This window comes from Emydura macquarii, unplaced genomic scaffold (genome assembly GCF_026122565.2).
Source record: "Emydura macquarii macquarii isolate MOO-44397 ecotype Brisbane River unplaced genomic scaffold, CSIRO-AGI_Emac_v2 contig_2422, whole genome shotgun sequence".
NCBI classification, from domain to species: Eukaryota; Metazoa; Chordata; order Testudines; family Chelidae; genus Emydura; species Emydura macquarii.
This window is the reverse complement of record NW_027132559.1, coordinates 6839177-7801564: the sequence shown is the minus strand read 5'-3', so window position 1 is coordinate 7801564 and position 962388 is coordinate 6839177. Positions and strand designations below refer to the sequence as shown.

The following is a 962388-nucleotide window of genomic DNA, read 5'->3' as shown; positions in this document are numbered from 1 at the left end:
CCTTTGATCCACCTGTGCAGTTCCTATTGGGTTCTGTTCAGCTCAAATTCACCTCTGGGTGACTCAGTTATGGAGGCTGCATACTGTTCCTAAGAATATTTTCTTCTTCTTTGAGTGGCCTCTGGATATTCACACTTGTGGGGTCAAGGAGCCTGCACCAGGAACCTTCTGGAAAGCAGTGATCATTGAGGCCAGTTGCCCCTCAAGTCCTGGAGAGTTCTGCGGGTATAAAAGGGGAAATGGCCCCAACTATTCATCAGTTCCTTTCTAGCCACTGTAGGTACAGGAAACTCAGATTGCACACAGTGACAAATGCTTCCCTAATCAACATTTTTTCTCTCTTTTTCTGTCCTTTTGAGGCAAAATTTGTTTATAGTTAGTCTGTCAGCTAGTCAAGTTTTTCTTCTAAAAGAAAAGAGGAGATGGCACAGGCTTTGTCTAAACTGGTAGAAGCAGGTTCAGCACCTCACACACCCTAATGATTGGGGAGGTTTCTCATGCCCAGTTGACTAAGTTGGCACTAAATAAGTCCAGTGTCTGCTCTAAAGAGTGTTCCATAGGATCACATCCCTGCTCCAGGGAGAAGCATCTCAGGCTGATCACTGTCAAGGTCCCTTGGTCCATTCATGTTGGCCTAAGAAACTTTATAATCTGCTTAAAGTAGCTTTCTGGCCATTGGAGCCAGTTTCCAAAGGATCTGTATCCACAGATCTGGCAGCCAAGCATGGATTGGAGGCTGCAAAATCTGGATCCAGATCTGCAGCCAAGTTGGAGGTACCAGGAAAACAAAACAAAACAACAACAAAAATCACAAGCTGTGTACAGATCCGTGGCTGAAGATGGATATGGTATCAAAACCTGGACCCAGATTTGACAGCTAAACATGAAGGACTGCCAAGCATGGAATCTGGTTATCTGGGATCCAGCCACCGTGAGGATCTGGTATCTCTGACTTTGGAGAGCCACTTGTCTAATAGTTCTGTACTACTGAGGTCTGTCTCCAGGTCAGTGGAGTAGGTTACTAGGTTTCCAATACCATGATCTTTCAGAACTATTTGCCTTACTGATTCTGTTCCCAACAGCCAGCCACTCCCAGCTTTGTGAACTCAGTGTGAGATGTGGTATCTTGTAAAGGCACTGGAGTTGAAAGCTATTTCTCTGACTTGCAAAGCTTTTCTACACTTCATGAAATTAAACTCTGTCTAAATTCTGATGGATGACATTGAATATATTGCACAGACCACCAAAGAGGGATTTGCTCTAGCCAGTTGTGTCTGGGAAATTTTCTGTTAATAAAGTTAAGTGTCCTCATTGGATGGGTCCAGTGTCTCATCTACCAGGGCAAGATGAGGTATTGATAGATTCTTTGAGAAGAATTTTCACTCAACAGTGCAAATGCTCTATCAAGGGCTGTTTCTTGTATTATTTTGTTCGTACAAGTGGGGCAAAGACCAGTTATGTCCTTTCCTATAGGGAGAACATGCTTGTCTGTGGTTCTGATTCAAAGACAGACAAGTCCTAACCTCAATATTGCACTCATTTTCTGCACTTCTCTTCATGTTGCTCCTGATTCTATTAAATTATGGGTTTCAAATGGTTTAGTTGATACCAAGTTTCTGTCAGTAGCCATGGTTAGAGATTGGAAAGTCTTTCTGTGACAGGGTCTATTCACCACAGCAGCGCCTCCTGCTGGTTGTCACAGGTATTAGCACTGCCAATTGGTGTGCCCTCTCCAGGTGGTACCTCTTCCACCATCTTCTCTACCTGCAGACCCACTTCAGTACAAGTATCACAGCATCCTCCTCATGACTCGGTCCTCCAGCTGGGTCAATATCTCTATTTCCACCTTCTGGGGGTGGGTATCACTGTTCAGTAGTCAAGCCCCTTCACCAGTAGTGAATGGGGGGACTGGGCCCAGCCACTTTGCCGGGTTCTGATCCAGTGACCCTGTAGATAGGAGCCCCCTGCTGCATCGCCTCATCTTCCTTCAATGCTGCTTCAATTCCCTGGGCCACTTCCCCATGGCCCCAGCATCTTCTTCACACTCTTCTCATGGTATTCAGCCAGCAAGACCCAACAGCCATCCAGGAGCTCACTCTTACTCCCCCGGTCTCTACCAGCAACTGTTCTGTCCAAGGTGGTACCCTTGATGCAGCCATCTAGGAATACAGTCCTCACTTCTTGGGCTCCCTGCAGCAATTGAGCCTACTCTGCCCTGCAGCTCCTTTTGTACTAGCCCTCTGGGCCCTGATTGGCTGGTCTGTGCAGCCTCCCTCCAGTTAGCTACTTCCTGCACAGCCTCCCTAGGTACTAGGAGGACTCACCTCTCCTGCTTCTTTCTAAGATGGGGTGTGGCAGGCCCCCAAGACCTCCATTAACCCCTTCCATTTGATGTGGTGTGAACACCCCATCACACTTTCATTCAGTATCATGGTTATGTGTAAAAGGGATACCATCACCTCCCAAGCTCCCCCTGGATGGTGAGTGTGGCTCTCCTGTGGCCTGCCTCAGTTTCCCCTCTTTAATGAGGTAACAATGAGATAATGTAAACCTCCTGGTCAAGGAGAAGCCAAACAATACTTTATAGAAATATCTCTGCCTTTAATAAAGCCTTCTGGAATGAGAATTTGTATAAGGGTTTAAAGACTCTTGCCTCTGAGCCCAGATAAAACTTAAAAGTCCTGAAACAATAGACTCTAAATTCCATCAGCAGATTTGTAGTCTTTCCTCTGCTTGTTCAGAATCTTTCCCAGGCCTCCCTACTTGGAAAGTTTTTGCCTAGTTCAGGCTTCCTAGGAGCCCCCTCTTCTGAACCTTCCTTTCTTCTTCTTTCGCTCTGTGGTGAAGGAAACTCACTTACTGATAACTGTCATCTACTATATTCCTTGTACATTCATGCCACTATACTCTCTTACCTTGTGTTATATCCTTAAAAACATATTATAGATTTTTTAATGTTAGCCCACTTTCCCAATAATCTCCCTAAATCCCCCATAGTATATTCTGTCACCTTTATAATGAGCCTTTCTTTCCTGGGAACACTTCCAGCATTCTCATATCAGATTATCAACTGTTCGTTAAACCGTATATATGTTACATAACCAATCTTTGTGTCTATTCAGTAAATATAAATTATTATTCAGTGACCAGTTAATGGTCTAAATACGAGTACTTCACTGATCCTTTTGTAACTTTGGAGTAGTGTATTATCATTTATTTTGGGGCATATTTCATAGAATGTCTTCCTCTTTTCTCCTTGGTCCAAAATTCTTGCCATTCCTTTTTTGAAATTAAACCTTTTAGTTCCTGCTTACTCAAAGGAATCTTTATATCAGTTTCTCCATTTTTAATTTTTTTTCACTTTCTTATCTGCCATTTCATTGCCAGCTATCCCAGCATGTGAGTTTCTTTTCTCCTCAGTTGCTTAAGCTCTCCTAAAGTTTTTATTAGGCCCAGGTGTTCCTTACTTAATTAACCACCTTCCAGCTACTTAGGTAGTTAACTATCCTCAGGTGGATCTGGGCTAGCTCATTGCTTTCAGTGGAGCCTGTTGCAGGTAGGTTGGGCATGTGACTCCCTTAAAAGGCCAGCCCTGTGACAGTATGATATTAATAAACATAAGGTCCTGTTTTCCAAATCTCTGCATCTCCTGCCTCTGAAATGAGGCTGGAGTCTCCAAACATGTTCAAAGTTTCCCTTACTGACCTCTTGATTCCAAATTGCTGGGTCTCTTGATTGTAAGTATTTACGATGAAATCTAAAAGACTCTAATGAAAAGCAGGAGTTTTTGATCAATCAAACATACTTTATGAATTGCAAGAGATTTTCCCACCTGGGCAGCTGCTAAGTGGGTGAACCTGGTAAGGTCCTCCTTAACTGTTATTTTAGATTATTTATTACATTTGGGAGAGCTAAAAAACAAATAACCCACGCACAATTCTGACTTCTGCCAAGAAACAGTTGGTTGTCATCTCTGTTCCAATCTCTGATACACAGATCAACAGCTTTTCCTTACCTTGGAATAACCTTACCTACACAGGGTTGCTATGTGTATCTCTAGAACTGCTTGGGGTAGTTACACTGCTCTGAGAACTGCAGAAAAATACACTAAATGAAGATGTTATTCTTAGATAGCCACTAGGCTTGTATCTCAGTAACTATCTCATTTAAACTGCATTATTACAGGACAGGTGGTTGTGCCCACATCCCCCTTCTAACTGTCTAAGATGCTTGTGTTTTCCATCTCTTTTAGACCACTAGAATGTTCTGGAACTTTTAGAATGTTTGTATGTCCCTGAGCCTCATTTACATTCAGGGGGTGAGGTATCATACTTTGCACATTCAGAGAACTTGGTCATTATTTATTTGGGGCCAAAACTTATCTACAAGTTTGCCAAACTTTTGGAGAGATGGAGCTGACACAAGAGAAGTCATTCCATCATGGTCCATGTTTGTCCATGTAACACACTATGTTTCACTGTTATCATGATCTGACAGGGCTTCAGCCTCCTGGAACTGTCAATCCTCATCCAGAACACAGGTAACACCCGTGGCATGCCCCCATGCTGTGTTCATCATGCCATGTTGTATGACTGATACTGCAGACATGTATCTATGGTTTAGCAATTTTTTTCCTCATTAAGACTTGTTTGGGGAAAGTGAGAAGATTGGTCATATCTAGGGCCCTACCAAATTCACCATCCATTTTGGTAAATGTCATGGTCATAGCATATTTAACATCTTTAATTTCATGGTTACAGATATTTAAATTTTAAATTTCACGGTGTTGTCACAAATCATGAATAAGTATTTAAAAATATAAACCATGTAAAGCTCCTAAGTCAGCATTTTTCAAACTAAGGATTCCAACCCAAAAGGGGATTGCAATGCAATTGTGGGGTGAGGTGTTATGATATTACCACCCTTACTTCTGCACTGCCTTCACAGTAAGTTGGCCTGAAAGCAGCAGCTGCTGGCCAGGAGTCCAGCTTTGAAGGCAGCACCATAGACAGCAGCAGCGCAGAAGTGATGGTGGTATGATATATTATTCTCACCCTTATTACTCCACTGCTGCCGGTGGTAGCACACAAAGGTGGCAATACCATACCATGCCACCCTCACTTTTGCGCTGCCCAGCAGCCTCCACTTTCCAGCTGCCCAGCTCTGAAGACAGCGCAGAAGAAGGGTGGCAATACCATGACACCCCCCCACACACACACACACAATAGCCAGATTTCACAGGGGAGATCAGATTTCACAGTCTGTGACACATTTTTCATGGTTGTGAATTTGGTAGGGCCCTAGTCATATCTATCCACTCTTGACCTGATATCCAGACATGATTCTTGTTTTGGCAGTTCTGCTGTCTTTCTTTACCCTAGAATTTCCTGTCTGTCATACTGCTCACTAAACTCCTACAAGTGGGAATATGCAGTAGCCACTGAAAGAAGAAATGAAGGTTACTTATAGACTGATAGACGTTAAGGTCAGAAGGGACCATTATGATCATCTAGTCTGTCCTCCTGCACAACTCAGGCCACAGAACCTCATCCATCCACTCCTGTAATAGACCCCTAACCTGTGACTGAGTAACTGAAGTCCTCAAATTAATGGTTTAAAGACTTCAAGTACAGAGAATCCACCAGCAATTGATCCGTGCCCCATGCTGCAGAGGAAGGTGGAAAACCCCCAGGGCCTTTGCCAGTCTGCCCTGGGGGAAAATTCCTTCCTGACCCCAAATATGACGATCAGCTAAACCCTGAGCATATGGGCAAGAGTCACCACCCAGACACCTGGAAAGAATTCTCTGTAGTAACTCAACCCACCCCATCTTACATCGCATCACAGGCTATTGGGCATATTTGTAGTCAAAGATCAGTTAATTGCCAAATTAGGCTGTCCCATCATACCATCCCTTCCATAAAATATCAAGCTCAGTGTTGAAGCCAACTAGGCTTTTTTGCCCCTATTGTTCCCCTTGGAAGGCTGTTCCAGAACTTCACTACTCTGATGGCTAGAAACCTTTGTCTAATTTCAAGCCTTAAACTTGAACTCTGTAACCAGAGTTCTTTGGGATGAGCCTTTGCATATTCACACTCCCTGCCCACCTTCCTCACTTCTTCAGAGTCCAAATTAGGAATTACTGAATTAGAGGAAGGAAGTGAGGGGTGGTTCAGTCCACTCTCTATTTTTATACCCTCAAAATGGGAGGGGGGATGAGGGAGTGGCCCCAATGTATGCTGTTTTCCAGAACGTTCTGGAAGCTTACCGTCCAGGCACCTTGATACCATAAGTGTGACTATGTAGAGGCTCATCTGGAAGAATTGTGGTTACAGGTAAGTAACCTTTTTTTCTCATAAGTGGTCATATTATGCATTTTGGCATTAAATAGTCGCTAGGAGACTCATAGGAATAATGTCAGGAAACATGCAGAGGACACCTATCTCAGCGTTTTTTCCAACCTCCTGCTGAAAGATGAGGTTCTTTCTTACTGATAAGACATGGAAGATTTTTTAAAGGGGGTTCAAAGGGCATGGCTGGGGCTTTCAAAGGAGTTTAAAAGAGCTAGATGCCCAAATCCCAATCTCCAAACTAAAATAGAAGTTTAAAAACATGAAAAAGAAAAAACAAAAAACAAACACACATGAAGTATTAACATAATAGGAAATATATCCAGTGCAAGCAAACAAACAAACAAAAAATGAATTAAAGCAAATAAAAAAGTAAAATAATAACAAAAGAGCACTAAGAGGCCGATTATATTTTACTGTTAGAGATGATTGAAGTTTTTCAGTTTTTTTGGTCAAAGTGTGTGTGTGAGAGAGAGAGAGAAATTATCAACACTGTAAAAAAGTATGTCTGTGTGAGAGAGAAAATAACACTGTTAAAAATAAATGTTTGAAAAAGTTTTCATTCCTTTAAAAAATTTCTCCCAAAATTTAATCAGAAAGGTTATTGAAATGATTTTCATTTTCTGAAAGTCTGATAAATGGGCGTTTTGCCATTGACTTCAATGGCCCAAGATTTCACACTGCAAGTATCCCATTGACGGTAGTGGTACTACTCAGTGCATAAAATTAAACACAAGTGTAAGTATATTCAGGATTGAGTCCTCAGATTGTAAATTCTTAGGGCAGGGAAATACTTGCTGCATGTCTGTAATACACCTAACACGTTTTCAGCAATATGTAAATAATAGTAAAGAGTTCTTTCCTGAGAGAAAAACGTTTTCAGGAAAGAAAGAGAACACAAGGATGCCCAAGTACTCCGTTCAAGTACACTAAATATTAAATTTATCTGGATGTGGAGGGCTACTTCAAGTCTCTCCACAAGCCTTAAGGCCCATATAAGGGTTGCATGGAGTCTACTGGTTGGGCAGCAAGAGGGGTGCCTGCAAACACTCTGGGTGCTGCAGAAATGGCCTCCATATCATATAAGCCAAAGGACATATGTGAGGAGTGGAGAGGCTACAAATGCAAATAGTGAGCAGAGGCTACAACCACTATTCCAGCCCATTTAATTAGAATGTAAAAGAACTTAAATTAAAGAATGCAAACAGAAATCTAAACTAGAAGTGAGACTGTAAATATTGTACATTCTTTAAAATAAAAAATTGTTACTTAAGATTGGAAATTAGCCAACATGATGCCCATCTTTTAAAAGGAATAAGGGATGCCTACAGGCTTGCAGACTGGAAAGCCTCACCTCAGCATTAGGAAAACTGACAGAAAGTAATTAAGGACATAATAATGAAATGCTTGGATTAGTACGTGCTGATAAGATCAAACCAGCAGAGTTGCTGGAATGGTAAATTGTGCCTCTGTGACTTGTTAAATTCTTTCATTCTATAACATAATGGATAAAGGGCATCTAGTGGAATTAATTTATTTGGATTTCAAAAATTTTCAATAAATTTCCTCACAAGAAACTAGAAAGGAAAACAAGTAACCATGAGGTAAGGGCTAAAGCCCTGTCAAGGATTAAAAATGAACAAGCAATAAAAACATGGTTGTAATAAATAGGTGCCTCTCACAAGATAGAGGAATTATTAGCTATGCATGAGAGGCACTTAAGAACAGTCAGGTTTCAGTGGTTTCACCCAGCAGGTAATGTTTCAGCCTGGGTTATTATGACTGTATCTGTGCTAGCAGTTTTCAGGAAATCTCTCACCATTGCATTTCCACCAGCGCTAGCAATTGTCAAATCTCTGATTTCGTTTGGGCACAAGTGCTTTTAACCACCATGTTTTCTAACTGCTCAGAGGGGGTGATAAAAATGATTACGCTCAGTCTACACTCACATTCCAGTCATTGCTAGAACAGGTGAAAATGCAATAGTAAGAGATTTCCTGAAAAGTGCCAGTGCAGGCAAGGTCAGTTACTACCATTATCTGTCCCTGAGAAAAATCGGCATCTGTTCAGTTAGTCTTGCTATGAGTCATTATTTATTCTTTACATAACCTTAACACCAGGGGCATCATTTCAGATTTTGGTTGGAGGGGGCAACTTTAACCGTGATTCCAGGGGCTATTTAAGCACCTGAAAACTCTAGGGTTTTTTTGCAGATAATAACTTAAAAATTAGCTGATAGGAGCATGGTATCTAATTCCTATATAAAGAAAGAAAATTAAATAAATATTAGACCCACTCACCTCTAATACTAATGTGTTCTGACATCTTGTGTCAAATCACTTAAGGGATACTGGTTAGGTTTAAAATTTTAATGTATATTCTTACTTTGTTATAAACTCTTGAATACAACAATTGAAACAATTGTAGAAAAATTTAGATTACTTTCTATCATTTAGGCTACTTACTTTTTGCAGTTCACCGAGCTTGGAATAGATCATATAACTTCTGAAAACATCCTACTAGGGCAAGGCCCTGTGAGTTTATACTGCACCTGCCTGGGGCTATAGGTGTGTTACAATACTACAAATAATAGACTAGAAACACACTTTAAACAGGAATGAAACTGACACTTTCAAGTCACTTTCACAGTATTGCCAACTCCAAATGTTCAAAAATCATGAATCAATAATAGATTTAGTGTTCTTTTTATTTGCCTTCTGCTTTTTGAACCTTTAGGGTGCATGAGGATCACATTTTGAAGCTTTCTCCACAGCCCTGAGGACTAGAAACTTTAAGAATGAAGGCTGACATTTTCCTTTAAGAATGAAGGCTGAAATCATCACATATCCACTTGACTCCAGGAGGTGGGGCTTTTAAAGAAAATAATGATCATGAGACACATGACAAAATCATGTGATTTGACAACACTGCTTTCACTTCTATTTAAAGGCTAGTTACTTTCCAGAAGGCTCTTAAACACAACACTACAGTGATTGAGTTGCAGTTCTCACAGGAGTATATTTAAAACCAAACACCAAGAAAATTCCACATTTTAAAATTGAGAAAAAAATTGAGTATTCTAAGGTATATTAGGGCCACTGCAGACAGAAAAGGAAAATACATAGACACAGGCGCTCTGAGGAGCTCTTCCTCTTGAAAAAAATTTGGAGTGTTAAATCTTCCAGTCTTTAATCAGATAAAACTTCTATTGCCATCCACTCATAGCTATTAACGTCCTCAATAACTATACACTTCATACTTAAATATCTGAGCCATCTTATCCAGGCTACACATTTTATACACATTGGCTTAGGGACTACATTTTCTGACATATTCTGAACAATGCCAAGCACACAGGTGGTGCCCAGTGAATACTACAAATCATGACAATAATTGTTGACTTTATGGATTCTGTGGAGGCAATTTCTGTTCTTTGTTCTGGGACTGGCCTGAATACAGCTGGAACTCTAAGAATTTGAGGCATAAACACACCTGATACTCATATGACACTTTCTCATTCCTTCCTTTTTCAAACTCAAAACAAAAAAATGACAAAACAAAATGGTTTTCAGTTAAAATATAAAATTTCACAGCAGCCATTTTCTACAACCCAGCATGTGGCAAAACCTGCCACCCCTTGTGGGGGTAAGTGATCTTTTATCTGACTGCTCGGTCTTTCTCTTTCTTCTTCCTTCCTGACCACTGTGCTGTTTTTCATGCTGTCAACCATGCCATCCTTCCCAATCACCTGGGACCATTTGCTGGAGTCTCAGAGAACTGGCCTTCTTGGTTTTGCTCCCATCTATCAGAGTCCTCTTTTTTTACAGCATGTAGCAGAGAGAGAGGTGGTTCAGTGGAGGGGGCTAGCCCAGAGACCTGGGTTTTACTTCCCCCATAGGCTTCCTGTATGACCTCAAGCCAGTGCTTTAGGGACAGAGTTTTTCAAAGGTGTTTAGGCAACAAAAAAATGCAACTAAGTATCTATTGGGGTTTACAAAGCACCTAACCCTCTAAGCGCTTTTGAAAATCCCAGTAGGTGCTTAAATACCTTTAAAAATCTGACCCTCTGTGCCTCAGTGCCCTATCTGTACAATGGGGATAACAGCATTGCTCTACGTCACAGAGGGGCTGTGAGGAGAAATAGGTTAGACATGGTGAGGCGTTCAGATACTTCAGTGATGGGAGCCACATAAGAACTTTAGGTAGAGTGGGAACTTATACCCCTGCTATCCCTTCCCTTGTTTTTGGCCCCTTTTTTTAACCTATCCCCCTCACATCTCTCTTTTCTGAATGTAATCTTGGCTCAAAGGGTTTGGCTGTATTTCTTCAGAGTCCTCTGTGTTCTCTCTTCAGCCCATTTTACAGGCTCATCTAATGACTTCCAGATCCTTAATTTAATCACCAGACCTTTCTTATCTTAATCACCCTGCCTCTGTTTGTAAACAAATTACTGATTCCCTACCCCAGGGGCACAAACTGGAAGAAGCCCCTCCCCTCTGCAGAACTCACATTCCACATTCACACATTCTTAACACTGCAGGTAAGAGCTCCGCTTGGGTCTAGGTAAGACATGTGCCATGATCAGACTTCCTGTACAAAACTCGGGGAGGGGCAGGAGTCCCCCTACCCCCCAAATGGCATCCCTGCTTAACACACACATGCCCTAGTCTACCAAAAAGACCCAACTAGGAAACCCTATATTAAAAACTATTTAAAATGATTGAGCTAGCATAGTTTTGCTTCCACTGTAGATAGGCCATAGTGTGATTAACAGATTAATATTGTACAAACTAACATTCTATGAATGTTGCAAACAAAGGCATCAGTCTGCTCTTGGTAATGGTTTTCATAAACCATTTAACTACTCTATGATCAGTCCACAGTGGGGAAAAAAAGTCTGTCAAAGTTGAAACCATTTTTAAAAATAATTTTTAGAAATGATTTTCTATCACTATCTTTTTATAAGATAGACAGGGCCAGGTTGAGCTGTTTTGTTCTCCCACTCCAACATATGGTAGTTTGAAAGTTCTCCAAGTAAACAAGATATGCTCACGAGTCAAAGTTAAAAAATAAATAAATTAAAAATCAGGAACAGATATTAATTACAGTTGGATTTATTACCTTTCAGAAATTAAAAGATATTAAGGTTAGAGGTTAATAAAAAAGCAAAAACTAATATTAATGCAAAAATAAAAGAGAAATGAAACACAGAAAAGTCTGGTTAAGGTTGACATAGCAAAATTATATTGCACTCCCTGGATACTTTATAGTTGCGTGTTAAACAACATAAACAGCAATGTACTAAGGCAGCAATTTTCAAACTGTGGATCACAGATTACTTGTGGTCTATATAGCTGTTGCTGGTGCTCTGCGTAGAGCTGGCTGGTCACATAATGTGGGCTCTTCTTGTTCTTTTTTGAGTGGCTGCAGATACGTATTCTGCTCAGGTGTGAGCCCAGCATATCAAAGTTGGAGAATTTTGCTTCACAGTATCCCTAAGGCCTGCATTCATGCCCTTTCCCTTGTAGCCCCTTCCATGGGTATATAAGGGTGGCACCATCCTGACCCCTCTCAGTTTCTTCTCACTGCCCATGACTACATTCGGAGCACTTAGTGTGATCTTATCTCACAATTGCCTTCACAGTTTTCTGTGATTTGCTTTGTATGTAGTTATAGTTAGTTGTAATGCCCTTAAATTTGATAGGAGTAGTAGCTAGTTGAGTATCTTTTCCTGGTGGTATGCCCTCACTGGAATTTAAACATTGTCTTTTGTATAGGATAGCTATCCCCAAAAGCATCCCCCACACTAGATGTCTATTGTGCCTAAGGGAAAGGCTCATTAAGGAAAGATCCTCCATCTGTAAGTCCTTTCAAAAGAGTTAACTCAGGGCTGGTCTACACTATACAGTTAGGTCGATGTAAGCTGCTTATGTCATTGTCTACACTGCAGCCTTCCTCCTGCCTATATAAGTGCCCTACTACACTAACATAATAACTCCCCCTCCACAAGAGGCGTAAGGCTTATGTTGGTGTAGTTAGGGCAATGCAGTGTCAGTGTAGACACTGCATTACTTACATTGGCTGTTGCCTGTCTTGTCATTTTCATGGCAGGAACCGCGGAATTGACAAGAAAGCTGGGTGGCTGGAGTCCAGCTTCCTGCCTCCCCTTCTCTGGAGAGCTGGGTGGCTGGACCTCACTCCCAGCTGGGAGCCATGGCGAGAAACCTGGGCGTCTTCCCACTTCCACCTGGGAACATTGGCTGCCTGGTGGGGAGTAGGTGGCGGAAGGCTGAGAAGCTGAAGCAGTTGGACCCGCTCCCCGGGTGGCTTCTCCCGCCTCTGCTCCCAGCTGTAAGCTGGGACAAGAACCCAAGGGGCCTCCCTCTGGCTCCTGGTGGAATGGGGAGGCAAGAAGTCCCAGGCAGCTTTCCCTGCTCCCATCAGGGAATGGGCAGTTGCGTGGGGGAGCAGCCTGCCAGGAGCCTGTGAGCCTGTGGTGTTACCCCAAAACTTTGGACCCAAGTGATCCCATAGCGGCTTAGGTATACTAATGAACCAACCTAAAATCTAATTCTAAAAGTGGGTAATGGGAAGTGGTCTACCCTAGGCGATTTACAAGGGTCCACCAGAGGTTTCCCTTTTAAATCTTCTGGACACTCCCTAGACTTGTCTGCCTTGGTTTACCCTTGGCAGGACATGGATACAGCCTTCGACTCTAAGGATTGACACTCAGGCAGTCCTTTCTTCTAAAACAAAATGTCTCTTTATTAAGTGCTAATTGTAATGCAATTTATATTGAAAATTAACATCACAAATGAAATGAGCCACTTAAGACAATACAAGGCACCATAAACTATATAACCCAACACGGCATACCGTTACATATAACATAAACTCTAAAACTGCAATGCAATAATCATAATACAATATAACATTTCCTTAGCACGTATTATAATGTTCTGAATACTTAATTGTGGCATGGCATGACAAATATACCATGTTGCAACATACAATATAACAGAGAGAGAAAGAGTGCATACATATGTATAAATCCTTAATACAATGTTGTATCAGAAATACCAAACTTATTACCATATAACATACAATTCCCTAATACATATGTATACAGTGATATCATTCTATGAGTGTTGATCAGGCAATCATAGAATGGGTAGGCCAAGAGATCATTCAGACACAAGCATCCGGCTTTATTTACAGCCATACACGTGTATTATTATTACACGTGTATTATTCTTACTTCCTTCTTAATCAAATCCCTCTGGCTCATCTAAGAGTCTTTCTGTTCTGTATGTTTACCCATTGCTGCTGCGTCTTTGCTTCTGTCTTCTGTCCTGATCATCACACGCGCTCAAGCCTGTCAGTTCTCTGCCCTTTCCTGATTGGTTGCTTTCTTAATGTCAATCAACAGCATCTTCCCCACCCTGCGGTGATATCATTTTCAACCAATCAACTATCTGATATGCTAATTAGCTTTACTTGTTTTCTTAAAACTTGGACCTCCTTCTGATCCTCCTTACTATCTACTGATCGCCCCCCCACAGGTATTAGGAGTAACCTTTATTTAATCCAGTCTACCTTTCTGCTGTTGGTCAGTTTTTTAACACCTCCATTTTGTTTCTCTCTCTTAGCATGACATCATCACGGCCACCATTTTACATTTCTAGCTAAAACTTGCTCTAAACTATCATTACTTACTACTTATCAAAATCTGTACTTATAAAACTAACTATATTTCTATTCATGCCTAATCATTATGACACTGTCACCATCTTTGTTATTTAAATTAGAACAGATAAAATCAACGATGTTTGCTCCCCTTCTCTGCTTGCTTTTCAACTGTGTGGCTAAATGCTCTCTCTGGTGCTGATCTCCTTACATGGACTAGCACAGCTCAAAAATCTTTTTTATAAGTGGGACAGGTGAGGACGCACACCTCCGACACAAGGAGGATAGTTTGGACATATACCACCGTAGTATTTAATCATATTTTACAGTAATTACAGCTTCCAAGTGCCTTTCCCAGTTGAAGCCAAATAGCATGCACTGCAGTAGTCTTGTGTAGAGCTAACAGAGGAATAGATGACTATGAGTGGAAAGGATCAGTCAAATATAAAAAAATATTTCTGGCTTCTTTTTCTATCTAAGGGTCTATTACATAAATTTAGCAAAACCTCAAGTTGTGACTCATTTGGACATTGGGCAGACAGATGCCCAATGAAGGCAGTTGCCAGTTCTTCAAAACCTACTACTTTTCTTTTTCAACCAGCATTACTGTTATCCAAATTGCTTTTTTAGCCAACCAGCCTGCTTTCTTCCATTTCCATATCTGAGCCAGACAATGGGAAAGCAAAGTAACTACTCAGTCCCATAAACATGTCTTATTTAACATCTGCATTAATAATCTGGAAGTGGAAGAGGGGGAGGTTAAAGAGCAAGCTAGCAAAATTCACAGATCATACAAAATGACAAAAATAATATAGAAGGACCAAGCAAGGATAGACATACAGGAAGGAAATAACAAAAGGAAATTAGATTTTGTTTGGAAAATTTAAAGCTAATATAGTATATCTGGGGGGAAATAATGTGAAACACATGTTCAATAAGAATGAGAAATCTGGAAAATAGTAATGCTAAAAGAGATCTAGGGATGATAACTGGACTGAAAGTTACATGTGAATTTGAATTGAAATATGACAGAAAAAAGCCAATATGATTTGTGAGACACACATGCCAACATTGGGAGTGGCATGAAGGTAATAATAATATCTTCCTGGTAGCCTGCAAGGGGAATGCTCAGGTTGCACCATCTTTCAGGATAGTTCATCCTACTCTCCCAAGTGTATCTTGCCCAGTTTTTAAGCGGGTTGCAAATGAGGAGGCAGAATCATGATCCTGCTTCCTCCAACCCCTTTTGGGCTCTGTATGTCTCCAGTGGACAAATGGAGGGAGCAGTTCTTGTGCCCTCTGAATGTAGGGTCCACAATTATGATTATTATAGGCTTCTTACATACTCTGCCCATACCTCTCACCTGTACCTCATTTTAAGAGATTTTATTAATTTTTAGCCTCAAAATTAACCATGTTCCATGCAAATGTATAATCCCATTGCTTTTATTGTTGAAAATGAGTGACATCAGCAATCAAGAATCATGTAACTGAAACTGTAAAAGGGGCATTGCCATTACAGGTGTGAATACTACAGCATTTTAAGTTACATATGTGAATAATTTTTGGGTGTCATTTTGAATCTTTGGCACACTTTATGTTACACATTTGGGCATTGGCAGGTTGGGATGTATGTCTTAACCCCACTGCACAAGGGTCACTCACAATCTGGCCAATCGTGTCGTAAACAAAGAAGTGATAGCCCCCTTGTCTTTAATGACACCATATAAGGAATACTGTAAAATAATATTACTAGCACTTAAAAATAATAAAGTTAAAGTTGAGTTCAGTTATAAGTATCTCTATCAGAGAAAGAAAGAGAAAATATGGAAGGAATTCAGAGAAGAAGAACAAAAGTGATTGAATTGCTGGACAGATTTTTTCTGAAGAAAGAGTAAAAGAGTTGTATATGTATAACCTGACTAAATGACAACTGAGAGGAACATGATAACCACCTACTAATATCTCAAGAGTGTAAACACCATAAATGAAAAAGGTGCAACAAAGAGAATAAAGTGGTGGTAGTTGCACAGCTAATGTCTTACAAGGATTCTGCTACCGGAGGGCAGCTTTAACTTGCACCAGGATTTCATTGCATCCTTTCTGACAGAGGCTACATTGGAGAGGTTCTGGATCAGTGGATCCTCAGGCTGTTCTGGCCTCACTCCTTACTTAGGACTGTAGTAGCCATCTCCAGATCCTAGGCTCCAAAGTGAAATAAAGATGGAGAAAAAAAGTTTCCAAATAAAGAGGACAGACCTCTGGCCTTTCAAGTGCTGGTGCCTCATCCCTTCTTGGAGTAAGTGACAGAATGCATCCAGGAGTAGGAGAGCGACATAGAGAAAACACCACAGAACCTTTGTCTTCCACCCAGTAAGATCTATCTCTGCAGCTTTCCCAACTCTCAGCCTGGCTCCATCGCATTGTCACATAATGCACTTTGTACAAGTTTTCATGTATGTGTTGAAAAGCCTGGAGAGGAAGTTACTGTTATTTCCACCAACAGTAAATTACAATATTCTAAACATCATGGGAGTATCTCTTAGACCTCAGTTCAAAATGCAGATAGAATAATTATCCAATTAATTTATATGCAGTACCATGTAATACAGTAACAACACACACAATTGAATGGGGTAAGCTACAGAGTGTGTGATTCTTATTCTTCAATTAAGTGACATGCACTGAATGAGTGACTATGTAAGACTGAGCATAAATTAATAATATATTGGATTTATGATTATTAACATGGATATTGTTTTCTTTAATTATCCTGTATTGATTTTAAAGGAATTTTTAAGCAACCTCATTCATTAAAGAACTGGGAAATATTATGTAGTCGCATAATATGCTTAATGATAAACAATCCTTTGAGCTTTAGAAACAATCTTCTCTTCAGAGTAGGTTCTTTAACAATTAAACAACAACAAAGCCCTACAGATCCAATGACTGGAGAAATTCATCATTTAGCAGGAAGGACTAAGCAAGATATTGTACATTATCCTGTATAAAAAAACCAAAGTAAAACAAACACAAACAAAGAGACAACAGAGCAAAAAGCCTCAACTGATGATACTGTTGAGAATCTAAGATTCCATACTACCCCTGCTAGCCCCCTAATAGATATTAAATGCAAGAAAAACAAAAAGGAAATATTTTAATTTGAACTAAGCTTCTTAATCTTGAGAAGTATTTAATTTTATAGAAATGCCTCAGTGGTACAGTGCTGATGGGCACACAATCAAGGCTGTTGACCGGTTCCCTATGGAGCAAGCCAATGTGCCTATGAAAAAGTCAATGTGATTGGAATTCAATAAACCATCTGGGTATATCTCAGATGTGACACAAATATAGAAAAAAATACTAATACAAGCTTTGTTCAGTTCACAATTTAGCCCTATTCAAGTATTTCCCATGCCCATTAAGATCAAAAGCATCAACTCTAGTTAAATGCTAATTTTAAGATGGTTCACAGACTGAGTCTCATCCCCTGGAAATGAATTAACTTGATCACCACAACCCAGAGTTTCACAAGAAACAGTAGTACTACCAAGACTCAAAATACAGATGGTACCCATCATTTTTCATTATAATCTATTTTCCGTTGCTTATAGCTTGGCCAAGCAAAAATTATCCATGAAAGACATCTGCCTCAGGCTGCATTTTTATTTTGGAAAATTTCAGCCAAAGCAGTTCAGACATTTCAGAATGAGTTAGGGGAAAATATATTGTTTTGTCCATGTTAAAAATTCTTACATCTGTTTAATTGAGAAGCTATAGATTCTCCATGTTCTTCTTTGAGTGCTTGCTCATGTCCATTCCACTATAGGTGAGTGCACATCTCCGTGCATTGTTCCCGGAACATTTTTCCCCTTAGCAAAACCCATAGGGCCGGCTCCGGCACCCCCTGAACCCCATGCGCATACTGCGGTATATGAGGCGCCACCGGCCCTACGCCCCCTTAGTTCCTTCTTTCCGCCCAGCACGGTTGCTGGAACTAGCCTTGCTCCCAGCAAGTACTATTCCCCTTGTTTGAACTTGTTTGTTATTCTAAGTTAATTTTAGTTAGTTAAGTAATTGTTAAGTGTTGTTTACAGTAGTTAGAGATAAAGCAAGTCCCTGCGGGGACTTCGAGCAGCCGGGCTATGCCTCGGTCACTGGGATTCAAGCCATGTGCCTCCTGAGGGAAGGCCTTCCTGCTCAGCGACCCCCACAACCGCTGCCTTAAGTGCTTGGGCGAAGCACACAGAAAAGAAAGGTGTAAGATCTGCAGGGCTTTTAAACCGAGGACTCAGAAGGACCGGGAAATCCAGTTGAAAGCCCTGCTGATGGAGGCAGCGCTCCGCCCGGTCTCCGAACCGACCCACTCCATCTCGGCACCGAGCGTGACCTCGGTGCAGAGCGCACCACTGGCATCGGCCTTAACTCGGCACCGTGCAACATCGCTGGCACCGAAGAGTAAGAAGCAGCGCGCAGAACACGGACACTCCCCTGCACTGTCGGTACGGGCAGGGTCGAGTACGGAGATGCACTGATCCCAGCCCGTTGAGTCTTCTCCAGTGCTTGCATCTCCGGTCAGGGAGCCTCCTCCGACTCCTGGGAGTGGGAGAGTGCCCCTGCTGATGCCGTCGACAACGGCGGCTTTTCAGGCGGCAAGAGCCTTGTTGGCCTTGCCTACGCCACCTCCGCCCCCCTCTCCGCCAAGGGAGAAGGGGCCGGCGTCATGTGGGGAACCCACGTTGGGTCCCCTTGAAGGGCAGTGGAGATCCCCGGTACGGGGAGGAAGATCCCCTGCCGGACGGCCGCCGTGGATAGAGCAGAGCCTCTCTCCCAGCAGTTGCTCCTGCACCGGCATGGGACATGGAGTCTCCCTCTCAGTGCCGATGTCAACTCCCTGCACCAGAGTCAGCGCATGCCAGAAGGCGGCACCGGTCGAGGTCTGCCAGACAGTGCTCAGGCAGCTCCCATACCAGATCCGTGGCACTGAGGAGTTCACCTGCACCAAGGCGGTGCAGAACCCAGTTGCCATCGGAGGACCCAGCACAGTGCAGTCCACGACACGGAACCCAGTCGCTGGAGTCCGGCTTGGCACCAAGGAGTTCGGAGTGGGGCTGACCTTGGTCACCGAAGGTGTCTGCAGAGCCACAAGGCAAGAGGCACCAGAAATCATCGGTACCAAGACAACGCTCCGGTACCTCTAGCTCTTCGGAGCGCATCTCCGTTTGTTGGCACCGCTCACGATGACAGAGGCAGTCCTCATCATTCTCCAGGTCAGAGGCATCAAGAGGGCAGTCCCCGGCACGGAAGTGCACCCGGGACCGAGGATGGACACGGCACCGCCGGTCCAGTGGCTTGGGGTCCCCCAGGAGGGACAGTCATCAGGAGAGCCGACACCCCCACAAAGCATTACAGCCTGTGGTGCATTCAGCCCCGGTTTGGCCCCAGGGTCAATGGCCACAACAATGGCCTTATTGGGCCCTTTGGGGTATCCAGATGGGGCCGGGGTCCCAATCCCTTATGTCATTGGGGGTGCAGTCCGTGCCTCCGGCACAGGAGGATGCCCATAGATGCCATTTCTCGGACGAGGAGTTGGATCCCATGGAAGGACATTCAACGGGTGCAACCCTCACCCGCAGGACACACCTTGACAGTCCTCTTCCTCCTCACTGGACAAGGCAGTTTCCCGGGATCACTCGGCGCCACTGGAGGATTTCAGGGCGCACCAGGAGCTGCTCAAGAGGGTGGCCTCCAACTTGGGGCTGGAGGTCAAGGAGTTAGAAGAGGCTAAAGATAGCTTCTTTAATGTGCTGGCGGCAGCTGCCCCAGCAAGAGTGGGCCTCCCAGTCCATGAAAGGGTCCTTAAGATTGTAAAGGCCCTGGGGCAAACCCCGTCCTCGGTCGCCCTTATGTCAAGGGTGGCCGAGAAAATATATTATGTCCCGGCTGAAGTGTTTGAGTATTTGTTCACTCATCCCGCCCCGGGAACCCTGGTGGTAGACGTGGCTAACCAGAGAGACAGGCAAGGTCAGCCAGGTTCCACTCCCAAAAACACAGACAATAAGAAGCTGGGAGAAAGGTTTATTCCACGGCAAGCCTGCAGTTCAGGATTGCCAACCATCAGGCCCTCTTGGGTAGATACAATTATAACCTGTGGGACTCCTTCAGGCAGTTCCCTGAGGCCCTGCCCCAGGACCAGGCTGCAGACTTTACCACCATCGTGGAGGAAAGAACCACGGTAGCTAGGGCAGTGCTCCAGACATCCTGTGACGCCGCTGACTCGGCAGGCAAGGCCATAGCCTCCGCCATCTGCATGAGAAGGTGCTCGTGGCTGCAATCCTCAGGCCTCTCCCAGGAAGTGCAGCAGTCTATTCAGGACTTCCCCTTTGATGGGTTGGCCCTATTCTCCGACCAGATTGATGCAAAGTTGCACAGTCTGAAGGACTCCAGGGCCATGCTTCGCTCCCTGGGCCTGTACACGCCCCAGTTTTCCAGGTGTCAGTCACAGCCCCAGTCGCAGCAGCAGCCAAGGCCCCCACCTAGGCCTTTCTGACCCTATAGGAATAGAGATAGGAATAGGGGGTTTAGAAGGAGAAATCAGCCCCCCAGCTTGTCCTCAGCTCCCCAGCAAAGGCCCCCCAGGAGATTGGGCAACCAGAGGAGACAATTTTGATGGTGTGCCCAAGGGTGGCGTCACGACTGCTCTCCTGGATCCGCCCCGCCCCTTCCTGAACAGGTTAAGGCCCTTCTATCCTGAATGGGCAAAGATCACTTTGGACCTTTGGATCTTTGGGATAGTCTCAGGGGGCTATGCCCTACAGTTTACATCTACCTCCCCAATAACCCTCCCCCTCTGTCCCGCTTCAGGGACCTCTCTCACAAGCAACTCCTCTTGCAGGAGGTGGACACCCTCCTCAACATAGGAGCTTCCCCCAAAGCAGAAGGGGAAAGGGGTTTTATTCGAGGTACTTCCTCATCCCCAAGGCAAAGGGGAGTCTGAGAGCCATATTAGACCTATGTTGTCTAAACAAATATGTCAAACGACTCGAGTTCCGCATGGTCTCCCTAGCCTCCATAATCCCTTCCCTGGATCCAGGAGACTGGTATGCTGCCCTCGACCTCAAGGACGCATACTTTCATGTGTCTATCTTCCCCAGCCACGGGCATTTTCTCCATTTCACGGTGATTGGCTCCCACTACCAATTTACAGCCCTACCCTTTGGCCTAGCTTCGGCTCCAAAGGTGTTCACCAAATGCATGGCAGTAGTGGCGGCCCACCTGAGACAAAAGGGTGTGCAATTTTTCCTTACCTGGACAATTGGCTGACCAGGGGCAGGTCCAGGTCCCAAGTGCAGGAGAGCGTGACCCTCACTTGCTCCACATGCAGCAATCTGGGATATTTCCTGCCTCAGCCACATTTTGTGGCGATGGTCTCTATCATCTCCCAGCTGCACTGATGCCTGACGACAACAACCAGGCACTGCCTACAACTGTTAGGCCACATGTCGGCCTGAACGTACGTAGTGAGACTAGCTTGCCTAGTGGCTCAGACCGCTTCAGGCATGGTTCGCCTCAGCATATGTGCCGAGCAGACATCCATTGAACCAGGTGGTCACAGTTCCCCCACCTGTCTTAGCCTTCCTAAACTGGTGGTGGACCCCCAGGGCAGTGATGAAGCGTTCCGTTCAAGGAACTGGTCCCGTCAGTTACCCTAATTTCTGACGCTTTGGATGTAGGATGGGGAGCCCACACCAGCGCCAACCTAGGCACTCAGGGGCTCTGGTCGGGGGAGGAGGGGTGCCTGCACATCAACATGAAGGAGCTGAGGGCCATTCGCCTAGCGTGCAAGGTGTTCCTCCGATTCCTGACAGGCAGAGCGGTGCAGGTGCTGACAGACAACACCTCAGCCATGTTTTACGTAAACAGGCAGGGGGGAGCGGTCTCCTCAGCCCTCTGCGAGGAAGCTATCCGTCTGTGGGACATTGCCGTGAGGCACGATTTCCACTTGACTGCCTCTCACCTCCTGGGAGTAAGGAACGACGAGGCGGTTCCCCTCAGCATGTTGTTTCTACCCCGCCACAACTGGTCGTTGCACCCAGAGGTGGTGGCTATGATCTTCCAGAAGAGGGGTGTTCCCCAACTGGACCTATTCGTGTTGGCCCGTAACATGAAGTGTCCGAAGTTTTGCTCGCTCCGGGCCTGCGAGACTGGGTCGATTTCCGACGCGTTCCTCGTGGACTGGACGGGCACCCTCATGTACGCGTTTCAGCCCATTCTGCTCCTGGCCAAGGTCCTGCTGAAAATAAAGAGGGACAGGGCAGATGTTATACTCATCACTCCAGCCTGGCCGAGACAGCACTGGTCCAGCATGCTGCTGGACCTTTCTATCGCCCCACCTCTGGAGCTCCCGAGGCGGCACAACTTTCTATCCCAGGACCATGGTCGCCTGTTGCACCCGGTGCTGGACTCCCTGTGCCTCACGGCCTGGAGGCTCTGTGGCTGATGGAGGGAGAGAGAGCCTGCTCGGCGCAGGTCCAAGTCCTGCTTGGTAGCTGGAAACCTTCTACACAGGTCATGTATCGGGCTAAGTGGAAACGGTTTACCTCTTGGGCGGAGTCCCGGGGCATTCCTCCCATCCTCCTGGAGTACCTGCTCCATCTAAAGCTCCAGGGTCTGGCGCTGGCCTCGTTGAAGGTTCACCTGGCGGCCATTTCGGCCTTCCATCAGCCGCTAGAGGGGAGATCGCTGTTCTCTCACCCCGTTGTTCAGGTTCCTCAAGGGGGTGGAGAGGCTTTATCTGCAAGTCCGTGACCCGGTGCCTCCCTGGGATGTCAACCTGGTCCTCTCCAGACTCACGAGGCCCCCCTTTGAACTCATGGCTTCATGCCCGCTACTCATGCTTTCATGGAAGGTAGCCTTCTGTGTGGCCATTACCTCAGCTAGGAGGGTCTCCGAGATTAGAGAACTTGACACAATCAAACTGGGTCTGAATCGGGACTTGGAATGATTATCTCATTACAAGTAATTGTCACTGTTCACACATTCTCACCTCCTAATCAATGGTTGTGAATAGGCCTCAACTACTCTAACTGAATGGACTTTGTTTTTATCTACCTTCCCCATTGTTGTTACTTATCCTTGGATATGTATATATATACCTCCTATGTGATTTCTATTCCTTACATCTGATGAAGTGGGTTACAGCCCACAAAAGCTTATGCCTGCAGAAATTAAATTTGTTAGTCTTTAAAGTAATTTGTTAGTCTTTAAAGTATACAGACTAACACAGATACCCCTCTGGTATTATTTTTAGCAAACAGAGGTGTGCTAGATGGCTATATCATTGAAGAGAACAGCCATTCCCTGATTTTGAAGAGTAGTGGGTAAAATATAGCTATCCAATAGGCATAATGTATATTTTAAAATGTACATGGTGCCCTGATTTTTCAGTAGAATGTATGCATGATCCCATACTCATCTTGTAGTATGGAGCACTCATGAATCCACCTCCCACCGAGAAGTGGGTTTCCTCTCTCAGAGAGGAAGGTGCAGTGGCCTGTGGCACCTTTAATACCACAAGAATGGCAGCAGGGCCTCCCTCCCTTTAGGAGCAACAGAGGTCCTCCTGTATTTAGTGCAGTTGCCAGGAGTTTCTACATGGGAGATTGGACCAGATCCACTGCACCCTGATTCTTCTGCCACATACAGAGTCCTGTGTTGTAGTAGTGTGATGGGGTCCCCTAGAGCAGTGGATCTTGCAGATAACATGTACTAAGTTTTATGACTCTCAGAACTGTCATTTCAGGCCCTGCAGGCTCAGGCAGTGACTTACGTTACCTAAATTGTGCTCAATTCACGTTTTAAAGGGTTTTTTGCAACTATTAGGGATAGAAAACCTATGAAAGTTACTTTTTTTAAATGAAAGCTGAGAGTCTGATGTAATCACATGACTTCAAGAACTGGGACCCTAGGCATAGACCTATCTGTTTAAACTCTAATCCTGGCCTGACTACCATTTTTTAAATAATTAAGTACATTACTATTAAACCAAATTACTTCCACTTCAGAAGACAGGAAATGTCACTCCTCAGGGAGGCCAGTTTAGCAAAACAAATGTGAGTTTCTGAGAAAGAGGGAAAAGGCTGCTGCCACAAGGCAACAAAAGCCTCACAACCTTCTGGTTGATGGTGCTACCTTCCATAATGTAATGAGGAGTAGTAACTCACATTCCAGACTTGTGGTCTGTATTATAGAAAGTTAGTTTACAAAATAAGAACAAAGTCTTCATTTCTCAGTGTCACAGGGTGAACTGGCACTTCACAGGAGTTGGGATTCAGCTGCACTATGTGCCAGACTCAGTCTGCCTCTAAGGGTTAAACTGTAGAAAAATGAGACTCTGAGCCAGGCCAGCTGAGATATAAAGAACAGCCTGAATTCAGAAGGAGGGCTGCAGGGCAAAGAAAGGTTTCTGTAGGAGATCTTGGGGTCAAGAAATGGACTTCAAGGGACTTGCCACACCAGTTAGGTGAAAGTCCTGACTCGGATATCTGCTGAGGGACCAGACTTCAGGACCTGGATTACCTGTTTTGACTGATGCTGAATTGTTTGAGTTTGAACCGTAAATGTAATCCAGAGAAAAGGAAAGGAAATACTGATAGTGGCGGAAGCTTCATTGACACAGCTGGCCAATGAGTTGTCTGGTTTACATGACTGGAGGAACTGGCAGGCTGATGCCAAGTTTGAGGAGACCCAGTTACAGTCAGTTTTAATCCATGACTAATATGCTGTCCATTGACTCACATTTATCCAGGGCAAAATTCTGGACTTTAAATAACCATCAAAGCCTCACAGACATTCTTGCAAACTTATTTCAAAATCTAAGGAAGTTCCAAGTTAAAAAAAAAAAAAAAAAAAAGAACCTGGAGTAAAGGTTGTAAATATCTATCTTACCAACAATTTAAGAGAATGTTGTATTTTCCTCCAAAGTCACAAACATTAGAAAGCCTTGCAAGTCAAAGCCAAGGTTATACTTAAAAGAAAAAATAACAACCAAGCATTAGCAGTTCAGGTCCTACTTTACTGGAACTATTTTTAAACAGAAGCATACAATGACACGAGTCACACTGAATATCCTATTACAGCAGATCCCTTATTTTTATGAACTAATTGGGGGTTGAGAAGTTATCAAATAGAAAAATTCATAAAATTGAACATCTCAAAATTACAGTAGGTATAGTGCTTAAATTGCAGTATGGTGCACTGAGTTGCTTTCTTTTTGTCCTTCAAACCCCTGCAAAGTGAGTGCAATGAAGGTAGCAGAAAGTGAAGAGATCTCAATTTGTTCTTTATCAACATCACTTTCATAATGTACATTTTTTCCTCCAGTTGGGAAAGATGGTTTTTATAATTGATTGTTCATAAGACTGATATTTGTAATATCAAGATTTTACCTTATATGAAGAAAACAAAATGCATAACTAACGTCTCATTCATTTGTGACTAAATTGTTGCTTTACCCTGAGCAAGGGACATCTTGATGTTGTGCTGTCTGTGAAGCAGATCAGAAAGCAGATTTTAACTCCTGGGATCCCCCTTGAAACAAGGGGGAGGTATCTTGCTTCATGTGTATAGGTGTTAGAGAGGATTTCCTCCAGATCACATAACTATACTGGCTAGTTTGGGGTTTGGCAGGGAAGTAGGGGTGGTAGGAGCCAATGTTCCACCCTTTCCATGCACTGTCCTGCTCATATATGCTGAGGGGACATAGTCACTCTGTATCACCCTCTGTGCTTCTTCTCATGGTATGGGTAGGCTGCAGAAGAGCATAAAGAAGCACAAGCTAGGTCACAAGGTGGCCTTTATTTATATTTATACAATTTACCTATCAATTTCTGTAGGCTCATTTTCAAACAATTGAAATAACTCTAATAAATTTCAAATGTGGAACTACAAACACAACACTGTAATAAAACATACATTTTAATATTTTGAATAAAAGTTCTGTTAGACTCTGTCCACAGACCTTTGTTCATCTGAGCTGGTTACCCTGGAAACATTCCCCTCAGGTATAGTGTTCTCTGAGCATTGTTTATTGAAACCACCACCAACAACAAAAAGCACTAACATATATGTGATAAATTTTATTGCAAGTTTTTTGGAACATGCAGAAACTGAGAAACAATGAGTCATTGCCATGACTAAGAGAAAAGGGACTACTTTAGTCCTATATACATGGCAATCTTCATCTCTCAGACATCATGGTTAATGAATAATCATTTGCCTACAAATAGGCTATACCATCCTATAGTAACTGGCTGTCTGCAAGGCTTGATCATCTTTATTCCTGTCTGAAGGCTTCCAATAAAACTTCTAAAAATATTTCCTTTTGACTACCTGGCATCTTTAAAGATCAAATTCACCTTTATCCCTTTGGCTACCACATTAGTTTCAACTTCTTATCTGAAGGCATGTGCTCAAAAACTAGAAATATCAATTCCAGTTTCTTTGAAAGCTAGTTAAATCCTGACTATAGTTGTATTTAATTGAACAAGTCCATTATCTTTTGTAGAAGAGATAAATAATTTGTCAGGATTTCCCCCTAAAACCTTAAAACTATCAGACAACTGATAAGCTTTCAAGACTGTAAACAATGAGTTCTCTCTAGTTGTTAAAGATGCTGAGAGCAAGAGGTAAAATCAAAATTTGATTACCAGAGAGCAGATGGCCATCATGAAATAGCTATTTATCCAATTGAAACTTACAGAGTTTAAGAGAGGTTTTTGATATTTCACTCATCTTTGAACTTTCCTGAACCAAAACATCTATTCCTGAATGGAGGAAAATGGTTGATATAAGATTCCTTCTGAAGAACAAGGATTTCTGTTATCAAACTAACACGTGATTCTAAGTATCCCCCTTTTATTTATTTCATTCTGGCACAGTGATTATGTCAATTGTCTTCTGAAGACAAAATCCGTCTAGCTAGATATTAGGCATATAACAAAAGGATTACTTTGATAATAGCTCTAAGTAGCTCTGATAATAGCCTGATTGCTCAGGCAAAAGTTTTAAGCTTAACTATCAATTTTTGAGACAGAAGAGATTCTAGAAAAAAACAGATATTTTCACAGCTTCTCAACAGCAAATCAGCACACTTTAATTAATCTATTTGGAAATCATGAGCCATTTCACCCCATTTCAGCTCAAGAAAACTTTTTGATTAAATAAACTTTTTGTTATCCCAAATACTATATACTATGTAAAGTCAGGCCAGAGGGCTACAAAAGGGTATTTGAGGGCAGGTATGTGAGCCCTAGAATGTTAAAGACCCCCCTCCTCCCCCCCTCCCCCGCAGGCAGGGGCGAGGTTACTGCAGGTGAATTAGAGGCACCTGGGCCCAATTAAAGGCTACCCCAGGTCTATTAAAATTCCGCTTCTGCTAGAGAAGGTGGAGAGAGAGGGAGAGGGAGAAGAAGAGGGAGCAGGAGGGAGGGATGGATGGATGGAAAAAAAAAGCTGCAAGAAGGCTTGTGGCAGTAGAAGAGATTTCCCCATTTAGGAGATAGTGCTTTTCCCCAGATGGGGAGCAGCAAAGGAAAAACCCAAGCACCAGTTTGGGGGGAAGGGCTGATACAGCTCTGACCCCCACCCCCGCCAGGGAGACACCACCACATCTACATCCCCACCGAAGGGGCCAGAGAAAGGTACTTCCCCAGGGTCTGGGTGGTATAGACTGACTGGCTCACCCCCCACCCCACCCCCCATGGTATGGAGGGAACCAAATCAAGGCCCACCCTGAGCATTCTAACACAGAGGTGCTGAGGATAAAAGCAAAGACCTCATCCAGGGTGGGGCAGATTTATCCCAGGTCCATTCTGTCAGAGGAGACAGCCATTATCTGGCAAGACTGAGGGGGGTGCTTTGCCACACTTGGTGTCAGGGGAGGGATTGTTCATAAGTGCAGAGTACACGTATGGCAAGGTAAATCAACCCTCAAAATGGACAATATAGTAAAAGCCCTGGTGCAGGCTACGGTGGCCAGCAAGAAGTGACTTGGGTTCAAATGGCCGCCCAGCAAGAGTTGGTGCAGGTTCAGCAAGAGACAAATCAGCTGTTGATAAGCCAGGCAGCCCTGGACTGAGCCACCCTGCAGGAGGTAGTGAGCCAACTTAAAGTGCTGACTGCCCTGACCTTTGGCCACAATGGGGCATCCCCTGAGGGCCAGCAGTTACCTACAAAAGATGACGGTGGAGGACCATGTGGAGGCATACCTCATCACTTTTGAATGAACGGCCCTTAGGGAGGCCGGCCCCAGGATCAGTGGGTCAGCATCCTCGCCCCTTTCCTGTGTGGGGAGGCCCAGAAGGCCTACTATGACCTGGCAGTTGGGGCTGCCTCCAATTACCCCCAGTTGAAGGTGGAGATCTTGGCAAATCTGGGGTGACACTGGCCACAAGGGAACAGAGATTCCACGAATGGAAGTACTGGGAATGCCAGACGCCGAGGTCCCACCTCTTTGACCTGATCCACATAATGCAGAAGTGGCTGCGCCCTGAGGTCCACAACGCAGAGAAGATTACAGAGATCCTGATCTTGGACAGATTCATGAGGGGGTTGCCACCAGATCTACAGGGGTGGGTTAGCCGAAATGACCCCTCCTCGTATGACGATTTGGTTGCCCTCGTGGAGAGACAGCTAGCGGCCAAGGAGCTTTCTTGGATTGCCAGGAAAGAATGGTGCTGGAGCAAGAGGCTAACCCCCGCCCGAAGGGCTCGGACTCTTGAGGCATTGGGCAAACCCATGCTGGGGAGAAGGGAGGCTGAAGAGTGGCCTGAGTCCACGAATGGGTTTGAGGAGCCCGGGGGAGAGGGTTGTGGCATGGGACCCGGCAGCCCGAGGAATAAGGGGATGCTCCGAGTGAGATACAGGTGCTACGCTTGTGGGGAGCTAAGACACATAGCAGCCTAATGCCCAGATGCTGAGGAACCCATGCAATGCAGACTGGGTGATCTATTCGGTTTCTGCAGCCTGATCTACTTGATAGGGGGGCGGAGACCTCACATAGGTATACCAGGCCAGTAAAGATGAATGGCATAGAAACCACCTCATTAGTAGACTCTTGGAGTGCCGTTACGCTGGTCTCGGGAAAACTGGTGGGCCAGGACCAGCTGTCTCAGGCAAAATGCACAGGAATAACCTGTGTACACGGCACCATCAATTATTATCCAACCATTCCAGTCCGGATTGAAAGTCAGGGAAGTATCAGAAGGGTGACAGCGGGGGTGGTCCCTAATCTCCCCTACCTGGTCCTCATAGGCCAAGACTTCCCGTGGTTTGGGTGCCTACTCCCTGTGGGGGAGTCAGAGATGAGTAGTGACACTGAAATCAGTATTGAGGTCCCTGTAGATGGCCCTCCCCCAGTCTTCTCCAAATTTGCCCAGGACCTGTTCCCCACCACTGGGAAATCACAGAAGACTTGGTGGGAAAGGCGAGTGGACAAAAGACGGAACGAGGATCCTGACCCAGAACTGAAAGGCTGTGCTCATCGGAAGGCAACCTCACCCAGCTGATGGGGAGACAATTGGACTATTCATGAGGGAGAAGCTGGACCTAGTCCTGCTGGGGCCAACCCTAGTAAAAAGACTGACATTGGCCCCCTCGAAATTGGGGACATTGGGTCCACACTTGGGAACTTTGCTCAAGACCAAGCCAATGATCCACTATACAACAATATTAGTAAAGAAGTGGTGGAAGTAAATGGGGTCCCTGTGGAGGGAAAGACCAAAGGCCCTGGGTCATAGTTTGTGATCAGAAGAGACGTGTTATATAGGGTGGTCTGAATACAAGAGGAAGAGGTGGAGTAGCTCCAGGTACCATGATGACACCAGAGGGTGGTGCTAGACCAGCACATAGTCATTTGTTTGGAGAACATCTAGGGATAGACAAGACCCTTGATCAAATCCTGCAGAGGTTCTTCTGGCCAGGGATTTATATGGAAATCCATTGGTATTGTGCTTCCTGCCCAGAGTGCCAACTCCACTGCCCCTGGCCGCACTTACACGCCCCACTTGTACCCCTGCCGATTATCGAGGTCCCATTCGAGAGGATTGCCATGGACCTGACAGGCCCACTGGAGAAGTCAGCCCGTGGCCATCAATATGTGCTTGTGATTCTAGACTGTGCCACCCGATACCCAGAAGCCATACCCCTCCGTAACATAGTGTCCAAAATGATAGCAAAAGAATTGCTTCAAATTTCCTCTATGGTAGAAATACCCAAAGAAATCCTAACGGACCAAGGAACCCCCTTCATGTCCAAACAGATGAAGGATATGTGCATGATGCTCCACATACAGACACTACGAATGTCAGTCTATCATCCCCAGACAGATGGCCTCATTGAATGCTTCAATAGAATGCTAAAGAACATGGTGAGGAAGGTGGTGAGCCAGGATGGGAAGGATTGGGACATCTTACTACCCTACCTGATGTTTGCAGTTAGGGAGGTTCCCCAGCCATCCATGGAATTCTCCCCCTTTGAACTGCTATACAGTCGCCACTCCTGCAGCATAGTGGACATCGCCAAGGAAGACTGGGAGGAACAGCCTATCCAGGGACAGAATGTTATCAAGCACGTGATGCAGATGTGGGACAGAATTCCATCTCAGCTCATTTCATATCCCATGTTATCAACATTTTGCAAGTACCTCAGTGCTTAGTCCTTTCTTTCACATGAGACTGCATTCACCTCCTAAAACTCCCTTTTGGGCTTTATGAGAACCCTTCTGGATACAACCAATAAATCTCCTCTTTTCTGTAGGTGTAACCATTTTACCTGTGCCAGAGGGTCAACTGGAACTGGAGAAGGATATCTCTCTTTCTTGCTCCAGCATGTTTTCCTAGCTCATTTTGAAAATATGATAAATGGCTCTGAGGCCAGCTCCAAAGTATGTTTCTGACCATTGTGAAAAGTTCCAGAGGGGTAGCCGTATATACAGCAAAAACGAGAGTCCTGTAGCACCTTAAAGACTAACAAATTCCTGCGGGCATAAGCTTTCGTGGGCTGCAACCTGCTTCGTCAGATGCATGCAGCCCACGAAAGCTTATGCCTGCAGGAATTTGTTAGTCTTTAAGGACTCTCATTATTTTTGATGTATACAGACTAACACAGCTACCCCTCTGGAACTTTTCACCATGGAAGGCACTGAATTTAGCTACATGAAATGGAAATCTACCAACCTCATGAAAAAACTCGCACAGATACAGACAGACATCATCTTCCTCTCCAAGTGCAAACAAATGGACATCATATCAAATGGACTGAAAGTGAAAAATCCCTTACGATCGACATATTATACAGACTATGGTGAGAGATTGTGTCACACACTCTTAAAAAACTATGGAACCACCTGATCAGCATTATGTACAGCAAACAGGAGATCAAGAAAGAACTCTCAATGCTGGATAATCTCATGAAAAGCCAAACTTTGACAGAAACTTCCACGTGGTTGATCTTTACAAAAACAAGACAGGCCATTTAAAACACTCACTTTGCTTCTCTACAGAGGAAAAAGGACTCTTAAACTATCCTAGTTCCTACATGCCACAAGGGACCACAACTGTGATACCCTTGACTCATCCAACAATATTGTAAATCTATCCAGCTGTACACTTAACCCAGCAAAAGAGTCTGTTTTGTCTCGAGGACTCTCTTTCTGCCCCACCACCTCCACACACATGATACAGTTCTGCGGTGACCTGGAATCCTACTTTCGCTGTCTCTGACTCAAGGAATATTTCCACCACACCACTGAACAACACACTAACCCACAGATACCTTCCTACCAACGCTATAAGAAGAAGATTTCTGCATGGACTCCTCCTGATGGTCGAAACAACAGACTAGACTTTTACATAGAGTGTTTCCGCTGATGTGCACAAGCTGAGATTGTAGACAAGCAACATCGCTTGCCCCATAACCTCAGGCGTGCAGAATGCAACACCATCCACAGCCTCAATAACAACTATGACATTATAACTAAAGAGGTTGACAAAGGAGGTGCCGTAGTCATCATGAATAGATCGGATTATGAACAGGAGGCTGCCAGACAACTCTCCAACACCACATTCTACAAGCCACTACCGTCCGATCCCACTGAGGAATACCAAAAGAAACTACAACATCTACTTAAGAAACTCCCTAAAGAAATACAGGAATAAATCTACACAGACACACCCCCTGAGCCCCGATCAGGGTTATTCTATCTGCTACCCAAGATCCACAAACCTGGGAATCCTGGACGCCCCATCATCTCAGGCATTGGCACTCTCACAGCAGGACTGTTAGGCTATGTGGACTTTCTCCTCAGGCCCTATGCCACCAGCCCTCCTAGCTATCTTCGTGATACCACTGGCTTCCTGAGAAAACTACAATCCATCGATAATCTCCCAGAAAATACCATCCTAGCCACTATGGATGTAGAAGCTCTCTACACCAACATTCCACACAAAGATGGACTACAAGCCATCAGGAACATTTTCCCTGATGATGAAATGGCACACCTGGTAGCTGAACTTTGTGACTTTGTCCTGACCCACAACTACTTCAGATTTGGAGACAATCTATACCTTCAAGTCAGTGTCACAGCTATGGGCACCCGCATGGTCCCACAGTATGCCAACATTTTTACGCTGACCTAGAACAACGCTTCCTCAACACTCATCCCCAAGCACCTCTTCTTTACCTCTGCTACATTGATGACATTTTCATCATCTGGACCCACGGGAAATAGTTCCTTGAAGAATTCCACTGGGATTTCAATAATTTCCACCCCACCATTAACCTCAGCCTGGACCAGTCCACACAAGAAATCCTCTTCTTGGACACCACAATACAAATAAAGGATGGTCACATTAATACCACCCTATACTGAAAACTAACTGACCGCAATACATACCTTCATGCATCCAGCTTCCATCCTGGACACTTTACACGATCCATTGTCTACAGCCAAGCCTTAAGATACAACCGGATTTGCTCCAATCCCTCAGACAGAGACAAACACCTACAAGGTCTCCATAAAACATCCTTAAAACTACAAGACCCACCTGGAGAGGTGAAGAAACAAATTGACAGAACTAGATGGGTACCCAGAAAATGCCTACTACAGGACAGACCCAACAAAGAAAACAACAAAACACCAGTGGCCATCACCTACAGCCCACAGGTAAAATCTCTCCAGCACATCATTAAGGATCTACAACCTATTTTAGCAGATGATCCCTCACTCGCTCACACCATGGGAGGCAGGCCTATCCTTGCTTACAGACAATCCCTCAACCTGAATCAGATAGTCACCAGCAACCATACACCATACAACAAGAACACTAACCCAGCAACCTATTCCTGCAACAAACCCCATTGCCAACTCTGGCCGCACATCGACTCTAGTGACATCATCACAGGTCCTAACCACATCAGCCACACCATCAGGAGCTCATTCACCTGCAGATCTACTAATGTAATATATGCCATCATGTGCCAGCAATGTCCCTCTGCCATGTACATTGGCCAAACTGGACTGTCACTACGCAAAAGAATAAATGGACACAAATCAGACATGAAAAATGGTAACATCCATAAACCAGAAGGAGAGCACTTCAATCTCCCAGGACACTCTGTAGCTGACTTGAAAGTTGCCATACTTCAACAAAAAATCTTCAAAAACAGACTTCAGGGAGAAACTGCAGAGTTGGAACTCACATGCAAACTTGACACAATCAGACTGGGTCTGAATAGGGACTTGGAATGGTTATCTCATTACAAGAAGTAATTGTCACTGTTCAAACATTCTCACCTTCTAATCAACAGTTGTGAATAGGCCTCATCTACTCTAACTGAACTGACTTTGTTAGCACTTGCCCTCCCCATTGTTTTTTCTTACCCTTCGATCTATATATATACATATACCTCCTATCTGTGATTTCCATTTCACGCATCTGACAAAGTGGGTTGCAGCCCACAAAAGCTTATGCCTTCAGGAATTTGTTAGTCTTTAAGGTGCTATAGGACTCTCGTTTTTTCTGACCACTGATACTCATATAAATAAATGATCACCGCTGCTTGTCTTCAGGTGTGTGTGTGTGCATATACACTCATCTGAGCTGGGTTTCTTTGACATTACGCAAGGATTCAGTTTCAACAGAAGGAAGTGTCTCAATCCACCTTGTTTGTCTACCTGTAACAAACACTAATTGCTTTCTTCTTTCTTCTTCCTTTTCCTTTTCCTCTTCACTTTTATTTATAGTGCAATCACACCCAAAATGTGCTAGGCACTATAAAAGAGCAGAAGAGACAGTCCCTGTCTTGAATAGCTTGCTTGTACAGAGGGAAGGACTGCAGGGGAACACCATGTACATATGACTACTTAAAAATAAAATCCAAAAAAGAATCCCATCAGATTACATGAGGTTCACTATACGAGCCAAATCTTAGATCAGACCTGAATGTTCCCCATAAATACCCTGTTATGTTGTTATATCAGGCTAAATAAATAAATCAGTTGTTGAGAATCAGGATACAATAGAACATTAACAGATTTAAATCTGACTGATAGCTCAGCATCTGAGGTTAATGTTCTACATAAATCAGAATAAATTTCTAAAAGCCACTGTGTCATTAGTCATGTTGTCTGAGAAAAGTAATTTTTACTGAATTTACATTTACTATGCCGTACCTCTTTTTGGATTTTTAAGATCTTATAAGAACCTTAAACAATTAGACATTTATATGGGTAAGGAGAACATCCAGCGTTACATGAGTTAAGAAAAAACAAATTTTCTTACAGAGAATGTAAAACTTCATGTTTTAGGACATAAAACAACCACAAACTGATAGGGATTAAGAAGAAACTTCCACAATATTCCATAATTGTTCCCTACGTGGGTTCTTGAACCTTCCTCTGTAGCATTGGGCAATGTCTTACAGGATGCTGCACTAGATGATCTTCTGGTCTGATCCGTTGTTGTAGCCATGTAGGTCCCAAGATATTAGAGAGACAAAGTGGGTGAGATAATATCTTTTACTGGACCAACTTCTGTTGGTGAAAGAGACAAGTTTTTGAGCTTACACAGAGCTCTTCTTCAGGTAAGAAGAAATATGAGTAGGATCTGATGAGAAACAGTCAAATGAAAAAGTGTCCCATTCATTTACCTCACATAATGGCAGACTGCTAAAAAGTGACAATTTTTTAAAGTTTTTATATACAAATGCTAGAAGTCTAAATATTAAGATGGGTGAACTTGAGTGCCTTGTATTAAATGGGAATATTGATATAATAGGCATCACAGAAACTTGGTGGAATGAGGATAGTCAATGGGACACAGTAATACCAGGGTACAAAATATATTGGAAGGACAGAATAGATCAGTGGTTCCCAACCTTTTTTTGGCTTGATGTCAACAAATACCATTTTTACAACCCTGAAGGGCCACCAGTCTATCAACTCATAAAAAATGTATTGACGCACACACCATTAAGGGCTACAAATCACTACATATTTAAAGGAAATGTTTTAATGCTACTGTGCTCATTTTTACATTCGCTATTTTATACCTACAAATTACTCACATTATGTCACACACTCGTAGACAAAGCACTAGCGTAGGTGAGTAACTGTCACCACACACTGAAGCACATGGCCTGACAGCTGTCACGGTGGTTGGTCTGCTCAGTGGAGGCCAAACTGTAAAGCACTGATTTTTAGAGTTCTGCCCCTCCTCAAGCATGGTAGGTTCTGGCTGCTCCACCAGCAGTGCCACCCCCACCGCAGCCAGACAGAAGGAGTTCAGCGCAGAGTCTGCTTCCCTGCTGATCTCCTGTCCCCTTGGCTGCAGCAGGGAAACCGCACGTGTCCTGTAGTCCCGTGCACTCCACCTGGGTACCTAGGCAGTGGCTTCCTTCGGTAGCCAGGGGAACAGGAAATTAGTGCTCCCCTCCTTCTGGCTCCAGCAGGGTCCCCAGCGCCTAAGGATTCAGGCAGAGCACTTTGCTCTCTGCTGGGGAGGGGAGCACTGATCTTCTCTTCCTCTGGCTCCAGCAGGGACCCCAGTGCCTATGAACCCAGGAGGAGTACTTTGCCATGCTCCTTGCAACAGCAAGAGGGAGGGGTGCGCTGATGTCAGATTCCTGCTGCAGCCAGCAGGAGGGGAGCAACGGGACACTTTGAAAGACCCCGCAGGCCACTTTTGGCCCCCAAGCCACAGGTTGGGAACCACTGGAATAGGTCATACTCGTGGGGAAGTGGCGCTATATGTGAAAGAAAGGATAGAGTTAATTGAAGTAAAAATCCTAAATGAACCAAACTGTATCATAGAATCTCTATGGATAGTAATTCCGTGCTTGAATAATAATATAAGAATACAGCAGTAGGGATATACTACTGACCACCTGACCAGGATGGTGATAATGACTGTGAAATGCTGAGGGATGTTAGAGATGCTATATAAATAAAAAAATAATAATGAGGGGGTTTCAACTATCCCCACATTGACAGGGTACATGTCACCTCAGGATGGGATGCGGAGATCAAGTTTCTTGACACCTTAAATGACTGCTTCTTGGAGGAGCTAGTCGTGGAATCCACAAGAGGAGAGGCAGTTCCTAATTTAGTCCTAAGTAGAGCATGGGATCTGGTCCAAGAGGTGAATATAGCTGACCTGCTTGGTAATAGTGACCGTACCATAATAAAATATAATATCCCTGTGCAGGGAAAGACATCAAAGCAGCCCACCGTGGTAACATTTAATTTAAGAAAGGGGAACTACACAAAAATGAGGAAGTTAGTTAAACAGAAATTAAAAGGTACAGTGTCAAAAATGAAATCCCTGCAAGCTGAATGGAAACTTTTTAAAGACACTGTAATACAGGCTTAATTTAAATGTATACCCCAAATTAAAAAACATAGTAAGAGGACCAAAAAAATGCCACCGTGGCTAAATAAAAAAGTAGAAGAAGCAGTTAGAGGCAAAAAGGTGTCCTTTCAAAAGTGTAAGTTAAATCCTATTAAGGAAAATAGAAAGGAGCTTAAACTCTGGCAAGGGAAATGTAAAAATATAATTAGGAAGGCCGAAAAAAGAATTTGAAGACAAGCTAGGCAAAGACTCAAAAAGTAACTGCAAAAATGTTTAAGTACAGCAGAAGCAGGAAGCCTGCTAAACAACCAGTGGGGCTACTGAATGATCAAGATGCTAGAAGAGCACTCAAGGAAGATAAGGCTACTGCGGAGAAAGTGAATGAATTCTTTGCATCGGTCTTCATGGTTAAGGATGTGAGGGAGATTCCCAAACCTGAGTCATTCTTTTTACGTGATAAATCTGAGTAACTGTCCCAGATTGAGGTGTCGTTAGAGGAGGTTTTGGAACAAATTGATAAATTAAACAGTAATAAGTCACCAGGACCAGATGGTACAGAAAGGAATGCTAACTTCTTTGAAGTTCAATAAAGCAATTTAAATGTAAAAAATTATGAACTTCTTTGCTGATCAAAAAGCAAAAGAAAGGAAATGGACAAATGCAGTGGGGGAGATCTGCACAATGTACTGTGACTGATACCTTATTTTGGTCTGATGACTGGGAGCAGTTTGGGTTGTAGATGTAGCTTGAAAAAGAACCACTACTTTCCCTCCTCCCCTCTTTGTTGAGTGTCATTCAAGACCAACTTTTCAAAATATGGCATCCATTTTTTGCAGGCACAATTTTTGAGCACTGCTGTGTCTGCATGCAAATTATGGACTATACAGGTATGCATACAAACTCCACACGCATGTGTTAACTGAATACAAACTAAGCACAAATGAGCTTTTAGACATGTCAGTTCTATCATTTGCTTGTATAAGTTGACAATGATGAGCAATTGCACACACAAGTGATTTACACAGACAGGGTTGCAGGCACAAAGATGGAAGCTGAGTTAAATTTTAGCCTTCAGTGATTTTGAGACCTTACAGTGTCATACTCTGTTGACAGTATATTTGACCTGAATAGCAAACTGGCTTTTTAATCAAAACACTTCCTTTCAGTTTCAGTTTATTTTCTTTATATCCATTACCATGTCTATTTATTTTTAATCTGTCGTCAAACCATCTCATCTTTGAATAGGTAGTCTGACTGTTGACTTTTCCTGAACTATTGTTAATATGTTGGCAGGCACTGATATTATGTCTATCTAATTTAGGGCCTAATCCTACTCACATTGAAATTAGAAGGCTGTGAGGAGGGTCTGTTGGGTATTTTCTGTCCCCTGCTGTAGACATCAGTGCTTGACAGTCCCTGCCCAAAGAAAATCTACTCAGATTGTGTGACCAACTGGACAGTCCTCCAGAGGCCTAGAAGGGCTAGGAGGAAATACTGACTTATCAAGCACCAGGAGGCCAGTTAAAAAGGCTTGCCTCTTTTTTGTTCAGTGGTAGAGCGAGGTGAGAATGGAATAGAGGAGGAGATCCTCGAGGTGAACCCAGGTCCCAGGCCCTTGCCTTAAGTGATGCAACTAAGCATTTCATTTGAAGGTCATTTTTCTCCCTCTTTGTTTAGAGGCACAAACAGATGAATTCTGAGTTACTGTTTTATTATTTGATTGTTTAGAGACTGATGCCAAGCTTACAGCACCAGCTACCCTGCCCCAGGCAGGTGGCTAAAAGCGGGGAGTGCCTGCAGTACCAAACATAGCCCTGAAAGGGGCACTATATAGCAGCTCCACCTCCCACATGGGTGTCTTTCCGTTGACTAGTTTCAAAGGAGTTGGATCAAGCTCTTAGTTGGTAAATACCTTAGGGGCAGGAATGTATATTCCTTTGTGTTTTGTAGGGTGCCATGCCCAGTGATGGTGCCCAAAAAAATAATAATAGTATAATAAGGTATTCCAACAAAGAACAGTGTTCTTTGTAATATATTCATCTTTTAGCTATCCCACACTTGTCTGTTTGTAGGACTTCCAATTTGTATCAGTGTCCTGTTGTCTTGCACTTAACTAGTGGGTTTTTTTGTGTATTCTTGTTAGTGTTGTGTATACAGGAATGGTAAACCAGCTGAAGAAAATATATTTCATATATTACTTTTGAAAAAAAAAATTTCTTTAAAATTCCTCCACATTTGTTAAAATTAGCATAATATAGAAGTAACGAAAAATGTAGTTTTTAAGAGTTAGGGAACTATCCATAGCATTTTTATATACAAATTATGTAGGAAATGCTTAAATGGGGGATTGTTATCTGTTGTTCCAAAGCAAGTTGAACTGTAGACATTCTCTCTTTTAAGTTAACTTACAGAGCTGAGCTCAGAATCCTGTGTTTCTCTTGTGACATTGGGTCCAATCCTTCAGTCCATACTCAAACAGCTCCATTGACATCAAAGACAGCAGTACTGGGTCTATCACTAAAACTTAATTAAAGGTATTCTTTATGCATAACTTTTCCCTGTTCATTAACTTGAGTGTGCTTTGGATCAGGCCTTGAATACTCCATATGTCTCCATATAAATTTTCAATCTTAAAAAAAAGTTGTAATTATTTTTAAAATCTCATCTTATCTTTTAGGCAAGCTTCTTGTTTTCCTTTCTGAACTAATTATGGTGCATCTAAATATTTTTCAAGGGTACTATGGCAATGAGAAGAGTAGGAGGCATATTTGAAAGGAGACAGAGAATGAACAAAGATTGGAAGAAGTAGCCGAAATGAGCAGTCTATTAATTCAAAAATTAAAAGCGGAAACATTTTTAAGAGGGTGCTTATGTGCACATCATGTGCACAGATAGTACCAGATGAATTACTCACTTATTTTCAGAACCAAGAAAATCTTCCAGACTTCAGTTTTGACAGTTTTAAACAAATACCATCTCCGAAGCTCAAAACTATATTTGCATTTACACACATTCAGTCTGCTAGAAAGAAAACAGAAGCTATTAATACATTAAGCCTTATGCTTGCTTCCCCTGTGAGTCATTGAGGAGAGCAAATGAAAATAAAATACAGTGGGAAAGCCCTAAAATAGTAAGAAGGGCACTGGGGGATGAGTGGAGCCAATGCTAGATCAAAGCTAGCTTGAGCAACAATAGCAGTGTAGCTGGGGCAGCAGAGGCAGCAGCAGAGACTAGCTCTCTGAGTACACCACCACCCAGGAGCCTAGGTACATACCCGAGCACCTAGCCTGTGCTGCAGCCCCTGCTGCTGCCGTTACACTGCTATTGTTACTCAAGCTAGCTTTAATGTAGGTAGGTCAAGGCTAGCTTGGGTATATCTACATGTGGTGTTGCAATCACACCTCCCAGATGCAGTGTAGACATTCCCTTTGGTTTCAACCAGCTTCACTGATTAGGGTTCCACCCTTCCTTCCCTGCAGCCCCTGCTCTCCTCACTTTATGTTGCAATCTGGGCAAGTCTAATATGGCTGGACAGAAGGTTGAGTGGAGGGGATTGTTCCCCTCTAAACTCCTGTGTGGATGCATTAGACCCAGACATAATTTAGCCCATGAAAAGTGGACAAATAAGTATATGTGCTTGTTCAAGGAACAGATATTTATTTCTCCATAAAAAGAGCCTGTTCTAAGGGAAGATTAACCTCAATCTTGCAAAAGTTTCAGAGGATATTTAAAACATTCATAAATTGGAGTATCATAAAATGAATTGTGATAGCAGTAAGAATTTTGAGTAACATGGAGATTTGGGTTCATTTCTATGTAAAATTCCCAAATCAGATATAAAATTCAGAGAGGAGTATAGCAAAGAATCATATGACAAAAAAGTTGTCAAAATCTAATTTATTTGGCTTCATTTTCGACCATGCTTTCTCCATGGAAAGCTATTTGAAAAGCATGATACTAAAGTGTTTTTTGCCATTAGTACAGTTTGTAAGGCTATGCCTTTATTTATCATGGGCCCAATTCTGCTGCTCTCAGCTACACTAAGTAGTACCTTACTTAAACTATCAAGAGAACTATTCACAGAGTAAAGCAATACACAATTAGATTAAGGGGGAGGGGAGCAAAATGAAGCTTCCTTGTGCTGACCTCACAACAGCAGCACATGATATTATGACCACAAAGTTAGATGGCTTTCTCACATCTTTAAGAATTCTTATGTATATCAGTACCTATATTTATATCATTTCTTTTAAAATATAACCTTATATGCAGTCCAGTGCAACCTAATGCAACCATAAATTCACCACCGCCAAGTCACTGGGTAGCAACACTTCTATGTGATATAGAGAAAAAAAACCATACTGGACCCCAAAAGAAGAGTTAGGCAATACATGAGATGGCATATGCCATTAGCTTAGATTGTTATCACCTTGCTCGTGCTGGTGATGCTCTCATTATGAAATTGCTAATCTGTTCCATGTCTCCCCTTCAATGCACTCAACATCCCTTTCCACATTCCACCTAAAACAACCCTTTCTGTGAATTGATTCTCATTCTTTCCCATTGTGTCCAAAATTTTCAAAAGTGCAGACCTCAAGTTATGCACCTATATAATTGGCCTGATTTTTAGAGGCACTGGGTACCCAATCTAGGGGTCCCAATGAAATCCGTGGAGTCAATGGGAGTGGAGAGCATCTTGCACACTGGGAAATATGGCCACTTTTAGGGCCCGATTCAACTCCTGCCAACAAACTCAATGGGACTGTTTCCATTGACTTTGACAGGAGTTGGATTGGCCCCTTATTTAGGTGCCTGGCTTTGAATATTCAAGTTTGAAAATTTTGACCTAGTTTATTTTTAGAGAGAGGAAAACAGCTCTTAGAGATAATTTATCTATTTAAAAACTAAATAAAAACTCTTAATTTATAATAAAAGTTGATTTTTAGGAGAAAAATACATTTAAAAATATGAAGTTAAAACAAAGGAAAAATAAGGGGGTCTTTTAAAGAATGGATGACCCTCTATCCCCTCCTGCGGTCAAACCTGCAGAAGGGGACAGAAGAACCAGAAAATTCTGCAGTGGTCACCCCACTGAGTTTCCTGCTAACTTGCCCATCAACAGGCCAGGGTTGGGTGCAAGAACAGTGGTCCACTAAACTGCAGAGCCAAGTGAATTATGGAGAATCACAACTTTGGAGAACCTGGGATGTCTATGTGGTCCTTGTCCTTAGTCAGCTCTGCTCCCCCAGCAGCCTTTGTGTGCACAAACACTTCCCAGCTCTGAGGGCATTAATGTTGATTTTAGAACTATTAATTCCCATGTGGATTTCCAGATATTTGTGGTCCTGAGGGAAATCTGCTATGCAGTATATCTGCTCCCTGGCTCCATGTCCTTCTGTCCCAGGCATATCCAGTGACAGCCTGCACAGCCACAGCCCTGGAGCTAGGGTGGAAGTTGCTGCCTTAGGTTGAGAATCAGGGAGCAGGCGCAGCATTGTGTGTAAATGATAGAATGCAATATGTAAACTACCTGATTTGTGGGTAGAAAGTTAGAGGCCAGTTTTGAAAATGTAGCCTGTAAAATTTTCTTTTTGTATGGAGGAACAAGGAAAAAGGTGAGGGTGGTGAAGCTCCAGGAATGTGTTTTCTCTTTACTCTGTAAGTATTTGGCAAAGGAAATCAATGGCTTGCCTTTATCCCTGCCAATATTATGATGCTGTGCAGCATTTTTCTTTTAGGATAACATCCACTAAAGCTTAGACAATTACAGACCTTTTAGCTACAAATACCTGCATATGTGAGAGCTTGAGTGTGAGAGTAGTACCAAGGTTATTGAATGTTTGCATACTAGCAGTAAGGCCCCTTAGAGAACAGAAGCAGAGATTGATGGATGGGAAAATGACTCAATGAAAATCAGTGTCAGCCACTTTGAAATGTATAGTTCAGAGTGAATTATCGATTAGGTCAGAGTCCTCATGAGGAAGCAACTCTGTTTGCAACTCTCATCCAAGAGAAAGAAATAGCCTGGAATGCAAGTTGACAGATACAGTGTTGAGTGAGGCCGCAAGGAGTCTGAGTTGACAAGATGAAACCTTTGATTTGAGTTGTCTGAAGATGGCAAAAGGTCAAAATTAGTCAAATGCCTATTCTGGCTGGTAGGTGAGTTCTGAACAAAAGTTCTGGGAAGCAATGGAGTGTCAAATGCACTGCATCCCATGACATCTGGGGCTACATTTCTTTTTGAAAAGTTGCATGTAGCCTGCATATTTATAGTAACCATTTTCAGTTATAATTAGTTAGATACACAAATGAAAGCAATCAAGTTTTTTTACATGCAATGTATCTTCAGGTCACCCATGTTAATTTACATACAAATGTGCATGGAAGAGGCATGGAAAATATTTGCATGCAACAACTGCAGTTTTCTAAAGCAAACATCTAGTTTTATATGAATGAATTAGCAGAAGTTTCTAAGAACTTGTTTTCATAATATTCTTGTGATAAATACATAAAAATGTAACCAAAATCACAGGCGTAGGGTGATCCAGTGGATAGAGACTGGATTGGAACTCAAAAAGATGGTGTCTGTTTCCAGCTCTGCCACTAACCTACTTTGTGACCTTGGGCAAATAATTTCACTTCTCTGTTCCTCCTCCCACTATTTGTCAGTTTTATTATTAGGATTGGAAGTTCTTCAGTGCCAGGCCTCTCTTTCTGTGTGTTAGTACAGTGTCTAACACAATAGGGACTTGATCTTGGTCTTGCGGTTATACCAATAATACTGCTTTCAACCATTGTCCCCCATATCAGTCCCATCATGTGAGTCTTATTCCTGTCTTTTACATTAAGCTCATAACCTCATTGTAACCAAATTTTATACTCGATCCATGAAGGCTATAGTTGATCCTGAAATGCATTACCTTTATAGTTTAAGGTCCTAGTGTTTCTGGAACCTGTTTAAGCAACTGTTTTAGAATACAACCCATAACTGCACCTTAAGGAAGAGCATAGAGTGTATGCAAATGAGCTGTAATATTGATTGCACTTGGAATATTTTAATACCATTTCTAATGAAAATGAACAATGGAACAGAGCTCAGAAAATGTTGATTTTGCTCTGTATACTGTAATATGCAGTGTACATTTAGAAATGTACCTTATTATGGTTTCACAGTAGTATGGTTGCTTCAGAATTTTGTGTTTTATAGGATTCTATACATTAGTGTCTCAACTTTTTTCAGAACCCTTTTTTTTATAAACATGCCATAGGGAATTTGAACCAAGCTAATTAATATGTGTGTGGAATGATCTCCAATGTGTAATTTTGGATTGGTATCTTGTTGTTTTTTAGGAACTGTGGAAAAACCAGAACACTAAAAAAGCCTGCTTTTTTTTTTTTTTTTTTGACACAGTGCACATTTGCTGTCCCTCTGCTATTGCCTGAGCAGTAACATTGTGACATCCGAGAAAATCACTCCATCCCTCCAATTCATCTGTATGTTTGGGTAGAGTTACTATTGCTCTGGTTGTCATGGCAGTGGATGCCTTTGATAACTGGTTGACCTCAGACTGCCATAACATTATGACAAAGATGGGTCACAGGAAGAGCTGTAATGAAAGCATTCTGAGTTCTGATAAACTCCTGGTGTGCTCCTTTGGGTTTGCCCTGTGGTAAGGTATGTTGTTTATTTAAAGGATAATTGTTTGTTACTTTCCTCCAAAAGAGTACATGAAAATAAGATACACAGTTACAGCTCCTTTTGGATATACAATTACAGCGCCTATTGTTTATCTACTTCTTACAGATTGAGAGCTTTTAAAAAAAGCTGGGAATTTTAGATCTGAGCCCCAACTCAGTTTTCTGTTACACGGCTAAAAAACCCTGTCATTTGGAAGTTGCAGTAAGACTGAAGTTACATTAAAAACGTGTCTAATTTGAATAGATTTAGATTTAGACAATAGATTTAATCAATATATATTGGTCAACATGGTAATCTGGAGCTTCATAGAAATAACAATAGCAATAAAATATACATTGAAGACAACAAATGTGTAAGTGCTTTATTATTTAAATAGCACATGTATTTTTTCTTTCTGTTAAAAACTAAGAACATTCACAAACTTTATTTAATGTTAGTTAAGGTTGCTCTCATCAGTAAATTAAAGTTAAAAAATAGGAAATACAAAGTTAGGGATTAAAAGGTTGCAGTCAAGCACTCTCAAGAAAGGAAATTCCAGAATGAATGTTACCCATGCAACCTTATTATATACATTATGGTACAGTTTTTAATTACATGATCACATTATTGTTTGTACAGGGCTCCTGGTTCATTCAGTGCACAGGATGGAATTGCTATAGGGATGGATTGCTTCTGTGTAGTGAAGGAATCTGATGTCTGTAGGATTTCTGCCTGGTTTATTGTAAAGGTTATGTTTGTAGTAAATGAAGCTTGGGACTGCAGGAAGAGAGAGGGTCTTTGTCACAGTTTCACGATAACTGCACTTGTATTCCCCCTCCATGGTCCACCAGTTTAGGTTGTTAGCTCCCAGCTGTCACCTCTCTTGGGCAGAGACCTGTGACTCTCTCTCTCCTGCCCAGGAATTTTTAGGCTGCACCACTCCCCTGTCTTACATTGTGATATCCTTAGCAAGTCATACTGTCTAACAGGATAATGCCCATGCTGTGTTTTTCTCTCCAAGGGTTATAGCCAATATACTGCCCGCAGTTATGAATTACCACAATTCAATTATGAATTCTAAGCAACTGCCTTTATTCTTAACATAAAAGCTTTTATGTTAAGAATAAATATATTAAAACAATAAAAGAACCTATATGCATGCTAAAAAGCTTACCAGAGGTCAACCCCAATTCTGACCTAGGGCTCTGGTAGGTTTTGTTCTTTCAAAACCCAAAGCTGGGTTTTTCCCGTGATTACAGATTCATTTGTCTTAGATCCAAAACCAGAAGAGAGACTGGGCAGATCAGCCATTTCTTTATACAGCTCAGGCCTGTTATCTTGGCCTTCTGTAACAGGTAATCAGCAGACAATGGCTCACTGCTCAGGGCATAGATTCAAAAGTCTGGGTTCTTGCATAACTGGAATTGAGGAATTTGCATTAACCTCTTCCTAGGGATTCCTCAGGAAATCCACTTAACATTTATTGTCCCAAAAGTTCATATTTGTCTGGTGCATTTTCAGTATAACCATTTGAACTCCCAGGTCTCACATTTATCACATCTCCCTATTAGCGAGATTACATACAATTCCAACCCAAAATAATACATAAACTTAATACAATATGAACTTTCAAGGATATTGCAGGAAATTGCCATATCTGTCATAGTTAAGGATAAGATTATGTCACAGAGGTCATGTAATTCATGACTTCTTGTGACCTCCGTGACATTTTCTGCTTCAGCTGAGGGTGGAGTGGGGCAAGAGCTGTCAACTGGCAGCTCCCTGCCCCTGTGAGTGGGGGGCAGCCAGCAGTGGGGGATTCCTGGGCCACGCTCCCTCCTGCTGCAGATGGCGGGGGGGTCCCCAGAGCTCCCAGCTGTTGATGGTGGCCCTTGCAGCTCCCAGCCACCAGTAGTAGCGGGAGACCCCTGGAACTCCAATCCACTGCCATGGGTGGTAGTGGGTCTCCAGAGCTCAGAGCCGCTTCAGGCAGCAGGGGGGACCTGGAGCTCCTAGCCACCGTGGGTTGCTGAGGCTCCTGGCTGCCACTGGTGGCCCCTGCAGCTGCTAGGGGTGGCAGGTGGCCTCTGCAGCTCCCAGCCATTGTAGGTCCCAGAGAGTGCTGGGGGGGGTCCGCAGACCCAGAGCTCCCAGCCCTGATCCCCAGCTCCCAACCTCTGCAGGCAAGAGGGAGCACCCTGCCCCGCTGTTCTCATCCTACCCCCGCTCACCTCCAGTCAGTCCCATTTTTCTTAGATAGTTCTTTTTAGTAAAAGTCAGGGAGAAGTCACAGCTTCCATGAATTTTTGTTTATTTCCCGTGACCTCTCCCTAACTTTTATTTAAAATAATTGACAAAAAACTTTAATCATAGTCTCATGGTTAGAGTATTTGAATGTCATGCTGTAGACTTGGATTCTATTCCTGCCTCTGCAACCAAGTTCCTATGAAATTCTGGGTAAGTCACTTACAGCAAACTTTTCATAGGTAATCACTTTTGGATATAAATCAAAGGCTGTGTAATAATGCTTACACACAAGGAGTCCAAACTAAGGTTGCATGGAAAGTGTTTATTCTGGCATTTTCTAACTTGAGAGTCCTTGACTTTGCAACTTTTTCATCCTTTGTAATTCCTAATTTTTTATGGTTTTGTTTAGTTTAGATAGCAACCTTAACTAACTTTAAACTAAGTTTTTTGTTTGTTTCTTTATAAAGTACCATAAGTACTTGGCATATTATGATTTGCATTACCGTGGATGAAAGTAAGAGATCCTTGCTGATTCTATCTGATCTATCAGCACTTCTGGATTTCATTGACTCCAGAATATTTTTATTTCCCAGTGGGATCTTGCTGGTACATATGGAATTACGCTCCAGTGTGGTCCCAGAGGGTACTGCTGGTCAATTGCTTGTCTTTCCAAACATTCCTCACATGCAGTGTACCACAGGGTTCCATCTTGTCAACCCCACCCCTCAGATTCATATTGTGAAGCTGCCTGGAGTGGCTCACGACCATGAGTGCCAGCCTCAGGGCAGATTGTTAAAAAATAGGACACAAACTCCAAATTGTCTGTGTGTTTTATACTTAGGTTTCACCAACCATCAAGTGTTAACTCCTTAAGCACTACAACAGCCTTAACATTGAGTCACAGACGAGAATCCCATTGGATATTCTGGTATTTCTTGCCTCCTAGGCAAGCTTGCCTTTGTGATAGATAGTCCCTTACACCAAAAATCACACCAATATTCAGATTAATCCCTGTCCAAAAGCAACAGTCACTTACTCCATGTCAGTTGTACCTTAGGTCTCTCACCAAAGAGAACATTTGTAGCCAATCCTATAATAAACTGACTAAAGATTTATTAACCTAGAAAAAAAAGTAAGAGTTATTTACAATGTTAAAGCAGGTAAACAGGCACACATAAATGCGTTACAGTCTTAGTTTTCAAAAGGTAATAGAAGCTGCTGTAATGTATATCTATATATAATGTAACTCTGTATATCTTTTAGGGCTAACCCAAGCTATGCACCTTGGGGATCCCTTGCTTATGCTTAGAAATACTGCCTTCTCCAAATTCCAAGCAGCATAATGATACATACAGCATAATGAGTTCCTTCTGGTCTAGGGTGGGACAATCAGCAAAGTCTTTGTCCTTTGATGTTTCAGAATGGCTCGTTTGGTTTCAATCAGCCTTCTTGTGTGGAGGACCAGGACTTTACACTAATTAATGCTTCTTTCCTGTTTGGTTAGTTACACAACTATCCAGATTTATAATGCAAACATTCAATATAACTTTATACCATGGGCTACAGATGTTATAAGAGGGATCACACATGCAGTGTCCTACAATTCATTAAGTCTAAGCACTAAACACATTCTTATCAACTTAACATCTATTTTAACATTGCTAACACACAGGTGAGCCAGAGTAGTTTCCAGCTATGCATTTGTCAGTGTTTTCTGAGACCTAGGGGCTTTGGCATGAGCTGGCACCTGGTCTGCCAGCATCACACATATATGAAACCAATAGGAGATATTGGAAGTTGTTAAGTATGCAGTGTCAGCAGTATTCAGAAGATGCCCAGCTCTACGGCTTCTTTTCATAATTACATTCTATAGTGTCTTTACTCTCTCAGTGGCTTACCAAGACAGAGTTCTAGATGAAAGCAAACTTGCTTTAACTCGATGTGGATGCTTGTTGGAAGCAGGAAGAAGCACTTAGATCAGAAGATCAGAAGAAGGTGGTAGCTGCACTTTCTGCTGGGAATGTATGCCTGCCTTTCAACAACATTGCTCATATTGGATCCATCAGTGCTCCTGAGTTTTTAGATAGTATAGCTGGTCTTGAGGCTATCATTCCTTTCACACAGACCTCACACTGGTCATTCACTTTTGTTATCTTCAGCTTAGATTACTACAGTGTGTTGTACTTAGGATACACTGGCAATCCACCTAAAAACATTGTCTGACACAGAAGCCAGCCTCCTGAATGAGAAGAGCTATTGTGAACACATTATTTTTATCAATTATTAGTAATTATTATTATTCTATTTTACAGTAGTGTGCTAGACATTTTGCAGTACAAAGAGAAAGGTCCCTACTAAAAGAATTGGGCTCAAGTCTTTTTACTGACTTCCAAATGATCTGCAATCTGGTTATCTAGAACCTGCCTCCTTCCCTAGTCCTCTTCATGGCCGCTGAGGGTATGTCCACACTGCAATGTAAGCCCAAAGTTAGTAGAACTCAAGTTAGCAGAGCCTGGGTTTGTTAAGCTACAACTTGAGCATCTACACGCATTTGTAATCCCCAGTTAGGAATTGTTGAATCCTGGGTCCCAACCTGTGGCTCCAGCAGGTACACTGCATTATGTGGGCCCAAGTCCACTCATCCATATTCCAGACTTCCTAGCATGCTCTCAAAATGTGACTGCTCTAGCCCTTTGTTTGTGGTGCAGTGTGGGAAAACTTGACTGTCCATCAAACTTGACTGTCCAGAGGACAAAGAAAGTCAGTTTGTGGGATACCTTTAGCAGACTTTCAGAGCAGGAGTCCAATGGGGTTGTGTCTACACTGCAAAGCAATAGGGTTTGAATCCTGGGTCCTGGCTTGATGCAGGCTTGGACCCTCCACTTCTGTGGGATGCTGGGTCTGAGCCCTGGGTGGTGCATAGATGTAAGCAGTGTTATGCTTGAGCCAGAGTTCTAAGCTTGGGTTTACCTTGCAGTGTAGACACACTCTAAAATCACGTGAGAAGGGCCTGTTGACTTCAGGGGTTAAACACTCAAGGATTAGTGCAGGGTTTTCTCAGTCAAGGGCATCCATCTTTGGAATGAGCTTTTCTTGGTTTTCTGCCAAAATCTAGCTCTAGTAAGCTTCAGAGAACATGGTAAAATGTTTCTATTTGGTTTAGCTTTTATCTGATTTTTTAAAGTTTTAGAGATTTGGGGGGATTTAATGTGTGTGGATATGTTGTCTGAGTTTGTTTTCCAGCAAAATGACATTGGTTCTTTAATGTTTGTATATAATTTATCATTTTACTAACGTTGTAAATAAGTGCATTGGTGTTGTGGCAGTAGTTGCTCTATGAATCAAGACATTTTAAAGAAGACAACACACTTAATTATTTAAAAATATTATTAGTTATGCAATCAGTCAGCCATCTAATATACGCCCAAGTATATCAAGAGTTACATTTGCTGGTAATATGATTATAATGTAGGACCCAATTATATACACTTGTGTAAAAAGCCAACTTCAGGTATGCACTATAAAAAAAGAAATGCATATTCTAGATTTGGTACCAGTACATAAATTAACAGTCTAGGGCAGGCCAGAAACTTGGAGGTTGGCTATCTCCTTTTGTATATGACATACAGGCAACCAATCAACAGCAGGCAAATATAGGTGTCAAATTCTACAAGAGAGAATAATTGGGTTCATTGGATGCCATTAGTGTCCTAGGGCAAATGCTGTGCACACCACCACCATGGTACAGTAAGGAGCAAGAGGCTACGTACCTGGACATGCTTATTTTTCACCCATATCCTCCAATATTTCAGCCTACACTGCTGAAATATTGGCTATGATCTAGCAACACACTAAAGAACATATATAATATTGTAATGCACATATTTAGGTGCTTGTTGGATTTGGGCCTTACTGTTTAATGAGTGTGGTGGTAGTTTAACAGGCACTACAGACTGTGGGGTAGCTTTTATTTCTTGCAAACCAGCTGTTTTGATACTGGCTGTTTTGTAACTAATTCTACCCTTGAAGAGTTCTGCAACCATTAGGGCTTTGTAAACAGGTCCCCAAAAGAGCCCATAAACATTTTGCCAGCTAGCTTTGCTTCGTATGAGGTTACAGAGTAGTAGTATATATTCAGTGATGGACATTCAAATCCTTCTCATGCTTCCCCCCAAAAAATAATATATAGATTCTATTTAATTGATTTCATTATAAAATATACAGGATCTGAGTCTCTTCTCATTTCCATCAGTTTTAATCTGAAACATCAATGATTTCATCAGAGTTACTCCTGATTTACACCATTGTAATTGAGAGGAGAAAAAGGCTCACACTTACCAAGGTATGCTTTTTTATTCTTTTAATACTTTAATATTTTTAAAGGTTTTTGTTTTAAAAGGTTTCTATTTAAAAGACAATTTGGCTTTGTGATACGATTTTTTCAGTGTTACAAAACTATCTTTGCCCTTTACCCAGTATGTTGTTGCAATAAGATCTGTCAGGGTACATGTAGAAACAAACCCATGTGAAGTGTAATGAAACCCAAGGGAAAGAACCAAATGGTCCCAGGGAATAGCAGATAGTTACCAAAATATCCTGGGCCAGATTCTCAGTTGATGTAAATGGACAAGCTCCTGGCATTATATCTTTATGGAATGGATTCTTGCTATTATAAAGTTCCAAGTAGAATTTTTGTGTGTGCGTTTGTATGTGTGTGTGCATTCATATAAATATATAAAAACCCACAGATTCCCATTAGATGTTTCCAGTTAACTTTTAAAGCAACAGCTCCTCAAGACAATGTGGAGTTATATTTAGAAGTGCAGACTGGTCACCTGATGGTGTCCTGATTTAAGAATTATCAGGTCTAAGCTTGCCATTCATTTATTAAAAAAAAAAAAAAAAAAAAAAGGATAAACAGTTGGCTGGATTGGGTTTCAATACTATTCCTATTTTATAATTAAACCATTCTTCATGAGATTGCATTCTCCAAACCCATGCATAACTTCCAGACTGAGAAGGTAGCTAACATAAGGAATAAAATAATCTTGTGCTTATATTGTAGTCTCACTTGATATTAAACTACTTACAAAGGGTTTGTCTCTTTCTCCTTTATTTTATTTGTTTGTTTGTTTGTTTGAATAAAACTGGGGAGCCGGTGGCTGGTCCTGGTTTAGATTTCCTGCCTGAATTTGCTCTTGTTTTTCTCCCTACTCCAGTTCTCCTTGTGCAATGCTGCGTGGCGCTGGCAGACTGAGAGAGAGGGAGCTCCAGTCACACACATTCACACAGATCACGGAGAGGAGATTATCATCAAGGAGACCACGTTTGCTATAGAGGGGAGGTGGGGGTGGGAGGGAAAATAAGGGCAACGATCGGGTAAATGCTCGCCTCTTCTCCGCGTCACCAGCACCTTGCTCAGGTCTGAATTCGCTTCTTTGCCTTTGCTGTATTGTGCTTGCCTGCGATCTGGATAGGAGAGGGGGAGGGGAGAAAAGGGGAGGTTTAACTTTTACTTGACATTACCGGGTTATTGCCAGTTTCACTGTTACATCCCGGTGATTTCCCCTCGTCCCCCCCGCACCCTCCTTAGCTCCCGCCAGTTAACTTTGTTCAAAAGGCTGCAGCCAAAAAGGCTTGTCCGGGCCTGGGACACAGATATCATAAAGTAAATAATCACCACAATTAGACCGGGGCAGGGAGTTGATCTGAGTCGCTAGCGATCTGCTTAGTTAGCGTTTGCTGTTTAGGGGCGATTGAAGGCCATCGCACCAAGGGCACACACACGCTAGATACGAAAGTCTGGAGGATCTAGGGGGGAATTGCAGCCACAGGATCCGTGCAGAAGAGGCAGCCAGAGCCATGCGTGCCACGGCCTCCTGAAAAAAGAAAGACGCTGGGTAGTGGAAAGTATTTTGTCTGCTTTTGTCTTGAAATACAGTGAATTGGAAGATGGAGATGGATGTTAAGGGAGTTTCTCAGTGCCCAGAGCCCATCCCCCACTCACAGGGGTCTGGAGGCTGTCAGCAGCAGCAGCAACAGCAGGATGGGCAGGCAGGGGAAAGTGCAACTGCTAGTGACAGTAATAATCCAGAGAAGAGGCAAAACAGCGAGAAAGAAGACAAAAAGGTAGGTCCGCCGCCTTTCAAACGGTCATCGCCAAGCACAGCAGAGGAGCCTTCTTTTATAAACTACGATCGCTGGTGGTTGGAGAAAATTAGAGACGGGGTGGGAATCCATTCTGTGGGGAATGAAGGGGATGATGACTTTGGGAAGTGAAAGCATCTCGCCTTAGTAGGAAGAAATGTACCTTGATTATTATTATTAAAGATGGTTATTTTCTTCTTCAATGTAAAGAAGAGAGGTATAAAGACAGAGTGGAAGGTTGTTTAAGGACAAGGGAGATTGAGGGCGGGTCAGAATAGCAGTGGATAGAAAGCACTTCTCTGCCCATTCAAACATAACTGATGTGCATTTGTCTCAAATGCATTGTTCTATGTACAGTGCGTTGAAAGTGGCTTTATAGAGCATGGATTAGGAGAAATGGAAAATGAGAAAATGTTGGCACTAAAGTTTACCTTACTTTCAGGATTTAGTATTGTGAGTGCCTCTTCTCCCCCTAGCATCCTTTTTTAGCTAAAGGCAAGAGGCGAGTTACCTGTAAGGAAAGAAGCCTAGTAAATCTGTTTCTTCAACCCTGCTGTGTCATTGTAGACTAGGGGACAGCTACTTACTACTGTACTGAATGAAAACCTCTGGGTAACTGAGATCAATGAGAAATGGGTTATATTGCATTCTTTGGTGCTTATATATCTTCTGCTAAATGAATAATAAAATAGGGAGAAAGAAATAGAAAATGTTGCCATTAAAAATGTTAACGGAGTGCATTGATCAGTGCTTTTGTCTGTAGGCATTGTCTTCATTTCCATTAATATTTCCTAGCTTGGGTTTACTAAACTGAAGCCTCTAAATTGTGTATGTGTATAGGTATGTAACAGACACATACTGACAACTGCATAACTTTTAATATAATGATGAATTTTGCAAATAGTAATCTACGTATGATAAATGATTAAAAAAATCCTTAAAATTTCATTGAAATTCTGTACAGTTTTCTATGAGAATAGATATCACATGAATAGATTTTAATCACGGTTCTAAATGTTGCATTGTACTGGAAGTGAGCCATGTTCATAAAGTAGTTTTATACTATGTAGTATATTTTTATTTTATGTTAGAAATATGTAAGGAAACAGTTATACAATGAAACAATGTAAATCAGTAGTGAAATAAATTAGTGCAACAACTGTCAGCCACATATTTATATAGCTAGAGCTGGATTATCTTGATAAATGTTTTGAAAACATTGTATCTTTTACTGGAGGCCACTAGTTCACAATATTTACATTCATGTTTCATAGCTGAGATACTTTTTGATTTGTTGACCATCTTGTAAAGTCAATACAACTGTTTTTATTAAAAAAGCAGAATGTCAAAGATTGATCATTTGAACAGGACCTGTATGGCTAATTAAGGTGGATAAAAGGTTTTTATTTTTAAAATGATAACTGTTGGGTTTAAATATTCTAATATATGTAGACAGCATTTCAGTCTCCCTTGAGTGTATGAATATTTAATTCTGTCATGAATGCATATTACTGTAACATATTTAAATGACTGTGTATGTTCAGCTTTAGGAATCATTTCTGTGCATCATGTTACTAAAAGAATTTTAAATGAATTCCTTCAATATTAGTTTACAAAATAATTAAAACGTAGAGCTACTGCTGCCATTTACATATGTGTTGGCTGTGCCAATGCCTTGAGCATTTAAAAATCCTGCCATCAGCAGAAATATTTGCTCAGTAGTTACTTTTTGATGCACCACGCAGTCTGTCTAATGTTCTACCAGCAGTGGGTAGCAGGAAGGCAAATAACACATATGACTGCAGGTGAAATGAATACTAGAAGAGGCTTGACTACATTTAGCTAATTAACATGTGTAGATAATTGAGTATTCCACTGATGTGTCTTCCTGTATGTTTGTCAGCAGTTGCTTGACATCGAAGCAAAATACTATTTTTCAAGGTGTAGGTTTTCAAAGGCATTATGATGTGTCTTTTTTTTACCCAACACAGCAGCTATTTTAACCCTGCTGTTGCCAAACGCATTTGCAGTGCCTACAGGTTACATTTATGGGGAGCACTGTACTATTTCAAACTTCCCTAACTGTATGATTCTTTTCTGGATGCTTTTCCAGGACAACTTATACTTCTCATTAGTACCAAAGTCTTTTGGTCTCTGATGAAACAATTGCACTGAAAATGTGGGAAAGCGTAATTAAAATGGTAATACAATCCAACACATTTTATGTTAACGTGAAAATACTTTTTCAAACCAAAATCCAAAAAACCAAATATTTCTTGAAACATCATCTAAGATCTTTCTAAATGGACAGAAATAACATGATCTTTGCTTATTTAATCATTGCATAGACATCAAGGGCACCTTGATTAAGATCTGCATTTCATAGCTGTAAAGCACCCCACAAGGATTCCAGGGTATCTCAGGAATCTACCTTCAGCACTTGCTTCTCAGGATGCTACCTGAGTAATAAGGAGCATTTAGGGTCCAGTTTCACTTCACTGAAGACAATGGAAATTTTGCCATTGACCTAAGTGGAAGCTGGATCAGGCTCATGATCACTAAAGCTACATTTTTCAGTTTCTCAAAATCAAACCCTGTCAAATCAGCTGCCTACTAAAAATAGACACATCTTTGAATTCTGCAGAAAGCCCCATCACAAAGATGTCTCAATGTCCTTTTAATGGATCTCAGGTTTCTCTGGTCCATCAAACATTCTTTAAGAAGTTAGGCCTCAATTTAGTAAAGCATCAAAGCACATGCTTAACTTTAAATATGTGAGTAGTCCCCTTGACTTCAATGAGACTACTCACATGCTTATAGTTGTAATAGAGGAGTGGTATCTTTGAAAGCATTTACTTAGCCAAGGATCTGGCTGTGAAAGATATCTTTGATAATAGCAACTTGTGACCCTAATGTGTCTCTTTCTAGAAAAGACACTGGGATCAAAAATTTTCAATTTAGGCAACTAAAGTAAGACTTCTAGATCCTTAGTGAGGCATCTACATAAAGTATTCTGATTTTCAGAGATGCTGAGCAGCTGCATCTCCAGACCTATGGATGTTCAGCACTTTTGAAAATCAGGCCACTTCAATAGGTGTCTACATATGGATTTAAGTGCCTAAATTTACACCTCTAAGTTGGAAAAATTTGTTCTCTATATTTTTTCTTTTAAACAGTGTGGAAAAAAACCTCCAGTTTTTTAAAGCATGTACAAAAGAACTCAGTGCATCTACAGGCATAGCCACAACTTTCACTTTATACCCAAACTGCAGATGAAAGAACCCCTATAAAACATCTGCACATTGAAGAACCTTCTGCATGTTTACATGAAAATGAGTGCACTAAGATTACAAGGAAAGTAAGCCTATATGGGCTGGGTATATGGTATTCTAATTCAAAAGGTATTGTGCTAATGCTTGATACAGGAATTCTGAAGTGCTCTGTGTGCTTATTTGAATGCCATAACTCAGAATGCTCTTTTACCTCAGCTCTGTGAGAGTGGTGCTAGTGTGTAAACTCTGAGAGGAAAAAGACTGAATGCTGTGAACATACTGTTGAATGCATTCAGTGTTAGGCTGGAAATGACATCCTTATAGAAATCCAGAAAGGACCACAGCCTTTTAATATTATCATTTTCTCCATATTCTCTTCTTTGTTTTTGTTTTGTTTTTTTTGGCGGGGGAGGAAGGGTTGTTTGTTTTTAAATACAAAGATATACTTTTGCATGTGGCATCATAGGACTCTAGCATTTGATATAACTTCTGTACCACTCCTTTGTGTTTGATGTACTCTCAACTCATATGTTTATTCTGTGTATCTTCACTTCTACTAGAATCTAAAATTGTACCTTAATTGTATATTGTCATGAAAAGGTACAAATACTTTGTCAGTGTATGTTACTTCCAGCAGCTCCTCAGACTGCTGAGCACTAGCTATCATGTCCAAGAGTGCAGACCTAGTGGGTGGAGCTGGAGACAGGAACCTGGAACCGGAGGTGATGGTCAGAAGCCTGGAAAGGAGGTAGGGCTGGAGCAGGACAGGAACCAGGCAAGAGCAGAGGGGAGCAGGGCTAGAGTGAGGCTGGGAACAGGCTGGAGCAAGGTCTGTCATAGCAGCCAGCTGGAGAACCTGCCTAGTTGCTTAGACAACTTCCTGGTGTCCCCTCTAGGCATAGGTAGTGTGCCTAGATCAATCCAGGATCCTAGGAGCACTGTTAATCAGGCTTTTTGTGGCTGGCACATCCTGTGGTACTTGGGCCCCCAAGGCTCAGAGCCTGTTACTGCCTGCTCTGGAAGAGCTTTTGGTTGGTGGTGGCATGGATGCAACAAATCGCTTGGGGCTGGCAGACCCAGGTTCTACACTTATGGATCCTCATACTAGCTTTCCCTGGTTGTTGTCAGCTTTATCAGTTGTTTTGAGGAGCTATTTCAGTTTGCTGTTATGATACCTAAAGTGGATGTGTCAAATAATAATAACCTAAGAAAAGAATATGTATTTAGAATCTGTTCATTTACAAGTAGTGTATCTAGAGCCTGGCAAGAGAAGAATGAGGTCTTAAAAAGTATGTCTTTGTATTTAAATTTAGAAACAAAAAATCTCCCCAAAACAAAGGAGACAGTATGGAGAAGATAGTAATATTAAGAGGCTTTGGTCCTTTCTCGTACATTGGTAGAACTCCCAGATAGGTTTTGTAAAGCTTTATGAAGCACTGGGCACTCTGCAAGGGGAATATTTTCTTCTTCTTTGACTCCCATCCTTCAGCTCAGCTGTGATGATGTCTATCCACCACTTTCTGTCTTGTGCCAGATTCACGGCTTTTTTCACTTTTAAACCTTTTTTAAACCTTTTCTATGTCATTCTTCATTATGTCTATTCAAAGAGTCCTTGGTCATCTTCTATTTCTCGTTCCTTGCACTCTGGTATGTATTGCCATGTATGGTATCCTTTCCGGGTTAATTCTTGACACTATCTCATTCATCCTTGAATTTTTTGGAAAAACATTTATTTTGTGCCCTAGCCATTTTCTTGTCACTTCATTTTTTATTTTCTGCAATCTTGAAATGCTCAGTATTCCCCTCAGCCAGTTAATTCTTCAATAAATATATTTCATTCATTGGCTTTCCTCATACTCCAACATTTCAACCCGGTCAGCAGTATCAGCATAACAGTTGTCTCATATACATTGACTTTCGGTTTTATCTAAATGTGTTTTGCCTTTCAGATCTTGCAGAGTTTTCCAAATGCAGTAGCAGCTAGTCTGATTCTACTTTTTATGTCATCTTCACAATTCCCATTCTTTGATACTAGTCCTCCAAGCCACACACATTTTTCCATGAGAGGCTCTTTGCCTCTAACTTTGATCTTTATCCCTTCCTCTTGTCATCCGATTGCCATATTTTTTGTCTTCTGTGTACTGATCTTCAATCCAAAGTTTATATTTTTCTGGTCTACTTTGTCAGTTTTTCTCTGTAAATCTTTCTTGGTCAGTGAAATGGGTTCAATATCATCTGTGAATCTAAGGTTATTTACTGTCCTCCCACTTAACATGACTCCTCCCTTTTCATCTCTCAGTGCTACAACCATTATTATTTCCAGTAACAAGCTGAACAAATCTGGCGATAGTCAGGGAAATTTACTATTTAAAAATTATTCTCCCCGTGAATAAATAGCAAGAGAATTTTTTGGCAAAGAGTGAGCAGCTGTTAAAATTTTTCATCTAAATGATCAATAAGTGTATGAAGCTTGAAAAGCCAATCACACAGTGAATGGTTATTGGGACAAGCACAGATATTTTCGTTGTAATGTAGGAATTTCATTTAAAATAGGTACTATTTCTAGTCATTCTCATTACAGAAGGAAATGAGGTGCATGTATGGATGATTATGTAACAAATCGACAGCAACAAACAATGAACATTATGGTTGTTAGCTAAACAACACACTTGAAGCATCGGAGATAGAACTACGAGCTGACTGCTAGGAAAACACAGGACACTGGCATTTGGACTAAAGGAGAATTAATATTTGCTCTAGCATTATTATTAGGGTGTTTATCCTCTGGAGGGCATGCCACCAGATGATGTATACTACCATCTTTTGGTTCTTGTGTTTGTACAGAACCTTGCAGAATGGGGTCCTGGTCCACACTGAGGTTCCTATTTATACAAATAAATAATAAATTATAATAATATACACTTGAGTAGGTTTGACATTGCATCCAGTACAGTGCATGATTTAAATACACACGTACTTAGGCCATGATTCAGAAAAGCAACCTTATTTAGGAAAGCTTGTCTAGTGCTCACAGGAGTTCTTAACCAACAGTTGGGTGCCAGTTAGTAACAAATTTGTGACTATAAACAATGGAGATAGATTAAGCTAGAAAAACAAGTATCTATGGTGTTACAAACAAAGTATTTCCACTATAGTTGTAGATAGTTGTAGAGGTTTTAGGTTCTCAGTGCATGTGGTGAACATTTATGATTCCAAATTGTTTCCATGTTGCACAGATAGTTATCATTATACTGAAATGGAATTGACTAAGCCAATTAGAGTGCAGAGAAGCTGTAGAGTTACTGACACATAAACTGATCATTTTTTCTCAGTTATACAGTTCCCTGGAGTCTGATTGGTTATGGGAGTCTCATTCACATAATGACTGTAATTATTTCTCACTAACTGTACAATATGCAAATCCCTATACTCTGATTGGCTGCCAGCCATAATTACCCAATCAGAGAGGAGGGATTTACATATTCAGTTTACAATTCTTTCCCGATAATCCATTTCTCAAAAATACTGAAGAGTAAAGAAAATACAACTGAAACTGCTCCAAGGGGAAATAAATAAATAAATAAATGTGTGTTCAAGTAATACCCAGAGCTCTCAATCAGGGCCCTGTTGCACTGTGTTGTATAACAGAAGACAGTTGCTGTCTCAAAGAGCTTAAACATATTAAAAATCTCCGTAAATAATGTCCCTCCTTTCCTTCTTTCCCCATCACTCTCTGCTCCTCTCTCTCTTCTTCCCCCAGCTCTGCAGGGCTCCTGTCCCTAGAATAACTACTGTATATTTGTTTAAATGAGTGGTTTACATTACTTGTTGATGGAGGCCTTGTCTATTATGGGAAAATGCATTTTGTCAGAAACTGTGTTAGCTAACACATTTTAACTAACACCACATAAAATACAATTTTGCTCTTAGTGCAGACAAGGACAGTCATTTTAAAATGCGCTAGGTAGCCATGGTTAACCAGGACAATACAATAATTATTCATTAGCTAATCATGAACAGCTAACATATTTTTGAACATGTCTGTCCTTATCATTAAAAAATCTACTAAATAAAAATTCTTCCTGTTAACTTGTTAACAGGACAGTCTTGCCATGTAAGGTAAGCAAGAAGCTCTGTTGAATTAAATTGAACTCTTTGGGTAAATAAAGGTCACAGGACCAGCAGCCGTAAAGTCAGGGCTAATAAACAAACAGTTCTTTGGTCTCAGAGTTCATTTGCTATAAACATCTCAGCCTACACCTTGAGAGTTTATTCCTGTAAAAAGGATTCACCTTCAGGTAATTGTATTACACAAGTTGGTCAAAGCAATAATACTAGCAATACAGTAGATGCTCATTAGTAGCAACATATTGGTGCCCTTTTTTTATGTTACCCCTAAGCAGCTGTTGCTGTTATGGGGAGTGTCAACAATTCACAGTAGGGAAAGTGTTCCCAGGAGAAATGTTGCTCGTAAGCGGCAATTGCTCTTACAAGGTGTTGAGATAAACTGGTGTCTATTGTATCGGAAAATATTGAACCAGGAACACACTCTCCACATTAGTTTCAGGTCACCCACAAAATAACTTATGTTTGATTAAAGGGCGAAAAAAAGGAGTGGAACCTCTGCCTCTTCTATTAACACAGGCTCCCTGTTAATTGATTTCAGCAACTGCCTCAAGCACCACTGACACCTCCTCTTCATCGTTAACTAATGATTGTGTCCTCACTGAGGATATTACTAGGACTGTACTTACTGCCAAACTCTTCTGGCAGAAAATCTATCTCTGAATCCAAACCTAATGCAATTACAAGATTCCTGCATTTGATGAGATGTAATTAAAGTTGTAAATATCTCAAAATTATTACTTATTATTATTATAGACCATTACAGTTGTGCATTGTGCTCTGCAGAGATTTTAAAAAATGTCAAATCTCTGCCTAGAGGCATTTACATTGCAAATTAGACAAAACACAGCAGGGACGACTATAAACAAAAGAAGGTGAGGTGGGCATGGGAGGACAAAGTATAAAACAATGAACAGTCTACTCTTGGATATATTAACATTGGAAGAGTGTGGAAGGAAGCCCAGAGAGAATGTCATTGGTGGAGAGCTAGCTGAAAGCAATAAGTTTTGAGTAGGGATTTGAAGGAGGTGGTATATGATCCACTTTGGGGTAAAGAGAACTTTATGAAGTGGGCATCAGGACCGTGTCCAGTACAGGAAGTACACATCAAAGTCATGCAGTATGGAAAGTCACATCTGGGCTCCACAGACATTATAAATTGCCCTGATGCAGCCTTGTTAACTTTATGGAGTGTGCTTCAAGGAAATGCAGACTTTCTAAAGTATGTGGAAGCCATATTTAATAACTAATTTGTTCCCTCCCACCTCTCTTTGTTCCATATTTAATCAATGGCAAAAGTCAGTCCTTACCAAGGCCTGCAGATACAAAAACATTTAGTTTCTAAGGCAAGCAGTTTTGGAGATATGACGAGCTAAAAAATAACTAGGAAAAATGTCAAGATGTGAAACCCTCCTCAGTTTTTAACCTATCATGTTGCCCAAATGCTTCATATGATTTGCTCCAGACTTCGCAGAACAATTCTATTCTGGGATAAGAGGTGATTTCTGGAAGACTGGTTCAGTTTTGGTTACTAGTGTTTTTTTTGTGTGTGTGTGTGTGTATGTGTGTGCACGTGCACGTGCATAAACTGAGTTTGTTAGTGGAAGCAAGTTTTGACCTCCTCATGTTTATAGAGTGTATAGACTGTGTATAGAGTACTTAATCTCACCAAACATTTTGCTAATATGTCGCTTCCACAGCGGCCCCAGGCTATGTGGAGACTAGGATCACTACATAATCTGAGACAACTGTGGTTGAGATAGTTAGTGAGACATACTGAAAAATTCAAATGTTAAACTGACTTGTACTTTACACTTATCAGTTTTCATGCAGGCATTTATGGGACTCAATTTGTCCATGTGCAATTAAGTGCACAGACATTACCTGGCACATCATTTTCAGAAGGACCACTTAAGGACTTAATAAATGAATTTGCGGAACTGGTGGGCCTGATGGCATGGCCTCAGAGATGGGCATATGCAGTTTATTTTCAGAGATGTATGGAAGTCATTTATGTGCACGCACTGTCAAGTGTGATTTTTGTGCATGTGATCGCATATATACAGAGCATTTAAATTCAGGGAGGAGCATGGTTATGTTTGCACTGGGTGAGGTGAAAGGAGGAAGCCAGAGAGCTTGAGAGGAGGAAGAGGAAGGCACAGTGTTTGGGAAGAATGGAATGCAAAAGCAAGCAGCAAAGGTACAAGCAAGAATACTGAACCTGAATCCTGACATCCCCTGAATTGGGGATATGAAGAGGTGGTAAAAGGACTCCTCCTTGGGTCCTTTACCAAGAGCAACCCAGTTAGACCTGAGAAATGGGCCAAGCTTCCTGAATATGTCAGAAGAGCAGGTTCCTCTGAGTAAAGAAACAAATGATGAACACCTCTATGAGAAGCTGTATGGGGACTTAGAGAGTTAAAGGCAGCATATTTATTTTACATTAGCAGCAATCAAAATCATCATGGCCCTGGGAAACTTGGCAATAGAGTCATGTCACAGGACTATCAAAAATATCACTGGTATCAGTCAGCAAGCCAGTCTCCTCTACCTCTGAATCTGAATCCCTCTCATGGTGTCACACATAGCTTAGGGCACAAACAAGGCTCTGTTATCACCATCTATCCTGAGATGCTCTTTGCATGTCCTTTGTATTGTTAAGTCACATAAATTTTCCCTCTCTAAATACGGTTTGATAGACAATTTCTTTCAGACAGCCCCTTTTGCATGTTTCTCCAGCTGCCCAATGGCATGCTTACAATAATTCCTAGGAGTACTTTGTAAGAGTCTTACTTGCTAAATTAGTTTCCCTAAATATAGATAAAAATGCAGGTGTGCTCTGAAATAGCAAAGGTTTCTATCTGCCAAGGGATTCTATACTCATGTTCCAGAAGCCACTCAGAGTGACATAGGCAGCCTACACGTACAGGAAATAATCATACTCCATGAACATGATAACATTCTGCAATGCTAAACTCCTGTTCACAGAACCCATTAGCCAGGACCATATCATGACTTCTTTCTACTCAACATTCAAGTCTGACAGGACTCATCGAACCTGGACAGAGTAAGTTGTCCAGTAAATCTTTCAGGACCTAACTTTTGAAGGAGCTTTGGTCTTTTCAGAACAGACTGATGTGAAACTTCATGGTCTAAAAGACTCCAGGGTGACCCTTAAGTCCCGTGGATTGTACACACCAGCTCCTTCAAGGAAGCACTACAGGTCTTAACAGCTCATCCAGTACTGTGCCCTGGTTTCCGTCAGGATCTGCAGTGGAAGAGAAGCAGCGATTTTAGGCATAGGCCACCACACCCTTCTACCTCGATGTCAGTGCCTGCCCCACCCAGACATCCAGGAGGTTCTAAGCAGGCATTTTGATGAGACACTAACTACTTACTTTTCAAAATAGAAGCATTTCTCTGGTTGGGCTTCCCTATGTGAAGACTCACCCAAGTGTTCATCCATACAAGATATATACTTGAATATCTATTGCACCTGCAGCAACAAGGCTTAGCAATCTCCTTTATCAAGGTTCACCTTGCAGCAATATTAGCTTTCCAGCCTCAGGTGGTAACCAGTTTGTTTTTTCAATGACATGTCTGTCCGATTCCTCAAAGTCCTAGGAAGGCTATACCCTCAAGTAAGAGAACTCATTCCCCCCGGGACCTGAACTTAGTCTTATCGAAGCTTATGGGACCACCATTTGAATCTTTGACAACTTGCTCCTTATTAGACTTCTCCAGAAAAGTGGTTTTCTTAGTGGCCCTTTCTTTAGTCAGAAGGGTCTTGGACCTCTGTACCCTCACATTAGAGCCTCCATAGACAGTCTTTCTTTAAAGATAATGTGTATTATGTCCTCACCCCAGTTTCCTCCCAAAAGTGATTTTGCAGTTTCATAGCAATCTGACAATCTACCTACCTGTTTTTTACCTGAAGCAGCATGCAAATAGAAATAAACAATGTCTTCACTCATTGGATGTTAGACAAGCCCTAACTTTAACCATTCTAAATATCTGTCCAACTGTTTGTAGGTGTAGTTGACAGCATGAAAAGTCTCCCAATCTCTTCACAGACAATTTCATCCTGGATCATTTCATGTAGTGGAACTTGTTACGATCAGGCGGGTGTTTCTCCACCAGCTAACTTGGTCATTCCACAAGGTCATTGCTCATTCCATAAGGTTGCAAGCGTCCTTAGCAGTATTCTTAGTGCAGATCCCTATTCAGGATATTTGTGAAGCAGCAACCTTGTCATTGATGCACATGTTCTCCTCCATTACACCATCTCTCAGTGTTCCAGAGATGATGCCAAATTTGGTCGAGCTGTTCTGAAGTTCATGTGTCAATGGACTCCGATCCCTCCACCTATTCAACTGCTTGGGAGTCACCTAAAGTGGAATGCACATATGCAATCACTTGAAGAAAAAACAGTTACTACCTTCCATAACTGTTGTTCTTTGAGGTGTGTTGCACATGTCCATTCCACGACCCGCCCTCCTGCTGCTCTACACACAAGTTTCCGGAAGGGAGGAACCGAGGGGATGCAGGTTTGGTTGGGTGATTTATACTAGTGCTATCAGCACATGGCAGCAGAGGGTGTTCAAGCTGCTCTGATTGGTACCACTGAGGGGAAAATTTCCAGTGTCTGTGCTCAAGGAGCACACACCTAGAGTGGAATGGACATGTGCAACACATCTCGAAGAACAACAGTTACAGAAGGTTAGTAACTGTTTTAGCCCAGAATTAACAGGTGACAGAAACTTTCGCATGTGCCCTTAGCTGATGACAGAAAAACTTTGTTTGCAAATCTCCACAGAGGAAATTCTAACTGAGTCTTAAAAGCTACCAGATCTTCCTTAGATAGGACATTTGCTATTTATAAGATACACTTCAAGTATCTTGATAGATCTGGTTGGCAATCGTGGCACATTCCATAGCTACGACAAGATCAGCCTGGTAATCTTGTCATGCTGTGTATTTTGTACATTGCCATGGATCATAAATACTTTGAGTTGCTCAGGCTGAGATTGTCACTGCTAAGCAGAATGAATCTGAGGAGGGACAGTGGACTACAGTGATCAGGGCCAGGATTCCAGACATTTGCAGTGGATACTCAATAAGGTGAATTACTAAAATGAATTACTAAATTATAAATGCAGAAGTGCAGCACACACTATACCACTGTGTTTGTGAATCAAAAGGAAATGTTTTTATATAGTCAAAGCAAAATATAAATGCTTAAATTCTGCTTTCCAAGAGGATTTATTATAGAAATAAAGGTAAATAATTATAAGAGAAAAAAGCACCAGTGCAGCAATTATGCATGAATAATGAATCACACTTAAAAAGCTAAACCAATAAAAAATGCATAAACACAATAATGGGTGTATAGTGAATAGGAATAACAGGAATCATTATAGGAATAGTGATAAAAACCATGTGCAAAATAAGACAGAAAAAGAAGAGGAGCATCACCTTTTTTCCTCAGCTCTATTGTTAGTGTCTTGGGGCTGGCCAGAGGGCTACCTCTATAGCAGGGCACTGTGACAGCTTTCTGAAGGCTCTGAAAAGTCAAGGGTTACCTTCACCATGGATTAGTCTTCTGCTGAGGCTCTTATAGTATCTTTACTTCTCCAGGTAGAAATTGATGCCATAGCGACATCTGGTGTGATGGGAGGCACTGTGTCACCCCTCTGGTCCTCAGTCTGTTGCTGTCCCCTTTTGGCAGACGAGGTGTTTTCCAATCGCACTCACAGACCAGTACCAGCATGTGTTGCCAGACAATTAACTATTGAGTATAATCTACAAATTGGCTGTGGTGGCATATGTGCAACGTTTTCATTTCCAAAAGGGCCTGTAGAATCTGTTTGATGCAGGCCAGGATCATATGCTGTATGAACTCCTCAGAAGAAGGAAACATCTCTGGTTGCATGGAAAGGTTCTGCAGACCTTTGGACCTCTAGGCCATTGGTGATTCAGGAATGAATTCAAAGGGGGAGGGGGAGGCTCAGGTTGTAATGGGAGTGAAGGAAGAGCTTGCCTGGCATCACCAGACGACTCCAAGAGCTGATTGATGGTGGGCACTGGTGCAGGAATGGAAAGGAAAATGCACTGGTCACAATCCTGATACTGTGCTCTCTTCTATAAGTGGGTGTGGAGGTTTTAGGCTACGTCTTCACTGACGGCGGCAAATTCGCCGTTGTCAGATTGATTTCTCTGGATCGACTGAGCGGTCAGTGAAGACCTGCTCAGTCAATCCAGAAATCGACGTATTAAGACCACCTTCTCAAGTGGTGCAGTGCAGTGAAGATGGCACGCAGAAGAGAGGCAGAGAAGTCAATGGGAGTTACACAAGTTTTTTTCGTAGCTTGCGTAACTCCGGTCTACTGCCTCCGATTCTCGGAGGTAAGTGTAGACAAGCCCTTAGTGTGGTGACGATGGCAGGATGTGTCTGCTCACCACAGAAGCTTGTGGGGCAGCAGCAAGTTGGATAGCATTACTGGAATTATCTCATCATAACTAAAAAGCATTTCAAACTGATCAATACGAGCAATGCATTTCCTATCTGACTCCAGAGGGATTGTGATGGGTACATAGGCAACTAGGGATGCACAGCCAACTGCTGTAATAACTAAATTATTCTGGAGCAAACCTGGCCTTGAACAGGTGCATGGGTCTTGTGCCAATATCATGGGAAGGGGGATGTACAGAGCACTACTAATATTCATGTCATTTTTGTACTTAAACAGCTAAATAAGGAGAATGTATTCTCCCATACCTCTGACTGCTCATCTACATGCTGCCGAGACCCACACTCTCCATTTTATGCCTCACAGTGAGACAGACCCCATCCCCCTCACACTGGCTGGTCATCTAGGCAAGAGCCCGTTATTGTGTGGCCATCTTATCTTTGGCATGCTTGTCTTTAGCTCCTCTAAAGTCCTATGCTGTCTCTACATAGTGCTAGTGCTACTTCAGATTGCTCATGTCATCCCAAATCTTAGCCTTCTGGGTGGCAGTGAGTTCCCCAAAGAGGTCATCAAATAGCCTCCTCTCTTAATGGATGGATGTGCAGTATATTCCTTTATCCTGGAAGTTCAGATGTGTACAATCCTCTGCTCCTGCCAACACCAGACTGAATTTCATTTGAGAAAGCATGAAGTATAGGGTGGTGGAAAATATTTTTAATGGTTTTGTAAGTTTAACTATATTGCGGTAGGTTACATTTCTATTCAGACTACCCAGTATTATTTTATAAAAGGGATAATAATATTGACCTCTTTTGTAAAGCACTTTGAGATCTATGGGTGAAAAGTTCTATACAAGGACTAGGTATTATTGTTGTTGTATCATTGTGGTATCATTATCACAATATTGTATAAAATGAATCTAACGGTAGGTAAAATTATTTTTTTAAGTTAATGGGACTACTCGTGTCTAAATACATGTGCGGGATCAGAGCTTTAGAGTATGAGTTCTTTGAGCCAAGGACAACATCTACTACAATGGGGCTCTAACTTTGGGTGGGGCTCTAAGCACTGCCTGGAATACTAATAAATAATAAAACCCAAAGCATTATGCTGATTCAGGAATGTAATTAAAACATACAAGCAAAGTGCTATATCTTTGAAATCCTATTGACCTTACAGAGCTACAGTAAGTTTCAAAAAACCTTTTAACTTATGTTCGTCTAATGTCAAGAGCATTTTTATGGTTTACTGAAAGCAGTATGATATGGAAGTGGAGTTCTAACAGGGTGTATCTTTCTAAAACATATTTGCAATAGTTGATAGTTCATATAAATTACTGGCATAGTAATTGAATTAGAGATTTGAAGTATCTTGAAGAATAAAAACATGTTCTGAAGTTGCAACTATCACCAGAAATTGCATTCTCTTAGAGCGATATGTTTAAAGAGACATTCCATTATAATCCAATCTTTTAAATTCCAAGCACTCCCCCCCTTTTTTTTCCCCACAGAAGAGTTACATAACAATGTCAAATATTGCTATCAATACTACAGAGGGTTAGTTTAAGTAATCCTTATGTGACTTGAATGTTTTGTTCTATTACTATGAGCATCAGTATCAAGAGTAATTTTTCTGTGATAGACCGGTTGGTTTTTCATCAGTGGCTGATGGCAACATTCTAAAGAAAAGGCCAAATTCTTGTAACTACAAATATATTTGCCAACTAAAAACACGACACAGTCCAGGCACCTTTTGCTTTCATTTCTTTTGTTTTGTACTAGCGCATAGCTTCCAACTCTCAGCTCTTTTAGCTGAGTGTCAGCTTTATTATAATTGCTACAGCATGTCAGCCCCTTTAAAATGTATGTTACCTGTTTAGCTTACTGAGTAAGGGGCACGTGTATAGGGATTCCACCCTGTAACCTACCTGCTCTCTCTGACATGTGACTTCATATTTTCGGTGACAGTTTTGCCACATTAGCTCAAGTCATCAGGGTGTTGTTTGAAGTGGGTCCATTCAAGTCAGGGGAGTGAGTTGATTGAACACCAGGGACCAAACAGACAAAAGGAGAAGCGGGATGATATGGTGAATGCGTTTAGCAGGCTAGCTGGTGGGGTAGTGATCAGTCAGCACCACGTGTCTTATCCCCTCTCTCCAATTCATAGCCTTGCCTGCACAGCCAGGAAACAATTGAACTTGAGGCTATGTAGAACCAATGGAAATTTGTTCCTGCAGAGACTGACTAGGGAGTATGGCATTTCAAAGCTGAAGAAGTTGTCTATCTGTCTATCTATGTATTTATATGGCACCATCACTGTAGTATCCTAGCACCCTTCAATTATTTAAAAACAGAAATAACAATAACCATCTTTCTCTCTGTCGTTGGTGACCACAGATCTTGCACTGATCAGTATAAGGCTGAGGTCCAAGTGTTTGTCTGAGTTTTGGACCTGTAGGAGGTTCTGTTTGCTCATTACACAAGTTCTTTCCAGGCATAAGCTGGTCTGTCCTCTGTTTATTTTTTCCTATTATGACTTGTATTGGGGAGGGATGCAGGTGAGTGATTGGCCTCATTGACAGTGGTAATGAGCTAGTAGTGGTATGCCTGTAATCTCAGGGATGGCAAGGCTCCTCCAGGCCCTAGGGGCCTGAGTTAAAGTGAGCTGTTAGTGAAACTCTGGCAGTGCACTAGATATCTAGGCTGTGAAAAGTGAACTCAACATCCCGCAACACTGTGCTGTTGCTGTGCTCTATGAAAGGGCAAATTTCTGCTCCATTATAGTGAGAATGCAAATGGGAGACACTGGATTTTTTTTTGAGGCATAATAATAATAATATTAGACTCATACAACGGTTTTCATCAGTAGTCTCAAAGAGCTTTACAATGGAAGTCATTATCATTAGGTGTTGGGTATGGACAGGCTGGATGAGTAGACCTGAAGGGATTACAATCTGTGGCCAAAGCAAGGCTGTGTGTGATCTGTCTCAGAGACACCTCTCCTCATTCAGATGAGAGGCAGCAGCACTAAGAAACCTAGGCAGGTGAGGGCAGGCTGTTATATTATGTTTTTCCCCTGTTGGAAGAGAGGAGTTAAGTGTGTAGGGAAGTGTCGGAAGCCCCTGCATATGAGGAGGATACAGAGAGATCAGTATGCGGCCTGAACAAGGGGCAAACTCTAGCAGGAGTCAGTTGTACAAGGAGAAAATCTTCTTTGCATGTGTTTTAGCTGCTTTTGCTAAATCTTTTCATAAGGGGAAAGTGGAACATTTTGAGCCAAAGTATCCAAAATACCTCTCTTCAATATTAGCTATATTATTTGCCAATTTCTAAAATGATTTGATGAGTGGTAACTGGTGTTCTCAGATCATGGTGATTCCAGCCAAGTTAGCAAGAGTGCACTGCAATTACTGTGTGAATGGAGCTGAACTTGATGGACAATCTGAGTGGCTGCCCTGACTATCCTAAAGATTAGAATTTCAGTCTTTTTTTGTGTGTGCGCACCTATTCGCTGTAATAACTCGCCACAGAATCATTGTAGCAAGATTCTTATTGATAGAGAGACTTTAGAGTCAAAATGTAGGGAAAAATTGTTCTATTTTTATTTTTAATTTAAAAAGGCAAAACACACAGTAGATTGACTGATTTGCATGAAAATTTGTATGCATACATAGTAGATCTTAGTATTAACCAGGGAAATTACTATCTTTCAGCTCTATGCCCTATATATTTGATTTGTTAAAAATTATTTATTTCTTTGTAACTTTCAGTATGTTTCTATTGCAAAATAATACCTCTAAACTCCCTCTGCACTACCAAAAGACGGCGCAGCCTAGTAGATAAAGGAACTATTTTCTTTTGCAAGGCATATTTTGTTCTAATCCATTGGCACTTGTATGAGACATTCTTCTCTTTTTACTTTCTGTCAAATATATTATTACAGTTCAACAATTTACATTATAATTGAAAAATACTCAGCATTTAATAGCAATATTTTAAAAACTTTTTATTCAACAGGCAAAATATTATATATATTGCTAAGACCAGTTTTCATTAAATGTGCACGCAACTAAATCTTTGTCTGCTCTTGCAAATGAACTTTGTTTGCACTCTGTAATCCTTATATTTGATTTTTTCAAATTATTTTTTATGGTAGATTTCATTATGTTTCTTTCACATTCAGGGTACATTTAGGGGAGCTCTTTTGCAGTTAATTTAAGATTTATGGATTAACAGAAGTTTGTTTTGCCTACTGGGTAATGTGTCTGCCCTCATATAGGCTTGGCAAAATCCATTGTTTATTTTTTTTATAATTTCAACGGATAATATCTATGTTCATTTTTAAGCACTTTTCCTATTTTTATTTATTTAAATTTTTACAGTTGTAAGAAATTATGGAGTGTCAGATAATTATTTAATAACAGTATTCAAATTCAACAGATTCAAAAAGTTAAAGCTCTATATGCATTACAACACAAATTGTCAACATCACATGTCAAAATTTACAAAGTAAATATCATTAAATCAAACTCTAATAAGTTTTCCAGCAGCATTTTTCTTACTTTGCCTATCTGTAAATTTCAATTATTAACAATGGAAATACTCTTTCTCTCTGTGTGTGTGTGTGTGTGTGTGTGTGTGTGTGTGTGTGTGTGTGTGTGTGTGTGTGTGTGTGAGAGAGAGAGAGAGAGAGAGAGAGAGAGTGATGAAATCAACATTTACCCATAAAAATCAAATTCTTCCATGATTACTTACATCGTGTAACTAGTGAGTTCAAGTTTCTTAAGTGGATTTTGAAGCACATTCCTTTAGTGGGGGTAGTAGGTATACTTGAGTACAATTAATCTCTTTTGTGCATGGGGGCTGCAGAAAATTTAGGATGATGCAGCCCACTCCCTCTCATGAGTCTGGCACAATGTGCCTCACTGGAGTACATGGAGAGAACAATCTTTATATTCCTCTAACAAGTCTTTGTGGATTAGAAACTGGTCAAGCCATGAACTACGCACCAACTTGTATTGATTAATTAAAGGTGTGATTTTAAATGAGTTTAATGAAACTGGTTCAGAAATCAACTCACCCCCTTTCAGTGGATATAGTCTGCCATAACATCACAAAGATGGGTATTAGAGATCATCACACATGGCTACCCCATTCAATTCCATTCTTTATCCCTCCCATCCCTCTTCAGGAACTCCTCTCATGAGAGGCATTTACAAACAGAATTGACCTCATTGCTTCATCTAGGAGCCATAGAGGAGGTTTCTCAAGCATAGAGTGGAAGAGACTTCTACTCCTGATATTTCTTCATTCTGAAGAAGAAAAGGGGTCTTTGTCCTATCCTAGATCCGAGAAGACTCAACAAATATATTAATCTCAAGGGTGGTGAAGTTTGCCTCCATCTTTCCATTTCTCCGAGCTAAAGCCTGGTTCTCAGCTTTCAATTTACTCATAAACTCATAGATTTTAAGGTCAGAAGGGACCATCATGATCATCTAGTCTGACCTCCTGCACATTGCAGGCCACAGATACTCACCCACCCATTTCTATAACAGACTCCTAATCTCTGGCTGAGTTACTGAGGTCCTCAGATCATGGTTTAAAGACTTCAAGTTACAGAGAATTCACTAGTTTAAACCTACAAGTTACCCATGAATGCCCCATGCTGCAGAGGAAGGCAAAAACCCTCCAGGATCTTTTCCAGTCTGATCCTGGGGAAAATTCCATCCCGATCCCAAATATGGTGATTAGCTAGACCCTGAGCATTTCAACAAGACCTACCAGGCAGATATCTGGGAAAACATTCTCTGTAGTAACTCAGAGCCCTCCCCATCTAGTACCCCATCTCCCAGATTTCTGCTACTGGCAGTCGCACAATGGGCCACGTGCCGTTGTAGGCAGTCCCATAATACCATTCCCCTCAATAAACTTATCAAGCTCAGTCCTGAAGCCAGTTAGGCTTTTTGCCCCGACTGCTTCCCTTGGAAGGCTGTTCCTGAGCTTCACTCTCTGATGGTTAGAAACCTTCGCCTAATTTTGAGCCTAAACTTGTTTATGGCCAGTTTACATCCATTTGTTCTTGTGGCCACACTGGCACTTGACTTAAATAACTCCTCTCCCTTCCTGATATTTATCCCTCTAATGTATTTAAAAAGAGCAATCATATCTCCCCTCAGCTTCTTTTGGTTAGGCTAAACAAGCCAAACTCTTCCTCTCATAAGGTAGGTTTTCCATTCCTGGGATCATCCTAGTAGCCCCTTTCTGCACCTGTTCCAGTTTGAATTAATTTTTCTTAAACATGGGAGACCAGAACTGCACACAGTATTTCGGATGAGGTCTTACCAGTGTCATATATAATGGTACTAATACTTCCCAGTCTCAGCTGGAAATACCTTGCCTGATGCATCCTAGGACTTCATTAGCCTTTTTTACAGCCTCATCACATTGTTGGCTCATAGTCATCCTGTGATCAACCAGTACACCCAGGTTTTTCTCCTCCTCTGTCATTTCCACCTGATAAGTTCTCAGTTTATAGCAAAAATTCTTGTTGTTAGTCCCTTGCACTTTACAATATTAAACTTCATCCTATTTCTATTACTCAAGTTTACAAGGTCATCCAGATCTCTTCCTCGGTATTGGCAATACCTCCCAACTTTGTGTCATCTGCAAATTTTATTAGCACATTCCCACTTTTTGTGCCAAGGTCAGTAATAAAAATGTTAAATAAGATTGGTCCCAAGACCAGTTCCTGAGGAACTCCACTAGTAACTTCCCTCCAGCCTGACAGTTCACCTTTCAGTCTGATCCACTGTAGTCTCCCCTTTAACCAGATCCTTATCCACCTTTCAGTTCTCATATTAATTCTCATCTTTGCAAATTTAACTAATAATTTCCCACATGGAACTGTATGGAATGCCTTACAGGTAGATTAGATCTACTGCATTTCCTTTGTCTAAAAAAATCAGTTATCCTCTCAAAGAAGGAGATCAGGTGGCCTGGCATGATCTACCTTTTGCAAAACCAAGTTGTATATTATCCCAGTTACCGTTCACCTCTATGTCCTTAACTACTTTCTCTTTCAAAATTTATTCCAAGACTTAACATACAATTGAGGTCAAACTAACAGGCCAGTAGTTTCTTAGATCACTTTTTCCCCCTTTCTTAAAAATAGGAACTATATTAGCAATTCTCCAGTTATGGGGTATGACCCTTGAGTTTATAGATTCATTAAAAATCCTTGCTATTGGACTTGTAATTTCATATGCCAGTACCTTTAATATTCTTGGATGGAGATTATTTGTGCTCCCCAATTTAGTCCCATTAAGATGTTTGAGTTTGACTTTCCACCTCAAATGTGGTAATCTCTACCTCCATATCCTCATTGTCATTAGTCACCTTGCCACTACCCCTAAACTCTTCATTAGCCTCATTAAAAACGGAGGCAAAACATTTGTTTGGACATTGGACCATGTCTAGATACCTTTAATCTCCACTCCATCCTCAGTGCTTAGTGGCCCCTGTAGTGAGGTGAGGTGGCCTCTCTCCGACACAGTGGGGGAGGAGCCACCACCCCTGCCTAAGTGGGCAGAGATAAACCAACTTCGCTTCTCCCATTGGAAGTGGGTAGGTGGGACAGGAAGTATAAAAGGCAGGGCTTTCAACTCAGTAGGGCCTGTGACAGCAAGGGAGACTAACACATCTGGCTCGCTCCAGGCTGCTTCCTTTGCTGACATGCCCAGAGATGCACTGCCAGCAGAGGAGGTCGTGCCTGCAAGGGAACTGCCAGGACTGCTGCTGGCCACCTACCCCTGGGTCACTGAGGATACTCTGTGGACCCCAACTGCTGCTGTTGCTGATGCGCTGTCGAGCTATCCCTGTCTGCTGGGGAACCGCCGAAACTGCCACTGTCCTCATACCCCAGGGACACAGATATACACCAGGGAGGGGGTAGGAAGTAGCCCAGGGGTGGCTGACCACTATTCAGTGGTGTTGAGGCCTGCACCCTGGTCAGAGCAATATGGTGGGACTCCCTGCTGACCCAGTGGTGGACCACTCCCCCACTGTTAGGACCCTGGGCTGGGACATGGTGGAGTCGGGTGGGCCTGTGTCTCCCTACCCCACTGCCATCTTCCTAGGTGGACAACAACCCTGCACCTGAGCCTTAGGCTGCAGAGGTGCCCAAACCCCTGTCATGGGCTCTAGACTGCTTGCCTGCCCCACCCTGCCCGAGGGCCAGGGCTCTAGTTTGCTTGCTTGCCCTGCCCAGCCTGAGGACTTAGCTATAGATTGCCTGTCTGCCCTGCCCTGCCCAAGGGCTGGACGCAATAGACAGCTTAACAACCCAGCCATGCCTGAGGGCCAGGGCTATGGACAGTGTGCCTACCCTGTGCTGCTGGGAGACCAAGAGCAATTAACAATTTATTGGCTAATTCCCCCTGCCAATAGATGGCAACTGAGTGAGGCGCTGTGACTTCCCTCCGACCCAGAGGGGGAGGAGTGTCCAGCAACCCTCTACAGTCCCACTTCTTTTTTTATTTTCTTCTTATTTATGTGTCTATAGAATCTTTTACTATTGGTTTCAGTTCCCTTTGCAAGGTTTAACTCTGCTTGGCATTTGGCAGTTCTCACTTTATCCTGATACTTTCTGATCTCCAAGAGGTAGCTTTCTTTGCTGATCCTGCCCATCTTCCATTTCTTGTAGGCTTTCTGCTTTCTTTTAATCACCTGTTTGAGATGCTTGCTCATCCAGCTTGGTTTGCAACTCTTCCCTATGAATTTTTCCCTTTGCTTGGGATGCAGGCTTCAAATAGCTTCTGCAACTTTGAGTTAAAGTAATTCCAAGCCTCCTCCACCTCCAGATCCTTGAGCTCTTCAGTCCAGTCCACTTCCCTAACTAATTCTCTTAATTTTTTAAAGTTAGCACTTTTGAAATCAAGGACCCTTGTTACAGATCTATTTTTCTTTATCCTTCCATTTAGTTTAAATGAATGAGCTCATGATCACTCAACCAAGGTTGTCCTGTACAGCCAGTTCTTTTATGAGGTCCTCACTACTCACCAATACCAAATCTAAAGTGGCATCACCTCTTTTTGGTTCAGCAACTATTTGATGAAAAAATCAATCAGTTATCACATCCAGGAAAATCTGGGCCCTACTATTATTAGTAGCACTTGTCCTCCAGTCTATATCTGGGAAGTTAAAGTCTCCCATAATCACACAATTTCCAGTAGTACTTATTTCATTAAAACATTAAAGAGGTCTCTATCCATATCCAAATTGGATCCTAGTGATCTGTAGCATACCCCAAGCACTATATCAGGGCAACTTGTAGTAGCTTTCTTCCTCAAAGTGATTTTGGCCCAAACAGACTCTGTCTTACCCATTCCATCACTTCTAATTTCTTTACAGTCTACTCATCATTAATATACAGTGCTACTCCACCACCTTTGCCTTTATTTCTGTCTTTTGTGAACAGCACATATCCTTCAATACCTGTATTCCCGTCATGACTACTATTCCACTGTGTTTCTGTTATCCCTGTAATATCTCTTTTCACTTCTTGCACCAGTAGTTCGTTTTAGTTCCTCCATTTTGTTACACAGGCTCCTTGCACTGGTGTACAAACATCTTAATTGTTGCTGCTTGACTTCGCCCACATTCCTTGCCTGATTGGATACAGTCATTCTACTGCCAGTATCACCTTTCTGACTCATATCAGCACAGTCCTTCCTCTTAATGTCCATTCTCCTACCCACTGCCTATTCATTTCTCCATTGCTTTATCCTTTTTTACTTGATTTCCCCCCCTCAGTGTTAAAATCAGATGTGGACATTACATGAGCATTTCCCAACCATCTCCCCTGAGTTCCTAGTTTAAAGCTCTTTTAATGAGTTGTGCCAATCTCCAGCCCCCAGCAGTCTATTTCCCTCCCAACTCAGGTGGAATCCATCCCATGAGAACTGTCTTTTGTACATGAATGCCTCTCAGTGGTCAAATATCCTTATTGCATGAGTACTTCCACATTGCCATCTCTCTAGTCCACTAGAAGTACCTAAGGTTCACAATCGGGCGCAACCATTATTAAGACAGGTTTGTGCTCTTCAGATTCACAGCACCGAAAGGGTTCACCAAGTGCTTGGCAGTAGTCACAGCTCATCTAAGGAAACGGAATCCACATCCACCCATATATGGATGACTGGCTGAGCAGAGGCAGGTCCCAGCAGGAAACTGAGACAGTTCTAGATCACATCTTCTCCCTCTTCTCTGAACTAGGACTCCTCATGAACTACAAGAAATCATTTCTCACACCATCACAGAGGATAGAAGCTGTGATTAACTTCAGATCAGCAAGAGTCATCTGCCAGAGGACAGATTTTGATCCCTTCAGTCAGTGGTGCAAGACTTACAGATGAGATCAACGACAGTGCATATGTATCTGGTGCTGTTAGGCCATATACTAGCATGTATGTACATGACCCTGTTTGCCAGACTTTGCCTATAGCCTTTACAGATGTGGCTGAGGTCCATGTACTCCCCATCCAGATATGGACAAGCGGGTCACAGTTCCACCTCAGTGCTGCAAAAGCTCACTTTGTGGCTAGACCCAGTGAAAGTGAGGAAGGGGGTGTCATTTTCAGTCTGGTCCCCAACAGTGATGCTTGTTGTGGGTGCATCCGGGACAGTATGGGGGTGCATGAGATGTGCACCTGAACCTCCTTCAAATGCAAGGCACATTGTCTCAGAATGACTTGAAACTACCCGTGGATTAGAGGGCCATCACACTAGCCTGTAGAGCATACCTGCCTGTTCTTTGAAACTCTGTGGTACAAATTCTGTCAGCAATGCATTATATAAACAGGAAGTAAGCACTCAATCATCCTTTTTGTACCAGGAAGCTGTCAAATTCAGGCAATGGTGTCATCAACATGGGGTGACCCCACTAACTCAATAAGTTTCAGGGAACAGCAACAAACTACTGAACCTAGTGGTACCAGATCCAGTCTATAGAGCACAACCTTCAGAAACCACCTTGCTCCCTTTCACTGGATGTGATCCACCATGATATCAGACAGATCTGATGGGAGTGAGGAGTTTCAGCTGTCATAACAGAGATTGAAGTGCTGCTCTCCCAAACGTGACATCTGTCCTGGCTGAAATGTCAAATGCATAATGTTTAACAAAAGTAAGTGGGTTACTCCACATAGTGCTTTGCACATCTCAGAAACTGGTATCCAATCACAAGCAGTCATTGCAGAAATCCATCTGAGAACCACTATTCCATCAGTGGGGGATCCCCACCATAGACTTGTGTTGTCTTCTGTGGCAAACCAAGAGTCAGAACTTCTGTTCCAGAGGAGGTGTAAGCCAAGGCTTCTTGCCAGATGCCTTCTTCCTTTAATGCTCACGAGGCCTCCTGTAAGCTTTCCCAGTGATCCCCTGATCCTCAAGATAAAATCCAAGACCATATGAGACAAAGCCTTTATGATCAAGATAGCTCCATACTGGCTGAGACAGTTTTGGCTCTCAGACCTGTTGCAGGTATTCCAGCAGCCTTCCATATATCTTCCAGCTTGCTGAAACATAATATCCTAGAAACAAGGTCAGATACTGCAGACAGACCGGCATTCATTGCACCTGATGACTGAGATGTTGGCTGCCTGAGTACCACCAGTAGAGACTGCTCCCTATAGGTTTAGAAAATTCTCATATCAAGCAGGAAACTTTCCACCAGGAAACATACTCCTCAAAATGGAAAAGATGCTCCATATGGGCAACTCAGAATAATATTGACCCAGTGAAGGCCCTGATATTAAAAAATCTTTGACTATATCGTGCTCCTGAAATAGGTAGGATTAGCATTCAACTCCCTTAAAGGTTCACCTTGCTGCAAGCTCAGCATTTCACACTCTTGTGCCATCACACTCAGTCTTCTCATGTCCTCAGGTACTGAAATTCCTGAAGTACCTTCTTCATACTTGCCCTCCAGTCAGACCCAACTGCCACTTGAGACCTCAGTGCCATCCTTCTAAAGCTTATAGAGCCTTGTTTTGAACCACTTTTAGAATGCTCAATACACCACCTTACTATCACAATGTTTTTTCCATGGCTGCTACCTCAGCATGGAGCATCAGCAAGCTCCACATTCTTATGGCCAGACCACCTTAAGCATCCTTCCACAGGGAAAACACACCCCAAATTCATCCCTAAAGTGAACTCAAAATTTCACCTGAACCAATCCATTACTCTGCCAGTCTTCTTCCCAAAGCTGCATTCAACACCAGGAGAGAAGAAGCTCCAGGGCCGGCTTTAGGGGTAGGTGAGTAAGCCACTGCCCAGCATGCCATGCTCAGGGAGACGCCATGCGCAGTGCAGAGGGGCGCAGAGATCCCACCTGACCTGCTGAGAGCCAGCTGGGCTAATAGGCAGCCAGGCAGGCAAGTGGCCGTGTCTGAAGAGGGCAGACGGATCCAAGCTGCAGGGAGGCAGCTGGACCACCCAGGTAACTCCTCTGAAGCAGGGGTGCCCCTCCTGCCCTGCTCCACTGCTGTCTGCAGCTGCCGCTGCTCCTGCTCCCACTGCCATGGAGTCACCCCAGCCAAGATGCTTGGTAGGGAGAGCCTGCCTCCTGTCTGCTGCACAGAATGGGGGAAAGGTGGCCAATGTCGGCATGTCCCCCCCTCCCCACCAGTGTACCCAGTTTCTGCTGAGCTGGGGGGACAGTGGAAATCCTGTCTGTGCTGCTGTCTCTGGGTCAGGAGTAGGTGTTGCAGGCAGCAGCTGCTGTACTGAACAAACCTTCAGGCTTCTGAGTGTTCTGCTTAAAGAGACAGCATGCTGACACACTCACTCAGGCATACGCTCTCCCCAACACACACACACACGCCCCCCAATATACACACACTCCCTTACAAACACATATGCTCTCTCACACATTCCCCCCACACACTCTCACACACACACACACACTCTCTCTCAAACTTCCCCCAACACACACACAGCCCCCAGCACATACTCCCCCAACATACACACTCTCTCACAAACACACTCCCTCAACATTCTCTCTCTCTCTCTCTCTCTCTCTCATACACGCACACATTTGTATTATTATTGTAGTTGTTGTTACTTCTTGGTAATTCCTGTCAAAATGCGTAATGCACATATATTCTCTGTAATTTTTCTCTTTCAAAGTTTGTTCAGGATTACAGTACTGTTATTTTAGTTTTTTGACTTGTTGGTGCATTTCATAATTTTATTTCTCTCTTATGCTTAAATTAATTCTTTGAGTAGTGAGTTCTAAAATGCCTAACCTGTCCTGGCTGGAGTAATCATCATTATTACTTTTATTACCATACTGTGCTTTGTCATTCATTATTTAAAGTAGTACAATCAAATAATAGTATACTTCTAGAATACAAATCTATCTTAGCAGTGCCAGTTTAAAAAAAAATTACCTAAACATATAACTTTAGACACTGTGCAGATGAAGGTCACTTATTTTCAAATTTTATTTTTAGTTATATCTGTAAATAATTTAAAATTTGTATGAAAGTAAATGCGGTTCCAAGTCTGATATAAATAGTAATGAAGGAGTCAAATGTTAATGAGTGACATATATGTTGTGATCAGTAAACAAAGATGCCAAAACAATTAGAAAAATGATTTCCCATTCTTAATAAAAGAGAAAAATACTCCCCTTAATCACATCTGTTAAAATTAAGAAATTACTTTTTTAGTGGAGTGAAAAACAATTAATTAAAATAGAGTAGATAATGGCAGTAACACAGAGTGTGTCTGTTAGAGAAAGTAAGCAGATTTTAAACAGATTTTATTTGTTTTTATTTATCTCTACTAAGAGAGTGTACAAAGTATCAAACTTGTGTTTCTGATATCTGTGTTAAAGCTGCAGATCTGATATCTCAAGTTTTGGGATTGGGAATATTTTGCTGTACTATCTCCTGATTGTTCTAAACTTACATATACAGTTAAAATACAGCTTTAATTGGTGTTTGTGTATATATATTTTTTTCTTTCTTTCTTTCTTTATATAGGAATTAGATACAGTGTGCCTGTCAGCTAATTTCTAAGTTATTCTCTAAAAAAACACTAGAGTTTTCAGGTGCTTAAGTAGCTACTGGAATCATGGTTAAAGTTGCGTCCCCCACCAAAATCTGAAATGGCACCCTGGAGAGCCAGGAATGGCTAGAGGACTGCGTGTTGGTCGTGGGCTCTGGCAAGATGCAGCCCCCGTGTGACAGCGCGGAGCCTTTCTTGAGCCTCCAGCCAAGCACCAGGCATCACAAGCTGCATTAACAGTGCGGAAGTAGGGTGGCAATACACCATATACCAATCCACTCATACTTCTGTGCTGCTGCTGGCAGTGGCGTTGCCTTCAGGGCTGGGAGGCAGGCCAGCACCAGCTGCCCAGCCAGTGCTTAATTTGCAAATACAAATTCAATACAAATTAAGCGCCGGGGGGAGGTAGTGGGGCCAGAGGTGATGGGGGTGGGAAGCCCAGGGAGCCCTTAGGGGCCAGGAGCCATGGGGACCAGGGGTGTCAAAATACAAGTTCACCCACAATGCCATTTTCCCTAAGACCGGCCCTGAGAAGCTCCATACTTTGGACATCTCCAGAACCTTGCTGTATCATCTCAAGAGGACTACACCTTTCAGGATCTCTCCCTTCCTCTTTGTGGCCATATCCAGTGCATTGAAAGGCCAAGCTATCTCATCTCAGAGAATGTTGAAGTGAATTACACTGTGTATTTCCACCTGCTCTCAGCTGGCTCAGGAGCCCTTCCCTCTGAACACTGAGGCACACTCCATTGGGCCACAATCAGCATCTTTCCTCTATTTTAGGAACTTGCCAGTCTCGGAGATCGGCAAGGCTGTTATGTGGAGCAACTCACTTAACCTTTGTTAAGCTTTATGCATTTGATATGACAGTCAGGTTGGATGCTAAGTTGTGTGGCTGAGTCAGCTGATATTTCTTCTCAGGGAGGATACTGTTTGCCACTATACTGGGATATACACTGACATATCCCCTCTATTTGGCATTGGTGAAGCCGCATTTGGAGTATTGTGTCCAGTTTTGGGCCCCCCACTACAAAAAGGGTGTGGACAAGTTGGAGAGAGTCCAGCAGAAGGCAACAAAAATGATTAGGGGGCTGGAGCACAAGACTTATGAGGAGAGGCTGAGGGAACTAGGCTTGTTTAGTCTGCAAAAGAGAAGAATGAGGGGGGATTTGATAGCAGCCTTTAACTACCTGAAAGGGGGTCCAAGGATGGATGGAAGTAGGCTATTCTCAATAGCGGTAGATGACAGAACAAGGAGCAACGGTCTCAAGTTGCAGTGGGGGAGGTCTAGGTTGGATATTAGGAAAAACTTTTTCACCAGGAGGGTGATAAAGCACTGTAATGGGTAACCTAAGGAGGTGGTGGAATTTCCATCTGTAGAGGTTTTTAAGCTGCGGCTAGACAAAGCCCTGGCTGGGATGATTTAGCTGGGGTTAGTCCTCCTTTGAGCAGGAGGTTGGACTAGATGACCTCCTGAGGTCCTTCCTTCTCTAATCTTCTATGATTCTATGATAGTTGAGTAAATAAGAATGGTTACTACTTACCCTATGGTAACTAGTTATTTGTGATTTTGTAGTCAGTGGGGATCTCACAATCCACCTTCTGTCCCTCAGATTCCTCAGTAACACAGGCTTTGAGTTGCAAAGGGAACTGAGGGAGGCTCGTGATTGCCCCACACTTTTGGCCTGTATACGGACATGTACATCCCCAACAGACACTGCTAGTAAAAAAAAATACAATCTTCTGTATATGAGTTACACATGCACCTTCAGGGCGATCTACACTGATTGCAACATCTCAAAGAACCACAGTTATTATAGGGTAAATAACTATTCTGTTTGGTATTTTGGCCTAAATCTTTGCTGCAGCATAGTTATTTTTATGTAAATTGAAATGTTTGGATTGTAAAGTAAATCATTTCTATTCCATAGGTGTTGACTGCACCATGTTTCTCATTGATGCTGCTGCAAAATGTATTACATAGGATTCATACAAAATCAGTCATCAGTACCTTTATATTAAATATTGAAGAAGTGTATTAACTTTGTATGAAACAAAGCTGTGTTGGAAATATAACGTAAGAATGTTTTTTGAGAGGGGAGGAGATTGCCTCTGGGCTGATGAGTTGTGACCACTGTGTTTTTATCTAGAGTGCTACAATTTAGAAGCCAAGATTAACATAGTTCAGATACATTAACTAGAAAAAAGATAAGAGAAAAATCAGTGTGTTCACTGTGAAATATCTCTTTGTAGGTAATAGTTTAGCTGTGTGTCATTTTTTAGCTACTGCAATGTAATCTAGATAATTGGAAAATGCCTGTGTTTCCCAGCTCCCTAGGATACTAATAAGCATACTTCTAATACAAATGCTGCATTCAATGGTTTTACCAACTCAGCCTGCAGTTGATGTGATACCAATACCATCAAATCACAGGCTGCGCTAAGTGTGATTAGGCACTGTCACAATAAATCTGCCCTTCATCTGTTAGAGAAAGAATCCAGGTTATAGGTCATTCTGTACAGCAAAATGGCCATTTAATGCTTTTATTTCCTCTAATTGAAAATGATAGTCAATGAGAGTCATTTATAAACCTTGTCCAAATCAGTGAGTCCATATTTAAGATGGTGGGTGCTCTTGTCTCTGAGGTACTGTAATTGCAATAAGGTTTATGTCATGTGATTGTAATAGGGATCAGAACTTAATGAAGTGTACTGTTACTCATTTGCACTTGTGGATAAAATAGACTTGGGGAAGTTTTTTCTCTGTTGGGAACTTAGTACTATTTCATCTGGTTTGACCTGTTATTATCCAGGGATTTAAATTAAATGTTATCTCCTCTGAAATTAGGCTCTCAAGTTAAACACTTCACATGTCCGTTTAATGGCTGAAACATGCTCACATGACAATTAATGGCCATTCAAATACACTTTCTTTTTAAAATGCCATTAATTTTTTTACAGGATACAGCTCAGAAAACTGCTACTACAGTAATTAGGAGCTTAGAGGGACTGAGTTATGAAGAAGGGCTAAATGAACTAAATATGTAAAAATTAGCTAAGAGTATATGATGATAGGTCTGTCTGTCTATCTATCTGCTTATAAGGGTATCTGGGTGAAATTCTGTGGCCCGTGAGATACAGGTGGTCAGACTAGATGTTCTAATGGTTCCCCTGTCTTTAAAATCTATTAATCTAATCCTGCAAAACCTTACTTTGGGCACAGTTCACACTTACGATGAGTGGTACTTTATCTTGTGAGCAGACCCATTAGGCCAATATCTTTCAAGGCTTGTCTACACTACAGAAATTTGCAAAGCTGTTGTAACTAAACTGATGTAGTTACACTAGTACAAACCCCTACAATAGACCCATTGTGCTGGAGCAAAGTGGAATTTATATTACTGAATTAAGCTACATTGTTGTAAACTTTACTTTGGACTGATGCACCAAACTACATTAAGGATTTACACCTTGATAAAGCTTCACTGATGCAAATATTCTCAATATCAGCCATCCCTACTAGTGTTAGCCAAGAGTATCTCATTGGAGTTATTGTGGATTCATGTGTGTAAATGAGAGCAGAATCTGGCTCATTTACTTCAATTAGACTACTGGTGTGAATAAGGGTTTGTAGGACTGAGGCATTTATTAGCAGTGAGACTAACTTTCACCTGTCATCCCCATATGAACTGTCTTTAATTTGGGATTTTCAACTGGCAGCATAATTAGTTGCTACTGCAGTTGCAGAATGACTGTATTTTATACATTAGCATCATCTTTATAATTATTATTGGTTATTTATATGTGGTAGTGGCCACTATTTGCTGGCACTTTCCAAATACTTAAGAGCTTTGCTCCTAAGAGATCACAATCTAAAGAATCAGTAGTTTACCAAATTTTAAAAACCAAACATTAAAGCCAATTAAATGTACATGTGTATATATATATTCTCTCTCTCTCTCCATACACACACACACATACATATATATGGAAAATATCTGATGGCATAATTTGCTATAAAAGTTTACTGGCATGGATTAGGTATGGTCATTTGGGATCCAGTTCAGCATCCATTAAAATCAGTGGAAACACTTCCATTGACTTCAGTGGACACTGGATCAGGCCCATAACTCACATGTGGTGAATCCGTATGAAGATCATAGTTTCAGAGTGGTATAAAACTCCCATTTCTAGCCAAGAAGACTGTGAGCTATCAGGCCTTAAATGTATCAGTGGTCCAGGACTGAATACTGCCCATCCTGGGCATTGGTCCAGTGTTACTTTTGTGAGAATTCTACATTAGGAAGGATAGAGAGAGAAGAAACATTTTCTGTGGCAATTTTTAAAGAAATGGCTTCTGTTTAAAGCTACTAAGAAGTTAGAAACATTAGAAGTAGCCTCAGTCAAGATGGACCAGTGGGCAGACTGCAGGTAGTCAAAAGTGCATGACCACCAGTAAAATCAATGGGAGTCTAAATAAAAAGTGAGTAAGTACTTCATCTGTTCCATATAATATTACATAAATAAACATCTACTCGATATGCAGCGGGAGTCAAAAAAGCTAACAGAATATTGGGAATCATTAGGAAAGGAGGTAGATAATAAGACAGAAAATACCATATTGTTCTTTATATATCCATGGTACTCCCACATCTTGAATACTGCGTGCAGATCTGATCCCCCCCATCTCAAAAAAGACATATTGGAATTGGAAAAGGTACAGAAAAGAGCAACTAAAATGATTAGGAGTATGGAAAAACTTCCATATAAGGAGAGATTAATAAGACTGTGTGTCTTTTCAGCTTGGAAAAGAGACGACTAAGTGGGGACATGATAGAGGTCTATAAAATCATGACTGGTGTGGAGAAAGTAAATAAGGACGTGTTATTTACTCCTTCTCATAACACAAAAACTAAGGGTCACCAAATGAAATTAATAGGCAGCAGGTATAAAACAAACAAAAGAAAGTATTTCTTCACACAACACACAGTCAACCTGTGGATCTTCTTGCTAGAAGATATTGTGAAGGTCAAGACTATAATAGGGTTCAAAAAAGAACTAGATAAGTTCATGGAGGATAGTTCATTCAATGGCTATTAGCCAGGATAGGCAGGGATTGCTGTTTGCCAGAGGCTGGGAATGGCTGACAGGGTGGATCACTTGATGATTATCTGTTCTATTAATTCCCTCTGAACCACCCGGCATTGGCCACTGTCAGAAGACAAGATACTGGGCTAGATGGACCATTGGTCTGAGCCAGTATGGCTGTTCTTATGTACATTTAATAATTTCCTTTGGGTAGGGACTATCTTTTTGTCATATGTGATATGTATATACAGTGACTAGTGCAACGGGGCCCTGATCTTTGATTGGGGCATCTAGCTGCTATCTCCATAATCTAATAAAAATTTATTATATTATTTAACTTTCCAGAAAATTCTGGGCAAATTAGTGCTATGTATTGTGATAAATTTATTTCAAATAACGGTATTCCTAGATTTTTGTTATCTGTACATTATACTGCAGTATGTTTTGGTTTTTTTAGTTAAAAATATTTAAGACAGCGGTTCTCAACCGGTGGTACACGGAAGAAGGCTGGGTGGTACGCGAGTCGTACCGCGCCGCCAAATCCACCGCAGCCGGAAGGGCCCTCCCATCCACCCTTGCGAAAGTCTGTCTCCGAAAAGGGGAAACGGCGGAAGGGTTTCGGCGGAGGGCAGTGTTCCCGCCATGGAGCCTGCCGCGAAATCCTGCCGCAAGTCCCGGCCCACCACCGCCACAAAACCGCGCCGTCCGCCGCAAAACCACGCTGCCACCGCAAGTTCCCCCCCCTTTTTTTCCCGAGTGGTACTCAGGTCAGGTAAAGGCAGGTCAAGTGGTACTTGACCTGACTGTACCTGCCCCGAGTGGTACTCGGGAAAAAAAGGTTGAGGACCGCTGATTTAAGATGTAATGTGGGGTGTATTCTGCCTGTCAGTTTTGTTTTATTTTTGCATAAGTTGATATTTCCATGAATGGACGTGAGTTCTTTTCCCCTTGAGACTTCTGTTGACTGGATGAAACCATCTGTTTAGATGATTTCAGTGCCTGTTTAATTGATAATCAAGACTGAGTCCTAGTGTTTAGCACATTTGACTTGCCTGGTAGTACACTGCATTCCCACATTAAACTGTGGAAGCACAGAGTACACAGAGAGACAAATTCCTGAATTGTAATAAAACTGGCAATTTGTACTTTCTGCTGGTATCCATTAGTATTCTTGATTGCTAAGGGCTAGATTGTGCTGTTTAGGCAAAGCCCTGCATTGTGAGGTGGTTCAGAGCCACACAGCCTGAGGGTGAACGTTGAGGGTATTCTGCATGAAGATGCCAGAATATCTCTTGGAGCTCCCTAGCGTGCAGAGTGAGTGTGAAATTCTAGCAAAACTTCTGTTGACTTCAGTGGGGCTAGGATTTCATCCTATGTCCTATATCATAGAATCATAGACTTGAAGGACTGGAAGGGTCTTCGATAGATCATATCTTTAAGGGGAGCACTATACCCCTTCCACATGGCCAGACGACTCTTCTTCCTGTCTCCCTCTGGGGAACTATACACTCTGGAGAGAAGAGTTAATAGTACCACTAACCCCAAGAGTTCAAAAATCACAAATACAGCCTCCAAAAATCACGATATTGGCTTATAAATCACGAGATTTTATAAAGTAATATGTGGGGTCTTTTAATTTGCCTTCTGGTTTTTTAGTCTTTAGGGGTCACATTTTCCAGCTTTTCTCTGCAAATTAAAGGAAAAAGAAAAGTTGAGATTTGTATGTAGTCCCATGGCTCCAAGAGCTGTCACTTTAAGGAAAACACCAAATATTGCAAGTCTAGCAATCCTCTCCTGTAATTCTTCATTGCCCTTACATAGGTCATATGTGGTGAAAGATCATTACTCTAATATCCCCATACATCCTGTATCCCAACTGTCTAAATTGTTAGAATTGGAATATTCTTTTCTACTACAAAAAATCTCCAGTGTGCAGATTTTGTCCTTTATATTTTGGGAGGTGATAAAATACAGAAACTAAGGCCTGGGGAAAATAAGCTCTCTTGGTGTAACAAATGTGACTAGTTGTAGGTTGTTATTCTGTAGGAAGGTTCAGCTCCAGAATCTAAAAATGCCTGTGACTGGTTAAGTTGGCTTTTCCCCTTGCTTTGTGCTGCTATAGAATGTTAGAACATGGACTAATCCATATTCACTGCAACCAATCCTGAACTTGCTTATATGCATGAGAGTTCACATGAGTAAAGCCATGCATGTGCATAAGCATTTGCTGAATTGAGCTGTATTACTGTAAGCAAAATTTAAATGACTCTTTGCTGCGGATTTTGGGGTGAGGGTTGACCTTATTCTTTTTATAAATGCTTTCAGGGGCCAAATGCTTTCAGTGGGTTGTTACACTTGTAGATTGAGAGCTGCAGTAAGTAAGCACACACATTTTTCTAGCCTTGCTGCTGCTATCACTGAGGTTTGGATTTCAGCTAAGGATTATTCTTACAAGTTTAATATAGAAAGACAGGTATTTTCAACTGCTACAGCCTCTGCACATAAATCCTCTGTTTGACATACATCAAGTTAGTGAATGCAGCAATTTTTATTAGAAGGTATGTCATTCAAAATATTACATATTATTCTTTTCTCATTGAAACACCATACATGTAGGGTTTCCACTGACCATGCCCATACAGTATCTGTTCTTTGAATAGAGAACTTTACTGTCCAGCTGCCTGGCTAACACAGACTCCCTCTGCCTGGTTTATTTCTAACATTTAAAACCCCCTTATTTTAGTAGTTTATAAATTAATTGTAAATATTTTCTTTGGGCTAAAATGTGGTGCTTCACACATTCTTAGAATGGGAGACTTTTTTGTTTCTAACGTTTGAATTAAAACTTCAGCAGTTTGTTTGCTTACTTTTTTAGAGGGCATTCAATTTGGGATTTTTTCCTCACTATGATGTAATTCATTTTTTTATAATTAATATTTAAACAATCTGCCCTCCAGTACATTGAAGTCAGCAGGAGTTACGTGTATGCAGCAGAGGACAGAATGTGCCCCTTTTTAGTCCATAAAGGGCCTGACCAGCAGTCCTTGCACAATTAAAAACTTCTGTTGAAGTGAAGGACTCAATCCTCAGGCATAGCTCAGCAAACCTGCAGAGGAAGTGGTGGCAACAGTGGCTTTATGCTGCCTTTTCACTGCCCCTGCTCTCTGAATTTTGAGCCTTCCCCTGAGAGCCAGTTTGACCCATTGCATGACTGTGACTGTTTTAAGTTATGTTGGCTTGTTCCATTCCTAAAGGCTGATATGCTGTCTGGGTGCTTCAGCCATGTCCCCACTTGCCCTGATACCCATATGCCAGGGAAAGCCTCAGCTGTCTAATGCAGGATTAGACTCCATATGAAAGAACTCCTCTGGCTTTCCATTTAATTCATTTTCTGAACGCTAAATATCCATCACTACACCCACCTATCTTACTCTTTTATGTTGTTTTCTAGTAAGTATCTATTATTAGCATATTAACAGCTCAGAGTGACATGTTACATTGTATTGTTAAAGATCCATGTATTAATCTTTCCATAGTTCTGATGATATGATACATTGTGGTACTGTAGTTTTGGCAGACATTATATTAAAAACACCAAACCTACTAATAGTGGGCTAATGTGGAGCTTTTGTAAAGTAATTGTCACAGAATATATGTAAAAGCAGGCCAAACCTCAGAGCACTTTGATGCTCCTCAAGTTGCTTGAGAAAGGAGAAACAGAAAGTCATTCATAAAAGTTTTTCCCATTTACTTATACGTTTATTTTTAAATTGTTTAAGCCTGGTTTATATACTGTCTTTAAGCAATGCAAGTCTTCAAGGGCTGACATGCCTGCCTTAACTCTCTTTATTTTTTTTATTTATTGAATGGCTTTGTATAAAGATTAACTGGCTTTACTCACTGTTTACTGTTATTTCCTTAGCTTTTAAACTAGGACTCTAAGCACTTTAATAAATTGATTGAAAGGTTGTCTGGTTTCATTGTTGCTCCTTTCAGAATCTCTTCTATCCTCTAGTGAAATGTTATCTCATACTTCGTTATAGTAATAGTCCTCAGTGATACACAACAGGTACACTTTTGTCTTATATTCTAAGAATACGCTTAGTAGAGACTGTTCTCTTTCTCCAGCACACCATTGTCACAAAAGCAACCCTAAATCAGAAGAATACTATCACTACATGGCTATCAATAGATCTCACTCCTCCTCCTGCTAGAGAAAAAATGGAGTGGGGGAAGAAAGTGAAAGAAGAATTCCTATTCCTCCCTCCCCCCATTATTTGTGACAGCCTTAAGGGTGTTCTCATCTTTTTGATACATAGTGCATGTTGGCATATGGCTTGGGAATCCGACAGTTGTTCTTGCACATACATGTACAGTAGCTGACTATCCATGGTAACTTCGTGAAGCACCTCAGATCCAAGCTTGAGCCTATAAAGTTCTCTTAACAATATTTACTTAATTTAACAATTTTATATTAGCACATCATGTTTATCTGATTTGTGTAGGTAGAATTACTGAATCAGTACTTTCAGTTTACAGATAAAACCTTTGGATTCCAGGAAAATATTTCATCACACATCCTGCTTTTTAATGCTGACCACATCTTGACAATGATCTAGCTTCCATGGAAGTTTAATACATAGGTGAATGCTGAATCTATAGATCATGCCATTTCTGCCAGATACACATTTTTCAGTTACCTGTATTGGGGAGAAAATATTTTATTGGAGCTGGATTCTGATACCCTTGCTCACATTGACTAATGCCTTACTTGTAAAGCAGACCCTTTGGCATCAAGCTGTTACTCGGTAAGAGTAACAATATCGGAATCTGGCCCATGGTGATTAGATTGTGAAACCTTTGCTTACTGGTGAGCATTTATTTGTGAAAGTGCACGTCAGTGTGAGCAAAGGTTACACAATTTAGTCCTTAGTACCTGGGCCTTTTCTGGTTTCACCTCTGGAGACATGGAGTAAAGTTTTCAAAAGTGCCTGTGTCACTTAGGAGTCTGAACCCAATTTTCCAAAGAGACATAGGCACTTTGAAGACTAAGCCTATGTCTACACTTGCCACCAAATTTGGTGGCAGTCGATGGGAGATACGCAAGCTACATAGAGTATTATGTCAACTTCCTAATTCCTACTTACTGTGGTGTCTTCAGTTCGCTGAGCCAATGGGAAATGCACTCCTGTCGATGTGGCGTTACTCCACCTGGTGGAGGTGGATTAATGACATCAATTTCCAGGTTGACTGAGCGGGACTCCACTTCCGCTCAATCGATCTGGGTAAATCAATCTGAGGGCGGCTAATTTGCTGCCATCAGTCTAGACATAACCTCAGTCTCATTGAAAACCAATGGAACACAGGATCTTAGGGTGTGTCTACCCTGCAGCTGGGAGCAAGCCTTCCACTCCAAGAAAGTATAGTCACACTAGTGGAGTCTGAGTGAGCACACTAAAAATAGTGTGGACATTGAGGCTAGGGCTACAGCTTGGGTTCTTAAGCCCACCCGACCCTGTACACTTGAAAGCGTGAGCTGCACCAACCACACTATTTTGCTCGTTTAAGCTCTGCTTGAGAGAGTCTGTCTACCCAGACTGGGAGATACACTTCCAGCTGTAGTATAAACATATCCTTAAGTGCCTAAGTCACTTTTGATAATGGAACTTCAGCTCCTAAATCATATAGGCACTTTAACAAATGTTACTCCTAGGCTCCAAGTTTGGCTTAGGATCCAAGTGAAATGAGTTTGGTGATTTATTGAAATGAGCTAGTAGACATTTGTCCACATTAGCATATCACTATGCTATTAGTAGTCTCTGCTGAAGAGAAGCCTGGGGTTAAAATAATAGTGTTGTTTAATTTTTAGTACACAAAAGCACCTGTATGGAGAAGCTTGCCCTTATTATGCTTTGATCTAACCAAGGGTGTTAAATAGGGCGGTCAATTAATCACAGTTAATGCATGTGATTAACACAAAACAAATTAACTAGATTAAACAAAATAGTCACAATTAATCACAGTTTTAATCTCACCGTTAAACAATAATAGAATACCAATTTAAATTTATTATATTTTTGGATGTTTTTCTACATTTTCAAATATATTGAATGTATACAGTGTTCACTTTATATTATTTTTTATTATAAATATTTGCACCGTAAAAAAGATAAACAAAAGAAATGGTATTTTTCAATTCACCTCACACAAGACTACTCATCCCTACTTCTTGTTCAGCCAATTGCTAAGACAAACAAGTTTGTTTACATTTATAGGAGATAATGCTGCCCACTTCTTATTTACAATGTCACCTGAAAGTGAAAACAGGTGCTCATATGGCACTGTTGTGGCTCGCATTGCTAGGTATTTACATTCTAGATATGGTAAACATTCGTATGCCCCTTCATGCTTTGACTTGTAGGCTGTAAAGTTTTACATTGTTTTGTTTTTGAGTGCAGATACATTAAAAAAAATCTACATTTGTAAATTGCACTTTCACTATAAGGAGATTACACTACAGTACTTTTATGAGGTGAATTGAAAAATATTATTTCTTTTATCTTTTTACAGTGCAAATATTTGTAATAAAAAATAATATAAAGTGAACAGTGTACACTTTGTATTCTGTGTTGTAATTGAAATCAATCTATTTGAAAATGTAGAAAAATATCCAAAAATTATTATAATAACTTTAAATTGGTATTCTATTATTGTTTAATAGTGTGATTAAAACTGCGATTAATCGCAACTATTTTTTTAATCTCACAATTAATTGTGATTATTTTTTTAATCATTTGACAAGCCCTAGTGTTAGGCCCTCAGCATAAGGAGTAAAGTTCACAGAAAGTAAATTATAATTAAAAGAGAGAAAGAGAAAAGAAACAGTATATTCTTTACGTATTTCGTTATGTTTCTGCACTAGCATTTTCAGTTAGGTTGTTAATGATTTACAATATTTTTGTATGGCTTTGATCTGTAGTGTAGTGCTCATCACTTCAAAGGGTCATAGAAAAGTGTAGTATTTTCTATATTTATGACAGTTCTAAATAATATATTCCTCACGATAGCTATCTACAGACCACAGGGATTGACACAGCAATCCACAACAGCTACTGCAAGTAGAGAGACCGTGTGCTCGTGGGCCTCAATCCTGACTTGGAGGGACTAACTAGAAGTAGAAAGATAGTTCCTCCTCTGTCCTCAGTCTTTAGTATCTCCACTGAGATCCTCATTTACTGTGTATTTATGATGAAAATAATAGTTTCTGTACATCTGAGATAAATCTAGGAAACAGCTTTTGAAAGTGATTTGTACCACAAAATTAAAATGTAAATGTGCTCATTTTTTTATGATCTCCTCACAGAATATTAGTTACTGGAGTCACTTGCAAATCTTCCATTGACTTCAATGGAAGGCAGATAGGATATCAGGGGGTATGATGTTGCATAGAGATGGAGAGACTCATCTGTCAGTCAGGTCAGCTGATTCCTATCACTTCTAACTCAAGTATAAAAAGATTTAAGAAGCTCTCTGGGGGTAAAAGTAGCTTTTGTGGTGAGATGGAAAGTTAGGGGTGAACCACCCAGTGAGCAAGCAAACACACAACTCCCCCTCCCCCCAAAAAAAAGAAAGAAAGAAAAAGCTAAGCTCAGGAAAAAACTTAGGTTTATCTTTGTTACTTAACAATAAAGGCAAGGAGGTATGTTTGGACCAAATCCAGGATACTGTAGGGTCCCTAATAATAATGATGTTAGATGTATTTACTGAAACCAAGTTACTGTAAAACATGATCAATTTATGTTCTGAATTTAACAATTATGAAGTGTTAGAAGTAGTAGGCCAAGTTTTATAGTAGCCTAAACTGATGCAGCTTGAGGGAGAATAGAGAACTGTTACCTTGTATCTCATCTTTGCAGGAACTGATTTTTGTTTTCCTTTGGAATTCTGGACTTGAAATTGATTTCATTTATTAGCTCTAAGCTCATGTTAAACATTGACAGACATGCTAGTGTCTCACTGAGTCCGCTGGTCTGATTACCTTGAATTATGTGACCCCTTCATTTCCCAATTTGTGAATGTTTATGCTTGTTTTAAATAGCCAGGGATGAACTGGTTTGGATGAAAGTTGAACTGGTCCAAATACTGGTTCCAAATGGAAGCTTTTTAGAAATTTGGAAAAAGTTTAGTTTAGTTAACCTTTTTCCTCAAGATTTTTTGTTTTTATACCTCTACACTTTCTGATTCCAGCTGTGAGAATAATGCCTACAGTCAGTCTCCTTTCCAACCCCTTAAGAGAAGTTATATCCTGGGTGCTCCTCAAAACACTACTGATCTGAACAGATTAAAATGCCATCAGGAGTACATTTGTCCCTAGCTTACTGCAAAATGCATTTTAATAAGGTTTTTAGTTTTACATTACCAGAATCTTCTGCTTGAGACAAAGACAATCACTGTGTGGTATATCCATTAGAAATATTCTACTGGATTTTTGTAACTGGAAGAACACTTTGATTAAAGGAGCTATATTACAGTTGGCTTATACTCTAAGCACATTACATATTTCTAATACATTACCTCAGAAGCAGCAAGGTAATGTTTGTATTTATGCAGTGTTAATTGCTTGTGTTTTAAAGGTTATTTGTATAATGTAGTAGCTTAACAAGACCCATTTTAGGCCCAGATCCTGCAAACACTTATGAATGTGCATAGCTCTCTAGGCACACAAAGTCCCACTATGGTCAGTGGGTCTTTTCCAGCGTTTAGTTATGCACATGCTAGGTCTTTACAGGATCAGGGCCATAATGTGCTAGCAAACTGTTTCATTTTTCTCTAAACATCAGCAAAAGAGATATGGAGCTCAGTTTTCACTCTGAAATTCCCTACTAGAAAAATTGTTGAATTATTCCTAGCTAGTTCTCTGTCCACCCCCATTTAAAAAAAAAGGATAAGCGTTATAATAGAATCATTTAGTACTTACATTTACCATGCTTGTCAGTATATACACACTCTCTTGGAAAGGCGCTACTGTGAAATAGTATACCTAGAAACTAACTGGCTTTCAGTGAAATCATAGACTCTTATACATTATGGAGGGAAGAGACCTCAGATGTTATATCCTTCATGCTGGTACTCCGCACTGTGTCTCACTGATATCTCTGAAAAGCTGAATTGTAATATTTTGTATGTCTTCCTCTTTCTGGTACTTTCTCAGTTACACATACTTGTCCATTACTTGTACCATATTTCCCATGCTGTTGTGATGAGGGTGAAGGAATTCATTACAAGTTCTAGCAAGACTGACTATAAACACTTTCGCAGATGACCAGTTACACCTTGCACTTTCTTAACCAGAACAAGTCAATTTATAAGTACTGTTGGAAGTAAGCCAGAAGAAATTGAGCTGAAAGGGGGAGAAGGGACTAAAAGCAATCTTGGAAGCTCCTGTTTATTTTTTCAGTAGCCATAAAGGCTGAAACGAGTCCTGTCTGATGCTGTTTACTTTGGAACTTGGCTGAAGCAAGTATTGATTTGCTTTAACCTATGGCTGATGGAAGGATGAATCTCTTTGGATGATGACTGAAAAAAATCTCTTTGTTTTTTGCTATGCTCATTAATATTCAAAACAGCCACTTATATAACATTCTGTTAGTACATTAACTCCATCTCACAGGTGCTTTAAATCTAACAAAATTATACAAAATCCATTACTTGATCTAACCACTGCCTATTCTGCTCCTTTCTTCTCTCCTCCCTTCCCTAGTAAGTGTTAACTGTATTGAATTTAGTGTAGAATCATGTTTTCTATGATGTCCACTCCCTAGTTAGCTGAAATCCTCAGATAGCTGCTTGGAAAATGCAGCCTATGAAACTACCAACAAAGATGTTGGACATTTTTAAACAGATTAGATCAATTTTTTTAAAAAAAATTAGCTTATTTGAGGTGTTAGAGAGTCTGAACAATCTTTAGTTGTGCAAAGATATCGGGAAAAAATGATAAATTTGTGCAAAAATAAAGCTGCTGGATAACATAAATAACTGCATGCTTACTTTAAGTCCAGTGAGGAAGTCTTTGGACTAACTGTAGTTGTCATAACCCCACAGGTCTCAAACCTAGGTAGGTAGGGGGCCTACTCAACTAGCATCTTGCTACACTCACTCAGCTGTTTGCTACTAACCAAATAGGCACACAAAGCGAGAGAGACCATGAAACCTTAAGCTACATCAGGGAGCCTCCCTGATTGGAGGAACACTGGGACCTCTCATTAGTCAGAGCTTGTTATTTAAATCTAAAGAGAGAGACAGGAAGTTGTCTTCACAAGTGGATGTGATTGCTGCTTGGATTCATTTTGTGGTGCTATGATGTCTGACCTGCCTGATTCATGGTATTCTGACTCCTGGTGAGCAGAGCAGGGCCTGACCCTGTCAGGATTAGTTTGAGTGGATCTTGTTTGATTCTTGATAAACTGTGTATAGCTTTGCTGAACTAGGTTGCTACCTGCTACACCAGGTTGCCTGTGTGCTGGCCCTAATGGTGGTAGCTAGCAGACAGAAACCCAGGCATAAATTCCTGTAATCCCTACAGTCACCAGCAATGAGACTTTGAACTATTTTCAAGGCACTGCTGCTAGAGTTTGCACTGCATGTTGCAGATGTAATGATAGGTACACCATGGATACTCATACAGTGTTGGTCCCTGCTAAGACAAGATGGTTGCCCTGTTTATTACAAAAAGCCTGATGTCCTTAAAGTGCCAGGGAGCAGAACAGGCATCAGCCAATGCTAACTGTGTGTATTGGGTAGAATAGTGTGGGGAAGGGAATGATCCTCAGGGGTAACTTAGATATAGATAGCAGGCAATTGAGCGATGTTAGACAATGGGCCTCCATTTCTGTGCACCTTTGTGTAATCATCTAGGCCAATGCAAAGTGACATGGTAAAACTTCACATTCCCATTGTACTACTGAAAAATGGTGTTGATGGATAAAGAGTACTGAACAGGAATTTCTCATTCACTGTCATGGATCGCTTTTTTCCCCCCATCACCCACTTTATAGAGATGTAAATGATTGTGCAAGGCAGTGAAATATCTCTTCTTAACAGTGCATCAATTTTTAAGTCTTCTGCCCAAGTAGTGGGTGAGGGAAAACTTTAGTCACTGAAGTGACTTTTTTTTTTGTGATCTACAGTGTTTGTTTGTCTTCAGGGGCTGAGCAGTTTTAATATAAATTATATAAAGACTTTCCAGTTTATACTGGTTTGCATTGCTAATACAGAAGTTGCCACTGTCTGATGTAATGTATACTTTTTTCACCATTTGCCTCTTGTAAATTCATAATCTGCATACTTCAAAATAACCAATGTGTGAAGGTTGCTAGCAACAATATCTATTGTATTGCAAAATTTTTTTTTAACTCTTCCAAAGAATCCCATCCTATCCATTGTCTTAGAATAAAAACAACAACTGGATGGTAATGGAAACAGTTCTCCTTACAGTTCCATTTGACCACCCCTACTCTCCAATACTCTGTCCCTTGTAAAACTGATTTTTGAGATGGCAGGGCATGTTGATAGCAGCTTTCCTGTTTTACTGATAATGGACCCTGTAGTTGACAGTTTGTAGTGTGGTGGCTTAAATTGCTACTGTGTTCAGTTACAGGGCAGTTGAGTGGTGACTGAGCTACTGAATACAGTAGAAGCTTTTTTTATTTAATTTAATTTTTTTAAAAAAAGCTCTTCTGATTCATAAGTGGGAGTCAGCAGAGTTGGGTCCTTGTGCTCTCTGACACTTATCCTGTATGACCGTAAGAAAATCATTTGACTCAGATTTCCCCTCCCTCCTTCAGGAGTATGGAACATCTGCAGTTCTACTTGTATTTGTATTATAGTTGCATAGCACCTCTGAAAATCAGGCCACTTGTGCCTCTATTTTTCTGATTTTAAAATAGGAGTAATACTTATTTTACAGCGCTGTTGTGAGGTTTGTTTTGTTAATTACTTTGATATCTTTAGACTGAAGGAACTGTACAAGTGGAAGATATTGTGACATATATCAGTTTTATTTTTTCAGATCAAAAACTATCCTTGGATGTCCATATAGTTCCCACTGATGACAGTTGAAACTGTGCTGATGTCCCTAGGTAGAACTCTTATGTGGCTCTTGTGTCTTTTTTGGCTTTGGAATTCAGAACTACCTATAGACTAACACGGCTACCCTTCTGGAACTATAGAAATAGTGTGGGGAGTGGAGGAGGATGTTGCTATGATAGGCAGAGAGCTAATTGCTGCTCTCCAGAAGAAAAATTATTACAGAAACTTCATTTGGTGAGAATATTTTAAATGCAAAATTTTGTACTGATATAAATATTTTCCAAATCCTAATAATAAAACTAAAGGAATTACAAGTATGGTTATAAGAATTGTGTGGTCTAACCCCCCCCCTTTGGGTGCTGCATAACGACTGGGCAAATATCCCTACAGTGACTCATCAGTAAGTTTCTATACAAATTTATCCCAATCCATAGGAAAACTGTCCTCTCTGCCATAGGTACAGATGTCAGGAGGGCATTTCACTGCATAATACTTCATATTTGTTTTGAGGACTTGTCTCCCATCAGTGGCACTTAGCAGTGCCAGAGCTATGGCACTGCTCTTTATTTCAGTTATTCGTAACTCATGTAATAAACAAAAAGGGCCAAATTAATCCTGGCCTGTGTATGTGGAAGGAACTTCCTCCATCCCAGCTCATGAAATCTCTGCGACACCTATAGTCCATCAATGAAGGCAACATGCAGACTGATTCCTCCATTTGACTGGGTGGAAGATGCAAATTGGCCAAAAGGCATTGTAGAGATGAGGCAGAGACATGCCCCAGACATTCAAAGTAGTATGTGGGAGCAGAAAAAGGAGCTCTATGCCATTCCTAGGGAGTTGCCATGGACACAAGGTATAATCCTCTGAGACTTTCCCACGAGGTGGAGTGGCTTTGCACTGCCCTTTACTCAGGGCAGTTTAGCTGACATCTTTTTGCCTGAAAATCTGAAACTCCTGTAAAGAGGTCAAGTTGGCTACATCTAAGAGCGAAGAGTGAATGACTTACTGGAATTAATCATTCTTAAATTCAGTATTAAAATATTAATGTGGCTGAGGCGAACAAGCAAACACAGTGATGGGGGCTTGCCGTGTAAGGCATCACATAAGTGATGCTCACTACCATGAGCCAATATTTGTTCTATATAAAGGCACTCAAATGCCTGTACATCCAGGCCAAAGGATTAATGTAGAACTTGCCCACACACAACAGATTACAGAATTTTACAATCCAACACATTTCATGAAACAACATTTTGTGAGGAAAGGAGAATGAGAATCAAGAAACTGTCCTCTTTCAGGTAACAGTTAAGACACCATAGGTGTAGCATTTTTTTTCTTTGTCAGGAATTTAATTAGCATGAGATACTATATAGCGGTTGTAATATGGATTTGAATAAAGTGCATTCTCCATGAAAATAGAAGAGATCTGGTAACTCTTAGCATTGCAGTAGATGTGCAATATTTTTTCCAATAAGTCAGATTTTGTGCTATACAATGCAAAGTTTATGAAATGGGGGAGCAATCTAGAGTTCCAACTTGAGCAGTTCTGAGGCAGCAGAGCTTGGAACTAGTTAACCTTGCTCAGTTTTTTTAATTTCATGAAGAAAATCATTGATTAGGAAGGCAACTGTCTTAGTGGACAGAACACTGGACTGGGTTTCAGGAGATCTGGGTTCTATTACTGGCTCTGCTAGTGGACTGCTGGGTAATCTTGGGCAAATCATTCCCCTCTCTGTGCCTGAGTTTCCTCATCTGTAAAGTAGGGGGTAATGATACTTACAGGCTTTGTAAAGCACTTTCAGATCTACAGATGAAAAATGCTATCTATTTTTTTAAATAAAAATAGCTTTGTACATACAGTCATGGGAAGAAGTGGCAGTACTTTTTGAGGTGCTGGAGAAGTGCAGGTTCAGCTTTATGTCTTAGTGTGCAACCCAGGTGTGGACTTACTGTACAGGATAATGAACTAAAATCATTCATTTTAGTCTGAATGCAGATATGCTATAAAGTAATCATGCCCATAGTTATTTCTCAATCATGCAAAAATCCCTGTTCTCATTAACCATTCAGAATGCAGGGATTTGCATAAAAGCTGCCCAATTATTTCATAACAAGCAAGTATGCAACAGCACTTCCTGCTTCTTTTTTCATTCTCCATTGCCTTCACTAGCTGGAGTAATAAAACCACTGATGCTGAGGGGTCATAGAGAATGATTTAGATACATATGCACACTAATTGAGCTTTTAAATAATTTTGATAGGGAGACTATTGTTGAGGGAGGCCTTTTAAACTTAATGGTGCTGTCTTAAAAACAAAAAGCATCTCATGGTGCTTGTAACAGGGTGTGGTGCTTAATGAGTACCTGAGAGGCCAGTCAAGTTACTTGGTGTCACCTGAGTGAGGGAGAGCCAGGGTTAATTGAGAGTGAAGCACAGCTAGGGAAAGGCTGGGCTAGCTCTATGAGGCCAAGAGTCTGAAAAGAGAAAGGGACTGCAGGGGAAGGAGAGAAGTTAGGTTGCTGGGATCCTGCCCTGGACTAAGGAGTATAGCAAGAGGCTAGGAGGAGAATGAAGTAGTCATGGGGTGTAGAGTAGGCTCCTATGGTAAACCAGAAGCAGCCATGAGAAGATAGAGATGCTGGGTAGGAAGGAGCCAAGGAAAAGAGTAACAGGGACTAAGCAGATGTGATTGCTGGTTGTAGGTTCCTGATTCGGAACCGGGTGTCATGGGCAGGCCTGTGTTCCCTAGCAAGCCCCTGCTATAGTGGTTCAGAACCTAAGGAAGGGCTGATAATTGTCTGGAAACAGCATTTGGACAGGGGTCCTGTTGGACTTCCTAACCTCAGAGAGTGGACAAAATGGTAACCTGGCTAGGGGGTTAACTTAACAGAAGAAAGCCTATTGTAGAGCAAGCAGTGAATAGCAAAGGGGCAGATAAGACACAGTCAGAATCAAGTTTCCTGACAGATGCAAGGAGGTGAGTGTCTACTCTGTTACATTGCTTTATTAAACAACGACATGCTAAGCCATCATCCTTGGTTGGAAAGTAATCCTTTTGAAGCAGTAGAAGACTTGAGAGAGACAGGAGAAGAGCAATTAAAGGGCTAAAAGAAGGGGAGCATGTTTCAGTAATGATGAAGTTCATTCCTGTCAACTCAGTATATTAACTGTTACACACAAACTACCTGAAAAGAATTCTATTAAGGTTGCAAAGTCAAGCCCTCGAAAGTTAGGAAATGCCATAATTAAGTTGTCTGTCTAACCTTAACTCAGCTCCCTTGCGCTTTGAACATATAAAGCGCTATATAATGCGGAGTACTTTGAAAGATCAGGTCCTAGGTGCCTCAGATCAGGCACCCACAATTAGTGGATACTTTTAACTGTAATCTCTAAACTGTAAACAGTTCTCCATCTGTAAAATGGAGATAATACAACCCTTTTACATCACAAGGGTACTATGAAAATAATTTCATTTATGTTTGTGCCCTCAGATATTCTAGTGATTAGTGTCCTAGACAAGCCAATGAGGAAATGAATAATTTTGTCTCCAGAACAGAATTTGAATGGTGTGCAGTAAATGAGGCCCAAGGCCCCACGTTGAATAATGATAATTCAAAAGACTGAATACTTGTTCATTAAGTGAGCACCATTCAACGTGTGTACTGAATGAGGGAAGGATCCCGTGGAAAATATAGTATGTGGTCATGTAATTATGATAGTCTTAAATGTGTACACACACACAGGGCTTGCACGGGCATTGCAACCTTCATTCTGGCATTTCATGACTTAATGCTCTTTTAACATAGATTTGGTGGGATCATTGAGAGCACAGGAAAGACAGGATCCCTGCTCTCAGTTCAGGTGCCTGGACCTGGCATGGTCCACAGCAGCCCAGAGCTGTAATTACGCTGAAAAGCCTGCTCAGCTTCAAGCTGATGGAATGTTTAGGGAATTTATTTGCTAAAATCTAAGTCTCTACTAAGCATGTGCAAGCCGATACCTCCCCTGCCACCGGGATTGGCTGGTTTCTTTGCAGGGATAGTAAAAGGCACATCCCTGAGACACAGCCACCCCCTTCCTGGCAAATTTCAGGTCCCTGCTCTCAAGTGTGAAGATGTTAGTTTTAAAAGAAAAGGTTACCAGAATTTAACATGGACAAAATAATGTTTCCCTAGCCTTGTTCTTGAAAATGGTACATTTTTTAGCTAAATTTTCCAGAACATTTCTGCCTGAGGCAGACAACCAGCATGTAAAATTTCAGCCTGAATGGTTAACATTTGAGGAAGTTATGTAAGCAACTGTAAATAGGGTCTTATAATGGCAAGTGTTGGGCAAACTTAGGCCATGCTACCAGCCTCACATATAATATCCTGCGTTTTTCAACAGTGCAAAAGTTGCATTTTTTTTTAACTATTAAACATAGGTTTTAACAAGGCTCTCCTTTGCCATTAAAAATAGAAGATGACTCTTACTGGAGTTATGGTAAGGGAGAAAATAACTGTTTGGCATAAGTCTGTTTTCAGTGACTTAACAAAGTTATTGGTAATTAAGGAATTGTTATGTTTTTAGGTTAGCCTTAGTTCAGACAGCAAGACACTGGATGAGAACATGTCATCCTTTTGAGACACCTGTTATAAACCAATTTATGATTTTTTTTAAATGCCAGAGATTATAAAGTTTTATTTATATCTAATACTGCAAATCTGCCAAGATAAACATAATGTGTTTTGAGCATGTGGGAGTGATCAGATATTGTTATGGAATTATCTGGATGTCATGGAGTGGAAGTACTGTAAAAAATATATAATCGGAAGATTAGACTTACTAAACTTTATCTTCGTGTGATTCTGACCTTGCTATTAATTCCCAGAGAGGGGTTTCATTTAGGTAGCTTATCTTTCTTTTGAGACACATCTCCCTCTTTCTGGTGTCAGAGTTGGATACAACAGTATGACAATTTGACATCACGAAAGTCTTAAGGTACACATATATTGTTCTCCAAACAATTAGCAATTGGTTGATATGCTGCTGATGGTTAAAAGGCTGACTGAAATCTCTGATTGTGTATGTGATTCCTTGGAATTTGTTAGAGCCCCTTGCTTAGACTGTATCTACATAATTTTCTATCTACAAACATCTACAGATTTAATGTCAGATTCTATGCTACTGTTTTCAGTAATTTGTGCCATGTGAAGACATCATTTTGAAATTAAAGCACTTAGTTACAAGGCCAATAACAGAAATTGAGACATAGGTTAAAATTACTTTTAACCTTAGTTGATATTGCAGAGATAAAGGGAGGCTTATGCAGGTGACCAGGAATAACTAAAAATGTTCTTGTCTGAACAGAGATGAAACTGTGGGATAGAACAGGTGAAAGCAGGTGCAAATGGCTGGATAGGATGGAGCACTGGCTCCAAAGGAAGGCTAGATAAAATTCCACTGGGAGTAATCTTTTTTTTTTTTTTTTTTTTTAAGGCACTTCTGAAGTGGGGACTTAGTGGTGGTGATGAAGGATGATCTCTATTCTTTGTGAGTGTTTTGTAGCTGCAGCATTCCATATGTGCTGGGACTTTGGGAAGATACTGAGGTGGTTCCTGCAGTAATCAAAAGAAGAGGTGAATTGAAAGGCTGAGATGAGTATTGTGCTGGAGATGGAAATAAGGCACTGGTGTGACCTTGCAGAAGAAACAATAAGGAATTAATCAGTGGAGGAGGAAAGAGTGCAAGAACACCCAGGTTACAGAAAGTGGACTTGGTTTGAGGGCTTGAGCCTATAAGATGGGTAGGAATGCAGTGTTGCATGTGGGGATGCTTTTGTTTAAGAAATGCACTTGCCTGACATTGAGATGAAAAGTTTAGAAGAAGCAACAAGCTTATTTGGTCAAAACAGAGTGAGGCGCCATTAAACAGATATCAAGGCTGTAACAAGTCTATAATTTCGAATGCTGAATACCAGCCCTGAAATTCTATCTGGTACAAAATACAGTTCCAAATGATAGTGTCAAGGTTTTTTAGGCAGGGGGGAAATTATTCCAACAGTATTCTAAAAGTGAAATCAGTAAAACTACACAACAGATCAAAATTTAGAAGTTAAATTGATAACCTCACATACTATAGCAGTGTTTTGTATAGTGCAGTTTTAGCTTACATCATACTAATCCTCAGAGTGCACAGATTGGGACACTGGTTATGTCGTTTGTGATATCAGTAAAATACAGCATTAAGCTGCATATGGCTATTAAAATAGACCAGTGAATGAGTGTGATTAAAAAGCAGACTTCTCTATCACCTTTTAATAGTGGAATGTGTGTATCGACATGTTATACTTTCCTTTCTGTAGATGTGATGAGAGAATACAGGTTCTTTCAGCATAGCTGAACTGCTCTGTGGGGTAGCTAGACCCCTCATGATAACACAACAATAGGAGAGAGAGTGGGATGGCTAATAGGTTTCTACCAGTTTGGGGAAATCTGAGATTATGATCAATGTAAAGGGGTCTGTGTGCATGTCTTTTGTCCATTGCTTATTGAATGGAGAATGAACGTTGAGCTATATTTATACCCTGTGTCCAATAACACCTTTTTGTGGCACGATCTGCTTCACTGGTACAATGGAAATGCAATCCCAGGGGAAGCTGACGGGATTTCCACTGCCGCCCTCCTTCCCTTATTATACCTGTAAAGGGGAAGCCTTGTTTTCCCATAGGTGTTCCATGGAGACCTAGAATTAGCGCACATCTGGCTCTGGCTACTTTTTTTTTTTTTTTTTTTTTTTTTTTAAATACCAGCATAGGCCATGTTTTGGATGCACTGGTCACCTTCTTGGCTCCTTGTAAAAAGGAGGTGGCAACTAATTTTTGTGCTGTCAGGTGGGCAGGAGTCCTCCAGTGGAAGACATGAGTGGATTTAGACCTCTGTTTATCTCTTCCTAGCTGTACATGTTTCTTTACACCCATTCTGGCATTCTTTGTTGGGTCAGATGCAATTTCTCACACTTTCCTTCACTGTGTTGGTCTTCCCAGTTCTGGCTTTTCAGTGTATATTTTACTTTTGCTTACTTCACGATGGCAGCTTTTGTAGCAGTTGAGGATGCTTGGTGTACGTCTGCACTGCAGCAGGGAGGTGTGATTCCCACTGTGGGTAGACAGACTCATGCTAGCTCAGCTTAAACTGGTGCCCTAAAATAGCAATCTGGTTATTGTGACACAGATTAGCTGCCTGAGCCTGGCCCCAGGGGGTTGGGCAGGCTTTTAATTGCTTGGTTAGCCCAAGCTGCTACTGGTGCCACAACATCCACATTGCTGTTTTTAACACAGTAGCTCAATCTGAGCTAGCTCAGGTCTGTTTGCCTGTGCTGGGAATACCTCCCAGCTGCAGTGTACACATACCCTAGCTGGTTAGATCTCAAAATCTGGGGTCTGGAGCTCAGGGCTGTGTATCCTTTGCTTTTGTGAAGGATGGCTGAAACTGAGTGAAATAGATTGGAAAGACTTCGCTTTCCTAGATCTGAGGCTTTGTTTGGTACCTGCCTATTTTGATATACGGGAGTGGTCACTGCTGTTTTGTAGGTTAACTTCTTGCATGTCTTCAGGACTGGAAGTAGAGTCTGCAAGACTCCACAGAGATGGTTACTGGGTTGACACTTTTCTTTCTGGTATGAAGAATGGTGAATGTTTTGGGTTTTTTTGGGCGGGGGGGAGGGCTGGTTATGTAGACCGTGACTTTTTTGTTTTGTCTGGAGAATCTCTCTTCTTCAAAGCAGCTTCTAGGCTGTATGTTGTACTCTGATTCTCTGAACTGTGCCTGGCAGAGGCTGGACTACTGTTCTAAACCTGCAATACTCCTGTTGCTTATTACCGAGCCGTACTGCAGGTTCCTGACTATCAGGATGCTGATGTGAAGTAGCCAGAGGTTACATTAACTAAAATACTAGGACAAACTTGGGTGTCTGAAATTACAGCAGGCATCCACTATCTAAGAGTTAGCTGCTTTTTCAAAGATGCTAAGCACCTGTAGTTCCATTTGAAGTCAAATGCACCTGTAGCTTCAATGTGCTACTCTTGTTTAGGAGCCTAAATCTATAAGTATATTCCTTCTGTAAGTAAGGCCACTTAAGTATGAAATATTACACTTACTTACCTCTAATACTAACATATTCTGACCTCTTGTGTTGAGTCCCTTAAAGGACACTGGTTAGGTTTAAAATTTTAATGTATATTCTTACTTTGTTACTAACTCTGAAATACAACAATTGTAGAAAAATCTAGATTACTTTCAGTTATTTAGGCTACTTACTTTTTGGAGTTCTCCAAGCTTGGAATAAATCATTTAATTTTTGGAAACATCCTACTAGGCTAGGCCAAGGCCCCATGAACGTATACTGCACCTGCCTGGGGATCTAGGGGTGTTACCATACCACAAATAATAGACTAGAAACTGAATGAAACTGACACTTTTTCTTTTCCTGTTTAAAGGCTAGTTACTTTCCAGAAAGCTCTTAAACACAACACTACAGTGATTGAGTTGCAGTTCTCACAGGAGAATATTTAAAACCAATCACCAAGAAAATTACATATTTAAAAGTTGAGGAAAAAAATGGAGTCTTCTGAGGTATATCATGGCCACTGCAGAAAGGAAAATAAAATAAACAGGCACAGGAACTCTGGGCAGCTCTTCCTCTTCGAGGAGGCGGGGGGCAAGTTGGAGGGTTAAATCTTCCAGTCCTTAATCAGGTAAAACTTCTATTGCCTTCAGCGCCTCCACTCATAGCTATTAACATGTGCTCAATAACTGTACACGTCATACTTAAATATGTAAGCCATCTTATCCAGGGCTACACTTTTTATACGTGTTGGCTCACGGATTACATTTTCTGGAATATTCTGAACAGTCCTAAGTGCACAGATGGTGCCCAGTGAATATTAAAAATCATGACTATAATTGTTGACTTTATGGATGCCATGGATGAAATTTCTGTTCTTTGTTCTGGAATTGACCTGAATACAGATGAACCCTGCTACCTCACAATTCATTCCTTCCTGATCCTTAATTTAATCACCAGCCCTTTCTTATCTGAATCACCCTGCCTCTTTTTGTTTACCAAATATATATATATATATACACATTGACTCCAGGCACAAGCTGGGAGCAGCAAATTCACATTCCCACTCAGACTGCTTTGCAGTTAAGAGTTCTACCTGGGGCTAGGAGGACGTGGGCCTGGATCAGACTTCCTGTTTGAAACCCAAGGGGGGGCTTGGAGTCCCACTTTGTGCCTCCAAATAGTACCCTGAAGAGGTTACAATGTAAGTATTAAGGGACTAAAAGTTTGGAACATCCATATGGGAGAGATGAGAAATGGAATAAGAGAGGGTAGGATGAAAGGAATGGAAGTATATGCGATCTTAATTTGAAATATTGGCATTTTTTGATGCTTGTTTGGCTTATTAGTTATTACATAGAATATTGATTCATAAAGGGCCACACATAAATATTGGTGATATCAGTCTTTTAGAAACTAAAAATATAAATTTTGGTCATCCTAGTATTCAGACACTTGCCATAGAAGTCATTTTGCATTTCAGCTAGATTGAAATGCTGTCTAACTTTAATCAAAGCTGCGTAGTCAAACATCTGATTTTTCTCTTCTCAATGAGTTTTGTAATGAATCAGTGATACATGCCAAATACTCTGCTGTTTAGTTTGCTCTCCATGTAACTTTTGGATTGCTATTGACTGCTTTGTCACACTTGATAACTGAACTTTACCTCAGCCACTCCACTGGAATGTGTTGGTGCATTCAGACTTCTTAGAGTCAAGCTGTAGGTTGTCCTCAGATTCCAATTTCAAATCTCAAGTGCACTTTTTTAGAAATATGGCCTCTAACTCAAGAGATACAAGCACAAAAGGATTCCAGGCAACAATTGAGCAGATAAGTATTTATTTATTTAACTAAACGTAGAATTATGCTGATAATAGTTTCTTCAGAGTTAGACTTTTATTTCACTAAAAACTATCTTTAAAGGCTGCTTTCTCTTTCAGGGAACTGCACTGAAATCTTCTGGATTTCATTGAGCATGGTAAGAAATTATCTGAATTAAAACAACTTTCAGTGAAGACTTGGCTTTATTGACTGTTGCCAGGTTTACCTTCCAATAACCTGTACAAAACAGAAGTATTACACTCAGACAAACACAAAACATTCAGTTTATATCATACATTTTAACATGAGAGGGAAAGAAATTGCTAAAAAAAAAAAAAAAAAAACCTATCACAACCAAGTAGTGTAGTATTTACTACTGCTACTTGTTAGGAACACCACAGTGGGTGTTGGGGATTACAGGAAAGGTGGTTGTGAGCTGAGCCAGCAGAAATTGAGGGTTTTGTCCACTTGACATTGCGTTATATTTGAGCTATGCAACAGGCACTTTTTTAAAAACAGGGCCCGGTCATGCAACCTTTACTTGTGTTGATGGGAATTTAGTCACATAACTAGTGCTGTCTAGCACTTGGCCAGTAGAGCCCACGGTTAAAAGCATATAGACAGGCAAGTTAGAAAAGACCCACATATATTAAGGAAGCTAGACCAATATAAGTAATTAGGAGAAAATGGACACTGCTCAAAGGGGGCAAAGGGTATATAACGTTCAGATAAACTAAAGCATCAATAGATCTAAATGATGCTGAAGATAAATCTCATTATTATACTAAGGCTTAGTCTACACTTACATTTTTCTGGCATAACTAAGTTTGTTTGGGATGGAGGGGGTATTACATTTTTTTAATTATCCACTTGTGCCAGCCAAAGCTGTGGTGTAGATGTAGTAATACTTTAAAAAAAAAAAAAAAAAAAAAAAAAAAAAAAGTGTGTTGGTACATAGTATTTCACTGAAAGCTTATATAAGCTAAATCACCAAAAGGACTTTTTTCACCAGTATAAACTGTATCTAAACTAGGAGGGTTTGCTGGTATAGCTATGTCTGTAAACCTTTTACTTTTACTAAGACAAGGCCTTAGTGACACAGTCAGTGTGAAGCTAAAGATAACAAGCAACTGTTAATGTGAACTAGTCACTTGATATGTGATGAGTAAAAACTAAACCCAGTAATGGAACATTCTTTTAAACATTAATTTTCCTTGTCTAAATTTTCAGCTGGGGAACGAACAGTCAAGGCAGTCATGTAAATTGTTACACTGTTGACCACTTACTGTATCTAAGTGAAGAGATGCTAGTGGGGATTGAAATCTGGATCCATTTAAAGCCTTGCATGTAGGCCATGAGGAGTAGCATTTCTTTGAACAGTGCTGAGGAAGTCTCTTTGCTGATTCCCTCTCACACCTTCTTGAGCTTACCCATATATCTTAGCTAGGCTTGAAGCCAAAGTTCTTTTCACTGAAGAATGCTTTGCTAAAATCTCAATTCACACTAGTATGGAGAGGGAGAGAAGTAGGTAGATGTCAAGCTTGTTGAGAGTGCAACAGGCAAGTGTCATCTTTGGGGTGGGGGATGGTGGAAGATTAGGTAGCACCATCTCCACATCCCCACTCTCAGAATGAGGAAATGTTAACCGTCAGCCACACTGTGTACAACTTCATCTTCAAAAACATTTAAAAATTCAGACACACTGTGTCTAAACTCCTTAGCAGGAACTAGAGCAGAGAAACTAAAACAAATATTTATTAATGTACAAGCCTGTTTTGTTTTAAAGGTCCTCTATGCCGAATAGACAGTTGACGAGTGCCTGAAATATAATCTTACCAATGTGTTAAGACTACAGTGGAAGCATGTAAAGTCACTGTTTTTCCCACATACAACAGTGGAATTGTTACTGTATTTGGTAAATGAACACCAATTAATTGTTCCATTTTTAGGAAATTCCTTGCTATTCAGTGTCTGATTAGCTGGACAACTTGTATTCCAGTTCATACTAACTTTGGTTAGCTTTCAATTAAGTTCCTTTAATTGTAATGGTGGTTGTCTGTTTAAAAACTTTCTGCCCTTTCAGCTGTACTGTATTACAGACGCACACTTGCTATCTTACCATTGCCCAAGGTGCTGCTGTCAGCATGAGTGATATGGTTCAAAAACTTAATATTATTCTGTCCATCCCAAGCAGCTTCACAGGCAGGAGTCCTGCCGCCCCCCTCCCACATACAGCACAGGTTGCAACACTGCTTCATTTACTCTTTGATCTCTTCTAGACCTGCCTCCTGGGCTTCTGGATAAACCCGGCCATCTCTTTGGTGGCTGTAGATGACAGGCTAGATCAAGGCAATCTGTCTTTGTCTACTGGGCCATGCATGGGCTTGAGGGGATAATTGGGAGATGTAATCCCACATAAGGGTAAATTGTTGAGGAATGGCGAGGACCTTGAGTATTTTTTGTCTTATTGGGCAGCAGCCTGGATGTTTATGGTCACCACGGGAATCTGTCTCTACTAACTTTTTCTCCTTTCTTGCTTTTCAGGTGACTGGTGCTGCTGCTATTGCTGAAATCTCCTCATCCCAATGCAGATTTGAGGCATTTAGGGTGCTGTAGTCATGGCTGTTGTCCATTTAAATTGTTGGGTGGGTATTGTGGAGTGTGGGGATATATTTGCTGTGGCATAGAAACAAGCCCAGTGCCCTGGCGGGTAGGTGTATCTTTCACCATAGTCTCCTCCCCCAAACTGGTTTTCCCCTCACTTTTTCTGAGTCTTGTCATTTAAAGCTGGGAAGATATGTAGTGTTCTATGTTAAACTGCTGTACTGTGTAACTGTGGAGAAGGAAGTTTTACTGTCACCGTTGAGTGCAATGTGCTGTATAGTATGATTGAGCAATTTTATTTTATTTTACAATGTAAAAAACAAAAAAATTCTTTGTGGATGGGAAAAAAATAAATATTTTAGCTTTCTCTAAAACATCTCTCAAGTTATTCTAAAAGATTCCCCTGCAGGGGCAAGAATAGCCCAACAAAATAATGCTTTGCATTTCTCAGGCTGCTGGTATTGGGAGCGAGCACTCTATGCTGGACTCCGACAACTCATATCCTGAGGAGGCCACAACCAAATCAGAGTTCATCAAAGACATGCTTTATTTGAAGACCAGGAGTAATATGTAGCAAGCATCATCTGGAGATGTGAGAAGTAGGCACTTCAAATAACTGACCCTTAGTCCTCAATCATGATCTCCAAAGAAACTGCAGTGACAGCTGCTATGAACCTCTCTGCACATGAGGTTTGTGCAGTGTTGAGCAAAGCTATTCAACTTCAGTGATACTTTTTTTTCCCTTTAATATGCATGAAATTTTGTCCTTTAAAGAACATGCCTTCCTTTTCACCCTGTTGGAAGAAAATCATTTGCTCTTACCACTGCATTACATGTTTTTCTGTATCATTCTGCTTTGTAGCATATTTTCTGATAATACTTTGACTCTAATGGGCTGTTTGGCCTATACACATGTAATTTTGCAGTATTGTCTAAGGTTTCATGAAAAAATCCTGAATACTGTATTGTCATATTTAAAGTATGTTTATGTGATCATCTAACCAAGACTAAAAGGAAGGCATACAAGGGGGTGGAGTTAAGGTTGTTGTCTGTAAGTGCTTAACTCTTCAATCTTAACACTTGCTGTGCAGATTTCTTTTATAGAATGTCTGAGTGTGATTTATATATTGTGAACTACCTCAGTCTCCATATCTGCATTTTATGTATAATGCCTTTTATAAATATTCTATGCCTCTGATTTACTTGTGACATTTTCCTGCTTGAATGCATAAAGTAGATCAAAAGCCTGTTGAAGGAATCAAGCAGGAAAGGCAAAACAGTGACAGTTAAGAGTCTTAGAGGAAATAAGGAAGCTGTTTATTGGGGAATTCCCTCTACCTGGCCCCATCCAGGCTAAGAAGGGTTTATCTTCCTAATGCTAAGTCTAGAATCAAAGGGGAAACTCACGTTTTAAAGATGTTGGACTAGAGCAGGAGGTTGCCCAGGTAGTGTGAGTGAGAATTAACAGTCATGGCAGGTGGTATACAGAGACACAGCATTGTGCGAGCAGGACAGAGTGCTTCTCTCAGTCCAGAGATGGAGGAAACTAGGCTAGATGAAATGCACCAAAATTTGCAAGGAAAGATTTAAGGTTTAGGTAAGGGAAAATATGCATATTGAACTTTATTCTTTCAACCTTTTCTGCATGCAATGTATCTTTGTGTAAAAGAATAAGTAAAGCTTTGTTTGCAAGAAGCTGTATTTGAGTGACTAAGGAGTTACTGTTATAGGCTCTTGAGGAAAGGTTTTATAGATAACATTCATTGGAGGCTGATCTAGTTGACATAGTTGGGAAACAGGGTGGCTGCAGCCCATAAATCCAGTCCCAGAGTGGTTGGACCATGTGGTTTCATCCAGAGTGAGGTGCATGAAGCCAGACCTGTTAACCAAGGGAGAGGGACCACAAGGGGTCTAAGGCATGGCTTACTTGGTAACTGACACCAGACAGTGGTACTGCTGTCACTGAAGTTCAAAGGGAAGGTTGCCAGTAAAGTCTGCTGGAGCAAGACTGAGCTCAAAGGAAGCAGAGCTTCAACTCTGAGAAATTATCAGACACAGGTCAATGAAATAAGGTGGGCAGGACACAAGCTGTGTAATTATTAAGTACAGGAGTTCACTTTGTAAAGGCTAATAACACCAGTTATCTCCCTTTTTAATTTTACATCACTTTTCCTTATTGCTATGTTTCCTGGATTTACATGCTGTCATTTGGGACTGTGTATTCGTAATAGAATTTTTAATGGCATTTGACTCTGATCCCAGGATGGTGGTAGTGACTAAACCTCCTGGGACCATCTGACAAAGGTGAGGTTTTCCCCTTACTTCTCCTAAGGCCTCTGTACTAATCTTCCCCTGAGGCAGCTGAATGATGACTGTGCCCTCTGGGATTCTTCTCTTTTTTTTTTACTGCTACCTCCTGTACATCCTCATTCAGGCACTGCTTTGTGGTTACCTTTCCTCTGGGTAGGAGACTGGAATCTTGACAGAGCTGTAGCTTCAGTGTAGCAGAAAGGATCATGGAAGAGTACTACTTATTAGCCCTAAATGTCAATTTTGCAGTCCTTCCAGCATCTGACAGTCCAGTTAATCCAACTCTGTAGCTAACCTTGAATTTCTCTATGGCAGCAACTTGTTGCTAGACCACAGGCTTGCAATATTTCTTAAACAACAAAACCAAAACTGGAGAGCTCCCAAGGCAAAAGTTTCCTGGAAGCGTCCTCAAATTAAATTCTGAAGGGTTCTCTTCTAAGCCTTTTAACAGAAATACCAGGATGGGTTGTGAATTTGAAATTCCCCATAATTTATTTAGATGCCAAAGGTCATGTCAAAGTCCCACATGAGAGATTCTTGAAGAAGGTAAGATGTCATGGGACAAGAGGCAAAGTATTGTCATGACTCAAAAACTGGCTAGGAGCCAGAAAAGAAACGGTAGGATTTAAATGATCTAGTCTTGTTATGGCAAAAGATTAACAGCAGGGTTCCAAGAGACTCAGTATTAGGACCTGCATTGTATAATATATTTATTAATGATCTTGGAAGAGGTGGGGGGTTGAGTATTGAGGTAGCGCAAATTCCAGATGACAAGATTATTTAGGTTAGTCAGGAACAGAGGTGACTGAGAAACTTCAGAGAGATGTAAACAAGCTAGATCAATGGGCAATACAATGGCAAATGAAATTCAATGTCAATAAATGCAAAATAATGCATGTTCTGGGAAAAATTTAAACTAGTCAGATACTTTACAGGTTTCTAAATTAACTTAAACAATTCAGGAAAAAGGCCTGGTTGTCATGGTAGACAGCTTAATGAAGACCTCTGCTCAATTTGCAGCTTTATACTCTGGTCAAAAAAAGCAAATAAGGTGATAAATGGCACAAAATAATTCTGAATAAAATAATGAATAGTATAGAGTTTGTAGATCAGGAATGTCTGTTTTGTCTCATAAAACAGAACAAAGTGACTTTAGTCTGCAGAAGAGGAGAATGAGGGGGGATTTGATAACAGCCTTTAACTACCTGAAAGGGGGTTCCAGGGAGGATGGAGCTAGGCTGTTCTCAGTGGTGGCAGATGACAGAACAAGGAGCAACGGTCTCAAGTTGCAGTGGGGGAAGTCTAGGTTGGACATTAGGAAAACGTTTTTCACTAGGAGGGTGGTGAAGCACTGGAATGGGTTACCTAGGGAGGTGGTGGAATCTCCATCTTTGGAGGTTTTTAAGCTGCAGCTTGACAAAGCCCTGGCTGGGATGATATAGCTGAGGTTAGTCCTGCTTTGAGCAGGGGGTTGGACTAGATGACCTCCTGAGGTCCCTTCCAACTCTGATTCTATGATTCTACTTTAGTGGGAAATTCAAAACCAATAGAAAGAAATAATTTATAATAAAACGTGTATTTGTGAAAGTCACTGAGGCCAAGAATGTAAGAGTCAAAAAGGCATTGGACATATATATGAATATCAAGATTGATAAATAATACATTTTGTGGAAGTGATATTAAAGCTCTTGCTTCAGGGTGTAAGAAAATGTCTAACTATTACAGATCAGGATGAAACCTCATGTGGGGGTAGATTATCAGACTTGCCCATTGTAGGATTGTCATACCTACTCTAAAGCATAAAAACATATTGCCCAGCTCTAGCTGGTCACTGTAAGAGGCAGGAAGCTAGACTAAAATGGATTTCAGGTCTGATCCAGTATGACAATCATATGTTCCTGTTTAATGCTTTTTATAGAACTAAATACTATAGTCCAAGACTGTACAATATATGGAATAAGTGGCAGTAAATGGTCATTTAAAGATACTACACACAAACTAATGGTAGTACTATTAATTACAATTTCTTGACAATGGTTGTCATTTGAAAAGATACCTCTAGTGTGGTCATTTTTTGTTATTTCAAATACCATAGTGTAATAACTCTTCATAAAGATTGTGTTTTCAATGGCAACCACCTTACTGTTTAACAATTTTATACTCTGGTTTTAGAGCTGTTTGAATGTTTCCTGATCTATCCTTGTTTTGAAATCCTGTTTACATTCTATAGAGAAGTATTCAGATTCAAAATTCTGTGTTCGGGGGAAGGGGGAAGTCTTTTGTGAAATGTGAACATTATATTTTGTTTTGTGCACATAGGGAACAGAATCCTCCACTATGTCTAGGCTCATCCAGCCTTCATGCATTAGCGCTGTGCTGTTTACACTGTCCTAGTGACATTATGCAACACTTAAGTAGCATACCTGTTACTGGTAATCTTTGCTGAAGATGCATATAGAATCAGGTCTTTTCCAACTCTTGGAACTTAAATACTAACCCAACAATTCCATGCATGCTGTGTATTGATTAGAGTATGGAACCACTGAACAGCTGATTTCTGGAAAGATCGGTCATACAGATCCTTTTCCTTTGTTTAGCTTCTAGAGAGCTGCCTCCAAGAAATAAGATATTTGTGGAAAGCAGCAGTTTTTCTTACAAGAGCATTTTTCTATTTCATATTAAAAGAAAATGAATAATCTTGTTTGAGGAATCTCACAGGCTCACAATATTTGTTTTGGTACATTATATTTTTCCAAATAGAGATCAATTACTAAATGAATGAAATGTTCATCCCTTTCCCCATTTTCCTATGGTCTCCATTGCTAGGTGGCTGAAATGATTAATGGGATATGTTGGGTTAAATGGCTTATGTTTTGGTACTCAAATTGTAGAAGCAGCTTTGAGCAAAGCTTTTAGTCTGAGTACCAGATTGGAAGATATTTTGAAGGCAGCTGATTGGACTAGCACTTCCATTTCCCTCAATTTACCCATAAATCAATTGAATGGTTTTTCTACAGTAATTTTTCATATGGCTTCAACTTGGGTAATGAACATCCCTGTCTTGGAGTAAAATTGTGACTTTCCTAGATCTCGTTGGAAAGAACAACAAGATTTATGAAAGGAACAGAGGTAAATGTATTACATTTCCCCTATTCTCCTGTATTTGTTCTTCTACCTGTTCTTTTTTCTCTCTACCCTGCTCCCACCCTAGAAGTCCTAAGATACCCAGCTAAACTTAATTTGCCGCATATGACAGTTGGTATTTTCTAGTACAGGTAGATTCTGTTGTGTTCAGTCATATCTGAGTGATTGATACAAAGAAGATGGCAGTAATCTGAAAGAAGTTAGTAGTGAGTAGATCAATTAACAGTATAACCTAAGTACATTACAATAGTTATGAACATTTGACTCTTAGCTTGCTGGATATCAAAGTGCATTTCTGCCATAAAAAGTAACTTTGTACAAATTATATTGTAGCTACCAGATGCAGAAATAGGAACAATCAAGAGAAGTAGATAAAGAGTGGATTGCAGTTACTAGCCTGGAAGTGAGAAAGTTCACATTATAAATGGGTTTGCAGCATTGCCCCTTGTCCAGTAACTACATTAAACAAACATCCTGTTTCCCTATGTTCCTTGAGGCAAATAAAACCAAATAAAAAAAAGTTTACTTCTTTACTTCCTATGTTTAGTTTTCAGTTTCAACTGATCTACTTACTCTAATCACAAATAAGTTTAGGTTAGTGCCTCAGCTCTAATGCTAGTTAATTACTTCATCTCTAGCCTTGAAAGTTGAATTGATTTTTTTTCCTTGCATGCACGTGCACACACTGCACAGTAAATTCAAAACAAATTACTTTGCTCAGTTGCAGGGTTTTTTCTGGTCTTATAAATTCCTGGATGAAACAGTGGGCACAATCCCAGAATCTGAATTTAAATAAAATTCTCAGTGTCAAAACTCCCACTGAACTCAAAGTGAGACCTGCAGGACTGAGCCCAGTATTAAACATGGTGGTAGATTAATTCTATTTATGTAAATTTTGAACATCTCCTGAATCTATATGACAATATTAGAAAATGGACTTGGTTCTTGTACAACAGAGGTGTCCTAGAGTTTTGGAAAAGACCTGTTTCAGTGTGCTGTATAAGAGCTAGGTGGTGGTATTATTACTACTATTACTGCTAGTTGGATGATGAAGGTATCTTGGATTTTAAAAGAATGTTATAGTACTTGTCTCAGTTTCTGGTAACTGCAGCTATATTCCTCATCCATGGTCCCTTACGGCAACCCATTTAAGGTTTCCAACTCCTAGCTTACACAGGAGAGGTGATGAGACCCATGTCTCTCTCCTTTCTAACCAAGAGTTTTAGTCTGCCCAGCTCTCTGCCTTATCCTGTGGTATCGCCAGCAAGCCAGTCTGTCTAAAGACCAGTACCTGTGCTTTGCTTTCTCTGAGGGCTGTGCACAGTATATTGCTAAAGTTACAACTTACCACACAGCTCTTTCTAAGCAAGCACATTTATTCTTAAGGTAAAAGGATTTCAGAGAAAAAATATAAAAACAGATTTAAACACACACTAAACATACCAGGAATCACCTATCAATCTTATGGGGCCTAGTAGGCCGAAGTCTTTTCAACCTTTCCTTGCGGGTTGAGGCCCCTCTTCAACAGAAGGTCATATCCATTTGCTGGGTCACAAAGAAGGCCTTGTGTCAGTTCAATCTCATCCTTTTCTGCCAACAACCCTTTCTTTGTTTCTTTGAGCAGGTCTACGCTAGAAGCGCTATATTGGTGTAGCTGGACTGCTGCAGCATGTCTGGTGAAGACCCTGTATGTTGACAGGAGAGCATCTCCCTCTGACAGCACCAGTGTGGACAGCATTTAGGTCACTGTAACTTGCGTTGCTCAGAGAGGTGTCGTCTTCACATCACTGAGAGCTGGTTTACCCTTACCGCACGATTCGGCGGCAGTCAACGGGAGTTACGCAAACTACTGCTCTGCTTCCCTTCTGCACACTGTTTACACTGTGCTGAGCTGACGGGAACAGCGTTCCCGTCGACACAGTGCTACGTTACTTGAGGGGGTGGATTTAGTCAGTCGACTTCCTGATCGATTGAGCAGGTCTCACTGAACACTCAATCGATCCTGAAAGATCGATCTGGCGGCGGTGATTTTGCCACCGTCAGTATAAACGTATCCTCAGTGACTAAGTTAGATCAACTTCAGTGGTAGTGTAGACCCGCCATTAGTCCTTGGAAAACCCAGCTTGAACAAGTATATCCAAACCGCTCCAGGGAGTGGTACCTCTGTAGAGTTGTTTAGTCTCAGTGATTTGCCTTAATCACCACACAGTGTCTTTAGTTCCTGAAGGAGATGTAATAACTCTTCCCATGGAGTAGAACGCAATCGGACATAAACCATTCATAGATTTAATAAAATATGGTCCTCAAAGATACTGCATGCGATTGCAGTATCTGTTACAGTACTTTATAATTGAAACATATTTAACAATATACAGTCAAGCATATAGGCTGGTGTATTTGTGATTCTTCTTAATGTGAATTAAATGTATAGTATAGCATCGCTTTGGAGAATTTAGCATTTTAGGACTGATCCTGAAATCCTGATATGCCAGTAATTTTCACATAAGTCATCAGAAAATGATTATGCTAGTGTGCTATTAACATAGAAAAATGTAATTTTAAATGGATTTGATCAGCAAAGAGGTACTATGTAGCATATTCTGGGTGTTTGTGCCTGTATATAATATGAAAGGAATTCTATTTTCTATATTCACAACAGTTAATATAGGCCCTTTTTTAAATGTTCAGGCATCTCAATTTTTAAGTGAACAGTGTATTTTTATTGAATATATCTTAGCTCATTGATTTTACAATTTCAGAGCTTAGTTCAGCTCTTCTGTGTACGCAGAATGAATGGCCAGTATCCATGTTGCACATTTTGTTTCAAAACAAAGATATTTAATTCTATTTGTTGCTGCATACATTTTGAAGGTGGGTTAGATCTGCTTTGGATGTGTCCTTCTCTCTCTCTCACCAATTCCTTGATAGTTGTTTGTTTTTTGTGTTTTTTTGTTTTTAAAAACCTAAGCAATACTTACACAAGAATATTAAATCAAAACACCAAAATCAAGTAGTCATTCCTGGGAATATTATTGGTGCTGCTCTAATTCATTCATGGCAGGACAGGTAAACCCTGCCAGATGTTTTTGAATAAAGGTTCTCCTATAATTGCAAGTTCTTCTCCTAGGTCTTGATCCAAACCCTATTGAAATCACTGGGAGTCTATTAACTTCAATGGAGATTGGATCAGGCCTTTGGGCACTCATCCAATTAATACATATCATTGGAAAGATTGTTGATTTAAGTGATTACCCCCATACATTTAAAAGGCGATTTTCATAAATTATGTTTAAGAAACGCTGTAGGTGAAATCCTGGCCTCACTGAAATCAATGTTAAAAGTCCCATTGACCTCCATTGAGTTGGGGTTTCACCAATGTATGGATATGAAAGTAAAACAAAATCACTATATCTTGAAACCAGTTGTTTCTCTTGAGGATGCACACTTTGTAAGACTTTTTTTTAAATTGATGCATGCCTATTTAATTTTCTTAATCTTCTAAAGCAATTTCCCAGCCTTGTATCAAAAGGTTAGTTTGTACTTTTCAGTAATTATCACCTGGGGTGCCACCTTCAAACACTGAAGGAAATAAACAGGTGGAGTTAATTAGCTTCAAATTATTTATATGTTCATTATATTTCTTGCAATGGATTTGAATTTTTTTCAGTAGTAGAAGAGGGAATAGTTCATGGCCATCTGTAGTCTCAAAATGGTTTTATAGTCCCTGGATAATTCTCAGAGTTTTCAATGGATAGTATTTTATAAAGTGCTTGATTACTATATTGTAAGCAGTGGTGTCCTTCATAAGTAATCAATGTTCATCCAGGGTTAGAGATTTTAAATGTAGAAATGTCTTAAGACTGAATCCTACACGAGGCATAAGGTCCTAGGAAAGGTGGAGAGACAAAGGCAACTTTAAACCATCTTTGTGGCTTCGTAATTCTGGGGCTGGCACAATTTAAAGCAGCTCTGGGGCTATTCTAATTTGTATTTGGCTACCAAAAGCCCAAAGGGGCCATTTTGGCACTCCAGAAATTCCTAGCTGCATTGCCACAATGATCACTGCTCCTCCTTTTTCCCTGAACCACCTCCTTTGTCAGGGACTGCAAAGCAAGTGTCACAGGATGTTTTGTTGGCAGGAGCCTTGCACCATGGGTTACACTGTCAGAAGCAAGCCTACCCAGGAGATAAATCAAGCCTGGAGTATACTTTGAGCTGAAAAATGGGTGTACATGCAAAAGTGATGTAACTGGCACAGATTTTCAACTGAGTGTGAAAAATAATATGCAAGTTCAATTCAGAAGGGCCAGAAACAGTAGCGGGTTGGGGAAAAGAAACTAAGAAGGGTCTAAGATTAATCATAGCAAGGGCTTGCTTTTTCTTATACCCTACTCTTGTTTGCTTTTCCTGATACATTATCCTTCTACCTTCTCAGCATATAAATTACGCTCATTTGACACACCCAGTGTGAATGCCAAATGAGTGCACTTTTCCACATACACCTGTTTCTCCAACCAACCGTATGCCAGCATTTTTGTGTCCCTGTGGAATCTGCACTGTATTGAAAAGTAAAGTAAGCTATAACACAGGAAAAAAAAATCAGAAGTATATATTAGCCATATAAATAGAAAGTCCTAAAACTGTGGTTTACACACAGATTGTAAGACTTTTGGGCGTAGTAGCAAGTTAACTGTTAGCAATACATGGTAAAATTTTAACTGGCAGTTGTCAGCATTCCAAACCTCCCTCTACTAAGCAATTAAACCAGAGTAATCTCTAGAAGACTGCATGCAAAGGTACCCTCTGGAATATTAGTTTTTAATAAGATGTTTTAAAAATAGTAACTAAAATGTATTTGATAATAGAAATAACACTTGTGGTACTGTGTCTTGGGATTAACTCACAAGCTCAGTTTTAGTTTCACTTCCATGTACAACTGGCTGAAAATTGAAAATGTCATCAACATTTGAAATGTTGATGAAAATTTGCATTGAAATCTCATTTTGAAAAATTCAACCACCTTTGTTCCATGGATGTCTGATAGTAAACATATTTTTAAAGGTTAAAACATAGAGCAAAGTTTTTAACATGTTAAATATGACAGCTATTATATATATATATATATAGAGAAGCTCGTATATTACCTTATAAATTTCCCCCCTCCACCTTATTTCTGTGAAGGACACCTAAGATATTTCCTTTTCTTAAAATGCTCAAGGAATGTTAGAACAGATTTGAATAAACATTCCAAGTTAAGTTCCATAGGACACAATGGGTGTTACCAACCATCCAGTGATTTGGTTAAATAGAGAGCCATTAAGGGAATATTTGGTATCATTTAGAGATTATGGCCTAGTCAAACTCCTATTGATCTGGCCCTATGATACTAAATAGCAAGGGCTAGATATTAATGTTTTTAGAAAATCTAGTAACGGAGCCTCTATGGATAAAAGTAATTTCAAGACAGCTATCTTCTGGGGCTAAGTCCTCAGCTGGTGTAAACTGGTGTAACAATTTGCAAAGAAAATGATTAGGATAGAATTGTCAGATTATAGAGCAGGGTAATGATTTTGATGTTTTGTCTTAGGAGAGTTAAAAGTTTACAGTATTCTAGAACTGATTGATATGGCTAGTAATCAAGTATGGCTAGCAGCAAGGGATGTTCTTGTGGTTGAGACTGAAGCTTATAAGCATAGTATACAGAACAAGCACTATATTCTAGATGGAGCTTCATGGACTGACTTTTTCACCTACTGTGAGACACCACGGTTTCTTGGTGAAGGAACACTGATGAAATTGTAGATAGTTCAGTATAAATATCCAGAGTTCTTTATATCCCTTCTCCTTTATATCCTATGTGTGATTATCGCTAAGGCAAGAATCCTAAGCCATTTTGTTTTCACTTAAAATGGTGGGAGGAACTATTTTTCACTGTACAAAGAGGGTGTGATTTCAAAGGTACTCAGCATTGGCCAAACTTCCATTGACTTCAGTGGAAGCAGACTTAGGCCAGTCCTGTCAGTACACCTAATAATTTTTAAAATAGTTTTCGAAGTTCATTTATATATAAAAGCATCTGAATAACCTAATTAGGTAAAATCTTGGTTCTATTGAAATCAGTGGCAAAACTCCCATTTACTTCTGCGTTTTACCCACAGTCAGAGTTGACATGGTGAATCCACCATTAAGTATAGTAGTGTCTAAAGTACAGTTTTAGAGAGTGTCCTTGTATAGATTGAATTGTATAGATTGAATATGGTATCTCCATAATGGCTCAGCAGATGGGTTTGCATGGATTTACTCCAGAGAACATAATGTTTACTTTGCTTAAATGGACATTTATATGATAGTTCAAAAGGACACAGAACGGGCAATCATATTTATTTAAGATCGATGTACATATTTCCTTGGGATACCATTACGGCTGGTGCCACCACAGTGTTACAGATTTATATACACAGAGGTATTTTTAAAATGCATGTTCTGGTGCTTTTAAAAGCAAATTGTAGGAATAGAATTTGAACCTGACCTATACATTTCCTAACTCAGGTCAGCTGCATCCAGATTCCTGGCCTTATTTAACTTCTTCTCCACACAGTATGGTTGGCATTGGCCACTGCCAGAACTAGATGGCCTACTGGGTCTAACCTACTATGGTCATTATGCTCTTATCTATCCATATTTGTATTCCTGCCCATCTGCCGCATAAAATAGATTGGCAAAAATCAAGCTCCTATTGGACTTTGTGGACTCTCTGGCTTGCCTCCCTTTTGGAGTTATAGAAAGCACTGCATGGGAATAGGTCTTTTTTTTTTTTTTTTTTTTTTTTTTTTTTTAGAATGGAGAAGAAGAGAATGGAGGATGCTGATTATGGTGGGAAAATGTATCAAATAGAAAATGCCGCAAAACCTTTCTACAGGTTGTCAGTCTCTCAGTTTTCTAATTTCCTCTGGAAGTTTGTTCCCACAGTTGGATTTCCTCAACCGAGTATGCTTTGTTCCTGACTCTCATGTCATTCTGAGCTTTGTGACCTGCATTGTCCCAGAGGAGTGCAGCTGTGTTGGCAGTTTGTATATGGAAATATAATCTCTAATGTAGCTGGGACTTGACCCACTAATTTCTTTTGAGGATTTGGACCACAGTCTAAAACTGGCAATGGAAGCAGACTGTAAGAGCCTGGAGCACAGGCTTTCTGGCTCAAGGTTCTTTAGCATCTTTGTTCGTTTTGGTGATTTTAGGCCTGTGGTGTAAATAACCCTTTTTTCTCTCTGCTTGGTGCCCTTCCTCTGCAGCATGGGGCACAGGTCACTTGCTGGTTTAAACTAGATTGCTCTATAACTTGAAGTCTGTAAATCATGATTTGAGGATTATCAGCCAGAGATTATGGATCTGTTGCAGAAGTGGGTGGCTGAGATTCTGTAGCATGTGATGTGCAGGAGTCAGACTAAGACCAGAAGGAATCATTGTGATCATCTAAAGTCTGAGTGATCTAATTTTGTGCATTGGAACATGATATAGAAAGACCAGCAATAAAGAGTATGAGCAAAACAATAATACAAATTATGTGTTTCATGTTATAATGAAACTAAAGCAAACAAACAATCATTTAAAACTGTTAATTGTGTGAACAAGCTTAACTGGAATGTGGTTCATTTTTTTCCCCTTCGGCATGAGCTCACTGTAAACATACACAGGAATTACTAGGTGACTGATGAGACCTCCCTGCTAAGAGTTGTGCAGCATTAATGTTTCCTTTTACTCTCTTATGATCTATACAGCACAGTGTTTCTTTTGCTGCAAAACATTTTCCAGAAACAATATGTGAAACCTACTTCATCTCAGAAAAATTAAATTAAAACCTCTTTCAATAGACTTACATTATTAAGCCCAGTTATTTTACGACATACCTTAGTGGTATGTAAACTATTTCTATTTATACAAAATGCTCCCTTCAGAGGGAAGCAATTATAGAATATTCTTCAAAGGACTAGGGTGAGATTTTCAAAGGCCCAAAGAGAAAGGGTTAAGTGTTCAGTTCTCCTGTGTGCCTTTGAAGGGAATTGGATACCTAACACCCACTTCGTTGTGCCTTTGAAACTCTCCTGTTATGTGCCTAAAACCAGATGTGGTATTGTGTACCTAGTTTGTGTGCGCTCCTAGGCCTTGTCTACGCTGGTGGCAGTGTGTAGGGTATGTGTAGCTACACCCCATGGTGAAAAGCAGGCTGCAGTGCATCATGCATCAGTGAAAGGCACTGGCAGGGGAAAGTAGCCTGCTTTGCATCGTGGCATGTAGCTACACATCAAACCACTAATTTACTGCAGAATTAAAGTTTTTTGCATCATATGAGTCACTCTCATACCCATTACCCATCTGTAAGTGAGACTTTTGCTCGGTCCTGCTCAGTTTAAAAGAGTGAGAGAGACTTCTATCAGGCTTTTCTCTCTAGAGGTCCTTCATCTTTGGAATTTTCCCCTCTCCCCCTGGTCTTTTCACCACTGCCACTCCAGGCCTAAATGGCCAGAATTTGCTGGCCTTTAGGATCTTGTGCCAAGTCTATTCATGGCTTGGGCTTTTGGTAAGACCCGAGAGGTGTGGGGGCTTGAGGCCTTTGGGATAGAATTAGATGTTCTGTTCTTTTTTTGACAGACAGTATTTTTGTGTGTGTGGAGTGAGATCTGTTGCTGACTTGTTTTTTGGATGGACTGCAGTTTGAATAATTGTTATATCCCCAAGAGCCGATGGATATGTGCTTTTAATGTGTGTAAATGAACATAAATAAAAGTAGATATCCAGCCTGAGTCTGCAAAACAAGTATTTCCCGCTGATTTTTTTTTCCTGGAGATATCAGTCACTTTGGTTTGCTCTTGCAAACAAATATACATGCTTATCTTTGTTCACACAAATAGTCCCATTGATTGCTGTGAAATTATTTGCGTGTAATGTTAAATGTGTGCCTAAGGGTTTGTAGGATTGGGGTCTTTGTATCTGCATTGTTGCCAACCTAAACATTCAAACAGCATGAGAACAGCTTAAAAATCATGGAGATTTAGAATTAAACCTTGGGTTCTCTTTACTAGCCTTGTGGGTTTTCATTCTTTAGGGTTCACTTAGGTGATATTTTCAAGCTTTTTCTACACAACCGTGAGGGCTAATGGTTCAAAGCTTAGATTGTCTAACTATTGGGGACTTACTTTAAGACATTTTGATTCCAGGGTACTGTGTTATTGGCCCCTATCCTCAACTCAGGTAGAATATCAAGTTGGTATAAGTTTTGCTTGAGTAAGGCCTGAAGGACTGGGCCGGTTATAGGCACTAAGAGAATACGTGTGAATATGTGAGGGCAGGTTATATACATATCTGCATATAGCCATATCTATATCCATATATGTTTTTTACAACTCTTTGCTTGACTCAAGGTTGTTCTTTTTAATTCAAGCCTTCGTCATTGCAATAGTGAGAGCTATTTGCAACACTGGCTGCAGTTGTCCCACTTCTGTATGAATCACCCATTTCTCTGTTTACCTTTTGTCATCACAGCATGCCCATGAATTACATGGAAAACAGAAATGTTGTTGCTATAAAGTAGTTTCTATGCAAATCATAAGTTATTTTTAGAATTTTTGTTAAATATGAAACTTTCACCAACCATCAGGATCTATGCAAATTCTTGCACATTCCTCTCTACTCTGTACTCTTGGATGTACTCCTTACATTCATTTCATTTTATGACTGTTTTCCCAGCATCCCTCCCTACAATGGGAGACTGAAATGCATGCAATTTTCCTGTCAGATTCACCTTTGGGTTTCATCTACCATTTGAAAAATTGACATTTTTTTCAAATTGGGGGAAATAATCTACCCGCTGGTTGAAGTGAATAGGGAGAAGAAAGAGGATTCACCAACTGCCAAGATTCAATTATGCTGAACGTCTCTTTGAAGGTGCAATGTCTGGGACTGTGGTATGGGTAAATTATTGAGATCTTGGAAGCCGTTCCAAGGGCCTGAGAAGTTCCTCAATGGCCTGAGTCCTAAGCCAAAAGTTTGAGAACTCAGTCACCACCTTTATTTTCACAAGAAAATAAAACCTGTAGCAAGGCTGTCTATGGGTGGGAGGAAAAGGGGAAAATGTTGGCTTCGTGGTGTTGTCTATTTCCCTTGATTCCCTTAGTTGGAACAAGTGACCCTAACTCTTGGGAGTGAGAGGGTACAGTCATTATCTTTGGCATTTTGCCCCTCAACCCGGTAGAGATTGGGTAATGAAATATGAGATAAAGGTGACTTTGTTTTATGCATGTTCCCCTTCTGCTAAGAGAAACCTCTATATTGATACAGAGGCTGGGAAGCAGTGTGGAAGCTCTGCCTTCCATAGTTGTCCTGATCTCAGGGCATATGTGGATTCATGAATTTTCTGCTCATTTTGGAATGTTTGTGTGAGTAGGTGTGTGGACAGAACGTATGTATGTGGTGCATTCCCCATTCCCCATAATGGTTATGAGGAAACTCCATGAGTCAAATCCCGTGGACTTCCTTGCTCTTTTTGCTGTTTTTAACCAGATGTGGGAGGATTTGTCCCAGGTGTATGAAGTGTGTGGCATGGTTCCCACTGAGAACTTATTGAATTACTTTTTGAATCTTCATTATAACCTCACCCAGTTTCTTTTTAAATTTCCTGGGGGAAACTAATTCTATTTTCTAGACCTATTTACAATTCCCCTGTGGATTTCTCCCTGCTGTGAAGGACATTTCAGACCTGGTGATTTCAATGAATTGTTTTGTCTCTTCATTGTTGTTGAATTTGATTTTTCAAATGAAATTGATACAAATTTGTGTGCGTACATGTGCGCGCGCACACACACACTTACACACACACTTACACACACATTCATTTACCACCACACTGGAAAACACTGAATAAAACATCCTACCATGCTGCCAGTCAAAATAAATAGCATTTAACATAATACCCCTATAGATATGTGTACACTCCAAACTGGGGGTATAATTTCCAGCTCAAGGGGACATACCTGTGTTAGAGTGCAGCTGCGAGAGTTTGAGCAGTTAGAGGGGCGAGTTTACTCCGAGTATGTGCCTGATATCTTAGATGTATATGTATTCAAGGCAGCTCATCCTCCTGCTGTTGGCGCTGCTGCAGCAGCTCCATGAAAGCTAATGTGTATGTCTCCTCGAGCTGGAGTTAAGAGCGCCAGCTCAAAGTCTATCCTAAGTACCCTAAGCCTCCTTTTGTGTTCTTGTAGGGCAGGGGTGGGGAACCTTTTTTGTGCCGAGGGCCATTTTGATATTTATAACATCACTCGCGGGCCATACAAAATTATCAACTTAAAAATTAGCCTGCTATATTTGGTCAAACATTTAATTAACTCACCCCTAATGTGATGGCTGGAACTGCTTCTCTTCGGTGAGGCGTGTAATGCTAGCTGGTATTGATGATGTTGCTACTCGCAACTGCTGTTCCAGGTTTGCGTCGGTCAGTCTGGAGCGCAGTCGACTCTTTGCGAAGGTAAGTTTTGAAAAGAACTGCTCGCAGCAGTAAGTTGTTCCGAACACAGATGCATATTTCAATGCATGTCTCCTCAAAGTGGGAAATTCATCATTGCTTATGTAACGTTTATAGAACTCAAGCAGTGGGAGGTTGTTGTACCTAGCTTTCAGCTCCTCATCGCTTTGCAGCTGAATGATTTCGTGTTGTAGGTTATCAGGCACATCAGCTGGTTCCACATTGAATGGTGTAGCAAAGATGTTCAATTCCATTTGTTTACTTTTCACGTCCTTGAATCTTTCATTAAATGCCTCAATTAGTTTCGCACATTCATCAGCATATTCAAGTGTCGTTGAAGGCTTTTGTCCTTCCAGAGTGGGGAAATGCACCGTGTTATTCCTTTCGAGTTGCACTTTCCACAGCCTTAATTTAGCTTCAAATGATTTCACATGTGAAAGCAGGGAGCTGAGAAGCTGGTTGGGGCCCTGCAGCTTGATGTTCAGCTCTGAGAGGTACTTGGTAATGTCCACCATGAACGCTAGATCACACAGCCACTTGCTATCATTAAGTTCCCTGACAGGTTTTCCCTTCATCTCCATGAACTGCTTGACTTCATCCCGCAGTTCGTAAAACCTCATGAGCATGTTCCCGCGACTCAGCCACCGCACTTCACAGTGATAAATAAGATCACCGTACTCAGAGTCAAGATCATTCAGTAACTCCTTAAACTGGCGGCTGTTAAACCCTCTGCTTTTGACAAAATTTATGCATGACACTACTGTTGACATCACATTGTTGAGCCGCAACGACTGTGCACAGACACTTTCTTGGTGTATGATGCAGTGGCATATAATTAAATCACTTGGATCAAGGCTGAGACGACTCAGTTCTTTCTTGACAAATGCAATTAACCCTTTTTGCGAGCCAACCATGGCTGGAGCTCCATCTGTAGTAAGGCCACTTAACTTTTCAAATGTTAGCTCAAGTCTTTTCATTGATAAAACAACTCTCTCAAACAAGTCCTCACCTCTTGTAGTGCCATGCATGGCTTCCAGTGACAGCAGTTCCTCTCGCGTATCAAACTCTGCAGTTATCCCACGAACGAAAATGGCCAGTTGGGCAGTATTTGTTATGTCCGTTGTCTCGTCACAAGCCAGAGAGAAAAATTGGAAATCTCCTGCAGACTCCTTCAATGTTTTTTCAATATCTTGTGCTAAGTCAGTAATCCGATCTGAGACGGTTCTCCGAGACAAACTAACACTCTGAAAGAATTTTACTTTGTCTGGTGCTAACAACTCCGCAGCAGCCACCATGCACTCTTTCACAAACTCTCCCTCTACATGAGGCCTCAGCTTCTTTGTGATTAGCTCGCTCACTACATAACTCGTCTGAATAACGTTGTCTCTGTCACAACGAGGCCTAGTGAAAGCGGCTTGTTGTGATTCCAAACTCCGCTGAAGAGCATTGATTTTATCCAGACGCATTTGGCCTCCCAATTCATTGAGTTTAGCATGTTTTGAGCTGTAATGACGCTCCACATTGGCTTTTTTCATTACTGCTAACGCATCACCACAAACTAGGCACACAGGTTTGCCTTTGACTTCAACAAAAAAAAAATCATTTGTCCAGTTCTCTTGGAAAGATCGACACTCTGCATCAACTTTTCTTTTCTTTGTAGTCGCCATTTGTAGGATGTCACACCACTTAAGTTTTAATAACTATCCAGTGTGTGTGTCACCAGCGACGCGATTATTTTGCTTTGATTGCTGTTCTAATCCTGCATCTTGGATTTGGAACATATGCAACGTTTGTATCATTGACTCTTGAGGTCTTTTCTGTGTACTGTAATTTCCTTAATCTTCATCTGAGATTCAGTTTTTGCGAGGATTGTTGATCATGGACATGTGGATAAAGGTTGGATTGGAGTTATTGTCTGTGTCGACAAAGAAGTCGACATCGTCGTCAATCATCAGAGGCAAGGTCATCAACGTCGCAACGAATCATCTCATCTCATCGCATCTCGTCGTATCATCATCGGATCGCCGCAGTTTCGCCACAGTGTGTTAACACTTTCGCAACATGTACACTCCCAGCCTGCCTGGCACTGACTGTCCTCTGAGTCGCCGCAATACAGGCAGACGGGTCGCGGGCAGCCGACAAGAAGCATGCGTGTCTGTCCCGTCATGTACTTGTATGTGTCCTGTCTATCCCGTAATGGACGTTCCTTGCTTGTCCCTCAAAATTTACGCTATTATTATGATTCACTTAATATAAATTTATGTTGCTATGAAAAAAGCTCCTAGATTTATTGAATTTTGAGTCCCGCCTGCGGTTGCCTTGCCAGGGCCAGACCAAATGATTTCGCGGGCCTTATCCGGCCCGTGGGCCGGACGTTCCCCACCCCTGTTGTAGGGTATGTCTAGAACTGCAATAGAAAATCCTTGATACTGAGTTTCAGATCCCAGGTCAGTTGACTGGGGCTCGGGCTGTGGAGATAAAAATTGTAGTGTAGACATTCTGGCTTGAGCTGGAGCCCAAGCTCTGAAGCCACCCCCCTCCCTTCCATGCAGTTTCAGAGCCTGACCTCCAACCTAAGCCCAAATGTCTACACTTCAACTTTTAGCCCACAGCCTGACTCAGTTGACCTGGGCCAGCTGTGGCCATCCTGGTGTTTTCCTTATTGCAAGGTAGCTGTAGCCATAGAGAGCCAAGCATCAAAAGATTTTACCCACAAAGCTTTATAAGACCTACTCAGCAGGATTCTTTGTCTAGAATCAGGCCCTGTCTTCCCTTATTCAAGAAGGGGGCTTCTGAAGTATTATCACAATGCACAAGATGTTATCTATTGTTCTGACAACATAAGCATATAGCTAAGATTGCTTTGGGTCCACAATTGTACATCTAGATCAGTGGTTCCCAACCTGTAGCCCGGGGACCAAAAGTGGCCCGCGGGGTCTTTCAGAGTGGCTCGCTGGGAGTCGAGATCAGCGCACCCCTCCTCTTTGCTGTTGCATGGAGCATGGCAAAGTACTCCTCCTGGGTCCATAGGTGCTGGGGTCCCTGCTGGAGCCAGAGGGAGTACTGATTTCCCTTCCTCCTGGCTGCAGGAGAGAGCCAATGCCTAGGGACCCAGGTAGAGTGCATGGGGCTACAGAACACATGCGGTTTCCCTGCTGCAGCCAGGGGGACAGGAGATCAGCAGGGAGGCAGCCTCTGCTCTGAACTCCTTCTGTCTGGCTCATTGGGGTGGAGGTGGCACTGCTGGTGGAGCAGCCAGGACCTATCAAAATGTTTACTTTAAATATATAGTAATTTGTAGTCCTTAATGGTGTGTGTGTCAATACATTTTTAATGAGTTGATAGATTGGTGGCCCTTCAGGTTTAAAAAAATATTTGTGGCCTTTGAGCCAAAAATGTTGGGAACCACTGATCTAGATCAATGTGTCAAAAGAGTGACAGGAATGGAAATCTCATAATATCTGAAGGCCCTATCTTCCAAAGAATTTTGCTTTTTGCCCTCTTTTTAACCACTTTGACACATCTCATGCCCATCTTCATCAGTTGTGTTCTGTTAAGCAAATGGATCTTTCATTGTGTTATGAAGTCAGTGGAGGATAGAGTGGGGGAAAAGGGGTAATAGCTCTTTCCCCATCCCAAACCCTTAGGGGGAAGATTATTTTAAGACTGTACTCTAATGTGCCTTTCTGAAAGGAACTGTGGCTTGTTTCTGTCAGCATAATTAATTACAGGTTTATTGTTAATCTTCCTTTTGGTTAAAGTTTAAGTTCCAGGATATCAGGCTTGATGTTAAACAGCTCATTCAGCTCAGATTAGTCTATTGAGATTTATTAATAATTTGTAAAGATCTGTTGATCAGAGCACATTTGACAGCGAATTTTAAATATTTTGGCATCAGAAATGTTTGCTGTGGTTAATCATGACCATGAATCCCCTAAGCTTACAATATAACAAATGGATTGCTTTATAACCATAACTGCTTAGTGCTGTTCATTTCTTTTACAATTGAAATGTCTACTGTAGGATAGTGTAGTGTGATCCACTTGATGTGGTTCTGGCTTCTGTTAAAGTTTTGTTGGAGTTCCAACGTATTTTTGTTTAGAACTATTATTCTTTGCAAAACCTCCATTTACTATACAAATGCTGTAGCTCTGAATGGCATTGACTTGCATAAACCAAGAATTTAACTACTTACACTATACATTTAGGAAAAAAAATCACGTGATTATTCCTTTATTCCATTTAAAACCAAAAATCATTAATCAAATCTTTGGCGCTTAGAAACCTAATTCAGAACACACAAACCTGACTAGAAGTAGTGTAATTTACATTTTCAAGTATATACATTGAAGATTAAATGGGTTTTGTCCTTTGCTTCAATTCTTCCTTCTTGTTGGCCAGTAGTAGAAGCTATTGCTTTGCTGTTCATAGGGTTGTGATGGGCTGTGCTTGCTGGTGGTACTGCCTATTAGTTATGACTCTGATCCATCTCTTTTGTCCCCTGCCAGTGGTTGCTCTGGTGCAGTGGTGGCCTCCTTTCCAACACATAGTGGCTCAGCCCTGTGTCCAGGTCACCAGTTCAGTCCACCTCTTTCTGGGTGAGTAACACAGTCCAACAAAATATAAGCAAATCCAACATGCCCCAGAAGAGTCTTCAGCCCATGTCCAAGCCTCTGTGGGCTACATGCCCTTGCTGCATGCTCTTGCTTACAATGTTTCTAGCCCCCTTTTCTCCAGTGATGGAAAGGGTTTGTGCCCTCTTCATGGGAGAGGGTTGGTAAGGGACCCAGGACCTTCCCTCTCCACCAGGCTCTGATCCAGGTCCCTACAATAGGCAGCAACATCAACACTTAAAAGTGTTTTGGGCCCCTCCCTGGGGCATTTATCACTTGCTTTCAAAAGTGTGGTCAAAAGCCCCACAAATGGCCCACCAGAAGATAGAGTGAAGCATTGCCTTGTCCGAGAGGAAGCTAGTCCCTCCTCTAAGGCCTGCAGTAGCTGTCGCTTGCAGCCCTCCCCACTGCAGCCAGGACTCCACCTGTCCCCTTACTCAGGAGCTCCCAAGGTAGGTCTCTACTCCTATCCTGTCTGCCCATCTTTCTTTTTTCTTTCCCTGTGGTTTTATAGTGCAGAAGCCTCAGCATGTGAGGCTATGACCACCACCTTCTGCAGTTTTCTCATAAGTAAAACTCTAACTCTATATCCTCTCACCCAGTCCTGTGTTCTTTAAAAAAAAAAAAAAAAAAAAGTAATGCTTTTTTAATACTACCCCACTTTTTTTAATGTTACCCCTTCTCTCCTCACCAATCTTTTCAGATTATATTCTTTCTTCTTGAAGTATCTGTTTTTCATAAAGAACCTTTCTGTGTAATTCTCCCTGCTTTGCCACAGCAGATGCTTAATGGTTTCTTGGACTTTGCATGTGTCGTACAACCCATCTTTGTGCTTTTTTTAGTAAATATAAATTACCATTTAGGTCACAGTGACCTGTTTGCACTCTAAATATAGTTACTTTCCTTCTTCTGTCATAGCTATTAAGTATACCATTATCTTCAATTCTTTGGCTATTTCATAGAACCCTCATCCTTTTTTTCCCCTTTAGTCCTTACTTCTTGCCATTCCTTAAGTTCTGTCTCAACCAAACTTTTGAAGTCTTGTTTATTTAGCGGGATCTTTATATCAACCTCCTCATTTTTTAAGGCATTTTTCACTGCTTTATCAGCCATTTCATTGCCCAATCCTGATATGTCCTGGAATCCACACTATTACCAAATGTATACCTAATTGTACTTTCTCCATAACTAAGAAAAATATTTCATTGAGTAAATCATTCCTGCTTTCCAAGGCTCCCTTTCTAAGCACCATTATACCTGATAGTCATATAGGATAGCAGTCACAGTTGGGCTTGCATCCCTTTTCCAGGTCAGCACCAAGAGCATGCCCATCAATTTGGCTGTTATAATGGCCACACAGTATTGGATAGTCTCATCAATCTCCTAATTCCAAATTCAGGGATATGAAAGACTATTCTCACTCTACCCATGTTGTCCTCTCTGGAGCCATCGGTATAGATTTGGCAATGCTGATCCCATTTTCCATGGATAAGCTCATAAATCTTAGTCATCATATTGACGGTACTGCTTGTCCTGTGTTTTATCATATAATTCCAAATCCACAACTGGAAAGACAACGTCCAGCTATAGTTTTGATTTCCCAAGACTAAAGATTTTAATTTCTTCCAGTCCTTCCTTTTCACCCAAGTCTTTTACCCACCTTCTGACCCTGTTAGGATTAGGGAGTTGGTGGTGCTAAGTTACTTCTTATCTACTTAATTCCCAGCAGTCCTCATGCATTCCTTTAGAACTCTTACTTTCACTATTTCTATTAACTTTAGCCCAAAAGGTTTTCTAACAATTTCATCCTTCAATTAATAGGTATTTCTTTAGTTGCTACTTGCGGCACACACAATGAAGGTGTCATACTCACCCACATGTATTTTGTGGAGCTTGGGCTTGTATCAGCTCTAATTCTTTAAGTGCTGAAATAAAGGCTTGACGTCCATAATCTATAGTTGGTCCTATTAGTGTTCTATACAGCATGCATCTGTAATGTGTTCTTATCTGCACCCCGATTGTGCCCAGCAATACTTATAAGTCTATTCCTCCCACCTTTACATTTAATCTTATCTATATAAACTATCTAAATTAGTTTATTATTGAACATAACCCCTAAACATGTAACATTTTGATTTACCTGTATTTTTTCTGCATAGAGATATAGATTCCATTTTTTCTCCAGTCCTTTTTGTGAAGGTCATTTCCTTTGTTTTAGCAAGTGAGAACTTAAATGTCCAAGAATCTCACCTTTCTGAAATCCCCCTGAGCACCTCATTTGTTCTGTTCACGGCTATCTTAAGTCTTCCGTGTTTGGCCAATGTAGCATTGGGCTAACAGTGGTTTTCAACCTGCAGTCTGCAGACGCCATGGGATCTATAGACTATGTCTAAGGGGTCCGTGGAAGGTTATTGTAACCATAGAATAGTGGTTTTCAACCTGTGGTCTGTGGACGTATGGAGGTCTGCAGACTGTCTAAGATTTCCAAAGGCATCCGTACTTCCATTCAAAATTTTATAGTGGTCTGCAAATGAAAAAAGGTTGAAAACCACTGAAACAGGTTAGTAGCTATTCCTGCCCGTATACTCTCTGGGACATCATTAATCATAATGTTAAACAAGGTTATGCTGATAACACTCCCCTGTGGAGTGCCATGAGTAAGTTTTTATAAATATTTGACAAAGCTGTCCCTCCCCCTCCCAACTTCTATGATTCTGTCACTTAAGAAGTCTTTTCTCCACCAGAATGTTCTTTCTTTTATTCCAGTTGAGGCTAGTTTATACAGCAGGCTTCCCCTCCATAGCATGTCATATGCTTTTTCAATGTCCGAAGAGACTGGTATCAAACTCTCTGGTCCTCATGTCTTTTTGTATTTCTGTTTCTAATCTAACAATTGTGATCAACTATGCATCATCCTTTCCTGAAACCACTTTGTACACAGTTTATAATTTCATTTTTTCCAAGTATGCTCCTAATCTCTCATTTATCATTCTTTCCATATTTTTGCCCACACATGATGGGAGGGCAATAGGTCTAGATCAGTGGTTCCCAATCTTTTTGTCTCGAGGGCCACAAATATCATTTTTTACAACCCTGAAGGACCACCAGTTTATCAACTCATAAAAAATGTATTGACACACACACCAGTAAGGACTACAAATCAGTACATATTTAAAGTAAACATTTTGATGCTACTGTGCTCATTTTTACATTCACTATTTTACACCTACAAATTACCCACAGACAAAGCACTAGTGTAGATGAGTGACTGTCACCATACTGAAGCACATGGCCTGGCAGCTAAATCGGGGTGGCCTGCTAAGTGGAGGCCAAACTGTAAGGCCCTGATTTTTAAGAGTCTTGCCCCTCCTCAAGCATGATAGGTTCTGGCTGCTCCACCAGCAGCGCCTCCGCCCACTGTAGCCAGACAGAAGGAGTGTTCAGCGGGGAGGCTGTCTCCTTGCTGATCTCTCATCCCCCTGGCTGCAGCAGGGAAACTGCACATGTTCTGTAGCCCTCTGTGCTCCACCTGGGTCCCTAGTCAGTGGCTCCCTTCTGCAGCCAGGAGGATGGGAGAGCAATGCTCCCCTCCCTCTGGCTCCAGCAGGGACCCCAGCACTTATGGATCCAGGAGAAGAAATTTGCCATGCTCCCTTCAACAGCCAGGGGGAGGGGAGCACTGATCTCCCATCCCTTTGGCTGTAGCAAGGAGCCTGCACCAGTATTGTAGCCCCACAGCAACGCACTCCGCCTGAGTCCTTAGGCGGTGGCTCCCTTCTGCAGGCACCAGGAGGGGAGTGGTGGGCCACTTTGTAAGACCCTGTGGGCCACTTTTGGATCCCAGCCAGAGGTAAGGAACTACTGGTCTAGAGGCATCAGATCTTGTGTGTAATTTTCCAGGTTTTCCTATGTTTCCATTCTACTGGTAATATTCCTTTTCCCCATATATTATATAATTTCAATAAAACTCTTAAGACTCCCTTCCAGTAGGTGCTTAAGCATTGCATTTCATATGCTATCTTTACCTGGAGTTGTATTTTTACTTTAGCTTTTTAAAGTTCCTGTATGCTGATATTGTCATTCAGTATGTTATCTTGATAGTCTTCCAAGCCATGTAAGAGCTCACCATTTTCTTTAACATTCTTTTTTGTTCACAAAACTCGTTAATTTGATTTGTATCATTACTAATTTTTTGGAATTCTTTTACTAAAATGTCTACTTTTCTTAAATTAGAACTTTCAACTTGATCATTTACAAGGAATACATTTGTTACTCCATAAATCAGTCATTCTTTAAATTTGTTTATAAATTTCTGAAATCTTGGAACCTTTTTTCATTTTCCCATAATTCTTTATGCAATTCTCTCTCTTTGCCTTTTTAATAACTCGTTGTGCCACTGGTTTACATCTTTTATAGTTCATTGTCCTTCCCATTCATTGTACATTTTACTTCTTTATATGCCTTATTTCTTTCTTTAATTGCTACTTTGCAATCATTATTCCATCAGGGATCTGTGTTTCTGAGTATGTGGCAATTCAGTGTCTTACATATAGCTAAGTTGGCTGCTGTTACAACTCCCTTTATTATATTATCATGAAATTCCTCTAGATTATCACTAATACAATTGGTGCTTAGATACTCTGCACTCTTACTCTTAAATAGTCCCCAGTTTGCTTTTCTAAGGCTCCATGTAGGAATTCCTTCAGTGTTTTCAACATTACCTTGGCCTTGATATGTAATTAGCACACGGATGTGATCACTTCCCATTCCATCTTCTTTATAGATTTCCCAGCTGCATTTACTTACTATACTGCTTGTTGCAATTCCCAGATCTAAACATGAAAATGTTCCAACCACCAAATTAAACCTAATAGATGCGCTAGTATTGAGCCGCTGGTGCATGTCAATGAACTGTTCCAGGCATTTGCCATTATAATCAGTTTTCCTGCTTCTCCATATTCATTATGTCTATTAAGATCTCCACAAATACTATACAGGCCTTTGACACCCTGAACTTACTCTTTAGTTCTAGATTGTCTAGTTTTTACATGAGTTGTAAACATTATAGATTCATATAAAGGTGCTATTATTCTGCAGAGGAGTCTCAACTGTGGTGTTCTCAAAACGTAAGTTCTTTACATCTATATCGATGTAACTAAGACCTTCCTTTATAATATACAGTCCCCTCCTACTCTTGTTGTTTCTGTCATGTCTGACTACATCATAATCTGGAAGTCTAAATGTAAGTTTTATCACTGTTTCGTGTACAGATACCACATCAGGTTTGTTTTGCATTTCAAAAACATTTATTTTAATTCCTGGCCACGTGTTATTAAACTGTTTCAGCAAAAAACAAGTAATCATGTTTAAACTACATTATCTTCATTTAAAATTGCATGAATGTGGTTTGCCAAGATAATGCCTATATGCAAATTTTGTTTTTATTCTTTGTCGTCTTCCCAATCTGTAAAGTTCAATTAATCACTTCTATCATAAATGCTATACATTTCTCTTCACCTAAAAGCCGTATATTTTCATCTGTTTCCCTTATCTTTCCTACCCTGAACTGCGCACTATTGTACCAGTAGCTCTTTTCCCTCACTAGCATGTTCCTCCTCCATATTCTGCTTAATTACCTTCTGGTAGTTTCTGCATAGGATATTTTATGGATCATTTTAAGTTTTTGTATCTCTCTAGCTTGTTCCACTGCCATACATCTATGTGTGTGTTGCACTGTGCTTATCTTCTCAACTGCTGTAGTTTAGTTCTGTTCCATACCGTTCTCATATGAGTGTTCTCCTCCACATGTACCAAGCCTCGTTTTCCCCTTACAGAGAGAGCTGCCACCTGCCCAAACCTTTGATATTTCTAACATCTAAAAGGGGCTGGGACACGTGGTTTAACCCAGAAGAGTTGATATCCTACATTAATCCTATCAGTAGCACTGTACCTTTCAATATTACCTGGACAACTGTCAATGAATGGTTCGTGTTCTTCCCCTCTTCTGCTAGTCAATTGCTTAACAAATACCACTTGTTCCTCTCCTGTACCGCTTTTAATTTCATCCTTAGTCATGCCTAGTGGAACCCCCATACATTACCCCTCTTGGTTCTGTCATAAATTTAGGTAGCTAGCAAATTACTTTTATTTTCCCTAAAAATTCTAGTTTTAAGAAGCTTCTCAGCCTGTTCCTTATGCGTACAGTCTACTAATAAATCTCCACTCTATATTTTATCTCTGACTATATTTCCGATACTTCACCTAATTCATTCTGTTGTTTTTAAGGAATTATCTCCTATCTTCATATCATCACTTAATTATAACACATCAGTCTGGTTTTCCTCCTAATTTTTTCCATCCCAGTCTGCTCCCTGTTTTTTAAATATGCCTATTCTCTTCTCCTGCTCTGAATTTTAAGCCATGTCTCATCCCATGCCGCTTCTCCCTCATTTTCCAGCATAATTTCCAGCCTCTCCCTCTCAGCGTGTATTTCCAGTTCTGTTCAGATCAGCCAGCCTAAGCCACCTCTGAGTTCCAAACCTCAATTCTAAGCCTTACCCTGCCTTCTGAGCTGTCTGGCTCTTTTAAGGCCGTTCTCCAGCTGTATCAGGCTCTTCAGGTTTGTCAGGGCAAAGCCACTTGGGCCCAGAACCACTCCTTAACCCCCTTCTATCTCAGTGTGGGGTTTATATACCCCATCACAAAAGTTACTTAATAAAGTTTTTGAGGGAAAGGACGTCTTTTCAGAGTGTGTGTGTGTGTGGGGGGGGGGGGGGGCGGCACAATGGGATCCTGATCCTTAAATGAGGCCTGTGGATGCTACTGCAATACAAATAATAAATAACTAGCACAAGCGTGTACAATATGTATTGGGAGAAGCATGAGACCATTAGCATTAGCTCGGAGACGAATGCCCTGATAATTTTAGTAAACCTTGAGACTAGGCAAGGAGAGGCTTATGTATAGTCTTGGTACTTGAATATTCCATCTAATCTGCAAGGCATTTGCAGTCATGCAGCATGAAATTTCAGAGAGTTACACTAGTTCCTGTAAGGAAGACCCCCACCCTCTTTGTGGAACAGGTGGAGTTGTTAAGACTCCAGGGCCATATGCTTTTAAAAATGAAAAAACGTTTACCACTAAACCTGGGTGACTTTTTTTTTTCAAATAGTAAATTAGCCAAAAAATGCATTTTGGGGGGCACCAAAAGCATTTTTCTGCAAAAGTTTGGCTGTTCTGGATGGTTCTTTTGAAATGTATATTATGACCATTTCAAACCATTCCATTTTGGCTTTTAATTTCAAACCATTTCATTCTGACAATTTTGAAATGAAATATTTTGACTGTTTCAAAACAGCATTTTGTTTAGAATCGTAGATGATATTTTTAAAATAAACAAACAAAAAGGGTGAAAAATGCCCCCAAAATAACAAAAAACAGAAAAAAAATATTTTGGGTCAAAAGAAAACATTTTATTGAAACTCAAATGATTTTTTCTTTTTTAATTGTGTTGAGAAAAACCTGAAGAAATTTGTTTGAAGCGTGACCCCCAACCAAAAAAATGAACTATTCGCTCAGCTCTATCCACCATAAGCCAATGTGTTAATTAAAACCATGTTTGGCCTGAATCTGAATTTTAAACAGTTGAAGATCTTTTCCTTTGATGTCTTTTTCCAAAGACCAAACTATAGTGGAGTCCAAGGAGTTAATTCAGGGATGTATTTGACCATATATATATATATATATATATATTGTAGTACATTTGTCCTTGAACAGTATTTTCTGCTACCCAGTCTGACAGTAGTCAATATTGGATCATTCAGAAGAAGGTGTAAATCCCCTATAATGCACCAGTATGGAAGACTCTCCAGGGGCTCCTGTGGGGCGGAAGTGCTTTGTGTTGTCCCTCTGTACAGGGGTGATTTAAGTGTGTAATATTTATGAAACTTATTAAGGTACTATCTGCTCTCAGTGAGTTACCACAGGTTAATTATATGTTGTATAAAAATTATTCCTATTTTTATACAATATATAATTGGAAAAGGAGAGGTATAAATAGGAATGCTCCATGGCCTTCTGTCATTCAGTATTTTATGTACCTATTATCTTCAGCTCTTCTTACAATTACATTATGAAGCCATGTCTACCCTCATGCTTCTATAGCACAGTGTGGCCTCAATCCTGATTGAGGCCTGTGATAGGATGTGTAACCCACACAGGCCCTGAAAGGGTTAATGTTGATCTGAGGCCAATTAATGTACCTGGCCACACCTAGAGGGTGAGCCGGCCCCAATTACTGGATAGCAGCTGAGAGAGGAGCTGGCAGTTAGTATAAACAGAGGAAGTTTAGGGTGGAAAGGGGCTGCAGAGAAATAATCTGCAGTCACTCTCTGGGAATTTAGAGGTTGTGAGGAGGAAGCTTGGGAGGTGAGTTAACTCTGGGATTCTTGCTTGAATACAGAAGTATGGCGGGAGGCCAGCAGAGAGATAAAACAGCTACTGGGAGGGGAGCAGGCTCTAGTGGAAAGCTCTGATGCAAAGGCATTATCTGGGAAGAGTGTCCTGGAGGTGTTCAGTGGAGGAATAGCCAGGGGAACTTAAGAGGTATTAAAGGTCAAGCTCAATGAAGGCAGAACTGGGTTTGAGTTTATACTTTTAGTTTGGGATTTTGTTGGGGAATTTCAGGGCCCTGAAGTCTTAGGTCTGAGAGAAGGGTGAAGCTAGAGAAATTATGGGGGAGAAGGCTAGAGAGAGGCTGGATAGGAAGAAGCCCAAGGAGGCAGCAACAAGGAGTTGGATGACTGGGGGTTGGTTATAGGGTCTCTGGGCTGCAAGGTGGTAGTGGACAGGCCTGGGTTCACCTGCCAGCCATTGGTATGGTGGCATGAGGCTGGAGAAGGGGACAAAGATGACCAAGAGCCTTGAGCAAGCATGTGCAAGGACTGTAAGGCCCAGAGCTGGGGACAGAGATTTGATAGAAAGATACTGGACTTTTATTTGTTGGACTCTGTTACCCCCAGAAGGGGTGGACTTAAAACATCACCTGGCCAGAGGGCTGAATTATGAAAAGAGGAGGCTGTTGATGGGGTGCTAGATAAGAAGAGAGCTACCATACTACACTCAGCTATAAGAAGTTGCATCAGCAGCCAGTCCACCCTTTTTCAATAGTATTGGGTGCTCCTTCAATTCAAAAGAGTAATAATCGATTTTGCCAGTGTTTTTCATCTCTTCTGTTTTTGTTGCCTTTCTACTGCACCTTTTAATTTTTGTAAATGATCTATTGTGACACCTAGCAGGCCTACTCCTCTGCATCCTGTCTGCAGTGTGGAGATCAGAACTCTTCCCCCCCCCCCCCCCCCAATTATGTCTGTGTAATGTGAGCACAGCCCCAGTCATGAGCAGCAGTCTATGGTAGTCTTTAGAAGCATGATTGAACACAGTCTCCAAATTCCACAATGAAGAGATGCAAGATGTCTCTACAAAGAGAATTCATTTTACTGTTGCGGGAGGACTGTCACAAATTGGGAAGAGGAGGGTTAGAGTAAAACTAAAACAGAGATGGGAGGAGGGCAGACAAAGATGGTATGCCTTATGTTTTCCTGCTTATAACAAAACCCGTTATCCTGGTCTTCTTTGAGAACTTTGCGAGATTGTACTGCTTCCACCTCCTGCCCATGACAGAGAGGTAGGGGAATCATTCTTGTGGCAGAATGATGAAAAAACCTTTTTCTTTTTCTTAGAAGAAACAAAAGCTGTCACAGTATGGTTGCATAATTAGGAAGTTCTAGTATATGTTTACCCCACACACATCAGCGATTCATACAAAGTGCGAACAGCCTCAAGTTATTCTAAATAGGTTAGTTTTATTTATTTTTTTTATTCTCCTCTTTCCCTCGCCACACCCTCCCATCTGTATGATGCATATATCAAAGGCTCTAGATGCATATACAGTAAAATTAAAACACCCTCTTTCCAAGAAATCTAACACAACATGAACTAAAATTAAGATCCACTTAACAGGCTTTGGATAAAACCCATGCTGATCAGCAATAGATAAATGTCTTCAATATGCAGCAAATCAGTACTGGTAAGTAATCTAAGGGCATTGAAAGAAAACAATGCAATTTAGCCATAATGTCAAGTAGAAAGAAAACGGTTTACCTTTTATCTTGAAAAATGTTGAGAGATCTTAAATTCTTGAGGGAGATGCTACAGATGATGGATTTAATATATCAAAATTTGTTTTAAGTGATAACCAGGGACCACCAAGAATTGGTTGCCTAGTGATGGTTGAACAAGGTTGAACAAAATTGTAGCAGAAATTTTGGGAATAGATTTAAAGAGCTCACTAAAGACAGGAGCTTGGCTTTTGAAGGTGACCCATTAGAGTAAACAGTTCTGCGGTAAAACTGACCTGCTCGTTAACAGGTTGGTGTTTGGAACTTAAAAGGCTGATTCTAAGCAGTTATATAATCCCCAAATGCAGAGCACTTAAATATGTGAATAACTTTAATTATTTCAAATGGGTCTACTTGTGTGCCTAAAGTTGTGTGCTCAAGTGTTTTGCTGGATCAAGGCCCCAGCAAGTATGTTACAGGTTTTATCTAAAAGTAGAAAGGCATTGGTAAAAAAGCACTTACCATTTATGAATCTAGCTCGTTGATTTATGAAGTCTCATCCATGGTACCTGATCCAAAGCCCAGTGAAATCAATGTGGCATTTTTACATTGATTTCAATGGATTTTGGATCAGGCTGGTAGGAGTGGATTGGCACATTGCAATCTGCCCAAGTAAGGAGCATTGTGTAGCTAACAGAACAGACAAATGTGGACAAATTGGAGAGAGTCCAGCGGAGGGCAATGAAAATGATTAGGGAGCTGGAGCCCATGACTTATGAGGAGAGCCTGAGGGAACTAGACATGTTTAGTCTGCAGAAGAGAAGAGTGAGGGGGGATTTGATAGTGGCCTTCAACTACCTGAAGGGTGGGGTTCCACAGGGATGGAGCTAGGCTGTTCTCCGAGGCGGCAGATGACAAAACAAAGAGCAATGGTCTCAAGTTGCGGGGGGAAGGTCTATATTGGATATTAGGAAAAACTTTTTCACTGGGAGGGTAGTGAAGCACTAGAATGGATTACCTAAGGATTATCTTCAGAGGTTTTTGAGGCCTGGAGCTGGGTGCAGAACATTTTTTTGGTTTATTTTTCAGAATTGCAAGAAAACTAAAAAATTTGGTTTTCTGTTGAACCAAAACTTCTGGTAAATCAAATAAATGAAAAAAATTCCTTGTGTTTCAAATGAAATGTTTTAATCCAAAATTAAACATTCCATTTAGATTTTGAGCATTTAAAAACACTTTTTAAAATAAAAATAAAGGAAATTTTGAAACACAAAGGCATTTATGAATCAAAAATAAAAACATTTTGTTTAGAAAATATTGAAATGAAACACTCCAATCTTTTTGGATTTTTCTTTTAAGGTTTTTGCCTAAAATAATTTGGCAAAATCAACATGAATTAAAAAAATGTTTTGGTGGTGATGGATCTGCACTTCTTTTACTTGGAAAAAAGCTTTGGTCAAAACATTTTGCCCAGCTCTAATTGTGACCGAGAATCATAATTTGGTCCTTGCTTTCCCCTTGCTCCTTGGGGAACAAAATTGAGCTAGCTCTTTATGTGGTGCAGATTACTCCCCCTTTCTCACTGGCACAGCTGTGCTGGCTAGCCCTCTGTGGGAGGGAACCACGGTTCCACCCACTCCTTACTCCTATCCCCGCTCACTCCACCCATCTATTCAGGATGGGGAGTGGCAGCTGCTTTCCTCCTCCCTGATGCCAGCAGCAATATGAGTAGCTCACATAGAAGAAAGGGGGCTCTTTGCTCCCTTTTATTCCACAACGTGATGATCTGTCCCTTAGATATCACACTAACCTCTATTGTAGCTGATGCAAAGCAAAATTACAGTATGGTACAGTGAGGTTGCACCATGTGTTTTTGCAGTATTTATGCAAGTGGGAGAGTAACTTTTTAAAATAACTCTGAAGTGCTTACAAATTGCCACAGAGTTGCTTTTCTTCATTTAACCATACTTAGGACCGCTGAATGGTTTTGCTCGATTATAGTGGTTAATATGATCTAGTGCAATTGACATATAGTTAGCTTGATTTATATCAATTGTGCTGGCAGAAATTTGTTTGTAAACCAACCCCAGAATGTCTCTTACCACCAAAAATATTTTTGTGACTGCTGCTGTGAGGTAGAATACAAATAGGAGAGGACAATTGAATTATTAATTACAGAAATGTACCATACAATTTTTTAAAGTAGATTTGAGAATTTCATTTTCAGAAAAAAAAGTAAGCTATGCTGAAAAGGCATTGGGAGAAACAAGATAGTATTTTCTTAGTCATGCATTTCAGTAAACACTGAGAACTAATGATTTAGAGAGATTTATAATTTTATGCTAACAATTTCTTCACTGAGGCAAGATCACTGTATCCAGGAACAATTGTGCTTCACTGTGTGGATGATTGAGAATTCCTTTTTCCTGAGATTTTATGGCGTCTCTACATATTGATGGTTTTAAAAATATCCAAAACTAGTGCTAACCCAGTCTGTGAATCTAATTCTCTTCTCTCCACTGTGTAAATTCAGAGCAACTTTCCTGACAGCAGTGTAGTTACATTGATGTAAAACTGGTCTGAGGGAAAGGTCACATCATAAGAACGGCCATACTGGGTCAGATCAATGGTCCATCTGGCCCAGTATCCTTTCTTCTGACAGCGGCCAGTTCCAGGTGCTTCAGAGGGAATTAACAGAACAGGTAATCATGAAGCGATGCATCCCCTGTTGTCCATTCCCAGCTTTCCCCATCTATGCATATATTTCTAATGCAGCTATCACCATGTTTAAAGGCACCCTGGCAGCTTAATTTTGTTTAAATTAACTAATTTTTTTTAAAAATTCTGATGCAGCATCCTTTGAATTCTGTCCTGAATTTTTTTTTTTTTTTTTTAAAGAATTTTAAATTAACAATTTCAGGACACAATTCAAAGGATGCTGGATCAGAAAAAAATTATTTTTGTTACCTCTATATTTAGAAGGCCTTTTTGAAGGGATCCAATAGCAATGATAACAGTCACATTCACATTTCTCCTTCTCTGTGCATAAAACTGTCTTCTGCCTTTTCAGTTTTTCAGCTGTACTGCTCCTCTTCCTGATAAATGCAGAGCCTGGAGTGAAATGTACAGAGCTGTCTCCTGAGCAGGGCATCTGTTATGGAACTGACCATTACACCGTGATATTGATTATACTCAAAGTACTGTCAAATGCAGTAAATCAACTCACTGGGGGCAAAATGCCCCCTAATCTCCTTCAGCTATAGTGATGTTGTGATTATACACTTGTAACATTGTAAACATATTTCCAGTGGCGTACCATGGGTTTCCAGCACCCGGGGACCAAGCCTATATTTGTGCCTCCCCCTCCCCCCAAACCTCACGCACCCCCCCCCCCCCATGCAGGGCAGGAGGGGTCCCAGCACTGTCCTCCAGCTCTGCCCCAGGGAGGGGGGGATCTGTACCTGTGGGGGGTCATGAGGGCTGGGGAGGTGCAAATGCAGACTTGGCTCTGCCGCCTCCCTCCCACATTTCTCCCACTCCAGCCCCACAGCCCGGTGATGGCTTGGACGGGGTGGCCTCAGCCCCTGGCCTGTGGGGTGGGGAGGGCGCCGGTCCGGTCCTTCACAACACACAGGGGGTGCAGGAGGCCGCCCCATCAGTACACCACTGTCTGTGGGCCCATTTCCTGCTCTCCTCCACTCCCTTCCCCATTGACGGCAGCAGCCTGTTTCCTGCTGTCCCCCACTCGCCCTCGAGGTGGCGGGTGTGTCTGGGAGCCCATGCGGGGAAGGTGAGCATGATGGGCTCTGCTCCCTGAGGCTCCCTCATTGCACCCAGTGTGGGGGTGGAGGGGCCAGGAGTATGCTTGCTCCCCTCCTCCCCCACCCCCACAGCAGGAGCCCTCAGCTGCCGGTGTAGTACCAATAACTAGGACCCATCAGACTTTAGGATTTAGGTCTGGAACGGTCTCAAATTCTGATATATCCTAGTTATGGATACTACACTTGGTGTGGCTGCAGGGCCCTGGCCACCTGCAACAGCGGAGGGAGGCTCCTCCTCCAAGGGCCAGGCTGGTGCCTGGGGCATGGTTCCCCTCCCCTCCCCCCCCAACCTTATCCGTATGCCTCTGCATATTTCTGTACAGAAATGTTGTCTTTCAATTTAATTGTCCAAACCCCTTTCACCCACATTGGTGCAACCCCAATGAAATAAATTATTGAACAGAATTTGGCTTTATGCATTCATAAGGCCCTGTGTTCTTTATTGTGTAGCCTAAATTAAGCTCTTCAGAGAACTGTTACATATATTGAGCTAATACAAGTTAAGAAAGAGAAGCCGCTGGTAGAGTTTAGTTCCCTGATCTCTGACTTTCCAAGAAATCACTCCATCCAAAACTCTAAAAATGCAGTTCATCTGGCTTGAAACAAATACACACTTTGTTATACATAACACAGACATGATTACATTTTCCATCTGGTAAAGCTACACTGTATCTCCAAGTTCTCTAAAAATAGGGACATGACTCAAGTTTCAAATAGGATGGAAGGATTTCAGAGGGCTGCCTTTCACATGCAGTGACAAAGTTAAATTAATAGGAAAGAGTTGTTTTGGGGCCTGAAACTGTGGTCTCTCTTTTGCTGAAGAAGCTCAGTAAATCAGCAGTTTGTACTGTTGCAAGTATAAAGAGACTGGTTTACTGAAAACAAGCTACACTATAGGATTCACCCCACTGCAATGACAAAGCAAAGAAACACTTATTCCTAACTCACTGACCTATTTGTTTACTTGCTGAGTTGCCCAGTATGCATGTACACAATATTTGTGCTGGATAGAGAATCAGTATTTACACAGTATCCCCTTCAGCTTTTACTAGGATAGACTGTGTTTATTTTAATTGCTATTTTTGACGCACATTCTGCCCTTACTTACACCCAAGTAGACTCATTGACTTCAGTCAATTTACGCTTTAACTGGAATGCTTATTGTTCAGTCTAGGGACAAGTTAATGACAGGTGCTTTATAGCTCTAGATATTATGTTCCATTATACCTGTATACATATGTATACATATATATGTAAAATAATATTGTTGGTTATTTAGTAAACTAATAAATAGGAATTGCATTTGTCAATCAAGGATATCAATAACCTTTCGAAAGAGATACTATCCTAATTTTACAAATGGGAATACTGTGATAATGTAGTTTGCCCAAAGCCAACTCTCTGATAGAACTAGGAATAAGACCTAGGCCTCCTGATTTTTTTTTTGTCCAGCATCCTATAATCTTGGACTATGCTAACACATTGTAATGAGATATTGTATAGCTGTTTACCTGATTACACAAACTGTTACTCGTACAAATAATCCAGATTCACAAGTTTTGTCTGCAAGAAGGAGGATGGCCCTCTGGTTAGGGTACTAGCTAGGACTCTGGAGACCCACGTTCAATTCCTGCTTCTATTTAGACTTCTTGTATGACAGTAGGCAGTCACTTTCGGCCAGATTTTTAAAGGTATTGAGAGGCATCTAGTAGGATTTTCAAAAGCACCTAAAACTCATTGATTTCAGTGAGTGTTGGCAGTTGAAAATCATATTAGGCATCTCAATACCTTAAAAAATCTGGCCCCTAAAATCTTGTGCCCTGTTCTCCACCTCTAGAATGGAGGCATCCAGGGGCATTGTGGTGATAACGCATAAAAGATAACTCTGACACTATGGTAATGAGAGCCAGACAAGATTAATAGATAATGGCTTCAATGGGACTGTTGGTATGAGTAAGGAATACTCTTGTGAGGAAGAGTTTGCAGGATCGGGATTTAGTTTGCCAGAAATCTGGCATTTTGCAAGGACTAGAAGTCATAGGGCTTCCTGCTGCTCCTATTGGTTTCATTGGGAGGGAGATCTGCACGATTGTTGTCGAAACTCTTTGAAATCTCATATGCGCTATAGCCCATGTAATAAAAATAAAACATACCTTATGTAAATTGCAGTTTGTAAAGATGTGGTATGTGTATACTGAACCTTTAAATATATGGTAACTAACTGATGTGGTATACAAACAAATAGAACTTACTAGGCATGAAGCATAATGTTATTTAAAATCTTAATATATTTTCCTCTTTTGGTCTTACATTTGCATTTTCCATTAGTGCAAAATTCTATAGAAACTGTCTAGGATTACTTTAAATAATACTGCACAAATGCTGATTTAGAATAGTCTAATATGGTCAAGAACTTGAAATATTTTCTGGCAACTGTTTTTTATTTGAGTTTTTTTTTTTTTTTTTTTTTTGTCAGTTTTATGCCAGGCTCTCAATGTTCTCAACATAAAAACCCAGCAATAAAAATAATGGAATTTTCAATATTCCAGGTGAAAAATGTTTAGTTTATTACTGTGCGGACCAGCTAGGGTCAGTTTTTAAGAGAAATGATGCCAAGAGGTTACTTATAAGGGAAAAAGATCTAGGTATAGGAGGGAAATTACACCACAAAGAAATGTACTGTACCACTCAGACTCTTATTTTGTGCTGTATGGCCACAAAACCATGAGGACATTTGTATAAGGCCGAATGTGACTTCTGTTCAGTTTCAGTGGAAAAACTATTAACTTCAAGGAAAGTTGGCTTGAGTTTGATTTGTGCTGGCCCCTGAGATAAGGCCCTGCCCAAATCTGACTCCTCCCACCTCTCACAGGTCAGCACTTATCCTCTGCTCAGTCTGCATGGGTAAGTGGACCACATTTATCTATCTTTCACCATTATGCGAGTGGTCCCATTGGCTTGAAGTCAAGCATATGTCTAAGTTATTTGTTAGATTGGAGCCAGATAGCTCAGCATCTTGCCGGATTGGACCCAATAGTTCATACAGAGTCTGTACAAAGCATAAATACCAGTCATGGAGCACTAATATTTTAAAACTATGGCTTTAGTTGTTAAATTGTTCATGTACTCTGTTTCGATGAGAATATTGTAAATCAAAATTAAAAACAGATACAGCTGATATTGCTTTGACGTTTTATCAGTTCCATATCACCAAATACAATGAATGATGTGGTATGCTTTAGTAATTTGTTAGTACATTGCAACATTGGAATCCTCCTAACTTAATGTAATAAGTGTGCAGTGCACTATGGAAAAGAACACAACATTTCCCAATATCCGTCCCTTTTTCCTTTTGTAAATAATGGTGAACCTGGTTCTGATGCTGTGTCCTGGAAAGCAGTCAGTTCTAGTGTGGTAAAAATATGCTGTTACCCTAGAATCCACTTAATTGGCATCCTGATCAATGACATCCCTGCTTAATTGGAATGATGGGCAGGGAGCAAATTCTGTGCTGTGCATTTCAATTTCTCTAAACAGTATATGAATGGCCTACCTATGTTGTAATGGCACAGCTCATATTGTCTTCTGTTACAAGCTTTTCACGAAAGCTACTGAGTGAGAACTGCAGTTTGTGAACAGGAATTTCTTGCTTATGCAGCTCTCTGAGTACTTACTATCTGTTGCTCCTCTGCTTCTAAACTACTTGACTTTATACTTATATGGGTTCCAGATACTGTACATTTATTTTGAAAGCAGCTCATGAACTGCAAATGACTATTTCCTGGCACAATGCACTTCTGTGGACCTCAGATAATTGGGATATTCACTTAATTGACTCATTTCTATTTACATCAGGGTCTTCTGGGCTAGTTCTTTACTGTCATCATCAAGTAACCTGTTTACATATTGGTATCACAATTCATGTGCCAATGGCATATGAATGTGTAATTATCTGAGCCTATTGACTTTAACAAGGATAAAGGAAAGGATATGATGTGACATTCTTTACTTCTTTGATATAGCATTACTTTATTGTTAGTGGAGCTGGTCTAAAATTCAAATTTAAAACTTCAGTGAAAGACATTTTTCTCAAGAAAAAAGATGGCAAAAATGTATGCTATTTTTTTAACTAGCTCGAATAAGATTGATAATCATAGCTTTTAAGACCAACAGGGACCACTGATAATCTAGTCTGATTTTTCTATATAACACAGACCATAGAATTTTCACCCAGCAATTTCTACATCAAGACCATAACTTCTGTTTGAGCTCAAGCATATCTTTTACAAAGACATCAGATCTTGATTTAAAACTTCAAGTGATGAAGATTCCATCACTTCCCTTGGTAAATTATTCCAATGGTTAATTATGCTCATTGTTAAAAAAAATAAATAAAATTGCACTTAATTTCTAGTCTGAATTTGTCTAGCTTCAATTTCCAGCTATTGGATCTTGTTTCCCTTGCCTGCTTGGTTAAAGAGCCTGCTGCTATTGGAAATAATCTCTCCATGGGTAGGTACTTACAGACTGTGACCAAGTCACCTCTCAATCTTCCCTTCCATAAATCAGACTGAACTTCTTAAGTCTCTCATTTTACAGTAATATGTAATTATGTAATGCACATAGTTGTTATTGCAATGCTGATGCCCCTGGTTCAGCAGTAGGGATTAAAGCTGGGGAACCTCTGGATCTTAATATATGAGCCTCTACTGCCTGAGCTAAAAGACCTACTTCTCTTAGCTAAGGTTGTAGCAAGCTCATCAATCTCTTGTTGGCCTAACTACCACTAGAGTGATACAGTGTGCCACACCGAGAGGGCATGGTTTACACAGTCCCCTGTAGATAGGGAAGCATACTCCTAACTTTAGAGGCTTCCTCATTCAATTCCCCCATACGGGCCACTTCTTGTAACACCAACACCCTGGGTAGGTCATCAGCAGTGGGGATCAAATCTGGGACTTCTCCCCTTTAGTGGTGCTTAGGCCAACTAGAGACTGAGCTTGCTACAGCCTTGGCTAAGCAATTTTTAGCTCAAGCAGTAGAAGCTCAGGTGTTAGGATCCTGCCTAAGCAGGATCCGCTGCTGCTGATCCCTAAGGGGTGTCAGTTTTAATAAATAAATGTTCAGTCATGTGAAAATATATATATATATATATACATATATATATATATAATGAACCTTCTTTTATAAAGAAGATGATGCCCTCCATGTATGTTTCTTCATCGAGGAGTGTCCCTGTGGGTGCTCTACTTCAGGTGTCCATGCGCCCTGCCTGTGAGATCAGGGATTTATGGTAGCAGTGCCTGGTTGGGTGTCACATGCACTGTCGTCGTCTCACGCTGTTTACAGCAGTTGCATAGTGCTGTGTGACCAACCGTCCCTCAGTTCCTTCTCTACTGCCTTTGGCTTGAGTCGGAGCCCATAGCAGCGCCCTTCTTCTTAGATAGTTAATACTTAATAATTAGTTGTTCTCGTTAGAAAACTAGTAAATGCTTAATTTCTTTCCTTGTTTCTCTCTATATTTAAAAAAAAAAAATTCCCATCCTATTTCCCTGGAGTTTTTCCCCGTTTCTTCCTATAGATCATAGTTAGAAAATAGACTAGGAATTCACACGATGGAGAAAAACCTGGGCATGCCTGGTTCCCCAGGGTTCAAGCAGAGCCTGATCTGCAGGCTTTCCGTTCCGTTTTCAGGTGGTCACTCACAGTATTTCCCTTGCCTGGGGGAATTGCACATCCCTCAGAAGTGCTCTCATTGCCACAACTTGAAGGTGAGAACAAGGAAGGTCTAAAGACCTTCAATTGAAACTCCTCCTAATGGAGAAATCACTGCAACCTGCATCAGAATGTGAACCCAGGGTCTTCTCTGAGCCAATGGTCTCCCTTGGCAGCCTCTGACACAGGGCTAGCCACAAAAATGACTACCAAGGAGTCTGGTCAAAGAAAGACCATCAAAAAGCACTCTGCAAGTTCACCTAAGAGGGAATCATCAAAGAAAAAGCATCTCTTGGCTGCAGAAACTACTTTGGTACCAACAGCACTGAGCGCTTCAGACTCCAGGACTTCAGTACCACAAGTACCCATAGAGCTACAGACCCTAAGAGGGCAAGCTCAGACAAAGATACAAAGGGCAAGGAAAAGCACACAGTCCTGGCTCCCACAGAGCCAAAAAGATAGCCAGCTTCAACGGCATGCCAGCCTATGCCGCCGCCTATGGTACCAGTGAAACCTTCGGCACTGACAGCAACAATACCTACTTCAGCTGCACCAGTGCTGGTACCGACTTTCCCAGCACTGCAGCAGTTTCTCAGGAGGCACCTTTATGTTAACGCTCAGATAAAAAATACTGTGTCCCTTCCAAGGATAATGAGTTCTTGTTTTCCCACCCTGTACCTAACTTTTTGGTAGTACATGCTGTGAATCAGAGAGGTAAACAACACCGCAGCAGAGCAACACCTTATGATAAAGACTGGAAGAGACTAGACCTCTTTGGACGCAAGGCATACTCATCAGCTACACTTCAATTCCGCATAGCCAATTATGAGGCATTTTTGTCAAAATACACACACACAATTTTTTCTAAACTGGCAACTTTGATTGATTTACCTGAGGAAAAGAGAGAACAGTTTAGATCCAATATCACTGAGGGCCATCTCATCGCGTGCACAACATTACAGGCCTCACTTGACTCGGCTGACACAGCAGCTCACTCCATGGCCACATCAGTAGTCATGCGCTGGATGTCATGGCTTCATCTTTCGGGTTTCTTGAAAGAAATACAGTCCACAGAGGAGGACCTGCCATTCGAAGGCCCGAAGCTATTTGCGGAGAAAACAGAAGTCTTTTCACTCCCTCAAAGACTCTCTTGGACAACTCTCAAATCTTTGGGAATCTACACACCTGCAAACAAAAAGAAACAGGGCAGGTTTTACACTCAAAGATTCTGACCACCTTATGCCCAACCTCATAGGCAATTCGATCAGAGGCGTAAACAGCATCAGACCAGAAGATGCCCAACATCAACTCAATCTTCAACAAGCCAGGCACCCACATCCAGACAACAATTTTGAAGGCCTGGTCGAGAGCACAAGACCCCTCCAAGATACTAACGCTGAAAGTACTTACTATCTCCACATCATTCGGAGACTGGCTGTCACCATTTCAGAACATCTGGAGAAACATCACATCAGACAAATGGGTTCGAGAAATTAAAGAGAATGGTTATTCTGTCCCATTTATGTCTATCCCATCCACCCACCCTCCTTCCCGTCCCTCTTCAGGGACCCCTCTCATGAGAACCTGTTACAACAGGAAGTACAGCGCCTCATACAACTGGGTGCAGTAGAACCGGTACCATCACGGTTCAGAGGGCTTTTACTTGCACTATTTTCTGACACAGAAGACAGGCAGATGGAGACCTATCTTATATCTAAGAAAACTCAACAAATTTATCAGAACCCAACATGTCAAGATGGTGACACTAGCAACAATAATCTCAGCATTAGAAAAGGTCAATTGGCTCTCTTGACCTCCAGGACACACACTTTCATATTATGATACACCCATCTCACAGGAGATTACTGAGATTCACTTTAGGAAACCAACACTTTCAGTACAAGGTGCTCCCATTTGGTCTATCGACTGCTCCGAAGGTCTTTTCAAAGATTCTATCGGTGGTGGCAGCACACTTATGAAAATATGGAATCATGATATTTCCATATCTAAATGACTATCTGATTAAAAGCAACAAAACTAAAAGAAGCAATAGAGGCCACTCAGAGCACGATAACCCTGTTCATGAAATTAGGGTTACAAATAAACAAACAGAAGTCAACAATGGTACCTGTTCAAAAATGAGAATTTATTGGCGCCTACCTCAATACTCTGGAGGCCAGAGCCATACTTCCTCAACAACGATTTACCACCTTAACCAATTTCATAACAGTGATGGACAGCCCGCAGATATCCACCAGATTGTGCCTACAACTGTTAGGTCACATGTCCACAACAACTTTTGTGGTCAAACATGCCAGACTTCATATGAGAAGTCTGCAAGCATGGCTTCGAACGGTTCACATTCCTCAGAGGCAGTCTTAACAGACTCCTTACAATACCATCCAAAATCAAAATCTCTAAAACAGTGGACTCTTCCCAAAAATGTCTGCGCAGGAGTCCCTTTCTTCCAAAGGACCACGACACTAACAATCACAACAGATGCCTCCCTAATAGGTTGGAAAGCACACCTACTTGACAACAAGATCAAAGGCTGATGGTCCAAATCAGAGACCAACCTCCATATAAATCTGCTAGAGCTAGGAGCAGTATGAAACACATGCAAATACTTCCTCCCACTAATCAGGAACAAATCGATCAGGATTCTAATGGACAATATGACATGCATGTTTTACATAAATCACCAAGGTGGTGCAAAAACACATTCACTATGCACAGAGGCAGTTCATCTCTGGAACTGGTACATCAGCTACAATGTAGACATAATGGCATTATATCTTCCTGGCTCACTGAACACCACAGCGGGTGCACTGAGCAGAGACTTTGTACAGAACCATGAATGGGAAATGGACCTGGGAGATGTCAACATGATATTCAGTCGATGGGGCTTCCCTTCAATAGACTTACTTGCAACAGCACAAAATACCACCAGAGCAGGACTAGGTCCGAACTCACTAGGCAATGCTCTCCTCAACAAGTGGGATGTGCCCCTAATGTACACATTCCCACCCATACCACTACTAGCCAGGGTCATCCACAAAATCAAGGACAGTGCCAAGGTCATCCTCATAGCACCTACATGACCCAGACAAACTTGGTTTCCATACCTTCTCCGGATGGCATTGTGCCCACCACAGCACCTCCCACAAATACCTCATCTCTTCTCCTAGGACTTGGTACATACACATCATCCCAAACTGACGATGCTACACCTCAAAGCACGGCTAATCCATGGTTCACGGAAAGTGAATTAGCCTGTTCAGTTGAAGAAAAAGATGTTCTGCTAAACAGTAGAAGACTGAACACAAGGAAGGTATACACCTACAAATGGAGAAGATTCTGTGCCTGGTGCAACAACAAATGCCTCAATCCGGTTTCCTCTCAGCTTCTACGAGTACTAGATTTCATACTAGAATTGAAAAAAAGTGGTCTTACCATAAACTCCATTAAAGTATATCTGGCGGCCATCACAGCGTTTCATGACAAAGTAGACAGCACTACCATATTTGACCATCCAACAACTAAATGATTCCTCAAGGACATTAAAAATACTTACACAGAGACCAGAATCCCAGTCTCTGCCTGAGACATCAATCTGGTTCTACAGACACTTATGGGACCACCCTTTGAACCACTTGCCACATGGTCCCTATTACATCTCTCCATGAAGGTCGCCTTTCTTATTGCCATCACGTTGGCTAGACGAATAGGCGAGCTAGGTGCATGAATGGCCGATCCTCCATATACGGTCTACCTTAAAGACAAGATCACCTTGAGACCATATCCAAAATTCTTACCTAAAATCGTTTCTTCTTTTCACCTAAACGAACCTATTTACTTACCTGCATTCTTTCCAAAACCACCCGTGGACAAAAGGGAGGCAGCATTCCACACTCTTGATGTCAGAAGAGCACTGACCTTATACTTAGATAGGACAAAAACCTTTAGAAAATCACCGAGACTATTCATTTCTATCACAGAATGATTGAAAGGACAGACGATCTCCAAACAAAGACTATCCAAGTGGATATCGGGGTGTATTCACCTCTGTTATCAGAAAATGCACCAACAGGTCCCAATTGGGATTTGCCTGCATTTTACAAGAGCACTCTCAACATCGGTTGCCTTCCTTAATAATGTATCTATTATAGACATTTGCAAAGCATCTACTTGGGCATCAGTGCATACTTTCTCAAAACATCATGCAATAGAAAAACAGCTTCAGATGCCCTATTTGGGCTGACTGTCTTATCAACAGTACATAACACAGCTTCGAAGCCCCTTCCTTCCGTTGAGGGGCACTGCTCAACAGTCATCTACAGTGGAGCACCCACAGGGACACTCCTCGAAGAAGAGGTTACTCACCTTGTGCAGTAACTGAGGTTCCTCGAGATGGTTGTGCTCCACTACCCTCCCTCCTCCCCTCTACTTCGGAGTATGTAGATATAAAATGCGCTCCGTGGTAGAGAAGGAATGGAGGGACGGTTGGTCACATAGCGCTTATATAACTGCTGAAAACAGCGCAAAATGACAACGCATATGCGACCCAACTGGGCACTGCTATCATAAATCTCCGATCTCACACGCAGGGTGCTCAGACACCTAAAGTGGAGCACCCACAGGGACAATCACCTCGAAGAACCTCAGTTACTGCATAAGGTGAGTAACCTTCTCTTATGCATGCTGGCTTCCATTTCACCTTCCTACTGATACAGTCCCTGAGTAGTATTGTAGTTTAATTTATGAATCTGAAATAATGATGACCAGGCCACAGGATCTCTTTCAGGTACTTACATATGTATAAAATAGGCTATTTTATATTACGTGTCAAACCACCGGAGAATTGCGAGGATGACTAAAAAATAGAATCTGAGATTTCTATCTTTGCTGTACAGCTTTGCAGTCCTCAGCCTTATTATTGTCTTTAAATGTATAATGGCTACTCTAGGGGCAATCTTCCTTCCAAGTAATGATGTGTAGTTGCTGAATCTGTATTTTTTTTAAAGTAATCTTCCTTTTCCTGACAACTGACTTCAGACATTGAAAAGACAAAGAGAAGGTTTTCTCAAATATTGGTTCTGCTACAAGGATAGGAATGGTTTGGCCATAGAATTTATGTATCTTTTCAAAACCCATGCAACGCTTTAGTCAGAGAGGAGAGGATAATGGTAAGAGATGAAAAGGGAGCTGAAAATAAAAGGAAATAGAATAGAGGAGGGGGGAGGTAGGAAGAGGGGGAAAATGCATGGAGAGGAGTCAGACAATAAGGAGAGAAACTGTAGGGAAATATAATACGTGAGGGAGGGCTTTTCCTGCATTAGCATGGACCCATGTAATCCCCCCTCTCTTCCGGTCACCTGGGGGAGATGGCTGGGTCAGTCTCTCCATGCTGACCTGATCTGCAGCTGCAGCAGAAAAGTTACTCCCTGGCTCTCTAGCTGTTAAAGGGGCACACATCTTTTCCAACAAGCCAGACAGTGGCCCCCAACCACTTAATGTGTGGTGAAGTCAATCTTCTGTATCTTACTTGTGACTTTCCTATAGTACCCATAAGAAAGGCAAAGAAATATACCAGTCTGTGGAAGGAAATGGAATATCATGTTGTGGTGAATATGGGAATTATAGGAATGGAGTGCTTGGGAAAGTTAAGTGCTTGCTTATTATATTAAACAGGCACTGGCTAAACTTCCCTTGAGATGATAAAAAGAGGGGATTGTTGTACAAAATCTTTGGATTGGCCTTTGTTCCATGAATGTTGTATTTGTAGTCTTACTGCTGAAAGGGACATTTCTTTCATTTGCCTGAGGTTTATTTTCTATGAATATTGGGTTTTGTGGTCTGGGTGTGAAAAGATCCAAAAAAGGCATTTAAACCACAGGCATTATTTGTGTGGAGCTATCAAATCCTGTGGTGTGGGGCAAGTAAAGAGAGGAAAAAACATCAAGATCTTTAGATCTTCATGTGGTGTAGTTATCTGACATAAACTAGATGGCAGCTCTTACTATTGTCTTTCAGTATTTTCACCTGCAAGGAACAGGACAACATTTCTAGCAGGAGATGGCTCTATTCATGAATAATGCTAATTTTATCATAATACCAAAATTTAAAACTTTTACTTTTAAATTCACTTCTGTGCAGTATAAAATGAATAAACAGTGCAGCAGAAACATCTGTCAAGTTATAGAATAAAGGCTTTATTAGCATATTTGTGTGGCATGGAGTGATTCCTGCTGGGACATCAAAATATGACTTCTAAAACATTTTGGGGAAAATTGCACTTTCCAGGCTTTATTGTGCCTTTTTCAGGACTGACTCAAGCTGGGGGCGGTATAGATCTATACCGTACCAGTGAAAACTCTGCAGGGCACAGAGAAGTCACATGAACATCTACAAAGTACCTTACAAATATTAATTAACATATTAATGTTGTACAGGATCTCTAGGCCGATGTAGCACTGTAATGTATCAGAAGATGGGATTTTCTAAGCACCTAATATCCCACCAAACAGAATTAGTGAGACCACTACTGGAATATGGTATGTCTAGTTTTAGTGCCATGCTGTAAAAAGGATGTTGACAAATTGGGACGGAATTGGTAATAAGGAAACTCAATCTATTTAGTTTATCGAAGAGAAGGTTAAGAAGTGACTTGATCACAATTTATAAGTACCTGCCTAGGCAGAAGATTTCTGATAAGTAGACAGCTATTTAATATACCAGATAAAGACAGAACAAGGTCTAATGGCAGGAAGCAGATCTAGATAAATTCGGACTAGAAATGAAATGCGAATTTTCAACAGTGAGGGTAACTTACCACTGGAACACTTTTTATCCCGGGGGGATTACCCATTGCCTCATGGTTTTTAAATCAAGATTGGATGTGTTTCTAAACTGCCATCTAGCTCAACCAGAAATTAGGGGCTTGATAAAGAAATCACTGTGTGAAAATTCTGTGGCCTGTGTTATGCAGGAGATCAGTTGATCAGAATGGTCCCTTCTAGTCTTAAAGTCTATGAATATGAAAATCAGTGGAGACAGTAGGCTGCTGCTCAATCTCTTAGGTGCTTTTGAAATCCCACCCAGCATCTGTGGAGAACAGGGAGGAGTTGACAGCATATTTGTTTTTGTTCTTGGTTGCATTTTGGCGAGAATGAGAAATTCAAGCAAATAGAAATAATTGGCAATTTATTAACCATTAAGTATTTTAAGTCTCAATAAGATTTTTTCCCTTTATAATGTACATAGCTGCACATTTTAATAGACTCAGGACTATGATGAGATGAGTTAATACCATTCATATGCTTTGCATATATTTCTTAAATTCTGAAGCTGTGGGGTGCAGTGGAGTTGTAGATAAATTTATAGGAAGGAATCAGTGAATTGAATAATATGAATGTAGTGACTGAGAAACCTATAAACTAAATTAATGTGTGTCCTTCCTTTATTGATTTATTATAATTACACACCTTATAGATTTATCCATTGCAACAGTAATACCAGGTAGCAAATATTCTTTTTCTATCCGTTTCCTTCCTCTTTTATACTTTTATTCGAATTCCATACATTGCAAATGCAAATGCAAATTCTGCTCTCTTTTACATGGATTTGCCATTATGACCAGTGTCATTCTGGATTTATACTTTGTACATGAGTGCAGAATCTGGACCATAACTTTCAGTTACTTCCCTAGGGGAGAGACATTGTGCATATTTATCTGTAGTTTGATAATTCTGGACAGAATGTAATCCGGAACCCACACTCCTCTGGATCAACTGTTGCGTACATAATGCATAAGCTATCAAGCGTTATGAAAAGTGCTCTGCTTGTTCTGTAGCTGCAGAATAACATGGCTAACAGATGTTGTGCTTCTAAAGCAGTTGAACTCCTGAGTGTTCTCTTATCTTCTGATCTGCAATATACTAACTCCCTAGTTAGTGCATGCAGAGGGCAGACAGATTAGTGTTAATTAGAGAGGCTTTGCTCATTTTCCACTGCCAGTTTTAGTTTTGAGAAAGTAAACGTTTATCTCCTATAAATTTAAAATGAGCGTTTTAAATCCCATTAATTCCTGATACTTAAGCCTCAATTCTGTCTTGACTAAAGGAGGGATGGGAAATAGAGATGCAATGCTCAGAGTAACGAGATGCAATGCTTATGGTAACCTCTGCCAAAGGACCCTTGCTGGGAAAAGCAAGATTCCCTAGGTGGGAAGATTCTATGGTGTGCACTTTGCTGCTCAGAGTGGACTGCTAGCTACTTTTTGTTGCTGCTGTAGTATAAGACTCCTGAATGGTAAGGCAGGAAGAAGGAACTAGCACATGTTTCTGCACTGGGGAGCCAGGCGGTTTTGGGATGCGATTCCTGGGGGGAGGTATTAGCACACCTATTTGAATACAGCCAGGCATCTACAATAATTGTCAGCATTCTAGTTTTGTCGAAAATCGTTTTAATTAGCCTCATGCTATAGTATTTAAAAATGGAGCTACATGTCTATTTATTCTAGGTTCCAACCGACTAGGTGTCAAAAGAACATTTACCTTTGTAGAACAATAATACTAGTCCTTTGATTCTGAGTTCTGCTTCACTTGTTTATTTCTGTTATGTTCTAATGTCTTATTTTTAACGTCACTACACTGGCATTTTATATTTGCGCAGCAGCTGCCCTGGGGTGGAGGATCCATAGGCCACTATGTCTTGGTACTTAGTGTGGTTATGATCAGAAAAGTGTCATCTTAATCAGTGCATCTGCTCCCTAAGTGCCTTTGAGTCATATTTGCTTACTTTACTGACACAAGTTTTTATTACTGCTAGCATCACAGAGACAAAACACCTCAGTGCTGCAGGGTGAGCTGTAATCTATTTTGTCTCATGTATCATCAACTAAACTGTCAGCTATGCGCTAATTGTAGACACTTTTTTTTTGGTCCTGATGTTTGAAAGGATCTCAACCCAGCCTCTAGCCACAAAATTTGTGACACTATATTTTTTCCTTAATGTTAGGAGCACATCTGTGGTTGGTGCTTGCTGGTTTCATTGTCAGTCAGCATCATTTGAGGATATCTAAGTGTAACAGCCAGGATGCAAGGAACGTACTTTTTGTGAGACTAAGATGTGTCCTCCTGATAGGTATGTTCACTGTCTGAAATGCTTGGGGGAGGAGCATTCCTCCAGGGAATTGTGCCCATTGAATGGCTTCATTTGTGCCTATGCTATATTCAATTAGCCACTTAGCTTTTTCTCAATCTCATGAGCTCTTGAGACTGCACAGCACACAAGGTTTAGCAGCCAAACTATGCCACTTGCCTAGGCTCTACAGTAATGAAGAGTTATTTTTAGCATGACTGAGTTAATGTGATAGTACTATTGCAGGTTAACAAATGAACACTTTCTCTTTGTCCTAGGCACTATTTCTGCAATCTGTTAGGGCATCTCATGCCAGGTTTCATCATGTCCACTCAGGAATGCTATGGAAATAAAATCTGGGTCGCCACAGCATTTCCCTGTTATTAATACACTTCTTTATTTTTGAGTGAGAAGTGCAGTTGGGACATCTTTCTTTCACTACTGATAACATTATGTAATCTTCTATTTCAGCATCACACATATTAAGAATTGGGAAACAACCACTTTGTTCTAAGAGCTTGTCTACAAACAGAAGTTGCACAGTTTTAACAAAAGGTGTGATGATACACTGATTTAGGGAAGCCAAAACAATTCTTTGTATGGACAGTCTGTGGCATAACATCTCACCTTTAATTAAACTGATGCACCTCTGTGTGTAGGCCAGGCCTTAAATTATAAATCTTGTAGAATGTTAAGAATAATATCCTTCTTTCTTATTGGCTATTGCACTCATCTTTAATTGATGAGAAAAGACCAGGACCCATTTAAGTACATGTAACCCCTTTAACTTCACTGGAGTTGCACCCAGCAATGCCAGTGATAAATTTGGCACCAGTACTACAAACAGAACACCAGATCTTATACTATTAGACAGATAATTTGGGGGGTTTATCACCTTTCATTCACTTAACAGATGGCACATTTCAACACAACAGATTCTTCTCAATGTATGATTCAGTTCAGTGTATGAAAAGGTCATTGCTTGGGATAGATGAACCCAAAAAGGTTCTGGATTAAATTTTCAGAAGTAACTAATGATTTGGGGGGCTCATTTTTTGAAATTCCTGACTTGAAACACTTTAAAGGGGCCTGAATTTTAGAAGGTGGGTGCTCAACACTTTTTATGAAAATCAAATCCTTTTAATGTGTCACCTGCTGGGAAACCAAAACTTGAGGCCCTTAAAATTACTAGTCACTCCTGAAAATGTAGACCTCATGCATGAGGCTTGTTTTGAACATATTTTCTCACAAGCCCATCGAAATATGCTAACTCCCAGAGTAGTATCAGTGCTAGCAAAATGGTCCTAGGGTCCACTTCTGAAAATGGGGGAAGCAGGCAGGCTGCTACCTACCCAGAAGAGATCTGCATTAGGAATTATGAAAGATGGTTAGCATACTAAACATTCACCCAAATAAGCTCAAAACACATATAGGGTATTAGAAAATAATCTTTACAATCAGGGAGGCTGCAGAGAGGATGAGCCAGTTGGCACAGAAGGCGCCAGGCAGGTGAACAAACTTCCCAGTCACCGTTAAAGAAGAAATCTGAGTGTGTATCACTTGCCACACAAGACTTGAATCCAAGCAAGGAGATGGGGATAATGGTGGGAGAGGGGTGAGGGTCCTACCAATGCAGTGGTAGACATCAAAGATTAAACAAATGAGAGGCAGTGTGGTCTCCTGACTGGACACTGGATTGGAAGACAGGAGACCGGGTTCTGTTCCTGGACCTGCTGTATGTCTTAGGCCCAGTCTCTTTGTTTTTCTGTTTGATTTTCCTTCCCTCCCCTCCTTTCACCTTTGGCTTGTCTCTTTAGAATGTAAGCTCTTGAGGCGGGACCTGTCTTACTATGGGTTTCTACAGCACCTATCACAAAGGGGCCCTGATCTCAGCTGGGATCTCTGTGCACTACCATAATAAAAATCACAATCACCAAAAATGTCATTGCTGCAATAAAGTTTCAGGTCTGAGGTTGAGGGTTTTACAGTTTTGTTGCTATTGTTCCTGTTTACCCATGCTTCTAATAAAGACTGTATTGTTTTGCTTTAAATGTTTATATTTTCATAGCAGTATGACCTCTGTGCGGCACAGCTCCTGGCAAATAATGGCCAGCTGAGTTAAGGGCTTTGTCTTGGGCTTTAAACACCATCTGATCATTAACAGACCGAAAAAGCCCATCTGTCAATCACAGCAACTTGATTTTGGCTCAACGAAAACTTCTGTGCCATTTAAAAATGGACATTTACCACACTGCATCATTTTACCTTTAAAACTTTATTGGTGGTATTGCCTATATGTAAAATAAGAAATACCTTATTAAGGTTAACTGCTGGAGATGATAAATGTGCTGTTGTTAGTGACAATGGTTGACATAACTACTAATAATCCAAGTGTTTTCAGTGATCAACGTTTACATAAAGACATGTGCTTGATTAGACCTCAGAATGTACTTAAGAAGATGTTGTCAGGTTTTGGCAAGCCCACAAAGCAACTACTCATTGTGGGAATTGCTGAAAACAAATCATTACTAACATGCTCTCAATCATTTGTTTATTTTATTTTTCTTTTGATTTATTTTGTCTAACAGCAACTCCTGAATCTGCAATGTCTTATTTTTCTCATGATAAGAATGATTCATTAGGAATAAGGCATTTATTGTGAAACAACTCTTGAGGGTCATTGGTTATGAGACCTATGGAGCTTGGTATATTTGCGTTTAGTTTCTTCTAACATACTCATCTTAAATTCTCTCTTTGCAAAATGAAGAAATTGTAAAAATCAGAGTTAAAATGTACAGTGAAAAACAACTATTTAAGACAGTCTGATCTTATTCAAATGCTCCTTTAACATATACTACTTACTTTGTCAAATTGTAAATTAACTACGTTAGAGAAGATTTGCAAAACCAATACACATTTGAAAAATTTTAACATTATTTCTGGAGCTTTTAACTCTAAAATCCTTTGATTTGAATACCCTAGTTTATTCTGATTTTGTATACATAGGAATATCTCTGGTGCACAATCATCACTCTAATATCTGTGATCGCGTCCTGTTTTGTATGCTGGGCATCTAAGATTTCATACTTGGCATGGCATGATATTTGCAGTGTATTGTGCTGGTTGGGGTCTGTGAAACGCCATGTTGTGCAGATCATAAAGGCATACCTCCCCCTTTGTTTATATGCTTGTATGGTGATTTGCAATTCTCCCTGCTTTAACTCAGAAACAAACAATTAACTCCCCCATTTTGATGCTAAAGTAAGGCTCTTTCATTGGTGATGGCATTCAGTGAGCACCCTTGATGTCCTATGTGCCAGGAATTGGGAACAAGTGGGGATGAAGGGGAGATTGTTATGGACCACATCTCTGAGGAAGAGGCTCAGCAGACAACCTAGAACTTCTGCTGCTACTGAACTGGTGGTGTCATAGAGTGTAAGGCCAGAAGGGATCACCAGATCTAATCTGACTTCCTGCTTATCACAGGCTGTCAACACCACCCAGCACCCGCACGCTAAACCCAACAACCAAAAATAGGTCTAAGTAAATGAGACACAAAGACAACTAGGCAAATTATGTGCCACAGGGTAGAAAGGTCCAAGATGTATCAGTTTGAGCTTCCTGCAATGGCAGGGAAATGAATAAATGAAAAATACCTAGATAATCCTGGCGAATGACTCACACCTGCCTGCTGCAGAGGAAGATGAAAAAAGCCCTAAAATCATTCCCAATCTGGCCTAGGGAAAATTCCTTCCCAACCCCACATATGGTGATCAGTTAGACCTGAGCATGTGAGCAAGAACCAGCCAGCCAAGCACCTGAGAGGGAGAACACTCAGAGCCACTTTGGAGCCCTGGTCCACCCCGTGCTGTGTCCCATCTCCAGCTGTGGCCATCTCTGATGCTTCAGCGGAAGGAGATAAAAAAAAAAAAATCCACATGGAATCCATAGAGGAAAGTGGGGTCTCTATCCTCAGTTGAGGATTTAACTTCATCTCTGTAAGTATGAAACTGCTCCAAACTCCAGGGTTTCTGAGCATTCCACAGGAAAAGTAGGTTAGGATTTGACCATAAAGCATTGTTAACTCCTATGTTAATATAGATCTCTTATAACAGTGGAGGGCTATGCCTAGCTCCCCAGAGAGCAAGCTGAGAATAATATATTACCAAATCTGTCTCCATTCATCTCTCCCATAGCACAGAAAATAAGCAACTTCCCTCCTTCTCATCAACAGGCTCTGTCTGGCCAAATTGCAAACCAAGAATTCAGCTGTGTAGGTAGTACAGATCCATACATTTTTGCAGAACAAAGGGCACTGATTATTTTAGGTGAAACAGTCCATAGTAATTAACTGGTTCTTACATTTTTGTGCCTTTTCCCAAACCCTTCCCTGATTTACCACTATGTAACTTCATTTGTTTTTATTAATTACTACTTTTTGCTTGTACTGCCAGATTCATTCTGAAATACTTGTGTTGTGTGAGCTATTTGACCTCCTTCCTTCAGATCCTTACCAAATAGTCATGGCAATTTGATTTTTGATTCATGCTTTTGTTTTTTCTTTCAAAGACACTAAAGCAGGGAGGAAATTTCAGTCCTGCTCCAAACCATGCAAAAGGCTAGTTATAAAACAGTACATTAATTCTGGCATAACTCCATGGACTTCAGAGGAGTTGCACCAGATATGAATGAAATCATATATATCAGGGGTTCTCAAACTGTTTTGCTGGGACTCCCTTTGAAAATATTTCAGGCTGTGATGACCCCCTCCATGCCATGCCACCCTTACTGGCATGTGTGGGGGCTAACAGCTCATGACCCCCCCATAATAACCTTGTGACTCCCTTAGTTTGAGAACCCTGTTATATATTTCTCTGGCTGTAATTGAAAATTGTTTTAAAACTCAGTGAATATAGTATTTTAAAATTGCTTTGTGTTTGATTCCCTGCTTCATAAGATCTAATATGGTAATGTGGAACATACAGTAGAATCTGTATAGACCTAAATTTCATGTCATAAGAGTCACAAATAGACTGTCTTAGTAGGATTGTACTACTGACTTCCTTACGAGGAAAAGGATATTGTGGTGCACAATGATGAGAGAGAGCAAATTTTTTTAAAGAAATAATGGGAAGCTTCACATACCCCCATAGAAACTGATCAAGTCACAACAGGACAAAGTTTGGAAAAGCAATGTTTCAACACTTTAAACAACTCCATGCTGTCTGAAAAATCTTGTCCTAGATCACACAAAGAGAAGAACTATCCAGCTTAGTCCTAACTAATATTCAGGAACTGGTTCAAGAAGTAACTAATACTTGAGCTACTAAGTAACAGTGACCACAATATAATTAAATTCAATATCTTTGGGGGAATTGTACCAGAAGCTAGCACTGTGACATTAAACATTAGAAATGAAGATTAAAAGAGCAAGAGCATGCTAATCAAAAAGACTAACTTCACAAGTGATTAAATAACAGATCTTAGACCCAGCATGGAAGCTACTTAAGAATTCTATAATCGACTGTCAGTATGCATGCAAACAGAAAAACAGGGAGGCAAAAACAAAGTTTAACTTTGCAAGGTTCAAGAGGTTACAATAAAGACTAACTAGTATGGCTTATGTAAAGGAAAATTGTGGTTCTCTAATCTATTAGAATTCTTTGAGTGTATCAGCAAAATAGTAGATAAAGGAAAGCAATCTGGATATTCAGAAATCCTTTAAGAAAGTCCTCCACAAGAGAAATTATGCATTCACAGATTATAAATAAATTAGAAATGAATAATCAACTTTCAACATGGCAAGTGAACAGTGGTTCGGTACTAGAACCAGTGTTTGTTTTATTTATTAATTACCTGAAAAGGGGATGAACAGTGTGAGGGCAAAATTTGAAAATGACACAATTATTTAGCTTAGACAAAACTATGAAGAACTTCAGATGGGACGTAACATGGCACAATGGCAGGTGAAATTCTGTGTTGACAAATGCAATGTAATGGACAGTGGAAGTAATCATTTGAACTGCTAGCATATTGCTGGGTCCTAAATTAACTGTAACCACCTAGGAAATAAATAGCAAATGTGCAGCAATGATCAAAAAAGCAAAACTAATGCTTTGAGAGCTCAATTCACTAGCTTCCTACTCCTGTGACCTGGGCATTATTCAAAGTCTATGTCAGACATTCAGGTTTTACATTGTCAACAGAATGAAGTTACTTGAAAACATTCATCAATGCCTGCAACTGGTAAACTAGTCTAGAAATTACATACTGTCACTTTGTTTCCTATAATACTTTGCAGAGAAATTGATATTCTGACAAGATGACTGGTTTTTGTATCAGAATATTTGTGGCTGTATGTGGCAAATTTATTTACTGATTTTTGTTGTATACATCCATGTAATCAAAATAAATAGTAATAAATTAATACCTACCGAAAATTACTACTCTGATAGGTATAAGTAGCTAATACTAGCAAAATGTGTATTGCATTAAAATATGTGCTAATATGACAATGCTAGTATTACATTAAAAATATATGCTAACATCACATTGCAGACTAACCTACTGCTTCAATGTCATGGCATTTATCACCATGGGAGGAGTGAGCTTTTTAAAGAGCCCTTTAAATATTTGTCTTGGCTGACTAAGGCTAAGGGTGGTTATGGTAGGTTTCAAATATTCTCAAGCAGTTTTTTGTGAGATTTTTTTCTCTCAGGAAGTCATTTCTTGGCACTGGGTTTAGCAACTTCTGCTGAATCTTCCATTTTGGGGACTACTGAGAAAATTATGGTGCTCTGAGTTGTTCACAATGGCCACAGTTTAGCAAAGCAGTTATGCACATAGTTAAATCCATCCCTATTCAACAAAGCAGTTAAACACGTGCTTAACTTTAAGCATGAGTCCAAAATTAAGCATATGCTTAAGCAATTTGCCTAAAAGGTATGTCTTGATGAGTCAGGGTCTATCAGTCTAATTTGCTAACATCTGGTCAGTCCTGTAAAGCCCAGATGTTCCCTCCCTAATTGGCTGAAATTAGAGGATGGTAAAATATGAGGTTATTATGAGCAATGATTTGGTTAGTCAATACTATGGTGGTTTCTACAGATTGTTAAATCTAATATATAAAACACAGGCAATACATGAAGGTACAGTATAATCAGGATATATTTGTAACATATTACTCTCACTGTGTGTGAATACAGTGTTTTTATATGCATATTTGCTGATCTTTATCTTTTCTGTATGCCTTAGTTGATATGTAAATATCTAGAGCCATTGAAAGCAACATTTTAAACTAGGGGGAAGTAAATAAGCAAGTCAGACACAATTTACATTACAATTTTTATTTTGAAATCTCAATCAGAATTTAGTTTAGTAATAATGTTACACATCAGTTTATACTGCAAGAGAGGAAAATTTAAAATTAGAAAAAGGCATCATTTCTAGATGGAGATTGTCTGCTGGAACTGTAATAACTTGAAAAAGTAAACTGATGAGAAGAAAATGCCAAGATTGCGTCTGAGTGAAGATTAACTAAATTCTCTTGAATTCAAGGAGAACTGGAACACTAAAATAAAAATTCAGCTAATCAGAGACATGTAGCCTCAATGTCTTCACTAACTAGGCTGTGGCTGGCATTCAACAAGCAGAACAATAATCCATTCTCACTAACCTTTTAAAAAATGTTGTTCCTTGTGTGAAATCCTCTGACACTTCTAGTGTCACTTCTAAAGCCATCACAGAATACATTCAGTAGCATTTCAGATACAAATTAGTCCAATGCATGCAACCAATGGCAAGAGGATTGTCAAAGAATAATACATTTTGGGTGTATTAAGACCTTGATTCACCATATGCATTGATGTCAGTTGGGACAACTCATACGCTTAAAGTATGAATTTAAGAGCATGGCTGAATAGGATTGGATTCCTCATGTGTTTCAGTGCTTTGCTGAATTGGACCCTAAAATCAATAGGTGCCAGATTTACACTAGAAATATTTTAAGAATAATTTAAAACATTTACTTGCTTAAAAACCTCTCTTGCTTAGTTAACAAGATTTCAAACACATATGTATCTAGATTTTAACTCCATTTTTCATTTTAGTTTGGCTGTTCATTTTTCAAGTGTGTCTTCTGTTGCTTCAGAGCTACTTTGAATGACTCCCACTCTGGAGCCACTGAAGAAGAAGGAATTAGTTTTAAATGGCAGGTGTTGAAACAAAACTTTCCCCTATCCTTTCCAGGTGTGGATTCCCATCCCTCTCTTTACCAGTTTGGAGGAATAATAATAAAAAAAAATCCAACATCTCCACGAGTGGACTGTAACTCCATTGTGTGAGTTTTAACTGAGTGCTTCAGAGCTCAGCCAGACTACTGCTTTCAGTGGAGACAATTAGCAGTCTCTCCATAGCATCTGCTTCAAGCAATCAGATAAATGCAAAGCAGAGAAGCAAAATAAGCAGACAGATGCCTGACAGGTAAATAAAAAACCTACATTTTCCACTAGAGACAGCTTGGTGGGGTTGCTGAGCAACAGTTTGTATGCCAGAATTCAGACCTCTAGCAATTGTCTTGTTACAGTTTAACTCTCCACCTATATTTTATTGACTTCCAAATCAAGAAGCTGCAACATTTGGATCTGGTTCCAGATTTCAAGGAACATTACAAAATCTGGGTCAGGATTCAAATTTGAAATTCAAATGCCCCCAAATTTAAATATTGTTCAGAACTGAGCCCAGCTCTACATACAAAGACAACTTGCAAACTTAGATGTAAAGTAATAAGGTCTAGATTTGTGTAGAATTACTTATTCAACCCTTCCCCTTAATTTTCTCTGTAGTATTATGTACCAGTCATAAGGGCATGTAATAACTGTTTAATTACCGTAACATGATTTCTGATGCAGTGTAGTTGTATGTATGTGAATTCTGGAAATCCAACAAGAGTTTGAAATGTTGAACATTCAAATTAATCATTACCAAAGTGTAAACTATTCTCTTGTACATTCTTCTGATTCACAAGACAATATCATCTCAAGCTGAACGAGATATGGACATGTCGGATCTGTGAAATATGAATTGGGTTTGGTGGAGAGCAAGGAAATTAATGTTATGTTCTGTCCTAGTGGACATGGGAAAAGCAGTGGATGTGATATACCTACACTTTAGCAAAGCTTTTGATACAGTCTCCCACAGTATTCTTATCAGCAAGTTAAAGAAGTATAGGTTGGATGAATGGTCTATAAAATGGATAGAGAACTGGCTAGATCATCGAGCTCAACGGGCAGTGATCAATGGCTCCATGTCTAGCTGGCAGCCGGTCACAAGCGGAGTGCCCCAGGGGTTGGTCCTGGGGCTGGTTTTGTTCAACATCTTCATTAATGATCTAGAGGATGGGGTAGATTGTACCCACAGCAAGTTTGCAGATGACACTAAGCTAGGGGGAGTGGTGGATAACCTGGAAGGTAGGGATAGGATACAGAGGGACCTAGACAAATTGGAGGATTGGGCCAAAAGAAATCTGAGTTTTAACAAGGACAAGTGCAGAGTCCTCCATTTAGGATGGAAGAATCCCATGCACAGCTACAGACTGGGGACCAACGGGCTAGGCAGCAGTTCTGCAGAAAAGGACCTGAGGGTTACAGTGGATAAGAAGCTGGATAAGAGTCAGCAGTGTGCCCTGGTTGCCAAGAAGGCTAACAGCATATTGGGTTACATTAGGAGAAGCATTGCTAGCAGATCGAGGGAAGTGCTTATTCTCCTCTATTCGGCTTTGGTGAGGCTGTGTTTGGAGTATTGTGTCCAGTTTTGGGCCCCCATTGCATAAAGGATGTGGACAAGTTGGAGAGAGTCCAGCGGAGGGCAACAAAAATGATTAGGGGGCTGGAGCACAGGACTTATGAGGAAAGGCTGAGGGAACTAGGTTTGTTTAGTCTGCAAAAGAGAAGAATGAGGGGCAATTTGATAGCAGCCTTTAACTATCTGAAAGGGGGTCGAGGGAGCTAGGCTGTTCTCAATGGTAGTAGATGACAGAACAAGGAGCAACGGTCTCACGTTGCAGTGAGGGAGGTCTAAGTTGGATATTAGGAAAATGTTTTTCACTAGGAGGGTGATTAAGCACTGGAATGGGTAACCTAGGGAGGTGGTGGAATCTCCATCTTTTAGAGGTTTTTAAGATGTGGCTTGACAAAGGCCTGGCTGGAATGATTTAGCTGAGGTTAGTCCTGCTTTGAGCAGGGGGTTGGACTAGATAACCTCCTGAGGTCCCTTCCAACTCTAATAATCTATGATTCTATGATAGGATATTAAATTATAATGTGTATTGGGATTTTTCAACTGTATTTTAAAAAATATTTCTTGTTTGGAATTCTTTGTTTCTGTCTTCTCTCACTAATTAGAATTTTATGGCCAGGGTATCCCCCGAGGGGAAAAGAAATGCTCTGTAGTTTTTCCCAGGGCATTTCCATAGATTTCTTCCCTTGATAGGGTGGAATAACTGTTTGACTCCCAAAACCTGCAGATATCTGTGATGGCACAAGTTCTGATGGAACTTGTGGAGGCACTGGCCTGTCTTTGTGCTGCCAGTGGAGCTTCTTTGGTGCTATACCACTTCCACGGCAGTGTAGCTCTTTGCATGCTTACCTTGAATGAACAGATCTGATCCATTGTAATGATGCAGCGCTATCACAGAGGTGGTACTTACTAATGAGGAAATGGCTCTTGTATTCAAGCTGCATATATCTGCATGAATATTCACTTCACTTGGCACCACTCTATGAACACCGAACCTTCCAGCAGACATTGGTTTTCAAACAGATGAGATGAGTGTAGCCTGAGCCAAGGGAAAAATATATGTGAATCCATTGTTGGTGTTAAGGGCAGGATTCCCACTTCGTGTTCTCAGCATCCCAGCTGATACAGTGGGCCAAATATTTAAAAGGTGTAGACCCAATTGATTCTTCTGTGTCCATGGGACAGGGATATAAAACCCACTCAGTCAAATGTTTGGATGAGGAAAAGGGAAGAAGCTCCTGAGAAACTACCTGAATGGGGAAGGGTTCTTCAGCTGGTGTTTGCGAGACAGCAGAGGGGAGAGGAGGAAGTGGTAGGCCAGTGTTTTCCCATTGGGAACTGAGAGAACCTTCTGTAATTGCACTGGAAGGAGATGCGTTATGTGAAGTCCATGGCCAGGAAGAGAAATGCTTTGATTTTATTTATAAACTTAGCCAAACTCAAGGATAATGTTTTAACTTATTTCCTTCTGATTAGCAGGTGCTTCACTCTTTATTATAGAAAAGCAAAGAAATGTTTTAATTCTATTCCCTGAAAAAAGAGGCTGGTTTTATTACCTGAAACTGAGGGAGCTGTGTCAGAACCCAGTGATAAGGGAGCTGGTCTCTGTAGTGCTCTGGGGCAGAACAGTGTTGTTTGTTTAAACTGGGATCTTCAAAGGATCCTAATGGTGCTAATCCCAATTCCCAGTGACTTTCCTTTATGCTACTTTGAATATCTGTTTTAATGCAGATAATGAAATAAGCACTGCTGCCCCTGTGACTATTGGTAACCTGGTATTTTTGAGTCATAGATTTGAGTCAAAATGTGGCACATCTCTAACACTCTTGCAGATGGTTCATGCAAGGACCTGTTTATCTACACCATTACTTGACTTGAATGCACAGATGTGGGTTTTGCGCACGCAAATGAATGAAGTGGCATATGTATTTAGTATTTATAGCCACTGTTGGAACTCAAATTTTGAAAATTTGACCAACTGTGAACAAATCTTTGGAAAATCTTTGCCTTAGTGTACAATGTTGCACCTTCAATAAAAGAGATATGAGAGTGACTTTCTCTATTTCACACACAAACCCTATGTTAAAAATATTAAAGTTGCAAAGTCAAGCTCTCAAAAGTTAGTTAATACTTGAATTAAGGTTGCTTGTTCAGCCTTTATTCAGTGTGCATTATGATAGTCCTTAATTATGTGATCACACACTATTTTTTCCTCAGGCTCCTTGCTTCATTCACAGCACAGGATGGATGGTGCTCTTATAATGAGCAGCTGTTCTGTATTTTGTTTTCTTCTCATTGTTCAATATGATCATGTAATTAAAGACTGAATCGTAATGTGTACACACAGCCTCCTCCTCCCTAGCCTGGCTCCTACTCCCAGCCTGCCCTCTAACCCACCAGCTCCGAATCCCAGTCTCATTGCCTTGCTAGTCCTAGGCACAGTTTTTCTGCACTACCAGTCCCAATCTCACCAGACTCCTTGTCCTAATCTACTCCTTTCCTTTCCCTCCGTTCCAGTCCCCTCTCCATTGGACTTGGATAGCTTCCTCCTCTACATGGTGCCAACAGAGAAGTTGAGAGCACACGAGAGAAGTTCCCTGCTCTCAGTTGCAGTATTTGCCCCCATCCTACTGTAGAACAGCCTTTACAGGGAAAGTCCTGTAGTCCTGCGCTGGATCATGCTTCGTCAGTTTGTGTGGGCTGGTTAGCTCTAGGAGCTGTGAGCATGCACAGTGGGGATGGAATTTTTAGATATTTTTAGCAGCCCTACACTTTTTAGCTTAGTTCAGATTTCGTTTACAAGTGTCAAGACACATTTAAGATCAGCACAACATATTTTCTTAAGACGAAAGCAAAGTGATACTGACTTGCTAAGATACAAACGTATTTACACAGAAGTGTACTCTGATACTGTAGCAGTCACATGAAATTTTTCTCTGTTAATTTTGGGTTATTAAACTATTCAATTCAGTTTTTAAAAAATCATGAGCATCTTCTAAACTACCTTATTCAGCTGTACACTAAAAACCAGTGTCAGGCTGCTAGCTTAGCAGTCTATTGGCAGTGTTGTAATGCCAGGCAGAAGTGCCAGCTTTCAGAGGCATGAATTTTAACCAGACTCATGGACACTTCATGACTTTGACTGGTTCTCATCAGAAACATCATAGGTGTGCCCACCTATAACATTGTTTCAAGAACAAACTGATAGTTGCACTTTTCATACTATAAGCCATTTTTAATAGTTCAGAATTAAAGACCATAACACCGTAGACACCTGATCATCTAAAGTTATCCATGAGCCATAAAAACATTCAGTGAATCAGCGGAACCATTCCACTAGGCCTAGGGTCTTCTCAGGTTGCCAGGAGTCTTTGCAACTTTGATGCATCGGATTGTCCTATAGCTTATCCCAAGTCTAGGACATGGCAGGAATTAGCCATAGGTTGCTCCATGCTACTGTACGGATGGACTTCACTCTTGTTCAGATGTGAACCTTATTTTTCCATTGGGGGTAGTATTGTTGGGTTAGGGAGAGAAGCTGATTGGGGGAGTTCAGGTAGTTGGATAAATCCCTGTTGAAAAGCCCTCACATTAATACTGCATCATTTTAGATCATGTTACTCTATGGCATGGAACTGGAACTGTATTTGGGTATATATTAACACCAAATAGCAGGTGGATATTTTCATTTAATATTATGTTTAATAAAAGCAGCAGCCAATTGCATAACCTGCTTATTTCACTATGTGGTATTAGCATCACAGTACACAGTGAAGTTATGATTATTTATTAAACTTATTTTCTTTGATTTAATTTGAAACCTCTGTCCTTGGCTTTAGGCCATCAATTAAATGATCCAATACATACATAAATTAAAGTGATTAGTCATTTTCAAGAGCTTGTATTAAACTTAATTCAAAGATGTCTTTCTGTGTCTTAAAATCTCTATAGTCATATGTTACTTTGTTTCTCTTTCAGTTTTTGTGTTCTCACTCAGAAAATCATAGACAATTAGGGTTGGAAGGGACCTCAGGTGGTCATCTATCCCAACCCCCTGCTCAAAGCAGGACCAGCCCCAACTAAATCATGTCAGCCAAGGCTTTGTCAAGCCACACCTTAAAAACCTCTAAAGATGGAGATTCCACCACCTCCCTAAGTAACCCATTCCAGTGCTTCACCACTCTCCTAGTGAAAAAGTGCTTCCTAATAACCAACCTAGACCTTCCCCACTGCAACTTGAGACCACTGCTCCCAGTTCTGATATCTGCCATCACTGAGAACAGCCTACCTCCATCCTCCCTGGAGCTCCCTTTCAGATAGCTAAAGGCTACTATCAAATCCCCCTTCAGTCTTCTCTTCTGCAGATTAAACAAGCCTAGTTCTCTCAGCCTCTCCTAAGTCATGTGCTCCAGCCCCCTAATCATTTTTGTTGTCCTACACTGGACTCTTTCCAATTTGTCCACATCCTTGCTGTAGTGGGGGGCCCAAAACTGGACACTGTACTCCAAATGTGGCCTCACCAGTGCCAAATAGAGGGGAATAATCACTTCCCTCAATCTGCTGGCAATGCACCTACTAATGTAGCTTACTATGCCATTAGCCTTCTTGCAATAAGGGCACACTGCTGACTCATATCCAGCAGAAAAGGACTTGGGGGTTACAGTGGATAAGAAGCTGAACTGCTGCCTAGCCAGTTGGTCCCCAGTCTGTAGCAGTGCATGGGATTCTTCTGTCCTAAGTGCAGGACTCTACACTTGTGCTAGTTGAACCTCATCAGGTTTCTTTTGGCCCAGTCCTCTAGTTTGTCTAGGTCACTCTGTATCCTATCCCTACCTTCCAGTGTATCTACCACTTCCCCCAACTTAGTTTCATCTGCAATCCACCTCATCCTCCACATCATTAATGAAGATGTTGAACAAAACTGGCCCCAGCACCAATCCCTGGGGCACTCTGCTTGTTACTGGCTGCCAACTAGACATGAAGCCATTGATCACTACCTGTTGAGCCCGATGATCTAGCCAGCTTTCTGTCCATCTTATTGTTCATTCATCCATCCCATACTTCTTTAACTTGTTGATAAGAATACTGTGGGAGACCGTATCAAAAGCTTTGCTAACGTCAAAGTATATGACGTCACCGCTTTCCCCACATCCAGTCAGTCATCTCATCATAGAAGGCAATCAGGTTGGTCAGACATGATTTGCCCTTGGTGAATCCATGCTGACTGTTCCTCATCACCTTCTTGTTTTCCACGTGCCTCAAAATGGATTCCTTAAGGAACTGCTCCATGATTTTTCCAGCTCCTGAAGTGAGGCTGAACTGTCTGTAGTTCCCCGGATCCTCCTTCCCTTTTTTGAAGATGGGCACTATATTGGCCTTTTTCCAATCATCTGGGACCTCCACCAATTGCCATGAGTTTTCAAAGATAATGGCCAATGGCTCTGCAATCACATCAGCCAACTCCCTCAGCACCTTTGGATGCATTGCATCCAGCCCCATGGACTTGTGCATGTCCAGCCTTTCTAAATAGTCCTGAACCTGTTCTTTCACCACTGAGGGCTGCTCACCTCCTCCCCATTCTGTGATGCCCAGTGTGGTAGTCTGGGAGCTCACCTTGTCTGTGAAGACAGAGGCAAAAAAAGCATTGAGTACTTCAGCTTTTTCCAAATCATATCACTAGCTTGCATCCCCCATTCTGTAAGGGGTCCACACTTTCCCTGACCTTCTTATTAACATACCTGTAGAAACCCTTTTTGTTACCTTTCATGTCCCTTGCTAGCTGCAACACCAATTGTGCTTTGCCCTTCCTAACTTCACTCCTGCATGCTCGAGCAGTACTTTTACACTTCTCCCTAGTCATCTGTCCAAGCTTCCACTTTTTGTAAACTTCTTTTTTGTGTTTAAGCTCTGTGTAAAACAGCCAGCTTCCGCCTAGTGGATCCCACATTTCTGCCCCTTGTAGTGGGCCAGGGAGTCACTGGCCACCCCATCTCCCCAGGGAGGTAACTTGCTGGGGCTCCTCCTGCCAGCTTGGGCCACGAGGTTTCCACCTCTCTGCTCCTCAGGCTGCAGAGAAGCACCATCTCCTAGCCCAGGGGAGGCTTTGCCTCCAGCTGCCACAAGCCTTCTGGCAGCTTCCTTCGCCTGTGTTGCCCCCCCCCCTCCCCCCCACTAGGGAAGGCAGGGTTTAAGTACACTTGGACTAGTTCTTCATTGAGTCTAGGTGTCTCTAATTTCCCTGCAATCATCTCTCCTCTGCTTGCAGGAAAAAGGGTTTTTGGCATTCTTGGGCTTACATACTGGCTCTGGTATGCCCTTTTGAGGCCCTCTGGCCTGGCTTTATCACAGCTCATTGAAAACTACATTATTAAGTCAAGCTGGTCACCTGCCATATTTGCTATTCTTTCTGCACATTGGGATGGTTTGTTCCTGCACCCTCAATAAGGTTTCTTTAAAATACAGCCTGTTCTCTTGGACTTCTTTCCCCCTCATGTTATTCTCCCAGGGGATCCTGTCCATCAGCTCCCTGAGGGGGTCAGTGTCTTCTTTTCTAAAGTCTAGGGTCCATATTCTCCTGTTCTCCTGTCTTCCTTTTGTCAGGATCCTGAACTCAACCATCTCATGGTCACTGCTGCCCAGGTTACCACCCACTTCTACTTCCCCTACCAATTCTTCCCTGTTTGTGAGCAGCAGGTCAAGAGGAGCATGGGCCCTAGTAGGTTCCTCCAGAACTTGCACCAGGAAGTTGTCTGCAACACTATTCAAAAGCTTTGTGGGTTGTCTGTGCTCTGTTGTATTGCTCTCCCAGCAGATGTCAGGGTGATTGAAGTCCCCCATGAGAACCAGGTCCTGTGATCTGGAAACTTTCACTAGTTGTCTGAAGAAAGCCCTGTCTACCTCATCCTCCTGGTCTGGTGGTCTATAACAAATGCCCACCACAACATCACCCTTGTTTCTCTTGCCTCTAAACTTAACCCAGAGACTCTCAACGGGCTTTTCTCCAGTTTTAAACTGGAGCTCTGAGCAATCATATTGCAACTCCTCCTCCACCTTTTCTCTCCTGCCTGTCCTTCCTGAACAGTTTATAACCATCTATGACAGTGGTCCAGTTGTGTGAGTTACCCCTCCAAGTCTCACTGTTCTTATTTAATTCTAAAAAGCGCACTGGTAGCTGTGAGGGCTCAGCATCTTTCAAAATCTGGCAACTTGAATTTAGTTTCCTAAGTATGCATTCAGGTGGCTAGCTTTAGATACTCAGGTTTCGTAATGTTAGTCATAGTTTCTTAACATTATTATTGATGTTTATGACCCTCACTACTGGAGTTTTCTTCCCTGATGGGGTCAAAGACACCAGAGAGGTCAAAGGGTAGGGACCCATTGAAAAACAATTGTGGTTTGAGCAATAGCCAATAACCTATCCTTATAAAACAAAAAGTCAAAGAACAGAAACAAAAGGTAGATATGTTGGCAAACAGCATGCGAAAACAATGGACTTTGTCCTGATAGAAATGATGAGTCTTGGTAAAAGCCATCATAAAGCCAGGACTTTGAGAACCTTTTTTGCTAAAGATACAACAAACAATGAAAGTAGGTTTCTGGAACATTAGAACAATGGCTGCAACAACAAAAATCACACAGGTGATGAAAAAAATAGACAAATATAATCTAGATATGTTGTTAACTAATGCTGATGGCCAGACATGAGAAAAAGCAATATAAAAAGGCAAAGAAAGCCATAATATATTCAGAGAGGCAAGATGGTTACCACTCAGAAGAAGTAGCAATAATTACAACTTTCAAAACAGAAAAATGATTCAGACTGGAAACCAATTAAGAGCTGATTGATCGCCCCAAGCTAGGTTTCAAACATGATATGTGAAAATGACAGTTACATAGCCTTATGCACCAACAGACAACTAGGATGATGATATCGATTACCTGCACACTCTGCTTGACAATATTCCCATGCATGACATCTGCTTAGTAGTGGGGTACTTCAGTGCCAAGGCTGTGAATGACAATAATGGAGTGAAGAAAGCAATGGGCAAGCAAGGCCCTGGTTTCCGAAATCAGAACAGTGAAAGACTGGTAGAACTATGCCTGATATCAGGGCTCATTATTAGTGGAACACAATTTCACACAAAGATAACCATAAAGTACCTTGGAATTCCCCAAATGGAATCACCAAGAACAAGATTAGCTATCTATGTATTGGAAGAAATTTAGATAATCTTTCCAGAACTTCAGAGGAGCTGATGTCAGAAGTAGCCACAATTTGCGTGTGACAAGACTTAATAACAATCTTAAGAAAATCCTCCTAAAAAGCATTGAGAAAATTGATAGGAAAAGGCTAATAAATAAGACATTACAGCTGCAGTTTCAAATTGAATTGAAGAATAGATTTCATCAGGTGCTACAAAACTTATATCTGTGATAAGACGTCAGCATTGATATGTCATGGTCCTTTCTGCATGACAGTATCATAGATGGTGCAGTAACTGTAGTTGGCTTCCAGACATGCAAAGCTGAAGTCTGGATAAGTGAAGACACTTGGAACTGTTTGCTTTGGCTTCTTTCCTTTCTTTCAAACATCAATACATCAGAAGCACCTCAAGAAAAAGAAGCTGAAAAGCATCTGTATAACATAAGACAAAACAGTACAAAGCAACACAAGATGAGAGGAAGTACATGGCTAACGTTGCCAAAGAAACCAAAACAGCTGTTGAAAGAGATGAGAATAAAAAACTTTTTCAGCTCGACGAGGTCCTAGCTGCAAGTTGACATCAGCTGGGAGGGCCTGTCTAGGATGAACAAGGAGGGACCTTCACAGCAGAAAGAACCAAGGGAATAATGGGAGGAGCACTTTGTAGAGGTGTTAACAGACCCACACCACAAGAAACCATTGACTTTGACAAAGAAATTAAACACCCCAGAATTAAACATTGTAACATCTTGCATCACAAACAAACAAAGAAGTTTGCAGATGAAGATCAAATCACTGGAAAAAATGCTGCAAGCTTGTGATGAGACCATTAATAAAAATCATTCAACTCCTCAACAAAGCAGGGGGACAGGAAAAGCCTCCAGAACAACAGAAAAATGGTGATATAGTGAAAATTGCAAAGAAAGGCGACTTAAGTGACTGCAATAACCAGCAGGATGTTACACTCCTTTTAGTGAGAGACACAGCCTGTCATTTTAAGCAGATTAAAGGAAGTGGTTAAGGCAAAGCTAAAGAGAGCTGGATTTTTGACCCAGAAGATCGCATGTCAACCAGATTTTTCATCCTAAGAATAATCATTGAAGAGAGTATAGAATGGCAAAAACCATTAATCAAATGTCATAGATTTCAAAAAAGCATTTGACAGCCTTCATCATGATTCACACTGGAATATCCTGAAGTGTTATGCTTTGCCGATAAAAATCATCATCATCATCATCATCAAGGTACGTATATCACCATATCATAGTTCAGCATGCACATTTAAAATGAATGCTGGCTTAAGTAAGTGTCTCAGCATAGACACTGATGTCAACAAATAATGAGTACTCTCACCTGTGCTATTTGGCATTGCCATTGACTTCGTTATAAGAACAAGTGCAGACGGTTACAACACAGGCATCACATATGTCAACAATACGCTCTAAGATCTACATTTTGCTGACAACATAGCTCTTCTTAGTGACAGTTCAACCAATATGCAAGCAAAGACCGAAAGACTGTCCAGCATCGCAAAAAAAGACAGGGTTAATAATCCATACGAATAAATAAATTTAAGGAGAATCCTAGCAACTTCCAACACAATCATTACTTTAGAAGACAAACAAATACAAGAGGGGAGTCAGTTCACATACCTTGAATAATGTGTAAGCCAATAGTGATGGCCAGAAAGAAATGTCACAAATTGGCGAGGTGGCAGCTGCATTCATCAGTTTAAGGTTTCGTCATCAAAAATCTACAACTTAAAGACCAAATTACAAATCTTCAATTCAGATGTAATTTCCATTTTAATACATGGATGTGAAAACTGGAAATTCATCCAAGGTACAAACAGATACCTTACTGCCTTCCAAGCAAATGCCTTAGGAAAATATTAAGTATTAAAAGGAATTAATTTATACCAAATACTGAGACTCATCAGAGTTCAAAAGCCACTTATTTCTAAAATTATCCAGAAAAGAAGATGGAAATATTTGGGACATATGTTGAGAATGAAGCCAGAAAGTCTGCTATCGCAGGTGTGCCATTGGGTAGCTGGAGGATCACGTAAAGAAGCTGACTTCATTGAACATTACTTAAAGATGGAAAACACAAGGGACTTACCAACATGCAAAGTGCAGCCCAGGATAAACAGGGATGGCAGAGCTTTTGTTCATGACATCTGATGGCTGGGAATGGATTCAGATACAAACTACTGGAGTTCAAGGCTGGAGTTCAATATTTCTTTAGTTTCCTTCATAAATACAGTTATAAAAAGTGTGTGTGTACTGAATCCAACTGTTCTGTCATTGGGAAATATTTTACAGGTGGTAACTAGCTATTACTAACAGATTTAGGAAAATGCTTTCAAAATGTAGTGTCTGACAAAATCTCAAGGTTAAATATATTCTATTGTAAAAAGGCACTAATCATTGCTTCCTGGAGATGAGCATTATATGTTTCAATTTGCAGATACAAAGCACTCAGTACACTCAGAAAATTGTATGCTGTATATTAAGTGAATTGAGGACTCAAACAGATAAATGTGTTCAGTTTTTATATCCACTAGACAGTGGAAAGACTAGGGAAAAACACCTACATTCACTTGGCTCCTAGAGGAAAATGCTGAAATTGCTAATTAAGAAACCCTCAGTACATAAGAGTTCAAACATGTACCGAGTAGACCAATTTGGCTCCCATGTAAGCAATCATAACTATGCTGTATCCAAACTCAAGTGCTTTTTTAAAAATAAATTTAAAAAAAAATTCACTAGCTTTTAATCAGTGAATGTGGAGCAATCACAGGCTCCCTTATAGCTTGCAAAAATGACCTGCTTAAAGTAAATTGAAGCGCTTTGATAGTTCAGATAGCTCTACAATTCACATGCTTAGAATGGGATCACCTTCAAATTTAAGCACTTTATGTAAGAGTGACAGACAATGATTTGAGTGCTTCAGTATTTTATAACCACATCAGTGTTCGGTTTAATATATATATATTTTTCCATAGAGGGCCATGGAAAACTGCTTCACTTTTCCAGATTAACACTGAAAAATAAGGGCTGGTCTACACTGGCGGCAGCGGTTGATGGGAGATACACAAGCTACATTACATAGCTTGCATATGTTCTGTTGAAGTACCACGGCATCTTCACAGCGCAATGGTGATGGGAGACACTCTCCCGTCGACATAGCCTTACTCCTTTCAGGGAGGTGGACTCATTGAGTCGACCGGAGAGCACTCTGCAATTGACTGAGCAGGTCTACATAGACCCGCTCAATCGATGCCACTACATTGATTCCTGCTGCCACAGTAGTGTAGACATACCCACGGACCTGCTCAGTCGATGCCACTGCATCGATGCCTGCCACCGCAGCAGTGAAAACATACCCTTAGAAACGTAACTATAACTACCTTCTTTTTTAAAAAGATAGTGGCAGAAATCTCCATCAAAGGCAACTGCATAGCTGCTTAGGCCTGAGGGAGCTCATACACTCACCCCCTGAGTCTGCACACTCCTGTAAGTCGCTGGACTGTTTCCCCTCATCAAGGAGACTACCTTCCTCTTTTACCATCCTGCAGTGAGGCTTGCACAGATCAGCTTTGCTGTATAAGATCTTTCTAATTAGCTCAACACCATAGCTCTGAAGTGCTAAATATAGAAACAAAGACTCAAAGGTTTATCATAATTGGACTCTTTCCAACTTTTGGATTCAGTCACTTTACCATGTGTGGGTTTTTTTGTTAGGCCTTAATCTAAGTTCAATGAGAGCCCTTTCATCAATTTCAGCGGGGTTTGGGACTGGCCGTTAGTTTTTGGTGTTATTTATTGCCAAAAGGCTTTTTAGTAAAAAGCTTAATTTTCCATTGCATTCTGAAAAATGTCCTGCTTCTCCCCCATCATGGCCATTTGCAGGGGAAAGGGTTTATCATTCAGTGTTGGTATAATATGGACAAGTTGCTCTCAGTCTGTATGGCCAATTCAATACTTTATCAATGGCAGATTGACATTAGCCATCTGAGGATTAATGTTAGAATGGTGGGAGAATACCCCATTTGTGTCTATTTGTCCTAATATAGGATACAAGCTAAGGTGACCAGATGTCCCGATTTTTTTTTTTGTCAGTCCTGATATCAGTCCTGATATTTGGGGCTTTTTCTTATATAGGTACCTATTACCCTCCACCCCCGTCCCGATTTTGCCACACTTGGTACATGGTCACCCAAATACAGGCTAGTCTTGCCCCACTCATATCTATTCAGAGTGTTGCTGAAAAGAGCATTTTCCTAGCCTGTCGCTTTGACTGTTAATCCTCTTTTTGAATACCTCCACTGGCTCTCCCATCTCTACTGCATCAAACATAAGCCGATAGTTTTCACTTGCAGGGCCCTTCCCCATCTATCACCACCCTACCTATCACCTCTCTTTTACTTTCAAAACGCCAACTCCCACCTCTGATTGGCCTGTGGTACCTGTCTTTATCGCCTACTTATTAAATTTTGAAACAAGCACTTCCGTATTTCTCCCATGCTGCTCCTCATGCATGGGAGATCCCCCAACATCTGCAAGACTAAACCCTTGTTCTCCTTCAAATCTCTTCTTAAAGTTCTCCTTTGTTGATGCCTACCAAAAACTTCATAACTGCTATGGCTGCTGGTTTGCTGTGACCACCACCTATCATGCTGACCAGTATTGTCTCATTATTTCTTTGTACAATCCCATCTATATTAATCTGTCTTCTCTCATCTTACACTTGAAGTCTTAGCTCTCTGAGGCAGGGACTGTCTTTTTCCTCCCCCTGTGTTTGTACAGGACCTGGTACAACGGGGTTCTGGTCCATGACCAGGATTCTTAGGTGCTGTGGTGATTCAAATAATAATAATAATATCAAAAAATGAACTTAAGAAACACAAGGTATGATTTAAAGTTTAGGTACCTTTGATTTGGGGTTCCTCCACAAGGCGTGTCTGTATTTGCTGTACACTGTTATACCCAGGCAGGCGAACCTGGTTTAAACATGATTTGTTTCTACCTCCACTGGTTAACTGAGCTGTTTAAACTGTGTAAACACAGTTTTAAACCAATTTAACAGTCATGTTTTGTGCCTCAATGAGGGCACTGAACAGCCTGCCCTCATGGCAGAAATTGAAAGATCTCACTTATCTTGGCAGCATTAAAGAGGTAAGAAGCAATCTTTATTTAAGGGTAAACTGAACTTTCTCCCATTTGTCAGGCATGACATCAGGCATGGATCACTTTTCTCTCTGCTTACTTTCTCCTGGAACACACATTTCTTATGACTAATTCAAGTAAAATCCTATTTTCCAACTATGGTTCAGTTCCTTTTACAATATCCCAGGGAACTGTGGGAGTACGGGTCAATATCCTACATGTTTATCTTTTTCTGTAGCACTCCCTTCCAAGATTCCAGCAAGATGCTGTGGTTAGTTGTAATGACCCTTTTCAACAACTGTATCTACTAACATTGAAGCATACTTTTTTCTGTGTTTCAGATGAAACTGCAGAGTGCTCCACCTTCAACTCTGGCTAGGACTTGTAAGCAGGTCAAGAGAATTTTGTGACTGATCATGTTGAAGGCTGCAAAGATGTCAAGTTGTATATGCATTAGTTTAGCCTCTAACCACAGGAATCTAGGAATTGTCATCCTAGATCCAACCTATGCTCAGTCTAGTTTCATTTCCTGTCTTTGACAGTGACTAGTACCAAGTGCTTAACTAGAAGGTGCTAGAAATCTCATAGTGGATAGTTAAGGAATATATCCCAGATCCTCAAAGATATTTAGGTACCTAGCTCCCATTAAAATCAATGGGAGTTAGGTGCCTAAATACCTTTGACGATCTGGACCTATCTGCCCATATGGGAAATTCTGTTAAAGGTTGACTCTAAAGGGTTTTATATCCCTTCTAATTTTTTATCCAATATAAAGTAACTGTAAATAGAAATAAGTGCTGTTTGAGCATTCTCCTTTCTATGTCCTGGTCAGAAGCCTGAGTGTGAGGGGTTTAAATCACCAGCAGATGTCACATGATTTTTGAATTTTGGTCTCTCTACTTCTTGATGATTTGGCCTTAAGAAAAGGAAGTTGGAGGTAGGTTAACAGTTGGAGGGATTTTCAACATCAAACGTGGGTTTGTAGGGAATTGGGTGGATTACCATAGTTTTTGAGATGCAAGATAGGTTGCTTTCTCTGAAGGAGACATTGATAATCTCCATCCCTGGCAGGGCTAATCAGTCTGCTGGCTTTCTCGACCTTTTCACTGTGATGTTATTACTTTGTATGATTACAAAGATGTTTTCCTTGTGTCCGTATTTAAAGTCTGCTCTGTTTACATCCCCTGTGTTTGGTTTCAAATGTAAGTTTTCTTTTGACTAATTCTGCACATACACTGTACCTGTTGCCCAGGGTAGATTTACATAGTGAGCAAAGTTATGTACTATAGGAAATCCCCAAAACTGAGTCCCTTGAGTGTGTTATTAAATAGGAAACTATAATTGAACAAAGTCCTTTGTATAAGTCCACCATTATACATTAATATTTATTGATGGTAACCAGTGAAACTTTCACAGTCTACTTCTGATATCATGTCTCTAGAGTTAAATGAAAGCAGATTTACATGTCCACACACTTGACCAGATCTGGTGTTCCATCCCGTTGAGTGTAAAGGAGGCAGTCATAGTTATGGGAGAGCAGGCAAACATGGCAAAGACTTATACAGACAGTTTATTTTAATCTCTTGCACAAAGGCTATTATTTTTGTTGTTTACTACATACAGTATGTTCACTTTTATAAAAACATTGTACAGCTATGTTGAAAGGAGTTTTTAACTTTGGCACAGTTTCACCTGTTTTGATTTCATCAGTAAATCGCAACAGATGCCTGGTTGTCATGACAAAATTGCACCTCTGTATTCTGAAGGCTGAAAGACGTGCTTTGTGGTTTTCCCATGGCTGTGACTTTGTCATGACAACTGCACTCTGATAATTATCTGGCTCACCTAACAGTTAATATCAAAGTGACTATTTTTAATTTCAAGGTGCGGAGAAGAAGAAAATTAATTTCAAATCTGAGAATGCTGAGCAGTATTTCCAGATTCATCTACTGGTTTACATATCTTCAGCTATCATTGCAGAACATTCATAAACAGTGAATCATAGTGCTTAGTGTGAATAGTTTTATAATTTACCAGGATGGGAAACTCTGAGAGCAGCACTGTAGACACCTCTTGTTTCTCTGAAGGCAAGATACAATACAGTTCCTCGGAATTACAATGCAGGTTTTAGGATTTTCTATTGTAAAAAGCTAGCAACAATTGTGTTTAATTCATATGTCTCATTTTTATACTATGAGTTGATTAAATGAAGGACTAACTGCAAATAAAAATGTGCTGTACTTTGATTGTTATGAAACCACAGTTATATTTTTAACTGGAGTCCTGTATGCCACAAAGCCACAGAAAATACTGCTCCTATAAATATAGATCGCAATATGAGAGGTGGATGATTAAGTAGGAAGAATAACAGCATTTTACTGGCAATTGGGTGATATTTTGAATACTCATAATTTATTTACTCTACCTATCTTAAAATTTCAGCTTATAAGTTATACATGAAACTGAATATTATAGTACAGGAGAAGACTAAAATGGCAAGCATTTATTTTCAGCTCCTATATCTCAGTTTATAAACAAGAGTTGCTCTTTAGCATCCTGGTGGGACAGATGGCTATATGTGGATATCTGATTTATAATTTTGTATTAAACTTCTGGCCCTTTAATTTCTATATGAATAACTTGTACTGGTTTCTCAGGAAGGCTGACTTGCTAAACATGCCCAAATAATGCCAATGGTGTATTAGGAGCCATTATGGGACTTCTTAATTACACCAATTCAGCAAAGCATAAGCATGCGCTTAATTTAAGGACATGCTGAAGTTCATCACTATTCAGCAAAACACTTACTTACATATGCACTTAAGTCTTCAGTGGAACTTAAATATGTGGTTTTTGCTGAAACAGGGCCTCAAAACTGTTTAAGTGGCTTTGCATGCAAGACTGGAAAGGATATTGCTTGTTGTCCATGCCTCTTATTGGGAAAGATGCAGCAAGCCCAGCCTGGCGTTGGAAAAGAATAAACTCCTTATAGCCAAAGGGGGAAGACAATGAAAGGACCTGAGTTTCCTATGAAGAAAAGAGACTCACTTTGGCACACAAATTTACTGGATTTTTCAGGATATTCCCCTCAGACCTTCTTAGACGTGATTTTTTTATAGCTGAAAGGATTTGGCTATGAACACCCAAAATGAAATTGAGAGACTGCCATCAAACTGAGTCAAATAATTTTTGTCTTTCTGCTTTGGGCAAAACATACTTGGTAATCCGAACTCACTGCCCACCTATGTTTAGCAATATTAGCATTGAATGTGTCTGCACTGGACTAACTTTTAATGATATTTTAAATTGTTCTCTATTGTTCTTTGTATTTATTTAAGACCACATGGGCAGGAGGTGAAACCTGTTAAATTGGGATGGTCACTGGTGTGTCTCTTTATAGAGAAGGGAGCTGATTAAGGGAGAAAGATACAGAAGTGAAGTAACTACTTGGGTACTATGTTAAAAGCAAGGGAATTGCAATTATCCTCCTGTGGGGTCTGAAAAGGACTGGCACAAGCCAATGGGAAGACACAGGAAGAATTCAGTGATCTGAGGAGTACTAGGCTTGTCTCCAGTGCATTGTGGATTTTTGCGTTTTTTTGTCTCCTTCCTCTGAAGCATCAGAGATGGCTGTGGCTGGAGATGGGACACTAGATGCAGTGAGCCTGTTCTCTGAGGTGGCACTGAGCAGTCTCTCTCTGTCAGGTGGTTGGCTGGCTGGTTCTTGCTCACATGCTCAGGGTCTAACTTTTATAGTCCTGTATGGATCTGAGAAAAAATTTCCCCCCAAATCAGAATGGCAGTGAGCTTGGGGGTTTTTCACTTTCCTCTACAGAGCGTGGGTGCAGGTCACTTGCCAGGATTATCTGGGTATCTCTCACTGAATCATTTCCCTACCATTGCAGGGGCTTCAGCCTTGGTGCTCTTCGGTCCCTCCTATTCTCTGCCTGTGGCACATATTAGTCTAGTCCCTTGTGGGCAGTAATACTTTGGTCTAATTTTGGTCAATAGATTTAATGTGCGTGTAGTGAGTGGTGTTGATGTCCTGTGATATGCAGGAGATCAGATTAGATGAACTGATAGTTGCGCCTGGCCTTAAACTCTATGACTGTAACCTATAACTATATATCCTCCAGTAGTTTACATGATATTGCTTTCAGTTGTGATGGCCTAAAATAAAACAATGCTATAAATGTTTGTATCTGTACGCGTCCAAAAATCACAAGCTGTAGCTTCCAACAGTAAAGACATATTATTTATAAAAGCCATTTGCTTCTTACGAAAATGTAAAAAGTTAAAATACCCCATTTTTCATGTAAGCAGCAAAAAGCCCAGTCCTTCATCAAGTAAACTCTCCTTTAACTTCATTGGGAGTTTGCCTGAATAAGGAATGCAGGATTGGAGCCATGTTATGTATAATGATTTATTTACATTCCCATCAGAGTTGTGTGTCTATACTTGTATATAACTTGATCAGTCTTTGGTTGTTATAGGTCTGTGTGAGGATTATGAAGTGAAAGAACTTTGCTGTACCTATTCTGTATTACCATTATAATGTTGTTTTTCACTAACAGTTGCCACTCTTGTATCTGAGATGCTAGAATATTTCCACTTTGCTTAGAATAGGAAATAGTGGGGTACTGTAGCTGTTTTGTGTCTTTTGGCAAATGTTAACTTTAATGATAACCACTGTGTAGGCTGTACTGTATAAATTACATTCTCCCGTGCAGTAACTCAAAAGGAAAGAAGATTTATCTGAAAAATATGTTCCAAATAGCTCCTATACAATCTTTTCTGTTCTATTCTGCTTCTTTTTCTACATCATGATGTATAACTATAAAAATAAGAGGTTAAAATAAGTTTTATGAGGGTTTTTTTATTTTAAAAAACAATTGAGCGATCGAAAGTGCTGTAAAAATGTCTATTTTGTACAGAAACTCTCACTTAAAGGTAAGAAGGATGGACTATTGGCGAGGGCGCTGAACTGGGACACCTGAGTTCAATACCCAGCTCTGCCATAGACTTCCTTTGTGAATGTGGGTAGTTGACTTAATATACCATTTGCCTCAATTCCTCACCTAGAAAATGGGGACAATAGCTCCTTATATCGCAGAGGTGTTGTGAGGATAAAAATTCACTTATGAGTGTGAGGTGCTCAGATACTATGGTGTAAGGGCCACATAAATACCAAGATAGCGACATAATGGGACTTTTTATTTGTTATGAATGTTGTGAGGGAAAGATGTTGACAATATATGCTGCCATAATATGTAAAATACCATTCACTGTCACAATATGGATTTTTACTATTTCAGATAGTTCAGAGACAGACACACCTAAAACAAAGGTTTTATATGTGAGAATGAAATTTATTGTGATCATTAAAAATTCTAATGTGATAAAAGCCAGTTATTGAGAATTCAGGTGGTTATTCTGATCACACTTAGATATGTGACAGCTTAAGTAAACATCTCAGACTCAGACAGCTCCATTAATTATAGCTCTGTATTCCAGCACATGTTTGGAAGTTCTAATACCCATGTAGAATATTTATAAGGAACATGTCTTTAGCAAGTCTAAACAAACAGACTTTAACGTTTGGGTAATGATAAGAAGAGACGTTTACTTTTTCCTTGTGTGTGTACAAAGAAAAAGTAAACATCTCTTACGTATTTTGTGTGTGTGTGTGTCTTGCTCCTAGTTTTCTGTTACACAGCAATGTGGTACTATAATTGTAGAAAGGTTGCACTGTATATTGTTTCACCACAGTGAAAGACATTTAGAACATCTTTTTAGTACCTTTTTAAAAGTATGTCTGAAGAGGGCAGCCTTTCCTCATATACTTGGAATTTTCTTTATTTGAAAAGGTTACTGTACATTGCACAAATTATTTGTGTTACAAAGAACATGTTCACAGTCCTGAGTGTGTCACTCATAATTACTTACATTTTCCTTGAAATGTCTTTCCTTTTATGTTTTAACCACCAAAATAAATGTTACTTAAAAAAAAAAAAAAAGCTTATACATTAAAATAAAATACTTTTTCTTTCCTAATTTTTTATTTATAGAGATTTAATTAGGATTTTAGTAGGAATTTACTGGTTTCAATAGGAAGATTATCAGCAAGCAGCTAAAGATGTGGTAGGTAGTGCTTATTCAATTTATATTCTTAGAAAAGACATTTTTAATACTAAAAATGTATGTACTTAGACCAAGAAAACATTTTCTCTTCCATATTGACAGTTCTCCTTATCTTTCAGATTTTTAATCCTGAATTGCTCTTCAGATTTCAAGAAGAGCTAACCTGAAAGCCCAGGCAGTGCTTTCTTTTTTATTTCTTTTTACATTTAATATTTTGTTTTAGTCACAAGGAAATGTTTTTAAAGTTTCCTTAGAGCAGATATGTACATTACAATGCTACCAGGGCTAGGTGAATGGCTACTCCACATTTAGCAATTAGTGTGATAGATTTAAGGGACTCTTAGAGGAATTTATCACTGAGGTGACCCATGATCATTGTTCAGAGAGGGGCACTGAAGACTCTAGAATGATGTATTTTCACATATTGCTGCTGCAGCCACTATGTTGTATTTACCCTCTTGCAGTGATAGGTGAATTTGAATGCCTGTCTCACCTTCCCTTGTGTCATGATTTAGATTCAGTGATAGGCCTAGGAGAGAATGAGAACGAGATGAACGGAGTGAGAGAGAATGGGAAAAAGCAAAGGGACTCTTTAACAATGAAATGAACCTTAGATTTATTTTCATAGAAGAGTTTTTAAAAGAGATGTAGATGAAGTCAGTAGTGGATCTAGGATTGTACACTTAGGTCATTGGGTGGATCTGGTATGTAAATAAGCACATTGTGCAGATGTGTATTCTGCAAATTTGCTGCATCTTTATTAAAAAAAAGACAGTGAATTGCACAACATCTAACGCTTTGCATAGCCAATAACATTCAAGAGCTTGGCTTCCATGCAAAAGAGTTGTATTTTCGATCAGTTTGTGAAAATCTTGGGTCAAACCTTGATTAACTAATGTAAATGCTAATCTATTAAAATGAGCCTCCATTGCTGTAGTGTTCTGGCAGTTTTTCAGGTAAACCAGACGGGAAAAAATAATATTTACTGTAGTCATAAGTAGAATAGCAAATATTTGCAACATATTGATGTAGCAAAGGAATATGGGTTTATACTAGGAATTAGATATGGCTTCCCTTTTTTTGCCAGTATCTCCTCTATTAATGATATTCAATGGAGACTTGTTTATCATCAGCTAAATATGGCAAGTAGTGCCTAACTGTTTAAGTTCACTGTAGTTTATTTGGCTGAAATACATGAGCAGAAAAGCAATAAAACTGTACTCAATTTTATTGTGAGTTCCAAAGCCTACATTGAGCACCATGTCCAAAGCATCTGTAAATGGAAGAAATAGTAAACATCTACATATTGCTGGATGGAGTCAGATGACCCGTTCTCCTGGGCACTGAAAACTCTAGGCTAATATCAATTCCCATTTGTTCTGCTTTTTCAAGAATTTGTGGAATTCATTCTTTTTTTTTGACACCAGTTTTGAAAGTTCAGCTACCCCATCTCATTATGGGTTTTGGCCACAAGCACGTTAGTGATAAGTATAGTGCATTGCTAATGCGTTTTGTCTCATGCAGAGCTGCTATGGGAATAACTGAGATGATAAATTCTTTATGCTATAAAATGTAAAGGAGAATATTTGCATTTCTGGCTTTGTTTAATCTTTTATGCCCTCTAGAGTACCAAAATATGAGACTGGTGGGAGAAAAGTGAAAATGTCAGTTAACATCATTGTCAATAACCATGAAGACTCCTTTACCTGCTAAATGGTCAAATACATTGCCCTTTTGGTTGAGTGAATTTTGTTGCTTTTGGCAATTGTACCTCAATAATTGTGAGTGGTAGAAATCTCAGTAAATTTGCTTAGAACCAAGTCTAGACAGTTGCTTGCACAGTGGACATAAAGTATTTGCTTTGAGTGCCTGAGCTCCAATAAAAGAGTCCACTCATTTCACTAGCTCCATCAAAGCCCTAACCCACAAATTCACTGAGATTCACTCCTGTGGTTGGCAGCTCAGTCAATATCTCCCCAGCTCTGTCTCTTCCTGTCACAACATTGATTTCTGTAAGCTAAAGGAAGAAATCTCTGATGACATTGTGCAAAAACCTTAAGCACAGAATCATTTTTTCTTTTTTTACACTGCCTATTCTTTCATCTGCAATTTACAACATTTTTCTCTCATAAGCGTGTCTTTTGTGTCTTGATCAGCATAGTCACATCAGCTGATTTTGAATGTTTTTGCTTGATATTGGGCAATTTTTGAACTATATACTTGTTAGTTCTCCAGTTTCTTGTCATCAATACACAAAAAACTCTCAGGTTGGAAAACCTCATGCTGAAATGCGTCGTTCTTTAGTGAATTAAAAAAGTCATAGCTTACCCTATGACAATGCAGAGAAGAGGACAAATTTTGACCAGCTACCACACTGTGGTTTTACATGATCAATAGAGCATCCTGCCCTCATTCTGAATACTTGGTAATGACCATTATGGAGTAGCAGTACCTGCTCCATAGTTACGTTAAAATTACAAGTCCAATTTTCAACTCTTGTCTTTGCCTAAAACTTCCAAAGAAGAAAACAATTCCCTGGAAATTCTTCATGCTGCTTCTCATTCCAAGGTAGGGTTTTTTTCATGGCCATTATTTTGTGAAGAGAGGGGGGGAACCAGGAAATGAATTTTAAATTGATGGTGCTTAAAACTGTCATGGACGTTTTGAAAGTGTTTGTAACTTGTTTTTCCTCATCCTGTCTCCAAAATGGGTTTGTTTACAAACTCCAAACTTTGGCCTTGCAGAGGAAAGGATTTTTAAAAGATATTTAGTGTATGGGGGGAAGAAATGGCATGGGGATGAGAACAGGCTCATGGGGAAATATTAAGTCTATAAAGAACTTGTGATGGGGGTACATATGTCACACTAAGGTAGGCAGTGACGGGGATTAGTTAGGGCTCCTAGATAGCAGAGATGGAGCACCTGCTTCAAAGTCTATTGAGTTCAGCGGAAAGACTCTTTGGATTTTTGACTTTGGATCATGCCCATAAAGAGTATGCTGGGGTAGGACTCCAAGTGGGAACCAGTGCAGGTAGGAAACAACAAAGTTAGGACTCTAGGACCAGACCAGAAAGCAAGGATAAACTAGTCTTCTTGGTTACCGATGAGGACTATTATTGCTTTTAAAAGGCTTTGCAAATTATGGATGTTTGTTAGTTCTCTTGGTTGAAGCACGCCATCTTTTGGCTGCCATTTTTAAATTTGGATGAGATGAGATCTATCAAGTGTAGTGAGATTGTAACCTGTTTTATTTTGTGTCTAATAGAACTGAATAACTTGTTTGTTTTTTAAACACTACTATGAAAAGAGTTGATGGAGTCAATGGGTTGAATCCCAGCCCTATTGAAGTCTATAGCAAAATTATCATTGACTTCAGTGGGGCCAGGATTTCACCCAATAATTGCTTTATTCTTCCATAACTGCAAAGGGAAATGATAGTGCTCAATATTGTGTGTGTGTGTGTGTGTGTGTTTGGGGGAGCGGGGGGTTATTTGTTTCTGTCTGTCTGTCTTTAAACTCAAACTGTAGAAGTCACCAAACAAAATAAGAAGCAAGTTAAACAACAAGAATGTATTTGTCAGCAAATAGCCTTTGAATAACTACATCTTTTTAACATGACTTTATTGGTTCTTTCTATCAGAAACAGACATTCAAAATGTTTAGCTTGTCTAAAGGAGGTTTATGCCTAAAACTATTATAATGTTGCTACAAGTCACTATTCTTTTGTTCAGCAGGAGTGCTCTTGAATTCAGTGGCTAGTGCATGGAAAATCTGTAGTAATTACAAATAAAACGTATATATGTATCACATGGGTTACAATAAATTCTGATTTCTGAGCCAGTCATTTTAAATAATTAGGAATATCATGACATTCTTATTCATTCCTTTGCATGCAGTGTTGGTGTAGTCATGTTGGTCCCAAGATATTAGAGAGACAAGGTGCGTGAGGTAATATTTTCCATTGGACCAACTTCTGTTGGTGAGAGAGACAAGCTTTTGAGCTTACATAAAGTTTTTCTTCAGATCTGGGAAGCTAACTCTAGCCTGCTCTACACTAGACTGTTTTGTTGACCAAAGTCAGCTTTTTTTTGACAAAACACTGCAATAATCCCCCCAATGACAAAACTTTCCCTTTTTTCCTCGACAAAATAAAACCACCTCAACGAGAAGTGTAGGGCTTATGTCGGCTTAGTTAGGGCAACACAGTGTCGATGTAGACACTGTGTCCCCCTTACATGGGCTGTGTGGCTGTCATTCTTGTCAATTTCACTGCTCTGCTGGAGTGGTGAAATTGACAAGAAAGTCTGCCTGAGAGCAGAGCAGCTGGACACCCCTCTGGGCTGAGAGGGGGCAAGAAGCCTGGGTGCTTCTCCACCCACTTCCAGCTGGGAGCTGGGGCAGCCTTGTCAATTTCACAGCTGAGCCGTGAAATCAACATGTCTACCTGGCTCCCAGCAGAGAACAGGGAGAAGCCCTGGGCTGCTTCTCTACCCATTTTCCATCAGGAGCCAGCAGCCTTGTCAATTTCACAGCTCAGGAGCTGGTGGGGGTGGGGGGGACGGGACGGGGGTGAGAAGCCAGGGTGGCTGGACCCCACTCCTCAGGGGCAAGAAGCTCTGGGCAGCTTACTCCTGCGAACGGGTAGGGGAAAGCCCCAGGCAGCATCTCCTGGCAGGTAATGGGGCGGGGAGAAGCCAAGGGCTGGGTCCCGGCAGGGAACCGGGATTGGGGACGGGTCAGCCTCCTGGGAACACCAGACTCTCAGCTCCCCACACTGCCCCTCTTATGTTGGTAGAAGCTCTCCTGGTGAGGACGCACTCCACCGACCCAAGTAGGATAGTATGGACATCAGCCACCGCAGTAATTATTGTGGTGGCTGTAAGTTGACCTATGTTAGCTTGACTTAGACCTAATCTGCACTGCCGGCGGCATCAACAGGAAATATGCAAGCTACGTACGATGCATATCTCCCATCGACTTATCTCCCATTCCCTTACCGCAGTGTTTCCACTGCACTGCGTCAACAGGAAACGCCCTTTGGTCGATGCAGGATTACTCTTTTCGGGGTGGGAGGGAGGTGGATATACCGCATCTGCCGGAGAGCACTTCCTGAATCGATTGTGCAGGTCTCCACTGCCCTCTCAATCAGTCCCCCTGCACTGATCCGTGTAGCCCAGTGCAGCACCCACAGTGTAGACATACTCTTATTTTTCTAGTGTAGACCAGTCCTCAGAATGTCACTGCTGAATACAAGGTTGAACAGATTGTTTAGCGTCAGTAGTTAACACATTTCAAGGGACCATTCAAGGTGAAGTGGCCTGTTAAGTGGCCTCTAGTCATAGGGAGGAAAGGAAGGGGGGAGGGAAAGCATGAGGATTGTAAATGGATTATAGATTGTTATAATAAATCATAAATCCAGTCTCTCTCTTCAGTGCATGATTTTTAGTGTTTAGTGAAGTTATGAATTCACACTTGAGATCTTTAAGTTCATGCCCACAGCATCCACATGGAGGAGTTAAAGCGCAGCACTTTTGTGCGAACTGCTATTCACACCCCCTTAGTCTGAACTGCAGGGCAGGGTAATCCTGTCCTTAGTTAACAATTCTGTTAATCACAAATGATCTGGAAAAGAATCCAGCTCTCTCCCCCTTAGTTATATTGGCTGTTCAGCCAAGTCTACACTATAGATCTTTATCAGTATAATTACATCACTCAGAGGCATGAAAAATCCATACCACTGAGCAACGTAGTTATACCAACCTAACCCTCCCATGTAGACAGTGCTATGTCAACATAAAATCTTCTCCTTTTGATATAGCTACCACCTCTTGGGGAGTTGGATTAACTACACCAATGGGAGAAGCTGTTCCATCAGTCACTTTAGCGCTACAGTGGCACAGCTGCACCAGTGCAGCTGTGCCAATGCTGCATTTTAAATGTAGACCTGCCCTTCAGATCTTCCAAAAGTAAAAAAGCAGTAAAAAATATTTCTGCCATTGGAGTAAGCAAATATGAGTAAAAAGACATTGAGACCAGAGTTACTGAATAAGAAAGTGCCATTATTACGTAGTTGCTTTTCCAATGAAGATCACACTTTAAAACCTAGAAGATGACAAATTGCCTAGGTGTATTGGTAGGAAGAACAACATAGTCAGTGTCTGCTTTTATTATGAGGACACTCACGTCAGAAGACTTGTTAACATTAATTAGCTGACTGAAAACTGCTAATTTTTTTCAAAGTTTTTACCCTATTGCATTTTTTACTTTTGTCAATTTTTTAATTTGAAATATTTCAGCCTGCAGTCTAATTGGTTAAAAAAAAAAATCTCCCCTTTTTTCTTAATTTTGAAATTTGGCAGTATGTTGAAATTTGACAAGCTATAACCAGCTCTATTTGCTTGATTCAAACATATAGTCTACACAATATGTAGTCATTGATGGATTCACACTATTACCTTATCCATCAGTTATGTTACCTGGACCCTCTTTTAGCACCACATGCAAACTTGCATGTGTTTGACTGACAGGTGGTAAACACTGTACCCCAGCTATTCCTTCTATTACTTCTTGCTTCAATAAGCACTTGTGTTCAAAAAACGATTCTCCTGGTCAAATGCTGTTTTCCTATGAGCTGTGTATATACTGCATTGTTTGCTCTCCTTTTATCTGTGCCACTTTGTTGCTGTGCATTTCCCCCCCTACTGTGACTGGACTTTGAAGCTTTTTGGAGCAGGCCTAAAGTTTCATCAGCACTTGCCACATCTAAGCTTTGCTCTGTCTCGAGGTTTAAAACATATTTTCTACCTGAAACTATCAGTACTCCTATGTCAGCCTTTATCCCTTCAAATAGGTTATTGTCTGGATATCTAAATAATGCCTGTTTTTCTCAGCATATTTTTTTATCAATGACTTCTAGCTCAGATGATGAAAACAAATGTGCAGTTATCCTCACTTTCTGAACTACTGTTTATATTGCAAATTGTCATGCTTTTCTGAAGGTTTCAACCCTACTTGAGTTCTTGCCATAGGCTGAACTAGCCTTTTAAGGGAATGGGGGTTCAGCTGTACCTGTCAGGCTCAGCCCATTCACTCTTTCAGGTGGAGGGAATAGGGAGAGGGGAGGGAGAACATGAGAGCAAACCACGCCTGCTGAGGAACATAAAGGACATCATGAATTCACTTAGCTACCCTTTCCCCTTAGCTCCTAGTTTTAGTCTTGGGGAGGCAGCCTACTGCCAGTAAAAGGTAGGTGGGAAAGATGGGGGTCAAGGAGAGAGAGCCCCTGCTCTCTTCCCAGTAGGCTAAATCTCAGGCATTCCCAAGCATAATGCAGAATGCCTGGGAGAGAAAAACGGCAAGGAGCCGGAGCCTACTGAGAAGAAAGCATCTGCCGGAGCTTTTAGCAGCAATTAGGAGTCAGCTAGTTGAGAAGCCCCAATAAGGAGGGCTGCAAAGGACTATGAGTTTGCAGGGAAGGGGAATCCCTGACAAAGGAGTAACCGAATCTGAGGCAGAAGGTTGGAAGGCTTTGCATATTGATATGTGTTAATTTCCCAGAATGGGAGAGTTACTGAGGAAACTCCCACAATGTGAAGCTTTCTTCCCTGAGGAAGGAGAAACTAAGGCAGCAGATGGGTCTGTTGCCAGATAGGGTAAGTCAGGGGGGCTAGAACAATTTATATAGTGGGGGTGCAGAGAGCCATTGAACCAAACTGTAAACCCTGAATATGATGGAAACCACTTCAAGACAGAAGGTGTGACAGCACCCCTAATTCCAGCACCTATTGGGTAAGTACTGCTACAGTTGCTAACAAATCAGCAGAAAGTAGCCCCATGTTCTCCTGTGCTAGACTTCTTCCTTGTGATAGGTGCATACACAAAGTATGGGTAAATTAGAGGTATAGATCCAGATTCTGGTCCTGACGCTAGGTAATAAGTGCCGTAATTATCTAGTGAGACAATTACTGAGAAATGCTATCTGCCCTCCAAACTTCCCCTGTGGCACCTGGGTTCTCTGGGAGTATTTGAAAGAGAATATCATCCAAGCCATACAATATTTCCTCAAAACTATCTGCTGTGGAGTCTCCTTCTTGTCCCCCAGAGAGTTGGACCTGTCTGATTTTTTGAAAGTTTTGATGGAATCAACATGTTTCTGCAGAACAGTTTGATTCTGTTGATGCTGTCTGAAAACTTTTGACGCATTCTATTTTGTGTCCTTTCATATTCTAATGGCCTTATACATTATCTCATAAAAGAACCTTTTAATCTCTTCACTTGTTTCGTTAAACCAAGTAAGGGATACGCAGATACTGAGTTAACAATAATAGTATGTCGCACTCATAGAATTATAGAATATTAGGATTGGAAGGGATCCAGGAGATCATCTAATCCAACCCCCTGCTCAAAGCAGGACTAACCCCAACTAAATCATCCCAGCCAGGGCTTTGTCAAGACGAACCTTAAAAACCTCTAAGGATGGAGATTCCACCATCTCCCTAGGTAACCCGATCCAGTGCTTCACCACCCTCCTGGTGAAAAACTTTTTTTTCCTAATATCCAACCTAGACCTCCCACACTGCAACTTGAGACCATTGCTCCTAGTTCTGCCATCTACTACCACTGAGCACAGCCTACTTCCATCCTCCCTGGAACCCCCTTTCAGCTAGTTAAAGGCTGCTATCAAATCCCCCCTCCTTTTTCTCTTCTGCAGGCTAAACAAGCCTAGTTCCCTCAACCTCTCCTAAGTCATGTACTCCAGCCCCCTAATCATTTTTGTTGCCCTCCGCTGAACTCTCTCCAATTTGTCCACATCCTTTCTGTAGTGTGGGGGCCCAAAACTGGACACACTACTCCAAATGAGGCCTCACCAATGCCAAATAGAGGGGAATAACCACTTCCCTCGATCTGCTGGTAATGCTCCCACTAATACAGCCCAATATGCTGTTAGCCTTCTTGGCAACCAGGGCACACTGCTGACTCGTATCCAGCTTCTTGTCCGCTGTAACCCCCAGATCCTTTTCTGCTAAACTGCTGCCTAGCCAGTCGGTCCCCTGTCTGTAGCTGTGCATGGGATTCTTTTGTCCTAAGTGCAGTACTCTGCACTGGTCCTTGTCGAACCTCATCAGATTTCTTTTGGCCCAATCCGTCTAGGTCACTCTGCATCCTATCCCTGCCCTCTAGCATATCTACTCCCCCCAGCTTCCACCCCATCCTCCACCCCAATCCACCCCATCCTCCAGATCATTAATGAAGATGTTGAACAAAACTGGCCCCAGCACCGACCCCTGTGGCACTCTGCTTGTTACTGGCTATCAAGTAGATATCAAGCCTATTGAGCCCAATGATCTAGCCAGCTTTTTGTCCATCTTATAGTCCATTCGTTCAACCCATACTTCTTTAACTTGCTGATAAGAATACTGTGGGAGACCATATCAAAAGCTCATAGCAGATTATATCTAAGGCTCTTTCTTTTTTACATTAAGGCCCTTTTATATGAGTCTGGCAGAGCAGAACTCTGTTGTAGATTCTTCCTAATATTTGTGCTGGGCAGATCTCTTTTTTAAATTAAAATTAGAATTATGAAACATGAGGGTTTGATGGGGTGACTGTTTATGAAAGAAATTTATTACTGAAGGAAAAAGGAAAAACATCATTCTCCTGGCTATTAACTGAGACATTTGGACAGCAGGAACACAGTTATTTTGATAAAAGCATAAGGTGCTTCTACGGAATTGTTTTGTTATAAAATAAGCTTTCAGAAAAACGTAATCTGTCTCATTTTTCAATTTACTCGCTAAAATTTACTTGCTAATTCTCTTGCTCTCTCCTTGTTTTCAGAGTTTTGTAAAAGTATTTTTGAAGAAAAATATGTTTTGATTTTTAATTTGAAGTGTCTATATTAAAAAAGGATTGAATCTTTGTTTGGGATATCTGCAAATAATTACCCCTTCTAAGGATATCTGTTAGAAGTTAAGAACCCACAGAGTAAGATTATTGCTATTAAATTTGTAATATGACGATTCTTTTATCAAAAGCAATAGTCAGAAATACCATCACCTACCTGTTTCTCATTAGTGAGAATGAAAAGATAATCACTCTAGAATATATAATGATAAATGTAAATCTATTGGTTATATCATAGAACATCTTTATGCTATCCTCAAGTGTTACAAGCATTGTCATTTATTTCTGTAACTACAAAGAGAGTATTATAGTACAAATTCCACATAGATCTATAATTTCCATATAAGTTGCCTTAATAAATCTGAGCTTGTGTTGAAGCCTAGCTGGTGATGTAATGTATTGGTGAATTAATATTTCATGTCTGGAGACCTTAATTCAAGCTAGGTCTCAAGTGTAAATAACGTAAGTCTAATTGTCGTTTCTGCTCTGTACACCAACACTGGTGCAGGAAGGATATATGTAAATGTAGTTCTTATTTGTGAGAATCAATGTCCCAGTACAGAATAGCATGATTATCACACTCTGCTGAAAAGAATTCCAGAGTCTAGGGTGGAATTATGATACACTGACAAAGCACTCGCCTTCATTATACCATGCGTGCAAGAGCAATTAGTTCCTCAATTTCAAAAACGCTAAGTTAACCCATATACAATATTTAAAACAAACCTGAGCTCATGCCTCTAGTCTGGGTTGAGAGCCATTTTCACTAGATCATGTGAATTAAAACATTTCTTAAGATTGATGTAATGCAATATAAAGAAAGAACAGCTTGCTGCTACATAATCGAAATAGGTAGAAAACTTGAGACCTCTAATAGTGTCTCTGAATGAATGATTTTTACAGGTTAGGACCAAATCACTTCAGACAACTTTCTGGTTGGTAATAACTTTTCTAATAATTGTAGACTAAGTGTCAACTAGTACACTCTTTCACTTAGCTACTGTATGTCACAAGTATTGCATTTTAAGTTTACAGCTCAAAGAATAAAATAGGACTTGGTACAGTTTAGAAATGCTTTTTACAGTGTGGTGCTGTAGATGACATACTGATGGTTCTGCAGTAGCACGACTGGAATCAGATTATAAGGTTGATATTATAGATCTGTCACACTAGACTTTGCTTAGCACTTCTGAGAAAGTAAACATGGAGAGATGAAAGGAAGTAAAGCATAAAGCTACATCATAAAGATGACCACTCTGCATTATTCTTCTTCATGATGCAGTAATGTCTAAATATCCCAACTGGGATTGGGACCCAGTTATGTTAGGAAGCGTATAAACATTTACTTAAGCAGAGATTGTCCTCAAGAGTTTGTAATCTAAATATCCAAGAAGGACTGGGGGGAGGGGGGAGGAAACAGAAGCACGGAGGAGAGAAGTGACCTGTCCAAGGTCAAAAAGCAGGTCAGTGGCAAAGTTGGAACTAAACCCCAGGTCTCCTTTGTCTCAAGCCAGTGCCCTAACCACTGATGTTACTGCCTTTCTTTCCCTGTAGCAATCTGGGTTGCTTACATTAAGTTCATATATGGATATTTATACTGAGCTTTGGCTGAATGCATGGCATTTTTATTTTACAGAGGACAACAGCCAACAAGACTTCAGGTGCTCCTTCATATAGCAGATGGTCCAGCTCACAGCCACATCAGGTAATATGTGCTTTTCAAGGAGAACATGCACCACACTATACATGTAGGTACATTTAATATGCACCATATACTCATGCTGCTCCATTATTTTTAAGTAGTAATCAACTGTGGGTTCTGAGAGTTGTCCAGTTTGCTTGACCCAAGTGGGCCAAATTGACTGATAGCATAAGCAGGTGGAATACCACTAAAATTGATGCAGTTTCTCTCTGTGACAGGTGTACAGGTCCACAGATGCCCTTGGAAGGGTCTGCACAGCCATGACTCTTTTTCTCTAATGGTGATACTGTGTAGGGTGAAAGGGACATCAATAAAGGAAGTTTTGTCATGGTTGGAACCTTCTAGCTATGGGGCACCAAAGGACCTCTGCATCCCATCATACTTCTACTTATGCTAGAGGTGACTTACTCTTTGGAAGAGATTATATCCCCAGTTGAGCTAAATCATGTTGTTATCCCTACTACACCAGTATTTTGCATCATTTAAAACAGTCAAATAGGAAAGGTAATCTGATGGGTGACAGGGAAATGCAGGGATCCACTACAAACACAAACTAAGTGCTGAGACAAAGAGCATGGAAATAATGTGACAGCAGGCAACTAATGATGAAGTTGTTAGCTGCTTTACCTCTTTATTTTTAGTACTATTTCCCCTCTCCCCCACCGCTGTGGCATATTAGGTGGAGACTGTAGTCAATTCAGTCTGGTAGAACAGAGGGAAAGACTGTTGCAACTGTAGGCAGAAACATAACTCAGTTGCTTAAATAAAGGGTTCACAGGCCTAAAATGTAACCCCTCTTCCCAACTTTATATTTTTAAATCATTGCGTTGGTATTGATCACCTTAAAAGCTCTTTCAAAAGAGCAGTTGCAACATGGCAAAACCCCTTTACTTTTGGTAGACGGCACACAAATAAATCTGAGGTGTTGATTTGTTTTGATAAAGGTATGAGTATGTGCACCTAGAGGTGGGGAAACACCCAGTGTGGCTCTGACAAATGTCAACTGGGATTTAGCTTTACACAGTTAAAACCAGAGGTATTTCAGAGCTGGGTCCCATTTTTATTCAAATTGTGAAAATTCAGTGTGCAGAAGGGTCTGGATTAACTGTTTCTGATCTCTAGAGTACCTTAACCCACCATTCCCTTTGCTTTCTCTTATTTATTGACTATGCCTGGTTGCTGAAAGGGAGAAGAATCTTGCTCTGTTTCTCATAGAATAGTATTATGGTTACTGCCTGAAGTGTGGCAATGGAGTGCACCCATACATATTTTCAAGGAAGTCTGTTATTCTGGCAGTCAAATTAGATAACCCATGTGGTTCAACTACTGGCTTCAAAGCCTATGAATCTGAAGTTGGGACTAACCCAGTGCCTAGGATATATCGTTTGTGGTCTTTTCACCTGAATAGCTGAGAATTCAGCACTGCCTTTGCCCCTCATTTTGAAGGGCAGTGTGTTTTATGAAGGGGAATTTTTTTTCAAATGGCCAGAGATGTCTCTTCTGAACCTGTTAGCCTTGACTGTGCCTTTAATTGGGGAGAGCTAAGTATAGGAAGCTGTCAACATATTCCCACTGATGTGCACAGAGCAAACCAGAAGTGAATATTCTTCTTTCAGTGCATGAGTGCCACTCCCTCTTAATGTTAGTTGGAGAGATGCTCCTAAATCATATGGAATACATTTTGTACTCTATACAATTGATTTCCTTTTAAAGCAGAAGGGAAGGGTGGAACATTGGAACCATAAGCACATAAAGATTATTGTTCTATAGCATTAGAATTGTGTTGAAATACTAGCAGAGTTGAGAGATTAACTACCAGGAATGTTGTTTGAAAGTATGCCTAGACCATTGTGAATCTGCTGGAAAAACCTTGTCCTATTGTATTAAAACGTGTGTTTGGTAATTCTTCCCCATCTACATTATATCCCACAGATAGTAATCTTTCTCTTCCTTTGTCCTCTGCACTCTAATCTCTTTCTTTCTCATCCATGTTTATTGTAAATCTTTGTCTTCTGTGTTTTGGGCTTAATAAGCTTATAAACTTGCTTGATGGTATTTGTATTTGCACGATCCAACTGTGGGATGTCTGACAGTGCTACAGCTCAGTTTAGGAGTCCTACTGCTGTCATGAATTCATGTTTTGAGATCAGCAAAACATTTTTATTGGATCATAGATTCGTATTTAGTGCTGTTTTCTGCACGAGATTATCTATAGTTTACTAAAACATTTTGAAAATAGTTTTCCGAAAAAGAACAAGATTAAAGTTCAAATTCATATTGTCTGCATTTTCTTGAGCCTTATGCAGTGAACTCTATAAAGCTGCTTCCATATACGTCTTACAAGAATCCATACAAAAATCTAATAGAACTACCCAACTGAGACCTTTGATATATCTAAGAAATGTTAAAAGTTAAATTAACTTCCTCCCTCCCTCTGCCAAGTTTTCATTTTCCATATCTATGTGAAGTTAGAGGACATATGGGGTGAGAGATTTGAAGGGATTCTACAGGTGGGTCAGTGAATCTGAGAAAATGTGCCATTTTCAGTGACTGTTTGCTTGGTGCAGATGTAATAAACTCCATACCTACTTATATTCTGTATTAGATAAGATGAAACATGTTTCTCTACCTCAAATGCACTATCTAGAGAGTTTTTAATAAGTTCCTATTAACTCCTTGCTCTGGAAGTGTGAGATGTGATGCAAGTTTGGTATTTTTGATGGCAAGCAATGTAATGGGCTGTTTTAGCTCATGGAGTCAGGGCAAGCGTCTTGCTACAGAAGGTGCCCTTGCAGCCTGATTAAGATACACCTCCTGACTATATAACCTGGGAGATGTGTATGGCTGCCCTCTTCTGACCTATCTCATAAGTGTGCCACATCTTCTGTTTTATAAATTATGCCAGAACAATAAACCAGTAAATTGGCTAGTCAAAAAGATTGACCCCAAAAGTTCAACAATAAGCTTATGAAGCTATAAAAATACATATGCGTATGTGTATACATATTAAACTGACTGTCAAGGAATTTATAAATGTCTTTATTGCTTAGGGACATATTAAGACTACTGGTGTGATTTCAGTGGCTAGAGACAGTGGTGTTTCAGTGGTAACAATGACTTTCAGTAAGTTAGGCTTGCCAATGCCACCTATCCTGGTTTTATTTGTGGGATGTTAATTTTAAAGAGGGGACTGTCACCTGTCCAATTAAATATATTTCAGACAGTACAATCTTTCATTACATAGTGTTTTGATGCAATGTCTTTTTGTTAACAGCATGCAACGTGTCTCTTGGTAGAGAATATGTCAAAGTGGCTGTGGTATTCCATGGTCCTAGTCTGACTCAAGCTCAGAGGAATCTCTTATCAAAGGGGCTGTCAAATGTCAAAGTGGCTGTAGCAGTTTGTCTGGAGGCTTTGAGGCTAATTTAGTCCTTACATGGTACTTTCAAGACTATGTGCATGCCCATTGGCAGTGCAATTGGCTGTTACTACTGATGTCAGTGCAGCAAGCAGATGGAAAAGTGGTGTCTCTCAGGCATGATGACCCAGTTGATTTCTAGCACAACATTCATTTCAAGAAGTAAAACTACATCTGGAGTGAGCCGCCTGCAGTGATATTTCTTGACTGGGACAACCTGACTCGCTCATCAAAAGTTTTTAGCTACATTGCTAATGTTAGACATAAGATCTTATAAGCATTGTAGGTCAATGGCTAGTAGTAGTGCTCCTCACATCTAATGACGTGGCATCTGACTTTCCTCACTAGTAATGCTTTTAGCACTGGATACTAGACGAGCTTGCCTACATGTAGTTGGTGGAGAATGCGCGTGGGGAAATGGGTAAAGGCAAAAACAATGGCAAAGAATAAGCAAAGAGTTAAGAGGATCAGGGGCAACAGTGAAGGGAGTAGAAAATCAGAAATGAAGATAGAGAATTTTTCCCTCTTTTGTGCTTCTTTTGAGTCACCAGCAAGAGAGATTGTCTCTACTAAAGGCCATTTCATGGTTCAGGAAGTGGTAGGAGCAATAGGCCAGGTGACTCAGCTCTCACCTAAGGTAACTGGGACATGTAATTTTTAAAAGTAAGTCTAGATACCTACTCTTAGGGTACATCTGCACTGTAGATGAAGCTATGTCTACATTGCTGGCAGCACAGGCAGCAGTGCAGGATTGGTTTTTGCGGGTTCGATTGAGCGGCAGTAAAGACTTGCTCAATCGAACCCAGAAGTCAACTCAGTAAATCCACGCTGGTGAGTAGCATAGCACTGCATCAACGGGAGGGCATTTCTCATTGGCAGAGTGCAGTGGAGATGCCACGGTAAGTAGATGTTAGGAAGTCGACGGGAGATACACAAGTTATTGTACGTAGCTTGCATATCTCTGTCAACTGCCACCGAAATCTGCCGCCAGTGTAGGTATGTACATCCCAGCACAAGTGGGCAGACGCATGCTAGCGTGCTAAAAACAGCAGTGAAGCAGGAAGTAGCATGGGTGGCATGTTAGGCTAGCCAGATGACTACATACCCAGGGTGTCCAGGTGGTTTATACTCAGGTGGTTAGCCTGTGCTGCCACTGGCTATGCTGCTGAGACAAATCCACCCAACTTCCCCATCCTGAAGTAGAAAAACAGACTGGTTAGGAAGGCAAAAGATTGTCTGACTTAGTCAGATAGTGGGCTGCCTTTTCTCACTCTTTGACAAGATGATGGGTCTTCAAAATCCTTGTAAAATATTTTGTCAAGGCAGTCCCTTCATCAAGGTAATGGCATTGCTGCCTCTGGCTCATACTGAGTGACAGCATTCTTGATTTTTTGCTCAAGGACCATTAGCAGAACTGTCCCCAGTGACTTAGATTATCCCATCACTGAAAACATGAGTCTATCAAAATTATTTTTGTTCAATGAGCCTGGAACATAATTGTTACATTCTTACTGTTACATTCTTGGGTGCAGTCCAGGCCAGTGAGGGGTTGTCATTGCCTGCCCTGTAAACTGGGGTGCTTCACAATGCTTTGCTGTTGTAGCTCTCAAACTGGGCCACTCACAACCAGCCTAACAGCATGCAGACCACACTCTGAATGTCTGTGTGCTAGATAGTCCTGGTTCAGCAGGTTCAGCTCTATCCCAGCAGACTGTCCACAGTCACACTCTGGTTTCCACCAGCCTTGATTACTACTTGCAGAGTGACCACAACACTCTCCCAGTCCTGAATTCTCCCAAAACTGTGTCTCTGCAATGTTCAGCGCTCTCCTGGTTCAGCCATCTCCTGGATAATTCAGAGAAATAATATGGTTTGTTTGTTCCTCTAAAGATCCAAAAATACATCACAGCTTATTAACTTAACTGGGGGTAAATGCACCTTTCCCTCAGTCAGGCTCTTTTACAAAAGTAAAAGGTGCTGGTTTCCTTGTCATCTTAGATGAAAGATCTTTGCCTAAGCAGGTTTCTAACCTATATTCAGTTCCAGAGACTTCAACCTCCCCTTACTTGAAGAACCCATCTTTCTTCTTTGAGTGTTTGCTCATGTCCATTCCACTACAGGTGTGTGCACGCCTCCATGCACAGCTACTGGAATTTTTTTCCCCTTAGCAGATCCCGTAGGGCCAGCTCCAGCACCCTCTGGAGTCCCACGCGCATGCCGCGGTATATGAGGCGCTGCCGGCCCTACGCCCCCTCAGTTCCTTCTTTCTGCCCGTGACGGTTACTAGAACTGCCTGTGCTTGCATTGCAAGTGCTTAATTCCCCGTGTTTTTAACTTTAAACAAGGATTTTTTGTGTTAACTAATTAGTTAGATTAATAACTGTTATAGTGGTAGTTAGAGACTTTGAGATAGTCTTGCTGAGACTTTACAAGGAACAGGTATTCTCTGGTGTTATGGCTTCAAGCTGTGCGCTTCCGACGGGGAGGCTTTCCCGCTAAGTGACCCCCTGCTGCCTGAAGCGTGAGAAGAGAATGGATCGATAAGGCTTTCAGACCTCCAGAAAATCCACCTGAAGGCCTGGCTCATGGAGCCCCCAAGCCAGCTCCAAGTCAACCCGCTCCGCTGCGGAACCCAGCGTGCCATCGGTGGAGAGAGCACCGTCTGCACCAACCGGACTCAACACCACGAGGACGGAATCAGCACTCGGAGTGTGGATACTCCCCCGCACTGTCAGAGCAGGCGGGGTGGAGCACCGATCCGCACCGAGGTCGGATCACGGAGACCCACTGCCTGATCCAGCGTCTCCAGCCAGGGAGCCTCCCCTGACTCGGGGGAATGGGGGAGCCCTTTGGCACCTACCAGCACCATCGTCTTTGGTGGCCGAAGGGAGGCAAGAGCCGCCCATACCTCCACGAGAGAGAAGGGGATGGCGTTACGGGGAAGCCTGCATTGGGACCCCCTGAATGGCTCAGGAGATCCCTGATATGGGGACGAAGATCTCCTGCAGGTGGGTTTCCTAGGGTGGAGTAGGGACACTCCCCTAGAAATCATCTCAGGTCGCGGTCGCGGTTGCTGGACCGACCTGCATCGAGGTGGAGAGCGAACCCTTGGCACTGGGTGAGGTCCATCCCGCTGCTCCGGCAATAAAGAGTTCGTCCGCAAGGATGCTGTGCTGATCCTGGTCACCAGAGACAGTCTCAGTACAGAGGAATTTGCTGGGCGGTGCCAAACGCCGTGGCCGGAGACTGGCTCGGCACTGAGGAGTTCACCCTCCCGCACCGAGGCAGCGCTGAACCTGGATGCCGGAGACGGACTCGGCACCGAGGAATTCGCCCCCTGGCACCAACGCAAAAAAGCCCAGAAGCCAGAGATAGCCTTGGCACTGAGGTTTTGCCTCCCCCCCCGCCCGCAGCACCGAGGCTGCACCAAACTCGGTGGCTGGAAACAGACTCGGCACCGAGGAGTTCGCCCTGCACTGAGGCCAGGCAGACCCAGTCATCAGAGCTTGACTCAGCGCCGAGATGCATGCAGAGCACAAAAAGTCCTCGGTACTGGGATGATGCTCGGGTCAGCCCAGCTTGCTGGAGCGTTGTCCATATACCTGCTACGGCCACGGCACTCATGACGAACCTGGTAGTCGAGGTCGTCAACGTCGAGGGGTCGCTCTCTGGAGCGACTGTGTTGCACAGTGAGAGCCCTTTAGGCAGCCACAGCAGCGGTCTGTTGATGGTGCCTCAGTGTCCCTTTGGGGATGCAGTACCTGGGGGTGCAACCACCAATAAAAGGTGCCAGAGCTCCAGACGGATGGAACAGAGGCAATGGACACCCCTATGGCTGTATGAAGGCCTAGGAGGTTTCCCGGGGGAGGGGCCGGGACCATGATCCATCAACCCCTCGGGGATGCAGTCAGTACGTCAGGTACAAGGAAAGGGCCGCCATTCACCCTCGGACGACGACGACTCAGCCCCACAGGCAGGGACTACTGTGGGGACCGCCTGTCAGCGGGAAGAGGTGCTGTGACCTGCAGAGCCCTTCCTCCTTCCTCCCCACCAGATGAAACATCTCCCGGTTGATTCTAGGGAACACTGGGAACTGCTCAAGAATAGGCCTCTGCCTTGGGGCTGGAGGCGAAGGAGCAAAATGGGCATCAGACAACCTTTAAGGTGCTACCGGTGGGCTCCACAGAGTGGTAGCCCTCCTGGTCTACAGAGGGGCGCTTAACATAGTGAGGGTCTCATGGCAAACCCCTCCTCCGTAGCCCAATGCCTAAAGGAGCTGAGAAGAGTATTACACCCCAGCCAAGGGGTTTGAATACTGTTCACCACCCCACCCCAGGTCCCTGGTGGTGGTTGCTGCCAACCATAGGGATAGGCAAGGCAGCCGGGCTCTATTCCAGAGAACAAAGGCGACTTCAAACCAGACTTGTTTGGAGAAAATTTAATTCAATAGCCCGACCAGCAAGGGGAAGGTGAGCCCTTGGGGGACTCAGGGAGCTGCCTTGTTGAGGCTCTGCCCGGCAGCAGGCGCTGAAACCTGTATACCATTGCAGTAGAGGGTACTACGGGAGCTAGAGCAGCGCTCCAGGCATCCTCAGTTGCCGCTGATTCAGTGGGCAGAGCCATTGGCATGCCCAGTGGTTAGTGGCTGCAATCCCGGGCTGCCCCAAAAAGGTCCAGCAGCCCATCCGGGGCCCTCCCTTGGATGAGTCAGCCTCCTCTTTCATTTGGATAGAGGCGAAGCTGCATGGTCTCAAGGACTCCTAGACCATGCTCTGTTCCCTGGGCCGCTACACGCCACAGACCGTTGGGTGTCAGGCGGGCCCCCTGGGACAGCAGCAGCAGAGGTGTCAGCCATGACTGTCTCACGACCTGTGGGCAATTGGACAGAGTCAGGGGGTCTAAAAGACACCATCTGACCTGAGTGGCTCCTTAGGTCATCAGTAAGAGTCCTTTCAGTGATAGGGCAATTGGAAAAGGCCCTTTCTGATGGTGCACGCAATGGCAGCACCCTAGCCTATACCCCCCTTCAGGTTCATGTGAGCTGGAACGCCTTCGGACCACTGGGTCCTTGAGCTAGTTCGGTCATCTCCTTCGCCCCACCGCCTCGACACCTCCCCTTTCCTTCCTCTCAGTGGCAATTCCACATCCAAGAGATTGAGGCCGCCTCAGCCCACAGCAGTGGGAAAGGTCCCACAGAGCATGGCGGAAGAGGTACTATTCGAGGTACTTCCTAGTCTCTTCCCCCCCCTCCTCCCCCCCCAAAAAAAACAAACAACAAAAAAACGGGATTTAAGGACGGAGGCAGTCTCACAAACACCAAACAAGGGACTCAAGTCTCACATGGTCTCCACAGCTCCAGTATTGGAAACAGGAACCTGGCATGCCTCCCTGGATGTCCAGGATGCACATCTTCAAAGCTTCCTTCACTTCGTAGAGGTTTTCTCCCTCTAACGCTATACGGCTTTACACCGTGGCCTGTCACTTGGCCCCGAGGGTGTTTACTGAATGCCTGGCAGCAGTAGCTGCGCGCTTGAGGGTGCAAGATTCGCCCACGCAGGGCCAAGTCCCAAATCTAGAGCAGTGTGAGCCGGTCAGGGGCCACTTGCAGCTGGTGGGTCCTGCTGGTAAGCACACAATAGTTCACGTTAGCGCAGGTGCAGCTTACGGAATGCATCAGTGTGACCGGTTGCTCCGGGCCCAGACCTTCGTGCCCCAGCCGTGCTGTGAGACAGTGTCACTCAGGATGGCCCACCTGCACAAATACCCTACGACAAGAGCCAAACGTTGCTGACAGCTGATAGGTCACAGGGTGGCCTGTACCTGTGTGGTGAGGCTAGCTAGCCTGATGCTTAGGTGACTTCACTCACGGACCCGGGATACATTTTGAGCAGGTGGCTTCTGCACTGGGAGGCTACTGTCCCCCCTCCTTCCCTCCACCCCCCCTGTTCCCTCCCCCCCCCCCAAAAAAAAACCCAACAGCAGCAAGCCCTAGCCTCCCTAGACTGGTGAACGACACCTCGGGATGTGTGAAAGGGCGTTCCGTTCATGGAACAGGCTCCTTCAGTTACCCTGATATCGACTGCCTCGAGCAGAGGGTAAAATGCCATATCAGCGCTGACCTCAGCTTACAAGGCGTCTGGCCAAGGGAGGAAAGGCGTTGGCACACCAATGTAAAGATCCGCGAAACGCTCGCAGGGCTTGCGGAATGTTCCTCCACCTTATCGAGGGCAGGGCAGTACAGGTGCCGACAGACAGTGCAGCGACCATGTACTACATCGACAGGTGGGGGGAGCCCATTCTTCAGCATTATGAAGGGAGGCTATAGTCCTTAAGACCTGGCTGTGATCACCTCCCGGGGGTGATGAACAACGAGGCAGACCGCGTCAAGGGGTCGCTGTCCCTCACCATGATGGGCAGTTGCGCCCACAGAGGGTGTCTACAACCGTCAGAAAGGGGGGGTTCCCCAAGGGGAATCTGTCCGTATTGGACTGGAGCATGAAGTGTCCACAGTGCTGCTCTCTCTCCGTGGTCAAGGGGCAGAGGTGATCGCCAATGCCGTCCGTCTGTAGCGGTCAGAGAACTTCATATTCGCTTCCCGCCTTTCCCCTCCTGTATACAGTCCTGCTAAAGACGAGGAGGAGTTAAACAGATGCCATCTCGACTGTCCCGGCCTAGCCACACCAGCACAGGTTCAGCATACTGCTGGATTTCTCGATTGCTTGCCTTGGGAGGCTCCAAGTCAGTGCGATCCCAGCTCCCAGGATCATGGTTACCTGCGGTGCCCAGACCTGGACCCTTGACACCTCAGGGAGTGATGCAGCAGTGGCCAAGAGGCGACGAGCAAGCTGCTCAGAATTAATCCAGTGAGTCCTGCTGGGTAGCAGGAAGCCCTCCATGGAGGTCGCGTACTGGGTTAAGTGGAAGTGACTGTTGCCTGCTGCGAGGAGTCCCGGGATATTCTGCCCAGTCTCTCGCCAGTGCAGGTGATTCGGGAAACACTTGCCACAGTTAAAGCCCCAGGGACTAGCTCTGGCCTCCCTGAAGGCCCACCTAGCAGCCATATCAGCCTTCCATCAGTCGCTGGGAGGGGGGATTGCGGTTCTCCTGTCTGATGTCGGTCTGGTCCCGGAAAGGGGTGGGAGGCCTTATCCGTAGGCTCATGACCCAGTGCCTCCCTGGGATCAGGACTCTGACCTCGGAGCTCCCCCCTCATACTGTAGTCTATAAACTAAGGTTCAGTTGAGACCATACTGGGCCTTATGGCCCAAGGTGGTTGCCCAGTTTCATTGCGACCAATCATATATTCTCCTTAGGTTTCCCTGAACCACATGGTTCAGAGGAGAGAAGGAGGTGCTTGCTAAAAACATGAGAGGGGCCCTAGCTTCTACATTAGGTATACGAGGCCATTCCGGTGAGCGATGCAGCTCTTTGGCGCAGCAGTCGACCAGATGAAAGATTCACCGGTCTCCGCTTGGCGCATTTTCCTTGTGAAGAACTTCCTGCATTGTGTTCGGCTACAAGCAGTTGAATGTGCAGCTTACAGGCACCACCACAGCTCACTCAACAGAGCTCAATATCCACCCACAGCCTTCCTAGAGGAAGTGCCAGGGCAGGGCAGCTGCAGAGCAGCTGCCAGGCTGGCGGTACATACCTTCACGTACCACCATGCCTCTGTTCAACGGGTGCGGGAAGATATGGGCTTCAGCAAGGCTGGGCTGCAGGCAGCTCACTGCTAACTCCGGCCCACCTCCAAGGTACTGCTTGTTAGTCACCTATAGTGGAATGGACATGAGCAAGTACTTGAAGAAGAAAACAAGGTCCACAACCCCCCCTCCATCCCCGCCTCCGGAGTTGGCGGAAAGAAGGGACTGAGGGGCTGTAGGGCCGGCAGCACCTCATATTCCACGGTATGTGTGCGGGACTCCCGCAGGTGTCAGAGCTGGCTCTATGGGATCTGCTAAGGGGAAAAAAGTTCCGGTAGCCATGCATGGAAGTGTGCACTCACTTATAGTAGAATGGACATGAGCAACACATCTTGAAGAACATCAGTTACTGATAAGTAACCTTGTTTTCTCAGCTTGCAAGAGCTCTGCTTTCATGCCTGTCTAGTGATGGATACCAAAAGTGGCTTTTGTCTTTTCTTATATCTTCCAAAGTTCAATGAACTTGTTTCAAGAGGCAGGATGACCTCATGCTGTTCTTCCCATCCTGTGGGCTTCCAACCTCCCTGTTTGATTTCTGTGTAAGTGGAGCTTCCATTCTTTCTGATTCCACCATGCTTACGTTACATAGGGGACAGATAGGTAGTTGTGACATTCCTTCTGTCTGGGCAAACTGTACAGCCTAATATCAGTGAATATCCATAATTCCTTATATAATGTTAATACATACATTTTACAATGGTATTCATCACCAGTGTGTTACTGGCTTTCATAAAAGACCTTACTTGACACACTAATATTATACTCAGTCAGTTGATTCAGTTGCTTATCACTTTCGGTTCATCCCCCGTCACTTTATAGACCAATAAACCTTTGAAATAGATTCTTCTGAAGGTTTCCCCTCAAAGTAAAGTATATTCAAGGAGTGAAGAAGATGACCTGGAGTCTGCTAATGAATGAAGCTCCATGCTTTTTTTACCCACATTTATGTTTGCTGAAATGCAAAATGTTCTGTTTTAAAATTATTAGTACAGTATTTGATTTCTTTTGGTGGGGAACATCTATTTTTTTTTTAAACAAAGGATTCACTTGAGTACAATGTTTGGGGCAAGAGATGATAGGAGAATGCCATGAAATATTATCTTTGAGGAATAAAACTAGGGAACAAATGTTCATTTGGCATTTAATGTATCCTTATTTAATGTATCCTTATTTCTGGGGGATGTTTAGAAGCTCTGGTTACCAATAGTGACATGCATAAGATGCACAACAGAATACACTGAGTGGATGATTGGCATGGTGTTACATTTCATAAAGACAGAATGACTGAGATCACTTAAACCACAGTCAAAAAGAGAAGGCAATAATCATGAGTAGTAATATTTTCCTGCCTATTGATACTGACTGTGAATTGTGAATACATAGCTACATGAGGAATCCCCTTAGTATCACTTTACACCACAGAGTTGTTCAGTTTGACTTAAAAATTTCAGTTATTTTTGACCCACTTTCTTTTTCCATAGGTGGTGTTGCAGCAGCAGGGTTCTTGATCAGCAGGAAATGAAGTAGGTGGGCACTGGCTCAGCATTGGCCCAGTAGGCATGTCATGGTGAATCATTAAGCACATAAACATGTGCCAGAGGCCACTGAACAACCAACAAGTGGCAGCAACAATATTACTTTGCTGTTAACCTGGGTTTGAGTTGGACCAGTCTAATCACCTAAATGAGAATGCCCTGGTCCACCAATCAGGGTTAAACCTTATTATAAAGGTCAAATGAGATCTGGCAACATTCTAAAAGTATTTTCGGTCTCCTTTGTTGTCTGGTCAGGGTTTGGCATACAGCCAACTAAATTTCAGTGAGTTTAATAGGTGTTAAACAGGGTCAGTTTTTTTGCAAAATTCTTTGAATGTAAGAAGTCCCTAAATACCTAATCCCAATTATCCATTTTTTCAGAAGTCCATAATATTTACACAGAAGATAGTAATGGCTTTGAGGGAGTGACAGACAATATTTTGGGTTAATTCTTACACTTTGGTGACTCTTAATTACCTTTATTTTAAACCACTTTAAGGTACAACTACATGGGGGTAACATTAAATGTGGCCTGCAAATAATTGAAATGGATATCAAACATTTGTTACTGTGGTTTCATTAACTCTTTATAACTTCCTATTCCAATGAATTTACCACATTTCAACACAGATTTTTAAAAATTAATTCAGTGAAGCTGTGTGAGCTGAAGTAGAACCCTGTGCAGATACCATAGTTCAGAACAGTTTAAGTCCTGTTATATGGCACAATGCAATGATATCTTCATTACAACTGTTTGCTAAATATTGCAGCCTTTACCACCATTCACTGCAAGACCTTTAATGAGTGAGTACTCCTCTATGGTCAATATTGTAACGTCCCACATTCATTTTTAATGTTCCATAATACACTGTAATGTACATGTATCCTCTGCCCACTCACTGTCTCCCTCTAGTGGTAGAAAGCCCTAATGTAGACGTGGTAGAGTCTGCTACAGCCTTGAATAACAGACATCTTAACTCAGTAGATTTTCATGCCTTTCGAAACAGAATTCCCTAGTTTGATCTCTGCTACAAATAACCCAGAAGGGCTGGGGGTTGTAAGCTCCCCACCTAGCTCTTGAGCTTCAGAGGTCCACCCATCACATATCCCTGTATAGGCCATCTCTTGCAATATGACTTCTTAGGTAGGTTGCTGGCAGTGGGATTGAACCAGGGACCCCTGGTTGTAAAAGGCAAGAGCCTCTTCTGCCTGAGCTGAAAGATCCAGCTGTGTTAAATTGTCAATCTCTGAATCTATCCCAGACACCACTAAAAACAGAGTACCACACTAGATGGGGGGTACACACAGTATAATTAGTTGCAGTATGTAGGTACAGGAAGACTTGCATGTAATTTTTATTTGCATTACAATAGCTCCTAGGAGGGCTCAGCTGAGATCAAGGCCTCACTGTGCTTGGCGCTGTGCACACATGGTAAGACAGTCCCTGCCATGAAAAGCTTGTGATGTAAATAGATAAGACAAAAGGTGGGAAGGAATACACACAGTATGTCAGTTACAGAGCTGGGAACAGAATCTAGGGGCTTGTCTACACAGGCATTTTTGGTGGCAAAGTGGGGTGTGAATCTACCCCATGCTAGCCCATTGTGAATAACTGTCCATGTGGACGTTGCTGATGCATATTAACCGTTCGGTAATGTGCTTTGATCTAATCCTCTATAGTCCACTTTCAAAGGGGACTAGATCAAAGCACATTACTGAACTGTTAATGCACGTCAGCAGTTAGTCCACAACAGGTTAATGTGTGGTAGATTCACACTTCAGCTTGCCTCAATCGAAATGTCTGCAGACAAACCCAAAATCTCCCAAGTCTTATCCACTGGACCATTCTGCCTCTCCTACTTGATCAAGCTGTTCTATTCTGACCAGCTCTACTGAGGTGATTGAACATTTCTACAACTTTGTTCATTTTGTTTCAGAGCAATATTTTGGAGTGAGGTGATAAGTGGCTCATCTAAGTACACTGGACATTAGGTGGGCAAAATCACCTGGGACCTACTGAAGTCAGTGGACAGCTCAACCATAGACGGAGAGCAAGCTCAGGCCCCTATTCCTTTAAAAGAAACACTAGCAGACAAAAGAAAAGAAACGGAGGTGCCACTTACCACTCAGTAAAACACTTATAGCTGTATAGCACCACATGACATCATAGAGCAGGTTTCTCCCTACAGTGTTGGTTTTAACAGTGTCAAAGCTTTAGAAGGAAACTAAAATCTGTTTCCAAATACAGGCTTCTTACTTCTCTTGACTGCTTCTCTGGGTTGGGGGTGAATGTGAACACACAGAGGTAAACTGTCCTCCTTCAGCTTCATGGTAAATTCTGTTTAGGCTATTCTTCTACCTCTATATCACTCACCAAAATGATACCAATGGGGAGTCATCCACAGGTAGTCAAAGCAGAATAGCTACCTGGATCTAGTGTGATAATGTTGGACAGCATAAGTGGTACATGCTTTGCAGAGGGTAAGGAGGCTTGACTCTGGGTGAAGAAGCCTTAACCTACAATTTCTGGGTTTTGTTTATATAATAACTATATTATAGTCTTCCACCCATTGACTCTATACAGCAAATCAGCTAACGCAGATCAGTAGAAAAAAGCTCTGGTCCTGGAATTGCTTTTCTAATTTTAATTTGGTTTTAAACCATTATGCAGAAATCAGAGTTGTTGGGGCTGCATTTCAATTTTATGAGGTGGGCTAACCCTCCAGATCTCAGAAGACTGTGTTAATTGGAAAACTGAATAAACATGATATGGAGACAATGGATGTGTGGAACTCTTTATATTGTTTTAGCAAGTATAATTTTTTTCCATGCCTGAATGGTACAGTCCTGGATTTTTTTTTTTTACAAATGTGAGGGGAAACTACAGCGATCTTGATCTCTAATCTATGCTGAAAAAGTCAAAGGTGCCATTTGTATTATGTTGCATGTTAGAATGAATGTTCAATAGATTGTTATAACTTAGTTAATAATCTTAAAATGAGCATAAAAACAACCACTTAGAATATAAAAAAAATTACCATAGTAGGAGGTACCATAGTAGGAGTTTTCTAGCCTGGCTAATGTTTTTGATTTTATTCATTATTATCTAATTATTTTCAATACTGAATATCAAATGACTGTATTATGTCAACTATGCATACAGCTTGCTTGTGTATGTAAAAACAAGTTGAGGAAGAGAGATTAGTGATGGCACTGGTAAAGTATATGGAGGTAATCACTTTTGATATTTTCTAAAATACCTTTTACAGCTCCTAATGACAAAATCACCTTAGCTAACTCTTCAATGGGGCAAGTCCTATAGAACTTAAGGATGAAACTAACAGGATTCTACAGAATTATTTTAAAAACCTATAGTGCCTAATTCTTCACTGCCTTGCATCTGGGGCAGGCACTTAAAGCTGTACATCCTCTTTGCAGAAATCAAAATGTCTACAAAAGGAGTGAAATGGTGAAGAATCAGCTTGACAGTTTATTAGAGTGACTGAATATCCTTTCCATAGAGTCCTTAAAACAAACAAAAGGAAGTACTTCTTCACACAGTGTGCAGTCAACTGGTGGAACTTGTTGCCAGGGGACGTTGTGAAGGTCAAAACTATAACTGGGTTCAAAATGACTTAGATAAGTTCATGCAGGACAGGTCCATCAATGGCTGTTAGCCAAGATGGTCAGGGTTGCAACCCTATGCTTCATCCACTTGCTAGAAGCTGGAACTGGACGACAAAGAATGAATCGCTCAAAATTGCCCTGATTCTTCATTCCATCTGAAGCATCTGATATTGGCCACTGTCAGAGACAGGATACTAGGCTATTGGCCTATCCCAGTATGGCCATTCATATGTTCTTCCTATAGAATGCTTTATTGGAGAAATTAAAATTTTTACTAAGGAAATCCACTATTAAAAAGAGTAGAAATATTTCCAACTTTGTATTTAAAGAAGTAGTGCTGGCTCTTAGTGCAATAAATTCACACAGTCCAAATATGGATAGCTATTTAAGCCAACATGATTTAAGCAGGTCATGACTCTAGATTTTAAGATCTTTCCTTTACACTCACCACACAGTATTCTTGATGTATATGCAGGCTAGTAGCAGAGGATGATGAATGACACTGCACAGTAATATGTAAAATGTGACATTTGACAAAAATAGGTTATTTGGAAACCACCTGCAGAGTATTCAATAAATTGCTGATTGTCAACCTTGATGCCATGGACCACTTTTGAAAAGTAGGGGGAAAAATGGACTACCAGCCATTTATTAACATCCTTTTAGTATTTGTCAGCAGTTCATTACAATTCCATGAAAAATTAAATTGAAAGTGATAGTGCTGTATTTAGTTAGATTATAAAATACAGTGGCTGCCCCTCTAATGTGGTCAGTGTGGTGCAAGAGGTAATTGAGAGTACAAGTTAAAATCTTTAACTGTATTGCTGTGTAGTTCCAAAGTCCTTTGGAGAGCCCATACCACTTCTTTTGGGTGAATGGAGGAGGTGGGAGAAGGGAAGAGACAGAATCTCTCTACTCAGGGTAGTTCTGCTCTGCCCCCTTCCCTTTTGTGAGTAATAGATTGGCTCTTTTCTGCTCCTCCCACCTCTCCTCTCTTTCCTTGCAACCCTAGTTTGCAAAGAGTGGAGAATCGAATGGCTCCTTCTCAACACACCACTCCTCCAGATCTGAAAAGTGGGGGGTGAAGAACCATCCCTGGAACTCTCTCCCCAGGCTGGGAAGAGTGGGAGGAACTTCCAGAGCTTCAGGAGGAGCAGTGTTGTGCTGTCGGGCAAGGATAAGCATAGGGTTGCCCATAATGGATGTGGGGTTGGAGATAGGGGCCGATGTGGGTCTGTGAGATGCAGAACCAGTCAGTGGGGAGGGCTAGGAAACAGACATCGGGGTAACAGACATGGGGCTGGGGTGTGGGTTTTTCTGAGGGTTTGGAGTGTAGAAAGTTCAGTTGCCTGTCATGCAAAGGGCTTGTTAAAATATTTAACTTTCCTTTTCTTTCATATGAAACGAAGTGAGACTGGTTGATTCGCTCAGATACTTTTAATAACACAGCAAGGACTATTGTGCTTCAAAGAGTTGTATGGTTAATTTTCAGGCAACCAGTTGGTAGACCAACAAAAATTCATTCCAGTGTTTTCCCCCAGGAAATGAAATTAGGGGTATGTGTGTTCAAATTTACCAGGGGGGTGAGGGCAACGAGTGATGAGACTATGAGGGTGAAGGTGGGCTATATGGCACCCTAGTAGAAACTGAAAAATGTTTCATGAGCATTTTATTAGATTTAACTCATGCTTTAAAATCATCACACAAATTAAAGTTGGTGACTCAAGCCTATTGTGCAGAAATAGACCTACATCCTTCTTGGTTTCTTGTTGTCATTTTGCACAATGAACTTCTCAAGTGCAGTGCGTTCATCTTTGGTGATTTCTCATGTGTTCAATACTTCCAGTTCTTCATGATATTCTCATGATCAGGCAGAAGGTGACTTCTTTCAGAACACAAAATCCTATTCAATGAAGAAGATGAACGCTCAACTGTCGCTATTGTGACTGGGAGTAGCAAGAGATGAATTCTTACTTTTCATCCCAGGAAACAGCACAAAGATTGGGTCGAACCACTAGTGATGATAAAGAAGAAGTTGAAGTCAAATCTTCATTCATCGTATGACATTCCACTCTGTGTTCAAATTCTCTATTCTGTCCTGATCACATAGCAGCCCCACTGCTGGTAGTGCCTCACTGTGTTAAACACTGTCTGTGTTTAAGACAGGCATCTATAAAAGCTATTTAGAGGTTGATAGAATCCAGTAGTTGCTGTTGTAAATTGATAAGAATCAAGTCTGTGTACTTTTTCAGCTGGCTTAACAAACACTTCTTGTCCTCTTCATTTAAGGATTCAATATAAGTGCCTTCATTAGTCAACTTCTGCACTGAAAGTCTTTGTTTCTTCCAGTACATTTTCAATGGATATTTCTCTGATTGATCCAAGTGTCACTTCTATTGCTGGACAAAGATCTACTACTGTTGTAGCAGATGTCTGGATGACATTGTTTAATGACCCAAATGGTTTCAACAGTAGACTTACAAAAGAAAGATTGGTGATAATCTTCTCTGAACTTGGTAGCAAAAGTTGTCCACCAGCCTCACTGATTAGATTCATCCCATCTCAGTAAATACTTTCCAAGGCCAGTAATAAAGGTTGCTGTAATTTTAAGGCAACAGCCAAGGATTGCTCATGAGAAAGTCAGTGGGTTTTTCCAGGTTGGACTAATTTACACTTCAGTCCCAGTGTATCTTCTATTTTTTCCAAGATGTTCAGTCCTTTTGGACGCTTGCTGACAAAGAGTATAATGAAGACATTAAATGTATGGCTTTTTTAATGTCTTTTGAAGATTCTTCAGCTTTTACTAGGGCTAGTTGGAGTAGATGGCCTGTGCAGTATGTATAGGAGAGATTAGGGTTCTACTTTTCTCTGACCAAAGCTTATATTCCACTGTCTTCCAGAGAAGTTTGCAGCTCATTCAAATGCACAAACAGCCATCTGTTTGGGGTTCAATTTACAAGCATTTATCTCTTCTAAGATGTGGGTTGTCACAGATGCAGCCGATGTATCTTCTGTAATCTGAACATCTAGAAATGCATCTATTGACCTACCACTGACATCAAGATAATGTACACAATGACTTAATACTTGTTGCCCTTTTCTGCATCGGTGCATTCATCAGCTATGTATGCACATTTTTTGAATGTGGTGAGAGATTTCTTCACTTGTTCAACTGCTGAGTCTTTCACTGTTGCACTGCATGCTTTTAATCAGTCAGATGAGTTTCTTACAGAAAGAGAGAGAGCATTTGCCAGTCATATTCAGAACTAGTGTCCAACTTTAGGATTAACAAGTGACAATGCACTTACCACACACTATGTACTTGAGACTAATGTTATCTCTTGCTTATAGAGAAAGTGTGAGGCCACAGCCATGTTCTTTCACATTAACTGTGTCGTATCTATAGCATTCTTAACAGCCTCATTAAGTACTTCTAAAATTGGCTTTGACAGTGACTTGCTTATAAGGCTTTCTGCATGGTGTTTTGCAGCCTTTTCACATAGGTTGTCAGCATTGGCTTTGCTGATCAGTCTGGCAAACCAAGCTCCTACACTTTTACTGTATAAATCCATGGTATGCCCACATCTTGAATGCTGCATGCAATTCTGGTGACCCCATCTCAAAAAAGATATATTGGAATTGGAAAAGGTACAGAGAAGAGCAACTAAATGATTAGGGATGTGGAACGGATTCCATATGAGGAGAGATTAAAAAGACTGGGACTTTTCAGCTTGAAAGAGAGACAACTAAGAGCGGGTATGAGAGAGGTCTATAAAATCCTGATTGGTGTGGTGAAAGTGTATAAGGAAATGTTATTTACCCATTCACTTACTACAGGAAGTAGGGGATCACCAATGAAATTAATGGGCAGCAGGTTTAAAATAAACAAAGTATTTCTTCACACAACGCAGTCAACCTGTGGAACTTTTTGCCAGGGGATGTTGTGAAGGCCAAGACTACAATAGGTTTAAAAAAGAACTAGATAAGTTCATGGAGGATAGGTCCATAAATGGCTATTAGCCAGGATTTGCATGGAAGCAAAACCATGCTCTGAGTTCCTCTGTTTGCCAGACGCTGGGAGTAGATGACAGGGAATAGATCACTGGATGATTTCCTGTTCTGTTCATTCCCTTTGAATCCCCTGGCATTGGCCACGGTCAGAAGACAGGATACTGGGCTAGACGGACCATTGGTCTGTCCCAGTATGGCCGTTCTTATGTAAAAATTAATTAAAATAATAAAAATGTTTAGTAGAGAAACTCCCCAAGATGACAACCTCTCGAGATAGCGATGATTTGAGCCAACAACTTTGGCAAATAATGCATTTGAAAAATCGTGGGATACTAGGAAATGTATATTGATATAAATATCAGTAACAAATCTAGCATTCTGGAGTAAAGTCATTAAAACATAGTCCAGCAAATAGATGTTCCTTTAATGTGCCCCTCCCTTTTTCTTCCACCGCACCCCACTCATAGTTGTTGTCCTTGGTCAGTAGAGACCCAGAGTTCAGAGATGCTTTTGTGTGAGTTCATCTCCACCCTTCAGGGGTAGGGAAGAGAAGTCACCTTGCTCGTTCCTCTAGCCACTCACCGCTTCGCAGACAGCTCACTCTGGCCGCTGTTGTTCGTCATGCCACCATTTACTCCATTGCTCCGTCGCTGATGGCCCTGTGCTGTCACCTTCTGCTGCCAGCTGCCACTGTGACCTCAGAAAGTTGGTCTCTTTAGGTTGCACCCCACTCTGTGATGTCAGCTCTCAGTGGGGGAACCTCACTGCTAGGGCAGGCTGGGCAGTCTCTTCCAAAGAAACATTGTCCCACAGCAGCTCTAAGCACTTAGCTCTGATTATCAGTGATTTCAGCTCTAGTGGTCACTTAAAAAAATAAGACTGTATAGAGCCCAACCATCTCCATCTTTAAACAGGGGAGAGGGGCAGGTCAGATAGTGCCTGTGACTCTTAGGCAGAGCCCACACTGCCAAGCAAAACACCTGTCCCCCACCCTCTCTCTTTCTCTCCCCTGGGATCTGGCATCCAAACCCCCTGCTTAGCGAGTACAGTTCAGTTGAGGGTAACCAGTGCTTAATTTATAATGAAAGAAGTGTTGGGGCTTAAGCAAGTTTTTTACTTTCATAACTGATGCAGTAAGCCTCAGACCTCAGGGCATAGTGATCACCGCCTAGGATCAGGAAGAAACTTTCCCTCATGATGCATTTCACAATTACAGTGGCTGCCATTAAAAATTGAGCCTTTGCCCACACTTATCCCTTGCTGGTACCTGAGATCAGATGTTCTCTATAATAAAACTTTGTAGTATTGTGTACCATTGTGTGTTAAGTGTGGGTAAATGTTTGTTTTGTATCAGTGATGCCTGAAATGCATTATTGACATTTTTCATCTCTCTGAAGCAAGTTTAGTCTGTCAGGCAGAATACCAGACTACAGACCATAGATCTGCTTGCGTATGGCTATTCCTATGTCCGTATCAGAATTCTTAGTGCTACTCTGCTTCATCTTTCTATGGTGAAAATCAGTGGAATGAAGATCTTCGCCATGGAGATCACAGCGTCCAGAGATGATATACTATCTGCACCCATCTGCTGAAGATCTTCTGTTTCTAAAGGAAGTATCTCTTGTGGATTCCTAGTGCTCTAGAAGTAGAGTTGGTCAGGACATCTCCTGAAATTCCCCTTGTAACAGAACGTGCCTGCACATATCTCATCTATTACTTTGTTTCCCATTGATCTGTGTTTTCAAGTGACTTGATATGTTGCCCTTCACATTCCTGTATAAAATAGTTAGTGCTGGATGGGTTCAAAATGTTCTTAATTGTATAGACACCCACATTTCATATGTGGAAGCCACCATAAAATTCTTTAACATCACGTTTGTGAATTTTCAACAGTACTCTGAAAGACTGTTGGGTGTGGTGGGATTTTTGTTTACTTTTTAAAAAGTTTTTGTCATTGGAGTATTTACTTAGACTTCAAATGTTATAATAAGTTCATTGTTATTAGAAGCCTGAGCTTTAATTCCAGTCTGTGAATGAAATCTTTAATTATGCTAATAAACTAAAATGGGAGGTGATGAGAATTCAGGGTAAGAAGAGCGCTTGATGATGCAGTTCTGTTAACCTGGTTATTCCTTTCATTTTAGGTCTACATATTTAAATGTGCTAGATAACGTGTTTCTCGTTTTAACTGCAATAAATATGTAGCCCTGTGATCAATATGGTAAGTGGGTGATGAGTGACTACCAAACACTAGTGTATGAATTTATCTGAGTGAAACTACTAAAAGGAAAGGCTTTTTGCAGTGTTGTTGTAGCTGTGTTGGTCTCAGGATATGAGATGCATGGTAGATGAGGGTAATATCTTTTATTGGACCAGTTTCTATTGATGGAAGGTACCAGTTTTCAAGCTACGCAGAGTTCTTCAGGTCTGGGGAAGGAAGCAGAGTGTCTGAGAAACAAGCTATCGAATGGACTGAAGTAATGAAAATAGAGGAATATTGTAATAGGACATTGGAAACATTCACAAAGTTATGATTGTCAAGGTAAAAAGAGAGCAGTTTATTTTCATTCTTTTGCCATTTGAATGAAAATGTCATCCAAGGCCAGAAGGGACCCTTATGATCATCTAGTCTGACCTCCTGTATAACGCAAGCCATAGAACTGCCCCAAAATTATTCCTAGAAAAACATCCAATCTTGATTTTTTTAAAACTGCCACTGATAGAGACTCCACCATAGCCCCTGGTAAGTTGTTCCAAATGACTCATTACCATCACTGTTAAAAAATGCACATCTTATTTCCAGTCTGAATTTGTTCAGCTTCAACTTCCAGCTACTGTATCATATTTATACCTTTTTCAGCTCGATTGAACAGTCCATTAGTAAATAATTGTTCCCAGGTAGTACTTAAACTGTGATGAAGGTGACCAGATAGCAAGTGTGAAAAATCAGGAAGGGGTTGGGGTAATAGTTGCCCCTAATATTGGGACAAAGCCCCTAATATTAGAATGGTCCTGATGATATTGGGACATCTGGTCACTGTGATTGTGATCGTCACCCTTTAACCTTCCCTTTGTTAAGCTAAATGGATGAAGCTCCTTGAGTCTGTCACTATTAAGGCATATTTTCTAATCCTTTAATCATTTTGGTGGCTGTTCTCTGAACCCTCTCCAAGTTTTGAACACCTTTCTTGAATTGTAGGCACCAGAATTGGACTCTGTATTCTAGTGCAGCAGTTGTACAAGTCCCAAGTCCTATTAGAGATTTCTCTGCTTATGCATCCAAGGACTGCATTAGCCCTTTTGGCCACAATATTGCACTGGGAACTCATGTTCAGCTGATCATCCACCACAACCCCCAAACCTTTTTCAGTGTTTGCTTCCCAGCATACAGTCCCTTATCAAGTAAGTATGGCCTACATTATTTATTTCTAGATCTATACATTTACATTTAGCCATATTAAAACTCATATTGTTTGTTTGAGCCCAGCTTCCAAGCAGTACAGATCACTGCATATCAGTGACCTGTCCTCTTCATTATTTATCAGTCCCCCAATTTTTGTATCATCTGTAAACTTTCAGTGATGATATGTTTTCTTCCAGGTCCTTGATAAAAATGTTAAACTGTGTAGGGCCAAGAAACCAATTCCTGTGGAACTCCATTGGAAACTGACCCGCTTGATGACTTTTCTCCATTTACAGTTACGTTTTGAGACCTATTAATAAGCCAGTTTTTAATCCATTTAATGTGTGCCATGATAATTTTATATCATTCTAATTTTGTAATCAAAATGTCAAGCAGTACCAAGTGAAATGCCTTAGAGAAGTCCAAGTTTATTACACCTGCACTATTACTTTTTATCAACTAAACTTGTAGTCTCATAAAAGTTATCAGATTAGTTTCACAGGATCTATTTTCCATAAACCTATTGTGACTTGCATTAATTACATTGCCCTTCTTTAGTTCTTTATTAATTGAATCCCATATCAGCCACTCCGTTATCTTGCCCATGATCATGTCAGGCAGACAGACCTATAATTATCCAGTGATTCCATTTACCTTTTAAGAAACTGGTACAGTATTAGCTTTCTTCCAGTCTTCTGGAACTGCTCCAAGACTTATTGAGAATCAATATTAATGATACAGTGACCTCCTTAGCCATCTCTTTCAAAACTCTTGGATGCAAGTTATTTGGACCTGCTGATTTAAAAATGACTAACTTTAGTAGCTTCTGTTTAATATCCTCCAGAGTTGTTGTTAGAATGGAAAGTGTCATCACCATGTGATGAGAGTGCATCATCTATTTTTTCTCTAAATGAAGACCAGAAATCTTTATTGAAAACTTCTGCCTGTTTTGAAATATTATTTATAATTCTGCCATTTCCATCTGGTAATGGATCAATACCATTGTCAGGATTCTTTTTGTTCCTAATATATATTAAAAACTCTTTATTGTCCTTAACTCTGTCTGTAGATTTCACTTTGTGTCCCTTTGCTTCCCTTACCAATTTTCTCCAGTTCCTAACTTTTGATTTATATTCAATACTATCAACTTTCTCTTTCTTCCATTTGTTATATATTACAGCTGCCTTCACTTCCCCTCTAAACCAAGTTTTTTTTAACTAGCCCAGTCTTCTTCAACAAGTGTGGGGTTGTAGCTTTTTGGGCATCTTAGCAAGATGTTATTACATGATTCCTAATTATCACTCGCATTTTTCTGATTAAATTCTTCCTCCCAGCTGATGTGGCTCATAATCGCTTTCAGCTTTGTGAAATTGGCTCTATTAAAGCACCAAATATATATAATATATATTACTCATCTGGATTTTATTCTGCTTGCGCATTATAAATGTGATCAAGTCATGATTGCTTGTACCTATGCTACCATTAGCTTTGTAATGCAATGCCACTTTGGACCTAATAGAAACTGTTGATGGCTCCCCTCTGTCTTTGGGACTGATAACTGAGGAGACTGTTTTTCTAGTAGTTGTTATTCAGAGGCACTAAGAATTATTTCCATTTGGCATAATTCAATTCCTGCACTTCCCTCTGATTTCTTAGTATCTTCTGGCTGACCCTTCATAATCCCCTCATTCACTGGCAAGAACAGGAGATCAGTTTCCCTTCAGAATTCTGTTGCAGTATTGTTGGGAGCAAACTGACATTGCCCCAGTGCCTGGGTCACGCAGGACTCAGGTGGAGATGATCACCCAGGCAGTGATGCCCAGTGAACCTATATCAGAACTCCTCCTTAAACATTGTGACTATGCTGATGTATCTGAAAAGAATAATGTGGAAAACCTCCCTCCACATTGGGATTCCCCTGGAATTGCAGCTGGGAGCAAAAATACCATTCGGGTGGATTTATGCCATGTTGCAGCCTTAGTTGGCTGTACTACATGAATACCTCCACCTGGCCAGAGGGTTCATTTGCAAGTCAACTGCCCATGTACCACTTTGAATATTTAGTGATGACAAATGCCCTGGCAACCTTCCAACATTTTATTAACAATGTTTCACAAGACATATTGGATCAGTATTTATCTGAACACACTATTCGTGTCCTAATGGTCCTGGAAAGGCTATGGCAGCATAGTCTCTATGCAAGCTTGAAAATTGTGCTTTTGACCAGACCTCTGCAGAGTTCTTGGGCTTTATTCTATCTCAAGAAGAAATCAAGATGGACCGTGCAAGAGCCAGGCTGTCTGCGACTTGGCAGCTCTCTGCAATATATGCAACAGAAAGTGTTTTCTGGGTTTTGTAAATTTCTATCAACATTTCATTCCAAATTTTTGTTAATAAAATCAAACCTCTCTCTACTTTACTCCAAGAAAAAAAAGCCCAGTTCCATTGGTTCCCCAAGGCTAGCATGCATTTGAACAGGTGAAGCTTGCCTTCGCTGCTCTCATATTGGCCCATCCAGATGTCACACAAGCTTTTGTAGTAAAAACCAGTGCCTTCAATATAGTGATTGGGCAGTTCTCTCCCAAAAACATGGGCCTGAAAAAGTATTGCACTAGTGTTCTTATTACTCTAGAAAATTTAGCTCCATGAAGCAAAGCTGCAAGATCCTGAATTAAGAACTTCTGGCACTCCTTTGTGGAGTGGTGATGTTATTTAGAAAGGGACTCATCATCTGGTCCAAGTGTTTATTGACAATAAAACCATGGAATACTTGTTCAGGGCCAAAGCTCTGAACCAGTGGCAGCTCTGTTGGGCCTTGTTCTTCTCACAATTCAATTTTACCATTATTTGAAACCAAAAATGGCAAGGCCGACACCCTGTCCCAACAGGTAGACTAGGGTACTGACCCACGAGGCCTCAGCCAGGAACGGGCCCCATTTCTTAAGCCTCACAACTTCCTTAATGCAGCTGTCTACCAGGATCTATTCACACTGATCCGTTCTGCCTCTGGGATTCTGCCCAATGAACTGGCCATAAATGAAGAGCTGAACTACACCCAGGAGAGGAGTCGTGTTTGCCAGTGATTGTATTTATGCTCCCCTGGGTCCTGCAAGAGTGGCGGTCCTACAGGTATGTCATGCCCCTTTCCCCTCCCTCACCATCCCCTCACCCCCTAATGGTGGGATACTTTGGGCTTCTGAGCTTCTGGTTCTGAACCCTGGCTGGTGTTGTGACCTGGGGCCCCGCCCTATGGTAACTGCTAGTCCTACCTGCCTACATTCCAACCCTGACACTGGCCTGTGGAACACACATCCCAAAGTTGTAATGCACTGCCTCTGCATTAATCATTTGGAGTGCTTCCCCCAGTCTCCCATTGTGTCCTATTGTGCAACAGAATTACACAGCTATACAACAGCAAACAGTTGAAGGGTAGTTCATACTTTTCACGCTGATTTCAGTATCGTGTGGTTTATCTACATTAAATGATGTATAGAGAACATTATTTAAGTTAGATGCCATGTTCGTGTGATTTGCTTTTGAATATACATATCAATGTTGTGCCAAAATATTTATGTAATTACAGAAAATGAAGTTAAAGTAACATTAAAGTTCTGATTTAAGCCAACAGAAACAAGGCAATTAAGAATCCAAACTTTCACTGTATCCTTCAGTCACTTATCTGGGCCTGGCTGTTAGAACGGAGGCTCCTATGTGTACGTTACCTTGCTCACTGTATAATTTGGCACAGTCTACTGAAAACAAAGAGCCTGAAGTCTGATTTCCAGTTGGTTACACGGATACAATAAATATTAATTGTAATGAACTTCTTGGGTATTGTGCTGCATATGTGATGGCATTTTGAATTAAATGAGCTTGATTCAAAAGTAGCAAAGTAGAAAAAGACAAAACTACCATATCTTTAAAATACAGTTTTTTTTTTCCACATGTTAAGCAGAAGTTGTATCAGTGTATTGTTGCCTAACTTTCGCCTTATGGGAGGGTGTAAAATAATACTAACTAATAGAAGCTATGCTGGACATTATAATGCTAGTGTTAACATATGAAACCTCTCCACTATAATTACAAGTTTTAAAAATCTAAATCTTGACTGTCATAAGACTCTCTGTTCCTTCAGATCCAGTATGAAATACAGTAAGAGAAACCATAGGAGCCTGTGCATTTAGGTATAATATGGGGAGATTTCTATAAATCAGAGTAGCCTATTTTCAAAGTTAACCAGTTTACTGCTGGGTCTTGTGCTGCGGGTACGTGTATGTGTTTGTTTGTTTGTTTGTTTTTAAAGGGTCAGTGCTCTAGCTCTTCAGTAGGAAAGAACATATACACCTTACACAGGATACCATTAAAGGTACTTTTTTGTGTACAATAAGCCATGATAAAACAGGTAATATAATCATTTTCCATTTTAATAAATTTGAAATGTGTTTAGATATATGAGGAATAAAAAGGGGTGCTTCTCCAGGGTTCTAGGTGCCCCTGCCATAAATCGCACAAACAAAATTAAACCACCCACAGAGGACCAAACTTTCCTCTCAATCCTACTCTAAATCTGATTTTCCTCAAAAGTAATCTGTGTAATAGATGCACCTTGCAGCATGTCCTGAAAGTCAATAGATTTGGGCTATTAGAGACATGGAGGCTCCCAGAGAACACTTTATTGCCAGCTCTCTCTTTTTCAAAACAAGGGGAAACAAGCTGCAATGCCTCTGCTGATCACATCTGTTTCAGTATGGCACATGGAGAGAGGCAGTCTTTCAAGTAGCAAGTTCAAAGACATTTAGAGCTTTATAGGTCAAAACCAATTCCATAAAATACATCACAGTAGTGGTCAAAGCAATTCTCAGTGAAGAATGAAGCCTGTATTCACAATATTTTGAATTTTGATCTCTTTATAATATCTCCTCAGATTGTACTTGTAATAGAAATTACTCCACCCCTTTTTCTTTTTTTATCCGATTCCTATAGAAATTCAATAAACAGCTATGAATTGCAGTTAGAAAATGTAATGGATTTTAATGAGCTTTTCACCACTCTTGGCCCTACAACTTTTTGTGGTTTCTCACTCCTAGTAAAAATATATCTTTAATATTCTCTAAGTTACTTAACTTTTGACAATTCTTGTGGTTTGTACAATGACTCAGGAGCCACAAATTGCTGCATTTGCAGCTGAATTGAGTCCTTAAGGATGGATGATCCCAGCGTATGCCTTATGAAGGGATAGGGTTTAAATGACAAAAAAAAAAATTACATTTAGCTATATGTACAAATCATAATGACCTGAGGAAGAGCTCTGTGAAACTTGAAAAACACCAGCAGCGTGGTCTAATAAAAGATATTACCTCATCTACCTTGTGACTCAACATTTATCATAGTTTAAGCTTTAAATTATTTATTATTCTTTTCTGCATGCTTATAGGCATTCTTAGAAAAAGTGTCCAAGACTATAAAAGTCCTTTTTTTTTAAAAAAAATAATTTTTGCAGTGGATTGTAGAAGTACACAAATTTGTCCATAAAACAGCAAATGGTTTGATCTTTCCACAGTTTCAATCATTATCATTTTGGTCATTTTGCCTTGTAATGGTTACTTTTGGGTTCAGACTTGCCATCGACACCATAATGTTGTGGCAATTATATTTTTAAAAGTACTTGGCTTCCTGTTCAGCTAATATGTTGCAAATTCAGCTGCCTGTGGTAATTTAGAAACACAGCATGGCATATTTTTATTCCCAGACTATTTTCCCCTTTATTATTGTATGATTTCATTTTAATAATTCTCCTAAAAAGGAATGTCAGACAATTCCAAAAGGCCTTAGTGACTTATTTATGGGTTTGCTCACGATGTGGTGCTACTGAATGTGAATAAAATCATAGATGCATCCTGGGGAACAAACTGAGTACTGAAAGCTTGATGTTAATATAAAAATGCACATGCACAGTAAACCAGGTAACGCATGTGAAAGAAACCGATAACAGGAAGCAAAATTCAAAGTGAAATATGGTTTTTGTCTTTAATTCAGCCTGGTTTGCTTAGGTATCTTAAGCACGTATGTTGGAAAGGTTTAGTTATTTGAAACCACTACAATACAGTGCCTGCTTGGGCGTAATGGTACTTGTTAAGGACATAGTGTCATTCTTAATGTCAGATGTCCTAACGAGTATCAATTGTCAGACTTTATCTAGCTTATTATAAATGTAGATTTTCAGCAGAATATGTTAGTCGGTATGTTTTGTGTTAGTGTAACTTCATTCATACATTATAAATATATCAGAAAAGAGAAAATCTTCATACTGGAAGGAACATGAGTTTAGGGAAAGAAACCTTCACTGCTCCAGAAGGGGTGTTTCAGTCTATTGTATATTTTCAGAATATTAAACCATGGTTTATTGACAATGTAATGACTCTCTCAGATCCTGTTTTGCAGAAGAACGATTATTTTGTGCTTAGTAATATACTAAGACTTGTGTTGCTTAAAACTTTTCTAAAATATTACTTTTGATTAATCCTATTATGTATGTTACTTATTACATAGAGCAAAATAGCGTCTTAACACCCAGTCCCATGCAGTGCCCTGAATACATGTTTTATGCCCTACTTTTGTTGTAGCAAGGTGATCGCTACATGGTGGTTGCAGCCCTTATTCCATAAAAGTACTGACTTTGTGTTAAAGCGGCAGCATATTGAGGGCATATCTTTACACAGCCCGAAGCTTAAATTTGGCACTACGTATTTGTCAGACTTTTTCTTTAATTAGTCATTATATATATTGGACAAATTCCACATTGATTTACATCCAGTGCTATCAGTGGGGGGGTTACAGAAGATGTAAGCACAGAATCTGTTCCAATAACCACATTAACACAATTTTACATTGGAACTCCTCCTTAGCAAGCACACATGTCAAGGTGCAGTTACATGCAACATCCAAAATGGGGAGCAGACTAGTTGTTTTGGGAGTTTTATAAATTTGGATTGAAAAAAAAATTACCAAATGCTGTCACTGAAACTCAGTGGCTGAACTAAAATTACTCCCTCTAGTCTCTCCTCTTGCCCTCTCCTCCCAACCACCATCGATCTAATCAATTCAGGCATAATTGTTAAAATGTCTATTCTGTTCAAGTGTTTAAGCATAAACAGGGAGGCAGCCAGACAGTGGAACATTCAGACTGTATATGCCTTCCTCCACCTATACTGGGCTCTCTCAAGCACTTATTGAAAAAATATAAATAGTCTTCTTACGGCTCTCCCTATCAGGAATCTGTCTAAAGTAATGTCTCTCTTGTCACATTTGTTTGAGATAGCAAAATTAAACGTAAATACCAGAATCTGCTTGCTTACATTAAGTCTATATCATTATATATATATATATATATTTAACACAACTCTTAATTTTAAAATTAACTCTTAACGTGCTTGGAAATGAAAGTATTCTCCTCTGGGTATGGGAGGGCTGTTATTTCATGCCTTTGCATTGTAGTATTTTGTGTGTACCCTGCAGGCAGTTTGATGCTGGAGCAGGTGAACGTCTTTTTTGTGATAATAGGAGACTACTTTGCACTTGGTTCTTCTGTTGTCTGTTGCAAATCTATCTATTGGTCACTCATCAACCTGTGTTCCTTCCCTGTCTGGCTGATCAAGTCTCAGTGGAGTGCATATTTCACCATCTTGCATGTCTGTGTTTTTTGTCTCATGTTCATAGTGGATATATGCATTTATGGCTTCAAAGGAGTATACATCCATCCACAGCTATGTAATATGAACAAGGATCTGTCTGTGAGCAGGGTCTGTGTGAGCCCTCCCCTGACATCTAGTGATGAGCTGGGGGAAAAGAATTGAGGAACAGACTGTATTTGCATACACATGCCTACTCTGCCTAGGTATTCAGCAGAGGAAGCTGCTTTACCAAAGTGATCAATTTTGGCTGGTTTTGGGTTACAATCACTTAAATATTGAGTGCGAGGGCAATGAGATGCTGTAATCCTTAATGTGTGAATAGAAGGCATCAGAACTGTATTTAGCCTCTCCTGATTGAGGTGTTCCCCCTAAATGTAACCTCACTTACTAAGCAGGGGGTAGAGATGCCAAATCCAAGTGAAATAGAGAGGGTGGGAACAGGTGTTTCTACCTGTCTGTGTGGGGTCTGCCTAAGGAGACTTAGACACAGTTTGATCCTCTTCCTCTCCACTGTTTAAAGACAGAGATGATTAGACTCAATTGAGAGTCCTTGTTTTATTCAGTGATCACTAGAGCTTAAATCCCTGATAACCAGGTGCTGAGCCTTAGATTTGATGTGCAACAGTGGTACAGTGAAAGACTGACTTGCCTACACTAGCAGTGAGGTTCCCCATGACCCTCTGAAATCCCTGAGAGCTAGGTTAAATGGTGGAATTTCAGAATGTGACGTTGCAGCAGAGAAGCGGCAGTAGCTGAGTGAACAGCAGCACCAGCAGGGAGCAATGGCAGCAACTGTGAGCTAGTTGTGAAGGCGCAGCAGCTGTGGTTGCTTGATGCCTTCTCCCAGCGTGGGAAGTGAACTCATATGACCGCTGCTCTGAACTCTGGGTCTTCACTGACCAAGGACAGCAGCTGTGAGCGGGGTGCAGTGGAGGGAAGGGGAGTGCAGTGTTAAAGGAACATTTGTTGTCGGACTTTCACATCGCAAGATGAGAAACTGAGGCAAAGTACTCTGGGGTGGGTGTTTGCTCATGGTCATGTGCTTTTGAATTGTGGCTGTGGTGTTTCCCCTAATTCATGCTGGGTTCCTTTTCCCTTTTTATTAAAAATTTTCTTTGCTATACACAGATTCAGTGTTTGTGAGTGGGGAAGTATTGCCTGTTAGAGGTACCCAGGGGTGGTGTTTAATATTCCCAGGCTACTGGGTAGGAGCTCGAACCAGCTCTAGTTTGTATTGTGAAGAGGAACGCCTAGATATTGAACCTGGCCCTTGTTGCTGCCCACTCCACCTGGCGGAAGCGTTACATATCTCTCAAACACATGTACTTACCTTTAAGTGAGTGATTTGTCTTGAGGAAATAGTCTACTGGTTGTAGTTCTGGGAGGTCTTTAGTTTGTTGGTCATAGTAGGCTTTAAATGTCTCTTCCTTTTCGTCTGTCACTCCTTCCATTGCATTCGTACGCTATCAGTCCTATTTCTTGTGACCCTCCATTTTCTCAAATACGAGAGAGTGGATTATAGAACAAATGTCACATGCCCACTCCCCTGCATCTCTCTCGTCCTTCAAAGTCCTGATATGCTCATTTGTTTCTAGCGTTTTTTAACATGCAGGATGCTAGGAGAGCTTGCTGCTTGGTACCAAAATGGTGGGGTGTTCACTGTGCACAATCATAATGACAGAGATGCTCCTAGGCCCCTATCCTGCAAATGCTTACACATGTGCTTGCTTGAAGGCCGTGAGTAACTTCACTGGTTTCATTGGGACTACCCACATGCTTTGAAGTTAAGCATGTGCGAAACTATGTGCCAGATGTTTAAAGTCTTGTACATGCAGTGCAACCAATTTTCACATTGAAGGCCCTCAACTGAAACTGCATGGGTGTAGGAAACACTTCTGTGATTCCCATTTCAGAGTTATGGCCTAATGACTTGGCCACTTTGATGTTTTTCTTAAGTACCATTTAGAAGCAACGTTAAGGACCATTTGCTTAACAAATGTTGTTGCTTTTTAAATTGGACAAAGTTTTCACTTACATGAGGAACAAATGTATTTTAAACACAATTTCTCTATATAGAGAAGTGACACGAAAAATAACTAAGTGAATTTTAAAATGACATATGAGGAAAACTGGCTTATGAGAGGCTGATAAACGTGAAAATATAGTCATTATCATGTGGATAGCTACAGTGACATGAAGGTCACTGCTACAGTAACAGACAGTGTAATTTTGATAAGATAGTATGCAGTATTCTTCATAAAAGCTGATACTTAAAAATTAGTATTAATTTATCATGTCTTTCAGTTACCATTAAATATATATTTTTAGGAATTCTTGGTCTCCAGAAGCATTAACAGAATGATTTTATCTCTGAGTTTAGAGGCTATGTATGGCTTCATCTTTTAAACAGAAGGATTTTCATTTGCATTAACAGTCAATGATAGAAAATGGGACCATGCACACGTCTGGCAATATAATCCCTCACTAACGTTTCCTTTTGTAATCAAGCTGATAGCAGAATTTTCATATGCAATATTTGTATAACTTTACATTTCTGTAGGTTACAAGTGAAAATAAGTTGGATGGTCCCATCATAAATCTCCCATTTGGGCATATCTCAAACGACCATACATTCTGCTACAATTCAGCCTGTCTGTTACCCTTTGTTTGAGACAGGCCATGGAATAGCAAGGGTACTGGAAATCAGGACTAAGGTGCAAAGGCGGAGCTGAGTGGTAAATCTTTAACAGTGCCTTATCTTTGTTATGCGAAGGCGCATGCTGTGCTATTGATCCTTCAATATTAAGTCCTAAATTCACTCCCAAATAAATGGGGGAATAATGTATGAACAGTGTTTATTGCTAGACCTGACTTTCAATTGGCTAAAGATTTTCTTTACTATGAAGTGCTTTACCAAAAGTTGGAGTTCATTGAAATAACAATGTCTGATTTTTTTTTCCTTTGAAACTTTTGAAAAAATCCCTTGCTGGTGCTGAAGTCTATCACATTTTGACTTGAGGTTAGTTAGCAACCAGTAATTTCCAATCTCTCTAAACATATGTACAGGTAAAAGGCTCAAGTTCAGTAAACCCAAAGTTTAGCTTAGTGTATCAATGAATACAATGAACAGAAAAGTGAATTGAACGGGCTGATAGTAATATGTCCAGTACTATAATGGGTTATATATTTTTATTTATATGCTATTCTGTGGTGCTTATCACTATAGTGTCCTACATACATTAAAGTACTTACCCTCACACAAGTCTTGTGAGATCGGAAGAAATTATCCCCATTTTACAGATAAGTTGCTAAGGCCCATGCAGATGATGTGGTTCAGCCAAGGCCAAGCCAACAGCTCTCTGAGAGAGTCTGGGACGGATCCCAAATTTCCTGGGTTGGAGTCCAGTATTTTAACTGCAAGGCCATCGGTCCTCTCTTTAATTTACTCTCAGTCTGTGTGGATTAATAGAAGACAGCTGTGGGTTAGAAACAACTATTTGTAATTTGGAAAATAGAATTGTGATTGTACTAATGTACCAGTGTCTGAGCTGTGTGTTCAGACTGAGTTGCTTCAGTGGAGCCTGAGGACTAGCCAGTCCAGCCTCCAGGCAGATTAATGGGTTCACCTAATTGGCCTGCCTGCCTGGCTGAGTGTCTGGAAGGAGCCAGCAAGCCTGCTTTTAAACTCAGCAGCAGGCCGCTGGCTGCTCAACACTTATGCCCATAGCTGCAATCACTGTGTTGCCTGCCTTCTTCTTAGCCTTGTTCCCTGCCTTGTTCTTTTGCTGCTCCAGTCTGCTCCAGCTTTGCTTGCTCCCAACTCCAGCTCTGACTCCTGGCTCCTGTTCCAACCATTAGGCCTGACTGCCCATGCTCTGGTCATGACACTATGATATCTTGGGTCCATCAGAGCCCAGGTAACTTAGGCACATGCAAGACTGCATAAGGAGTTACACCACATAGATTCTGACCAGGTCCCATCTTAGTATATAGTATAAGCCTGAGCCACAAGGGAAAGGACAGTTGTGGCCAGTGAGACAGTGATCCAGGTTTTCAGCTAAGAGCCAGACAAAGACGTCTGTTGTTATGGCCTGTTAACAAACTGATTAATGTATGGTTCTTGTCAGTTAAGTGAAATCTTCATCAATATTGGAATAAAGAGTTTAACTACTTTTATTTCATGGTTCTATCTTCTCTAATAAACTTGCTTTTTAAATAAGCTGAGTTGGGTTGTGGTGATTATGTTTAGGCAACCTGCTGCCAGACGTACAGTTGGGGGAAAGAAACCTGAACTATGACCTCAAGAAGACTGAGTCAGAGCAGAGTCAGTAATTTGGAGCTGAGAGGCCCATCTGCCACATGATGCTGCAAAGATGAGAGATAAGCACAGGGAGACTATAAGAACCGTGGGGGTGATAGGCATAAAATAAAGTTTATCAGAATAAATGCATAACTAGATTAAACACTATGCAAACTGTAGCTAGGTACAATGTACAGACTAATTCAGAGAATATGGAGTAACCCTGGATGATTTTTCTTCACAGCTTCTAGGAAGGCAATTACTTTTACAGGATCCATTTTACTGGTTACTTATTATGCATTTTATGAGACGCTTTGTTTTTGCTAGTAGGCTGTTTGCACTTACACCCAAATGGCAAGATATGGTAATGTATCGGGTCTGTTTTTATTCTACCTTTCAAACCTAATTTCCAGTTCACTTTCACCAGTGTAAACGGGCAACTTCATTGAAATAAATGAAGCTAAATTGGTGTAAATGAGAGTAGAAACAGACCCTTACCAGTTACACCAGTGTAATTCTATTGATTTTAATGGATCACTTCTGGTATATACTAGTGTGAGTGAGAATGGATATTGCGAATGCAGTCTCCCACTCCTGAAGATCCATAATAAATCACTTTAAAATGCAAGGTCATTTTCTCTTTGCAGTGGTCACAGGATTCTGCATGTAATTAATATATTCTCCTGACAGCCTTCCCCATTCTCTCAGAAGTTTTATCTCTCGCTAGTTTAGGCCTTGGGTCAGCAAACTCTTACTGCTAGCAATAGTCAGCTTCCCGCAGAGTCAAAAACTAGGATTGTAACTGAGGCTCTGATCGCTAACTCTCTAAATTATGGGAGTAAAGATAAGCACATGCTCCACTGTTCACAGGATCAGAGCCTTGATGATTATTCAAGTTCTTGATTCTGTGGGAAACTGACCCTAACGAGGGATAGGAGGATCTCAACTGAGATCATGGGAGAAATGGAGTTGATTCTCGTCAGAGGGATGCTGGAAAGGGTTTGTAGCTGTTTAATCTGTAATCTGAACATCAAGAAAGATTTGCTCAATGTAAGCACTTCATATGAGAAATTGCCATAGTATTTCAAACCATTATATGCTAGTTGCTATATAAAATTTAAAAAAGCAAATGCAGAACTACAGGAGCTCTGCTATATAAACAGGAGCAAACTCTGGTCAGCATGTAACTGAGGGTATATTTTGGGTATTTGTGTAATTTTTAAAAGGGTCTTTTTCTATGTATATATCTTAAGCTAAATTCTGCTTGAATGTGAGGCTGCTGTTTCCCCTGAAGCCAATGGGTGCCACACACTTGCATCTGAGGGTTGAATTTGCCCCACCCAGGCTTCAATAAGTAAATCAGCCTTTGAGTAGCTGAATTTTATATAACCACTAGTGAGTAATGTTTTACTCTTTTGTCAGAGTGGATATTGTGACTGATACTTGAACAGCTGAAGTTTGGCAAGCCAATGATGGATCCTGTTACGGATTAGAGGAGTAAGCCACAATCAAGGACATGGAGAAAACAGCAGTGTATCTGTCAGCAGACAGTTGATGACATCTGTGCTGGGATGGGATGAAAGGAAATGTGTTCCCCCTCCCCACTCCATCTCCCTTACCCCCTACATTCAGCCTCTGGTAAAGGAATTGTCATGTTGTTGAATGTCAGTCATTTCTTTAATACTGGATTTCATCCTAATAGTATAAATGGCATAGAAATCAGTGCATTTGGTTGCAAGATGTCGAGAAGTTGGCAGTCTCTGGATGAAATGGGACCAATATTGTCTTCATTCAGTTAAGTCTGCTTTACTGGTACACAGCCTAGCTGGAAACAGCACTGCTTAAGGAAGATTATACTGGAAAAACTCTATCCATTACAGACAAAATGAAACTTATTTTCTATGTAGAACTGTTTTAGAAAGAAAAAATATATGAAAGGCTGGGAGAAGATGAGAGAGCACACAACTGAATTTTTTTTTTTTTTTTTTTTTTTTTTTGATAACCAGCTTCAGTGAGTTTATATTTTAGGAGAGTTGCAATTCAAAAGCATTTTCTTGCATTAAAATGCTAAGAAGTGAAAATAAGCACTGCAGCTATATTTTCTCTGGTAGTGTTTCATTAAGAACCATACAGTAAATTAGCATAATTTGATGAGGATCAGCATTCGTTTCCATGCATTGCCTTATGCATGGGTTTTATTTTTGTTTTTTTGTTTTGTTTTTATGAATATTTCTCAAAACCGCATAGGTGTGTGGTTTTTTTTAAGTGTCAGTAAGTAAACAGAACATGGAACTTCATAAAGCCTCAATCTTATCCTTACAGCAGCAAGCTAGTGCACTGGACACACCTGGAAGATGCATCTTCTGTACAGGGTATCCTGATAACAGAGGGCAAGCATCTACACAGGTATTCACTTTACTGCAGTCTGGGGTGCATTTTTCTGCTGCTCTGAGCAGAAGCAAGGTGCATATCAGTGGCGTAGCTAGGGGTGGGCCTGGCCCACCCACTTTGAAAGCAGGCCCACCCAATCAGATTTTAAGCAATTCATCCCGCATTTTTATCAGCCTCTGTTTCACTTGTGACACAAGGCTTGTGTCAACCACAGGCCCTGCCAAAAAATCAGTTCTGGCTATGCCTCTGGTGCATACCGATTTGTTGTTTGCTGTTAGCTGATGATGACAGCATATGGGTTAACGGCTTTAGGGCTAGACTTACTTCTCTTTTAGTCAACCTCAAGCTCATGGGGCATGTTGTGGGCTTAGTTTCACTTAATGCACACATCTCCCCTACTGTAATCTTATGTCTGGGCTGCTAGCATAGGACCTGAGCCAGTGCCCATTTAAGTCAATGGGGGTCTTTTGTCGAACTTCAATGCATATTGGATCAGGCCCATAGTGAGCAAATTACCCCATGATAGGTTGAGCACATAATTTCTCCTCCCCACAATGTGCACCAATGGAAAGGATTTAGCTATAACTCTAGCTCTAATCTAACTGATGGCGCTATTAGTAGTTTGACTTTCATGAGCCTTTTATTAAAGGTGTGCCAAAATCTTTGACTTCAAAGGATTTCATCCTATATATTCTTAGTGCTTCTGAATAATATTCCATATAAACTAAAAGCACACAGTTAACAATGCCTAACCTGATGGAAGAGGATTAAATATTGATCAGGCAGTACTGTGGTATGGATCTATGACCATTTTAGCTAGCCCCTCATTCCAAGAATAAATACAGACTAGGAACAATAAAACTCATAATGAGAAATAGTAAAGGGGAGGAAGCGGTGGGGAGGAAAGAGGCAGTTAAGAAAATCTATCTGCAAAATTAAATAAAAGAAGCAAAATCTCAAATGTTGCTTCTCCCCCCCATTATCAACAGTATTGTGTATCTGTCCATGTGCAGTTATGCAGGTGAAGGTCATGAACTTAAAGACTTATACGCTTATTATTTCAATGGGAATGCTGTTTTGTGGTGATAAGCCACTGTGAGTGGCTTTGCAGGATCGGGGCTTTAGGGCACAATTCCCAGCAATGGGAATTCTATTATTAATTGCACAAGTGCTCTTGTTCAGTTATTAATTATGCGTATACGGCAATGCCTAAGGGCCAGTCAAGAGTGGGGCCCCATTGTGCTAGGCACAGTACAAACAGAGTAGTAGAAGGTCCCCACCCCATAGAGCTAAAACTCTCTACATAGAAAAGAGAGGTACAGGTTAGGGGAAGGGGTAGAACACACAAGCAGAGCGAACAATGTATTGGGAGCAACTGTCATGCTAGTTCCATGATTTGGGAATGAGGGTTTACTTAAGAGTGGATCAGCTGAATGGAGAGGATAAAGAGGAGCTGCAGTGAAGAGACTGTGAAGGAAAGGGAAACAAACAGCACAGTCTAGACTGGAGTGTCCAAAGGTCCCTGCTTTGGCTGCTTCTGCTCCTACCAGCTGGAATTTCTGGCAAGCTCCTCTAAGCAGTCTTCTCTCAAGGCCACAGGGCATGGGAAAGAAAGACACCACCTGGATCCTAATGCCCCCAAAGTGTCTCCCCTGCATGGTTCTGGGTCCAGGAGATGCTGGAGGACAATCAGCCCAAGTTGTGCCCCATTTTTCCCCTTCCCTTCTGGTGCACCTGTCCCAGCCTTGGCTGCTTCTGTTCCTACCCGCTCTAGAGTCTCTGGCAATTCAGTGGGAGCTGCATCTGTGTAACTGAGAGCAGAATTAGGTTCTAACCAGTTCTGCTACATAATCCATAATACCGCAAAACTGCTAGTTGGGAGCACAGCAAAGTTTTGTGGCCTTATTGCGTTTCCTAGGACTAGAGAAGGGGCGTACAATGGTCTGCTGCAGACTCTCTTTCAGAGAACTGCACAGAGCTGCAACTTTTCTGTCACTGTAAGATTTATTTTTGCTTGTGAAGGTTACAGTTGTGCTCTTGTAAAAATCCCATATTACTGGGTGATTAGCACTATGTAGACTTGTGTTGTGTTTGTACAAACTTGCAGTATTTATATGTAAAATAATTTAGAAAGACTAAGTATGGCTTCTATATACCTTTCTGGCTCTGTGGCAGGAACTTCACAGTGCATTGATTTTTAGTGTAACTAAAATACTCCAGGATAGCCTATGCAATACAGTTGAACTATAATAAGGGGAAAAAATCACTGGTTTTCTAATTTGTGTGGGATTAGACTTCATAATGGCACTTTCAAATGCATGATATCAAGAGCCATAATAAATAAGATTTCAGTTTTTTTGTACCAAATTCTAACGTTTCAGTTAGGGAAAAAAGTTTGTATTGAAAGTGGTGCTCTACAGTACATTATGCGTGAAATTTAAAGTTGATGGTGGTTTCCTTGTGCAAAAATAGAAAGGAATTATAGAAAGTTTCACAGACAGGAAATGAGGCCGAACAGTTTTGATTTTAAGCACTAGTTACATCTTGCAACTTTAAATTTAAGGAAGAGTTAGGCTTGCTGACAGCCTTCATGCATAGTACACAATTCTGTAAATAACGCCTAGACAAGTGACTGACTTCAGCATTATTTACCTGAGTATTGTCTCAGAGCTAAGATTACACGAAATACAAGCATAAATATAGTTGGTGACAGAACTGAGAACTACGACTAAGACAAAACCTCAGTTATGAGATGTAAGGCTGTTTCTGCTTAATAGTTTGCTCTGTCTGTAAGTGAAGTTGGGGGAGAGAAAAGTTGCCCAGTGTGTATGAGAAACAGGTTGAAAGTGCAATTTTTGACTAAGTTCAATAGAGCCTTTGTTACACTATAGAAGAGGAAATGGCTTTCCCTGACGTTATGCTGGTTTCAGTTGTTGGCTTATTGAATGTTATGTCTCTGGACTAGGCTGGGAAAATGCACTACGTGCAGTTGAGGAAATAATCTTAATCTTCTATTGTCTGTACATATGACAGATGTGTGTAACTGAAATTAATAACCTGTAATTTAAATGTTCAGATTGGCTTTGGCTGCTTGAGTCTACAACTGGTGAAAAATAGTTTCATAACAACACAAGCTAAATTACTAGCAATCCTTTTTAAGGGAAAAAAATCAGCAGTATTAGTGTTAGCCTCCTGTTTTTCTTTGGTCAAGTTACATTTCTAAAGTGTAGCCCTGAGTGTTTGATTACTGCACCTTTAATCTCTCTCACTCTTGATGGACCTAATAAAGTCAATTATCAGCATTTTGTTTTTAGGATTTCTATGTCTAGCTGCAGTGTTTTGATTAGAGTTTAATCCATTCTTTCATACAACTTTTCAATATTTTAAATAATGTCACACTGTGCATGTGCATGGCACTTTGCAAACATACTTATAAAGCATGATAAAGTCCCTGAAGATCATAAAAGGGCCAAATCCTGCAAGTGGCTAAACTCCCTCAATTTACATTGATTTCAGTGTCAGATGATAGGCACCCACCATTTCTCAGGAGATGCTGACAGGAGTGGTAGGTGGATTGAAAACACATTGGTGAGGCGTTCTTGTATGGCAGGGGGTTGAGACTGAGAAGGGCTTGAATGAGAGAATTGGAGAGGGAGAAATGGGTATTTTTTCATTCCCTCTTTCATCATGAGTTGTTAGTTGAAATGTCTTGTTTTATACATATTTCATCAACCTCATGGCAAATCCCAAAAGAACATGTCCTCCTTGCATATCAAGTGCTACCTGGAGTGATCCCTGGCAAGGTGCTTATGTTTATCTCTGGTTATCTTATCACACCACCTAAGTTTTTGGTATCCATGTGATTGTCAAACATGGGGCAGCATTCCTTGGTGTACGCCTTTCAGAATTCATTGGTCTTCCATTCTAATACATCCATAGCAAGAAAGCTGCCAAAACCAAACCACCGCTAATAGAGGCAGTTTCTGGGTTTGGCTTTGAATAGCCTCATTTCTGACCTTGTGCTGCCACATGATATGTAGCAGCTGACAAAGACAATGAAAATCACAAATGTCAATCTGGTGTTCTTCAGACTTCCTCAGCACCCACATTATACCAGTTCCATTGTATGGAAGTGAAACCACGCTCTGTAGATTTGCAGCTTCATTGCAAGTTTGATGTCAGTGTCCCCATGGAGGCCACTGATGGGCCTGAAATATGGCAGCGGCTTTTTGTTCTGAACTGCTTAAGGCCCTCAAAACATTAGAGGCTGACGTCTCATTTCCTTTGTCATCTGATGAGGAATGGTGTTGTTTCAAGTCTTCAGAGCTGACCGCTGCCAATTCAGTGCTGGGGTCTCATACTTTCAAACATCATCCATGGATCAGCGTGGAGCTGCTCACTGCAGCTGGAGCTAAGAAAAAAGCAAAGCTACAATTTATACATATTTTAAAATATAAAAGTCTTATGGACGGTTGGGGGAGTAACATTGAGAAACTTCAAGCAGCAAAGCCAACCTCAACCCTCTTACTTAACTGTGCTTCAAATTCCCTTGCATCTCCTTTGCACGGAGGCTCTTGTAGGTGGCTCCCCCACTTGGCAGGGGTGCCAACCAGCATCTGCAGTGATGGCAATGAATTGTGCTGTAGTCTTTGGCCATGGGTTGCTGCCCTCTAGCATGTGCTCATATAGCCCCAGGGGCACGTTCTTGCACTGAGGGCCCCTTCATGTTCTCTCAGTCAGTTATCTCAAGACATGTACCATATGTCTTTCTACCAAGTGTAACTCACTCTGTTGGTTGCCCCAGGTCTCCCCACTCTGGGTCCACATAAGAGTCCTGGTCAGCTCTGTGAAAACTGGAGTCCCCAGATCTCCTCCTGAAACTGGGTTATGGGTTAGTCAGTTCCTCTGTCTCTCCCTAAAGAAGAGTCCCCATCTGTTCTTCCTGGAGCTGAATTGTGAGTTACCAGCTGTAGGGTCTTAGCCAGTTTCTTCCTCAGCTGGTCCCTCTTTTCACAATTAGACCTCCAGCTCAGAGGGTTTAGCAGGCCAGCCTCCGCCTGCTGGTGTCTAATCTGCTATGAGGAAGGAGACATCATGATCCCCTTCTCCCAGCTCATCCCCAGTTGATTTGATGAGAGGTCAGCCTCGCTTGCCCATGCTGCAAGTTCCAGGCCCTTAAAGACAAAGTAATGGGATTTCGTCCTACGCACCACTTATTGTGGGACCACTTCCTCTCTCTCAATATCTCAGAGGTCCTGAATATATATCAAACTTTTCAGAATTTTAAAGGGTCACACCATGTGATGGGGTGGGCTGATCATTAGGCACCACTACCCTTCAGGGGCAGACTACCCTGTCACAGCTGGCTTGTTGGATGGCAGGCAGATTGCCCTTGGAGACTGTTTGTGGAAGCTTTGGTCAGGGGGCTCATATCCTTTTGGTTCTTGAAGCAGACAGCTCTCCTTTTCACTGCAGGGGATTCAGAGATTGTTTTAAAATCTTTTTTTTTTTTTTTTTTTCTTTATGGTCGTGGGGAGGAGAGGGTCAAATAACATGCAAAATGTTTCCCATTTTTTGACCAGCTCGATAGTGGACTTACCCTAGTGGCTGTGGTGGAGTGGTATCCCATGGCTGGTGTAGATGGGATGAAAGAAATGGGTTTCCCTTTGTTTGTTGGTGGAGGGCCATGCCGTGGTGGAAATGGGGATTTATATACTCCTCCAGTACTGATTCTTCAAACTCAGAGTTGAACAGGTTAAACAGGCAGAAGTGAGGAGAGGCTTGGCTCTATTTCATGCATTGCAGGAGTGGGGGAAGGGACACCACACGTTGTATCTCCCATGCACTCCTAAAAGTCCTGGTGGATGATGTGGGAAGGAAATGCTCTTACAACAGCTGCCACAGCTGTAGCTACCTGCATGGACCTTGAAAGAAGGAGCACAGGTTGCAGAAGGGAACAGGTTGCAGAGGAGGCACCAGGAAGTTAATCTCTGTTGACATGGCTAGAATGCTAGCTATGGTTGCAGCTCTCTCTGAAGTTGTCTTAATAAAGAATCAGTTTAGTTTTCAAAACAGAGAGTCCTTTCATGTTATCACCCTGCACATGGTACATAAAACATGGCGGCAGCTGTCTGTCTAGTGAAACACACAGCAGGGAAGAGAGCGTGATTAACGGGAAAACAAAGCAGCACCTAGAAACAGCAGATGGGCAAAATGGAGGGACTCGGGGAATGCTGAATTGTAGACCAAAAAAACCTTGTATGAGAGCAATGGAACCAAGAAATGGTTCTGTTTACAGAGCTAAGCCTGGGAGATAGATGAGAAAATGAAGGTAAAGCTTTTTTCACTTTCTCATTAGGGGAAAAGGGACAAGTGAGTAAGACACTGTTGCCAAGAATAATGCCCAAAACACTGGAACAGCAGATAAAATGGTTGAATTCTGTGACTCCCAGACAGAATGAAACTGTAGAGAGGTACTATCTTTTTACTTGAAGCCAAGAAGCAGAAGAGGGACTGGATACTTACATTACAGAGCCGAGAAAACTGGTATCCGTGAAAGTTGGGAGACAGATTCCCTAATTGGAGACAGGATGGTTTGTGGGACATATGATTCTAGTTTACAGGAGAGAGTGTTGAGAAAAACCTCTCTAACCATGGAGAAACCATGCCCCGAAATAGCAGAGGGAGCTGAACTATCCAGGGAAAGGATCAAAACAACGTGAGCCACTAGTGCAGAACAAATAACACAGGTTCAGGCTAAAGTAATCCAGAAATCAGGACAGAGAGAGACTGACCAAGAGTATATACGTGGAAAGCAAGATGAAAGCCAGTAAGAAAAATGCCCAGTCTATGGACAATTGTACAAGTGTGGGAAGCAGAACCACTCTCTATTCTAGTGCCACAGCTACCCCAGAAAGAAAAAATCAGTGCCTGAGAATGTAGGGACTTCCACCTAAGAGGAGGATATCTGCAATGTGACTAGCAAATCCAAAGGCTCCTATTGTACATGAACTGAAGAAGAAGACTGCTAGTCATTCAATTGCCATATGTGCCACTGTGCTATTAGATCAATGACAACTCAATTCTGGCTGAATTGCGGAGCCCTTTGCAATGTAATTTGAGGAACACTGATAAGAAGCAATATTAGACTTGAGAAATGTGAGTAAGTGCTTGTGATGTATGTATAATAAAACAATTCTGAGGCCAGTGGGGAAATGCTGGCTGTTGATAAACCCATGAAACAGGAGATGCAATTGCTTGGGATGGACACACAAGCATACCATCCACTGTTGGGCAACAGGGCAGTGCAAGCAATGGATATGATCGCAGAACAACATTCTCAAGAGGAGAGGAAGGAGAATAAGTCAAGAGTGGGTTCTGGCATATTGAGCTAGATGAACCATGCCGCTGACTGACAACCTTTGCCATACCTTTTGGCAGGCACCGCTGAATATGAATGCTTATGCATATCAGCCCAGCCCCAGCAATGTTCCAGCATAAACTGAAGCCGGCACTTGAAGGGCTCTCAGGCATCAAGATTCAAGGAGAAGGAGATGTCAAGGAAGAGGAAATCCAGGACCACAATACTAGGCTGTGACAACTCCGAGACAAATGCATCAAGCTGCAGCTGAGAACTGAGGTCCCCTATATCTGACTTCTGACAGCTGAACCCTGAGTAACTGAGAGGTATTAAGGAAACGCCCACACCAAAGGGCGTGAAGGGTGTCTAGCGATTTATGGGGCTGGCCACTGTCTTTCCAGATTCTACACACACCTATCAACCCCTGTGAACACTTGAGATAGCTAACATGTAATGATGCAGCATGGGAAAGGTCAGAGACCCAAAAACAGGCATTTGAAAGAGTAAAGAAAATCATAAGTGAGGCACCAGTCCTAAAGTACTGCAGCTCTGTGGAGCAGCTAGGGCTATAGTGTGATGTAGGGCTACAGCACTGATGCAAAGCCAGCAGCCCTAGCATTTGCTAGTAGAGCTCTGACAGAAAGGGGATATGAACAGATAGAAAAGTTGCTACTGCTGTGCTCTTTTGAATGGAATGATTCCCTCCGTTCACCTTTGGGCCCAAGGTGGATGTGCTCTCTGATCACAAGTCTTTAGAAAGCATCATGAAGAAGCCACTGTTGAGTGCACCCAAGACATGTACCTACAATGCATGTTATTAACACTACAAGGCTATGACATGAGGATAAGATTAAAAAAATCACTACTGGTGGCACATACGTTGAACAGGGCATACTTTCTACAATACTACACAGATGGCTCTGTGGGACAGGAGATGATCAATCGACATGCTACAGTACCTTCCCATCTCTGATGGGAGGCTCCAGGCAATCCAGCAAAGCATTGTACAGGATGGGGTACTACAGGATGTAAAACAGCTCAGACCCCAGGGCTGGCCAGATCAGAGAGCAAGTGCCACATGAGATCCCTCAGACTACCAAGTGGGGAATGATCTGTGTGCCCAAGACAGGAATTTGTTTAAAGGGGATGAGCAGTAATCCCAGCAGATTTAAAAACAGAGATGATATGGATACACACTTCATACCTGGAGATGGAGGCATTCCTGAGATGAGCCAGGAAGTGTATGCACTGGCCAGGCATGAGTGACCAATTGAGAACGTGCATGGAACAGTGTAAGGTGTGCAAGGAGTATAGTGATTGATAGCAGGAGATTCTACGGCTTCATGAAATCCTAATCCTGGGAAAAGGTTGGAACAGACTTGGTTACTTCAAATGAGAGGGGGTACATGGTCACAGTATTTTCTACTACAGTTTCTGGGTGTTGAACTGTATGCAGGATACTCAGGCAAGAGCTGTGATCAGAAATTGAAGACACGGCATATGTGACACAGACTATGCTCAGACAATGGGTCACAGTATACTGCAGCAACATTTGAACAGTTTAGCACCAAAGGCATGGACGACATGTGCCTCTTGCATTTGGGGAGGCTGGCTCCATTCCGAGACCCCTTAGCTGAGTTGCTCCAACATCAGCACAGCAGGAGGAGGAGTCCCAGCTCAAGTCCTAATGAGGGGCCAGGGCCCATCACTTTTAAAAGTGGTTCTGAATCTCTGTCGTTCACTGGCTGGCCCAGCTGTAGGGCTACTCCTGCAGCTGTGTGTGCTGCTAGTGCTGGAGCAACTTAACTAGGGCCAGTGACAGAGGGGGGAGAGGGCGAAGAGTCATGAGTGGTGGGGCCGAGAGGCACAGGTCAGGGGAGGGGAGGTGAAGTGGGGGTGGGAAGAGGCGGAGCAGGGGGTGGGATGAGGAGCAGTGTGGGTGGGGCCATGGTGGCAGGGGCCAAGCGGAAGCTTCTGGGGGTGGCTGTTTAAGCTTCTTATACCCACCGCCCATGACCAAAGGGTAATTTGAGCACAATACATCTTGCTCCGGGTTCAACAGGAAGGCAGAGTCAGCAGTGAAGGCAGTTGAGAGACTGATGGCAAAGGCAAAACAAACAGGAAGGGTTCCCTACATGGCCATATTGGACCATTGCAATTCACGCTCCCAGGGACTGGAAGGTAAGAGAACCAAGAACTGTGCTTACAATGAGAGGTAGTCTGCTACAGCCCAGTGGAGGAACAACAGACAGTACACAGAAGCGGGTATGAGAATGCCACGGTAGGGAGGCAGCCTGCTACAATAAAGGAGCCAAGGACCCAAGGTCACTATGCATAGATGAGCAATTCTGTGTTCAACCATCTAATAGCTAAACAGAACAATGGCAAAAGGTAACAGCTAAGCTGCAGTTGGAACTGATCCTAAGAGATAGCTACAGACTTAAGACAGCAGTGGAGACTAAACTGGACAGCTGCAGAGTAGCAATAGACAGGCCATGGCCAAGATCAGGAGGACTTAAAAAGAGCTGCAGCCATCACCTGGCCTGATATAGGAGAGTCAGAAGAAAAAGGGTATCTGAGCAACACAGAGGACCAATATGTTGCCACCCAACAGAATTAAGGCAGCAACAGGGTGGAAACAAGTTCCCCACCAACTGTGGGAACATAAGAAGTGGGAGATTGGTTCAAAGACCAATGTACTTGAAAGAATGGGAGGCCTATCAGGCCAAAATGGTCTGGCAGTAAAGGCCATATCCATTGTATGTGCTGGGTACTAGTATCCTCTGACCCTGGCAAGTCGGCAAACATTTGCACAACTGTTGTAGAAAGAAAAGAGGCAGCAACCTGCATGGAACTTGAGAGAAGCAGCACAGGTTACAGGAGGAAAGAGTTTGTAGGAGACACCAGGAGGTCAAGCTTGAATATTAAGTGCAGTTGCAGCATCTCTGTAAAATAGTTCTCTAAACTGGCTCTTGATTAAGTTTTAGAAACAGAGTTCTCTTGCATTATAACCCAGCATGTAGTACTGGAAACAAAAGTCACAGCAGTGCTGAGTGAACCTACAACTTGACAGCTGCCAGACATTCTGATACAGCAAAACACTTATTCACATGCATAACTTAAAACATGTGACTTTTCCCATTGACTTTAGGGTAAGCAAGTACTTAAGTGTGTTGCCAGCTGGATCTTGAGTAGATTGGGCCCTGAGTAGCCAGCTCAGTCCTAGCTTCAGAGAGGACTGAAAATGTTAAGGAGCAGAACTGGCCTAAGCATTTCTAGGTGGACCTGCAAAACCATCTGTTGCCAACCCCAGTGTAAATCATACCTATCCACCATTCTTGTATCACCATGCACAAGGGCAACCAAAGGATTCTAGTGGGGGGCCTAGCTGCTTGTTACTTTCAAATCTAGTAATGGGTCTACATTTTCAAGGCTATCTTTGCAAAGACAAGGGCTAGAAACTTATTTTCTTATTTACATGAAAGCTGAGATTCTCCTCCATAATGCCAAAGGAAGATTGCTGGGGTGAGCCCCCTTGAATTCACCAGTCACGTAGAGCAAATGCTCTGTTTGAATGAAGCAGGAAGAAACAAGAGGGGAGAGGTAGGCAAAAATTTGTAACAAATATTTTACTGTGAACATGATCATACTATTAATGCAAAGTCATTTTTACAGCTGTTAGTTTTACCTTTATTGCCTCCAATTCAATCCATAAATTTGAAGTGGCTTATGTAAATGAAAAACTAAAAAGGCCAGCAGTGAAGAAACTGCAAAGGTGAGAGTTGTCTATATAATTTACTGAAAGAATGTAAGCAAAGATGAATGAATAGACTTACTGCTCTCATGGGGACAAGGAGAGAGCAATGTCAAAAATGTACACTGTATGAAGCTGTGAAAAGTTAATATAACATCATGCAACAAGGTCTATTTCAGAACGTTGGGTGAAACCAATTGCTGTATTCCAGCTATATGTATATAATAAATCCAGTCCTCTGTCACCAGAACCCCGTCATCTGGGAAAATGAACAGAAAAGGAGTCTGCAAGTAGCTATAAAACAAGGCTCTGATTTTTCAACAAAATTATCGGATAGAAGATTCATGCTTAGGTCTACAAAACTCATCACAGATCAGGTGTCAACGTCAGTCCCATAAATTCCATAAAAACCCCCAGACAGATTATGGTTCAGTAACCAGAGCAAGGACAGTCCTGTGCAATATTAGATGATTAGGCAAACTCAGTGCATTTTCAGTTACAATACATGATTACTAGAACTTGCTTCCAAGAACACTACAGGGAAGGAAAAGCTTGCAATTGTTACTAATTTCAGATCTGGCTTCTTCCAAGCCTGCTTTGACCTTGTTTGTCACCTTGTCCTACACCAACCTAAAACTGCATCAGTGTTCCTTTTCCTAAGTTTTTTCTGTAGTTCCTTAAATAGCCCAGTACTGGAATTGGGCAGGCATTGGGATGCAGTAACTTGCTCAAGCTTAGAAAGTGAGCCAATAGCAGAGCCAGAAATAGAAACCGTTGGTCCTCTGACTGCCAGTCTGATGCTATTCATTCTCCTCTATAGTATTTGGCAATCTTCTAATTGGTGGAGAGGAATTTAGGGGGAGGAAAGAGCAAAAACTACAAACTATCAAGGGGAGCATAGAAAAGGCCAGCGAACTAGCTGGTTAGAAAATTTTGAAGCAGAATGATTTTTAAAACCAAAGATTTCCCCCACAAGTTACCAGACTCAGTGGTTTTCTTTTAATATGTACATTGTCAGATTATAACTTGATGGCACCCTTCATGAAGCAACAAAAATAGGTGTTCTATTAAGATAGAATTAGCCCCTTTCTCTCTGCCCCAAGTAAGCAAGCAGGGCTGGATGGGATGGAATCCACTCTGCAACCCAGGACATCAGTATTGCCTTTCTGCATCGGCCCTTCAGTATTTGGGCTGCAATAGCAGCAGATGTACCTTCAGACCTACTGTGTGGGCATTCCTACCCATTGGATCCATGTGAATATGGATCCAGTGTCCCCTCCCCTGGCCCACCATGAAACTTTCCCTCTACACCAGCATATGAGGCTTGATTCTACGACACGATCAGTGTTTGGGCCCTGATCCAGCAAAACACTTCAGCACATGCATAATGTGAAACATATGAGTGGTCCTATTGATGATAATGGGACAATACTTATGCTTAAAGTTAAGCATGTGCTGAAGTGTGTTGCTAGATTGTGACCAAGTTCTGAGACGTTTGTAGGACTGAGCTCATTTAGAGGTTGAATGCAGGCCATCTGTCATTCAGTGGAGACTCCCACATCAATGGAGAGGACACCCTAAAAGAGTTTTGTATTGTTATATAGCCAACTTACATTCAAGTTGGTTACAAAATTTGCTCATTTTCCTGAACACGAAGTTTTGTTTCCACCATCTGATCTCAGTGTGTATGTGAATCTGCAGCCTACAATATATAGTGATATAAGGAGTGCAACAGAAAGTGATAAATAAAAATACTCTGTTGTGATGGAGTTGTTAAGTAAAGATAGAAGGCCGAATTGTGCCCTCAGACAAACACACACATAGGCCTATAGGTTCCGAACTGTTCCAAATTAATTAAGTGTAAGCATAATCAGGCCCTTCGATTCCTTTCTCAGAATAACGTAGCGATCCATTTTAGAGAAGGAAAAAGATTTTTTTTTTATCAAGTTTGAGCAGAAAAATCTATTCTTAAATCTTTGTGCACTTTTCCTTTTTCAGTTTATATAGTGTATACAAGCAGACTTCACAGAACAGCAAATTTGGATCACTAACTTCTTGTAACACACTTGTAACTAGCTTCTTGTAACACACACACGTGTGCACATTTGTGTACATGTTCAGGGCTGTTTCAAGTAGCTGCTTTACATGGCGATTTAAGCGGAACATCATCTCAGTCAGCAAAGCTGCCCTGAAAGCTTGATCCTTGTGTTTGCTTAGTTGGAGAAATAACTTTTTTCAGTGGCCTGAGCGAGAACTCCTTTTACTGCCTCTGGTCAGTGGCTGAGCATATGGGAGGCTATTGTGACATACGATAGGCATTTTTGGTGCAGTTCCATAATCTGATCCTATAGGAAGGATAATATAGTAAGTAGCAAATGACCGATTTAAAAATAAAATAGTAATTAAATAAAAAATATTGTAGCTAACTGCAATTTTCTCAAACAAGAAAATATATTGAATTTGTTTCTAAAAGGATCTTAAGAGCTTTCCTTAATGTGCAACCAAGGCCAAACTCTTGAATGTCCCAGGTATTGTATAATATTGCTAACAAAGGAAAGAATCTACAACAAGGCAGGGAGAGGTTTTTATTGACTGAATGTGGACAGAGTGTGATTGATAGTGTTGCCTTTTTTCCCCTTTGTGCACCGTGCACAATAATTACTATAGGCAGAACGTCATGTTTTAATATATTGTACCATAGTCTCTTTTTTGATTGAAATCCATGTTCATTTCATCTTGACAGCAGTGCAGAGTTACTTTCTCCTGTAACATTTTTAATAATTAAACAAGCTATTTAAATCTTGGCATTTTCATTATATTTGCACCAGTGCTATCCATTATTCTGTGGATCCAGTGAGTCTGTATTCAACCTTTTACAGAAATTACTCTAAAGTGTCGAACACAATTCACAAATGCAGTGAAATTCATAGTTGTGACAAACACCATCCTTTCACGGAGCTCAGATATCCCACGGGTGATGCTTTATATCTAGCACACTTGGATCGCAATGAATGCTCCTCAGAAATCCTGGTCTGCTTTCTAGTCACTTGGTATCTTTTTGGTGTTCAGGATGTTATGCCATTGTGAAATTATATTGCTTCTGAATGTGGGACTTAATCAAGTGATACTGCATAAAACAGTTCTATACTGCAAAACAAGTCCAAAATACCACATACGCTGGCTTTTATTTCCTATAGAGCTATAATTAAAAAAAATGACATCACATATCTGACCTGCTCTTAGGTCTTGAAAACCCCAATTTACTGGGCCTTTGAGCTGAATTATTGGACTCATCTCTGCCTTATAACACATAGCCTGTGAGACAGATTCTGATCTTGGTTACAACAGAATTACTCCACTGAAGGCAATTTATGCCATGTAACACAAATGAGAAACTGGCTATATATGTTCTGTAAGATTCTACTGTTCCAAGAATTATACATTACCAAGGTACAATAGGTTGAATTCAAATCTTAGGCTGAAAGTCTGCTGTTAACTTCATTTATTTATGGGTCATTTCAGGACTTTACCCTTAATTTTTCAAACATGCATTTGTAATTGTCAGATGACAATGATAAAAAATTTCTTCAGACATTGAACATGGACCTTTATTAAAATAAGGAAAATAGTATTACTGATAATGCTATTTTGGCTCTCTTTCTTTGTTTTACTATACAGCTTCTGCCTAGAATCTTCCCCAGTCTCCACCTGCATGGCTTTCTGCTATAGATTTGAAGAAAGCACCCATCTTTGCATCTCCTCCCCTATTTTTTTCTATATGATGTCTTTAATAGGAATCAATATGCTACAGCAAATTCTGGATCCAGATGGATCACCTGTTTTACTCTTTGTCCAGATCTTGTAATCTGCTGGCTTTGAGGAAGGTTTTGTCCAGTTGATTTACTTATGCAGTCAAGCCCTCCAAAGTGGGAACTCTCAGTCCGTCAGTCGAGTACTACTCAATAGGATTATCTCCTTTCACTAAATAGCATACTCATGATAATTGACTAGAATCTGATGGTAATTCAAGTGGGTCTGGAAGCAGCTTGAAGATGCCACTCATTCCTTATGTCCCAAGTATCTTGATCAGTCTTAACTACATGGACTCTTGGGACTCACCTGTGGCCAGTGACAACTGCTAGAGTTGCCCAGTGTTTTTTTTCATCTGATTTTATCAAGACCAAGACTTAAATAAGCTTAAATAAACTTAAAAATGGTGCAGCCTAACAGTATTTAAGCAGGACCACTTTGAACAATTATTAGCTTCTATTGACCCATGAGCAGCTGAGCTGGGTGGTCCACAGCATGTTGCCCGGTAGTTCAGGAGGAGTAACATATGAGATCTCTTTGTCGTAGAATTCTGTTGGCAGTCTGCATTGCTCTCTCCACTAGTCCACTTGTGATGGGAAAGCAATAGTTGGAAGTAGTGTGCTTGCAATTCACACTGCCTCCCAAAAAGCCTGGAATTCAGAGCTGGCTAATAATCTTACTACATCAGCTTGCGTTATTTATAAAGAATGGCAGCTCTTTGTCAGTTTCCCTAACTTGGAAACAAAATAAATTTGTTCTCTTGTGAAGAAAACAATTGATTGTTTTCCCTACCTGCAAAATAGAGGTAATGATACTGACTCTCTTTGCAAAGCGCTTTGAACTCTACTGATGAACAGCATTCTATATGAGGTAGGTACATAGGTATTATTTTTAAAAAAATGCTGAAAATGCATTCTTATTTTAAGCCACAGAAGTGTGTGTTGTTTACATAAATAATGGAACTCTAAACTTTAGGTCAGCAACAACTTAGTGTGCCCTCTTTGTCACCCCTTCCCTCCACTCTGGAGCAAGGAGGCAGCAGGGGAAGAATTGTGATTCATTGCTATGTTGTAATCACAGTGCTTCCTGGGGCTATCCCTGACCTGGTGCAGTTTATATACTATCCCTTGCTCAGACTGTGCCTAAAGTCACAAATCTAGCCTTTTATGACTGTTAGCACAGGTTTGGACATCCTATATGGATGCGAATGATTGAACTTTGGTCTGTGCGTGCCTATTCAGAAACCTAGAAAAATTGACTTTCTGGAATCTTTCCAGAGAGGGTTAAGAAAAGGACATGGCTCTCTATTCTTCAATCTAGTGTTTCATCTTTGCACTGTTTCATTAAAAAGAACCCCCAAAGTTATGTTATGTTTTTGTTTAATAAAATTAAAGCCATTAAGGCAGTGTTCAGGGATATTATTTCAGTATCAATGTTGTTGAAGCAGATTTTTCAATTCAGTCTTTGACTTTGAAGCCATGGGAGCAACTTTGCATTTGAATCCAATGAAGAAGCTCTTGATGTAATAAATGAAACACCCGGGAAAAATTAAGGATAACATTTGTACTTTCCCCTTTTGACTTCAGCTATTTCTTTTAAGAAAAAAAAATGATTTCTGAAGGTATTCAGAATGTTTTGAGATATATAAAATCGATCTATGCCAGCATGCCTTTGATTATATGTTTTATGTATCCTTGCCACATATTTAACGTACAGCTGAGACTGAAATATAAATTCCCCTAATGCAGAAGATACGTTGTCCGTGTCAATTCAAGCGCAATAAAAAAATGAGTGAGCAATGTGTGTACAAAAAAAACATGTGATTTCATGATGACTCTTGTTTCGCACTTATCCTTAAAATGATGCCAGAAGCTGCAAACTGCGCTTCATACCACTGGAGATTCTTCTTCTAAGGCTGTTTGTATTTTAATCTCATTGATTCTGTTCATACTGTATGAATGTCTATCTGAATCTGTAATGCTTACTGTGGCATAAGGCTTTTATGGAGAAATTAATGTCCCTCAAATATAACTAGGGTAAAATACTTGATCTGGAGCCAAGGCATAGGCCAGAAGTGGCACAATATTGTACCAAGTGAATACTCTAAGCTGTAAACTGGAGTAGTACCTGCAGCTACAATTACTTCATGCCACTTGTGTGCTGCATTAGGGCCCTTGGATCAATGAAAATGTGGTCTGAGCCCTCCATGGTTCTTTCAGCCAAAACTCCTAATGAGTTCAATGTGGGGGGACTCGAGAGAGTCGAAGTTTTGCCTGAGTAAGGATTTCTGGTTTTGTCCCAGTATTGTAAGTATGAACATTGTCTAGCTTGCTCAGCCACAGTGGTGCATTCAGTTTAGCGGTGCATTTAAAAAAATATAAAGTGATATTGTTACATTTATATATAGACATTAATAAAACAGAAAGGAAATAACTCGCTCCAACTCCACTGCAGATAAATAGATAAAAGCTCCTGTTAGAAGTTTGAGGGGCTCAGTTGTGCCACAGCTGTTGACTTGTCCTGGCCTGGGGGAAAATAAAGAATATAGCCATAAATAAATGATAGCAATATACCTGAGCGACATATTGAGGTTCAGAAGAGTCCTGTAGCCACTGGTCTGCATTGCAGCTGTCCACTGCAGTCTAGCACCATGTATTAGCACTTGCTGTTTTTCTCCCAGAGCTGGTTCACACTCTTTTGATGACTCATGCTGGAGGTGCAAGTGAAGCGAGGAAATAATTTTAATTAAGTATTTTAATTGCATATTTATAACTGAGTTTAAGGGGGTATTGGAAGAAGGGAATAAGAACGAAATAACCGACAACAATTGCAGAATTTAAAAAAACCCAAACCTAATTAGCTACTGCTTTCACAGTTGGAGACTAAGCTTGAGTTGCTTGTTACGCATGGATGATTATGATGTTATAGCTCAATCCTGTAAATGTTACTCACTGCTAGTAATATTCTCAGGCCTTGCTAGTCCCTTTGACTGCATTGCGATTACTCCTATGAGGAAGTCTTTACAGGATTGGGCCCTTAAATAATCAAGTCATGAGTATAAAAAATGTACACAGATTCTCCATAAATACAGTATGCCCCCTTTAGTTAATGTAATTGGCTCTTGTATTCAGGTAGAACAGTAGAGCAGTTACTGTGGAGCTGGAATATTATTGTCCATTTCCTTTCTTCCATTGTTTTATACATTCTCTTCCTTCTAGGAATAATGAATCATATTTTACTAATATTGCCTACTTGCAGCCTTTAAAAGTTATGATCAATGCCCCAAAATCCTAAAGCTGGCTTGTCACAACATTTAAAAATAATGACGTTTTGAATTTTTTATTTGCCTTCTGCTTTTTTGAGCCTTGAGGGTTCACCTTTTCAAGTTCTTCTTTGCAAACACAAGGTCCAGAACCTTTTTTAAAAATGAAAGATGAGATTCATGTGACTTCAGGTGCTGGGCTTTAAGAAAAACACTAAATATAGTGAGCCTTGAGGTGAAATAGTGAGTTGGCAACACATTGGTTTACTGTTTTAATAAGAACACCCACATATATTTCAATCAAGTTAATAATGTTAGGTAAACCTGGTTGAAATTTGGCGTTTCTTTCTCTGGGAAATTTTGACACTTCAGAATTTGTGTTTGATCTGAAATGTCCCTTTTGATTATGCTTTTTTTCTTATTACATATTTTCATTTTTTTTCTAAATAAAATTTAATTGAAATAAAATTTCCATTTCTGTGGAAAGCTTCTATCTGAGAAAACAAACGTTTCTATCAAACTTTTTTACACTCTCTAATGCAAGGTTTTGGGGTTTGGGTCAACCAATGTGGTAGCTTTTTCCTCCCATGGAAGCTTTTCTTTTCTTTTCAGTTCAGTTCAATTACAATTCAGAAATGTAATTTAAATCTTACATGAAAAATAGCTGCCCAATCACAAAAAATACCACAGTTTGACTTGACAGGTTAATGTCTGCTGAAAAGAGCAGAATAGCGGGGGTTTCTGAGGTTATGGCTGAGGTACATTGACATGGCTTTGAGGGTAAAATTCTACCAGGTGTGCCTTAATATGTATTTATTTGTTCTGACAAATTCAAAGTGAAACTTAATTGAAGTTGCACAGTGTCACCTAGTTTCACACTCTGACTGTAAATTTTATCAGGTTCATTCAAAGTTTGCAAACATCTCAGGGACTTTTCATGTCTTCATTGAAACTTTGAACCAGATGAGAATTTGAGTTTTTGCATAAAGATTTTGAGATAAAAGTTTTGTATAGTTCTTGTCCTACTGTTACATGTATCCCAATATAGTCACCTTAGGATGATGGCACAGCCTTGCTCTCGTAGTAGAGCCTTGCTTATAAGAAATGCATGTAAAGTCACCCTAATTCCAGTATATGGTGCACTGAAATTCAAATAAAAACATTTTTTCTTCATGAAGGGTACTTAGAGCTGTGCATTTGCACTTTTTGCAGATGTTTGTTTGAGTACAGGCAACACTGTAATGAACCAAATGAGTTGGAAGTATTAGAATGCCCAATTATACAACTCACTGAATGTCTATGGGACTGAACAATGGAAACTACTACACATGCTTTACTCATTTAACTTCATTTAAACTATTCTTGGCCTCCAAGATGCATTAATGTGGTATCTTTTGTGTAGCAATTAACAAACTGTGGCAATTTGAAACATTCGTATGATTTACTGGAGGAGGTTGTGCAGTGGGCAGTTAGCTGCTTTGTTAATGTGCTGGTGGATTGAGAGTATGGGGGGAAAGATTTGAGTTTTCTTCTTTCTCTCAAAATTTAAAGGGGAAAAAGCAATGAGTCAATCAGAGGTTGTGGCTGTGCAATTGGGTGGCACTTAGATGTATGAAATAGCATGGATAGCCTTCTATAGTGATTAGTGTTGAAGAGTGTTTCAAATCTTATTTACCATCCTAGTTGGAAACATTATGCCGTTTCTAGATTGATATGTGGATGATGCCTGGGAATTGGTCATCTCTTAAGGTTTTGTTCTGAGAGGGATCACTGTGCTGGGGATGAGGCATGATTTCTGACCAAGAGGAGGAAAGGCAAAAAAATCAAGACTCTTGCCTGGAGCAAATTTCAACTTTCTTTCCTGCCACTTGCCAGAATTTCCCTTCTCATCCCCCTAACACAATTTGCCTCCCTTGCTACTTTTCTAAATTTGAAGATTAGAAGAAGTGGGCTGTGAAGAGGGGGACTGGGAGGAACAACTGAGAAGTGGATTTTCGTGGGTAGGGAACAGAGGAGAATCAGCCTGGGAAATGCAGGCTATTTGTCATGTGAGAGAGTTAAGATGGGAAGCCCTTTGTGTCAAGGGGAAGGAAGGATGGAGTGGTAGCTGGAATGAGGCAGGGTGCCTTAAATGAGGGAATTAGGAAAATGGCGAAGCTGAAGACAAATATGTTAATCTTCAATTCCTCTGTGTGGAATGCTTTGAATGAATAAACTTGCCCATGATGATGTAACTCCTACATTCACAAAGAGAGCCAGGCTTGGCCTGCTCTTGGCCTTCTCTTACTTGCTCGCAATATCTTAAGTGTGAGGTTTCCCTGAGTAAGGACTACAGATTTGGACTCATCATGTTTAAAATAACATCTTAAAAATTCAAAAAATCTCACTTTCTCTAAAGATTTCAAAATCTGAGTTTTCTCCACTTTCCCTATCAGTACAATCTAAAGGATTTTTTTTTCCAGCATATTATGGAGAATACTTTAAATGCATTGCTTGTGATTGTTAATATATGCCCACGCATTTTCTCCTTCAATTTATGCCTCCGAAATAATGCCCAATTGTTTTGATACAGTAGGTTGTGGGAAAGATGTGAGAGTGAAACACCTTTCATAACTTCTTAGTATAGCTGCTTAGTTTAAAAACATTAGCCAATGCTTGCTTCTTAGAGACAGTACCAAAGCCTATTATTATTCTATAAAAAGTGAATTGTGATGGCCTCATGTACAGTCCTGGTCTTGGTGATGCAGAATCAGAATCCTTGTTCCTTGACAGTCTGTATTTATATAGTTACACTGTGGATGTGACACCCAGTAGTTTGCTGAGGATGAAGGATAACAAACACTCTCATAAAAAAAGAGAGAGTACTTACAATGTATAACTTCCAGGATTACTTCATGATGCATAACCTCCAGGACTCACATCAGTCATAATACAGAACTGCATCTTCCTTATATCTGTATAGGAGTGAAGAGGGTATAACTGCACTTGCAGAAGCAATCTGCTTTGACACTTGAAGGTCCAAATCAATAATCTTTACTCATGTTTAGTAGCACTGACACAAGCAGTGAGATTAAGTGCTACTTAACATACATAAAGGGGTACGGAACTGTGCCCTCCGTCATTAGGGCAGTATTTTTTCCACTGAGTCCAGTTATATATGTGCTCCTGTAACTTCAAGAGATTGCTGCACATCTCATCCACAGTGTACCTCATAAATATGCATTGCCAGGATGCAAAGATCCTGAGCTGAAACCACCAAACCCAGGTCTGTGCTGTGGCAATGGCAATTTACTTTATATAAAAAAAAAAAAAAAGAGATGGTCTGGTAATTCCTCTTTTGAGGTTGTTGGCTCTTGCTGTTGCAAAGTTAACTTTAATGGAACAGTTTATGTGAATAATTGCTACTCAGAGTGAGAAGAGGTTACAGAATCGGGTCCCATGTAATCTGATGAATTCTGAACATTGAACCATTGTAAACCATACTCAATTTATAAAGCATTTGGGAAAAATATACACACATTGCACCCAAACAGGCAAACTTGCACAGTACCTGCAAGCTGCTGTTGAACAGCGATGTAGGGATATTGTCTTCTGCAGGAGTGTCACAGCTTTCCTGCTGAATTTGTATGCTGTGCTGGAACATGGATGCACAAGAGTAATTGCCTTGTACAGTAACTTGTCCTTATTCCGACATGTGGGTGGGTTCGCTCCACTGGGTTCTCAAATCAAATATACTATAAGTGTGGGAGAAATAGCCTTTTATGCTCATACACTGTACGAACTGCTTAATCATTCATGGCTGAAAATTAGCTGCACACCATTATTCACCAAGGTACATTAATAGCAGCCAGTATTTTACTGCACTCCCCCAGCAGAACGAAGTATTGGCACATCATGCGTTCCAGGGATATGCTGGTCTGCTGGGTAAATATGTATTTGAAAGGGACCCTGCCTCTTTTACAAAGGATCAAGCCACTCCTGCCTACTGGATGAATACATATTGACCAAGGGAGGCCCATTTTTGTCTAAGTAATGAACTGCATATATAATAGGAAGGTCAGATTGCGCCTTGCCCTAATGTGGGGCGGGGAGCGGTGTAGGGCTAGAGGAAACGAAAAGATGTGACTGTGTTAAGCACAATTATTTTAATGGTTATAGTGAAAGATCAGACCAAACAGTCCCTAACCCAGCCCCAGAGGGCCATTGAGTATAGGGGGCATAAAGAAAACAGCCTTGGTGGCATTCCCTCCCTTCCCTTCCTGGTACACATGTGCCATTGCCCTACATCACCTGCTTGTAGGCCCCTGTGCTGCTGTGGTTACTGCTGCCCTCTGCCAGCAATAGGCTGCCGGTGTGCCCATCTCTCATCTTTCAGTCCCAGGCCACCTGCCTTCACTCAGCAGCCAGCTCTCAGCCTACACTCTTTAGCCTGATGATGCCTTCTGTTCCGCTCATACACAGTCTCTGGCTTTTTCCTGACCCTGGTCCACTCAGGCCTCAGGATATTACTTCCTTTTTTGTACTTTGAGGATTATGGAGCCCTTTGCCAGCTAGATGTTTTACTGGGTAAAACTTCACTAGCTAGATCTTTTCCCTCCAGGACTGCTGGGATGGAGGGAAGTTACCCAGTTAACATGTTGGTTCATATAGTACGTGTATTGTGATCATAGGGTGCCTACTATACACACACAAAAAAAAGTTAAAACAGCTCAAACCCTGTAGAAAGCTCTTCTTTATAAAAGGTTTTGCAGCATTAATCACTCTCCAGTCCTGTATGACCCATAGCCCTCATTTTTAATAATACTACATTTGCATTTGTTTGCTGCAGGCAGTTGACACTGAGCAGGGAGAAATGGCTAGTGAGGTGCCAGGAAGCTTCTACTTAGAGAAATTACCCAAAATCACCATTTCCCTGTCTTGCTTGCATTCCTCAGGAACATTTTGGCAGTCTGCCAAAATCACTGAAATATTGAGGCCCATGAGACTTGAGTGTGCCTGTCTTCAACCTGTGCCCTGTAGGAGGCAGGGGTCCTATGGTAAAAATAGCATGTGATCCTATAATTAATGACTGTATTCTAACCCACAAGGGGGCTGAATTAAGATTGCATGGGCCACTGTAAATCTGGTATTTCCTCACTTCCAAGTACTTGACTTTGTAACTTAAACAACATTCTAGATAATGCAGTGCCCTCAAGCCCCTCAGTGGAAGAAGGCTGGGGGGTGCCCGGTGTGTGACTTTGCCGTTGACTTCAATAACTGCAAGGTATCGGCACATATTTTTTTCTACAGAAAATCACTGAACTTAATAGGCGGCAGGTTTAAAATGAACAAGAGGAAATATTTCCTCTTGTTCATTTTAAACGGACAGTCAACCTGTGGAATGCATAGGCAGCGAGTTATATGGACCTATGATGCCCAGGGTCCACCAATATTGAGAATGGTGGACCCAGCTCCACCAATATTTCTGTGCTACCGGGGGGCTACTGCGGGCCCGACCGCGGAGCCTCCAGTGATGCTGGGCCGTGCAGGTGCAGAGCACAGTGGCCCCCGGTGCCCAGGGTAGCCCGGCTGTTCTGCTTCTCTACCCCAGGCACACTCAGCAGCTGGCCAAGAGCTGCTTCGGCGCCAGCCCTACCCCAAGCAGTGTGGCATGGAAGTGGCCAGTCCCCCTCCCAGCCCCACTCCTTCCCCCCCGCCCCTCTCCCATGTGGGCCCATCGCACTGGCCAGGAGCCACTCCCAGCTCCAAGCAGTGCGGCATGGCAGCCACTCCCAACGCCGCTTCCTGCCCCTCTCCCACATAACATAGGCCCAGCACCCTGGCCAGGAGCTGCTCCCGGCACCATCAAAGATGATACAACCCTAGCATCCATGGGGAAACGTGCAGTCAACCTGTGGAACTCCTTGCCAGAGGATATTGTGAAGGCCAAGACTATAACGGGGCTCAAAAAAAAACTAGATAAGTTCTTGGAGGATAGGTACATCAATGGCTATTAACCAGGGTGGGCAGGGATTACTGTTTGCCAGAAGCTGGGAATGGGTAACGGGATGGATCACTTGATGATTACCTGTTCTATTCATTCCCTCCCTCTGAAGCACCTGGCATTGGCCACTGTTGGAAGACAGGATACTGAGCTAGATGGACCACTGGTTTGACCCAGTATGGCCGTTATTATGTTCTTAACTTACTATAGAAAACACTTTTGGCAGTCTCCTGCCTATTATACTTCAATAAACCAAATTGCCTCATACTCAGTAAAACATTTGGTATGGTATTGCATGGAAAATTATTTGTTAATCTGGAGAAGATGGGTATTGGAACAAGAACCCTAAGGCTGATAAGGAACTGGCTGAAGGGGAGATGACAGTGGGTTGTGCTGAAAGAAGAATGATCAGAGTAGTAGGAGGTTAGTAGGTGAAGTACCTCAAGGATCAGTCTTGTAACCAGTCTTATTAAATAGTTTCACTAATGACCTTGGCACAATAAGTAGAAATATGCTAATAAAATTTGCTGGTGACCCAAAATTGGGAGGCCATATCAGTACAGAAGAGCATTAGAATATTATACATAAATTTGGAAGGATTAGATTTTTAGTGGTAAATATCAATTTCATCCATACACACAAACCAATGAAAAATATTTCCATTGATGATCGTCAGAATTTACTGAGAGGCAAATTAAGAAAAAATGCTTATTGAGAACTTCTTAGAATTTGATTGCAGGATGTTCAATGTGTATATTTTGGCATGTTATGTTGACAATTTGTGTTTTAATGGTTATAAAGCTTTAACTTATTGAATGTTAGTGTCTTCTTCTGTCATTAACTAATTATTTCCTGATCCCTTTCCATAATTTCCTGCAACTCTGAAAAATTTAAATTGATAAAAATTAAAAAGCTTAAACTGCATAATTTCCTGCAACTGTGAAAATTTAAATTTAAAAAAATTGGAAAAATGCTTAAAAATAAGCATAGAAAAAGCATCAAAATTATATATATAAGACATTGAATTCTGCCAAGGCTAATTATACAGGAAGAATTGGAGGACATTGAGGACTGAAGTAATAGAAATAGGATGAAATTTAATAGTAGAATGTGCAAGTTCATGCACTTAAAGACTAATAACAAGAATTTCTGCTATAAACTGGAGGCTGATCTGTTAGAAACAAAAGAGAAGAAAGACCTGGGTATATTAGTCAGGAGAGGCAAATGTGATCTTAATATATATAAGGTGAGGTCTTACCAGCGCCTTGTACAATGGTTTCAGTGCTACCTTATCTCTACTAGAAATCCCTCATCTGGAATATTATGTATAGTTATGATCACCCATGTTTAAGAAAGATGAATTCAAACTGGAACAGGTGCAGAGAAGGGCTATCAGGATAATTAGGGGAATGGATAGCCTCTCTTATGAGAGGAGACTAAAATCACTTGGCTTGGTTAGCCTAGCAAAATGAAGGCTCTTTATAAATACAGCAGGGACGTGAACACCAGAGAAGAAGACATTATTTAAGCTAAAGAAGAATGTGGTTACCAGAACAAACGGGTATAAACTAGTCATGAGTAATTGAGGCTGGGAATTAGAAGACTGTTTCTCACCATCAAAGGAGTGGGGTTGCTTGCTCCCGCTACTCTATTGAAAGGCTGTTGCAGAACTTAAGATGGAACCTGAGTTTATGAATGAGATTAAATCAGTGGTTCCCAACCTGTGGCCTGCGGGGGCTTTCAAAGTGGCCTGCCGCTCCTCTCCCACTGGCTGCAGAAGCGAGCTGCTGCCTAAGGACCCAGGCAGAGTGCATGGCTAAAAGACCGGTGCAGACTCCTTGTTGCAGCCAAGGGGACAGGAGATCAGTGCTCCCCTTTCCCTGGCTGTAGCAGGGAGCAGGGCAAAGCGCTCCGCCTGGGTCCCTAGGCGCTCTGCTGGAGCCAGAGGGAGGAGGGCACTGATCTCCCATCCCCTTGGCTGCAGAAGGGAGCCACTGCCTAGGAACCCAGGTGGAGCGCATGGGGCTACAGAACACGTGGTTTCCCTGCTGCAGCCAGGGGGAAGGGAGATCAGTGAGGGGACAGGGAGGGCTCCTGACGGAGACTGGTGGTCCTTAAGGATTGTAACAGTGTAACAGTCAAAAAAGTTGGGAACCACTGGATTAGATGATGAGGTTGCCTGCAATAGCTTGAGACTGGACTTGACAACCCAAGCATGGGACTGGATTTGATGTCCTGTGTTCATACTATAGGAGTACAAAACTGAACCTACTCAGGCAAAAGCGCCTATTAATATAAATGGGAGTAATTGTCTGATTACGTGTTATGGGAATATGATCTTATGGTTTTACTGTCAAGAATGGAATTTTCTAATTCAGAATTATTGTTATTGTTTTAAATGTAAGGCAGAAAAGGAGCCTGATCTTGCAACCCTTACATGAGCAGACCTTATGTATGTACCTTCTTCCCTGCCCACGCTCCATTCCCAAATCTATTAATTACACATGGATGCTCAACATGACATGATGTTGAGCACTTTTCATAGCTTTCTGATTTTTTATTGTTTTTGATATTCTCTTGAAAGTATGAAAACATTTTATTTCCCTAAGATTTTGCCTTTTTTCTATTTGAAAAACTTTGATTTTCGTTCTTCTCCAGAACAGAACACAAGTCAATATTGATGCCCTTTGTTTGCTTGCTTGTGCATCAGCGTCATTAATTTCCAGCTAGCTTTAGCGATGTGGTTGGTTAACTTGTGTTCCCTCTGGCTCTGTTAAGCAGAGGAAAAGGATAGTGGGACTGTTGTAAATAGATATTCTGGCTTCCGTAGAGCTACATCTGTTTACACCATCAAAGGATCTGTCACTGGTTGTTGTTTTTTATCTTGATTACTTGATGGTGGTGGTACATATTTGGAATCCTGAGGATGTTTTGTACCATATAGTATTATAATTTCATGAAACAGCAGGTCAGATTTTGTCTCAACACACCTATGCCTTTTAATTTCCTGGCTGTACCTTGATTTTTTTTTTACTTTGTCACATATTAAATGTAGCTTTCCTTTATATTTGGGAGCTAGTTGCCTCTAGTTTGATGGCTGTAAACATGAAGAAACATCCTGAAAGATTGATATATACACTTCTATTTCCCATTTTAATGTGGTTGTAAAATACTCCACAAAGAATATCAGCTGCTATCAGGAATGTAACCACAAGATGGGTGTTATTTCTCAGATTTATCCATTTCTTTTTTAATAATGAATAATGGATTTTATTTAAAAATGACATTTCTATGGATGAGCTAGATTGTCCTATATTTCTTCTATTAGAGCATATTCACATGCTGATAAACTGCTCATAGAGTTTACCTCTAGGGTCTTTTTAAAATAATGTATCTTAATATAAAAAAGCTGGTGAAATTTGTCAGCTACTCCAACCGCAACTATTTTTTTTTGTGGTTTAAAAAAAAAAAGTTCCAGAACTACCTTTCTTGTAGTCTTTGCATTTATTCATATATCCGTTTCAATTTTTAAAATAAGTAACATTATGATTGAGAGTCCTGAAGGTGGCCTATCCTAATTCAGGGGTCCTCTTATTGAAGTCAATGACTGAGTAAGGTATCTAGGATTTATCCCAATACAATTTTTTTTTAACTTGTCCTTGAAAATATACTTAATTTATCATAATCAGTTTGCAAGTGTACTCTGGGTGGAATTTTCAAAGCCCATTTTAGATGCCCATTTCTCATTAGAAATTAATGTGTAATTCTGCATCCAAATTGCTTAGGTGTCTTTTGAAAATCTCAGCCTTTTTGGTTGATGAAGAGTAACCTTCCTTGTAACCGTAAGGGACCAAAAAGGTTTATGGCAGCTTAATTTCTGGAACACAATTCTACACCAGTGAGTGGATAATTATGGCAAATTCCATGGCTGTAGAACTGTGCAAAACCAATGGTAGGGCTGCTGAGACAGTTAGCTAGTAAATACCTGTACAACATTTTAAAAGTGATAAGTCCTATATAGGTGACGCTCTTCTTTGGGAAAGCTCTTTAAAATTGAAATCAGACTACTACATGTAGAGAGCACCAGCTCTGGGTTTTCTGGGTTGGAGGAGTTGATTATTGCTTCCAGACCCAGCTTCAGCAAGGTGTTTGAAGTCAATAGGGCTATACATATGCTTACATGCCTTGGTGAATCTGGGCATATAGGGCAGCAGTGCACGTGCATTTGTCAGGATAGATGATGCATAAAATAAACCTAAATCAGAAATCTGAGATTAGGAGAGATACCAGGGGGTGGAGGGGAAGGGCAAAGGAGAAATTGGTGTCTTGTGTTTCTGAGAGGGTCTTTGCTCCAACACCAAAAAGTTCAATCAGGAATCTATCCTAATATTTTGTGTTAGAAGATTACCCTTTAGGAAGGAATCGTAAATTGATAAATCCTTGTTACCACTGAAATAACACAGCTAAGGACCCACATCCTCCCATTTGCTGCTCCAGAACCTTCTCAGCTGTTCAGCAACATAAGTTGTGTCCCAAATGCTTGGCTTTAAAAACTGACATTTGGCCTGCTTCACTGGGATGCCATACTACTCTAGACAAGCAAGAGTTTCTCCACAGTCTGTAGCAGTTTCTCTGTAGAGATGCCTGGAATTACAACACACTACAGTGTATGGCCTTGGTCAAGGGGAATCCAGCTAATGGAACAAACTTCCAGAGGAGATTAGGTGAATCCAGAATCTGACTGTCTAGAAAATGCTGCAAAACCTTCCTTTTCAAAATGCCCTTTACACCATAAGAATGACACTTGCAACTCTGACACCTCTTCCCACCAAATAAATCCCAAACAATCTAAGAATAAATAAATACATTTTAAAAATGAATAAAAATCTAAAAACTCAAAAGAAAATGCCTTCCCCAAGTAGAGTGTTTACCCCAGGAAGGAAGAAATGTCAGATACTCAATGAAGTATACTAGAGACTTCACTATTGCTATTGATTTTATGTGGAAGGCACTTAGAAACCATGGTGAAGGGTAGCAGCAGTAAAATAAAATGATTGATAAGCGCTCTCCAGTGGTAAGCATGGCTTCCACTTTCTACTTGCTATACATTCTATCTGGTCTAGCTGTGATCTCCTGTGAGTGTCATCATAGAGCTGCTGGAAGAATATTTTATCACGGTGTGACTTTTTTACTGTGCCATACAAGGTATCCATCTCAGTTTATTCCCCTGCCTATTTTGGTGTATTTTTAAGGCCAAACAGTCATCTCACATGAAGACTGGCTTGTTAAGTACATCCCAGACAACACCTTTTCTAGTCAGATTTGTTTTCTAACTAACAAAGTAATCTTTTGTGTAACTCCCTACTTAAAAGTGTTCGAAACTCACAGTTTGGAATATGAAATTGCAAATCATAAAGGCAATGAGTTACTGTTCAGTTGAATGTAGACAAACTTGTTTTACCTCATTCTCTTGTGGATATTCATTGATCATGGAAGTTAGAATGGACAAAACATAGCATTATCCCACTCTACAAATGTAATATGCTTTTTTCAATTTCAATTTAATTGGATGACCATTTCTGTGGATTTAAAAAAATCAAGTGTTTTTACTGAAGTATTGACAATACTGTATTGATACCAATAATACCAAAAGTAGCACAAGTTTAAACTATTTGGCTATCACTTACACGTATTTCCATAATTTAATCATACAAACTAATTAAATGTCAGGTCATTTGTAAGCAGTATATTTCCATCTTGTCTCTCTAAGGTCATTTGTAATACAGAACTCATACCATGATCATGGGTCACCAGATATAGCAATTAGTTATGCATGTATAATCCAGTTAAATTCATATTAAGGAACAAGATGATGTCAAGTCAGGTCATAGTTTTGCTCCTAATTACTTTTTGTATAATTTTGTACAGATTTATTGGCCCTATTTAAAAAAAAAAAACAACAACAAACAACCCACAACTTCAGTCTTTAATTTTTGTCCTGCAAATGCCTGGGTTTTAAATGGATTTAATTGATGATTGTATCAGAAAGGCTGCTTCAGAAATTAATAAGCTTTGATAAATAAATAATTTGAATGCTTCAACCCTTCAGAAAATATCTTGTGGTATATTTGACAAACATTTATGGTACTGTCACAGGGTAGATGGTCCATGAGGGTGATCAGGCATCCAGCCCCCTTGTTCTGCTCAGAAGAATGAGCTGACCCAGATCCAGCTGTGAGTAGTTAATTGCCTAATTAGCTGGGTGGCAGTTAATTACCTAAGGAAAACCTAAGCCTAACAGAGAGTTATAGTGGCTCACTCAGGAGATTTCCAGAGGACAAGATCCCGTGGAGAGGTACTTCTCAGGGGACCTGGTTAGGGAGCACACAGGAAAGGGGACCTAGGGAACAAGCTCCTGGAGGTATGAGGTTTTTAAAAGGGAAGAACCATGTGTGCCAAGTCTCTAAGGAGACCTGGTCTCAGCAAAAGGACCTTAGCAGACAAAAGTCCAGATAGCAATATGCAGCTAATGAAAATATTCTTGGGGGGGGGAGGGCTCTAAGTAAAACACATTCTCTGGAGTGTGTGTAAGGGGACTGGGGGTTGCTGTCTCTATCCCAGCCTGATGTGCAGGGAAGGCCCTGGGGAAGGAGTTGTAGAGCTAGTCTGCCCCACACTCCGCCTCACGCTGCAGTGGCGGGTCTGGGCCCAGTTTCTCACTCTGGCCAGTTGGCTCCCACCGCTTGTAAGTCTGCCATGGCAGGCTCCTCTGAATGGGGTTGGATGGGGGACTAGCCTTCTGACTGTCCCAAGAAGACAAGGAGTGGGAAGGGAGAAGGTCACTAGTCCTGCATAATGCCCTAAAGTGAAGATAACATGATGATGACAGTGCTAAAAGGGTGAAAGGTCCTGTGGGGGGCTCCTGGGAGAACCGTAGGGGACTGGAGCAGTCGAGGAAGCAGGTGGAGGGTGCAGCCCTAAGTTGGGGGCATTTGGATTGAGCTGTAGGGTAGATGGACTTGGGTGTTGGGGACAACAGAAGGGCCCTGGGGAAAGGGTGAGAGGGACTTTGCGGGAAGGGAAGTGGATGGTGACGAATGGGGAGGAGGGGAGCTTTTAAAAGGCATGGGGTTTGGGGGATGGTGAGCAGTGGTAGGGATGTGGGCATTTGGGGAGTGGAAGGGAGGGTTTAGAGGGGTGATTTTTGCAGGATGATTTATTTGGGATGTTGAGATGAGGTGCGTTTGTTTAGGGAGATGGAGGTTGATGTGAGTGGTATGTTGGATTGGTGGGGAGCTGTGGCAGGAGAATTTTGTGGGGTTCACTACATAAAAGACTTACTGAAAGCCCATTAGGGGAAACTGAGGCTAGGAGGTACCCGCAGTTCTGCACCATGCCGCCAAGGGGCATACAAGGCGACATGCCAGGTTTGACACAAGGGGGCAATCCAGGGGTGAGTGCCTGCCTTAACAGGAACAAAGGAAGGCTATAGATCACTTGTTGCAAGCAGAACCCAAATAAAAGGCTTCCCTTCTTGGTAATTGAATTGCATGCTGCATGTGTTTTTCATATGCCGTAATAATAAACCATAACACTACACATGCGTGCGCACACAGATTAGAGCAATGTAAATGAATAAGGTTCAATCGTGTCTTGTGCTGAAGAACATCAAGAGATAGGAAGATGTTTTCCTCCACCTCTGTGAAAATAGATCATGATCTATCCAGGGCACACTAAGAAAAAGCCGAATAACACCCCCATCCCAAGTGCTACTGCTTCAAGAAGATCTGGGCTGATGTTCGGGAAGTTCAGTGTGTCTCATGTTTCACATTGCCCTTGGTGTACTGCAGAGCACATTGCCCTGACCCTCCAGTTGGAATCATGTTCCTGTAGCCGAGGATTAACCATGCACAGTCTGCGCCCTTGCTATAGTACCCTGTGTCTGGCTGTAAATGTACTGAACTGAAAACAGTGTTTCAGCCCTCATGCTATAGGTCTTTTGTCAAAGAAAGTTCCAGAGGAGAAGATGGTCTAACGTTAAACACTATCAGCTGTATGTCTGTATATGTCTTTATATACTTCCCTTTTTTCTCTTCTTTGAATCTACCTAGAAATAATTTCACTATAAAACATGTCTGTCTTTAGTAAATTGAATAGACCATCATATTTCAGAGTAAACAGAATTTCCTGATCCCACAAGGTCAAAGGATTTTTTTATAGTGGAAAGTTCTAGAAGCAACTAAAATATTAGTCAGCATTGATATAGCACCCAAAAGGTAACAGGTAATAAGTGCTTTGGAGACAAAGACGAAGGCAAGTGTTCTGACATCACTTCCTCTAGTGTAAATCACGCGTATCTCCACTTATGTCAATGGAGTTAGAACTGTATAAAACTGGTACAAGTGATATCCACATCAGGCCTCAAGTCCCTGCACTTCAGAGTTTACAACTGAAGATCTTGTGTCTGCCACACTTACATTGGGCCTGTTCGAGTGCTCATTGAAGTCAGTGGAAAGACTGCCATTAGCTTCAATGGATGTTAGATAGGGCCCATTGTTTAATACCTTCTCTAGATCTATTGAAATGTCTCTGAAGTCAATGAAAGATACCGATCAGTGTATTTCAGATTAGGTCACTTTTATTGATATGCCTAAATATAGATATAGGACCCTAAATTTAGACATCCAAGTTTGAAAATCTTGGCTTTATTTCCTCCACATCCCAATCCCTGCCCCATATTAAAAAAAAAAGTTTAGATTCCAAATCACAACAAATGGAACAAATTCCATACTTGCAAAATCCCAGATTACTTGGAGTTTGCAATAAAGATCTATCCCACTCCACCCACCTTTTAGTTTCTGCATGAAGCCTTGCATAATATTCAGGTCAGAGTTTAGCTTTTGACAAGAGCATGACTTCTTTGCAGCTTTCATGCCATGCATGCTTTGCAGTATTATCCATGCCAAGAGTTCAAAACTCAGAAATCAAGGTTCAAAAAATAATGATTTAGAAATAATATTGTGTGCAAGTTATATGCAATGCAGTTATGCATTGTTAATGCAATATTTTTCAGCATATTGAAAACTGAAAATGCAGGAGCAGAATGAAATGAATTTAATATAAAAATTACTAAAAGGGGCTACTATGATGATTGCTTATTTTTTCATATTTAACTTAATTAAAACCTCAATTTTTTAAACTTACAGCAGTAGCTACAGAATTTCCATTCTGGCCCATTAGAATTCTGTGTAAATCAAGGGACCATGCAGTGTGTTTTAGGTCCAGCTTGACACAGAATATGTGGAATCCTGTTAAGGGTATGCTTGTATTTTTTTTAATTGGACCAGCAACTGAATAAATTATTCCAATGGAGCTACACAAGGTTACACTAGCTGAGGATCTGGCCATGTATTTATTTGGGGAAAAGTTGCCTTTTAGGGATGATTGACAGTTTTACATAAGATGGACTGTTTTGAACACTTGATTCTGGCTTCACTGCATAAAGGGGTTTACTCTGGATTCAGGGTAGCTGAATCAAAGGCACCAAAAGGTGCTATGGGTGCTCTCATCATCTGCTTTATATCTAATAGAGCAAGCAGATGAGTACATATGATTGTGTCTTATGCACATTTCAGGGTAATGGGTGTTTTCTTTTCCTGTCTTTGGAGTCAAACTCACCATGTAATGCACATGAGAACTGTAGGTACTCAGTACCTCTGTAAACTAGGCCACTTTTATTTAAGTGACTGTGCTTCCTGATCCTTTTCTATTAAAGTCAATAGCAAATCTCTTTTTGATGTGAGTGGTACTGGATCAGGCTCTATATATGGTCTTAGCTAGCTAGCTTTGTCTTTGCCAAGTTTCCTCATCCCGTCCGCTGTTGTGCAGTGTGCTAAGTGTTTGTCATTTCTTAGCATTGCCAATCACAAGTATTCAAAAATCGCGAGTCAGGCCCCCAAAATCATAAGACTGTCTCAAAAACCGTGTGACTACAAATAATCAACTTTGACTTGATTTTATTTGCCTTCTGACCATTTGAGCCTTTTAGGGTTGATAGTTTCAAGCTTTCTTTTGCAATCACAAAGGATAGAATTTTACCTTTTTTAAAAAAATGGAAGTTGAGATTTTCACACAATCACATGACTCCAGGACTACAGGCTTTAAGAAAAAGCATCAAATATCACGAGACATGATAAAATCATGAGCTGGCATCCTCTGGATGCAACTGCATGTAAGTCTTGGCACATGTATATAGTTTTAAAGCACTTGGGAATCTTTTGGTATGAAAGAAGCCCTGTAAATAAAGTGCATTGTTGCTCTGTGATATTTTTGAGCTCACTTGGCTGAATGTTCATTAGCATGTATGTATGACAGTAAATTTTAAATGAAATAAAATTGGTAGTTGCTCTATTTAATTGATTCAGAAGCTGTGAACTTTCATCACTGCTATTTGATAAATCAGGATGTAGAATGCAAATATACTCCGCAGATTGGAAATGCAAAGTTTGGTCTGACTTTCCACATTTAAGAGTGCAATGGGAGCACAGTCACTCTGGTGTTGCAAGTGCTAATAGAAATCCTGACACAAATTAATGTGTGCGTGTCTGCTTTGTGTAACCAAATGTAGTTGATTGCACAATTGGTAAAATCCCAATCTAAAATAGATCTGCTCCCTGTACTAGAGCAATAGGAGGTCAGTGCTGTGGAGGTCCTTACGCCATTTTACAAGGAGAAGTAAACAGGGAGGTGACAATTTTTTGTCTCTGGAGATGCCATAATATTAGAATTTCAAGTATTTATTTTCTCCAGCTGTAGCTGTATGTGGAAAGGGATGCTTGGTGCTCAGCTCTGTGTGGGTAAACAAGGAAAGGAAAGAAAGGATACAAGGGACCTTATTTCCTTCCCTCTTCCCTTCCCTCACTAAACTACCTACCCCATGCAGCAGACAGGCACAGCTGCACTTTCCTGAGCATAAGGACTGCATGAGACCAGTTCTACTGCCACCACTTTTTGAATGGTTAGCTCTTTGGGGCAGGGAATGTATCTGTATGTGGGGATGCTGGTGAATACTACCGTAATGCTAATAATAGTAACAGCCCTTTGCAGCAGCCAGAGTTGTTGCCTGGGTGAAGATGGAAGCTAATGCTGCACCCTAGGAAAGGTTATACTGTAGCCATCACACTGGCTGGTCCACTCTGGTAACTGGAGACTGGTCCACTGTGGTAACTGGAGGCCAAGAATTTTTGAGTTCAATTTAGCTCCACAGCTATGCCTTCTTTGCCTTCCTTGCACTGCTCAGTGTCCTGAGAGGCATGGTACAATGTCTCCCAGAGCTCCCATTGGGGTGGTGACCCTCCAGCTCCACCCACACAAGCCTGTGCCTTAGAACCATGCCTGTCCCTAAATTCTCCAACTAATTATTATGAAAATGAAACTCCTGTGTTACAAGGATTGCATCTTTGAACACAGCAGTGCCCATATTTTCTACTGGATCATCAACCTACTGCCTGCCTTATATTTTCTTCTAATGATAATTTTGTATGTAGGTAGGTCAAAATTCCGACAGGTTAATCTGGAATGTAGAAAATGGATTAGCTGCCGTATAGGAAGCTTCAACCTGCTTTGGTCCAAAAAGATGAAAAGTCGTATTGCTTTAAAAAGATGTTGAAAATATCTCCTTCCATGATAAACAATGGCATTAGCAGTTTTAGCACTCAGAAAATCAATCTGCTAAATCTGCCCTCTGATGTTTTCAGTATGTGAAATGGGTCCATCTTAAAAAGGTAATCAACAAAGATGATTTTTTAAAAAAGCAAATCTGGCTCTTGAGTGGTGCTGGAATCATCAAGTTGGGCTGTTAGCATTACAGCGTAGGGCAAGGAGTGTCTAGCATCGAAAATTATTTGAGTTTGGACTGAAAAAATGTCATTTGTGTGTGTGTGTTGAAAAGGGGATGGCCCACTTAAAATGGGGCTAATATTCATTTGGACTGAAAACTGACCACACATTGGATGGCATGGTCCTTGCCATGCTGAATCTATAATCTAAGAAGCGATTAGGCAACTTTCTCTTTCAGTACTTTTTATAATCTGTTGGTTTTCTAAAAAGTTTGAGCCTTTACCTAGGCAAAAGATATAGAATTATCAGTTGCACTGATTCTGTAAAACCATTTTGTGCTGGGTTTTTTTTCTGTGTTGGCCTGTTGCCATGTGCCTCTTTCTCACTCCATGCTCATTCACCCCACATGGTGATTGACATTAGGCAGTTGGTTCTCATCACTTTGGGTCTTCTCTTCTTCATCACACTGCATAACAGTTAGCTGATAAGTGCCATACACACCGAGTGTATTGAGGCTGTGTGATGGAGAACAAGTCCATGGTGAAATGAACCCACAGGATACAAGAAATCTCATTACTGGGATATTTGATTTGTGACAACCCTTAAGAAATGGCCTAAAGTGCCATGAATGTCATTGAACAACAGTGGGATTTTGTCATTTCATCATCACAGGTTAAGGCTTTCACATCTTGCTTAAATACCCATATAATGTCTTACTTACCAGTTGACCACCCACTTCTGTTGTTGTGGCATGGGGAGGGGAGTCAGCTCTGTGATTCCTTGCAACTCTGATGTAAACATTAGTTATATATACATTTCCTGGTTAGGCTAAGTTGTGTAGACCAGAGTATAATGTTGATCCTAATATTTGCAGTGTTGGTATCTTATTTCCTGGGGACAATGGCTGAAAAGTCAGTTGAACCAGAGAGAGAGAAACAGGCATCCACATAGCTTAATGGCTAATTGCATTAGTCAGAAGCACAGATAAGAAAACCCTGCTCTCAGGAATATCTGTAATAAATATGTGGCAAAACACAATGTAAACTATGCAGGTCTCACACTGGAGTCCTCACACAATGACTTCAGAGGGATTTTTGCCTGTGTATGAATGGTGGGATCAATCGCTTAGTGTGCAGAGATTTGCCACAGTATTTTTTTTTCACAGTCTTTTTCTTCAAAAGGGCAGAATTTTACCTCATGTGTTCTTAAAACAAACAAAACTGCACATCTCTGTAGTTTGAACAATGAAGCCTTCTACTTTACAATATTATACAGAGGCCAGGCACAGAGCTATCCTGCACTGAATACAGGGGGTTGTAAATAATCAGAAAAGGTCATGTGGAGAATTTCCTTAAATGCCATTAAGAAATCTCATCACTGGAATATTTGATTTGTGACAACCATTAAGAAAAAAAATGTATTTCAGAAATAAGATACACACAAGGAGAATGAGCCTGTGTTCTTCACACTCCCAAAATTATTATTTGTATGATTGTAGGCGCCCAAAGACTACAATCAGGTTCATGGCCCGATTGCTGTGGGTGCTGTACAAACACCTAGTAAGGGATAGTACCTGCCACAGAGTTTATAATCTAGGCTAGCAAAAGGAGCAAAGTGGAATCAATGGGAATTCCAGGTGTTCAAAGAATGCTGCAACAAGCCTGTATTTTTACCCCTTCTGTTTCACAGAGAGACATTTGATTTACACAGACTGAGTGCTTAGAGGGATTGCTTTTAACCAGAAATCTTCACTAGTGTTCAAACTGTAAAATTGAAACAGCCATTTGAGAGAATTTCAGGAATAGATCTTAATTTTACTTTTTCGTGCTAGATCTGTGTGTAGCACTCTACAGTCCTGCCAGGTGAGGGGAGATGCAAGGAACACTTGAGGCCAGAGTTGTTGAACTGAAGGAGCAGAGACAAAATGACTTCTAGACACAGCATGTACAGACGATGTAGAGCACTCCTATAAAAACAACTGTCTGCCTCAGTCCTTCAGTTAAGGAAGCTAATGTTATGGTGGCAAACCAACAAGATTGGAGGTACAAATCTTCTGAGGGAGGGGAAGGGGGCTGATCATTTCTCAAGCTAGAGGAAGTCACTCGGTGAGTTGGGCATGCAGTTGACAGACGTGGACAGGCTGTGGTTAAATATTGGATTATAAGATCAGTACGATCACAACTAGCACTGCTTGGCACTCTTGTGGTAGCCTCAGTAGAAATTCCAGTGCTTAGGTAGCTGGGAGAGAATTAGTCTTCTCAACCCCAGAGAGATGAGGCATGTTCTGCGCAGGGAAGAAAGGTAGCAGTGTGGAGGCTCAGGCTGCACAGGGACTGTGCTATACCTGTTCTGTGAATGAATGGAAGATTTGATCATTAGTCCAGGCAATACAAGTGGATTTTACAAGCAACTGAATTCGCTTTAAAAAGAAAATATCGGATTTCATCTACCACAATCTGCTGAAGTGACTTTAATTGTTAATATACATGAGGTTTCCTCTTTGGAGTCAAAGTGGGAGCTGAATCTTCTGCTCTCTGATCTGAGGCCTGGCAATGGGTCAGGTTTTTGCTTTCAGTTTACTGTAAGTACAATGCTTTATTCCACCTGCTCACCTTCTCCTGTCAAAAATGAAGACTACCCAGGTGCTTCTTGTTTGTGGCTGCCTTTTAGTGCTAGATCCGTGCAGGATTATTTTAGGAGACCAATCCGCATGGATCAGCAGGGGCGAGGCTCAGGCACCACTCCCAGTGAAAGTGTGGTTGTAAAGTGAGGTCAGGCAGTTTCAAAGCGATTGTCATGTGGTGGAAGACAGACTGAAATATCCATTATTTTACAGAGTTTGATTCTTAACTGTTAACAGTGTGATAATATGGAAAGGAACAAGTAAAGCTGCCCTGATTGTGATCGCAGCTCAGTACTGTGTAATGGTTGGTTTTTGCAGCATGATTCACAATTCAGTATCCTGCTAAAGCATGACTATATTTTTTAAATCACATAGAGTAGGGCCAGATTACTTCTCCTCTGAAATAACTCGGAGTGAGAGTCAGAGGGGATGAAGGCTCTGTGAGACTGAACTTCCTAGCGTCATCACCTGTGTCTTGCAGACTGAGCAACGAGTTTGGCTTCTAGTTTCTGCACAACTTTAAAGGTTTTTAGTGGATTTCAGGAATCCATTGGAGGTCAGGATCATTGGCACAGAGGATTTGTGCCCCTGGATGTGATCTGAGATCCTCCCCTTTCCCTGGTTCCCTGGTAGCAAGGTGCCAGTGGAGCTGTGCTACCAGAGACTTCCCTTCTGACACCAGATTCCTGCCCTAAAAGGGAAGGTGGGGGGAGGAGGGGAGGGGCAGGCCAGGGTGTCAAGGAAGGTTCTACAGCACAGACTATTTAAAAACGTTAGTATAGCCTCAGGCTGCATTAAACTTTCATCAGATTTCCTGCAGGGTGGTTGAGGGAGGAGGGGGACAGGATCATGTGCAGTGCATATATACATACCTCTAGTCGGTGGAGCATCCTGTGTCATCCTGACAAGAGGAGTCAGTACTATGCAGAGGCCACCATCTTTTCTAGGCAGAATGGGGACTTCCCATGCGTGAAGTTTGGGAGCTGGGGAGTGGAAGGTGTGGTCTAGTTATTAAAGGAAGGCTCATGTTTTGAATGACTTATACCAGCACCTTGCCTTTCATGTATGCTGTATATGATAGAATGTAAAATATGTAAGGGGTTACCTTTTAATGATAACATCTGATAGCACAGTCCCTTCCTTGCATTCTGTTTGAAATGTACAATAGTTTTTCATTTGCAGGAGGGTGGGGTGGCTTGCACAAAGTTGCAATCTTTATTTTTGATCTTCTTTTGAAGCAAATTTGAAGTCTCTTTCCTTTCTGGGTGTTATAAAATTGCAAAAGGTGACTATAGATCCACTTCTCAGAAAGATCTCTTTGTACATCACTGTGCCAATGATCCAGTAACATACAAGTCTATATGAATCCCGTTTATTCATCATGCACACTGGAATTGAAACAAGATTTTCATTTTAACCTTCTTAATGCAGTTGAAATTAAAATGGCCAATTTCTTCTTCAGGTAACTGTATGCAATATGTATCCTTTTTTCTTTTCAAAATTAAGGTACCTGCCTTCATTCAATGTAAAGCAGTCCACTTCAGTGAGAATTTACCGTAACTCCGCAATCTACTGGAGAGTACATGAAGTATTTTCCCTATGAGCAAACTTGTAACAGGCTGTAAGCTCCAAAGCACTGATGCAATATTTATGTTGTGCCATATTCTGGCAGATTTAAGCATAATATTGCAGACTGGCAGGGGGTTATTCTGAACTAAGCTCCTCAATTATGTCAGTGTTTGAATTTAAAGTCCTACTGCTCAAGGAACTGTATTACATTTTTGTTTATGACTTTTATTTTAGAAAGTGGAGATTTTGGCATTAATGAGCTAGCGAAATGCACAGATTTTTCTTTTTGCTTAAAAAGAAAAGTTACATAGTGTGGGCTTTTGGGGCTGAGTCAGTTATGCAAAGGATGTTTTCCAGTGCAATGGAAGAAGAGTTAGTTGTACAACCCTCTCTCTCCATTCCCCCACTTCTATTTCGAAGATACCTCTCACCTAGGTATTAAAGCACCAGTCCTCTTGTGTTACTTTGAAAATTTGCCTACATGCTCTTTTATGGTTTAAAAATAAATCATTTACCAGAGATACTCTAAATAAGATGTGAATTTAAAGGATCTGATTCACAGCTGGGAATCCAGCTTTACACCACAGGAACTCCTACTGATTTCATTTGAGTTACACTACTGTAAAACAAGAGTCACAGGGATGAGTCAACTAAGTTCATTGATTGCATGTTCCCTTTCTTCATGTTGGTAAAACTCCATTACAGCTGAAATACATACACATGCAAATCCTTTCTCACAAAGCTCCATTTGCCCAGCATGGATAATCAGGACTATATTTTCCAAATGGGCTTCTAATTCTGAGTACCTTCATTTTGGAGAGCCCAACTTTAGACACAGGATCAGATTTTATTTTTTTTAAGTTCTGTGCAAGATTTTTAGGTGTTCAATGCCCACAATTCAGATTACCTTTTCAAAAAAGCTCAGGTTCCATCTAGGCAACTAAATGATGGCCAGATATGCAAGAGCTCAGAACACAACATGATGAACACATTGAAAATTCAATTAGTTATTTCGCTATCTAAATGGGAACTGAGCTCTTCTGAAATTTGGCTCTGGTTATGCGTGCTGAGCCCATCCAAAAATCTGGACCCTAGCATCTGCAATTCCTATTGACTTTGGCTGGAGTTGTGGGCACTCAGCACTTCTGAAAATCAGGGTATAGGTGTCTAAAGCTGGGCATGTTTGAAAATTTGGACTTAATCCTATAAAAGGATTTTTCTCTCTAGAGTAACTTTCATTTTTGTTTGATCATTAGAAGTAAAACCAAAGTGGTGTTGAGTGTGTATCTTTATGTCCTGTGTACAGTTGCAGAAGTGAAGCTGAATGTCCTGATAGAACAAAGCATTTAACTTTAAATATGTGAATAATCTCATTTCTTTCAATGCTTAAAGTCAAGAACACACTTACATTTTTGTTAGATTAGGGCCTGTCTGAGCATTCTGTATGGGGGACAATTTGTCACACTGCTACATTATAAAAACTAACCTGTTGTTGGATTATAACCTCAAGGGAGGCTGCCTATTTGTTGATGATCAAAGGCGAAAGGCTTTGTTTAATAGGGTGCTTGGAGGGCTGGGCAGCCTAGCGGTTAGCGCACCTAACTTCAGCTCCTTGCTTCCCTGGCAGAGGTGCTTGGTTCCTGACTTTAGACTGGGAACCTTCTGGCCTCTCATCTGGGCCTCAGACCTTAAGGAGGTGTGGTCGGGGGACCTGGGCCCTTCTTCTCCACTGGGTCCCAGCCTCCTAGCAGAGAGGCTAAATCCACTGCCCTGGGCTATTTCCTACCTATGTCCCTTCAGTTTGGGGCATGGTCCTTATAGACCAAACAGTCTATATTGTCTCATCTGGAGTAGCACCCCCTTTTGCCACAGCCTCAGGTCCCTCTGGGTGGGGAAGATGTAAGGTTGGAGCGGCCCTAGCTCCACATTGTCCTTTCCATCAAATAGTAACATTCACTCACTGTTGGGTGCTCCACAGTCTCCTTAACAGTCTGTGTCTCGGTCAAGAATGTGTTGCTTCTTCCTGAGTGTTGCCCTGGCTGTCAGGCTTGTAATGATGCTCTCCTCATGTAGAGAGGCAGAGTTACCTCCTGCCTCTACACCAGTCAGCCCTGAACTGAGCCAGGTTCTCTCCTTTTCTTCCCCTTCCAGGCCTGGTGTTGGCTGCAGGCATAGCAGAGCAGGGTGAGGCTGGCTGGGCCCACAGGCACTCTTTAACCCTTTTCCTGCTGGTATGAGGTTTTTCTGCTCTATCACATGTAGTCTGACCAAATACTTGTTGTTCCTTTATTTGGTGCTGTGGCTGTGCATGACTCTCTTCTTTTGTGTTAATGAATACAGCTGTGTAGCCGAATGCACCCATCTGGCTTTGTTCAATAAATGTGCAGGCACAGACGTTTAAATCAAATATTGATAAATACAACCTTTAATATGTAAATTTATCTTGTAAACAAAACCAAGTATGTCTCTTTCTAAGTATGTTTTCTTATGGAGAGACATTTCTCTTATGGTATAGCTTAGACTACTTTTTTTGCCATCTGACTTTATTATCTTTAGAAGATACAGAACACTTGTCACCCGAGGGTCAGAAATAAGTGTTGGAGAGAAACAGCTTTGGAAATATATCTAGTCACAGGGAATGGGAGGAAGCATTAAATTGTTCTGACATAATTTTCCCACTACTTAGAGGGTTGTTATTACTAGGGTTCCCAATCAGTGGTCAGGGTCCCATTGCATTATCTGCGTACTGACAAGTAACAAAAAGTATTGTTGTAGCCGTTGGTCCCAGGATATTAGAGAGACGAGGTGGGTGACATAATATCTTTTATTGGACCAACTTCTGTTGGCGAGAGAGACAAGTTTTCGAGCTACACGGAGCTCTTCTTCAGGTTTGGGAAAGGTACTAAGAGTTTCACAGCTAAATGCAAGATTGAACAGATAGTTTAGTGTAAGTAGGTAGCACATATTCTAAGGGACCATTCAAGGTGAAGTGGCTCATTAACATCCCTGTAGTCATAGGACAAAAAGGGAGGATAGTGGGTTACAGATTGTTGTAATAAGCCATAAATCCAGTGTCTTTATTAAGACCATGATTTCTAGTGTCTAGAACAGTTATTAATTTAAGCTCCCAAGCTTGTCTTTTGAAAGTGTTGTGTAGGTTTTCTTTGAGGATGAGAGCTGATAGGTCACATATAGAGTGATTGCTTTGAGAAAAATGTTCACCCACAGGTGGTATGGTGCTTTTGTCTTTTATCATTTTCCCAAGTGAGTTCATTCAAGAGTGTAGTGATTGCCTGGTTTCACCCACATAGTTGTTGCTGGGGCATTTAGTGCACTGGATGAGGTATACCACATGGTGTGGTAAGTATGTGTTGGACCGGTGGATCTTGAAAGTTATGTTGGGGGGGGTATTGATCGTTGTAGCAGTGGAGATATGTCTGCAGGTTTTGCACCTCTTGTTCTGGCAGAGTCTGGTGCTGTTTTGAGTTGGTGTGTCCTGGTTTGTGGGGAGCTTCCTTCTGATGATGAGCGTGGAGAGGCTGGGGTTATTTGAAGGCCAGATGAGGTGGTCCAGGAAAGATTTCATTCTGGATGGGGTCCCATCGAGTATGATTTGTAGTTGTTTGATGATACCCCATGTGGGTTCCAGTGTGGGGTGGTAGGTGACAACTAGGGGTCTGCAATCTCTGGGAATTTTATTTCTGTAGTGAAGCAGGTCCTCTCAGGGTATTTGTGTATCCGTCATCATCCTCAAAGGAAACCTGCACAACACTTTCAAAAGACAAGCTTGGGAGCTTAAATTAATAACTTTTCTAGACACTAGAAATCATGGTCTTAATAAAGACACTGGATTTATCTGTAACCCACTAACTCCTTTTTTTGTCCTATGACTACAGAGGTGTCAACGGGCCACTTCACCACGAACAGTCCCTTAGAATATGTGGTAACTACTTATGCTTAACTATCTGTTCAATCTTATGTTTAGCTGTGACACTCTTAGTACCTTTCCCAGACCTGAAGAAGAGCTCCGTGTAGCTCGAAAGCTTGTCTCTCTCATCAGTAGTGTTGGTCCAATAAAAGATATTACCTCACCCACCTTGTCTTTCTAACTAACAAAGAAGACAGTCCTGGGCCCAGGAACTCGTATAATAAACCTCAGACGTGTAATTAATGGACTCTAGACCCCTGTTTTCATTCTCTTTTATAACTTTCTGACTAAATGGGACTGTTTACCATCATCTAGTTAGGCACATGCTTCCATATCTTACTGAATCAGGGCCTAAACTCATCAAATACATATCTGTTAATGGTCTCTGTTTGGCTAGGGCAGCTCTTAGTGTTCCACATATGTTAAGGGGAACTTATTAATTACACAGTGTGGAAGGGAGGGGGAAAAGGCAAATAGCTGAAGGACTTTTTAAGTCCAATTGCTGTTGATACCCTGTCTTTGTAGCTTTACTGACTAGGACTCGAGTGCTGTGAGGCTTTCAACTCAAGTTGGCCCATCAGGGATATAGGCCACACCTTGAGTTAGCATAACTCATCAGCTGCTAACATAACCACTCTGTGATGATAATACAGTCTCTCTGAGCAACTTGAGTGTTATTTTGCAGTGTGGCTGCTCAGCCTCTGACTCAAGGCAGACATTCTCTCTCTCTCTATCTCATGGCATCTGCAGAGCAACATTCTATAGATGCAGTTGTAGTTCCATAGGTAATTTCAAGATCTCCTCTGTGATGTTGTGGCTAGCATCCAGTTCACCTTTGAATCCATATTTGGGCCACTATGTTATGATGTATTCGATAGTTTGGATATATTCTCACTGTAGTTGCACGAAGGAGTCTTTGATTTTCCATTTGTGCATCAAGTAGCTGCAGCTTCTGTGGTTTGTTTGGATGTGGTTCAGTGTGGTCCAAAGTCTGCGTGGCAAGTTGAAACTGGGAGGGAAGCTTGCTGGGTCCGTAATAATGTGCTTATTTGGAATGGTAGATGAGGTCCAGATACTTTTGCCATTCTCTGACCGGATGCAAAGACATGAAGTGGGCCATAGTGGTTTTTGTGATTTCAGGCATTGTTGGGATATGTTTTCCATAACCTGCTGTATAGGAAGTTCTCGGTAGTCTTCAGCACATTTAAGTTCTCATGCTATGACTATAGCTCAGCAGATAGCTGGAGGTTCAATGTTTGCTAATACAGAAAGCCACAGTAGAGGTGTTAATTTTAAAGTTACCGTGATGATTCTCATGATCTGATTCAGGTGCCTATCCACAAGCTGGGTATGGCAGCTTCCTGTCCATACCAGTGCACAGTGCTCTGCAACTGAGTACACCAGAGCCAAGGCTGATGTTTGTAGCACCGAGACAGTTGATCCCCAGCGTGTTCCTGCTAACTTTTGAATAATGTTAAAGCAAGTCATTGCATTAGAGGCTACTTGCTTGTGGTGGTCATGAAGGGTCAGTGTGTGGTCAAGAATGACAGCGAGATATGTTGGCTTTGGTTCATAACGCACAGTTTCACCACAAAACTCGACAATTGGAGTGTTTTGTGCTATTTTGATGTCTAGGTGGAAATAGAGACTACCAATTTTCTCAGATTGGGTCTCAGCTGCCACTTCTGGAAGTACTCCTCCAGGATCTTAAGGTCAGATTTATGGGTCACTTCAAATTCTTAAAAGCTACGGGCCTGAGTTGCAAGTGCCAAATCATCAGCATACGCAAATGTCTGCAGAATTGTTTCAGGCATATCACTCGTGTGCACATTGAAGAGTGTCAAAGTAAGTACAGAGTTGTGTGGCAGCTTGTCATGACCCGTCCATGCCTAGGATAGCCACCTGAAAATGCCACGGTCAGGGCAGACTGTAAAAGGAGATCAGATTCTCCCAGCACTGGTGGGTGCCACTGAAGTTAGACTTCCCAACCAGCCACAAACAGTGCTTCTGATTCCCCACACTGGTTATCAAGAAGCCAAAACAAAAATATACACAGCCCCCTTTACTGCATTCCAGTCTCTGGCTCCCAATCGGCCACTAGGTCCAGTAAAGAGATCAGTTATTTAAAACTCTATGCTCTTTACCAAAAAGGTTTCTCCTGACCCCAAAGGGTCAGCCACAGTACCAGATCAATATAAATTTAGATCTTACCCAAAATACCAGTGCCAGCCAATCCCTTAGTAAATAAAACTAAAGATTTATTATAAAAAGAAAGAAACAAACTATAAGAGAAATGTTAAAGGATTAAATCAATCAGATACATACAAATTATTTGAAAGTCCATATATATCAGGTTTCTAGAAGAATTGTGGAGTTTGCAGGCTGTATAGTCCCTCTGGTATACATCCAGTAGCTGGATGGGTCTCAGTCCTTTGTTTCACAGCTTCAGTTCAGTTGTAGATGAGTTGATCCAGAGGTAGGCTGGAGACTAAAGACAAAATGGATTTTGGGCAGCTGCCTTTTATGTCCTTTGGTCTTTGCTATGCTGCTTGTGGAATTTTACAGGAATAAGATGGAGTCCAGAGTTACATGAGTAAGTCTGGCTTTTCTCCCTGGGCCCCTTGTACTTGTGAATTTCTTAATGGGCCGTTAAGCAGGCTATTGCTGCAGCCACCCTGTCTGGGGTGTCGCTCAGACACAGCACAATTTGAAATACAGCTATATCCAACATATCCATAACTTCCATTACACATATAACACATGAACATAAACATTATCATCTTACTTAGCACATTATAGCCTTTCTAACAGTAGCTGACATAGCATATTTCATATGAATTATAATGATTTTGACATATTGATGTTAAATAATATAATAAATGCCTTCCCCCCACCCCCATCTAGCCAGCGTGACACCCGCAATGTGAGATTGGTGTAGAAGGGAGTAATCCAGCTCCTGAATACACCTCCAGGGCCCCCCAATCCAGCCAGCATCACACAGTCCATTATTCAAAGTGTGCAGCTTGCTGATTTGATCTCTGAGATATACACACTTCCTTGGGCTGCTGAGCATGGTGAATCTGCACACAGGAGATTGATAGCAGACCATCCTTCCAAACTGTTGTATGCCACTGACCGGTCTATGACAGCAGTACTGGTCTTGAGTTTGGAGAGAAGCCAAGGTCATTGCACTCCTCCTAAAGCCTGGAAAACCTGCAGATTAACCTTCTAGTTATAGCAATGTGATGGAGCATATGATTCTAAAGTGAATTGGACCCACTGTGGATACCAGCCTACCCAAGGAGCAAGCACAGAAATGGCTGTGACAAGGTCCTGGCCCTCAGTCAAGGCTGGATTCCAACAAAAACTCAAGACTAGTACTGCTTTCATTGAAGACAGGCTAACTTCACCTGACTTAACTTTGAAGTGAAGCATAGCCTTTGTATTTTATTTAGTATAGATGCCCAGAAACTGAGGCAATGGGTATCATTTACACTGTATATGAGTATTGCCTTTTAGGGACACTTCTGTTTTTTATCTTCCCCTGCACTGCCACCAATAGCGGAAAATAAGTGCCTGATCCCGTGAACCATTACTCATCTGAGGAGTTTTATTGGTTTCAATATGACCAAAGACTGCACATGGGTAAGGGTTTTCAAGATCAGAACCTTCTATTGTAGCCTCTTTGATTATGCTTTAAAGAAGAGCCTTAGAAGTAGCTTTTGGAAAGATTAAGCTAGAGAAGTTTAGTAAAACTGTATGGCACGGGTGGTTACTCAGTATCCTGAAATGCAAACTTATTATGCCTTCAGTCTGTTAAAACACTTTGGTTTCCTCAGCTGACCTCAAACCTTTTAAATAGAATACTTGCATATCACTTACGGCTTTATAATATCTCCAGAAATGTCAGAAACTCTATTGCTTTTTCCATAGACACATATGCAGAAATAGATGCCATTTTTTTCAGTAGTTTATAGAAAGACGACCAGATTAAACTACCTTTTTGTCTAGACAGACTCCAGTAGTTGTGCCATGTTACAAGTAAAATGGGAACTGTATTAAAGATCAACTGGTTTTTTTTATGCTGTAAATGGCACTTTGTCTGTAATGGATTTAAATGACATTACCAATATGTACACAAACACTAGGAACAACGTCAATACCTTGCAGGCTCTGTGGGTCATATTTCATGCTTTATACTGTGGTAAAGGAACATATCAAAGAAACCTCTAAAATATACGCCTGGGTTGTAAAAGGTAACACTATAAAATAAAACATCAGGATTTAAAATGCTTGCAGTAAGTGCTCTGTGGGATTATGCTGCCTTCATAAAAAGACTGCCTGCACAAGGAGACTAATTCCTGCCTTAAATTAACCTGCTTGGGGGAGCATGTTCTGGTATTGAGTGGCAAAGCTTGTGAATTGCTCTTAGGACATTTGCCCTGCGGATGGAGGAGAAAAATGGTCCATAAAGTTCACAATGAGTCTGAAAAGTAGAAACGTGTGTTGGAGTCCTGTTGAGCTTGTTGGCTAAGTTCAGCAGCAGGGAGTCTGCGGTTCATCAGCTCTGCCTTCGTAAATAATGGGGGGAAAGTTCCTCTCATCCTATGAGCTTTTTTCTTATTTTCTTTTGTTTGTTCTTAGCTTTTATTATTGTAATGGGCAAAGTGCTATATTTTGAAAGGGGTGGGGAGGGGGTTGAGTTGTAAAAAGGATTTCTAAAGAATGGCATTTAAATAAAATGTGCTCAGCTCACCTAGAAGGGGGGGAGGCTTTGTATGGCTAGGCAGAAGAAAATGGGTTGTGGCTCCTTTGAGTTAAAAGGGAAGGGCATGGGAGCAAGCCACCTGAGCCGGGGTGGAATGGAAGTGGCTGGGACATGGGAACCCAGAGGAGGCAGCCCCCAGATACAGTCCCCTTTTATCTCAGAGCAGCAGCACCTACCCTCCCATCCTTGGGGTCAGAATAGGAGAAGGTTTCATGATCTGCTGTGGGTATTACGCTAGTCATCTTTTGGCGGGGCTGGGAAGGAATTGTTCCCTCATTGCCAGATTTGCCAAGGCAGAGTGGGTTTTTTTGCATTCCCCCACAGCAGGTCAGGGACTTTTTTGTGTTGAGTAGGCAAATAGGTTAAGTTCAAGCTGTCACAGTTCATCAAGTGGCAGATACTCACCTGACAGTGAGCCTGATTCTCTGAAAAACTGAAATTGGAAGTAGACTTGTGGGAAGACACTCCCTAAGAGAGAGAGAGATGGGCTCCTAACGTCTGGAAAGGAAGGAGATAATCCTCTTTCCCGAGCCCTTAATTCTCATTCAAGGAGAGGGCAGAGGGGTCTTAGAGTGGATGGCTTACGTCAGCCCATCCCAAATAGGTGGAAATGATGAAGAAAAAAATGGTCCAGTGCTGTATGACTCATTGCTGGGTATTTCTCAGGTGCATTAATATAGTTTTGGCCTCATTAAACCACATCCCTTGCATCTTGTCTTTGTCCCAGCCATGCAGGAAGAATGTGATGCTACATGGTTTAAAACCATCAGGTACATTTCTTATGTACCCCATATTCCACAGGTTTTCATAAGCTCCTTTTGGGGATGTTTGAATTCTTTTAATGGCATCTGCTTTTCTCATTGTGCATACTGAAGCTGAATGAACTACTTCTGTGGGTTTTTAACAGACTTTCTTGAGGTACTTCAGTCAGAATATTCAATCCTTGTTAGGACTTGCTGCAGTCAATGGACCTGCCAGAGAACATGGGAATAATCAGCTATGTGAAATGTCCTTGCATAACATACCATAGCTTCCCCTCCCCACCAAGCCATCATTTAATTCCTTCATGTGGTGAATTGGAGGGGAAAAAAAGTCTTGAAACAATGTGATTTTGTTTTATAAAATGTCATTTAACTGGAATATTTCTGCGTTCACCTCTGTGTTCCAGGAAATAAACACCTACGTTTATCGTGTCATTTTACTCTGCTTTTAACAACATTTGCACAAGAAAATAAATACCATGCAATTTGATGCCTGTTAACTGGGTGTTCATGAGCTGTGATAGATTACTTTTAATGGTTGGTATTTTCCTACTTCATTAAATGTTCTTTGATAGGCTGCTGTTACTTGGAAGAAGGCACTTCACATTCATCCAAATGAGTGGAATGCATTGAGTGCATCTTAAAAAGTCCAATATCTAAGCTTGATTATTAAGAATGCTGGACTATTTCCCTCATACTCTTTCTGTCTCTATCTAGCTGGCCTGATGCCATTTTCATGCCAGTCTCCATGGTAACTTCTTTAAGGATAAAATAACAGAAATGTGAGGAAGCTGCCTGCCCACAAAAAAGCTGCCATGGTCCCAGTGCCAGAGGCCTGACTAGACAGAATCCCAGAACACTGCATTCCAAAAGAGTTATGCAGGTTACTACAGCTGGTTCCATTTAAAGGTGCAGTGTCTCCTTTCCCCCAGATGCATTGCTGGAGAATGTCTCCTAACTGGTTTTCTCACATTTAGAAACTTACATCTATAATTCCTGTGTGGGTTGCTTTTTTCTGTTGGCAGCTTTGGATAATTAACTTTACATTGAAAGTATATTTGTCAAAGATGCATCAGCTCTAAAATGAAACATAACCCAGTAACCAGGGAACTTTATAGGCAAATGTTTACAATTTGCTTCACTGCAATGTAGTAGTCAGCCATGGTGATATGCAGCATGTTTCAGAGGGTAGGATGCTTGACTGGGAGTCAGGGGACCTGAGTTTGGCTCCCAGGTCTGCCACTGAGTCACTTGCCCTGCATGACCTTGTGCAAGGTCACTTTATATTTCTATGTCTCTGTGTCCCCAACTGTAAAAAGGGGATAATAAAGCTTATTGATCTTTATCAAGCACTTTGAGGTCTACAGATCAAAAGTGTTATCTAAGAACTTGGTAGCAGTGGTTGTATTTATTGGTATTTTGGACAATGGAAACAATGGCTTTCATTAACAGGTCATGCCATGATCTCAGGAAGGGACCTCTGTTTACACATCTGCATATTTTATTGGCAGGAGGATTTGGAAGTAGTTTTAAAATGAGACTTTTTTTAAGGTCTCATAAAATTTTTAAAAAATTGTTTGCAATTTGCATTACTATGGCTCCTAGGGACCCCAACAGAGATCAGAGCTCCACTGTTCTATGTGCCATACGAGTGTCTAGGAAGGGACGAACCTTTCCCCAGAGTTTATAGTCTAAGTAGACAAAACAGAGAAAGGGTGGGATCAGAGAAGGAGTATCCTCATTTTATAGATGTGGAACAGCCCAAGGTCATACAGGGAGTTTGTGGCAGATATGGGAAATGAACACTAGTTTTCTGAATCCCTGAATAGTGTCTTAACTATAAGACCATCTTTCCTTTCTAAGAATATTTTGTTTGGTTTGGTTTTTTGTTAAGTTGTAGCTTTTAAATAATTACATAGTAATAGTACAGAGTAAGGGTCAAATTCTGCTTTCATTTATACCTATACAACCTCATGGAAGTCAATGGGAGCTGCAGATATGTGGCTCTTCTGAAAATCAATTGTTTAGGTGCTTAGTTTGAAAATGCAGTCTCTAGATCCTTTTGTTATAGAATATTGAAACAATTCAGGGGTCCATGAATTTAGATGACTTTCCTAGTCTCCTTCCTTCATGAAATGTCACAAGTTCCTATGGTAAAGGAATGTGGCACTTGAGTGTGCATGTAGTTGACTGTGCATTGTACCTTTGAACGTGGTAGGCATGCAGCCTTTGTAAACCACTGCAGCTGGCATTGGACAAAAGAGTGTTTGATAGGTTATCATAATTCCACTCTTCACACTGAGTGCCCTTCACAGTAGCTATTAGTGAAATGAGGAGAAGAGGCGGTGAAGTGGCCCTTCACATTCTCTTTTACGGGGATGCATTCTTTCTTAAAATGTAGGAAGCAGCACCCTTGAAGTTGCCCTCATAAATGAGAGAGTGCACACTCCTACTTTGAATTTATAGAACCTTTTTGACGACAGCTGCCCCTCTCATTAGTATCACTTCTGCTGAAACTCTTCTCAGAATTGGAAGTGTCTTCTATAGGAGTAGGACAACAAATCTGGTGACTTAGCAAACATTAACTGTAAATATATTTTTAGTGCAAAAAATATCACATGTTCCTCTGTGCTGAATGGTAGATTTTTATTTAAGATGTTTAATTGTGATGAAGTGGGCTGATAAATGTTCCCATTCAATACAGCATATACCATTAATTACAGATATTGTTTAACAGAATGCACCTCTTTGCTGCGTTAACAAATGTTGCGTTATGTGGGATAACGTCATTTAGAAAGAGGAAGCTGAGCTGGGTGGAAGTTTTCATTTTGTCATCAGTATAAATGGAAGTGAACATTCTCTGAAGGCAAATGTGTGTATTTTGGGGTTTGTGAATGAACAATCCAACCTATTGTAGGAGTTCAGATGGGGCTGTTCCTATAGAACCCTCAGGTCAGGAGTTGAAGCTCATGCTGTGTCATTGGAAAAAAGTCCCTTTTCCTAGGCTGTCAATTAGTGCTTGCTTTTTATCCAGGACCTTAGCATCATAAGGTATTAATGATCTCTATGTTGGTAACAGGCAGTCAAGCAGATCAAAATGTGAAACTCATTTCTCTGACTTTGCTTCCCCACAATAAGCATAGGTCAGATCATCTCCTCTTGGGCTAAAGCATACAAGAGGGAGCAGTGGGAGAGGAAATCTCCATGAGGATCTTCCCCATTGCACAGTGTCCCATCAGAGGTTTACCCTGCCTATGGAAGAGGCTGTTGGGCCCATACACCTAAATCTGATGTAAACCTTGCAAAACCAGGTTCGTCTCCAGAGAAATTCTCTATCTCTGCACTGACTTTGATCCTCGGTTGACTTCTTCCTCTCCTCACAGCTGCCTGGCAGTACAGCTTCATTGTAGCCAGATTAGCAAAGATTCTCCATAATTGTGGCTGCTCTGTGGAAAAGAGGTGTGCAGCTGTCTCCATCAATCTTTTCTGAAGAATCTCTGTGTGGCAAAAGCAAGATGATGGACATCCCTAGGCTTGCCCTTGTCTGCCCCCTTCTTGCTTTGGTCTCTCCAGATCTCCAGCCCCATTCGCTGCACAGGTCCTGGATCCAGAAAGGACGGTGATGGAGTAGAAGTGAGGGCAATGCAGTAGAGGTGGCTGTGCTGCCTTCCCACCTTTGTGTTTCACAGAGTTAATGGAAGTTCTCTTTACAGAATGAATGGAGAATTTAGACTCTTTAGCAATTGGTTTCTGTCATCTAATCATTATACATTTTGCTATTGTTGTATATAGGGTATGATCATGTGGAAAAAAATATTTTTCACCTTTTTAGGCCTGTGCATAATGGTGACTTATCCTTATTCTAATCTACAGCCTATAAATATGCCACCAGACTCAAGAGAAAAACAGGAACACCCTGTTGGGATGTCATCCTTAAAGAGAGGAGCCACATTGGTGTCTGCTTCTGAAATTGCTATTGCTTCAGATGCTAATCCAACTTCTGTTTCTGCTTTGCTGCTGCTGCTTCTGCTACTCAGGAAGATGCTGCTCTTTCCAGCTTCTTTGCTTCTGGCCATTCCATACTGTCTTGGAATAATTCAGGGACACTGACCGACTTCTCTGTAGGCAAAAAAGAAGAAAAAGCAATTCTCTGACTCCATGAAGTATAGCTACATGAATAGAAGTTAACGGCAGTCTCTTATGTCTATCTACAGTACTTACTAAAGTAGAGCAGGATTTCCATTAAATTTCTTGGCTACTGTAAGTGAGATGTGGAGGGACTCTCCAAAGACCTCCACAGGTTTAAGAGGAAGATGGTAATACTGCCATGTTCCGTACGTAAATGGCAAATGTTCTGTGTCTCACATTTGTCTTCGCACCAGATGATAGTCATGTGCTCTAGCAAGAAAAGGAGTAAGGCATTGGAAGGCATGATCTAGTAGTTAGATTAGGGGACCGGGAATCAGACATGGGTTCTATTCACAACTGTGCAATTGATTAGCTGCATGACCTTGAGGGAGTAGTTCAATCTCACTGTCTCTCGGTTTCCCCCTTTGTAAAATGGAGATAATAATACCTCCCATGGCAAAGAGCTCCTCAGATAAAAGGTACTACTGGCAGTGCTAAGTGTTGTTTAAGGTAAATGTCTCCTTTTCTATTCACAGTGTAGATCCCACATTATATATTCAACACTCATTCTGTGTTTGGACTTTATTTAAAATAGTTGGGAGTTCTGCATAAAAAGCCTTGCAAATTTGCAAATGAGATCTCTATAGCAGATGACAGATCAAAGAATCTTAGAAATTAAAAGTAGTAAAGGCTTCTTAATTTATCGAGCTCATCTCCCTTCCACTGAAGGATTTTCATCTGTAAAACAACTTCTAATATTGTGCCTGGATTAGTGTCATTGCTGTTCAGTGTGTGAGATGCTGTGCTCAGCCTTCCAGGACCTCACTTGACACTTCTCCCCAGTTGGATAACACTGCCACCTAATTTAGCCTTTCGTTGATAATCTTCAACCCCATGGCAGTGTTTATATCCAATTCAATTTGAATTGATTTTGCAAGATTTCATCATACCTTGTAAAACTACCTTACAAAAATTCAAATATATTATTTTACTAAGTTCTTGTCATCCACTATTTTAAAAAAAATCTAGCAAATATAATCAAGTGTGCATGTCATGATTTGTTCTTAATAAACCCAACGGCTTAGTGTCAGTGGTTCCATTCTTCTTCAGGTGTTCAGTGATTCTCTCCTTCCCCTTTAATATTCTCCATTATTTTGCTAAGAAGTGACATGAGACTTACCACTCTTTAAAAAAGAGTTTACCTTTCTCAGTTCCTTTGGCAGTTTCCCATTTTTTCCAAAACTTCACATATATAGCTCAGTGTAGTAAAGCACTTGAACATGTATATGTACTTAAATTCCATTGACTTCAGTGGGTCTTAAAGTTAAGTATGTGGTCTAAGGGCTTTGCTGAGTTGAGGCCTCAGTCATCAATGATTTGGGAGGTTAATTAGCTAATTTCCTTAATATCATAAAATACATGTCACCAAGACCCCCTAATATGCAATTTGGGTCATAGAGGAAACTTTTGTCTTTAGTTTTAGTTAAACCATACAGGAATAATGTATAAGTAAATTATTTTCCTTCTTGGATTTTTCAGAAAATGTATAGTAGAGTGTTTATTGTGAAATTCAGTCTTGGCGTCTTAAAATTCCGTCAGCTTTGCAAGAAATGTCCAGAATTCCATTGATATCCCGTGAAACAGATTTTCCCTTAATGCAAAATAAGTGAAACTTTAAGGCTCAGTTGGACAGACAACTATTTATTTCATGTAGTCCTTTTATATTAACAATATTTTCATGTTCTGTCATTCTTGTTAGTTTTGAGTTGAACCAGTGTTTCTTTAACCATCAGGCTCTAAAATCCATGGGAATCAGAGTTTTGCTTCATGTTCAGTGACACAGTCTCCCTTCAGTGTTATGCTGCTTGGTCATTCTGCACGAACTTTAATAGGAGTTCTTACTGAAGACTCAGGATTTTGTGCATTGACTTTAATAACAATATTGCTTGAGTGGGAAGTGCTGAATTCTCCTATCGCTGTGATTGTTTTGTAACTTTTGTGATGAAAAATGAATGCTGTTGAAGCATCTGTGTAAAAACAAAACAAAAACAAAAAAAAAACATGTTGCAGCAGTTTTGTTTTACTTTGTTTTACTTAAAGTGGACCTTTCTGGAGTTTGTCTTTATTTTGGTGATAAGATTCCTCCATTTTAATGATTATGTGGTCAGTTACATTAGAAAAACAGATTATCTTGGAAAAAATGAATTTGCCAGTATTTTGTAATGGAATGTGATTTCCATCTGACCACTCATATTCCAGTACTGAGGAAAATTGCAGCCATTAACTGAAAGGCTGCTGTGTTATCAGCTCCACTAGGATTTTCCTACTAGTTTATTGTCACTGGATCAGAATATTTTTACTCTCTAATTATTATTTATTTACTTGCTTTTCAGGGGCAGAAAAATAAGATTCAATCTACTAGTATTCTCCTGTAACACACTGAAAAGAGCTCTTTTTAAAAATTAGCTTGAATATTGTCATGCAATCAACCATGTATTCCTCACAAATTAATATGCTTTAATAAAAAAATATGGGTCCCTCCCTGTCCTTTGCGTTGTCTGCAAAGATCACAGTTTCTGCCTCCGGGAAAGAGAAAACACTGAATTTAGGAAACCCAATCCGTCTGAACAAAAAATGTTTGAAAATGTTACGTTTTCCAGCTTTGCATATTGTAACTAAGACAAAGTGTGTGAAAGAAAGGGAACTGTAAGAATGTTAATATGGCTCTGATTGCTGAAACATATGGAACCAATCATTGGCACTGCCACAACACAACTGGGACTGGAAATTAGCATTTGTGTCAGACAAAGATGGGATAGTTCTTTATGCATTATGAAAGAAGTGTGCTTTTGCTTTTTCTTTTCTTTTCTTTTCTTTTTTTTTTTTTCAAAAGAAATATATTTTTTTCCCAGCAATCAAACCTTCCCTTCAAGATGGGGAAGAGAGCTTATCTCCAATATTGCTGTCTTCACTCTGTCCCTGTCTTTGGCGGCGGAGGGGAGGGGGGGGAAGCATGAAGAAAGATTATATCCAGTGCCTTGTTTGCAAACAGTGAAAAATGTAAGGGACACTCATTTATTCTGCAGGACCTAAAATTTAATAATCTTTCATTAACTCTAGTTTTATGTGTATTCAGAGGAGGTTTTAACTAAAATGTAAGTGAAAAAGGTGTTTTTAGCTGAGAAAGTACCTGTCAAGTTGCATTTTCTTAGTATATTTGGGGATGCAATTTTTTTCTTGAATCTTGGCTCTGTATTTCCAGAGGATGATGACTAAACGATGCCCAATTTTTAACTAATAGTTCTTTGCCTCGCGATTCATCAAAATAACATGGTAATTCTAAAAACAAAAATGCACTGGGAAAGTGGTGCTTGTTAATTCCTCAGCTACATTTTAAGTTCTTTGAATGAGTTGAAATCCTTTCTGTATTACTTGTTTTTTTTGTTTTTTTTGTTTTTGTTTTTCCTGTCCTCAGGCTGAGAAATGAGTGGAGATAACTGATTTTTCACTCACATTATGTATTTTTTCACTGTTTCACATGGTTCTGTCATATATTTGTAAATAACCATTTAAAAACAAACTTTTAGAGATTTGCTTTCCTTCCTTTTAGCCCTGATCCTGCAAACAATTACGTATTTGAATAAATTTGTATTTGTAAGTTTGCACAATGAGTTTGCATGCCCAGTTATTTGTGTGCATCAGTGTTTTTAGGATCAGGGCCATACTTTGCAAAAAAGCTTGTGAATATGTGAAAATGAAATCTTTCCCTCTCCATTTTTCTTTATTTAGTAAACACATTTTTCCTCTGACTTTCTAATAGAACAAGTACAACATAACTACCTTTTGGTTTACCAGTCATCAGTATTTTGGATGTCAGCAGCTCTGGCCAGTGTTTATTAACGCCTTTGTGTAAAGTGCCAGAAAAGTGTTCATACCGAGGTTTGTTTTCTTTATTTTTTGGTGTCACATACAAATTTTAACCATTATCTTTGGTTGCAGGGAGTTTCCATTTCTTGGTGATTTATAGTATTTATTTTCTTTAGATTTAAAATAGAAAAGAAACCATATACAGGTTTTTAATGCCCTGAAAATTATTGAAAATCACAGGAACAAAATGCAGTGCAGTCAGCTCAATTCTTTTCCCAAGCAACAGTACACAATCAAACAGCATCACCCCTCTATGTCAGCCTGTACCTCAATCTCCCTACCTCTCTTCAAAAGCTAGGTGCAGCATGCCTTGAAAATCTGCAAATCCATGCTGTTGCAGGAGGGCATTCCACTCTGTTGGGGCCTTTACAAAGAATGCCCTTCCACGTCCCCTTCTTTTCTATCAAGGGGATCTAGGATTGGTACCCTTGACTGCAATAATGGCAGTGTATCATGTATTTAACGGACATTCAGAATCTATCGGGAGACCATAACTTCAAATCCATCATGTTTTAAGCTTAAACCCTGCCCCTGTTTGGGGTGGTTACAGAGGTGATTGTGCACCCTAATTTAAAACAAAACAAAACAGAACAAAACTACATTCATGGCACCAAATGCAAGATGTAGGGTTTTGAACCATTATCACAGAGCAGTGCTTGTTTGTTTATAAAAGTCAGTTGGGGGATGCCATTGGGGAGGCACTGAACATGAGCCATGGGTCTGTGGGTCTAATTCTCCTCTTACCCTAGAAATATCTCAGTTGAATTCAGTGGAATTACTCCAGATTTAAATGGTGTGAAAAGAAAATCTCCTTGGGCCTTAATAAATAATAATACCTAACTCTTATAGCTCTTTTCATCAGTAGATCTCAAAGCACTTTATAAAAGAAGTCAGTATCATACATCCCCATTTCACAGATCGGGAAACTGAGGCATAAAGGTGAAGTGATCTGCCCAAAGTTACTCAGATGCCACTGGCAGAACCAGGAATGGAGTCCTAACCTAACTCTCTATCCACAAGGCCACACTATTCCCGTGTGGGGTGTTGGAATGCACTAAAGAGCCCCCCAAAGGGATAGCTCAGAAGAGCATCTGTCTGCTGGGAACAGAATTTAGGGTCCATCATACCAAAATCTACAGTTTCCATTCAAGGAACCCTTTAAAACATTGTGGGTCCACTTTGGGGTCCCCCTTTCTTCTCCAGTGGCAGCATTGCACTGTTTACTCTAGTAACCTCCTCAGCACTTGTGTGATGGATGGGCAGAATCATGGAGAGATCAGAATTCATGGAAGACTTCTCCAGGGACTGTGGCATTAACCCTTGCAGTCCATTTCAACACCAGACCTGGTGGTTTGTGGCTGTTGCGTTGCTGTCACACACAAGAGGAGATCACTCCTGTGCCCACATACTACCATGCAACAATGAGTCAGAATTTGAACAGGAAAATTAACTTTTATTTAAATCTTGAACATTTTGCTTAAATGTTGCATAATAAACTGATCAAACCAATATTAAAATATGAGGGGAAAAATAATATCCTGACTTTGGTACTAGAACCTCCATGCTACTGACAGAAGCAGTAGAGATAGAGTTGGTGAGGGGAAATTAACAACTCCATTATGCAAATCATTCTATTCCCATGTAGTCACAGTAAAAAGTCAAAAGTGCTGTATTCTTAAACATGTCTTTGCATTTTATAGTATATTAGCATAAATTAAGGCAGTTTTTTGTTACTTGAAGAATCTTTTCGTGCTGCAGAGAGATTTAGTTGTGGCTAATTATCGTTTAGGACCATTTTTCTGTCTTTAATGAAAAATCTCCTCCAATCTGGTCATATTGTTGTGCTTGGTCTGTTGACAAAGTAAAGCGCTGAAGAAGAAAATCTTTCATTTTGTAAAATGAGTAAGGAGAATATAAAATGCTAAGCACTAGTTTTTCTCCAAAATTAGCATTAGCCGTATGCAATGAATAGTAAAGGAAACCCTTGAAATTAATTTGAAAATAGATCCTTTTAATGTTGCTAGGCTATTTGTTAAATTAGGACACAAGGAAATAAATACTTAAAACAGTAATAAAAAGCATTTATCTCTAAATTAGTACTTAAACACAGAAGGCCATATCCTCAGCCAGTGAAATTGGTGTAGCTCCATCGAAATCTTGGCTATGTTGATTTATACTTGCTTTGTTGAAGTCCAATAGAGGTATGCCAGTTTTTATACCAGCTGAAGCTCTGTCGCCAGGAGCATAGCAGAGATTGCAGGCAGAATGTCAGAGAACAGCTACCTTCAGAAGTTAACAATAGAACATATAATACCTTAAAGTTACAATTAACCAAGAAACTGCAATAACTGTGGCCCAATTTGCTATGTAAGAAGTAGATGCTTCAGTAAATTATATATAACCACAAATTAGAGACGGGCCAGACTTGTAAAGTTTGGATCCAAACTTCCTCAAAATTCCATGATGATCAGCTCCAGGATTTTGGTAGTTTTCTCCCACTGAAAGAGTATTTTCTATGTCAACATAACCAACGTAATTTAAAAAAACAACACTTCTGCCTGGAGCTTCTAGCCACTTTCTGTCTGACAAATTTATTCTCTTCAAAAGGAGAAGAAAGATGATGAAATCCTGTGAAGTTCTCTTGAAAATGGCATCTGACCTTAATGTGAGGACTTCAGTAGGTAGTCTCATATCAATGTACTGTAAATAAACAACAAAGGATCAAAGGACCCAAGTTATACTGATACGAGCTATGCACTCTGTACAGTAGTTTGTATTGATTACATCATCCTTTAAATTCAAGGACGTCTGACACTTTAATCAGCTGCCCCCCAAGTTGTACATCAATTTTTTGTCACATCAGCTTCACTTCCAGTATAGACACAGTACAAAGCATTGAAAGATGCTTTAGAAAAATACTCTAAAGGTTTTACAACTTGCTTTTGGGGCAAGGGTCACTACTCCTTTGATGATTTCTTTTTTTTCCTCTCCATGGTTCATTAAATTTCCTGAAAGGAGGCTGTATATTGTGCACATAAATGAAATAGTGTTAACAAGGTCTCATCATTTGGCACCAGTAACAGGTACAAAAAAAGCTCCAACACTTGAATGCAGTCATTTCCAGCTGTCCAAGAAGAGCATGAGAAATTATAAGGCTAGGGACTTTAAATATCAGTAATCAATTCTTTAATACAATATGTTATACAAGTGAATTGCAGTTTATTTGAAGAATATGTTTTGTATAATATTTGTTTGTAATGGTCAGTTGCATCTTTGTAATGATGGTAGAAACAGGGCTCCTAATAGGGAGCTTTACTGTAATTCAGTGACAGTATCTGCAGAAAGTGTAGAGGGCTGCTGAGGAATAGATGTTGTGAATTCCGTGGCGTTTCTGTAACAGTGGCACTGTTTGCTCACCAAAGCTACTGGTGGCTGTAGAATTTCTGACAATAAGAATCTATTTTTGTCTTCCTTGTGTGTATAGGGATGTAAAGTAAATGTTGTCGTGTGTGTATTTATCATTTAGAGCTAGTCAAACAAAAATCAAAAGAATGATTGTGTAAATTTTTTTCCAAATTTTCTGTTTCATAGGGTTAAAGATGGATCCCCGTTGTTTTGGCAGAATTTTTCACACTTTTACCAAAAAAGATCAAAATTGTTTGTCATTGTCATATTTTGACTTCTTGTGAACCCAACTTTTCATTTAATAGAAATATTGTATGATTTTAACAAAAAGTCTGGGAAGTACCAATTAAAAGAGTCACAGACAATTTCATGAAAAGTGGAAGATTTTGATGCTGACAATTTTTTGTAGATTCTCTTCATTTGATTTCAAAAGGCAGTTTTTCAACAATAAAACTTTCTAAATTTCAAACAGTTCTAATAGGTAGATATATTAACTATATAGGTAGATATATTAAACAAAGTCTCCTTCCACCAGCCCTAACCAAATAATGTATACACATTTGATGGTACCTTGGGTGCTCTGGACTTTGAGTCACCAGGTTATCCCCCCTGTTGCAGCGAGAGAGACTTGCTGATGCTTAAGTGGATATCAGCTCGCTGAAACAACTAGTCTTTTAGCCATCCAAACAATCTTCTCAGAGCTCTGCAAAGTCTTACTTTGCTGGTTAACAATAGGTACACCCTAATCCCCTCAAAAAGCGTCCCACTCTAGTATCCAGCCCATGGCACTGGATGCTCACAGTAATTACCTACCAGGTTCACTGTTTCCAAAGGAATCTTATACCCACAGCTTGATTGGTGTAACTCCGGATCAGGTCCTTTATAATATAGAGATATAGAGATCACTGCACAGAGATATATTTATATTGAGACAATCATAGGTTTATTATAATATTTTAAGATTTAAGAGATGCTGAGCAAGGATAATGGAAACAGAAATGGTGGGGTTATGTAAATATAACCCACTTCTTAGTCTAAACTTAACTTTATCAAGCCAAAATTCTTGTCTAAAGTAGTTTCTCACCTAAAGCTTTCTTCCAGTCACCAGCGCCCATGGCTTGACGCGAAAAGTGCTGTCCTTTTTGCTCCCTCTGTGATGGATAAAGATGTGTCCTTTTGACTTTCTCTTATATTCCCCCAAAGTCATTGTTTTTATCCCCATTCAGTAACCCCCTAATGTTTATTCTCCGATGCTTGGTGACTTCTTGTTGACCTGACATCCTCAGGTTGATATCATATGCAAATGAGCTTCCATTGTGTTTGTTTACAATGTTTAATTCACATTTGGCAGAGAGATACACTTCTTATTTCCTGCCTGGAAGAAACCTGTTTATCAGTTCTGCTGGGAATACAGGTTTTAAAACACATGTTCTGTACATATACCCAACTTCTTTAATATCATCCATCCGTACGTCATACAATGGTTACAAGGCTCAGATTGGTCCTGGCTCTCATTTAAGATCTCACATGATATTCTTTATAGATGAATACTATAAGAGCAATGTGTTGTGTGGTGAGTTTGCCAGGCCTGATAGGAGTAGCCATTATAGAACCGCAAACCCTTTGCCATTTGGCACTGAGGAGTTCTTGAGCTCACAACATCATGGGTGAGACCCTACAGAGCCTTGTGCACTCCCCTCACTTGAGGCACTGAGGGGAGCAAAACAAAATAGAGCGCGTCAGAGAGAGGCTTTTTTTTTTGTTCCTTTCCTTTCCTTCAAGCTCACAGATGCTCCTCTTAGCAACTGGAGTTCGGAGGATAAGAGAACTGAGGGGGACGGGAGAGGCAAAAGCACTGAACAATCGCTCTGGTTTTCACCACAGCAGAAAGCCTGTAGTTCATAGTAGCAATATCATATTTGCCAGGAACTTTTGATGTCACTGAATTCATTCTTTTGGCACCCTGTGGGGGAGATACATACTATCCTCACATGACAGGTAAGCCAGGCATAGGGATTCTGAATCTCGTTCCTCTCCTCCTTTCACAACGTGATATTTCACTAAATGTGAATCTTCTCTCACACATTTTAATACATAAAACTGGGCTGCAGGTTTTAATAGTAATAATGTGTGGCTGCTTTTATCTCATATCTTCTACTTTAAAAGCATCATTTGAGGTCTAATCTCCAGAATAAGATTTTTAAAGACAAACAATATTTTGTGAAAGCGCCTCATTCAAGGGAATGGGGGCTTTTTAATTAAAAGACAAAAACCCACTCTTATCTTTTCCTCCCAACATTTTGGCCCAATCTTTTTCTTTTCTCCTCTCCTCTTTCCCTCTTTCTTATACCTCACATTTATTCTTTTGAAGATTATCTGCTATTTGTGAATTTAAATTAATAATGGTGGATAAGAGATGAATCAAGAAGGAGGAAGAATAAAGAGGAACACTTGAGGAGTTGAAGTAAGCAAAACATTTGTGCACTGTTAGTCATATTTGTTAAATTTTGTTTGTACTGCAATTCAAGGTAAACAAAAAGTTATATGGGAATCAAAGTGATGAGCTTTATTATAGTTTTCCTTTTGTTACTGAATATAAAGAACTTAGTATACATGAATGCTTAGCTGTGTCTCTCTTTTTACAAACTAATAACATTCAGTACAGTAATCAAAGTTATTAAAACCTTTTCCTCACATCTAATCTTCATTATATTAGAAATACCAAATAGTAATATTTTGGTCAACAGGTTAACCTGAACATAACTCTGGAATATCTAGATACTAAAATCATAGTCAATTGATTTATCAATTATTAAAGTCTCATTTTATATACAATGTACCCATAATTTATACAAGTTTTCTTTGGCAGTGGTGAATTATGTTTTTCAGTAAGTTTGGACCTCATATTACACAGCTGTGGTAATGCACTATGATGGTACCATAAATTGACTTGGGGCAAACTTGCTGCTCATCCTAGACATAGTATTCTGTTCTCTTAAATCTGTGTCAGAGAGTTGGACTCAGAGGTTGATTCCCAGAGTGTATAATAGTTAAACAGTTCTCTGATTGGAATCTGTGCAATGACAAAGCAATGCCCAGAACTCATTGATTGATAGATAAAATTTTAATTCCATACGCTCTTTGGGTGTGAGTGGTCACATATACATCAGAGATGCTCTACATCTAGATTCATTTTATCCAAAAAACGAAGGAAAATAGTAGTCCTATGCAGCACATTTTCTTGTAAGACTTGCAAAAAATGGCTTTAAAGAACTATTGTTTTCTGCTATTGAGTATCCTTAAAGGAATTTTAAGATCTGAAGTCCAATGTGTAGAAATTGAAGTATAAACTTGCCAGTGTTTCTCATTGAAGGAGTTATGCAACAGAGATATCAGCCTATTTAGCTTAATCAATTTATTTGATATAGAAATATAGAGAATCTGAGCTGCTAAAAGGTCAGTAGTGTTACTTCCTAGAAAAAGTCTTCAATGGTTATTAATTTGTTTGTGATCTTGTGTTTCAAACTCAGTGTCTTTGGATAAAGTTTCGAAAGCACCAAAGCCCCAATTTCAAAAGTAATTTATGCACTTGGTGGCCTACGTCTGATTGAAAGTCAATGCCTACATCTTTGTAAATTGGGATTTAGATTTATGAACTACTTCAGGTGCTTTTGAAAATTTTACCCTTCCTGTCCTGGTAGAAAATCTAATCAATATTGTCTGCTGTTCTGTGGGAGCAAAATGTCTCCACCATATATCAGATTGGAAAGAATAAAAGGAGAGCAATATGGTGCTTCAGTGCTTTGCCATGTGGCGCTGTTGCTTTGAGTTTCCAACCATATCGAATTACAGCTGTCCAGTTATAAAATATCTGGTTGGGGAGGTTAATTCCTCCTTTTTGTTATCTTTTTGGAAACTCAGCTAGCTGATTCTCTGTCTCCGTCCATGTCATCGGATAGGCAGTAATTTTATATCATGTTCTATTATAGATCAAGTCTGTAAGAAGTAGTGAAGGTACTTGTAGAAGGTATGGCTCTTGGGGAAGGACATTTATTTTTTATCAAGCCAAAGGTTGAGGGTCTTGCTGTAAGATTTATAATAAGAGCTTAGATTTAGTGCTGTTAATTTACTTAAATTAGGTTACTTTTATACAGAGGTGTTGGAACTAGGGGTGCTGCCCCACCCCCTGGCTTTAAGTGGTTTCCCTCATATACAATTTTGTTCAATGGCTGTCAGCACCCCCACTATACACATTGTTCCAGCACCACGGCTTTTGTACTCTCAGGTATTTGAATTGCTTAAAGAACCATCAGCATGGAAAATTAAAAAGTCTTGCTGGATGGGAACATACGAGCATCAGCGCTGAGTTAGTCACACTTGCATGAAAACCAGATATAGCTTTCTAAGGCTTCTTTAAGGCATTGAATAGAGGCTTGTGTGTCACTGAGATAAAGAAGGATGTTATCTATGAAAGAGCAATTTTATGTTTGTGATCATGGATTGTGATGCGCTGAATCTGTGGAGAATGTGACTAACTATTGCAAGCAGCCCAATGGATAGAATGAAGACACGAGATGATGGGCACACTTACCTTGTAGTGCTCTTTGAGAGAGTGTCTCTGATCCAGAGCCTTCTGAATATAGGAATGCACATTGAGAATTGTAGCATGGCTTGATGGAGGCTGTAAGTGGATGTCTGAAATTAAATTTCTCCAGTATTAGAAAAAATGGCCCCAAAGAACTCTATGGACCACTTTCTCTGAACATAATGCTAGTTGAAGGCTGTTTTAATATTTTGTTTAAAGTGATGAATAATGTGTAGCGATCACCAAATATCATGACTCCCTCTGGAATAAAGGCAGATTCATCAGTGTGTATTGATAGTAGTGGTAGGACTAGATGTAGCTAGTTTGCAAAGACTTCTGCCAATATTTGATTATCTAGATTAATATTGGTATGATCAATAGATTTCTGGATTTTTACTCTTTCTTCTTGAGTGCATTTGTACTGCCTTCCAAAAAGGAATTAGGCAATTTCCCCCCGTTTAAAGTATTTAAGAGTATATCTGAAGTATTGAAGGCACTAGAAGATTCTGAGAAAATTTACTGAGCCCACTGCTAAAGCTGTCCATCAATGCACATGTGTCAAATGGATGTTTCTAATAGCATTTTGAAATTCAGATGTTGACCCTTCCACTTCAAATTGTATTTTTTGTTTGTCATCTGCAGGGTTTTTAAGTTATCTAAAAATGTGTATTTCTGCTGTAGTAAGAGTCACTAAGGATAAAGCTAATGCCTGCAACCTTAGCAAGAGCTAGCACATGGCCTGCCAACTCCACAGCCTCCATTCAAGTCCAGTAAAAAATGTGGTTCTCCTGCCAACAAAATAAGGTTACACAAATCAGACAATGTAAGTATTAGGGAATGCATTTTGGAACATTGCCAGATCATATATAAAACTTGTAATAGTATAGCAAATGCGTGGCCACCAGAGACTTTCAGGTTGTCATTTTTGCACACCATGGTCTTTGAGATTTATGTGATAGCAGCAAGATGGAACTCAGATCCCCCTGACCTGAAGGCATAGGTCAGTGACTTTAGTGGAGTAGATTTCCTCTGGAGTAAGTGAGAATTCAGTTGGGCCTTTGGTTTGTAATGCTTGTTGGGTGTATTTAGGATTTTGGGATGAAAGGCACTAATGGGTCTTGTCTTGTTCCCATGGACATCAAACTCGTAGTGACTTCAATGGAAGCAAGCTCAGGGCCACTGCAGTAATAGCTTTCATTGCTGTCACAAAAGCATTCAGTGATTTCTGCTAGAGGGGTAATGATGAATAATTTTATTTTTCTCCATAGATTCTTTTCTTTGCTTTTTTGTGGGAATATTCCATTTAAGGAGATAATGATTTTGCTGAAACAGAAAACTATGGAACAAATCCAGAAACTTGTTAAATACCAATATCTCCTATTGGCCTCACAGAATCATCATGGAAGCTATCACAAATACTATGAGTCAGTAGTCCCTGATCTTCCCTCTTGCCTGACTCCTAGCCATGGACTACAATATGATTATAAATCCATTTGAAGTTCCGCAGCCTGGTTGCCTGTCATACCAGGAGAAATTCCCCTGTGGGTTCATCACCATATGTTAGGGAATCTCCTGCTATGGTGTAGTCAAGAGTAAATCCAGATTAACAGATTTTACTCACTGCTCATTTGAGGAATATGAAGTTTAGTTTAGGTTAGTTTACTTGCCGGGGTTTTTTTTGTTTTTGTTTTTTTTAACACCACTGGTCTCTTTTATGTACACAAGTGTCCCTCTGGCATTCTTCTCCAGTGTTTTGGTGGGGAAGAATCACAGACTCCACACTTGAGGAAGGCAAGGAGCTAGGTAGATACATAAGTACTATCAGATGCACCTCAGTTTCCAAGTAGGGCTGTATGTGAACATGGAACATGGTCAGAGCACACATTCCACCCTTTCCTGTACGCTGCATCTGAGGAAGCTGACTGAATCCAAATAAGGATATGTTAGCTGGTATTATTTGGATAAGTATAATTGGATAGGATCAGCTAATATGCTTTGGTAAGGTAATATGACATCTCTTTTACTTAAAAGTTAATAAACCAATAGATTAAGGTGGGTGACCTGATTGTCACAACATACTTGGATTTTCAGGAAGCTTTTTAGTAAGGTGCCTTATCCGAGGCTGTTAGAGGGAATAAATAATGATGAGATAAGGGGCAAAGCAATTCCTGCCATGACTTAAAACTGGTCAAGTGATAAGACGCAAGGGATCACAGTGAATTGCTGTTACTCAGCATGGAAAGAAGTTAATAGAGTAATGCTCTGTGGGTCAATATTGTGACCATTGTTAATGATTCTGGAGGATAAGTAGATAGTGAATTGGTGAGGCTGATACTTGGCAAATTGTTTTAAATTGTTTCCGTTTACATGAGTGTGTGTGTGTGTGTGTATTTATAGGCTTATGAGAAACACCAGACGGACTACAATGCTTTGGACAATTGGGCACCATAATGGCACATAAAATGTATCTTAGAAAAATGAGAAATTATGCATATAGGCAAAAATAATCTAAATTTTTCTCATGCGGTACACAGACGGGCTTCCAACTGGCATGGTCTTGTGAGGGGAGAAAAAGACTTAGAAGTTATCATGGATAGCCAATGAAGATGTTTGCTCAGCATACAACAGCAGTTAAGAGCATATAACATGCTCGGATACATAGAACAGAGGAAGTGATACAGAAAATATAACACATCTCTCAGTGTGATAGGCACTGAAAGGAATATTGAATCCAATTTCAGTCACTTCACCCCCTAAAAATATATTTGTCCTGAAGAATGAAAGGATCCAGAGTAGAGCTGGTTGAGATTTTTCAAATATTGAAAAAATGGGAGAAAATTCAAGAATAGTTTTGAATCCCCACCTTATCCCCCTCACCAGTTCTAAACTGGAAAAGGGCAATAAAGATGATTCAAGGTATGGCACAATTTATGTACAATGAGCCTGGAAAGGAGAAGAGAGACTGCACATGTCACTGATATATTAAAAAGTATGTATGCCAGGTCAGGTTAGAATTAAGAACCTGTTACTGCTATGACCATAAGCGGTACAGCCTGTATTGGTTAACATCAAGTGCTGGGCAGTGGTTAATTAACCCAGACTAATACTTTTGTAGCTATGAAAATAGAAATATAAGAATAATCCAGTCTTATACTTCAGGACATAAACAGATGACCTGTGAGGTCAGGAAGGAATTTTCCTCTTATGAATAACATTGCACAGCTTTCCAGTTGTGCATTATGGATTTTCATAACTTTCTAAAAGGCAGGAGGGCAGGATGCTGGGTTAGATGAGCCAATGGTCCACATTTACCATTGGTATCTAAAACTATTTGCTAATGGTTCCGGTTATGATATAGGAGGAGATTTACTGTTTGACTTATATTCATTGTTAAGTGGACGGAAATGTACAATTATAAAATAAGCACAGAAGAAATCAGGACACTTCTAAAGCATTTATGAGTCAAGGCTAATCTATGACTTCTATCCTATAAAGTACAAGGAAAGAGAATAATTATGGCAAAAATATAGCTTTGGCATTTACCCCATTCATTACAGAAAAAGTGTGTAGGTGCAGATAATTTCCTGGTTTTTAAAGGCAATAAAACACAGTACAGTAAATCATGCATGCTAATCTGCACTGCTGTTTTCCCAGTCCTGCTGAAAGCTGCAAATGTAATGGCCATCTACACTCTCTCTTTGCCTTGCATTGATTCCTGCTTTCTGTCATAGCAGCTGCTACTGACAACCGCAGCATGAGGAGAGGGGAGCAACATAACATCATGCCTCCTTAAGAACAGTATCCCCAAGACTCCATTTAATCCCACAAGTTTCTCAGCTGAAACCAGAAATGTGGTGACTAATGGTGGAACTTGAGAAGGGACAGCATAGCCTAGAAGTAGATGATGAAACCTCTCCCCCATCATCCTTCCCTTGTACGCAGTGAGGAGTGTGGAGAATTCTGAAAAGTAGCATTGTCAAGCTGTACAGTGGAAGGAATTGAGTGAGTCCTGCATGAAATCTAATTGCATAGTAAATATTTTTCCTTCTCTCCTCTCGTGTCCTCCTTATTTTATTTCTCTCGCATCTCTTGATTCTCACCCCTCCTATTTTCTCTTTCCTTTTCCATTTACTCTTAGTTTTCCCCCTTTCACTGCATTGTCCCGTTATTTTGGAAAGGTGAAAATAATTTTGCTAAATGTTACTGTTAATAATGTGGGGCTTCCCAGAGTGCCTATGTGGCTACCATTCGGGATACCACAGAAAACATTAACAACAGTAACAACTTTCTGGTGTCATGTGAAAACATCATCTGAATTTCTAGACGATCCATTCAGAACACTCTCATGACAGGAGCTGGGATTTCTCAATATCACATCTGGTTTGGGCAAACAGGATAAACTAGGAACTTAGTGCAGAACTTGATCTGAATCTGGAACCACTTTTAACACTTAAAAAAATCTGGTTAATTTTTGGTGCATTTTGTCAGATACACTTACCTCTGTACTTTCCAATTCTTGCTAGAAGGAGAAGTGAAAGTGCCAGAATGCTACAGGATGCCATTTTCACAAGATTTCTGGCCTTGTTTTGTAGACTGAAGACGCTTCAACTTTTTGGATAAGGTTAAGATTGGATGCTTCTCCAAGCTGCACCAAACCTCAAGAGATTTGCCCATAATGCAGGAGCTCTCAAACTGCTCATGACCAAGGGTTTTAACAAATGATAAAAATATCAGAGCTGAAAAGAACAATAATACCTGCAATATATGCCATTACTGCTGTGCAGATCAGACAGCAGGGGTAGCTGCAAGAATGTGGTTCATTGAATACCAGTGTTTTTCTCTAGTCTCTATGCTTTTCACTTCTGAAATACAGTCAGGTGACAGTAGTCTGGAGCCTGTGATACAGAGACTGCTCCAAATACAATGTTTATCTCCTTCTAGGGTAGCTTTTGGCAAAATGTGTTTGTAACTTTGAGAGATCATTGTGGTTTTTTTAGAGATGATGTGTATAAATTCAATGTCCTGTGTACGGCAAGCAACTAATTTAATGGAAAAAGTTTAATAAGAAAAATATTGTGTTCTCCAGGTGGACAAATGTAAAATGGTTTCAAGTACTTTTCTTTTTCAGGGAATAAACTATATAAATATGTTGCTTCTTTATCTTCCTTCAATCTTAGAAAATTGTAGCACACCTCTGTGGTGAATGGTATGTACATCTAGTGCTGTAAGTTTGAGTAAAGAATGTCATATGTAAGTTTGCAGACAGATGGACCTTGAAACAAAACTCCACTTTCCAAATTTTCACAACAGGGGCATCTGCTGCTATCTGCTGGCCTGTTTTCACTTGATATGATATGTCCCATTCTGGACAGAACAGCTATTACAGTTCTGTATCCAAAACTTTTGAACTATATGCAAAACGCCTATATAGGGCTCAGTCCTCAGCTCAGCTGAGCAAGTGAAGAGAACAAGATGTCTCTATGCTCCAGGTATGGTCAGGAGCTGAATTGGCCCCTGACTCGTTTTGCTTGATGAAGCTTTTCATGGCAAGAAACACTTATTTAAATGGAGCCTGTGAGCCATATTTTGTGGGGGGGAATTCCAGAAACTGAACTCACTGGAAATTTTGCCATGGACTTGCACAGTATCAGGATCAGGCCCAACTTTGATAATTACAGTTGGCAGTTCTCAGGCTTCTAGTGGTGGTGGCAAAGAAAGCCAAGTAATTCTTGAGCTGGAGTCCAGTGTAAGAGAATATAGAACTGTTTCCAACCTACTTCAGCACTGATGTAATAGTTGGAGAACGAGCCTGGTTTAATACAAAATGAAGTCTGTCTTAAGGTACCAGGAGAAACAATTTGCCTAACACAAGTTATCTTTAAAATATTCTCCAGACTTCTGTTGAAATTGTATTTGACTTATCATTAAAGCAATCACTTAAAAGTGGTTTTAAGTGGAGCTTTTACTATATATTTCAATGAAAGATCATTTTTCTTGTTGATTAATCAGTACTAAAACAGGATAGGAACTAGGGATCTAAGACAGACAAAGCACCTAGTAGATGGTGTAGAACTCAGTAGGACCTTTGAATTTCTAAAATCTAGACCTCAGTGAATCACTTATTATTCTACAAATGTTGTCTTTTTTGCTCACGAATTGTCTGCAAGCAGCGGACAACTTTCTTGAATGTGTTTCTCATTTAAAACTATTTGCTGAATGTTTTTGGCAAATAACTCTTAGTTTGTGCATTGTTTGCAAAAATTCAAATTTGAAAAGTGTTAATTTTGATGGGACACCCCTATCATGTGGTACGGTATTTATTCTCTTATTGGTTAAATATAAGATGACTGGAACTGAGTTTCTGGCGGTGCAAATATTCTGATTTACAAGTTAAACACTTACATTCCATGCACCGTCTCCAATTTTTGCTTAAAATTCATAGTTCCTATGAACTGAAAGGAGGTACAAACACAGTCAAAATATATTTAGTTTCTGATTTGAGTGAACATCCAGGAGAAAAATTTAGAGGTTTAATCTCTGCTCTGCTAGTTTATCTTATTACAGTCTCTTACATTGACTGAACTGTTGGTGTCCCAGCTTTTTAGCAGTGTGGCTCATGCCAGAAGAAGGCTTGGAAATGCTGTCTGTAATTTAAAACTTTAGTTTTGAATTCATTTCACAGGGTATATCTGGCAAGAAGTCGAAATGCTTCACCAAGTGATCTTTCCACTATCTGCACAACAAAGGTGCAGTTCTCTCTTTGCTGTTACTTTTCAAGTCTATCTCCATGTGACTTGACCTTCCCTTCCACTCTCCTCCCCTGGGAGAATCATGGAATTACAGTATGAATATTAATTTAGCAATAAGATTGTGATCTGGAGCTACAGCCCTCTCCCCCAACTACAATAGGCATAAAGAAATGATTTCAACTCTGCTGGTGGCAGACAGATGTTTCATTGCATACTTTTGGAAGAAAAAAGATCCCCGGTCCACCTAGTCTTTGGTTCTCCCAGGCTCAGAGATATGTTAACAAACGAGAAACTCGTATATCAATGAAAACAAAATCTCAGATTTACCTGGCAGGCTGACAGCCCTTTATAGAATATGTAGAAAAAGGCAACTTTCCAGCCACCAAGCCAACACATCTATAATTATTTTTTGTGTATTGAATCATTTCATTTCTCCATGTATATCTGTCTACCCTTAAGACGGAATCCTGATGCAAAACCTATGCAAAACTACTGTTGATATGCCTGACTATTCTCTTTCCTTATCTCCCTATTAACAAAATTTAACCTGTAGATTTTGTATGGGCCCTTCATAAAGAGCACCATTTTGATTAGTGATCTGAAAATTTGCCTGGCAAGAGAAACTTGTTGCTATTTATAGGCTGTGAACTATACCTGGAGGAAGGAAAGCACTTGATTGTGTATCCATTGGGAGTTTGTCAATTACTTAAATGAGAGCAGGACCAGGCCTGAATGTTCATAATTACAATTGTTACCGAAGGGGTCTCTATCTGTATATCTGCAAATGGTTCGCTAGCAGATAAGATGCCAGTACATTGTATTCAGCCATACATAGAACAGTGCCTGGGTTTGTAGGACCAATAAAAGTAGTTGTGCATTGCCAATGACTTCTTTTGTGCAGCTCTTCATATAAAGCTGCCAACTCTTGTGACTGTGAGTCTGACAACATTTGGTGTGCTTCTTAAATCCCCAGCTCCTCGAGTCATGTCACCATGTGGGTATCTCAGCTTTAATTTTAAAAAAGCAGGTTTCTAGCTTCATGGTTGTGGAGAAAAGGTTTGAAAATATGACCTGAGTAATACCTACAAGCTCAAAATCCAGAAGGCAATTAAAAAGACAACCACAATTATTCTTTTTTAATTATGTTTTTAAATCAATTTCCTAGCTTTTTTGGGCAGCAAGAGGAAGGTTGGTTGTTTTTTGTTGTTGTTGTTTTTTTTTAACATCGGTACAAACATTACTGATGTTTATATCATTTCTTAAAAACAACTGGCATTTCTGAGTATGAGTTCATTTGTGCTGGACATTTGTGTACTGAAGCTCTGATAGAGCATATTGACTTATTCCCAACTTGCTTCAACACTGGTTTAAACAGCAATTTAAAGTACAAGACTGTTTCTTGAGACTTGAATTACAAGGGCATGAGCTCTCCTAACAAGAACTATTGAATAAAAGATATATGACTTGCAGATTTGTGAACCCTTCAAAATATAAACAAAGACTAGCATAAAGAGAAAAAGTTTCACTGGAGGAGTGTGCAAACAAGCAAGAGGAACAGAATGGAACAGGGCAATTAGTATGGAATCACTGAAACTTAAAGGTCAACATTTTCAAAAATGGAAGGTTAAAGTTTGGCTACTATTGCTGAAAATCTTTGCCTGCTTTGAAAATACTGGCCCAAATTGTGCTCATTTTGTCTGCAAAATCCTGCATTTATATGCACAAACATAAATTGGAAGGCTCAAGTTAGGCAATTAACTACCCTTTTGTGTTCAAAATTATCCATTTTTCATGCGCACATACTTAATTTTCATGGTTAAATCTGGATTTTTGTAGATGCAATGAGTGACTCATCTTTTGAAATGTTTAACCCTAACAGCGGACAGAAGTTAGGATGTGCGTGTAAAAGAACAGGGAAGTGGGGGGAGGGGAACCCAACAACAAGAAGACAATGAAATACTTCAACAGTTTGTTCCTGTTGTTGAATCTTGTGTTTTTAGACCTCAGCCATACTGACCTTTTCTCCAGGGAGCAAGGGACATAATGAATGTGTGGGTTTTTTCCAAAAATGAGTTTATTAAAAGAAAAAGGTCAACAAAGCCACTTGCAATTTGTGACCCACATACATAGAGGCAAATGTGTATGCCAAACAGACACTATTGATTTCCCTTGAAACTAGACATTGTGTGATTTTTTTTTTCGTTAAGAAAATCAGAAAGGAAAAATGAATAAGCTAACAATTTCTTTTAGATATTAGCACCGCAGAATTCTCTTGTAAGGAGCAATTAGGGAAATTTCCCTTTTTGTTTCTGATTGTTATATCACAGCAATCTATACACCCAGACCTGCTGAAAAGTGAGTTTCACAAATAATAGGAATCACTATATCATCTGGGATCAGTTGTCCACCGAGTCCAGTAAATAGCCTCTGGCCAGTACCAAATGCTCAGAGTGAGGTACACAAAGCACAACTTTCATTGTGAACAGGAGGAACTCTGTTAGGCTCTAAATGAGTCAAAAAAACCTCCAAATGCATCACTTTAAGTATGTGAGTAGGCCTATTGATTTCTATAGGATTACTCACATGGTTCAAATTATGCACATACTTACATGTGAATCAGGGCCTGGGTGAATCTGGGCCTTACTGGCAATGTTGGTCAATTGAGTTCTTTCTAACTGGAAATCTCAAAAGCTGTTAATTCTTGTGGCTGAGTGCCAATCAAAAATGGTGCCAAATTTCCTGATTTTTGATGTGCAAATAAATAAATCCTTTCTGTTCCCCTGAACACAGAGCCCTACTGATTGGAATAAGAGAAGAATACATACATTGGCAACTGGCTTGTGACCAGTCAGACTTGATCTATGCAACCAAGTCCACTCCAAGTCCACATCAGTAAAACTGAATTCTACTCTTACAGAAGGCCATCTGATTCAGGGTGTTTGTGTGTTGTGTTTTCTTAATTTTAGATCAGAGAGTTGTTAATACATCAGCCATTTTACATTTTTTCAGGCTAAAACCCTTATATTTTTACAATTAAGTTTGCGCTCTTATGTAAGAATTAATGTTCTGTAAAAGCTGATAATGTCTCCAAAAAGCTTTTAATTAGATTTAAAATACATTTATATCTCAAATGAGCTGACATCTCTCATTGGCTGCAAATTTTGTGCATATTCCATTATACTGGTTCATCACTCCAGGTCTATATATAATAGCACTGATTCAGTAAAGCCCTTAAATATGTGCTTAACTTTTAAGTATTGTATCTGGTCCTGCGTGGAAAGGAGATGGCTGCTAAGACAGCAGTAGCTCAAGAGTCTTTGTGGGGAAATATGTTCAATATCCACTTGAAGGCCTTTTATATGTAAAGAGCTGACAGCGACCATTAAAAAGTTCAGTATCTGGTGGTGTTGACCGGTTAGTGGTGCGATATCAGTGGCAAACAACTGAGATATTGTGGCAGCTGACCACACGGGAATACTATTACAAATCTGGGGGGAGTATGGGATATGTCAATTTAATGTTAATTTTTGAATGTGTAATAGAAATATTTTTTCCTTGTTTATACTGAAAAGCAGTCTTTAACTGTATTAGATCTTTCTTCCTCTATCCTGAATTAAAAACCTGAATTAATGCTAATTTTTAATCAATTAAAATAGCTTTTGTCCAAATGAGTGTTCACATAATTTTTTCTTTTGAAACTTTTTATTTTTGATGAAAAACCAAAATCTGAAAAGTTTTTGAAACTGTAAACAGAAAACTGAAAATATTTGTTTTCAGATTTTCATTAAAAACTGAAAATTTCAAGCAATATATTTTTAGTTTAGTTTCTTTTTATTTATTATTATTATTATTTGCAGAAAATACTTAGTTTTCTGACAAGTTCTACTGTGGATCTTTTTATCAGCATGAATGAAATGCCAGCACTTCAGTTGGTTGGTTGGTTATTCTTTTTTCCATTAAAATGTTTATTACTTTAACCATAGAAATGAGATGAGGGAAGATCTATTAGGTGATTCAGTTCATCCTCTTCCAAAACTTCTCTAGTCTCAATATCACATTCTTCAGAGCTTTGTTCAGCCTTCTTTGAAATGACTTAATTGCTTGTCTACATGGCAAATGAGTGCACGGCAGGACAGAGTATGAATCTACAGTGCAGTGGCTTGATGCACAATAGTTCACTGTGTAGACCTTGCTAATAGGTGCTTATGTCTAAGTTAGTGCGCAGTCAGTTAGTGCTGTGTCGATTCACCCCTTGATTTGCCATGCACTAACCCGCTGTGTAGACAAACTCTGACAGATTAAAACCTACTTGCTAGGAAATATCACTGATATCCAGCTTAGTCTGCCATAGTTCCTTAATTTTTACAGAATTGCTTTTATTTACGCCCTTTTATACCATTGAAAACACCAATGCCCTTGCTGTTAAACCCTTTAAATACTTGTAGAGAAACATCATAGCTCCTGAATCATCACAGAAATTGAAAAAAGGCATTTATCTTAAAGAATGTATTTGCAGTTTTCTTTTGCAATTTCCCTGCTTTGGCAGCATAAAGTTCAGTTTGTTAAAGGATTTTGCATCTTTTATGCTAAAAAATAGAGATGGACAGAAGTTTATTTATGGGCTGATCCAAAGCCCTTTAAGTCAATGGAAACACTCCTGTCATCTTCAGTAGGTTTTGTATCAAGCCTTTAAATGCCTAAAGGACAAGTATACCTAAAGTATGTACTGGCAGAAGAAATCACACATGTGCCAGAAGGTTTTGAACCAGCCAGGAGCAGGTGTGGCTAGGACAGCTGGCAGAAAGGAGTAATATAATGTATCCCCTCTGTAGTTCTATGGAGCCCCTGTTGCAGATTAAAACTGCCCAGTCTTGGCAAAATTCCCAAGAGAAGGTTGAAATACTGCCTGTTCTTCTGTAGGGGAGAATCTTCATCTACCCACCCAGATTTGGTAACCGTTATTGGCACAGAAGAGGAGTACTCTGCATATGAAACTGCTCCTCTTGCTCTTCCTGACTGGCACTAAGGAAAAACGTCTCTGGAGTTTAATGGGAGGCACAACTACATATTTCTTCCTTCATTCCCATTGGCAGTCCCATAAACTGTTAAATTCTTCGATGCTCAGCTATATATCAACAAGATGATATCAGCAAGGATCTATTTTGTGACTGTGGTTTTTGTCTTTTCCATCTCTTTCCATGGGGAACAACACTGTAATATCCGTGTGCGCTGGCTATGGTGTTCCTGATTTATTTGTATTATGGTGGTGAGTGGGAGACCCCAACCAAGAACATGGCTCTTCGGCTAGTCATTGTTTCGACACACAGTAAAACACATTCCCTGCTCCAAAGAACTTGCACTCTAAGGCTTTGTCTACACTAGCCCTTTTGTCGGTCAAACTTTTGTTGGTCAGGGTGTGAAAAAACCACTCTCCTGACCGACATAAGTTTCACTGAAAAAGCACTGGTGTGGACAGTGCAACGTCGGTGGGAGACGCTCTCCCACTGACATAGCTACCCGCTCGTTGGGGGTGGCTTAATTATGCCAGCAGGAAAGCTCTGTCCCATCAGCATAGAGCGGTTACACAGGAGACCTTACAGCAGTGCAGCTGCAGCGGTACAGCTGTGCCACTGCACAGTTTGTAGAGTAGACATAACCTAAATAGAAAAGGCAAATGGTTGGAGAAAGGAAGTATTATTATCCCCATTTTACAGATTGGGAACTGAAGCACAGAGAGATGACAGTCACACAAGTCTGTTGCAATGAACTCAGATCTCCTGATTCCCAGTTCTGTTCCTTAACTACAAGATGATCTTCCCTCTTTAAACATAGTGGGCCAGATCCTTCCCTAGTGGAGGTATGCCAGTTTGCACCAGGTGAAGCTCTGGCTTAGTATTTATACCAGCATACGTGTTTACCAGCTAGAGCAATTACGATTGACTAATAATAAATATACCAACATATGATTACTGCAGTTGCTAAAATAAATTTATTTTAGTTATCTACCTCTAAAAGCAGTAGACATCATTTATCTGACACTGAAGATGTATTTCCACCAGTCATTTTTGTCTTTTTAAGTAACTAGGCTGAAAAATGTTGTACGCTTCTATAAAAGCCTAGTTAATCTTGCTGTTTATTTTTCTTACATAAACAGGAAGTGTTGCTCTTTCTGCTCTGTAGTGCTAAGGTTATGAAACCAGTTCATTTATCAGGAAATCCACATTTATGGCTGATCTTTTCCCTATGACTGTCTTATAGAATATAGAATATCCATAGTATAGGATTCTAGAGTGATTCAGAAACTCAGTAGAAAGATTTGCAATTGTCTGTTAAATACCATTGTTTTTTAGAGTAATTTCTAAAGAACCCTATTGGTTTCATACATTTTTAATTCTGTAGGTCTTTTTCCCAAACAGTGTTCTTGCAGAATGATGGAAGAAAGTTTGTCGCAACCTCACGTTTGAAAATAAGGTCATCTGTTCCAGAAAGGGTTACAGTGGAGTGGTTTTGGGTTAAACCAATTGACAACATCTTGACACAAGTCTGTAAATGCATTATTGCCAGGCAGTTTTTTCAAGCAGTAAACTCAAAAATACAAAACAGCAAATACAAACTAGAGAGAATAGCTTCCGTGTTTCCTCAGAGCTTCCTGCCTTGGCTTCTGGTCAGGACAACCATCTCCTTTATCTCCAGTCTGAGAGTGACATCCTTCTTTTAATGGTGATTGGCAGAATTTTTTTTAAATTGTTCTTGTTTTTTTTCTTCTTCATGATATATAAAGAAGACCTGATAGGTATTTTTTCCTCCTGGTTTTTTAAACCTTAAAAATTCCACACCTGATCTTACCTGGTTTTGCTACTTGACCTTTGAGATGTCTCAAGGACGTTTATTGTGAATGCTAATGCCTGAGCTGAAGTGGTGAGGTTGTGAAATCTTTATCAAACTCTTTCTTTATCCAGAAAGTTAAGTAGTTATCAAAGTTACATAATTAACAAAAACAAACAAAAAACAAAGACACTGAAACAGTCTGACAAATCCCTGCCTCACTTAATACTCAACTTTCATGCTCTTGGCTCTTGTGATGTCACCATGCTCCCTAGTTGTCAGATTCTTGCAGCTTAGACAGGACCTGAATTTCTAATGTTAAAAACAAGCAGAAAACAAAAATAGCCCCCCGCCCCTCCCCACCCCCTGCAAAGTAAAGGATAACTTCCTAGGCCTTTGTATACATCATGAAGGGGGAGAGAGGAGAGTCCATGTTTTTCCCTTGCCTGTCAGCTTTAAGGTATTGAACTTAAAAAGTCTGAACTGCACTTAATTAGTCCCCAGCTGCCATTACCTCCCCACGTTGCCTCTGAATCCTGCCTGAAAATTATGACCCAAAACCTCAGGCTGTTGGCTGGCCCAGCAAGACTTCCTCTGAGGGGCACCAGCAAGACAGAATGGAAGAGGGCTTGAAGTCCCCTCCAGCAGATTCTGAAAGATCTGTACATTCCATCTTAATTGTTGCTTAATACATTCCATGCCGCATTTTTGTTCTCGACAGCATGACTTCACAGAGGCTGTCAAGCCGTAACTTATTTCCTGGCTTTGGTTGCTTTGCTTCACCACGGTAACCTTAGTAAAAAATATAGGTTACTTTTACAAATTAATAGAGCATAAATACTGCTAAAATGCATGTGGTTTGGCCAAACTGTTAGAAGTTACTGATTTAAACTTAGCATGTTTGTGCCGTTAGGAATATGAGGAGCATTTGTGTTGTAAAAGGCCGTGGGGGTGGGAGTGTATATAGGCACGCACGTGCACACAAACAGTTGAAACTGAAATTGCATTATGAACATTCAGTAGACACTATTTTAAAGGGAAGTCCAAGTAGGCAGATGATGGTGTTTTGTGCGCTGAACAAATATGCAGGCAAGACTGAGGAAAGAATCCTACCCCATCATGGCCCCAAAGTTGTGGAGCCCCTGTGGAACGCAGTGGCCGGAGAAGTTTAGTATTTCAGCCATTTCTTTCCCAATTAATGTCATCCCCATTGTAAATATTAACAGTCCTTCTTTCTCTCTAGTTTTTCATCTCCTGTTATATTTATAAAAGTACTTATTCCTTTAAGGCTCGTGCAAGGTGCTGAGCGCTCTGATCCAGCAAAGCACTTAAGCACATACTTAACTATAAGGTCATAGATTCCTAGATTCCAAACTCGGAAGGGAGCATTTTGATCATCTAGTCTGACCTCCTATATAACACTGATCATAGAACTTCTCCAGAATAATTCCTAGGGCAGATCTTTTAGAAAAAACATCCAAGCTTGATTTAAAAATGGTCAGTGATGGCGAATCCACCGCGACCCTTGGCTAATTGTTCCTATGGTTAATTACCCTCATTAAAAATGTGTGCCTGATTTCCAGTCTGAATTTGTCTAGCTTTAACTTCAAACCTTCTCTGCTAGACTGAAGAGCTCATTATAAAATATTTGTTCCTCAGGTAGATACTTATAGATTGTGATCAAGTCACCCCTTAACCTTCTCTTTGTTAAAATGTATAGATTTTGCTCCTGGGGTCCACCACTATAAGGCATATTTTCTAATCTAGTTTAGTCATTCATGGGGTTCTTCTCTGAAACCTCTCCAATTTATCAATATTCTTGTTGAATTGTGGGCGCCAAATCTGGACACGGTATTCCAGCAGCGATTGCACCAGTGCCAGATATAGAAGTAAAACAACCTCCTTACTCCTACTTGAGATTCTGCTGTTTATTCATCCCAGGATCGCATTAGCAATTTTTGGCTCCAGCATCATATTGGGAGCTCATATTCAACTGATTACCCACCATGATCTCCAAATCTTTTTCAAAGTAACTGCTTCCCAGTCTCCATCCTGTGCATATGGCCTATATTCCTTGTTCCTAGATGTATACAATTATATTTCACTGTATTAAAACACATTGTTTACTTGCACCCAGCTTTCAGGTGATTCATATTTCTCTGAATCTGCGCCCTATCCTCTTCATTATTTACCATTCTGCAAACTTGTTGTCATCTGCAAACTTTATCAGTGACATTGCTTTCTTTCAGGTCATTGATAAAAATGTAAAATAGCATAGGGCCAAGAACCAATCCGTGCAGGACCCCAATGGAAACACGCAGAGCCATAACTAGGCATTTTAGCACCTGGGGTGAGTGTGCATATGTGCACCCCATAGAAGTGGTCACATGGGGATCACATGCCTCCCCCTCCCGATTTCTGCCTTCCATTTAGCAAAGAACTAAAACCGTCATCTCCTGCCAGAAGCCAGTGAATTGGAAGCTGGTGGGAGCCTCTCAGTCTCCTGGCTCTCCATGTTGTGGGAGCCAGGGCTCTGGCTGGCTGTCCGGCAGTCCTCCGTGCCCTCCTCACCGAGCGGCATGGCCAGGTGCTCCCCAGGCAGGGCAGCCAGCACATCTCCGAGTTGCACCCCTGACACACTCTTGCCTCTCCCCCAAAGAAGCCCAGCATTAGCCAGTGACGCCCCTGGAGCCCGACTGCCATGAGATGCTCCCGAGGCGTTTGTTTTCTGTTGCCTTGGCACTCCTGGCTCTGCTGCTTCATTAATCAAGTCTCGTATCACCCGCTCTCTTATCTTGTCAGGGATCGATGTCAGGCTGACAGGCCTATCGTTAACCAGGTCATTCTGTTTCTCTTTTTAAAAATTAGCACAACACTAGTTTCTTTCCAGTTTTCTGGAACTTTCCCAGTACTCCAAGACTTATTGAAAATCTACATTAACAGTCCAACAGCTCCACAGATAACTTGCATTCAAAGGGTTTTAAAAGAACTATCTGAACCTGCTGATTTTAAAACTTCTAACTTTAATAGCTTCTGTTCAGCATCCTCCAGAGATACTGGTGGAATAGAAAGAGTATTATCACCACATGATGAGACTAGATCATCTGTTTTTCACCAAATACAGAATCTAAATATTTATTTAACATATCTGCCTTTTCTGCATTATTATTGATAATTCTACCATTTCTATCTAGTAACGAACCAATACCACTGTCAAGATTTTTTTCTTCCTAATATACTTTAAAAAACCTGTCTTATTGTCCTTATCTCTTATTTCTTCTTTTGTCCATTTGCTTCCCTTATCAATTTCCTACAATTTCTAACTTCTGACTTATATTCATTATTATCAATTTCCCCTTTCTTTCATTTGCTATATATTATTATTTTATTCATGTGTATTCTCATTGTGTTTAAGTGCCTTGCTGGATCAGGGCCAGTGTTCAGCACCTTGCAGGTCCCAAAAATCTTTTCCATGCTAGTCTTCACTGACTCTGTGCCGTGCTTTTTGTTTGGTTGGCTGTCCTCTTTTCCATTTACAGTACAGGGTTGTTTAATCTCAAATTCCTGAACAGTTCCTCACTGCAGCCACACTGGCTGCTTGTTCTCGATTTTTGAGAGTATATATAGTCTGTTGTGCCTTAAGCACGGTGTTTTTAAGGCTTTCCCACCTGTCTTTTGTGCTGGTGGATTTTAATACTTTTCTTCTAGACCTTAAAATGTTTTCCTGAAATCTACTATCCTTAAATCACTGTATTCTAGGATCCTCTTCCTTGCTATGCTGAATTGAAATAGCTGTTGTCAAGATGCCATTTTTAATTAGTTACTTTTTGTTGGTAAATTGATGATCTAGGACTGCGTCACCTCAAGTTTGAGTATCCACAGTTTGGAAATAAAAACTGTTTTGTATGCAGTTAAGATGACTCTTTGATGCATGTTTGCCTGTTCTGTGTTTGTTACCCAACTGGATAGCTAAAATCCCCATGAGTATAGCATCCTGTGGGTTTGAGTAGCCTGAATGCTGGTGTTGGATCCTTTTTAGTTCTTTTCCTTGTCTGGTGGTCCACTCTTGTTTCTCCTTTATTTTTTACTATCTGTGTCCTGTCTCAGAGAATGGTTAGAATGACTGTTAGATTTCTAATGGATTAACTGAGTACTGGAGAAGCCAAAGAATATTAGTTCTTTCCCATTTAAATGTATTGCATACAGTAAATGAGGTTCTATGAATATCTAATTTGAGTGAAAGGCCTGTAATTCTTTGCAATGTATATTATAAGTAATCATTTCCCATTCATTGCCCTCCTTGGTTTTTAAAAGGCTCCTTGAACTCTTTCCAGCCAAACATAAGACTGTGGGCCAAATCCTGGTCCCAGTGGCAAAACTTCCAAGGATTTAAATAGAACCAGAATTGGGTTCCTTCTGCTCTCTTTTCCATTCATTTAGTATTTGCTTCCTCTGCATTGTTTCCCATGTAAGAACTTTCCCTTCTGAGCCTTAGATCTCATGTAGCCTTCAGTGTCTCTCACAGCATCAAGCATGCTATAAGTTCTTAACAAGTGATGATGATTATTTAGGCAAAGTGCTTTCATGAAGGCACTATTAAAAACCACTGCATTTAATTTCCATAAGAAACCCTGATGATCACCAGAGTAGCATGCAAGCTATCAGAGCTCCCCTTTAAAAAAAGAAAACCTGTTGATTTTTTGGAAGAGGAACAGGAATCTATTCCCCATTTCTCAGTAAAACAAAGAGGATATTTTAAATAATGTTTACTACAGTAGTGCCTAAGGACCAACTAAGTATGAATTTCTAGTTACTTAACAACAAACAAAAACAGTTTGCAGGACACTGTAATTAATGATAGTACAAACAGATCATGCCACCTGCGCTATGGCATGCAGTAGGCGTCATAATGTGAGGAACAAATCATAGTTTTAACTAAGGCTTTAATTCTGCAAGAAACTTCATAAGAGTGTAGAATTCTGCCCACATGGAGCCCATTGCAGTATTGGGGCCTTACAACATGTCAAGTATATTTGTATTCCGAAATTTTCCCCATGGCAGAAAATGGCATGACATTTGGTAAAATAAGCATTTGAAGTCCACTAAATGATTCTTGGATAGTGCTTGATCTGTAACATATATGTTTAGCTTGACTCAATATCGTGTACTGTAGTTGGCAAAGAGAACTTGACTTTTTCTCATTCAGTAGGATTATGAAAGTGTTAATGCATCATGGACATTTTATGTGTATTCAAAAGCAGTTTCATGCAACACTGGTGCATGGGACTGGATTGTTTTCATTGCTGAATGTAGGGGAATTGTCTGAACATAATCTGTGCTGCCATTCACGATCTGACCAAAAAAGATGCTATTTGGGTCTTGAAGCATGTTGCAGAACTACAATGAGGTAAATAATTTTGTATCTAAAAGATTGGTCTGTGGGTCAAGGGGGTGACTAGACAGACTCTTAGATGTTGTGTGACATTATAGTCATCAGGAGATATTCTAAAAATAAGAGAGGAAGTAAATGTTCACAACAATTAGACATACAGTACGAAGACACATCAGTAAGAACATTAAGATTCTACAGCACAGTATCTACAGTACTTTTGGGTACTATAAGAAGGATAAAAGGAGCTCAGATATTAATGAAGAATTTGTTTTTTCCCTTCAAATATTCACAATTAACATGTTTGAAAAAAATACTCCATTAAATAAGATATAGATATAAACCCCAATTTAGCACTTAAGCACACAATTCAAGTTAAGCACATGCTTAAGTGGTTTGTTGAACTGGGACCATAATTGGTTGAAAGAGAACATGTATATGAGTAAAACTCAGTAAAACTTTCCAGTTTAGATGTGGATATTACTTTTGTATTAGCAGCATCCCCTATAGTTCCCTATATTTTGTATAGGGAATGCTGCAAATCCTGAGGTAATGATGTTTAGTTAACTAAAGCAATTGAAAAGATTTTAAGAGCAACCACTGTAATACACTAAGGAGAATTTTCAAGAGCTTGTAAAAATATTACCCTTATAATGCTGTCAAGGTCAGTGACTGAATATGTTGTTTTCTACTTTAGCAAGAGCTTTCATTAAGATTAGTGCTCACCAATAGACTTTCTTTGCTTATCTGACCCAAATCCTCTCCTTTAAGTCATTCTCTGCTACCGTTGTGACTTGTGTGCTCTCCTGCTTCAAGTGGAAGAATGTCTTTTTATACAAAGTCAATCCATACAGATGAGCTGTAATTCCATGGGAGTGTATCACACTGAGCAACTATTTCATGGATGTGACTTCTGCAAAAATCAACATTGTGCAGCACTCACAGGTCATTTGTGAATGTTCTTAATGTGCATCTCTTGCTGGGATCTTGCCAGGATGTTACTGGGAACGCCAAATATTATGCATGTTAGTTTAATGCATTGCTTCATTACTTATAATTGTAAACCTGGTACAATTAAAAAAAAAAAGGGCTGAACATAATTAAACAGATGTTCATTCAGTAAACGATGTTGGTGTTCTTTTTTTTTTTCAGAAAAGAGCAACTTCATAACTACCACCATTAAATGGTCATGTTCAAGAACCTTCTTAGGTTGCTATTGGGCCTTAAAATTAGCCCTCAATAAATTGAGAATTCTCTACTGTGGTAGCGCACTGTCTTTAATGGTTACTGAAAAAGGGGAAAATTGGACTTTTGCCCTTGTTTCCTGCTTTATGATAAGAGGGGTGAAAAGTATTTATTTTTTTCCTTTAAATTTTGTTTGCTTGTTTTGTTTGTGTTTTTACACTGGAAATCCAGGCCCTGTCTAGCGTGGAAGACAGTCTGATGACTGTAAAGCTAGTGAAACAGTGACATCACAAGATATGAGAGTGCATTTGAGCTATTAAGAGATTAAGGGGTTTGTAGTTAACTTTCACATTTTTTGTTTGTTTTTCCTCTAACATTTTGAATGAAGGAAACCTTTGTTAAAGATTCAACACCTCCTCCCTTTAAATAAAGTGTTAAAAACTCACAATAAACATTCCTTATATATCCAAGTCGTCCTCTCTGAAAACCATGGCAGACCAGACTTTACTTTCCTAATACTTCTCAGGTTAAAAAAAGGGGAAGCCCCTCCCTTTTTTTAAAAATAACAAATCTTTCAGGCCCAATTCATATTTCATAAAGAAGAAAAACAAAAGAGGACACAAGCTCAGCTAGATAAATAAATCTTTCGCAAGTCCTGTCAGGTTTCTTTCCATATCTGGTTTCCTTTAAGAGAATGTAATACTCATGAAATTATATGAATTAACCTTGGAGAAAGAGATTCTGTTACCCACAGACGGTGTGCAGAATGGGCAGCAGAAGCAACATGCATCTCCATGCTGCCCAACGACACGTCTCACTTTGTTGTGGAAAAACCCATTGTACATACATGTGAGATCACTTCCTGTGACTTTTTAATCTTTTGCCTCTGAGATGAGCTTGCCATCAAGGATGTCGGTTGTAAAGGGGCTGTTTTGGATGTGGACATTTGTTTACTAGGAATTAGGTCAAGCCCCAGCAAGCCCCTCACATAGACCACCACAGAGCCATCAGATGGTAACAACTTTTGATTACTACCAATCTGTGTCAAATATGAACTGGTTACTTAAAGGCCCTTGATTCATCACTGCCTTGCACCTTGTGTACTGTAGTTGTTAACATCTGTATAAAGCAGGTAAAGAAGACTACCAAATCATAGTTCTTCACTCAGTGAAATAAGTGGTAGCTTACCGCACTTGTTCTTCGTTATTCACAACTCTCTTGTAAATGAAAAGAGAGTGAAGAATCAGGCCCTCCATATCCAGTTCCCTCGACAGTTAATCTTCATGCTATTTTCAGATCCTCCTGGTGATCCCTATGGCTGACAGGAATCTTTGTTCATTCATATTTCACATGAGAAAAAATAGGCTCAGTATGTAACTTTTAAAAGTACAATAAGAAGCAGAATGCTCAGTCCTACTGAAAATTACAGAGCTCCTAATCAGAAAAGCATGAAAACCATTCCAGGGACATACCTATTTTGGTCTCAGGGTTTAACTCTGAGGGAAATAAAAACCAAGAGACAGTGTATCCATCTAGTTTTAAAATATATTCCTTATGGGTTGACTTGAAAACTCTGGGCCCAATCCTAAAAGTCCTCTGAACATGTAACTCCCATTAGATCTGGGTCCTTTATCTGAGGACTTCAGCCTCTTAGATTTGCTTCCCCTGTGTTTTGATTAAATTCTGCCTACTTTAGTACAGCCTAAAGTTTGCTAGGTACAGCATATTGAATTTAAATCCCATGTCTGGCAAAACATTTCTTCTCTCTTTTAAAGCAATACCCAAATGTCATAAAACAACCCCTTCCTCAATCACCATCCTGTGGCAGACAGGTGTGCCTACCTCAGTTTCCCTTTTTTTCTGCCTTTGAAAGGAACATAGTCTCTTACGTCAGGAAATTCAAACACTGTTAGTCATACAAAGTGACACAGTGTGCAGATCCATCATAATGAAAGCAGTTCCTCTCAAAACACCAAAGTAAAACAAGGTTACAATGCAGCAGCTCTCAATCCTATTCAAAGGTCACTGTTCCCAGCTCATCCAACAAAAGACGAAAATAGGAAGGAGTTATTTTAGTATACTTGGAGCAAAAAGAATTCTAACAATGGTACTGGTTCATTACTAGATGGAAATCATAGAATTATCAATAATAATGCAGAAAAGGCAGAAGTTTTCAACAAACAGTTCTGATTTGTATTTGAGGAAAAACAGATGATGTATCATAAAATTATATATCATAAAATAACACTTTCCATTCCACTAGTATCTCAGGAATATATTAAACAGCAGCTACTAAAGTTAGACATTTTTAAATCAGCAGATCTGGATAATGTGAATCCAAAGCTTTAAAAGAACTGGCTGAGGAGCTCGCTGGACCATTAATGTTGATTTTTCATCAAGTCTTGGAACACTGTGGAAGTTCCAGAAGACTGAGAGAAATCTAATGTTGTGCCAATATTCAGAAATGGTAAACAGGCTGCCCTGGGTAATTATAGACCTGTTGGTCTGACATTGATCTTCTGCAAGATAATGGAGTGGCTGAGACAGGAATTGATTAAAGAAGAATTAAAGGAGGGTAATATAATTAATGCCAATCAATGTCAGTTTATGGAGAATAGATCCTGTCATACTGATTTTATGTTTTTTAATGGGATTACAGATTTGGTTGATTAAAGGTAATAGTCTTGATGTAACATACTTAGATTTCTGTAAAGCATTTGATTTGGTATCGCATGATATTTTGATTTAAAAAACTAGAATGATAAAATTAACATGGCACTCATTAAATGAATTAAAAACTGGCTAACTGATACCTCTCAAAATGTAATTATAAATTGGGAAAACTTCATTGAATGGTTATGTTTATCCTGAGGTCCTACAGGGATCAGTTCTTGGGCCTGTGCTATTTAACATTTTTATTAATGACCTAGAAGAAAACATAATATCATCACTGCTAACGTTTTCGGATAACACAAAAATGAGGGGAGTGGAAAATAATGAAAAGGACAGGTCACTGATTCAGAGTGATCTGAATCTCTTGATAAGCTGATCTCAAGCAATCAATATGTGTTTTAATATGGCTAAATGTAATTGTATTCATCTAGGAACAAAGAATGTAGGGCATACTTACAGGGTAAGAGATTCTATCCTCGGAAGCAGTGACTGAAAAAGATTGGGGGTCATGGTGGTTATGATAATCAACAGAATATGAGCTTCCAGTGCAGTTGAAAGGACCAATGCAATCCTTGGGTGTATAAACAGGGGAATCTCGAGTAAGAGTACTCAGGTTATTTTATCTCTGTATTTGGCACTAGTGTGACCACTGCTGGAATACTGTGTCCAGTTCTGGAGTCAACAGTTCAAGAAGGATGTTGATAAATTGAGAGGGTTCAGAGAAGAACCACGAGACTGATGAAAGGATTAGAAAACATGCCGTATAGTGGTAGATTCCAGGAGCTCAATCTGTTTAGCTTAACAAAGAGAAGGTTAAAGGGTGACTTGATCACAGTCTATAAATATGAGGAACAAATATTTAATAATGAGCTCTTCTCCCTAGCAGAGAAAGGTATAAGATGATCCAACAGCTGGAAGCTGAAAGTAGACATATTCAGACTGAAAATGAGAGTAATTAACCATAGGAACAATTTACCAAAGGTCATGATGGATTCTCCATCACTGGCAATTCCAAAATCAAGACTTTTGTTTTTCTAAAAGATACTCTAGGAATTATTTTGTGGGAAGTTCTATGACCTGTATTATTATAAGAAGTCAGACTAGATGATCATAATGGTCCCTTCTTGTCTTGGAATATATGAAGCTAAGAGTCATTAGCCATTCTCCCCCAGGTCCTCTAGCACATGTTCTAGTCGCATCCTGTAGGACATCCATCTAAAAGTTCCAAGACCTGCTTCTCTCCCATGAGTTTTCTCCGGTAGCCATAAGTCAGGTCTCCCATGAGAGAGCTCCCACTCTCCAGGCCTCCTCACCTGAGAGTCCTGCCCCAGCTCTGGGGCACCTCCTTTCTACAACCCCTTGTTCCTGGACTGCTTTTGCAGCCTTGCACTTGTGTCTTCTGCCAGAAAGTTCCTTGCAGTGTTCCACTTTCTAGGCCTCCTTCCTTGTGAGTCCTTTCCCTGCTCCTCCCCTTGCTTCTGGGCTCAGCTTACACTGACCAAACTGGTTTCCCCCCCTCGTTTCTAGGGACCTGTGCACAAGCCTTCCTGCAACTCATCAAGGTTCCCCAGCTCTAGACTGCCCTCTCAGCAGTTTTCCTCAGAACTCATCACTGGCACCTCACAGTTACTGCTCTGCTTTCAGTTTCTTGCAGCTCTTTCCCTCAGGCAGCTCTCTGCAGCTGCTCCCATCTCTCCTCTGTTCTCAGGCAGCTCTGACCTGACCCTTTCCAGTCTCTCTCTCTCTCTCTGGGTCCATCAGGCAGCTCCCACTGGCCCCATCCTCACTCCTTGATATGGCCCAGGTGTCCTTTCAATCCCAGTCAGGAAGCAACTGATGAGTCAAAAGTGCACTAGCCCCCACACCTTCTTAAAGGGACCAGTCAGCCTGTGACACCAACAAAGTGTTGGTTAATTCTGACAAGTCCATAGTGCTTCTTCATAAGAGATGCAGAATAACCTGGATAACGCATAAATTGCAATAGGCAAGCATTAATTGTTATGTCCTCCTTGGAACAGATGGAATCTGGTTCCTGACTGTCAGATTTACATATTACAACATCAAGTCAATCATGGGAAGGGGAGGAGTAGGGAACTCCTTCTCAACTCGTAAGATCAGTGCTACTTGCTCCCTAATTCCTTCCAGTTAACAGTTCTCAAAGCCACTGTTGAAGAAATTGCTCCAGTTTCACTCTCCCCACCATCTTTGACATATCAAATATTGATATTGTTGTCAAACTCTTGTAATTTACTTCATTAAATTTTATCTTTCCTGAGGAATGAGACAAAGGTGTCATTTTAGTCTGTGTGAGAATCTTCTAGAGCAGCCATTTTAATCTCTGTCTCTGGCAGTCTCTAGGAAAGCTTTGGAACTATGGAAGCGATAGTATTTTTGTAATGAATCCAGTCTTTTATAGATTATAGACCCATATTATGCATTGTGGCATGGTTCATTTTGACCCCGAGCCAGTGGCACCTCCAGCAACAGCAGCAGTTCCTGCAGTAAGCCCTGTCTTTCCCTGTAATCCTTTGAGGCCCAAAAGAATATACTTTGGTGATAGAAGATACTTACTAGGCATAATTCTCTTCAGGCACAATACATTTTCACAAAGCTACAGAAGAAGTAGCCGAAGGCAGAAGTACTCTTCATATTCAAAACCTTGGGGATTGGAGAGACCCAAATTGATATCATTTTCTCAACCCACATACATCTGAGTTAATTTTAAAGGTTTAGACAGCATGGGCTACATTCTCATGTTCTTTTACACCCTTTAATCCCACTAAAGGCTTATGGAGTTGATTCATGTATGTAACCGAGAGCACAATTTGGGCCTGTCTCTTTAATATGTCAGAGTGATAAAGCAAGTGGCACAGGTATACAATTAAAATATCTTGAAACTAACTGGCAAACAGGGATAAAAGATGCAGTCAATCCTGAGTCACTGAAAAGAAGAATTTAAAGTGAACTGGAAATTGTGAATTACCCTTTGAATATTTTCCTTTTAAAAGCTGTTTACTGTGCAGTTTTAAATTAAAAGTAGTATATCATAAATGACAGTGAACAGTGCATGCAATATTTTTGTATTAAGATTTTTAAACCTACATCAGAACTACTGTCTGTTGTTTAAAATCCTTGTCAAATTATATGCTTTATTCAAATGCAAATAGGAAGGAAATGATGAGTAGCTGCTCTTTCCTATATCTACTATTAACTGCTTAAAAGGCTGGAGAGGTTGGACTGGTCAAACGTTTTGTCACTATTTAATGTCTGTACATCCTTTGAAGATGAAAAGTGCTATATAAATACTAAGAACTCTTTTTTTACTCCAGTTAGCCTTTGAGCATCAGCTATTAAATGAACTAATTACTGACCACAGTTAGGCTCAGGGAGTAATAAGAGTTTGCACTTCTATCTCTTCCATCCCAAGATCTTAAAGCACTTCAGAAATGTGAGTAAATTTAGTATTAAAACATGCCTGTGAATTATTATTAGCCATATTTAACAGATTAGGAAACTGAGGCACAGACACAAGGTGATTTGTCCAAGTTTCCAACGAAAGTCTCTTGTGCAGCTGGGTATATATTGCAGGTAGAAATAGTCAGGAAAAGTAGGGATTTTTTCCCCGTAAAATTTTTTGATGAAAACAAAATTTTCATTTACATCAAAGATTTTCTACAAAGATTTCTGATTTTCTTCAAAACACCTGATTTCATCCCAAGATTTCATCTCAAGATTTTTTGAGGCTTGTCTCTGATTTTTAAACACTTGGGATATTGGTAATTCTTTGTATGTTTATACATTCCCCAACACAACAGGACATTTGTTGCTGCAGTAATGCAAATAATAAATTAATAATCTACGACTGTCAATGTCTTTCTATGTTCCAGCCAGCCACGAATATTTTCCACTAGATCTGGTCTGTACAGTCCAACCCTATCAGAAATAATTGTGAGTAGGGAAAATCTTGTTACTGTACAGTAGCACAACATTAATAGAATATTCTGTAGAGGGATGAACAGTCTTTTCGCTCATTTAATGAGCAGTCTCGCTTTAATATCTCCACAAACGGCAGGGACCCAGGTACAAGGAAGCATGTTATGGCTAACTGTCTGCCTGGGCTGGTCAAAACAAAACCCAACCCATGTCATCCATATCAAAGCAAATCTACCAGAGTGTACAGAGCGAGATTTGTCTTTGACAATGATATGAAAGATAAGTAATATATCAAATAAAAGAAAAGAAAATACATTTTTTGTTCCTTGGGGAAAGGGTGTAAAAAAGAACTTGTCTTTCTAGCCAGAGCCACTTTCCTTTGACTTGCCATGATTTAGATTCATATAAAAAAGATCTATTTGAAAGAACCTTCTTTAACTATAGGGGCAGGATTTTTTTCCCAAAGCCTTTTGTAAATGAACAAAGTAACCACTTGTCACACACACTGACTAATGAGAGTTTAGTGTGGGTTTTAGTGTTCATTCACATGCTTTGTGTTCACCTAGTTGTAAGTTAAATCTTTAGAAATCCCACCACAGGAATCTTTTACTTGGGGTTGGGAGTGGGGGAAAGAGAATCTGTCGAGCTACTGAGAACTGTTGGGAGGAAACTGCTCTTTACAGGCTTCCTTACCGGCAGTTCAGGAAATAAACACACACAGGAAGTCATTTAGCCTTTTCGTGAACTTATAGTTTATATGAAGTCTGATAATCAAGGCATTCTTTGTGTACTTAAACTTTTAAAAATAAAATTAAATAAGTACAGTATGTACTATTGGTGCCAACATGCACTGTAATTTTCAATTTCTACTAGCCATCCAAATATGATATTAAAAATAGGAAAGATGATTGTCCCCATCACCCTCTCTCTATATCCTCCCTCCCTTATCTTGTCTTTCCTGTTTAGCTAATTCCTCCTCCCCCGCAACAAAACCCAAAACCAAAACATTAACAAAATATGGAACACACATGACTTTCAAACCATCACTCTGCTCACTCTGCTTGTATGTTGCATCCTTTTCCATTACCCTGTGTCTGTCTTGTCCATTTAGGTCTTCAGGACAGGGACTGTCTCTCATTCTGTACAGTGCCTAGCACAATGGGACCGTGATCTTGGTTGGTCCCTACGCACTGCGGTAATAAGCATAATAATAATATCGAAGTATTACTGTCCACTACACAACTACATTAAGTTATTTTGATGTTGAAAGGAGTTTATATTCATATGTGCCCAGTACTGAACATGTATGTAATACAATCTATATATAAAATATAGTCCGTATTCTTGAAAAAGGTGGTTAAAATAAATTAAACTGCCTTCCTAAGGATGCAATTTATGGTGGTTTCATCTAAACCTACTTCAACTACTAGGATCACCATTTTAAACTGAATTTAGTATAGTATGTCCCTTTGACTTAAGCCATATTTTCCATTTTCGTTTATGATATATAAGTTTTATTTGAGGGCACATTTATAAGGATTTCTAAGGAATGTTGGGTTTGATTTTTTTTTTTAAAACTAAATCACATTCTGTTCCCATTAAAGTCAATGGGAGTTTACCTGTTGATTTCAATGAGTATAGGATTGAGCATATCATAAGTAAAATTCACTGGTCTAATTTGCATAGATGAGTGCCAGGTTTCTTTTCCTTTTCCCCTTGAGGGGGAAAAAATGGTAAGGAAGGAGAGAAAAATAGAATGAGAAAATATGTTTGGAATCCTGGGCAAATAATTTGGTCAAAAATTTATCCAGTTGGGGTTTTTTTGTGGGGGGTACGGTTGATTTTATTTTTTATCTACAAGACCAGAGCTTATCCAAGAAAATACTCCTGAGGTCTATTCTACAGAGGATACAGCATTCTGTAGTAAAAAATTTGAAAGACCAGGAAAGAACATACATGATTATTATTAGTGCATGCACAGTTTGGGTCAGTTTCTCACATCTTGTAGATAAAGGTATCAAGTAAGTATTTTCAATGGGCATGGTTGGCTGTAGTAAATGTAATTCAACCAAACTTTTCAAAAATGGCAACTCATTTTGGGTGGGTCAAATTTTGGGTGCCCAGTTTAACAAATCTTTGGTCCTAAAGCCTGTGTCTCTTTTGTGGGAGCTTGCAATTTTGCAAAATTAGGGACAGCTTTGAAATATTTTGCCTTGCCCCAACCCACCATATATTTCCTTGAGATGGAATCACAAGATCTGAGGAAACTTTCCGAGCACAGGTGCCAGATTGTTCACTTTGAAGTTGCCTTCGTTAGTCATTGATACAGTAAATTCCAGTTTTCAGTTCTTACCAGTGAAAGAAGTAGGAAATGTCAAGTATCAATCTTGTGAAGTAACCCCATATGTAAATTTCAAACAGCTCCTCAAATCTCTATCACCATTAAATTCTCCTCTTGATGTGTGGCCCAGTCTAAATTCCAACAATCATTCATTCTTCTATATTTACTATAGAAAAGTGCAACAAAATGCCTTTTATTTTCTCACCCTGAAGGGGTGCCTTTTTCACCGCTTTAATGGGAATACTCATCTTTGTTCACAGTAGCTGTGCTGCGGTAGGTGTACATGTATTTATTAAATATAGTTGGACTACTTGAATATATTCTAAAAGCTCTTTTTATATTGCATTTCTTTCTTTCTTGATAGTCCAGCTCCACAGTGAGAACATACCAAAACAGTAAATCCAGAGTGACCATGAGCCCTGGCTTTAGCTCACAGTGGAACAGTAGCCAACCTGCTTGGAACACATACACCTTTCCAAGAGCAAGCTTGCACTACCAGTCCCATGCCAGCTACACCTACTGTACTGGACACCCTGCTGTAAGTAACTAACCTTTTATGTAGCTACATGAATGCTCTCCGCAGAAGTTCTCAGTATCACAATCTGACAACTCAGTAGGACTGTGTCAGCGTTTTGTCTGTCCCAATGTGGTTAGAAATGTTTGTCCCCAGGTGGATTAACTGTCAACTTTGGAGAAATTTACAATGATTCTAGAGACAGAAACAGATGTGAATTTCTTGTTGCTTAGTAGAAATGTTTTTAAAAATTTAGCTTAGCTTCATATTAAACTATTATTATGAACATTGGTTTCAATTTAGGGCTGTGGGTGGAGATGGAAAATTATGTGTTGCTCCCTTCTGTTTTCCTTAAGGGTTGCTATTAGATAATATGTGAATTCTTTTTTGCTTAGGAGAGTGTACATTTTAAATTATGTGGATGAGTCAATAAAGCTGGGTATCTCTTGTCATCATAATAGGCTTTGCTAATATTTATTTATTCATCATCATTGCTCGTGAACACAGTCCACTGTCACTAAGCTAAGCCTGCTGTCCTTTGTACTTTACATGAGCAGGTGGCTAAAAGAGAGAGAGAAAAAGGAGGAGTATAACTATTATTGCATGTTCTGTTTTGACAGCTGTGAAAGGATCACAGTTGATGGCTATTAGAATGGTATTTGCTCATTTCTGAAAAGCTACGTGCACATAAAGCCCACTGGCTCTTTTAGTTTCAGCTTCAGGAGGTCTTCAGGATTGAGAAAAACAGCGTAATAGTATAAGCAGTGTAATAGTGTAAGCAGTCTGCCCTTTGATAGTGTAAGCAGTCTGCCCTTTGTCTAGCTCTGCTCTTGACCTTGGTGTCTTAGTTTTTGGATTGGGACTTCTTTAGAAAATCTAAAGGACAAAGTTTTGGTATCTTAACACACTGCCACCACTTATCTGTCAGGAAGCTTTATCATCCTCTACTGCATTCCAATAGGAAAATTAAAAAAAAAAAACTGCTTTATTTGAAAGTGCAACTTATTTTACAGAGGAAAATTTATAATGTGTAATCTGAAGATATGGTTGCAAGAGCTGCATGATTGATTTAGACCTAATGTTTTGTCAGCAAACTTTTAGCCAAAAAATTGCTTAGGAAATGTCTGGCATAATAATTGTGATAAATGAGAGGAATTCTGCAAATCTGACTCTCTTTTAAATTATTGAGATATCACAGTACATAATAAATCTCTGTAGATGCTGCTGTTCGCTATATTCCATTTGAGTTAAATAAAGGGTCATTGTAAAGATTTACTTTATATTCCATAGATATTCCAACTGTCTGTATCTTTCAGACTTTGACTAGTGATCATCATAAGAAATGCTTGTGAATAAACCTAAAGCCTGATTATGTAGTATACAAAATGCAGACGGGCAGAATACTACGCTACGCTACACTGCTGTTAAGATGGTATAAGTATGCAGAATATTGCTCTTCTGGGTACCTAGGTAGCAAAGTAGCAAGACTAGGTGGATGAGGTAATATCTTTTATTGGACCAATTTCTGTTGGTGGGTGAGACAAGCTTTCCAGCTTATACAGAGCTCTTCTTCTGGTCACTTTGTCTCTCTAATATCCTGGGACTGACACAGCTACAACAACACTGCATATGTATCAAAGTGTCAGCCAAGGCATGCGAGCCTTTTTAGGCCAGTCCTGCAGCCACTTCTTCCTTTCCTGAGAGCAAAGCTGGTAGTAACTCAATTAAAATCATTTTATTCACATGGCATTTTGGCAAGTCATCAAGGCAAAATACCCTAGTATGTGGTTATTTGAAGCAACTCTTCACTTTTGAAAGCCAGTTCAGCCAAATGCTCAGTTGGTTGAGATTCAGTACAAACAGAGTTGTATAAACTAGTGCCAGATTAGAAACACCTAAAATAAATAGTTAAACATAGGGGACTACTACACTGATGTTTGTATTTAATCCTGCCTTTAGCATCCACAGCTGTTTCATCAACGTTCTATGATATTTTGGCTGAAGTCATCTCAGGCATTTTGTTATGGTGCCAAGTCACTAGTTAGTTGGACTAATTCCTTAAACTGTCAGTAACAGGCTACAAGAGGTTAGATTGACAGCTGGGATAACACTATATAAATGCCATCCCTTGCACACAATTATTTTCTCTATTCCAGCTCTTCAGTATTAGTACCCTTTTATTGTCAGCATGTTCTTATGTTATCCTGGCTTCTCCATCTAAAAATAAAATTACTATTCTAATTTTAGACAGACAGTTGCAATCTGCACAGGCAGTTTGGGCTTCTCCTTCATCGAGTCAGGATATTTAAAAAAAAAAAATAGCTGCCAAATTATACCAGTTCCTCTATGAAAGGTTTTCATTTTTTCATACTCACCCAACTCCTAATTCTTTATTTGTGGCAGAAGCAGTCCAAAGAGTGAGAGGGGGGCAAACACATTCCACATCTTCTCACAGGGAGGGAAAGATGATGGATGCAATTAGCTGAAAGGTGCTTTCATCTGCTTTGCTTGTTATCAGAATGACAAATTACCAAGAAGTTATATTATCAATACCACTTATGGGAGAAAATGCCATATTTGCCAAAGTGCTTTCCACAAAACAAAGGAAACTTGTCAACACCTTGATAACAGATGGTGAAATAGTGGCTAAATGTTCCCTCACAGTTACTTTTGATTTTATCAGACTCTGCAGTAAGAGCAGTCGGGTCAGCTATCATGTTATGCAGGCATACTTGGGTTCAGTTGTCTGCTCTCCCACCTGAAACTAAATCTAAGGTAGAAGACCGTCCCTTAGAAGGTGATGGGTTATTCAATAATAAAACATGAAATACTAGAGAAAATGAAAGATAAGAGATCAACTGCAAGATCATTAGGTGTCTACCAACTCCCAAGAAGAAGGGACCTTGGGACCAGTCTTAAGATACCATAGGTGTTTTATCCTTCTTTCTCTTCCTCATCTTATCTTTCATGAAGTATCAGTTTCAATGTCAACCACCTCCTTCCCAGCCACAGCAGAGAAGGAAGCCTTTTAAGCCTTGAACAAGAGAGAAGCAATTTTCAGCTTTGTCTTTGGGATCAAATGTCAGGCGTCAAATTGATGTGAGGATTGTTAGCTTCAGACCAGTCTTTCCCCACACTTCTTCACCACCTTTGGAAGACCAACTTCCAATTATGTCAATGCTTGGATTCTATCACATCACAAAAATGGATTCTGGAGATAAGGTAAGATGGCTATACCATTCATTTCCTTTCCCCTCCTACGCCTCCATTACTATTCAGACTCCTCGCATGAGACCTGTTAAGAACAGAGCTTCACTCCCTTTTGGAAGCAGGAGCCATAGAGGAGTGCCAAGGGCATTCAGAGGTCAAGGTTTCTACTCAGGTATTTTCTGATACTGCAGAAAGACTGACAGCTTCATCCCATATTACTCATGTAAATCTACAGAAGTTTAACTCCTTTATCAGAAAATTCTAATTCTGCATGTTGACACTAACATCCATCATACCATCTCATTTACCCAAGGTCCATTTGCAGCTCTCAGTCTCAAAGATGCATACTCTCACATCTCTATCAGGCCGAGGCACCACAAATACTTTCATTTTCTGGTTGAACAAGGCCATTTCCAGTACAAAATGTTACCTTTTGGTGTGTCCACCGTTCTCTGGCTATCCATAAAATGCCTACTCGTGGTAGCAACTCAGTTTAGATGGCAGGGTATCTGGATTTATCCTTATTTAAATAACTGGCTGATCAAAGCCTCTTCAGAGGAAGGCCTTTCCATGGACATAACTTATGCATGTTCCCTGTTCAAGACATTAGGACTTACGATAACATCACAAAAAAATTCTTTTCTGTTACCTAAACAAAGGAACCCCTTTATTGGAGCAGTTCTCAATCCTTAGATAGGGAGAGCCCTTCTGCTAAAAGATTCCTAAAGTTTCAATCCATCATAGTGGTGTGTCATCAAAATCCTACTCAGAAAATAGTTTTCTTTCTATGTCTAATGGGCCTTATTGCTTCAGCCATTTATGTAACACCTTATGTTTGGCTCAGGATGAGAAGTCTGCAGCATTGGCTGGCTTAAATTACAGGCCAGACAAAGACAACATGGTTTATATGGTTGACCATCTGAAGAAAGGTACTCCTATCCTTGTTGGAATCAGCTTTACAAACTTCTAAAAGAGGTAGATTTCAATCCCCCACCTCAATTAGAAATAACCATCTCAGATGCCTTCAATCAGAGGAATGGAGAGCGCATTTCAACAAATTAATACTTCACGGCTATTGGAATTCTCAAGAAAAGAGACTGCATACAAATACACTAGAGCTGAAAGTGATCTCTTGGCCTTTCAAATTTTTTCAACCTCAGATCCAGAGCATGGTAGTGCAAGGTGTTGCCATCATGCGTTCTGCAGTGTATTACACGAACAAACAGCTCATTTTTCCTGTCTGCACAAGGAAGCAGGTGCTCCGCAGTATTGGTTTATCCTGTAGCTCTACATTAGCAGGCAAAGACAACAACCCGGCACGTTAGCTGAGCAGGGATGTAATGGAATCACACGAAAGGTCATTAAAGATATCGGTAATAGATGACATCTTCATTTATGGTGGTACTTAGGCATAGATTTATATGTGACCAGATAGAACATGAAGTGTCACATATTCTACTCAGGAGCAGGGAGAGTCAATCTGTCCATGTCAAATGCCTTTCTATTGGACTTCCCCCCTTCCCTCCCATCCAGTGTGAGATAAAGAAATTAAGAAATAATTTAGGTTAGCCCAGTATGGGCAAAGCAACAATGTTTCTTGGACCCTCTTCAGCTTTCCAAGGGAGCATGCAGACCTTTCATATTGTCTTCAGATTTATTAACAACAGGAATGGCTACATTTATCCCCTTTTTCTGCTCCTTACTGTATGGGCTATAGGATTCTAATGAATCTTGAGAAACCCTACCCATTAGAATTGCAACAGCTATTGATTAACTCTAGAAAACTGTCAACTAGAAGGTGCTATGATCTTAAATGCAATAGGTTTGTGAAGTGGGCAAACAAAAAATCTATAGATTCACTAGTAGCACCAGTTCAGTATATTCATGAATATGTCAGTTAAATATCTCAGGGCTTCCTAAATCCTCCTTGAAAGTGCCTCCAGCAGCTATAGCTGTCCACTATACATTAATAGATATCAGTCTTTGTGCATGATCCAGTAAAGACATTTATGAACGGACTTGTCAATATGTATCTACTGATACACATCCAGTACTATTGTGAGATCTTATTTTAGTCCTTACAAAGATAACAGAGCCTCTCTTTGAGCCTTTGGAAGAGTGGGGGGGCCTTTGGGAATCTTGGACCTGAGGAAGCGGTTGGAAGGAACTGATGTGGTCTTGACAACACACCCCCTTTAATAGCCTTGCCCTTCAAATATTCAGGCTGCAAGTAGGAAAGGGGTGGGAGCGGTGCGGGAGCACTCCAATGGGTGCTGCTCTGAGAAGGTTGTGAGGTCAGACCCGAATCTGCCAGTGCACCCCATGATTGTGAATAAGCAGAGTCCCTCATGAAGAACTCCAGTTACAGGTATGTAACCTTTATTTCCCAACTGCTGTACATTCCACAGCAGTGAAGGTCTGTGTAAACTCCATAAAGGCTCTGCAGGCAAACCACAGAAATCAGATTTTTGTCTGAACAGAGCCCATAACGATTTACTTTAACGATGAATGTCCTGATCAGAATAGGTGAAACTGGCATTTTCTCTCTAACTAGATAATGCAACATATTAAGGATCACTTGAGACTTTGTGAGATATGGCTGTGAACTTGTAAATTTTTCTTCTCAGGGAAAATCCCTGCATGATGGTGCCTTGATGTTTTCCAGGTGCTATGTTACCATGTGTGTGATACTGAGCTTTAGTTTCCTTCTGTGATACCGCCATGTAATATATAAAGATATTTAGAGACTGATTTCATTTCTTGTAAGCAGAACTTGCAGGAGTAGAGTACCATCTTCAAAATCAGGGTCACACCACCAAAATTAGGCTGGGCAGCAGCACTCTTTCAGCTTTTGACAAATCTCCTATGATAAGTCACATGTGATGCTATTTAAATCTCTAATAAAAATCACAACCTCATTTAATCCCTTTGGAGTTCGGTGGATAATATGCACAGCCCATCCAAAGCAGAGCCACTCTTTTCTCTATGGAGGTATACTCTACAATTCTGCATTCCAGTGAAGTTTTTGGCAATGTGGCAGGTGCCATGAGAGACTTTATTGCCCTTTATTTGAAGAGTGTGAATGGGAGGATTAAATCGTCATGCAATTTGGTATTTTCGCCTGTCACTGCTAATTTCCAAGGTATCTCTGTGAAACAGAAGCTGTCGCTTTTCTGATCTGCCCTGAGCCTCCTGCCTGGTTCATTTTGTAATGTCACGAACATTGGATTGTGGATTCATGGAAAAGGCCAGTGCTGATTAGAGAGGTGAAAGCTTCCTCTTACATATGTACGTATTGGTAATCAGCAATGATGGGAAAGAAATAAATAGTACAGTACATATGAATTGGAAATGCCTTTCTAAGAACCCTTCTATTTCCCTTCCTGAGGTCTGAGAATCACTCAGGTTTCCCTATCTTTAATCTTAACCCTTTCTTACCTCCAAGAGTTTTCCAGATGAGAAATACTGGGTGGATTTGCTTTGCTGAAGCCCACCACTGCCATTCTTAAACCAGGCTTTCCTTGGAGATGTAACATGCTGCCTTTACAGTAGCCCACACTCTTGTTTGCCCTGCAGGATTCAGATCAAGACTTGAAATTGAGCTTATGTTATGCACTAACTAATTGACCATTGAGCTGTTTGATGTCTGTCTGATGGGGGTATACAAAAGTCCACATTGGAGAACGAGGGATTAAGAAGCAGCTCTGGGCCCAGGTAGCCCTGCCTGGCCACACCTGCCAAGCCTGCACAAGGTGGAGATGGAGTTAAAAGGGGAAGAGCAGCTCAGAACGGGGCAAGCAGTGGAAGCACAGCATCCTCTGCTCTGAGCTCTGGTGAAGGAACAGCTCAGGAGCTTGTTGCCTGACATCTGAGTGCACTGACCTGACCAGGCTTGCAGAGGAGAGACTGGTGACTGTCTGTGGAGGTCAGAAACTTTATTTTCAAACCGTTAATTTACCCTGTGGAGGTGAGGGGGAAAGGAATTCTGGTGGAAGTGATTCAGGGAGGCAGCTATTTAGCACCCCAAAGTGCAGGACTTGGCTGCTTACCACTGGGCCCTGATCAGAGCCGAGAGGTGAGGGTGGGCCTGGACTTCCCTACCAACATCTACAAATGGGATAACAATAGGAGTCTATCCCTTGGTGGGGAATCCAACCGAGGAAGGCCCTGAATACACAAGTGTCCAGACGCCAAGTCCTGGAGCTAAGGAGAAAGGCCTGAAGCCCTTGTGGGCATCAAAAGACTTTTATGTTCTTGGACTTTTCTTTTTGTTTACTCCAAAAGGGGTGGACTGGAATATGTGACCCAGCTGGAGGGGTGAACCGCACAAGAAGGGATAGACCCTACAGACTGAGTTGTAGAGGAAAGGGGGGATATTAGAGTGGGAGACAATCTGCCACACTCCTGCCTAACTACTAGGTGACTGCTGGTGAGGGTTGCTTTTCACTGTCTATTACAGGGCTCTTTGATGCATTGTGTAAAGTACATCAGTGGCATTTTGAGTCATGAAATGAGCAGAAAATCTGACATAATCTTGCCAGCTTGCTCCCCCCCAGCTTTAGAAGCACTCCAGTCTGTATGTGACAAGGATGGGGCGAGATCAAAGTAAAAAATCAGAGTTTTATCACTAGTAGCTAGTTTTGTGTGGTTGCTGATGAGAAAACGTACAAAATACTGTAGAGAAGAATTTAAAAGAAGAAATGAGCAAAGTGAAAATGGAGAAAATAGCAGATCTTTGTTTTCAGGTGTGAACCTTGGTATTAAAGCAGATCTGTGCTAGTTAGGAGGAAAGTGAAAGGAGAATTGTAGTGATGTGAATATTTTTAATTGACAAAGATGATGCAGAATCAACTGCAAGGGGAAGCTTTGTGATCAGTGCAATTCCGAATGCTAACAGGTGACATAGATTATTTATTGTGTTTATCTATTATCACCATCTACAGGAGCAAAGCCTCAAAAGAACTTATTAGGCTGCAAAATGTAAAACACATTTCCATTGTGCTTGGTTTCTTTGATGGAGAAAAAAAGAATTCAGACTCCAAAACAAATATGTCTCTTCATTAACTTCCCTCACCTTCCGCACTTTCTTATAGCCGAGGCAAATTGTACCAGTGACTTGTAAGATTGCTTTCAATGCTGCCTCTTTAGGCCAGTTTTTCAAAGCAGCAATCACATGCCGTTAATTCAGATCAGATCAGCTTATCAGCTCAGTTCATTGTAGTGCTTTCATAATCGTTCATGTGTGACAGCCCATTAAAAGTTGGCCAGGCCTTTTGAAACATCACAAAATCCACAAATGTGTTTTACATTCAGCCTTTGAGTTAGCTGGGCATATTTGTTTTGTGTATTAACCTTTGAAATTGAGCTTCTTTCCAGGGTTGTAGGGAAAAGACACTGGTAATATAGTAGTTTAGCCAAGGTAATTTACTATATTTTAACTTCTGGAGAATTATAGAATAGATTAAACCAGTGGTTCCCAACCTTTTTGGCTCGAGGGCCATAAATATTATTTTTACAATGAAGGGCCTGAAGGGCCACCAGTCTATCAGTTCATAAAAAATGTATTGGCGTATACAACATTAAGGACTACAAATCACTACATATTTAAAGTAAACATTTTGATGCTACTGTGCTCATTTTTACATTCACTATTTTACACCTACAAATTACTCACAGCATGTCACACACTCGCAGACAAAGCACTAGTGTAGATGAGTGATTGTCATTACACATAGAAGCACATGGCCTGACAGCTGCCCCAGTGGGTGGCCTGTTAAGTGCAGGCCAAACCCGAAGGCACTGATTTTTTAGAGTCCTGCCCCTCCTCAAGCTCCAACAGCAGTGCCTGCATCCCTGCACTGCAGCCAGACGGAAGGAGTTCAGTGAGGAGGCTGCCTCGTTGCTGATCTTCCATCCCCCTGGCTGCAGCAGGGAAACTGCATGCATTCTGTGCACTGCAACTGGGTCCCTAGGCAGTGGCTCCCTTCTGGAGCCAGGGGGACAGGAAATCAGTGCTCCCTTCCCTCTCGCTCCAGCAGAGACCCCAGAGCCTAAGGACCTAGGCAGAGCACTTTGCCGTGCTCCCTACTACAGCAAGGGGGAGAGGAGTGCTGATCTCCCGTCCTCTTGGCTGTGGCAAGGAGCCTGCACTGGTCTTGTAGCCCCGCAGCAACATGCGCTGCTTGAGTCCTTAGGCAGCGTCTCCCTTCTGCAGCCAACAGGAGGGTAGCCACGGGCCACTTTGAAAGACACTGTGGGCCACTTTTGGCCCCACAGCCCACAGGTTGGGAACCACTGGATTAAACCTTCCCACCACGGCACTTGGAAAATGTGTTAACTATAGCTTATGGCTTCCTTTTGCTCCTACAAGTGGAGTATGCTGTAGATCCAGCCTGAGAGGCATGGAAAGGAGTAGTGCTGAATCTACAGAAGACCCCACTCTTGGAGCCCGATGGTGTTTGGAGTCCAAAGGGGTAACTGGACGGTGACAAGGGTAGGGAGGATGGCCATTCTCTGCAGCATTGTCTCCCACCTTTCCAAATCCATTGGCCAGCCTGATGAAAGTAAAAGCTGGCCGAGTTATTAGCTAGGTTCTCCTTCCCATGTGGCAATGTACACTGCAGCACAGCAACATCTGGCAGGCTTTGCAGATGCACGGGACCTCCTCGTGGATGGAAATTCACGCACATTTCTGGGGATCAGCGGGTTTGGTGGCTGAACATCTTTGCCACGTCCAGGGATGTGGAACTCTCTGATACTAAAGTGAAGGGTGCTGTACAAAAACATGGGTAGAGGGAGAGGTAGTGTACAGGGCCAACCAATAGAAGAACTCAGAGGAAACAGCATATATAAATTCATGGAATTTCTCAGCCGCTGTGTGGGAACTATGTGCTATGGTTCTGACCCCATTGCCACTAAAGTAATTTTTTTGACTTCAGCCATACGCTCCCATATTATATCTTTAAAATCAAAGAAAATTCCATAAAGCTAGGCTAGCGGAGAGACTTGGAGAAGCAGTAAATACAGAGCCCAGGAAATGTCTATATATGTAACTTCTGTTTAAAAAACAAAAAACACCTGCTCTGATTTAAAGAGGTTTTTTTTAAATTTAGCAAATAGGATCTTTCTGTTTCTATTTTGCAGCTTCTCCGTTACACATTAAATGAACAAGACAGGTTGTCTTTAGGATTTCTAAGTAAGGTGACGGCTTCCTCCAAGCCACAGAGAAAATCCTGGTATTAAAGCTGGAGGGTGGATGCAACAAACTCCCAACCTGTCACATATTTGGAGACATCTGACACATTTTGAAGGATTGATCATTCAGAAGACCAGTGACTTTGTAGCGTTCTTTTAAAATAATTAAAATGGTAAGAAGATTTATTTGCTGGAAGCAACCCTAAGGGTGAGGAATTTTGAACCAGTCTCAGCAAATATGGCTTTAAATAATTTTCCTGATGAGGAATGCCTCTCCCTCCTCTTTTATTTTTAAATCGGGATATTGAATTAATACAAATCCCTCAGTGCGATGCAGGTGGAATGGATAAATATTTTCCTTTGGCACCTAGATTTGATTCTTCCCACATGCAGAAGAGCTTTTGTTTATATCAATGCTGCTAGTGGAATGATGTTGGACAACGCTATCAGCAGTAGCTAATGTTACTGGAAAATGGAACGGCTTAGAAAAATGTATTAGAAAATGCTGCCTCTAAAGACATTTCATTTAGAAAAGAAATCGAAACAAAGCATTTTGATAAGGTTGAAACACTAACATTCTGTTTGTCATATCAGAATGAAATTTTTCAGTTTTACTTTTTGAAACTTTCATTTCAAAGTTTTATTTTCTCTTACATAATAAGTTAAAATAAAGTCCAAATCAAATTCATGTCCGTAAAAATTTTGAAATTTAGTCTTTTATTCCAGTTCTGATGAAAACAAATTTCAAACTTGCATAATTTCCTGTGAAATGGAAATTGCATTTCCCGCACAACTCTATTTACAACAACTTGGTTCATTTAGGTTTTTCTTTGTCCTTTCCAATCCCTGTATGGCTAAAACCTGGAAATGCTGGCACTAACAGCAAGTTGCATCAGGCACCAAAATCTTACAGATTTCCTCCTTTATGTAAACCAGGAGTCCTCATGCTTTTTTTGCTGGGACCCCCTTTGAAAATATTTCAGACTGTGATGACCCCCCCCAAAAAAGTGATGATCCTCCTCCCCATGCCATACCATTCCTACCAGCATATGTGGGGACTGACAGCTTGCAACCCCTGCATAATAATCTCACAACCCCCTGAGGGATCATGACCTGAGTTTGAGAACCCCTGAATTCACAATAGTGTTAAACCAGTGAGGCTCAAAACTTCTCCAGTCTCCAGCACTGAGCATGTAAGCATTGTACCTGCTTACAGTAAACATGGTATTTCCACTACTGTATGACAGCCCCATCTCCTTTATAATCAAAGGGTAAACTTTTTGTAAAGGGTGGGGGGAATGTGGATAGGTGTTAGTGCTCTTTTCTTTGTGACAATTATTTTATTTTTATTTCTTTGAGTTTTTCTTTGGCATATGTTAACATAGTATCTGAGCACTTTATCAATCAGTTTAAAGAATGAAACTTCAGAATCACCCCCAAGTGTAGTGTTATCTCCGTTTTATAGATGGAGAAATGGAGGCACTTTGAAATTGCGACTTGCCCAAGGGAGATGCAGTATTTCTGCAGCACAGCTGGTAAAACCCCAGATCTTCCGGCTCCAAGTCTATGCCCTAGCCAAAGATCATTCGTCTTCCCTGCCTGATGGTGTTGCTTCAACCACTGCTTTATGCACATTGCTGAGACCTTGTGATCTAAATAAGAATAAAGACCCTCAGCCCTACTCTTAATTCATTATACTCATAGTTACATCATGAATGAATATGGTCCTTGGCCCATAAAGATACATATTTATATTATTATCTTTTATTACTGTGGTACCTAAAGGCCCCACCAAGACCAGAACCTCATTGTGCTAGGCAGTGTACGCACACGTAGAAAGAGAAAGTCCCTGCCCCAAAGCAAGTCTAATTAGATGAGATAAAAAGTGGGAGGGGAAACAGAAGCCCAAAGTCACACAACAGAACAGTGGCAGAACTTGGAATAGATCCCAGAGTCTCAAGCCAAAGCCCTATTCACTGGGCCTTGCTATATCCTTGTATATTTCCAAACATACGGCTGAGTCAAGCGTTCTCTCACTGAATGTATATATTCCTTGTATGATCATAGAAGAGTTTCCAGTAGATTGTAACTTCCAGATAAAAGCAGAGTATGATTGGTTTTGCCTTTTGCATATGATCTGTAACTTTCTTCTGTATTCTGGTAACCTCTGACTAAAGGCTTTAAACACTTGACATTTGCCCCTTTGGAGTTCGAGGAGTCTCTCTGAAATGGCAGTGCTTCCTTTGATAGTGTCTCTCACACGGGGCATGACTTTTTGTTTTTGTTTCCTGGATCTCGGTAAGAATTTCACTGAAGCTTTTTGTGTTGCTTCTTTTTAGTGTTTCAAGCTGGATTGACTGGGTTTTGCCACAATGCATTTCTTCAGGCTCCCTGATTGGCTGAGCCTAGTCCATGAACTCCTCTCTCTTGTACTGCATAAGTGCCCATCTTTTTCTTTTCTTATGTATACATGTGGCTCAACTTTGCAAACCGTGTTATTGTTGTTTTTATTTACTCCTCCACTCTCAAGGCTTTATGAGAATAAACCACATAAGGGGACTGGAAATTTTTCAAGGTTTCCTTTACAGAGCTTCTCTGGCATTGTTCTCTCAGGGTTTCATGCCCTTCTCTGTGACCCAACCTGTAGTGTGTTGTATTAAGTGAGATTAAATAAATGGACCAAAGGTGTTAACATAACCCTGTAGTCACTGTCCAGCATTAAACAGTGTTAAATAACGATTTGGTATACAGAGACCTCAACCTGCTTAGTACCATGGTGCAAACACACCAATAAAAATCCTTTTATCCTTTTATTAAAGATACAGTAAAGAAGGAAAGTTAAAATATTTGAAATGTAAAGTATTAAATAAGACTTTCTTTTCACAACATTTCTTTCCCCCTTTTTCTTAAACTGGAGAGAGATTTAAAAGGAAACCCCACCTTATTTGACAGTCTTTTAGGTGGCATCAAAGGCAATAACTGTTCTTTCAGGGAGAAGAAATGAAGTTAGTTGAGGTGAACTGGAGCTGTTGTTGTTGCTGCCTTTGTTAAAGTCTAAGCCCATTTCTCTCAGGTGGCATTTGGGATTCAGCTGTAGCTTGTAGAGATGGTGTTGTCATCTGGATCCCTCTTTGGCCCAGTCTGGTCAGGAATCCCTCAGGATTAGGATAAAAAAAGGTCTCAGGTCCCAAAAGATGATGGGAGCAGCAGACACAATGGTGAAGCTTGCTTAAGTAGCCTCTATCTGTTCTTCTTTTCCATTCTACTTTTTCTCTATCTGTTCTAACTATATGTTCTCTCCTCCAAAAGTCTCTTTAAGGACCCAGAAGGAGAGTGATCAGTGGAATAGCCCAACGCCTCGTTATTTTGTTCACCAATTAGGCCTAATATCTGACACACCAATTTTGGTTCATAAATTTCCAGTTCCATATCTTCTGTTTTTACCAAGCATGATTTCAATATGGTCCTTGAATTACATCAACATGACTTTGGCTTTTTGTTTGGTTCTCTTGCACATGTATGTGCGATTTAGTCTGTTTGGTTCTCTTGCACCTGTTTATAACATTTGTTATTGAAAATAACTTGACCTACTTTCCAGGGTAAATTCCCAAGCAGGCAAAAGTTATAGATCAATTGTCACAACAAGCCATGAGCAGGGTTTGTCTCCCAAACCAGGAGATCCCAGAAGTCAGTGGGCCTCTGCTTCTGTGAACTTCTCCCAGTTCCATGGCACCATGACTCCATTAAAGCCATTATTCCTAGTGATTTCTCTGCTAACCCCTTAAAAGGGGTTCCACAGAGTAGACAGTGGAAGAGACTAAACTAAGGCCATCTTGTATATGAGGCATGGTCATAAACAGCTCAGCATGTGGGTTTTCAGGAGATCTAGATTCTATTCTTGGCTCTGCAACTGATTTTCTATGTGCCCTTGGACAAGTCATTTAACTTTCTCTATCTGTTTCCCTATTCGTACAATGCAGATGATAATGCATACCACGTTTATAAAACTCTTAAAGATATGTGGATGAAAACCACAATGTGAGTGCTAAATATAATTAATATTGTTTAATTTAAAGGTATATTTTTAATTACTTTGCTTAACTTCCAGGAAGCACCTTGATTTTTGTCCTGTTAGCACAGCATTTTGATTAAAAGTCCTCCTCTCTTCAGAAGCTGTGCTAGTAGAAATCCTCACATTGTGTGCAGTAGAATGAAAGGTTGGATTGAGTTGTTTTCCTACCCAACTATAAAGTGATTTTCTTCTTAAATCTTTTTCCATTTGGTTGCTACTTAGCGTCTTTTGTCTGCCTAGGGTGGACAGGTGCAATTATTCACCTCTGAGCCCTGGGAAAGAATGTAATTCAACATAGTCTTTTATAAAGGAATGTAATTCGCTGGCCCACATACAGCACATTACGTGGGTCAACTAGAATTTTGAAAACTATAAACATAGTCATACAGAGTGTACTGTGTATTGTGTACAAACAGATTGTTTATCTTAAATTTGGTGGGCGGGAAGTAACATAATTAGTTATAAATTAGGTCAGGGTGGAATAGTCTTTTTTCAGTCACATAGAAACAAAAATTCTTTTCTCTGCCAGTTGAGGAGAAAGGATTTGTGAGGGCTTCCTGCTAACTATTCACAGGGATGGGGCTTGAAAATAGGACTGCAAGATGCACTGCTATTCAGATTCTTTGCTGCGCCGCGTCCCCTGGTGAAAGGAGGTGGCTAGGACTTCAAATACAAATCCCAAACTGCATTCTGGTTGGAAGGATTTCTCCACCCTTTTCCCCAAGGAGTTCCTCAGCACCAAGTTGACTGACTTGACCTGAGAACCGAGAGAATTCAGCCCATAGCTCCAAGCCATGCTAATTTACAGCTGCGGAATGCTTGGCCCACAGTGTGTTAGTGTGTATGCTACCTAGACAGGATGTCCAGATGGCTACAGAATAGCTGCAAAATCACTTCAATACCTTTTTTCATGTTTCATAATTTTCCTTCCCTTTACTAAGAAAATAACTCATTTAATTATTTGTTTATTAAAACTGAGCCTTTCCATTGTAACCCCATATTTTCTATTGTCCATAAATTTGTGACACTTTCAACTTTGAGGCTTAAATTTACCAGGTCTGGTCTCTGTCTAAAGGTGAATATTTTGGAAAACATGAGCAGGAGCAGTTCCGCTGTTTTGGAGAAGTGGAAGTTTGATATAAATGACACTTTTTGCCATCATAGAACTATTTTTTGTCCTGCAATCTTCTTCTTTTTTTTCCCCCTGGGGAGATACAGGACAATAGGGTAGATGCTAGATGTAATTTTTTTGAGCTTGGTGAATGTTTGTGCTTTCTGCTACACATGATTGCTTAATTCAGGAGCAGAGATGCAAAATAGATGCTTTTCAAAAGATGCTTCTTAAACAGATGTGCAATATTTTCTCTCTAAGTCCATTTTAATAATGACTTTTTAAAATTGCATAATGCAATGATTCAGTGACAGTTTGTTGCTTCTCTTACATAGAACCTTTCTCCCTCTTTTCAGCCCCCAAAGTATTAATTTGGTGTCAAAGAGGTAAGGGGAACAGGAGAAAACATTTGTGATTTTTTACATTTTGGACCACAAACATGGAATGGTAGGTAAACTGAATATAAAAAACCTGTCTGCTTATGGTAACAAAATGTAATTCCCCGAAGAGAAAATTCACAGACTGCTCTGTATCTCAAATGCTCAGGGTCTGGGAAGAAACAGCTGTGCTGCTGTTCTATGACTGTGTGTGTACCATGTGACAATTACTTTTCCCTCTGAAATGCTAGTGAAGTAGAAAGAGAATCACAAAACATTAACAATAGGCATAAAGTATGTTAGAGCTTCTGTTAGACATTTCTATCTTGCATGGCCAGCTTTTTTAAATGTGGTCTGCTTTTTTAAAGGGAAAACATCAACCTGAAACTTTGTCAGTTAGAAGAATTATAATATGTAAAAAGTAGTTCCTGGTATACACCCACTTTTGAGTCCCCTGACAGATTTTGTGCTTTTACCAGCACTCCTGAAATTTGCTCTGTGTGGGCAGATCCCAGTGGAGGGCCTCCATTGATTTCAGTGTGACTCCACAGGGCAGAGAGGTCTGTCTGTCTTGTCTGTGTGGAGCAGCTTGCAGGATCAGGACTGTAGTCTCTATTTTTTTTTTTAAATGTATTTCATTCCCCGTTGCTGCTGCGTGAAAGATGCACATGCGTGAAGGGGAAATCAGCCAATGAAGTTACAGGGAAAACAGTTAAATGGGCTATAAACAAAATGCTGCCACATGCAAAAAGTAGACAAATGAAGAATTTTTCCCCCTGTAATCTTGCTCTGGTAAAGAAATCCTAGATGTTACTTATAATGACAATAGATAAAACTTTCAGACAATTTTAAAAAAATCATACATTTAACTTTAAAGGGATTGCAGGGTCAAATTGGCCCTAAATCAGGGAAGTTTTTGCAAAACCTAAGATCAATAGAATATTTTAATGATTTCTTTTATTCCATTTGAAACTGGTTTTGGAAGAAATAAATATTCACTTTTATTCTGGCAGCCCAGTCAATGCAGCATTGTGCTACTAAACCCCAAACTGGGCACACAATAAACAAGAGTGAAACTGACTAGCCTACTCTCACATGCTGAGATAATGCAGTAAATAGTAAAAAATAATTGTATTTTAAAAGTGACCTTTTCTTCCCCTTGTGCAACATTTGGGGTGCTTCATGATAGTTTAGAAATAATGCACGTTTTAAATATCAAACTAATATAAAATAAATGAAACCAAAGAAAGTGGCAGGGAGGGGAAGAGGGGAAATGACCTCACCATAGCCTCCTTTACAGTGTGGTAGTTACATTATTCTGTGATAAATGTTTATTACTACTTTGAGCCCTGCACATATATATCCCACTCTGGGTGTGCAGGTGCCCCATGGCAGCAGATCAGAATGTTTTCACTAGAGTTGGCCAGTGCATGTGCTTTTCCTCTCCTCATTCCCCCTACCTCCTGAGAGCATAAAGAGCACAGCAACCCCACTCAGTTCCTTCAGACTGCCCTGGGCAGAACAGTTAGAACATCATGAGCTGTTCTAGTTATTTCTGAGCAGTTAGGATAGTACTTAATTTTTAGTGATTGTTACTGGTTTTTAGTTGTTACTTTTCCATTTAGTTTGTCTTCCACAGACATCAGAATCACTCCAGAGCCTGAGTCTCCATTATCGTAGGTGTCTCCCATTTTGATTCCATCAAAATCTCCTCCTCAGGAAGGTGCTTGTTTACCTGTAATAAGTCTCTTTTTATCAATGTGACAGTGGAGATGACAATAGAAGCCCTTATCAAGTTTTAAAGTCACTAGAGATTTCCTCAGCTCTGGAAGGATTGTCTTCTCACTTGTACTCCTCATCAGGGTCTATCAGGTGCCCTCTACCTAAAGAGAGAATAAGTCAACAGAAAGGAAAGAAAACTACAGAAGACAACTTTAAAGGAACATATTTCTCTCCTTGTGTTTCTTCAGATTGGACAAATAAAGTTTATCCCTTTGGTCAGCAAGGTTGGCCATATTGGCCGCCAGGGCCTAAGTATCCACAATTTCCAGGGCAAGACTTGTGGAATCCTGGTAAATATCCGGATGCAGGTTCTCAGATGTCTCATCATTCTTCTGTCAGGATTGGGGAAACAGGAACATCAGGACCCAAGTGATGAAGAGGTGCCAGCTCATCAAAAAGATTCATCTGGTCTTCCATATTGTTCTCCTTCCTCTCCTACTGAGGATGTCCAATCTCCTATACCTGCATCAATGGATAATTTTAAATTCTTCCAGAAATTATTGAAATGCATGACACAAACACTGGAAGTTCTATTAGAAATGGTACAGGAGAAGCATATACACTGCTTGATATTCTTCAACCAGAATCTCATAATAGAGTAATTCTGCCTATTAAATAGGAAATTTTAGATCTGGTAAAGGACTCGTGGGCTACCTTGGTTACAGTGACTTCAGAATGTAATGCATCAAGAGAGAGATGATTTTTGTCAATTTAAGAGCAATAGAGCTGGTCCCTCAAGGATTTCCCCTTACTTCCTTACAGGATGTTTGTGTCCAATCTTACATTCAGGAATCTACACAGATACATTTGATGTGCCAGATTTGATATGGTAACACTCTCTTTGATTATTCCCGCACTAGATCTCATAGATTGGTTCATTACCCTTGATTTACAGGATGCTTACTTGCATGTGCCAATTCATCCCACACACAAGAAATACATTTGATTTGTGGCTTTAGGAAAGCATTACCAGTTTAGAGTATTTCCCTTTGGAATTTCATTGGCCCCAAGAGTATTCACCAAATGGCTATCAGTAATAGTGGCTCATCTGTGCAGACAGGGATTACATGTTTTACCTTTATCTAGACAACTGGCTTATAAAAGGAAATTGTGAGAAAAGGTGATCATAGCTGCAAGAAAGGTGAATCTACTGTTTTCATATCTAGGAAATGATTCTTTAGATATGAAGTTTTAGTTCAGTCAAATCTGATTCTGTCCCAATCGATAGAATTTATTGGTGCTCTACTGAACTCTGTAGCAGTAAGAACTTTCCTCCCATGGGACAGATCTCAAAGAATAAAACAACTGATCTGTCATCTTCATGATTATCCTCACATATCAGTCAAGGCATACCTCAAGCTTCTAGGACATATGGCATCATGTTTCTTTATGACTCCATTTGCCAGATTACACCTCAGGCCTCTTAAAAATGGGATCAAATCTAGCTACAAACCAGAGAGTCACAATTTGTCATTGAGGGTGACAATTCCAAGGCAGATTCTATCATCTATAACATGATGGACAATAAAAGGAAATGTATGTGCAGGAATGCTGCTCACATTTTTGGCATCATCCAGAATTCTGATGACAATGCATCCAAGAAAGGTTGGGGAACTCATGCAGATCATGTTTAGATTCACGGCCTTTGGTGCAGTTAAGAATCTAGGTTACACGTAAATGGTACTAGAACTAAAGTCAATAAGTCTAGCTTGCAAGGCTTTTCGACCACTGATTAACTTCTTAGGGAAACTCCACAGGATTATACTACTACTAAAACAGCAAGGTGCAAGATCAGATGTTCTACATTAGAAAGTCAAAGATCTGTGAAAGTGGGGCATTTGGAATCACATAATTCTGACAGCTGTTCTTCTTCCAAGGAAAACAATGGTTTGGCATACTCTTTGAGCAGAAAGGTGACCTTATCCCATGGATGGGAGCTAAAGAACTCATTATTGAATCAAATCTTCCAAGACTGGGGGTTCACTCAATAGATTTGCTTGCTTCAGATCAGAGCAATAAGTGTCCAATATTTTGCTCTTGAGCAAGAAAGAGTCCAGGATCCATAGGAGGCCATTTCATGATCTGTTGTTCTGACCATCTGATATGTGCTTTCCCTTCCTTTGCATTAATTCCAAAGGTATTAAGTATTAAGGAAGATCAGACAAAGAGGAGGTGTGTACAACTAGCGCCTGCCTAGCCTTGCCAATTTTGTTTGTTAGTTCCACTGAGTTGATATCACAGAATCATGGTCTAGTCCTGTATCCAAATCCAGCATCTCTGCATCTCACAGTGTGGATGGTATGTGGATGTCCTTGTTAGATAAAGAATGTCCATCGGAGGTACACAACATCTTAATTCAGAGAATGAACTCTACTACAATAGATATTCTGTAAAATTGAAGCATTTTTATGGACTCTATCTAGGGATCATGCACTGAAGTTAACTGGATTGCCCTGGTATATCTGAGAGAAGAGTTTGGCCTATGATTTTTAACCTGACAGTGTCCTTAATCAAGTGTGCTATGCTATTTTACACTATTGCTTGGCTTCCCTTTGGATTGTGGGGAAGAGAAAATATTTCTTTGTACATGAGGAAAAGATTTTGTTGAGTATCAGCTATTTCTTTCATATGGTTTGCCCTTTTCCCAAGTCAGTGCCAATCTGCTGGGAGTTTAAGAAAATAATCTTCTAATGTGAAAACACGTTATGTAATCATGAAAGGGTCCACCTTCACTAAAATGCTAAGTGCAAAACTTAGTGAGCTTAGTAAATCTGTTCACCCACTATGCTGTATTTGAGCAGGTTAATTAGACTTTGGATTTAAAGTGTTTTTATGAGAAGAAAATTGTTTTCAATAGTTTAGTTTAAAAAAAAAAAAAAAAAAGCCCATAAGGGCACTTTCCCATGTACTTGAACATGATTGAATGTAGCAGGGGGGTCTTCCTTCACTGAGTAAATTACTTTTGTCCCACGTGTATATTGATATAAACTTTAAACACTTGGTGTCGGAATTTAACTCAGATGGTTTCTCTCACTGGAGTCGAGGGAGAGAGAGAGAGAATTTCATAGAAGCTGACAGGAAATCTCTCTTTGATTTTAAGGAATAGTTTCTAGTTTCTCAGATAGACAGAAGAAAAAAATCACCACATTTTTATGTATTCATTTGCCTTTTAACAACATATAAGGCAAATTAAGGTACTTCATTTTTGCCGTATATAATTTAATCATTAAAAAAAATCAGTAATTACACAAAAAATAAATCGCCTCCTCTTATGGATCACTTTAATTTGGTGCAGTGATCTTAAAATGTATTGGTTTGGATTTTTCATTATTATTTTGGGGTAAGTTTGAAAACTGAAGGGCCTGATCCTTCAAACACCATTACCAGGCATAGCGCTTTTACCCAATAGCAAATGTTTGCAGAATCTGGCTCTAATTGGGATTCTAATATAATGCAGAGCTCCTTTTCAGTGTAGGAGTTGGGATAGTAGTTGATCAAATGCTCCATTACACCTCTGAATGCCCCTCCCTTATCCCTTTCAGTTTTCAGATAGAAGATATTTCCATTTTTGAATCAGTATGACAGATTTCAACATAATGAGATGAATGAAACTGAATCCCAAGACACAAAAATGTTAAATGAGTAAATGATCTTTTAAGTCCAAATTTAATGCTTTTAAAATGTCTGATGAAAACCCTGACATATTTAAAAATTTTCTCAGTAAATCTTTGTACTTGCATCTGGAATTATGCTTTAAAACTTTTGGTGCACTACTGCTAAATGTTCAGGTCTTTTAAATCTGCAGCTGCATATTTTAAAAGTTTGATATGTGACTACAAAGCTAAAAATAACAGAGTTTTTTTAAAGGTTCATCATTCATAAATCAATAACAATAGTGAGTCTTTCAGTCAAATTAAGGGCAAAATCCAGATTTTTTTTTTATTATTACAATACAAATAATATTAGTAGTAAGAAATAAAATGTTCAAATTTGAACCTAAAGTTAGGCATTTTGATCCACATTAGGCACGCTAATTTGACCCCAGTTTAGCAAAGTACTTCTGTCACAATCTTAAATCCCTCTAAAGTGAATGGGATTTAAGGATAGGTCAAAAATTAAGCCTCCCCTTAATCACTTTGCCGGATCTGGGCCTAAAAGAGTAGTACGAGCAGCACTGCCTCCTATAGTCATGAATTGATTTGGGGACTTCATAAAAACCAAGGACTCGTGCTATGTCTTTTCCATACTTTTGGCCTTCTGCAGATCTGGCAGCAAATGTCAGGGCCTTATAGGATGGTTTCTTGTTGGAGGAGAAATTAGTGACACAGAGACAAGGGTATTTTATTAGTGCAACTTGTTTGTTTACACCAGAAAGCAAACTCTCCAGCTGTTTGCAACAGTTCCCCCCAAGAATATGCATCACAAAGCTAACAATACAGCAGTTCTTCAAAGACTGCACATGCTAAGACTAAGAATTTGAAATGCAATGGCTGTGTAGAGGTGTAAATTCCATCTTGAGGAGGCATACATGCCAACTTTGATCAAGCCAGCTTGCTAAAAATAGAGTGTAGCTGGCTGCTGTGACGCTAATGGTGGGTGGGGCTAGCTGCCTGGAGTATGTACTCGTACAAGATGTTAAGTATGTACTCAGGAGAGCTATCCCCTTGTACCACCCATGCTGCCATGGGTACACTCTATTTTTAGCACACTAATTTGATCAGAACTAGCATAGGTATGTCTCTCTGAGCTGGAATGTACATTTCCAGCTTGAAGTGTAGACATGTACCCTGTGTGTAACAGTGCCATCTGGTGACTTCTGACATAGCAATGCCTCACAGGTCAGTTTAGGTTTGCTGTGGGAGAACTGTGATTAACCTGTGATCAGTTTCTACAAGAACCAGAGACTGAAAACAACTTAATCGATTATCATTTTTAAAAAGTTAACTAAACCTTGGTTGAAGTTTTTTTATCCACTCTTTACCAAGATGCTCATAGTTTGTTTTTCCAAATGCAATTTTGAATGATGATGGAAGGCAGAATACTCTTAGTCATATCAGTAATAATCATCTGACCAATTTATGCCCATCGTGGATGAACGAATCAGATTAATGAAGGGTACAATGGCAATTTTGGAACCAGTTTCCGTGTTGTAAAAAATAAGACCATTCACTTGTATGTCGATTCATGACATATTTAATAAAACAAATTGCTGATTTGAATTGAAATAAGCACTACTCACTATGAGTACATTTTTTCCAGAAGAAAATGTACTATTCAATGAGTATTTACTAGCAAGAGCTGTTGAATATTGCTTATTCAGGCCACAGAATGGGTGGGCTGAAGCATTGAAAGTTTTTTAGCCCTTCCTTAGGTGCAAAAGTATTAGATTCCATGTTTAATAGGATGTTTATAGAAAATATGGTACACATTCATGAATAAATATGAAATTCTGAGCAGTAGGAAGCATGTCATATTTTTATAACATGCTCTGTAGTAGCACTAATTTCTTTATGACCAGATTATTTTTATTAATATTAATGAATATTATTTGTTCTTCGATGTTTTTGGTGCTCAGCTTGTTTAACAAATAGTATAAGATAAAAAGGAACTGCAGTAAGGTACCACATAACTTTGTTAAAAAGAGAACAAAATTGCCTCTGCTAAATGAGAAATATACAGTATGTTGAGGAAAATGTATTCCCCAGTATCATTTCACACTCTACAGGGGTCTCTCTTTTTTGAGTGCAGGGCAAGTGCATATAGTCAAGAATGCCATTTTCTGCTTAAAGTAAAAAATGAACAAAGCATGAATGGTATTTTCAAATTGTGTTTATTCCACTTTTACACAATCATGTGAAGGTGGATAGATAGCTGTTGAATTACATCCTTCAAGAATTCCACCAGGACTTCCCGAGCACAAACCACACCATCTCAGCCTGTAAGCAGGTCCTATTTCACAAATTGAGCAAGGCTGAAGCTGGACAGGAGACCTCCAAGGACTATCTATGATATGACAAAAGTATTATAGGCAATTCCTTCCAAGTCGGCAGTGAACCAGTGATAGAGACTAGGGTTAAAGAACCTGAGTTGCTAGGAGCACATGAGTACTAGGTGGCCTGCTTCCCCTGTGCAGTGAAACTATCAATTCCATGGTATCTAGGCCTCCCCAGACAGAGTGAAGTCAGGGTTTAAGTATATGCATTGTAGGTTCCTTGAGAGTCAAAGTGTATACAGTAAATGTAAGATGATGATATTGTTAAATAAAACATATGGGAAACATCTCATTTAGTCATCTAGTCAAACTACAGAACCACTGAGGAACTTTGAGCGCTTGTGGGTTACAATGGCTGCTCTTAATGTTATCTAATTGCAAAACTTTGCAAGTATTATCTGAATTTCCCTATACCTAACCTCAGGTACCAATAATTATCTCAGGCAATTGAAAAGTTACTGTTTTCATGGCCAGCAATAATTCCCCGGGATTATTGCCAGGTAGAATGACTGCTCTTTGACTCTTTTGCCCATCCAATACACCAGTCAAGAACATAGGGATCCACCTGCCACATGTTTTTGAGGCTCAGAGAGCTTTTGTGTATTTAGGGAAGGGAGGAGTAGTGCTACTTAAACTCCTTTGTTCCCTCATATACTTACTGATCTTTGCATGCCTCTCTACATGTAACAGGCTTCCTGGAGGATTGAGTGGTTTGGGGGATGAAATGGGACGAGAGGAAGGTTTTTACTTTGCTGATTGATGGATTTTCTTTTGGAGGGTGATATCAATTTAGTGAAGGTAACAATGCCAAGGTCTTATACAATGCTTTCCATCCATAGGTGCCAAAGTGTTGTACAAAGGACTTCATGATATTCTCCCCATTTTACAGATGGGTACATTCATACATCGAGGTGTGGTCAAAGTCACCTAGCAGGTCATCTGAACAGAAGCCAGATTTCCAAAGTGCTAGTCCAGTGCCCTATCTGACTAGTCACACTGACAGCTTGCAAAGTTTTTGAATCATTATTGTTACTGCTGCTTTCTCTATTACACAGGTGCTCAGGAAAAGGGCTGTAAGAATGGTTGCTTGGGAGGGCAATGCCGTGGATAGTTAGGACTTCACACCGAGGGATTACTGGACAGGATTTAATTCCAAACTGGGGAGTTGTTTGGTTTTAACTTTCTGACCCTGCTAATTTATTTTGCTTTCTTGTTATAAAAAACTAACTTTTGAGGAAAAGACTGCTGATTGGCCTTTTTTCCCCCTGAATCATAGCACCAGATGACAGATATATTAATTTGGTGACAGAGATCTGAGTAGCTTTTGTGGTATCGGTGGAATAGTTGGTAAAAAGAAATACTTCACACCTGGTATGTGGCTGAAACTTCCTTAAATTATGAGTGCCACCTGGAAGTGGGAAAAGAAATACTGAATATATTCTCTTGGAGAGGGATTCTCTAACCTTTTATTACGTCCTAAGAGTGAGACATTAGCTGATGGATCACCGCTCCTCTCATCTGTGATTGTGTAGAGCCCCCTCAGTCCCATATAGCATGCTGGTGGTATCTACAGAGAACATCTATATGGAAAAGCAGTGTGAGGAAACCATCTCTTTTTAGCTGTCTTTAATGCAAGAAGTTGACATTTTAGGAGCAGCTGTCACAATGTGGCCTGGCAGATCTCTGTAGATCTACATTAAGTGCTCATGAGACCACCAAAGTTTTCATAGACCATGGATTGGGTACCCCTAAATTGAGGCATATGCAGGGAAAATACACATTTTTGGGTTAGCCCAACTTGGCCACTGGATGTCAGTGTTGCTCCCCATAAATATAGCATCAATTGCTTCTTTTGGGGGTGGGGAGAGAAGGTAGGAGTATTAAGCAAACAGACTTGAAGACAAAAGTACCATGGTAGTGTGAGATAATTAAGTGTAAATATTAAGCTAGGTTCACTTTTCAGTCCTTTCCTAAAAGTCCCCCAGGTTTTGTCAGATGGATCCCTACAAATTATTTGCAGTAGTTGTAGGTACATTTTTAACTTAAAAATTTGGAGAAAAAAAGTTCCTTCCCTTGATGATTTTTAAAAAAATATAATGAAGTCTATAAATAAAATGGCTAAATTAATGAAAAAAACCTATTAAATTAAACAAGCTGTCTGATAATACTGGGCTAGCATCATTCCCAGAATGAATAAGTAGTAACATTTTGTATTGTTTTTGAATATGAATACCGCATTTGCTGTTCTTTTCTGCAGCACCTTTTAAATAAAAGGGTGCACTTGTATGGATCCAAAATAACTATTTCTGACAGTGGGAAAAAGACATATACTGAATTTCTAGGGGATGACAACCAGGAGAATGTTTCCCCCATAAAAATAATCTCAATTTTCTTATTGATGCAACAGTTAAAATATTTTCATGTTTCCTTCCATTCCCATATTGCTTTCTTCACTGCTGTTTTCTCAGTTGGTTGAGGCAAATTCCCAAGACACATTTTAGTTAATTATTTGTTTGTATGGTTACAGTGCTTATATTTGTTCTATCAGTTGTGGATAGCCCCAATTTCTAAATATCTTGTTGGAGGTGGTCTGAATTATTTAAAATCCTGGAATAAAGTATATTTCACACAACCACTCACTTGTAGAGCTCTGCGAAGTTGGAAAAAGTTATGTTTCACAGAAATTCCTAGGAAGCTTTTCACCATTTTTGTTTTGTGTGATTTTACGCCCCTAGAATTTTGGTTTGTTTTTGTGAAATTTCAGGCAATTGAACATAGTGGACTATCAGTTTTTGCCCTGATATTTGTATTTGCAGATTTATGTGTTTGTCTTGCTTGAGGCAGCATGGGACTGAAGGTCAGGAGCCAGATATTTTTAAGTTTGAATAATACTTTACTTTACAGTTTTGTAGCATGTTACAAATATCAGTATTTGTATCACAGGATCTCAGTAAGAGAGATGATAAACATTACCCTCATTTTACAGATGGGAAAACTGAGGCTCAGAGAGCTAAGATGAATTACTTATGGGTTACACAGCAAGTGATAGCAGAATCAATAGAACCCAAGCCTCCTATTTTCCAGTACCCTGCTAAAGCTAGTAGCCAATGCTGTCTCTACTGCCTCCCTTATCATTTAACCTCTCTATCAGTCCCCACCTTTACCAATTGACATGTTAACACTTACCAATACTATCATGCTTCTTTGTTACTAATTTCAGCCATGATCTAAGCTCCATGTGGGTAGACTTCAGTGGGGATCCACATGGACACAGGATTCTCCTGAATGGAGATCAGTGCAGGATGGGGGCCTGTAGGAAGCCACCGTGGCCTCCCACGGAGCCAGAGCCTGGGGAAGGCCCCGAGAGCTCTGATTGGCCTAACGCACACCCGGCCCCAGAGTCTGCCCGGCAACAGGAGACCCGGGCCGTGATAGGGCCACCCGGCCAGGCCAATTGGCAGCCGCAGGGCGGAGCCCCAACAGGAAGGGGAAGGATAAAAGCCTGGCCCCTGAGCTCAGTAGGACCCAGACTGCTGCCGGAGGCAGACGTGCTGCCCCGCCAGCAGAGGCCTAGGCCAGAGCCTAGCCGCCGCCGACGAACCCCGGCCCCACCTGGGACTGGGGATTGGATAGGGCCCTCGAGGAGCTGGACAAGGCAACCTGGCCAGGACGACTGGGCTGAGTTACCCCGACCCCGAGCCCGGGGCCGTGCTCTGGGACCACCAGACTGGACCGAGACCCCAGAGCAGCCCGAGTGGCGGACACCCCCGGAGGCCGGGCCAGATTTGGAGGAACTGCCGGCCGCCGAGCCCCTCCCTGCAGCAGGGCAGGACTTGGAGGAGCTGCCTGAGGCCAGCCCGCTCCCCTTCTACAACGACCTGGAGGAGCTGCCCCCTGAAGAGGAGTTTCCTGCCTTACCCCCGGTCGACGAGGAAGGACTAACAACGCTACCCCAGGTGGACTACCTTAGGGACACGGAGGCAACAGGTACTAGGGTCAGTGGGGAGGAAGTAGCCCAGGGACAGCCACGGCCTGTGGCTGAAGCCACCTTATAGCCGGTGTGTTGTGGCGGGAGCCCCGCCGGCACAGTGGCAGCCGCTTCTGCCACTGCTAGGGCCCTGGGCTGGGACGCAGTGGAGACGGGTGGGCCTGCGTCCCCCTCCCCTTCCCCCGTTCCCTAGCCACCCCAGGAGAATTGCTCTCCTGACCCCGCCTGAAGCTGTTGCCTCCTCTGCTCACCCTGTCTAGGGGTTGGAGCACTAGACTCCTGGTTCGCTCGCCTTGCCTGAGGCCTGAGCGATCTGCCTCTGCTCACCCTGCCTAGGGGTTGGAGCAATAGACTCCTGCTCGCTCGCCTTGCCTGAGGCCTGAGCGATCTGCCTCTGCTCACCCTGCCTAGGGGTTGGAGCAATAGACTCCTGCTCGCTCGCCTTGCCTGAGGCCTGAGCGATCTGACTCTGCTCACCCTGCCTACGGGTTGGAGCAGTAGACTCCTGCTCGCTCGCCTTGCCTGAGGCCTGAGCGATCTGCCTCTGCTCACCCTGCCTAGGGGTTAGAGCAATAGACTCTGATCACTCGCCCTGTCTGAGGGCCTGAGCGATCCGCCTGCTCACCCTGCTAGGGGTTGGAGCAATAGACTCTTGCTCACCCGCCCGGCCTGAGGGCGAATTAACAAGACTGATCTCGCCAAGAGCGAGCTATTCCCCTTGTAGGAAGCCACCGTGGCCTCCCACGGAACCCGAAACGCCTACAGGGCCTAATGTTGTAAGTGCATTTGTGTCCTTACTATGAAAATAAAAGTACAAAGTCACGTGATATTTGATCTGATCAGATGAAGTATTTTTGTGACAGACTTTCAGAAATGTCCATAAATTAGATCTCTGATTTAGAGCCTTTACACTCTGACCTCCCCACCCTAAAACTCTGCTGTTGGATATATTAGATGTGACATGAGGGTGAAAGCTTCTGAGGCTTATGCTCTGAAAAACCAATGCTTTACATTCATCTTTAAGAACCCGAGCATTCTGTCTTCTAATAAAACAAAATGACAAATCTCATAAGGCAAGTTGTTGTATATGGATTTTCTTCATTTACTAAAATATGAGGAAAACTACCTGAAAGTAGGTAGTGTATATGAGAAATCAGAAAGTTTATTATATATACAAACACACACTAATGAGAAGAGCAGAATTTTCAGTAGCAGTAGATGAAAAATTAAAATAATTCAGAGTAAGTAATTTGTTGCAATGTGATAGTTCAGTTCATTTTAATCTCATTTGAATTCAACACTGTTCACAAGTGAGATTTTAGTAGAATATTTCAGAGTAGCTGTGTAAATCTGTAGTCAGTAGGATAGAAATACTGGAGTTTTTCATCAGACAACTGTACAGAACCAAAAGCTGGCTTTATTTTCATGGAACGAAACTAAAGAACTGCACCTCTGAATTACTCCTTGGCAAAAAGAATCCACTGTCACTCTTCTGTTGTTCATTTTGTTTCATACATTTTATTTGTACTACAATGAAGTTGAAAAGTAAAACTGACTTCTGAACAAATTCTTTTGTCTCTCTCTATTACGGCAAATGTAAGTTGCAGTGTTTCAAATATCACAGAAATCTGCATAAGTGCAGATTCTCAGCTGGTGTAAACTGTCAGTTCCACTGCTGTGGCAATTTATACCAACTGAAGATCTGCCTCTTACTGCTGGCTACAGCGCATGCACATGTGCATTGGCATTATCAATCATGTAAACAAGAAAAAGCAAACACTTTGGAGAATAATGTTTTTGAGATAACTAATTGTAATGACCCATAGTCATCATTGGGGATTGAATTTAGGATCTTAAGCATCAAAAGCACAAGCACCCTACCATTTGGGCTCCTTTACTTGTAAATTACGTAGCAGGTTATTATAGCCATTTGGGACTGCCATCAGAGACGTCTGCTGTCTCAATGCTAAATGTGCTCCAGTGGTAGAGTCCTGTGTTTTGGCACTGAAGCCTTCGATTTGATCCGTGCTGATGACGTTGGTATCCCTATGCGTCGTGACCCTGGTTCATTACACTGAGAAAGTAGAGTATGTAATACTATATATATGTAAACATGTATTTTGTTTGTGTGTCTTTTTCCCAGCAAAAATATTTAATCAGGGAATAAATAATTCTTAATCTGTGTGAATTTTCATGACATTTAATTTATAAGTGTTCCTAAAGTGTTCCAAAAGAGGTGATATCCTATCTTGAAATATTAAAAAAAAAAAAAAAAAAAAAAAGATTTTTTTAAAAAACTATAATTTTGGAACCTATGATTTTGAGACTCAAATGTAGTTTAGGAAAGAATATTTACAATTTCCATTACTTATCTCCAAAAAATATTTAAGCCAGAATAAAACGGACATTTAAAAAAGCCCTGTATAATGCAAAATTCTGGTGCTGTTAATGCTCCACTGTAGTAACATTAGTGATTAATGCATTGCAATATCCAAATATGATCCCATTCAATATTCATATGTGGGATTATTAATAACAGTCCTTCCAAGATGCTGTACATCAACCTGTCATCTTCCCCTCTTTCTTTTTTGAAGTAATATAGTACCAATGAGGCAGATAGCGGTCCATGCCAATACTAAGGTGCAGGAAAAGAATGAACACAATTAAAATTATGCATACACAGAGGGCATATACAAACAGTGTTTCATGCAGTTACTCCATATGGGTCAAACTCTCATTAAGTCACGTCAGATGGAGGAACGTACATGTATAGGCAGAACTTGCCCCCTGGTATCTAATCATTATAAAACATAATTATAAGATTCAGAATTTAGAACATTAGTAATTTTAAAGCTATTATTGGTTATTGATTTGCGGGATTGGCTTCCAACTCCATTTATAATATGTTTCTGGGACCATTAGAGACAAACAAAGTTAAAAGAGACTCTTGCCTGGACTTGATGACCCAGCATTTTCCTTTTTAATCTTGTACAAAAGTGCACAGTATTAGTCATGTATTCATATTCTGTAATGGCCTGAACCAGTTCCCACTGAAATAAATGATAGCACTCTTATTTGCTTCACTGGGAGTTGGGGGAGGCTGTAGCTGCATACGTCAGAATTAGTGGAATAGCAGGAATAGTGGTCAGGCCACCATTTTAAAACTGACCGTTTGTCAACAGTTATCACACAGTGACATCTGAGATGACCACAGTTTCCTATTTCTCCCTCACCAGTCTTAAAAATGTACCTGTGATAACTATCTTGTAATGACTGGCAAATGTTGTCTTTCTAATGCCCTTCACATTGGGCCTGATCCGAAGCCCCCTGAAGTCAATAGAGTTCTAGAGAATATAATTAAATAGATGTCAATTATATTGAGATCAGCGGGGCTTTGGATCAGGCCTTACCCATTTTTAAATGGGTAAGGCCTGATCCCAAATTTCCCCCGAATTTCCCCCAAATATTTGAGACGTCTTTTGTTTATAGCACATACAGTAGCTAGTGCATTTTATTTTGAGCTACCATTTATACACTGTGTAATATTTTTCATTGTACCATCTTGTGAATTTTACTTGTCTTCTTAGGAATAAGTGAATTCATTTCATACTAGCAGAGCTGTATAATCAGTTTAAAGCAGCAATGAATTGTTATTGCTTCTGAATTTTGTGTAACCCTTCTGCCAGACCGAGTCGGCAGCAGCAAGGGCTGGGTTCTATGTCTAGGGGTCCCTGTCAATGATACAACACCAAACTGGCTCGAGCTCCCACCCAGTCACCTGGGAAATCACACACTATCCCCTGGGCGCCCCCAAAGGGCAATACTTCCCCTCTCGCAAACACAGAGTCTGAGTGTAGAAAGAAACCTTTTAATAGCAAAAGAGAGGTAACACAGCACTGGTTTGGGGAAATAGTGCAAACAGCATTCATGAAGTTAATGAGCCAAACCCATCCCAGAGTACGGGGCGTGTCCTTTGCCTCTCCCTTCCTTCTTTCCCCTGTACCGACTGCCGCTCCTGTCTGACACAGACTTGACCAGGCCCCCTCTGCTGCTGTCTCCTACCGCCTTCGGGCCTTGCTGAGTCCCTGACCGCTGGCACCGACCGTGTCTGGCTCCCGCTGACTGCACTGGGCTGGCACCGACTGTGCCGGCCTCTCTGCCGACCTGACCGGGCTGGTACCGACTGTGCCAGCCTCCCACCAGAGTTGCTTATTGCTCACTCAGCTCTGTTAGTTGTCAGGCAAGGTTTCCCAGATCCTCTACTGGTTCAGCTCTTAGTGGATTTCAGCTCTTTAGTGATTTCAGCTTATGTGTAAACCTTCTGCTGACACACAGCTAATGTCCCTGCTTTCATGAAACAAAAGACTCCAAGAGGAGTCATTAATTCTATCTTTTAACAATGGGAGAGAGTCACTCCATGCCTGGGGGCAGCCCTTTGCCAGGGCCAGTGCAATCTCAATTGGGGACTTCTCCCCTTCTCCCTTTACCACGCTGAAACATCTGTCCGCCACCCTTGTGGAATTCTGTTTAGTTTGGGGTGATGTATTCTATCATAACAGACTAAGCACAGTTTTGCTGACATCCATTCATACAATTGAAGGACACCATTTCATTACCCCAGCAATTAACACAAAAGTGGTTTGTAGCCCAAAACCAGCTCTGCTAACCATTTCCCATTATGCTCAGCACCTAGGTGAATTATGCTAAATACTTAATTGTACTCATGCAGATAAGCCCATGCAAATAAAGTGCCCCCCTTTACTCAGACCTTGCTTACATTTGCAAACAATTTCTTCTGACCAATGTCCTTGATGATTGTCTAGTATTACTTTAAAGCCTTGGCATGACCCTGCACATGGCAAATACAGGATTGTTTTCAACAAAAGTCATTCTGGAAGAGGTACTGTACAGAAATATTACTCAGATGACGGTTGTGCCTAAAGAAAATTGATTGCTCGAGGCCTCTTGGGAAAGGATGCAAACTGCATTACTTTTGGTGGCCAGCTTAAATGATCACTTTTACTGTTTCTGAGGAAGCTGTCTGTTCTCTAAATAGTAGAGATAAAGGTGACTATCGAAAACGATGGATGTGAGATAAGTCTTGCTAAGGAAAAATACTGATCCAAGAAGAAGGATGGTAGTATGTCTGTGTAGGGCTGGTCCAATACAGTATTTTGTAGGTCACTCTCTTGGGGTTGGTAGGGTATCTATGACTTACAGTATAGATCAGGATTGTGTAGTTGAGGGAAAAGCCCCTCTTAAGTTCATATGCCTTTCCACAAAATAATAGAAGTTGGTGAACTGACTAACTAATACAGGAGAGAAGAACATCCAGGGATTAGATTCTAATACCATTTACACCAATGTAAATCCAGAGCAGCTCCACTACTTTGAATGGAATAATTTTAAACTTACTCTGATGTAGCTGGGATCAGAATTTGACTCCAGGAGTATAATGAAACAATCTTCCTAAGGAAGTAGTAGAAATCCGATTTCTTGGGACTTTTAAAACTAGACTGGAAAAGGCACTAGGAAAATGTACTTTAAGGACACTCCTGCACTGACAAGGAAGATGGACTGCATGACCTATTACCAGTAAGTCTTTTCCATCTCCAATTTCTATTAGAATATGGAATCTCTGCAGGCATTTCCAGGCTTTCTCTCTTATTGTTCAGTCCCAGGTAGGCTAGAGAAACAAGTCACCTGATCTAATTTCTGGGCTTTTACCTGTTGTTTGTGCTCCACCGAAGCAACATTAGTGTTGTCTCTGTCAACATTACTTGTCTGAAAGACGAATATATATTGTGATTGATCATGGTGTACTGTGCACCTTTTACTTTATTACTGACTTCATGGGGGAAGGGCACAACTTGGGTCTCAGCCAGCTTGACTAATTGTCAGTGAGTTTGTTCAGAGATGTTATGTCTGTCACAGATTTGACTTGAAACAGAGTGCCTATGGCACACAATAATCTCCTATTACATGAATGTTCACGCTTTGTGACTTACTGAGTTTCCAAAGATACTTGTTGCTATACAACTTTAATTGTCAGCACCACCACCTCTTTTTCTACCTTTTCTCCATTGTTTAGGTAATCTTTCCTTGGCACATAACTGTCACCAGTTATTAAGAAAAGAGGGTTGGGACACAGACACTAAAATGCTATCAGAGAGGGACTTCCTGTAGAAGAAAAGGTACTTGCAAGGTTATACCTAGCCCAATGGCCCAATTATCTTGTCAGTGTGTGAAATACAATATGAAAAAATGGGGATGAATATACTCCGCTAACAGACTCCGTAAGAATCAGTAATGGCTTGGAACTATTTCCAATCATTAAACAAGTGTTTAGCACTATGGATGTGGATGGAACTTTACAGAGAAAATAAAGGCTTTTTGAAATTGATTAGTGAGTTTGGGTGCCTCCATTTTTTTAATGCTTAAATTGAGACAACTCAAAAGGGCATGATTTTCAGAAAGCACTAAGCATCCACTCTCTGAAAGTCAAGCCCCTTTTAGATGTCTCCAGTTGGGTACCCAAAATGGAGGAACCCCCAAGTCACTAATCATTTTCTAAAATCTTAGCTAAAGTCCTGTCCCCAAGGAGTTTACAATTTATGTTGGACACCATGTGAAAAGAGTAAGTGAGAAATAATGTCAGGGAGTGTGGAAGGAAGGTTTACCACAAAATTAGATTGTGCAGGTGTTTATTTTTGAAGGGTAAGTACAGCATTAATGCTTTTTATTTTGGAGGTTTTAACAATGTTTTAAATTTAACTTGCTATGGTGATGTCAGAGTGAGAGTCATATCTAACCATAGCAGACGCCAACCTGAATTAATGGAGAATCCAGTTGTTCTATGCATTTCCTGAGATAAATAATCACAAGTATACTTCAGATGATGATGATAAAACAATACACTTAAACAGTGTCCTTCACAGAATATCTCTGCGTTCTTTATAATTCAGCACAATCAAAAGGACCAGCAAACTAAAGATAGATTAAAACCAATTTAGCTGTCTGATTGTGAAAACGCAGCCTTAATCATGGGGCATAACACTAAAACCTTAAGATGGGAAATCAGTCCCACAAGTACTATGAGCAGTTCAGAAAATAGCAGTAGTGTTTTACACAAGCCAACAAAGCAAGAGAAATTACTTATTTGGGGAAGCCACATTAGTGTTTTAAATGAACAGAGAAGAATCTGTAGGCTTTCAAAGCCGGATGTTTTTCAGGAAAGAAGAAAGACACATGGGGAAGCTCATCGGGGTAGAGGATTATGCACCCGTACAAATGGAAAGTCAAATTAATTTTTTTTCTTCCTAAAAGATAAGAGTCTGTGATTCCACATCAAACAGGAAGTTCAGAGAAACATGAGCATGGACTGAGCCAAAGGCTCCTGCATCACTGATTGTACATATGCAGTACAGACTCCTCTACTGCTGCTTCTGCTGGGTAGACTGAGGGCAGCAAGGGGAGAGAACCAAGAGATAAGAGCAGACATATGCAGGAGCTAATGTCTGCAGGGCTTTAAAAATGAAGACAAGAAGCGTGAATCTGATTTTGGAATTTTGTGGCTTGAGCCCATCTCTAATTTCAGTCAAAAAAGATCATGCCGTTCTAATCACTCCTATCTGGCTAAATCTGCTCTGACTCCAAGTCCATCTTGTTTTGCCCTCCCGGGCTTCCTTCTGAACCATGGTTCTGTTTTCTACTAGTGTTTATAGCTGTTTTCTTGGAGGGTATGACTTTTTAAAGGTCAAACCTGATACATATTTACACGTATCACAATCAGTGATTAACATACTCGTGAACTCTAGGCCCTCTGCCATATTCAAGGCATAGTGCGGGATATATGATCTGCTTTTGACTAGTGTGAAAATAATGGCATTTCCTCCTTGCATCACATATTATCTACCAGATGTCTTATATTTCCTCAAATTAGTCTGGATTGAGGACTTGCCTTAAACACTAAAGGAGTTCAGGCTTCTGGAAAAGAAGAAATGTTTAGGGACATTGGTGGATTTCCATCCACTAGCACTCAGAATTTTCAGTTTAGCATTGAGACAGAAAATTGAGACAGAAAACATTGCAGGTTTGTATCTCTGTTTGCCACCATTTGTGCTATTAAAATTTGTCTCTGTGTATCTTCTGACTATTGCTGAAACCTTCCCGATACCCTTCTTTTCTCAATTTTATTGTTACAAACTGTTTTCATAACCATTCCTGGCAACTTTTGCAAAAAATCAAGGACAGTTTTAGGCATTAATGTGAAGGTGGCAATCCCTTGAGATATTGATCAGAGCAACTGGTTCAAAAAACACAAGAATGCTCTCTTTAATATCTGCTTATGGGACTATACTAAGGTGAACAAACATGCTTGAATGCTCAGGCTGTCTGCAAATAGGATTAGGAATAGGTATGAAATCCTCTGTTTTTGGAAGCATTCATTTTATTTTGAAATCATTATATAGCACTGTTAATTTTCATTAACAAGAGCTGATAGGAAATGTGTAATGCTAATGGGTTCGGAATGGATTTGTCAAATCCACCCTAAATTTTAGAAGTTGATTTTTTTCCACTGTACCAATATACTATAATTTCCATGTTAAAGGCACAAAGCAATATCCGTTTTTTGTATAGCTTCTCTAGCCACCTACTCCTGTCCTAAAGGCTACACTGGTGCATGATGCTATCCATTTAAACAATAAATGTGGCTGCCTTTCTCTATGCACTGTTTTCACTCCTGCTCTGTGCAGCAGAGAGAAGGGGTAGCTGCTTTAACTTGTCACTAAAAAGAGAACTTTATCCCAGTTTGCTATTGCTGCTACTTGCATGTATCAGGTGCTGCTCCAGTAGAGATTGCTTGTATCTGTTTCCAGGAAATGGTCTGAACTTGGTCTGTACTTTGCCAAAGAAAACACTTTGTAGAACCTTTTCCATTGATCTCCACGCAGCTTAGTAATAATTTTGTCATTTACTATAATCATAAGAAATTTACTGTAAAGTCAGATAGGCTTTGGAGCATATGTACAAAAGAGGCCAATTCAGTAGGGAACTTTTGTATATCAAATATTATCTGAATAAACACAAAGGGCCAGACTTTTAAAGTTCTTTAGCTTCTTAAAGATGCAGATTTTCAAAATCCCAGTAGGCATTTACCTGCATCTTTATAAATCTGGCCCAAAATGTATATATTATAAATGCACTGTTAGTGTCACATAAGAGAACATATTTACAGTATCATGCTTTATTCTCTTTGTAGACTGAAAGGTAATTTTGTTTTGAACTGAAATGAAAATCCTCCAAATGTATATTTACTAACTAAATGTATATTTATTAACCTAGCCTATGTTTATATCATTAATATTTGAATATACATCCATCATTATCTGCTGTACCTGAGAGAGACACCCAAGACTTAACCAGTTAAAATAGGTGACAGGAAGTATTGGTTGAGAGTCTGTTGAATGTCCCAGAAGCAAAATCAGGATTGACCTCTCTGAATTTTGGGGTTTCCTTTCTCTGACTTCTTGTGAAAAATTCACCCAAGACAAGAAGAACTTTATTTAAGCTAGTTCTGCGTTGTTGACGTCCATAACCTTGACAGGTGCAGAGAATGTAGATAACTTTCTCTTTGTAACAGAAGAAATTTGTGCAACTCAGCTTAGCTAAATTTTCAGAAAATAGGGGTCTGAAAAATCACTGCAAAAATTGGGCTTTGTGTTTCTGATGTTTAGTTTGAGCCTGAGTATCCTTCTTTAATAACATACAGTGAATAAAAGGGAACATCAGGAAGAAAATATATACATACAGACACACACACCCCGGTTTCATTCCCAAGGGATGATATACTTCCACAAAATGAAAATAAATGAGCTGGTCTTATGATAGTCTAATACTGTGATGTTATGTACAACAGATGCATTTTTCTGTTAAGGGTTTAATCCCTTCAGGCCCATTAAGCAAGGGGGAAAAGTTTAGAAGGGATTCAGTAAAAAGAAGACATTAATGTACCTTTAAAAGAAACTGGTTGGAGTATAAATCACAGAGGGAATACAATACAAAACAGTGAATGAAATATTTATACATTCTGCCGAAGCAGAGTTTATGTACTAGTGAGAGAAGTCCTATTGAGATGGGTCTTCCCCTTTGTTCTGAATCTATTTTTCCAGTTGCTCTGACACAGCTGTTGGTTGCACAATCACTCTGAAGTTGATTAGATTAGAGAAGCATAGGCCTTCCTGCTCAGCATGAGCAATGACAAACAAAGTTTGTATGTATTCTAACCATGTAGTCTGAATATACAAGATTGCGTGTGTGTGCACGCACGCATGCTTCAAGACACAAATTGGTTCCTTAAAATGTAGAGAGATTGGATCAGCATGCTTGTATTCTAAAGAGCAAGTTAATATGCAGTATCATCCTTGTACTTAGTTCATGCGCAATCTTGCTTGAGAATATGGGGCAAAATATTCAGCTAGTGTAAATCATAGTTCTATTGACTTAGCTAAGGCCCATGATTATCAGATTTATGTAACATTACTTTTAATTGCATCAACTGAGAAACAAACTAAACTACATGATAAAAGCTCTGAAAGCTTGTAAAGGCAGATTTTTAAAGGCAGAGAGGAGAATTAAGTGCCCAACTCCAATTGAAAGTCAGCTGGATTTTGTGCCTTTGAGATCCTTCCCTTTAGACTTTGAGATGGTATTTGCTTATGCAGAAAATATCTCCAAAAAGCTTTTGATTTCAATCATCTGAAAAATGCTATTTTATTTCCAAAGTTATTTTCTTCTTTTTTAGAATGAACACAATAGCTGTAGGAATTGGCAAACTGATAGTCTAGAAGGGTTCCCATATTGTCTCGAATGGACTGTCTTAACAGAGACAACGTATTTGGAACACTTGCACTGACCAACTCCCCTCTCGCAATTGCATAGCATCCCTGTTAAGCAGCTACATCAATTGCTTACATGGCAAGAAATTAGTAGGAAAGCATTTAAGGTATTTTTGGCTTCTTTTAATGCAATTTATCAGCTGGAGATGAGAAGGACAGCAGCATCATATGTCACCAACTATCTCTCCATGGACCATTAACAAGTGCTGTGTGAGATGCCAGTAGTACATGGACCTGTTTGAGAACCTGTGGCATAGGTGGCTGAAATCCTCTTTCTCCACAGAACAAGTACAGCCCTAATGCAGAGTTCCCCACTTCACACACAGCTGATTCATCAGCCTTATTCCAGAGAGACCACGGAGGATCGCCCCTCTTTAGCTGCCCTCCTTGCTGAATATACCACGTACAGGTGTCACAATTGGCAACCGCACCACTTGCATCAGCCCGCCACAAACTTGACCTGAGATTTTTAATGCCACTGAAAAGCTTTATGATGGCAGTAACGTCTGTGGGTTTGAGCAATGACACAAAGGTGAAATGATCATTTCATGTTTGCCCCTTTGAATTACAGTTGTCTGAGCCATCTTAAAGACTTGGCTAAAATGTTTATTATCTTATAAAGTGTAATATTTTTACCTAACTTTGTCAGAGTTACTTGACTGATGAGGCAGATTTTTCTGTACATTAATTGCCCTACTTAAACAGTAGTATTTAATACTTATGAACTTTGCATGGAAAATTGTGGATCAGTCTTTGTTTTGCTTATCACTTTCATATTCTGAGGCCTGGTCTACATTGTCGCTGGCGATCAATGGGAGATATGCAAGCTACTTTACATAACTTGTGAACCTCCCACTGACTTGCTTACATTGTCGTACTGTGGCGTCTTCACTGCGTTATGTCGACCAGAGACACCCTCTGGTCGATGCAGCCTTACTCCTTTCAGGAGATGGTTTAATCGCATTGACCGGAGAGCACTTCTGGGATCAATTGAGCAGGTCTCCACGACTTGCTCAATCGATCCCAAGTCACCAGCAGTGTAGACATACCTAGAGTTGTAAGGCATTTTGAACAGACCCTCCCTGAAGATAGAGAAGAAGCATTAATTGTCCTACAATACTTTATGAGGAGAAGAGAATATGATACATGATGCTGAACCACTATTCATAAGGCTTTCTATCCTTGCTATTTCTTCAATACCCAACTAAACTGGAAAGGATATCATGGAAGATAATATATATTGAAAATCCTAGGTTTCTGTGGATTATTTTGGGATTGTGAAGCAAAGATTCATTGAAAAATTGCTTTCGATTTGTAATATCAAATTAACAGCATTTATCTGATAAGAACAGTGCTAAGTATTCTTCAGGAATGTGTTGAGATGAATTAATTTTTGTTTTGCTGCATTGATGAATAATTGATATGTAAAGGGAGAGAAACAAAACATCCATGTAGGAAAAATCATCTGTTCATTATTTCACCAATGGAAATACAGAACACTTTCCTTCTTCATAGTGCTGTAAAGGTCACTAAGTAATCCTCCCAGCATCTCTGTGAGATTGATAGGTAAATGGTATTCTCTCCGTTTTAGAGAGGGGGAAGCTTGAACAGAGGTTCAGCAACTTGCTCTAGGACACATGGGAGTCAAGGTTGGACCTGGTTTTAGAACTAAAGATTTCCTGGCTCTAAGTCTTTTGTTTAAACACCTATGTTGTGCTCCTCTGTCTTAAACTGAATATTCCCTGACTCAATGCAGGTGTAATCAATATGTAAAACTTTGTACATCTCAGTGTGGAAAAATCAAAATTTAATATTTTACTTAACTTGGACATTGATTTTGCCTGTGTTGGTTTGAGAAGTGCCTTGGGACATTTGTGAAGGCTACCATGTAAGTATGATGTGATGTCATTATTGTTTATTTCTTATTAAAACTTTTCCTTTTCTTTTATGTTACTGTTGCCTTGTCAAAGTGGAACACAGGGAATTTATTGTGTAACACCTGTTAACAATAGAGGGACTTGATTAATTTCCCACTCACGGTGCTGAGAATGTTCCCCTTTGTTGTCATTTTCTCAGGGTTATTACTCATTATCCCCATTCATTCTGCTGCGATAGAGGTAAATAGTTTTTAATTCCCTTGCCCCAAACCTTTTTAAAGTTCCTTTGAACAGCTTGTTGTAATTATGCCCCTCATTGAAGGCACAGTCATTATTCTCTGTTGCCCTGAACAAGATTATCTGAGGCTCAATTTGATTTCCCTTTTTATGTTGTTTGTTAAATGTATTTCATTGAGAAATACAAAGTGCCAGTAGAGGGACAATCTGAGATAGTGGTAAATGCGATAGTGAAACGTGGCTTGTATGTGTAGTTAGAGGTAGTGAACATGTGCTATGCCCTTGTCATTACAATAAAAAAAAGTGAATGCCAAAGGGTACAAGCAAGAAACTATCCAAGCTTACTGTAAAACCTGTTATGAGTAATTGTTACATACAGTGTACTGTTGAGCTGTCATTGTATCCTGAACTTTAATAAAATATGAGCCAATATTTTTTGCTGTATCAGTAGCATTCTTTTTGAAAAGTATCTGATGTTCATGGCATTATGAATGTTGTTCATAATGTTACGTGGCAATATTATTACAGCCTCATTTTCTGCACCGCAGCTCTCTTAACATAGCTTACTTGCCAGAATTACCAACTCATTGGTAGTGTCCAGACTGCTGCTTCACCACAGGCCTCACTGTTGCTGAGACATCCCAGAGCCCAGGCATTCAGCTAATAGCACAGACCATTCCAGTGAGGCAAGGAAGGAGACTACTGGCTCCTCACTTCGCTCCTTCCCCTCCTCCACAAAAAGCAGCTCCTCGGTAAGAATCTTTTGCTAGTTATTGAGGCTGTTAATTCTCTGGGAGTGTAGACATCCAGGGGTAACACCTGAGCAGAGCCTTTGTCCATTCACTGAATTTGCATCTGCTCGAATAACTGTAATACAGTAAGCAGGGCTGCTTCCTAGAAAGTCAGTAATTACTTATGCACTTGCTTCTTGTTCGTACAGGTAATTGCATTTTAATTATCAGCTCTTGTAGAAAGTACAGTTACTGTTTTCTTAACTTTGTTGCATCTAATCTAAACAGTCAGATCTTTCCTATGTTTCAGACACAGCAGATAGCGTATCTTAATTTTCCCTTCTTATTGTCTCCCTCTTATGGCGAGTAGCTTGAGCTCTTTTTGTGGTTTAACAATCTTAAACGGTTGAATAGGGTTCTGTTGTGCTATGATGTTGATTCTTCTCAATTGTTTTAAAGCGATAACCTGTGCAAAGGAGTTTAAGGTGGTTTATGAGAGAAACAGTTTGACAAATGACTAATAAAAGAGCTTACAAAGATTTTAAGAAATCATTGCAGATAATGTAGGATCTGGTGCTTACCTAGGACTACCACTGACAGGAACTTCAACTGTGCTTTTATATTCTGGTTGGTTTATCAATGATCGTATTCTTAATGACACAAGTTTTCAAACATTAGACTGAGTTACACCTGTAAAATACATGCACAGAATTGCACATGCAAACTCATTTAGCCAGATAATTGGAGTTTTAGATAAACAAATTTCAGTTCCTATACGTATTTCTCAGAGAGAAACATATTTCAGATAATTCAGGAATCAGATAATCAGGGTTTACTAGTGAACTGGGTAATTATATACAGAAGAGCCTGCTTTGACATGCAGTTACCAGATGTACCTGTGGATTTTACTACTACTACTACTACTTATTATTAGCTTGAGCTATAAACCAGGATCAGGTCTGTGTACAAACACATAGTAATTTATAGAACTTGCCTCCTACCCACAAGCTTACAGTCTAGGTAGAGAAGAATTAGTATCCCCTTTGTACAGCTGATGAACTAAGACACACAGCTTTAAGTGGTTTGTAGAAGGTCACACAGGGTGTTGTAGCAGAGCTGGAAATTGAACCCAGATCTAGTGAGGCCCAGTCCAATGCATTAACCACAGGACCATCTTTCCTCTTAGGGTTTACTTGCAAGCTGAACACCCTGTGCTTGTTTAGGCACATAATTGCAAGATGTTCACATGTGTTCTATTTGCTATTTACGGTGGGGTCTGTCTGATTGCAATTATTGCATGTATATTTTTGGAGTGCATTTCAGGACTTGAGTTTTGGGAAGTTGGCACAAAGTTATTGCATGTTTTAAAGATGTCACCTCCAATCTGCATTTCTCTATGCTTTCTAGATCCTGACTCCGTATAATTAGAACAATCTTAAATCTTAAAAACAAAATAAAATACTGTGTAAGTAAAAGAAGTTCTCCTTTGTTATGACAGTCAGCAGATGCTGAATTTAAATTAAAATATGTACGATTGCTTTCACAGATTCTGTACAAGCAGGGGTGGATCCAAATTAATCTTTTGCCTTCAGCTGAGGCAGACACCTTTCCCTTCCCCAAAGGAACATGAAATCAATCCCTCATGGAACTTAAGAGGCTGCACCTGAAAAATTATGTCACGCAATTAAGTTTGTAGGCTGTTTATGATGCTCATTATTGCATATATGAACACATCAGTGAATTTAGCCTCACAAGGTGTTTATATCCAAGGATGCACAAGATGTCAGTGGCAGAGCCAGGGACAGGGAGAGAACCCAGTTCTTCTGACTTCTAGTCCACTGCCTCACCTACATGAGTATCCTTCCTCTGTTCATCTCCAAGTGATCATATAATGCCGAACTCTTAATGTGGCCCCATATTTACAAGCAAGTTTGCACATGAACTATATGTTCTTCCCTAGCCATTGAAATGTCTCATTAAAAACATGTGCCTGGGTTGTCACTCAAAATCGCCACTTTAACGTGGCTGTACCTACTTATTATTATTTATTTGTGTTACAGAAGTGCCTATAAGTCCTAGTCATGGACCAGGACCTATTGTGCTAGGTGCTGTACCAACACAGAACTAACAGATGGTCCCTACCCCAAGAAGCTTACAGTATAAGGGTACGTCTACACTAACGGCAGCAAAGTTGCTGCCGTCAGATCAACCTATTTGGATCGATTGAGCAGGTCTTCACTGACCGGAGTCATTCACAGAAGTCACCAGAAGTCAACGCAGTAAAACCACCCCCTCAAGTGGTGCTGTGCAGTGAAGATGCTGTGCAGAAGGGAAGCACAGCAGTTGACGGGAGTTACGCAAGCTACACAGCGTAGCTTGCATAACTCCCATCGACTGTCGCCAGATCAGTGTAGTCCGGGTCTAATTGTAAGACAAGAGACTACAGATGAACACAGACAGATGGGAGAGTATAAATACACACTCTTATAATTTTGGTCAGCCTGCTGAGCGGTGGTCTCAGCACACAAGCAGCCCTATCCATTGTCGGTATTTTGTAGGCTTCACTGCAAAGGAGAGTTTTGAGAGAAGATTTGAAGGTGCATATTGAGGTAGCTTTATGGATGTTCATCAAAACAAAAGGAAGCATAGGTAAATTCAGGTACTAGAAACCTCCTTAAAAATGATGGCTCCTGCTTCTAATGTAAACATCCATGAAATTCAAAGAATTCCATTGTCCTCACCAATTTACCCAATTTAATAAGCTGTGAGGAGTGTCTCACTCTGGAATTAATTTCAGCTCTTCATTTCGGAAAGTTATCTATTCCTTTCTTTTCCTTTTATTTCAATATGTATATAATATATTTATCACTTGTATGTATTTTAAGCAGAGCTGCTGGTATTACCTATTATTAAGATTGCCCAACATTTCTCATTATAAAACCCTGTTTTCAGTTGCTTTTGACTTTTTCTTAATTTTTAACTGTTTGGGCTGAAATTTTCCATGCTGAGTCTCCCTGAGCAGATTTTCTCTTTTAAATTTTGGCCAAAATTTCCAAAAATGATGGTAGGTGGTGATGGGGGAGGAGGGGAGGACTCAAACCAGCTGGGCAAGGAGACTGGGATTGAGAACCAATGGGGAAGAAGGGGAGGGAGAAAGTTCTGATGAGGAATCAGGATGCAGAGGGAGATCTGGGACTGCCTGGGGAAAGGGACTGGGATAAGGATCTGTGGGTGGGACACTGAGTTTGGTCACAGAGCCAGGGAAGGTTGATACAGACTAGAGGCCAGGGTGTGGGGGAGAGACCGATCAAATGAGAAGCCAGAGATGGGAGGGACTGAGACTGACGGGGCAAGGAGACTGGGAACAAGGAGCTGGGTGGCGGAAAGAGAACTGGGACTTGCTGAGCAAGGAGACTAGGGTAGGGATCAGATGCCTGAGGAGTGGAAACTTGTACTGGCTAGGTGAGGAGGGACTGGAACTGGGATGAGAAGCCTGGGATGGGGAAGAGAAAGGACTGGACCAAGACAGGTTGGAGGGGAAGGAGCATGAGTCAAACTTGGGGAGTAGCCTACTACAGCACACTCCATTACAGACCTCGAATGGAACCCAAGTCTCAGAAGTCTCACCATTACTTTGCTCTGGGGTCCCTGTCTCCCACAGCAGCTCAGAGCTGGGGGTCCCAGCTGCCTGCTCTGATGGAAAGCAGTGGGGTCTCAGCCACTGGCGGTAGCTCAGAGCCAGAGAGTCCCTGCTACTACTGGGTCTCTGCTGCCCACCGTGGCTTGGTGCTGCAGGGTCCCCACAGCCCCCCACGGCTGGGGCTGCAGGGTTCCTCCCGCCACCCGTGGTGGCTCGGAGCCATGGGTCCCTACCATCTGCCTCAATGGACAGCAATGGGGTCCCTGCCGCGACTCGGAGCTACCAGGTTCCTACCGACACTGAGTTTCTGCCGCCTGTGGTGGCTCGGAACTGGGGGGCCCCTGCGGTGGCTAAGAGCTGCCTCCTCTCCCCTACTGATTGCTCTGGATTATCTTGGATGCCTGTGGCAGCTGAGAGCTTCCAGGCCCCTGCAGCCCCCAGAAGCTGACAGCTTTAGCCCTGCTGCCCCAGGGATAATTTCACGGAGGTCTCTGGAAGTCATGGAATCTGTGACTTCCATGACCTCCATGACAGATTTGCAGCCTTACTGGTGACCCATGAGGGTGTCAATGTGGTACCACATGACGGAATTTGTTTTTTCATTTTGCTTTTTTTAAAAACATAGGAAATTACACACACAAATCTATATTAAAAGAACATTATTAAGATTGAAAGTTGAGGACTCAAAAGTTAGGAAATGCCAGAATTAAGGATGCCCGTGTAGTGTCCCCAAGTTAAGACCTAGGGTCAGATTTGCAGAAATACTCAGCACAGACAGCCACAGCTGAAGTCAATGGGATCTTTGCTTTGAACATATAAAGTGCTATATAATGCTGAATACTCTGAAAAATCAGTTCCCAGGCATCTCAAATTGGGCAGGCATCATTAGTGGATAGTTTTGACCTTAATTTCTCTCTGCCTTAGTTCCCCTTCTGCAAAGTGGGGAAAATAATACCCCCCTCACCTCACAGGAGTCTTGTAAAGATAAATTAATAACATTTGTGAAGCACTCAGATGCTATAGTGATGAGGGTCTTAGAACAGCACACAAGGAATCAATTCTGTCTTCAGAGCAGGGTTTGAATAGTGTGCAGTAAATAAGGCCCAGGGCCACATAGTGAAAAACAAGGGAAAAACAATATATTGAATCGCTGCTCATTAAGCGAACATCCATTCTCTGTGCTGAGGAAAACAGGGGTTTTGTGGAAAAATAGTATGATCATGTAATTAAGGACTGTCTCATATTGCACAAGGGGGATGAATTAAAGTTTCACAGGCAGCCTTAATTCTGGAATTTCCTAACTTTTGAACGCTTGACTTTGTAACCTTAATAATGTTCTTTTAACACAGTTAGGTTTTTTTTGTCTATATGTGTTGCGTGCACACATATGGATGTATACACATATATATTGTATACCCATGTTTATATATACAACTTCTGTGTGTATACACGTTTGTGTGTTTGTATGTATATATACACACAAACGTGTGTGTGTGTCTCTCTCTTTCTCTCCCTTTCCCCCTCCCCCATAAAGACAGTCCCCAATCCCAGTTCCAGAGAGGGAAATTTTCAGAGTAGTCTGTTGGGAGTTAGCTCCACAGCTCCCGTTAATGTTTACAGAAGTTGCACAGCTACATACCAATACATCACCTTGAACATTTTCCCCTTGCTGGATGGTTTTTTAACAAGGTTAACTCTTGAATTAGGGCTGAGTATGTCTCTTCTTTCATGCATGGAGAAAACTAAGTTATGGTATAAAATTACAGTTGTAAATACTGTGAGGCTTACCAACTGCTCTTTGTAATTCTGAAGAAGAAGAAACTGTGTTGTTATAGAGAGAGTATGGAATCTCTGTCACCTTCTCTTTTAGTGAAGAGCTTTATAATGAATAAAGCCAATCTAGAGGGGGAGAGGTCTTTCATTTGCCCCCCCATTCTCAACTTCCATTTCCTCCTGTTTGATCTTCCGCTTTTCATAGTTACTCCTATGGCACAGATTAGAAACTGGCTCTTATTTAATATTAGTGGCTCTTCTCCACCCAGACCATGATGACTATTTTGGGGTCAGACAGCTGGAATTGTGAAGTCAGGTTTGAACTTGTCTTACACTGGAGTACTGCACAGCTCTCTGAGCCTCTGGGCTTACCCTAAATAACTACTCATTATTGCAAAATGAGTTTTTTTCCAAATGCCAAGAAAACCACATGCAAATAAGCATGCAGATACCATCGTGAAGGTTGCTGCAAAGTACACATTCAGATTCCAGGCAGGCAGGATGATGCAGAGGCCCTGAGACTTGCAATGGGTTTATGATGACCCAGAGTAGCTAGAATGACAAGAAATCAGGACAGTTCTATGGTTTATCTTTAAATATTAGAGACAAGGTTTATTCAACTTTATTGGTCCAATAAAGGATTTTACTCCCCTACCTTGTCTCATTCATATCCTGGGTCCAACATGACTACAACAACACTGCAAACAATATAAATATTAGGATAGTCTGGGAACAACAGCTAAGCAGTTGATAAAAATGGACATTTTCAACTAAAATATTTAATGTCTCTGCACAAAGGCTAAGGGAAACCTTATTAATGTTGGCTCTTTCTAGCCATAAATGTACACTACTATGATCCTACGTGTAATCTGTGCACTGCATAACAATGTATTTTTCCAGTTTGTGAAATGTGTCTGTCATCTGTAGATTCATGCACAGCAATTAAGACAATTACAACAGAAATAACTGACACGATGTCAACCCAAAGTGGCTGAAGCAAACGGGTAATACCATGCTCTTGGCCAAAAGCCTAACTGAATGGATAAGCCTTGCATTGCCTCCTGAACGGTTAATTTGTGCTCTGTTAGACCAATGGGGGAGGTAAACTCCAGAGTCTAGGTGTTCCCACAGAAAATGCCTTGCCTACCAACCCAACAGTTTAAATCTGGGGACTGTCAGCAAAAACGTCTCCGATTGTCTCTCTTCCCCTTGCCTGTCCCCACAATAGCTGAGAAGGATAACTAAGCCATGTTTCTTTGTCTATTGGTTGTCAATCAAGGAGACCATGACTTTAATACTGACAGTAATCTGAAAGGAACAAGAAAATGTGAAGACTCCAGCTAATACTTACTATTTTTTTACCTACTATTACACACAAAAAGACCTATGGTAAGAAACATTATTCAAATTGCAAAGTCAAGTACTCAAAAGTTAGGAAATGCTAGAATTAAGGTTTCCCGTGCAATCCTAACTGGATTCCTTTGTACCATATACAGTTTTAGTTAAATGATCATGTTTCTCCTTGTTTTTTTCTTGTTCTTGAATATAAATTTTTATGTGTAATTTCCTAGGTTTTCGAAAAAGCAAACTGAAAAAACAAATTGCATCATGTGGCATCATATTGCAACCATGTGGTTCATCAGCTGGGTTGGAACCTTTAGATTCACCACACAGACCTTTGCCACTTGATCTAATGGCGTAACTGATAGCACTAGTAGTTTATCCTTGGTGTGGACCAGCATTAGAGGGGAATGCCACTGAATTTCACTAATATTTGCTGACAGTCGAGGAATGATTCTGGAGTGGCATGAGCTCTAATGGGCACAAACTCTTCTGTCCATCTGCACCCCAAGCTTTTACCCCTCCTGCCTTGTCCCTTCCAACCTGTCCCTGTCGCATATCTACCTCTCCCCAACCCATGGCTCCTGGTCTCAGACCTATTCTCTCCTAGCCAGTCTCAGTCTCCATTCCTTAGGCATCTCAGCCTAACCCTAGTCTCCCTGCCCAGGAAGTCCTAGTGTCACCCAGTTCTCATTCCCAATCTTTTCCCCCTGCCATTCTCAGTTCCCTCCAGGCTCCTTGCCCAGCCAGTCCCAATTCCCTCCTTTCTAGCTCCTCATCCATTTTCTCTCTCTACTACCCTGTCGTCCAGTCCCAAACTTCCTCCCTGGCTTCTTGTACAATCTCAGTGTCAATCCCCCCACAGCCCCTACCTCCTTGTCTCTGTCCCTTGCCTGGGTAGTGCCAGTTCTCCCCTACATCCTGACTGCTCATCTGATCTGTCTGCCTTCCTTTCTCACTCCCCCACTACACTGGTTCTCAGTCCCACTTTTCTTGATCACCAAGTTACAGTCTCCCCCTTCACTCCTCATCTGATATTAGTCTACCCTAATCTGCTGTCATGCAATCTTCCCCTCTATGCTGCTTGGGCCCACCCAGGTGAGATTGCAGAACAGAGGGGATTTAGTGAATGGACAGCTGGGAGAGGTGATGAGGTAGGGAGAAAGGGAGAAGGAATCACTGAAAGTGAACAGAGAAGGGGCTGAAATTTTCAAAGGTGCCTAAGAGAGTTAGGTGCCAGATTCCCAGCCAAAGTACTTAAGGGAAGGCAGGCAGACAAGCCAAATCAGAAAAGAGTCATCTTAAAGAGTGATGGGTATTAAGTGAAGAAAAACTAGTATTTAAGGAATTTGTTTGAGGGGCAAACACATCTGATGACGAAGACAGAAGTGAATTGAGACTGGTGGTGGTGGTGGAGAACTAAAGGAGAACAAGGAAGAAAAGTACCATAATTAGCATTTGACTCTTTCTAGTAAATGAAAAACTTCCAACCCCTGTGAATTTTCCTGGCTTTTTTACAGGCAAGTGGCAGCCGTTGCTCCTCTCCAGCCCTAACGTACGTATGGTATGTATCCACGAGTATGGGATTGGGAGATTAAACATTTATACGCTATGGTATGACTAGAATGGGCTTGGTACTGTATAAAGAACAATGAGCTACACCACAGCTGACAAAACACAGAGTTCCCAAACCAAATGCATTCAGTTCAATACATTTCTTTGGTTATGATGGACAGTAACCTGGTGTGACATTAAGTAGAATTTTGCACAGCAGGTTGCACTGGTCCTGTGGTAACTGGAAGTTATTTGTTACATAAAATGCCATTATCTATAGAAAAGGGTGAACTGGGTCGAGCAAACAAAGAATCAGTTCATGCCCCCAGCTTGAGGGAGATTACCTAAATTTTTTTTGGCCCTTTCACATTCATTTCCACAAACCAGAAAGGCACTTTCTCATTTTGCTGGATAGAAAATAACTGAAAAGATTTTTTCCTGCCTTTTCCTTTACAATGCATTTAAAAACCATTACATGCAACCCTTTGATTGTGTTTAATAGACACTTAATTTCTCTTCTAATACAATGAGAAACTTTCCATGCTGATAACATTGCTCTTGAGGCTCAAGTTAGTGTTTTCACATGCTTTCCACTTCACTTCCTGATTGTGTTTAGGCAGGAAAGAAAACAATAGCATTTTTTCATGTCCAAAATTCTGGTTAACTATGCCTTGTATTTTTTCTTTGTTTACAAAATACTTTATATGGTATAAACTTTGAATAAATACAGGGATTATTTGAGTAGCCCTGTGGACAACCCAAAAAACAGTTCTGCTTTTCCTACTTGACAGTTCAGTTTAAAAAAGACTTTCTTATGCAGAAGTAGTTGAAAATGATACTTTTTCACCTGCATACCTTTTTCTGCATGTTTTTAAAAAAGGAATGATGTCTTGTCCAAAATGTTTTGCAAATTTTTTTATTGAACATTTTTTGATTTAGAGATTTTTTTGGGGGTCATTTATTTATTTTTTAGTTTAGTTTTGTTTACTTTTCCGTCTTTTCTCTTCCTTTCCACCCCCTCTCCTCTTCTTTTCTTTTTTCATTCCTTTTTTTTTTTCCATTTGGACACTGAAAAGATGGGGAGAGAAAGCTGATGGGGAGGAAAAAGCATAAATTAAAGAACCAAAAATTCTTTTTTAGTTTTCTTAGTTTTATTTTTGTTTTGGGGCTTCATTTTTTAAAGGAAAAAAATCATATTTTAAGTAAATATTAATTTTCAAAATAGATCATTTTTAATGTGCTCTGGGTCAAAATAAAATATTAATGTAGCATACGGTATTTATTAAAAGTCCAATTCAGGAGGTCAAGTTGAAATTGTTTGGGAAGGCTTATTTTGAATTTTTTTTCCAGCTGGAGTTGTGTGAACAAATCATTTGGTGGGCAAACAAACCTAATCTTATATTAGGGAAAAACAGAAAGTATGGGGAGGTGTTGCTCAAAATGAGTAGCATTTTTGGGAGATGAAGAGTGGGGAAAATTTGAAAATATTATATTTGAACACAGTGATACTTTCCCTGTCCTGGCCCTGCAAAGCTCCATCATTAATTTTTCCCCAAAATCATGACTGAGTAACAATCACTTCCCGAGCATGTTACAGGAATTGTGTACTGTAAGATGCTAATATGGTACAACAGCAAATCTTTTACGTGCATTATTATTAATAATACGTTAGTAATTATACAGTTTCCCACAGTATTCTTATCAACAAGTTAAAGAAGTATGGGTTGGGTGAATGGACTATAAAATGAATAGAGAGCTGATTAGATCATCGGGCTCAACAGGTAGTGATCAATGGCTCGATGTCTAGCTGGCAGCCAGTAACAAACGGAGTGCCCCAGGGGTCTGTCCTGGGGCCGGTTTTGTTCAACATCTTCATTAATGGTCTGGAGGATGGGGTAGATTGCACCCTCAGCAAGTTTGCAGATGACACTAAGCTAGGGGGAGTGGTAGATATCCTGGAAGGTAGGGATAGGATACAGAGTGACCTAGACAAATTGGAGGATTGGGCCAAAAGAAATCTGATGAGGTTCAACAAGGACAAGTGCAGAGTCCTGCACTTAGGACAGGAAGAATCCCATGCACAGCTACAGACTGGGGACTGACTACCTAGGCAGCAGTTCTGCAGAAAAGGACCTGGGGGTTACAGTGGATAAGAAGCTGGATATGAGTCAGCAGTGTGCCCTGGTTGCCAAGAACGATAATAAAATATTGGCCTGCATTAGTAGGAGCATTGCCAGCAGATCGAGGAAAGTGATTATTCCCCTCTATTCAGCATTGGTGAGGCCGCATTTGGAGTATTGTGTCCAGTTTTGGGCCCCCACTACAAAAAGGATGTGGACAAGTTGGAGAGAGTCCAGAGAAGGGCAACAAAAATGATCAGGGGGCTGAAGCACAAGACTTATGAGGAGAGGCTGAGAGAACTAGGCGTATTTAGTTTGCAAAAGAGAAGAATGGGGGGGGGGGGGATTTGATAGCAGCCTTTAACTACCTGAAAGAGGGTTCGAGGGAGGATGGAGCTAGGCTGTTCTCAATGGTAGTAGATGACAGAACAAGGAGCAATGGTCTTAAGTTGCAGTGGGGGAGGTCTAGGTTGGATATTGGGAAAACGTTTTTCAATAGGAGGGTGATGAAGCACTGGAATGGGTCACCTAGGGAGGTAGTGGAATCTCCATCTTTAGAGGTTTTTAAGGTGCAGCTTGACAAAGCCGTGGCTGGGATGATTTTGCTGAGGTTAGTCCTGCTTTGAGCAGGAGGTTGGACTAGATGACCTCCTGAGGTCCCTTCCAACTCTAATCTTCTATGATTCTAATAATGTGTATTACAATAGTGCTTATGTGCACTACCAAAACTGAGGGAGGCCCCATTGTGCCAGACAATGTATAAACATATAGTAAGCGATCCTGCCCTGAAGAGCTTCCAGTCTAAACAGACAAGACAGACAAAGAGTGGGAAAGGAAATAGAGAGAGTGGGGAAGCCTTGCTCAAGGTCATGCAGCAGGTAAAGCAGCAGAGGTGGGAACAGAACAGAAGTTTCTTGATATCCAAAGCTCGTTCATGTGTGGAAATTTACCAGCATAATCATTCCAGAATGTCTACATGGAGAGTTGTGCTGATAAAACTGTAGAGGTGTAATGATATGGTAAATTTCCATGTGTAACAAGCCCCCAGTTCTGGATCTTAACCACTAAACCACATTGCATGAAAAAGCTGATCTTCAAAGAATTATTGCTGGAAATTAAACAAAACCAGGTTTAGTAAAGGGAAAAACAAAATAAAACCTTGGTTTGTCTAAAAGAAAAGATAGCTCCTTTAAACTTAGTTTGGAGGTCTGTCTATAACTGCAGTTTGTAACCCTACCCCTGCTCACTAGTAAGCCATTTTCACAGGGTTTCCTGTTCTAAGTTCTTTTGTTCCAGATTATTTGTAGACTGTCTCTGTGATGGGTGAACATGTAGTCTCATCATGGATGTTTCCACTGCTACACTCCCTTTTACCGTATTGATGGGGTGGAGTTTTCTGTCTCATTGAAAATATTGTGTGGCTCATCCCCAAACTGACTGATCCCCAGGGATCATCATGAAGGCCCTATGCTTCTGCCGGTGCATTGTCCCCTCAGAACCAACCTCCCTGCTCATTTCCCTGGCAGCATAGTGTCATCAGACTTGTTCTGCAAGGGACAGCCCTGCCTTCAGCAGCCCCCAGCAACCATATGTTTATGGAAAATATCATATAGGCTTGGGAGAATGTGCATGCCCCTTCTCTCCTTGTGTGGATCTTGGGCCCTCTGAGTACCTGGGGGCCCAAAGGAAGTGTGTGTGGGGGGGAAGGATGGTGCCATTTGGCAGCTTGAACCCACCTTGCACACACAAGGGGGAAGTTCTATGAATGGAAGGTCACCTCTAGGAATAGATCTCAAGAAGGCTATCCGAGCCTCCGTTTTTTCTGCTGCTTTTAAAAAGATTTTATAAGTCTTCTGTCTATCATGTGATCGGTAGCATCTGTGTGCATTGCTGTTAGAATTTCAGTCAGTGACATTAAAGCAAATTAGTTTGATAAATGAACTATTAAATAGCAAGGTTCTACGTTCACAGACATAGTTTTAAGGTCTCTGGACTGAATAAGTTGACAGATCTAGAAATAAAATCAGTATTCTTGTTGTAATCCATTGTAAACAAGCTGTCAAGCATCACTACAGTCTCTTTTGAAAATAGCTTTGATGAGTAAATAGAGAAGAATAAAAGCAGAGAGACAGTGTCAAAAACGTAAGCCCAAGATAATTGTTGTTGGTTTTTTTCTTTACCTATTATATTTCTTTAGTTGTTGGCAGCTGTCTTTCTACTGCTAAACAAGAACATTTTTCTCTAGTTCCTGTTTAGACAGTTTTGACATTGTTTTGATTCAAGTTAATGCTCCAAGAATATACATTTCTGCTTTAAAGGAACAGGGGGTTAGAATTTCTCCTTGATTCAGGTAAGTGGGAATCAACAAGATTTTTGTATTAAAAGCTAAAACCTGTAGTTTCTTGTACACAAGGCTTTTTATTATTTTTTGAAAAAGTATGTGTGTAGAATTATGTCTTAGCAAATAAGAAAGCTACTGAATTATTTTCTCCTGCTGGAACCACCCTTTTTCACCTTTCTTTTCTCTTCACCTACCTGGTTATGAATGAATTTTATAAAGTAAAAAACCAAATTAATTCCTCTACCGCTACCTCCCAAGAGAAGCATTTTCTTTCTTTTTGTGCCAGTTAGCTTTTACCTTGCTTCAAGCTTTTCATACATTGTTTTGATTGAGATAATATCAGTAGAGACTCTTCTGGCGTCTGTCTCAGAATTTATTTAACTGTCAGGTTTACAGTTGCTTTGTTCCAGTATATTTTATTTTATTTCTTAAATTTCATCTTGGAGATATATGTCTTGTGAAATCCCCCCATGTTGGGTGACGTGTATTGGTAATTACTTTTCAGGGGCACTGGAACTTGGCTTGCTTATGAGCTTCCCATGACTAGCCCCATTATTGAGTTGATAATGAGCATCCAATAGGAGAGAAGAAAGTTGTGAAGTTAGTCAGCTGTTGCTTATTGGGATTGAACAGCTTGTTTTTTCTTTTGTGTAGCATTTATACTTAACACTCGGTAGGCAAACTGCTATTCCAGCTTGCAAGTGGATTCAGTTATTCAAATGCACGGACCAGAAAATGAAGGGGATTCTATTTAAACAGCGTGCTCCCAAGTCACAGATGATCTTTTTGATGTCTGTATTTTGCAAATGGAAATTTTCCATTTTCCATCACCAGCATTCTTTCAGAGGCAGTGTTATCTGAAGCTGCTTTTTGGCTGGTCATTTGCATTTTTACTTTCTATACTGTATTGCTTTCCTTTCTTTCCTGACCCCCACACTTTCATTTCAAAGTCCCATTTTGATTTCCTCCACTTCTGTATCACGTCGTTAAGGCCCAGTCCTGCAAAGTGCTGAGTGTCTCCTACGAGCTGACTTCAGTGGAGAGCTAAAAGTGCTCAGCACCTTGCAGGACCCCGGCACTAAGTGAAGTCTACTCCATTGGCGAAAAGCTTGAACGTTTCAGCTCCCTATACAGAGAATGTGGAGACGAAAGGCAGCTGAAATTCACCTCCTCAGACTAGTTCTCAGGGCTCTTGTGCAGCATCCCCAGCAGCTGCTATTCCAGCTGGAATAGCTACACCCAGCCTGTCCTAGCTGTGCAGGTTGGTCAGGCCACTGGATCTGTGTAAATGTGAATGCCTGTGTCACCTTCCCCCCGATCCTTATCATGATGTTTAGTATGGGCCTGTGGTAGGAACCCATTCTGCAGCACATAGCTGGTACGCAGGCACCCCTCTGCGACTACACTGCTCACAGTCCCTCCTGTCAAGTTTAAGTGGAGAGCCTTGCACTGGTCTTCTGCCCTAGAGGAGAACTGGGGAAGCAACTACTATGTCACAGGCTTGGAAAGAATGCAGAGAGACTGAAACAGAGGACTGGATTCTTCTCCCTATGACATCAATGGGAGTCTTGCCTTTGTCTTCAACAAGAGCAGCAACCAAGACCTGATCCTCTGAGGATCTGTTGAGTTGTCTTGAACTCATCTGTCAGTCTAAGGTACTTATATGAGCCCCATTACTGCAGTATCTGAGCACCTCACAGTCTTCAGTCTAGTTATCCTTACAACACCCCGGTGGTAGGGAGGTATTATCGTTCCCATTTTATAGATGGAAGCTGAAGGACAGAGATGCTAAGTGACTTGCTGATGGTCACACAGAAAGTCTGTGGCAGAGCAGGGAACTCATGACCTTTTGTATCTTATACATGGGTTCTAAAGCAAGCAGTGTCAGGGTGGACCTTGCAATAGGACTTTTGTCCCCAGTAACGTTTGGTGGGTTGGCTTGTGTAGAGAGCATAATTGCAGTTTCTTAAACCAGTTAGCATCTACCATGGCCATAGCATAGAAAATAGTGTTTGATCAGTAGGACAGAAAAGATTCAAGACCTAACCCTGTCTTAACTGATGCTACATTGTGCCTGTTGGTGGCTGTTGCTGCTTGTTATTTATTTTTATCATAGAGTCTAGGACCAGGACCATTGTTCTAGATACTGTACAAACAGAAAACAAAAAGACAAAGAATTTACAAAGTAAGTATAAGGCAAAAGACAAGAGATAGATAGCAGCAGACCAACAGGGGAGTACAAGGGAACAGTGAGACAATACTAGTCAGCACGTTAAGCAGTGGTTTAAGAAGCCCAACTGTTAAGTTTTTTTTGTAGTCAAAGGAGAGTTTTGAGGAGAGTTTTGAGGAGGAATTGAAAGGTAGATAATGAGTTAGATTTGTGGATGCTTACAGGGAGCTCCTCCTAAGTGTGAGGGTCTTCATGGGAGAAAGCAAAAAGGTGCCTGCTTGAAATTTTAGTATGTAGGAGATAGAGGCTGGAATCATTCCTCAGTCAGAGGTGGAAGTCGACTTTTCAATAGTGAATGAGAGATGATAGCTTGTGAAGGGCCTTGAAAGTGAAGACAAGTGGCTTGTGTTTGATATGACGGAGAAGGGAGAGTCAGTGGAGGGTTTCGAAGAGCATGGCAACGTGGTCAAAGTGACAGACTAGGAAAATGATCTTTGCAGCAGCACTCCGAATGGATGTGAACGGGGCATGACTGCATTTATCAAAGATCTGGAAGTAGCTCAGCCATGATATGATGAGAGTCTGAATGAGAGCTTTAACTGTGTGGATAGGAAGGGTAGTCTCTTAGGACATCTCTACATGAGAACTTACTGCATGAGAAGCTGGGGTGTAAAGTTTCCTAGTGTGGCATTGACATACAGTGGTTTGAAACAGCAGCAGGTCAAAGTTCACTACAGAACTTTTAGTGTGCGTCAGCAGGGTCCACACAGACATGGCATGCTGGAGTCTTATAGATTTACACCCCCAACTTGCCATGTGGTAAGTTCATGTGTAGACGTGCCCTTAGAGATTTTTATGCAGAAAGAATCTGCAAGAGTTAGGTGTAGCCTGGATGTGAGGACCTTGAGAGGGGTCTGCTCCGAGTCGAAGATGAGGCCTAGGTTATGGGCCTGAGTGACAGGCACAATAATGATGGTGTTGTCTCCAGTGATCAAGAGAGGCGATAGCTGGGAGTGCTTGGAGAGGAAGACTAAGGGTATGTCCATACTACTGCTAAAAAACACCAGCTGGCCCGTGCCAGCTGACTCAGGCTTGCAGGGCTCAGTCTAAGGGGCTGTTCTATTGCAATGCAGATGCTTGAGCTGGAGGACCCAGTGAAGTGGGAGAGTCTCAGAGCTTGGGCTGCAGCCAGAGCCTGAACATCTACACCGCAATTAAACAGCCCCTTAGTCCGAATCCTGGGAGCCTGAGTCAGCTGGCCTGGGCCAGCTACAGGTGTCTAATGGCAGTGTAGATGCATCCCGGGAACTCCGTTTTAGCCATGTTGAGTTGGAGCTGATGGCTAGACCTCTGTGAAGAGATGTCAGAAAGACTGGCCAAGATTTTAAAAATGAGGCTAATGATGGCGATTTCGCTCTACGTTTATGGCTACCTCATACTCAGAAATCTTTCTGAACTGACTTCGTGCTACTTTAGCAGAGGCCTAACAGTTGCAACTGAAAGTTCTTACTGGTGTAAAATTAGAGAGTATATACCTAAAATTCAGGGATTACTCAGTAGAATTATGCTTTCATCCCAAATATGCCTGGACTACATTAATTTGTGCAGAAAATACCAATGACATTAAAGCACTTTGTTAATGGAAATACTTGCCATCTAGCAAAAACTGGAAATTTACAAGTAATGGTTTGCTTAGTTTGTCAGATTAGAGTTTTAATCTATTTTGTACTTAGCATTACGGATATTAGAGAAGGAAAATACCAGTTTAAGTTATATAGTCCATCACTTTTCCACTACAAGTTTCTTCCCTGTAGTACTATATATATTTTTCAGTGCTTTGTCCAATTTAGTCATAGAGCTTCCTTTATTTCTCTCTTAAGATCATTTGGTGAAATTTTCTGGCTTATGTATATGTAAATGGTTTCTGGACTTAAAAAAATTTGTTGGAAAGTCTATTACAAATTTAAATTGAGCTCTCAGTCAGGAAGTTTTTTTCTTTTATATTTTGTCTTAATCTTTCATATTTATGATTTCATCCCATTACTCGTAGATACACAGGGCTTTCTTCCCCTGACCTGGCTTTCCAGAGTCAGATTTACTGTAGTTGTCTGGTTATCACAGTTGTAGAAATCTTTTTGGAACTACTTTGTGTTACGGGATCTAGCCCTTAGCCTCTCTGCGTCTGTTTGCACGTCTGTAAAATGGAGATAATAAAAACCACCTGCCCATCTCACAAGAATATTGTGAGAATTAACAGTTAGCATTTGTACAGAGCCTTGGAGATATAGGGGCAGATTTTCAAGTGTTCAGCTCTGACAATTGGGGCCAATTTTTTTAAAGAACTCAGTACCTCGCAGCTTTCGTTGCATGACGTAGAGTGCTATTGAAGTACTAAAATTAAAAAATAGCCAAGGAGGAAGTGAAAGCACAGGATCTGTGATTGCAGTGATTCATACATGTGTATCACACTTTTGCTCTGCCTCTCTGCTTTGTCCTTTTTTGCTGGCAGGTTATGGGGATGTACATGAATCCCTGCTCAACTTAATACCAGAACAGCTTACAAGAACAGCAGTCTGAGAAAGCAGAGTAGAACGTGATGTTTGCGTGCGTGTGTCACGTGCAAGTGTGTGCCCACAAACCAAAACACAGCTGGCAGGTCTAATTTTAGCCTTCCAGCCTTGAGAAGTGTCCCTTTAAAGACATACTTTTTCTCTAAAAACAATTTGGTTGATAATACAGCAGCTGACAATCCTGCTGAAATATTACATATGATTTAAATAAAAACAAAAGAATCCACTGCCCAGTAATTTTTCTTTTTTTTAAATTTACAAATAGTCAGTGAAGCCACTAAAGAAAGATCCATGGATTAAATGGCGTCAAATAAATACGTGATTTTAAAAAATAAACCTGGGATTTGTATACACAATAAGACAAATATATTTACTTGGTTATTTGTACAGTGCCCAGAAATGTTACAGATGATATATACACATATAAAACTGGTCCCTGCCCAGAATTGCTTCAGATAAATAATATTAAAAACTTTTGCTTAAGTTGGTCCCAAACAGCTTGAATCTCTTGCAAGCCCTATCTCTTTACCTGGGGAGCAGTGGTAAGGTTAGTGGTTCAAGTGTGTCTGTGTAGCATTTCTGGGTGCAGTGGGATGTTGTCAGGGGGATGGTGTGATGGACTGTCTGTGGCTCATTAAAGGTATTTTTAATATTGTATTTTTAAAATTGTATGGAAGTAATTGAAAGTTCAGGAGAAGTGATCCCCTCCCCCACTTTGTTATAATTCAGAAGAAATAAATGACTGAAACAAGGGTTAAACATTGGATGTGTGAAAGTGAACGCTTACTATCCACCACCACCCCCGTTTGCTTCTGTGCAATGGTAGATTGTATGGTACAAATTAGTTTTCTGCTTAAAACAATCCTATTTGGGAGACCCCGAATAGACTCTGTGACCTTGTGGGTTCTTTCTTTTCCCCCCAAATATCAACAAGAGCTCTTTTAAGGCTCAGAAATTGCTTTGAGTCCCGGGTGTTCTGGGCTCCTGATTTCCTGCTTGCTTGGTTTGTTCTGTGACTTTGTCAAGTGGCTGCCCTGCCTGCAGGATCCACTGCCGGGATTTGAAGTTCAGTTACACCAGCGGCGCTGCTGTAAAATTGCTTTGCTTTCCGAGATAGCCAGCAGAGGGAATCGGGACTTTGCTTGCAGCAGGGGCTGAAAAAAGCAGCCGGTTTCTTCTTGGAGGAAATACTGCAGCCTTCTGGACTGCGTCTGCTTCTCGAGGGAGAGGCTCGCTGTAGTTCCACCCACACCGGCTGGAAGGAGGGGGTTTGAATGAGAGACAAGCCCAGCTCTGAACACCATGTCGCACCGTGCGGGAGGCAGCAGCAAGTAGGCTGTGGAAAGCTGCTTTTTTAAAAAGAAAATCTTTTGTTTTTTAATAATAAAGGGGGGTTGGGGTGGGGAGAGGAGAGAGAGGGTGGGGGGGAAAAGCTGGTCTGCAGAGATTTGGAGTTCCACTGTCTTACTGATTTCTCTAACAGGACTTTTTCCTCCAGACACTGGCAATTGACATTACTACAGACAAGCTGTCTAAGGAAAGAAAACGCTGCATCCTGAGTGCAGGAGGGAGCGGGGGGAACAAAGCAAGATTTTTCTTTTTCTTTTTCTTTTCTTTTTTTTTTTGATCTCTGTCTCTATCTATATTTTGTGTTTTTTTGATTCTTGCTGTGTTGGACCTAGTGAGCGGTAGAAGGCAAGGAAGTCTCGAAAGCCTCATCAGTACTGTCAGGAATAGTGGTTTAAGAGGAAGAAAGGCCTGGGGCACTACACCCTGTCAACGAGTTCCCTGCATCGGAGATAAAGATTCCAGCTACATGGGCAAACGCTTGGAACAGCAACCAATGTACCCTCAGTACACTTACTACTACCCTCATTATCTTCAAACCAAGGTATGGTACAGCAGTTCCCTGCCTGTCCAGCAGTGTGAATGTGATATCATTATGCACTTAGTGGAAGATGGATGGTGGAGTGGCATAAATTACAGAGGGTTTTGTTTGTTTGTTTGTTTCCCCTTGAATTTAGTATCACGCAGGGCAGAGCTAAATAGCCAAAAAACAGGCAGAAAGAACCAGGAAGGTTAGGTTTGATTGATTTTGACTACTAGCTTTAGTTAATCTCTTTAATTTCCCCCTCACCTACAATAAATGTGGTTAATGTTATGGAAGCAAATATACATGTCGCACGATTATTATGACATAGGATGGAATTGCTGTGGACTGCATCAGGCATGCAAACACTGATTCGCTGGCTGTTTCAGTGATCTGTACAATTTATTTGGTGTTCAAAAGCATTTGGCCATTAGAAAAAACCCAGTGGATACCGAAACTTTTAATCAGTTAAGTCGGAGATGTTGTGGGGTTCTAGGGTGGACAACACACTAACCTACTGTAAATCTTTTGGAGTTTGTTCCGATGTATTGAACTGCTTTTAATGTTGCATTAAATATTGAGGATGATTTGGCTGTGTGCTGTTGCATTTGAAAGGTCTAGAAATAGATGGTAGCTGCTACTCTCAGAAAAAGCACCAAACATGGTTTCATTTTTTTCAGTGTCAGTGGCCCTGGAAGGCAGGCCTGCATCTCCCAAGGAGATGGAATGAAGTTGATGACACCTGGATTTTAATTAGTTAAATGATGCTTTATTTTTCCCTAATGACATTATGCCATAATCTGCTGCCTAAAAAAGTCTCCTTTGTGACCAATAGACAGTAACAAAAACAACTTTGCAAACCAGTTAGGACATGGTAAAGAAAATTACAATTCTGAAGTACAACCTCACAACCATAGATGAACAGTTTCAGTCAATAAACTAACATTCTTCAAACAAACAAACCCCCACCCCAATAACCTCCATTCCTCCAAACAAACATCTCCCCAGTTTAAATGGCAAATTTAAGGACATAGGACACATCTGACTTTTTTGAGGGGATGACTTTTGGTTTCAAACACATGAGCTAGTTAGTACTGAAAGGGCAAGTTACGTTTCCTTGCTAATAAAATTACTTTTCTGTTAACATTTATAGCCAGACCCCTGCATCATATAAATTAACTAATTGTGAAAACTGAGAATGAGGCTGGCCGGAGTTGTGATGACACCAGAACCATTCAATGTGATTATAGCCTAGTAATTCATAACATGATTACCTTTCATTTGTTTGCTGTGTGGTTTCTGTAACTGTAATGTGCAGAATTTTTGTGCGAGATCAGCCCTTTTTTAGAGGGGCGGGGACTAATTGTTTCACCATTTTTTTTCTCAAGGTCGATTCAAATTGCATTTTACCTTTGTGACCATTTAGTCTATTGTGCAGCAGCAGCAGCAGCAGCATCCCGTTGCTAGCTTGTGACTGCAATATTGGCTATAGCTTCAACTGCTTGGGGGATAGGGGATGTAGACCGCTGCCATTCCTCAAAACCTGGCAAGCCAAAAACATGAAACAATTTATGGATATTTTTGAAAGAACAATAGCCTCAAGTACTGGAAGAGAAATACTGAACATTCCATCCCTTTTACTCATGTAATTTCAATTTTGCCAGGCTTCTTCTTTTTAATTCCTCTTTCTGTTTTGTAAAATATGCTTTTGGGGGAAATTAACCTTATGGTCCAGTTGAAAATGACAACAGTTTTCCATATAGTGACTTTTTAACCTGAAGTTTTTGGAGAATAAATTAATATTCTTTAATTATATATTATCGATTGTTTTCTATTGTGTTCTCGAGTTATAACATTACCTACCCTTGTGAAAAGCTGTGTGTGAGCGTAAATATATATGTGAACACAAGCGCTATTTTTGCAAGGGTAGATAATATTACAAATCTATAATACATTTTATATGGCATTAATTTCTCTCTCGCTCTCTCTAAAACATAAATAATACAATAAACACATACATATAGATTTCTGTACTATAGTCCTAAAGAGTTTAGAGTAGTGCAGACAGGCAGCATCTGGATTTTGTTACCTTAAAGCTAGCCATCAGCTTCTGGGACATTTTAGAGGAGTTAGAGCCATTGTATATCTAAAGTCAATATTTGGGTAATCAAATAATATTGTGGTAGAGAACTGTATAACGATAGCACATACTAATATACCACTGTATGATTTCAACTGTGCTGTGAAATTCACAACTTTTTTATTTTCTGGAAAGTGTGCTGCGTAGTGTGTTAAACAAAATTTTAGAATTCATCTGTGTAAAAACATGTTCAGATCTGAATATTCATACACGGAAGGGGTAATGCATTAATTTGAAATCATATAAAGAAATTCTAGGCTTTCTGTGCAATGCATAAAGCACAGAACAACAGGACATTAAATATACAACATTCTGAAAAAAAATGTTTTCCTTACATTTTCAAATCAAGTGCTTAGTTTGCTTTGCTCACACTGTAAATTAATCTCAGCTGCTCTTAAAGAAGTACAATCGTACTGTGTAGCACAGCTTGGGGAGGGGGAGGGGGTTGTAGAGGATTGAATAAGAGTCACAAGGTATATAGTCCATATTTGTACCTTCTAATTTATCTAACATATTAAGCAGTAATGGTGTAAATTAATAACTGTAGTTCTAAAGAATTATAAATAGAAGAATAGGATCCATATGTTTGGGTGATTGCTTCAAGTTTTACAAATGTTACTTGGTCTCACGTAGAACATGAAACATACAGTCTGATTATTCAATTTACTGGAGCATCGTAAGTATAAGATGCCACCATTGAAGTTAAAATTTTATTGACAGGTTCAGACAAACCCAACATCATAAAAAATGATCAAGGTTCAATTTTTTAAAGGAGATTATAATGTCTTTAATATGTCCTGTAAGGACAAACGGGATTGAGAAGAAAAGGTATCTTTTTCTTTCTGGTGTGACGCTGGCTCACTGCTGAAGTAGACTGAATTGTCTGAACTTTCTTAGCTAAGTCCTGTGAGTAGAATTTGCTTCTTCTGGGCATGTTATGAGTTATTCTTAAAATCAAACATTTTTGTTACTGTTATAATTTAGGAATATATGGGCTCACATGTTCTTGCTGCAAAGAGTATTACAAAGGAATATGTTCACGTGTCACATGTATGTGACACTATTTTCGGGATTTCCTATACTTTGGCAAACCTTTGATTTTATTTTTAACTGCTCAACAATGAAACGTTAGTAGAGTGGTGTTTGTGTTGATGGATGACTAAGAAACCAACTAGTTTATGTAGCTGTGTTGTAGATATTCACTTGTAGGAATATCATGATACCAAATCTTGCCCCATTCCTTGAATTTCCATTTATGATCCGTTGCCTTTTTTTTCTTTTCTTTTAACACTGGGAGACAAGACTGAGTGATGTGAAATTTCATGTTCTGATTAGGAATGACATGAGGAAAAAAAGGTTTCGCCCAAACGATTTTAACATGTTTGATGAAGTCTCTTTAAGTAATAGTGCTTGTGTTTTTTCTTTGGCTTTTGCTGCTTGTGGTCAGAATTAGAGCTGGGAAGACCATTCTTAGCAAACAGCGTTTGAATAAATTGAACCATTTGCTGTTTGCAGTTACCTGTGGACAGACATTGATTGTTTTGGATTTATTTTTCACAGTTGTTTGACCAGCACTTTATATACACATATTTCAGCTTACTATATCTTTAGCTATTTACTACTTATTATTCATAGCATGTATTTGGTCACTGAAGTCACATGGTATTAACTCCTGTTCCTGGTTGGATGGCTGAAACAGAGGGTGGCACCAGGAGTGAATACCAGTGTTTGTGTGCAAGCACCCTGCCATATACATCAGTATGTGTAACAGGAAGAACAGCCATTTCCCAACATCTGCGTGAATAAAAACCCATCTGGCATGGCAGTTAACAGAAAAGTGAACAAAAAGGGGTATGAAAAAGAATGAATTGGTAAGTGAGTCACATTTGCAACAGTGTTTGCACAAACTTGAGAAAGAAGCTTTGGAAATTCAAGCAAGTATAGTACTGAAATCGTTAAACTTTTAAAAGTCACTTTGGGTATGAATATTTTTTTAAAGAATGAAATCCTCCTTTCTCTCTTTCTTTTTTCTTTTTTTTTCTCTCTATTTTTAAGATGTTCTCTGACCTGAGCAAGTCAAGAGCTGCTTTGTGTTGTGTTTCCTCTTCCTCTGTTTCAGCCTCATTTAAAAAGCAAATCACTGGAACTCACACACACAGCTCTCCATGCCTCTTCACCACCTTGCACCCACTGATCCAGTGTTCTTTTCTCACTCACACTGCAGTTTAGTCAGTTTACTGCATTTCCCACTTTGGGCCATCTGGACATACAGAAGGCCTTGAAAAAAGAGTTCCAGATACTAAGATGCCTGACAGGGCTTTTCTGACTGGTAGTGTTCAGATTGTGTTTGGTGCCTGGTGTGAAGTAGGGGTCAGGTGTAAGGAGTAATTCATCAACCACACACTGATTTCAGGCTGCATTTTCAACCATCTGCACCCTGGACTACCGCCAGGGCTCAAAAGTCTAGCTGGAGCCTGTGTGATAGTGCCAGGGTAAAAGCAAACACTTGCAAATAGAGAAATGCATTTCAGGAATGAAGTTTTGTATGTACTTAGCTCTTGGTTGGTTCAGTACATTGTAGCATTTTTAATATTATCTCTGATGGGTGTCTTTAAGAGAGATGCATTTGTTTAAATGAAATTAAAAAATGGTTTGAACACTGATTATATTTTTGACTGTGTTAATATCTAACTCTGGTATGTTGCTGGTGGTATTAAACAATAAGAAAGTCTAAAATTATGTCTTCCTCAGAAATACATATGCTTGTTTGTCTTCCAGTTCTACTTGCCATGTATATTTACACACTCCTAAGTTAAAAACACTTCTGTTGCTATAAAGGGCAATATGATTTTCAAACAATGTTGTATCTTTTAGTTGATCATCTTTCAGTGTTTTCTCTGTGTGAATCTGTTTAAATAAAAAACAAGATTGTAGCAGGGTAAGATTAGATTTCCCCCCCCTTTTAAAGGAATTGGACCTTACTGTACTCCTAGGGTTGGCAGAATTCGATATTTGCTTTTATAATTTCAATGGATAATATTAATATTTATTTTTAAGCATTTTTTAAAATAATTATTGATTTAAATGTTCACAGTTGAGGGAAATTATGGGGGTATCAAACAATGGGAGGGGCTAGACAATTATTTAATGATAGTAGATGTTGAGATTCCAGAAGCTAAAGCTTTATAAATGTTAAAACACAAATTGTCAACATCGCATGTCAAAATATACAAAGTAAATAAATCAAACTCAAATAAGTTCAAGCAGCATTTTTATTACTTTGCCTATCTGTAAATTTTCATCATTATCAATGGAAATACTTTTTCCTTGGTTTTTGTGTGTACAGTGAAATCGACATTTACCAACAAAAATGTAATCCTTCTAAGTTTATGTATGCTATGGAGCCTTATCTTGTAAACATGCGAGTAACTAACTTTACTCACATGAAAAAAGGTACATGTTAACTTTTTACCAGATCAGGTGATAAGAATCTTGCTATAGCAAGTATCAGGTATTATTATTTATCATTACAGTGTTTCATACATGGAGCATTTTTAAAAGTGAACAGTGTTTTTTAAAATTACTTTTACTATACATAACTCAGAAATCTTGGAAAAAATCATCAGATCAACAGCTTTCTGTGAATTAAGAACCCGATAAGAAAAACTGTGTACAGAAAGAAATGCCTGAGTTCATTTCAGGTCTTGCTGTTAGTAGCTTGGATAGTGTTGGTTTTGCACTGATATGATTTTATGCAGGTTCTTTGACATTATCAGTATTTCTGGCAGAGACCTGAAGTTCACTTACAAACATGCCCACTCTGTAGCTTCCAGTAAGACGAGCAGATTTTTTAAAATGAGTGGGTTGCTTTTATTATTGATTGTTTTGTTGTTTGGTTTTTTTAAAAAACTGTTTTAATGATAGACATTTTATGTAGAGCAAAATAGTTGATGTTTCTCCAGAATTTGGTTCCAAGGCTACATTAAAATTTTGTTTTGTAACAGTCTCATAAGCTACAGCTGTATGTGATTAAGTAGTGTAATATCAAAAGCATGTGTGAATAGGCGCTTTTATGATATAGTTGTTCCATACCAAAAGACTGCAGATCAGCAGAGTGGGGAAACTGAGAACAGTGATTTACTCATATATTGTCACAGTACATGTTGTGAGTACCTGTGTAACTTGTGTGCAACTGCTTTCACACGCATACCGGCAATATTGAGTGTTGGAAAGATGTTTAGAAATAAATGTTTTTATAAAGAGAGCCATCCCCTCAGCACAAACCTCCACAAACACAAAATATATCAGTTTAAGTATTGTATGTGCAGAAAATAACATACCGAGTTTTGTATTCAGTTGATTAAAATTATATATAATATTGCTGAACTGGATTGACAGATACACAGCTCAATCCTGCTGCAAGTAAAGTCAATGATAAAATTGTCATTGACTTAAATAGTGCAGGATCAGGCCCATAAAACACATACAGTTCTCTATGGCAACATTTTATAGATGAGCACCATATATATATTTTTTAATGATAGATTCCTCACAAAACCATAACTGAATCTCAAGTTGATCCTCAAATACAGTATATTCCAGCTCTTCTCTAGATGTATGGATTTATTTTACATTGTTTCGATTTATGTTTGTATAGCATCTGTTTTCTGCTTCTCTTCCACTGTCTGTCTGTCTGTCTTTCTCCCACAATTGTGGCATGATTTATACATGTAGAAGTCTAATTACAGTACATGATGTCTTGCGTGTAGTCTCTGGGTTTTAAATGCCTATAATGATATTTATTGTTTTCTGTAAGAGAATAAGCATAGTTACTACAAGAAGGAGAAGGGTGAAGACTGAAGATCTGTCATTGACTTGTAGTTCCATAGTTTATTTAATCCGGATTCAATATAATCATTTTGGAAATACCACATCATCTTAGTTGATGATATGGTTATCTCTAAATATGCAAGTGAAGCAAAACCTTCACTCAGTTTACCTATAATTGAGGGTTTGAGTCTCCAGTTGGGTTCATTATAGCTTTAATGTCTTTTTTTGATAATGTTGGTTTGTAATGATCTCTAGTCTCTTAATATGGCAGTCTTTATCAGTGGATAGATTTTCAATTTTGCATTGTAAAACAAGGGAGGAGGATTATTTCTTGGACTCAAATACAAAATGATCAAACTAAAATATTTTTTATTTGCCATTTTTAAAAGAAACAGTTATGTGAATAAGTTCCCTCTTTTGCTCATTTGTGGTGAAGCTGATTTATGAATCAAGAATGATATAACTATACAATAAATTTGAAATACTAAGATTTAACTGAATTTTGAATAAAATTTTGTAGATAACATTGTAGGTCAGAACTGCTAGAACATTCCTCTGTTGAATTATGTTTCAGTATCATACTGATCACTTGATTTGTAACGATCATAAGTAGAAATCATAAAACGTCTAAGATTGCATTTTTTCTTATGTCGAAACCTCTAATTTTTTGGTTCCGTGTGTACAGACATTTGTTGCTCCATGACATGTGTTTTATGGATGGTACTGTGAGGTGGGTGTTGATTTATAGACTGTTACATAGTAGAAGTGACGTAACTGCTGTGTGATTAAAATGTATTTAAGAAGAAAGTTGTTGAACAGATTTTTCCCATGGAATATGAATCAAACATTGCTTTGTTCATATTTTGTGAATTGGCATCTTTAACAGACTAAATCTTTGTAAATCATAACTCCCCATGGCAAACTTAATTTGTCTTGTATGTGAGAGAGATGAACTAGAGAGATTCTCATGGGTGTACCCAAATGACACTGTCTTTCTTAATAACTATTTGTTCAGTTCATTCCCCTTACTTTTTTTATACAAATGCCTCCATAATTCTGTATCTAAAGATCAACCGTCCTGTACCATTTAAAGTTCAGTATTGATGCTGCCTCTTAGTCTGACCTTTCTGCATTCAGCTTCACACCAACAGGAGGTGCAGAGCTGAATGATCAAATGTTGTTTGATTGCTTAAAAGGCAATCTGTGGATATTAGGAACAAATGCAATGTTATGCAGGCTGCAGTTGCCTTCCTGGGTAAGAAGTTGGTAACCTTTGGCTCAAGACTACAGGAAGCTGAGAGTGAAATCGAAGATATGGAAATAACTATTGATGGACAAGATGCTGTTTTGACAGAGAATTCCAAAGCCAGCAAAGCTCCGAGGTATTGAATTGATGACCTGGAAAACAAGCTGAGATTAAGAAAAATCATGTTGAAGGGGTTCCACAAGGCTTGGAGACAGGAGAACCTGAAATACTTCTATGTCAGAATGGATTATAAAATTGGGATGCATAATTACGGTGCAAGAATATAAACCTAAATTTCAGGAACAAACCTGGCTTACAGTCCTGCTCTTCTTCTGATTGCAAAAAGTACTGACAACTGTCAAAGGAAGAATGATATGCCTACATTAATTCCATGATACTGTGAGGGTTGGCTTCTAAAGATTTGTTGTAATTTCCCCCTCTCCTCACATGCTCTCAGATGCCTTCTGGAAGAATAAGGATCGTAGCCAAGCAGTGGAAAAAATGGTCTTGGAATTCTTAGACATATAAGGAAACTAGTAAGTTCCTTATGTGGGAAGGAATTGTTTTCTTTAAAAGATGCTCCCAGTTCATTTGCTTTGTAACGAAGGAAGTGCATCTCACTAGACCAACAAAGATTGCAATCCGTATTTCTTTTCTACCTGGCTGTGCCTCAAATTTGTCTGATCTTTTATTGTAGGGTATGCTTATAAATGAGAGAAGCTTGTTGATAACATGCAAATTGATGGATGCTATTAAAAAGAGTAAAGATAATGGGGAATACAGTTTTTATTTTTATCTTCTCATTTTATGGCTGTGAATTGGTTAGGAGCTAGTTATTGAGTCCATGACCTTTTCCCTACATCTTTTGATTCATAACAAAGGTATACTGTGTTAGTGATCCCTTTTTTTCAGCTTTAACAAACTCTGAAATATTAAATATGAATAAGGTAATACACAACTTAAAATATAAATCCAAATTTTAGTGAACACACAACAATAAATTTTGGGGGACTAGTACTTGTGAGTAGAAGATGAAATGATATTTTTTCAAATGTTACATTTTTATATGACGTAAACAAGAAATTCTGTAAAGTTGAACATGCCTGTTGCATTCATTTCTTACTCATACCGAGTATCATATCTGCTTTTCACCTAATTATAGCCAAGCTTTTAAAATATATGTAAGATCAGAACTGCAGATATTGTGTAAAACAAGAATGCTTTCAATACCACATATTCATGATTGTCTGTGTTCCTCTTAGCTGATATACAGACCAGTAAGCAACCTCTGTAATTGAACTATATAAGAAGTCTTCACTTGTTTAGCGTGTAAATGAAATATCTCCTCCTCAAATGGTTTTGAGAAAGGAAGGCTAGTACTGAAAAGAAAACTGAACAGCACATGTACAAATCTGTGTTGATGACAGCTACCTTTGCCTTACCTATGCTATATTAGAGGAACATATACTGTGTCAAGGTAGAGCTACTATAAGTACTGTTAAACTCTCCTTTGTGAAAATAACCATACAGGAGACATATTGCTGTGGCCTTTAACAAAGCACTGGGAGCTTTCTGTCCGGAAGAGTGTCAGACTTGCAGACTTTTGAGTATGTGTTCTATTTGTGTTTTGCAACTTTACATCCTAAAGAAATACTAGGAGAACCAGGTATTCCCAGTACCACTTCTAGAATGCAATGTATGTAGGTTCAAGTACAAGGACAGATAAACTAAAAATAAATCTAGTCAACTTCTGGCTATAGCAGAAGACCAACAGGGTACCAAGCGTGCATTATGAATCCAAGGGCCTGTAATCACCTCACAAGCACAGGTATGTGTCTCAAATGCCACTTCTTGAATTGGAAGATTGCTGTTGTACCTTTTTTTTAAAAAAACAAACCAATAATGTGGCTGCTGAATCCGCCTGACCTAAAAGAATGTTCTTCTTATCCATGTGATTCAGAATGCTCATTGGTCATCAGATTCAACCTTTTGTCTCAGCCATTTTACAGAATTAGTATAATTGTAGATAGTTGTCTCTGAGCATCATGTAATTTCCTGTAGTTTGAAAAACCATTAGTGTAAGATTGTCAAAACCTAATAGCACAAACATTAATTTACTGTGATAAGGGGGTTGGTGGGTTTTGTGCAAACATAATTCAAGCAATAATTGTACTAAACAGAAAGAGAAATAAGTTTTGCGTTCTCCATTTGCTGCGCCGTTCTTCCCACAGTGAGCCCACTTTGATGATAATTACTTAGCTTGATACAATGACGTAGATCTGCGGAGTTATACAAACATTAGCTAATCCTCTCAACCCATTCTGAGAGGTAGCTTAGATAAGCAAGTGGTACTATCCCCATTTTATAGATGTGGAGGTAATAGCCAGGGAAGCTAAAGGCAAAATTTTCAAAAGTGACCTCTGACTCTGATTATTCAGAAATGCTGAGCTCTCATAACTTAACTAATAGAGTGCTCAGCACCTCTGAAATGAGACCAAGATGTCTCAAGATGAGTACTTTTGAAAATGTAGCTTTAAATGGATTATCTGAAACTAAAGGCTGAGGTACTGTCATAGCTGATTCAAAATGCCTGCTCCGATCCTTATACACCAGCTAAAAGGGACAGAGTGGTGTAAAGGGGCCCTGAAAGCCATGGTTCCTACCAGGGGATACTTCCCACACTGTGTAGACACTGTGTAGACACTGGGGAAGACAGCTGTAATGCTGCCTGTTGAGGTATTCTGAGTAAGCCTCGGCAAAAGGGTACTGCCTGATGCAGGGCTGGTGATGGGAGCGGCATGACCGGGTGGAGTCACAGCATCCACCATGGCTGAGATTCCAGGCTGTGCTGTGGCTTGTAGGGCATCCGTGGAAGACTGCTGTAACTTGGACAGGCCCACTGGGGTATACCAAGAGCCACGTCAGCCCCCAGAGCTGCACAGAATTTCACCTGCAAAGGTGACTAGTGTCCAGTCCCATTCTCAGCTCATTAGCCCATCTTCTGTCGCTGCTATTTTGGTATCAGTCACAATAGGGACAAATGTATTTGTAAGATGTACTGAATTTTGATAGATGTCACTTGTGGATTGCTCTGTATCAATGATAGATGAGTCTTACTTCAGGATAATTATCGCTGGCTATGGTACTTTGTTAATTGGCAGGGTAACTTAATGTAGCAAAGGAGTTATTTACTGATGGGTGTTAGATAAATAGTATTCAATAAATACTTATTCATTTGAGCCAGCTGGTCTTCCATTTCATATGCCCCAAATACGATGCATCTTGCCAGAATTTATTTTTGGGTTTTTGTTGTTGTTGTTGCTTTTTTCATTTTGGCTTCGAACATATTATGTGCTTCGCTTATTATTTTGTTGAAAGTAGCTGCAATTTTAAAAATGAGCTTGTTCAGAATGGTTGCAACATGCATTATATGAATGATGAGAAATGAACTTTAACACAGATGTTTATAATTTGTGGATCCCAGATTTTTGCTTTAGTTATGGTAATGTAAGATAAACAAGAGTGGCTCATTGCTGCTTTTCAAGCAGAACTGCAGTGCCATTCCTTACTACCAAGAGCTAGATTGTAGTTTTACAATCTGCCCTGAGTAAGGGGTAGGGTGATGCTGGCTGCTTCAGGAGCTGATTGTGGGAGGGACTGTGACTCAGAGAGTAACAGCTACTTACTCAGGAGTAAGCTACTTAATTCTTTTTTGTGGAACAGCTTATTCTGTGTCCAGCAAGCTACTGTGAATGGCAAGTTGGGGGCAAGGATTGGAGTCTGTGCTCCTCCGATTCCCCACTCCTCTGTATTCCTTTCTCAGTCACTTGCTTTTAGAGGAGGGTATCAGGTGAGTTGCCTCTGCTCTGAGCCAATGTCACAGTCTGAGCGTGGAAGTACTGGGACGCTTACTCCTCTTTTCCTGTGTTGCCAAGTAAGGGTGTGACAACCTAGCCCAAAACAGTTAGAAACTGTGAGGAATTGAATGTATTCCTTGGAGTATCACAGCAGTCCACTGTTTGAGGTGTGTGCTATATAGCAGTAAGATTCTTCAGACTAGATAATGTGCACTAGGAATATAACTTTCAAAGGGAATAGAGAGTGTGGAGATTATTAGGAGACAGTGACATGCCTAGAAAATTCTGGTGCATGAGATGTTGGCACTGATGGTGTGCAGTGAGTGGGAAATCCCTCCAGCAATCTTGTTTATTATCAATGTCCACCCTCTGTGATGTGTATTATCTGCCAGTGTTTGTATGGGGTCTTCCTCCTTTCTTTCCCAATCCTTTTGTGGTCTCTTCAATGTCTTGTTGTTTTCTGCTCCCCCCCTTCCCTTCCCTTCAGGCTTCTGCTGTATGTTATTGTGCCTGTGCCATGATTTCATCTGCAGTGCTTTTTCATTGGCCCTTGTGTATTCCCCTCTCTCCCTTTAGTCTTCTCCTCATGTTGTTGTTTGAATTGCAGTATCACTTACTGTGATTGGGGCCTCATTGTGCTAAGCAACATACAAACACCGAGTGAGAAACAGTCTTTACCCAGAAGAGCTTACAGTCTAAATAAACAAGACCTGCAAGGGTGGGAGGGCAAACAGGCACAGAGACAGGTGACTTGCCAAAGGACACACAGCAAGTCAGTGACAGAGTGAGGAATAGAACCTATGTGTCTTGAGCTCCAGTCCAGTGTCTTATCCAGTAGCTAAATGCTGCCTGTTATATCGTTACAGCCACTCCCACGACCCTGTGGGGTCCAACTGTGTGTGTGTGTGTGTGTGTGTGTGTGTGTGTGTGTGCAGATACTGGGTTGTGTCTCTCCCTTCTCACCCCTGGACCTTGTGTTGTGTGTCTGTCTCCACTGCCACATCCATACCTCCTTCACTTGAGCCTTCTCTTACACTTCTTCCTTCAGCTCTACTCACTTGTGTTTTGTTTCCTGGCTGATTTCCATATGCTAGCAGCCAAGTGAAATGAGCTAAAATCTGGATCCCTGGAGCATCTTGTGTCAGCATGCCAGCACTTCAGATATAAGGATTTTAGCTGATTTTGCTGGGCTGCCTGAATATTGAATAAAAAGGAGCTCGGCATGGCAGCCTTGCAGATGAGATCAACTCGAGGCATAAAGTCTACACCCAATGAACAAGAGTTCCACAACTGCCATTATTTGCAATATCTAAAGAAACCAGCTCCAGGCTCAGAGTTATACTCAGGATTTGTCACACTTGTGCCCAGTGTTACTAGGACAGTAGTATTTTGGGATAGTCATCCTTCCTGGAATTGTTCACTGCTGTTATAAGTGAATAATACAGGTGGGGGGAAAGATGTATATGTCTTGCATCTAGACAAGATGGCCATTGATGAATGTTAAACTGAAGTTTCAAATGGACACTGCCACGTACAGCAGCTTAGGGCCTGAGTGTCAGATGTACTGGTTGCTGGTAACTCCTATTCACTTCAGCTAGAGCTATGAATGCTTAGCCCTTTAGAAGATCATTTTGAAGACCTCCTTAGGTCCTACATGTAACCTCTTCTAGAACTGGTTCTACATATATTTTTCTTTACAAGAAAAAATAAATTAAAAAGGCAGGAAAAAAAGGGCTCATGTTAAAGACATGCTGACAGATTACAAAATAATGTATTGATTAAAAAACTAAAGCAAGTGGCTTTATAGATGTGACAAATAACACTTTATATTTACACCATGGAAATATTAAAAATCTAATTTACTTTGAACTCTGTTTGTTTACATTTGGTGTTTTATTCTGCCTCCACAATGGAAACAGAATAAATGCCAGCTCCACTTCCAGGTCAAACACACAAATCTTAGGGCTGGTTTACACTTACCTGGAAATTCGGCGGCAGTCGACGGGAGTTATACAAACTACGCAGAGTAGTTTGCGTAACTCCCGTCGACTGCTTCTGCGCGCTGTTTACACTGCGCTGAGCCGACGGGAACAGCGTTCCCGCTCCAGCATTCCCGTTGGCTCAGCGCTAGGCTACTTGAGGGGGTGGATTTACTCAGTTGACTTCTTGATCGATTGAGCGGGTCTCACTGACCACTCAATCGATCCTGAAAGATCGATCTGGTGGCAGCGATTTTGCTGCCGTCAGTGTAAACGTAGCCTTATTGCTGTGTTTGGATTGCAAGCACTGCAGGAGAAGGGTTAGCTGATTTTTAAAAAATCAGTTGAAATAAAAACATTGTTAATGAAATATTTCCATAATTTTTAGGTTTTGAAAAAGCTTAGTTTTGCAAAACCTTCATTTTGGGCAAATTTTCCACACTTTGTAGGATTGCCATCTCTCTCTTATGTCCCTATTCTGGCAGTCTCACACTAGGCAGAATATTACTCCATGGGTAGTTTTATTGAAATCACTGAGCTCGCATACAGAGTGAGAAGATACTCAACATGAAAAAGACAGGCAGAAATCTGGTCCTTAGGAAAGAAATTTCATTTTGTGAGCAATGAATAGAGAGTTAAGAGATGAAAAACTACCACGACATAAAAAAAAAAAAAACTTGTTTCATTTTAAGCCTTGGTTCTGTAAGTGCTCCTGAGAAAGAATTTGTTCCTGAGAATATCTATCTATGGATTTTAAACTGTTGTCCATTGCTGTCGTAGCTTGCACCTTCTACATAAAATGATAGCAACAGTGAGATCCCTAGTGCACTTAGAATTTCTGGCACTTCTCTTTTTGGGGTAAAATTAGCTTGGGGAAGGATTATTTAAAAATATTTATTTACTTTCAGTTATTTTATGGTTATTTTAGTTGGGTTTTTTTCAGGTATTTAAATTATATTTTTCATTTTTAAATTTTGGTTTTTGGGTAGCAGGGGTGTCAAGGTTAATATTACTAACATTTTTAAAGCACATTTTTCTTGTACCAAAAGTATCTTGACCTTTTCCTTACAACATACCAGTTTATTTTAAAATAGCTAATGGTAGCTGTTTGACTGTTTTTTGATTTTACAAAGATTGTTGGGAAAATATTCAAATGAAATTTATATTCTTAGAGCTTATGTGTAGTAAAGTGTTAGATCAACTCACGAAAATGGTAACATGGTACTTTATATAAAGTAATCGTTTGTTAAAGTAGAAGTAAATGTTTAAATTAATCCAATAGACAGGAACAAATTCTTGCCAATAAATAAGATCAGCAAGCTTAAAATGAAAAGAAGTAAACTAGGGATTTGAAAACTGGATTGGATATTCAACTCTGTACAATAGGGTATTAATGTTATGTAGCTAATCTGTCTCTATAATCTGTCTGTGTATCTAGTCTAGGGATTTACATGGTTCCCATCATTGTAGCATCTCAGCTCCTCCCAAGTAATTTCAAAGAGAAATAACAATAACAATCTCTCTTCCTCTTTTTCTTTCCAGTCTGTCAGAGAAATAGCTTGATTAGTTTATACGTTGTTTGTGTTAGTGGGCGTGCTGCATGATTGTGTATATGAAGAACCGAGGAAAGCTAAATCAAAGCAATGAATCTTGTGGTTAATTCTGAAAAGATGAGCTCCGCGCTCATTCTTATTTCATCTGGATGTGAGTTCTATTGTCTAGGCCCAGTTCCTGTGAGCCTAGGTCCAGTCTCCTGCATTCATGAGTTCTCTCTATTAGTGTTTCAGTGAAATACCAGCTATTGCTGGCACTCATCGAGGAAGAGGTGATCTTGGAGATAGGTAGAGCTAATTCTATGGAGGGCTTTGAATATTAGTGCAGCGACTTTGATCGGGGCTGCCAATGGGCAACTTATGCAGACAGCAGAGCGCTGAGGTGATGTGCTCACAGGGACCTTTGTTGCTATGCTTGTCAGGCGTTTTGTAACAGTTGGAGTTTTTCAGGTGTAAGGCTTCTTTCCTTTCTAGACTGTACTGGGGTAAGAGAGATACGGTCAATTTAAAAATCAGGTATGTCTAAAATTTCTTTACCTACTGTTTCTATAACACCTAAAGTTACTTAGATTTCAAAGCGATGGGAGAAGTAATAGTGTCTGCTTTTTTTCCCTACTTTGTTTCCATTATGCACTGTGCATGGAGTCAGTTTGACTGTTTCTCTTTGTAGTCAGTTACAGCCTGATTCTCGTACACTTATGCACATTGAGTGTTCCCTTATGCCCCTATTCGTCCTATTGAGATCAATGAGCCTACTCAGTCAGAATCTGACCTTTAGTCATTTCCTCCTGTTTCTGGGTTGGGTTTTCAGACAGCAATAGGGGACATAAAAATATGTACCTTTAAAAAATTGTGAAGTGGCATCACAAAAACCAGCAGAGGGATTCAGAGGCAGGTGTAGCAAATAAAACTATTATGCTATTATTAAAAAAAAAAAAAAAAAAAGTGACTAGATTTATAGCTAGAAGTCGATGATGACTCTTTGTTATTGTCAGGTCTTGTTCACGGATGATGTCACAGATCGAGTGACGATCCCTCTCATGGACATTCACCAGACTGCCGTGAGGGGATCTAAATGCTGAATCTATGTGTGCTTTAAGCCTCCAAGTTTAAACAGAGTTCAGGCACTGACTCTGGCTTGGCCTTTTACACACACTGTTGGGGGGTGGGAGGACAGATCATCTGTCTAGTACCTTCTCCTGAAAGCTGACACCTCGCGGTCCACCTGCCTAGCCCATAGGACCAGTGAAGATCCCTCAAGCTCCCATATAGCTTATCTGTACACTTTCCCAGAAGTCCACCCTTGTGGGCACTCTGGGCTTACAATTTACCTTTTCCAGGCCACATGATACGTTTAATACATAACACACACAGATTTGCATAGGATTCTTTAATTAGTAGCCTGAGAAATACAAAGATCTGGACAAAAATAATATACCTTACATGCGTTTCACTGCCTCAGTATCCTCACCACTGCACCACTGTGGAGCATTCTTTGGGCTGATGTCAAAGTCTGCTGGACATCCAGGATCCTTCTCCTACAGCACATGGCTTGTCTCCTAACCCATGGAGCCAGCCTCTCTCTCTCTCTCTCTCCCCCTCTCTCTCCACCACCCTCCCACCTCCTTACAAAAACATGCCCGTCTCTTCCCCTCTCCTCCCGAAACCTTTCCCCTTGAATCCTTTTTAAACCTCTGCTTTATCACTTCTGTCTCTTTTTGTCCTGTCTGGGAATTTTTCATTCTCAATGCTTCATCAGCTGCCTGCAGAGACACTGTATTGAGCTGGTTTCCTAACTCTGGCACCATCCTTAGCATATCCACTGTTCCAAGGTGCTTCCACCTAACCAGGCAGTCATTAAGTTTTAACAGATCTTCATTGTCCCTGATCTGGTGGGTACTTGCTACAGGCTTGTCAGCAAATGGCGAATTCCACACTCACCAAGAGGCATTTAAAATGACAGCATTTCATAACAATAACTTTATAAACATCACCCAGAATTCATAAGTGTAATAGACATGTTCCCCAAATTGTCACAGACGTTGAGACAATTGAATTTCTAGATGCAGGCAAAAAGGAATACATACTAAATAGAGTTTCCGAAGTGGCAGCTGAAGTGGCAGGGTCTAGAGCAGGGGTAGTCAATAGGCGGACTGGGGGCCAATTCGACTGCCAGATGCTTTTGAACGGACCGCAACATCTTTTCATTTACATATTCTTATCATTATTGTTATTGAGAGGTGAAAAATGTTTCTCTGGAGTCTGGACTTTGGCTATGCTTTGGCTAAGAAATTGGGGCCTTGACAAAAAATAATTGACTACTCCTGGTCTCAGAATATGCACTTTTTTTACCTGTGGCTTAGAAACAGCAGCTGTATGCCATGTTGTCACATCTTGCGCAACAGAATCCTGCATGACTTTTTTTTTTTAAATGAAAATCTAACTGCTATGTTGTAAAGAAAAATTCAAAAATGAACTGAGTATAACTTACGTGAAGACATCTGTGTGAGTCTACACTGAGTGGCGTCTAATTTTGGAAGCTCATGTGGTGGAGTTTATTTTGTGGGTGAAAGTTGGAAGGGTATCATTTCCTTCTCCTGTGCTCCCCCCTCCCCCCAATCTGATCCTTGCTGAGAATTACACATTAACACTTCACATGTTTGAAAAGAGACAGAATGTGATTTTTTTAAATAGGGAATTCTCTCAAGGCCATTAATGTTTGTGGATGAGTTTTTGTCTACATACAGCTCACAGCAAAACTTCCCTGAGTGTCGGTGCAGTGCTAGTGAAAGCTGATAAACTGCACTAGAGAGATCAAACACCTTATAGCTGACAATTCTGTGTATGTAAATAAAACCCCCAAATATGATTATGCACCCCCATGTGCACCCATATGGTGTGACTGTGTATCATTCATGTTCATCCTTCATAGTGTAACTGTGTATTGTTTAATACAAGGTGTGTCATGTAAGATGTTTTTGGAATGCTCATGGCATACTGAACGTTATTGTTATAGTAATATGTTTGTTGCAATGTCATGTGTAGGGTTATGAGCTCTGCTATGCAATATTCCCAAATATGTGTCTCATGACTTGAGACAGATCCAAGCAAAACTCTGGAAGAGCAGGGAGAAAATTCGCACATCATTAAGGCTTGCATAGAAGAAACCCAGCAACATTCCAGGGACAAAGGACTGGCCCAGACATCACCACCCTCCTAGTGAAAAACTTTTTCCTAATATTCAACCTAGACCTTCCCCACTGCAACTTGAGACCATTGCTCCTTGTTCTGTCATCTGCTACCATTGAGAACAGCCTAGGTCCATCCTCCCTGGAACCCCCTTTCAAGTAGTTAAAGGCTACTATCAAATCCCCCCCCTCATTCTTCTCTTTTGCAGACTAAACAAGCCTAGTTCCCTCAGCCTCTCCTCATAAGTCTTGTGCTCCAGCCTGCTAATCATTTTTGTTGCCCTTCGCTGGACTCTCTCCAACTTGTCCACATCCTTTTTGTAGTGGGGGGCCCAAAACTGGACACAATACTCCAAATGCGGCCTCACCAGTGCCGAATAGAGGGGAATAATCACTTCCCTCGATCTGCTGGCAATGCTCCTCCTAATGCAGCCCAATATGCTATTAGCCTTCTTGGCAACCAGGGCACACTGCTGACTCATATCCAGCTTCTTATCCATTGTTACCCCCAGGTCGTTTTCTGCAGAACTGCTGCCTAGCTAGTCAGTCCCCAGTCTGTAGCTGTGCATGGGATTCTTCCATCCTAAGTGGAGGACTCTGCACTTGTCCTTGTTGAACCTCATCAGATTTCTTTTGGCCCAATCCTCCAATTTGTCTAGGTCGCTCTGTATCCTATCCCTACCTTCCAGGCTATCTACCACTCCCCCTAGCTTTGTGTCACCTGCAAACTTGCTGCGGGTGCTATCTACCCCATCCTCCAGATCATTAATAAAGATGTTGAACAAAACCGACCCCGGGGCACTCCGCTTGTGACCGGTTGCCAGCTAGACATGGCAACTGTTGAGCCCGAGGATCTAGCCAGCTCTCTATCCATTTATAGTCCATTCATCCAACCCATACTTCTTTAATTTGCTGATAAGAATACTGTGGGAGACTGTATCAAAAGCTTTGCTAAAGTCAAAGTATATCACGTCCACCGCTTTCCCCACATCCACAGAGCCAGTCACCTCTTCATAGAAGGCAATCAGGTTGGTCAGGCATGACTTGCCCTTGGTGTATCCATGTTGACTGTTCCTGATCACCTTCCTCTCTTCTAAGTGCCTTAAAATGGATTCTTCGAGGACCTGCTCCATGATTTTTCCAGGGATTGAGGTAGGCTGATCGGTCTGTAGTTCCCTGGATCCTCTTTCTTCCCTTTCTTGAAAATGGGCACTATATTTGCCTTTTTCCAGTTAACAGGTACCACCCCCAATTGCTTGAGCTTTCAAAGATAATAGCCCATGGCTCTGAAATCACATCAGCCAACTCCCTCAGCACCCTCGGATGCATTGCATCTGGCCCCATAGACTTGTGTATATCCAATCTTTCTAAATAGTCCTGAACTTGTTCCTTCAGCACTGACGGATGTTCACCTTCTCCCCATTCTGTGCCGCCCAGTGCAGTAGTCTGGGAGCTGACCTTGTCTGTGAAGACAGAGGCAAAAAAGGCATTGAGTACCTCAGCTTTCTTCACATCCTCTGTCACTAGGTTGCCTCCCCCATTCTGAAAGGGGCCCACACTTTCCCTAATCTTCCTCTTGTTGGTAACATACCTGTAGAAATCCTTCTTGTTTCCTTTCACGTCCCTTGCTAGCTGCAACTCCAATTGTGCTTTGGCCTTCCTGATTTCATTCCTGCATGCTCGAGCAGTATTTTTATCATCCTCCCTAGTCATCTGACCAAGCTTCCACTTCTTGTATGCTTCTTTTTTGTGTTTAAGATCCCCAAAGACTTCTTTGTTAAGCCAAGCTGGACACCTACCATATTTGCTATTTTTTCTGCACATTGGGATGGTTTGTTCCTGTGCCCTAAATAAGGTTTCTTTAAAATACAGCCAGGTCTCTTGGATTCCTTTCCCCCTCATATTAGCCTCCCAGGGGATCCTGCCTATCAGCTCCCTGAGGGAGTCAAAGTCTGCTTTTCTGAAATCCATGGTCTGCATCCTGCTGTTCTCCTTTCTTCCTTTTGTCAGGATCCTGAACAATACCATCTCATGATCACTGCTGCCTAGGTTTCCACCCACTTCTATTTCCTGTATATTTCTGTACTTAATAAATTTGTTTGTTTGTTTTTACCTAAAACAGTGCATTTGGTTTAAGGTTTGTTAGAGACTCCATTTAAAGCTACCAGGCTGGTGCATATCAATTTCTTTAATAAATTGGTGGACCATTATGGGCTTGCATTGTTCAGTGGGCAGCACTGAACATTGTAAGATGGAAGTTCCTAGGGCTGCATCTGGGACTGGGGCTGTTTGCTGGGGTCATTCTGTTGCCTAATCCCATGAGTGGCTGGCGAGAAGCACTCACTCACTGAGTAGAGAGCAGCTTGCTTGCAGGAGTCTGTGCATGAATTGTCCAGGAGTGGGGATTCACACAGCAGAGCAGAGTGAGACAGTCTCAAAGAGTGAGTTTTGGGGTGACACAGCCATACACCAGTCCAGATTGTGGAGGGGAACGTCACAATAACTAAGTGAAATACATGTTCTGTAGCTACTGTGATAACTCTTGAATCTCTTCACAGGTGTAAATTATCAAATACTTAGCTCAAGATTTTTTTAAATGGGTGCCTGAAATTAGGCTCCTATAGTTATATTTCATCACCTAAATAAATGGCCTGATTTTTAAAATACTGACCACATACTGAAGGCAAAGGAAACTACTAGATGCCTAGCACTTTTGAAAATCAGGTCATTAAGGTATATTTCAGTTATACATAACTGTGTTAATTAGGATTAAAATAAAAAGAATAACTGCGAAGGCAGAGTGTATTTGTTGCCTTATGAAAAAATCCCTGGATCAATTTCTGCATGACTTTTTCTACAGCATAGAGTTTGGACTGAACATTCAAGTTTAACTATGGTTCTTTGAACTAGTCTGTTTGAGGACTCTGAGTCAGCAGATGTTTGACGTGGATGAATCATAGCTATGACCAGCTGATTGATAGTAACTGCGTGGGTGGGAGGAGCAAAATCTTTGTGCTTTCTCCACAGGGACCTAATCTTGAGTTGAGGGAGCCCACAGAGGCACTGAGCAGATGAGCACATGGCAGTTGGGCACTGGGTGGTATTGGCAGCTCAGTTACTTACCAATAGTCTAAAGTAAATAAAATCTGTTAAATAAATGAAATATTAAAAACAAAAAACAAACCAACCGAAACAAACAAACCAACCAGCCAACCCCCTCCCCCTGTAGCTTCTAATATAAAGATAATCCCTATCTGAAACAAATGCAGTCAGAGAACAAAAATCCCAGTGTAATGGTGGAGGTAAAAGACTATCAGAAGGAGGCCTACAGACAGCAATTCCAGGCGCCAGGGCAGAACAGTCAATGGCCCTCACCCCCTAGATAGGGATGGCTGAGGTTTATGACCATGGGCAGTGGCGAGCAACAGCAGGGGGGCTGAGGTGGGGAAGGGAGGAAGGGAGCCAAATGAGGTGGAGGGGTGTGAAGGGATGCGGAACAAGTGGGGGTGGGGACAGGGCCGGTGGTGGACTGTGGACGGAGGGGACAGGCAGACGTGGCAGGATGGGGAGCTAGCCTCCCCAAGGGGAAGCTTCACACGCCACTCATGGCCTGGACCTTTTGAAATTGCTGGGCCCCTGAGCAGTTGTCCCCTTTGCCCCCCCGTCGGGAGGCCTGAGCAGAAGATACTTGTTGGAGGTCAAGAGGCTTGTGTGTGTACCCAGTATAAATAGCCCATAACCCTCGGAGCACAAGTACATCTTAAGGCCAGAGTTGCTGAACTGAAGAAGCAGCAAGAGATGAAAGTATTTATAGAGGGAGCAAATAGAGATACACAGGGACACTGTAGAACAGGAACTGCTCAGAACAGACTGCCCTGATCTTCCAGTTGTATAAATTTGTCTCATGATGAGAAGAGAGCAAGCTGGAAGAAAGGCAAAAACTCCCTTAGATGGGAGGTATAAAGCTCATGTGCTCTACCATCAGAGGAGCCCCAGGAGCATGTGTAGTTATCCTCTGATCCCTTAGCCTTCATCTGGCTGAGATCTGTGAATGCTGGCCTTGCTGTTGGAATGGGAGTGCATTAGCTCCAAACTCAGGAGGCCTCATTTGTATCGTGTTTAAAATGCCAAGCTATATTATAAAGCTAACTTTTATTGTTTACCTTGTTAAGCATAAATCTGTTCTGTAGCCTTGTGCAATATGGAATGCAGCCATTGTTTAAAAAAAAAATACTGACAGAAACACACTCTTACAGAGAAATGACATAATCAAATTAAAAGGAAAATCTAGGTTAGACTCTTTTGTCTTTTTATTTGTTCACACTCCAGGAATTTATTGAAATTACTATGATATTAGGATTTAAACCAGAGCACTGAGAGTTTTAAGAGTGCAGACTTTAACATTGATCTGCTCCTATGCACTCTGGTGACACATTTTCCAGTGATTGCATATTAGGCTGTCAGGAGCTGGCATGAAAAGGCTGTACTCTTTTTTACAAAGCAAAATTCCCAAATGACCAACTGCTAATCCAGGAGAATAATAATGGAATGTTAACCTTGCTGGCAGGCAGATGTTTCTATCCAGGTGTAATATCTCTGTCACAAGAAAGGGATTAGGTACTCCAACCCCATCATCCAATAAAACGTACAGTCATCCAGTAATAGTTTTCCAATTTAATCAGACTACATAAAGCTCTTCTTCATGCCAGACTAAAGTGCTGACCTCTCCAACCAGAAACAATATCTTGCGACGTTGTATATTATTTGATACATCCTCCTGTACAAGTCAGAAACAATTACCCCAATCACGTAATAGTATCCCACATAAATCCATTCACATGCTGGACCAAAGCAAACACACTGCTACTGAGCATCCCTTGGTATATTTCTCAACCAGCCCCACCACTCCCCTAAGTAGGAATGGATTTACCGTGATATTTCCCTTGTCTTGGGGGATTGTTGACCTCAAAGATCCATTTGCAATTCAAAAGAAAACCAAATAATACTACTATACACCACTGCCACTAGCACCACCATTAATCTTGTACATGACTTTCTTCAACACCACAAAGAAATGCTTTTTGAATCTGGACACTGGATCAGAACCTTCCATGTGCTATAAAATTGATCACCATGTAATCAGACAGAAAGGATGTGTACCATTCAGAGACCTTTGGATGAGGCTACACAAATGGTGACTAGTGACACTGCTGCTTTCAGACACTGACTAATCATTTGCCTACTAGTATGCTCTGATAGTCCAGCGATGAGCATGAAATAAATACCTAGGTAGATAAAGTTCTGCCTTAACCAGCTACAATGCTTCTCAGTAAACAAGGAAGCTGACCACACCCTGAAACCTACTTTCCTGTGTTCTGTTCCTCCAGGAAGGGCTTTTATCAGGATAATATATATTTGCAATGCAGCCAACTCCATTCTAAAACTATTGCAGCTGCAATGTTTTTGTTTGCTCTTTAACATTTCCATGATTTCTGATCTCAAGAAGCTCAATATATTTAGCTTATTGAAGAGAAGATTGAGAGCAACTGGATGCATGCACTATAAGTACTTATATTGGGAGAAAATACTGACGGTCTCTTTAATTTAGGAGAAAAGATATAACAAAAGTCAGTTCCTGAAAGTTGAAATTAGTACAATTCAAGTGGAGATAGGATACGTATTTTAACAATGAAGGCAATTAACCATTGAAATAGATTGCCAAGAGGTGTGGTAGATTCTCCATTAATTGAAGTCTTTAAATCAAGATTTGATGTCTTTGTAAATGAGATCCTGCAATTCATCCACAGTTATTAGGCTCAGTGCAGGAATTACTGGGTGAATTTCTGCGGTCTGTTATACAGAAAGTCAGACTAGCTGATCATAACGGTCCTTTCTGGCTTTATAATCTGAGTCTGACCTCTGCAACCACTATTATAATTTGAGTCACAAATTTGATTGCATGAGGTACTGGCAAACTTGAAGGGCTAAATTCAGAACTGAATCTAAGTGTACAAGGAGACTACTTGATGTGTCTGACTCCTGGCTTCCCCAACTTCTGTTATTTTAACTTAGGCTTTCTTAGAGTCTTATGCACTGTCTCTGAACTCAGCCTAAGGAGGTCTAGGTGATATAAATCACAAGCTGAAAAGCCAGAAAGGGGGGGGGGGGGGGTATATCATGGAAAACAGGAAGAATTCATGCATTTAAGTGCCCTCTATTTTGGCTTACAGGTTTTCTGATTCTTTGGCATATAAATAACATCAGTTCAGGCCCCATTATGCATCAACAGAGTAGGTATAAAGTCTAAGGGTGTCCAAGTGAGCATAAGGGAGTATAAATTGCATTATCTTATTACATATTGCATCTGAATTTGGCCCAGTTTCTTCCCTTTATTTTCATTATGTCACCTTTGTACGTTGCGTTATGGTCCTTTCAAAACTGGCTATATAGCTAATGAGCTCTTTGTACCTTATTACAGTAAATCAACCATGTCAAAAACTATGGCTCTGTGTAAATATTTTCCTGCGCATTAAGTGTATCCAGCATTTTGCTAGATTTAGAGCAGTGCTTTTACAGAGAAGTACCATGAGAAGTTTGTAATTATTCATAAATAGCTCAGATTCCTATCTTCACTCCATGTTGGATTGAAGAAATGGTAATACTGAAATACAACAGTTGAGCTGTGAAATCCTCTGAGGTTCAGATGGCTTGGATAGTTTCATGGTTTTTTTCTCCTTTCCATACCCTACCCGAAAATTCCTAGAGTGAATCACGTCCAAAGGTGATGATAGAAAATAAGCGAATGAAAGTTCTATTTAGAGAATCCAAATGTACAAAACTTTAACTTGTTCATGGGGAAATAGAAATAATCATAGTTTTTCTTTTAGCACTGACTTGAAAAATTAGCTTTTGTAAATTAGTTGTGTGTGACAGTGAGGTTTGCTTTTATGTAAAAATTACATACATGTTTTTGCAGCTTATTTCATCTCTGTTCAGATTGCTCTGCCACAAACGCTACATCAAATGCTGTATTTGAATGCTGATAATATTTTAAGTTTCTTTACTAGATTTTGGGTATGTTTTTCTGGTGCTGTCATAAAACTTTTAAAAAATGAATGGAGAGGTAATATTGTCTAGTAAATGGATCAAGGAACTGGTATAGCAGGGAGAGACAAGGCTCCAAGGTTTAATTTCCACCTCTACTATTTACTCTGTTGGGTAAACTCAGGCAAGTCACTCCTCTGGGCCTCAGTTTGCCCATCTGTGAGATGGGTATGAAGTCTATAATATCTCTCTCGGTATTATAAGAATTGATATTTTAAAAAATTCTCAAGTGACAGGAATGATATAAACGTAAAGTATTTTCTATCATATAAGAGACAGTGGTGTGTCTCCTCCAACACCCCAATGTTCTTATGAATGATAAAATCACAAATGTTCCATAAATGTACTCAGTGCAATTTATTCGTATCTTTCACTTGGAGCATTACAAAAGTGAGTTACAGCCCACGAAAGCTTACGCCTGCAGAAATTAAATTTGTTAGTCTTTAAAGTGCTACAGGACTCTCGTTGTTTTTGCTGTATGCAGCCTAACACGGCTACCCCTCTGGAACAGAGACAAGTGTTACTAATGGTATCCAGCCATCCTTCACAAAAAGTGGAGTCTTTTGACATGGGATGTTGGAGGAAATAGAGTGTATCTGTTTTTACAAGAAGGCTGTAACTTGTTAACTAAAATCAAAAGGTCAGATTCAGAAGTGAGTCTGAAAAGTAGTTGTTACTGACACCGTCTTTTGGCTGTTGCTTATACCTCTTCACACATCACTGTGGAGTTTGGCCCACTGACTATAAGGGGATGCAAGATGAGGTAATTTAAATGCAAAAAGGGTGTAACTTGAAAAACAACTAACAGGAGGATGTAAGAAGGTGATAGCAGCAACAACAACAAAAGTCTGGCTGCATTTCAGCAGCCCCTTCTTGTTTGGTAAGGAAGTTCTTTAAGATCCTAATACCACAAAATGTAGGGATCCAAAAAGGAACTGACAGCTAAAATCATTTCACACCATGGGCTTGAATCATCTAGCTGGCAAAGACTGCCACTGGAAACCCTGAGCTAGAAGGTCAGCTTTGAGTAGGGTGGGATTGCAGTGGTACGGACTGAATCCCTATGAGTTAGAGAGGCCAGCCATTGTCCCGTTCCCCCCTCCCCCGAGTGGGTGGCTTGACTGAGAGATGCACCGATTCAGCACATTTTCTGTTCCACCTCTTCTGGAGAGACTCTGGTGGAGCTTATTCTTTTTGGGGACCCCCCTCCCCCCAACCAGAGAAAAACATGACAGTCATTGCCAGCTTTTCCCTGGGGTGGATCCTCCCAAGGACCTAGCTTGTCTGGCTGCATAAGAGGATACAGTTTGTCAGTGAGAGTGAATTAAGCCCCATGGTTTTCTGCAGATGTGGTCAATATCAAACTTCTTAGTACAGATACTGCTGCCTTTTTTTTTTTTTTTTTTTTTTAGAGCAAAGCTGTGTATATTTTGCTCACAGCAGCCTTCTGAAAGTTCATATGGCTCTCTTTTTATTTGGTTTTGATTAAAATCGACGTTTCTGCCAACCCAAGTGATCCTCCGTCACATAAGATATCTGAGTTTGATTCGTGGATCTAATCTTTTACTCCATTGTACTGAGTGTGGAGACAGTGCGCTCAGCCCTTAGAGAGAAGGCAGAACTTCAGACCTCTGTGCAGCAACCTCTCGGGGGGATGGAGAGGCATTGATGATATCCAACGGGAGTCCCTTTCAGCACTAATCAGCTGAAGATATGTGTCAGATTGACATTCTGAGAGACCTAAGCCTTCTAAATGTGGAGCAGGCATGGTACACGTAACACAAGAGTGAAGGCTTATAACCCCTCCTTGACAATCTTATTCAACCCTGATAAGGAAGGACCACTTCTAGGGCTGAGAGGGTTATTCATTCTCTATATTCATACTGTCCTTTCCATCTCTACCGAGGCTTCTAGCAAGGGATGCCAATTAGTGCTGCTGTTCTTGTGGTGGGTTGTGATGTGTGTATTGGTTCTCCTAGAGTTGAACTGAAACCAATGCCAGGCATTATTGCTGAGGTATGTCCCCTATTAAAAAAGCTGAGGAGGGTTTAGTGGTTCAGGCTGTTGTGCAAATAGGTGAAGTAGTTCATAAAGCTTGCACTATCCCATAATAAGTAGTTTCATCACAAATTGGCCATGTTTGTAATCTCTAAGCCATTGTAGTCATTTTAAGAAATGGCTTTCTAAACCAGTAGTTTTCAACCTTTTTCCATTTGCAGACCCCTAAAAATTTTCGAATGGAGGTGCGAACCCCTTTGGAAATCTTAGACATAGTCCGCAGACCCTGCAGGGGTCCGCGGACCATAGGTTGAAAACCACTGCTCTAAAGCCATAACACAATATCACTGCACAATACTGCAGACATTTAAATCCTTTCATTTTGATCACTGCAGCACAGTTGAACGTTGGGGAAAGTGGGTGCAATTCCGTTGTGTTCACACATGTAATGATGCATTTTTGGAGTCATTTGCTGATTTACGGCTTTAGTCATAACAACATTCCTTTGGGTTATTTTAAAAGCAGACAAAATGGTGGAAACTTCATCATAATGACTGAATTTCTCCACCCTCTGCCCAGCTCTTGGCTTAATTAGAGCCAACAATCTCACCACCTGCAGCTGTGGAAAGTTAATCCCATTCAGATCCAGATTTGCCATGGCACATTCTTGTAACCATAGGCATGGAAGCTCCGCGTGGACATCTGTTCTGATATACCAGTCTGGGAATCCTGCCCTCAGCATGCATGTTTGATGTACAGCCGTCAGTGAATTGTTTGCATAGTTATCGGGAGACAAAGCTGTAGCATTAATAGCAGTTACTATGTAATTTCCTTTGTTTCCCATGGCAAAACCATGCAGTTACCAGAAAATGACATTGAACTCTTTTACAATAGCTGGGGAATTAATTAATATCGTTACCAGTGTAGCACAGATAGAGTACACACTCTGGGCTGGCTGCCTCTTAGGATGGCACGATGCCCAATCACACGTTAGAGTGTTGTCCTAGGACACGCAGTGGGTGCCAAGCAGGTGATGGGTTTATAGATGGACAGCTTGCATAATACTCTGAGTACCATTTCTTCGGCAGGAAGGATTTTCCTTTGTGCCAGTCTGTACCTTAGGCACCACATGCCAACACAATTCTTTATCACACCTGCTGAAATTCATGTGTGGGGAAAAAGAATGCCGGAGAATTAGAGAAGAATACAATCACTGGTAGCTGCTGCGAAGGACAGGCAGGTATTCAGGGCACTGAAGTCTGGAGGGAATCTAGTATCAGAGACAGCGTGATCTAGTGGATCGGGCTTTGGACTAAGGGGGAGTCAGGATATGTGGCTTCTATTTGTGGACTCACCTGCTGTGTAACTTTTCCCTTCCCCCACCCCTCATCTTTCTTGTCTAGTTAGATTGTAATATGTTGGGGCAGGGACTATCTCTGACTCTGTACTGCACCTAGCACAATGTGACTCCAAGATGAGTTGGGGTTGCTAATTACTACTGTAATGCAAATAATGATAATGCTTAATAACAGAGTAGTTCTGCTGCTGAACTGCTCAGCATGCCTCTCGTTTTACGTGATTACGAAAAGATTTAGTTCTTGGCTTGGGGACATGTTAAGGACCCGAATAGCTTGATTCACATGTGGAAAAAGAGGTGCACCCACTGAACTTATTGAAAGCAGTCTTCTATAGTGAATGATGTTATGAAGACAGGGAGCCTCTATAGCCGACAGATCTTATTCAGGAATCAGATTTTTATCAGTGCATATTAATGAGAGTAATCCACTGAGCTATTGTACTATAAGCATTCCTTCCCACCCTTGTGCTACTGTTGATGTGACACCCCATAGCAAATGCCATCTGAAAAAGTCTGCCTGCAACTTCTTCACTTCACTTCTCCGTCTCTTTTCAGGTCTCATCTGGCAAGCAGTCTTTTCTCCCTTTCCTTATATCCTCTTAATATTTCCTCCTCACTCTTATTATTTCATCAATTATTTCATCTCTGTTATCTACTCCAGAAAACATTTTAAGGTTGTGTTTGTATGGAGAATGGTTTTCAGTCTATACAAAATAGTACTGTCTTGTGTTTGGAAGAAAATTTGAATTGCCAGTAAGAAAAAAAAAAAAAAAAAGCGAAAGACCTTCTGGTCTTTTTTGAATGACTCATGGCTGATCTATTCTTTTGAGCTCAGAGACAAATTAGAGATTTTCCTCAAATTTTTTTGGTTAGAGAAACTCTTGAATGTGACTCACAGTGCAAGATAAATGTCCATTAGGTGGACTGTCTGTCTTCTCACTACAGTCACGCAGAATGCCACTTTAAACATACCCCTTTCAGATATATGACGTGGATTATTTGAAGGTGGATCTACTGTGCATTGTCAATCAGCTACTGCAAAACCCAATCCATGTTCTAGTGTTCTCTCTGAATATAGTCAGTCAAATTTATTTTTGTCATTATTCGATTGGCATAGAAGAAGATATGGTTTCTAGCTCAGTAGGGTGCTATCAGAGCTTCGAATCTCAGTTCTGCAGGATCTGTGGATGATAAATTTTGGATTGTGCCTTGGACTCCATTGGTTTTGGAATTCAGGCTTGAGAAGCACTGGAGACATCCCATGGCCTTAACCAGAGAGATGGGATTTTCAGCGTTCTAAGAAATAGCAACAGGCTCCTGGGGCTTGGAAGATCTGGGAAGCGTTACGTCTGTGGCAGGAACAATGCCTTTGGAAGTCAGGGAAAGAACAACCGTTACTGCACTGCAGCCTTTGAAAAGATGTAGCAGGTTCCTCCTCTGCCATCCATTGTGCAGGGATTGGTAAATCATAGCCTGCTTAAGCACTTTGGCTGGCAGTGGTTCCCTGAATGCAAGGCCATGAATCATGTCTGGCTCTGCCAGCGGTGCAAGTAATAGTGTGTTTTAGGCTTCTTGCACTCTCTTCCCCTTTGCACATCTTCACAAAGTCACACACAATCTAGCCCATTATCTGTATGAGAGATTTTTCCTTATTGTATGGTTGTAAAAGTTTCTGTTAGCCGTTCCGATTTGGAAAGGACAATTGGACGCTGAAAGAGTGGCAAATGCAACCCAAATAGAACCGATACCAGAATCCAATTAAATTTGCAGTTTTAAAGTGCATGTAGCTCCTGAATTCAGCTCTACTACTAGGTTTATATTATTTCTTGGAATGAAAGTCACTGCCAGACAATTTCCAAAGGAGCATAACAATGATCCAGTGAAAAATGAATCCAGCTTTTGATTTTTTTCCACTGAAGTCAATGAGAACTGATTTAGTTTTTTATTGGCTATTCTTTAATGCGCAGTAACTTTCTGGAACATCAACGACTTCCTCTCTTGCCCAGAGATCTTCTTCATTAGTGCTGTTGTTGCTACATGGTGTTAGAGTGCATTGGTTTGACAAAATGAATGTTATAGCCCTACCATACACGCGGGGAGAAAAACCTACTTACTGGATGAAATATTCCATTTGTATTATTATCTTTCAAGGGATAGCTAATAATTTGTGCTAAATGTTTTTTCTTCGTTGTACTAAGGTCTGCGGATATGATATAATGGGTGTTTCAGTCTGCTGGCAGGTAGGGGGGCAGAACTAGACTTCTTAGACCAGTGGTTCTTAGCCTATTCTCTATTGTGCGCCACATATGCAGCTCTCTGTGTCTTATGTGGGCTGCATCCACACAATATATAGATTACCCTATATGGCCCTAAAGATGTCATATGTGCTGCAGCTGTGTGCTGATTGGGCCGTGGATTGAGAACCACTGTCTTAGACACTGGTGGCAGCAGGGGAATGCTTTGCCCCTACAGTTCTCACTGGTTTTATCTGCCTCCCTAGTGGCCGGCAGCAGAGCTTTTCTGAGCAAGACTCCAAACCGTGTTTCAGATTTCAGACTAACATTTTTGGCTCAATAATTTGTCTAATCCCAGTGTGCCCAGGACTGCATTTGCCTTTTGGGCAGATTGTCCCTGGGGCATTTGCAGCAGCAGGCGCCCCTGCAGGCTTCAGGGGGAGATAGCTAGATAGGAAGGAGCTAGAGGCAAAAGGAAGGGTCTGTGTCTCCAGCTTTACCCCTTTACGAATGTCCCATTGGGGAGTTTGGCTGGCTCAGTGGGCAGAGAGTCCCCTTGCCCCAGGCAGATGAGGAGCCGGACAGGAATGGAATAGCTGGCTTCATGGGCTAGCAGCTGCCCCTCACCCGTCTCCATGAAGGGTGCGATGCCAGAAGGGTGGCATGCCAGATGGGAGATGTTGCCTGAGGCCAGCAGCAGCAGTTACACTCTGAACTGTGGATCTTTGCCGCCTCCTCCTCCTCTGCCTCCACTCTGGCCCTGGCTGGAGACACAGCATGAACACTATCACTGCCAGAGAATGTAGCTGAGGTCTTTGGCTCAGCTCCCTGCCTCTCATGCTTTCCCTGTAACCGGCCTCCCATGTCATCACTAGAGATCCAAGCTGGGGCCTCTCAGGGAAATGCAGATCTATCTGGCCCATGTGACTCCCATACAACAAAGAGGTGCAGAATTTCTGGAGAGCCCATCCTTCAGCCCTAGGGCAGTACCTTCTCTGAGAGTAGGGTGACCAGAGGTCCCGATTTTTATAGGGACGTCCCGATATTTGGGGCTTTGCCTTATATAGGCACCCGTTACCCCTCCCCCACCTCCTGTCCTGATTTTTCACACTTGTGATCTGGTCACCCTATCTGAGGGCCCCAAGCCCATGTGGAGGAGGGGAGAAAATAAGACCAGCTTCTTGAAGGACTAGGTGATTGCTAGCCACTTGACATATTTTTGGAGCAATCTCTGATCCCAGTGTAACTTCACCCTCTGAAGCAGGGATATAGGGACAAACTGCCAAATTGGAAATAAATAAATAAAACCAGCATTGGTTCCCCTGCTCATGTTCACATAGTGCAGCAGGGCAAATCAATCAATCAGAAAAGACCAGGCCACAGATGTGTGCTGATTCCTGTGCATGTGCACATGCACAAATGGAATTCTTCCTCCTTAGGGGAGGAAGGCCAGCTGTCTGAATAATACTTAGGGGAATCAAATGATAATAATAAATCAGAAACAAGGAACAAAACAAAACAGAGGGTAAACACTTCAGACAGAACACTGAGAACGATGCTTGATAGGTCTGCAGCTGCTCTGGACAAGCTCCCCTCATGTCTCCCCTCATTCTCCTTGGAAAGAAGTAAGAGAGTGATGGGTATTTCATGACACACCTACAAGCTTGGGAAAATATCAGGCTGGCATTACCTGATGTCACGGAGGGTCACTGTGTTGTGACTGTTGCTGTGGGTCATCTTCTGTTGCTGGTTACCTCCACTGGCTGTGGAGTGATGAGAAGGGCAATAGCCCAGATGTGGAAGAACAAACAGGCTACGTGTGACCTCTTAGCTCACCCTTTTTCTTTCTTGGACCCCTGGCTTCCACTTTATAAGGCCAGAAATTTCCTCAATGTGCACCACTCCAAATTCAACCTGGTATCACTACTGAAGATAAATAATGTTATTTTCCCTACTGGTCAAGGACTCGGCCTTTTACTGGGGGAGATATTACCCAAGTTGGCTCCCTACTAAATAGACCCTTCACAGGCAGCCAAGTCTGGGCTGGCATCAGCTCAGCCCTCTCCTTTGGGTATGAAAACTCTCAAGTGGCATCAGATCACTCCCCCCCCAAGATTATGAACTGTCACTTGACACTATAAGTGCCTCATAGGATAACCAGATGCCCCAATTTTATAGGGACATTCCTGATATTCAGGGCTTTTTCTTATATAGGCACCTATTACCCCCCCCCCTCCCGTCCTGATTTTTCACCCTTGCTATCTGGTCACCCACAAGTGCCTCATGCTTTTACAGGCAACGGGTGGATGGTATTGCAAACATGATCCCTCTCAATTTAATAATCCCACAGTCTAACTGCTTATTCCAGAAAAAGATAGTGGGATACAAATTTGTTTCATGCATGTATGTGGGGCTTTGAAATCAAATACTCAGGGAATTCAGTTCCCAGCTATCTGACTGAGTCAATGGGAAACTTTGAAAAGCTGAGGTTATTCAGAGTCATTGGAGAAATCGACTTACAGTCCTGGCTCCTGATATACACTATAAAAAGGAATACATGTCATTTGGCAAGATGAAGCAGTCCTTTCAAGGGGAGAAAATACCACTCTGAAGGTGGTAACTTGAACAGTAGCTGCCTTCAGTTTCCTCAGAGCTATCTGCAGGACTCTTGGTCATCCCTACCTGGAGTTAAATGCCCAATTGTGGCCAAGCTCTTTCAGTTTGGGAGCAAATGGCTGCCTACAGCTTTGGAGAAAATGAGGTCACTAGACACTGTCCAGACGCGGTACTCTTTGGACTTTGGAAGAATTTCAGGCAGAGTTTTATCCCAATTTCAGTTTCAAGCAACACATATAAATGCCAGGACATGTATGAAACCATCTATCATCTACATCACATTGGTCCAGTGTGGACTCTGCCTAAAGAGACCTAGATACCATTTGACCTGATCCTCTCCAGCCAACCTCTTCCGCATCCCATTTCTAGCCTCAGACAATCAGGAACAAACAGAACAGGGCTGTCTGAAACCTCTGAATAAGTTCCTAAAAGAGGCTTATCTTCAGATTACCATTTTGCCATTGCACAAACTGTTCTGTTTTGCATATGGATAGCAGTTTTATTTTATAATGTCACTCATTACTGTTTGATCTGAGAAGCATGCTCCTAGGGCTTCTTCCAGGTTCATGGTAGTGTAAATATTGGGTTTAAAAATTCACGGATCTCCTCTTGGACAATTTTACAGATCAGGTTTCCGTATAGAGAGAAAGCAGAAGCAGGCCCATAATTGATATACAGTTTCTAGGGTATTTTGGAGTCATGATAAACACAGACATATGTAATCGATCACAGCCTGGGTTGAGGATGAAGGCTATCAGGTACAATGTCTCATCTCCGAAGAATGTAAACAGAAGATGAAGATAGCAGTAAAGGAAAACAAGTAGTGTCAGACAAAGAAAGAAGCCCGTTCTTATAGGAGCATATTGGGAATGCTGATATTCTATATGGACATTCATCAATGAACCAGAGTTCATATGCAACCCATCCAGTAATTCCTGTTATTCCCTCCACATTTCACCCTATCTTACATGTTGTTAGAGATCAATGTCCAATTATTTATTCTTCACTGCCTCAAATGAGTTTAGATAATCAGATTTTTTTGAAGGGATCCCCTTATTAATGAATCATTCAGAGAAATCCTCATGTCAGATACCATCAGAGATAATTGAAGGGGTGCATTCAGGTCCCAATTCAATCCAGGGAAGAGGTATCAGAAAGAGCAGAGTATCGTGGAACACAGTGATTCATTGAGGTCTCAGAGCACTGTTCTTTCCCTGGATAAGACAGACTTGCTCTGGTCATGACAGTCAGCTTGTTTGATGGAGTTTTCAGAAATAAAATTAGGAAGAACATGATCTGCACAACCCTAGAAAAGAAACTCAACTTCTACTGTCCTGGTTGGAGCAAAGTTTCCTATCTTTCTGTGCATAGCCCAACAAGGTGTGATGAACACCAAGTTTTACATGGCAGAAGTTGGATTAAACAAAATGGAACTTGCTCCCAGGAATAGCTTCACTTTTTGTAAATTTGTTTGGTGGATGAGTGTTTGCATCTGGCAACAGCCGTAAAGTGTCCTGTGGCCTTTCCATGTGTTAGGGCCCTGGAAATAAAGTGATAAATTACCTCTGATGTAAGCAGGTCTGAATGAGCTCTCCCCTGACATCTAGTGACGCACTGAGGGGAAAAGACTTCATAAGCAGACCATGTTTGCATAGAAATAACTATTCTGCCTAGGTGGACAGCTTGATGGAGCTGCTTTGCCAAAATGATTAATTTTTGGCTGGTTTGGGTTACAAATCTCTTTAACATTCAAATGCAGGGATAATGAAATGCTGTTATCCTTATTGTATAAGAAAAGGGCAGCAGAACTGTGCTTAACCTGTTCTGATTGAGGGGGTCACCCTAAACTGAACCTCACTTGCTACACAGGGATAGGGATGCCAAATCCTAGTGAAGATGAGAGGGGTGTGGACAAGCATTCCTACCTGGTGACGTGGACTCTGCCTAAAGAGTCCTAGGCACCATTTGATCTGCCCTTCTCTAGTATTTAATGACAGCTGATTAGACTCAATTAAGAGTCATTGTTTCCAGTTGGTGATTTCTAGAACTGTCCTCACGGCTGAGCAAGTCTAGGGGCTAAGCCTTAGATCTTGTGTGGGAACAAAGAAAGGCACCACAGACACTGCACTGGTGGTGAGGTTCCCCACTACCTGCTGATGTCACTGACAGCTGGAGTAAGCGGCAGAACCTCAGGATGTGACATCGCAGCAGTGGTGATGGTGGTAGAAAGCAGCAGCAGAGAGGCAGTGGCAGCAGAGGGAAGCAGTGATAGCAGGATGGCAGCAACAGAGAGACAGTGGCAGCAGTGAGCCATTTGCAGAGGTGGCATTACTCAGTGCCTACCCCCTCACTCTCCCAGGATGGCAGGTGAACCCCTCCCCCCTCCCCCCCCTCTCCCCCCCCCCCCCCATGAGTGTACCTTTGAACTCTGGATCTTCACTAACCAAGAACCGCCAACTGTGAATGGGGTACCTCGGAGGGAATATTAAGGGACACGTATTTGTTGGACTTTCACAAACTGAAAAACTGAGGCAAAGGATACATACTGCCTTACATACTGTGGGGTGAGTGTTTGCCTATGGTCACATGCTTTTGAATTATGGTTGTGGTGTTTTCCAAAATTAATGTTTGGTCCCCTTTTCCCTTTTGATAAAAGTTTCCCTGCTGCAGCCAGGGGAATAGGAGAACAGTGAAGAGGGAGGTAGACTCCTCGCTGAAGTCCTTCTGTCTGGCTGCCGTGGAGGGGGATAGGAGGAGGGCTTCTGTCAGAGACTGGTGGCCCTTCAGGGTTGTAATAATGATATCTGTGGCACCTGAGACAAAAAGGTTGGGATCCACTGCCCTAGATGTTGAACCTGGTCCTTGTTGCCAACTCCACCTGGTAGAACGGTTACACTTGCAAAGCTGGGAAGTATCTGTGCTGTATGCCTTTCCACTTTTTCCATTGCTCCCCAGGACCCTACAAAATATAGGAAGGAGAGAGCAGCAATTATATTGTCTGCCTTTCTAGCTGAAGAGGCTACAGCTGTCAGACCTGATTAACCTAACATTGGACTTTCCAATATCTCGGTCTCTCAGAGGAGGAGTGCTATTGCAAAAACCAGTCCTCCATCCAGAACCAGACAAGTACAAAATGGATACTTGGATGAAGTGATTATCACAGACTCTCTTGGACCCTAAAAAGAAGTCAACAAATAGTAGTGGCTGGGGCAAAGTCCATAATTTAACCGCCATGTTCAACAAGTGAAACTGTATTGTGGGTGTTTGCGCGATCAAGCAAAACGATCAGTTTTCTGTAGTATGTTCTCAGTGTGTTCAAGAAAAAGGAAGCTGTGTACAAATCCCAACATTAAATGTTTCTTTAGGGCAACTACCCTGATTCCAGCTATAGGGTCATTCTGATATTTACCACACTACCCTGATTGGATCCCTCCAGGAGCTGGTGTTATGCTGTCCATCCATTAAAGTAGCCTTCCCAATGGCTACTTTCCAATCTGATGAGGTTTGAGATCACAGAATCACAGAATATTAGAGTTGGAAGAGACCTCAGGAGATCATCTAGTCTAACCCCCTGCTCAGAGCAGGACTAACCTCAGCTAAATCATCCCAGCCAGGGCTTTGTCAAGCCTCAGCTTAAAAACCTCCAAAGATAGAGATTCCACCACCTCCCTAGGTAGCCCATTCCAGTGCTTCACCACCCTCCTAGTGAAAAACTTTTTCCTAATGTCCAACCTAGACCTCCCCCACTGCAACTTGAGACCGTTGCTCCTTGTTCTGTCCTCTGCCACCACTGAGAACAGCCTAGCCCCATCCTCCCTGGAACCTCCTTTCAGGTAGTTAAAGGCTACTATCAAATCCCCCCTCATTCTTCTCTTTTGCAGACTAAACAAGCCCAGTTTCCTTAGCCTCTCCTCATAAGTCCTGTGCTCCAGCCCCCTAATCATTTTTGTTGCCCTCCAGTGGACTCTCTCCAACTTGTCCATATCCTTTTTGTAGTGGGGGGCCCAAAACTGGACACAGTACTCTAAATGCGGCCTCACCAATGCCGAATAGAGGGGAATAATCACTTCCCGCGACCTGCTGGCAATGCTCCTAATGCAGCCCAATATGCAATTAGCCTTCTTGACAACCAGGGCACACTGCTGACTCATATCCAGCTTGTTATCCACTGTTACCCCCAGGTCCTTTTCTGCAGAACTGCTGCCTAGCTTGTCGGTCCCCAGTCTGTAGTTGTGCATGGGATTCTTCCTTCCTAAGTGGAGGACTCTGCACTTTTCTTTGTTGAACCTCATTAGATTTCTTTCGACCCAATCCTCCAGTTTGTTTAGGTCCTTCTGTATCCTATCCCTACCTTCCAGGATATCTACCACTCCCCCCAGCTTAGTGTCATCAGCAAACTTGCTGAGGGTGCAATCTACCCTATCTTCCAGATCATTAATGAAGATGTTGAACAAAACCGGCCCCAGGACCGACCCCGGGGGAACTCCACTTGTGACCGGCTGCCAGCTAGACATCGAGCCATTGATCACTACTCATTGAGCCCTATGCTCTAGCCAGTTCTCTATCCATTTTATAGTCCATTCATCCAACCCATACTTCTTTAACTTGCTGATAAGAATACTGTGAGAGACAGTATCAAAAGCTTTGCTAAAGTCAAGGTATATCACATCTACCGCCTTCCCTACATCCACAGAACCAGTCACCTCATCATAGAAAGCAATCAGGTTGGTCAGGCATGACTTTCCCTTGGTGAATCTGTGTTGACTGTTCCTGATCACCTTCCTCTCTTCCAAGTGCCTTAAAATGGATTCCTTAAGGACCTGCTCCATGATTTTTCCAGGGATTGAAGTGAGGCTGACCGGTCTGTAGTTCCCTGGATCCTCTTTCCTCCCTTTTTTGGAGATGGGCACTATATTTGCTTTTTTTCCAGTCCTCAGGGACCTCCCCCTGTTGCCACGAGCTTTCAAAGATAATAGCCAATGGCTCTGAAATCACCTCAGCCAACTCTCTCAGCACCCTCGGGTGCATTGCATCCGGCCCCATGGACTTGTGTATGTCCAGTCCTTCTAAATAGCCTTTGACCTGTTCCTTCAGCACTGCGGGATGTTCGCCTCCTTCCCATTCTGTGCCACCCAGTGAAGCAGTCTGGGAGCTGATCTTGTCTGTGAAGACAGAGGCAAAAAAGGCATTGAGTACCTCAGCTTTCTCCACATATTCTGTCACTAGGTTGCCTCCCTCATTCTCTAAGGGGCCCACACTTTCCCTAATCTTCCTCTTGTCGGCAACATACCTGTAGAAACCCTTCTTGTTCCCCTTCATATCCCTTGCTAGCTGCAACTCCAATTGTGCTTTGGCCTTCCTGATTTCATTCCTGCATGTTCAAGCAGTATTTTTATAATCCTCCCTAGACATCTGACCAAGCTTCCACTTCTTGTAAGCTTCTTTTTTGTGTTTAAGTTCGCCAAACTTCTTTGTTAAGCCAAGCTGGACGCCTACCATATTTGCTATTCTTTCTGCACATGCAGTATTGTACTTTAAATTTAGACAAGGAGTCCTTACGAGGTGCATGTAACACTGCCAACAGATTACTGTTACAGACTCTGTCCCTTTAAGTTGGGCTCAACCTGTCCTGTGATGGTTCAGCTAACCCCTGCTGTTCCTGATCATCTGGGAATCAGGGGGGCTCAATTCAATTATCAAACCTAGCTGGGGAAGACTTGGGTGATTTCCATAAAAGAGCTGGGGGAGAGAGAGCTCAGTTGGGAAGAGTTGTTGTAGAGGGCAGGTTGTCTCCTCTGTCTGGCCCTGCAGGGAAAGGGCATCAGGGGAGAAGGAGACAGCTGTGGCAGGCCTGGGAAAAGGCCAATCCCAAATAGATGACCCAGCGAGACACTGGGGAAAGGACCTCAGGATAGAAGCCCTGAGATTCACTTGGTCAGGTCGGAGGCAGACCTCCAGGGAGAAAATCCAGAGAGTCAGCACTCTGAAGTCAGAAGGGAAGCCCAGGTGGGGCAGCAAATCCTTCTGTTATATCTTCTTTGTACTAGAGACTGCTACTTAACAATCTCTCTAAGGGAAGGAAGGCCTGTCACAGGACTCTTGTTGTGACTAAGCGGGAAACAGAAGCAGAGCCACGGATGGACGCCATCACAGCGGAGTGTGATGGGTGCTGACACAGTTACATCCAAAAGCCATTGAAGAATGGTGCTCACACTGAGGAAGAGAAGACTAACGTAAACTAAAAATAATATAGAAGTGAAGGAAAATAAATATCTTATTTCTTCAGTTGTTTACATGGCATCTCAGGTACCTCACGTTGCTGAAAACCAATGGTCTAAAAAATGAGTCACTCAGTAAAGTTATATATAGCCCATGTCCCCTTATTATTTTAATGAATGAATTAAAAATCAGCCCAAACAAGTTTTCCTTGCACTGTGTGCTGAAGCTCATTAGTTTTGCTCTGTTAAGTTGTAAGATGGAGCAGGTTCCATAAGTAAGGGGTCTCTTCTGGAAACAGTATGTAGATGCTTCTGGAAATTTCAGCTCCAGAAATGGAGTGCACAAGCACCATAGCAGACATTAAAGTTGCAGCTAGAGATAAAGGGAGAGCTGATCTCTGAAAGAACTCAGTCCTTGATCATTTAGGCCTTTAAAGATAACCAATTCCTTGAATTGAATTCTGAAGCAAACTTCCATACAGCATTTGGAAATCAAAAGTTTTATGCTCATCGTGGTTTATCTCCTTGACCTTTTTATTCTGTACTAACTGAAGCTTCTATATACTTTTCAGAAGCACTTTCAAATCAAGTGTACTATAATAGTTCAGACATGAAATGTCCAGATAACACATACATTATACTTGTTATAAAAGCTGCTGAGGAATTTTTAAACTCAATTGGAGTGTATGCCTGTAGGTAGGAGATGACCAGGAACTAGGGATCCTGTTTTATTTGGGTGTTCGCAACAATTTACCAACCCTTAGCTGCTTTTCATACACAATTGTGCACGTTTCCCTCTCTTGCGTATACACAAGAAGAGACACAGTTTGTCCTATTATCCTTCAGTGGAGATGAAAGCTCTCTTTGTATCTTGCATCTACACTGTATTTTTAACTTCTTTGCTGCCCAGTTCTGGTTATCAATAAATAGCCTGTTTTCTTTTATTTACCCTTTTACTTTATTGTTATGTGGACAAGTCTTACTGTTCACATTAGTTCTGATTTGCAGACACGCTACCAGTAAAAGTGATTTTTGGCATATCATATTTCTTGCTCCATTTGTTCAAATAATATGACATTCTTTTGTACTACACAAAGTCCTTAGATTTAATCTCTTTTCTTTGCTCTCCATACTTTTGTTAAATATTTATTATTTAGTCTACTGTTTGGAATAGAAAGGTATGTTCAACATTGCAGTTAAAGGCTTGGCGTTATCATTACGTTTTGGAGTAGTTGCAATTCTGCATAATATCCATACCAAAATAATACGTGATAGGTGTGCAGTATTAGTTGTTAAGCTTCTGGTATAAGTTCCTTGCTGTTGGGTAGTTAGTGCTGTGAATTAATCATTGGGAGACTAGAATTCAGATTCTGACTCAGTTCTCAAATTGGAATGGGTGTATTCAGATCCTAAGTCTTCTCCTGTCCCCAGTACAAAACCAACATGTGTCAGTTGTGCCCATTTACAGTCTTGTGGGAAAAGCTACACATTATAGTCCTTGTACTACATCTAATTTCAGCCATGGAAGAACTTCACTAATGTCAAGATCTATGGCTTATTGCATGAGTAAAAGCTGCAGATCAAGTGGCAGACATTGCTTAGGTCATCCTTGTCCTTTTCTCTTATTCACTTCCTGTTCCTTATATTTTGTGTGTGCATGTGTATGAGCTGGAGGGGAAAGCCTTCACATCCTATTAACAATCCTTTAAGCCATCTTGTCTCCAATGAGACTTATTGAAAATACATATTTTAAGGCTGGGATTTTCCAAGGACCCTAAGGTAGGTAGGTGTCCAACTCCCATTGAAATTCAGTGGAAGTTGGGGGCTTGACTCACTTTTTAGTCCCTTTTAATATCACAGGCTAATACATTTTAAAGAATAAAAAGGTGACTGTGTGCTCTTCTATACCATATACATATGCTTTAAAGAAATCAACCATTAGTCATTACACCAAATAGCTTCCTCCTTAGCTAAATGCTACAGAGCACAAGTGCTGCACATATTTCATGTTTCCAAAGAAGTAGAGGTTACAAATATTTAACCAATTGCCAATGGCCAAGTTCTGCCCCCTTCATTCATGTTGCACAGTGCCTTACTTTGAGCCAGATGGAGAAACCCTTCAACATGCAAAGCACCCTGCAAGAACCCCCACTGATAGGACTATGCATGGAGTAAGGTGCTGATGAACACGACTAAGCATATCAAAATCTGGTCACCAGTGACTAAGATATCTTCTGGATCGAGGGGCAAATTTGAAGTTATTAATCTTTCAGAAGCATCTTAAACTATCAATTAACTGAATTATAATAACTAATTTAAGAAAATGGATGCCTATCTATTTCTACATGTCAGTGTCTCCATTTCCATATATTTTTTCAACGTGTAAAACAAAGATAGCAGAAATAGTCCCATTATTGAGCCACACAGTATCTTTCCATGTAGCTATCTAAAAATAAAAATGAAATGAATCCATGCAGCCAAAGTCTGGCTAGGTAGTGGTGTAAGATTAAAGATAATGAAGAGGAATGTCATTTCACAACATGAATGGAGCTTTCGGATGCTTCAGTCTTGCCATGACACTGTTTTCTCTGTATTCATAATGTGTCAAAAAGCAGATGAGCCAGTAATGGCAAAAAGTGGGACTTTTTACATGGACTGGTAGTTGATTTAAAAATTATGGTAATATGAACAATTATTGTCCACAGCAGGATTTCATTGTACATAAATTTGTGTTTTACTATTGCCATAGAATAATAGCCATTTTTAAAATGAACACCTGTGTCTTTATAATGTAGCTGCTGGTAGCCTGGACATCGCCAGTGGTGGCACAGCTTAGCTGGGCCAAGTACAAGCCACCCTAAAGCCATGGGTGTATACTCCGCTGGCTAAGCTGTGCTCCGCTGCCTGTGCTACCAGTGGCTATTTACTACTTATTGAGCTAGTGTGAGTGTGTGTATGCGAGCTGGGAATTGCACCCCCCCTACTTTTAGAGTGCAGACGTAATCTTCGTTTGTGAGCTCTTTGGCGCAGGAGTCATCTTTTTGTTATGTGTAGGTACGGTGCCTTATGCTACAGTGTGTTGACCCTTGATTGAGGCCTGTAGCTTCTGCTACAAAACAAATAATAAATACATAATATTTTCAAGCAAAATAAATCAGTAAATATGACCCCCAAATTTGTGGAGGTTTACTCAAAGCCAACTAGATATTAAATACAAAAAACTGCACATTTTTGAGGTTTTCAGGTTTTGTTGGTAATAGTATGCCAAGTTCAAATCAAATGTTAGGCAGTAACAGGAAGAAGGAGCAGGTAGCGAAAAATGTCATAGACGTTTTCCCTGTACAGTTGGAAAACAAGAATAAAATGAATGCTGTAATTTAAAAAGAGCGAATATTGGTTTTTGCAATATACTTGGTAAGAAGCAGTAGAATGGGAGTACTCAACAGCTGGATATAAAACAAATGTTAACAGTAAATAGCTATGCAGAGATATGAATTACGGTATGATACATAACCACCGACTAGTTTAATTTGATCCACTGTTTTTACTGTGTGTACTGACTTGATTTAATTAAAGTTGTAATATGATACCAAGACACTTTCCATCTAATTCAGGCATTAGAACTCTTTAAAACAAAAATGAGGGAGAGAAAGAAAGAAAGGGAATCTTATTGGTTTGCTAAATTAAACTTGAATGTTCTTTTCAACTGATATCTCTTTAAAAGTCTTTTAATTAATTCTTGCGGACCCTAAAAGCAACCATTTACCAATCAATTTGTAATCTTCTGTATTTAAACAAACGGGGCCAAATTATGCCTTCCTTTGCATGGGACCTTTACAGAAAAAATCTGATAGGATATTATTCTTTATTTAATTCTTTCTATATAATGTTTATACTAGTCTTTAACCTATAAAATTCCAGAGCAGTCTCTCTTTCTCTCTGGTTTTGACTAGAAATTTCTAGTCCTGAAAAATATTTCTCAGTGTAAGTTTAATCAAAATGGGTATTTTCTTGCAAAAAGACAGACTGGCATTTTCTGAGGAAAAAAATATTTAATTGAAAAATTAATCATAGTCTCATAGGCCTGGAAGGGACCTCGTGAGGTATTCTAGTCGAGTCCCCTGTACTCAAGGCAGGACTAAGTATTCTCTAGACCATCCCTGAAAGGTGATTGTCTAACCAGCTCTTAAAAACCTCCAATGACAGAGATTCCACAGTCTCCCTAGGCAATTTATTTCAGTGCCTAACTGTCCTGACAATTAGGAAGGTTTTCCTAATATCCAACCTAAACCTCCCTTGCTGCAATTGAAGCCCATTGCTTCTTGTCCTGTCGTCAGAGGTGCAACTCTCTCTGCCAGAGCTCTACCCTGTAATAGGCATAACTGAGCTAACAGTATCAAAGAATTGTATTACTAATCATGTTAGTACTTAAGTGTCCATATCCCAAGACTTTCTGGAGCCCTTTCCTCAACTTTCCCTTTCTTTTCCTTCATGTGTTCTCTCAGTAATGAGGGAACTCATTTTGTGAAAGTGGATGAATCTGACCTCATATGTACCAGGTTTCTCTTTGCTTATTTCTCCTTGCTAATCTATCCTTGTGTGCTGAAGGTAAGAAAGAATGAGAAAGTGTCACTGTGATGTCCAGTGATCGCCCAGTGTTCAAGGTGCAACAAGAGCTCTGCTTTATCAACCGGCAGTGGCTGTGCATAACAATAACGAGCTCTGCAGCATCCCACCCAGACTCTCTGTCTGGGAAAATCAGCACCTGAAGACACAGACCCTCAATGCCACAGTCACCACTTCTCGGGAACTGCTCACATGTTTTAAAAGGTTCAGCAAAATTCCCTAATTTGTTAGCAGTTATCTATGTAATTGCTTGTCTTTAAGGTCAGATATTCTAATTTAGGTGTGTGCATTTGTCGCATACGTCAGCGCCTTCCTACCTTATACTGACAAATACCTAATCTGTCTATATAGTGTATGTATTATATGTACGTACATACTTCATTTTCAGACACAAGTTGGCTACCTCTGTGCATTCGTTTGAGGTTGCACAGGTGCATACATGCAATTGTGCATGATCTAACTTTGAAAATCTGACTCTTAACTCTTCATTAGGAACTATTTTGATATTTTAAAAATGAAATAAACAGAAAATGGAGTTACTAATTAAAAATGACCAGTAGGGTGGCTGTTAAATGGAAGAAATAGAAATTATGCTTTTAGAGAGAATGTGGAGGAAGATCTGCCAGCAGTCACTCTATTTAATATACCACAGTACATTTTTTTTCCTAAGAATCTAGGACAGATCGTCAGCTGGAATAAGTGGGTGCAGTGCTATTGAAATCAGTGATTTTTCTTCCTAAAACCGTAATGGACTGTCTCTTGTGATTATTGCTTATATACAGTAGCTAGCAAGCATTTTAATAAAGTTAAAGCAAGAGCCCTTCCTAATGGCCCTAACTTCTCACTCATGCTGATACTTTGACCAGTCTATCTATTGACTTTTTTTTCTCTAACCATAAGTGAAGATTTCATGCAGCTTTCTGAAACTTCTTTGTGAGAAGTACCTTATAAACTCAGGTTGTTGCTGAGCTGAGATTTTGTGGACACTGTACAGGTTCAGGTTTGTAGATTGCTGATGAAGTTGTGACAGAGCTGATCGTGAATAAACTAAAACTTCCATAGCTTTATGTAATTTGCAAATTTGGAGTTAAATTCTGTGATCTAATCCGCACTGAGAATTTCTTATTCTCCAGGGGATTCGATATGTGGACTGAAGATACGTAATCTGCAATGCAGTTCATCTGGGAAATTCTTATTAGCCCTATGAAAATACCTCATGAAGGTTTTTTCCCCAAATGTTCAACAGTTCAGATGCCTCCTGTTTTTTTTAAACTGTGAATCTACTATATGCACAGCTGCAGGAAGCTCTGTTACTATAGCCTCATTGTTTATAGAAGCATTTTTATTGAAAATGCATATAATGCTCTTTGATATATTCAGTTTGGGGAAATTTTTCAAAGTGGTGTGTGGGAGATAAGTGCACAAATCCCATTATTTCTTTACAGAGTTATAAGAGCTGAATGATAAATGAGTTCAATGTAGCATGTTGCTGTCTGTGTTGTTGGCACTTGAAGTGGGTAGGCTACAATGTAAAGTCACACAGCATCAGGATTTCTGAACCGATTGTTTATTTTGGGAGTAATGGGAATGAAAACTTCTTCCCACCTCTTTTTTGGTTGTTGTTGCTAGTTTCAATGCAAGGAACATCCTGAGATGATGATACATTTCTTCCAAGATGTGAATTTCATATTGTTCATTTTTCACATATAGGGAATACATACAATAGAATGGTTTTAAGGTTTTTTAAAAATATATTTTTATTTAGGAATGTGATGTGTAACAGAGTGTAGACCTGTTACTAGAATCATGTTGGTTGCCTGTTTAGTGGATGCATCAAAACAGGTTTGATTTCCTTATAGCTACAGATTCTGATTCCCCATTTATGCAGATTTTATGTCTGAATATTTATATTGACTTCAGTGAAGTTGATCAAAAGGAGAGGAGAATCAGGCCCACAGTGTTTCTGACTGATATATCTAGATTGTCTAGCCTTGAATATCTTTAATCACAGTGTTTCCTCAATCTTTCTTGGCAGTTTAAATTGTTCTTATAATTATAAATCCCATGGTGATAAGTTATACTATATTTTGAGCTGATGCTTAAACTTCCTTTGGCCAAGTTTTGCTTCTCTGTCAGTTCAGTGCTAGATATTTAAGCAAATGGCAGATGTACAGTTTGCTTGTGGCATGAAGCCGGATCTGTTTGGATGTCAACTGTCAGTCTATAAAAAAACAGAGAGTGTGAGGCTATCTTTTGTTGGATCAACTTCTGTTTGTGAAAGAGACAAACTTTTGAGATACAGAGACCTGAAGAAGAGCTCTGTGTGGTTCTAAATCTTGTCTCTCTCACCAATAGAAGTTGGATCAATAAAAGATATCATCTAAACCATTTTCTCTCTGATATCCTGGGGCCAACATGGCTACAACAACACTGAAAACAGCAGTCTATAGGTTGTGAAACTGTTAAGCCAACAGTGCATACATAATTGAGGGATGAATTTGCCTGACCTTGATGTGGCTACAGGACTTTCCCTAGTCTCCCTTTTATCGCCTGCATAAGGGAACACAAGAACTTCTCCCTGCCTCCATCCCCTGCATGCACAGTGCCTCAGAGGGTTGGGCAGAGTAAGGCTAGAGCCCCACCCCACTTCATATCAGCCCAGGATTGACAGTGCAGAGGGATCAGTTTGGAATTTTGTCCAACACTGGGCTCTCCCTAAATGTCACCACTGAGCCTTATAAATTGGAGATGTGGCCAGTTTTCTCTTAACTTCATACTCTTTAGGACATCATTTAAACTATAGTTAAATAAACTATAAGTTCGCATCTGAATTTAAATGATCAAACTCTAATTTTCAATTGGTTAGAACTCCACAAGAACAAATATTTTGCAAGATTGAAACTTGGTATTTTAAGTTCTAACTTTAGCCATGAGAATTTACATAAAATTTCAGAAAAAGCATTCAGCCACTCAGGAGTTAAATCCTCCTGGTCTCTCCTTAAATGAGTCAGCTAAGTAATATGTTGGGTTTTTGTTTTGTTTTTTCACTAAAAAGCACTTTCTTTGCTTTAAAGATTTTATTAAAATTCTCAGTTTACCAATTTCAGCCAAATCATTCCACCCACAATGTGTCAAGCACTAACTCATAATGGATCCATTTTATGTTGGACTTTGCAATCAGTTCATAAATGTTACGCTTGAGCCATCATGAAGTCCTCTCTCTCTGTTGGGGTTAGCAAACATTCTTCAGAAAAAAAAATAAATCTACTCATATGTTAGAGCTTGAATATCACAATAAATTAATCAGAATTAAGAACACAATCTGTCTTTATTTGATAATATTCCAACACTATTGACCTGGATTAGATTCAAGAAGTAAGTGGCTTAGTTTGCTCTAGGGGTGATTCAGTTTAGATATTGGGAAAAACTTTCCAATTATTAAGGATAACTAAGCACTGGAATCCCTGTTGTTAATGGTTTTTAGGAACAGGTTTGACAACCACCTGAGAGGGATGGTCTAGGTGATGGTTTATACTTAATCCTGACTCAGCATGGGGGGATGGACGAGGTGACCTCTTGAGTTCAATTCCAGTCCTTCATTTCTATGATTCTATGATGTGGTGGCTACTAAGTGGTCTGTGACAGAATTAATTTCCTTGGAGACAGGTGTGTACTAAGTTGGTATAATAAAAGTGTTACTTTTACTGCAGAGAGTCAAGAACATCTGAATTTTAGTCCCCTATAGTCACCTGATCTGCATTAGGGTAACAGAGGTCAAGACCCCATCATAGGACAGTTGTGGTCAATATCTGCTGATTTAAATCTAAATCCACCTGAGCGGGGATTTAAATCTAAATCAATTTCACTTTGATGGGCTGATATTGCTTTGGAGGGCTGACATTTCAAATGAGATATATCATCTACACAGAGAAGCATGAGAGGGACATTTTGTCCTATGTACCGGGTACATTAAGGAGCAGGAAAACTGTTAAATTCATTTTTTAATTCCGCTAGCCAGTATTCATGATACTTAGCACTTACGTTGCATGTTACATTTTCAAGGCAAGGTACAAACATTCATTAATTAATCCCCACACGAAAGGTAAATATTATTCTTATTTTACAAATGGGAAGACTGAAACAAAGAGATGAAGTGACTTTCTCAAGGGCATCAAGAGAATCAGCGACAGCATTAGGATTAGAAAGCAGGAGATTCTGTGTCTCGGCCACATGCTCCATCTACTCCATCCACAAGGCCTCTCTATCTTCTGGCATCAGAAATTGATCTACCTTTCAGACCATTTAAAAATTAGCTTCAGTTCATAATCAGGGCTTTTATTAGCCCCACTGAATTAGGTGGAAAAGAGTAAGACGTGGGAGACTCATTAACATGAGTTTTTCACCTCTGCTCTCAAAGCAATCATGAAATTAGCTGAAAATTGTTCTCTGGCCCATCATGTTTCCTACTGAATGATTCGCACGATGGCAGAGCCAAAATCTGTGACCCTAACTTGGCTTCCACAGTGCAGAGAGCTGCCTCTCCTTTGTGGTGAACTGAGCCCTAAACAATTTCATTAAAAGGAGTCATTGTAAGAGATGAAATCAATGTTCATAACACAAAAGTCTAAATTGTTAATAGAGATTCTAATTTAAAGCATCCAAGAATGTAAATTTTTTCCTGCCTTCATCTCCCATAAAATAGAATACGTCAGGCATCTGTAAAAGAAGTAAAAAAAACCTGCCTGCAGTATTGATAATGTAATTTGAACATTTACCCATTTAAACAATGTTAAATATAACTGGGAAGTGTACTTCATTTTCCAGTGTGTTACAGCTCAAACGCAAACTTCTAGCAAGAAGTATAATGTCTACCATTAAAAGAAAATTGATGGATGTTAAGAAATGAGCCTGTTTGCCACTAAACAATACGTCTATTGTAAAACAATTCCAGCCTATGCATGAAAGATTCCAAATGCTAGTTACGGTAAAGCATTCAATTTGATACTGGGACCTTTATCATATTATTTCATGTGAAGAAGAATTATGTAGTCAATCTGTTTGACAGCTTTGCATATGAAGAACAATTTCTGCAAGACAAATCCGGCTAGCTTATTAAGTTACCACTACACTGCTAAGCTATAATGTCTCAATGCTAGCAGACCAAAATATTTAAAAATGCTTTTTAAAGGGCAGCATCAGGAAGCTTGCAAATCACATGTTCAGATTTTAATGAAAGTTGCAATTACAGAACATTTACCTTATATTTAATTAGAATGAGACATCAATAAGCCTCATTTAGCCTCTCTCTAGACTGTCAGCAACTTTATTTTAAAAGGTGGTAGCAAATATTAGCTTTTGATTTATCATCTTATGCTGTATAGCTGCAGAACAACAGTAAATTAACTAGGCTGATATTATATGGCATACAGTGCAGTTTTGTTAATTCTGAAGCAAGGATACTTTGGTTCTTGTGCAGAAGACAAATCAAAGATTGTAAATTAAAATTAGAATAATTTGTTTTAAAATAATTACAATGCAGAGGATTACCCAGCATAATTACAACGGAGGATTGCATCTGGTTTTTTGACCTATTTGCCACTGTTTTAACAATAGCTTCATAATATGTTCAAAACTAGAAATAGCTAGTGGATCTCTTCCTAAATCAAAAAATAAAATAAATGTAATGGGGGTGTAAAGTGTGAATAGCTTTGCTAAAAACCTTCTATGCAATGTTATATTTGAGTCCTCTTTACCTGTCTTGTTTCAACATATGGCATTTTAATATAGTACAACACTGACCCTGAAGTCATATACTACCTCCTGGCTTGTGGCATGGAAACAAGCCAGACACAGAACCTATGACAGATGTCTTCAGGGCTCCAGTCTTTAGCAAGATCAATTGTTTTGGTAAGATAGAGACCATAACTAGGTAAATGAATTTGGTTAAACACATTGCTCCAGCAACTATGGTATAGCCAGTCCCCACCAGAAAAAAACAGGTGGTGCATATATTTGCCCTATAAAAGTCTGGAGAAAGAACTCGTATAGCAATAATATGTTTAATGCCTGGATAATAGGTTAACTGGGAAATTACAATGGCAGAATCTTCTTTACAGTAAGTTCAAGATTTGTATATTACAGGTAGCCAGCCAAACAGAAAAACCACTTAAAAGAAGCTTATCCTTTGAATCCAGTAATCAGCCATTGCTTACCAGTTAGGAAGATGTATCTGTTAAGAGAAAACTTAAATATTTAACATCCTGTATGCTAAATATCTAAAATCTATTCAAGCTCATAATGAATGCTTGTCTATGAGAAGGATATGAAGCTGCACTACAACCATGTCATTACTTAATTAAATTTCCCTTTTTAAAGAATTGTGATTTCTCAGCCCACTTGCTAATGATTTCATGACCACACTACATAAATATTATTTCCTTGATTTGCTTTCAGTGTGTTCAGACAGACCTAAAAGAGCATAAGATTTCCAAACAGATTTCTCAATTCTCCAATGTAGAAATCTGGGACAAAAGACCAAAACTGGAGAGCCACTGAAATGGGGTGAGAGGTTTAAGGAGATTCAGAAGGACATGCTGTACATTTCAGTGCTTTGAAATAAAATAAGACTTGTATTACACAATTAAGAATTCATTTTGAACTATGCTGATTTCATATTGTTTATGCTCAGAACTCCATACTTAGTATGGTTACAATACAAATTTAAATAGGAACATCTTGGAAAATCAAGAAATGTGGAGAGGTAAAAAGGATGTTTTTACAGTTAAAGCACTGGACTGAATCTCAAGAATTCTGAGTTCAAATTCCTAGTTCTGTCACATACTGTTTGTATGACTTTGGGCAAGTCACTTAGCCCTGAATGCACAAAAGAAGTCAGGCATTGTGATGTTCTGTCACAGTGTCTAATTTTTATATGCCTAGGAAATCACTGCAATTCTCAAACCACTCTGTCTCTCTCAAAGAGTAATTTGGGCCAGAGAGCGAGTGAGAAAGAGCGCGCAGGAGAATACAAGCATGCACACGACTCTGTAGCCCAGAGCACTCACCTGGGATGTGATCCAGGATTTAGTCTCCTACTCCTGTGACTTTTTACTAATTAATCCAGAGTAGAACAACTTGAATGGGAGACATTGGGGAAGCCCCGCACAATGGGTTCCCAATCCAGATAGAAGTCTCTGGTCACTTCTATAATTCGAAAAATAAATAACCAGGTTCTCAGGTCTCATCGTAATGGGTGTGATATAATAACCTAGACTGATAGAATCAAAGACCATCCATCCTTCTTCCCCTGTCTGACTGTAATGTGATGTTTTACAGTAGTTCTGTAGGCACTGTGAGGCTCCCCCAATGTCTCCGTTGAAGTTGTTCCACTCTGGCTGACATGGTAGTGGAGTTTTCACTGCTCAGGCCCCAGAGACACCCAGGTGGTGTTCAGTCTTGGCCCTATTAAAGTCAGTGACAAAACTACCATTGACTTCAGTAGGGCTAGGATTCCACCCTGAGTGTGGGGTGCATGTTGGTGTATGCGTACTGAATGCTCTGTGATAATAAATTGACTGCACTGCAGGGAACAATAAATACACACCAGATTTGGACACTTTCTGTACTAGCTCACAGTCTGTGGAACTAAAATCTTCCGCCATCTGGCTTTTTAAGGTAGTGCAGACTCTGAATTTTTCATGTTGCTGATAACGGGATAGCTGGAGGCCTTTGCAGAGTCAGAGATTTGTTTGAATCAGCCCTGCAGCCTGGAAAAAGATGCACACCAATTATCAGATGTTTCCTGAAAAATTTAGGGTAGGTGACACAGGGGTGAAATGATCTTCCAGGCTTCACGCAAAACCACAAAGAAAAGGTGTGACCATAATATTCTTTGTTACATTAAACTTACTATATTTTAAAATTGTAATTGGTTTGCAAGGTATATTTTACTGCTCTTTATTTAAAAAAAAAATCAGTCCACATAGATACTTTTTTCATTACATTGCAGTTTGTCAAAAACTGCTACATATAAATCAAAAGAAAATTCATTGGGTGGGTGTGTGCATGTGTGTGGGAGAGAGATACCCAGGGTACAATTCAGACTAATGTGTAGCTGTGTCTGCTCTGCCCTCTAACCGGGGGTGCCCTTTACAATGCTTTGCTGCTGTAGTCTCCAGTCTTGACTGCTCACAGACAGCCTCCAGCATCAAAGTCACTCCCAGCTCTGTCTGTGTGTGAGCTGTAGCCAGTCAGTCACGCTTGGCTCTTGCCAGCCATGGTTATATTGCAGGGGATCCCAAAACACCCCCAGTTCTAGATTTCTCCCCAGAAATATGTCTTGTACTACTCAGCCCTCTCCTGGACGTATATAAAGTCCATCATTTTATTAATGGAAATGCTATGCACATATCTTGTTATCCCAAATGGAGTTTCATAAACTCTTCAGTTCAAACACTACTGACTTAGATCAGAGGTTTTCAACCGGGGGTAAGCGTACCCCTGGGGGTACTTCAGAGTATCGTAGGAGTAGGCAAGAGGATCAGGGAGACCGCTTTGGGGGCCCCACTCCAGACTGGCAGGAGGTGGGCAGCTGCAGCCTGTCTCCTGGCTGCGCACCAGACCGGGCAGGAGGGACCAGCATACCGGGGAGCACTAGCCCTTCACGATGCGCAACTAGGAGCCTCCTTTGGCCCTTCCCTCCCACCCCCCGTGAAGGGGCTGGCAGGCCCCAACCCCAAGCTGGGGGGTGAGGCCGCCCTGTCCAAGCTGGTGCTGAGCTGCGGGGCTGGAGCAAGAGAGCTGGGCGCCACATGGCGGGTAAGTGCACGGGGGGGGAGTGCGGCGGAGCCCTGCCAGAGCCAGGTGCTGCACAACGGGTAACTGCGGGGGGAGGAGAGTGGAGGTAAGCAGGCATGTTCCTCCCCCTCCTCTCCCTGGGGAAGTTGGGGGGCGGTGCTGTCTTGTGGGAGCTGGGGACCCCTCCTGCCCTCTGTGGGGCAGGGAGGAGCAGATGCAGGCTTGGCCCCCAGGCGCCGGAGAGCCAGGGTATGCCACTGGAGCCAGACAGGAAAACCACGAGGTACTTCAGGTGAAACCTTGAGATCGTAGGGGTACTGTTTCTAAAAAAGGTTGAAAACCCCTGGCTTAGTTAAAACAATAAAACAAGTTTATTAACTACAAAGAGAGAGAGAGATTTTAAGTGAATGCAAGTAATGAGGCATAAAGTCAGAAATGGTTACAAGGAAAATAAAGATAAAACGCAACTGGTGCCTAACTTAACAAACTATGTTAAATTCAAACCAAAGTCTTTCTCACTACAAGTCCTCAGGAGTCTTACTGACCAAACCTCTTAGCTCAAGACCCCTTCCCCAGTTCAATAGCTACTTCCTTTGTTTCGTCTGGTGCAGTGAATCTATGAGCAGAGGGGGGAGGGGGAGTGTCTTAGGGGGAGTCTGCCCCTTCTTTTTATAGTCCTGTGCCTCCTTTGAGAAGCATTTCCAGGTGGAATCATGGCAACAGGCAGTCTGTGTAGAAGGGAACGCCATGCTGTTTCTTTGCTAAGATGTAGATTTTTTTGCCCCTGCCCCTTTTCCTGCCAAAGAATGGCTGCTTAGCAGGTCCATCAGCCTTGTTTCCATCTGGATCAGCTGTCATCTTGCCCTTTGTCTTGGAGGAACTGGTTTGGGCACTCCTCAGACTTCTTTGGAAAACATACTTTTAGTCATGATCTCAGCTTGTATTTATAATTTCACATATAATGCTGCTGCATGCATTTTGCCATGATGTTATTGATCAGCAAATTATGAGTTATTAAATAACATCACCCAAGGTATATTTTATGCAATTATTACAGTAGCGTGTACGGTGTGGACACGGACCTTCTGCCACAATGGGTAGGTAGTAACATCACAGAAATTAGAGATGGAATAAACCTCTCAGGCTTTCTAGCCTGGGATTATAGCAAGGTGAAATAAATATATCCAGATGTTTCATTCTTTTCCTGAATGCTGGGAGGATGCCATTCTGACAGTGATAACAGGACTTCTGCTCATTTACAGCCTGATCCTGTGAAGTGACTTATTTCTTGGTAGGTGCTGTGCTCCCACTAATCTGGAGCTGTGGGTATTCAGTGCCTCTTCCAGGAGATGCTAAGTACTTGGCAGAATTGAGTAATGGATTTATCCTTGCAGACTGTGCCTATGGGTCATATGGCTATAAATAAACTGTATACTTTCGTTTTTTCACCTTTTATTACTTTTTGTCATTTGTGAAATTGAGGTTTTTTAAATCTCAATTTAAAAAAAAAACAAACAGTTTAAAGTGCCCGTTGAAATGGGAGTTAAATGTCAGTGTCACTCATTCCTCAGTTACCTACTGTGATTTAGGTCTAATATTGGATATAGACAGGAGAAACTCTAGCAAATATACCTTCGTCTTTGAGTGCTTGCTTATGTCCATTCTATGCTATGTGTGTGTGCGCCGCATACACTATTGCCACAGATTTTTTTCTCTTAGTGATACCTGTTGGGCTGGCTCTTAGCACCCTCTGCAGCCCCGTGCATATGCACCAGCATAAGGGGCGCTGTCAGCCTCACACCCTCTCAATTCCTTCTAACCGCCCATGCCAGTTGCTGGAACGATCCTTGTGTGGTGGCAAAGCTTCTGCCCAGTGGTTTGGACTCTCCTTCGTTTATAGTTTTTGTAGTTTAGTGTACATAGTTCTTATAGTTAGTGCTAGCGTGTATAGTAGTGTAAATAGTTAGTCCCTGTCACTGAGGAACTTCTTTGCTCCAAGAGCCTGAACATGCCCTGGTCCTTGGGCTTCCTGCGGCAAAACAAAGCCAGAGAATGACCCACACTCCAGCTGTTTAACGTGTCTGGGGGAGACTCATGTGAAGGACAAGGGTCAGATTTGTCGTGAGTTAAGACCTCACACTATAAAGGACAAGGACATTTGGCTGAAGGCCATTTGCATGGAGGCTGCTCTCAGACCAATCTCGGAGCCGAGCCACTCCGATTTGACGCCAAGCACTTTGACATCGGTGCGAAGCATTCCCCTGGCGCCGTGCTCTTCCCAACACTGTTCAGCATCTTTGGTGTTGGGGAAGAAGCACAAAAAGCAGCGTACCGAGAGAGGGCACTTGCTGGTACAAAAGAGGGAGAAGCAGGGAGAGACCCATGCCCAGCAAGAGACCCATGCCCAGCGACTCGTCCTCGCTTGAGCATGGAATTGACATGAGCAACACATCTTGAAGAACAACAATTACAGAAGATGAGTGACTGTTTTATCTCTAGGAAGTATGGGAACTTCTTCACTGGTGGGGTTGGGTATATAGCCTAAAAGGTTTTTATCCATTTCTATTTCTGTGATCGTACAATGCAGCCAATAAACTGGGGCAAAAATGTGTGGAATCTGCAAGAATTGTATGAAATGGTCCACAGCCTGATTTGAGGGAAATGATTTTCAACAAATCTTTTATTTATATTTTCAACTTGTTTCATCACATTTCACACTTTTGCTGGCAGTCTCATTAGAAAGGCCAAGGAGAAAATCTAGTCAGGACTGAGGCACGGTGCTGATCATGGAGGAAGTGGTATCTTGGTTGCACCTGTTCTGTACATAAATAGAGCCTTTTGGTCTCTTAGGCTGTGAAGCCAATAAATAAACAGAAGATTTAAGTCTCATAGGTTGTCAATTCAGCACCTTTCGTTAGCACTGAATTTACTGGAGGGAAAACAAATCTTTTTTAGGACAATCAGAAACTGACCAATGGTATTTTCAAATGAGAGGAAAGGTAGGTTTTAGGAACAGGTGAAGCGTACCTAATGAATTATCAGTATTCCTTCTCCTTAGAGTTTCGTAGTAGTGTTAGGAGCGCAAGAAAGGAGACTAAAGTTTCTCTATTGATAGTGAATCATGCTAACTCTGATTAACCATGATATGCATTTGAATTTAAAGAGAAATGTGATCATAGTCCACAGGGTGGATCTACATAAACACTGATTTATATAAGAAAATCATGTGTTTGGCTGAGTTCTACCTTTGAAGGTTTTGTATGAAGAGGTGTTTATCTGTATTTGATTTTCAGACACAATAACTAGTTATAATGCCACTTACTTACAGGTACTAGTACATGGTAACTTGAGTCTTTTATTTGAACAGTAAGGATAGGGCACTCCCTGATTGAGACGAAGTCTCAGAAATGTGTGTTCTGATGAAAATGGCTTGTTTTCCATTGGTCTGGTTGAAAGTATGGTGTTTGAATTTATTGATTTAACCTTGAATATCAGGGGTCTCCAGAATGAAGGGAGGGAACATCTACACATGGTTCATTGTCTTATACTACCTTGCCAACATCCAAATTGAAGTTGGAAATAACTTCTAAACTGAGTTCTGCATTGTGGAAAATGCCAAGTATTTTAGCTCTCCCTTAAGTAGATGTCTTTGAAACAAAGAGGTAATATATTGGGATTTACAATGATATAATTCATATAATCATCAAAGGCATAAATATACATTTTTTTTAAAAAAAGCACCTGCTTTATTAAAACCATTTTGTACTGAACAAACTTTAATGATGCATACATTTAATTGCCTTTTTCAATCTGTTTTGGTCACCTTTGTGATGCTCTCAGCATCCCCATTTGTACGCTATGTTTTATTGGTGTTCTTCCACCAGTTCTCAGAATCATACAGTCCATCCAAAAAAAACAAAGTTCAGAAAGCAAAAAGCTGTAATCGGTGGTTTTCAGACATAAAATGTTGAACTGGAAAATAGCAAAGCAGTTTTCCCATTATTCATATCAAATATTATTTTTATTTTGTTCCGATGAAAATAAAGTGAAGCCTCCTTCTGGTACAATGCAAAGTGGAGGTCAGGCCCAGAGTTTGTAGGGGAGGCCAGCCACAGGGAAAGGGGGAGCCAGTCCCAGTAATGACAAGGGGGGAAGCAGCAGTGGGGAATGGAAACCATTCTAAGACTTTGCAGGAGAAGGAGGCAGAAATGGAAATAAAAAGGGCATGGAGATTATTCCTGGAGTTAGTGCTGTATGTAAGAACGAAGCTGTTGAGAACAGGGAGTAAGAAAAACTGTTTTGTGGCATGTATCAAACACGTATTGTGTTCATTGGGACAGACCCTTAGATGGTTTAAATAGGCTTTGACATCAATTAAAGCACACTGATTTACACCAGGGTGAATCTAGCCCATTGCATTTATATTTATTAACTTTGAAGCAAAGGAATGCTTCTCTGGAAGGAGGAAAAAAAAAAAAAAGCCTTGAACATTTTGCTTACACACTGTGCCAGCATTTTTTAAAGTTATATTTACAGATGTAGATGTTTTATTCACATTTCTTAAGTAATTGCTAGGCACAGCTTCACTCCTTAACATCCTTTATAGCCATTATTGTGAATTTCAATAATAAATAAATTCCCTGCAGTTGATGTACTGCACATAGTGCTGAAATAATGCTTGGTCCATTTTGATGAAGGAATTGAAGTTAAAACTTTACCTTTATAACTTCATATAAAGCAAATTGAAAGGTAACATAGCATCATAATAAAATATTTTTCTTTAATAGCAGGGCTTTAAGAATAAATCTTACTAATTCATTAGGTATTTCACTGATTACGTTTATGTGCTGATGTGGAAAATATGTCCCACTGTGCCTCAGAGTTGTGGCAGACAGACACCTCATGTCTGCGTGTTACTTTGGATGGGTTGCCTTGACTCCATGATTAGCTGGGTGATGATACTGATGTTCTCATAAACTGCTAAATATATTCAGTGCGTTATAAAATGTGCACCTGTGGGATATTCTCAGAAATTAAAATCCAGCCCTGAACATCATTCTCATTGGCTACTCTATGAATAGAATAAACCCTATGGATCTGCATAAAAGTTGCAGAAATCCCTAGAGTCAGACTTCATATATAATTGCTTTCTTCATTTGAGCTATCCGCTGTAGTCTCATTCAGGTGCAGACTGATTTCAAATACAGCCACTGGAAAGCTTCAGGTATTATGGTTAAATAAATCAGAATTCAGTGACAGATAGAACTGCCTCCTGGTTTGCATACCAAAATTGCTTGCTGTTTAGTAGGAGAACAGTTTATTATGGGGTGGATTATGCTTTCATGGTGTGAATTAGTTCATCCTTAGAAAGGGCATATGGTGATCCTAATATAGGGCTAGTCAGAAAGTTGGTGCTTGGCTTACTTGAGCATAAGGAAGTGCCTGTGGGTACAGGTGCTATACCATAAAAAGGGGGCATGGCCAGGCAATATATATGCCCAACACCATACATCAAGTGGAAGTGCAAGCTCCAGACCAGAGCCATGCTTCCAAAAATGAAAGCTGCTCTTGAGTACACTCGTTCAGTTCCACGAGAGGCAACAGGAGATATGGCAGGACAATTCTTCTTCCCCTCCGAGCTCTCCCTCCCCCTCAAAGTAAAAGGCTTCCAAGTATTGGTAAGTAAATATAACACATCGAGAACGCTCACCTGAGAAGATAATAGTGAGTTGATAATTGGTGAGTTGATTCAGTTAGATATGCCAAGGGCTAAAGTCTGTATTGATGTAAGTAGTGGTGGCTGAGGTTCAATATGGCCCCCACAGAAGGAAATTGAATAATTCCGACTGATTCCAGCGGGAATAATATGAATCTCATTAGGTCATAAAATGGGTGTCAGTGGTAAAGTAGCCCTGATGTGGCAACCATAATTAGTAACATTCTCAACTGATAATGATAAAATTTGCTTTCGTATATTTTCCTCTTAGTTATTTTTCCTGTTCCACTCCCTTTTGCTCCATCAGGTTATGTTTCCACTGCATGCTAAATGTGGGCTCTGACTCAGGATTAAGCCCAAGCCCTCCTTCATCCACACACATATAGTCTTACTTGGGTTAGCAAGCGCTCAGGACCTGGGTCTTAGGACCCTGCAGAGTGTGTGTATCAGAGCTTGAGTCCTGTTGAGACTCCGTTTCCAGCTCTGTCATCTTGCAGTGTGGATGCTGGTCCAGTCGCTGACCTGAGTCAGAAGATCTGCATAGTGCAGCATTAGCGTGGCTGACACAAACATCAAGCATGGATGAAAAGTAGAGCAAAATCATGACCTTATTATTTACTTTTTAAATCCAGGTTTATGATGCAGTTTGGACACTCAAGCATGGACTTGGAAACACAGTAACAAGGCCAGGTCCCACAGACCCAGGCTTGCAGTGTAGACATAGATTCATAGATTCTGAGGCCAAAAGGGACCATTGTGATCATCTGTGATCAAACTAATTGATGGTGACGGACCAAATTCACAGAACCTGTACTTCAAAGGGGCCATGCAATGCTCTCCGCCGAGAAATTCGGCCCATCAGCCCTTTCCGGAGGCGCGATTTTGCAGTGGAGCCCGCTGACTTCATTGCCGCTTTAAGGGATTTCTAGGAGTGATACCGTCCGCCGAAAAAGTAAGGGCGTCTTCCACTTTTTGGTGGCAGGGTTCTGTGGAGGAAGGTATTGCCGCTTTAAGACTCTCTTAAAGTGGCAATGCCCTCAACCCAGAAATCTCTTAAAGTGGCAATGCAGAGAAACTTTCAGCGGCAGCACAACTTACTTAAACTGCCCGAACGTGGGCCGGATCAAAAAGGTTCGCGGGCCAGATGCAGCCCGCGGGTCGTATGTTTGACACCCCTGATCTAGTCTGACCCTGTGTATGACACAGGTCATGGAACTTCCACAAAATAATTCACAGAGCATATCTTTTAGAGGACACACACTCTTCGAATGCCAGTTACACTTGTTTTGTCATCCATTGAAAGTGGAACATGTACAAGATATACTGTTTTACCACTTACACACAATGTGATAGTTTGAACAGTGTACACTTGACTATTTATGCCCACTGCATACTTTCAGGGGAGTTGTCCCTGCTCATTTCAGTTCTGGATTGTACTGTTTCATTCTCACCACACAAAGAGAGACAGAGACAGATTGATGTACTAGGTACTGAAGGGCATTTACCTCAACTCCAACATTTGTACCTTGAAATGAAAGCTCAATGAAGTTAAAAGTTCTCAGTGGTGTCAATAGGAACTGCTGAGCGCTCAGCAGTTTTGAAAATTTAGGATGTGTATATAATTGCCTAAAGGTGGGATTTTCGGAAGTGCAGAGTTAGGCCAACGCTGAGTGCTTGTGAAAATTCTACCTGCAGAGCAGATTTAGGATTTTAGCTTTAGGCACTCATTTTTTAAAATCTTTGCCTTTGTGTTTCGTTGCATAGGGAGATGCTCACGATAGCCGGGATTTTTGTAAGCTTTTGTGTCAGGGGGAGTTGCAAGTCTAAGAAAATGTTACATTTTCGGAAAATTTCTTTAACTAAAAAAAATAGTCTAGGTGTCATATTATATGGAATCATAGGGTTAGAAGAGACCACAAGGGTCATCTAGTCTAACCCCCTGTCAAAATTCAGGATTTGTTGTGTCTAAACCATCCAAGACAGACGGCTAGCCAGCCTCCTTTCGAAAACCTCCAGTAAAGGAACTGCCATGACTTCCGTAGGCAGTGTGTTCCATTATCTTACTGTTCTTATACTTAGGAAGTTTTTCCTGAGATTTAATCTAAATCTGCTCTGCTGTAGTTTGAACCCATTGCCTCTTGTCCTTTCCTCTGTGGCAAGAGAGAACAACTTTTCTCCATCTTTTTTATGGCAGCCTTTCAAGTATTTGAAGACCGCTATCATGTCCCCCCCTTAATCTCCTCTTTTACAAACTAAACAAATCCAGTTCCTTCAGCCTTTGTTTATATGGTTTGCATTCTATCCCTTTGATCATCATTGTCCCTCACCTCTGGATCCTTTCCAGTATCTCTAGATACTTTCTGTATGTTGGCGACCAAAATTGGACACAGTACTCCATCTGAGGCCTAACCAGTAGAGCAGTACTATCACCGTCTGTGATTTGCATGCTATGCCTCTGTTAATGCAACCTAAAATTGCTCTTTTCTTTTTTTTTTTTTTTTCGGCACAGCATCATATTGCTGACTCACGTTGAGGTTGTGATTCACCACAACTCCCAGATCCTTCTCAGCTGTGCTGCTGCTAAGCCAGTTATCCCCCATTCTGCATTTGTGTTTTTTCTTCCCTAAGTGTAGCACCCTACATTTGTCTTTGTGGAGTTTCATTTTTTGTCTATAGCCCAGTTCTCCAATTTATCAAGATACCTCTGAATTTTAGATCTATCCTCCAAAGTGCTGGTTGACGACCCGCTAGCTTTGTGTCATCTGCAGATTTGAGCAGTATGTTCTCTATTCCTACATCCAGGTAATTAATAAAGATGTTAAAAATACCAGACCCAGAACAGATCCCTGTGGAACCCCACTTGAGACCTCCCTATTGTTTACACAATAATACATTTTTTAGGAGTAAACGTTATTAACTGCAGTGTATTTCCCTTCAAGACCATGTGGTTAGTTATAGCAGAAATGATCTATTGACTGGAATCTTATCATTTATCTAGACTTCTTTTTACTATTTGAAATGCAGTTGAGAGGTAATAGGTGGCAATTTGCATTCTTTTGTTCTGTGAGTTTTACCTGGCAGCCTTGTCTACAGGCTTCTTTGTGAGGGTGAAAAAAAACATCAAAGGTGGATGAAAAGTAGAGCAAAATCATGACCTTATTATCTACTTTTGTCACATTGAAATTCTACCAATTTAGAACTGCTTCACTAAGGCAAACACGGAAACAGGAAGGCACATTTTTCATATCATGAAGGAAGGAAGGAAGAAAGAAACATATTCTCACTGTAAGCGTGTTCTCTCTTTCTCTCATGCTCTTTCTTTGCCATACTTCTCTTTAAGCCCACTTCCCCCCATTACTTTTACAAGACTTCCACTGAAAGACGTAAAAATGCTTTTCTCTGTAGGACAAGATTTCCAGGAGACTTTTGTCCATCTGCTTATAAAAATTCAAAGCATGCTATTTAAATCATTTAAAATGATGCTTATTGACTGTCCGTACTAAGACTGCCTGCATTGAAATCCTAATGTGGTAATACTACTATTGTTGAAAGTGTATGGATAAAAATGTATGGTAACAAGATCCCATTAAAGAAACAGATTTGATTTGAACCCTGATTCAGCTGTTGACAGCATAATTAAAATGATTAATTTGGAGAAGAAGAAATGCTTTGAACTAATTTGAAAAAAATGGCTGTAATTTTGACCAGGCATTTGACCAGTGTTAGCTAGTCATATAGAAATGTGAAAAGGAGAGATTGAGGGAGTATTTTGGGATGGGGGATGGGGAAGGTGGTGGAATAGGCACATTGTTTATCCAGACGCAAATTATTTCCTACAATTTAAAAAAAAAAAAAAAAAAGTGAAATGTAAACAAATGAACAGAATTGATTAGGTGCCATTTCTTGTTTAAATCCTTAGACATTTCTGTATGTGCCATCATGTTGCAAGGAAACTTGAATTTTAAAATGATAATTAGGATCATAAATGGTTTTTGCATTTAATTACATGTATTTTCCTTACATCTGAAATGCCGTTGACCAAATCTTGCTTAATAATTGTTATACTTAACTGAAAAAAGTTAAAAAACAAAAAAAAGTATCTTTTTTATTTTCTTTTACCATGCTGGGAATTTCAGTTCATGCCTTAGGCAAAATACCATACAAGGAGTTCCACTAAGAATGTTTGGAATTCCTTTGCTTACCATAAGGAAATCTGAGGACTGCCTAGGAGGGGATAGAAGAAAATATAGTAGTTCTATAAGTATCGGATTAATTTCTGTTAGCTTATTTTATTATCTTCTTGTAATAATTAGATCTGCTTGAAATGTGTTAATTGTATCCTAAAATAAGAACTGGGTTACATATTCTAATTCTTAATGAATGCATATCTGCATATCACTCTCCTAATATAACTATAGTGCATGCTTGTGTGTGTGTGTATAAAATTTTCCTTTTGATCAGAGATTTATATCTTAGAATTTAATTGCTGAAAACTCTGTTATGCAGTCAGGTTATGTTAATTGTTCATGCAAGCTGGATTTTGGAGTTTGTATGTTTAACATAGGCAAACATTTATTTTTTGTGGGTTCACGCTTGTGCGTAGGCAGAGTTTATAGGACTGTGAATGTGTAGGGAGAAAATCAAAACTGGGGAGCACATACAATTTCCCTAGTCCTCTAGTGTTTATATGTAACAACTTCCAAGCAAATAAAAGTTTAGTAAATGTTTAATTTTAGAATAGCAGTATTGCTTGGATTTCAGAAACTGAAGATTAGCTTCTACTTTTGTTCCCTTGAATACTGACCTAATAATTGTATCAACCCCCCCTCCCTTTCTCATATTGTAGTGAAAATGTTTTAAACGTGATGAAAATATAAATGGCAAATTTCAGTATAGATCCAGTTCTGCAAACATTTAAACTTGTGCTTCACCTTACGTACTAAATATTCTTCACTGACTTCAATCGGGACTACTCGCACTTGTGTGTTTATTTGCAGGATCAGGACCTGATGTGCGTGACTGTTTGTATCAAACTCTTTTCTTGTGATGTGCTCAAAGTACAAATTTTAATCTGAGATACTCTATCACACAGGCCCAGTCTTGCAGTTCTTTTATTTGAGTCTCGATTTTGTAGTCCTTACTTAATCTAAGTGGGTTTGTTAATGTGTTTCCTCATTAAAGGTTCTGTATCCCAGCTCCATTATATGAGACCGCATTTGCTATGGTAACCCGTGTGTTTTCTGACAGAATAAATGCCTGCATAAAACATGCTAATTTTTCTTTCCATATTAAAAAATTATACACATTTCGTACACAAATTATCAGCCTTTTTTAATCTTTGACCTTTCGAGTTAAGCTGTTTTGTGGTATATAAGTAAGTGGTGACCAATTACTCTTGGGAAGAAGGAAACTTGATGAAACACAGGAAATAGTAAATTATGTGGATTCCACATGATTCCCAAGGTTGCAACAAGTCTCCCCTCCCCCCTCCTCCTACCCCTCCACTCCCGATTAGGGGCCCTAAAATATCACTGGTTGGAATGGAATCTAAGATCAATTTATTTCTCGGGGACATGGAGGAGGAGGGAGAGAATTTAACAGATTTAAGGCACTAAATAGGTTAAATTGTTCTATTTGTTGCCTCCCTGGAGTGGGGAAAAACAAATCTGTTGTGTACATAAGTGCTAAAATTGCTCAAATGTGTACTGGTGATTTTTGGGATAGAAAGTGATGAGAGTGATTCCTTCAAAGAAGAAAATGCCAAACGTGGCTACATTGCTAATGGCATATTGTAAACCTATTAAGATTTACTACATCATCTCGGATGACTCAGAGTTTTAATGTATCCATGAAGTGGCAGTAATATAAACACTTATGGAGGAGTATGTTCCAAATACTAATAGCAAATAGAATCAAGGGTTGTGTAGTGAACCTGGAAACCCATTCTTTCATGTTATTCTATTGCTGTCCTTTCCTTTCGATTCTCTTGGCTTCCTTGTCAATTAAACTAATTGGGTCTGAAGATATTTCCCTCAAGGAAATATCATACTAGGGCATTTCAGGCAAAATCATTTGCAAGACTTTTAATCTAGTCAGGATATATTAATAGTATGCAGGGGTTTTTTATGCCTAAATGGAATGCTGTAAAAATGCTACATTGTTCATGGTTCATATAGTTAGACAAAACATTCTCCATTTACTGTTTCCAGAAAATAAAAGTTAATTTATGCAACATATCAACATGTTTTATTGTGGGGCCACAGACTTGTAGAGTAGTTTGATTCAGAGGAACTTTAACTGGTCCTTATGTAACAAAAATACTTTTAAAAAAACAAAAAACAAAATAAAGAATTTCGTTTTTTACTTTTTCTGTTTTTTGTTTGGCTCTCATATGTTTTACATCAAGAGCCATGGGACATTTATTTTCTACAACTGTATGATATCTGGAAAGTGTCAGCTGGGGTGGGTCATTCTGCATTTATTCTGAAGTGCATTTTATTTTCTTTATGATGTATGGCAGAAAAAGTGTGTATGTGTATTGGGGGAAGGGGTTAGAGAGGGGTAGTTCCACTAATACATACTGCTAGGAGTTGACACACGTATGTGGAAAACATAAAAAAATCAGACTCAATTAAAAGTAGTTAATTTCAGAGACGAATATCTCTTTGAATTCTGACTTGGTCACAGAATTTTCTGTCTATTTTTTGTCTGGATTTTCACACATAAAAGGCAATTTAAAAAAACCAGAGTTCAGGCTGAAACTCTAGCCTGAGATAACGCTCTGTGCTAGGTGGGTGTTAAAAATGAAACTTCTGAGTCTTAAATCTGATTTTTATTGTTAGTATTTATTACTTATTATTGGAAAGGACGCACATGGCACTTACAGTAGAGATCAAGATGGATTCTCTGCCCCAGAGAACTTTCAGTCTAAAGGCCTGACTCTGTAAATACTTACTATAGGGCATAGAGCTCACTAGCCTGAATCATCCCAATGAAGTCATATTAGCCCTGGAAGGCAACCAAACAATATTATTGCCAACAAGTTGTTGACAATCCCTCAATTTGAGGATGATCTTGACCACAGATTTACATACAAGTCCTGAGATGACTCACGAGTCCAATCATGGAACCACGGATCCACCCACAATAGATACAGACATTTTCTAGTGGGTCAGCTGCCTGTTAGTAGAAAATTCTTTTCTTTCCCCCTTCCTTCTCCTTCTCTTTTCAGCTTTGAGGGCAAGATGCTTTTTCTCAAGTAGGCCACTGCCAGGTGGAGGATATGGTGTCATCGAGGTCGATTGGTGGCTTGCTCCTCCCAGCTTATTATGTCCACATCAGTTTTCTCAAGATATGCTTTCAGTATATCTTTTGCTGACCACCACAGGATCTCTGACCATAAGCAAGCTGAGAGTAGAGAATTTATTTGAGAGGTGAAAATCTGTGATCCGCACACACTGTCCAGCCCAGCGTAGTTGGTGCATAAGGATCATTGCGTCAATGTTGATGAAATTGGCTTCAGTAAGGATGCTGGTATTAGTGTGGCGATCTTCCCACTTGATGCGAATGATGTTCCAGAGGCATCGTTGGTGATGCATCTCCAAACTCTTAAGGTGTTGTCGGTAGGTTATCCAGGACTTGCATCCATAAAGGAGTGTAGGGATGACAACTCTCTTATAGACCTGGATCTTGATGTTCTTTCGTAGATCACGATCCATGAAAACGCATTGAAGCAATTTCCCAAAGGAGGCACTCGCGCACTGGATTCTGTGCTGAAACTCACTGTCAATTTTTGATCTTGAGAGAGTTATCTACCAAGATAGTAGAAATGCTCAACTGTCTCCAAAGTCTGTCCTTCAGCAATAATTTGTGGTGAACCATGTGCAAGACCTGAGGCAGGCTGATGGAGCACTTCAGTCATCTTGATGTTAAGTGAAAGTTCTAGGCTTTGATAGGCTTGTGCAAAAAAATCCAGTGTGGATCGAGGGTTATTCTCCGTGTGTGCAAGTATCGCACAATCATCAGCATACTGAAGATCAGTAATGGACATCCTGAGGATTTTAGGCTTCGAGCAGAGACATTGAAGATCTATATCCATCCATTCTATATTGAATGTCACCCCCAATGGGGTCTTTGATGGTCTTTGATGAGGAACAGAATGACGGCTAAGTAAGAGAACAGGATTGGGGCAATAACTCAACCTTGCTTAACCCCAGTTTTGATGACAAAAGGGTCCGTCTCCAAGCCATTATGAAGAACGGTAACAGTCATCTGATCGTGAAGAAACCTTAGGACCTTAATACATTTTGGAGGGCAACCAAATCTGGCCAGCACCTTCTACCTGGCTTCACGACTGACAGAGTCGAAGGCCTTTGTTAAATTGATAAAGGCCATGTACGGGTACTGAATTTGTTCCCGAGACTTTTCCTGGATTTGGCGGGCAACGATGATTGTTTCAATTGTCCCACAAGATGGTCTGAAGCTACAATGAGATTCCGGTAATATTTCCTCAGCAAGGGAAAGTAATCGATTTAAGAGAATACAGGCAAGAATTTTCCCTGCTGTAGATAGTATGGCAATGCCTTGATAATTTCCACACTCCAACTTGTCTCCTTTCTTAAAGATTTTAACAATATTGACATTTCTCAAATCTTCTAGAATCCACTCATTATACCAGATCTGAAGAAAGAGTTTGTGGAGCTTCTTTATCAGTTCTTCACCTCCAAACTTGTAGACTATGGCTTGTATGCCATCTGGTCCTGCTGCCTTGTTGTTCTTAGTTTGCATGATGGCTCATGTTATTTTTTCGAGGGCAGGGGGATCAGCAAGTGATTCTCTTTCATGTCATTGAGGTATGGATTCAATAGTCAGAAACAATTAACTCATGGTTTAACATGCTCCTTCCCATCTGGCTTTGATGGATTCGTTATCCTTAAAGTATGTTGACCCATCTTGAAATAGTGTGAGGCCCTGAGAGCGTGGACCATAAATGACCCTTGTTGCCTGAAAAAAGGTCCTCATGTCATGTTTATCAGTGTAGAGTTCGATCTCCTTGGCCTTTTCTCGCCACCACCTATTTTTGATGTCGCAACTTTTCCTTTGAGCTTCAGCCTTGAGTTGCTTATATGACTATTTCTTCTGTTTGTGTGATATATCATTTTGTCATATGCGATGAGCTTTTCTTTTCTGGTCAAACAGGCCCTGAATCTCAGCATCATTCTCATCAAACCAATCTTGATCATGGTGGGTGACATAGCCATTTGACTCAGCCAAGAGAATGTCAGTCTTTTAATTCCTTCCAGAAATTTTCATTGACCAGAAATTTTCATTCATGTTGGTGAACCTCTCTTGGACAAACTGCTGTAGTTTCTCCCTAGTCACTATATCTTGAAGAGACTTGATGTTGAATTTATTTTGTACTGATTTTGTCTGCTTATAGTGCCTTGAAGCGATATGAAAGTTCATGATGGATCTAACGAAGTGATGGTCTGTCCAACAGTCATCAGTTCTATGCATGGCCCTCATGGTGCCGACATCCTTCTGATCTTAAGCTCTGATGATAATATAGTCAAGAAGGTGTCAATGCCTGGAGCGAAGATATCTCCAGGTCGTCTTATACTTCTCTTTTTGTCTAAAGATGGTATTCTTGATAACCAGGCCATATTCTGTGCATTTACTCAAGAGGAGGATGTCGTTGGAGTTGGCCTTCCTTACGCCTTCTTTTCCAATAGCGCCATTCCAAAGATCTGATTCATGCCCATCTCTAGCATTGAAATCTCCAATGAGAATAATCCTGTCCTCCTTGGGAGTATTAGTCAGGACTTGGTCAAGATCTGAATAGAATTTTTCCTTGGTATTCTTGTCAGCATCAAGTGATGGGGCATATGCGCTGATGACAATAGCATACTGGTTGTTACTAAGCTTGAAACAGAGAGTCATAAGGCGTTCATTGATTCCTACAGGTAATTCTGCCTAACAAACTTCTTTTCTATTGATAAGCCAACACCATGAATGCACCTATCCTCTGCAGATTTCCCTTTCTAGAAAAAAAGTGTAACCTCTACCTTCTTCTCTCAGTTGACCTTCATCCAGGCACCTTGTCACACTCAGGGCAGTGACATCAATGTTATATTTCGCAAGTTCCCTGACAATGATAGCAATTCTTCTTCATGCATTATCTTTGTTATCCATCAGAGTGCGAACATTCCATGTAGCAAAAGTCTCTTTTTATAATTTCAACCACAGGCATGTGGATGTGATAAACCAGCCAGGAGTGGGTGAGACAGCCTAGGTTTGGGGCACCTTTTCCAAGTCCTCTCTCTGTACACGGTGAGCAGAGGGGATCCTAAAAATGACTGTTTCGTCACGATAGCAGCTGCTGAATTGCAGCCATTTCAGTCCAGGTGCCAGACGACCATCTAACTCCGCTGCCTATATGCAGATTCGTGGGTAGTGATTGCCAGATTCACTTATCCTGTCCCCGTCATCACTAGTCTGTTGCCGGAGGACTTGGAAGGTTGGAGAATGTTATTTCCTGCTGTAGAAGCCTGCACGTGATTTCATTTAATGTGGGGAGGCTGGTGCGCCTATAGCAACTACACGATCATGACAAGCTGGAGGTCTGAAGCCCAGTGGCAGGAGAAGGTCTGAGACAGCAGGAGATCTCCAGATTGCATCAGCCTTCATCCACTTTCACAGCTGTTGAGATCCAGAAGACACCTGATCTACTGTTGAGGACTTAGGAGGGTGAGTTGCACTGTACTTTGTCTGGAACCTCACTTCAGGCCTGTTCGTCTTGGGTGACCCTACAGGATCACGAAACTTCCGGCAACATAGTTCTGAGGGTCATTGGAACACGCAAGCCCCTTCACCACAGCAAGGTGACAGTCCCTGAAGAGGATGGATACTCTGTCCCAAAGAACTTACAGTATAAGAGCTTGCCTCTGTAAATAATTATTACTAGTCACAGAGCTTACTAGCCTGAGTCATCCCAATGAAGTCAAACTATCCCTGGAAGGCAAACAAACAATATCGTTGCCAACAGGTATTATCTGATGTTAGCCCAAGGCCCCATGTACGCTGCGGTTTGTTTTTGTTTGTTTTTTACTGTACTATGGAATGGTATGTAAACACCTCCAGAGCATGGCTTCTAAAAGCAGTTTTAACTCAACTTTAAGGGTAAGACTTGCAGTCTGGGGGTGGGTATGCTGTCTTTAAGCCCCCCTTTGCACCCTTCCAGTCTTGAACTGCACTGGACAAGCCTTGGAGCTTGTCTGAGTTATGGCAGCCTCACAGAGTTGCCGTATGTGCTGCAGCATTGTCTGCAGTGGCCTGGCCCCTGGCCTGCGCCTTCCAGCCTCACCCCCAACATTCCTCTTAAGCAGCGGTTCACCATGGGGGTGCATGGAGAAGTGCCTTGTGGTTGACTTCAGCTATTCCTGTTGGTGGGGAATCCTCCCCTGGTTTGTTATGGGGCTTTTATTCTTATGTCACTCTGGCCCTTCTATGTAGCATAAAGGAGCCAGAGTGGGGATTAGGCTCTCACCCTAAGTCTTTTGAGTGTTCAACAGTTTTAACTCAGCAGTGTCCATACTGGCTGGCTCAATCAAGTTAGAACCAATTTTAGCTGGAATTGTATTTTAAAAGTGTTTCAACAAGTAAAAAAAACAACATGGTTCAACACTAGAACTGTTCAGAAAATGCCAGTTCATCGAGCCTGAAATTTCTCTCACAAGTGAGTCAGGTTTGATGAACTTTCGCTTTATTTCAGGCGGGAGGAAATCTACCAGGTTTCCTGCCAGCCTGCCTAGTGGGCTAGGAGGCATCCCTGCCATGCAGATTGTCTAGGGACTGGGAGACCACAGTTTTGGGGCAGTCCTACCATGTGGACTGCCCCCAGGTATGGGTCTGAATCAGACTGAAATCAAATTTCAAAATGTTGAAATTTCCAGCAAACTGGAAATTCCAAATTTCAGCAAATGCTGTTTCTAACAATATTAGGTGCAGGCCAAATGTGGTGGAACATTAACCTTCTGACAATACAATGCTTTTCCTTTTGAAACTCGGTACAAGTAACATTGTAACAGCACTTGCCTTTTGGACAATCTTAGCTAGAGTTCACCTTTGCGCCAGCGTGATGCATATTGGAATCACTTTGTCATGGACACTCATGTAGTAGAAGAAGCTGAGTAACATTTTCTGCAGCTGAAGTTAGAGGAGCTATGCTGTTGTACAGCAGCTGAGGATCTTCCCCGAATGTTTTTAGAGCTGCTCTCCACATCAAACGTTGCGTTGCTGCAATGAAACCTCCCTGAGGCTATAGCTACAGAGGAAATGAATTAATGGATAGCAATAATGAGAAAGGGAGTGGCGGGTGCTGGAAGTGCCATCTGCTTGTGTTTAATTGAGTGTTTACCTTTACCATGAATATCCTGCTGGAGAGTGTCACATGATGCTCAATTCTTAGTTAAGGAAGAATAAATGTGAGTTCTGGCACATTAAACCATAGCTGAGTAACGTATTAGACTAATATTTTTTATCTGGGCTTGATTTTCCCCCTTCAGAAGATTAGTAACACCCTTTGACTTCACTGCACGTTACTTGTATCCTGAGGTGGGTGAATAGGACTCCAGAATATTTGACTTTCATTCGTGTGGGTGCACTAGGAGTGTGTGGTGTATGGGTGCACAGTTAAAATTCACCACTATGGTGAGGGTTAGCAAGAGACTTCTTTATGCACCACTTAAATTGCAGCTAATCCCTGCTGGATTAATGCATAGGCAACCTAGGCATGTGTCAGGGGCCCAGTTTGAGGAGCGGGCCCAACTTGAGTGGCACTGCAACCCAGTACACAAAGGTCAGAACACCATTCACTCAGATTTGGCTCTGCCACCTCTTCTCATGATGAAGGGGCAGCAGTGCGAAACCTGAGTGGGCAGCAGACTGGCCAGTGGTGATGTTCCTCCTTGGTGCTGCCCTGGGGCTGGTTTCTGTACTGGCTGAACAAGATGACCAGCCTGAGCTTCACTGCAATCGTCTGGGCACTGGATGCTGAGCTACAGAGATTGGCCATATGGGGGAAGGCAGCGGGGATCCCTGGGGGAGGTGGACACAAGGGGGTTAGTAGTGTGTCCGTGCAGTGGGAGCCAGTTACTGAGTGACCTGGGTAGGAGAGGGTTAACTAAGGTACATCTGTGTATGTTTTCCTAGGGCTCAATGATGGGTTAATTCAGCACTGAGTGGGACTTAAGTGTTGCATAGACTCTCAGTGGTGGCGGCCTTCAGCACAGGACTGAATGTTACTCAGTAGTGATGTGGCTGCACGTATATATATTTGTACATTTGCCATGGCACAGTTTAGTGGATGTTATGACGTGATGGGGAAAGGAGAGAAGTTGGGTTTTTTGGATTTGCATTTCTTTACAAAAATGATCTAACCTTTGGCTAAGGATTGCGGTTGTGTCTGCTGGAAGCATGCAGGTAGTTTGCATGCTATTAGCTTGCAATCATTGCAGTATCTTAGTGTACTAGACATTCATCAACAGCTCTATATTAATATCCACTCTTTCGTCTTAAATAAAAATCAGATACTGTAAACGTTACATAAGGTCTTGCTGAAGAATACTTTTTGGCAATAGATTCTTTATTAAACAGGATGTTGTAAAGGCCAAGACTATAATGGAGTTCAAAAAAGAACTAAATACGTTCATGGAGGATAGGTCCATCAATGGCTATTAGCCAGGATGGGCAGCGATTGCTGTTTGCCAGAAGCTGAGAATGGGCAACAGGGGATGGATCACTTGATGATTACCTGCTTTGTTTTTTCCCTCTGAATCACCTGGCATTGGCCACTGTCGGAAGACAGGATCCTGGGCTAGATGGACCATTGTATCGACCCAGTATGGCCATTCTTATATTCATTGTTTAACTGTGAAGTTTTACATTGTAGGGAGATGTCAATAAGCTTCAACTGTGCAATAGTAAATCTGAAAATATACAATTAAAGAGATTTTATATTCATTCTCTGGGAAAACACTTGCTGTAAATACACTTCTTTTTCTAATGTTTGGACTCCAGAGACTGTTGTCTCATGCCAGTTTGAGGTTTCATAAACCTCTGAATGGAATCATAGTTGGAAAAGTAATTCCTTTTTATTGTATGTCTTGCTGTTGTAATGGGAAAATATATGGCTGCCAGTAGGCAATTTCTTGGTGTCATATATTCTAATCAGAATGTTCTATCATTGGATTGCTTTCACAAAGAGTTTCATTTGGCTATCTTTCGCCTCTTGGAGTAATGACAGCATCTTTTCATTCCCAAATGAGACCCAGAAGTTCCCTGCTATTGAAAGTCAGACAGGAGTGTGATGACTCTGACTTTCACACAATCTGATAAGTATTCATAAGTCTCTGGTTGTTTCTTCTTTGCTTGTGTGCATGAAAAGTGGTCACTTACATTGGTAAACTGACAAAGTGTCTTTGAAACCAGAAACATGCAGTCAGTTTTGATGAAAAAATAGTGAACATTCTTGTCAAATGTTTTAACATGATTTTTACTTGTGGGCATGCCTTGCAAAAACTATCATTCAGTAAAGGGGAAAAAAACCTCTTTTGATGTATATATTATCTACTCTCCAGACATGATGTGAAAAATGTTTGTATCCAGCATGTCTGTTTACTGAGATAAAAATCAAATCAAGGTTACTCTTAATTAGAAATGGTCCAAGGAGATGATATTCAGATTTGAGCCTGGATTATGGTCAAGCTATGGTTCAAGTTTGAGGCTCAATTACCTGGTCTGGATTCCAGGGCATGGGAATCTGTGCTGTTGTTCTCATGAGGTTTTGGCCTCAAATGGCAGAAGTACCCTAAGATTGGCTATTTTAACAAGATTTTGGTCACTTCGAACCCTGGAACTGGAAAATAATTTCCTTCTGGTTTTAGATCCTCGCAGAACCAGAACTGCAGAAATTGATTCAGATTTGAGACTTTGAATAGGCCTTTCCCTTTTCCCTTGAACTTGAAGGGATTTGCAGCTTGCAGGTAAGCATGATATAAGAAGATTAGACTAGATAGATTTAATATATCTTCACTCATAATAAATACTAGTATGATACCAAGTAAGAAGCAGAAATTTGTTGGATGTCATGCTGTCTAGAGTGGTTCACAACTGTGAGTGTTAGGTCAGTCTGTCAGAAAACAGGGCAGACACCACAAACTGGTGATATAATTAATTAGCTTTCAACCAAGCCAGTAACAAACGTGAATTCCTGGATCACTATATTGTCTTACCATGGAGTCAGAGACAATCCTCTTAGCCTCTCCAGCTTATTTTACCACCCAGACAAATTGGACTTTGGGATAATCATATTATATTATATTATGCTACTCCCAATCCCAAAGGCTCAGTCACTTACCGCAGATCAGTTTGGTACTCTGGATCTCACACCAGAGACAATGCTGGCAGCGAATTCTCTAATAAATTAACTAAAGATTTATTAGCTAAGAAAAGGAATAAAAATTATCGAGAGGTTAAATCCAAAATGATAGCAGAGATGTAGTAATCTGCTAGTTTCCCAAAAGTCTTTCAGGGTTACACAGAATAATTCTGGGGATTTCCATCTTCTTGTCCAGATATTCCACCCTGTTACAATCCAAACAGTCCAGAGATAGGGATTATGCCTTTGAATCAGTGCTCATAGCTTCTGCTCACAGAAGACGGTCTGAACAGTGTCTTCACCCATCTGGGCCAGTGAATTTCCATTGTTGAACACAATGGCTTTTGCTTTGAGGTTAGCATCTTCTTCATTTACATTTCCAAGGCTCCAAATGGTGTTTGATGGGTAATTTAATTACAGGGACATACGCAATGTAAAAGGTAATGTAATAGCAAACAACAATCGTTCATTAGTTTTCATGAAGTTTACACATCAAGTACACTCTCTTCTTAACACTAACACACACTTTTGATCTAGGGTTAACTAATTACAGAGATGTACATAATGTAATGCGATAGCAATCAACAGATTATAGATAAGTGAAGACATACCAATTGCCAAAAAGGCTAATGGCATATTGGGCTGCATTAGTAGGAGGAGTAGTAGTAGTAGTGATTATTCCCCCTCCATTTAGCAGTGGTGTGGCCTCATTTGGAGTATTGTGTCCAATTTTGGGCCCCCCTCTACAGGAAGGATGTCAACAAATTGGAAAGAGTCCAGCAACAAAAATGATTAGGGGGCCAGCGCACATGACTTATGAGGAGAGGATGAGGGAACTAGGCTTATTTAGCCTGCAGAAGAGAAGAATGAGGGGGGATTTGATAGCAGCCTTTAACTACCTGAAAGTGGGTTCCAGAGAGGATGGAACTAGGCTGTTTTCAGTGGTAGAAGATAGCAGAACTAGAAGCAATGGTCTCAAGTTGCAGTGAAGGAGGCCTAGGTTGGATATTAGGAAAATGTTTTTCACTAGGAGGGTGCTGAAGCACTGGAATGGGTTACCGAGGGACGTGGTGAAATCTCTGTCCCTAGAGGTTTTGAAGGTGTGGCTTGACAAAACCCTGACTGGGATGATTTGGTTGGTCCTGCTTTGAGCAGGGGGTTCGACTAGATGACCTCCTGTGGTCTCTTCCAAACCTAATGTTCTATGATATATATCATTACTGTTTCCTTTGAACTACACTAACACACAAGTGAATTGGCCTGATTACACTACAGTAACTTTTGACACTTCTTTTGATTTCTCTTAGCATATGAGTGAATTGTCCTGCAGCCCCAACCTGAGCTGACCTCTGGGTAGACAGCTTCACAAAGCAAACATAAAATTACAGTTCATTTTGGGTCATTTACTGACCTTCATCAATGGGGAGTGATGCTCATACTAGTAGATGTAGGTCAGTCTGTGGCTTTTTGTCTATGGCTTTTAATCTGTCTAGTTAAATCAATGAGCCTGAGTCACCTAACCTCTCCAGGCTGCCATGTATGCTAGGCTTGGTGCCTTGTATCCATAACTGTAGGCTTTGGAAGTGTCCTGGAGGTGTTGCTTGTAACTTCAGTGGAGGAAGAGGAGAAATATTTGACTCACTGCACTAGCCTCTATTACTAGCCAACTTGGTGAATTTTACTCCTGGCCCCAACCTTATCTATCTCTCTAGTCATTTCTATAGTATTCATTACCATGGTATGTGAGTTCCAAGTATGTGCAGAAGGTCTTTTATGAAGAAGAACAGAGAAGAGAAACTAGCTTTGTACCTCTTCCAACAGGAATGAATCTTACTTTTAATAGGGTTTTAAAGTAAAAATTAATTCCTTTTATGAAGTGTTAAGGCAGAACATTGGACCTCCATATCTTCTACTGCAGGGCAATTGGATGGAGATTAGGAAAATTCCACTGTGTGTGGGCTGGGGGCATCCTCTTCCTGCATCCCTCCGCCCCAAAGAAACTGTGGTTCCAATGATAAGGAAGGTAAGATGTCCATTTACTAGGAGGGAAATATCTGACCTCTTTACTAAGTTTCCTGCAGTCCAGTACTGAGATGATTAGTAGTGAGTTTGGTCTTGTGGTTGCTGGATGCAAACATCAGCATAATAGAGACAGAATTTGTTATAAATGTGCTATCTAGGTCTCAATGGGGAGGAAAGAGAACAGTGTGCATACTTCTTTACGTTTCTGTTGGCTAGACCATTACATCTAAATTGTTAACAGGGTTTTGATGCTAAAAGTGGATTCTTTTCAGTCTTATGGATTAATGTAACACAGAGGGGTTAACAGTCCAATAGATTAGATGGTATCCATCTAAATGCCTTTTTACATAATTTATACGTTGCTAGCTATAAAAAGATGCTTTGGAAATGATTTGGAGAGTCCTTCAGGAATAGTCCCAATCTCTGCAGCCTTATTAAATGCATACAGGCATGTCTCCCAGTGAGAATCTCATGCTGTGAAAGTCATTAGAATAATAAATTAAACTTCTCTGTATACAGGCATTTTAAACTTCAGGTGAAAATTCCTTATATGCTATGGTCTACTTTTCAACTCAGGAGCTGAAGAAGTGAGACATTGGAGCTGATCAGTCATCTTCTGCAAAGTTTTACATGCATAACGAGCTCAGTGGTGCACTGACTTCTAAAATAAGTTGCAGAGGTTGAGATTTTAATGGTTTGAGAGGTTCCCTTCCCTCCTTGACTCCCAGCTCTGTAAGAGCTAAAACCTAATTAATGGAAATAGGCTATATAATGGTTGAAATGACACAACTTGTAACAAAGGGTATGTTGCTGTTTTGGATTGGTTCCTGCCATCAGTTTCTATTAATACTTTATTCAATACTGTATCTTTAAAATGAAATCTTTACCTTATATTGTATAACCTGTGTTAAGAGTGGCAGACATCAGCTTTTGCAAGCAGTGGGCCATTATTAGAAAAATAGCCCCATGAGTCCAAAAATGAGAGAAGCAGTGGAAGTCTTTTTTCATGGAAAATGTTTGAAGAATCTACAGTTGGCCCTGGTTGAAAGGCTAATTTTTCCTTTCAGTACAGATGTTCCAAAAAAAAATTCACTTATATTAAATTGGCTTATTTGATGGGTGTGTTTGCTTAAAAGCTTCAGGTCAATTATCATCCAGTTTGTAAAACCAAAAGCACCAAGCAGCGACCACACTTCAAATTCTGTCAAGAAACTGTATATTATAGGAATATTTAAAATAAATCAAACATGCAAATTACTACCCATCTGTATTTCGGAAACTTTAACTTGTTTAAATCATTTCAACATACATTATCCACAAATGCCATGCTTATGTGAGTGAAGGCTATTTCGTTGCATGGAGATATAGCAGGGAAGGGGAGAGTGGAGGTTTCCAGGGAGCAATAATTCTTTATATTTCAGTTAAATATTTGGGATCAAATCCTGCTTTTGGTACTCAATGACTAGTCCCTTTACATATCATTGATTTTAGTAGAACTACTTCACCTTTACTGGAAAAAAATCCAAACTTTTAATATTTGACAGACAGTGGTAGGAATTTTATTTCCTCACAAACTTTTGATTTTGTTAAATCTGGAGAATTCAACTCATCAAATTAATCATCAACAAATGTAATGTGATAAAGGAAGTAACTTGAAAGCCACAAGTAGAATAGTAGAAGTTGCTTGACTGGAAGATTGAAAGATTGTGAGAGGTTTTCTTGTGTCTTGTATTTCAGATCCAATCAAGTTTAGGAGGGAAGCTGAGATTTCTAACTTGAGAATTCTTTGCCAGTTGATTCCTTAGGCTAATACTGCTGAAGAAAATGACTACCTAAATGTAGGCAGTCTGGTAAATCTGAATTAGGAAAGGATATAATGTAACTGAATACAGACATAACTAATAGACAAAGTTATAGTTTAGCAGTTTTTATGTACACTATGACTGTTGTTAGGTTAGTTGAACATAGTTTATCATGGACATTAGATATTTCTTTTTTATGTAAATTTCAAGTACTGTTAGAACAACTCTCTAGTGCATAGCATGACCCGTCATGAAAAAAAATCAATGCACAATTTAAGTTGCCATCAAAATAACAATCTTGGATCCAACTTGTATTCATGCTACAGCAATATAGTCAGTGGCAACAGCTGCTGCTAAAACAGCTAAAAACACTGAAGCATCTATTTTGATACAAACAAAAATAGACCCAAAATAACTCATTCTGAACTTAATTCAGAAATTGATCCAAAACTAGTGTGTTCTTAAAATCAGTTATATTCAACAACTGACAATTTTTAGCATCTTATGAAATAATTATAACAAGAAAATAACTGCTGTAAATTGAAGTACTGGAAAAGATTCAGCCATAGGCTCAGATCAATGGGGACTTCATTGAACTTTGAACCATAGCTATGGTGTGCTATTTGTTTGCCCAGAGTCTTAATATTGATACTGCTGATGGGACTGATGATTATAATGGCTGAAACTTAAATTCAGCATGGTTTTTTGTCAGATACATTCTCCAAGGTTTGTATGTGTAACGAATTCCAAAGCTTCTCCAAATCTCTGTGGTCTGGAAATCAGTGTCATGAGGACTCCACCCTGAGCACAGCCCGTTCAGAGCTATGGAAATTCCCTTTTCAGAATGGGTTGCAGGGGCAGTGGCCAGCACTGACAGGGGATCAAGCCAGCAGGAGCCAGCAAAGAGGCACAGGTCTCCATACTGCATGTTCTAGCCTTCAGCACATCTCCCAAATAAGTGAATTTCTAGGAAATGGGGAATTCTGCCCCTTCTTACTTTCCATTGACAGAAGGATTGGAGGAGTCCACAAAAATACCTCTATGATTTTTGGTTAAGAATATGCAAAATTTAGGATTCTCCACACCACAATTGGATCTGATGCCTGTGTACCTCTCATACAGCAGAGAAAAGTAAAACCTCTCCCACAATGCGCTGGTGAATTGTATCCATGTTATAGAGTGCTGAAAGGAGTGAGAGGAGCAAATTTTTCCAGATACTGATCAATCAGCTCGTGTCTTGAAAGATGAGATTTGATGACTCTTGTCTTAGTATGAGTAACTATGAATCTTGCTAGTCGTAAAACAACCCATCCATTTTAAAATCGAGACCAGACAGAACATTTGAAAAACCAATGGATCATACCCTACCCAAATAACTCCATCAACTTTAGTGACATTACAGCAGGGGTGAATGTGGCTTCTTTGTGGTTTTGCTTATTTTCATAATAATTAGTGTTTTGCATTCCTATTGCTCTTTTGAGGATGTGCAAGTGCTTTACAATGGTGGGTAAGTATTATCCCCATTTTAAAGATGGGAAAACAGAAGTTATGGGCCAAATTCTGATCCTTTTACACCCTTCATGCTAGGTAAAAATTTGACTCTTTCTGATTTGTTCAGAATCACATGTGATGCCAATGGCAGGATCGTGGTCAGTTCTCCCAGTAGTCAGTTGCCATGTTGGAGTCGTGGATAGAGGAGTGGGATTGAAGAAACAAATAGGATTTTTCTCACAGCTCCAGCTGCTAGGAATTCAAAACCAATGGGTGTGTTTTCATGTAAAAGCTCCACAATCAAGCCACAGGATGAGCGTGTGTCCAATGTGGCACCCTACAGCTTTAAAAGCCATTCCAAAATTAATGAGAAAAGCCACAGGGCGCCACACATCGGTGCTTTCTCCAGAATTGTGGGCAGCAGGGTATAGAGAGGAAGTGCCAAATGTCTGAGTTACTGCTGCCACTTTGAGGGTTATGTTCAGATGCTGTCCTGTGTCCTAACCCCCTCTCCAGGTGAAATTCCATTTCACAAATAAAGCTGCTGGTGGTGGGAGGGAGAAGACTTTTGTAAAACCATTTAAACAACATGAGCTAATGTTTTCCATGAATACCTGAAACTGTTCCTTAGCAAACGAAAGGCAAACCTCAGGAATAAAAGAGGCTGCATTCTTTCGTATTTCAGCAAAGGAGGACAGAGACCAGTTTTTTGACAGGTAGCAGGGAAAGCTTGATTAATTGAGTTATCTATGGGAAACAGAAAGAAAGGTAACCGTCAGCAGTCTGTTGGTTTCCTCTTCCCTAATATAGGTCTTCGTAGAAGAGAATGGTTAAATGACGACCACATTTCCACCCCTCCAGTGTCTAATGAGTTTATGCTGAGCCTGAGGATATGCTTGGGATGCATTCTTTGTTTGATAATTGATGTACAAACCCTGCCTAAGATTCCTGGGACCGATTTTGCAGAAAGAATTTAAAGGAGGGAATAACCTCTTCCTTATACATAGCATCCTCTTTGAATTTCTGATTCTTATTGTTGCTGTTACAGCCCATGGCTGTTCTAATGCCCGTATCCTTTGGTTGTCTATACTGCACACTCCATGAAATTTAGAATCCAGCTTGAACATGTGTAGAGACTGAAAACTTAATTGCTGCTTAATTATGAGAGAAATCTAGCTCCTCCTCTCATGTGACTAACAGATGGAAGGCATTCACTATGTCATTTTAAAGGAATAATTAAAAGCTTCATTCAGATGTGATACTAAATTGCCAGAAATGGCTGTCCCCTGCTTCTATATATGTTGTAATTTATACTATTTGTGTGGATTGTTTTGGTTTTCTAAAAATAATAAATGACCCACCATTTGGCCAGAGGCATACAAGAAGCAATCCATAGTATATGGATTTGTTCAATGGCATTTAAAGGACCTTGATTAAAATTCAGTCCAGGCTGGAGTGATGAGAAGACTGTTTACTGAAGGCTGTTTGATGTCACAAGTTGCACTGCAGACAAAGACCAGAGGGATACATGGATTGCAACATTTCTCACCTTGCATATCTGAATCTTGCTGTCACAAGCAGCTGATATTTTAAAAGAGAGGTTTAAAAATTCTCAAGCAGTATGATTGCTGTCACTTAAGAGTTTTAAGGTTTGTTGTTTGCAAGTCAGCATCCACTTTAGCTCACTATCAAAGATCATGGAAATAATCACAATCTTGTTTGCTGTCTCTGTGATCTTTGTGGGTTATTGCAGATGTTAGGCTTAGATACTCTTTTTTTTTTTGTAAGTAATGTGCATTTGAAAGCGTATAATATAAAACAGAGCACTTTTATTCCAGTTTTCCTTGAGCACTGTACAAGTGCATATCCATGTATCTGTGAAGAGAAATAAAAGAATTATTCTACCTCTCAGTGTGTAGTATCTGGGCACCATGTACAAAAAAGGTGAAAACATAGGTTGGTCTGAAGGCCAATATGTTCCACCTCCTCGTTATTTTACAATACTTTCTCAAGAGCCATCTTGTTTATTACCAGCTGCAAAACTGTATTTGAAATACCACATGAATAGGCTCTTTCATTTCATTCTTTCTGATTGAGTTAGGACAAGTACTGTAAGAAGTGCCTTTCTCATTGAATGTTTGCACTTATGCTATTAGCCTGAGCTAGGACCTAGGAGATGAAACACATGGACAGTGGAAAACGGCATTTTTAAAAAGTCAATTGCAAATGTTGGAAGAAAAATGTTCATATTTCCTATGGGTCTTAAGCCAGTTGGAACAATTTAAATGAGGCAAATCCTTCAATTCTTACTCAGGCAAGAGTCCCACTGGCTTGTAAGTAGGGGCTGCAGGACTTAGTTTTGTGTATTTTCTTCTTGATGGGGCAATTGAAGTGCGCAGATGTCGGGCGGAAGATGGTGATTAACACAACTGGTTCAAATTGGAACCTTCTTTGAGAAGGAAACTAAAGTAGAAAATGGCTTTCTTTTTGAGAGTAAAAATAAGATTGTAAATTATAAAATAAAAACGAAAGTGGATTGGTGAACTTTTGGTTACAGACTTTGCCTTCAGGAGTAATTCCAGATGGCTTTAGAGAGCTCTCTAGGGCTCAGGATCCGGGAACTCATGGTACAACCTACTGTAAAATGAAACTATCGCTGTTGTGATGAACTGAGACGATCCTACTGATGGTACCTAACTATTAAATGTAAATGTAAATATACCCAAAGAATATTTTTTCTTAAAGCAATACTGGCTCCCCAAAAATACCACCTGGTTGTTCTCTACAACCTCTTGGCAATAGAACAAATTGAAATAAGTAACTATGGAGATGGGAATGGAAATAAGGCTTGGATTTGGCACTGATTCCCAGTGGAGAAAAGTCCTTGGTAACTGTAGGAGGAACCTTAATTCTTGTTTGTAAACTATGATCAGTAGTTACTACTCAGAAAGAGGAGGATGGTTAACATCTGAAATGGAGCAAATAGTGGCAAATAATTGAGCCGTGAGGCATCCATTGTCACTTAGGAAAGCACAGTTGATGCTCATCTTGCAGTTTATGGGTGCCTATCTGTAAAGAAGGCATGTATAGTTATTTTTAATAACATTTGCTAAAATGGGAATCAAAACTCATTCAGATGTACAAATAATTGCAGAGTGTAAGGAGCTAATGAGCTAAAGTGGCACATTATGTTGTTCAGCTAGTAGTTTAATAGTGAGCATTTGAGCAGTCGTCTCGTGAGTTCAGATCCCTGTGTGAGCAGTCACAATGAGGTATGCATTTACGGTACGATTCAGAAGGATTCCTGGCCTTGGTCATGTTAGGTGGAGGTCTGGTCTTCAGGAGAAAGAAAAGAGACAGAGTGGAGCAACTAGCCAATTTGACAGACCTCAGTCCAACCACTTAGTACAAATCGAAGAATGGTGACTCTAGCTCTGAGGAGGGTTTCAAGAAGCTCAATTTCAATCTTTCTGATCAAACAGTTAATTAAGTAATGAGATAGGGAGGAACAAAAGCAGTTCAGGAAATGCACCTAGTGTAGGTGATGGGATGGGAAGTACATACAGAACTGTTTAGACAATGCAATTTAATATTGGTCAAGGATGCACAGCTTCTGTACATCTAGATATATTTGTAGATATCCCACTTAACAGTTCAGCTGTGACCCGAATGACAGCACTTGCTGTGCCGCTAATATAAAATCCATCCTAAAAATTCCACTGATTTCAGTGGAATGTCATTGACTGGTGACAGCAAAGCAAAGGCAGATAACTATCATCCAAAGAATTAATATGCATTATATTGTGAGCTTCTTTAGAACAGTCATTTTAAAAATAATATTTATTTGCCGGAGGTTTTTTTTTTGGTCGGGGGTGGGGGAAGAGAGGGAGAGGAAACTGGGATGAGGGGAGATAGGAAGTGGTAGAAGTTCTAGTCAATATATAGTAGCTTCATCTAATGGAGGTTACAGAGATGTCAGCATATCATGGATTACCTAACCTACCACAGAGAGGAGCCATTTCCAGAAATGTTGATACTGTGTAGCAAAGGGCATTGTGTCACTTGACAGGTAATTAGCAGCTAGAAAAACCCTTTGTTCATATTCTGTATTAAGCTATCAAAGATACAATAGAATGCCCCCAAATGGTACCAATTCACAATACTTTTCACACTGCCATTATATGCAGTGTTTATGGTGGTGTTGGCTCTTTGATGTTAATAAGAACTGTGAAAATGAATGCCTTCAGACTCGTACAAAACATAAATAAGGTTTCTTCAAGGTGTTCATTAGTTCCCAGAAAAAACTGATGTGTAAGGCCTTTGCTCACACTGTATGTCATAGAATTCTTTTTAAAAAAAAAATCTAATTTTCAATTTTAAACTTTAACTGCTGTATATATTCTTTAAAAGCTATAGGGAACTGAAAAGGCATTTCTGAAAACTTGCATGTCAAATTAATATCTTTGTGTTTTTAAATTATGAAAGATGTTTGTGGACACCCTAAGAACATTTCCCTCCCCTCGCCTCTCCCCCTTCCCAGTGGCCTGCAGAGAATTCAGTTCTTTCTTATCTGATTTCCCTCATATACTAGATCTCCCTCCCTTGTATAGGATTTCTGCAGCAACTGTTTTTCCTTATTTTTGCTTTACTCCCAGTTCCCTTTTACTAGGTTCCCATCAGCTCCCATTGAAGTGAGTGGGAATGTGCACTTGAATAGCAACCTTAGCAGTGAATTCTTATTCACAAGATTAGCCCTTGCTCATAGGAGGAGCTCCGTGGAAATTGTTGGATTACTCCCATAAATGAGTATGATCAGACCCCAGCTATGCACAACCATATAAGAACATAAGAATGGCCATAATAGGTAAGACCCACAGTCCATCTAGCCAAGTGTACTGTCTTCTGACAAAGCCAGATGCTTCAGAGCGAATAAGCAGAACAGGGCAATTATCGAGTGATCCATCCCCTGTTGTCCAGTTCCAGCATCTGGCAGTCAGAGACATAGGGACACGCATAGCATGGGGTTGCATCTCTGACTGTATTGGTGAATAGCCATTGATGGACCTATTCTCAATCAATTTATCCAATTCTTGTTTAAACCCATTTATACTTTTGGCCTTCACAACATCCTCTGACAATGAGTTCCACAGGTTAACTTTACTTTATGTGAAGTACTTTCTTTTGTTTGTTTTAAACCTGCTGCCTATTAATTGCATTGGGTGACCCCTGGTTCGTGTGTTATATGAAGGGATAAATAACACTTCTTTATTCACTTTTTCCACACCTTTTATGATTTTATAGAACTCTATCATATCTCTCTTAGTTGTCTCTTTTCCAAGATGAACAGTCACACACACAATCTCTTCTCCTACAGAAACTGTTCCATGCCCCTACCTGTTTTTGTTGCCCTTCTTTGCACCTTTTCCAATTCCAATGTATCTTTTCTGAGATGGGGTGACCAGAATTGCGCACACTATTCAGCGTGTGGGAATACCATGGCTTTAAATAGTAGCATTATGACATTTTCTGTCTTCTTATTATCCCTTTCCTAATGGTTTCCAACATTTAGCTTTTTTGACTGCCGCAGCACAGTGAATGGATGTTTCCAGAAAACTATCCACAATGACTCCATTATCTTTGTTGAGTGGTAACGGCTAATTTAGACTCCATCGTTTTGTATTTATAGTTAGGATTATATTTACCCATGTGCATTACTTTGCAGTTACCAGCACTGAATTTCATCTGCCATTTTGTTATCCAGTTCACCCAATTTTGTGAGATCCCTTTGAAACTTTTGGCACGCTGCTTTGGAGCTAACTTTCTTGAGTATTTTTGTATCCTCTGCAAACTTTGCCACCTCACTGTTTACCCCCTTTTCCAGATCATTTATGGATATGTTGAACAGTACTGTTCCCAGTACAGATCGCTGGGGGACACCACTATTTACCTGTCTCCACTGTGAAAACTGACTCTTTACTCCTCCTTTTTGTTTCCTGTTTTGTAACCAGTTATTGATCCATGAGAAAACCTTCCTTCTTATCCCATTGTCAAAGGTTTTCTGAAAGTCCAAGTACACTGTATCCACTGAATCACCCTGGTCCAAATGTTGTTGACTCCCTCAAAGTATTCTGACAGATTAGTGAGGCATGATTTTTCTTTACAAAAGCTGTGCTGACTCTTCCCCCAACAAATAGTGTTCATCTATGTGTCTGATAATTCTGTTCTTTACTATAGTTTCAACCAATTTGCCTGGTACTGAAGTTAAGCTTCCCAGCCTGTAATTGCCAGGGTCACCTCTGGGGCCTTTTTGAAAGTTGGTGTTACGTTAGCTAACCTTCAGTCATCTGGTACAGAAACTGATTTAAGTGATAGGTTGCATACCACTGTTAGTAGCTCTGTAGTTTCATATGTGAGTTCTTTCAGAGCTCTTGGGTGAATACCATCTAGTCCAGGTGACTTACTCCTGTTTAATTTATCAATTATTTCCAAAACCTACTCTGTTGACACCTCAGTCGGGAAGAGCTCCTTCGATTTGTCACGTAAAAAAATGGCTCAGGTGTGGGACTCTCCCATACATTCTATGCAGCAAAGACTGGTGCAAGGAATTTATTTAGCTTTTAGTTTTGTGTCTTTTGCTATTTGTTCTTCAAATTCTTTTCTGGGCTGCCTAATTATACTTGACTTGTCAGAGTTTATGTGCCCTTCTATTTTCCTCAGGAGAATTTGACTTCCAATTTTTAAAGGATGCCCTTTTGTTTCTAGCCCCCTCTTTTATTCTGTTGTTTGCCACAGTGGCATTTTTTGATCCTCTGACAATTTTTTTTTTTGTTTGGGGTATACATTTAATTTGAGCCTCTATTATGGTGGGTTTTTTTAAATTTCCATGCAGCTTGCAGGCATTTCACTCTTGTGACTGTTCCTTTTAATTTCCATTTAACTAGCTTCTTCATTTTTGTGTAGTTCTCCTTTTTGAAGTTAAATGTTACAATGGTGAGCTTTTTTGATATTTCCCCCGTCTGTACGTATGTTACATTTAATTACATTCACCTCTTGGATCAGTTCCTGTGTGCCACTTAGGACTAAATCAAGAACTGCCTCTCCCCTTGTAGGTTCCAGAGCTAATTGCCCCAAGAAGCAGTCGTTAATGGAGTGTAGAATTTTATATCTCCATCCCATCCTAAAGTGACGTATACCTAGTTAAGATGGGGATAGTTGGAATTCTCCATTATTATTGGTTTTTCTGTTTTTGTAGCTGCTCTAATCTCCCTGAGCATTTCACAGTCACCATCATCATCCTGATCAGGGGGTCATTAGTATATTCCTACTGCTATATTCTTATTATTCAAGCATGGAATTTCTATCCAGAGAGAGAGAACAGGGCTAAACAGAGATATACAAGGCTCAAAGTAAGGGCATGAAGGGTATACCCGCTTCCCCTGAGCCTCTAATGTTTTTCAGTTATTGATAATTCAATCCATATGTAGCATAAAAAAAACCGCACAGCTTTATTTGTAAGCTAAAAGAGCAATTTCTCTAGGTCAGCTATTAGCGAGGATTCTTATGTACAAGCAGGCCCATCACATTCCAGTAGAGGGTAGAGAAGTAACCATGCACAGTTGCACACCATCTAGTTTGTCAACATCTGCCCTACTGCAGCAATGTATGCCACCCGCATGTAGGCTACTCTGGGCCAGAAAGTGAATCATTCCGCACGAGGCAAGGAGAGAGCCCTTTCTCCAAAGCCAAATGGGTCACCTATTTATTGCAACTGAAGAATGAGAGTCCTAAGGTTGCTGGTGACATTGTGACTCCAATATGGCAGCACAACACACTTCTCCCCAGCTGGAACTAGCATCATGTTCCCCTTCAAAACTTATTATATAATGTCACACATGCTTTAAATGCTTTACAGACAGATGTCGGTAGTCAGTAGTGTCTGCTCTGAATTGCTTACTTTTGAAATAAACAGAGTGTACATGAAGAATGACATTAACTTGCATCTTGTTAGTTCCACATTGTTTGGGCAGATTTGGTGCTGGACAGCATCGGGTGTTGTTCTCATTGTTCTAGAATCTGAAACCACCTAGATTTCATGTGAGTTCAAGGTTTTGAGCGAACCCTGCACACAGCTCTACTACTGACACAAGACCCAAATTTATGTGATGGTTTAAAAAAAAAAAAAAAAAAAAGTAAAAGAGTGGGTTTGAGGGTAAAAGTTGTACAATGGAATAAGCTGCACCTTTCACCCAGACAGTATAAGGATTTAGCAGTGTTAAATGCTGTGTGGTCTATGGATTACGGTAGGGGAGTGGGATTTCAAATTTTAGTCCAGTTCCCAATTTTGCCTCTGCCTCAATCTACAATCTTTGGGTAAGTAACTTCATGTCTTGTGCCTCAGCTTCCCCATCTGTATAAATACTTGTCTGTCCCACTGGGATGTTGTAGGGCTTAACTAATATTTACAGAGAACCTTGAAATACTTGGATGAAAGGTGCTTTAGCAATACAATAATGTTTACTACAGTATGGAATTTGTGAGCCAATCCAATCACTTAATGGTAAAGCTGATTAGTATCGTGTTTGTACAGATCATTAATAAATAAAGAGGAAATATTTCTAAAATGTTTGCCGTAATGCATATAAACAGATTTATATGGGTGCTGCATAGGAAATAAGGAGACAATGCCAGATACTTTAGCAGTAAATAACACACCTTTAATTTGATCCTCCATTATATATGATTTTTGAAATGCAGTTTTTAGTCTGAGATTATCCTAAATGGGGAAGGGGGATATCTGTTTTGTTCCCTGTGAAGTCAATGGCAGAGCTCTCACTAACAAGGAGAAGGATCAGTCCCTAAAGGGTAAGTATGCTGCAGAAGGTTATTCTTGGATGTATGACCTTAGTGCCGTGACACTCTTGTCAATTGATCTGTAAAGGAGGATTCCTCTCACTCTACAAGCAGATTTTAGAAATCAATGCAGGTTATGGGTTAAATGCACTGTGGTTCAGTGCTCAGACTGAGATGTACGGTGCGGGGAGGGACCTGAAGGGAGGAGAGAGGCGGAAAGGGGCACTGCAGATATCAGAAATGTGGTATAGTCCACTGTCAAATGCTTAACATATTAAACTTGGATAATTCTCTTTATTAAGAAAAAAAAAAAAAAAGCTCTGCTGACTCTCTGAAAAGCAAAAGCTTTTCATACCAAGCAGATTTACCAAAGGGAGAGCTCATTCAAACACAGAGAGATCTGACAGGATTGAAAAGGGAAAAAAAATTTCTTCAGTTGTACTCCTTTCTTGCTGGAATTATTCACCAGACAGCCAGTGCTGTTCTTTATTATGGAAAAGTCACACCCCACTGCAAGCTATGATAATAATACTACGGTGCCTGGCTGTGTACTAATATCATGAGAGCGATTCTATCTCTGTACCTGCGGTTGAAATGAAAACGTGTGAAGGGATGCTCACATTCCAGTCATTGAGGGCTGTGAAACTGATAGTGCATCTCCTGGCATCCAAGGCCCCTCTGAGTGAAGCATATGCTCCTGAGCGCTGTCAGGAGTCTTCAGTGCTGTGGGCAAAAAAGGAAAGAATTGCTTTCTAGTTAGCTCAAATTACCTCATTCTGGGTAAATGAAGGGTGGTGGGGGGTTTTTTAAAGCTGTGCTTCCTTTTTACTCTGGGTCTGGCTGTCAAAGCTAGTTCTATTGCAGTGCTAGCCTAAAAGGCAGATGTTAAGTCACGTGACTATTATCTGCTTCGATAACAAACCAAAAAGATTAATAGAGCTAGATCTTGCACCGCTTACTCAGGTAAGTAATTCTTCTTGTGTGAGCAAAGATAGCAGGGTTGAGCACTTCATTGCCAAGCTGCATACTCCTTTTGCTCTTACCTATTATTCCTCAATTGGGCTTGGGACTGTAGAAATGGATGAATATTTAGTCCGTAGGCAAAACCCATATCCTGCGAGGTGGTGAGTGTCTTCGACTTTCAAGGAACTCAGTGAGAGTTGCGGGTGGTCAGTACCTACTAGGATCAGGTCCTCATTGTTTAACTATTGGGGATAATGGTTAGTATGTGGTGTTTGCAGCTAGCAGTGGCTATAGCAAAGGGATACAGTTTTGCCAGTAGAGAGAGTGGTTGGTGTGTGGCACGACATAGGGCTAGGTGGCATTATTGCTCCAGTTGTTCTCAGTAGGGTGGAGTTTCTGGAGGATTAGTTAACATGTCTGAATGCCATAGCGTGCCATCTTTTAATAGTGTTTACAGTTCAGGAGAGTGACACTGTGAAAAGAGATGGTTATGTCCCTTAAGTGCTGTTTTCATCTCAACTTGTGTGATAAAAGGGACTCTGATGCAGACATTTTCTGTTACGGGTAAATGTTCTCAAACAACGGCTGCAATAAAACATTTTTTGTAACACACCGAGATATCTTGTGGGCTAGTTAGGAGTTTCCCTTTAAATAGAGGCACATCATTAAGTAGTTTCCTGCTGCGTGGGTTCTGGGCATCCGAAATGCTGTAGGAAGAGCAAGATGGTACTGAAATTAAATTAAATATCCTCTTTGGTTTTGTTTTTTTTTAAAGTATTATTTAATTTAGTCTTTTTTGGAGTATTGTTGTTCCTGGGGGAAAGTAATGTAAGAGAGAACAGGATTAGGGTGGCTCTGTGCTCTGAAAAAATAGAGAAAGGGATTCTAGTTTTTTCTCTCCACTTCTGAAAATATCAAATACAAAAGCTTATAGAGTGGGAAAGAAGAGATGCATTGAACAAGGTTTAACTTTCTTTGTGATGTATAGTCAGAATGATGGTACATATGCTCTATACAGTATGTTATGCATAAGAGAAGGAAAAATAAAACACAGAGGGAGAGGGGAAATGAAACGCTCATTCATGCCAAAGAGTCATCATTGTGCCTATGTATGCCAGTGGGCAGTAAACACTGAGCTATTTAATGCTAGATTGTGGCATTTGGCCTGAGCCTTGCACTGGGGCCAGAGCTTCCAGATGTGTGGGGGAACCACACCTTTTAAAGAGTGCAGCACATTTCTCTCTGCCTGGCTGGCCAGCTCTGCTAACTGGTGCATGTTGGGTGGTTGGAGTGCAGAGACGTATCTCTGTCTAACTCCTCGCCTCAACCCCTTGTGGCTATGGTGCAACATCTCTGTAGCATCCCCTCTGTTCTCCCAAATGCAAGAGCTGGTGGGCTTTTTCTGACAATAAAGTTGGCTCTCTAACTAGAGCTGATTGAAAAATATTTTTTCTTGTGGAAAATGTTAGTAACAGTGAACCGTTTTTGTGTTTATGAAAATTTTACTTTAAATTTTTTTCAGGTTTCATCACAAAAATGAAAAAAAAATTCCTTTAATTCAACTAACTCTAGCCTTTTTATGCATTTATTCAAAGGCACAGCTTAGCATGGTTTTGCATGTATTGCTTTTGTCTGTTTGTTTATTTTTAAGGCAGACTTGGGTTTTGCCTGGTTCTATGTTATTATTTTTAATTATTACTTACCCAAGTGCCTCGCAGACAAATTAAAAAAGATGTGTTCTCTGCCTTGACGAGCTTACTGCCTAAGGGCCCAATCCTTCTGTAAGTAAACTAAGTCATGAGTATATACGTTTGCAGGATTGGGCTTTAAATATGAAATAGGAATTGACAAAAGAGCAATGGGGATGGGGAAAAATAAAGTTATACATACAATCCTAATCGATTACATCTTGATAGTTCATTGCATGTCAAGCTCTTTCAGGCAGGGACTGTCTTTTTGTTCTGTTTGTACAGAGCCTAGTACAGTGGAGTCCTGATCCATCACTAGAGTTCCTATGCACTACAGTAACACAAACAACATATAATAATATAGGGGCACACAACTATACCTGTACATTAACATATGTACATGTAGATGCACAGGGTTTTTTGAAATTTGTATTTTGACTATATTAGAATCATGTCTGGGCTCATTTTGATGCAGCTTGTTTTTAAGCATGTCACAAAACCAGTGCTACGAAGTTTGAGAGTAATATTGGAAAGGGGTAAAGGGTTGCTTAGGAGTTTGATAATGGGGTGGGGTTGGAGGAAGATTTAAAAATAAAAATCAAACTTTTCCCTGCCTTTGACTATCTGAAACACTGACAGGTGTGCCTTACACAGGGAAGTACTAGAGTGTTCAGAAAGACTCTGGATAGAATGTCAGTTTCTGTCTGTCTGAATCAGCATGTTAGACTGCCAGCTGGCTGCAAAGGGATGCTGACTAAAATCTTCTTCTGAAAAACCTAGTTAATTTCCTTTTGTGGCCGCCATTGTGTAAAAAACTCAATCCAAAGGGAATCCAACTCGGTTTCACCCTGCATCTGGGACAGAAATGCTTCATACATAGAAAGGGGCTGCAGAGGAAATAGAATAAAATATGAATTAGCTTTTCTTCCCAGTCTGCTTCAGTGAGGTATTCCATAAAACTTTACCAAAATGACTGGAAGGACCAACAAAATATACTTATGTACAATAGATCTTAAAAGTAATGGCCACCCTGCCCCTTGCTGTAGAATAATGGAAGTGATAAAGCGTTTACATAACAATGAGTTTTAAAACTCATTTTCTTAAACCTGTCTCTCCATTTTCCCTAATCTTCTGTTTTATCATCCCTTTCTACATTACATCTAATTTATATCGTTAGCTCCTTGGGGCATAGACCTGTCAGTTTTGTCTGTTAAACGCCATACACCCCTAACCATCAGTCTGTTCCAGGTAAGAATTCAGATTAATGTCTCCTGGGGTTTCTATATAGAAGTTGTATATTTGCTAGTTTTTTAAAAGGAATTCTCTCCAAGGTTTGATAAATCCAGTGGAGCTGGTAACCACTGGTCAGCTTAAGGAAGGAAATATCTTTTCCACGTTGATTGTTTCACTTCTTCCAGCTACTGTTACAAGCATGATAGGAATGGGCAAATTAGTTTGGTTAAATAAAGGAACCAATCCCAAACCATCTCTCTTGATGATGGTCTCTAGAAGAAGGGAGTTCCCACCTGTCTTCTATGTCCTACCAGCTTTCCTACAGCTGTAGATCTTGTGAGGGGCTGGATCTCATCTTCAAGAAGACAACCTTCCCTCACATGACTTAACCCCTTGACTGAATCCTGCTGATCTGTCTTTTGAAAAGTTAAAAGGCAACATAAAGTCTATGCCTGACAGTGCATCCTAGTGTCTTAAAATCCCAGAGCATGCAAGACCCCTTCCATATGTGTCCAGGAGAACCTCTCATTTCTCTGGGAAGAGAGAATGCTCTCTTTCACTAGGTTTTTTTAAGATTCTTAGGATGCTTCAAGTTGAAATAGCTGATTCACTGCCAGTGTAATTCTTTCTGAGTGTTGAGAACCCATCATTCCCACTGTAAACATGTATCAGCATTCACTCAGAAACCATAAAATTTAGCTAGAGCATTAGAAAGAGTATGTGCTTGACCTTTTCTTTTAAGCAAGGAAGTGATTTTGCAGTACTTTCCTACAGTAGTACATTTTGCTAAATATCACAATGCCCAAATATTATGATCTCTCTGTCTTCTTTCATATTTTTCCAGAACTAAAAGCCAACTTCATCTTACTGACTTTATTTTTTAAAGGAGCTGGCAGTCCCACTAACTTTCATAACAATGAATTGTCCTCAGTTCATTTATATAAAAACTACACAACAAAGACAAGTTACATCTTTCTAAGTCAATACTGAGATGGGCATGAAATGATTTGACATCCTGAGGATATGAAAGACTGTTTTTTATTTTTGGTCTTTGAACTGAAACGTTCACAATATCTTTTTATATGTGACTATGGTCAAGCAATATGCAGGGCCTTTATTTTCCATGCTGCATTCTGTTTCTTTTCCTTAGTGAAGATGAACCTTTAAAAGTTTTTCAGCTAAGAGAAGAGAGATCTCTTCTCACATAAAGGAACTTGGAATAAGTATTAAGATTTTGTGTTCAGAATGCTGAGATGTGCTTGACTAGTCATGTTTACCTGGTTAGAATGCAGGTATTTTTTAGACTGCTGAAGGGCAATGTATGTGGTATAAGATTGGCATTAGGAGATTGACTCTCCACTACTTGGCCCCTTATGTTGTCCTTTCCAGTGGTGCAAAGTGGGTGGAAAGAGGCTACCAAATCAGAATAGAAGCATTTTAAACCCACTTTGCTCCTGTGGTTGGTGTGAGCTGTTGTCAGTGCTGAGCTGGAGTGAAGTGGACAAAGATAGCTTAACTCAATCATGGCACCTCCTCAGTTCTGGGGCCTGTTCGGTTTCCAGTGAAATGTCAAACAGCCTCACAGGTGCTCTAATTTGCACCCAGCTAGCCTCAGCCCAATGCCAAGAGCTTGGAAGGAATGACATCGAGCTGCTATGATGAGTCTATGCCTGAGCATTGAAGAAGAAAGATTGGTTTTGCTAACTCCCAGACCCACCTCAGAACTGTAAATCAAGCTATGCTCTGTTGAGCATCACCAGTGATGAACATTTTCCAATTGGCGCTTAGTTAACAGTTCTCTTGATAACATGCAAGCCGGAAAGGAATCCAGCTTCCTCTCCCATTGACGTTTCAGCAATGTGAATAGCAGTGGAAAACAGTGAAATATTTTTTCAGTGAAATAGGCACTTATGCGTCTGAATGCACACAGGAAACAGATCTGTCGAGGAAGAATGTGCCATTTTTACATGCTCACTTTTTCTTTAAATAAGCATTTTAATCACTAGACAGAGGCGAGTGGTATGAAGGGTTCAAGTTGATATTAGACGGAGAGATGAGATGAGTTGAGAACAGTACAAAATGCTTTTAGTTCAAAACTGATGAATAGGTTTAGTACGTTTATAAAGATGTTTGAGTTTTTGTGAAATGGGTGCTGTATATTTGACCATTGCATTATTTAGATTATTTAAATTATTTGCTATATCTAATCCAGATGCTATATTTTTTTAATAAAACTTGGTATTAGTTTATTTTGAATCATGTAGTGTGCGGTAATCATTACTCCCAAGGACCCCAAAACGCATTACAGTGTTTAAAAAAATAAACTGTTCCAGGACCCAGTGACATTATACGCAAAGAGGATGGTCCTGTATAAACTTATTGCCAGGTGTCATTCTACAGATGTGTCCTAATAAAAAGGCAGTGGTGTACAACAGTTGAAAGTTTAAATCTTCAGCCAAATATAATCTTGCCCAAAATTTGATGGGCTTAGATCTGTGTGCTTTGATTTGAACCCTTGTCTAATAAAAATTTGCTCGCTTCACTCTGCTGTCTCCACCTCAAAAAATAAACCACCACCAAAACTTTAGTCCTTTTGGTCCTTTGCTGTTCAGTCTAGTCAATACATTTTCTTTTTCTTTCTCTTTCTCTTTTTCTTGTTTGCTGCTTAAGGCTATGGTTACAGCGGTTAAGTTTTAAAACAGGAAAATAGGGAATTAAATAGAATTAAAGAAAGATATCTTTGTACTAGGTACTGTACAGTGTAGCGTTTAAAAAGTCAGAAACTATGTTAGCAGAAAATGCCTAGACTGTAATTTAGATAACAACCCAGGCAGTGAGCTAGCTTGTTAATCGTAAAGACTTGTGGATAGCTGTCTGTTATATACTCTTCTTTTTATATCCTACTGTTAGCTTCTCTTTTAGACAGCAAATAACATTCGCCATTTTTTACATTATTCTTCATCTTTCAATTATTTTTCAGCCAGATATTCTGGGTGCCATGACATTCATTTGATAGACTTCTGTGAGAATAATAATAATAAATAATGCACAGGAACAAGCATTACAGGTGGTCCTGAGAGCTGGGTAAACAAAGTGCTGTGGGCTGCATATTGATGCTAGAGAGCACCCTTTAAACCTAGTATGCACTCTGCAAACAATGAATCTAGCCAAATTGCTCATCTTAAAGCCATTCTAGAAATTGTGGTGGTGAAGTATGCTTTTCAACTTGTAGTTCATCGCGTCACTGTCAGCAAAGGCATATACCAACAGCCTTTAGATTTGTGTTCTTTCTGTAAATGCAATAATGAAGAGGCAAAATTTGCATCCCTTTTTGATCAAGACATGGCATGTGTTTCCCAGGGTGTGTATTTGTGTGCGTCTGGCAGCTTGTGGAATGAATTTGTTTGGAAGAGGTGCTCTGCAACAGCTGGTGGTTCCCTCTTGTGATCTGTTGGTGCTTTCCAAAGTACACTAGATACAAAGATGAACTGGCAGGCTAATCCCCAAGCGGTAAATCCTGAACCTGCCTCTGTGTGTTTAGGTGTGAATTTAGAGTTTTAGAGGAGCAGTGGCACATTGACGGGTAAGATGAAGGATGTAAGTACAATTCAAGCTTTTGTTTCAAATTAAAGTTTCTAGCCCTTGCTATAAAGAAAATCTTCTGAATATGAACCAATGTGGTGCTTTCTGAGGTCTCAGTTCAGCAAAGAAAATAAGCATAGGCCTAACCCGAGTACCCCAATCTATTTAGTAAAACACTTAAGTATGTACTTAACTTTAAGTGCATACTGAAGTGTTTTGCTGAATTGGAGCCTTCAGAAGTGTTGAAGACAGTCTGAAACCATAGTTGTGGCGGAGATGTGAACTGCCCCATGCATTGCAATAGGGTAATAACTTGACTGCCTACTACTGACAATTTAGGCAGGAATTTTCAACAGAGCCCCAGGGAATTAGGCTTCCAACTGCCACTGCATTTCAATAGGATGTTGGAGCCTAACTCACTCCGGTCTTATCTTCACACAGAGTTTCTTTCACTAAGTCAACTAACGGTGTAATTTAGAATTGATTTAGTTAAACCAATGCAAACACCTATGTTCATACTCTGAAATTGGCATAAACCTGGTTTATCTCAATGTAGTTTAAATCAATTAGGAAGAAGGTTAAGATAAACCACTCTTAAACTAAAATAAACGGGCCTACTCAGGGTTTTGAACCTTTTGTTTAAGCTGATTTAAGTTAAACCTGTACAGCTACTGTATGTAGAGAAGGCCTTAGGTTCCTTAGAAAACCCCAGCTGTAAATGCCCACATTTTATTTATTTTTATAAGCAAATCCAGCTAATGTGTGTATCCATTGTGGTTGGAATCACTTATAAAATATAGAAGGGTTAGAATTAGAGTGGCCATCTTCTCCCACCAGTTTAAAAAAGACACTGTCATAATGGGTGGAGCCGTGCAATGCTGCATATTCTCACCCTGGCTCTTGTCTGGGCTTGCCTTCCAACAGTGCTCCCTGCCCCAAGCCAACCAGAGAAGCTTCCTTTGAAGGAAAAATAAGTTTCTCTTGGGTTCCCTGTCCTATGAGTATGTAGACAAGCTGGGAACTGAACTCAAGTTTTCTGACTCCTAGTCTATTGACTTAACACTAAAGATCATCCTTCTCTCACATATGATAATAGCACACTCACAAACTAAGTTCCTAGCTGTGTACTTTACATGTGTAGTGTGCTGTGCATTCTCATGTCTATATCTCTCTCTCTGTCAAAATTTGTGTCTTCAAAATAAATACAAAGATGGATTTGGAATTGGTTGAGTCCGTGTGTGTGTGTGTGTGTGACTGTCTGCTTGTGGAATGAATTGATTTGGAAAGTGAGCGCTTCAGCACCTTGGGGTTCCCTCTTGTTCCTTATGCTGCTTCCAAAGGACTCCAGATGGTTTAGTGATAATGAGTTGGGAGGCTAGTCCCTGAGTTGTAAATCCTGAACCTGCCTCCCTGTGTTGAGATGTGAACCTGAGATTTAAAGGAGGTGAGTCTTTTAGGACACTGGTGTGTATAGAAAACTTCTAAACCACCTTTGATGAAGGAAGTACTGTTAATAATTAATCCTTTACAATTCCAATGACATGCCAAAAGTATCTAATTGGCATTAATATTATCCAGTAGGTGCAACTGAATAGGGGAAAACAAACTGTAGAGCTTTGAATAATTTAGTCTGGATATAACTTTAATCTCTTCCAGTTCTGAGACAGGTATACAAGGAATGCTTTTTAATCCTTTCAAATTTCAGTTGTTTAAATTGCAGTTGTAAAATAGTTGCAGCACTGGTGAAGGTTAGGTTGACATTTCTATTAGAAAGCTAACAGGTTTCAATATTTTAGACATTTCAAATCATGCTAGTCTACATCTTAATGCTGTGTACAAAATGTATGTCCAGAAGCATATTTTTTTCTCTTCTCTTCTCTTCTCTTCTCTTCTCTTCTCTTCTCTTCTCTTCTCCTTCCCCTCCCCGCCCCCCAATTTTCTGGTTTGATGGAATGTAAAAGGTCTTGGGTATTACATAGAAGGGGTTAGTATTTTTTAAAAAATTTAATCCATTTGTTTACCATAAGATTCAAAATTTGAATCCAGTTTTTAGCAGTTTGATTTCTCTAAAGTTTTGACCAAAAACAGAGTTCACTATCAAAAAATGAAATGTTGGTAGTAGTTCATCTTTCAAGTGGATTAAACATTTCGGATATCTTAAAGCTTTAAAACAACAACACTTGAGAAGGAATATTTAAAACAATCTGCCATTGCCAAATATATTCAGGCATATATTTGCAAACTTTGATGCAATTTGTGTGAATAAGAAGCTTTAAAAATGAATTCTCTTTTCAGGTAAATGTCCTGAAGATTGAAATCATCAGGGATAGCGAGTATGGCGAAAGAGGTATACACATTGGGACAAAGGAGAGACTTTGACAGAAAATAGGCAAAAGTCAGACAAAGAACATTTTATTGATATGCAACCCAACAATTCAGAAGTGCAGTTTACCCCCATTTAAAATTATCACATTAATTATCCCAAAGACTGGAATAATTTACACGTCAACCTTGTAATCTCTTCATTTAACACTTCAAAAAAAATTACTTTGTGGGCTGGTACTTAAAATCTCTCTTCTAGTCCTCCCTTAATTAAGTGTAATGTAAAGAGTGCAGAATTAGACCAGCAATTGTATTGTGATTACTTACGGTTTTCGACTGGAGACCACACAACACAGTGTCGCTGCATACACATTTTAATACTTCATTCTATCTCTGCGACCTAAATTTGTGAATAAACACAGTGCAGCTATTTGTACACCAATTTTGGGCCCGATTTGAATAAACATTATGTTGAGTAGTATAATCATACTAATAATACTACTTAGCCCTTATATATCACTTTTCATCCTTAGAGCTCAAAGAACTTTACCAAAGAAGATATGTATTGTTATCCCCATTTTACAGATAGGGAAACTGAGACCTGGAGAGGTGAATTGACTGGCTCAAGGTCATCCGGCAACCTAGTGCCAGAGCCAGGAGTAGAACACAGGTCTACTGCATTCCAGTCCAGACCCATTGATTTCAGTAGGACTATTTCTGGGGTGGCACGCTACTCAATATTAACAACTGTGGCAGAATCAGGCACTTGATGTTAACATAGTCGTCTTTGTCAAAAATATTTCCTAGTATGCTGTAGTAACATCTGGTGTGACTGTACACATAGAGATACTGAACTGCTAGGGTTCAGCTGAGCTGAATTCTAAGCCTTTTTGTAGGATTTCTGTGTTGTTAAAGGTAGTGTCAAATTTTATACTGCATTGTATGCAGAGTTTGATTGCCAGAGGCTGTAGCTTTCCTCAGGGATTCCTCTGTTTGCATATTTCATTTTTAATCTGATCTCTAGTAAATGTTAAAAAAAAAAATTAGTTTTGAACAATGGCAGACCCAACGGTATGTATTGTAGACAAGGTGAAAGGAACAAGTGTATAGAACATGATGTGGCATGGCAATGAAATTGAAGCGACTTTAAGGACATGTTTTGTTAAAGCCACAGTATATATTATTGCTCAGATTTTCAGTTCCAGTGAAGTCAGTAGAGTTACTCTTGTGTCGTTAACAACAGAACCCAACCTGGCCATCAAAACCTGAGAGATGCTGGGCAGCTATCTTTCCCAGTGAAGAGGATGGGAGCTGCAGATATTCAGTAACTCCCAAGATCTGACTGCAAATGCAAAATTGGGTTGTAATTTCTTATTGTTAATTTGTTAAGCCCCATGAGTGTGTTATACAAGACACAGAAGAAAACCTGGACCCTGCCATGAAAAGCTTACATCTGGAGGCCCAGATCTTGTACAAAGATAGTGTCTGGCCTCCTGAATCCGTGTGGAGCCCCACTGAAATTATTTGGGGCTCCGTGTAGGCACAGGGATCTTCCTGCCTGCAGCGTTTGGTAGGGTCGGGCCCAAACTGGACAGGCAATACAAGAATGTATTGGGAACACCCTTGGGTGGGTTTGAAAAGTAAAACAAAGTGACAGTAAGAAATCATGCGTGGCAATATTTTAGTTCTTTCAGATAGCAGCAGAACTGACTTAGACGCCTTCCTCCATTCCCAGGGGTGCAAACTTATTGTCTGAGAACAGACTTCAAGTCAGGCTTTTTTTTGTAATGTATGATATTGCAAGTGGTAAGAAGCGATATTGTGTACAAGGCTATTATGCTTTCATCTTGGCCTGCTTAATGTCCTTGACACATACCCATTTCACTCCGTGACAGCCAGGATGCAAATTGGCTAAAAGCTCCATTAGGTAGTTCGAGGCTAGGGAAACCCATCTGTCAGTGTCTGTGACACCTCCTAGCTTAGAGTCTCACGTGGGACTCTGTCCTTGAGATTCCCAGACATACGAGTTTCTTCCAGTCTCTGGTGTTCCTGGGATCAAAGGACGTCGTTCATACAGTTTTATTTCCTTGATGTATTTTGTATTTTGATCCTTCCCTGTCTCCCTTCTTGCTCCTCCCCGCCTCCCAAACATAGACTATGAATTGATAGAAAAATAAATAAATTGGTTTTGGTTGTTTATCTAGGCAATAGTTGTAGATGTTATTTGTAAAAGAAATGGTACTCATGTGCTTTCATAGTCCAGGATGGAGAACAGTTTAATATGCTTTCTACACATTGTTCTGTGTTTCAGTGGTCTGCCCAGGAGGACAAACGATTAACAGTGAGTTGGTGAGAGTCCGCTGTAGCTGATAAGTGCTATGTGTGGAGCAGAAGTCTATGATGAGCCACCATGATTTCAGAGAGCACTCCTGTAAAAGCCATGTCTTGATGATTAGTATGGGGAAATTAGGATTTAAGGCAGCGCATAAGGAGATAGGTACAACACTGCCACACAGGTCTGAGAGCAGGCTCAAGATTCTTGCCCTTCTCAGGTTAGCATTCCTAGAGGGAAATGACAGCAGCAGAAGTAGCAACAACACTGTTCCTTTGCTGCACATCCACTGAGCAGCAGTGTGGAGGAAACCCCTCGCTCACTCACTGCTACTTTTTCTGCTGCGTGGAGGTAAGGTGCCATAATAATGATTTCACTTTTTTGGAAATAAAGAAACAATAGCCTCCTAAAGCCTGGATTAGAATACTTAATCCAACAGAATAAACTACAGTAGATGATTTAGTACCAGTTGTTAGTGTATGAGTGCTATAACCTGAATGTTGCAGCATTTTGTAATATAATACAGTGACAGCAATGTAGTTCAGATTTTCATCACATTACAATAAGAAGATGTCACTTATGCCATTAACAGCAGAATCTTCTGAAGTGTGTAATGTCATTATTCACAGAACTCTCAAAGTACTGACTATTTCCTGATGGGTCATGTAAGAACTCTGAACATACAGTTTCTGGCAAAATAGCCAGTGAAACTTTAATGCATAGCAGTGTTCAGATGCATGAGATAATTATAGCCTTGTCCACAGCAGATGCTCTGTTCTCCTATTTTGCAGTTTCCTTGTTCAGTGTGCAAATAATTTTATTTACCTAAGCTAATGGCCATTTTGACGATGCAAATGCATTTCTTATCCATCAAAAAGTCAGCATTTTTCTTTTAAGAGGGATGCATAGAAATAAACTTGGCATAATTCAATTATTTTTTATAATTTTGACAAATAATATATTTAAGCATTGTTTTCCATTTTAATCTGTTTAAATGTTCACAGTTGTGGAAAATTACAGTAGGGTGTCAGACAATAAGGGGTCAGACAATAACTATTTAATGACAGTAAACACTGAGATTCAAAATTTAAAGTTTTAAGGTTACGACACAAATTATCAACATTACATGTCAAAAGATACCCAGTAATTATTCCTTCAAACTTTAATAAATTCTCATGTAGCATTTTTCTTACTTTGCCTATCTTTAAATTTTGATTATTATTGATGGAAATATTTTGTCATTGGTTTTGTGTGTGTACGGTGAAATTGACACTTACTGATATTTACCAATCAAAAATAAATCCTTCCACCTCTACTTATACAGCTGGATCAGTGGGGATTGCCTTTTATTCGTCTGTTGCATGTAAAACATTGAGTATGAGATTCAAAAAACCAAAGCTTTTCTAATGTGAATGTCCAATGCTGAGTAGTAGTAGGAGTTAACATGTTGGTCATAGTTGGGGTAAGAATGAAATCTTTCTTTCCAGAATTAGCAGAATAGCAGCATTTTAACACAGTTATCTTTCATGTTGCTAAGAATGACTTATTCAAATCAGGGTATGTTCTGATTTTATGTTCCAAACTCTGAGGCATAAAAGAGGCTTTTACATTGGTCAAGTTTTAGGCAATCAAGTGACTTGTCTCTTTCATGCACTTTCATGTTTTTCTCTCTCTCTCTCTCTCTCTCTCTCTCTCTCCCTCTCTCCTCTTCCTTCCCCCCACCCCCCTGGTTAATATAGCACTTGCATGCAATGGAAGCATCTAATCCAAAAGTTGAAAACGTCTTGTAGCTGTGTAATAAATAGAATAGATGTTTCTAATCATCAGTTAAAGCTAGATTTGTGGAACCTTGACTCACGTTGGTTAGCATTTACTCAGACAGTCTCATTTATATTAGTGGACTGCTGTGGAGAGTAACATCACCAGTGGGAGTAAAGCATTCACAGTCTTACTTGAAGCCATCTCTGTATTTGTGTTTTTCTCACTGTCTGGTCAGACCACAGCATCCTGACTGGAGACAAAACATAATTACATGTTGGCAAATTAAATAGATGGCTTTGCAGCGATGTGGACTCTGCCTTTTGTGGCAGTTTATTAGCTATTTTAAAAAAGTTAGTGATATAATGATTTTATTCATAACTTAAATATTGGGCATTGCCTATGTGAGGGGGGTGCCTGTGTGAAAACACAGTAGAGGGCAGGGATTTTCAAAAAGGCCTAAGGAAGTTAGGCTCCCAGAATCAATGGGAGTTGGTAGCCTAATTCCTTTAGGCCCTTTTGAAAATCTCACCACTCACTTTTAAAATAATACTAGAGGATGTTGTCTCAGAGTAAACATTTATTGATAATGAGCAAAACTCTGCTCAGCCCTGCATGTGAGCAAGGTGGAGAAAAGTTGCACAGAATCTCTCTTTTGCTGTGCCCATGTGGGGGAGTAGACACAATGCATTCCTTGAACATAGATCCAGAGCACAAGGACTATATCCAACAGGCACTAACCTCTTCCAAGTGATCGGGGAGAGGATGGGACTATAAAAATTCACTGAGACTTGCTCAGTTTTTATGGCCTATTTACAGATGCCTGAAAAATGAAATTTAATTTTTAGTGAAGGCTCATAAGCCCTTCAGTGTTGCAGCGCTGGGGAACACCACTCTAAAACAGCACTAGCAGATGCTGCTTATCATAAGTCTTTTCCGAGAGTCTTTCATTTGTTTCTTGCTGCGTGTAGTCTCTTACTAAATCTATTAGCTTGATGAGTGTGAGGGTACACTGTTGGATGGAATAGTTCACTCTAATTGTCACACCCTGTCACACCCATTAACAAGCTTAACTTACTCATTTCATATCTACTGCTGCTAAAATAGTATAATCTATTAAAATATCTCAAGGGAGAAAGCACTGGGCAGTTTAGAAATGAGTGATAAGACCTTTTTTATAAGTGCAGATTATTGCTAAACAGTTGCTACTGGAACATAGACTATCATAATGATAACAGCATATAGTGTCAGATATTTTGGTAAACTACCTTGACCTACAGAAGACTAAGAACAGCAATCCGTGGATCATTGTAATGAAACCTAGAAGGTATGGAACATAAACTTGTCAAAGTACCAGGATAAATCATATCTCTTCATTTTCAGAAAAGATAAAGGGGCCTAATCCTCCCATTCCCTTGCCACTTTTATAATCATTTACATCCACATTGGGAAGAACTATCAGCAGCCTTCCACCGAGCCAAATTTACATTATCTGGATCAGTAGGCTGGGTTGGAATTTTCCCCCTTCTACATCCATATTTTAGATAGTTGTTGATTTATGGTGGGTCTAGTTGATAATTTACTAGCACACGATCAAATGATTTACGTTCACTATTGTTGAATGCAATAATTGGGATAAAGAGCACAACCCACAATCCGCCTCATTTGACCACATTAGAATTTGAGAACCTCTGGACTAATGCAACATGAACAATGTAAGGAGTGGAGTTATAGGTGAATGATGTTAGGTGATGTTGCAAGGCAAAATGGTTTAGTGGATAGGGCACTGTATTAGGGGTCAGGAGATCAGGGTCTATTCCTTGCTGCCACTGATCTGCTATGTGATCTTGGGAAAATCATTTTTACCTTTTTGTGTCTCCGTTTCCCCTGCAACCCTTTGTTGTCTTGTCTATTTTGGGTCAAATTATAGCCCCTGGCTAGTGTGGTGGCAGAGGAGCAGAAGCAGGCAAATAGCCCTGTGGGAGAAGCCATCCTTACCTTGCATGGGTAGCTAGAAGAGATCAGGAAGTAGGTGGAGCATTGGCTTCTCCCCCACAATGCACAGGCCAGTATAGATGTGCCAGCATTCCTCTGAATTTCCCTGTGCCAGATATAGACCTGGTGCAGTAGGAGAAACCTGATGGGCGATTGTACTCAGAAAGTCACCATCTTCCTTCCCAGGCTGTTCCTGGGGCAGCACAACACTGCTCTACCCCATATTTTCGGGTTATGGCAAAGGCATGGTTGTGCCCATACATTGTATGCTGTTTGGGCTGATGTCTAGCTTTCACTGTGTGTTTTTAGTGAGCAGCACAATGGGTATTTGTTTGTGGATGGAGCCTTTAGTTGGTACCGTAATATAAATAATAAATGAAATTAAGTTGGAAATCCAACTTTGCCATAGGCCAATATTGTACGCTTAATTCAGGGAAAGTGCTTAGTGTTACAAAGAACAGTGTATTTTCTGAGATCCTTACTTCCTTAAATCTGTTTTCTTGTTCATTCCGTTTATAATTTGGCTCTGCCTTATTTTAATTGCAAGAAGTTTGATAAATAGCTTATGAAGAACTGATGACCATGGGATCTCTCTTGCCCCTAAACTTTCTCTTCAATGGAAAGTTGGGGTTGGTTCTGCTATGAGCTTGATTGGGGGGACAGCATAGAGCAAATAGCCAAGTTGAGTCAGAACATAACAAAGCAGTTTTATTAAGGGGCATGAACTAGAGGCAGTGGGCAGATTATCATACCTGTGTTGGTCACCTCGATCAATACAAATTCTTGTGAGCCCCTATCCTTCTGTATGTTTCTTTGTGTATGTACAAAGTTGTTTGCTTTGATATTCAGGAGAGGTGTAGGTCCTATAGCACTTACATTTATATGATTTTGCTACAGTTCCTAGCTGACCACAGTATTGAAATCCCTTCATCCTGCCGATGTAGATAAAATGAGCTAAATACAATTTACTTTGTCAATGTCCTTTGGACAAAGCCTTAAAACAAAGAGGTCCTGTCTGCTTTGCATGGACTTTAAAAATTCTATGGGACTTTTTGGAAGAGTAGAAGTCGCAGAGCATAGTGTCTCTCTAGATGCTGCCCTCCACCGCAGGACTGGCTGTATTTCAGTAGTGCTGTATGTATATGGCTTGTAAACCAATTTGTGATCCTGCTGGATGAAAGGTTCTATATAAATGTAAAATAATTATCATCATTGGGATGAATCAGCTAAAAGCCTTTTGTTATCTCTGAAGAAGCAGAGTTGAAATTACTAAGCAGCTGGTAACATAGTCTATGATAAAACAATTTGCATATAACATAGACTAAAGTAATTTGATTCAGGGTCAGATTGGATTGTTATGGAATGTATTTAGACCCAGTACTCTTTATTTATTGTACAGAAAGTGCTTCTAATAGTAGTAGCAGATGTTCTATTAAGAGATACTACAGGGTATCAGTGTCCTTTAATTCTAAATTGTAATGGAGATAATAATATTCCAACTCCACCTTTAGCACCTATTATATTTCCCAATTTATTTTTCGGTTCCCATCACATGGTTATAAGCAAGGGAAAGTATTGCATGCTAATTTTAGTTTTACAGACTGTTATTTTGGGAGCCCACCAGTTAAGATTTCTAGAAGGTAATGTTGTAAGTAAGGTAAGGTGTGTTGGTTGTCAGAATTTTCATAATATAATAATATTTGGAGGAGAGAGATTCTACAATATTGCATATCAAAATATTGCTTTCCTGGGTTATTCCATGTACCAGTTGCTGCTCCAGAACTAACAAAGGTTCATGAAAAAGATTTTATAAGAAAAGTGTCAAGATAGAAAAAAAATCCTTCAGGTTTACTGAAGAACAAATAAATATAATCACATATGTAATAGTGATAATCATGTGCTATTTTGCAGAGGTATATCAAAGCTGTTTTGGGTTTTTAGAGCTTTGGTTTTAGAGGTTCCTATCATTTTCTCTTGTTCAGTGCCTGTAGAGGCTTTATGGATGGAAAAAAATTAAAATTAGTACCAATATACTTTTTATTTCTAAAATAATTATTCTGTGACAGTGGGATATACAGCAAACATGATGGTGGTGGTATGAATGTTACTGTAAACCGCTATGATGGGGGCGATGTAAAGATTGTAGTGGAACTTGTTTGGGATGGTTTGTATAAACTCATTTATTCCTTTGGCATTCAGCAATATGGCAATCATCATAAATGTGCCAATAACATATTTACACTACCTACCATCTCCCAGTGTTATCTATCCAATATATGTGGAGCTTGTAGCACTGCCTTTAGTTAGGTTTGCTTGACACTTTCCATTATAAGACCCCGCTTTCAGTTGCTTATGACATTGCCAAACTTTAGCAGTTTGGGCTGAAATTTCCCATTCTGGATGTTGGCCTCAGGCTGAAACTATTCAAAAGTTTTTGGAAAGTTTCTGCTAGAACTGTTTCCAAGAACAAGATTATGGAAAAATATGCATTGTTCTTCAAGTGCTTTCTCATGTCCATTCCATGTTAGGGGTGTGTGTGCGCCTTATGCACAGTACCGGAGATTTTTTCCTCAGTGGTATCTGTAGTGCCAGCTCTAGTGCTCTCTGCAGTAGTGTCCATATGTGCCAGTATAAGAGGCCCCCAGTTACTTCTTACTGCCTGTGACTGTGCTGAAATGTCCTTGCCTTGGCAAGCATGTTACCAGTGGTTTCCTGTAGCTTTAGTGTCTGTAGTTCGTTAGATAAGTAAATTAGTTAGGGTTTGTAGTTTAGAGAGAGTGACCCAGGAATGAGGGGCATGCCCAGGTCCCCAGTCTTCAAACTATGTGATTTAGGTAAGAAGCCCATGCCCGTGAACCATCCTCATCAGAGATGCTTAAAGTGTCCGGGTGAGACTCACGTCTGGAACAAGTGCAGGATCTGTAGAAACTTCAGACTGCGCACTAAGAAGGACCGGGATATCAGGTTCAGAGCGCTCCTGATGGAATCTGCTCCCATACCGGAATCTGAGCCGGGCCACTCAGACTCAGTGCCCAGCACGTCAGCATTGACTCGAAGCACCCCAGCGGCACCGAGTTCATCCCTGCACCGGTTACTATCCCCGGAGCCAAAGAAATGGCATGTGAAGTTACACACTGGAAGAGGGCACTCCCCATCCTCTAAGAATGATAAAAAGGGAGCAGGGGAAGAGCCAAGACTCATGCTGGGCTGCTCATCTTCTCCAGAACTCAGGTCAGCTACAGCCTCACCCATCAGAGCTCCCAGTCCTCCCCAGGACCCACCTCCGACTCCTGGCAGCGGTAGGGGATACCTGGCACCTCATGGTGCCCTCCACACCCGAAGCTGTTCAAACTTCCAAGGACTTGCTATCACTGCCTGTGCCATCTCTCAGGAGGAGAGACCTTCGTGCTGGGATCTCGTGTGAGTACAGCCGACTAAGTGCCTGGCCAAGAGAAAGTCCATGATGGGACCCCTGCAAAGATCCCCAGTTCCACTTTGTCACTCTCCGGCCCCTTGTCGGTCACCAACATCCTGAGCGCAGTTGCAGGACCCTGTTACTCATCCCCAGAGAGCTGCCACCGACAGGCAGATCCCCGGTACCAGTCCCTGAACTCATGACACCAGTTGCCAGGTCTCGGCACCAATCCCCAGAACCGCGTTGTTGGTCTCCAGAGCACTGCTGCCAATCACCGGACTACCATCGCTGATCTCTGGATGCTTGGCACTGATCGGCAGACTCCTGGTACCACTCCTCAGACTGAGATGCTGATAAGTGGAGACGTTGACACCACCATAGTTGCCAGGAGAGGACCTCTTGGACTTGGAAGGAGAAGAGATTGCCTTACCCAGGGGTCAAGTGAACCTAGCCATGGCTGCAGGTGTCCCCTAGGGCTTGCCACCAGCACAATAGCCCAGACTTTGGCAGTTCTGGAACCAGTGGGATTCCCTCCTGCCCGGGGTCTCAGGTGCAACAATCGCTCTCTGAATCAAGCTAAGGAGTCATCAGTGCAAGGAGAGGCCTGTCCTGTTGGAGCAGAGCAGTCACCCACTCCACCTTTACCTGCCTCATCGTCGTCATCACCTGATGAGGTGGTAATGGTAACGTCTGTCATGGTCCCACAAGATGGTTCAGGGCGCATCAGGAGCTGCTCAAGAGGGTAGCCACAAACTTAGTCTTGGAGGCAGAGGAGCTAAAGGAGCCCGCTGATGCACTCTTTGATATCTTGGTGGCAGCAGCTCCTTCCAGAATGGCCCTCCTGGTCCATGCATGGATCATTTAACTCATCAAGGCCTTAGGCAACCCCCTCCTCTGTGCCCCTACATCCAAGTAGGCCTAGAAAAAATATTATGTGCCCGACAAAGGGTTTGAATATCTGTACTCCCACTGATCTCCGGGATCGTTGGTGGTGTCAGCTGCCAACCAAAGGAACAGGCATGGGCAGTCGAGCTCAATCCCCAAAAATAAAGATGCTAAGAAGCTAGAGCATTTTGGCAGGAATATTTATTCAACCACTAGCCTGCAGCCATGCATATTGAACCATCAAGCTTTGCTGGGGAGAGATGACTATAATGTATGGCATTCTATTGCCAAATTCGCTGATTCCTTGCACCAGGAGTTTGTGGCTATATTGGAGGAGGGAGAAGCAGTAGCCCGGGCCTCTGTACAAGCAACCTCTGACTTGGCTGACAAAACAATGGCGTCTGCTGTCTTGATGAGAAGGGCCTCATGGTTGCAATCGTTTGGCCTGTCCACTGAGGTCCAACAGTCAATTTGAGACCTCCCCTTCGACGGTGCAGTGCTGTTCTCTGATCAAACAGCTGCCAGGCTGCATGGGCTGAAAGACTTGAGGGCCACATTCCACTCCTTAGGCCTATGCACCCCATCTACTTCCAGGAAGCATTTCCGCCCCAGCAATCACAAGGATTCCCGAGCTGGGCCAGGAGTGAGCCCTATAAGAGAAAGAGCAGAGGTCAAGGTCAACCGCCCGCCCACATTTCCCAGTCGGACTCAAGACGCTATCCACCCAAGGGTAGGCAGGCCTTTTGAGAGTGCACTGGGGGGACAACCTAACAGACTTGACCCAGGAGCCAAACCTCTCCTTTTCAAACTGCCTTTTGTTCTACCTCCCTGCTTGGGGGGCTATAACATAGGACCACGGGTGCTAAGCAGCCTTGCAATGGGGTACATCCTTCAGTTTATTTCAATCCCTCCTTCCCACCCCCCATCCCTGTCCCTCTTCAGGAACCCTTCTCACAAACAACTTCTCATCCAGGAGGCAGAAGCCCTCTTATAGGTGGAGGGGAGGGGGCGTAGAGGAGGTTCCCCTACAACTGAGAGCAAAAAGGTTCTACTCCCGTTACTTTCTAACCCAAAGGCCATAGGAGGCCTACGGCCCATATTGTACCTGTGTCATCTCAACATGTATCTCAAAAGGCTGAGGTTCCATATCGTCTCCCTGGCCTCCATCATCTTTTCCCAGGAACCTGGAGACTGGTACGCTGCCTTCAACCTAAAGGACTCATATTTTCATATTTCTATTTTCCATGGCCACAGATGGTTCTTACACTTCGTGGTGGGGTAAAACCACTACCAATTCACGGCCCTCCCATTAGGCCTTTCAAAGTGCCAAAATGTATGGCAGGTAGTTATGGCCTATCTCAGATGTTGGGGAATATAAATTTACCCTTAATGCAACAACTGGCTCATCAAGGGTCATTTGAAAGCTCAGGTCCAATGCAGTATTGTGGTACTATGGGCCACCTGCCAAGCACTGGGCCTGTTGATAAACTAACAGAAACCATCATTAGAATTGGTGTAGAGGATCGAGTTCATTGGGGCAGTCTTTGACTTTACCCAGGCCAGAGCATTTCTACTGCAACCCAGGCTGATCGCCCAAGTCACAGCTCACCAGCTCACCACAGCAAGAGTTAGCCTCAGACTGCTGGGTCACATGGCAGCATGGATCTATATGGTGCAGGATGCAAGACTGCACCTCAGGCCGCTCCAAATGTGGCTAGCATCGGTTTACTCCCTGGCAAGGCGCAACCTGGACATGATCCTTACGAACCCTCATTGGCATGGTTGCAAGAGGAGTTCCCTTTGCGGTCCCCCGTCAGATCCTCTGCCAAGAGGCACTCCATCTGTGGGATTTCTGTGTGATCCATCTGGAAGTGCCTCACTTCCTGGGGATCAAGAATACATGTGCTGTTCACCTCAGCAGGTCCTTCTCTTCTTGCCATGAATGATCCCTACGCCTGAAGGTAGTCAAGGTCTTTTTCCTGAGGTGGGGAACTTCCCAGGTGGACCTATTCATGACCAAACAGAACAGAAAATGTCACCATTTCTGTTCCTTTCAAGGACCCGACAGTGACACACTTCCTGATGCATTCCTCCTGCAGTGGTCAGGAGGTTTGATATATGCCTTTCCAATGATCCCTCTCACCCACAAAGTTCTCATAAAGATCAAGAGGGACAAAACACGGGTCATGCTGATCGTTCCGACATGGCCTCATCAGTACTAGTTCGGCACGTTGCTGGACCTAGTGGTGGCAGCCCCTTGGACCATCCCGGACTGTCAGGACTTGATCTTGCAGGACCATGGTCAACTGCTGTATCCAAACTTCACCTCCTTACATCTAACAGCGTGGATGCTGCATGGTTAAGCCTTGAGGTGCAGGCTTGCTACACTCAGATTTGGAAAGTTCTTCTAGAAAGCAGAAAACCCTCCACTAGAATTATTTACCTGGCGAAGTGGAAGCGCTTCTCCTGCTGGGCGGCTGAACGGAGCTTCTCCCTGACCCAGATGCCATTATGCTCCATTCTGGAGTACGTACTCCACTTGAAACATTAAGGCCTAGCATTATCGTCAATTAGGGTACACCTGGTGGCCATCTTGGCTTTTCACCCGCATATGCAGGGCAGATCAGTCTTCTCTCATGAGATGATGGCCAGATTCCTCAAAGGCTTGGAGAGGCTCTTTCCACAGGTCAGGGATCTGGTCCCTCCATGGACCTCAACCTAGTCTTCTTTAGACTCACTGGACCTCCCTTTGAGCCCATGGCATCCTGCTCTCTCCTTCACTTGTCATGGAAAGTCGCCTTTCTTGTGGCAATCACTTTGGCAAGATGAGTTTCCAAAATCAAAACTCTAACATCAGAATCTCCCTATACTGTGTTTTACAAGGATAAAGCCCAGCTGTGCCCTCACCCGGCATTTCTGCCAAAGGTGGTATCGCAGTTTCATGTCAACCCGGACATCTTCCTGACAGTCTGCTTTCTGAAGTCTTACAGCTGTAGTGAAGAGAGACACCTGCACATTTTAGATGTCAGGTGAGCACTGGCCTCCTACAGTGAAAGGACTAAGCCCTTCCAAAAATCCACACAGCTTTTCATCACGGTTGCTGAGCAAATGAAAGGTTGCCAATTTCATCCCAGAGGATTTCCTCCTGGGTCACTGCTTGCATTCGGACCTGTTACGAGCAGGCAAAGGCTGTGCTGCCAGCCTCCCTGACAGCCCATTCAACAAGAGCATAGGCTTCATCAACGATTTTCTTAGCTCAAGTTACATTACAGGACATTTGCAGAGCCATGAAGTAGTCGTCTGTTCACACCTTCATGTCCCACTATGCCATCACTCAACAGGCCTTGGACGTACTGGGTTTGGCAGAGTGGTATTACAATCAGCACGTCTGTGAACTCCTAGCACATCTGCAGAGGTACTGCTTGTGAGTCATCTAACATAGAACTGGACATGAGCAAGCACTCAAATGAGATAAAATGGTTACTAACCTTCTTTAACTGTTGTTATTGGAGATGTGTTGCTCATGTCCATTCCATGACCCAACCTCCTTCCTGTCTGTTGGAGTTCCGGCAAGAAGGAACTGAGGGAGGGGGGAGCCGGTGGCACCCCTTATACCGGTGCATACACATGCCACTGCAGATGCCGCTAGTGCTGGCCCTACGGATACCACAGAGGGAAAAATCTCCGGCACCGGTGCATGTTGTGTGCACACATCTAATATGGAATGATCGTGAGCAACACATCTTGAAGAACAACAGTTATGGAAGGTTAGTAATCATTTTTTGTTTTGTTTTTTGTTTTGTCCACATTAAGAAAGAAAATTGTTACAACTGTTTTGTTTAGAACCTGTAGTATCTTCCGTGCTTTGGAGCAGGTTTTTTGACAGGTCACCCTGGTGTCAGGGATGTGGATTTTGCTGTTTCCATGAAAAGATGCCCAAATTTAGTCAATTTATTTAAGCATTTAAAAAATCTCAGTTTACACATGCTCCGTAGAGGTTTCTTAGCGGTTTGGGAGCTAAATTATCTGAAGATTCTGTCTGCACTGAGCCTCCTCTGTCACTTAGAGTCCAAAACTATAGATTTACACATACAAATTCTCATTGATGTCAATGGGAATTTTGCCAGAATAGTAACTGCAGGATTGGGTGCATTGTGTAATATCTATTCTACTACGCACACTGTTGTCACTACTTTTTAAAAATCTTACTGGTCAAATTTGCAAAACTCTTGAGTTTTTCCTATAAAAATATCTATTTGCATAACTGATTGTCAATTTCATGTCTATTGTGTATGGGGGATTGTATGTTTGAGTGTGGGTGTATATTTTGGGGGATTACATTAGGGGTGCTATCTAGTTTCCATGGGTAGCAAAACACTTTTACCATTGGCATAGTGGGAGGGGGCCTGCATCTGTATTTAAAACAAACAAACAAACTAACAAAAGTAGTGATACCAACTAAAACTCATCTGTTGGGATTTGTATTGTAGCTCATGCAACCTTTAGTACCCTTGTACTTTGAACATCCAAAGGTAACTGGAGATGGTATTCATTATATAATTTTTAGTTACAAGGTTACTTAAAAGTGTCTGCCAAAGTTGTTTCCATAGCAAATGATTTTGAACCAAATTATATGGGCATTATGTGAATGATTCTACCATCATTCACTGGATTATTGGATGATGGATATTATATTAGTTACACAATTTAGGTCTTCAGAGATGCCGATCTTTAGGATTTTCGGTATTTCTAATCCTTTTTGACCAAAGGTATTAAATTAGTATTATTATTAGCATTAATATCTGTGTGGAATGCTACTGCTTGACACAAACTTCAATGAGTGAATTGTGTATTAGAGTTATCCTAGAAGCTAAGGAGCAGTGATGGAATAAAGGTCAAACATCACCAGTTGAATTAATAAAAGATTTTCCTTCAACAAGTATCAAATCTTTAGTGTTTAATTCAGCTTGCTTATAGGATACATCTATTGTTGCAGAAACATTTGTTTAATAACTGTACTTCAGAATTCTGATTTGAAAATAAAGAGAAAGACAGACATTTGTGCTAAATGAATTTTGCCAAGAGTTAGCATGAAAGGTTTTGTCAATTAATAACACTGCCAAATGCATTTTGGGGCCTTTCTAACTGATGAAAGGATACAGAATTTTAATCCTAGTAGGAATTTGGTAGGATTTATTGTGATGTCCACTATTCTCCATTCTCATTCTCCTGATATTTATTTTTCTGTGTATTACTTTCCTTATTTTTCCTTTCACTTCCTAATTATTAATTTTTAGGTTTAATTTTAGTTTTTGCACTTAAACTGAGAATTTTGTATTTATTATTTGAGAAGAATGTTTTTCTGTTTTGAGACTATTAGTATATTTATATGGATCTGTTTTTATATATAAACAATATTGTTAAATATTAATATTTCTAAACCTCCATTATAGAACTTAATATAACAAGAAATAATTGATCAATTAGAGATTATTTTTCAATTTTTATTAAACTTTTGTAGTAGTTTTCAGGTATACATTCTTTCAAAAGACACATTCTAAAATAAAAAATTCACATGTAAAAGATGAAAATTAAAAAGTATATCAAATCCTTTTAGAAAACTACAGAAATATAATCACCGTAGTGACAGCCTGCTGTTTTGAAAAACATGCTATCATTTATTAAAAATAGTGTAATTTAGAAATTGTTGTTATAAAAATAAAATAAAACTTAGAAGGTTATATTATAGAAAAATAAAGCATCCCAATCCCTGTGTGCTATTTGCTGTACAAATTAATAACAAAGAAGACAGTGCTCACCCCAGAGATCTGATGATTTACCTGTCAGACAGTTCTGTGTCTATAAATTCTGTTTTTAATTATTATTGAGACAGGAAGAAAGATTTTTCATTATCATGGGGGTGTAATGTATGTGAGACACACATCGTGTATAGGGTGAAACTCCATGAGCTGCACTCATTTATACCAGCAGGAAATTTGTCGTCATTTTCATTAAGCATTTACTATAAGGTAATACTGATGTTTGGGAACCCAGAAAAGAGATTTCTGATGAGGAAGTTAATTTTTTGCATTCATTATGAGCTATTTTAGAGATAGCAGGAGAAACTGAAATGTTATGTTTAGCAAACTGCAGATTATCATTTCACAGGAAACCGAACTGAATTAGCATTTGAAGCCCTTGGCAAACTTGTACATGCACACAAACACAATCTGGCACTGATGCCATGGGAGTGAGGGTGAGCAGTTAACACGGTAGTAAATTAATCCCTCCTTTCTGCTCATAGAGAAATGACTAGATAGAGCTGATCAGAACATTTTTAACTAAGTGAAATTTCATGGAAGCAGAAACATTTTGAAAGAAGAGGGAATGAGAGACACTTGCCAAGCAGTTAGGGCACTGACTTGGGATGTGGAATACTCAGGTTCAAATTCTTGTTCTGCCTGATGGCTTCCTCCCTAGCTTTATTGTGTAGCTGCAGTTCAAGTGGCCCTGAGAAAACAGTAAATCCAAGGCAGCTAAAGATATTGTGGAATATCCAAAATTTTGCTCAGATGTTCTTCTGTTAGGGACACATCCTTCCCCACCAGAAGAACTGATGCACTTTGACTCTGTGTATGAAGTGAGGGCTAGGGGCATGGGTTTCCCTACCCATGGCTGCAAAAGAGTGTTGGGGTGGTGCTACCAGCTGTGCACTCTGCTTAAGAGACAGTCAACCACAATTCTTCCATCCTAACTACTCTGTGGTGTTGTGTAGGGAGGAATTTTTCCAACTTAATTCTTGTAATTTAGAGACAAACTGAGGAAATGTGCTTGCTTTTGATTTTGAAAAACCTTATTGGTTGGATTTTCATTCTGCAAAACCAAAAATCATCTGGTTCTGATCTGTGTTCAACACATTTTGGGTGGGGAGGGGTTGGATTAGATCAAAGATTTTGGTTTTGCCCTATGGCTAAAGTTCAGTTCTATTCAGCTGAATTTTATTTCATTCAAGTTATTTCACCATGTTGATAGTGTGTGTATAAGCAATAAAATTTAGTTTCATACATAGCACATTTTGTCTTCTGAACACTTTTAGTCTTCCATATAAAAATAAATAAATATCCATATAATAAATATAGACTTTCAGGACCTAAAATGTATACTATTTTATATAAATATATTAAGTTAAATATAAAACTTCTATTCTACATTTGTACCCGTTAAGTGGGATGCTAACACATCATTATGATAATTTTACTACATAAGTGTCCCTGCTAATATTTGGCCATGTAAACACAAATAATTATCTCAAACTTTTCCCATTTTTCACAAGAAAGTTACTGTATCGCAGGCAGTAATTGCTTTCACATTTTGATCTGTGTTCTGAATTATTCTGTATAGGAGACATACAATGTTTTATAGTCCAGATTGTTCAGATTTAGTACTTTAAGATCCGTATTCTGTTCACATTTTGGCTCGGTACATCAATAAAATATGAACATGTTGGACACTAATTTGTGTCACAAAATATAGGTTGTGGTTTATGAGTTTGACAAAGTGCTTGCATACTTTATATAAGAGAATTCTCCTTGTCCATGGCCTTTGCTTGTTAAGAAATAAAAAATGCCATAGGAATGGATTGTCACTGGAATGTGTCACCACAACATAAAGGGAGATGAGACACTCATTGAAAATAAATGTTGATTGACGCTGTGAAGATTATTTTCAGTAGGAGGCGATTTATTCTATGAGACAGCTCTATTGCTAGTCTTAGTTTCTTTTGTACTAAGGTCTAAATTGTCACCTTCCCTTTGGACAGGAAGGGCACTAAATTCAAGGAAACCTGTTCAGTGCGGAGGGGAGGAGGCAGTTTGTGGAGGGGCTGTGCATGAATTACTCCAGACTTCTTGTGAGCCAAGAGTAGTAGTCTCTCCACTATGGCAGAATGAGCGGGGCAGGAGGGAGACAGTGGCTGAGGTGGGTCTAAAACAAAGTCCATCCACTAGCCAATACTAGGAGAGCAGTCTTTACTGAAGCACTGATGGGCTGTCGTCATGGGTTTCGATGTATTTTCAGTCCATAAACCCACACTGCCTGTCTACATAGCATTCACTGTACTTTTTATTGGACTAGTTCAAAACTGGGGACTATTTCTCCTGAACTAAAGTCTTTCCCTTAGCTAGATGACAAGCAGTTCTAGTTGTAGGTGGTCCTTTATGAATCTAATCCACTTTATCATTTAAGGTTCACTGTATCTTTTTTAACTAATAAGATTGTTTCCAATTGGCCAATTTACTTTTAATGTTATCATTAAGTGAGGATTAGGAATCCCATGGTATGAGAACTGACATATTTCATTTGACCACTGAATCAGTCTTAGTGGCAAAGAGGTGTTCTTATCAGTGTGTGAGTCAGGGAATTTCCATGCTTCTGGTATTCATCATCCTGTCTAGATATTACTAAACCCTCCCTGTTCTTGATGAATTTTTATCCCTGTCTCATTAAGATAGTTATGAAGGACAAATTGTTGGCCTTTTGAAAGCCCCAGATTAAATGAAATGGCACATACTTTCCAAATATTTTCTCAGGAGAGACTACTCTCCCGCAAAGGGGAAATACTCTGCCCCCAAATGCTTGGCTTCATAGCCAATGTCTAGGTAAAGTTGTTCATAAAATACTGAAAACTGGGCAGTCGTCATGAACTAGGGGTTTGGATGAGAATAAATATTCATTACAGAGAAAAATGAGCCAAATTCTGCCCTGATTTATATCTCATGCAACTCTACTGACTCCTGTGGGAAGTCTATAGGGTTGTAAGTCAGAGCACTATTTGGCCCACTAATTTTAACAGCTTTAAACCTCAACCTGTTATATCTGACAAACATGTTTTATTAGCCTAACAAATTCAGATTTTACTTGACTATAGTACTACTATTATAGCCAAAGAAGGACAGCATTCTTTCATAGTTGTCACTCTTCATACATGCTTTTATTTAAACTTTATAAATAGGAATGAGTAACCAAAAAGTTTTTCCAATTTTTCCAATTAAATAAATGCACTAGATTACTCTGAATAAAAGATGGCATTTCATGTGTAAATGGAGAGAGCTGACTTTATGCTATTTAGTAATTCTAAATTATAAAATATATTGCAATTATATCCAGTTAGAAAGTCCATTGGGATTGGGTTTTTTTACATTTTTTAATTAACATTTAACATTAAAATGACAATTTGGGCATACGCTAGTAAAATCATTTTTAAATGCCTTATTGTAGATGGTCAATCATTTTCAGTCACAACATGATTGTTTAATCACTTAAGATATTAAAGATAAGAAAATTCACACCCACTTCTCCACATTCTTTCTTTACTGCATTATTATTTTTATTTATTTATTCAAAAGTCTTAATAATATGTAGGCCCTGAAAACCTTACATTATAGAATTTTCTTATGGCACATTCCACTGACTGAGTAAAACAAATGGTAAGGGCTTGCGGTTTAACTAATCCATTTTAAATTCATACCTTTAGTGAATTCAGATTAATTTTCCTATGTATCTCTGTGTAGAAAAAGCCACGAGAAAGAGAGTGGGTTATGGAGGGAAGAGGATTACAGCAGTATAAACACATTGAGACATATTCTGATAATTCTGCTGATGCTGAGTATCACTTTACTTGACAAGAAAACCCCTTGATGTCAATAGGACTACTTGTGGCATAAGGTGTTATTATGTGAGTAAGAGTATCAGAATATGGCCCATTGTTTCCCAGTTTAGGTGTGTTTACACCTAAGATAGTGTATTTTCACCTTACACAGTGAAATTACTCCTTACATTTTGGTATTACATTTTGGTAGTTATTTCAAATTGTATTTTTAATGACACAAACATATAAGATAGTGAAAGTTATTGATACTCCTCTTTCAATGTTGCTTATATGCAAAATGTGAAATATTGCAGGAAATGTCATTTTTTTAATGGTACTTTGCAATTTTTCCTCCCCATCATCCCAGAAATTGTAAAGGATAATTTACACTGCATAGTTTATACTTTTGTTGTTATAAGTATTTAATTCACTGTTTTCTTATAATAATGCAGTTCTCAGTGGCAGTATTGAGCCTATAATGAATGAGTTACAGTCAGTCTGTGTGTGTGTACATATATATATATATACACACATATATATATATGTTTATAAAAGTATAAACTGTCTCTCTCTCTGGATAGTTTATATATATCTTTCATCTAATGATCACAAAGTACTTTATAAACAATTAAGCATCATGGCACCATCACGAAGCAGATAGGAATTATTACAGATGGATAAACAGAGACAGAGGCTAAGTGATTTGCCCAGGGTGACACAATAACACACACAGTGGCAGTGCAGGGAGCATAACCCAGAAGATCTGATTGCGAGTTCTTTGCTCTAACCACCAAGATCGGAACAGTGAATGGTTCAAGTAGAAAATAGAACCCTCCCTAATTAGCCATGTTCTAGTTTGGCCAAATGGGAGAGTATCATTTGACAGCCTTTGGGTCCCCACCTTTCATGTTCTTGTGATATTATTTATGTCATCACACCTTGCCACTGCTTTACATCAAGGGAATGTTGTCATGTGACATTACCAGGATACTTGTGGTTGCTTCCATCCAGACAACCCAGAAGGGTCCTGTGTTCTGGAAGCCTCAACCCTACCAGCACAGAGATTAGAAAGATGGCTGTGTATGTATATGTGCATATGCGTGTTTCTTTATAGATGTCCTGGAAAAGCCCATGTTTCAGGAATCCGCTTTTGAAGTATGGTGCTAGGAATGACTGTCCAAGAAGAGTCCTGTCTTTCAGGCCTTCTTTGGCCAGACAGGAGCTGAAGGCATGTCTGAGGTTGAGTTCTGCAAGCTCAGTGGATGTCCTGCAAGGTCTACAGCAGAACTTGAACCTCTCTCCAGTTCTCTCACCTCTAACCGGAACCTCTGTAAAATGTACACGTTTTTCATAGCTAATTCCTTGTTATCTTTTCTCTCCAGCTACAGCCAAGGCTACGTATGTTTTCTTTAGTTGCAGCCACCGATTGAGGAAGTTAATGAAGTAGAGGAATTTGCTGAGTTTCACATGTTCTTTTATGCTAGCTTTTTTGCCCCCTCACCCTGTTTTCTCCCCCACTGTGGTTATGTGTGTGTGTGTGTGTGTGTGTGTGTGTTGCCTTCCTGTTTATTTCTTCTTGTACTGTTTGTTTCCTGGTTCTTGCTGCCTGAACTCTGTGTTCTAGTTCTTGTGTGTCTGTGTACATAGCGTTGGTTGTGTGTAGTAAACTCAGGGCCTGTTGCTACAAACCTGCCATTTGATATTATGTTTTGTTCACACTGTTGCTGACTTAATTTGTTCATGATTATTACATGTTTTCATTGTCCACTTACCTGCGTGGCTTGCTTCAATTTCCTTGTGTTTTGGGGTTGCTGTTCTGGGGTGCATCAGAGCATAACAGGTTTTGTCTTGTTCAATGGGGGATTTGCCATCCTTTCCACTGAAGGGATCTATAAATAGGCCTGCAAGTCAGTGGCATCCTCTGCTCATTACTTTAATTGGCCATTAGGAAACTCCCAGCCCTCAAAAATTGCTCATTTGTACAGTATGGTTTAAATAGCATAGTTCTGTATGGTGTGGTATCTGTACAATATAATTGTATTTCGCTTGTGTTATTTTATCTTCGCAATGAGAAGCTAAGGGAATTGTGTGACAACTATATTCTAAGTGAGATGAATCCAGCCTAAAAAGACACAGTTCAGAGAGAAGTAGATTACACGTACAGAGGGTGAGTCAACATATTAATGCCTTGGTGGATCATTCCGGGACTTCACTTTCAAGTGGATAAAAGAGTACAAATTTGGCATAGCCAAAGATGAACAAAAACAAATTGGCCAGCCCAACAGCAGAGCAGTTGAGTTGTATGATAGACTCTGAGGCCACTCCGAAACCACAAGTCTGACTGCCTGAGAAGCCTGCCAAGGAGCCAGCTGCTGCTAATAAAGAAGACTCCACAGCTTGGCATCTGGGGCCTGTGATTTCCATCCAAGGGGAATTGTATGTGAAAAATGTTTAAAATTTCTCTCTATAAAAGTGTTGTGCTTTAAATCAGAAGAAGAAAAATGCTTTAGACCAAACCTGCAACACTGGAATACTGTGGTTGCCATGGAGGAAAAAATCTTGTGTTAGGAGGCTAACACTGAAATTGGTGGTGTTCATTTTGTAACTGACCGGGCTCCTAGTTCAGTATTTGTGCGTCATCGTTCACTAAGGAAGACTTAAGTGTCCCTTTATTTACGCTTAGTGGCCAATTCACTTGGTAGTGTGTGGTTGGATGGGATTGTTTATTTCAGAGAGCTCTGCTGTGGGGTACAAGGATAGGTGTCTGAAACTGGGTGTGAATTTAACAGTATAATTTCTCACTTTTAAATAATAAAAAGGAGGCGCTTGTTCATTTTTCAAAGATGAAAACAAATCCTAATAGCGAGCTGTGCTGAATTAATAGGCTGCTTAGAATGATCTACAAACCAGTTCATTTTTCTCCCTTATTGAATAACGAAGCATGAGAATTGAAAAATGAATCTTCTGGATTGGTTATGTGAAAAATTAATGAAAAACTCACTTCTGACTTTCACTTCTCTCTTGAAATAAAATATGTAGGTTTTGTATAATACTGTCTTTGCATTATAAGCACCGTGTTTGACCATATTTGTATTGTTCCCTTCCCAGACACATGGGATAGCTGTATCTCCCTTTCAGCGTCACTGCTTTAGAGCCTTTAATAATATCTAAAATTCATATGACCTCTGCGGATATTGTGGCAGAGAGGTTAAGTGCCTCACCTCATGCCACAGAGGGAGATAATGCCAGAACCAGGTTTAGAACTCAAGAATTCCTGCTTCTGGTCCTCTGCTTAGGTCACTAGACCATGCTTAAAGTAAAGAGATCACTGTTTGGTAGCAAGAACTGTATATCTAGAGTCCATTTCAGGCTGTCCTTCATCCCATATATTGCATGCAGCTTGGTGACATAGGCCCCGATCGTGCAATGTGCTGTCAGACAGAGGCCCATTGGTTTAAGGGGGCTCTGCCTGAATGCAGATGTCAGCCTGTGGTTGTACATGCAGAATTTTGGCCAGTGTTTGCTCAGCTGTAGTATGAAAGAATTTCCATCCTAGAACCTGATTCTCATTTGATGCATTACATTGCTTTGGCCTTAATATCAATGTAAATGTGCTTTAGGACCACTTTATTCTATACCCTTCACTCTGCAGAGTGGTATAAAGTGGCCTTTGTTTAAATTAGAATCAAGCACCTAGTGTTTTTCTCTGTGTATGAGGATAAAAATCTGATCCTGAGAGGAAAATTGCTTTTTATCTTTGAAAGTTATGTCTTGTCTTTTCCACTGAGTTTTGGAACATTTCTTTAGTGTGAAAAAGGCCATTTACATATTGAACTCAAGCTAAGATATATCATCATAATGTATAATTAACATGCATGACTTGCAGAATGATATGTCCCTGCCCCGAATAGCTTACACACATTCAATTTATAAATTCAACGTAAAAGGGGTATAAAGTAGGAGCCATGTTATCTTGATCTTTGTACATTATTAATACTCAAAATATGCAGAATTGCCTTAAGGAAAAATGGAAGATATATTGTTTCAGCTTTTTGTGTAGTAAAGCCATACATCCACTGTAAGAAAATTGCTTGGCTGCTGGCTGGTGTTCAAGCCAAAGCAAAAGGTATGTGGATTTCAACCCCAAATCAGTACGTTAATCACTAGTAAGGTCCTGTAGACCCCACAAAATATATTGTAGAACCCACAAAAAAAGTGCTTCTGGACATGGACCACGAGCTAGTATTATGATAGCTATGTCTGTATGTATTTGCATAGGGTTATGCTCTTCTAAATTCTTACCCATTAGTATTGTCTCTGCAAGGGAGAATTTAATTCCAGGAAACACCACAACACTGTGATAGCTGCTTGGCTGATTCCATAGTATCTTCCAATACTACTGCTTTGAATCTCTATTTCTGGGAATGACATTGCAGTTTGAGAGGGTAGGGATAAAATTTGTATGCAAGGTAATCTGATATCCATGTAGTAAAATCTTATGATTGTCTACAAGTCTCCACTGATTCTGAAGGAAAGAATTACACACAGAATTGTTCATTTTTCCTTTTGCTGTGGATCAGATGGAATGTGCTTCCTAGCCTGTGTACCATAATGCTGTTTGTTAAACTTTATTTTCTCTCTAGAGCAGTGGTTCCCAACCTTTTTGAGTGAAAGCCCCACTGGTTAACACTAGGTAAAACACCTGTCCCCCCAACTCCCCGACTCACCCCCTCACCGACCATAAACAAACACATATAATAATAACACTAAATTACAGAAATAATAAATTACTCTTACCTGAGTAAGAAGCAAATCCTTCTCTGGCGCAGCTGCCACTGCACGCCCCATGTGGCCCCGCCTTTTCCCATCCCTCATGGACTGAGGATAATGAAGGCTGGCCCTGACTCCAGGGCCTCACTGGCTGGGGCTGCTCCTCCTGGGACTGCCTGGCCAGTGCGGGGCTGGGGGAGGCTGCTGCACCCAGCGCAGAGCTCAGGGTGCTAAATGACCTCAATATTACTGAAGCCTCATGGATCCCCTGTAATCTTTAGCGCCCCCCAGCTTGGGAACCGTTGCTCTAGAGAATCCTGGTGAACCAGATCACAGCCAGGTTAGACAGCAGAGATTCATGTAAGTCTTAACACTTGATTTTGTGTTTCCACTTGGTGGGTTTAAGTGAGACAAGCTGGGAGGAGGGGGAGAAAGTGGTGAGGAAAGGAAGGGACTTTTGGAAATGTGTTGTTCATGCATATATCTTATCAAAGGCTGATAGCTTTTACTCACCGTGAGCACAATTTCACCTACCATCTATACCTGCCTTAACTTTTCATTATTTTCTGTTCTTCTAGATAAGGGTAGTTGGTTGCTTAAAAAGTGTTTTAAAGCTTCCAGTTTTAAAAAGTCCAGCTACCGAAGACACTGATTTAGCTTATGCCTAACTTTAAGCACGTTGAGTAATGCCAGTGAAATGAAATGGACTATACATGTGCTTGAAGTTATGCATGCACTTAAATCTTCTGCTTAATCAAGGTTTAGCTGCAGAACTGGAGTATCTGAGAGTGAACACATAATGGTCACACAACTGTTATCACAGCCAGAATTGCTTTCATTTTGCTTTCATAGGCTAATTAGTATGTGATCATTAACTCACCATTGGCCTGTCATCTAGTCTCTGTAATGTCTATGGAGTGCTGTCTGCCAATGATATTCAATGTTTTGCATGCACAGACTAAGTCTTCTTCATCTCACCCAGTTGACCACTTAGCTGGAAACTTCATGCCTAATGCTGCAATTTCTATAATGGACCAAACCAAACCACCACATCTGAACACTCCAAAGCTTTGGGAAGTTCTGATCTAGCTCTGAATTTTGTAGCTAATATCCTTCTTCAGTTGTGAAAAGGCTTGTCATCTTCATTTAAAAACAGGATCATTTTTTTTCTTTCCAAAAAACAAAGTGGAGTAATGTTTGACAAATAAGAATCAGAAGTACAGGATAAGGATCAATCAGAGGTGTTAGGCGGCTAAATTTGAAACCTATGGTCCTACGTTAGAGATACTTAGAGATGCTTTAAAACATGCTTTTGTGTGTTCTTTTCTAGTACGTATTTGCTGGAGGCTAGGGGACTGTGCTGTTGACATTGTTTGCCTCATAAACCTGCCTCCATCCTGTGACATGCCCCTTTTTTAGTTAGGTTGTGTGGCTTGTGCATATTCATAGATTTTAAGGCCAGATCGCCTAGTCTCTGACCTTTTTGCACTTTCAAGGCCTTCCATTCTACACTCAGCATAACACCATATACCTTGTGTACCTTGTCTCTCTTTTCCTAGTGCTGATAGCTCCTGTCGCATTTTTATGCATGTGCTGGATGCACATCAGATTCCTGCTATCAGCCCCCACATCTACTTTAAATCTGAAGACAATACATTTCTTCAACCAGCTCACATACTGAGTGGGTCATAGAGTAGCTTGAGTTAAATCCTGTGCTGTCTTCATTTAATAAACATTGTTCCTAAATATTCAGTGTGGTGGAGCAGTATCTTGTGAGTAGGATAGAATGAGTGCATAATCTATCAGCTCCTTTAATTTCAGATTTTAAAAAATAAAGTTGATTATATTATTGCCCTAACTAAAAGATGGGGGGAATAAATTCCAGGGCCAGAATTAATTGTATTATGTGTGGGGAGAGAACTGCCATACATTCATAGCTGCTTCAGTAAAACACAGAAGTTGGTAATGATTTTATTTTCCAGTAACAGCTTTTGTTGGGTTTTTTTTTTCAGCAGTCCTATGCACCAGCTCCCCACCCCATGGCTCCTCCCAGCCCCAGCACAAACAGCAGCAACAACAGCAGCAACAACAGCAGTGGGGAGCAGTTGAGTAAAACCAACCTGTACATTCGAGGCCTTCCACCCGGCACCACTGACCAGGACCTTATCAAACTGTGCCAGCCGTAAGTGCCATTAAAATATTTCATGTCCTCCAGTTTGAAATGAATACACTTGAGCATTGTATTTATAGGGAGAAATTTCCAAGCCAGACTTTAACCTTTCATATTTTCAGAACAAGAATTTAGATGCATGATGTACTTCATAGTGAGCGATGCACATAAAGGATAACCATAACTCCTTTAGCTCAAGTGCCTGATGTCTGTGCTTGGGAATATGAAGCTCTAGGGTTCAAAATCCACTAACATCCAATTCTGGGGAGATAGAGAGGGCCTTTGTGGGTGCATGGGCATTTGATAAAGTCTCCCATAGTATTCTTATCAGCAAGTTAAAGAAGTATGGGTTGGATGGATGGACTATAACATGGATAGAAAGCTGGCTAGATCATTGGGCTCAGTGTCTAGTTGGCAGCTGGTAACAAGTGGAGTGCCCCAGGAGTTGGTGCTGGGGCTGGTTTTGTTCAACATCATCCTTAATAATCTAGAGGATGGGCTGGATTGCACCCTCAGCAAGTTTGCAGATTTCACTAAACTGGTGTCAGAGTGGTAGATACCCTGGAGGGTAGGCACTAAGCTGGGGAGAGTGGTAGATACCCTGGAGGGTAGGGATGGGATACAGAATGACCTAGACAAATTTCTTTTGGCCCAATCCTTCAATCTGAATAGATTTAACAAGGACAAGTGCAGAGTCCTGCATTTAGGATGGAAGAATCCCATGCTCCGAAGCAGACTGGGGTCCGACTGGCTAGGAAGCAGTTCTGCAGAAAAGGACCTGGGGGTTACAGTGGACAAGAAGCTGGATATGAGTTAACAGTGTGTCCTTATTGCCAAGAAGGCTGATGGCATATTGGGCTGCATTAGTAGGAGCATTGCCAGCAGATCAAAGGAAGTGATTATTCCCCTCTGTTCGGCACTGGTGAGGCCACATTTGTAGTATTGTGTCAAGTTTTGGGCCCCCACTACAGAAAGGATGTGGACAAATTGGAAAGAGTCCAGTGTGGGCAACAAAAATGATTAGGGGGCTGGAGCACATGACTTAAGAGACGTTGAGGGAACTAGGCTTGTTTAGCCTGCAGAAGAGAAGAATGAGGGAGGATTTGATAGAAGCCTTTAACTACCTGAAGGGGGTTCCAGGGAAGATGGAACTAAGCTGTTCTCAATGGTAGTAGATGACAGAACTAGGAGCAATGGTCTCAAGTGGCAGCGGGGGGAGGTCTATGTTGGATATTAGGAGAAGCTTTTTCACTAGGAAGGTGGTGAAGCACTTGAATGGGTTACCTAGGGAATTGATGGAATCTCCATCTTTAGAGGTTTTTAAGTGCGGCTTGAAAAAGCCCTGGCTGGGATGATTTAGTTAAGGTGAGTCCTGCTTTGAGCAGGGGGTTGGACTGGATGACCTCCTGAGGTCCCTTCCAACCCTAATCTTCTATGATTCTATGAGACTGAATTTGTTTTCCCAAATTTCTTTTCTTGTCTTTTCTTTTTTTTTTCTTTTCTATGATTTAATTAATTCACACAATGAGAAACCATCTATGCAAGATTTTAAAGTCAAAAAATTGTGATTCATGGCAGGACACACAACAAAACAGTGGTGTTCCCACATTTGTCACATTTTTTGATTGCTGTGTCACACATTGTCAGGTCTGCAGGTTGAAAAGTGTTTTACTAAGTGAATATGGGCTTGTCCCAAAACGCCCTGTTAAAACTGTTGATGTAAAAATGTCACCCTCTTACTCAACAGATCTGCTCTCTGTGTATATTTGGAATCATGTCTGCCAACTTCAGTGACAAATATAAGTTTTTACTGATTTTTATTTCTGTTATCACTGCAGAGATCACATAGATGGATTGTGTTCCTCCTGATGCATCATTAACAGAATTCTTTGCTAAAATCAAATAACAAATAACAAAATAACAAAAAAAATAATCAGTTGATTATAATGGATAATACTGGCATAGCTGAGGGTATAATTTGATTTGCTGAATCTTTATTACTGGTGGTGCACAAGAAGGAAATAACCCAGCTTGACTTTCAGATCCCATATGGAGTTATTAGGGCTGGCAGTGAGGAAAATATGTTTTTTCTTGTAGAATGAGAACATTGGTAGGGAAATAATAGAGACAAAAAGTATGGAATCCCACAATGCTGTGTTTATAGTCTTTTTGCAAAGTAGAATGGCACCTTTCCATTGCAAATCAGCATATCAAGTAGAGATTGATAAATGGATTTACTAATGTAAGAATCAATCTGTGTCTAACCCTATAATTTGAACCAAAATTGCTGTTTTGAGATTTACGCTAGATAATATTCATATTTATTTCAATTTAATTTAATGGGATATGCATCTCTGCATTTCCTGGATTTGCCCAGAAATACTTTGGTAGACACTGTACGATGTTTGGCAGGTCTGAGGAAGAAAGCTCTTAATGCATATTCCTTTTCTTCTGAAGTAGCCATGAGAATGTTGAAAACACAGCTACGTAAATTTCATATAGTGCACTATTTCCATTTCCAAGTTTACTCCAGTAAGAAGCTCAGCCTTTAAATACTCAACATTCTTTTAATTGGATTTTGGTTTGTAGTTATTAAAATAGATTCCACTGTAGTGAAAAACAGAGAAAAACCATGAGTTTTTGTGTTTGATAAGATGAGTGGATGCTTTAGCTAATCCTCCTGACTTCTATACATTTCCATTTTATGTTTTTATGTGGTGTACACTGCACGCTGAATAGAAAATAGCAGACTGGAGTGCCATTGATGCTCGTAGTGCAGACTCCATTACGAATGATGTCAGACATTTTTGACAAATGTACCGACACTATCAAATCTTTTATCAATTTAAGGGTAACCTTGTCACAAGAATCTGTCAAACTGTTCAGATATAACTAAAGGAAAACAAGTCATCATGAACTCTGCAGTAACCAAGTAAATAAAAAAAATGTTACTGGAAGATTTTGTTCTTTCTTGTATGGCTTTGGTCCTGAAAATCTCTTGTAACAGGTGTTCAGCAAAGTTGCTTTAATCTTTATTTTGTGGTACAAACCACTTAAATTACAATACATCTTCTGGGATCTTATAAACTGGTGCAATAACAGAATGAAAAAATGTGAACAAAAAAATAAAACAGGAATATATGAGTAGGAAAGGTAATTTTCCTTCATTTATGCATCATCACTCTTGGATTTTCACATAAATTGAGCAAGAAATCTCTGAAAATATGACTCTAGCCTCCTTTCAACTTTTTTAAACAAAGCCTTTTAAACCCATCCGAAATCCAAATTCATAAATCTATAATCTAGAAATTTGGTCATAAATAACCCATGCAAATAATAGTTAATATACTAATATTGGCATTTATTCCTAAGGGGTACATAATGTTTTTCACATAATTGTACAAACTATTGTTACATACATGTTCCTCTTAACTCAATCAGAATATGATGTTTTTTAAAATTAAGATAAACTTCATTAACATTTAATATTTATAGATTTTATCATGAAAAATGTATAAAGTCCTGTATTATACAAACAAAATATGTCCTTTCCCTAATCAAATATCTTATTTTTATAAAAATGTGTTTCATCCAGAAGAATAGACTATTCACAGAAATCACTTTGACCATCACTAACATAATAGGCACATAAATAAATGATTGCAATCCCGGCTGAAAATAGTTAATAAAAAACCAAACAGATAAACAAAAACAAATACACAAAAAACACACCAATTTTTAGATGTTTATTTTTTTTGATGTTTTTAAAGCAGATTTTTCATTTTTCAAAATTTTTAACAATTTTTAACCAAATATTTTCAGTTTTTCCTTATTTTTAATTTCTCCCCTTTTTATTTGTCCATTTCCTAGTTTGCTACTCAAAAAGGGGTTTTCATAAAAGGATAAAAAGTGAGGGAAAAATGACTATTGTGAATTTTTAATATAGAAATATATTTTAAAACAATGAAAGCTTGTGAGCTTTAACAAGTCGCAGTCTCACATTTTATACATTTTTGATATGTGGTCTTAAATATAATAGCTCAAAATTTGCTTTCTCTTGGGATTACTATATAGTATTATGAAGTCTGCATGTATTGTAAAGTCAGTCCGTCTGCTGTGCTCTCTAGCCATCAATTTTCAGTGCTAAATCTGTACTTTAAAAACAATTTATCCTAAATTTTACTCAATCTTTGACTTTATAGCTGGTTTTGTTCTAATACTATAGATCAGCATATGGCAAAGTAGTAAATCCAAACAGCTTGTACCTGCAATGTACCTTCAGAAATCTTACCATCTCCATCTACTTTGTTTTCCTTGCTTGGATTAGCTCTCTCTTTATCCTCCAGCAAGGTTTGGTTTCTCTGTGATCTAGCTGAAATCAAAGGACTGAATTAAAATAACAACAAAAATATAATTAAATCCAAATACTGATTAGTCTGGGAGCCAATCAGGCTGAGTTGTGTGGAAGATGGACCAGCATTTGGTACCTAAATGTTTTTCTAAGCACAGAAAGTTCCCTGTGGTGCTGTGATTGCCATCACTGTAGTTTCTTCTCAATAACTCCCACAGCCACATTTTCTCTGAGGTAGAGTCTTCTTCCCATTCAAAGTGTCATGGATTTGCCTCAAGGAAATGAGTCAAATTCTTAGTTTCTTTTATTTCCTCTGCTTTTGTGATAGGAAAGACAAAAGAGAGATAAATAATTATATCAGAGTTGGCCTCAAAATAAGGAAAACAGATGTGAAAAATTTTGCTGATTTTTTTTAATGGTTTTTGGGTCAAATTTTGACCTTTTAAAAATGGTTCCAACAGGTTCTAATTAAAATAAAGGCTAAAACAAGGTATAATATATCCACAGAAAGAATAAAGCCCCACAGTAAAGTCTCCCATCTTTCAAATGAATTCATGATATGATGACAACAGACCAAACTCAGACATAGTGTAAATGGGTGTGCTTAGACTATAAGTGAAATCCAGGCCCTGCTGAAGACAGTGGCAAAATTCCTATTGACATCAGTGGAGCCCGAATTTCACCCAGTGTCTCAATTTGACCTGTTAAGTGCCAAGTCTTAGAAAGATACAGTGGAATGTAGAAGTTTCATTGGAAACCCCACGTACATTAAAGGTAGTTGTTGTATAGATACAATGCTAATTTGAACAGAGACCTTCAATCTGTACCCTCCATTGTAATTAGCAACAGCTAGCACTATTGTATACTTTAGCATAGAGGATATTGACTGAAAAGGTGTCAAAAGTGAGTTACTTTTAGAATGATGGAGCTCTCTCACTAAATTATTTGTTGTTGAAACTATTCAGGGAGATGCAGATTGATTCTTGCTTGACTCTTGGTGTCCAGCGTTTCTTATTCATTTACTACACCTTGGCTGTTAGGTTTGAGCAGAGGAAACTAAGGTCTGAGGAATAGAAGTCTATTCAGGGAAACCCTAAGAACAGCCAAATTTTGGGGAAAAGTGAAGGTTGTGGTTTGTTTTCACTGTTGTTGTTTGAAGTACCAGTAGAGTCAAATCCCAGGTAAGCCATAAATTTGAACTAAATACAATGTATGTAGAGTCTGTTCAGGACAGTGAGGGAACGCCTGTGGCTTACACCTTTTTTCCTAGAAAATGGTCCATTCCAGAATAGTGGTGAAGCACATCGAGAGGATAGTTTAAAGAAGCTTGCGTTGTCTGTCTGTCTGTCTCTCTCTCTCTCAAGCTATTTAGGGCAGGGACTTCACTTAAAAATTAAAACAAAAAATTTGAACTTAATATTCTTTTAAGTTGAAGCGTGATTATGTGCTCAGTAACAAATTTTAGGGATGTTTATATTATTATTTAAACAAACAAAAAAGCAAACCAGCCTAGTGATGTAGCCGTAGTTTTTTATATTGTCATATGAGACATCTCAGTGGTTGTTATTACTAATATTATTACAAAAAATTTGGACTTTCTGCCTGAGGCCCACAATGGTACAATATAATGAACTTCAGTTTTAAAATGTCAGCATCTTAGCTTCAAAACTGTGTTGACTCTCCGTTTTGTACTCAGATATGTAAGCTGAGTGAGTGTCTTTGTAATGTGTAAAGTCAGGCCTTGTGAGTACTTGTTTTATTTTTTCTTTACTTTGTTACCCCTTTAAAAACAAACAAATAAACTAGTGGCAATTGTTTGTATTAATTGCCTGTTACTGTAGTTCCTGAATATCTTAAATGGTTAAAGACAAACATTAAAATTTCCCTTAGTAGGCAATGAACTAATCCTATGCTTAGCCACCCCCATTCATCGGGGAAACCAAAACCCTAGGTCAACAAATGCTCAGAGCATTGCAGAGTGCTCCATCTGGGACATGAATGTTGTCATTGTAAGGAAGAAAGGCACAAAAATAACTTAGTTAAGCTAATAAATGAACACCTGCAACATTCCCTATTTAAGATGTAGCCATCATTTCACTGGAGTGTGACCGAGTGTCAGTAAGAGTTTCTGATCCCCTTTCAAGTTGGATGAACATAATTTAATAGAGGTTTGGGGGAGAGGGAAGAATTCCCGTGCTTTGGTGCAAGAAACATTTTTTTCCTAAAGAATTATAATTGAAGTCCTTGAGGGGTGGGGGACTTAAGAGTTCTTAACAAAAATATTGTGAGGTTTGTCTGTCACTGTGTGAAGGGCACTGCTATAATAACTTCTTTGTTTGTTATGGGGGAGAGGGCTTCGAGTAACAAGCAGGACATACAAACTTAATGAGCTTCTTCTGACCTGTTTGAAAAAGTAGCGGTTCCATTCGTTCATTAGAGTCTTAATTTTTGCACTCCCCGGGCATACTTTCTACATGCAGCCAGTCGACCATAACAGCATGGCTGGATATGTCCATTAGGCACTGAGCTGTTTGTTTATCATTAATGTAAATGTTTAAGAATCTGAAAACATCTATGGCCCTAAACCCTCCAAGGGACAAATAGCTTTTGCTTATTACTCTATCAGGAGCCATGGTGGGTGATTCACAAACTCTTCTGACAGACGGACACGTGCTCTGTATAGGAGACTCACTGAACTTGAGACACCATTGACTAAATGTCTCCTCTTGCTCTATCACAGCCCAGATTTTCTGACCTGATGGACATGCTGCAAACTCACTTTTTTTCCCCACTTAGGCTTCTTGCAGGAAGGAGGATGGTGGACGGGATGATGGTACAGAAATTTAATCTAGGGGTTTTATTCTGATTAGGTTTGTTTTATTGTGGGGAGTAACATAGGTATACAAATATGTTACTGATTTCAATTTATATTCTAAATATCAGTTTATTTTTTATGAAACACCTAGAATTTTTTAGACACTGTAAAATCAAAATTATCATCATTTTCACTTAAACTTAATTTTTGTTATTTAAACTAACAAAAAAGGCAAACAAAAGAAAGAGGCAAAGTGTGGGCCATATTGGTGTGTTTATGTACCTGCACACTCTGTTCAAAACAGGGTGGGAACTACATCTGCTTGCCGGTGTACGTGGGGAAACATATGACTTTTTCGCAACTTACCTTGGCTTGGGAGGAGAATCCACATCAGTGGTTCCCAACCCATGGCCCGTGGGCCAAAAGTGGCCCGCTGCTCCCCTCCTGCTGGCTACAGAAGGGAGCTGCTGTCTGAGGACCCAGGTGGAGCACATTGCCACAGGGCTACAAGACCAGTGCAGTGCTGCAGCCAGGGGAACTGGAGATCAGCGCTCCCTTCCCCCTGGCTGTAGCAGGGAGCACTGGGGTCCCTGCTGGAGCCAGAGGGAGAGGAGTGCTGATCTCCCATTCCCCTGGCTGCAGAAGGGAGCCATTGCCTAGGGACCCAGATGGAGCGCCCAGGGCTACAGGATGTGTGCGATTTCCCTGCTGCAGCCCGGGGGATGGGAGATCAGCGAGGAGGCAGCCTCCTCCCTGGACTCCTTCCGTCTGGCTGCAGTGGGGGGTGCGGGGGACGTGCTGATGGAGACTGGTGGGTTGTAAAAATTTTATCTGTGGCCCTTGAGTCAAAAAGGTTGGGAACCACTGGTCTACATTATTAAGAATTATTTACTTGACCAACACAATAAATATATAATATAACAGAATTCTCAGACCAAATATTAGATTGAGATTGAGCCATTATTGAGACTGTTACTGTTTATGAGAGATTTAGTGGAATTTAATAGTTTTAAAACCCAAGAAATTCAGTTTATGGTTCTGACACTAACCATCACTCTGTTCCCACAATCCCTGCCTACTTTCTTTCTCTGTGTTGAAACCCCTCCCCAGTTGTATAAGAAACTATAATTTATTTTAATGAGCATTGGCCTGATTCAGAGCCCAGTGAAGTCAGTGGTAAGAACCCCACTAACTTCAATGGGCTTTGGATCAGGCCTCAAGTGTATTCCATCAACGTGATTATTTAGCCATACTACAATACATAATCCACACCGACTCTTTTAGCCTATTTGTCTTGTATAGCATTTGTCCTTACAGCTGCATAGGGCTTCTAGAAAACTGAAGTCAAGGTCCCTGTCCCAAGGAATTTACAAACTATGGGCGTGATTCGGTAGTCATAACTTATATTGAGTAGTACCTATGGAAGTATTACTCAATGTAAGGACTTCAGAATTGGCCCTTGTGTTTGAAATAGGCAGGGTGAGGTGACATGAGGAGGGAAGGAGATTTACACAAAATAAGGTTCTGAAATGGCCTGTTTTAACAACATATGAATCATGTTCTTTCTATTTATCATTCTTGGTTTGTCAGGGAAGTACTTTGGAAGGGGGAAGATGACTGTCCATAGCAGAAAGGAAAGACTATCAGAGGGATGGGTGGGTCCTCTCTCCTCCCAGATAATGGAAACTGGGAAAACGTTCGGTGGTTAGGACCCAGTATTTTGAGTTTATTTGCTCCTTTTGGGGGGCCTTGTTGACCATAAAGTGAGCCGTGAGGATGGGGACTTGAAGTACCTTGTAGTTGGGACTTAAGTTTTCCTCCCTGGCTGGTGAATCTGCCCACCAGCATACAGGCCCAAGTCAATGGGACTGTTCATGTGCTTGCAGACTGGGTGTGCTTCCTGAATCAGGGATTAAATTAAAAATTCATTTAATTGACTGGGAGTATTGTCAACCTCACATCTTCAGAAATCATGAGACTGGCTTAAAAATTATGAGGTTTTAAGACAATAATAAACGTTGGGTTCTTTTTATTTGCCTTCTGTGTTCTGAGTCTTTAGGATATCACATTTTGAAGCACTTCTCCACAACCATGAGGGCAAGAATCCCACCTTTTTTAAAAAATGAAATCTGAGTTTCTCATGTAATCGCCTGACTCCAGGAGCTCGGGCTTTTAAAGAAAAAATAACCTAAAAATCACACAGCTCACTATAATAGCCTGAGAGTTGGCAAGATTTGATTTGGATTACTCTAAGTAAGTGCTTTTCTTATGCCCTCTATGCACACGAAGGCCCATACTCTCAAATAAATAATAAAAACCAATCAAGCTGTTTGTCCTACAGAGTAGGATGGAAGGGACCACAGCCATCCCCAGCATAGGGGAACCACAAAAGACTTTGTGGCTCCTATACTCTCAGCGGCACCCATTACAGTTTAATTTGGTTTTAAAGCTGATCCTCTATAATTAGGGTATTGGGTACATTAAAATAGGAACGGTGTATTCAGAGTCTGAAGGTTTTAAGAATATACAGAATTTAGCACTATGGGGTCCTGGTCTATGACTGGGACTCTTAGGTGCTACTGCAAAACAATATATAATAAAGTCTGATGAGCCATCTCCCCAGTTATCTGAATGCAAGAGTACCAGAAAGTATACCTGAAGATATTTAAACGCTTGAGATTTTGCTGCCTATAATATATACTTAAGATCTCATTTTAGAGCTGTCCACAACTTGTGTTTTGGTTAGCCTTTTTCCTCACTATGTCAGTTTCATGAGATGGGCCAAATGCTACAGTCCCCAAATCTCCTTACAAAGCAGTATTCACCCCTGGAATCAATAGGAGCTGTGAATACGTGAAGGCTGCCATAGCAACAGTTGCAGTATGTTTGGTTCACACAACTCCCCCAGTTTTGAACTTCTTGTCAGAGTTCAGGGCAACTGCACCTGTATTCTCTCTCCATGATCCGGTTCCAGCTCTCCAGCCTCTACCTCTGTTGGACGGACACCCGCATCTTCTGACCAGGGTTTTTCCAAGCTGCACTGCTTTGTTCCCTGTGTAGGCTATGTTATTTCCAGCATACTAGACGGCCTAAATGGCGAGCATCTGCACTTGGCTTTCTCTCCAGAGGCTGAAAACAGCATAAATGCCCACAGTTATACCACACAGCCCTTTCTAAGCAACACATTTATTTTTAAGGTAAAAACATTACAGAGAAAACATATTAAAAACAGTAAAAGAACCTACAATTATGCTAATAAGCTTACCAAAGATCACTCCCAACTCCAACAAGAGCTCGGGTAGGTGATCAGTCCTTCAGATTCCATACAGAGGTTTTTCTGTGATTTAGAACAGCTTTTGCGCTAAACGAGAACAATCATGCATAGTTCATTCTTTCTTTTATACAGATTGAGCCCTTGAGCTTGCCCTCATGTAACAGGTGATCAGCAGACAATGGGTCTGTCCTCAGGGCATAATTTCAGAAAGTTAGGTCAGGAGGTGGGAATTTGCATTTACCTCTTCCCAGGTATTTCCTAGGAAACCCACTTAACTTTGTTTGCCCCAAAAGTCCCTTTTTATCTGGCACCTTATGGTCCTTTGAAGCTCATTAGACATCCCAAGGTTCCCATTGGCCAAGTCTCCTCCCTAAAGAAGTTACAGACATCCCACAATAATACATAAACTTTGCATTTAATAAATGGACTCCAAAAATGCTTAAATTTGATTCAATAAGGTTTTTTCTAGGATATTGCAGAAAATTGCCCTAGCTGTCATGTTTGTCACTTGCTTTTAAGCATATGTGAACACTGCAGGTGAAGGTGTGATTGTAGTGCATGTAGGCATACCAGTGCTAGATTTAATCTAGCTATCATGGGTAACAGTAGTAGTGTAGAAGTGGTGGAAATGGCTAGCTACCTGAGTACATACCCAGGCTCCCCAGCAGGCTTGAACTACTCAGTGCTGAAGCCCACTTTGCCATGTCTACACTGTTATTGTTGCACTTGCGAGATAGATTACAGATTATGCCTGCCAGTGCCACAATCACAGTCATAATACAAAAATGATCAGAAAGAGAAGTAGGAGAGTCTTTAATTGAACTGTAGTTTCACTCGCTAATGTCCTGAATAGACTAATCTCCCCTTGATGCCTGTGCCTAGCTCCACTTAACGTTCACTAATTAACATTAATGGGAGTTATGTGCTGGGCACTAAGGGGAGAATGGAGACCCCTTTGATGTTGATGGCATTTGTGTAGCAGAATTTTTTCCATAATCTCATGCTTTGCAGATAAGATGCAAAGAACGTTCAGTCATTTTCAGAAATATGTTATCCTTATGCTATACTGTGAGCTAACGATAATATTTATAACAAGAAGTCAGGAAAGCCAAACAACCTGGGCACCACTTTCAGCTAAATGGCAAGAATCTGACAGCATTGCTGTAATTTCTATACAAGGGGAAGTCGCAGACTGACTATAATGGCAAAGCTGTTAAATGCTATCAGCAATAAAACAAAAACGTCATTGTATTCAGTTGCTAGATTTTCCCATACCACTTCAAACAAGCATCGACAAAGAGCTCTGCACTATGTAACACGCAATGTCCTTCATTCCAAGTATTTGGTAACTTCCCAGAATGATATGTGTAACAAGCACTTCTATTGGATGTACATTGGAAACCAAAAAAGACTATAGTATTATTCAAAAGATGTTCATCGGAGAGAGAAGTTCTCACAGCTTTAGCAGTTAAGCCAGATTTGCTTTTGTCTGTGTTCTGAAACAGAGACAGCAAAAATGGAACGACCTACTGAAGTTTCATATTAAAATAATGTCATCACATCGGGGATTGGAAAAGATTTATTTTTCTGCAAGTGGGTACTCTGCACGTCCCATCAGCACGTGAGAACTCCACTGAGCAGGGACCATCCTCTTTACGTGTTTGGAAAGTGCTTAGCACAGAGTGGGAGCTCCTGCAAATATAGTAGTAATGATATGGAGCTGACTTAGGCCCCGATCTTGCAATGAGCTTCACACGCTGCACCCACAATGGACCCTATTGACGTCCATGGAGCTTCAGGCATGCACAGGCGTCTGCTCACGCAGAAATGATTGCACAATCAGAGCCTCATCAGTATATTGTTTTCACAGGTTATAAGTGTAACATTTAACTTCCTTACAGAATGATGTCATATAAAAATTAGACAACTTTCTATTCCACAGCTTCCATATTCAGAGACACCATATACTCCTGAGATTATTATCTAGCTGTGAAGCTTCAATTATTTTGATTAATTCACTGAGTCAAAGAGGAATATTAACATTCTAGCTGCTTTATAATGGGGACCTGATAATTAGAAGGCATAAAATGACATCTTGGAATGATCAGATGTGGTGTGTTGGTTTTTTAACAATTATTATTTATTATTATTTGAGGTTAGAAACTATTTCCTTTTTATGTTTAATAATCATTTATTATCATATACATGTGGGTTAAACATGCTGGTTTTGTGTGCCCTTAAAATAATATAACTGGAATGTGTAAAAAGTATATTTAAACAACATAAATTATCCACAGATATCTGGCCTAGTTCTTACTGGAATTTACTAATGCAGGAGGTACTCTCTAAAAATTATCGTATACTGGTATTAGTGATGGATCAAAACCAAAATCTTTTTTCACTAACTTTGAAGTTTGGATTACTTTTGACTGTAAACTAGATCTGTGTCCATTGCTGATTTAGCACAGTGAAAGCCTGTCTGACTAGAAAAGACTTCCTAGTTCACCCATTTATACAGATGGACAGAACCTAAAAGCTTAATTTTTTTTTTTTTTTTTTTTTTTACAAATAGACAATTTTTTTTTTTTTTTATAAATAGTTCGGTAAAACTAAAACCTAAACGCAGCCTACTCCCTAGCTCATCTCTAATGTATCTCTCTTGTTTGCTGTATTGAAATGAGCACTGAGTTTAGGATTGTCAATTAGATGGACTATGGATATGAATTTTTTAAAATTACTGTACAGTAGTTTAGCACAAACACTTCAATACGCAATTTATTAAATACATTTTCTACTGCATAGAAAATGAATTAATATATATCACATATCTTGTCATACAATTAACACAGAGAACTGAAGAATTCAAACAGGGTACATCTATTGAGGCTCTTATAAAAAGTTTAACATCTCCTTCTACGTTGAAAACAACACAGTTATCTAACAGAAGAAATTAGTGGGGCCAAGACATCAGTTTGTTTGTTTTTTTAAAAAGCAATGCAGCCAGTAATTCTGCTCACTTCCTAATGCAGGAATTGTAGTAAGACTCCTTTTAAGACTGTGATTGCAATTCTTAGTAGCAGAAGGGTACAGTTGTTAAATATCAGCATTAAATACAATAAAATATCTGTTTCAATCAGAAGACTTCTCACGATCACCAATAAGCAGTACAAAAACCCTGGCCCTATGTAACATGGACCTGAATACTTAGTATTTGATAACTACTGGCAGTTCTTTGGTCTGTTGTCATTTTTATTACACTCTGATTTAAAGAAAAAGATTTTCCTCTTAATTCTGAGACCAGCTCTCCAACCTCCAGAGTAAGTCCCCTTTGTGCTGCTCCCACACTGCAAAGGGGACTAAAAAGTTGCCATTTAAGGCAGCAGCTGACGATTCCAGCCAGCCCCACAGGTGTTTCACATTGAGGAGGTGAGTATGTCAGGGTAGGAGGGCATGGAACCAGAACACTGTGTGTATTCTGGAAGTCCACAATTTAGAGCAGCACTGGGCATGGCTGTGGTACACCGAGGCTAGGTATGTGGAACCATCTTACATTGACTTACCTTCCTTCCCCTCCCCCCCTTCTTTTCTGCCTTTCTTTTCTTCCATTACTTTCCTTTTATTTTTTGTTTTGTCTTCATGTTTAGCTCCAATATTTTTTTTTCTGTCAAAGGGTTTCTGCACCACAGTAACTTCAATCATTCATTTGGTACCTGCTGGTTAGCAAATGATAAGGGTATCCCTAAAGGTGTCACACTAAATCATGTTTCAGCTGCTGTACTAGATCTCATAAACGTATAGCATTTTAAAATCTGGAATCCAACTGTCAGCACTTCTCAAAGAGATGTCTAAAGAGTGGGCCAACAGGCAGTAGTTGTCACCTGCGTGTGAGGCATTCCCTCGAAAACTTAGCAGCCCTCAGTATCCCACGGAGCCCAAAATGTCAGAGATTCTACATCTTTACCATTGCAGATTGCAAAGTTCCATTAGCACTACAGTATACAGGGACCGGCAGCTACAAAAAGAGCTCTTCTAGCCAGCACATCAGACAGCCAGTACTGAGCATTTGCTCTTAGTGTGAACAACAAGTGCATGCCTTCCTCGTAAGGATTTCAGTGAGAGCTTGGTGTGCAGAAGGCTTGTAGGATTGGGCTTCTTGCCAGCAGTAAAGTGCTCTTCACCTCATAATGAGGTAGCCCTCTAGTGCTGCTATCAGAAGGCATGCAGCTGGTACACTTAACAGTTAGAAACAATGTATGCAGTAAAATATATTTTCTCATTACACAGAAATCCACTAATGCTGGTGTGAAGAGCTGTGGGTAATTCAGTCACACCCACAAAAATGACATTAATGTAGCATTAAGGAGTTGGCACAGGCAAGCAAAAGACAGGAAATTATAGACTTCAGGCTTGAACCTTTATCCTTAACTCAACCCTGTTGTGCTCAGTTGTTCTGGAGTCCCCATGAATTGGGCTATTTTACACATCATAATATGGGATAGATTGTCCTATTTGTCTGTGGAGTATTTCCTCACCAACCAGCGTTAGTGGGAGTTATATAAAGAAATCCTAGTGTGATTTATAAACTAAAACTGGACAATGTTTCAGCCTTAAATGTGATTTTCTTGGCTCGTACAGTTTCCCACCCCTATGTTTCCAAAGTGTTACATCGGGATTTAACCACCTGACTATTTTTAAACCCAGATGGAGTCTTGCAGCTAAATTCCTTTGTCCACGTTCAAACTTATGGCTTTAAGGTTTATTTTAAAAATGATTTGTTTCTGCAAATTTTCTTTCTTCAACTCTCTCGCAAAATATTTTTGAATGCTATTTATTTGAGGGGGGGTGGAGAAGGACCTAGAAGTCAATGGCGCTATGCCATATTGCACCAGCTGAGTGTTTAATCCTGTACTTCTATGTTGTGGTGTTCACTTTGCTCTTCAGAATGTTTTCAGTTGAGGGAAGAACAGGTGTTTGCATTTAAATCTTATCCATCTTTCCTGTAAACTGGGGGCTGGATTCATCCTGGTCCTTGTGGAGTAACACCTTACTCCACACACAGTTCCACGTAAATGGGCAGGAGTGCTCACTAAGGAAGGTGCTACTCAGTGAGCCACATTGTTACAGCCTTTACGTGGCTATACAGGAGAGTATGAGGCAAAGTTTGCCCTACTACCCTTGGTCCTGTTCACATTGTGGCTGCAGCTGCAGAGGGGAGGTGGGGGTGGGAACAGGGCTACTTGCCTGATAGTCCCTGCAGCAAGAGGGAGCAGGAAAAGGCTGGCAATAGGAGGAGCCCTGGCTTCATTCCCTACTTGCCCACATAGGAATAATTGGCCATGTGTACAGGGTGAATAAGATGCTCCATGAAAAGGAGTGAAGTAACTTACCGCACTCCCTGGTCTCCACCAGAGCAAGGGAACAGTAGCGGGAGGAAGGCCACGTCTCTGAGTCACATCTCATTCTCTGGTTGCTTATGAGATGGAGCAACCCTGCCCCTTTTATTCGGGGCAAGTTTTAAAGTTACAATCTAGTCCAGTGGAAATAAGAGAGGCAGAAAAAGACCCAAGAATAATTTTACTCTCATAACTGATTTTGAGTCATAAGAGAGATAAGGACACCAAGCAATGAATCAATTTGAATAGTCCCATCAACAGCATTAATAAAGGGAACAGCATTAATAAGAATACACTTAATTCTCTTGTAGAAAGATCTAAGGACATGTAAACATACATACATCTTTAAATCTCAGACAGGAGGATGATTCTCTTCCATCTGTGCTCAGTGTATGAGACTAACATAGAGAGAACATTCCCAAGAATCTGGAAGCTTAAATAAAAGAGTTATTGTCCCGAGGATGTGGGATCCAAAAAGAAACTGAAGTGTGAAATTGGGAAATCATTTTAAAATTTCCCAGGAACTTCAGACATAGAATAGCATTTAAAAGGAGGCTGGAAAAAATAATGGATTTAGAGCCCGATCCAAAGCCCACTGAAATCAATGGAAGTCTTTCTACTGATTTCAGTGGACTTTGGATCAGGCTCTGAGAGAGCCTAGGAGAAGAGGCAGCAGGGAAATTAGTAAAAGTAGTAGTCATCCTTTTTTTCTTTGCTTTGGATTCTGATCCAAGGTGTGTGTCCTTTTAAGTACTTCCTTTATCTATGAGGGTGAAGAGAAAGGGTTTCTAGGCAAGCAGAATGATTCGGTGCTCTTGCTCATTTGTGAGTAAAATGTTGTGGATGTGTAATCATAGGGCCTGACCCTGCAAACACTCATGTGAGTAGTCCCATTATATTCAGTGGGACCACTTAACAGACGATGAAGTTACTCACATGCATAAATGTTTTCAGGGGAGGGCCTGTTTCTAACAGAACTGTTTGTTTTAGCATCTGTTTTTCTAAGTGCTGACAGATTGGCCACATATTCATATTACATTGTTTTCTCACTCCTGGATTGCTTTCATGCAATGCTACTTGGTTGTTGGTAGAAATGTATTGATTTGAATTCATTTTTCAGGTCAGCAGTTTTGACAGATTATAACTTCCAGTTGGACAGAATACATGTGCTATGTGTGTTGTGAGAGACATAGCTGCTCAGCAGTGTTTGTCTACACCTTAGGATATCACTCATGTTTGGTGATAGTGCTGCCCCCAGTGTTGCCAACTCTCATGAGTCTTGCAATATTTGGTGTGTTTTCTTAAAGCCTCAGCTCCTGGAGGCACGTGATTAGGCAAGAATCTCAGCTTTCAGTTTTTAAAATGTAGTCGGATAGCCTTCATGGTTCAGGCTTGATAATGTGATCCAAGGCCACTCTACAGGCAACCCTGTCCCAAACCAGAAGACAAAGAAAGAACCCCAAACTTTTTTTTAAACCATAATTTTAAAGCCATTCATCATTATTTGGAGTCTGACTCATAATTTTTCAACATTTTGGGGTGCATCCCCTAGCCGGCAGGCTGCGCAAAGAATAACATCTGTGCCCCAGCTAATTACAGCTACCCCTCTCTTAGAGTGGGCTCAGTGCTTCAAAATAGCTAAGCCTGTATTTTTTCATGTGAATCTTAATTCAGGACTTTACCCTTGTGAGTTTGATGGGCTTGCGGGGACCTGCAGCCAGTAATAAACAGGAGACTACTCTTGGGGGCCCCTAGAAGCTCTGATTAAAATTCTACCAACAAATCAAAGGTAAAGTTTGGGGGAATTTCAATGCTGGTGATGGAGTTTCTCTCTTCTCAGTATATAGCTACATTATCCCTGCCAGAAAGAATTTATCCCTGGGGCCATCGATTTACTTCTGAATTTTTTTTTTTGCTTTTGAAATGGACTTAGATTGCACCATATGGCAGGAACTTTCAAAAATTTCCCTGGGGATAAAAGGATGCCCCCATCGCTGCTAGGAAATCTCTACGTGACCTATACGTCGCATTGCACAGTGCTAGTATCTCTATATACAGTACTCCATATAATCTTAAAGAACAAAGTATAAATAAGTTCCAGCAGAGTGTGGCTTAATTGGTTGGTGGCTAGGCAGTGCTCACTCTCTCCTTAGTTATGGTAATGAAATAATGTTTTCGTTTAAATTGGAAAACAAATTGAGATTCTCTGGTGCCTCATCCCTCCTCTCTTGGGAGCATGCATTCCTCCCCTAACAGAGGGGTAGAGTTGCCTGCAATGTGTCCACCTTATCCTTTCTACCACTAGCTCTTTCAATATATTGTTCAGAGTGGGCGGGGAAACAGCACTCTCTTTGCTTTTCTTTATTGAGGGGTCTGCCTGGCAAGGGCAGCTTTAATCTCTTTAGGGGGCCCTGGAGTAACTCTGCCAGAAGAAGCTGCCTAGGGAATACATTAAATCAGTTCATCCCTTGGCTGCCCTAACCATGTCTCCTTCCTGGTCCGTGATGGCCTTTTTGGGTATGTCTATGCTGTAATTAGACACCGGCAGTTGGCTTATGTCTGCTGACTGGGGCTCGGAGGAAGGGGCTGTTTAACTGCCCTGTAGATATTCAGGCTCGGGCTGCAGCCGGGGCGTGGGGACTCTCTGACCTCACACAGTCCTAGAGTTCGGGCTTAAGGCTGAGCCCGAATATCTTCATCCTCTGAGCCTCGCGAGCCCCAGTCAGCTGGTCTGGGCTTTTTAATTGCAGTGCAGACATACCCTTTAAGCATAAGCCCCACTGCAGAAATGAATGCAGCAATCCCCAAACGTGGCTTTGCACTGCTGGAGACCCTCTGCCAGGATCTCCGTCCAGAGATTGACTAAGGAATTTTTCTGGACTTCTGGACCAAGGCTCATTGGTTCTCAGAAGGGCTGGCTGGCCACCGGAAAGCTAGCTGACATGCTAATTAAGCAGATTTTTCTGCCTCACATGACGTTATTCTGAAGTACAAAGTGAACACTTGGATAGAAAAATGAGTCAGTTCTTCAGCTGGTGCAAACTGGCAAAGTGCATGGAAGTCAGAAGATCTATGCCAATTGTTAGCAGAAGAGGGTCTGACCCTGTGTCCCTTTATTCCCCAGTTTGAGACCTCCGTCATAGAAGAAGTTTATACATGTTGACACAGTGGAGCTAATATGGTCAATTATGTCCATCTGTGTTTAGGCAAGGATGAATTGAAAATTATTTACATGACAGACAAATGGCTCCGTCACATATACATACTTAGACAATTTGTAAATGTTTTTATTTAACTGATGAACCAACCATAAGGAAGTTGTATTTATTTATCATTTTTAAAACAAGTAAAGTTTATAAAACATGTTCTCTGTAGCCTATTGAACAAGTTTACCTTTAGTTTATTTTAATTTAGATTTTTGACCCAACAGATCATCTAACCAAAGTTATTTGTCACAATTCCCCCTTTGGCACCCTGACGCTGGCTGCTTTGAAAAGTTAATTATCACAGCTATTAAAGGCCTTGATTCAGGAACGCACTAAAGCACATACATAATTGGAAATGTTTGTGAAGAGCTGTCCTGAATAGGGATGTTTTCCTCACCAAATATCAAACTTTGTAGACCATGTTAAAGCTCTGATCCTCCAATCACATGCGTAGCTTGATAAACGTGAGTAGTCCCATGGACTTTAATGGGACTTCTCACATGCCTGAAGTTAAGCATGGGTATAAATGTTTTGAAATATCAGGGACTAATTGCTTGTCAAATTTATTTTCCCAACCTATATTTAAGCTGTCTCTGTATTATACAGTTGCCAGACAAAGAAGAGAGACCGACAATCTTTTGCTTTTAAAAACATACTGTATAGAATAAGGCAAAATCCTGAACCATGAAATCAAAGAGTTTTGCCCAATTAAATTCTGGGTAAGAAGTGCAAGATTTTGTCCATATAGTTGTAAAAATAGTTTAAATTATGTTTTTTTCACTGTGGAAAATTACATCCAGAAAAAAGTGTGTTCCCTTGCACCAAGAAAGTCAAAGTTCATCCTATGGCAAATTAATAACACTGACATTCCAGCCCTGAAAATAGAGAAATTGAATAGAAATATTGAGCAGTGTGAAGCATTTCTACTATACTGACCCTGAAAGTAATTTTTTAAAATGTAAAATAACTTGGAGAAACACACACGTTAGCAGCTGCAGAATTATTACCAAAGAAAGCCAAATACCTGGGATTTTATCATTTGTAAATAATGAAAGGCAGCTCTGTGAACTCGAAAAATTTCACTCACACATTTGATTCAAATGCCCTCTAGATGAACTCTATAACATGCTTTAGTTTTAAATAATCAGTTTGAGTTCACAGTCTCTGTGGGTAGCTTGATTTCTCTTTTATTTTTATTATTATTATTTTATTTTTGCTGCTGTTCCTGGGGCTGTGACGTCTGAGATACTTTACATTATGCTGTAGCCCTATAATTCTTTTAAAATTAAATTGTTTTAATGATTGGCAGAAAATATGCACAAGCACTGAATGTTCAGAGTTCCCTTGAATAATGAGGTTATTTAAATAACTGAATACTTTAGAGATTAATATCATGGTATTCTGGCAAATTGGTTCATACCATCTGTTATTTAACAGTCAATCCTACATAAGTAAGCAATACTCTGAATGGAAATCAGACACTAGATCCAAAAGTACAGCAAGAGCCTAGAATCATGCAAGAACCTAGAAAATAAATGCATTTTGTACACAGGGATAATATATTGTTTTGTCCCTGGTATTAAAGTTCATTAAATTATTTATGTTCTCCTTGAAGTTTGAAGGCTTGCTTAATTATCTTGTTCCAACCTTATGTATTATTCTTTATTATAGAAATGTACGGCGGGCAGGTACCTCAAGAGGTCATTTAGTCCATCCAACTGCACTGAGGCAGGGTTAGGCCTACCCAAACCATCTCATACCTAGATAGGAGTTTGTATAACCTGTTCTTGAAAACCTCCTGTGGTGGGGATTCCACAAACTCCCTTGGAAGCCTGTTCCAGTATTTAACTTCCTTTATAGTTAGAAAGTTAGAAAGGCTAATTAAACATGACCAGTTCTTTCAACCTTTCCTCATAGATTGTTTTCTAAATCTCTTATAATTTTTGTTGCTCTCCTCTGGACTCTCCAGTTTGTCCTTGTCTTTCTTAAAGTGTTGTGCACAAAACTGGATGCACTGCCCCAGATGAGACCTCACTAGTGCCAAGTAGAATTGAACAATTATCTCTCATGCCCTACAGAGGATGCTGTCAGAACAACCCAGAATGACATTTGCTGTTTCACACCAGCATCACATTGTTGACTCTCAATCAATTTGTTATCCACTATAATCCCCCAGATCCTTTTTTTCAGAGCCACTGGCTAGCGATTTTGTATTTGTGCATGTGAATTTTCCTTCCTGAGTGTGATACTTGCACTTGATATTATTGAATTGATCATTATTAGTGATTTCAGACCAATTCTGTAATTTATCAAGATTATTTGGAATTCTAATCCTGTCCTCCAAAGTGCTTGCAACCCCTCCAAGCTTGGTATCATTGCAGATTTTATAAATCCACTCTGTCCTCCAAGTTGTTAATGAAAATATAAAATAGTAGCGGGCTCAGAACCCATACTTAGTTTTTTGGTAAGACAATGTAGTTTCTTAGGTGTTTATAACTTCTTGCTTACAGTAAGTCTGGCATTATTTTTGACATTAAAGTCTTAAAGATTTCATTAATGGAGGAATTTTTTTGGTATTATATAATTTTGTTATTATTTATTAAAAAGGCTGTCAATAGCCATCACATTAAAGGGCCATGGTTTGTCCAATACTGGATCCAAGTATTGTGAATTGTCAAAGCATGGTTTTAAATTGCTGGCTCAAAAGGTGGATTTATATTCAGTATATCTGAGTGAGTATAAATTACAAACAGTCTGATCTAGAATAATCGGTTAGACTTTTTTTCCCTAGGCATGTAGCCCATACATATCTATACAATTGTTTGGCAAGACACTTAATTTTAATTTGTGGAAAGTAATAGTGTGTTCATAGATTTGTACATGTATCTACTTTGATATCACTAGCCAGATTCTCTCATGGCATTTCTGTAAAACATGCATTTTGCTGGATGTAGAATTCATTAAAACATGTTTCATCTATTTGCCAAATCACCACACTACTCCTTCGATAGAAATATCAGAACTAGTATGGATGACTTTTAGATAATGCAATACTTAGCTGCATTACTGCATATAAATATATTATTTTATATAAAAATGACTTGGGATCCATTAGCTGCTCAGGCTCTAAAACTGTCCATTTTGTAGAAGAAAAATGCAGCCGTATCCATCTGTGCATTGACCTAGGTATGAACAGACCTAAGTTTAGAGTAGGCACTGATAAATAATCATGTTTAGCAGGCACATGGATCTGATAACCTCTCCCACACCCAGATCTATACTCTGATTGATGAAAATGAGAAGGCCAGTGATTTCCAATGTGCTGGTCATGCCCAGAGATCTAGTATTTTGGCGTTATATACACAGATTTTGAAAAGGGCCCAATTGGGATAGGAGAGCTTGATTCTGTGAAATGCAGAGTGACTCCTGAGAAGGCTGAACGTCACCAACTCCCACTGAAATCAATGGGAGCCAAGAATGCTTGGAACTTTGTAGACTTCACAGGATTGGTCCCCATTGAACAGATTATTTCCTGACTAAAGGCAGAACATAAACTTTCTTTCTTAAGATAGTTTCAACATGACGGTATTTTCAAACTGTAGGTCTACATCCTGCCCTCAGATGTACAGTGGGTATCTGTGGAGTTGAAAGAACCTATGCTTTTGGGGGGTTGATATCTGTTTGATATTCTGGGATTTGGCCAGACACCAGAAAGGGTAAATCTCCAGTTCCGTGTATCTTCTGCATGATGTGCAATAGTGAAATTTTCAGATAAGGGTTTATTTTTTGGGTAGCCCTGAAGTTTTTTCAGGATTTTATATAAAATGGACAGATCTCAAGTTCATTTGAAGAGCATAGATTACTGCTGATCTGAGGTGAAATAACCAATGTATAAGGGACTGTTCTGATACGTAGCCTGTTCCCCTGAGGGTCCATCCCTTGCCCAACCCCCCCATCGCTCACTCCTCCCCCCACCGCCTCCCACACACACACATGTTGCTCACTCCCCCCTCCCCTGGGACTCACCTTCTGCCTGCAGAGCTGGACTGGGAGGAGCTGACGCGGAGCCTACCCAGTTGAGGCACAGCAGGGGTCAGTCCCTGGAGTGAGGGGCCGGTTGGGGAAATTGAGGTGGGGAAGGGTGGACAGGATCTTCCCCCCCACCCCCACTATTGGTGGCAGCAGTGGCGGTAAAACCTTGCAAAACCGAGCACTAATGCCTGGTTATTGAAACTAATCTGCTGATGACTTCTTTTGCTATGTGTATGCTAGAAGTGCCTAGTGCAAGTGAGGTTTTGAATGAGTTTTGCTTTGAGTTTTTCGTTTTATTGAACCCCAGAACATTTAATGTGAAGTTTTGAATAGTTTCACGCAAAACTAATAAGTACCAGAGGTGGTAGAACTTTTTTTCCCCTAAGGAAAGGGCTTTTAGTTGAAAAACAGACCTTTTAAAAATGTTCTGTTTTAAAAGAAAAGTCTAATTTTTTGTTTTCTTCAAATATTTTTGCAACATTTCTTATCCAAATGTCTATCTAAAATATCACTGACATTTTATGGAAATTCTGATAATAAATTAAAACATTTTGAAAATTTTAGTAAAGTTGATAGTAAAAATGATTTGTGAAAAATGTCATGAAAAATGGGTCTGTCTTGAACCCTGCAAAATGGAGACCCCTTCAAAATTTCATTGTGTATTCCTGAGACATATTCCTTGTGCCCCACTCACAATCTCACAAATTCCAAACATCCACCTGCATTCAGGTATAGTGATGCAGCAAGGATCACCTTAAAGATATGTACCTGAAATCCAAAAGGTAGATGATGGCGGGTTTTGAAATACACATTTCCCATAATGTTTTGCTGATGATGCACTTGAATATAAGCCCTGTGGCAGGATGGTTTAAAAAACATGCACTATAATTCAGCAGGAAACTCTGCTAATGTGTTCTCATGACACACACAAACCTGTATGTCTAGTATCTTTATATTTTAAAAATACTAATATTGTACAGAGCAAACATATGGGCTGTTGGATTTTAATAGCTAGCAGTTAGCATTTAAAGACAATAGACTGAGGCCATCTCTTGAGCAGCATTGTATAATTACATCATATTTGCATGTGAATTCCCATTGTGGAGTCCAGTTTTGGAACTTCTGAGTGAATAGAATCAAAATTACACTGCTTATCCCAACAGGAAAGCCAACTAAATCTAAAGAAGAATCAGAGCCTTGTATTACGGTCCTCCTATGCAAGGAAATTATCATCATTTTCTTAATAAACTAAATCCTTTTCCACTTGGCAGAATGCATGTTATCACCACTGATCAGAACTGGTGTTCTGATTACTGTGAAGTATTTAGGAAAACTGTATCGAAATTAAATTCTATTACTTTCTTGTGGTAGTACTCAGGGTTTATATCTGAAAATTAATGTGAGAAGCTATTCATATAATTGAGAGCATTCTTTAGCACCTCTTACTATTCCAGTGGAGTCCAACTCTGCATACGCTTAGGTACATGAGTAACTTTACTTGCCTGAGTAGTTCCACTGAGGTGAATGGGACTACTTCCATGCGTTAAAAGATTTATGTGACTAAGTGTTCACAGGATTGCGGTGTATAGCAAATAACCTTCAAAAGTTGGTGGTAAATGTAATGGAACCACAAAAGTCTCTTTTCATTGGCAAGAAATTCAGAAGAATAAAGCAGATTTAAGTAAACTGCTTCAGATTTCAGGCTCTGGGTTCTTGCACTAACAAGTAAAACACTGTATGCACAGACATCTAAATCTCACAGGCTTGGGTGGAACTGCATACCCATTCCTTCGGAGTTGTCATGTTAAGAGAGAGTCCTAATGAAGACAAATGTTAGGGTTTTTTGGAGGAAGTTTAATTGGGGGTTGAGTTTTATTTGAGGTTGTTGTGGGTTAGCTGCTGATTTTAATTGGATTCCTTTTCTCGATATCTGTTGAAAACTCTTAGGGCAATAGATAGGCATTTATTTATTTATTTATTTATTTGCATATTTTGCATTTATTTGGTTTATAAATTGAAATAAATCAAAATGCACTTTGTGGGCCAAATTTTCTGCTGGTATAAATTGACCCATAAAATGTTTGTAAATCATGTCAGCAGAGCATTTGGCACTATATTCTTAGGATGTGTGCTCTGTAGTCTTTGGCTGTGACTAAAGTCAGCTGCAAATATTACTGGAAAGTATAATGTAAATTAAGAGATGTAAAGGAATACATCTCAGTTCAGCAAGGCACGTAAGATCATGTTTAACTTTAGGCACATGCTTAAGTACTTTCTTGAACCAGGGCCAAAATAATTATTGCTAAAGAGAATCTAGACTGACTGACTGTGTATTTAATATATTGTGGCCATCATCCTGGTATCTGGTGGTGGTGTCACAATTCATGCTAATGCATCATGTTCTACATGCACAACCTGTGGGAGTGTGTACTGTTTCTTCAAATTTGGTGGGAGAAGGTGTAGGGAAGGGTTCTAGGAGGAGCAATGCAGTGAAGCAGAGATGAAGGCAGTGTAGCTCCAGGGATAATATGTTTTTCTTATTTCATTAAAGTCTGGTATTCAGTGATTGCAAAGAGTGGCCCTTTCTGTTTCCAAACTGACTATGAAATATGCATTTTCAGTCCTCTTCCCTTTGAGTTAAAGCCAAGTACTCACTTTGTGGTCTAACTGTTGAATGCAGCAACTTGTAGCTGGTCCATGAAATGAAAATTCCCTCTCCAGAGTCTGAATGCCATGGAGGTACTCTTAAACTGTGCTAGATGTTGTGGTGCCATCTATGCAAACACCCATCAGCATTCCGCTTGAAGAGAGTTAGCAAAGCCTAAAGATAAAAAACAATAAAACAAAAAAACCCTTTAACAAACATGCTAGAGAGCTTTAAAAAAATAATTCTTCCTCTGGCTCTCTTTTTTTCTTTCTTTTTTTTTTTTTTTTTGCCAGCCAGCTTTATTGGGCATTTGGGGAATGGTGGGAAAGAGTCTGATCCATTCCCATTAAAAAACAAAACTTCCTCTGATTGCTTAAAATGCAAACATGTATATTTAAATAAACTTAATTTGCATTGCCCAGGAAACATCTTTGTCTACCTGGGCACCCCGAAATCCACTCCTGTGGCTGGCATTTTTGTTGGCAGTCTCAGTGTAGAGATCCGAATTTTAATGGGCATGGAAAAGAAACATCCCTCTGAAGATAGAGTTTCAAGATATGCATTGCAATCCAGGGGGAATGTGGGGAAGCTTGCTGTCCATCATGTCCTTTTTCTATGGGTGAACCCCTTTCTCTTATGTACATGTGCGTGTGTGTGTTTATTTATAAAATGATCTGGGTGGAACATTGAGTCTACATAGATCTAGGGTTAAAATATAATAACATGCATTTTTCTTTTTTTTCTTTTTCTTTTTTTTTCTTTTTCTTTCTCTCTAGGTATGGGAAAATTGTATCCACAAAGGCAATTCTTGACAAAAACACAAATCAGTGCAAAGGTATGTGCAAAGAGTCCTCCCGATGAGTTCAGTGTCTGTTTGGCTGATTGACTGGCATTCCAACCGCCAAGGTTCAGGCTCCGACTGTGCAATCAACATAATGTACAGTATATTGCAAACATATTTAATAGTGCCCGTGCTCTGAGTTGTATTTTCCAGTAACATTGCTCATTAATTTTTTTCATTAACAAACAAAATGAAAATCGCAAATCAGAACAAGTATCAAATTGCTTCGGTAGAAAAGTAAATTACCTTCTAACCACATAGCGTTGTCTGATTTGAATGATATCATCAGTGATGCAAATTGATTTCCTATATAAAAATGAGAAACCCTTGGGAAAACTTTCCCAAGCAAAACCTGGTTTAATTTTTCTATTCTATAAAGTCTCAGACTATATTATTGGAAGAAGAAAATATTCACTGTGGCACATTGTTCATAAAATTGTGACACAGTGATATGAAAATGATTCCTCTTACTCTTGCAGTTTTGCATTTTTAATTTCTCTGCTAAGATTTCAAAATATTATCTGTTTCTTTTAATGAAAAACAATGTGTATTGTGGAAATATGATGTTTGCGTGTGTCTATATCTTTGTCTAGATAGATACATACACATACAGAGATTTCTGAAGACTAGAATTGTTATTTGTTAATCATTCTGAAGGTCCATCATTTCCATGGGTGGGACTTTCACTTTACTGTAGTGTTAGTTCTAACAGTGGAATCCACTTCCTTGCAGGATAAAATTGTAATTTCACAGCGAGAGAACTGTAAAATCTTTATGCACTAATGTCTAACTGGATTAATCTCATTAGGAGTGGATTCTGGACAGAAAGCATTTTCTATGTAGCCCTTGTAAGAAAAGTACTGTGGCATCTTAGAGTAGCAAACGAAGTTAAATATAAGATTTAGTGATGAGATAAGATGTGAAGAGGAGAAATATGGAAGGAAACTTGAGGAAAAAGTGAGAAGGGGCAAAAATCCCACCTGTGTTATAAACGTGTACTTAGTAACTGTCAGAAGAAGCATGTGGAGTTTCTTTCTTTCTCTATAACCCATGCAGCAGCAGCACTGGATAGCCACACAAAGGTACATTAGGAAGGGGGACGGCAATTCTACCCTAACAAAACTGCACAGTCCGAACGAGGCCTGGTCTGCCATCAGGTGCCTATCGTCAGGCTAAGGGACTCACTGTACACACACTGTGCTGGGCAGCCTATGCAAGATGGGGTCTTTGCTGCTGCTTTAAAATTAACAGCTGTGTCTATCGCACCAAGCAATCCACAGGATAGTGCCTTATGTTGAGCACTGCTCCACTCTCCCCACCAATCTTTTTGAAATAATGATGGGCTGTAATATATGGAAAGCAGGTGGTTGAAAAATACATACAAAAAGGTAGGGGGAGAAGCGGGCGCTGAGAGAGCGAAAGGGGAGAATGGAGGAATTTCACCTTGTATTTTTGGTGTTTGGGGGCTGTTCATTTTGTGCTCTGTTTGGATATCATAGCAAGAGGTGCTATATAACAATGAGAATTTAAAAAGGTTTGCTTTCACTATAGTTTATTCTACAGGAAGGAAAAAGTAAGACATTCTTGTTTGTATTTTAAAGGAAGGATCTTTATGGCATGAGTAGTACCACTGAATGATCATAAACATATCTGGACTTATTTACAATAGGTGGTGTGGAAATGGCAAATGGGGTAGGGATAAGCATTTTGCTTATTTAAATACGGTACTGAGTAACAGTTCATTCCTCTTAGTAAGCTTGGCCAGTTATGTAGGCACACCAGTCTGTGATATTACTGTTTGTGATTTACCATCAAATACAAAGGGGGTGATTTGAATAAAGTCAAATTTGAGGGTGGTGAAAGTCATCTTGCGATTTTAAGACTCAGGAACGTATTTCAATGTCATTTGAAATTTGGCCAGATTACAGCAGTGGGTGTGAAAACTAAAACCTCAAAATAAGGAGTTCACATAACAGCAAAGAAGAAAAAAAAAGACATCATTTTAAGAAATTGTATGGGTATCAATGAAATTCCTTACAAATCCCATTGAGACAGAATGCTCTGTTGAACTTGAAGTGCAAGGTGTATCCTTTTCCAAGAATGAGGAAAAGAGATTGAAATTAGGTTTGATTTATTCTTCAAACATTCCTCTGTCTGTAAAAATTCACTTGCATCATTTTAAGGGCTAGTATTATCAAACCATTTTTTTCTGGTGTGAATTAAGCAGTCAGATCTAAGGAAACAATATACAGTATATTCCAAGACAATTCACTAGGGAAACTTTTTGACGTAATCTTTCATTTCAAGATTGTTCTTCTTGGGTAGCATACACACTAACTGAGGCATAGCAGTAGCAGCAATCATTTGGTAATAGAACAGTATAAAAACAAAACAAGCATAGTTGTGACAAAATGGCCAACAATCACTGAACAAAGCAGAGAACAATCATGTACGGCGAGTAATGAAAAACGGACACATGATTCATACAGATGTTCAAACACAAAAGCCTGATGACACCTAATGTACAAGTTGGAGAATTTTTGCTGTTTTTGCTTTTCTTTCCATGCTTTTGCCTTCTGGGTCTGGGTCTAGCGTATGTGCTAATTTTAAAAGTCAGGGAAATTATATAAAAGAAGCCATTCAACAGAAGCATTAATCTTAAATGCATAGACTCTTTCCTTTGCGGGGTGCGGGTTTTTTTCCTCCAGCTGGCTTGCCTTTGATAGGCTTACGTGTTTAGAGCAGAGGGAATGAGTAATGGATGTTTCACAGTACAGTTTCCATACCTCATAGCAATGGAATACAGAACAGTTAATCTGCCAAATATACAAGCCCATTCCTTAGTGTATGAATTACTGTCATCTGCCCTTGCAGACTCTTTAATGGTGTGCATGCAGATTTACTTCCTAGTTTAATCAGGAGCTCATATTGTCTTAGGCATTTCATTAGCAACTTAAAAGATGAGGCATGGGGGGATGACCAGAAGTCTTAATTCCTACCTGAGGGAATCATTTCAGTTTTATGAAATAAAAACCATGAAATGCAGTAGCTTCTAGAAGATGACACTTCAACCTTACAGTCTTCATTTTACAGAATATAGAGAGTGCCTGCCTTGATTGAATGAGTGGCAATGTTTTCCTTTTGGAGAGAAATTCATCTAAAGTGATGAGGGAAATCACAGAGACTTCATATGTAATTGTAATACTTCACTGAAATCTCTTTTTCTTTTCTAGAAACCTTTTGTTAGATACTATTTATTCATATTTCAAAGGCAAAAGTTGGGGTTACCAACGTGTTTTCTTTAGGGTGTCTTAAAGTATAAGATCAGAAGGGAGCATCTAGTTTGACCTCTTGTATATCACAGGTCATTCAACTTCACCCAGTTATCCCTGTATCAAACCCAAGATCCTAAGCCCTCTGAGTCTTTTTGTATATGAATTTATCTTTCTTTGTGTATAGAAAAGGGTGACCTTGTTGCCCGAGCCACAGACCTGCTACAAGAGTAAAGAGGCAACAAGGAAGAAGTGTTATGGTGATGCCAACTACATCTGCATAGATATTGGTCTGTATTGTCTTAAATTTAAATAAGTGGACTATTGATGTGCTTAACTTACACACATCCTTAAGTTCCTTCCTGAACTGGAGCCTAATGTGCATGAGGAGCTCAGATGCTCTGGTAACCAGATCCTTAGAAGTATGTAGATAGATACACGTTAGTGTGTGTGTGTGTGTGTGTATGTAATATATTGTATATATCTGTAAACTTGAGACAGTAACCTATTTTACAGCTGGACTCTGAAGATGAATGTTCTTACATCACTTTGAAAATATGCATTGCTGTACCCATGTTATGTATTTATTAATTATTATTTTATTGTATTTAAAATGGAGGATTTTGGCTCAGAATAGCAACATGGAGCAGGCCCTAGTGAAATCACATTCTAGTGAAGAAAGCAGCTAAGCTCCATGGACAGCTCTTTAGCTAATAAATTTTATTTATTGGAAATAGCACAAACTGAAATAAGTGTGCTCTGTTAGTTATGATTCTCAGAACTGCCATTGTGAAAGAGAGAGAGGGAAAAAAAATCCAGCAAAGCGGTTCTGTGCCTGTTCACTGACTGTAAACTACACATCGGGAGGGCGTGCTCAGCATGAAAGAAGTGGGGGGGAGGGGGATGGATCTGATGGAAAGGAAATAATTTGTAAAACACATTTATTTAATTTTGAAACCGTATGCTTATATGAAAAAATCTCCTATTTTAAATTTCTGGATACGTAATGATTGTGGTGATTTTTCTATCCTAGTTCTTTTTTTAAGATGACCAAATGTTTTATACCATCAATGGCATAATAATCTACATACTATTAAAATGTAGCAATAGATAGTATTTTAATTTTGGGGTTTTCATGAAAGCGAGGGATGTGACAGGGCTGGCTAGAGGATGAGTATTGGCAGGCACCGTGCAAACTTCTCTGCGGCTCTGCCATTCTATCTCGGTTCTGGCGTGTGGCAGCCCCTGCTTATTCAGTCTCGGGCCTCTTGAGCAGAGACTGCAAATTATGCTGTGATGTGCCAAGCTTTAGAAGCAAGCAAGGATAGAAGTCCCAGAGTTGGAAAAGCACTGCATTAACCAACTGTGTCACATAGTCCCCAGTTCAGCCATATTACTGATAAAGTTTTTTTCTTGTATCGTATGACAAATTTTATATTGTGCAGACTATTTTTTATAAAACCCAACACCGTCAACCCCCAACATTAAAAAATCAAGAGATTGGCTTAAAATCAGGAGGTTTTTTTTGGTGGTGGTGGTTGTTAATCCTTTTTGGGGTCGTCTTTGCCTTCTGGTTTCCAAGCCTAGAGGGGAGGGTACATTTTTGTTAAGATTTCAAGGTTTTCTTCCAAACCATGGGGGCTAGAAACTTTGTTTGCAAATGAAACCTAAGATTCTCATGTAATCTTGTGAATCTGGGAGCTGAGTATATAAGAAACACACCAAATATTGCTATACTTGCAATTAAATCACAAGAGTTGGCAGCTCTGGAAACAGTACGGATTTGCTCTGAAGGCAATAGTGGTAAATATTTTCCTTGAATCAGAATGGTCCCTGACATCCTGCTATAATTGAAGCAGGAGAGTGTACAAACTTGAAGGCAATATTTTATTACTATTGCCCTTGAACTAATTTGATATCGAGATAAATAGACAGTGAGTCTGATTTTTCAAAGGAGCTTGGCACGCTCAGCTCTCCTTGATTTCAGTATTCAGTAGCTCTGAAAATCAGATCTGTCTACCTTTATTCTCCTTCAACATGTATGTGTGTCACTACGCAATGGTGGATGCTTGAGACCTGACTACCTGTGTTATCATGTGGCCCTCTACTGACTGCAGTCTATCTAGATTTTTTTTTAAAGTACTCTTTGTTGAGTACTTTGTTGTTAGAGCTGGCTGTGTCCTTTAGAGACACTTTTAGGTGATGTGAGGAAGAGTGAGGCTCAGCAGAATGTCTGTGATAAGGCAGATTATTTCACTTTGAACTTGGACACTTGTTGTGTCTGTCTGAGGATGCCCGAGCTGGGTTAATTAACTTGGAGATGAGAGAGAAGAGATGGGTGGGGTAATATCTTTTATTGGACCAACTTCTGATGATGGAAGGTGCATGTTTTCAAGCTACAGAGTTCTTCCTCAGGTCTGGGCCAAAAAAAGAAGCTGATCCAATAAAAGATATTATCTTACCTACTTTGTCTCTCTCATCTCCTGGGACCAACATGACTACTACAACAACACTGCAGATAACTTGGAGAGGGCCGTTTCGTATTTGTACATTTATAAATGCTTCCAGAGTTATCGCTAATGGAACTAAATGGGGTTTCATGAGTAATTCTAAACTTCTTACTGTGACTATGTGATGGCACCACTGATTGTTTTCATCACGTTGCAACGACTGTGATGGAAACACACCCTCCAACACGTCTGCAAAATATTACTGCATGTTTGTTGCAGCTCATGTCAGAGACAATTCTTGACTGTTTTTAAAGTCTGTCCTGTTTTAAGTAAACCCTGTCAAATTTGTGTATTGGGTTTAAGGTCAAGTCTTCTAGAGAGGAAATGCCATCCTAATTAGTTCTCCAGACTCTCTTATTTAAATAGGTTTGTTTTATTTTATTTTTTTGCAGCTTAGGAGAATATTTCTTGGGTCATTATCCCGTGATAAATGAACTGATAAATGACCCAGAAAGTGTTTTTCATAAGGACCCCAAGATGTTCAAGTATGCTGTGATACAGTGTTTTATCCCTGATTACTTCAGGATTTTTCATTTGCTGAATACTATTTCCAGAAGTGCAGCCCCAAATCATTGAATAGCCCAAGCATTTATCATCCTTTCATAGATGTTAAAAGTAAGTTTTCCATTCATATTTGATTCATTGGTCCTTATAACCCTTAGTCACTCTCCTGGAGTCCATTTCAAAAGGGTTTTGGCAAAGAGTAATCTTGCTGTATGTCTAGTGGTCTCAAGAGTGATTGTAAGCATTTGCTTTGTCCCATAGGTTGCTAGCAGACGTCTTAAAGAGTATTTTTTCAATACTAGTTCCTGGTGAGTTGGGTTTAAATCTTCTGACAATGCAGTGGCTTTTTCCTTATCCCACAAGATCGCTTTGCTTGGACTTTCTGTTACGATCCTTTCTCATGGCGTGTTGCTGGATCTCATGGCTTATGCAAAAACCTGTTTTATTTGACCTGTGGTTACTTGAAGCAGGTCATGCCTCCCAATAGCAATGCTCATTTGCTTATCCTAAACCCCATTTCTCCACAGATTTCAGATGTTTACAAAAACTGCTGCAAAATATGGTTCTACTGTAGAAGGAGAATCCTGTAGTTCCATGAGGGGCCATGATCAGCCTCGCTCAACTTCTATTGCTTATCTTGCTTTTGCTACCTTTGTCCTGTTTATTTCACTCTAGTCCATGTATTTCATTAAATAGTTTATATGTGAACCCATACGTGTTTGATATAAAGTGACACTTTGCTAACAAATTATACAGACAGACTCTTATTGAATACAATTACTCATCGGGAACCATCCTGAATCAGCATCGGTTAATTACAGCATAGCTCGATTTCACTTTTATGATATTCCAGCAATCAGAAAAGTAATCATTTTCCATTTTTTTCGATTAATGCGTTTTCCTGACTTGTTTATAACTTGTTTATTTTAGTCAAGTGAATTAAGTAAATGTTCTCTTTCTCAGTGGGTAATAAACAGGCAGTAAAGCACTAATAGGCATTCCAGCCAGGCCAGCATTTTCATTAGAACTGGTGCTCTCTCACTGTTTGGGACTTCGTGCTTAGAGATAACATGGCCATTTTAAGATAACTGTATATCACTGCCAGAAGATGTATATTGGGAACAAGGGGCAAAAATTATGACCTTTGGCAGCAGAAACTCACACCTCTATGCAGTGAGCAAAACAACCACTCCACCAGGTCAGCCAGTACAAGGAACTGATAAACAGTTAATTAATAATAATCAATAAAACAAATTAATGCTGTCATGTATTAACCGGGATAAGGGCCAGTTGTGCTAAACACTGTAAAAACACCTATTAAAAGACAGCCCTTCCCAAAAGTGCATACTGTCTGGGGCCTCAATTCCCAAAAGACTGGTGTGGATGCTTAACTTTGTGCAGTATGAGTCATGCTGCTGATTTGAATGGGACTACTCACAATGCATAAAGTTAAGCACATGGGTAAATCTTTGTGGGATTGGAGCCTAGATTACAACAGGATATAATGAGTTGAAGAATCAAACAAACTGAGGAAGTAGGAGAAATGGAGAATGAGGTGACAATAAAGCAAGCTTATTTTAACACAATAAACATTAGTCATAGCTTGCCACCTGCTTTACCATTATGAATATATGCAATGGGTGAAATTCACCCCTGTGCAGAGGGCCCACATGATGTGTAAGCACTATTTAAGGCCCACTTAAGCCTTGTTTTGTTGGTTCAGGTGGCATTTAAGTGGTGCATAGGCCTGGTGTGGGCCTTCTGGATGGAGTGAATTTCTTCTTCGAGTAACGTCCCTATGAGTGCTCCACTGCAGGTGTGCTAGCATCTCTGCACTGCTGATCAGAGAACTTCGGTAGCAGTGTCCATTAGGCCGGCGCATGCACTGACTCCCCTTGTGCTGCACCATGAGGCTAGCCAGCATGCTCAGGCTAACCCTCCTCAGTTCCTTCTCAACCACCCCTGGCTAGAGATGAAGCTACTCAAAGTCCATTAGGATCATTACTCTATTTGCATTTATATAGTTAGTATAGTATTGTTATAGTTGTTCTCACATTGGGAAAAGACTACTACCAATAGAGAGTGCTCGCCTTCGGACTATCATCAGCCTTGAGAATATTCTCTAAAGTTCTATCAGTGGTAGCCACTTATTTACATTCTCAAGGGATAATGATCTACCCTTACCTTGACTATTGCCTCATCAGAACCCGATCTCTCCAGAAGGCTCACTGAGTCACCAAAAGCTATGATGCACTTATTTACAGAGCTGGGCCTACAGATCAACACCTAGAAGTCAATCTTCACTCCAGTACAATGCCTGGAATTCATAGGGACTGACCTCAACTCATTACAGGCCAGAGCCCTCTTGCCTCAACTCAGATTTCAATCCTTAGCCGCTGTTCAAGGCAGCTCACAAATGTCAGCCAGACTTTGCTTCCAATTCCTGGGGCACCAGGCAGCGAGCACAGGAGTAATACCACATGCCAAGCTTCGCACGCAATACCTTCAAATGTGGGGCAACTCAGTCTACAAACCAAACAGAGACTGGCTGGACAAATCCCTATCGCCACCCACCAGGGTCAAAAACTCCTTAGACTGGTGGAAGAACCCAACCAATGTTTGCAAAGGGATCCCCTTCTCCCAAACCTCACCGTCATTGCTCCTCACCACTGATGCATCGCTCATAGGGTGGGGCGAATGTCTAAACATCCTCACGACACAAGGCAAGTGGTCACCCATGGAGATGTCCCTTCACATCAATCTCCTCAAGCTAAGAGCGGTCAAGAACACCTGTGCCCATTTCTTCCTGCTGATTGCAAGATCATGCACAATAATCTTAACATGCAACATAGTCTGTATGTACTACATCAATTGACAGGGGGAGCTAGGTCAACTTCTCTGCGCACGGAAGCGATAAGGGTATGGAATTGGTGCATCTCCCACGACATCACAATGTCTGTGGCTTACCTCCCTGGCACACAAAACTCGATAGCAGATAATCACAGTGGCAAATTTGCACACAGGCACAAATGAGAGATAGAATTGACAGTACTTCACAACATTTACAGACGATGAGGGACACCGTCCACAAGACCTGTTCGCCATTCACCTGAACAAGAAATGTCCAGGTTACTGTTCCAGACCAGGGTTTGGTTGACATTACCTGGGCAATGATCTCTTTATCCTCTGAAACAGGGACCTTCTCTATGCCTTTCCTCCGTTTCACTTACTGGTGAAGGTCCTGCTGAAAATAAAAAAGATGAAGCCCATGTCACCCTGATTGCTCCTACTTGGCCAAAGCAGACCTGGTTTCCTTACCTGTCACAGCTCGTGACATACACGTCGATCCCTCTCCCGGCCCTACTGCACCTCTTCTCGCAAGACAGAAGACATATCCCACATCCCAAGTTGGGGATTCTCTGCCTCAAGGCATGGCTCCTTCTTGGTTCCAACACCTGGAATGCTTCTGTTCAAAGAGGTACAAGAGGTTCTGTTACACAGTAGAAAGTCCTCAACTTACCTACAGAAATGGTCCTTGTTTCTGATGTGGTGTTCTGTCCAGCAAAGCTCCCCAACATCCGCAAGTGTTCCACATATCCTAGACTGTTCATTGACCCTAAAGAAATTGGGCCTATCTCTAGCAGTCATAACAGCTTTCCACCAACCTATTGAGGGATATTTAGTGCTGTCACGCTCAACCACTCAGAGGTTCCTCAAGGGGATGGTAAACCTCTTCCCACAATCTCTACTTCCTGCTCCCCCGTGGGACCTAACACTGGTGCTGAAAGGACTGAGTAGACTGCCCTTTGAATCCATAGCCACCTGCTTGCTGGCGTACTTATCAATGAAAACAGTCTTCCTGATAGCGATTACCTCAGCAAGGAGAATAGCTGAGTTAGCAACACTGATGGCGCATCCCCACTACACAGTATTTTTTTCAGACAAGATTACGCTCAGGCCACATCCAAAGTTCATCCTGAAGATAACCTCCCTGTTTCATATGACTCAATTGACTCACCTTCCAATCTTCTACCCCACGCCTCACCAAGACAACAGGGAGGCTATATTACATACTTTAGATGTCAGGAGAGCCCTGGCTTTCTACCTGGACACCAGACAAAGGACTTCAGGAAGTCTCCTACGCTTTTCCTTTCCATTGCAGAAAGACCCAAGGGTTCAGCAATATCAGCCCAAAGGCTCTCCAAACGGTTTTCAAATTACATCAGACAGTGTTACCAAACTCTCAACATGACCCCTCCAGACTCTGTTCATATACACTCCACGAGGTCGATCTCCTCATTCGTTGCCTTCTTCAGGAGTGTCCCCATCTCAGAGATCTGTAGAGCAGCGACATGGGGGTCAGTCCACACTTTTGCAGAACACTATGCGATCACTGGGGACTCTGCCTCCAATGCCATCTTCGGCTCCACAGTGCTGTCATCAATAACTGACCCAACTCCGAAGTCCCAGCCCACCAGTAGGGATACTGCTTAGGAGTCACCTACAGTGGAGGACCCATAGGGACACTACTCGAAGAAGAAGTAGTTACTCATTTTGTGCACTAATGATGGTTCTTCAAGATGTGTGTCCCTATGGGTGCTCCACATCCCACCCTCCTCCCCTCTACTTCAGAGTTCTTATCAATGACTCTGCGGTAGGAAAGGAACCCAAGGCAGGCTAGCCCACCGGCTAGCTTTGTGGTGCAGCATGAGGGGAGTTAGCACAGGCACGGGCCTAGCAGACACAACTACCAAAGTTCTCCGATCAGCAGCACAGGGACGCAAGCTCACCTACAATGGAGCACCCAGAGGGAGACACATCTTGAAGAACCATCGTTACAGCACAAGGTGAGTAACTTCTTCATCAACCATTAAGGTCTGACATATTCCTGCCATGAGATGGGAGCAGTGCTGTATTACCAACCTCATGCGTTCAAAAATCCTGAGCCAGGACCCAAAAAATCATGAGATTGACTTAAAAATCCTGAGTTAAAAAAAAAAAACAAAAAAAACCTTTTGACTTGTTTTTGTTTGCCTTCTTTATGTGAGGCTTGGGTCACCTTCTCAAGCTAAGTCAAACTCTAAAACTAAACTGAAAGAGATTTAATGCTCATAATTCAGATTTGTTAACTGAAGAAAAGGGGTGGGAAGTTATATTGAAGCCACCTGTGCCAACATCTGGGATGAAAAATATATATTTTTTTTGTGCTGGCGCACAATTAAATTACTAGATTGGGTAGAATATTTTTAAATTTTGAAATTTCAGTGAAATTCAAAATTCTGAGAAATGTTGGGAAGCATTTTGACAAAATTTCCACATCTTTTTGTATACAGGTGGTCAGTTTTTTTAGGGAAAAAATATCTCACACACACCTTTTTTAGCCAATCGTAGAAAGGACTTTTCAGTCACATGCAAAACTGTGTTCTGGGTATTTTAGCTGTGGTGGTGGTGATTTATTTTTGTGGTTAAAAAATTAAATATGGAGCAGTGAGCAACATTTCAGTTAGGATTTTAAATTGAAACTTCAAAGCTGTTGTCCTTCATGATTTAAAATCAACTGAATATTCTGGCTCAAAAGTCTTTTTTGTGAACAAGGGTTGGAACAGGAGGTTTGTGTGTGTGTGTGGGGGGGGTGTCAATGAAAGCCAATGTAAACAAATATATATTTTTAACAGATAGGGAAACTTTGGAGCAGGCTTTAAATATGTCTTGGATTTTGGTGAAATGTACAAAATACTCTAGCTATGTGCATGTGGTTTATATTGTTATATCAGGAACATTTTTCTTATGTGATTGCAATGGTTCAAACTCCAGAGCTCACAGAAAATTATATGACAATGCTTTGGGCTACTGCCATAGAATATTAAAACAGTTATGTTTAAAATGAAGAGTGGTTATCATTGGTGAAATGCAAAAGTAGATTCTGCAGATGAGTAAATTTATTCACATGAATCCCCTTCATTTCGGCGGGACTATATCAGATGCACAAAATCTTTGCAAGATCTGTCTCTAAATAATGTTTAATGAGGGCAAAGTAGTTTGAGCCAAATTGTAGTCCATCCTGTTTACTGACACAAGGGAGCATCTGAGGCTCAGTTAATCCCTCATGCTGGTATGCCTTTATGCCATTTCCAGCATGCAGTGGTAGCAGACTCTACGAAGGTGCTGCTTTCGCCTTTTACGCAGGATGGACTTAACTCTGCCCCTCTCCCAATGAGCCCAATGCCATAGCTATGCTATGAGATGTATTTCAGCATGTTCTTTTCCTGGAACAGTGGGGAGACTGGGAAGGGAGATTTTGACTCCCAGAGTTACTCTGGGCTAGATCGTAATGTCACAATCTAGCCCTCTGTGATTAAGGCTAGTCGTTGATAGAGGTGGAAATAGAATTTAGCCTGATTCCCATCAATGAGTTTAATCCACTTACATGTACGATGTCTGGAAACCATCTCCTTTTCCTCCAGCAACATTTTCTGAATTCACATGCACTCTTTTTTTTGCATAAGAGTGACTTTTTGAGTTTTTTTGTAAGTGTCAAAGAGAGAAAAATAATTTCCTGGAAAGGTTTGTAAAATTCCTCCAATTTGATCAAATTTTGCAAAATCAAAATCAGGCAAATTTTGTCCTAAATGGCTTTTTTAATGAGACTTGCTTCAATTCTAATAATAATGTGGTCAAACTGTACTAAAAAGCGTGCACTTTCAACAAACACGTTGTGAACAGAGGGAACACACTAGCTTTAGTTTTTTTGTGGAGGCTTGATCCAAAGCCCATCAAAATCAATGAAAAGACTCTCATTGTCTCCAAAGGGCTTTGGATCAGACCTCTGGAAACAAAGTAAGCAGAATAATCTGTCACTTTTTCTCAAATGTTGCAGGGTCTCATCCTTTGTTATGCCCAACTTCTTCTTTGACTAGTGACCCAATTGGTACTCCATTTGCACATGCATCCCTTGCTCCTTTGATTGGAAATGTTCAGTAGCAGAGCTTGCTTGGTCTGAACATGTGCCATAATCATTGATGTGCCCTGTACCAAGGGGATGGATGATCTGTCCTCAGTTCCTTCTCGAATGCCCTGTCCAGAGATTGTGAGTTTGGTAGTGTTCACTTGTGCAGATTCTTTCCTCTTAATTTCTTTTATAGTTTTTTTTATTTTTATAGTTAATAATTTTACTCCTTTACTTAGCTTAGTATTTGCTTTATTTCGGGGATTCTTTTTTCCATTATCCAAGGCTTTGACTTTCTGCTCTCCGCCTCCCCGTTCCCTGCCTTCCCTGTACAGAGGGGACACATTTCAAGAAGACTTTTTGTTTTGGGGCATGCCCAAGTCCCCAGGATTTCAACATTTCCTCACTTCCTGGGAGTACTTCCCAATTAGCGATGGCCACGTGCACTGTATCAACTACTTTGGGAAGACACACATGCCCACAAAGTGCAAAATCTCCACCCATTTTATGAGCTGCTTCAGGAGAGACGGGGAGATTAAACTGCCTCCTCATGATATAGCGCTCCTTTCATCTGGCTTCAGATCCAGGCCTGGAGACCTCCTTTGTACAGTGGCCTCCGAGTGATCATAGTGCTTCAGCAGCCTCCAGCAGACCTGCAAGAGACATGAGAGAGACTTCTACCAAGAGGATTATGAAATCTCCTCAGAAAGAACATAGCTCTAAGAGGTCCGCCATATTGGAGACTTCACTCCCCTTAAAGGCTTCCAGGGAAACTTCAAGAGATCTCAGTACCAAGAGCTCTAAATCAAAGTCCTTGAGCTCCTCAAAATCACACCGTACCCAGGGTACTGTTGCCTCTAGTATCACTGAAGCATGACAGAGGTGTTACAGACTCTAGGGACTCCCACTGTGTTTAAGAGAAGAGTGAAAGCACATGTGCCCATAGGACTAAGTGAAACCAGAAATTTTGTTTCTGTTCCTGTATAGACAACCTTTTTACTGATGGTTTGCTCCCAGGTTTGGCTTTCCTTAGAGAGAGAGAGAGAAGAGGAGTGGAACGTAACAGGGAGAAAGTTTCCAGTTAAAAGTTGGTTTGAATTTATATATAACTAAAAAATGTTGTTGTTATAATTCAGTGCTATTCCATTTTATCCACAGAAACAATAGCTATTTTGTAAACTTCACATAAACTTTTAATTTTGAATATTGCATCAGTGTCACTGCATCATTAGTTTATCACGGTAAATAAAGGTAAAAACAAAGAAAACTTCTGAGTCAAAACTTGTTTAAATTAAAGTATATAATAGATCGACTTCCTTGCTTTTTTTTTTTTATCAGATAGCTTCCAGAATGCCTTAACAAGACAGAACTGATGTCCTATTTGTATAGCTTATCTTTCCTCCAGTTGATAATCCTGTCATAGATTGCAGATCTAGTTGCTGGTTAGCAATGACACAAAGATATGGTGAAAGAATAAGGCCTTTAATTTGAACACAGATATTTTCCTTGTATAGGAATCTTGCAGCTATAATCAACTAGTTTGTGATTTAGATATCAATATCTTTTTTTTTCAAGTAGTAATATATTAAAAGGTGACATATTGCTCCATCTCATGGAGCAGATTGGGTTACAGCTATGAGAGAATTGGCAGCCCTTGAGAAAATGTATTTTTTATTTTTATAGTTGAGTGATAATCTGGAGAGATCCACTTTCAGTCATAATTAATAATTAAAATATGTTATACTGAACTGCATTCATGTATTCCTGGAATGAATAACTTAAAAACTCATGATTGACATTCCAAGTTGTCAATGTAGTTAAAAGCATTAATGTTTCCCTTTTGTATATATGCTTTATTCTGCCCTCATCTGAGTATATAAAATGTTACATTAAGGACATTGGCTCTGATTCAGCCAGGCACTTAAGCTTAGAGTCAAGTATGTGCCAAAGCATCATGCTGAATTGGGGCCTTGAATTAGAAACTAACTAATTTCAATCTCCTTCACAAAACTTCCTGATGCTCCAGAGTTCATGCTAGGGCAAAGAACATCTAATATTTCAGATCGTAGAGTGCATGAATGCTACCAAATATACCAAGCCTCATGCTTTGGCATTTTTAATGTAGTGTTTTCAGAAATATCACAGTCCATAGCTTGAGGATATGTTTGGGAAGCTATACTGCTTCTTTCCTCCTCTGTAACCACATACAGGTAGTGTTCCAGGACGGCCCCATGTCAAATGACTTTGACCATTACAACTTAGAGTATGTATCCAAAATACTGTCTCCATTATTTCAGTAAAACTCTCCTGGTAACTTTCAAATGCATTTCATAGCATTAATTGTGTCTGGTTTGTTTGCTTGTTTTAAACATTCTTTATTATATCCTTTTGGGTCACTCTGCACATTTGGAGCCAAAATTTCAAATATTGGTGAGCTGCTCCTGCAAATTATGCATGTGGCACTTCACTTGCACAAAACCAGGTAATTGTTCATGTGAACAGATGTGTATGTAAATTACCAATTTTGGTTGCACATTTAACTGTTTGAAGATGCATGGAAATAGACAGGCACAACATGTGTGCCAATGCCTGATCATTTTGAGGCCCAGTTCCACAAACCTTTACTTGCATGAGTAGCTCCCAACATGTTAAGATTGCTTCTAGTGTGACTAACAGCTTTCTGGTTCTTTGCCCCTTCTGTGTCTTTCTGTAAAACTTTAGGCTAATGTCATAGCATTGAAGATCTTTAGCTTTTGTAATAATCTGAAGTGAAAAATGGTATTCTACAGTAATTGGCAAGGAACTTATAGGAAACAGTTCCAGTCCTTTAGAAAAGGTTTCCCACAAAGCCTTTTTTTCAAAGTCATGCTGCAGGAATTAAGTTGGAGATATCATTGACCGAAAGGACATTTTTCCTGAATGAGCCGAGAACCAAAGGAAATGACTCCAGGGTTTAAAATTCTTTTATTTCCTCTATGGAAGATATCCGTGCAGCTGAAACTAAGCATTCCAACTGGCTCCCTGCCAAACTTTATGGGAACTAAGATTAGGAAATGGTATGGTCAAAATAGCCATTGAACAAATTGCTTCCAGTTTAAAGCCTCAAATTTCCTGATAAAGCTATCACCGTTGACTCTTATTTTTTTTTTCATATGAGTGACTGACTTGTCAGTCATTAAGCATGTACTGTTCATCCAGTTGTGGTCTCTGCAGTGCTCTCATGTAATGCATTTGTTAATGTTTGGTCTTGATGTGAGAGCTAGATCTCAAGAAATGCATTTCAGTGCACGTTCATTTTGTAACTTACTGATACTTGCCACTTTTTGTGTGCTCTTCTTCAAACAAACAATCCCATTACCTGCATGGGTTTTTTCTCATTGCAATCTCTCTGCGGGAATCCGTTTCTTCTATAGTCGGGATAGCTGGTTTGCATGTCTTTTATTAACTGAAATTAGTGTGCAGCAGCAAGAATACAGAAGTAACCCAAACACTCACGTTAACATACAACATGTGAGCGTATGCTCTAGAACCATCTAGCTAACTTCCACGGTAATTAACTTAATTATAATTAAGATGGTAAGAAAATCACGGGTCACAGCTTTGTTGTGGAAACTACAACTTTTAATACACACCACAACTTTTTCTAGCTGCCTCCAATTTGAATGGCATGGTGACCCTCTGCACCAATGTTGTGGTCCGGCACGCTCGCAGTTGGCTCCGCACTGAAATTGCGACTTTAACAAACTGGACAAACTTCTGAACCAAACGAAATTGTGACTTTCTTATAGCCTTTATTATAATAATACTTCATCATGTATTTGGAGCTCATCACAAGCTGGCTGGCCCTTTAAGGGGCATTGGGCTCTGCCTGGCCAGCAGTTTAACTCCCAGCTGATCCTGAGATGGTCTCAGTTACAATAGTGATTCCAGCTGTGAAAGGGTGAGGGAGAACTCAACAGAGAAGGAGAAGACCAGGAGAGAGTTCCTTCTCTCTGAGAAGGGCCTGATGAAGTCAGGCTGGAGAGGACCACAGAGAGCCAGTCAGGGCTCCAGTGGGAGGCCCAGAGGTAAGTAGGGAGATCTCTGAGGGAAGTTGCTGGAGACCTTGGGAATGGAGGCAGTGTGGAATCCTGCTGGGATGAAACAGTACAAAAGAACTTTTCAGGGCCTGGGAATAGGCAAAGAGCAGAGAACTTCAGTCCCAGAGGGGCAGAAGAATTATTAGTTGGGATGTATGTTTGGGTTTATAACTTGACTTTCATTATCCTGGAAGGGGACTGAACTTAAGAGATGGAGGGCTACGCTACAGAAGACCCAGAAAGAGACAGGTCTTTACAAGACCAAAGTGGTGATGTGGCAGTAGGGGTGAGAACCCCTGCAATGCCATGCCCTGATGCTGGGAGGCGCTGCAGCAGAGAGTGACCCACTCACATGCTCTTTCTCCTGAGATTTCGGTGCTCCACCAATGTTGTTCAATTTATGGAAGGGATGGTATGATGGGACAGCCTAATTTGGTGATTGACTGATCTTAGATTACTAGCGGTAAATATGCCCAATGGCCTGTGAAGGGATGTTAGATGGGGTGGGTTCTGAGTTACTACAGAGAATTCTTTCCAGGTGTCTGGCTGGTGAGTCTTGCCCACATGCTCAGGGTTTAACTGATTGCCATATTTGGGGTCGGGAAGGAATTTTCCCCCAAGGCAGATTCTCATAGGCCCTGGGGATTTTTGGCCGTCCTCTGTAGCATGGGGCACGGGTCACTTGCTTCTCTAGTGGATTCTCTGTACCTTGAAGTCTTTAAATAATTATTTGAGGACTTCAGTAACTAAGTTTTAGGTTAGGGGTCTATTACAGGAGTGGGTCGGTGAGGTTCTGTGGCCTGTGTTGTGCAGGAGGTCAGACTCTAGATGATCTTAATGGTCCCTTCCGACCTTATAGTTTATGAGTCGATGAGCCATTACCACCCATTTCACTGAGAGGGGAAACTAAGGCACAGAGAGGTCATATAGTGGATAAATGACCGAGCTGATAATAGAGTCCAGGTCTGCTGTATGTACCATCCCCTAGAGACCATGATGCTTCTATTGAACCAACCATTTCTGCTACCACTACTTCTTCATAGGGATAAAGCTTCTAAGTTTAATTATTTATTTGTGAGTGATATTTTGTACAGTTCATGGTAAATCTGTTGATAGTTGTAGTGGAATTATAGGAATTAGGGATGGGAAAGATAGCAGGTCACAAAGTGTATCTTTCCCACCCCGGCCAGTGCTGTATTATCTGCTACAAAGAGTGTGTGTTGTATGTCTTTATGTATACATTATGTATTATGCATTAGTGCTTTTGTCCTAAATGCAGGTGCTTCCATCACTTCACCTGGGAGACTATTTCCTCGAGTAATACATCTCATTATTAGGATTTTTTTTCTTTATTGTCAGCCTAAATTTTACATTTCCTAATTTAATCCAACTAGTCTTCATTATTAACCCACACCCTGCCCCCGGGCATAACTCTAATGAACTAATCTCCCTCTTTGGTATTTTCTTTACACTCTTCAGATATTAAAGTATAATGTTCTCTTACCCTTATCTTTAATATTTTCTCAGCTAAACATACATATTTAGCTCTTTCACTCTTTTTTTGAAAAACCATTCCTCCTGACCTCTGTTCAGTTTTGTTGCTCATCACTGAACTGCCTACAGTTTGTTTACGTGATGCTGGTATTGAGGTGAACAGATAAAATAGCAGTATTCAAGGTAAGGTCTATGAGTGACAGTATAATTTGGAGATTTATTTATCTGTGATGTTAGATAATTTCTTTATTTCCTGTTGAAGGAGAGTAATCTGAGCATTAATGGTGAATTTTTAAAGATTAAAAAAAATCAAAAGCTTCTCTAATGTGTATGTACTGTTTTAGTTGAAATTTCACTGAAATGGAAGAAGTAGAATAAGTCAATGTATGGTAATTTGACATGTTTTAGGTTTGTATATTAAATACACAGTTCCTTGGGACAGTCATATTTTACAGGTATTTAGAACATAGCTGTTTTTCACAAGTTGGCAAAGCTTTTAGCAACTTTTATACAATTTGTAGCTTCATAAACTTGGTTTTAGAAGGAATCTTCATGAATACTTGGTGTTAGAAGGAATCTTCACTGCCCATTTTTATTTTGTTGTAGGATTATTTCTGTCTTGCTCTCAACTAAATGCAATTCCACCATCTCTAGCTGTTTTTTTTAATTGCCTGTACTATTTTCAGGATATATGGTACTCTTTTTTGCTTCAGTTATTCCCTGATGCACCAATCCTTATAAAGACAGGTATCATATTATTAGCATTGGAGTAACCATACTAATTAAGAGAGGTAATTTTTGTATGGAAGTGTTTATACAAACACATATATTAGATATCTGGGCATGCCCAGTGTGAACTTTCAAGAAGCCTAAGCAGATTCAGTCTTAGCTGTGTACTAATGTGATCAAAAGAACTGTTTCTTTCTACTTCTTGCATGCTTTCTGACCATTATAAAGCCCATTGCTGCTTCTTCTGTCCTTCACTAATAAGAATAATTGATCCCTATTCTTCTTTGTATCCCTTTTTTGTATTTATAGTCAATTATCATATCTCCCCTCACTCAGTCTTCTCCCTCGTTATCATCTTTACATTCGACTGAACATGCCAATGCTGTTAATCTAATCAACCTGCTAATTAAACAGATACAATCTTCCACTAGAGCTGTTTGAATACTGTCTAAAAATTAGTGGATCAGATCTTGCCCAAACCAAGTCTTCTGTACATCCGGCTGTACATCATTCCTGTTCAGCTCCCACAGCATGGTGTGTGTGCCGGGGAAGAAGGGGATGTATGTGTGGGCTGTGCTCTTACAAATCCCCCCAGCCTACTGGCCACTTGACACACATTAGAAGCTACTATAGTGTAGAGCAGCCCCGAGGCTGCTTTATATTTCGCTATATGTTTAGTGGGGCCTTGGTTGCTCCCAGAATTGGGGAACCAGGAGAAAGATGCCCTCCTATAAGCCCACCTTTGTAGCTTTCTCATTAGGTGTGCAAGATGGTGCTTTCCTTCTGAGCCTACTGTTCACAAACCTTGGTTCAAATTCCAAACTGTTGTGCAGTTAGAATATTGTTCAGACCCCTTTTATTTTGCCATTCACGAAAATGGGGTTTTGTGCAAATGTTTGGGGAATTGCTGTTCTGCATATATGACTCCTACTCCTATTCTCAGGCAAATAAGGCAATTTAAAGGCAAGTAAGAGTATTCACTGTCCGCTATTCATTCTTCAGTTTAAAAACTTTGCCGTCCAACCAGGAAGGAGAAGCAATATCTTGTGATTTAAGTGACAATCATATGCCACAAATTGCATATAATCTAAGAGACCAGTTCAGGACAGGAGTAGGTTGCACATAGTGCAGCCATGCTATTCAGCAAATATTTGTGAACGACAAATACATTCACAGAGGTCATGCTTGGTATGAAATATGAACAGAAAAAAGCTAAATCCATTAGAAAATGTATCTGAATAAGTCAACCAACTCTATCTTTTGCAAACTATGCATAAAAATATAATTGTTTCACTACATTTATTTGTATATTCTACATTTTAGTTCCATTACGGAAAATTATTTGTGGACTTCTGAACACACAAAATATGGAAGGTCATGCCTGGATCTTGTTGCTGTGAAAGGTTTACCTGTTCAGAGGATAGGTCAGCCTGCCTCAGAAGCCAGTAACAAAATAATTTGGATATCAGCTGATTAGAGGAGCATTGCTACACAAACTTTGACATGATAAACTGGAAAAAGAGGAATCAGGAATACAGGAGGATTCCAAAGTCACAAATGAATATACCAGTCTGCTGCTTCCCTCAGCAACAACAGGAAATTGCAAATTCCTGCAGTTTCAGCCTAGTGCAAGGCAATTTGTAAGCATCAAGTGTGAAATCCTCGCAAAACTCCCACTAATCTCAACAGGGCCGGAATTAGACCTAGGTTTTACAAAATGTGCCTAGAAGTAAGTTAGTCCGTCCCCCATTACACCTCTGGCATTTATGGCAGTGACCTAGCTCCTTCATTCTTGTCTGTGTCTGGAAAGTCCTTCAATGGTTCCCCAGTTGTGCCCCAGATTTTTCAGCTCAGCTTCCACAGCTCTTCGCCATGTTGCTCTGCTGTGACCTGAGCTAGCTGCCCTGTTATGTACATTGTCCATATGTTTCAGAAACTAAGTTTGGTTTTTGTCTTGGTGTTGAGCACTTCAGTCTTCATGCCAGTGTCTTCCTTTTGGCTTTCACCACTGGCAGACATATCAGTCATTGACTCCTGAAGGACATCACACACAGTAATGGTTGATTTCTCCCCCACTATTGCTGTAACATTTTGTTTTTTATAGGACAGGGTTGTTAGCCCTGTGCCTAACCCCCAACCTGGAGGACCAGGATGTCTGTTTTTGTTTGGCCCCTCCCCCACAGACCAATCTTGGATGGTTGAACCCACCAGGAGCAATAAAAGCCTCCGTTGACACAGACTCTGGGGATCGTTAGGGCATACCAGCAGTCCTGTCATGACAAGGCACAGACACCAAGGAACAGGCCTAGACAGTCGAACTGTTACAATAGCCAACCTCTGTTAGCATGAGAAACTTTACTTAATAAGTAGAGGTAAGTATTTAAATTTATCAGTTACAACTATATTATTAATAGCTGGCACTTTTTTCCTTCAAAGCAATTTACCAACATTAAGATATTTACCTCACAGAGTTCTCATGAGGGTGTTATTAGACCCATTTTACAGATGTGGAAACTGAGGCCACATAGGATAAGTCACTTTCCCCAGGGCAGAGAAGGAACCATACTCAAAGCTGGAATTAACCCTGCTGAGTTTCTGTCTCTTGCTCCTTCACTAGACTGCACGTCTCTCAAAAATTGTGAACAAGGTGATTTGCAGCTAAAATTTGGACATTACTCAGGAGCTGGAGAGCTCATTCAGATGATTCAGGCTAGAAAAAAAATCCTATTTGGCAGTTTGAGACAACCAAAAACCTCAATCCTGACAAATGAAATGTAATTGCTGACTGCCTACTGGGTAAATGCCTAACCCACACTTAGAAATCCTGCGTGCATTGACTGACTGGGACATCCAAACTGCTTCTGAAAATGGAAACTGGCTTCTCACCTCAGTTTGTTTGTAAATGTTCGCAACAGCAGAAGGCATGGGTAATTCCCCTGCCACACCTGCTACAACGGTCACCGTTAACTGTGGGTACACCTTGAACACGTTTCTTTAAACAGACTAGCTGTCAAGTATCAACATACAGAAACTAGAGTTGGGTAAAAAATGAAGTTTACAGTGACTTTGCCCATGACCACACCTGTTTCCGTTCACTCTCTGGGTAGGTATACACGGCAACTGTGGAACAGGTCAGCCTACCCGTGTTTGCTTTAATCTAGCTAGCACAGGTGGTAACAGCAGTGTAGACATGGTGGCACAGGCTTCTGCATGGGTTAGCAACCTGCATACATACCCTAGTTCCCTGAGGTATTTCTGCTGTGCAGCTGGGAGCATGTCTCCCAGCCCATATAGACTCACCCTAGCACGGCTCGAGTTAGTGGTAGTGGAGTAAGAGTAGTGGTGTGGATGTTGTGGCACTGGCAGTGGCTCAGGCTAGCCAGCCGAGTCCAAGCCCCTGTACTTCCTAAGGTCTGAGCTCGAGTGGCCAGCCAGGGCTGCAACATTCACGCTACTATTTTTAGGATGCTAGTTGGAGCTGTCAGCCTGAGCTGGGGGGCATGCTGTCAACTGCAGTCTACACACACCCTGGAGGGCTTGTACTCAGATTGCTAGCCTGTGCTGAAGCCTGTGTCACCACTTCTAGGCTGCTGTTGTAACCCATGCTAGCTAGATTAAAGCTACAATCACACCTCCATGTCCCCTCCCTGGTTATCTATGTGAATGAGTTTTACTGCCATGAACGCTTAAGGAAAGCACCATGTGTATTAGTGGAGAAGCAAATTTGGCATTTCAGAATGTGATTATTTACACAGGAAGTTTGCCACACTCATCCAAGCAGGGGACAGAAACAATAATGTGGTACTTTTCTATTTTAAAATGTAGCTTAGATTAGTTCCGTGGCTTGCCCTCTCCATGAGAGAAGGATATACAGTGAAACTTGATGTTACAAAAAATAACTCAATTTGGCTTTGAAAAAAGCCAATCATATTTTCTTGTTGGATGACTGAAATGGAGATACATCATCTTAAATATATACACATGCATGTAGGCTAAAATAAAAATAAGCATAAAATAAAAACAATTATTTTTTAAAAATAAGCTAATTTCCTTTCAGATCACACCACCTGATTCTGAAAACAGTATCGCAAAAAAGTGACCATAAATCTTGTGTTCGTGAAAATGCAAAACATTTTGCTGTCTGCTCCCCCTCCTGCTCTTTTTTTTTAAGTGATTTTATATTTGACAAAAAATAAAAAGGTCATTTCTAAAGGTTGAAACAACTACAAATGTGGGGAAATTGACAATAATTCTCTGTGTGAAACTTCACTGTATTCATGGGCAAATACAGCAATATTTTTCTCTATCAAATTTGAAGTGTCTTACAAATGCTCTTGAAAAATCTTGGGTGCTGCATGTGTGTGTGTGGAAGTGAAAATAAATCATATAGAAAGGTCTGGTTTCATGAGTTACTTTTAAATTCTCCACAGGTTGCTGTTTTATAGATGGGGAAATACTGCAGTTGAGTAACTGTCCTGATTGAAGGTGAGAGGTACAGGCTGCCTTAGTCAAGGCTGTCTTTCAAAAATAAGGCGTGGCCCTTACATATGGAAGCTTTGATTTCAGTAGGTGCGTGAGGCTAGCCTTGTGACTAAGTGTTTATAAGGTTTGAGCATTAAAAATAGAGAGCCTTTAAAAATAACAATATGAACAACAGTAAATAGTAACAATAGTCCAGCAAACCAATTTTTGTGGGTAATGATGTTTTTTAAAGGAGACTAAAGCTAGGCTTCTAAATCCTTAGTGAGGCACCTAAATAAGTGACCTGATTTTCAGAAGTTCTAAGCATGCACAGTGCCTATTGGCATAATTTGAGGCTTCTCTTTTTTGCATGTCAGTCTGAGTTCGAGCGGGAGACTGTGTCTCCGTGATCAGTTGTTATAAACAAAACAAACACACACACATCTCCTTCCCCCTGATTTATGTCTCCTTAACTACTATTCCTTGGCTGAGTGTGAGATCACCCACAGAGCACAATTGGATTCTCTTCTCAGCTATGCCAGTAGAAATCCGGGTAGCTCCAACTAAAGACATTACTTATTGCAGTGGTGTAAAACTGGGGGCAGGCGATGTAAGGCATTTGGACCCCCCGGTGATCAGTGTGGTATTATACCTATGCAGGCACAATAGAAGCATAGGATTAGACCTCAAGTCTCCACCCGCCCACAATCAATGCTTAAGGAGTTAGAAGCAGTGGCCAGCTTTGTCTCTGTCTGATTTCAGCAGCCCTTGTTGAAGTTCACATACCTACAGTACTTGCAGTTATTTTGTGAAATAGATAGTTCATGTCAGGAGAAGGGGTGTGATGGACTGTTTTGATATTGATTTAACTATTTATTTGCAGCCATTTTGATCACGTCTGGACTGTCGTTATTGCTTGTTATAATCTTCATGTTGAAGCTTGTGTCTAAAGTGATTACAGCACAGGGTGGGATGTAGGAATTCTTTTCATAGTTCTGCCATATATTTCCTGCATGACAAGTTGCATAATCCCTTTGTGCCCCATCTGGTAAAATTGAGGATAATCTATTTTAGATAATTCCTTGGCTCCATCTTTGTAGTATTTGAGGGCCTCATAATCTTCATCCTCACAACACTCCTCTGAGGTAGAAAGTTATCATAGAATCGTAGGACTGCAAGGGATCTCGAGAGGTCTTCTAGTCCAGTCCCCTGCACTCATGGCAGAACTAAGCATTATCTAAAGATCATCCCTGACAGGTGTTTGTCTAACCTGCTCTTAAAAATGTCCAGTGATGGAATTCCACAACCTCCCTAGGCAATTTATTACAGTGCTTAACTATTCTGACAGGAAACTTTTCCTAATATCCAAACTAAACCACCCTTGCTGCAGTTTAAGGCCTTTGCCTCTTGTCTTGTCCTCAGAGGTGAAAGAGAACAGTTTTTTCCCTCCTCCTTGTAACAACCTTTTATGTACTTGAAAACTGTTACCATGTCCCCCTGCAGTCTTTTCTTCTCCAGACTAAACAAACCCAATTTTTTCAATCTTCCCTCATAGGTCATGTTTTCTAGATCTTAAATAATTTTTGTTGTTCTTCTCTGGATTTTCTCCAATTTGTCCACATCTTTCCTGAAATGTGACACCCAGAACTGGACACAGTACTCCACTTGAGGCCTAATCAGAGGAGAGTAGAGCAGAAGAATTCCTTCTTGTGTCTTGCTAACAACACTCCTGTTGATATGAGTATGAGTATTCCCATTTTACAGATGGGGAAGTGAGACACAAAGAGACTAAACTCACACAAGAAGTCAGTGGTAGAGCAGGAACTTGAACCCAGGTCTCGCACATGTTAGGCTAGACCCTAATCACTGGACTATCCATCCCGTTGATAACAGTATGGACCCACAGTATCTGAGAAGTGCTGGTTCATAAACCAGTTTCAGATTCTTAGATACAAATTCAAAATAGTGAGATGTCCCCTGACCATGAACTAGCCTTTGCTTCCTCTTATATTTTAGGGTGGACAGGCAGTTGAATTCCTCTAATTGCTATCTTCTCCAGTGTGACACCCACTTGGAACCCTTCATTTTAACCAATAATCTTGCAGGCAAGCAGACCATGGCATCCTGTGAATCTGTCAGTGCCACTCCTTAATGTACTGTAGAGATTACCTTTCAGTGAAATGAAGCACTCTCTTCACAACTGCAGGGCTGAATGTGCTGCCCTTACAGTATTCTACCCACTGTTATACCCACAGAGCAGAAGAAGATGAACAGAAATTGAAAATAATCTTTCCTTTCATCTGAGGAAATAATATCTGCTCAAAATGTAGTGTCCCCATAAATGACCATCATTTTGTATCAGTGTTTTACATAATAATTATACAATGTATTTAACATGTAAAAATAAGAGAATACAATAAGCTGGGAAGAATTTTGGGATAATGATATTTTCCAGTTGGGCTGCAATATTAATATACATTTCTATGGAATTTCTCATCAGAGGAGCTCACATTGCTATTGCAAACTTTATGTAAGAATGACAGCCTTTGCGGTAGGTATTGTATCCCTGGTTTACAGACATGTGACCTGAGATGCACACAAGTGAAGTGATTTGCCCAAGGTTAGGCAGCAAGCTAATGAGGCAGCTGGGGGGAACTTTAACTACTAAACGTACTCATAAGAACGGCCATAGTGGGTCAGACCAATGGTCCATCTAGCCCAAAATCCTGTCTTCCAAAAGGTGCTTCAGAAGGAGGAAATAGAACAGGTAGTCATCAAGTGATCCATCTAGTTGGCCATTCCCAGCCATACCATATGAGAAGACGCATAGGGGTTTAGCTCAGGTTTGCTGCACTCCACTTGTCTTTCTTTTCTCTAGTCCGGAAACTGCAAGGATAGGGTGTCGGACGCATGATGGAGAAAAATCCAATTGTGAACTGACATGCAGAGGATATTTCCCCTTGATGCTTTGCACACCATTACACGATCAACATTAGGAGGCACAGTCCTTTGCTCATATCCTATTGCACAGTTGTTTGCACTTTTCAAACCCCTATTCTCTCTCCTCCGCTTTCTCCACAGTCTGCACCCAACACTTGTCCATGTAGCCTTCCCTTTGCCAGCTTCCTTCTGCTCACCTGCTCTCCCAATAGGTAACAGATACCCAACAGGTCATTCTTCTGTAGCCCTTCATAATTCATTGGACACAGGAGTTTCTTTAAGATGTGCAGCTCATTGAGGCTATTAAGTAATGTGAAATTATTATTTTTCGTATCTCACATTACAAAAGAAACTTGGCTTCACCTTGAACCGCACCTGGTTTCCTTTGATATTTTTAAACAATAGAGTGCATGTTTTCTTGAGTATCCCTACTGCTAATACACACAGTTTAAAATTAGGGAACTCCAGTCCTGCGTACAATCGTTTGCATGAATTTGCAGATGCTGTAAGTCTTCATGTTGGCACAGAACGTGTTGGCATGTACATTTGTGTAGCCCTGTTTGTCAGCTCAGAAAGGTTATGTCCTTGACTCTGGTATGATCAGGGCACAGGGAGCACATTCTGCCCATGCCTGTTACTTTTGAGTGGAGAGCCTTACCATCTTTGGGCCAGACTCTCCCAAGGATATATGGGGCAATCTGTTGTGCTGCCCCAGGAGCATCCTAGAGAAGGAATTCTGCTTCCTGGATTGGGATCTTGAGTAAATGTGATGAAATAAATATGACTAGGAATTGTAAGATTATGGGAGATTTTAATTTCCCAGATATAAATTGGAGGATACATGCTACTAATAATGTTGATGCCTAGATATTCTGGATGTGATAACTCAGAGATTTCTTCACCAAATAGTCACTGAACCAATAAGAGGTGATGCTATTTTAGATTTAGTATTGATAAGTAGCGAGGGCCTCATAGAAGAGCTGGTTTTAGAGGACAACCTTGGTTTCAATTATAATGAGTTAATTTAGTTTAAACTAAATAGAAAATGATAAGCAAAAATGGGTTTCCAACTGAGGCACTTGATTTCAAAAGTGCACATTTGAAAAAATGAAGGCAATTAGTTAGGGAAGTGGGCTGGACTGAAGAACTCAGGGATCTGAATGTGGAGGAGGCTTGGAATTACTTTGTCAAAGTTGCAGAAACTATCTGAAGCCTGCATCCCAAGAAAGGGGAAAAATTCACAGGAAAGGGTTGCAGACCAAACTGGATGAGCAAGCATCTCAAACAGGTTATTAAGTGAAAGCAAAAAGCCTACAGGGAGTGGAAGAATAGATGGATCAGCAAGGAAAGCTACTTCTTGGAAGTCAGAAAGTGCAGGGAAAAAATGAGAACTGCTGAAAGCCAAGCAGAGTTGGATCTTGGAAAGGAAATTAAAACCAATTAAAATTGTAAAATGTTCCATATAAATAAAAAGAAAACAAGGAAAGAAGATGTGGGACCACTAAGCACTGAGGATGGGGTGGAGATTAAAGATAATCTAGGCATGGCCCAACACCTGCATAAATACTTTGCCTCGGTTTTTAATAAGAGTAATGAGGAGCTTGGGGACAGTGGCAGGGTGGCCAATGGAAACAAGAATATGGAAGTAGAAATGACCGCATCCATGGTGGAAGTCAAACAGAAACAGCTTAATGGGACCAAACTGGGGTGTTCAGATAATCTCGACCAAACAATATTAAAAGAACTGGCATCTGTAAACAGGAATCTGTGAACTTGGGGATCGTACCCTATGACTGTGGATTGGTAAACATAATACCTATATTTAAGAAAGGGGGGGAAGTTATCTGGGAAACTACAGGCATGTTATTTTGACCTTAATTGCATGCAAGTTGTTGGAACAAATTTTGAAAGAGAAAGTGGCTAAGGACATAAAGGTAAACAGTAACTGAGATAAAATGACAACATGGATTTACAAAAAATGGATTGTACCAGACCAGACTGATCTCTGTCTTTGAGAAGATAACAGATTTTCTAGACAAAAATAATGCAGTCGATCTAATCTACCTGGATTTCAGTAAGGCATTTGTTACAGTTCCACATAGGAAATTATTAGTTAAATTGGAAAGATGGAGATTAATATGAGAATCAAAAGGAATTGGTTAAAGGGGAGATCACAATGGATCACTGAAAGGTGAACTGTCAGGCTGGAGAGAGACTACTATGGAGTTCCTCAAGAATCAGTCTTGGGACCAGTCTTATTTGACATTTTCATTAATGATCTTGGCACAAAAAGTGGGAATGTGCTAATAAAACTTGCAGATGACACAAAGTTGGGAGATACTAGGATGGTAAGAGGAATGAGGAACCTACTTTATGAGAGGAGACTTCAAGAGCTTGACTTTAGCTAAGAAATTGAATGCTGAGGGGAGATATGATTGCTCTGTATAACTACATCAGAGGGATAAACACCAGGGAAGGAGAGGAGTTATTTAAATTAAGGGCCAATTTTGGCACATGAACTAATGGATATAAACTGGCCAACAGCAAGTTTAGGCTAGCAATTAGATGGAGGTTTCTAACCATCAAAGGAGTGAAGTTCTAGAACAGCCTTCCAAGGGGAGCAGTGGGGGAATAAAACCTAACTTTTTTCAAGACTGAGCTTGATGAGTTTGCCTACAATGGCATATGGCCCATCCATAACTGCTATTAGCAAATATCTCCAGTGGCTGGAGATGGGACACTAGATGGGAAGGGCTTTATGTTACTACAGAGAATTCTTTCCTAGGTGTCTGGCTGGTGGGTCTCATCCATACCCTCAGAGTCTCACTGATCACCATATTTGGGGTCAGAAAGAAATTTTTCTTCATCTTCAGCTGCAATGTGGGGCATGGGTCACTTGCTGGTTTGAGCTAGAGTAAATGGTGGATTCTCTGTAACTTGAAGTCTTGAAATCAAGATATGAGGACTTCAGTAATTCAGCCAAAGGCTATGGATCTATTACAAGAGTGGGTGGGTGAGGTTCTGTGGCCTGTGATGTGCAGGAGGTCAGACTAGATGATCATGATGGTCCATTCTGGCCTTAAAGTCTGAGTCTATGATCCACGTTTCCTCTGTGCTCCTCCCTTGCTCCCCACTGGGTAGTAATTTTTGGTTGATATAGGCAGTAAATTAATACATGCACACACACACATATACTGGGTTCACTTGAGTTCCAAGGCTCCACCCTCTTCATACCCCTTCCAATTCATGTGTCTGGGGATAGGTACATAGCTCTTGCATACTCCTGAATACCAGGACCAGGTCATATCTCTCAGCCTTCAACCTTGTCAGTGTGTGACACAAGCAATCAAATGTGTGATGAATGAAATGTGAAACATCTGTGTTGTGTTGCATGTTGTGCCATAAGTGACAGATTATTATGGTTTTTAATGACAAAACCTGTTCTTCACAATGTTTTTCCACTGGTATGTTAAATGAAGCCTGTTTAAAAAAGAAAAGTGGAAAAACAAAATCTGTCACGTCCCATGAGTCATCAGCAGGGTTTGTACTCTCTACCTTCAGAGCCTCTGCACCAATGACTACCATTTGGGTTAAAGTACTAGCACCTACCCTTCCCCCCCACAGGGAGACTTCACACCATGGTTTTCTAGTGGTTACACAGCTCTTTGTTAGACAACAGTAAAATGTTGGAGCTCAGGAATCCGGGATTCTATTCCTGACCATAGTAGGGGAGTGTTGTCTAGTGGTTAGATCTATGGTTGCAGACAATACAGACACCCCTTAGTATTGGCACATTCTTCTGAGAGGCATTGTGGTTGAGTGTATAACACCTAGATCTGCCATATTTATGGCCTGGATCCTATTCTGATCTCAGTGGGGAATGATACATGAGTGCCTTCTACAGTAGGGCATGGTTCCTGTTTCTTGGGGGCACCCCTCCCCATGAAACATTGCCTGATTTAGATGGGGTGGGTTCTGAGTTACTACAGAGAGTTCTTTCGTGGGTGTGTAGCTGGAGAGTCTTGCCCACATGCTCAGGGTTTAGCTCATCGCCGTATTTGGGTTGGGAAGGAATTTTCCCCCAGTGCAGATTGGCAGAGGCCCTGGGGGTTTTTGCCTTCCTCTGCAGCATAGGGCATGGGTCACTTGCTGGTGCATTCTCTGTACCTTGAAGTCTTTAAATCATTATTTGAGGACTTCAATAACTCAGTCTTAGGTTAGGGGTCTATGGCAGGAGTGAGTGGGTAAGGTTCTGTGGCCTGCGTTGTGCAGGAGGTCAGACTAGATCTTAATGGTCCCTTCTGACCTTTGAGTCTATGAATCTATGAGAACAGGAAGCCTGGTTCAGCTGAAACCCTGCAAAATCGGGTACTCCTGAGAGCTCATGTCCAGGTGGACCATAGAGGAGTTTAAGAAGGATGGGTGATTCTTATTTCTCTGTCTGGACATTCATCACAGTGTAGCCCTTAATGTTTTGGGACTTGAAACGATCTCATTAGCAACTTGTTTGCGTGGGCCTTAAAGACAGATGTTTGTAGTGAATTTATTTTGTTACCATGTGTAAAAGTGGGGTGGGGGTGGCAAATTGCAGGATTGTTAACATACATACAATGGAAGATTGCATTTTTACCCAACCTCTGACTATCTTCCGTAAGTATGTTAGTGGTAGTAATTAATATTTAGGAATGGGAAAATTCTGTTTTCTAATTATTTATCTCACAGGAAGCTATTTCGAGGAAGATAAGTAAATACCAAAGGAACTGTAGGTTGAAAAACATTCTGCAAAGTTTATATTAACTAGTTATGGAAACATAAACACAAAAACCCAGAGTGTGGGCTTTGTGCTGTTGATTAATGAGCTTTTCCGGTGCTTTGTTGGACAGGATGAGCCATTTACACCATGCCATGTACAAAACCCTTGTAAGGCTTTGGGTATCTGGTTCTGGAAGTACATCTCTCACAGTATTTCTTTACTTTTAAATCATGATATAACTGGAATTACACCAGAGAAGAATTTGTCTCATCTTATACATGGTCATCTAAGTGTTCTTACAATTTATTTCTATTCCTTAGTACGTTTTACATATTTGTTCAATTAACTATTTGTCTGGACATCCAAAACTTTATTTTCTCTATCCCACTGCAAATGTAAATAATGAAGTCACTTACCATTTTACCAGATGCTTGTTTTCATTAATTTTTTAAAATGTACTTGACACTTATGAAAGTGACTAGCAATGAACAATGACAAATTTAGGCAAAAAGTCTTTCTCCAGAGAACAGCAAGCAAATGAGATAGACAATGCTAGAGAGCTAATGGCATATTTTTCTTAAGCTCCTCTTTTCCTTGAATTTGTGGAGATTATGCAATTGGTTGAAGAGTAGAAAACTCTTAAGGAAATGACAGATATCTTGTCCAACCAGGGCTCATCAATTTCTGTCCCTCTTACATCGCCCTCCAAAACAAGAACTTTCCTTGTCTGGCCCAGAGCTGACCTGTAGACTGAAATGCACATGTTGCAGTGGTAATGAACTAAGATAGGACACAGAGTTCAGACTGAAGTAGTTATACTTAATCTGTATTTTAAATCATTGATTTTATTTTGTCCTTTTTAGAATGTACACACATCATGTCATGGGAAAGAGGAGACACTAGTTAGTAAATCAGGTCACTGTAATTAAGTTTGGCAAATACATATGTTTAGTAGGTTTTTGGTTTCAGAACCTAAAATATGGTGGCTAATATAGTGGTTATTTATCAGCACTAGCCCTTAATGCTCTCTTGCACTTACATCCCACATTAAAGTAACTTGGTGATTTGCGTTTTCAGCATGTTTGATTCAGTTCTTCAACAGTGCTTGATTCAGCTACCCTGACAAAACACATGGATAACAGCTGTATGAAATCATGCAAACATTTTATTAAGCACTAGTCTCTGAAACTGCCTCTTTCCACTACAAATGCATTGACATCTGGGTCATATCTTCTGGCTAATTCAAATGTGCCTTATAGTGTAACACACAGACAAACGAGGAAAAACAAAATACTTCAGAAAAAAGGAAATGGAAAATAAATGCTCTTTGCTTTTCAGAGATTGTGCTCCAGTTTCTCATTACACATCTATCTGAAGATTTCTCCATCTCCTAGAGGAGATGGCTCTGGGAAGGCAGCATATCAAGACTGACTGTCATCAACGGTCTTTGGGGCTGTTTGATAGCTGCCAGTCAGACTCAGATCGCAGAAGGTATGCTCAGTAGATAGAAGCTGGTGCCCTATTCATTGATGTTAAAAGGAAGTAGGATAAAATCATCCCAGAGTTTTCCCAAGGCTTTTACATTGAGAGAGAAACATATTTTCAAGCAAACAATCATAAAACAAGCAGTTGTGCTAAGTTCAATTATTTGAACAGCCTGAGACTTTCATATGAAGAAGCTTTGGTAGCGCTGAAATTTCAAGATCAATTGTATCATTTCATACATAACCCTTGGTCTTTTCTTCACTTGACATAAGTTAACATCAGAAAAACATGAGAGACAAGGACGGTGAATAATATCTTTTACTGGACCAATATCTGTTGATGAAAGAGACAAGCTTTTGAGGTAGACTGAGTACTTTTCCCAGAACTGAAAAAGAGCTCTGAGTGTCACAGCTAAATACAAGGTGGAAAAGATTGTTTAGCATAAGTAGTTAAAACACATTGTAAGAGGTCATACAAAGTGAAGTGGCCAGTTAACATTTCTACAATCATAGGACAAAGAAAGAGGGTTAATTGCTTACAGATTCTTGTAATAAGTCATAAATCCAGTAGCTTTATTAAGACCATGTCTAACAAAGTTATGAATTTCATTTCCAGGCTCATCTTTTGAAGGTATTTTGCAGGATTCCTTTGAGGACGAGGACTGAGATGTCCAATATGGGGTGATCATTTTGTGAAAAGTGTTTGCCCGTGGGTGAAATGGTATTTTTGTATTTTATCATTTTTCTGTCTGAGTTCATTTGAAAATGTAGTGATTCTCTGGTTTCACCCACATGGTTTCTATTGGGGCATTTAGGATGCACTGTAATAAGGTACTACCACATGGTATGATAGGCACATATAGGACTCATGGATCTTGAAAGGGAGATTGATCATTGAGCAGTGGAGATATGTCTACATGTTTTGCATCTCTTGTAATGGCAGGATCTGGTGCTGTTTTGAGTTGGTAGGTCCTGGTCTGTGCAGAGCTTGTTTATGATTATGAACTTTGTGAGGTTGGGGGGTGTTTGAAGTCCAGAAGGGGAAAGATTTCTTTCAGGATATGTTCTCCATCAAATATGGGTTGTGATTGTTTAATGATTCCCCACATGAGTTCCAGTGTGGGTGGTAGGTGGCAATTAAGGATATTGAGTCCGAGATGGAGTGAAGATAGTTTAAAATGTGTGTATCCTGGACTTTCTCCTCAAACCATATTCTGTGGTACCTGAGTGCCTAGATGCAGATAACAGATGTCTTGGTATATTAGGGGTGATTACTGGATCTGTGGGTTTCTTGTATATGTTTGTTTGTGGGGTTCCATTGTTGAAGCTGATCACGGTGTCCAGGAAGTTGATGCTGATGCTGGAATGTTCCAGAGAGAGTTTGATGGATGGGTGGTGATGGTTGAAATTGTGATAAAATTCTATGATGGCGTTTAGGTCATCTGTCCAGAGGATGAAAATGTCACTGATGTATTTTAGGTATATCATTGATTTAGTGGTACATTCATTTGTCCAGAGACTCTTCCACGGAGAGACTGGCATATTGGGGAGCCATCCTAGTACCAATGGCTATTCCCATGGTTTGGACTAAGTATTTGTTGTTGAATGTAAAATTATAATGGGTGAGGATGAAATGGCTGAGTTTGGTGATGTGTTTTGGGTGAAGATGTGAGTGTTGTCCATTGTCTTGTAGATATTTGAGGCAGGCAGCTATGCTTTCATTGTGACAGATATTGGCGTATAGTGAGATGACATCCGTGGTGGTAAGGATGGTGTTCTGAGGAAAGTTGTTAATGTTGTAGAGTTTCTGGAGGAAGTTAGTAAGGTCTGGAGGAAGCTGGCCCTTTCTGTGGTGAGTGGTTTGAGGATGGTTCTGATATTCCTTCAATAAGAGTGCCATGGCCAGATGTGATGGGTAGGGACCTACCAATTTCACAGCTGTAAATATGCATCTTGAATGGTGAAATTGGCCCTTTCCCGTTAAATCTGATCTCCACCGTGCAACTGAGAGTACCCCAGCCGGGGTCCCCTAGCTGCTAGTCCCAGCCGGGCTGGAGAGCTCCCAGCAGTACAGGGGAGATCAGAAGGAAGCACAGAAGTGAGGGTGGCAATCCTGCCACACATCCCCCCCACCCTCACAACCGCATTTTGGGTCAGGAACCTCATGGTTTACACCTTAAAATTTCAGAGGAAAACATCTGAAATCATGAAATTGACCAGTTTTCAAATCCATGAAATTGACTAGAATGGACTTTGATTTTGGTAGGGCCCTAATGATGGGTCTACCCTTCCTTGTGTATCTTGGGAAGCATGTACAAGGTCCTTAGCATGGGCTCACAGGGGATAAGATTGTAGAGTTTCTCTTGGATTACAATCAAAAGAACATGGCTGTTCACAAAAACCTAACAATGCATTGCAATGTACACCATTCTCCAGCATTCTGATGTTTATCATATTTCAGTAAGTTACACACATTTGTATCATGCTCCAAAATATCAATTACAGGGAAGATACACCTGTTAATTAAGAAACAGAATGTGATCAACTTGATCCAATCAACTTGGCACATATTAAATTGATTAAAAACTGGCTGTTAGGTCTCAAAATGTAATTGTAAACAGGGAATCATTACTGAGTGGATATGTTTCTTGAAAGGACACAAAATTGGAGATGTGGTAAATAAGGAAGAGGACAGGTCACCGATACATAGCGATCTGGATCCCATGGTAAGCTGGGCACAAGCAAAGTATGTGTTTTAATATGGTCAAATGTAAAGTCATACATCTAGGAACGAAGAATATAGCCATTACTTACAGGAGGGATGGGAAACAGTATCCTTGGAAACAGTGACTCTGTAAAGGACATGAAGGTCATGTGAATAATCAGCTGAGCATAAGATTCCACTGCAACTGTGTGGCCAAAAGGGCCCATGTGATGCTTGGAAGTAAAAAACAGTAAAATCTTGGATAGGAGTAGAGAGTTTATATTACCTTTGTATCTAGCACTGGTGCGACAACCACTACTGGAAAATTGTAGCCAGGTCTTGCGTCCACTGTCCAAGAAGGATGTTGATAAATTGAGGGGAGTTCAGAGAAGAAATTATTAAATGAAGAAGAATGATTAAAGGCTTAGAAAACATGCCTTATAATGATAGACTCAAGGAGCTCAATCTGTTTAGTTTAACAAATAGAAAGTTAATGGGTGACTTGATCACAGTTTATGGGTATGTCTGCCCAGCAGTTAGACACCTGCGGCTGGCCTATGCCAGCTGACTCATGCTTGCGGGACTTGGGCTAAGGGGCTGTTTAGTTTAATCGCCCCACCCAGGGTCCTCAAGCCCAGACTCCAGCCCAAGCCTGAATGTGTATGCTGCAATTAAACAGCCACTTAGCCTGAACCCCATGAGCTTGAGTCAGTTGGCATGGGCCAGCCACAGGTGTCTAATTGTGGTGTAGACATACCCTATGAGTACCTAGTTGGGGAACAGAAGTTTGATAACAAAAGACTTTTCAATCTAACCAGATCCAATGGCTGAAAACTGAAGCTAGAAAAATTCAGGTTAGAAAGTAGGTGCAAAAATTTAACATGAGGTTGATTAACTGTTGGAACAATTTACTAAGAGTTGTGGTGAATTTTCCATCATTGGAAACTTTTTAATCAAGATTGGATATATTTCTGAAAGTTATTCTTTATTCAAAGAGGAACTATTTTGGGGGAGTTCTATGGCCTGTGTTATACAGAAGGTCAGACTAGATGAACACATTGGGCCCTTCTGTCTTTATAATCTGTGAAAAATTTGACAGTTTAAATTGAGGGTATATGCTAAAAAAAAAAGTGTAATATGGGAAAAACGACCGCTTCTTACTCAGAATTTATTCCCTGTGTTCCTTCTTACTTATTCCCTGTATAACTTCATATCTGGTGACTTTTGTGGCAAAATAAGTTTTTGCCACTTTTTATTCTAGGTATTTGTATTGCAAAGATATGGGGGGAGGGTTACTTTGTTCCTTAATGTTTTAATGAAGTTGTTAACCACATTCTGAACACATAAGCCTTATTTAGTACAGCTACTGATTTTGCACAAAATGATTTTGTTTTTTTCATCAAAATTTGAAATTCCAATGAGAAATTTCAATTTTTTACAAGTTCTGTTTTCTGGAATTGTATATACTCCAGAAAAAGCACATCTTGGTTTTCAGAAACCACAATATTTTCTGATGGTTAGAAAAAATAATGATCTTTTGTTTGGAAACTGAATAAATTTGAAGTACAGTTGAAATCCCTGAGGGAGAAACCCATGATTCCATATTATAGAGTCTAATTTCAGAGTAGAACACATTTTAAATATATTAATTTCTTGGTCTGTTCTGTATAAACCAACAGATCACTATGCCAGCTTTCTTAGTTACAGTGATTTTGTCCAGTTTGTCATTCCCAAAACATCGGCCAAATCCTTGCTGTCCATGGCGATTCAGTTTCATTATCACATGTGCAGAAGGGTCGTAGTTACAAATTTTACACACAACAATTGAACCTGCAAGACCTACATTCGTATGATCCAATGGGTAGTTGTGGGCATATGTACCCACTAAAGGAGCAATAATACATTTTGTGTTACACATAAAGGGTTTTTTTTATGTGCCGTAATTGAATGCAGGAATTTGTGTTTGCAATTTAAGCAGTTAGTTTTGAACCTCTTGTCCTTGGTATCTAGCAAGCCTTTGCGTGTCTTTCCAGAAGCCTCTCCTTCAAATAGTTTTAGTAGAGTGAAGAAAAGAACATTCCAGAATCAACTGGAATTGGCAAAAAGATATGGTTCAGCTGTTCAGGAGAAATTGCTAACCAGCAGCTAACCAAAAGTGCTAGAAAACTTAGTGTCTCTGGCACTTTGTACTTACTATTGGGGAACAGCTATACAGGTTCTGGAAATGCAATTAATTCCTATTCATGTGTGTCTTTAGTGGGATTCTGAGTAGCTGAAGAGCCCAGTCTTTTCAAGGTGCTGACAGGAACACAAACAAATACACAGTAGTTATGGGTTGTTCGGCCAAGTCTTGATGTGCAATGCAAAACAATGGACAGTAGCTAAAGAGAATAAGAATATTCTTTAATCAAGCAAAAAGTCAATAAAACACATTTTAAAAAAGAAGCCCAAAGGCATAAGTTATTTTTCATAAGCTCAAATCTTTCTCTTTAGTCCTATTTTCTCTCCAGTCAGGTTTTGTTATTAAGCATTGTGGCTTTTTAATCAAAACCCACAGTTACCCAGAATACATTTTTGTGCTGGCTCTTCCCCAAGAACAGAGTTTGACTAGGCTGTACATCAAAATAGAACTCAGAAAGCATTCCTAAACTTGGACCTTTTGTCCCAGCTTACTTCCTGTTGACCGAGTAATGGCCCTTTGCCTGGCTTGCTGTCAGGTTGTTCACACAGAGTAGAGTACAGTGTTCTTAAGGGCAGTAAAAATTTGAAGCAGATTAAAAGTAGTATGTGATGCCCTTGGAGCAAGAATGCCAGATCTGTTTCTTTGTGGGTTTTCTAAAGTACAAAGGTCAGGGGGAAGAGAGAGAGCAATTTAGCAGGTTAGATTATAATTACATTCCTAGGTAAAGACAGCAAAATACATTCACTGTCTTTAAAGGGAACAATTCAGATCTTTGATTTCTGTTATCTAAATACTGTGAAAACTTGTGAGAACATGTTATTAACTGTCAGACTCTAATTTTAATACTGCTTCTTGGATCCTGTTGCAGCACATCATAGCTACAATGAGTACTGTATTCAGTAAACTAGAGGGGACACTACTTTTTTGAAGTATGCCATTTTGACACCACTTTTGTAGTTTGTATTTCGGTGCCACAATCTTGATGTGTACATAATATCTTTGAAGCATCATCTTCTAGCAGTTTTCCTTTTATGTTTTAAAAAAGTGAATTGCAGTGCTTATGAAAGTGAGAGAGAGACATGTGCCACTAGATCTCCCGGTTCACCTCTGCCAATGTAATTCATTCTCCTGACATGCAGCATTCTTGGTGTTGCAGCCCTGAGCAAAGAGAGTGCTAATTAGTCAAGACAAACAATCTCAGGTTCTTGGTAGGGGTGATGTGAACAAAATTGCACAGGATAGTAAAACTGAGGCTTATAGGATGATATTATAGGATGAATTGAGGCTTATAGGACAAATTAGGTTGAACATCAGAATTCATTTCCTGACAATGAGATTGTGAAATAGTCTCCCAAAGGAAGTGGTGGAAACCCCATTGCTTGAGTCATTTCAACCTAAGCTGGACAAAGCAGGGGACTGAAGCAACTGAATTATATATGCAGGGATTGTAAAAATTACCCAATATTTACTGTGCCAAGAACTCAGTCTGCTAGATGGGGGGTAAAATATGTGCTACCTTCCCACCACTTTCAAAATAAAGAAATAAAACCACATTGTTTTCAGCATTTGTTCCCTCTTTTTTTTCTTTTGTCTCTACCTCCAGCCCTTGTATTGCTCTTGTTCTTTCCATATGTTATCTTCTCTCCACTATGTTTTCTGTCTCTTATTCTCCCCCTCCCCCAGCAATCTTCCTCTTTCCTCTAATTTCGAAAATGACAAGACACTGGTCAGTTTTTAGTCAGCTGACATTTAGGAAAGCTCTGAGCAGGAACAGATTAACCCAGTGTTGTCTTCCTTCGTAGGCAGAGACAGCAAATGTTGGTTTCACTCCACATATGGATGGGTTGTTTTTTTTCCCACAACCATAGAAAGCTTAGAGTTTAGCATAAACTTGCTGTAGGTAAGGTTCTTCCTACCCTGAGGAAGTAGTCAGGAGGGTTTTCCAGCCTCTGCTGTACTTCACATTACTGTAGGGAGCAATCCTATATTGGCAAAGAATTAGGTTATGTGATCTAATAATTTTTTTCCATCTCTCATTTCTCTTACTTGGTGTTCCTGAGGCCTGGTTGAGGCCATCAAACTCATTTGACTTATGACCCAAGCCAGACTTCTTCAGGACACCAGAGGTGAAAGGCTAGGCAGTCTCCCACTGCTATAACCCAGCCTTCATGTTTTTGATCCTAAACACTTCAGTATATGAGAATACGTTTCCATTTCCAAGATGCATGTTTCCAATGCAAAGAGGGATAATAAAATCAGGTGGCATTATGGAGCTAATTAAGCGTCATTAAAACGTCTGAATTGGAAATCATAAATAGTTTGAATAGCAAGCACTTCTTAATTTTAAGAGCAGACACTCCACTAGCTTTCCTAACATGCGATTTGAAAACATAACTTACAGTTCTTTCTGATCTGTATACGGCTAATTTCAAATACTGAGGTCAAATTTTCTTTTCCCCCAGATGCCTTGTTTTTTATTGGACCAAGTTCTGGTGATGAGAGAGACAACAAAAGCTGGTCCAGTAAAAGATATTACCTCACCCACCTTGTCTCTCTAATATCCTGGGACTGACCCAGCCACAACCACAGTGCATATGTTTCCAGATTTGTCAGAGAGTGATAATACAATTGTGCACCTACGAGCATGTCAGTGCCAGAGAGCAAGGGGCTCCCTGGTATCAAGTAGTGAGTCTCAGCTGGTCTGACCGGCTGAGTGTACTCCAACTGAGATGTGTTATGTAAGGTATCATATGCAAACTGGTAGCACGCTGGGCATTAATATTGTGTGGGGTGCGTGTGGATAATAAATGAAAAATTATAACTATGTACTGGAAATATGTTCTTAAATTGTGTTTGGCAGGGAGGGCTTTAGTCGCCCTGCCTTAGACAAAGGAACATGGTTCTGCCTGCTTGAATGTGTCTCCAACGTAAATTGAGCAAGGAGAGACAGTGGAAATACATTTACACAAAAGGTAAACCAAGCCATTAAAATTATGAGTGGGGGAGATAGTCACTTAACTATGACTGCATAGGGAGGAGACTGCAAAAAAAAACACATGGCGTCAGCTCCCTGGTGGAGATGAGGCCCCAGGAGGGCTTCCTGACTCTGAAAACAAAGATAAACTTTGAGGATATCTGCAGAACAAGAGAGAGCCATTTTGTCATCCTTCATCTGAAGAGACAAAGAAACCAAGTACTTTGGGCTCTGTGTTCGATCCTGCTAAGGACTGGCTGGCTGTGGTGGAAGAACAACTGTGCTGAGAAAACTACTCAGAACAAAAGGCTCTCGTTTGTTAGGTTTTAGTCTTAGAAGCATTTACTTTTGTTTGTTTGTCGCCATTTCTATCTGAATTCCTTCTACTTGGTATCACTTAAATCTCTGTTCTTCGTTAATAAACTTCATCTTGTTTTATTACAAAACCATCTCAGTGCAGTTTCCAACTGAAAAGTAAAATCCTCCGCCAAGCTAATAGGCTGATGCTGTGTCCTGTCTCTTTAAGGGAGCAGCGAACTTGACAAGGTTTTGTGAGTGATACAGTGAAAGGGGCGGAGCACTGTAGGGAAGATGGTTTTGGGGAGACTCTTAGTGTCACCCTGCAAGGACGAACCAGCTGGTGGAAGCCAGGGTGAGGCCACTGTGCTGTGAGCAGGCTGCTGGTGCCAGGGCTCTAAGGCAAAGCTGCACTGAAGAAAAGCACCCAAGGTTACAGGGCTGGGGTGACACAGCTCCTTACTGGTCTGGAGGAACCCCCAAAAGCATCATAACACCATTATAGAGTGAAGGCTCTAGAGTTCAGGAGTACTTAGGAGCAAGCATCTAATTTTTCCTTTTCCTTTTCCTTTTGGTGGATCCAGTTCCCATATGCAGCGCCCATTGCTTTAGTACCACTGGAAAGCCTGAGATTTTGGAGAGCGTGCTGAATGTCTGAGAAAGCACCATGAAATCTGAATCTGGTGCTGGTATCTGAGGTTATGCACGTATGGGAGCACAACAGTGAAAAGAAGAAAAAGGCCATTTTGTACTAGAAATATGTGACTTTTGGAGGGACAAAGAGGAAAGGAAATGAGCCTGTTTGCTGAGAACTCTATTTCAGTGCTGGAGACAGGAGTGACCGGTTGTGACTGCGAACTGATAAGAATGTCATGGATGTTTTCCAAGTTTAATCATTAGAAGGCTTCTTAGGAGCTTACCGTTTATATAAGCTACACAGGAAGTGTGACAATATCAGAACTGAAGGTATTTTAGGAGTCAGTTTTCAATGTGGCCTCGTCGGTTGGGATACTGAGAAGTTGGACTTAAATGGATGAGAAAGGCATAGATGTGAAAATGGCACAAGGGATGAAGGATAAGCACTCAATTTGCACAAACAAAACAAAAAGTCTCTTTGAAAAGGCACATTGGGAAAATTCCATGAGTCTAAAAAAGATCAATATGCTGTTTTACAAACACTTTTCTATTCCCTGATTTAAGCCAGCTCTGTAAACTGCCAGTCTGTTACCTGGGTTCCACGGCTAAGAGGCAATGATAGTTGAAATGACTTCATTTTATTTAAAGAACAAACAAACCCAGTTTCCTTTTTGACAAAAGAGAAATATTGCAGCATCCACAGCCCAACTTGTAAACTCATATTTCTTTATTGGATGTCATTGGTTTAAAAAAAAAAGAAAGAAAGAAAGAAAAACAAATGTGCAGCACAGATGTGTGGAGCGTGGATGCCTGGTGAGATGGTACGAAGATGGTGGAAGATCAGTCACATTTCTTAGTCTTTTGGACCAACTACAGTTGAAATTATCTTCATGGCTTGGTTTATATATCGGTTTACTGGCTGTTTACATGCAGCAATACAATATTTGAAATGCATTGACACTTTCAGATAAATACAAGTGATTTTACTGGTCATGTTTAAAAAGCTTTGTGAGTTAATATGTGCCGTTCTCCATCACAGTACTCTGTATGTATTTAAAGCCAGGGCAGGAATAGTGACAGATTTCTCTTCCCTTTTTTTCCCCGCCTCAGGAATAAGAAATCTTCAGGAAAAGACCCCCTTTCCTCATTTGTCCCATTTGCTGTCTCTCTTGTAGTTTGGATGTTTGCTTGCTGCTACCTTTGTTTCCAGGAGATCTATGTAAATAACATATGCCAGATGGAAGAACACTTCTGTGATTTACTTTAAATTAGAAGTAAGCTTGGAAAAGGGAACATTTGTAGACAAAAGAATCTTCTTGACTGGTATTTTCCTAGGTCCCCTCTGTTGCCATTTCAGATTTAGTAAAACATTTCTCTTTTGCAGTACAGCTTCCTACTCTTCTTGAATTAGTAGTAAAGTAATACTCCTGAGCTCGTGATGTCAGTGTGTTGCCTTAGGGACCAGTGCTGCAAGGTGACATGCATCTTTGGCTGTCGTAGAGTTTGATGTTCTACCTGGGGGGCCCCCCTGTTACAGACAAGCTAGTCACAATCCACACTCCATAAGGGGGACTCCTGAAGGAGGCTGGCACAGCCCTCAAAGTTGGGGTGGGGTCAGACAGGGAAGGAGTAGGAATAGGCAGCCAAGAAATGCACTGTCCCTAATTTGGAAAGCTGACTTCCTGTGGGGGGGTGTCACCACCTGTCCTTTATGAGGAGTGAATCTGTCTCCTGCACAACTGACCTTCCTGCTCCCTATGGCTGCATGGGGTGATTCTTGCAATTTAACTTCATCGGTATGCCATAAAAGGCATAAAACTGAGTATATTGACTCCAAAGGGACTGAGAGGACTCAACAACTCATAGGATCAGACAGCAAGCAAACAAATACTAGACTGCGTGGGGAAAATCCCTGATTTAGAAATGACAGAGCCATAGTAATTAGTAAACCTAAGCACATGTGAATATGAAAAACATGACTTGTTAGTGGAGTTAAATTTTTGGCGTCTCCCCCCACATAAAAGTCCATCTTTAAAAAGAGGAATTTTAATTGCTGTCTTTCATTATGTTAACTTGCCAGTTTAACCATAAGAGAGACACGCTGTTAAGTATTACTGTTGCTAAAATATATTTGTTAAAACGACTCATTTATTTGGTGTTATACCTCAACATGAATATTGTATGAAACACCTTTCAGAAATAATTCTTTCAGAAGATGATAGTGGCAAATGGCTCATCTGAGGGTAACTTGGCCCGCTCCCCTGTGTGCTACCATATTCTTTCTAATGCATAGAAACTAACAACATAAGAGACTCTTTACAATAAAAAAGGCTTTCTAAAAAAAAGTCATTTTGAGATGTTATATTTTTACCCTGCATGCCTAAGCAACGTATTATTTCAATCCAAAATGGTATCATAGGTAATGCTGTATAGCCATTAATCAATTATTACAGACCTATGAGACTACTCATACTACTTTTTATGCATATTCATCATGTGGCTCTATGGAAACAGATTAAAACTGATTGGTTACTAAAGACTTTACTGTGACAGTATATTGAACAGTAAGAGTATAGCAGTAGGAATATATTACTGACCACCTAATCAGGATTATTGGGAAATGCTCAGGAGATTAGAGATGCTGCAAAGACAGAAAACGTAGTAATAATGGGGTATTTCAACTATCCTGATATTGATAGGGTATATGTCACATTCGGAAGGGATGCAGAGATACAATTTCTAAACACCATAAGTGACTACTTCTTGGAGCAGCTTGTCCTGGAACCCACAAGGGGAGAGGCAATTCTTGATTTAGTCCTAAGTGGAACACGGGATACGTATGAGGACAAATTAAAAGAGACTGGGACTGTTCTTTTTAAAAAAATAGACAGCCAAATGGGGATTATGATAGAGGTCTATAAAATCATGAATGGTACGGAGAAAGTGTATAGGGGAGTGTTATTTACTCCTTAAAATAATACAAGAACCAGAGGCCACCCATTGAAATTAATAGACAGCAGGCTCAAAACAGGAAGTGCTTCACACAACGTGCAGTCAACCCATGGATGTTTTGAAAGCCAAAAATATAACTGGGTGGCAAAAAGATGTAGATAAATTTATGGAGGATAGGTCCATCAGTAGTATTAGCCAAGATGGTCAAGGATGCAACCCCCAGGCTCCAGATGTTCCCAAACCTCCAACTGCCAGAAGCAGCACTGGCCACTGTCAGAGACCAGATACTATGTTAGATGGACCAGTGGTCTGACCTAGCATGATTGTTCTCATGCCAGATAGTGTAATCCCATGCAGTTTCTTTGGGGTCTGTTGTTTTAAATGAATGGTTTATGTATGATTTTGTTCTACTCTATGGGAGGCAGAGCTCTACCACAGCTCCGCCAGGAACTAAAAACGGTGGGTGGTGATTAAGGCAAATCAGCCAGATTGTAACCCCTCCGAGATTTACCACCTCCTGGGGAGACTTGCATATATTAGTTCAAACTGGATTCTCCAGAGACCAGCACACAAAGAAAGGACTTTTTGGATAAATAACCTGAGTTTAAACTGACTCTGCCTTTTCTTCCTGATTCAGCAGACAGACTGGACCAACGGGGACCCCAACTCTTGTGGAAGGGTTGGAAAGACTTTAGCTTACTAGGGCCCCACAAGATTGATGGGTGACCTTTGATGAGCTGTTGGGATGTTTATTGTTTTTATGTGTTTTCTCTGTAATGCTTTTATCTTAACAATAAACCTCCTTGCTTAGAAGGAGCTGTGTGGTTACTTTTACTTCTGGCAGTTACACTTGTCATAGCCCTTGGAGTGAAAGCAAAACCCAGGTGCTGGCCTTTCAGACAGACTGGATTGCTGGGGATATCGCAGGGCAGATCAGAGAGCTGGGCAGCTTTAAAATCCCCAGTCAGGAGGGACTGGGAGAAGGGTCCCTATCGAGGGACAGGCGATGACTGGAAACCCCTGGAGTGCACCAGAGAGGTGAGTGGGCAGGAATACAAGTGCAGCTCCCCTGAAACTGTGATTTACGCATAACTTTTATGGTGTCTAATTCATCTGCTTTCATGGAATCTAAATAATTGGGCTTTCTATGGATGCCCTGGGTGAGAGCTGGAAAGGATGAAATCTGTGTCCTTTCTCACCCAGGGACTGGCTGTGTGGATTCCCTTTGTGGTCACCACCCCAGCCTATAAGATAGCATGGCAACCACTAGCTCTCCATGTCCCCTGCCACTGTGTTTGTATAAGCAGAGATACAGTGGTATCCCTAGTAGTCATACCCTCATTTTACAGAGACCATCTATTTGGGTCTCAGGGCATAGTGAAGGCCTCCTGCATGGCTGCCTCTCATGAGAATGTCATGAGCTTCCATAGCAAATAGGCCCTTCATCAGAATGTGAAACCCTACAGAGTATGTTAACTTCAGATGGTTTTGTCAGAAGGTCCCCCTATTTTAAAATATTTCTTCACTATGGGTTGTTTTTTTTCCCTGTGAGATAGCTGGAGTCCTCTCCTATGAACCTGTAGAGCAGAAATTCACATCCTTTTATATCTGTGGGCTAAAACCCATGCTATATAATCCCCACTCATCTTTAAAACACTTCATAAACACCTTCAGAAATCGGGAAATATATCTTTAAAATATATAGTGCTTTCTCACTCCTAGTGGTGGCTGGGACTAAGGAACAGAAAGTACCTTTTGGGTTTTTTTGGTTTGGTTATATATATCTTGTGTGGAGCATAAAGGAGGTTTGGTATAGTAGTAGTCCATTTGGGATTGTTCTGAAAGTGCAGGTCATCTGATTGCTTTCTAACTGTTGTTAACTAACGTGCTTGCCTTGTATGTGAAAAAGACTTGTTCTCTGGTCTTGGTCAGTTCTCTGCAAGCTTTGTCATTTTGCTTTCAACAAAAAAAGCAATAGATTTATGGTTGTAGCCAAAATCATTTTAAACCCCTTTGGGTTTATCAGTATAGAGAAATGGATATAATTTTCTTTATATATATGTAAACTCGGGGCATGGCGATGTCACTTTTTTTAATTCTCAGATAGTTCTGATCACATTTAGGGTTTATTTTTTTAACGATGTCTCAAATGTACATGTTTTATCAGAAAAGCCCAATCTTCTAGAACCATGCAGATACAGCAGCTCTGATTCTGATCTAAGTTACATCAGCATGTACTCAGAATAACCCTTAACTTCATTGGTGTTGCTCCAGGTGCATGCTGCTGTACCTGGGATCAGAATTGGGGCCAGTATCCAGTAGTGATATGTTAGAAGACTGTGATTTCAAATCTTCTGGGTTGTGATAAATTAATTACAATTGAATAAGCCTTGATTACCCATCAAGCTTCAAGAACAGTTCCACAGCTTTCAGAACCAGGGCTAATATATATCCACTGACATTACATGTCATCATTCAGACTCAGTGAACAATTATAACTGGAATAGCAAATTAATTAAGTACAAAAAATGGGAATGGGTAGAAGAAATTTATTGCACAAAATGAAAATAATAAAAGGAAAAAATTGCAACAAAAAACAAACAAAAATAGCATCACAAAACAGAAATTTCTAACCTAAACTGGAAAGGTGAATGATGTCTGCTTAAAACAGTAGACTAATGTAATGCTCTTGGAGTGGTCCAACTGGCCCCCAAATACATCCTCCCCTCAGCAGACATGCACTACAAAATTGTGATCTCTGTGAGGTGCAACTTCTCATCCACCGTATATGCAAGGTGGCAATGGATGGAGGAGGCCATTTTGTAGAGTACATATGTGCCCCATACAGGTTCGCCAAAACTACCATCCGGCCCTCAACAATGAAAAGGATGGTTCATGTCTAGTTGAAACAGGAATTATTTTGGGGAAGATCTATGGCCTGTGTTACACAAGAGGTCAGACAAGATAATCACTGTGGCCTTAGAATCTATGAATACTTAAATCCATGATCAGTTTGTTAGTGTTTGATTATTAGCAATCTCCAAAATATTTTTCATTATTAGAAAATTTATTTTATGTCTTTCTAGCCTTAGAGATGGCTTTAAAATGATTCCACTCACTTTTGTGCTGTACAGTCTTTTGTGCAGTACAGTACATTACGGTGTGTTATAGTGTAATTAACATAGTTGTTAAAAATTGTAGCTTAATCGCTGCTCTAGTCTTTCCAACTCAAGTGGAATCTTCCAAAATGGTACAGCAAACTCATCAGGTTACATATGAATTGGAAGTTTTATTAATAAAGACAAACTGGTAAACTGCCTTGCTTATGGTGGTAAGGGTGGATCAATTTGATCCCTAAAGTCTGTTCATCCTGTGTTGTTTTTGTGCTAGGTGATATCTTTCTTGTTCTCTTTCCTTCCTCAGCGGACCAAAATTTACTTGTTTTATTTGCTTTTATCCAGGTCTGAAGCACTGAAAACATCTAGTCTTTGGTTTGCGCATAGTCACTTCTAAATGATTTTGTACTCCACAAACATAAGTCAGAGTGGTATAAACATGTTTTCCTCATAAGGATTTAAGCATTATGCAGTGGTTGATGTAATTCTTTTCTCTCTCATGCTAGTAAATAGTGGCTGCAGCTCATGTGAACAGGTGTGCGTAGAACAATATGTTTTGGCTGCCTGACTCTCAACATTAGACAATGTGTAATCCAAAATGATCATTCCGGAAGAAATGCTGAATATCTTAGCAGACACAATACTGGCCCTTCACCACAGAGATCCTGATTTAAGTTCAGCTTGAAATCCTCCCTGGACTTTGTTTTTCAAAGAGAAACTTGCTTCCAAAAGCACTGAACACAACTTGGCAGTTAGATGAAGATTGGCTCATTAGATTTTCAGTCTCAAGATCTGATCTTATATTATAGTTTATTTACATCCCTCCTGTACAGAGGGTGATCTGTGCATCTTCCACTCTGAACTGATTGGTAAGGGAGAATGACAAAGCATGGTTTGAGTAAACTGGGTTTGGAAACAACCAAAATCTTTCAGTTCTCAAGAGGCTAACGCTTTGTGTCCTTAAACTTTCCCAAAGTTCTTTACAAACCTTGCTTCATATTCTCATAATGAACTAGACACAAGCACTTATGCCAAGGAGTGAGTGGGATCCACGAAGTAGACACACACACACAAAAGTGTTCAGAACGTTACATGGTTCATAGCTGAAATTTTCTACTTCTGTCTCCAGTTTAGTGATTTATGACACTTCCCCCAAATATAAAACATCTGGGAAGAGGAGCTAGGTAAAATTCCTTTGAAAAAGAATGCACAACAGGATGGCAGAGGAGGGAACACTGAGAATTGCCAGTAGTCTGGATTTTTTGACTGAAGTTAAAAAAAAAAAATTAACCGTTTTATCTCTAGTAACCAAAATGACAGTAACCATCAGGATGGATAAAATCAGGATTTTATTATTCCCAGAGCATGAGGTCTCACTTGGATAATTCTGTGGAAAAGCATCCCACGGAATTACATCAATAACTACTGACTGATTCATTAAATCATTATTTCCACATACCTCATTGTTTGTATTACATGTTATATTTTATTTGATGTAGAGAGGGTTTCTGTTATGATACTTGCTGATATGGAACATATGATATTATGACAGAAAATATGGACTAGTCACATCTTGCTACCATATCCTCGCAAGTGGTATGAAAGGCTCTTACACCTGTCAGAAAGGCTTACTTAACTCATAGGTTAGAGACACATCAAAACCAGGTTGCTGAAATGAACTACAAATTCAAAGCAGCATATTGAGTTCTGTGATTTATTTGTTCACAGCACAGGTCAATTAATTTATTTCACAGTGATGTAATATTTAATTTTTAAAAAGGAATAGCTGAGCAACCACCCTGTTCATCTGAGCAAAACAGCAAGTGTCTCTCCGGCAGGTACAATGTGCAACATGAATAACTTCATACAGTAAACATCAGGCATATTTGCTGAAATGTTTTACACTGTACTGCTTCTCCTTTGAACTGAAGGATCTTCAGGAGATTCTTTATTACAAAGCAAACAATAGTTACTCTTCTTACCCCAAAAAAGGCAAATACACAATTCCAACAAAACCCAGTGTCTGTATTTTGGAAAAGAGAAATAAATAGCCATCTCTTTGTGGTTCCCATCTTTTGTCATGTCATGTCAAATGTCAAATGTCAAATATCATAGTAAAGGTTATATTATTTTAATGTCTGTATTGGGGTGATATTATTGTTATTTGTTTGTATTTTCATACAACCTAGGAGCCCTAGATCAGTGGCTCTGAACCTTTCCTGACTACTGCACCATTTCAGGAGTCTGATTTGTCTTGCATACTCCCAAGTTACATCTCACTTTAAAACTACTTGCTTACAAAATCAGACATAAAAATACAAGTTTCACAGCACACTATTACTGAAAAATTGCTTACCTTCTCATTTTTATCATATTAAATATATCAATTGGAATATAAATATTGTACTTACTTTTTAGTGTATAATATATAGAGCAGTATAAACAAGTTAGTCTGTATGAAATTTTAGTTTGTACTGACTTTGCTAGTGCTTTTTATGTAGCCTGTGGAAAACTAGCCAAATATCTAGATGAGTTGATGTACCTCTGGAAGGGATATGGTTGAGAACCACTGCCCTAGATAATGTAAGTAATGGAGTTGTGAAATGCCAGTGGACCTAAAAGGAAAAAGAACAACTACACCGGCTACCTGTAGTAGGAGTGGAAATATTTGCAAGTCACTGATGTTATACAAGTGTCTGTGCCTAAAAATGTCACCTGACACCTAGCGTTACATTGGCAAGACCTGTTTATAAAAAAAAAAAAAAAAGCAACATGAGAAGTGCTAAAAACTGCACCAGAAAATAAACCATGTAAGAATAATAAACACCCCTCAGCAGGGATCCCAAAGACATGTTGAAAAATAGCAGGGGGGACCTGAAGTCTTCACTGATGCAGCAGCATATGCCAGTTTGTATGTATTTTGGCTTAATCTTCTTGTTGCTGGGGTGCCTTCCCAAAGACGGGTTGGCATATACCACTTCAGTGATTCTTCAGATTTACTGATCAACTAATCTTATTTTTCTTGCATGGATTTCTCTCCCCAACCCCTCTTTAGTAGTCAGTCTTTTTCAATTATGTTGGCTTGTCAGTTTCTGATATTGTCACTATGATCATGCCCTTTCTGTTGGGTGACATCTGCAGGTCCAGTCCTTTGCTTGACCTAAGCACTGAGCCATGAGAATTTCCTGAGGAATGACTGCCACATTCAGTCTGAGAAATGTCTGTTCTCTTTTGGTGCTGTTGGCATTTCTCAGTGCTAATTCCGGACCCATTTTTGTAAAGAGGCTGGAAGTTTAAGGGTGCTCGTCTTCCCACAGGAAACAACCCACAGATGCAGCCCTCTAGTATCACACTGGTACACACATTTAAAAGTTGACTATCACTAATTTGACTATCACTATTTGTAGCTCTGCTTGTAACAAACCATTGGCTTTTAAAAAGCTTTAAGGAAAATGAGCTGAGAGTCTGTGTATCTATTCTCTGTTAGGCCCCTATTTAGCAAGGTACTTAAGCAAATACATAGCTTAAAGTTAGGCACATGCTTATGCACCTTGTTGAATCAGGACCTTAATGCGTGGTGTAGTGTTACTAATGCAATGAAGCAAACACTTGCCTTACTGTATGCAGCAACTGTTGCTAGGACAGGTGGGACTTAAGGCTGTAAACTGGAAGGATCAGTTGAGAAGCAGGTAATTTGAAATTCTTGCAGCCTTTTCTTCCTGTAGGAAAAAGCTGCTCACTTGTTGTTTTGTCCTATCACTCTATCCCCCCACTTTTTCCCTCTTCCTTACCTTCCTCCTGCTACAATAGTAGACTCTGCTGTACTGTGGTCCACAGTAACCTCTCTTCTAATAGCAGAACTGCAAAGCTAATGCAGATTTCCCTGCCATAGTTGGCTATTATTGATCCGCTGCTAGGAATCAGGCGTTAGAGATATAAAGTTGCTATAATTCTCTTACTCTCATTTTACCCTTCCCTGGGGCATCTATCTCAAGGACCAGCAGCATTCCTTGCCTGGTGTGAAGAGATTTGGGAACCTTTTAAGTACCATGCAAAATGCAGGTCAAAATATCTTAGAAGGAAGAGAGTGTAACTGCCCTTGAGAGGGTACAGCCTAAAGCGGTAACAATGAAAACAGGCTTAAATGATTTAAGTTATGAGGAAAGGTTAAGGAAGTTGGTTTGATTCTCCGTGGAAATGAGGAGTCGTTGCATTGACCTATTTGAGGTTTGTATTTTTCCCCCTGAAAAAAGACGAGAAAACCAATAAGGTTGATCGTTGATATTTATTTTTATTTTACTTTAAAGGGGGATATTATTAAAGATGAGTGAAATGCTTATTGAATGAAACCAGATGTGATACGCAGAAAAAAGGCTGCATTTTCTGGCTCATTTCCTGGCCTTGGATATAAGCAGAAAAATTAGGTTTAAGAAAAACGCAAATGGGGGAGAGCTTTAAATACCAAGGATTCATCTGTTCTGTGTGGGTTAAATCCATGGTCTATGTTGCAAATGAAGGATGTGTACTATGGTGTCCTTGGCCATACTTTCCCCTTGCCATCTCACAATTGTGCAATGTGCTGTGTCTGTTTTCAGTATACTACTTTCCATCTGAGAAACACTTGCAATTTGGTGATGGTGTGTATATGTTATGAAGACTATAGTTGTGACTTCAGAGTTAAGATTGAGTTGAGTTTTCTATATACGTGTGTGTGTATATGCATGCATACTTTATATAATATGAACCAATATGCCCCACAGAATTTTACATTGTCCTTTTATATATACAAAAGGGTGTGTGTCTAAAAATACCAACATTATGAGAAAAAGGGATGTTATTTCATGGGCTATGATTTTTTTAATACATAGAAGCACATTGCTTTTAAAATGTGTTAAAAATAATATACACATTTAAAGGGTTTTTCTTCAACAGCACATTTTATTTTTGAATCAGTATTTTCAAATTGGATACTCACTTTTAACTCTAAAGGCTTGCTGTTGTTTGTGCTATGTTTTTCATGACCAAAGCATAGCAAACAGTCAAGTAGTTGTTTTCCTGATGATCTTATGCCTTAACTGCAGATAGTAGTAATAGTAATGGTAGTGCTTCACTGTGAGGAGAGAAGTGAGGGTAGGAAAACACTAAGAGGAAATGAGAGAAATAAAGGACATAATTATTGGGCTGAAATTACATTTCCTGGCGTTACTATGTGTATTCTTGTTTCAGATGTCCCTGGCTCACAGTGAAAATTATTTGACTTCTCTTGGGAAGTCTCTTGGGTTTTGATTGGGAAATGTTTGGCATTGAATAAGTAGGGGAACGGGATATGACAGAGATATATTTGTTTGTGTTACGTTCCCTACTGTAGGCTGCGTGTTGACATGAACTCCTATGGCAGTGAACAATTTGAGACTTAAGCATCTAGTAACACTTCTTCATAGATGCCTGAGAGGTAATTCATTTGTCTCCAGACAAAAGTGATAGAATTTGGGATTTTAATACTATGATATTTTCTAGGATGAAAATCTGCACTCTGTGTGTTCTGTGTGTGTGTGAGACAGATAATGTAGTACTTGTGAAAGATGCTGCATCAGTACCCTTGGGGACTTAAGCCTTTGATTTATGCAAAAAACACATACAACCCTGGCAGAGAGAGCACAGGCTTTCTCACACTCCCCCCCACCCACCACCAGTGTGTTTCAATCCTGAACTAGACCACTGGTCAACAGGATAGTTTAGTTTTTTTGCCCATTCTGTTGTTGGCCTCTCTGCTGAGGTCAATAAGGAGGTCAATAGTATCATTTGTATTGGTGAATTTGATTATGTGGACTTCCATCTACTAGTAACTGGGCTGAATCTTAATAAATTGAGAAGAGTAGAAAGTCAGATAAGCAAAATAATGGTTGGGATTTTCTGAGTAGTTTCTTGGAGCAGACCACAATGGACTGAACTCGTTTAAAAAAACATCTTTCCAGTGAGGTTTTTAGTATTTTCTACTTCTAATTCGTTCTGATATTCTGGTATTTTTTACTTCTAAAAGTCACATTAATAAAAAGAACCATAACCTGTTGTTAAGTCCACTTGTGGTCCTGGCTAGAATCACTAGTGCAAAGACATACAAAAGATAAAAATAACGGGTGTGAAAAAGTTCTTTTTCTTTTCTTTTTTTTTAACTGAAAAAGATTCATTTCCAATTCTAGGCAAAGGTCTGGGTTCTCACTTTATCTGAAATGTAACGGACATCAGCACCTCATTACAAACAAACTCCAAAGCAACGGTCTTTGGCTACTACTGACCTTGATTCCAACTGGCTGTGTTGAGGGGTAAAAGGCCCTATAGCCTACTACTAAACTTTTAAGCTATCCCTTCCTTCTGGAGTGTTCTTCATATTTAAACTTCAGAAGTGGCTTAGTTCTTGGGAGGGCTTCTATTTCCAGCGTTAACACTGAAAACAAGCAAGAAAGGAAGGTTTGGTAAAGAAAGAGGAGACATGGGAAGAAAAAGTAAAACAGAGAAAGACCAGCAGAAGAAGAGTAGAAAATAGGGGGATATGAGAATAGGGAGAAGGAGGAGTATTTGGGGAATGAGAGAAGGTGGAATGACAGAAGGGAGAGAGTAGGAGATACGGGGTCAAAAAGCAAAGGGAAAGGAAATGCAAGGGCAGAGTGGGAAGTCTCTACTGTCTTCTAGCAAATGGCTACTGCTTTGCTGGAAACATCATTCCTTTTTTATGTGTAAAAAGGATCTTCCCTGTTTCCATTCCAAGACAGAATCCTGTGAATGATCATTTTTGAGCTCAGAAGATATTTGGCCTTATAAGAGTAGAAATGTATTTGATCAAACCACACATATTCCTCTCCCTTTAACTGTATGTCTTCAGATGTTATCTGAAGGAGACATGGAGCAGATTAGAAGATTGTATAAGGATGGAATAGGAGGGAAGATCTCATTGTCAGAAGGGAAATAAACAAGGCCTAAAGGGAGAATGGAGAAACTAAAGCACGACCTCTCATCAAGCATCTGAGGTGCCAGTATCTCTTAAACAGGAAAAAAATCTGTTAGAACCGAAAGAGAAATGGCCAGCAACTGCAGAATATTTCTATGTAAGAAATAATATAGCTGTAATTTTAGGTAAAATGTTCAGTTTTCTTTATACTATTCTTGATGGTGTCATAGCCATGAGTGTTTGTTGTAAAGGGGGCTGCATCATCTCTTTGCTCCATTACAGTGTGAATCTCTTAGATTGTTTCTGCCTCAAGAGCCATGCAAGAAGTCTTGGTTTCTTGTCTTCCCACTCAGAATCATGTTGCTTGGCTGTGAGTATAGAAATCCCTAGAGAGTCCATTGTCTGTTAACGATAGTTCTGTTTTAGCACTAGCTAGTGTTTTTGAGTTTTGTGAGGGCATATAATTTGGTTCTAATTGTTATACTTTTGCCTCTTGCTCTTGAAACTTTGTACTGGTTCAGCAGTTTTTTAGTGACCTTGTTCTGTACATTTTTAGTTTGCAGTTCACAGATTCATAGAATTTGAGTAAAAAAATGGAGCACTATGCACATCTAGTCTGACCTATAGAAATTCTTCCAGTATTTCCTGAATGAAACCCAGTAACTTGTGGTTCAAGTGGAGCCTATCTGGTACCGGTTCTGAAACTTGACAACTGAGATTGGCAAACAAATGATATTATAAGACAAAGAGGGTTTTCAAAAGTGCTTAAGTGAGCACAAGTCCCACTGACTTCCAGTGGGTCTAGTAGTGTTCCTGACTTACTAAAGTGTTTTGAAAATCCCACACTAAATGGCTTCTCTTACAGTCCATCTCTGATGTGGCTGCTGCTACCACAGAATTATTATTTGTATTTCAATCATTCCTAGAGAGCCCAACCAAAGTCAAACACCACTGTGCTGCACACTCTACATCTATCTATCTATCTATCTATCTATCTATCTATCTATCTAATCATCTTACATATATAGATTGTAAGATTTTTGAGAAAGAGGTGGTTTTTACTATATTATAATTTCTCAGAAATCTTACAATCTAAATGACACATTTCCATGGTATTCTGCAGACACACACAACAAAGTTTTGGTGGGATCACTTTATTCCAGTCCTTAAGAGGATGCAGTGATGAAAAGCTTTGGTGTTACATACAGTATCTGGGATGCTCTCCAGAAAGCCCAGATGTTTAGCCTTCAGTGGCTTCATTTTAAGCAATTAAATGTAGCGTTTATTCTTTAGTTATAAGCTGACTTTCCCAATTTTCATTGCATACATTAAAATGTTGACTTTTCCAAAGGAAACTAGATTCCATCAGTTAGCATATAACACAAGTGCAATGTACTTGTGATACATGACAATACATAGACTGGTGTGATCATTTGAATAACGGAGGGTTTATTTTTCTTACCAGTTTTTCTGTTTCATTGTCTGGGACAAGGTCTCCCTGATATAATGCAATTCTTTGGAAGCTAGCAGTCCTCTATTGCTTAGTAAAGAAATGCTTCACAAGAAGAAGGTGAAATGGGTGTGAAGGCTTGCAGCTGCTCCTCTTGCCCTGAGTAATGGAAACAGGATATTTGTCCCATAGTGCACAGAAACTTTTCTTCAGGGGACTCCATGCAACCCAGTTCTTGCTTTCCCTCAAGTTTTCAAGCAATTGGCACCACATCCTGTTTCTCCTGCTGTGTCTATCTGTTTCCAGACCATGATGCGGTGGGGAGATGGGAGAAGCTGATGCCTTTTTTACAAGTAGTGTTTGCAGGCTAATAGACCAGCATAAAACAAACAGCTTCTGTAGTCTTTATCATATACTATTTATACCCTAAAGCTAGCATGACCATGAATGCCAAATATTCATCTGGCTAATTGTTGCAATTGACACAAATCGGACATTCAGTTTTAAAACATTCCCACAGCTTCACATTGAAAACACCAACATACTTCTATTTGGTGTCTAAGTAAGAGTCACCCTACAATCCCTCTGACTTTTAGTATTCCTGTAAGCGCACAGCCCACTGTAACTAGCATTGTTAAGCCAGAGACCAACATAAAACTCGATACAGGGGTATGGAAGATAATCTGTTTGGCTTCACCATTGAGTTTCTTGGCAGAAACTGTTGTGTTGCTTTAGGATGTTGGCAGGTTATTTTCTTTACAGTTCAACATGTTCTGTACATGCAGGTGCTTCTGGCTGTTGAAAAATCTCTTTCACAATGTGTGCATTGTGTCCGCTCATATGGCCTATGCGCTCTGGGTCCTGGCAAAATTCCAGAGTGGGGAATAGTATTCTGACTAAATAAATTCCCTGTACACTTTTAGTTGCATATGATATTCTTCACTTTATGTCCTAAGCTGTTGTATAATGCTGCTTAGTGCTGGTATAAACAAACTCCTTCATTTTACTCTGGAGAGCGTTGCCTTACAGTTGTGGGTGAAGTAATTTTCTTATGTATCTTTATTAAGAGTTCTGAGATCATTCTGGAGGGAAGGCACCTTATATGTAGTGTGGTATTATTATATATTCAGAATACACATCTCAGAAATCCTCACGCTGATGTACTCCTTTTTTATATTATTTTTGCATGGAAATGTGTAAACTGGTCCTCTGAGATTAGGCTCAGGATGTAAAAGTTGCTATCCAATCTGTTTTATTTGGCCTTTCACTGGCTATTCCGGCTGATAAGTTTGCTCCTTTATTAAACAAGTGGCACTGAGCAAAAGTCTAAAGTGCTAGAACAAAGCAGAGTTGAGAAAAGGAATCCACCGCATGCTGTTGCAAGATAAGAGAAGTTGCATTCAGTGCGGCCTGTTGCCACCACACAATGTGTCAGTTCGGTCACGTTGATCCGCACTGTGTGTGGACCTCCTGGCTACACCTCCAACTGTAGGTGACATACTCAGTTTCATCTCATATCTCCTTATGTGAAGGCTTGCTTTGGAAGTGAGGCAAAGAGGCCTACACTTCAGTCCTTGTGCAAAAGGAACATTGCATCCGATGAAGTGGGTTTCTGCCCAGGAAAGCTTATGTCCAAATAAATTTGTTAATCTTTAAGGTGCCACAGAATTCTCATTGTTTCTAATGAATTAGGTCTCTACCCCCTTTGTAAGTGGTGACAGATTTGGATATTTGGTCATATATTTATAATGGTAAAATAACATGAAATAACACCCTCAAATCAAACATAGAGAAGAATATTTCACTGTATCCTGAAGTGTTATTAATTCACTTGATTGTGTCCGTTTATTTGTGGAACATCAGAACAATGAGTGATTTTTAGGGCCTTTCCAAGAGGTTCAGAAATCGAGGCTGGATAAGCACTCAAAATTTCAGACACTTCATCTGTGCCTTATCGGAATTGTATATTCCTCTTGGACCTGAAAAAGTGGACTGGAAATCTGGAGAATAGGTCTGCTTCTGCGATTTCTTCTGCTACTTGCTTCTGATCAGGCTGAAACAACAATAACTCTTTTTGAGTTAGGTCTCAGGATTTCCAGTTATAAATACGTATAAATATGTCGACTTGTTAAAAAGGCGGGGGGGAAGGAGGGCTGGAAGGGGAAATTGACGAAGTAGTAACTGGGTAAAGATCTATTTTAAAATCAAGTGCAACATTAATTTTGGGTTAGACACCATGTAAACCATGTCCAATAATATTTTTAGCACAAATATAGTTGAGCTCTGCGTAAAGGGGTTTTTAACCAAAACCTGGAGACAGCATGAATGTTGCTGTGCTATAATAAGGGCTTTTGACATGGCATTCAAAATGTTTACTATAGCAGAGGCTGGTGCGCCAGAATTGGCAGCGTGATTTGAAGAAAATATATTTCAATTTTGGGGAAAATGTTATCTTTGGATTTCACATTCCTGCCTTTTCTGAAGTCCCTCTTGTTCTTCTGAATTGCAAGTGGTTTGCATAAGGAACTTATGTTGCTGTGCTGTTCATATTACTGACTGTACTACAAGTTCACGGCCCAGTCTCTCAAGGGTGGTGTTTTTAAAACAGATGCCTATCTTTAATGAAAACCATTTTAGGATTCAAGCATCTTCCCTCCAGAGTAACCTAGAAAATGGCATGCTCGTCACTTTGGCTTATTTTAATATTTCCTGAAACCTGCTCAATAAGCCTTTTTTTTTCTTTTAAAAACATATTGAAAATGAAAATGAGTTCTAATAACGTATAATAATCATAGTGTCATTGCTGTATGAATCTTCCCTTGTTGGATTGTCTCTTCCTGATTACTTATATTCTTACTTGTTTAATATTATCAAAACTGAGGGACTCAACAATATAGGAAAGAGAAGAAAACATTTCACTGCTGAGTAGACCAGGAGCAGCAGATTGTGTGTGTACTGAACAGCTTTCTTCTTTGCATCCTGGATTTGGATCCACTGTCATCATATTGCTGGAAGACCTGACTGCTCCCAGATTTTTTTTCCAGTATTTCATTGTTATCTGCCATACAATGAATCCAGAATTTACACTGATATCCTGTTTTTCCCATTTTTGACTGTGTATATCTGTTAGAGTTTCATGTGCAAGTTGAGAGCACAGTAACAAATCCAGGTGCCGCAGACAGTAAACACAATTATTTTCTATGTCTAACAATCATGCAGAACTGGGATGAGAGCCATGGTTTATGAGGTTGAACACTCATGGCCTCTAGAACTAGAGGAGAACTGCATTAACTGGTGGTAAACTCTGTGAATCAGCAGTTAGAAGGGAATGGCACTCACTCATATGCACAAAGCCCATATATTAATGCAGAGTGTGGCTGGATAAATTTCCTGAACTGATTCTGTTACAGGTTTTATACCCAGCATCATGCGGCTCCAAAATAAGTGATAGAGAAATCTTAAGAGGTTTAGTTCAGATCATAATCAAAGATTCTCCAAGCTGAATTAATCTTACCAGTCTGCATAACCAAATATGAAACTTCATAAAGAACAAAACTTTCACGTGACAGTGGCAGTGTTATTTGCTGGCAGGGTGGATTGATTTAAATCAAAATGTTTTAAATCATGATTTAAATCACCAAGGGAAAATCATTGGTTTAAATCAAGTTTCCCACTGCTACTTCTTCACATATTTCTTAAACAATGGTGCAAATCTGATCACTAAAACATGTTAATTTACAACTCAATACAGCGTTTTACAACATCTAGGAGGGTATACTTTGTGTAATTTTTTAGATAACTTGATTTTTATTAATTTAGAAAAAAGTACATAATACTCATTACCTGTGTCAAGCTGCAGATGCAGTAGCAATACATTAGGAATGGTAAGATCTAAATCTCACACACAAACACAACAGCACTTATATTTTATTAAACTAAATCTTAAATGTTACATAAGTGTTTCACATTTGCAATTGCAGCAGTCTGCTGAGTTGCTGGCTGTCCTTAAACTCTTCTTTTTTTTTTTTTTTTAATTTTCAAATTTTATTAATTCTAACAGACAAGTCATCACAACACTAAACGTACGCTGTCCTTAAAACTTCAGTGACTAGCTCTCATCTTCCCCACTCTCACTGAGAGACACTCCCATTCCGAAATAGAGGAAGCTAATGCTGTGAAAAGTTGTCTTAGCACCTGAAGGAAATCTGTTTCAAGGTGCCTGGCTAATGATTTCCACCAATTCAGGGGAGTGACTTTGTTCAAAACATCATCAGTAAACATATACTGTTTAAATGGTTCTGCTCCAGCCCTGAAATGTATTATGACTGGCATAACTGAGGAGTGATTTTGAGATGGCCCATGCCATGGCAGCATCATCTACCTTTATATCTGGGATTGAGAATTTTATCTGGGATCGAGAATACCTTTATATCTAGAATTGAGATCTGGGTTCTCAAGAAAATGAGGTGGAGTTAGTGCTTGATCCATTTGTTTCTTTATTACCTGCAGTTTAATTGTCTGGTGAGGTACTTATTTCTTTGTTCAATGTCTCTTGAGGTGCCTTCCAAATTTCGACATCGTCAGCAACACAGTAACAATTTTGTCTGAAGTTTGTTTTCGGCTTTGGATTTAGGCTTCAATATACTGAGCATATCCTCTATATTCCTCTTTAATCCAATGTTAGATACTTTGGATGAGATACTTCCATCTATTTTATCACAGTTTTCTTCACAAAGTTTAATGAGAATAGGTTAGTTCTTAATAAATTGTTCAAAACAGTCAACCACAGAATTCCATCGAACATCTTGGGGGAGAATTAGTTGGGATCCTCCAGCTCTTTTCAGTGAAGCTGAAGCAAAATGGTCGTTGCGGAAGTATTTTACAACTTCAACAACATTTTCTTTTATTCCTGGAGAAGACATACTTAAGTCTTTGGCTAAAAGATGCATTAAATGGGCACTGCAGCCATATGTCATTAAGCAACATCCTTCCATTTCTTCTTCTAGTATCTTCTCACCTTTGCCATGTTTGCAGCATTGTCTTGACAAAACTGCTCACGTGACAGTTGAATTCTTGTTCACAGTTTATTACAGCTTTCACTGCCCACTTCTTTTAAATATTCTGTTGGGTGGGCATTTCCCGATGTATCTATTGTTTCTGAAGTATATGCAACCCCATCTTCTGTTGTCACACAGGCACATATTACTGGATCGTTGTGTACATTGCTCCAACCATCAAGGCTTAAACTGTCAAATTTCCCCTCAGTATTTCTTGCACACTGTTCAAGTTCCTTCTTGTACACTGTATCTAGCAACCTTCCACCAATGTCTGCTCTACCAGTTGGAGTGTAGCCTCGTGATAAGGACCCAACCATGTCAATTAAGTGTTAATTGTTAACAATGTGAAAAGGAGAATATGTGGCATAAATTAACTGAGCAATCTTTTCATCTATGGTGTCTTGTTGGTATTTGCTGGTCCTTACTACAAACCCATCCATGACGGTAGTTTTACTGGATGATTGAAATCTTTCGCTTGCTACTGATACTTTGTTGTCTGAAATACGTTTAGTTGCAGCACTGCTGCTAAAAGTACAAACAGATGATTCTGAAGTTGTTGCAGGTAAACAGTCACAGTCAAAGTCTCTTATGCTTAAATGAAATCTTGAAACAAAATTCAAAAATGATTTTGAATAGTCATTCTTCTCAGTTCTTCCCACTCTATTATTCCAGTTAATCATTTACATTTTTCCCAGCAAGGATGCAGATCCGATTCCAAATTACCAAAAAAGCTAAGACTGACTACACTTAAAGTGCACTTAATTTGGAGTAAGCCCCATAGAACTCACTGGCACTTCTGTTTTTTGAGAAAACAAGTATAGGATGGGGTTCCCTTAGGAAAGCTGAGTTATGCTGGAGTAAAATAGGGAATAGATTTATGGCATCACCATTCTGGTCTATGGCTATGATGTTCCAAAATAAGGGGCATGTATTATGTAATATAAAATGAGAAAATGACACCCAGTGGCAACTGGCAACTCTAGATTTCTCTTACTGCAGCCTTCTGTGCCGTATACTTGGGTGATAGATTCTAAATCTAGTTAACTAATTAAACAAGCCATAAGGATTAACTAAGCTAAATGTTTTTTCTTGCAACATCCAACATAGCAAACAGCTTGGGAATTTACTTGTTAAATCACACTTATACTAAAAGGCATAGAGAGAGTCTTGAAGAATGATGAATAGGAAAGTGCATTATTTGAGTTACTAACCAGCTGATCTGCATTGTTCATCAGACATATCTACATCTTCATCTACATCATTTTCTCCCAATAAGCACTTTTCATTATGATGTTTCATTCTTGCAACTAGGCCCTGCATTTCCTTCTTGCACTGCTTACACTTGACACATTTTCCTTTTTTACCCAGGGAAGGAATTTCTTCAAAATATTCCCAGATAGGGTCTCTCTTACACGCAGAAGCCATGACAGTTTTTCTGAGGCAAAAATGTGGGGAAACATAGGAAGCTGTATGTGTACTGAATAATGTCTTCCCTTTTTCTTTCTAGTCCATTCCACTGTTCCTTGCAACTCTGCCTCCGTCCTTTGTGTCTCTGTCTTTAAGACAGTGTCTTAACTAACGACTCTGCCTTGCTTGGCCCAGCTCCACCACCACATAAGCACCGAACAACAACAATTCTATCCAGCCTGGTGTGTCTTTGCACATGTGACTTTAGTCTGCCGAGAAACAGAAACTGAAAGCCCAGAACTTTCAAGAAGCAAGAGCTGGTAGTTAGCCTGGACAGACTAGAGCCATTAATTCATTTTATGAGACTGTAAGTGTAGGTTTAGCATGTTTGTGATGAGATTTAATTGTAACCGTTATTTTTTAAAGGAGAGAGAAATTTAGTATTTTAATGATGATTTTAAAAAAAATCCAAAAAATCTGATTTAAATAAAAAAAATCCGATTGAAATTAAAAAAACGATTTTTTAAATTTAAAAAAAAAAACATTGATTTTTATCCACCCTGCTTTCTGGCTGGAAATATGAAAATAGTTTTTCTTGTGGTATTACAGAACTTCAGCATCTGGACATGGTTGGAATGAAGTGCAGAGGTGCATGAAAATGAAGAATACTTGTTTAAGAAAATTAAACATTTTAAAATGTTTAAAGTCTGAGGTTCATTTCAAGTTTTGGGTGAAGGTTCTTGTCCATTCTTATTTAACCCAAACTGGTTTTTCCATCTCTCTCTGAAAGAAATTGGAAACTCAAAATTATTGTTATTTTGATCAGGGCTGGCTGCAACACAATGATTTTGTTTTGCAAAAAATGTCGATGTTTCAACAATTGTTTTGTTTTTCATTGGAAGGAATTATGAGACCTTTCAATATTTTTTACAAAAAATCTACAAGAGAAAGAGAGAGAAATACCTACTCAGCTGAGAAAAAGCAGTGGTTAGTGCATTCACCTGGGATGTGGGCAAGTGTCCTAACCACTGAGCCATACGCTATTCTGGGTGGATGTCTCTCACGTTACCCACCACCACCACACAAAAATTTTCATCCTGGACATGAGAAACCCTCACAATAAAAGTTATTGCAGAAAATTATCTTCAGTTAGTTCCTAACCATTTCCTGGGCCAAGGAAAAGAATTGTATATGTGCATGTTGCGTACATCACTTTCTCTCACACACATGAATATACAGTTAAGTGACTTAAAACTTTGGGGAGGCTGCATTGTATTGTTCATACTTAACAAAGAGGTTGAATCTCTGCTTTACATGTGAAACTCAACCTTCACTATCCATAATATACACACGGATAATGAATAAATTATTATACTATAAAATACATTTTAGTGTTAAATAGCTATGGTTTGTCTTACAAACTTAAAGCTGTGACAACCATTCTTGGTTAAAAAGAATTCATCTTATTTGATTTTGACAGCTAATCAATGCAACCCAGCAGGAAGAGGAATCACAGAATTTAAAGATAGAAAAGACTCTTTATCTCATCTGGTCCAACCTCCTGCCAATACAGGGTTTATACTATAGTATTTTCTTGAGTGCTTTATTCAGTACAATTTTAAGTTGCTTGAGTAATTGGATTTTCACCACTCACTTTGGAAAAGTCACTGTTAGCAGAATATCAGAAAATATTTCCTAAATTTGTCTTTTGTTCAGTGTTTAGCTGATCATTTCTACTCTTCTGTGATGGCCCTAAATAATTTCTGTACTTGGCTGTTGTATTCACTGTTTACATACCTGTAGATGGCTACAATTAGTTATATACATTTAAACCAAGATTCTGCAAAGCCTTAAGCCTGGACTTAAGCCTGGAATAGAACTGGAATGATTTTCCTGTTTTGTTTTGTTTTTTTCACCCGGAAAATGAAAAATATTTAATTTCAGGTCAATCCAAATGTGGTTTTTTGTTTGTTTGTTTGTTTTTGTTTTGGTTCAACCAGTAAACCAAATAACCAATGTTTATGTATATATGCACATGCTTAATTTTACCCACTGTGAGTTGTCTCATTGAAGCTTTATAGGATTGGGGCCTTAATTATTTTACTTTTGCCTCAGAAACCATTACTATCAGGGCATGTCACGGGGCATGGCCTCTCTCCTGCCTTCTTCCCCACAGAAACTGTGCAGACTCCAGTGGTTGTGCCATCATGGTATCCTTTTATTTTAAGTTCCTTCCACCATTTCCACAACAATCCCTATGCAACAGTCTATTCACAGCACCAACAGCGCTTTTCAGCCCTCTCTCCAGAACCTGAGGGGAACAGAGGTCTGCTTCCCTTGAGGCCTCTCTGTAGCTGGGCTCATCCAGCTTTAATGCCCTTTCTCTCCCCCTTGGGACTTACTTCCTGCCTCTCTCTCAGCTTTGGGCTGATGAGCTAATTGGCTCCTTATCCCATCCAGCCAGTCAGCCTGATTGTCTAATTACCTCTGTCAGCTTTCTCCAGTGGGAACTGATTAACATCTGAGTGATCAGAGTGCAGGCTCACCCGTTTACCTCTGTCACAGAGCCTTCATCACTTTTGTTGCCTTTTTTCAGAATTCCCTCCTGTCTATCAGTCTTTCTGGTACTGACATGCCAATTACCTTGCATAGACTTTGAGGAGTGCTCTAGTGCCATATAACCTCCTTGATCCATATATACTGTGATTGGTTTTTATTCCTACCATATTTCACTAAAAGCTCCTTTAAGATTTGATGTCCACTATCACTCCTGTTCTCTTTTTAGGATTATTTATTTTCTAATATCTGCTCAGATAGAATATCTGTTTTTGGGATGATTATTTTTCAGATTTATTGGTATGAAATTTTTTTTAATGACTCTCATTTCTTTCTTTACCATGTATTTAAATTCTATGGGTCTGTTTGTATTGTTACTTATACTTGCTGGATTTGCAAAACCTTCCAGTTTAGTAACATTTTAAAATATGAGGCAAGGCATTCAGAAGCTCCATCCCTATTTTGTGCATGTAATAATCACAACTGCATGCAATAATTAGGTACAGCAAATGTTCAGTTGTAAAACTAACTAGCCATTTGCATTCACATGTACCCAATGTAATTCAAAGTAATCGAATGCACAAATTAGGTACTCAATTATAGGAATATTTTTGCACACACCTTTCTAAAAATCTGTCCTCTGGTTGCTTACAATTTTATTTTTCTCCAATTCAGTTGTTATACAAGGGTTGAAGAGAATGAAAGAGTTAAAAAAGGACTGAAACATAATCAAAGTGACAGTTATGTGCCATATCAAGCTAAAGCAAACAAAAATTTCAGCTGTACATTGCATACTATCAATGTAGGTGTATCTCTTGGGACCCATCTTTAATGAAAGGACTGTGTTTGCTCTTGATTTTCTTCGTTCCATTTAAGATTTTCCCTTTGCAATTATTTTCTTCTGACTATATATTAGCTTCTTTAATTAAAGTGTGATGATTCACCATTTTCTAGTAACCAGGAACCTTTTTTAAGGCAGAATTTTAAAAAATAATTTAGAGTATTTTACAATTGCTGTCTTTGTGCATCCATGGTATTTTTATGCCTCTTGTCTTCCGTGAACAATGCAAAAACTCTGCCATAAGTAATTTTGTATTCATGGGCAAATCAACTTCTCTACTTCCTAACTCTAATTTTCCAAGATTTTAATTTGATTCTTTATCCAGTGTGCGTAAAAAGATCACTGAAATTTGCCTAGTAAATTATAGGACAATCACTTTTATGTAGTTTACCTACTTGTTGAAATGAACATTACCTTTTAAGAGATACTCTAGCTAAACGCAGGGCAAAAACAAATTTTACTAAACAGGTGGATTCAGTCCTTATAGAACAGAAGTGGTTGCATGTAAATGGGAAAGGGGAAATGACTTACTGTGGCTATTATCTATTTGCATGTATATGCACAGGAGTTTGTGTGTATATATCTAAAGTGTGGGTGGGTGTTTATATATATGTTTGTGTGTGTGCCTGCAACACATGTATGCATCTGTACAGAAACACTAGAGCTGTGCACATCATTGATTGTTTGGTTTACTAGATGAACCAAAAAACAAAACAAAACAAAAAATCTGGTTTGACCTGAAATTAAATATTTTTTGTTTTCTTAGTGAAACAAAAATCCCCAGGAACATCATCCCATATCTATTCCAGGAATGTTTAACAGCTTTTTGTATTAAAAGCTATGGAAATTTGGACATTCCTTCCACAAAACCACCATAGCAGGAGATAGTGCCGCAATCCCTCCTTTATAGCCCCATGGTTAGAGTATTCACTTTCCTGGGATGTGGGAGACCCAGGTTCACAAATCTCCACTCTGCCTGATTCAGAGCAGGGATTCCAGGTGAGCGCCCCAACCATTGGACTATGGAGTAATCTAGGTTGGGTCTCTCCTGCTGAAGTTGTTCCACTGTGTATAAATCGTTAAATGGTCATTGGGCCAGAGAGAGAGTGTGGGACTGAGAGGAGGTGGGGGACACCTAGGTTCCAGTCTTGGCTCCAGTGACTAGTGGAGCAATTTCAAAAGGAAAGATTGAAAGAGACTCACCCAGATTATCCAATAGTCCAGTGTTTGGGGTGCTCACCTGCAACGTGGGAGGCCTAAATTAAAATCCCTGCTCCAAATCAGGCATAGTGAAGGCTTGTAAACCTGGGTCTCCAACTTCCAAAGTAGGTGAGTTCTCGAATCATGGGGCAATATGTAGAAGGAAGGAGCCATTGTCACCAACTCCACCTTCTCCTCTTGTTTTTGTGAATGGCATCGAAGTCACCTTCTGAAATCTAGCCCCTCTCTATCCTCCAGATTTCTGGGAGATGAAACTATCTGGGGAATTCATATCAACTTCAAAAATAATTTGGTTGATCTGAAACTTCATTTTTCATTGAATAAACTATTGGTTTGAAATTATTTTTTTACAGCTCTAATGTGTGCATATGTGATGGTATTCATGTGATAAGTTACAGATCCAGGTGCTAAATGCATTTTAGTACATGACTTCCCAATTTTTTGTACGCCTTTGGCTCCTCCCCTTCCCCATGCTTGTTCAACATCCCTCATGTCACATACCCCTCTACTAGGAGAGCTTTTCACTTTCCAAAACTTCAAGCAACTTCAAAAAGTCATTTAAGGGGGGGAAAAATCAACCTGTCAGAGATACTTTCTTCTTTCCCCCAAATATAGAAGTTTCATCTCAAAATTACACTGGCTGAAGGTCCAAGATAAGTGAAGTATTCAGTTTTATGTCAGTTCTAGATTTAAGGTCTGATATTTCATGGTTCTAGAAGGCCAGAAACAGAAGTTTGGAGCTTTATACCATTGCACATGCAAGATTTTGAGCTTCCTAATGGGAAGCATTTGGAAGGACCCAAGATAGCAGAACGGAAAAACATGGCAGGTTTATATGTAGTTTTATATATAGGGGAATTGTCATGGTGGCACATAATAGAATTTGTTTTTACGTTTTCTTTAAAAACAAAAGAAGCCCAGGAAATAACATACGGAAACAACTACGTTAAAAGAACATTATTAAGATTTCAAAGCCAAGCACTTAAAAGTTAGGAAATCCTGGAATCTTTAATTTACCTTTATTCTGTCCTCTTGTGCATATTCATTATGACACACTTTTAAAGTAATTAATATTTTTATAGGCCCCCTGCCTTATTCTGTGCATAGGATGTATGGACAATGGGGCAGAATGACAATTACGTGAGCGACTATAAAACTGTCATTGCCTAAATTTGCAACTGAAATAACGGGGTTTTTTCCATGCAGGAGTTTTGTGAGAGTTTTGGCATTGACTTCAGTGAGGCCAGGATTTTAGCCATGAATTTAAAGGGTGGAAAGTCCGGCAAATAAAGAGTTAAATTTATCATAGTAACCTTAATATGAACATTTTGCACATCTTCTATTTTATGGAATACGTTGAACAACAAACATTGATATTCCGATTCACATTTTAAATTTACAAGGATCTGACACAGGTGCAACGTGGATGAATTAGCATTATTCTGAGAACTATCACTTGGTCATTTTCTTCATTTTTAAGCTTTTAATTCGTATCTTTAATGTTACATTGATGTACGGTTTTCCATTTTTGTTTTGTTTGTTTATCCCCCTTTTGATTTTATTGATTATTTTTGAAAAAAAGATAAAAGAAAGAGTCCAGATCTATTAGACTGGAAGAGCTTATAACTTTCCTGGAAAACAGGCTCCCTTCTGCAGAAACATAGAGTTAGATTGTGGCCTCACACAGCTATTGAAGGGGAAGAGAGTAAGGAGCCACCTCCCCTTTGCTTGACCTGCACAAGAGCTGCCCTGAATTGTTGCCCATTCTCTTCCTGAGAGCATTTCACTAAAAAAGATAGTAGGCAGGGCCATCTACGTAGGAGCCAATAGACCTGAGCATTTGAATTGGGAAGAGTAAATTGCACCCTTTAAAGGCCTATAGCTCATTATTCTTCCATCCCCTGAACATTTGGGGAGTGCTGGGAGAGGCACTGAAGTAGAAAGCTACCTGATGCTCACTCTGCAGAGTGCAGCTCCATACTTGCTCCTTTGCAAGATGCTACAACAGTCCTATGGTCCTGTTTGTGTGGTGTGTCCTGCCTCCTCCCTCCCCTCCACCCCTCCTCCAAATGCAGGTTATTGGCTAAATACTATAGTTTAGCCTAGGGATTTCAAACAGAATCTGAGTCTGCAGTGCAACCTTCCAGTGAAGAAATGCTTCCGTGCTAAAAAAATACCATCCATGTTAACCTTTCCTGTGATGTGCATTTGGGAACTGACCTTAGAGAATGCTGAGCATCCTCTATTCCCATTGGGCCTTTAGAACTACAGTTAGCAACACAGCTCCCAGCATTAGCAAAAATACTTCCATAACACACCAAAACAGAGATTTTAAATGCAAACAGGCCTATTCTCTTATCAGTGTATGTGCAAAAATTCCAAGAGACTTTATGGTAATCAGATTTGTGCACCAATGGGAGAATACTTGTGTTTGGTTCCCACTTGTGAATTAATGTGGAAGCAGTTAATTGTGGGTAGTCTCTTGTATTGTTTAGAGGTATGTTTAACTACCCGATTGGTGTCTGCAATCCACAGTTTGACATGGAGAGAGATAAAATACCACTGCAATTATTTCAAACCACAAATTTGTACCCATCAGTGTTTGCAGGCACAAAACATAGGCCATTTCCTAAAACCAGAACCTAAATATTAATGGTGCAGTATATGAAGAGGTTGTTATTTAGAAACGGTTTTGGAAAAAAGTAATTGAAAATCTCCAGGCATCCCATCTGTGTTTAAAGCAAGAATAATAACAAAACTTTAAATTAGCATAGGAGATTTAAGGCATTTCAGGAAAACATTGATTAAATCTGCCAATGAAATGAATGTGTTTGGCAAGTGACCTAATTAGTGTATATTTGGTTCTTTTTCACTGCACTGCTTACCACTAATTGCTGTTCCGCTGGTCTTCTTCTGACAAGTAAGAAAAACAAGGATGAGGGATTTGTTGAGGAAACAGTGACATTCAGTTTTAATTCATTTGAACCTGCTGCCAAGCTTAATTATGGAACTGAGAAACTGAGACCAGGAGGCCCCCAGCTGTTTAGGTTATAAGAGACATAGATGTTTAGTGTCTGTCTGTGTGTTCAGGTAGCACTTATTGCAGCAACCCATAAACTTATGCTTGCTGATGCTTCGTTGTTTTCTTTCCCCCACAGGTACAGAGTCACAGTTTGTATTCCTTAAACTTAATTATTTAGCTCAGATGGCATCAAGCCAAATAAAATTACAGTCGTTTTATTTCTCAGAGGAAAGGATTGGCAATGATTATGAGTAGCCTTGTCTTGTTGTTTGTGATTGCATTTACATGCTAGTAGTACGTGTCATTCTATAAAATCAGGAGCTCGCCACTTTAGTCCTAGTGTTAGAGGGCCAAAATCACCCTGGTATAACTACACTGAAGTCAAAGGACTGACTGGACGAATTGGGTCTTTAGCCTTTAAGGGAATTTTTCAGTAGGATGGTTTGTTTGTTTTTTAATTTAGAGTATGTTAAAAACAAAGAGGAATGAGATCTTTAAAAAAAAAAAAAAAGAGTGAAAATGATTTTGTTGTGTTTGTTGCATTATTGTTGTTGTTTCGTATTTATGTGACAATAGCATCTAGAAGTCCTAATAAAGTATCAAAGCCCCATTTTGCTAGATGTGGTACAACATAGGGGAAAAAATAAAGAGTTTACACTCCAAGTTTATGACAAGGAGCAAAAAGGTAGAGAATGGAATGTGAGTGTAAAAGAGGAAGGGTTTTTCAGATGTAGACGGTCACTTTACTTTGTTAGTGCATGACACTAGAAAATGAAACTGTGATTAAATTTATAGACAAAAGTGAAATAGACCAGCATAGGTCACTGAGACCTGGTTTACACCTAAAATTTAGATCAACCTATCTACGTCGCTGTATCTTCTTTTGCTGTAGCAAATGTCTACACTATGGCGCTCCAGCAGCATAGATGCAGCACCGAAGCTGTGCTGCTGTCATACTTGTAATATAGACATACCGTAAGTTTTATGAACATTTTAACAGCCAGCATAAATGGTGAGAAGGACATTAATATGTCTGCTGTTATGCTGTGTAACATTGCAAATGCTTGTAAGGATGCTTGAATGCTGAAGCAGCCTGGGAACTAGGCTTTTCTTACTGTAGGTGGTTGCTCTTTGGATTGCTTTTCAGCCTTGGAGTGATTTTGCCCTGATGTTCTGTGCGTGGTGGAGGGATGTGGAGAGGTGAAGATCAGAGGAATACTTGGAATGAGAATTAACCAGAGGGAAGGAACAATAACAACTTCACGTTTATACTAACACCATTAATGAAAATTATATGTAATGAACAACTGGCTCTGGCCAGAGGCATACAATTTTTGCCTCATTGACTTTAATGTAAGGATATGGTTCTATAATCACTGTCGAATATGTTATGGCCATTAGAGTAAGTGTATAGAAGCTATTCACACAATTAAACCTTGTGGACTGACTTAAATCTTGATTGATTGATTGACTACATTACATATACCTGCTATCTATTGTGTGTTCCCTCAAAACGTCGCAAGCCTAGAGATGCTAGTGTGAATTTACTGGTAGAACTACGTTGGATACACACACTCTTTTCTGTATGACATGTAGAAAGTTTTATTAAAAATCATTTACCTTATTTCCTTGCTCACATGAATCCTGCAGTATAAGCCTACTGTAAATCTCTAGTTCTGTTACAGTGTCAACATCTAAAAGATAGTTTTAGCATTTTCCCCCTGCACAGAGACGTGAACATGCTGAGGAAAAAAAGCAAGATGCGCTCTTCAAGCAATAATAAGCACTTCCCCTCCCTAGAATAGGTGGTTCCCATATTCATTCCATGTCATCCCAGTACCCAAACTGTCTAAGCTTTCATGGTGGCATCTGACTTCCTGGTGGGCTTCAAGGTCTGTTGGCAGCTTTAGTTTCAAGTCAGGGTCATTTGTATTTTGAGACTGTGAAGCTACATCTGCTCTTGTCTCCTCCCAAGAGCCATTCTCCTTTTCCTCTCCTTCACTCTGAGTTTGTGCACTTGTATCACAGCAAACAGACTCTGAGTTTGTGCACAGCAAACAAAAGCCTTGTGGAACTCCAAGGAAGGACCCCTCTGTCCTCATGTAGCAGGCTTTTTTAGTAAGTCAGTAATACAAACTTCACAGCTACTCCTCAGAGCATTTCTGAGAGCACTGTGAAGCGCACTGCTGTGTGTAACAAGTTCATTGCAGCATAACATGCTGAGTGAGAGAGACAGGAGGAACCAGGAGGGAGAAAATTAAATAGTTAATTAAAAACAAAAAACAAAGTGATAATTGAATTCTATTGCACTTTTTCATGGCAGTGTTGTGGGGCATACTATCGCAATGCAAGGTTGTTCCAAAGGCTTCCCTGGAGGTATATTGGTGTGTGAAATAAAAAAACAAAAATTAGGAGAAAATAGGACAGAGAGATTGAGGCATGGAGGACATTATTAAAGCAATGCCTCAAAATCCTTCTTTAGTTTCTAAGTATTTGTTTACTAACTATCTTGGCTGGTTTTGTTTAGTTTTTTAAAGCTTAAAACTTGTCAAATAAGATTTTAGCCCGTGAGAAACTTGGGTGCTAGACTCTTTTTACGTAGGACTAACCATTGCTTTGGGGGTGCGTGGGGGGGGATGAGGTGTTCATATACACTTTGGGGGCGGGGGAAGAAGGTGGAGAAAGGGTCACAAACTAACAGGGGAAAGGCTGACAAAAGAAATAGAAAAGCCTGATACAGCAGGAAAGCAACTTATTTGTAGCTGCCTACTGTATTGTCTTATTGACCTAGTAAATAGAGATGATGGCAGAGGAGCCATTATGCTATAAGCATGCTAGTGCCAATATTATTAAAGCTTACAGGCAACTTGGTTTCAGCCCTACAGTCTGCAGGGAGAATTACAGGGAAGTGAGCAGACTGTCTCCAAGAGGCATATTCCTATGTTGTAACCTCTTAGCAAGATGTGGGCTGGAATTTTTTCAAAAGATCTCTAAGGGAGTTAGGAGCCCAGGGGCAGATTTTTAAAAAGTATTTGAGAGCTTCTGTAAATCCACCTAGGCACCTATGTGCATCGTCAGATACCTAAAGATCTGAATTTAAAAGTCTTCAATTCAGTAGGAGTTGGATGCTTAATGCTCTTATGCGCCTTTGAAAATCGCACCTCTGGTCCCTAAAGAAGAAGGGATTGCCAGAGGCTATATGGGGGCAGATGAGAACGAGGGAAGGGTAATAATAGGAAGTGTATTGTACAAACAAGCTGACTAATTTAATAAAACAAGCTATTGAAAATAACTGGGTTGTAAAGCAGCCATTTTAAAAGTGAAAGATTATCTCCCTGTGTCTAGTCTTGCTGAACTGGATGCTCGGAGAGAGCTCCCTGAAGCAGTCCTTGATAGAGAACTAGCCATTTCTTTAAGTACCATTGATTTAAGGGAAGTGAAGATGAAAGGAATACAGATGTAGTGGCTGCTGGGTGTCAGAAGAGCAGTCGGTTTGAAGAATCTGAGAAGAATTTGATAAGATGGGAGGTCGTTGGTAGATACTAACAAAGACTTCTGTATTTATTTTCCTTTTTAGGCTATGGTTTTGTAGATTTTGACAGTCCGGCAGCGGCACAGAAAGCGGTAGCATCTCTTAAAGCAAATGGCGTGCAGGCCCAGATGGCAAAGGTAAGAGCAAGTATTTTGTTTCTTCTTTCAAGCTTTCCTTCTCTGTGTTGCGATGGTGTTTTTCAGTCTGTGTAGTGAAAATTTCAAGGGTTTGTTTTCTTTCTTTCTCTTTCTAAAATCATCTGAGCTTTCAGGATTCTGGCTTGTTTATTTTAGTGCTTATGTGTCTGTTGGGCCCATTGGCTTATTTGTCTGTTGGCTCATCAGTGCTCTTGAAAACTGTATTCTGCATGGGAGTTATTTTGTGTTGTTCTATATAGTCTTTTGTGTCCCTCCCCTCTTCCCCCTGCAACTGTAAGAACTTTATAAGCAAACAGAGTTTGAGTACTATAGCAATCAGGAAGAGGCCTTAATGTGTGGTGCACTGTGTAATTGCCTATTAATGTGCCTTGGAATACTCTTCATGTAACGGCCTACTGGGTCTGTCTGGAAGAGTGAAATGACTGAGTTTAATGAAAGTTTGTTGCATCTGTATTTTTTTTAAAGATGTCTGGCAACCGGGTTCAATTCCACTGACATCATAATTTAATAATGATTGTATCTGGAGGTCACTGGATTATGCTTTTCAAAGATTTTGTGAGACTCACACTAGAAATCTCCTAGCAAGTTGCTTGGTTTTAAGACCCAATTAGATGGGGACATGCAATTGGATGAAATACTGCATTTGGTGAATTTGGTCCTATATCAACATGAAGGTGGGTTGTTGGGGAGTTTATACCATGTGATTTAGCATAAAGTCCAACAATACCCATTCTGTACATGTAATAATTTTTTCCTCCCCGAAGACTAGATACATAGTAAATGCATTAGTTTTCTAGTGCCTTCAATGCACCTTGACCCATCATCTCTACTCTTCTTTATCTAATCTACCATGAAGGTGGTATAGGGCTCTCAGGCCTGGTCTCAGGCCCGGCAAATTTGGCAGCAGTTGACGGGAGTTAGCTTGTGTAACTTACGTCGACTTCCTAAATTCTGTTCGGCTTGCCGTCTGCACTATGCTGCGCTGACAGGAAATGCATACCCGTTGATGCAGTGTTACTCTTTTTTCAGAGGTGGTTTTATTAAATCAACTTCCGGATCGATTGAGTGGGTTTTCACTTCTGCTCAATTGAACCGGATAAATCAATCTGACAGCAGTGAATTTTCCGCCATCAGTGTAGACATAGCCTCAGAATCCTAAAAAATGCATCCCTCCCTTTCTAAATTTGCATATTTCCCCTTAAGAAATTCTGATGGATTAAAACCTTAACCTTATCTTTCACTGATATGCATTATTACCATGCTAGGAAAAAAAAAAGCCATTCAATAAGTAGGGCTCATGTGCCGGCTATTGAATTATACACCACTGTGCCTTAAAATAACTGCTGTAAGGTTTCCTGTCATCCTCTTTAATAGAGTCCCACAATGCAAGTTATACAGTTTTATTGGCTCTTAGCTTTTATTGACATATTGTAATAAAAATATTTGCTTCAAATAGAAAAAAATGGCAGAATGAGGCATCTGAATGCCTACTGAGAATCCTGGGATTTTATTTTCCTGATATATTATGTTTCCTTGTTTAAAATATAGGAAATCTGAGACATTTGTTGACCTCTGTAAAAGAAAAGAAAGCAGGAAATACGTTCTGAGGTAAAGGTTGATCCTGAATAGCTGTTTCTGGGGGATAATCCATAATTTATGTATATCTGGTGATTTGAGGCAATAGCAATCAGGTTGCATAATGAAGAGCAATAGTAGAGCTTTTGTGCTGGAAAATAGCAAAGGGGAAGGTGTCCTTAGAATGCAGGTGCTCATGTCAGTGCTGAACAATACTAAATTCCTTTGGACTCCATTGCAAAGCCATGAGTTTGGGGTGGGAGGTTTGCACCAAAGGTGGAGATTTGTGCTTTGGAGTATCTGTGGTTGGAATGGTGTTTTTCCCTTTCCTGATTTTGTGGAGACTACTGCATCCCTCTCTGTTTTTAAATTGTATTTTAATAGTTAACCAAGGTGCCTAGAGTCCTGGAATAGGTCCTTTAAAATATTTTGTATAAGTCAAAATTAATAGACAACTGAATGTTTCTCCTACTAGAAAAATCAGCATATTTAGAAAACGGGGGTTTAAAGGAAAGTCAGCTGACTTCATACAAAGTAGTGCATCGCATTACTGAAAAATCAGGAGCCTGGGAAAGGAAATCTGCCTGGAGAAGCATGTTAGGGCTTGCAGACATTAGGAGCCAAGTTGCATGGCAGACTGAAAGAGAATACTGCCAATATCTGGGGTCATTTAGCAATTGGAAGAAGTTGGAACAAAGATACAGGAGAAGAATTTAACCTCCGATAGTCAAGACAGTAACCCAGGAAGCCTGGCTTTGACCTTGATTGAATAGTGAACAGTGACCCACAAATGATACCAAAAGAAAAAATAAAATGCTACAGAAATTATCAAAACCTTTTGTGTGCGGTATTTATTCATCAGTATACCAAATACAATATAGCAGGGGGGTGGAACTCACCCCTACGCAGAGGGCCACACCCGGCTGCTCCACCACTTAAGTCCTACCTATTCTCTGTTTTGAAGGCTGGCCCTTTATGGGGTGAATTTCACTCACAGTGAATAAACGTACATTGAAACTTTGAGTGTGGCATATATTATTTTCACGCATACCGGAGATAAATCTGAATCAGTGTCAAGACTGTGAAAGAGCTTCTCTATAGTTTTTCTGAGGGAAATCCAGAAAATCTTATTTGGAAAACAAAAAGCAGTTTCCTGGGCATTGAGCCACTTGTATCAGTTCACAGAAATGCCTTGTGGATAGTTCAGTCAAATACGACAATTACTCATCCTACTGATCTATAAACAGAGCCACTTCCCTCATTTTGACCATTAGTTTACTATAAGTTCTAGTATTTGGACGCCTCTTTGGCTGGTTTTATTTAAAATGGCAGCCATAGAAACATGTCAAATGCTAACAGATTGATGTTCGATATTCTCTCACTGTTGGAATACTTGTTCTATCATGACTGACACAGCAAGGAACCATTTCTATATTATGTTTCCAATGAAGGAATTAACGTTGTTAAACCTGTTTTTATTTCTCGTTTTTGTTCCATGTTGGTAAAATCCACCCTGGTGTAGTGGGGTCATGCAGGAGCACTCTATACTGCCTCTGGGCTATGGAGGGGATTGAGCTAAGAAAGGGGCCAATATTATATCTGCTGGATTTCAGCTGGACGCACAGTGCCACAATCCCATGAAATACCGAAATCCCTCCAAAGATCATAGGATGGTCTTTTTCTTGATCTAGAGTCCTGTCCAGAATGTTAAATACATTTCCCAAGTAAACATGTTTTACTAGTGCTGCTATACCTTGCACAAGATGTAGTTTTTTATCCTTAATTGGAGATGTATTTTTTTCTCCTCTCTTTTCCTTTATTTATATTTTGTGCATTTAAAAGAAAGTCCATGTTCATGCTCAGTGTATATCCTAAATACCTGCAAATATACAGTAGCTGAAGAAATGCTTAAACAGAGAATGTCCTATGTGCCTGGAACATCTAAAACCAAGGAACATGCTGTGACTAGACTAGTGTAGTAGTAATAATACGGAAACCATGATTAAGAACCCAGTACGATAAAGGGACCTACCCAGACAGATGCTTATACTTGCACAGAGTCAGTGGGATTCCATTGCAGTTGTAAGAGTTTATCCTTGCAGATCAGGTTGAAGGATTGGAGCCTAGATCATTACCTACAATAAATATGAGCCAAAGGCATAACTCTCGCTGGAGTTAGCAAAGTTTTTTGTGAGATCCAGTCTGCCTCTCTCTATAGGATAGGCTGATTACTAGAACGTATTTATTTATTTGTGTAGTGGTAATAATCATATTTAATCTAATAAAGTAAACTAGCATTAATTCACATATCAGTAACAGAGCTAAATAGACCTCTACATCTGTGTGGAAGCCAGAGGCATCAAAAATCTTTCATAGTAGGACAGGGATGTTTCAAAAGGTAAGAGGACTACCTCTATTATATCACCCCTTCCCATAATTCTGCAGAAACAGAAAACAGGTTGGCATGAGGCATGTCTGTAATGGGAGAGATGTAGGAGCTAGGTTTGTCCAACTGGAGGGCACCAGGTAGAGAGGAGACTCAGAGCCTTTGCAGATGTGTTGATTGCAGAGATTGACCAAACTCTTCCACCAAGGGACCAGCAAAAATGAAACTCCGCAAGGAAAATCTTAGAGAATTTCCCATCTCCGGTGGTGGTTACAGTAAGTGCTCCTGGTCTGGATGTGGATCAGCAAAACAACTAAGTCTGTTAGCTGTATTCTTTCCTATAGCCTCTTCCTTTCCTGTAAATTCATCTTTTTATCATTTTTTTTTCTAACCTGACCTGCGCCTGCTCTGAAGGAGTGTTTTCACTGTACACTATGTGCTGTGATATATACTCACCTCTGCGTTTGTATATAACTAAAATTTTTTAATTCTCTTACTTTACTGTGTAAAAAAGTTTGATAGACGTATTATCCCATTGTTTCTTTTTAAATGTTGCATGGCACATGAACAGACCAACAGATGTTCTGACTCCAACAAGCAGTTGCTTCATTTTATTCACAATTGAAATTTCTCAAATTTTCAGCCAAACAAACTCCTGGATGTTGGTTCTCTTCATATTTGGAAAATATTTGTGAATATCAGCTTTGTTGACTGTGTGAACATTGCTTCTTTTTTCTGATATCAAAGCAGGATGCTAGGACTTAAACTTCAATATTTGAATTGTCAGGCTTGATTTTAATCCTATTCTGTAATTATCTGAACTTTTTTTTTCAAGCAACCTCAGATTTAATATTTGTATTGGCTCCTGCAAAATGATTTTCATCACTCCCTGAAAACGCGAGTGTGTTCAGCAACGTGGAAATAGCTAGGAACTCTGTTGTAATGAACTTGGCTGCATTCCATAGTATTTCATGAAGAACTCCATACACATCCATTAGCAGGTTGGTTCTTCACCAGTTGCCAAGGAAGTTTCACACTACAGGATGTATGCATTCTGCAGTCAAACAGTTCTATTTATCTTGTGCAAATGTTAACTCTGTTACCCAGTACTTATGCACAGTATGTATCCAGTGCTAACCTGAATCAATAACAATTTCCAATTAAATTACAATGAAATATTATAGCTGCATGCAAGAAGAAAGTGTATGGTTCAGATTTATAAATTGAAGGTCTTGGGCTTTCCTCCTTATCTTCTGCTTGCTTTCTTACACTGACTCTACCAGGGCACAAGGTTCTTCAGCAACCATGAGCTCTGCAATAGTGTTTTACAATTCAATTGTTACTACTCCCAGAGATTGAATCCACTTTATCCTCTTCCCCATTTACTTGTGCAGTGGGTTTGCGTTAAACTGACCTTTCCTAGGCTAATGGAGAATCATAGCACTGATTCTTCCCCAAGGAAGACACCAGAGCTGGTCTTTAAGGGCTACTTTTGAACATTTTTTCCCCCGTTCATTATTTCCAAGGGAGCTATCGAAGCGGATAAGGACATTGCAGAGAAGCAAAATGTTTTCTTTTTACCTGCCTTCATTACAAAGGATTTGGGGAGATATTGTACCTACTCCCAAACTTAATCTTTTCTCAAGATGAGACACTGCTGGAGATTCAAATGTCAAATGAGTGAGGTTCTGGAACAAACTGCTAGCTTAAATATCATCATGTTACCAGGATCAGATGAGTTACCTACATTTCCTCTAAGAAGTTAAAAACAAAGTAGTTGAGCCACCTTATTAAAAGCACGTAATGTAATGGATGTGGGATAGCATGGATACTGGATTACAGCAGAAGGATGACTGGTCTTATCTGAGAGCTGTTGGGTAGCCAGTGTGAAGTGAATTTGTGAGCTTGCTCCTGTTCAGAGAGAAACCAGCCATCTCAGTAAATATTAATTGGAAGAGTTCTTGACAGTAGAATCAAAGAAATTAATTGATATGGAGATCAAAGTGCCCTCTCACCCTTTCAGGTGTTTCTCCCACAAGCATCGAGGGTAATACGGAAGGAAGCTTCTATTGCCATTGCTTATGTTGTACCTGGATAGTGGACAAATGGGAATGTGTGAGAAGATTTTCAAAAGCACTCGGCACTGGCCTACATCTGGTCTCATTGAAGTGAATGGGAGGGTAACCATTGTCTAATGGGAATAGAATTGGGCTAGTGCTGTACTCTTTGAAAGTCCCACCCTTGTTTTCAAGGAATCTCAGTTCAACACTTTTTCCAACTACTAAGTACATTTAAAAATCACCCCAACCTTACAGCGCATACAACAGGTTTCCAAGTTGTAATGTTCAATCTCTTGCCATCCCTTCAAACAGATATTTCCACAGTCCTCTACTTTTGATGTAAAGTGTTTAACTTGGTTTCTAGATTGACTTGATTTTTTCCATAATATAATTTCATCTAAAACATTCCTCTGCCTTAGAAGATTGCACTATAAGTACTCAGTAAATATATCCTCCTCAACACTAGCCTGTGAATAGACAGCGCTTTGCAGAACAGATGCAGATTAATGAAAGGTTTAGCCTACTGTTGCTCTGGAGTGAAGTCAGTTTATGGGCTGGTTTATGTGTTGTGAATGTCAGCCAAGCAGGGATTGGCACATTTTTTATAAATACACACTGTGCCTGATGCTCCTCCCACTTAGACACGTTTAAATCAGCACTAACACCATTGAAATCAGTGAAGTTACAGCAGTTTGAATCAGGCTCCCTGTCTTTAACACTCACAGATCTGTGTTTCTTGGAAACTTTTATGCACTCTTTGCAAACCCTTTACATTTGAAAACAGGAAATCTGAGTGCAGTAAATGAGTTAAACACTGGAGTCTGATTCCTTTTTTCCTCCATACTCAGGAAACTCCAAACACCCCATGCAGGAGTTAGCCAACCACAAATATGCAGCTGGGGAATTTGTTGCTCAAATGGAGAGAAACTGTGTCGTAGCTTCAGCAAGCAAATCTTACTCACTCTGAAAAACCAAGAACACCAAAAAATGATTGCAAAAACATGGTTTTGAAAAAAAAACCAAAAACCTTTAGTGTGCAAGTCATAGGAAGCATTTTTTTTAGTGATACATTGTTTTAGCACTTTAGTGGGGCACTGATTGTGCTCTTTTGTAGCTCAGCACAAGAGTGATACATTCGTAAGATAAGAAAAAAATCCCAGTGTATATAGTGTGTTTTCTCAACGTAAGGAGATGACTCCTGTGAATGCTAGTGGAGGCTATGTGCTTGCATTTAGAGGGAGAAATATGACACTTATCCTGTATTGGGTATGCAGATATGACAAGATACTTTGATTTATAATAAAATCAGGTTTTATTTCAGGTTTCTTTTCATTTAGAGACTTGGGGCTAGATTCTGATCTTTAAATCTCAGTGGTGTTACTTTTGATTTGGTTTGAGACCCTATGGTTATGGCTTATTAAACCCACAAATTTACACAGGTGTATGCTTTCCTGTAGAGACAGATGCACAATTTCTCCACACAGACATTCTTCTGTGCACATGTGCACCCCACACAAGCCTGCAAATGTTGTTATGTTGATAAATTACCCTGCTTTTGTTGTTTCCTTATTTTTAAAAATTCCTCACACAACAGTGTCTGAATGGTTTGCCTGTGATTTTAATAAGGATAGCATAGAGGCAGTTTTGTTCAACAGTGAAATTATCATTTTTTATCATTGAAAAAAACCCTATATTTTCCCATAGCATACATTTATCAAATTAGACACTCATCATGATATATTGCAACCAGCTGAGTTGAGATGGAAAATAACGCTCATTTCCGTCACTGGCCCTTCCCTTTGGAGTGCTATCCTCACAAAGTAGGTCAAAATTCATAACTCTAAAGGGCCAAATCTGAATCTCAGCAACATCAGTGTGACTTCACTGAAATATGAAGAAGTGCCCTGGAATAAGTAAGAAGAATTTTTAGTCAGGGTAAATTATTTTTAAAAAATTTTTGTTTTCTTATTTTTAAGTTTGGGAACTGGATAAGTAATATATACAAAAGGCAGCTAAGTCTGTTCCTAATATGAAAACATGGTCTCTTGCTCACAAACACACACATTCTGTTTCTTTGTCACCTTTAATCCTCTGTTTCCAAACATGACAGGACTCAGCTTTCTCTCATCACAGTTTAACTTCGGAGCTCCCTCCTTTACTTCCTTGTCCTTGCTTTTATATATATCCTCCCACTTACTGAGCCATTTGTCTCATTAGCCCAGCAGTTACCAACCAGGTGTCAATCATTTCCCCCAACAGAAACTGATTAGTTGATTTCACTCATGCTTGTAGTATTCACGATTTTGCAGACCAGGGTCCTACAGTGAAGGCCCTATGTACAAAGAAGAGATACAGAAATATGAATTAAAATCTTTTTAATTGTAAGAAGACCAAATTCACAAACGATAAGAAATGATGATGACCAGCAGGTGAATAGCTGAAGTGCCATAGTAATATATCGTTATTATAACAGTTATAATAGCAAGTAAAGAGACTACTGATAGGCTTATGTGACAGATATTTTCAAGACTAGAACACAGACGGAAATAAAGCAAACAAAAAAAACTAATTCCAGTCATGATTAGGGCAGAGATACTATAGGTCCATACCTGGAGTTCCTTGAGTTATGTGGTTACATCAGAATCTCAGCTTTCGTTTTGTTTTATCTCAGTTTCTAGCTCTCATGGTTGTGAAGAAAAGCTTGAGAAGATTAATCAAGTGTAACTGATGCAGCAATGTCTGCCTGAGGGCTTCTCTACACTGGGAAAATCACTGAAATAGCTATTCTGGAATATTTTCAGTATAAACCCCATGTGGATACTCCAGTGAGTTAAGCTCAATTAGAATAAGGCACTCTTATTCTAGAATAAATGTCCACACAGGGATTTATACCAAAATAACTATTCCTGAATAATTATTATTCTGGAATAGCTATTTTGATGCATTTCCGAGTCAAGAACTTAATTGGCAGATAACCTGAAATATTACCTCTGAGAGGAGTAATTGCCTCATGCCATGTCCATGAGGTGTTCTCTCCAAAACCCACTTCTCTGGAGGCCCTGCCTACAGCACCCCAGCAGTGTGTGTGGCAGGGGGACAAGAATGCAGCGGAAGAAAGCAGATACATCCTGAGTATCTGGATAAGTACCGGGGAGCCTTCACTCTACAGCTACCACTGCCTCTTTCTGGTGGGAAAGGACTATTGCTGCTGCTCCTATTGTTCTCAAGGGGAGGGGACCCCTGCTGCTACTCGCTGATGAGGAGATGGCCCCATTCCAGGCAGAGACATGGGTGCCTTGCCACTCTTATTCCAAGCAGGAGGCAGGTCTGCCATGTGCGGATGGAGGCACAGAGAGCCCCATGTCATGGTGTGTCTAGGCCCCTCGATTTCCTTAATCCAGCCATGACTCCAGATTGTCCCTTCATCCTAGTCACAATAATCTGTCCAACCCTGAGGTCATCCACTCTCCATATACCCTGGTGACAGTTAAAAAGTCAGCATCTACCAAGTATGACCACATTGTTTTTTTCTGAGTTACCACAGTTATTTCCTAGCCTAAGCAGAGGAAATAACTGTGGTAACTCAGGAACTACAGTGTGGTCATGCACGGAAGATGCTGAGTTTTAATGGCAGCCACCACAATCCAAATCCATTTCAACATCTTTGAAAATCTGGTGTCTAAAGTTGGGCACCCCAAAACTAACACCCAGAATTAGTGGCCACTTTTGAAAACACTGGGCTTGTTATTTTAGTGCCATAGGCAGAGATGTAGCTTTGGATATCTCTTTGATTTTTGGTAAGTAAGGAAGGTGTACGTTTTCAGTCATCATAATTTTGTAATCAACAATGATCCAGACCCTTAGTAATCTGATTTTATCCAGTTGTCAAGAGCAATTCAATGCATGTGAACAAAAGCATGAGATGGAGTCATCTTTCATATTTGCCTGTAACTTTCTAAAGCCAGAAAATTTTGCAGCAAGGAATCTTCTTTCCAGCTGCCTTCCGATGAAGACATCAGAGTTGCAAAGTCTTAGCTGTATTTCATCTAAATAAGTGCTATATCTTCTAGGGATTACCATTGACATCCCTGCCTCATAGCTCCATTTTCCCAAGCATTTTAACTGCCAGCACTTATATGTCTGTGATGGCTAGCAGAGGAAAGAGAAGACACCCTTGATGAGTGCTTTTATTTTTTTTTTTTATTTTTTATTTTTTTAAAGCCACAAGAGGTGTCTCCTCTGCTATGCTTTCTAGGCAGTTAATATAGATGCTGTGTGTCAGTGCAATATCAGCATAACTATATATATGATTACTAACTTGCAAGCATGATTGAAAACAAATTTGTGTAATACAGTATACTTCTTGTAGATGGCAACAAAATTCCACAAATAGTTCATAAAATATTTATTCACCTAGTTCTTTGTCCCTGGTTATCTTTTTGCTTGTGTACAATGAGTTCCATTAGCTGCATCCTCAATGCGCATATGCTGAATCTAGCCCTGTTGCTGGGAGGATAATACCTCCTCTGCAATTGCAGCCACTGGGATAGTGACCATTGGGTGTAGACAAGTTCTGCAACACACCCAGTCTGCTAACCTCAGATACGTGTTAAATCATAGAGTTTTCAGGCCAGAAGGGGCCACCAGATCAGCCAATCTGACCTCCCGTATATCACAGGACACCACATCACCCAGCATCCGCACATTAAACCCAACAACTGAAATTAGACCAAAGTATTATAGCCTATAGGAGACTAAACTCTTCTGTGCCACAGGCAGAGAACAGGAGGGACTGAGGTGCACCAGTGCCTGAGGCTCCTGCAATGCCAGGGAATTGATTAAGTGAGAGATAGTCAGATGATCCTGTCAAGAAACTTGCACATCCCACACTGCATACAAAGGCAAACCCCCTCTCCCCCCAAAGCTGCTGCCAGTCTGATTCAGTAAAATTCCTTCCCAACCCCACATATGGCGATCAATTAGACCTTGAGCATGTGAACAAGAACTAGTCAGTCAAGCAGCTGAGAGACACAGAATGTTCAGTGCCATCTCAGAGCACTGGCCCACCCCTTTCAGTGTCCCAGCCCCAGCTGTGGCCACCTCTGATGCTTCAGAGGAAGGAGATAAAAAAAACACCCAAACAAGAATATATTGGGGGGGGGACCCTGCCTGGCCCCTGCAGTTGACCAGTGGAAGCCCTGAAGCATGAGCTTCTAGGAATGTAAGACATGCACAGAAAGCCCAGGGCACACAACAGCCCAGGGCTGTTGAGCCCTGCCACACGCAATCGCATCATTGGATCACACTCAAATTTGTCAAGCTCTCTCTCTGAAAACTAATTACGTTGTTTTCTCCCACCTAACTCCAATAAGGAGGTTGCTTCAGAACCTCACTCACCTGATAATTAGAAACCGTCTTCTAATTTTCAGTCCGAATTTGTCCACAGAGAGTTTATACTCCTTTGTTCTTGTATCATCATTGTCCTATAGATTAAATAGTTCTTCACACTCCCTAGTGTTTATCCCCCTAATGTATTTATAGAGAGTAATCCTATCTCCTTTCAGCCAAACTCTTTTAGTCTTCTCTCATAAAATTAGGTCCTCCATTCTCGTGATCAGAGTTGTACACAGTATTACAACTTAGGTTTAATCAGTGCCTTGTATAATGGCACAAATACTTCTCTCTTTCTCCTGGAAATGCCTGATCTTGGACATCCTAGGATTGCATATCCTTTTTTGCAGCCCCATCACATTGGTGGCTCATAATTGTCCTCTGACCCAGGTCTCTCTCCTCCTCTCTTGCTTTCAAGTTCTGATGAGACCACAGCTTCTAGCAAAAATTCTTGCTGCAAGACCTTTAAGTTCATGACCTTGCACTTTGTACTGTTGAATGTCATCCCACTTCTATTATTCTAGTCTTCAAGATCAGCTGGTTCTTCCTGAATAATATTCCCACCCTCCTCTGTATTGATGGTACTGCACAACTTTGCATCATCAGCAAATTTCATTAGCACATTCCTACTTTTTCTGCCAAGATCATAAATAAATATATTAAATAAGATTGGTCCAAGACTGATCCTTGAGGAATTCAGCTACTAATCTCCCTCCAGTCTGATAGTTCACCTTTCAGCACAACCCATTGCCTTCTCTCCTTTAGGCAGTTCCTTACCCACCTTGCAATTCTTGTACTAATCCGTATCTTCTCTAAATTAACGAATAATTTCCCAAGTGGTATTATACCAAATGCTTTATTGACGCCCAAGTATATTAGATCTACTGCATTTCCTTTATTTAAATAACCAGTCATCTTCTCAAAGAAAGATATCGGGTTAGTCAGCTATGATCTACCTTTGCTAAACCCATGTTGTAGTAAAAATCTTTTTTCTGTTTACCTTCATGAATTTAATTATTTCCTTCAAAATGTGACTTAAAGCCTTGTTCTTCACTATACTGTTGTATCATCTTTCTCTCTGAGCCAGTGGACTACAAATGGATCACAGTTACAGCTTTTGGAATGTAGCTGATATATTAACAGTCATTGCAACTGAATGACTCCTTGTAGAGTAGTCTCCTTTGGGAAGAACTTAGATCAAATATTTTCTCACAAATTCACCAAAGGCATTGATGATACCTGTGCATGAAAGCAGATGTTTACATTAGATCAGCGGTTCCCAGGGGTCCACGGACCCCTGGTGGTCCACGAAGCTACTCCAGGGGATCTGCAGAAAAGAAAAATAATACTATCCTCACCAAGGAAATTTACAATTTCAAATAAAAACGGAGTGTAAAAACAACTAGTAGCATGTGGTGGTCCACGAAATGTTGGGAGGTTGAAAAGGGGTCTGCACACTTGAAAAGGTTGGGAACCGCTGCATTAGATCGTTAAAGATCACTACTACAGTATTAATTCAAATGTATTCTACTTCTAGAATGCATCTGTAGCTTTTACCAAGACGGCTTGCTGAAAAAAATAGATACATTTTTACTACCACTTAACATTGGAATCTGACTACTTAATGGCCATTCCTTTTAAGCATATGGAATGAAACACTCTATGCTGGGCAGCATACACTGTAGACGTATAAAGGAAATAGATGATAATTTAAATCTCATTCACGTTCAGCTACTTTTTTCATCTGTCAGCAAAAAATAAAACAACCAAAACAACAACAAAAATTGAAAAAGATGAGATTTAGTGATTTACTGTCTATTTTAACTGCCCGTGGCTTAAAGTTTGAGTCACACAGCTTCTGGGCTCTCCTTACATTTCCATAACTTGTTCCTCTAGTCTGCATAAAAGGTTATGATTCCACCACTTATCTAAACATTTTAATAGTGACCTATTCCAATTATAGTATATTATGCTAAACTGGGTCCCATCATTTACATTTTTGTGTTGTTTTATTGCAGAAGTACAACATGCAGAAGAAGCCAAGGGAATGACCTTTGCAGTGTGTTAACTGCCAAGGAAAAGATTTGCCAGTTGTGTTTTAGTACTGCTTAAAGAATTGTTCACTGGTGTAAAGGCACCTATTGTTAATGGCATGCCCTAATTCATGTAAAGCTCCACCCTCATAATATTGTATAATTTAAATTGTAAAATAATGTTCTGGGTAGAGATACTCAATCAGTTCCAAACCACATAGAATTCTGAGTATAATGGGGTCACAGGGGCTTCTCGGACTCTGTCTCTCTGTTTCATCAACTGGGTCTAAAATAATGGAAATATTTCCTTGTCAGAATAAAATTTCCATCTTACCAGACAGTTCAGATTCATCAGATGAAATGCACAATGGTTCTCTCTCTTTTGTATGCTCAGTCCTTTAATTGTTCTTAAACTTTTTTTTTTTTTCTAATGTGATGAACAAGAGCGCTGGATGTCATTTGCTTTCCTTTAGGTTCAGACAAATAGTTGCATCTTGCATGGTTGTGCTATCACAATACAGTTCACTCCTCTTGTGTATGTCAGTAGTTTACTGATTGGCTTCCAGGAATGCATTGAAGAGATTGGACATTTTATATCATTGAGCAATTAGATTAGTTACCAGGGTACTTCTCTGCACTCATGCTAGTGACTCTATTGAACTGGCCCTCTTTGATCTCAAGGCATCTCTGAAGCATAGCACCTGCTTATCTAAAGTACACTGCTTGGTGAAGTACCAGCTTATCTTGAAATTTCCATGGATTTTCCTCCTTGGTGCATCATTTAAGATCTGATTCTTTCATTAAACTGATTGTTACTAAAGGTTTCATCTCTCTTTGGTAGGCGGTCTTTTGAATTTTCAGCAGCTGAGAGCTGAAATGCACTACAAAGAGATATAAAACCCATGTTCCCTGAGATCTCCTGGCCTTAACAGTAATAGATAGGATCCATCATTTTCCGATACTTGTAGATGTTTATGGCCTGAGTGCTGGTATTTATTTTATGACCTTTCCTATGTTACTGCTTTGCTTCATGTTTTGGAGGTTTTACATAAGTGATAGTGCTATCTGTGGTGATGTATTTTGGATCTATCTAAGGAAATAAAACAATATTAGTGTGCCCATTAGCGATGATACATAATTCGGGTTGTGCGCCGTCTATACCAGATTACTACTGTAAATGAGAACTATTCTCAGGGGATTTTATTTGATCTAGCCACCCTGTGTTAAGCACAAGCAGCAGAAAGGTTTGTTTGTGGCCCGGTGATTGCGGTGTTGGGACAGCGTTAGCGACTCACCCAATTGTCTAGTTCTGGCAGCACGACTAGAGTTCTTCTTTGGGGCTCTCAGGTCTTAAAGCTGGCTTGGGCATACATGTGGGGATGTTGCCTTGTGGTGTGGGTAGGAAACAGTTCTTCAAGTAATGTCCCTCTGGGTGCTCCACTTGTAGGTGCGACAGCATCCTCTGCACCTGGGATTGGAGATCTTCATCAGCAGTGCCCGTCAGACTGCACATGAGCACCTCCCCTCTCTTGTGCAGTGAGTGGAACGTATATATATATGTAGTGCTGTGTGGTGCAACCGCCCCTAGTTCCTTCTGTACCTCCTTTGCTCTGGGACGGAATCTGCAACTGAGCCAACTTCTCCTATTCCCTCACTAGATAGTGCTGTACTGGTTAGTGTAGTAGTAGTTAGTATTTTTCTTCTTCTCCTTTCTTTCTTCTATTAAAAAAAAAATGTATTTGTGTTTTAACTTTACCTTTACAGTCATTTCATAAATTAGGTTTCCATTTTCCCCACTTTCAGCCCTTCCCGACCGGGAAGCCTTATTCCTTCACCCTTATGCCCAGATCTCCTGGGTTTAAGAGGTGCATTTCTTGCAGGGCCACCTTTCTGGTAACAGATGGCCACATGGAGTGCATTCACTGTCCAGGAGAGGGACATGTCCCATAAACGTGTTCCCATTGCCTTGGTCTAAAATCCAGAGCAAGAAAAGATGTGGGGCATTCGATTAAAACTTCTCCTCATGGAGAAATTGCTGTAACCGGCATTGGACCCAGGCCTGGACTCTTCCCAGGTCGCCTGTTGATCCACACTCCCCACGTCCCTGAAAGAGAAAGTCATCTCTTTCTCACTTGGATGAAAAGAAACAGGCTCCCTCCTCACACTTTGAAAGACAGCCTACTGAACACTATCCCCAGGGAGGTCTGTTGCCTCAGCCTCATCTGACAGGGGCACAGCTCCAGCACCTGTCTGAGTAGCCCTGGTACTGACATGGAGAAATGGTCTAAAGAATTTAACTGGACAGACCTATAGGCTTCAGCACCGTTTCCCACTTCTGGGGAATGAGACAGGCTGACTTCAGGAGTTATGGCACTGACAAAACTGCCACCACTGGCGCCCCCTCTGGCACCGATGAAGCCATTGGTTCCAAATAAGCCCTCAGCACCAGCGAAATCATCGTCACTGGCCAAGTCTTCGTCACCAGCCAAGTCTCTGGTGCCATCTACTGATGCTTCGGGGGAATACTCCCTTTCTGTGGCACCAAGTCGTACACCGGCACCGATAATGCCCTGTCCCCCTCCACAAGACTTTAGACCCTAAGGACCTGCTGGTATCTGACACTCCCCAGTCTCTGCTCCTTCAACATGACCCCCTACTTCCACCTTCCTCTCCAGACTGATGACACTGCTTTATTTCTCCGCCAAGGACGGCACCTCCCTTTCCCAGCTACGAGGAGGAGGTCTCCATCGCTCTCTCATCAACCAGACAAATCACATCTGTTCATCCTCACTATCCACAGTCTACGTATGGTCCACAATCCCCCTCCCATCAGGGACCACTTTGGATACAGCTGCATATTGCACTCTCTCCACACTGGCCAAGCAACTGCTTCAGCTCTCTTACAAGGAGCCAGCTGCTTGTGGTCCCCTCCTCTCGCCAGGTGTTTCTGGCTAGTTCAGATTAGCAATCCCGCTCCAGGCTTCAAGTCTCCTGTAGGCTGCTCCCTCACCCCTTCTCACTCCTTTTGTTCTCTCACAGGTGGAACATAATAGTTTACATTTTTGAAGGGTGCAGATACTAAATGTAGTGTAAAGTACAGGGCTATGAGTGGAAATAATGGGATTAAATCAGTAAGGGAAGCATGTATACATATCTGTATGCCAGGCTTTTCCTCCTTCTGGCGGAACACCCTGGCTTGTAGCAGGATCTTGGAGTGTAAACGAAGACTGGACTCAGGTGATTCAACCAGAGTACATGTAGACAACATGGTGGTTTAAAAGCTGGAGACCCCAGGTTCCTCATCTGCACCAGCCCACCAACCACTGCTGTCACTGGCAGAGCTGCGCTGATGATAGCAATGGTGGGAAGTTTTAGGGGGAAAAAGGCTAATGAAGAGCAGACCTTAGAATATGAGAAGAAAATGAATATCCTTGAGATGCATTCAACTGTGGATTAATTTCCCAAAGAAAGTGGTGGGAGCCTCATCAAATTGGAACATTTATAAATAGCTGTGGGCAGCAGCTACACCTAGGAAATAAATCAGAGAGAGGAAAGCAGACTGTAAAGGTAAATGTTCAGCTTCTAAAAAAATACCTCAATCATAGCTGATCTGATTCCAAGATCTAACTCTTATACATTCAGACAAAGAGAATTAGTAAAACCATTTTTAGTAACCACACGTGGTGACACCCTCCTCCCGCCCATTAAGGTCATAGGCTGGACTGTCTAAGTGATCTTTACCATCTCTGACTTCTATGATTTTATATATATATATAAATATATACCTGCGTTGACATTTAGGCGCAAACCATGTTTGATAAACCCATGAAAAGCATGGTTTAATCCATCTGAGGTTAATTCAGTTTAAATGTATTTGGCCAGCATGGTTGAGGCCAAATGCCTTTGAATTAAATTAACCTGAACTGATTTAAATCAGTGTTGTAACTGGTTCATTGAACATAGGCCTACTTTTTTTCAAAATGGCTAGTAATTTTGAATGACCAATTTGAGAGACTTTAGAGAGGTCTAATTTTCTAAAGGTGAATGATTGGTAATTTTTGAAAATCAGGCCCCTTTAAGATATCTCAAATTGGGCATCAAAAATCACTTGTTACTTTTGAAAATAGAGGACCCCATGGTTCACAGCCCTATTCGATGCAATTAAAAAGCAACAAACCAAAAAATCCCAAACATGTTGCTTGAAGGCCAGTTCAGAAAACATCTGAAAAGGTAGTATTCAGATGCAGAATAGGTTAAGACTGTGCTTTGAAGGTAATAGCACCTACATCTCCCAAGACCAGTTGCTATCATTGAGATTTCTTCCATCTTGGTCCAAAATTGTATAATAGGCTGGTGGTGTGAGATTTTTGACTGACTCTGTACCCGGAAGAAGACATATGGTTTGGGTTCCAACACAGGAGCAAAATAGATTTTGATTTGAACCTCCCAGTATTTGAAGGTGTTTGGATTTAAAGTTTTGTTTTTTGGCCCGCCTGTAGTAGTTGGCCTGCCTGTAGTAGTGAACTATTTGCCTTTTGTTTAATATAGTAAACATGGTGGTTTGGATACACTGAGATGTGCCAGAATATTTTTCCCTAGAATGTCCAGTGCCCTAGAACTGATTTGCTAGCTGTGTAACTTCCAAAATATTGTCAGCTTAATAGGAAATTTAGTTTGTCAGTTTGATTTACTTGTTTCCAAACATTAAATGCTTTCTAAAATGCTGATATTTTTAAAACAGAGTGGAAATGGGAAAATGGCATCACTGAGTGGATGAACCTCTAAACTTTTAATTCCTGATATTTTATTCCAAAGGCCCATTTAGATCTGTCATAATAAAATCTCATCTACGTTAAGGAAAGCTGTTAGGTTGTCAGGCTTTTTATTAAAGATTTTTAAAAACTCTGTATGTGATCTGTGCAGACTCTTGACTGCCAAAAAATTTGAGCCCGTAGTCATCATAAAGGAAAAGTTTGGGCCTTTGTGTTGTAAACTTGTGCTCTATGGGGCAGTGTTGGAGATTTTTTTCTTTTTGTATTTTCACATTGATTTGGTGCCAAAATCACTCTACACTGCAGATGGTGTATAAAAAACCTCCTGAGATTTACACAACATATATTTCTGAACAGAATCATCTACTCTACTGTAATTGGCACTGTTGAGGGAGTTTTTTAGCAATTCTTTTTAGGCAGCTATGAAATCTTACTTGTCAAAATACAAACATTTAGGTGACAGACATGCATACCAAGGCTTCCAAGGAACCCACTCCAGTTTTGCAAGAAATAATTATAACAAATAAATTGTGATTTACACAAACATCAGTTCCAATTAGGAAGATTACATTACTTAGCAATTCCTACCCCACTGCCAGTCCTGGCTACGCTACAGATTCTCACCTTGTTTACCACCAGTCCAATGTCCTTTGGTGTACCACGATTTAAGGGGCAAACTTTCTTTCCCTCACTAAAGGAATATGCTGTCTCCTCTCTCTTTTTTTTTAACACCCCCACCCCCCCAAAAAAAAAATAAAAACAGAAGGCAAAGAGAAACAGCCCTTCACATCTTACCTTTGACTCCATTTGTACTGGTTTTTAACCCATGTATGGGAACCATTTCTACTGGCTTACAGTTACTGTCAGTAAGTTAAAAGTAGATTGCCTGGTCCGTGTGCACGTGGCAAAAGAAAACTGACTTAAAACACTTCAGAATAGTTTAGCCTGGTCATCGCTAACCTGGCAATCTGTGTTTAACCTGTTGGCAGAAACATTTTTTTATAAAATTGGGTTAAAACTAATTACAGAGAGGGCCTTTGTATTTCTTCCCTTTTGTACCTCACTTAAGGGAAGTGAAATGACAAAGTGCAGGCTCTTGTTCTATTATTATCTGCTTGGAGGTTTTTTAGTTCACCTTTAAAACTCCAGTGCCCACTAGGGAAAAATATGGTCCTTGAATCTTTCTGCAAACCTCTTCATTGATGTCAGTGGGAGTTCCATTTGCAGAATGGGAATAGTAGATTGCAGTCCAAATACATGGATGAGATAATGGATTTGAGTCCAGGGATTAGTTTGGGCTGGTTTACAGTGGTTTATGGTGCTGGAACTTTGCCCATGTGGCTGCTTTCTTTGTGCTCCAGAAAACTCTATGCTTTTATTTAAAGGATGTTTAAGGCTGTAGCTCTTTTGGGAAAACCTTTGAAATGTGAACCAAATGTAAACTGATAGTGATGTACATAGTCTGGTGTACACTAGGAAAATTTTCCTAAAAATTCTAACCGTTTTTTAAAAAAATGATTCAGCTGAACAAATTATTAATCTAGCTGGAGCCAAAAAGTAGATCAGGTTTCAGCAGCATAAACAGCTTTAAAAGGGGATCATTTGCTATTTTTTAAAATGTTTCCATTTCAGCTCCAAATAGTTTTCAAATCAATTCAGCTGTTTTAAGACAGGTTAGCATTTCCAGATCACTCTTAAAGAATGACAGCTGCAGTTGAATCTGTATCTACAGAATATATAGATTTATATCTTGCTGAAGAGTATAGATATCTACAGACTACAAACTTCTAAAAAAAAAAACCACCACCACCCGCATATTGTGGTATCTCACCTTAGCAGTGGTAGCTTGCTTTGTCAAGCCATGACTGATATCATCTTGTGGAATCTTCAGACAGAGAAATTGAAATACCATCAACAAAAAACGTGCTAACTTCTACCACTCACATTAATTGAGTGTTATGCTTGAAGTTTAATACTTTATTCCTGTGAAAACTGCTGAATGATGAATCGGGTCAAAGTTCATCTCCTCAACCAATGTGGTAGAGTCCAAAATGTGCTAGGAAATGAACTTTATTAATTTGTGATGACTAGAAGACTCCATTGCATGTTGCTGTATGCTGTGAATTAGCAAATAAGTGGGGATAAAAAGGAAGTAAGGCTAATACATATCAAAATGGACTTTATTTATATGACAGGTATGGTTTTATTCTCATTTATTACTTAATCACCAGTTCTGTACACAGCTCTGTAAGACAAAAATAAAGACAGTCCCTAGTGTTTACAGTGGACAAAGCAGACACAAGTAGGACAAAAAGTACAGGGAAACCTTGAGCAGATGTTAGCTAAAAACACCGTGCCATTTCTGTGTCTGTGTCTGTCTCTCTCTCACACATTCACAGAAAGAGAAAAGGTCAAATGTCCATTATGGGTCTGATTCTTGTTCATTTTGCTGTGCTGATGAAGATTTTTGTTGAATGCAAATATTCCTTATATTTCCAACAATGAGAAAATTCTTACAGAGAATACAGGCATGCCTAGTCACAATAGAAATATTACCGTATGTGCAATACTATTAGATGAGGCACATAGTAGTGTTTGGATATATTTGCATCTAAATGAACTGAGCATTTCTTCATACACCTTTGATGTGCCTCAATTGTAAAAGGCTATTATTCCTCCAGCGATTTGGGGACTGTATTCCTAATATACATTCTTTTCCCCTTACTCCTACTCTCTCCCTCAGCCAATGCTGTCTGCTGAGTATGAATAATAAATCCTTTTGCGTCTGAGCTGGTTGCTGTCCTTGCAAGCCCAGTATTGTGTCTGGGTCTCCAGGTATCAATTTACATCTATCAATGTAAATGATAGAATGTTCCCAGCGTTTATTTAAGTCGTTGCTTCTCCTTTATATTAAGCATTCACTGTCCCTGAAACCATTCCCATATTGCAAATTCATATGGATTTGATGTGGCAATAGTTCTGTTTTGGACTAATTTTGAAAGCATCGTTTTTCTTAGCATACTTTTTTTCTCCAAAAGACCCCTAGTACGGTTGATGAACTTTTGCTAGATACATTCAACAAATGAATTTGTACATTGCTCCTTGATGTACAGGACTTGGCATCTTGTGTGCAATCTTGTTACTGTAGCAAATGCCTCCTTCCACCTACTGGGCCTGATTCTCCACTTGGCTACACAAGTATAAATCAAGAGCAAATCAATTGAAGACTATGGAGTTATATCAGTGTAAAATCAATGTAAGTTAAAGGGTAATCAGGCCCAGAGAATCTATAAGAAAATTAAGATGGAAAACCAGAGGCTGTACAGGAAAACAAAATAGGAAGGCATGGTTGATCCTCTTGTTATGCTTCTGGCTTGAAGCCATTGCTATGAATTAATGTGTTTGAGGATTGTTTTCAAATCCTCTTCTTCATCACAGTCATTTACTAAACTCTCTTTGCACATGCTCTGCAAACAATATGCCTTTCAGTGTAGGAATGGAATATTCTGACAATTCTGAAAAATATGGGTTCATTCAAGTGCAGCTCCATACTGGATGAAAGGAATCCATCATCGTTTTTTATTATTATTTATAGCTTAGTTTGGGTAGGAGGAAAAAACACAGAAGCAAAATGATGAGGGTAATGATGGGAACAGGGGTTATTACCATAATTGTGTGTGTGTTGATCTTTCTTTCTTTTTTTAACTTTAAATACATTAAATCCCTTCCCCCATCATTTAGCACTCTCCATTATTGTGGAGTGATTTCCTGTTTCAATTCTCATGTCCTTATGCCCATCTCATAATCAAGATTTCATCTGTTCCGGTATGTGTTCTGTAAACACATTTCTATTAAGTGGAGCATCACCAATACTTGTCTTTCTTCCCTTCTTCCTTTCTTCTTTGGGAAAATCTTGTCCTCCTTCTCACATAGCTAATACCTTGGTGCCACCCATGCTTTGTTTCCATGAGTAAATGAGATACTCCCTTTGTGGGAGGGCATGTTGTCCTAAAAGAGAGATGCCAAACCGAACATGAAATGGAATGCCAAACCTTTTGTCCTATGGGTTTCTCAAGTGTATGATCTGTTTTGTACAACCCTAACTCTGTGCACTGAAATATTTTACTACTTGTGAACTTTAGCTTCTGTTAATATGATTGAAGCAAGTGGAAATGGAAATTGTCAGAGCAATTTAACAAAGACAGCCTGTAAAACTCATTTCAGCCCCAGTAGTGAAATCACTTTAGAAGGCACATTCTTCAAACTTGAGTTTTATTCAGTAAACCGCATTGGTGCCTGACCTTTTAAGAGCCTTATATTCCTTGGGTGAGGGGAAAGAAGCCCTGTCATTTGGAGCTACCTGTCTTAAACTATAAACGGCAGCCAGATTTGACTCTGCTGTACTTCAGATTACACAGTATGACAGACTATGTAAATACTCCGAACAGACAGTTAAATGGCCAGCTATTTAGATTAGTTTGATGTTTATGTCATGTAACTGTATACTACAGAAAGCAGTAAAAAGTCAGTCTTGTGTGTTGGCTTCATTTTAGCATTGAGTAAACTGAAGCACCAATCACAAGTTTGTAATTCAAGTAAATCTCTTTAGGGCTAAAATGTGATGATACGGACTATTGCTGCTTTTAAGAAGTCTAGAATTGATACTATTTAGTGGCTGAGGGAGGGGTAAGGATACATTTGAGATGGAGGGGAATTATTAGTTCAAACATAGCTCAGAAATCTTTCCATGGTATATCTAAGGTGCCTCTCACCATGGTATGTACCTACTAATACAAGTGTTTGAAGATTAGTGCTACAACCATGGATGAAATAGTCAATCCTTTCTGGATGCAAAATATCAATGACATCTTAGATATTTGTAGTCATATTAATTTTCTAAAAGATATGTCACTAATTGATACATTTTACATATGTTAAATGTATTTAAATCAAATTTCTTTTCGATCATATATTGACTTGTTCAGTATTTGAGCAATTGTCTATATTTTGGTTACTAAAAAATGTGAAATTTAGGCATCACATTTTATTTTGTCCTTCCCTCATATCAGACTTCTGGGTACAAATCAAATTTCACATTAATGAGCCCAAACAATTAGGGCCTAATCTAATGTCCTTTGAAGTCATTGGAAAGTTTCCCATTGACTTTATTGGGTGTCCGATCAGACGTTTGGTACACAATGTGGATATACAGGATTTTGGCTAATTGCTCTATAGTGTATTTGCCTTATTTATGTAATTGTGAAATATTATTGCCACCTATACTAGTAATATAGTATGCAAAGTTTGTATATTCTATTCTGGGATTCATTGATACATATATAATATTCCAAGGAGTGTTTCTCCAGCTTAAATTTCCATTTTGTTGGGTGATTTTCTTGCCTTCAGTGCCATGCATTTCTTATTTCTCCTGGACCTGTCACTTCGTTATCTGGAGGCTTCATGAGCTTGTTTACTGGAAACTCAGTCTGCAAGCTGAAGAAGATTTGAGAATAAAGAGTTGAAACATCAGAAAAAATAAAAGCTACACAACACTGAAGAAAAGAAACAAACACATCTATATCTTGCTGCTGTTCACAGATATATTTTCAAACGTATAAAAGATAGATAAGAAGCACTGTGTTTTTATCCATAGAGAATAGCTGGAAGTCCACAGCTGCTACTAGATTAAGATGTAGATGAATTCCTAATAAATTCAGGAGGTTTGCTAGGTGGGTGCTTTTTCGTAATATATGAAAATGTTGGAAGATGGGAGCCTAACATATACCTGTGGAGCAAGGCTTCTTTTTGGCATGTAAAACAGACTCGAGGCAGTGTTTGGCGCAAAAATGTATATTACGCACAAATGCCAACTTCCTAATTGTAAGTACCAAATTACTGTATTCTGATAGGTTAAACAAAAGTGCAGATGCAGCTGTGGTTACCAGAAGAGGATTTAGATAGAAGCATGTGCCTTCGTAATCTCATTTTCAATAACAGAAGAGATTGCGGTTTTAAAGAGTTTAAGGAGTAATTCCAAATCAGATGCCAAATCCTTTGCTGATTGTAAATTGCCATAGGTTCATCAATGGAACTAGGTTGATTTACAGCAGGTGAGAATCTGGCTTGAGATTCCCAACTGGTGGTTATTTGTGGTGTTTTTATCTTCTGTTGCAAATTTTGAGAAGTCACCTCCTAACCTGCAATCCTAAAATTTCATTCCTTTCTTGTGATTTTATTTTTGGAGGGCCAGTTTTTTTTCCTGCATAGAAACACTGATGTGGGTGTATAAATTGTTCCTGTGCAAATAAGCAATACACACTAGTTCATGCCCCCACTTCAACTTTTTGCATATAGAAAATCATTGTCAGCTAGATTTAGAAGCTGGGGCGAAACTCCTTTGAAAACTTAATCTTTTGGGTTTCTGAGAAGCAAAGCAACAGCTTTCCTCGCAGGTGAAATTATTTCTCATATACCTGTCCATTTGTAATATTTAGTCTTTCCTGTGTGAATTCACATTTCAAATATATGTCAATGCCCTTGGGTTTTGTAGCACAGAAAGAAAAATAATGTCAGAAGAAACATCAATCTGTCAGAAGCTGCTTTGATGCAAATGATCCGCTGTCTTGTAGAATAAGAACTCAAATGAACTTTTGATTCCAGATTAACTTGATGTAGATAACATGTTTCTTTTATGGAAAAGCAGAAACATTAATAGTAGTGACTTTGTGCTGTCATGCTAATCAATTTACAAAATATCAATTACAACCACTGTGTCACAGTTTGTTTCTTTAGTGCTTGGAAATTGATTTCAGTCTGAGAAAATCATTCAGGAATATAGCACAATCTATATATTATCTGTCTAGAATAACCACCCATCCTACATGTATTACTTGTATTCAAACTTCTGCAATAGTTTTGGAAGTTTATGCTCCAGGGGAGAATATCAGTATTCAGTAAAGGACTTCTGTTAGATGTGGAAAAAGTATTAAAATTGTTAAACTATGTGGTTTCTTTTATAAGGATAGCATTTTTCATTTTAAAATCCTGCTTTAGGACCATATGAAAAACGGCTGTGAAATAAAAGCTGCTTCTGAAAACTCCATTTTAGGGCTCATAAAAATAATCTTGAATGGTTTTATCTTCTTAAAAGCTAATCAATATAGAGTACATACTTACCATGCAGTATTTGTTCTGTCATCTCCAAAAAATAAGATTGTTGGGTAATTATTACAGCATTTGCAATAATGAATCCTACAGTTAATACTACATAAAATATCTAGTTCTATTATAAGTCCCTCTTTTATTTCCTTAAATTATACATAATTTTAATACCGTCCACTTACTAAAATAGTTATTCAAAATAATGGTATATTTTGATATAACTCTCATTCAATTTCTTAGTTTATCTTTTCTTTCTATTATATTATATAGTTATATTGATAGCTAAAGTTATTCTCGTGTCAGATCTGTTTTGCATTCAAGCTCTTTTCGCATGCGCTCCTCATTCTCTTTTGGGGTTTCAACTCTCCATTCTCGGTATCAGCTGAGTTACAGATAATTTAAAAATCACTTTTGAATGTGCTCAGTTAAGGGTATCTTCCATCTTATGGCAGAGCCTAATGAAGCTCTGCCAACTTTGTGGTATCAGGCCCCAATTCAGCAAAACACTTAAGCCCATGAGTAATTCAATCCCTATTCTGCAAAGTACTTAAGCATGATTAATCACATGCTTAAAATGAAGCACGTGCTTAATCGCTTTGCTGAATGAGGATCTCAGTAGGGGACTACCAGAAGTGCCCATCCTCCCTGCTAGACCTGGCCAAACTAAGGCCTGGTCTACACTGGCTGTGGATTTCGGCGGCAGTCGATGGGAGATACACAAGCTATGTACAGTAACTTGCGTATCTCCCGTCGACTTCCTAATGCTACTTACCGCGGCATCTCCACTGTGCTGCACCAACGGGAAATGCCCTCTCACCAACGCAGCACTACACTACTTGCCAAGGTGAATTTATGGAGTCAACTTCTGGGTTCTATTGAGCGAGTCTTTACTGCTGCTTGATCAAACCTGCAAAATCAATCCTGCACTACCGGCTGTGCCACCAGCAGTGTAGACATAGCCTAAGGGACTGCTGCTGTTGTTGGGACACTTCACACAAGATATACCTTATTCAGTATATGAGAAGTTTCAACAGATTGTTTTAGTTTGGGCAGCGTTTTTGGAGGCCTGAGTCTTTTTTAGTCAGTCCTATAACAGAAAGCTAGTCACATCCTAACTATGGATTTAGGCAGATTCTTGTTTGTCCATGCATGTGTCCCTGTGCGTGCGTGTGTTATTAAGCTATAATTACTATAATCTTCCAGAGTACTAGAAAAAGGTGTATTTAAGAAAACAGAAGATGAAATGAAATATACAGTACCCGATATAAGCACAATATAAAATGGCACAAATTGCAAGTTGTCAGAAAACCATTCTCTGGTATGTGATGGAAACATTTGAGGGCATAACTTTCAGAAATCTTTGTCTTGAAACTTCAGTACTGTGTGTACTGGGAAAGAAGTGCAGCTGTTTCTGCTACTTCTCCTTGTCCTTGCAATCTGAAACGATCAATAGCAAGGTGAAATTATAGATAGCTTAATGGATGAAATGATAAGCAGCCTCAACGAGAATTCCTACAGTGACTGCCTGACTCTGTAGTTTCCCTTCTCAGCCTTCCCTGAAGAGCCATGGGCTGGAAGCCTGCTGTCCTTATAAACTATTTGCTTTACTCACAAAAGGTTCATAATGTTATTTTGGTAACTGTTTTTGTGCTATCCTGGGGTTATTCCTGTAAGGTGCTAAATGCTTTGAAGTGGTGATGAATGCCCTCAGTTCTCATTGACCTCAGTGGGAGTTGAAGTACTAAGTGCCCTGCAGAATCTAGCCCTTTGTATGATGTGGATGTCTCCTTCCCCCCTCCCCTCCAGGTGCAGAATCCAGCCCTTTGTATAATGTGTATGTCTTCTTCCTTTCTCCTCTCTGGTGTAGGTGTTATATATATATATATATATATATATATATATATATATATATATGTTTGCACACTTGTGTATTTAATTCTATTCAATTTAGATCTAGCTCTGTGCATCATACTTTCTGTTTTGGAGAATTTTTCTTTCTTTTTTCCACTATTACTCATTGCCTCCTTTGGAATTAAAATAGGTAAATAAAACCCCAAGGCATTGACACATGGCATGAAAGACGTATTAGACAGTATTGAACTGAGTTTCATTTTTATAAACATTTTACTTCCCTTTTCAAACAGCAGTATGTAAAGGCTTTTTAAAACATTCAGCTACCTTAACATTTTTAATGCAGCACAAGAAGTAGAGAACATTCAGAAAGCTTCACAGCTGAAAATGTCAAACCTAGAACTAGAAGTTAGTAAACTTGCAATTCAAAAGAATCTTGGGGGGAAAAATAATATATTACACTTTATTGTGAATACTGTGCTTCCACACAATCCTAATTTTCTCATCCACGAATTGCTAAATATCCAAAAGATTATCTTAGACGGAAGTGCTTGTGACCTGTAATTTACCTGTATAATAAAATTAATGCTTATTTATTAAATAATTGACCCTACGACCTATAATAACTGTTCTTTGCCTATTGGTACGGCAATTATGTGATTAGACTGAAGAAATGTTAATGACCACTAGGGCTGCTTAACTGGCTACATGCAGTATCTTCCTTAGAGCTACTCCACTGTAATGGAGGTTTCAGTCCCCATTACAAAGCACCCTTAGGGTTGGGCTGGGTTAGAGAGTTTTGCCTCTATGTAGCCACACTAGTGCCAACACACACTTCAGTGAGTGTAGAGTGGGGCTTGCACTGATGCTGCTCACCCAAGTTTGAAACATTTGGCCTGTGATTATCTTGGGGTCAGTTCCCACACTGGTCACTGCATCACATTTCCCCTTCAGAACCAGTATTTGTGGTCAGTAAACAAACAGAGTTTTTGAAGGTAGGTGAAAATCCAAAGGGCTCTGGACGAAACATTAATTTTGTCTATAATTACCGCTCAGCTTTGTAGTTCTCTTCCAGGAATTACAAGAACAACAGACACTGGACCTCTCATGCCTCTTGCAGTGGAGAGCAGGAAGTTTTCTGCTTGGTGGTGATGAAGTCTCCTTTTGATATTGGTATTGATATCTAATGTATATCTCTTGTATGACAGGGTCCAGAGAATGGGAGACACTCATTCACTAGCTAGGAGGAATTCCTCAGAGCAGGTGTGCAGAGGCCATGTGCATGCGTTGACTGTATGTCTACATTGCAATCAGAGGTGTGTCTGCAACACAGGTAGACATACCCAGGCTAGCTCCAATAACAATAACAGTGAAGCTGCAGCTCTGCGGGTGACTGTTGTGATTGGAACTAAATAGATCAAAGCTAGCCTGGATTTGTTTCTGTGTTCTGTCGTCACATCTCTGATTTCAGAGTGGTATGTAGTACCTTCCAATGCTTTAAACCCATAGCCCCCAATGCTTTAAACAAAAAATCAATAACTGATTACTGCATCCTACAGCCTGGGCAGTCCAAGATGGAGGCTGATGGGGTGAGGATGGCGGAAAACAAAGAGGTTCTCAAAGGAGATTTGGGAGCCCTTGAATGTAATAACCCTTCTGCCCGTTGGAGTCGGCAGCAACAAAGGCTGGGTTCAACACCTAGGAGTTCCTTTCAACAATACAACACAAAACTGGCTCAAGCCCCCATCCAGTAACCTGGGACAATTACACACCATCCCCATGGCGCATCTAGAGGCAATATTCCCCTCTCGCAAGCACAGAGACGGAGAGTAGAAAAGAGAATTTTAATTAAAAAAAAAACGGGGGGGAGGGGAAGATGGAAGGAGTGACCCAGCACTAACTTGGGAAAACACTGCAAACAGGATTCACACTCATAGGATCCTGAGCAAAATCCCACCCCAGAGTATGTTGGGCATGCTACCGGCCCCCTGCTGGCCGCTTGCTGCCCCGCTAGCTGCTCTGCCAGCCTCTCCGCTGACCACTCTGCCAACTGCTCTGATGCACACCATCACCTTCCACTGCCACCTGCTCCTCTGCAGGTCAGTCTTCTGAGGTTCCTCCCAGTTCTCAGTGATTTTCAGCTCTTAGTGGGAGAACATCACTGCTGAAGCGGGCTGGGCAGAAAATGCTGTCCCACAGCAAGTGATTTCAGCTCTAGTGACCACTTAACAAAATAAAAAGACTCCTAATAGAGCCTTCAGATCAAACCATGCCTAGGGCTCTTAAACAAAGCCCACACCTCCTGGTAGAGACACCTGTACCCACTTCCTCTTCCTTTCACAGAGGTCTGTATCTGAGCCCCTTGCTTACCTCTACCAATTGGCCCATCCAGTAGTAGCCACAACCTAATGCCCAAGAAGAAAGTAATTTCTTACCCCCATAATGCTCCTGGCCTATTGTGCAGTACTGTACGGTGAAAAGTTCCAGAGGGGTAGCTGTGTTAGTCTGTATACAGCAAAAACAACGAGAGTCCCGTGGCACTTTAAAGACTAACACATTTCTGTGGACATAAGCTTCTGACGAAGCGGGTTGCAGCCCACAAGAGCTTATGCCCACAGAAATGTGTTAGTCTTTAAGGTGCTACAGGACTCTTGTTGTTTGGGCTACATGGTGAGATTTCCTTTCCGACTCCAGCTGATGATTCCTTTACGCCCTGGAGCATGAGAGTGGATAACCCTTCTGATTTTTATTCTAGCTAATGTAGCCATAAGTGCCATTCCTAGTGATATTCATTTCATTTGGATTTTACTGAGTATTATCTCATGCCACTTGGTGTACAGCCCAGTGATATTGCTCCAGGGGGAGCTCTGAGAGGCAGAATGTCCGCCATTATGCCCCAGTGCGCAAGGGGAGCAGAGCTGCTGTTTCACCCCTTTAGAAGTTGCTTTCTCCTTTTCCCTGTGTGTCAGTGCAGAGAGGGCACAGGACTGTGTCCCCACGTCCTCCTCCCTGCCTACTTAGGGTGCCATGTACCCCTGTAGGAACAGAACAGGCAAAGGGCTCTTTTGCGTGTAGAATTTGCAATTCTGCCTGATCTTTATGAGAGCCATGTGAGACAAAGAGATGGCTATTTGCATCTTCCCTGCCCATAGCATACCCAGGTAATCCATCCTTGTGTGCTTTACTCAGTACAAATCTGTTCATTAATATATATTTATATTTATAAAGGCTTCCTGCCTGACTCTCTCTGGCATTTATAAAGTACTCTTTGGGCTAAGCCAATTGCCATGAATTTCAGATTATATGAATTATGCTGAGATATCAGTGGGTTTTTTCATTTTTGCCATAGTATCAATTTTGCCATGGTATGTTGCTATTGCACAAACTTTCATCATTGTATGTATCACAGTACTATTACTATTTACATGGTGCTTTAAAGATTCTGTACCACGTGCTTCTCAAAACATAAGGCAAGATGTCTGCCCAGAAGAGCTTGCTGCTAATGCACATATTGGTGCTTGTGGTTGTATAGGGTGCAGTGTACCATTATACTAAATGAACAACTTTTAATTTGGAAACTGTTAGCATTCTCTTCTGGTGGTGATGTGTGTTCTACAGAAATCCTGTATGCGTATGAGTAGGGCATAATAAAATTAAAGATCTGACTTTGAAAGCCATGCTGTTTGCAAATCACCACATGGTTCACTCTGCTTGTACGTTCAATTCCTTCCCTACATCACTTTGTCTTTAGATTAGAAGTTCTTCCAGGTATGAGACTCTCTTTTGCTCTGTTTGTACAGTGCCTAGCATAGTGGGGTCTCTAGGCACTATCTTAATTCAAATAATTAAACCCATAAAAAAGTAAGAGTTCAGTGGCTGGATTCCCACCCTCTGCTGCAGAAAGGTGCAAATGGCAACTTCCTATGCCTCTGAGACCTTGTGCATCATAGACAGGATTCACCACTGGTGAGAAGACAGGAAGAGCTTGCAACATCAACGTAGCTTCCAGAGAAGAGCAGCTTTAAGTTCCTCTAGGCAGAGGCCAGGACTATTCCTAAGATATCAACCTTCCTAAAGATGCCAAGTTACTGTTTTCCTCCACTGTTATTATTTAATGTAGCACCATCATTTTGATTGTTGTTTTACAGATAAGTATGAAGGCACGGTCTCTTTCTTGAACAGTTCACAATCTACGTAATATGGTTAGTAACATAACAAGATCTCTCCATACCATGGGAGGCAAAAAAAAAAAAAAAAGGATGGGGGGCAATGAGAGGAAGTCTGCACCTGGGAAAACACTATTAAATACAATTCAGCGCATTGATGTTGTTTTTCGTCCATGTGCTTTTTTGTTTTCTCTTGCCTATTTTATCTTGTTGGTTTGGGGGTTTTGTTGGCTAGATTCCAAGTGTGATTAAGCGTACCAGAGGGTGAGAGAGGTGAGATATGTGCTAGAAAGTGAGACATAGAAACTGAATTTTAAGAGGGGATTTGTAGAGAGAAAGAAGGGGTAGGTGTAAACAGGAAGATGGGATGATTCCAAGCACGGGGACAATGTGAGGAAAAGCATACAGTCATGAGTTTACAAGTAAAGTAAGGAGAGAAGTGAAACTGTAAGAGTAAGTAAGAGCTAAGATGTGAGAAAAGATGGGCTAGAACTGTATAAAAGCCTGGAAGGTGAGAATGGGGAGTTGAGGAGCCAGTGTGGGATTTGAGGTTGCGGGTGATTTGGCTGGAATGGTGGAAGATGAGGTGTTTGTTAGTTATAATGTTCTTGATCAGGTGGAGATCATATCCAAATATAGTTTAGGTGGTCTAGTCCTCTCTCGAGTCATATGGTTGTTGGAGAGTGTTTAGGGTACATCTAAAAAATCCCTGCAGCAGTGAGTCTCAGAGCTGGGGTCAAGTGACTCAGACTATGTGTACACTGACGGCGGCAAAGTCGTTGCCGTCAGATCGACTTATCTGGATCGACTGAGCGGTCAGTGAAGACCCGCTCAGTCGATCCAGAAGTCTACGCTGTTAATCCATCCCCGCAAGTGGCGTAGCGCTGCGTCAACGGGAATACGGTTCCTGTCGGCGCAGAGCAGTGAAGACGGCGCACAGAAGAGAAGCACAGCAGTCAACAGGAGTTACTCAAGTTTTCTGTGTAGTTTGAGTAACTCCCATCAACTGTCACCGAATCGCCGGGGTAAGTGTAGACCAAGCCTCAGGTTCATGCTACGTGGTTAAAAATGGGAGTGGAAGGGTCTACGTTGCCATAGCACAAATCCAAGTCAGTTTTGACCCAGGCTCTGGAACTCACTGTTGGGTTGTTGTTTTTTTGGTCATGTAGATATAACCATAGAGACTACTGTAATAGTGTTTATAGGATTCAGATTTTCCTCCTGCATCACCAGACATTGCTTAGAGCCACCAACAAGGCTCCATCATCTTTGTCTATTCTGGGCTGCTCTTTGCATGTCCTTTATTTTGTTAAATCCTGTAAGCTTTCCTCCTCTGAGTAGTGTTAGATGGAGGGTTTTTTTGGCTGGCCCTTTTGCATGTTCCTCCAGCAGCCCCACAGCATGCTAGTTATGAAGAATAAATGTAACACTAGATCCATAATATACTGAGACTCATCCTTTAACAAGTTACTAGCGGTGGTGAGCATCCCATGATTTGGTTATTCAGTTCAGCTCAAATAAGGATCCAGATATTCAGATGCTTATCCAAAACCTCTCCATTTTTTTCTAAATCAGCTTGGGCTGGAGACTTTCTGAGGGTGATCAGCTTTTAACATTATGGTGGTATTTCCACCCCTACTGAAACCAAAAATTGTAGAGGAGATGGAGAAGGGATAAACATTTTTGTCAGGAAAGAGGGCAGGATGACAAAATTTTAGGTTCAGGTATAGGCACGGGAATTTAAAGTTGATTTGTTACCTTAAACACAGCCAATTTGCTAATCTAGTTTGGACTATCTTTTTAAAAGTCAGAGTCTCAAAATTATTTAAGACAGTTGTTTTTTATTCCTGCAGTGTTTATATAACAGACCTCATGTAACTGAGTTTAGAAGGGGGAAAGAGAATCCTTTGATCCTTCAGGAAAATGTTTTTATGTAAGTAACCTTCTCATGGTGAGCTCTGGAAGACTGGATAGATCGTTGTCCATCTGTTTTTACAACTTTCTATGATCATCATCCAGCAAACCCTGTTTAATCTACAGAGAATAAACACTTCCAGAGCTGAAAATGTGCTTCCCAGGTGCTGAGGGGGAGGGTCACAAAGCCAGGCAGTTTGCCGAAATGGAGGAAAGCAGTTATCCAGAGGAAATGAACGTCCGTGGAGATTTTCAAAAAGGAGAGCCCAATCCCATCCTTTCAACTTCTCTTTGTTTTTGGAAACAAGAGACTGTTGCCCCAAGAAAACATAACATATTGGTAACCTGTCCTTAACCTGTCCCCTAGTGGATGGAGTTGGATCAAATGGAGAAATGTACAGCTTGGAGAGATAAGAGCTGATGGTAATTAGAATTGGTAGCTCCTGTTTTTAGGTTCAAGGCGCACAGACCAAATTCTTAAATGTTTTTGCAGAGGCTGATGAAACCAGTTCCCACAATTTACTTTTAATTTGGAGCTGGAAGAGTAACTTGAGGCCCGGTGTTGCATTAAAAGACGGAAAGTGAAGCTGCTATCCGGAACACTTTATGGTTATATGGCTTGGTAGGTTTGAATGAATCACTAAAAGAATATGTGCTAATGTCCTCTCCATTATTACCTGTAACTAGCAGATATTAAACCTTCATTACTGTTCCACCAAAAAGCACGTAATTATGTATTCACATCCCAGCAGTGGTACAAGCTAGAAGGCCCAGACATTTTGACACCATGCTTTGAGCAGGTTTTCATGTTACGGTGTCAAAAATGCCTGTGCCATCTCTAAACTAGTGTTTACACCAGTGCTGTAGCAGGTGCAGCTGTAGCATCGCTAGAAAACAGGTACATCACTGTGCAGTGTAGAGAAGGCTCTAAATTTTGTGTGACATAATGAGTATGTTTGTATGTCTAGTCCAGAGGTAATGTTTCACCCTGTAAATTTTCCCTCAGAGAGATCCCAATGACAATAAGGGATTCATGCTTCTAACTCCCTACAATGCATCTATACTACTCTACAGCAAATTTTTAAGACAGGGCTGGACTTGACCAAATGACACTGATTGCTGGCAGCATCCACCTCTCTGCCAAATGTGAGCCCAATGGGTGAATGGCAATGAATTTAGAAGTGCTTTGTCATTAAAATTCAAGCAGCTTACTATGTGTACGATCACTGTGCAAGAGCAATGAATGATACAAGTGCTGCTTAATATGGCTGATATACAACAGCATGGATGCATTGAATGTGGAACGATGCACAGTAATGGTCAATGATGCCATTTTACTATCTTGTATGTATTTTTCAATTATGTAATAGCTTTTTATTAACTACAGGGCAGTTTTTTTCATGCCATATCATAAAGTATTATGAAAGAACTATGTGAAGTTTGATAAGAAAAGCAAAAAGCATTTAAAATATAATTCGTTGATCACACGACTGTGGAATCCAGTCCAGGAGGCTGAATTGTCAGCTCAAAGCCACAATGCTCAGTTTTTCAGATAAGGCACTTTATCATCTTCAGAGCATTATGTTCCTTTCTGAAAGCTGGAAGATGCCTGCTGTGGACAGGCTTAAGTCAGATTGACCTTACCAGCAAGAGACACTGTGAACAAAAGTCTTTAGAATTGCATGTTGATGAAACAATTTATTTACTTATCACTCTTTCACTGGGATAACCCTTTGAAACTAAACGCCCCTGTGCAAGAGGCACTGGTTGGTTAACATAAGGGTAAGGAAACAATGGGAGAAACAAGTGAAGGGAGTGTGATCCCATTTTCTGGTTAATTTAGGTTACCTAGGGTAATATCTAATGATTTTAGTAAAGAAAATTTTTTAAAATGTAAATATTTCAATACATATGCTCTATGGTGACCTGTTTAGCTGCTTTTTTTTTTAAAGAAAGGGACATGGTAGGTGAAGTGATATCTTTTATTGAACCAGCTTCTGTTGGTGGAAGGGACAAGCCTTCAACCTTAACAGAGCTCTTCTTTGTGTCTGGGGAAGATAACCAGAGTGTCTAAGCTAAATAAAAGTTGGGGCAGATTGTTAAACATAAAGGGTTCACATATGTTGTAGGACACCACTTAAAACGAATGAGCAATTAAGGGATAGCAGGCAGTGGGGTGTATTACAGATTGTTGTTGAGAGACATAAAACCAGTGTCTTTGTTCACTCCATGGTTTTTAGTGTCTAGCAGAGTTATGAATTTAAGTTCCCATAAGTGTCTATTGAAGGAGTTGTGCAGGTTTCTTTTGAGGATGAGGACTGAGAGGTCAAATATGAAGAGATTGCTTTGTGAAAAGTGTTCACCCATGGTTGATATGATGATTTTGTCTTTTATCAGTTTTCTGTGAAAGTTTATTTAAGAGTATAGTGATTGTCTCATTTCAGCCGCATAGTTGTTATTGGGGCATTTAGTGCACTGGATGAGGTACATCACATGTTGTGATAGACGTGTTGGACTGATGGATCTTGAAATGTGTGTTGTGGGGGGAGTGTTGATCATCATAGTAGTGGAGATATGTATTCAGGTTTTGCATATGTTCTGGCACGGTTTAGTGCTGCTTTGAGTTGGTATCTCCTGGTCTGTGGGGAATTGTTGAACAGTCATATTCAGTTATCTAACCAAATGACCAAATGTTCGGTGTGATTTAGAACGGCACTATAGTACAGGTAGAATCATAAACAAGGTCAAATGTAAAATTTAGAACAGACTCTTTAGACTAGAAGCAGTTACAGTGTCAAAGTAGATCTGAAGTATCATGCGAAATTGCAGTGGAAACCCACTCAGCCATAGAAGTATGAGGAAATCTGGTCTACTGGAGTTAAGATTCAGGACACCTGAGTTCTATTTGTAGCTCTGCCTCTGATTTGCTGTGTGTCCTTGGGCAAGATATCTGAGGAGATATCTGAGCCATTAGCAATTATCTTTGAAAAGTCATTGAAGACAGGAAAGATTCCAGAGGAGTGGAAAAAGGCAAATATAGTTCCAATCTATAGAAAGGGAAATAAGGACAACCTCAGGAATTACAGGCCAGTCATCTTAACTTCAATACCAAGGAAGATAATGGAGCAAATAATTAAGCAATGAATTTGCAAACACCTAGAAGATAATAAGGTGATGATAACAGTCAGCATGGCTTTGTCAAGAACAAATCATGTCAAACCAACCTAACAGCTTTCTTTGACAGGGTAGCAAGCCTTGTAGATAGGAGGGAAGTAGCAGGCATGGTATATCTTGATTTAGGAAGGCATTTGATAATCTTTTGCATGACTTTCTCATAAACAAACTAGGGAAATACAATCTATATGGAGCTACTATAAGGTGGGTACATAACTAGTTGGAAAACGGTTCCCAGAGAGTAGTTATCAGTAGTTCACAGTCAAGCTGGAAAGGTATACCAAGTGCGGTCCCTCAGGGATCAGTTCTGGGTCCGGTTCAGTTCAGTATCTTCCATGATTTAGATAATGGAATAGAGAGTACACTTATAAAGTTTGCAGATGATACCAAGGTGGGAGAGGTTGCAAGTGCTTTGGAGGATAGGATTAAAATTCAAAATTATCTGGACAAACTGGAGAAATAATCTGAAGTAAATGGGATGAAATTCAATAAGGACAAATGCAAAGTACTCCACTTAGGAAGGAACAATCAGTTGCACACATACAAAATGGGAAATGACTCACTAGGAAAGAGTACTGCAGAAAGGGATTTGGGATTCAGAGTGGATCACAAGCTAAATACGAGTCAACAACGTAAATACTGTTGCAAAAAAGTAATTCTTCCGCTCTACTACACGCTGATAAGGCCTCAGCTGAAGTATTATGACCAGTTCTGGGTGCCACATTTCAGGAAAGATGTGGACAAATTGGAGAAAATCCAGAGAAGAGCAACAAAAATGACTAAAGGTCTAGAAAACATGACCTATGAGGGGAGATTGAAAACATTGGGTTTATTTAGTCTAGAGAAGAGAAGACTAAGAGGGGACATGATAACAGTTTTCAAGTATGCAAGGAGGAGGGAGAAAAATTGTTCTTCTTAACCTCTGAGGATAGAACAAGAAGCAATGGGTTTAAATTGCAGCAAGAATGGTTTAGATTAGACATTAGGAAAAACTTCATGTCAGGGTAGTTAAGCACTTTAATAAATTGCCTAGGAAAGTTGTAAAATCTCCATCATTGGAGATTTTTAAGAGCAGGTTAGACAAACACTTGTCAGGGATGGTCTAGAGATAATACTTAGTCGTGCCATGAGTGCAGGGGACTGGACTAGATGACCTTTTGACGTCCTTCCAGTCTTACGATTCTATGATTCTGTTTCATTTCTCTGTGCTTCTTTTTCCTTTCCCATCTCTAGTCTGTTTAGATTGTTATCTCTTTGGGGCAGAGACTGTGTCTTATTAGTTTTGTGTTTGTACAGCGTCTAGCACAGTGCAGCCTTGATAACAGCTGAGGCTATTGTAATACAAATAACCAATAATAGTCAGTGAGGAGGGGGAGCACCTGTCATTCTTAAGCATCCTTATGCGTTTGCTACCAAGGCAGTGCTTTGGGGGACAATGTAACCAGCTCTCTTTGCCTTGAGGGAAAGTCATTATGACATGGATCTTTTGAGGTGAGTGGAAGGAAAAAGAAAATAGAAAAGTGATTCTTCTGCTTCCTTACATTGATCCAGAAAAATACTTAGGCATATGTGTAAATTCAACAAGTGAGTAGCCTTATTGACTTCAGTTGGATTGTTCGTGTGCTGAAGGTAACGTACATGCATTGTCAGTGCTTCTGCTGGATCAGAGCCCAAGCAAGAGTATCAGATTCTTTATAACCTCTCATTGGTTTTAAGATACCTAAAGTGCCCATTGCTTTAGTATCACAATTACCTCCCACTATCTGTGATACTGTAAATTTCAGTGTGTTTGGGATCAAAATCAGTCATGCATATATAAATAGTTCTTTCTCCTGAAAATAAGGCATGATCCTATTTATTTGAACTAGTTCCAAACTCACCTTAAATTTGGTGCATATTTCATAAAGTCCTGTGGCTCTATCTTTGACAGTAAGCCCGTGGGATGACATAGGAATGTGAACCTCTAGGACAGCAGTTCTCAAACTGGGGGGCAGATCCCCCCTAAGGGGGTGTGAGATGGATCATGGGGGGGTTCCATGGGCGGAGTTTGGGAAGAGCATGGGGGGGCAATTCCCCCCCCCAAACTTATCATGATGGAGCCATTTCCCTCTGATGGGTGAGGGGTGCAGGACTGAGGGCGTGGCCGGTCGGCGGTGGGGACCCTGGCGCCTCAGACAGGGAGCCCCGTGAAGGTGTTGGGGGTGGAGGACTCTTAGGAGGGGAGCAGAGGCAGAGGGAGGCTGCTCCAGGTGGTGGGCCCAACACTGCTGGTGAGTGGGGGACAGAGTTGGTCCAGCTCCATGCACTGTACTTTGCACAGCTGCATCCATCACCAGTCAGAGCGCTGCTCCCGCAGCAGTGGCGCCCCCCTCCCCCACCGCTGCTGCTCTGCAGGCTCCCAGAGGCAGCGGCTGTGTCCGCGCGGTTGCCCAAGGATCATCCTGATGACGAAGTGCAATTCCCCACCACCATTTTCTCAATTGGGCTCTGGAGCTGCAGGGAAGCTGTTGCTACCTCTTGCCCCCCTCCCCCAAATTAAGCAGTCAAACTCCACCTATGATATGTAGGCCTTGTTTTTTCCCCTGAAATTGGAGGGGGTTGAGGAGAAGGGGAGGTGCAATTGTTACACAAAAGTCCGGGGGGGCCTCCATTTTAAAAGTTTGAGAACTGCTGCTCTAGGAGAGCCTCTGAAATGACTGAAATGTAATTAGAGAGTGAAGACCAGATGCTTCTCGCTATACTATATATTCAAGACCACCAGATTCGTTTGGAAAGAAAGAAAGACTTTTCTGGGCTGTTTTAACCAGGAAGGTTCCTTAAGAGTGAGTGAAGATGTTCCCTCTGCCCCCATCCTGAAGTTTATAAATGGCATGAAGTGGTAATAAAATCAAGTGGACTTTCCACAGCATATTGCAAATACAGCAGATCTGTTTTTTCCATAATGCACCCGCTCTGCTGACCAGCCCTTCTGACAAAATATGTGGAATTGTTGCTGGAATGATACTTTACCGGTATATTGTGTTCCATATTTTACCACAATAGAAATATACCCTTAGACCTGCTTTTAGAAATCCCTCTTTCTACCACTCTACAAACTCAAAGAACAAATTGGAGGAGTTGGGGGAGAGAACCCACATGGATCAAAACCAAAAGAGAATCTTTGCTGCTAATCCTGCACAGTAAAACTGCTAAGCATCACACAGCATGTAATTATCACACATGATTGCTGCGTCAGACTAGTTGCACTCTTGTGGCCTTTTAAAAAAAAATCCCGCCTATCCTGCAGAATGGGGGAGGAGTCTTTTTTTTTTTTTTTTAAAAGAACTCAGACTTATTCAATGATCTTCATCCTTCAGAGCAGGAAATCCCCTGCCAAACAAGAGGAATTTTCTTCCACTAGCCCAAACTATTTTTGTAGTTCAGACTGCATTTTAACTGAGAGATTGTCACGAGAACCACCTCCCCACTGGTCACCATCATATATCATCCCTGTGGCAACTACAGTAATTGCTTATGTGGAAAATATCAGGAAAATCGTTTTAGCTGCTTTTGGTGTAGTTTGGTTGCTAGAAAAAAGGATTAGAGCCAGCACCATATGACTAGCCAACTCTTTATGGACCTATCAGTCTCCTTGGTACCATTCAGGTGTGAGATTGGGGCCCATTCAGTCACCTGTCTAACAGCTCAGGTGACATATTGACAAACATCAAAGATAGATGTGAATGGCCCTCCTCAGTGAGAGCACAGGTTGTATCAACAATAGGCTGAGGCTGGGGGAAGTGGGAAAGAAGGCAAAATAGAAAAAATCCTCAGGACTCAAAAAAGGACTTAAAAGACTTTCCCACGTCCTTTCCAAGAAGAGAAAGTTTGTAGCTACTTAGGGATTTTTTTTTTTAGGAATAGGACAAAAATATACAATACAAATATTTGTTTATGGTTGGTTATTACGTATGATCCTCTCCTCAATATTTTTATTGTTGGTTGCAACTAAATTACCATTGCAAAGAATACCAACTGTAGGCCACTGGGCTATCTGGAGCTGCCAAATTCTGTCATAGAAAGAAAAATATTTTGGCAAGTGCAAAAATAGGCCGAATCCCATCTCCCCGACACACACATCCTGTTATTTCCGTTCTAGAGCCATATCCCTCTATTCCCGAATACCTGCTGAAGAAATTTTTATCATGATATGGTAATACTCATTTTAGTGGGGCGGAGAATGTGGCATATGCCAAATACCAGGCTGGTGTCAAGTCAAATAGCTGAGGTATAAACCTCTTTCAGATGGATAGCTAGAAAAAGCGGACAGATCCCAAACGACACTGAGCTGCCAGGTGTCACTGCGCACTATAGTGTGTGTGTATTTATAATCTATATAGATGTGTTAACCTTGTAGTAAGAGACTTAAAATAAATCAGGGCTATAAGGAGATCACTATTCCTAGTATTAACACTGAATTTATTTCATAGTGGATAGCTCCCAGGGAGCCCATCTGTTTTGTTGTTGTTGTTGTTGTTTTCTACAAAATACATCGGATGGTGTAGGACAAAAGGAATTGAAGGAAAGTTTGTACCGGTACTAAAATTCCTCACATGGAGCTGACAGATTCTGCCGTAGGTGCTTGTTGCCATGGTTTCTTTCCTGTTGCTTCTTTCTGTCCTTACTGTGCTTTGAGGATCTGCAAAGGAGGCTTCTCCCTTTCCTGTGGCACTGCAGGGAAAGAGAGAGAAGCAGTTCCTTTAGCACTGGCCATATGATGAACATCCTGTTTCATGACAACTTTTGAGGTTCTGCCTTGGAACAAAAACAAAACCTTTTGAATGTTTTTGTGAAATGGAATTGCATTGAAACATATTTTTTTCTTGGTCTTCCTCTCTCTAAGGCTTACAGTTCTCTGGGGAAAAGCCCAAATTCTCCAGACTTCATCTGTACCCTGTTCCCTGGACAGCACCTGACAATTGACCCTCCCCATCCACCTTCCTCTCAAATTAGGGCTTTTAACATTTTCCAGTGTCCTTTTGGTCTCTAGGATCTTAGTACTGGGACAGCAAGACTTGCATCATCATTGGAGACAGGCTATAGAAGCTAATCACCTTCCCCACTGTCTTTCAAGTGTGTGCCAGGAGATTCTTATCCAGGAGCCATTGTGTTGCTTCCCTTCTGGTTTTTCCAACAGTCCCCTATTTAGATCAGTACATTTTCAAAGGAAATCTAGCAACCCATCATTGTTATACAATAACTTTACCTCCCCGACCAGATCACATACAGTAATTATACCCCTATTATATTGTTTATTACATAGAATTTCCTACATAATTCATAACATTATTACATATCTTCATAGATTATGACATAGCAGCTCCACACCCGCCACTGATGGAAGGCACTGCTTTCAGAATTATGCTGTTTTCAGGTTGCTGTGGTTATAACCACATACAGTAGGTGAGCAAATTTGTGTGGTATTATTGTTTATCAGTTTTATGGCTGCAAAAAAAAAAAAAAAAAGGAATGGCGTAAATGAAAAACACCTTATGAATTTAATGCTGTCTCTGCAGTTTATTGCAGCATTCACCTCACCCTAAAATAGAGTCGAATATTTTATTTTCTTAAACTGTGTTCATCATCCAGTTATGTGAGCTTGCTCACAGAGCAATAATAATAGCAGTGAGAGAAGTAAATTCTGCTGGAACCCAAAGTTTCAGTCCGTTCAGAAACTTCCAATTCTCTCTTTTTGGTGGTAAACTAGCATTCAGTAATGGAAGAAAATAAGAAATGACTCAGAGTGCAATAAAAAGCGTTTTTTCCAGCTTCAGTAAATGGATTACATAGCAACTCATGGTATATAAATAAATAAACAATGAAAGACAACTGTTCCAAATAAACATTTTAAAAAAGGAGAAAAGAATTCAGTAAAGTGTCTATATTAGCAGGCAGCACTAAATGGGGAAGTCTCCTAGTGATGAAATTTAGACAAGCTTTGCTCATTTCAAAATCTTACATTTTTCAGTAGATGGGGGTTGCCCATTTTATGGCTCTTATTCATTCTAATTGTTACTAGAGGTTGTTTGCTTGTTTGCACTGAAAGAAATAAGCAGAAACTAATGGTCTGTGACACAAGGCCATCTAGGGTTTTGGAACTCCTAAGGCTCCCCTAACTATATCGTTCTTTTTCCTTCCATTTTTGGAATATTTGACTGTGATTGCAGACGATTTGTGTCGTGGCCTTGGTGCTTTGTATGTTTTAACCAGAATATCAGGATTCCCAAGCCAATGGAAATGACTAAATAAATTATAAAATTGTATAGATACTGAGTGGATGTTTTCTGAGACGAGAGATATGAATAGCTACAAATCCTAATAAGCAAATAATGCATCTTCCAAACAATGTATTAAAATGCTCTCCTGATGTTAGAGTAATAGAGGGGCTGCATTTTGCCTTCACTTACTTTGCAATATATTCAAATGATCTATATTTTTATCTGTTATCTCCAAAATCATGTAACAAGCTATTTATTCTATTTATGAAGTTTCTATAAATCGTAATAGCTTCATTCACTGCTGAAGTCATTTCATGTGCAGTTGTTCTGAATACTTGGGCAACAAGACTTCAATTTGAGCTGTCCGTTTATGTTTGTCATTTTTTTTCTTCCCTTTTCCTACTAAACATTTTTTAACATTTTACGTTTTCCTTTTAAAAAAGAAAATAATGGCTTATATGTTTTCAGGACTTTTCATTCAGGGATCTCAAAGCCCTTGCTAAATTTTTATTAGCTTCACAACTCTCATGTGAGGTAAGTTCATGTTGTTATGCCTATTTTAAAAAAATGGTAAACTGACATGCAACTACGTGATATAACTTGTCAAAGGTGAAATGATAAAACAGTAGCAGATCACAGAATGGAAGCCAATACTCACTTCTAACCATTAAATCACACTCAAGATTTTTTCTGTGTTGGATAATTCACGAGCTATTCACGCGGACCTGAATTTTCATAATTCTCTCAAATGAGACAGTGTTATGAGCTGGATATTTATTTTATTTTATGCTGCAATACTGATTAACTAATGGTGAAATGTTGTTGCAGTCCCAGATAGCTGAGTTCCTTCCTTTATACAAAATAGTAAACTCCCATCCTAAATTGTCTAGTGTAAATTTAAAGTCTTAATTGTCTGAGACTACGCAAAATCCTATCCATCAAGCCCATTTTCTTTATAATTATAGCTAAACTCATTTGGCAGTCAGGGAATCTGTTTTGTTGGTTCTTTTTGCAAAGTAACTTACCTATAGTGGTACTAAGTTGCTTTTCATTATTGAAAGAGAAATTCACTTCACATTTATAAAGCTCCATATTAGTGTTTCTGTAGCTGAAGGTGTTGGGGAGGTGAAAGCTACATCCTAAAATCAGAGCCTTGATGCAGCGCAATCTTCCCACCACTGTGGCCACTGCATAATAACATAAGAATGGCCATACTGGGTCAGACCAATGGTCCATCTAACCCAGTCACCTGTCTTCCGACCGTGGTGAATGCCAGGTGCATTACAGGGAATGAACAGAACAGGTAACCATCAAAAGATCCATCCCCTGTCGCCCCTGCACTAATCTATGAGCTGCAAACCTTCTGGGTGAAACACTGGTCCCACTGAAGTTAATGGCAAAGTGTTATTGACTTTACTGGGGCCAGGATTTCACCTTCCATGTCACTCTAAGAGCATATAAGCGCAATTGGCTCTATGCATTCTTGGTTCACTTGGCCTTGACCCCAGTGCTACTCTATGCAGAGGAACCATGGCAGCATTATTATTTGCTGTCTGTATTCTCATAGCACCTAGGAGCCCTAGTCATGAGCCAGCACCCTATATGCTAAGCACTGTACAAACACAGAACCAAAAGACTGTCCCCACCTGTGACAGAATACACCCCTGTATTCACACCGTACGTGGTATTGTAACGATATTTGTAGCAAGTATGCCTTGTAAGGTATCATATGAAAACTCATAATTTGCAGGTCAGTATTGTCCTGATAACACACGTGTGGCAACACTGATGTGAAGTTATCAGATTACCCTGTATGATGTAATTAACATATGTTTCAAACCCCACAACCCTGCCCAGGCAGAAGTCAGGTCTGTCCTAAACAAAGGAAGGAATGTGCGCTTGCCTTAATTTGCAATTATGTAGTAAACAGAGTCACCAAAGCATAGAGGGAAAACAAAGGACGTTCAAACAGGTGGGGAAAAAAACAGCAGAGAACTTCCTTCCACACAGACTCTTTGTCTCCTGGGTCATGGTTGGAAATGTTTTTCAAGAGGGGGGCTGAAACTAAAAAGATGGGACAAACCCCCTCTCCCCCCTCCCAAGGCACCTCTCTCCCCCTCACCATCGCATTTACTGCACCTGAAGAGACAAAGGAAGCGGCCATTGGACTTTTGAGGAGGGGTCCTGACTTAAAGAATGTGGTCAGTAAAACTGCTGGAAACATGTGGTGAGAACACTTTGTTTTGAATCTAATATAGTTTATTAGGCACCGGTAAATGTTTTATCTTAATTTTTCTTGTAACCATTTCTGACTTGTATGCCTCATTACTTGTACTCTCTTAAAATCTTTCTCTTTTGTAGTTAATAAACTTGTTTTATTGTTTTATCTAATCCAGTGTGTGCAATACCCATGTCGGCATAATATTCCCTTAAAGCAATAACGAACTTAATGTATTTGTACTGATCAGGAGAGGGCTGGGCAGTATAGGACATACATCTATGAGGGAAGATCTGGGAGTGGGGGTATGTTGGAGTCAACCTGCAGCATAACCAAGGCTGGTAAGAGCCAAGGTATGCGTGGTGGGCTACAGCGCACACACAGGCATAGCTAGGAGTGACTTACATGCTGGAGGCTGTTTGTGCGCAGTCCAGGTTGAAGGCTACAGCAGCGAGGCATTGCAAAGGGCAACCCATGTTACAGGGGAGGGATGACACAGCCATTCATTAGTCTGGTTTGTACCCTGCTGTGTCATACTGCCCCAAAGAGATTACAATTTAAATATAAGATAACATGAGACAACGGGTGGCTACAGAGAGATGGGGGAGAATCTTGGGCAAGTAGTGTGTATTTGCGTGTGTGGAGAAGGGGAGTTTCATGGACCCTATACACCATGCTGAATTTTACCCTAAGGTACTTGGACACTGAGAAATGAGTTGATTGTTGTTACTATGTTTGTTGCAGTGCAAAGAGAAAATCCCAGGGTTTTTAGGCTTTTTAACTAAAGTTTTTATGTGGTTTGTGGAGAATCACTCAGAAGGAAATTACGTTTCTGTAGTCTTTCTTGTTTCCATTGCCTATTCCTACCAGCTCTCCTCCTTTTATGGGTCTGTTAATAAACCTGTGCCCTGGAAAGCTCAGAACAGGTTCATAGTAGTAGTCAAGTTTGTGGAGGAAAATGCTGACTTCAGTCTGCTCTGGTTTCATTCTGCCAGCCACATCCTTTAGACGGAGAGTTCATTGTCATATTATGCCAGGTAGTGTTTAGAAAGAGAGAGAGACAACAGTGCCATCAAAGTATATGGCATGAGATCTTATCCAAAGGCAGCAGTTCAGACTGGAAACAAAACTACAGTTCAGTGAGCATCAAGATACGGGTTCAGGTTTCATGTGAAGTTGTAGCAAAGGCAAACCTGAGCATTGTTTTGACATAACCCTACATGCCAGTATAACCCTGAGCTAGGTACTAGCCTTTTCCTAGTCTTTTATATCTGAACAGTATTACTGTAGTCATTTGTTTTTACATTACCATAAGGGCTATTTACTGCCATCTGCTCAGGAAATGACCTAGTGTAGCTTTGTAAGGTAGAATTAATTTGCAGTGACTCCAGCTAAAAGTTGGCTGTCTTTTAATTTAATAACTAGAGAACTGTCAGGTTCCTTTTGAAGTTAACCGTGGTTGTGAAGTTAAAATAAAAATTTTCCGAGGAGGAAACAAATTTGACTTACTTTGAGCTTAGAATGTGTGGGCTTTCCCTCAGCATAATGCAGAGGGGAGATTTTCAAATTGTAAAACAAAATCAAGCATTCCTGTGACAATTAAAGACTATTTTACTGTGCTTTGGCTTTCGGATACAAACTTAGCAATGACGCTTTGAAGGGAGCATTGAAGCTGGAAATATTTGAAATGTGAGGAGTGACTCTTACCGGTTGTATAAGTGTTTTTGCACAGCAGGGACCACTCACTGCAAATGAATGTTCTCCTTCTTTAGCCATACTTCTTCTCACCATGGGATCCAGTTTTCTACAAAGGTATATGAAGCACCATTTTAATTAGTCTTTTTCTTAGCGATCAGAGAACTGGTTTGACTGGATGAAGAATAAAGGATTCATTGCTCTAGAAATCAGGGTTGTTGATTTGTTTTTTTCCTCTTGGAGTGATGTAAATTTTAACAAATGGTGTATTTTAATTTATCAAACAACCTATTAGGGTAGGTGAAAAGTAACTGTTTCTAATTTAAGCTAGAATTTATTATCACCACTGAATCTGCTTCATTGCTGCTGTTGAGATTTTAGGGATCCTCATAACATAACAGAATGAATAACCTTTTGTTGAAATGATGCCACCCAAGATACTTTAAATGGTGGGTACTATTTTCATTATTATTTTGGTGACTTTAATTCTCATGAAAGTTACTGAATTAATAGCACTGAAGAACTTTATTGATCTACAGAGCTGGTAAAACGTGGGTAAAGAACCTTTTTCTCCTAATATACTGTCTATAATCCCACCCAACTCAATAGTTGATCATGGGCAAAACCCATTAACATCTGACAGTGCTTAGGCATTTGTGAAGGGTGTGTTGGTTTCTATTTGGCTTCTAATGGACAGGTGTCCACATCAGAGAATATCTCCATCACAATTTACACACTCCTTATAGAGAATAAAGAGGCATGGAGATTAAATTTACCACTCCCCATTCCCATAAGAGATCTGTTGAGAATTAGACTGAGCAACTGAGGCTATGTCTACACTGACGGCGGCAAAGTTGCCACCGTCAGATCGACTTATCTGGATCGACTGAGTGGTCAGTGAAGACCCACTCAGTTGATCCAGAAGTCGACGTACTAAAACCACCTCCTCAAGTGGCATAGCTCTGCATCAATGGGAACGCGGTTCCTGTCGGCACAGTGCAGTAAAGACAGCGTGCAGAAGAGCAGCACAGAAGTCTAAAGGAGTTACGCAAGTTCTTTGTGTACTTTGCACAACTCCCGTCGACTGCCGCTGAATCACCGAGGTAAGTGTAGACCAAGCCTGAGTCAAAGCAGCATGGGAGCTTATACTGCAACTGAGACAAAGCAGAAGATTTCAGATTGCTGAAGTAACTTTGGTGAATGAATACATGAATAAATTGTGTAGTGTGTGCCTATCTTATCAATTGCACAAGTATGTGATAAATAAACGTGAGCCTATGACATTCCCTAATGCATTTCTCTGGGATATAGTCTAATATTCCAAGCCCTAAACTGGTTCATACAGCTGCCATTTTGTTTTTAGCCCGATGGCCAGGGAAATGTTTCCTCCTCCTTCCACAAAACGTTACTCTGGCTCATGGCCCAGAATTAGCAAGCTTCTATCCTGCCCCTGTGACAACTTAGGAGTTGTCACAACTTAAAGTCTAATATTTTATGCCTTTGCCAGTGTATGTGTGTTTATATATGATGGATTGATGTAAATTGATGTAAATCTAATTTGATGTAAATCAGCATAGTTCCATTTATGTCCATGAAGCTCTGAGGATTTGCACCAGCTCACTAGCTGTCTCCATATAGTTACATTATACACACACACAGACTAGTAATCAGGAACTTGCTTTATTTCATGTCCAAAAGACAGGAATATAAAATAAAGGTCTCTTCAGTGAAGTATGCTGCAGGTGCCTCCTTCTTCTGGCTGACTCATAAAACAACTACTGGTCTGTGTATGCGTATAATATAGATAATAACAATGCCTAGTCATGCATTTTTCACTTCTGTTATGCTTCTCATTAGAGGATCTCAAAATATTTTTCTTATCCTTCACAAAATCATGTGGCACATTTTGCAAGAGGAAAGGGAGTTACATTACAAACATTCTGGTCAAATTCTAATTCAAACAATTACTTTTTGCCTACCAAAATCTTCCTGCTGTTTCAGCTGGATAAAGTATTCTTCACCCACTTTTTATCCTAAATTGGTGTGTAGTTTTGCTGGGCATTGTTAAACAGCTGCCACATTTTACTGTGAAAGTGGCTGAATTTCAGTAATAAGGGATAGGGTGATCCCTAGGTAGCCTTTATAAAGAGATTGTAAAGAACATAAAGCATATTGGAAACCAGTGGGTAGAAATGTCCTATAGATACATTTCACTCATCATAACCTACCTAGGTTGTAGTTTTAATCTGCTCTTAAGCTACATTGACACTTGTGTGTGTAAATCCCTCTGCTTCCCCTTTCATAGGAAAATCATCCCTTAAAAGCATAAACTCTTGCTTATCCAATTAAACAAAATTATTCATAAGCTATTGGCAGGTAATAAATACATTTTTAAAATTTCAGAAATGGTTGCACAACTTCAAAATGTTCTTGGTACTCTAAAGTTTTATAATGAAAGTTTCACCTTCTTGCTTCTATTCTTTATTTCTTGTACAAGCTTCAAAAAGGATATATACGTTTATCATATTTTATAAAGGTTTCAACCAGTTGGGGTATATTGTGATTCATAGAATGGTCCACAGAGTACTTTATTATTGTTAATTAGTTGTGGAAAGAGCTAAAATATGCCTGTGAGTTTTGTATAATTTAAAATAAGAAGTAAGCATATGACCTTGCCTCAAATGCAGGGCATTATTCCAACCTTGAAGTCTTCTTGCAATCTGATGGAAAACGCTCCAGTAGAGAAACTTATTGGAAGGATTGAAAAGGATTGTAGATTGCATGTGTCTTGGTGAGCTGGTGCTACTGACGGTTGTGTGGGCGCTAGTGTTAATAACTTTTCTTTTAGCCATAAATAAGGGCCATTTCACTGATATCAATGCAAACAGAAGTACTGGTCTTCTTTGGCCTGGGCTGTGAAAGCTATTGCATAAAGCTGTCACACAGAAGCGAAGTATTTTGCACTGACTTCAGTAAAATGTTAGCTCATATACCTCAACAGGATAGGTGATCTGATGGCAGCATGTGATGATGATCAGTGAGTGAGTGTGTTACTGGAGGGGTCGATGAGGATACCTGGTGTCAGAAGTAGATTTTAGAATTGTCCTCAGATTGGAGAGAGCTGAGCATTTCACTGTGGCCTCTGGGGAGCAAAGATAGGGGGAGGGGACCATTTCCTTATCCCACTGAAGACAGTGGGGGTATTTTGGCCCAGGGTTTATGCTGCGCCTATTTCTCTCACATACAAACTTTTCCAGCCCGGCGATGCGTCTGAGAAGAAACATCAGGTTTATTGGTCCTATGATATAGACAACTTTTGTTTTGCTTTACTCACATTATCTTGAAGATGAGAACCTGTTCAGGGGAAGCTCCCATTGAAGTTCATGGGTTTAGCTTGTATGAAGATAGTCCGTAGTCGGTCGGTTTTGTCCCCTGAGAAAACAGTCAGTTGGTGGGTTAGTATTCATTCCTTTTGCATTAAATATACCATAGTGAATTTTTATTTCTACCTTTTCAAAAACAGATGGGTATAACAAACATTCTTGGCTCGAGCAATTTTATTGCAAGTCTTGTGGTATTTGGTGTATACCTTAAAGTCCTGGCTTCTGGAGTCATAGTCACATGACTATGGAGTCATGTGACTATGTGAGAATATCAGCTTTCATATTAAAAACACACATCTAAATATGGTTTCTGAGACCAGCTCGAAAATGTCACATCCCCCAAGACTAAACAAAGATCAAATAAAAAGAATCCCGCCAAAGAAAACCTCCTGTTTTAAAGCCAATCTTATGATTCTTTGTGGCCTGACTCATCCTTTATAAATGCACGGGGCTGGAAATACAGCCATTGTTTATGCTATTCTAGAACTAATACTTTTGCCTTCAGAATTAAGTCAGATACCAGATTTAAAGTCCAGTTCTTGAAGAAGAGAACCAGGGAAAAAAAGAAGACCCAAGAAATCTACAGGCCTATGGCCTATGTCAACCTTGGGAGCACAGAAATGATCAGGAGTAGAAGGGCCCGCTACCTGAATTGAGAGAGGAGAGGCACCAAACATATCACCCAATTCCCTGCACTAATCTGAACAGAGTGGCAGAAGGGGATTTTCTTTCTTTCTTTCTTTCTTTCTTTCTTTCTTTCTTTCTTTCTTCTGTAATTTGATTGTGCCCTTCCATAAAGTGAGTAGGCAGATGAGTATTCAAAGCCTTGTGATTTCCATTTCTCAAATCAGATTAAATGTTTCTGACCAGGTTTATCAACTAGGTATGTTCTAATAAAATATAATGACATTCTGAATGAACTAGTAAGTGCAGTGGGCATTTTTCATATTGGCCCATTGAAGGAAGAAAAGGCACTCACATCCTTTGAACATAAAAAGCACTCGGTGTCAGTGTCTATTTGTTATTGTGGAACATGACAGTTATCTGAAGAAAAACAGGAGGATTTAATCTGACAGCCCAGTAAGGGGAGAGTGCTACCAATCTAATTATCCAGTAATCTAGTCAGAATGGGAGTAATTCTAGGCCTTTCTCAGTCAGCTAATCAAATTTCCTGTGCATTAGCAACCACACATGCAGAGCTTTTAGGGATGAGCTTTTAGCCCAACATAGGCAATGGTAGACACAAAGGGAACATAATTTCTTTTTTAAAAAGATGATAAAGTGTCTCTGTTAGGATTTCCCCCCCCCCCTCCCCCCTTCATCAGTGATAATGTCTTAGTCAACCTTCAGTCATTAGCTATAAAAGACCTTTCTTCTTCTGAGGCTTCCATATTGGCAGAACTATACAAGAAAGAGGTGGGAGATCAGAGCGTTATTCCCACTTCATATGTTTTTTTTTCTTCCTAATGCCTGTAAGGTGGTAAGGTAAATGGCACATTGAACCTCCTCCCAGTCCACATCATTAGCCAGAGGTTGCCAAGTTATCTTCAGGCCAGTTGTCAAGCAACACGACAAACCTATTGAGCAGCGAATGTGTTGGAGAGAATTACTGAGAGAGGAAAATGCATTTAGTGTTGTGACAAAAAAAAAAAAAATCAGATTTTTTTAAAACATTGCTCAGGGCTTGATTCTACCATTTGCCAGTTGTGTGACAGATACATTTATCTTGCCTGTCAATTTCTTTCTCATTTTATTGTCAAGATGTGCGGGAAATTATTTCATAATTCTCAGATACATAACTTGCTGACCTGTTGAAAGTAAAGTGTGTGGAATGCTGATCCCTAAATGTTTAATGATTTTGTGCTAGGTTAGCAAAATTTATGACAGTTATGGGTGTTTTTTTTCAAACCGGGACTATCATTCTCGTAGTAACTGTGTTAAGATTGATTTTTTTTTTTTGCTTTTTATTTCAATACCAGAAGAAAAATATTTTCCCAAATAAGCTCATTTCATATGCTTGGTATTTGCAAGAAGACTCTTAAAAAGTTGTGAGTTCTCTGAAAATATTTATCTTTTTTCTTCCTAGCTCTCTCCATAACAGATAAAAAAATAGGATATGATCTAGCAAGTACATACTGTCAGTGGTGCTTCTCAGTCCTGGGAGAAATCCCAGTGGGACTGCAGGATTCTGCCTCTGTACATCAAAATAATACCAATATATAAAAGAGAAGCATTGCTCAATAAAAATAAGTAAAATGGAATATGCAGTCAAATCTCTCTTGACAAAGCTTCATTTAAATCACATTTTTTCTGTATTAAAAACAAAGTCAGGCCCTCTAATGTGTCCAGTGCACTGAAATCCAAACCTGTTTATTCTAGAGTCAGGCCAGAATCCAAATCCTGGGTCCAATCTGCCTGGAGCTCTGAGAAAGCTCAGACCTGGATTTGAATCTATGCCTTATCTCTAGAAAGGAGCTAATTAGATCCTGCTCTTAAACCCATTGAAGTCAATAGTATTCTTTCCACTGACTTCAGTGGGCTTTGGATCATGTCCCAAATCATTGGATCTGAATTCAAACTTGAAACTCCCCATGTGCCTCCCTCCAAAAACAACAAAAAAGAGAAAATTCAAATGTTGCACCTTAGATTGATCTCTATTTTATCCTGATTACTTTTGTCTCCCATCTTGTTTGGATAAAAGAGGCTGAACAGTATACATTAAGACAATTTCTGAAGCAGTCTTCACTAACTGTTCTCTGTTCTCACTGCCCTTACATTTTCCCAGTTTTCTTGTTGCTTGCATAACCATGAGTGTAATCTCTGCCAGCAGGAGCTGATCTAAATGGAAGAGCTAGCTGTTTTCCCCTCTAGTTTGACAAGAAGGTGATAGAGGTCAAGGACTGGTGGTGTCACAATGAGTTGGTGTCAGTGCTATGGTTTTCCATTTCAAATGGTCAAACGGCTGTAATTAAAAATGTGTTTTTTAAATCACTTTCAGTAGTTCCCTGGAAACGCAAGAACGGTGACTAAATGGAAGTCAGTATGGAGAATTAACACATCAAAGAGGAAAATGGGAAGAAGGGAGCCAGAGAGATGAGTCATGCTGAAATTATCATTTAGAATTGAGCATTTCACTTACAGAGTAATACTGGCCAGTCCAATTGTTACAAATATATTTACTGAAGTTTAATAACTCAAGTGTATAAAAACTCCAGGGCCTGATATTCAGAGGTACTGAACATCCACAATTCTAGCTGAATTGAGTGTGAGCTGCAGTTACTCAACACCTCTGAGAAACAGTCTCATGGCTATTATTCCATGAGTAACATATATTGTAGCATCTATTAAGTACATGTTGGTCTGCAGTAAATGTATATTTTAATACTCAATGGCCATGTATTTAACATGCAAATATTGTTTTAAATCTTTATGTGTATTTGGGAGCCTGAGATATTATCTGTGTATTTTATTGGTTCTTATATTTTATTGCTTGGTAAGTAGTGTTTTTGTGTTCTTTAACAATGCTAGTAAGAAATTTCATGCTGCGATGTTTTACTGCTCCCTTTTCAGGAATCTTCTTTGATTGCTCCTTTTCGAAAGGAAACAACAACATAAATTAAGGCTCTGATCTCAGCAAAACATGCGCCTGTGCCTAACTTTACTCATCTGAATAGTCCCATTGAATTCATTGGGATTCCTATCAATATTACAATTACGTATTGAAATTATTATTGTTTGCCTAGATTTGTATTTTGTTTCCCGATCCTGCAAATACACGCTCATGCGTACGTTTGCTGCCATTGATTTAAATGGATCTACTCACTTGAGTAAGGCTAAGCATGTGGGTAAGCATTTGCAGATGAAGGCCTAAGCAACAAACACAAATTCTTGCAAACAGCAAGTGTCCAGTGTCTTTTAACCTAAGCTATAATTATTGTAGGTACAGGAGGTATAAGCTCTCCCTGTGTTTCTGAGGTCCATTTTTAATTGGTTATTGAAATTTGTTAGTGACATGGGAAAATACTGTCATTAAAGCTACTTCTCAACAGTGAAGCAACAGCTGATAGCTATTTACAAATCTGAAGTTCCTTTCACTGCTTTAGACCAAAGGTCTTAAATTACTCCAGTGATCTTGATCTATTAGTAACTGCAGGTTGATTCCCCTGTTCAAATTAATATCTGCTGAATGAGCGGTGCTTTGTAGAAACTACGCTTTGTTGTCTTGTTCATTCTTATCCAGTATCTGGTGCTGTCTAAGGAATTTTCCAGTGACAAGAGGGGCTTTCTGCAGGGTGGGAGGAGGATAAAAGGCCTTCACTGCTGCTTATGAATTATCAGCCTGCCTCACTGTACAAAAAACAATTGTGGACTTTGAAATCCAGGAAATGATTATGGGGTTATCGTTTCAAATTTTAATCTAATATACAGGGCCTCCCATTTTTCTTTTATCATAATTTTATGTTTACTTTGCATCACTTTTAATTAAAAAGCTATGACTGCATACTGTCATGTTTTTGACTGAAATTGATTAAGCCATGCAATTGTTACAGTCCTGTTTTCCCTGACAAGCAGAAATGTTTTAAGTTGGAATTTTAAGGTTTGTATTTCAGTGGATAACAAACTTCCCCATCACTTTTTGAATTTTATTGTGTGTCAAACATGTCACTTTCAGACCATAAATAGCAACTCTTACAAAATAGCATTGCTGTACGTAAAATGTGCAAGTTCACTCCATTCCAAGAATGTCACAATTTTAGGACCCCTATCCTGCAAAGACCTACGCATATACGTAATTTTGCAGTGTAAGCAGTCCCATTGTGAAGTGAATGGGACTGCTCACACCATATCAAATTAAGCTTGTGCATTGAAGTCAATAGGACTATTAGTAAAAGTGGAAGTGCTTATTTGTATTACAGTAGTACCATTGTGCCAGGTGCCATAGAAACACATCGTGAGAGACAGCTTCTGCCTCAAAGAGCTTACGGTGTAAGTTGATAAGATAAACCAATTGTAAGAGCAAAATAGGTACAATGAGGAGAAATGTTTAGCCTAAGGTCACAAAGCAGTTTGGTGGTAGCTCTGGGATTAGAACTGAGGTCTCCTGGCCTAGTACACTATCTACTAGACCACTGACTAGTTAGTCACTGTATGTAAAGGAAAATATGTGCACACATTACTGCAAGGTTGGGCCCTTAGTTTTTATATTCTGGAAAATGCTGGACATAAATCACTTTAAGTCAACCAACCTTACAATAAGATAACAACATTGATTAAAAAGCAGCCAGAAAGTTTGATTAGGGGAAGAACTGTCCAACCCTTCAGTGGTCAAAGCGGGGAACATTTTGAGGGGTTACTTTTTTCTGATTGTCTCCTCTTCACTCTGTTTAAAAATAAATAAATAAATAAAAAAGCCAAATCATTGTTAAATCGTAGATTCAAAATGTCATTTATAGCAAAATTCCTACTTAAAAAATACTACAATAAGCAACCTTAAAAGGTCAGCATATACTATGGCATACGTTGTGAGTATTGGAAATCTATTGCAAAGTCAAAATAGTGCATTAGGGGTAAAGGCTGACCTTTCCAGGTTGCCCTTGTTTTTGTTTTTGGTTTGTTTTTTTTTATCTTCTTTCCTTTTTCTCTTCAAGTTTTCTGCCTTGACAACTTGCTGCATCATGTGTCTATGCTTTCCCTTTGATTTTTCTATAATTTTTCACGCTGTTTTAAAAAATTTTCATAGCTCTTTTTTTCCCACTTGCTTCAAGATATTTTTCTTTATTGTTTTGGGCCTTTGCCCTCCATCTTCTTTTACCTTCTGAATTCTTTCTGACTCTTCATATTTCCTCTCTTTGTCTAAACCTTTTCCAAACAATATTCTTTTGTGCTCCATTGCTACTTTACCTATTTCTTTGTCCTTTCTTCTTCATTCACTTCCCATCCACACCTCTACACACTTTCCCTTTGTTCCTATTCACCTTGGCTGTTCTGCGGGCTGGAATGCACTTCCTGCTCATTCTCCAAATACAAGTGATGTGTGTTTCAGAGGGAGAGTGGTTGAGAAAGTGATTTCGCAGGTAGAACCCTCCAGATGTGATTGAACTGGGAGTCCTGTAAGTTCTTAAGTATTGTACGTAATGTATTTTTGAATGACTGCACTTTTTCTGGCCTTTTTATGCAATTCTATTTTGCAAGCATATATGTTTTATTTTGTCAGCATGTCATTTCATTGTCTCCCATTATGTTCATTTAAATGCTTAACAAATTTGCAGTGCAAAGTTGCCACATCAGGTGTATGGCCCATGATGTGCTGTCCTGGAGTGACAGTCAAAGGCTCAGTATGAGAAATTGTGGAATCAATGAAAGGGGCATGAGTGACCCTGAAAGATGACCACACCACCAAAATGAACAGACCTCAATAAAACAAAATGATGTATGTATTTCCATTGTTCTCTCATTAGCATAAAGAGAAAAGGACAGGGCTTGGTGGGAAAATACAATATACTCCGGAAATGTAATCTTTTAGTTGTGCTGCTCCATTAAAATGCCAACTATATCAAATTGTTCTAAATCTTAAGAGCAGCATCATTAGTGCCAGAGATTACTGGAGTAGATACAATAATTTACATTATAAATGCTATAATTTTAATGTAACTTGAGCTGAAACAGCTCTATGACTTTTCTTGTCATATAGAAATGGTTTAAGAATTCACAGTAGCCAAACTTTTTTGGGAAAATTTGCCTCATATGAACTATTATCCCAGGACCATGCCATATAATTTCAGCATGAATGCCTGAGGGAGAGCACAGACTCTTACTGGAAAGTGTTCAAGCTTTCCCCGTTAACTGCTGCTTGTTTTCTCTTCAAAAGACCAATTGATCAATTTGCAAGAAACTTGTATGATAATCCAAAGTTTGGTTTTCCCGTGGGATGGTTGCATGTGTATAACCTGGGAGAAAGATAGAAACTATAGTAACAACCCTTGAGGATACCTTAAATTTATCAATGGTTGAAGCAAATGGAGGGGCTTATAGTAAACATTAAGAGAAGCAATGTGATGTTGAAGGGAAGCTTAAGCACCACATTTAATTATAAAAGCAAAGATCAGACTGAGATTTTGGCATGACATGCAATCCTTAACTCACAAGATAATGTCTCAACATACTGTTCTTTTAGATCCTCCTCTATATAACTCCCATTAGTGTGAGACTGGACTTTAAACCTTACCTCTGGATTTTAAATCATACTCATAAGGTTACTTCACATAATGTGTGTGTGGTTAAATGTCTCTTTCTTATGCTAGCTATCTCTTTAGATACAGTTACAGTCCACTGTGTAAATAGTTATCGGTGGAATTCAAAAAAGAAAAAAAGTATAGGTTTTAAGGCCAGAAGGGACCATTATGATCATCTAGTCTGATTTCCTGTATAACACATGCCATAAAACTTCACCCAGTGATTCCTGCTACAAACCCATATCCTAATCATAAAGTAATTGGTCCACTCCAATCCTAATTACGGACATGTAAGCAGAGGACTTCTGCAACCTGATCTCAGACACAGTTTACTCAGTATGTAGAGTCCAAATTCACGTAACACTAAAATAAAACTTAAAGTTCGGTTCAAACCTTCTCGCCAGACTTGGCTCCTCCTAGATCCCTCTCTACAACTTGCTCAGCTCACACTCCAGATCTTGCTGGAACAGAAAACGACCTTTTCAACCGACCCATATTTCTCCTGTAGTCTCCATGTTTTAGTAGTAGCTGTGGGTCCACAGTCATGCAGTTGCTTTAGGGCAGGAGTGGGTAGAAAAGCTAGATTTGTCCCAGACTGTATTTCCAGCACCCTCAGTTCTATTACTTGGCAAAATCAAATAGAAGACTTAAATTACCAAAAAAAAAAAAAAAGTTTAAAATGTTAGTCATTTAGCTGTTTTGTTATGGTATCTAGGTCTTTACCAGGTCACTCGGGATCTTTATTTAGAAAAGAAAAAAAGCCTCTGGATTTTTATTTTAAAATTTTGTTACTGCATCAGAGCAAGTGCTATCAGTCTGTCAAACCTGTTTAGTAACAACCTACTTGGACCAGCTACAAATATTTCCTCTGCTGCAGAGTTCCAACGTGAGAAAAGGGAGGGCAGAAGGCTTCTCTCTACTGCTGTCACTAGCATGGCCTCCTTCAAGACAAATTGATTTAATATGTACAGTATTAACATGGTACTCATCTTGGAAATATTTAACTGTCTACAGAGAGCCCGGTAATATCTGAAAATGTGTAATTATAGCACGGCATATGCAAACATCTCATGTGTCCCCACTGCACTGCTAGGCATGCTTTCCAGCAGCAGAATGCTTTTATTGCTTGAAAAGAATTCCAGTTTTTTTTTTTTTGAGAGGGCCTAGATTACACTTTGGTTTGGCGTGAATTAATGGAATGTGTTAAAATTGTATACAGTAAATAGCGTTAATGCACAGTAACATCCAAACGAGAGCTTTCCTGGAGATGAAATGAGAGATCTTTTAGTATTTGCAGTTTCAGCAAATGAAAATATTTTGAATTCAGGTTTTGTCAGCTCTTGCAGCTAATTAAAAAGCATACCTCTCTGGATATAGCAGTTTAAATGGTTTGGGGTTGGTTTTTTTCCTTAGCACCGTCAGCTTCAAATAGTAATTTAAGCCAAACTCTCCTAGCAGATGTTGTTTTCCACAGATCTCATCTAAGAAGGTGTACCTGTGGAGGAGATCTAATGGGACACAGTTCTGGTACAAGTGTTTAATTACTCTCGCTTTCAAAGTGATGAGTTGGCTGATTAAGTTAAGGAGGATGGAGGAGGGAAAATGGAAGAACAAGGGAGCAGAATTTAAAAGTATTCAGGTTTAAGTGCCTGGTTGGATTTTCAAAAGTGCACAGGCATCTAACTCCCAGACACCTAGATACCTTTAAAAGTCTGGTCTCAGCGGCGTTAATTCTTCTTTGAAAAGGCTGGGGGTATTAGTGTGGACTCTGCAGACAGAGCATCCTCTGGTGGAAGGAGAAGGCACTTCAGTTCAGATGTTCACAACTGAAAGCCTCCCTTGGCTCATCACACTGAACTTTGTGTGTTGGGTTTTTTTTTGGTTGATTGGTTGGTTGGTTTTTTTGGTGCAAATTCAGGTTCTTAGCGTCCTTTAGAACTATGTCTAATCTTGCCTATAATTTATAAGGATGCACATAAATTTTCAGGGATTGCTCAGAGCATCTTTTCCATGTGGCTTTATAAAGAAAATACCAGTAACTAATCCATCAATGAGCGATTGAAAAAGAGAGTTATAGCTTACCCTACCCTTATCTGTATCCTGTGTGGTCAAAACATTTTGCCCAAGAGAGGTCTCAAGGTAAAATTGAGATCCACACAGGAGGCATCTGGTAGTAAGAGTTTAACATTCACTTTTATTCTAGTTTCAGACCTTGTTGTCTCAAAGGTAATTAGTATAGTTAACAGTCTAGGCAAGACACTTTACAAGCTTACTTTTCAAGCATGCTCTCCCGTGCTGCATGTAAAGTTGCAGGCTACCATACAAAAGATGGCAGAGCAGCACTTAAACATACTTTTGTTTTCTGATTAGTGCTATGGTTTAAGGTTTTAAGAGAAAAAACAGGTTAACATTCTGGCATGAATTGTTTGTTGAAATGAGAAAGAAAGCACTCTACATGCTTGATTTGCAGACCCTATTGATTCCAATGGAACTCTGTGTGGGCATGAGTGAGCTACCTGGGACAGGGACTCTGTCTATTCTGTTTTCTACAGCATGTAGGTTAGCAGAATGTGCCAATATATAGCAAGGAAGGTAACCAGAAATCTCTTTGTATGTATAGGAAACCTCACATTTCTCTTCTGTACAACATGATTAGTTTTGTCCTTTTTAACCTCATCTGTCTTGTCTTTCTTGAAACTAAGTCTCATCTCATGTAACTGGTGTAATTCCATTTATTTTGATAGACTTGCTCCTGATTTAGGAGATCCAAATTAAGCCTATTCTGTTATTTTTCTGCCAGCCCCAGAGGGGACATTTCATAGAACCACAGTTGTAACTGAGGATCACAATCAGAGGTGAAGTGTCAATGTTTTGAGAGGGTATCCTGCACAGCACACTTAGTTCATAAAACTTTGTGGGATGGCAACCCAATAGTCAGTGTCTTGCAGGCCATCTTTGGGAACCATTGAATCATGCCAATCTTTTTTTGTCACCTGTGAATTGTTGGGGGAAGAAATCTGTTAATGGGGTCTTCGCTCCTTCATTGTTTGGGATGCTAATAAGTGGTACACGCTTGTCTCCAAAAATCTGGTCTTAGTAGGTGCTTTCTTTGCACTGCATATACATTTCGTATTGTCATTATCTGAAACAAAGCTGGTGCTGCCCCAAGATGACAGATGAGCTTCACCTTTTTAATGTCACTTCAACTAGTTTTTTTAGTATGTATTTTCTGATGATTTACCGTATTTCCCCATGTATAAGACACACCTTTTTTCAAAAAATTTGGGGTCTAAAAACTGGGTGCGTCTTATACAGTGGTACTTACCGGTGATGTACCGTAATACATTTATTTTCAAATTTCAGGCCCCAAAATTAAGGTGCGTCTTATACATGGGAGCATCTTATACATGGGGAAATACGGTAATTCTTTTTGTTATTTTGCATTTAATTTTGTGCTGCACCCGAGTGCCTTGGGAAGCCGTTCAGATATAATTGTTGTTATTGTTAATAATCAAAGTAATAATCTGCATAGTGATGTAACATGGAGATGATTAGCTTCTGCTGATACCTTTTTTTTAAAGTGAAATGAAATCCCATAGTTTTCATTTTGTTAGTAAAAACCTAAAACCCTCCCGTCTGTTTCACCCCAGGTCAGGTAAGGATAGTCAAAGAGCTGGCTCTAATAAAATAGCCAATATGAACCTTTCCCTAAAACTCAAATCAACCTGAACCTTTGTTAAGAAAATTCCATTTGATTTTTTAACATTTCAAATCTTTGTTTCATTTTCCTGGTTTTGTCTGGGTCTGGAAACAGAAATAGCAAAACTCCCCCCTGAAAAAATATTACCATATATTAATATCGTATCGCTACACTGCCTAGCATATCTCTCAAAGATGTCTTGGTTTATGTCCCAAGTCTTTCCTATATTCACACAACTGCATCTCACTTTCTTTTATGGCTGATAATTACTTATATCACAAATAAAGAAGCATGTGAGTGATGTTATGGTATACTAAAGAAAAGAATTCTACAGCATTTTCACTTTCCTTTGTATGTATGTATCGTTCACTTGAAGTCTTTGGGTAATGTCTACAGTGCCGGCAGTGCAGGATTGATTCTGCAGGATCGATTGAGTGGCAGTGGAGACCCACTCAATTGATCCGGAAGTTGACTCAATAAATCCACCCCGCACAAAAAGATTAATGCTGTGTCAATGGGAGGGCATTTCCCATCAGCGCAGCACAGTGGGGACACCACTCTAATTAGAATGAAGGCAGTCAGCGGGAGATAGATCAGGCCTCTGTCACACATTGTGTCCCACCTCTGGGCTTTGGCAGGTGGTTGGTGTGCTGCCAAAAATCAGCAAATACCTATACTCTCTGGGGAGAGCCTATTCTCAGCTGTTTTCCAACCCACTGACTAGACCAAAATGCTTTGGTTAAGTTTCAGGCACACTTTGACAAGCACCAGAATTTTGGCTGCTTATCTGATCCATTTCTTTTGAGGTTACCCCAACACTAAAATGGGTATTTATGAAACAAGGCATCTAGAAGCTTTTGCCAGATCTGTTTTTTGAAACATTGCCTGGGGTTGACACATGTATCCACTTGTTTCCTTGGACTCTGTAGTAATTCAGGCTTTTAAACAATGAACCTATTTTTATTTTCCACTCTGCAACCTTGTGGTTTGCTAACTCTAAAGTTCAAAGCCTGCTTTCTTCTTTTGTCTCTGTTGTGTTATCTGTGACACCCAGAGGATTAGAAGAGAGAGGGAATAATAGTGAAGAAAGGAATACTGTACAAATTTGAATGAAAAATATTAAAGGGAGAGTGTGAGTGGAAGGTGAAGGGAAAAGGGGGAAAATAATAAAGAATGATACATGCTCAAAGACACCTCCTAAAAAGGTGGTGTCAGCATTTACCATACTACACAGGATGAGACAACAGGAGCTTGGAAAAATAAATATTTGGTTTCAGTTGTTGCTCAGTATTGGTTGTTTTAAAATATTTATGAGGATATGGGGAATTTGGGATGCAGAGAGGTCATGAGGTAAAAATAAAGTCTCTGACAAAGGGCTTGAAAGGGAAGTTGGCTGAACAATATTTAAAATATCAAACCATAATTAAGCTGTATGTGCAGCATTAACACTGCTGTAATTGTGCTTAGTGGATTCTAAATTCTCATGAGGCCATTGGTAGGGCATTTTCAGAGCAGTGCATCTAAACTCAAGCAGAATGTGTTTAGTAGTATATAACTAAGCATACAACTAGTTGTTGTCTTTCAGCCCCACTTTTCCAGTTATAGTACATAATGTGCAACAATTATTAACAGTTCAAAGGAAGTGTGATTGGAGATGGGCCAAGACTAGAAGGTCAAACTGAAATCCTCTCAACTGTTAGAGTGGTTTGCATTTGAAATTCCTTTGGTTTCAGATGAGATCCCAATCTGAAACTGATGTATTTTCTGAATCTGGTCCTGGTGCAGCAGATTTGTGAGGTTTATGCAATACTGAGGCAAAATCAATTTATGTGATTTCAATTTCATTGAACTTTAAACATTAGCTCTGAATTGGCCTCAAACCTGGACTGTAGTTTACAGTTAATCCATATCTTGACACAACGTTCTCATCAGCCAGTTCTCCGTGATCTGTACTGGCTTTCTGGGTAGAATTTAAGGAGTGAATTCCTGGCTCCATTGAAGGTAATGAGAGCTTTGCTATTGACTTCAGCGGAGCCAGGATTTCATGTCATTGTCTCATATTACTCTAAATGGCTTCACACCTTCTTGCCTGAAAGACGATCTTTCTGCCCATACCATCTTGCCACAGGTGAGAGCTGCAGAGGTGCATGAGCTGATCTTCCTAGTATAAAAGAGAGGGGTTTGCTAGTAAGTTGTCCTGTTTGAGGACCCCTTTTCTTGGGTGTGTGCTTCCCTCACCATTGGTCCATAATAAATCTGCCGACCTTTCAGTATACAGTGGAAAGTACATCTTTTTAGGAGGGCTGAAAAAGAAGCTGATATTGTTCACAGGGGAAGCATAAGAAAAACAGGGAATTAGTTTTTTATTTTTCTTGCTGCTCAGCTATTTAGTCTGATCATACGCTGTGGGGTTGTTTTATGTTTGGCTACATCGATTTATCATATTTTTACATATTGTCAGAAGCCCTTAGGGCCTCAGGTAGGTGCATCTTGCCATTTTACAAATTTACAGAAATGCATAATAAGCAAACATACAGCAGGTAAACACACTTTAAAGGGAGAACGCTAGTCTTTCCCAGAACAGACCACCAAGCAGATGAGCATTTGCCTAATGGGCCAGTCCTAATGCTGAGCAGGTTGATTGCCTTGTGTGGCTAGCCCCTTGTCCTGGCTGGTTTGGTCTCACATCAGTAATACTAAAAATACTTTGCATTTACATGATGTCTTTCATCCATGAATCTCAAAGCACTTTGGTGAGGTGCCTAGATATCACTCTCTCTCAAGGCACCAGTTTTATAATGGATTCGCGTGCTTGGCTCCAGGCTGCTAATGTGATATTTATAAAGCTCATTAGCAAACATAGAGTTCATAGTCAGGAAGTAGGGCTAAAGCTGCCGACATGCACCAGAGCAGTGGAATGACATTAATAGGGAAAGCTGGTTTCTCTGGAATTCTAGCGTTTAAGCAGACTCCAAAACGTCCCAGAAGCCCATTCTTAAGTTTGGTTGGGGGACTGTTTCCCACCTTCGGCTTGGCTGCCAGCCTCTGCCACACCTCATTGGAGGTCCAGAGCGGGGACAGCTCCGTGCAGAATCTCAAGCAGGTCTGTACAGAAGCAAGGATCTAAGCTGGCTGCACTGTAGGGATGAAATCTTGTGTCCGTCTCCGTCGCCCCTCCACTGATTTCAATACAACCAGGATTTCACCCTACGTCTTCATTCAATGCTGTCAACATCTCAGTGCTTGATAACCACAATTATTCTATAATTGCAAGAAGATCTCATTTCATATAAATCGGCTCTAATGGGCGGTGACGGTTTCCAGCAACTCTGAAGTGGTCCTAATCAACTCACAGGGCTGAGCTCCTAAAACGTTAACAATGTGTATAGGAAAGAGAAGGCATAGTGGCCAATGATGGATAAGTCGAGAAAGAAGAAGGACTGATATGGAAAAGATGGAAAAGTATAACATTTAGCTATCTCTATCTAATCATTTACATTTGCATATTATTTCTCTTTCTGAAGAATGCCAAAGCACTTTACGTACAGCCTGTACATACAGGAACCACTTCACTGCTGACCTGCAGCTACCTCTGCAGTGGAACACAGAAGCTGTATTCAACAGTACACAACCGTTTAGGAGAGAAAATGAAGACTTAAACTGGTGCTGCAGGGGAATTTAAGAAGGAAATGTGAATTGGAATTTAGCCATGATACCCAGTTACATGGACCCTTGTTTCTCTGAAAATTATCATGGGATCTGTATTCTCAAGAAATGATTATGACCTTTCTTTTAAGTTTCAACTTTAGCACAGCACCTCTGATAGTACACAACCATTTAATAATTTGTCAGGTTACTGGTTCAGTCAGTACTAACACAGAAAGAAAATTGCCTGCACCACTTACTGTAAGAGCATGGGTTTTCCTTGAAGTCTTCCAGCCTTGTTTATTGGAGAGATCTGACAAGAGATCCCAACCCAGGTTGCTGAAAACAATTAGGTTTCTTCTTCTTGAGGCAAACAAAGAATTCAACAGCCAGCAACAATAGAGAAGTGATTACAATGAAGATGGAGAATAACACGCTGTGTAAATGTGAGACCAGAAAAAGAGAGAAGTGATGAAACTTAACAGACAATTTGTATAGTGTATTGGAAGACAGTGTTGTTATACACAGGGAGTATTTAGATGGGTAAGTTTAGTTCCTGTTGAGGGTTGAAATCCTTATTGGAGGGTAGAGATTAGATGTAACGAGAACTGAGCAAGAAGTTCCCTGCTTCAGGACCTTGCCAGACTGAGCTGTAGGTGATGTTGGATAGATGTCAATGGAGGGACATAATCTTTGCTAAATTTAGGCTGAATTGTATGTAAATCTCTGGCCATTAGAATTTAATATTATGCCAAACACAAAAGGATTGTTTTTTCTCTGTGGGCCAAAAGGTCATAATATCGGTATTCAATGTATATTAAAAAAAAGAAGAGAAATAATTATATGAAAGTATTTTTTATTCTGCATATCTTCTGTTGTGATTTAAGTGTATATATCATATTGTTTCTGTCTAAGTTTACACTATTTGTTAGATTGTTTGAATAGATGAAAGAGTAAATTGGAGTTCGGCATGTCATGTGGGTCTCTCTACATAAATCCCTTTTGGTATAGTCTCTGACAAACACATGAAAGTGGAAAATTGGAAAATGAAGAAGGCAACACAAATGTTCTCATTATTATCGTGGTTCATATAAAAAATTAATCATTAAGGCTTCCATATTGGTCACTGGCTGCATTCAAGTTAAGTACAGCTAGGAGCTTGTCTGTATAAATCAAATGCTCTTTTTCTTAGTGTTAATGGAAACCTGCAGCTCATGAATGAGAATGCACAAGTGATTCTCATAAATAAGCATCAGCTCTTCTGGTTATAGTTTGTTGGGGATTTTGAGAAACCAAAGAGATGATTCAAGTTTGATAATTATCTAGTTCAGTGGCAAGCATCCCTGGTGTGTGTGTAGAAAATGTATTCTAAAAGGCCAACTTAGTTCATAAATCAATCTACTTAAATCTCTTTAAAAAAAAAAGGGGGGGGGGGGAGAATTTTTCCAACTTCCTTATGGGATATAATCTCAGATTCTAGTCAGTTTTCTTTTTACAGTATTGTTTTTTCCAAGGAGCCAGTGTTGTTAGCTCATCAAAGGACCTAGAGGAGGATTAGGGATATTAATGAAGAACAGTGGATGGATATTAAGGTAACTGATTTTATGTTTCTGACAGATTCTTATGTCCATTTCTAGAGTTAGCACCGTTTCTAGATTTCTCATAGAATAATTAATCTGGGTCACTGCTGTGGCAATGTTCTGCTTCCTCCCCATGTTGAAACACTTGGAAATTGCTGGATTCCATCTCCTTGAGTTGTATTATTTACATGTACTGTGATAATGTTGAGAACAATCTTGTTAGTATCCATAATCAGATTTTCAAGTTTCAAGTTTTCATCTGTTCCAAACTCAAGTACTGGTCCCCATTTAAAGTACATTTAATATATTAATGTCTGAAAGAGATGACGTGATTTCAAATGCTTTTGTCCAAAGACTAATTTATGGAGAGAGATTTGGTGTAACTGGCTGTTTTTGTTTTTCTTCAATAAGGTAATAATTCAGTTCTAACCATTTTTGGTTTAAAACAAATTGTTTTGAGGCTACACCTGTTTTTATTTTTTCTTCCCCGCCCCTCCCACACACACCCCCTTTTTTTTTTAAGTGGATAAAAGGTATTTTTTTAAAAGTTCCATATGGTTGGCCACTGGAAAAAAAGGGGAGGACAGTGGAAAGATTAGACAAAAAGAAAGGGAATAGTCAGTTTTATTTGTTCAGCAATGTATAGCACCTGACCACCTTTGAAAATAGGGTCTGTGGAGAACTTGTTTGTGTGAATGTTCTATATACTTCAGTTAACCTACTTGACCCGATTCTGTTTGACTCATAGAGTTAAATCAAAAGAAACTGTTAGAGGGGGAAACAAGCAGGAAACGGGACCATGAGGAAGATAAACTATCTCCAGGGAAAATTCCAAGTGTCCTTAAGAGAACAATGGATGAGCCATTCATTGGGAGATGCCTAACTGCCTGTCTCCAGTCAGGTTAACAGTCGTGTTTTTCCAAGGCCAGAACCCAAGATCAAAAGAACACTAATCTGTTGAAAACCCTGAGAGAATGGGGAGAACAGGCAGCTGCTGCTCAGCGAGAGACAATGAGAGGGGCAGAGAATACAGCAAGGCTTTGGGGCTGAGCCAGAAGCTCTGTAAAATGTGTCTGAAGCAACTGGAATTGCTTAAGTGTTGAGAGGGGTGGTGAGCATTAGGCATGACCCATGTACGCAGGCTTTTGGGGGTCATAACCCTTCTGTCTGTTTACTGTGCACCTTTGGGCAAATGGCCAAAGCGTCTGTTTGAAAGGAGCTGTTTTGAATCACCTTAACCAGCTGCTGGTCACAGGCTTCCAGAGAGAAGTGTCTAACAGGCGATCTAATGCAATATAATATAATGCGGTGCAGGTGACCAAATGCAATAGTTTTCAAACTGGGGTACATGCTATATGCAAACTCTCATCAGAGGGTACACAAGAAAAAATCCTGTAATGGCTGACAATGCATTTTATTTTACAAATTTTCAAAGTGTGGGTACACTTTGAAAAAATGTTGGGGGGGGGGGGCATTTTTAATTTTTTTAAATTTAAAGGAAATTTTAAACAAAAAGTCATTTTCAATAGAAAAATCAAAATGCTTCATTTGAAAAAATGTCAGTACAAATTTGTGAATGGTTTCAGTGTTGCCGAATCTGCATTTGTTGCTGAAAATAATGTTGGTCAAAAACTTTCACCCAGCTCTACTCAAACACTACAGGTCAGTTGCCCATATTCTCCAAACCACAGTCACACTTACTGCAGTCTTTCTGGCAGTAGTCATGTCCGAAGGATCCAGAAAAGTATGGGCAGGGTGACTGAGGAATCTTAAGAACATAAGAACAACCATACTGATTCAGACCAATGGTTCCTCTAGCTCAGTATCCAGTCTTCAGACAGTGGCCAATGTTAGGTGCTTCAAAGGGAATGAACAGAACAGGTAACCATCAAGTGATCCATCCCCTGTTGCCTATTCCCAGCCTCTGGCAAATACAGGTTGGGGATACTTCAGAGCATGGTTATGCTTCCCTGCCCATCCTTGCTAATAGCCATTAATGGACCTATCCTCCATGAGCTTCTCTAGTTCTTTTTTTTAACCCTGTTGTAGTCTTGGCCTTGACAACATCCTCTGGCAAAGAGTTCCACAGGTTGATTGTGCGTTGCGTGAAGAAATACTTCCTTTTGTTCGTTTTAAACCAGCTGCCTATTAATTTCATTGGGTGACCCCTAGTTTTTGTGTTATGAGGAGTAAATAACACTTCCTTATTTACTTTCTCCACACCAGTCATGGTTTTATAGACTGCTATCATTTCCCCCTTAGTCATTTCTTTTCCAAGCTGAAAAGTCACAGTCTTATTAATCTCTCCTTATATGGAAGCTATTCCATACCCCTAATCATTTTAGTTGCCCTTTTCTGTACTTTTTCCAATTCTAATATATCTTCTTTGAAATGGAGTGACCAGAGGTGCACACAGTATTCAAGATGTGTGTGTATCATGGATTTATATAGAGGCAATACATTTTCTGTCTTATTATCTATCCCTTACCTAATTCTGTTAGCTTTTTTTGACTGGCACTGCACATTTAGTGTATGTTTTCAGAGAACTATCCACAATGGCTCCAAGATCTCTTGAGTAATAACAACTAATTTAGACCCCATCATTTTATATGTATAGATGGGATTATTATCTTCTCAACCCTACTTTTTCCAGGACCAGACTTGAGACACACAGGCTAGATGGTGTGCGTAAACTTGGTTGATTGATCCTTGCATTGTACATGTTCAGTGATTAAATTAACTTCACCCTGTTGAAAAATTATTATAACCATTAAAATACACCCTTCCACACAAATGTACACTGCAGGTAAGAGCAGGTCTAACAGTGTAGTGTTCTATTGCCATTGGTTCTCTGCTGTCCACTATGTTACAGTGCAGCCCTATTAAAAGTCTCACCATTTGTTCTTCAATTTAAATTTGAAACTCTTAGTAGAGCAATCCCACTAAGCAAATCAGTAGCAGCTTGTTAATTACAGGGACCAGTCTCTGATGCTTTAAATTAATATATTTATGGAAATAGGAGGTGGAAAAGCCCAGTTTATTCATCTGGTCTACTCCCTCCCAGTTTAGTCTGTGTCAGTAATACAATGTATGAGCCTGATACTCTGCTGTTGTCTTGTATTTTGTGCATTTACACATGGTCAAAGCAAGTGTCAAATGTGACCAGGTCGGAATGTGGTAGAATTTTATTCCCATTTTGCAGAGGTGTAAATGAGAATACAAGGTGCAAGGCTGCGGAGTATCAGACACTACAATCTCCCAAGCCAGTGCAGAAAGGCCAGTTGGCAGGAGGCCTTCTCCATGTTAGACCAATCCTTTAATAGAAAATTCAATACTTGTTTTAAATCTTCAATTTGATGTAATCCCTTGACATTAATTGGCACAAAATCGTTTTATTGGTCTGTATGAGCTTATAATGTGAATAAGTGACCTTTCTCTTTCTGGCAGCAAGTGAAGCCAATTGGCCTTCTAATATATTGTCTAGTGATTTGTCCAATCTTCTTTTAAACACCCCAGTTAATGGGCCTTCCACCATTTCTCTTGAGAAACCATTTCACATGGAATGGAATGGAATGGAATGGAATGGAATGGAGGAAAGGCCCTGTTCTCCCTTCTGCCTTCCCCCTGCCCGCCAACCTCTTCCTACTGGCCAAGCAAAACTGGGCTGTCATGAAGGGGAGCACATGTTGCACCTTATCAAAAGAATCATGAGCTCTTGTTCCAAAGTGCCATTTGGAAGGCATCCTGCGTGAGCTAGCCAGGATGCCTCTAAATATTCCTGCTTTCCTCCAAGTTCCCTCTTCCCTAAATGCGGACTGTTCCTTACAATATTGCCCTATATGTTTAAATTCTCCAAATTTCCCTTATGTCTTTTTTATTAGGACTTCATTCAGTTCTTATTGTTCAAACCTCTTCTTTATGTCTCTTGCTAAAGACAGATTTATTCGCTTTAGAGTTACTGTCTACTGCGTCCCATCCCTCATTTATTACTGGACCTCTTTCCTTTCTTTTCCGTCCGATATACAATATTTGTAAAAGCCTTTCTTACTCCCCTAATCCCTTTAGCTAGCATGAATGAGTTCTGCTTTTTTTTACACCCTCCCTCCGCCCCCCTTTATCTTTCCCTGCAAGTCTTAACCGATTCCATATATTCTAGTTTGGAGTCTTCTCTATTTCCACTACAGCTATTTTTTTTAAAGCTTTCAGAGTAGTCCATTTTGCAGCCCCACTGATTGCTGCTTATTCCTTGATTTTTTTTCTTTTTCACCAAGATTACAGTCACTGCACTTTCATTATTTAGTGCCTTTCAGGGTTCTCCAGCATCGGTTCCACACTGGTGGACTCTCAGGAATGGATTTAGGTTTTTAAGGACACATCTGTGAGGAACAAATTAGAAGCCTTTCCTCCCTGGAACTTCTGGTTCGCACATAACTAGTGATCAGGGATGAATTAAAATAAAATAACACCTGGGTGCACTAAAACTAAGGGGTTCTTCGATATGCTTGAATGTTTCTACTCAGAGATGCATGAGGGGAGGAATTAACATTTTAAATAATACAAAAATATGCATATGTTTTTTCACGTGTGTATGCAAACGCACAATATGTAACAATGCCCCATCATCTGCCACCACATGTAACAATGGCCCTGCTGGGGCATCTGCAGGGATTGATTCCATGACATCTGAATCTAAATGCATGAATCTCTTATAGCTGAGCTAAAACACCAGTGGCAAAACCCTGGCTCCACTGACACCAATAACAAAACTCCTGTGGACTTCAGTGGGGCCAGGATTTTACTCCAGCTGGAGAGAGAAGCAGACTCCTAATCTCCATATATGTAGTCCCTAGAGGGAGGCTGTGTTGGTGTGGGTTTTCTACGTACACCTCTCCTCCAATTCTTAAATACTGCACTTAATACTCTTTTTTAAGCATTTCAGTATACATTGGCTGTACTATAATACATACATCATACCATTGGTAATTCTTACTGTTTCAAGACTGTTTTTTTTTTTAAAAAAAAAAAGCCAGTGGGTCTCACAGTTTTGTTCATGAAGCGTGTTATGTAAAAGTGCAATTTCCAAGTTAGAAATAATTACTTGGTATCTTAAAAAAAAAGAACGCAGCATGAGATGGTTTGAAGTTTGATCAAGTTCACCTGCATAGTGTAAGTATTGTGCAAGAAACACTAACAGCATTGGTTTCATTAAATTAATTGACTTCATATGTCAGGGAGAATTTATAGCATATAGATTTTTTTAAAACTGAAATTTAAAATTAAAGTGTTTAAGGTGTTTTCTGAAAAACTAGGGTGTCTGCCATCCCATGTGAGGACTGCTAACTGTACACCGTATACATAGCATTGGTTTGGATGGAATCCACCTAAACACATACTGCAAATTAAGTAAAGGGGTGAACAACTCAGCGACCCATTGTTCTGAGTAATTCAGTGTCCACCCACTGACAGACAATAAGAATATGAGATACGTGAATGAGATGTGATGTTATCTCCAGACACCAGAGTATAGCTGAGCCCTAGAGCAATGAGGAGGAACAGAAGAACCCTCCAAAAAGAGCATATGTCATGCGCAAGGGCAGGCCCCAAAGAAGGATTCCAAGTGCCTTTCAAAAATCAGATTATTGCATGAAGTCCATGAAAAGAGAAAGTGGATGCCTGCCAATGTACTTGAATCTTTCAGCTAGTGGTTTTTCGTCCGTCCTCTATTGTAGGCTGAATGACAATTCTCAGTGCTTATCTCACCTTCAGAATAATGAGAAACTACTTCAGGGAGGCAAGGATACAGGTGCAGCTTCCCTCTATAGACTGCAGTACAATGGAAGCAAAGTATCGTACCCTGTGTTTTCTCCTGGCCCCTTTTATTGTGAAAACCCAGTGACTTTTTTTGGTTCTGTATAATGAAACAGCTCCAGTATTAAAACTTCATTGTCATGTCATTGTTCAGGCTGAGAATACAGCTCTACCAAGAACTGGACTGGGAGGACTTTGAGCTGAGATGCAAGCTCTAGCTTAGTGTTTCAAGGTGTGGATAGCTTCAAGTGGTGAGCTGAAAATATGAATAGCTTTTCTTACATCTGAGGTTCTTATCCCAGGCATGAAGGACTGGGCCAGGGAAGGAGGCTTCCTGTGAATGTTGGTTTGTGGTGCTGAGCAAGGAAAAATGTGTGAAGGGGCACTGGGATGGGGTGAGGGCTTTATCACAGGGGGATTGCTATATTGCTGTGCAATTGTTAGGGGCCTAGGAAGGTAGCAATATGGGAGGCATGCAGGGGAGATAATGCAAGCATGAATTTTAGGGCTGCATTCCTGGTGACCAGCTGAGACCGAGGGAAGGAATTGTTGACTGGCAATAAAGATGAAAACGTACCTTGGGTGTAAATTCTAAGCATGAATTAAAGGGGCAATATTCAGACTTTTAATAATAATTTTATTAAAAGTGACATAGTTCATTAAATAAAGTAATACATTTACATGTCTAAATACAGAGCAGCTGTTCAACAGCTATTCCTTTAGGGAATGAATAGAGAAGAATAACATGTCAGTTTGCATGGTAATGATCCTACATTCACTGGGCTGGTTCGAGGCCCCTAGATCCATACACAAAGAGCACCTGCTGTGCACATTTCTCCTTTATCCTTGGATGATGAAGACACCTCTCTGTGTGGTCCAGAAGTTGAGAACTGGGCCAACAGGACTGGGCAGAAAAAAAGGATGCGAATTGTCATGATCTGGCCCTGTGGAAATGTAGTTAAAAGCTAATACTGCCTGTGGCTGAGAGAGGCAAATTTGGTAGGGAGCGAGATGTTGAACTGAAGCTTATAAGAGGATTTTACAAACAGTAGAAACTAAAAATACAACTAAATCCAAAGCTATAAAAATACTTGATGAGTGAGGCTTAGTTTAAAGGTGGAACTGTCTGAACTGAGGCCCATGCCTTATCCACCTTTGGTTGTGGAAGTAATGTGTTTATCTACCTGCAAAGCTTATAATATATAGATATTAATGCCAAGCATTTATTGATGTGTCAATTAACCAATCCATAATTGTTTTCTTTCCGTTGTTTTCTAAACAATTAACCTTTTCATTTGCAGAAGAAATGGAGGTAAGGTATTGATGGATTGGAGATCAGAATATTATACCAGCTAAAGTTAGGTAATTGGGAACCCCACCACCCTTTGGTAGCTGTTGGTGGAATTTGAGTGGTCGCTGTTTCCATCCCTAAAGTTATAGGAGAGTGTTGTCTTGATACTTCCTTCAGACGCAAGTACCTGATTGACATGCTTATTTAGGGCTGTACATGTGTATCCAAAGATGGAATTTGGCCCAAAAATCTGAGCCTGAGCACATGGAAAAACCATCTTAATTTCTTCTGCCTCACTGTTTATTAAATTATAATGCTATATGGAGATAAAATATATTTACAATAGAATATTGATCCCTAATTCTTCCCTCTTCCATCATCTCAATTTACATGAGGCCCAACACTTGGCACACTGACAACTATGCCATATTACCGCTGCTTGTGCCAAACTCAATTTTCAGATTATACTGAATCAAATATTAGGAGCTTCACAGCCTCTCACTTATTCAATTTTGTAATAAAATTGAGAGTTGAACTTGGCTCTTAAGTCTTCTCTGTGCCAACATCTGAAGAGAAAATGAGAATATTTTATATATATAAAATTAGAAGCAGAATGTATTGGAAAACTGTACTTTTCTTTGTGAAGTCTTGTTCCCCAATTCCTTTTCTTTCTCTATATGTAACAGAATACATGGTGGCTGTTTATTTTTCTTTGTCAGTGATACTGGGGTGTCTTTTCACTCTTATTCTGTGGAATACATTGAAATTAGAGTTGAATGAATAAATTCATTTTTGGGTTTGGTGGCTGAACTGAAGAATCTGGAAAAAAATGGTTCTTTCAAGCTGAAACTGAGTTTTTTGTTCAGTTTTTCTCTAAACTCCCTCCCTCCCCCCCTCCAAAATTCATTCACATAAAACTAAACATTTTGAATATCCATAGGAAACAACAATTTGGTAACAAAGTGTTGATAGAAATGATATGTCTCTTTGAAATGAAATATCAAAATGGTTCATTTCAAAAATGTCAAAAAGAACAGGTTTTTTTCGGCTCAAACATTTTGCTCAAATTCAACCCAAATTTATAAAAAGTCTTGGTGCCCCAAAAATGCATTTTTTGCCCAGTTGCAGTATTCTGAATGTGTTTTTGTTGACAGGGATTGTTCACAATTGGGCTTAGTTTTGGAGGGAATTTTCCCTCCTCGGTGTTGTGTAATTCAGATTTGGTCTGTTAATCAAGGATCTCAGTACAGGTGTGATCAGAACACGCAGGAAAATGAAATACAGACATAGGGATGGATTTTATAGTGGAATGCTGCAACTTTATTAACGTTTAACTTTACTTGGGGTGGGATTAGGCCTCTCCCTCCCCTCCCCTCCCCCAATACCATACATTTATTTTGGTCCAGTGCAGTCTTTAATGGCCTCTATGTCAAATAACCAACATTCAGCCTAAACCTTAGGATTCAGCCTACCTCTCCAACACACACCTCTACGAGGAAGAATGTGGTACATGTGAATGGGTACCTCACTCAGCCAAGAAGTAAGGTCTCCCCTTCTTCCTGCAAGGCTAATAGGACACAAGAGTTATCTTCCAGATCATTTACTTTTACGCATGTTCACATCTGGGAGCTGGCCCCATTGTCCTCTCACCCACACTGGACACAAGTTGTGATGAAATTATACTTACAAACATACAGTTTTAAAATTACTGTCTTTACTCCTTATTAACCTAAAGCCAAGCCTCTGGGATGCTACAAGGAAGGTGAAAACCCCACATTTTCACATGTGTTCTGAGAGTGTGGGAGGGAGAAATTCTCAGAGCAGCCGAGAAGGGAAGATGCCACTTTCTCCCTCCCTTCCTCCTCTCAGGATTCCAGAAGTTGTCAGTCTGATCAGACATCTCCCCCTGCTCAGATGGAGGTGTGGATTATATTAGTTTGTGCATTATCGTATTCCCGTTAGTATAGGGAGCTGGATTAATAATAAAATGTAGCTTTACCATTTTCAAAGCACTGTGCAAACTGTAACTAGTCAATCTCCATAACATCTTTTCAGGTAGGTAAATATTTTTTTATTCAGGTTTTTCCAATGGCAAGGTAGAGGCACAAGAGTTAAAGGGACATGGTCAACTTTAATTAGACCCAGATTGGATTTAATTGGTGTTGTTTCTGCAGGCCCCAATAAGGGATTGTTTGTATCCCTGTCTTTCCCTCATTCGCCCATTCCTCCTTCTTGCTCACCCAGTTTCCATGCCCTTTCTCCTGTCTCAGCACTGGGCCTTTTGGGGAGAACCCAAAACAAAATGCCCTTTTCTAAATATATAGGTTTCCAATCTGGCCCCTAATGTGAACAAGTCAACCTGCAGTCTCGTATGATCCGCACACATCTTCACATCCGAGCAGAATGAACTTTATATAGTAACTCAAGTTATGGAACCTTTTTTCAGTAGTGGGAATAATGATTTATATTAAGGATGGTGTAGTCCAGTGATACTCAGACCTCAGGAGCCATGTTAGCTATTTACACTACCCAAAAGAGCCACAGTAGAGTGAATTCATTGTTTCATTTACTATAATACTGTATGTTTATATTAAATAGTATGACAGGAGATATTTAGTATGTATACATATATTCTCACAGCAAAATGACTAACCAAGTATTATTATTTTATCCACTAATATTAGTTAATAACATAGTAAAAGCATCCTGACTGGTTAATAGTTTATATTGGTTAATAATTAAATCAAACAGATTTTTTTAATATCATGTGCTGCAAAGAGCCACAAGAGGCAAACTAAAGAACCACTTGTGGCTCTCGAGCCTCAATCTGAGCATTAAGGGTATAGTCAAAGCCAAGGGCCCTCACTAAAAATGTCCTGCCACCAATCCCTTCCTGTTGAAATGGATGGGAATGTAAGCTGGAGAGTCCCTATGGATCTCACTTGTTAAGTTCTCTTGCCTATTAGACAAAACATAAGTCTTTTTAGATAAGTAGGAGGCGTGTGATGGCAAGCTTCAATCTACCAGTCACTTTTTTCACAAGGAGCAAGTGTAGCAACTGCAGAAGTCTCAAGCAGTCTGAATGCTTCAGTAGTGGCCAAAGATCAGCCTGCGGGAACATTTTATTCCCTCCAACTGAGACAGAAGCACCTCTGCCAAAGCTGTTTACTCAAGCTTGGCTCAGGGGCCAGGATTTGGTCCCAACTCTCTTTTGAAGTGAATGGAAAAAATGCGTCTTGCATAGTACGTGTAAAATACACTATAATGAAAAGTGGAGTAATGCTGACTTTTCTTTTGGGGATGATCAAATGGAACTCAGTTGTGAATCACGGTTCCTTTTCTTTCTGCTACTTGAAAAGTAAAGACCTGTATTAAGTATCAAGGGTGATTCAATCTTTCTTTCACCTTTCTGTTAAGAGGTTTTGAATCCCTACCTTGACTTTTCTTTAGGTTTTGTCACCCCAAGAGAAAGCATCAACGCACATGAAAGTAATTTCAACCAATAGAGAAGATTGCAATGCAGCTTTTACCAAAGATGGATATAAACAATACTCACTGGGGTAAAAAGAAATACCCTTCCTTTTCAGCTCTGTCCGTCTTACTATTTGTCTCTTGGCTGTCTTACAATATTTATTGGTCTGTCTTACTATACAATGGATTGCCAGAATCATGATTAAGAAGCTTATTCAAATGAATTAAAAATGTTTAAATGAAAAAGACCCGGAGAAGTAATTGCCAAAATTTAATCAAGGATTTAATTTGTAGCACAGACCAGCCAAATGGATTTTGCTGTTTTCAGTGCACTGTTTGTACAAGGAAATTAAAAAGTATAGCGTCAAAGATTCAGCAGTGTAACCCTTTAAAAATACTGCAATGTGCTCACTTATTCTCATTAGCTGTATTATATCAAACTTGCTCCTCAGGGCTTGCGGTTTGCAAAGCCAGACCACAGACAGTATGGGAAAAAAGAGATGATAGCATTTTTTCCAATGTTATAAATTACTGCCAGCACATGTTAGATGATTTTTCCACGCATTGCTGTAAGCATTCAATGGTAGGTTAAATATCCCCCTTCTTAATGCCACTTAGTAATAAATGCCCTCATTTTAGCATGTCATCTTTAGCTGAACTGAATAACTGAGACTAAGGAGCTGTCTGGTTTTGAAACAGAAAACATTTCACTTGCATTTATTGCTGAGAAATACATACATGACACCATTATGCTGTCTCTGTTTCATTGACGATAATAAGGTATCATCAAGCTTGGCATATCTATTGGAACATGTTTTGCAGAAGTCTAATCGTTAAGTAATATGTATCTCATTTCAGCCACCATTTCCACACAAAGAATTGATGGAATGAATTTGACAGAACAATGGTTTGAGACATGAATTGCTAGGCCAGTGATAACTCCCAACCAATACGTAACCGATGCAGAATTATGCTGCAATATACAGTGATGAAGGGGTGGAGAGGGAAGAGAAGGAAGAAGTCTGTATTTGCGATGAGGCTAAAGCAAGTTCACATTTCTTTAATTTTTTTTATAATCTAATTTAGTATTCATGAAGGGTCCCAGATTCACAGCGTGCTTTTCACTCATGCAAGATTCAGCTGTGCTGCCCCACTAATGTGCCTGAATGCACAGGACCATTGTCACGCTTCGGAATGCAATCCAGACCAGTAACGAGTTGTCCCCTCTTACCATTTACCTGAGTGCCTCACAATGCTTTGCTACTGTAGTTCTCTGCCTGGGATGCTCACAGTCGACAAAAAGCATGCAAGTCACGCCCTGAGTGTCTGAGTGCTACTCAGCCAGCCTTGATGCAGACCCAATTCTGACCCAACAGCCTGTCTACAATCCCACAGTCACATTCTGGTTTCCACCAGCCTTTGTTACAACCAGCAAGGTGTCCCCAACAAACTCCCAGTTGTGAATTGCCCCCAGACCATGTGTCCTGAGGCGTCCAGCCCTCACCTGGACAGCTCAGAGAAATAATAAGGTTATTGCTCCTTTTACAAATCAAAAGCACATAAAAGCTTATTAACTTAACTGGGGTAAATACACACTTCCCCTCAAACACAGCACTAAGTTGGTTTATAGTCAAAAATAAAACCAATTTATTAAGTTTAAGTGAAAGAAACAAAAGTAGAGATGGTTACCAGCAAATAAAAGTGAAACACATATCTAAAAGTCTAAAACTTCATCTATCAAGGTACAGGCCTTGTTCAAGATGGCTTCTCTCTGCAATCTTCCTTCTTCCCAGTCATATTGGGCTCTCAGTCAGGACCTTCCACAGAAGCACAAGAGGCTGGCTTCCTTTGTCTTCCTGTGTGAAAGAACTTTCACTAAGCAGGTTTCTCACAAAGAACTCATCTTTCTCAGTTTTGCAAGAACTCTGTTCCCTTGTGTCTATCTAGTGATGGATGCCAAAGATGGCTTCTGTCTTTGGTTATATCTTCCCAAATTCAATGTTTTTGTTTCAAGAGGCAAGATGACCTCATGCTGTTTGACCTCATGAAGGCTTTCCTTCCCTCTGTCTGTAAATAGGGTTCCATTGCTTTGATTCCACAATGCTTAATTTACATAGGAGACAGGTAAATAACTATGATGCTCCCTCCTATGTGAGAGAGAGCTGTCTCCCCCTTTGTTTGGACACAGACAGTAAAGCCTAATATCAATGAGTATCCATCATTCCTTACACACTGTTAATACATACATTTTACAAAGATATTAATCACCATGTGTCATAGGCTTTCAGAAAGCATCTCACTCAATAAACTTTTATAATGTGATCAATTGATTCAATCACTTATCACTTGAGGTTCAGACCCCCTGTCTTTATAGCCTAGATAAAGTTTCTCTTCCTTGCTGGAAGCTGTCTCCTTCCCTGCTTGTTAGCTTTCTTTACCCAATATGTCAATGGACTTTTGTTGTCTCTGCCTGATGACTGGGCTGATCAGAGAAGCAAATACACATTGCTTTGTCTAGGGCAGACCTGTTTAGGAACTCCCCTTGACATGCCTGGTTTAAATACATTGTAGTCATAATTCCAGCATATATCTGTAACTTTTAATACATAAAGTGTGTGTGTGTGTGTGTGTGTTTCTGGACAAGACATTCCAGCATATATCTATAACTCTTGATACATAAAGTGTGTGTATGTATATATATTTCTGGACAAGACATATGCCACCCTGTTTTCCATCCCCTTAATATAGAAGAAACCTGATTTGTCACCTTTGACTGCTTACAGTCCCCAGGACACGATATCAGAGAACATCCATAATTTCACCTACAGAGTTGCTACAAGCATTTCACAGTGACATTAATGCCCAGTGTTGTGTTGGAGTTCAGATGATATATTACATGTCACCTTTTAAATAAATAACCTGACACCAGGATGTGAGCTGTAGTGAGTATGTCAGGCCTGACAAGAATGGCTGGCCAGAGTAGTGAATGGGCCCCTGTGTCACGACCTTCCACAACTACTGAAAGGGTGAAAGCACTAAATAGTAATAATTACTGATCTTTCTTCTGAAACTACCGGTGAAGATGCCAATTAAAGAATTACAATCGAAAGAACCACCAGATATGAACCACAAATTACGAGCTCAATGTTGACTTCCAACTAGCACAAAACAGTTGCAGGATTATGCTCAGAAAAAATACAGTAATACACAGAGAGAGTATCTGTACAGAGTATCAGACAGTAATACAAGAGATTTTATGGGTGGGAAGAAGAAGAAGAGCTCTGCATTTGTAATGAAGCTAAGATGAGATGAAGTACACATTTCATTTGAAAAAATGCAGAAAATTTGAATGGCAGATGAGGGTATACTATGTTGTGATATCTCCAGAAAACGGCTTAAAATATGATCCTCTTCTTTCAAAGGCTCAAGCTGAGAACTGTATGTCCATTTGGCAAAACATGCTTCAAGAAAACCCATCCAAGCCAATGGACCTCCATGCCCGAAAACAGCCCAGCAAATCTGAAGATGATATTGTATGCAGTGTTGTGGTAGCTGTCTTGGTCCCAGGATATTAGAAAGACAAGATGGGTGAGGTAATATCTTTTATTAGACCAACTTCTGTGTGTGAGAGAGACAAGCTTTCAAGTTTACTGTGTACTTCTCACACCAAAAGAAGTTGGTCCAATAAAAGATATTACCTTACCCACCTTGTTTCTTGAAGATGATATTGCTATTTGGTATTTATCATTTATTTATTTGTATTGTAGTAGTGCCCCAAATGTGCTAGGAGCTGTACAAACATATAGGAAGACATAGTATCTGCCCTGGAAGAGTTTACAGTGGAAATGGACAAGACAAAATAGACAAAACAACAAAAGTAAAAACATTTGAGGTAATTAACTTCTGGTTAGTTAGGCGGTTGCAGTTATTTACACCATTCATCCCCTTCTTTTTTCCCTCCTCCCTCTAGCCAGGTGTTGTTAAGCCCAGCAAAACAATTTGAATATGTTTCATGGTTTCCAACTTTCTTTGCCATTACTGCCACGATGTGCCCTCCCTCTGCCTATAGCATCGATTCAGGTTGTGTGAACTTGGAAACCCACCCCCCGAGCTAATCAAATGCTGCGCATGATCATAAACATTTCTAAAGGTAGGAGGCTCTCTATGGACTATGCCAGGAACCCATCTGTCCTCACCTGCCCCCTGCAGTCCCTGGCAGCTCTTGTTGCACTCTCTTCCACTGCCCTGGTGGAGAGAACACTAGAGTGGTGCACAATGGAGGCCCCTTCCTCTGCAGAAGGTCCTTGACCTCCGGTGCTTGTCTGTCCTCATCTCCCTTCCTTCCCAGCCACTGGCAGTATCTATAGCTGTGTTGCCATTCTAAGTCTGTTTTCTGTGCAGTGCACCTTTTATTTTCTAAGGAACCTATTGTCTGCTGGGGCAGGTGATTTCAAGTTCTTTTGCAAAGCTGAATTGATATGGGTACGTCTACACAGCAGTGGGGAGCATGTTTCCAGCTCGGGTAGACAGATGTGCTTGCGCTGCTGGAGCTAGCACACTAAAAATAGCAGTGCAGATAGGGTAGCGCACACACCACAGTGTGGACTAGTCACCTGAGTACAAACCGGCTCACACTCCTTGAATACGTATTCGGGTTGCATGCAACACCTGCCCACATAGCTGTTTTTAGTGTGCTAACTTCAGCTAATGCTCCCAGTTGCAGTGTAAACGTACTTATAAAGAGAGATGCCGGTAAGGGAAAGAATGGGCCTGGGAAATGAAGGAGCCCAGGACGGATAGTGGGTTTTCAAAGTTTTGAATAAACAGCTGAAGTTTAGGATCCTTATGAGTTTGCAAGCAAACTTCTGAATCGTTGTTGAGATAGGCTATCATTAATTCTGCTGCCTCTTTTTAGTAGAAACCTGAGGGTTTGTCTGTCTGAAGTTGTACCTCTGGTTTCTATGATTCTATGCACCTGTCAGGGATGGTCCAGACCTCTCAAGGTCCCTTCCAGTCCTATGATTCTATGATTCTATTATTACAACAACAGAAAAATCCTTCCTGTTGATGTAGGACGCATCTACACTTCAGTGCATTGACTTTATGTAGTTCATTGGCTTTAGCAGAGCTAGTACGTGTCTCTGTCTACTCCAGGTGCATATACAGTCGGGGTTAGGTCGACCTAACTATCTCACAGAGCGCAAATTTTTTGCAGCCCTGAGTGATGTAGCTAGGTCAACCTAAGTTTCACATGTAGACCGGGCCTGAAATAAAGGGAACTTTGTGATGTGAACAATCTGAGTTAAACGCATAAACCTTTTTGCATGATTATCTCCTTCCACTTTATGGATTTAAGCGGTTTTTAAAATGACATGTTTTTGTTTGTTTTATGCAATGAAAAATTCTCAGATGTAATGGGAGACAGAGAGTTATTTTTGAACACAGGGATTATGTAAAAAATATTGTAGTATGTGATGTTGTTTGATTTCACCTTTCCAAATGTGAAATTTTATTGTCCCCATGAACTCTAGAAGCAGTTTTATTTGAAATCATATTTCACGTGCCCAAATTTTAATGTTTAGATGGTAGAATGGATTATGGATTAATATTGCTTCTTGACAATGATGCCCAGTTCAATTTAACTGCCTTAATTGACCAGTGCTTGAGTCAATAAACATTATTCTTAACCTGTAAGTAACAACCATGGTTTGCTTCCATCTTTATACTACCTTATTTTATTTATAACACTAGCAGGTGGTGAGACAATTTGCTTTCTACTCGGCTGCCTCTTTGAGAACTTTACATTACTAGGATGTTCCAGGAATGTAGTTACTCCATTCAGAATTATTTTGAATGCCTGTCTTTTAAAGTGAGAAGAAATAAAAATACAAGCAAGTGATTGGTATGCTATACAAAAAAGATCATCCCAATTTTCCATACAGTGTTTGGGGGACAAAGAGAATACCTCTTTAGTACAAAATATCTTCATTTGGTATTCTATTGTTCATATAAATTGTATCCCCAAATGCATTTACTCTCTTCCATTCTTATTTAACTGTAATTAAAGGGTATAGGCAGAAAAGTAAAGGGCTGGTTTTGGATCAGATTTAAGCAGTCTTGTATTGTACAAACCTTCTTCAAGTCCTTATCATGGGTTTAGCTTCTTAGGGCTCCCTAGTGAGAGAGACGCAGATCTCCCGTCCCGTCATTCTTGCTCAGGAAGTAAAGCAGGGAGTTGCTGTCTTGATCCAAGTAGAAAGTCTCAGCATTTCATCAGGGAAACTGAATGAAGAAGAATGTTTAGACTGATAAGCTACCAGAAAATATTTCTGGGAGTGTGCTTTCTGAACTTGTTACAGAGACAGTTTGTCTATATCAGCCACTTCTCCTCCTTACATTGGAATTCACACTGTTTAAAAAAAAAAAAAAAAAAAGTTCACTTCTTTAAGAGCAAAATTAACATTTCACAATGGTAGTTTCTCAGTAGCTGACACTTTGGAGTCATGCTGAAGGTAGTGAATGAATAAAGCAGTTTTTAAAAAGTGAATAAAGCTATAGCATCTCAACTATGTTAGGGAATCAATCATAGACCTGAGCTCATTTGTTCCACTAGACTGTAGTCATATAAGAAGAGAACTGCTTGTTCCAGAAAAAGTGTGAATAATGTGATAAAACAAAATGAATTGCAGAACATATTCTAGCCAGCAGCCAAGAAATTATTCACACTGACATATATTACAGTTATAGTACATTTTCTGTCTAGAATACTGCCTTCTAGTTTTTCTTAGCCTATGTCGTACAGCAGTATTGTTTCTACTCTTGTACTCTTTCCGTAGTGTGTGTGTGTACACGTGCGCTTAGAGAGAGGCACTCAGTCAGCAATCTACCATTTTATGACACTATGCCTAAATATCCCCAAACATGCTGAGTACAGTTCTGCTCCAGATTTATTAGAAGACCACCTCTGTTGAGTAACTGGTTATTGGTTAGCCTCTGAGTAGTCATTTAAGATAGCTTTCACTGTGTATCTATACATAGTGTTCAGTTCTTTCAGATGAATAAAGGTACAGTTCTTCTTTCTATTATTTTTTGATCTTTCCTATTCGGTGTTTGTTTAATTTCATTTATCATTATAAAGCAATATAAGCTGACCTCATCAGCGTAAACCTAGTTTTGATAGATGAACTACTGCTGTGGTCTAACAATTTAGCACACACCCAATCTAGCACCGTGTCACTATGAGGCCCAAGTAGAACTGCCAGAAGAATAAGAGTTTGAGCTTCATTGAATTTTAGCAATGATGCCCAAAACCATAGACCAGGAAAATTGTCCTGGGCATGGCTTGGGAGGAAAAGAGAGAAAAGGATAATTAGTGTGAAATCCAACTGGCAACCATCCTCTCTGCATCTTGTTCTTTCTGGAGTCTGTGCTCCAAAAGTCTTTAACCTTTCCTTTCATATTCAGTTGTTATATTCGCAACTCTCCATGTGGCTCAGATGATTCTCTGATATTTTGTATCTGTTTTGACTTTAAGATAAGAACCTTATATTTTTATTTTGTATTGTAAAGCACCATGTACATCTATAGAATATATTTATTATGTATAAATAATAACAAATAATGCATGGAGATGCATTTGAAACCATGCATGGAAAATTGTGTAAAATCAGGTGAAACTATGCTATGTGTTTGGGGTTATTCTGACCTGCAGCACAGTGGGTATAAATCCACACAAATTGAATCTTGAAGGTGGTGGTTGCATGAACCCTTGTGAAGTGAAATGATAAGTTGTGCACAATTTTAATGAGAGCTTGCCTGGGAAGTTAAACAGGTGAAACACATGGGTTTATTTATTTTTTAATCCACTAAAACACAGACAGGATTTCTATCAATACCAAAAAATATGGCAAAACTTGAACTAATTTAATTTTGTGAGTCAATTTTTCATGTATTCACCAAATGGCACTACATCTTTTGAGATGGAGGGATAATGGATTCATTCTCATTCTTTTGTTAAGTAATACTATTACATCTATTACACATTTGCAATTTGTTTTTCATTCTTGGAAGTGAAATAGCAGACACTGGTTTCATATTTCACTCTACAAGATGTTTTGTTTGGTTTTGTTTCCCTTAGACTAGTATTAGGGAAGAATGAGGTCATGCATTTTGAAAGTACACTGTGTGAGGATTTTCTTTATGCATAGCTTCTCTCTGAGTCAAGAGCTTATTCTGGCATAACTAGCTCCTTATGCCATGTCCCATAAACTGTGTCAGCGGAGGACATACCTATGAGTAGTGGAAAGAAAAGAGTAACATAGTAAAAGAGAACCAGAGAGATCTTGGCCTACAGTATGGCCAAGCTTCCATTTAATCTCTGATGTCTACCAAACACAAACATGGTATCTTGCATGCTTGATATTTTAGGGCAAATCTATCATCTGCAGATAATAGAGAATAGAATTTCCTCTGAGAATCCAGTGTGTAGCCAGTGCATATTATGTCACTGACTTAGTATTATCAAAGAAACATAAATGCTTAACCATATTTATCCACAGGATTTTCATTTCAGCCAAGATCTGATCAGGTCTGAGTTGCATAGGAGCTATATTTTATGGCATGGTACTTAACTTATTGTGTCTCAGGTTAAGTCCCATTACCATTGATTAGACATGCACCTAGTTAATTATTTAAAAAAATAAATGTAAATAACAAGTTTTAATTATGCCCATCTATGTGTACAGTGTTGGCATATCATGTTAGATAGCTCAAATTAAAATAAAAAGAAGTGTAATTCAAGAAGAATATTTTAGGAAATATTACTGCTAATTTAGTACTTTGTAGTTGCAATTTCCCGAGCTGTAAGTAAAGTCTTAATATCTAAATAATAATCCATTGGAAATAAATAAATAAATAAAGGATAATGAAGTTAGTTGCTGACCATTAAATGTGGTAACTGAATTTGAAGGGATTATTGTGTTAAAAATTATATTCAAGCACTTGTGACATCATGCCATACTTTTCTTCTTTTTGTTGGCCTCTGTATATGCTCTCTTGTAGGATATAGCCCAGTCATTGCTGGACTTTGGGAACCTCACAGAAAATCTGGGACTACCTGGGCACCAAATGTTCAGGCACAGGTTATAAAAGGCTGTGCAAGTTTCCTGTGCTGCTTTATTCTCACAGTCAGCTGTGAGGTTAGGGAACTTCATTCTGTGCCCAAAGAACCTTTCTGGTTCTTAGCCAAAAATCTCCTGTTAACTTGTTGCTGCTGTTGGTAATCCAGTTGGATTCCTGGGCCATCTTGATTCTGAGGCATCGTGTCCAAACAAACAAAAAAACCCAAAACCCTGGGGCAAGTTTATCTGTTTAAACTGTGTGTTTCATGTGCCTCTGTCTTCCTAAGTAGAAGCACATACCCACTCTCTGTTGTGCTTTGGATTCCCTTATCATTGTTTAGTGTACTGAGTCTATACACCTCAAGCCTGAAAGGACGGACAGACATTGCTCCAGAGATTCCTCATGATGGCTGCCCTATAAGCCAGGAACTTCGATTTCTGCTCAGAACAGGACCTGTGCAAGGACAAAGTAGACCTTTGTTGGCTTTGAAGCTTTCTAAAGTGGGCATATAGACTGGCTCCAGGTTGGAAGAGGACCCTGAGTCCTAATGAGAAACTGATTCCATCATCTGAAACTAGTGTTGCCAGGGTGCTCTGGATGATTGTCACTTAGACAGTGCCACCTCCCAGGCAGGAACCAGCCTATCCTACCAATGTTGTTTCCTTAGTGCTGGAGTCTGTCTCAATTCTGAGGAAGTCTCCAGCCACGCGGACTTCTTTTGGAGCTTCCTGAACTTCTTTTGAATCTAGGGTCCTGATATTTGTCAAAGCTTTGGTTCTGCTCTCCTGTGCCCTCAAGCGTAAAGGTCAGAGGAAATATGACTTAAGAAGGTTCTCTGTTTTAGAGGACTCAGTTGTCTTCCGAAAGAAAGAAAGAAAGAAAGAAAAACTTTACCGTGAATCCTGGGAGTATTTGAACAGATTAGAGGTCTTGGTTCCATCTTCACTGGCACCTCCAGTCATTCCTAGGATACTGATCCCTAGATTTCCATCGGGCTCTCCCTCCTTTCTGTATAGTGCAAGTCATTCTGTGATGTCATGTTTCCATCTCTGTACTGGGCCCATTCCTCAGCATAGGGAGCCGCGGACATCTACTTTCAAATGAATAATAATTGTAAGATGCAGAGGTTGCAACTGAGTCTTGTGATTTTGGAGTTTGTTTTGTAGGGCTGCATAGGTTGGATTTAGCATCATCCAGAGTAAAGCTTGGAGGGTCACCTGGACAGCTCACAGGGCAAGCAAGCTATGGCTTCTCAGGGTTCACATTTCCCCGCAGACTCAACTAGAAGCTTCTCTTTTTCATCCAGGACTTGTCAGGTTCCCTGTTAAAACTGTTGCTGTTTCTCTCTCTCTTTTTCCACTTTGACTTTTAGGATTCAGATGGGGAGAAAGAGAGAGATGAAGGAGAGTGAAATGTTAGCTAGTCTTCTGCAGCTAGCTGGGAAGATACAGCTTCTGTTACATCTCTTGATGAAACGAAGTCTGTTCCACCTCCTGATGAGTACAGACAATTTCATGAGTTGGTGGTTCAGATGCCTTAAACCTTAGAGTTAGAGAACATCATGGTCCACAAAAATTTCACTATATTTCACTTAATAGCAACTACATATAAACATTCTATAGAGACAAGTCACTAATGGGTTCAAAAGTCCTTTTTATGTCCACTAAAGGTTAACACAGTGCAAGTGCTGATGGAAATGATAGAAATGTTCTGCCTCAGCAAGCAGGGTGGGTGTTTGCTCTCATTCATTCTTACAGGAAGCAATGGCCCTTTGAGACGTAAAGACTCTGGGGTTGAGTGGAGGAAATGAGGTGGGTGGGGACCTGATGGCTTCTTATTGTCTTGGCTCCAAATGTTTAATGATGAGAGAGGGCACTGCTTCTCTGGAAGGTCCCAAAATGCAGGGAACCAAAAACCACATCCCACAAATTTGAGACTGCAAAGGCAACATGCATGAAAAAGTATGGATATTGGTAAGTACCTATGAAGTGGCTTTAAAAAGTTTATTTGCTGACGTGAGCAAGGCACAGGGGTCCAGTAGGTGTGTGGTGGCATATTGGCTTTGTCCCAGATACCACAGCAAGAAAAATTATTTATGCTACCTTAGTTATAACCTTTCTTTCAAGTGGCTAAACATTTTTCAACCACAGCAAAAAGTGCAGGACTTTATATGTATATGTACAAGATTACACCTGCATTATGAGTAAATTTAATGCTTACTGTGGCATAGAAGTGAATTGAGTTTGGCCTCACCTATATTAAAAAAAAATCACAACACAATTTGGCATTGATTGCTCAGGGCAAAATTCTTCTCTTTCTGATCCATACTGTGGATCTCCAGTGCATATTCTCTGCACAGAACTTCCAGGGGTGTTGATGGTTATCTGTGTGGAACGCATGCCGAATATGCCTCAAAGATCTATCATGCAGACTAGAAAAGAGATACTTTGAACTCAAAGAGTCCTGGAATTGTAGGGTTTTGTGGTTAAAAAACACTGACTGATCGATTTCTTCAAATGCCCATGGCACCGCCTCACTCTTTAGAGCATACATTCATATAGCTAGCAAACTAAATGACAAAGAAAACTGTCCAGCCTCCTGTAGAAACCACACCTACACTAGCTGCTGTGAAAGTAGTGTGATGCCACACAAAAACATAGGACAAGTTTGGTACAATGTTCCAAATCCATGTAAGAACCACAAAGAGAACAATGAAGGTCATGATTTGTAAGAAAAGCCAGGGAATTTCATGTGTACTCTCCTGCAAAATCCACATAATTTAATTCAGAAGCACTATTGTGAGATTTGTTCTCCAAGCAGTAGTAATACACACTGGGCATTCTACATGATCATTGCTAAAGAATGTACACTTGGAAGCACCTTAGGAACACCCATCAACCTTGTTTAGCCAGCCCAGAATATCTTGGGTGCTGGGGATAGTTATTCTCACTGACATTTGTTCTGGACCTTTGTCTGCTAGCAGGCCAACATATATGAGCATGGTACAATGCTGTATGTTTGTGATGGGGCATATGCCCCACAATGGCCACTAAGGGGTTAATAGAGCCCAGGGGAGGCTGCGTGAGAAGCAGCCAATAGGAAGGGAGCTGCAAGGAGCAGCCAATCGGGGTCAGGCAGGCCCACATAAGAATGCCTGCAGGCTGCAGAGCAGAGGCAGTCACTCTCTGGATTTGAAGGAGGGAGGACTGGCTGCCTCGGACGCTGAAGGCAGCTAGCCCTTTGGACACAGCAGTGCTGCAGGCAGGAACCAGGGAAGCTAAAGACGGCTAATGGCCAGGCAACAGAGACTTGCAGGCTGAGGCCCCAAGACAAGAGCAAAGAAGGTGCTGAGGCTGCAGGGAAATGTCCCGGGGAAAGGTATGGAGGAATTGGAGGGGACGCAGCAAATGGCTGCCATCTACAGGGTCCCTGGGTCTGGACCTGGAGTAGTGGGCAGGCCTGGGTCCCTCCTTTCCTCCTCGCCACAGGAGAAGTGACTAAACAATTGGCTGCAGTAGCCATTGAGGCAAGTGGTTACACAGCACTGCAGATCCCCCAAAAGGGGAACTGTGTGGCATGGCCAGAGGGCTATGTCACTGAAGAGGATGCTGCGGTCCGGGGAGTGACGTGGGCGAGATACCACCAGCACGGGGTGCACTGCAGAGCAAAGCTAATCCCCGTGACAACCACCAGGAGGTGCCAGAGTGGTGAGTTCACCTCATCACAGGGTTTTACAACATATTAATGGTTTGGACTTTTCCTACTGGATCTTGTCACTATACCTACTATTTAATGATACATTAGGGTATAGGCTAATGCAAAGTTATACTATGGTGCACATTGGAGCCTCATCTTTCTGAACAGCTAATCCGATCTTTCATCCTTCTGTGCTTTTGCCATGAAAAAGGATCACATGAATCTTTGCTGGACTGAACAATGTTGTTGTTAGTCACATAAGTGTCTCAACAGCTTTAAAAATCTGGACCTAACTCCTTTTGGATCCAGTGGGAATTTAAACACCTTTAAAATCTGGGCTCTGGTTTCTTTTCTTTTCTTTTTTTTTTTCTTTTGTTAAAAAAATTATAAGTAGTTTTGTCTTGTGTTAGTAAGTGAATGTGTCTGAGTGGAGTTTGTTATAGAAATTTGAAGTATTATGTAAACAGCTTCAGGCAGTTAAACACATTCCTTTTACTGCTCGAGGCATTCTTTTAGCCTTAAAATACATTAAAATTAACAATTTTAGGATAGCATTATCTAGATCTTTCCTCATCATTGTCACTGCTGTTTGTGTCTGTATGAAGGATTAGATGGACATTATTTACTTTTAAAATCTATTTAAAAATGCACAAATGAATTTATGAGAAAATGTTGCCTTAAGCATAAATTTATGACCCATACATTTTGAATATTTAAAACTGTATTGAGAAAAATAAAGCAGCACATATTCTCAGGAGTTTAATTTTGCTGCTGGTTTGTGAGTTTTACTATATTTCATTAGGGGAATTTTACCAGAGAAGTAGAGTTGAATGCACAAAATGGTTTATCGTAAGTTGGCAGAAGGAACCCTGGGTAGAATTTGTTTACAAGTACTGATTCACTTGAACACTTGAAATAATTTTATTACCTGTATTACTGAAGCAAGGAAGACATAGAAAATGGCTTACTTTTATTACAATTGGCCTTCTTTGGACGTTGGCCTTTCAACTCCATACATATTACTCTTTGCATTTACTTATGCATCTGGTTTTCTCTCTAGCAATAAGCTGAAACCAGAGATGGAAGAAGGAGTCTCTTTTGAGATTTGGATATTGCTAAAGTTCAGATTTGAGACCAAATCACCGTTATGGTCCAGGATTATAGTCAACTGCACTGAAATTTCATAAGATTTCAGCCCCCAAAAGCGTAATCCTCACAAGAATAGCAGATCTTATTAGATTTCTACCTTTCAAGACATTTCTGCTCTCTCTGGTTGAAAACTTGTAGAATGCAACTGCAAATAGGCCCCTCCTGGTTTAGGATTCAACATGGAACCAAATAGCTAAGGTGGGTTTGGAACCAGCATTTCACATCTGGAACACTGTCAGTTGTTTCCTCTGAAATTTGAAGAGATTTGGGTTATATGCATTTCTCTCTAAAACCAAAGCCAACCTCTTTTTTACATACATGTATTGAAAATGGATGCACATTACCAGCCTACGCTGGTCTGTTATTATGTATTGTGTTCCATGTAACACTGGAAGTTCATTGGCTTTTATATCGTAGTCAAGACAAACCCCATGTGCGCTAAGCTTAGTGTCAACTTATTATCTCATCGGGTTTCTTCATTTTCTTTCATTAGAGTTTAGTCTCACTGTATTAATAATAATATATGGTAGGAAACAGAGTCATTTCCAGTTCCGTATTTCATAAAGAATTTCATGGTTAAGTAGAAACGAGAACAGCATCTAGATAAAAATTCAGATTAACAGAACCATAAAAAAGGAGTAACCACTATCATTTGTACATTGTGATATGTACATACACTCAGTTCTAGATAAAATATTTGCTAACGGTGAAGAGTATATACTGTTGTAGTACAGTGTGTCTGTACGTCATTCATGTACATCTACCAACTAGAGTATATGAGAGGTGCTTTTGAAAGTGTATTTATCTGTAACTCAGAATAAAAATAATCAAAATAAAATAATGTACATAATACATGGTATTTATCATGAACCTTTGACCACCTCACCTGCAGTCTGCCCACTAATCTCTGTCCACTGGGGTGCTGCTTTGATATTATAAACTTCTGTAGAGCTTGAAACGTTTTTAAGCAATCTACCAGAGTAAAGGTGCCTTTTCACCATTCCTACTTTCACCTTTGCCTTAAAAAAATTGATTTAGCAATAATCAGTCTTGTTCTAGTGATAGAGCTAAGGTATAGTTTCTTATGCTCTATGAAGGCTAGAAATGGGAACTTTATTCCACTAAAAGAGTAAAAGAGGAGGTAATACGCTTTTTAATAAGATATTTGGCACTTGCTTCTATCCCTGTAAATTGTTAGTCTTTGAAAACATGACATTATTTCTGGAGAAAAGCAAACTTCAATATATTCTAGAGATTTTATAAATGCCCTTAGTTATCATTTTTTTCTCTTTTTCTGAGGCCTGAACAGCTTCACTCATATAATTTTTGGAAATGAAAACATTTCTAAAATAATTTTCCTGTAAACCATATGGCATTTACTGAATACGTGATGGTGTGATGTAGTGGACTGGAACTCTTACTGGAGAAATGCAGCCATCCCACACTCATGATGATAAAAACTCTGTACCATACCACATCATCATGTAATTCTCCACATATAATGTATGTATAACATATGAGGGACTGTCTCTTATTTAATACAAAGGCAACCTGGAATTTTGAGTGGCTTTCTATCAGTTACTTATCTTTATGCTAGCTATGTTTAGTAGTTATAGGTACTCACAGATTCGGTGGTGGTGTTTTAGCTCCACAGGGACCATTATGATCATCTTGTTTGACCTTCTGCATAACACAAGCCATAGAAGCTCATCCAGTAATTTCGGCATCAAGCCCAACCCTTCCGTTTGAGCTATAACGTATATTTTAGAAAGATATCCCATTTTGACTTGTACTGCAAGCGACAGACAATCAATTACAATCCTAAATGCTTTACAGTACGTTGTATTACTATATATAAAATGGAAGGTGTAGGCACCAAGCAGGGACTGCTAATATTAACAAGTACACACTGCATCCCAATAGTCTGTTTAAAACATATGCATTGAGTTCAGTCCTTTGTTTTCTGTTTTCATTTGTATGTAATTATCGCGAGGATTCATGTCTGTTTGTTTAAAAGCTTTCATATTGAATCAAAATTATTACCATTGACGGAATCACATGCAGTGCATCTTCTCACTGAATGAGGCGCTTTCAAGTGCAGTGCCCCGAAGTCATTGTATATAAGATGCCATTAGAAAGTCTAGCATTATTATCAGCATTACCATTGTTATTGAAACAGCGGTTCTTCATAACCGCTGACTGTGTAAGCTGAAGTGTAGTGATAATGTTTCAAAAGTCTTTGAGCCATGGAAACAGTGACTATGAATATTCTTTGGAGTGTTTTTTCCCTGCTTACAACAGTAGGAGCCCAATAAAAATAGTAAATTGTGTTCTACAGGCTTCCTAATGTTCAAAATCTTTCCAGCAGAAAGTGTAGTGTGCCTCATTCCACAAAATTGTACTTGTACCGAAAGCAGTTGGTTACAAGGAAGCCTGATGATGGTCTTTTGCTTTTTTAGGACATAACCAGTACATGGCCAGTGTCTGGCATACCTCATGCTCTTCAGGGTTTACCCAGGTTTATGATCGAAATGGGTGAATTCTAGTTGTCTAGTTTTTGGAGCCACATTAAAAGCAGTAGTGTTTTTTAAGCTGCAAAAACTAAAAACATCTAAGGGGGTTCTGAGAAAATGGCAGTGTAGCCTAGCACTACACTCATTCGTGTGTCATGTCTGTATTGTGAAAGGGATAGGGGTTATTCCAGTTGCAGGGAGAAAGGCTTTTTGTTTCTATGTTTGTTTGTTAAAGAAAAGATCATAAGGAGCATGCCTGCTTGCATAATTCTGACTTTAATCTGGGGACAAAATAATTCTATAAAATAGTGCTACAACCAAACCTGCACCAGACTTTTTTTTTAAAGTTACAAACAGTTTGGATAGCAGTCATTCAAAGTCCAGCCACCTTTTCATACTGTCATAATCATCTTTGGATGATAGTTCAGTGCTCTCTTCGTGTCTATGCAGCTTTGAATTTCTGTCTCAAAAGGAGGTCTAGGAGCACGCTGATCCTCAAGGGGATCCAGAGAAGGATCTCACATGCACTGACAATGCCACCACGTAATCTGGGGCACAGATTGTAATGAAGCCCAAAAATGCTTAAATCTTAAAAGGGTCTTAGTGGTGCAGCCAGATGGCGGAGTTACTGGATCAAACAACGTCGGCACAGAGGAATGCATCAAACTGCTGAAGATGATTCCCAACTGTGGAGGAGTCAGTGGCCCATATTTTAGGAATTAGATTACAAAATATACAAGCATCATTTATGTATTTTAATCTCATTCTCTTTGATAAGTGTCTGTCATATTTTTACTTCCCTTAGTGCCTTAACTATAGTGGGGACAAGGAGCAGGAGTGGCATTTGCTTTTATTTGATGAGCAAGAGCCAACACTGTCTAAAGCAAGAGATAGTTTTTACTGCCTGGCTCTAATGAGTGGAAGGCAGAAAGACATTTCTGTACAGAAGGAACAGAACAAGCTCGGTTTATTGAAAATAATCTATTGGAATAGTTTAATTTGTAATTAAATTGATTTACCTCTATGCCTTCTTCCCTCCACAAAACAAAGATTTTTGGCTGTATCAAAAAGGAAATATAAATTTAGTGAAATAACAGATTCACAGACTCATGAATTAAATTAGAAAATGTCTTCTTAATATTCAGGGATTTATACATACATTTTGTGCATTCTTCGTGTATTGCCTATTTTGTGGCAGAAAAAACAGTAATGTGGAATGTTTGCCCTTTTGTTCCTTAAAAACTGGAAGTCAGAGTCAATCTAAAGACTAAAGCCTTCCACAGTGCAACAAATACACCTGTTTTTTTGTGGCCGCTATACAAGAGTCATTTATATGTTCTTATTTAGAATGAGCATTTCACTGTTAATTAGAATGTTGCTAAAACATGAATGGCTTTTTATTACCAGCTTTTTGTGCATGTTCTATATTATATGATGTTAATGTCATTAAAAAGAGTTTTTTGACATTTTTTTCAGCAACTCTTTTTGTTTAAAAACACGAGTAATGCCACAAATAAGAAAGATTTTTTTTCATTCTCTGTTTTATGAGGGTTGTGCATGTGCATAAGTTATGTGTATAAGATTTTACCTCCATCTGTTCCTAACTCTTTATTTTTCTCACTTCCCTGTTTAAAAGAAATAAAATTGAAATAAAACATAAAAAGAGCACTTTCTGAACTAAAATATAAACAATGGCCAGGTTAATTCTAAACTGAACACAGAAAAGGGAGTTCTCTGTGGGGCTTTGGCTTAGTGCAGTTGCCATTAAGACATTATCTGAGGGAAAGTTTTCTTTTACCCACTACCATATAATAAAGCTTAATAGAAATTCCTTGTCATTATATGTAGTTGGCCTCATGAATAGTAGAGTTATATTAAGAAACTTAAGTGTCAGTATTCCACACACATCATTCGATTCCTGAACCACTGCCTTTTATTAGCGTCTGTTCTTGAATACTACATGCTTTTTAACGTTGTCAGTGCCATTGTCACTATGAATAAGGTTCAAGTTCAGTTAGCCTCAGGAAGAGGGATGTGGTTGGGTTTTTTTCATTTTTACAAGTGAGAAAATAGTAACTACAATAAAGAGATCCCCTAATTTTCCCCTTCAGTTCTTTCTTGCATTTTAAAAATGAAGTTTTCAGAAGACTATTATGTTAGAGAGAAAGAAAATAACTGTCAGGAGCCTAACTATTTATGTGTGTATGTGAATTTAGTGCTGGTGAAAGGGGACGGAATAACAGGCATAGCAACAGCAGTCCTCTGTTTACTCACGGAACAGATACAACATGTGAAGCAGAAGTGCAGGCTTCCACCACGCTGCCAGTTGTCCTCAGCTCTGGCCCAAGGGAATCACCATGAAAGGGTGAGGTTTGTTCTGTCTCCAGGTGTATTCACTCGTTGGCCTCTGTTGAGATTGCCAGAGAACAGCTAATTGTGGTGGTGGCTTTGTTGATGTGGCCAGATCTTCATTAGGAAATGGACAGAGATAGTCATCTCTCATAGACTACTGAAAAGGAATCAGACCGTAACAATTTCTGGCCATGCCAAACTGGACTGGATTCAAAAATCCAGAGATGAAAGGATCTATATCTTTGTACCCGGTAGCTCCCCCAAAGCTGATTATTGCAAGACTCTGTGCAGTAGTAGATTCATGGAACTCCTGTGCAGTAAGTGGATGTTTCATTTGTTTTGGATCAGTGCATTTCAGATGGAATGCCACCTTCTTTCTGGGATTGTGTCCCTCAGTATGGAACAGGAAGCCATGAGAGCAGTTCTTCTGCTAGTATCTGAGGCTACATCTACACTTGGAGCTGAGGGTGCGATTCCCAGTTCAGCTGGACATACTTGCGCTAGCTCTCATTCAGCTAGCACGCTAAAACTAGTAATGTGGCCGCGGTGGCACGGGCAACCATGCATGGCAGTACAGGTTAGCCCCCACGAGTACAAACCTGCACACATCTGCTGTATTGCTGACCCCCCCATAGGTAAAAAAAATCATTAGGAGGACCAAAATGTCGTGGTATTTTTTTTTCAAAGAAAAATAAATCATGTTTTTGGTCTGACTGCTGGTTTTTTAAGCTCTCCCTGCCCATCCCCAATGAGAGTGTGTGACAACTGCAGGATTACAATTCAATCTTCAATGGATGCAAAATTTGCATACAAAGATACAAGTTACCCTGTGCCTCTGCTCCCTGGTTTTGCCTGTTTCCCACTGCCTTGAGTGCCCCAATTGCCTACTCCCCTCTTCTCCCCCTCCCACTGCCCCCACCCATCCCTGGTTCCCTTGTATACCAGATTCCTCACGGACAGGTTCCAGTGGCTCTCACCCCGATTTTTCACTCCTGCCCCAATGGCAGGCTCCGGCAGTCCTCACTCCCTTCTCTCAGGCAAGCTCCCCTGCCCCCTGTCTCCAGCCTTCTCTTGGGCTCCTACCTCCATTTACGCCTCACCGTTATGTTGTAATGAGGAGGTAAGTGGAAGGGAAGAGGCGGCTTGGAGTGCGCAGCGTGCTGCTATGGCAGAAAGTTGCTTGGGAACTGTAGGCAGCTCAAGCAGAGGTCCTAAGCTGCTGGTGGTTGTTTACTTGATCACAAGCAACTGCAAAAATCTGCTTCCAAGTCACCATGCTCTTGGTAGTATTTGCAAGGGATGGCAATACTGCATCTTTGAGCAGTACTTCAACCTCTCCATCTTGGTAATTGGGGCAGGGAGAGAATGGGAGTTTCACTCTCCCCTGGTGACACTATGGGGGATAATAGAGTGGAAGTCTCTGCCACCCTGTGTGTATGTCTACAACACAGATGTGGAGGTGGTGCCATGCATAAGAATCCATTAGGCCTGCTCTTCTCACCAGGCTCAATAAGCGCACATTCAGTAGTACTGAGCTAACAGTGGGGAATGCTGCTAGTGTGAAAATGCTTTGATTTTAGATGTATGCTGTCGAATTTATAGGAGGAGGAGAAAATAATTGTGGGGTTGACTTCCCAACTTTTAGTGCAGAGATTAGAGCATTCACCTGAGATGTAGGAGGCCCTGGCATCAGTTCCCCTCTCTGCCTGATGTAGAAAAGGGTTTTGAATATGGATCGTCTGCATTGCAGGAGAATGTCTTAGCCACTGAGCTGTGGGATATTCTGGTATGGGTTCCTCATTCTTTCTTTTGAAGCTGTTCTCCTTTGGAAAAACAATTAAATAGTCATTGAAGCAGGGCCTTGAACTAGGGTCTCCCATATCCTAGGTGAGTACCCTTAGCCACTGGGCTTCTAGAGTCATTCTCACTCAATTCCCTGGCTCAGTGATGATTCGTTGATATTCTTAGTGGCAATTCGTAGTAGTTCATAATGTTTGACTTGAAACTGATTTTTTTTCCCTGAAATTTTCTCTATTTTTTAATTCAATTTGGCTCAAAACAGTTCATCCCCCTCCCCCCAATTTTTCAGAACTGCCAGTGAACTGAAATATCAGTTACTCATCCAGGTCTAGATAAAATGCATTTACTATGGAGTTGAGAGGATTGTATTTCGAGAGTTGGGGTCAAGAACAAAACTGAAAATTGCTGATTTTTTAAAAATTCTCAATAGTGCTTTGAATAATCAAACCTCATATTTGTATATAGTTTTGAACAAACATATAAAGCCAGTTAATTATATAAGCACAGTCTTCTTCTAAGAGTAAATACATACTATAGCTTGCATATTTTCTTTAACTAAAATGACAACGTCCCAGAAAACATATTATTTGTTTCCAGAAAGGGGTTGGAATCTTTGAAACAGAAATTACAGTAGCTACATGATTGTCTATAATTGCTTTCAGTTGCCAACAGCACAGTTCTCTCAGTGTTGTTACATATCTGATGTTTAATATTGTTCTAGCATGTAAGGTGCATGCCTTAAACTTAACTAATAAAAATGACAAAAGAAACATCCATACACAATTAGGGAATTTTACATGGCCTCCTTGAAAGAAAAGCGCCATGGCTTGGTCTAAATTCCTGTGAAATTAAAGCTATTTTATTGGATATACCAATTATTTTAATTATAGCACTAGGGATTTGGTTTAAAGCTGGTCTGCATAGCTCTGAGTAACACAAAGCATTACACATATGCACCAACTTGAACCCCAGCAAAGGATGGTCATGGCTAGAGAAAGACTCTGCATCTTTAAAGTGCAGAAAAGAGATGGTGGAAATTTCTCTACAAATGTAGCTTGCAGATATTGGACACTACTACAGTTATGAATAGTGTTGAGGGATCTGTGCACCTTGCATCATGCTGTCAAGCAGTCATCCTTTCATTCTCCTTCAGTTGGAATTGTTGCAGGTTAGCAAGATGGCAGGAAGAATGCTGATACTGGAACTGAAGAATACATTGTGAACATGAATAGAATTGTAGGTGTGTCTGCCCCCTGAAACAGCTCTATGTTCTGGCAGGTCACTTAACAAACATAGTCTTTGGGCTACATAGTCTTTGAGTACTGTATGCCCTCTGTGGATGCTGCTGGCACAAATTAAAAGGTACCTAGTTTGTGTTAACTTAGTCCTGTTTGAAAGAGGACTACATTAATGCAAACTAGATATCTGTTAGTTCCTGCCAGCAGTTAACGCACTACACTTTTGGGGTGCTGTGTACTTCACACCTCCAGTCTGCACTGTGGCCCAGTATAGACATAGGTTTTGTCTCATAAAGTTTCCCACAGCGACTGATACACTTCTTTTGTGAGTCTAAACTTTTAGCTTATCAAAATGCTCACTGTATATTGTACAGTGTATATATACTGTACATTTACTTGTAAATCTATCACTACTGTACTTATGTTGTCAAATAATTACGTGGCTTGCAATGTTCATTTAGACAAGAAAATACAAACTGAAGATTTCAGTACTGGCAAACCCAGGGGTCCAAAATCATGAATCAAACCCCCACAAATGATGAGATTCACTGAGAAATCCTGAGATTAACAAAAATAATTTTGCCACCTACATTCTGACACCACCCCCCCCCCCCCCCCCCCCCAAAAAAAAAAAAAAAAAAAAAAGTAGCTATCCACTGCCAAGTTGTATGTGATTATATTAGGGTTAAAATTCAGCCTTAAATATACAAATTAAAATGCACTCAGTTCACAGCTTAGAAAGAACTCAGTAAACGCTGTCCTGACGCCTGTGATTTGAGGAGTTGCCATTCTACCCTTCTGTATCCCACTCCCTAACTAATTATGATAGACAGGCACCCCACTTACATTTGTCCTGCATGCTTCCCCACAGTATCCTGGCCCCCATATTCATTTACCCCCTATATTTTCCTCCTTTTCCATTCACGATCTCCTATCTACCATATTCTTCCTCTTTGCCAGGACATAGCCCCGTGCAACCCTCTCAGTCTCCTCTTGCTCACTACGCTCACCTGCACTGCCCTCAGCCTGCCTCCTAATACCCACACTCCCCTGATCCTCTACAATCTCTCTCTGAAACCCCAGTTGCTTCCCGCACATCATATTCCTTTGCATTGTGTCAGTCAGCTTGGCTGCACCTCCATCAGTCTCCATATGTTATCCCCACATTTTCCTGCACCTCCCCTCAATTTGTATTAATTATTATTATTATTTATTATGTATTATATGTATTACCATAACATCTAGAAGCCCTACCCAGAGATCAGAACCCCATTGGGCAAGGCACCATACAAACACTGAATAAAAAGATAGTCCCTGCCCCAAGTGGCTTACGATCAAATTGCCTCCTCACCCACGTTTCTTAGACTCATAATTTCCTATTCTCTTTCCTAACACATTCCTGTTCCCTCCATAGTCTCATTCCAGTATTTTCACATTCACTTTCCTGAGATTGTCCTGGATTCAGTCCTATTGGAAACAAGGGGAGATGGCATCCATCTTTGTAACGGGCAGCCTCACTTTTACCTCTGAAGGTTAGGGATTTGGTGGCCATCTTGCTGAGAACAGCATGTGACTTCAGTTCCATCAACAGTAATTGGAGATGGTGGCCATTTTGGAGCAAACTTCATGAGCTTGAAGGCAGAAATCAGAGTTCTTTTAATTAAACAGCATAATCATAATAAAATGTGTAGAGTGGGGTTCAAGTTAATCAAGATGTGATGTACGTCCTATTTCCACAGAAACTACTTCTGCCTTTTCACTAGAGTGGATCAAAAACCGGTGGGGGAGAAGAGGGAGCCATTTTAAAATGGTGTCTGTCTTGCAATTAAAAACAAAACAACGTTTTCATTTAAAAAAATTCATAGACTATTTTGTCAAAAAATTTGGCATTTCAAAATTTTGAATTTCTGAAATTTTAAATGTTCTTTTTTCCTCCCTTCCCTTTCTTTCAGCCACTGAGTGAATTATTTCCAAAGTATGTACCCCCCTCTCCATTTTTCCTTGTGGTACTCTAACTTTTGAGAAGTTACAGAAGTTTGAAAAGCTGCCACTCTAACCCTTAAACTCTTCTCTAGCTCTGGCCTTGTCTGTACCACCGGCGGCCATCGACAGGAGATACGTAAGCTATGTACAGTACCTTGCATATCTCACATCGACTTACTTACGTTCCCTTACTGCAGCATCTCCGCTGTGCTGTGTCAATGGGAGATGCCCTCTGGTTGACACAGCCTTACTCTTTTTTGGGGGGTGGATTTATTGTGTTGGCCAGAGACTGCTTCTGGAATCAATTGAGCGGGTCACCACTGTGTGCTGCATCGATCCATGCAGCCCCGGCACTGTAGACATACCCTGTTATAGAGTGGTAGAGCCTGCATTGCTCTTCCTCACTGGAAGGACATGGGAAAGGTATGGAGCTGAAATCTAAAGTGACTATGCTTGCAGTGTCTTCTATTGTCCTCGCAAGGAGTAGAGGGAGAGAGCAGAGATTGTTGAATATATTCACTTTAGGGAAATATTTTTTGCTGCCTAGGTTTTTATGGAATTACCTGCATTAAAGCAATGTTAACATTTCATGAAAAGAACTTGCAAGTTTAAGTGTTTGTAAAAGGAGTTTTAATGTAGACAGGATAAGAGGGTAAATGTTTTTATTCACATGGTGTGGTGAATTGGGGCTATGTGTGTACAATTTATTAATTTGGATTTATATTGTGCAGTTGTACTATGAAAAACTACTATATCACAAATGCCTGTATGTAGGCTTGGCAGTATTAGATTTTTATCTGTAAACATCAATTTCGCCATAAACACACAAACAGATGAAAAATTATTTCCATCCATGATGATTGAAATTTACAGATAGGCAAAGTAAGAAGAATGCTGCTTGAGAACTTATTTCGCGTTTAGTTTAAGGATGTTTACTTTATATATTTTGCCATGTGATGTGGACAATTTGTGTTTTGGTGGTTATAAAGCTTTAACTTTTTATATCTGAATGTTTACTGTCCATAAATAATTGTCTGACACCCTCGTAATTTCCCACAACTGTGAACATTTAAATAGATTAAACAAAATTAAAAAGCTTTAACATAGCCATTGATATTATCTATCAGAATTATGTACAAAACTGAATTCTGCCAAGCCTGCCTATATGTAGGCAAATCCACTCTTATTGACAGGTCCTGGAGCAGGGACACGCCAGACATTGGACAACAGGAAATACTTAAGGTTAATGGTGGTACTTAGCCTTCAAAAAAGGTATGATAAAAGGAGCCCAAGCCTTGAAAATACAATTTTAGCTTGACCCCCCCTGAAGGGAGGAGGGAATCTAGGAGTAGTGGAAACTTACTAGGCATAGAACAAAAAAATGGGGGACCAAAAGGGGTTTAAATTAAAAAAAAAAAAAAAAAAAAAAAAAAAACCCAACAACCACATACACAGGAACTGAGGGAGCCTGACAGGAAGAGAAAGTATGGGGCAGGAGAAAGCAAGGTGAAAAGCTGGATAACAGGCTCCCTGAGGGAGAGAGACTAGCTAGCATTCAACATCCTGCATGGGCACCAGTGGTCCCTAAAGATTCCTGAGAGAAGGATGAGACAAAGGAGCATGTGGGTTATGTTTATAGTTGTGCATGAAGAGTACTACCCTGTGCTTTACGTGATTAAGTATAAAAGATCATAAAGATGTTAAACTGTGCAAAGTGTGTGTGTGTGTGTGTGTTTTGAGTGCTTCAGAACAGCTGCGTGCCACTGAAAGAGTTAAACTGGAAAGCTTCATACCTTCGGGTTGGAGTTCTGAGAGTGAGTGTTCTAGAAGCTCAACACACCGCAGGGGATGCAGAGCACCGAGGCTTGGAATCCTAGTGGGAGGCCGTGAAGGGACACTTGCTAGGATCTGTGATGCATGATCCTTCCGTGGTGCTCAAAGTAAAGTTTACAGCTTAAACTAATTTTTCCTCCCACGTCGTTTCTTTCCATTTTTGATAAAAGGGAGGAGAAAGACTGGGTATAAAACTGTGGATTTCCTGTGACCTCAAACCTGGGCATACGCCAAAGGTCTTACTTTCCTGATGTTGTGACATGGTCTTTATCTTTACACCAACTCTTTCATCCTGGGTACACAAATTTTCCATTGTGTCTGAGACAACTCCCCTTTTCTTGGGAAAGGCATGGTCCTAATTCCTGAGAGATTGAAGTCAGCACTGCTTCAGAAATATCCTAGCAGAAGTCTTTGCAAATGCTATGTAACCAATTTGACTCCTGTTGAATGATCATGTTGCCCCAGCATGCTGAGCCTCCCCGTAAACAAAGGGAGAGAGAGTGGTCATTCGATACGTTTTTCAGAAGTATGGTGGAAAGTATGCTGCAGGTTTTTTGTTTAGTGGTGATGTTCAGTGTAAGACACTCATACCATGATTATGAAGCTTGTATTAAGATGGTATAGACATCCTAATAATGAGTCACTTGCACCACCTAGGCAACCAAACCAACTAACCCTGCCAATTGAGTTTCACAGAGAGCTACTAATTTAGAAGGGTATATCTATCTCAATATTGAATACATGAGCAGAGCTGGGCATATAATTGATTTTTCTGTTTGAGGGCTGACCCAAAAAACCTGGGGGGAAAATCTTCATTTTGATTGATCCAAAATGACAATTTTAGGGGAGGATTTGCTGAAACAAAATACTGTAATTTTGTTTTGGGTCAAATGAAACATTTTGTTCAACCCCAAATGAAACATTTTGTTTAGTTATCAGATGCTTTTTACCCTTAGGTCTAGGTAAATTAATTCTGTGCCTGAAGAGTTTTGGTCGACGCAAAACTGCATTTTTCGGCAAATAAATTATGCACCAAAATGAATTTGGCTAGCTTTATGTGTGTCCCTTTCTCTAATAGGCTTACAGGCTGCTAGTTAGTTTTATAGTTTGGCTTAATATGCCTTGCATGCAAAAAGAGGGCAAGGGAGAGAGGGCTAGGTACGTGGAATGGATGAACTCTTCCACAGAAGAACTAGACTTTTCACTGGCTTCCTTTACCTCTATTGAGACTAACTCAACCTTGCCCAGGTAAATGGGTATCTCTGGGAAAAGGAAAAATGGAGCACTACAACTAATCCAGAATGAGTAATATGAACAAATGAGAAGGGCCTGGGTTGTTATCTGTAGGAGGCGACATGATATAGTGGGTTTTGAAACTTCTGGGGCAGAAATGGTTTCTTGTGGCAAGAATCATATTCCAGCTGAACTAATATAACTACAAATTTTACCTCCCCACCAATTATAAATTCAGTTTATTTCCCTGTATAATAAAGACTCCAGAAAATGGAATTTTCTGATGGCGAGCTTTTTTGGTTAGCTTTTTCGGTTGTTAAATTGCTGAAATTGCAGCAGGTGTGTTAGTGATGGCTCTGCCTCCCCTTTGGTTGCTGTCATTCATATCAAGCTGGATGGCAGTGCTGAGCTACTGAAGCTCTGAAGACGTGATATCCCATACCCAGGATTTCCAGGTTGTTGTGACAAAATAATTACTACTCTGTGCAAACCAAGGCATATGGCATTGATTCTGCAAGTTCTGTCACTTGATGTCAGGAACAGAAATTGCACGCAGCAGTGAAACCATATTATCATTGAAATTGCCAGGGAAATTTAACTTGCAGAATCATGTTATTCCCAAGCTGTGTAACTAAGTGCTACATATTCTCTAGTCATTGCATTGACATAACCTGCAAGAGGACATACAAATAATTGATTTTATTCAAAAAATTATTATTTTGATATTGTATGCGTTCAAGTTTCCATATTCCCTTTCTATACATTACTGGGAAATTGGTGTGGCATTGCTGTGACAGCAGGCAGGAAAGACACCTCATAAAGACAGGGAGGTTTGAGCAGCAGAACTGACTGGCCTAATATGTCCCTCTTCTTTGTTTTGTGTTGTAATCAATATGACCGGAGGATGCAGAGATGAACAATATCATGAAAGAACCCTTGTGTGAATCTGGAATTCAGCATTTTGAAGCCTAACTGCAACACAGAGGTAGTTTAGGGTAGGTCTATGATGCAGGCGCTGCTTCAGCACAGCTACAGCACAGAAGCCTAACCGCTTATTCCTGAGACAGGAGGGGTTCAGGCGTCCCCGTAGTAAATCCATCTCTCCAAGAAGTGGCAGCTAAGTCGATGGAAGAATAGCTGTATCTATAGTGGCGGTACAACATTTTTCACAGCTCTGAGCGATATAGCTAGGTCGACCGAAGTTTTAGGTGTTGACCAGGCTTTGACAATCTGAAACTTCCTGTAACCCATCAAGAAGAGAATGAAGCAAAGAAGGGAAACTGTAGTAAGCAGCAAGTATCTTTTTGGACTGATTCTGATCCCAGTCACACTGGTGTAAATTAGAAGTAACTCCCTGGAAGTCAGTGGAGCCTGTCTGGTGTGAGATCAGAATCGAGCCTATTTTGTTTACTATTTTCATAGCTCTGCTCTGAAGGGTGGGGAAAGTGCACTTCTCAGGGAGCTGCTTCTCAACCACCCTCATGGAATTTGATTTGAAGAAAATGCTAGCTCTGGATTGCAGATTGTTTTTCACTTGAGTGCTCTTTGGGAAATGAGTAGCTGCGGTTCCTGAGAGCTTAGCAGTATTTAGCAGTGTATGAGCATCAGCTCCTTCCAGATGACAAATGAAGTAATAATTAGGTGAAAAAGCAACAACATAGAACATGTTTAATTGCTCAGCTAATCCTAATGTAGTGTGGTGCATGAGCAGGCAGCGCTTTTGCATGTATATGATATTGAACACAAGTGAAGGAAGCACTGCAATCAACATTTGGAAGATAGCATAACCTCACCTAAATTGCATTAGCTGAATGGGATGGTATTTTGAGAGGGGTATTTTTCTTCCTGTTTCATGTCTGCCCGAAGTATTAACTGTCCGTCTTTATTTCTATACATTGATTTCTAAGCTCTCACAGCCCTAAACAACAGTGTGTTGGCCCATATAGCTTGTATTGATCTTTTGCACTGAGGACTGCTTAAAATCAGATTTGAAAATGAGACATGTACGATTAAAAAGTTTTTCCTTCTAATTGATCATATAACAAGATTACATAATCTTGCCACACACAAAAAAAAAAAAAAAAAAGAATGGGAAAAGAATGGGAAAAGTTACTAAATTCTGCCTCAATGTTATGTAAATGTGAAAACTTACATTTTTCTTAATACATTCAATTCCTCTTAATGAGGATATCCTGGTGGACAAGTTATATTCCCAGTTAAGCAACAGTCATAAGAAGAAAGGCTATTTTTAAAATAAAATGTGCCTTTAAAGACTATGGACCAAGTTCATGGGCACATTCTGATTGCTCTGCGCTGCTCCAGTGATGCAAAGCAGGTGCTAACCCAGCTTAACTGGTCCGAGGAGCCGGGATTAACAGCTGCATTGCATTGCTGAAGTGATGCAAAGCACCTGGAGAATACCAGTGAATCTGGCCCCTGAAATGAACAAAAAATAAATAGTGATAAATAGAAGTACAAGAATAACAGTGATATTCACTACATTTCATCTCTGACCTTTAGTTCTTCTTCTTCTTTGAGTCTCTGTTTGTTAAAAGCAATATTCTGCCCCCATCCCTCTTAATGTGATTTGTACCTTTCCTAAGAGAGTTCTCCTTTAAATCAAAAGGATGGTTTGTGATTGTAAGATACTACACAACATGAGTAAGGGCAGTAGACTGCAACCCTAATTTCTATATTAGGACTAAACCTCCTAAAATTCCAGACCCATTCAAAATGGGATTAGACATCACTTAACCCCTCACCCCACTGATCAAATGATCCTTATTAAAAATGTTTTCTGCCAATTTTGTCTCTGTTAGCCAGCAGTTATTACCATTCACTATCATTGGGATTCAGCTGTTTCCTAGGATACGTACCAGTTTGCAGCTATTCTGAGACAGGGCATTCCGCTTATGGGCTCGATTCCGCCAGCCGTACATCACATTGCATTTTATCTAACTCTGCGCAAGAAGCCTCACTGCAGTGGATTTCAATTAACCTCTTTGCAGGGTAAGAATGGCAGGATCTGGCCTCAAATTAAATGTACTATGCAACCCAGCAGATGTAGATGCTACCCTGAGTAACCATGAGCCATTACTGAAAGCAAACACGGGTCATTTTTATTTTGTTTTATTTCACCGTCTTCATAGTGAAATAACTATATTTAATTTTAACTGTTTTTGTATGAGAGAAGGAAAATGACACTTTTTCTTTTCTTTTACTCAGAGAAACTGCTTAGTTCTCACAGAAGCCAGTGAACATGTTGAGGCAAACCGCAGTGTATTTTATGTTCTTGCAAAGCAGTGAAAATTTGAATTTTCTTTGATGATAGTCTCCCTCACTGTAAGATTTTTTTTTTTTGTCTTTTCTTTTTTTTACAATTCTCCTTGTCAAAGGAGAACAGTAGCAGTGGACTATCGAACGAGACCTTTGTTTTTTTAAAAAAAAAAAAAGAGACAGGCCAAAGTATGCTGCTGTTTTTTGAAAAGCCTGCAAAATGCTAAAAGGGGAAGCAATTGTCTAGGGTAGTTACACAACAGTTTTACTGCTTGCATATGTTCCTTTGGTTTGTCTTAAATGGTAAATGGAATGTGTCTCCACTAGCTGGCCTTCAGGCTGACAGTGTGGTAGAATGGTGCCTAACAGCAGGTCTAATGTAGAGTGATTGATCCCTCCGTTTAGAAAGCATAATGCCTTTTGAAGTAAAGAACAGATCAAAGACTTTAATGACTGACAGCGATTTATGCTGCTTTTGTTTTTAATTCCTTGACTTCTGACACTTTAAGACACACTTGTTAAAGGAAGGATGCTGTATCCTAGGGTTACCCCTCCTTTCATAACACAGAAAGCTGAAGGAACTGTGGAGACTGACACCCAGAGCTCAAATATATTAGGTTTTTATTTAAATATGGAGTTGAGTGGTTTGTGGGCATGCTGTTTCTGTTATTAAATCATTATGCACCTACCGGGGGCGAAGAGGAATCCAACAATCTTACTAGGAGTGCCTCTATAAACATTTTTGACTCTCCATAGTTGTTAAGCTGGTATATTAAAAATTCTTCAAATAGCTGACCTTGATAGGTGTTTTATTTGAGCAAACAAAACAATAAATGTAATCCCTGAGGAGTTGGCATTAGGCTTTGTGAGAAATGCATAATTTCCTTTAGTAAATTTAGGAAGCAGCAAACATTTAATTTCTTCATATTTGTTATTAACAATTTGTCATTCTCCATTGTTCTCAGGGACTGAGAGTCGAAAGTATGTGGCAAACAATTGTTATTTTTTTTGGTGGGGATTTTTATGTTTTTTTTCTACATTAAATTCATCACTGCGTATCTTTTTCTGCAAGGCATAACACAGAAGTACAGAATTGTGATTTGCCTGGTGACCCTATGTTCTCAGGTACAGGTGTTATACCATCATATTCCAAAACTCAGAGTATCACAGAAAAATTCAGTGGCATATATTTTGCTTGGTACACTGGAGTATTTTGACCATTGATGTCTGAATTATTGTACTTTTGGCCCTTTGCGTCCAGCAGTCCATGTAAATTAAGTTTTAAAATCTTTAGTCCAGGCGTATGCTGTACCTTTAGTAGTAGCAGGTGATGTGTTTTAAATTGGTGCAGTCAATTTAAAAATCACGGTCTTCTCAGAAAATATTTTGCCTCTCCTATGTCAGGGAGGGGAAGCGGAGAGAGGTCTCATGACACTGTCCTGGCTTCTCTGAGAGGGGAGAAGGACCCTGGCCACTGCTGCTCCAAGTGTCAGGCCTGGCCACAGAGGGCCCTGTATTTTGGTGTGTGTGTCTATGGCCTCTGCTTGTTTTAATCCAGCCCTCACGATGGGTAGCAAACTAGAAGACAAACCTTCAGTGTGCTTCATTTTTAGAGGTGGTAGCTGTGGTGCAGTGGCTTATGAGAACAGTGATATGTGCCCTTTTATTGGCTCATGCATCACTGAACTTTTCTATCCTGTGGTTCACAAACAGAAGTGTGAATTTCTAGATAGATAGATATCCTCTCAGATTCTAGCTACCAGTTCCTGATATCAGATGCTTTAGCACATGTAAACCATTCCCTTTGAAATAAGGCTTTGGTGCTAAATTAGCTTTTCCAGGTAAAACATATTCTGTTTTATTTTCGTTGCAAGTTCAAACTCAGACCATGGTAACGTAAAGCTCACAAACTATTTAAGTGAACTATGGCCAAAGTACGGTTGTGTATCAAGACTGTGAAATTTGCAGTTTTACAGATTTTACTTATGCAGTACTTCGTGCAAAAGATTTGGAAATTGAGTCCTTTATGTTTTAACATTACGTTTTCTGTACTATCATTGTGCTGTTGGTGATAGGGAGTGTCAGAAATCAGTGTAAATTAATCTGAACAGTTAATCTGTCCATCACTAAAATGAGTTGCTCATAATTGATTTATATATGCAAAATAATTGTCACCAAAATCCAGGAGCATCCAGATAAATTTGCTATATTTTTTCTGCAAGTGAATTTAGAGATTTTGCTCAATGAATTAATCAATTTAGTACTAAAGTTTTTATTTTAGAAATGTTGGTGCTAAAACTGTGACTCCTTTTCACCCAGTGCTTGCAACATCAAGAGTTACTTACACTCAAGGCCTGATCTTGAAAAATATAATTCATCTACTTCAGTCTGTCTTTGAATTGTCCCATTAACTTCCCATTGTCCCATTAATTAGTATTGCCATCCAATAGTTATGAGAACCATTCCTTTCCAAGCTTGCTACTTCCCTCACTGCTTCTTAATGTCTTATCTTCATTCTCTGTTCCCAAGCTTGGTTTCTACTGCAGGAGGCTTGACCAGCTACAGTTTTGTATCAGACAGATCTATTTCTTTTGGGCCCCATTCTTCCCCCTTACCTGGAGTGTAATCCAGTTAATTTCAGTGGGGCCACCTCTGGACTAAGGTACATTTCAACTCAAGTAAGGGCTGGCAGAATCAGGCTGAAACTTACCAACAGTGACAAAGTGCCTATTTGGAAACTGTTGTCAGTATTTGACATTAAAATTAAATTCACTCTAGATGTTCTGAGTGAATGAACTTTAGGACTGTGTTTCTCTCCAGTTCACCTCTACTGCCACATTATTTTTTCTACCTAGAATGTTAAATGATTGATTTACCAAGTGTTTTCTTGATGGTGGTCTGTTCATTTATTGTCGTTCTTGAAATGTTAAGCATTAGTAGTTCAAGGTGGAAACTTACAGGGCTATACGTAGTCCTGATATCTGTGGTCAACTAAGTCCACTTTAGGCTGTTCACAGGAATTCTTCCTGTGCAGGGGAGTTCTCAGGTAACAGAAAAAAGACAGAGGTGGCATAGCAAACCTCTTGTGTCTGCTACCACACACCCTGGCGTAGAGGGAGGAGAGTGCACACCAGGGATGTGGCAAGACAGAGGTCCGAACCTTCACCGAGATAAGGTAGCAGAGGCTCTTTAGAACACTTGCTGCTCCTCAGATTTCAAACATCTGCTGGAGATGGGCAGCTCAAGATCAGGAAACTGCAACTAGCGCCCAGGACCCCTCTACCCTCCACTGTATCCAAGCAAAGCTCAGGCAGGGTGGAGCATCTAGTCACTCGTTACTTCAGTGGGGTTTTGCCCACCTATACTAGTGCTGAATTTGACCAACTAGCCATAAGGATTACACTGACCAATGCTCATCGCACTGTCATGAGCCTCAGACTTTGGCAAATCCCCCATTTACTTTCCTGGTGTGTAAATCTGGATAATGCATAGGAAAATTTCAGATTTTTTTAAAGAGAAGCAGAATTTAACGTGTCAAATAGCAAAGAGAAAAGTTCTTCACTGCATTTGTTCTTAAAACTCAGTTAGAAAAATACCATACATTTTGCACTTGCTTTCAAAAAAACTGGTTAACATTGTCAAAGACCATTTTTATTCTCCTTTTGAAAGCCAGATTTTCAAGTATTAGGTGCATGAGGTTATGGGCACATTGTACAGTTAAACATACCTAATTTAGGCATTTAAACACCCTAATGTGTGTGAATGCATATCAAGAATTGCCCGGAGCCCGTCAGTTTGGAAGAAGTAGATATAGCCACATCCCTTGCTTTCTATGCCCCAAGCCTTTACTTGTCCAGAATAATTTTACAGCTTTTTTAAAAGTAATGATTTGAGCATGTCTAATTTGTATTATTAAAAGATTCCAAGAAAATAAATGTGAGCCAACGCTCCTTTCCGGCAACATCCTTAGGCAATTTTATGTACAAATGTTGAATCATACGGTAAAATAAATAAGGTCATCACACCTGTAATAATAAATGTGATTGTGCTACAAATATACTAAAAGATGCTTAGTGGGCCTGCCTGAAAGTAATAATTGTTGTTGTTTTCCAACGTCCAGAAACAAAAACTTAGCAGAAACAAATTCTTCAGCCCCAGTTTTCAATTGTTCACAAAAAAGAGGATGGCAAAAGCTCAAACATTTCAAGTAATTGAGGTGTGCGGAGAAGAAAAAGAAGAAGAAGAAAGAACCCATCTGGCTGTAAATACATAGGCTTTGCAACATGACTTGAAGGTCAGAAATGTTGCGTTGTGTTGGACTGAATGAAAGGAAATGAATTCCAGAGTCGAGAGCCCTTTCCTAAAAACATCTTGTTCTCCTACTTCTCCCATTTAAATCTTAAGGCTGTCATCTCTAACACCCCCGTTAATCTTAATGAACTAGAATGAATACAAGGAAAGAGACAGCCCCCAAGATGGAGACCTACATCACTTAAAGGATCAAATGCCATACAATATTTCTCTTGTTAAGGGCTCTCTTACTGATTCATACCAGAGAAGCTGCTAACAAAGTTGTGTGCTGAGAAGTTTAAAAGGATGCAGAGTTTTTTATTATGTCTTCATTCAAATATTGATTTAATCCAAACCTCAAACAATGGTCCCACTGAAACTTGTACATTCCTTTGCTCATTGGGTCTGTCTTTTATCTGTGAAAAGCTTGGGGTTTTCTACTGCCATGTCGCTCATGTTATTAAATGTGTGCTTGACACTTACAATATACCACCTGTTATGTTGACAGCTATGCAACAGCAGCAGTCATGTTCCTGAATTTGTGCTATGTGGCCTGAAGCTGGCTGAAGAATGTAATCTGAGCTATTTTGTGCCTGCCAGCGACCGCATCGTCTTGTTGTCTTCAGTTCACAGTGCTTATAAATTACAGACCCAAAATAGGGACCAGTGAAATCATTACCAACTGTCAGTGTAGGCAGATTTGGTGGCCAAAATTTTCTCACCGTGTTGGTCACCTCTATAGAGCTTAAACATAGCACTTGAATTAAAACTTGAAAACTCTTTGTTTAAGGCAATGTCTACACTGACGGCGGCAAAGTCGCCACCGTCAGATCGACTTATCTGGATCGACTGAGCGGTCAGTGAAGACCCGCTCAGTGGATCCAGAAGTCGACATTATTAATCCATCCCCGCAAGTGGCGTAGCTCTGCATCGACGGGAGTGCGGTTCCCATCGGCACAGTGCAGTGAAGACGGCGCACAGAAGAGAAGCACAGCAGTTGACGGGAGTTATGTAGGTTCTTTGCATACTTGGTGTAACTCCCGTCGACTGTCGCCGAATTGCGGAGGTAAGTGTAAACCAAGCCTAAGAAGCAAATAGCAAACATATCAGAGCATTTGCTGCTTTAACACAGTCCTGGTTTTGGTTATAGTCTATCCTTTTCTCATAGTGTTGCTTTTTTTGTTGTTTGTTTGTTTGTTTTATATATCTGAGATCACAGATATATAACACAAACTTAAAACACACCTGTGCACCTTTCCCTGTAATTGAGATCTATCTTTGACCTGAGAATCCATGAGGAAGGTTGATTCCTACCAACTGACTTCCAAAATTATCTTGATCACTGCTTGGCATTGTACTACAATCCACCCAACATGCTGAGATCAAAAAAGGAAATGATTTTCTTTGTAGTTTGCCGGGGGGATAATTCACTGGTTTGTTATTTTGAAGAATATTTTGGAATAACGGGAGCAGTTTAACAACCTAAATAATAGCCCCAAGAATACATTTGTTTCAGTTCTGTACAATATCAACCCGATCAGTAAACTTGTGAAATCTCTGGAGCAGTCACTATTCCCATAGTTCTTACTTATACTTAGTTTTTTGTTTAGTTTGCCAGATTTTTGTTTCTTTTGCTTTCCAGATACAGTAATTTACTTTTGAATTCAAGCTCTACAGCTGTAACATGAAAACTAAAAGAAGCATAGTAGGTGAAAACTCACTTAGAGACATATCCTTCTGCTGTGGAATCCCCCTAGTCTAAAGCATCCTACGATAGGTAGACTTGTGCTTCTTCATTCTCTGACTGATGGGGGCTGTAGAAATTACATGCAATTTCTCCAGTTGTCCCTCCCCCCCTCTCACCCCCCCCCCAAGGAGGAAATCAGTCACCCAGTACAGCAGAATACACTATTATTAGATCAAGGAGAAGCAATGTCTTTAAGTGCTATTTGCCCACTGTTCAGTATGCAAAAGGAGTGACTTCGAAGACAAGTTTAGAACAGACCATCCTTGTTCAGTCAGAGGGAGGTTTAATTCTGGTTAATCAGGAAAGCATCATGATCCTGTTTTGAGTCTCTGCTACCTAATCTGCGGGAAAAATGCACCGAGAGTTGAGCAATTGTGTGTGTGTGTGGGGGCGGGGGGCGGGAGGAGGGAGGGGAGGTGGACTTTGATCATTGTTAGACTATTTTAGTACCAGTTTGCAAACATAAAGTCCATGACCAAAGTGAATGGACCAGCAAGGAAGTTTTCAATGTGGCTCATACAGAATGAGAGTGCACAACTAACATTAATGAAAACAGATGTGGGTTGTTGATTCCATTGCTTTTTGCTCAGAAAAATAACACACAATGAAGCAGCCTCTGTTGGGGTGTGGATTTGGAGGCTGGAAGGAAAAAACAGACCATGTTCTAACTTTGAAGGTGATTTACTTATTATTGACAAAGTGAGAAAATTAAAATTGCACTCTAACAAGGGATCAATGTTAACTAAATTGTTTAGGGTTTTTTGTAGTATGGTGTGTTAGCAGATTTTGCTGTTTTACTTGGACTATTAGTATTGGGTTGCTTTTTTAAAAAAAACAAAAACAAAAGAGGTTGGCTGAAAGGTTAGATACAAGTTCTGCCTCAGTGATTCATTTAAGCAGAGCTGAAGGAGTGGAAGTTGTCCTCCTCTTAGGTATGGGGAGTGTTTTATTGTTCTAAATAGTTCTATGAATGCCAATGATTCAGAGGCTGTGAAAAAGGCTCTTAATGAGTTTCAGCATTTTAATGTACATCAGGTTCCCAATTGTACAAATTTAAGCAGCTTAGCAATTCAGTACCTTCTGAATAATAGCATTTATTTTATGGTCTAAATACTCTCAAGGAAGTCTCAAAAATGTTGCAGCTTCTTCTCAGTGTAATAGCTTTACAGGGCATAATTGACTTGAACAGTGGAATTGGTCCTTTATACACAAACATACGTGCTCTCTCTCTCTCTTTGATTAATGAGCATAGTAATAAATCATTAATCTTTTTTGGCTCAAGAATGATATGAATAGTTTTCAAAGTGGAAGAAGTTCTCTATATTTTTCTGGACTGTCTTACTGATACAATGCCTGCATGTTAAATCTGTCGTCCTAAATTTATGAAAAAATATCCTAACTAATTTAATAAAATAACTAGTTCAGAGGAATGTGAAGACATTTTCAAAGACGAGTAGTTGTTCTGGCAGTACTAAAAGGAACTTAGGTTGATTGTGTGTCTTTCTTCCTGACGGATCCCACAGTGCATTTACAGATTCTCTATTGTGAATATGGATCATTCATCCATTACCTAAGTGCAACCACTCTTCATTGGCTGCACTATACAACAAATGTTACAGGAAGGAAATCAAGAATAACTCCTGCATTTGAAACTCCAGGGAGAATTTTAGGTAGGCCGATTCTAATTACCCAGTCGGGAATTTGGCCAGAAAACCGGGATTAACACTTGACACCAGGGGGCCTTAATTGACCACAACTAGTCAGGGCTTATGTTTCATTTGTACTTTTTCTTTGACTAGTTTTTATTTTCGTTTTTGAAAAATATTGGTGTTAAAATAATTGGTGCCAGGTTAGCAGAACTGGAGACTAAAGCTGTCCATTTATTCACTGAACAGCTATATCCTAGGCAGTGACAGTTCAATAGCTTCCTAACATAGGGGTCTCAATCAGCAGAGGGTTAGAGGATGGTTGATTCTCTGTTCCTGGTTCATTACCTGATCTTTAGAAGTGCTGGACAGCTGCAATGGCTTTCACCACTTCATTTTTAAATCCTTTTAATATATTTTGAGTTATGAAATAAAAATGGAGATGATTTAGTCTAAATAGATTCTGCTCCTTAAATCTTCCCTTCCTCTGTGGATTGCTCAGTCCTTCCCCAAATGAAGCAATATTTCTGAAGACTGTTAAAGACAATATAGCAGTGAATCTTGATCTGCCTGTAAAAATAGGGTCCTGTAACTTTAAACCATTTGCCTTGAAAAGCAAATAAATTATATTAGTTGTTGATGGTGCTCTCGGTGATCCAGACCCATATTCTCCCTTAAAGGCTCTATACAGGAGTGGAAGGTTTCATGCTGCGGTATTTCAGTTTCCTCTTTCTGTGGCCACTTTCATTGTGAAGTCTCTGAATTTAAGATCAAATTCTAAGATTGCCAAATGTGTGGCTGCCTGACTAATCACTGATCTGTAAGAATAAACATGGGTTGAAACATTCCCCATTAGGTCTGGATGAATTTCTTTTTTCCAAATGGGGATCTTATTATGTTGGTGAGTTTATAAAAGATTTGTGTGGGTAGGAACAACTTCCATATGTAATACGTGGTTTTTGTAAAGTGGGCTGCTGATTAAATGTAACATTAGTTTGATGTATGTAGCAAATCTGAGCTGAGCACAAAATTCATAAGATTGCAAGCTACCAAGTTCAATCTGTCATGTCTGAAAGTTCCAGCATATTATATATGGGGTGTGTATCAGCATCTGAATGGTCCCACAAATTTCACAAGCAATCATTTACAAAATTTGACAAATGATGCCAAATTTCACAAGCAATCATTTACGATGATACCTTTCAGTTTTACCTCCTTGGTAAGTGAAGTTCCTCTCCAAGGATTGTATGACTATCTGCTCAGGCCATCTCAGCATGCACTGAGCTGCTGACCTCAGTATTACCAGCAACAAGCATTGGAACAGAGAGTCTGCCTGTGATAAAATACAGCTTAATACTATTAGTTTATACATTATAGAGTGGGTCTCTCTATTTCTAGTTCTTTGCCATGTAGGTACCATGATGTGGAAGTGCCTAAGATATGAATATAGATATTATAACTAGTCTATAAACTGGTGGGCAGATACACCAGCCAGGAAAGGTAAAATGAAGCCCCGAAGTATAGTTCAGTTCATGCTCTTTCCTCAAAGCTGGCTTTATTAACACAGAGAAGATTAAAAAACAAGAGCAAAGTAGCTCGGAGGTCTTTCCAGCATACTGGGAGAGGAGAGAACACATCTTCCTCCTAGATAGCAACATCAGCTTCCCCTTCGTTTTCATAGCCCAGTGTCAAATCAGCCATGTGAGATGATATTTGGCAACTGTGCTCTCCTTTTAACCCTTTCCTTGTTGGGACTCAAGGAATGCCTTTATACCTTGTCAGTCAAATAATTTTACTGCGATATAAGTCACTGGAATAATTCCAATGAAGTTACTTCTGATTTACACCAGAGTCAGAGAAAAAAAATCAACCTCTAATATACATCCATTCATCCAGCCAGCCCCTCATTTATAGATACACACGTGCACAAGGATTAGGCACATAAATGGCTGTGTGTATGGATATGTGATTTGCACATACAATCAAGCTATGAGTATGTACAATTTCAGCATGCGCCCATCTTCAAAATCTGGGAATAGACTTGCGTGTCTATACGGACACATTGTCTACATGCCCAGATTTTCAAAAAAGAGTTTGTTTCAGTAGTGCATGTACATATGTGTGTATAATATATTTAGTCATGATATATCGACAGTTATATGTTTAAATACAATATACAATTATTATATGTTAGATAATATGCAATATCAGAGAGAGAGAGAGAGAATGTGTAAATAAGAACCACAGAGAGCTCAGTATTGTACAATTGTTAACTTAGCATTTTCTCAAGGGCAGGCTGGCTACTTCAGTGCACATCACTGACAGTTGTGTCAACTGTGTGCTAAGCAGAAACAGTAAGTCCAAGTTTCTTGAAACACAACTTGGTCATCTTGTTGAAGCAAAAGGGAGAAGTAACATAACTGGACTTAGAAAATGTATTAGACTACGAGCCAGAGGAACAAACCTTACCAGCCAGAGAGTGATATGAAAGATGGAGGGAAAAAGGTCACCAATGAGGTCTCAGAGCAAATCCCTATTGAGGAACTCAAACCCCCCTCCAGCTCCAGGGAAGGGAGAGAATGCTGAGATTCCTGACAGGGTTTTGTCCCACACCTTGCTCAGCCATGTTTTGTAGGTGTCTGATAAATCTGAAGGCCACTCCCAGCATTGTCTCCTGGAAGAGTGAAGAATCAGCTCTCTCTTATCCTCATCTTCACCTGAGAGTTTGCTGGATATTGTTGGTTTGCAGTGGTGCTATCTCCCAACCCCCAAGCCTCCTGGCTGCCTTTGCTACTGGTGTCTTGGCTGTGCAAAGGATGAGGGTGTCTCAGCTTCTCTATTCTTCTTCCACCCTTCTGCCTCTTGTGAAAGGGCAAGGGAGATACCATTACTCTGCTCATCTCCCAATCTCCTGCTTGCTGTTAGGAATGGCAGAGACCTGCTTGCATTTGGCTTCTGTTCCTCCAGCACTAACCATCTGCTGATTTCCTGCCTGCCCTGGACCTGGCTGTAACCAGTAAACTGACCTCTCGCCTTCTCCACTAGGCCTGACCGCCCATGGCCTGGTTGGCAACAATTGTGCATCTGCAGACCATGATTTGGTTCCTCGTCTTTTGCTTTTTGTACAGCAGCTTCTCCAAAAAGCAGCAAACAGGCTATTCATATGTCTGGCTTGTTTCCCAGCTGCCATCTTCCCATCCTCCTGTTGTTTTCACTCTTATACTGTTGCTTGGGTAATAGCAGCCCGCAGACTCAGTCAGCACAGCATGCTTTCATATCTGAAAAAAATATTTTTGGAATCATAAAGTTACGAAACTTTAAAAAAAAATAAAAACTGAATTTCTGCCAAAACTCATGGCCTAATTCACTCCACTTACTATATAAAGTTTACTACAGTAAGTGCCACTGGTGAATTAGGCCATGAGTTTTGGCAGAAATTCAGTTTTTATTTGCCCATTTGGTGAATGGGCAAATGGATTTTTCAAGCCCTCGGTTTAATGGCTAAATTTTTCTCTGGGACCTATTGATTCATTGTTGGGAATTCCACCTGCTGGGAGAATGTGAAGTTTATTTGGCGATTATACTGCTGAATGACAACCATCAATTGTCTTGTTTTAAACATGACTTAGTTCACCTTTAATATATATTATATGTATTAAACGTATCACTGTTCCTCAACACTTTGTGAATAGTTCATTATTCTTAAATGTCAATGATACTCTTTTCTGAGTAAAATATCTCAAACTAAAACTGTCTCTAAGACTCTATTTTATGGAGGATTTTGTTTTTTCTTATGAAGTATCCATGTACATGTTTTCAAAGTTTGTATAGTACTCAAAACAATCCAGACTTCCAGAAAATTGATGCAGCCTTAAGGACCAGTTGGTTTCCACTTTTAGTGTGTGCATCAAGATGAGTAACTTAGTTCACTGGGAATCTGTATCGACTCAGGCTAAATTTACTTGAATCTGCATCGCAACAGGAATTCCCAGACAAGCAGATTTGACTCCATACATGGCTTATAAGAAGTAAAGTAAAATAGGACAAAACAGAGCATTTGTTATTCTTCACGAGAAGTCACAAAAGCTGCTTGTATTTTACCTGGTTGAATGGTTCAAAAGGTCAAAAATGAAAAAGCATTAATGTCCCAAAAAGTCTCCTCAAAGCCTCTAATACTTTTCCAATGTTGATAAGTTAGTACCCTTGATAGTAACTACAATGTTTTGTGTGGACAGTTAAATGCTGACCCTTTGGAAAATACCCGAATTAGTCTTTTCATTGTAGAGATCTTTCTGAGAAAGTAATCTTACTCTTAAATCCATTGATTTATGTGGGTTTTTGCACATTGGGTTTTGGATTCAGCTAGTTCTGTTTCCCAAGTTATTGATGATGGAAGATTCGTATACCTATTGTGGAAAACAGCCAGCTTCCCCCTAGTGGGTCCCACGCTTCTGCCCCTTGTAGTGGGCCAGGGAGTCACCGGTCACCCCGTCTCCCCAGGGAGGTACCTTTCTGGGGCTCCTCCTGCCCGCTGGGGCCAAGGGTTTCCCCCTCTCTGCTCCTCGGGCTGCAGAGAAGCACTGTCTCCTAGCCCAGAGGAAGCTTCTCCTCCAGCTGCCACAAGCCTTCTGGCAGCTTCCTTCTCCTGTGCTTGTCTGGCAGCTCCCTTCTCCTGTGCTTCCCTCCCTCTCTCCCTTTAGGGAAGGCAGGGTTTAAGTACACCTGGACTAGCCCTTCATTGGGTCCAGGTGTCTCTAATTGCCCTGCAATCATCTCTCCTCTGCCTGCAGGAAAAAGGGCTTTTGGCATTCTTGGACTTACATACTGGCCCTTGTATGTCCTTTTGAGGCCCTCTGGCCTGACTTTATCACACTATGTAATTTCATGGTATGTACTTGTAATTAGAATAGTATATATACTCCGCAGTGAATGGGTAGCATGCAAAATCCACTTGACTTCGGTATGAATGTGCATGGTAAGAGTGGCATTGCAATAGTTTAATTCACTTTATATGGCAGATAAAAGAGCTGTGTTCTTCTCTGAATATAAATAAGACTGGAAAGTATAAGTCAAAGTGTCTCTAACCCACTACAGTTACACATAAACATATATGTACTATTCTGTGCAATAGTATGTCCCTTACAATAGAATATGCAACACAGAAGTTCAGTTGGACTCGGTGAGAGACAGACTAAAAGAAATAGGGAAAAATTTAAATTTGGAATTAGTCTGACTCAGCAATTTGCACCCAGGTCATAGTGGCATCAGTACATTTCTAACTTAAGGTGGACATGCTAGCAGGCTAGGTAGTAATTGCAGAATATTTTATAGATTAACTTCAAGTGATCTGTGGGAGTGAACTGGTTCTTACAAGAACAGACACTCAGATAACTACATGGTTTCCAAATTGCATACAGCTTTGTAAGGCATCAAAGCAATCTTTAAACCAATTTGAAATTGAACATAAAACCAACAGAACACTCTGAAAATTGGAGTGATGTGGTAAATTTCTGGCTGAAGCATATTATACAAGTTAGAAACCATGCACCTTTTTTATAGGAAATCTATAAACTCGGAAATTGTAACAGTCTGACCTAGAAGTTACAAAAGTATGAAGAATTGTCTCTGCATCAGGCTGTCATAGTTCTGGTTGAGTTATGACAATATTCTGTGAACAATAAAAGGAAATATTAACCACAGATCTGATATAATTCTCAAAAGGCACAGTCCATAGTAACTCCCATATTTGCAGTGTAAGATGAGGGGAAAATCAAATCAGCATGGGTAGATAATATATATAATGGAAGATTCTGCATCAGACATGGTAGACATATAATAATTCAGTTCTAGCAATATTTATCTTTAGAAGATGCTGTGCTTTTCATGAGCAAACTTAATTAAAAGAAAGCTGAGTCCATCTTACAGCACAGCAGCTTGAAAGTTTGCAAAGTGAGAAGAATTTCTTAGCATATATAAACTATGAACTCTATTTAAAGGTCAAGTTTTTAATTAAAACAGCTTTTATAAATAAAATTACCATATAGAGCTAATCACACTATTTGTTGCAAATAACTTACCTCAATAATTTTCTCCTTTTTCTTTTTACAGGTCATGATTTTTATGAATGTGCTTGTTTGCAATTATTTAACCAGCTGTTAGAAAAGAATTTAACCTATGGCTTCTTTGAGAATTGCTATGAATATTCACTCTTCATTGTGCATGCAATATGATTGGTCATATTGTATTTTTTCTTTTTCCTGAATGGATGACCCACTGCAAGCTTTATAAACAAGAGGGAGTCCTTTTAGTCAGTTCATAAAAAGTTCATAATTTTTCAAATCTACTTGGGTGAAACATAAAAAGATTTTGAAAAAGACCAGGAGACCACTTTTGGTGTGAATACTCTCATGAATTTTTTCTGGTCTACTGACCTACAGATAGAGGAAATATTCACATTAATTTAGCCCTTTGTAGACTATGTGAGGGCATATGTATCTGTTTTAAGCACTTATTTGACTATGGTCTAGAAATGGGAATGTAAGGAAGGCAAAAAGTAAATGCATAAAAAAGTGTAGTGGTGGGTACATTAAATGCCTCAATCTTCCAAGTTGATCTAAGGCCTGATCTGCATTCTTGAAGTCAGTGGGAGTTTGTTTTGCCATTGACTTCAATGAGGATCAAACCCCTACTGAACAAGCAGTTACACCCTTACGGAGCACCATTAAAGTCTATTGGCAACTTATAAAGTCTATGTAGCATTTAGGAACAATGGAGAGGGGGTCCACAGTCGTGCCCCCCTGATCCTCAGCCACCTAGTCCAAGCACGAGTCAGACCAGCATGGGAAGAACTCTAACCACTGACATAAGCATTCTCAGACACCTTATTCCAGTGGAAGATCAGGCATAGTGCATCTCTGCTCTGACACACTCCTTCCCTCTGGAATGCCCTAACACCCCCATTTCCCTCAATTGGCAGCAATGAGGGGGCAGCTGGTACAACCTTCACCAGCTTTCTGCCAGCAGTTTGTTCCCCCAACCAGATGGAATGCTCCACTGGGTAGCTCCAGCTGCTGTTGTCTCTCAGTACACAACTGCTTTGCTTTCTGAGAACATTCTCACCGCAGCTAACAATGTGCCCGCCCATATGACTACAAATAAAAGGGGTTGTGAATGCTGGCAAAGTGATTTGGTGAATTTTGTTTACCTAGCTCTACAATGGTAATTGCCAAACTATTGCAGTGACACCATTTGAAGCCTAGGTAGTTTGAACCATTATTGTTATTTATAAGAGCTGTGTTAATTAACAAACAAAACAAAACAAAACACCCTGGGTTACCATCATGTGGTGTAAATCAGTTTAGCTTCATTAATTTCAGTGGAGCTCTGCTGATTTACACTAGATGAAGTTTCAGCTCATAACCCTTAAATATAATCTACATTTGATATACCGCAAAAATGTTCCTTGCCATGCCTGCTTTCAGACTGCTGTGCTGTGGAAGTTGGACATAGTTTTCTTTTACCTTTTTGAGTGCTCTGTTGAGCAAAATGGGCACAGTTCATTTATAAAGGAGAAACGAGTGAAGATTGCTATGTGAAGAATGCAGTGGATTGTTCTATTATTTCATGTATAACATTAACGAATGTTAAAATGTTAAAACTTGGGATCAGAATGTTAAACTTGCCTACCTAAAGTTGGGCACATTTATCTATAGTTAGACATCTAATAAATTAGTGACCTGATTTTCTGACGTGTTACAAAGTTTGAAAATGTTGGAATTAACTCCAATCTGTGAAAACTAGCAGAAAGAAAAAGAATATAGAAATGGCAAAAATGGAACTGTGGAAAAACCTTCAATTCTTGTTCATGGAATTGATTTGAATGTGACCTTCCAGATTGAAGGTCACATACTGTGGCTAGCCAGTCAAATACAAACCAAACCAGCTTCCATATATGATCTAGTACATATTTAGATGTCCTAGAAGGGTCCCATAAATGTGAATACTAACGAACAAGAAGAGAATTTGAACGTGGGTCCACAAAAAGAAAGAAATCATTATAAGCCTTCACTAAATGATCTGAGTGCTATGACTTGTCCTGAATCCAGACTGGCACTGATCATATGAATTGTGGTTCCAAAGATGAGACTGAAGATACATAGCCACTACAGTTTGTACAATATTGTCAAGAAATGAGAAATTTGTGATACGACTTTATTTTATAGGTTAATTCAGTGATGTATGGATTGTTTCTTCTGTAAGGGTGTAACCGTTGTTATTTAAAGGCAGGATGGAACCTGACTACTAAACAGCATGACAGAAATAATAATAATTTTGAACCATTTGAAGAGACTAGTATCTAAAATGTGCTGGATGAGGTTATAATGATTCTAAAGGGAATCTGTAACTGATATTGATCAGTATCAATATCAGAGTGATGAAAGTGGTAGTATCTAATTATTCAAGGACAAGACAACTACTTGTATATGACCCATAAATATAAAACCAGACTATGCCTATATAAAGAGGACTTTGAAGAGTGATACAAAACTAAGTACCACAATGTGTTGTCAGAGATTCAAAAGTCAGTTTGGAAGATGTAAAGTGAAACTCCTCTTAACTAGTAGTCCGTGGTTAAAGCCCCTTTGCAAAGTGCTCCAAGGAGTTTTGGTGGACTGTTAATAAAGAGAATTGATTCACAGGATTCCTGAGTAAACCAAATTTAATTCAAATCCAGATTAGGTTAGTGATTTTACAAAAAAAAAGAAAAGAAAAGACCAAACCAAAAGCAATACTGCTGAGTGAAAAAAAGTATTGTCAGAGTAAATGATATAAAAGGGCACAGCAGAATACTAGGAGCCTTACAACCTCAGCTACATCCCTCATTAGCAGCCAAGTATCACAATTGTTCTCAGTCGAGAAACATTTCTGTTCCCAATTCTTCCAAAGACTATCTAACTGCAGTGGAAAATCCCATCTGAAGATAGCCTCTTTATTCTTCAAGAAATATCAGGGTCCATCATAACAAAACAGCATCCTAAAGTCTCAGCAGACCCGCCCTCTGTGTTTTATAATCTCTAAACTTCATCAGTATGCAATATTTCAGTTTGCCCCTATGATAAAGCTTTCAGATCTTTTTGGCACAGTCCTTCCTAGCTGAATGCTGGATTCATATCTTCCTAACTGCTAATGCAGTTTAAAACCACTTCTCCAACACAAATGCTCCTGACTGCTCTGAAACTCAACTCTTGCAGCAAGACAGCTGCTGCCAAGTGTTTAGATACTGTGATGCTGAGATTTAGTCTACATATTGTTTTTAATGTACTGTTAATTTGCTCTCTTAAAAGTTTTAACCTTTAAGGTTGCATTTTCAGCCAATCACAAAACTGGCCTGGGGCTTAAATTCACCTAATTGGGATGTCACAAGGTGACTCTAGCCCTTTGAGAGAATAGGCCAATGCACCTGTGTCTAGTCACCTGCCCTCCCCCCCCCCCCCCAGTTGGTCTTAAAAGAGGAATCTGGGCCTGGGAGGGGCAGGGGGGAGCACTTGGTGAGTCAGAGCTGCTTTAGTGAACAGACATGGACAGTCAGGAAATGGGGCAGGTGAGAAACTCTTGAGAGTGAGAGATTGGCAGGTAAGAGCTTCCAGAAAGCAGGACATCCCAGAAGGAAGTGGTAGGAGGTTCCTGAAGAAGACTGAATGCAGCAGAGCAGCAAAAGAGGAGTTTGCTGGTTGACCTCCCCAAGTCAGAGAGCCTGGGCTGGAGAGGGCTGAAGACCAGAGAGCAGCAGAGGATTTGCCTGCAAATTTCTAAGCTGGAGAGCCACAACTGAAGGCATGGGAGCAGCAGCAGGGTGGCTTACTTGCTGACATCTCACTTAATGAATGCCAGTGAAAATGAGATAGGATAGGAGGCTAAAATAGGGAAAGAATAAGTTAAAAATTACTTAGAGAAGTTAAATGTCTTCAAGTCACCAGGGCCTGATGAAATATATTCTAGATACTTCAGGAGCTGACTGAGGAGATATCTGAGCCCTTAGCGATTATCTTAAAAAAGTCATGGAAGACAGGAGAGATTCCAGAAGACTGGAAAAGGGCAAATATAGTGTCAAGCTTTAAAAAGGGGAATAAGGACAACCCGGGGAATTACAAACCTGATAGCTTAACTTCAGTACCTGCAAAGATAATGGAGCAAATAATTAAGCAATCAATTTGCAAACACCTAGAAGATAAAAAAAAAAAAAAATAATTAACAGTCAGCATGGATTTGTCAGGAACAAATCATGTCAAACCAATCTGATAGCTTTCTTTGACAAGGTAACAAGCCTTGTGGATGGGGGAGAAGCAGTAGATGTGGTATATCTTTACTTTAGTAAGACTTTTTGATACTGTCTTGCATGACCTTCTCTGAACTAGGGAAATACAACCTAGATGGACATACTATAAGGTGGGTGCATAACTGACTGGAAAACCGTTCCCAGAGAGTAGTTGGATGGGCATACTGAGTGGGGTTCTACAGGGAACAGATCTCAGTCCGGTTCAGTTTAATATCTTCATCAATGCTTTAGATAATGGCATAGAGAGTACACTTATAAAGATTGCAGACAATACCAAGCTGGGAGGGGTTGCAAGAGCTTTGGAGGATAGGATTAACATTCAAAATGAACTGGACAAAATGGAGAAATGGTCTGAAGTAAACAGGATGAAATTCAATAAGGAGAAATGCAGGGCAGTATTGATCATTTCCCCTGTTCCATTAACCTCTCATATCCCAGACAGGCCAACAGGTAGGTACTAACGCAGCTCCTCTGGATCCAGCTCCCCAGTGTGGAGATCATAGAATAATAGAATTGTAGGACTGGAAGGGACCTCATGAGGTCTTCTAGTCCAGTCCCCTGAACTCAAGGCAGGACTAAGCATTACCCTAGACCAGGGGGTGGTCAAACTGTGGCTTGTCATTCTCTGCCTACCAGACTGGGGTGGGTAGCTCAGAGCTTTTGTCCTGCGGCAGGGTAGTGGGGCTAGAGGATTCTGCCCAGCGGGGAGAGGTGGTTTCAGGGGGTCAGTATGTTTGGCCACCCCAATCTAGGCCATCCCTGTTCAGTGGATATGGAGCTCAAAATTGCAGGGAATGCTCTCAGTATTCAGGGGCTGGGGTGTGCCTATTGTTATCTGTACACAGAGCAAGGCCTACAGGGGCCAGGAAGGTAGTGCTTGTGCTGCCTGAGGCTGGTGCTTTCGGGGTGAGCTGATCCACAGCAGATACAGGCAAAACTGCTTCATGCAAGCGCAGGTAGTGGTGAGGTGCCTCACGACCCTGGGTATTTCTGGGGAATGTTATATAGGCACATGTTGGAAAGGAAGGAGATGACTTTGAAAAGGAGGACTCCTAATGGGGAGGGTGGAAAGTGATTGATTAAATTGGGGAGAGGGGAAAGTGTGTGTGTGTGTGTGTGTGTGTGTCATCCAAGAACCTGGGAATCCAGCATAAAAAGAAACAAATAGAGTTAAGTGCAAGTATTACAATATCCAATCCACAGAGGAAGATTTCTCTGTGTCTCAAAAGAATGATGCGGGACCTTAATGTCAGAGGCAGCATGGTCCAGGGTTTAGAGTTGAAACTGAGTCAGAAATGTGGATTGTAATCTTGGCTCTGAAACTAACTTACTGTGTGACCTTGGGCAAATCATTTAATGTTTCAGTTTCTCCACCTCTGAAATGGGGATATTACTATTTACCAATAGTTTGTAATTGTAATCAATTACAATTTTTTAAAAATGTTTTGAAATCATTTTAGCTTTGCATCCCGTTTCAGCTTGTAGTTGGAACATGACTTCGTTGAAGTCATCTCTTCCTATCAAGAGAAGAAAATATTTCCTACATATTTATTATATGGGCAGAGAAAAAATAATGTGGAACTATTTCCCTTATATACAAAACATTGTAAATCACTTGGGGATAGAGTTGGCAACCTAATCTAGCCCTTTATGATTTAATACATCTATTTAATACTCCTGTTTATCATATTGATAAAAAATGTGATAGGTAAATAATGGTCATAGAGCAAACTTTGAGTTGGGAATTCATTCATACTTAAAATTTAGCTAAAATGTCTATGGATATTTAAAGCAACTGTATTTAATCAGTAATCTAAAGGATCGGTGCTTCCTAGTCTAGAAAAAAGAACTGAAAGATAAACTCGGTGGTATGGAACATGTTGGCTGCAATTTTTTTTTTTTTTTTTTAAATTTTTGCCCTAGATATGAAGAAGACTCAATAGTCAAAACAAAATCTCACACTTTAATATTCTACTGAAATAGAATTGTCTCAGTGAGAGTGAGGGATGCTGTAGAGTTACTGATATATAACTCTGTATTTTCTCTGTTATTCCATCTTCTGCATTCTGATTTATAGGTCTAATTTGCATTAGCACTGTACATTTATTTCTAAAAAATGGTAAATATGTCAGTCCCTGTGCACTGATTGGTTAATTAATCCAAATAGTTAACCAATCAGAAGGCAGAGGTTTGCATAATAGTCTGATTATTTATGAATCACACTGCCTGTGAAATTGCAAATCTCTACTCTGATTTAATACCTCTACTTTAATTGATACCACTGCTCAGCATTTTCTCAGTAGTTACCCAAAATAAAGACACTTCCTAATCTTCCCTCTCCCTTCAGCTAAAACAAAAAAAACAAAACAAAATAATATTTCATAATATAAACAAAGAAAAAAAGTGCAAAAATGCTGAAACGGGAAAGTGCTTTTGTTAATTAACCCAATTTTTTAAAACTCATATCACGCCTGCCTTGTTCCCAACCCCCCTCTTTTGCTTCCCCTCTAAATATCAGCAAGGTTTATATTCCCAGAATTGATCACTTGATTTGTTTTCACATTGCTAACATTGTAGCAATCTCAGCCCCTTGTTCCCAATTTAGTTTTGAAATGCGATGTAAGCAAAAATGTGTTTTAGTCAGTGGAAGGAAAACCTTTCTGAGCTGTAAAAGGGACAAGGCATCAGGATGGCATAAAAGGAAGGAGAGAAAAGGAGGTGATTGTAGATGTTGAGAAAGGTATGTTTTGTGTTTTCCTTTTTCAAGATTAGTTTACTCTTTAGCACTTTTCCCTTTTTCGGTTTTATTCCCCCATCCCCCAGAGAAGCATTACGTACAGGATGCAGATGAGAAGGTAATATGCAATTTACCACATTTAGTATTGTCTAGGCCTAGCATTCATGAAATCAGACCCCAAAAATTGAGATTGGCTAAAAATCATGAGATTTTAAAAAATACGTTACTTCAGGTTTTTTAGCCATTAGGGTTCTTTGTTTCTTTCTTTGTTTCTTTCTTTCTATAAGGTAAGCTGAGATCTCCACATTGACTTATTTGTGGGAGCTGGGGCTTTAAGAAAATCACCAAATATTGCAAGACTCTTGATAAAATTGTGAGAGTTGGCAAGAATGCACATCGCTGCAATTTAGCATGTCTGGCACTATTACATTTGTGATGTATGTATGTTAACGTGCACATGTGTATATAAACTGTATATGTGTGTTTGTGTATGTAATATCATTTCTATTTTAATAGAATTCCTAAAGTGTTTAACCAGTAAAAGATAACTTGATTGCTTATTTGGGTATTATTGTTAGGTATAGTATAATTCTGTTTTCCTATTGTATTTCCAGTTCCACATATTTATTTTATGCCAGGTTTATTATGAGCTATTTGTCATGAAATGGAATTGGGTATGTCTGAATTTATATCTTGATGTTCATCTTCCATACGTTAAAGGCAAAAATGAGCTGCATGTGTATGGCAGAGATATGCCCTATTGAACTGCGATGGCGGAAGGTTTCTCTTTAAGTTCTCTCACGGTGCTGTTGCCTTGGAACTTTCATAAGTGTTTGGCCCTGATTCTCTACAAGGCTTCACGTTTTATAGTCATTTATACTTTTGTGCAGTGGGTATGAGATGCTGCAAAAATCAGAATTCTCTACTCTCACAGTAATGGCGTTCACTTTACAGAGTTGTGAATGAGATGCAAGGAAGTGGAGAAACAGGCTCCTTGAATTTGCACTCTATTCACTCATCTTCTCGGAGTTGGACAAATGCATGGGATTGTTTGTGCTTGTCCACAAACCGGTTTGCCGGGGTTTAACTGAAGGTGTGATTTCTAAGCCAATTTAATTTAACTGGTGCAAAAGGCTATGTGGTTATTCTGATTCTGGTTTAAAGCAGGCTTATTTTGGGTTAGCCTAAGGCCAGTCTACACTGGGAATTTACATTGGTGTAGTACGTTTCTCTCAGGGGTGTGAGAAATCTACATTCCTGAGAGGCGTAGCTATACTGAACTAATGCCCTATGTAGACGGCACTAGATTGAGAGAAGAATTCTTCCATCAACCTAGCTACCACCTTTCGGGGAGGTGGATTATCTACCAACAGTATACCTCCTGTCAGCATAGGTAGTGTTTACACTGAAGTACTACAGTGGTGCAGCTGTGCTGCTGTTCTGTTTTAGTCATAGACAAACCCTAACTCAATAGAAACAGGATTGAATAGAAACAGGATTTTGAGCAGTGAACACATGGAAATTGTGTTCTGTTCAGTTAGCTTCCTAAATCAGGTCACAGTCCAGAAAACACTTGTGCACGAGAGTAATGTCTTGCACGTGAGCCGTCCCATAGTTAAATGGGACTACCCATGTATGTAAAGAAAAGCACATGCATGAGGATTTGCAGGGTTGAGGCCTTAATGGGCTATATTTGACAAATAAATTGTCAGCTCTGCTTCTAGTCCTGTTGTTACTTCTTGGCTCTGTATTATTTTGAGCATGCACCATCTTTGGATATTGGGGGCCACAAGCCGTTCTGTTTATTTAAGTATTGAGTCTAATTGAGGCTGTTTCTTTTCTTTTATCTTAGCAACAAGAGCAAGACCCAACAAATCTCTACATCTCAAATTTACCCATTTCCATGGATGAGCAGGAACTGGAGAATATGCTGAAACCCTTTGGACATGTCATTTCCACCAGAATACTAAGAGATGCTAATGGAGTCAGCAGAGGCGTTGGCTTTGCCAGGTGAAACCCTTGCTCTATTTGATTTATTCTGTTTTGTTTTTTGGCTTTGGCTCTTTGCAAATGCTGTCTCCTTTGTAGCTCTGAAGCCCCATAGCTATGGAATATGCAGAGTAGTCAGGAGACAGCGTCTTTATCAGATTGTGTGTCTGTACTTTTTGCACATGGGAATTCATTCCACTAATCCAAAAATTATTTTATTGTACATTTGTATATGGAAATAAAAATGCTAGCAATAGTGAACTATCTATGCATTATCAAGTTTAGATAGTAATTGTCCTACAGCTGAATGCATTGAGAGATTTAGCAAAGACTTTCTAACAAGGAAAGATAAATTTATCAGTAGGAAGAGCAGAAGAGAGGAAGTATATTTGGAGAAACACAAGTTGCTTGAAAGGTCCAAGGATTGATTCCAGGCTGTTGAGAGGAGATCAGGAGGACAATTTGCATTTAAGGAACCCTGGCTGGTTGGATGGTTTAGACAGAATGAAGAAGACCTTGCATCATTGTCATGAGAGAAGGAAGCATTTTCATGTTAACTATAAGGAAATACTGATAGAAAGCTCCCTCATCTAGAAACACTCTTAAACTTAGTAGGTTTGCTTAAAAATGATAGTAATAAAGAATAAATAAATACGTCTCCTGCTTCAAAAGAAAAGCAAACATCACTCTGCTTTACAGAGCATTCCTGAGATATCTCTTTTGAACAGCAAGCAAAATTATGACTGAATTATCTTGTGAATTTCCCTGCAATACACTATATCTTGGTATATTATGACACTTCTCACAATACCATAATACCACTGAGTAAAGTGGAATTACTGTGTGATAATGAGGCAGCTTGCTAGATGACTGGCATTGTAATGTTATCTTTCTCCTTGATATATAAGGAAGGAAATGTTAAGGTAATACTGTCTGAATTCAAATGGTAAAAGACAAACCAGTTGGGGTGAAAGATGGCATACCATTCTTTAAGCACCCTCTCGGTTAACTTGACTTTCTCTGAACTCACTAAACAAAGATCAGTATTACTGCATGATAAACATTGCATTGTAAAAGTTGGCTGTGTTCATGGAAATGCATGTAATTTATAACATTTTTTTAAAAGCTCTATGTTAATGCAACATGAAGGTTGTGTATTTAAGGGCACAAAAACAGGAAGGGTGAAATCCTGGCTCCATTGAACTCCATGACAAAATTTCCATTGACTTGAATGAGGCCAGGATTTCTCAGAGCCGCAAATGAATGCTGAATCTTAACTTTGCCCTTGGGCACTAGAATTTACAATCCAGTCTTTAATTACATGATATTTCTCTTGTAACAAGGCACTATTCAGTGACTTTTTACAGTGTTTCACTGTATATCGATGAGGCACCTTATGGTTGCGTAGAAGCATGTGGGGGTGCAGACTAGTCCACCTATAATATGAGCGCACACAGTAGGTGTGTGTGACTGTGAGACAATAGTGGGATATCAGCTGTTTTTATATGGAGAATCTATGACCCTTGTTTTTGCCTCTATAAAGGCCTCTTTGTATTACTCTGAAAGTGTAAAGCATACCTAAAGCTAATTTAACTGGATGCTTATCCCTACCTGGGGGAGTCGTGACCATGGTGCATCTCCCCCCCTTCCCCCCATGACTTTCTTCTCCTCCTTATCACCAATGTAAGTTTCTAACCCGCATGGCTGTGGAGAAAAACATGAAAGCATGACCCAGGTGCACCTAAAGGCTCAAAAACCAGAAACCAAAGGAAAATAAATGCAATATTTATTTAAAAAATCATTATTTAAAGCCAATTTCATGCTCTTTTAGGGACTGCCATCATGAGTTTTGCAGGCTTGGCGTTAGCAATACTCCTGATGAGAGCAGCAAGAGGAGCTGAGAAGGAAGTTCCATGACAGTAGGACGGAGCTAATATGTGGTGTGGGGTTAAAAACATGGAGTGAAACGTTGCACTGTATCCTGAAATGAATGGGCAGCAGTGGAATTACATAAAGTTGATGTTATTGCTGTGGTCATACTTACTTAAACATGTGAAGAGAGAGACTGCACGTGCTGGAAACTGGAGAGCTAGCTCTTGGGAAGGCCATAGTCAAGGTGGAAGCAGATAGAGTCAAGGCAGTGCCATTTTACCAAATGTTGGTAGGCATGTTTAAAGAGACTGAGAGAGAGATGGGAGAAAAGGGCAGTTTAGGGTAAAGATTATGCTGCATTTGAGGCAAACAGAAGGTGTCAGTTGAGGAGGGAAATAGACCAGGTCAAATTAGCTGGAGAATGCTCCTCTTGACCAAAGGAAGCACTTCTGTTTCTGAGACATTTAACTGAAGGCAGTTGAAATGAAACTATACAATTATTTGAACAAGTCAAACATCTTCTTGGACGCTAATGTGTATTATAGGAATAGAAGATTTCCTATACTGAATCAGAAGAGTGGTCTGTCAAATCCAGTATTTTGCCTCTGGCAGTGCCCAATAATTTGATGGAGGAGAGTGAAAATTCCCCAAATGCACCTAGATCATTATCGAATATGCTGTTAAAATAGTTTCCTAATGCCTGTGGTGGGTAGGAAAGGGATAGATAATAAAACAGAAAATATAATGGCACTATATATATCCATGGTACTCCCACATCTTGAATACTGTGTGCAAAAAAGGGATATATTAGATATACTAGAATTGTAAAAGGTGCAGAGAAGGGCAACATTTTAATGTTTGGGGGTATGGAATAGTTTCTGTACAAGGAGAGATTAAAAAGACTGTGCCTGTTCAGTGTAGGAAAGAGATGACTAAGAGGGCATATGATAGAGGTCTATAAAATCATGAGTGGTATGCACAAAGTGAATAGGGAAGTGTTGTTTACCCCTTCACATAACACCAGAACTAGAGGTCACCCAATGCAATGAACAGGCAGCAGGTTTAAAGTCATCAAAAAGAAGTACTTCACACAACACACAGTCAACCTGTCAAACTCATTTGCCATTGGATATTGTGAAGGCCAAAAGTATAAATGGGTTTAACAAAGAATTAGATAATCATGAATAATCATGAATCCATGATGAATTCATGGATTCGAAAATGGCTATTAGTGAAGGTGTAACCCCATAATCCAGGGACAAAACTCAATGACCCTTGTGTCCCTAAACATCCAACTGCCAGAGTCTGGGACTGATGACTGGGGGCGGATCACTCAAAATTTCCCTGTTCTGTTTATTCCCTTTGAAGCATCTGGCACTGGCCGACGTCAGACAGGACACTGGGCTAGATGAACCACTGGTCTGACCCAATATGGCTGTTTTTATGTTCAGTTTAAGCCCTAAGAAATATCAGAGAGAGGATTCTGAGTGACATAGCTGCGTGTTGGAAAACGCTGTAGAGTGAGGTTATCTCCGCTAAGTCCCTAGTGTGTCATCGGGCCCTGCATTCATTACCATTTTTGAAACCTCCCCAAACCTTGCCACCAGCTCTTTGCACAGTTCAGTGATACCATTTTCCTGTCACAGGGCCTTTTGCACATATGGAAAAAGGGCCAAGATTTGCCCTGCAATATGAAATCAGACTATTCTGAAGCCAAAATGTTTAACTATAAATGCTGCTATTAATCACAATAGCATCAATCTTTAAAAATCCAGCTGCTTTATTTAATTGTACCATGAAGGCACTCTGGAACTGTAACGGGGTGCCAAGTCCGGGTGCACCTGTTATGGAAATGCAGCCCTTTCAAAGAAGAAATGCTGGGAAATGGAGGAAAAGCAGGGACTGGGAAATACCTGCTGTGGGTCACTCTACAGCAGCCTGTAGAAGGACACATTGCCTGGAGAAGAACTGTAGACTGTGGCTGGATCTCTGGAGTGGGACAAGTGGGAGCTGGGGCAGCAACCCGAAAGTAAAACTGGTGGGAAGCCCTGATCCGAGGATATCTGTGAAGCCCGGAGTGGCCCGGATACAAGAGTATGTGATTGCATAACTTTTGTTTTAAATTAATTACAAATAAGACTCCAGAAAGGGAGATTTTAATCTGAAACCCCAGTTGTGTGGTGTGTGATTACCCTAGTGACACATAAGAAGGGGAAACTGAAGCATGGTGGCATACCTCAAGGGGAAGGATACATCACTTGTGTTAAGTGTCAAATCCTGATTCCATTAATGTCAATGTTAAATTAATTGAATCAATTAAATCATTGAATCAATGAGACAAAAATTGGGTCCTAAAACCCTCTAGTAAAAACTTTCAGGATATTTTGGTTGAAAAGTAGCACCTCTTCAGATGTAGTCATGTAGATGTCTTCTTTTGTAACATAAATAATACGAATGCGCTAGGATTTTTTTTATAAATGCCATAATTATATGTTCTATTCTACCCTACACATTACATTGCATAGTGAGCCTTTTTCTAAAGGTGTTTTTAAATGGTAACTACAAAAAAAGTGTTAGAAGCCCCTAACGTTTTTTTTTTTGTTTGTTTGCTATCCTGTAACTTAAAATGACCTTGCAAGATTCAACCCTAAGCAACGTTTTACAGCAAAGTCATAAACCTCCAAAACCAGAAATGTATGATGGAAATACTGACAGTCCAACTCTCAACCATTGCAGTGCTAGTGGATGCCAGTATAATACTGAATCTGAGAGTGAGAAGACAGTTGCATAAATCAGTCGAGGTCTGGCTAGAAATGATGGTGTGTTCATGCTATCCATTTCCCTTTTCCAGTAACATGAGAGAATTTGTCCAACATAAATGGTCTTAAAATAATGTTATGGTGCTGTTCACAGAGGATGACCAAAGTTAAGAACTTAACAATTATGTTTCTCCCTCACCTGAGAGCAAAGAGGAACACTGAGAAAGCACTTGTCCTTGTTTTTTTGTGACTAGATGTTTGGGTTTGGGGGTTTGGTTTTATTTTTGTTGCATGATTAATACACTTTTAATTATGTTTTTCATTGAGTGAATTTCTTTGCAAATGTTTGGGGTTTTTTCTTAAAATAATCTGATGCTAATTGCCTTTGTTACACTTTACATTTAGCCTTTGGGAATCATATTTGACTAGCTGCCTGAAATTTTCTTCATGGACTAAAAGGCAGCATGGAACATGGGAAGTAACATATTAGGTCTCATCAAGGTCCTGTCTCATTTATAACAATTTTACACTGACTTTAGGGGAAATGGAGTTGCTCCTGATTTATGCTAGCCTAGTGAGAAGAGAATCAGAGCCTCAGTTTTCTTTCTCATATATAGTGATGTGTAATAAAAGGGTCTAGTGTACTGCACATGGATTTTTTGTGTTCATGTGTGATGATAAGCAAGTTCCTTTAACTTGAGCACTACAGATTCCAACCAAAGAGTGAAGCCCCGTAGTAGATCGACGTCTTACCAATAAAGAGGGTGTTTGGTACAAGGGAACACAAGCTCTGTGAGTTAGCCATGGGAAGGAATGTCTTCACAGAATTACATTTCAAGAAAGCAAATGTATTAACATAAAGAATCCAGCGAGCATAGTGCACTGGTAGGAAGTAGTAAAATCCTTGAGTGTGGAAGAAGACCTGGAGAATGGTGAGGACCCCCATAATTACATGCAATAGGGTTACAATCCCTCTGGGGGGAAATAAAGAAGAGAAGGATCAAAAAGGAGCCAAAATAGTTTCACAATTACAGCTAATGAAACCATGCTAGGTCCATGGACTGAATTTGATAGTGAACAGCTGATTTGTTTGAGGGCTCAGATTTTCTTTTAGGCACTCTCCACCCTTCCCTTCTCACTCCCAGGAGAACACCCTGACATCTTCAGAATCTCTCCCATACCCAAACACATACCTTTTTTTTTTTTTTTTTTTTTTTTTTGGGGGGGGGGGGGGTGTAACGTGCCTCATCTGTCCCACTGTGCATCTACTGTCTCCCTTTTTTCCTGCCCTCCCCCTCCTGGGCCTTGGTATTACTTTGTCAGGTCCTTAGAAGTGGCCATTCTCACATCTGACTTTAGGACTTAGGGGACAAGGAGGGCCATTTCCCCTTCTTCCATTCCACAGGATTCCTGAGTAAATAAGGAGAAAGCATCCTGTCTCTCTTCCCTCAGACAAACACACAAGTATCGGGAGTAGGGCGAAACTGACAATCCACTGCCAGCTGTCTCCTAGACTAAGCACAGGGACTTACAGTGCATGGTTAGTGCTTGACAGTACGGTATGTGTAATAATTTCTCAAATAAAGTAATGTCAACTCCATGAGTGGAGGGTAGTAGATGGAAAAAAGTACTAGAAAATGTGTTGTAATAAATTACCCTGCACTGACTAGGTCAGTTCTAATTGCTATGGTTTGATGATTATCCAAAATATTCAGCTGTATTTTAGCTCATCTGTTCTCATGTTCCCACCAAATGAAACCCCTATTCTGGACGCAGACAGAGAGCATAAGAACAAAATGTAGTCTGGGTACATGCCTGGGAACTATAACATCCTGATTACTAATCCTGAGCCTGAACCCCATTCCTTCTGCGTCCTTGGGCAAGTCACTTAACCTTTTTGCTGCAGCTTCCTTATCTGTAGAATATTTTTTTATTCCTCTACCACATAAGGGCATCTTGAGGATTACTTGGTTAATGTTTGCAAAACACCTTAAGATAAGACCTTCCTACTGGTATTAACATAAAATTAATAACTCACAGAAGGGAACCATAATTTAAATATAACAGTGACCATTTAATTCCATAAAATCTCCTAATATTCAGTTGGAATTCAAAAATATGGGGCTCAGTTCTCACACTATTGACACTAAGGCCCATTTCCATTACTCTAGCAATATAAAGGGCTCTTAGTGTAAATGCGAATAAGCCCACATAGTTTTATTGCTTAGTGATAATTACAAGATATCAAATATTTATTCTATAAGACCCACTTAATCAGCATGTGTTCTTTCTAATATATGTTTATGTTCTTTAACTTTTACTTGACATTTTATTAATCATTTTATTAATGAGCAAGTACAGTCGATTTATTTCCAGAAGGTTTTCCATGTATTTATCTGCACTAACGTTGTGAAGGATTCCCCCTTATTTATAACAACTTATAATGACTACTGTGGAGCCACTATGGTCTATAGAGGGAAATAATATACATTTTTAAAATAGAGTAATTTTTATTTGCTAGGGAAGGATGAACCTCAAATGTTTTGGTGGTGAGATTCACTCAGATTAAACACACACAGTTCTGAGTCTTTACATGAACTTTATCCAAACATCTGGAGTTTGCAAATATGGGCTTGAGATTTGACAAGAACAGCCTTTCTTTAGAGATTTTCAACACTTTCCTGCTGGGCCAGAAATATAGTAAGAGTAGTTATCTTATAGTATTTGGGCACCTCAATTTCTGGTCTTAACCAGAATCAAGAAGTACAGAGGCAAATGAAAATGAAATTCAAGGTTTTTAAAAATAATTATCCAAACCTTTAAGAATATTAAAAGCATTTGGCCTATGGCTTTGGTGGGTCTTCTTTTCTCCAAACTAGTTCTTACCCAACAATGATGTTTACAAGAGGCACCCTGGTACCGTCAGAATTGTTGTAGGGCATGAACATTACACTCAGACTAAAATTGGAACTTTTTCCATTAAACTGTGGACCAGTACCAAAAGTGCACAGTTAAAGAGAGTTTGAAATTGATATCTTGTGAAACATCTGGATCAGAAACAAATTTCTTTTACCACTAGAAGGATGGTATTATCTATTTTCCAGGGGTATTTTACATCCATCTCTTTACATGACAAATTGTGACATTATTAGGATCTTTATTTTTACATCATTCAGATTATCACCTTGTTTTCCACTTTACTTTGTTTTTTACATAATTGTTGTGGCTATTACTTAAAAAAATAAAAACCAACCTGATGATGCAGACTTCAATCATGTTAAATTCTGTCTGGGTGGGCCCTTTTGCCCACACACAATCCCATGTGTAGAATCTGGCTCTTGTACAGTATGTAACATAGTAATCCCAAATGTTATTTCTGCCCATAACAAGTGCTTAGGGTGTATCAACATTTCAATGGACTTACAACATGATAAATGAGAATGATAGGAAGTCAAGTTTCGATATCTCACCACCCACCCAGGCTAGAAACGCACTGGGAGACCAGCAAAAATGTTTCCAGGAGTAGTAAACATTTTCTGCAACTAGTCATGAATTAATGAGTAGACTAAAACACATCAACCAGTTGATTCCATTTATTAAACAAGATATTGCACATTTTAAGATCATCTCGTAGGCATACCCTTTTACTATTTTATTAAAGCAAAAATAATTTGTCATTTCAAATCCCAGAGTAATTTTGCTAAAATATCACTAACCATTTGACTTAATCCTTCTAACAGTAAGGACATTCAGAGCTAAATTTTCAAATTTAGGTGCTTAAATTGCACCTTGCAAACATGAGCATATATAAATTCAAACATCAAATTATGGGCCAGATCCTCAGGTGGAGAAAATTGACATAGCTCCATTCACTGGTCCTATGTACGTGTGCAAAATGGGTAATCTGTAAGAGGATCTAATGGGGTGGGGTTGGGGGAAAGAGTTCACCATATTAAACCAGACATTGCTTTATTTTCTGAATGCCAGAATCTTCTCTGACTTTCCCGATTCCCCCCAGAGTGGGGAAGGGAACTGAGGACATACTTCACAAGATGATTCTGGCTACATAGTTCTCATAATTCCATTTAAAAATTAACTCTGGTTTACCAATCACCTAGGGTCCTCATTACAAATTGTACATACAAGAACCCACTTGCATATGGAATTATTTGTTCTGGGTGCACAAATACACATTTTTTAGTCTTCCTCTGTCTTGCTTATTCTTGTATATCTTGTGATTTTTCTACACTGGAAGAGGTAGTAGGTGCAACTTGAGCAGCCAGCTTTGAAAATGTGCCCTTCACAGTCAGTGTGGTGCTGCCAATAGTTTGTCCTTGCACTAGTCCAGTATATTCTCAGAGCCAAAAGGTAAATTCTGATATATGATGCTGCAGTTCCTCGTACTATGATGATGCATGAGATTTATCTTTAATTCTAAACGTACCGGTTTTCTATGTTAAATCAAACCCTAATAGTAAAGGGTAATTTTTCAGAACCATTTGTGAACCCACAGCTTTGTTCACAGCAGTGACTTGAGTATGCAAAACGTATGCAATATCAATAAATGCATGGTTTGCAAAATCCATTTGTGCTCAATTTACAGCTAGTTTATGCAACGTAAAGACATTTTTTGTATGTACATTTTGTCCTTTGGTGGATAGGTTTTGAAAAATTGGAGTTCTTTTTAGCACTGTTTTTATTTAAATAAAAATGTTGCCAGTGCAACAAAATGCATTGCAATCCACTTTATACATATATATACACACACATATATATGTATGCACACACACACAATTATGCACTTAATACAATACATAAATATAGCATACAAAAACGATGTTAAAAAAACATTCTGAAACTTGCAAAGTCTACCACTCAAAAGTTAAGAAATTCCAAAATTTGTTCCTCGTGCGTATGGATTATGATACAGTCTTAATTACATGGTCTCACATTTTTTTTCCACAGAACTGCTGACTCACTCAGTTCCCACTGGCTCCCAGTCCGAATCTTCTTTCCCAGGCTCCTCTCAGTTTCACCCCATATAATCTTTGGCCCAGTCATTTTACCCAACCAGTCCTAGTTCTCCCCCCTGCATCCTGGCTCCTAATCAGTTCATTCAGAACACAGGAGAAACAGGTTTCCTGCTCTCAGTTCAGGTGCCTGGACTCAGATCCAGCCCTGGCACAGCCTGCAGCCCAGAACTATAATTGCCGGAAAAAATTCTGCTTAGTTCCAGGCTGGACCATGCTTAGTGCAGACAGAATCTTGGGGAATTTAGCTGCTATAATCTAAGACGCATGTGTGTACTGTGATTTTTTTTAAAAGGCTTCTAACTTGGCCAGATTTGGGCAGATTTTCACAAGGACAGTGAAAGGCACATCTCTGAGACAAAGGCCACCACCTGTCAAATTTCAAAGCCTGGCTCCTAGGCATCGGGATTCTACGGCTTTCCAAAGCAAATGTAGCCCGAATTTTTTTTATGTGAGCAAAACAATTATTTTCCCCTAACCTTGTTCTTGGAAACAGCTGAACGGGTTTGGCTGAATTTTTTCCTAAAAATATATCCTTGTGACACCCGGCATGAAACATTTCAGCCCAAATGGTGACAGTTTGGCAAAGTTATAAGCAACTGAAAATAGGGTCTCATAATGAAGTAAGTATAATATTACTGTCATATCTATTTCCCATAGTCTGTAAATCACCCCAATTATTTTTATAACCTTAAATGTCTCACACAAAAGAAGAGATGGGGAAAAACTGAACACAACATTGATACTTCACCACATACCACATATGTACATTTGAAAATTATAATTCATACATCTATGCCGTACGTGGGAGACACATTCCAAGATGTCTGAAGTATTATTTAATGGCTAGAGGTCTAATTAACATATTTCTGGAGAGAACGTCTACCTGCCACACACAGCCATTCTGAAAGACTCGAAGAGATTCAGGTAGCGCAGAGGAATAATGCATGCAGTTGTAGTTATTCAGCAGCACGTCTGAATGGAACATGTAAAGACAGCGTTGTCTATTATGCTGCCTTTTAAGACCAAGTTGATAATGCTAGTGTCGGTTTCAAGTGAAGCGTGTGCCAGATTACAGATAGCTTGTGCTGGCATTTGAGAGCCGTTAATTGTGAAACTTGAGAAGCAAATGGGCACATTCTTTTAAGACAGCTATTCAGGAGATGGCCTTTTTATCCCAGAGCACTGTGGGTTTCACTTTTATTCTCTTCCCACATAAAATGCATGAAGTGCACTGAGGCTCTTTCACTTGGCAGCTCCTCTGTTGCATTCTTTGCCGGGGCTGCTTTGGCTTGTTAAAACGTGCCCCATGTATTCAAATGAAATTGTCACTGCTGTGTGGTGCAACATAAAGTGGTTCGACACAAAGCGCCCGCAGCTACAGAAAACAGACTTTTCTTGCACTTGTGCTTTCAGAGACAAGAGTCTCTAAAGGCTTGCTGCAGACATTCGCTTAGTTAAATCTGAATGAAGCCAAAGTGAACAATCTAAGTTGCTGTCTTTGTGCTTGTGGAAACAACCCGTCCCACATAATATGTCAGTAAAAACTGGGCTACAAAAGATGGTATAATGGTTAGAACCCAGAAAGGACAATTTTAATGTTTCACCCAAAACAAAGTAACAAAAGATTTTTGTACTGCTTCACTATTAATCATCCTACTCTCTTGATCTATTTCTTTCCTAACTCTTGGCAAACTCCTATCCAGGGAAATAAGCTGTCCCTCTCAGCTCTGGGTTGAGGCTCTAGAGAATATGTACGCTCTGCAGAATGTTATTCTTTCCCCCCCTAACTAGTCTGTGGTAGGAGTTGTATAGGAATTCATTTTAAAAGGACCTTGACTTGAGAGAATGAAAATGCTTAAGTCATTGGAGTCTCCTAGCTAGAAGAATACCTAGATCAGAATCAAAATATGGAATGAGTATTAAATATAATCTTTCAAGAAAGCTCTCCTGAAAAAATATCCACAATGCAATATCCGTAGTGTCTTTGCTGCCTAGTTATGAGTCATCCCTTCCGCCTCCCCCGCAAGCATTTTAATTCTTATTGTGAAGCAAGGGCAACTGTTTGCAGGATCAATTAGCCCAGTGAGCGGTCCATTTAGATCCTGTAAAATGACTTGTACATTTCTTAAAGTGCTATAAACTCGGCTCAAGATTTGGCTGCCACCTTTGTATTCTTTATAATCACTTCAGTCCTATAGGTACATATTTATTGTGATTGCTGCAGTACTACGGGTGTCAGAACTACAATTCACAATTATATCAGATGAAGAATGAGTCATTTCACCAGGACAAGTTCATGTGCAATAATGTCTGTTTCCATACAGGGATTGGACCCAGGTGATATACGAGTACAAAGTGGTGCTGGTTTTGTTTTATACTCAATTTTCCATTGTTTCTTTACTCTGTAACCATGACCTCATAGAATCGTAGAAAATGTAGGATTGGAAGGGATCTTGAAAGATCCTCAAGACCAGGCCCCCATGCTGAGGCAGTCCCAAGTATACCTAGATTATCCCTGACAGCAGGTTGTCTAACTCCTCCCAGCTTAGTGCCATCTGCAGATTTTATAAGCATGTTCTCCACTCCATTATCAAAATCATTAATGAAAATATTGAATAGTACTAGATGCAGCATAGACCCATTAGATTCTTCCAGTTTGACAGAAAACCATTAATAACTATTCTTTGAGTATGGTTTGGGGGGTTTTTTCAAACAGTTGTGCACCCACTTTATAATCCTGAATTATTGTCCTTTAACTTGCCTTCAGATTTAATTTAGATCCTGTATTTTTGCACCCCCTTTGCGGGCATTTTGGGTGCATCAGAAATTTGCAATCAAATCCTGAGCCTTTTTGAAAGAGCACTTGACAGTTTAAAGAATGTCCTTTGGGCTCCCTGAGACTCAAAAGCAAGCTGTTCTCTGCCACGGTTCCAGCCTGCATGCAGCCAGGAGAGGAGCTGCAGTGCTTGATAATGGCAAGTTCTCCTTGCTAGCTAACACCATATTGTAATGAACTGCTCCACCTGCATCTCTACGGAATTCAGCAAGAGCAGCTTTTGAGATTTCTCTTGACATCTGTGTTGGGCTTTCCTTTGCTGACTGCATAAAACTCTAATAATAATTGCTTCCCCCCCCCTCCCTTTTCTTTTCCAGAATGGAGTCTACAGAAAAATGTGAAGTAGTAATTCAGCATTTTAATGGCAAATATCTAAAAACTCCACCTGGTGTACCAGGTAAGTGTCCCCATTTCTTCTTCACTAAAATAACATAAACATTCCTGAGGCACATTGGTTGATTTAGACTATAGGAATGCTGGAGTACATTCTGAGAGTTGCAATATTATAGGTTTGCTGTCATGTCTCCCCATCTAGGAAAACACACATCCTACATTATGAGCAGTGATCATTGTTTGTTTATTTTAGTTTTTTTACCCTCCAATCCTCATCACATTTACAATGTTATCCCTGCCCATGTTAGTATGTTATATGCATTTAGTACTGCCCACATTTGTACCATGTGAGACAAAAATAAGTTTAAATAATCACTGTAATAATTTTGGTTTACTGTATACATTTTCCATTTTTATTGTATTGATTTTGTTTGACTTTCTCAATTGGGGCACAATCCAAATAGATAAATAGTAGTGGTGTTGTAATGCTAGTTTAAAAAAAAAAACAACAACAAAAGCTGAACATATATTTCTATGGTTGCTGAGATTAAAGCAACAGGGGTTTCTAAACCTCTTAGCATTTTTATTGTTCTCCTCTGGACTCTCTCCAGTTTTTTCCACATCTTTCTTAAATTGTGTTGCCCACAACTGCAGCACAGTACTCCAGCTAAGTCCTCACCAGTACCAAGTAGAGTGGAGCAGCTACCTCCTTTGTCCTACAAACAACATTTCGTTAATATATTCCAGAATACTTAAATACCACACTTCTATCTGATTCCCCGACCCCTTCCCCCCCTCCTGGTGTGTTTTACTTTCCACATTTGAGAATGCTTTGAGTGAAATCCTAACCTTACTGCAATCAATGGCAAAACCCCCATTGACTTCACTGGGACAGAATTTCAATCTCTGTGCATAGTCAATTTCACTATTGTCAGTTTCTGCTGTTGCTTGTGTGAGTCTTTCTCACAACAAGAGAAGAGACAAAAACCTAGGAATACAGCAATTGGTTGAGGATCGCTAGAGTATTTGTAATATCTGCAGCTACCATAGATTAATTGATTTTAAGTTGCCTATATTTCAGGTTGTCAATGACTTTTTAATAACTTCACATGTAAGGGTATCTACATAATGATTTTGTATTCACCTTTTATGCTTGCAGTGACTTAATAAAATCTTGTCATTTTCAGTTAGATGCAGAAAATTTAGCATCATGGTATGTTTTCAATAGCATGTGCATGCCACACATAAGGATCTAAGAGTGAGGACTGGTCTACACTGCTGCGCTGGGTCGACATGAGATACACTACGTTAGAGATATGTAACGTAACTAGTATATCTTATATCAACGTACTTATGTCTAGAGCACGGTGGCGTCACGATGCTTTGTCGACGGGAGAGTGTCTCCCGTCGATGCTATCTTTCGTCTTTCAGGGAGGTGGACTAATTGAGTCGACTGCAGAGTGCTCTCCCGTCAGCTGAGCAGGTCTACACAGACATGCTCAATTGTTGCCGTTGCACTGATGCCTGCCGCCATGGCGGTGTAGACATGACCTGAGCCTTACATGCCTCTCTGGCACCACATAGGGGAAGTAAAGGAATGACAGTGTTCTCAGTGAGAATTCCACTGGTGCAGGAGCTGTGTAAGGCTGGTATACATGGCTCTGCGTTGCCTCTCTCTTCTCAGCTCCCACAGTGGGAGAGGGGGAGCTGAAGATGTGGGAGGAAGTGGCCTTAACACTTTACAGGCCATGCCATCCCCTGAAACAGCTGGAATCAGGGGAGATTCAAAGGTTCTTAAAGCCACTTTTCCACCACCAACGACCCCCCTGCTACGTGCTCCTGCACTTTGCATCCCCTGTTTTTTTTTCTCTGGGTTTTCTAGCTACTATCCAATTCAAAATGATATAAGGTTAAATACAAAAAGGTACTGACTTCAGGGTTAGTTCTGAGAGGGTATCCGCTGTTGATAAATTAAAGATATTGATGATGATGATGACATGGAAAAAGAAAGTGAGAGCTGAAGACATATAGTAGATGCGTAACCATTCGATTGTGGATGTTTTAAATAACTGTACTCATTAATCAGTAGCCTGCATAGCAGTGAATAAATCATTATGATTCAATTTTGCAAATTCTTTTAAAATATATTTGCCCGAGGAATATAGTCAAGGTAGAAATAATATATAATATATGTGAGTTTTTTATACATATATTTATACATACATACATACATATGTATATAGTTCATATATATGGAAGATGATGGCATTAGGCTATATGTTAGTAATTCCCATCATAGCACTATCAGATACTTCATTCATGTTTTGTGATGTAAGGAGCACTGTCTCCTTTTTCTCAGAGCCAGAATGACCATATTGCAGGAGTGGTCAAAATGAATCTTATAGGTCTAATCAGGTCTACAGTTATAAAATTGGTTGGCAGCCACCTTCATTTTTAATGAAAAATTGCAGCGTGCAAAAACTACATGTCTTGTCATGAAATGATACATCTTGGTCAATGTGGTCTCTACTCAGATCAAGAAGGAGCACAGTATGCTGGGATGTGTAATCTCCATGGGCTGCACTTACATGCTTTTGCCTTCCTGCCAAGTGGTAGCACATTACAGGTCCTTGCCAGTCAGTTTTGTACTGGGAGAAACCAGTGATATGAGATCTAGGGTTTTTTTTAGATTTTTAAACCCTATACACGAGTCCTTGAACAGAGGTGGTCAAAATCAACATTGCAGGCAATCCCTTCTTTTAGGAATCTCAGTCAAAACCCAATGCTCATATCTCCCCCAAAGCTGGCTCTTAAGCCAGTAATCAAAAAACTGTACATCACAAAACTAGCAACAGTGCAGCATTTCTTCAAAGACTGATTAGTGCTCGCACAGTAAGAAAAAGAACGGTGACAGCACCACCTGGTGACATCCGCCATACCAATATTAACAATAAATATGCAAACTACTTTATGCAAATTAGACACAGCTGTCAGGTTCCTAGCTTCTTGTCACTGTGGTCATTGGCTGGGCACAATTTAGAGATCACTGTCATTGCCACTCTGCTGAGTCTGAGTGCTTGACACCACTGTTTCTTAGGCCCCAGTTCTGCAAAGGCTACACCATATGAGTAGCCCCTACTGGGACTACTCAGAGTATGGGCAGTAACCTTGTGGGTAAATTCTTGCAGGATCAATGTAATTGTCTAATTAGTTTTCTTGTTTTGAGACATTTCTTATTGTTTGTTACCATTAAACTCTTTCTTATAAATCGCAGATTTCCTTATGTAGAAGACACTCACAATATTCTAATTAGAAGAGAATTATCTGCACAAATACTGTAGACAGTAATTGAATTGAGTTCATATAAATTATAGTAAAATCACCTCCATGCAGGAGTATGTAACTTCTTGTGCAGGCTATAATATTCCATTTTGTGGACTTCTCTCCTTAAAGTATTTGCTGACAGATTTTCTGATCCAACTGATGTAGGTAATCTATGTGAAACATGGCATATGATAGATTTGTGCTGTATCACATTAGGGGCAAAGAAACATACAGAGGTCTTACTTTTGGCATTTCTTCCTGTATGCATACAATGGGTTGCAATACGAACCTACCTAATATCATAGCTACACCTGATGGAAACATTGTGAACAGCAAGGGCTCTGTTAGTGCAGGCTTTCAGTCATTATAACCCCACATACCCTCTAGGTGAGTTTCAGAGTTACTCAAGACCAGCTCACATGTAGGAAAATTAGATCTAACTTCAACTTTCTTAATTAATGTAACCCTATGCCTGTATTTCTTTTATTAGTAACTCTTTCTGCTTGATAATACATTAAAATGAATGCTACTGATAGATTTCCACATTTAAACAATGGTAAGTTTTGCATTGCTTTCTTGAGTCAAAAGGAGCTGTATAATAGAGGGTGAAAGCTAGAGACAAAGATATTTTTCTTTATTTTTAGTAGTCATTAATTTAGATGTCAAACAGGAACAAAAATGGGATGTACAAAGCAATAAAAATGGGACATACAACAAAATAGGACTCTTGATGGGATAGCATATTTATCTGTATTTCAAGCCGATACAATCGAATTGGATTTTAATGATCATGACTTGTTCTGGTCGTTCAGCTACAGTATATGAATCAAATCTTATTTTCCAAAAGAGAATTCCCATTTGAGAGAGTGGTTTGATGTGTTTTCCCCTTGCTTATCCTGATCAGTGGTCATTTGGTTGTAGGGATAAGATAGGAAGTGATTTCTCCAATGTTTTAAGAATTCTTTTCTGAGTACCATTCAATTCCAGGTAAAGAATGTTACAGCTTGTGAAAGAGCCAGTTAGAATCATGAATAATTTGACTGATTTCACTATGCACTAGAATACCTAGAAGAACTCAATCTGTCATTGTAAGATGGAGGTTTTGTATGTGCAAACCCTGTTGATTTGGAATGATCACAGTTTCATTAATTCACAGAGTGAATGTTTTGGCATAATTATCAAAGCAGGGTGCTCCCATGATCCATATTTAAAAGTCAGTTCTACTATATTCATTATTACACTTCTTAAGAGCTCACAGAACAAATATGATCTTTTGAATTAGGAAGATACACATTTTCCTTTCCTTGCCAGTAATATTAGTTTGTTTTTTACCTACTGCTAAAAAGGTTTGGTCCAAGTGTCTTTGTATTCACGTAGTTTCTCATCACAGCTTCTAGTCAATTTATATGTCTCTGTTATAAACTTGTATTTAAGCCTCTCGGCAAAGATAGAAGCATCTTGCTTTAGCCTCTTCCTAGCAATTGCTTATCTTCCTGCATGGAGATGCAAGGAGAATCAAGTCTCCTAGTGTATTTGGAAAATCACAATCAGAGTTTGAAAATTATCCTCCAAGCAGCACAGTCATTGGCATACACAGAAAATCAGCTCTAGCTATTGCTGTGACTTCTTTCTGAATTTAAGTTAAAAAATGAGCAGCAGTATGCCTCCATGTCTGTTGTTAAATGCAACTGCTCAAACAGTCATCTGATTGTTAGAGAAAATTAGCCAATCTTTTTAGGGTTAAATGCAGTTGATTCAGAATTTTCAATTGGATTCCGAGCAGCTTAAGAGAGATGGCACAGAACTGAGCAGATCTCATGTTTTAGACCACATCTCCTCTGCCAAAAATTCCCTATACTTCATCTTCTGGTTATTCATAAACTGTTAATGATTACATCCTGGATTGTTAATCTGTGGCAATACCCTCCCAGAGGTATGTCTGAACTGTTCACTTTTGAATACAGTGCTCTCCCTTGGCATGTGAGGTATAATAACTTTACCAGAAGGGGGGAAAAAAGTTTCATATATGGGTAAATCAGGAAGTCACAGGAGATCAAACTTCTGTGCAACCCTTGTAAAGTAAGGAATGAGGCATTTGAACAAAGCTAGGAATAGACCAGTGGCAATCATTTAAGTGTTCTGGCCACTAGTATAGGAGACAGGCGTAAAGTACCATGCCCCCACAAAGAACAAGCAGACAGGGCACCATGAATGGTACATGTCTTACATGTATTCATGGCTAAAACATTGTTTGCTGCGTGATGTTCTAATTTAAATTGCTATTTATTGTCTCATAACAAATTGCACAGCTCTGCAGTTGCAGATCTAGACTGCTCTGTTTCATCCCAGTGACAGTGAAAATACTCATAATACTTAAGTAACCTGAGCACTGCTATGTCGGTGTTAGTATTATAAATCATTCTTGCTCTGTCTAACCCCTGGGTGCCTTTCCAATCTGAAGGGACTTTCTCAACTAATAAAAGTTTTGTGATGTTCAGCCCTAGGTATTCAGTGCAAGACAATAATTAGTTAACATCTTTATATTTCTTCCAGACTGAGGAGTAAAATTGTTGATAAAAATACTGCGAACTCTCTGTGATTGACAGAGTTGGCATGAACTCCATCAGCACCTGCAGTAGCTTTGATTATTTTATTTTGCTTCTTGTCGAGCAGCTCGGCAGTAAGTCGAAATGTTTGGTGTTGGCTAGTTTTATAGGAGTTGAATTGTTTTGGTCCAGGCCCTAGTGGACATCACAAAGACTGCCACCCCAGATGGCACTTCATGTGTACAGCCTTGTGGCAGTCTTGGCAGGAGTCAAGAAATGAATAAGCATGGGAACTAAACTACGTACTCAGTGAAAATGTGACTGTTCAAGAACAGACTGGACCCATGCTTGTGATGTGGGTAGCTTGCACTGCATCCATCAGTGCTGTCTTGTTTTGGTGGTGGTGGTGGTTGTTGTTGGTAAATAGAGGACTTCAGTCCACGGCTGTTAGTCATACTTCACTTTAAAAACCAGCTACATTCTCCCTCAGCAAGGAAATGAGTTCTCTCCTTGTATTGACCAGTTTAGGTATAGTTTTAGGGGGAGATTTTCAAAGACATAAAGGACTGTTAGGTGCCCAGCTGTCCCAATGTCTTTTGCGCCTTTGAAAATCTACCCCTTACTCCTCGGATTTGTCCACTCATTGCTTTAGTCTGCACCGGAAGTGTGTACATTTTAGTCCTCACTAATGTGTCATGTGCTAATGGACTCTGCTGGCTTTCACTAAAAGTTCCCTAGTGTGCACTGATGTAGTATTGTTTGAAATGGGACTACGTTGACGTATGCTTGGGAGCGTCTAGTGCGTGCCAGCCTCATCCACATGGGCAGTAGAGCAGATTAAAATTTATACATATCCCCTCCCCTGCCTCTGCTGCAATCTGAAGCAACGTGCAGAGAAGCCCCTTATCTCTTTTTGGAACACATTCAAAGGCCAGGTGTTACTTTTTCTACTCTGGAACTTTTCTTGTTTTTGTTTTGTAGGGGAAGCAGTCCTAAAAGCAGTGACTATCCCATACAACTTACCTCCATTCTGCTACATCACAAAGCTTTGTAGCAGTTACAGTGTTTCCTTAGTTTCATTTTCCATGAAAATATTGAAAGTCATTAAAAGCTTAATGTGGACTGGGTAGCATAGGCCCCAGAACCAGCTCTAGAAAAACCCATTAAATATGAAATTATATTCATGAAAGTGGTGGAACACTGGAGAATATCCCACACCCTGTATCTCCCTCTTTGAAACAATGTAAACTACCAATTACTGTTATTACTAAACTTAATAAAAGACTGCATTGATATAATAATAACAAAAATCAAAAATAACTATTGCCATTTAGGTAGCACCTCCATTAATAGCATTCAACTAAACAACATCACTGGTAGATTATCTATTTGCTTTTAATTTAGGCAGAAATTATCCTAAGAAATGTATAGTTTTATATAACCCACATTTAATAATATTCACATTCTTTTGCTTTTTGACATCAAGGTCTTTGCTTCAAGTTCTAAACATTTGTAATTGACTAGGATTCTCTCCATCTGATTTAATGCTCAGTTGTTGCTTTTCTTGTTGAGGCTGGAAACTTCTTTCACCAGAATAAACAGTTAATTTTGTTTTCCATTCATCCATCAATTTGAATATTTCTCTTTAGGAATTTCATGGCTTCTTCAACCCTAAGAATAAACTCAATTCCTTTAATATTTGTTCCTAAAAAGTAATCTTAGCATTTGGAATTACACACTTAAGAACAATATCTTTCCTAAAAATGAGTGAATAAAACAGAACACAATATTCTAGATGAAGGCTAACAAGTGTATTGTACGGTAGCAATATCACTTCTTTTCATTTTCCTCCCCCTCAGTGAATGGACATCAGTGTTTTGTTTGCTTTTATTGGTCTTGTAGCTATACTCTGAGTTGATGGACTTCAGATAACCTTCAATAGCCCTTTCTTTTTCAGTTTGCTGCTTAATTTTAATTGAATTATGTCTCTTTGTGTATGTGAATAACACTTTGCATTTTTTAAAGAACAGCGGAGGAGTTCAGATCACTTTACAAAGTTAGGTAAATGTTACTAACAACACCTAATGTAGAATATGATGAAAAGAGGCTTGTGACTTACCTCAAGACACATAGCAAATCAGCAGTAAAGCTGGGAACAGTACACAGGCTTGCTGACTCCCAGTACTATGCCTAGTCATTAGATCACACTATGAATGGTGGTGCATCTATGCTCTGAATTGATGTATAACCTGAGAACTTATATAATGGGCGATAACAGTTCAGTTAGGGCCCTATAGATATATAATGCATCAGCAGCATAAAGCAACCAGAACAAGAGCCAATGATTGAACGTATAGTTTGGTTTATAATTAGTTTGTAAAAATTTGTTGAGTGCTCTGAGCTCTTTGAATGAGACCTTAGATTGTATGTGGCAGGGACCATCTTTTAGTTCTGTCTTTGTACAGTGTGTAGCACAGTGGGGTTCTAGTCCATAATTAGGGCTCATCGGTGCTACAATAATACAAATGAATAATAATTTTAGTACCGTTAATTACTTTGTGGACTTTTTAAACAAAGGTGTTACATTTTCCACTTTGCTATCCTCAGGCATGATCTGTGTTTCAAAACCAAAATAATTTCATCATTTGTAACCTCATTTCCTTTAACGCATATGATGGTAATGTGATCTGAATTTGTTACTTTGTCTGCCTTCCAAGCATTTGTTTATTGCAAACAGTTCTGTTGTTATCTGCTGAGTACAGTATATAAATCTTCCCTTACTGTATCAGAAAATATGATCCATTTAAAGACAGTTGCAAAATAACTGTTTAACAAATTTTCCATTTCTTATCCATTCTCTGCAATTCCCTACTGTCATTTTTATCTTTTACTTTCTATGTATTATGAATATACGTGCAGAACTCTTTGTTGTTCATGGAAATTTCTTTTTCATCTTGAGCCCTCTAAACATCTTTTTAACTGTCTGCAGTTTGAGATATTTTTATAGATCTTACAATCCTTGTCTTTGTCAGATTATTTATAATTTTTAATTCTTTCCACTTATCTTTTATCGTAAACCTTGCATCTTCACATAACTACAGTAGCCTCAGTTGCCTTTTCTCCCTTGTTTCAAATTCGTTGAGTATCTCCAACTTGTTCCTACTTTTCAGCCATGGATTTCTAATAGCTAGTGATTTTGATACTAATCAAAATTACATGGGGCCATTATCTTGCTTTCAAAGGCAGCTTTTGTAAAATAAAAAAAAATGTTGTTGCTTCATGCCTTTATGAGTATTTCAAATCTTAGTAAGTTGTTTTTGATCACTGAATGAGACAGGCTTTGCCGCCTTCAACTCCATTTTTAATTCTTGACTCATTGTTATGTTTATGTCCACATATATTCCAGTTGGTGTTACTTTGTAGATACTGATATAGATTACCTTTGGTTCTCAATGCTGGTATTGGGTACATTAGTAAATGCTTCCTCGTAGAAGTGTCCAGATTCCCTACACAGAGTCTCACATTTTTCATTTCTACCTGTCTTTATTGTGGGAAATTACGTATTTTTAGGTAAATAGATATTTTCCGGCGGGAAGCTTCTTCCATCACGAAGTGACCTTTGCTCAGTCAAGACTCAACCCTGCTCTCATTCAATCCAGTGGGAAAACTCCCATTGACTTGAATGGTGCAGGCTCGAGCCTCATGTATTAGACAACTCTACCTAGTCCTCACTCAACTTATTGCTTGTACCAATGTAAAGTGTATGTATTTATAGCTCAAATATTGGAAGTCTCCAATCATAGAGGTTGTCGATCAAACTCTCTAAGAGGGCAGACATGTACACAGTATGCCTACCAATATATTCTTCTATCTGAAATTTGTTGGCTGTTATTAATGATGGCTAAATCTCAAATGGTTTGATGTACTGTGTATTTCTGACCTGTTTTATAAATACATTTCCTTATATTGAACCTCTTAAGCTGGAAATCAGACTGGACATTTCACACACACACACACCCAAAGCTTTCCAATGAGATTTTCAATACTACCTAGCTGGAAAATTGAAGTAAATAAAAACCGCTTTTTTGAGGTATTTCAGTAATTTTGATCACAATACATGAGCCAGTGAGGGACACAGCTTGAATTTCAGAGGCCCAGGTTTAGGTTGCATAGTTGGTGTAAGGCCCAGTGGGTCTTGAATCTGGGCCCGCAGCATTGCCAGGCATGGAATACCTCTGGCAGCCTTTCCACACTGTCTCCTCCTGGCCAGAGCCTTTTATTGCCACATGTAGCTACACAGTGCAGTGGCAGGTATGGACGCTGCATGCCTCTCACATGTAGCTACACGTGTAGTGCCTGTCCTCTACACACCACCATGAATATAGACAAGACGTAAGTTACAGCAGCTCCCTTGGGCTGCCGGATGGGCCACAGCCGAGCCCAGAATCTCTGCATCGCTGCAGCTTCACCTCAACATGTCCTTCCTGCCCCTTGCTCAGCCCTGTGTTGGGGTTTGGAAGGGGCCTGCAGCGGACAGTATTTTTGGCTGATTTCCACAGTTTCTGTGCCAGAGAAATCCTCTCCTGGCTGCCAGTAAGGCTTTCAGGGCTCCTTTCTGCTGCTCTGGCCCTTTTCACATTGTAAAAAAAGGGTCTGGAGTTGGGGTGAGGCTCTCACGCATTGTTACTCACTGATGCAAAGTAAGATGAGCAACAGGGCAGCTCTTGTTATATGTTTTACGTACTAGTAGCCTGTTGCGTACTTCCAGCCCTCTGGGCAGAGCCCAAGCATAATTTTTTCAGGCCCAGTACAAACTTGTAACATGGGCCCCCTCCTACACACATAATGGGGGTTGCTGCCTGGTCCCCGATAAAGTGTACCCTTCTCCACCATGTGGGGGCCCTGTCTCTGGGCAGCACTGTATCACACAGAGAAAAACCTTCCAATGGAAATTACGCAACATAAGGATGGGAGGGAACCTAGCAACTACATAAATATTTTTAACATGACAACAATGTTGTGATGGTCATCAATTCCCATCAAAGGTACTTGTCCTCTTTTTTGGTCATTTCTGATGTGTCTTTTTTTTGTTTTACTGGCAGCATTTGATAAGATCATAAGATGTTCTCTCCTAGATTCAGTCTCAGAAACTTAAAAGAAGATTGAAACAGACTATATTTTCATACTACAGCCACCCTGTCTGTGATGTCTTTGAGGTTTCTTGTAGAATTATGCAATACTCCTGAATGCGAGAGTCCTTAAAGAGAGAGGAAAGACCCCTGATGTCTAATTCTTCATTTATCCTTACTGTTAAAGCTTACAAAGACAACATTCGATATTTATTATTCCCACACAGTGCCTGTCTGTAATTGCCAAATAGATGGTACTTCCAGAATCAAAAACTTTTCAGCCAGGCCCGATGCAATGAACATAATATGCATTGTCTAACAGAATACTTACATTGGAATTATAGAAAAAATAGTTTTCTAAGGCCCACTTCTGCCAACCATACTCACAACTAGAAATGTAATGAAAATGGCACGTTTTAACAAAAACCAAAAACAGTCCATAAAAATATTTTTTATTTTTTACTGATTCTATTGATAATGAGTAACACTTAATTCAGCCTTATTGATTACAATGGGTACGACTGATTACTCAATGTGAGTAAAGTCGCAGAATATGGTCCTACATTTTTACTCTATAGTCTATTTTTTAAAAAGTTAAAGTTAAATACTCTAATTTCTGGATAAGGCCTGAGCTGTTTTAGAATAAAATTATTCTTGTGAGCTTATTATCAATAAGAGATTTCAAAAAAGAGAGTGTGTGTGGCCCATTGGCCTAATGATAATGCTCTGTATTGCCAGGCAGAAGACCTATGTCTGAATCTCCGTCTCAAGGCTATTAGAGAGTAAATGTGCTGTGAAACAGCGTGATCAACCTTGCTCCATTTAAAGGTGACTCCTGCAGAAAATTAAGTAGCAAGTATTGAGAGACAGTTGATGGAAGTTTATCCAGGGAAGTAGTGGATTTTAGGTTTTTGAAAGTAGCCCGCGTAAAGCAGTAATACATGTACTGTGAAGACCATCCTTCACTAATATGGGATTGATATAACTGGTCCTCTTCATCTCTAATTCATCACTTGGCCAGAAGGATGGTAGCTCCTATGTAAAGTAGGGAAAAATGGTTTGGATTTTCTGGGCTATAACAGGGTATGGAGGATTCTTCCATATCCTGGCAGAATATCCTTAAGTTAAGTGATGCATCGCATAGTTCCCTAGGTGCATCCTAGGGTGTTTTCACATCTCCAATGATGCATCAGATATTGTCCAAAGTTGGAGGCAATAGAAAAGCTAAAACAAAGGTCAAACCTATGCTATTTGTATCGGAGACTGTGGCCTGTTTGGTGATGGTCATTCACACTGGAGATTTCATTGTGCTCAGAGAGAGATACTAGAGTAGACAGTTCTATGGTCTGATCCTATGTTGCTAATTCCCATGTTTTTAAGAGGCTAATGAAACCTTCCTCATGGTATTGACTTCTTATCAATACCATAATTGCTATTGGTTTGTTCCTGTTTTGAATTATTTTTTTACTGTATCAGTGTTTCATCTTCCTCTGTGAGGATGTGAGAAAGATCGTTACATATCCTAATGTAGTTTTTGTAAGAAAAGTGATGCTAATGCTGATGTACTTGCCATTTTCCAATTTAGATAGTTGTGTTTTGTGTGCGTAAAATTCCCCTGTGGTTTCAGCTGGATACAATTTTCTTGTTTATTTCATGACCCAGATTGCTGGGTTATAGTGCTATGTGTTGGGCATTTCACCTAAACAGTGGCTTCATTTCAGTATTAAGCAAAGTAAATGTGTGGATAGGTCCACACTAATAGCATATGACGAAAAAATCAAAAACCTGGGTGCCGAAAGTTATACACTTAAATAAAGTTGGCCTGACTTTCAGAGGGGCTGAGCACTTTCAGATCACTTTGGCTTTAGTGGGAGTCACAAGCATTTAACATGTCTGAAAATCAAATATTGAGGAGGCTAAACCATGAATGATCAGTTCCATATCTGATCATCATGGCAGATGCTTGATTCTAGAAGTAGCTTTTAGATAGTAATTTATAATTTGGGTCTCATGTTTTTTTATTGTTTTATTATTAAAATGGCTGGTATTTTAAAAATAATTTAAGGATTTAGGTGCCCAAATCCCATTGAATTTCAATGACAATTAGTTGCCTATTGCCCTTAGGTTCAATGGAAGATATCAACCTATATTTTTATGTCATGTACTTATAAAAGGTGCCCGATTGTCAGCTCTAAAAGCTAAAATCCTCACCCCACCTCTCCAATGTGCCTCAGTCCATTTATTGTAGAAGAGGGCCCAAGTCTAGAGAACAGAAAAGTTCAGTCCTTGTCCTTTAAGCTCAGACTTCCAAAAAGGTGTAATTATATGGAATTTGATAGTTTCTGTTAAACAGACATTTGTCTGCCAGGAACTGGATTGAGACCACTAACCTATTTAAACAGGCCCACAAACAGCTACCACCATGTTAATGGTTTTCACTCACTTCTGACTTGATCCAGGATTTGAATCAATGACTGCCTAGATAGCTCATTACCAATCATTTGAGGCATCAGGTCCTATATCAGGCTGCCAACTTGAAAAACCCATCAGCTGATTAACAAGAAAGGCTGGCACTCTAATAACAAATTGAAAATTCTTCCCAGTAATGTCCACATTTCTGAATTTCTAAAAGACGGGTAACAATAGTGAGATAGTCTTGCATTAACTGTTAAACTAGATAAGGGTGTTGTCAGAGTAGCTGTTGTAATCTAATCCTTCCTCCTGGAAAAAATGAAACAGCAGTAATCAAGTTGATTGTGACTCTGAGGCCTACAACAGAATCCTGAGGGCTGACTCTACAGCAGACCTTAACAAGTATGGATGCATGGAATACAAATAATCAAATTGAATTTAGACCTTCACTGTCTTACCACAATGAAGTCTCCAGAGCGAATGCACCATCATCCAACGGGACACAGCCTCTGCTATGAATAACAGAGGTTTGACTTTTGCTTTAGCTCTTTTCTTGTTACTTGTTAAATGTTTAGCCTACTAGTCTCCTAATCATCCCTCTAGTGAGAATAAATTTAACTCACTTGTATATATCTCCAGGGACAGCTGGCTGAATTGCACATTCTCCTGGTGCTGCACACTTTTAAGAGTACCTTGATTAGTAATATGGTGGTCTGTCACTCTCTGTAATTCCCACTAGGCTTAATGATACACATCTTCCCTGCAGCTATCTTTGCTTTGCTCTCTCTATATCTTTTACATCAGCATTTCAAAATTTTTCTCCATAGTTTTTAGCAGCCTCTATTCCACTGAACTTTTTGTAAATAAAATCCGACATCCACATGTTCCCTACCTTTGGCACTATGTTGGACACTAAGTGCATCTTGTATGCAGTGTATTTGTAGCCGTGTCAGTCCCAGGATATTAGAGAGACAAGGTGGGTGAGGTAATCTCTTTTATTGGACCAACTTCTGTTGGTGAGAGAGATGAGCTTTTGAGCCATGCTAACTACTTATGCTACGCAAACTTCCTTGCACTTAGCTGTGACACTTGGAGTACCCTTCCCAGTGCTGAAGAAGAGTTCTATGTGGCTCAAAAGCTTGTCTCTCTCACCAACAGAAGTTTGTCCAATAAAAGATATCACCTTACTCACTCATTGCAACTTATTTATCACCACTTTCTGAGGCAGGAGTTTTGCTCATTGATGACCTGACACAGATTCTATCACCTTGAATAGGTACTACCCGGATTGGGCAGCAGTTGAAGTGAATTTAGAGCATCCACTTTAAGCTGCCCGTTTCCTAGCTGGAACTCAGAATTAATGTTTTATTCTCTGACTGATTAGATGGAAAGGTGGGAGGCTAAACACCTCTAAAGGATGGATGAGAAATTTTTTGTTCCTGTTTCACGTTAATGGCACTAAATCTATAGGGTGGCTACTTATCCTTTTAAATTTTATTTTATGGGTTTGAATTGTTGGAGATCTGATACCTTTTAAAATTTTGGTTGATTTTATTTTTTATTTCTATGCATTAAGACATAGGACTTAGGAACTGGGAAAACCTGAGTTCTATTCCGAGCTGTCAAAACCACAGTTATTGGCAATCATCTTTTTCATCTAGGTTGACTTCCACAAGGTAATAAAATACGTATCTTATTCTGAAAAGTTAATGCTTTAGGCTGCAAAGCAGAAAAGCATTTTATCATATGCTTCTAAGTTTAAGAATGTGCCTAATTACTGTCCTGTCCTGAATCCAGAAGCTGGGCCTCATATTGAAAGAGTAAAAGAAAAGATGGGCTTGAGCAGCAAAGTTTAGTTCCAAACTTCCCCCAGAGTTCAGAGAGGTCTGGATCTGAAGTTTTGATTAAGGCTCATCTCTGACTCAAATGGATGAAAATGAGTTATTCCAGCCAAATCAAAATTGTGTCATCAGAATTGTTTTGAACAAAATGCGAACTCTTCATCTGAATCAACTGCATATATTTTAGACCAAAATCAAGCCAAATCTTCTTAACAGTTCTGATACTTCTTAAAATTGTGGTTGGTTTGATTTGTTGTTTGTTTATTAATTTATTTGCATTTTTATGGTGTGCATTGCACCATAGTATCAGAGCATCTTACAGACATTAATTAGTGAGTCCCCATAATGCCCTTCTCAGATAGGGAAGTGTTTAATGTCTTTTTTACAGATGAGGAAGCCAAGGCACAAAGAGATTAGGTGATTTGCCCAAGGTTACACAGGGAATTTATTACAGATCAGGGACTAGAACCCTGATCTACTGTTTCCTAGTCCTTTGTTTTAATTCAAGACCATCAGCACTTGTGAAAATCAGGCTCTGATTTTTTAAAAAAATCTTACAAGTGTATTTCCTTAGAGGTGTGTCCATTCTTTGTACAGGGATGAGTCCCTTATAGTTTTAGTCCAACGTACTATACTAACCTTTGAGTTCCTTGCTGTCTGCATCTTTACATCGGATATCTTTTTTAATTTTCTCCACATGTTTTTGTGCTGGAGTTGCCTGACAATATGTATCGTCTCCCGTGGAAACAGAACCTGAGTTTGACTTCATACAGGACTAAGGCATTCATATCAACCTTCACCAACTCTTTTTCTAGAAGCTTGTGTAACTAAGTTTAGGTTTGGGACCAGGATTTTTCTATTCCTTTCAAAGAGAATTTTCTTTTGCTTTTGTGCCATTTTAACAGCCTGTCTCTGTCCTCTGCCAGAACCAAAATAACAGCTCTCCAGATATTTCCTAGAAATTTGTTTTCTCTTGTAAGAGCTCTACAGAATCTATCAGCATAATAAGATCCTTCCTCTTTCCTGTTAATTTCTAAATGTTACACCAACATCTTGGACACAAATTCAATGGTGATAACATTCCACTCTGGTTGGGAAGCCAAAACCACAAATATTGTTTGTGATGTTAATTTCTTTTCCCTTTCATTCTTCTTTCTGTAGATTTAAAGCCCTTGACTGCCTAAAATTCTGTATGAAGCTTTAGACCTCTATCCAGTAAGGCATCTGCCTTGAAGGCAGTGGGTCTACTCACATGCTTAAAGTTAGTATCAATGGGTTTACACAGGGGCTTAAGGCTTTTGCTGGATCCAGGCATTAATTTCCTGGTTAGAGCCATTCTTTGCTTTTCTTGATACTCTGTATTTTTGTTGTTGTTGCTGCTGATTTTTCCCTGTTCCCCCTAATTTTCTTTAAATTAATTTCCTTAGTTCCACACACAGCAGGACAAACAGGGCTCTGAATATTTCTTTATGCCAGTGAGCTGGCAGGGTAGGCATCAGAACCACCTCCCTGTGTGACTATTACTCCTTGGCTTAAAGAAATTATTCTTTTCCACTCTATTTTTATACTTGGTTATGCTTACTGTTAATTTCTTTATGCAAAACTAAAAAGAAGCATGTATCCAAGGCCCTAGGCATCTCTGCTATAAACTACAGAAACCCAAGTAAAATTGAACAACCAGCAGAACGCAAAACTCCTCCCTTCAAAATCTAATTCCTCTCAAAAGCCTGCCTTCCCACAGCAGCCCATGACAATAGATCTGCCTTTCAGCATGCCCTGAAGGTCAACAGACTCAGGCTATCTCACAGTGGGGCTGGAAGCTCATTCCAGAGCTGAGGGCCCCTCATGAAGAATGCTCTACTGCCAGCTCCCTCTCTTTTAAATCAAGGCAGATCTAGCTAAAGAGTCTCCACCAATCACAACAGTGATGTTATGGCACGAGGAGAGGGACAGTCTCTCAGGCTGGATGGTTTTAAGCCATTTGTGACTTTCTAGGTCAAGTCAAACACCATAAACATTCAATCTGGAAACCTATCGGCAACATTAGCTTAGTTGATTTCCTGCAAGATTGTATTCTGCTATGTAGTTCATAAGCATGAATATCTTTTCATATATGTAACATATTAAAGATACAAACTAGCACCCTGAGCCTGGATGAGCCCCTGATCCCATGCGGCACCCCACTGAAATCCACTTTTGAAAGTTGACATAGAGGAGCAAGAGAAACCTTGTTATGCTGAGAAGTGCTTCAGAATTCTGACATAAGGAAACAGAGACAGGCATGTTATTTCAGTTCTAGCAGATAATCAATAGGGCTCCATGTAGAGGAAGGGGTCCGTCCCATGGAACATCTTGCAGGCTCCATCCAGAGCTTCCTGAAAACACAGCCATTCTCCATTAAATCAGGTTTACCTCACTGCCTTAAACTTTTGGGTTGTTGGCTTTTCTACTTTAGCTTGGGAACGTGTCTGCAGGAGGCTAGGCTAGGATTTGAGGTTGTATATGGTAAATGCATATGACCAAATGTCATTGTTCGCTTCCGGGCAGTAGGAAAAAGTTAAGGGGCAAAGAAAGCAACTAGTGTTTGTCTGAGTATGGTATATATTGAAGCAGGTAAATACTTTGACCAGTTAAACACAGTTCAGCAAAGCAGAGCTGAACTAATGTCGACTGCTTGAGTGCCAGTTAACAGATATTTACATACTGCTGTTTAATTGAGTTTTCACAACGCTAAAAGATGTTTTGCAAAGTCCATCAGGAAGATCTGTTCTAGGCATTACTCCTTCTCTCTCTGTGTCATAGTGGAGATCATTCTCAACATGAAAGTGTCACGAAAATAAAATCTTAAAAATCCCAGGTATCATCCAATTTAGGCTTTTTAACGGTGCCTGCGTTTGTTGTGAGTTGTTATTGCAAAGTGATCTGTTCACCAACGAATTAGAGTTAGGGATGCTTGTTAGTCCCTCTTAAGTTTCTTTTACGGTGCCAAAATCTCATTACGTTAGCAGGTGCATCATTTGTACATGGCTAGTCTGCACTTCCTGGGTAGCAGCTATTCCAAATGGTAAAAATCATGGTATTGCACAAAATGATTTGTTAAAATAAAATAAAGAATCCAGTAAGTTCATTTTCTTTCTCATGGGGCTATCATCTCAAAGCTTTTGCATTCAAGTTATTTCATCATAACATTCGTTATTCCTTTTCTTCTTCATGATTAACATTATCATGGAGGCAAAGGGTGGATGTTATCAGGAGCATTCTTAATTTTTGAAATTAATGTAGATTGTCTGATTCCCTAAAGCAGTCTATTTGAGTGCAATATGAATAGGAATGTTTTCCTGTCTGGTCCATCATTTTAGTTTTTTATTTTCTTGTTGGTCTCACTTAAAGATTCAGCAAAAAGCGGTTGTCAATTTTACCCTGTTTTTTTTTTCTTTCTTCACATCTCCTTCTGTTATTGTCAGCTTTTTTGCCTTTCCCAAGCCACTACCAAGGCTTAAAAAATTATGCTTTTTAGACTCCATTACTTGAACTGATATTAAAAGGTTTACTGGGTAGGTTTCCTGTATCCTAATACAGTTTAGTACCTTACCTTTATTCTATATGTTCTAATACTATACAGGGTCTTTATATGCTGGGGCTGTGGTAGGAATGAAGGGTGATAGCCCTCTCCTCCACAAATACATTCTGCTGTGCCTGACACAAACTGGACGCAGCTGAGAATCTGTCCTTAAATTTTCAAAAGTATCCATTAATACTGAGTGCCTCAATTTTTGGGTGCCCAGCTTCAGATACTGTTGAGGCTGATTTTTCAGCGTCTGTGACTACCAATAACTCCAGTTGCTTAGCAGCTCTGAAAATCATACCCTAGATGTCCTGATTCAGTCACCCAGAAGTGAAGAACTGAGTGGACTCTATTCAAAATATAAGCCTAAATAACTAAATATCAGACAGGAAATGCTGAATGTTCCTTCAGCTCCTTACTCTCCTGAAGTACTGCTCTATAAGAACCTAGAAGAAGGTCACTAAATGTTATTGGTATAGCTAATAGTGTGACCATGTCTGTGAATTATCCTCTAAAACGTAGCTAAAATGCAGAGTAACGTAATGGTTGATTAAAAAAGCCCTCATTCAGATGCCAGTGACATATTTTTAAAAAAACCCTCTGTTTCTGTAAGGAAAGAATCTACCCACAAGTCAATTTTAGATGTTCGTGTTCTCTTTAAATATTTCATTACATTAATTTTTCAAAACAGCAAAACAAACATTTATCAAGTGACACTAAGCATGTCACCCTCAGATCTGTACATCTGTTGCTATCCGGCTGTTTTCCTGCATAATTCATTTTAATACATTTAAAGTGTACACTTCATTAAAATTCTTGACACTCGTTTATGTATAAATGTTACATTAAAGGAAAGGGTGGGAAGTCAGTCTATGGCAAGGAGTCTAGTTTACAGTAAAGTGTCTCTCTCCTCCCACCCCCATTTAATGTGTATATAATGTGTACCTAGGGTCTCTGCCTTTGTGCATCTGCCTTAGCATGGACTATGTATATAACTAATTCTGTCTTTTTGTCATATCTTCATTGGTGTTAGAAATTTCCTCCAGGATGTTTTGTCTTTTCCTTGAATTCTTTGTTCTTATTGAAAAGAGCTTTTACAGTATGTATGCACCCCTTTTTCTCAAACGTCCTCTATTCAGTCATATAATATATATACAATATATCTGGCATAGCAGTCTCTCTATCAACCAGCAGACCCCCAAGCATGTGTTCATATCGACTTAAAAAGATCTTGTGGGTCGGCTGTAGTGGTGGAAAGGGTTGTTTGTGATTTTTTTCAGTTCTCTCAGTTTGAGGTTTCTTGTTGTCTAATAATACTTTTAATGGTAGAAGTGTTCACTTTGGTTTCATGTGTTTTGTCATTGGGGACTTGTCTGTGGTGAAGTTCTTACACCAGTTCTATATGTTCCAAAAAAAAGAAAAGAAAAGGTACAGGAACCTTTTTTTAATGCTGATGGCCTCTCACTTTAGTGACTTATTGCTGAAGTCTTCCCCAGGTTGTGGAAATCGCATGAGATTTTGGATGACAGATAATTCCCAATTTAAAAACAAAAACAAAGAAAGCTGAGATTGTTAAAAGAATTAATATCATAATTGATGCCTTACAAGACATGATTACTGCAACTTGTGAAGAAAACTCCAAATGTTTTTGTCCAAAAAGAGAATCTGAATTTAAAAATAAAAAAAATTAAGGTGGATAAGAATTGTTCCTATTAAACATAGATGTGGCATTTTGCACCTGTCCTTTAACTACTTGGGAGTTGACCCTTTTTAGGAGGATGGTTTTCATGCCCCATGGAAGTGGATTCTATGTATCTGGTTGCTGTTTCTATGTATTTTCATGTTTAGATGACACAGGATAGGCACTTGAAAAATGAATTAAATAAGCAAAATTAATAATGATTCACTAGTTGGTTAACCTTTCTCCTTACCACAGTTCGAATGATTGATCTAGAAAAGTTTATTCAAAGTTTACATCAAAGACTCTTTTCTTTGCTTCCCAGTTATGGTTCAGCGTTACACACTAGTGACACATATTGCCCCGAGTCTGTGCCTGTGCGTGAGCTCTTTGAGTCTCTCATTAAAAAGATGGGATTAGATGTTCAGTTGTTTGTTCTTCCTTGGGACTAAGGAACTGCATGTGTAAGTTGGGAGAGGAAAATGAAGAATATTTTCTTTCCAGCAAAACTGATTTAATTATATTTAGATTACCCAACCCTCGAAATGAACTCAGACCATGGAGTTTATGAAACCAAGTAGCAGCTGGAGTCATTTGTATAGGAATTCACCCCATTATATCCAGCAAGTCTCTGTCCCATGGCAGTCACATTCACACACATTTTTTCAGCTGCAATGCAAACACCCCCCCCCCCCCACACACACACACACACCAGGACAAAGATTAGGGGTTGGCTCTGAGAGACATTGACTGCAATGATTTCACATCCCTAGTTTGTACAGCACCCAGCACAATGAGGCCCTGGTCCTGTTTGGGATCACTCAGCGCTACCCTAATACAAGTAATAAATAATAGTTGATTAGGCTCAGGTCAGTTTCATGGCTTACTCTGGATCCAGAAATTGTCCCCTATTAAACTTGTGATGACGAGTACCTCTTTGCATTTTGCCATTAATGCCCATTGGAAATTATGCTTGGTACTGCAAGTATTGATCAAGGAGGACTGTTGTACTAAATCCATTGCTTTTGGCTATGGTAAATGTTTACAGATTCTTCTTTAGTATCCCAAAGAATGTCTTGATCCTTCAGATAATACTGAAGATTTCTCCGTTATACACATTTTATAGTACAAATTGTGTATTTCTTTTTTATTGCTCTCTTTATAGACAGATACTCAAATCAAGCCTTTGGGACAGAATGCTATATATTTGCAGAAACCATTTTAAATGTTTTACCTCATCCATGTGTTTTATTTTTAAATGCAGAAATTGATTGTAATGATGTGGAGCTTGAAAATAAAAAGTAATTTTTAATTGTATGCTAAGGGAAAAAACAAGAAGAAACACTTTAGAGGCAAGAAATCCATTTTCAACTTACAATTCTCTAATATGATAATGTAACAGGCTGCCCTCAAGGTGAAATCCATCAGTGCCTCGTGCCCAAGTGGCTGACATGAAGTAAAGGACAGAGAGCCTAATGCTGTTAGTGTACAAGAGTTCCTTTTTCTTTAATGTGAGGAGGAAAATTCTTGCCATCCATGATAACAAAGCAAACACATTCAAATCAGAATTATTTACAAAGATATTCACTAAATTATCTGCAAATTATCAGAACACCAAAAACCAGGTTAGCTTTATTATTTATTTCCTCTCTTAGCCGTAGGTGCCCACAAATGTATTCACATCTAAATCTCTCTCAGTGGCTTGCATCAGGACATACATTGAATCGTGTAGATTTTCTCTCTCCTATATACCTGCTCATTGACCTTACATAACTGTAATTATTTATACTCAATTTTTTACATTAATGTATCAGATGTGAACTGGATATTGTCAGCCATGCAATGGAATATGCTCCAAGAAATCTTTCTGTCCACTGGCAAGGTGACAAATGAGAGAGAAAATAAAAATGGATTTTGCAATTTAAAACATAGTGCCCTCAAAGTAGAATACATTGCTAGCTATAATGTGACATGATTCATTTCTGCACATATGGAGAAGAGAGTTACAGAGAGCTTTGCTGTAGGTATGTGGGATATTTAAAGTAACAAGAAGGATATTCTATGTAACGACTCTTGCTTAATCCATCAAGAGATAGAAGAAAGAGTTAAACACTTGAATTTGCCCTATATCCTGTTTTTATAACATGTCACATTTGTGACTCATTCCATTGCCTGGTTTAATCATCCTTTAAACCTGGTTATTTGCTTAAAGGAGAAAAAGTAACAAAGAGGGCAAAGCAAAAAAGCACATGCATGCCTCTCTTGCTAAATCTTCAAAGAGTTTGTATTGTCTAAATTAAAAGTAAGTTAGACTGAGAAATAACAGAAGTTGGTCCTATACAAGATATTATCTCTCCCCCCTGTTCCCCGCCCCCCCGCCTTGTCTCTCTCATTGAGAAATACATGAAGTCAGTTCCAAAGAAATCAGTTCCATGAGTTTACATGAAAAAAATGTCATAATCAGCTGACTTCAGATACTGATTCTCAAGCCATTGCATCAGCCATTATGGGATAGGCATGCCTAGTTGGGGCTATATTTTCAAAAAGAGTTCAGATCTTACTTAGGAACTGAAATAAGTGGCCAGATTTTCAGTTATTCAAAATATTTAGCCATGAGTATCACAACAAGAACTGCTGGATGCTGAATACTTTTGAAAATCTGGCCTTTATTTAAGTATGTAAGTGGGAGCTGGGAGCTGAAAATCTGGCCCCATATGCTTTTTATCCCTAGTAGACTGTTCTCTGAGGGGTTATGCTAAGGAATGGCAAATAAGAACTATATTTGTCCTCATTTTTGACAATAGGAGGTGAGTTAATATAATGATATTCAAGACTGGCTCGTGTGTTATGTGCACCTCTTCTCTCTGCCAGATAAAATCAGGCCTGTCCAATAAAGATAATAATGCAGTGCAGTCTCAATAATTATAATAATGCTGTGGTGTTTTACAGTGTCTTGGGTTCAAGGATACAAAGGGCTTTGCAAATATCAATTATATTAGCCTCTTGAAATCCCTGTAAAATAGGAAAGCATCACCCCTATTTGCCAGAAAAGGAAACTGAGGCATAGAGAGATTAAGTGATTGCCTGAGGCATCTGATTGTCTGAGGAAATCTGTGGCACAGATGGAAATAAAACCCAGGTCTCTGAATTTCTAATCCTGTGTGTTAATCATGAGACCAGATCGTTTTCAGTGATCTTACCCTCTACTCACTGATTTGCAAAAGAGGATAGAAATCCTAATTCCCATGAGAACTTTTAGTTCATGTGGAAGAGTCCTGGTTTGTTTGGGGTTTTAAATTGTTCCTCACTGATTTTTGTGACAAATAGATATCTGGATATATGATTTATAGTTTGTATTACATTTTTGAGCTTATTTTTTATCATTTATAAGTAAATAAATTGCACTGCTGATATTGGGAATATTGGGAACTCCCAAGCTTTGCCTTGCAGTTGTAACCACATGTATCCTCACGTGCATTGGCTGAATCATTAAGGTGAATGATTCTGCATTCTGTGTGCAGGACTGAAGTTAGTACTTATGTGGGATACAACCAACAGTCCAGCTGTTTGGAGACTTGGGTGAAACATAAGTTACAAAAACGAGTATTTACTAAACACTCTTTTTCCTGTGTGTGGTAAGGTGTTTTGATTGAGAAACTTCCTTAAGATATTTTGGACTTGAAAGATTTCTTGAGATTCTAAGATTTCAGATCAAGACAGAGACTCTATTCTCCCATGTTAGAAGTAATATTTCCATATGATGTGGATTAGATGCTTAGATATCACAGTCATGGGCATAAAATGGTAACCTGAGTAGAAGAGAATTGTAATGCAGGTTCTCTGTCCACTAAACCTGATTTTTGTAGTGCTTGTATAAATGTGTTTATTCCTAGTTTTCTGTCATCTGATTATTTTTCTCTTTTTCAGTGATTTGCCAATAGCATCTGGAAAACGGTTAGGTGGAACAATTACTGACAGGTGCTTTGAAGAAAAAATTCACTCTAATAACAGAGAAGGCATGAGGAATAGTTTGAATACTTTGTCAGGGGGGAAAAAAAAGACTATAATTCCCTTTCTTGAATCTTGCTTAAAGGATCACTGGCAATTTATGATTTTCTGTACTATAGTAATATTTACAGCATAAAAATGCTGGGATATATTAAAGAGCTGATTAAAGAAAACCAGAATTGGGTAGACATCATCCATCCAATCAGCAGCATGCACAACTGTCTTATGTAGTTTACAATACTTGGGTAGACTTTTTAGCTTTTTAACCTTTATAGCAATCCATTCACAGTGTAATAAACAACCTTAACATTTGTAGGTGGAGGCTTAGAACAAGTGTCTTAGCCAATGTTGCTGTCACTCACAGCAAGAAGTTCTCTTACACTGTGTACTGTGGAAAGGTAAGCCCATGTGGCTTTGACAAAGGTAGTTTTGTGTAGATGTTGAGAGACAGGGTTATTCATGTTAACATTTTGATTATAGTGATGAGTTACAGAGGATGAGATGGAAAGGCTGTGATGTGTGTGATGTTACAATGGAATGTACTAAGTTAGATGAAGAAAAGAACTTTTACCTAACTAAGAAGCTTTAACGCAAAAGTGAATTGCATAAACAGCTGAAACTTAAAGCAAACATTCAGCTGTTTTCATACTGTTTTCTAACATTATCTTCAGCTAACTCTCTAATCTCTTTGGTGTCTTTTGTTTTACCACAGTTGTGAAACAGGGAAGGTTGCCTGGAGTTTGAATACATTAATTTTCATGTGAAGCTCAGTTTCCTGGTGTTTCTATTTCACATTGGGACAATACAGAATCTTTCCAAGAGCTTGATCCTGCAAAACACAGAGGGTTGGGTGAAAAATGATAAACAAGAGAGGAGGGGTAAGGGAAACTGATCCCACGTAGATCAGACCTTTTTTGTGTTTTCACCAAATTATTCTTTTTACCAAGATTAGGGAGACAGTCAATGGAAACAAGTAGTTCTAAGCCTAAGTGTTATGCCTTTGATCCTTTTCTGCTACAGTATGAATTCTTCTGTGTAAGGACACAGCCACACACGAGACTTGAGACTTATTTCCACGCAGTGTGGAAAACTGTACCTAGTAATGCATCTTATTGAACCCATGGATAGCCTCCACTCACATTTATGATGGAGCATATCAGTTTTGTGTTCCTGACTGTACAATGTAAAAGGAAGTGCAGGATCTAGGTGCAAGTATAGTGCGGTTAATTCAGAGTTCTTTTTTTTTTTAAAAAGATGAACCCATATTTGGATTGCAGCTAGCTGCATAAAAGCCTAGAATGGAGTGGCTGACCAGTCACATAAGACAAACTCACTTTCCCTGAGCTAGATTTTTGAATCTCTTATCTGTACCTGGATCTCCATTGCACATTCAGCACACGTTCCATGCATGGAACTTTCTGATCTCAAATGGAATTCTGGACCCCAGCAGAATATAAGCAGACACCTGTCATGCAGATAAGAGATGTGCAGTGCTAAGTGGAGAAAAAAGTATGCCCAAAAGATTGCCGACCAAGAACATCTGATTAGTGTTAAAAATTGAAAGTGGTTTTGAATAATCCCATCTGTGTACAGTTTAGTATGTGTCCAATAAAGTTTTGAATTTCACGTTTGAATGTTCTACATCTCTCTCCGTTTCCTTTTTGCTGTCTTTCAGCTGATGGTCGTATGTTCCATGTTTGCAGAGATGAGGTCTCTGTAACTGTAAATTATTCATGGATATAGCATTTGGAATTTGGTGACTTCTATTGTTTTGTATGAGGAAATAGGCATTCTGCAATAGTAACATCAAAGTGAATGTTTACCAAGAGGTTCTTTTCTAGGGATAGTGATAGTCACCTTTGTAAGAATGTAATATGGAAAAAATTCAGGATTTGGATTAACTCACACCAGCTGTCCAGTACTGAACTATCAAAATGTAATGGAGAGGTTGGCAGTATTAATTAATTTTAATTAACAGCAGTGCCAATGGGAAAACTACAAGAAATAAGAATATAGTTGTTGAATTTGTAACTTGGAGCAGGACTAAATGGCTCTTTGCTATTATTTCAGCCAAAATGGTTTGTCTTATATTGTGCAGTGGCTGAAACCTTACAGCAACTGTGCCTAATAACATTCTGGTTATTTTACATTAGGGCCAATTTTGGGGGCAGTATATGTCCTTTCTCTTGTGCTTGGCCACACACACTATTTGAAACAGAAGACAGAGAGACTGTTAGCATCTCTCCTGATTTTGACATTATAGACTCCTACTTTTGTTCTATATTAACTTTAGTAAGATTAGGATTTTTTTCTTAATTTAAATTTTTTGCTCTCTCACGTTGCCAACAAATCAATCAGAAAAATCATCCTTATTAATATAGAGTATCTGTAGAGCCCAACATTGATTTCTCCCTTGGTGCTGCTTATTAAAAAGTTCCCTGGTATGAGGAAGATGCTAACTAGATACTAATATGCATCATAGTATTGTGTACATTTCACTGTTCAGACAAAGAAAGGTTTGGAAATGTTTTGCATAGAGAGTTTATGAGCTCCCTTGTTAAATTCGAAAAAGGATACTATCCCCATTTTCACTTCCAGTGGTGGAGAGTAGAGACTTTAGACATTTATTTTGAAGTTGTTCACTGAGGTCAACAAAGAATAAAGTTGGTTCTGCAATGGTGAGTCACATGTCAGAGATATTTATATTTCCTGCTGTGCTAATTAATATTGTTTGTGCTGTTGGTAAGAGAGGTACTTGTTAGCTACCAAAAAGCGATCTTCCAACTGGTATGACTAGGAAAAAGAGTGATAGCTAGTAAAATTGTTTTAATAGGTTCTTGAGCTTTTCCAACAAGCAATATTTTAGAAACAGAATCAGCTCTGAAAGAAAGCTTTTTTTTCTGTTGACACATTGCTGACTGTTGAGGACTGATTGCTGTACTGTCATCCAAACAATGAGCTCAGTCCCAAAAGACAACTGTATAAACTCAGGGAAGCACAGAGGAAGGTGGGTAGAACAGAGAGCGGCCAATACTCATCCACTACTAATATAAAATCGCGTGTTTCTGATACATCCCAAGATCCCTGCTCAGTGCTTCAGAAGAGCCAATACTGCTGTCCCAACCCACGTGTCCTGGAGAAAGTTCCCTCTTGACTCAAAATTTAGAGTCCATTTAATATTCTTCCAAGAATCAATAATCATTATAGTTCAACATCTAATCACATTTACAATATTGCCTCCGCTGTACTCGGATAACCTTTTCGATCCCTTATAGCAACGAAAGCATTGTTGAAGGCCTCTGCCACCATTGGCTTGCCAACACTCTGCAGCGAAAGAAGAAAGAAATCTCCAAAGAGAAATCCACCTGTGCCATATAGCACAAAACTGTGCTTCCCTATACTTTAAACACCAGTTATCGTCACACCTCAGTCCCTGGAGGCTGCTCTTCTATGTTATGCAAGGACAGCACTAGCCACCAGCTGCTCCCCAGGTTCAGGAGAATACAAATATAGCTTCAGACCGCCTTTGCATTTTTCACACTGCAACCAGAGCAGGTCTTGCACCAAGCATAGCTTGGTCAGACCTGAGGATTTGGCCCTCTGTGTCTCTGATGTTTGACCTCACCAAATATGTGTTTGTAAGTAGCTGTTCTAAAGTATTATTCCCTCCCTAACACTGGTAAATGCCTAATTCTGTGTGTGGATATAGACGGCTGGCTTCCCCTTCTAATTTCTGTAAAAGTTGGTTTGCCATGATTAAGAAGTCCTGAACATTCTTCAGTGACGCCTACAGCTTTGGAATTTAAAAGTAAATTGCTTCTGGGAAAAACAAATCAAACTTGCATTGCAGAACTACAGAAAGTGCATTAAAACTATTACTCCGCACTTTCTTGGTGGAGGAAATTGAAAGTTCCAGCAATGTTTTTTCTAACAGTGTCTGATCCAGAGACATTTAGATTAATTTTGGGTTTAGATTGAGTTTCTCTCCTAATTTCAGCCTACCCCAAAAATCACCTACTTTCCAGTATTTTCTATGAAAATATCTGCTACAAATTACTGGATTTATGTGAAAATGTAAGGCAGTGGGTGAATGGCTAGGAAAAGAGATGGACAAACAGGTTTGGAGAATAAAAAAACTTGACCATGAATCTTTGCCCAGAACTCAGATCAAACCTGAATTTGAACATCTTTGTAAGTTTGAAAAATTTGGATAATGTTCATTTCCTAATATTTTGCATTTTTCACACACCTCTCCACTTACGTTTTCTGGTTAGGATTGGAAGCAAAGATGCCAAAATATCAAGATAGACTCTTTTTAGATAATAATGCCAACCCAACATTTGGTACTGTAATTTTAAGGGAGCTTTTTCTTGTCTGGTTTCCACTTTAGTTTTACAGAACAAAAAAGGGTTTGGAAAAGCATCAGAAATGTGGGGTCCTTAAATCTTCAAGCTCATTGAGATTCATCCATCACCATGATGGAAATAAGCTGTTGGAAGAATTAATGGATAACTGCCAGAAGGAAAAGAGAGGCTGTGTGTGCGAGGAGCTGTGCCTGAATGGGGTGCAGGGGTTTTTTTTAAAACAGGTATAAGATCTGGGTTCATTTCTCATGTAGTTTTGGGGACTGATTTCCCATTTACATGAAGCCACTTTACATCATTTTGGCAATATAAAGTGCCCTAAGTGTGGGTATACATATAATTTACATTTCAGCTTCTTCCGTATCAACAGGGAGGAGACATCAGACTCTCAATTGTCTTAATCAAAATGTCCTAAATTAATTGAAAAAAAATACCGTTCCTAGTTAGGTCAGCTCTTGTATGATGGAACTATTCCTTTTTCTAAGCTATTTTTCATCATGGCCACTGTATTATATTGAAAAAATATTTTGTTGTTGCTGTAGCTTTAGTGCTGTGCAAGTTTTGTCTAATTTATTACAACATAGCTGGAACCTCAAGAGATTTTGGTTATAAATTCTCTGCTATTTGTGTCCTTCTCCAGAGCTATTGCCATAAATGTTTTCCCCTAAAGATCACAGGATCATCATGCCCCTCTAGTGCCCCAGGACAGGCTTTTGGGGCCATTAAAACCATAGTCCCAACTGGGGAGGACCCCAGATACTGCAGAAATGCAACCCGGGCTGCCACTGATAGCACCAGGGGTGCAGGAAGCCCCCTCTCAGATAGTGGCCAAAACTCGAGCCAGCATTGCTGCTGAGTGCCCAGTATGATCTTTGGACCCAAAGAATAAAAATTCAATAGCATGACAAGCAGCATGGTTTAGTGGACAAACCGTGGAACTGAAAGTCACTGCATTCTAATAATGATTCAAACACTGGTTCTTTCTGTAGCCTTGGTCACTTGACCTTTCTGCCTTAGATTCCCCATCTGTAGAAAAGGGATAATAATAATGCTTACCTAGATCATCCAGAAGCTCATGAGAAATGTTTATAAATGACACTATACTGTATGTGTTAAAAAATGCATGCAATTACATGCAAACATCCCCAGAGGCTGGGGTCTTCCTGGCCCTCAGACACTCAGCCTATCTGGACAATTCTCTTGTGAAATTTTTTCAAATTTCTGTAATTATGCACAAAATCTAACTCAAGCAGCTGGTCTCCATTTCTGCAGTAGGGGACAGGGTGGGGGAGATGAGTTTCACTCCTCCACACCCACACTTTATGTCCAATTAATCCATTACGTTTCTGATATATCATTTCACTGCCCTGTGCACATTAGTGTGATCATGTTGGGCAGCAGGCATTTATGTTTGGATGGAGAAGGGGAACTGCTAAAAATCACTTTGCAGATCTTTTCCCAGAAAGTGAAGGCTGGCTCTCACCGATGAGCGGGGAAAGCAACTAATATAATATTACAAGCCAAATATTGAATACAATGGGATATAAGAAACCACTTGAATGGTGGGTGGCAAAGCACAGTCTTTTATTGTGGATTTAGCAGTAATGACTGTCTCTTACTATTCATTTTGTCAGGGAGATGAGACTCTAATTTCCTCCTTCAGAAAGGCAAGATGCTTATGAGTATGCTGAGCACAGTCTTGTATCACAAGTTATAATAAAATATACGATAACACAGCATGCTTGGCTTGGGGTCTATAGTTTTTCAATGATAAACATTATTTACTTTATGCAATGAACATAAAACCTTGGACTGGATTATAATGTAGAAGCATGGTAATAGCGATTGATTTACCAGCGGTCATACTTTAGATAGTGCCTGTTACCATTATCAAGTCAATAAATATTGGGATTTGAACTGAAATGTGGAATAAATACTAAAGGATATCCAGGATTATTGTCACATATGCAAGTTTTCCTTATGAAAAATCACAGATAAATATGGATTTACTGACATGATTTGTTATTGCAATAATGGTAGTCAGAAAAAAGGTGATGAAATTGTGACATTGCAGGTCCTTATGGCCACAGAACATAATGAAATATATGGGCTCAAGATGAATCTGCATTTAGCCATCCGTGTTTTAAGTTTCCCAGTAGTACACTTCATGCAAAAGTTGTGTTAATCTCTCTGCAAATTTTGCAAGCTCAGTGCAATTTGGATAAGATGTCAATTCAGATAAGTTAAAAGGAAAAAAAAAAAAAGCAAGATGTGTTTCTAGGAGATAGGTGTCATCAGTTTGTTTACTTGCAAATGTGCTTTTCTAAGGCTACCTACCATTTCTCATTGTTCTTTCTCTAATTTAGATTGTATGCTCCTTGTGCATCTATTCTATTATATTAATAACACATTCAGGATCACCTAGTGAGTCTTTTTCATTTCTTATTTCTGTGATGCTATGCTCTATTCATGGGCCAAAATAGGAGTCTGAAATTTGAACCCTTCAGGATTTTGGTGGTGACGGTGGATTGGGGAATTGAATTCAAGTCCTTAATAGATCTGGGTGAATAACTAATTTTGGGGTTCACTGCAAATTCTGGGGAAAAAATCAGTTTGGGTCAAACAAAGTGTAGATTCCAAAAATTGGAAATTGAAAAAACTAACCAAAAATTTGTTTCAGGTTTAATTAAACATTTCTTTTGACTTTTTCCTCACTCTAGTCCTTGCATCTGAACAAACACCTATGTCTTTGGTTCCAGGTTGGATTGAAAAAAAGGGGAGACAGGGTAATTTTCTCATTTGTATTGGTGCAGCTGGAATCTTATAAGGAAAAGCCAAAATCTTCCAAAAATCCAAATATTTCACCAGAAGATGGCAGGGATATCATAAGATATGCTTTTATTGCAAAATTTTGACCATTAAGTGCTGAAATACCACACAAATTGTTGATGATGATCAATGTGCTTGAATCCAAACCTGAACTAATCCTGATTTAGACTTGAGGCTTTGTGTCATAATATGTTTTCCTTGGTCCATCTCTACTAAATATGCAGCTTTGCAGTCTGCTGTATAATTGAATATTTGAAATGTTCCAGTTATTTGCTACTCCATTTATTATCATTTTGGTTTTTTACTGTTCTGCTCTCCTGTAGGATGGCTCTCCATTTTTTTTTCTTCAAATTTTGGACTCTTCTTCAGTTAATATAGACAAACCACTTCCTGTCCCCCAGTTCCAATCCTGTGCCTAGAGTTCTTGTTGACATGAAAGAAAAAGATTTACGATAGTGTTGTGGAGCTAATATGAAAATAATGCATCTTTAATGCAATGAGTGTAACTCTTTGGTTGTATCCCTCCAGTTGGTATCTATCCTGCTAATTTCCTCCTCTCTGATGGTAGACTTTTTCAGTTACTAGAACTGAATCTATCCTCATTATATAAAGCCCTCAATGCTCTGGGTTACAGCTATCCAGAAGCATCCTGGATTCATGCATGATGCATGTTTCATGACTGTAACAGAAGCAGTTCTGAGGACCACATGGAAGTGCTTTGCAGTTGCTAGTCCCTCAATCTCTAGTGGGGACCGTCGGGCACTGTTTGAGAACCATTGTAACATACAAGTATATATTCAAAATTGTTTAGATAGCACCCATGTTTGACTTAAATGTTTAAACCTTAGGACACTGTTCTAATTTTGGGCACATTTTCAGAATGTTCTGAATGGCCTTAACATTATATTTTCAGAATGGTATCTCCCAGCCGCATCCCATTATTGGAAACTTGCAGCCATGCTGTTCTCCTACTGGACTACCTAGTCCTTTATTATGTCATTACAGGACTATAATGATCCTTTTAGCATTTAATTTTTACTTCATTCCATAGTGGAATGATAGAGTTTTTGAAACGTGAAGCTATTTTCAATCAAGGTTATTGCTATTGATTTACTGAGTGCAGTCAGATTCAAGTCGACCGATTATATAGTGCAAGAAATCAATATAATGCAAAACCAAATGTATCCTAATGTGGAATCAGACATTGCAATAGTTTGAAATTGGGATGATTGGAGACTGGATCAGGAAGAGGCTTCCAGGAGTGAGTGGATATGAAATGCTACATTAGAGGATACTGTTACAAGAATCCACGACTAGTATCTTAGCTCTTCTTAGGATGGAGTAATGACAAGTCAAGAATCTTTGCATACCCCTTCTGACAAGGACCAAGTGAGGGGGTCTGAAAAGGGGGTTGAGCTGCGCTTTTGAAACTGTTTTTTTAATGCTTCGGTTTCATAAAAAAACAAATACATTTTCATGACACTATAAACTTCTGAAAACTAGACGCTCACAAAATTGCTAACGCCATCTGATTCAAACATGCCTAAAGTAAAATATCAGAATTTCAAAAGCCTTGTGCTTTGGTAATGTGAACAATTATAGTAATCTGTCCTGCTCTGATTGGTCTGTAATTTGATTCACTGCTTATTCCCATTCTCCCATTTACATCCTTGATAAACAGAGGGAAAGAAACCAAAACGGCATCCATTCAAATCAGACAATAATGAAACTGTTGGTTGTACAAGTTATCTTACATGCACCTTATTTTTAAACTGTGAATTGTAACAAGCTGCAGATGTCATTATGTAAATTCATTCTTCTGATAATGATTGCAACCAAATATAGGAAATACAGTCAGAACTGTGCTTGATTTATTTGCATAAATAGATGTCTGAAAGACATAAGTGGTAATAACCAATGTTAAATGACTTTATAATCTGATGTTTTTTAAATCAAACAAAAATTTCTGCAAGTATTAATTGAAGAGGATTAACTAGGCATGGCTATAAAAAAACAAACACAAACCATTCTCAGCACAATTTTAAAGTTCATCTCTTGTCATTCTCCTTGCATAGCTGTGATGGCCCTGTGCTGTTCAGCATAGCTTTTCAGGTTTTACTCCATGTGGCCAGTTTTACATATGTTGGCACTGATGTGCAGTGAAGACTCAGACCTTATAAGCTATGGTAGAAGGGAGATGGTTAAGATAATGGCAGAACACTGTCTACATACACTGTCTACATACACTGTCTACATACACATGCATACATGAATAATGATACACTCAGCACTGTAGCAAACAGATCAACAGAACAGTTGACTGTATATGACTGTTCTGTTGATCTGTTTGCTACAATGCTGAATGTACATTGCTTATCTTCATTCGTGATAAAGTCAGACTGTAACAGTGACCAGGGAAGACTGCAGGAGTACAACAATTGGCTCTGGTTAAGGGGCCAGGCGTGTGGCCTAAAACATACCTAAATCATTAGTTAGAGGCCGATCAGGGCTTCCATTGGCAAGATGTTGGAAAAAAACATTAATTTGGAATATTCTTCCTCATTCCTGTTTGCTACAAGCCAAAGTGTAAGTGAGAGCAAGTATTTATGTTGTTTCTGCAAGCGGATCATTGAAATCCTTTTCACCAGAGTCCAGTTAAATGAATACAGTTTATCCCAAATGATACGGTGTTCAGATAGGTCAAAACGCATAGAAACAGCATCACTACTGACAAGCCATAAGGACAAATAAATCTTCTGCATATCATCAACTAACAAAGAGAGCAGATGTTAAATTTGAAAGAAAGTGTAGCCAAGAGGCAAAAGATGAATTGTGGAAAAAGGAGATCTTGTGTATTTTTAAAGCCCTTAGTAAAGCACAACGTAAGTGGGAAAATTTTGCCTTCTCAAAGAAAAATTTGCTCTCAAGAGTGTTTGTTTTTCTTTCTGACTGAGGAATTTCTCTTTCTAGTAGCAATCTGCTCTAGTCCAGAATGGCCCAAGAGTCCATAGAGTGAAAGGAGTGGATTTTTCATCCAATTTGCTAATAATAAGAACTCTGTGCAGTCACTGTAGTGCAACTTCAGTCCCTCAGTCTCATCTCTGTGCATAATAAGAACTTACTTTCGTAGGCTGGTGTGTCACAGTTCATCCTAACAGCATCTCTAATTAGTGTGCCAACAGACTTACAACAGCACTGTCTCCTTACCTCCAAAGCTCTGTGTGTGTGTGTGCGTGTGTACGTGTGATCTTAGTGCCTTTTTTTAATTTTAGATCATAGATAAGTAGCTAAAGATTTAGAACAAAAGGTGGCAAAAGAATAGAACAAATGGTGGTGTTAGAATGGGCACTCTGCATGATTCTTGGTAGTTATTCTGAACACGTAGCATAGGTTACATATTTATGAAATATCCCAGGCAGGCACACCAATTGAGTTAAACCCATTAACAGTGACTCTCATAAGAATCCCTACAGCTTTCCATCACTCAATATCAGGCATTAAGATTGAATGTAGGCATCAACATACAAGATTACAGTCTCTGTAGAACCGACGCCAGAGAGCAGAGACGGGCAAGTTATCATCAGGCATAGAATTCTGCTCAGAATAATTGCCTATTTGCTCTGCATTCCAGCTCCATTGCTTGTCCTTAGATCTCCTGCACATCTAGTTAGAACTTGCAGAATTAATATCAGGTTTCCTGTCACCTCACTCATTACTTTTGTCAGGGGAATTGAAGGAGGGAAGTCAACAACAAGGTTTTTAGCAGCTATTTCTTAAAGTCTTTTGTTTTATCCTTTTTGTTTAAATGGAAACCTGTCTGTCTGCCTGTCGGGTTATTTCTTTAGGCTACACTGGAAAGGACATCTGAATAAATTGTGATCCTATCGTACAGATATCATTGCTAGAAGATCACTATTTCCTCCTTAATTTATCCCTTCTACTCACAGCCACACCTTCAAAAACACAGGTTTTAGAGGACAAAAAGTTGAAAAGCAGATTGGAGATGTCTTTAGATACCACTTCCAGGAGAATCTCAATCGGTGGAAACCTTTGACTGGGGCGGGGGATCCCTGATCAGAAAAGTAATACAAATACTTGCTTAATTTTTAGATATAATATTAGACAGTTTCTTGGATCTTTGTGTCAAGAATGAGCAAATACAAGATGGCTTGTTGAAAGTTTCACTGGAAAAAGTAGTTTTTTTTATAGTATGACATGTTCTTGAATATATGAGGTAGGAATATGTCAAAAAGGAATTGACTATTCAATTTTAAATTTTCAAATGCTTTTCTTTAGAGCTGGCTTGCAAAATGTTGGGGTTTTCCTGCATTTACAAGTAAGGATACAAACAGTTTAAATTTCATAAAGAAGATATACTGGCAAAGTATTTTATGGCTTGAATCTCCATAGGCATGAATTGGCATAGCTCCACAGATTTCAATGGTGTGACACCAAAATACACTGTCTGAGGAACTGACCCTTACTGCTTAATTCCCTATTCAGTGGGCAGTAGATGGAATTAGGCCCAAGTGTTCATACAAAACACACCCTTATGAATGTAATGTAGACCCAGTAGGTCTCTTTGTTCTAAGGACTGTAAATACTTCATATGAAGAATTTATTATGTGGAATTTGTAAGCCAGTTTCTGGGCCATCCATGACAGGTATCAATGAGTTTATTGGCATTTTATTTGCCTTTTTCTTCCTTTACACATTGGCTTTTTAATTTTCCTACACACATACACTTTCCCCCTCTCACCCAAATAAGTCCACAAAATTCTACCAAACTTTCCTCTTCTCTATATCACAATAATGCAAAGGATGAAGATTTTATTTATTAGATGATTGTCAACTGATTTGTAACTTGACAAATCATGTAGATGAGTCCATGTAATGTATAAATATTTGGCAGCATTTTAGTGTATGTACAAGCAATGGATGTATCCTGATCCTGGCCTCTCTCTTTTCCCCAGTTTTTCACAGATGGACAAGATCTGCTTTAAAATATATGAGTACAGATAATAGTTAGAGTCTAAACTCAGGGCATGTCTAAGCTGCCGTGGTGACAGGTGTCAATGCAGTGGCATCAAGTCATCAGGTCTGTGCAGACCGGTTCATTCGATGGGAGAGTGCTCTCCCATCGACGGAATTACTCCACCTCTGCAGAAGCTAGTGTTGACAGGAGATGCTCTCCTGTCGACGTAGCATCATAAAGGCACCATGCTGTGTAGACGTAAGGATGTCGCTGTAAGATACGTTAATTATGTTATGTAACTAGCATATCTCACGTCGACCCAGTGCGGCAGTGAAGACCAGGCCTCGGAGTCAAAAATCACAGCAGAGAGAATATATTGGCAGAAGTTAGGCTACTATATCCATAATTAAGGCATCCAAATAGAATTGACCATGATTTTTTTTAAAAATGCTGAGTAGTTCTAGCTTCCACTGGTGTCCCATTTTAGGGAGATAAGTTTGAAAACTTAACCCCCTAAATATGATATCCTATCCAGTCTTTAAAATGATGGCTTTCGCTTCACTTACTGGGAAGAGAAGGATAGTGAAACACGCCTTATTCTTTACATGCCCCAACTTCCTCAAACAGCAAATAAGTGAATAGTGTAGAATATTTTCAGAAAACAGATTTCAAAGCTGTGATGCATGAGTATTTGCACCAGAAAGCAGACATTGAGTGATGCTTATCCAGTCAGAAAACTTAGACATACCATGTGACCTACATAGTGTAATATAAAATTATAACCTTTCTCTTCACAAGAGTCCTGACCCCCAACAGCTTACTCCATATGCCTGCTGCAAAGCCCAGTGATGCTGACTTTCCTTTCCTTTCCTTCATTGTGGTTTCAGGTCTGAGTGAGAGGCAGGTAAAAGACAGAAAAGATTGGGAAATCCCCTATTTGAAGAAAAGTATAATATAGTATGTGTGTGTCCCAAAGATCATTACAAACTGGAAGGATGTATGTTTTTTGTGAGACATTTCAATGAGGAGATGGTTATGTGGTAAACTGGTCAGGCAAAAGACAAACAGTGTAGAACAAAAAATGAGTGTGAGAATGAACTGAATGGGGTATCAAGGCTAGCTTTCTTAAGGTTAATCTTCTATATCACGGAACTGAAATAGAGGAGATTTGCATTCAAGTCCTGACTTTGGAACACACAACCCGGGTGACTTTGGGCAAGTCATTTAATCTTTCTATGCCTCAGTTTCCCCATCTGAAGAATGAGAATAATATTTCACTACCTCCCATTGTGATGATAAATGAAAGTATGTGTGGTGCTTGGATACCACAATGCTGTGCACCGTAAGGAAAAAGTTGGCAGAACACATGGTCTTGGGGGAACATGATATGACAAGGTCTGAGATGTAGGGAGCCGAACATAACCATAACCTTATTAAGCATCTAATCCTGCAACTCCTATTTATGCTGTGTAACATGTGTGAATAGTCCTATTAGTATGGGAATACTCTCTTGAAAAAGAATTATGAATCATGAATAAGAGTTACAGAATGGCACCCTAAATGACTGTTGCTTTCATTTTACATGTTATGTAAGCAGAATTGATGCTAAAAATCAAGCCAGGTTGAACCAGTTTTGGCCATTAAGTCATACCAGCCCTTCTCTTGTAGCCCCATCATGCTACAAATGCTGCAAATCATACATTTTCATTACAAATGGATATTTCTTGCCCCTACTGTTGTGGAGAAGGTCTTCCAAGAGTAAACAGATGCAGTGCTTTCCTGGCTCTGCACAAAGACAAGTTCAGAGTGTGAACTGCTCCGATGTGGTATGACCCATTTACTTACTTGGTGTGGTGCCTCTGTGGTGGCTGGACTGCAGAAAGGATTAAGAGTCAAGCTGGTTCTTTTCACACAGCCAGTAGAAGCTCCTGCTTTTTAGATTCACAGTTCTATTTTCAGTCCATAGACATGGTGACGCCCACCCAGTGGTATTGTGTTCCAAAACCCTAATGATGTTAGTTTAAATGGCACTATTTTAACTATAGTTGTACGCAGTGTTGTTGTAGTCAAGTCAGTCCCAGGATATTAGAGAGACAAGGTGGGTAATATCTTTTATTGGACCAACTTCTCTCTCTCTCTCTCACCAACACAAGTTGAGGATATTACCTCACCCACTTTGTCGCTCTAATATTTTAACTATTTAATTTTCGCATTTTTGAAGCAGCAGCCAGTTATTCTGGGGACATCTTGGGTGTCATCACCCTTCTTACCAACTGGAATCCTGATGTTGAATAAAATCTAGGTTTCTATTATTTCTTTGCTCAACAGCACTATCAAGGCTTTAAATATGTCTATATTACCTTGTACCATGTTTTGAAGGTATAACGAATGCTTGTAAGGCAGGTCAATATCTTACTGTTATAGCCCTGTCAATGCAATAGTGTAATTTTAATGCTGACTTGCAACAATACCAGTTTTTGAAGATGCATGAATTTGGACATTTTTTTAATTGTGGACCATAGCTAGTGTATTTTGATTACTGAGCTTTAAAAATCCATACAGTATCTGTGCTTTCATTCATTATACTTTAACGACCCCTGTTACGCATTTAGTACTCTTAAGCCTGAGGAAGCTTTTGCTCCTCTTCTACAGTAAGAGAGCATCAAAAACTACAAACTTACAGGCCTGTGGGCTTTTCCCTCCAAATCTAGATCTGTATCAGAGCACACCCCAGAAAGAAGGGGATATTTTCATCTCAGGTGTCAATTAGTTTCTAATGAAGCTGTGAAGTAACACTATTGAACTAGTATTCTTGTGGCAGGAAAAATACAGGTCTCTCCTGAGTTTTTTTCAGGCATATTCACCAATGTGGCCAAAGCTGTAGCTCTTTAATTCCCAATCTACTGCCTTGCTTCTGAATTTTATGAGCAACGTGGAGTGGATCTCTCTCTGTCTGTCTGTCTGTCTGTCTACGGAAATACTAAATTGTAAGCAGAAAAGCTGAAAGAAAGAAACGAACAAACTGAGGGCAAGATTAGCGTCTCTATTGACAACAGTGTGAAAAAGTGATTGTGCTGACAATAGTATATGATTGAACTGATGGATATCAGGTCATACACTCAGTTCACTGTCACTGGCTGCAGAATATTGTCACTCACAGCGCTCCCTGCAGTCTGATTCATGCAATTTGCTCTAAAGAAAACTGCTTCCAGAGTCCTCAAGTCTTCCATTAGAGAGGGCTTTCATTGGGTCTGATTCTGTTATTGGTATATTGAGTACATTGGGATCTATACCTGTGGGGGGTGGGGGAACATGCCACTTACCTCTTGTGCAGGGCAGCTCTGTCTCCCTCCCCACACTCACCTGCCACGCGGCGCCCAGCTCTCCCACTCACTCCAGCCCCGCAGCCCAACGCTGGCACGGAGGGGGCAGCATCACTCTCCGGCCTGGGAGGCGCACCAGGCCGGCCCTTCATGATGGCAGCAGGGATGGGGGGGCACAGGAGGCTCTGAGAGGTGGCTGGCTGCACCCTCCTGGCCCCCTTGGTATGCAACTGCCCAGCTCCCGCCGGGTCCCAGTGCGCAGTGGGGAGGCAGGCTGCAGCCACCTGGTATGGAGCGGGGCCCCCCAAAGCGTGGTGTCCGGGGCGGTCACCCCAATCTGCCCTACCATAGAGACGGTCCTCATGGAGGGGAATGTTGTTTTCTACATACTCCACAAACTTCTGTCTTTTCCTTGGTTTGATTCCACACACCTCCTCACCTTAATACCACCTGAAGCCTTAACATGTCTGTGGTAACACAATACATCAGGTAGCCTTCAGCTTTCACTGCAAAGTTTCTGTGAGGTTTCAGTCATTCTTGAAAGAATTTGCCACAGGCAGTGACATTTCACTCATTCGTTTACTCATTCAGTTATACTCTCTCACTGCAGAAGTCTTTGTAGTCATGAAGGCCCCCTTTGTCTTCTATGGAAATAGCTAAAGACATCTGGGACATATGCTTTCACTTGAAGCTTTTATATTTTTTCAAGAGCAATACAGGAATATTCCTCTCCCTTCACCTCCTTTTTTTCCCTTCATTGCTTTAAAATGGTTTCTTTTCCCATATCTCTACCTTTTTTCCCCTTCCTATTCACCCCCCATTTATTCTGCCCTACTTTGCCTGATTCCTGTTCTTCTTATTCCCCATCTTTCAGTAATTCCTTTTTTGTTTCCTTTCCTCTGTCTCTTCTCTAGATTGTCAGCAGTACAGTAGAAGAAAATAAGATTGATTGTACTTTTCCAAGCTTGGGACAAATGCAACAACAAATTTAATTTTCCATTATAACTGAGTAGGATTCGCTTCTCTAAATTTTGAGCCCACAGCATAGCAGACTGTCACATGGTTTTCAGTCAAACAAACCCCTGAGACACAGTTACCATGTAGAAACAAAGGAGATTTCATATGGTGACCTTGCTTTCCAAGTAAAAACACGGCAATTGAAATTTTCTGATATGTTTACTATCGCTTAGTTAGTGTTCCAGTTCATGGACTTGGACAATAATAAAGGCTTTCAGGTTAGAACCATGTGTAATGCCGTATTGTGGGCACACAGTGTTTAATGTTTAATATCAGCTGCATAGTTTGAAAGGTCATAAGAGTTATGGGTAAGGACAGCACTTGCATTGGAAGAAGAATAATTTTACTTCATGGCATCTTTTTCAGTAAATATCACCATAAATAGCTGATTTATTTGAAAATGTCCAGTGACACCATAACATGATTTTCTAGATATTGTGGGCACTTTTGAAGGCAGAGCCTTGTATTGTGGCCAGTGTGAAACCACACCATCTTGGTAGGAGACCAGGTGACATAGCCTCCTGGAGCTTGCAGGGAATGCAACCTGTGCAACCCTTTGAGAGCCCCGCAACCCCGCTACACACAGAATTGCAGCATTCGCTTGCCATCTGCAGTGGAGCTTGGATGTTGCATGGAGAGGCTGCTGGTGTCCAAGGTTGTGGGTGGGATTTCGTGTGTACCCAGGGGCTCTCCACAGGGGCACTCATGTTCTGTGTTACTATTAGTCCCTCTTGCAAGGGGGAGAATAGGAAGTTGTTTCAGTGCCCTAAGCCTGGTGCAATTTTTGAAGTACTTTCCCTTCCTTTGGATTTGTTTATGGGAGGAGATGATACAGGCCATAGTGAAGTTTTGTGAAACAAAGCTCTCTGCAGTTTTTAGAATCATTTGTCTGTTTTGTCCCAAGGTGAAATAAATCCCTCATCCTTATGATTCAGTCTGTCACAATCCTAATATATGTTTTCTGCTGTGTAACCTATTCCAGATCACATTCCTAACCCACTCAGGGTCAAATACACTTTTAAGGCATTTCTGCATTCTAGTGAGTGAAGAAACACTCCTGTGTGGTATAGTGTCCTATTACAGCACCACATGCATTGAGTCTTTCAGTGAATCCAGAAGAATTAAATGAAGCAAAGAGTGGTGACAATAAAAAGAATCCCCCCTTCAACTCTTCCCCTCTCACTTACTGCAAACCTCTGCTCTTTTAGTTACACTAACAATGTCTTATGCTTGTAAACTAGCTTGTTTTATCTTGTGCCTAATAATCATCATTGGTATATAGAGTATTAGGTAGAGTTGATTTTAAAAATGGGGACATTTTACATTTAAAGTTTTTATGAAAAAATGTGAAATGTTTTTGTCACTTCTGTAGGTCATCAAGAAACGGGATGAATTTTACACAAAAGTGTTTGCTAAAAAACTGGCCTTGTTTTTTGCTGAAAAATTTCAAATCACTACCTTTGGGAACGTACAGCTATCTGTGCTGTATTGGGGACTGCGTTGGCATTGCAAGCTAGGGAAATGTTTCCTGGTCCTGGTCACAGGAAAAGGGCATGGGTAGGGACGTGTGCAATCAGTCAGGCCATGTCTATATGTACAGTGCTGCAGCTGTATCGGTACAGCTGTGCCGCTGCAGCGCGTCTGCTGAAGGAGAGAGCTCTCCCGTCAACATAAAAAACACACCTCTGCGGGCGGCAGAAACTATCTTGGTGGGAGATGCTAAAAGCTGTGCACATGAGCACTTATGTTGCGGTAATTTATGTTGCTCGGGGTGTTGTGGAATATTCACATTTCTGAGCGACATACATTTTGTCGACATAGACTGTGGTATAGACCTAGCCTAAGTCTGGTAAGACCCAGTTTAAAGCAAGGTGGGTTGAGTTGCGCTTTGCTACCTTAGGAAACAGTTAGTTTTTCCTCCCTCTGTTTTTGGTTTCTTGTGTGTCATCATTCTTAATTCTAAGAAATAAAGTGGCAGTATGTTGCAACCTTCCAGCAAGAGTATTTGTTTTTTATCCAACTACTCTGTGTATATGCTGTGAACATAACTTATAGCTATGATGCTGATGCAGAGGTCTCTATATTACCTTTTGGCCATGCATTATTACATCTTTACCGGACCAAAAACTTCCTTCCTGTCATGAGAATATTGTGCCACACATTTTTAACAAGCTATGAGGATAGCTGCAAATAATGGAAACATTCAGTCCATTTTTTTTTTATTGCAGTGGCCTTTCATAAAGACACAACAGATGTGTCTTTCCCCACAATCTGTAAACAAAATGTATTGTTGAAACATATCAAATAAATGAATGGGCAGAAATGAAACACAGCAGCTCCCCCACTCCCTCACCCCTCTGCACCACCACGCACACCCACACGCAGTTTAACATTAAGTTTGTATATGCTTTTCAGGACATTAATGATATACATATGTTTGAGCCTGAGCACAGAATGCCAAGACTCAACGTTAATTAGTCAAAAATAAATGTCCATGTTCAGCAATCATCATTTATACTGCTGGAAAAAAAATCATTGTATTGACATAAGACACTTTGCCAGGTTTCACTTGGTTCATATTGAAAACATATGCTTGAAGTGTGTTTTCTTTTCTTAGTGATATTAACTCTAGCAGCGGTATTTAGAAAAAGGCATAAATGTGATGATGATATTGCTGTTTATAAATGCTAATTAATTTGTTATATGAAATAGTCTTGTATTAGGAGAGGTAGAATTTATTCTTGGTATTGCGTGTGTCCTAGTTGATTCTCCTCTGGATAGTTTAAATATGGTTCACCTTTTGGGATAATAGCGATGTCTTGGTGATCAATAGTTTAGTTTCTGAGGATAGGAAAAATAGATTTTAAAACAGAAACATAGAGCTATTGTTTTGAGAAGCATCATCAGATCAGAGCTTTGTATTTGCTTTTTTTCTCCCAAGAGTACTAAATAGAACACTAAAAAGTAAAATGGATGCAAGTGCAAGTAAGGTCACCTATAACCAGGGACTCATTTTCTTTCCATTAGAGGGAAACTAAAAAGCATCGCACACTATTTGTACCTGATTTTCTATTATATATTACAGTCCACGAGATCATTTAAAAATTGCTGATACCCTGTGATGGAACTGACTTTGTTGCTGTTCCATAATAATTGAACAGTAAGAAACACATGAGCACCATTTTCATCCAAATAAAATAATTTCTGACTTTGCAGGAGAGGGCAAAAAGGTTTATTGAGTACATTCTTCCTTGTACAAGCCCATAGTCTTATAAGGGCCATTGGGGTGAGGTCTTGAAGGATGGCTTTTTATTCACAGTTAAAGTTTTTTCTTAGTTGAGTTTGATCCAACTACAAAATAGAAAAGTTCTTGGCCATATCCTCAGCTGGTATAAATTGGCATAGCACAAGTCATGGTGTCATGCTGCTTTGTACCATATGAGGATCCGACTCCTTGGATTTGAATGGACTCAAAGGCAGAATTTTCTTAAAGTAATTTTGTTTTAAGTTTGCTTTTTGTTAAAAGTCCAAGTTCTTTTTTGTTGTTGTTATCAAAATTAGTTGCAAGTTTTTATGCTGAGCATGTTATCCTTCATTATTAGAGAACTGAGGCTTCAGTCTCATAAGTAATAAAAGCAGCCTCCAGTTCAGATCTAGAGTATATGTCCTTTTAGCGTAATGTTTATCTAGGCTGAGAGTCAATAAAATAAGAAACCAAATCTCCGTTGTGTGGTTCTTTGTTGTAAATCAGTCTGTTCCTCATGAAAGGTTAGAAGTTGGCTCTCACATTCTTTGCATACTGTTGTTAATATCTGGAGAATCTAATGTTCAGTTTAAATCCAAGACAACCAATAAAACATCGTCCTTCATAATTTTTTGGGCATTGGCCTTAAAATTGAATTACTGAAGGAAAAAAGAAAAACGGAAGATGACAATGTTCCTTTAAAAAGATTTCAGCACAACTGATGTCCTCTTAACAGTTCCTTGTGCAAATCAAAACCTAAGAGTCTGGGTGTTTCGATTGGCTAGCTATCACTTGCATTTCATGATCCCCGTGGCTTACTTCTTGGTTACACATAGTAAAAATATGTGTGGCCATGCAATTGTGTGGCCTGCTTTTCTGTGGCCATATAATCACGTGGGAATGAAAGGTGTAAAACAATAAATGATACTGTTTTTAAAAAAGCTTTTATAGATATTTGTAACTTTTCTGTTTATGTCAGTGACATTGAGATAACCAACTACTGCTCAAATTTATGGAGACTAATAAATGTATAAAATAAGAATTTTTATACAAAGCTAAAAAGTAGTCTACACTTTGAGCCGGGGGTGTGATTCTCAGCTTGAGGAGACATACTCATGCTAGCTCTGATCAAGCTACCATGGTAAAAATAGATTGAAAATGTGGCTGTGTGAGCAGTGGGATGGGCTAGTTGCCTTGAGTATGTACCCGTCTGTGACCCTAGGCACATACTAGGAGGCGGCTAGTCCATCCCGCTGCTCATGCTAGGGTGACCAAATAGCAAGTGTGAAAAATCAGGGTGAGAGGGGTTATAGGCATTTATGTAAGACAAAGCCTTAAATATTGGGACTGTCCCTATAAAATTGGGACATCTGGTCATCCTAGCTCACACTGTTGTGGCAACACTCTCATTTTAGCTTGTTAGCTTGATGAGCGCTATTGCAAATATGTCTCCTCAAGCTAGGAATCACACGCCCAGCTCAAAGTGTAGACCTACTGTATAAAGATAGATCGCTCCTGTAACCCTCACCTTCCACCAATAGCCTACGTTTGGGATCAGTTAGGATGAAAGGCTCTCTACAAATGTAAATGATATTATTCAGATATTATAAAATCACGCTGAGCCAAAGGCAGGCCAATACCTAACAGTGTGATCAAGTCTGAAGTCATCGCTTCCACGCAAAGGCGCACATAGCCTGATTCTGCTCTCACTTAGTTTCACCAGTTTTGCACTGATTCAACCCAATTGACTTACTCCAGTAGTGTTTACATCAGTGAGAGGAGAATCAATCAGAATCAGTCTTTAGAAGAACTTTTACATTTGTAAAATTAACATACATTTGACCAGAACTTTCAGAATTTAGGTATGTCCTTATCATTCCAAAGAAAGATTTAACGTAAGATTAGATGGTTTTAAAGTTTCTTGTGCTATCGTGAGTGCAAAGTGATATTTAACACAAAAGCAATCAAAGTGGCAACAGAAGGAATTGCTACATTTTGAAATCTCTCCCATCCAAGGCCTCTGCGGCTGGTGCCAAAATCAACATAAGTGCTTAGCAGTAAAGACATTTTTAATTCATTACATTTACATTCACAAATAGCTTTATCCAGATCCCACTGAAGTCATGGGAGGCTTTCATGGGCTTTGATTCAGGCCTATAGTTTAATATAAGAGAAAAATCCAATAGTGAAGTACTCCTTATGCTTGAGCTACTGAAGCGCCTGCTCTGGAGTGCAATTCCCTCCCATAAATCTGCTTAATCCTGTTCAGGATCAGTTCCTGTTACCCATCTGAATAGGAGACAAACAGTAGAACTGGTCAAAAAATATTTAGTTTTCCTTTGAAAAATGAAGCTTTGTCAAAAATCAAAACGTTCTGTTGGAATTGTTTTGACTTTCTTGTTTTGTTTTGACTTTTATATCAAAATATTATGCTAAATATTACATTTAATATTAGATATATTAGGTTTAATATTTTATATCATAATATTTTGACATTATCAAAATAAAACATTTTGACAATGTTGAAATGAAACATTTGATAGTTCCAAATCATGTTTTTTATTTTTGTTTTGAAAGCAATTTCAACTTTTCATTTGATTCAGCATAAAAACAAATTTATAAATGTCAGAATTTTTCAAGGAATGGAAATTCCAATTTCTAACCAACTCTAACAAACACTTCTTTTGGTTTCCACAATGATATGATAAAGCACAGTTATGATTGAGGCCTGATTCCTTAAGCCCTTGTGACTTGAAGACATCTTACTTATCTAAGACATTTTTAACTTGTTCTTTCCCTATTTTAGCCTCATATCCAACCTCATTTTCACTGGAATTCACTATGTTAGATGTCCAATCACTACTAACCTTTTCAGTGAAAACTGAAACAAAAAAAGTCATTTAGGATTTCTGCCATTTCCACATTTTCTGTTATTGTTTTTTCCCCCTGATTGATTAATGGGGCTACACTGTCCTAGGTTTTCCTCTTGCTTCTAATGTATTTGTATAATGCTTTATTGTTACCCTTTATGACTCTAGCAAGCTTAATCTTTTTTTGTATCTTGGCCTTTCTAGTTTTGTCTGTACATATTTGTGTTATTTGTTTGTATTCATCCTTTTAATTAGACCCAATTTTCACTTTTTTTTAGGACTCTTTTTTGAGTTGCAGATCACTGAAAATCTCCTGGTTAAGCCAGGGTGGTCTCTTGCCATATTTCCTATCTTTCCTACACAGTGGGATACTTTGCTCTTATGCCCTTAAGCCTTTTTGAACAACTGCCAATTCTCTTGAACTGTTTTTCCCCTTAGACTTGCTTCCCCTGGGATCTTACCTTCCAACTCCCCGAGTTTGCTAAAGTCTGCCTTCTTGAAATCTATTACCTTTATTGTGCTGTTTTCCCTCCAACCATTCCTTAGAATTATGAACTCTACCATTTCATGATCACTTTCACCCAAGCCGCCTTCCACTCTCAAATCCTCAACCAGTTCCTCCCTATTTTTCAAAATCAAATCTAGAACAGCTTCTCCCCTTATAGGTTTCTCCACCTTCTGAAATAAAAAAAATGTCTCCAATACATTCCAGGAACTTGTTGGATAATCTGTGCCCTGCCGTGTTATTTTCCCAACAGATGTGTGGGTAGTTGAAGTCCCCCATCACCACCATTTTGTTAGTTGTTTAAAAAAACCTCATCCATCTCTTCTTCCTTGTTAGGTGGTCTGTAGTAGACCCCTACCATGATATCATCCTTGTTTTTTATCCATTTTATCATTACCCAGAGACTTTCAACAAGTCTGTCTCCTATTTCCATCTCAACCTCAGTCCAAGTGTATACATTTTTAATATATAAGTAGCATCTCACTTTTTTCCCTACCTGTCCTTCCTGATCAAGCTTTACTCTTTCATACCAATATTCCAGTCATGCATATTATCCCACCAAGTCTCTGTGATGCCAACTATGTCATGATCGTGTTTATTAACTAGCATTTCTAGTTCTTCTTGCTTATTCCCCATACTTTTGCATATTTTATATTACAAATTTTGTTACATTTCAATGGCAGGAGAAGAAACTTATTTCCTTTTCTTTTTCTCTTTTTCCACTAGAAAAAAAATTTAAAAGAAAGAAATAACTGAGTGAAATGTGTGAGGAAATACACTTGTGTTCTTACTTTCTTTTACTTTCTGCTCCAACCCCTTTCCCAGTGTGCGGAGGGGAAGGGAAGGGTTGGGATGGAGAGGAATAAAGAAGCTAGTGCATCCCTCCACACACACTGAAATGAATTGAAAGTTTTTAAATAATTTTACAAATTTGGAATATTTCCTTTTGAATATTATTTCAGCAAAAAAACAAAAATTTCAACCAAAATATGGGTTTTTTTTCCATTTTGGCCAAAAAAGCATTTTCTTTTGAAAACCAGTTTTGATGGAAAAAAATTTGACAAGCTTTAATAAGCATATCATTATTATATAAGAAGTGCTTCAGAAGCACTTAACTTTAAAGTGTGGGATTGTTATTGTGTATAGAAGAAAGGAAAAGAGGCAGAAGAAACAAAAACTAAATTTAATTACCGGAATGCGTTATGATGAACAGTTCCTCAGCAGGTGTGAGTTGGTGTGACTCTATTCAAAACAACGGGAGCTATTCTGTTTTGCATCACATGCATGTCAGGCCATTACTAGCAGGCAGAATCGTAGTTCAGAATGTTTATTTTGTTTGTTTGTTTGTTTATTTATTTATTTACTTATTAATAAACATATTTTTATTTATTTATTTATTTATTTATTTTTATTTATTTATATAAAATAAATTTATTTATTATTTATTTATTTGTTTTTGTTTATTTTGTTTATTTATGTATTTGTTTTACCAAATTTTGTTTAACTTTTTTTTGTTTAACTTTTTCACTTTTTTTACATTAAATTATAGGACTTGAAATAGTTTCTGTTTCAGATACTTTTGAATCCCATTTTACTTAAAAATGTAAAAGCAATTAAGCAATTTTACATCCTGCTAGTCCATAGTGTAAACTAATGATCTTGGTTTCTCTCTTTTTTTAATAATACGTTTAATTCAGCTTAAGTTTGATGGCCTAGAAATCAGCTATTATTTATGCACAGTAATCACTTTTTCATAATTACTATTCTCTTTTTTATTGTGCATTGTTATAATTATATTTTAAATACTCCCTTTCACATGATAACCCATAATGTCTCTGATCATGTTTTTACTCTATGGATTACAAAACTGTCTTGTATCCATGGAGGATTCTTTTCATTTCTTTTTTGTTTTAACCAGTTTTAGTTTTAATTTATTTTAAGTTAAAATTTGAACTCTTAAGATAAAAGAAAATGTAAGGGCCTGATTTAAGGTCCCTGTTCAGCAATGTGATTAATTTTAAGTGTAGAGAGAGTCTCGTTAAAGTTAAGGATGTAAACTCTTTGCTTGATGGGGACTAAAGTGCTCAGCATTTTGCAGGATCAAACCATAGCAAGAACATTTAGGATGAGCATTTCTATTAATAATGTAGGCCCCTATCCCAAAATAGGATTCATGCAGAGTCCTGTTGGATCCATTCATGTGAAGCCAAGTACAGGCACAGGACCTTAATTTGAGCTATTCTGCTACAGTGTCACAGCACAGATGTATCCTACATACGCCAGTCTCATAGCCTTGAAATATTACTTATATGAATGGGACTAGTTACAGGCTGGCTGGAAACTACTCTTGATTTATTGTAGGATGAAGTGAGATTTCCTCAGATCATACAGAGAACAGTTGTGCTTTGTGGGAGGCGAGTGATCTGTGCTCAAATAAAATTTTCCAGCTGGACATTTGATGATACTGATGTATGAAGATACAGTTGAAAATCTCCAAAACTTTGGGAGGTGGTGGTGAAAATTAAGCTACCAAAACTCTGTGTGAATCTGCAATGTAATTCCAAACCCACCTCTTTTACTGCTGCTTTTTAATATGGAACAAGATCATCCAAGGATGGAAAATAAATTAGCTCTACTTTTTGTGAAATATTCGATTCTGCAGTAGTGGGAGTTTCTTCGCTTATCAGTGGCCTGTTTGTTGTTCTGTGATACAACAGCAGAGCTGGGGACAGAGAGGGTTGAAAATAGTCCATGGCGGTCCACACAGCACTTGCTAGTAGTATGTGCAGAGCTGACTGTCTTCCTTATTTCTAGCTGAGGGAAACTGAACTGATGGGAAGAAATTAAAAGAAGAACAAAAGTATCCACTTCTCAAATATGCTCTGCAAACAATTAAAAATACACAGATACATTCCTACTTTTACTTTTCTATTGAAGCACGTGCTGCCATTGCCATATAGGTGTGACATGCTTGTGGAGCAGAAGGGGATGAGACAATCTTATCTCCTGTCCCCACAAAACAAAAAGTTTCGGAGCTCCTGAAATGGCAAAAGGGGATTCGCTAGATCATTGGTTCTTAACCTGGGGGTCATGACCCCTAAGGGGGTCACAGTGTGGTTATGTGGGTGTCGTGAGCGGTGAGGCCCGACCCTAGCCAGACGTGGGACTGTGAGCTCGCAGCGCTGCCAACCACGGAGCTGTGAGCCTCCCTGCTTCCTCCCGGCAGAGGAACATGGGGGGAGGGGGACAAGTGGTGACACACACATACTGTTCACCCACCCGCCAACATTCCTCTGTGTGCCTTTCGGAAAGGTGAGGGGGGAGTGAGGAGCAACACCAGGGCTCCCTGCATCCAGGTCACTTTCCCCACCTATGCAGTGCTGTGAGGCGAGCATCAGGAGCTACTGCTCTCTGCCCTCCAGGCCAGATGAGGAAAGTGACCTGGATGCAGGGAGCCCAGACGTTACTCCTCACTCCCTTCCCCCTCACAGCCCCCTAGGGGTGCGCGGAGGAGCAGTGTTTGAGGGGGGAGAGAGCAGCAATACCTGCCGCTCTGTGCATGCAGGTCAGTGCATACTGTGCATGCAGGTCCGTTTCCTCAGGTGGGTGCAGGAGGACGGGTGCAGGGGTTAGGGGCAAAGGGGGAGTGGGGAGCTCAGGAGGGCCATGTGTGAAGGGGGAGTGGGGAGTCCACAGGGGCCTGGGATGAAGGGGGGCCACCGCTGGGCAATGGGGGGGCTCCCATGGGGACTAGTGGGTCACACTCAGAGGCTTGCTGTGTGAAAGGGGTCACCAATATAAAAAGTTTGAGAACCACTACGCTAGATGGAAATGAGAAGTTTTTGCCTTTCTCATTCTTGTATAAAGTACATATTCATGAATAGACATAGATTTTTGCATATACTGAGGTGCTTCTCACCATTACCTCCCTTGTTTGCAGCCTAGTGATGCTCTTTGTAAGAATTCATCTATCGTCAGGTGAATGATAATAAGGAGCCTCTGTGTTGATAACCAATTAGAACTTTTAGATTCTTCATCTTAATTCACTTTGCCTTCCTGACATGAGATGTTTCCAGTGGACTACAAGATTTGGTGGGGATTATCACACCAGCCACTTCCCAGCTAGAGATTCTGCCCTGTTTCACGTACAATCCATTGCTGAGGGGTGAGATAACTAACTAGCCCTTGGCCTTGTTAATGCTGTCTGTCTGTTCAATCAGTCTTGCTAAAGTCACTAAGTACGAGACACTGTTATCTTGAAAGAAATAGAGCAGTAATGCATAGAACCCCTTTCAGTAATGAATGGGTGGGATGAATGAATTCGCTTGAAGAAAATAAACACGCCTCTGTTCCCCCCTGCCCTGCACTCTTTTGGTGAAATCCTTGCTCAACTGTGAAGCGAGTGGGAATTTTGCCATCAATTTAAAGGGAGTCAGGATTTTACCTCTGACCAACAGCAGCAATCACAGCCTTTTTTCCAACCAGCCTCTAATATCCCTGATGCTGTTTCCACTTCCTTCCCAGGATTAAAGGCCTGAACTACAGCCATTGAAGTTAATGGAAAGATTCCCATTGACTTGAGTGGATTTTTGGATCAGGCTCCTAGTAAACATTTCCCAAGTGTAGAGCTTCTCCCTTGGAAAGGGGGATGGGCCTTGCAGGACCCCATTACAGTTACCGTCATGTAAGAAGTCAGCAAAGATGCACCCCTGGTCCCGAGGTGCGTACGTTGTTTAAACAGACTAAACTAGGTCTGTTGAGCACCATACCCCTGACTTTACTAAACGGTGAGCATCATTAAAAAATCATTCCAAATGCACTATGAAATGCCACAACTCCCTAGGGCTTTGAAGATAGCAGAAATATCTTTAAATACAAACAGCCTCCTCCCCCCCCCCCAAAAAAAGGGAAAGCAAGCAGGTAAGCCATACAATGAGGTGCTCTGCTTATCAGTGCAAAATATGAACACTTATAAAATATTCAGGCTGTGTTTTATTTTATGTCAAAGTCTAGAAAGATTGGCGAGAGCAAAGAATGGGATGCTAAAATATATTTTCAACCTGCATTATTCATACCAAACAATAAGGAATAAGGCAAAAGTACAATCAAAGAATTCAGAAATGTCCAGCAGGAGCGAATGCAAACAGCAGCAGAAATACTTTAAAAAGATTCTCCCCCCCACCCTCCGTGAGGTATTTGCAAAACAAATTGTTTCTCACATTTGGTACGATTCCTTCTACCTTTGATGTTTCTCAGATATTGTTGGTATTTGAATAGTTTCTAAACATTTACTTTTTTTAGCTGATACCACAATACCTGTCAGATTTTTTCCCCCTGATCTAAAGTAAATTTTGTTATCTTTAAAGCACCAGTGACGTCTCCTTTTATTTCGAAATAGCTCTGCTGCTCTGGTGTAGTAGTAGATATTTTCTTTTCTGTATATCCTATAGTTATGTATTTGTTTCTTAAGAAAGCTTGCATTAAAATAGACTATTTTTTGACTATGGCTCTCATCCTGGAAAGGCTGGAGACCCTTCCTCTCAAAGCAGGCAACGGGGCTGCATGCAGCAGGGGGATGGGTGTCTCTCAGTGGCTCAGGACTGGGGCAGTGGCATTATGCTTATGAGGCTGACAGAGATACTGATGAGTAACCTTGTCTTTCCAGACAGCACAGCTGCTGGGCTTCCTGATCATAGCTGCCCCTTTGGGAGAAAGTCACTCCCTTTCCTTCAGCCTCACCTATGTGCGGCAAGATTGTCTGGTTTCTTCTTTGTGGGATTGCTGATCTCATTCTCCAGGGTCTGTGTCTATGAGACTGTGCCAGTGCTCATAGATTCACTAAAACTCTGGGATTCCCCCACTCTAGGACTACCAGTCCAACATCCACCCTCTCCACACAGCCTATTCCTCCAAGGTGTGGCTTTCTCTCCTCTACAATACAATGACATTCCTCCCATTTTTGGCCCCTCACTGCCTATATACAATCATTTTCTTTCTCTTGAGTGCAAGACTCAGAGAGAGACTTTCACTGGCATGCAATAGCAGAGGGACAAGCAAGAAGTTTTTCCTTCCCTTCCATGGCTGCACAAGTGTTATAGCAAGTGTTCACTCCCCATGAGCATGGCCATCGCATGCCTCCAGAAAGGTCCTCTGGAACTGGAGATCAGAGCTCACATCAGAGCTGGGGATATGTCCTGTAGCTGTTGGACAACACTAGCTTTTATGGATCAAAACTTCTTTTTTGGCCCTAACTAGTGAACATTTTAAAATCAGAACAAGACTCACCACATGCTTTGCAAATATGGCCTGTCTCTGAGATGTGCATCCGTGTGCGTGCATGCAAAAGGGTTTTGGAAAAAAGTTGAGACTCCTTACCCAACTTTACCAGAATTGCAGTTTTTTCCTAAACTGTTAATTCTTTGACATACATCTCCTCATCTTTCACCCATTAACCAATTTTCTCTTAAAAATGCAAAACTATCATAGTTCTTACACTGCACTTTACATTTTTACAGTAGATTTTAGGTATGAATTTTAAGGCCAAAAGAAAGTATTAGATCATCCAGTATGACCTGCATAATACAAGCAAGAGAATTTCACCCAGTTACCACTGTAAATAAATAAAAGTGTGTTTAAGTCCTATAAAACGGCAAAGTTTAAATGCAATTCTAGTCATAGTGCAACTGGCACACCACCATTGTACTGTATATTCTACATCACGAACTGTAATTCATAAAACACTCTTTTTAATAGTTTATCTTTATCAGCATGTTGTAATAAATTAAGACTAATAGAACTTGTGGATATCACGCTCTCGGAAGCACTGATAAAGACTGTTAAAGTACCCAAATTCCTTCCCAAATGACCAGGAAGAGTCTTGTCTATAATTTTGTTAAGTCATTATGGGCAGCCAGAGCCCTGTGATGTGAGCCTCATTTCATGGCTTTCGTGCCAGGGTGACATGAGATAATGCAGTAAAATTACACTGAATAATTACATAGTTAATTACACTGTCCCTGGTAGAAGTTACTCTGTGGCTATTTTTGTTTGAAACTGTTTTCCAACAAAAAGCAGAACACCTTTTTTTACCATAATATCTGCAGCACCTTTTCTGACCAGCTCTAAATGCAGATTATTGTATGGCAATGGGTCACCTCTGCCAACCGAACCAGCATGCAATCTATGTACATTATGATAATTCCCAGGAGAACAAGAAACACAGACCTGTGTCTTCTTTTGTCCCTAAAATGACACAGAATAGCACTTGAGATATTTGGCTCTCGACTGCTGCTTTTTTGTTGTTCAGAAACTTTGTTGAATCCCACGTCTCTGATTGCAATTAAATTATCTCTCTTTCTCTCTCTTTGGTACTTCTTCCCTGTTCAAGTAAGAAAATATATCCAAGTTTGTAGAAACAAGCATGTCTGTGCATTGTTTGGAGTACGTATGCGCAGGAGTTGCCAGATCAGGATGCAGCATTACTTGGAAATGCATGTGCTCAGGACTTGCATGCTTTCCCTAGTTGAGTTGAGCTATGTAATACAAGAAATAGAGTTGGCTGAACATGCCCCTTTCATTGATCATGGTGATGCCTACTCAATCCAGGCGGCTGTTTTCTTCTTTCAGCCAGAACCTACCATGAATAATGGAGCCTTTCAGAGACGCTCCAAAATATTGCCCGTTTGCTTTACAGATCCTTTCCATTTGTCATGCTGCTTTAACAGCAGCCCCTCCACTGGCTATCTACTTAGCTAGCTTTCGATATAGTCACATCATCTGGTTTCCTCCCCTAAATAACTCAGAGCATTTCCAATGCTGAGTTCTTGTCAGATCTCTTAAGTTTACACAGGGTTGGGCCTGGTCATTTCTTGGAGAGCAGCCCTCAAGGGAAACCCAGGAGTTGCAGATATGGTGGTATAATTACATGGTTGGTCCTTGTCTCTATACATTAGCCCAGCAGGGAACCATGGGGATGCTATGCTGATGGAGGTACTCTTTTGGGTGAGATGTGAAACCCTTAACCACTTGTTTCCGTTACATCTCTTCATGGCACATGGTGTAGGAACGGGTGCATGATGCCCATTATCTTTGTCCAATTCTCCTTTGGATAGTTACAGCCTAACTTGAAAAAAAAAAAACCCACCTCCCATTGTTTCAGCAGGGGATATTTGTCCCCATTTCATAGAATAAGAGACCTAAAACAGAGAACAGAATTATTATTGTAGGCCAACAAATCCATCTCCCATCCAGAACTGTTCTCTGCTGTACATTAAGTAGGGTTTGTCAAGTCTAATTTTTAAAATCACGAGGGTTGAGGACTCCCCTTCTTAAAAGCAATCAAACAAATACAGGACATTTAGGTCTGGAGTCTACAATTTGATCCGGCTCCATTGCCATTCTGTGAGGTACAAAGGGACCAGGAACTGTCCACACTGACCAACAGAAAATTCCCCTTTCACAGGAGAACTCTGCTGGCACAGATGTGTTAGCTCCACTCCCTGCATCTGCTCTTCTCCCCCACCTTATTGTCAGGGTCATGTTGGGGTGCAGAGTGGTGGTTTAGCTGTGTTATGCTGCCTGTGTTTCACTGGTGTAGCACCAATTCAGGATCTGCTAGGAAGCAGCTATACTTCTCATGAGGGGCAGGGTTGTCCCTGAGAACTGGGGAAATGGCTCCCTAACACCCGACCCTCTGTCTTGACAGAATCAAAAACGTATTTTTTTCTTTATATCTTTGTGTTGGCTATAATATCTCACCCCAGCTGTGTCTGAATAAGTACTGTAATACAGTATATGCCAATATACAGATAAAGGGTTTTGGTGCCCTACTGTATGTAAGGTAATAGGTTGTGTCATAAATAAACCAGACACCCCCTCCTGCCAAAATCAGGCTTTCAGTCCAGACTTTGAATTAATGCTCTGATTGCATTTGCACAAGTTGATCTTTCTCTCTAATTCTTTCTAATTTGCTAAAGAGGAATGGACTTTCCCACATAGAAATCTAGCTGTGAAGGGTATCATGCTCATGCCCCTGCATCCCTATGGTCAAATCAGTGCATTTCTTTTTCTAGACAAGGAAAGAGTTGTTTTGAAATGTCACTCAGTGATCTGTGCCACTCTTTTCTAAGTCAGCCTTAGGTAGGTCCATACTAACAACTAAGAGGCTGTAAAATGGTATTGGTGGATAACTGGAAATCCAGAAATTGCAACAGCCTCCCATTTGTTGTTTGCTAGTATACAGAAAAAGAGATGCAATAAACCATATGATCTCCCACCTTTCTATATCAGGTCATAATGTATTACATACATGTGCATGTGCTGATGCCACATGTGGTGTTAGTGGGTAGTTATGGTGTATGAATGTATGCAACACATTAATTTGTTATGTCATGCTTTTTCTAGTGATATATATATATGTATGTATATATGTATCTTAGAATAAAAAGCTTTTGAACTTCAGAAGTGACTCCAATAAATCTTTCTCCAGTGCTATTTTAGCATTCTCCTCTCAGTTACACCAGAGTAAATTATGAGTGACTGCACTGAAATCATTGGAGATAGATCAGTGTAAAATCAGTGTAAGTGAGAGATAACCAGGCCCTTGGAAGCCAGCCAACTGCAGAGAGAATCCTCACAGCCACCTTGAGGTTTTCAAACTTTCATTATTTTAAATTTCAGATGGCTGGCTGAGCATTGCCTATACTAAAACCTGATACAATAATAGGAGTCAGAGGTGCAAAAAGGCTTCTTAGGTCATCCAGTCCATCTTCCTGCCAATATTAAGATTGTTTTCTGTAGGTTCAATTTCTAGTGATCCTGGAAATTACTGCCCCGGTAAAATGGACACTTTAAAGAAAACAAAGCAATTCAAACTTCAGATGTAGCCAGACAGATCCCATCCCAATGCAGCGTTATGGTTATGATATTGGAACCTCTGTTTTTCCTTTTGCTTTGTTACAGATTTCAAATTATGACCATTGAAATCTGTGATTTATATATGTGAGACATTTTGATCTACCTCTTACTAAGCGTGGATGAGCTGTTCAAATATTATAAGAACTTCCCTGAAACTTAAGCTAAATAACGTATCTTTTAATTTAAAAAATTGGTTAATTTTCCCACCCCCCATCATTTTTGAGTATCTCTGCACTTCCAGTGGCAGGAGGCAATCATTAGTGGAGGTGTTGAAATACTGTAAGAAAGTCTATTCTTGTGGGATTTGCACCCTACCAGGATCAGGAAAAATTGGAAGTTTTGCGAGAAGCTCACTTCTCATGAGTTTTCCGTTCCAAATTTACAGACCTAGACAATTCCAATAAGATTCAGATGAGAAACTTCATTTTGAGGCTTATTAGAATTACACCTTTTGAAGTTTAGTATGAATATTGATTCATGTATCAGTTCACATGGATGGTCATTTTTGGGCAGAGTGAGAGGGGAGAAACAGCCTAACCGTTCCAGTACTAAAATGGTTAGGGTTTGGGACCCCTTGTAGATTGGAGGCAGAGAAGGGCTAAATTCCAGACAGAAAATGGATTTGTGGCATTGGCTGAATAACATTTAAAAGTCTATTTCTAAAGCTGGTTAGTTGGGAGAAGGTACCAAGATGCGAAGTTCCCTTTCTGTGGTACCTATTTTATGTGTGTTAATGTCTTCACTGAGGATTCTATTGTGAGTTCCATTTTGGGGTCTGTAGCTTTTTGAGCATTCATACGTCTGTAGCACGCTAGCCTTGATGGCTGTTGTAGTCTCAGAGAGCGTATCTCAGTCGGGGAGGGAAGGAGGCGCATCAGTCGCCACCTCTCTTAAACTGTAAGGAATTAACAGGAAAATGAAGCTAATTGGATTGTGTTTGGCAAAAGTCTTATTTTATTGTATTTATCTTATTTATGCAGATTTTTAGGCCCTGGGTGCTGAAAAACACAGAAATCATGAAACCACTTGCTTCCAAAAAAGATTCTTGCAAAGGTTCTCTAATAAAAACAGAGAGCTGCTTTAATAAAGCCATGTTCATCCTCACACAAATGCTGGTCATGAATACGTGTCTAACATAACTGGAATAAATGCCCAACTCTACTTTTCCACTATAGCAACTTAACATTCCATGGAGGCTGATTATATTTTCAACAATATTTGTTGTAGTCTTTTAAGGTCTGCCAATGTTTTTTTTAAGCTTAGTTAGTAAGAACAGCTGCTGGTGGAGCCAAGGCTAAAAGAGGCAAAAAATATCTGCAGAAGGCAAGATTTTACTTCAAAAGATCAGTATTACAAAGCATTACTGTTGCTGGTATAATCACTTTCTTTGGGGGCTGCTAACATAGACTGGGTTTCTTGTCTTTGCAGCCCCCACTGAGCCTTTGCTGTGCAAATTTGCTGATGGAGGGCAAAAGAAGCGACAGAATCAAAGCAAATACACACAGAATGGAAGGCCGTGGCCAAGAGACGGAGAGGTGAGTAGCATTCAGCAATTGTTATTCAGCCATTTGAGAGGACCCACCTTCACGACCTATGTGGCTGGTTTTCAGGACCTTGATAAAATCATAAATAAAATGGCTTCAAAAGGAGCGAGAGAGGGACTTTTATGTTAATGTGTCACATGTAAAGTTACAGAATGGAGAGATACAGAGCTATGTAATTGACCTCAGTGTTGTCATACAATGAGCTCTTTGTCTGTTCCTATATTTGAACTCAGTGGATATTTACAGTGAGCCACCAACAGTGGATAGTTCTGCATTGTAGCAGTCATGTAAATGAGAGCGTGTTCAACTAAGCTTAGCAACTTCTTACATTATGAAATATATTTGTAAAATAACCCCCAGTGGCAGCGCTATTGCCAGTCTTCATGGTGCATTTTTTTTTAAGGTCTGGCATGGAGAGTGTATTGATTATACAAAATGGAAAAATACACTTGCACCCAAATTCAGATCCAATGAAAGAAGGTTCCATTCACTCACAGCAGATGTGAGTTTGGGCTCTTTGTTCAGTTGACAGACAAGGAAGTTTACAGCATATCAGTTTCCATAATGGGTATGGGGATAAGATAATTTAACAGTTGCTTCCCTTTGTTGCTGTAAATGTTCAACAAACCTTTCCATGAACATGTACCCAAGGCAACTCCATGTGTGTACCAAATAAGAATGACATTCGTTTCACCCTTCAAAGGTTTGTTTATTCCTGTTCAATGTTGTTATGAGATGACGCCATTTTAATCACTGAAGTAAATCTGATTGTAGTACAGTCTTGGATATTGGTGGAGCTGCTAGAGTGAAGTTCTTGAAGTATTTCCATGTCTAAAGACCTCCCTTCCTGAAGTTTATCATTGGGGTGTTAAAAGTTTTACTTCCTGCTGAAATATGGCATACTTGAGTTGAAGCTTTTTTAGTGATTCACATTTAAATTTTACAAAAAGAGAGAGAGAGTTTGGCCATTTGTAACTTACAAAGGTAGTTAGTGGTTTCAGACAGGTTGTTGTTTTCTTCTAACTAAACTCCAGCTTGATTTGGTTAGCTGATAGTTTGCAGACCACTAATCCATGAAGTGCAGAGCATTAGTCCATGAAGCACCATAAGTGAAACAAACAAAAAAGGCATCTTGAAATCATACATGTTGCTCACTTTAACAAGGCAGTTACCGTACACTGACCCAACAAAAATTCCCAAAAGTATTTTTAACTTGCAGGCTTAGAACACCAGTCTGGCAGCCACATTGACATTAGAGACTGAAATAGCCTCAAAGGGGTCATTACGGTTGTTATGCCACTGATCCAAAAAACTGAGAAGCCTCCTTTGGAGACATTATGGTTTATCATGGTAAGAACCTACAGAATAAGGAGTGCCCAAGAATGTCTTGACCGTAACATAAACATCTCTAAAGACTAATTTATATGGTAGGCACTAACAACCTTTCTATTAGGCCAACAATTCATATTTTAAACAGCCTATAAATCCATATTTATGCAACAGATGCCATTGTAGCCTATAATGTCAACTGCCCTACACTTCTTGAATTCAAATCAATAAATAGAAAGAGAAAGTAAAGTTAAATCTGACATGCCACCATTATGCCTAGTGCCGAAGAGTTCAACTCCACATATGATATGTCCTATATGTGCTGGAATAGTTAGATACAATGGGGCAAGAACAATGTTATACTCATGACTTATAAATAGGATTTGCTTAATATGTTAATAATCTTTAGCATCAAAAAGTATCCAAAGAAAGCAGTCCTTACTACTATTCTACGGTATAACTATCAAAATACAAAGCTATTGTCATTGAAAAGATGCCATTACATTACCAGTACACAGATGCAAAACAAACTTGGAAAGACTACAAAGAAAAACAGGCAAGAATATTTCAAGATAGAAATGTCCTTTGCAGAAATTTGGGTTTTTTTCAGATATTAATGACCTTTGGTAACACTTCACTATCTTTTGGGAGCTGCTAACTGGAGTAACTGAGACAATAATGCATTTAATCTTTTAGTGGAAGTCAGGCGTTTATTGTATATCTTTGACATGTTCATATGTTTTGCGCAGTTGCTAAGCAAAGTCCTTTTGTGCAGTTAATGTTATTGTTTGAAATGTAATGGAGTTTTTCTAGCTCTTTATACTGTGCCTGCTAGCAAGACACATTGGTCAATTGTTTCATATGCTGTGGGCTTTAAATGGAATGCCCTTTTGTAATAATATTTGATACAACTATCATTTGTTTAAGCAAAATAGGCAGGGAATAGTAAGGAATAATTATCCAGAGAACAGGTGTCCTAGTTCTGATTAGGGATGGGACATTAAAATCTTTCCTGCACCTCTGCTTTTCTTGGTTCCACTAAAGAATAGAAGTACTGAAATACCATCCTAGAGATATTCCCTTGATATTTCCAACCTGGCCACATCTTATGAGATTTGATTTCCAGACCAAAATATATTTGGCTATGATTCAAATAAATGTTTGAACACTTGGTGCTGATGTGAACTCCATCTCTGAAACTTCAGAGGTTTGATCATCATTAATACTGAATGCAGATGAGGGTTATTGTTTCGGAGAACAGACTCCAGGGAAATGACACTAGCACTTTTGTTAAAGGCCTCAAGTTTGAGTATGCAAAGTAGAAACAGACAGCTATGCGTAATACTTTGATGTAGAAAAAAATGCAGAGGATTTAGTTAAGAAGAACAAATCACTGTATTATTATCTCTCTATCCATTCTGTTCTCAAATCTGTAGCTTTCCTTTATGGAAAAAAGGGATGTAATTCAGGACACCCCTAGGCCACACTGATACCAACTGCATTTTCAGCCCATTGTGGCCACTGCAGTGCACCATAAGGTTAGGGCTTCTCTAATCCAGTGCAGGGCAGGGAAGACAGAAGCATCAGGATCACGGGAGCTCAAAGGGGAGCTTTAACTTGTACTCTGAGTTTGCATGCAGCTGGCCATCTAGGTTTTACAGTAATTTCTACAAAACCCTACTGAAATTCTTTAGAACACTTTTGGTTTAGTTCTTATTAAATATATTAGGATGTTTTTCCGGAAAAGCCAAGTTAAAAGCAATGAAGAATAGAAGACCTTCACCTAGTACTTTCTAATCCCTTAACTCCCACCTAAATTTGAAGCGTTTGAAAAGATTCATCATGTTAAATGATTTGACTGAGTTATGGTAATGACTAACAAGCATGAAACTGACGTTATTACGGCCTAGTTTATAGATTAAGTTTAAGCATATACAGTGAAATTCAAAAATACTTGAAATATTTTTGGTGAGATTTTGGCATGATTGTCATCTCGCTCATACCAGTTCTGCACCAGTGTAACTTCATTGATTGTAGTATAGTTCCATCTGAGCTCTGTTTTGAAAACATCCCTGACAGTACCACACTAAAAAGAGGGTGAGGGAGAGAAGAGACACATTTAATTGTGGCTGTGAAACATTTGCTTTTATTTAAATGCACTTCTAATCATGATGGACAAATCACTTAAATCTGTCTGGGAAATTATATGGGAATTTAATTATGTATTTATTATTTTTCTTACAAAAGTGTCATCTATTAAATTAATCTCTTAACCCGAGGGGTGAAAATCAGAGTTTATTGAGCAGATATGTCTCCAGTAAAGTCAGGGAGTTCCATATGCTTCCACCAGATCTGAATTTGGCCTGATGTGTGTAGCAAATTATTTGAATTTCCACTGATAATTCTTTCATTGCTTGTTTTTCTTTACACTGATAGCTGCTCCTGTTACCTGTGGTTATACTGCCTTTTGTGAACAGCCAATATAGTAACAAAATTACATTTTGCTTTTACCCGAGATTATCGTTTTGTAGGAAATTCCCAAGAAATGAAATAAACATGTAGTTATTTATTTATTTATTTATTTTAAAACACAGCTGTACTGAAAAGTTTCTTCTTGCTGTCTTTTGTTTTGATTTATTCATTACAGTTCTGCTCAATGCTAGACTGCAATTTAGAAAGAAAAATATACAAATATCATGTGGGAGACAGAGATTTCCCCCCTGTGTTGTAAAGTCAATGTCAGAAGATGGTCAAATCCACTGATCCATGTGCCAGTCCTCGCCTCTCTGCTAGCAGCAGGAATTTAGAAACGATGAGTAGGTCTGTGCTGGGCACATTTATAATGCAGGCCCAGATTTCTTTTTATGCTTTCAAGGAGACAGGTAACACTTAGCTGTGCTCCATAACCCTAAGTGTTATCTAGACAATCTAGACAAGTCGAGACAATTCTACATCTAGACAATTCTTATCTAAAAAATTCTCATCTTTGGGAGATAATTTTTAGACCTGTCCAGACACACAGTGCTACACACACACACACAGCCCATATGCCCAAAGATATTTCTTGTGTTTTAAAGTGCGTGTATGTTCAGCATTAGGGCTACTTTCTATGCATTCTTTCAGTAAGAGCTTAAGTTACACAGCAACAGAAGAATATACTGCCACAGAAGGCAGTGGAAAAACATATATCTGAGTTAAAATCTACATAGTAGTGTATTAAATCTTCCACAGGAACACAGGCATTACAGGTAGCATTTTCAAAAGTGCCTAAATGAGTTGGGTGCCCAAGTCCCATTTAATGTCACTGGGAGGTGTGCTCCTAACGCACATTTTTGAAAAGCTCAGCACGTATGACTTCACTGTCATTGGAGTCAGGTTTCTAAAAGACAATTAAAATTGTTTAGAATAAATGGATCCATTTGGATAAAATAAGAACTGACCTGAAACTTTATTCAAAATTCAAACCAAAAGTTTGCTTAGTCTAGAGATTTGGCCTCAGATTGCCATCCTGTTGAAAAATCCATGGGAGTCTCTCTCATGGGGATAGGAAAACTCCATGAGGTTCTACCCTCATGGGGTTTCCTCTAAATTCTTTCACCTGGGCAGAGTTTGCCCTATGCAAAAAAAGTAGGATGTCTAGCCCCCAAGCTCTGCAAATTTCTTAAAATCACCTTAGATCTCAGGCAAGCAACCTGAGACATAGGTCAATCCATTGACCTGCCTCCTTTCTGAATCTGACTACTCACGACTGCCTCTGGAAGCCTTCGCTATGAAGGGCAGGTTCCACAGTGCCAACAGCTATAGTCTGTAGCTGTATTAACACTTAAGCAGATTCATAGCAAGGTGGCTTTCCAGATCCCAACCAGCTATCTCCACATGTTTCCAGACCCGTATGCAGTCCATGAGGTTTGGCCCTTTTTACAGAGACATCTGCCTCTATTATACAGATCTGTGAGTATCCTAGAGTTATGATATGGCCCTTATTTTTTATTTTTACTAACCTCAGCAGTTCCTGGTAGTGGCTAAAAGCAAAAGAAAATGATCAAATACCATGAGACCAAGCTATTTAGATTTCTAGTCTGGTTTTGACAGTCCAATAGAGTTGCAGATTGTTCAGCTAAGGTTCTCCGGTGAACCTCTGAACTCTTTGAAATTCACCAATCACTACTTTTCATCTTTTACTGATTTGACTTTAAAATAATATATTTTCCCCTCTGACATACACCAACAATTTCTTCACAATACTTGAAGCTGCACAGGGAGCACATGCGCATTAAAATGAGTGTCTCCCAGCATGTATCACTGGGAAACATTCTTTTGTATACCGCTGTATATTTAAAAGGTGTCACATCTACACTTTAGTTTCCTTTAAAGAGAAAGAAACCACCGCTTCTTTTCTTAATTCAGGAGCATTTCTAATAATGTGAGGCTTTTCAGACAGAACTCCCTTAAATAATCAGAGGAAGGAACTCTGCCAAGTTAACTTTCCTGCCAACTATGCTTATTTTATTAAAACAGTATTTTAAACAAATCTCATTTGGATTGTTGGTCTTTCCCTCTCCCTGCCTTCTTAAAAAGAGTTTTCATTTAGAATATTTGCAATCAAGGCAAGAAGATTCCTTGTGCTTTGCAGCCCGCCAGATATTAGGAGCAGTTACCAAACACTTTAAGAAAATTATGCCAATTGTAGTATCAGAAATGTTAGTTTACTGAACTGTATTAATGAAGGGCGTGGCCGGGCCCCCGTGGATGTAGATCACATCCTTCCTGTTAAGAAAGTGGGAAGACAGGTGCTGAGTGGAGAAAAGGAGGTTCTGGAAGAGGGAGGTGTCATCAGTGCACTGGCTCCTCATAGATTCCCCGCAGACAGGCCCACCGACAGGAAGGGGCAAAAGGGGCAATTGCCCAGGGGCTCGGCGATTTTAAGGGGGCCTGGTGTTTTTAAAAGGGGCCCAGGCCATGGGCGGTGGGGTGAAAGTTTCCCCTTGGGGAGGATAGCTCCACATCCTGCCTCTTCCGCCCATGGCTCCTGCCCACAGTCCACTTCCGCTCCACCCCAGGCCCTGCCCCCACCCCGCTCGCCACTGCATCCCTCCCCACCAGCCCACCTCCCTGACTGGCTCCCCCTCCTCTCTTCCACACGCCCCTTTTCCCACTCGGCCTCTCTGCAGCCGCGTTCCCCCTCCCCGCTCAGCACCCCATGCCATCGCTTGCCACATGCATCCCTTGTTTCCTCTCCCGCTCATCCCACACCACGTCCCTCCTCCCCACTCAGCCCCTCCAGCTGTCACTCACCACCTGGGGGAAGAGGGAGTGTAGAAGAGAGGAGGGGGACCGAACGATGGTGGGGGGAGATGGGCTGAGTGGGCGAGGTTGTGGGGCCTGGGGAAGAGCAGGGTCAGAGCTGGGGGTGGACTGTGGGCAGGGCAACAGGAGGAAGGGACGGGGTTGGGACTGGTCTGCCCTGGGGACCAGAATTTCTGTCGACGGGCCTGCCCACGGAAATTAATACAAGCCCAGGAGATATTATTTTTCTACAGCCCAAACGCTTCAGTGCAGATTCCCACTTTAAGGAGTGGGATACCTAGAGCAACTGCCCTCTGGAGAACCCAATGAAGCCATGCCAATGGGAGTGAGATTTGGGGGTGAGGCACAAAGGATCCAGATCTGGTAGGGTGCAGGGCATCTGGGTGGATGATTGTGGCCTTCCCAATGCCCCCTGGGGTGGGTGTGTGTGTGTGTGTGTGTGTGTGTAAAATGTAGATGTCACCATAGGTTTCTGCAGTTTGTAACTGAAAATTTAGTCTTGGTGGTAACAATATGAGGGTATAGCTTTTTATAGAAACTGTTGCCCAAAGATTTGGGGTCATGATTGATAATCAGCTGAACATGAGCACTCAGTGTGATGCTGTGGCCAAAAATGCTAATATGATCCTGGGATGCATGAGCAGGGAAATCTCTACTAGGAGTGTCTCTATATTTGGCACTGATGCGAATACTGTGTCCAGTTCTGGCACACACAATTCGAGAAGGATGTTGATAAATTGGGAGAGGGTTTGGAGAAGAGCCATAAGAATGACTGAAGGATTAGAAAACATGCCTTATAGTGACAGACTCAAGGAGCTCAGTCTATGTTGCTTAAGAAAGATAATGTTAAGGGGTGACTTGATTACAGTCTATAAGTATCTCCCTGGGGAACAAACATTTAATAGTGGATTCTTTAGTCTAGCAGAGGAAGGCATAACAGGATCCAATAGCTGGAAGCTGAAGCTAGACAAATAAGACTGGAAATAAGGCTTACATTTTTAACTGTGAGAGTACATAACCATTGGAACAATGTACCAAGGGATATGGTGGATTCTCTATCACTGAACATTTTTAAATCAAAATTGGATGTTTCCTAAAAGATGATGCTCTAGGAATTGTTTTGGGGAAGTTCTATGGCCTGTGTTATATAGGTCAACCTGGATAATCACAAGGCCCCTTCTGGCCTTGGAATCTATGAATCTAGGATGTTTCACAGAATTTATGGTCTAGACCTTACCATGAATTGGTCTTTATTTGTGTTTGTGTAAGAAAAATATTGTTCAGACTGTATGGCCCTTGCTGTTAGAGTTCAGAAACAATCTACAGAGAACTAATAAACCTGGCTTATTTCACAGGTTTTGATATGTGAGATTTTTTGACTAATCATTCCACAATATAATCCTTTCTTTGTGTGATTCACAAATTACAATTTACATACACAATGCAAATGAGTATCTTTTTAATGAGGGAAACTTACTCATTTATGTTTAAATCATAACAAGAGAAAAAAGGCTGAGCACAATTTTTTTGCCAGCGGAATTAAGCAAAGTAAAATGTTGAATGAGGGTTTTCAAGTTTCTTCCTTTCTAAGGCAACTCTTGCCCTCCAGGGACATGTAAGATTTTCTGTTATTTCCTGTGTGTTTTTCAAGGAAGGATTTTAAGTTTGAAGAAAGATGCAGAGTGAGTAGTTTCATTAGAATCTGTTAATCTCCTGTTGTAGTAATTAGAAAACTACATTAGCAAAATATTGAAAATGTCATTCTTTTGAAAACTTGCTAAATTGCAAATACCTATTTTCTTGCATGCCTTTGAAGCTTCGCATTACAGTGTAGTTAAAATAAAAGGGAATTTGGGAAAATGAGAGTATATTTTTTCATGATTAATGTCCATGGGTCAAAACTAGTTAGTTTTCATAGAGCGGTGTTACTTGTGCTTGTAGTAGTCACTTGTCTAAACTTTTCAAATTCTCCTTTGACAGCTATATATGTGGTAGAAAGAAAATTTATGTAGGGAATATTATAATTCCACTTCCTAGTTATCAATCACCCAAAAAAATTTAAAGGTGAACTGGAGATTTAAGAAAATGATTTGTGCCCTTTTTGCTTTGCCAGAAGACCTGAGAGGTTTTAATATTGTTATTTATTTGTAGTGTGGTAGCACCAAGAGCAGTTATTCAGGGTCCCATCATGCTAGGGACTATATAAATATAAAGGAAATGCCCAAAGAATTTAAAATCCAAAAGACAAATATGTAACAGATAGGTGAGACAGACAACAAATGGGCAAGAAGAGGACAGACTAACAGCAATAACAGGATGTTTTAGCATAGACTAGTTGTGTGCAAAATTACTAGATGTAGTGAATGCTTAGATTGTTTCTGTTGGGTTTCTTTCAGTTTTTTAACCTTATAAATCTGAAGAATATTAAGTCTTGTCTTCTCTGTTTCAACGGAGGTCTTCACTGGAAGAGATAGCAATGTACGTTAGGAATTCTCTTAGTCCTGAAGTGATGAGGAGGGGATGTTGAATCCTTAACAAAATGGCTTTTCTTCCAAATGTTCATGAGGCATTTGAATTCAGAAGTTGTTAAGGAAAACAAACAAACAAACAAAAAGAGATTTAAACAGTATAATAAAAATCACTTCCCCATCAGTTAATCTGCTTTCACTTCCATGATGTTTGAAATATCCTAAGCTTACTCATTCTCTATTTGCCCAGAATGTTTTTTGTTTATTATTATTAACCATAACAATTGCCAATGCTAACCTTTAATTTTAATTTAATTTTTGAGATGGTTAGGTATTGAAATTCTGGGGCACCCAAAATTACAAAGCCACCAAAAATATCAATAAACAGCAAAGTATGGTCCCACCCCCAGACCTCCTTGCTGTTGAAAATCTGTGGTCCAATTATTCAGTAACCAAAAAGCTACCTGACAAATAACTGTCTGGGGTTTCAGCTAGTATTTCATCATCAGTGCCACTGCTAATAGAATGAAGGAGATGCTATCCCCTCACTGCAACATAAGTAATACTGATGGATGAAAAAACTTGGAAGATAGTATTCACTATTTCACACAGCTGAGGAACAGGAAAACATTGAGGCATGAATTATGTGGCCTTCATCTCTTTGTTCTCGAGAACATCCTTCCAGCAATCTGCATCTGCATTGGATGGAAGTTTGATGCTATCCCTCATATATTTTTTCTGGTATTTTCAATATTCTGCTTATCGTATTATAGAGAAAATGATGGATGGTTTTCACATAGGCTATAGTTACTCATCAGTTTCTAGCCCTGATGAGTCATGAAACTTCAGACTGTAAACCTGTCACTGGTGCAGGATAAATATTGGCTCTCTTGGGCTTCAGGCCAGTGTGATTTTGTGGGGAGAAATGACACAAATTGCTGGAAAAGAAGTAAATAAATTCTCTGTTTTGCAGCTGTTTGGAATGGCAGCTCTTTGAAACCGTTCTGAGGTGTGGGATGTTAGAGATACAGTGTTAAGTGTATTACTAGGCAAAATATATATCACTGCAACATGTGTTTGTCTTGTCTGACTGTCTAATCCGAAGCTTTCACTTAGTGGCAAATGTAATAGTCAAATTTATAGTGATCATCATTAACTTTTTTGGGTCATATTCTGATCCTCATTCTTCACAAGTATGCCCTATGCTATTCAGTCTGGAGTAAGGATATCAGAATCTGGCTTTTTACATTTTTGTTTTTCCAAGCAGATAATATTCACAGTATTTTTTATCCTTAGTACACATAAAAGCTAGCAATGTAATGGTAACATATATGCAAGGGAGGGTGTGGATGGATGAATGTATAGATAGATAGATCAACCCACGAAGTTATGCCAGTTTGCACCAATTGAAGATCTGACCCATAAAAATGTTGTTTAAATATTCATGGGGAAAATACCTGTAATTATGTAATACGTGCACTTTTGCCTGCCTCAGGTGCACTCTGTTTGCCAGTCAATCTCTACTGAAGCTGTTTTTAACATCTGTAACTTTGGAGAGCTGGCAAGCAGCTTTTCTTTATATTTATTTTTGTGTTTCCTCCTTTTTTCCCTCGTACTGGAATTTTATCCCCAAATTACATTGATCCAGGGCATTGGATGCACAATATTTATTTCTGATCCAGAGACAGTTTTAAGGTTGTGTATCTCATGACCATCAAATCTAGCAACCCACGCCTTATCTTTTTGGATCCCTCCTTTCCAAGGGATTATAGCATTTGTTTGCAGCCTTGAGCAGGTGTGGCATGGAATATTAAAGTTTTATAACACAATGATTTATAGAAAACTTCTTAAGGTGTTTTTAGAGGGTTTTAAAAAGTTGTTAGAACTATTTTTTCTGTCCCTCCAGGGCTTGCACATGCTAATTAAGTTGTCTTTACTAGTAGAGGGATATTAAAAATTAGAACCAATAACAAATTTTACAACTGTAAAGAAAGGAAAAGAAAGGAACTTTTCTCTAAAATGAATCTCAGAAAAAATAAATTTGTTATACTAGTGTTATTGGCAGTGTTTTGGGATAACCTGCATAACTTTCATTACCGAGTAATGTATCTATCCCAAATAATAGGATACACAGAGAAAGCAGAAAGGTATGGAGTGTAAAGGAATGGAGAAGCAATGAGTGAGTTAAGCAGTTCATCCTGAACACATGACAAAACATCTGTTATGTCTCTACCCTCATATATTTTCTTTAGGTTACACATTTAGCGATTCCAAATAACTATTTTTTCATATTCCAGACAGACAGACATGCACACACACACACACGTACACACACAGAGTTTTTACTGGTAGTAGTATTTAGTGTTAAGATTGTAAATAGTTGCCAGTATTTCAGATCCTCACAATGTTCTAGGGTATTCCATTTTTTAGGCTGAAATTTTCAGTTTTAGGACTCAACCCAACTGTGATTTTTAAAAGTTTGAAGAAATGCTCTTCAGCCATTTTTTGCTATGACTCAAGTGAAAAAAAACCCCAACAACATCGCATTTATTTTTTTTAAAATTAGCCACATATTCATGGACTTAGTCTCCTGGGACAGCTTCCATATATCGGTGTAAATATCTCATTGAAACAGCAACATTTTCAATGAACAAAACAAAACAAAATCTTGCCCCAACATCAGGGACAGATTATAACCCTAGGTGAAGAAAAGCCATGCTAGCTGAATGGTATAATGCTCTAAATTCTAAGCTTTTGCTTAAAATAAATGTTTCCAAAATGACACCAAGTCACATTGTAGTCTGAAGTGCTGCTACTGTGTTAGCTCACTGTTTCAGAAAACGGTCTCCAATCAAACAATCTGTGCCCTGTTGTCAGCACAGTCCTGCATGGATCATCTGTTGCCTGAACAGAAGTGGGGCCAGGCAGCTGGCTCACTAAGCCTATGCACCGTCCTCTTTCCCTGTGGAGAGCCACCCGGGATGGGGCAAGTGCTCAGATAGTAACAGTGGGTGTTACTTGTAAGTGTGTAGATAGATAGGACCTGGCAATGCCCTTCATCCTATCAACAGTGTGAAACCTGCAGTACAGCATCTGCAGCATAAGTTCCATAAAGATCTTCCACACCTTGGAATCCTTTTAAAGAAGGTCTGCTGAGCAGCTGAGTCTGAGGAGAATCTACCCTCTGTTCTCCCAATCCCATATCAAAGAACAAATCCTCGCATCTCTTGGCAGGACTTTAAAACACACAAATATTTTAAAATACATTACCTCTGTTAAAAAAAAAAAAAAATCCAAATGACCGCACAGGTCATGAGAGGTGGTGGCTTGTCAGCCCTAGAGATTCAAGTGGCAACACGACACGGCCAGGCACTTTTGCTTCCCAAACTGTCCCACCAACCCTGACCAAACATACCACCTGTAAGAGTGAGCGTGGAGAAGTTCATTCTCCATCCCTGGCTTTTCTGCTGAGCCTGCCAACTCATTTGCTAATGGTGATGTGGACAGTTGTTAACTAGAAGCTGCTTGAACATCGCCAGCTCCTTCCACCCGGGTCACCATCTGCTGCTGTAGTAACGAGCAACTGGATTCGTCCCTTTGACCTGTAGTAGAAAGGCTGTGTGTAGCCCATTAGCAAATCTTTTAGATAGCCAGCTCCCTAAAATGTTTTAAAATCTCTTTATAAATAAATTAGCTCATTTGTTATTGGTTGTGCATTTCTGCTTGCCAGCAGAGATTCAATATTACTTTTCTCAGACTAATGAACACATTACAGTTGTTGCTGACAGTAAAGAGAAATCATAGTGTGATCAGACCATAGATGGTGTGGTCTTTGAAAGAAAATGAAGCTGTTCATGTGCTTAACTCTTCCATAGCTAGTGTAAGTCTATTTGTGAACTACCTGCCTCACTGGCAGGTTGCAGAACTTGGCCCTCAATTTCACCAGTATAAATTTGGAGTAACTCCACTGATCATAGTGAGTATTTGATTTATACTGATGTAATTAAGAACATAATTTGGCCTAAAGTGGTGTAGGGAAAGGATAGCAAAAATACTAGCACAACCAATAGGCTGGGAATATCTCTGTCAAGGAAGGTAACCAGATTATTTTGAGAAATTTTAGCTTGCTTTGTGGACCTAAGACAAAACTGAATGCAAGTTAAATGGAATTGTAAGAGAATGTTTAATGCCATTTTGTCTACAGTTAGAGTAAAAATCTGTTTTTCCCCCCTAACTATGTGCAGGCTGGCATGGCTTTGACCTATGATCCAACAGCTGCTATACAGAATGGGTAAGTAACATATGCTTTTCAATTCTTTTCTTAAATTATTTGCAGAACTCTCTTTCTGCAGTGAAACTCATTTAGAAGCAAATTTATCTAATAATCCTTTTATAAATTATGTCAAGGTGCATTGGCAAGTACATTTTATAGTTTTTATTCTCTGTTGTTTGTAATATCTACTTGAATAAGAAGTTTCTTTTCTTAATGGTTTCCATCTCCATTTGGCAAACACTGTTTTTTCCCTGTATTGTATTCATTTTAGTTAAAACAATTATTGAGGATGCCACCATGGTTTGGGTAATAAACTTGTTACTTAATCTGAGTTCCTTCTGCTAGCTGGATGGCTATCACAGCATTGCCTGAACAAACAGGCTGAAGACAAAGCCTTAGGTTAGTTTTTGAGCAAAACAGATTTAGGCTAGACTTATAAACTATGCTTGCCTTCATTTTTCACCCACAACTTGTAGATTGCAATTTTTCAAATGTGCCTGCACGCTTCAGTCATTTAACTATCTGACACCTGATTACAATTATTTGCTGGGCTGAAACATTCAGTCCTTAATATCCAGAGCACATTTCCAGCCAGATGATGATGGTTTGAAATCGGTTGTGTTTTGGATATGAATTACTTCACAGTGACTGTTGAACTGGAGAGCTGTTGATGGTAATAATTGCATTCTATCTACATTATCATCAATTAAAAGTGTGGGAAACTTGTGAGTCTGGGTAGACCTTACCAAATTCCATGTATGCACCTTAGTGGCTAGCATCTCGGATCTCCTGTCCATAGAGGGAAAAATATATGAAACATTAGAAACTCTTGTTTTGTTTTTCAGTATTTCTTAATGCATTAAATGTTTAAAAACAAATGTTCCAAGTATTTGAAAACAAATGAATACTAATTCACTTTTCAACGACACTTTGCACTTTGCAAACAGCATCCCTCCAAGGTAGATGTTAGCCCCATTTTGGGGATGAAGATCCTAAGGCAGAGCAATAAGGTGACTTACCCAAGACCCAAAGGGAGATTTGTCAGAACCCTGACTTGACTCAGGAGTTCCTAGTTCTGGGCCTATGTGGAAATCTCTTTCTTTCTTGAACAAATCTCTTTCTTTCCTGAGCTGCTCTCTGTGGTACTGTGTACTTTTCAGCTGGTAGAACACTGTTGGGCATATTTGAAATAAAATCATCAATGTTGATAATCCACCAGTGTATCATCAAAACAAGCAGCTTTTATTTAAAGATAGTTCCTATATATCAGTAACATGAACATTCTGGGAATTGTAATTTGAAAGACCCAGAATGACTAACACCCTTTTTATGTTTACTTCTGTGGTGATTTGTAAAATTCCGTCACGTTATACTGAAAGTTATTTCAAATCCACACATTATTTGTATCACAGAGTACCCAATATCAATCAGGCATTTGGATTGTTCAGTTTCTTGAAGATTATGTTGCCTTATGGGGGAAAAAAAACAATTTTCTGCAATGCAATATCCAATGGAAAATTCCAATGTAGATCTGCTTTATCATATATTAACAATTGATTACAGATCTTGACCTCTTTCTTTTTTTCTAGGAGGTCATTACATTTCAATTTGATCAACACAAAAAAAGTCTCACTCAAATGCTGACATGGCAGTATTCTAATTGAGTGAAGTGTCATCAAGGGCACTCATTAATATGGAGAAAACCATGGTTGACCCACAGCGAATTATATAATAGGCATTCCATCTTTGGGTACTAAACACATCATAAAAATAAGATGTCTCTGCTGTCACCTTAATAATATCATTACCCCTTGATTCAATGATTTCTTTTTAGCTCCCCCACAACTCATCTATTAGTCTCTATACATCATATGGATAGAAATCTGTATTATTTCTCACATGCATATTTGCATATTTGGTGGTTGTATTGCTATCATTTGTCAGTGCAATGAAAAACCAGCTAATGGGATCTGTGCCCAGTTAAGGTGGGAGCACCTTGACATTGGGCTGGTAAAGTGAACAAATATGAATCAATATGCTCAGGCATGAAGGACTGTATCACGCACTGTATTTTAGCACAATTTTTCATGTAACGAATATTCTTGTTGCGTAATTCTTTAGCAATAATGGGAGATGTGCAGCTAAAATCTGAACATCAAGTTGAGAATATACCCTAGTCCTTGCAAAAGCAAGACATTGTACTTGTAGCAAGGGTGAGCAGGCCTATTCGTATGACCCAGGTTAGCAGGTGTTGGAGCTTTGCACAAAATCCAGTTGATTTAGATGAGAGGTGTGGTTATTTATTAACTCCACTGGTTTACAACAGAGGTGGGAGTGGCTTTCTAAGAATTGGGAACAGGAGCATGAGGACAGAAGTGAAAACACAGGGACAGCCAAGCTCAAGGAAGAAGCTTAGGGTAAGATTTGAGTTACCAATAACACTAACCCTCAAGAAGGTTGACTGTACCTGATAGCAGGTCTTAGAATCCTGCATAAAGCTACTGAACTTCTGCTGATCCATTTTGGGAGGTGCAATTTACTCCACACAGGATATGAGGAAGGTGGGAGTGGCTGTCTAGAGAGAGGCAGCTAGGACAGAGGTGACTCTGGAAAGCTCCTGGAGGAGCTGGAGTTTGGTAAGGTATTGCTTTTGAGGTATCAACAGAAGCAAACTTTAAGGAAGAGAGTGAGTTTGGACACTAACTCAGTGGCTGTATGTCCTCCTGATGACAAAAAGGGGATTCAGCCGAGTCAGCATATGGTACTGTACGTTTTATTACTATATGATTGTCCATTTTCTTTGAAGTCCACGGCAGAAGTAAAAAAAAGAGAAGTTTTTGTAAAACAAAAACCAAAAAAAAAGCTAAGTAGTTTCTCCCACAAAATAATGGATATTTCTCTTTTGAGTCTATTAAGTTATAGGGCTTGAATCTCCATTCCATTACACTGTGCTTATGCCAATGGAACTCCATTAAAATCAATGGAGTTACACCAGAATAAAACTGGTGTAATGGAGTGGAGAATCAGGCCCTTAGTGTACCATAACAATGCAATATGAACATCTAAAGTACCATTAAGAGCACACTGAGGTACAGAAGCTCGATTCCCCTCTCAATCTCTCTCTGCCTTTTCTGTCTTATAATCAGACTTTCTTGAATTGCATGTATAAAGGCACTTGGATTTTATTTCAGGGAGAGGTAGGTAGTGCTACCTTATCAGTTTTACAGTTCTTTAGATTGATATTAGTTTTTTAATGCACTTGTACAGGAAAATACAAAAGTCTTGTATTTGCATTGTAAACATACGAATTTAAAATGTTGCTAAGGTTTTAGTCCTGTTTTGACTGTAAGATTGCAATGTAATCTATCATCTTAATATTGATATCTGGGAGACTATACTATGGATTTTCAGGCCAATGGACTTGATACTCAAATAGGTGTTTTCCATCTCTGACAGCTTACTCTCTGGCCTATTGCAATGGAAAATTGCTGCTGTGATAATGCTTGGTAGTACTCTTACATTATCTTAGCCCCAGGATGCTATTCATGAATCTGACTTTTTCAGTAATGCCTGTGCACATGAGGAATGAGCAAATGGTGTTTATTTCTGTGCAAAAGAGGTCTTGCCATTGTGCATGTTCTATGGAGACGGTTGCACATTCTCCCATAGCATAGTAACCATATTGGCATTTTTGACAGTGACATACAGCGAATATGGAGAGTCAAATCCTCAAATGTAGCTTGTTTTTTGGATGTAATAGTGAAATGTGTGAACTATTAGACAACAAAAACTTCCCTCAGAGTTTTTCCTGTAGTATGTGCCAAATAACACGGTTCTATTAAGGTGACTTATAAATCTCTCCTTATAAACTCTTCCTATGTCATTGGGAGCTGGGTGAGGGCATCCCAGAGCGGACTTTTACCTGTAATGAGATGTATGGGTGAATGTGCTTTCTCTAGGCACATAAAATCCGCATACACACACAAGATCCATTTTTTGAATGAAAGAGCAGCCTCTATTTTGCAGCTGCAAAATTTACACCTGCGTCATTGCATTTGCTATTGAGTTGGGGATATGTGCACCTACAACAAACCTGACTGCAGGTGTAAGTGCAAATAAAGTACATTTTATATGTGCAAAAATAAGGATGCAGAAAGAGAGGCTATGCCTCAGTCTTTTTGAGAATCCACCCCAGAACACCTAGAACCTACAGTTCTGGTAAAGTACTGTGCTTTCCAATGCCAATGGATTTGGGGACCAAATTCAGTGGTGAGTCTAGAGGGGTCAAGATGGAGTCAAAGCTGGTGTTACTTATATCTCCTTCCAGTCCCCCCCACTTCAGTGTATACCTTGGCAACTAAGATTCCTAGATTCTAATACAAGTATGTATTCAGGCTCACACACACCAACATGTAACTTTCACCTCACGTCTCCTCTAAGTCCAAAGGAGTTTTTGTTGTCACCAAAACCAAGAGGCCACAGAGAGAAGCAGAGCAAGAAAAGTAGCTGCCAGGAGAGTGTAGCATTCCAATGTGTACGTTAAAGTAGGTTGCTCTTTAAATTTAATTCCTACCCTCTCTTTAGGATCTACAGCATGTATGTTATACAACTTTAGACTCCTTTGCACATCAGTGAATGGGTATAAAGAAGTTTGGGTGGGATGTTTGTGAGGTGCCTTTAAAAGAGGCCACACAGAACTGATAGCCCAGGGAGAGCAGTGTCTAAGGTGGCTTTAAGCTACCTCTCAGTTCTGGGCTGCACCAACTTTAGCAGCTCCAGGGACCTGTCTAATCTACAGCATCCCAAGCCAACCTACCTTTTTGCAGCAATGCCATTGAGCATTGCCATTGTCCACTACGCCTTCATGACCTCCTGCTCCTGGTTTTGTCCCCCACATACCATCTATACCTGGACTTGCAGAGGGCACCTCAGAAGACATCCTGCAACTGACTTCCTTAGTTTCTTCACTGGAGGAATTCTCCCCCAGAAGGCTACAAGGCTTTTCCACCCCCTTTCCACTGCGGAGTATGGCCCAGTGTCACTAAAATTACTAAAAGTACAGATGTAGGCTTGTTTTTCCTGTTAAATTGTTTGTTCTGTCACAATTCTCTCCTTTCTTTTCCATAGTGCTTTGGTGCATGCCTTAGGAATTTATCTGACTGTCCTGATAATTTGTTTTATATGATACCTGTTTGAAAGCATTCCAGACCATGGCAGATAAATGGCATTGGCAGGAGAGTTGAGAGGCATGTATTTTTCATATTACCAGAGTGTGTATTCAAAAAGCTTATATACTATTCAGATAGCTGCATCACTAAGCTGAAAATGAAATGGTTAGGTGTCTATCACGTTCTTGGCTTAAGCAAACATTTCCTGCAAATTTGGTAGTGTGTGCTTGGATTTATTGGAGAGCTTATTCCTGGGAATCAGCATTAGGGGATCAAATAGGAAATAGTTTCTCTCCTGAACTGTCTTCCACCCGATAGTTCTTACCTTGACTGGCAATATTTCAACTTCCCATACAGTGACATATCATTCCAAGTTTGATGGATAGGATTAGAACAGAAAGAACAAACATGCATTGTTTTCTCTAAAGAGTTCCCCTTTCACAGTATCTCTTTACTTGTGAAGTTTATTTATATTTCTGTTATGTAGTTCCCTATGGAGTTTCCTGTAAATTCTGCCTAACAGTCTGTTTTCATTTATGGTGTCTAGCTTGCTTTGGTACATTTGCTAAAAAATAGTATAGCCAAAGTGAAATCTGACTGGCCATTGACTGGGAACAGATCACTTGTGGTCAGCAGAGCATTTTAACAGGATTAGGGAAAACATGTGCACTTTGCTAATGTCACAGGTCAATGTATTTAAAAAATCCTTTGGGTTTAAATAACAACATATGTTCAGTCCCTTCTGAACAACAGGGTAACAAACAATGCATACATCTTCTCCTTCATTATCTCATAAATAGGACACATGCAAAATGTTACATGGAGACATTTTAAAAATAGCTGTCTGTGCAACACTCTCAGGCAATATAGAATTCTTTAAAATGGCAATTTATTGCTGTTTTCCCCAGAGTTCAGCCTGCTGCCCTTGGTATTTTAAAATCTGATTTGTAATACTGAAAACAGATACCCAATGTTCAAAGAAGGGAGCCTGCTTTTCCCAGCCTACTTGTTTCTCCTGACTCAGTTATTTATTGTACTCCTCATCCAGAATCTGCTACATTAAATAGACTGATTAGTATTAAATCCTGATTGCCAAAGTGATTGTTAAGCAATGTACTTGTTTAAGAAAAGGTAATTTTTTTGTGTTGCATGGCTGCTGTGGAAGGCTACTGTTAATTTCCTTTCCTCAGTGTGGAGGAGATGCCATAGGAAGGGGGAGAATGCATTCTAATTCACCCCTGTGCAGAAAGTGTCTGTGCAAAATCCTATGCACCACTTACATCCAATGCATGCCTCAGATGATGGGCTTGCAGTACAAATAAAAGCAATAAAAGAAAATTGTGATGTTGGCCCGTAGGGGAGCCACACTGAGATTGTTCTGTTAGAGTGAAATGCAAAGAGAGAGGCAATTCCCATAAACTGGTTGGTTAATTCCAAAAATTAGATTCACCAAACCAGCAACAAATGGTTTCTACAGCACCTTACTGGTCACTTAGAAATCAAAAATGCAGTTCCCTTGAAACAATCCAGTTTTAGGCTCTCACCCAGACAGCCAAGTCAAATATGTTGGAGGTTACTGAAAATCTTTGTCCACCATATATAAAAAAGTTCTACCAATCCCAAAGGGCTGGACATATTACCCACCAGGTCATTGAATATTTCAGATATTACCCAAATACATGCTTATAGCCAATACTTTTAACTAAACTAATATTTTTTTTTTTAAAGGAAAGCGTAATGATTAAAAGATCATTTATACATACACAGATGAAAATAAAATTCTTAGGTAATTTTCCCAGCAAAGATGATAAATTCCTGTGTTGTCAAAGTTCTTTTATAATTATATAGTCCAATATATAGTCCAATAGTAGATTGTTCCAGTTCTCTCATGAGAAAATAAGCAGGATAATATTCCAGAGCATTCTTGGAAGTCTTAACCTTACAAATTGAATTCCCCCGCTGGAATCCAAGCAGGTGTAAGTTGACAAAATTGGGACCATATAGACCTTTTATAGATCTTTGGTAGGTTTATTGATATCTTCTTCACAGCAGGTACCTCCTTGAATAATTAATAGGTGATTACTTGTGGCTTTCAAATATCATCTCCTATGTCCTGTGCACAGGGGTAACTGGCTACATTAGCACGAGGTAATTGGCAATCTACAACCATTCACAGGTATTTACTAGTTAAACTTCAAAGGGAAATAAAAACAAAGGTGTTGTTACAGTCAAGTTCCATCTAAATGCTAATATCTTCTTTTGATTTCTACATTAACAGAGTATAGGAACTATTTGGTTACATCAATAATCACTAGCAAGATTATAGGTAATTACAGACATATGACTACTTCCAAACTCTTAACTAGGCAAGTTCAGAGTTTTAGTTATTTACAGTGAATTGCCCTAATTACCATTTGTATCTTCTTCTAAATGTCACCAAAGTTCAGGTTTGGGTTATCCAGCCTATTAGTGGCATAACCCCCTCCAGGCGCAGTGTCACACAAAGGTTGACATCTCCTAAGCTGTCTAGGAGAGAGAAAGAGACAAGGTGGGTGAAGTAATATCCTTTATTGGACCAACATCTGTTGATGAGAGAGACAAGCTTTCCAGCCCCACAGAGCTCTTCTTCAGGTCTAGGAAAGGTACTTTGAGCATCACAGCTAAATGCCAGTCAGAACAGATTGCTTAGCATAAATAGTTAAAGACAAAAACACCTTATCACCTGTGGTGAACACTTTTCACAAAGCAATCACTCTGTGTCTGACCTATCAGTTCTCAAAGGAAACTTGCACTACTCTTTCATGAGACAAGCCCGAGAGCTTAAATTGATAACTCTGCTAAACTTTGAAAATCATGGACTGAACAGAGACATTGGATTTATGGCTTATTACAACAATTGTAACTCACTAACTGCCTCTTTTTGTCCTATGACTTTCAGAGATGTTACCTTGAATGGTCCTGTAGAATATGTGCTAACTACTTATGCTAATCAATCTGTTCCACCTTGTATTTAACTGTGATGCTGAGAGTACCTTTCCCAGGTCTGAAGAAGAGCTCTGTGTAGCTCGAAAGCTTGTCACTCTCACCAACAAAAGTTGGTCCAATAAAATATATTATTTTACCCACCCCGTCTCTCTAATATCCTGAGACCAACACAGTTGCAGCTATACTGTATACAACTAGGGGAGTTAGATGCATACCTATGATTAATTTCAATGGAAGACATGTATCTATCAGCGTGTCTAGTAACTGCAGCCATCCCTTAACAAGCAAGTTGATGGCATATGCATAGAATATATTATCCTCAACACTGAACTGAGAGAAGATCTGAGAGAAAATAGTACCGGATGCATAAATGAGAACAATATCAGTGTCTTTGATATGGTCCAAGAAATGTTCATAGAATAGATTGTATTCTGGAAAATAAACCACCTTTGCATTTCAAATAGCTACTTTTTGCATTTTTGAAGGAGAGTTTTGCAAATTTCTATGCTTCTTAATGCTTTCTGTAGGTGTAGAAGAAAAAATTGTCTTTTTTGCAGATGAGCTTGATAGTGAAATTGAGGCAGGAGGGAGGGGGAGAAAATCGACAAAACTGATAGAACCACATCATTTTTTTTTATTACCAATTTGGAGAGAGACAGATATAATTATTTGTCTTTGCCCAATAGTGGCAGTGGATCAGTTGATTGGAGTCTGGCTGCCAAGAGCCTCAAAAATCTTCCTTTTGTTTTCTGTTTGCAGATTTTATTCCTCACCGTACAGTATTGCAACAAACCGCATGATTCCACAGACATCTATCACGCCATTCATTGCTGCTTCCCCTGTCTCTACATATCAGGTATGTCAGATTTGCATGCATCTCAGTATGTACCCCACTTGACGATTATATTTTGGATGTGGACAAAGGCGAAATGAATACAACAGAAAATTGAGTTGGACCTGCACACTTTAATCATGCTTTAAACCAAAGCTTTTTTAGTAGCACTGAAGTTCCACTTAGTGTAGGATTTCAAGCATTTCCTGGATTCTTTACACTAAGTAATAAAAGCCACCATGCTTTTGTCTTATTTCAATCAGTTTTTCAAATGCTCAGCATTTTGCTTCATTTCCAGTTGTCACCAGCAAAAGTTTGTCATATTTAATGAAATGTTTGGGCATTTTGGGCTCCTTTTCATTGACTGAATTTTAGAGAATGCACCTTTTAAGTTATTTATTTTGTCTTCATCATTTTTTGAACTTTGGCTCTCAACTGTACTTGCCCCAGTGACATCCATTAACAACACAAATTTCTCTTGAGTAGGGCCCTGGCAAAGCAAGGCTTGGGGGGAACACTATTTTCACAGATGTCTTCAGGCTCCTACCCATTGTGTATTTTGGAGTTTCTGTTCTCACCATCTCCTCCCAGTCTCACCCAAATAGTTTTACTGTCCAAGACTCCCTTTTCTATATCAAGTTTCCTTTGAAATCGTTGTTGTGGTAGGATGGCTTTTCTGAAGTGATGTCAAAACGTTGCTGCATAGATTTACTCACAGGCAATATTTTTGGAGTGGAATACCTCCAAATATATAGCTAGTCATTATTGATTTGAGGAGCAGAAGTACTGAGTTTTTCCCCACATTATATATAGTGAGGAACACTTTTGTCAGGCCATCGGAATTGAAACCATGCACAAAATGTATCCCTAAAACTTACTGACGTACATAATTTCCATTGTTGTCTGAGGTTGTTTTCTTTAAATATTTATAGGTGAGTTTAATGGTCATGAAAGTGGAAAACTTCTGGCACTTATTTTAACTAGGTACAGTGCAAGCAAGTGTTACGTTCTCTTCCCTACACCGGTCAGTTCATACCTGCAGCCTCATTGCTCTCCCAATCCTGGCCCCTGCTTCAGTCGATTTCACCAGGCTTGTGAAAACTACAATTTGTGGGTTTTTTGTTGTTTTTATATGAAGAAAATGTCTGCAGGATATGACCACTAGGTTGAGATACCAAAATAATTTTAGTTTGCACAGGGAGAGAGACTGAAAATCAGATCTCCAGAGATAAAGTTAATTAAACCTCACTCCACTCCAAAAACTTGGAATTCTTAAGCTTGAAGTGTATGTAAAATTTCTCAAGCAGATGTTCTCTCACTGAGATAACTTCAGTAAATTCCAACTGGCAGCACAAAGGGTCAAATTTTCAAAATCTCTTAAATGGCATAGGAGCCCCTTTTCCAAAGCTTTGCATGAGACTTTCAAAATCACAATTTGTGATGCATAAGTCACTTTTGAAACTGGAACTTAAGTGCTATGGGACTAGTTTTTGAAAAAGTTACCTACAGTTCTCAGCTTACTGTACCTTCTATTGGATAACACACTTCATTGGATAAAACAAGCGGAGCATAGACCGTGTGCTGTCTTTCGTACTGCTGAACATAGCAGAAACATTACTGAATGGGATCTGAAAGTTTCTATGCCAATAACATAACATAAATGCAATTTGTCTCCCTGTAAGTTCTTCCTCTGAAATTAGTTCACTACTAGTTGTAATTGTGACAAGTGCAAAGGATGTTTACACCTGAATTCACTGAGAGAAGAGAATTCCATTTAAAACTGTTTTGTGCTAATGAAAGTTGTTTGATACACAGGTCCAGAGTACTTCGTGGATGCCTCATCCGCCGTATGTTATGCAACCAACAGTAAGTGGCTATTTCCTCACATCCAACTAAACATGCTTATAGCAGATCCCTAACTCTGCTGGGTAGCACTAGGTCACAGGAAAAGTTGTAAGAGCGATCAGCTGTCCCATGAGATGGGACATCCTTTGGCATGCATGTCAAGGTCCTGCTTCTTTAAGGAATAATGTTTGTATTCAGAATAAGGAGGAAGATGGGATCATATATTGTCTAGATTTGTTGATTATATTAGAGAATAAAAAGCCCTTGAGTGTAGCCTCTGAATCATTACTTTAGGGACTGTGAGATAACTGCACTCTTGGATATTTTGAGTTGCTTGGATGAACACATCTGCTATCCCTCCCCTGTATGTTTATCCATTCAAAAATCCTTTTCTATCTGACATATGTACTTGAAGGTATCCTCACAGCATCACTAACGTATTCCAAACACTGCACGAAGTAAAGCACAGCTGTCTTAGATTCTCTGCAGAATTTAGGTCTACTCTCTGACTTGATCAGTCAACTCATATTTTTTTCTGTCTTGGAAAGCTTGCTTCATCAAATAAGGTAAAACACTCAAAACAGCACTCAAATACATTAGCATCATTCATTAAAAATAAGTAGTTCTGCAAGTTTAGTTCAGCTCACAAAATAGTTTTGACAATGTTGTTTAAATGTTAGCAAAGCATTAGAAGGAGACAAAACACTGAATACATTGATACAGATTGCCTGGCTTGTGGAGTTTTTTGTTTGTTTGTTGTATTGTATTTGGCCAACTTAGCAGAAAACTTGCTTATTCACATTCAAATAGGTATTAAGAAACTGCTTAAGAGACTGTTGCTTATTCACATTCAAATACGGATTCCATATCAACCCATTTTGAGTAATTGGTTTGTCATGAGAAGGGTAAATGTAACATGAAGGTGCACAGCATGGGATTTTTACAATATCTGTTTTTCCACTCGTGCAAGTATTTTGACTTTATAATAATACATAATCATTTTATTTATATGGTGCCTATCTCCTGAAGTATGATATGTTGGGAGTGAATTTCACTGTCTGTGAAATTGGGGTAACTACTTTCACTAGCTAGAATTGGGCATACAGTGGTATGAATATAATTACCTTTGGACCATAATTCTGATTTGAAACACCCTTGCTGATTCATCATTATTGTTCTCCTGAGCTGAGGTTTTCAGATTTATCAAGCTGTGCAGTGCTCTGATCATGTGATCGAATGTCTACTCAAAGCTCAATTGAAACAACCAAGTTTATTTCACTTGCATCCAAATCTAGATGAAAATCCATGAGGGGAAGCGAGCGCATAAAGCTTTGACACCACTGACGTCCTGCCTGCATTTACACTGACTGTAGGGAGGCATTTTGTAATGAGAGTTTTTATAAGTACAGTGAAATCTGTTCTGTAACTCTTCAGACATAACTGCAGAGCATAAAACATGTTAGAATCCCGCACATCAGTGAAGTCAAGGAACCTGTGGAAAACCAGTGACTCCTGTAAAAAAAAACAGGATTTACAGAGAAAATCCAAGCACTTCACTGATCCCGTTTGAGAACCTTTGTTCCATACAACCCCTTGGGTTGTATTACAAAACACAGAAACCTCATTATGAAGCACTTATGGTTGCTACACACACAATATGCCAGACACAAACCCACAAAAGGAAGGAAATGAAAAATTAATCCAATTAACTACATATCATCTGCTCTACCACTCCCAAGCACACACCTTAATATCACCACAGCTACCATGGACTATGCACTGCAATATTTACTCTGTCTGCCATGTTTTCACTCTACTGCACGCACTCCTTTAGCGGATTATTTTCCCCCAACACTAGTAGTTGTGGGTGCTCGGTGTATTAGTTGGTTGTGTTGGGAGAGGGTAGTTTGGTAAAGGACTCTGTTCAGTAGAATGATTTAAGGGGTGAAGGAAGGCTGGCATCCCAAGGGAAGCACAGTTAAGTTTGTGGTACATGGCCTATCATGTAGAGTAGCTGTGGTAATAATAAAGTGTGCGCTTGTGGGTGAAGGCGTAAAGGGATTGTAAGTAATTGTCTTAATTTTTCATTTCCCATTTCCCTGCCTTTGTGTGTTTGTGTCAGTCATGTTGTGTCTATAACAATCCTAATTACTTCACATGAAGTTTTTTTGTGTACACATTTCCTAGATATTTTTTTAATGTTTAATCTGGGGCAGGCAATGGATAAGAGGGAGAAAGACCAAGTATGTAGAAGTGAAGGGGGATATTGGTCAACAATGAAATATAGGACCACCAAGGAAAAATTTCATCCAGAGCCCAGATCCAATGGCTTAATTATTAAAAAATACGAAAAGAAACCAAACAAACACTACATAGAAGATTCAAAGAGCATAAAGATTAACGTCCTCTGAAATGTCACACCAATTGGCCACCTACATTTACAGAAAAACAAGAATTTATGCCCCACTTTAAGCCCACTGTAGTTGCAACTCTGACTATAGAGTCTCTGCCAAGCACCTACATAAAGTTAAAAACCAACAAAATGAAGAACATTTGACTAAGTTAGGGTTTCAGATTCTCCAGTGAGTTAGTGAAATGAGTGACTTTCTGATCCAAATAGCTACTTGTCTCTCCTTTTTGGTTTGATATGTGACCTTGTTATCTAAAATATCACTATTTTACTTGACAACATTTTACAAGCTCACCGATTGCAATGTGTTTGTGCTCTACATGGAGGTTTAACGTTGCATTAAAAGCCAGTGCTGAAAACATTTTACATTCCCCTTACTACAAAAAGTAGGAACATTTGTTAAGGCTGTATTATTCTTTGTTAGTAAAGATAAGCTCTTTTCAGGAGAGTAATATTTGAGGCATTTCTAGTGCTAATTGTTAATTCTTCGTTTTGATTACAAACATTGCGGAAATGATGTCACTGGATGATTACTTTTTCATTCTCAGAAGAAAGGTCAGACTTAACATACTATTTATATTTAAACATGATGTAGTGTTCCTCACAATAGAAGAGCCAGGATTCTGTTGTAGTGAAGACGAAGGCGATACTTTATTCAGGATGCTATACATGCACACAGAGACAATCCAACTTTCTCTCAGGTTCTCAAGCTCACAGACTGAGGGAAACAGCTGTGCTGCACAGTGTAACAGCTCAAAGAATATCTGGCTGCTATTGAGCAATCTTGGAATGGATTGTTGAATACATGCAATGCGGGCCAATTGTTTACACTGAAAAATGCAAGGAATGTATTTCCAGTCATTATTGACCAAATAAGCGTAAAGTCTGACTTGACTTTGACGGATAATGGGTAGAAATATTATTCTGAAAAACTTGTGTTATACATGAATTCTATTAGATGTGTAATTAGCTGTATAGAAATGAATATAAATGCCATTTATGTTGATCTTAGAATAAATAGCACAAATAATATTCACATGCTGGCACAATGGAGTCACACCAAAGAAATGCCTACATCTGTGTACTCCAAAAGCTCCTTGAACTTGCAAACTGGGGAACTGCACATACTTAAATGCTTTAGAAAATGGGATCTGTGCTCCGGAATCATTTAGGTACTTTTGAAATTTTTACTCATAGGATCCTAAGTTACTTAGGCACTTTTAAAATTTTTACCCGATGTGAATGTAATCTTCTCAATTAGATGGCAGAGTTGATTGCACTATATTCAACAAACAAATCTCAAATGTGCAAGCTATATTAGTTTGTCCCTTTCCCTACGTTTACCAACTCTGGAGGAAAACAAGCTCTGATAGCATCATGGCAAGGTGATATTGGAGTCATCTTGACACAACATTTAATGAATTCATCCCAGAAACTCTGAGTTCTGTTTGATCAAGTACAAATTTCTTCTTAATATGTTCACCCATCCCTATGAGGAAAAATCATGTACTCCATTGCTGCCTTGGAATACGGGTTGAGGGAGAGAGATTGCAGATTCCAAATATAAATGGAAAGTGAGTTATCTTGTGGATGTAGAGACTTTGCCATATTAGCATATTTTTTTTGTATGATACCCTACTATCCCTGAAGCTCTCTGGCGGCTCATCGATAATTTTAAAAAACATTCTATTTAAAGACAATTCAGAGAGAGAGATCTTTGGTGTTTCTTTTAATTACCTATGGCATTTGCATATAATTTTTATGATCAGATTATTTGTTTTTAAGAGCTCATGTGCTTTTGCTACTTGTTCTTCACTAAGCCCCCCAATTTGTAGTGAGCCAGCATAAGTACCATACACATACATTATCTGTGCGTGCATCTATTTTTTACATTCAAGACCCCTGTGCATGAAAATCTATTAATTGGGGCAAATATTTTCAAAAGCACTACGTGCAGTGTTATTGTAAGTCTGCTTCATAGTTTCTACACAGTAGCTGCAGAGGGAATTAACCAGGGGAAGAATGCATCCTACCAAGGAAGGGGGCAATCACAGCAACACACAGGAAATGTCTACTCTCCAGTCGGAGGTGCAATTGCAACTCAGGTAGGCATACCCACGCTAGCCTTAATCTAGCTAGTGTGGCTAAAAATAGCAGTGAAGACGTGGCGGCATGGGCTAGTAATGCAAATATGTATGCAGGGATCCAAACAGCTTGTACAGCCTTCATTGAACCCCGTGGTGCCACATCTTCACTGCCAGTTTTAGCTATACTAACTAGACTAAATCGAGCTCAAGTGTGTCTCCCCAAGCAGCAATTCACAGCTCCTATTGCAGCATAGACATACACACAGGGAAAGCCACTCATGTAGTATGGTTTTCTTTCTGATGGTGCATTTCCAGTAGACACCCTGGATACATGGGTTTTGAAGGACTTGTCCCCTGTTCAGTCCATAGATCCCTCTGCCAGGAAAGGAGTGTCCCAACACTCCATAAAATAACCTCACTGATTTTTTCAGTCTCTCTTGCTTTTTCCCATTGGAGAAGTAATCTGTCATTTATTTTCTTGACCTAGTCCTTGCTCAGGCAAAACTCCCACTTCAATGAGAATTTATTTGGAGTAAAGACTTCAGGATTTTGTCTTTTGATTGCTGTATATGAATATAAAGCAGAGGTTCTCAAATTGGGGGGTGTGGAATGTATTCTCGGTGTGTATGAGAAGCTTTAAGAAAGAAAAACACCTTACTGCACACATTTTACCCACAACAGTGAATAACTAGAAAAGCTGATTCCTCCAAACATATCAGGTCCTCAGATGTCACTGGGCATTTGTCTCTAGATGGCGCTGTGCATTTTGACAGATTTCTGTCTATAAGCTTCCATAGCATTATACAAAGTCTTTGGCATCTGTATGTTAATCAGTTTGCTGCGACGTGGTGTGCACATTAAATTGTAAGCATGGACCACAATCACAGGTTAGCTTTTGCTTTTTATTACAATGGATCGTTGGCTCATTCGTGCAACAGCAAAAAAACAAAAACAAAAAAAACCTCAAGTGAAAATCAAAGAAACCAAAAATTATTCAAGTGCTGCATATATCAGTATATGTACTTGTGTGGCAGGGGCAGGAAGCGTAAACTACTACAGCCACAAAGAAGGGGGCGTGGCCACAATCAAATAGGACCACTGATATAGCGTAAAATATACAAAGTCTCCTGCTAAAACATACCATTTTTCATTTTCTCACAAGAAACTTTGTTGTTTTGGGTAATACCCAAAATACCTGAGTAGTTTTGCAGTGTTTTGATTCCAACTTTCTTGAACAAAGAAAGCTTAGTTCCTTTTACATGTTCATAACTATCTCCCAAGACTATATTTTCTTTATCTCTTTGTTACTCTATCTTTTTAGTAAGTTGAACCAGGAGTCCAATGTGTGTTAGCAAGTATGAATGTAAAGAAACAAAGTGGATCCTCTGTAGGCCGTTGTGTTCTATGTACATGAGAGTTCAGCTACATGATATGAAAAATAAACAGGAAACAATCCTTAGAAATTGAAATCTCCAGCTATTCTTTTAACTTTTAGCTGTGTGTTTTAAATAGATCCTTTGAACACAAACTTACTTGAACTTATGAAGCTAAGGAGTTTAGAGGTTGGAGTGACTAACCAGACACCAGTGCCAAAGCGCTACTGAACAGTTTTAATTCTAGTGTTTTCCGAGGCAGAAAATGAAGCACTGCCAATTCTATAACTCTGGTAATCAAGATAGTAATTGGCTACGTTCCTTCGGGACTGGCATGAGGTCATGTCTCCGTGCCCCTCACACACTACTGTGTCCATATATAGAAATAGTCTCCTACAAGTGCACAATCACAAAATGAGCTGAGCGTGCATTTACATAATCTATCTAATCTTAGATGTTAGTGCTGGTTACCACAGTACTGAAGCTCAGAACAGTGATGTCTATAGATAGGGCAAAGGTAGAAAAGCAATACATTTCACCCAAGTCGGTATCGCAAAAAGAGAACGTGGGTGCAAGCAGTTCATCCACGTCACATATGAGGTGCAAATGTGGGGGATTGAATAAGATATCATTCATTATTCAACTCTTATCGGAAATAATATAAAACAAAATATCGCTGCAATAGTTTTTGTTTTCGATAATGTCAGACAGTCATACCCTCTTGAATCCCTTTTGACACTCTGCTAGAGCCCCCTGTGTAACTGAGTGTCTTTGTGATGTAAGCAAGATGTAAATGCTTCCTCTGGAAACCTATGCACTGACATATAGTCAGTGAGCAGAACAGCCACATAGTGCTTCCCCAAGACAGAGCCTTGTGTTTGAGGAGATGTGCTTTGCTATTTATTCTTATCCCTAAAAAGATTTAATCTATTAATATTGTATTTTCTTTTGGTCATGCCAGAGGCAATGTAAATACTTAATGGATGGACCATCAGTCTAGCTTTTTTGACATATCTATTTTGCAATGAATTTAAATTAATGAGAAAATATAGCCATGTATTCAAAATACATATGTAGATTAATTTTTGCATTCAAATCTATAAGCTTGAAAAGAAAAGATATTTGAGGAACTAGACTGACACTAAACTTGAAAGGATACTCATGAGATTTTGGGATCCAAGAATTTCTGTTTTAGGATAAATAATGTTCATGGACTGTTGCTTTCAATTTACCAGAAGAGAAACAACCTTAAACATCAGCCTCAGGCTCTCAAGAATAGCTTTAATACAACTGTTTAAAAGGAGCAGACTATATCAAAAGGTGTTTATTTTTTGTAAAGCTTTTTATTAATCGATAGTTATCTTCTACAGAAGAATGCAAAATATATATAATTTTTCAATGAAATTTCTCATTTTGTGGGTGGAGAAGGATTAAATAGTACTTTTTGAAGTTCTTCATGGGTTTACAATGTTAGCATTAATCTTGGGATAGTGGATTCATGAGCAGATGGAAGGTGATGTGATCAATAGAGTGATAAATTACATAGACGTGATATAAACTGATCACATTTCCCTTCAGTTTATCACATCATTGATATTGCATCATGTATCTTATTATGGATGTATGTCTGTGGAGGTGATGTGATAAACTGAAAAAGCATGTGATATGTTTGTTGTATGCCTCTCTCAGGGGTGCACCTCTGACCGCTGCTTTAGCGCCTCCTCCTGGCCAGGGCACTGAAATCTTGGTAGAAGTGTGGGTGGGGGCAGGCAACATATAACTGTGGCTAGTGGGGGACACAATGGAAAGGTCTTGGGGGGAGGGGAAAATGTCACTGCCCCATGCAGTGTCTCTGCCTCCACCCCCGACTCACCTCAGTGGGTACTGTGCAAAGCAGGCAGCAGCATTGGGACTCCAGCAACAGACAAGGAGAGCAAGCCAATGCGGGGGAGGAGCTCAACCAGCAGCCAGCTGTCCTCCTGCTTCCTCCCTCCCCAGCCTGCAGGGACACACAGAGAGAGCAGCTGCTAGGGGAAGCGCTGCCTCCTCGCTGCTGTGTGTCCCAGCCAGAGGCACCCCAAGAAGTCTGGCGGGCACGTGATCTCGCATGCCCCTATGCGTCGCCTCTGCCAAAGTGAATTCCTGTGCTCCCTTCTCCCCTAACCCTGCACTCCCTTGTGGCCCTAGCCCCTGCGCCCTCTGCCCGCACAGCGCCCCCTGCCTCCCAGAGCCCTGGTGCAGCCGGTCTCCTACCTCCCATGGCTGCACGCAGCTTGCAGCAAATCAGGTGTGCAGCCCATCTTCCTCCTGCCCTTCCCATCAGCTGCCATCCGGCATCTGCAGCACAGTTATCAGCTCCCCCGCCACAAAGAACAGCCCCTGCCACCCCCATTCTGTGTCTGTCTGAGGCTTGCAGTTTGGGGGAGCAGTGCCCCCCCAGCTCTCCCAAACTATGCCCATGTTGAAAAGTGGGGGGCATGGCCCTCTGCCCCCACCCTAGTTCTGGCACCAGTGCCTCCTGTTTATTCTGGGGATTAGCTCTTGAGGCAGACGCCCCCTGGCACGGTTTGCGTGCCGTCGCTCTGACTCTCTCTTTCTGGAGTGCAGCCCGGATCTCATTCCAGGAACCGCAGTATCTTTTCGTGACGTAGCTCTCTGGCTGGGGGTATGTCAGTGTTTCTCCCTTCTGGGGTATGTCAATGTTTTTCCTTCGGCAGTCTCCCCATTCTCTGCCTTAGGTCTATACCATGCCCTCGGTGGCTGGTAGGGGAACTCGGGTCCACCCTCTTCTCTGGGTTACAGTCCAGGGACCTCAACCCAGCAGTTCTGGGCTTTCCACTCTCTGCCCTCATTGCTCCTTCCCTGGACTGCTTCCTACCACTCTGGCTTCCCTCCTGTCTCTGGGTGTATTAGCTCCAAACCCTCTTCCCAGGGAGTGACTGCAGCCTGCCTGCCTCTGTAGTCTCCAAACACTCTGCCCTCTTCCCAGGGAGTGACTGCCCCATCCCAGCAGCAGCCTCCTTCTTTTGCCAGCTACATGGCTTTATAGGCCCTGCCTTTTCTTGCCCAGCTGAGCCTGCTTTAACTCTCTGCTCCCTGACTCCTCCACCAGGTGTTGCCTGTGACATTAAATGACCTACCTGGACATCTTAACTCTTGACAGTCCTGGGTGAGGTGGCCATCCCCCATCACAGCCTCTGTAACTTATCATTCATCACTCATCACATCTCCTATCCTTTGCCCACAAATCCATCTCCCTAGGACTGATACAAACATTCCCAACCCCTGAGCAGCACCATCTGCAGTGACAATGGTATTATACTGGTTTCAATGTATGCAGGTTTGGAGGTGATAACCAGGCAGCAGGCTAGGCATTGAGGGATTTCACAGCAGTTGGAGGCCAGGCTGCAGAGCAGCAGTGGAACTACTGCAACCGTGTCTGACTGCAGCATCCTTTACTGCTGTTGTGCTTTCTTTTCATAGGGAGCAGTGATTGATGTATCTACGAATCAGTGCATACGCTGACTCCACCGCCACTCCTCTCTACTACATTACAGAGGGTACCCCTACAGAAGCTAGCTCTACAAAACAAAGGAAGCCTGGACCCAATCTGGGGGCTTTCCAAATCCTCACCCTTTGTGCAGCAGAAGCTCCTTAATTCTGTTGCAGGCAGGGCCCCATGCCGCTTTAGAGAACGGGATGGAATTTGAACCTAGAAGAGTAACAATTAGGAAGAGCCATACAGCATGACCATAGTTTTGCTGGAGAGTAGTACTATGGCACCAAAACAGGAATTTCAAGGACTGGACTAGACTGTGCCCAGCCTTCCCAGGACTCATAGATTTGTTGATAAAACTGCGAAATATTAATTCCTGCCAGAGAGAGTTCACACCAATTTCACCACTGCAAAAAGTCCTCTTATCTGTAATTGAGGTAATTCATTCATTTTAGAATTAAGTTCTATCATGCAAATTTCACATTATTTTTTAAACATGGAGTCATTCCAGGATTTCAGTCTATGAGGATTCCACTATAATTTAAAAAAAAAAAAATCTTTGAGTAGGAGTGTGGTGCTTATTTATTTATCTGTGCTTAGAAACCACAGCTTGGAAGCCCAATTGCAATAGGCGTTCCTTCCCTTCACGTTGATGACAGTGGATTGGACCCTGGACTTACTCTTCACAGTTTTGAGTTCTAGTCCTATTTCTACTACCAACGTGCTATGTGACCTTGAGCAAATAATTTAATTTCTTTGCCCCGTTTCTCATTTCCTTTTTTTTTCCCTGACTCATTTAGTAAACACTTCATGGTAGTAACTATCCCTTACTTTTTATTTGTACAGTGCCTATCAGAAGTAGGCCCTGGTCTTAGCTGGGGCCTCCAGCCGGTACCATAGAATAAATAATGTGCTGAGAAAGAATAAAAAACTGTTCCTGCCTAAGAGACTGGGCCTGATTCTCCTCTCATGTTAGCCAGGTTAGATCAGGTGTGATACTGGAGCGAGACGAGACTCATCAGGTATACAACAATGAATACGTTGAATGAACCAGGCATTGACACATGTTTAGTTCCTCAGGACACAAGAACATCCATAAATCACACTGTTATGCAAGCACATGTTCAGAGGCGGATTTACATCAATAGAGAAATTACCTGATCTTTCTACTACCTGTGGATAGCTGAGAGAAAATATAGATATGGTATTTAACAATTAATATGATTACATTATAATTGATAGCATCATAACCATTTCTCTAGTGGGGGAAATGGGTGAAGTGATATAAAATTAGGCACTCCACTAATTGTAAGCTGTTGAGTAGTCTCAGTTTATAATTATCTTTATATTATAATTATACTGACAGTATATCTTTTTATACTTTATAAACATTCACTATGGTTTGACAGACGAGCAGCTTGGAAACTTGAAACTAAAATTCCTGTATAAATTCTCCCATGTTTTCCTATTACAGCTGGTTTGTTATTGAAAGGTTGGTTGGGACTATCAGCCTTTGGCATTGCTTTTTTTTATTATTATTTGATTTGATTTAATTTTATTGAAATTTTATTTTTTTCAGTAACCAGCATAACAAATCCCAGTTTTAGCCACCGCAACATATTTCCTCTCAGAGAAATAACTCAGTTTTAATTAACCTTTCTCTAACCATTATACACCATACTCATCTCCCAGAGCCAGGGATAGAATCTAGGATTCCTAAGCCTCATGCTAACTAATAAATGGTTCTGCATTATATGCCACAGGCCAAGCATATGGCTGGTCTAGAAAGGTCCTGTAGCTGAACTAAGGGACTACACTAGGGACCCGAAGGTCAAGAGGTTCACACCTTGTTACTGCATTACACAGATGGATAGGATTCATTATTGTCAAACAGGCTTTATAAATAAAAAAAATGATCATCTGTAAATTATTATCCATTCCTCTTTGTGCCCAAACCACACCGGATGCAAGACTGTAGCAACTCTCATCTCGCTAGCCTGCTTCTTTAGCACAAGCTGTAGAGGCTCCTGCTTCGAAACAGAAGTAGGTTAAAGCACATTTGGGAATTTTTCATGCACAGCAGGTGTGTCTACATGGATACTTAGTGCTAAGTGTAGGTAGCTTTACACCCCAGCTTGCTACAAACTAAGTGTTCAAATGGAGAAGCCCTCACAGAGTGTTTCTGGAAATGAGTGATTACCCAAAAACAAGGTGAGTGAGGTAGTATCTTTTATAGGACCAACTTCCGTTGGTGAGAGAGACAAGTTACACAGAGCTCTTCTTCAGGTCTGTGTAAGTTCGAAAGCCTGTCTCCCTCACCAACATGGGTACAACACTGCATGATTACACAGAGTCCTTGACAGAAGTTCCCTCCAGCTGTCAGGTTGTGTTATCGCCATTAAACATGGAGGATTGCTCTAGGTGAACTTACTTTCAGAAACATTGAAATGGGATAAAATGTTAGTCACAAAGAAACTACTGATGCATGTTACAGGCTCTCACACACTTAAGGAGGGTCAAGGTAGTCAGGAGCAGCTTCGGCACTGCAGTTTCTCCCTTTGATTCCAAGGCAGGTACAGCTCCTCTACTTCCTGACTCAGGGACATTATCCACTGAGGTACCCCAAAGCTGAATGAAAAATTAGGAAATTAACTAACAAAAACAATGTTTAGTGGCAGTTAAGGTTGCAGCAAGACATCCCCAAACCTTAAAATCATGGAAATAAGAAGTTATGGGGGAAGATTTGTGCGTTCTTTTCCATCTTCATATCGCCTACAACTCTACTGATAATGCACTTCAGCATTCCATGAGTCTTTCACTTCCAGCTCCAACAGGTACCCGAATGCAGTGTATATACCAGCTTCAACAAACCTATAGTCTAATGCAAAACCTTATAAAAGCATACAAGGTCGTTATCAATTATAGAGGCAGATCAGCACATGTGATTCTTGCACATTCCATGCATTTGGGAAGTTGTTATGTGTAAGGGGTCTCCGCCACAGCCCCTCCACTGGCCACCCTCTAGCTCACAAACGATTTGAAGACCCTGTGGTTTAACAGTCACCAGTGCCATTTATTTACAGTGCCTGACTAGGGCTAGCAGCCTCTGGGGCTTCCCTCCTCCCTATACGACAGATAGAGACTCTTCTCTTCACTCCCCTGCCCCCCCCCCCTCCATTTCCTTTCTCTGGCTGGCATATAAGCCAAAATCATATAAGCCTTAATCAGCCTGGCAGCTGCCCCCTATCCACTAATCAGGTACAAACAACCTCTCCGCCAAGTTAGGCAGACAGCTGTCTCCCATTCCCTAATCAAGTACAGGTCCTCCTTAATTAGCTGGGGCTGGTGTGCTGGAGGACTGGCTAGGGGGTTAGCAGCCAGCACTCTGTCACATTGTGCCTTAACATTGCTGAGGTTTTGTGTTAGAGTGCACATTTGATAAAGCTGGGATTTCTTGGACTGAAAAGATTGTCTAGCTAGGGGTAAGAGGTTATGTAGTCTACATCTCTATTCATAATCTTCTACATCCCTTTCAAGCCACAGCCCAGTTAGGAATTGGAGTGGTGGACCTTTGCACAGATAGTATGGACCAGGCTGTACCAGTTAGCCAAGAGCTTTGTGAAGGAAAAAGAACAGAAATGCATCCATCCCAGAAGAAACAATGGGGAGATTATGTCTCAGGCACTATCTCAATGGCGCTGTTTTCTATATATGCTCCTTGATCCCTTTCTGCTCCAGGATGGAGTAGGAATGTGCAGTCCAAGAGTGCAGTGACTACTATTGTGTACTGTAAAGTGTAAGAACGTTCCTTGTGTACTCCTCCCTCACCCCTCTTGGCCAAGCAAAGGCAACACATAATCTGGTGCATTATTAATTGTGATTTCTCTCCACAACAAAGCCAATTTAGCACTTCTGTGTTCATGGGATTCTTACAGATGGAAACTACTGGGAAGCTAATCCATTAAGTACCTGTGACAGAGGATATGTGCCTGAAATGTGGCATCGACAAGGCACCTATCACTTGTGTTTTAAAACAAGGCAATTTTCTTTTAAAAGTGCCAGTTTACCTTTGTGAAGTGCTTTCCCTATTTTGAAAAATGTCCTCTACCATAACAGTAGGACCTAATGGAACTCACTAGAGTTGCAGCACAATGAGGGCTAGTAATGCTAGTTAATCAACATGCTGCTTGAGCAATGGTGCAATAGTAGGAGGGTTACAATAGGAGGCAGGCAAATGAGAAGAACCTGAAGAGTCTCCTGATGGGTGCCCCATTTAGCCACAGATCGTCAGTGATGACATGCACTGTAAGGTGACTGTGAAGTAGCGTACATTATTATGCACTCACTGTACATTACTTTTACCCGGAACAACTTTATTCATCCAAAATTCAGTTATGGACTTTGGGTTGCTGTGCATTTTCACACTATGCTTAGGGTTCTTCAAACCCAGGGTTCTTCCTCCTCCCAGACTGGCCAGCCTTGAGGAACTAGCGGTAGGCTTACTGAATCCCAGGCGTAGGGCAGCGAGTCTGCAGCCTGAGGAGAGCTGGCAAGCCAGATTGTATTCTCTAAAAATGGGGGGAGTTGGCCAACACAGACTTTAAAATCAGCTCTCCAGAGCTGAAAGACTTTGAATGCATTCTTCAGATTACTGAATCAGTTCCACTGATTAATATGATACTCTTTTTTCTTGAAGATTTCTGGTTCTCTGAAATAGAAACTCTTATTAATGCTACTGTAGCATCACCTGAAACTAACCACTTGCTTGGACGTGTCGTAAACCCCTAGCGATGGGCAGTTAATTCAGGCTCCAAGAAGAGTTTGGTTTTTCAGTCACTCAATTTCACTGTACAGGATTAGCAGATCCAGAACTGAATCCTTTCCTAACAGGTGACTTCCCTGAGATGGTGGGCTGAAAGTAATTAGCACACCAAGTGAATTTGAGATTGAAGTATATGGTTCGCAACGTATCAAGAATTTCTTCTTGAATAATGACAATATAGTCATTATACTATTATACAGGAATAGTGACAGTATCTGGTCTCCTTTCTACCAAATTCAGAACACACAAATATTGCTTGTGGTTTTTTCTTCAGCTAAATATAGGGAGGGAATGACTGTACCACCCCACACACATTTTGGACTGTAATGGAGTAATCCTAGGTGATTTTAAAGCATCTTCAGAGAGTATGCTCTTCATTTGCCACTGAATATTTTATTTGGTCACTTTCAAAAAAAAGCAGTAGTTGTCTTCTTACTAAGACAGAATTTTTTTCCACCAGTATTTTTTAATCTTGGTGCACAGCTATTAATGGGAAACGGTTCCACCACAGAGCAATTCAAATTGATTTTGTTTCTAGTTTAGAAATATATTACAGCAGATCCACAGTATATAAAAGTGCTCAGCGTGTTGAGATGAACTGGCCTCATGGTGTAGGCAGCTCCTAATGGAAGCTTAGTACATTTAGAGGAGTGGTGATTGATTGGTTGGTACTCTGGCTAATTGATATGGCACTGAGTTAGTCAGATGCTCTCAGCTCCATCAAAGTCACACATGACATTGCTTCGCTGCTGCTTAATTCCGACTGGATAATTCATATGATAAAAGCAGCATTGCATAGATGAGACCTCCGGAGTTTAGCATTCACCTTCAGCATCAGTTACATTCCTTCCAATAAAGCTTCCTGGCTGGAGAAGCATTATTCCTCTGCTGGAAATTTTTTTAAAGGATGTTCTCAGGTCTGTTTGTTTTTTATGGGCTTGGATGCGGTCACAGAGATCCTGTGAGATCAGAAGAATGGAATGAAAGTGGGCCACAGATGTCACTGGAACTATTTCCACAGCTGGATGTACACCAGCCAGAGTGGGCGGTCCCTTGCAGATGAATTAGTCTGAAGTACACGATACAAAACATCTGTTACAATGAGAACAAACAAAAACAGTGTTCCTTTGAAGACTGTGATTTGATGGGAGACGCTTACAATGGTGCTGAATGAGGCAGTTGTCAGTGGCGAAACATTTTCATGCTTGCTGTTGCAAAAACTGAAGCAAAAATACATGTTAAAATGTCTAATCAAACAAAAGACCCACTTTTGCTGAATAATCTTACTTTGATTTCTAATATGTTGGTGGGGAGGGGGAACCTTTCTGCACTTAATCATTTCTGTACCTTGATCGCCTTTATATGCAACGGTATAATTCCAACTGAGTAGCTATGCAAGCTTAAAAACGACATTTGTACAATAACTGTTATTCATTCTACCACGCTTTTCTCCACACATACATATTGTTTTATTACCAGCTGGTTTGAAGTGTAATAGACCGCTTTCACTGCCAGTGCCACTTGATGACAAACAAAACCTTTAAAATGTTTTCACTTGAGGTGTTAGCTACTTGACACTTATCTGGAGCAGGACCTTGTCCTTCAGCTAAAGAGCAGCAGAACTGGTCCAAACGTACCCACAGAATTTTGTTTTGAGGCAATTTTTTTTTTTTTTAAGTTCTTGCCGACAATATGAAAACATCAATAGCAAGTATCTTGGGCGTAAACAACATGCTAAACAACAAGAGTGAAATCTTGGCCCCCATTAAAGTCCATGCCAAAACTCACACTGATTTCAGGGGGGCCAGGATTTCACCCCAAATCTCTCTAACATTCACTAAACTAAAGTCCGTGTTTTGCTGTAATTGTCGGACTGCAGAGGTAGTGTCAACTGAAATTGTACAGTACCCTGTACTAAGGGATGTGTCTAGCATCTAGTCTAGGTTTTATGTTTCAAGTATTTGCATTTATGTTTAAACATTTCTTCATGGAATTGAAACCATTTAGAGAATACCTTAGGGGCTAACACAGGATCAGGCCTTTTTGTGATATTTCAGTTCCTAGGTAGTGGAAATACTGCAAGAAAACCAGAACTCATGGTTTTTTAGTCTCATAATTGGGTTCTCTTTTTTTCATAGATTCATAGATTCCAAGGACAGAGGGACCACTGTGATCATCTAATTTAGCCTCCTGTATAACACAGGCCATAGAACATCCTCAAAATAATTCCTAGAGCAGACCTTTTGGAAAAACATCCAATCTTGATTTAAAAATTGTCAGTGCTGGAGAATCCACCATGGCCCTTGTTAAATTGTTCTTGTGCTTAATTATTCTAACCATTAAAAATGTATGCCTTATTTCTAGTCTGAATGTGTCGAGCATCAATTTGGTTCAAAAGGATTTTAAAAGCCAGTGAAAAGCACACATCTGAATGCCAAGATACTGTTGTTTATCTGAGTGTACCTGGGCATCTATTTTTAGTTTGTTGTGTGTTTTCATCTTTTAAGACACAACAAGTTTTATTTGGTTCCAGCAGACCCAAATTCACAACCCTACAGTTCACACAAAGGCCTGTCCTGGATAGTTGCTGTGCTGGAATTATTTTGAGTGATTATTCTCTCTTCCCCATAGCTCCCAGGTGAACAAAGTGGGTCCCTCATCCATTTCTCTCCCATCTCTTTCCCTTTCACCTTCTGTTGGCTGTTTCCTGTATCCATTTCCTCCCCAGGCTGTCTCCTGTTCCATGCTAGGACTTACAAGACAAATAGATACCGACCAGCTGGCCTATTCCTGCAGCCCATGCTATGAACTATTCTCTCAGACGAGGGCGTGTGCAGGAATTTAACTTTGACCCCTTTTGGAGGGGCATGTTCTGTGCCCCATCCTGGTCCTAGCAGGAGCTTACTCTTCCCTTCTATCACCCCAGTCCCAGGAGGAGCTCATTCTTCCCTTCCCACCCTCCCACCCTGGCAGGAGCTTGCTCTCCTCTCCCCCACCCTCACATGGCCCTGGGGCGGGAGGAGTCTACTCTTCCCCCTACCACCGCAGCTCCAGGGCCAGAGGAGTTCTGCGCCCTTGACAATTATTGTGGGGGCCCATGCTCTTGCTTCACTCCCCCCCTTGTGCATGCCCCTGTTCTCAGAGCACAGGGATCTTCTTACCAATGGCTCCCTCATGCAGTGGAATCCTTCCTTAAGACATGGTAGACTTATCCTGCCAAAATGTGCACAGGGGCTGCTTATCTAGCCTGAAGCTAAAGCTGCCCCTAGTGCATGCTCTGCATTAGTTGACACCCACTTCCTTTTTGTTTTGCAGCAAGTAAGGTTATCTACATTGTAAGAGATGGTCTCACTGCAGAAGCTTAGCATATTAATAGACAACTCTTCATAAACCATCCCTGTACCATGAAGAATAGCCTTCCATTGGCTGTGCATAACTGTGTCCTTTCAATAGGAAAAGACATGGAGTATTCTTAAATGGCTCTTTCCTGGCCTGTCATTATCAACATAGAAAAACTTGGTATAGAGGTCCATCATAGTTTTGTTTCTAGGTGCCAATGAAAACAAAACAGATATTTCTTTTTCCAGACAAAACATGGTACCACTAAGATATATAGACATCTGCAAGGAAAACTGTCTGCTGGTCCAGAAAACTGCCACTTACATGAATCAGAATTTCTTTAAGTCATGGAGGACAAAAATTTTGCTCTATGAGAGAGTAAAGAAACTTTTCACTAATCCTGGGTCAGGCTGTGACTACTGTGTGCGCATGCATGCATGCACGTGCGTATACAATGGCTGCTAGGACACAATGTTGCACCAAAACGCTATAATTAAAAACTTGTGAAGACAACTGTCGTGTGTACAGACAATAATTTATCAGGGAAATTTGCCCTGCTTACTGTAGCATATAAAAATCCCTTCATGTTATGGAATTAAAGTAGTGAACCCAAATTTCATTCTTCCAGATTGCCATTACAGAAATTTTCGAAGAGGGTGCCTAAAATAACACAACATACTTATGCAGTTAAATAAGTATCATGATTTGCAGTTCTGCTGAACCTCCATCACTCACGTGGAGTTGTGAGTACTGAGCACTCAAAAATACAATTACAGATTTCAGTGCCTGTATGTGGATTTAGATCTCTAGGTTTAGACATACACCTTTGAAAAATTTGACTTGTGTTTTTCACGTGGGCTGCAGGAGAGTAAAGCAAATAGTAGCTGGTTTGAAGAAAAGTTAAACAATAAAGTACATTCATTCCATGCACTTACGTAGCCGTGCAAGCTGAACAAGTCATTTGTTAACTATTTTGCATCTAGTGCTTTGTACTAGGGTCATCTGTTTACATTCCTTTGTAATCAGTGGAATGGTAGGCTGGCATGTGGCACATTCAGCAACACAGCAGGTGAGTGCTGCTGGGACCATTCATCAGCCATTAACAGTTTTTTAATAAACAAACACAGTGCTCATGAAAGGTATCATAGTGATAGCCCTGGTGAATGATGTCCTCTATCCACAGAACAGTCATGACCATGCACGTTTCTCTACACTGTCTCATCAATGTGCTTCAATCCTGATGTGAAGGAACTAATCTGGGGTGAGGGGGAAAGAGAAGTTAAATCTCCACACTTATTCAATTCTTGGTGAATCTGCTGCTCATAGCAGTGGTGTTTTTGTGATTGTGGGTGCCTGTCCGTTGGTAGCTGATGCCTGGACATAACTGAACAGCTGTAAGATTGTAATGACTTTCAGTCACTAACAACTTGAGCAATATTCAAACCCAGTGACCTAGAATTGAAAGGCTCCCTTTGCAAGTTCTAGTCCTCTTTGCTATTCTGTTCCCCCACATACTTTCAAGATATTTAACATGTTACAGCTGTGCTCTCTGCTATACAATAGTTAAGGGGGCTGCCAGCATTTTCCAGGATGAACTCATATTTTTAAGGGTAATAGCAACTCAGCTGTAAAAATGTGCTCCAGGCTGAAACTTTGTCAGGAAGATCTCAGCCTTAGTGACTTTATTTGAACACAATTTGGAAAATATAATCAATTCCGTCATTTTTATTTAGTCCTGGTGTATAAAAAAAAAAAAAGCAGTAAGTCTTTGCAGAATCAGGCCCTAAACCTTTTCTTTAGCTGACGATAATTTAAGGAGCATAACAACAAAATCCATCCTTTTTAAACAAATCACTTCTTTCTTTTTTTTAAGTCAGTCGTGCTATTTGTTTCAGTCTCTTAGCAATGTTTTTACTTTTGAAAAACAAAGAATGAAATAAAGTAGAATTGTGTTAAACATTTTCTGTGTTTCACTTCAAATATGTTTATATTTGAATGGCTGGTAAATTATTGTCTTACTGATTTGACTTTAACTGGAGTATTTGATCCAAACCACCTCAGACTTTTATTCCTTTTTCTGTAATGGTCCAGTGTGTAACCCTAATTCTGAACACATATGGATTTAAGGAAGTTCAGATGCAGATCCAAATTCATGTCGGAACTCTGAGATTAGGCCCCTTTCTAAATCCTATATATATATCATCATATAGTTTGTAAATCAATTTGTAAAGCACTTTGGAAGCCTCCAATACAAGGGAGGTTTGTAAATGTCCGTGTCATAATATGCCAACTGGTTTAGTTGGAAGTATTTTAAAGTGAAATTCTGCTCTGAATGGGGATTTGTAAATAGCACCTTGTTACTGAGCAGATCTGCGCCCTCTGCTTGTACAGATTCATACTTACTGAGTTGTGTCACAAAAATAAGACCTTGATTCTGATTGCATTTAATCAGTTTCACCTCAAGTGATTTAAATTTATTTACCCTTGATTTACACCAGAATAAATTAGATCTGAATCAGTCGTTGGGTTTTTACTACTGTCAGAGGGGCAGGTGTGAAGTGGTTTAGGTGAACAGACTGTGAAGGAGGGAGAAGTTGGAACAAACAACCAATCAGTACAGAGCAGAAAACATCAAGTCAAAACTGTAGAAAGTTCTCTGAAGGTCCAAAGATCCCTGCTTTGGCTGCTTCTGATCCTCCCAGCTGGAATCTCTGGCTGGCTCCTCTCTGCAGGTTTTCCCCAAGGCCATATGGCGGAGGAGGAGGGAAGTGAAGCCACCACCTGGATCCTAGTGCATGCAGAGAGAGTAACGTTCTCCCCTGCACAGTTCTGGGGGGGAGAGGGTGGCCCCAACTATGCCCTATTTTGCACGCATACACACATAATTTTGGCTGTTTCTGATCCTTCCAGCTGGAGTCTCTGGCTGACTCCCCTCTGCAGATATCCCCCAAGGCTACAGTCTTGACACAAAATAAAGCTTTCAAAAATATTACATCAGTGATATTGCATTCAACTGGTAGATTGTGGTATCTCAAAAAAAAAAAAAAGGTTAATTGATCAGGAAGTATGCTTTTTCTTAGATTTAAAACAATATATTGTACTTTCTTTTATATTAGAACATGTTAAAAATTACAGTTTTGTATTGTTACTATCTAGTGGAAGAACATTTCCTAATGAGTGGTCCATAATATTACTTGAGAAACAGGTATTTATTTGTACCGTTATGAAGCCCTGATTCATTGTTGAATAAATAATACACAGAATTAGGAAGTTTTAAAAGATATTACAACTGCTTTTTTTAGTTTGTTTTACATATTTGTATAAAATGGAAATAATGGCTTTAAAGTCACAAAAATCAGAATTCAGTTGCATTTTAAAGAACACATTTTTAAATAAATAGCCTGGATACCTAACTTTGCACACAAAAATGGTTTTGTGACGTTCTCTTTATATGAACAATCATAAGTGTTTCCTGGGGGTGCACAATCACAAGTGTTAGATGTGCAAAGATTTGTAGATGAAAATTTGGAGTCTGGGTTGGGGTTCCTTTGAACATTTGGCTTCTGAAAGTTATGTTTTGAATCCAGAAAGGAAGGAGATTCAAAGTTCAGGCTAAACATTGAAGCTGAGTCTGGATTTAATTGTGCTATTAAATAATTTCACTTTGCACCTTATCAGACCCAGGTTATGCTATCAACACAAATTTCACACTTAGTTATATGCCTGAAGAGATGGAACACAGCAGAACTGTTTGTGACAGGAAATATTAGCTGAATATCACCTTAATTTAATAGAGAAAATTGCATTCTCTTTCTTGTGAAACTGGCCCTGAGGACAGACAGAATACGGTTTCTCATGTACGGGGAGTATGTGTTAGCTATTTGTCATATGGACGAAGATCCTTCTCAAATTTGATAGGACCTTTGCAGTTTTCAAGGAATTGGAGGAAATCAAAAGAAAGACATCTGTAGAAGAAATCTAGTCCTGATCAACAGTATGCATAACGTAATAGAACAATGGAAGACAAGCAAAACAGCCTGTCATACATCAAATATTAATGATCTAGTAGGGCTGGCCAGAAAACAATAATTTCATTTTGCAAAACATTGAGGTTTCAAAATTTGCTTTTGTTCTGAGATCTTTCAAAAGGTCTTATGAAATGAAAGAGTGAGACTCTCAATAGCCCAGATTCAGAGCAGGGACTTGAATCTATAGGTGTTAGGCTATACCTGAAACAGAAGTTCTCTCTCCTTCACCTGACAAAATTGTCATCAAAATCAGTGTGGTTTTGTGAATGTTTGGTTTTGATGATATAGCATTGTTTAATGGAAAAGCTTCATCAACAATATTTTGTCCAGCATGCGCATCAGATTTCCCTCTGTAATTATCTGTGGACTAAATCTTCCCTGTTGTATAAGTGTTATCTAAAATACATCTGAGTCAGAGAGAAGGGTGTGCTGTGAATAGTTCAAGCACATGCCTGGGGTTTAGAACCCCTCACTCTTGGGACATGTCACTACCTCTCTTTACCCTCCGTCTGTCAGCTGGGGATGCTAATACCTACCTGCCTTGTCAGGAAGTTGTGAGGATCAATTTATTACTAACTCTCGTCCTTAGAAATGAAAAGCACTTTTATAGCTGCTGATTATGTGACGTTAGTGTAGAATTGTGTGCAAACTGCCCAAACTGAAGTGCAGGAAGTAACAGAATAAAGTTAATTATCTCTTCAACTTCAGCATGAAACATGATGATTAATGTCCCATCTCAACACAGTCACAAACATGATAGTAAAAGTTTGGAGAACCACAGTGCTTTCAAAAACTAATATATAAATGTTTACTGTCAGATTTGGTCTTTTACGTAATCATCGCTGTGCCTTTTTGGGAGATTTTGTGAGAGGGGGACACAATCACTGAGGGAGAGGAAGAAATTGGGGAAGCACTAAGGTTCTATGCTTTTACTCTTTAAAGGGACAAAGGCTGGGATCCCTGGAATAGCATGAACTGGAAATGTCTACTTCTTGCAGTAATATAAAGGATTAAAGAGTTGGCCCTTGGTGGCAATATTTCTAGGCTTCACTTTGGCAGAACATGTTGAGGACTATAATGGCCATCCTTGTGTACCTGTTTGTGGCAAGAAAGGAGAAGGGAATGGATCCTCTAATATAAAAATAGTTCTTTGTCACAGATTAGTGGAAGGGGAGAGGTTGCAGGGAGAACCCTTCTGTAAGCAGTAAGGGTAAAGGTACAGACTGAGGCTATTGAAAGCCCACTGCTGCAGACTTGCCCGATTGAGTTTAAAATTGAGTATTTCCACTTCATAAATGCCTTCTTTATGTGTATGGTTTTGGTTTTTTAGTCCGTGTCTTGCTTTGTATGTAAGGATTGCAGTCCTCTGGTTAAATCTTGACATTGGGTGATATAAACACCTTTTAGTTTGCAGCAAAACCTCCATTTCTATGCCAGATTTTTAGGGTATCCTAAGATACCAAGCAGCCAGGCATCATGAACCCTATGGTTTATACAGTTCCAATGGAAGCTTCAAATAATAATGAATTCTCTACATAGTACCATATTGGTTCTTCCCATTCTGTGAGCTATACAAATTGGTTCCACTGTAAGGATTACTTTGCTAGCGAACCTTCTTCAGTGCTTCAGCTACCCCCTGTTTTATACCCCTACTGCAGCCATTTCTACACCCTCTTATGCTACAGCTCTAGCATTGGACTGGTATCTGTACCTCATTCATAAATCTGTACGTAAGACCATGAGAAACAGCATAAAGCTAAGGAGCTAGAAGGCCAACAGGGCCTGACCTCTGCTATGGGTTCCAGTCCAGGGCTCTACAGTGTGCAGCTGAGGTCTGTGGCTACATCTGATTTTCTGGTCTCGTCCCTGGACTACTTTCCACCATACTTCTCTAAGCTTTTCATTCTCCAGCCTTGCTAGTCAGACCCATCTCTTAGGCCGATTAGTTAAACTCTTCCTTCTAGGTTTTCTTTCCTCAGAGGTTCCTATCTCCCCTTCCTTCTCCCTTGCCTCTGAGAGAGAGAGTGAGAGAGACTGCGAGCTGCCTCCCCCACTGTTTCCAGCCTTCTGGCTTTATAGAAGCCCCACCTGTTCCCTCACAAGAGAGTTTTTGCCTAAGTAGTGCCCTCCACTTTGCTTAAATCTCCCCTGTTTGCAATATAACTGGATGATTGGACCCACCTGGCCTAATTTAGCTTTCTCAAGGCCAGTCTTAGGAGCACACCCATCTCAAAAGAACAGACAATGAGGCACATTCATTGCTTTAAGTATGTTCACTTTTACAAAGTGTGAAGATGTGACCGTTTGACTGAGCTGTGTAGTTCATATCTGACTCAGATCAGAATCTGAATTTACCCACAGATGAGGAATATTCAAATCTGGGAATTCAGTTTCAGAAGTCATTATAAAAATAGGCCTGAGACAATGAGAGACGGCATATAGGTACAGGGAGAGGAGGACATGGATCCAGATCTGATTTTGAACGTTCCCAAATTTGGAGTGTTCTGGATGCAAGACTGTAGTGTGGTTCCATCTCTAGTTTTCCACTAGTCTTACAAGCTTGAAAACCTCAACAAATTAGCAATTTGTAACCAAATATCACAAATTGTTGAATATTTACTACAAAATGATCCTTTGGTAATCCTCCTGGGGTTTCCTAGCGGAAATGGTCACACACAAAGAAATGAAGAATTAATCTCTCGTCTGCTAGTAGACGCTAGACTACATTGGAAAAAGAAAAATCCTCCAAAACCAGAGGAATGGTTCCAAAAAATATGGGAGGTGGTTGTTATGGAAAAAATAACGCATCAGTTACATACCCAGCAAAACAGACGCAAGATAAATAGAATTAAACATTTGGTTACCATTTATTCAATACTCAGTTTATTCAAATACATTCATCTGCACAAAAACCCTAAAGCATCTGTCCAATTTTTTGGAATGTTGATAGACATGCCTGGTTTGATAAATATGAGTAGAGTTGATAGTTTCACTCATTTAATAAAGTCACCAGAAACCACACATCCTGGATAGTGTAAAGAGGCTTGCTCTGTAATATGATAATACCCTGTTAAATAGGAAGATGTGATATTTATATTATTGCATAACATTTCTCAGAGCAAAAAAATAAACTCATGGTAGTAATGGTTATCAGTTTCTCTGATATTTATATGGCAATGATTTGTAAACCCTGAACTTCCTGAACAAACAATTATTAAAAAAAAAAAAAAAAAAAAAAAAAAAAAAAACCAACAAAAATAAACGGTAAACTAAACAAATGCTTACTGTGAATTTTAATAACTATGCAGCCAGTAATAGTGTCTCTAATCTAACATCAGTCTCACAACATTAGGAAAAAGCAAACAATATTAGCAGAGCTCATTATTCCAGAAATCCATCATTAACTGACCATCCACGCCCACCTGTCAAAAAATGCATCATCCAACTATTGTTAAATCACGCACCACTGTTCAAAGTGGATGCATTTCATTGGACCAACATAACAAATAATACTTCATATGTTTTTTGATATTGGCAATTACTTAAAAAGCACAGTTTACTTAAGAGTGACTGTATTTAATTTTCTTCCTGTGATTTTCTCTGGCCCCATAGAACGCAATGTATACATTAAAGCCAATCTGTCAATGATAAATCAACAAAAATATCTCATACAAATATATTCTCCTTTTATATGTTCATAGACTATGAACCCTGGAGCCTTATAGAAGAACAAGGTATTTTGAATAAATCTCAGAGGATTCTGGTTTATGCTTCAGTAGAATTACTCTAGGTTTTAGCAGAAATCATAACATGTCCCATGGAGTATGTGGTTAAATAACCCATGCTAGTGCTGAGTAAACAACTTGTTTTAGCCTCTATTTTCATGCTTATTCTCCATATAACAGATGGTCTGACAGGAGATATGCTTTTATCTCTGAAGCCAGACTTTCTCTAGACTTTATGAATGATATTATTCCATATTAATTTACCTATATTTTCCAATAACTAATGCATAGTAAATTTATTTGCCAAATCCCATATCCGCACTCTTATTTGCTAAATGTTCCATAGTTTACTGTTTGTGCATAATCCATATTTTGAGGGGAATAAGGTATAAATACCTCTCTCATATTTGTTCTTTTTCAAAGTCAAATAGTGTGCACAATTTATATTCTTAGATTTCAAGGTCAGAAAGGACCATTTTGATAACCTAGTCTAACCTTCTCGCGCGCGCGCACACACACACACACACAGAGAGAGAGAGAGAGAGAGAGAGAGCAATACATTAACAAAGAAAATCAATTGTTTAAAAATTCTGAATAGAAATAAGTCCTTACTGCTTTGGTATCAGAAGTAACATGGTTGTCGTCAGTGGGTGCTCTGTTTTCTTCCAGTGGAGTCATTCAGCATAATTTTATTTTCTCTGAGCAAGCTTGGAGACTTGAAAAAGAAGTCATTATCCATCTTCTTCATGGATAAGCAGTGAGTACTGTCAAAGAAAGAGATGAGCATTGAGATATTAGCTTCTTACTGAGAGGGATATATAACATATGAAACAATTAATGAACTTCCCAATAGCTTTGTGGTATGGCCAGTTAAAAACTGATTTCCTAGTGTGTGTTAGCTGAGACTGTAGGAACCATGAGTTGGTTCTGGTACATGCAAGCATACCTGTAATGTCCTTGATTTCAAGGTCTGCTACATATTTTTAACCGAATACTTCATGTTTGTGACTGCTCACATGTTTGTGATGAGCTGTTGGTCTAGTGGAACTATACATGCAATCAGTGGCACCGAAATTGAACAAAAAGTGTGCTGTGATATAAAAATTTCTCATGATTTGTTATTGGCTCTGTATATAAATGTGAGAAAATTGTTTGCACACTGGTAGGTGTCTAGTACTGTGTTGTTTCTGTTGGCAGCTAGTAATTTAGAATGATTCTGGTGCAAGGATTCCTGAAGCTAGAGTTATTTTGAAAACCAAAGGTCACATATGACTACAAAGCTTTAGACGCTCCAAATCCCTTTTCAGCCCCTCATAGGGAAGTAGAATTGTTTGTCAAACTGCAGTCAGGAATGCTTGCTCCTTTGACAAATCCAGACAACTAACTCTTTTGTCCTTTTTCATCATTTGAAGAGCATAAATGCTTTTCCTTGTTTGATTTTGTTATCAAACAAAAAACATTTTAGTCCCACCCACCACCCTTACCAACCCACAGGAGGTTGATTTCCATGATAAGTTGAAGCATGCAGTTTTATCTGAAGTGCTTTAATAACAGTTGTGATTGGGATCCCAGGCAATTCTCTGAAGAAAAATCCATAAATCTCACTGAATTACCAATCATGGTTTGAAGATGTTGAAATTGCCTTTAAAAATTGCTAAGTAAGCCCCTTTCAATGTGTGACACACAGGACAAGTGTAACAGTTTGACAGTCGACTCCATGCTGATGTTGGAAATTCCCTGCAGAAACTGCAAAAATCTAATCATTAGAAACAGCAGTGCAAACCTAAGTAACTGGCAGGCTCCAGCAACTTTATTTAGCAAAGACTGTGGTAAAAACTTCATCATTAATTCACCTGCAGGGTTTTTTTTTAAGATAGACTTGGCCTTCAATAGAATTACAGCATATTAAAGTTTTTTTCTATATATTTTGCAAGCTGAGTAAACTCAGACATCCAAAGATGTTAAGATAAAAATATGTTTCCTTTAGCCTTGCCACTAGCCACGTTGTGCTGGTGAGAGGACATATACTATACATTATGAGTAAACTAAATTACCTTTCATGCGAATGTCAACATCTGACATGAGATATTGCTGCCTTCTACAGCTAAATAAGTTGGATACAAATGTACTTGACAGCATGTTTTATGAAAGGCATTATGGTTTGAAGACCTGGTGTTGCCTTAACAACCAGGCAGTATTTCCTTAATTAAGTATAATTTTTCCCCTACGTGATCACAAGAGGATTCTGCAAACTCTGGTGAATTAATGGACTGGCAAATGCATATTGTTCTCTGTTCTAGGTAACTGTCATCTTCAAGCTGTTCAAGTTGTCTCTGTCTGATAAATTATGATCAGAAAGCAACAGAACCTTGAGTTTTTCCCACCTCTATGTCTAGTGTGCTGGACAGTATAAACTTTGAGATGATAATATTTATGTTCTCAATAACCAGTAATTTAAACACAAATAATTATCTCCAGTATATATATATATATATATATCTTTATTGGCTATATATTTTCTCCAAGACCTATATTTTTAAAAATAATCTATTCACCATAACTGTGTTTTGCTCACTGAATGAAACATTTTCTTCTCGGCTTTTCCACTGTGTGTCTGGCACTTGTATTTACAATACTAAATTACAAAACTTTCCTTGCTGCTGTCTGTCTTTGATTGCCAGGCTCCTGAATTTATACACTGGAGTAGCCATCAGTCTGCCATATCTGTAATCAAAGAAAGTTCCCCCAACCATGCCTTTTGCAACAGAAATACCAGAAAGGTGAGCTAGGCTTTTTCTGTCCTTGGGAGCCTCCCAAATTAATTGCTGCTACCACTGATGGGAGTCGGTTCTTTCAGTGTACCAGACAGGGCTTTAATTGATCAGCCATACACATATGCTGTGGGAATGCATATGTGCATTTTTGCATGTCCTATCGTAGTCAGGAGCTAAAATCATCCATCACTGATGTCTTTGAGGAAATAGGCTGTCTCCAAGGCAAAGAAGAAAACGGCTTGCAGAAATGCCTAGGATAATTATTTTTCTGTTAAACTCAGTTTAAGCTTCAGCGTTTTGACCCATAAAAAATGCTTGATTCTGAGTTCTGACTGTAATTGCATATTTTCATGAATTGTTGCTATAACCAAATAGCAGGATCACAAGTTCAGGGGCAGGTCTAGAATCCCAGCCTACTTGAAGCTGAACACCTGGCCAAACTGCAGTTTCCTAGAGCAAAGTGCTACTGCAGCCTCTTGCTTTGAATCTCATATTAACTGTTGAATGGGCTTATCTTACACCCAAAAGTTTTGCTAAGGGTGGATTCTCTGACCTTTGTTAGCGAGAAAGGATAAGAAGAAAATGGGTTACAATTAGGGCTATAGATGGAGTTGGGTGAAGGAAAAGCATATTGGTTTATGTTTGAGGTGGAGAAGATCGAGATCTGGCGAAGAAAATATTTGTGACGAAGGTTTGTAGAAAAACTGATTTTAAGCGAGATGTTCCAACCAAGGTGAATACTGGCATTACTGCAGTTAATTTGAATGAATTCCTGTATTGTAGTTTCATCTAAGTTAATACTGAGTGCAGCAGACAAAAATAAGCAGCAAAAAATTGCATAAACAAGAAGGATTTGAAACATGCACACTAACTACTAAGCCTGTTGATATTTACAAGAATGCATAGGGGGACATCACAACTATTCTTTGGAGATGGTATGGTTCGTGTAGAGTGATTTGTTGCATTTCTCTAGTGACTTACATGAATGCAAATGAACCTACTTAGGTATATAATATAAAGCATATGTGTGTATGTATCCCACATGAGGTACTATCTTACAAAAGGGACCAATCAGTTGAGAAACCCCACTTTTGATCATTGTATCTAAGTGATTAATACATGCATATCTAGCAATCTGTGAGACTCTCAATTCAGAGATATGCATTGAATAAAAATGTTGGCAGGGACAGAACAAGTTGGTGAGCATTTCCCCTTTTATTTCTTACCTGCAGCTGAAAATATGGAAGACCTCACCTCCAGTCCCAGCCTTAGAAATGATTCCCAACGGTGCAAAATAAATGTGAGGCAGTCACTTGAGAATCAATGGCAATGGGTTGTAGAAATTATAGGGATTTTTATTCTTAATGCTGGATTCCCCTGTGTAGATTGGGTCAAAAATATTCCGACTTTGAAATATCTTGATGAAGAAAGGGAACAAACATTTCACATAAATGTTCACAAAAAATTTCCCCATTTTTTTACTGGCTTTCATAGTGTGTTTGTATATGTATTTACAGTGTGTATACAGAGAGAGAGAGAGAGAGAGAAAATATACTGTGGAATTCATACTGAGGGAGAGCTGGAAATATCTGAAGTTATTTACCCTTGCTTAGTTCTCTGTGTGGCCAGTGCAGTGTCTACTGAGTTTGTGTGCCTTGTCCATCCCTTACTGAGTAGAACAAGGAATGGGATATGTTCAGCCTTTGGCAGAGAAAGAAGGAGCAACGCACTCCATTCTTGAGACATCTAGTCCAGCCCACACAGGGAGTAGAATTTTGCATGGGGGAGCTCTGGATGGAGCCATGTGCAGCCTTGGGTGAAGCACTGACATGGGGTCTTTGATTGCTGAGAGAGCAAAGGCTGATGAAAATTACAGAGAAGCTCTCCCCAACGACTCTCTGTTTGGTATTCGCTCTCTGTCTCGTTAGGGTCTTGTTCTTGCCTCACCTTGTATCCTGTTTGTTATTGACCTCTTTGATGCCATGCATGAGGGTAATGCATTTAAAACCTGTGCACATGTATTTTTTTAAATAAGTGTTGCTTCCATAATGGTTGTCAACAACTAGTCTTGCTTAATCAGCTGTAAAATGTCATAAATAAGGGCTCTTAAGTGAGATTGAAAAAGGCAAGTTAATTACCATAATAGGTTGAATGTATCAGAGACTGAATGTTTTAAAAGCCAGGGAAAATTGGGGACATATGTGTGGTGTCTGTGAGTTAGATTGTTCCATATAGGATATGGAAAATGTAGATGACAGGCATTTTGCCATCTACAGTAGCATTCACCATAGACAGACCATATGTTTTTGTTACAAGCAGTGAAGCCAAAAAATGACATTTAATTGGAAATGGCATAATACACCCTCATTACTAATATATGTGTGTGTCATGGTAGTCAATAGGAACAAAATATATTTCACATGACGGATATATTAGTCCTCTTTTAAGGTTAATATTAAGCATTTAGCCAAATTCATTCATTTAAAGAACACTAATGACTTTTTAAAATAAATGCTGAGATGGAAATGATATGTATTTTCAGGGTGCTGTGATAACGCCAACAATGGACCACACTATGTCAATGCAGCCAGCAAGCATGATGGGCCCTCTGACCCAACAGATGAATCACCTTTCCTTGGGCACAACAGGAACGGTAAGTTGAGAGAATATGCTACATCATTTCTATTTTACAAAATGTTTTATTAATTTCTGAGTTCTCAAGGTCATTTCCGCTCACTTGAGTTTCCAATACTTCATTCTTTTTATTTTAATATTTCCATGACTCCTATTTTCTCAGTTTATTAATTTTTAACAGTTATATAGAATATCTATTATAACCTTTATATGAGTTTTTCCTAATATTTCACTCATGGCACTACAAGCTTTTTAAACTAAAGGAAAAAATTAACCATCTGTCACATGGTAAAGTATTTCATTCTATGAGTCTTTCAGTCATCTGTTTTGTATACTACATATTTGTTTCTTCCTTATACTGTTACTTTACATACTTTTTGTGTCGTCTTTCCTTCCAGATCTGGTTCAAGTTAATTCCAATCCCAATGTGTGTTTTTCCCCCCCAATTACTATTGACTTTATTCATCTCTGAGGATGCCTGAATATGACGTTTCATCATTCTTTGCCATCTATTTTATACGTTTCAGCCAATAAACAAAATAAATAGAAATAAGATCTCAGTGGTTTTCTCACTATTCTTCTTATTTTCTTATTTTCATTGGACACCTGAACCTAAGGGAGACGATTGTGGCTAATATGAATTTCTGTATGTGAGACTGGAACCTTGATTGTCCTGTTAGCTCCCTGTCAGGGAATGCCCAGGCGCATTATAATTTTCTTTAGAGTTTGTTGATGACAGATCCATTTTACTGAGTGAATTAAACATGTATTTAAAAATTAAGGAAAGGAAATGCAAAGTGCAGTAAGGGTATGCTGAAGCGGTTCTTGGGATTTTGCCTCTGTCTCTCATTCACATCAGAGAGAATCATGTAGATGAAAACCCTTTGGATGACTTAGAGGAAAGTTTTCTAACAGTCTTCATGTAAAACCAGGAAATTCCCAACTAATGATCGCCACTAACATCAAACCACTGCTAGTGCCCTGTTGATTACTATTTTATAATTGGTTCACATGGCATGGCCAGATGTATTATATTTGTCATTATTACATTGTATGGGTCCTGACATTTTATATCCTTTTGAGATGGTTTTTATTTAATGATACCTTTGCCTGTAGAATGTGTGATATTAATTGACAACAATATTCTAGCATTCTGAAGAGAAGGAAGAGAGTTCAGGTTCTGAAGCTTGAGAAGGTTCTTTAGTTTATTTAGACCAGTGTTCATGAATCCCAGGGCACGAACCATGGCAACTCCAGCCAAGTTAGAAAAAAGAACGCTACCCTAATTATCTCAATTGAACCACATTTTATGGGCAGCCTAAAACGTGAATTACAAATTTCTATTGTGCTCATATTTTTCATTTGTCCTTTTAAAGTTTGCAACAGGGAGTTAAAGTCACTGGATATCATTCAACCAGCTTGTTTTCAGCAAACAAGCCAAAAACAGTTCTGCTTAGTGTTGGCTGCAATTTGTCCTAATTTAATTTAAGAGCTTCCAGTATGCAAAGAATTTTTATTAAAAGTGTTCTATACATTTACTTCCTTAGCAAACCATTTTGCTGATCAGCATACGATATGTTTCAGTCAAAACAGCCATCCTGGATGTGCCCAACTGAAGAATTGGCTCTAAATCTGGCCGCAGACATGAACCAAACCATTAGTTCACTAAGGACTGTGAGTTTCCAAAATGCAGGATTGAAACCCCTTCTGCAGTCAATTCCACACTATGGGGAAAATTCACCCTTGGTGCAGAGGGCCAGCATGAGGCTCTCTGGATTGCTTGAGCTCCAATTAAGGGCTGTCCTGAGGCCTGCTGGGAGAACAGCAATCCTGACACGACTAGCATCCCTATGTACTATGGAAAGTATCTGGTCACTAAGTCCAACTAGTGTAAAGAGCTACATTTAAAATGATGAGTACAAGAAGCCATAAGCAGTGAACAACAACAAGAAGTTTTATTAGTCTTCAAAATCCAGGAAAGACACAGCATATTCCTGAGCGCCATCCACTAGCACCTTATGTATTAATGATCAAGTATTCCCATATATCTCTCTTATATAGAGCACTCCTGTAAGAAGTAGTATTGCACGTAAGGCCATGATGGTGGCAGGCCAGGAAAGTGACTGGAAATCATAGGTGGCACGTGAACCCCCCATTCGGGGAGGCTAGCCCATGGCCCCGCCCTTTCCGTCTGAGGCCATGCCCCTTCCACCCCCTCCCTCGCCAGAGCCCTGAGCCCCCTACCGCAGCTGGAGGTGCTCCAACCCAGCCAGCCCACCCCAGGCAGCCTGAGTCCCAACCTGCCAGCTGGCCTGAGCTGCCCGCCCAGGCCTGCCCCGAGTGCTGGCCTGAGCCACCAGTCCCAGCCCTGGGAACCCAAGCACTGGGCAGCCCCAGCCCCGGAGCATTGGCTGGGTATGTTCCCAACCCCGGGCCCTGGAGCACCAGCCAGGCGGACTCAGCTCCGGGTGGCCCAAGTGCCAGCCACAGCTGCCCCAAGTCCCGGACCAATGGCTGGTCTGCCCTAGCCCCTGCCCCTGCTCACTTGGGGGAGGGGCTGAGTAAAGGCGGGGAGATCTGCTGCAGCACCCTCCTGCCTGGGCTGGCGCCAGGGGGGAAGAAAGAGCGGGTTGCAGCAAGAAGAGGCGGGGCCAGCCTCGGGGTTGAGTGTGGGTGGGGCCACTCATTGAAAATATACTTGACAATAGTGACAAATTTGATGATAGTTGTACTGCCTTGATCACCTGCACAAATCTGCCTGGAATCAGGAACTGAGCAGAGAGTATCCCAGAGGGCAGAATTTAGCCTTATTTATATATTTTTATACATACCTCTTCACCCAAAAATAGCAAGAAACATTTTCATAGGTGTGCTGACTGTGCAAGTAAAGGCCACCTAAGCTTAAATAATGTCACAATTGTGACAAAACTGAGAAAACCCTAAAAATTCTGATTAAAGTTGACAATCCCTCCTCAGCTCCTGCCATTATATTAAAAAGGAAGGCCCAAAGGCATAACCTAAGGAGAGGGAGCCAGTTTTAACCCTGAATTTTCCTCTCTTTTACCAGTTTATTATAACCTTGACATATATTATAGTAAGCCTCATTGTCCTTACATAATATTTATCCACAATTAGCTCTTCTCTTAAAATGATATTTTACTGAGATAACATAGGGAGTAGTTCTGCACTGTATGGAAACACTGAAAGAATAGTGTAAGTGTGTGTTTAATAATATATGGATGCTGGAATTCTTCCATCATCCTTTTGTCACTCAAAACAGCCATTGATCAGATGTCTGTTTTGCAGTTTAATAGAAGTCATGATTGATAGCTGGAGTGGAAACAATATAAAAACCCTTTAGAAAAATAAAACTGTGCAGCCTGATCACAGCTTTCAGTCCCCATTACTGGGCTCCTTTTACATTGGCAATGAGAGTCTCAGCCATCAGCAGCGAACATCTGCCAATTGAATGGAAAAGACTATTTGCTGTATATGTCCCCTCTGTAGCTCATTCCTGAAGAAGGTTTTATTGGTGGTACCTTGTTGTTTTTATTTTCAACATGTATTTAAGGGAACACTTTGGTTCCATTTACATCCCACATCCTGAGGCTGCATCCTTCACCCCTCATTGGAAGATGTGCTTTTCTGACCCTTTTTTTTTTTTTTTTGAAATTGCTTCCATATAGCCCTATTTCATTTTAAACTTTCTGGGTCCATGCCAATGGGAGAGTGAATGGAGGACAGATTTTAGACTAAAACTGGTAGCTCAACTGTGCTTTTTAATTGTTCTCTCCACGCTCAAAGCTGGGCCATTTTAGTTTTTGCTTGCTTATTTAAAAAAATATATGAGGCAACTTGCAGCATAAGCTCTTGATTCTGCTTTATAAACTGTACATTTGTTTAATTGTTCTGGATACCTATGTATAAAAGAATCAGTCATGTATAAAAATAGTGTTAGTTTATCTCAGGGTTCTATTGATATTGCAAACCATTCTAACTCAGCTTTCATGGTTTACAGTGTCTCCAGAAATCCCTCAGTGGAATAACAGGCCTGTTATTCTGGTGTATCATTTCTTATCTCTTACTTTGTTAGCTTTGTCTCTTGCCACTAGAGCTTGATGATATCTCTAGAACCTCTCAGTGGAACAACAAGCTTGTTACAAGTTTCTTATCTGTTATTTCCTTTGGATACTATATGGTCACTGGTGGTTTACAACGTCGCCAAAAGCTCTCAATAGAATAACTTCTTTGTTAGACAGGTTTTTTTTTTTTAATCTTCAAGTCTCTTTGCACATACTTTGGCCACTCATAGTGTATGATGTCACCAAATTCCACTAATGTCCAGAGCCTTGTTACAAAAGGATCTTGTCTATGTCATTTGGTCCCTGGTGATTTATAGGAGCAACATTTCTTTACAACCTTTTGATTTTGATGTTATCAGGTGTCAATCCTGAAGCTCTTTTATTTTGTTTGACTGTTTCGGTTACTTTCTTGGAGACTACAGTACTGAACTAACAGCAAAAATATGATTCAGGCTGGTACTAAATAGATCACCCTTGTCCATTTTCTCAACCTAGGTTCTGGGCAAATGAAAATGATTAGCAGCATAGTGCAATTTGGGAAAACGGGTTCTTTCAAAGAGTAATTAATCTCTTTGGAAAGGTGGAGACTAGGATAATCTCTATAAGAGTACTGTAAAATAACAAATAGGTACAGTGAAAACCACTTGACTGCTCCTATTCATCTGTTTTATAGGTTGAAATAAACAAGGGGATATTCAATTAAATTGAAAGACACCAAATTTAAAATTGAAATAACTTTTTGACACAGCGTCTTATCAATCGGTAGAATTTGCTGCTACCAGATATTAAGACAAATAGGTTAGCAAGGTGGTTAAAAATGGAATTGACATTTATATGAATACCATTTGCAGTCACAACAGCTAAGTGAAAAAACTAAAAGGGACATAGTTTTAAGGTTCACAGTATGGTCTGTTGGATGAGTATGTTCACAGTATGGTCTGATGGTCTCAGGATGAGCGGGACTCTTAAAATCCAGTTTCTGTTGTGACTGCCGTATTTATGAGCTAAGCATTCACTTTCTAAGAACATTCTGCAGTATTTACCTACAATGGGCTTTGTTTCTGCAAACATGCCTTCCAGCAAATTCAGTAGCTAAACTATTCACAGGAAGGGAAAATAAAAGAGGCACAAACACAGATGAAGTGGATTTAGTTTTTGATTCAAGCAAACATTCACAGAACATGTTTGAGGTGTTCGTTGAGTACTCAATTACCTTCATCTGTAACATTGCGCAAATGAACAGGTACATCATTCGGACTCTTTCCCGGCCTCTGTTGCATCAGCTAATGGCCATTACTGGAGTCAGGATTAGCCCGACCGAAAGCCTCTTCTCATGGAAGGACTCTGGCCTCTAGATGATTGTGATAAAAAGTGAAATTGACATGGGGAAAAATGACAATGAAAATGCAAATCAAAACTTTTAAGTAGTGGCTAGAACGTAAGAAGCTGTTATCAATTTTATTTTCATTACTCTGCAAAGCTGAAGCTATATGAGCCAAATGTGTTCAACAGACTTCAGGTGTTTGTGAACTTGCGTGCTCAGAGGCTAGTTGCACCTGTACGTCCCTGTTGCTACGCTATTTTATTGTCGCTGGAAATGGCACTGGCAGAAAATACAAGGGGCTATTGAGACTATAATTCAAAGCCTTCACTTCAAAAACACGTACATCACTTAGCAATAGGCACGCATTTCTTCGTAAAACTCCTTTATGTTAAAACACGTGAAGTGGATACTGAAATGCACAAATCATATTGTGTACAGCACATCGTAACTAATCTACATCAGATCCTGAAAAGGGTCGCCAGTTTCTGAACATGATCTTCATCCAGACCCTCTGAAGTTTTTATTGCCTTATATTTATTAAAGTAGTGCCTCAGGGCTAACCATGAGTGGGGCCCCATTGTGGTAGGCACAATACAAACAGAGAGTAGACAGTCCCTGCCCCAAGAGCTTACAGTCTAAATACACAAGACAGACACAGGGAAGGGGAAAAGGATAGAATGTTCAAGCAGAGTGTGATCATGTGACGGCCTGCACATATCATGTACATTAGTGCCCCAATTTGTTTGTTCATTTTAATTTTTTGGGTGGAGTTTAGTTGGGAGGAGACTAGCTAAACAGAAAGCCAAAGGAAGGGGGACAAGGCAAAGAGAAAAGAGGGAGGGGAGGAAAAATAGTTGAAAAATAGCTACAAGTAACCATTCATTTTTTACACACACACACAATAATTGAGCTGTGAGCATTGTTAACAAACCCTGAAATCCTTGTATGGACTCTGCCGCAAAGAGCAACACAGTGAATGAAAGGAGGATGGGGGTCAGTCTGTTTGCAGGTTGTGCTCCCTTGAAATTTGATGTTTCTGTAGTTGAATTGCTTAAATGAAACCTTTAGGACTAGCTCATGCATTCCTTTGGGGGAGATATTGGAGGGACCACAGTGCTATTCCATGTGGAATTTGGGCTGAGTCGCTGACAGCATGAACTGACCCCAATAATAATCATTTTTAAAGTTGTAATGTAGAAAAGTAGCAACTAAAGAAACAATAATCTGCAAATATGTTAAATATGTAAGCACCAAGGAAAGGGAGGAATTATTTAGTGTGGTACACATTGGTATAACTACGAATAATGAGGTGGAACTAAGATAGGGAAAGTTTTAGCTTGAATATCTTGCAGAGAATGATAATGTATTAGAGTTTGAAATAGTCTTCTAAGGGAAATGGTGGAAGCCCGTCAGCTGGGATATTTAGAACTAGAAATTGTACTGCAGAGAACTATCAGGCGGTGGCAAGGAGATGGGCTAATTGATCTTTTTATCTCTAACTTCTGTTCTTCATTGAAAAAAAATAATATGACTCCAGTTTGAAAATAAGTAATTAGAAGGGTAGCTTTTTTTTTTTTTTCCTTTTCCTTCATTTAAGCACGACAACTTCAAGAGATTATATGCCATTTAAAAATGGTTTCTGACCAAAATCAGACAAGAATTATAAGTCAAAACATTGTTTTACTTTCAGCAACTGGAGTTTATACAACCAAAGAGCAGATATGCAATTCAGCGGGCTGTTCATACTTTTAACTCTGAAAAGTTCTTCTGCGATTTGGGCTAAGGGTCATGGCTTTTGTTTCACTATGTGTTATGTGGTTCAGTGTGTTTATGGTTCATTTTGTGATGTTTGTTTCAGTGGATATGTTCATTTCAGTAAGCAATGCATTTGTGCCAATGCATGTGTTCTGAACAGAAAGATTTGAATTGTATCCCCAGTGGCTTCTCATAGGGAAAGCTGAATTTCCAGGTACAACAAGACTTCATGGAAACACTAGTTTATTGATGATGTGACATTCATGAAGGTGGGACAATGCCACACCATTGAAAATGCCTGCAGCTTGTATTGTGAGCAGAATTGAAAAGGAATGATATTTGCATCATCTCTGTTTTTGATGTTTTTAAATCATAGTGACAAAGATGACATAGCCTGGATGTAGGTTGGCTATCCAGGCATAGTGCCAGGCCCATAAACAATATACTATTGAATTGCACTGGTGTTTACTGCAACACAGTGATCTCCCTTTCATGTGGCCAACATGCTGTTGGTGAAAAGTATACATTTTTTCTAAGGGAGATTGCCAGACAATAAAATGTTTTTGAGGTACATTTGTATGGCATGTTTCACTGCTGATGTCTTACTCACCTGGAAGTATCATTCTGTCCAGGATCAAGTCATTTGGGATGCAAGGTCAGATTACGAGTTTTCTGTGGCTGTATCACGGAATTATCTAGTGAAGGTGCAAATTTAGTAAATGTTAGTTTATGCTGGTATTCGGTGCGTGCTATGCTTTCTGCTTGAAATTCTCAAAAAGTCCAAGCTTTTGCTTAAGTGGTTTAGAGTGCCAGCGGGAGTGATTGATGGCAATAACCTCCATGCCCTCAGATGATATTTTATTATTTGAGAATTATGCGAGACTCAATCTCTGTTATGTAGTTGTGGAATCCTTGTGGTCCCTAAAAGACTCACTTTGAAAGTACCATAATAACCAATTTTTACTATTAAAAAGCTCAGTCGTCACTTTTCATTAAATTGTAGTGAGTGGTTTGAAAGCAGCTGCGTCCAGTGAATTTAGGACTTTGCTGAACTGAGTTGTTTTTCTAGCCAGGTAAGTAAACTTTTGAACATGGCAGTTTTATATTGTGTGACAAATGAGAGTTGCACCACCTTAGGGTGAGTTTAGGGAACAATTGCTCCTCCAGGAATCACAGAAGATTGGTTTGGAAGGGACCTCAGGAGGTCAACTAGTCCAACCCCCCGCTCAAAGCAGGACCTACCCCAACTAAATCATCCCAGCCAGGGCTTTGTCAAGCCTGACCTTAAAAATCTCTAAGGATGGAGATTCTACCACCTCTCTAGGTAACCCAAGAGGTATGATCCTTCTCCAAGTTCCCCAGTGTTCAGCAGGAATGGACAAAGTGCACCATTCTTTTGGATTTTCCACTGGCCACTGAATGAGGTATGCAAGGAGATAGGTAGAAGGAAAGTCCTTGACGTCTCACCTTGTCAGGCACTTGCAAAAGGGTCATGGATGATGTGGCCCTTAATTTTTAATCACAACTGCTGTAATCTTTCATGTGTTGACAACCAGGTCCAGCTGAGATCAAGTACCTGAATATCCAAATTACTGAATACTCTCCAGTGGTCCTCTTTTCCTGTGATGGATGTGTTTCTCTTGAAGTTTTCCTCACAAGAATTTAGTCTTTCCATTCCCTGAATTAGTCTCATACCCCTCCTTTGGACTCTCTCCCAGTAAAGCTTAATGATGGCTGTGGTTTGCTAATATATCCCCCTCTATCCTGACTTTCTTTAATGCTGGAGCAGTGGAGCAATGGATCATGTTGTTGATGTTTCTACCCCACCACCTGCCCAGTCTTTCTGTCCTATCTCTTCCAACTAAATGTTAATTTTCTACCATGCAGAGCTTAGGGACCTGGTTATCTTCAAAACCATCTCTCCCCCATTCCGTCGTCGTCACAGTTGTTTTGGCCAGAATATCCCAGCTGACTGTCCCTAGGACTGACTGGGTGTGGGGGTGATATAGCTTTCATAGAAAAGGGTTGTTGACACTGAAATTTGCTGCTTTGGCAGCAAAGAAGCATCACAATTTTAGTCTTTTAGGCATAATTTTCCATCGTAAATATTTTCCAGGAAAATTAATTCAATTTTTCAGCTAGCTATAAAGTTTGGTGGTAATTAGGCTATGGTGCAAGACATAGTTGTTAAACTATCATTTTAGTGACAGCAACTTCACCTATGCTTGGCAAGTTGTGGTAGGTGATGAAGTAATTAATAGAAAATAAATAAATTCCATTCAGAGAATATTGGCTGAACAAAGGGGTTTCCTTTGCTTTATTTCTGTACTATGCATCTGTCCTACTGTAGCTGGGTCAGGACAATGTCCTTCTTGAGATTCCTTGGCCTTTGTTTAAAACTAAATCTAAAGGACTTGGAGATCAAAAAGAATGATAGGAGACTTTAGAGTAATTGACTTGCATCAGAAGGCAAGGGATAAAATGATGTGTTTGAAGGTTTATAAATCCACTCTGATTCATTTTATTGTAAATTTCAGTGTTATATTTTCATGTGTTTCCTTGGCATCTATTCGAGCTTTACTCGCCGAAGTGGGAATGTTCTTAATGAATACTGTGTACACCTCAGTTTTCCCTATGTATTATTCAAGTATTTAGGTGTTGGGTTAAGGGTGTATGATCTTTGTAGTGACCATTAAAGGGCAGGTGTGACTGACTCTAGCTGCCTATGCACAGACAATGGCCGGAGACCATCCCCTTGCAAGGTATTGGACAGGAGGGGAGTGGTCAGGTGACCTCCTTGCCCGAGAAGACAGACCAAGGCAAGGGGGTGCAGGGAGGCATGTCTGGGGCTGGCTGGTTGGAAGAGTCAGTCCCCTGTGGAGGAAACCAGAGACCAGAGCCCAAGAATGGGGCTCTGGAACTTCCCCAGATGATCGTTGCTGTAACTTTCTGATTCCTGTGCTAACGAAGTTCTGTTCTATCTGTGTTCTGGAGAACTGATAAACCCTTCTGATTTCCATGCTGGATGTGAATCACTTCTGACTGCAAGGCAGGGTGCATGGCCCGTTTGGGGGCATGGAAGAGCTCCCCAGGCATCCCATCCAGAGGGATTCACCAAGGGGAGCTCATGGTGGAACGCTCCAGGGCCAGATTCAGGAAGCAGCTATACTGGTGTGAGGAGCCCTGGTGGAGACCTACTCCACAAGAGCCCTGGTTTCCCCCTGAGTGGTTCCAGAGCACCGTTCCTGTGTGACTCCATCACAATTATATATTCTATTGGATACTGATGCCAAGAGGTGGTCATGTACAATTGCAATTATAAGTGCTGTTTCTACTGCCTACTTCAGTATATCTCAGAAAAGATTGCAGTCCCATTCTTCTCGATAAGAAGAACGCATGTAATAGGTTCCCTTATGCATAACTACTACTTTTAAATGAAAATTAGAAAATTCAGAATAGAACGTTAAAGAATAAACCAGATAACATGTGCTGCTTTGGTGCAGAGTTCTAAAGGATTAGCGCCTTTGGACCATAATTATTCCTTGGAGACCTTTGCCGAAGGAGGGATGCCCATTGCAAACTATGACGCTGCAACTATTGCACTTAGGTCTAAGTTGTGTGATCAGTTTCATTTTGCTAGCTCAGGGATTTTTATAGAAACTTTTGGTTCAAGCAGAACCAGCACACATTGTCTGGTTCACTTTAACATTCTATTCCAAATTTTCTAATTTTTATTTAAAAGCAGTAGTTATGCATGAGGGAGCCTATAACGTATGTTCTTCATACTGAGAAGAACAATCTTTTGTGAGATGCACTGAAGTAGGCAAGTAGTAACAGCACTTATATTACAATTTATATTTTCAAAGCTCTGTGCACACATTAACTAAATAACTCTTATAACACTGCTTAAGTAAATAAGCAAATAAGCTAGTCTCGAGGAAAATGAGCTGCATATCGTGGACTGTTTCATATTTCATGGACAGTAGATTCCACTGCAAAGCATCACAGTGGTTTAGTGTGGACCTCATAACACAGAAAAGACATTCAAGAGAAGGCCCAGAGTTTCAGCTGATATGAATTGGAGTAGTTCCAATGAAGTCAATAGAGCTTACCAATTTACACCAGCCGAAGAGCTGTCCTACATTAAGAAAAGGCTAGAAATGACCTATTCCAGTTAGATTTGACTCGGTCTCCTTACCTGTCAAGTATTTATCATTAACTCATAACATCAAGGGATCCCAATTGCAATTCAACATTTTTAAAAGAACTAAATTGTGGTAAGTGATTAAAATGTTTTAAACACCACCATCAAAATTCTTCATGGACATCAAATATGTTTTTACATTTTTATTCCCTCAGGTCACTAATCATACTGATAGTGCTGTTCTTTGGTGATAGTATTTTTTTTCTTTTTTTAATTCTCTGTCTTTCACTTCACTTTCCTTGTATTCTTTCTCATGATATTTCACTGTAAGCAAAAATGTTCCTGTCCTGAGGCCAGAATGACAGTTAAGCAGCTGCTGTCTCAGTTTGCACAATTATAATTCCTTCAAGGCTGGAAGGGGATGTTACTGCTATACAGGTTGGCTGACTCACTTCCCCAGAGGCAAAATTCATCACCTCTTAAATCAGCCAGTTACTAAGAGAACTGTACAGACTCCCTTCTACATCTCCATGAGCTGCCAGTCTCGTACCTTTTAAACATTAACCCTATTGATTTCTATTTCAGCAGAAGCTTAGGTATACAGCATAACATACACAGGTCTTTAGAAGTTCTTCTTTGTAAGGTGAAGCTTGTAAGGTATTGATATAGTCATTTCTTCAGCAGAAAAGTGGCCACTTTGTCATAATGTCACATTCTTAGAGGAAGAAGGTTGCAGTGCAATTATGGCTTTCTCGACTGCAAATATTTTTACAGCACTTTATCTTGGTTTTGAATGTGGGTTTTACACAGAAAGAAAACAGAAAAGGGGACATTTGGCAATGACACTATTGTCAGTGTAAAATGAAGATGTTTGAGCTTCTCAGTCAGTCAGTGTGCCTTATGGCTAACACACCAAAGCCAAAGAGTACATCAGAGAACCGGAAAGTACAACCAAGCCCAGAAATAGATCTTGCAAGATCCCTGTGGGAAGAGCAATCCACTAACTAGGCTGTGGTTTTAGAACAGAACAGAATGTTTTGACCCACCCTAATTGTTTGACCATATGTGCTAAAGTACAATTGTGTAGTGTTTGTCCTTTTTTGCATGAGTGGAGCAGCGATACCTCAAATGCTTGCTGATAACGGTTGTTAGGCAGTGTAGTGTCTTTTAAATTTAAAGCTCACATGAAAGCTACAGACAATTGGATATCAGTATAATAGCAGTAGGTGGGCTTTTTTAGCTTTCATGCTTATTTTTTCCCAGGCTTTCTGTGATATTCGTGTCTTGCCATTCATAAGGACTAATTTAGTCTGTTTTCAGGGTTGCCCCTGATCCAGGTAGGGGAGAAGAAATTTCCCAAATTTGAAAATGCAGCATTTCTTTTGAATATTTCTTTTGTTTTTCTCCTAATCATGGAAGAAGCAGGCTGTTAAACAAGTTGATCTCCTGAGAATCACACCTTTTTGTCTCGCAAATATCTGCAGAGGAGCCATTGTTGCTGATCCCTCGGGTTGAGGATGATCTCTTAAGGTTTTATTTTATATGGGTCCTTTGGTGACTGAGGAACCAGATTCTTGAGCCACAGACTCGTTGGCAGATGTTGCAGTTGGTGTTGGAAGGCAATTCCTGCACGACAGTTGTGTAGCCTTCTTTTTCTGTCATTTTTTTTGCAAGCAAGGCTAGGCGATTTCCCTCAAAGTGGCCATTCCTTCTCTGACAACTCTTCACCAGTTAACCTTGTCTTGGGCTACTGTCTCCCAGTGTGTGATGTCGATACTACATCTCTTGATGTTTATTCTGAGGGTTTCTTTGAAGCGTTTCTTTTGACTTCTCTGTTTTCTTTCTCCTTTGGTAAGTTGGGCAAACAGCATTTGTTCGGTAAGCATGCATGAGACATGCGCATGCAGTGCCTGCTTCATCTCAGCTGGTGCTGGATAATCAGGGCCTCAACGCTGAAGATTTCAGCCTCCATGAAAACACTAACGTTAGTGCAGCAATCATCCCACTTTATGTTGAGGATCTTCCAGAGAAGGTGCTGGTGCAGGCATTCCAGATTTTTCAGGTGTTTTCTGTAGGTCACCTATGTCTCTCAGCCGTAGGGGGGTGTTGGAATTACCACCACTTTATAAACTAAAGTCTAGTGAGTGTTCTGATGTTTGGTTATTGAACACCTGGTGAGACAGTCTGCCAAAGGCAAGGATGGCACAGTGGAGTCTGTGCTGAATCTTGACATCTGTGTTTGCCCTCTATGGGAGATGGCACCAACATAGGCAAAATATTCTACATTTTCCAGTTCCTCTTCCTTCATGGGTCTGATGATTGACCAGAGCAGGCTGGTGGCGAACCTTTGTTTTGCTGATGTTCAAGGTTAGCCCTAGGGTTTTGTAAGCTTTTGGAGAAGTAGGTAAGGGCTCTTCGTAGATCCTCCTATAGGTGTGCAACTACAGCACAATCATCTGCGTACTGAAGTTTGGTTATTGTTGCCGATGTTGCTTTAGTTCTGACACGGAGGTGAGAGAGGTTGAAGAGGTTACTGTCAGTCCAATATTGGATGCCAATGCCCTGTGGCAGACAGTCTTGGATTAGCATTTTCATAGCTGCTAGGAAAATGGAGAAGAGAGTGGGTGCCCGTACGCAGCCTTGCTTTATGCCAGTTCGAATGATAAAGGGCTCAAAGGTTGAGCAACTGCACAGAGTGGAGGCAGTCATCTGGTCATGGAGGAGTCTTACAATGGTGGTAAATTTGCTTGGACAGCCAAACTTTTACATGATTTTCCACAAAGCCTCGCGGTTGGCAGAAAAATTGATTATAAATATCTGAAGGGGAGCAGAGGATTGAGGAAGGAAAACCAGACACGTTAATACTGAAACAATCTCAATGGAAGTATGAGATTCTCCCTCCTACAGGCCTCATCATCGCAACCATAGGACATGATGACAGCCTTTAAATCATTAGATTTTTGGCATCCCACAGATTGTAATGGTCTATCACATCAATGTGCATTTGAGGAGACATCCATAGGGATGGCTTTTTGTGGCACGCAGCAATTATTTATAGTATAACTTGGAATTAATGTAGTATAAATTACGTGTGTACTATTACTACAGTATATTGTGGATGTGTTTAAAAGATCTTATCCTACCTTGGAATATGCATCTCTGAGCTCCATTGACTTCACTTGTCACGTGGTGTACATATCTTATGGTAGCTTTAGGCTTTAAATGAAAAGTCCTTTAAAAAGGAATGAATGTAGGTCTCCAAGATTCAATATTTCATTCATTTACAATTTGTAAAAGATCCTACTCATTGGTAAAGGTTAAACATAGATGTCAAAGATCGAAGAGACCTTATTAGACGATCCAGTCTATCTACCTACAAATAGAGGAGTGCTCCTAGGGTACATTTTTGATTGAATGTCCTTTAAGATTAATAGATCAGTGGTCTTCAAAATCCCCTTTTACTTCAGTTGAAACAGAACTGCAAAAAAGCCCATAAAACCACACATCGTCTTTTTTTCTCACTTTAAAAAAAAACCAAAATGGTTATGTTTTTAACTTGCCCTTGGGCTAAGTTTTAGCCAAGTTGTTAAGTTCACAGCAAATTTTTACAACCCCCTTTTTATCCTGTTCCCTTCCCAGCAGTGGAAACACAGATCAGCCATTTTAGTATTGTAATTCTGGTAGAAGTCACTGTAATACATTGCTTGAATGAGAGTTGACAGTACTCTTAGAAATATGACAATACCTCTGCCCTTGATCAGTTTTTGCCATTTGGAAGTTTTCATTTTGGTAATTACATTTTTCCCAGATAGTAGACGTAGTCATTGATCATACTAATATCATTATAACCGATTCCTGTAAGTCACCTTTTAAAGACACTTTCTGTCTTTCTATACTTTCTTCCCCTGTAGTCACAGGATAAGATTTCAGTATTTTTTGTCTACCTCTCATCTGATTGATTACTAATGCCACATACTTCCCTTATGTGTGCCCTGGTAAAATACACATCACATTCCTTCCCTCAGGGGTCTTAATCAGAACAAGTAATGGCCTTTAGCTTTTCTCATTAGCAAAATGGAAAAGCACCATACCCAATCCATTAGAAATACACCATTGTAATAAGAGCTTATAGAAAAATGGCAGCATGCCAGCAGACACAGAGCCAGTTTACCTTAAAGGATTTTCAGTAAAAAATGTCACCCTTTCTGTCTAGCAAGCAAACATTTTGAGCCATAACTTATCACATCTGTCTGTCAACCATTTAGCTTATACCCCTTGAATACTGTGTGGAGAGTTTTGTCACAGAAAGAGCATTCAGAAGGATGAAATAGGGGTGTTTGCAAGTGTATTAATGTCTTCCTCATTGTTACTTTGCTCTGTGGTTTTCTGCTTTTCAGCTTCTTTCACCCCGGATTGTTTTTATTTAAATTTTTCTCAAAAACTGATAAACTGAATAAAATTGTAACAAGAACAGCCATGATTACCTAGTCTTCTTTTAAGCATTTACCTGAGAGTTGCTCCTCTAGTGTTTTTTTTCTTAACTTTTTTATTCCTCTCTAAAATTATTTACAATAGACTGGGCTTTGAATTCAGATAGAAAACTGATTCATTTTTTTCTACTGACTTGAATTGCTTTTCACTCAGCACTGACTTTTAGGTATTTCTTTACATTAAAATGCATACCATTGCTATTTGTGTTTACGTTAACCAGAATAGCACAGGGAGTTTAGGCATGAATCTGTACAGATTGGTGATTGTATATAATTTGAATGTATATGTGCCAGGATCCTTCTCCTTTGGAGTACTACCACACAAGGAACAGCCTTGGAATGCTGCTATTCAGCTAACACCAAAGCACATCTGTTTCACTGGCCTTTTCAAGCATTGTTAATATAATTCCTGGGGAAATAAGTACTAAACACACCCATAAAGCTGTATTAAATAAGGCATTATGGGGAAAGGTGATTTGCCTTTTTAAAAAATGTTCTTGTTCTCTAGGCCTTAACCACCTTACCAGAATTAAGAGGTATTCAGCACTAAAGTCAGCATGAAAGATCGCAGCTCTCACATTTCATCAGCACTAGCTGCTTATCACGTTTTCCCAGCAGAATGAGACATCTTGCCACAATGCACAGAAAGCAGGATGTGCTTGCCTGATTAGCATATAATACATAGGACATGCAGTGCTCAAAATGGGATGGACGCAGTAGAGGAACATTGCAGTATAAATCTGAGTAGTGGAATAGAAAGCACAGTGATAATATGGTAAAGGAGAAAGGAATGTGGCAGAAGAGGGATAATCCAAACCCTTGAAATAATAATCATCTGTTTGCTTCATTCTCTTTCTTTCAATGTTTTATTTGATTTTTTTCAGTCTCTTGCATCTTCTTTTTCCCTCCCAACTAGTTCAAGTGAAAGAGTAAGAAATATTTAACTTGTGAGGCGACCAGTGCTTTGTTTCTGCTGCTAAAAAGTGCCGAGGCTCAGTCCTGGGACCCTCTGTTCACTTTGAGCACGGAGTCCCTGGCTATATCACATAGCAGATCAGTGTTGACTTGTGAACTGACAATACAGTTAAAGCCACTTAATCGGCACCCTGATCAACTGCTTTTCCACTTCATTGTAAGATTGCCATGGAATTGATTCAGTGTGACACATTTCAGTAACCCCTTCACAATGGATAAATAGCACACTCAGGGCCAAATCCTATAATTCTCTTAATCAGTCCTTACCCTGGCAGAACTCCCATTGATTTTGATCTGCATTTTACTTCAATAGGTACTGACTATGGAATTTTGAAATATATAGAAGAAAATCTCACAAAAATACCCCCCCCCCCCCCCACCACCACCACCACCACTACCACTCCTACACATACATAGGCCAAACTAATGATCATGTAAATTTATGAAAGGATGTTAACTGAACTGATTTCTATTCCCATGGGAAATAACATTTTGTATTGTAATATGCTAAAAATATAATGCTTTAAGTTTAATGACAGTTTCATTTTCCATTGAAGGTACTGTTACCCCCACTGTGTGATCATATATTAATGTAACTAATGGAGCTGACTAAAATGTTATACATACAAGATTCCTTTATAAGACTCTTTCTTTATGAGGCTATCCAGCAAAAAGCCTTAAAACTGCCTTCTTTATAGAAACCCTTTATTATAACTTACAGAAATATTTGGATTCTAGGAATCTTTTAGGGAAAAAGGACTGAGCAATACTATATTTCAACCTCTGTATGGGCTCCATGGGGTTATTCTCAGTGGTAAATGACAGTGGCTCACTACATCCTATCTTTCATCTGTGTATTCATTTCCACACAGGTGATCATAAAATTCTTTCTGCTTCCAATGAAATTATAAATACCAATACTTATATGATCTGTAGTGTGTTTCTGCCTGTCTTGTTCTATACATCTTGTTACCAGCTTTTAATTACATTGCTACATCTGTATCAGTGTTAGGCCCTTGAGCTGTCCATACTCAAGGATGGTGTTAAAAGAGATACGGAAAAGTGTGTGATTTATGAGAACTCATTATGTAATTCTGAATGTTTCTTTCATGTTGTCTGAAAAACAGATTTATCCAAACTGCTTGGAAACTCACTTGTTGGGGTAGTTTACGTCTTTTAAGACTAGATTCTTGGAGATAGCCTCCGTAAGAGTCATTAATCAACTACTGGCATCCAGAAGGCCTTGTGCTGCTTGTCCAAAAATATCAGTAACATGTTACAGAAATAAGCAGGCCATTCAAACTTGCTATGTCAGAAAACCCACTGCTTACAGGTGTGGGTCACTTCCGGTGAGAAATTTTTGATGAACACTTAACTTGAAAATATTTTAACAGTCTTGACTTCCTCCTCCTCATAAGCATCAGGGATTAATAGATGGGAATGTAGTTATGTAGAAGTTCATATGAATTATTGTGTGTAATGTCCATGAAAGGGAGTGCACAGAGAATTTTGTGACAAAGGAAACCATGTTGGAGGGAATTCAGGTACATCATTTCTTTATTCTCTTCATTGCACCTGGTCTGAAGGAAAAATCTAAGGGATGACAGAATTTCAGTGATAACCAACCCTTAGTGAGCAAGTCAAATGTATCTTAGGGTTGGTCTACATGGGCAAGTTACTGTGTGTCAAGCTAAGGTGTGAATCTACAACACACCAGTTTGCTGCACAAAAATGTCCCATGTAGACACTGCTACAGACCATCCTTCTGTGTTTGAAAATTGATCCGTTAAACTTCTGAGACAGTTTGATTTATGCAAAAAGCAGTTTTCATATCCTGAAACTTCTCACATGTGCATCACAGCAGTGGGGAATCAGTCTCCGAATCTACAGAATCACCTAAGTTCACTGCCCACACTGGAGATTGTGTCACAGGAAGCACATGAAAGGGAACATCAGACTAGATATACCGAAAATATAAACCAATATTTTCAAACTTGGAAGCCTAAATGTAAATTCCCATAGCCACATGTAGGCATCTAAGTACAATGTGAATGAAATGTCTCTTTTGGTTATAAAGAAAGTTTAAACTAAAATAGGATATTTTTCCATAGCACTTATGGATTTTTCTGGGTGCTCTTTTTCTCTCCCTCTGTATATGTATGCGTGTGTATTAATTGATACGCTGTCTGAAAATGATTTTGAACTTTCAAACAAACATATAGGTAAAATCTTTTCTGTTCCTAAAAGTGACTAGTGCCGTTTATATTTACTGCAGTTTTTACTAATGCTGTGCTTTGTATGCAAGTGAATGTGTGGTTCATGGCTATGTGTGGCAATTTGGCTGACTTCTCTTTCACTTGGATTAAATAGCCTTTTTCTGAAATGTCCTCCTCACTCTGCTTTAATAAGAAGCCTGAACTTGGGAAATTAAAAAGATTTATTATATAAGGGGCTTCTTAGCACATCTGCACTATTCTTCTAACACCTTTTGATTGCTCTGTTTTCCAAAAGTAAAGATTTGTGAAGGATATTTAGAGCTCATGAGGAGAAAGGGAGATTAGTTTGGAACTAGAGTTGTTGAGGTATTCTTCTCTCTACATTCATCTAAGTTGCGCAGAGAATTAAGTAATAACTCATTAGGAAGGTTGAAAGAGGAGTGATAGTTGGTGTTTGCAAATCCCTTGTATTAATGAGCAGCAGGGGAGGGAGTTGAAATCTTCTAGAGATTTCTAGTTTCTTCTTGAACAATGTATGAGGGAGTCCAGTGACTGGGATCTAGTGAATGAAGGGTGCTATTCTTGGCCGTGCTATGGTAATTTTATTCACAAAATCATATTCTATTTAAGACCACTATGATAACTGTGAATAAAAATATTGAAACATATGCAAAAATCACCATTTTTGTTCCTCACATCTTTTTAATAGGGAATACTAACATTATCACTAAAAGTCATAGAAACATTACACAGAGTCCACAAGCTCTGTAGGGCATCTAGCTTCGAGCCCCCAAATCAAAAAGTCTCTGTGTGTTAAATCAGAAGCTATGGTTGCTGGGAGCTGTATTCCATTGAACTAACTACAACTCCATCTTGCCAGAATGTAGACTGGAAGAACATAGTGAGGCGATACTCTTAATCCATCAAGGAATTGAGAATTCCCCAATGAGAAGGTAGAATGCCCCAAACAGAAGGGATTTTATTCTATATTTTGTTAAAGCCTGAACCAGCAAGGTCCACCAGACTCAGGGAATCTGGTTTTTCCACTATGCAGGGGAGGGGATTCTCCCCATCGGGAGAAATGTATTCTTCAAATGTATTCAGCAATAGTGTGACTTTCATCAGTTTCTCCAGCGTTATAAATGTTTTCACGTAGCTCTGTTGGTGATGCAGTGTCTAGACTTCTTGGATTGTAAGCAAGAGCTGGCATTAATTCTGTGGATCCTAAAATGCTAACTCTTATCAGTATATTCCAGCACACACAAGATGTGGATTTCATCACAGCACAGAAAATCACTAAGGTTGAGACTGTGGAACCCTTGCTCACATGAGTGTTACTGGTTATCATTTATTCATGCAGTGGTCCCATTTAAGTCTACTTCAGTAGGATTGTTCTCTTACAAGTGCTCACCAAAATGAGAATAGGTTCCTCAATTGGTTTCTGAAGTTAGCTGAAAAGTATCTGAGTATTGTGATGAGCGTGTAAATTGCTACAGTGAGAGAAAAGATTTTCATGGGATTCATTGCACCTTTTTGATCCTTAAATAATTGTAAATCAGACCCACAGCTATGAAAGAACCAAATAGGGTTTTTCACACTTCTGTTTCTATCTAAAAGTCCCATCCCACAACTCATACTCATGTTAGGTAGTACTTATTCATCTGAGTAGTCCCATTTGCCATAGTAGGACTACTCATATGAGTGAATGCTACTCAGTGTGAATAAAAGTTACAAAGTCTATCTTTAGCCTATAAATAAACATAGATATTAATTGGGATTTTCCAAATTCCTCTGATCTTGTGATGTCTGAACCAGGGAAATTTGATCAGTATTTTTATGCCATCCAACATTATTCAGCTTCCATTATATCACACATCCTGAGACTTACTGTGGCCAAGAGAGTTAACTCTTCATATTCAGCAGGCTTCTTCTATTTGCAATATATTATCTTAAAATAAGAAGCAACTAGACCTAAAAGCATTCTGAACAAAACAATAGACCAGTCTATTGTAAGTTGTAGTTGTAAAACTATGTAGTTGTATGTGCAGTTGTAAAACTGTGTGGTGTAATAGGTATATATTTTTTTACATTTTCTTAGACCTCTGTGACTTTTTGTCCTCTATACTTTGTGTCCTCAGAGAGACAGAAAGAAAAACCCTAGAAGAAAGTGTGAGATGAATCAATAAAACCTAAATTGATGTCCATAATAAGCAAAGTTTGAAGTTAAGCAATCAGACATCATAAGGTGTGCATTGCACTAGAATATTGCACAGTGTGAGCACAAACCAAAGGTACTCTAGGTACAGGACATGAAAACAATAGCCGTTTAAAGGTAAATCAGACGCATCAGCACTGCCAACACTGTTTCTTTTTCTTGGTAGAAATTGTCAGTCTTTAAAGTGTAGTTATAGTCAGAAAAATGATTGTGCCAAACAGACACTATTTTACTCAATGGATCTGTTCCCTGTATCTTAGAGTTGCTATTTATTTTGCTGTCAAAAAGCCAATACGGTGCTGGGAGAGTGAGCAATAGTCTATTCCATCTTGTGCATATTCAGCAGAACAGGTAACTACATTCCAATTGCAGAATCTCCACTCCTGATGATGATGCATGAGGAAAAAGGAGCACAGTTTGATTTTCAGATCCTATTTTCATTTTGGCAGCAATGAAACTTCATTTTCATTTTAGTTAAGTAATCTATTTACATGTTAGCTGAGCAAATGTGAGTGTGTATCTCACACTCACATCCCACTGCCTACAGTAAAATACATGAGAGTGGGTTTAAGTAGAGGAAATCTCTGTGCGATCTCCTAGCAGAGACTTCTCCCATATCAGGGCCCATTCCAAAATTATGCTGATTTCCTGGGATGCATGTGAAACCAGCTATATTGAGGCCCTGTGACTCTGGTAGCTCTAGAAACCCAATGGAGCTGGACCACCCGGGAATCCCTGAGCCATGGCTACCTCTAAGGACACTCTTAATGCAGAATCCCTATCATAGATGGATTTGAGCAGAGAAGATAATACAGCTTCTATTTTTCTTCAGAATTTCTGTGGGGCTGGAGGGAAGAACATTTTGTATTTCATTTCTCCCCACTCCTCAGTGTGGCCAGTACTAGTCTGAGCCCACCTGTTGCCCCACCACACTCCATAAGGTTAGGGGAAGAAGAGGATGATGTGTCAGAGAAGGTGGAGGCTCCATCTCAATACAGCGAGAGATCAGTGATCCAGTGGACACAATCCATCCCCTAGTATGGAAATGACTGAGACACAGCCAACATGAAACCGCCTCAGTGCCATCTTACAGTCACTTTCAGAAATTAGCCAACTGTAAAGCGCATATGACAAGAAATTAAAATGGTTGAGTTTGTTTAGTTTAGAAAGGAGAGCAATCAGGGAGGACTTGATTGAGGTAACCCCAAGTATGATGGGCCTAGAAAAACTTGATCAGTTTCTCTTTTTGACCTTTCCCCATAAACTGTTAGAAAACCAGTTACTCAGTCCTTCCTTACATCTCCAATCTTGAAAACAGATCTACCAATATGGACCCTTATGCCTGCAGAGAGTGCTATTGAAATCAGTTGAACTGAATGTGGGCGTAAGAGGTCCACACGGGATCCTTGATGAGAGAAAAGTGTGGTCCTGTGGTTCTGGCACTAACCTGGCTCTCAAAGGGCTCAAGTTCAGTTCTGTTCTCTGACGCACGTTAGTCTATGTCTGTTCCCTGTCTGAAAAATGGGGTCAATAGCACTTCCCACCTCACAGGGGTATTGTGAGGAAATATACATAAAAGATGATGAGGTGCTCAGATATTAAAGTAATGGGTGCCATATAGGTAACTAAGAGATTGCTGATGGTTCTGGTGAACATACGTGCTGAGGGGCTAATAGATGAGCAGCAAACTAAGGGCTCTGTACGTGGAGCAGCAATGTGCACTATGGGGCTGTGATTTCTAAAGTGCACTAACATGTTGCACATTATTTGATCCATGTAGACCCTGCTGGTGTGCACCAAATGTTCCCTAGCAGGCTTTAACATACTGCCATTTGAAACAGCACTATGTTAAAGTGCACTAGGGAACTTTCAGTGTGAATCAGCAGGATCTACATGGGCCAATTGATGAGCAACAAGTTAGAAATCACACCCCCATTGGGCACAGTGCCTCCACCCTGTAGACACGCCCTAAAATATATATTGATGCATCTGTTTGCAGGATTGGCACTTAACACTTATGGGGTCAAATTTTCTGCCAGTATAGCTCCAGTTCTGCCAGTGGAGTTAAACCAGCAGTGAATTTGGCTCACTTTGCTTTTTATCCATTGAATTCAAAGCTCTTAAAAATAAAAGTAGGTATTCATTATTGTGACCATTTTACAGAAGCAGAAAACGATACACAGAGAGCCAAAGAAACTTGGCTCTAAGGTCATTCAATGAGTCAGTGGCAGAACTCGGAAAAGTCTTCTGATTCTCTTGTACCCCAAAGGGCAGTACATTTAGAACTAATACAAGTAAATATTAAGTCATGCACTCCTCCTATAGCTGTTCTGTGGAACCCACTGCTGAAGGATATTGAATCAAATGTAGTTACCTGATTTTTAAAAATGGTTTAATAATTTTGTGATGTCTCATAAGATTTTATTTAGTTATATGTTTGTGTGCAAACTAAGATGATGATAGGGACAAGGCAATCTAAGAATTCACAGCACATAGGGTGATTTTCTGCTAGGTTCAAGGAAGAACTTAGAAGAAAACACCATTGACAAGACAAGCTTTTATTCTCTTCTTTATATAGATTTTTTTAATTTAAAAATAATTTGCTTGAGAGAAACAAACTTCAGTGAGAGTTTACATCAGGCTTTGTGAAACTATCAGAGTGAACATTTCAAATAAAAGCGAACAATTAATTTAGAAAAATACTGCCTACTGCATAGGATGGCACTAAATGACAGCAGTGTTAGGCTCACCCTCCTAATAATATTCCCATCAGTGACTAATGCTCATGGCCAGAGAATATCCCTACAATATGCTGCAGAACAATAGGGATATTTGGCTTAAATGTCATTGGTTGATTGACATTGATGAAAGAAACACTGAACTCCTCAGTCTGTAATAATTCTCTTTTTGAAGAGAAACAAAAAAATGTTATCGGGAAGTTGTGGAGGAGGCGGGCCTAATATGCATGGCTGACGCTCCTGGCTTGTTTTGTCCAGGTTCAAGGAAGATGCAGTGAATTTCAACATCATTATAATTATTTACAAATACATAATGTGCTGCTACTAATGTGAGCCTAAATCCTGCACTCCTTGCTTACAGTTTTTATATAGGAAAAACTTCCACTGAAGTCAGTAGGACTTTTACCTCAGCAAGGACGGCAGAATTTAACTCTCAGTATTCTTGTGCATGCCATTTTTACACCCCAGACATTTCTCAGACAGTGAATCTATTCTACCCCTTTGCACGGTGAAAATGCAGTTTTGCTGTGGACATTTCAAACAACACAGTTAATTTAAAGGTGAACTGAGAGTTTGAAATGTAAATTTCACAATAAGCAGTGGAATAAAATCCAGTAAGCACCTTCTAACTCAGCCAGGAAAGCCAAACTATATTTAACTCATTTTAAAATGAATCAAATACATCCTGAGTAAGTTCAGAACTTCCGTGCATCATTAGGATAATGTATTGGAGGTGTCATTCAGACAATTGTGAGATTGGGCATATTCTGTGATCTTTGTCACCATAAACAGCTAGGACTGGGTAAGAGCAATGTCTAGATCTGACAACTTAATATTGATATGACATTTAAGGATTTGAACAATCATTTGCATTCAGCCAAGAACTGCTTGAGCAATGTGGTGTATGAGGAGAATAATGCTGTACCAAAGATGAAATTCACATCCACTCATAATTAAGGACTGGTTTCCAGTTGTGCTTCTGAGAGCGAATATCTTAGAAGACGCCAGTACTGCATGTTGACAGAATATTAATTTGGCAAAGTTTCATCATATTTAGGAAGACTTCCTGGATATTAAAAATATTCATTGTAGGAGGAAATTCAGTTAATGCCCCTAAGTACAAAAAGCAGAAACTCTCAGATATCTGTTCTTTTTATGTCTTTTCCCTTTTGTGATCTTCATAGCCCCACAGACTTGAATGTTCTTATGTTCAGGGTTGAAGAGTAGTGTGGAAGAATTTTTTTTGTAGGTACCATTTAAAGATGGGGATTCCAAGAGCTTCTTTAAACTTTTCTGCATAACCACTGTGTGTGTGATGTTATTGTGTCTCCTTGGTATTTTATTCATATGTAGAAAATAGGCCTCTTTCCCATTAAAAAGCATACGACAAAATAATAAAATCTAAATTCATCCACACAGTATACTGTGCTCTCTTGGTGTTTCCTTCAGTCATATGTGCCTGCCAATTCCTACCACTAAGTAAAATTATTAGCAAAAATGGTGGAATGGCACACAGTACATACAAACCAATAAATTCTGTACTGTAACAAAGTAAAGCTATGTTATCTTAAAGCTATGTGATCTTAATGCTTATAATATAGTCTTCTGTGGTTGGACTGTGGTTTTCTATTTCTAATATTAATTTGCCTTTGACTTATTCTAGTATATGACTGCTGCTGCACCTATGCAAGGGACCTACATTCCCCAGTACACTCCTGTGCCTCCAACAGCTGTCCCTATTGAAGTAAGTTTACCTCCATTCATGCAAGTAGGGTGAGGGGATAACAAATCACAAATATATGCCTCTTTGAACCTGATGTATATCAAGAAGGGTCTCATGTTCCTTTATCAAACCACACCTTATGCTCCTTTTAAATTTGGGATTGCACTTCACATTTCTTTTTCTTTTTTTTTTTTTTTTCTGGGAAGATCTGCAGGTGCCCTTGTTTTTGCATTTGTTTTGCTGTGCATAGGAAATGGAATAAACCATTCTTGATATTTCATGTATTTGGGAGGGGAGATGGGAAAAATGCAGGAGAACCAAACCAACAAGCAAACCACGAACCCAAAGAGATTCCAGAAGAGAAGATTGCAAGAGGGTTTGATGCAGTCCTTAGTGAGTGTAGGTAATTGCTGAAAACATACAGCAACCAGAAAAAGTGACTGAGCAATGGAAACCTTCCTCTTGTACATACAGACGTGGAGGATGCTGCACTGACTGAGTGCTTTTCATCCTTGAGGAAGGATTCGCTCTCTCCCTCCTTGGGGCTGAGTCATGCTGATGACATTCTAATGAGTAAGTATTTACTCAACCCTGTAGAGCACAAGCTGCCGGGAGCGCTTCAGCCCAACCTCCACTGCTGTGCATCTTCATAAGGGCATCTGACAAAGCAAGAGGGAGGCTTGGGAAATAAAGATGCTATTACTCTTAAATGTGTATTCTGCTGTCTGTTTTTAACCTCTTCTCCCCTACTCTGTGACAATGTGAGGGGCACTATTGTCTCAGTATTTTAGTCTTCAGATGTCTCTCCTCTGGAGTTGATGCTATTACTATTCCATGAGTTGGCCAGTTGAGGATGCTCTTTGAGCAGTTATTTTGGCACCTCTCCACCCACCGTTAAGTGGATCCACCATGGTTTTCCCAGTCTCTATGGCTGCAAATTATCAGAATCCCAAATGATCTACCACATGGTAGGAAAGGCCACTACTATTTGGGGGGGAGGTGTTTGGAGGGGCATACTCAACTGATCTTGTTTAAATCTTAATGGCATCAGATTAGTGTCACCCTAAATCAAATTTTGCTGTCAATATATCATAAGGCCTACTTTGAATAGCTTTCATTATTAAAGGAACAAAGTAGAAGACCTACTTTAAAATTTGCTATAATCTGGCTATTACTATTAGTAGTATATTATATTATGATAACACCTAGTTATGGGCAAGGACCCCATTGGTGGTAGGCACTATACAGAGAACAAAAAGAAGATGCCTGCCCCAAAGAGCTTACAATTGAAATCTAAGGCAAGAGACGAGATGGATACAGATAGACTGGAGAGTAAAAAGAAACAATGAGCCAATATTGGTCAAAATGGCAGGCAGTGGATCCTAAGAACTTTTGAAAAAGAAATTGACCCCTTTGTCACAGAAATTTAAAATGAACCACCCATTGTTTATATAGGATTCAGATGATAACAAAACTGAGTTCATGTGCTCCCTCTTCTGGCTCCAACGTGTGCAATCTACGAACAAATTCTATAGCCAGATGAGTGCTGTTGGTATCATGGCTGGTGCACAGAAGTAAAGGAAACAGAATATAGCTAACTTCGTGAGCCAAGAGAAATGTACAAAAATTAAAAATGCCAAAATAGGATAAACAAAATTGTCAGTGAAATAACTCTAATTGAAAGGTTTCAAGTCAAATGCATATAATGTAGACTACATGTGTAAACATATAAAGAAAACTCAGCTGAACTTATAAATTATAACAAAGCCTCATTAGTGCAACATCCTGTTAAGTAAAATCTTTATTTGTCTTAAATTTATTTTAAAAGAGAAAACACTCTAAATAAAAACACTACATCAATGGAAATACACTATTGCTCAAAGCATGCTACAGCATCTGCACCATGTGTGTTACAGCACAATATATTCCAAAATCATGTGAGACTTGATTCAGCCCTCACACCAGTGCAAATCAGAAGTCAATGTTAAACCAAGGTAAAGTCAGTGTAAGTGAGGTAAAAATGGATCAATCATGCATATGTAATAAAAATAACATATCCAAATCCTGGGGCCATTAAAGTGAATGGAAACCTTTTCTGTGACTTCAGCAGGACCGGAATTTGACCCATAACGTATGGATGTTTTTCACTACTGCATGTTAGAGCAAAGTGCTACAGGCGCTCTGAATTGAGGTTGTGACTCATTGCCAAGCCAGATCTCTTTGTAAATTGATAGCATTTATGTCATATTAATGTGGTTTCTGCTAGCCCAGACACTCACCACAAAGCAAATCAGTGGTACAGATACACAGAAATAATGAAGTGGTGAGATGGTGCTGAACTCCTTCATGTAATTCGCTGATGTGATTAATATCAGTAAGGCCTTTGTGTTCCTATTTGCTTCCTTAGGGTGTCGTTGCTGATACTTCTTCACAGACAGTAGCGTCTTCGTCACAGGAAGCCAGTGGTCAACAGCAACAGATGACAGTGGAAACATCTAATGAACATGCACCTGCATATTCTTACCAACAGTCTAAGTAAGTAAATAAGATTATGCTTAGTCACCTGTAGGTATATGATATTGTCTTTGGAATACACCATAACTCCAGGAAATTCAGTGGAGTTGCTCTGGTATTACACCAGGCCACCGGCTCAGCCATCAGCAAACTGGGCAAAATCCAAAACAGGTGTAAGAGGTTACAACTTTTTGTCGAATTCTGGAGTGATGTAAATGGAGTGGTAAGTACCACATCTGGTTGTTAGTTTTTCAGGACGTGGATGTAACCGTAGGTGCTGGAACGAGAGGTGCTGGGAGGTGCAGTCACCCCCCCTGGCTGAACGTGGTTTCCATCATATGCAGGGTTTACAATTTGGTTCAATGTCTCTCAGCAACCCCACTATACAAATTGTTTCAGCCCCCCTGAATGTAACTGACACTAGTGTAACTGGCATTCGGTAGATGTGCAAAACTAGTGTCACTTGCACATTGAGAGAGCAGCAGGGGGTGCTGCAACAAAGGCAACCTCAAGAAACGTCAGGGGGGCCTTTTTTATCTTCCTGCTGACCTCTGCTCACTGCATTCGCTCCCATAGAATAATACCAGAAGTTCAAGGTTCGAGCTTATTTTCAAGGCACTTATTTATTGGGGGGCAAGGATACCTAAAAAATCTCCCCACATTTCAGGAACAAAACAGCCTTCACCTCTTCTGCTCCTGTGCCACAACAGAATTGTTACTCACAAGGATGAGATTATTTGTGCAGCACAAATTATTATGAACCACCTCTAACCCCTGTCCCAAATGCAAAGTACTCGCTTTTGCCCTGGCCTTCAAAAGAAAGCACATAGCATATCACAAAAGAAACAAAAACAAACCATTCTCACACTGCTTTCACTCTGGAGAATGGAATGAAGAAGGATCTTCATGTGACATATGCTGGACATTTGCTTAATGCATCCTGGGAAGGTAGTCAGATACCACGGTGATAGGCACAGTAAAAGAAATGAAGCAGAATAGAATTCTAGCCATCTGTTAGTTGCTTCACCTGCTTTTTTGACCCCTCGGCATTAAGTTGCACTTGTTTTTCACAGCAATTGAATGTCAAACCAGTGCAAGGTACACTACACCCACCTACTGACCCACATACCCAATGTGTAGATTAGATCATCATGTTCATTGCTGCAGAATTTGACCCAGTGTGTATTTTACAGATAGAGCCAATCTCTATATGTCTGGCATACTCAGAGACACAGTATGTTTACGGACCTGTTCTGCCATCATTTTTTTAAATATCTATAATATAATGGACCAAGAAACAAATATATATGACAAGCTTGTTGCCTGGTCTGATGACAGTATTCTGAAGGGATTTTATATAACTATTCCCATCGTCCAATTCCCTTTCCCTTGTGCCTAAAAGCAGAAAGACTTCTTAAGTTCAGAACCCTCCCTCCTCTCCCCCGCCCCCCGCAATGTAGCTGGGGGCAGTTTCTGCTGGCATTATGCCTATGTTGCAGGGATTGTAGCTTTTTTTTTTAAATGACAGGAATTTTGCCACAGTGGAAAAATGCAACAATCTTCTCTGAGAATATTCCTCACCTCACATACTCAGCTATTGCATTGCTGTGATAGCAGATGCTGTTCTCACAACAGTGGTATTTAGATTTATATTTTTCCATCACATAGGCAGGTACATTACAGGCTATCTGAATGTTTCTGGTTTTTTTTTGTTTTTTGCTGAAAGATGCCAGTGGTTTCTGGGTCTGCAAAATGCCAACATTTGGGAGGTGATCGATACAGAAAGAGCGTGTGCAATCTCTAATTTAAAGAAAAAAAGTGAAAATATTTTTCAAAAGAACCAGTTATAAAAGGTCAAGTTGAATAATTTTTTTTTTCAATTTAACAGCACATTTCACAATAATGAAAGTGATGCCCAATGTAAGATAATAATTTCCAGTGTGGCAGAAAGGAAGTAATTAACCTGATTACATACTGATTCTTATCATTTATAGCCAAGGGAACATGCAGAACTATAAAAGAGTTTCCTAGAAACTCATGGGAGGGAGGTTATAATCACTTCATTCATTTATTTATCTTCCTGTGAACTAACCTGAAAATAACAACCAACAAATGTATAATAGTATTTTGAAATTGAACTGACTGTGATTCCATACTGGTCTTGTATGTAAGTGTAAACTAGAAAATTGGGGGGAGGGAAGGAAATTCTCTTTCTTGGCCAGGAAAGACAGTCTTTCATTTACCCTGTTAGACTAGTTTTGAATAGTATTTTCATCCTAGCATATTCACATTTAAGGCAGATACACTGGGTCAAAATATTCTCCAGCATCAATCCAGTAATGTGAACAAATTATATTAGGGATGAATTTGGGTATCTATCGTTTGGCTCTGAGCAAAATACTCCACTTCATTAGGAAGGTACCTCAGTCATTTTAGACCAATGGTATCTCTGTCCCCTGAAAATCTTCTTATAAATTAATATATACAAATGTGAAATATTGCAAGTGAAGTTAGATCAAACTCCTTTGTCTGAGGAACTCCATCCTCTTACCTTTGGGCAAAGGGCTGTTTGCCGGACTGCAGCCCTTTAAGTAGGAGACAAAGTTTTTCTGGAGTTTTGTGTGCGTTCTGTGGCAGGATAAATCCAGTACCAGATTAAAGAAGGCATGATGCTTCCACTGGGGGAGAGTCTTTTGTGAGTACCGATTATAGGAACTTTGGGGAGCCCATAGTAACTCACTTTCACTAATGCCAGCAATCCAAAGAATGCACTCAGTTGCGCAGCAAAATCACAGAAGGTGAGCAGTCCAACCTGAATGGCTTTAAGTAGGGGAAGCAAAACCTGGATGGCTGAAAAGGGGATAAAAACTGACCACAAAAAATTATAGAAGAGAAAGGATGGCCAAACAAACATAATGCAAACAGGCATACAAAGACAAACATAACACTCCTGTGGAATGGATTCCCCCTTACACAAGAGCTAATTCTTAACACAAATTATGAGTTAGTGAAGAATGCTGAAGACACAGTGGCAAAAACTTTGGTCCTAAGTGCATAAATGTTGGTCGATGTGTATGTAGAGTGTGGGTTTCATTGGCACAGGGAAGGAACTCCATTGGTGGGGTAGGTGATAAGATGTACAAATCAGCGATTTGGGTGGCTACCTCTCAGGAGCCACTAAGCCTTTCTGTGAGGGTGATGTTTGAATCGCCTGCTCTAATGCATAGCAGGATTTTTGTCAGATCCACTCACAGTTTCCATCCTCCTGACAGGGAGCAAAAACCCTAGTATGAGTAATTGCCTCCCCTTGCCACCCCAAGTGTACAAGTACAGAATGACAAGAAATGTATAAGTAAGTAAATGCTTTAGAGAATCCTTATGGAAATAAACACACAATACATTCCACCATCACTATCCCAAAATGCCTGGTCTTTGTTTGAAAATACTAACTGTGATTACTTCATATAATGAGATAGTTGTTTGTTAAATTTCATTTTTAAGTTGAAGCTGATTGAAAGGCAGCCATCTGGGAAAGCACTCTGACTCATTCAGAGTCTTTTCTTTAAAAAAAAAAAAATGAGTTGAAACAACCAAATAAAAAAAAAATCCAAACTGAATATTTTAAAATTTGGCAAAAGGAAAACTGTTTGCTTCTCTTATGCCGAGTTTCCACCTGGAAAGGAGTCTTACAAAAAAAAGCTGTAAACCCCTAAACATGGAGGTATACAAGAGAAGCAATAACCAACCCTTAACTATAGCACTATAGATGACACAGAATAGACAACATTTGTCAATAGTAGTTCCATCTCCACCGAAATATCATGCTGTTTTGGCAAGATTACATTTTTGTGATACTTCTTCAATTTTAGGTATACCTCCCTTCAAAAATATTACTGAGCTATTTTGCTTTAATGATGCTGTAATATTGGTCACCTAGACAATGTTCCCTGTGTTAAATTGGAAAGACCGTACATGGACTTTCTAAGGTTTCTATATATTTATTTATCAGCTTGAATGTTTCTGTTGTGTCAGCTATAACTGTCTCATTAGGCAAACTGTTCCACTGTCCAGTTATTCTTATTATCAGAAAATGTTTTCTTATTTGCAAGTTGAGTTTATCCTTCTGTTTTAACTTTAGCCTTTCTTTTAATACTAGTATCCAAAATAAATAGCGCCACTTAATACAAAGAGAGTTCTCTCTCATACATTATTATCCTTTAAAGCATTAAGGCTTTAACGCTAAGTAAATACATATAGTCTCATTTTGATGCATTGGACTGTGCATTAACTATAGCATTAATAAGAGTAAAAATCCTCCTGCACTGAGTAAGAATGCCCTTAAAGTAGGATTTCTCTGCTTTGGCTTCACTATTTTCAGCTTAGTGGCTGTATCATATTTAAACAGCTGCAAAGTTAGTTTTACTTGGATACCTTTTAAAGGAAATTGGGTGGAAAAAAGGATAGGAGCCTATTTCTAAGTTGTTTTGACTTAATGACCACTTTAATTCAATTGTTTTCACAGACAATAAACAGGACTGAAGAATGTCGGTCTGAAATCTTTGCCTTGAATGGAGAAACTTCATTGAACAAGAAGTTGGCTTCCAGTTTGCACAGGCGTCAAATGCTTTTTTTTTTTTTTTTTTTTTAATTTTCTACTTACCCAATGAAAACGCAACAGTGTTTTAATGTGCTGTGCAAATGGTTCCGTCATGTAGTCTGACCGTTTTTTATTTTTGCTATAATTTTTTTTTTAATTAAAGAAAAGACCCAGAGGAATAACACTGGGTTGACATTTCATCTGGACAAACATCTGAATTCAGAATTTACCTGTTGGTGTAACTAGATTTTTTTTTTAAACATCAAAACTGAAGATGTCAAGAGGAAGCAAGTTGAAATGAAAACTGTTTGTCTTCCTAAAAAATTAAGCTACTTTTTTTCTCTTTTTTTTTCTCCTTGTTTTAAATCTAGTGTGTTTTTGTTTCTTGGGGTTTTTTTTAGAAATGTTTAGGTAAGGTTTATCTTGAATCTTAATTGCCTTAATTTTAAGGACGTCAGAGGCTCTCGAGGCAAGCTGTCAATGTCTTGTTAGAAAAACTGAAAATGAATTGAAACTTGCTCATGCTGGTTTCAACTGGTGCAGAAGTTTAACAGACTGAGATTTTGGGGTGAACAACAAAAAACTGTACTGTTTAAAAGTAAATGCTTTTCTTCTTTTGGAGAAAACTTGTTGATAAAGGAACTGTGACAACTGTAAGGATTGGAAAAATGCTGGAACTTTTATGAACTTTGTCTTAAGTGTTGACAGAAAAAATTCTAGAAGGCTAAAGCATTTTACAGTAAAGTTATTGAATTGAGAAAAAACCTAACTGCATTATAAAGAATGCAGGGCTTTTTTCTTGCAGAATGCAGATTTTTTTTTTATTTTACAAAGCGTGATCGCTAGCAAAAGCATTAGTGCTTTTTATCTGCAGTCTTTTTTATGAGCTTTAAGAAGTTTTTAGTCTGCTTTGCTTGTCACATTGCAAAAACCTAGCTTAAGAGCATTTAAAAAAACTTAAGTAGATAGGAGCTTATGGTCAAAAAAAGTGCAAAAAAGCAATAGATAGAAGAAATTGTTGACAATTTCTGTAGTCTTTCCTAGTTGTGATCAAATGCAGCCTATGGATGGCCTATTTTATACCAAAGATGAAGTGACACCCTAACGCAGTCCAGAAGATAGAGGTTTTTTCTTTTTTTAAAAAAATCTTTATTTGACCTATATGGCCGGACCAGTTCTTATTTTCTTGTTTGTTTAAACTATCTTCCACTGGTTTTTTACTTACTTCATATGTTTATAATGATGATTTCAGAGCAGTTGGTACAAGAAGCTTGTACCTCCTGTGTTTTGGATCATTTCACAGGGTGAGGAGAGCTGGATTACCCACTATCCAGATGGGCTTTAATTTTTATGAGCTTTTCTGTTACATTGCCTGATCTTTTGTATTTCTATGGGAACTACAGTCTTCCTTCTGAATTCCAACATCCGACAGGTTCATTTCGTCACCTCAGTCTTTGTCATCTTGCAGCATGCATAGCCACCTTGATTTTGTATTTGTTTTTCAGTGATATATTTTAGTCACCTGTTAGATGCCAGAGAAAGCAAACATAACCTCTGTTCTCATTTTAGCTCTCCCGTGCAAGCAGAAAGTTAAAAATTACTCATCTTAGCATGCTCATGCAGGCAGGAAGTTAAAAATTACTTCTCACTTATGATTTCTGTTGTCTTAATACGTTGGCTGACAATCACCAATTGGTACAATTAGTCAAAAGACAATAGTAAATAAATTGAATCAGTTGAAATCTATTTTAGGAACGACAACTACTGCACAGAGAAATCCTTATTAAAACTCTTGCTTTTTCCAGACAAGCAAAGGTGAGAACTAAATCAGAACAAAATGAATGGGTTTTTTTCCTTAAATCAGAAACATCAAAGAAAAGCAGAATATATATATCTAGATATAGATGTAGATATAAAATCTAAACCAAACCATTTAAATCTTTCCTCCATTGAAGAAAAAGGGGACGCTTCACCACATTCGCTGTGGTCCATTAGAAACAGGGTATTCATTAAAAAAATAAAATGAAAGGATATTTATATTGGATCTACCTGATTCAGCCACCGTGACAAAACAATATCTGTGGTTCCTTTAACTGATTTTTTTAAATCAAGTATTTTTTTAAAATGACTAGATCAATACCTTATTTTTGAATGTACTGGGGTGTGGGATGGGATGGGTCACCTAAGCAAATGGCTGCTAAATATGCAATGTGTAAAAAAGCGGGCTGGGCTCTCATCTGGTTAACTGCAAAAGCTACAGGGTCTGGTTTTCAGTATAGCTAAAGTACTTGCAGCTCCTGTTGACGCCACCTGGAGCTGTGGTTATTCAGGACTTTTGAAAATCGGGCCCACACTAAAGGGGGGGGGAGTAGTGTTTCCATCTTACAGAAAGACCTCTAGCTTTTTCCTTTCTGCTCCACATGCTTCCTCATTTGTTTTCTTTTTATAAATGGCAGTTGAGTTTTGTCCTTGGAAAAGGTATGGGAAAAATCAAGCTAGCCTTATTTTCTTCCTTTTTACACTCTCTGTCTGAACTCTTTTGTATAAATAGAGATCCCCAGGCACAATTGAGTTGAATATGAAATAAATACATGTTGTTCTATTTCTGTATAAATTCTAATATGACATACAAAAAAAGTCTCATTTTCTATCAACAATGAGGCTACAAGGTAGCTACCATGTGGCTGATGAATATGCTGAGGTACCTTCCTGTTTCTATTCAGAACTCTGCTGCTTTATTTATACATTCAGAAACATTTTTTATTATTATTTTGAGCAAATAAAGTAAAACAATCTTAGTGTTTTTTTATTAAGACGGTCAGGCAAAGAGATATCATGATGCCTGTCAGTTTAAACTGGTTTAAGTACATTCTGTGTTAGAATTGTTTAACTTTTTGCCATGCTACAATGTTTAATATTGTTTAAAAACCAAAAAAAGGGAAGAAGAAAAAAAAAAGAAAGAAAAAGGATCCTATAAATCCAATTAATCATCTTATTTTATTGATCCCAATATTGATTAATTGGTCCTTTAACAATAGTTCATGAGTTATAAACAGTTATATATCAGCAGGTAAGAAATAACATTCAAAATACAGAAAATGCTTAGACAAGGGAATCCTTATTTGTAAGAATCAAAGATGAAGTAAAAGAATACAGATGAAATCTATTGAATGCAGCACACCTATTTACCCCTTGGGTATCATCATAACAGAGATACCCATTGCTTCAAAAAAACTTGGAGCTGATTTCCTTTATGTTCTGGCTGACAAGGTTCTTAGTGGCTTTTTTTTTTTTTTAAAGTTCTGAATTTGTACATTCAGTATCTATGTCCTGCCAATTTAGCCTTAAATATCAGGAGAGTTCCTGAAAGGTTGCAGAAACTACTCCAGAAGTCTAAGGCAATGGTGCCTAATCCAAGTGTCTGGAAATAAAATCAAATCCATAAGCTGAACTGCATATGTACTTTCCATCACACCTGAACTCTTGTAAATAGTCAAATTTTGACTTTTTTTTCTTTCCAAATAAATAAATACAAATAACAGGTGTCAGAAATATGCTGGGAAATTCTGAATACCTAGCTTGTCACTGACGATTGAAAGATAATTAGTACAATGGAACTGAATACAGTATAATAGATTGTATTAGGAGGTGCTACTGACATATCCAGAGCCTAATTCAGGGCACTGAAAAGTCTCATTGTCCCATGTGAACTAAAATGGTGAGGGAACCCTCTTCCTATCTGGTTCTATTGCTGATTTTCTTAGCACTGTTCACCTGTGACAGTCAGATCTAGAATTTTGATTGCCCTCATCTTCCCTTCCATTGAAATGGACTCTTGAAATGTCCCTAGAGGATGCGTACTTGTATGGTTCTGTTAGCCCAGGGTTTAGACTGTCTTTGTATGATAGTTGAGAAATCCAATGTAATGCAGAATGAGACGTATTTGAGAGCAATTTCATCATGTTGTATTATCTTCTGCTGTGGATGCATGCACAACTGTGGAAGACGACAAGTGGTGATCAGGAAAGTGAGGGATTCTGCAATGGGATTAAGCATTAAAATGGATTTTTACATGAGTAAAAATCAAATGAAGGGTATTATTTATATATGTACGTGTACCAAAATTCAGCAAATTTGAGGAAGCCTGCATTGTAATAAAGTTTATTTTTAATATGTCATAGTATTTTGATCTATATTATGTTGTCGATGGTACTGAAGGATGAGATTAATACTAAATGTGTAACAAGCTGCCTTGGTTCATAATTTTAAGTGTGATGGTGCTTATCAGTCAACCTCTTTATTTTAATGCTGAGGTTGACATGAGTGAAACCGATTTAAGGAGACTCACTGAACTGTACCTATAGTAAGAGTCATGCTAAAGAGTGATAATGGGCTTAAAGTAATGAATCAATCCACTTTTAGTGATGAGACCAAATGTGGTAGTAGAAGATAGTTATGTTTGGCCCACACAGAGTCAACATTTCTTTTCAGAACTTTATTTAACATGAAATTGGTCCTAATGTAAAAGAAGTGTCCTTGGGTAAGGGATTTTAGAGATCTTATTGGTAGCCCATCTGAACTGAGAAAATACTAATGGTGTGATGGAAATACAAAAGGAAACGGAAACATGCTGAGTATTCCAGTGAACCTCTCTTTTCTATTTGATGGCATTTTCTCTACAGTAATGGCGATTCCTTTAATGTCTAATACAAGCATACACAAAATCATGCACAAACATTAACAGAAGAAGGGTTGAATCAGCAGCAGTCTTTTTATATTCCTCAACAAAATGGATTTCTGGAATCCTCAAGCAGCAAACCTGGAGTGTGAGTCAGTGAGGGAGGGAGTTATTTTTCTCTCAGAAGAAGCACCTGCCTTCCACTTCGGTCATATCATCCAAATAGACTGAAATGCTGTACACATCTCTAAGACTCTTCGTCATGCCTCAGAGAATGCAGAAGGGACCAGTAATCTCTCTCTTATGAATGTGTTCTTTGTTAAACAGAGAAAGATGACAAAGGCTGTACAAAAAAAAAAGTTGTTTTTATTTCCAATGATGAGAAAAACTCTTGAGTTTACATCAGTTGTTCTTGTTCTTATGCCATGCCCATGACATTTGAAATTTGTAAGGAAATACAAAATGTTAAAGGTCCACAAACCCATTTTCCCTGGTAGGGTAAAATCCTGTGATGTGATCAGCACCTCCTAAGAGCTGGGCCCATAGTTTAAAAAAATCTGCTCAGCATTAATTACATTTTCTGAATGTTGGTTTCTGTCTCTTGGCTGACATATTTATAAGTCTGGTAGACTTTACAGTCACATATTTTCAAGAGCCCCAAAATGCAGCTTAGAGAGGAGAAATGATGTTCAGTGTAACTAAGACGATGCTGTATTACAGGAATGAGTAAAAGACGCGCCCCCCTTCCTTTTTTAAGGAAAAATGTGTAAAAACTAGAAACCATCGAGAATTCATACAGAAACTTTTAATTTTTTCATGTTTAAAAATAAATAAATAAAAGCTTCCACCTAAGAAAAAAATCAAAGCGGCTTTGAAGAGAGAGGAATTCCTATCAAGAAAGCATGTTTCATATAAATGAAACAGAGGTTCTTTAAAATCCTTACAGACCTTGCTGTATGCATATTGTGGACCAAAGGAGCTCTGTGAGATACTAAATTAATGACTCTTATTTATAAGGGCATCGCTGTGCTGATATCTCAGACTGTCGCTGAAAGAACTGTACTGCTATGGTTTTCTTTCTTTTTTTAATTTTTGTTTTCCATTTGTACCACAATCCTAATAGCTGCCATTTTCCCACTTGTGGGGCTTTTCTGTAGATCAGTGGATGTTAGGTTTAAACTTCTGTTTTCTTTGATGAAGCTTTCAATAAAAAAATAAATAAAAGAAAAGCAACTGGTGGCTGTGTGTTCTTGTTAGACGTTGCAACAGAGGCTCCCTGAAGCATGAAGCCCTGTGAAATGCTGTGTGATGTGCAGAGAGGGAAGGGGAACTTCAGCATACTCTCCTTTGCCCAGTTCCCCATCAAATGGATTTAAGAATTGAATCTCCTGAGAGAGAGGATGGCTGTTTCTCCATAATGTTGGGAGCAAAAATCACCCATGTGTTAGAAGGTGGAATCGGATAGAAAAGTTCTCTCATGCTGAGGCCTGGTGATTACTACTACTGTTTCCTACACTCAGCGACCCCTGCCTACCCACCAATTAAAATATTCCCTCTGTTTCTAAGGTTTATGTTAAATCATTTTTTAACTTTTAAAAAAATTTCAAATAGAGCCGTCAGTGCACGTCATTTTCAGCCCTGAAGGCTGAAGTCCTTTCTTCACAGAACACGTACAGCACAGGTGGCAGCAGTGCATGCATCCTCAAATTTCCTCCTAATGTGCCTCATTTAGAAATGGACTTGGAAAAAAATGACACCCTCAGCCCCCCACCCCCTGTCAATTCTGCCACTAGGCAGTAAGTTGCTCAGTGGGCCCTTTTCTTATCCCAGCCATAGCTGCTTCTCACCTTGGTTCTGGGAGTACTGGTGACTAGCTCACCACCCTCAATCACGTTCTCTCTCTCTTGCGTGTGCTTCTTTCAGTGGGGCCAAGGGAGTTCGTCAGTAGCTCTCCCTCCCCATTGTAGCTGCTTCTTTCAATGGGGCCAGGAGCGATTGAGCATCTCTCAGCTTCCCCCATCTTCTAGTGTGTTAGAGCCAGGAATGTGCTCGCTGGGGCTGTCTGTCCCTTTCACTTTCTGGAGGAGCAGGCCCAGGATGTGGACCAGGTTCTACTATCAAGCCAATACTGAGGTACCACAGGCTCCCGGTCACAGTGAGAATAAGAGGTGGAAGACTGCAACCAAGGAGTTTGCAATCTAATTAATCAGAGGAGCAGCGTAATCCAGTGGATAGGGTACTAGACTGGGAATCAGGAGACATGGATTTTCTTCCTGGCAGTCCTGTGACACTGAAATCACATCATCTCTCTGTGCCTCTGATTCCTGTCCTACCTTCTTTTGTCTTGTTCTTACGGGGAGATGTTCAAAAGCAGCTGGGTGATGTAGGCACACAAATCCCACGAAAAGTCATTCAGCAAGACTTTCAATGGGACTTGGGCTCTTACATTATCTGAGCGCTTTTGCCCATCCCATCCGAAACTCTTAGGGTAGGGATGCTAACATCTTGCTGGCCTTAAAAAAAAAACTGGCACCAGTTTACATCAGTTAAAATTGCTTTGTTAAAACTGGTGCAAACTTTTAATGTAGCTGCATGGCTGCTTACATTGGTTCAGTGTGGGGTGAGGAATTACTAAAGTGATTGCAGTGAGGGGTAAACATTTAAGTGCATCCATATTTGGGGTTTGCAGCAGTTTAACTAGATGAATTTGATCTAGTTAAACCAATGTGAATCGAGTGTAACTTTTCAAACATTTGTATTTAAATATTGGGCTTTTGTAGTTGTAAAGAGCCCAGCTGGGGGTCGCTAGCCGCTATTGTAATAAGGGAACTTTTTGATTGGGAGATACAATGTATTACACATTATTTTAGTAGTTTCATTAATATTTACTGGATAATATATTCTGTTACCAGCTGGAGCTCTAATCATATGCCATAGAAAAAATACCCAACAAATGAAAACAAACGCACTTTGTTAAATGGGTTATCCACTGAACTTTATTCAACCATTAATACCATAGGTACTGCCAAATGATAACTCTGTGGCCTACTAGCACTCCATGCCTATGAGATTGAGACTCAGTTTTCCAAGCAAAATCTTTTTCTTTTCTATCAGTGGTGGTAACCAATACATAAATGTTAGGCCTACTATACATCACCTTCATAGGTATTACATGCATGGTATTGATATAGTATACGTAAGTGTTAGGATGTCATGTTAACTGAATGTATTATGCTTGCCCCACAAGGCTGTTCACCTATGGTAAGTATCCCCTAACATGTTGCACAGCTGAAATCAGCTTTGGCATTAGAAAATAAGATGCCTATAAAAGCCAAGATACATAAATGGTGTGCTCTAGCACAGACTGATGTACCGCTCCACCCAACTGGTTGAGAATGTAGTACCCAAAACAGAGATAAGAGAAGTACAGACCAAACCACCAAGTTAAGGAACTGTTACAAACTGGTGGGTTGGATTTTAGTGACACATAAAGAGTTTTGTAACTTGTAAAAGTATGCTATAAATCAGTGGTACCCAACCCATGGCCTAGTGGCCAAATGTGGCCCACGGGGTCTTTCAAAGTGCCCCACTGCTCCCCTCCCACTGGCTGCAGAAGGGAGCTTCTGCCTAAGGACCCAAGCAGAGCACAGTGCCACGGGGCTGCAAGACCAGTGCAGACTCCTTGCTGCACCCAAGGGAACAGGAGATCAGCACTGCCTTCCCCTGGTTCCAGCAGGGAGCATGGCAAAGTGCTCTGCCTGGGTCCCTAAGCAGAGCACTGCTAGAGTCGCCTGCTGGAGCCAGAGGGAGGAGAGCACTGATTGTCTGATCTCCCTGGCTGCAGAAGGAAGCCACTTCCTAGGGACCCAGGTGGAGCACATGGGGCTACAGGACATGTGCGGTTTCCCTGCTGCAGCCAGGGGCATGGGAGAGCAGCAAGGAGGCAGCCTCCTTTGAATTCCTTCTGTCTGGCTGCAGTGCAGGACAGGGGGGCAGAGCAGCCAGGATCCACCATACTTGAGGAGGGGGCAGGACTCTAAAAAATCAGGGCCTTCCGGTTTGGCCTGCACTTAGCAGGCCACTCACCGTGACTTAGCTGCCAGGCCATGTGCTTTTATGTGTAATGACAGTCACTCATCTACACTAGAGCTTTGTCTGTGCGTGTGTGACATACTGTGAATAATTTGTAGATTATAAAATAGTGAATGTAAAAAATAAGCACAGTAGCATCAAAGTGTTTACTTTAAATATGTAGTGATTTGTAGTCCTTAATGGTGTTTATGTCAATACATTTTTTTATGAATTGATAGACTGGTGGCCCTTCAGAGCTGTAAAAATTATATTTGTGGCCCTCAAGCCAAAAAGGTTGGGAACCACTGCTATAAACACTACTCACGGAAATGCTTATCTCTGAAGTTTCCCTTCTGAGTAAGCGGAACATACTGTGAGAAGTTTCTTCCCAGAAGGAGGGTATGGCTGTCTCCTTTTCACGTTGTGCTGCTTTATCTTTATACAATACATTTGGCTAAGTTTGGTATTTGATCTTGAACATTTTTAACAACAATCTGAGAGTAGTCAAACAATTGGGTACACCTGTTAGTCAATGGTGGTTATAGCATGGCACACCAGCTAGTCTGTTTAAGCTCTTCGTCAGCATAGGCCAAATTCTGTCTACTCCAATTTTCATATGAAGCAACTGATAATGAAACGGAGGCTCCACTGAACACCCCTGCCCTGCTCTTACGCTATCTCTTAGGCTGTGTGAGCAACTATTGCTGACATGAACCAGGTAAAGATTTATCTTGCAGGCCAGCACTAATTTCAGTACTGAGAGGGAATAGCGGCAGGAGAACGTATGGCTCTCTTTGGTTAGTACCAAGAACAGTCAGTCATTTAGAAAAGAGCAGTAAAGGAGCCATTTATTTGAGGGAAGAAATGAAGGTGCATGTAGACCTCAAACAGACAGACACAAACATATTCCCAGACACAGTATGCTGTTAAACAAATTACCTTCTCCCTGCTGGTAACTTCTGAGGAGCTCGTTGGAGCCTCATTCATTGCACAGTGAATTAAAATCCCTATGTTAGTCCCGAGAAATGCATAATTGAACCAGTGCTTCACTTCTTGGCTGGCTCTGCGTGCTCCCACACAGCACACTTTTTTTCCAATCAAGCTTCCACAGCAGACTGCCCTTTTAGTTGAACAGGTGAGTCCCCAGCAGGCCCCAGGAGCCAAAACCTTCTATTTCCCTGCCCTGGTGTTTTTTTCCCCCCCAACACTCACCAAATGTGACTGTTCGTGTTTGTGCGGCTTTCCTATTTGTACTTTCACAGCAGTAGGATATATTTATATTATGATGACACTCAATGTCCCCCAATCGGTATTGGGGCCCCATTTTGCCGGGTGCTGTACAAACACAGAAGAGAACCCATCTGTTTGTGAGTGTCTTTACAATTTACAGTGAACAATCCACCAAATGCTGGATTTGCCGTTGTGCTAGATACTTGGGCACAGATGGCACAATGGGGCGTTTGCACCGCTGAGCACTGTGTGTAGCGATCAGTTGATTGCTCCACATGGATTCAGTCTTCCTTCCAAAAGCCAATTTCATTTTTTGCCCCCTGATTATGCTGTTCTATGGGCCTTTGGGATGGCAGGCTCAGTTTGCAAATGTTTGCTTTGATCATATCCAAGGCAGGCCAGACTTCCATACCTTTTTTGAGTGCCACTGAACAGACGCCCTGTGGAAGTGTCCATTGTAGTCAATAAGAACTTGATTAAGTTGCATTGGCACTGATAAAATGTGTTGTTCTGCAAACTGGCGATTTAGTGTCTTTGCCTGGTTCTGGAACACATTTTGGAAAGATAAAGTTGTTAAGAATATAAAGGTAAATGGTAATTCAGATAAAATACAACATGGTTTTACAAAAGGTAGCTCATGCCAGACCAAACTGATCTCCTTTTTTGAGATGATAGATTTTTTTTTTAGACAAAGGAAATTAAGTACATCTAATCTGGATGGATTTCAGTAAGAAATTTGATACAGTGCCACATGGGAAATTATTAGTTAAATTGGAGAATATGGGGATTAATATGAGAATTGAAAGATGGATAAGGAACTGGTTAAAAGGGAGACTACAACTGGTCACAATGGAAGGTGACTTGTCAGGCTGGAGGGAGGTTATTAGTGGAGTTCTTCAGGGATCGGTTTGGGTACCTATCTTATATAACATTTTTTATTAATTACCAAGGCGCAAAAAGTGGGAGTGTAGCAAGGGGGTGTGGCATCCCTCGGAAATGGACAGGGAGGAATGGCCTGACCTCCTGGTGGGCAGAGCCAAAACAACCCTGCCCATCCCACTGGAAGCTGTAGGGCAGGACAGGAAGTATAAAAGCAGGGCCAGCTAGCTCTATTCAGAAGAAGCTGCCGGAGGGAAAGGATGTCGCTCCACTAGTGCCCCAGTTGGACTGCTGCCCTGCTGGGGAACTGCCACTGCCTGGGCCACAGAGGAGCTACCGGCGCCGCCTACCTGCGACTTGGAGGAGCTGCCGCCTGCTGGGAATGACCTAGAAGAACTTCCGGTTGCCTCTGATGCTGAGGGCTCGTGGGCACTACCCCTGACTATCTACCCCGTGGAGACTGAAGGCATCACTGAGGCCCAGGTACTCCAGAGCAAGGGGCCCAGGGAGCTGCATGACTGTCTGGTTCTGTTGTGTCAGCACATTGTGCCTAGAGCCCGGCTGACCCAGTGACAGAACACTGCCATTGGTAGTGACCTGGGCTGGGATGCAATGGAGTCAGGTGGGTCTGCAGCCCCCTTCCCCACCACCCCTGGGCTGGTCGCCTCATTCTGGCCTATAAAGTCTCGGCGGCCCATAGATGGCTTGTTTGCCCTGCCCTGCCTGAGGGCTGGGGGCTATAGACTGCTGACTTGCCCTGCCTAGGACTAGAGACCACTTATTCACCCTGCCCTGCCTAAGGGCTAGGGGCTATAGACTGCTGGCTTGCCCCGCCCAGGGCTAGAGATGGCTTACTTGAGCCACCCTCCCTGAGGGCTTGGGCTACAGACTGCTTGCTCGCCCTGCCTAGGGCTAGAGACTGCATAGACACCTGTAACCTGCAGAAGGGGCCAGGACGCTTGCCCCAAATGCTAATTCCCTGTTTTTAGTCTGCACCCACAGGAGTGCGGTAGCGTGGAGGCATGACCTCCCTCCCAGATGGACAGGGAGGAATGACCCACTGCCTTACAGGGAGTATGTTAATAAAATTTGCAGGTGACACAAATTTGGGCAGTATTGCAATATGGAAGAGGACCAGAATATCATACAAGAAGATCTGGATGAACTTGAAAACTGGAGCAATAGAAATGGGATGAAATTTAATAGTGCAAAGTGCAAGGTCACGAATTTTTGCTATAAACTGGGGAGGTAGCAGCTGGAAGTGACGAAGGAGGAGAAAGACCGATTGCTCACAGGATGACTCTGAGACACCAGTGTGATGTGGCTGTGAAAAAGGTTAATGCAGTCTTAGGCTGCACTAGGTGAGGTATTTCCAGTAGCGACAGGGAAGTGTTAGTAGCATTATACAAGGCACTGATGATGCCTTATCTGGAATACTGTGTGTAATTCTGGTCTCCCATGTTTAAGAAAAAATAATTCAAAGTGGAACAGATTCAGAGAAGGACTACTAGGATGATTCGAGGAGACTCAAGGATCTGGGCTAGTTTAACCTAACCAAAAGAAGACTGAGGGGAGATATGATTGCTCACTATACATACATCAGAGGGATAAATACCAGGAAGCGGGAGGAGTTATGTAAGTGATGTCGGAGTTATATAAGTGATGTAGTCTCGTTGCTAGCCATCTGAATTATATTGAACATCGGACATAGTAATCATTCAGCTATAATGCTCAAAAAAGGGTTGCTTATATCACTTCTTGTAACAGAATTCTCTTTTGGCTAAGAGGCCGTAGTCTACATTACTGCAGTATCATCTGTTATGATTTATTTTAAAATGGGGGGTGGTGGTGGAAAGATCTGTAAATCTCCTCTATTCTGCCAGTATTTGTTAACAAATGCCTGCTTTGTCTCATGGCTCAGTTTCCTCACCTAAAATGAGAGCACGAGTCACTCTCTACAGGAAAAAATATGGTTATTAGCGCTGAGAAATGTAACACAGTTCATGAAGGATTTTTCAGACTTTTTAGTGGGGAACAGTGTGTTGCTAAATATGAGTATTACAGAAGCACCTAAAGAGCCTAACCAAGATTGGGCCCCCATTGTGCTAGGTGCTGTATATACAGATTATCCCTGCCCTGAGAGTTTACACTCTAAACAGTCAAGACAGATGATGAGTTGGAGACAGAAATCCCCATAATTTATTAATTTTTAACAGTTGGGGAACTGAAGCACATAGAGATTAAACCTCCAATCTAGCAAGGCACTTAATGATGGGTTTACACTGAAGCTCATGAGAAGTCCATTGACTTAATTAATAGTAGTAGGATGGATCAGATTTAGTGGGTTCATTTCCATATTTGATTTTTTGTATCATAAGAAATGCTACGTGACTTCAGTGAGACAACTACGCAAGTGCTTAATGTTAGGTACTTGCTTAAGTGCTCTGCTGGATTGGGGGGCTATGTGACTTGCCCAACATCACACAGGAGATTTGTGGTAGAGCTAGGAACTGATCCCAGGTCTCCTGAGTCCTAGTTCACTGTTTTAAATAATCCTGTTTTTGATTTACATTTGAGGGATGGGGAGATGTTTTCTATGATCCACATATTTCCTCTCTGCCTTGGCTTTTTGAACCCATTTTGCAGTGATCCTTTGCATGATGAATGCTGGCCACTTTCACCTTGGAGAATCTAAATACCACTCAGCACCATCTAGAACTCCCTTGAGAAGAAGCAAAGAGGGCGTCTTTCCAACTCAGGGACTGACTGCATTACAGCAACAAACGTCCCATTGTCTGTTAGCCCTGGTTGTACTGATCAGTGAGCAGCAAAAGCAAAACCACTGCTCTTCTGCTAAAATCTGTTTATTTTATTGTAACCGTAGTCCTCTTCCACCTCACTTGTCTGTTTCATTCACGTGTTGCATTCTGTGTGATGTGTAGATCGTGAGCTCTTTGGGACAAGCAGTGTTTTATTTGTTACTTGTTAGCATCCACCACAATCATCCTTAATTGATTAACCTAGGCACTAGTGTCATTCAAATCATTATTGTTTTCTATTTTGCAAAAACAAACTCGTGTCTATTTCTAATGCCACTTTTTTGCTATTCTGATTTCAAAGCAATTTTCATTCAAAAGTACAGACACTGCAATCTACAGATAATTTTCACTCCAAAAGCTAGCATGAGTCACAAAAAAATGTCAAAAGTGCAAGAAATGCTCAGGAATTTGGGATGCCCACTTTTACACTGGGATTTTTTTGTTGGGTTAGCTGCAGACATGTTACAACATGAAAATCCCTCTTCCCCCTGAAAATACCCTCAGCACCGCTCTACCTGACAATAGCGATTAATGGCAATTGAGTCACAGTGACGTTCATGTTCCTGAAAGTCTACAGACTTTTATTGTTTGTCCTAATTTACTCAGTCTCATCCATGCTTTATTTAGCTATGAGTATAAAGGAAGTGATCTGGTTGAAAACAACAAAGCAAAAACTCTAGGTAGAGTAATTTGTCGCAGTCAATAAACCAATGTTGCATCCTGATGTGGCTTTTTTTTACTTTCTAAAATAAAAAGGAAACATAGACTATGTAAAAGATTCAGCTTTCTGCTATAGAGCTGCATGCAGAGTCAGGTAATGTCAATAAAGAGGGATGAGTTTGACCCTCTATGGTATGTCTGCATGGCAATTAGATACCCGTGGCTGGCATGGGCCAGCTGCGGGTTTTCCTTTGCTGGGTAGACATACCCTATGAGATCCTGCTAGGGCAGTGCACACCTATACCCTCCCTTGTTAAAGGTTGTGGCTTCAAGCCAGTGTGTGAATAGCTGGATTTGTCTGTCACACACTCGTGATAATTTTGTTGGATATAGCACTATGTAGACGCATCTTTAATCTTCTTTAAATCGTATCAGATTTCCTCCATAACTCAGTGTATCCTGTCTGCTAGATACACTGTAGCATTATAAAATCCTTGAGAAATCCATCTGCCATTCCCAGGGAATGGTCATGGTGCCTGTTACTGTAAAGGCAAGGAGAGTCTTGGGGCTTGTGCTTGTGAGAGGGAGGAATAAAAATAATCTCTGATGTGTGGATATGTAGCCAAGTTTTTTTAATGCCTACCCAAACCACTGAACTTTTTGAAATTCCCCCATCGCTGGCTTTAACAGACATCATCACAAAATGTGAGCTGTTGTAGTGGAGGTCATCAGCACAGCTCCTAATTCAGCAGGATCTGGTTCCCTTGAGCCTGAATAAAAAGCAAACTGTGTGTCCAACAACCCCCACCTATAGTTATAAAAGCTGCTCAAGAGTAAGATATCTCCATAAATCATGTCTGTGTGCTCGATCGGGCCTGCTAAGTGCCAATGGCAACCTGGGCCTTTGTTGCTGTCATTTTTAAAAGGCTGCAGGATAGATGGTATTTGGCAGAATAGATGAGGCACAGAGACACAATGCCTGGAGAAAGCAAAGTAAGGTATTGGAAGCTGAACTCTCTCTCTAAATAGCAAGTGATGAATTCCTGTGCAGAGGACCAGCGCAAGGCCAAGAGACTACTGAAGTCCCATTTAAGCCCTCAGTAGAGGGTTGAATTTCACCATAGTGAACAAAATAAAGTCCTAAACCCATCCTATAGTTTTATTGTATAAAAACAAAAAACATGGGTTCTCCCAGTTCCTCTCCTTCCCCCTTCTGATAAGCAGTGCCCCCTCCATTGTTTCCCTCCACCCAGCAGCCCCCTCTGCTTTCATCCTAAGCATACATATTTAAAGTATTCAGCTACTCTAGGAATACTGAACACTACCCTGTAAACCCAAGGCTGTTGGGACTACACTAACAACACCAGCTAGAGAGGTCAAGGCAAGTTTTCACTACAGTGCAGCTAACTGAAATGTTGCAAACCTGCTGGTATCATGTGCACTAATTGGTGCTGTTTGGCTGAACTTATTTTCATTGGACATTAAAGGGGGATCCCTCCATCAAATATTACTTAGAGAGGGAAAACCTATGGGTCTGTCATTGTACAGCACCTAGCACAGTAGGGGTTTGGTTGATGCCTAGGGCTCCTAGGTGATATGGTAATACAGATCATAAATCATATTAATAAATGCGGCAGACATACAAAGAGTGGCCCAGAATAGACAGTGATGGTGGAGCCTTTTTGGTGCCCTACTTGATGTCTGGTAGTGTAGGAACGATTCAGATTCAGAATGAAACCTAATTGGTTTGAGGCATGGAAAAAATGTTTGTGTTAGGCAGGCTATTCTCATTCACAGGGGCAATACTGTATAAGTTCTACTGTATTTGAACCCACTTTGGGCTCCACCTTTGAACTATTTCTACTAGCAAATATTCCTTCTTGAGTATTCTGTCTAGTGCACATATAGCTGACTAACAGATACTGGGTTTTTGAAAAACTCTCAGCATTAGGGATCTGAACCTCCCATTGAAATCAAGTTTTACCATTGACATCAGTGGGAGCAGTTAGCTCTGAGCACTTTTGAAAATCCCACCTGATGGTTTATAGATGGACACCAAGTGGTCCAAGCATTAAAACTTACTATTTTTTTGCTAAATACACCAATCATTGTCTTGCTTAGTAAGTGCAATTGATGTTACTATTTGTTCACTAGCTTTTAAGGTGAAATTTGTTTTTTCATCTTAATTTGTACACTTTCATAATATCATTGTTTTTTTCCATTTCCCGAGCTGCATTTCTGGATAGTTTTTCATCTCTGCTCTTTTTGAATTCCTCTAAGTTTTGTTACATTCTGAAATGACGTAGGCTTATCAAACTCACACTCCATCCTGAATTTTCTGATATGCACCAATTTCTCACAAGCAAAACACACAAAGGAGGGGCAGATAGAGGCGGGGCGAGCCTTATTTTGAGAACCACGTGGCTGTTTGGTTACCATATTGTCTTGTATATTGGCCATGCGGCCTCTGCTATCTTCAAAGGCAGAGGCGGTTGTACTTAAGTCTACACATTTCTGTGATAACTGGCTAAACACTGTTTTAGAATAATTAAATCCATCAGTTCTTCTCCTCTCCAAACGTCAAGCTCGAGCCATCAAGTTAGCCAGATGTTTGGGTGAAGATGTTCAGCTATACCCTAGAGGAAAAGAGTTCCCACTGCAACTGCTGGTTGTATTTCTCCTCTAGCCTTGTCTGGGTTGAAGAGGGCATTCCTGGAACTGCCCTTGGTATGAATAATCCCCTTCCGGTCAGCTGGGGGGGAAGTAGGGACAACGTCATCCTCCACTGCTTACTTGGCCAGGCATACTACTTCCTGCCTCTTCATCTGAACACATAATCCTCTTGGGAGGAGGGGCTTAGAGGCACATGGCCCCCTCCTTACCAGCCTGCCAGACAAGCCCCCCCATTCCTGCAGTTAAAGAGCGCAACTTGCCTTCGCTGTTCAACTGGACAAAGGGACCCCACTGCTTAATGTGTGATGAGGACATTAGTATTAGCTTTGTTTACGTCAGTCAGTTTTCTATCCGGGTGAGGATTTATAACTAAACTAACAAATGGATTTTTCAAGGCTTTATGAGGAAATGAATCCGTTGTTTTATTAAATTAGAATTATATTTCATGTTTTGCCTTCCCTACAGCTACCAACGATCCAAGTCTGCTCCCAGTACAGTAAGTGGCAAAATTCCCAAAGATTACAAAGGGAACATTTTTGTAGTGTTCATGTTTGTCTGGCACGATTTGCCCTTTATAAATCCTGTAGAGGCTCATACTGTAAACTCTTCATGGCAGAAACTGAGGTCTTTTATTTGTTCTCTAAATAACGCTTGCACATTAATGGTTCTGCTTTAAGCAATAAGAATAATTAATCATAGTAATAATACACATCACAGAGTTCCTAAGAAATTAGTTACTGAACTCATTGAGTCCCTGTAGCAATTATTTCTGATTTTACGTGAAGAACAAGGAGATGGCAGAAAACTGAAAAAAAAAGCAAATGTGCTAATCTTTTTAAAGTGGGGAAGGGAAGCAATTCTGGCTACAGATGGTCAGAAAACGGAGGGGAATATTTTATGGATAGTTTATTGAAATTTTTTATGTTTTTCAACCAGCTCTATAGTCAGTCAGAATACTGGACACATTTTTCATTTAAAAATATTGCAAAAAATTGTCAAAAAATTTTAAAATCTGAAATGTCTCAATCAACTCTATTTCTGCCAACTGCCCTATTATCCAGTAAGCCTCGCTTCAGTTCTTATTGAAAAAAATAGAATAAATATTAGAAGGAAAAAGACCTAAAAGGTAGCAGAACGAGGGGCAATAAATCTAATTCTACTCCCATTGAAGTAAATGGTTTTTGCCTTTGATTTCAATGGGTGCAGGATAAGGCCTCAAATTTAGACAGAATATGATGACAGGCAGGGATAAAAGGAGGAGCTGTTGCCTTATATATAAAAAATGTATACACTTGAACTGAGGTTGAGATGGAAGTAGGAGACAGATTTGTTGAAAGACTCTGGGTAAGAATAAAATGGATAAAATAAAAGGGTGATGTCATAGTAGGGGGTCTACTACAGACCACCTAACCAGGAAGAAGTGGTGGATGAGACTTTTTTTAAAACAACTAACAAAATTATCCAAAACACAGGAATTGGTGGTAATGGGGGACTTCAACTACACAGACATATGTTGGGAAAATAACATGGCATGACACAGATTATCCAACAAGTTCTTGGAATGTATTGGAGACCATTTTTATTTCCAAAGGTGGAGAAATCTACTAGCGGAGAGGCTGTTCTAGATTTGATTTGGACAAATAGGGCGGAACTGATTGAGAATTTGAAAGTGGAAAGCAACTTGGGTAAAAGTGATCATGAAATGGTAGAGTTCATGATTCTGAGGAATGGTAGGAGAGAAAACAGCACAATAAAAATAATGGATTTCAAGAAGGCAGACATTAGCAAAATCAGGTAGGTAAGATCCTATGGGAAGTAAGTCTAAGGGAAAAACAGTTCAAGAGAGTTGGCAGTTTTTCAAAGAGACATGATTAAGGGATATAAGACTATCCCACGGCATAGAAAAAATAGGAAGTATGGCAAGAGACCATTCTGGCTTAACCAGGAGATCTTCAATGATCAGAAATTTTAAAAAGAGTCCTACAAAAAGTGGAAACTAGGTTAAATTACAAAGGATGTATATAAACAAATAACACAAGTATTTAGGGACAAAATTAGAAAAGGCCAAGGCACAAAATGAGATTAAACGACCTAGACAGATAAAGGATAACAAGAAAACATTCTACAAATACATTAGAAGCAAGAAGACAGTCAAGGACGGGGTAGGCCCATTTCTCAGTGGTGGAGGGGAAACAATAACAGAAAATGTGAAAATGACAGAAGTGCTAAAAGACTTTTTTTGTTTCAGTTTTCACCAAAAAGGTTAGTAGTGATTGGATGTTTAATATAGGGAATGCCAGTGAAAATGAGGTAGGATATAAGGCTAAAATAGGACAAGAACAAGTTAAAAATGACTTAGAGAAGATAGATGACTTCAAGTCACTGGGGCCTGATGAAATACATCCTAGAAGACTCAAGGAGCTGACTGAGGAGATATCTGAGCTATTAGAGATTATTTTTTTAAAGTAATGGAAGACAGGAGAGATTCCAGAGGACTGGAAAACGGCTAATATAGTGCCAATCTATAAAAAGGGAAATGAAGACAACCTGGGATATTACAGACCAGTCAGCTTAACTTCAGTACCTGAAAATATAATGGAGCAATTAATTAAGCAATGAATTTGCAATCACCTAGAAGAAAATAGGGTGATAAGTAACAGTCACCATGGATTGGTCAAGAACAAATAGTGTCAAACCAACCTGATAGCTTTCTTAGACAGGGTAACAAGCCTTGTAAATAGGAGGAAAGCAGTAGATGTGTGGTATATTTTGATTTTAGTAAGGTTTATGATACTGTCTTGCATGACCTTCTTATAAACAAACTAGGGAAATACAACCTAAATGGAGCTATTATAAGGTGGGTACATAACTGGATGGAAAACCATTTCCAGAGAGTAAGTATCAGTGATTCACAGTCAAGTTGGAAGGGCATAATGATTGGGTCTCACTGAAATCAATTCTGGGTCCAGTTCTGTTCAATATCTTCATCAATGATTTAGATAATGTAATAGAGTATACTTATAAAGGCTGTGGATGATACCAAGATGAGAGGAGTTGCAAGAGGTTTGGAGGATAGAATTAAAATTCAAAATGATCTGGACAAACTGGAGAAATGGTCTGAGGTAATAGGATGAAATTCAATAAGGACAAATGCAAAGTACTCCACTTAGGAAGGAACAATCGGTTGCACGCTCTCAAAATGGGAAATGACTCCCTAGGAAAGAGTACTGCAGAAAGGGATCTGGGGATCAGAGTGGATCACAAGCTAAATGTGAGTCAACAGTGTAACGCTGTTGGGAAAAAAAAAGCAAACTTCATTCTGGGATGCATTAGCAGGACTGTTATAATCAAGACACGAGAAGTAATTCTTCCACTCTACTCTGCGCTGATTAGGCCTCAACTGGAGTATTGTGTCCATTTCTGGGCATCACATTTCAGTAAAGATGTGGACAAATTGGAGAAAGTCCAGAAGAGCAACACAAATGATTAAAGGTCTAAAAAACATGACCTATGAGGGAAGATTGAAAAAACTGGGTTTGTTAGTCTGGAGAAGAGAAGAGTGAGAGGGGACATGATAACAGTTTTCAAGTACATAAAAAGTTGTTATAATGAGGAGGGAGAAAAACTGTTCTCATTAGCCTCTGAGAATAGGACAAGAAGCAATGGGCTTAAACTGTGGCAATGGTGGTTTAAGTTGGACTTAATTATGTGCCAAATCCTGAGATCCTTATTCAGTTTTTTCTCAGTCCTTATTGAATCAAACACTCATCAAAGTCAATGCACATTTTACCTGAAAATAATAGTTTCATTACATAATCTTTCTTTCTCTTCCCACTCCAGTTATTTCACTGAACTCAGGTGATAGGTGTCATGGAGGAAGGAAGATTCTTGATAGTCCTGGAAAATGACGGGAGGATCTATTAGGGTGCTAGTGAATAGGAGAGGGAAGAGGAGAGGAAGGATACAAGGTAGTAAAAAATAGGAAGACAAGTATAGTGGCATGGTCAGACTTGCAGCAGGGAGTTAGTGAATTGAATTAAATGGAAAGATTAAATAGCTCAATTTCTGACAGTTGCACTATAGACAGATTGCTTAATGCACAAGTAGCAGTGCTTGCTCATTTGTACACTATCTATGTCATGGTTTTCAAAGTAGTTCCTTCCTTACTTTTTGCCAGAAGCCATACCAACAAGGTCTCCCATCCCTTCAGGTTGGTCTTAGGTTGTTTTGTTAATGTTGCTGTTGTTCAAGAACAACTGGAAAACCTTTCAGAAGCTTGGCCTTTTTAGAAACATCCTTGGTTGCTTTATGTATTGCACTGATTGTGTTATCTCTCTTTTTTTCCCCTGAGTATACGAAGGATGAAACATTTCAAGTCAACGCTAAAAGAATAAAGTCTACTTTTGCTCTAATATTTTTTTCCACGCAGATAATTATGTAAACACTTTTCTTATCCCCCCCCAACTCTTTGGCTATCATTAACTCATTCTCCTTTTTGCTGCCCTTATATCTTCCCTGTAAGCCTTAAATTACCCTGAGCCTGCTTCTGGTCTCATTTACAGCAGTTTAACATGAATCTAACTCCACCAAGTGTAATTGAGTTACTCCTGATTTACCTGATTTGTATAACTGAGTGAAAAATGAAGCCCTCTATATATTGCTGTTTGGCTGACTCCTCACGTCCTCATTCAAGTCTGAGGTGGGTATATGCCCTTGGATGTTTGGGCATTCCTTCATGAACCCACATTGCCTGCTTTTTTCCCCCCCCAAAAATGAAAGGAAGTTTTCAGAAGCAAAACTATAATTTTTATTGCAAAAATAACAACTGCCTTTCTCTGTATGTATGGAAATCTCCATCTAGAGTCAATATGAAAAAAACTCTAATATTGCTCCCCATTTCCACCCCAAAAACTGCATCACTGATGGAAATGGAGAGATTTTATGCCAGACAAATCTGACAAATCACCACAAAAATATCCAGGTTTGCATGCAAATACTCATTGAATGTCCATGAATCATTCTCAGAGCAATATTAAAAATGAAGATGTCTGCTATTCCTAGCAAATCTGAGTGATTTCAAACCACCTACAGGAGACAGAGTCCAGACTGGGACTGTTAGAAATGCAACAAAATCTTTAAATTTTTCCATAAGTCATTTTAGCTTTTCCTGGGTTTCAAAACTCCACAAGGATTGTTGATCAATGTGTAAGAGTTTAACAGTGTGGGTGAATGAAGGTGATATGATTAGGTTTTTCAGGCAGACTGGAATGGATTGTTTCTTTGATACCATGTGCTGCTTCTGTAAATCACAGTCTTCTTCTCTTTGTGATATATTTATTGCTTCTTGTCTGTTTTATTTTAAAGTTCTTTTAAATTCATTAAAAACACACTGGCATTTTTTAATGTATCAGGAGAGCTGCTATGGATTTCTTTCCACCAGATGGCACCATAGACTGCACTCCATGGACAGCACACACATATATATGTGTGTGTGTGTGTGTATAGAGAGAGAGATACATATCTATAGTGATAGCCGTATATGTGCTACAGATCTTAAGGTTCATTAAGACTGCACTCAGTGCTCAGCCAAAGGGTTAAACTATAGTCTGTGTTGGTATGTATACTGACACCTTTCTTTTTCTGTCTCGTATCCCACAAAAGAGGAGAGAGACAGATCCGAGCCAACGAAAGCTTTTAACTGAGACCACACTAGAAAGTGATGGCACATCTGCAACTCTGATGTAGTGCCCAAATTCAGTACTGATGGGTAAAGAAATATGATTAAAGTGGCAACCCATTTTTGTGTCTTCTAGCTTCTAGTACAATTTATGGTAGCCAGATTTTCCTAAACTGCACAATCTGCTATAGTGCCCACCATAAGTTCCGTATGGTCGCTGAAGTGTCATCCCTTGGAACTCAACATATTTACAGGTGGAAGCTGCTCCATGTTCCTCACTGCTACCCTTCCACACAAACACAATGGCCTCTCTCCCTCTCCCTTCATTAGCAGCACAGAATGAATAAGGGACTATCTGTTGTGTGATCTGAATTTGACTCCCCAATAAACTTGATCATAGGTCTTCAAAATTATAATAGATTTTTGAAAAAACAAAAAATGAACCACCCAATGAATAGTGACCCTGAAAAACAGAAGGACATGGTAAAACACACGGACTCATAGTGAACTGTTTTTCGTGTCTTTGTCCTTTATTTAAAAAAAAATCACTGGACAAATTTTGCCTATTGCTAATTACCCTAATACCAAACAAACTATTCAACAACTTAATTTTTCTTGGTGGAAATTGATGAATGGCAACCCTAAGAAACCCTGTTATGCATAAACCAGAACTGATAATTTTCAAGAGTTTCCTCTTGTTTCCCCATGTTCGATGCTCAGCTCTCTCAAATCTTAGGAACTGCTTTAGAAACAAACCTCTACATTCTCTCACCTGTTTGCTAACTTATTTTGTAATTTCTAAGGCCCTGCCTGCACTTGTATGTGAAACACCTTGAAAGATAACCATACTGAAATATGATGATTCTTTCTGGAAAGTTGCTATCACAGCTTCATATCTCATGGTAGACTAAACCTAATTACTCCATTTATTTGGAATAATTTTTCAGATCAACATAGCCTTTTTGTTTTTTGTTCATCAATCATTTGCAAACTTTGCCTAATGACTATTGATTTTTTTTCATTACTTTAGTTTTGTTCCCCAAACATTGTATGAAAAGACATTTCACCATGTGGATTATTATTAATACTTCAAGGTAGCACCTAACCAAGTATGGGCCCTGTTGTGCCTAAACTTTGTACAAACATAGTAAATGATGGTCCCTGTACCACAGAGTCTGCTATTTAAACAGAAAAGATCAAACAGATTTGACAAGCAAGCAGCTCAGAGTGAGAAAGCAGAGGAGACAGAGTGACAAATTAATAGGCTGTGTATGTTGTGGATTACTGGTAATAGTACTTTAATAGGGCTGCTCATTAATGGATCATTTTGACTATTTGCTATGTGCCATTAATTGTTTGTGGAATGTTACTAGTCTTCCAAATCATGTAGTATTGTTCCTGTTCCTTAGCTGATTGACTAGAACTTTTTACACAAGGAAATGCCAAGCAGCAGATGAGGAGTAACCAATACCATAGGTTCAGTAAGAATTTTCAGACTAATAAACCTTCATGAATAATGAATAATATGGATCCTGCAGATAACTGCAGAACAAACAATTCACATTTATTTGTGAAAATACTGGAGTGTCACTTTTTGTTCATTAGAATTAGGATTACTTGTATGTTGCTCATGCCTGGAAGCCTCAATCAAGCTCTGTGCCAGGTCACATGCAAAAATAGAGCTAGACAGTTCCTGCCCCAAAGAGCTTACAATCCTGTAATTGTTTGTGCGTGGATGCACTACTGCACCTACGAATAACTAGAAGATCAGGTCCTAATTAGCTATAGCAGCTAGACATTAGATGACACTCAAGTGAAATGTTACAAGTGCAAAATTGTTAATTGCACTTTTTTTTGTTGGCGTGTCAGTTTCCTCACATCCTCCCTTCAAATCGCTCTGCTAGCCAATCCACTGTGCCATTGCTGACACAAAATATTGTCCTCTCACTCTACCCCCTACAGGAGTTAGTTTTCTTTCTTTTACAAAATGAGCAGGCAATTGCTGATGTCAGAATGTTCTCTCAGGAGTTCTCTAATCCTTGCTGACATGCGCCAAGGTGGAGTCCTTATAGGTGTAAGCCAGGTCTGAGTGTCTCAATGACACTCTCCCTGCTCAGCAGCTGAAAGGGGGGCACTTTATTTGCATGGGCTTTGTATCTGCATGAGTACAATTAAGTATTTAGCATAACTTACCTAGGTGCTGAGCATAATGGGAAATGGTTAGCAGGGCTGGTTTTGAGTTACAAACCACTTTGTGTTAACTGCTGGGGTAATGAAATGTTGTCCTGCAATTGTATGAACAGATGTCAGCAAAACTGGGTTTAGTCTGTTATGATAGAACACTTCACCCCAAAATAAACAGAGCTCCCCAAGGGTGGCAGGCCGATGTTTCAGCCTGAAAAAGGGGGAGGTGGAGGAGTCTCCTATTGAGATTGCAGGGGCCAGGCGAGAGGGCTGACCCAGGCAGGGAGTGACTCTCACCTCCCATTGTTAAAAGGTAGACTTAATGACTCATCTTGGAGTCTTTTGTCTCTTGAAAGCAGGGACATTTCCTGTATGACAGTAGAAGGTTTACCTATGAGCTGAAATCACTAAGAGCTGAAATCATTAGGAGCTGAAATCACTAAGAGCTGAACCTTGCCTGACCACTAACAGAGCTGAGTGGGCAACAGGCAACTCTGGTGGGAGGCTAGCACAGTCGGTGCCAGCCCAGTCAACAAGGGGGGCCGGCACAGTTGGTGCCAGTCCAGGGCAGTTGGCAGAGGGCCCAGCACAGTCGGTGCCAGCCCAAGGCGGCCAGCGGTCGGCGGAGGGGCCGGGCACAGTCGGTGCCAGCCCAAGGCGGCCAGCGGTCGGCGGAGGGGCCGGGCACAGTCGGTGCCAGCCCAAGGCGGCCAGCGGTCGGCGGAGGGGCCGGGCACAGTCGGTGCCAGCCCAAGGTGGTCGGGGGAGGGGCCGGGCACAGTCGGTGCCAGCCCAAGGTGGTCGGTGGAGGGGCCGGGCACAGTCGGTGCCGGCCCAAGGCGGTCGGCGGAGGGGCCGGGCACAGTCGGTGCCGGCCCAAGGCGATCGGCGGAGGGGCCGGGCACAGTCGGTGCCGGCCCAAGGCGGTCGGCGGAGGGGCCGGCACAGTCGGTGCCAGCCCAGCCAGCAGTCGGTGGGAGATCGGCGTGGTCATTGCCAGCGTGGGTGACTCAGTGAGGCCCACAGGCGATAGGAGACAGCGGCAGTGGGGGCCTGGACAGGCCTGTGTTGGACCGTTGCAGCCGATGGGGCGGAGTCACACCTGAGAGGTGGATATTGCAACTACAACGGTCAGTACAGGGGCAAGAAGGAAGGGAGAGGCGAAGGATAAGCCCTGTACTCTGGGATGGGTTTGGGCTCATTGAGTTCATGAACTCTGTTCGCACTGTTTCCCAAACCAGTGCGGTGTTATCTCTGTTTTGCTATTAAAAGGTTTCTTTCCACACTCAGACTCTGTGCTTGCGAGAGGGGAAGTATTGCCCTTTGGAGGGCGCCCAGGGGATAGTGTGTAATTTACCCAGGTGACTGGGTGGGGGCTCGAGCCAGTTGGTGTTGCATCATTTACAGGGACCCCTAGATATAGAACCCGGCCCTTGCTGCGGCCGACTGGGTCTGGCAGAAGGGTTACATAGGTGTGCTCTCTCCCTCCCTGCTCCTCCCCGGAGTAATTTCTAGGGCCCCTAATCATGGATCAGAGTTCCATGGTGCTGGGCACTGTACAAACAACAGGTGCTTCAAGAAAAGCATCTAAGCATTCTGGAGGTTCTAGTTCTGACCCCAGGGCGCAGTAAGACTTTGACGCCATGTGGTGCTCTGAGATCCCAGGCTGCTGAGGCCATTTCTGGGTTTGGAGGGGGAGCATTATTTAACAAGCTTCTGGGTGGACACAACCTAAATATTAGGCAGGATGGGATTTACCCGGTCCATAAATTGCAACAAGTGGATGCTAAAATGATAAGCACCCTGTATTTGGGCATAATTTGATCATTAAATGACTGCAAAAGCTATGAATTTGTTTTGGGAGCAGTGTGCATGTAGCGCTTTGCTCACTACAAAAGGTGCAGTCTTGTGTTTGCTAATTATCTTTTTTCATAAATGACTGCTATTGAAAACTGCATTTTAATGTCTCACCCTTGTATTCATGCTGACTGTTTCTCTCCCCCCACCACATAAACGCCATGACTTGTAGACTTGATTGTACTTAATTTGTACTTTTTTGCTTAATTTGATGAGCTCTGAGTACTCTTAGAGACCACTGCAAGCTTTCAATAACCTAAAGTGGCTAGAAAGTATATAAGTCCTGTTGCTGCTTTATGGTAGCTGATTAAGATAGAAATAATGTACTATGAAATCCAACACAGCTATCCATCATAATTCACATGTAAAAATGTCATTTCCCCCCTGATTTCACTTGTAACTTCACTGTAAGGTCACATTGTTAGCTAGTGCTACTGTGGTGATGCAGTTAAACCAGTAGGCTTTCCTATTTGATGTTTCTCACCATCCTTGATTTTTCATGTTAGTACGGAACAATTTTGCATTCAAATCTAGAGGCAATCTTTATAATGCCCCCTTCACTTCTTGTGCACTTGCACAGGTTGACTCCATCTAGCTATAGTTCTAACTGCCTCATTTTCAATCTCTAAAGAGTAAGAGATCAAGTTTGCAAAGCAGTTGGGATAATGAGGTATCCATGTTTCAGAAGGGAGCTCTCTCTTTGAAGGATGCAGTGTGTTACTTTCTTTCAGGCCACGGTTCAGTTGCAATCTAAGTAGCCATGCCTCTCGCGATCCACGGTCACAGAGGGGACCGCTCAGACCTGCCTCCGTCGCTGGCAAAAAGGTAAGTGCAAATGGCACCCAAAACAGCGTGTACTGAGCTGAAAATAGTCCCCCATTAGTACTGCATGTACCTCGCCAACATGTTCCTGGCTTGAAGAATTCCTATTGCCCCCTCTCACACACCTCTTCACATGGTCTTTACTAGTTGGATGCTCTTACCTCCTTTTATGATGAGGTTGGATGAAGCCAGAATGCTCCAGAATAGTGTTCCATAATTTCTCCCGATGCTCTCAACTGGTGCTTCAGATAATGCTCCTCTCAAAGTGTGAAATAAGCAGTCGCTTTCTGAGAGGAGACAATACTGCCTTCTGAAGTTCAAATTCAGCAGAGCAGAGGACAAACTGTCCTGCAACAGGAGTGGGACTCACTAACCATAATACTTGTAAAAGAACAAAAGTGGAAGGACACAGGAGGAGAGAGGGAATGAAAGAGAAAATAGAGATGGAGGGATAGAGATAGTGGGGAAAAATAAAGGAGGGACTTGGGAGATGTGCCAAGGGAGAAAGAGCGGAGTGTATAAATAATCATTGTATATTAATGTAGCACCCAAAAGCATGCTAGCTGCTGGGCACAACAGATAAAATGTGTCTGGCTGAAATTATAATCTAAGGGCCAGATTCTGCCATGCTTACTCCTAGTAAGTAGCAACTTGCACTGCAAGTAGTCCCATTAAAATCAGTGCCAAGTAGAGACAGTTTTGTCAAAACAAAAACGTTTTTGTGTGTGTGCCAATTTTAACTAATTTTTTTAATGGGAAAAAAGTGAAAATGTTTTATTTGGATTGTGTCATTTTGATTCATTTCATGTAGACTTTTATGTTGTATGGAAAATACTAATTTTGATTTTCTGTTAATATATATTCCATTTAATAGTATGTCTGTATCGTATATATTTTATTTAATTTTTAATGTAATATAAAAGGCTAAACGAAATGAATTTAAAATGACACTTTCATAAAATGTTTCAACACTATCAAAATTAAACCTTTGGAGCATCCTGAATGAATTTTTTTTGGAATTTTCATTTCACAGGTATTTCATTCCAATTTGGAACAATTCCTCCCCTCCACCCCCAATCCCTGAAATTGTAGAATTTTCTGTGGATCAGAAATTCCAGTTCCTGGCTAGCTCTATCATTTCTACCAACTGCATCTGAGGAAATGAGGAAGTGAGCTGAGGCTCATGAAAGCTTATGCCTGCTGAAATTAAATTTGTTAGTCTTTAAAGTGCCATAGAACTCCCGTTGTTTTGACTAGTCTAGTGTCAATTCACAACATGAGCATCTGCTACTTCAAGTGTAGTTCAGGTGTCAGTTGTGAGATTCCAAAATAAACTTGTCAATATATACTGAAGTTAAAGCCAACAAGACAGTATTGTTATTATGCTGCTGTTCAGGAAATAATTATTCTCACGTCTAGTTTTCTTTATCACTTCTGTAAATTGATCTATGTTTACAGTGGCTTGTTCTCATTATTAGCAATGTCACTAATACAGCCTTCTTGGGTGGAGGCAGGAAATTGCCTTCAGTATCTCGATGTTTGGGAAATCGTAAGTCCAGGCCAGCTCCAATTGAAAACAATAGGAAAGGTACAATTAATAATAAGTAGGCATGTAGGACCGTGACTCCATCTCCAGATCAAAAGTGACTCCAACTCCCTCCAACCATCAGTCTGGGAGAAGTAAGCCATCCAGTACTACTTTCCCCAACTCATCCTTCTCAATTTCCCAAAGCCCAACAGGAAAATATTTAGAAAGTTCTAATTTCATTGCCTGACCCTAGCCATTTAATGTCTCAGGGATCTTGCGCATCCACAAAATCCATTGGCTTGAGACAATTAAAAATGGCTCTTTCTGAGCTGAAAATAACTGTGTGTGTTAAGCTACAATGATCTGGAGGTAGATCCACTTACCAAGTCAATAACAAGCACTTAACTTGACGGAGGAGCAGGGAGAAAGAACTGGAGTGCCCTTGGTTGTGCTGGATAAGAGCAGGGACTGGAGAACGGGAAGAAATAAGAGCCGGAAGAACGGAAGGATGATGGAAGTCTGAGGTTATTACAAATGATCAGTTTCAGACCAGTGTGCCTGAGCAGTATGTTTGAGTTGGAAAACAGGCATAGGCAGCCCAGCAAAATAGTCAGCTCCTGTACCAGCAGTGGTCTGTGTCTGGATAGGTGCAGCACTGACAATATATCATACAATTTGTGCTGGACTGCTATATTTCCCCATGAAGATCCATGTCTATTTTTAATTCCTCATTTATTTGCCAGCCTCAGATTTCTCACTCCTTATACACAGATACCCGTGCAGAGGTTATTCTGATGGGCCAGGAGGAATAACAATACTTCCTACTGTTACATCTGGATTGGCTCCTCTGTTTGATCATACAGGTCTCTGGTCCCATACTAAATGAAGATCACTTAAAGAAAGAGGAAGATCGCCTTTGCAATGACTGAGAAAACTACTTCTGAAGCACCATTTTCTGAACCAATTAGGCTTTGATATACCATCTGTTCAAACACAGTTTGCTTTTGGATGCTGAACAACATCCTAGTAGAAAGAAAAATCAGACGCTTTGATATCTATGCCTTTCCATTAGACTCAGCTATGCTATTCTGCTTGGAAAGAGAAGGCTTTTCTCATTGCTACCCTAAAAGAAATATAACAGCTTAAATACTATATCCAGTGTTGCTGTAGAGCAGTGTTTCTCAAATGGTGTTCCGCGGAACCCCAGGGTTCCGTGGGCTGAGTTGAAGGGTTCCGTGAAGAAGTGGAACCGCGCTGCTGAAAGTACCAAAAATCGGGTGCCGCCGAACAGCTGTTTGCGCACCGCCGAACAGCTGATGGGGCCGCCGAAAACGGCTCAGAGAGCGCGCCGCTGAAACAACCCTTCACCGCGCCGCCGAAAAGAGGAAGATTTCCTTGACTTTTTGGTGGAGGGTATGGCATGGGCGCGCAAGGGTTCGGGGGGGAAATAAAATTGAGAAACACTGCTGTAGAGTGTCAGTCCCAGGATATTAGATAGACATGGTGGATGAGTAATATCTTTTATTGGACCAGCTTCTTTTGGTGAGAGAGAGAAGCTTTTGAGCTTACACAGAGCTCTTCTTCAGGCCTGGGAAATGTATTTGGCGTGTCTCAGCTAAATACAAGGTGGAATAGATTGTTTACCATAAACACTTAAATACTGTCCATTCTTCTTTTCCACTTGCTATTATTTGCAATGATTGAGGAAAAGTAGGCCATATTTCCAGGATACAAGGGCAGCTTCTTCATCAGGCTTATTAAATACACTGAAAAAGCAATCTATGCACAGAGAGCTGTGTAAAACTCTATTAACCAAATGACATCCTCTCGACTTTGGTTTCATTATCAAAACTAGCAGGCAGATACAAAGAGGGTGCACTAGAAATGCATAGATAGGCAGACTGTTGATCCAGATGGCCCCATCACTATGCTAACTGAGCAGTATGGCCCAACCCAAAACGTAGCCAGGGTTTAATTAAAAGATGTTGTTATATAACCTTTTTATTGCATTAGCAACTAGAGTCTATCAGGTCAAGGCTATTCTAAGGCTTGTTCAAAGTGCTGTTGAAGCATAGGACTCATGGCCCAAAGAGTTCACAATAATCCAGGGCCCTTTCAGTTAGCCTGGGCTCAGTGTTAGGCAACCTCCAATGATTTCTGATTTCAGATGGAAACCAGTTGGTTTAGGCTGAATTTTGTTTTGATTGTTTTTGGGGTTTGTTCACATTGTAGGGGATCTGAATCCATCTGAACTGAATCCCTGGCAAGTACTACTTACAGATATTGAAGCTGATTATTAAATCCGAAAGATTACTTGTACATCACATGTGGAAGATGAACTGTGAGACCATGGATCCAGGACATCATTCATTGCTCATGCCACAGGAGTGGAGCAAGATGGCCAAGGAACAAAATTGAAAGTAATGCCATTACTTTTCAGGTTGGAAGGTAATCAAGATTACTCTTCAGAGTCACATTTTTAAAATGTAATTTATCACTATAACCAACAGTTCCTTTAATAAACTTGGCTTTGTGGTATCATTCTAGCTATCAGTGCACCTTTTCAAGAATTTTCACACTCTCTTTTTGCCTTTTACTCTTTTTTCAGGTTTCCTCCCTTTTAACTTATTTTCTTTTCTGGTTGTACTAATCCACATCAGTGCAGCCCACCCAAGTGGCAAAGTACAGTTACAATTCATTCCCAGAATACATATAAACACACATATAAATAAGCATGTATTACCCACCCTTACCCTGACCCCTTCCTTGTCCCTGGCACAGAAGACAATGAGCTGTGTAGCATCAGGATGCAGAGACTGTGTGGTTCATAAGATAGGGCCCTGGATGGGGTCTTTGCAGGTCTGTGTTTTATTTCTGGCTCTGCCATTGCTCTGCTTTGTCACTTCAGTTAGTCACACCACTGTTCTGTAGCCACAGAGCAGCTCTGATTTTGTTCCATGCCATACATTGAAAGGATTTAATCACACCTGAACCATATGGGGTATCTCTGTGAACAACCTGTTTATCTGAGTGGTGTGCAGACTTCAGAGTTTGGGCCTTATCCTTTTGTGAACTAAAATCAACAGTAAACTGATTAATAGGCATATGGGAAATCACTGCCCATTGCCTTCATCTACAGTCCATCTTGGACTGGTTGATGGCTATTAATACTTGTAAGTTAATCAGTCATCTTCTGTTAATCTTAACAGTCTAAGATCATACTGTACAAGACTCGAAGATTGAGGAGACCTATATTTCTATTCCTGGCTGTGCTACTGACCTCCTGTGGGACCTTCTTCAAGTCAATTTTCCTTTCCTTGTTGCAGTTTCTCCATCTTCTCCTGCCTTTTCAGCTCTTTAAATTATATGGATGAAAAGTGTTGGTATATGAATTACAGAATATTATTACCTTCAAGGTACAATCAGTAATAAAACCCTGGCTTTGACTATAACAGGCCATAATGGCACCAGCAATACAGCAAATGTATTTGATTTGCATCCAGTTACCTGGTGTGCTTGCAACACTGGCCCTTTGCCGACACAAATTCAGAATTTTGCATGGGCAATGAGCTGCTTCCTCGCTGATTGCTGCACAGTGAAAGAGGCCCTTTGAAAATTCAGCCCACTGTGTTTTCCTTGAACATTTCAAGAATCTTTCTCAGTTGCTTCCTCAAGACAACAACACTCTTTGGTCATTTGAAGTGGTGAAGCACTTTCAAGCACAAAGGACTTATGTTGATGTTCTTTTGTTTTAGCTGAAATTCTGTGAGAGAAAATCAGGAAAAAGGCCACTTTGTGAGGTGAGTAAATGATAGCTAGCGCAGTGTGGGTAAGAGGAAACAGGGCGATATACACGAACGCATGCAGGGTAATAGCCTACTTCAGCAGCAGGTTCCCTGGCTAATTTGGAAAGCCATTCCAGCTCTGGCTTGCTTCCACCTCAACATCAAGCTGTGAATAAGAAGGGTTTTTAAGATGTCATTTTGTTAAAGCCAGCTTTTAAAACACAAGAGGAAGAGACATCAATTGGCAAAGTAAACAAACCTATAGAAATAAAGCCTTTCTTCCCCTTAAAATGTGATACAGCACTGCAAGAATTTACTTTTATTTTTAGATCAGTTGATGTACTGATTTTTGGAAAGCCTTATGAATGGAAGGCTTATGTTGACAAGTCAAAATATTGGCAAAGAGGATGGAGCAAGTGATTTGGTTTCTTCAAGAACCCGAAAAAAGTAAAAAAAATGGAGGCACTGGGTTAAACCAGTCCATCTTAAATCCTAGCATTGCTGGATTTGTATTTACATTTTTCAGGACCTAAGGGAACCATTTTTGGGGCTCATATATACCATCTGATCTTTCTCATGGTATTTTCTCCATCCAGGAAATGAAATTACATTAGAAGAGCATATCTCAGCACCATAAATGGCTCCCTGTGGCACTACAGAAGCCTAGCAAAAAAAATCCCAGCAATAACAACAAACCAAACATTAAAACAGGCACTTGAAGCACAAATATATACACAAGAGAGTCTGAATACTCTTAATCTACTGATAAACTTCATTCCCAGCCACGATCAAAGCAAAGCCACCGTGGACTGATGTAGGCTGTTGACTATAACCTATTGAGTATGTGCTTCAAAACAACTAACATAGACCACAAAGGAAGCTAGAATACATTTCGACTAAAGTTGCCAGGCCAAATTCTACTGTTTACTAAGTCCCCTTAGCACACAAAGGTAACTTAAAGCTGCCCTAAAGGGACTTTTGGGCCATCCCCACATGGTGTAAAGCCTGGCCCAGCTCTGTCATTTGTGCCTTGCTCTCCCGCTGTGGGAGGCATGCCAAAGGGAGTCCTGGGAATCAGAGGGAGTGTACTGGAGCACACTGCCCTCGGGAGATCCTGAGCTAATCAAATGGGGCCCCAGAGCCTGTTACTGTTGATGTAGGTTAGAACAAGAACAGTCTTGAGGCAGCTTTTTGGAGCTGCACTGGTGGGTGAGGGGAAGGCAGCCTTAGAAAGGTGGATGTGGGCTTGTGATAAAGGCACTGGATTTGGCTCAGGACAATTCCTGTTTTTTCTACAGACTTTCTGCAGATTGATGGACAAATCACTTACCCTGTCTATACCTCAGATCCCCATCTATGAAATGGGGATAGTAGTACTTCCTCAGTTGTTATCAGTTCTTTCAGACAGGGTTGGTTTCTCACTACATGTGTGTACAGTGCAATGGGCCCTGATCTCAGTTGGGCTCTCTAAGGCCAAGTCTATTCATACCTTGAAATTCGGCAGCAGTTGACGGGAGTTACGCGCAGTATGCGCAGTAGCTTGTGTAACTCCCGTCAACTTCGTAACTCCTTTTTTATGCGGCATCTTCACTGCGCCACTTCCGGGGGTGGTTTTAAGACGTTGACTTCCGGATCGATTGAGCGGGTCTTCACTGACTCAATCGATCCAGATAGGTCGATTTGACGGCAGCGAATTCGCCGCCGTAAGTGAAGTCATACCCTAAGTGTCACCATAGTACAAATCATTAGTAATAATAAAGGGGTCAGAAATCCATCTATGTCCATCCTCAACCCATCTTTGATGCACAGAGCAGAGAATCAAGGCCATAGTGTTTCTAAAAAGCTATCCTTCGTGTTCCGAAAGGGATAAAAGTTTAAATAGTCAAATTAAATAAGGTTCAGTTATAATGATTGTGAATGGCATTTTGAATGTGCTATCGCCGTTGCATCTGATGCATTGAATAAAAGTGATATAAAAAGGGAGCTGGACTCTCTCTAGCCTTTGCTCAATCTGAGCCAATTGTTTTGAAAGAGTGAACAAGTCAGGAGGCTGTTGCCAGGATGATGCCGTAACTCTGGGACTGTTTCTGTCACCTTTTTTCACTGTGGGCTTACTCATGGAGAAAAAGCACTAGTCGAAGTGAAGACAGGAGGCAGAATCTGGTAGGAAAAGGCCTGTGGAGAGATGAGTCTTGTAACATACCCGAAGGACTACATTGGATATCCAGCTGGCTAGGCATTCCCAGGTCAGATTCCCCCACTGAGAGAGAACTCTGCCTCCACTTGAAGAGTAAAGAATCCCCATCTGTCTAAGCAATCACACCACAGTGTAGAAAGGCAGTCTCTGAAGCAGTGTGGATTGATTTAAATCAAGGTGATTTAGAGCAGCAAGTGGAAAGCCTTGATTTAAATCATTAAGTATATTAAGTATTCCTCTCTAGAGGCATGTCCTGATGTATCAGTTGTTTCTGTAAAATAGACAAGCCCATTTTCTGTTGTGATACAAACAGATATTATTGGATCACTGCGTACATTGCTCCACCCATCAAGATGAAGATTAACGAATTCCTCATCTATGTTTTTTGCACACTGTTTAATTTGCTTCTCATACACTGTATCCAGAAACCTTTCAGTAATGTCTCCTCTGCTGGGGGTAGTATAGCCTGGTCATAATAATTGAACCATGTCAATGAAATATTTGTTCTAACAAAATGAAAGGGAGAATTGAACCAAGCGGTCTTTTCATCTGTGGAGTCTTGCTGGAATTTGCTGGTCCTGATTACGAACGTATCCATGGTTTTACTGGATAAAGAAAAAAGTCTCTTTTTTGATACAGAAAATTTACTGTTTGACCTATATTGAGTTGCAGCATTGCTGGTGTTACCTGCTGATGACTCTGAAGTTGCAGACATTGCAAATGATGGACATTCAGGACTCCTTATGGCTAAACTGGACCCTGAAACAAAATGGTAAAAAATGTCACGCTCGCTCCCTATCACCTAATGCACTGCTTATAACCAAAAAAAAAAAAAAAGAGATTGTAAATGAAAGATTCCTCCTACTGCAGCTATTATTTAAATAATACCATTTAGTCTAATCCCAGTTTTATAGTGAAAATAATTAATAAATGAAGGATTATCTAAATTTATTTAAACCCTTATCTCTAGCAACATACCAAACAGAAGAGCCAGTGCTAGGTATAAGCAGATTTAGCAATTGCTTAGGGCCCCGAGCAGCTCCAGGGGCTCCGCCTATTAATTATTAGCGTGTGTTGTGTGTTTGTGCATGGGGAGGCAAAATATTACTGCCTTAGGGTCTCAGATGGGCTATCACTGGCACTGCCAAACAGATTGAAAAAAATGTAAATGTTAAAATTCATAAATGCCTAGTAGAACTTTTCTTTTAAACAGGAAAGCTTCACCTAGGATGCTGGATTATACTGAGCAATCAAAAATCATTTCAGAAGTCCAGCAGTAACAAGTAAAAATGTAACTGATAAATACTCCCACGACAAACTAACATACCAGTTATATTTTGAACACAAACATTTTGACATTCAGATGTAAGTAATCCAGCTGAAACACAAAATGATGCCAGTAATCTAAATCAGTGATACTCAGACTGAGGCTTGTGAGCCACAAGTGGCTCTTTAATGTATCCCCTGCAGCTCTTTGCAGCACGTGGTATTAAAACACGGTGTGATTTAATTATGAACCAATCTAAATTACTAACCAACCATTATGTTTTTACTGTGTTATTAACCAACTGTAGTTGATAAAATAATAATACTTGGTCAGTCATTTTGCTGTAAGAAATAATATATGTATATTATCAATATGTTATTATATATCATATAAAAACTATTTCTCCTGTCATACTGTTTAAATATGAACATCTAGTACTATAGTAAATGAAACAAGGAATTCACACTGCTGTAATATTGGGTAATATTGATTGCAAATTTGGCTCTTGAACCACTGAGGTCTGAGTATCATTGATCTAAGGTATCATTTGCTAGCATAGTAAGACATGGTAGAGGCCATCCATAAGAATCCCACAAAAAATAAGTTTAGTAACCAGTTGACCCAACTTCTTCAGATGTATTCATATCAACATCTTCAAAAGCCATTGCCTTCTGAGAAGCAATTATTTTCATTATGTTGCTTCATTGTGACAACCAGGCCTTGCATCTCTTTGTTGCACTGTTTCCATTTGGAATGTGTTCCTTTTTGACCCTCAGGCACAGGAATTTCTTGAAAATACTCCCAAACAGGGTCTGTACCTATTTGGGTCTGCCAGGGCCTGCAGCCATGGCAGTTTGTTTGGGTTTTTTTCCTTTAGCTCCCAGGTGTCGAAATCAACACTAGTGACTGCGCCCTGAAGAATGTTGTCCCTTCTTTCCACAGTAGCCTGCTCTGACACCAATGCTACTCCTTTCCGGTTGGACCTGCTGCTCCTTCTCCCTTGACAGATAAGTCCCCTGCCTTGCTCCACTCCACTGAACCCTCACCTCCAGAAAAACAAAAGCTCTAACGATCCAAGACTTCTGCTTGTGTAACCTGCATGCAGCATTTAATTTGTTCAGAGACAGAGAGGGAGGCAGTTGAGAAATTAATGGTTTTCTGTTTGTTTGTATATCTGTCTGCATGCAGATGCATAGAGACACAGCAAGGCCATTCACTTGAAGTGATCAGAACCATCCAGAAGCAAGGGGCGGTAGTTACTGGGCACATCAGTGTTTTTCCATGAACAGGAGAGTAAATTTCCATGGTGGCTGGAGTATAAGTATTCATAATTTGAGAACTGAGCCAGTCGGAGCTCAGGTAGGGAGAAGTTACAAGTACAATGGGTAATCCTGATGAGATACATGAAGATTCTCCTGGAGTCAGAGAATGGGACCCAATCCCTGTGATGACTCTGCTAGTCTCCTGCACCTGCGCCCCCAACAGGATCAATCCCTTAATATAATACATAACCTATTGTGCCATATTTATAAAGCCTGGCCTTAAAAGTCAGACATTTTCCCCCAGAGTCCTTGGTTATATAGAAAAGCTGCCCCTAATGCAAAGATAGAGGGTCATGGATTCAGCATATTTATTTTTTATTTAAATGTGTTTAGAGATTATAAGAAGTTTAGGTCTTAACATTTTTATATTAAATTCAGATTTCGTTTTAAGTAGTTTCATTTTTTTTAAAAAACATAATAATGTAAATAAGAAAATTAAAAAAAATCTAATTTAAATAAAAAACCTGATTTTTTTCATTAAAAGAAAATTTATCCACCCTTCTCTGAAGAATCTGGGAACTAGCCTAGTTAGGATTAGAGCCTGGTATTAGTATTGATTTAACAGGCCAAAGCATTGGAGTGGTATTTTTACATCAGTCTACCCTACCGAGAAGATGAGGCATGGAATTCTAAATTAGCTGTTATTTCCAGGTTATATTCAGGGTAAATCCACACAAGGTATGTTGCAATGGTCTAGCCTTGAGGTAATCTAAACATGGATCGCTGCAGTTCGGTCTTTATCCAAGACCTGACATGTCTGGCTGGAAATGGTAACATGCTTTTCTTTCTCTGCAAATCCAAGGAGAAACATGAGTCCAATGAGACCCTCTGGACTGCAAATTCCTTGATAAGTAGAGGATAGTTGCCATCACTCGATACAGCTCATGCTAGTTTCTTAAAACATTTCCTCTTGCCAATCGACATCACATCCCTGGTACTCAGAATGAGCCTGAGCTACCTGCTTCCCACACAGGGTCTTTTCACCTAGACAGAGGGATGCTGCATTGTTGACACTCTCCATTACAGAGGACACCATGTTTGGGATGAATGTAAGATTGTCTTTATTTCCTGTTTGCATAGACTCTTGCCGCCCCTGGTTCCCAAGTGGTCACTCTGAATAGTGGCTCTAACCAGTCACACCTAATCACATCATGAGAGAAGACAACTTAGAGATAGCTGGGTGTCTTTGGGAAAATCATTGATGTCAGGTGACTCCTCATCCTCATGAACATAAGTTCCCACACCAAAGCTCTGCACTGAGGAAGGGGGCCAAGAAGGTTGCTAGGAGACAGCTTGGTAATTTTTCTGTTTTCTAAAGAGTGCTGTACAATATCTGATAATTGCGTTTATGAGGTAATATATTCTGGAACTAATTGGTAATGAAACCATTTGGTAAGGACATAAAATTCTATATAATAACAGAAGGCCACATCTTCAGCTCATACAATTTGGCATAGCTCCATTGACCATAGTAGAATTATGCAAAATTTAATTTACACTAACTGTGAATACATAATTGTATAAGAAACTGAAAAGTAGTTACACTGGTTAGACTTATGCAGTGCCTGTTAAATGAAGTGACAGCAGCTTATACAGATGAAGTACAACCCATCATTTCCATTGGCCTTTTTGCAGGACAATGTTGTCACTATCTGATTTCCTATCTGTGCATTTTTAAAGCCCATAATTAAAATCCAGGGCCAGGCCTGCCCTCCTATAATTCATTGAAATCAGTGGGAGCTGTGCATATATGTCTGATGGAAGAATTGGGCCCATATTTATTTAAAACGTGTAATACATTGCACAATGTCAACCATGTTAAATATAATATATTTTTTGGAAATAAAATATATGGTAAAACATGCTCAGTATGTCTTGCAAGATGAAATTATGATGAATGACTGCCTTTGAATCACTAAAATGCTGTCATATTTCTGAAGAAATTGTAGTCACACTATAATAACAATTCCTATACAAAATTGATAGTGAACAATTCACTGCCTGCTTCAGAGATGCTATTGGAAAAGTATCATTTTAGCTAGTTTAGCTTTTAAACCAATAAACAGTATATTTTCCACTAAGATCCATTTTTTTTATCCTATTTTGCTCTGAGGCATTATCATTTCAAGACTACTTGAGCTCCAGTCTTCGAAGTCATATAGTCACAGCAGCCTAATATAAAATAGTGAGAGTCAAAAGGAGAAATTTTCCTTTTCTGGGGATAATATATTTTCCTGAGATTGCTATATAGGAATAGGTTGGCCTTGTTTGAATTCATTGTGAAAAGCTATTTTTTTTCTTAAATTTATGCTATTTATTTTAAGAAACCCATTGATGAATAATATAGAATAATGAATAAACTGCCAAGAAATGTTTTGAATGAAGCTCTCTCATACACCTCTGTTCTGTAATACACTGCGAACAAAAGTGAAGTAAATAAAAAATAAAAAAAAAGCCAGCTAGTGAACAATTGTTCCTAGTCAAAAAAAAAGCTCAGTTTTTCAATCACATTTCTTATCCTTTTGCTAACTATAAATGATTTTTGTTACTTTAAAATAAGAATTCACATTCTACACATCAGTGATATACACCTAAGTGTGTTTGTCTTGCATTTAGGAGGTTGGGATTTTCAAAGGACCCTAGGGAATGATGCACCCAAATCCCATTGCAATTCAATGGAAGATGGGTGCCTTGCTCTTCTAGGGTATGGCTACACTGCGCACCTCTTGTGATGTCATGTGTAGGTACTTGCCACTGTGGCGTGTAGCGATGCATGTCAGTGAGAGGCTCTGGCAGGGAGGAGCTCCCAACAGTGGGAAAGTGTTGGGAAAGTCTCCAACAGTGGAGAGGCAGCAGGACGCTACACTGCTCAAAATAGCAGCGTAGGTGGGAAGTCACTGCTTAGGTGTGTAGAGAGCCCTGTGGGATACATATGGGTTCAGGAGTGTCTTTACTCTACGTGCCTAAACAGTATTAGTAGTCACTGTCTACACTGTTATTTATACCTATGCTAGTGGTATGTACTCTACACACTGCCAAAAGGAGTGTGCTGTGTAGCCGAATCTCCAGGTTCCTTTGAAATGTCCAATCTAAAGGTGCAGGGCCTGAATCACCAATGCATTAGTCCAGTTTTACACTGGTGTAACTCTATTATAATCAATGCAGTTACACCAGTGTAGAACTGGAGCAAGGTAGTGATGAATCAGGCCCATGATTTTTCATTAGGGTTATTTACTGTGCATGTTTAAATATGGACAAGGTGTCTTCCCTGGCTGACAGTAAAAAATGTAAAGGGCTCATGTGGGCCAAAAAACTTTCAGAACCACACTAATGTCCCGATTCATCATGATCCTTATACACACACCAACCTGTTAGCACATGAGTAGTGGTTCTGATCTGAAACAAATGATTTTGATTAAACTATTCACATGCTTAAAGTTAGAGCACATTATTAAGCACCTTGCTGAATTGGGACCTTACTGTGGTTCAGATGGCTACAGGCATTTTGTGACTAAAGGCCTCTGTAAAAACAGGATCGACTGAACCTCAGGTGTCTTCGCTGTTTCAAGCTCCCACTGTCGTAGGCTTTGTACTCCCGTGCAGTGATTCTGATTTGAAGCAAATCTTGCTTCCTCTGGATTCTCTCTTTGTAGCAGTGGAGTAATTAGCTTAATGTGCCACTATATTTTAATTGTCAGCTTGAACTGATAATTAAAATAAAACATAGAATCACAAAATGTAGGGTTGAGAGGGACTTCGAGTGGTCATCTAGGCATCCTGTGCTGAGGCAGGACAAAGACTACCAAGACCATCCCTGAGAGGTGTTAGTCTAAGCTGTTTTTAAAAACCTCCAATGATGGGTATTGCACAGCCTCTCTTGGAAGCCTATTCCAGCCCTTAACCATCCTCATAGTTAGAATGTTTTTCCTAATACCCAACCTAAATCTCCCTTGCTGCAGCTTAAACTCATTACTTCCTGTCCTACCTTCAGTAGGCATGGAGAAGAATTGATCCAGTCCTTTTTGTAACAGCCCTTCTTAACATATTTGAAGACTGTTATTAGGATTCCCCTCTCCATCTTCTTTTCTCTCAACTAAACATGTCCAATTTTTCAACCTTTTCTGATAGTTTTTCTATTTCTAGTTTCAGGTTTTCTAAACCTTTTATTAGTTTTGTTGCTCTCTTCTGGACTTTCTCTGAATTGACAACACATCCTTTTTAAAGTGTGGCTCCCAGAACTGGACACAGTACTCCAGCTGAAGCCTCACCAGCACCAAATAGAATCTTACATATTACACTCCTGTTAATACACTCCAGAATAATGATAGCCTTTTTTGCAACTGCATCACCCAGTCGGCTCATATTCAATTTGTGATCCACTATGACTCCCAAATCCTTTTCTGCCGTACTATCGTACAACGAAGTTGCAATGAAACATTGCACAGTTACATTGCACTCCTGCAGAAATACTGAAAAATCAGCCTCTGCACGTCCCAGTGTCTTCAGTGGTAAGTTAGTTCAACAGGGTGAAATAGCCTGGGACAGCATGGGAAGAAGGAGAGCCCATGGGAAATCAGAGCTTGTGGTGAGCCTGTCTTTTTTTGAAGGAGCATAATCCATTGATTATATCCAGGGCTTTTCTCTTTCTACTTTTCCACACATCTCTTTACCTGTAATTATCTTAAAAAGATGTTGCCAACAGCTCCATTATTCCAGTCTCCTAAGTGCTGCAGAAGAGCAACACAGAAATCCAAAAGTTCTCCTGCACATACTGACGATTAATAACATTTGCCAGTACAGACTAATATGCCGTGCAAACAGCTGTCATTTATATCACCTACATATTGTCTTTCCTGGAATGCATAATATTAGTGCACCAAAGCCCCTGACTGGGAGCTGCAAAAATAGGTGTATATTAAGGTGTATATTTGTATAATACATTAAACAGTGTTTGCAAAAAAACCACATGCCCCACAAACAACTCAAGCAATAGTAATAGCACCTGGGAAGGGAGGGCAAAGGAAACAGATATTTGAGGCAATAACGCTCATTTTTACTGAATCAGTGATGAGTCACATTGCCCATCCATCTCACCTTTAGGAGAGCAGTAAATCTTGTGTGGTCAGCCAGCCAATATAATTTTAAAATAGCCTGTGCTTCTGACTGGGAAATGCATCCATCTCCATTCTTTCATCTTGCATGTGAGACTCAAGTCAACATACCTACACTCCAGAAATTTGAGTACTTTCTCAGTTTAAAGTTCAAAAAACGCCTATTTATTTTAACTGCCATGTTGGCTTCTGTTTATTGGGAACCTTGTAGCTTCCCGACTAGAAAAACAAATGTGTTCTGAGGGATTGAGAAGAGACTCCATTTTGTGTTTAGGAGAAGCTGCCGTTAGATCATTCACAAAGCACAAGTAATGTGCATGTATACCTAGATCTGCTTGGTGTGCACGTGAAAATCTTCCTGCAGTGTTAGTAACATCTCTGTAGTATTGATTCTTCTTTCTATCCTCTGGGCTAATTTAAGAGAACTTAAATTGGCAATTGCTACCAAAGAGCTGCTTCAAGATTTCCACTGGGGGGCTTCTTAATAGCAAAGAGAAGGAGCTTTAACCCAGCAATGTCAGATATATCATTGAATTGGTGTTATCCTTCTATCTTTGTAGGAGAGGTTGATGTTAAGATAGATTTCAGTGGGAGAGACAGTGTGAGTGACAATTTGCTCTGTCACATTTACTGTAATAACATTTTAAAGCATTATTGTTTGAGATGGATGAAACATTATCAACATGTATTCTCATCAAAATATGCTGTTTTGTCGAGATGTTAGTGATTTCAGTGACGTTTTTGATGCGCCGGTGCCTGAGGTTGAAGGCTTTTTAGTCACTTCTGGAGAGGGAGAGGGAAAAAGGGACCCCACTGGAAAAATGTGACCTTTTCGATCTGAAAATGGACCTTATGATATAATTCCATTTTGTTCAAAATTGTTGGAAAGATTTTTGTTTTCATTCCAATAATGGAATGAAACCAAAATTTGAACCCTCAAAAGTTGTACTGATATGGAACTGTTGTCCTCTGGCCAGCACTAACTATCATCCTTGCTCTACAGAGAAGAGTGAGCCATGGAATATAAACGACAGAGTATGGTGATGTCCTGGCCCCATTGACGTCACCAGGAAAGTGACTTGGCCAAGATTACATGGTAAGTCAGTGGCAGAGCTGGGAATCCAATCCATGTTTTATGACCTTTGTTGCTCTATCCACTAGTCCAGGCTACCTCCCTAAATTATGTTAAATTGTTGCTACGTTTCATTATGACTTTAATAAGTATTGTGACAGGGTCAGACTAGATGGCTACCGGAGCGTGCCAGAAGTCCAATATATCAGCCACAGGCTCAGCAAGTCCTTTTCGCCTGGTAGCTGAGCAGGGGTTACTGCAGATTAATTAACACACCTGGAGCCAATCAAGGTCCCACCCAGGACCTGTTAAAAGCCTCCCCTCCAGAGAAAGGGTGTGGCTGGAGTTGTGAGAGAGAGCTAAAGCTAAAGCTAAAGCTAAAGCTACAGCTAAAGCTAAAGCTAAAGCTAAAGCTACGCTACCAGAGTGTGTGAGCAGGCAAGATGCTGTCAGAAGGGTTTAGAAGAAGGAGCAGAATGCTGGTGGAAGAGAACCCTGCAGGTACAAAGACTGGGGGAGGGAAAATCCTGCCTGAAGAGGGCAAAGAACCTTTCTCAGGTCTGGAGGCCTGAGGGCAAAGACCCTGCCAGAAGGGGAAGATAGAACTGTGTGGTATGGCACTACCACATCCAGTGAGGCTGTCAGAGGTCAAGAGCCTCCCCTGGCAAGGAGGCCAGGAAAGGCCCCTCTCCCAGCAGGGTATGGACATTAAGCCAACGGGCATGGGGAAGTAACCTGGGGAAGCTAGCAGCTTTCCTGAAGCCACAGCACGAGGCTGCTACTTGTAGGGTCCCTGGGTTGGGGCCTGGAGTCGAGGGTGGGACTGGCCCCCCTCTACCTCCTACCAGCCATTCACTGGAGAGGCAAGAGCCCCAGTGAAGATGCAAGGGCCTCTGAGAACCAGAGACAAGACTAAAACAATAAGAATCCTGTAGTACCTTAAAGACTAACAAATTTCTACAGGCATAAGCTTTCATGGGCTGCAACTGACAAGGTGGGTTGCAGCCCATGAACGCTTATGCCTGTAGAAATTTGTTAGTCTTTAAGGTGCTACAGGACTCTTGTTTTTGCTGTATACAGACTAACATGGCTACCCCTCTGGAACTCTTCACCATGAGAGATGAGACTGGAACCCAGCAGGGAGCGGCCAACTTAGAGAGGCTGTATTACCCTCCCACACAACTAGAGGGTGGAAAAACACTAAGGGGTGAAGCAGTTCCCTGGCCTACTGCTAGAAGGAAGCGCTGGACCCACTGAGGTAGAGGAAGAGCTTTGTCACGGTATCAAGATTTTTCACTGTTTGAGGAGGAGAGCTATGGAAATAGGTTGGTTATATATCCTATTATAATATAGTGTAAAAGAAGAAACTTACCCTGTCATTCAGAGGGACTCAGTGCTCTAGCTCTGAAAGGACATATTGCTAAGGACATATCGCTGAAAGGACAAATTGCAATCTATCTCAAATGGGGCTGACTCAGATATATCTTTTGTTATAATCTTTTCCTACGTATGACAATGGCACATAAACTTTATGCCCAAAATGTAAGTTTTTTTGAAAACAAAAAAGATTTTACAAAATCCCACTACATCTGGAAACATTTCAATATATGTCCATTATTTCCCATAGAAAATGTATTTTAACATTTTAGTCTATAATTCTCCTATAATGTTGGAAACCCCGGTGGGAGTGGGGAAGCGTAGCATTAGTGCTTCAGGATTCAGGACTCCTGGGTTCTATTTGTGGCTCTCACTGAGGTACTAAGGCTCCAGATAAGCATTGAAAGACATACCCAAGTCCATCCCTATTCAGCAGAGGACTTAAGCACATACTTAATTTTAGGCATGTGCTTAAGTCCCATTGAAATTAATTCACTAGGCCACGTATCCTCCTTAACTGAAAGACATTTTTTTTAAACCTAACTATTGCACTTTCCACTTAACTTGGACAATGAAACCAGTTTTGTCTTGTGGGTCCCATGCCACTAGCACGATGCATGAATTTCTTGGGACTTAAGCGTTATCCTAAAGTTATACTCACTAGGGAATGACTGCTCTATCAGGGCGTGAATAACCATGGACAAGTCACTTCGGGCTCAATCCAATGCCCCCTGAAAGATTTTAATTGATTAAAGTGAGCATTTGATCAAACCTTTCTTTACCTCAGTTTCCCCAAAATTAGAGCTGCTTGAACATGGATAAAAATTACTGGAATTTTATCTTCCCTCTTTTATTTTCCACTGAAATTTTAATTTTTGCTGATCAGATCAGCCAAACTTTAATATTATTATTTCCCTACCTCATTCTGAGGGCTCCTGGGAGAATTAAGTTTATAAAGCTCTTTAGATAAAAAGTGCAAAACATTATTAGAGTTTTAAACTTTCAGTATTAATAATCTAGGTGTACCACAAAAAATAATTAAAAAAAATATTTTTGTCTTGATGCTAGTACCTCTAAAATGTCTTTACTATCCCCAGCAGAGTCAGTCGAGTATTCAAAGAGTTTTACAAGATTGGTTACTTCCTCACTTGCCACTGAAGCCATCTGATCCTCATCTTGTGGACCCCATGCTGTCAAAAGACATGTAGTTCTTCTTTTTATTTTCCTTTGTTTCCCCTGTCATTTTTAACACCGTGTTTGGTTTCTCTGATGCTGCCTTTCCAGAGCTGAATTTGGTAATCATCAAGCTTTGGAGGAATGGAAGAGAAGGTCAGCAAGAAAGATTTAGCGAAGTACTGGCTTGATTATTTTTCATGGTTGCCTTATATTACAGGATGTGTGCATGAGATAGAAGGGGGAGGGAATGGGCACTGGCTGTCTAGGTTCTCCCATCACTTTGATTTGGAGTTGGGAATTAAGTATGTTCACAGTGAACATGGACTATTTTATGAAAAAAAAAAATGTTGTGCTTTGAAGACCGGATGCTGCCGCGCAACATGGCTGCTTTGCCCATAAAACCAGCTAAACTAGCAATCCCAGTTCATGCCAGTGTAGGGGAATCCTCTGGTGGCATGGAGACTCCAATACATTCCCTGTTGTTGGCAAAGTTATTGTCTGATGGAGTAGATGTGGCAAGGGCTTCCTTATGCCTCACCAATCTCTTGCCTGTCACTTTGGCCCTTTGGGGCTGTTGGCAGCCAACATAATTTGTATTAATCTTCAGGCTGCTCTAACTTACACTGGGGGACCAGCTGTGCACACTACAGGATCAGGGAAGCACAAAAGTAAGCTGTCCCCTCCCTGAGTTGCATGATGTGCAGTTTAGCCAAATCTTTTGCTCTCAGTGTCTAAATACTAGGCTGATTTGTTTCTGTTCTGTGAAGAAATAGCTGACTTTAATCTCCAGGGCTCTTAGCCTGGCAGCTTTCACAATTGCTAAATTCATTTAAAGAACTGGAGAAAAAGAATATTTCATTTGTTGGAATGAAATGAAGCAAGACAAAGTATTGGGGCAAGAGAAGGATTTCAGGTGGTTTTCCTTTCCTTTATTCGGATTTTGTTTGTTCCTTCTTTCTGGCACTTTTATAGCACTGTAGATTAGCTTTACATTTTAGCCACTAGGTGGAGAAAGCAAGCCTTCTATTGTCATTGAATAACATTTGTAGAAGAATGACATGTAGGCCTAAATTCCACAGATATTTCAGGAGGAGAAAAAAGTTCCTTCTTTCCTGCCGGACTTCACAAGGCAAAATAGTGATAGTGTGCAGTGTGGTTAGTCAAAAGTTTACTGGAAAGAATTTTAATAAAATGCAGTAAAAAACCCTGCTTGTTTTTAAATATAAAAGTACGACTCTGTCTCAGGTGCACTTCTGAAACTCACTACGCCACTCTTACTTTGATTCTGATCATCATTGCTTTTAATGCTTGCCTCACCAAGAATTGGACTGGCTCTGCAGGGCTACTATATCCAGAGGATGCCTCCTGTTATGTCCTGCACTACCACAACAGACAGCTCACTGGTAGCTTTTGCTGTGCTATGTATTTGCAAACCTGTAGTTACAGCACAGTGAGGAGCTGTATGCTCAATGGAAGTATAAGAGCCTCAGAAAGTTCTAGAGGTTCTAAAAGGTCCCCAAAGGCTTCAGTTTTCATTTGACACCTTCAGGAGTTTGTCCAATCCTACAGACCAAAAGAATCGAATCTGATTTCCTGTAACATATCTCATATTCAGATATCTCAAAGTGCTTTATCAGGTACTGTACAGTTTAAGTCTGGTAGTGAAATAACTGCACTCTAAAGGCATTTCATGCTCATCAGTACTACACGCAGGCTGTGGCATAGTCTAAGAACCAAAAAAAAATGGATCCTTTTTATTAAGAGAGGGAATGGTTGCAGAGACGATCTGGTTCCGCACTCTAAGAGCTAATGTTAGTTGATGTAATAGTTTGGTTTTTTTTTAAAAGAGGGGTAGTCAATGAAAGAAGCAAGAAACAGTGTGTACATTGCCTGCCACTCAAATCATTTTATATTCTGTTGTGCTTAACTGACAAATTAAAATTCAAAGTTCCTTGCCATTTCATGTGTTTTCGCATATCCCTGCATGTTTCTACACACTCTCTGTCTCTGTCTCTGTCTTACTGTCCCTTAGACAATTTAGCTGGGGCTAATCGTGTTTGATCACAATGTTTAATGAGGTGATTACAAGCTTTTTTTAATGTCTTTTGCTATGTAGGCCACCCAGTGCAGTAGCATTCCTTTGCCACCCATCACTTAGCAGGGTTCCATTCACTTTTCAATGGTAATGATTTAATGCCTCTGACCAGCAAGCTTCCAGCCTCTGGTTTTAGGAAAAGTCCCAGTAGTGGTGATGTCCCAATAGAACCCAAAGAAAGAGTCAGTGAACTGATTCTGTCAATCCCCTAGAGCACTATGTGCATCCACGGCAATACGGCCTCCTAGTGAGGGCAGTAGCCATGGCAGACATGAGAGCTCACTTCAGCCAGCTGTAAGAAAGAGGCCTTGGATATACATACAGAACACTTTAATGGGAATATCTAAGGATCTAAGTGCCACTCTATTGACTGCAACTCCATTCATTCTCCTACCCTCCCTGGGGTGGCAGAAGTGGTGCAATGTAATTTCCTAGTGTAGCCCAGCCTCTAAGACACTTAGGTATCTTGTTAAGAGGTCCCTTAGAAATGACAAAGACACCCAGATATTAGACAATCTCTAATGGGAAAGAGGGAGCAGCAATAAGGCATGTGTAACCCCTTCAAGAATGAAGTAAATCTCCTTGGTAAGCTGACCTGGGCTTTGACCAATGTGGAAGAGAGTAGTTGTCTTGCTGGTACTCCCCAGTCCAGAGTCTGATCTCAGTTTTGCCAGGGTGAATCCATTTAAAGCAATGGACTTTCTCCAGATTTACTCTTGTCTTTTCATTGAAAAGCTGAAAAGTGTCCATGAAATAATTGGGAAAAGTATTTGTAAAAAATTGCACAGAAAATACTTGCCAATCAGATCAACATCACCAAATTCTATTCTTTTAATGAGAGGCAATGGAATGGGTGAATGGGAAGATTACAGAAAATAGGAGCTGATGGAATGAGGAAAAAGATGTGTTCACAAATATGGTATGTAACGGTTCAAAGCAGCTGCCCCTGTATTCCCCCTCATGGTGCAGCAAAGGTACCTATTCTGGGCTCCCAGATCCTGAGTCATCAACTGTCTTGGGTGGAGACCCACGTCTCTCTCCCTCCTGACCAGGGTATTTCCAGACGGCTCAGCTCCCTGCCTCTACTGTGACCTCCCCAGCAAAGTCAGGTTGCCCAAACTGGCCTGCTTTACTGTTTTTTTCCTCAGAGACAGTACACAGTGTAATTATCACAGCTAAGCTTCCACACAGCTCTTTCTAAGCATGCACATTGATTCTTAAGGTAAAAAACATTATAGAGAAAACATATTAAACAAACCTACAATTATGCTAAATAAGCTTAGCAGAGTTCACCCCAACTCCAAAAGAAAGTGGGGGGAAAAAAGGGTTCTGGCGGGTGAACAGTCCTTGAAACCCCTCCCAGGGGTTTTTCTCTGGTCACAATTTCATAACAACTTTCACTCAGAAAAAGCCCCTCGTGAGCAAATCAGTTACTCCTTTATACAGTTTGTCTTTGAATTGTCCTCATGTCAGAGGTGATCAGCAGCCAAAAGCTCCTTCTTCCCCCCTTAGCTTTAAAAGTTAAGTTTGTAGGTGGGAATTTGAAATCCCCTCTTCCCAAGGACTTCCTAGGAATGCCACTTCACACATATTGTGCGAAAAGATCATTCATGTCCGCTAAATTGTTCAGCACAGTCTTTTAAAGATCACAGTACTTTCCAGAGACTGCATTTATCTTGTCTTCCTCCAAAAGAAGTACCATACAATCCTGCAATAACCCATAAACATTTGCATTTTTAATACAACAACCTGCTAAAATACTTAAACATAATTCAGTCAGGTTTACTTTAATTCAGTAAGGTTTGTCAAGGATACTGCAGGGAAT

General features: G+C 40.1%; 1 protein-coding gene and 1 long non-coding RNA gene across 13 annotated transcripts; both read left to right on the top strand.

The window, feature by feature from the left end:
* The first annotated feature begins 52173 nt into the window (after positions 1 to 52173).
* Positions 52174 to 916259, top strand: RBMS3 (RNA binding motif single stranded interacting protein 3). 11 transcript variants are annotated; one of them, XM_067561863.1, is made up of 17 exons: positions 52174 to 52290; positions 52810 to 52997; positions 201890 to 201958; positions 335195 to 335368; positions 521856 to 522022; positions 548505 to 548563; positions 622680 to 622771; positions 752357 to 752514; positions 765311 to 765390; positions 824300 to 824406; positions 837764 to 837810; positions 846705 to 846801; positions 848593 to 848643; positions 879219 to 879329; positions 904913 to 904993; positions 907380 to 907507; positions 912009 to 916259. In XM_067561863.1, the coding sequence occupies exons 2-17, from the start codon at positions 52821 to 52823 to the stop codon at positions 912013 to 912015; spliced, it is 1605 nt and encodes a 534-aa protein (XP_067417964.1). In that variant the 5' UTR covers positions 52174 to 52290; positions 52810 to 52820; the 3' UTR covers positions 912016 to 916259. The 11 variants fall into 11 exon arrangements, with proteins under 11 accessions (XP_067417964.1, XP_067417962.1, XP_067417967.1 ...); XM_067561861.1 differs by having other exon boundaries at positions 521853 to 522022; XM_067561866.1 differs by lacking the exon at positions 335195 to 335368 and having other exon boundaries at positions 521853 to 522022.
* On the top strand, positions 96360 to 111858 carry LOC137162259 (uncharacterized). 2 transcript variants are annotated; one of them, XR_010922341.1, is made up of 4 exons: positions 96365 to 96439; positions 103611 to 103664; positions 108176 to 108213; positions 110601 to 111858. It is a non-coding gene; the product is annotated as an uncharacterized lncRNA (long non-coding RNA). The 2 variants fall into 2 exon arrangements; XR_010922340.1 differs by lacking the exon at positions 103611 to 103664 and having other exon boundaries at positions 96360 to 96439.
* Positions 916260 to 962388: the final 46129 nt, after the last annotated feature.

Excerpts from the sequence above, each read along its gene's own strand:
- RBMS3 (XM_067561861.1), top strand. The coding sequence starts at position 52,821 with ATGGAGATGGATGTTAAGGGAGTTTCTCAGTGCCCAGAGCCCATCCCC. Across the intron at positions 765,391-824,299 it reads AACTCCACCTGGTGTACCAG|CCCCCACTGAGCCTTTGCTG; the intron begins GTAAGTGTCCCC and ends TTGTCTTTGCAG. Across the intron at positions 837,811-846,704 it reads ACAGCTGCTATACAGAATGG|ATTTTATTCCTCACCGTACA; the intron begins GTAAGTAACATA and ends TTCTGTTTGCAG.